Consider the following 1153433-nt stretch of genomic DNA (forward strand, 5'->3'; position numbering starts at 1 on the left):
TTAGTGGTGCTGTAAGTGAACAACGTACAAAATTTCGGCAACACACATCCTCCAGTTCATCTGGCATTAGCAGCATTCCCAGTATCGCCTCCTCCGCCCCCCACAGACATTTGAAGTCCGCAGTTTGGGACTTCTTTAGTGTTAGCCCAACAAGGGAAAACATAGCCATTTGTACCATTTGTAAGGTTCGAGTTAGTCGTGGTAAGCTTGGTACCAACTATGGTACCGGAGGCCAGAGAGGTCATCTTGAGAGACAGCACACTGTCAAATGGCATGCGCACCTAAGGGAGATCAAGGATGCCCGAATTGCAAGTCAACAAATTGTATCCGTTGATGTTTCATCTGCTGATGATGAGGAGGAAGAAGCGTCAAACATTTCTTCAGTTACACCCAGTACCCCTGTCAGCAGCACACCCCCTGCAAGATATATGAGCCACACTAAGAGTGTGGGAGAGAGTGAGACACCAATGCGAAAAAGTTCATCATCACTGAGCGTAACTGGGTCGCAGAAGTCATCATCATCCCGTAAAATGGTCCAGCCCACCATTAGAAGCATGTTGTTTTCAGAAGCGCCATATGAACGCAACCACCCAATGGCGCGTCTGTATAACACTAAGCTGGCTAAAATGCTAGCGCTGGACCTTCTCCCTTTTTCTTTTGTGGAAGGGGTGGGTTTTCTTGAAATGGTGGCAACGCTCTGCCCTAAATGGAAGGTTCCTAGCCGGTTCTATTTTGCCAGAGTTGCGGTTCCAGCACTACATGAAGATGTGCTGGAGGTGATTGGGGCAGCTTTGCAGAAGAGTGCTGATCACACTATACATCTGACAACAGACATGTAGACCAGTTGCGCAGCCACTGATTACATGTGCATCACTGCACACTGGGTCTCTTTTTCAGGGGTTAAAGCAAAAATAAACGCAGGTGTTGACTCGGACAAAGTTCATGAAGCTGCTCGGAAACATGCAACAATAGCCATGTTTGCCATGGAGAAAAGTCATATAGGAGAAAACATTTTGCATGAGTTTAACACAAAGTTTTTTGAATGGCTGTCCCCAAGAAAACGCATGATTGGTTATGTTTCCGCGGATAAAGGCGTCAATTTAGTTAAGGCCATGGATATGGGTAACTATTTCAGAGTGCCGTGTCTGGCGCACTGTATAAACCTGGTTGTTAAAAAATTCTTGAGTGAAGAAAGTCCAGTCTCCGAGTTACTGACCACCTGCCGAAGAATGTGCACACATTTCAACCATTCTTTTAAGGCCCGGAAGCAGCTGAGGCGCCTGCAACATGAACGTAAATTGCCAGTGAAAGCACTCATAGAGGAGGTAGCAACCCGTTGGAACTCAACCTTCTACATGCTTGAGCGTCTGTTTGAGCAGTATGCGGTAGTCGATCAGTATTTCTTTAAACTGGGTACACCTATGATAGACATGAGGATACAGGTGGAGCAATGGGACCTAGTTAAAAGCCTGACAGACATGCTTCGTCCTTTTGAGGTCTTCACGCGTGCAGTCAGCAGGGAGGACTGTAATTTGGGAAAAGCTATCTCATTGTTGAGCATGCTAGAGCACCGACTGAAGGCGGTGTGTTCTAAGTTTGAAAAAGATGGAAAGGAAGAAGCATTTGAGTTGGCGGAGAAGTTATTACACCGCCTACATGGCGATGATCGTCTTGAAATGATCAACACAGAACAGCATTACATTTGTGCTACTATTCTGGATCCACGGTACAAAAAGGCAGTGGCAGGCAGAGTATTCTTTCCTTTTGATGACGCAGATGTTACAAAGTACAAACATTGGCTAGCTGTGTCAGCCACTTGGTTTGAAAGAGAACGGCAGGAAATTGAAGGAAAAGGCAGTACATCAGCATCAGCAGGCTGTCCGCAGTCAAAGAAATACACTTCTGTATTTGTGGCTGTGGCAGAAGTGAGTGATTTTCCCTCTCAGCCGTTAACGACACCAGCAACCGTATCATCTGCACCAGAAACAACAGTAATATTGTGTGAAGAAGAGGATTGGCTAACTCAGCTTGGGTTTGCTTCTGAAATGGTCCCAGAAAAAAGTAAGCAAAGTGGAGGAACCCTGGAGAACCTTGAGTCGATGGTGCAGGCCTATGTGAATGACTCAACAGAGTTCTATCTTTCTCATGACCCATTGGCGTATTGGCATGGGAAAACAGATGTGTGGCCAGAGATCACCAACCTGGCTATAAAATACTTGTCTTGCCCACTCGCAAGCGTGTCTTCTGAACGTGTTTTCAGTGCTTCTGGTGGCATTGTAACTTCCAAAAGGACCCGCCTCTCGCCCAAAAATGTGGAGAGATTAACAATGATCAAGATGAATCAGCACTTCATACCACCAGATTACAAAATACGAGAATGCACGCAGGAAGAAGACGAGGAGGACACCTACTTAGATGAGGGAAGTTCTTCCCTGTTAACTGACCTACTCCCGTCTGAATTAGCAGAGTTTGAGGACGAGCTCTTCTTCCCTGACACCGAGCCCTGAAAATGAGTCAATGAATCACTAACTTTCTTTTTCGTCCTTATTCACTTTTATTCCTGGGTGTCTGTCTTTCTTTGTTTTGCAAAATCTATATAAAAAAACTTTAATCACCTAATCACAAAAACAAGCCCATCAGCAGAACTGTCTTCACTTATTTGCTTATTGATTTGAAGGTGCCGCAGCCTGCATTCCTCAGGTTCACAAATTTCACAAGAACATGCTCCTCTATCCTCCTCCTCCTCCAGACTCCTATTTCCCTCAAAGCAGATGGCTGGATTATGCCCAATGAAGAAAGACTCTGCAATTGTGGGGGTGTTCTACTTCTTTGCGGGTGAGTTGACGGGTCTGGGGCATTGCTGTGAAGGTCTAATACCGGATAAAAGTGGTTTGGAGAAAATCGGAGCAGAAAAAGATTTTGCACTTATGATCACTTGCCTGTCTTTGGGGTGCTGTTTGGCGGGCTTTTAGGTTGTTGTGGGTGGGTTTTGGGGTCTGGGAGCACTGCTGGCACAGTCTAATGTTGATTGCATTTGTTTTTCAGGAAATCCATGGTGGAAAAGTGGAGTTAGGGCCTAGCTGCACAGCGTATTTGGATTGAATTGAAGGTAGTAGGCCCATTTTTGCTTTTTGCCTGTTTGGGGGTGTTCTGCTTTTTTGCGGGTGGCTGCAGGAGTCTGGGACCATTGCTGTGAATGTCAAATACCGGATAAAAGTGGTTTGGATAAAATCGGAGGTGAAATTTTTTGGGCGTTTTTGCTGACTTGCTTGTCTTTGAGGTGCTGTTTGGGGGGTTCCGGGTGTTTGTGGGTGGGTTTTGGGGTCAGGGAGCACTGCTGGTTATGGATAGTTTTGATTGCAAGAGGTTTGAAGCGAATCCATGGTGGCAAAGGGGAGTTAGGGCCTAGCTGCAGAGCGCGCGTGGAGTGATTTTGGAAATTTGCCTGAAAATTTCTAAGTCCCCATTTTTGTAGTTTTGCTTTTTGGCTGTTTGGGGGTTTTCTGCTTCTTTCCGCCTGGGTTGACGGGTCTGGGGCCAATGCTGGGAAGGTCTAATACCGGGTAAAAGTGGGTTGGAGAAAATCGGAGCAGAAAAAGATTTTGCGCTTTTGATCACTTGCCTGTCTTTGGGGTGCTGTTTGGCGGGCTTTTAGGTTGTTGTGGGTGGGTTTTGGGGTCTGGGAGCACTGCTGGCACAGTCTAATGTTGATTGCATTTGTTTTTCAGGAAATCCATGGTGGAAAAGGGGAGTTAGGGCCTAGCTGCACAGCGTATTTGGACAGAATTGAAGGTAGTAGGCCCATTTTTGCTTTTTGCCTGTTTGGGGGTGTTCTGCTTTTTTGCGGGTGGCTGCAGGGGTCTGGGGCCATTGCTGGGAATGTCTAATACCGGATAAAAGTGGTTTGGACAAAATCGGAGGTGAAAATCTTTTGCGTTTTTGCTGACTTGCTTGTCTTTGAGGAGCTGTTTGGGGGGGTTCCGGGGGTTTGTGGGTGGGTTTTGGGGTCTGGGAGCACTGCTGGGTATGGATAGTTTTGATTGCTAGAGGTTTGAAGCAAATCCATGGTGGCAAAGGGGAGTTAGGGCCTAGCTGCAGAGCGCGCGTAGAGTGATTTTGGAAATTTGCCTGAAAATTTGTCCCCATTTTTGTAGTTTTGCTTTTTGGCTGTTTGGGGGTCTTCTACTTCTTTCCGCCTGGGTTGACGGGTCTTGGGCCATTGCTAGGAAGGTCTAATACCGGATAAAAGTGGTTTGGAGAAAATCGGAGCAGAAAAAGATTTTGCGCTTTTGATCACTTGCCTGTCTTTGGGGTGCTGTTTGGCGGGCTTTTAGGTTGTTGTGGGTGGGGTTTGGGGTCTGGGAGCACTGCTGGCACAGTCTAATGTTGATTGCATTTGTTTTTCAGGAAATTCATGATGGAAAAGGGGAGTTAGAATCTGAGGATATAGTCTTACTCAGCTTGACCCTGAGTCACTATTGGCAAATGAAAGCAGATTTTCATGTGCGCCATCAACATTGGTCATCAAGAACATCCTCCTCCTAGACGTGGCAAATTATTACGCTGCTGTGTCCTTCACCTTCAGTACTATTTCTAGTAGTAGTAGCCAATGTCAAAGAAATTCAACGCGAGTACTAGTTATACTTTCAATACTTTACCATTTGTTCGGCTACATTGTGGCACTGTTCTAGTGTACTGTCACCTGCTATATTCTCTATCGTACCGTTCTAATGATACGGTAAGGACAAACAAGGTTTCATTTTCTTTTTTTTCAGATGCTGCAACTGTCACTGTCTAACACCACAAGTACCACCGCAATGATGACATTTCATCCGCCCAGGATTGCCAACCTTAATCGCCATTTCCCGTGCAGCCAGCCCTGTGCCTAGCCCTATTTCCAAACACAAATTACAGGTAAGATAAGCGTTTGGGGGGAGGTAGTATAATGGAGTATTAGGAGAGACGAGAGACTGACGGTCCTAGGACTATTGAATTCACTTACTCTGTGACAGGCACTTAGTTTTGAAAACATTTGGGCAATTACTAGTACTTACACAACTTGAATCAAGATGCCACTTAAGTTTCAGGAAAACAAAACTTACTGTTAAACCCCCACCCACCAGCCTCAAAAGCAGTAAAAAACACGTATGCTAAGATAAAGTTTAAAGTATATTTATATATCCCTAACATAAATAATCTCCCGCAAGACCCAACCCACCCCCCCCTCCCAAACCCCAACGAATGTCCGTAAAAACCTAAAAAGTAGAAAATCCAACTCCCAATTCCCACCCCCCAGAAGTCTTTAAAAAGGGGGCAAGGGACAGTCTCCTCCTACTGCTGGCTGCTGTTGACTTTTCGGGCCAGGTCGGCATGCTCCTTGCGGAGGGTCTCGAGCAGGGTTTTGGTGTTGAGGAGCTCCTGCTCGAGGTAGGACACCCTCAGTGAAAGGCGGTGCACGCGTGCCTAGCACCTGCTGTGGGGGGCGGCTGATTTCTTTGCTGCTCGGCGGTGGCGGGTGGCTGCGGTACCCCGGCTCCGTACCGCTGGAGACCTGCTGCGCTGACTGGCTGACCCAGGGAGCGCGGAGGAGGGTGCAGGTGTCGCCGTGGATGTTGTCGACGTACTCTGCGTGTCCTCCTCCTCCTGGGCCACCAGCCGCCGATATTCGGCGACAGTGGCCTCCAGCCTCCGTTGCCGGGCCCTTTTAGCCAGCTCCTTTCATGTTGGTTTGGAAGGAGCATCTATATGAAGAAAGAAAGACATAGTCTGTAACCAATGCTCTTTAAGATTAACACAAAATGTTTTAGCAGAAAGTTGTGTCACAGTAGAACTAGCAACTTGCAAACGCAGTACATAACTATTGTGGCCAGTATCTATTTAACCTCCCACTTCTTCATCCTTGCTCTAACATTAGTGGGAGTTTAAGGAATCAATTCTACGAGCACTATGGACTCACTCCATTAGAGTCGAATATGACAGTACACCAGTCTTATTCTTCTTCTTCTCTCTTGTTTAGCAAAATTGGTACGTTAACTTCTGCAAGCCGGCATAATGCCTGTGCAGTCAACTTGCACCCGAGAAAAACAGACGCCCGCCATGATGAGTGAGACAGACTTGCGTTACTGTACCAGTCCAGTACATGCAGGTGGTGATGCTCTTACTTTTCTATTACGGGTGGCACTGAGAATGCTCTGTTACAAGGGCTACTGCTTAATTAATTTACATTTCACCCTACAGTGCCAATGAATACTAGAAAAGGAAAATGAAGAAGATAAATAATCTGATTATCTATCACTGCACATGGTATGTATTTGCTTACATATGGGATGACTTTAGGTGCTTTGCTTTTTATTGAGTGAACAGTGATACATCCACACATGAATGACCGAGTTCTACTAAACTTATTAACAGAGGTAGTGAGTGGCCATCGTAATAGCCGGATATATGCTGTGCTTGCAATACAAACTACTGCTACTATTCATGGTAGTATTCGGACAAAATTACAACTTCTTTTCCTTGCCTTTCCTACACTGGGACGGACGTGCGGGTGCGGTGTTACATGCTCTTCAAAGTAACACTTAGTTCATACAGTGACCGTCTACTCTCTCTAGATACACATATGCTATCTAAGAGTCAGATAGTACCATGATCCAGGCATCCATCCATTCAAACTATATGTCAATCATTCTTTTTCATGTCTCTCATCTGGACAAACCTTACGTTTTCTCACGGGAAAACAACCTTTTCATTTTATTTGGGAAACCGCAAGCCATACATCCGTGCTTGACTTGCATTTGAATTTCAACCAAAGCATATATTGCGCACACATACAGTTTCTGTTTCACCCACCCAGGCTGTTCTCCTCCCACCCATCCTTGCTTCATTCTTCACCCAGCCATGCATCATATTCCTTCCCAGCCACCTCGGCCACCAATCAAACACGTATCATTCTTCTTTGTCAGTCATCATTACTTTTAACTTGCTCGTCCTTCCACACTTACTTACACCCTTCTTTCACTTTTTGTTCATCCCATCCCTCAAGTTCATCTCAGATCTAATTTGGATTCTCGAAAAAAAATTCACAGCTGAGTTGAAGTAAATGTAGAGGAGGCTACTACCTGGTTGATAAAAACTTTGTTCTAAATTTGAAAGTCTGCTTAACAGTATAGTAACTTAACTGTAGAACATATATACTACACCCGTGCAGAGACCACACTATGCAGTCTGCAATCTCAATAAGTAAGGAATATACAAGCTTACCACTGCCCGCAACTACCGTGGCAACCAGCACAGCAGTTTCGTCGGGCACTTGCACCGCCTCCTCCCCAGAAGTGTCCTCCTCCACCTCCGCGCTGGGCCCAGCACCAGATGTTCCACCTACAAAGTACATTTAGGAATGTTAGATGTCATAGACATACACCACTCACTAGTATTTTGTCTAGGAATGAAGAAATGTGAATACAGAAACCAATCTAATTATTTGTGACTGTCTACTCTAAAGTAAAAATGTACCTTTTTCCAGGGAAGGGTTTTGTCTTGCTGCACTTTTTGGCACAACTGATGAATGCTTGCTTTTTAACACGCACCATTTTTCTCATAACAGACAGAAGCTTCACTTCTAAGAACAAATCATAATCACTAGGACGGAGTGACCAACGATTCAGCACCAAAAAGAAAAATTAAAGTTCAAACCAGGTGAGGGCTCGGCTCGCCCACAATAAATGTGTGAAATAAATCACTAAGCACTTTTCCATTTTTAATCAACCGATTATGTTTTATGACAAGCTTGATTTTAATAAATATTTTTACTTTTAATAAAGCTTTAAAACTTAAATAGACTCTGTGGTTTTTGGTCAAGAGTGAATTAGCAAAAGGTTTTGCAATTTGCAAGCATGAGTCCGTGCCTCTGACACTTCTGGACTCTGACTCCGTACTCTTGTCCTGCATTGGATAATCATCATTGGGGATCAATCATCAATGAATTCGGGAGCTAAATGACTCTGCCACACTATCTAGTCAGTAAGGAGATTGGGGGTTCTTCAAAGTCTGATATCACTGAGGTATGTGGAAAGTCTACCTGCGCCTATTATAATTGATAAACAATGCACTATTTAGTGTCCATAGTTCTGTTTGTGCAGATTTGTCCCTGCAACAGTAGTAGTATGGATTGTCCTCCTATCCAAACCAAAAGTAAAGTAGTATCTTATTCTTTCTTGGTGGTCATTCACCTTTTTATTGTTGGTAATTGTCAAAGCATAAACATTTAGAAGACTTGAAAAGACATTATGGACAATCCCAGAGGACTACACTCAGAGCATAGAGCTATTGCTGACTAGAATGGGAGTTTCGTTTAACACCTTTTGCCAAATGTGCAATCTTAGTTAGCTACACAGACAGACTAATAACTAAGAATAATCTAGTAATACCACAGGGAGTCATAGTAGAGGCAGGATAAGAATTTAGATACAGTCTACAAGAAGATCAAAGACAATTTAGAAAGAATCAAATGAGGAACGCTGGGAAAAAATAGGTACTCTATATTAAAATTAAAACTTACCGGGGCCAGCAAAGGAGCCCTCGCCTGACCGATCCTGGTCTTGAACAGCAGCAGCAGCCGATAACCCCTCCTCCTCTATCCTCTTGCCCCTGGGGGGAGCTGATGTACAACATGAAAGAAAGAAAGACCCGAAAACATGGATGATTGTTGTCAACCAAATCAAACATTTCAAAAGAACAATAACAAAATATTTTGGCAAAATAGCAAATAGACAACTATTCCACGGGATATATTGACCTATCTCATGTGGTCTACTACGATATTAGTATTGCTTGATTTGCGGACCGTCGACTTGGAAAGTTATGTAACTCACTAAACAAACTACTAAAAAGGTTCGCCTAGGACTGGCAGGCAGCAGTCCGCAGCACGCGAAGTGACAGACAAACTCCATCCTGATTGCAGATCAGCGACAACACTAAAAAGTTTCCTACTACATTAACCAGTCATTAAAATACTCAAACTATCAATCCACCACCACTATTTCTTCTTATTGCCAGGTTTACAAAGGAAGGACTGGACTTGAGTCTGTAGGGGCAGATTTACAAGCCCCTTGCAGCTCTTTTGCTCCATTGTTGCGTGACTTTTGTGACGCAGCGGCAAAACAAAAGAGGCGCCATGGTGCGGCGTATATTAACAACGTGACGCATATGGGAGATGCATCACGTTGTAAAGCCCTGCGCCATCAGGGGGCGTTCCGGCGCAAGGGAGGGCGCTCCTGCGCAGGAACACATCCTAAAAGTGGCTGAGGGAAAGCTACAAGATTTCAATCAGTCACTTTTAGGACAATGATGCGTGACTTAAACCCTGTGCCTGCTTGAAGCAGACGTACGGCTTGACGCAGCATTGGAGAGATAGGGCACCCCAGAGCATTGCTGGAGCTGCGCCATCGTTGCGACGCAACTCCAGCAATGCGCCGCCTTTACGGCACAGATCCGTAACGCTTCAGTGACGTTTTGGGCCCATGGTGCGCCGCATTGTAAATACGGCGCACCATGGGTGGTGGTGGTGTGGCGCATAATTACTGGCGCATCCCTGCTACTTTGCAGGGATGCGCCGGTAATTGAAAATCTGACCCTTAGTGTCAAGCATTACGCAGTTCTTTAAACTACACTCATACATAATTTCTCAGGCCAATGAAATGAACACAAAATCGAAAACAAATAAGCATAGTAGCAACGCTACTGAGAAGGAGAGCAGTGCCCCTGAAATGCACAGAAGATTTTAAAATATAATTTACCTACAATGGAATCGGCAGCATTATTGCTCTTGGTAAAAAACAAAAAATTGCAATATAATAACACACAGAGCAGGAGAAAACAGAGTAGTGATGAAATAGCTAGAAATAGCTATCCTACTCACCAAGCCCGGGGATCTCGATGCCGAGCACATCGAGCAAGTCGCGTTCCCGGTCCAGGAGATCCGTCCAACGGTGGGTGGCCTGGTTGTAGGTGCGCCGGACCCGAGAGTGTTGAAACATGGCCCGGCACACCTTCTCCCACCGCTTCCGGCGCTCCCGGAGCCCGTAGCCGCTAGCGATCTTGCCGCCTGCCATGATGGTCCTGGGGAGGCGGCGCTGGACATAAAACACTAGTGCGGCCACCTCCTCCGCGCTAAAGATCTCCCGGGCTATGACTTGCTCCCCCTTCAAACGCCCGCACGGGAGCCGGGCACGGGGTGCGGGACCCTTGCCCTTCTCAGGCTGCTTCCCGGCTCCCTTTACCATGGTCTGGGCAGGAAGGAAGGTAAATAATACATAAGAAATAGAATAGGGAAGAAGAAAAGAAAAGAGTTTAAAAAAGTAGTTTAAAATTAACCAAAAGTAGCAGAAAACACAAAAATATAGAGCTAGAAAAATAGAGGGATAGATAATAAGTAAAATAGATTAAAAAAAACTTCAAACAAGCAAAGGATGGCAGAGATTGACAGAGGATACAGAAAGCATGCCCAGAACCATAGCAATGAATGAAAAACAAGATGGCTGCGCCCGTTCACGACCGCGTTGGTAAGTTCGCGTGAGATTTCCCCCGCGATAACACGCGAACTTGTACTAGCGAGCCGCACACTTTGCGAGATTACACATAGAGCCCTGAAACGGAAATATGTCACGCAAACAAGATGGCCGTGCCCATGTACGACCGCTAGGGTAACTTCGCAACGTTGCGCTACAAGCGGCTTGCGAACACGCAAAAAATCACGCGAATTAACACGCCGCAAAAAAAATAATTCGTATATTCGCACGAATTTGCTGCTTCCGAATTCGATTTCGCGCGAATTTGCCCCACGCGAATCGCGCGAAATTGCAGAAAAACGATTTTTGCAAAACTGAAAGCACTCAGGAGGTGCAAAAGTTCAATCTTATCATTAGTAACCATTCCCTGGCGTGCTTCCTGAGGGGCCCCTCCAGAGTTCAGTTGCCTACTTGCAACTATTCTATGACCCTGCTCTGACCCTCACAGCAGGCTCAGAGAATAGCTACAAGTATGCCACAAAGGCCCTGTTAAAAAAAATTACACTGCAACAGAAAGCAATTACAGATAAGGAAGCAGGTGCCAGCCTTGAAGTTCAAATTCAGTGACACATTAATTCATTCATGTCAGTTGAGGCAGGGCAGGTGTGCTAACGAATTTTACAAAACTGAAAGCACTTAGCAGGTGCAAAAGTTCAAGCTCATCATTAATGTGGAAGCACTTACAGCTAAGGAAGCAGGTGCCAGCTCAAATTCAGTGACACATTCATCAGCCCCAAATTAATTCATTTCAGTTGAGGCAGGGCAGGTGTGCTTTTCCCCCCATAATCTAAAGTGATGAACCAGAGGGTGGCATGGGTGAGCCAGAGGGTGGCAGTGGTGAAACAGAGGGTGGCAGTGGTGAAACAGAGGGTGCTGTGATGAACCAGACGTAGAAACAACATGGTCGCGACCGTTGCTACCCGACAAGTAAGTTCGCGTTTGCAAACTGGTAAAAAACCCTTGCGAAATGGCAGAAACACTTGCGAACACAAAAAAAAAAGAATCCACAAAATTCACGAGAGTTCGCGGATTTTGCGGATTGCGAATCCGTAAATACGCAAAATTCGCCCATGCTTAAAGTTCACCTCCAGCCTTGCTGGCAGACCTACGAAGCAGCAGACCCTAGCCCAACAGTGATCCAGTCACTGTGACTCTGTCACTGAGGTCACATGAACCTTGAGCAGGTTAGGGCGGTGCGAACAGTGTGACCGTACTGGGTACCTATTTCGGGTGGTTGTGTAGTGTTTGCAAGTATATTATGGTTTTTAAAAAAACTTGCTGCCTCCTCCCTGGCCTCCAGCAAAGTTTTGTCTCCTGGGTGACTCCTGGAAAGGTGGCACAGAGGGTTAATGTGCCTCCTGCAAAGAACATGTACCATGCAAATCACAATGTGCACATAATGTTAACTAGGTTATTAGGTTACTGCTTGTGTCAGAGAGATCCTTTTGTTACTTGCAGTTTATAAGTTAAAATCCTAACGTAGAACAGTGAGCTATTAAACAATAATGCCTACTAGTATGGTTGTCATGTGGCTTCTACACCTTGTAGTCCTTTGTTATATGTAACATTTCCTATACAGTGATTTACAAACGTATAAATGATTGTCTCTGTGTAGTGTCCGAGGCGTATGTGATCTTTTGAGGCACCAACAAACATTTTTGCACAGAGCGCCACCAGCACTAAAGCCGGCCCAGCCATCGAGGCCAGTCTGCCTAACCCATTGGTACATCCATTGGCCTTGTTTCAGCAGTAGTAGCTGCAACTCACCAAGGATCGGCATGCAGGATTTGCACACACACCAAACTAAGTTTGAAAACTTCACACTCTCTGCTTCATGCACAAGCACTTTTAACATATGCTACCTGCTATTATGCAGCAATGGGGGACAAAATAATGCCACAGTGTTGACTAAATTATGCAACAAAAAAAAGGCTGCAGCGTAATGCAATATATTTTCTTATACTTTATTATTTAGACATTTTTATATATGATAAGTCTCTGCAAAGAATCTGCCTCATTATTATCAGTATAACATACAAATGCAGCAGTGAGAAAGGTGATCAGTCAACCTTTGCAAAGGGCCTTCCACTTTGCAGAAACTCAAGTCATGTTTTTAAGTAACTTTTTATCCATTTGAGCTACAAAAATGATTAGTTAAAACTGCAAGATTATGCAGTGGATGATGTATTATGTGACAAATATGGCAGAGCCTTAGTTATATAGAAAACATTTGCAAACTAGGATATTTTGCCATTCATGTTTGAACTGCTCTTGTGGAAGAAAGGAGGAGAAGTGCTAATGAGAGAAACTACATGGCTTGGAGACATCATTGTGTGATTGGAAATTTATTCCACTCTGTAAATGTATTTAAATGCCACTAACTCCTATTAAACCTTAAATAATCAAGTGTATCCATTAGTTGAATTAAATAACACAATAAACTGTAACTGGTCGGTGAAAGGCCAAACAAATACAAAAAATTGGGATGTTTGGCATATTTTGGCCACACCTCTGACTCCGCCCACTGATCCAATGCTTGGGTTATCCCCGCCCTCGGAGTCTCCGCCCACAGTTCCCCTACTTTTTTCCCCCCAACTTCAACCACTGGATACAATCATAGACTTGAAACAGTGCAGCAAGGAGATGTATATCTACTCTGTGTGGTGAGCAATTGTAAACTCCGGACATGTAACTCTTCATCACCCTGGGATTATGCTCTCTTGCACGCATTCCGTCTCTCTCGTTTTCCTCTCTCTCTCTCTCTCTCTCTCTCTCTCTCTCTCTCTCTCTCTCTCTCTCTCTCTCTCTCTCCCCTTCCTTCACTGCCTCTCTCCCTCACTCTAGCCTTCTCCTCTTTCTCATGTTCTCATCCTTTCTTTATCTCGCACTTTCTCTCTCCATCTCTGTATCCTCTCCCGTGTTTCTTTTTTGCTCTTTGTGGCATTGTCTGTCTAAAGCACACACACTCGTCTTTCTCCGTTTATCTGTTTCCTCTGCCCACCCCGAAACTCTTGCCTTTGCTTCCCTATGAAGTACTGTTTGAACGACGCAAGTAAAATATGATATCTTTATTTGAGGTGTTAAGAATATTGTATGATATACATCCAGAAAGTCAGATTAGAAATATTTTTTCCTTTAAGGGCAATACAAAGTTTTATTTAAATCTATATCCCTAGAAAACATTATAATTTTGTAACATTGAAAAGTCTTTTCTCTTAATGGAAATTAAATGTTAATGTTTCTGATCAAAGCATGTATTTTCAACACGTGCTTTTTAATCGATATGTGTAAATTTGAGCTCCATTTAGCTTCAGAGCCGTGTGGGTGCAATGCAGATTCCATATGCTTTTCTCATCCGTTTCTGGCAGCCTGCTGTAAATCGTGTAGACAACTTGTCCCCAAATGGAGCTAATCACCCGGGACACCGACCCTTAATCCTTACAAACTTGCCACAGACAGTCTCAAAGCTCTCCCTGCAATGCCCCTTGACCGGTCTTGATGTTCTGCCTGCTCGGTAAAAAGACAACAATTCGAAACAGCTAAACATGTCAAGGATGACTCGGGAAGTACGGGGCATGTGTTTGCCAAGGACAACTGTCTGGCTTCTCAGGAGAGGAGCAGTAACTCATTTGCCTGGCCAGTGCATGATTTTCTTGTCTGATTGGCACTTCTTAGTGCCGCCTGTTGGGTACTGCTTTGAGACAATTTCTTAAGATTAGGTGTCTGGGGAAGAAGTATCCCCTGTGTCCGATAACTCTTTTTATGGTGTATAATCTATATTTTGCAGATTCTTCACCCCTCCCCCTTCTCTCCTTTTGAGGTGGGGCAGTACTAGAAAGGTTCCATTGTAGGTTCGGTTTGATACTTGCATCTGTCTAGTTTCCCCTCCTTAGGCTTTGGTTGGCCACCAGTAAAACAAGCCTTGGCATAGCCAATAGGTCTCAACTTTGGTACCTTATAAGTGTTTAGCCATGCAACTGTTAATGTTGATGCACCAATGATATTGTGCTGCATAACTAAATACTTATAAGGTCCAAAAAGCGTGACCTATTGCCTATGCCAATGCTTGTTTTTAATTGATTTTCGGCTTGTGTTTTGGTTTACAGGGTGGCACAGGCAAGCTGAGAGGATCAATGAGCAGTCAGATAACATAAAACAGGAAAATAAAAATGTGTGAGTTTGTTCAAGTTTTGGGGCCCCTATTATTGCTATTATTCTAGGGGCTGAGAGGAGATTGCCACACAAAAGCATCTCTCTGTGAGACAAGAGTCCTATGTTTAGACTGCTCCGTGTTTGTGGGAGAGGCAGAAGCTGGGCATCGTATGCTCGGCACGGGTGATCGAAAACCTGCACAAATACTTGTTAGTGCTTAATTTGTAAATGAATATGAATGAAGCACAAAGTTTTGTTCAGAAACCTGCAGTCGGCACTATTGAATGCAGTGGCAGCTGGCCCGTACCAAGGGTGGTGGGCGAGGGGGCAGAAAAAAAGAATAATAATTAAAATAGTCTTACCTTTTATCTTGCAGTGCGCCGTCCTCCTCCCCAGGTGCCTTCTTTCCTCACTGTATCTACTGATGCAAGAAACTGCCCTACCAAATCCTTGTGCTGCTTTCACGGCATGCAAGCAGTGCCAGAATAAGATAGAGCTGCCTCTCCCAGTGCTCCCGAGAGCACATGAGGCCTGCACTTTCTCTAACCTAGCTGTCTAAGACTTTAAAATGCGCACAAGAAAGCCAGCCAAAGAGACATTTGCATTTTAAAGTGCATAGCTCTCTGCAGTTGCCTCTCGGCAGCGCTGGCCCCACCCCGTCCTGACAGTTAGTTCAGGACGGGTTTCTGAAAAATAAAATGGTAATAAATTAACCTTATTACAGTTTTAGTTTTCAGCTCTGGGGCTTGTGGGATGATGCTTCTCCGCTCAAATAGAGAAGCCACCCCTGACTGAATGCCAGGGTATCAAATATCAAGTCTGTACACAGGCGCTAGAAGTAGTGGTGCGGTGGGTGCTACAGAACCCCCAAAATAAGAATGCTCAAATTCAGAAGGTGAATGAGTAATAAAGATGCCTTTAAAATTTGTTTTTATCTTGTCACATTTGCTGTGCCTTCAAAGACATAGGTCAAATGTCAGGGTATATATTGTGACAAATTGCAACTTATCCTTTTAGCATGGAGATTGGTGTTTACCTTTCTATCTTTGACTGCAAATTGAGAAGATTTTGTAACATGAAATAAGCTGGGACACCGGGAGTGTGAAAGGAAGGCTGTAAGGTGTCAATATTTTAACACCCAGAATATGTAAATATTTGTAAAGGAACTGTGCAAATATTTCAGAATATATCAGCAGTTAGGAAAGCACAAATGATGTCCATTTTTGGTAATTCTGAAGTGTGATGCACCTTTTCCCTCCAGCAACCTCCCACTTTGATATACTATTATATATGGTAATGTCTTTATCACTTTGTTAATATGAGAATATATAAAACAAAGTTTTCTACTGAAAATTTAGTGGTTGGTTCTTCTTTCTCCCTGGTGAGTACTTAATGGTATTTATTTTTTTCATGTATTAATTACCTTTTGCTGAATATTTAAGCAACCAAGCATATTTAATTAGAGAAGTCGTTTTTTTTCTTGGCTTGTCTGGGAAAAACATTTGGGACCATTTGTTATTATATTACATATACCAAAATGTCAAAAACAAATAGGAAATGAAGAACAATGCACACATGACTCAGGACAATAAAAGGTGTCTGCTTGATAGGACAGTGGTCCTTCGCTTGCCTTTTTTTGCAGCTCATCATACTCCCTTTTCTATGTGCAGTGAACAGCAGATAGATGTTGGTCAATTATCTCAAATCTCTTTGTAGATACCAGTATACCAGTGTGAGGAAATACAGTAGTTCTGCTGTCCCCAGGGTAAGCCGGCTATCTTCCTAAGCCACTAGAACTTTCTTAGGGCAATTCTGCTAATTTCTCTGATACTTCTAATAACTTTAAAAAAAAACTATAAATTTACTTACTACTGGTCGCCACAACCTTTTAGTATCTTGACAGGCAATAACGAACAGGATGTTACTATTACCGAGCTAAACTGGATGCATTCCATGGCCAAACTTCCCCCGACTGACAACCTCCATCTCGAATGACTCCTCAGCCCCTTATGGAAGGTATATACTTCCAGATCCAGGTCAACCCCATAACGACTCAACATGGAACTCTCACCTACAGAACTCCCGAACCGCACACCTCGTTCTCTAACTCCATCGCAGACCACATTGCACCCCTCGCCTCCATGGACTACGTACTACTCGGAGACCTGAATTTCCACCTTGACAACCTCAGTGACCCCAACTCCACAGCCCTCCTAGACAACCTCACCAACATCGGAGTGAAGCAACTCATCACCACCCCCACCCACAAGGCGGGACACACCCTCAACCCCATCTTCTCAGGAGGTAAATAACATTCGCTTCAGTCACACCATGCTGCCTATCTGGATGGACAACCACTTCTCCTTCTTGTAACCCACCACACACATGCCAACACCACACCACTGTGCAGAAACTGGAGAAAGATCACCAAAGAGCACCTCACCTCCGCACTCACCACACTCCTCCCCCACCACAACCGACATGAACTCGGAAGCCAACGAACCCCACACATGGATCACCGACTGTGCCAACACGTTCGCACCCCTCCAGAACTCCGACAGACAACACACCACGAAAGCCTCCTGGTTCACCACAGACCTCCAAGTATCCAAGTGCTCATACCGACGACTTGAGAAAGCATGGAGGAACAGCAAAACCCCAGAAGCACTCACTGCCTACAGGACAACCACAGCAGCTCACCACCATCTCATCAGAACTACGAAGAGGAACTTCATCCAGGACAGAATCCTGTTCAACTCCTGCAAATCCAAGGAACTCTTCAACATCATACAATTTATTTATTATTTTATTTTTATTTTAGGAGTTTTGTATAGCGATAGCCAGACCCAAGGGTATCGGAGCGCTTTAAAGCAGTTATAGTACAGGAATTACAAATCATCAAGTGCAGGAATCTCAAATAGACATCGGTGAACATATCAGGTTCGGAAATCCCAGCCTGTAGTGCAACATAGAGGCATGGCAGTCCTGTGAGCCTTGCAGAGTGCACAATTCAGGGAGGGAGCGAGGAGGGGCTAAAGGAAGCTGGGAGGAAGTAGATTATGTTGAAAAGTATCATTGTGCCGCGGAGTACAGGCATGAGTTCTTTAGCTCTGGTTATCAGTCTGGGAAGGCACGGTTGAGGTAGAGGTCTTTTAGGAGTTTTTTTATTTTACAAAGGAGGGGTTTGTCCTGAGGTCTGCTGGGATGTTTTCATAGGAATGAGCAGGAGGGAGTTGGAACTCCTGAGGTTCCTAGTCTGTCTTTTTGAGTTTTGAGGCCAGGTATTCAGGTTTCCCTGTGTCAAGGGCTTTATGCGTGAGGCATGCAGTTCTGAAGCTGGCACGCATCTCTATTGGGAGCCATTTTAGCTCCTTGAGTGCAAGTGCTACGTGCTCGTATTTTCTGACTCTGGTGACCATTCTGGCTGCTGCATTTAGGGTTGTTTTGAGGGGGGCTAGGTGGGATTTTTCTGTACCGGTGAGGATAGCATTTCTGTAGTCGAGTCTGGATAACACCAGGGATTGGGTGGCTTGTTTGAGGTCGTTGGGCGGGATGAAGGGTTTTATTTTGTTGAGAAGCTTCAGATTGAGGAAGGCACTTTTTGCTGAAGTCTTGATGTGACTGACCATGTCAAGTTTGGGGTCTAGGGTAAATCCTAATGATTTAGTGGAGTTAGCCAGAGTGAGATTACAGTTGTGAGCATCGATTTCTTTAAGCCATTCCTTGATTTGGGGGGGTTCTTCTGTGTTTGAGAAGAGGAGAATTTCAGTTTTGTCTTGATTGAGTTTGAGGTGGTTCATGGTTAGCCAATGCTGGACTCCTTTGAGAGTTTTGTTTAGTCTCTGAATATCTTCAAAGAAGTACGTTTCCAGATAGATCTGGGTGTCGTCTGCATAGAGGTGAAAGGTGATGTTGGCTTTTTGAGTATGGAGGTGAGGGGTTCCAAATAGATCTTGAATAGTTGAGGGGAGAGCACTGATCCTTGGAAGACCCTCTATTGACAGGATGAGAGTCAGACATGAAGGTTTTAATTTTTATCCTTTGGGAGCGGTTGTGTAGGAAGGAAGAGACCACCTCATCTGCTCCTACCCTGTCTTGGAGAGCCTTGATGAGAAGGTTGTGATCCACCATGTCAGCGAATCTTCCGACATCCCTCCCTTCCAGGACCTATGCAACAAACTCAGCTCCTTCTTCTACCACAAGATCAGGATATTCTACGACAACTTCGACAAACATGACCAAGGCACAACCCAACACCTTTCATCAGCAACACCACTCAGCCGACCATCCTTGCCTGGACCCCTGTCACCACAGAAAGCACCGCAAAGACTATGAGGAGCATCCACTCTGGAGCACCCACTGACCTCTATCCACTGCACATCTTCCACAGGGCTGCCTCTGCCATCGCACCAGAACTACGACGGACAATCAACTGCACCATCGAAACAGACATGTTCCCCGATGACTGGAAATACGCAGAAGTCAAACCCTTCCTCAAGAAACCTTCTGCAGACCTGACGGACCTCAAGAACTACAGGTCCATCTCTCTCCTCCCCTTCACCGCCAAAGTCACAGAGAAGATCACCAACATCCACCTAACAAACTTCATAGAATCCAACTACATCCTTGACACTTCTCAATCCAGTTTCTGCATCAACCACAGCACCGAGACCACCATCCTAGCTGCCACAGACGACATCTGCACACTCCTCAATCAAGGCCAGACTGCAGCCCTCAGATTGCTAGACCTCTCAGCAGCCTTCAACACCATCTCCCACTGCACACTTGCCGCTGGACTCCATGACGCCAGCATACAGGGAACTGCCTTAGACTCCTTCCTCGCCAGCCAAACTCAAAGAAAAAGACTCTTGCCCTTCCTTTCCGAACCCACAGTTAAGATGCAGAGTTCCCCAAGGATCCTCCCTCAGCCCCACGCTCTTCAACATCTACATGGCCCCCCTCGAAACCATCGTCAGAAAAGAGTGACCTTCAAGCTGCTCACACGCATACAAAGTCCTCCACAACACCCGACCCCAATACCTCAACAAAATAATCTCCTTCTACGCCCCCAAGAGAAACCTCCACTCCGCTGACCTAGCCTTGACCGAAATCCCTTTGCATCCTCAGGGCCAGAACTAGAGGCAGATCCTTCTCCTACATCGCGGCAAAGACCTGGAACAAACTCCCCCTCAGCATCAGACGAAGCCCCACACGGCAAGCATTCAGGGAGCTGCCCCAAAAAAACTCCCCCAGCACCTTGAGACCCTTACGGGTGAGTAGTGCGCTTTACAAATCCCTGATTGATTGATTGGTTGCTTGATTAAAATAACAATTGAATGTCCCACAAAGATTACAAACCTGTTACCAGGGCTCTTTTAGCCCTGGTGGTACCTGGTGTGAGAATCTTTGTTGACACCCCCAATCACCTCCTTCTCCATGGATTCCCTATGAGAACACTCCAGCTGTGCCCATCATCTCTCCACAGCACCTCTCTCACATGGATTTTTATTTTTTATTATTTCTATTCATACCAGTGTGAGGTGTCAAAGCACTTAATATCACACACACAGTAGATGGGACTAGCTTTACTAATAAGAATGTATTTCTAGCAAAAATAACTATTTCTAGCAACATTAGGATAAAAAAGACAGTGGTAAATCATCATTTTCTAACCTGTACCTTGCAGGTTGCATGCAGCTCTATATTAGGATTATAATTTAGGAAATGTAAGAAACAAAATTGATTCTGTGACAAAAGCAGCAACCCACTGAGGTATCTACTTAAAATAAAATCTGTTTTCTGCATGGCACACCTACTTTGCAGCTGGCATATTAACCCTCTGTGCTGCTTTAACATGAGTAAAAGCTACCACTAGACAAAACTCTATCTCTCTCTAGTGGGTTCATTAATCACCATCTTGACATTTTTTATTGTTGCCTGAAAATTGCTGTAAACACAAAGAACTCTGAAGGAGGTGATTTTAAACTCATAAAAGGTTTCACAACACCGCCCCCGGCACCAGCAGTCGCATCGCCCTAATAGTAACAAGATCGCTCACCTGACGAACTTTCATAGTGCCGTAACACAACAAGAGACCAGACTCGATGTGATCTTACGAATACAATCAATTAGCTCAAGCAGAGGCATGCATTGCGTGTATATATATTTACCTGTGTGCAGAGTTTCGCTTCTCCAGCAGTATCTTGTTAAAAAAAAAATGTTGGTGATCATATTCGTGAAGCACTGCCCGATCGATTCCTGTTGATCAAAGGGTGCTGTGATCACAGCATCAATGGTTTAGATTCAGTTTAGACCTTTGGCTGGATACCACATGCTAAGCCACCCAGCCACTGCAGAGGCCCACCCATGTCCCAGGTCCTACGGAACACACACCCTCTGGCTGGGCAAGGCCAGTGGCTATTAATAAAGGGGTCTTGAACCGCATGTGGTCTTCGTACCCGTACAGCATCTGATGTGTACATATATTTATTGGTGTCACCTGAGGGCCCTGTGCACTGTCCTGACCCTCTGGCCCATGCTGTCAAAGTTGGCAACAAGGAGTCACCCACAGTGCGAAGGAGCCACATCATGGCCGAGAGACCAACCACACTCCTTCTGCAGCTCCACCCACTGCCTTCTGCAGCTCCGACACTGCCCTACGCGGCCACCATCGGTGATGGTAAGCATGCCTCTAGGCCTGGCTTGCCAAGTGCTACTGTGCTCAACCGGCTGGGACGTGCCAACAAGCCAGTCCCTCCTTGAGCAAGTTGGGCCCACGTTTAAACAGCCACTACCCCAGCTCCTGCCGGAGCAGCAAGTGAACTCCCTCTGCACCCGCTCACAGGGAATACAGGGGAAAGGCCGCAGGCTATTTGGCCGCCCCTAGCAAGTACAGCAAGCAACAGGCAATGAAAGAAGCCCACATAGAAAAAACAAACAGAAACAGGGTGAACACAGCCCAAAGGCAAACCTTCTGCAAACGGATTTGGGGCACAGTGTGAAAACAACAATATATAACTAGAATTACACACCTTCTCAAAACAGTGAACAGCTTAAAAGGGAGTTATATCAAGTGGAAAAAAATATATAATAAAGAACCGTATTAAACGTGCAGCGAGACTCCACTAACAGCCCACAACGCCCACCAGGCTGTGACAAACAGTGATTACCAACCAAGTGGTGATCAAAGCACAGCTGCGGGACGCTGACCATGGCAGATGACCCCAATTTAGTGCAGACATAAGGACAATGCTGTAATCAATTCCCTGATCACACATGCTGGTAGGTGTTCTTCAACTGTTCTGCAAGCTCATTGATCCTACCACGGCTGCATTCAGGTGGAAATTGTGGGTGGGGAGCCTTAATAACTTCTTCATAGCCACTCGTGAGAATGATGGGGCTGTCAAGCGCTCCCTGATACTCCACTATGCCCGTCAGATGTACAACGTAGTGTTTTTTTAATTACAGAAGGGGACGCGAGAACCGAATAGCAGAATGGAGAGTGGCCAGGCAGGGGAGGCTGCAGACAACAGGTAAGTGGCTTCTTTAACATTTTTAAAGACTTTGGGAGGAGGGAGGTAGCGGCTAATTTTTGCCTACACCGCGTTCGCCACGGAGCACGGAGTAGGCAAATCTCCGCAAACTCCGCAGGTGGAACGCAGTTACCCACCCAGGGTTAATGAACGACCAGAAAATCACTGTGGCATTCCACTTCATTGACAAGGTAGCAGACATGCTACTGGGGCGCACACTGTAGAAGATCTGGGCCTGGTATTGTTTATGAGAAATGTACAGTTGTTCCAAGTGGACGAGCTTTTGTACCAATTCCCTAGCCTGTCCCAAGGGCTGGGATGCCTGCGAGCCCCTCCCATCAATTTACATATTGATAAATCTGTCAAACCTGTGGCATTCCATCAATGTAACATGCGGGTCCACTTGAAACAGCTGCTAGAGCTGAAATTGGAAAAATTGGCTGACCTTGGGGGGTTATTGAGATGATACACCCTGGGTATCACAAATAGTGCTTGCAGAAAAGTTGAAACCACCCGGCAAGGTGCACCTGGGCATTGACATGAATCTCCCAAATAAAGCCATCAAGAGAGAAAAGCACATCACCCAACAATGGATGACATAATAGCTGACCTAAACAGTCAGGTGGTTCTCAAAACTGGACCTCAACACTGGTTATCACCAACCCCAGCTGGTCGAAGGAAGCAGATATATAACCACATTCTCCACACACCGAGCCTACATCTATACAAACGACTATGATTTGGAATATCAGTGGTGGTGGAGGTATTCCAGAACACAATCAGGGAGGCACTGTCCAGACTGCAAGGTGTCATGAATGTGAGTGATGACAGCGCGCACTGCAGAAGAACATCCCCAGCATCTAAAAGCCCCTGTGAAGCACCTGTGTAAACATGGAATCATGCTCCACCTGTAGAAAAGCTTGTTTTTTCTAAACCACCATAGAGGTCTTCTGTTACGTCTTTACTCAGGAGGGCATACAAGTGGACCCAAGGAACTCGAATGCCATCAGACAGGCTCCTGCAATGTGCAAAGCCCAGAAGTGCGCAGCTACCTAGGGATGGCCACATATTGTGGCCCATTCATCCCTGGTCTGGCAACTATTGTGGAACCCATGAAGGAACTGACAAAAGTGGACACAAGTGGAGAGTGGGGTCCAGGCGAGGAAGAGACACTCCAGAAGGTGAAAGCTGCACTTCTAAGCAAGGCAACGATTGCTTAGTTTGATCCGAAGGAGAGGACAGAATTGGTGGTAAATGCAAGCTCAGTGGGACTAGGGCAGTGCTGACACAAGAAGTTGAGCCAGGGAGATGGTTGTCCATGGCATTCGCAAGCAAAGCCTTGACCCCAACAGAAGCAAGCCACTCGCCATAGACTGGGCATGTGGACACTTTCACCTGTACCTGTATGGACGATCAATCTGTGTGATCACTGACCACCAACTACTGGTACCACGATGCAGGTGGACAGGGCCTCATCCCCCACCCCTGGTTGAGCAATGGGTCGTCTAACTCCAGAACTCGACGTTCAAAGTGGTGTACAGGCCAAGGGCTAAAACCTTGTTGACTTTCTATCGAAACACCCTTCCCAAATCAAGGAAAAGATGGAGCAAGAGGTTAGGCACACTGAAAAGTACATCCGTCTGGTAAACACTGAGTCTAGTTGAGGTAAGTGAGGTAACCATGTGGGACATATTGCTCGTGAAAGTATTGGAAACTCTGTGACAGGGGAGCTTGCAGTCATTTCGGCAGGATGCAAATTGCTGGAGAGGCCTAGAGAAAGAGTGATTCACACAGCTTTGGAGCATGTGACACAAGCTCAGTGCATCAGAAGAGAATCTCATCCTGAGACGCCACAGGTTTGTCATCCCATAGAGCCTAACACGGTAAGTGGCTGTACCTGCCCATAGAGGGCACCAGGGAACAGAAAAGACAAAGGCCCCTCTATAAGGAAAGGCGTTGTTCCCTGGGCTTGAGGCACTAGAGAACGAAATAGTAAGGAAGTGTGCCACCTGCCAAGTCACTATTGTCTGTGCCAATCATAACTGCGGAGCCTTGCAACAAACCATGGAAGAAAGTCAGCATAAACTTTGGTAGCTTACTGGATGGAAGGACTACCATGGTCCTTATGGACAGCCATTCCATATACCCTATTGTGGAGATCATTGACTCAACATCATTTGTACATGTAGCACCTGCTCTGGAAAAGATACTAGCCCTCTTCGCCCTTCCTGAGGAGATTAAAACAGGCAATGACCCACATTTCCAATTACATGTGTTCAAGGATCTATCTAGTCACCTAGGAATATGGCATCAGTGGATCACACCGCATAAAACGAATTTCGTTGCACACACTGCATCACGTTTGGTGATGCAGTGTTTGCAACAAAATTTGTTTTATTTATTTTTATGGTTACTTACCTTTTAAAGTCCGTAATCCATTCATTACTACCCCCCACCCTGCCCCTCCCCCTCCCCACGTCACCGCCTGGCCGGTACTCCCACTACCGTCCGCGGCTGGGCCCCAGGCAAATGGGAAGGTGGAGAGATTTATGCTGCCGCTAAACAAGTATTTGTGCATCACCATGCATGAAATGGAACACCTGGAGATCAGCCTGAATTGCTTTTGTACGAGAATACGGCAGCACGCCTCACTGCACCACTCAGTGTTCTCTATGGACCCTCATGTTGAGAGGCCTCAGGCATGACACAATCCTGGTGTACCAAGAATGTACACAACCAGAATATGATCTGGAATAGACTCAACACAGGAGGGTACGGAACACGGATAGCTATTATCCGGAGAAGAGCCACCCAATGACAGCTTGGACTGGGTGATCATGTACTCCTCAAGGACCGCAGGCCTGGGTGGAAGTTCCGGACCCCTTTTGAGCCAGGTGCACGGGTAGTGGTGAGGGTAGAAGGCACTATGGTGACTGCTCTGAAGGGAGAAGAGACTGTAAGCCAGAACATCTCATGGTTTAAGAGGATGGAGGTCTCTAGTCAAGAGAGAATAGAGGCAGGGGAAACCCTAGAGACTGGGGACCCTATGATGACAGAGAGACGCCAAGACCATCAACAGTGTGGCGAACCATCGATGAGCCAGGCAACCGGGGAGAGCTGTCTGGTAGAACCATCGAGAGAGAGAAGCAGGGAACGTGACTCGGAGACCACAGAGTTAGCTATATGACCTACAGCCACATCCCAAAGCGAATCAGAGACTCAAGGACTTTGTTGTACTGCATGTCCAGGGGGAAGATTCAGAGCAAAGTGGGAAAGAGATGTGGTGAGATGCCTGGCCACAGCAGGGGCGTACACATGCCCGGATGTTATGAAGCACACACCCTCTTTCTGGGTCCAGCCAGAGGCTATAAATAAAGGGGTCTCGGACCGCACGTGGCCTCCGTACCCATACAGCTTATGATGTGTATGTATGTTTATTGGTGTCCCCTCAGAGGCCTGACCTGCTGCCATACACCGTCACACTTGTTACCTCTTTATGGACGTTTTTAACACCTTCGCTGCGGCGGCTATTCCGCCGCAGCGCTAAGGGGGTGGGGGGGCGCGCGGCGCGCCCATGCTGGTGACGGAACCGCTCCGTCACCAGCCGCGGTTGAGCTGTGCTCATGACGGAGCGGTTCCGTCATGGCCCCGCCCGCTTAATAGAACGCGCCGCGCAGGCGCGAAATCAGCGCCGCGCAGGCACGTCGGGCGGGCCATGGCGGAACCGCTCCGTCATCAGCACAGCGCCACCGCGGCTGATGACGGAGCGGTTCCGTCATCAGCACGGAAAGGGTTAATTCAGAAAAAAAAATCCTCAGATGTTCAAAAAAGGTAGTTTACATTGTGTTTAAATCAATGCTTTGAGTTTTTTTTTGTAATGCTTATAATGTGAACTGTTTGATATTCGTTTCCTGGAAGAACATATACACTTAATCCTCTTAAGGAATTGTCCTGACAGACCTTGTCCTCCCAGAGCCCAGAAATGAGACGTATAAGCCCTGCAAAACACTGTCAGTATTCTCCTGGGGGTCTGCTTCTTGCTAAGCACATTATCCTTTACAACACTGTTCAGAATGAGAAAACACATTTCCTTTGGCTAGTACACAAGATTTTGTGGGCCTATGCTCTGTCTATCTGTTCAAGCGTTGGTAAATCGACAAATTTACATCGAGTATATGTATATTGCTCTTGTGAAACTGGAGGCAGCTCCAGTGCTTAATTTGAACCGGTGCTTACAGGTGGGGCCCACAGCTACTTATCTTTGGAGATATACACTTGTTTCCTCCTCAGACTTGCCAGAGAGGGAAAAGCACAAATGGGGGAAAGATTGAAGCAAAGAAAGACGGAAATCAGTCACAAAGGGTGAAAGGAGGAACGAGCAAGAGTGAGATAAAAAGACAGGCAGTGTCTGGTAGAGAATTAAAGAGGCATGAAGTGAAATTAAGACTATGCAGTCTTTTTGGTATTCGACTTGCTGACATTTAATAGAGCAGGCCCTGGACTTCTGTGCAAAACTTTGAGAACCCAGCACTTATTCTATTATAAATTAAGCAGTGGGCAGCACCACACCATTACACAGCCTCGGATTTAAAATAAAATCCTCTCTCCAGAGTCACTCTATCATAAAGTTTATTTGGCAAATAAAAGCCATAGAAGATCAGCATTAATACAGTTTGCACACACACACTTCATTTCATAAAATGAGCAAATTACATAACCAGGGGCAATTCGATATAAAAACTGTAAAAATGTGTTAGGACTAAAAGAGAAAGAATGCAACAAAATAACATAAATGGCTAAAAACAGTTCTATCACGGGCAATCAACCATATTTTTACCTGATACTTTGGACCCTAAAATAAAACTGATCACAACATAGCAAATCCCAGGTAAATCAAGACGGTGTAAAAATCTAAAACTGATCTTATAGGAGTTAGGGTATAATGAACGCAAAGTAGGCACTATGAATCAGGTTCTCACTGACTTATAAAGTGCACACAAAGCATAATGTGCAGTGCGCTCTACCTCGAGAAACGGTCACATGGGCAGGATGGCGGATTATCAAACCATTTACCTTGCTGAAGGAATGTTAAAAGAAAGTGCATTAATCCCATACGTAACCCGGTCAATTTAAACCTGAAATGGGCATTTTCTATGTGTGTTAGTTAAAATTCCAGCTTGTGGCTGGAGAAAAAACATGATAATGGACCCAGGGAGTACGTTGGTGTGCCTTGAACCTGTGCCTAAGCTGCACATCATCATAACAAGCTGTTTTTATCTGAGCCTTTGCAGAACAGGGAATTCTGGTACTCCCAGCCTACTTACTAAAAGAGCTCTCAAGGTACACCAGCCAAGGGATCGAGGATGAATTATCCAGAGCTAAGCAATCCAGAAGGATACATTTAGAGAGACCAAGTTCAGGAGTTTGCCAGATTTTCAACCACAAAAGCAACTGTGAGAGCCCGAAGGCATCTTCCAGATAATTAAGGCCATCTTCTGACTGACAAAAGAAAGTGGGCTCGCTTTATGGAACCATAAGCAATCTTTGCAAAAAGATGTTTTCTACTCTTTGGAGTCTGCAGCAGTCATGATATCCCCACACTCCTGAACCATAGGTGGTGATCAAATGAGTCTTTGCTTTGTACAGGGTTATCATCTCCCTCACTGGTCTATGACTTAATTTAGAAGCAATGCAAAAGATCGCTTTAGTCGATCTGTTCATTTGTTGTGCCCTCAGCACTAACAGAGATTCCCATTACTGATGTGAATCAACAGGCATCCCTCCTTCGGGATCAAGTCGCGCTACATAAAACTTTATAAATAAAAATAAATAAAATAAATAGCTTAAACTCTCCACCCTGATGCCGGGGGAACGCTCTAGGAAAAGTCTTGGATTTGTTTCTCTTTGGCCCGTAGAGCATAATAGAGGACTTTTTCTGATTAGTCTTTAAATTTAAAGACATGAATCTGGAAAAAGCATCCAGCCCTCTCTGTAGGCTGGCTGCTGTCCTGGCTATGAGGGCAGCATAATCCACATACAAGAGGGTTGGGATAAAGTGAGTATCCACCCTCAAGCGGTCCAGTTTCTTCTGCATCAAATGGCCTGCCAGTCCATTAATGTATATGAGAAACAGAAATTCCCCCCTACTGCCAAAGTGTATAGGTTATCTTGACCGAGGTGATAGGATGTTCTTCCGCCCCCAAGTTTTCCAAGATAGCTCTTTATTTGGATCAGTTTACAGCATCAAAAGTACTCATCAAATCCATGAAAGCAAGTTGTAATGAGTCCTTCATGACCTTGGTGTACTTGTCAATAATCAAAAATTAGATTCAGACACTCTTCAACCATTCCAAACGCTTGCCTAAAGCCAAATTGGACTTTTGAAAGAGTATTTTTAGAATTGTCCGAACCTTCCACTCTTGCTAAAAGAACCCATGCCAAGATCTTTACTGTAGAGTCCAATAGCGATATAGGACGGTAACAGACAGGGATATTCCTGTCATCCTTTTTTAAGATTTGAACAATAATGGCTTTTTTCCATGTGGGGGCATGGGACCTATAATCACAGCTCTAAAGACATTTGTGATCAAAGTAGCCCAGAGACCAACGGTATCTCTAAATAGGTCTACAGAGACAACATCAGGCCATGGCACCTTCCAACACTGACTGTGCTTGATGGCTGCAGCAATGTCTTTTACAGTGGTGGAATAACTGAACTGAAGAGACAAATCCATATCTATAATAGGGGGTATCCTATTATCCGAAGCATATAGTGTTCTACCCAAGACCCTGCCGGGATCAGACATTTTATGTTAGAGAGAGGTCCTTCTTTAACCCCTTCCATGCTGCCGTCGGCCATTGGCCGACGGCAGCACTACCTCGCTGGTGCTGCCGTCGGCCAATGGCCAAAGCGGCCCGCTCGTTTTGCAAAACGGGCGGCGCAGCCGGGGGTTAAATACAGGTCGATTAATGAACTCCCAGTATTGCCTGGCATCCCTCAAGGTCCCAGCTGCTAATATTTTAGACCATGCTTCACTTCTAAGTTCTGCCTTCCTGGCCTTCAAAATGTCTTTATATATTTTATGCGCTGCAATAATGGTTTCCCTATTCTTGGGCATCGTATTTATGACTGCCTTCAGTAAGATTTGTGATTTCGTTCAGCCTGCATTTAACCATCGATGGCAAAGGGGAGTGGATGAGATGTGTTTTGCAGTTAATTCTTGGGAAATTGCCCCACAGACTACGCCAAAGCCTTCTATTATGTAGGAAGGGGCACTATCAGGTAACAGACATTTATGCACCACAACCAAGTTCTCAGAAACCACATTTGTTACAAAGCTTTTCAGGTCAACATGCTCACATTCAATACTAAGATCTTTGTTAGAACTGAAAGCAATAGGAGCCGATACCAGCATAGGTTTTTTTGACACTTTGTTCAATTTAAAAGATGCTACTAAAGGGTTAGGGTCTCTGACACCATTTGGAGAAACTTTGAAATTGGAATTAAATAATTAAATTCATGTGAAATTAAAATAAAATCAATGGTGCTAGAACTGTTTCCTCTAGTGAAAGTTGGATGAGGCCTTGCGGTAGCCAGGGCACACTAGTTCACAAACACTAAGGGGCTCATTAGGATGGAAGAAGGACCGCCAGCCATGCGCCTGCCATTCTTCCGTCCTCCGACCGCAATTTTCACCTGCCAAATTAGGATGGCTGGGGAATCTCACCACAACCGTGGCGGTCGCAAAGACTGTCTACCAAGGAACCACCACAGGCAATCCTTACGATTGCCTGGCAGAGCGGTCTTCATCAGTAAAATGGCGGTGGTGCCTAACAGGCACCGTCCACCAGATTATGATGTTGGCTGTAGACAGCCTTTCCATAGTGGTGGAACCGCCATGGAAAGGCTGGCGGGAATTGGATTTGGGGGTCCGTTGTGGGCCCTTCTTCTGTTGGGGGAGGTGAGGGAGCACGGTTTGGTGCCTGCCACGTAGTGCTGTGAAATGCGCAACATGGCATTTTAATATCGCAGTGGGTGCTGCTCTCAGCGGGTGTACAGGACCGCAGCATGCATGGTGGACAGTCCCGGTTTACACCAGAATGGCTGACAGACTCAAGTCCTAATGAGCCCCTAAATTCCTAGAGTATATTGAATATTGTTCAAAGCATCCACATAATTAGAGTGCCTGAACTGTGTCATCACTTGGGCGTCTATGTTTTCCAGCCCAAACACCTGTAAATCACTGAATTCACAGACAGTACAATTAAAATCCCCCGCCCAGAGTATGCAATATGACTGATTTATAAAATTCAAATTTGTAATTATGTCATCAAGCATGGTCACAAAGTTAGAACTGTGATGGTCAAAAAGGTTATGATAAAAATGTACAACTAACAGGTCTGCTGTACCCAGCCCATTCAGCAGTATTAGTTGGAACCAGGGAAAAGATACAACAAAGTTGACTTTTAGGCCGAGCTCTTGATAAAATTAAGATAACCAGACCTGCCCCTGCCCACAAACTGATGGTAGTGCAGGGTTACAACATGAAAGGAAACCATTTATGTAGAAGTGCTACGCAGCCCAAGTCCCCTTAAAGATAGATTAAGTCAAACTCTTTAATTTATCCCAGCCATTCTTCATTCACTAGCTTGTAGAGGACGCCAGCAATGTTGCAAGATATTAAGTTGGCAGTGGAATCAGCACAGCTTGAACTTAAAGGAAGACATGGGCTTGAGCTAACATTACCTTTTGGAACTGCATTTGCAACCATGCTTACAGAAAAATCAGAGCTAGACCATGGGGAACAGGGGGAAAGAAAGCAGGTGGAGTTGCTCGTCAATTGATTTCTTGCTATTTTCTGAGGGAGGAGAAGCGGTTGCCTGACAAAAATCTGTGAGGCCTGTGGGTCTTGAACTACAACAGCAAACGTAGGCTGACCCTGCCAACAACCTTCCTCCTCCGTACCAGGAGGCAGTGGGTGTTAATAAAAGAAGCCGAGGTGGAGGGGTCTGATACAGCCGTAGGCATCGGTCAGATGTTGCAGTGTGGCAAATAGCTTCCACACGATCCATGGGTTTCTGAAATTCACCACTGCACAATCCCCAAGCGAGGAATTTAGTTTTCGACCTACCCCTGATACTCTTCTGGATGTTAAGATCTCATATGTGAGATCACATACCTAACCTAAGTTAGCTCTAATCTTATGCATAACTTTGTGTTTTAAATCCAACCAAGATTCCTTTTTGGCTGGATTTAAAAGAGGAACTTGGTCAAGGATAATGACAACATGGGTAGTCTTCGGGGGGAGAGATGTAGATGCAGCTGTTGTGGAGCAGCATGTGCCTGAGAAACACTCTCATACAGCAGAAATTGCCCATGATTGGATGGCATACCGACCTGAAAGGTGATGGGATGACAGAAATTGCAGAGCAATTGTTACTAGCTGAATTAGTAGCTGGAAGCAAAGCGAGGTGAGAAAAAAGGGCGTTGGTCATCTAATCAGAATTTGTGGTTGTAGTGGGTTGGTTAGCCCCTACAGCCAGCTCGGTCTGACCTCGGCCGCAGGGTGCCAGATTTTACCCACATCCTGCTCAAATTATTAGTTCCAGCCTGATGAGCAAACTATCACAGTGCTCTTTCATGATTGAATTTATACGAGGAACGAGGGCAGAATTAAGACTTTCATCTTGATGCAAAGCAATAGGGGTGGAACAACCAGACCTCACACTTGCCTGTTTTCCTTTTTGAAACCACCTCTCTTAAAAGATGGTGAGTTCAATTGAGAGGAGGGTTCTTCAGTATCTCACACTGTCTCCCTGGAAGTGAGAACATCTGCAATAGTGAGTTCTACTTGACTAGTGCCTTGATTCAGGGTTCTGGCTCCATTCGACTTGCTAGACAGGTTCTTATTTGGAACAGCCACAGTGTCTGGCACTTCATTTTCAACACTCAATGAACTACTGTTGCCACCCAGTGCTGGGATGGTAGATGACTGCATCAATTCTCTCCTACACCAAACCTATTTCTAAGTCAATCGCTCCCATTACTGAAGTGAGGAAATTGGTGATCGAGGGGATAAAAGAGGTTCAGATTGACTAGACCAGCCTCTTCCTGTCGATGATGGTCTAAGACAGACCTGTCCATGGCCCAGTCCTGGCCCAGGTATGAGCAAACTGGGGAATTTAGCTCCACCTCAGCGCCAGTTACCAAACAAATGTGGGAAGATACCGCAACTCGCAACAGTGTGTTGTCATCACTCTGTCCCTCCTTCTGGGATCAATGCACACTGAGGGATGAAGTCCCACCCCAGCAACAGTCAGCAAACGAATGCGGGCATACACCGCGTATTCAATTGGCATAGTTCTTCCCTAGTCTAAGAAGAGGCAATTTGGATATAGTTAAAATCAGGGTATTCTCTTAACCCTTCAGATAGAAAGGAGCTCAGACGCAGTGCACAAAGCACATAACCAGTGGGCCCTAGGCCCTTGAAGAAGCGAGAGCACACAGTTAAATGCAGGGGGGAGACGATGCAGCTGTCCCCATGCCTGAGGCTCACCAGGCAGTTGTTAGTTCATTCCCTACCCTCAGCATGTCCCTTTTTTTTTCTTTTATATTTATTGAGACATAAGGTGTATTTCCGTAATAAGCAGATACATATACAATTCATTGATCCAGATGCAAAAATACAAAATTCTTAATAAGCAATAAATTAGTTGGTATTAATCAATAGTGTAAAACAATAATAGTCAAAGCTCGAAAAGAAAAATAGTTCATACAAACATTAATAGCATGGCCCAGAAATTGGTAAAAAAAGCTGTACTCCTAAATAAATATACATCATAAAATGTAATATTTTGAATCCCTCCATTTCTTCAGGGGTGCCCAAATATTTCTGCCCAATTCTTGAGATTTCTTACCCTTAAATTCGTATAAGCATGACTCTATGTTATGTATGCCCAGTAACCTGGCGAGCCACATCTGAAAGGTCGGGCGGTGGTATCCTTCCACCCTGCAGAAATAAGGATTCGTAATACCGCAACTGAAATAAACACAAGAGCTTGGGCGTCCCTCCCAACCTTAAGTTTGTCATCCGTCCCCATTAGGACCAGGGTAGGGGATAGATCGATGTTAAGACCTAGCAGCCCCCCCAAAAACAGAGTTATCCCCCTACGAATTAAGGCGAGATTGGGACAATGATAGAACATATGCAAAAGGTCTGCAGGGCCAGTGTTGCATTTAGGACATCTATCATCTTCTCTTACCCCCCATCCATGCAGTTTCGCGGGGGTGTAATAGAGATTGAACAGAGTCTTATAATGGTGGGCCCTCAGGTTTGAAGACCAAAATACTCTCTTATTTAGGAGTAGGGCCAAATCTAAATCGACATAAGGGTCCCCCTACTTCTGCGCCAATGTGGCTTCAGTTTTCTCCAAATCATCTCAAAGGCCGAGCAGCAAATAATTGTAGGCTGTACTTATCTTTCCCCCCCCTAATTAAATAATCGACCATTTGGTTACCTGGAGGCAACATGATCCTTGGTCTATATGCTAGTAGTGTTTGAACAATTTGCCCATATAGAAACCAGTGATTTTGAGGGATACCAAATTTCTGCTGTATCTCCTCAAAACTAAGGATGGCGTCACCTGCCATAATGTCACCCAGGCACCTTACCCCGCACTCCCTCCAAACCAAGCAGTTTATACTCTGGCCCAGGTGAGGGAAGAGGCTGTATTTCCAAATATTAGTGTTGACATTAATTCTGGGGATGTTTAAGATTTTACTAATGGCCTTCCAGGTCTCCCAAACCCCTTCAATAATGTTATACCTGGCTTTCCTATAGTACCTTCAATCAGCTTCACACATCAGCAGCCCAAAAGCCTTCCTCCCCAACAATAACTCAAAAATAGAAGGGGGCCCTGATTCTCGATTTGACCTTCCAAAGGTAAGGGAACAAATTGGAGCAGTATGTTCATTTGTGTAAGGAGGCAGGTCCAATGATAGAGTCTGAGGTTCGGCATAACCAAGCCTCCTCTAGCCAGTGGTAATGACAGATGGTTAATCGAACGCCTGATCTTGCCATACTGCCAGACAAACCTTACGAAGGTGGCTTCGATTTTCCTGATCAGACTTTCTCCTAGTAGCAATGGGATAGCCCTGAACAAATAAAGTACTTTGGGGAACATAGTCATTTTTAGGACGTTCACCCTACCGATCAGTGAGAGGCGTAGCATGTCGATTCTTTTCAAGTCGGTTTCAATTGCATCAATAAGGGGTAGGTAGTTATCTGCGATAATCTTCTCCACCGAGGCATTCACCCTGATCCCAAGATACACAGGTGAATCTACAAACCTATGGTCCGTCTTAATGATATTTTTAGTGCAGATAATCTGGGTTTTCCCTTCATTCAGCCGGTAACCAGATCGATACCCGAATTCCTTGGCCAGTTGTATCAAGACAAGCATGGCTTGGTGAGGATCCGTAGTTGTTATTGCCAAATCAGAGCTAGACCATGGGGAACAGGGGGACAGAAAGCAGGTGGAGTTGCTCGTCAATTGATTTCTTGCTATTTGCTGAGGGAGGAGAAGCGGTTGCCTGACAAAAATCTGTGAGGCCTGTGGGTCTTGAACTACAACAGCAAACGTAGGCTGACCCTGCCAACAACCTTCCTCCACCCTACCAGGATGCAGTGGGGGATAATAAAAAAAAGGCCAGGTGGAGGGCTCTGATACAGCCGTAGGCATCGGTCAGATGTTGCAGTGTGGCAAGTAGCTTCCACACGATCCATGGGTTTCTGAAATTCACCACTGCACAATCCCCAAGCGAGGAATTTAGTTTCCAACCTACCCCTGATACTCTTCTGGATGTTAAGATCTCATATGTGAGATCACATACCTAACCTGAGTTAGCTCTAATCTTGTGCATAACTTTGTGTTTTAAATCCAACCAAGATTCCCTTTTTGGCTGGATTTAAAAGAGGAACTTGGTCAAGGATAATGACAACACGGGTAGTCTTTGGGTGGAGAGATGTAGATGCGGCTGTTGTGGAGCAGCATGTGCCTGAGAAACAGTCTAATACAGCAGAAATTGCCCATGATTGGATGGCAATACCGACCTGAAAGGTGATGGGATGACAGAAATTACAGAGCAATTGTTACTAGCTGAATTAGTAGCTGGAAGCAAAGCGAGGTGAGAAAAAAGGGCGTTGGTCATCTAATCAGAATTTGTGGTTGTAGTGGGTTGGTTAGCCCTCCGTAGATCCCCTACAGCCAGCTCGGTCTGACATCGGCCGCAGGGTGCCAGATTTTACCCACATTCTGCTCAAATTTATTGAGTACTTTAAAATTAGTTCCAGCCTGATGAGCAAACTATCACAGTGCTCTTTCATGATTGAATTTATACGAGGAACGAGGGCAGAATTAAGACTTTCATCTTGATGCAAAGCAATAAGAGTGGAACAACCAGACCTCACACTTGCCTGTTTTCCTTTTTGAAACCACCTCTCTTAAAAGATGGTGAGTTCAGTTGAGAGGAGGGTTCTTCAGTATTTCACACTGTCTCCCTGGAAGTGAGAAAATCTGCAATAGTGAGTTCTACTTGACTAGTGCCTTGATTCAGGGTTCCGGCTCCATTCCACTTGCTAGACAGGTTCTTATTTGGAACAGCCACAATGTCTGGCACTTCATTTTCCTCACTCAATGAATTACTGTTGCCACCCAGTACTGGAATGGTAGATGACTGCATCAATTCTCTCCTCCACCAGACCTATTTCTAAGTCAATCGCTCCCATTACTGAAGTGAGGAAATTGGTGATCGTGGGGATAAGAGAGGTTCAGATTGACTAGACCAGCCTCTTCCTGTCGATGATGGTCTAAGACAGGCACGTCCATGGCCCAGTCTCAGCCCAGGTATGAGCAAACTGGGGAATTAAGTTCCACCTCAGCGCCAGTTACCAAACAAATGTGGGAAGATACCGCAACCCGCAACACTGTGTTGTCCTCAGTCTGTCCCTCCTTCTGGGATCAATGCACACTGAGGGATGAAGTCCCACCCCAGCAACAGTCAGCAATCGAATGCGGGCATACACCGTGTACTCAATTGGCATAGTTCTTCCCCAGTCTAAGAAGAGGCAATTTGGATATAGTTAAAATCAGGGTATTCTCTTAACCCTTCAGATAGAAAGGAGCTCAGACGCAGTCCACAAAGCACATAACCAGTGGGCCCTGGGCCCTTGAAGAAGCGAGAGCACACAGTTAAATGCAGGGGGAGACGATGCAGCTGTACCCATGCCTGAGGCTCACCAGGCAGTTGTTAGTTCATTCCTTCCCCTCAGCAGGTCCCTAAAGAGTCTGAGTCCACCTGCTCTTTCCTCACTGCACAAACATCACTAGATAGTCAGTGTGTCCCCCTGACACTGCTCTCCACTTAGGGTCATCAAGGTCTGGAGATGTAGGGCTGAAGCAACCGAGCCATCGGTGGTGCTTGAACCATGAGGGTCTCTCTGGGCGTAGCGCAGACCCCACAGCCGATGCTCACCGTCTGGCCCAAATCCACCCGTCCCCTCTGACAAGCGGCATCCGCTCTGAGCCATAAAGAACCTCCCAAGATGACACACACCTTCTCCCTCCAGAGTCAAAATACCTTGGAAACCATCCACATATGGTTTTTTCAATGTCCCATGCAAAAACTGGTGGGAAAGTGTGAACATACTTAGCAGTACCACTATTCCAGTTTGCACACCGTGAAATGCGGAAAACGTGTTAACTAAATATGTTTATACACATTTCCAAGCTGCAGAAATCTGAATTTTTATGAAATGTACTCAACTTCAGATCCTTAGTCAGGCCTTAGTGGGAGATGTCTGATATCCTCACCTACCTTAAGTAGGACATTCTGGCTGGTCCCATCCTGAGATGGTTCATTATACCTGATCTTGCAATGGATAGTCCTGATGACCATAAAATTATCCGCCACATCTAAGAGTCAGAACGTAGTGGGAAGGGGGTCGATCAATTGAATTATTAAATGGGACCATCTACTGTCTGATGTCCTACTTTGTAATTAGATTGTTTCTCTAGTAGCATCAAATACCCTATGTTTGGTTTGTTTCCCTCTAGTAATTCAGTAGAACTCCTTCATGCTATCCATGATATTCTCCACTATAAGGAGTTCCTCTTTGTGGAAGATTTGAATCGTCATGTGAACAAGCCTGTTAATATCAAGTTATTTTGTGCAATATCAAATCGATGGTTTTCTTGCAGTTGACCTCCCTGGTTCTAGAGCCTTCTGTGCAGATTGTTATCCATACACCTGGCCACAAGTTGAATCTTATTCTTGCCCTATGTGATCGGGCCCTTTTTACTGGAATTTTCCCATCGGGATAGATGATCACTTCTTAGTACAGTTCTATATCAATGATGTGTCAACAAGAAATGAGGGCTGAAAACATATTACATATTATATTCCATACAAGCTTTGAAATACACTTGATGAGGTCCTAGGTCAGAGAGTGTTGACTATTTGTTTAGATGTTTAGATTTTGAACCTATTGATCACGGCCTGAACCAGGCTTTAAATCATCTTATTTTCAAGTTATTGGAGGTGCTTGATTAACCTGTTAATACAAAACCCTTAGGGATAAGGCCATAGCTTCGTTTTAGAGCAAGGTTCAATCACTCACTTAGTGGAGAGAAACTCTGAACCAGACAATTGGAGAATAAATGGCATATCGATTAGGACATAGTGAGACAACAACAACAAATGAATGATCACTAAGGCAGCCATTATGAAGGCAAAGACAATTACCTTAGCTCGAATATCGCAAATGCAGAATCTGTTTTCAAATTTGAAATTGTTCACCAAATTGAGGGTCTGGTACAACTATTATAGTACTTTTTTGTGACGAACTAGACTATTTCTTTCTTTTGAATCTCTGGAGAAAAATAAGGCGCAGAATTTATTTATACCAGGTTCTCTACATGCTTCCCAAAGAAAGGCAACATTATATTTGATCCAAAGTTTCACCTGTATTCAGGCAAAAATCTGAAAGTCTACACGAGGTAATTAGGGATCCCCAGATGATCTATGCCCCGCAGCTCTCTGGAAAGTCTCCTAAACAACTGTTCCTGATACAGCCATGGCTCTAGTTAACAAATCACAGTCAAAAGATGTAGTCCCTGAATGCTAGAAAGCTGGAATTGTATTTCCTGTACGTAAGGAACCTACTCTTGGCTTCAGCAAAATTATTGGAGAAAAGTTTAACAAAGCAGAAATCCTTTTTGGGAAGAACAGATGCTCTAGACTCGTGGCACTTGGACATTCATCTAGGAAGAGTTAGGAAAATAGCTAAGAAGTATCACAAACAGAAAACATGTACATGGGCTGACTATTTTGGACCTCTCCATCACATTCAGAATGAAAGTCCACTGTATCTTGCTGCAGCACCAGAGTAAAGATACCATCGAAGGTTCTGTTCACCAGTGGTTTTCATTGTTTGTTTGAGTCCTTTCACCATCTATAACGATGGGCAGTTATAAATCTGAAAGATGCCTAGTACCCTTCGGAGTCCACAAGGCACCCCCTTAATCACCAAGCTGTTTGACATCTATGTTTCTTCCTCATCCAGTATCATAAGAAATGCAAATCACTCTCCTATGCAGACAATAATAAGATCAGTATCTCCTTTGATAATCAGGTGCTAACCTCTTGTCTAGCCTGCTTTACCGCAAGTGGCCATACCACAAGGGATGGTGCATAATTTCTTACAGCCATAGAATGCTGTGAGGGTTCCCTTTATCCTGTATAGGAGATGTCCCAACTGGTAAACAACGTTTACCATGAAACCTTTTGTCCGTAGGGAATCACAATGCGGTTGTTACAACGACCGCATTGTGATTCCGCATACCATTATCGCATACCATTACTCCGCAAGTCGGAACAACGACTTGCGGAGGGGGGGGGGAGGTGTTGGATTTAAAATCCATCACCTTCCCTACTGTCCGCACAGACTGGAGTTGGAATAGTAAATTATACTATTCAACATCCAGCGCCCCCCCCCCCCTCCGCAAGTCGTTGTTACGACTTGCTGGGTAATGGTACGCGGATTCACAACCCTGCGGACAAAAAGACTGCCGGATAAGGAGGCATATTCGCTGTTTGCAGTACCTGTTTTTAGGTCTGGGGTTACAGGCCATAGCTCCATGACGTATTTTTACCAATTATTTAACACATATGCTTTGGCTCCACCTAGAAGAGTATTACTCTCTCACCTCGTGCTTTTAGTTATTTGGGGTAGCACGCCACCTCCCAGGACGTGCTTTCATGGGAATGCATGAGGAACTCTTTACTCTGAGAAGGATACTCAATCATCCTACTGTTTGTCACTTTCATTTATGTATCTCCTATATATATTCTCTACAGAAAGCAATCCTTTTCTGTTAATTTTTCCGTAATCAGCAAAGCCATTATGGAATGCTTTAATGTAAGACGGCTGAATTGCCAGAAACCGGTCCTCGGAAGCTTGTTTCCGGTCCAGGGAAGGCATGGCTTGGCAGTTCGGGCTGGACTGTTCCCATGAGGCACAGGGTCAGACTGATTTGCATATGGCCATGTCTGAACTGGGGTGGCAGAGTGGGCTAAAGAACGGTGATGGATTCAACCCAGATCTGTGGACTGGGTGTGAGTGTTTTATTGGTTCAGATGCGCCTTCCATCACCACCCCCTTTTGTACCACTTTGTTCACCATAAGTTGGCAGGGTATGCTCAGACGTGGGTCCCTTGCTCACTTTGCGACTGGATTTAAGCAAGCCGGGCTGAAGACGGCTGAAATGCCAGAAACCGGTCCTCGAAAGCTTGTTTCCGGTCCAGGTAAGGCATGGCTTGGCAGTTTGGGCTGGACTGTTCCCATGAGGCACAGGGTCAGACTGATTTGCATATGGCCATGTCTGAACTGGGGTGGCAGAGTGGGCTAAAGAACGGTGATGGATTCAACCCAGATCTGTTGACTGGGTGTGTTTGATTGTTACAGATGCTCCGTCCATCACCACCCCCTTTTGTACCACTTAATGTAATAATCAGCATTTGTGTCTGCAACTTATCAAGATATGTGGACCTGCAGTCCATGCCGTGGAAACATTGCAACAAAAAGAGAGTAGAGAATGCTCAGGAAAAACTGACATATCACTGATAATGTTTCATCCTTTGCAGAGATCCTTTGTGGTTACTGGTCAGACAAAGAAGTACTTTCAGACGCCTTTTTCCCTCTGTTTAGCCTTTATCAACATGCATTAATGGGACTTCACAGTCAGGTTTAGACTGGCCTATAGGGCAATCAGGCAGTGCCCGAAAGGCTGGTCTGACAGGTCACTGAATGAACCATTTTTTGTCTGTTTGTGGGCCTGTTTTATGTCTAGTTGGTCGATTTTTACTGTTAATTTCACTGATTTAAAGCAAACACTGGCTGGAACATGATCCAATCCAAGTAGTCTTCCATACTTTGCACAGCCCTCTTACAACTTGTCTTTACAAGTTCAAAAGTGTACAAATTGTCGTACCTACTACACTAGACTAACCCTTTGCAAAATAGGGACAACCCTGCACCTGTTCTGCTTGAGGGGATGTGGGGAGGAGGGCACATTTTATCACACCATATGGCAATGTCCGAAGATTGAAGCATACTGGTGAAGGGTAATGAGAACGATATCACAAACAGAGGAGGTGTCACTGGTGCCAGAGCCCAAGAGGTGTTTGTTGAATGTTTGGGAGCCGAATGACCTTACTCACCCAGCACAAGATTGGGCCACACTGGGGATAATGATTGCAAAGCGTAATATTGCCCAAATGTGTGGTTCGGAAGAGTCACCGACACTTGCCACATGGTGCAAAGACATGGACGCAGCTATGGTGGCCGAAAAAGCAGTGTTCATCAATCGAGGATGTCCTCGAAAAAGGAATAGAGTATGGGGGCTTGGAATAAATTCAGGGGTTACATCTGTGAACCACCCAGGCTGCAGATATACGAGCTCTCTGATGAGGAGGGCGGAGGGGCGTTACAAGATTAACACATGGAATACTGCTATGCATTATGTGCTGCGGATAATAAAAAGGTATAAAATGTCAAAGGACTGTTTAACAGTGAACTGCAATGTATGTACGTGCTCTGTGATTAGATTTTGCCTTGATTCTAAGAAAAAGAGTAAAAAAAAAGTGTACAAATTGGGCCACGTTTTCATCTTTTTAATTTACTCCCATGAGCCACTTTTATTTCTTGTCCCAGTCCGTTGTTGTTCAGACTCCCTTCTGCTCCAACGCCCTAGAGGGGGAACATCCTTTACAACGCAACTTTTACCACGCAGTGCCTTTACGACGCAACTATTACATCGCATGTAACTACAACGCATTGCGCTGGGGGGGGGCGCTCTAGGATAGGGAATAGATTTAATTTACTATCCAACACCTTCCATACTATCCATGGGGACTGGAGTTGGAATAGTAAATTAAACTATTCACTATCCAGCACCCCTTAGCGCTATGCGTTGTAACAGCATGCGTTGTAAAAACTGCGATGTAAAGGTAGGCGTTGTAAAAGTATGCGTTGTAACGTCATACATCCCCCTAGAGCCATCACACTGTTACCTCGCAGCCACAGCAGGGAACACCCTCCCCCTCCACCTCCAGCAATCTCCAACACTTTTGCCAGTTCAAGAAGGACCTGAAGACCTGCCTTTTCAGATGACCCCAGTACTCAACGGAGCTGCCACTCCTGCACCCCAGCGCCTTGGGACACCTTCTGGAGAGTTGGTGCACTTTACCAACCCCTGATTGATTGTTCAGGTAAAAGCTGCTCCTCAGAACTCGAAGGGCTGTATGGGAACATGCTTGTACAGGGTACTGGGCGCAGGTTTAGGAGCCAATTGCTGTGATACTTATCTGCCAATTCTTATTCAACCTTTGCAAAGCTATTCAGACATTCTGTTGACATGCTGCTTCTCTGTATACTGACGTGTGTGGTATTCTCTCGCTCACAGAGGGGCATTCTTTAGTGCCAAGAAGCCTTCTTAGAAGTAATGGTATAACACGTCAAACTAAATCAAACCTGCCATCCGCTCTCCTCCCGCAGCATGACTCACAAAGCCATTTTTATTTGGCCTGCAGTGAGGCTGCCAGCCAGTTCCATACAAGCAAGATACAAAACCCCAAATTAGTATATAAAATGAATCACTGATTGCTGTTTAAAAATGCAGACCTTTTCCGTGAACGTCTGAATTCAGCACTAAAGGCCAATTTACATATATGGACCACATTTGGAGGGGCAGAACACATCTCACAAATATGCGTAAGTGTTTATTGGGCTACAGGCCAGATTAGCAACTAGTCTACGAAAAAGGGAGGGTCAGGTCACGAGGACAGTTCTAGGGCCAGAGGTCTGGGGTAGCCCTGAATGCACAGCAATGCACCTGGCATACCGCTCTGTTATGAAATAGCTCCTCTGAGGGAGGGGGGTCCTACTGATGTCAGCTGATTTGTGCTCCTGCCCTAGGGTGACCAGGATTCTCAAAACAAAAACTTGGACGTGCCATGGACATAGAAGTAGGACTAAAGTTTCCAGTAACCGTGGATATAAAAGTATAACTATTTGACAGCTGTCATAGACTTAGAAAAAGGACTTCAATGACAGCCGCCTCTACAGACACAGATGAAGAATTACAGACGACAAATCAGATGTGTGACACAGACAGCAATGGATTTTCATGTGCATTACAGGATGTGGGGTTTTCGATTGAACAATGCCAAGAACGGCCTCAAAACTAATATCTTGCAAAAATGGCAAAAAAGTTTGCCCCATGCCAGAAACCGAGAAGGGAAAGAGGAAGCAGGAAGAGAAAGGGAGACAAAAGGCACTATGATGCAGGAAGGGCTGAGGAGGTAGGCCTTTCTGTGCCTCTAAGATGAGGGGAAGGATGAGAGAAGTACCCAGGCTTTAAGTGGGATGAAAAAACTGGGGGGTCTCTCAAAGGGGCATGTCTGAGGTAATTAAGGGTATGGCATAAAACACATGAGCTGAAAAATCTGTGTCATTGTATCCAGATAAATAATACAAGTAACAATACACCTACAACAAGCCAGCACTATTGGCTTTGTCAATTGTTAGCTGCGTAGCTAAATAAGCAACAGCCTTGGCTTCGCTGTACATAGCATTGAAAATGCTCCAGTTCTGGAACGAGGTAAGATTTTTTTTTCACTCAGAGGGCAAAATGGTGAACCCAATATACACTCGTCTCAGCATGCGCACCGAGACACTATTTAAAAACCGGGACATTTCTTTGCTTAACTGGGGCACTGCACCCAAACTGGGAAGTTTTTTCATTTAGAGCAAAGTGTTGGGACACCGAGATACTGCTCCAAAAACCAGGACTGTCCAGGCAAAACCGGGACGTCTGGTCACCCTATCCTGTCCCCTTGCATCTATGGCAGTGCATTGACATGTGCTCTCATTAAACGGTCTCCAGAGGTCAATGTGCACAACTACAGTTCTACCCCTAGGTTAGGGAGAGAAATGTTATTATGTACTCTAACTCTCAATAGAACTAATGTCATCCATATCCCCCTTTCTCGTACAAACCGTACCTTCACAAAAGCATGGGTCCCTCAAGGCTCTATCACCTCAACCATGCTTTTCAACATCTACATCAAGTCATTACCGGCACTGATCAATCAATTTCACCTCACGTGCTATAACTTTGCAGAACAGAAGTGTTGGAACCTGGGATGTCAGGTCACCTAGGGTAGCCTGGCCTAGGGTAAGACACAATACTAGAGGCACAAGGGTGAAGGTTGCAAACCACCCAGCAGTAATTCCACGCAATAACACATAAAAAGGACACTACACCAATGTTGGAAAAATAAGTACTTGTTTATAAAAATAATATCTTTGCTCTCTTGGTTCTAGAATTCACAGTTCAATATAATACATTCTGTCAGGAGAAGAAACAGTACTTTTAAAATTGCCAAATAATGTCAACACACAGTTCTATGAACTTATCAGCACATTACATTTAGATGTCTTGAAATCAGTAGTCCTACTTTCAGAGCTGCTAACTTATTTCAGTAATTATCATCAATAATACATTTACTCAGACACCAACATTGACCAGATTTGACTTCAATGAGGTGCCCTAAACTCTTCTCATCAGCACCATTACCTCACCAACCAGGTACACATACAATGAGGAATTTCAGTTAAACCTGAAGTTTACTTAGACATCAGCAAACTCTATGAGGAACTTATGCCTTTACTTAACCAGCAGATTCCTTCAGCCCTCTATTCGCAGTTGGTTCCCTCAAGCTACTCCCCACCTTGTATCATACAGTGGAGGAAACGACCAGTGTCTGAGTTACTCCTTTATGGGCTCTAGCGCCACTTTCCCCTTGCAGATCACCTCCTTACTTGTAGAAGATCTGGCGGTTGAAGTCTTGGTACACCAGGAGATGGGGGGGGGTAACCACCTGGCAAGTCAAAGGAACCAAGTGCTGGCAAAGCTCACCAGCTTCCAGGGCCCCTCAGCCTTTCCCACCCCGCTCGAGCCAACTGATCTGTAAGGCTCACGAGCGGAGAAGGACAGAGTAATCAGAATTCCCCTGCCGCTATCAGGCTCCTCAGGTTTCCCTTCCCGCTCACGCCAGCTCCTTCAGGAGGCGCTCGAGCAGGGAAGAGGTGACACCACACGCTTTCAGCCGCCAAAGGGTTTCCGGCGCTCCTCCTCAGCTCTGATCAGGGGAACACTACACCTTCAGGCATGCGCGAGGCGCCCGCGCTGTCCCCGCCTCTCACCTCGCTGGCTCCGATGGTGAAACCGCTGCTCTCACGCGCTAACTTCCGAGGGCGAGACGCTTCTCTCTCGGGCCTGCTCGATCCTAGGCCCTTCCTGAACTGTGGAAGTGGGAACGCTGGGGGCATGCGCGATAGCGCTCAAATACCTTCAAAACAATGGCACATCCACCACAACGCGGCCGGTGCCCCGGGGTCCTGTACACGGCGAGATCAGCGCCGCTTCATAAAAACCGGCACCCCTTTCCTTCCTCTGTTTCCTGAGAGGAAGTAGAGTCCTGTCGCCTGCGTTTTAGGTAAGGTCCCACAGGGACACACTGGCCAAAGTCTGCTTTACACCTAAGGCGATGGAACCTAGAGCTATATCTCTTCACAGGTCAGCTCCCAATCTCTATCCTTTAGAGACTTCTTAACCCTTGGTGCTGGCAGGGATTGGGGATGAAGTGCACCCTTTCAAAGGTCTCCCTCACTGGGCAGAGGACTGCGCTCCGCAGCGCTGCAGTCTCCTTCTCCTTTTGACCCCCCCGCTATGTCTAAGCTAGGGGTTGGTCAGGCGCCCAGGGTCTCCAGCCATCCAAAACAGCAGGGTCAGGACAAATAACCCAAGGGAGGAAGGGTGGTGAATCAGTAAGGCAACCCTCTGACTATCCTACCCCCACCTTTTGCTACAGCCTGTCCTCCAGCTGACTCACTCTGGTTAGACAAAATGGCTGTCCAGCATTCCGCCTTTTATAGGCTGACCCTCAGGAGTCCAGAAGGGACCAGAAGGTTCTGGAACGCCCTATACCACTCTATGGGACAGGTTCTGGGTTTGACAGTTAGGACAGTTAGTAGCCACCATTTTGTGACTCCAACTATTTTCCTGTCAGAACAGGCCTCTAGGCCTGAGGTGAAAAACTATGAGGGGGGAAAAGAACACCTATCCCCTTGACCAACACCTAGAAAAAGTTAGTGGACACAAAAATTATTAAAGGTATGAGGGGCAAAAAGGCGACAAAATAAATAATAAATTGGAGGGTGTTGGAAATGGGATCCCCGGCTGGCCAGGGCTTTCGCCAAAGTCAGTCAGAGACCACCACCCCCAAGTCAGGGCAAGGGAGTTACACGCCAAGATAACCCCTACTCACCCTCTAGGTAACGTGGCGCGAGCAGCAAGGCTAAACTTGGAGGCGATGTAGGCTAAGTATTTGCGCACGCACCCCAGCAACAACAACCAAAGGCCCACCACAAAGGAAACTCCACACAAGGTGATATAAAAATAGCCTTTGTATTACACCAAAACACATTAGATAAAACACACACTTTACAATGTGCCAGAGGCACGGGCAGAATTTACAAGGGGATATTTACAAGACAGGGCCACCTGGACCACTGTCAGGAATCAGAAGTAGCACTTTCAGAAATAGCACTTAGAAGGTAAAATATAAATGTACTTTAGCACAAAATAGCACACAACCAGTAACTACTGGTAACAGGACCTCACTAGCACCACCTGTACTAGGGAGAAAACAACCACCTATGTATCACAATACCTGTAGGGGTGTAAGAGGAAAACACATGATGCAATGCATGACATTCATTCAGAGGTGTAAAGGCACATGACGCATAAACAATACATTCAGAGGTGCAAAAACAATAACAATTGCGCCAAACTCACGTAAGTCACCACCTGTGACTGTCCCTGTGTCCCAATGTCAGGGCCTAAACGTAGCAGTTGCCCACAAAGTGCTGGGCAACTGGTGCAGGGAAAGTTAGGGCAAAGTTGGAGCCTCTCTGGGCTCAAGAACCACCACTGTGGCACTGCGGAGCCTCTCTGGGCTCCTGGACAAGAACTGGTGCCCTGAGCCTCTCTCAGGCTCTTCACAAGAATGGGCAATGAGCCTCTCTGGGCTCGAAAAGCAAGGAAATGCCCCCTCAGAGCCTCTCTGGCTCAAAGAACAAATGGCCCCCAGGAGCCTCTCTGGGCTCCTCCACAATTAGCGCCTGGAACCTCGTGGCGCCAACAAACAAATGCCACCTTGGACCCCTCTCTGGGCTCCAACAACAAGGGTGCAGCCTCGCTGGGCTGTGGGGGCCCCTCACGGGGGACCCTCGAGCAAGTGGGGCGCTTCTGGGGTGAGTCCCCCCCTCTGGGGGACTCGTGACGCAAGGTACGCCCTGGGGGAGCGGCCCGCTGTCAAGTGGGGCCGCTCGAGTAGAGGCAGGGGGGGGGGAGAGGGTGCGCGACCTCGCGCCTCTCTCCCTAGCCGGCTTTCACTCACCGGCTGCTGGGCTTCTCACTCCCGGGCGGCGGCTCCTCCGCGAGAGCTCCCGCTCCTCGGGGGCTTCTCCACACTTCGCCTCCGGGGCCTCGAAGGTCCAGGACTCTTCCTGGACGGCGGGGCTCCTTTCCTCTCGTCTCTTGTCCCTCCGCTCCTCCAATGACGCGGCAGGGGGGGCTCGACCGCCTGGGCCAATCCCAGCGCGGCCGGGCTATGACGCGCCGGCTGCTTCCTCAGTCTCCCGCCTGGCCTCGTCAGGTGGCAATCCGCCTGACTTCCTCTGGGGCCGCCAATGGCAGCGCGGCCCTGGGGGTAGGGAGGCGGGACTTCCGGGTCGCCGCGGGCAGCGCGGCGGCTCGCTTCTAGGCAGGCAGGCGGCTTCCCAGATGATCCGAGGAGTGGGCTCCCTCGTAGATCAATAAATCAAACAAATATGCGGCGTGGGCAGCCGCTCGAGCCGCGAAGTGCAGGGTGGGCACCTGCCTTACAGAAGCGCTCCCAGGCGCTGCTGGTCAAAATCAAGCGCTCTCAAGCGCTAGGGGGGCACAAACCACAGCGCTCCCAGCGCTAGGACGAAATAAAGCGCTCCCAGGCGCTAGGAGGAATCTGCAAGCGCTTCCAAGCGCTAAGAGGCAATTCCAGCGCTCCCAGCGCTAGAGGACAGCCCAAAGTCCAGCAAAAGTCCTTTCAAGGGGCAGGGGGCAAGGCTGGGCCCAGAGCCAGCACACTGGGTCTCCAGGCAGGGAGACACCCCAAGTGGCGGTCCTCTGGCCCAGCAGCAGCAGCAACAGCCCCCTCAGGATCCTGGAAGAGAACAACTTCAGTGGGGACACAGCCCCATTTTTATACAGTGCATTCCTTTGTCTGAGGGTGCAGAGTGGGGGCGGAACCAGTCGCAGCTGGTTCTTGAGTACTCTGTTTACCTCAACCACCCTCTCTATTCACTGGCAGGGCTTGGGTCATTAGACACACCACAGGGGGGCGGAGCCAGCATTGTGTGGGGAAAACCCAGCCCATCCAGGACACAGGTACACTCCTCCCACACATCACTCATGCTAATCTCCCACTCACCACCGGGCAGACCCATCCAGACTTCCTGGAGCCTGGCATGCCAGCCAGCTCCAGCCAATCACACGCCAGCACCCTCACAGCACACGTACAGCCATGTCTAGAAATGGCGCTTCGCTACTAGACACATACATGCTGCATACACCGTTGCGCAGCATTCACTCACACGAGTTCACACATACCAGACTCAAGCCTGTACACCCCACGCATCAGGAACTACCCGGGACACATACATTCCCCATGCATTCCTATGGGCGGGCAGGCCTAGCTCAGCACATGCACTCAGAGTGCGCACGCACTTTCCACTGGGACACAGTGAAAGTGCGCAGAATCCCTAAAATCACCATTGCCAGGTCACCATTTCTAGCAAAAAGTCTAGGGGTGAACCTGCCCTAAGGGCCAAAGTCCAACATAACCCCCTTCCAGCCAAAACGCAGGGGAGACCAATCACCACCGTGATGGACTTCCCTGCTTGGGGCGATAGAACACGGACGCGGGCCCACAACTGCAGGGACACCCTCCTGTTCTACGCCACGGTGAACCCATGGGATTCCTTCTAAACACACTGTCTGGACCAACTGGGCTACCCCACTGGTACTCCCAAGTTGTCCGCGGCCAGGACCAGGCCCTGGGCCACCCAGGTGCCACTGGTCCATGCCAATTCGCAGAGCGGGGGGTAGTAACCCCTGGCACATAGGAGCCATTTTCCACTCTTCCTGTCTGCAAGACAGGACTAGACTGCCACTGGTACTCCAGCCTAGGGCCTACAACCTCAGGCGGACCAGGAGTCTCGGGGAAGGCTCTCCTCCCCCTACCTCTTCTCCTAGGGTTCCTCCTCCCTCTGCGAGGGGTACCCCTAGAACGCCATTCCAACCCAGGACTTATCCACTCAGGTTGCACCGGGGTCGGAGGTGGGCTCTCCCACCCTCTGCACCCCCTTCCAGAGGTCTGCCCTCTCCCACCTGGAGAAGTTCCTCTGGACGAAGAACCGGTCAGGACACTGGTTACAGTCGTCCTACCCTTCAGGTCAGGCTGATCCTGAACCTGGCCTTCCAACCTCTGGTCTAAAACCTTCGGTGGAACAATTGCCTGGCACTCCAGGACTTCTGGGGACTCACACACAATCCCCCTGAGGCTAACAAATGTCACATCTGTTGTGTGATTGTCTGTCTGGCGCAGATCTCCCGCCCTCTGTCCACCTGACAGTGAGTGACGATCCCCCAGACCAGAAGTGGCGCCACCCGGGTCACTACACGGGAACCTAGCCCAACTGGGTAGTCCCTGACCCACTGGTCCTTCCACTGGGGAACTCCCCCAATCACTCCTCACTCTGGACTCCTGTACCCTCCCTACCGGAGCGGTACTGCCAGACTCTAGAACCACAGGAGCTCTGGTTACAGACGCTCCAGGTCCTCTACTCACTAGGAGATCCTCCTCAACTGGGTTAACAGGACAGCCTAGGTCCCCAACCTGGTGTTCCCTCAAGAAACCACCCAGGTTCTGAGACAGGGCTTCGGGCCTCTGGGGGCTCTCAGCCACCCACTGACTCCTGCTCCACTGAGCCAGGCAGTCAGCCCCTCCACCCTTCTCACTATACTGGGACCTCGCTGGGCTACACTGAGCCTCTTCCACCACGCTGGGCTGGAAGATCCCTGACCCACTACTTTTGGAGTCACTCACCAATGACTCTACAGAACCTCTGGTCCCTTCCCAGCGGTCTGCTTCCTCTGCCAGCTCACATGGTTCAGACAATCCACACCCTAACAGGTGTTGGCGCAACCCTGGTGAACAACAACTGAGCAACTGCTCTCTGAGAAACATATCGAACAATAGGTCCCAATCACATTTCGTGGGCTCCCGTACCCAATCACACAGGGCTCCACAACAGTCATCCTCAAAGTCTTCCCAAGACTGATGAGACGGTTTCCTAAGGTTCCTAAACCTCAACCTATTCTCCTTCTCTGGGGAAACAGGAACCATACTCTGGGAACTGGGACTTTCTAGACTGAGATTTAAATAGCTGCCACCACTGGACCCAACCCTCCCTGGGGGATCCAGAAACTCAACACTGCGCGCAGGGGATAGTCTACCCTCCAGAGCTACTGCGCCTCTGGTGGAGGCCCTCTCAGCCTCCTCTATCCTTTCCTGCGCTAAGACCCTCTCGGTCTCTAGCTGTTGCTTCTTAACCTCCAGCTGTTGTTTTCTAATGCCCAGCTGGGCCATAGCCTGGGCATGCTCCAACCTGAGCTTTTCTACAGCCAGCTGGTGCTCCCTTTCTCTCCTCCTATCTTCCAGCTCCTCTGGGGACAGGTAAAGGGATGAGGCGCTGCCTCCTAAACTGGACCCAGCAAGGGACTCCCTATCTATGGGGTCCTCACTATCTGCTGGCGTCCCTGTGCTATCATCTTCTTCCTCCTCAGACTCTTCAGGGCTCCCCTCTGACCCACCACCCTCATGGTGTGAGACCCGGGCCCTCTCCTCACTGTGCTCACGCTCCCAGTCATCCTTCTGCCATTGGATTAGGTTACCCCTAAGTTGGGACTGGGTGTCTGACTCATTCACTGCAATGTCTCTCTCTTCGCAAAACTCTCTCAGTTCATGCAAAAACAGACCCCAGACATTAAAAGCAGACTCCATCTTGGCAAGATGATCACAGACACGTGCAACACAGGGGACTGAACAATCTGAAGTAAGTGGACACAATTCCAAAACTTCAACAATCTCCTTATCAAAGAGAACTCATACTCATGCGTCCAGGGAAACACACCATTCATCCACACACACCCTCCCCTCGGATCGGTAAGGCAGTTTCTACCACCCCTGACTTCTCAACCTGACCAAAAGCGACACAGGTACCAAACTCTGGAAGCAGGGCGGGGGACAAATGTACTGAACACAATCAAATGACACTCTTCAGGAGAAGAAAATAATGAAACTTCCAAAACAATACAATCCCCTAAAAATGTGGTCATCTAAATGCAGAGTTTTGTGGTATGGCCAGTTACTACTAAGGTACAACGCAAACACAAATCCTTATCCCACCGCTTGCCGCCAATGTTGGAAATGGGATCCCCGGCTGGCCAGGGCTTTCGCCAAAGTCAGTCAGAGACCACCACCCCCAAGTCAGGGCAAGGGAGTTACACGCCAAGATAACCCCTACTCACCCTCTAGGTAACGTGGCGCGAGCAGCAAGGCTAAACTTGGAGGCGATGTAGGCTAAGTATTTGCGCACGCACCCCAGCAACAACAACCAAAGGCCCACCACAAAGGAAACTCCACACAAGGTTATATAAAAATAGCCTTTGTATTACACCAAAACACATTAGATAAAACACACACTTTACAATGTGCCAGAGGCACGGGCAGAATTTACAAGGGGATATTTACAAGACAGGGCCACCTGGACCACTGTCAGGAATCAGAAGTAGCACTTTCAGAAATAGCACTTAGAAGGTAAAATATAAATGTACTTTAGCACAAAATAGCACACAACCAGTAACTACTGGTAACAGGACCTCACTAGCACCACCTGTACTAGGGAGAAAACAACCACCTATGTATCACAATACCTGTAGGGGTGTAAGAGGAAAACACATGATGCAATGCATGACATTCATTGAGAGTTGTAAAGGCACATGACGCATAAACAATACATTCAGAGGTGCAAAAACAATAACAATTGCGCCAAACTCACGTAAGTCACCACCTGTGACTGTCCCTGTGTCCCAATGTCAGGGCCTAAACGTAGCAGTTGCCCACAAAGTGCTGGGCAACTGGTGCAGGGAAAGTTAGGGCAAAGTTGGAGCCTCTCTGGGCTCAAGAACCACCACTGTGGCACTGCGGAGCCTCTCTGGGCTCCTGGACAAGAACTGGTGCCCTGAGCCTCTCTCAGGCTCTTCACAAGAATGGGCAATGAGCCTCTCTGGGCTCGAAAAGCAAGGAAATGCCCCCTCAGAGCCTCTCTGGCTCAAATAACAAATGGCCCCCAGGAGCCTCTCTGGGCTCCTCCACAATTAGCGCCTGGAACCTCGTGGCGCCAACAAACAAATGCCACCTTGGACCCCTCTCTGGGCTCCAACAACAAGGGTGCAGCCTCGCTGGGCTGTGGGGGCCCCTCACGGGGGACCCTCGAGCAAGTGGGGCGCTTCTGGGGTGAGTCCCCCCCTCTGGGGGACTCGTGACGCAAGGTACGCCCTGGGGGAGCGGCCCGCTGTCAAGTGGGGCCGCTCGAGTAGAGGCAGGGGGGGGGAGAGGGTGCGCGACCTCGCGCCTCTCTCCCTAGCCGGCTTTCACTCACCGGCTGCTGGGCTTCTCACTCCCGGGCGGCGGCTCCTTCGCGAGAGCTCCCGCTCCTCGGGGGCTTCTCCACACTTCGCCTCCGGGGCCTCGAAGGTCCAGGACTCTTCCTGGACGGCGGGGCTCCTTTCCTCTCGTCTCTTGTCCCTCCGCTCCTCCAATGACGCGGCAGGGGGGGCTCGACCGCCTGGGCCAATCCCAGCGCGGCCGGGCTATGACGCGCCGGCTGCTTCCTCAGTCTCCCGCCTGGCCTCGTCAGGTGGCAATCCGCCTGACTTCCTCTGGGGCCGCCAATGGCAGCGCGGCCCTGGGGGTAGGGAGGCGGGACTTCCGGGTCGCCGCGGGCAGCGCGGCGGCTCGCTTCTAGGCAGGCAGGCGGCTTCCCAGATGATCCGAGGAGTGGGCTCCCTCGTAGATCAATAAATCAAACAAATATGCGGCGTGGGCAGCCGCTCGAGCCGCGAAGTGCAGGGTGGGCACCTGCCTTACAGAAGCGCTCCCAGGCGCTGCTGGTCAAAATCAAGCGCTCTCAAGCGCTAGGGGGGCACAAACCACAGCGCTCCCAGCGCTAGGACGAAATAAAGCGCTCCCAGGCGCTAGGAGGAATCTGCAAGCGCTTCCAAGCGCTAAGAGGCAATTCCAGCGCTCCCAGCGCTAGAGGACAGCCCAAAGTCCAGCAAAAGTCCTTTCAAGGGGCAGGGGGCAAGGCTGGGCCCAGAGCCAGCACACTGGGTCTCCAGGCAGGGAGACACCCCAAGTGGCGGTCCTCTGGCCCAGCAGCAGCAGCAACAGCCCCCTCAGGATCCTGGAAGAGAACAACTTCAGTGGGGACACAGCCCCATTTTTATACAGTGCATTCCTTTGTCTGAGGGTGCAGAGTGGGGGCGGAACCAGTCGCAGCTGGTTCTTGAGTACTCTGTTTACCTCAACCACCCTCTCTATTCACTGGCAGGGCTTGGGTCATTAGACACACCACAGGGGGGCGGAGCCAGCATTGTGTGGGGAAAACCCAGCCCATCCAGGACACAGGTACACTCCTCCCACACATCACTCATGCTAATCTCCCACTCACCACCGGGCAGACCCATCCAGACTTCCGGGAGCCTGGCATGCCAGCCAGCTCCAGCCAATCACACGCCAGCACCCTCACAGCACACGTACAGCCATGTCTAGAAATGGCGCTTCGCTACTAGACACATACATGCTGCATACACCGTTGCGCAGCATTCACTCACACGAGTTCACACATACCAGACTCAAGCCTGTACACCCCACGCATCAGGAACTACCCGGGACACATACATTCCCCATGCATTCCTATGGGCGGGCAGGCCTAGCTCAGCACATGCACTCAGAGTGCGCACGCACTTTCCACTGGGACACAGTGAAAGTGCGCAGAATCCCTAAAATCACCATTGCCAGGTCACCATTTCTAGCAAAAAGTCTAGGGGTGAACCTGCCCTAAGGGCCAAAGTCCAACAGAGGGACTACGCAAAAAGCCAGACAGGTCTAACACGCGTCCCCCCCAGCTGAAAGTGAGGAGAACTACCCAACCCCTTGGGAGTCCTCATCACTAAGGCGGAAATACCTGGAGAGACCGTCTGCATTGGCGTGGTCCACTCCAGGCCGATGTTCCACCCGGAAGTCCATTCCCTGTAGGGAAATGGACCACCTCAACAGCTTGGGATTTTCCCCCTTCATTTGCATCAGCCAGCGAAGGGGTCGGTGGTCAGTCTGAACCAGGAAGTGCGAGCCAAAGAGGTATGGCCGCAGCTTCTTCAGAGCCCACACCACCGCAAAAGCTTCCCTCTCAATTGCACTCCACTTCTGTTCCCGGGGAAGCAATCTTCTGGATAAGAAGACCACAGGCTGATCCAGGCCCTCTTCATTTAGTTGCGATAACACTGCCCCAATGCCATGTTCTGATGCATCTGTCTGGACAATGAACTCCTTGGAGAAGTCTGGGGCCCTCAGGACCGGTGCTGCACACATTGCCTGCTTCAGTTTCTCAAAAGCTTGCTGACAAGCTTTCGTCCAAACTACCCGTCGAGTTGTTTCTTTGAGGTGAGCTCTGTGAGGGGCGCTACAATAGTGCCATATCCCTTCACAAAGCGACGGTAGTAGCCTGTGAGGCCCAGGAAAGCTCGGACCTCAGTCTGTGTCTTGGGGGATTCCCAGGCCATGATTGCCTCAATCTTTGCCTGCAGGGGCTGCACTGACCCCCTACCCACCAAGTGTCCAAGGTACACAACCGACCCCTGCCCAATCTGACATTTGCTGGCCTTGATGGTCAATCCAGCTTGTTTCAGGTCCTGGAGAACTGCTTGCAAATGTTGCAAATGGTCCTCCCAACTGCTACTGAAGACAGAAATGTTATCCAGGTAAGCAGCAGAGAAACTCTCCATTCCAGAGAGGACCTGGTTCACCAGCCGCTGAAATGTGGCATCGGCATTTTTGAGCCCAAAGGGCATCACGCAAAATTGGAAGTGTCCCTCAGGCGTGGAGAAGGCTGACCTTTCCTTTGCTCCATCTGTCAAGGAGATCTGCCAGTACCCTGAAGTGAGGTCAAAGGTACTTAGATATTGGGCAGCTCCTAGCCGGTCAAATAATGCATCCGCCCTAGGGATCGGATGAGCATCAGTCTTTGTCACTGAGTTCAGTCCCCGGTAATCCACACAGAACCTCAGTTTGGGTGTGGTGCCTGGTGGCGCGGCTTTTGGCACGAGCACCACCGGCTGGACCAAGGGCTGTTGGAAGGTTCGATAACTCCCAGCTCTAGCATCTTGGCAACCTCTCCATGGATGCTAGCCTTCACCTTGTCGGACAGCCGGTAGGTCTTCGACTTCACTGGTGGGCTGTCCCCTGTGTCCACATCATGGGTACAGAGGTGGGTTCTTCCCGGGACAAGGGAGAACAACGAAGAGTACTGCTCCAATACCTGGCGGCAATCCTTTCGCTGCTCAGGAGTTAGGGATGGGGAGAGAATCACTCCCTCCACCGACCCATCCTTCTCTTGGGACGAGAAGAGATCAGGGAGAGGCTCGCTTTCTGCTTCCTCGGCACCATCAGTCACCATCATCAGGATGACCTCTGGCCTCTCATGGTGGGGTTTGAGGCGATTGGCATGCAGCACCCGAAGGGGCTGTCGAGGGGTCTTAAGATACACCAAGTAAGTGGCCTTACCCTTCTTTTCGAACACTTCAAATGGGCCTGTCCAACGATCTTGAAGGGCACTTAGCTCTCCAGGTTCCATCACCCACACTTTCTGGCCAGGCTCCAACTCCACCGGGTGAGCATTGTGGTCGTACCATTCCTTCATTACTGCCTGGCTGGCCTCCAAGTTGTCAGAAGCTTGCTTCCACAACTTTGCCATTTGGCTCCGAAAGGCCAGCATGTAGCTCACCACATCCTGAGGAGGTTTTCTGGGAGACTTTTCCCATCCATCCTTCACCAGGCTGAGAGGTCCACGCACAGGGTGCCCGTACAACAGTTCAAAAGGGCTGAAGCCCACTCCCTTCTGCGGCACTTCTCGGTAGGAAAACAGCAAACAGGGCAGGAGGACGTCCCATTTTCTCCGTAGGCTCTCAGGCAGACTTCTTATCATGCCCTTCAGGGTCTTATTGAACCTCTCTACCAGTCCATTTGACTGGGGGTGATAAGGAGTGGTGAACCGGTAAGTCACTCCACACTCCTTCCACATCGCCCGCATGTAAGCTGACATAAAGTTGGTCCCCCTGTCGGACACAACTTCCTTGGGGAATCCCACTCGGGTAAAGATCCCCATCAGGGCCCTAGCCACCACAGGTGCAGTGACAGTCCTCAGAGGAATGGCCTCTGGATACCGTGTGGCATGATCCACCAGAACCAGGATAAACCTGTGACCAGCTGTTGTTGGTGGATCCAATGGCCCTACAATGTCGATGCCCACCTTTTCAAAGGGGGTGCTAACGTCTGGAAGTGGTTCCAGGGGAGCTTTCAGCTTTACCCCTGTTTTCCCACTGGCCTGGCAGGATACACATGTCCGACAGTAAGTGTTGGACGCCACTTTCATCTGAGGCCATTAAAAGTGGAGGACAAGCCGAGCAAAGGTCTTGTCCTGGCCTAAGTGTCCTGCCAAGGGTATTGCATGAGCCAATTCCAGCAGAAAGGCTCGGTATTGCTGCGGGACTACCAAGGCCCTTGATGAGCCAGGTAAGGGTACCTTGGGTTCACTGTAGAGGAGTCCATCCTCCCAGTAAATATGGTGGTGTCCCGTAGCATCACCTGCTGCCTGGGCTTCAGCCTGACGCCTCAGTCCCTCAAGGGTGGGGCACTCCCTCTGCCCCTTACAGAATTCCTCTCTGGTAGGTCCTCCCTCCACATGCCACTCAGCAGGGATGGGTAAATCCTCCAGAGAGTCTACCTCCCCCTCCACGGACTCCTGGTCCACCACCACAGGTGGCCGATCTGTCACATGGGGCGTGGAAGCCGAAGCAGGCTCTTCCTGTCTCCGGGTCTGTCCCTTTTTGGCAGCGGGTTGGGCCATTGTTCCAGGCTCCAACCCAGGCGAACTCCCTCTCCGGGCAGTCACAGACCGTGTGCTCACACAGGCCCAGTCAGGTGTACCCAGCATCGCAGTGTGCGTCCGGTATTCCACCTCTCTCCAAGTGTTGTGCTCCATGTCATTCCCCAGCAGACAATCAACTGGCACGGCAGGGCTTACGGCAACACGAAGTGAACCTGCAACCCCCTCCCACTCAAAGGGAACCTCAGCCACTGGATAGTGGCCCAGTCTGCCGTCAGCCATCGCGGCGGGGTGGAGTACATTGGGAACCACCTGCTCTGGAGACACCAGTTGACTTCTCACCATAGTCATACTGGCTCCTGTATCTCTCAGAGCCTCCCCTCTCTGGCCATTGATGGTGACCCATTGCCCATACTTTGTAGTATTTGGGGGCACCTGGATCTTTGGAACCATCTCCCGCTCTCCCAGGGACACTAAGGTGACACCCGCCCACTCACCCCCCTTATCTAAGGGCAACTCCTCCCCGAGCGCTACACTAGCTACTCCCGGTGGTTTTCCTCCGGTGGGAGGGGGTGGTCTCTTTGGGCATCTGACATCCCCCTTATAATGCCCAACACCACCACACTCAAAACAGTGGAGAACCCTTGGCTGCTGGCTTTGGCCAGGATTAGGGTTTCTGGGCGGGTTTACCTTAGGGGTGAAACCTGTTCCCTTTCCTTGGAAATTGTTTTGGGGACCTTTAGAGAACTCCCTCTTTTTATCTCCCCCCTCCTTCTTCTGAGGGGCGCCCTGTCCGGCCTTTTGGGAATCCCCTCCAGTCCCCTTTGAGGACACCCGGGTACTTGCCCAGATGTCCGCCTCCTCTGCAAGCTTCCGGGGATTGGTCAGCTTGCTGTCCACCAGGTGTTGGAGCAGCTCGGGAAAACATTTCTCGAGGAGGTGCTCTTTCAAAAATAGATCATACAACCCCTCATAGTCCTTCACCTCACTGCCCTTGACCCAGCCCTCCAATGCCTTACGTGCGTAGTCAAGGAAGTCCACCCAGTTCTGGGTACCCAACTTGTGGCTCCCCCTGAACTTCTGACGGTACCTTTCTGGGGTAAGCCCAAACTTCCTTACTAATGCTAGCTTCATGATGGGGTAGTTGGTTTGCTCCTCTGGTTCCAGGGCCAGCAAGGTGTCCCGGCCAGCAGGAGGCATGTATTTATACAAACCACCCCCCCCAGTGCTTCTCCTGCACCCCATGGGCTCTTAAGGAGACCTCATAGGCAGCCAACCACTTGGCTATGTCATCTCCCTGACTAAAGCTAGCAATGAGAACTTTTGGTACATAGGGTCTGGACTCCCTGGCTGTTTCTTTAGATTCGCTGCCACCATTTATTACAGGAGAGGGCCCCCTTTGCAGGGCCTGGAGTTCCAACTGTTTCAACCTGAACTCATGAACCATCCTCTTCTCTTCCTTCTCCTGCTCCAGCTTAGCCAACTCCCATTTTAATTGCCTCTTTTCCCTCCTGTCAGCGAGCTCTGCTTCGGTTAAGCTTCCCCCGGAGACACTACTGCCTTTCCTGGAGTAGGACCCTGGTCCTGGGAGTAGGTTTTCCCCCTCCGAGTGGAATAATCCATTTATCTCCACAACCGGGTCCCGGTCTGCCCCTTCATCCTCCTCCTTCCCTTCTTTGTGTGCCTCCACCCAAGCCCTTAGACTGGTCTGGAGTTCCCCCATCTTGGCACCATGCTTAAAAAATACCCCCATGTTCTAGCAGAAATCTTTCAGCTGAGCCACAGAATAGGTATCTAGGTTTTCTAATGCAATCTCCATTTTACAATAGGCAATACCAAGTTATACACACAAGGAAATTAGAGTTGCAAGGGCAACCTAAAGCCACCTCCACCCCACCACCAGGAACAAATTTGGAAAAACAAAAGGACAAATTAGGAGGGCCGCTAGGAGAAAACTCCTGGTGTAGGCTAGTGTATTACGTTTAATTACTACTGAGTAGCTGCAACCACAGTCAGGATCCCACCGCTGCCACCAATCTGTTGGAACCTGGGATGTCAGGTCACCTAGGGTAGCCTGGCCTAGGGTAAGACACAATACTAGAGGCACAAGTGTGAAGGTTGCAAACCACCCAGCAGTAATTCCACGCAATAACACATAAAAAGGACACTACACCAATGTTGGAAAAATAAGTACTTGTTTATAAAAATAATATCTTTGCTCTCTTGGTTCTAGAATTCACAGTTCAATATAATACATTCTGTCAGGAGAAGAAACAGTACTTTTAAAATTGCCAAATAATGTCAACACACAGTTCTATGAACTTATCAGCACATTACATTTAGATGTCTTGAAATCAGTAGTCCTACTTTCAGAGCTGCTAACTTATTTCAGTAATTATCATCAATAATACATTTACTCAGACACCAACATTGACCAGATTTGACTTCAATGAGGTGCCCTAAACTCTTCTCATCAGCACCATTACCTCACCAACCAGGTACACGTACAATGAGGAATTTCAGTTAAACCTGAAGTTTACTTAGACATCAGCAAACTCTATGAGGAACTTATGCCTTTACTTAACCAGCAGATTCCTTCAGCCCTCTATTCGCAGTTGGTTCCCTCAAGCTACTCCCCACCTTGTATCATACAGTGGAGGAAACGACCAGTGTCTGAGTTACTCCTTTATGGGCTCTAGCGCCACTTTCCCCTTGCAGATCACCTCCTTACTTGTAGAGGATCTGGCGGTTGAAGTCTTGGTACACCAGGAGATGGAGGGGTAACCACCTGGCAAGTCAAAGGAACCAAGCGCTGGCAAAGCTCACCAGCTTCCAGGGCCCCTCAGCCTTTCCCACCCCGCTCGAGCCAACTGCTCTGTAAGGCTCACGAGCGGAGAAGGACAGAGTAATCAGAATTCCCCTGCCGCTATCAGGCTCCTCAGGTTTCCCTTCCCGCTCACGCCAGCTCCTTCAGGAGGCGCTTGAGCAGGGAAGACGTGACACCACACGCTTTCAGCCGCCGAAGGGTTTCCGGCGCTTCTCCTCAGCTCTGATCAGGGGAACACTACACCTTCAGGCGTGCGCGAGGCGCCCGCGCTGTCCCCGCCTCTCACCTCGCTGGCTCCGATGGTGAGACGCTGCTCTCACGCGCTAACTTCCGAGGGCGAGACGCTTCTCTCTCGGGCCTGCTCGATCCTAGGCCCTTCCTGAACTGTGGAAGTGAGAACGCTGGGGGCATGCGCGATAGCGCTCAAATACCTTCAAAACAATGGCACATCCACCACAACGCGGCCGGTGCCCCCGGGGTCCTGTACACGGCGAAATCAGCGCCGCTTCATAAGAACCGGCACCCCTTTCCTTCCTCTGTTTCCTGAGAGGAAGTAGAGTCCTGTCGCCTGCGTTTTAGGTAAGGTCCCACAGGGACACACTGGCCAAAGTCTGCTTTACACCTAAGGCGATGGAACCTAGAGCTATATCTCTTCACAGGTCAGCTCCCAATCTCTATCCTTCAGAGACTTCTTTACCCTTGGTGCTGGCAGGGATTGGGGATGAAGTGCACCCTTTCAAAGGTCTCCCTCACTGGGCAGAGGACTGCGCTCCGCAGCGCTGCAGTCTCCTTCTCCTTTTGACCCCCCCGCTATGTCTAAGCTAGGGGTTGGTCAGGCGCCCAGGGTCTCCAGCCATCCAAAACAGCAGGGTCAGGACAAATAACCCAAGGGAGGAAGGGTGGTGAATCAGTAAGGCAACCCTCTGACTATCCTACCCCCACCTTTTGCTACAGCCTGTCCTCCAGCTGACTCACTCTGGTTAGACAAAATGGCTGTCCAGCATTCCGCCTTTTATAGGCTGACCCTCAGGAGTCCAGAAGGGACCAGAAGGTTCTGGAACGCCCTATACCTCTCTATGGGACAGGTTCTGGGTTTGACAGTTAGGACAGTTAGTAGCCACCATTTTGTGACTCCAACTATTTTTCTGTCAGAACAGGCCTCTAGGCCTGAGGTGAAAAACTATGAGGGGGGAAAAGAACACCTATCCCCTTGACCAACACCTAGAAAAAGTTAGTGGACACAAAAATTATTAAAGGTATGAGGGGCAAAAAGGGGACAAAATAAATAATAAATTGGAGGGACTACGCAAAAAGCCAGACAGGTCTAACAACAAGCAAATACTCCTTCATCTAGAATGCCCTAAAGACATTGGATAGTCACCTATTTTCAGTTGTCTCAGAGCCGTGGATCAATGGATGACGTGGAGCCATCTCAAATTGAATGCTTCCAAAAATACTCACGTGTGGTGATTGGAAAACGTATGACCGGCTCGCTGTCTGGCCTGATGATATGGGAATATCGTCTAAAGTAGCAAAGGAAGTAAGAAATCTCGAAATTACCATGGGCACCAAGCTATCAATGAATGCCCAAGTAGATAAACTAGCAAAACCAAGCTTTGTTACTATAAAAACTCTGCAACTAATCTTCCCCCATTTGGGATTTCCACACAAGGTCCAGGCTACCATCTCTCTTGTTCAGTGCGAAGGTAAGATGTGCCTCTTCCTGGACAGAATCCCGTTTGGAAGTCTGAAAGTATGGCATTATCTTCAATGAATTGTGGAATCTGGGTGAATGCTGCTCTTTCTATCAGTTTGCCCAGGAAAGGTCCAATTGTACTCGGTCTATAGTTGACAGGGTTCAGCGGGTCCAAGTTTATTTTCTTCAATATATCCTCTACCTCCACTCTCTCATTCATCCTAACCCCCTTACCACTACTATCATCCATAAAATAACCCTTTCTAGACTCTTCCATACTCAACCCCCCTTTTAGCATCTCATACCTCTTTACTATTCAGATCTCTCAAACAAGCCTTTCTAAATCCTTCTCTAGCTTTTCCCCTTCCACCTCCCTTTAACTCATTCTAAATCCTTCCCTCTTGTATTCCTCCACTATCCTTTTCAATACAGACTAATATGTCCACCACTCAAATTAATTTCTAATTTCACTATACAAATTCACCACTAATCCCAGCGTAGCGTGCTACTCGCCGAAAAAGCGCTTCAGCAACTCATCAGTGGTAGCAAGCACCATATAAATGCAAATCTCTTTCCCTCCTTCTACTGCTATGAACTCCTAAAAAAAAAAAAATTAAATCCTTCCCTCTTCTATCCCTCCACTATCCTTCTTAAATAACTGACTAATATGTCCACCACTCAAATTACTTTCATACTTTACTATACTAATTCACCACTAATCCTTTATGGGTTCCAGAGTAGCGTGCTGCTCACTGAAAAAGCACTTTGACGCCTCGTCAGGGGTAATAAGCGCTATATAAATGCAATTGCAATACAATACAATACAATACAATGCGAAGTTTGGGCCACTGGTCCTTGAAGAAACATGTGCATCGGCACCTGGATCGCAGGACACAGGCTCTAATAATATGGATTTAGGTTGCCTGGTTACTGTCTCAGCATTGGCTGAGACCAGAGATCATATCTGTTCTTTGGAGCTCATTGCTTGGGCAATTGACCAATCACCATACACAAAATCGGACTTCTAGGTCGAGTCCTTGGCCTTTGATGTGGCAAGTGACATCATGGATTTCTCCGAAACACAGTAATTGGATGATTTTTCCAAATTGACTATTTCCTCCTAATCCAAAAGTATATATATATTTCATAAATCAGAACTATGCTCTGCGTGTGTTTATCATTGAGCTTGTATCCAGATCAAATGGAGGGTGTTGTGTGCTCCCACAACTGCCACTAATCCCAGAGATCTCTGATATATATACTCATTTAGCTTCAGTAGGAAAGGGTGGTTTAGGCTAATCTGTCTTATAACATGATGCGTCTTTTTATAGCATACGGTGACCATAAGTTTCCCTGTTCTGAATTGTGCACGTTGTAGGCTGTGTTTCCTTCCAACATGTTACTATATAAACACGTTTGCTTTTGTGCCACACTGTATTTGCACATAACCTGCATATGCTTTTGTGTTATGTTCTTTTCCTGGGATTTAGTCTGAGCACCATAGGCAATGTCAAACAACAATGCCCCTTGTTATTCTCTCTGACACTAGCAACTAGACACAACATGAGAATGCAGCTGCTGTTTGTGAGCACTTGCTTTGTCACATAACTAAGGACAGGATTTTTAAACAGACAGACTGAGAATGAAGACTGAGAGACAAGATTGCTGGGTCAGCTGAGATGTAGAACAAACAGCTATGCATGCTAAGGTACAGGGTCTGCCACTAATCCCAGAGATCTCTGATATATATACTCATTTAGCTTCAGTAGGAAAGGGTGGTTTAGGCTAATCTGTCTTATAACATGATGCGTCTTTTTATAGCATACGGTGACCATGTTAGCAATATTTTTTATATACCTTTGGTTTCCAATTGTGCCGCTAATACTGCATCTTAGTGCACAATAGTTTAAGTAAACATTCTAAACTTCCTTTGTGTCTCTTATTTATCTTATTGTGGACAAGTACGAGTGAGAGAAGTAAAGTCCTGTTCCATAGCAGAATTCCTGAAACACCTGTGGCACCGCAATAGTTGTTAGTTCATTCTTTAGCCCTCAGCGGGCCACTAAAGAGACTCCATCCGCCTGCTCTTCAGTCACCACACCAACATCACAGGGCTTTTAGGGTGTCAGCGTGACCCCCTGCCTCTACTCTCCATTGAGTGTCATCAAGATCTAGAGAGGTAGGGCTTCAGCAACCGGCTGTCACGTCTGGCCTTCCCGCCCACAGCACCGCTAACATCGACAATCCACAAGGGACACCCTAGGAAGAAAGCTGACCCACAGCCGATGTCCCCCGTCTGACCCGACTCCACCCGTGCCACAGACAAGCGGCTATCGCAATACACTTCGAAGGACCTCCAAAGATGGCGTACACCTCCTCTCTCCATAGTTAAAATAGATTTGAAACCATACACATACTATTTTTTCTACCTCACATGCAAAAACTGGTGGGTAAGTGTGCACACAATTAGCAGTACAACCATTGCAGTTTGCACATCTTGAAATGGGGAAAATGTGTTAACCAAACGTGTTTTCACCCTTACTAAGCTGCCAAAACTCAGATTATACACTGGTTTCCAGCAAAACGTTTGGTTTGTGTTCCCTGAACAAATCTTTACAGGCATACAATATGATTTCTTGTGTTTGCCGCAAAATATGTAATTCTGAATTAAGTGCAAATCCGAATTGGTGCCTGATTGGGGATTAGTGCAATAGTCAAAATGAGGCACTATGTATATCTATGTTGCTTTGCTGAGCAAGTCCCTGTACCACAAAAAATAAAAAAAATCCCAGAAGTCTTATGCTTGCCAAACCTGATCCTGCAATATCTGAATTTTCATGAACTTTACTCAACTTCAGATGTATGTCAGGCCGCAGTGGGATATATCTAATATCCTCACCTACCTTAAATAAGACATTCTTGCTGGTTATATTCTGAAATGGTTCATTATACCTGATCTTGCAATGGATATTCCTGATTACCATAAAATTATCCGCCACATCAGAGAGTCAGGACATAGTGGGAGTGGGGTCGCTTACTTGATTTATGAAATGGGACCCTCTACTGTCTGGTGTCCTACTTTGTAATTTCTCCAGTAGCCTCAAATACCTTTGGTATGGTTTGTTTCCCTCTAGTACTTTAGCAGTACTCCTTCATGCCATCTATGATATCCTCAGCTATAAGTAGTTGCTGTTTGTGGAAGATTTTAATCTTCATGTGATCAAGCCTGCTAATATCAACTCCAGTTATATTTTTTTGCAACATCAAGTCGAGGGTTTTCTTGCAGTTGACCTCCCTGGTTCTTGGGCGTTCTGTGTAGATTCTTATCCCTACACCTGGCCAGAAGTAGGATATTGTTCTTGCCCCATGTGATCTGGTCCTTGTTACTGGAATTTTTACATTACGCTAGATGATCACTTCTTAGTAGAATTCTATATGATTGATGTGTCAACAAGAAATGAGTTTTGAAAACAGATTAAGTCCCATTCCGGCTTTGGGATGAACTTCATGAAGCCCTAGGTCAGAGAGTGTTGACTGTTTACATTTTAAACCTACTGATCACAACCTGAATCAGGCTTTAAATCATCTTAATTGTAAGTTATTAGAGGTGCTTGATTAAGCTGATAATACAAAATGCTTAGTGATACGGCCATTGCTCCCTTTTAGTGCAAAGTTCAATGACTCACTTAGTGGAGAGAAACTCTGGGCCAGACAATTGGAGAATAAATGACATATCGATTAAGACATAGTGAGACAAAAAAATGAATGATAAATAAGGCAGCAAATATGGAGGCAAATACAGTTACTTTAGCACACGTATCGCCAATGCAGAAGCCGTTTTCTGTATTGAAATCTTTCCTTAGTCTTCACCAAACTGAGGGTCTGGTACAACCATTGCAGGTCATTTTGGGACACGCTAGACTCTTTCTTTCTTATGAATATCTGAGGAAAATAAGGCACAGAGTTCATTTATGCCAGGTACTTTACATGCTTCCCAAAAAAAGGCAAAATTCTATTTGATCAGAAATTTCAACTGTATTCGGGAAAAAATCAGAAAGTCTACACAAGCTAGTTAGGGATTCCCAGATGATCCCTGCGCAGCAGCTCTCTGGAAATTCTCCTAAACAATTATTCTTGATACATCAATGGCACTGGTTAACAAATCAAAGACAAAAGATGTAGCCCCTGCATGCTAGAACGCTGGAATGGTATGTAAAGTACATAGTCTTGGCATTAGCAAGATTATTGGAGAAAAGTGCAGGAATCCTTTTTTTGGAGGAAAAGATGTTCTAGACAAGTGGCAACTTGACTTTCAATCAGGAAGAGTGAGGGAAAAAAGCCAAGAGGTATCAAAAACGAAAGACATGCACCTGGAGTGACTGTTATGGACCTCTCCACCACATTCAGAATGAAAGTCCACTGTATCTTACTGCAGCACTAGATAAAAGATACCATCGAAGGGCCTGGTCACCAGTGGTTTTCATTGCTCGTTTGAGGCCTTTCACCATCTGTAACGATGGGCTGTTATACATCTAAAAGATGCCTAGTACAATTTGGAGTCCACAAGGGCTCCCCTTATCTCCCAAGCTGTTTGACATTTATGTGTGTCCCTTGTCCTGTGTCATCATACGATTTAGATGCAGATCACCCTTCTATGCAAACGATTATCAGATCAGTATCTGCTTCAATAATCAGGAGCTGACCTCTTGGCCAGATTCCATTACTTAAAGTGGCAATACCACAAGGGATGGTGCATCATTTCTTACAACCATAGAATGCTGTGAGAGTTCCCTTTAGCCTGTATGGGAAATGTCCCACCTTGATCCCAAAGGAAAACTCGAGTGTTTTGCCTAATCAGGAGCTCACAATGAACTCACATGTTAATGATGTTTGCTGCACCTGTTTTTAGGTCTGCTTTACGGGGCATATCTCCATGAAGTATTGTTACCAATTATTTAACACATACATAGAGTGGGCTTTGGCTTTACCCAGAGGAGTATTACTCTCTCACCACCTTCTATTGGTTACTTGAAGTAGCATGCCACCTCCCAGGACGTGCTTTCATGGGAATGCATGAGGGACTCTTTACTCTGAGAAGGATACTCAATCATCATGCTGTTTATCACTTTCATGTATTTATCTTCTATATACATTCTCTACAGAAAGCAATCCCTTTCTGTTACTTTTTCACTGTCTCAGCATAACAATATGGAATGCTTTAAAGTGATAATCAGAATGTGTGTCTGCAACTCATCTAGATATGTGGACCTGCAGTCCATGCCTGGGAGACATTTCAGAGAGTAGAGAGTAGAGAATGCTCAGGAGAAACTGACATATCACTTGAAAAAAGTGATTATGTTTAATCATTAGCAGGGATCTTTTGTTGTGACTGGCCAAACAAACAAGTAAATTCAAATGCCTTTTTCCCCGCAGTTTAGCCTTTTATCAACATGCATTAATGGGGCTTCATACTGAGGGTCGGTCTGGCCTATAGGGCAATCAGGCAGTGCCCGAACGGTTGGGCTGATAGGTCATTGAATGAACCGTTTTTGGCTGTTTATGGGCCCGTTTTATGGTCTGCTGGGTCGATGTTTACTGTTAATTTCACTGATTGGAAGCAAACACTGACTGCATTATGCTCAGATCCATGCAGTCTTCTATACCTTGCACAGCACTCTAGTGGCGTAGCTAGACCTTTGGCGGCCCACGGCGGCCCCTACGTTTGCCGCCCCTCGGTGGCCGTGTGATAGAGCGGGGGTGCTGGCGATTTCTGCTGAGGCCGCCCGTGACAGCCACAGGTAAGAGAGCCCCCAAAACTTGTGCCACCTGGGGCGGATAACCCCCTCTGCCCCCCGCCCCCCTTCTACATCACTGCAGCACTCATACAACGTGTCTCTACAAGTTCAAAAGTGCCCCAATTTGCAAACATGGGCCAAGTTTTTTACTTTTTGATTTACTCCCTTGAACCACTTTTAATTTCTGCCCCAGTCCAAGAATGTTCAGACTCTCTTCGGCTCCAACACCCTAGAGCCATCCCACTGTTATATCGCAGCCAAAGCTGGCAATCTCCAACCCTTCCACCAGTTCAGGAAGGACCTCAAGACCTGCCTTTTCAGATGACCCCAGCACTCACCGGAGCTGCCTCTCTTCCCCCTCAGCGCCTTGAGACACTCACTGATGAGTGGGTGCGCTTTACAAACCCCTGATTGATTGTTCAGGTAAAAGCTGCTCCTCAGAACTCGAAGGGCTGTATGGGAACATGCTTGTACAGGGTACTGGGCCCAGGTTTTGTAGCCAATTGCTGTGATACTTATCTGCCACTTCTTATTCAACCTTTGCAAAGCTATTCAGACATTCTGTTGACATGCTGCTTCTCTGTAAGCTGACGTGTGTGGTATTCTCTCGCTCACAGAGTGGTATACTTTAGTGCCAAGAAGCCTTCCTAGAAGTGATAGTACAATAATTCAAACGAAATCCAACCTGCCTCCCGCAGCATGACGCACGAAGCCATTTTTATTTGGCCTGCAGTGAGGCTGCCAGCCAGTTACGTACAAGCAAGATACAAAACCCCAAATTAATAAATAAAACGAATCACTGATTAATGTTTAAAAATGCAGGCCTTTTCCGTGAATATCTGAATTCAGCACTAAAGGCCAATTTACATATATTGACCACATTTGGAGGGGCGGAACGCATCTCACAAAGATGGGGAAGGGTTTATTTGGCTTCAACCCAGATTTGTAACTAGACTTCATAAAAAGGGAGGGTCAGGCCACGAGGACAGTTCTAGGATCAGAGGTCTGGGGTAGCCCTGAATGCATAGCAATGCCCCGGCACACTTCTCTGTTATGAAATAGCTACTCTGAGGGAGGGGGTCCTACTGATGTCGACTGGTTTGTGCCCCTGTCCCCTTGCATCCACGGGAGTGCATTGACACGTGCTCTCATTAAATGGTCTCCAGAGGTCAATGTACACAACTCAATTTCTACCCCTAGGTTAGGAAGAGGCATGTTATTCTGTACTCTAAGGGTTGGTTCGTCGGGGTCTGCAATGTCCGCCCGTGGCTCTTTCGTTCCCTGCATGCATTGCGCCTTCCATTGCTACTGACGTCCACCTCGCTATGGACGACTACAGGTACATGGGAACTGTGCCATACAGGGCCGGCACTAGGCATGGGCAGTGTGGGCAGCAGCCCAGGGTCTCGCGCTCGGCAAAACACAGGGGGCCTCGCGCCCCCGTGAAAGGTCACACGTTCACAGCTCACTACAGGGCCCCCTGCCTCACCTGATCACATTACAGGTGGGGGAAGGTGCAAACAGAATGGGGGTGGGGGGGGGGTCGGCACAACAGCTGGGCCAGCAATTATGTTGGCTCATAATGTCAGGGGCGGGCAGCGCCTCGGTTAAGTACCGGCCATTCTAGGCTCTGTTTCTGCATTTTGTTTCCAGGCAACAGAGGCCCCTTTGTTTCTTTCGAGCACCAGCCGGACACAGGTAAGAGGAGGTGGGTGAGGGGAGGAGGGAGCAGCCATATCAACTGGCTTTTTTTATACTTCGAATATTGGTAGGGCAGTGTCTCTTATCTTAATTGAGCAGAATGTTTGAGACCAGAGGGTTGGGCATCTTGTCGTGTTAAGCAAAGGTGGACAGGGGTTGGGCTACCTTGGCAGGGAAGCAGCAGACAGCACAGGACTGGGACAGAATATAGGCTCTGGAACCAAAATAAAAGAGACCCCATTAGCTTATCAGATAGCTGAAAGTGTGACTCGGAGCAGTTTTGAAGTTGTAAATCCAAGTTGTGATGGAGTTTTGCACTGTATGGGAGACTGCACGCATTTGTGCTTGTTTCAGGCAATGTTTGAGGTACTGGGGAAATTAACAGTAAAATTCCTCCAGACCTTAAAACTGACCCCAAACACCAAAATAACTGGTCCGCTTACTGACCTGTTACACTAGCCCTTCCGGCACTGCTAGATTGCCCTGGCGGCCAGTCCGACTCTGGCAGCAGCTGTCGCATGTGCCGGCGATATTCGGGATTCTTCAGGGAAGCACAGAGCCTAGGTGCCTCGGTAAAGTAGAGATAGCGACAGGCAGCCCCCCTGTCCCCGTCAAAGTAGCTGCTCATGCACACAGACTGGGGTCAGGGGCAGAAGGAAATACAAACCTATAGGGCCCCTGCAGAGTGTGTTAAGGGGCCAGAGTCTCGCATATCTCATATTTATTCATTAGGCTTGGGCAGGGAGGGGGGTCCTGAAGGGTTGGGGCTCGCGTTAGGTCCCCTTATCAGAGGCGTGGGGGCACACCTGTACAGTTCAAACGTTTCACCCACAATAGAATGGATTCCGACCGGGAAAGAAACGGGGGTATTTACATGGCGCCCTCCAGCGCTGTATCCTGAATGGATAAAATGATTTCATTTATTTTGTGGTCAGCTTTTTGGAGGGCTTGACGGCGCTCATTCATATATTACTCTAATGCGAGTGACTTGTTACAAATAAACCTCTGGGTTCAGAGAATTTTTGTTCGAGTTTATGGACGCCAATTGTCCGTCATTTTAGCCAGGCACCGGTCGCCCCACCCTAACGCCGGCACAGCTTGCCCCCACCTCCCTTCTTGACTCAGATGCTGCATCAAAGCTCAGATACCCCGCAGAACTGGAGAGGCACAGCGGGATGGCAACCCTCACACCTCCAGCCCTTGATGAGCTGTTAAGAGGTGCTCGAGGGTGACTGAGAGGAGGGGCTGCAGGTTCAGGAGCAGCGACATCCATTCACATGCAAACAGCCCTGAATGGCCACGTCCTTGCAATTTAGAGGGGGCCTCACACATTCCATTTCTGCCCAGGGCCCCAAACATCCTAGACTCGGCCAGATTACACCCCTGATTACACCGAGGCAGCACGTGGATCTCTGCACAGAGCTTGATTACTGTCACTAAACTGTAAGCAAACCTCGGTTCTTCAAACATGCAGTCTATAATATAATAAAACAAAGAAAAGGCACAATCGCACCCACACTGGTTAACAAAGTATGGAAGACAATCAGTTCAATCAGTTCTCTTAGAGTTTCTCCTGTAAGTACTGTACATCACAGTGGGGGATGGCATTTTGGACAGAGAGCCTGTCTTCCTTGTCTTGTGCAGGAGGGGGCGAGGAGCCCAAGATGATACTAAAACACTGCCTTCCCACCCCTGTGCCCACCCTGGTGGATCCTGTTACCCCTCCTGTGATGGCACCTGTCCCCCCTCCCCCTGCCTGTGATGGCTCCTGTCCCCCCCTGTGATGGCTCCTGTCCCCACCCCCCCACCTGTGATGGCTCCTGTCCCACCTGTGGTGGATCATGTCTCTGCCCTGAGTGGATTCTGTCCCAGTACTGGAATGGCTCCTGCAGCGAGGGTGGAGTTCTTGATGGGTCTCTTCTTAAAAGGGCTCAGCTCAAAATTAATATGGAAAGGTGGGCGAGTGAGTAAGTGAAGGGATGGGTGGATGGCTGGATGAATTAGTGAAAGGGCAAATGGATGAATGAAAGAGTGAATAAATGGATAATGAGAGAGGATGGATGGATTGATGAGTGAGGGGAAGGATGGATGAGAGAAAATATAAATAGCTGGATGTATGGGTGTAAGGGTAGCTGGATGATGGATGAGGGGAAAAATGGATGAGGGGAAGGATGGATGGATGAGGGGAAGGATGGATGGATGGATGGAGGGAAGTAGGGATGGGTGGATGAGGGGAAGGATGGTTGATGGATGAAAGGAAGGATGGATGAGGGGAAGGATGGATGGATGAGGGGATGGATGGAGGGGAAAGATGGATGAATGGATGGGTGGGTGAAAGGATGGATGGATGATGAGGGGAAGGATGGATGATGAGGGGGAGAATGGATGAATGGAGGGGTGGGTGAAAGGATGGATGGATGATGAGGGGAAGGATGGATGGATGGATGATGAGGGGAAGGATGGATGGATGGATGATGAGGGGGAGGATGGATGGATAGATGGAGGGGTTGGTGAAAGGATGGATGGATGATGAGGGGAAGGATGGACGATGGATGAAAGGAAGGATGGATGAGGGGAAGGATGGATGAGGGGGAGGATGGATGGAGAGGGGGAGGATGGATGAATGGATGGATGATAAGGGGTAGGATGGATGGATGGATGAGGGGGTGGGTGAAAGGATGGATGATGAGGGGAAGGATGGATGGATGATGAGGGGGTGGAAGGATGGATGGATGGATGATGAGGGGAAGGATGGATGATGAGTGGGTGGGTGGAAGGATGGATGGATGATGAGTGGGTGGGTGAAAGGATGGATGGATGGATGAGTGGATTGGTGAATGGTGGGTGGGTGAAAGGATGGATGAGTGGGTGGGTGAGTGTGTGAAAGGATGGATGAGTGGATGGGTGGGTGGATGGTGGGTGGATAGTTGGGTGGATGATGGGTGGGTGGGTGGATGAGTGAAATGATGAATGGATTGATGGATTGATAAGTGGAAGGGTGAATGCATGGACGTATAAGTGAAAGGGTGGATGTAAGGATGGATGAGTCAGTGAAAGGGAGGGTAGATGGACAAAAGGATGAATAGATGTGTGAAGGAGTGAAATGATAGATGGATGAGTGATAGGGTCAATGGATGGATTAATGAGTGGATGAGTAGATGGATGGATGGGTGGGTGGATGATGTAAGGAAGGTTGGCTAAGTGAAAAGCTTGAAGGAGAGAGAAAGGGAGGATGGATGACTAAAAGAGTGGATGGGTGGAAGGATTAGTAAGTGAAAGGATGGCTGGATTGGTGAAAGGGTAAATGGCTGGATGGATGAGTGAATGGATGGATGGGATGAGGAGTGGATGGATAAGTGTGTTCATTCTCTCAACGTTGTTTGATTGCAATATTTCATTGTATCTACTTTTTATAATAAATTGATATTTGCTCACCTGTTTTCAACCCCCTCTACTTTTTGTCAATGTTACTGATATCCACATTAGTTAGCTTCCGTGATGCCAAATAAGATCAATAGTACTGCGATGTCGATTTCTGTGATGTCACTTCTTGTGACGCAATATGCAATTAGGGGGGCCTCGCATCTTCCCTTTCGCCCGGGGCCTCAGAAGGCCTAGGACCAGCCCTGGTGCCATATCCAAATTTTAACGCATCTCCCTGTGAATGAAAGAAGGTTCAGTTGAACAGCTTTCCGCCAATACTGGGATACCCCCAAGTGTCAGGTTTGCACCTTTTGTCAGATCATATGTCTGCACACCAAGCAGGTGGCGCACAGGCTGGACATTTTGCGCATGGCGGAATTCTAGTCGATAATTAGGGCATTCAAAAATGTGCGAGTGCAGGTCACGAAAAACTGTTCGTAAATCAGCTTCAAGAGGTTGATTCACAGATGTAGCTTCAGATTTCTGAATGGCAAAATGCCCCTCGTAAATATGTGACTGCTCGTTTTCTTATCCACCTCACGAATGCAGGCCTAGTGGGGAGGCCAAGTTGTGAGTATGGGTGATGCACTTACAGCTGTGGCAGACACCCCTTGCATAATGTAGGCTGACATTTGTGTGTCATACACTTTTATGCTTGAGTTTCAGTAAACCTTATATGTGAGAAGTAACAGGACCTATGGGTGCCAATCAGGGCACAAGTCCTAAAAAAAGAAGTGTGTGTGTGTGGTGGTGGTGGTGGTGGGGGGGGGGTTGCTGACGTCACAACAGGAAGTAACGTCACAAACAGTGGCTTGCACCATCAGACTCATTGCCCCCCTCGCTCACCCCTAAGATGCGATTGCATCAGAGAAGTCAGCGCGTGAGCAGCGTTCTGAATGAGCTCCAATATCGCACCCGAGAGGCCAAAGAGTGAATGTGTGGCTCCATTTGCTCCAGGTATCAAGCTCCCGGTAAAATAAGTGGGGGAACGCCGTCTACCCGCATGGTACCCCGACTCGAGCCCTGGTGCCAATGCACCCTCATGATCAATGGAGGCGCGTTGACTTTTTTGGGGTATAAACAATTTAATCATTTAAATTCTATACCCTAACATTCAAGCATTTTATGAGCAGTAGACTATGTGGTCTGCATTACAGACAGGTGTCCTTTCTGTCACCTGCCTGAACTGCACATTTTCCTGCAGAAGGCCTATCTTAGTTCAGGACTGCCTTAGTGAAGCATCAGATGCAGCAAGTAGAGATGTCAGTGCGCTCTGCTGTGAATAATGAGATCTGCACGCGCCATACCCAGCACGTCCCCGTGCATAGATTGTCTATTAATAGCAGTAGCATGTGTGCAATACAAATTGCACACTTGTGCACACACTTACTGAACTAGTGCATGGCAAAATGCATTTTCCTCAACATGCACCAGCACAGATTGGTGAATCTGGGCCTTAGTGGGTGCCATAGGCATGCCCCTCACCATACCAGAGTCACGCTTTCTTTGCTGATGGGAACAAGAAACACATTGTGTGAAACTCGTATTTTTAAATGGTGCTGACATGAACAGAAGTCTGTGCTTTGTGCAGTATTGTACCAGATGCTAGTGGTGCAGGTGCATTATAAACCACCCGAAATTACAGTGTGCAAATGCTGCCTGAGCTGGAAGGTAACATTTAAGTGAGTGAAATGAGGTATTTGTTTTGATTTCATCTCTTAGCGTCCCTCGGAATGTCTAGTTTCTTCTACATCAAATGGCCTTCCAGACCATTAATGTATATGAGAAACAAAAATGGGGCTAAAATACAGCCCTGGCGAACTTCCTGATTACACTGAATAGAAGGTGTGCATTACCCCTTAGTGCCAAAGCGTATCTTGATTAGGGTGATGAGAGGTTTTTCCAGCCCCAACTTTCCCAAAGTAGCCCATAGTTTGGATCGGTTAACAGTATCAAAAGCACTTGACGAGTCCATGTAAACAAGATGTAATGAGCCCTTCATGACCTTGATGTACATACCAATAATCAAACAAATATTCACCCACTGTTAAACCATTGCAAACCATTGTTTAAAGCCATATTGGACCTCTGAAAGAATATTGTTAGAATTGTCCCAACCCTTCAATCTTGCTAAAAGAACCCTTCGAAAGATCTTTACTGTAGAGTTCAATAGCGATATAGGACGGTAACAGACAGGGTCATTCCTGTCATCCTTTTTAAAGATTGGAACGATAATGGCTTCTGTCCATGTGGGGGGCATGGGACCTATAATCACAGCTCTAAAGACATTTGTGAGCAAAAGAGCCCAGAGATCAATGTTATCTCTCAATAGGTCAACAGGGACAATGTCCTGGTGCCTTCCAACACTGATTGTCCTTGATGGTTGCAGCAATGTCTTTTACAGTGGTGGAATGCCTGAACTGAAGGGACAAATCCAAATCATTAATGGGGGTATCCTATTTAATATATTTTATGTGCTACAGTAATGGTTTCCCTATTCTTGGGTATGGTATTTAGTTGGCCTTTGGCCTTCAGTAACACATGTGATTTCGAGCAGGCTGCATTAAATCATTGGATGAGATGCGTTTCACAGTTAACGTTTCGGCAATTGACCCACAGACTATGCCAAAGCCTTCTATGATCGAGTAAGGGGCACTCTCAGGTAACAGACATTTGTGCACGACATCAAAGGTTTCAGAAACCACATTTTCCACAAACCTTTTCAGGTCAACATGCTCTCATCTAATTCTAAGATCTTTGTTAGAACTGAAAGCAAGAGGGCCCACAACCAGCTTAGGTTCTTTTGACACTTTGGCCACTTTAAAAGATGCTACTAAAGGGTTAGGGTTGCTGGGGCATTATGAAGAAACTTTAACATGTGTGGAAACATTCAAATAAGATCAATGGTGCTAGAACTGTTACCTCCAGTGAAAGTTGGATACGGTCTTCAGGTACCCAGAGCACAATCGTTCACAAACTCTACATTCCTAGACTATATAATATTGTTCAATGCAACCCCATAATTAGAGTGCCTGAAATGTGTCATCACTTGTCCTTCTATGTTTTCCAGCCCGCACACCCATGAGTCAATGAATTCACAGACAGAACAACTAAAATCCTCCACCCAGAGTATGCAATACAGCTGATTTCTAAAATTCACATTTGTAATCATATCATCAATCATGGCCACAATGTTAGAACAGCGATGATCAGAAAGGTTGTGATACAAATTTACAACTAATAGTCAGCTGTTCCATGCCCACTCTTGGAACCAGGGGGAAGATCTAACACAGCTGACTTTTAGGATTGGATCTTGAAAAAAATTGAGTTAACCAGACCTCCCCTCACCTGCCCACAAACTGATGGCAGTGCAGGGTTGCAATATGAAATGACATCTTCTATGTAGGAGTCATCCACAGCCCAGGTCTCGTGAAGATAGATTAAGCCAAACTTTTTAATATATCCCAGCCAATTTTCATTCTCTAGCTTGAAGGGGACGCCTGCAAAGGTCCACAATAATAAGTTGAAGGTGGAATCAGCACAGATTGAACTTAAAGGAAGACTTGGGTGTGGGCTAACATTAGCTTTTGGAGCTGAATTTTCAACCATGCTTATAGAAAGATCAGAGTCTAGGCCACGGGAAAAGGGGGACACAAAGCAGGTGCAGTTGGGCATCAATCGATTTCTCACTATTTGTTAAGGGGGGAAAAGTGGTTGCATAAAAATATCTGTGAGCCATGTGGGTCTACGACAGCAAACCTAACCTTACCCTGCCGAAAACCTTCCTCCTCCCTACCCAGAGGCATGGGGCATTTTTATAAAAAAAGCCCAGGGGGAGGGCTCTGATACGGCCATAGGAATCGGTCAGATGATGCTGAGTGGCAAGTAGCTTCCTCACTAACCATAGGTTGCTTAAATTCATGACTACACAATCCCCTTGTGAGAAATTTAATTTTGGACCTAATCCTGACACTTTTCTGGCTGTTAGGATCGCAGATGAGGGATCACCTACCTAACCTTAGTTAGCTCTAATCCAATGCATAACTTTCTGTTCTAAATCCAACCAAGCTTCCCTTTTGTGCGGATTTAAAAGAGGAACATTGTCAAGGATGATGACAAAAGGTGCGGACTCCGGCATGAGATGTAGATGCAGCTGTTGTGGAGCTGCATACACCTGAGAACCTTAAAGGATACGGCTCTTGAAATAATCATTAAGGACTGGCTATTAGACAATGAAATGTGTGAGATATATATTTAACTCCTTGAAAAGTAATTGAAAATACGATTGCTTTACCATTTTAAACATTAGTGAAGTTTTAGCTGCTTTTTTGTAAGATTTTAAGTAATCAAACAAATAAAATTAAACTTGAAAACTTGAAAACTACACCTGAGAACCACTCTCATACAACGGGAATTGCCAATGATTGAATGGCAATACCGACCTGAAAGGTGATGGGGCTACAGAATTTACAGAGCGATTGTTACAAGCTGGATTAGTAGCTGGAGGCAAGGCGGGTGACAAGAAAGGGCGTTGGGCCTTGAAACAGATTTTGGGTCTTCTTTGGGAGATCCCCTACAGTCAGTTTGGTCTGACCTGGGCCAGAGGATGGCAACATATTCCCTACCTCCTGCTCAAGTTTATTAAGTAGATCCTCTCTTAAGTTCTTTAAAATTAGTTACAGCCTGATGAGCAAACCATCACATTGCTCTTCCATGATCGAATTTCTACGAGCAATGAGGGTAGGATTCAGACTTTCATCGTGATGCAAAGCAATAGGGGTAGAACAACCAGACCTCACACGTGCAGCTGGATTAACCGCTGGTTTACTTTTTGAAGCCACCTGCTTGCTCCTTCTACATCTCTTAAAGGGTGGTGAATTTGGTTGAGAGGGGGGTCTACAGTATCTCCAACTGCCTCCCTTGAAGTGTGGACATCTGCACTAGTGAGATCTACTTTACTAATGCCTTGATTCAGGGTTCCCTCCCCTTTTGACTTGCTAGACATGTTCTTGTTTGGAATGGCCACATTGTTGGATGGTAGAGAATGATGTGATATTTAGTCACCAACCTACATCAATTCTCTCCTCCACCAGACCTATTTCAGAGTCCAGGGCTCCCATCACTGATGTCAGATAATTGGTGATTGAGGGGGTAAGAGAGGTTGTCGGGCTCTTCACTCTGCTATACAACTGAGCTTTTCTTTTGCCCATGATCTCCAAATACATCAGTCTTGGGAAATTGGAAGCTCAGTGAGAGGTGTAAGAGGCCAACGCAGCAGTCCTACTTTCAGACGACACAAACCAAGAAGGGGGGGGGGCAGCCCAGCCTCTTTCTGTTGATGACGTACAAAGAGGGGCCCAGTCTTTTATACTGGTTGGACCGTATATTCGAGAATGGTCCCTTGTTGGAAATAGTTTGGATGATGACAAGGATGTTGTATAGACTTTAGTAACTCTCAGCAAGCCCTGAAGAAGTCAGCTGCAACAGTTCACATGGATGAAACACGTGTTGGCAACGGCGATGTATACAGTGCATGAAAATCAAGAACTGAAAATAAAATAACAAAACTACTGATACCACCTCCTGTGCACCGGACTTTTATATTTCTGTTGTTTTAATTTTTTTTAATTGACATCGAATACACAGCGGTAGTGTGTACCCGTTCTTTCCAGTCACCACTCCTTTGTAACCTTATTTCAAGATTGTTTAATTCCCACCCAAATGATCTTCTTGAATGAAACAAACCAGCAGACTACCTGTCTGGGATTGGCAAAAATCAAAGAAATGAATGAAACAACCATTCCCTTAGTTGCCCGTTTCAACAGCGGGCAAAATCTGGCAAATTATACTGAAGCTTATACAACAAATGTATCCACGGGTCTAAAATTAGCAATTGAACAACAAGAAATCTGGATACATTTGTTGTATAAGTGTCACATATTGGGGTAGTTTATCCACATGAGGTCTTTAAAAATTGCCTCAGACCCTGTCTAAATTGGAGTGTTTTTTTAAAATTATACTGAAGAGCAATTAAGTAATATGGTGCAGAATGGTACAGTTAATTCTTCCTTTTCGAGTGTTGGTGGTGGTTATTATGGCCAGTCGACACAAATGGTTGGCAAGCTTGTTTCAAGCTTGTTTTTTAAATCCCACACCTGGTTTTAAATCAAGCAGACCCAATACCTGATCCTCTCAATCACAACATTCTGGTATTGTTACCACTTATTCAGTAGGAAAGCTATGTCAGCAATGGTTGAAACATTCCACACAATCTTCAGTGTAACAACATCTTTCTCTCCTGACTGAAGACATACATTTGTCAGATTTTCTTTGACGTCCTAAATACACACATTCTAAAAGATCTACATATGCAACTTATAATGAAATTTGGAAATTATCCCAGCTGGAAACTGCTGCACACTTGAGACAAATTGACCAAGATAATTTGGATAAAGTGCTTGCTGTTGTTGATAATAGTATTATTATGTTGTCATCTCTTATTTGCAATTTAAACAACATTGTGACGTCTGTTTTTGATATAGCCAGCTGAGAGCTGTTATGAAGTTTAGCTAGACACTTCAGACCCTCAAAAATGGCATTACTTGAACTGCACAGATTTGGCTTTTAATTTAACATGCAAACAACAACATATGGCCTTGAAAGGCACAACATACACAATGGTACATTTAGAAAAGTTAGAACAACCTCTGTTTACTGTAGTTGAAACTCCTTCGGCGGTGTGGTTAATAAATGTAAATGTAAATGTAGGTGTACTTATATAGCGCAGACCTGTCTCCCAAAGGGCATCCTGGCGCTTGCTTAGGGAACCCGTCCTGGTATTCCCCTGTGAGAAACCCCGGCAGGGTGTCCACAGGGTGAAAGCCAGGCATCCCGCCACGAGGGGCCGTAGTGGAGATTAAGCAAGCTATTGCCCAGAGTCGCAGAGTGTGACCCCGTGAGTCGAGTAGGCACCGGAGCGAGAATTGTCGAGACCGTGGAATTTATGAGCCCGAGACCCGCTGAGGCGGGGAATTGAACCCTGGTCCACGGTCGAACTCAGCTTCCGGGTCTGCCGCCTCTAACCACTGAGCCACGCTTCTCCATGAAGTTATTTTCCTACAAATCTCGACTTTTCAGTGTACAGCTTACATGAAACATTTTTCCTGTAGGTAGATTTGAACCTCTTGAAAGCAGCTTCATTCATGAATTATGGTCACTCCCCTTTACATTTTGTTGTGAACGCACTGATAAGAAAGTTTCTATTACTAGAGAAGAATGCAATTCTACTGTCATACATTTGCTTGTTTTTAGACGTTAAAATACACAGCATTTGCAATACTTTAGCACCTAATTTGGTTTGTTTTTTAAAAGGAATTCTGGTTCCCTCAATTATCCCCTATCATCTATTAAAGGAGGTATCTAATACTTAGTGATCAAGACTGTTGCAGAATTCAAGCTGGAGTCCACTAAATTTTGTCCTTTTCCCAGTTAGTCACTTGCTGCAACAATGTGTTGTCCCCCCCGCATGGGATTGTAGATAGCGCGCTGTGGCCTCCCATTCCAACTTTGAAGGCAGAATTCAACAAGCTAAGCAGACTCAAAGCATTATTGTTCCAACAAGAAGTAGTTCTTACATCTGCCCATGAGACCTTCGAATTGCAGGGGGCCAAAACTTCCAGTGAAATATAGTCATTGTTAAATACAAATCTTTCCCTGCATTTCGGAGTATTGGTGTATCAAATCTTCAATGCCTCTAATATGGCCAGCCTTGCCCACATTTTTTAGGGCATTGGCTCTGGCCTTGTTAGTTTATTTCAAACCATCTTTGGAGTAATCCAGGCTTTTATTCACTCCATTGTTTCTAGTGTGTTTGAAGGATTCCTGTTGCTATTATTTATCATTTGTGGCATTCTCATTCTGTTCATTGTTCTAAGCAATGGATGCTCCTTTTGCAGGCCTTCTGGAGCCGCTCTAGCACTACCAAATACTTGGAATGCTTCTCCTGCAGGAGCTGGATCTTGATTGGTTCTTGACATTTCAACCCGCCTGGTTTACCTGCGTACAACCGGTGTTCCACTGTATCTGGTGCCCCTTTGAATGGGCACTGGATGTTGGCCTGGCTTCGCAGACACCTGCTACCATGGGAGTTTGGACTGCTAATGAGTCCCCTATCAACCTATTTTCAGAACTGTCCTTTGGGCTTGCAACTTCTTCACAACCCAAAGTTTGAGCCACTGGCCTTTAAAGAAACATGTGCACCGCCACCTGGATCGCAGGACACAGGCTCTACGAACACAGATGCAGCCTGCCTGGTAACTGTCTCAGCATCGACTGAGACGAGAGATCATATCTGTTCTCTGGAGATTGTTGTTTGGACAGTTAACCAATCATCATACGAGGAATTGGACTCCTTCATGAAGTCCTTGACCTTTGATTTGGCGAGTGACATCTTGGGTTCCTCGGAAACAAAGTAATTTAATGATTTTTCCAATTTGACTATTTCCTCCTAACCCAAATAAATATATATATATATATATATATATATATATTCCCTACATCTGAACTATGCTCTGACTGTGTTTATCTTTGTGCTAGTATCCTGACCAAAGGGAGAGTGTTGAGTGTTTACCGCAAGGCCCATTATACTTTCCCTACGTTACCCTACTTGTGCACGCTGCAGGCCGTTTTTCCTTTGTGCATGTTACTATATAAAAACGTTTGCTTTTGTGCCACACTGTATTTTCACACTGAACTTGAATATGTTTTCATGTTCTCTTCTTTTCCTGGGTTTAGTCTGAGCACCATAGGCAAGGTCACACAACAATGCCCCTTGTTATTCTCTCTGGCCCGACACTAGCACCCAGACATAACATGAGAATGCAGCTGCGGTTTGTGAACACAAATGTCTTGTCATATAACTGAGAACAAGTTATTTAAACAGACAGACTGAGAGCGAAGACCCAGAGACAAGATTACTGCATTAGTTGAGATGTACAACAACCATCTATGTATGCTAAGGAACGGGTCTGCCACTAATCCCAGAGATCTTTGATATATAATCATTTAGCTTTAGTAGGAAGGTGGAGGGTTTAGGCTAATCTGTTTTATAACATGACAGGCCTTTTTATGGTTTACGATTTGGTACCCATGCTAGCAATACTAATTTTGATATGCATTTGTTTTCTAATTGTGATACAAATACTGCATCTTAGAGCACAATAGTGTAAACAAACATTCTAAACTTCTTTTGTGTCTCTTGTTTATCACAAGTACGAGTGAAAGAACTAAAGGGTGTGTCCTACTACCATGATTCCTGAGATGGTCGAGAATGTTGTGATCTGGGGGGCCAAGTCACATGCCTCTCTGGTAAGGTTAGGAGAGCAAGTGAGGCACTATAGCTAGTCGGACTTGAGCCCATAGATATTGAGGTGGTATCTCACAGTCCCTACCTACAAATGTCCTTTGGTCACAAGCATAGTCCTGTTCACAAGCACAATCCCTGCACCACCTGTGGCACAACAGACAGTTGTTAGTACGTTCTTACCCGTCAGTGGTCCGTTAAAGAGACTCAGTCCGCCCGCTCTTCACTCACCGCACCACCATCAACAGGGTTTCATGGTCTCAGCGGGTTCCCCTGCTGCTGCTCTCCATTGAGGGTCATCAAGGTCTGGAGATGTAGGGCTTCAGCAACCAGCCATCGCATCTAGCCGTACCACCCTTAAGCACCGCTACCATTGATGATCCACGAGGGACCCCTAGGCAGAGTGCAGACACCACAACCGATGCTCATCGCATGGCCCCGCCCCATTGTGCCACCGGCGAGCTGCATGCTCTTTGTGCCGTGAAGGACCTCCCAAGATGGTGCACGCCTCCTCTCTCCAGAGTCAAAATAGCTTGGAAACTACCCACATAGGGCTTTTTTAACATCCCGTGCAAAAACTAATGCCTAAGTGCAATACCACCACTCCAGTTTGCACACATTGAAATAGGGAAAATATGTTCACTGGGTGTGTTTTCATCCTTTCCAAGCTGCACGTACTCAGATTGATCACTGGTTTCCTTCAAAACGTTTGGTCCATGTTCCCTGGAGGAGTTTTCACAGGCAAACAATATGATTTCTGGTGTTTGCCGCAAAATGTGAAATCTTGAGTTAAGTGCAAACCTGTATTGGCAGCTCATTGGGGATTAGTGCAATGGTCGGAATAAGGCACCCAGTATATCTATCTTGCTTTTCTGAGCAAGTCCTTGTATCACATAAAATAGCAATCATTCCCAGAAATCTTATGCTTGCCAGGCCTGATCCTGCGAAATCTGAATTTTCATGAAATTTACTCAACTTAAGGTCCTTATTCAGGCCTTAGTGGGAGATATCTTATATGCTGACCTACCTGAAGTAGGATATTCTGTCTGGTACCATTCCAGGAGGGTTTGTTATGCCTGATCTTGCAGTGAATAGTCCAAATGACCAAAAAAGTATCTGCCACATCAGACAGTCAGGAAGTAGTGGTAGTGGGGGTTGTTTACTTCAATTATGAAATGGGTACATCACTGTCTGATGTCCCACTTTGTAATTAGGTTGTTTCTCCAGTAGCCTCAAATACCTTTAGTAAGGCTTGTGTCCCTCTAGTAATTTAGCAGAATTCCTTCATGGTATCCATGATATCCTCCGCTATAAGGAGTTGCTGTTTGTGGAAGATTCTAATGTTTCTGTGAACAAACTTGTTATTATCATGTACGGGCTTTTTATTACAATATCAAGCAGAGGATTTTCTTGCAGTTGACTTCACTGGATCTTGAGCATTCTGTGCAGAGTGCTATCCATACACCTGGTCACCATTGGGATCTTGTTTTTGCCGCAAGTGGTCTGGTTCTTGTAACTGGAATTTCCCACATGGCTAGATGATTATAGCCTTATAGCCCGCCGTAGAGGGCTACACCAGCTATTAAAGGCCCTCTCCAGCGTTAAAGGCCTGACCCGAAGGCGAGGGCCATTAACAAGGGAGAGGGACTTTAAAATAGCTTTATAGCCCGCCGTAGCAGGCTATACCGGCTATTAAAGGCCTTCTCCTTCGGCTCGGGTCTTTAACAAGGGAGAGGGACTTTAATAGCCAGTATAGCCCAGCTACGAAATGCTATAAGGCTATTAGAACATTCTGCCACTAGAGGGTAGAATGTTTTAACAAATAAAGCAAAGCCTTCAGGGCGCAAGGGGATTGGAATCCCCTCAGGCTCCCTGAAGCCTTTGTTCACAGCCAGGCTGTGAACAAAGACACATTGGAATGTTGGAGCTCCAGGCTTATACCAGCCATTATAAGCCCGGAGCACTCCATTGTTTTCAATGGAGCTCCCAACATTCCAATGTTCTAATAATTCTTAGTAAAGTTCTATATCAATGTTGTGTCACCAAGAAATGAGGGTTAAAAACAGATTAAGTCCCATTCCGTCTTTGGAATGCACTTGATGAGGACCTAGGTCAGAAAGTATTGACTGTTTAGATTTTTAACCTATTGATCATGACCAGAACCAGGCTTTAAATCTTCTTAACTGTAGGTTTTTATGAGGTGCTTGATTAACCTGTTAATACAAAACCCTTAGTGATAAGACAATTGCTCCCTTTTAGTGCAAAGTTCAATGACCCACTTAGCGGAGAGAAACTCTGAACCCGACAATTGGGGAATAAATGGCATATCGATTAGGACATAGTGAGACAAAAAAAGTAATGATCAATAAGGAAGCAATTATGGAGGCAAATAGAGTAGCGCCAATGCAGAAGCTGTGTTCTATATTGAAATCGTTCTTTAACCCTCACCAAATTGAGGGCTTGGTACAGCTATTACAGAACTTTTTGTGACAAGCTAGACTCTTTCTTTCATTTTGACTCTGATGAAAAGAAGGCACACAACTCATTCATAACAGGTTCTTTACATGCTTACCAAAGAATGGCAAAATTCTATTTGATCAGAATTTTAACTGCATTCAGGCAAAAATCAAAACATCTAAACATGAAAGTTAGGGATCCCCAGATGATCTCTGCCCAGCAGCTCTCTGAAAAGTCTCCTAAACAACTATTCTTGGTACAGCCAAGGCTCTCGTTAATAAATCACAGCCAAAAGATGTAGCCCCTGAATGCTAGAAAGCTGGAATTGTATCTCCTGTACGTAAGGAACCTACTCTTGGCTTCAGCAAACCTATTGGAGAAAAGTGGAACAAAGCAGAAATCCTTTTTCGAAGAACAGATGCTCTAGACAAGGGGCAACTGGACATTCATTCAGGAAGAGGGAGGGAAATAGCTAAGAGGTTTCAGAAATGATAGGCATGCATCTGGGATGACTATTATGGACATCTTCACCACTTTCAGAATGGAAGACCACTGTATCTTGCTGCAGCATCAGAGAAAAGATACCATCGAAGGGTCTTTCCACCAGTGGTTTTCATTGTTTGTTTGAGGCCTTGCACCATCTGCAACGATGGGCAGTTATAAATCTAAAAGATGCCTAGTACCCTTCGGAGCCCACAAGGGACCCCCTTATCTCCCAAGCTGTTTGGCATCTATGTTTGTCCCATGTTCAGTATCATCAGAAAATGTAGATGCAGATCACCCTCCTATGCAGACGATAATCAGATCAGTATCTGCTTCAATAACGGGAACCTAAAGCAGCCCTGGCAATTTTGTAGGACCAGCCCCCTCCCCAGGGCGGGAGCATGGGGGATGCAAGTGTAAAGCACTGCTGCTTTTGTTCCTGGGGCTGATATTGCTGCACATCTGCAAAACCGGCCCCAGTGCTGCAAAACCAGCCCCCACCCATCCAGCCTCCTGGGAAAATGACCAATGCTCGTTACGGCCAGTCCGGCCCTGTTCCCTTCTGCTACAACACTCTAGAGCAGTCCCACTGTTCAGGTGAACGCTGCTCCCCAGGACTCCAAGGGCAATATGGGAACATGCTTTTTTAGAGGTAACTCAGCATACTGGGGCCCAGATTTAGTAACCAATTGCTGTGGTTCTTATCTGCTAGTTCCTATTCAACTTTTGGAAAGCTATTCAGACATTATTTTTCTGTTAACCTGCTGATTCTCTGTATACTGACGTGTGTGGTATTCTCTCGCTCACAGAGGGGCATTCTTTAGTGTCAAGAATCCTTCCTACGAATAATAGTACCGTAATTCAAACTAAATCCACCCTGCCACCCACTCGTCTCCTCCTGCAGCATGACTCACCAAGCCATTTCTATTTCACCTGCAGTGAGGCTGCAACATCACAAAATAAAATGATGGATGGAGTGTTGTAACTTTCCACTCACCCCCAGTCACAGATCTGGGTTTAATCCATAGTTATTTTGCTTGCAACGTCACCCGAGTTTGGACCCAGCCATATGCAAATCAGTCTTGACCATGCTCCCCATGGGTACAGTCCAGCCCGAACTGCCAAGCCAGGTCCTCTCTAGACCAGAAACATGCATCCTGGGACCGGTTTGAGGGTATCCCCCTCATCAGCCAATCTAGTTTTAATCCAATGGAGCAGCAAGCAAGGGACCCATGTCTGAGCAAACCCTTAGCCCTCACAATCCCGGAGCCATGGTTTAGGTGCTGATGAGAACAAGCAACACATTGTGTGAAACTCTTGTTTTTTTTTTTGATGACCAGAATGTAAGTCTTTGCTTTATGCAGCATTGTACCAGATGTTAGTGGTGCAGGTGCGTTATAAACCACCCGAAATTACAGAGTGTGCAAAATGCTGCCTGTTCTGGAAGGTAAACTTTAAGTGGGTGACGTGAGTTATTTATTTTAACATCATCTCTTTCACTTTAAAATATAATGTAAAAACCCTTCTGCACAGTAATAGTCTCAAATTTATAAAGCAGAAAAATATAAGGCATGTGCCCAACTTAGAGTCAAAACAAATCAAAATATGTTAGCTGCACTAATGAAATAAAATGCAAGCTGGCATTCCTTCCTCCAAGCTTCAATGGTAAGGATGCATGGCTTTTTGATTTAATGAGAAAACCTGTGCCGAGACACTATCAGCAAGATTAAATGTCTTACACAGCTATGATTTTGGCAAGATCCATTTGGACAATTTTTCTTTCAAAATGTGTTTAATGCTAGTGCACAGTCAAGCAGTGAGCGTGAAAAAAGAAAGCAAGCAGGAAAAATATTTCATTTTCAGAGCGGAGGGATTAGTTCAATAGAACAGTCGGACCTTATTACAAAGGAACACTAGCAGTTATTTTTGCTGCATGTCACGGTTTACTGTAAAACAAATGGGACAGAAGGCATACAGGGTATCTAGAAATAAACAAGTAAGGGCTGCATGTTTCGACAGCTCGCCAGTGCACTACAGCTTCATCAGGGTCAAGTAACTCTATTTATAATAACATATATAAAAACAGTCGTTTTAATTCTGTGCTACTTGGTAACATCTAGGGTCTTAGTCCTAGTGAGCCAGGCATAAAGCAAATATTTGATATCAAATATTTGTTAATATTGAAGCGTTGGACATCAGTATATATTACAACACCATTTAAGAATTTATTTGAGTGTCCTATTGGTACAATAGTCCAAACGTGATCGATTTTTACACCTTTGAGTGCATTGTGCATCAGAGTCTGCAGGTACAAAAGTGTTTTTGCTCTGCTGTTAAACATAAAGCCATGTCTGAACTGGGGTGGCAGAGTGGGCTAAAGAACGGTGATGGGTCAAACCCAGATCCCTTGACTGGGTGTGAGTGTTTGATTGGTTCAGATGCTCCGTCCATCACCACCCCCTTTTGTACCGTTAAACATAAAGTAGCACATTTAAAAGATGTTAGACAGCATCCTTCTGTATCTCGCCTCCCCGAAGCGTCACTTTATAGGGTCCTTGATATTTTCACAAGCTTTGGTAGATACTCAGGGCACACGATCAACTGGAGTAAGTCTCTGTTGTATGTTCTTAATGGAGACCCTCCTCTCCCACCCAGGGGCTGTCCAATTCAGGTGGCACAAGTGGGCTTCAAATATTTGGGGATTTTTGTCACCGCAGACCCCAAACTCTGATAAGAACGCATCCTGCTCCCCCACTACAGAGACTAAAATGGGACGTAACGAGCTGGAGGACACTGCCACTCTCCCTACTCAGCAGAGCAGCGCTTTTAAAAATGACATCGCTGCAGCGCTTCCTCTATGTGTTGCAGAATTCCCTATACCTGGTTCTGGCCAGATACTTCAAAGAAATTGAGGGACTGTAGAGAGAACTGCTGTGGGAGGGTAGACTCCGTATAGCACTGCACAAATTGGTGCTGGGTTGGTACAACGGGGGGGTTTGGACTCCCAGATATAAAAAAATACTATTGGGCCACCTACTTGGTCACCATCAATCACTGTACTTACCGACAGGGAGATGACCCGGGGTATAGAATGGACAAATGGCTTTTGCCAGGCCATAACTACAACAGGGCCATCTACTCAAGACCCAAGCGACACTCCTCAACAGGACCTACCAAACATGCTGTTCAGATCTGGAATGTGGCAAATAGAAGTATGGGATGGGACCAGAAGCTTACGCTATCCACCCCCCTATGGGACACTGAACAACTGGGCATGTTGAGGACCTCCAAGGGTTTGACAAGTGGGATTTAGTCGATATCTCAAAGATGGGAGACTTATGGGAAAAAGGTGAGATTGTGCCATTCGCATCGCTCCAACAAGACCATGAGTTAGCAAGTAGAGAATATTTCAGATACCTGGAGGTCTGATATGCACTGCAATCAAACTTAAAAACAGACACCTCTCCACTGGAGTCATCTCCTTTGGAGGACAGACTACTGGATGGGTATCTGCCGGACAAAGCTACATGGTTCACTTTTAAGAAATTGATTAACAACACCGCAGACCCCCTTGGGCAGGTAAGAGAACACTGGGAGAGAGAGGGGCTGGAACTGGATGACGAGGAATGGCAGGAGGCGGAGGCCTCCCCAAGACAGATGGTGATCTCTTCCAGACTGCGCCTCGTTCAACTAAAATTTGTTTTTGCATAGAGTGTATGTGTCTGGGCCCAGACTGGTTTGAATGGGGAGAGTAGATGAAGGGATCTGTAGGAGGAAATGTGGTGAAGTCGGCACATTCATGCACATAATATGGGAATATGGGGATGTACAGAAATATTGGAAGAAAATACAAGATTGTATGAGCGAGGTTCTAGAAGTTTACTTACGGCCTGAGGCTGAACGATGCCTTCTAAAGGTCTGGGAGCCCACTGACCTAAATAGATCAGACAAAATATGGACCACACTGGGACTAATGGTGGCAAAAAGGAACAATGCACAGTTGTGGGGGGCAGAGGCACTACCACGACTAAAGGCCTGGAAGGCAGATATGGACTGGTGTATGATCAGAGAAAGAACAGTCTATATTGCGCGAGGATGCCCCAAAAAGAGGTTGCAATATGGAGCAGATGGAATGCCTACTGGGGCAACATGTGTCCCTCCTGTAGTCCCTACCATTGACCAGCCAGCAACGCCGTAAATACTGTAACATAAACGTTTTTGTCAGCAAAATGTACACAGTGATTGTCTCTCATCCATAATGGTCACATTACATAAGTAACTGCTTTGTAATGTCGTTATTCTTATCATGTTTAATAAAAGAGTTTTAAAAAAAGATGTTAGAGCTACACAAAATGTCATGTTTGCATAATATTACTCTGGGAAATAGCTGTCTCTTTTTAAGTTAGTGTATCTTATAAAGTATATCAAGAGAATCAAAATGGAGCGGCATGGTTCGCTTTGAGAATTTCAGGAATTGTTTGCTTGTGTTGGGTAACTTCTGGTTAGCTCATAGTTCATTGAACGAGGCCTGCAGGCCTAACACCACGAGTGTCCATGAATAAACCTAACTAACATCAGAAGGTGGAGTTGCAGACTGTTCACAAGTCTGCTCCAGTCCTCCCCGGCAGCACTGTGTTGGTACATGCAGTATAAGGTAGTCCATAATCAGTTTGTTGTCACTTTAGTCTTGATGAACATCCTGTGCACCATAGCCTTTGACACTTGTATTTCACACTTTTTTTTAACTCTTCTGCAAGACATACATTCATGTTGAGGAGAATATCTAATTGTATACCTAGATACTCCCAGGCCTGTGATGTGCACAGTCCTGTCATACAGCGGTTGTGATCACCATCAGCACACATCAATTTTCTCATCCAAAGCTTCTTGCTTGGGTACATGGCAGTACTATTTTGGCCCTCTAGGCCCTGTGCTATCACATTTTAGCAGTGTGCAGATTGAGCATGGTAAACTTTGATGCAAAATTAAACCTTTCTAATAGAATTCTATACAGAGTGAATTGCTCACTTCTATCACAACATGCTGTGGGGAGTCGCAAATAGGTCAACGAAGCTGGTAAGTGCCCTTTGCTGCTGCTTTGTTGAATTCCGAGCGGCATTTGACAGGGTAGGCAGAGGCACTCTTCAGCAGAAACTCCGCCAGTGGAATATATGTGGGGCTCTGTTCAGTCTCCTGATGAAGCTTCATAGCAATAATTATGTTCAGGTTGACCTGGACAGGTTGGGTAGCCTGTCGAGGAAAATCCCGGTAGAGAATGGCTTATGTCAGAGGTGTGTTTTAGCACCTCTGCTGTTTAGCCTGTTTATTGCACGGTTAGTTGCTGTATTTGTGCCAGATGCTCAGTCATTTGGCCCTTGGGTCTATCCTAACAACTCTGCATATTGTGAGGAATAATTTGATTTGAATTATGCACTCAAGATCCTGTCTTTAAGACCTGTTTGTTATTTAAATCAGTTTAATACCAGTAACAGAAATTAAACAGTTGACTTTAGGATTAATTTTTAGTATCCTAAAATTAATTTCCTCATATACAAGCAATGTCTGACAAAATAGCAGGGTTCGGCTTTTATTACCATAGACCATATAATATCAACATTGGCATAGTTAGCAATACAACATACAGCATACCATACCCTATCAAGGCAATTTGCTCAATAATCTCAGAAATAAAGAGAATCATGATATAAGATTGCAAGTAAAATATCCTCCAACAGAATTATCGTGCCCTAAATATTGTTTGCAAAAATATCGTCCCATTGGAGTTAATAATAGAAAAACTGCACCATGTGAGAGAAACTTTTGTAACCGATATTTAGGACGATAGTTTTGCTAATGATATTCAGACAGAAAACCAAAATAATGTGTAATTGGAAATACTTGCAACGTAACGCAAGGAAACAGTACTTTATAAAAGGCCTGCAATGTAATTCAAATAGTAGATTCCTTTATGCAGCAGTCTCTGTCCAAAAATCCTAACGGAAAGTCTCCTAGTTTTTGTAGGGGTAAGTTACCTAGGAAGGGGTTTGAAAAGAATGGGCAGGAAGCCTAGAAAGTTTTTTTTTTTTTAAATTGATCCGTCAACACATGATTCACCAGTATAAATTCTGAAGCCTCGCTCCTGTTCTCAGACGGATGCTTGTGTCATTAGTGGGAAATGGTGATAAACGCATATGGGAATACCTCCTTTACGCATTTCCTCCATTTTCGCTATGTTAACACAGATTTGTATAGCGCTTTATTGCCATAAGTGTTCAATCACACCAACAGTTCACTTGGAAGACTTTATTTAACCTAATTATGAGAGATGAATAGTTATTTTGTGAGAGGGATTGATTCATACCCCGCCACTTTACTTTGGCACTCACTAAAAGCTTCTGGATGGGGTCATGGAGCATTACCACTGAGTGGCACCGGTGATTTGTGCACCAGAAGTTAGTCTACTGGCAGACTTTTTGAAGAACAAATTCCCAAAATACTTGCTTCCCTCCAATCATTCGATCAGCTTCTGTGATGCTTCTATCAGTACTTATATACAGACCTGCAACATGATGGGGGGGGGGGGGAATAATTTAGAGTTAAGATAAGGGACTAATAGAAGATGGAATAGGATAGAAGTTAGAAGATGATGGAAGATACAACATGAAAGAATATACAAGATAGATAGAAAATGATACATGCTAGAAGACAGAATATAGAGAAATGTAGAAGATATAAAGGTGGGAAATGGAAGACAGATAGATAGCTACTTTGGAATGGTATTTTATAAAAATGTATAACAAAAGAATTCCAAGTTGGTGGTCCATACATGCAAAGGCATGGTCACTCAAGAGCAGCCATCTTGGGATGGTGTAATAGAATTTCTAAAAATAAAGTGTACGTGCAGTGCAGAACATACAAAAACAAGCAAGTGGGCCACCAGCATTGTGCAGCATGCTAATGGCCTTAACAACCAGAAAAATAACAAATTAAGACAACAGCATTTTGAGCTTTTTTCTCTGTGGATGACCATGTTATACATTGGGAGAATTACGTCACTTACACAAAGAGGTGTCAGTGGCTGTGCAGGGTTGTCCAATGCTTTATGCAGCTTTGGATAGAATAAAAGTGTGATTGACAGTTTAACAGAATGATTGAAGAATTCTGATAATAAATTATTACACTTGAAAAAAATCAACAGTCTGGTGCTACAGCAACTGCTGTCTCTAAGGCTAAGGCCTAAAATGAGTAAAGCAAAAATTAGATATAAAAGAAAATTTTCGAGTGGGGATGTAGTTATAAGAAATCTGATCAGGGTGTGGTTAAAGAGTAGGCAGCAATATTGACAGGTTGTAACAAATTAGAAAGGAAAGGTGAATACCTTAACAAAAGAAATGTGAAACAGGGAATCAGATGAAGGTAGAGCAGAATAAATTGTTTTTAAAGCATCTTTTTTTCATTCCCTGAAGTACCAAACTGAGGACGAAAATACAGTAGATTGGTCTTATAAAGGAAACAGAAGATCCAACAGCATATTGATGGAGCAGAGGTGCATATCACAGGGTACACTCTGGTTGTTTTAAGACTATCATTGGAAAAGTCAACATGTCTTACTTATGAACCCTATTGGCTTTACCAATGATTTTCCCCCTCGTAGATGCGGTCCCTCAATGTGAGAACATCCATGGAGCCATCTATGAATGCATTTTCCTATGCCTTAAGAAAATACATTTACAAACCTCCAACACATATACATCGGCGAGGGAGAGGGAGAGGTAGGGAAGAGGATCAGGCCAACAGATGCACATCCAAAAGAAGAAGGCAGTCACTATAAAGAGGCAGAATGCCAGATACTAAGAGGGTCTTGTTGAAGAGTGGGGAATGTGTAACCGCCATCCTAGATAGTACAGCAGAAATCATAATAGCTCACCTGACCCTCGCACTCTTCCTGAATAGAGGGCTTTATGATTTTACTAAGGTTTAAAGACCAAGGGGACACTTAAGTATATAGGATTAGATATATAAAACTTATACCTGGATTGAGGGTACTTTGAGCAAACTCAATGATCATTTGGACTCAACTAATGGATTCCTATTACTTAATACCAGTAGATGAGGACTGCCCCCTACAGATTGTTATAGGTGCTCCCATTGGACAAGTTAGTACTTTCTAGTACCCTAGCTACTTAAGGACCGGCATGATGCTAAATGTCATTACAAACGCCTGTCTGAAGGATGTCATGATTTGGATGAGTCTGAGCTTTCTGAAAATCAATACGGAAAAGACAGAAGGGTTCTAATTTGGGAATGGGCCTCCAATTTGGAACAACTCTTGGTGGCCGTTGAAGGCCGGGGTATGTCCTCTACCCGTTAAAAAAGGTGAGGAACCTCAGGATCATTTTTAACGACAAACTTAAATGTCGGCTCAGGTGAACAGTTTAACATCTGCTAGTTTTTTTCTATTGAAGACCCTGCATAAAATCTTCCCGTTCATTCCTCTTGCACTGCAGAAGACGGTAATGGCCGCCCTTTTTCTGTCCAAATTGGACTATTGCAACGTGATGTTTCTGGGCTTCGATAAGCAGCAGATCAGTAAACTCCAATCTCTGCAGAATGCTGCAGTACGAGTGATCCTAAAGCTTCCGAAAGGCCACCACACGACTCAGTGTAGAAGGACATTACTTTGCCTCCACGACAAGCAGAGAATCGAATTCAAGGAGCTCTGCCTGCTGCATAAGACACTATACGGAGGTGGCTCAGAGGACTGTCAGGACAGATTCGTGCTTTATACCCCCTCACGAGACATACGGTCAGCCAATCTTGGCCTGATATGTACCCCAAGGTATCGACGGGCTAGATGGGGGGCAGGTCTCTGTCCAGCTGTGTGGCACAACTGTGGAATAAACTGCCGGTGGCTTTGAGACTTCAGCCGAACCTTTTATCTGTCAGGAAAAACCTGAAATCCCAGCTGTTTAATTCCGAGTAGTAACCAGTTCATCACCCCATGCTGCTTACACACATCAGCACCAAGACGCCTTGGCATTCGAGCGCTTAATAAGCTTTATATAACATATAATGGCTCACTGTATAAGGGCCAAGCTGGTTAGTAAAAAAGTGCAGCTGTACATATAATTTCACAGGATCAGTAAAGTCAGATTTGAAAATGGATTTCAAAGCAAATTTAGATGAATTGCAATAAACAAGTGACACACACAAAATATAAAAGTACTGTAAACATAGCAAATGGAATATTCACTCAAAGTATAGCTCCTGAATCGTATTATCTAACTGTATCCACAATCGGAAGGACACAGGGTGGATTCACTCCATTATCACAGATATAAAAATAACTCATGGGCTTTATCAGCCCGTATCATTGAATTATTGGAGGAAAAGATACCTTCTGGGTCCTACATGGATAACATATGCATTACAGATGGCGATTTAGAAGAGGATCTCCAATATATAGACATAATAGTCACTATACTTACAAAATAAATCTCAAAATACATAAAATAGCTTGATTTTTTCTAATGGGATATTCTGAGGATGCAGATCAAGCACTGAGGGAACGGGATTACACCTGCATTCCTGGAAAAGTGTGGTACACTTGAACCTCCACACATTTCCAAAATTACATGTGTTGAAGGAAATTTTGCATTTCAGTTGAACATATCTGCCACATTATACAGCAAGAGCGAAATCAGATCCAAGGACCAGACATGCTATTTCCTGCATGTTCTTATTTTAAAGGGTTTTTGCACTGTACTAGGCTATTTAAGCTTTGCTGATATTAGCGAGCCAATCGTTGCAATATTACAACAACAACATTTTTCAAAGTTTTCTAATTGGGAGCACCGTAGAATGTTAAGCAGTTACAAAATGAACATCACAGACAATCTCCTAAAGGATTTGCTTGTCCACTTGCTAACCAGATGGATCCTAGGTTTGGTAATATTCATGTCATAACCTGTCAAAATGGACTACTGATCTTGCTTTGACATTGGCCACACAACACATTCAATTGTTTATTGAAAAGAGGAGCATACATATTTTTCTTAAAGGCGCTCAAAAAAAAGAGATCCCAAAGACATCAAATAACGCCAGCAGTTGTTACTCTTGTGGAAAAATCTGCATACTCTTTGAAAGAAGCAGCCAGGTGTACCAGGGAGGTTGATTTTGAAAACTTTAATGGCACACTCAAAATAATAGACGGTGGTCCAAGAATGATGAAAAAGATAATATATCCAGTTTCATGGCTGATATTATCAGCATTTGAAATTGAGAAATAAATATTAGACATTACTTAAAAAGTAGCAAGAACAGTAATATTTTCCTTAGGGTCTTCTTTGCAAGTTCTGAAAATCCACAAGGTACTATGCAAATGTATCAACAGCACGTTTTTTTAAATCTTATTGTATTAATTGTTACATCCTTTGAAAAGCCAAGTATCACTTGGATAGGACATTGAGCCATATCACGACCAATAAATTTACTGTAATTCGGAAGCTGTTCTATTAAAAGAGAATGTGGGTGGCAATCTAGACTGTAAAATGATTCTGTACATTTCCCCTGCTGAATTCCAGACTCTCTACATTGTTTATGAGAAACTCTCCTTATTTTCCAAAGCGCAGCTGACTGTACTAGCCAATTTAATAGCTCTTTGATTTTTGAAACAGATGATGAAACACAGTTCTGTGCTTTCAAAAGACTTTCACCGATTGACTGTTTCAGCAAAACAAGATTTCACACACAAATTTACACCGATTAAAATTGAGTCATACTTAGATCAATTTGCAACATTATGCTATATACAAAAACCAAGATTCATGCCAAATTCAAGATGCTCTGCATTGTTTATGAAGAAACCCAACCAGTTTTCTAAAGCAGACTGTACTAGCCCATCCAGTAGCCCTTTGATATTCAAACAAATAATGAAACACTGAAAGTGATTCTACGCACTCGAATATAAACATGTATTGTGTCACCAAAACAAATATTACAGACGTGTTCACACTGCTGAAACCTGGTCATAACTAGACCAATATGCAAAATAATGCAGTTTTCAAAAAAAAAAAAACATGATTCATTTATATAATCACTGTTCCTAAATGGATTGAATGTTCTGGATATAAGTTGTTACCACCCCCGCAAGAAGCAACAATGTTGGTCTACTGGCCAAATACTAACAGGTTTTTGTTTGCAAACCTTCATAAATTAGACGGCTCCTTTTTTATTACTAAGGCAGAATATAACAATAAAATAAGCATCTATTATATATCTCAAGTATAACACAGTGCAACACAGATAAAACAACTATTCCAACTGGCTTATCCACCAACATTTATCAATATATTAGATAGTATTCAACATAGGGCTTAGGTGTTAGGAATTACTTACATTTAAGGTCAGTTAGAAAAGGTTTATTGTAAGAAACTGGGTTACTGATTGAGGGGTTGAAAACCCTATGTTAAGTATTTATGCAGCACACAAATCGGAATAAAGTGAAAACACAACACAAGAAAAATCCCACACTAATTTAGAAAAATAGAGTAACATTTAATAAACAAAAAGTGACAGAAATGACAAAAACCCAATCAGTAGAACCGGCGATATGCAATTTGAAAATTTTAGGTAAGTATGGCACCTAAAAGCACAAAGCGCCAGCCTCAGCCATCTTGTTGTGCTAGTCACAAGTTCAGGTCAACCATGATGGAGAGTGGGCAAGGTTTTCCACTGAGCTCAACGTTCAGAAGCAATAGTGCAAAAAACTGGAACATGTTGGCGACAGGCCTACTGCCCGCAGGCTAAGTTGGCCCTTAGGATAGCCCAGAAAGCCTACTATGCGTCTATATTCCATGCTAAAAACCTTTATTATGCATGTCGAATAGCTCTGTCCAGGAACAACTTCAAGGAAATCTTTTCCATCATGCAGAGTTTTCTATCTCCTAGAGCAGGGACCTTCACGCTTCCTACCTAGGCCACTTGGTGCGAGAAACTTTCTAATTTCTTTATCGCTAGGATCCGAACTCTCCAGGCGACTTTTAACACCGATAATCACTCTGCTGCAGGGTACTTGCTCCTGAAGGGGTCGGCTGCTACCTTGCAACCATCACCCTCTCTGGCAGTCTTTTCACCTATGGCCCGCTAGCCTCACTGATGGTCCTTAAGTCCTGTTCAGGTTCTCTGTCCGACCTCTGCTCGGTCAGGTTGTTGGCTTCGGTCGCTGAGACAGACAACCCTGAGGTTAACAGTCTCATCAATCTGTCCCCCCCGGAAGCTACAGTTCCTATAGCATGGAAACAGGCCAAAATCCTGCCACTTATGAAAAAACCCTCCTTTGATCCTACGATTCCCGTTAGCTATCGCCCCATCTCAAAAAAGTAGTAAATAAACAGTTTACCAGCTACATCGAAGGGTTCAGCCTGCTCCATCCAGCCCAATCAGGATTTAGAGCCTCATACAGCACCAAGACGGCTCTCGATGAAATCTCTGAAGCCATCTGGGAATACTTGGATTCAGGCCGTAGGGTGGCTCTGATTTTGTTGGACCTCTCCGCGGCATTTGATACTGTGCCTTATTCCCTGCTGGAGGCCCAGCTCTCTGATATTGGAATCTCAGACTTGGCCTGGAATTGGTTGAAGTCATTCCTTGAGGGCAGAACGCAACAAGTTTGGCTCCCTCCTTCCTCTTCTTCCCCTCAGATCATGTCTACAGGCATGCCTCAAGGGTCCTCCTTGAGTCCCTACCTTTTTAACATATATCACTCCCCTGATTCAGTTGGCTGAGGAGCTTGGAGCTATAATCATTGCATACATGGATGATATCCAGCTTCTCTTTACATGGAAGAAAACGAAGTTTTCCACTACTCTTGACAAAACCTGTCTGGCAGCCATATTCCGATGGCTCTCCTCCGCGCAGTTAAAATGCAACAAGGATAAATCAGAAATCCTCCTTTTTAGGAGTTTTCCCCCTCATTCAGGGAATCACTCTGGCTGGCAGAATACCCCATGCCTACCTCTGTGGGCCAGCCCACAAAAAACCTAGGGCTATGGTTTGACGAGAATCTTCATTTCTCTACTCAGATCAAGAAGCTTGCCGGGCAGTGCTTCGGTACACATAAGAAAATGTCTCCCTCTTCTCGCTAGGGCTGCCAAGGAAACAGTTACCCATACCCTGATATTCTCATACATTGACTATTCCAACGCCGGGATATCTTTTGAATAGATTGCAGGTAGTCCAGGACACAGTGGCGTGGATTCTTCTTAAAATCCATAAGAACCAGGGTAAGACAACATCGGTGCAATCTCCACTGGCTGCCTGTAGCAGAAAGAGTTAAGTTCAAAGCCCTTGTCCTAGCTCACTCAGCAATGTATGGTCTTGGTCCAGTCTATCTAAGGAAACACTTCAGGTTCTATGTTCCTGCTAGACAGATGCGCTCAGCTTCACAACTTCTTGCTCACATACCACGTTTTTGCCTCAAGAGAATAGGTGGAAGTTCTCTTGCTATTAAGGCTGCTTCTGCCTGGAATTTTCTCCCCTTGGGCCTTCACAGTACCCAGGTCCCTAAGTTCTTTAGAAAAAGACTGAAAACGTTTATTTTTATCTAAGCAGTCCTTTCTTTTCTGCCTTTTATGGCTCAGGCCAGGACACTCTTCTGAGTAGCTGTGCACGTTATAAGCTACAATAAAATAACATAACATAACAAGGATTAGGCTAGTGCTGATAAAAAAATTACATTCTCAAGGTCTGGTGCAAAGAGTCCCATTTACATTAGTGGTTGCCCGAGCAAAGGGCGGGCAGTCTGTGGCAGTCAGGGGCAGACAGAGGCTGGGCCGGGTCACGTCCCTTTCATCCAGCCCTGGGCCCTGGTGGGTTGCGTGTCATTCCCTAAAGGCGTACCTCTTACCATGTCAACCCGTTCTGGTAAATTACTGAGGAGTGAGGGCGAAAGGGGAGGTGCTGTTGGGAGCCCAGTGATTGGAACCATGGACCGTTTTATAACCAGAGTGGCGGCGGTCATTGATAAGGAGATCGCTATGTCTGAACGCCGTCTCTCTGAGGTCTATCTCCCTTCTAGACGCTCCTCACTGGGGGCTGCAGCCCAGGCCTTGTCACCGGCCTGTGAGCGGGTCCAATCTGTTCCCCCTGATGTCCCGGATGGCTCTGTAGATTCCCCCAGATGGTAGAAATAGGGAAAAACATAGAAAGGTTGGAACATCTGGTTGCGCTTCTACCTAGTGGCGTTGTGGAAGAGGGTGGCGCAAGTATTTCGCATTCACCTGCACCCCCAAACATAGGCACAACTCAAATATTATCGCCAACTCCACCCGTTCCCAAAAAAGTAAACCTAGCTGGGGTGCCATCTGTGTTTGACTCGAGTGGGCAGAGTAAAAGGGCCAAAAATAAAAGGGCAGCCAGCTCTAGTAAGGGTAGGCTGGTGAGACAGGCCGCGCTCTACAAGCGACCGAGGAAGCCTCTTGGGCAGGGCGGGAAGGACGTAAAGGGGTCAGTCCCAGAGGATAAGGCAGTGGTGGAGGGGGGCCCTGTGGACACACCCACGAGTAATAATAATTGTTCGTCCCCTAGTAGTAGTGCTGTTAATGTCTCCACATTTATTGACCCCAAGATTATTGACAGCATTATGGAGAGGGTAAACAGTCTCTTGATGCCCCTGTTGACCCAGGTTAAGGGTTTGGGGGCTAGAATAGATAAACTAGAGCAATCTACCCTCGACGGCTTTTTCTCACTTAAATGTACAATTAAACAGCATAAAAGAGTGAGTGAGAACCAGGCCATGGGACTAAAGGGGATTGTGCCCCCAGTAGCTTCCTTGCCACTACAGGCGGATTTTAATCCTCCAACTAGGGCAAATAAGGTAGATACTAGCAAAGTGCAAGTACCAGTACCTGTAATTCCTCCCCCACCAAAAGTAGGGCCCCAACACAAGGGAATGGAAACATCTTCTGAGGTTGCCAAAAGTACACCAAAACTAACACCCCAATTGCAGCCCCCGACAAGTAGAGGGACGGTAAAGGTTAGCCAAGCCGCTGGTACACAAGACAAAGGCAAGGGAGCAGCGACAGAGATGGTCGCCAAAAGTGCCCCTCAACCTGCAGCCCCAGTTGCTACCTCAGTGGCCCCCCGCAAATTCCCACGGAGGACCCCCCCATAAATCTCCCACCAGATTGTCATCCTTTTGTTGCTGTACTAGTAAACGTTCCCCCACTGAAGGAAGACCAGTTGGAGAATCACCAGGCCCTCAAGAATAAGTGTATCCACTGGCTAAAGTTAAACAAGCCAATCCCGAGTGGTGTGGATGGGCTAATTCTAAGTGTTCGTAGAGTAGGGTGGGTAGGACAAGGAAAAAAACACAGGAGGGGGATTGTGTAATAATAAACTTTCAAGATCCCAGAGTGGTGAGCTCCATCTGTGGCCCTATAAAAAATATGGATGTGGTTGGGGTTAAATTAGTGGATCTAACCTTTTTTTATCCCAGGCCAATTGTTAAGTCGCCCTGGGCGGGCCCGAGCACATCTGGCTTAGGCCAAAACCGGGACCCATGTTGGGTTGGGGGTCTTGGGTACAACGGGTTGAACCCCCTGTGGGGGTCAGGGAGATGTTGACTGGGGGGGGGTGATACGAGGGAAATTGTAGTTTCTGACATGGTAACTGGTAATAGAATAGGTTTAATGACAGCACCACCACCCCGAATCGTCTCACCTATAAGTACAGGCGACAGTGGGTTGGTAGACCCTCTGCCCATTTCTTTGGACTGTAATTTGCCTGTTCCCCCTGTGAGGCCTGTGGACAGGAGTGATCTCGAGGTCAGCGACACATCAGCTGTGACGGACCGTTTTTTCAAGGTTTTCAGCTGGAATGTCGCAGGGATCGCGAGAAAGTTGGCCCTCCCAGACTGGAATGCTTTGGTTGATGAGCATACCATATGCATCTTCCAGGAGACCTGGAGTTTGGAGCCGATACATAGGGTGGGATTCTCCTCCTACTTTGTGCCTGCACTAATCTCGGAATCAGGGAGAGGACGCCCTTTGGGTGGCCTGCTCATATGGGTGGCAGCTTCCCTAGACTGCAGAATAGAGGAGTCTCAGACAGGCTGTCCAGATATTCAAAATATTATTCTAAGAGATTCCAGGGGCCATACATTATTGAATATTTATAACGTGTACGCCAGAGGGACTAAGGGCGGGAGGAAGTCCATTGTATTATCTCTTCTGGAGAGTCTTCTTAGTACAACTTCACATAAGTTGTGTACCCTGGTCGCGTGAGACATGAATTGTACGTTCGAGCCTTTGGGCTCGGATGTTGCCGTAGACCAGGATGAGGAGGACGCTAAGATAGGGATCCCAGCCCTGGAGATTCCACCCATTAGGAGATGGTCAGAGGTGGCGTTACAGTTATACACCCTGAGTATCGAATTAAATCTAAGGGCAGTGAATGGGAGGACAAACTCAGATGGGGGGGGGCTCATACCTATAATAGACCAGGACACACTTCTAGAATCGACTATATCTTATTAGATATATGTCTGTGGAGCCAGGTGAGGGACATGGTTGTGGTCCCGACGGTCGAAAGCGATCACAATCCACTTTCCTTGACCATGGTCCAGTGGTGGTGTTTTTTTAAGAAGGGTCCCATTAACCCCACATTAGCTCCCCTTGATGAGTCGGTAGTCTCACTCTGTGGAAGGCGTCTAAAATGGGCTAAATTGGTCCTTTCGGAGGAAAGGGTTGGAGAAATATCAACCCTTTTAGATCACGCATTGTTAAACCTGGGGTCCCTCCCAGAAGGGGTGGGTAGGGCTTGCGGGGTCTTTGTCTCCCAAACAGAGGCTCTGACAAATGTGTTTACCATCCCCTCGAGCAAGGTAGGGAAGAAAGGAGGTGTAAAGCAAGGTAACGGGTGGTACACACAAATATGTAGGGTAAACAAATCAAGACTTGTAGAGGCAGTGAAACTCAAATCCCACCCTGATATATTGGAAGCAAGGAAGGCTTATAATAGATCCCTTAAATCTGCTAAGAAGGAGTGGGAAGAGAAATTCTGGGAGGACCTACTTGTTGCCAGCAAAAGTAAAGACTCAAGGGGTTTTTGGAACCTTGTAGGCTCCCGGAACAGGCCCGACGAAGTTATGAGACCCTGTAATATCCCCCCACAAAGCTGGGTAAAACACTTTGGGGCTTTATACCTCCCGGCTGATGGGGCACTAAATGTCAGGGTGCTCCCCCCACTAGTATCTGAACCTCACGGCTACAATCTCTTTTCAGCTCTAGAGATTGAAAAGGTAATTGGGTGGGTAGCCCCACGGAAGGCAGCAGGCCCAGATGGCTTACCGGGGGATCTCATGCGGGCATATCCAGTGGCCTGGGGAAGGGTTATTGCAGCACTCCTCAATGATATTATGAAGGGGGGGCCAGTGCCCGATTCCTGGAAAGGGGCGGTGGTGGTCCCTATTTACAAAAAAGGATCCAGAGAAATCCCAGGGAACTACCGGCCCATAAGCCTCATTGACTCCACCCAAAAGATAGCAGGTAAAGCAATACTTGGTAGGATTCTTCATTGGGTGGAGGAAAATAAAATACTATCAGACTTCCAGGCAGGGTTCCGGGTAGGAACAGGGACGATAGAGCAGGTGTTTAGGATAGCACTCCTTGGCTGGAAGGTGGTGGAGCTAGGCAAGGGCAGTCTATACTTGGCCTTTATAGATCTGAGGACTGCCTTTGACCTAGTTCCTCGGGAGGAGTTATGGAGGGTGCTTTATGGGTTGGGATTGCCTCCCTACATCTTGTCCCTCCTTATTAGCCTTCACGCTCATACCTTTTCTCAGGTTCGCTGGGGGAGAAATGGAGAGTTAACTGAGAAAATCCCAGTGTCTAGGGGTGTGAGACAGGGATGCGTCCTAGCGCCCACCCTCTTTTCACTATATGTTAATGGGGTGGTGGAATATCTCCAGCAAGAACCAGCCGACGCTCCTTGTCTCGGGGGAGTGCGGATTCCAACCCTACTTTTTGCGGACGATACGCTCTTGATTTCAAAGACTCCGCAAGGCCTCCAGAAGTTGCTAACCCGTTTCCAGAACTTTTGCGTTTCAAGGGGCTTGGTAATCAACGTGGAGAAAACTAAGTTTTTAATTCTAAACCCTCCAAGGAAACTGGGCCGCCCACCTATTCTCAACTCTGTTCCCTTGGAGAAAGTATCCGAATTTGATTATCTTGGAATACGGATTACAGATAGCATGAACTGGTCACCTCACATTGCCAAGATGGTCTTGAACCACAAGAGAGTAGGAGGTGCCCTTCTGAGGGAATTCCGGGCATCACCGAGGAGGTCGCTTGCCCCAGCAATTGACATTTACAAGGCTAAAGGAGTAACATCAGCCTTGTATGGGGCAGAGCTGTGGGGGCATTGCTGCCTGGATTCCCTGGCAACAGCAGAAAGCAAGCTTTTGAAATCTTTAATCGCCCTCCCTCCGAGCACCCCAACAGTGCCTGTGCTGTTGGACACAGGTTGTAAGAATATCAAAGACCAAGCCCGGCTTCGTCCACTCCTTCTATGGGCACGTATTTGGAGGGGTGAAGAGCTAAAATCATACGCTGAAGGGTTGGCTGAGATAATGAGCCTGGGCGGTTGGGCGAAGATTAAGTGGTTGAGAGACACCAAAAAGCTTTTGGAGGAACTTGGGCTGGGGGACTGTTGGCCATCAAGAACGGCTCCACCAAAAGATGTTCTGAAAAGATTATACTGGAATTGGGTTGCGGATCAGCTAGTTATAAATTCTAGTCATTGTAAATCTACAGCTGCCTTTTTAACAATAAAAGATGTAGTAGTTTACGAACCTTACCTGGACCTAATTACACTTCCAGCTGATCGAGCACTGTACTTCAAATTCAGAGTGGGCTCCCTTCCAGTAGGGGCCCTGGTGTCAAAGTGGAAATCGGGTGCCCACATGTCCCCCTTTTGTGCCCGTTGTACCACTAGGACAGAGTCTATACCGCATATCCTGTTTGAATGTCCGGACTATGCTAAACCCAGGAGTTTTTGGCTCAAACCCCTTTGTTGCAATATGGGTACGCGTAGTTATCCGGTAGCCCTTCGCATCCTAATGACGGACACTTCCCCTCCCATTGTTTGTGGTGTAGCCAAATTTTTAAAGCATTTTTGGTTGATTCGTTGCAAGAGATTGTCAATAGCGGTTTAATTCTTTTTTAGCTAACTTATTCTGGCATCACATGTCTTTTTATCTTTCTTAAAATGTACATTCAATATTACTTCTTAAAATGTTGTTTCTAGTTTTGTAAATGCTGTATTTTGTGTACGCTTTCAAGATATCTTGCATATCGAATAAAAGCTTCAACCACCACATTAGTGGTTGTTGCGAGGAGCCGAAAGAGAGTCGCTGATGTAGCTGTAGCACGAAGAGCAGGCCTGGTGTCGCAGGCGGTTGTAGCGTGATGATCCGGTCACAGATGATTGTTGCTGGAGCTTTGGGTTGGCAGTCACCACGGTCTGGTTGTAGCGTGAAGCGTCAGGATCCCCGAAACTTTGCATTGGTGGTCGTCACAGGTGGCAGAGTTTCACTTCAATGGGGTCCGTTCACGGCCGCTAAGAACTTAAAACTTCAGCATTTCTCCTTTTCTTACAGAGGGGTGCATGCTGATGCCAGCCAATGGTTCAAGACCTGGGGCGACACCTCTTGGGGCTTAGGGACACAATGTAGCAGAGGCCAGCAGGGCTCAGGCAGGTTCAGTTGTAGCAGGTCAGCTGGACAGCCAGTTGTAGAAAAGGTCTCTGGAGCTTGTTGTGTCCCTGTAGCTCACACAAGAGACCAGCTAGCTAGCCCTTGGGTCACTCTGTTGATCCTGAGTTCAAGGAGTAGGTCCAGATTTCCTTATTCAGGTAGCAGGGCAGCAGGATAGTAGGGCAGTCCCTCCAGCAGCAGGGCAGCAGAGCAGTCATTCATGTGAGTGTTCCATAGGCCCAGATGTGAACCGAAAGGTGGTTCAAGAGGTCCAATATTTATACCTGATACCAGCCTTTGTAGCGGGGTGATATTCTGGCTCCAAGAAGTCTATGGACAAAAGACAGGTGTTAGGTTTCTTTGTGTGTGCTGGAGACAGCTCCTATTGAAGTGTGACTGGGACAGGGAACAGCTCCTTCCCCACCCATCCTGCCAGTATTGCCCATCGTTCCACTATCTGGGAGGAATACACAAACTTTAACAGCAGTCATGTGACCCAAGAGACTGGCAGCAGGCAGCAGATGGTTAGAGTAAGAAAATGCCAGTGTTCTAAAAGTGGCATTTTCAAAATTGTGACATAAATTCTAACGTTACCATAAAAAGTTTTTTAAATTACAATTAATTTGAGACTAAATATGACATTTCTACCTGTTCCCACTCAAACATTAGCACTTTTAGATGCAATAAAGTAACCTGGTGTTATCCTACGGGAGAGTTAGGCCTTGCAGTAGTGAAAAATAATGTTGTTTTATTTTCACTACCAGGAAACGAGAAATGCAAAAACTTATGTCCTACTTTTTAAATAAAATGCATCATGAGGGATGGTTATGCCTATGTGTGGGGTAACTTGTAAGGATTAAAAAAGAAGGTTTAGGCCTCAGAAAAGGTTTATTTTGTAGGTTGATATAACCGTTTAGAACTGCACTACAGACTGCAATGAATGGCATAAGATGTTTTATAGTGCTACTCTAGTGGGTGGCACAATGAGTGTCGCGGGTGCTCTAGTAGCGTTTAATTTACAGGCCCTGGGTACATGTAACAGGGACGTATGCCAATTTTACCATGTTGTAGGGAGCGAGCGCAAGCACTTTTGCACTGGTTATCAGAGTTAAAGTGCACAGAGTCCTAATCTAATTTAGCAAAACATGAGGAATGAATGCAAAAGTTTTGGGGTTCTACCACCCAAGGGTGTCAGGTCTAACATTTAGTAAGTGAATTTAAATACACATCAGAATTTTGTATGACGAGCTGTGCATGCCTACCAATGTTATTAATATTGCTGTCTATTCTTTATTAAAACTGAAAAATATGGGTTTTTTAAAAATAAAATACACATCGGGATTGGCTCAAATACTTCTAGTGGTTGGATTAATATTAATTGTGATATTGTTTTAAAAAACACACACATCAGGATTGGCTCAAATACTTCTAGTAGTTGGATTAATATTAATTGTGATATTGTTTATAAAGATACAAAAGAAAAAAAGTACTTTTGTGCCCAATATATTTTGAAAGTGTGTTCAAATGGGAAACAAAGAAATGTAGAAGGACGTTTTGGGGGATTCTGATCCAAAGAAATGCATGAATTGAACTGACTACCTTTACTGAAATTTAAATGAACTAAACCATGAATAGAACATGAGCATTTCTATTGTGAGTTTTAATTCTAAAGAGTGAAGAAACATTATAACCTTCATCCATAACACACTCAACGATTCACTAAAAAATAATACGAAGAAGTATAAATTGATCCAAAGTACTGGGTGAATTGCTTCTTACACTCTGAAAGTCAGATGGATTTAATCAAGTCCTCAGAAAACATTTAGGTTAGGGGATGCTAATATTATATTACTAATGATTAATCTGCATACAAGACAGGGCTACAAATTTCAAACATTACAATTTTGCGCAAGATGGGGTAAAATATGACATGACTTTTAGTATGTGTTTCCATAATGTTACATGGGACACAGGCCTTGCTGTATATTAACAAGCCTGTAGTTAGGGCAATAAGGGCCACATGTACGTACCATTAGGAATTGCAAGTTACTAATTGCGATTCCAAGCAAATTATAATAAGGAAATTGCAATTTCAAATGTACGAAACTCTATTGAGCTTCCTGCGCGATTCCCAGTGGGTTGCAAATAGACCTCCCCCGTTAATATTCATGAGATAGGTCACAATTTGTGACTCATTTGGAATCACTAAGAACACAGGGATGGTGGCCTGCTAGAGACAGCAGACCACCATGGCAGTGTTTGCTTTTATACAACGTGTTTTTTTTCAATGCATCCCGTATTCCTTAAAGGAAAACGAGATGCATTTAAAAAATAAAAAGGAAACTTTTCAGTATAATTTTTTAGGAGTAGGCAATGCTCCATGGGACCACTGCCTGCTCGTAAAAAATATTTTCTCATGCATTCACAAAGGGGAAGAGGCTCCCTGGGGACCCCTTCCAGTTTGCGAATGGCTTATCACCAAATTGAATTTGGTGGTAAACAGTGAATGTTTTTCCACCGCATTTTGGTCGCAAAATATTCGTACATGGCAGAGCGAGTCGCTATCAGGAAGGGACACCCTTAACACGCCCCTTCCTAATTCCAAATTGCAAAACCCAAACTGCGATTCTGTAACAAGTTAACCACTCGCTATTTGGGCTTTGTACATGGCAAATAGCCTTTTTATGTCCGCAAACGAGTCAATTCTGCGAATAGGCCAGTTTGCGACCGGCAAAATAGCTCATACATGTGGCCCTAAATGCACTGAGATGCATGACAGAGGTGTGGGGCTACAAAATAGGGTTCTTCATTACTAACATGTCTCGCTCATCTTTATGTAATTTAAACATTAGGGTCTGATTTACAAAGGTCACTTACACTATTGAGTAATTAACATTTTGAGTAAGTTTACTACATTTTGGCTATTCACAAAATCCAACTGTAAATTTACTTCAAAAGTGTAACTTACATGTCCCCACCAAATTAAAGGGGCTGGGGAAATGGGGACTATACACTTCTGAGTAATTGACATTTTTGAGTAGGTTTACTACTTATTGGTTATTCAAAAAAATCCAAGGGAAAGTTTGACTTTCAAAGTAGTTAAAAATGAGTGATTGCCATGGATTGGTTAGGGCCAGAGTTAGCATGTCATTTTCCCGGGTCCTGTTGCTTGTGTCCGGACTTAACCTCTCGTTTTCAGTGTGCCAGATCACCTAGGGAATGGAGCAAAGAAAGTTAATTGAAAAAGAGTAGGACTAATCATGAGAATGAACGTTGGGGCAGTCAAGGAAATACTAGAAAAATAATCATCCTTAAGTCCCGAGACAGAGAAATGGACCTAGTACTTTTTGCTTACATTCACTTTGTAAATATGTAGACATAAGTTACTAATGCACTGAAGATATGTGTTTCAATCATGGATTCCTTGCTCAGTGTTTCATTATTTCTAACTGCATGTTCCATAATACTTCTGTGTAAGTTATGCAGGATGTCACAATTAAGAAAGGATTGGAAGGTAAATCTTGAAACAACTTCAATTGACAGTGGCGTAGCAAGGCAGTGGGTGGGAGGGGCGTTTGCCCCGGACGGCATGCGTTTTGGAGGCGGCGGTCTCCCCCCGCTTGTTATAAATAGCAATGTGTATGTACATAAGCGGCGTTCATTTATGTTCACAGTACCCCTTGGTGTAAACAGAATGGATATCGTTAAAACTCTGACTGTGTTGTCCCACTAGCATAGACCCATGCACACACGAACACGACAGCCACTTTAGGCACCATGGTCTCTCAGTTTGCGGTCGATCGCCAGCGCCCCTTCCCTGACCCTGCAAGCTTCCCCCATGCACCCTGGCTGCCCCTCTCCCACATGCGCGAGTCATGAGCCCACCCCCTCCCGCATGACTCTGTCCCTAAGAATCGCACCCCGCGCCTGACCAACACCTCCTGTCCCTCCATGAATACCCCTCCTTTGATGACCTCTTCCTTTGAGCCTGAACGTCAGCACTGACTGCTGGTCATCCTTTAGCCCGAGGATACAGTTTATTGCCCATTACTGTATGCACTCGCCTCTCCTGAAAGAGGCCACTATTGATCATGGCCACCCCACCCCCCTGAGACTCGATCAGGCACACACATTCCAATGGAATCGGCAGAACACTCAGCTGCGTGATAGCCCCCTCCCAATCATATGAGGGGAAAGGGCCCCTACTGTTGTCATGTGTTGGAAGGGGCCGGAACTGGGGGGGTGCCGGTGATGTCGTTCTCATGCTCTACAATGTCCCTGTTGTAATAAAGGACGTTAACAAAGAATATTGAGGGTAGAACACACTATCCTCTGGGCTGAGCACTCATTGACAAAGAAAAACTAGTTTCTACTCCAATTTCTTCAAGTTCATCAAATTTATTTGCGTGATTCAAATTTGTGACGATGATTATGTATTCATGAATCAAAATCCAAGGTGAACATAATCCAATGTTTATATCATCATTATCAGATTTTCATGGAAACTTCCATTCACCCAATGCATTTCGGGTCCATAACACAAATGACCCTTCGTCAGGGGTCTGAAAATTAAGCGCAAACAGGACCAAATTAGTCACTCGCAAAATACATGGCATTGTATCACAGTATCATTTCAAACATTACGCATTAAGCTTTAAACGCGACTTCTGAGAAATCATCTCGCTGCTCTGTTGCGCATTAACCTCAAACGCTACCAGAAGCCTGGTTCTCTCACTTACGAGCAACAGGACGCGATGGCGTCTTCCCGCCTGAGATTCAAAATCCGTCTGTGTAAACGGAAGTCTGAGTCGCTAGGTATCAAATCACGTGATCGGGCCTGCAGCCAATGACGGCACAGTGCCGCCGATCACGTGAGGAACCTACTCCGTTTTTTCAAAAATAATGCAGTTTGAATGTCATAGCTTTAACACCTTGTGTGTTGTTGTGAAACAACTACTAAACAGATTGCTCTTAAATGAAACAAAACGATTGCAAAATCATAAATTCAGGGAATCAGAAAATATCAAAAGTCAATGCTATAGTTCATAGAAAACATGCGTGTTCAATTCGATCATTAAGCCCGGTGGGCTGGGTTGAGTTCAACTTTTTAATCCAGTAGAATTCTGCCCTTAATCTCTGCTTTATGGGATCCATGTCAGGGCGTTGCAGGATTCTCTCGATCACCATGAATTTTAATTGGGAGATTTGGTGACCCGTTTCTTTCCAGTGTCTTGCCAACACAGACTTTACATTACTCAATCTGATATTACTTTTGTGCTCTGTAATGCGAACCTTGATCTTTCGTTCTGTTTGTCCAATGTAAATTTTACCACATGGACATTTAATGAGATATATACAATTGGCTGTGTCACATGTGCTCGAGTGATACAAGTTTATCGGGTATCCTTTTGTAGGATGATTAATGGTACTCCCTGTCATAACATTATTGCAATGAATGCAGTTCAAACATTTCAACATGCCCTTCCAAATCATTTTAGGTTTCATCGGACTGTTCAACACTTCTTTCAGGTTTCTAGACCTTTGGAAAGCAAACGTAATTTTCTTGTCAAATAGCATGTTTAGATCTGGTTCAGTTTGTATCAAATGCCAATGTTTATTCAATATTTTTTTAATTTTGCGAGAGTCCGAAGAAAATTTTAACACACAAATAGTTTTCCGTTGTTGTTGTTTGCTCTTGGTGACCAATAAATCACTTCTCTTCATTTTCTCCACTTTGGTTGATGCTTTTTCTAGAATTTCTGTGGGGTATCCTCTCAACTTGTACTTCTCTGTCTGTTTCTGTATTTCGATCTTTGATGCTTGTTCATCAGAATTGATTCTTTTCAGTCTAATGTACTGGGAAGTCGGTAAATGTTTTTTTAGGAAATCTGGATGAAAACTCGTAAATAATAGGCTTGCATTTTTATCTGTAGGTTTGTGAAAAACTTGAGTGCTGATGATATGGCTGAAAAATTGACCATTCCACTCAAAATAACTATGGTATAGTGCAAATTGCATCAATTGTAAAATCATAGTTATTTTGAGTGGAATGGTCAATTTTTCAGCCAATCGAATGGAACCTCGATGGGTTTTGGGGGAGCACCCTCCTATGCAAATATTTTCATGCAAAAATTCGAGAAGGATTACATTCTGAGCAAACAAACGTGGACAACGTGGACAGAGGGTTTGATTTTATTCAAGCGTTTCATTGATGATATCTTTTTGATATGGCATGGGACCAAAGAATCTCTTGAGTCTAACATTTTGGAACTTAACACCTGTAATGAGAGGATCAAGTTTACTCACACCATCTCCAATGAAACCATCTCATTTTTGGATGTCCAAATCATTTTGAAAAGCAATATCATCAGCACTCAAGTTTTTCACAAACCTACAGATAAAAATGCAAGCCTATTATTTACGAGTTTTCATCCAGATTTCCTAAAAAAACATTTACCGACTTCCCAGTACATTAGACTGAAAAGAATCAATTCTGATGAACAAGCATCAAAGATCGAAATACAGAAACAGACAGAGAAGTACAAGTTGAGAGGATACCCCACAGAAATTCTAGAAAAAGCATCAACCAAAGTGGAGAAAATGAAGAGAAGTGATTTATTGGTCACCAAGAGCAAACAACAACAACGGAAAACTATTTGTGTGTTAAAATTTTCTTCGGACTCTCGCAAAATTCAAAAAATATTGAATAAACATTGGCATTTGATACAAACTGAACCAGATCTAAACATGCTATTTGACAAGAAAATTACGTTTGCTTTCCAAAGGTCTAGAAACCTGAAAGAAGTGTTGAACAGTCCGATGAAACCTAAAATGATTTGGAAGGGCATGTTGAAATGTTTGAACTGCATTCATTGCAATAATGTTATGACAGGGAGTACCATTAATCATCCTACAAAAGGATACCCGATAAACTTGTATCACTCGAGCACATGTGACACAGCCAATTGTATATATCTCATTAAATGTCCATGTGGTAAAATTTACATTGGACAAACAGAACGAAAGATCAAGGTTCGCATTACAGAGCACAAAAGTAATATCAGATTGAGTAATGTAAAGTCTGTGTTGGCAAGACACTGGAAAGAAATGGGTCACCAAATCTCCCAATTAAAATTCATGGTGATCGAGAGAATCCTGCAACGCCCTGACATGGATCCCATAAAGCAGAGATTAAGGGCAGAATTCTACTGGATTAAAAAGTTGAACTCAACCCAGCCCACCGGGCTTAATGATCGAATTGAACACGCATGTTTTCTATGAACTATAGCATTGACTTTTGATATTTTCTGATTCCCTGAATTTATGATTTTGCAATCGTTTTGTTTCATTTAAGAGCAATCTGTTTAGTAGTTGTTTCACAACAACACACAAGGTGTTAAAGCTATGACATTCAAACTGCATTATTTTTGAAAAAACGGAGTAGGTTCCTTACGTGATCGGCGGCACTGTGCCGTCATTGGCTGCAGGCCCGATCACGTGATTTGATACCTAGCGACTCAGACTTCCGTTTACACAGACGGATTTTGAATCTCAGGCGGGAAGACGCCATCGCGTCCTGTTGCTCGTAAGTGAGAGAACCAGGCTTCTGGTAGCGTTTGAGGTTAATGCGCAACAGAGCAGCGAGATGATTTCTCAGAAGTCGCGTTTAAAGCTTAATGCGTAATGTTTGAAATGATACTGTGATACAATGCCATGTATTTTGCGAGTGACTAATTTGGTCCTGTTTGCGCTTAATTTTCAGACCCCTGACGAAGGGTCATTTGTGTTATGGACCCGAAATGCATTGGGTGAATGGAAGTTTCCATGAAAATCTGATAATGATGATATAAACATTGGATTATGTTCACCTTGGATTTTGATTCATGAATACATAATCATCGTCACAAATTTGAATCACGCAAATAAATTTGATGAACTTGAAGAAATTGGAGTAGAAACTAGTTTTTCTTTGTCAATGAGTGCTCAGCCCAGAGGATAGTGTGTTCTACCCTCAATATTCTTTGATATTCGAAGGCACGTGTAGACTACGTGCGACGACTTTGAGCACCACCCTAAAAACAAATCTGATACCACTCAGAAACGTGAGTGCACCGGGATAACATTGTGTTTTGTAATAAAGGACATTCACATGTCTAAAACCAGTGTATAAAAGACAAAGCCTCAGAGAAACTTGTTAGAGCACCTCCCGAAGACACTGTGCGAGTGTCCCAAAGGACAGGCTCTCCTCATGAGTAATAAACCTTTTTCCTTGTCTTCCTACTTCCAGTGCCCGTCTCTTTATTTTGGTAACTACTCAAGAAGGAAACAAAGAGTCGCCATGCACCAGCAGCCTGGGCATCGGGTGCGATCGGGGCTGACCCTTTTTACAATTGGCGTCCCAACGCGGGGTCCATCAGCGACATAAGGTCCGGTAAGAGAGGTCCAGACGATGGGGTGAACATCTAAATGATTGGAGTATACCTGCCTTGAGAGGGCCCTCGTCCGGCTGCCGATTGAATGAGCTTCACCGATTCCGAACGGACCTCTCTCAAATGACCTATTGTCCTGACTGGAATCCCACAGGAATGCTGCGGTAAAAACATGGAGAAAGAGAACGATCGGGCGCTGGAAAAAGGAAGGCGAAGAACTGCCCACATGGTCCGGTCCGGGTAAGGTCGTGACACACGACAAATTGCGAAATTGATTGATTGATTGATTGTTTGAAAATACTAGTATTGCCTATTGATTGCTTCTGGGAGATTCTCTATTTGCAAACAAACACAGAATCGCCATACTCTGTTTAGTCTTTGCAGATAGTGAAGGGTAGGCAACGCAAAACTTTAACACGTCGTGCCTATTTTTCTCCCCATTGATTGATTGATTGAATCGAGCATTGAATTGTTCGAAGTTGGTTCTCTTAGGAATCTTCTCTGCCTACAAACGGGGAAGAATAGGAATATTCTCTCTCCCTTTGCAGAGAGTGAAGGGTAGGTAACGCAAACCTTTAACACGTCGTACCTATTTCGTTCCTCATTGATTGATTGTTTGCCCGAACATTGACTGTTTGGGAATTGGTTCTTTTTTTGGAGGTATTCCCTGTTTGCAAATAAACGTAGGAAAACCTTTGCAAGTAGTGAAGGGTAGGTAATGCAGACCTTTTGTCCCCCGTTGTAATCTGCCATGCCTATCTACTCCCCACTGACTGATACGCCAGTCTCACCCGGACCATTTACTAGGGGAAGATCATCTGACCCGACCAGAAAGCACCCCTAGTGAAAAGGACATATGAGATAATAAAGTGATCACTGTATCCTGTTAGCAGAAACTTTAGCATGAAACGACCTGGAAAGAGAGGAATAGGAAAACGAAACCAGTAGGCCACTGATGAACTTTTTATTAAATAACGAACAAAGAAACGATAACAATATGTAATGATAAAACCTATTAATGCCCTAGAAACAAGAAACAAGAAACGTTAGAAATAAGAACGGTAAACTGGGGAAAAATGCAAGACAGCAGAACATCCGCCTCCACTCTAGAAACTTCCAAAGTGGAGCAGGGTTGCGGCCATGCCCAGCCGGAAGCAACCCATATAAGGCGGGTCCTGCTGCCAACAGTCGGCCAGGAGATCCTCATGTAGGGTGTAGCCGGAGGAGAGGCCGAGGCCCGCGGGACCCGGCCAGGGGATTACCTTGACAACACCGGAGAGTTGCAGGGGGGGGGAATGTCTATGTCCTCGACCCTCCCCTCTCTCTCCCAGTCCGGCCGCGGTGGCCCTTGAGAGTTGCAGATAGTCCCGCCACACTCTCTCCCGGCCCGGCCACCAACGGCCGGGGGCTGGGGCCGACGGGATCCGGCTGCAGTCGATGAGCCAAGGAACCCGTTCATGGGGCCACAGTAAGGGGCGTCCGGCCGACATCCACCGGAAGCCCGGCCCAAAGACGGACGGGACCATTTTTCTTTTCTCCTTCGTAATGGCGGCGACAACACGCCCGACACCACTTCTTTCCTCCATAATTGCTGCGACAACTCTGGGGGGGATGTCTTGCACATGCCTCCGACCCCCCCCGTCCTCATCGCCTGGTCCGGCCATAACAAATGTCAAGCGAGGCACCGTGGGGTGCACTGGGAGGGAGAGACGGTGCGAACAGGCCTCTCCCGCCTCCCCAGGTGGAGGCTTCCCAACTGCACCCTCAGCGCTCCAGGCGCCCGGAAAAGGGTTCTTCCACTGTGGCGATGCTGCAACGCCTCGCCCGGCAGGTGGGAGCCCGTCCGCTCATCTGACCCCACGATCGCCGGTAGCTGCCGAACTCTAAACATAGCGACCGACCTGGCAAGAGCGGGCCCAGCATGAAGGAATGGCCCGGTCACTTGTTGACTCCACCGTCATAGTTCTCCATGACCTTGAAGATTCTAGAGGAGCCGCGGGAGTCCCCGACTCCCGCAAATACCCCCGATGGGGAGTGACTGCCATGATTGCCCACGGAACGATGGAAATGTAGCCGCAGGACGTCGGCACTCCCATACTGGCGCCAGCCTCAGTTTGAATGACTAGAGTCCTATAGACCACAGTTCGGATCAGTTCCGGTGGAAGCACAGTATGACCCGGTAGGAACATTGTTGCCTCCCTCCCCCTCTTTTTGACTGATGGTTCGAACCACCGATCCTTTCTTTTGCCCTTTAACGGAACTTTGGACTGCCAAAGGAAGCTCTGGGCCAATCATGAGTTAGTAGAGATTTAGACTATGCCCGAACCTGCCTGACTGCACTCAAAATGGCGCCGATGCAAATGAAACCCTCAACTCTTTATTGTACCCCGATTGCTCAGCCTTGGTGTCATGAGATATGTATGAAGGTTTTTTTAACCACATGAATTGATATAGGATGTGTACTGATTATATGTTCGGACAATTAATGGATTCAGGATATGTACTGTCAGTTCGGGAAATGAATTGATATGGGATGGGTACTGGTTATAATGTTCGGACAATGAATTGATATTGGATGGGTACTGATTATGTGTTCAGACAGTAAATTGACATCAGATAGGTATTGATTGAACATTCGGACAATGAATCGTTGTTTAAAGTTTTGCACATCATGATTATTGAAGGTTGGAAGCCCAACACTTATGACACTCGCTCACACTGAAGTCTCGACATGATTTTATTGCGTTTTTCGCACCTTTATTGTGAAATAAACGACCACCGACTCCGCTCCAGCCTGCTCCGTGGCCGGTCCACGGGGTTGTAGGCTCGTATTTATGCACCGACATTCTTATTAAAGATTTTTTGAGAAAGCAACTATAGTTGTCCGTGTAAATTGATAAAGTCTTGAATGAATAATGCCTATTTTTCGATATAACTGAAATGTAGGTGGAATGACTAAGCTCGATTAGATAAAGGGTTGAAACGGTATAGCACGTAGAAATATTGCAAATATGAAGGGTCGAATTTTAGTTGTGTATTTTTCCTTTTTATACAGCCAAAGGCAACCGCTGAAGATCCAGGTATTTAGCCCATACTTTATATGCTACCTGTATAAGAAAAATCACACCCCAGTTGGCAGTGACTGCATCCTGTGGAAATAGGCCGAGTACGCAGTAAGTAAAAACCTTTCTGGGTTTATGCGCGCGAGTGCATATCAATGTAGCCTGCTCTCCCTTCCCTCCTTTTCTCTCTCTCTGCAGGTCACCTCGGAATGCCAACGAAAACGGTGATCCAAAAGACGAAGAGACGGGAAAAGGGGTCTGATTATAGTACCTAACAACGACAAACCCGGAATAAAGCAAAAAAGAATAATGTACACACATGATCAAGCATTCTTACGTTTAACTAAGTAGGGAAAAGTTTAGGGTATTTCGAGGTAGGGGTTACACAAGTATCCTCCGCCGAGAGGACTAGGGATATTGCCAATATTTGAAAACTTACTACCTCCTTTTCCGCATCCTCATAGGCATATAACTAAAAGCTGCCCCATTGCTCTCCAATTGACACCAACTGTTGTCTCAGCCTGGAAACGCACTTGCTAAAAATGACTCGAATAAACATCCGTGAGCAGTAGCCCGACCAGGTTAGTTCATGACCAGTTGCCAGAGGCGTAAGTGTGTACAATCAAAGCCACCAGTAAGAGGCAGCCAACGAATAAAAGATAAGAAAAAGGTAAAAAGAGCTTAGGATGATAAAGATGCTCAGCACACAGAAAAGGATAATTGTGGCCAATAACTGTTTTATGTTTTGTCTTGGATCTTTTTATGTAATACCTGTACTGTCTCCCCCGTCTGAGTTTGTGTGTACGTGATGTATGGATCTACGTCGTCCCTCCGCTTGTGTTTACGCATTACTTAACCCCTGCCGTTCTAAGTTGTGTGCGCACTGAATGGACCATTATTGTACACGTCTCTCTCTCTACCCACGGCATACGTGTACCGAATGGTTCGTTTAGAGTACGACTCTCTCTCTCTCTCTCTCTCTCTCTCTCTCTCTCTCTCTCTCTCTCTTTCCCTCTCTCCAGAAGCCCCCCCGTTTCCTCTTTTTCCTTGTATGGTGGCGTTGTGTCCCTCCGACACAAACATAATTGGGTTTCCTCGAACGCAAAGGTGTTCAGCAAAATTGACCAAAACCAAAACGATTGAGACTTGCCATATTACTACCTCTCCCTTCTGCAAACAATAGAACCCGAGTTGGTAATGAAGGAAAGGACGGGTAAGACGACGGATGTCCCCTAATCTGGCCTTTTATAAGGGAACTATAACGTCAATGGTCTTCTGTTTCTCAGTTCGTTAGAAAATGCGATCCCCAATGCCCCGATTGCCCCACCCCCTTGCACCTAAGTGCGGATGTCCAGAGTACCCCACTTCCCCCGATCGACCCTAGCTCCCTGTCCAAAAGCACCCACGCGCTCCCGATCAACCCTATGATAACGCCCCTGCTTGCAAGAATTAGCCGACCCCGAAAGGAGATGTGATATTGTCGATACTTGGGTTAAAGGGAAGAACGAGTCTATCCATAAGGACTCGATTTTTCGTAACGTAATACATTGTGTACAAAAATATTATCTCTTATCATATGTCGCGAATGAACGCCAAACAAGTCTACGAATTCAATATGCAATGCCCTTCTACAGACTCCATAAATAACGACCTCTGACTGTGACCGATGAACCTATCCCCTACCTATTCAGGAATAGGGAAGGAATTGAGATGTATATCTGTTCTCCCAACCAGTTTGTCTAAAACTTGTTTTTCACCCATTCAAAGATACAATCACCAAAAGGAGAGGAGCTGGATGTGACGCACAGCCTGGCCACAGATCATGGAGCACGTGTGACGACCAAAGGTGGAGCCGCAGAGCAACGAGACGCGGGACGAGGCACAACTTTCAAGTTCAGCTGATGAAGAAATAAGGGGCTGCCTTGAAGCCCTCGACTTGCTGACCCACTCGTGCCTGAAGTCCCCGTCCCTTTTTTCCGACTGATGGGCCTGCCTGCTCATTGTCTTTTGCTCCCTTGGTCCCTTGGTGTGTTCGAAAGATCTGGCCCCACTCCGCCCTCTCCTCCCTCGATTGTTCAACAAACTCTTTCGTATAAAATTTGACTATGGACTAGGATTTTGTCACGGAAAAAGAAAGACACACAGGTGCCCAGCATAAGGCACCCCTAAGAAAATGAGTTAGGAAACAGGACTGTGATCTAACAGCAGAGGACTGATCGCACCCTGCAACGTGTAAGGACGAATCCGAGGTGGACCTATAGCTCCACCGCCGGTGCTCAGCAGCGCCAACAAAAGAAGACGGACTCTGTTAAAAGACATTGCGACAAAAACCCTCCCCCTTTCCAGAACTTTCTATTTCGCCCCTTGACTAAAAATTACTTGTATCGAATTGAATACCTCCCTCAACCATTTTGTATTGCCTTTTAAGAAATGTTTTATCGGTCACTCATGTGGTTAGTTTTCCCAAAATCCCCTATAGTACTGACAAGCCGGAAGGTATCAGAGCGTTCTTTCTGTATATGATGTCACTAGAGAGAAAATGTGAACTTGATTTTTATGTGTAGGAACATTTTTTCTTGATTCTACACCGACTAAATATTATGCCGATTTCTAGGCTTGTATAAAGAGCCCAACAGATGTAAATTAACATGTATTGTATTCTGCCTATCACATCGACTGTGTAGAAATTGAACGTGCTTATGTAAAAAGTGGCGACTGTTAAAAATAGCAATGTGTATGTACATAAGCGGCGTTCATTTATGTTCACAGTACCCCTTGGTGTAAACAGAATGGATATCGTTAAAACTCTGACTGTGTTGTCCCACTAGCATAGACCCATGCACACACGAACACGACAGCCACTTTAGGCACCATGGTCTCTCAGTTTGCGGTCGATCGCCAGCGCCCCTTCCCTGACCCTGCAAGCTTCCCCCATGCACCCTGGCTGCCCCTCTCCCACATGCGCGAGTCATGAGCCCACCCCCTCCCGCATGACTCTGTCCCTAAGAATCGCACCCCGCGCCTGACCAACACCTCCTGTCCCTCCATGAATACCCCTCCTTTGATGACCTCTTCCTCTGAGCCTGAACGTCAGCACTGACTGCTGGTCATCCTTTAGCCCGAGGATACAGTTTATTGCCCATTACTGTATGCACTCGCCTCTCCTGAAAGAGGCCACTATTGATCATGGCCACCCCACCCCCCTGAGACTCGATCAGGCACACACATTCCAATGGAATCGGCAGAACACTCAGCTGCGTGATAGCCCCCTCCCAATCATATGAGGGGAAAGGGCCCCTACTGTTCATGTGTTGGAAGGGGCCGGAACTGGGGGGGTGCCGGTGATGTCGTTCTCATGCTCTACAATGTCCCTGTTGTAATAAAGGACGTTCACATGTCTAAAACCAGTGTATAAAAGACGAAGCCTCAGAGAAACTTGTTAGAGCACCTCCCGAAGACACTATGCGATTGTCCCAAAGGACAGGCTCTCCTCATGAGTAATAAACCTTTTTCCTTGTCTTCCTACTTCCAGTGCCCGTCTCTTTATTTTGGTAACTACTCAAGAAGGAAACAAAGAGTCGCCATGCACCAGCAGCCTGAGCATCGGGTGCGATCGGGGCTGACCCTTTTTACACGCTCTTACCTGCGGACGTCGGGCACCAAACGCAGGAAAGGCCAGCCCCCCCTTCAATTCAGTCGCCGCGGGCGGCAAAGGCAGGGACCGCCACGGGCAGCACAAAGCCTAGCTACGCCACAATGTCATCTCCATATTCCCTTGTGATTGCTCATTTGCTTGGGATTTTGAGCTGCACTCCTGCCCTCCTGGTATCTTTCATGCATTGGCTTTCAAAATGGCTTAATCGCTCTGTCATGGGGCCATTTGAAATGTCATAGTAAAAGCATAGAAATGAAAAAATATATATATCTTTTCAAGGAAACAATTCAGATTCACAAGTTCTCTTACAAACTTCACAGGGGCGACATTTTTGTAACAAATATTTAGGACACAAGAGCCAGATGTCTGATACAATTTAGCGGTTGCAAGTCCTAACATTTGCTAAATGTTTACATTAGCTAAATGGCTTTTTAGGATGTACTAAACCCTTTTTTTACAATTCGTTACCCATTAACAAAGGAAACCCATTAGTAACCCATTAGCAAAGGAAAAGAGGTCCTTTGGGCCCCCTACCGTTTGTGAATGTAAAGAAAAACTTTTTTTTTTCCGAGAGGGCAGTGGTCCGGGGCTACTGGCAACTTTTTAAACAAACATTTTGAAACAAGTATTAGTTTTAAACGTAGTTCATTTCGTTAAAGAAAAACAGGTTTCTTTAAAAAAAAAAAATCTAAAAGCGATCACAGGTATGATGATCAACTGATCCCAGCAGCCCACCATCCCTCTGATGTTCATCAATCGGAGTGAGTTGCAATTTGCGGCCTACCTGATCAATAGTAATACGGTAAATCAGATTGCGACTGATTTAGAATGAGAATTTAGCGATTCAAACTATTAGTACACAGGTCCATGGACATCATTTAGGGCTCGCCAGTAGTAGCAGTAGTGTAGTGGCTAGTCCTTTGCGACTCCTGGATCTGCTTTTGCGACTCCTACTCTCAGAGGTGGCAAAAGCAGTAGCAAGATATGCGTCAAAATAGCTAACTACCTGTTAGGCCATCATGGGCAGCCCACATACATTACGCTGAATACAGCTCATCATCCAAAAGAAACGCACAAGCCTCAGAGCGGGCACAGAACAGTTATTTTGATTGGTTGATTGCAGCAGATTCAGGCTACCGAGACCCCGCTGCATACAGCCTATCAGAGAGCTCTTGACCACTGTGCTTCTCAAGCACTGTGTTATTGTCCATGAATACCCGCTTCCCATTGGCTGATTTATTTAGCAAGGGCGGGACACCCAGCCTGGGTGGTTACGCACGTTGTGTAACAGAACAGTTTTCTGCATGCTGTATGTACCTGGCTGAGCTTTCCAACGCCGTGATTCTGGTGGCAATATCGCACTGCAGCTCCAATAAAACGTTTCAAGTTGCTTTTGAAGTTATATCTCTGTCTAACATCAGCTGTGTGACTCTCCCTCCCCCACTGCCAGACAGCCGTGACATCTGTGGGACCCAGGTACATTGAAAGGGTGGTTACAGAATTGTAATACAAAAATTGTAAAACATTTGCTGTAAGAATGTAACCATTCATGTTTTGACCAAACAAGGCTTTGAAGGCCTAAGACAGCGCTACGCCCGACAGATGAAGGTTCCTTGGCGCCATGAATCAACCCTGGCCTTCACAGACTTTATTAGATTGTGTGTCAGGTTAAAATAAAAGGCCTTATGCCTGGGCAGTAATAAAAGTTTCTTATTTGTTTTCATAATGGCAATTGATAGATCAGGAGCTTGCAGGAATTAAGTATTTTCATCACATCTATTAATACTTGCTGTTGTTTTTGATAAACTGATAAAGAATAACTGAAGCTGATTGGGGAGAGGGGTAGGTTCTAGCTAGAGAACCATGGTGTTGGGCAGCTCATGGCATGAGCGCAGATCCATTTCCCAAGTTTAGATACAAATACTCTGAACTGTTTAGGCCTATTAGTAAATATTTCAAGGAAAACATTGCTTATAGAGTGTAAACTGTATTTTGAGCAAAAATTGAAAACATTCATAGAACATGTATGCCATACGAACTTCACAAATAAAAAAAGCCCACAGGCAGAAACTACATATGATCACTTATAGCAACGGAAACAAACATTGTGTATGGAACAACAGTTATTTAATTGCAGTTCTATACAGAGCAAACTTGTCTCAAGGCCATTATATTACTTCATATTTTACAAACGTTTTACATGAGAACTAAACGATGCATTGTGATTTGCCTACAACCACTAGGAACAGACCTCAGACAATGCTTATCTGCCATGATCTATCTTTATATCTGCACCCAGAGGCACACTATCCTTCCACCATCATTGCACCAGAATTCTCTCCTGCCTGCAAACTGCAGCCCTATAAGTTAAAATAACACATGTGAGGCCAGCAGCTTTAAACTGCTGAGCATCTCTTGAATAAAGGGCCTACACCCCCGGCACCTGACACAGAACTGTGAGTCCCCATGTACACCTTACATACAACTTATCAAAGGTTTCAATGTCGGTTCTGGAGAGCCGCCATGTCTAGCTGCTCTTAAACTGGTTTGCTGAAGGTGCATGTAAAACTGTGAAGCATTCTGTCCCAACACTACACTTAGGCCCTGATTACGATGCCGGTCGGATGAACGTCCGACCGACATCCTGTTGGAATGAAAACCGACCGACTAGTAGTCAACGAATTAGGATGTGATTGCAGTCGGAAACATCCATTTTTGCGTTGCGGCTGGTGCAGCGACCAGAAATGGGCTGCAGTACAGCCCGCATTGGAAAAATTGATGTTTGCCAACATCCATACACCGTGTGTTAGTCACCATGTGGTGCCTGAGATACGGGGTTTGGATGTTTGGGGGAGCACCACAGGTGCCACACTGACCTCATGGTGAAGGCTGCGGAGGGACGGGGGCCCTGCTAGGGACGCACAAAGTCAGTTTCCGGCAGCCTTTCAATGGCGGTCGGCCCGCATTGCCCCACTGCCCCATTGTAGTGGATTACTTTCCGAACGTTGGTCAGACGGGCTCTTTGAGCTCGTCGGAATCGTCTATCGCTCCCTCCGCATGCTGCCTCTGACTGATGCACATCTTAATGCAGCGGTCAGACCACAGCATTAGATTTCGGTCCGACCCCAACCAAGAGGCTGTCGGTTGTGGTCTGAGCTACATCATAATGAGGGCCTTAATGTTCCCTACAGCCTGCATGTGGACTGTAATCCACCTGCCCAGTGCATGATGCTGTAGAACTACTTACAAAGGCTCACTATATTATTGAAGGAAAAGGGGACTGCAGAGAACACTGAAACGTATAAAGAACATAGCTATAATGCTTGGTTGTGCTCCACTCTGAAGAGGAGGATTTATTGCAGAATGGTAAAAGCTGCAGCTCTTTAAGCACTGTAATCAGTCTGAATGGGTTAACGTGTGTGAGAATGAGTTTGACATTGTCACGTGAGTGAGATATGGTGTTAGGCTTGTGAGTCTGTCTTTGGCCAGGCATACAATTCTAGGCTTATAAATGCAACAATAGGAAAATGCCAGTACTGGCATACTGCAGGCATTAGCAAGCATCTTATGCAAAATACTGACAATTAGATGTAATACTTGACATGGCGCAGCTGTGGAAAATGCTGGCACAGGCATACTGGAGAAAATACCGCAATTTGCTAGCTGGTGCAAGCATATGCAAATTAATTCTTGGCATAAGGACAAACAAGTATGGCATGGGGGCAACCATGACAAAATGCTGGCCCTAATATTGTTAGAATTAATTTATGACATGAGGGTCTCCCATGGTATATGAATGGCACTAATGGCAAACTAATGACACTAGCACATTTATGTCATTTTTGGCCAAAAGGGGTACCTTGGACAGAGGGGTGTTGCCCATCACAAAATGTTTGCCCTCAAACAATTTAGCAATAGTCAATAGTCAATAAGGGACCTCCTGCTTAAAAAGGGTAACGGAGCAGGAATAAACAATAAACTAAAGAAAACAAACCCCCTCTTCCCACTTGATTTACTAATGCAATAAAGTAATCAAAGTTGATGTTGATGATTTTATGATTACCTTTATGAATCGTGACACAAATGATGCCAATTAATTAATAAAATCATGTTATGTGAAACGAAGTAAAATAATAAATAAATCAGAAAAGGAAGGAAAGAGTTCCTTTGAGCCTTACATAGTTTGATGACTATAATACATTTGTAAATCAAGGGGGAAAATTGGAGGTTCGTTTTCCTCACACAATTTATGACACTTTCGACATAGGGGGACACCCATTGCATGTTCATTTTAAACACTTGGGTCAAATCATGGAAAGCATCAGATTACATTGGCCTGGCACAAATACTTAAATATGTAATAAGTGATCTTTCTGAAGATGCAGAGCCCAAATGTATGTGAAAGCTGTGATTTAAGATGCAGTATTTGACCCTGGAAGAGGCAGCTGTCACTTGCTTCTCATTCTCACAACACATTCAGAGCAAATATTACGCCCAAACACTTTTTAAGCTCAGCAGCCGTCACTAAAAGAACAGCAACTTAAAAGTGTCTCAATGAGCACTGTTTACTATCACAGACATTGTGCTTTAGGTTTTGTAAATACATAAAATCAGTAGTGCAGTGCAAACACTTCAGACTAAATAAAACAGGACAAAAAATATGTTTTAAACAATTTCTTCCCATGTTTCATTGTTGTGAATACATGAAAAATGATTTTGTTGAAGGAAAACTTCACCTCTGTGCTTTGCAACGAGTGTTAGTACCTTGCAAATGAATCATAAATCAAACCGGTTTAACAATAAGAAATTATTTAAACCAATAAAATAATTAATAGTCAATATTTATGATCAATGGCAGTACATTCCTTTGGATATTACTATGTTTTTTAAAATTGTTTTACTCTTCTTAACATTAATCAATCCATGTCTTGTTGTGGTATTCCCTAGGCAAACTATTGAATCATAACATGTTGTGGTATAAATAAATTAGGTTCCCAGTGTTGTTTTGTGGCACTATATATTCTTCAGACAAGCTCAGAATATTTCATATAATCAAAGAGAAACATGTAAAGTTACCTTGTCATACCATGCCAGCACCTTAGTATAGGTTGCTTTCAAAACTGACATTTGTTTTGCAGTGTTGTTACAGTAATGATGCGGTTATTATAGGGCTTAGTTATTGGGATGTCATCAGAATTAAGGTCATGTTACTTCTCTTCCTGGGAAGATTCAGAACCAAGGTCTTATGGTGTTTCTTAATTTGATGTCAAGGCTAAAGAATGTGTGATGTCACTTCCGCTACCCCATGCATTTTGGTGACTTGAGGTCCATGCATAGGCCAGTTCACAAATTCTATTTGAATCGCAAGATTTCAGTGTGCAATTTGCGACCACTTTTTGTGAATGTAATTTTCATACATCTGATCCAACATTTCTGTCAGAGAATGTTTAGGCTATGATATTTATCTCCTTGTGTTTGCTTTGTTCGCCCTAAGTTGGCATGGTATGCCCAGACGTGGGTTTCTTGCTCACTTTACCACTGGATTCAAGCTAGTCTGAGGGCTGGATTCAAACGTATGAAGGGTGTTACCCTAAAACCGATCCTAGGATGCTTGTTTCCAGTCCAGGGAAGACCTGGCTTGGCAGTTCAGGCTGGTCTGTTCCCATGAGGCACAGGGTCAAGACTAATTCGCATATAGCTGGGTCTGAACTGAGGTGGCGAAGGGAGCTAAAAAACGATAATGATTCAACCCAGATCTGTGACTGGGGGTGAGTTTCTGAAAAGTTTCAGCACTCAGTCCATCATCTCCTTGTGTTTATGCGATTCTGATGCCTTACCTTACCCCCTTTCTCCTCATGTTGTCAGTTCTGTTCACAGATTTACAAAGTTCATAGCTCTCAATATCTGGAATTTATTCCAAAGTATGACTCACCATAGATGTCTACCTTTCTCCTGTGCGCCTAAAGAACTCACCCCAAGCTGAGAGCTGTTATTTCAGCATCAAATATATTGATGTAGAAAACATGTGGCATAATTGCTGAAGTGGCATTCGTGCATTGCGAGTGACCCTATAAAGTGGATTGAGCACATAATGGCCAAGATTGATGATTTCTGTTTGAAGGTCTTGGAAGATTATCAATTCATACTTGATACCATTGACAACATACAGGCACTGTCAATGGTGGTATATGTGGCTGCAGTCAGTCTGACAATAAATGGTATCACTGACTTGATGATATGAACTGCGCAACGGGCCTACTGCAGAGTCACACACACCTCTTAGCAAATGTTTTTAATTGTAGGGCGAGGTTGCCAATGAGGAACATTGATGCTAAATTGTTGTGGTGGTGATTCCCTTTATGGTATTAGCCCCTGCAAAGTCACCAGTTGCCTGGACCTGATTGGTACAAACATGTTTCTCAAAAGCTATAATAACTGAGCAATGGTGGCTCGCATAGGGAGTGCTGCGAGGAGGTGAGGCAGGTCGCGGGTGGGGCAAGGTGGGGGGATAGTAAACTTGGACATACGACTAAACGTCCTGCGTTCCCTCGCATATCCGAGTTTACTACCCCTCCACCTTGCCCCTCCCCCACCCACCACCCCACAGCATGCCCTATGCGAGCTGCCACTGTAGCTGAGTAAGAATATTGGACAGAAGTGCTTAATTTGTGCCAATGGTTACAGGTGGGTGGCACCAGCCCTGTTTTTTGGGGGGCCTTGACTTATATCTCATTATCAGACTTCGAACCGGAGCTAGATGAAAAAAAAGTAGAAAAGGGAAAAGAAGGAGGAGGGGGGAAATGTAGGGACACAGTGATTAAAGGAGAAAGCAGTGAAGACGAGAACGTACAAGAGTTAGATGAGGAGACAGGGAGTTTAGGGCAAGGGGAAAAAAAGAGTAATGATGCAAAATCAAAACTGTGCCTCCATGGTATGCGACAACCTCAATGTTCACAGACGCTCTCTAGCTTTTTTTTCTTGAAGCAGTTCTGACTACCTTGCTTTCTAATTGACTATTTATGACTTCTTTAGCACTTCTTAAGCATGTTAGCCCTTTTAATGAAGTGTTTGTTTTGACCAGGAATGATCTCCTATAAAGTATTTTCTCCAAGAGCAGATGGGCTTTCTGAAAGTGAGACACATCGCCATGACAAGTAACCAAGTATTCAGTTCATTGAAATCCAATCTATTCTCCTGTCTCAACGTTTGGAATTACTCTTGCATAAACCTCACACTGTCTGATCCTTTGGACAAAGTATTACTTTTGAAATGGCCCCTGCAGGAGGTGTGAAATTTTCATCCCCAGGGTGCTGCAATATTTCTGACACCGTAGACAGCGTTGTGCTTCCACGTATAATGAATGAATGCAACATGTATTTCCATGTGCCTCTTGCAGCCCATCTTTAATGTTTATATGGCCCATTGTACACTTGCGGTTTTATTTGTATTTTCCTGGATTTTTACACATTTAACACTTTAGTGTAACTTGGAACCTTTACATCATTCTCTATTTATAACAGGTCTGTTTGAAGACCTCTTTTGCTCTCACTGCCAGCTATTCATGTATGTGTTTATGCGTTGTTAGTCTCTTGTAAAGCGGTGCTATCACCATAAGGTATCTTTGTGGTAAAAAAAAACCTAAGGACAATATTTCCACTAAGTCAAGCTTCTAAAGAATTGGAAAAAGGCCCGTCTTTAATTCTTTCCTAAACTTTAAAAGTGAGTTTTGGGACCTTAAGGGTAGTGACAGACTGTTTCAAAGCTTAGCAGGACTTTGAGATTGGCCCTACTGAAGGCAGCCGCAGAGTGCGGGCTTCTCTGCGGTTTATAGAATCAAAAGGGTTTGGGCAATGGGGAGGTCTTAGACCCAAAAGATGCTTGTGTACCAGACACAGCCATTTAGAGGTCGCGCGTTTCTTTCTTCACATGAAGCCACGAAGAGTTGCCAGAGTCTTTGAGATAGAATTTGATCATCATAAGTTACGGGCAAGTCTAGCAACAGAGCTTTGGAGCCACTGGAGTTTATTTACCGCCTTAGCCAGTAACTCCAGACACACTTCATTACAAAAATAGTCCAAACGGAATGATACAAATAATACATTGAGAATTTGGATCTAAGGAGGACCAGAGAAAAGAGAAATGAGTCTTCTGAGCGCGGGAAGCTGAAACATGCAGGAAGCAACCACTGAGTTCATTTGACTCGAAAGGGTCAATTTTGCATCTAATTTCACACCAGAATTCTTTACCATAGGTTCTGGTCAGCTACATGTTTCTATGACAAAATCAACTCTATGCATGTGCAAAGGCCTGCAAGATGGAGGTGTTCTGGACTTTTTATTTGTGTTCATTCTTGACTTCGAAAATTCGTGCCAAAAATAGTTTGACTGAATATTTATATTTAGAATAAGCCTCCTGTGATTTTCTGTGATATTGTGGCATGTATAGTGGGTGTGTATATTATGATACTCGGGGCGGAACTCTGTTTGCTAGTATTTTTATTCCAATGACAGTTCACCAGAAAATAGCCCCAGCAGTAAGAAAGAATGAATGAATACTGTAGGTTTATTAGTCAATAAAAACCATAAACATTTACAGGTTAAAATACAATATGAGATAAAATACAATATGCAATAATACAAACAACGGCAAGGATATGAAAAGATAAAACACATTATTATTAAAAAAAGAAGGGACCATTCCTACCATGCGTAAAGTACCAGGTCCATATTACAACCTACCTATCGGCCCACCTTAACCTAGCTGGGTTCTGCCCATGGGCTTTGGGATGCCTACACTTTAAAAAAGGAAAAAGATAATAAGCAAAGTTTTTTATTCTTAATCATAGCGCAAGGTAGCTATGTGCCATGTGTTAGTGCAAGAGTGCATATTAAGTCCTGGTGGTACGGCCACGCTCAACCTGCAGGGTAAGGGATGATAAGCAAAAGGGGGGGGGAGAGAGGATACCTCGAGCCCTGACCTTAAAGTGCCAACTAAACACTGCCCATGAGCTTTTGAATGCCTACGCCACCTAAAAACTATTCCCTGCCATGGCCCGGAGTAACTACCACATATTAAGTGCAGAGGTACATGCTAAATCCTAGTAGTACCCAATATTAGCAAGGTGAGATAGAGGTTCGGCAAGGAAAGAAAGAGAAGAAGATTACACCGGACCTAACAGCCCACCATGATCTCAGTCAATCTGCAACTATTCTATTGATTCTACCCCATTATTACATTATGCCGTCAAAGAACTAAGGACCAAATGTTTTACATGTATTTACATCGCAAACAGAATAAGGTTGGATTTATTTGTTGGCGGTGAGGATACTTCATCGCATTGACTGCAGAATCCTTACTGCGACCATAATGGACTGCCCACCTGATTTAAATGTGGGTGAAGCATAGGTTTGGTTACTGTGGTGACTACTCCATCACCACCATAGCCAACCCTCTCCATTGACCTGAAGAAGTTAGGGCCTTTGGAGAAATGGCTATATTTCTGCACACCCAATCAGGATGGGCAGACATATAACTATTTTTTAACTGTCCATCATCATCAGGCAAATTCTGGTGGTGATTTACAGTAAAATGCTAATAATGTTCTCCCTCCATGGGAGATGACTCTCATGGTAAGGGGAACATTACATTTTTTATTTTCAAAAAGAACATCCAGTTTTGGCATTTTCTTTAAAAAAGAAAATTATTTGTTGCAGGGCTGCATGATCAAACAGCGAAATATGTAACAGCGATTCCTCCCAATACAGTATAAATGACTGTCTGCTTGGTGGTCATTTATAACTTTTGGCAGACAGTCCCTCTGCCATGGAGACGAATAATAATTGAGGCCGTGAGTCTGTAATTGCCAGTCCGTACAAAATCGGTATTTGGAAGGGGCATGTTTTTTAAGTTACAAATAGCATTTCAGCATTAGAGGGATCAATGTTTTTGCAACCAAAATCTGGTTGTAAAACATTGAAAAATTACTGACTACCAACTTGGGGTGGTAAAGCATTCGTAAAAGGGAAAGGTTCCCCTTAGGGAGTAGGCAGTGACCCAGGGGAAATCTGCCATTGCTCACACAAACTTTTCAGAATTTTTTTTTTTTTTATTTAAACACAGCACTGTTTTCTTTCAGGAAAAGAGGGTGCATTAAAATACATTTGAGTTTGGCGATCAGACACATGGTGGTTTGCTGCCCCTAGCAGGACAACATCCTTGTGAAAGTCATCAATGTGAGTAAGTTGTATTTTGCAATTTACCTCATTAATATTTATGAGGTAATTTAGATTACAACCTAATCTGGATCACAATGTAGCTAACTGACCTATTATTCCACAGGTCCATTTTTTTATTCTTTACTGGTCGTGAAAAAATGCTGGTGGCATACTGTGACCAGATTTTTCCAACCAGTAATTAGTACACTGGACTCTTAATGATTGTGCTGCACCCTAGCATATCTGAACTCCCAATACTGCTTCACAGAGACACCACTGACCCCATTCAGAAAACTCAAAAGTACAACAAATTAGGAAAACTAACCCACATTGCCCTGCATCCTTTTCATTCTAAACAACCACAGGGCTTCTAATACATCAATTGCATTGGCACTTATAGAGTCAGGGAAATAGACATAGAGATAGTAGTGCATTCTAAGGTTAGTAACCAACTACATCACAGTGTATTTCAATTGAATTTAGCCCCTCATACTGCCCTACATCATAAGTCCATCAATCCAGCACGCTGAAGTTGTATCCCGACTATGTTAACCCAAAACACTACACTATCACTGAAGAACAATAATACAGCATTGGATTCAAGGGACATTAAACCATACCATTGTGCTGTACTCTAGGTGCACTATTGAACATTGAACACTGGGGCAGTAACCATGCAAACAGCACCATTTTCTAGGAAACCATACCCACAAACTGTACTGCCTTAAAGAGACATTAACTGAATGCACCACACAATGGTAATAATAACACACCATACCACTTAATACACAAGAGAAATATACCCACCACACATCTCAAAATGTGTGGGTCACTATGCCCATCACAAGCATATTATAGACATTGGCTCCTACAGCACTGCATCCCAAATGGATTACCAACAGCACTGGATCTAAGGTACATTAATGAAACCTGTTCATCGCTTCGTAGGGATGCTGATCTTCAACATGCCCTATAAGTGCCCTCCACACACTGCAGGGACATAAAACCAATAAAGAACAGTGCATCCTATTGATTCTAACTCACCATACTACTTTTTATCATACAGAAGTGTGCCCACCAAGGGGATTTTAATGCAATATTGCATCCTAGAAACTAAAATACCACATTGCAATGCATCCTAGATTCTAACTCAGCACATTTCACAGTGTCCTCTGGACACTTTCCCCCAACATTCAAAGCCCACCATCCAAACCACTCCTCTCAAAAAGTGGCTTCAGGACTGCAATTCAAGACCTCTTACTCTTGCATCTGATTAGTGGCAATGACATGCGCCATGTTCTCCCAAATTTCACAAATCCCCCCGTTAAGGGCATCCTACATACAGAAGCATGCCTCACCAAAGGCCTGTAGAATTATGGCCACATCACCCCCTCCCTCGTGGACCTCATTGGCTGTCCTTTCTATCTTCAACACCATTACTTAACATACTCTACAATGTCATCACTATCAGCACCCCTGCCTATCTGGCTGACAAGTTCACTATTTATCCATTGACCCTTTCACTCATGCATCCTTTCACTCATCCATCCATCATTTCTCTCATCATCCATCCATCCACCAGTTCACTCATCCATCCTACCATTCACCCTTCCACTCATCAATCCATCCTTTCGTCAATCCAGCTTCCCTTTCACTTAACCATCCATTCTTTCACTTATCCATCCTTGCATCCTCCCTTTTTATTATTGCCCATCCATTCACCCTTTCACTGATCTATTCATCCATCCACTCATCCATCATTTCACTCATCTATCATCCACCCTTTTGCACCATCCAACCTTTCCCTCCATCCATCCATTCATCTATGCATCTACCCAGCCTTCCACCCATATCTCATACACCCTTTCACACAGCCATGCATCGTTTCACTCATCCATCCACCCTTCCATCCTCCACCTGTCCATTTATCTATCCATCCACTTACCCTTTCACTCATCTGTCCATCCTTTCTTCCTTCATCATTCACTTATCCACCCTTTCACTCATCCATTCATCAACGCCCTTCACTCATCAATCCAGCCATCCATCCATCCACCCTTTCACTCCATCCATGCATGCATCCATCCTGCCTTTCACTCATCTATAATCCACCCTTTCACTCAGCCATCCTTCCTTTCATTCGGCCATCCACCCTTCCTCCCATCAAATTATCCATCCATTTACCCTTTCACTCACCTATACATCCTTTTACTCATTCATCCATTCACCTTTTCTCTCATCATCCATCCATCCACCCTCTTACTCATCCACTCATCCACTCACCCTTTCACTCATCCATCCAGCCAATCATCCATTCACTCACTCAGCCACCCAACCTTTCAGGTTAATTATGGACCTTTGTCAGCGGAATTGCAGACAAAAGAGGCCCATGAACAATTCCACTCCCATTATGACTGCTACAGCAGGGGGAAGGGGGTTCACGCAGTGGCAGCTGCAACTGAGTAGCACTTGTGGGGCGGGGGGCAAAAGAATAAATTAAAAGGTGACGTACCTTGCTTCCAGAATGCCGTCTCGCTTTGTCTTCTCCTGTTCCGACTTGAAGCAGGAAGCACACCCAGGCTCCCCTAAGCCAGTCACAGTGCTGCAATGCAGCGCTGTGATTGGTTTGAGCGCCGTGGATCGGCGCTCAGACAGGCAGTGGGAGTTTCCGCATGTTCCCCACCAGGTTGTGTATTACAGCCTGGTGTGGAACATGCAAAGTGTGCATGACTGTTTGGCCTGCCCACGATGGCCAGCCAAACCACCATGCACACTTAAGTGTCTACCACTCCTCCTCTTGCTGGCTGTGACACAGCCAAGACCCGCCCCACCCCGTAAACCCACCTGACAATGGACAAATAAAATTCTAATCACAGTGTTAATATCATTTCATTTTTCCTTTTTCCACTGCGCAGAATGCACTGGGGCGGCAATCATCCGCCTTAGCGAGGGAGCCGTCCCTGGTTTCACAACACCCCTGCTCATCGCAATCTGAAAACTTGGAGATAATGTTTGGTGCACAGTTCCAAGACGTGAGGTGACCGTGGCATGGCGTTGCCTTTTTTTTTGCAATTTGATAAAGCGCAAACTCGCACCAAGGCTTTTGGAGCGCATTACTCTAGTCACAATTACATTGCACAAGGTCTGATTTTTTTTCAGTGATTTGCCCAGAATCACAGTATATATAGAGCTGACGCCAGGACTTGTATCTGGTGTCCCAGTTCCATTAAATAACTGCATATGCCGCAAGATTTTCATCCCCTAGGCTTTACAGTTATAGGGCCTCATTTATAAGGCAGTGCGTCACTTTTACGCCGCCGGTGCGTCACTTTTTGTGACGCACCAGCAGTGTAAAAAATGTGCCTTGTTGCACCATATTTAAAAAGTGACGCATCTAGGTAGATGCGTCACTTTGTAAACCCATGCACTACATTATACCTGCCCCAGGTATAATGTATGCAGGGGGGCGTTCTGCTTCAAGAAAACGTCCTAGAAGTGACGCAGTGAAATCTGTAGGATTTCACTGCGCCACTTCTAGGACGCAAATGCGTCAATTTCTTACGCCTGCCTCACAGCAGGCGTAAGATTGACGCAGGCCCTTCCACATGGAGCTTGCCCCATATGAAAGGACACATTGCTGGAGTAGCGTCACTTTTGTGACACACTCCAGCAATGCGTCACTTTTGCGCCATACAGATACGTCAGAAATACTGACGTATCTGTAACTCCTTGCGCAATGATGCGTCATACTGTAAATATGACGCATCATTAGTGTCGCAAGGAGGGCGCAATGAAAAGTGACGCATCGCTGTTTTCACGCAGCGATGCGTCACTTTTCATAAATGAGGCCCATAGTGTAGTGCTACAAAGCCAAGGAGAAAGGGCCTCCTGCTCTAGGCCTCGCAGCACCGGATCATTGCTGCAAGGCTTAGGAAGGGGGCCCAACATCGGTAACTTGCAGCCTGATCCCAGCGCTGTTTACAGCATTGCCTCTCACGGGCTGTCAAAAATCAGGTTTACAGCAAAGAGATAAACATCGACAAAGTGCACATTTTAACTGTGGTATAGTAAAAAATGATGTTGCAATATTTGCAATCGCTCACAACACGGGTTGGTTCCGTTACTACCGCTAGTAGTGCAAAGAGGAATAAACAGGGGTAGAGCAGTGCTCACTTGCTAGAGCACACGTGTTGTATTTTATGTTACTTCATTGTATGTAATTGAGATATGTTTTATTTTTGTCTCTCCAAAAAGGGGAAGATGTGTAATGTTCTCTTCTTATATTTCTTCTATTTCTATCTCTACCTCTACTCGAGGTAGAGCCAGGGCTAGCAACCTCCTTGCTGCTCTGCACTGGCTGCCGATTCGCAAGCGCATTTTCTTTAAGACCTTAACTACAGCTTTTAAGGCGCTTCACAATCTCGGCGCCGGCTATCTGCAGAGAAGGGTCAATTTCTATCTTCCATCTAGACCCTTGAGGTCGGCTGTCCAGGCCTATGCCATCGTGCCGGCAGTGAGACGTGTTCGCTGTGGAGGTCGCTCCTTCAGTTATCTTGCCCCCCGTCTCTGGAACACTCTGCCCCTTATGTTGCGAACGTGCCCCAATTTGTCTGCCTTTAGAAAGGGACTCAAAACCTATCTCTTTGTTCTGTAAGTTGTTCCTGTAGATTTCTAGTGCCGTTTGGCTGTGTTGTTAGTTGCTGGTATTTGTGGTTGAGGATCTATAGCGCCGGGACGCTCTCTTGAGCAGCTGAGCGCTTTACAAAACCCCCAGTAACATAACATAACATAACATAACATAACATAACTCTGTCTATCTCTTCTATTCTAGAATCCTATTCTGTCATTCTGCTCTAATCTTTCATTGCGCTAGGATGCTCGGCTGTGGGTCCATTATTTACTTGACTTAGACTTATAAGAATAAAGTCTATCTTCCAGAAGAAATCCTGACTCGTGGCATTCCTTCAACGGTTCAGTATTCCAGTGCAAGCGCCTTTTGCACATAAAACAGGTGCCGATATGGTAGCACATGTGTAATTCCCATTCCATACGGATAAAATGCAGCATGACTAGAGGGCCCTGATTTTTTAAAAACAGGACAAGCACAAAACATTTAAGTAGGTCTAAAAATTCAATGGACTTTGGGCACAGAATGACTCACTTAACCACTTGGCTGCTAAGAATCGCTCGAAGGCCCAGGAGAGGAAAGGGGGCCTTCTTGGGGCCTCCCAGCATTGGATAATGGCTGCAAGGCCCAGTGAAGGAGAGGCCCATGCCTGGACCTTGCAGCCGGATCTAGCGCTTCAAGGTCCGAAGAAGTGTGCTTTGCTAAACGCTGCTGTCATGCCAGTCTGATCTGTCTGCTCCTTTCTGCTCCGCCCACCTCTCCTCGCCTGATAATGTGAGGCTGGTCGTGGGAACCAAGGGGCCTTCTGTTGACTGGCAACCCAAAACAGAAAGTGCAGACAAGGCTTCTGGGCAGGATTTTAAGAGAGGCATTGCCCCGCCACTGACCAGTGGCTGCCTGTAGTGTTCTGGTCTTAGGCCTAACTAGGACAAACTGGAGACCACACGTAGCTGTGATTGTGGTCAGTACACTGCCTGCCACGCCCAGGGTCCTGGGCCCTTTATTAGGTACAGCACGTGCCCACTATACCAACGTCGGGGCAAACCAACAAACTCACGCTTGTGGGGGGGCGGAGTCTCAAGGCAGTTTCGGTTGTGGGCCACAGTGGTTGCGCCCACATATCGCAACACTACATTCCTCCTTTACCCCAAAATGAAAAACAGGCAAACATAACATAACTAATCAACGACCATAGTCTCTGGAATACTGCAAAGAGGTAAGAAAAGGAACAGTCTTACTTTTGCACAGGCCGAGGTACAGCTCAAACTCCTTCAACGCCTGCAGCGGGCCACACAGTCTCGGTGCTTCTGGGACGGCTTCGGGCAGGGGCGCAGATCGTGCTTGCTTTGGCTGCGCTCGCCGGATGGGGTTGGAGCTATTTCTTCAGAGTCATTTTCCTCGGCAGTGCCTGGGTGGCTTTGGGCCACTTGCGACTCGAGTCTGCTTCGGGCCGAGTCTGTTTCTGGGCCTTCCTCCTCGCTGGGAACGTCCTCTTCTACTGCTTCTCCTGGGCCTTGGGTCGGTCGTGTGTAGGGCTCCGCAGGGTCGGGAAATACATCCTCTTCTCCACTCGTGATTTTCTTAAAGAACGACACGTTTCTGGTGACTCTCTCTCTCCCTTTTACCGCTGTGATCATGGTGCCATTGACGTTGGTGACAGTCCATGGGTCTAACTCGAAAGGGAGGCGGAATTTCCCACCTGGATGGCGGTCTTTCACGAGCACTCGGTCGCCTACTTGGATGGGGCTGTCCGCAGCTCTTCTTCTCCGGGATGCCTCTCTGTTAGATTTAGTTCGCTGTTCCATGGATCGGTTGCAAGGAGTTGGAGATGATGCCCACGTGGGATGGTGTGGGATAGTGTTCCATAACTGCCCTATTGAAACATAGGCGGCTTGGGGGAATCCCTGTGGTGCAGTGGGGTGTCAGCCTGTATTCTCCTAAGAACTGGTAGAGGGCCAGCTCTAGGTTCTGGCCGTCGGTCATTGCAATCTGGATAGTCTTGTTCAGAGTTCTCATCAGCCTCTCAACCTCCCCATTGGCTTGAGCCCATCGTGGGGTTATTTTCCGGTGCTTGATGCGGTGTGACTGTAGGTATTCTGATAGTTCACAGCTGTTGAAAGGGGGTCCATTGTCGGTGCGCAGTTCTTCCATGAGGCCGTGGGTCGCGATTATCTTCTCCAGCTTGGGAATCACCTCGGAGGCTGCGGTGGAGGGCAGGATCTCAATTTCAGGGTACCTTGAGAAATCATCAACTACCACAAACATGTACTTCCCCCCGGGAAGACTGCCAAAGTCTGCGCTGGCGCGTACCCACAGAGCCGTCGGTCCTTCCTCTGTGATCACAGGCGCTGGGGGGTTGGGCAGGCTAGTCGCTAGGCACACTGGACAACGTTGGATGACTTCCTCGACTCTCTTGTCGAGTCCCGGGAACCAGAGCTTGCTCCGAAGGCGATTCTTTGATTTTACAATGCCCTGGTGTGCGCCATGGGCTAGGAGGGCTGCTTGCTGTGTGAGACTGTCAGGCAGTACCAGGCGAGGGCCCCTCAGGAGACATCCTTCCGGAGAGATAGACAGTTCGCCTCGGACCAGGTGAAGTGCTTTTAGCGTCGCTTGGGCATCCGGGGTGCGGAACGATGCTGGGCTCTGGAGTGGTTTCCAGTTTCCTGACTTGATGGCCTGGATGGCGATTTGTAGGCAGTCGTTGTCCTTGGTGGCTTGCATCACATCATCCAGGGAGATCGGCAGGGGTCTGGATCGCTCTACGATCATTCTGACATATTCCTCCGTGGCGTCGGCTTCCGCGGCTTCTGCTTCAGTGACCGGGCGGGCGTGCCTCGACAGGTAGTCGGCAGGGTTCCGGGTGCCTGGCCGATACTCCACTGTGAATTGGAACTCCTGGAGCTGGAGCACCCACTTCTCGATGCGAGGGGGAGGCCGTGAGGAGGACCCTTGGAAGAGTGGAACCAGGGGTTTGTGGTCTGTGATTACCACAAACGGGTGCCCGTACAAGTAGATGTGGGAATGCCGGCACCCCCACAAGATGGCGATGGCCTCCCTCTCGATCTGCGAGTACCGCTGCTCCATTGCCGTGAGGGTTCTGCTCGCATACGCGACGGGGGCCCATTCCCCGCATGCTTGTTGTTGAGTTAGGACGGCTCCCAGGCCTGTCGGGCTGGCGTCCACCACGAGTTGCGTTTCGTTGCGAGGGTCGAAGTAGGCCAGGGTCGTGTCCGCTGAGAGTGCCGCTTTGGTTCTCTGGAAGGCTTCTAACTGTTCTGGCCCCCACTCCCACGTGGCTGTGGATTTCGTGAGGTCACAGAGAGGGCCGGTGAGGTCTGACAGATCTTTGATGAAACGTCCGCAGTATGTGACCATTCCCAGAAAACTGCGGACAGCGGTCACTGAAGTCGGGGAGGGAGCTTCATGGATGTCCTTGACCTTGTCAGGGTCTGGTCCTACACCCTGGTCCGAGAATCTGTAGCCGAAGAAGCTAATGTCCTTTCGCAGGAACTCACACTTCTCTCTGTGGAGGGTTAGACCCCGCTCTTGCAGCTTGGCAAAGACGGCTTGGAGGCGCCGGATGTGTTCATCCAGGGTCGGCGTGTGGACCAAAATGTCGTCGCTCACATTTAGCACGCCGTCCAGCCCTTGCAGGACATTTTGAATGATGTTCTGAAACACCTCTGCTGCGCTTGATATCCCAAAGTTGAGCCTTGTATATCTCCACAGGCCTGCGTGGGTGGAGAAAGTGGTTATCGGGCGTTAGTCTGGGTGTAGTGGGATTTGGTGGTACCCTGACCTCAGGTCCATCTTCGAAAACCACTTTGAGCCTGATAAACTCTCCAATGATGTCGTCTATGGTTGGCGTCAGATGGCGCTCTCGCTTGATGGCGAGGTTGGGGATGCGCATGTCAACGCATATCCGCACCGCATCGGGTTGCTTGGGTTTCTTGCCTACCACGATGGGCGACACCCATGGGGTGGGCCCGCTCACCCTTTCGATGATTCCGGCTCTCTCGAGTACTCGCAGTTCCGCTTCCACTTTGGGTCGTAGGTGGAATGCAATGCGTCGGTGCCGAAGGGCCACTGGGGCGACCGACTGGTCTATGTGGAAATGGATGGCGGGTCCTCTCAAACAGCCAATCCCTTCGAACAGTGAGGTGTGTTCTAGCACGAGATGGTCGAGGCTGTGGGCTTGGACGGTGAGTGCGAAGTGTATCAGCCCTAGGTCTTGGTCAGTTCTGCACCCTAGTAGGAATCCGGATCCCTCTTGTGACACGTAGATTTTGGTGTGCAGTTGATTGGAGTCATGTGACAAAGCTGTCCGGAAGACCCCACACAGACGTAGGGGGCGTCTGGTGCCATAGGCGTATACCTGTACTCTCGTAGGATGGAGTACTGGTGGAGTGGCTAATGTCCGGTATACGCTGGCCGCCATTAGATTGATCGTCGCTCCGGTGTCAATTAGGGCAGCCACAGCTTGATCCTGCACATTTACTGTGCACATGGGTTCTGCGGATGGTGTGGCCGCCAGGGTGTTGAGCATTCGTACGACGTAGACGGAGGCTGCGTCCGCATCGTCATCATCCATGTCGCTGTTGACAGATGTGTTTGGCAGTGGTTCTAGCTGTCTCACTCTCTGGGGCGGGCCGTTGAGCTTTTTCCTCTGTGTTGATAGGCACACGCTCGCAAAGTGGTTGGCCTTCCCACAGGCGCTGCAGATCTTTCCTTGTGCAGGGCATGCTCCGCTATGGGGTGTTGCTCCTCCGCACCACACACAGGCGCGGTCTTGGGAGGAGGGAGTCGGGCCTGGCCTCCCTTGCCGGGGTTGTCTCGTGCGCGTGTCGGTGGCACTGGTTTTGATGGCGCACACTGGTTCTATTTTGACTGCGACAGCGGGTTTCGGTTCCATATGCGCGGCTCTGGCCTTTGACAGTTCTTTGGATCGTCCTAACGCCAGGATGACGCGCATGGGCATGTTGTCCGTTTCCAGGACTCTTTCTCGCAGTTTTGAGGAAGCACAGCCTTGAATGAACTGGGCACGGATCTCGTCGTCGACGTCCGGGAGGGTGCATGTGCTGGCCAGTTTTTTTAGTCTCGCATAGAAAACGTCCACCGATTCTTCTGGGAGCTGGCGGGCCTGGCGGAGCAGGAACCTCTCATAATCCGCACTGGCGAATGGTTCGAAGTATTCCGTTATGGCATCGCGTAGCGTGGCGTAGTTCCGGGGCGGGCCTCCTTCCACCACGTCTTTTGAAATGTCGTGGATCGCCTCACCTCCTAGGTGCAGGAGCATCGCCCGCCGTCGCTCAACCGCGATGTCCGCTGCCACGAAGTAGTTTTCAAGGCGTTCCACCCATTTCCGCCACCGAGCCGCTTGTGATGGCGGCGTGCCAGTGACAGCGAAAGGTTCTAGCGGGGGCACAGTGGCCATGGCCATAGGGAGAAACGTGAGGGTCTGTCAGCCAGAAATGCCCGATTGCTAGAGGGCTAGGAGCACAGGAGCACGTTGGGGGCGACTTCTGGTGGCCTTGAAATGTCCCAGCAGCGTTGCACGCGAGATGCGTGAGAAACGGTAGGGTCTCCGCACGCGAGATGCGTGGGGAATAGCAGGGTCCGCAGCATGGCACGCGGGAAGCGTGAGGAAGTGCACGCCGGGTGCACGTGGTAGGCCCAGCGACGTCGAGGGCCGGCGCCTGGCAGGAGACGGGAGCGGGCGTGCAGAGGAGCGCGGCTGGGGCGCTGGGCTCGCGGACACGCACCTGAGGCCACAAGGCCGCTGGCTGGGTGGAGCGGCGGGGCCACTTGTAGGCAGGCTCTCGTCCCAGGAAGCACCTGCCCGGTGGAGCGCTGGGGACAAATGGTGAGTCCTGAAGGCTGGGGCGCGGGTGAAGCGTGGGTGGGCCACCGCCCGGTGGGGCCTTCAGCAGGGATGCCGGGGCTCTCCGTCGGCAGGGGACTGCCGAGCACGCCGAGGGGGCGCGCTGCAGGGGGGGGGCCGCCGGTGCAGGCCCGCAAGAGGCAGAGCGGTGGAGCGTGGCACGCGATGGGGTGGCGCAAACACCTCGTCGCCAGTGTAGTGTTCTGGTCTTAGGCCTAACTAGAACAAACTGGAGACCACACGTAGCTGTGATTGTGGTCAGTACACTGCCTGCCACGCCCAGGGTCCTGGGCCCTTTATTAGGTAGCACGTGCCCACCGTACCAACGTCGGGGCAAACCAACAAACTCACGCTTGTGGGGGGGGCGGAGTCTCAAGGCAGTTTCGGTTGTGGGCCACAGTGGTTGCACACACATATCGCAACACTACACTGCCCACTCACCCCCCTCCCACCTATCCCCCCACCACACCTCCAACAATGCCACCGCACCCTTGGAGCATCAAGGTCAAGACACCTGGCTGAAACAATACTTTTGTGCTGTGATCGGGTGGGGGAGGAGGCACTGGATGAGTGGGTGGGCTGACATAATCTGGCCTTTGACAAGGAAACAGGGCCCTGTGTTTTCAACCGAAGCACGGGCCCTGTGCAGCTACCCGCATTGCCCATGCCTAGCGCTAGTCCTGACCTTAAGAAACTGCCACAGTCTCATGAGGAAAAAAACATAGTCATAAAAAAACTCTTTGCAGGACAAAAAATTCCAGGAATCAGAATGAAGCATTCCAGGATGCAGGGCACAGATTTCCAGAGGAAGGCACCATCAAGCACGAGGAAACAGGGACTAACAAGTGGCAGGAGCAAAGAACTGGCGAAGGAACATGCCTCCTTGAAACACACCCTCCAACCAAACTGGAAGATATGATGAAAAACTTCTCCTGGCAATCCCTATGAGGAATTGAAAGGCCAATAGCAATAGAAAGAAATAAACAGCAATGTTGAAAAAGAAAAAAAAGAAAAAAAATTTAAAACCAGAACACGACTACCTGCAGAGTCTCTTTAAAGCAGCCCACCTGCAAACGTCCTGCCAAGCAGCAGCAGGGGGCTAGTAAGCTCCAGAAACTAGCCCTCGGTGAGCATTTCCCCTTGCCAGACACTGCAGGCTTCAAAAAGCAGTTTACTTTGAAGCACAATAACGCTGTTCCAAATTTAGAAACACCAACTGGGGAGTCAGTGCCACCTGGAGTGTTATATTGACTTCCTTTCCAATCCTCTCAGGGATAGATTTCACAAACATTTTGTGCTGGGTTGCCTGCACAAAATGTTTCTTTTTTTAATTTACTTTCAAGTGCAAAATGTATTTTGTGTTGGAAGGTACCCTATAAGTAATGCAAAGCAGCGTGAAGTACTGCTTTGCGTTATTTAGCGCCCAGGGGGCATTACATGGATGGTACTTGGGCGTTCCCATGCAACCTGCCATGCCTTTTGATGCAAAACCCTATGTACAAACCATAGGAGACAGAGTTTAGAACAAAAGTTAACTCCATTTGAAAGGAGGTGTTAAAAGGAGAAAGGTTTTTATTGCTCCTTTCTTTTCTGACTTTTCATGTGTGCTACACTGTTCAGAACAGATACAAAGTATGAAAAACGTTAAAGTGTGTCTAAGCATAGTAATTTTACTGGAAAGGTTCCCTTCAAGTACAAAACCTTTGGTAGACTCAGGCACGCACCCTCGCACTATGGCGCTAATGTGTGTTCCTGGTGCACGGCAGCTCAAATTTGCACCAGAGCTAGGGAGAGGATAGAGCCATATCTCTAGATATGGCGCTCTCATGCTCCCTCCCTGTCATGCAACGCAGCACAGCATTTTTGACTACTGCACTGTGTTCTGTGATTTTCTTGAGAATCTAGCCCAAGTGTCAAGAGGTAGCGATCAAGGGACATTTTTATGAAATGTACAACTTTTTACTGTGTCACTCTATGACTTGACTGTGTCAAAATTCCCACACCTTCTCAAACCAGGTGTAAGAATGGATGTAGGGTTTTTAACCTGGAACTCTCCTCTTTGTTCTGACACATTGGTGGAGTTTTGGCACTCTTATGACCAACTCAGGCAATAGAACACTTTAGCGTCAAAAGCTGCATTACAATTTCTGACGGACCCGTGAATCCTTGCACCACGAAGCTGAGTATTGTAAATACAGCACATCTATGGATTCGCTCGGGCATTTGTGGCAGAAGCAATAAATCTGACGCATCAATGCCGATGCATCAGTTCTATTAAATATGCCCCTTAGTGTTCAACCTAATGTTCAAATGGTAGTGCCACAGCATCCAACCAGGGTGCCCTACTAGACATCAGTGGAAGAAGCAGTGAAAGACATTTTTTGCAGATCTGGTGCTTGTGATGGGAGAGCAAAATGTAATTTTTGTGTTTGGTTGAGGACCAGTGAGGTGTCAGGGCCGGCTCTAGGCTCATGGTGGCCCTGTGCAGGGAGTGTAGGTGGGGACCCTGGAAGAGGGGGTCCGGACGGGGCGGAGCTCAGGAAGGTGTTTTAATAATACGTCCAGAAAAGTCATTAGATGATTGACCAGTACCTGCGGCTGCTCCTACCCTTCCGAATTCGTCTCAGAACGATACAATTTAGGAGGAGGAGGGCATTGTGACACTCGACATGAGGGACTGGGCGCACAGACTGCTGCAGTGCCAGGGCCATGACAGGGGCACCGGACCCCCACAACCCTACACGAGCAATTAAACTAATAACAGTGTATAAAAGCAATTACTACTAATGCTTCTTTATTACTAATGGAACACTTTTGGGAAAAATTTGAATACTGAAATACTGAGCAAAAAGCACTGTTTCTAAACTTATACCTTGCAGTTACCATCCATGCAATTCCTTAAAGATGGTTCATAATTCATTAAGCAGGTATATTACAAGGTGGTATTTAACCTGAGACCTATCTCACTAAAGAATGTCTGCAATGATGAAAGCAGTAACTCACTGAGCTTCCTACGTAAAATACAAATCTGTGACTTGCATGGTGCATGCTTCACTTTGCAGCTGGGACATCACATTTAACTCTGTCTCTTTATACTTTGTATGAGTGACTGAGACCGGCCTGTAACTAGACTGCACACAGATCTCGCCAGTCGCCAGCAAGTGTATTCACCACCAAAGTTATCTTACAGCTACAATGCTTTGGAATTTGTTGGGTAAACAAAGATCTAGATGTCTACAGTGTAATCCCCTGCAATAAACTATTTTAAAGTGAAGCCTGCTCCGCTCGAGAGAAAACAAAGTATAATTAGAGGAGGTATAATACAGCAATATATGGTGGACACTCGAGCACAAGAACAAACGCTACGTTCGTAGGCAAAGGCAATGGTGCATTGGTGGCACTTGTGCAAGTATCAAAGCAAACAAAATGCCATTACCACGCAGTCCCCAGCCTAGGGCCGGCCCTGCTTACCTTGCTTCCAACACCAATGGTTAATCTTTTATGTCCACTGAGGGACAATTCATGAGCTGAAAGTAATTTTAACAATAAATGAGCCAAATAAGCCAGGATCCACAAAGACAAATCCAACATCTGTAGATATGAAGTTTGTGCTGCCAACATAGTCAGATCCAAGAACGAAAGTAAGACCTGCCTAGTGAGCACCAATTCTATCCTGCCTGAAGTCGCCTTCTTTTAATGTTCAACAATGAAACTGAGTTACCTGGCAATCCGGGGACTCGGAGTCGGACACAGGACAGGTGTTCTCTGATGATAGTCGGTGGCCGCGTAATTGTTCTTTATTCTCACAGTCACACTCCAGACACGATGACGACGCACAGTCAGTGGCACCACCGCTCACGCACTCTCCCTGGCAGTGGCGCGGGAGCGTGACCCACCGTGACACGTCAGAGCAGCAGCAGGTGTGCAGTTCCGCACTGCGCACAGCGCGCACCGTGGGGGCTGTCCCAGGGCCGTCACGTCATACAGTCATTGGTAGGCCTAAGAGTGACGGCCCTGGGACCCCGTCGCTGGGCAAAGTGAAACTGTAACAACAACTGAACAACGCTGCCATTGCTAGCCGGGGTCAGAGCCGGAGGCCGCCAAATCCTGCCAGGGGGCCGCCACTGCCATGATTATCAGATCCTTCCGATCCGATCCTCGTCGTCGTGGCGGCCCCTGGGGTTTTGCGGCCCTGTGCAGGTGCACACTTTGCACATGCCTAGGGCCGGCCCTGGAGGTGTGATAGAATTTAGTCTCACATTTGGAGGTGAAATAGGGAAAGTTCTTATTACCACTGTGCCAGTTGGTGACTGAATACATCACTCATTTGCCTCTGGAACTAGGTTTCAAAATGCAGAGTTTAGCCCCAGTTTCGAACATTTTCTTGGGGAGCAGTAACAATCCTCCAAATCTAACTGCTCAAAATTCAGAACCCCTCCTGTGGCTCACGTAATGCAAAAGCGGGCTAGAATTGCAAGAGACATTACTTCATATTTCAAAATGGCTTTGATAAATTCTTAAAAATGTGAAACTTAACATCAACAAATGTGATACAAAAAGAGTTATTACTTTTGATGAACTCGGTGCCTCTGCATTTACCTATATGTACAGTACCAATGCCACTTCTGTGCAACTGAAAAGATGTATTCTACATAATCCATAATCCACTATTTTCCTCGTGTTCTCAGTGCACTTGGCAGAAGGCAGGATGACATTCTGTGCCAAACTAAACCTGTGCAGCATAACCTTCAAAGGTATTAAATTAATGAATGTAAGCGTTTCTTCCCTCTTGCAGAATCCGCTTGCACGTAGGTTACGACTGCGAAGTTCAACGCATAACAATTTAGTAGGTTACTTTATGAGTCTCATGATTGTATATTGGTTATAATATATTTCCCCAATTCATATATGCGTTAAAAAAATAAATCATTCTACTGTTTATGTGATAGTCACTTTAGATAATTGCTTTTTTATTAGACGTGAGACACACCAATGGCTCCCAGGATAGACATGATCATGGGAAGTTATTTTTATGAACATGGAGGTCAACCTACTACATTGACTTTTAGTTTAGGTATAATGTGCCGCATCATCAAATTGGTCTATTCCAAAGGACCTTATTCAAAGCAATGAAAACAATGGAGCACTCAAAGTAAGAGTGGTCTTAAGTGGCAACATATGAACCCAGAAACATTGGAGGTTGGCATTAGTACTGGATTGCCTTATGTACTCAGTGGAACAGTGTACCGGGTTTGGTATTATGCATCATCCTTTCATCACGATTTGCCATTTAAAAGAGTAGTGGTTTTAACTGAACTAATCAAAAGCCTTAAAAAATATGGGCATGAGACACGATTTAGTGACTTGTGGCATTAGCAATTAGTACAGTTGTTTTGTATGTAATTTACGAATATCCTTACATAGTTAGAATGTAGCCTCTATTCTTATACATGGAGGTTGACTCTGGTACCTTATCACAGTTTTTCTTGACCCGTGGGTGAATTTTACTCATAGGGGCCGATTCCGATCTCGGTTGGAAAGCACTCTGACCGGGCCGGATCCGGGGTGTTTTCCGACCGATCCGGACTCCTGCTGTCCGACTGAGCAAGTACGATGCGGCCGTATGCCAATGGACTCGGTTCGGTCGGACTCCCATAGAAGTCAATAGGAGCCGATCGCACGATGCATACATGGGCTCCCATTGACTGAATGGGTACGTTGAGTACAAGTGCGCCCCCTATAGTGGGTGTGCGTTGGTGCCATCCGCACCGTACCTGCCTATGTTGGGGAGACCCATGGGTCTCCCCCTGTGTCCGAGTCGTAAGGCAGCAGGTAACAGGGGGCCCGATGCGGACACCCAAAGCCCATCTGCGGGAGTTATTACGAGCCGTAAGCTCCGACTCGATCCGGCTGTCCGAATCGAGCATCGTACTGGCTCGGTCGGAATACGCCTCCATTGCGCGCCACGGTTAGCTTACAGCCAAGACGTACCGAGCGGTTCGGACCCGGAAACGAATCTGACGGAGATTTTGCACTTGTTCGTATCGTACTTTGACGTCCGGACCTGTGTACGAACAGGATGGAAATTCAGCCTCCAAATCCGATCCGCTAATGCCGAACCCGATTCGGTGCCCTTCCGACCAAGATCGGAATCGGCCCCTTAGTAGTAGCATTGTCAGGACCATACGCATACAGCGCATGCATCATAAGTGTTATAGACATTCTAAGGTGAAGTTTTGAGTGGCCTGATCCTCTTTTATTCTGAACCACCTCCTAAAGCAATGCATATATAATAGATATATAAATACAATCAAAAAGTAAACATATTGTAAAACCGCAAGAAGAGAGAGTTCCCTCAGAATATGTTGGGACACTGGGTTAACTCTGCAGTTCCTAGTTTTCATTGTTTTGCTTTTGTGCACCCTGAGGCTGGATCACACAACATCCTTGTCAGCCACTATTTCATGTCCTTGGAGATGAGTTAAGGCAGCGCTTAGTAATGATGGCAAATGATGATTAAGGCTCCCTGTTTTCTTTTTTTACATATAAATACAGACAGAAAACATTTATTTTCCTGTCTGTATTTATTTTTAAATGAGGATAAAAACGTAAATTGATTTGCTTTTTGAGTAATTCTAACTACTGTCTGCCATGAATGCTAGGAGAATAGTTGTGTGAATTGATAGTTAAGGGGATTAAAAAGAAAGAAATGTTAGTAAAGAGGCTTTAATACCAGTAGATTTATACAAGGTTGATATTGAAATGTGCATCTTTCCATATAAGTGCATTGAATTTTCTTCTGCGGTTGCTCACAGCATTGAAATGTGGCAGGGATTCAAGCATGAGTGCATATTTATCGGTTAAATAAATGTGGAAATATACTAATTTCAGCTTAATTTTTCCACTAACCCAAAATCAATATGGACAAATACAGATAAAATTAACAAAAAATAAATGTGGATAAATACGAACGGAAATGTCAAAAAAATAAATAGCATAAAACCGGTAGCCCTAATGATGATGGACTGGGATGTGACCTTGAGTAATTGCCAGTACCTGAGATTAATTCAAGCATTCCATTCACTCATTTTTTGTTTACTTCAGTGCAGCACCCTAAATATGACAGGTATGGCCAGTAATGGGGTCAGTATTCGTTATGCCCTGGGAACCAAGCTGAACCGGCTGACTAGCCTCAAATAGGCCGAAACTGGCCTCCGGTTGCTTGTATTCCGATTCAGGGAGGGCCTGGCTTGGCAACTTGGGCTGCACTCTTCCTACTGGAGCTGATATGCATATGGCTAATTTTTCGTGGCATGATGGGCAAAAAAACAATGGAAGGATCACAAAACATTTTTGTCTGGCCCTATTTCATGCTTTTGGTTGTAAGTTAAGGCAGTGGTTAGTAGCAAAAAAATGGCAAAATAATGATGGACCTGGTTGCGGCCTCGAGTAATTGCCAGTGGTTGAGATTAATTCAAAGTTTTCCATATATCACTTTTTGTTTTCCTGATATATTTTTAATAGGGTGTGCAAAACTCTTTTGCACATTTATGCAAAATTTCTGAAACATTAAGCAAAATTCCACAAAATTAGCCTTTATTATAAAAAATGCAAAAATGCTAGATGGCTCTATATTTTAGCTTCAAATGCACCCTCGAGTGCACACCATAAGAAAATCCAACAAAAAACATAAGTGCTGCAAACAGCAAATGCCAGATAACTACACAATGTGACGCAATGATGAAATTTCAGGAATATCATTTACGCCTTCTGTATACCTTGTGAAAACCAATAAAGTATTTGGAAAACAAAAATGGCAGCTTAACAGAGAATGTTTTGTCTTGTATAGATGACAAAGTTCCAACCTATGTATGGACTGGTAACATTCTTGCACTCTTGATTTGCTCTTGCTTTTATCAGTAACCAAGATCCCTGGAACATCACTGTCACTATGTATAAAACACCTTCCTTCAGTTGTGTTCAGTCTGTAGACCAAAGGGATTCTAAGCTACCATCCATCCAGAAAGATTTGTTTAGCATAATATAAAGTCGTTTCAGCCTTTGCATCATTAAATGGATTCATCTTATATCTTTCTTATAAGATTTCCTTCCTCAACTGTGCATCCCGGAAATCTTCTTTTGCCCATATTCCAAACGCCTGAGATAATATTCCAGATGCAACCACTCAACTAGCACTTCCATCTCATTGAAAACAAATTAACCACTCAACTTCCATGCTAAAGCAGTTTTAAACTTGTACCAAGTTCATTTTCCAGTCTGGTGTTGAATAATTTCATTCTTCAGTCTTTACTGTGGTTGATTCTGCGGGATCAGACCTCAATTGTATATTGACCACTGTATGCAATTCGTTGTTTTAATCTGTCACATTCCCCTAAACCCCAGGACTTTCTCTATGCTTCTATGTTTCCTTCAAGCATCAACCACAGAAAACTACCAACAGCGTACATCTAAATGTCATTACTGACCAAAAGCAAGCCCCTCATCTCTCCAATCAACTTATAGTTCACAGTCCAAACCCTCATCTTAACATATATCATTGTGGCAGCACAGTACTCGCAGACTCTTTGTTGACTACATTCAAAGCCATTCTTTATGCAGCTGCTGAAATAATAGCTTTTCACATAAACTTGTTTGCTCCAAAGAAAGGTTGAGCATACCTGTCATATGTGTGTTTGAAAAGTTTATTTTTTCCATGGGCACAGGGTACCCTGAAATTTGGGCACCACAAAAATGTAATTCAATCAGAATACCTACATTCACTGGATCCGAGATGGTGTTTAACACTCACTTTCATGAGCCAATGGGTCCCCACATTATGGCATGTCCCAAAACATCAACATTTGAAAACCTAATTTATTAAGCAAACGTGAATAGAAAGTTAAAGGGTTTTATTACAAAAAATCAAATGCAGCAATATACAGTCAGTGCCATAAAGGCTCTCAGTAGGAAGCAGTACAGAGAAATGTGAAAACAGAAATCATTCTAAGTCTCAAGTGGGCAGCAAAATCGGGGGACTAATGCCAAAGTCTCTAGCAGAACGGAAAATTCTTCTGGCTCACCCTCAAAATCAAGTGTTTTTATATATTACTTTCACAGAAACTGCAGAATCACTGTGGTGTGAGCAAATGTATAATTTCATCAGCATATCAGAACACGCAAAAATGAAAAGACATACAGTCTTAGCAGCTTATCACTATCCCACTACATGAATATTAATTCAGCATCCTCTATGTTAATGCCATCCAGAGTTACTAGAACACACATGATACATTAACAATATTGTGGTATATAGATGAATGGATCAAGGTCCATAAGGTAAATGTTTCAGTGTGTGACTGAGCTGCGGTAAGTTAATCGAGAGTAGAATAAACTATGACCAACAAATAAAAATCTTTCACAATTCCCTTCCTTGCCAGAATAGACCTCAAAGGCTGGTGTGTGATTTTCCAGCCACTAGAAGGGAGTAAGCATAACTACCTTCAATGTGTTCATGGTTGCCTGCAGTACCAGGTGCAACTTACTGGCTAGGCTTGAATTCCAAAAAGGTTTACAAATAATGCACATTCCAATAGACTTTCCCTGCCTATGGACAAGGGTTCTAGATTCTGTTGCACTTAAAACATGTATATTATTATAGATAATGGTGTAACCCAAAAAGTCAAGACGGACCTGGGTGCAATACGGGAATGAAACAATGGTTTGTGACCGATTTAGGAAAAAGCTCCTTATTCCTGTGATTTACCCTCTCACCACCCACCACTACCACTCCCCCAATCCGTTCCTTTCTTGCGCGCAACCTATATGTATTGAAAAGAAATTCTTTGTCCAGCCAATTGAATAAATGCTTTGGGTTTAAGTGAACTGCATTGTGTTGGAGCTATTTACTGTGTGGTCTCTCTATACATGTATTCGTGAATAATAATTGAGTGAATGCTTGAGCTAGTTCACTGTGATATTAACCCCTTGGGCGTGGCCGCGATTCTGCGCCTGTGCGGCACATTCCGATCGCGGGTGCGGTCATGACGGCCGGGAGCCGTCATCAGCACACGAGCACTGTGTGCCATGATGGCTCCCGGTCGTCATCAGCATGGAAGGGGTTAAATATCAGTGTTGTAGTGCCCCACACAACACATACTGTACATAATTGAATATAATTCATGTTAAATTGGTCACGGACCATTGTTTCATTCCCGCACTTAAAACTTGCTCCTTCATTCGTGGAATTCATGTGATAGAGCGCGCAGGGACCTACTAGCTCAATTTTACCATACTCACCTGGGCCCATAAAACATTCACACTTTGAACTAGCAGTCCTGCCTAACTAATTATTAATTAATCGCCTATCAGTGCCTAGTGGTCCTTTTAGGACTTATACCTGTAAACCATGACTTACCAATCCTTGTCACCTTTGCTATAAGTCCTGGGGATCGAAGAGGGAGTTCGCATAAACAGGCAATATTTAAACACATTTACATTTCCTGTAATAACCACAGACTCGTGGAAAGTTTTAAAACCTTTATCTATGAAAGATTTTCTGAGTCAAAATGAAAAAGGCCACAATCTCATGACCATAAATTTTACAAGCAAGAATATAACCAGTAGGACATAAAGTTTGTAAGAAATCACAGTAACACCTTTAAACATTGGTACCTGGGATGGATGAGAAAGGGAAATAGCACAAGGACATACCACATGGATTATATTTACCTAGAATGGTGCAATGACCAATCCTGGCCATGGGCTGGGGAAAATATAGACCAGGCTCCCGACTAATCAGGTGCCCACAGCACCAGACAGGTGCAAATCAGGACAGGTGACCTCCTCTAAGTGCAACGCCAGAATCACACCCCTCTCTCTCGGGAAAGCCAATTGGTACCCCGACTGGGTAATCGATAATTTCCACCAACACCTTGATTCTTCTGACAGAGTGCTCAGCCAGCACCACTGCTCTCGATCTCCTATAGCATGCGTTGTGCCAGTGACAGGTCAGCTACTCGGACAAGTCGGAACATTTCTTTATCTAAATCTACCTTAGTTATACCATTTCGGGGGCAATGTACCACCCTTAAATGTTGCAAATCTATGTGTTCCCCTTCAGTGGTTGGTTGGAAAGACGCGAGAGATCATCACACCATACTAAGATGAGATCATTTCATTATTGGTTTCAGTTAATTCCGGTTATCGGCCATAATTTATTTTCCCATGCACTTTTATTCCACCCAGCAATAGTGTTCAACCAATTAATACATTTTATATAGCTTTGGTTCCTCCTGAGGTCAGAAGGGCATTTTCTCATAGACATTGTGGGTAAGATGATTCTTGGCTGGGGTTCAATGCCAATGATTCAGCAACTTCGGAGCTAGAGTGCGCACGCGCAGCTTTGTCCAAGATGGAGAATGTGTCAGTATTCAGGCCCAAATACGAGCTAACAGCAAGGTCAAAGAGAAACATATTAGAATACAAAAATAAATGAATGCACTGTATACCACTTATCTCCACTCTAACGCCATTACTTTATTTTAACTTTTGCATTAATAGTTAAGCAGAACGAACAATCTTAGTACAAGCAGCAGCATAAGCGTTAGCATGTGAGATTTAAAGCGGCCATTTCTGGCACTAGTGCGCAGAAGCGAGACATTCCCTCCAAAGCAGAAATACGTCACACACCGTAGATGTGGCGGACGTATGCGCAGTAAAGTTCCCGCGTTTTCGGCGGCCATATTAAGACTCTCGGGTTAATGTTAGTAAAAGCACATAGGCGAGCTTCCCCTAGACACTAGAAATGTTGTGTAATGCAAATATTATTTAACAAAACATTTTGGTTAATTAATTATAGGTTATTTCGAGAGGTCTGAATGCAAGCAAGTTTTGATATATGGGAAACCTTGCTCCATCACATGAATAGCCTAAAAGCCCACCTAAGTAGAATAGTCTGTGACCAGAGGTTGTATTCCTTCCCTCCCACCCCTCATCCTGCTAATATGATATTTATGACCACGTCTGCATTTGCCCATGCGGATAGTCCTCCCTTCATGCTGTGATCATGCCAGCAGTTCTCTGTATCGTCTTAGGTTACATATTTTATTGCTATATACAGCACTCGACTGCTCTCACAGTGGTCTCATCCTTTCTCCAGTCCTTTCTGCCCCTCATATTGGATTTGACTTCACATTCGCTCCTGTGTCCCGCCACCATTTGGACACTTGTATTACCACTAGTTAGGAGGCAAACTTGGGGAGGGCAAGATGCCGTACACAGTATCTAGCAGGACCAGTCATTGCTGAGTGATCACTGCTACTCGCATGAGAACTCACAGAAATAGCGGCCATCTTAGGCACAGCATTGTATAAAAGGAGAGACCTAGACAGCCGTCCTTGCTTGAATTAGTGATACTGCTCAACAGTAGGAGGTCTCTAAGCTTATTCAACAATAAACATCCCTGTGGATCTTATGCCGGAGCTCTAACTCAGCTTTAAGACCAAGAGCACCAGCAGCTCTGGTCTTCAACTCTTCTTCATCCATGGTCAGTTAACACATCAGCAGCTTGGAAGGAATGAGACAGAGAGATAGGTCAAAACCCTACACCATTCCAGTGTGCTCCATCAAGAACACTCCTAAGCATACCAGATACCTCTGCTACTGTCATACCTTAACTGCAGAGATATTGGATATTCCCAGGAGCAGTACTTCCCACCTCAGTCTCTCAAGGTACCAAACTATAAAATAGCACTCTGTGTGCTGTTCATGAGCAAATGCATTAATGCATAAATGGATGCACAAAAATTGAACAGTGCATGCATGTGGAGACACCAACTCCAGAAGATACATTAGTATGTTATGTTATTGTTAGATCTGGGGGTCTCCAGTTGGCAATGGTATTCACCTTTTCCAAATAGGGACCCTTACTTCTAAGTCAGGATAAGGGGATTTTACCCCAAAATAACCCCTGCTCACCCCCTTGGTAGCTTGGCACAATCAGACAGGCTTTTCTCAGAGGCAGTGTGTTAAGCCTGGGAATGGATTAAGTCTTTTCTTTCGGGCAGAGTTCAAACAGTCCACCTTGGCCCCTTCACTGCTACCCAGGTCCCTATCACCTGTGGAGTCCCGCAGGGATCCTTTCTCTCCCCTTTATTGTTTAATTTATACCTCCGTCCTTTGATCCACTCACTGAACACTTGGAACTGCACTGTCCTCAATTACGCTGATGACATGCAGATTGTCTTCCCTTTAGATTCCCCTGACGCTGTATCCAACTTCCAGGCAGTAATGTTGCATATCCAACAATGGATGATCTCCAACCAGCTTAAATTAAATCCTGAGAAGACGGAACTCATCCTACCTGGTACTAGTCCTTCATATTGGGGCCCCCATTTCTGGCCAAATGAGCTTGGCACTCCACCCAGCCCGTCGAAATCGGTAAAAAGTCTGGGTGTTACCATCGACACTGACCTTTCCCTCACTACTCATGTTGGCACTATCATCTCTGCCAGCATGTTCCAGCTATGAAAAATTCGTAAGATCTCCCACTTACTCTCCCATGAATCCATGGTGCAGATCGTCATCTCTCTTGTCCTCTCCCGCTTGGATTTTTCCAATTCTATTCACTGGGGGCTACCTAAGTCCCTTCTCCGCCGCCTTCAGCTGGTGCAGAACCAGGCAGCCAGACTTATTTACAAAACCCCCAAATGGCAATCCGCCAGACCTCTTCTGGCAAAACTGCACTGGTTGCCTATTGAACAGCGAGCCGCCTTCAAAATTGGCTGCCTGGTATACAAGGCCCGGCAGTCCAAGGGCCCGGCCTTTCTGGAATCCCTCCTCAAACCTTACTGCCCGGCCCGCAATCTTCGCTCTACCCATCTCCACCTCCTTACTACTCCGACGGTCAAACTGAAAAAACTGGGTGGTCGCAGACTCAGTTTTCTGGCACCTAAACTGTGGAATTCCCTCCCTCTTCATATCAAAACTTCTGACTCCTTGTTAAGCTTCCGAAAGAGCCTAAAAACTTGGCTCTTCTCAAACCTCATTTAAGCTACGAGCCCCACTCTCAATCTTAATCACAGCGCCAGGAAACCTTTGGTGTCACCGCGCTCTATAAATACAGCATAAGATAAGATAAGATAAGATAAGATAAGCATTTGTGAATATACACAGTAATACAGTGAAAACACTACAGATGGACACAACACAGGTTTTATAAAAATAAGTATTCTTTATATAGACTTAACACAAGACCACAAACAACAAAAATCCACAATACTGTACTTAAAGTTGACTTAAAGATGGTAAAAGTTACTTAGTTCAAGTTGATGATTAATGCGACAAAGTTCTCAACAAAGTACCTGGATGCGTAACACAAAGTGAACAAAAGGCTCGCAAACGGCGAAGATGCGTCTGTTCCATGATCCGGGGGAAATGATGCGTCATGCCTCAATGCTTGCACAGAGTAGGGCATGCGTCGTGATCCTTACCGGTGCTGGGTTGATGCATAGATTCTCGGCTTGCGAGAAGATGGCGCCCTTGATGCGATGACGCTGCGATGACGATGCGTAGTTGCCCTGGCAGACTTGCGAAGACTCTGTACTTTGGAGGCGCAACAGGCCCTGCGACATGCTTCTCCGGTGATGCGACAGCAGGCAGCTTTCGACGAAGACACGCTTTCTGGTAAATGCGGTGGCGGCATGCTTCTCCGGCGGTGCGACAATTTCAGCTGCGGCGGCGACACGCTTCTTTTTGTTGTTTCGCGCTTCCAGCTACCAGCGATACGCAGGCTTCTGTAGTTAGAATTCCCAGCAAGGAAATTCAGAGGGGAGCTGGAGATGAAGTCTTTTGTCCCTGAAACTTCAGCAGGAGGCAAGCACAAATTCAAGCCTTTGGAGAATATTCTGTAGATGTTGAAAGTCCTTAAAAAGTTCCTTCTCCTTTCCCTTGGCTATAAAGAAACCACTGCAGGCCAATACAGCAAACAGCACACTGGTAGAGGGGTTGTCCATACTCCTGCAGCTTCCTTGGTTCTTCTTATTGGCAAAAGGTTTCTTGTTCCCAGAAGTGATCTAAAGTTCTTGGGTCTGAGTCCCAATATGTATACTGCTTTTCTCTTTGTTCTCTGAAGGCAGAGGGGCCTTTGCCTAGTCCAAACCAGTTCCTGAGCACTCTGTTAACAGGACTCCTTCTTTCCTTTCACAGTGCAGGGCAGAAATATCAGATGCCCCAAAGGAGGTGGAGCCAGCATTGTAGAGGGAGAGCACAGACCTGGAGCACTTTGTTGACATGATTACTTCTCTTCTTTCATAGTGCAGGGCAGAGAGATCAGCCACACCCCAGGAGAGGGAGCCAGCATTGTGGAGTGAAGGCCCTGCCCTATTCAGGTCCCAGTTGCAACTCCTCACTCCCATCTAGATGCAGATCTCCCTATTCACCACTGGGCTTACTCATTTTGTCTCCTGGAATCCCCAGCCCTGTCACTCAAACCCCAGACAAGGGATACACAACCTAGCAGAGGCAGGCCTTGGATAGTTAGACAAGAAAATACATACTTTCTAAAAGTGGTATTTTCAAACACAGAATATTAAAACCAACTTTACTAAAAGATGTACTTTATCATTCTAAGTTCAGGCATACTAAATTCGAATTTCTACCATGTTCCCTGAGTCAGTTAGGATTATAAGATATAATAATCTAACTGCCCATTCTGGCCTATGGAGAACAGGTTGCCTTGCAATAGTGAAACACTAAAATGGTTGTAATTCACTATTAGGACATGCTACACACACCAGGGCATGTCCTACCTTATACTTACAATGCATCTTGCCCTTGGGCCTAACATAGGGGTGTCTGAAATTAAGAAAAGGGAAGGTTTAGCGACTGGCAAGTGGGTGCACTGGCCAAGTCGATATGGCAGTCACAGACTGCACACAGGCCTTGCAATGACAGGCCCGAGACACAGTTTCCAAGCTGCTTCTGTGGGTGGCACAACCAGTGCTGCAAGCCCACCAGCAGCATTTGATTTACAAGCACTGGGCACACATGGTGCACTGTACTAGGGTCTGACAAGTAAATCAAATAACCCAATCATGGAGTCACTAACTAATACATCAATTTAACATAGGGAGCACTTGCACTGTGGCACTGATTAGCAGTGGCACAGTGCCCAAAGCATATAACCAGGAAAACAGATCAAAACAGAGGAGGCAATCTGACAAAATGGAAGGGAGACTCAATCCAATGATGCCAAGTCTAACAGTTATGTTATATTATTGAAACTTGTATAGCGCGCGTATACCCGTAGGTGTCTTGTCGTAAAACAACAGACTTTCATATGTGGCAGACACTAGTCTAAATGGGTCATAATGTTAAAATGGTCATGTTTTTCATATGCTGGGCAATAGCAGGGATGCTAAATTTGCATGTACATCATTAAAATGAAGCGCAAATTAAGAAATGTCCTTGAGTACAAGTACCACCAAGGGAAGTACAGTTGGGTGTAGTGTTCGAGTGGCCCTATCATTGTTTCCAGTACATGTCTGAAATAAGCTTGTCTACTCCCCATACAGTTAGCATATCAGCAAGTGGTATGGATTCCTCGAAATTGCACTATAGTTTACCTTAGAGCCTCTCTCTCGCCTCTCTTTTTCTCCCCTTGCCTTATGCATCCCATTGCACAGCCTTTGCACCTTGTGGGTGTTAGTGGGAGAGGGTGTTGGGTTCAACATCTCACCTGCTGGTTCTGACGTTTTGAAGGTTACAGTTAGGCTTTGACAGCTGTGTTTGGGTTAGGAGCATGGTTTATAAATAATCCTATAAATCAAAAAATACATTAATTAGTCATATGGTCTTATAAAGAGCAAGGTCTTCCTGGGTCTTAAGCCGGAAGAATGGTGCTCTGACAGAGCCTTTTGGAAGCAATTGGGGGTGGTTTTCCCAAAAGAAGAGTCTCCACCATAGTTTGGATGGTTTATTTGCCACCACAAATGGTGCTGTTCTGACCATACAGGATGGCCGGTCCAAAATTATTTTTTGTAGTAATTACTCCTTCACAGACCTCCCTTGCACGTGTCTCTGACCTACTATGGAGAAGCCCCAGCGTTAAGAATGTGGGTACTAGCTCCACACCCCAGCTTTAGGAGTACATGTAGGGTTCTCATATCCTGTAAGGGCTTGATGAAATTGCAGCCATACAGATTCCTCCCATCTCTTTTATTTCTCATCTACTCTGGCCTAAGGAGTGAAAAGTGAGAACGTCGGCTATATATGGTGTAGCAACATGGTCTGGCTGAGCTAATATAAGTAATTATGGTTTGTAGAAGGTCTGGGGGAGCAAGAAATAGATTCAGAATATTACCTTTTTGTGAGATGGAAATAGGAATAGTTAGATTTGATCATAAAAAGAGCATATGCCTCAAAGCATGTGAGCCCACCTCGACCGAGGCAGACCCGAGCTCAGGTGCTCCTTGGAGTGGAGTCATCCCATTTTGGAGCGCCATTTTTACCTCGCTCATGCGGGACTTTCTCCGACGCCATCTTGGTGAAGTTAGCAGACCAGTTTTCCCTCCTGGCTGCTATAAGATCACCACGGTGACGCGGACACGTGCAGCGGGCACGCCGCTGGTGCGCCAAAGTTACACCAAAGGCAAGCCTGTTCAAGCCCATCTGTGTACAGATCACAACCAGCGCCTGCCATGCTGCCCAATGGGATAGCGACAGAGTGTTGAGATGGGGACGCAATGACCGGATGGCGCTAAAATCGGGAAATGCTCTGGTATGAATGAATAAATTTATTGTGTGGTTACTCAAAACCATTACATTAAAAACAGAGTACAAAAGTTAAAAGAACCAGAGGAGTCATCTTCTTTAAGACAAGTCTGTGTGCTCAAAGTCTAGGTACTGTGCTCAAAGTCTAGGTACTAAATGTTCTGGTATGCCTCTTGTCGATGTTGGGGGAGAGGACAAGTTATATTGCTGCCCAGCTTGTAATTTCTCATTTAACCCCAGGCTTGCCCCTCAGCCCTCTGAGGTGAGTCATGGCTTAGCCCAGATTCCCAGTCCCAGCGAAATAAAAGCCTTTCTTAGTAATTGTAGATCCCTTCCCAAGCATGCTCTTGAGGTTTATCAATCCCTCCAGGATAATAAATGGATATCATGTTCCTCAGTCTGGTGGTTACAGGTGGGGGGTACCAGCCCAGTTTGTTTTTTGGAGGCCTTTGCTTATATCTCATCATCAGACTTCGGACCAGAGCAAGGCGAAAAAAAGTAGAACAAAAGAAAAAGATGAAGAGGAAATGTACAAAAAGAGTGTTAAAGGGAGAAAGCAGTGCAGGCAAGAACGTACAAGAGTGAGATGAGGAGACAGGGAGTTCAGGGCAAGGGAAAGAAAGAGTAACAATGCGGAATCAAAACTGCCCCTCCATGTTATTCAACAACCGCGACGTTAGTGGACGCTGTCTAGTTTTTCTTCCTTGAAACAGTGTTGACGTGATCGCTTTCTAAGTGGTTATTTAATCCTTTTTTAGCTCTTCTTAAACACTGTAGTCCTTTTAATGAAGATTTTGTTTTGACCAGGAATTGTTTCCTCTAAAGAATGTTATCCAGAAGCAGATGGGGTTTCTGAAAGTGAGACACATCTCCCTGGCTCAAAATCAAAATATCTTCAATTAATATCTTCAGCTCATGGACATCCATTCTATTCTCCTGTCTCAATGTTTGAAATTACACTCGCATAACCCTCACACTTTCTGATCCTGCAGCTAAGACTATACGTGAGACATACCCCCTGCAAGATGTGTGAAATGTTCATCCCAGAGGTGCTGCAATATTTCTGACACCGGAGACAGCGTTGTCTACACGTACAATGAATTTGAAAGCAACATTTTTTCCATGTGCCTCTTTCAGCCCATCCTTAATGTTTATATGGCCCATTATACACTTACGGTTTTATTTGTATTTTCCTGAATTTGTACACATTTTACACTTTAGTGTGACTTGGAACCCTGTCATCATTCTCTGTATATGACAAGTCTGGTTGAAGAGCTCTTCCGCTCTCACCGTCAGCTATTCATTTATTCATTGTTATTCTATTCTAAAGCGGTGCTATCACCAAAAGGTAACGTTGTGCTAATACAACCACTAAGTCAAGCCGCTAAAGAATTGGAAAAAGTCAGGTCTCTAAAACTTTCCTAAACTTTAAAAGTGAGCTTTGCATACATGCCACCATTTTAGGGCAGGGACGTGGGAGATTTAAAATAAAAAATCGGAAGAGTGAACATTCCCCATTGACTTCTATTGTAGAATATGCAATTTCAGACGCGAGACAGCTAAAATAAAGCCATTTTTGGCTTGAAAATCGGCAGTCTCCCGCCTGAATTGGGTCTATTGGCATGTATGGCTTTGGAACCTTAAGGATAGTGTCAGACTGTTTCAAAGCTTAGCAGGACTTTAGGATTGGCCCTACTGAAGGCAGCAGCAGAGTGTGGTTAATAGAATCAAAACTGTTTGGGTAATTGGGAGGCCCTAGACCCAGAAGATGCTTGTGTACTAGAAACATCCACTTAGAGGTCACACGTTGCTTCGCTGGAAGCCACGAACAGTTGCCAGAGCCTTTGAGATAAAATTAGATCTTTATAAGTTAAGGGCAAGTCTAGCAACAGAGCTTTGGACCCATTAGAGTGTACTTAAAGCCTTTGCCAATAACTCCAAACAGACTGCATTACAACCTAAACAGAATGATACAAATACATTGGGAATGTGGATCTTATGAGGACCAGAGAAAAGAGAAATGAGTCTTCTGAGTGTGGGAAACTGAAACCACTGAGTTCATTTGACTCGGACAAGACAGTTTTGCATTCAATTTCACACCCAAATTCTTTGCTCAATCCATAGGTTCTGGGCAGCTATATGTTTCTATGACAAAATGAACTCTATGCATGGTCAAGGGCTGCAACATGGAGATGTTCTGGACTATTGATTAGTGTTCATTCTTGACTTCAAAAATTAGCGTCCACCATAGTTTGACTGAATATTTACATTTAGAATAAGCCTCCTTTGATTTTCCGTGATGATGGACGTAGCGCTGAAACTTTTCAGACACTCACCCCCAGTCACAGATCTAGGTTGAATCCAACATCATTCTTTAGCTCACTTTGCCGTCACAGTTCAGACCCAGCCATGTTCCAGGATGCAGGACATAGACTTCTAAAAGAAGGCACCATCAAGCATGAGGAAACAGGGTCTAACAAATGGGAGGAGTGAAGAACTGCAGAAGGAAGATGGCTGCCTCGAGGCCCACCCTCCAACCAAACTGGAGGTATGATGAAAAACTCCACATGGCAATCCATGTGAGGAATTTGAAGCTCAATAGCAATAGAAAGGGAAAAACAGCTATATTTAAATAGTAAGAAAAGAAAGAATTGAAAACCAGAACCCGACTGTCTGCAGAGCCTCTTTAAAGCCCACCTGCTAACCTTTTGCAAAGTGATTGTCTTTCAGGAGCTCAGCTCTCCGGGAAAATGCCAGCAGCACCAAGCAGCAGCAGGGAGCTAAGAAGCTTCAGAAAGTATGTTATGTTATTGTTATATCTGGGGGTCTCTAGTTGGCAATGGTATTCACCTTTGTCCAAATAGGGATCCTTACTTCTAAGTCAGGATAAGGGGATTACACTCCAAAATAACCCCTGCTTAACCCCCTTGGTAGCTTGGCACGATCAGACAGGCTTATCTCAGAGGCAGTGTGTTAAGCATTTGTGAATATACACAGTAATACAGTGAAAACACTACAGATGGACACAACACAGGTTTTATAAAAATAAGTATTCTTTATATAGACTTAACACAAGACCACAAACAACAAAAATCCACAATACTGTTCTTAAAGTTGACTTAAAGATGGTAAAAGTTACTTAGTTCAAGTTGATGATAAATGTGACAAAGTTCTCAAAAAAGTACCTGGATGCATAACACAAAGTGAACAAAATGCTCGCAAAAGGGGAGATGCGTCGGTTCCGTGATCCGGGGGAAATGATGCGTCATGCCTCAATGCTTGCACAGAGTAGGGGATGCGTCGTGATCCTTATCGGTGCGGGGTTGATGCGTAGATTCTCGGCTTGCGGTGCACAAGATGGCGCTTCGATGCGATGATCCTGGTGCGATGCGAGAAGATGGCGCCTTTGATGCGATGACGCTGCGATGACGATGCGTAGGTGCCCTGGCAGCCTTGAGAAGACTCTGTACTTTGGAGCCGCGACAGGCCCTGCGACACGCTTCTCCGGTGATGCGACAGCAGGCAGCTTTCGACGAAGACACGCTTTCTGGGAGATGCAGCGGTGGCATGCTTCTCCGGCGGTGCGACGATTTCAGCTGCGGCAGAAACGCGCTTCTTCTTGTTGCGTCGTGCTTTCAGCTCCCAGCCGTACGCAGGCTTCTGTAGTTAGAATTCCCAGCAAGGAAATTCAGGGGGGAGCTGGAGATGAAGTATTTTGTCCCTGAAACTTCAGCAGGAGGCAAGCACAAATTCAAGCCTTTGGAGAATATTCTGTAGATGTTGAAAGTCCTTAAAAAGTTCCTTCTCCTTTCCCTTGGCTATAAAGAAACCACTGCAGGCCAACCCAGCAAACAGCACACTGACAGAGGGGTTGTCCAAAATCCTGCAGCTTCCTTGGTTCTTCTCCTTGGCAAAAGGTTTCTTGTTCCCAGAAGTGATCTAAAGTTCTTGGGTCTGAGTCCCAATATGTATACTGCTTTTCTCTTTGTTCTCTGAAGGCCGAGGGGCCTTTGCCCAGTCCAAACGAGTTCCTGAGCACTTTGCTTACAGGACTCCTTCTTTCCTTTCACAGTGCAGGGCAGAAATATCAGACGCCCCACAGGAGGTGGAGCCAGCATTGTGGAGGGAAAGCACAGCCCTGAAGCACTTTGTTGATAGGATTCCTTCTCTTCTTTCACAATGCAGGGCAGAGGCATCAGCCGCACCCCAGGAGGTGGAGTCAGCATTGTGGAGGGAAGGCCCAGTCCTATTCAGGTCCCAGGTGCAACTCCTCCCTCCCATCTAGATGCAGATCTCCCTATTCACCACTGGGCTTACTCATTCTGTCTCCTGGAATCCCCCAGCCCTGTCACTCAAACTCCAGACAACGAATACACAACATAGCAGAGGCAGGCCTTGGATAGTTAGACAAGAAAATACCTACTTTCTAAAAGTGGTATTTTCAAACACAGAATGTTAAAACCAACTTTACTAAAAGATGTATTTTATCATTCTGAGTTCAGGCATACTAAATTCGAATTTCTACCATGTTCCCTGAGTCAGTTAGGATTATAAGATATAATAATCTAACTGCCCATTCTGGCCTATGGAGAGCAGGTTGCCTTGCAATAGTGAAAAACTAAAATGCCTGTAATTCACTATTAGGACGGCAAGTGGGTGCACTGGCCAAGTCGACATGGCAGTCACAGACTGCACACAGGCCTTGCAATGGCAGGCCTGAGACACACTTTACAAGCTGCTTCTGTGGGTGGCACAACCAGTGCTGAAGCTCACCAGCAGCATTTGATTTACAAGCCCTGGGCACACATGGTGCACTGTACTAGGGTCTGACAAGTAAATCAAATAACCCAATCATGGAGTCACTAATTAATACATCAATTTAACCTAGGGAGCCCTTGCACTGTGGCACTGATTAGCAGTGGCACAGTGCCCAAAGCATATAACCAGGAAAACATATCAAAACAGAGGAGGCAATCCGACAAAATGGAAGGGAGACTCAATCCAATGATGCCAGGTCTAACAGTTATGTTCTATTATTGAAACTTGTATAGCGCGCGTATACCCATAGGTGACTTGTCGTAAAACGACAGACTTTCATATGTGGCAGACACTAGTCTGAATGGGTCATAATGTTAAAATGGTCATGTTTTTAATTTGCTGGGTAATAGCCGGGATGCTAAATTTGCATGTACATCATTAAAATGAAGCGCAAATTAAGAAATATCCTCGAGTACAAGTACCACCAAGGGAAGTACAGTTGGGTGTAGTGTCTGAGTGGCCCTATCATTTTTTCCAGTACATGTCTGAAATAGGCTTGCTACTCCCCATACAAACAGTTAACAGATCAGCAAGTGGTATGGATTCCTGGAGATTGCACAATAGTTTACCTTAGAGCATCTCTCTCGCCTCTCTTTTTCTCCCATTGCCTTATGCATCCCATTGCACAGTCTTTGCACCTTGTGGGTGTTAGTGGAGAGGGTGTTGGGTTCGACATCTCACCTGCTGGTTCTGAATTTTTGAAGGTTACAGCTAGGCTTCGACAGCTGTGTTTGGGTTCGGAGCATGATTTATAATAATTCTATAAATTAAAAAATACATTAATTAGTCATATGGTCTTATAAAGAGCAACGTGTTCCTGGGTCTTAAGCCGGAAGAATGGTGCTGTGACAGAACCATTTGGAAGCAATGGGGGTGGTTTTCCCAAAAGAAGAGTCTCCACCATAGTTTGGATGGTTTATTTGCCACCACAAATGGTGCAGTTCTGACCATACAGGATGGCCGGTCCAAAATTATTTTTAGTAGTAAATACACCTTCACAGACCTCCCTTGCAAGTGTCTCTGACCTACTATTGGAAAAGACCCAGCGTTAAGAATACGGGTACTAGCTCCATACCCCAGCTTTAGGAGTACATGTAGGATTTTCATATCCTGTAAGGGCTTGATGAAATTGCAGCCATACAGATTACTCCCATCTCTTTTATTTCTCATCTACTCTCGCCTAAGGAGTGAAAAGTGAGAACGTCGGCTACATATGGTGTAGCAACATGGTCTGGCTGAGCTACAAAAAGTAATTATGGTTTTTAGAAGGTCTGGGGGAGCAAGAAATAGATTCAGAATATTATCTTTTTGTGAGATGGAAATAGGAATAGTTAGATTTGATCATAAAAAGAGCATATGCCTCAAAGCATGTGAGCCCACCGGATGTATGTCATGACAACGCAGGCTTTACCCCGCGCTGCAATTACGACGCATCCATTACAACGCAAGTCGTTACGACGACTTGCGCTGTAGGCGCTGGATTGTGGAATAGTTTAATTTTCTATTCCAACTCCAGCCCACGTAACAGTAGGGAAGGTGTTGGAATAGAAAATAAAACTATTCCTTCACCAAGAGCGCTCTCCAGCGCAAGTCGTTGTAACGACTTGCGTTGTGATGGCAGCGTCGTAATGGCAGCACGGGGTAAAGCCCGCGTTGTCATGGCTGTTTATCGAGCCCACCTCGACCGAGGCAGACCCGAGCTCAGGTGCTCCTTGGAGTGGAGTCATCCCATTTTGGAGCACCATTTGTACCTCGCTCATGCGGGACTTTCTCCGACGCCATCTTGGTGAAGTTAGCAGTCCAATTTTCTCTCCTGGCTGCTATAAGATCACCACGGGGACACGGACGCGTGCAGCGGGCGCGCCAAAGTCACACCAAAGGCAAGCCTGTTCAAGCCAATCTTTGTCCAGATCACCGCCTGCGACAGAGTTTTGAGATGGGGGCGCAATGAGCGGATGCCGCTAAAATCGGAAAAATGCTCTGGTATGCCTCTTGTTGATGTTGGGGGAGAGGACAAGTTATATTGCTGCCCAGCTTGTAATTTCTCATTTAACCCCAGGCTTGCCCCTCAGCCCTCTGAGGTGAGTCATGGCTTAGCCCAGATTCCCAGTCCCAGCGAAATAAAAGCCTGTCTTAGTAATTGTAGATCCCTTCCCAAGCATGCTCTTGAGGTTTATCAATCCCTCCAGGATAATAAATGGATATCATGTTCCTCAGTCTGGTGGTTACAGGTGGGGGGTACCAGCCCAGTTTGTTTTTTGGAGGCCTTTGCTTATATCTCATCATCAGACTTCGGACCAGAGCAAGGCGAAAAGAAGTAGAAAAAAGAAAAGGATGAAGAGGAAATGTACAAAAAGAGTGTTAAAGGGAGAAAGCAGTGAAGGCAAGAACGTACAAGAGTGAGATGAGGAGGCAGGGAGTTCAGGGCAAGGGAAAGAAAGAGTAATAATGCGGAATCAAAACTGCCCCTCCATGTTATTCAACAACCGCGACGTTAGTGGACGCTGTCTAGTTTTTCTTCCTTGAAACAGTGTTGACGTGATCGCTTTCTAAGTGGTTATTTAATCCTTTTTTAGCTCTTCTTAAACATTGTAGTCCTTTTAATGAAGCGTTTGTTTTGACCGGGAATTGTTTCCTATAAAGTATGTTATCCAGGAGCAGATGGGCTTTCTGAAAGTGAGACACATCTCCCTGGCTCAAAATCAAAATATCTTCAATTAATATCTTCAGCTCATGGAAATCCATTCTATTCTCCTGTCTCAATGTTTGAAATTACACTCGCATAACCCTCACACTTTCTGATCCTGCAGCTAAGACTATACGTGAGACATACCCCCTGCAAGATGTGTGAAATGTTCATCCCAGAGGTGCTGCAATATTTCTGACACCGGAGACAGCGTTGTCTACACGTACAATGAATTTGAAAGCAACATTTTTTCCATGTGCCTCTTTCAGCCCATCCTTAATGTTTATATGGCCCATTATACACTTACGGTTTTATTTGTATTTTCCTGAATTTGTACACATTTTACACTTTAGTGTGACTTGGAACCCTGTCATCATTCTCTGTATATGACAAGTCTGGTTGAAGAGCTCTTCCGCTCTCACCGTCAGCTATTCATTTATTCATTGTTATTCTATTCTAAAGCGGTGCTATCACCAAAAGGTAACGTTGTGCTAATACAACCACTAAGTCAAGCCGCTAAAGAATTGGAAAAAGTCAGGTCTCTAATACTTTCCTAAACTACAAAACTGAGCTTTGCATACATGCCACCATTTTAGGGCAGTGACGTGGGAGATTTAAAATAAAAAATCGGAGGAGTGAAAATTCCCCATTGACTTCTATTGTAGAATATGCAATTTCAGGCGGGAAACTGCTAAAATGAAGCCATTTTTGGCTTGAAAAATCGGTAGTCTCCCGCCTGAATTGGGTCTATTGGCATGTATGGCTTTGGGACCTTAAGGATAGTGTCAGACTGTTTCAAAGCTTAGCAGGATTTAGGAATGGCCCTACTGAAGGCAGCAGCAGAGTGTGGTTAATAGAATCAAAACTGTTTGGGTAAGGGGGAGGCCTTAGACCCAGAAGATGCTTGTGTACTAGACACATCCACTTAGAGGTCTCACGTTTCTTCGCAGGAAGCCACGAACAGTTGCCAGAGCCTTTGAGATACAATTAGATATATATAAGTTAAGGGCAAGTCTAGCAACAGAGCTTTGGACCCATTAGAGTGTGCTTAAAGCCTTTGCCAATAACTCCAAACAGACTGCATTACAATAGCCTAAACAGAATGATACAAATACATTGGGAATGTGGATCTTATGAGGACCAGAGAAAAGAGAAATTAGACTTCTGAGTGTGGGAAACTGAACCACTGAGTTCATTTGACTCGGACAAGACAGTTTTGCATTCAATTTCACACCAAAATTCTTTGCTCAATCCATAGGTTCTGGGCAGCTATATGTTTCTATGACAAAATGAACTCCATGCATGGTCAAGGGCTGCAACATGGAGATGTTCTGGACTATTGATTGGTGTTCATTCTTGACTTCAAAAATTAGTGTCCACCATAGTTTTACTGAATATTTAGATTTAGAATAAGCCTCCTTTGATTTTCCGTGATAATGGACGAAGCGCGGAAACTTTTCAGACACTCACCCCCAGTCACAGATCTAGGTTGAATCCATCATCATTCTTTAGCTCACTTTGCCGTCACAGTTCAGACCCAGCCATGTTCCAGGATGCAGGACATAGACTTCTAAAAGAAGGCACCATCAAGCATGAGGAAACAGGGTCTAACAAATGGGAGGAGTGAAGAACTGCAGAAGGAAGATGGCTGCCTTGAGGCCCACCCTCCAACCAAACTGGAGGTATGATGAAAAACTCCACATGGCAATCCATGTGAGGAATTTGAAGCTCAATAGCAATAGAAAGGGAAAACCAGCTATATTTAAATAGTAAGAAAAGAAAAAATTGAAAACCAGAACCCGACTGTCTGCAGAGCCTCTTTAAAGCCCACCTGCTAACCTTTTGCGAAGTGATTGTCTTTCAGGTGCTCAGCTCTCCAGGAGAATGCCAGCAGCACCAAGCAGCAGCAGGGAGCTAGGAAGCTTCAGAAACTAGCCCTCAGTGAGCATTTCCCCTTGCTAGAGGCTTCAAAAAGAAGAGTGCGGCCCCTGGGACCCGCAATAACGCTGTTCCAAATTTAGAAACACCAACTGGGGGGTCAGTGCCACCTGGAGTGTTATATTGACTTCCTTTCCAATCCTCTCAGGGGTAGATTCACAAACATTTTGTGCTCGGTTGCCTGCACAAAATGTTTCTTTTTTACTTTAATTTACTTTCCAGTGCAAAATGTAATTTACTTTCCAGTGCAAAATGTAATTACAATGAGCTAGCGCCGCCGCAGCATAATTTGTTTTGGTGCGCTGGTGGAACAATCAGTGCCCCACACTGCTCCATGTTTACAAACTGATGCATTGGACCCAATGCGTCAGTTTGTAGAGACCTGTGTCACATTATACCTGCGCCAGCTATACTGTATGCAGGGTAGGAGTTCCCATGTTAAAAGTCATGCAGAACTGAGGCTGTAAAATGTGTAACTTTTCACTGCATCACTCTACGATTTGATTGCGTCAAAATCCTTATGCCTTCTCAAACCAGGCGTAAGGATCGACACAGGGTTTTAATATGGGACTCGCCTCTGTGTTCTGACGCATTGCTACAGTTACGTCAGCCTTCTGACATATTCCAGCAATGCGTCACTTTATCGTCAAAAGATGCGGTAGAATTTCTGACGGACCCGTGAATCCTTGCTCCATGAAGCACTGTATTGTAAATACAGCGCATCCATGGCATCGTTAGGGCAATTGTGGCAGGCGCTAAAAATCTGATGCATTGTAAATATGCCCCCTAGTGTTCAACCTGATGTTCAAATAGCAGAGGCACATCAGATACCCTGGTGCTCTACTTGACAGCATGTGGAAGAAGCAGTGAAGGAGATTTTTTGCAGATCTGGTTGTGATGGGTAAGCGTAATTGCAATGTCACATTCAAGCTGTTGTTTTTGTGTTTGGTGAAGGACCAGTGAAGTGCCATAGAATTTCGTCTTACATTTGGAGGTGAAATAGGGAAAGTGCTCATTACCACTGTGCCAGATGGTGACTGAATATATCATTCGTTTGCCTCTGGAACTATGTTTTAAAATGCATAGTTTGGCCCCAGTTTTCAACATTTTCTTGGGGGGCAGTAACACTCCTCCAAATCTAACTGCACAAAATTCAGAACCCCTCCTGTGGCTCACGTAATGCAAAAGCGGGCCAGAATTGCAAGAGACATTACTTCATATTTCAAAATGGCTCTGATAAATTCTTAAAAATGTGAAAATTAACATCAGCAAATATGATACAAAAAGAGTTATTGCTTTTGATGAGTTCAGTGCATCTGCATTTACCTATATGTACAGTACCAATGCCACTTCTGTGCAACTGAAAATATTTCTTCTACATAATCCATAATCCACTATTTTCCTCATGTTCTCAGTGCACTTGGCAGAAGGCAGAATGGCATTCTGTGCCAATGCAAACCTGTGCAGAATAACCTTCAAAGTTATTAAATCTATGAATGCAAGCGTTTCTTCCCTCTTCCAGAATCCTCTTGCATGTAGGTTACAACTGCGAAGTACAACACATAACAATTTAGTAGGTTACTTTATGAGTCTCATGATTGTAATGGTTATAATATAGTTCCCCAATTCATATCTGCATTAAAAAAATAAATCGTTCTACTGTTTATGTGGTAGTCACTTAAGATAATTGCTTTTTTATTAGACGTGAGACACACCAATGGCTCCCAGGATAGACATGATCATGGGACGTTGTTTTTATGAACGTGGGGGTCAACCTACTACATTGACTTTTAGGTGTAATGTCCCACATCATCCCATTGGCGTATTCCAAAGGACCTTATTCAAAGCAATGAAAACAATGGAGCACTCAAAGTACAGGAGTCGTTTTATGTGGCAACATATGAACCCAGAATCATTGGAGGTTGGCATTAGTCCTGGATTGTCTTATGTACTCTATGGGACATGCATCATCCTTTCATCACGATTTGCCATTTAAAAGAATGGTGGTTTTAACTGAACTAATCAAAAGTCTTAAACGATATGGGCATGAATTCTCTGTGGGACACAATTTAGTAACTCGTGGCATTAGCAATTAGAACTGTTGTTTTGTATGTAATTTACTAAGATCCTTACATTTTTAGAATGTAGTCTCTATTCTTATACATGGAGGTTGACCCTGGTACCTTATCACAGTTTTTCTTGACCCTCTCTTAGTAGCAGCATTGTCAGGACCACACGCGCACAGCACATGCATCATAAGTGTTGAGTGGCGTGATCCTCTTTTATTCTCAACCACCTCCCAAGAGCAATGCATATATAATAGATATATAAATACAACACAATAGTAAACATATTGTAAAACCGCAAAAAGAGAGAGTTCCCTCAGAATATGTTGGGACACTGGGTTAACTCTGCAGTTCCTAGTTTTCATTGTTTTGCTTTTGTGCATCCTGAGGCTGGATCACACAACATCCTTGCCAGTCACTATTTCATGTCCTTGGAGATGAGGTAAGGCAGCGCTTAGTAATGCTGGCAAATGATGTTTAAGGCTCCCTGTTTTCTGTTTTTACAGATAAATACACACTGAAAACATTTCTTTTCTTGTCTGTATTTATTTTTAAATGAGGATAACAACGGAAATTGAGTTGCTTTTTGAGTAATTCTACATACTGTCTGCCATGAATGCTAGGAGAATAGTTGTGTGAATTGATAGTTAAGGGGATTAAAAAGAAAGCCATTATAGTAAAGAGGCTTTACTACCAGTAGATTTGCACTAGGTTGGCAGGACTTTCTCCGACGCCATCTTTGTGAAGTTGGCAGACCAGTTTTTCCTCCTGGCTGCTATAAGATCACCACGGTGACACGGACGCATGCAGCGGGTGCGCTGCTGGCGCATTGATGTCACACCAAAGGCAAGCCAGTTCATGCCCATATGTGTCCAGATCACGGCCAGCACCGGCCATGCTGCCCAATGGGATAGCTGCAGAGTGTTGAGATGGGGGTGCAATGAGCGGATGGCCCTAAAATCGGAAAAATGCTCTGGTATGCCTCTTGTCGATGTTGGGGGAGGGGACAAGTTGTATTGCAGCCCGGCTTGTAATTTCTCATTTAACCCCAAGCCTGCCCCTCAGGCCTCTGAGGTGAGTCATGGCTTAGCCCAGAGTCCCAGTCCCAGCAAAATAAAAGCCTGTATTATTAATTATAGATCCCTACCCAAGCATGCTCTTGAGGTTCATCAATCTCTCCAGGATAATAAATGGGATATCATGTTCCTCACTGAAACTTGGCTAAGGGAGGACACAAACCCTGTGGTGACCCAGGCAAGACCCCCAGGCTGTCACATAATAAGTGCCAATAGGAGTGTCAACAGGCATGGGGTGGTGTGGCTATTGTCTACAAGGTTTCTTGGGAGATTTCCACCTCCAACCTGGATCAAATAGGCAACATTGAAGGACTCCCCTTCTGTATTAAATTATCTCCCTCCCTCTCCTTCTGGGGGTTACTGGTTTATAGGCCACCAGATTGCTGCCATAGTTTCACACTGAATCTGGCAGATTACATTGCTCAGATATCCACACGCTATGCCAATTTTACTGTAGTGGGGGACCTCAATATTCATGTCGACGACCCCTAATGCCCTCACAGTGCGAAGTTCATAACTGCTCTGGCCCGCTTCAACCTAGTTCAGCTGGTCTCCTCCCCCACCCACAAGGCTGGCCACATACTTGACCTCATCTGCCTGAACTTGCAGGAGCTGAGGGTTGGTAAGCCGCTGCATATCATCTGGTCAGACCATTTGCTGGTCCCTTTCCGATTTTGCATGTGGGCCATGCTGATGGCTGCCATAAGATCTAAGCAAGTTAAAAGTAACTGGGGGAGTGTCATCTCTGAAATCCTAGGCCCGGTGTTGGATGGCTCAAGCCCACTCCTTATGGACAATCCCGAACCCGACCCCGCGTGATTTAACACGTGGCTGAAGGCAGCGCGTGATAAAACTGCCCCTCTGAATTCTGTTAGCCTAACCAGATCTGCCCGATCCGCCCCGTGGTTCTCAGAGGAAGTCAGACAGGAAAAAAAACACTTTTAAAAGACTGGAACGAGAGTGGAGACAGTCATACTTACCAGGTGCTAAAAACACCCATAGAAAAACGCCTTGAAAGACTATCATAAATGACTTAACTCCAAGAGTAGGGAATTCCTGGCTGACCATATTGCCAACACTAAAAAATCCACAAGGGAAGTTTTTAGGATAGTGAAATCTTTCACTACTCCTGCAGCGTTAGAGCATGGCTTTGGACCTTCTCAGGACCTTTGCACTAGTCTTTCGGACTTCTTTGAAGAAAACATTATGCAGCTCTCCTCCGCTTTTCCCCCGGCTTCAGATCCTAGAGCAACAGGAGACGACCTCAGCCCTCCCAATAACCATCATGTTTTTACATCCTTTCTCGCGATTCCTGCAGAGGTGTCTCTGGCTAAACTTCCGTGCAGGGTATAGCATGGAAACGGCGCTGCTTGAAGTAGCAAACTCCATCCGACTGTCTGTGGATGCTGGTTCGTCACTCATGCTTGTGCTATTAGACCTTTCGGGGACATTCAATACAGTGTCGCACTTAACCCTGCTAGAAAGACTTAAGCAGATAGGAGTACAGGGGACGGCACTCAAGAGGATTGCTTCCAATCTCAATGTCTGTGACCAGCACGTTTTTCTCCGTCCGTACATATCCTCAGTTAAACCGCTCAGATGCGGTGTGCCCAAGGGCTCGGCCTTAAGCCCGCTGTTTTTTAATATCTAAATGGCTTCACTGGCAGATCCCATTGCTTGGAGAGGGGCCAAGGTGGTCTCATACACGGATGACACCCAGCTGGTGTTCTCCTTCAAAGACCACTCCAGCGCAACTTTTGATTCTTTCAATGACTGTTTAAAAGACATAGCAGGTTGGATGAACGAAAACTGCTTAAAACTGAATGCCGATAAGAGACAAGAAGGAGGTCTTATTCTTTAATCAATCACCTCCCCTCCTTCTGGCCTATGGTGGGCCCAGGAACTTTGCCCCCCACCAATGCCCAAGGACTTGATCAAAAACCTTAGAGTTAGGTGGGATAAGGACTTGGCCCTTTCAGCCCAATTCCGGCAGGTTTTGGCAGCCTGCTTCGGAAAGATGAGAGCCATCAGGAAATTTCTGTGCTTCTTGCCGGAAGAAAGCTGGAGGACCACGGTTCATGCCCTGTTGACATCTCACCTTGACTATGCCAATTGCCTCCACCTGGGAATACCAGGGTTCTTGATCAAAAGGCAACAAAAGGTGCAGAACCCGGTAGCTAGGTAAATCCGCAAGGCCCTGCTGAGCCAGCACATCTCCCCTCACCTTAACAACTTAATTGGCTCCCAGTAGCCAGGAGGATTGAATTCAAAGCCCTGACTATTGTTTTTGGAGTCTCTCAGGGTAAAGGCTCAGGCTACCTGAGGAAGCGACTTTGCCCGTACCGCCAAGAGCGGACATTAAGATCCAACCTACGACATTACCTTGCTGTTTGTTCCCTGCTTCGCCAAAGCAAGGCAAGGGGGTAGGTCTTTCTCGATTGGAACTGCCAAACTGTGGAATAACTTGCCTCTCTATCTGCCCCTACTGAATTTGGTGCAAGATTTCAGAAAGGCCCTGAAAACCTGGCTCTTTAAGCAAAGGAAATGGCGGCTCGGGCTTTAATTGCTGTGGTCTGCAGTATTAGCGTCGTGACACGTCGCCCGAGGTAGCAATTTGCTTTATAAACGCTCTTTATTATTAAAGCAGAAGACATGGAATCTGTTATGTCTAATTCCATGTGGACGCTTCAGCCTCCAAAGAAAATGCTACAAAATTAGCATGGGGCTTCAGAAGCCACTGTTTCATTACGGCAATTGGCAAATTCCACAGAGGTGCAAACTGTGTTTATGGGGGCAATTCAGAAATGTATTTATAAATATGTGCAGTAGTACTCCTGTTAAGCAAGTTGTATGTCAGAATACGGGTAGAAGAAATATTGTTCGACATAAATTTTGAGCCATGAAATTTGTTAACAAAAATATTACTCCATTGGGTGGTGGTCTTCTATTATTAACTGGAAAGGGGTGATATTTTTGTCAACAATATTTAGGATACTGTATTTTTGTGAGATAATAATAGTTAGGTCACGATATTATGGTTCCATACCCTAGAACTTCTTCTTAAACCCATATTGAAGGTAGTTATAGATGTACACCTATACCGGCCCTTTCTCACATGTGTTGAGTTCTCTGCTGAGAATGGATGCTATGCTTTAGGTGTAAATGTGGGACTGGAAGAGTTAAATGGTGACGAAATGAGGAATATCTGCTACCAAGTGGGAAAATGAAAGGGGAAATTATGAAGTGGCCCATGGAGTGACATGCAAATACAAAAACACAGCCCAAAAGGGCATGTCACTAACAATTCACCAATGTCACACCCACATCTGCTCTAGTAGTATTACAGCCAAAATAGGCACAGAATGACTCAAGCCAAGCCCTGGTATCAGATCCACACCACGCAACGTGAACACTCACAGATACTGCAAAAACAGCACACTTAAACCAATAGTAGTAGAGACTAACAGTCCCAGCATAAAGACCGTTGCCTAAAAAAAGAATAAATTAAAGGAAAAGAAAAGAAATGTCGGACATTGCACACACCTATATAAATTTCACTATACCAAAATTAATATTAAAATATTAACTGTCAAATAGCTTTAAAGATTGCAGACTCCTGTACACATTACATTGGTATTATACTGAAAAATATCAACTAAATAATTAAATAAAATTTCATTTCAATTTTTTTATCATAAAAAGCAACCTCCACCATTCACATTGCAAAAATGTCAACATGACAAATGCAAATACTTAGAAAATAACAAATAAGTAAAGTGTTAATGAATTTAGAAAGCACATAAACATTCTCATTTCTAACACTACTACTCTGCACATGATCTAAAATACATCATAACACATAACTTGTCCCGGAAACTCACAGACATAATGACACTCAACCCAGCTTTAGTTGACGTCTGTCCCCTCAACACAAAACAAAAGGCCAGTGCCCAGGGAATGGGCTTTATTTGTGTGCTTCTGCTTGTGATTGTTGTTCTGTGTAGTGATGTCTGCTTCCCTTTTCCCAGTTTGTAGTTCTGCATGGGGTAAGCACAGAGATCTCCACCTACCTTATTTACAGCTACATTTGACCAAGTTTGGCCTAAAATCAGCCGTAAAAGTTACTAGCAGTAAATTTCAGCTGCATTTTGAGTTGTCGGTGTCTCCAGTCCCTTGGGGAGGCCGAGGTCATGTATGTTTACTACTAGATGTAAATAAAACCCAACCGAGGGTTATTGCATTTCATCTAGGAGTAGTTTTACTCCTAAGGTTTGCGCCCGAGATCTCAGGATTTACATTTCCGAACGGCCCCCTTTGTTGGGTAGTATTAGAAATGGAGAGTGACAGCACACCAAAATGCGGAAGGGAAGACTCAATATTATGCATTTCTATTTAAAAATTTATAGCACGAATATTGCATAATTTGTGTGTTAGATGAATCTATCTCAGTGGCATTCGGTATTTCTGGATGGACAAATTACACGCAGCGAGTATACTTCATGGATATTATTTGTTCTTTGTAATAATGTATACCACATTTTTGCAAGATGACAGGATTCATAAATACATATGATTTGCCATATTTTAATAGTGTAAACATATTGTGAGAAATATTGAAAAATTATAGTTTTGAAATAACTGGACAGATACATATTTTCACATCCACATATATATATACAAAAGAGCAAATATTGTGCAGCGTTTGCTCGTTTATATCCATTCAATAAACGCAGAGCTGCTCGGCCACAAAAGTTGTTTGTCATTAAATCCAAGTTTGTGTGCCGCGCAATGAAACACATGCGTCAGGGCACCATATTTCCAAGGCCCAGTGATCCATGCTGTTAAAACAATACGTAACAGGTCACCTGTGACTATCAAATCACAATGAGCACAAAGGCTGCGAATGTGATGAAAGAAACTGTCACGTGACCAGACCTCCCTTTCATTACAGTGATGGAGCTCAGGCTACAGCTGTAGCGCGAGTGCCCTCTTCTGGATAAAATAATAATAACTTACATTCGTAAATAATTTAAACGAACGACAATTATTATTTTGCAGCTTCGTACACCGTCCGTAAACGTGTCCCATGGGAATGAGAGCAGAGCACGTTACATGAGCACCATGTTACACGTTGTCAGATTTGTATTGTATACATGAGGAAATTAAGGTATTTGCTGATTATATAACCCTGGGCGTAGTTCGCAGAGTAGCGCTACGCGAAGCTACGCGAAGTGCACTTCGCACTACGCGAACTTCACGTAGCACTACGCGAGCTGCGTAGTAGCATGTTCGCACTGTGCAAGATGCGTTTTCAATGATTGCACAGTGCGAACAAGCATCCGGCACTGTGCAAGCATTGAAAACGGCATCTTGCACAGTGCGAGCTGTAGTTTTCTGCTGCTCGAGGAGATTATTACTCGAGCGGCAGCTTTCTCAACGCGAACAGGTAGTTTCTCATTGAGAGCGGTCGCGAGCATGCGCAACCACTCACAATGAGAAACCTGACCTCCTCGCGTTGAGAATCTCGCCGGGATGTCATTTTGCTTGCTCGCGGTCGCGAACATGACATTCAGGACCGCGAACAAGCAAAAAATGAGCGCTGCACTACGCTACGCTGCACTACGCATGTTCGCACTGTGCTACGTGCCGCTCGCGTAGTGCGAAGTTGCAAAAACTTCGCAAACTCCGCGAGCGGAGCGTAGTGCTTCGCCCAGGGTTAATAATCACAGGATGTTGAGCCGACGCCGGAATTTGAATCTGGTCTTTAGTTCCAAAGTCGGCAGCTGTCTGTAACTCACACCCGAAGACTGTCTAAATGTGTTTTTTTTTCTCGCATAATCATATAACTTGAAATGCTGTTTACATTCCCAAAATATAAAAAACGTGCAGATCTCCCACACTGTAAACGACTTATTAATAAAAATAAGTGGAAAAACAAGCATTTGCAATGCAACGGTCTTGGCTTTAGTTAAGCTTAAGCAATTCTGTTTGTAATTCTGTCTTATTTAGCTTTGCTTTTATTCGTTTTCTTTTAACGTTTATGTACATACCATGCATATGTATGTATATGTATGCATGCATTAATATTGGTATTTATATAGATATGCAGATGTTTATATATGTTTATATCTGTTTATATATGTATGTGTATATATATATATATTTATACACATACATATGCACATATATATATATATGCATGTTATGTACATGAAAGTTTTACAAACACTAATAAAAGTAAAGCTAAAAAAGCCACCTGATTACAAATAGAATTGCTTTAAGTGTAATAAAAATGAGACCTATTGCATTTTTAATGTTTTTTCACTAGTGCCTTTAGACAAAGAGTAAAGGGTTGGAGTACGGTCACATGGTTTTTACAGTGTGATTAGTAGAGAGTGATTATAGAGTGAGTAGTATTGAGTAGTAGATAGTGAGTAGAGAGTACTAGAGAGTAGTAGAGAGTGAGAAGGCTGATGAATAGGGGTGGTGGAAGATTGATGGGTGGGTGGATGGATGTAGGTGCCAAAAGGTGGATGTACAGGAGGCCATGGCACGGGCATGGCATTAACTATGATGTCGTATGGTGACGTTTTTGGGTAATCCCGTGGTTTAAGGGGCATGTTTTTTGTTCTTTTTTTTAGCCAATAATTTAGTAAATTGTTAACCATTCTTTAAAGTTTCTCTTAAACTTTCTCGGACCGCTGGTGACAATATATATATTATTTGTGCCCTGTGTTCTTATGTAATGGGCAAATGAGCTATCCTGCCAGAGGTATGACTTAAGCCATGGTTCTTAAACCACCACGGAACCTTACTGCATGTGATTGTGAACAATCACATTACCGCCACCTAGTGGCATTAAAGAGATTCTTGCCCCAACAGCTCTATGGGAGCATGCTTACTTTGCACTCCACGCAGCTCTTGCAGTCCCCGGGGCAAAGATGCCCCGCCCGAGGGCTTCAAGTGAAACAGGATCTGCAAGTGCACAGCACCGTCAGTAATACAGTTGCCATTAACTTTACCTGTAAAAGGCCTATTGTTATCTGGACAACGTGTGTAAGAACCCTCTAGGAAATCCAACTTTGCGATACCAATTCCTCGTACATTGCATCCATATAAAAACTACACGATACGTGTTGCTTATTCCCTAAGAGTATTTCCTTTTCCCAGAGTGCGTTTCCATAGCACGTTTTTTCACGCAACATTCGGTCTCAATTGCACAGAAGTGGCCTCTAGGTGTGTGTGTGTGACAACAGGTTGTGGATGGGTGTTCAAAGCAGGGCACGACTGACAGCTCTGCATGTTATGGTGAAGGCAGTGGAGTTTCTCACGTGCAGAACGTGCTCATGGGAACCATAGTCTCACAACGTCACAACGTCAAATTGTCACTTATGAGACAATTAGTTAAGTATATTAATTAGGTACTCAGCTTCTGAACTCTAAGAAACGCTAACTAAAAGAAAATGCAGCGTAATATGATTCCTCTACAATATATCTGGTTAAATTTAAAGACCCTTAATTTTATCTCTCCCTCTCCTAAAAGACCCTCAGGCTTCTGTAGCCCGTTCCAGTAGGATACCCAGTTGTAGCAATAAACCACTTGTATTATCCCGACAGCACCACTTGGGAATTCTGACCGCTGACAGCGGATCCCAGCGCTGCTGCGCTCTCTCTGCCAGCCTTGTGACCACAGACATATCCCAGCGCTATCACCTCTTCCCATCTTTACAACTAGACCACAGCGGCCTCTACCTTGTTAGCAGGAGCTGGAGTTTACCCTACTCCACGCCTCACGCTGCTGCTGCGCCGTGAGGAGTCGAGGATCACATAGGTGCGCGGCACCCACCCACACCAAAAACAGGAGCACTTCTATAACTCCACTCCAGACTCCATTCCCCTTTCCACCACCTCCCCTTTCACTGCTGGAATGATCCCCTCCATCCAAAACTGCAATTATTTAGCTACACAGCAGGAAGACCCCCTCCCCAAGTTGCTCCAAGCACACATTTTTGGAAAAAACTTTAAACACTAAAGTCATTCTACAAGTGATCCATAATATATATTCACTTGTCTTTTGCGAATGCGTTTAATGCTGTCTCAATTCCTATGTTCGAGTTTCAGCTCTCAGGGTGCCACAGAACCCCCGCTTTAGCTATGAACGGCAACACCCCTTGCTCGTGGTGTAGCTATAAGTGGAGCAGCGGCGCAGGAGTCAGCCCCGCTAAGAGTTTTCACCACTCAGACAAGTTGCCCATTTACCTTCCTGAAGTGTGGGACGGGCCAGCTCGTTGTCTGTCACAAACGGTGCTCCTCACGCTCACACCCACAGGAAGTCTTCATACTCTGGTTACTCGTCCCAACAACTCCTGTTCCTCGCCCGCACACAGTGACAGCTCGCAGCCAGCCCAGCACCTGCCGTTAACTGCCTCTGGCAGTCTACAGTGACACAGACAAGTTGCCACCCCTCCCCTCCGCGGAGCCTTTGAGGGTCTTCCTACCGCGAACCTCTCAGCGAACAGGATGACGCCACGGCTGCAACATGGTGGCCGCCAGTGCCACGTCAAGGGAGTAGAGGGCAGCACGCGAACAGCTCCCCTCCAGCGGTGGAGGCAGCGGCAGGGAGGACTGCCAAAAATAGGGTGCGAGAGGGGGGTGAGAGATAGGGTGGATAAATTTAGAGGCAGAGGAGGAAAACAACACCCAACGTGATCCAATCGTAGTATCATGACAGGCCGGCTGATGGGAGAGAACCTGAACTGTTGTGGTTTGTCTGTCAGCCGTACTGCTGCGCAGCTTTTCTGAAATATTTGTGGAATGCGGTGAGGAGCGCAGGTTTTTCTAGCCGAAATGTTTGGACCTGTAGATATGTAGCTAGTCTCTTCAAAAACATGCGTTAGGAAAGGTTACACATTAAGTTTCAGAAATGAGTGGTGTACTCAAAAACACTTGGTGCTTGAATGGAGTGCAAAGTCGCCAAAATCCGATTCTAGTATCTATTTTGAGCAGAACGGAATGGTCGAAAGGGAGGGGGAGCAGGGAGGCAGGGAGACAAGCAATTAGTGGCAGCCAACCGGCGGCGGAGAGAGAGACTTTTCTCTTTTGGAGCCGTCCCACTTGGACGAACTGCCCTGCTGGTGTAAAAGGTTTCTTATCTTCTTTATGAGGCGAAACAGATGGCCCCATAAAGAAGATAAGAAAGCTTTTACCACAGCAGTAAGTCAAGGAAGCTAGTCCATGTGGGACGGCTTCAAAAGGGAAAAGAGTATGTCACTAGGACCTCTTTTCCAATGGCTGGTCACCGTTTAGCATGAACGGTAACGCTAGCCAATGGAGAAGAGGGGCGGGGCTTAACCTCGCTAGTGAAATGTACCCTCTAACATAAGATCTCGCCAGCGAGACTGCGCATGTGCGCAGCCATCGCAGGCCGAGACCTAATAATTTAAATGGGCTTGATTCAGAGGTCTCTGGTTACATTTTTGAGTACTGGAAGTGAATCAAGACGCTTCCCTTACTGAAATGTAGAGCCAGCCAGGGCTTTAAGTGAGCCGGGTCCTACCGGTGCCAGCACCGGCAATTCCAAAAAGCAGATGCCGAGACGGGTCCCTAACAGGCTCTCCATTGTTGCACTCACTCTCAGGGTGAAAAAAATAGTTTAAATTCTGCAGCAGTACCACTCTTCGCTGCCTTTGACTCTAAAGAGACTCAGTGTAGTTCTTTCACAGTCTCATCATTTCAGAACCAAAGCATTTTCAATGCTATATAAACAAAGCCATAGTTGATGCTAATTTCTCTTATGAAACTAACAACCATTGGCAAAGCCAATACTTCTAGCTTGTTGTATGTGTAATGTTAATTGCTGTAGTATATATCTGGATGCAATGATAGAAACAGCAAAATATCAGTCAGGAGGTACACTATGCTAAGCACAGATGTCTTCAGCCACGCCCATTTGAGAGACCGCCCCAGTTTTATCATCCAACTTAAAGCCCTGGAACCAGCTATGTTAATATAGGTTTGGCCGAAGATAGTTTTAGCCCACAGTGTGAGGAATGGGTATGCACGAAAGGAAAGGCCTTTGTGCAAATACCTATTAGGAGAGACAGCTCCTCCATGTGGGCGAAGGAGTGTCACCCCTCTGCTTTCTCGCAGTGCGAGAAGCAGAAACATGAAATGGTATTATAAATATGATTTTATGTTTCTGCTTCTCACACTGCGAGAAAGCAGAAGGGTTTGGTTGGGGGCGGGCATGTATGCTCAAGGGCAGGGGAGGAGTGGCTTGCCCAGTGTTGCTGGCCCTTGACTGTTTGGTCGGCCCTCTGGGCCAGACCAAACCAGTCATGCGCACTCATCCCTTTTTTCATGTAAGCTGCATGCAGCCTACATGGAGAAAATGGCCTCCTCATAGACGTTTGTGTGGTCGGCGTCCCAACCAATCACAACGCTGCCATTGCAGCGTTGTGATTGGCTTAGGGGAGGGGAGGGAGGCTGCCTGCTTTCTGTTCCTGCAAAGGCAGGAAAGCAGGAGCCGGAGCCGGAGCTGGAGCTTAGAAAACACGGGACCCGGGAAAGATAAGATAAAAAAAATACATTATTTAAAACCTCCCTCCCCCTGCATCCTCCCCTTCCCTCACAACCACTCGCCCATCCCAACCACCCCGTGCGACTCCGTGCCCGCCCCACACCCATGAGCCATGCCGGCCGCGACTGCCTAAAATGTGGAATCGTTTAGTAGTTCTGCAAGGAGTTCTTTATTGACTTGCAAAAGTCACGGCTGACATGGATTGAATGATCTTGGTATTTTGCTGGTGCTTCTCACCCATAGTGGGAGGTGTTTTTGTTTTGTTTGTATCAGTGCTGCGCATGTTGTTTCCGTCTCTGGTGTCTTCATCCACAGGGCATTAACCAAAACCAATGCAACGAATTAACATGGGATGTTCATGGAAGCAGCGTAGAAAAGATTAAGCACGAAAAGAGCCGGACTTGGAACATAAAGCAGTCCTGGAACAAAAGCTAAATTCAGCCCCCATTTGCACTGAGTTCTCTCCTCACAGACTACTGGTCCAGTTACTTACCAGTAATCTACATTATCATTAGTCCGAAGCCCTTGAGACAGTCAATTACTCGTGAGGAATACCAAAGTTAATACTGGCCAAAAAATCCCAGTAATCAGATATTTACCCAAAACATTTTGGGGCGTATTTACAAGCCCCTAGAGCCACCGGTGATTCACTTTTTATGATGTTCCGGCGGCGCAGAGTGCAGAACCATCTCTACGAGGCCACGCAAAGCCACTTTGCATGGCTTTTCATGTCCTCATAGATATGGTGTAAGGCAACGCAGCGCAAGCCTTTGCCTTGCCTTGCAATGCATGAGGGAGGCAACTTTTTTTATTTTTTTTACTTCCTCTAGATAGTCAAGTTTGATCGTCTTCTCGGCGCTCCGCCAGGGCCGTTGCCGACCCCGGCGGGGCCAATCCGAGGACCTCGCTAAACCATCCAATCGGTATTAGCGACGGGCGGTGTGTACAAAGGGCGGGGACTTAATCAACGCGAGCTTATGACACGCACTTACTGGGAATTCCTCGTTCATGGGAAATAATTGCAATCCCCAATCCCTATCACGAACGGGGTTCAGCGGGTTACCCGCACCTGTCGGCGAAGGGTAGACTCACGATGATCCGTGCAGTGTAGCGCGCGTGCAGCCCCAGACATCTAAGGGTATCACAGACCTGTTATTGCTCGATCTCGTGTGGCTGAACGCCACTTGTCCCTCTAAGAAGTTGGACGCCGACCGCTGGGGGTCGCATAACTAGTTAGCATGAGGTAGGCGTTCCATGGGCATTGTGGTAGGGGTTCCCGAGCAAAACCCAAGGGTTTTGACGTATTCCAAGATTTACAAGGATCTGTAAACCTGGGAATGCATCAAAACTGTATGCCTCCTCAGAGCAGGCATTACGAGAAGTATGCTTATTTCTACTTGTTTTTTTCTCTTTCTAAGTGTGCTGCAATCTGCAGCACACATAAAAAGCGGAAAACGCCTCCATGGATTATTTTTGTGAGGTGGCGAAGTAAGCTAAAAAACGATGCTGGATTCAACCCAGATCTGTGACTGACGGTAATTGTCTGAAAAGTTTCAGCACTCCATTCATCATCTTCTTGTGTCTGCAAAAACACTTGCGGCGCTGCCCTACGGCAAATCCTTTTAAGTGAGGCTCTTAGGTTCATTTAATGGAGATCAAAAATGCAGAAGCCTCTCGTGAAAAACAGCACACATGAAGAGTCCAAAACTGATTCCAACACTTTGTTACCAAAGGAATCCTTACCTTACCCTACTCCATCAATCTTGCAGTGATGTAAGAAAGTATGTGGAGTGGCCCAGGTGCCTGCTTTGCAAATCTCCTGCAAAGAAACACCTTTGAAATTAACCCAAGAGGCCACCTCCCCTTTAGTGGAGCATCGCTGATCGAGTCAGGAGGGAAAACATTAGCTCATTCATATGCTACAGAAATAGCCTCCCTGATCCATCGACTAAAAGAAATGCTAGATGCTTTGTGGTGTCCTATGTATTGCTATGTATTACTATATACCGTGTTTCATGTATCCTCCCCTTGCCTTATTTATGGGATAGAATGCTGGTATTGTTATGCCCTTATACTTAGTGTTATGCTATAATAGAATGTTGGGGAACAGTGGATGAGAACATCAGCTGCAATTGGTGCTGATCCTCTGGGCCTGTTAGATCTGTATATCAGCTGCTGGAATCAACCTTCCGGCTCTACTCTATTTGTGGTGGGCTACATCTTTACATGCTTTTGCACTTTGTGTAGTATCCCCATAGGTAATGAGCAAGTGATCTGATTTTCTGAAACCCAGGGTACGATCCAAATGAAGCAAAATTGCTCTCCTGACATCTAGCAAATGGAAACTTTCAGATTTCTTTGAACTTTCTCATCAAGTGCATCATCACCCTGAGAAGACCTTGACCTCCTGCATCGCTTCCAGGGAGGAAACCTGGATCTAGAAGAGGAGTCACTGCTAGAAGAAGAGGGCAGATGTCTACTCTGCTTTGAGTGTTTCCTCATAGTGGCAGTATGAAAAGCTCAGTCTCAAAAAGCAGAAATCAACCAAGTAGCAATGAACACAGCACCTTACCTGCCTCCAGCCGCGGTCGGTAGGGGAGTACCTGCCGGGGCGGTGACGTGGGGAGAGGGAGGGGCAGGGTGGGGGTTAATAATCCCCAAAGGCAATGCAGTGCGCACAACGAAATTCGTTTGATTTATTTAAATGTTTACTTACCTGCAAACCTCCATTATCCATACATTACTAACCCCCACCCTGCCCCTCCCCCTTCCCACGTCACCTCCTCGGCAGGTACTCCCCTACCGACCGCGGCTGGTTGTGTATAGTTGTAATGTTTACCAGAGTCTTGCATAACTAGTTGCTTCAGTCCAGATTTTTACTTTGCATTCTTTGACTTGAAGTATGGATGTTTTAGTGGGTTAACATGGCTACAAATTCCAGAATGCAGAGATTCATGCACTGTCAAACCTCGGCTCAGAAGGAGATGCTTCCGCTAAAGATTAATTCTACAACACATGCAGAGCATTTCCAGTCTAAATCCTGGCCTTCCCAATCCAAGCAAAAAATCTACTGTTGCTCTCATCAGACGCAGGTGAAGTAAACAGACCCCCCAGGATTTCGCAGATTCGCGATTACCCCATAAATCACAAAATTGGCACTTTTGGAAAAATGCTGTGATTTTTACAAAAGTGCCCACAAAATATGTTTTAAAAAAATGGCATTCACCGTCTCTTTACTGGCTCTGAGCTGCCACTGAGCCATTAAAGGGAGGATGAGCAACAGGCAGGCAGCTGAGGTTATACATTTCTTGGTCGTCTGCCTTTGAAATGTACCTCGCCTCCTCCAGAGCAATTAGCCTGCAGGCCGCCTCACACCTTTGTGAGCCCCCTGCAGATCATTTGAAAGCACAAGTATGCTGTATTTTTGTGGCAGGCACATATTTTGCTTACCGCAAAAATACAGAGAATTTTTAGGTATTTAAGCCCCAAATTTAGCTTTTTTTGGCCTTGACATTTGTCACCCAAAGCCGCAAAGTCCTGGGGAGTATGAGTAAACAAAACTGCCCATGTCTTTTCCTTTTTGTCTTGGAGGAACAAAACAAAAGATGGAGACAAGAGTAATGCTCCCTAAAAAAATAAAGGGAACTGCACTTCAACCCAATATATTTCCAAATGAACAGTCTACACTCCTAATCGGCCTCCTACACCTCCCATCCCAAGTACTGAATCCATACCTCTCTATCTCCACACCCATCATTTTCCTTTATTCTTGCTGACTTTTAATTAACTCCTTTTCTTAGCAGACATTAGCACATAGGTAGGGAAGTTTACAAATGTTTATTTATTTATTTTTATTTATAAAGTTTTATATAGCGCGAACAAGATCCCAAGATGTTCAAGAAATGGGGCAAATACCAGCTGTTTCTTTTAAGAAAAGTACTCTCACATATTGTGGGCCTGCTCACAGTGCCATGGGTGCTGCCATTGGAAAAAGCGTGAGTGTGAGGTATAATTACGCATGCAATATGCCTCAAGTGTCTTAGTCTGTAGCCAAATGCAATGGCATTAATAGCATGCTGTGGGAGTGCATGACTTGGGCAGTTGTAACTGCCATGCATGCTCTTCTTTGACATCTCTTCTGATGTCTCCTGTGCTTGCTCTGTTAATATGGGCAGGGGCCAAGGTATCTGTTATTGGTGTGCAAGTGCAGACGTGCCCATTTTCCCTAAAACCAGCTCAAAGAAATCAAACAGACAGCATTGCAAGTTGCTGCGGGATCTCGTAACTGGCACCACCACTTCTGAGGTCCGAAACCAGCCCCCTGGGGACTGAAAACAGTCTCCAGGTGTACAGCCTCCCGGGGCGTGTCCACTTTCCCAGCAGGCCCGCCCAGCCCAGCCATGAGCACGAAGTATCAAACCCGCTCAATACACGTGTGAGGGGAACAAATTAGGGCTGGCCTTGGGTATGGGCGAGCTGGGCCCAGGCCCGGACTGCTGATATTCCAAGGGGCACAGCAGGGAGCTGCCTGACTTAATGTCATGCAAACAGAAGCTTGGCCGTCCCACTTGGTCTCAATCAGTTCCCATTGCAGACTTTGTAATCAGCCCTTAATGTACCTTAGCATAATTGTTAGCACCCCATCAATCCCCTGACCTCCTCCCATCTTCCTCACACCACAATGACGCCCACCCCTACAACAAACAACAAATTTTCTTTCTGCCCAGTGCACTGTCTGGGTCAATCTGATTTAGGGCTGGCCCTGGGTACAGATGAGCAGATAAGAAGTCCACCTGGTTAGAACAGTCAGTCCCTCCATGAAGGGACTGACTATGTACTAAGCAAAACCGAGCAGGGATGTCACCAATATAGTCAGGTAGCTAACTCAAAAGAGGGTGGGAAATTTCAGGCTTAAGTAGCCCGTGGAGCTAAGAAGGAGTTAGGGAAGCCTAGTGATTGGAGAAAAAATGTTGTATGTCACCTTAAGAACATTTCTAAAAGTTGGTATTTTAAGAGACTTTACTAGGCCAAATCTCGACTGAAATGTTATGCTGCTTTCACAGTTCTGCTTAGTAATATACCACCAAGAAGAAAGGCGAGATTCTTGCAGTTTAGTTGCACAAGGCCCTCGTGCAGAAAAGTGAAAGAAACTAAACGTGTCACGGTCAACTTGGGATGCATATTGAGGATATACAATATCTACTCATCGGAAACCAATTCACATAGTTTGAGGAATGGTCATTACCTCTCGAATTATGGATAGAAAAAAACTATTTTTGCCCGTAATTGGCGGCTGGTAGAACATTCTGAAACCCATGTTCGCATTTAGACGTGGCAAAAGCTTAAGGCAACATCTTGTGAGAGCTGCACGCTGTCCACCAGCTGAAAAGGATCTGAGAAGCCTATTGGGCCTTCCTTCAATATTAGGAAATTCCAGATGTAACAACTGTTCCGTATGCCCACAGACCTGCGACTCAAAGTCTATTATGATTAACAACAAAAAACACACACAACTAGGTTTCTCTAACTGCAATGCTAAAAATGTGGTTTACTCTGTAATATGCCCCTGTGGAAAAGAATATAGATGAGGCGGCGACCTCTGTAGCAGCGACACGCTTCTCCGGTGATGCAACGGCAACAGCTGTAGCTGCAACACGCTTCTTCTCATTGAGTCGCGCTTCCAGCTCCCAACAATACGCAGGCTTCTGCATACAGAATTCCCAGCAAGGAAATTCAGGGGGGAGCTGGTGGTGAAGTTTTGTATCCCTGAGACTTCAGCAGCAGGCAAGTACAATTCAAGCCCTTGGAGATTCTTCTTCAAGTTATTTCAAGTCATTTTTATTTTTCAAATCAGAAATAAAAGGTACAAGACAATACAATAAGGATCAAAGAAGCATAAGAGATATTACAAATGATTCATCACATGCAAGTGTCTAATCATGCAATAAAGAAGAGAATGGTAAGTGAATCATTGTCTCAATAGTGTAGCGGACAAACCTAAGTAAACAAAAAGAGACAACAGCAGTGGTCATGCAGTTACATACATGTGGATACATTCGTTGATTGCGAAGCCATCAAGTGACGCGAGTAGGGGGCCAAGTCTTGACTGGAAGGGTAGTGGGTTAGAGCAGGTTGACTTGGGATTAACTCAGTGGCCTAAGGGGGATCGAATGAGAAGGAGGAAGCGTCCAGGGCCCTCCAAAGTTTTTTATGGGAGATGCGTCCTGGTGAAGAGTGTAGTGTGGGGTTATCGGCACCTCTTAGAAAAGACAGCCAGTCTTGCCACATTTTGAATGATACCTCAGAAGAATTCTTCCACTTACATAGAATAACCTTGCATGCCAAGGTTAGAAGGAGATCAAGAAGTTGTCGATCAATCGGATTTGCCAAATGTGGCTCTTGCACCCCCAGTTATTGAAAGTTCAATCAAAGTTCCTTCTCCTTTCCTTGGCAAATAAGCAACCACTGCGGGCAAATCCCAGAAAATAGCACAATGTCACAGAGGCAGTCAAAGCCTTCAACTTCCTTGGTTCGTCTCCTTGGCAAAGGTTCCCAGACGTGATCTAAAGTCTTGAGGTCTGGGCCCCAATATTTATACTAGTAATCTCTTTGTTATCTGAAGGCAGAGAGTGTCTGTACCTGGCCAAAACCAGTTCTGTCCTCACTGGTGCAACTTCCTGGCAGGATGTGGAGACCGCATTGTTGAAAGCAGACTTGGCCTAGGTAGCTGAAAGTAAATCTCCTCCTGCTACTATCTATTCTATGAGGGCTCAGAGGAGTGAAAGAAAATCTCCGCCCCCTACTCTCTATTCAGTCAAGGTCCTATTCAGCCCAGCTCTGACTCATCAGACTGCTGGAGCCCAAGCCCTCCTGTCACTCACAAACCAGACATGCCACACACAACCTAGCAGAGGCAGGCTGGATGGTTAGGTAAGAAAATACCTACTTTCTAAAAGTGGTATTTTCAAATACAGAATGTAAAAACCACCTTCACTAAAAGATGTATTTTAATATTCTGAGTTCAGGCATACTAAATTCGTTTTTCTCCCATGTTCCCTGGGTCAGTTAGGATTATAAAATGTTATAATCAAACTGCCCATTCTGGCCTATGGGGGCAGGTAGCCTTGCAATAGTGAAAAGCAAAATTGTCTGTAATTCACTATCAGGAAATGCCACACACACCAGGGCATGTCCTACCTTTTACTTAGAATGCACCCTGCCCTTGGGCCTACCTTAGGGGTGGCTAACATGTAGAAAAGGAAAGTTTAGGGACTGGTAAGTGGGTTCTTTACCAAGTCGACATGGCAGTACTAGACTGCACACAGGCTCTGCAATGGCAGGCCTGAGACACACTTTACAAGCTGCTTCTGTGGGTGGCACAATCAGTGCAGCAAGCCCACCAGCAGCATTTGATCTACAGGCCCTGGGAACACATGGTGCACTGGACTAGAGTCTGAAATTTTTTATCAAATAAGCCAATCATGGAGTCACTAATCCATTACAACAATTTACAATAGGGAGCACTTGCACTGTTGCCCTGAATAGCAGTGGCACAGTGCCCAAAGCATGTAAACCAGCAAAAACATATCAAACACAGAGGAGACAAAAGCGAAAAGTGGAAGGGAGACTCACGCCAATGGTACCAGGTCAAACAACCTCTCACTAGGGGTTTAATCAATTCAGCCCCTTCTCTGGTTAATATTGTCTGTTCAAAATACAGCTCTTTAATACCTTGTAGATCCTGGGGCAAAAAAGAATGAAGTGTCTGATAAGCATTCCTTTTCCCCCAGTGCTGCAAATGCTGACTTGACATAGGCTAACCCGGGGATTCTGTGCACGCCATCCAGGGACAGGCAAGCAGAGAGGATCAGTCTGTTAAGCTTAAGATCCTCCCTGGTCCAGACTTTTATCCAGCAGAGCAGGGGGCTAAGAGCGACTATGTCAGTATGCACTGAAAAAGCTGAGAAATATTGCGTGGCCTGGAAAAGTTGCTTTAAAAAAGTGTTTTCTGCCGCTTGAATTATATCATTCTTCACATATACCCAGATCTCACTTCCATACCAGGTCTGGGACACACACTTGGCATCGTAAATCTTAAGCAATACTTGAGGAAACCAGGAACCCACCATACAAGCAATGCTAGCCGTATCCCCAGTGGTTTTCACAAGGTCAGCTCTCTTCCCCTCCAACAGTGGCTGCCAGTTATTTTCAACATTAAATAGCACCCAGAGATAGGGAAAGGCTGAGACTTTGCCCAGAGTGTGGTGGCCCACCTTGAAGATCTTAGAGCTGGTAGATCGTGGCCCCACTACTATAACATAAGATTTGGTCAAATTCACAGCCAGGCCCAGATTATCCATTAAGATGACAAATGTGTCCTGGCGAGTTTCAGCCCCCTGGTTGTGCAGGCTATCAGAACCGCATTATCGGCATATAACAATACCAGGAGTGACCTCAAACCTACCCAAGGGCAATCAGCCTGAGTCGAGAGAAGGACTTGCTCAAGCCCATTTACTTATAAGCAGGGCCACTGGAATTATGCAGCAGAAGAGCTCCAAATTACATGGCAGGGTTTAGTAAATGATGCGGCAAGAAAAGGGAAATTATGCATCATGATGCGGGACATTGTTTAAAAGTATTACTTTATTATTTCATTGTTAAACTTGATAACATTGTCTGGGAATTGGTTGCATCTCATTAGTACAATTTATTTCATACCCACATATAGCAATAAGCAACAAAAAGGTGACCAGTCCAGCTTTGCAAAGGGCCTATCACTACGCAGGCAGCACATGTCACTTCATTTTAGTAACTTTTGAACTGTTTGAGCTAGAAAGAAAAAATGGTTTTGTTAAAATCTGCAAATTATGCAGCAGATGATGGATTATATGGGCAAAGCGGCAAATCTATAATTATGAGAAAATTGCAACCACCGCATAATTGCATAATTCCAGTGGTCCTGCATATAAGGTGAACAAGAATGGTTAAAGGATGCACCCCGTCCACACCCCCCATAATGGTCGGGTAGGACCGAGTGCAGGCAGCACCATGCGAAAAACGCACAGAAGCCGAGGTGTCAGAGTGCATGTCTGCCAACAAGGCCACTATGTTGGTCTCCACCCCTAACTCAAGCAGCAAGGCCCAGAGTTTGGCGCAATTAATCCTGTTGACCCTGTAAGGTCCATGAATCCCCGGTGGAGGGATTCAGGCCAGGCTACAGTTTACTTTTTTATAATTAAGTAAAGATTCAAACACAGGTCAGATGTGGAACTCCCTGGCCTAAAGCCATATTGGACATCCGTAAGTATGTAATTTGCACCTGATGGGGCCATCAGCGTATTAAGTATGACCCTCACAAGGACCTTTACTACCATGTTAATCAGTGAGTCAGTGAGTTAATCTTTATCGCCCTTCTTGAACACAGGCATGATCACTGCCATTGACCACAAGTGCTGCTGCATTCAGGACCTGGGTCAAAAGGGGGCCCCAGAGCTCATCATCCAACCTCAATAAGTCCGGCGGAATCCCATCAGGGCCAGGGGGCTTCTTCCTAGTTATCTTGTATATCCTTGGTTACTTCCTCCAGGGCGAAAACCTACATGAACCTGTCCCAGTTCTTTGGATTCACCCTGTGCCACATCACACAGTTGTAGCCCCCTGCAAAGTTGTCTACCCACTGATGTCCAGAAATGTGGGCACCAATAGAAGTACCTCTCTCGTCTGCAAAGCATGGCATGTTTAATATCCTCCAAAAGAGAGAGCTTACTGCCATCTCGCTTGCATGTGTAAACTCCTCCCAGGCTAATTACTGCAGAGTATGTTTGCGTTTGGTTAATGCCTGCTTGTAGGGCTGCCTTCGGGCTGCCACCAGGCACCTATCTCTTGGGACCTGCTTCAGGGCCATCTTTAGCTGCTAAAAGTGCTTAGAACAAGCCCTATCAAACCATTTTGGGTGTTGCCCACCCACATGAGTTGAGGGTGCTGTCAGTAATTCCTTGTCTTTACAAGCGATACCCTTGAATGTTTGCAAAGCATCCTTCTTGAGGGCATCTGCGTCCTGACAGGTGGTTATCTCCTTGGGCTGCGTTAATTAAAAGGGAAGCTTTAATGTGCGCCGTGTCTACCTGGAACAAGTTTATGAGCCGGCCTTGGTCAACAAGGAAGAGCCTATTAGGAGCCCCCCTCCCCGAGTCCAAGAGGCCCTCAAGTTCTAAAGACATGGGATTATGGTTAGTAATTGGGCTATGAATTATATTAAAGCTGGCAATATATAAAAATAGGGGCACGGAACCAAGGATAAAATCGATGATACAGGTGCACCCCCCTCCCCTTAAAAGTTGGAACAATAATAGGATTAGGTGAATTAATCAACTTGTCCAAGGCAAACACAAGATTATGGCATTCTAGAATGGCACCAAGCTTCAAGCCTTCCTTGGTATGAATGAAATGAAGCCACTCTGACACCATACACCTGGGCTTAGAGACATCAATCATTAAAGGGCAGTCACATAGGTGGCCTTTAAAATCCCCCACTAACAGTATCATCTCCTAACTCGCCCCAACCCCTTGTTCCATCCGGGAGCTTTGAGACAAGCTTAAATGTTGAAAACTAGAGACCCATCAGGCCCACATTTGGCATTATAAAAATGTACCAATAGGATTGGGGACTAGCCCGATACAGATATCATTAGCCCCTGCAACACCATCGTATCCCACGACAAATCAACAACCTGCCCACTCAGCTGCACTACCACAAAGATGATCAATCTCCCACTTGCCCTCCCTGCAACCAAGGGCACTGCTGGTAAGAAATATGTGTTATAGCCTTCCATGAAAAAGCTATTATTCACCTTCCTCGTTTCCTGCGGACAAATAATATGATAGGCGTTAACAAACTCCACCCAGTTAAATCAGTAAACTTGAGTGAGAGCCCCTGTAAAATTCCAGGACAATAGGCTGAGGCCTTTTAACTTCAATGCTGAGGTCACCACTAGGGAAATAGCGGGTTGGAGAGGTGAAGATGGGGACTTGATGGACTGCAAGGTGACTTCTAAAAGATTAATAGCCGGGAAAGAGCAGAAGGTTGGTGAATAGGTCCAGTCAGTCACATGACTTAAGGCTACTCAAACAAGTAAATCGATTTGAAAGGTTCAGCACCGGGGGCTGCCCCCTAGGCTGATGATCGCTACCAAAATGGCCATGTGTTTACCAGCCCTGAGGCCTATGGGAGCTACAAACCATCTCCGGTTTGTAAAAGAACCCTAGGCGAGGGCTGCAATACCCTGCAGATCAGGAAGCCTTGAAGAAGATATGGTAGCCAGGAAGTGTGCGACTGTTGAGCGTCTGTTGAAATTTACCACCATACAGTCCCCTGCCCAACATTTGAGATCCGTGTCTACCAAACTAGCTCTGCGAGCCATGATAATTGAGTCAGTAACCCACATATCCACATGGGAGTGCTGGTCGAACCAATGTGTCACCTTGTTTTTTAGCTCTTGAAAGAGCTCAGGCGCAGAATTTTATCGGGGTGGGACATTCCCCAGAACTACGACATGTGGGGTCTCCTCAGGTGGCAGGTTAAGTGTATCTCCAGTGTGTGATGAACGGAGTAAGGCTATAATTCTATGGCCACTCTCCATTGTGGGGGTGACTAGGGTCAGAGAGGCCATGGTGATATCCTTAAAGCCCCTCCTGGCCTGGAGGAACATGCTGTAATATCAGATGCACCATGGGTAAAAGTGGTGCTAGCCACGGAGGTATGAGCCATAGCAGCAGCTGGCTCTGCTGGGCTAGTGTGCCTTGCCTGCAAATCCCTCCCTGCCTTAATTTGAGCCAGAATTTCAGACACTCTGGGCTCAATGGTGTTTACCCTGAACATGATTGATTCACGTTTGGCGTTTAACACCGTCACAAGCTCAGAAATTAGATTCTTGCTAAGAGGATCCCCCCCCCAACAGGGCTGGGTTGGACAGGGAGACCACATGGGTGCTGGAGCTCCCCGATGCTACAGTTGCCCTCCTTCTCCTCCACTTACTGCTCGGACTGATGGGACATGGAGAAACGGAGTCAAGAGCTACGGCCCCTGAGCCCCCCCGGTGATGAATGTCTGATTTCCAGGAACGACCACGACTCCCTTGCCTCCACAAGTCACTCACAACACTCCTTCCCTCCACCCTGCTGGGGACCTCCAGGGGTGAGGCATGAATGGTTGAAGATTTAGGAGAGCTACTCCTAATTAGCGATAGCCTTCTTTCCGTTAACTCAATTTTTATTGACACCACTGAGACTGCACGTGTTAGGAACCCTTCAATGGTCATGAAACATGGTGTGGGGGCTGTCAGGTGCCATGACACAGCCCCTCCTAGTCAACAGCCACAGAGACGAACAGGTCCTCTCCAAAACCCCTGTGTCAAGCAGACCCAAGCAAGTCAATCCCAGACGTGACACAATCTCCCTCACCCTCTTGCCCTTATTTGCATATCTAGTGGTCTATCAAGCCACCAAAGATAATTCAACAAAACACTACTGAGGGCGCTAACCAAATAGTCCAGAACAGGGCAGTAAATGTTTGTAAATCCCCATGACAGTCGCTGGGCGCTAGGAGCCAGTTCAATGGGGCCGTCAGTTTGTCTTCCGCCCTTTAGGATGTATTTGCGACCTTCTAGATCTCTTTCCGCCAGACCACATTTAGTCCGGTACCTTGGTCTGCCAGGAGATTGACCCCACAGGGCACCAGCAACAGGCCCGGGTGAGCAAGAAAGACCAAAGGGGTGGCCCCCCGCCTCTTCCTGGCACTGACAGGTCAAAGACAGGCCCACCCTTGGCTCAGGCGCAGCCCGCACTGTACCCGCGCTACGGGAGGGCAGGGATCACTTTATCGTTCATGGCTGGCCCCACCCCTTTGCAGCTGCACCTTCTGGTGTTTCTAAAGTTGGTGAATAGAGTGCCCTGTGAAAAGTAGGGTCCCAGGAGTTCAGGGAACACTTAAGAGCAACAGGTGAGCCCTGCACTGCGGAGGGCAGGGAGTGCTTTCAGCGCATTACTTGCCCCACCCCTTTGCAGCCCTGCTCTGCAGTCATACGTTGGTGCTTCCAATGTTGAGGATAGAGTCCCCTGGTGAAAGAAGGGTCCCAGGAGTTCAGGGAACACTTAAGAGCAACAGGTGAGTCCTGCACTGTTGGAGGGCAGGGAGTGGTTTCAGTGCATTACTTGCCCCACCCCCCTTACAGCCCCGCTCTGAAGCCGCATGTTGGTGCTTCTAAAGTTGGTGAATAGAGTGCCCTGTGAAAAGTAGGGTCCGAGGAGTTCAGGGAAAACTTAAGAGCAACAGGTAAGTCCCGCACTGCGGGAGGGCAGGGAGTGCTTTCAGCGCATTACTTGCCCCACCCCCTTTGCAGCCCCATTCTGCAGCCGTGCCTCCTGGTGCTTCCAATGTTGGGGATAGAGTCCCCTGGTGAAAGAAGGGTCCTGTTCCGTTCCTTAACAGTGAGCAGCGAGTCTGCTCCACCGAAACCTACTACCTAGCAGAGCTTTTCGCACTTCCCCAAACATGGCGCCACCATCAGGTGACTATAAAGGGGTAAGTGCGTCACAGAACATCCAGAAAATACAAAAGGAAAACAATGACTAAAGACAAAAACCAGGGAGGGCGGGAAGGGCTCAGGAATGGGATGGGGAGGCCGGGACTCAGAGTAATGAATATTACCGGTGAGTAACCAGGCATTACACCCTCATCCTGTCTCCCTGTCCCATTCCTTAACAGTGAGCCCATACCCAAGCACACAGTGATTGTAAGAAAACAGACCAGCAAATGCGTTAAACATGAGTGCCAAAGGCAGCCGAGGCTGCCATCCCGAACTGAAGGCGTAATGGAAAACAAATGTATGGGGAAAAGCCCATGTGGCAGCATTACAAAAGTCCCGCAAAGACACTCCTTTGAACATGGCCCAGGAGGAGGAGACAACCCTGGTCGACCGACCCTGAACCGAAGAAGGGAGAGGACAGTGGGCAGACTCGTAGGCCGAAACAACAGCACCCATGACCCAATGAGTCAGGGTGGACAAGGAAGGACGAAGACCCTTCCCAAAGAGGCCGAAGGTGACAAATAAGGAATCAACCTGCAGGAAACCACAGGACCGCACCAAATAGATGCGGAGAGCCCTCAGCACATCCAAAGAATGGAGGACCAACACCTCTGGGGAGGCAGGGTCCGGAAAAAAACCAGGGAGAACAATATCTACCTGACAGTGAAAAGAGGACCAAACCTTGGGCAGAAAAATTGACTGGGACGGAGAATGACTTAGTCACCGCAGAAACGTAAAAAAGGGGGCGAAGCGGGTAAAGCACGAAGCTCACCAACCCTCCGCCCAGAAGTAATGGCCACCCGGAAAAGAACCTTAGCAGAAAGGAACTGAAGGCCCACCGAGACCAAAGGTTTGAAAGGGGGCCCCTCAAGGCCTGGAGAACCAGGGGAAGATCCCAGGCAAGCACAGGGGAGCGAGAGACAGGCCACTGAAGCAAAAAACTCTGCAAAATGTGAGCCACCAAAAAGGAGACAGAAGACATAGAGGAACCCCAAAATGCAAGAATGGCGGCCCACCGCGCACAGAGTGAAGAGACAGGGAGCCCCAGGACAAACCCATTCGGAAAGAAGTCCAGCACCCTCACACCTTCACAGGAGGAAGAAGAGAGACCCTTCCCAAGACACCAGGAGGAGAAGGTCTGCCAATGACGGTCATAGGACTTCAAGGCGGAAGGGCACCCAGACAACTGGGTGCACCGGGCAACCTCAATCGAGCAACCCTGACCCAAAAAATACAACCTTTCTAGTGCCAAGCTCCCAGCCGGAGGCGGCGCAGGGAGGCAACCCTGAGAAGAGGAGCCCACAGAGGGGGAGGGAGACAGGAGAAACCGCTAATGGGGGCACACAGACAAGGTCAGAAGCAGGGGAGACCAAGGCTGATGGGACCACTCCTGGACAACCAGAAGAACCCCCTTCCGGTCCAACTGAATCTTTCAGAGGACCCGTGGAAACAAAGCAAACGGAGAGAAGGCAAAAAAGAGCCCTATCGTCCACGGAATGGAGAAAGCATCTATCGCTAAGGCCAACCGGGAGGGAACGAGGCTGAAAAACTGAGGAAGAAGGGCGGAGTCCTCCGGGGCAAAGAGATTCAGCCATGGAAGGTGGAACCGGAGGACAATCAGATCGAACAGAGCCGGGGACAGACACATAGTCACCGAGGAAGGGAACACCCTGCTCAAATAGTCCGCAGGGCCATTCCGTCTCCCCGGAAAATAGACTGCTCCCAGGAAGCACTAGGCGCAGGATGGACAACAAAGTCAATATCTCGAACGTACGTCGGGGATGAAGAGATTGACCCTCCCGAGATTGAAGGCAGGGCACGGTTTCGATGTATCCTACTTGGAGACCAGGAAAAGGATAGAATAACAACCCTTTCCAGAGGAGGAACCTCCACGATAGCCACCTTCACCAACAGAAGGCGCACACCCCCAGCAAAGCGGCCCACCGCAGAGGATGACGGGGCAGGGGGGTCACCCGGAAAACCGGGGGGAGGAGAGGAGAACACCATCTGACAACCCTCGGACACAGTCTGCAGCGCCCAGGCATCCGGAACCTCCAACCACCGGTGCAGAAAAAAACGAAGGCGACCCCCAACCGGAAAAGGCAGACAGTTAATTTGGAGAGGAAGGAGTGGGGGCAGCACCACTGGCAGGAGCATAGGACTTGGCAACTCCAGGGGCTACCGGCCACGAGCCCAGCCTCAAAAGGGCTGCGAAGCACCCCGAGCAGACGGCCCAAAGGCAAGGCGGTAGCCAAACCCACGCCCCCGAGAAGGAGGGCGGACAGGAGCCACAAGCTTGCGATGCTCCGCTGACTGATCGATCACGTCCTCCAGCTGGGGCCCGAACACCTTGGACCCCACAAAGGGCAACCCAAGCAGGACCGCCGTCTGAGAAGACTCAACATTCCAGGAAAGCATCCAGAGATGACGCTGTGCAGCAATCGAAGCACCAGAAGCAGCCGCAGGGGCACTCAAATTGCCAAAAGAAATGTCCGATAAATAGGGCACCTATAACTCCATGAGGGCCAAGAGAGAGGAAGCATCCTCCCCATCTCCACAGCATCAGTAGAAAGGGCGTCATCAGACAGATTTAGACAAAAAGCGAGGGAAAGCGGACTTATCCACCACCTTCCACTCATGATTCAGCATCTTGCGCACAACACCATGCAGGGGGAAGGACACAGGAGACGGCAGGTGATACTGCGTAAAAAAGTCATCCTCCAGGACATCAGACTCAGGAGGAGGGAACCCCAAATCACCCCGCAAATGAATGAACAAGTCGAAGAGCTCCGCACCCTGAACAAAGCACCCACACACACATTCCTCCTCCTTAGGCCCAAATCATCAACAGGAGCGACAGGTGAATCGACAGACTCATGAGGCACCTTGGCAGGAGGGCCAACAGCCCCCGAGCCAGAAGACAGCAGCAACCGCCCCATTAAGGAGGAGCAGGGCAACCATAGGAGGAGCGGAAGAAGAGGCAACCTGGACCATGACAGCAACGCAAAACACACCACGTGAAACACAGAGGTCCAAAACAGGCAGCCACAGAGGACGGGAACCAAGAAAAAAGGAACCGCCATTAAATGAGTGAAGTCCCGAGGTCCCAACCTCACGCGGGACCAGGAAAAAGGGGCGGATGCTGAAAAAACGTCCAGCTGCCACAAAAAAAAACAGGGAAGCCGTGTGTGCCACAGGAAACACAGCTGAAGAATCCCCGCCCGCTAAAGCAGGGCGCATCAGGACCGGCACAGATAGAAATGCCCGCTAAAGCAGGCCGAGCAAGCACAGGTGAGTAGCGGCTGAAAAACCGGCACAAGCGGCCACTAGATCGGACCGCGACAGTGACAGGCCCCCAGGAAGTATACACATAAAATAGGAAAGTGAAGACACAAAGTGTAGGGAGCGAACCTCCGGTAGCACACGCAACACCATTACACAATGCATTCAATGAAAGAAAAAAAGGCGGCCGCCAAAGCAGGCCTCCCCAACAACAAAAAAGAGAAAAACTTACCCCAACAGCTCCTGCTAGGAAACGAGTAGACTACGACGTCAGAAAAAAAAGAACAGGATGTTCTGTGACGCACTTCCCCCTTTATAGTCACCTGATGGTGGCGCCATGTTCGGGGAAGTGCGAAAAGCTCTGCTAGTTGTAGTAGGTTTCTGTGGAGCAGACTAGCTTCTTACTGTTAAGGAATGGGACGGGGAGACAAGACGAGGAGGTAATGGCCATAGTCCTCAAAAAACCAAGGTAGTCTGGGACTTTAAGGATCTTTCAGAGGGTTTCTCACTGAACATCTCCTCGTCCAGACTATCACTAACTAGCAGATAGATGCCTTCCAGACTCACCATATAACAGTCTTCAAACCATTATATATTTATAATACATGGGAGCCAGCAATCCCTGTATAAAAGCAGGTCTCTAATTTCTGATTTACATGTTTAGTTTTGTTTAAGTTTATTTGTTTGATTAATTAAAATCTTACAAAAATGTGACTTTAGAAAAAATATCAGCATCAATACTCATTTAAAACATCGTGCAAATAGTAAATGGCAAAAAAAAACACAAAAAAACAACAAAAAAAAGAATAAAACTAGGTAAAATTTTCCTTAAGACATTTGGCAATCACATTTAAAATTTTTACAAAAGCAACATTCATTGGTAGGTAATTCGAGCTTAAACACGCCATTATTGCTTGTCTGCAGGTTCTTATATCTCGTGCATCAAACAACCTCCTGAGGATTAGTCTCCTTTCTGAGTCTATGGCAGGGCACAGACATACCAAGTGCACAATGTCTTCTTTTGCCCCCTTGCAAAGTCTACATAACGTATGGCCCTCGTTTGGCTTCCAGGGTGGAAGATGACACAAACCGGGCCATAGACCAAAGCGTGCTCCTATAAATATTCGCTTACTTTGGACTGACCATGCAGTATGAAGGTAAGCTTGGACTTGTTTTTTTTATAGCCGTTTATGATTGGCATGAGTGCTTGCGTTTTACTAATAGAGCTTTGTCTTTTAGCAGCGATAGGTGAGTAACCAGCTTATTGATTGTTTTTTTAAAACTTTCCTGCGTTATTGTGTTTTCCCAGATTGCTGATATTCCAAATTCTTCTTTTGCGTTGTTTAGGTATTTCCTCGCTTGCAGTTTCTGGTTATCTTTAACCTCTCTCCACAAGGCTATAGACAATTGATTGTCCTGATCGTTTTTTACTCTATTCCAAACTTTTAATATTTGGCCTTGCCGGGTATATAGCTGATTGTTCATACCAAATTCCATCCTAATTTGCGCTTGTGAGGCATTACATGGTAGGGTGAATAATATTTTATAGGTTTTTGCCACAGCATTGTTGATAAGCACAGCATCCTTCCCGTTTAGCACTTCAGCACCGTATGTTAAGGATGGTAATAGTTTGGCAGCTATGATTTTTAACAGTGGCCCGTATGACAGTGCAGATAGATTCTTTTGTAGGGTTCTAAATGCCGCAATCAAGCTATTCGCCTTCCTTACAATATCTTCCCTTTGTGGTACAAAACTTCCGGTCTCGTTGAAAAGGACACCGAGATATCGGTAACTCTCCACTTGCTCTAATTGTGTTTGTCCCAGCAACCATTTCATCTTTTGTCTTTTTCTTCCTGTCACAACCATTATTTTTGTTTTTGTCTCGTTTATTGTCATTTGGTTATCCTTTGCATATTTAAGTGTACGATCGATCAGTCTTTGCAGTCCCACTTTTGTGTGGCTCAGCAACACCACGTCATCTGCATATAGCAAATTAGACATTTGTTTTCCGGCTAACCTAGGTGGATGTGAGTTTACCTCGTTTAATGAGTTGGTAAGATCGGCCACAAATAAGTTGAAAAGTAAAGGTGCAAGCACGCATCCCTGCTTAAGGCCACGAGTCACCAGTATTTTATTGGTCAAAGCACGGCCGTCGCCTATCCTCACCTTGACCCAATTATCAGAGTATAATAGCTTAATAAGAGTCAGTAGTGAGCCTGGGATTCCGTAGCCCTCGAGTTTTTTCCATAGGAGGGACCTATTTGCTAAATCAAAGGCCGATCTGAAATCGACAAAACAAAAGTAAAGTGACTGTTTAGAAAAAAGTGTCTTATCCATTAAAACTGATAAAATTAACAGATTGGTTGTGGTGCCTAAGCCCTTAATGAAGCCAGTTTGGTTTGGGGGTAGTATTGACTTTTCCTTGACCCAGTCTATCAAAATTGATAACAAGAGACCTGCAAATAACTTGGCGTCCGTATCTTGCAGGGTGATCAGACGATAATTCTCCGGTAGTTGCCAATTACCCTTTTTGAACACGGGCGATATAAGTGATCCTCTCCAGGATTGTGGTATTTGCCCTGTATGGATAATTTCATTGAAAACCTTTGTCAGATAGGTGGCCCATAATAGGGGGTCCTCTTTGTAGAGGGCAAAAGGGATACCGTTGGGACCCGGAGCTCCGTCCCTTTGTCTCTTTATTAAGTTTGCTATCTCAGTGATTGTGAAATTTATCACCTGATCCATTTCAGTTGGTCTTTCAATTGGCTCTTTGTGGCCCCCACCGTTGGTACACAATTCTATTTCAACAAATAGGGTTTTTTTAAGAAACCTTACCCGGTCCTCTTCTGTTATTGGCGAGGCTATTAAATGCTTGTTTGGTCTGTTTATTTCGTTAATAATTTTCCAAAATTCTCTGGAATTTGGTTGGTTACTAGCGTGGAAGATTTTTGTCCATAGCTCTTGTTGGATTTTGTTTTTTTCAGACCATATTAATTTCCTCAAATTACTATTCGTATTTCTGAGTTGTATCCTGACATCTTCGTTATCCGGCATCTCAATTTGTTCCGGGTCCGCCTCACTTTTTTAATTGTGTAGGGAAGATTGATTTTGTTAGCACTTTTTATTATTTATTTTTTTTCGTAAATTTCGATTTCTTACTAGTCGTGTTTTCGTTATCCAATTCTACAGCCTTTTCGGTGAATTGTTCCCAACATAGTATTGCTGACTGCATTGCATGCTTCTTAAAACATTCAACTGCCAATTTTTGGGCCCTTTTTTCCACAACATATTTTTTATCCGGTTTCCAGATGAGTTTCTTATGATTAATTGACGTAATCTGTCCTCGTGTGGTTAAGTAACTTTAGTGTCTAGAGAAATCAAAACACAATTCCACTATTTGCTGGCTGTGATCACTGTCGATTCGCTTATTGAGTCGATAGGAACCAATTTTATCAAACATGCCTAATGACATTAATGTAAAGTCAATTCATGATTTGGATTCATGGTTGTGAAATGACCAGCCAGGTGGTTGATCCGTTGGGAACCTTCCATTTAGAGCACGTAGTCCTATTGCCTCCAAATCCATCAGTAGGTTTTTCCCAATTGAATTTCCCTTGCGGATTGGACTTTGATTCATTAATTGTTCCGGGATGGACCATTCATAGTTTTGAGAGTGAACCAAATCATTCCGTGTCATGTTAATCAGCAAGTTTATATTAAAATCCCCTGTGGCTAGAATACTGACAGTCGGATCAATCATTAGTTGTTCTAGCAGGAATGTTACTAGTTCAAAACTTGTGTTCTTGCGTGATGTCTGCTTTGGTGGAATATAAATATTAAGTATTAGTAAGTTATTCCTGTTTTTTAGCTCATCATTCCCCATTGTTATCTTAACAGCTTGTATGTTTGCGTTATTGGTATCCAGCTGTTCGTGGTTAATTTTCAGGTCCATCCCAATAAATATTGCCAGACCCCCACATGGGCGTCCAAACTTGGTATATTTGATGGCTGGTACATAGAACCCTTTATAACCTTGTACGAAGAAAGCTTCCGTATCCCATGTCTCTTGAACATATGATTTGATAAATATTTGACAGGGATTAAATTCAAGCGTTTTGGATTTTTCTGCCCAGTCCATTGATGTTCCATGAACATATTGTTACCGGCTGCCGATGATCTATCCGTTCCTTCAATTTGTTATGGTTATTACCTGGTCAGAGATCGTGCAGAGCATTCCGTATCCAACTTTTATTTATTTGCCGAGGTTCTACCAGTTTTATTTCTTCCGGGCTCTCCTTATTAATCTGATGTGATCTGCCCTGTGGGTTTTTTAATATTGAATATACTGGGATGCCCGTTCCTTCCTTAAGGGCGTTATTTGGGAGATCTTTTTTAAACGGACTCGGGTAAGGTTTGGAAGGTGGATGAGCAATTTTGATCCCCCAACCATCGAAAATTTCTTGCTGTTTTATAATATGCTCCGCTAGACGAGTGGTGTTGACCGTTAGGACTGTGTGTGGCTGAGAGCCGTCCATATTTTTTACAAATCCCACCGACTCAATGTCTTTTGATGTTATTTTACATGTGACTTGAGACGTCTCTAGTCACCTGTAACAGAGAAATTACGTAGCTGGACAACTGTAATAGCTTATTACAGTTGAATTCTGATATCTCAATGCCTGCTGCCAGAGCCACCAACCAAGATGAAGTGCAGGGCACAGAAAATAATTTAAGCTCCATTTTAAAAAACAAAACCCGGCTTTTCCTTTTTCTGCTTTATTTTTCTATGTGAACAGTGATAATAAGTAAAGAGATATTTATGGCAACATTTCTATTTCTTGCAGACTTTTGTGTATTATTTGAAAGGTAGAATGTCTACACTTGTCTACACATTCTGAGCTACATCTTGTTTTAAAATCTGACGTGTAAGAAAGTGATTCTAATATCTTTAGGCAACAAATATCTAACTGCTTTTTTGATGTGTTTAATCTTACATTCGAGATTTTATCTAAAATCCTTCATGTTTACAAACATCATATCTCTTTCATGTGAAAGAGCAAGGCACAAAGGATTTAATCGGTTTGTAGCAAGGGTGACGGTGTGACAATGTGTTTTAAGCAATACAATTCCCCTTGCAATACAATATAAGGATAATGCAAGTAATCTCCGAGTATTAAGACTTTATGAAGGAAATTGGCCTTTAGCATCCACTCCTCTATATGGCCACGGAACTTTTTGGTGATTTGCAATTTCCTTATACTGCACAGAAGGGGGTACGTTATGCCTATACCTTAGCAGTATGTTCCCGGTCCTCTGTGGATTATACTATTAGTGTCCTATATAAATCCACGTAAGAAAAATACAAATGTAAAAAAAAAAGGTTACAGATGTCAAGGTTATACCTTTTGTACTAAAGCAAGGTCACTATTTGAGGTAAAGTTGCCCCTCACAACCTATGGCCCTGGAGCAATGGCACGTATTTCACTATTGATATCGACACCCTCGAAGGCAGGAAGAAGATGGCTCCTCCCCCTCTTTGCACCACACTTTCCCCACTCAGTGATGAGCTCGTGCGTCACAGGGCAACCGACCTACGATCTCAGCCGATATTTCCATGGAGGTATAGTATTTGTAAAGGTGCGCTTATTTATTTATTTATTTATTTATTTATAAAGCTTACTAACACGACTTTAAGTTGAGTAATGTATTTACTTAATGGAACCAGAAGCTCCTTTGTTAACGAAGTATTACTGTATATTTACACATTATCTGCTATTGTCTACTATTGTGCACATTGTTGAGTCATACAACGGCAAAGGAAAGGAGTGGGGCTTGGATTGTTTGATACAGAAGAACCCCAACCCCTCCCAGACATATACACACCCAAAAGACACCGAAGTTGGAAAACAAAAAACTGTCCATTCGGGGCTGTGTGGGCATTGTGCAGACCCTGCTGTCCTTTTCTGTCTTCTGCAAATGACTTTGAGATTAAAGCTAATCACCTAATTCCCCTCAGGTGAAACATGGACTCGCCCGTGCACATGACTCTGCCGAGATGACTCCATCTATTTGCGACGGTGACATAAACCTGAAGTCACACCTGCAGACATCCTGTCTGGAGCTCTGTGTCATCACACCGACCTTCGCACTTATGCCGGAGACATTATATGCAGGGGGCACTCTGGTACTGTCTCCGCACAAGGTCTCAGCACAAGGTCTGGTCGATAACAGTCTGTGATAACTTGTGACATCACCTCTCATTGGACAACCAGTGAGGCATGTAATGAAGCATGATTCACGGTTCGTCTCTGTGCACGCGCTTACCTTATTGCAGAGGCAGCAGTAGTATCATTTGTGCATTTCTACCTTAGCTGCCTCTCTAGTGCAAGATAAACACGACGAAGCCAGATCTGGCGTCTGTCCGACCAACGTTTGTTAAGAGGTGCGGGTCTGAAAGACAATTATGCTTTGGAAATAATAAAAAATACCTACAGCAAGTCCTACCTATGAAAGTCGAGCGCTCGGAGCGCGCTCACTCTGAGGGAAGTAAAGGTCAGGTCAGACCGCCCTGATAAACTGCACTCGCTCTGTTCTTAAGAAAGATATGATTTAGGAGTATGCGGGAAGCTCATTTATGCTGGAAAGCGATTTAGTCATGAATGCGAACGCATCTCTGCATTGCAGCGTCTCTTACTCTAAATCAGACGTTTGAGTCCGAAAACATTCCCACCCGATCCAACCTGTGCGCTACTTTGAAGATCAGGGCGGCGATTGGCTAAAAGTCCCGGAAGCCCATTATTATAGTTCCCTTTGTATATCTGGCCCTACAAACATGGATAATATAAACACATGAGGCTGTGCGCAGCTGAAAAGGCCAAACTTGTTGTAATTGCATTTATACAGCGCCTACTACCCCTGTCGCGGTATTGAAGTAATTTCCAAGGGGCAGCACACTACTCCAGAACCCAATGTTAGTGTTTAATCTAGTGTTATTGGTTATTGGGATTAGTTTTGATCAAGTAAACCATTCCGTGCATTCACTCCCGTTTCCTTGTGGTAGAATACATTAATAGGAGTTATCATTAGTGGGAGGTGGGGGACTGGTGTGTATTCATACAGCTGTTTGGTGGGATCAATGGGTCAGCTAGAGGAGGTTAGGGATTGCTAATTTGGAGGGGTTGGTTTACAAAAAAGGAGAGCTTGTGATCTTTGAAATGAGTCTTGTGCAACTTGCAGAAAGACATTAACCCTATCCGTGCTGATGACGGAACCGCTCCTTCATCAGACACGGTGGCGCTGTGCTGATGACGGAGCGGTTACGTCATGGCCCGCCCGACGCGCCTACGCGGTGCTGATTTCGCGCCTGCGCGGCGCATTCTATTAAGCGGGCGGGGCCATGACGGAACCGCTCCGTCATGAGCACAGCTCAACCGCGGCTGGTGACGGAGCGATTCCGTCACCAGCATGCGCCCGCCGCGCGGCCCCCCAACCCCTTAGCGCTGCGGCGGAATAGCCGCCGCAGCGATGTGGTTAATAGATAATTAGGCAAACACGTGATTTAGAGAAGGTTGGGCCCGCAGAGAAAAGATTTAGAGAGGATGTGATAAGCAGAAGAGGGTCATTTGAATCGAAAAGAGAGGTACTTTCTAATTGAAGTCTGTTGTGGCCTCACACAGGTTGACAGAGGTAGCCAGATAGAGTTTTGTAGACCTCTTTATTGGTTCTAAGTAAATATGTACATCAATCCATATTCCAGTTGCCAGCTTTCACTCCAGCCCCGCCGGGAGCAGCCTCCCTGCTACTCAGCCCATCTCCAACTGTCACCACTCATCCGCACAGGGCACCCAGGCATTCCATTCATCACAGTCACACCAACATTCAGATACCGTCTCTCACTCTGGCTGAGCAGCTAGGAGACAGCTAGGCTGGGTAACATACATTGACACGTAAGAGGATATAACAAAGTCGCAGTGAACTGAAGTGTTGTGAGGTACAACATGGCCCGCTCTCAGTATCCATTTTAGTTTCACGTTTTAGCTTGACACCGTTTTCTGATGGTGACTTTCTACATGATTCATATTTACACGATATTATACTGAGAAGTTATTCTACATGCAGGTCATTTCTTAGTAAGCATTATTATCATGTTATTCATACAGTCTGTAGAAGGCTGGGCGCATAGAACCTGATGAACTTGCATTTATGTTGTCTGGTTGGAGACAACTCTAAGGCTCCAGACACACCATCACATCAGCTCTTCAACTATGAGACAGTGTGATTGCAACACCACTTCTGCTGGGATTATCCTGGAGGGTGACACAGTGTGGCTGAGATGCAGTCCTGCTGACCCTGACCTCTATCCTGCAAAAGACGACAACCTGTTCTACACAAACAGGTTTCCATGATATATCACACACAGGTATGGGGCATTTGGCTATACCAAACAATCTGGCAGAAGGTACTCCCACTATGCTCTAGATAGTGTAGGTAGTGTTAGGTAGGAGCATGTTATCATGGTTTAACTGTTCATCTTGTTCACCATTCTTGTAATTCTGGTTACAACGCTTTATTTCTTCTGCCTAATAATTGCAGCCCCTTCTTTCTATACAAGAATATGATTGTTTCAATAGAAGTTTGAAAAAACAATTTGTATGCTTCTTTTGTTTACATTGGGCATGTGAAAGTAAACAATGAAAGGGTAAGATCTGTTTCCATGATATCCTTGCGGAAATAACACAGGTGGGAGACCTGTTTGTGGATGGCAACATCATGACATTTGCAGACTTTAACAGAACACATCAGACACCAGAGAGGTTATTTATATTGTTTGCTAGAGTTAAACACTATGTGACACGAACATGGGCGCAGACTGGTGTGGAGCCGCCTACGAACTCATTGCTTACTATGCAATATTTAATGGGAACGGGTGGCCATTTGACAAAATGGTTAACGAATGGCATCAGGACAGGTAGGGCCGTTTCCCTTCAGCCGACACGCGAACGTTGGGAGGGAGACATGAGGAGAGCCTTTAGAGATAAGGAATGGGAGAGGATTCTGAAATTCCCTAAAAAGGTTTCGAGGAACCCAAAATGTAAGTTTATCCAACTGATGATTATACACAGAGCATACCTCACTCCACATCGGATACACACCATGTTTCCCAATTCTGAGGCAACGTGCCCCCGATGCCATGCGGAAGACGCACAACTATTACACATGTTATGGGAATGCCCAAAGTTAGGATACTTTTGGACTACAGTACATAAAGACCTAACCAAGGTGGCTCCAGCACGGCCATACACCTCTGTAGAATATTGTATACTGGGGATAGGCCCACCTGAAAAGAAGGGGAGTGTAGCATCCCGCTTCGCGGATATGGCATTATTACTGGCTAAGAGAACAGTAACCATGAGATGGAAATCGGCTAGGCCACCAGAATCAGACATCTGGCGTGGAGAGGTACTGAGATGGGGAAAAGCAGAGACTATGGAAATACAACGGGAGGAGCGTAGAGGTCTACGTAAGCACCCCATTTCAATGGAATGGAATGCCATTCTGCTGGATTTTGAATCGGGTGATGATGTCAGCCTGCTCACAAAGCGAATGTAGACAGTGGGGGAGAATTGCAAACTGAATGAACAGGGACTGTCGTCCCCGCCCTTTACGCCTGCTTTTTCGCCCCCCCTCCCCCCCTTCACTACTAGCCCCCCAATCTTTCCCCCCCTTTTTTCCCATGCACCCCCCCTCCTCCCCCTCCATCCCCCCCACCCTCCCCTTTTTCTCCCTCCCCCTAACATCCCGCCCTACCCCCCTCACCCCTCCTTCCCACCCCCCGGGCGCACTGGGACTGTCCGAAAGGACAGTATAGCAAAGAAGTACACATGGCTTGATGCCATAGGGAGCAAGCTGGAAATGGCAGGGGACAGTCAAATGTTGAAATACGAACGCAGTGTAAGAAATCTGAGATTTGCATATACAAGTGCCGGGGTAATTACTGGGAGGGGGAAGGGGTTGTTACAACTGTTACAAATTAAATGAAAGCTGCAATATTATGCATACTTGACTTTGTACATTGCAAGACCTGTGAATTTATGATGTGTAATTGGTATAATACTCATGTTTGACTGTGCATATATTGGAATATTGCAATAAAAAAAATCTTTCAAAAAATCCTTGCGGAAATAAAGAGTGGTCCTGTTCGAGGTTGCTGATACCATCTGGTACCCTGGTAAGGTTAGGGGTTGTGATTTAGCACTGTGAGCTAGCTAGAAACCATGCCAGAATTGTATGATGGATTGTGTGTACTAAGTTCCTATATTCTGAAGCTTATGTTGTCCAGATACACAGTACTACCTAATTCTTAGGAATCATATAACATTCCATTGTATTTCTATATGTTTAGGTAAAGGATATCGTGGAAGAAGCACTGTCAATGCCGACATTTTTAGCTTTTGTGTGGACAGGCACATCATGGTAAGAAAAAGTGCACATTTCTCTAACATAGAACAGCAAATGAACCAGTGATACTGTAAGCATCCCTTGGAGACCATAGTGGTACTCTTTTATGAATTGGCCATTAAAATAGTCTGACACCAAATGTAAATAGGTACTACAAAGAAGGTCTTTCTGTGAAATATTTGCAAGTGCTTTTTAGCATGGACATGTGTTATGCACTGTTGTATTCTTTGATTATTGGGGCAGGTTTATAGATGGTGTCTTACTGATATGTGTGAATGAACTTCTTGAATTCTTCTCCTACCTGATTCAGTCCAATAGCAATATAAAGTTTACCCTGAAATTCAGTAAGGACAAGATCATCTTTTTGGATGTGGAATGTAAGGGATCAAAAACTAGAGAGTAGGATGTATCAAAAGAAAACATCCTGTAACGTCATCTTACACACCTCAAGCTCACATCCACAATCACGGATCACAGCTATCCTGCTAAGGCAATGACTAGGGTGACATGATTCGGCAGTGTGGGTAACGGGTTTTGTGATAATATTACCAATATTAAACATAGATTTCTCATTAGATGGTATGATCAAAGATTGATTAAAAAAGCTAGCAGTAAAGCTCTCAAATTGAAATGAGAGATCACTCTGAAAGGGGAAATCTATTCAGCATAAAACAGAGAGAAATATGGTTAGAATGATTACATATTATGGGAAGGATGTAGGCAGACTTAGCAGAAACAAACATTGGCATATCCTAACTCATGATGATTTGATCCAAAATGATATTACCCCACACTCTAGTATAACTTTTCATAGAGGAAGGACAATCAAAAACATTTTAAGGCCTAGTTACGCAGTAAGTTCCAACACTGACATAACCTGGTGGAGATCTATGAAGAAGGATTCTTATAAATGTGGACACATTTTGGTGTGTAAACTGGCTATGGACGAAAAAAGAACTTTCAGCTACAATGGGAGCAAAGACTATACATTTACATGCTATACGAAGTATGTGGTTTACATTTCAATATGTCATTGTGGTAACATTTATGTAGGGAGTAGAATCAGCGCACAACATGAGAGAATCCTGGAACACTTGAGAGCTGTGAAAGCTGGCAATTTGAATTATCCTATTGCAGTGCTCATTGTATCATTTCTGCATAGAATCCCACACTCTAAGTTTCAATTTCTTGGAATTGAGTTAGTGGGAGCCAATCCTGGAGGTGGTAATCAGGAATTACACTTGTGTCATGTTGAAGAACTATGGATGATGAAATTAGAAACTGTGGAGAAGGGACTTAACTCAGATCAAGAGTTACAATATTTTCTGGGAGGTAATTATTAATTTCCTGGGCCATCTCAACAAGTTACATTGTGAATGTGTTGTAATAACCAAGTTCATAAGAAGAGGCCACTGTATTTACTTGGGGTTACATTGCTGCAATGTGGTATATATATATTTATATTGTTGAGACATTTACAATGGTTTGTTTAAGTTCTCTTATAAGTTGACATGTTATATCAACTCAATAAAAGAGTTAGGAAGTTTACTTTGGGAATTTACAGGAGGAAGTGTAGTGCTTATGTTTATTTTATTATTTATTCTACTCCCTCAGTATATACATTTTGGGATATAGTCCATCTATAGCAAACATTTAGCATATGTTTGGTGAATAAGACTGAATGTTACTGATTTTACAGTAGGTGTAGATACGATACTGGTAATATCATTTAAGGAGCATATTCAACGTATTGCTGCCTTGAATTTGATGGTGATTTAAATGTATTCTAGTATAATTGAGAAACCACTTACATAAATGTGGACGAAGTCTCTAACAAGATGGTGCCCACTCAGCAGGTCAGATTGATTTGTGTTTACGTGTAGATCAGGAGGCTCCTGTGATACTCCATTCTCTAATCTTGGGCCTAAATCCCTGACCCACAATGGCACCTACATAGATTGCAACATACTCACATCTCTATAGGAGGAGTCAGACCACTGTATTGTCCTTAATGTAAATGTAGTGAGTCACAGACAGTTTACTTCGATCATATGGAATAAGTATAATTATTAGGCTAATTACATACTGGCAAGTGCTATATATGGCTTTATTTTTTAGATTTAATTCAGGGTGTAGCATGATATTGCTCACCCCAACTTTATAAAATGTTGGTTATTTGAGATACTACAGTACTGTAACTCTCTAAAATCAGATCAGAAATTTGAATAAAAGAGTTGCCAGACTTAAGGTCTTCAGGTTGAATTCTATTGATATGTTTAACATCTGTATTTCAGTTATCATAACAATACAGCCAGTGATCACACTTTGTTGTTGTTTTCAAACTGGGTTGTAATTGCACTAAGAAGGTGACTGTGGTACTATGCCAGCAAGAATAATACTTACATGGTCACTAGGTGTGGCTTGTATCCCTTTTACAGGTTTTGTTTTTAGTGAAGAGAATACATGCTTGTATACACTGAGTAAACTGTTACAAGTTTCACACTTAAAATTTATGATGGGTTACAGTTCCATATATAAAAGCGGAGTTCATGAGCTGTTGACACTACCACTAATCACATGCATGATTGGTAGCTTTTACCCCACACTATACTGGAGACGAACGTGTTTGTTGACACACATTGGATCTTTAGTTTTTATCGTATTCGATGAGGGTTTTACTGACTGAGTTACTCACCGGAATGTCTTCTGCTCTACTTTCCTTGTTCCACTATATATATCACTTTGTGTTTGGGAGTATATGAAATGTTACGTTCGAATACTGTAATTTAATATGTACTATATGGTTTTCTAGCCTTGGAAGTCAGCAATTACAAAACATGTGTTGGCTAGGATGGATGAATAATAAAATAAGACTCTAGAATATCTGCAGGGATTGATACTTTGATTCTTTGGATGACTGAAAGAGAAGAGTGCTCCGGGGGACCACTCTTTAATTATTGGGTGCTATCCTGTTGAGGATTGATTGGTAGCAACTCCTCCCCCCTGGAAGCACCAGGACTCAGTAACGATAATGAGCTGATGTGATCACGTAGGCAGGGTGCACCCTTCTCTCTCCTAGCTGCCGTTAGTGATGACATTTGTGCACAATTGGGGTGCAGTGCAAAAATGGGTTGCAGATCGATTACCTCCTACGTGAAGTGTTCGCACAGCATGCTAACTTGCAGTGCTGGTGTACACACTAGAAGAAAACAATAGTGTACATAAAGAGTTGAGAAGAAAGTAAGGGGCATATTGTCAAGGCTAACAGCGCCGCTTTACCGGCCGTTTTTGGCTGAAAAGCGGCGATTGAATTACCTCACTATTAGCAAGGACACGCTAATAGGCATCAGCACGTGTTTCCTTGTGTCAGCCGCCGTTCCACTAACGCCGCCCATCGCATTTTTATTGAGATGCAAAGAAGGCGTTTCCTCTCTAAACAACATGGGAAATATTGGTAACTGCACTACTCTGTATCAACAAGCAGACCCAGAACATCCATAGCGATGTAAAAAGCAGTGCTTGCCATTCAATACCTAAGTAGTTTTCACTCGCTATTTAAGCTGTTTCTATTATATTGCAAGTGCTTTTCTTTAAAATGCAGCAATTATCAGGCCGCTTGTTAGCTGTAGACATTGACACCAATTGCACTTTTTTTTAACTGATATTTATATTATGGACAGACCTGAATTTCTATTTCAAGCATACAGAAATAGGAATAGCTTGTCCAAAATGGCTCCTGATACCTGTTCTATTATTAATATCTGGCTACTTCTCCTGGTTGTAACCTAAAGGGCTACACATTACCTATATTCTCCTATTTCTTCTTCTAATAATATAATTATGGATCACATTCTGGATTCAGTTAGGCCCTTTCAACCTCATATGATAGCCACCAATGGAAAATTGCAAATAATTGAAGACAGATGGGTGGCCATAGAAAATAGATTAGTGGAAATGGAGGAATTAATAATTGATGTTCACAATGTCACTTCTGAAGTTGTGAGAATGGTGCTGAAGATACTTACACAGCAGAAACACTGACGATTTAGAGAACATCAGTAGGCAAAATAAGCTTAGATTATATGGTCTGCCAGAGGGTGTTGATGCTCCTTTGAACAGTTCATTGCTAATCCGGTGATTTTTCCTAAATCAACCATCTTCAACCTAAAAAGAGCCAATTGATTGATAAGAAGACCGTCTTTAACAATATTTCCCTCTAAACCTTGCAGCATAATTAAGCTTTTTCATGAAATACACAGATTTCTTCACTGTTGGAAGTGCTGAGAAGGAGAAAATAATTTAGTTAGTCTGGCCACATCATGTGCTAATTTCAAGAAGTATATAATGATACTAATGCCAGAAGAAAGGAATTTTTTTCTATGAAGTGTATGATCAGACAATTACATTTAATATGTGAAATTATTTATCCCGACTTTTGCAGAATATCACACAATGGCATATCAACGTCTTTTGATGCACTAACCAAGCTTTAGCAGTACCCGAATAATGTCGCTCCCGTAGTTATGCCTATCTACCAACCTAAGTAATTACATATCTTGATTTTGGTGAACAATATTTTTTATTTTTATTTTCTCTACAAATTCGCTGCTGGCTCTTGTCATGATGTCAACACCCTTGTTTTTGCTTCTTCTCAGTTTAGGTTTCTGTCACTTGATCTGCTGTTATCATGTTTTTATTCTTTCTCTATTTTTTCTTTTCATGCTTATTATTGGAAATCTTCTCACGATTCTCTATTTTTTTGTTCCTTTAAGTGCTGTTATCTATTGTTTATTGTCACTGATATTTATTTTTTTGCAATTCAAGACTGCCCAATTTTTTGCTATGATTGTAATTTTCTACATTGTTCATGACTAAATTGATCTCTTGTGATTTCCGAGATGTTGGCACTCCTCTCAAGAGACAAAAGATTTTAATCACATCATGCCAAATTAAAATATATTGCTGCCTTTGTTAATGAGACTTATAGTAATGAAGTTGAGCCCTTCAAACTGAAAAGAAAATGTGTATGATATGTATTTTATAGCCCACTGCAGGGCACAAATGTGGTGTTAGTAGTCTTTCTCACAAGCTCCTAAAAACTGAAGTTTCATCATGGGAGCATGATGATGATGGTCAATAAAAACTCAGTTTCCCTTTTGGAATCGGATAAAGGCTAAATTCACAAACATTTCTAATGATAATCTTATTGTTGCAGGGGATTTTTTTCAAGAGAAAATGTCTCTTGTTGATAGGAAATCTAAATGGACATTTTACCCTGATAAATGCTATAAAGCTTTTAGGGAAGCTAGTTCAGCCAGATCCATCTAGATGTCTTTGGAACTTGCAATCCTAAGAGCTGCAAGTTCTCCTTTTAGTTATAAGTTCGTCAATTCATGGTTCCCTCTGTTGAATTGAATATATGTTTGTTAAAAGAATTTTTGTAGTGTGCTCAAATGCTTCCGTTATGTCAGATTACACTCCTTTTGTTGATACATTAGAGATTTCTGAGATGGACAAAAAGTGTGGTAGATGTAGGCTTAGTATTTATTTTTACCTGATACCAATTTTTATAAGAATTTCTACTTAATATTCATTGAATTCCTTGATTTCAAAGATTCGGCTGATACTTCTATTTTCAATAACTGGAATTGTTTGAGGGTTGCCTTAAAAGCATGAACTATTTATTTCATTGCTAAAATGAAAGCCTCGTAGATCATCTCAAACACATCGAAATACTTCAGTATATCTATTTCACTTATAAATGCCTGATGCATTTTTTTTAAAAACTTGTTTATAATGGCATTTATAGGAAACAATATACAAAAGTCAAGACAGATCATAATAAAAGTATCACAGGTAAAATATGGCATGTCTTCGCAAAGTCACAACAGAAGAGGCAGTGGTCAAACAAACAAATCTGACCGGATTACCTCCCCAATTGGTAAAAAAAAATTGGCAATCTAGTAGTACCCAGAAGGGAGTGAGGCAAATCACAAGGAAGCAGATCAGATGCAAGAGCCTGCTATTTCCCCTCCACGGCTTGACCTGAACATGTCCAATACACCAAACTATGTAGTTCCCCAATGAATGTAGCTGTCCAGATCATGCCGCAGTTTCTATACGACTATTATGAAGGAGTGAGATAAAGGGGAACAATGGAAGCCAATATGTGAAAAACAAAGAAAAGAAATAACCAAACTATTACATGGTGAGCACAAGTCTGGTAATGATAAGAGGCACCAGAACAAAATGGGGGAGGGGAGTGGGTGGTCAGTTTCCCATGGGCCAATGGAGGACCCCAAGAAGTAGGAGCGATTACCAGGGATCGGGGGGGGGCAATTGCCCAGTAATTCTACCACAGGCACCACAGGCGAAAGGAAGCGCCTCATCCCAGGGATGAAGCAGTGGGCCTCTTCTAATGTGCATTCCACTCTTCATCACTGTCGTCCGATGTGTCCTCCCCGTCTCCCCCAGATGGTTCAACGTGCCCGTTCGGTCGATCCACAGTGTCTCCCTCTGGATGCTCCCAGGCCTTCAATACTTCCGACCAAAGGCCCGCTATCAGACATCTCTGCACACCCCAAGCGTCCTCCCTAATCAGGGCCCTTTTCTCACCTCTAGCTCACGTTGTGGCACCCTTCTCCCAGGTCCCCAGGACATGCCCCATCGTGGATTTCCAAGCCATCGCTCCATCTCCTAGTGAGCCAGAGCCACATCCAGGAACCTAGAACCTTCTGCAATATTTCAGATTTAGCTAAATGTATAAAGGGAGGTGGATTCTAAGCCTAAGTCCACATCTCCCTATCACCAAGGATTCCCTTAGCACTGTAGTTGTATCACTGGATTTCCAGCAATGTTCCCTCATTTTGCTGCTATCTTCGGATTTTCCATCGCCGTGGAGATAAGTATTGATGATAACGCGTTATCTCGGCGATCAAATCCGGCGATAGCCGGTATTAAACAAATGCGCGCTAAGTGGGCTCTGCGATGTTTATCGCAGTTTGTTGATGATATGCCCCTAAGTGTTTACTGCATATGTGTTGTTAAATACATATATATAAAATACACGTTTTGAGCAGAACCTGTAATGGAGCCCTAAACCCTATTGAACATTCCTGAAAGCCAGTTACACCTGTCCCAATTACATTCATTGTACTTGTGGTTAGGCATTTTAAACACTGCCATTTGCTTTGGCAAGAAAACATTCACACTCACTTGAACAGACATTCTACATTGGTTGGTAGTTACAAAAAGTAGTGCAAAATTGCTTAATCACAGACTATGCATAATGATCCAGTTTAGATATTTGTTTTCATTTAACAAGTTCAATTTATGTTTTCTACTTAACTGTTGGACCCGGTCCTTTGGGCAGGTTCACCCCGAGACTTTTTGCTTTTTCCTAGCCTGTTTCTGGAACCTGGGTTGGTGATTTTAGGCCTCTGCGCACTTTTTCACTGTGATACAGTGTAAAGTGCGTGTGCTCTCTGGGTATGTGTGGTGAGTGACCTGCCCTTCCATAGGAATGAATGGGGAATATGTATGCCCATGGAAGATTCCTGATGCGTGGGGAGTGCAGGGTCGAGTTTGATATGTGTGAACTCGTGAGAATGAGTGCTGCATAATGGTATATGCGGCATGGCTGTGTCTAGTCCAGAAGCGCCACTTTTAGAAGTTGGCATATTTGTGTGGTGAGTCTGCTGGCACGTGATTGGGTGATGAGCCTGGCCCAGGAGTGCCTGGGCCTGCTTGTGGATTTACTGTCTGGTTTGAGTGGGACAGGGGCTGCAGGGCCCCCGGAGGGGGTCGGAGCCATCCCAAGGATGAAAGGCCACATCTGCTTTCAGGGAAGCGGGAGGAGATGGTGCCGGGCTGTGTCTGCCTGCCCACCATGCTGGCTCTCCCTCCTGATGGTCCACTGTCACCTCTGACCTGAGGCTGACAGGAGAGGGAAACCAGAAACACCCAGGGCTCAGGGCCTGCTTACACAAAGACTTCAAAGGACTTCAAAGACTTTTCGGTGTATAAGAAGGGGCTGTGTCCCCTTCCAAAATGTTGTTGTCTTGTTCGTGTTCCTGACTTGAATCTACCAGGGGCGGGCGCTGCCCAGCCCCTGGATGCCTGGAGGACTCCTGATGGACTCTCCTGGATTCCTGGACTCCTGGGGGACCCCTCTGCCCTGCCTGGGCTGATGGGGGACTTGGCTTTGCCCCCCTGGGAAGCTCTGGGGCCTTTGCAGCATGGCGGAGCTGCATTTTTCTGTGGAGAGCGCTGGAACTGTATTTCTAGTGCCTGGAGGCGCTGAGCTTCCCCCTGAGCGCCTGGGAGCGCTCTGCCTGTTGTCTAGCGCTTTGGAGCGCTTCATTTCCCCCAAGCGCTTGAGAGCGCTTTCTCTGGACTTTTCTAGCGCTTAGGAGCGCTTTATGCCCGCTGATAGTGCTGGACGCGCTGAGGTTTCATGCCCGTATGTATTTTAGTATTTACGAGTGCCCACCTCGATTTTCCGCGGAGAGAAGCAACCACGAAGGGGCCACGACCGGATTGGCCGAGACCCAAGGAGAGCCGTGCTCTGATTGGACCTCTGAAGGGGGCCTGGTCCAGGAGCCGCGCTGTGGTTGGCTGGCTCCTGGAAGCTGAAGGAGGTGGTGTGAAGACCCCCGGAAGATGGCGGCCGTTCGCGGGGCTCCTCTCGGCTGAGGGAGCCCCGAGGAGAAGAGGCGGCGAGGAAGAAACGTGGCGGCCGGTTACCAGGGCTCCCGTGTGCAGAGGGAGCCCTGCAGAGACAGGAAGTCTGGCCGGCTGAGGAGAGGAGCCGGGAGAGCAGCGCCGGCGAAGGAGAGCCCCGCAGAGGAGCCCCGCCGAAGACAGCCCGGTGAGTGAGAGGGCTGGGGGCTCCGTGATGCTGCTGGCGGTGCCGGTGGGGGGCACAAGGTCCAGAGCGATCCCGAATGGCAGTGGACCGCTCCCACGTAGAGATGGTGGTACGGGAAGGGTGGCCCCGGTTGGCAGCGGGTCGCCCCAACGTAGGATGGAGCCCCAGAAAGGCCATGGGGCATTGCGTGCTTTGAGCCAGCGAGGCTCCAACGTCCAGGGGGGCATTGGGTTGCAAGCCCAGTGAGGCTCCAACGTCCAGGGGGGCATTGGGTTGCAAGCCCAGCGAGGCTCCAACGTCCAGGGGGGCATTGGGTTGCAAGCCCAGCGAGGCTCCAACGTCCAGGGGGCATTGGGTTGCCAGCCCAGCGGCCGCATAGTGGGGCATTGTGTTCTGAGTCCCCCGAGAGGGACTTCCCGCCCCCAGTAGTGCGAGCGCGTGTATCGTCAGTAGGAAGCCCCGAGGGCTTCAAGGGCGACCCCGGTTGGCAGCGGGTCGCCCCAACGTGACGCAGAGCCTGTGTGGCTCCAACATGAGGGGGCATTGCCTGCAGAGCCTGTGTGGCTCCAACGTGGACATAGGTGTTTGTAGAGCCTGTGTAGCTCCAGCATGGCGCAGTTTGCGCCTGAGGGCCAGTGAGGGCCCTGGCGCAGTTTTGATGATTCTCCAGCTGCCCAGCAATTAGTGGGCAGCTGCACCGTTTAGGGCAAGATGGAGAGTGAGTCCCTGAGAGGGATAGAGATGGCACAGAGCTGCCCGGCCAGTCACAGCTGCGCAGCACTTAGTGCCAGCTGCAGCGTTTAGGCCCTTGTGAGTGTCCCCAGGTGCCCAGCAAGTAGTGGGCCCCTGCTATGTTTAGGCTTTTCTTGAGACTGGCGCTGCATGGCAGCGCGCCCTGACATTGAGACTCAGGGCATCTTTGCCCCTACAAGGCCAGTTGGCCTAGGGACTGCCACGGGTGGTGGCTTATGTGAGGTTTTGCGCAATTGTATGGTTATTGCACCTCTGAATGTATTTCCTTGCATCATGTGTTATTCCTGCACCTCTGAATGTTTTTAGACATCATGTGACTTTTGCGCTACTGTAGTATTCTGGTACCTCTGAATGTATTTGTATTGCATCATGTGCTTTATTCTTAACACCGCTGAATGTGTAGGTTTATACATTATGTGTTTCTCTTTACTACTCCTCTGAATGTGTTTCATACATCATGGGTAATGTGTTCTTTCTTAGACCCCTAAATGCTGTGTGATACTTAGGTGGTTGTTCTTTTTAGTACAGGTGGTCCTAGTGAGGTCCTGGTCCCCTGCGTGACAGTCTCCTAAGGGGTTAGGGTTGCGTAGGTGGTACTTACCTGTTCCCAGTAGTTACTGGATGTGATCTATAACTGTTACTTTGTGTTACAGTGAAGTTTCTATACTTTTATTCTAATTTCTGACAAGTATTTCTATATCTGCAAAGTGTTGATTCTGACAGTGGCCCATGTGACCCTGTCTTGTAAATAATCCCTTGTGAATATTGCCATGCCAGTTGGCACAATGTACATGTGTGATTTCTATCTGATATGTTTTGACAATACAAAAGTTATTTTAATATAACCTTGTGTGGAGTCTCTTTTGTGGTGTGCCTAGTATGTTGTTGCTGTTGTGCGCTGGCGCAAATGCTTTACACATCGCCTCCGAGTTTAGCCTAGACTGCTCGTGCCAAGCTACCTAGAGGGTGAGCAGGGGTTATCTTGGCGTGTGACTTCCTTGCCCTGACTAGAATGGTGGTTTCTGCCTGGCTTTGGCGTCAGCCTTAGCCTACCAGAAAGAGCCGGTTCTAACATTAACGTATTTATAAATAAAATATTAAACATAACCAACAAGCCACACAACTGGATCAAGAAAAACCACACACATCTTGTTGTTTACCATCAATAACAGCCTTTAAAAAACTCCATAGGATTAAGTCATAATCTACATTTTAAAAGCACATACCAATATTTAATTCTTTAATTTGCAAATGTGAAACTTGAAAGAAATATACAAATCACGGAACAATTAATTAGGGATTTCTTACTTTAAGTTGTAGGCCGCTCTGTGGTATTAGGAAAACACCTTCCAGTTAACAAATAAACAATGAATTTTAGTGCCACACTTTGAAGAGCTAGAATGTTTTAGAAATTAACGCAAAACTTCAATAGTCATATTGTTTGACACTGTGGCTGCAGAGACAATCATGCCTCAGTTTACCATTTTTCAAAGTCTACTTTATGTTTCAACAAAACAACACAGAGCTCCAATTTTCATTATACTCTTTTATTTTGTAAGACATACAAACGCCAATACAAATGTAGTGTAGCTGTGCCCAAAATAAACTGTGTATGCAGATTTATAAAGATCATCTGAGAAACATTGGTATCAAAGGGCTTGCCTTGATGCTGTATAATAGTGCTGTCTTTCTTCAATGCTCTAATCGTTGCCATGCTACGGGGATGTTTTCTCCTCTTTAATGAGGTATCAACACTATTTGATCTCTTCTCCATGTTTCACTTGATTTGATTTCTGATTTTGTTGCAATCCACAGTATTTTAGGCAGCTTTGATATCCTGTGAGAATTCACATTGACCATGCTAGACAACATTTTGTGATTGACAGCAGCAACCTTCCAACTTTCTGCTTCAAATTTTGTTTTTATTATGGAACCTTTTTAATTTCTTTTGGCATACAGTACATAACTGTTAGTTGATAAGTGGTTTAGTCTTTGCTTCTTCTCTTGTTGACAGAGCATCCTCTTTTTTTCTCTGATGCTCGCTTTATCTATAATATCAGAAGACATTTTGAACACCTGGCATTCTTAATTAAGGATTTCACACTGTTAATCATTTGACTTGCCATTCAATACCTAAGCAGTTTTCAATTGCTATTTAAGCTGTTTCTATTATATTGCAAGTGATTTTCTTTGAAATGCAGCAATTATCAGGCCGCTTGTTAGCTGAAGACATTGACACCAATTGCACTTTTTTTTAACTGATATTTATTTTATGGACAGACCTGAATTTCTATTTCAAGCATACAGGAATAGGTATAGCTTGTCCAAAATGGCTCCTGATACCTCTTCTATTATTAATATCTGGCTACTTACTTCTCCTGGTTGTAACCTAAAGGGCTACAAATTTCCTTTATTCTCCTATTTCTTCTTCTAAAAATATAATTATGGATCACATTCTGGATTAAGTTAGGCCCTTTCAACCTCCTATGATAGCCACCAATGGAAAATTACAATAAATTGAATACAGATGGGTGACCATAGAAAATGGATTAGTGGAGATGGAGGGACTAATAATGGATGTTCACAAGTCACTTCTGAAGTTGTGAAAATGGTGCTGAAGATACATACACAGCAGAATGACTGAAGATTTAGAGAACATCAGTAAGCAAAATAAGCTTAGATGATATGGTCTGCCAGAGGGTGTTGATCCTCCTTTAAGAAATTCATTGCTAATCCGGTGATTATTCCTAAATCAACCATCTTCAACCTAAAAAGAGCCCATTGATTGAGAAGAAGACCGTCTTTAACAATATTTCCCTCGAAACCTTGCAACAGAATTAGGCTTTTTCATGAAATACACGGATCTCTTCACTGTTGGAAGTGCTGAGAAGGAGAAAATAAATTAGTTAGTCTGGCCACAACATGTGCTAGTTTCAAGAAGTATCTAATGCTACTAATGCCAGAAGAAAGGATTTTTTTTCTCTGAGGTGTATGATCAGACACATAAATATAATATGTGGAATTATTTATCCCTACTTTTGCAGAATAACACACAATGACATATCAAGGTCTTTTGATGCATTAACCAAGCTTTAGCAGTACCCGAATAATGTCTCTCCAGTAGTTATGCCTATCTACCAATCTAAGTAATTACATATCACACACCACACACACCACCAACTAATCCGAAAGGCCAAGAAAACAGCATTCAAGGATCGACTAGACAACAACGCCCACAACAGCAAGGAACTTTTCAACATCGTCAAGGAATTTACCAATCCCTCGGCCAACTCCAATGACATCACCCCCTCTCAAGCCCTCTGCGACTCCCTGGCTTTATTCTTCCACAACAAAATTGCAGACATCCACAACAGCTTCGACAACCAACCCGGAGACCAACCCACCCAACCATATGCTGAACATTCTCCCCCCTTGAACACCCTTAACGACTGGAACCCAATCTCCACTGAGGACACCACCCGCCTGATGAACTCCATCCACTCAGGATCCCCCACAGACCCATGTCCTCACCACATCTTCAACAAAGCAGACTCCGCCATAGCACCGCACCTCCGAGACGTCATCAACTGCTCCTTCAACTCCGCCACCTTCCCGGAAAGCTGGAAACACGCTGAACTCACCGCCCTTCTGAAAAAACCCACTGCGGACCCCACCGAACTCAAAAATTACCGCCCCATCTCGCTCCTTCCTTTCCCGTCCAAAGTCATCGAGAAAGCTGTCAACAACCAGCTCGCCGCCTTCCTCGAAGCCAACAAATCCCTCGACTCCTCACAGTCCGGCTTCCGAGCAAAACACAGCACTGAGACCGCCCTCATCGCAGCAACAGACGACATTCGAACTCTACTGGACAATGGAGACACAGTCGCCCTCATCCTCCTCGACCTCTCTGCAGCCTTCGACACAGTCTGCCACAGCACCCTTTTACAACGCCTCAGAAACATCGGAATACAAGGAAAAGCACTTGAATGGATCACCTCGTTCCTCACCGGAAGAACCCAGAGAGTCCGCCTTCCACCATTCAAGTCCGAGGCCACTGAAGTCATCTGTGGCGTTCCACAAGGATCCTCACTCAGTCCCACCCTCTTCAACGTATACATGAGCCCCCTCGCGGCCATCGCCCGCCAACACAACCTCAACATCATCTCTTACGCGGATGACACGCAACTGATCCTTTCTCTCACCAATGACCCCAGCACAGCCAAAACTAACCTACACGAAGGAATGAAAGAAGTTGCCGAATGGATGAAACACAGCCGTCTGAAACTGAACTCAGATAAAACAGAAGTCCTCATCCTAGGTACATCCCCCTCTGCATGGGACGACTCTTGGTGGCCGGAAGCCCTTGGAAAAGCACCCATCCCGACAGACCACGCACGGAACCTAGGCGTTATCCTGGATTCTTCACTTTCAATGAACAGACAAGTCAGCGCCGTCTCCTCATCCTGCTTCAACATTCTTCGCATGCTCAAAAAAACATTTCGCTGGATCCCCACCGAAACCAGAAAAACAGTCACCCACGCTCTGGTCACGAGCCGACTGGACTATGGAAACACCCTCTACGCAGGTACTACCGCTAAACTCCAGAAGAAACTCCAACGAATCCAAAACGCCTCAGCCAGGATCATATTAGACATCCCGCGTAACGAACACATCTCTGGTCACCTGAAAGACCTCCACTGGCTACCCGTCAATAAGAGGATCACTTTCCGACTGCTAACCCACGCACACAAATCACTCTACGACATCGGACCAGAATGCCTCAACTCACGACTGTCCTTCTACACCCCCTCCCGCCAACTACGTTCTTCCAGCCAAGCCCTCGCCACTGTACCTCGCATCAACAAGACCACCATGGGAGGCAGATCCTTCTCATACCTGGCAGCTAAAACATGGAACTCACTCCCCACTTACCTTCGCCTTACCCAGAACCACCTAGCATTCAGAAAGCAACTTAAAACGTGGATATTTGACAAATAATCCTCCTCCCCTCCCTAAGCGCCTTGAGACCCTCTGGGTATGTAGTGCGCTATATAAATTCTTTGACTTGACATATCTTGATTTTGGTGAGCAATATTGTTTATTGTTATTTTCTCTACAAATTCGCTGCTGGCTCTTGTCATGATGTCAACACCGTTGTTCTACTTGATTTTGCTTCTTCTCAGTTCATGTTTCTGTCACTTGATCTGTTGTTATCATATTTTTATTCTTTCTCTATTTTTTCTTTTCATGCTAATTATTGGAATGGTGCTCACGATTCTCTATTTTTTTGTTCCTTTTAGTTCATTTATCTATTGTTTATTGTCTCTGATATTTTTTTTGCAATTCAAGACTGTCCAATTTTTTGCTATGATTGTAATTTTCTACATTGTTCATGGCTAACTTAATCTCTTGTGATGTCCGAGATTTTGGCACTCCTCTCAAGGGACAAAAGATTTTATCACATCATGCCAAATTAAAATATATTGCTGCCTTTTTTAATGAGACTTATAGTAATGAAGTTGAGTCCTTCAAACTGAAAAGAAAATGGGTATGATGTATTTTATAGCCCATTGCAGGGCAAAAATGGGTTGTTAGTAGTCTTTCTCACAAGCTCCTAAAAATTGAAGTTTCATCATGGGAGCATTATGATGATGGTCAATAAAAACTCAGTTTCCCTTTTGGAATCAGATTAAGGCTAAATTTCATTACAAGACCGGAGGCTACCATTATGCATATAACTTTTAATACAGACCCCACATATGTCACAAAGCAATAGTTCCATATAGAACATTGTTAACAAAACAATTCCAGTAAGCACTAGGCAATCAGCCTCTTTTAAATGCGGCTCCAAGCAGATAAGTCCTGTTTTTCTCTTACTCTCCTTTGACATTGCTAGTCATTTTAATTATTGTTTGTTTTACTGCTATCTATAACCTATACTTATTAGTAACCTATACTGTTACATTTCTGCCAATATTACCTGATGAGTGTGTTGCTTTTGTTCAATTTTTCTTGCTCTTGTTACCCGTGGGACGTTTTGTACCCTCCCCCTTCCCTGACTCGACCGCCCGTCCTCTAATTTATGGAGGTCGGCTCGCTTTCATTATTTTATTCGGTAATCGCGCTTTTCATTTCCTCTGTTTTCTCACACTATTTGGTAATCGCGCTCTCACTTCGCGCTATAGATTTATATTTATTGATTTTGACTGAAGCACCTTGCGCTTCGACATACCTTGCCTCGTTTGATACCTTCATCGAGTTTCTCCCCTCACCGCTGCCCGTGACTGTGTTTTGCCAAAACTGAGGAAAGACCGTTAGCAACACACGCGCTGCGTGCTATCGTTGCTTAGTTGCTTTCCTCAGTCTCCCTGCTCACAATGAGCGTCTCTGGGTAACCGGCTGATCGCGCTCGGGGAAACTGTCAGTTTTCCGATGCGATCAGCTGATTTGGATACATTTATTGTCTCCTACCGCTTTCTTAGGATTTAAACCCAATTTAGATTATATTTCATTTGAAATCTCAAAAACGATTCACAATCCCACCCCATCTAGCCTAATCTCTCTCCCAAAAAAAAAGGGAATTACATTTATTTGAATTGATTTATATATTTATATATTTATATCAAACAAAAAACAAAACAAAAAAAAGGGGAATTACATTTATTTGAATTGATTTATATATTTATATCAAACAAAAAAAGAGAGATCTCTACTTATTTATTTATTTATTCTTATAGCTCTCTATTCCCCATCCTTTATGTCTGACTCAGATTCAGACCAAGATAATGTTTCTCTCCCCAACATTGAAAATGAGGCATTTAAATCTCTAATACATAAAGAAATGAGGTCTTGTATGTTTTCTACACTTTCTAAAGTCATGGCATCTAAGAGATCCTTTTCTCATGAAGAGGATGATGAATTTCAGTATGAATTTGAAAATGATGATGATCTCACTGAAATAAGGGGTAAGAAGAGTAAAAAAACTAAAAATATTGATTGTACCCCTAAGAGCACTATTTCAGGTCCTAGTACTTAAAATTTTACTGGAGGTCATCTTACCTCAGACAATTCAGGTGTCCCTAGCGGCACAACATTTAAGGGTGTCCCCGCGGCACAAATTATAAAGGTGTCCTCCGCGGCACAACCTATCCAAGTGCTCAGAGTAATGAATTCATCCGCGATGATGATTTTAATAACTATGATCATGATGATATTGCCTCAGAATTCCCTGACGAATACATCCTTGACTTGGATGAAGATAACCAGGATTTTGAATCCTTTGATGATAATTTACCTTCCTCTTCAAAGGATAGCATTCTAGACCCTCTAGGCGAGGAGATGTTTTGACCTCTTAACATCAGACATCCTAGAGGCTCTGATTGGGTTCCACTGGACCACGTTAGTAAATGTATTACCAAATGGATCAGGAATCCTCTGGAGAGAGACACTTGTAATCTCTTACGAGCAGAATGCTCAAGACCTTCTATCGAGGGTAAAGTCTGCCAAACACCTAATCTTGATCCCGAGCTGATAAAATATCTTTTCAAGTTCGGTAGGGACCCCAGGAAGGGTATGGAGAGATCCCTTAAAATTTGTCAAGACCGACTTCTTGATATTTTAGGTCCCCTCGCTAAAATTATTGATGCCGCTGAAGATAGTCATATCAACGGCTCCACCTTGAACACTGATCTTATCCGTGGTTGGAGTCAAAGGGCACTGGTACTTTTAGGAAACGCAAATGCCAATCTCAACTCTGTAAGAAGAAGAGTCGTTCTCACTAAGATTAGCCCAAAATTGAGCGACTTAGCCGATAACGAGCCCTCACTTAATCCTAAAGGCCTACTTTTTGGCGAAGACCTAATCAAAACATTAGGTAAATACGTGTCCACCTTTACAGCCCTGGATAAAGCCCATCTGAACATGAAAAAGGTCTTCAACATCAACAACAATAACCTTTTTGGCAGGGCCGGAAGAAGGGGCCAATCTTTCGGCCGATTTAACCGTAGGCCCTACGGTAGATCCAGAGGTTATAACGCAAAAGGTGGCTACCAATCCTCCTACCAACCCCATTTTTACCCTCCAAGGGGAAGAAGCTTCCGTTCAAGAGGTTCGAGAGCAAGAGGGGGATCTAACGACGCAAACCCACAAAGTAAGTGCTTTGATTCCTTCTTCCCCTCCCACGAAAGTGGGAGGCAGACTAAAATTCTTTCTCCAGAACTGGAAACTAATTACTCAGGATCCTTGGGTTCTGAACACTGTTACTGGTTTTACAATAGATTTCATAGATACTCCGATTCAGGTTTCTTTCCCAAGAGAAATGTCTCTCTCTCCGGATCAAGAGAAGATTATAGAAGAGGAGATCTCTTCGAGGCTCCAGAGGGGCGCAATCGTAGAAGTCTCTATGGAATTTCTGAGGTTTGTAAGCACTCTTTTTCTTGTAGAAAAAAAGGACAAAGGTTGGAGACCCGTCATAAATCTCAGGGAACTCAACAAGTTCCTTGTTTACAGACATTTCAAGATGGAAGGTATCCATCTTCTGAGAGATCTCTTGTTAGAGGGAGACTGGTTGGTCAAGCTAGATCTCAAAGACGCCTATTTTACCATCCCTATGGCCAAGGAAGATCAACACTTCCTACAATTAATTTGGAAGAACTGGCTTTATCAATTCCAAGCTCTCCCTTTCGGCCTGTCATCAGCCCATTGGTGTTTCACCAAAATAATGAGAGCAGTCGCCTCATCTCTAAGAGAGAAGGGTATTCGTATGATTATATATCTAGACGATATCCTTATCATGTCTCAAGATTATACTCAAATTCTTCAAGATCTCAAGACTGTAATGGAGCTTTTAGAAAACCTAGGATTTATTGTAAACAAAGAAAAGTCAATACTGTCCCCCTCAAAGTCCATGGAATTCCTAGGTTTCACTGTAGACACCACCAATTGCCTTCTCCTTCTTCCTCCGAAGAAGATTTCCAAAATCAGAAAGGATATAAGACATGTCCTCAAACATCAAAATCTTTCCTTAAGGGAACTAGCCAGACTCCTGGGTCTTCTCTCATCCTCCATTCAAGCTATATTTCCAGGCCCTCTAAATTATCGAGCCCTTCAAAGGATAAAAGGAAAAGCTTTGAGATCGGGTCTCTGGTACGGAGACCGTGTTTCCCTGAACCAAGAATCCATTTCAGAACTAACCTGGTGGTTAGAAAATTTGGATGCTTGGAACGGCAGAGCAATTTTTGGTTCAACACCAGATTTTATTTTGGAATCAGATGCGAGCCTTCATGGCTGGGGTGCCTGTCTCCTAGATCAAAACACTGGTGGAGTTTGGTCTCAAGAGGAGTCTTCACACCATATAAACTACCTAGAACTGACTGCAGGCCTTTATGCTCTAATGAGCTTCAAACACTCTCTTCAAGGCAGATCAGTTATTCTAAAAATGGACAACATGTCCGCCGTTGCCTACATAAACCGCCTGGGAGGAACAAAGTCGGAAGACTTGTCAAATTTAGCAAAAAAACTTTGGATCTTCTGCCTGGAACACAAGATCTCTCTAAGAGCAGAATACCTTCCAGGGGAATCAAACCTTTCTGCGGATTGGAATTCGAGATTCCTTTTGGATCATTCCGATTGGAAACTCAACACCTTAGTGTTCAGATCCCTCAACAACTTCTGGGGTCCCTTCCAAATAGATCTTCTTGTGAGCAGGTTGACTTTTCAACTGGAACATTATTACAGCTGGATGCCCGACCCGGGTGCTCTAGCGGTCGATGCTTTTCTCCAATCATGGGTAGGAGTCAACGCTTATGCTTTCCCTCCCTTTGCCATGATCCAGAGGGTCCTTCAGAAAGTGAGACATCAACATTCCTCCATTGTCGTGGTAACTCCCTTTTGGCCTTCCCAAGCCTGGTTCCCAACTACTCTAGAGATGTCTTACGATCTTCCTTTCCTGATTCCTTCTCTCAACAACCTTCTCACCGACATAGACGGTCGAATTCACCCTCTTGTCCAAACAGGGAATTTGAACCTTCTTACCTGGAGAGTGTCAGGAGATCCAATGATCTCGCAAGGCTTTCGTCAACAGCTTCAACTCTCCTCGGAGAATCTTGGGCCCCTGGAACACATTACCGGTATAACAACATTTGGAAAGTTTGGTTACGTTGGTGCTTGGAAAGGGACTTGGATCCCGTGGAAGCACCTATCGTTGATATAGTCAATTTTCTCGGAGAACAATTTGACAGGGGTCTAAGTTATAGATCTATCAATTGCTATAGATCGGCTATCTCTGCTGGTCATTCCTTGGTCAATGGTAAGACGGTAGGTAAAAATCCTATTATTTGTAGAATCCTTAAAAGTATCAGACTTAGAAGACCTCCAAAACCTAGATATCAATCTTTGTGGGATGTTAAACTAATTCTTGACCTTTTCTGTAGTTGGCCAGATAACTCTCTTTTGAACAGAAAGAACCTTTCTATCAAATTAGCTACTCTTCTTTGCTTAATTTCCTTTCGTAGAGTTTCTGATGTTAGAGTTCTAGATATTTCCTATAGGTCTTATGATATGTTTGGTGTCAAATTTGAACTCCACAAAAGGACCAAGACTATGTCTGATTCTATTTTCTATCCACGTTTTGATATTTGTAAAAAACTATGGGGCATATTACCAAGCTGAAGCGAAAAATATCGCTAAGCTTGGTTAGCGGCTACATTAATATTGCCGCGCTACGCCTATTTTTATCGCTTAGGAGCCTTGCTATTATCAAGGTTTATCTCCTAAGCGATAAAAATCGGCCGAAATGCATGAATATCGCTGAAAAGTCAGCGATATTCATGCATTACCGAGCAAATGCTCTTAGCCATGTTATCCACCTACCATTGGATAACATGGCTAAGAACTGCTCTGGACAGGCGTTAGCTTTTGGATATAATCGCGCTTAGCGCGATTATTTCCAAAAGTTGGTAATAGGAGTTAGCGATGTTAGCGACTGTTTCCAGTCGCTTACATCTTGGCACGCCCACTTTGCATGTCATTAGCGATATATATCGCTGACATGCAAAGTGGGCCCACAGAAGCTCGCTATCTCCTACTAGCTGTCGCTAACTGGTGTTAGCGACAGCTAGGTAATAGGGCGATTAAATTATCGCCGCTTTAGCGGGAAAAATTCCCGCTAAAGCGGCGATAAGGCCCTTGGTAATATGCCTCTATGTGTTGTGGATTGTATGAAACAATATGATTTGAGAATGCATGCTCTTCTTCCTTGTGGTGTTGATCAGTTACTTATATCCTTCGTTAAACCTCATAAGGGTATTTCCTCTGCCTCTATTGCAAGATGGGTCAAAATTATTATGAAAATTGTTGGTGTTGATCTAAGTATCTTCAAACCGCACTCTATCAGGGGTGCTATGGCCAGTAAGTCCTTTTGGTCAGGAGGTAAGTTGGATGATATTCTTAAAGCTTCTGATTGGTCGAATTCTTGAACTTTTGATCATCATTATTGCAAACCAATCACTCATATGTCTGATGTTGTCTTACATGGCTACCAACATGCATAATGGTAGCCTCCGGTCTTGTAATGAAATTGCGATTCTCCTATTAACATGACTAGAGAATCTGGATTTCATGAAAGACACGGAGGCTAACATTATCCCTCCCACCCTTCCCTTGGGTGGTTGATGGTTGATTTTTGCTTACTGTTTAATTCATGTGATATGTTTATTTGAATACTTAACTTGCTTTTATATTTTTATGTTCCTTGTCAGGATTGATCTTTGTTTATATTTCTGGATTTATTTACACCTTTTTTCTTTTCAGATAACCTCTTGTGAACTCATGTTCCTGATTCTTTCTCTATGGATCTTGGAGATTTTGTTCATCCTTCCTCTCTCTTGATTTTGTGAAGATTCGTTGACCCCTTCGTTGAAGTTTTTATTGGGACATTTCCTTTCTCCTTTACTCCTCATTTAAAAGAGGCTGATTGCCTAGTGCTTACTGGAATTGTTTTGTTAAGAATGTTCTATATGAAACTATTGCTTTGTGACATATGCGGCTGCTTGGGGTCTGCATTAAAAGTTATATGCATAATGTTAGCCTCAGTGTCTTTAATAAAATCCAGATTTTCTAGTCATGTTAATAGGAGAATCGCAATTCACAAACATTTCTAATGATAATCTTATTGTTGCAGGGGATTTTTATCAAGAGAAAATGTCTCTTGTTGATAGGAAATCTAAATGGACATTTCACCCTGATAAATGCTATAAAGCTTTTAGGGCAGCTAGTTCAGCCAGATCCGTCTAGATGTCTTTTGAACTTGCAATCCGAAGAGCTGCGAGTTCTCCTTTTAGTTATAAGTGCGTCAATCCATAGTTCCCTCTGTTGAATTGAATATATGTATGTTAGAAGAATTTTTGTAGTGTGCTCAAAAGCTTCCGTTATGTCAGATTACACTCCTTTTGTTTATACATTTGACATTTCTGACATGGACAAAAAGTGTGGTAGATGTAGGCTTAGTATTTATTTTTGCCTGATACCAATTTTTATAAGAATTTCTACTTAAAATTCATTGAATTCCTTGATTCTAAAGATTCGGCTGATACTTCTATTTTCAATAACTGGAATTGTTTGAAGGTTGCCTTAAAAGCATGAACTATTTATTTCATTGCTAAAAAAAGAAAGCCCTGTAGATCTTCTCAAACACACTAAAATACTTGAGTATATCTATTTCACTTATAAATGCCTGATGCATTTTTAAAAAACTTGTTTATAATGGCATTTATAGGAAACAGTATACAAAAGTTAGGACAGATCATAATAAAAGTATCACAGGTAAAGTATGGCATGTCTTTGCAAAGTCACAACAGAAGAGGCAGTGGTCAAACAAACAAATCTGACCGGATTACCTCCCCAATTGGTAAAAAAGAAATTGGCAATCTAGTAGTTCCCAGAAGGAAGTGAGGCAAATCACAAGAAAGCAGATCAGATGCAAGATCCTGCTATTTTCCCTCTAGGGCTTGACCAGAACATGTCCACCACACCAAACTATGTAGTTCCCCAATGAATGTAGCTGTCCGGATCATGCTGCAGTTTCTGTACGACTATTATGAAGGAGTGAGATGAAGGGGAACAATGGAAGCCAATATGTGAAAAACAAAGAAAAGAAATAACCAAACCATTACAGGGTGAGCACAAGTCTGGTAATGATTAGTGGCACCAGAACAAAATGGGGGAGGGGTGTGGGTGGTCAGTCTCCCATGGTCCAATGGAGAACCCCAAGAAGTAGGAGACCAGGGATCCGGGTGGGGGGCAATTGCCCAATAAGCCTACCACAGGCTAAAGGAAGCACCTCATCCCAGGGATGAAGCAGTGGACCTCTTCTAATGTACACTCCCCTCTTCATCACTGTCGTCCGATATGTCCTCCCCGTCTCCCCCAGATGGTTCAACGTGCCCGTTAGGTTCATCCACAGTGTCTCCCTCTGGATGCTCCCAGGCCTTCAATACTTCCGACCAAAGGCCCGCTATCAGACATCTCTGCACGCCCCAAGCGTCCTCCCTAATCAGGGCCCTTTTCTTCGCTCTGGCCCACATTGTGACACCCTTCTCCCAGGTTCCCAGGACAGGCCCCAGCGTGGATTTCCAAGCCATCGCTCCATTTCCTAGTCAGCCCAGAGCCACATCCAGGAACCTAGAATCTTCTTTCCACGATTGGGGCCTAGGAAAAAACCCAATAGATAGATCTCCAGGGTACAAGCAATGGTACGACTTAGTGCATTAGTCAGGGCAAGCATCACTGTGCCCCAGAACAGCTGCACGATTCAAAAGGGGGTGGTGATGGACAGAGTATCTGAATTAAGCAGAACACTCCTACCCAGTCAAAAGATCTGGGCTTGATCCATCACCGTTTTTTAGCTCACTGCACCATCCCAGTTCAGAACCTGGCTACATACAAATTAGTCTGACCCTGGCCCAGTGCATCATGGGAACAGGGCAGACCAAACTACCAAGCCAATTCTTTACTGGAAAGGAAACAAGCTTCCGGGGACCGGTTTCTGGCATTGCAGCCGTCTTCGGCCCGGCTTGCTTGAATCCTGATGGTGCAGTGAGCAAGGGACTCACATCTGAGCATACCCTCCACACTTGTGGTGGCCAAAACGATTCATAAGGGTGCAGCTTGGGGCAATAAAAGGTCATGTGGCTGAAATCAGTGTCCAGAAAGCAGCCACACAGCCTACGACACTTCAGGTCCATAAGGTCACACCCCTGTACCCCTTTCTATCTGCACCTAAGCACCAGCAAGGGTTTCTGAAGGATGTATGACATGACAACGCGGGCTTTTACCCCGCGCTGCCATTACGACGCTGCTTTTACAACACAAGTCGTTACGACTTGTGCTGTAGGCGCTGGATAGTGGAATAGTTTCATTTTCTATTCCAACTCCAGCCCACGTTACAGTAGGGAAGGTGTTGAATAGAAAATGAAACTATTCCTCTTCCAACAGCGTCCTCCAGCGCAAGTCGTTGTAACTTGCGTTGTAAAAGCAGCGTCGTAATGGCAGCGCGGGGTAATGCCCGCGTTGTCATGACTGCTCACTGTTTCTGAACCATCCCTTTCAGTGCTCCATAAAACCATGTCACTAAATGCTGCGCAGTACCAATGGACACCAACAACTGCAGCAGGTATGCATTGCCGGTTCCTCACTACCGCCAGCCCACAAGTGCCTAAAGGTACGTATCAATGCCTCCTACATCAGAAACTGGCCTGGGGGGGTAGGTTTTACTTGGTCAGCAATTCCTCCAGTGAGAGCAAAGTGCTCAACTGATAACAAATTGCCAACCCTTACCAGGCCAACAACTGCAAGGCTGTGAAAAAAGAGCAAGTATCCCCATGCAGTAGACCCCCCAACAGCAGTGCAGGGGCATAAAGAGCCATCCCTACGGTCCTTAGCACACAGCGCTTCCAATATTTATAGGGCACTGTTAATAATATGCCTGGACGGGGAATTACCACCGCTGAGTGAAGCAGCTTGGCTAGCAGTCCTCCCTGTTATTGTGCCGACCCAACTGGGCCCAGTTCCCCCTGGTAAGCCCCATCGAGTCACTGAGTCCCAGCTTCATTATGGCAGTTCCATTTACGTGGTCTCCCCTGTGAAACTTCTGCGCTGTCTGCAGTTGGTGCAAAATTGTGAGGCCCTTCAGACTATAAAATGCTCTAAATCTGAACTTATTATCATGACTCTATGGACAATACATTAGTTGCCCAGTTGTAGCAAGGATTTCTTTAAGGCCTTAATTATGACACATCGAATGATATCTCAATATCTCTCACGTTCTATGCTCACAAGTTGCAGTGACACATCTAAGGCTGGTAATTGTACCATCATTCTGAAATATAGCTGATGCTGTTTGGGCCTTCACGGTCATTGACCAAGTGCTGGAACTCTATGCATGTGGAAACATGTCCACACAGATTAAAACAGTGTGTTAAAATGTAGTTGTTTTATCAGTAGTCTCTTTTGCCTCTTTTGAGTTTATCATTTTAGTGTGTGTACTTTCCTGTTGTTGTGTTATCCTTCATCAAAGCGCTATCTAGGGACACTCTCCTGCCCCTAATTACCGTTGTCAATGCCTCCCTCTCTCAAGGCATGTGTGGTATCCTGGTATTTAATACCCCAGAACGGTATGTTCCTACTCCCCCCCCTCCACCTTTGTTCACGGTTGTTAAAAAGGCTGCTTTAGAATTTAGAGACGATAGGTGAAATGACAGTTGGGAAAAGCTAGATTATTGGTGCCAGTGGCCTGAGCTTCGTGTAATGAGAAAACCTTCTCTACTATTTCATCTCAACTTCGTGTCTGCAGTGCATGACCTCACTTGTGGTGTACCTCGGCACCTCAGCATCCTCATGTAAGCTCCCAATCCAGGCAGGATACTAATAGTCCTAAAAAAGCCTACATTGGACATTAATGAACTCACTTACTACTGGCCCATTGCTCACCTAAAAATCATCAGGAAAATCGATGAAAAAACAGTCTATGTTCAACTCCAAGATCACATCAATACAAACCTCTCCTGCACAACAAGCAGCCTGGCTTCAGATCACGCTGCACTAGGGAGACTGCTACCTTACATATCATATGCAAGGTTGGGTTGACCGCAGATAAAGATGACCCCGCTCCTAATATTTCTGGACCGCTCTGCTGCTTTTGACACAGTTGACAGACCCAACCTCATAAGAACCCTGGAGTCTGGAATGGGATTCACCGGCAATGAGCTTCAGTGGTTCTCCTCCTACCTTCCCAAGGTTAGATCTAATGTCTGGCAAGAGTAGGTGAGAGTGTATGGCAGTGATTAATTTGTAAGATCATACGTGCAGATGCTCAAAATTTCTCTTGGGAAGCCATCACCGCTTTCCTCCATTAGTATGGCCCTTTTCCACCTCCGATGTTCCTTATTTCCACCACCGCTACTACCCACTTTCGTCACTGATGGCTAAACTCACAGCACGCAAAGCTGGATTTCAGCAAGTGAGCTAACCAACGTGATGGGGGTTTCGGAATATTTGCTCTCACAAACGTTTTGAAAAAATGGGGTCTAATAGTACATATTACAGCCCAATTTTCACTACATTTGCCTAAAAGACAATAGCTACTAAACGACATGCTGAAATAGCTCAATACTTTCTGTGTTCAATTTGGGGAAGGGCAATGGCTGGCGTTTGCAAAGAGGTGATATGTCCCTTGGATCCACCAGTTCAAATATAAGATTAAGCTTACATGTATGCTGTGTGGCAATGTAAACGGAAACATGCACAACACACTAAACAAATTGAATGACATCAGATAATACTTGAAGTGCATGTTTGCCTAGTTGTTTGCTGGTCTGCAAGTGCAGGTGCCAGAAGATCAATGTGCATGATTACCCATCTGTCTGTTGGTTTGTGTGAGTGGATGTCTTCAGGAATATGTACATTGATATTTGTAAATATGTTGTTGCTCTGTCTGCCTGCGTCTTTGCATGTGTGTATATGATTTATGGCAATGCGTATGTTGAGGATATATCAGTGTGCATGTGTGCCTGCATAAACTATAGAAAAGTCAAACCTACTGGCTTTGTCAGTGTTTCTTTGAAATGTAACCTCCCAGAAGCTCTCTGGGGTAAGTCAGGCTAGCCCGCTTCGTTTGATGCAACCTGACTCTCTTAGTCATTTTTGAACCATGGCAAGCATTGGAAAACTATAACAGTGCTAGACTGCGCGCTATACAAAATCCAAATAAATATCTTATGTCAAAGTTTACCTTTGGTTGGCAGGTGAGCAAGCTCTTTAAACGATCTAGCCTGGAGGCAGGGAAGAGGCTGAGGGAATTAGTTATAGAATCTAAAACAGGTGTCTGTTGTATCTTCTAATGTTGTGTTGCGAGGTGTTTGGTTATACATCACAGTATGTTTTCCTTTTCCATGGCCTGACATCATCCGGTGTCACCATGGAATGTTCACGGTGTATTTATGTGACGTCACGGCAACCATCTGACAGTTGACAGATGACTCCCGTGGCGTATAGTGTTCTTATCCCCGCTCCCGCGGGCCCCTTTTACGCAAGTAATAAATTAATCTTGACAACATCTTTGATTGTCGTGCTTCCACACTACAATTGGCGACGAGGACGTGGGATCCGTAAAGGGGCCTGCGGATGAAGTGTCGAGATCGGCAAGTTTGATTGAAGAAGCTTGTGATCCAACTTAAAAGCGAGGGAGTGTAGAGAACATTCGGAAAAAAAAACAAACACACGGAGTAAGTACACACCTGTGTATGGCATGGCCGACTGAAAGAAGAGCCCGGCGGATAAATGAGGCAGATTTAAATAAACCAGCAGCGCGCAGATTATAGACGGTGAAGTCTAAAAGAGCATTGTGAAGGAATCTAAGTATGCGCATTAAGTGAGCTTGGCTGCGTGGATCTGCGAACGGCTGAAAGAAATCCGACGTGTCTGCACTGGAGTAACTGGCGTGTTATTGTCACTGAATTTGGCGCGCTTCCCTGTCAGAGCAACAGCTGAGAGCGCAGTCAATCAGCCACCTCAGCTGCGACGCGTGAAGCATGCCGGGAGTGTAAAACCATTGGATCAAGGCAGGACACGTCATCAAACGTGTGCTGCGTGCGGCAATTTTGAAAATTATACTCGTCAAAGGAAAATAAATATTAGACGATAGGCGCATGGAAAGGAAATAACGTGCAGGAGAAAACCGAGTGTTTGGAAACCAAGTAAGCAATACATTTAAAACACAGTGTAAACATCGATAGCAAGAGCATTTAAAACCAAATAAGCACAGAGGCCAATTTGTGGAAATCTATTATAACATCTGTGGAAAATATGGCAGAATGCAACAACATATGTGCACCTCCACGTTTTTTAGAGGAGCCTGGGAAGCCCACGATGAAGTGGAAAAAGTGGAAAAGGGCATTTGAGAATTATATAGTATCTATTGATGGGAAAGCGTTTGACAATGAAAGAAAATGCTCGCTGTTGTTTGGGTTATTAGGGAAGGCTGGCCAGGATGTCTTTGACAGCCTGCCTGAATATGAGAGTCCACCAGGAACATTTGTGCCACTGAATGAATACCAAGAAGCCTTAAAAAGGCTAGAAAACAGTTCGATGAGGAGAACAATATTATGGTTGCTAGACATAAGTTTGCCCTGAGGAAACAACAAGAAGGGGAAACAATCGATGAGTATATTGCATGTTTGAGGATTCTTGCTGTGGAATGCGAATACGAAGAAATGACAGATGTGTACATTAGAGACCAAATTGTTTTCTATTGCTATTCAAAAAAGGTGCAAGAAAGGCTGTTAGCTTGCAAGAGACCTACATTACAAGAAGTCATAGATATTGCTAGGGGAATCGAAAGATCGCTAGTATCTACTAAAGAGTTATCAGTGGCAGGGAATAATACAAATGTATTTTATTTACAGGATAAAAGGAAGGGCGATGGTAAAGTTTATGAAAAGAATTTGGGTGATAGGAAGATAGGAGGTAAGCAACTAAGCTGTTTCAGATGTGGGTCTAGCGAGCATCTAGCCGATCACAAAAATTGTCCTGCAATCGGTAAAAAATGCATCAAATGTAAAAAGTACGGACATTATTCTACCTTATGCAAAACTAAAAGGATGGGTAATAATGTAAACATAAATACGGTGGGTAGTTTTGACGAGGAAATGTGTGCAGATATTGTTCTGTATGTTGAGATGGAGGAAGGTAGGATAAAGGGTCCAATTGGTGACGTGAAAATAGGTGAGGTGGAACTGAAGTTTACCGCTGATTCAGGAGCACCCATAACAACCATTTCAGATGTTCTTTTTGAAGAAAAATGGCAGAATGTTAAACTAATGGAATCTGATGTCAACCCAAAAGCGTTCGGGGAGAAAGATATAAATATGTTAGGATACTTCAATGACACAGTTAACTTTAAGGGAAGAGTTATTGAAACCAAAATATATGTAGCTGAAAAGGGGAGGATATTAGTAGGATGGAGGGATCTGGCCCAGCTGGGTGTCATTTTGATACCTGGAGCTAAAGACCCGATTGTCTTGAGAGAAGAATGGATTAATAGTATAAATGTAGAGGAGAATAATGTGGATTTAAAAACTACTCTTGAAAAGCATAAAGAGGTATTTAAGAATGAAATTGGGTGTGTGAAAGGTTTCAGCCATGACATCAAGCTGAAAGAAGGTGCCATGCCAAGTAAGCACAAGGTAAGAACCATACCATTGTCCATAAGGAAAGAGTTGAGAGAAATGCTTGAGAAATTGACGAAGGAAGGGGTGATTGAGGAGGCGGATGAGTCTGAATGGATTTCTGCTATCGTGGTGTCAAAGAAAAAGAAAATTGGTGACATCAGGTTATGCGTGGACCTGAGGTCCTTAAATAAAAACATAATCATAAACTGTCATCCCTTACCAAAGATTCAGGACATTCTCCAGTCAATTTCAGGATCTAAATTCTTTTCACTGATTGACTTAAAAGCTGCATATCACCAGGTTAGTCTATCAGAAAGGTCTAAAAAACTGACCACCTTCATCACGCCGTTTGGATCATTTAGGTATGTGAGGCTCCCATTCGGTTTAGCTTCCTCTTCAGGAGTTTTTCAAAAACTTATGGACGTCTTGTTTGGGGAAATGAAAGGTGTAGAAGCCTTTCAAGATGACATTCTTTTACATTCAGAGACAGAACAAGACCACATAAGGCTAATTGGAAAAGTATTGGGCATATTGCAAAAGAAAGGGATGACTGTCTCAAAAGACAAGTGCAGATTTATGACAAAGGAGGTTGAGTACTTGGGGCATGTATTGACAGCGGAGGGAATCCTACCAAAGGATGATTTAGTACATGCAATAAGAGAAGCCCCGGAACCAAAGAACAAAGAATCCCTCAAATCATTCCTCGGACTGAGTGAATATTACGCAAAGTTCATACAAAAGTATGCAGAAAAAGTGGAACCGCTCAGAAAACTGTTGAAAAAGAATGTGGTGTATAAGTGGACCAGTGAGCAGGAAAAAGCATTCAAAACAGTCAAAAGTGAAATTGCAAATGCACCTGCCCTAAAACCCTATGACCCACTTTTGGACAACGTTGTGACAGTAGACGCAAGCAGTGAGGGGATTGGTGCTGTATTCTGTCAGAAGAATGGAAGTGAGGAGAACACAATTGCCTTCATTTCCAGAAGATTGAATGAGACGGAGGTTCATTACAGCACGATTGAGCGAGAAACTTTGGCATGCGTATGGGCTGTGCACAAACTCAAAGACTATCTATGGGGAAAAAGTTTCACTCTTGTAACCGATCACAAACCATTAATATACATGATGGACGGCGAAGGAAGAGGCAACGGAAAAATTAGTTCTAGACTAATAAGGTTATTGTCGAAACTACAGGAATTTAACTTCAAAATTGAGCACATAAAAGGGGGCAAGAACAGTAGAGCGGATTGCTTGTCACGTTTGCCCGTGCAAAATTTGAAAGAGGAAGAGCAGGATGATACAGAATGCGTGGTGGCACTCATTGATTCCACAATAAGATGCGAAGGGTCAATCACGGACGAGGAATGGCGAGAGAGTATGGAAAAGGACAATATTTTAGCCAAAGTAAATGCGTATGTCAGAACCGAATGGCCGCACGTAAGGAATCTCCCAAGTGAACTAAGAAATTACCAGCAGGTGAGCAATGAGCTAACATTGGAGAATGGGTTTTTAAAAAGGGGAGAAGTTTTTGTGCCACCATATGAACTCAGAGAAAAAATAATAAAGATGGCTCACAGAGGACATCCGGGTACCACTGCAACAAGAAACGTCCTAAGGATGCATTATTGGTGGCCAGGGGTGGATAGTGAAATCAGGAACTATGTGGATAAGTGCGAGGAATGCTTAAAGTCAGACAAGCATTGGAGGGTTGAGAAGAATGAACTGCAAATGGTGGAAATTCCAGATGGACCCTGGGCCAAGGTAGCTATAGACTTTGCAGGACCGTTCAACATATTGCCAAGAGAGTACAAGTACTTAATAGTTTTAACAGACTACTATTCGAAATGGGTGTCCTATAAATTTGTGAATGTGGTAACTACTGACGTGGTCATAAGGTTCTTAAAGAAAATATTTGACAGTGAAGGTCAACCGAAGGTCCTGGTGTCGGACAATGGATCACAATTGGTGTCACAAAAAATGACCGAATTTCTGGAAAACTTTGGTATTGCGCAGGAAAAAACACCACTGTACAGCCCGAAGAGCAACGGCCAAGTTGAAAGACTAAACAGATTCTTCAAAGATGGCATTCAAATGGCCATTGCAAACGACATGGACGTGAAAGAATTCATAAGTGTGAAAATAAAAGCGTACAACAATACTCCAAAAGATGCCACTGGTTATACCCCATTTTTCTTGATGAGAGGGAGGTCATGCGTGGACATAATGACACCAAAGATAGGTGAATGGAAAGAAACAGTTAACAAAGCGAGAGAAGTATGTGAAAAAGAGCTCAAGGTGAAAGAGAACATTGAAAGGAAACAGATAAAAAACAAAGCATACTCTGATATGACGAACAGGGCAAAAGACAAACATATAACAAACGGAGAATGGGTATTGTTAAAAAAGCCAGGTACTGTGTGTAAGGGAGAAACAAGGTTCAGTAAACCCATGAAAGTCAGTAAAGCCTCGAGTGGTGCTGTATACATAGAAGGCGAAGGATGGCGCAGTAAAGACGATGTGGTAAAACTTAAACAAGGACAAGAGAAGATAATAATGAGAAAGGGAGAAAATGGAGGAGAAAATTTTGACAACAGTGTGCTTGAATGGGAGGTCACTTCTGAATGTCAAAATCTGTCAAAAAACATGACTAGCCCGACCTTTTCTCCAACGCTGGGAGAAAGTTCAAGGTTATCCTCTGCTGAAGGAGGGGACAGGGCTATAACCCAGGGTGATTCTGCAGTAGGCCTTGGCATAGGTGGAACTAATTCTCTTGCAGCATGCGCAAGAGACACTGAAGTCGAACCTGCAAGGGGTTTATCATCCAGAGGGGGTAGAGTTATAAATTTGCCTGCAAGATTCAAAGACTATGTTATGGAGTAAAATTGTATTTGTTTTCAAATGGGAAAAAAGGGAGATGTTGTATCTTCTAATGTTGTGTTGCGAGGTGTTTGGTTATACATCACAGTATGTTTTCCTTTTCCATGGCCTGACATCATCCGGTGTCACCATGGAATGTTCACGGTGTATTTATGTGACGTCACGGCAACCATCTGACAGTTGACAGATGACTCCCGTGGCGTATAGTGTTCTTATCCCCGCTCCCGCGGGCCCCTTTTACGCAAGTAATAAATTAATCTTGACAACATCTTTGATTGTCGTGCTTCCACACTACAGTGTCCCTATCTCTAAACTACATTAGTGAAAACTGATAAATTACATTTGCCACGGATGCTCCTATCAGCAGTACTTCCTGCTTTCAAGGAGTGGACTACACCCTGAGCCAAGATAATGAGATGCACTTATGTCATTGTGTAGGAGCATTTTCTTCCTTGCTTTAGGCCTCAGCAATAGAGAAATACTAATCTGCCACGAGCAAGTAAGGGATGTGCACATACTGTTAACTCTGAAAGGGTGGTAGAGGTGGAGCAGAGTCTATCACATGCCAGAGTCTGACATCAACCCGCCCTGCACAGCTCCTCTGGCATTTAAGGAATGCTGGTCTGGTAATCACCCATTTTCACCACCGACCAGTCCATATCCTCTCAGAGGCAAATATACCTATAGAGAGATAACTAACACCATATGGAGGTCAAAAATATCGTTTGACACAAAAATCATGTAAAAAATATTTTTACAAAAATATTGTGACCCTATACTTATAATGGTAAGTACAAAGATATCGGTAATAAATTAATGATTCACACTAATATTGTCCAACAACATATATAAATACTGTTTGTTTAATACATATATGGTTTAAAGAAGAAAATCTTGTTTATTTCTTAAATGAACTACATATATATATACACAGACACACACACATATCTAGCTATTCATCTATCTGTATTTATAAATATATATTTAAATGAAACAAACAATATTAAAAATTCAATCACAAAACATTAAATAAATGAACACATCAATAAAAATTAAAAAACGAAAAATAATATACCAAAAATATACCTTTTAAAAAACGTTACAAGAATAAACACATAATATGATATCAATAAATAAACATATAATAAAAAAAATATTTAACCAATACTAGGAAAAGTTTTGGATTCTGGGAATATTGGTTATACTATCCCCACTTCAGTTTATGCAACAGTAGTGAAAGTGTAGGACTATGGAGGGGTAAAATGTATTATTCCAACTCCAAACAACACAACAGTGGGGAGAGTGTTGGTCTTCAGAGGGGTTAGATTTACTATTCCCATTCAACTCTAGGCAGCAGCAGGGAAAGCGTTGGATTTTGGAGGGGTAATATTTACTATTTCCACTCCATTCTGTGCAATAGTAAAGAAAGCATTGAACTTCAGAGGGGTACATTTATTATTCCTACTCTAAACATCACTATAGTTCGAGAAGGTGTTGATCTTCAATTTTACATGTCCTGTTAGTGCAAAACTCTTAAATTTATTTTTCACTCTTGCAAGACCTTCATCTCCCATAGGATAACATTGGAGTTACCTTATTACATTTAATATGGGTAATTTCCAAATGGGAACAGGCTTTCTGTTCATGTTTGGTGCCAATGGATTTATAATGAAAAATCCTACAAAATTCCACTTTAATTAAGTCAGCAAAGAGAACAGATGCTGAACGGAATGCTGAACAAATCAAACATACACCCCCAGTCACAGATCTTGGTTTAAGCCATTGTTTTTTGCTCACCACCCCAGTTTACATCCAGCCAAATGGAAATAAGTCTTGACCCTGCTCCCCATGGGAATAGTTCAGTCCGAACTGCCAATCAAAGTCCCCCCAGACCGAAACAAGCATCCTGGAACCAGTTTCAGGGCATCACTCCTCATTAGCCAGGCTAGCTTGAATCCAGTAGCACAGTGAGCATGGGCCCCATGTCTTGGCATACCCTTCCCACTGATGGAGCAGCGATTACGTTTAAGGGATTCCTATGATAAAGAAATAGTTGGTGACACCTTTTCGAGAGAAATCAGCAAACATGTGCAAATTACACATAAAGAGAATTGACTCAAAATATGCGAAATATAGTCACTGCATCGTAAAAGCATGCAGAAGAAAGGTCGATTGGATATATATTATTCATTCAAATAATATAGCTGTGATGTTATTAATTAACATATATCATATTTATTAACATGTGTTAGAAATATGTAATATATAAATCGGTAAATTCTTACGTTATGGAGTTTATTGCTAATCAACTTGATATTCATATATGAGTGTGAATATTAATAAGACTAAAGTAAAATGAATATGAATTAACTTGATTTTTGTGTGAAAAATTAAGGAAAGTGACGTTGCATGTAATAAAGTGTACACCGAAAATGAAATAGGAAAAGTAGGTGTTTGCATTGTAATCAAAACTGTTTAGACAAAATATTAATTATATGTACACATGGGTATTTTCAAAACTTAGGAGCCCCCTATACTTACAGGCATTAATTTTAACTGTATTGAAAATGATTATTAGTGCATCAATGATATAGTTGAACTTATATGCTTTAGCTTTTCTTTTTGTATGATCCACTATGAATATGATTTTTCCATACTTTAGCATAAATTCATGTAGGCCTCATTCTTAAAGTGAAATCATGGACTGTTATAACAAAAGCGTTTGGGAACATTCCACACTATTGCCAATAGTATTGAATCAATAACTGTTTCTTTTGACCTGTCCTGTACTGAACAGGACACTTGTTACAATCATTGCTACAACTCAAAACAGCTGCCTGGGAAAGTGCCCTTTTGAATCTGTTCTTTCTTTTCCTCAATTTGCCATTGTTCAATGTGTTGCATGTTGAATAACTTAAGTAACTGTGTAATAGATCTAAATATTTTTCCGGATTTTGGGTCTTCTTTACTGTCGCATCACACCCATCCTATACGAAATGACCAATGGACTAAAGTGGTCTGACAAATTGAAGTGATTCCAGGAGGTGTCACCCGGGAAACTTACCGAGTATCATTGCCTATCCTAACAGAGCTTTGGGGGAGTTGTAGTGGAGTGTCGTCGTGATTGAGTCGAATTGAGTGGAGTTTGAGTGGAGCGAACGAGAGAGCAAGAGCGAAGAGTTCCATTTGTGCTGTTGTGATCCTTTATAATACAGTGACGGACAGGACAGATATCTGTCTAATTGGACTAGGTTGGCTACTTGGAACTTTGCTGAACTTTCCCGAACAAGACTTTGCAAAAGGCTTATCTGGCTACCAATTCATACCGACGCATATGCTGTATGAGTCTGGGCATCTATCTGGGCTGAGAGAGACTGCCCTCTCTGGTTTCCTTACCCTTCCTGAATCCCAAATGTTGGTATTTATGAAGTTAATATAATCTAAATTAAAATCTGAATGCTAAATGTATTAAATGTAAATCGTTTCCATTAAAGCTGATAAAACAAATTAACTAACTTGGTCTGACTCTGCTATTCTGACTTATTGTCCTTCATGAATGTGCATTTATTCTGGGTTACCCTATGACTAAACAGAAATGCAAGAATTACGTTTCTGATCATCAAATCCTGATGCTATTATTCTTTATTGCTATACTGGAATTGTTGTCTGTATGATCCGTGTCCGTCTACGTTTCTTTTGGAGATTTGGTTTTGCAGTTATCATATTTTATATCTACGGTATTTTCCTGAGATTTCTCTATATGAGTTTAATTTTGAGTTTGTAAATACAGTTATCCTTTTCCAGGTTCTCATTGGGTAACTGGCAGTTCCCCCGAATAGCCAACCCCTCTCAGCACAGAGCAAGGTCAATCGGAGGACCAATTAATTTGAAAATAAGCAAGGGCCCAATAAACGCTAAAAGACTCCTTAGGGCAACAAAAAGAATGGATGAAGGACGGAATGCTGAACAAATAAAACATTCACCCCCAGATCTGGGTTTAATTCATCATTTTTTGCTCACCACGCTACCCAAATTTGGATCCAGCCATATGTAAATCAGTCTTGACCCTGCTCCCCATAGAAACAGTCTAGCCCTAACTGCCAGGTCAGGTCCTTCCCGGCCCAGAAACAAGCTAATGGGTGCTTGACCACCTGCAGGGGGTTGGCTGCCTGCGTGGGGTAGGGAACAGGGCTCAGAGGAATTTCAGGGTTTTGTGGGGTTTTAAAATGTTGGGTTTTAGGAGGTTGGTTTCTTCAGTGAATACACACACATACACATATCCTGATTGTATGTACATTTTCAGTGAGACCATTTCTTGAGATGTCAATATCTTATCACATTGTTTCTGCCACCTGGCCTCTCTAAGTATTGTGTTAGGAAAGATTCTGATCTCTTTTCATATAAAAAGAGTGTCACAGATAGACCTGCAGTTCACATGGGTGTGATAACAGCCAACAACCACACTGACTTCACACCTATCTCTGACAATTCAAATAATCCAATGTACTAGGTTAAACAATTAAAATGAGAAAAAAGGCTGCAAACCTATGTGTATCATTACGAAAAAATTACAAGCATTGGCAAAGCTAATATATTTGCCATTGGGGCGATTCGACTTTGTCAATGGGTTTTAGCCATGCTGCACAGCATCCACAATGCTGTTCAGCATGGTTGATTTTAAGAAAAAGTCTTTGACGCGTCCACTTGTATCATAATGTAGGTGCTCCCACCACGTATGCCCGCCTACAAAATGACACGTGCTCTTTTTTTCTTTTTAGTGACTGAATTGAGTTTGCTTGGTAATTAAAAAGGAAATAAAATGTGCAAAAGCTTTTTTTAAGGAAGGTGGTGTGGGCAGTGGAAGCAAAACAGGGAGGGTGGGGAGTGAAGCAACTGCCGGGTAAGCTGGAGGGGATGTTAAAGCAACAGCTTGGGGAGGATGCCAACCAGGGGCATAACACAGGCCCCCGCAGTCCCATGGTGTGGGGGCCCCAAGCTCCACGAGGCCCCTTCAGCAGGGCACTCTGGCTGCAGAGCTCCTGATTGAGCCCGGAGGGGGCCACTCCACGTGCCTTACAGGGAGGCCCCTTCGAGTTTCATTACGCCGTTGGCGGGAACAAAAGCAACATGGGGTGCAGGGCAAAAAGGAAGGTGCAGTTGAAGAGTGGCAATGGAGAGAAGCCCACAGATGAGTGTAAGAGGGAGGAGAATGGGAAGAAGCGGTCGGGCAACAGAAAGCAACAAATAGTGCATGGGTAGAAACGTTCACCAGGGGGATGGCTCAAAACACACTCTTTTTAATGGAATGCCTCACACAGATGAAAAAAGTCGTGCTTGAGAAGCAAGCACTGGTAGCAGAGATGTCAGCCAATCAAAGAGACTGTAAAGTGTCAATGCTCTATGGCAGGGATAAGCAAAAGACTGACAAGCTGGGACAAGGTTAAGAAGCAGGTCATTGAGAGTGACAAAGAAAGACAACACATGCTATGTAATGGGTGGGCTCCAGGCCCCTCTATGTTCTTGGTAAGCCACAATATGCCTCTTAACAGACAGTATATGCCCTGTCTAGTAGACTCGATCCAACAAAAGGTGTATTTCCAATTGCAAATGGGCCTTGGAACGGGCACAGGGCTACCTTTGTAGAGCCTGACTAGCCCAACCTCCTCTAGAACTGGGCCTAGACATGCCCATGGTGATATTGTGGCACCAGTGAGTGTCAGAAGGCACCACATGAACAGCACACTATTATGCCTAGGCTTGTGGGATTCAAAGATCTATGAAGACAGGCAGATGACCCCAGGAAATATTACAGTAGTCCTTTGGTGGAGAGATATACCACGCCATGGGGATGGACTGAAAGTAAACTGGTGTGTCAAAATAACCCACTTGGACAAATTACCTCTGTTCTAGGGGGTCATGGAGGTTGTAATAGGTATCCGTGCTTCCAATGACAAGAGCAAACGGTGCCCCAGTGCCAGGTTAGGAAGGGGAGTTGCAAAATGTCACTTTATCTAGAAAGAATAAACCCTTCCACAAAACCTAATATTGATTCTATGTTGTCAGCACCGCCGACACAAATACTGATTGATGCTAATGGATTTTTCAGTTATGTCATCCTGCTTTCTCTGTTTTCAGGGGCACCGGTTCTAGGTACACCTTGCAGCAGACTATATGACAAAGAAAGAATGAGTATGAGAAATGCAGGATGGCGCACGTCTGAGCTCCCACAGGCATGAGAGAAAAAAACGAGGAATCTGTGTCAGGGAGAATAAAAGCCGCTGTTCTGTTATATAATTGGTGAACCCAGAGGCATGAAACGATGCGGCACTCTGAGCATTTCTAAAGTTCAGACCCAGAGACTGAACAACACGAATACAAAAGCAGTCAAGAACATCGTATGAAAGAAACAAAAAGTCACAATTGTATTATGTAGATTACAACAACTTCAGTAACCAAATGAATAAAAAGACGGGCATTGGACAGCGGGTCAGCCAGTAGAGGTCTATGCCTATCTCCATAGCAACATGAGATAACAAATCTTACATTTTCATTTTCCTTACACCGGTTGTATTTCGTAATAGTCGACTATACTACATATAGAACTGTAAAACAATGTTTTGTTTACTTATAAGTGTTTTAACTATCAAAATGGTATTTTTTTATTAATTTGATCAGTTCTAGTCCTATTGATCTAAATGACACACGGAAGGACCGTTTGGAAGAGTATAAAGTGCAAGCATTCAACATAACTTGTGTTCTACAACCGCACCATGCAGGAGATGTCTTTAACCAGATGGAACTAGCTGAAGCCATTCAGAATCAGAAATCAGGCAATGCACCAGGCCGGGTAGAATTCCAGTCGAGGTGTTTAAAAACTAACAGGATTTGGGGATCAGACCTTTAACAGTATTATTCAACACTGTAATGAGTCTTGGCTTCGTTCCAGAATAATATAAGTCCTCCAAAATGGTGTCAATCCACAAGAAAGGGATGAGAGATCACCCCTCCTATTAGACAGTGTTGGAAAAATCTTTGGGAAATTGTCAATGTCGCGACTCCAGACCTGGATAGAGGAAAGCAAGATTTTATTTAATCTTCAGGTCAGGATCCGAAAGGGTAAAGTACAATAGACCAGGCTCTGAGGCTGTAAATGATCTGTATGAACTATGTGGCCCTGCAAAACTCCTCACTCTTCTTGGACTTCATAGACCTAAAACAGCATTCGATTCTGTTGACAACTTAGGGGCTTATTTATGAGCCCTTGCGTCACTTTTACGCAGCCGTTGCGTCACTTTTTGTAACGCGGCAGCGGCGTAAAAAATGTGCCTTGTTGCACCATATTTACAAAGTGACGCATCTAGGTAGATGCGTCACTTTGTAAACTCCTGCGCCACATTATACCTGCGCCAGGTATAATGTATGCAGGGGGGGAGTTCTGACGCAAGAAAGGGTCATAGAAGTGAAGCAGTGAAATCTATAAGATTTCACTGCGCCACTTCTAGGACGCAAATGCGTCAATATCTTAGGCCTGCCTTGTGGCAGGCGTAAGACTGATGCAGGCACATTTCACATGGGACTTGCCCATGTGTAATGACCCATTGCTGGAGTTGCGTCACTTTTGTGACACACTCCAGCAATGCGTCATTTTTGCGTCTACAGCTACGTCACAAATACTGACGTATCTGAAACTCCTTGCACCATGATGTGTCATACTGTAAATATGACGCATCATTGGTATCGCAAGGAGGGCGCAATGAAAAGTTATGTATCGCTGTTGTCGCGCAGTGATGCGTCACTTTTCATAAATAAGACCCTCATTTAATTTCCTTTATGTCTAGCCTCAACCTAGTGCCCATCTATGGGACGTTGCACATTATGCATTGTGGGCCTGGAAAAATGTGTCTACCTAAAATCACAATCAAAAGCCATTCCCTGCTTGGTGTTAGCGACTTCAGTGACCTAGGAGTCACGTTTAGTTTGACGGGCTTGTGGCCCTCCTACCTTAATAATGCACGCCTCAAGCTAAGTAGATCATCAGGAGAAGTTTGCAGTCTCAAGGGGCCTACAAGAGAAGGGACCATCCTTCCTCTCTTGAAAGTGTACAATGTGCAGTGCGTGACCACTGCTACATATGGGGCATTGGGAACATCTCTCTTCTCCAAGTGGAGGAAAGCCACAACTGTCGGAAGATTTTGTAACTCCTGCTGCCTACCCCTAGCTTTATTGTACACTCGGAACTAAAGCTAAAGTACATTGCGCTTATTATTATGGAACAGCATCTGGGTCAATCTGGACGCGTCATTATGTATAGCTATAATTCTGGAGTGCCTCATAATGGATAAGGGGTCTTCAATCTGTAAAAGCGTTCAATCCCTTAGTTTGTCCTCCTTGTTTGTGGACACTAGGAACATTGGTAGAGAAGATAAAACCAGGCTCAAGTCTCTTTTCCTTTAATATTGTGAGGATTCAAGATTAACAATCGAATTATCTAAGCGCTCAGCATTGACTTATTATAAGTCTTTAACGTCATGAGAACCTGTTATGCATCTGGCATTGAACCTTACTTGCAGGGAGAGAGCTCTCCTTTTTTTGACTTTAGTGCAGGAACAGTAATGCGGCATCTTTGTTTTAATCATGACTACGTATTATTAGGGGACTTCTCCTCACCCTGTCCTGTTAATAACACCAGCGAGCAGTCCGTGCTGCATTTTATGTTCTTTTGTAGTTTGTTCCGCGACTCACACAGCTATCTTCTAAAGCCATTGTTGAAAAACTTGGGGAATCGGAAATGCAGTGAAGCTTTGTTACATTTGCAACTGCTGAACTTCTCCAACACATGTTTTCTGGTTAACACTTTTCTAAAATATGCTATAAGAGCTAGAAATTTGTTGGACACGCACACCTCAAGGTCTCTGTAGATGTATTAAATGTTTTAAAGAAAACCATTTTTCTTGCTCAACCTGATATCATTACTGAATTATCTAGCCATGGAAGTTGCTATTCTTTGGGGTGGCGTTGCCATTTTTCTGATTTTGTATTTTATGCCTTTAGGAATTCTAAATTAATGTTTGAATGTATAGGTTTTTTTAGTGTGTTTTTATGTCTTGTTCTTTTATGACCTATCATTGGTCGAATAAAGATTCTTTGAATTTGACCATCCAGTCCTTTGGAGTATTCTGGAGAAAGGAGACTTCCCAAGTAACTATCTAAACTTTCTAAAGGACCTGCATTGCGGCAATAACTCCAGAGTAAAATTTGGTGTAAAAGGAGAATGCAATGTAAAGTTTGAAATAAACATTGGCGTTAGGCAGGACTGCATACTTGCTCCTGCATTATTCAACATTTACACCAATGGAATTGGGCAGTCTCTTAGCAATCTTGGTCTTGACATTCCGATATTGGAGAAGGAGCACATTCCGGTCATTTTGTTTGCAGATGATGCTGTAATGTTAGCTCTTACTGAAAAAACAATCGCTCGACATTTGAAAGGCTTTGAGTAATTCTGTAAGGAATGTAAGTTAACAATCAATATGTAAAAAAACAAATACATGATAATGAATCCCAAATCAAACTTACTGTCGACATTTAGGATTTATAGTAAAGCAATTGAGTGAGTTAAAACGTATTACTGGGGGCGTGGCTTGCGCGCCGGCGGGTGAGGACGGCTTCTCCGTGAGCTCCGTTACGGACCTACTCTGCGGATGCCGTGAGACCTGTTTTCCCTGTTCGTCTTCGACCTGAGGCGGCTGCAATTACGGCGGAACACACCGAGAATATGTGGATGCTATTTGCGGCCATTTTTCTGCAGCAGTGATGTGTTTACTTATCGACGGTAATTTTTCTCTGTGCTGTAACGCGAGTGGCCGCCATTTTGGCCGCTGGGCTCGCGCATGTCTTTTCCTCAGCTTCCAATTCTACTACTAATTTGAGGATTTTCTGCAAATGACATTACTTCACTGAGCTGTCCTGCAATGCCTCTTTGATATATTTCTTTATCTAACTGGCGCTCCATGTTTTTTGTCGTTTTTTCTCACATTTGGTGTGTGCCTCACTGGAATGCTTGCCACCATTTTGGGAACGCTTCCTCTACTGCTTTTGAAGTTTCCTCATGAGTGCTCCTATTCTCAACAGTATCTTTCCTAAAATTGTTGTGCCTCATGATTCGTTACTTCAATGAAGTTTCACCTATGATAAACCCTATGGTGGCGGTCACAACATTTTAACGCCCTTTTATGAATATTTCCTCAAAATTCTGTTTCTACTGAGCCAGTGCTTTGAGACTTCTTGCTCTACACTTCATGCTCTACACTCCGTGGTTTTAGTAGCTTCACTCGGGTGCCAGTATTGGGGGTCCTTTGCTCTTAGTCATTCCACGTGCTAACCCGGGCTGTGTCTACCTTGCTTCTCCAGCCTGTCCGGTTCTCTTTGCTTTATTTATAGTTGCAGACATGGCTGCTGACTCTCATACCTCGAAATTGTCTCAAACAGGTACCAAGCCTTAAAGACTTAAAAATGACCCGCCCTCTCCCATAAAATCTTCACCAAACCCGGTGTTATACTCTATCCTTGAGGAGGTGTGAGGTCTCCAACCTTTTATGTCTGCTACTAATGATCGCCTTAAGCAAATTGAGGATCGTTGGGTGCTTATGGAGGGCAAGGTATTAAACTTGGAGCAGAGAGTGAGCGATATCCAGGATGCTTCAGTCAAAATTCCACTATTAGAGCAGGAGATCCATAAACTCAAGCTGCACACGGAGGATTTGGAAAATCGTAATCGTAGAAATAACCTACGTGTTTATGGTGTTCCGTAAAATTTGGAAGGGCCTGACATGGTGGCTTTTATACGTAAATTTCTACAGGAACTTTTAAACCTCCAACCTGCGTCACACCCTCTTAACATCCAGAGGGCTCATCGTCTGGGCCGCATTAACTCGAACTCTAATAAACCTCGAGGCATTATTATGCTTTTCCTAGAATTCACGGAGTTGATGTCTGTCTTAAAAGCCGCTAGACTCAAGAGACACCTCCAATGGTCAGGCCATAACATTTTCATCTCACAAGATCTTTCATCTGCGACGAATGCCAGACGCAAGGAATTTCTGAATCTTCGTCCTCTCATGCGACAGCTCAACATTCAATATGGCATCCTACATCCATGCTTTTGCAAGATCACGCATAATGGCCGCACCTCTTCATATGATGATCCTCAAAAGCTTCATGCATACCTTCAGAGTATCACGCCTTCGAATATGGACAGTGCCATCTAATGTTCCGCATGCTGAATTTCTTTTTTTATGCTCTTTTCCTTCATACTGCAGCTATTCTCTTATTCTTCTTATCCTCTTTTGTTTCTTTCTTATGATCTTTATTCTCATTCTTGAGGTTTAGCGCTCACATTCTGATATCTTTTTCTATTTGTGTCCCTTATCGGTTGCTCATGGGGACATGTCCCCTGTCTGGTGTATCCATGCCTCATCTGTTTCGGTTGTCCTTTCTTTCTCCGATCAGGCTTCTGTGCCTTGATCTGTTTATTCTTCTTTCGCTTTTATTTTCTCTACTTCTTTACTATCTTCTTTCTTCTCTTTCTTTCCCTTTTTTCTCTTTTCTAGATTGTTTTTTCTTCTTCTTATTCATTCTATGTTTCTCTGTTCCTGTGCGATCTTTTCTTCAATTGTTTTCTTTCATGTTGTCCTTTTTGAAACATTGTCAGTTGTGTTTTTGTGCAGAGAGTATTCTGGGAATTTCCATCTCATGTGTTTTTTGTCTGTGTTCTTTTCATCTCCGTAGTTGTTCCCTTACCATATGTTCCATTCATGTGTCGCCCATCTCCTCCTCTCTCCATGGTGTGTAGATTTGTCTCATGGAACGTGCGTGGTCTTGGTCATCCTGTCAAGCGTCAAAAGGTATTGTCTCATTTATCGAAACTCAATTCGCAGGTTGTGTTCCTTCAAGAAACGCATTGTTCTGATGTAGAGTCTTTAAAGTTGAAAAGGCTGTGGGTGGGCCAAGTCGTATTTTCTCCTGCTGTTCATAAGAAAGGGGGGGTCGCTATTTTATTTCATAAAGCTTTAAATGTATAGATTATCTCTACTCAAAATGATGATGAAGGACGCTGGGCAATGGCTAAGTTGACTATCCATAATAAGACACTGGTGTTGCTCAATATTTATGGTCCGGCACGTCCTGACCCTAAGTTTTGGAACAATATTAAGACTTTGATTTCATCCATTGATTCCCCTGACTTTATTATAGCCGGTGATTTTAACCAATGGTTAGACCCTTTCTCAGACAGACTTTCTTCTACTAAATTTCAACCAGATAAGTCCCACAAGAGTTTTCAATCTGCCATTGCCTCGCGTCCTTTATTTGATTCATGGAAACTGTGTAATCCTGATGTGTTGGAATATACCTTTTTTTCTAATGTTCATCACACCCGATCTAGGATTGACTATATTATGGTTAGTAAATCGTTACTCCCCTCCATCCAAAATTCTGTAATTGGTTCCATATTTATTTCTGACCATGCCCCGGTTTTTACCTTACTTGACCTCTCCCTTATTTCTTCCAAATTTAGTCATTGGAAATTTAACTCCTTTCTGTTATCTGACCCGGTTTTTATGAAGAAAAGTGTGGAATTTTTTGAAGAATTTTTCTCCTTCAATATTCCCTCTGACACCTCTATTCCTAACAACTGGGATGCCTTTAAAGCTGCTTTTAGGGCGTTTACTATCTCCTATGTTGCTAACAAAAAGAAACTCAATAGGAAAAAATATGAGGAGCAACTTCAGAAAATCAAATCCCTGGAACATATATATTTTTCTTCTGAATCCCCCTCCTCCGTTCAAGATTTAATTTCAGCCAAAACGGACTTGAATAAGATTATTACGAAGGAAGCTTGTAACACTCTTCTCAAAATCAAGTCCAAATTTCACGGTGGCCAAAATAAAGCGGGGAAAATACTAGCAAACTATTTGAAAGTAAAGTCAGAACGTAAAAATGTAGGTCCAATTTTTAATGATTCTCTAAACAAACTAGTTTCAACGGATGAAGATATCGCTGACGTTTTTCATAATTATTACCAAGCCTTATACACGGATGATACACGTCCCTCTAATGTTAATTTAATGTCCTTTTTTGCTGGCCTTCCTCCTCCCCCATCCATTCCAGATGAGTTTGCTCTCTTGGAAAAAGAGATTACTATCCAAGAAGTAACTTGGGCCATTAATTTGCTTAAAAAATCTAAGGCACCAGGTCCAGATGGCCTTCCCGTGGAATTGTATTCCTCTTTCCATGCCATTTTTGCTCCAAAACTCTTACAACTCTTTAACTCGTTTATTTTGGAGGCGAAGGCTTCGGGATCCTTTTTGGATGCACTAATTATTATCATTCCCAAACCTGACAAGGATCACTCCCAATGTAAAAATTATCGCCCTATATCTTTAATTAATTATGATTGCAATTTTTTTGCAAAAATTTTGGCTTTACGTCTTGATTCCCTTATCCCTTGTTTAATTAAAACTGATCAGGTAGGTTTTGTAAAAGGTAGACTTGCCGCTGATAATGCCCGTATGTTCTCCAATGTCATTTCCCACAGTAAAAAACTTCAACTCCCTCTGGCAGCTCTTTCCTTAGACGCAGAAAAGGTGTTTGACCGCATCAACTGGCAATTCTTATTCCATACTTTACAATGGTTTGGCTTTGGTCCCTCTTTCATATCGATGGTCAAACTCCTTTATTCCTCACCACGTGCTAGTATTTTTGTTAACAATCAATTTTCAATTTTTTTCCCTCTCTAGAGGTACTAGACAAGGATGCCCCTTATCCCCCCTATTATTTATTTTGTGTCTTGAACCTTTCCTAGAAAGAATTCGATCTAATCCCAAGATTTCTGGATTTAAATGATCCTCTACTGAAACTAAATTGTCAGCTTATGCTGATGATGTGCTGGTTTATATGTCCAACCCTGAATCCTCTCTTCCTCCTTTTTTGGAGGAGGTCCGTTTGTATTCCTCTATATCGGGATATAAGCTGAACCTCTCCAAGACTGAAGTTCTGCCACTCAACGCGCTATGTTATCAATACATGTTTAGTAATACTGACTTCGCTTGGTGTCCTACCAAAATTAAATATCTTGGTATTTGGTTTGCACCTTCCCTGAAAATCCCCTCAAGGTTACATTTGCTTCTCTCATACTGAAACTCCAGTCCCTTCTGCAAACTTGGTCTCCTTTATTCCTCTCATGGTGGGATCGTTTGGATACCATTAAAATGATGATTGCTCCACATGTTTTGTATACTGTCTCTATGCTCCCCTTTAAAATCCCCCTTTCCTATTTCTCCCGTATAACTTCTGTATGCTCCAAATTCCTATGGAATAATAAACACCCTGGTATAGCCATGCATAAGCTGATGCGCCCCAAATCTGAAGGTGGCGTTCGTTTCCCCAACTTTAAAACGTACCATTTAGCCTTCCTGATTAGACAAGCTTTTTCTTTGGCCTATGACTTTACTGATACCCCCATACCTGCCTGGGTTCTCCTCGAGCGCTCTCTATTGAAGGATTTTTCTTTTCAGCATACTGTTTTTATGTCAAATTGTTCTTTTTTGACTAAATTCCCTATTTTAAAATACTCTCAAAATGTGCTATCCAATGTATTTTTTTCTCACCTATCCCCATTGCAATGTTTTTTAGCCTCAGTTGTGTGGTATAACAAATTCCTCCGTTACAAAGGTAAAACATTTTATTTCAAACACTGGAAAGAAAAGAATATTGTATTTGTTCATCAGTTTTTTGTTGATGGCTCTCTCCTTCCCTATTTAGAATTGCAAACCTTATTTGACTTGCCCTCTTCTTCTATCAATGAATACAACATTATTACGTCTGCCATTTTATCTCACTTAGCCTCTTTCTCACCTCCTGCTATTTTTCCTTCTTTTGTCCCTGTCTCCCCTTTATATCCTTTATTCTCCTGCCATCAACCTAAGGCTGCTCAAGTTTATACAATTTTGACTTCGATTGTTGGTGATCGTCCCAAATCCTCTGTTGAGATTGCATGGGAATGTGACCTGGAGACTGAATTCCCTGTTTTGTTGTGGGATCGTATCTGGTCCAAACTGTTTAAAACATCTATTGCTGCTCGTATTACTAAATCTATGTTTTTTATTTATCACAGAGTCGTTATTACACCTGTTACAGTTCATAAGTTTTCCCAGACTTCATCTAAACTGTGTTGGTCATGTTCTAAAGAGACTGGAACACTTACTCACTTATTATATGCATGCCCTCTTGTCCTTTCATTTTGGAAGGAAGTTTGGAAAACTTGTATGCACATATTTTCTTGTTCCGCTCCGTTATCTTTACTGAACGTTTTTCTATGCTCTTTATCCGATGATATTGATATTGTATCTTCTTCTGTCAAATTGTTAGACCTGTTGATCTCTATTGCATTCAAAGTCATTCTATCGTGTTGGAAAGATAATTCTAAGATTTCTGTTCATACTTGGTGGAATTTTGTATGCGATGAACATAGGATCTCTATTGCTGCCTCTTCTTCTATTCCCCTAAAAATTAAATCTGATCTTTTTTGGCTTCCTTTCACATCATATCTTTCCTCTAATTCTCCTTCTTGAATGCTTTCTATTTATTCCCACATTATTTTCCCCTTTTCTTTTTCTCTTTCTTTCTCTTCTCTTTCCTCTCTCTTTCTTGTTCTTTTTCTGCGTCTTTACCTATTTCTTCCTTTCTCTTTCCTCTATACCCCTCTTATCAATCTATTTAGTTTTTCTTGCATATGTTATGTATTTCTTATTTACTCATATTATTTACCTGCTTTCTTTACATTCATAACATATGTACTGTTAGTATCTTTAAAAATGTAATTAAAAAACAATTTCTTAAACTAAAAAAAAACGCATTACTACCTGGGAATACCCAATGAATGATCATCTACAATAGAAAGTTCATTTGGTAAAGTAGAAAACCAACCTTCACACAAAATTCTGGGGCAATATTACTTTTCACAAATTCATGAGGGAAGAAACTGATAAAACCAGCATTGACTGTTTAAGACAAAAGCATGGATGGCCTTCTCCTGTGGTGATAAAATGTAGGGTTTTATGAAAGTTCAGGCTCTCCAAAAGCAAGAAAACACCTTCTTGTGACGTAGATTGAACGTAGATCCTAATACACTAATGACAGCACTAAGAGCAGTGCTGGGGTTGACCACACTGGAGGACCTCATAGTATTTTGTCCTGTAAGATACTGGATGAGATTGTGGTCCAATCCAGCTCTTGCAACATAAAAAATGTTCCTTCAGGAACTTCGACGATGCAAGAATCAAAATTAATTACCTTGGTTTAAGCACGTTAAGAACATCCTTACATCCATTGGTTGCATAGAGCAATGGAATATCCTGGAACAGATGAATAAGGCAATCCTACAAAAGGTCAAAAAGAAATATTGTGCATGCATGTGTTCCAAGCAAGAAGCCAGAAAAAGTATCCTCCTGACTACTTGTCTGAAAGTAAAACCTGAATCCTTTTGGGAGCCATGCCCGGATTTGCTGGTCCCTGCTGAGAAAAGGGATGTATATCTCATGTTCAGATTAGGAACTCTTCAGCTGCTGGTCTTTACCAAATCATAGAATAATGCCTCTGGAGATGAATCCGAATGGATAATGGAATGGATGACCTGGAGCATCTTACTGACTAGATGGGGGGTTGAGTATTACCACCGCACATTTTAAACTTGCTCCTGCAGTTTATTAAATGCATATATAGGTATCCATTTCCTATCACCCTATATCCCGGGCCAATTTTTACTGGGCTGGTATCAAAATTGTAATTATTTGGACAAATCAATGTTTTTTTAACATACTAGGTACATTCTGTGAAGCAAGCATGTGTCTTCATGTTTTATTTTGTTCTGTATTTCATAGTTGTTAACTAGAAAATAGTCGCCAGGTTTCCTAAAAAGGTACATTTGCACTGAGTAGGTAACTAGTAGACGCAGACTTCGCTATTTGCACCTAGCTACGTGTTTGTTAGCTGGTACATTTTGTAAAATCTAACAACCTCTCTAACCAATTGAAATTGGTTTTAATAATGCTTTGTAGGACATTTGTTTGCACTTGCGCTTTATATTACTATATAGCAAGTAGACCATGGTTGATGCGTAGAGAGTAGCATTTTATGAACTGATTTCAGGTAATTTTAAGTCAATATAAATTGTGATCGTGTTTATATCACATGCTGTCAATGTCAATGTTTTAATTGTCATGGAATTGCTGACAATACACTTTTTGACTTTGATTACTGCAAACTCTTCTCAACCAATACCAGTCAGTTATTGAAATCCTGCCTTCAATGCATCCAGAGCTAGATTCAAGTACTTTACCTGAAGATCAACTTAGCCAAGACTAAATTCCTCTTGTTAACCAACAGGGCCAAAAAAGCAGTTTGAAATGCGGCCCCCCACTAACACACCACACAACAGTCCTTGGATTCACCCTCAACACAAACTTCACGTTCAAAGATCACCTTACCAGTAAAAATAATCTACATTTCAGCCTTATCACGTAGAGAAAGGATTTGACTACTCCATTGACTTGCTGTACCAGGTCAATGTTGCAGACCTTTAACACTGCTATTTGATGTCAGTGTATCACTGACTTCTAGCAGCTACAAAATGGTGGTCTGCAAGAGGTTCCAGTTGCTGTAAGCAAGGATCTCAGGGGCATATTGTCAAGAACGGAGCTAAGATTATCGCCGCTTTAGCGGCAGGAAACTGCCGCTAAAGCGGCGACAATGGGCTTGATAATATGCCGTAGAGAATTTCAATAGAAGCCCATGTTCACACCAGAACAAGGGCTTCTATGGAATTTACAAGGGCATATTATGAAGCCCATTATTGCTGCTTTTGCTGCAGTTTCCTGCCGCTAAAGCGGCGATAATATTAACTCCGTTTCTTGATAATATGCCCCTAAATTTTCCAGCCGCGGCCGGTAGTGGGAGTACCGGCCGGGGGTGACGTGGGGAGTGGGAGGGGCAGGGTGGGGGGTAGTAATGTATGGATTACGGACCTTAACAGGTCAGTAAACATATAAATAAATAAAAACCAATTTTGTTGCGCGCACTGCATCACTAAATGCGATGCAGTGCGCGCAACAAAATTTGTTTTATTTATTTATATGTTTACTTTCCTGTTAAGGTCCGTAATCCATACATTACTACCCCCCACCCTGCCCCTCCCACTCCCCACGTCACCGCCCGGCCGGTACACCCACTACCAGCCGCGGCTGAAGTTTTTAGTGTGGCTATTAAGGTGATCTACTGGTTCAAATCTTGAGAGTTCCCGAGGCTTAGGAGGCCTTATTTATATATAGTAGTTGTATCAGATGGGACCGAAAAAATTGATAAGTTCTAGTGGTAGGTTGCGGTATATGTTGAAAAGTACTGATCCACAGTTGTTTTTAAAAAAAAGGCTATCAATGCTGTTAGCCTAGACTTACCACCGTAATTAAGGTTACTGGCTGTTAGTTTTGAACTATGAATACACTGAATAATATGTTTTGACTTGAAAAGTTATCTTTGTTCACTACCATCCTATAGACTTGATTGGTATAGTCGCTGAGCTCTGAGGCCTCCATTACGAGTTGCCTGGAGGAGTACCCCATGGATGACGGATACTGCTCAAAAAAACTGCACGTGGTTCAGACTTTCCATCCCCCAAATTTCTGGATACAAGACCAGTTTTACTAGGTGTAGATTCCAGAAATAAACAGGGCAGATAATGAACAAGGAGCATGCAGCCAGTTATCTGCCCCTGTTTCCTACAAAGGCTAAATCTTTGAGTAAACTCACCAGAATCAGGGAAAACCTGCACAAATGGACCCTGAAATTCCAGGTCTAGCAAGCTATCAACTATACTGGGGATTTTCAAATATGATTCCTTCCTCTCAGGGAGATACACGCTGGCCCTGGTATCACAGCACGGAGATTAAGGAGGAACTCAAAATGGAAGTATCCGCTCCTTGGAGCTTGATGAGTTTTATTGTTTTCCAAGAGTCTGTTGTACCTACGTACCCAAATTAATATTTTCATGCTTGTTTATAATGTTAACCCTGCTGCGGCTCGAGCATTCTCTGGCATATCTCCATGTGCAGGTCGGGCCCTTTTCATTTGCAAATGGCTTGGTTCCTACATTTCAGGTTTGAGGTGTAGTGAAGCTGTAGAAGCTTGACTCACCCCTCTATCCTTCAGCAGAGTTCTACTTGACTGCACCAGAGCTTCACTCTCTTCGGGAACTGTGTTGTTGAACAATGCTGAATTAGCGGTGCCATTTATTGCTTGGGAAAACAATTCATGGCCACCAGGGCCAAACCATGAGAGATTACACAGTCTACAAGACTATGAGAACTTGAGTGTTATAGTCAAGTCCACTGTGATATTGCAGGTGCAGCATTTTCCACATAATTATCGATTTGTTGCCACATAATTCATCATCAGCTGTTTAATCTCCAGATTTTAACAAAAAGGAATTGCTTCTAGCTCAAATAGATTAAAAAAGTAACCAAAAAGGTGAGGACAAGTGTTGCTGCCAGTAGAAGGTCCTTTGCAAAGATTGATTGGTCACCTCTCTGTTGCTTATTGCTATATTTTGGGGTTAAACTGGTGCTAATGAGATAAAACATTTGCTCGGACAGTATTAACTTGTAAAAATAATAAAGTAATACTATTAAAAAATGACTGCATTCTGCTGCATAATTTTCTAAATAATCCAGTCAAATTTGCACAGTAATTTGGTCCTTCCCTACTGTGTAATTCCAGTCTCCCTGGTTATAGCGCAGATGTAATCACAAAACCTCTCATAGTCCAAATCTTCCCTCCAGCTGAGTTCACTCACTGTCCCCTTGTTGCCCAGGACTGCTTCTGTGGGCTCCCTGAGGTTGGGCTCAATCCCATATCGACCAAGCATCTGCAGCAGAGGTTCTTGTAGGCTCCCTGTTTCCCTAGATGGTACAAATAATGTAGTGTTCCTAAATGAATGACTCTTTACTTGACATTCATAGATACATACGCTGGAAATACATAAGATAAATGGTTGACTCAGAGAACCATGAAAATCATGAACCTGGTCTTCACACCTGGAACAAGCACTTGAGAGGGATGACATCCTGACATCAGGTATAAAAAAGGTTGCAAAGCACCTAGACCATAACACCTCAAGGTTTCTTGATTGAGTCAAATTTGTAGCACCGCTGCCTATGAGCAGAAAAATAGTATGCAGAAAAGGTAACCGACAAAATGGAGAAACTCACTAGAGAAACTTGTCAAGGAAAGAAAAGTGCTGTAAAGGCTATTTTGTTGGTAGGCTTGGCATATAAAGCAAGGGCAATATTAATCTGCATGTGGCCAATCAACCTTGCAAACAAGGGATATACATTACAAAGACAAATTTCGTCTACAACCACTGGTTCAACCTCCTGAAGCAGTCATTCACTTCAATTTAGAAAAATATCTAATGAAGAGGGTTGATCAATTAGACCTAAGTGAAATCTATAAATCTCCATCTTGCTGGCCTGCCTCAAAAAGCATTCTTGAGCCAAGAAACTAGGACATGCGTTAGGCAAGCCCTAGATGAAATGCCCTTGAAGAGTCTGACCTGTGTCCCAAGGAAGGCCATTTTCATCTTCAAAGGAGGGGATCCATCCAAACTGATATCTATAAGATCATCTGAGAAAACTAGGCTCTTCTTTGCCGCTAGGAGCAATAATCTCCCTCTAGGAGGGAATCAAAGATGGCGGGAAATGGAAAAGAGTTTATTAGCCTCTAGAAGTGCGAGAGAGGACATGAGCAAGGAGCACACCTTCCCTAGCTCTAAAAGACATTGCTTACTCCAGACACTCTTAGGAAGCATATAGCTTTAGGTTCAATTGCTACAGCTTACTCATCCGCATCCGCATAGTTCAGTTGTGTGATGGAACCATGTATGTGTTTAACACGCATGCCGGTTTCACGCAGTCTCAACAACTCAAGTGTGAATCACGAATATGCCTTTACCATGTATGCCTTTGCAACAAATTATGCGCTGTTAAGGTATGTATGGTAAAGAAATATCCGTGGTTAAGACTTGACAGGCAAGTCTTTACCCACTGACCCCTGTCCCTGCCCTGACTACTAAAACCACCCCCTCCCTCCTGAAAACCAACCCCATCCCCCTGAGCCCTAAAAAGGTCCCTGCCCCTAGTCCTACAAACTACCCCGCCCTCCCCAAAGCCCTAAGAACTACCCCAATCCCGAGACCTAAAAACTACCCCTCCAACCAAGCCCTAAAAACTACCCTGAGCCCTAAAAACCACCCCGAGCCCTACAAACTACCCCTCCCTCCCCTAAGCCCTAAAAACTACCCTGAGCCCTAAAAACTATTCTGCACCCTATGCCCGAAAAAGTATTACAATCCCTACCCCCGCCTTGAGCCCTAAAATGGCTCCGAATACCCCGCCCTGACATCTAAAACTACCCCCTCCCTCCGACAAAACATCCCCCTCCCCAGTACTGAAAACTACCCTCAGCCCTAATAACTACCCCGACCCCCAGCCCTGAACACTACCCCAACCCCCCAACTTTCCAAACTACCTTGAACCCCCCCAGCCCTAAAAACTACACCGACCCCCCAAAACCATACAAATGAACCCTTTCCAAACCCCGGCCCCAGCCCCACTTACCTCACCAAGTCGCATCCTCTCCCGATCCTTCCTGCTTCCACCAGCCAACAACTACACCGTGCACTGCCTGAACCACACATATGCGAGGTTAATGCTTATGCTTGGGAGTTGGAACGCGCATGTCGGAGGCTACGGTGTTCGGACTGTTTCCCACATAGTGGTCATAATACGTCTTTGGTTTTTAGGATGGCAGGCCCTCATGCTGTGACTGACAGCCTAACATCCTACAGCAGGTAACACATACGTATCCCACTTTCAGAGATGTAAACATTGTGGACTTTGGAAACAGGAGACAATTTACTATGTATATGTATTTTTCAATGAATAATGGAATAATGGATTTATATAGACATTATCTGCCCAATATATGATTGGATTAGAACTGGTGCAGCAGCCATACAATTAAATGTTGTGCAAAGCAGTAGTATGCTATATGCATAGGTTCCTGGAGTTTGCAAAATGTGTTTATAATCGAGGATAATATTGATGCCTATCATGGATTGTAAGTATGTATTTGACAATTGATTTGTGCTGACTTTGACTGATGCTTTTTTTCCCCATTTTTGTCAGTAGGACCAGCAAGCACACACATAAGAATATATTGAAGCCACAGATTTGGGAAGTTATTAGCCTATATTCTCTTATTTATTTATTTGACGATTTGTAGAGCGCCTGGTGACCCGAAGGCATCCCCGCCGTGTAATGGTTGTGATATCCAGAGGAGAGGGAAGGTAGGGGAGGGGACGTTTATTTAGGGAATAGGAGTGCTTTCAATTTTTTTCTGAAGATCAGATAACTGGGTTCCAATCTGAGGGTACGGGGGAGGCCATTCCATCCGGTGGAAGCCTTCACGGAGAAGCGTCGGCCTCCAGTACGTGTCTTTTTGAATTTAGGGATGTTGGCCAGATGTTCATTCTCAGACCGAAGGGATCTGGGGGCTTTATAAGGAGTTATCAGGTCACTGAGGATCGAAGGGCCAGCTCCATTAATCAGTTTGTATGCAGTGCACATGGCTTTGAATTCCACCCTTTGGCGCACTGGTAGCCAGTGCAGGGCCTTGATGGCTGGTTTAGCTGACACTCTGGGGGGAAGATTCATAAGTAGTCGGGCTGCTGCATTCTGTGTTCGTTGCAGTTTAGCCATGGTGGCCTCTGGGGCTCCCAGATAGACCATGTTACTGTAGTCTAACCGTGACAATATTAGCCCTTGGACTAGGAGTTTTCTGGATGCGGGCGGGAGAATCCTGCGGGTGGTGCGCATGAGCCCAAAACAGGTTCCTGCTGTTTTGGGCGCTTGCGTTTTCATTGAAAGCTCGGGTTCTAGCCAGACTCCTAGGGTCTTAATTTCTTGTTTTGGGGTGGGGATTGTGGTATATAAATAAATAATACCGGATCTATTTTTGAATGAATGAATGAATAACAGATAGCTCAATAAAATAAGAGTCAAGATTCGAGGTAGTAGGAGTTTCTGCAGGTTTATTACAGCATAAGGACAGGATCAGGACAACCTGCATAGGATGACCCAGCAGCTGCTGGGGCCGGGTCTGGGATGAGCGCGCTAACTTTTAATAACAATACATCAACTTATATACATAGCGCAAACACATAGCATTACATTGCAGTAGGCGTAACAGTGGGTGGAGCAGAAGGCGTGACGCGTAGCAGTCGCGAGAGATAACAGTAAAAGTAGGTGTAACTGGGAGTATACATAGACATGTGATGCAAACGTAACAGAATATGTCATGAATGGGCGGAAACATTGGAGGGGGCTACCTAAGGAGCCGGGACCTCTAACCTAATGGTGCGCGAAAACTGGCAATGACGTGTTACTAGGAGAAGCTGGGGGCTACGAACTCTGTGCTAGGAGCAGAGACTAGAGTCTGGAGGGTCGGAGCGACATGTACCTAAACCCTATCTAGTATCTGATGTTTAGGGAACATGTTGATATAAACTAGAAGTCATGAGGGGAAAGGCTAACTTGATTCTAAGACTGGACCATGCATTATTCTACATGTAGTGCGTGATGAAGAATATTAAATGACCATTAAATACAGTATTTCTCTAACGTGGAGCCGCATAGGCTAGACAATGACGGAAACTATTGATGCAGTTCAGTAGCTTAGGAATGCAAAGAAGGAGGACTGAACTGATAGCTGGGATCATAACATACTTTTGGCAGACTCAGAGGCAGAGCCAAGCTGCACCGGGCACTGAGAGGCAGGAAGTAAGTGAAGGGTCGAGGATACAGGTGGGGGCTGTATCGCTCCTCAGCGAGGCTTTCAGGAGACTGGAGCTGAATCTGATGTCCGGGCCCTTTTGAGGCCTGGAAACGGGGACTTTATAATGGAATAACGTGCACACTGAGAAACGTGGCAACGTAGCTTTACATAGGCCTGATATTCGTAGTATTCACGAGGACTGGAAACTAGCATACTAGAGGTGGACACAACTGTAATTGCGTCTTTAATCGGACATGGGGGATAACATATGCATATTGGTCATGCACACATAACATATGATGGATGAGGCGTAGGGACACAGAACATGGCAAAATTTACTTTTCCACATTCCCTCCTTGTCACTACGTTTCCATCAGGAAACATCAATTTTCATGATACCGTCTATCATTTCATACAATATCATTTGCTCGTCTCGAATTGTCTTGGAACGGGATTTAGAACGGGGCTTGGGACTAGGAATACAAGAGGTAGCACACATGCTGCAAATCGCAGGGCCACATTGTATACAGAGGCAGCAGCTAAATATGATCGCTACTGCAATACCTAGAAAGGACAGGACTTTCCATCCCCATGCGGAAATTATATTCCAGAACCAACCTGACCATGTCCAGGTGCCTGGATCTTGGTGTAACAGATGGGCAATTTTATGGAGTCTGGTTATAGCTGAATACACAGACGGCGCGTTATTTGGAATGAAAATGCAGCAACTAGATCCGATGACTCTACAGGCCCCGCCCCTATCGGCCAGTATGACGTCAAGGACGAGACGATTTTGCAAAACGACAAATCTCATAGCAGATTGTTCTTCGGTTAAGTTACCTAGAGCAGAGGCAGTCTCATTTACTACTGCTTCAAGGGTTCTTGTTAACCTACGGATCAGTTTACTATTCTGGACAGGTCCTACAAAGAAGAAGAAACCTTTATTGAAATCTGTATACTGTTCTAGAGTAGTTTCAGTATAATCGACAATCGGGGACTCCCTTCTATGTCTAATGTGTACTAGATGTGTGTTTCTGTGATAATCAGATGGAGCTAGGAAAACAGGTGGCAGTAGGAAAGCAATGTAACAGGTTCCCTCCCAATCGAGGGGCAGACGAACATATGCGGTCTGACCACAAATAAAATAAGAATGACGTGAAGCTTTGAAAACAGATTTCCCACTGTCACTATACTGGATAACAGTAGTACATTCACTATGACCTACATGTATGGAACCATAACTACGGACACATAATTCGCCTTTGACAGGTAGTACTGAAATAGCAGGTAAGTCTGGAGTAGTATCAGACTGAACATTCAGGACCATGAAATTCGACGAATAATTACCTAAATTATAAACTTCATTTTCTAGATCTAAACCAGTTCTGTGGGGGAGACCTTGCTTGTCTGGAAAACATGTACTGTTAAGAAAAGACATATCTGTTGAGGATGACGTTAACGTGGACCATGCTCCACACGAACCATTGTGTGAGAATGGATAAGGAAAGAGTGGCAGAACTCCCTTCGGTATCTGAAAAGGGGGGAGTCGACCACATACCCAACAATTAGTGGCATTGCTGGTCTGGTGTGAATAATGTAACATACGGATAAATGTGTTGTTGCGCATAGCGAGGCGGTAAGAATATTCGTGAGGAGGCAGATCACTAAACGTGTGCTCTACTGTAGCATTAGCAGACATATTAGCATGAGGAACTGGAAAATACAGATAGAACGCATAGCTGGTGCAGGAAATCAAAATGCTGATGAATAATACGAAACTCAGAAAAACGATACATTGAATTGAATTATTACTGACTCTCTCACTATGGGGGTCTATTTTATACATGTCAGAAACAGTCTAACCGTTTCACCTAGGGGAGGACTTATACAATCAAACTGACTGACTTATTTTACTAGACCTGAGCTTTAACTTATACTCCTGTTGCGGAGTTTTCTCTAACAAGGGAGGGGTTGTAATAATGTCTTTTGCGGGACAGTCCTTTAAAACAATGTCTTGGCAGTCTTTCAAATCCTGGGAAATGTTTTTAGAGACCGGTTTCAATCCATTGAAAAGTTTAATATGAGAAAGGTGGATCCATCCTTTTCTGCCTTCCAACTTGACGGCGGTACGGGTGGTCAAGAGGACCTGACGTGGCTCCTTCCAACGTGGCTCCAACGGACTTGATCTGTCGAAATTCCGGACCATCACTAGGGAACCTGGAACGATTTCATGCGGTGCCACCTCGGTATTGTCTGGAAATGCGGCGGCAACCTGTGAACGACATGAGTTGAGGGCAGACATCAAGGAAGCTAGGTAATCTGTCAGCATATTACATGAAACATCGGTAATACTTCGGGGTCTAGGAGTACCCCACATGTTAGGGGGGCGGCCGAATACGACCTCATACGGTGACAGACCTGATCTGGAATGTGCGACCATGCGCATATAAAACAAAGCAACTGGCAGAGCTACTAGCCAGTCCACACCTTTTTCTTTACAAACTTTGGCAATACGGATTTTCAGGGTCTGATTATGTCTCTCGACTAGACCGGCTGCTTCAGGATGGCGTACACAATGGAACTTCCACTGGTACCCTAACAACAGGGAAACGTGCTTCATCAGTTCAGAGGAGAATGGCTGGCCGTTATCAGAATATACGACTCTAGGGAGTCCGTATCTAGGGAAGAATTCACGAACCAACTGCTTGGCAGTGGTCGCGGCTGTGTAATCTGGGACTGGATATGCTTCTGTCCACCTGGACAAAGCGCATACAACTACAAGGACATACTTGAAACCTCGACATCGCTCCATCTGAATATAATCCATCTGGAGGACCTCAAAAGGGTGGTCAGGGGGCTGGAAACCACCTTGTTCCACCGGGACACTTTTACCTGGATTAAACTGACAACATATCATACAGGTACGGACTTTCTGCTTGGCTGCAGCTCGTAAATGCTTGTTGAACCAAATGTTCTGGATACTGTCTAACATAGCTTTTTCTCCTAAATGTGCTGGACTATGTGCGGTATTGATAATGACTTGAACCATAGAATCGGGGAGAAACCATGTGGCTCTACCCTTCGTTAACCATCCTTGATCTGTCTGGACCCCTCCTTGTTCAGACCATTTCTTGATTTCATCGGGAGTAGCATGTAACTGGATATCTATGACATCTTGAGTAGGGTCCTTAACTGTCATGCATGTAGTCGGATCTGGAGTATGTATTATGTTAACTGGAATGTCTGGAGTCTGTGCTGTAAGCTTGGCTGTGCGATCTGCTAGATCATTACCTTGGGAAATAATGTCAGTAACTTTCGTATGTGCTTTGCATTTCATGATGGCAATGGATGTCGGCAAATGTATGGCATCTAACAGGGCTTGAATAAGGAGACCATGCTGAATCTTGGTTCCATGAGAAGTCATGAAACCTCTCTCCTGCCAGAGCACTCCGAAGTCGTGTACAACTCCGAATGCGTAACGTGAATCTGTGTAAACATTAACTTTCAGGTTCTTGGCATGTATACAGGCTTGTGTCAGAGCGACTAGCTCTGCTGCTTGAGCGGACAGGGTGTCAATACGGTGTGTCTCGATAACTTCAGTGTCAGTAGTCACTGCATACGCGGCGACTAGTTCTCCTGTACTAGTTCTCATACATGAACCATCCACATAAAGTGTCAGGTCGGGATCTGGTAACGGAATGTCTGTCAGGTCTTGTCTTGGCTTTGTCGTAATGTTGACTACTTCCACACAATCATGTGTGTCAGGATTCAAACTGACTGATGGTAACAGTGTAGCAGGATTCAGAACGTTGCAGCGTCTAATTTCTATGTGTGGCTGGAACAGTGTCAATTCATAACCCGTTAAACGTGCAATTGTCAAGTGCTGCGTTTGTGTTCGGTTTAAAAGAACTTCTACTGAATGTGGGACTTGTACGGTCAGGGAATGTCCTAAAACTATGGAATCACTTTGTCTGATAGCTAGTGCTGTGGCTGCAACTGACTTGAGGCACGCAGGCAACGCCTGGGCGACTGGATCTAATGTGCTCGAAAAATAAGCACAGGGCTTGTATTGTCCTGCTTGATCTTGTGTGAGAACAGATAATGCTGTACCTTCGCGTTCAGTAACGAAAAGTGTAAAAGGCTTACTGTAGTTCGGTGTAGCTAGAACTGGAGCTTGGCATAGGGCTTTCTTTAACTCGTTGAAACTAAGTGTATGGTCAGATGTCCAAGGGAGGACAGTCGATACGGCTGCCTCCTGTGTCGTTAACTGTATCAGTGGCTTGGCTAGAAATGCATACTGGGGAATCCATTGTCTACAATAAGAAGTAAGGCCGATAAAGGCACGTACCTCCTTCTGGGTTCTGGGCTGGGGAAGACTCGCTATTAACTGGATACGGTCGGGTGTCAACTGCCTACCCCTCTTGGACAGTAAGTGTCCTAAGTATACCACTTGCTGGACACAGAATTGAAGCTTCGAAGGTGACACCTTGTGCCCCATCTCGGCTAGAAAATACAAAACTGTAAGTGATGCTCGCTCGCAGTCACGTTCAGAACGGGCTGTGATCAGTAGATCATCGACATACTGGAGTAGGGCAGTGTCAGTTGGCATGTGAATATTGTCTAGTTGTCTCTTGAGTGCTTGACTGTAAATACTAGGACTTTCTGTGAAACCTTGAGGAGCGCGTGTAAACATATAGCTCCTTCCATTTAAACAAAATCCGAAAAGAAACTGGCTGTCTGGATGAATAGGAACACTAAAAAATGCATTCTTGAGGTCTATGACAGTGAAGAACATGGCTTCGGAATCAATGGCTGTTAACAGGGAAGAGATGTCTGGAACAACTGGGTATTGAGGAATAATACATTTATTAAGCTCTCGTAAATCAATCACTAATCGATATACTGGGGGTGCATTTGGATCAGTGCGTTTCATGACTGGAATGATCGGAGAATTGCATACATTGGAGTCAGTTTCTACAACTACTCCTTGAGCCATGAGCTCGTCAATAATTTTGGATAAGGCTGCTACAGCCTCAGGTGGCAATCTGTACTGTCTGATTCGGGGTAACACTACACCTGGTTTGAGAGTCACACGATGGGGTGTGATTTGCATATAACCTACATCAGTTGGACCTTGCGCCCATAAATGCTGCGGAACTTTAGACAATCTCGAATCAAAATCTCGTAATACATAGTGACCCTTGAAGTCACGTAGGAACAATCGTATTCCCTCTGGGGAACAGCAAATAACTGCACCTAATTCTTTCAGTGTCTTAATACCTAATAGGTTTTCTGGACATGACTTAGTAAGTAACAGATCAGTAGTGCGGGACAATGGACCTACTTCTAGAGTGACTGGCTTAGAAATCTCATTAACTATTGGCTTTCCTGAAAATCCAAGGGAAACATTTCTTGAGCCTGAGAGCGGAGCCCCTGGAACTTCGGCGTGACTAATAGTGGTCCTACTTGCCCCTGTATCGATCAAAAACTTTCTGTCTTTCCCTAATACTTGACTGTGAACATAGGGACCCTCTTGATCTACAGGTATCTCGATGAGAGGCAAGCCTACCTCCCTCTCTAGGCTGTTTCATGAATATGGCTGGTACTCTGGATACTCTGTCTGAGCATACTGGTACATCTGCGATGTAACGTGCTGTGTTGCAGCAATAGGCTGCGGTGCGGAAACTGTCTGTTGTGCATTCTGTGACTGAGGAATCTGTGAAACTTGTTCTTGTCTAGGCGGACGTGGTCTTTCTTTAGTCTTACCAGTAGCTATGTTATGTTTCAGAACTGCACACTCGTTTATAAAATGACCTGGCTGTTTACAATAATTGCAGTTCCCTTTAACGGGAGCTGCAGGATGACTGGCTTGATTCGGACCCCTCTTCTGACTGTCTTGAGGAATAGATTGTGCAACTAGCACTTTCATTTTCGTGTCTTTCATACGTTTTCTCTCGTGTTCTTGCTCTTCCCTGATTCTATTCTGGTGATACTGGAGCATCTGGAGCATTTGGGACGGAGTATTTGCTTGCCAGGTGCTTTCGACTTTCAAAACTCGGTTTTTAATTTGTGGACTTGAATTCTCGACTAATTTAGTAACGAAAAGATGAGGGTATGACTCACTACTTGTCTTGAGACCACTGTTAATACTAAAACATTTTTCAAATCTAGAATAAAAATCACTAATATCTTCATCTTGTTTCTGTTTACAGGCTGAGATTGCATCCCAGTCTTCTTTTCTCGTTGTCAATAATCTGGGTAAAACTTGAATCAGTAATTCTGGTAATTCTTTACATTTATCTCCAAGACCGGTACCTGGTACTCGTGCCTTGTCTTCAGCTTCTAGAACTGCCCAATCGATCTTTTTCTCTCCCACCTCCCATTCCTTTTCCTTTAGCTTTTCATACACCCCTGCGGGTAACAGGACCTTTAACATTTTAATGATATCTGGGTAAGTGTATTCTCCCATACGGAGCATGTCTTTTAATTCTCTATGGAACCCTGCTGGATCTTTGTCATGACAGGGAATTAATTTCTTCATTTCAAGAAGTTCCATCTTTGAAATCGGAGTGTATACAAACACTCGTTGCATTACGCCACCCGCCCCTTGGACTGGGTGGACTTCTCGTAACGGATTCTGTCTGTCTATGTAGAATGGTTTACTTTCTGGGGGTGAGACATGAACAAAATGCGGGTTCAAAAACGTTCTATATTTGTGGCGCTGTTCTAGAATGACACTAATTAAATCGGTACCTAGACCTCTCCATCTATACTGGAGTAACTCGTTCAGGATATCATGCAACGGACCTGGATCAGAATGTTGACCCTCATACAGAGTAATGAGGTGCTGGATCATATACATACCCACCAGTCGTTGCTCGGCTGGGGGCAGTTTCAGAAACATTTGTGCCACTATTTCGTCTGGAAAAGTGGTAGAATCAGTAATCCATCGGACTGCTGATCGGGCTAGTTCTTGTTCGTGCATGGTACTTAATTCACTATTACCGATTCGTGATTTCAGAATGTGATCGGTAGCTTGAAATACTTGTTCTAGAGAACCTTGTTCTGGTGCTGGATGATGAAAAATAGACTTGGGTTCTAGGCGTAAATGGCGATCTGGAAATCTAGATTTTCCTACATACGCTATTCTGGCGGAATTCTCGTCTTCCTCTTCAGGATCAGAGATACTTTCTTTCTCGCTTACTTGTGCTGCTTTACGCTGGTCGTGTAACCTTATTATTTCTTTACGAATTTTCTTGTACATACTCTCCATGGCACCGACGGTCTTGTGCTTACCCTCGGCTATATTATCACTCCACCTTGTCAGGATTCTCATTTCGGCGGGATCTTTAGACGGGTAATCTTGTTCTCTTATTAGACAATTGATCAGGAACTTTAATATCATGAGCTGAATCTCGGCTTTCCTTTGAGACATAATCTCGCCAATACTTTCTGGATCATCCCCTGTACGGATGAAACGATATATTCTGTCTAGATCTTCTTTCATATTCGGCAAGGTGACTAGATACTCGGTCACTCTCCTTACACGTAAGGAATATAAAACCATATTATATTCGCCTGGAACTGGATCATAGACACATTCGTTAAGGGTTTGCCTGATTTCTGTAACAGACTGATGTTTAGGCGTGCGCTGTAACGCTTGAGCATGTAATTCGAGTAATGTTAAACGCTTGTGTGGCGGCGGGGTTTGAGGAAGACCTCCTCCTGCGGCCCCTAGACTAGAATCGTCGACTGACATTCTTCGTGCTGACAGGGTCGGTAATTGTAACGTGGGCTGGACTTGTATGGCGGACTGGGCCGGGGGAGCTGTCAAGGGCACCCCGGTGTCTGAAGGAGCAGGAAGTGCCTGATTTACAGGGACTGGCGGAGCGCGAACAGGATTTGCATATTCGGGGACTGTGTCGTCCAAATAGGACGAAATAAAAATATCAGCTGCGGTCGGTTTGTGACGTAGCTTGGTCGGAACTAATGGTGGCGGGAAATTACTGGATGCCTCCGGGGTCGCTTTTGGCAAGCCCTCGGCAAGGAGAGGATACATACCCTTAATGAGGGCATGCCTCTGTCTGTCTGACTGTTCGGTTTTGACTTGTTCACCTATCTCGATTAATTCTCTTTCTTGAGCTCGTTCTTGGGATTCTCTACTTAACTCTGACTTTCTGACTTCCTTTTCGGTTCTTCTATGAGCTTCTTTACGCCATAACTCGATGGCATCCTTTTGTGACTGTCTGGCTTTCTTTTTCCATAATGCTTCTTCTACTCGCATGATACATTCGGCATCCCATGTACCCGATACGGGCCATCTATACTTTTCTTCTAACTGTTTGGTATACTCTACCCATAAATCTAGATACATTATGGCGCTTATGCCATGTTTCTGATACATAAAGTGACCTGGACTGTCCCTGGGCGGGACAGGAACTGCTTCTTCTAATAAACCCTTTCTAGTTTTTAACTGACGTAACTTGGAAAATATAGGCATGACTGAACTGTAATCTGGACACAATACAATACACAATAAAAACACGAAATCACATCACACTCATACCACAACATTAAAATACATAAAGAACATTATAAATAACAGTTCGAGCAGAATATTACCTGAAATACTGAGAACAGAAACAGAACAGAATTTCTCGAGAACGGAACAGACTAGAGTTACTGGATGCACTGCTGTAACAGTACGGAACATACCGGTCCCATAAAGGGACGCATCAAGACCCGTATCCACCTAGGTGAACACTTCGTTTGTGAGTCTGGGCACCACCAACCCACGGACCAGGAGTCAATTTAGATTGGTCCTGTCTAGATACTACCCCAGCAATGGTACTCACCGGGCAGCACGGAACGGAAGGCCTCGGACTGGACTGGACGACGGACGACGAACTTCGGACTTCAGTTACGGGTGGGCCTCCGGATACCTCGGACCTTGGACTCTCGGCTTGGGCTCTGGTCGGGACTCGCCGCGTTCCTCCACCGTCTCGTTTGGATGCTGGACCGCCTCCTCCGTCTCCTCCGTGGGCCTGAGGGATACTTGGAGCAGAAATATCTGCCAGTGCACGGTATGGTTCCGTCACGACTGCAGAGGGTCAGGGGGTCGGCGTGGCTTCACCGACGCGTGGGGAAAGGGCAAGTCCCTATTCGGGCGCCATTATGTGGTATATAAATAAATAATACCGGATCTATTTTTGAATGAATGAATGAATAACAGATAGCTCAATAAAATAAGAGTCAAGATTCGAGGTAGTAGGAGTTTCTGCAGGTTTATTACAGCATAAGGACAGGATCAGGACAACCTGCATAGGATGACCCAGCAGCTGCTGGGGCCGGGTCTGGGATGAGCGCGCTAACTTTTAATAACAATACATCAACTTATATACATAGCGCAAACACATAGCATTACATTGCAGTAGGCGTAACAGTGGGTGGAGCAGAAGGCGTGACGCGTAGCAGTCGCGAGAGATAACAGTAAAAGTAGGTGTAACTGGGAGTATACATAGACATGTGATGCAAACGTAACAGAATATGTCATGAATGGGCGGAAACATTGGAGGGGGCTACCTAAGGAGCCGGGACCTCTAACCTAATGGTGCGCGAAAACTGGCAATGACGTGTTACTAGGAGAAGCTGGGGGCTACGAACTCTGTGCTAGGAGCAGAGACTAGAGTCTGGAGGGTCGGAGCGACATGTACCTAAACCCTATCTAGTATCTGATGTTTAGGGAACATGTTGATATAAACTAGAAGTCATGAGGGGAAAGGCTAACTTGATTCTAAGACTGGACCATGCATTATTCTACATGTAGTGCGTGATGAAGAATATTAAATGACCATTAAATACAGTATTTCTCTAACGTGGAGCCGCATAGGCTAGACAATGACGGAAACTATTGATGCAGTTCAGTAGCTTAGGAATGCAAAGAAGGAGGACTGAACTGATAGCTGGGATCATAACATACTTTTGGCAGATTCAGAGGCAGAGCCAAGCTGCACCGGGCACTGAGAGGCAGGAAGTAAGTGAAGGGTCGAGGATACAGGTGGGGGCTGTATCGCTCCTCAGCGAGGCTTTCAGGAGACTGGAGCTGAATCTGATGTCCGGGCCCTTTTGAGGCCTGGAAACGGGGACTTTATAATGGAATAACGTGCACACTGAGAAACGTGGCAACGTAGCTTTACATAGGCCTGATATTCGTAGTATTCACGAGGACTGGAAACTAGCATACTAGAGGTGGACACAACTGTAATTGCGTCTTTAATCGGACATGGGGGATAACATATGCATATTGGTCATGCACACATAACATATGATGGATGAGGCGTAGGGACACAGAACATGGCAAAATTTACTTTTCCACAGGATTTCCCCGAACACGTCTGGCCAGACCGATGGGGGGATGGTCACCCATTGCTTTCCCATGAGCATAACTTCGGTCTTTGACCCGTTTAATTTGAGTGATGATTCACACATCCAGCTGTGGATTTCCGTGAGACAGTTTGCCAGATTATCTGGGTGGTCGTCCAGTTGGGATAGAGAGACGACCAACTGTGTGTCATCAGCATAGCTCACTATTTTGATCCCGAAGGGTGTCACCACATCTTCAAGGGGGGCCATATAGGCGTTAAAAAGCGTAGGGCTTAGGGATGATCCCTGGGGAACCCCGCTCGTGAGGGGGAGGGTGGTCGAATGGTGATTGCCGTCCCATACCTGGAACGAGCGCCCGGCAAGGAAGGACTCTATCCACCTGAGCGCCGTCCCAGTGAGCCCTGCTGCCGCCAACCGATGGAGAAGGACACGATGGTTAACTGTGTCGAAGGCTGCACTGAGATCCAGGAGGATCACTGCCACTGACCCTCCTGAATCCAAGATGCGCCTTGCCTCCTCGATGACGGCAAGAAGGGCGGTATCTGTGCCATGGCCAGGGCGAAACCCAGTTTGGGATTGCCGTAGGATGTTATTTACCTCAAGAAACTGAGACAGTTGTCCATTAACCAATTTCTCAGCTACCTTGCTAATGCCAGGGAGGAGTGAGATTGGCCGGTAATTTGCCATGTCTGCTGGGTCCAGCTGGGGTTTTTTTAGGAGTGCTTTCACCACTGCGCTCTTCCAGCTGGTGGGAACAGATCCTTGGGCAAGCGAGCTGTTAATAAGCTCTGTGATCGTAGGAACGATGACGGGGGCTACGGTTTTAAGAAATCTAATGGGAGCGGGATCCAAAGGTGATCCGCTTTTCATTTTGGCCATGGTTACGTCTACCTCGATGCAGGTTACTGCCCTGAATGTTGCTAGTTGGGGGCGCATGCAGCTTCCTGTCTGGCTGAGGGGTGATTCATTGTCCATGTGGTTGGAGAAACAGGGAGGGGGAAGGGATGCTAATATACGGGCAATTTTGTCATTAAAGAAGGTGGCTAGTTCGTTGCTTCGGTCTACGGGGGGGTGTTGGAGAGGGGAGTGGTTGGTATTTTCAATAGCTCTTTTACTATTAGGAAAGATTCCCTAGCTGAGTTGGTGGATTCTTTTATCCGAGTGTCGTAATGGGAAGCTTTAGAGCGCTTAAGGGCAGATTTATAAATTCTAACTGAGTTCTGGTAAGCTTCCTTGCTGGCGTGCTGCCAGTCTTTCCTCCATAGCCGCTCGGCTCTCTTGCAACTTTTGCGTAGCATCCGAAGTTCCGGGGTGTACCACGGGGCGGATCCTGGTTTCCCCTTTTTATCCTCCCGGGTTTTGAATGGGAGTACGGAGTCCAGGGAAGTAGTGATCCACTCTCTGAATTTACTGTCGGCGATAGCCGGATCTACTGAGTAGGCAGGGGTAGTTGACTTTAGGGTCCTGGCCCAGTCTTCCATGGGGAGCTTGGACCAAGCCCTGTCTCTGGTGTAAGAGGGAGGTTTTTGAAGTTTCCTGAAAGGTCCTGGTAGTTGGAAGGGGACTAAAAAATGGTCCGTCCAAGGGAGGGGGATGGACTCGCTAGCTTGCATGGTGAGGGTGCTCGTGAACACCGGGTCCAGCAAGTGACCTTTGTTATGTGTGGCTCCGGAGTTTAAGAGGTGGAGGTCGAAAGCCGCCAGGTCAGTGATCAGGTCGGCTGCCCCAGTATCAAGAGGGTCATCAAGATGAATATTCAGGTCTCCTAAGATCAAGAAGTTGGTGATAGAGTGGGCCTGTAATGCTACAGTGTCCAGGAGAGCATTGGAAAAAGGACCTGGATGGCCGGGAGGGCGGTACACTAAGAGGCCTGTAAGTGAGTTAGTCGGGTCCAACTTAATTGTGAACTGGAGGCTTTCAGAGTTAAGGATTTGCGCATCGTTGGTTTTGCAGGGGAGATAATCCCGGTGAATGATAGCGACACCACCACCCCTTCCTGAGGGTCGAGGTAGGGACTGGATGAGAAAGCCCGGTGGGGTGGCTAGGACCATATCTGCCTCCGAATGTAGGGAAAGCCACGTTTCCGTCAAGAACAGAATGTCGATCTCATGGTCCTCTATGAGATGATTAATTAGCATCGCGTGTTTAGGGAGAGAGCGACAGTTCAGAGTAGCGAGTTTAAGGGCTGGGGGCTTGTAGGGTCGATTATGGAGTTTGAGCTGGGCTGGGTGGCAGTAGGTGCAGCTAATGAAAGGTCCCTCAAGATCGTGAACATACTCACAGGGAGACGCGATGGTAGGTCTGAGACTTAGGAGGTCCCGACGTGAGTAGCTTACCTTACAGGCAGCTTTGTCCGACAGGGGTTCTGGCCCTAGGCCCGGCCGTGCGCGGACGGGCGCAGACGGGCTTGCCTTAGGCGGGCCTTCGGCGCGCAAACGGCGCTCCCGCTGCGCTGGTAAGGCCGGCACATTTGTGGAGAGAGTTGCGGGCGTGGCCTCGCAGTGGGCGTGGCTCCGCCTTGGAACCGCGCTGGCGGTATGGGCGTTTTCCCCTGTGTCAGCGCTGGATGTCGCTGTGTCAGGGGGGGTCTTAGGAGGGCTGCTTTAGCGCGTGTAGCTGGCGCTTTCAATGCAGGTATAGTCAATGCTTTTGTAAAATCAAAACAGACAAATAACAGTTTTTAAAATCAGGGTGCAAAAGGCAGTCCTCCGGCTTCCGCCTCAGAGGATACACGAAGCAATCAAATGCAGGTATGGTCAATGCTTTTGTAAAATCAAAACAGACGAATAACAGTTTTTAAAATCAGGGTGCAAAAGGCAGTCCTCCGGCTTCCGCCTCAGAGGATACACAAAATTTTCACTGTTCACATATCATATTGTTTTTAGGTGGTTATGTCTTGTCTCTTGCCTCCCACTCATCTCTTTCTGACTGGGATGGAAGGTTAGGTGGTATTCCGATCTCGTGGAGCTGTTCATGATACATACTCTTATAATGGGTTTTATATTGAGAGCTTGGAGTGTTGTACTGTGCTGTTGATTTAAAAAGTACAATCTCAATAAAACTTCTAATTATCTTTAGAACCTATTTTTGGGGGTACATTATTCTGTATACTTTTATAACAAGACAACATTCGTGTACATTTCTTTTCTCGGCCAGTTTCATTTTATTATGAAGTCAGGATATACACCAAAATTGCATGAGTTCACTTTCCTGCACATCATATTTTCTGACCATATGTTACAACATATGAACTGGCGAATGTGAACTCCATTAAACTATTTCAGCTCCACTATTCCAGCATCAACGGAAATAAATGTTTTGAAAGATGACCCTGAAAGCATTCAGAGGCCTGGACAGATTTGTGCTGATTAGGGCGGGTAAGTGCACTGATCTTGCAATGAAAACTTGATTAACCAAGTTAGTCTTGAGAAGATGGTCACCAATCAAATAATTTCCCTCTTAACATGCCCTTCGTCCATTAGTAAGGACACAGATTTCAGCCAGTTTCGAAGGCCCTGCATCACTCCAGGTGATTGAGGGATACATCTGCTGTCGCTTTGTGAAATGATCACCCAGTTTATCTCATTAGCCTTCCTGCATCTTGAAACAGTCGATCATTAAGGAGCATTAAAACTAAAATTAGGCACACTTATACCTATGCATTTCAAATCGATTTCATTTATTTTATATAGCAATGTTCATGGGTGGCTTTTGTCATAAAACAGACTCAACTTCCAAGAATTAATCAAATGTTGTAACCTGCATTGATAAAGCTAAAGGTGAAGCTTAAAGTTGATGTATGGAGAGTCTAATGGTATTTGCGGAAACTGATAATGAAATACCAGCTTGGTTATAAAATGTGTATTCATATTTTTTTTCTGAGTGGGTTTGATACACAGGTTCGGAGCAATTTAGTCACAGATTTGAATTGCAGCAAAGCTCTAATTCTATTCATCCTTCCGAGGTCGATAACAATGACCATTGATGGGGATAAATACACGTTTTATTTTAAATTGCGATGATTCTATTGTTACGCTAAGTAGGGAATCACACCAAAAGTTTGTGTGTCAAATCCCCCATTGGCAGTGTGATAAAAGCTAATAGTGACTCATTGAGAACAATTATGTCTGTATGTCTGTAAAGTGCAGATACGGCAGCTTACTTGCTGGTCCACAGATCATGAGAAATTTAGGGGCATATTATCAAGAACAGGCGATAAAATTATCGCCGCTTTATCGGCAGGAAACTGCAGCGAAAGCGGCGATAATGGGCTTGATAATATGTCCTTGTGAATTCCCATAGCAGCCCAGGTTAACACCAGAACCTGGGCTGCTATGGGAATTCACAAGTGCCTATTATCAAGCCCATTATCGCCGCTTTAGCGGCAGTTTCCTGCCGATAAAGCGGCGATAATTGTATCGCCTGTTCTTGATAATATGCCCCTTAGGGTAGATTTAGAGGAAAAAACTTCGAAACAAAAAACTAATGACCCCAACACCCGGAGAGTGTTTTCCCCTAGGTGTGGGTTATCATTTTTATTTTATCCCTCCTTCATCAGCAGGATTTACCCTTAATAGGGAGAGGGGTGTAAAGCCTTTCCTCTATGGCCCCTTCTCCATCAGGCCTTCGGCGGATGCTTTCCATCGATTGAGCCTACAAGGGTTCCGTCAACGGAAGCTGGCAGTCCACCCTAGGCTAAATAAGGTGGAGGGGGCACGGTTTTGGAGGACAGGGTATCGTCCAAAATAACCAGACTCGGACACATGTTTATTAAATAGCAAAAAAGGCCACCTTTATTTTAGATCAGGTAACTCCAAATTCAGGCAATTGTGTTTATAAGATCAACAATTTAGTAAAACGTGCCAAAACCTCTAATATTTTTCTGCGTATAAAATATTAGCATTTTCAGACCGAAACCCTCAAATATTATGTTATCACAGTCCTTCCAAACCTTGTGTTTCATTTCTCTCCATTTGTTACCTTTACTCCTTTCACCTTTCTTTTTCCCAAAATTCAAGGTGGGCAAGGCCGCTCCAGACTTACCCACCCCAAACGAACGCTTCACTTTTCTTAAGCCTGGGAGCTACCTATCTAAAAGTGGCAATCTATATGTAACAACATTTTTTTTGGGGGGGGGGATGGGAGGGTGGGACTTAGAAAAGACTAACGCCTCCCGCCACCCAGCTGCCGCCTCACGACCTCCCTCAGCTCGCACTGTGACGTTCCACAGTGCGTGCCCCTGCCTCATACCTACCTGCCTATCGCTGTCCTCGGGCTGGTCCACTGGGCAAAAGACCCCAGGGGCAGACCGCTCGCGCTCTGCTCTCCGTAGGCCCCCATTCCGCTGCATCTTTGACAGATTACCCTCCTGTCTGCACAATTATAAATCAGACCCTTAGTAAAAAGTTAGAATCCCTGCAAAGCGTTATGCCTATGCATCCTTTCATTCTTCCAGTGCTGATATCAAGACTACTGACTTAAATAAAAAGAGATTTTTTGTAACACAAAAGACACCTGTGTCGTGATGTGTAGTGTGCCTGGAATATTCCAATAGGTTGCATCACAAAAATTACAGGTGATTCACAAAGCACCCATCAAAGCTCCCAGCTAAACCAGCCAATCAGCCTTCAGAAAGTCGGTAATGAGAACCGCTGACTTGGGTGATAAATAATTAAACTATTATTTTAAATTCAAGGCCTCTGTTTTTGCGCTGTTTGGGTAAACACAACAAAATTGTGTCTGGTAACTCCCCCATTGCCAGTATCATAAAATCGACTTAGTGCTCAGAGAGCTGAATAGTTTCAAGTTATCATGAGCATCTAATTGTACAAATCACGCGCACACGGTCACTGAAAACGGGATCCCTTCAAGCAAGTCAGCGGCTCGCACGCGCATCGGCTTCCACATCTCGCTCTGTTGTGGCTCGTGTGGAGCACTAATGATGTAGGAGGCGAGACCAGCACGCACTCTGTCTTCTATCAGCACGGTGATATCAAGCCTGCTGCCAAACCTGGAGTGGACGAATGCAGGAGTTGGATCCGAAGGAAACACACACTTATGGCTCGCAAGCACAAGACCTTTAAGGCCATCAGGCGGTATATCTTCTCACATAGCCTACCTGAGAAGGATATCTCCGTCCAAGATACTGGTACTAAAAGGTACTGCCGGATCAAACAACCATTGGTAAATGTATTTATTTATTTATTTATTTCAAAGATTTTATATAGCGCTACTGGACCCAAGAGTATCAGAGCGCTTTACAAGGATGGTAAACATAATGAGATAAAATTAACAATTAAGCGAAAAAGAGTTACAGTATGATAATGCATTCAACAGGGCTAAGGGGGCAAAGAAACAGAGAGATAAAATTAAGTGGAAAATGAATATTAAAAGTTAGGAGAGAGAGGGGGTGAAGAGAGGGGGAGTGAGAGAATGAAGGGATTGAGAGGGGGTGGGAAGAGGAGTGGACAAGGGAAGAGAAAGGAGTGAACATGGTCAGAGTCAGTAACATTAGATATCCCAATACTTGTTGAGAAGAAGTACTTTGAGTTCCTTTTTGAAGAGAGGGTAAGAGGGGTTGCAGCGAAGATCCTTAGGGAGAGAGTTCCAAATTATAGGAGCATTACCAGAGAACGTACGGGATTAGGTCTTTTGACATTTGAGTCTGGGTGGGATCAAGACAAGGGAGTTTAGGCTAGACAGGGACCTGGAGCAACCTGCTTTGTGTAGTTTTGTTGTAAGGTAAGAAGGGGTGTTTTGGTAAAGAGCTTTGTGAGTGATGCAGGCAATCTTGTAGGTGGATCTTCCTTCTATTGGGAGCCAATTGAGATTTTTGAGGACGGGGGAGATGTGATCAAATTTTTTACAATCAGAGATGAGTCTCGCAGCTAGATTGAGGACAGATTTCATCGGTGCAAGATGGATTTTAGGGGTGTCAGCCAAAGTGGTGTTGCCATAGTCAATCCTGGAAAGGACAAGCGATTGGACAACACATTTTGAAATCGTCTGCTGGAATAAATGGTATAAGTTTCTTGAGGTGGAGAAGGTTGAAAAGCGCACTTTTGGATGCATTTTAAATGTGGGGGATGAGATTTAGATTCTGGTCGATACTGATGCCTAGGGATTTGACAGAATTAGAGGTGGAGAGTGTGCAGTTAAGAGCTTTGATGTCATTTATCCAGAGTTGAATGGGAAGGGGGTTGTTTTTGGGGGAGAAAAGGATGATTTCAGTTTTATTCGGGTTCAGTTTGAGATGGTTCCAATGGAACCAGGTTTGAATTCTGGTCACGGTCTCATTGAGGTGGAGAATGTCTTTGTGGGATTTGATCTTGTAATATAATTGGGTGTCATCGGCATAGAGGTGGTAATTGATATTAGCTTGTTTGAGGATGAGGGTGAGTGGTTCCATGAACAGATTGAATAGGTTTGGGGAGAGGATGGATCCTTGAGGGACGCCGAGTGAGACAGGTTGAGGTTTAGAGAGAACGTGGCTGAGCTTGATTTGTTATGCACCTGGATTATGTGCTCTTATATGTGTGTGCATTAAAATATGTGTTTATATATGTGTGACTTGCACATGATTCCTTATCAAAACCTTGACAAAAACCTGTTGCAGTTAAAAAACAAACTAAAAATTAGTGGTTTTTGGTGTAGCGGTCATGAATGAGATAAAAATATGATATCTGATGCTTCATTATACTTTGGCGATGTAAAATAGTCCCGCTTGCATTTCAATACAAGGGCTCAATACAGGCGGAAAGGTACATCAAACAGCCAATAGCATCACGGGAGCCAAAAGCCACTATACCTGTACATTAAAGAATTTGTGACAATAGTTATGCATATGCTATCTAGGTTAGATACGCTTACTTTGCCCAGCTTGGAAAAAGTCTGTGAATGGTAAGTTCAAACACATCCTGGTATATTTTGCCCAACATACTTCTGTTAGGCAGAATACAAATGTAGAATAGTTATGATGGATATAAGATCCTTCTTAGACCTGCTATATGCCCCATTTGAGACTAACAGCAATTAAAGTTTTTTAAGTAGATGTTTTGGAAACTGATTTTCTTAGCAGTATATCTATATACATCTGTAATTGTTCAGGAAACATCTCCTAGGAAAAAGCACATTAGAAATGAGTAGACAATTTCCTGAATATTAAGAATTTCCTTCCTTTTTGTGTAATGTCTTTATTGATTTTCATACGACCTGGTGGAAAACGGTCACCTGTCTGTAAACAATTAAACGTGAGGCATAAAAACATACAATACTTCGGAATCTATTATTCGATTCACTGGCTTAAATCTTCCATGGGCAAAAAGTAGCCACGGTCACCATATAGACCCCCACTATGAGGAGCTTGGTAGCTCCTTTGCAACCACAGTTCCTGGACCCGGCCTGGTCCCTCATCCGAGCTCCTCCCTCAAGAAATGTCTTCTTTGGCATGCAGTCAGGGTCCCCATATTTTATCAAATTTCTTAGCCAGCTCTGTGCCTGCTATACCATTTTTTTCAAATCGCATACACAAATCTATGTTGGATTCCCAGGCTCTTGGTATTGAAACCTCTTCACTGCCCCATAATCTGACGACATCGCGTTTCAGAATTTTCTTTTTTAGCCAGGGCATTATTACTGTTTGGCTTAACACTGGGTATTATTCCAGGGCAAATGAACACCTATATATGAGCCAGAAATCACAGAAAAAAACATATTTCAAAAAGCATGAATGCAGCAGATAGTTACAGAACCTCAAATCAAATATGCAAACAATAAAGAAGCTGCAAACATTGTAAGCAACAACAAAAGAAATCACCACCATCCAAAACTCATCCAATGTCGTTCGTAAGTTGATAGTCAACAGTAGCCTACAAGTTTAATCACATTATTTTATCTACAGTACCAAAATAAACAACCACTAGTGGATTTAAGCTATATAAATGCTAAGCTATTGAGACCTGCATTGGGCCTAACCGTTAAGACACACATAATATGTGGAATAAGGATACGGTCTTGGGCCGTAGATGTTGTTCGGGGAAACACATTCAATTGGCAATAAAATGTCCTTTCACATTAATTTGTTTGGGTTTATATTGATAACTTATTTTGATCAGACTCCCCGGAATTCTAAATACTTCAACATACAAATAATGATTACAGCGGAGGTAAACACTAGATGGCTATGTGAAGTTAAAGTATAATACCCTAGAACATTAAAACTATGAATAGTACATGGAAATGGGGAATAGATGTTATAGCCATGAAAAAGGCAAGTTCTGACATTATGATAATGTTGGAAACATATTTTAACAAGTAACAGTCAGTGGTGCTGCAGGGAGTTAGCTGGGTGAGATTGGAACAAGACTGGATACTGGGTTTGAGTGTCAACTCAGAAGGGAATACAAACAAGAAAGAACCTGAAGGCTGGAAGGGAAGCAGGACAGAAGCAGAGGACTGAAGTAGGTTCAAACAGACAATGAATGGGGAACTAGACGTCTGCAGAGAATACACAAGTACAAACAACAGAACGGTAAAGCAGGGAAACAATAGACAAACTATCATATATAATAGTTGGTCTGCTCCTTGGAAATGATCTTTCTGTGAGGTGAAAAGATCTTCTCTGAAAGCGAGGAGCAGATCAATCTCACAGAGTTCTGAGAGACACCCAGCAGCACATATGGAGAAGGAGTGCAGGGTGGTCCTCTGTGCCAAAGGCACAAACCTTGGAGTCTAACTGGCACCCTTGGAAGTTAAGACAATCAGAATTACAATATAACCACGCAACAGAACAACAGGAAACCGAACAAGGAACACCAAAACAGAAACTGGGCTCAGGCAGGACTGGAATCAGGGTCAGGACAGGAATGAAAGACACAGAGCTGAAGTACTGAAATCAAGGCTAGGAAAGATCTACACTCAAACAAAGCAAGATAGAAATAAGCAGACAAACAGGAACACGCAACACAAGGCAAGGAGTCTGCATATAACAGGAATCAAGGGTCAATGGTTAACACAGTGATAAAGATGCAGGAAACAAGGGACAGAAACAATACTACAAATAGCAAAAAATCGAAAAATGGGTACAGGGAAAAGGGAAACAGAATCAAAGAACAAGTATGTAATAGCAGCAAGAATGCTACAGAGCATAATGAGATTTGACAGGTCAGATGTATTCGGCTGCTGAAACTCTGCACTCACAGAGCTTAAATAGCTGGAGATTTAGTGGAAGAGAACAGGTGCAGGGAGAAAGTCAGGTGCAAAGACGTAACCAGGGTCACGAAATCAGGGAACCGCCGATGAAGGGAAGGCTGAAATGGGACCTGGAGAAGGGAAGACCAGGGAAACTAGGAGGCACACGAAAAGGAATAGGAAGGCATGGAATGGAGTATGGATCAACAGAAACATAGAGGAATATCCAGAATGTAAATATAAAGTGCTCAGAATAACAGTAGGATCCAAGAACCAAGCTACCAAACATGAAACCAAAACCAGGAATTGACCTACGAAGGGTTTGAGGCCAGAGGGAAACACAAGGACCATAGTGCATCTAGGAACTGGAAAAGTAATCTGGACTAAGTATAGTAAGTGTTGATGTGTATATTGATTTATACTGCTGTAAAGGCAGGTGTCATTTGTGAGTGACATCTAGTGCAGGACAGCAGAATCTTGACTGTAACAAAGCTAAACTAAAACTACCCAAAGCACACGCACAGAGGAAGCTATGTACTCCCTTAGCAACCCACTCTAAAGGGGTGGTGTTTCCAATTCAAAACACACAACATATAAGAATTTACAAAAGACAATGTGTCAACTGGGTAGATGTGTAATAGTCAAAACTTTGTTGTAGACAATAGCATGATGCAACGTCCTCAACACAGATTCTGAATATTTAAGAAACTCAATGAAGCCGTGGTGGGTTTTCATCAACATACCTAAAAAGGAATGATTCTAATATTGGCCTAATTTAAATAAAAGAACAATGGAGCATAACTGAAATTGTTTAATAAACAAATCGTACATCAGATAATAATCATATTTGGAAAGTCCAATATCTGTTTTCAAGGGAATATATCTTCTTTTCATAGCAATGGAGATTTCTCATGTGACTATTTGTAATGGAGCAGTGGATTAGTTACATCATATCAGATATGGATTGGAGACCAATATCTATCCTCGCTATTAGTATCAGTGTGACATTTGAGAATGCATCTCTAACCCCCAAAAAATACCAGATGACCATTAGATAAAGAGTAATGCATCCTTCCCAAACGCATCACAGATTAAAATATTGTATATAAAATTATTGAAGTGAAAACATGGACAATTCAGAGATGGTAGAAAGTATTTAACTACCTCGGGTGGATAGTGCCACAACAGGATCCAGGACATTGCCAAACTGGAAGCACAAAACTGCATAAAAAGAGAAGCCTAGATGATAAACCTTCTGTGTCGATGCTCTTATGATCTGAAACAACAATTCAGCAATATGAGAGCTACCCTAATTCATCTGCAAGCCGAAGACCCACCTCTTCAGGGGACTCTAGATCTCCACATAACAGGATCACCACACACAAACTTCCTGCTTTACTAGAATAATCCTGAATCATGGCTCAGTGCTCCTGCCTTGTTCAGTGCTTTGTCACTTTCTAGCTAATTATGCACTCTAAGAAATACCAACACTTACATACAACAGTTATTCTGAATGCATCAGATTAATTGTAGGCTGTTTTGATTAGTGAGATTATACACTTCCTTTTGAGTAGAACAAAAAAAATAAGAATGTGACTGCCACCTGCAGTAACATATCTATGCCTTCGTAGCATTTTTGTGAAACATTGCGTTTCTGATTGAGGGAGGTGAAAACCGTTCTCAAAAAACAACCACAATCCATCTCAGGTTGAACCACAAAGGTCAGCAAATTAGCCCGTGCTTTACCCTCTGGTAGCTTGGCACAAAAGCAGTAAGACTTAACTTAGAGCCAATCTATAAAGTATTTATGAAGCACACCAACAGTAGTGAAATGAAAACACAGCACAAGAAAAATTCCCCACCAGTTAAAAAAAGAGTAAATGTTAATAAAGAAATTGAGACCAAAAGTCCAAGGAACCAGTCAGCAGAACCAGAGATATGCAATTTGAAAGATTTAGGTAATTACACAGTCAAAACCACAAAGCACCATTCACAGTTATCTGGCATCTGGTCATGCTAGATAGGGGGAAAGTCACACATTCAGGACAACCGTGATGAGTACGAGCTGGATACAGGGTACAGGTTAGTTCCACTGAAAAAGTTACCTTCTCAAGGTCTTTAGCAAAGAGCCTAGTTTGCGGTGGAGGAGGCCACAAGGAGCAGGGAGGTCATCACTATACCTTGAAAAGCAGGCCAGGCATCGCGAAAGGTCGTCGCTGAAGTACACAAATCCTGTTGACGTTGAAGATGGTCATTGCTGGATCTTTGTATTGGCAGTCACCATGGAGTGTTGATGTTGCAGCGCCTCTTATGGATCAATGACTCACTCTTACAGAGGCCAGCAGTGTTCATGAAGGTCCAGTTGCAGGTCCAGGCAGAACCAGTTACAGCAGGTCAGCTGGGCAGTTGCAGGAAGGCTGATGGAGCTTGTTGTGTCCCTGTAGCTCAGAACAGGAGGTCAGCCAGGTGACCCTTGGAGTCACTCTGCCTGTGTTGAAGGGAGCAGGTGCAGTTTTCTTTCTCAGAGAGCAGTGCAGGCCTCAAGCAGCAGGTTAGGACAAGAAAATGCTAACTTTCGAAAAGCGACATTTTCATAATTTTTACTTAAAATCAGACATTACCATCAAAGAGGGTTTTAAATTACAATTGATTCGAGAGTATACATGGAATTTCTATCTGTTCCCAAACAAAGGTTATCACTTATTAAATGTAATAGTGAACCCAATGCTATCCAATGGGAGAGGTAGGCCTTGCAGCAGGGAAAAATTAATTTAGGAGTTTTTCACTACCAGGACATGCAAAAATTTAAAGAACATGTCCACCTTTATAGATACACTGCACCCTGCCCTCAAGATATTTTAGGGCCTACACTAAGGGTGATATATGTATTAAAAATTAAGGTTTAGGCCTGACAACAGGTTTATTTTGCCAGGTTAAAATGGCAGTTTAAAACTGAGCACAGGTTGCAATGGCAGCCCTGAGACATTTTTTAAAATGGCAACTTGAATGTGTGGCACAATAGGTGCTACAAGCCAACTAGTAGTGTTTTATTTACAGGCCCTGAGTATATATTGTAACACTTTACTAGGAACTTGCAAGTACATTAAATGTGTAAATTGGATGTAAGCCAATTTCACCATGTTTAAAGGAGTGAGCAGAATCACTTGAGCACTGGTTAGTAGTGCATAGAGTCCTAAAGCTAACAATGTCAGCGAAACACGAGGGGAGAACACCCAAAGGCTGTCAGGTAGATTTCTTTAGCAGGTACTCCAATTTCAGCAAGAATAGGTAAAATAAATATTTTATGGTTAGGAAGTAAAGTTTGAGCTACTGTCAGCAGATGAATGCAGTAATAACATCAGTAAAGCAATGGTGTTTCAATGTCTACCAAATATACCTCCCCTAACATTGTTCAAGTCAGAGCTCTAAAAATAGATCATGGCAACTTTTGTTTGCTTTTCTGATTTTTTTTAGGGGAGGAAATATATACTGAGAGTGAGGAAGGGCAAGGGAATCCTCTAATCAGCATAAATAATTTAATATAATCCCGGAAAATCTTTTATCCAAGAAGAAGATCCAGGAATTAGAAGCTATAACAATGTTTGCTGAGCTTAAAGAAATTATACAAATTATCCTGCTGGCAGGCCAGTGGTACCCATGAGCATAATAATGAATTTTACAAATTATTTAACCACGACATTTCACCCAATTATTGATATATGAATCTTGGAATCAGGCAACTGTCAGTTTGCTTTTGAAGACAGGTAAAGGCAAGTATGTTCTAAGGACACATATCTTGACCTTATTTTTTAACTTTTATTGGCGAAGCAAATAGAATACATTCAACCAGGCCCAAAATAGAGGGAAGGTATCAACATGGCTTTGTAGAAAGGAGGAATGTTGAGAACCCAGTTGTAAACCTGGCAGCAGTCACTCACTGCCATTTTTATAGATCCTAAAAAAACATTTGATTGGGCTAAGTGGCATTTTCTGTGAGGTAAAGTTGGTGCTTTTAGATTCCCAACAAAGTACATTCCAGCTATCAAAGCCCTCCATAACATAACCACAGGCTCATCTAAAAACCAATGCTTGTTGGAAGACTCCGATTCTGATCAGAAGCGGAAACAGATGGGCTTGCCCAGTTAGCCATGCTTTGCTTTCCCTCTACATTTGAACTCCTAGCAATAGCAATACAAAGCACTGCTTCACCTTACCTTAACAAATACCATCTCAAAATCACAGTGTATACTCATAATTAGCTTTTTACAACTAGAACTCAACAAACATACGCACAGTAGCAGGTCATTTCTTCGGGGGGATTTAGGGTAGCATTGGGTATAAAATGTATTAATTAAGAATAGAATTCTTGCATAGTAACCGTGAGCTTCTTGAAAGCAAAGCCATCAAATTGTGACAATTAAAGGTGTCTGGGGGGCTGGAACTCCACAGACGAAAAGTGATAGGTAAACTCAGTTTTCAAGATGATGTGAGTGACCTTTATCAGGATATTAAGAGGGCAGGAAATCTAAATGTAGTCCTAACAGGGTGAATGAGTTATATTAAAACGATGGCACCTGTTTTTGCTAGATACAGTCATTTTAAAAGTTATCAAACACACTTTCAGAAATTACAAATCATGACAAATCAAATCGTTTGGAAGCATAACAAGCATTGGCATAGCCAATAGGTCTCACCATATAAGTGTTTAGCCATGCAACGGTTGGTGTTGTTGCACCAAGGATATTGTGCTGCATAACTAAATACTTATGAGGTCCCAAAAGCAAGACCTATTGGATATGCCAATGCTTATTTGTTTAGCAAATGTATGTGAGCATTTAGCTTTAAAATGCACTATTTAATCTCATGTTCTTCACTTCACTTACTCACTGCAACTCGATGCAGTGCAAGCATTGCACCTCACCCCTTTCAAAGATCTTCAGCCGCCACTGCACTAGGGCACCTGCAAGGAGACCAGTGTTGTTTGGTGAATTTGGGGAAAGAGAAGGAACACTATTCAAGTCCCATAGAACATATAGCAATGTGTCAAATGAATCACAGAATTAAGTATACTCTGGATTTTCCAATCAAATGCGTCTGCCTTCTGGGGCGCTTGTCTTTTCCAGCAAATTGCGGATACCAGGGGGTGTGACTAACATTTCTGCCTACAACTGTTGTTAAACAATGGAGAAAGTGAGAGTGGAGAACATCATTTGCACAACCAATCACTTAACCTTCACAATTGTCCAAATAAGCACCTACACATTATGAAATGCTAGTACTGACCAAATATTTCTATTATAAAAGCTACAAAGTCTGTCTTGTGTTAACAAATATCCATCTTTATGTCTTTAATAATATAGTACAGAATGCGAGGAATGCCCTGCTGAAGTTCAGTGGCTGCAACTTCAAAATGGATTGAGCATTTCTAGTTAATTTGCCAAAATACTACGCTCAGATGATGCGCTTTCTTGTATCAATTTACACATAGAAAACAAATGTGTCCTCAAACAAACTTCTGTCCGAAAATGACATCAGAATTTTGAGTAATTCCTATTTTTAATACAGGAACCAACGTCATTCAATTTAGAGCGATTCCAATCTGGAGCCTTCAATAAAGGCAGCTTGAAAACCAAGGATCAAAGTTTATATGCGGGAGACTGGGAGTTACATAGGATTGTTTAAGATTATGATTACAGCCAGCAAAATCATATACTGCAAACACATTGTTTGCATTTGTTTTGCAATAAAATTACCTAAAACCTATGGCGAGAGTCCTTCATAGACTGTCAAGGGGAGCCTTCCCCTTCATCAAAGCAGTATGTACCTCTGGACAAGCGCTTAGAGACCTCTGGGTAATAAGGCGCTTTATAACTCTAAATAAATAAGTAAAAAAAATAGATTAGAGGAAATCCCAGCCTATATTCAATTTATAAAAATATTTGAAACCCACTCCTGCAGGTACATTGTTTTGGCAAGCTGTGTGTCAAAGGTGGATAAATGCCTTACCTAGGAAGTTTCTCTGTTCAAATAAAAGGTAAATGATTATTATTTCCGCTCTGAGCCTAACAAGCAAACAACTTTATTTAAATGCTTAAGGGAGAAGGGAGCAACATATATGGGCTTATGCATGTTGACATTGTTATAACTGAAGCACTGGGTTCATCGTTAAGTATGTGTTTATTGTAACCTGTAATGCGATATCTGTGAAAAGGTACAGACATACATAAAAACTGAGTAAAAATAAAACATAAATATGTACAAATACGTAAGAAGGATATTCAGGAATTGTTGTGTTGTACATTAAAAGCTGTTTGCTTACTCATGCTAATGCTCAATTCACACTCATACAAGGAATCTGGTACTGTTGCTGAACATTGTGCACCAGTTCTGAGAGCATGAAAAAGCAGGCTGGTGGCATGGCCCACCGCCATGGGCATGTGGAGGCAATCCTCTCAGGCTCCGCTCTCCACTGTACTTGTATGTCACATGCAGGCATGTAGGAGACCCAAAATGTGTCAAATCCGAGGGGACTAGTGGTGGGGGCATTGAGGGCGGCTCAGACGACTGAGACTACCCGTCTGAATTAACAGCGGCCTCAACAAAGAGGAGACTTGGACGATATCTGTGACCCGTCCATGATCGCCGCGGTTGAGGTGCTGGGGGGGGACTGAAGCCGCCCACGGAGGCTGGAGAGCACCGCATACGCGACTGCCTGACCCCAATATGGCATGGCACCAACCATGAGACTGATCTACGGGCTCCTGAGGAGGTGAGACACAGGTGCCGGGACCTTTCTAGGCTTGCACTGTGACTTTTGCGGCTCAGTCTTTGCCAGGCTCCACCCCTCAGTAATAGTAAGAGGCCACAAACCCTCCGGGCTTCATTTAATCATCAAATTCCTCACATGGTAGAAAATATCCTGGTTTCCAATGAGTTTGACCCGATGGAAGTTGTCTTAAGATGGAACGGCAGGGGTGCCAACAAGGGTGCTACTTCACACCCCTCCTTCCACCTTTGATTCGGGTAAATTTCCGCCAGAGATGAAAATGTCCTGACCCTTAATCCTTACAGTTTTAACTAATCATTTTTGTAGCTCAAACAGATAAAAAGTTACTACAAAATGTGACTTGAATTGCTGCAAAGTGGATGGCCCTTTTCAAAGGTTGACTGATCACCTTTCTCACTGCTGCATTTGTATGTTATACTGATACTAATGAGGCAGAATCTTTGCAGACTTAACATGTGTAAAAATGTCTAAATAATAAAGTATAAAAAAATATATTGCACTACGCTGCAGCCTTTTTTTGTTGCATAATTTAGTCAACACTGCAACATCATTTCGTCCCCCATTGCTGCAAAATTCCAGTGGCTCCAGAGCAGGTAGCACATGTTAAAAGTGATTGTGCATGAAGTAGAGAGACTGTGACGTTTGCAAACTTAGTTTGGTGCGCGTGCAAATCCTGCATTGCCGATCCTTGGTGAGTTGCTGCTACTGCTGCTGAAACAAGGCCAATGGAGGTACCAATGGGTGAGGCGGACTGGCCTCGATTGCAGGGCCGGCTTTAGTGCTGCTGGCGCCCTGTGAAACAATGTTTGTTGGTGCCCCCAATGATCACCTATGCCTCGGACTCCCTCACTACCACCCTTTAACAGTCCCCCTCAAGTCTCCATAACCACACTCTTTCTCAGATGCATTTAATTAGTTTTACAGCGCCACTCATACCAGTGTATGGTGTTAGAGCACTTTACATCACACACACTACACAGAGACAATCATTTATACATACGTAAATCACTGTATAGGAAATGTTACATAAGACAAATGACTACAAGGTGTAGAAGCTACATAACATCCATACTAGTAGGCAGTATAGTTTAATAGCTCACTGTTCTATGTTAAGATTTTAACTTATAAAATGCAAGTAACAGAAGGATCTCTCTGACAAAAGCAGTAACCTACTAACCTAGTTACCATCATGAGCACTTTGTGATCTGCATGGTGCATGTTCTTTGCAGCAGGCACATTAACCCTCTGTGCTACTTTTCCAGGAGTCAACCCTTCCACTGGACAAACCTCCGATCTCTCTCTAGGAAGAACATTAATCACCAAAGTTATTATGACATTTTTATTGTTGCTGAAGATTGCTGGAGGCAAGGAAGGAGCAGAAGTTTTTTTTAAACCATAATATACTTGCAAACACTACCCACCCACCCGAAATAGGTACCCAGTATGGTCACACCGTTCGCACCTCCCTAACCTGCTCAAGGTTCATGTGACCTCAGTGACAGAGTCACAGTGACTGGATCACTGTTGCTCTAGGGTGTGCTGCTTCGTAGGCTTGCCCGCAAAATTGGAGATGAACTTCAGTATGGATTGTGGTGGACAGGCCTTCAAGGTTAACTCACAATTGACACCGCTAGAGTACACCTGCTTGTGCTAAGACATTAGGCCTTCTAAGGTCTAGTGGGGCCTTCTAAGATCTAGCATGGGAATATGCTACCTTAGTAGAGTGGTCTGGTGGACTGGTCATGAGGGCTGAACCCGGTTCCCCAGTTCCAAATTCAACAGCTCTTGCCATAGTGCCACATCCTCTCCCCCACTGAACACCATACTGCCCCATTGAGAAAAACTCACACTGCCTTCAGTTACAACCTAATTGTGCCCGCTATAAACAATTCAAATTATACACTTGACTAATATGCTGCCTAAAAAAAAAAAGGTAAAAGCAAACACTCATAGGGAATCCAAGATTAAGTAAAGCATGTGAAATGTAGCAGAAACAACATGGTTACCTTAACGATCTCTCACTTACTATTCAGAAATCAGCGAGTGGTTTTACCTGAAAAGTTAAGGACATGACTACAGGGCCCTGAAGAGAACTGTTTAATGTCCATTGCTTATAGCCATACAAAACGTAAGCAGTATAGTTTAAAAAGACCTCATCCATAAACACAGAGCCATGGTACACATTTTGTTTTCTAATCCACCCATGAACCAGGCATTGCAATACATCCAGGAATGGTGCACTTCCCCACCTGGGGACAACAATGCTGTTCAAAGAAAGAGGAGAAAACAAAAGTAGTGCTTCACTGCAAAGTCTGTAAAGTGAGGCTGATGTCTTTCCACTTTGCAACCACCACTCTGGCTTGCTTTATTTAGTTATGTGTTTATTTTTCATATTTAAAACCTTTTATTTCTCTCCATCCGGAGGCTGCACTTTGGAATAGAAAAATGTCAGAAATGGGCATTTCCCGCAAGAGTATTTTTCTTTTTTGGATCCATTTCACAGGGAAGCAACTAAATCAAAGAATCAAGGAGAGGTTGTGAACCGTTTCTTCAAGTCACGGTTTTCAGTAAGTGAGGAGCAAGACAGAAAGAAAGGGAATATAGGTAGCGGGGGCCAGCTTTTCAATGTCAGAAAAGAAGAGGACATTGTCCGTGTCTTCTCTCGGCAGTAAGGAAGAGACAGAGTCCTTTTCCTTCTCTGCCAGTCCCGCCCTTCCCGATCGTCCACGAAATCAAACCAAGCATGATCTGAATGCCATTGCTATTTCTGCCGTCCTGGGGCACAGTTTTGAAAAGAAAAAGTAGGGGAACGGAATCTTTCAATAAAAGAAGTAGGGGCACGCCCAAGACGGCAGAAATAGCAAAGGGCTTCAGAAAAGGCTCTGCTTGCTTTTGTGGACATTCGGGGACGGGCAGAGAAGGAAAAGGACTCTGTTTGTTCCTTACTGCCCAGAGAAGACATGGACAATTTCCTCTTTTTTTCTGTGCTGGCAGCTGCCCCCACCCCCTCTCTCTTCCTATTATTTCCTCTCTTTTTGTCTTGCTCCCCAAATACTGAAAACCGTGACTTGAAGAAACGGTTGACAACCTCTCCTTCCTTCTTTCATTTAATTGCTTTTCTGTGAAATGGATCCAAAAAAGACAAGTGCGCGCCTCTTGCTGGGAGCAGGGGGAGGGGAGAGAGGAGGGGGTCTGTGTCTGTTTCCTTTGCTGGAGCGAGCAGGAACCATATGGTTTCAAGGCTCGCTTCCGCAAGGGGATCGCCAAACCTGCACGCTTTGCCATTGACGGCAATGCAACGTGTGCACGTTTTTGGGGCCAAAACAGTATCGATCACTAAAGGTCTCCTATGCAGCGTAGGTGAGACCTAAAAAGCCAAAACTGGCTTATGATAAACTAATCAGACTTGATTTCGATGAAGTGTGGGTGCCTTCTGACTTAGGCCCCAATTACAAGTTAACTGCAACAAACAACAAAGCGATACGGGGTGGGGAGAGCAGGACTGCAATATGGCTACTTAATCAAGTGACTCTGCCAGCCCAGTGTAGAATCTGTCTACGTCCGCTGGTTAATGGAATGCTAGGCATCATCCTGCTGTATGTCCTGTGCCACGGGGCCCCTGGGTGCGTTTGTTGTCTGGAGTGCCTGGCGGGGTGCGTTGAAATGGTGGCGGCAGCAAGAATAGGGCTGACTGGAGAAGGGCCCCAGAGATCACTGACCAGGCCGACTGCGTGGCAGGATGGCAGGGAGGGGAATGGCCAGGTGCTGCACTACGGGGTGGCCCCACCACCCTGGCCTGCCAAATATTGGATGCACCTAAACAGCTCGGGATAAATTCCATTACTGAGGAGGACCCTGCAAGCCACCTCAGCGATGATGACTAGCTGGACAACTCACCGGCCCCCAGGATGAGATGGGGGTATGGACCACTTGGATGAAGTCCTTGAAGTGGTCGAAGCCTGTCAACTCTTTTGCACGAGGCCTGTGCTCCCAGGCCTGCCCGTGGCCTTGTGCCTGCTGCTGACACTAACATTTGACTTTGCTCCCACCAACTATGCACTGGGCCTCCCATCTCCACAATCTGAGATGGGATGTCCACCTGGCTCGCTGCACTACCTAGAGGATATATCCTATGTGATTGTTTCTTTATGTTGTTATTTTTGGGAAAGAGAATGCTCTTCTACAAGTTGAGGTGGTTGAAGTGGGAAGTGGGAGGTGGGAGAGGGACACTAAATATTTTGCCTTTGTTTTTCAGGCACAACTGCAGCGGTGTACACTACACTATGCACCACACTCGGCTGGAGCGCATTGCTCTGCACTTAACATGGGACACAGTATACCGCTTATGGTCTACATTGTACAGGGCGATCACACTCTGCTATTAGCATGATGGACATACCATGGAATGTGAGGGGTCTCAATGACCAAAGAGAGGCTAGTCTTTGCACATCTCCAAGGCACAAAGTAGACATAGTGCTCCTACCTACAGCAGTCCACGACATAGATTACGATCTGGTTGGCTTGGGGAATCACCTGAGGTGACTTATTCCACCTGGTCGGGAGGGGTTGCAGTGCTTATCAGGAATGGACTGCAGTGCCAGACACTGAACTCTCAGTGCAACAGGGAGGGGAGGTACAAGATCTACCATGGCATGCTTGTGGGCATGAAAAACACGCTAGCCTGCGTTTATGGCCCAAATGTAGATGCCCCAGACTTTTTCCTAGAGATTTGGCCCAATTACAGTCTATGACCTTGCTGCGGTCTTCCTATGTGAAGATGTCAGCGTGGCGCCTGACCCCCAACTTAACAAATCACCATCTGACCGCAGGCCCCATCACTGGGCAGCTGCTCAGGTAAATTGCATGCTTGATGAACTTGACCTTGTAGATATTTGGCAGGTCCAACACCCTAAGCAGAGGGAGGGTACTTGCATCACTGAGGCCTTCGGGGTCTCATGGCGCATTGATTACTGGCTGATCATGATAGACATAGGCCTACGCATCACTGAGGACTAACACTCACCACAAATGCTGTCTGATCATTTGCCTGTGTTGCTGCGGCTGACCCAGGAAGATGCATGTGGCTGGGCCTTTCAGTGGAAGCTGTAACGCTCCACACTCTAAGACTCTGTGCTCCATGTGGGTATCCAGACTGCTGTGCTGGAGTACTTCGAGACCAACAACAGCACTATAGTATCGCCTGGTGTGCTCCGGGAGGTCTTTAAGACCTATATCAAAGGAATTTGTATAGCTAAACAATCTGGCATACTCAGGGACCTACAGAAATGCCGGACCGACCTGGAGCAAGACCTCCAAGACGTAGACCATCAGTTCTTTGAGATGGGGGAACTGCCCTACTAGCACAGTTTTGTGAGAAACTGTCAGGATATCAGGAGGACCCTGAATGAGAGACCAGATTTCTCCACAAGGAAGCCACCGCCAGGTGGTATGGAGAGGGGGACTGGGCTGGCAAGACACTGGCATCCCTGTTAACTAAAAATGGAGCAGTTCCGATTAATATATCATCAGGCTTGCAATTGAGAAGTTACTAAAGTTTGCTCCGCTGAACTATCTGGCGGTAGCAGAAGTGCTACCAATAGATGGTTCAGTGGAGCCAACTTTAGTGATGCTACAGCTAGATAGTTTAGCGGAGCCAAATTTAGATACTTACCGATCGCAAGCTTGACTATATGTTAATTGACCCTTACCTCAGTCACTCACTCTGCTTACTATGAACAATTACATTAAGTTAACTAGTGCCAGCTATACCTATTTAAAACATTGAGTCATCATGAAAGCCCATTAACATTCATGGTCCTGAAGATGGTCTCACGTACTTGTGACATTAAAAACCGAAACATCAACATTGTGCCACTTCTCTCATGCTAATGATTGGAGCCCTGAATTGATGGATGTATACACAGGACTCATTCCAGTGATAAAGAAAGTGAACTTTACAAGCATTAATCTATGATGGTTTAACAGATTTGTGAATGAATGTACATGACTAATGTAAGCATGTTTTCCAATTCTTGCTGTAACCAAAAATATAAGTATTTTGTTTGAATTTCTTTGTGCACCCCGTTTTCCCTTTCCTTGCCTTTACTGAATGGACTGATTTCATTTAGCAACTTTGTGTGTATTTTGATGAATTCCATTTGACAACCAGTTAATGTATTCACAAGTAATGTCGCAAATGATCCCCTTGCTAGAAATGTACCTTTTACACATAGCGGTGGAGGCAGATAAGGCTTCTCTATACCCCCTGACCAAGGTGATATGCACACTGCCAAAACATCCTAGAGGCATGGTAGACACCGTTCGATGCATCGCATGGGCTTGGGAATGGTTACAATGACGAGCAGGGCTGAACAGTCTCTGAGGCATATTTACTAGCCCCTATCGCCACGGGAATGTCACTTTTTCTGATGTTCCTGTGGTGTAAAGGTTTTGCCTTATTTACAAGGCAGAGTTAAGCCAATTAACTTGGATTAACGCTGCCTTGTAAATAAGGCCCCCTTTCATGCTATGCTTAGGGTGAAAGGGGAGAGCAATGGGTGTTGCAGTGGGCGTTCCACCGCAAAACCCATTGATTAGGAATCTGCCCCTATTTACAAGGGAGGCGTAAATAGGAGGCAGCGGCAGAATTAGGACCAAGGAAAACCTGGCCTTACCCTTGCACAATGAGGAGAAATGTTTAATTTCTCCTCGTTTTTGCTGTTTTCATGTGTGCTGCATTGTTCAGCACACCTGAAAACAGCAAAAGGCCTGTGATTGTTTATGTAGAGGAAGGTCCCCCTTCCTGCACATAAACAATCATTTAAAAAAATATGCGGTTTGCAACTTCTGTGTGCTGCATTAAGCAGCACACATAGAAGTTACAAAACGGCATTAAAAGATTATGTGCAGGAAGGTGGACCTTCCTATACATAAACAATCTTCCCCTGCACGCATACACCCTTACACAATGGTACAAAGGTGCCTGCATTGGCGCTAGGCTGCTAAGTTTAGTGCCAGCATAGGGGGAAATGCATGCTGTATCATATTCTTATAAATATGGTGCAGCCATGCGTTTCTGAAGTGGTGTAGTGAGGCTTAATAGGAAGGCCTCACTCCGCCACCTCCCTTGTGAATATGCCCCTCTCTGTGGCTAAATTTCAGCTGGAGCGCAATTCAATGCTACCCCTCACTCTCGAGGGCCGGGCTCATAGACCGATGGCCCTCTTGAGCCTCAAGGAAATGGGAACCTGTACCGAGATGATACCTTCATTGAGGAGCGTGAGGTGCGGACCCGACCTGGGGGTGCACCGCTTCACCCTTTATTGTATTATGGAATGAATGCAGCTGCCTGCAAAATGCTACTCCCTACATTCACCCATGAACCCCCAGGCTTGACTGCGCTGGAGAACATCCTCACCTCTCCCTCCCCAAAAAAGTGATTACCAGACTGTGCAGAACAGTGCAGAACAGAGCTCCTGGAACTGTTAAACGCTGGACACAGGATCTGGGACCCACATTAACTGACAAAGGCTGGAAAGTACTTACACAGGATTTACCAAACCCCGATAGGGCTCTGTAGAATGGGACTTTGAAATGATTCACACTGCACCTGCTGAGGCAAAGAGGATGCTGACTTTTTACACTTGACTTGGGGATGCGGCTGAGTGGCTAGGTACTGTACCACTGTCTCTCGACAACAATGGGAGAGATAGGGAAAAAGAAGACACTCTCCCAGTCCCCAGTTAAATGCAAATAAACAAGAAAAGAGAGGTCAGATCAATCTCTGAAAAATCTCTGAAAACCACAAATGATGGAGTCAAAACAAAGTTCACACACCCACTTTGGGTGGTAAAGAAAGCCCTCACACACCGACCTAGTCAGTGTCATGCTTCATCATCGGGCCCCACCAAAGAGGCCGAGTGCCTCTTCGGTGTGCTACGACGCCAGAAAGACTGCGGAGCTGGTTGTGTGGGAAGGGCGTGCTATAAATTACAGTGAAGGTTAATAGTGCCTTGCAAGGGTATCAAAAATAATTTTTAATAAGTGATCCCTAAGGCACAGAACAAGGAGTATTATGTGTCTGGATTTAGCTGCCAAGGTATTAGGGTTGGTTAAATTCAGAAAATACTCATATTAATCTTAGTCAACATGTTTCTGCCATATGGGTGGTTTTATTTACCAAGGCATTCGTCAGGACTAAACCCCGGCGGTATGGGCTCTCTAATCACCCACCCTAACCTGGGGACGTGAAAGTGAAAAATTAAAAAGGTGAAAAAGTGCTTAAAAAGGGGAAGAGCAAATTGCTCATTCCAAAAATACTCCCAAAATTTTTGGAGTGTTACAGCACCTGTAATGTGAAAGACATAGACAAACAGAAAACAAACATACATATTGTTAATATGAGCCTTACTGTATAATCATAGTGCTCCATAATACGTGGCTTAAATTGTGTTCCCAAAGTAAACACTGTTTTTAAACACCATCCAAATAGCCCCTAGAGGATGATAGCGGGTAACTCTGGGAAGTGACGTGCTAAAGGTGTCTATTTACAAGAAACGTTCTAAAAGGGGGTTAAAAACACAATATGTGTACTCCTTATGAAGGGATCAATGGACCTAAAAGGTCAGTGCCCCTCAAGATGGTATATCAAGGTTGATCTCTCACTTTAAAATGGGGCGCTACTAGCACCATGGGTCTCGGGAGGGGGGTAGGAGCGGACCTGGCACATCCTAAAAGGAAAAGAGGTACAGTTGAAAAACAACATGTGCACGAGTGAACACTTAGCTTCATTTGCAGGAATTTCGGCAATCTCGGCGATAGTGTCTACTCACGCCCTCAGCGCTCACAACCCGCCTTCAACCTAGCTGTGGCCTCAATACCGGACCCCGAGGATGAAAAAACGGGGCCGGTAGCTTTGTTTTTAAAGGCATCAATTCCCGTGTGTGCCGCTCTTCCGGGTGGGCGTGTCCCGCCAAATCGAGGCTTGGGACGCGCCAGCCCTCCCCGGGAGGCTTGGTCAGAATTCAGATGGAGGCTTGGATGCCGTCTTCTATCGATTCCCCATGTAAGCGAATGGTGCGATGATAATCACTATGTTATGCATTACTGGGTGCGCATCATGGAAATTATGTGCAACGAGGGTGCCTAAATCCATTTGATGTATTAAGTGCGCAAATTTTATGAGTATCAGATTTTTTTGGGGAAAAAAACTATATTGATTAGACTACATGGCTGATTCAAAATAATTACAAAAGACGCTGCAATTATAGAATGCTTAATAGTAAAAAGAGTGAACAGGTCAAAACAGAGTACAAAGAGAGCTCTATTTCTGTTCAATTGGCTACTATGTGGAAAGAACAGAGTCATAGGTTGATGGGCAAATCACTGGGTAAATGCCAATCACTGCATTAGGGAGTTTCTCAGACGTTGTGATATCCGTATGGAAAGCTAGAGACTGATCTCAAGATAGTACTGTGTTCCATGGGATGTCATCATTCAGCCCATTTATATTAGTGCCCAAACGATACACCCAGCGTTGCTCCTTTTCAAACAGTCTGCTGGTTATGTTGGTTGAGCCACTCACCACTTCAATTACCGTCCACCTCATGTCATTTGGAGTGTGGTTACTGTCCAGAAAATGACGGCTCAGTTTGGTGGTTACTTTCTTACATCTAACATTGCTCCGATGCTCGCAAATGCGTTGTTTTATCTTCGGCGTGGTCATGCCAACATAGCGTTGCTGGCAGGGGCATGTGATCAAGTAAACCACGTTCATAGTGTTGCAATTTGTATGTTCTCTTTGTGTCCATACCTTCCCTGCCTCAAGTGACAGAGTTTGGTAGCTTCAGTCAGGTGGCAGACACTACAGTCAGAGCAAGGATAATGACCTATAACTCTGGGCATACCCCAGGCAACGGTGACTGTGGGTGTGGAATGGGGTGGCTTTTCCTTGGGACGAGTGTGCACCAAGGCATCTCTAAGGCTTCGTCGTTTTTTGAAAGAAAAGAGGGGTTTCTCCCAATTCTCTTTGTAGGAAGTCAATATGTTCCAATGCTTGTTGATGGATTTTTTCATCAAATTAGAGAGACTGCTGTATGTGGTAACACACGTGAGTGGTATTGACTCAGGGTTAGTGATCTTTTCTTCTAAAAGAGCCTCTCTAGGTTGGTTCCTAGCTCTTTTGAAACCCTTGGTTAGGATAGGTGTTGGATAGCCTCTGTTTTTCAATTTTCCGGTGAGACTTAAGGACTGTTCTTTGAAATCCGAAAGTGAGCTGCAGTTTCGCCTCAGTCTGAGGTATTGCCCATAGGGGAGATTCTCCTTCAGTGGGCGAGGATGGAAGCTGCTGAACTCCAGAAGGTTGTTTTTCTCAGTGGGCTTATGGTGGGTCTTAGTTGTAAGGCCCGCTCCATTCACAGAGATTACAACGTCAAGGAAAACTTTCTCCGACCTGCTTTTGGTATTAGTAAACCTCAAATTTTGGTCTAGAGTGTTGATCCATAGTAGGAAGGATTCCAGGTCGGTGTCACTCCCTGTCCATAGTAGTAGAATGTCATCTATGTAGCGCTTCCACAGAAGCATAGATGACGAAAAAGTTTGGGTAGATGGTAGGATGTGTTTTGCCTCAAAATCAGCTACATACAACCCAGCCACGCTGGGAGCAAAAATACTGCCCATGGATGTACCCGAGCACTGGAGAAAGAGCCTGTCTTTGAAAGAGAAAAAGTTTTCTTTTAGGGCTATGGTGGCACACTCAATGATGAAGGCTTTGGGTGTCTGATAATCCCATTCGACCGAGTCTAAGGATTCTGTCAGGACCCTAATCGTGTCATCCTGTGGGATACTAGTGTACAGGCTTTCAACGTCCAGAGTCACTAGGGTGACTGAGTTTTCAGGAAAGGTCACATCCGATAGTAGACGTAAGAGGCTTTTAGTGTCTTTGAGGTAAGTAGGAGTGGATTGTACCAAAGGTTTGAGGAAATAGTCACAAAATTGTGATAGGGGCTCCAGGAGGGATCCAATACCCGAGACGATAGGACGCCCAGGGGGTGGCAGTCTGTTTTTGTGCATTTTCGGTAAAGTATAAAAGTATGGTATAACACTGTTGGTGTTCCTCAAAAATGCTGCTTCATTTTTAGACAGATGTCCTTGTTCCTCAGCTTGTTGGACAATGGTCGTGATTTTACTGGTGAGAGCTGCAGTGGGGTCTGTTGTCAATGGGGTATAGTTGCGGGTGTCCCCAAGTAGTTGATTACAGGTCCTCTCATAGTCGATGGTATCTTGGATGACGATGCCTCCACCTTTGTCGGCCGGCTTTATAGTTATCGTGCTGTCGTTTTGCAGTTGTTGTAGTGCTTGATATTCAGCTGTGCTGAAGTTACCGAATACTGTAGGGTTTTGACAGGACTCTAGGTCTTTGAATACAGCCTGCTCAAAGGCTATGATAGCCGCAGGTATAGTGTATGGAGGAGGGGTGAAAGTTGAACTTGGTCTCAGTCCTGTATCACCATTCCTCATAGCCTCATTTGGATCATTCTTCCCTTCGAAAAATGCTTTCAATTTTAGTTTCCGAAAAAAAACAGCGAGTTCACAATGAAGCTTGAACTTATCAGGTCTTGCTTTGGGCACAAATCCTAAGCCTTTCTCAAGTACTTGAATTTCAGTAGGTGTTAATTCTTTTGCAGATAGGTTAGTCACTAGACTCACATCCCGCTCGTTCCTGGTTGTTGGTTGCTGCGAGTGTGATTCGCTACAGAGTCGTCCTCCTCCCAGGATACTCGGTTGTTGCCTCTCCTCTTTCCTCTGCCTCTCCTGCCACTCTCTAAAAAAGGCTGCCTGTATTGGTTTTGGAAATTAGCTGGAGGCATGAAACCTGGATTCCAGCCCATGAAAGGAAATTGTGGCTGTTGGAAAGCATAGGGGTTATGGCCCATCATCATTTGTGGTGGTTGCCATTGTTGGTGTTGACCCTGGTTCCCTTGCCTCCCCCTATTATTCCTATTACCACGGTTACCTCTTCCCTTCGTTTGTTTAAATGAGCTATTGCTCGATCCACTGCTATTGGATGAATCATCTTCAGAATGATCCGATTTGTTGACATTCCGGGTCGGTGGGGTGAAAGTAGGAGCAGAATAGGGATACACCTTTTCGAAATCAAATTTTTTTTGGTCTTTTTGTAGTTTGGTTGCTTTAGACTGCATCAAGTTGTCTTTGTACTCATTTAGTTCTTTGTTGAGTTCATCCAACCGTTTTTTGAAACCGGTAATGGTAGCCTTGAAGTTGGATTCGGTTTCCCTTATTTCCACCATTAGCGCCTCAGAAAGTCTGAGCGCTGTTTTTATTATTAGGACTAACCAGTCGCGCGTGCAATGCCATGCGATCATGGCCCAGTCTTTTCTGAAGGTCGCATCGTTGAGAAAGATGCGAGGGGCATTTGTGACCAGCAGCCCTTTTGGTGCTGAGTTAGACATGAGGTATTGTTTCAAGATAGTACCGTGAAGTATGGTACGAATGTGCTCTCTTTTTTTCTCTGTAAGATTTTCCCATTCTGTGGTGTTGGCTATTGCCTGTGATATTTGTGGATCTGCAAATATTGCAGGATCCGATATCAGTTCCTCAATTTCTGATTCGGAATATGTCAGGCCCATGTTAGCCATGGTGAAGTAATTAAAGTGAGGAGAAAGGAGTATGAATTTAAAACCAGGCAAAAAGGGGGAATTTCTTGCCTGTAGTAAAACAAGACTCTCACAGCTATGCGCTGCTATGATACTCGACAACAATGGGAGAGATAGGGAAAAAGAAGACACTCTCTCAGTCCCCAGTTAAATGCAAATAAACAAGAAAAGAGAGGTCAGATCAATCTCTGAAAAATCTGAAAACCAAAAATGATGGAGTCAAAACAAAATTCACACACCCACTTTGGGTGGTAAAGAAAGCCCTCACACACCGACCTAGTCAGTGTCATGCTTCATCATCGGGCCCCACCAAAGAGGCCGAGTGCCTCTTCGGTGTGCTACGACGCCAGAAAGACTGCGGAGCTGGTTGTGTGGGGAGGGCGTGCTATAAATTACAGTGAAGGTTAATAGTGCCTTGCAAGGGTATCAAAAATAAATTTTAATAAGTGATCCCTAAGGCACAGAACAAGGAGTATTATGTGTCTGGATTTAGCTGCCAAGGTATTAGGGTTGGTTAAATTCAGAAAATACTCATATTAATCTTAGTCAACATGTTTCTGCCATATGGGTGGTTTTATTTACCAAGGCATTCGTCAGGACTAAACCCCGGCGGTATGGGCTCTCTAATCACCCACCCTAACCTGGGGACGTGAAAGTGAAAAATTAAAAAGGTGAAAAAGTGCTTAAAAAGGGGAAGAGCAAATTGCTCATTCCAAAAATACTCCCAAAATTTTTGGAGTGTTACATCACCTGTAATGTGAAAGACATAGACAAACAGAAGACAAACATACATATTGTTAATATGAGCCTTACTGTATAATCATAGTGCTCCATAATACGTGGCTTAAATTGTGTTCCCAAAGTAAACACAAATGATGATGGGCCATAACCCCTATGCTTTCCAACAGCCACAATTTCCTTTCATGGGCTGGAATCCAGGTTTCATGCCTCCAGCTAATTTTCAAAACCAATACAGGCAGCCTTTTTTAGAGAGCGGCAGGAGAGGCAGAGGAAAGAGGAGAGGCAACAACCGAGTATCCTGGGAGGAGGACGACTCTGTAGCGAATCACACTCGCAGCAACCAACAACCAGGAACGAGCGGGATGTGAGTCTAGTGACTAACCTATCTGCAAAAGAATTAACACCTACTGAAATTCAAGTACTTGAGAAAGGCTTAGGATTTGTGCCCAAAGCAAGACCTGATAAGTTCAAGCTTCATTGTGAACTCGCTGGTTTTTTTCGGAAACTAAAATTGAAAGCATTTTTCGAAGGGAAGAATGATCCAAATGAGGCTATGAGGAATGGTGATACAGGACTGAGACCAAGTTCAACTTTCACCCCTCCTCCACACACTATACCTGCGGCTATCATAGCCTTTGAGCAGGCTGTATTCAAAGACCTAGAGTCCTGTCAAAACCCTACAGTATTCGGTAACTTCAGCACAGCTGAATATCAAGCACTACAACAACTGCAAAACGACAGCACGATAACTATAAAGCCGGCCGACAAAGGTGGAGGCATCGTCATCCAAGATACCATCGACTATGAGAGGACCTGTAATCAACTACTTGGGGACACCCGCAACTATACCCCATTGACAACAGACCCCACTGCAGCTCTCACCAGTAAAATCACGACCATTGTCCAACAAGCTGAGGAACAAGGACATCTGTCTAAAAATGAAGCAGCATTTTTGAGGAACACCAACAGTGTTATACCATACTTTTATACTTTACCGAAAATGCACAAAAACAGACTGCCACCCCCTGGGCGTCCTATCGTCTCGGGTATTGGATCCCTCCTGGAGCCCCTATCACAATTTTGTGACTATTTCCTCAAACCTTTGGTACAATCCACTCCTACTTACCTCAAAGACACTAAAAGCCTCTTACGTCTACTATCGGATGTGACCTTTCCTGAAAACTCAGTCACCCTAGTGACTCTGGACGTTGAAAGCCTGTACACTAGTATCCCACAGGATGACACGATTAGGGTCCTGACAGAATCCTTAGACTCGATCGAATGGGATTATCAGACACCCAAAGCCTTCATCATTGAGTGTGCCACCATAGCCCTAAAAGAAAACTTTTTCTCTTTCAAAGACAGGCTCTTTCTCCAGTGCTCGGGTACATCCATGGGCAGTATTTTTGCTCCCAGCGTGGCTGGGTTGTATGTAGCTGATTTTGAGGCAAAACACATCCTACCATCTACCCAAACTTTTTCGTCATCTATGCTTCTGTGGAAGCGCTACATAGATGACATTCTACTACTATGGACAGGGAGTGACACCGACCTGGAATCCTTCCTACTATGGATCAACACTCTAGACCACAATTTGCGGTTTACTAATACCAAAAGCAGGTCGGAGATAGTTTTCCTTGACGTTGTAATCTCTGTGAATGGAGCGGGCCTTACAACTAAGACCCACCATAAGCCCACTGCGAAAAACAACCTTCTGGAGTTCAGCAGCTTCCATCCTCGCCCACTGAAGGAGAATCTCCCCTATGGGCAATACCTCAGACTGAGGCGAAACTGCAGCTCACTTTCGGATTTCAAAGAACAGTCCTTAAGTCTCACCGGAAAATTGAAAGACAGAGGCTATCCAACACCTATCCTAACCAAGGGTTTCAAAAGAGCTAGGAACCAACCTAGAGAGGCTCTTTTAGAAGAAAAGATCACTAACCCTGAGTCAATACCACTCACGTGTGTTACCACATACAGCAGTCTCTCTAATTTGATGAAAAAATCCATCAACAAGCATTGGAACATATTGACTTCCTACAAAGAGAATTGGGAGAAACCCCTCTTTTCTTTCAAAAAAGGACGAAGCCTTAGAGATGCCTTGGTGCACACTCATCCCAAGGAAAAGCCACCCCATTCCACACCCACAGTCACCGTTGCCTGGGGTATGCCCAGAGTTATAGGTCATTATCCTTGCTCTGACTGTAGTGTCTGCCACCTGACTGAAGCTACCAAAACTCTGTCACTTGAGGCAGGAAAGGTATGGACACAAAGAGAACATACAAATTGCAACACTATGAACGTGGTTTACTTGATCACATGCCCCTGCCAGCAACGCTATGTTGGCATGACCACGCGCAAGATAAAACAACGCATTTGCGAGCATCGGAGCAATGTTAGATGTAAGAAAGTAACCACCAAACTGAGCCGTCATTTTCTGGACAGTAACCACACTCCAAATGACATGAGGTGGACGGTAATTGAAGTGGTGAGTGGCTCAACCAACATAACCAGCAGACTGTTTGAAAAGGAGCAACGCTGGGTGTATCGTTTGGGCACTAATATAAATGGGCTGAATGATGACATCCCATGGAACACAGTACTATCTTGAGATCAGTCTCTAGCTTTCCATACGGATATCACAACGTCTGAGAAACTCCCTAATGCAGTGATTGGCATTTACCCAGTGATTTGCCCATCAACCTATGACTCTGTTCTTTCCACATAGTGGCCAATTGAACAGAAATAGAGCTCTCTTTGTACTCTGTTTTGACCTGTTCACTCTTTTTACTATTAAGCATTCTATAATTGCAGCGTCTTTTGTAATTATTTTGAATCAGCCATGTAGTCTAATCAATATAGTTTTTTTCCCCAAAAAAATCTGATATTCATAAAATTTGCGCACTTAATACATCAAATGGATTTAGGCACCCTCGTTGCACATAATTTCCATGATGCGCACCCAGTAATGCATAACATAGTGATTATCATCGCACCATTCGCTTACATGGGGAATCGATAGAAGACGGCATCCAAGACTCCATCTGAATTCTGACCAAGCCTCCAGGGGAGGGCTGGCGCGTCCCAAGCCTCGATTTGGCGGGACACGCCCACCCGGAAGAGCGGCACACACGGGAATTGATTCCTTTAAAAACAAAGCTACCGGCCCCGTTTTTTCATCCTCGGGGTCCGGTATTGAGGCCACAGCTAGGTTGAAGGCGGGTTGTGAGCGCTGAGGGCGTGAGTAGACACTATCGCCGAGATTGCCGAAATTCCTGCAAATGAAGCTAAGTGTTCACTCGTGCACATGTTGTTTTTCAACTGTACCTCTTTTCCTTTTAGGATGTGCCAGGTCCGCTCCTACCCCCCTCCCGAGACCCATGGTGCTAGTAGCGCCCCATTTTAAAGTGAGAGATCAACCTTGATATACCATCTTGAGGGGCACTGACCTTTTAGGTCCATTGATCCCTTCATAAGGAGTACACATATTGTGTTTTTAACCCCCTTTTAGAACGTTTCTTGTAAATAGACACCTTTAGCACGTCACTTCCCAGAGTTACCCGCTATCATCCTCTAGGGGCTATTTGGATGGTGTTTAAAAACAGTGTTTACTTTGGGAACACAATTTAAGCCACGTATTATGGAGCACTATGATTATACAGTAAGGCTCATATTAACAATATGTATGTTTGTCTTCTGTTTGTCTATGTCTTTCACATTACAGGTGCTGTAACACTCCAAAAATTTTGGGAGTATTTTTGGAATGAGCAATTTGCTCTTCCCCTTTTTAAGCACTTTTTCACCTTTTTAATTTTTCACTTTCACGTCCCCAGGTTAGGGTGGTTGATTAGAGAGCCCATACCGCCGGGGTTTAGTCCTGACGAATGCCTTGGTAAATAAAACCACCCATATGGCAGAAACATGTTGACTAAGATTAATATGAGTATTTTCTGAATTTAACCAACCCTAATACCTTGGCAGCTAAATCCAGACACATAATACTCCTTGTTCTGTGCCTTAGGGATCACTTATTAAAATTTATTTTTGATACCCTTGCAAGGCACTATTAACCTTCACTGTAATTTATAGCACGCCCTCCCCACACAACCAGCTCCGCAGTCTTTCTGGCGTCGTAGCACACCGAAGAGGCACTCGGCCTCTTTGGTGGGGCCCGATGATGAAGCATGACACTGACTAGGTCGGTGTGTGAGGGCTTTCTTTACCACCCAAAGTGGGTGTGTGAACTTTGTTTTGACTCCATCATTTGTGGTTTTCAGAGATTTTTCAGAGATTGATCTGACCTCTCTTTTCTTGTTTATTTGCATTTTACTGTACCACTGTCTTCAACTACGTTGAGGATGTAATGGGCTGGGCCGCCCGCAGGGAGCCTATAGTTGCGGTGCTGGGATATGTGAGCGATGCTTCAGCTGCCTATCGCAAACAAATCGCCATGATGCTGCTCATGGCCAAGAGAAGGGTCGCAATGCACTGGAGGAGATGCCGGGCTCCACAGGAGACAGACTGACTGAACGATATTACCTATTGTCAAGAGAGACTTGATGAATATTGGTCCCTGATGCCAGCAACAACACACCCCCATGATATATGGACCCCCTTGGCACATACCTGGTGATGCTTGAACAAGGAGAAACTGCAACACATTAACATAAGGAGAGGGAGGGGTGATTCAGCAATTGCACACAGATTATATGAACATTACAGCTGTCCCCTGTGTTGTGCCGACTGCGACTGGCCCCACACAGATAGATGAGACCAGTGGTTACACTTTATACATGTCGTGGATTTGTCATTTTGTCTTATATGACTGAAACCACTGACATTTTTGTTTTCATTCTGTTTTGTTGTCCGTGGTGATGTTTGAATATGCTAAAATCAATTAAAAAAAAAATAAGGTGATAGACTAAATGCTTGAATGAATCACAGCCACTGGCAATGGCTATGGGCTCCACGTCAGTACGTCATGTTTCTCTGGCCACAACACTCTGGCCAGAGGCCTTTCTTATGCAAATCAGTGCGGACCCTTCTCCTCATAGGTGTAATCCATTCCCAAGCCGGTTTTGACCTACTTGGGGCTCGGCAGTAGGGTACATCTTGAGTTCTGTCACTCAGTGAGCACAGGATCCATGTCTGGGTCTACTCAGTTGCACTTAAAGGGGGCGAGTACAAGTTTGGCGGTACAGGAGTGGTGGTACGCTACCACTGCTATCCCGCACCACCGAGACTCGCTGCCTGCCCACCAGATAATGACTCCAAAGTGGTCTGGGGAGCGGGTGGTTTCACTGCAGTGCTTCTTTCAAAGGCGGCGGTGCCTTTGAAAAAGGCACCACAATGGGACCCCACAACAAGATTCCTTCAAGGCAATGGACTCGGAAGTCCATGCCATGCAGGAATTTGTGTGCATGCACACAGGGAGGCACATGTTATGCCCCTGTGGGCATCCACATGCAGTGGAGGCTCAGAGGGCTCTTAAGGCCGCCTTTGTTTCCTCTCCGCCATGTTGTACATGGAGGAGGAACCTTCATAACTCCGCCAGTGGAGAGAAAATTCATAATATACTTAGTGGGACCGCGGGGTCCCACCAAGCATATTGCGGCCTCAGATCGCAACGCCACCTCCAGGGAACAGTGGTTCCCTGGTGGCAGTCACAGGGTAGTCCGACTGCCAAACTCATAATCGTCGGATCACCGGTGCAGCGGTGGCTGGACCTCCACCACCGCGCCCCTGTGAGTTGGCGGTCCGTGGACCGCCAAACGCGTAATCGGACCTAAAGTGTCAAATGCAGCAAACACCAAGGTGATGCATAACATTTCATTATGCGCCTGGGTCAGTGCTGCATTCCAGTTCATCGTTTTTTGTTAATCATTCCACCATAGACAGAAACATGCCATACGAAATGTACTCTGCTTCTCATAGAGGAGTCCACCCCCAACTGCCAAGCCTGGTCCCCTCCTGGAAGGAACACAAGCAATCGCAGACCAGTGTCACCCTATTTTGACCTCATCAGTAGCATGCAGCTTGAGTCCGATTGCACACTGAGCATGGGACTCCCTTCTGGGCATACCATAGCATTTATGGCATTAACTCCAACAAACAGCAAGGTGATGGATGACATGCTTGAATTAATCTCAACTCATAGCGATCACTCGGGCCACATTCCAGTCTTTTGTTATTCGCCCACCTTGCTGATCTAGACAGAGGTTCAGTACTCACTGTGCCACTAGAACCAAGCAGCAGTCCACTGAAGGAGCCCAAATTGGCCGAAACCAGTCTGGGGTTTCTTGTGTTCCAGTACACAATGAAACTCACCTGGTAGTTTGAGCTTGTCTGTATCAATTGGATCAGAACCAAGGCTAATTTGCATATGGCTGGGACCTGTTTAAGGTAGTATTGTGGGCAAAAAAATGATGGACTGGAATGCAGCCCTGATTACTTAGCAGTGGCGGAGAATAATTCTTTCATTTTGCTCATCACATTTTGGATTCCCCATTTACAAGTTTGGCAGATTATATGCACCGAAATTCTGAGAGGCCAGAATTCGTATTTCTGTACATATATCCCTCTAATACAAGTTAACCCCGTGAAATGGAATGTATACGTGCACTTCTAGATTTACCACATAGAGTTCCCGATTCCATGAGGTTTAATGCAGCTATTATTTACCACCTTCTCTGAAAAGATTGAAGATATCAGTGAGGTGGTCATTGTGAAATGGGAGAGGATAGTGAGGAGGGTGAACAAGAAAATAGGAGGATGCTGCCTGGCATGCCTTGTGAAAGGGTTTTGTGGGGGTCAGGAACCCCGCCTGGTTGTACTGAAGCCCATTCCAACATCAATTTTATGAGCAGGATTTTCCAACCAGTAGAAATGGGCCCAGTGTTTGTACACCCGGAAAATTCAGTTTGAGGAACACCACACCACTTATATTTGAACAGAGAGGAATTCCAAATCTGATCAACTTGTAATGGGGACCTTAGAAACTATGGAGCATATTTACTGAGATTTCAGGCAAAGCAGCTCAGTAAGGTAAGTTCAGGGCCGGAATAGCCGTAGCGGGCACCAGGCATTTTACCGGTGGGCCGGAATGGTGGAAGACGGTTTTGGACCAGTGGGGGCCGGTTCTGTTACTGAGGGCCGATTTTGCAGCAGTGCTGCAATATAGGCCCCCTGTAACAAAAGTGGGAGCGGTGCTTCTCACTACCACCCTGTGCCAGTCGAGCAGATTGCCAGGGTTGGTTGCTGTTCTCAGTCCGGCCGTGGGTAGGTTGCTGAACAGCATTGCATGAAAGGGAAAGAGCTGAATTGCGCCTTATTTGCAATGTGGTACAGTTCAGCTCTCACCTAGCACTATAGCACTTGCAGCAGACTAGCGCCATTGCATACACCCCTGCACCACGGCACAATGGTACCTGCATCAGGATTGTTTTTGTGCCGGAATGCATAGCTTCCTGCACAAAAATAATCCTTAGAGGCATATTCCTCTTTCAATGCGTGCTGCACACTTTTAGTTAAAGTGTGCCCGAAATGGAAAAGTGAAACATTATATCATGGAAAGTGTAATAGAAAAGCATTATAATTTAAAAACAATCCATGCAAGCTTCAGTTATACACATTTCTGGAGTGTTTAAATGTAGCTCAAGCTGAAAAAAACGTCGTTAACCAAAGATATATGCAAAATGTTCTGCCATATAGCATCTTGAACACTAGAGGGAGCCATAAGCCTACAATACCAAAAAATAGACTACACAGCTCAGACCATATGGATTTAAAAAACATAATACTTTTAATAAGTAGGCATGCACGACGGATAGGGAAAGTACAAACTAAATATCCCAGTAAGAAAAAATATTTGGTAATTTAAGAAAGGAATAAAATATATTTATTCAGACTGATAATTTTGGATGAGAACAAGATAAGTAATATCGCCCCAAGTCTACTTTTTGAAACATGTATCCTAAAATTACACATTTCCCCCACCTACAAACTACCTACATTTAGGTGGAGTTAATGTTTTAGCTCTATGTTTCTTTTTAATAACTTATTTGTTCAAATAATAATATTAATCAGTGGATTTAAACTAGCATAAACAATATTCTTCGGATATTCTAGATTGTAAAGGGACAATGTCATGCACATTCAGCACATGATGCCTTCATTTTTTTCTAAGGGTAGAAGCTCAGTGCTAACATCATATTGGGTCGATCTACAACATATTGCTATAATGACTGAGAAAAATGACAACACATTTCTTTAGCAAAATATTCCAGATGCGCATAAAATGACAGTACAATAATACTAATTAGAACATTGGAATGTGGAGCACTCCCTTGCAGACAATGTAGTGCTCCATGCTTCTACGGGCCGGTAAAGACCATCAAAGCAACATTCCAATATTGTTTAAGCAAAGGCCTCTCGGAGCCCGAGGGGATTTCAATCCCCTCGGGCTCCGAGTAGCCTTTGTTTAATTTGATAGAACATTCTGCCCTCTAGTGGCAGAATGTTCTAATAGCCTTATATCCCTTCGTAGCTGGGCTATACCGGCTATTAAAGCCCTGCTTCCTTGTTAAAGGCCCTCGCCCTTAACGCTTGAACGGGCATTTAATAGCCGGTATAGCCTGCTACGGCGGGCTATAAGGCTATCATAAATTTCACTCATGTAGAATAGAATCACAAGAGCAAAACAATTAAGGGTTGCCAAAAATAAAAGACTAGGGCACACCATGCCACAAGTAGAATGTGCTCTAAACATTAGGCATAGTGAGACAGATTTATGTAGAATTCATGAAACGCAGCACAGCACAGCAAACAAAGAGGAACCATTCCTCCATTGAGGCAAATGTACTAAAAAGTCATGTAATGCAGTGCAGCAACCAAAACAGCTGCACTGCACTGCCTGAAAAGCAACAAGCAGGGCATCTCCTTATCGGTGTGCACCCTGAAAAAGGAATCCAGAATATCGAGGCATGCAAATATTGAGGACAAAATATTGAATCCAAAATATCGACATGTAAGATATGGCGTTGTTGCTCTCTACCTCCTGCTCTGGAACACAGTAGGCTGTCTTGTGCCACTCACAAACCTTGCACCGTGTGAATGATGTGTGTGTGATGTCTAGCATAGGTTTTGTACTCAGAGTACACTTCCAATGCAAATTAAAACGCTTAGACATATTTTACAAATGTTCTCACTTTTTATGTGTACAGTGCAAAACATATACAAAGTTTAAAAAGTTTTGAAAAAAGGACTGTTTTCTCAAATGTTACACATACCTCAAGGAGGCATACATTTTTGGCACAAAGCCTTCGCTAATTTTTTTTTTTTTAGTAGGGATGGCTTTGCATCAAAATCCATGGGTGGTCATGGTAAATAAAGCCTCTGTACCAACCATGGGACATCCCTTGATGCAAAGCAGATCAAAGTAGCGCAAGGTAGCCAAAGTTCTACTTTGCTTTACTTTAAGGCTACTTCCCAGCGTAAATCTTGATTTACATTAGAAAGAAATTTCCAATTCAAGACTTTATGTCAATTTGCATCACTTTCTGTGACACTGTACTGGCGCACAGCCTTGGTAAGTCTAGCCATTAATCTTATTTCCATGATTTAACAAGATGATGATGTCATTGTAGGTACCACAAGAGTTCTCTTTTACGTACCCTCATATGATTTTTGTAATGACCTCCAAACATATAACTCCCTATTAAGAAAGGATGCTGTCCTTTCTATTTCTACTAATTGTACAAGACTATTCCCTGAATATTCCTGTTTTTTTATTTTTGTGGGCTAATTCACGCAGACATGTGAGAGTAGGTAAAAGAGTATTGCAGGAGAATTACGTCAGCACTCCAGAATGTCTGTCTGAATATATCCCATAGTTGTTCAACCAAGCGTACAGGGCCACCATGTCCTCAAACGACATACAGAACCGCCTGCAATGAATGTTGTTGATCCAACTTTAAAGAAGGTCTGAGCTGCTTCGAATTTGTTTCTCAGGACAGTGTGCAGGATACACTTTGCGCTCCAGCCTCAAGGAATGTCAGGCTCTGTGCTCTGCAGTGCAGGAGGAAGGCAGTTATGCTGACCTATAGAGTTTCAGTCAGATGCCCTAACTGCAACTCTTTGGTGGATGCCAGGGCGGCTTTAACACCCCTGGCAGCTTGTGTACCATGAGAATATCCGAGGACTAGCAACTGTAGAGGGAACTATACATCATATATGTGTTACTTGCTTAAAGAGGTAAAAATGTCTGTAGTGGTTCTGCAGACATTTTGACCTCTTTAAGCACATTTTCGGGTAAAAGAAACACCTGCAGCAAGCACACAAAATAACACCAAACCAGCATCACAGACATTTTACTTTCTAAACATGTGAATATTTTTTTTTTCTTTAAATGTAGACTCACACATGACCTAAAACTTTCACTATTAACTATTCGCATATATACAAATAGAGTAAAGATGTGTGGGACTTGCAATTAAATTGCCAAAACTAAGTCCTACGTTTGTGTGCACTGTGCATGCAGCGGCAGCCTGCAGTGAGTTACCGAAGCTGAAGCAGGTCACCCGGGTGTGGTCACGTGACGTCAAAGAACTTCTAGGCCACCGCGGCCGCAACGGGCCTCCAGACAGTGCCGGCCCGCGCGGCCGCCTCAAAAATGATGCTGCCTGGGGCGGACCGCCCCCCCTAGCTACGCCAGTGCCTGTGTTGCATGAAGGAAGACGCTCCTTCCTGAAAAAAAACAATCACAAGAGGTGTTTTTCTCTTTTTATGCATGCAGCAGAGGAAAAAAACGAGGAGTCTTGAGAGGCGTAGGATTCTGGAGCATTCCCAGGTTTAAAAAGTTGTAAATCTGGGAATGCAGCAGAATCCATGGGTGTTGCGTGGAAACACCCACAGCAACACCCCTGGCATGCTCCTTTCACGCAAAGTTCTGTGTGAAAAGGGGCTGTATTTACAAGGCCACGAAGTGCCAAGCAGGGTGGCTTTAAGTGGCCTTGTAAATATGGAGCCCACACTGGCCACCGGTGCGTCAAAACAAGAGACACACTGGCAGTGCAAGGGGCTTGAAATATGCCCCTTTATATTTCCTTACTCACTCCCTTAGTTAATTAGAATAAGAAGACAATTGAACAAGATTAAGAGAAGCTTTCTTGCTAAGGGTGTCTAAGAGTTGTGGTACTAGATTATCTTTGTAAGAATATTGTCTGACATAAATATTGTGCGAACAACATTTTACAGGAACATACAATAAAAAATTTAAATCTGAACTTGCATCAAATAAAACAAAAACAGATCTGATGTGACGATGTGGTTCAATGTATAGAGCTATCAGAGAAAGGCAATATTATTTTATTTCAAGCCTACCAAGTTGAGAACGTTTCAGCAGTTGCAAAAGAGACAGGATACATTTTCATCAGTGCAGTGTATTATGGCTTTTGTTTCAAGCATTAAACATTGTATTAAAATATATTTAAAATCATTTTCATGTTGTGCTCATAAAATCAATACTTGAGGTGTACAAAGAGCAGTAAGCACAAGGGGCCTTAGTTATTTGCCTCTTGCGCCGCCGGTACGCCACTTTTTCCCATGTTAAAAGTGAAGCGCAAGAGGATTGTAAATAAACCCCTAGGGTAACACATGCCAGTTCAAGGAAAATAGTAGATTATAGTGTGAAAAAAATCAGTCTTTGTTCACATTCAGGGGCATGATTTGGAATAGGACAGCACCGCAAACCTTATAGATGCGCTGTCCCATGTCAAAAGAAAAGAGCAGGAATGTGCCGTAGCTACAAGATATGGCACATTCCATAACTGCAAAAACTGCAGCCCGAGTGCCAATGCAGGCACTCTTGTAGCATGTACAAGAGTGTCTGTGTTGTTGGCATGATTGTTTTTGTGCAGGAAGGGACAACTTCCTTGCACAAAAACAATAAAAGGAGGCATTTTCCTTGTTCTATGTGTGAATGCAGCACACATGGAAAGAGGAAAAAACTAGGAGAAAAGTAAACATATCTCCTCATTATGCCTGCTTTGGGAAGACATTAGTTTTGGCGCTGCCCCAGATTTATGCTTTGTTGTAAATCTGGTGCAGTGTCAAAAACCATGGTTGTTGCATGGGAACACCCACAGCAACACCTGTTGATCACTCCTTCCACGCAGAGTAAGGCATTGACTTACTCCATATTTACAAAGCCATGAAAAGTCACACCGGGTGGCCTTGCATGGCATTGTAAATATGGACTGGTACACTGCGCCTCCGGAGCATCACACAAGTGACGCCCCGGCGGTATAAAAGTGCGTCTGTGTTTGAAAAAGACTGGCTTTCACTCCTTCTTTCCTTTTGGATTAACATAGCCATTGTGACACACAGATGGCCACCACTGCCAACGAAGTGCAGGAAACTTGGGGCATATTTAGAAGCCCCTAGAGCCACCGGAGCGACATTTTTTTGATACTGCAGTGGCGCTGTGTGCTGGCTCATATTTACAAGGGCACACAAAGCCACTTTGCATGGATTTACAGGGCCTTGCGAATATGGACCTCTTTCGCGCAGTACTCTGCGTCAAAGGGGCCTGTCATGGATGTTGCTGTGGGCGTTCCCAGATTTACAAGGATTCCTAAATCTGAGGCAGCACCAGAAACTGAGGGCCCAATTACGAGTCTGACACAGTTACTCCAGCTCTCCGTTTGCACAGCGGCACCAAACCCGTGCAATGACCACCCGCCATATACAAGTTGAACGAGTTCAACTCTTTTTCCCATGGCGGCTCCTGGAAAACAAGCACTGCAATGGGAGCGGCAAAAAAGTTCCAGCACGGCATGGATGTGGACGTCCATGCCGTGCTGGAACTTTCTGGGAATACAGACGGGGAACCACATGTTGTGCCCCCCTGAATGCATCCCCATAGCGTGTGCACTGTTTGAAAGACTGTCCCCTGGCACAGCCGGCAGTCAACCACTGATGCAATGGTGAACAACGGAGTTGGCAAAACAGTGGACTGCCACTGCTGCGCCACCGCGATTCTGGCGGTCATAAGACCACCAGACTTGTAATCAGCCCTTAAGGCCTTTCCAGCGGAGGTGTTAAAGTGGCACAAAGAGGAGAAATAATTTTATTTCTCCTTGTTTATTGGTGTTTCTATGTGTGTTGCATTCTGCAGCAGGAATAGAGGAAACAAAATACCATTAATGATTAAAGTGGAGGACGGTGTCCCTTCCAGCACAAACACAATCATCCCTGCAACGTAGGCCCTCTTTCAATCTAATGATCACCTAGATAGCACTCAGTTTGGTCCCCGCAGCGGCCAAAGCACAGAAACCGCTCTGATCAGGGCTACCAAGGAGATCAGGCAGGCGCTCAATCAGGGCAGAAGGACAGTCCTCATTCTGCTTGATTTCTCTGCTGCTTTTGAATCAGTAAATCATGGACTGCTGTTGGAACGTCCGACAGAAATCAGGGTCACCCGTATGGCCTGGGACTTACTTTAATCCTTCTGACAGAGAACAGTCGGTCTGGCTAGACGGGTTCGCATCTCACCCTTTCTCTTTCCCATGCGGGATCCCTCAGGGGTCAGTCCTACTTTATTTAATGTCTACACTACACCTCTGGACTGTGTAATTAAAGGTTTTGCTTCTTCTTGACCTCTTACGCAGACGACACCCAAACCGTCGTCTCGCTGGCCAAGGAGGATATGGGCATAAGCACCAGCTTTTGCAATTGTATGCAGGCAGTCAGCACGTGGTGCACAAACTTCCTTCTAGAACCCGTCCTGCTGGCCAGCAGATATGGGCCTTCCGCCAACTCCTGTCACTAAGACCCGGAACTTGGGAGTTCTAATCGACAACAAACTAAGTACAAATAGCCTCAATGTCCTCTTCTGCTTTCTTCACTCTGAGAATGCTAACAAATATTCTCCCGTGTATTCCTGCTCACCTCCAGAAAACTCTCATTGCATCATTAGTAATGACAAAACTGGATCATTGTAATGTTCTATACTAATCACCGCACATCAGTAAATCCTTAACAAACTGCAAACACTGCTGAATGCTGCGGCAAGAATTCTCTTAAAGAATCCAAAACATCACTCGGCAGCCACAGCCATCAAAAATTTGCTTTGGCTCCTTATCAGACAGAGAATTACTTTCAAGGCACTTTGCATCGCTTACAAGGTATTCCATGGCTTATTTCCAGATTTTTTTCAACAAAGTTTTAACTGGTACACCCCATGAAGAACCTTTTGCTCGGCCATGGCCAAACATATCACTGTCCCCGATTCAAATGACCCACCTGCGGCAGCAGAAGGTTCTTACTGGGTACGTCAAAAAACTGGAATACTTTATCACTGCACATCAGAAGTGCACCTAATCGCATAACCTTTAGGAAGCTCTTGAAGACCTGGCTTTTCAGCCCCTGCTAGATCTTCACCCCATTTCCCTGCTTCTCTTCTTCTGTATCAAAGCTAGTGCCAAGACACCGCTGAGTAATCGAGCTCTTTAGAAACCAGATTACATTCATTTGCACAATGGTGAAAGGGTGCCTGCATTCGCGCTTGGCTGCTGTTTGTGCGCTGGCCCAGTGGAGAGAACAGGGGTGTGCCGTATTCTTGTAAATGCAACGCATCTCTGCTTTTTAAAAATTTCTCAGCTTGGTGCAGCAAAACTGCTTGCGGCAGCCCACTGTGGAATTTCATTGTAATTATGACTCCTTTTTTTTACTCTTTATTTTTCAAGTGGGAAGGAATTTTTCAGAATAAATCTGGCTAGGAGGACAAAGAGGAAGGCCAAGATTCACAAAGGTTTAGTGTTGGGTTAGCATTACTTTTGAAATGCCAACCCGATGCTAAAGCTATTTGGGGATTAACAAACCAATGCTAATTGCTAGTAGCATTGGTTTGTATGGAAAAGAAGCCCAAAGCAACGCGAAACGCTGCTCTGCATTACTTTGCATCAACGGAGCGTTACATGGGTGGTACATAGGCCTTCCCATGCAATTACCCAGGCGTTTTGACATTAAACCCAATCTACTAACATTAGTAGACAGGGTTAAGCGCCAAAAATTAACGGTTCGCTGAAAGCAGGAAGTAAAAGGAGAAATGTTTCAAATTCTGCTTTTTGTCATACTTTGCATGTGTGCTGCACTGTGCAGCACATATAGAAAGTAGGAAACACTTTTAAACTTGTCTAGGCATAGTATTTTGTACAGGCAGCATAACTTTTGTGTACAAAATGTATACTAGATTCAGGCACGCACCCTAGCACTATGGCGCAAAGGTGTGTGCCTGGCAGCTGAAATGAGCGCAGGCGCCAGGGAGAGGAGAAGAGAGGGCCATATCTCTGTGAATATGGTGCTTTCCTGCTTCCTCCGTGTCATGCAACACAGCGCAGCCCTTTGGGTGCTGCGCTGTGTTGAGTGACACCTTTCAGAATCTGGGCAAAGTGTTACTAAAATGTGTAGGCAGGATTCATGCTCTCGTAGTCACAACTTGCTAATCAGGTTCGGACAGCAACATGCGCCCTCTGAACCTATGGCCAGTTACAAGCCCTTTTTAGGGTCCAGCCTGCGCTAGCACATGCCTACTGCTTGCTAGACACTGTTGTTAACAAAAAAGTCTTGGAGCCCGCCCGTTGTTTACAATTTGTTGACTTGTAAGGCACTCTTCTTTGCAGCCTTGTAACTGGTCATTGCACATGGGAGGTGTTCTAAAAAATTATAATTGTCTTATTCTATATATTGCAAAACAACCTGGTTTCTTTCTAATATGTAATTTTCTAAATTATGCAGTGCAGTACACGCCAATCCACCTCATTCAAATCTAAATGGCCCCAATCCGACCCAATCCACCATACCTCACCCCACACCAATCCGCTCATTCCAATCCACCCCAGAATGATCCAGTCCACCCCACTCATCCTAATCCACCACACTCCAATCCTCCCAAACCACCCCACTCCAATCTGCTCCAGTCCAAAGCAAGCTGCCACACGCCAATCAAAAACAACTTACCCACTCCAATCCATTAATCCAAAGCCATCTGCGTAGCTCCAATAAAAAACAATCTGCCCCACTCCAAAAGAATCTTCCTCACTCCAATACAAAATAAACTGCCCCACTCCAGCCTGCCCCACTCTAATTTGAAACAATCTGCCCCATTCCAAAACAATCTGCCCCACTCCAATCCAAAACAATTTGCCCCACTCAATTCAAAACAATCTGCCCCACTCCAATCTGCTGCACTCCAATCCAAAACAAACTGCCCGACTCCAATCTGCCCCACTCAATCAAAAACAATGTGCCCTACTCCAATCCAAAACAATATCCCCCACTCCAATCCAAAACAATCTGCTCCACTCCAATATGCCCCACTCTAATCCAAATAATTTGCCCCACTCCAATCCAAAACATTATGTCCCACTCCAATCCAGACAATGTGCTACACTCCAATCCAAACAATCTGCCCCACTCCAATCCAAAACAATCTGCCCCACTCCAATCCAAAACAATCTGAACCACTCCAATCCAAAACAATCTGCTCCACTCCAATTCACACCACTCCAGTCTGCCCCACTCCAATCCACCTTACCCTATTTCAGTCCACCCCATCCAATCCAATCCATTCCACACCAATCCAAACCACACCATTCCAACCTAGTCCACTTTATCCCACTCCAATCTGCCCCTCTCCATTCCAAAACAATCTGCCCCACTCTAATCCAAAGCATCCACCTCTCTCCAATCCAAAACTCTCTGCCCACTTTAATCTGCCCCACTCCAATCCAGAACAAGCTGCCCTACTCCAATCCAAAACAATCGGCTCCACTTCAATACTAAACAATCTGCTACACTCCAATCAAAAACAATCTGTCCTACTCCATTCCAAAACAATCTGCCAGTCTAAAACAATCTGCTCCAAAACAATCTGTCCACTCCAATCCAAAACAAACTGCACCACTCCAATCTAAAACAATCTGCTCCAAAAACAATCTGCCCTACTCCAATAGAAAACAATATGCCCCACTCCAATCCAAAACAATCTGCCCCACTCAAATCCAAAACAATCTGCACAATTCCAATCGGCCCCATTCCAATTCAAAACAATCTGCTCAAAGAAAGTCTTCCCCTCTCCAATTCAAAAAAGTCTGCACCATTCCAATCTGCCCACTCCAATTCAAAACAACCTGCCCCACTCCTATCCAAATGAATCTGCCCCACCCCAATCCAAAACAATCTGTCCCACTCCAGTCCAAAGTAATCTGCCCCACTCAAATCCAAAACAATCTTCCCCACTCCAATCTAAAACAATCTGCACCACTCTAATCTACCACACTCCAATACGCACCAATCTGCCCCACTCAAATCTGCCCCACTCCATTCCAACAGAATCTGGCCCACCCCAATCCAAATCAATCTGCCCTACCCCAATCCCAAAATAATCTGCCCTATTTCAATCTGACCCACTCCAATCACAAATAATCCAATCCAAAAGAACCTGCCTCACTCCAATCTGCCCCACTCCAATCCAAAACAGTCTGCACCACTGAACTCCACAACAATCTACACAATTCCAATCTGCCCCACTCCAGTTCAAAACAATCTGCACAATTCCAATCTGCCCCACTCCAGTTCAAAACAATCTGCTCAAAAAAAGTCTGCCCCACTCCAATTCAAAGCAGTCTGCACCATTCCAATCTGCCCACTCCAATTCAAAACAACCTGCCCCACTCCCATCCAAAACAATCTGCCCCAACCCAATCGAAAACAATCTGCCCCACCCAAAGTTCAAAGAAATCTGCCCCACTCAAATCCAAAACAATCTTCCCAACTCCAATCCAAAACAATCTGCACCACTCCAAACTACCCCACCCCAATCCAAATCAATCTACCCCACCCCAATCCAAAATAATCTGCCCTATTCCAATCTGACCCACTCCAATCACAAATAATCTACCCACTCCAGTCCAAAACAATATGCCCCACTCCAATCCAAAACATTCCGCTACACTCCAATCCAATCCACTCCAATCCATCTCAACCTAATCCAAAACAATCTGCCCCACTCCAATCCAAAACAATCTGCACAACTCCAATCTGTCCCACTCCAATTCAAAACAATCTGCTCTGAAACAATCTGCCCTATTCCAATCCAAAACAAATTGTTCCAAAATAATCTGCCCCATTCCAATTCAAAACAACCTGCACCACTCCAATCTGCCCCACTCCAATCCAAAACAGTCTGCACAACTGCAATCTGCCCACTCCTATTCAAAACAATGTGCTCCAAAAGAACCTGCCCCATTCCAATGCAAAACAATCTGCCCCACTCCATTCCAAAAGAATCTGGCCCACCCCAATACGAAACAATCTGCTCCACTCCACTCCAATCCAACACAATCTGCTCTATTCCAATCTGCCCCAATCCAATCCAAAACAATATGCCCCGCTACAATCCAAAACAAATCTGCCAAACTCCAATCCAAAACATTCTGCCCCACTCAAATCCAAAATAATCTACCCACTCCAGTCAAAAACAATCTGCCCCACTCCAATCAAAAACAATCCGCCCCACTCCAATCCAGTCCACCCCACCCCACTCCAATCCAATCCACCCCACTCCAAAAGAATCTGCCCAACTCAATCCAATTCGCCCCACTACAATCCTCCCCACTCCAATCCTTCTCACCCTAATCCAATCCACCCAACTTCATCCTGATCCACCCCACTTCATCCCAATTCGTCCCACTTCAAACCACCGCAATCTGCCCGCTCGAATCCAATCCACCCCAATCCAGCTCAGTCTACCCACTCCAAGACACCTCACTCAAATCCAATTCACCCCACTCCACCCGACACCAATCCAATCCACCCCACACAATCTAATCCACTCCAATCCATCCCAATCCAATATACCCCTATCCAATCCACCTCACCCAAATCTAATCCCCTCTCCAATTCACCCCACTCTAATCCAATCCATCCCTCCCCAGTCCAATCCACCCCACCCCACTCCAGTCCAAGCCACCCACTCCAATCCATTCCAGTTTAATTAAATCCACCCCATTCAGTCCAACGTACCCTACTCCAATCCAATCAACCCTAATCCATTACAACATACCCCACCCCACTACAATCCAGCCCATTCCAATCCACCCCAACCTATCCCACTCCAGTCCAATCTAATCTAATCCAACCCATTCCAATCAGACCCACCCACTCCAATCCAATAATCCAATCCGCCCACTCAAATCCATTCCCCCATTCCAATCCACCCACTTTAATCCAATCCACCCGCCACACTCCAATCAATCTGCTCCAATCTATTCCATACTAATCCACCCCAGTCCAATCCCGTCCAGTCCACCTTAATTTACCCCTCGTCAATTCAGTTCACCCCACTCCAAACAACCCTACTCCAGTACAATCCACACCACTCTACACCCATCCAATCCAACCCACTCCAATGCAATCTAATATACTCCACTTAATTCAATTCCACTGCACCCCACTCCTATCCAAATGAATCTGCCCCACCCCAATCCAAAACAATCTGTCCCACTCCAGTCCAAAGTAATCTGCCCCACTCAAATCCAAAACAATCTTCCCCACTCCAATCCAAAACAATCTGCACCACTCTAATCTACCACACTCCAATACACACCAATCTGCCCCACTCAAATCTGCCCCACTCCATTCCAACAGAATCTGGCCCACCCCAATCCAAATCAATCTGCCCCACCCCAATCCAAAAATAATCTGCCCTATTTCAATCTGACCCACTCCAATCACAAATAATCCAATCCAAAAGAACCTGCCTCGCTCCAATCTGCCCCACTCCAATCCAAAACAGTCTGCACCACTGAACTCCACAACAATCTGCACAATTCCAATCTGCCCCACTCCAGTTCAAAACAATCTGCACAATTCCAATCTGCCCCACTCCAGTTCAAAACAATCTGCTCAAAAAAGTCTGCCCCACTCCAATTCAAAGCAGTCTGCACCATTCCAATCTGCCCACTCCAATTCAAAACAACCTGCCCCACTCCCATCCAAAACAATCTGCCCCAACCCAATCGAAAACTATCTGCCCCACCCAAAGTCCAAAGAAATCTGCCCCACTCAAATCCAAAACAATCTTCCCAACTCCAATCCAAAACAATCTGCACCACTCCAAACTACCCCACCCCAATCCAAATCAATCTACCCCACCCCAATCCAAAATAATCTGCCCTATTCCAATCTGACCCACTCCAATCACAAATAATCTACCCACTCCAGTCCAAAACAATATGCCCCACTCCAATCCAAAACATTCCGCTACACTCCAATCCAATCCACTCCAATCCATCTCAACCTAATCCAAAACAATCTGCCCCACTCCAATCCAAAACAATCTGCACAACTCCAATCTGTCCCACTCCAATTCAAAACAATCTGCTCTGAAACAATCTGCCCTATTCCAATCCAAAACAAACTGTTCAAAAATAATCTGCCCCATTCCAATTCAAAACAACCTGCACCACTCCAATCTGCCCCACTCCAATCCAAAACAGTCTGCACAACTGCAATCTGCCCACTCCTATTGAAAACAATGTGCTCCAAAAGAACCTGCCCCATTCCAATGCAAAACAATCTGTCCCACTCCATTCCAAAAGAATCTGGCCCACCCCAATACGAAACAATCTGCTCCACTCCACTCCAATCCAACACAATCTGCTCTATTCCAATCTGCCCCAATCCAATCCAAAACAATATGCCCCGCTACAATCCAAAACAAATCTGCCAAACTCCAATCCAAAATATTCTGCCCCACTCAAATCCAAAATAATCTACCCACTCCAGTCAAAAACAATCTTCCCCACTCCAATCAAAAACAATCCGCCCCACTCCAATCCAGTCCACCCCACCCCACTCCAATCCAATCCACCCCACTCCAAAGGAATCTGCCCAACTCAATCCAATTCGCCCCACTACAATCCTCCCCACTCCAATCCAATCCATCTCACCCTAATCCAATCCACCCAACTTCATCCTGATCCACCCCACTTCATCCCAATTCGTCCCACTTCAAACCACCGCAATCTGCCCCGCTCGAATCCAATCCACCCCAATCCAGCTCAGTCTACCCACTCCAAGACACCTCACTCAAATCCAATTCACCCCAATCCACCCCACACCAATCCAATCCACCCCACACAATCTAATCCACTCCAATCCATCCCAATCCAATATACCCCTATCCAATCCACCTCACCCAAATCTAATCCCCTCTCCAATTCACCCCACTCTAATCCAATCCATCCCTCCCCAGTCCAATCCACCCCAGCCCACTCCAGTCCAAGCCACCCACTCCAATCCATTCCAGTTTAATTAAATCCACCCCATTCAGTCCAACGTACCCTACTCCAATCCAATCAACCCGAATCCATTACAACATACCCCACCCCACTACAATCCAGCCCATTCCAATCCACCCCAACCTATCCCACTCCAGTCCAATCTAATCTAATCCAACCCATTCCAATCAGACCCACCCACTCCAATCCAATAATCCAATCCGCCCACTCAAATCCATTCCCCCATTCCAATCCACCCACTTTAATCCAATCCACCCGCCACACTCCAATCAATCTGCTCCAATCTATTCCATACTAATCCACCCCAGTCCAATCCCGTCCAGACCACCTTAATTCACCCCTCGTCAATTCAGTTCACCCCACTCCAAACAACCCTACTCCAGTACAATCCACACCACTCTACACCAATCCAATCCAACCCACTCCAATGCAATCTAATATACTCCACTTAATTCCATTCCACTGCACCCCACTCCAATCCAATCCACCCCACTCCAGACCAAAGCTCCCCACTCCAGTCCAACCCACCCCACTCCAGTCCAACCCAACCCACACCAGTCCAATCAACCCCATTTCAGTCCAGTCCACTCAAATCCAGTCCATTCAAATCCAGTCCACTCCACTCCAGTCCAATCCGCCTCAATCCAATACACCTCCCTCCAATCCACTCCACTCAAAACCACCCCACTACAATCCCCTACTGCAATTCACTCCACTTTAATCTACCCCACCCCACTCCAATTCATTCACCCCACCTCAATACAATCCACCCCAATCCAATACACCAGACTTAATCTAATCTATCCCACTAAATCAAATTCTACTCACTCCACTCCAGTCTACTTCACTCCAGTCCAAACCTACTCCTATCAAAACGGCCCCACTCCAGTCCACCCCAGCCCACACCATTGCAATCCACTCCACTCCAATCCACCCCATCCCATCCACCCTACTCCAATCCACCATACTTCAATCCAGCCCATTTCATCCACCCCACTCCAATCCGCTCCAATCCAACCCACCCCAATCGACCCCATTCCAATCCAACCCAACTCACTTGACTCCAATTCAATCCAATTCAAACCAATCCACCCACTCAGATCCATTTCCCAATTCCAATACACCCCACTCCAACCCAATCCACAGCCACCCAACCAACAGCAGCCCAATCCACCCATTCCAACCCATCCCACTCCAACATAATCCAGTTTAATTTGCCCCAGTGCAATTAAATCCAGTCCACCTTAATCCACCCCACTTTAATCCAAGCCACCCCACTATAAAACCACCTTAATACACCCCACTCTACACAATCCAATTCACACCACTCAATCCAATTCAATCCATTCAAACATAATCCACCCTACATCAATGCAATCCACCCACCTTAATGCAATCCATCACACTCTAATTTACCCCACCACACTCCAATATACCCCACCCCAATATAATCCACCCCACTCCAGTCCACCCCACCAAACTCCATTGCAATCCAACACATCCCATCCACCCCACACTGATCTACCCCTATGCCAATCCAACCCACCCTCTCCTCTCCTCTCCTCTCCATTCCAGTCCAATCCAACTCACTCCACTCCAATCCAATCCAACCCACTCCAGTCCAACCCACCCCACTCCAATCCAAACCAATCCACCCACTCGAATCCATTCCAGTACACCCCAATCTAATCCAATCCACAGCAACCCAATTCACCCACACCATTCCAATCCATCCCACTCCAATCTAATCTAGTTTGAACCACCGAATCCAGTCCACCTTAATCCACCCTGCTTTAGTCCACCCAACCCCACTCCAATCCAAAGTACACAACAGCACTCCTCTCTAATCAAACCCACCCTACTCCAATCAAATCCACCTCACTCCAATCTAATCCAAACCACTCTAGTCCAACCCAACCCACTCCATTCGAATCTATCCATTGCAGTCCAGGGCACTCACATCCAGTCTGCTCAAATCCAGCCCACTCCACTCCAGTGCAATCCACCCAATCCAATCCACCCACTCAAATCCACTGCACTCCAATTTACCCCACTTTAATCCACCTCACTTCAATCCACCTCACCTCAATCCAATCCACCCTATCCAATCCTCCCAAATCCAAGCCACCACACTCACTCCAATTTACCAACTCAATCCAATCCACCTCACTCCATTCCAGTCTACCTCACTCCAGTCCACCCTCCTCCAAGCTATCACATTTAACCCACACCACTCAATCCAATTCACCCCACTCAATTCAATTCACCCCACTCAATCCAATACACCCCACTCAATTTAATTCACCCCACTCAATCCAGTTCACCCCACTCCAATCCAATCCACTCCACCTCAATGCAATCCACCCCACCACAATGCAATCCACCCCACTCTAATCCATCCCACCGATCCCACTCCAAATCACCCCACCCTCATCCAACCCACCCACACCAGTGCAATCCACCTCACCCCACACCAATCCACCCCATCACCCACACCAGTCCACCCCACCACACTCCAATCATTCCTCCCCACTCCAGCTCACCCCACTTCAATGCACCACTCACCATTGCAATCCAGCCCTTCCCATCCACCCCACTCTAATGCACCCCACTCCAATTAAACCCACTCCACTCCAATCCACCCCACTCTAATACGTTTCACCCCACTCTACTCTACTCCAATCCACTGCACTCTATTCCAAACCACCCCAGCCCACTCCACTCCAATACACCCCACTCACCACTACTCCAATCCACTCCACTCTACCCAATCCAATCCACCCCACCTCAGTTCAGTCCAGCCCACTCTTCCCCAATTCAATTCATCCAGTCCACCCAACTCCAACCCACCCACTCCAATCCAATTCATGTACCCTACTCCAATCCATCCTACTCTTATCCATTTCACCTTAATCCAGCCCACGCCAGTCAATCCCAGTCCAATCTAATCCACCCCACTCTATTTCACTCCACTGCAAACCACATTAATCCAACCTACCCCACTCCAATCAAATCCACCCAATTCCACACCAATCGAATCCAACCCACTCCAGTTCAATCCACCCCACACCAGTCCAATCCACCACAATCCACCACACTCAAATCTAGTCCATGCCACTCCAATCAAATCCAACCCACTGCAACCCACGCCAGAAAATCCACCCCACTCCAATCCATCCATCACAGAATCCAACCCACCCTAATTCAATCCACCCTACCTGACCACCTCCACTCAATCCAATCCACACCACTCCAATTTACACCACCTCAATGCAATCACCCCACTACAATCCCCCATCCCACCCCAATCCAACCCACCCCACCTCAAACTGACCTATCCCATCCCATCCCAACCCAATTCAATCCCTTTCACCCCACTCCAATCCAATCGACCCCACTCCAGTCCACCTCACCCCATCCAATCCACCCTATTTCAATCCACCCCACTCCAATCCAATCCAGTCAACCCCACTCCAATCCACCCCACTCCACTCCAATCCACCCCTCTCCAATCCACTCAAATTCACCCCAATCGAAGCCACTCTATCCACTCCAATCCACCCCACTCTATTCCACTCCACCCCACTTTACCCCAGTCCAAATCTCCCCTCCCTAGTTCAGTCCACCCCACCCCAGTTCAGCCCAACCCACTCCCCCATTCCACCCCAACCCACACCACTCTGCTCTGCACTACAGCACTCTATGACAATCTCTGCCACTGAACCATTGCACTGTACTCCCCTCTATTCAACTCTACGACACTCTATTCCCACAACTCCTCACTACGACACTGTAATACAACAAATCCACTCTGCGACACTCTACTCCCCCACTCCACTCTACAATACCCTACTCCCCCACTCCACTCCACAACAATAACATTTAGCCATGCTGAACCGCTGTTACACTGGTGAACAACATCACAAAAACACATTGTCAAAGCCAATAGCTCTTGTAAGGGTGAGATTTATTTGCTTTGCCAATGCTTGTTTTTGTAGCAGTTGTGGCTAGCCCTGAGCAGTGGTTGAGGTGCATTAAAAAAAGTATGGGGATTTTGTTGCCTTGCTAAAAGGGTAGGTGGGGTGAGTGGTTTTAGGGGCGGATTTAAAGGAGTGGCTAAAAAAACTAAAAACCTCATATACAAACTTTCGATGCATGGCAGCGCAGCAGGCCTTCCTGCTGCGCTGTCGTGCATCAAAAGAAAAGGGAAGAAATGTGCTGTATCTACAAGATAGCGTACTCCTGTCCTTCTCTCCTGCGCCAGGGCATAAACAGCAGCTGTGCGCCAACGCAGCCACCCTTGCGTCATGTTGCAAGGGTGCCTGCGCTGAGGGGATGATTGGTTTTGTGCAGGAACAGGCACCTTCCTGCACATGATTAATATATTGTTTTATTTTATTATCAAATATCGTTTGATTGATTGATTAATTACATTAACTTTTAATGATGAGACTTGGAAAATAATACCTTAATAAAAATGACAAATTAAAACATTTGAAAATAAAACCATTTAACGCACACTAACTCTCTTTATTGACTGAACTAAATGATAATTGATAACACTTTTTATTGACTTAGCTCCTTACATCTCTGTTGACATCAAGATCCATCTACCTGTATGCAGGATTTATGGTAGTTGAGAAAGTGATAGAGCAGCCCCGTGGCCCAGCAGGTCAGATCACAGAACAGTCTTCCAGAGGCAAACCTGAACACACAGTGAATTGTCATACCCCCAGGCCCCAGTAAACCTGGTGTCTCAATCCCTAGGAAGGGCTTAGAACAACATATCCTTGTCATTGATCTGACAAATAGCAGCGGGCCCATTGGAACCGATGTTAACATTGACGGATCCAGGCAGGCTATCTCACATGTATACAGAGCGTTACAGGGGAAAGGCACAGACAACGGGTTCCCAACACTTAAGAGATGATGGGAAGAGAAATTGACAATGGAATTACAGGACTCCACACAGCAAAGATGTTTAGGCTCAGTTAGAACGGCCACACGAAATGCATGATTTAGATTTACTCAATTCAATTACATTCATCATATCTACCTTTCCCTGGACAGACTAGAACAAATGGTCCCATGTACAGGGGCGGAGTGTCCTAGATGCTGACAGGTTAATGCTGACTACCTCCACATGGCGTAGTTATGTCCACCAGGCGGTGATCTCTTGTGTTTCAGATGGTACTACATCTATTCTGCCCTAGGACCCTGCATTCTGTCTTTTACACTCAGGGGTGGTGACGAAACCAACAAAACAGTTGAGGGGATTCCAGAAGTTAGCATTGGTACTAGCGACACGATGTATCGCAATGGCCTGGAAGACCAGTGATGGTGTGGCAGAGAGATGTGATTCAATGGGCGAATTCAGAGCTCTCGGTTCGAATGGATGCTAGAGCTCGGGATGGGAGGTGTAACCTCATGGAACAACGGAATGAGTATTTAACCAGATTGAATCCGATCCTTGCCCCTACTGACCACACTGATATACCTCAGACGTGAGGCAGTTTGTTCTATCCCTTCAGGGGGTGCTGCTGATTACTATGGTGCTATGAGATATTGTTTCCTGACTTAATTTGGTAATGAAGAGAAGGGACCGTGGCACAGGGGAACAAGCAAGGTTGGTTGTTTTCTTTATTTGGTATGTGTTTCTCCTTTTAGATGACAGTTGGCTCATGTTGGCAGGGCCGTAAGACGCTTTTGATTTTTAAACAGTCACGTGCACATGTTTTGCTGCACAGGCCGGCCAAACCAGATTAACCCCCACCAAGGCACTGTAACACCTTTGGAGTGGACAATGTATACTACAAGTGAACTATACCAAAAATGTCAATAAAGACATTTAACAATAGAAAAGGAGCTGACAAACAGCTAGTGGATCATCTAAGCTGAGTCTTTCCTTTTTTGAGGATTTCTGCATCTGAGACTCAATTTATGTGCTTGTTGGCAACTAAGGAAATTAGGGTAGTCTCTCATGTTTTTCACACATTTTGTAGGTCTTGTAACATGGAAAGTGCATGTTCTTTTTTGATCTAATGACCTGAAGGGTCACTATCCAATTGGCCTATTTTCCTCATCCTAAACATGAAGTATGCTGCTGGTCATGGTGAAAAGAATTCTGTGTTCCCCCTTCTAAGGTTTTTGTCAATAGACCCTGGTTCTATTATTCAAAAGGCTAGACTCTCTGTCTGGAGGATCAGAAGATAGGGTTGAAGACAATAGGTTGTCAATCGAAGTGCCCATTGGCATGCAACACCTGAGCTTACCTTTACCTACAAAGTAAATATTCCCATCAGGGTTGCATTTCATACCTGTTCTTGTGGGAGATTCATTCACACATCACCCAGTGTTGCTTCAAAGTGCAAGTTTCCAGAGGTAGCTGCATGTCATCGCTCTCAAGGATTCTGGGGCAGTAATTGGTTCTTTTAGACAACCTTGTTGTGAAATGAAGTTTCTGGAACTAATGCATTGAAGGAGTTTAGTTTGAGAATCCACATTGGAAAGGAGTGGAACTTGCATTTTGTGCTCAAGGGTGCTTCAGAATATGCCTCTCAAGCCTTTAGAAGAAGTTCCACTGGATTTCTTATCCTACAGCATTTTATTTTAGTAGTGATCACCTTTTTAATATGCCTGGATGATCATCACAGATAGGTATGTAGGTTATCAGATCTCTGCCTGACGTTTGGACTGGGACATTAATTTATCACTTGGATTCTTAATAGTTTTATTTTGAGCTGCCTGTACTTCTGCTGTCCTGTTGTGCTAATCCTACCTTAATAGAGGAAAGTAAATTGCAGGAAATGCATGACAGAGAGGATAGTTCAATCTAAATGTCTCACAGGCAGCTGCAACTGTGATCCTCACTCTTTTAATTTTGGAGTGGACAGACGCAGCTTAAAGCCTATTATGTCCTCCAAGTCATTGAATGTGGGTCCTCCATATGAAGGCATTTTTGAAAAGGGGATATAGAGATGTCACCCATGATTCATAGAGTATGTTACAAGGGGAACAGCAAGTTTATTGACTTATTCTGCCTTTACAGGTAACTACATGGCAGCAACGTGGTCATGTCCTTAAGAGGCCGGGTGCAGGTCAGACTTGGTGAAAAGAAAACAGAGCTAGCAGAATGGGGTAGGCACAGGGTTCTAACAACCGCACTAGCCTCCAACAAATTCTACAGCAGGCACAAGAGAGTTAGAGGTCCAAATTGAATACAAGATTCCTGTGAAGATCTGTGACCCACTCGTACAGATGCATTTTTAAGTTTTACTAGCACACAAATTAGGACAGCAGTGTTATCCAGCAGGACCTACACCCTGATGAATGTCTTTAATCCTAAGTGATCTATATATATGTATAGGCAGAAACATGTCAACAAACAGACATGATTGGTTCCTAACAAAACCCTCTTGGTTTTTCCATTGTGTCAGGGAGGTATGAATAAAGACTTGGCATCCTCTACTTTTAGAGAATTTCATTGGTCCTGGGGTGACACCTTAGAACTTAGAAGACATGGATGGATTCTTACAGAGAGAATTAGATTTGGTAGTTGCAGCATCAGCACCAGGGGGTCTCTAAAAAGGGACACTGCAATCTTAACAGAGAGAAGAGTGACCCTATGATTATGCATGCCATCAGATGTAGGTGAGAGTTTGAATTCCTTTAACTGACACACGAGTAGGGTCGGTCTGCAGAGTCAAGTTGAATATCAAAGGTAATTCCTAGTTGATAAAATTAGAGTTTCAGATACTTTTGCTATGTGTACCTGTTGTCTTAATCTGACTCCATTGCATCCCTGGTCATCCCTCTGTTTCATCCTGGTAATACCCTGAGACACTACTCTCGACCCCTCACACACACACACACACACGCACACACACATATGTACACATACACAGACACACACACCTCAATGCTCATTCCTCCCCTGCCAGTTTAAGAGCTCTGCGCATCACCATTTATTTGTCCTATTAAATGTAATTATGTCCTGCCAGTTACTGCTCTGAAAGAGGTCAGGCGTTGCAACTAATTGTTATGTATAGATTTTTCACAGTGGAAGAAGGATCATTCTCATTCCAGGAGACACATGATGGAAGGGATCTACACAAGGTACGTTGAGCAGGTTGGCACCTTTCAAGTCCCTCTCACTCATTGCATGAATTAAGACAATGGTGAGGATCTATGCACCCAGATAAATTAACAAGGGAGGAGTGTAAATTTGTTGGCTCAAGACATTTTTGTTCAAAACTAGACCAGCATTAAAGACATTAACCTTCATCTATTGTCACCATCATATGATCCTGCTAATATTTAAACAACCGTTTGCCATGTGGTGGGAGAAATGGTTGTGTTTGCACAAGAAGGCCGGCTATGTGATAACCGTATCATATTTGATACTAGCATCAGAATCAATATCGTACAATATCCAAACATGTCGAATAGGTGATTGCTAAGATATAGTAGAATAAATAGTCATTGACCTATGGTATTGATTTGTAATTGCCTTTTATAGTGCTTACTACCCCTGATGAGGCATGGAAGTGCTTTATGATGAGTAACACGCTGCCCCGGAACCCAAGGTTAGTGGTGAATCCAGTGAGTATTGGCTATTATTAGTAAGTGTTTATTGTTGTTTATTGGGATTAGCCTTGTGCTCTCAAGGGATTCTTCCATGTATTTACTCCAGTGTTTTCTAGTAGATTAAATTAATAGGAGCCTGGTGTGATCATTAGTAGGAGGGGTGTGAGTACATGGGAATGGTTGCTGCGGTGAGTAGTAGCTAGAGGGGATTAGTTATTGTTAGGTTGCAGGGATGAGGTTTCGAAGAAGGAGATGTTGTGATTCATGAGCTGAATGTGGGCAATTTGTAGAAATAAAATAATAGAGAGTAAAACCGGCAGGCATGTGACTTAGAGTAATCTTCACTAACAGAGTGTAAGGTAAGCAGACGATGAAGGTTAAGGAGAGAGACATTTGATAGAATGGAAGGAGAGCAAACACTAACTAGTTTCAAGTCAAGGCCAATGTTTTATACAGGGTTTTAGGAACACGCTTTGAGATAAATGCAATCTAAGAACTGTGGAAAGAGACAGCATTATTTGAGTAGAATGCCATATTGTACTATAGCATTTATAAAACAACGTGCTACTCCCATTTGACGCACCAAGGGAGTAGCCAGAAAATTATAATATCCCCCACTGTTTTCCAAAGTTCTGAAGACACCAAGCACATGAAGCAAGAGACGCCGACCCTCTCTGTAAGGGCTCTCTTGTCTTTTCTATCCAAGCAACTATGCATTCATCCTTTCACCCTTCAACCCACCAAATGATATTACACTAAATCACGTTTATATTCTGTTCATCAATTCAATCTTTCATCCATTATCCAGCCTTTCACCATTTCATCCATCCATTGGATATTCCATCCATCCATTCAATCATGCATCCATCCTTCTTTCCTTTCACCCATTTATCCATCCATCCTTTCACCCATTCCTCCATCCTTCTTTCCATTTTCTATCCATCCATTTTTCTCTTTTTCTTCCATATAGAATTAGTTATGAGCTTTTGTCTGCCAAGTTACAGACAGAAGAGGCACATAAAGACCTCCACCCCTCTGCTGTAGCTGCTAAAGCAAGGTGTTTACTACACTTCTGTGTGGGCACCCAAGTGACTATCCACAGAAATAAGATACAAATTTACCTCACCCACCCAGAACCTAGCACCTCACCTCGTCTAAGTGAGGTGTGTCAGATGACCTCCACCTTAGCAGCCTATGGCCGCAAAGGTTCAAACACACCCTCATTCTGGGTATCATTACTGGTATCACTCACAAACAGGGCCAGACTGGGCGTAGCGCACATCTGGCGTTTGCCCGGGAGGCTGGAAGGTTGGGCGCCGGTTTTATTACTGGGGGCCGGTTCTGCAGCTCTGCTGCAATATCAGCCCCCAGTAACAAAAGCAGCAGCAGCAGTGCTTCACGCTTGCCTCTCCCCCCTTCCCCCCTGTGGGTGGGGGACGGTCGAACAAAATTGCCTATGCTACTTTGGGTTCCCAGTCCAGCCCTGATCACAAAATAAGGCTGTTGTAGCAGGAGCTACGGTTCACTGGTGCGGCGCAAAGTAATGTACCCGTCCCCCAATAACAGTGAGAACTCCTCTTAGACTGTCAGAGGTGCAGAAGACTACCCTGGACGTAGTAGACGTTGCAGGGCTACGCGGAGATACACGAAGTCTCAAACAAACTCTGTGGAACTCCGTGGAGCTCCGCTACGCCACCCGCCTCCACCCCCCACTATTACAAGTAAGTAAACATTAATTAAAAATACATTTAAAACCACTTACCTCTATACTGCGGCATCCCCGGGCTGCAGTCCTCATCTTCCTCGCCGTATTGGTAATCCTGGTGAAAACTGCGCATCACACATACCATCAAAAATATCAAGGTGTTACAGATGTGTGATCAATTTGAGAAATAACTGAAGTGGTGCAATTTAAAATGTTAGATTGCCTGCAATGCGACTGTTAAAATACACACACACATGCCTACCAGGACAAGGGAAAGAAGCAGGGGCGTGGTACTCATAAACACTCCAATTCCACGCTCAATGAGAACTCGAGTTCTTCCTAGGGCGGATGTAACAACACTTTCCGACATGAGTGGCTCCTGGCCAAAAATGTTTAAAGAACTGCAGAACACTTCACCCCAAACACACACTACATGAGCAGGACCTCTCTACCTACACCTTACAGAGGGATCCATATCATCCTGCCAGAGAGGTTTTTTCCTAAAACAAAAAGTGGGTGGGGGCAAGAAATAAGGATGAGGGAAGGAACACGGAGGGCGTAGGTGAGGAGAAGGATCACGGAGGACAGGTAGGGTGACCAACCGTCCGTAAATTTCACGGACCGTCCGTGATTTGCATCTCACGTCCGTTGCCCGTGATAATCCCCTTACGGACGCCTTTTGTACGTAATTTTGGACATTGCAGAGACCAGCGCTGTCCCCCTGCAAGAAGCCTCAGCTCCCTGGTGGGGCCGCCTCACACTCATCCTCTGAGCAGAAGAGCAGCCCCCCATTGTCATTGTGTATACGGCTGAATGTCACATACAGAATGACAATGGGCCAGTCTGGGCTGTTAAAGCATGTGGTGGCCTCCTCCTGTCTTATTCTAGGGTAGGGCATTCTGTTTTAACAGTACATCATTAAAAATGTTGCACCTCACCAGATGGAAGAAATGTACAGAATTCAGTTCATGAAAAGAAGCCAGCGAAAGAAGTTAAAAAGAATGGGCTAGAGTTCTTTCACAGTCTCATCATTTTGGAACTGAAGCATTGTCAATATTATATACAACGAAGCCATAGTTACGGCTGTTTTATTTTATGCAGCTTACAACAATTGACAAAGCCAAGAGTTCTGGCTTATTGTAGGCGTAATGTATTATATATCTGGATGCAATTACAGAAGTAGCAGAATGCCAATTGGGCAGCACACTATGCTAAACATACATTTTTAGCTTCTGTGTTTTAAGCCAAGCCCTTAGTTACACTGGGCATGCCCTTTGGAGAGGCCCCTAAGTTTTTTCAACCCACTTAAAGCCCTGGAACCAACACCATATCTCAGTCGCCTCACGTCCTGGCATTGTGCATCATGCATTACTCATGACTTCCAAGGTTTCAGATTGCTTATGTGCAGGGGGCATAATGAACCCTCCCCCACCGCAGCACTTGCTTTTAGAACTACAGCAAGGGTGAAGTTTTTGATGGGCCTCTTCTGTCTGCAACTCAGCTCAAAATTAATGTGAAAAGGTGGGTGAATAGGCAAGTGAAGGAATGGGTGAATGGCTGGATGGATTAGTGAAAGGATGAATGGACGACTGAAATGGAGAATGAATAGATAATGAGAGAAAGGGTGGTTGGATGCGTGACTATAAGGAAGGATGAGAGAAAGGGTAAATAAGTGGATGTATGGGTGGAATGGCTGATGTATGGGTAAAAGTGTGACTGGATGGGTAAAAGGGTGGATGGATGAGTGAAGAGATGGATAGATGAGTGCAAGGGTAGATGATGGGCGAGTGAATGGGTGGATGGATGAGTGAAATGATGGATGGATTGATGAATTGATAAGTAAAAGGGTGAATGGATGGATGGATGAGTGAAAGGGTGGATGGATAGATAAGAGAAAGGATGGATGGATGAGTGATGGGTCAATGGGTGGATTCATGAGTGGATGAGTGGATGCATGGGTGGCTGAAGGGATGGCTAAGTGAAAGAGGGATGGAGAGAGAAAGGTAGGATGGATGAGTGAAAGTATGGATGGATGATTGACAGGATGGATGGGTGAATGGGTGTATGGATGACTGAAAATAAGGATGTAAGGATAGATGAGTGAAAGAATGCATAGATGAGTGAAAGGGAGGGTGAAGAGCTGGGAGAATGGATGGATGGATGAGTCAAATGGTGAATGGATGGACGCATGGACGTATGAGTGACTGGGTGAATGGATGGATAGATGAGTAAGTAAATGTATGGCTTGATGGGTGAAAGGATAAATGGTTGGATGAATGAGTGGATGGATTGGTGGAAGTGTGGATGAAAGAGTGAAAGGATGAATGGGGTAAAAGGGTGGCTGGATGGATGATAGATGAATGAGGGAAAGGGTGAATGGAGGAATGGATGAGTGAAATGATGGATGGAAGGATAGATGATGGCTAGGTTTGAAAATAGCTGCCTAGGTTTGGATATGGATGGGCACACAGATGGAAGGACAGAATGAATGGTGAAAGACTGAATGATGGCTGAAAGAATGAATGGATGCCACATCCCCGGGTCACCCAACCCACCATTGCAAAACAGCACATGGCGTCTGGCAGCAAGCGCAGAACTCGGGCTTGAAATGCTCGTTCTGCCTGCCAAAAAGCAGAAACTAATTCTGTGTACCGTGCCGTAGTACCACAAGACACATTCCCCTGTTGTGCCGCTAGGTGGCACTGCTCTCATGCCTCCAGGAAGCAGCCCTCCACCTGCCCCGAGGCCATGAGAGATGCATGAGGGCACGACTCCGTGCAGCCCTTCTGCAGGGAAAGGCAGGCAAGACAACATAACCTGCACTTGCAGACAACAGCACCAATGTGACTCGAGTCCCTTCCACCAGAAAAAAAATTTCTTTTAAAATTGTGCACCCCAAAGAATATTGTGGCCGGGGCAACCGCTCGTGTGGCCCCACCCACCGTACCCCACAGACTGCCAGTATAGATGATATCTGACTCTGGGACTGCAAAGTTCCTTGCATATCCAGCAGTTTTGAGGCAACGCTAAAAGTGTCACAATAACTTTAGTGACTAATGTACCTACTGGAAAGGGATGAGATTTTTGTTTAGTGGCAGTTATGAATCATCTAAGGTAGCAAAGAGGGTTAATATGCCTGATGTAAAGAATGTGTACCTTGCATATCAAAGAACAGTATTTTATGTGCAGAGCTCAGTAGGGTTACTGCTTTTGTCTCTGAAATTCTTTTGTTACTGTGCAGTTCATAAATTACATACGTAATCTAGCCCAGTGAGCTATGAACTGCCATCAAAGTGCTGCATGCAAGCTGCACGGTGCAGGTTATAAAGTTATGTTTTTTTCCCTGTTTTTCATTATCCTGATGTCGCTAAAAAAGATTTGTTTGGATAGTAATACATTGTTATAATTAAAGTCAATGCTAACTATTGTGTTACGTTCTGAATCCTGAGTTTGAGCATCTTCAGACCAAGCACTCGTACAAAATGCCTACCCTTGTGGGTTACATGCATCTTACACCTTGTAGTGCCTGCTGCATTATGTAACACTTTCTATACACTGATTGACACACGTATGATTCATTGTCTCTGTATGTGTATGTGATGTAAAGTGCTCTGGCAGCCTGTACTGGTATGAGAGGCGCTATAAAACAAAGGAAATGCATGTGAGAGAGAAGCACTGTTGGTGATAGTGAGGGAATCATTGAAGAGCCCCATGAAAGATTGTCGTATTCTGGTGCACTGTAAAGTCATCATTTACTATGCTTTAGAAGCTGATGCAATTGATATATAATGACAAATGTGTTGTAAAGTGCACCGTGTTTTCCCAAATTTTCTTGGGGGTGCGAAAGGCTGTAAGCTGTCAGTTTGTTTGTAACACAAAACTTTTAAACATCTGCAAATGAACTGTGCAAATATTTGAAAACATATCAGTACTTAGGAAATCACAAATGGCCCACTCGTTTGTAATTCAGTAGTGTGCAGGAAACAGACTTTTAATAGGTTAAAAACAATCAAGACACTTTACTAGGTGAGGTTTGAATGATACATATTTGCTGAAACCTCATTTCCACAGTAGTATTTGAGCGCTATATAGTTTTATCAGTAAAACTGCATGTTGACATTTTGCTTCCATTGAATGGAAAATGTTCTGTATGTAAAAGATAGTTCTGTTTCAAGTCAGTAACACACTTCTGTACATCAGTGAGAATCTGCAGTTTACACAAAAAGGAAACAGCCCAGGAAGTAAACGATTTTGCGTATACAGGTAAAAAAAGGAGGGTTGATATATGGTTTGCCAGGGCATTATATAGTAATGTCAACTCCTATCTAACCACTCTGACCCACAATAATACCAGAACAGTTGCAGTGTTCAGCCAATTATAGCTCATGCAGGCTGGTTAATAACTTCCTTTTCCTGCTTAATGCGCTTACCCTCGCACAAAACCTGTCCGCTATGGGTCTCATCCATTACTCAGTACTGTACCAGCCCTATACAAGTCATCACCAGCTGTACAGAAATGGAATTCCTAAAGTGATCTGACATTTAAAGCTGGCCACTCGAAGCACTGCACTGTAGTCCAGCACTGCAGGTCCCAATTAGGTACATCCTATGCGTGCCACTTTATATCTCAGAATGGCACTGGTGTGTCTGTAAAACTTACCTTTTGTCTCAAAGTTTTGTCCTGAATTTTTGTCCTAAATTTTGAACCTTTGTACTGCATTTTTACACTCACCGCCCTGAATTTGTACACATTCCAGTTGGTCAGCCTAAGGAAAGGGCCAGAAGCAAGCATGGAGGAAGGTAGAAGGAGTACACTACACGATTGAGAGAGAGCAAGGCGGAACACTGGAACAGAAGCACACAGGCGAGACAGTCGGGTAACGAAACTTGAGGGCCCCCCTACAAGGTACATGGAGGGGAAGGTCTTCCTCCCCGGTGCACCCCCTATCACTCTTTCTAAGGGGGTCCCCTGGAGCTCGCCCCCCCCCCCCCCATACCGCAAGGGATTTTGTTATGCCACTGGGCCAAGAGAGAATGTGCAACGGGGAACAGGAAGAAGCACATAAATGATAAACCAATGCCTGGGCAGAAGCACCAAAGGGTAAGAACAACATTGAAGAGAATGGGGGAGAAGCGCACAGGTGAGAGCAACATGGAGGGATGAGGAGAAGAACATGATGGAGACAGCTTAAAACACACGCACTCTCATGGACTGGTTAACCAAAACTAAAAAAGAAGTGTATGAAAAGTAAGCAGTGGAAGGACACAAGAAATGAGGCCATGCATCAGCGGAGGGACAAGCATAAGAAGAGGAATAAAGGCCCAAACAACCAGTCTTTGAAGCAGGATTGACTGTATTTCTAGGCTGCTTTACTAAAAACATGCCACTCACCTTGATCAACACTATGCTTTCATATTTCTGTTGAAAGGTTTAAGGAAACAGGCCCTTAGATGTGTGACCTGCACAAGTAATAGGTTCACATTCTCCCTCAACTGGTAGCCAAACACCCCATTGTAGCACTTGACTCTCTCAGGGTAGCGGGGCAGAGCAGTCCAAGGCCTACTCAAGGGAGGTGGTGGGGGCTAGTAATCAATATTCGCTGGCACCCAATAACAGCACTCAATAAATAATAGGCCACGTTACGACGCATGCGTTTACAACGCATGCCATTACAACGCGGTCATTACAATGACTGCGTTGTTACACCGCATACCATTACAGCGCAAGTCATTACAACAACTTGCTGTAGGGGTGGCGCTGGATTTTGGAGTAGTATAATTTACTATTTCAACTCCATTCTGTGCAACAATAGGGAAGGTGTTGGATTTAAAATCCAACACCTCTGGTCCTTACAGCAAGTCGTTGTAACGACTTGCGTTGTATGGATTGTAATAGAGAGGTCATTGTAATGACGTGTTGTAATGGTATGCGATGTAACAATGCAGTAGCTGTAATGACCGCGTTGTAATTGCATGTGAAGTATCAACATTGTTGTAAATGATGTTTACCCTCAATAAATAATTGCCCAGTCTGTGCTTTTACTTTTGTAAAAGGAAAAGTACACGTATTACACACACTCTACAAAGTAGCAGTAATTTACAAATATACATCAGGCTGGTGGGAATATTTTTCACGACATTGCATGTGACCTCCAAGGGGTCATGTCCTCCAAATTCACGTACCCTTCCTTAACATACAATGCAGCACATAACCATATATAGGCTGTCAGTTTACATTAGGTCAATGTTCCAGAAGAGGCTGGCATACTTTATTTTTAATAATGCGGAATGTCATAACTTGTTACTGATAATGTAGGCATTTTTCAACAATAAAGTTTGGCATTCTCTTCTACATTTATTACCAGTAACCAGGCATTACAATCAGGTGCTCACACCATCATTAATAGCACATTGCAGTATTGAAAGATATATGGGTTACTTTCAGCAGTGCCTGACAAAAAGGGGACTCAGTTGTTCCTAAGAAAAGAGTGATACGGTCAAGGAAGGAAAGAGGTTGATAAGAGGGTAGTGCTCAGTGGAGGACAACCCTGGGCATCCCATTAGTTGGAATGAATGGCCTCACACACTCTTGCAAGTGTCATGCTTCATCATCGGCCGTTGCTCCTCGTTGGACAGGCGGTGCAATGTCCAACGGGCTCACCTCTAGGAGGGGCTCTTTATCGGAGATCTTTTTTCCAACAGCCTGTGGGTGAAGTGCAAGTGAGGGGCCAGATAAGAAGTGAATAGTGTAGGTGGGTGTGTTAAAATATAGCAAGGGATACCGGAGAGCAATTGTAGCGTTGTAGTCCTAGATCGTGATACAGAACCTAACCTCTGGCGATCATAGGCTATCCACTGGTTTTACTTATAGCATGGGAACCACCAGAATAAATTGCTCTCCGGTATCCCTTGCTATATTTTAACACACCCACCTACACTATTCACTTCTTATCTGGCCCCTCACTTGCACTTCACCCACAGGCTGTTGGAAAAAAGATCTCCGATAAAGAGCCCCTCCTAGAGGTGAGCCCGTTGGACAATGCACCGCCTGTCCAACGAGGAGCAATGGCCGATTATGAAGCATGACACTTGCAAGAGTGTGTGAGGCCATTCATTCCAACTAATGGGATGCCCAGGGTTGTCCTCCACTGAGCACTACCCTCTTATCAACCTCTTTCCTTCCTTGACCGTATCACTCTTTTCTTAGGAACAACTGAGTCCCCTTTTTGTCAGGCATTGCTAATTTGGGGCTCTGACTCAGGCTGGACCTTCCATTCTATTTTTCTTGGAATGGTAAATTGAGCCTTAGGGTCAACATTTGATCCAACCCTTTACCCCTCCTTTGTTACATTACTTTCAGCAGTAACAGCCCTTTCATAAGGCATTGTCATTGATGTCTTTAAAGTATTGTTGCTCATAGTGCATAACAATTGAAAAAGAAACATAGCTAAACTGTCAAGAAGAGCACTTTTCAATAAAACAGTATCAATATGTACCATATCTCTGAGTCTGTTATTAAAATGTTTAGGCCCCAGAAGATGTAACGATATCCTTAACTCATACATTGGGATTTTTTTGTTGTAATTTTGCATTTTTAGTTCCATAGTGGGATGTGGGTTTTTAGGGGAATAGGGTGGGAAGTTATTTAATTGCCTCAAATTGTAAAGCGCTCTGATATCCTTCGGGATCAAGTTCGCGCTATATAAAACTTTATAAATAAATGAATAAATAAATAAATAGAGGTGCTGCACTCCCAGCCACAAGGCTCCAACTCCAGACTGGGAAGTCTTGTAAAAGCAAAGATGATCCTGGGTGGGTCATCCTTTCCAAGACCCTCTAAATATAGGGTCTCTACTTTTGCAAAGGTCCTGTGGGGGGTGCCACCACACTCCTGCAGCTCCTCCACACTCTGTTGAACTCCTTGGTGTTGCCCCTATGATCCCGGGGTCGCCAAAGTCTACTTTTTGTGTGATAAAATGGCCCAGCAGGGCATTATTGGGCTCACCTTCATGGAGCTCATGAGTTCTTGATGAGCGGATCTGTATGCTTGCCCTTACTGACCAGCGTGGCCACACGCCACACTGTGTGCATTTTCGGTTCGTTTTCTTCTTCTTGGGGGAGCCCTGTCCCACTCAGGAGACTCCTGGGTGCTCTCAATGGTGGGAGCAGCCGGCTTCCAGTGTGACCTGCACCTGTGTGTGCAGCCATGGGAGTTGGTGGTCTCTTCTTCCCTGTCTGCTCCTTCAGGCAAGGCACTGGAATCTGTGGTGGCCATCTGCTCCCCCCACATGCAAGTGTGGGGAGCAGGGCAGGCCCACCATAGATGGGGAAAGTGCGACTACACTTTTTCTCTCCTTTTTTGGGGGAAGCGTGATAGAGCTGCCCCATTGCCTCTGCGATCGGGGGCCCAGAGTTGAGGTTCCCTGCTCCCAACCAATAAACCTGCCCAGGGTTTGGGATCCACTGGCCTTCTGGGCACTGGAGAGGGGGGTCCCTTTCACGCTCCCCTCCCAGCATGTAAAAACAACGGGGCCCAAGATATTAGTGGCGGAAGGATTTGATCCTTCCGCCACTAATATCTTGGGCCCCGTTGGGAAGTTATGCAGGCTTTTGGGCTCATTTTGCTCCTGGTGGTGAGCACTGGGTACCTAGAGCAATTATCTCAGTCCTTGTGGCCTAAAAGGTGGTGAACTTTGCAAGGAACTCGTTCCACTGACTCTCTGCACCACCCTTTCTCCTTTGTCTTCTATAGAGCTTCTTTCCTCCTTGTCACAGAAGTTCAGTCTTTACCCCAAACTAGTTCACTGGGGTTATAAGCAGACCAGCTTCCCTGCTCCTGGGGCAAGCCTCACTGGCCCTGGGGGCAACTGTAGTCAGAGTCCATAGTCCAGATGGGCATCAGGGGGTTCTTATTTCCACTTGTCCATCACTTCCTACTTCAGTCCCAGTGTCCAGCAGAAAAACACACCCATAAGAAAGCACTCTCTCACTTGTGCGAGACATTTTAAATGGGGCCGAAGTTGCAAGAAGCTAGCCAGCTTTGAATTTATTATAAAATGCTCACATCGGACACCTTAGAGGGTCCCCTGAAAACCTATCAAACACTGGTGTGGTCTCTGACTAGCCTTAGCCGGCTTGCCACCACCAGATATGTTTCTGACCTCATGGGGTGAGAGCCAGCGCTTTCAGAGCCCAGGAATAAAGCCTGCTCTGGAAGGAGGTGCTTCGCACCTCCCCCAAGCTGAAATGGCATTCCAGGGAGGGAAGCTTCAAAGGCGGTGCCACCTTTAAAATATAACCCAGGCATCTCCAGATAGTGAAGGATGCAATCTCCCCTGCCCTGCTCCACATTTGGTGGGAAGACAGGCAGGAAAATGGGTTAAATTAGGAGGTGTGCCGTCATTCAGTCAGCACCACCCCTAAGGTGGAGCAGGTGATGTGGACACTACTTTTCCTATTCTTCTACCCTGAGATGGCAGGAATTAACCTATCAGGGCTAGGGTAGTGCCCCTTCCCACTAGAAGTGGTCAATTAGAGGGAGTAGACACCCTAAAGGTAAGTAACCCATTTGTTACCACCTGTCTCGCCCTTTAACACCCCTACATTTAGTATTTGGGTGGCTTCCCTGGACCCTGAATGTAGATTTGATAGACACAAAGAAGACCCGAACAAAGAAGAGCTGCTGACCCGAGAACCGAAGACCTGCGGCAGAATTTTGGTGATAAACCCTGCCTGCTGCTCCAGTGACTCAACCATTGCGGTGTCCTGTCTCGTCCTGTAGCAGTGAGGCCTCCAAGAACCCCGGAGCACCTCCAGCCCTCCACCAATCACCAGAGAACTCCCTTGGGGGAGAGGAACTATTCCCCTGCATTCCGCAGGCACCGAACCTGCAGAGCCTGGTTTACTGACTAGCTGCTACCAGGCGACTCCGACATAGCATTCAAGCAAAAAGAGGTATGTCAGCTCCAGAGACTCAGATCTGTCCCTCCACTGAGTTTAGAGACGACACCAGGACCTATTGGAGCCATGCTGCACCAATACCCCTGCAACCTTCACAAAGATGAAGAGTCCAATCCGGACTCCAACAGCACAGGAATAAAGGACCCATTGAGGGGCATTGAGATCCTTGAGACCCACTTTGTGAGTGACCCAGCTGTCCCAACATCATCCCTGCAGCCTGCTTGCCCCTGACCTCAAAGACATCTTGACGTACGCTGCCCGGTTGACCTATCTGCTCTGCACACAGCACGCCCGGCCTGGGTACTGACAAACCAGCTGTGCTCCCATGGTCCTAAGGCCCTTGCAACCTGCTCCCTTGAATGGGACCCCTCAGACTAACCTTTAAGCCCCATTGTGCAGTGTGTCTACTGGTGGCCCCCTTCTTCGTAGCGCCTGCTACTCAGCACCCTGCTCCCGAACGAATCTGAGATGCTCCTGACAAACCACTGGTGAAACATTGGACCTGGCCTTGCTACTTAACTAAATCCAGAAGGTGAACCTCAAGATATAAATTTATGATTTTACATGCATTTTCCTCTTTTCTCCCATAGACTTCTATGGTGCGTAGTTAGCACAAGAGTGTGTTTTTCTGCAAACTTAGAAAATGAATATCTTAAAAATGACTTACCTTAGAACAAAGTTCTAGATCTATAAAATAATTTAAAAATCGATTATATTTTTGCAAATTGGTCTTGGATTTATTTTTGGTGTATGTCTCATGTATTGCCTCTGTGAGTACAACAAATGCTTACCACTACCCTCTGATTAGCCTAACTGCTCACCCACACAACCACAAGTAGAGGGTTAGTATTATCTACTTTTGCCTCTGTTTACCACTTGGCATCTAATTGACTATCTGCACAGTGTACTTCAATTTAGTGCACTAGATAGAGAGCTAGCTTCCTAGAGAGGTGTTTAGGGTGTTGGTGGTTAGGTTATTGAATGGGGGTAGGATGGTGGTGGGGTGGTGGTTAGGGTGTTGCAGGTTAGGGTGGTGATTGGTGAGTGGGATGGTGGTTACGTGGTGGTGGTTAGGGTAGGATGATTGTGGTTAGGGTGGTGGTTGTGGTGATGGAGGAGGTTGTTAGGGTGGTGGGTAGGAGGGTGGTGGTGGCAGGGTGGGTGTGGTAGGGTGGTGGCAATTGGCTGGCTAGGGCGGTGGTTCCTTGATGAATTGTTCAGGCTCCTAGCCCCATACATGGAACAGCACCAAATATTCGGGGGTGATTATAAATGTATCCCAGATTCAACCCTTGGCTGGTCCTACCTGCCGCTGGCAGATGCACCTGTCCACTGACTTGCTCGGGTATTCTCGAATTGGCAGCAGGGACGGGGGCTAGTGGACTCCTGGAGATGCACACACCCTGGCTCCAGGGATTATTCACTCTATTCTGGGATACATGAATTGCATGTGCATCTTGATGCCTTCCTGTGCTCCCCGGGAGTGTATGGGGTGGTCCGGCATGTAGAATATTGATGTAGGATAGTTTAAGACCACAACCCAGTGTTGCTCTTCCTGGACTGGCATAGAGAGCGCCAATAGATACCAGATTGGTGCCTAAGGGTGGAGAACCTAGAGGATCCATTATTTTTGCATACTATTTGCAAGGCTGTATGAAATTATTTTTTAAACTATGAGGCTACCACTGCGTACCCCCAAATGGAGTTGAACGTGTTCAAGACAGTTATTAGGGGGCGTTGTATAGCGGAGATTGTGGGAGTGTGACGTGCCCAGGTGAGGGACATTGAGACACCTGAGAGAGTGCTAAGAGACCTGAAAATTGCAAGGCCAGGGAACCCAGGCCTGAAACAACTGCTCCTGGAAGCTAGAGAGCAGGTAGCAGTTCATACTGAAAAGCTATGCTGCTTTGAGTATCTTGAGTATCGTGAGTACATGTCCCGTGCCCATGCAGAGAGCAACAAAGTGGGAACCCTACTGGCTTGGCCCACCAAACCCCGTTCAGTGGCTCCTTAATCCTAAATTAAATTCAGAGCTACGTGAGCGTCCCTGCACACAGGAGGGCATACATAGTAGATTCGGGAATACTACACAGCGTTATATGTCCCACCTGTAGTGTCGCGCTCTAGCTCCGGGCACCTGCGTGATTACGCGGCACGCCGGAGCGAGAGCGTGAACCGATGCGCATGCGTGAGTGGCGATAGGCGCATGCGCGAGTGCTGAATGGCGCGAGAAGCGACCGGAGCGATTGAGGATTAGACGCTCGGCGCTCTTGTGAATAGGATTACTTTTCTCACAATAAAAGTATTCATTGAAAGACTCCTCTCTACAGTGTCCTCATTTGGGGGTGAAGTAGCATCATTACAGTGGCGACGAGGAGTGGGATCCCCCACCAACTTCACCCCGAATCGAAAAACGATAGAGCACTGCGTCAACGACGCCCAGACCACGCTCCAAGGTCAGAAATCGTTGGGAACACAAAAAAAAAAAGGGAACACACAACAAGGAAGGAACCGCAGTATTCACAAAAGAGCGCGGCAGAAGCGCACAATTCCTGACCACGCGCACCACGTGCCCCAGGGCCTAACCACAGAACGCACCGGGAGCAGCACGGTAAAGTGGTGACGACGCCCCGCTGAGGCCCTGGCAGAGAAAGGAGACAGTGGTACGGGGGATGAAAAAGAACAACATCCCAACAAATTACAGGACAGAAGTGCCAGCGCACCAGGCAGCCCCAAAGGCCAGGGAGAAGGGTCGGATCAAGAAGAATACAGCAGTGCGCCAGGCAGCCCCGAGAACCAAGGAGAAGGACCGAGGGCAGTGTCCAAGATGAGCACCCAAGCGACATCCCTCACAGCACCAATTCCATTCCTACCCAGACCAGGTGAACCCCAAATGAAATGGGAGGATTGGAGGGAATACTTCAAAAACTACGTAGAAGCCTTAGAAGATGAAAACGGGGAGGCGTTCTCTAGCTCGAGAAAAAAAAGGTTACTTCTACACAATTTGTGCCCTGAAGGGATAAGGGTGTTCGCAAATATCGTACCCGCGACGCGGCAAGCAGCAGACGACGACGTCTTCAAGCATGCCTTGGAAGATCTTGACAATCACTACCGCCCGGCTGTGTGTGTCTCCATTGATCGATTCAACTTCCAACAAAGGTAGCAAGAAGAAGGAGAGTCCATAGACGATTATGTCGCAGCACTGAGACGACTAGCAATCACTTGTAAATATGGACAACTTCCAGACGACTTCATCAAAGATCAAATTGTAATGCACACCACCAACAAATCGGTGCAGGATAAATTGTGGGCGCACGGCGAGGCATCACTCAAAGAGGTGATCGCAATGGTAAAGAAAGCGGAATTCTCAAAACGGTGTGCCGAGGCAGCGAAAAAGGAGAATGCCCAAAGGCTTATAGTCAACAAAATTGATGAAGCTGAGTCCCCAAGCAAGCAAAGGAGTGCTGCAGGAGATGGGAGAAATGTGTCCAAATGGTCAGGAAAACCGGGACAGTCAGGAAGACAAACCGTGGACAACAGGTTCGCGTGCTATAGGTGTGGAAGCACAGCACACACTGCCCAAGACAAGCGATGCCCCGCATTCCGCGCCAAGTGCACGTTCTGCGGCTTGATCGGCCATTAGTGTGTCACAAGAAAGGGAAGAAGTCGATGGGGAAGTATATCGCGCAATCTCCGGCAGGAGACCAAGCGGAGGAAGATCTTGAGGACGATGACATGGTGCTATGTGTTGAAGAACAAGTGTTGGAAATGTCTGGCAAGCGCTCAAACAAACCACGAGCAGACATGTTAATCGGAGGTGTGAAAATCAAGATAGCGATTGACCCTGGATCACCATACTCCATTGTACAAAGATCGGTATGGGAAGAAGAGTTCAGACCCAGTCTTGGTCCAAAATTGGATCCACCAGACATAAGACCGATATCGTATACAAACAACCTGATCCCAATGGTAGGGTACAGAACCCTGAACTTTGAATTCAGAGGGAGATCAGCAGTATGCAAGCTGTATGTGGCAGAGCGAGGACCCTCGGTGCTAGGATGGAGAGATCAGGGAGACCTGGGAATAAAGTTGGACCCGGGTGGCAAAGAACAAGTACTACTGACGGACGGTGGCAGTTGGCCTGATCTGGAGAAATTGAAACAGGACTTCCCCAAAGTGTTTGGAGGCACAGTTGGCAAACTTGAGAAATTCGTACACAAGATCCTTCTCAAGGAAAATGCGAGTCCAGTATCCCACAAAGTCAGAAACATACCGATTGCGGTTAAGGATGCTGTCCAACAAGAGCTACAAAGACTGGAGGGGCAAGGAATAATTGAACCCATTGACAGCTCGGAATGGTTGGCGCCCCTGGTGGTGGCCAAAAAACACAACGGCAAGGTGCGTCTATGTGTGGACCTGCGCGAACTCAACAAATGCCTGATAGTTGAGAAATTCCCTTTGCCGAGGATTGAAGAGATGCTGGCCAAAACGAGAGGGGTGACATGGTTTTCCACCATTGACCTCACCTCTGCATACCATCAAATAGATTTGCACCCAGCAAGCAGGAAGCTCACCTCCTTCATCACACCGTTTGGGTGTTACCAGTATCGTCGTATGCCCTTTGGGTTGGCGTCATCGGCGGCTGTTTTCCAAAAACTCATGCACCGCCTGTTCAAAGATGTGGAAGGCGTCCAATGCTTTCAGGACGACATCCTAATTATGGGAACAGACCGGGAAGACCATGACAGGAAACTGGCCAAATTGTTGAAGGTGTTACAAGAGAAAGCCCTCACCGCTGAGTGGGAAAAATGCAAACTAGGCATGCCAGCAGTCACCTATCTCGGGCATGAGATAGGGAGTCAAGGAATCACCCCGAAAAAGCAAAACGTGAAAGCAATCTACGACGCCAAAGCACCAGTCAGCAAGGATGAAGTGAGATCATTCCTGGGCATGGCTGAGTATTATAGTAAATTTGTCAGACATTTTGCCACAAAGACTCACAGACTCAGACAACTCATAAGAGATAAGACGGCGTTTCAATGGGATGATGAAGCCCAATGTGAGTTTGAGGAATTGAAGAACAACACAAGTCAGGCGGTGCCGTTGCATGGCTATGATCCCTTGGGTCGCACAATCCTGACAACCGATGCCAGTGAAAGAGGCTTAGGAGCTGCACTGAAACAGGAGCGAGATGACAATATCATGGAAACCCTTAGCTTCGCCTCCCGGGCGTTATCTCCCACAGAGCAAAATTTCAGCGTCATTGAAAAAGAGATGCTAGCAGTAACATGGGCCATGGGAAAATTCAGGCAGTTCCTGTGGGGCACCCGCTTCAAACTACAAACTGACCACAAACCACTGTTCAAGGTGCTCACCTCGAGCGGGCATGATACGGCCACACCACGCATAGCCAAAATGACCCTCAAATTGTTGGAATACACCTATGATGTTGAGTACTTACCGGGGACACGCAATAAAGTAGCTGATTACCTTACTCGGGCCTCAGCCATGGAGGATGCACCTGAAACCTCACCAGGAGAAGACGAAATGGTGGCTGCGATGGAGGACGCGGAAAGAACAATAAGCAGGCAAGAATGGGCGCAGGCCTATGAGGATGATGGTGATATGAAAGAAGTCAAGCACTATCTGATCACAGGTTGGCCAGAGAAGAAGAGGCTGAAAGAAACCCTTAAGAAATTCTATGAAGTGCGGGAGGAATTGTCAGTGAGTGACTCGGGAATCTTCATGTATCGCAGTGATAAAGTGGTTCCCCCCACGACCTTAATCCCGCACCTGCTGAGCCAGCTACACGAAGGCCATCTCGGCATCGTGAAGACGAAACTGCGTGTGAAACAAATGTACTGGTGGCCAGGTATGGACATTCAAATAGAAAGACATGTGAGGGAGTGTGACCAGTACCAGGGAGCGGACAAGATATTGAAACCCCTGGGACCAGCGTTAGGCACGTTTGAGCAACCGCGCAACCCATGGGAGGACATTGCGGTGGACATCTTAGGACCAGTGTTGGACACCCGAGGAATAGCAAAGTACCTATGTGTTGTGGTGGATAAATACTCCAAGTGGCCGGAGGTGGACGTACAAGAGGTAATGGATTCTGAAACGGTACTAAAATTTCTCACCTCAGTGTTTCTACGTGAAGGGATACCAAGGACGATCCTAAGTGACAATGGCCTGCAATTTACGTCTGAGAAATGGACCAGATATATGGAAAGGAACGGCATTAAATCGAAACACACCTCAGTGTACCATCGTGCGAGCAACGGACAAGTAGAAAGGTTCAACCGCGTCCTGATGGGATCCATACAGGCCGAAATCATGCAAGGTAAAGACTGGGAGGTAGAAATACAGAGCATGCTGTGGGCATACAGAATCACCCCTGCTGTGATGGGCTACAGCCCCTTCCAGATTTTGAGGGGTAGACTCCCTTTTACGAGAGACAATGTAATCTGGAGAGAGAAGACGATCACCAGCAGTTGTTCAGAATAACCTAGAAAAGGACCAGAAGATGTACACCGAACATTACAATAAGAGACGGAATGTCAAAGAGACAGATCTAGAGAGAGGGGAATGGGTGAGAGTCAAACTTGCCGCACTCAGAAGGAAAGGAGAAAGCAAGTACAGCAAACCCCTGCAAGTGGAAGAGGTGTATGGATGAGCCGCATTACTCAGTGATGGAAAAGTGTGGTCCCAAGACCGCATGGCAAAAATCAACAAGATTGTGAAATGGCCCATAGGCAAAGAGAATGATCTATGCGATCAAAGACAAACAAGTGACTCAAAAGAGATGACCGCAGGAGAGGAAAGTCAAGAGGAAGGACAGATGCAAGCAGAGAGAGAAGAGAGCGAGAATGCGAGTGAGGAAGGATCTCCGACAACAAGAAAAACCACTTCCACCGAGAGTGATGCTGGGACACAGAGAATGGTGATGAGTCCCGCACGTGAAGGTACCCGTGAAAAATCTACTCCGGTAAGGCGCACACGTGCTGGGAGGATGGTGGTCCGGCCCGCTCGATTTAAGGACTTTGAAGTAAAAGACTATTGAACTATGGGATTTATAACTTTTATGTTGTTATTGGAAAAGAGGAGATATGTAGTGTCGCGCTCTAGCTCCGGGCACCTGCGTGATTGCGCGGCACGCCGGAGCGAGAGCGTAAGCCGATGCGCATGCGCGAGGGGCGATAGGCGCATGCGCGAATGCTGAACGGCGTGAGAAGCGACCGGAGCGATTGAGGATTAGACGCTCAGCGCTCTTGTGAATAAGATTACTTTTCTCACAATAAAAGTATTCATTGAAAGACTCCTCTCTACAGTGTCCTCATTTGGGGGTGAAGTAGCATCATTACACCACCCACCAGTGCTGCCCCCCAACTCATAAATGACTTCCTGGACCCTGTAGTGCTCCTGGTGATTAAACGAGAGGACAGGATGGCACTGGGTGAGGATATCACTCTTCAAGAAGTGCAGGCTGCAATTACAACTATGCTGCGGAAACAAATGATGGACAGAATGCTGAATAAATCAAAAATTCAACTGCATCGTTCTTTTGCTCTCTATGCCTCCCCAGTTTTCACCCAGCCATATGCAAATCAGTCTTGATTATTAAATTCAATGATTATTAATTAAAACTATGGCATGAGGCAAGGTCCCTAGGATGGAATATTATACAGCTTATGCCGAGTACCTGGCACTAATGTAAGTTGTCCTCTACACAGCAGCTCGAGACATGGGGAGATTACCCACCTCCATTGGAGAGGCCTTGGTGGTCCCGCTGTTAAAACCAGACCGCCCCCCACCCCTCAGGACGTCAGGGTATATCGCCCCTTGTCCATGCTTAACATGGACTATAAAATTGTCAGAAGGATATTAGCTACTCGCCTCCTTCCATTGATGCATGAACTGAACATACAGATAAAGCCGGATTCATCCCAGGGCTCAGCACAGAGCACAATATCTGTAGGCTCCTCTCGATCCTCGACACAGAGACAATAGATATCGAAAAAGCTTTGGATAGTCTACACTGGACCTTCCTTTACCACATACTGACGAAAGTGGGTCTGGGCCCCGGGTTTGTTGAGTGGACAAAGCTCCTGTACTCATGGCCAAGTGCAAGAGTCTTGACTGGAAGTTGTGTTTCTGAAGCATGTGAGGTGGAAAGAGCGACCCGGAAGGGCTGCCCATTTTCGCCATTATTGTTTGCCATCGCGGTTGAACCACTGACTAGTGGTGCACAATTTGGCATGCCGTATCGAGGACTGGGAGTACAGGGCATCTCACTATTTGGCCCTTTAGGTAGACTTCATGCTTCTGTTTCTGCATGATTTAGACAAAGACTTGCCACGCGTGATCGCTCTTTTGGAGCGCGTCAGAAGTGCTTCTGGCCTGTGCATCAATTGGCAAATATCCCACCCAATCCAACTATGTAAGATTGTGCCTCAACCTTGAGACCTGTGGGGAGTAGCTTGGGAAGGGACATGCCTAAATAAGCTTGGGGTTCGGATATACCATGATCCCTTTGACCGTCTGGAGGGTAATATAGGTACAGCCGTTAAGGGTCTCCGCGCCATCGTCGACTTCTTGAAAACCCTACCATAATCTAATTCAGTCCAAATTGCAGTGGCGAAGATGGTAGCACTTGTCCTACAACTGTATTTTTATACCACGTTGCCCATTATTATTCCCCATGGGGTCTTCCGGGAACTAGACTCATTGCTGATCGAACTTATATAGTGAACAGGCAGGCAAATAGTGGCCTGACTAAACTTCAACGGTGGAGGGGGGCTGGCAGCCCAGATTTCGAGGCCTACTACCTGACGGCACAACCCCAATGGTTTACCCAGTGGATTTATTTACAGAGGCAGCCTGGGCAGGATGCTGGGGGACAATACCTAGTCTCACTTATGGATCCTTCTGAACCCCATGCGACCGCTTCAGAAGGGTGCCACAGACCTGCAGGTCGCCCGACACTGCTGGCCCCATTCCCTCCTACGCACCCATGTGGGCACACCATACACGCAGAACCTCCCTTTGAGGGGAGTGGAGCAAATACATCGGGGTGAAGCATTGAAGGCCCTAGCGGAGGGTCTACCTATGTGGTGGATCAGGTCGGGGACCTCTAGAGGGACGGGTAATTTTTAAGATTTGATGACTTCTCCACCACTTTTGATATTCCAGAGCGGTCAATTTTTATTGCATCAGGCAGTAGTTGATACTGTGTGCGGCCACTGGGGACAGGCATGGAGGAGCCCCCCGCATCAGAAGCGCTGCCAAGTCCTGTGTGCCACATCTGGCCGTCTCAGAGCAGTAACATGCTTATTCCAAGCCTTGCAGCACAATAATGCTACACCCTTAGTGGAGCTACGTGAAAAATGGGAAGAAGACGTTGCACTCCCATTCACGGAAGCCGAATGGGCTAAGATACTTGCATGCCCCTATATTGTGTCGAGGAACGCCAGATTTAAGTTGATTAACTTTTACTTCTTGCACAGGGCATATCTCACTCCTAGCAAAATTCTTCAGCTCTCCGGGCACTGAAGTGGCCTGCCCTTGATATGGGGAACATGGGGCAGAGATGTTTCACTTGGTGTGGCCTTGCCCCCTATTGGTCGATTACTGGAGGGAAGTGGTGGTTGATCCCTGCTTGACATACTTGCTGTGGGAATGCCCCAGACCTGCTAAACGCAAGATTACTATTAGGTTTATAGTCTTAGCTCTGGTCTTAGCAAAACGTGAGATGGCCTTGCTCTAGGAAGCCACTAGGGGCCCTATATTCACAAAATGGAAAGAGGAACGTCTCCGGGCGTTGGGTTATGAGAGAGCAGTATTAATCATGGAGATGAGAAGGGGCCTGATAGAAGGGGCCGGGCCTGGGGCCACTCAGTGAATTCCCTCAAGGAATCTTAAATGGATACCCCTGTTTGTTCACCAGTGCCAGATAGTCAGATACTGCACCAGATGAGGGACGACCGTAGATGCACCTTCTTTTCACACACTGCACGAAAGGAAGTGTTTGATTGCGTATATAGCCTATTTTGCACCACGGATCGACTGGAATGTATGCTTTGTGACATATTGGCACAAGGGCACAGGGGGGTTGGAAGTTGGATGGGGCGGGGTGTTACCGTGTGAACCAGGGTGGTTATACAACTCACGTGCTATGCCTTGGTTTGTTAACATTTGATGATATCTACCACACTGGCAGGCTACTGATTTGTGACCCTGTAATCATGCTCTGCTGCCCTATTGAACCCCGCTGGGTTGGGTTTGTACTATTTGAAACAACAATAAAAATCTTCTTAAAAAAATAGTCCATGTCTATGGGCACTTGTTGGAAATTATGTTGTCCAATTCAGAGCAAATCTTTCGTTTTTTTCCTTTGATGGGGTTTTTTAGGTGAGTGTTTAGAAAGGTATCTGCTCCTCATTGAATTAGACCCATTTCCACTGTGTGTGGGCCGAAAGTTTGATGAGGTCTTGCCATTCAGATAAAATGGCCTTAAAACTGGTTGAGACAAGGATATCCCATAAAAGGTAATCTTCTTTCCCAAGCCTAGAGTTTGTATCGGGGGAGGCAGACTGTGCTGTGTTGTAGAGAATGATTGAAAAATGTTCTCTTTTAATGTTCTTCATTGTAATAAAATTGAAATAAGGGAGAGTGGTCTAGCAAGAATATTTTCAATGGCAAGCCAGGATGGAGGATTGGCATTCGGTGGGGAGAGCCAGAAACATTCTTGTCTCGCTAATAATGCATTTTGGTATCTCCTGTAGTCTGAGAGATTTAAACCTCCAAGTGTTTTTGGTAGCCTTGGTTTCTTTTTTGCTTTATTCATTTTTAAAGATTGCATCATGATGAAAGATAACATATATCACATAAAGTTGACCATACAGTGAATCATCTGTCCACGTCGAAGATATATCACGGTTGGACAGCGATTAATGGCAGATAAACATTTTGATGTTGTTGCAGGTTCAGCTACCAGCGGAATCTCGACAGACAATGCATGTTCAACAAGGATTACAGCCATTATACATTATTAATGTGGCTCCATTTGCATTTTGTGCAGATTCTTTGCGGATCATACAGTTCGGGCAAGTATACAGACGTTGTAAGCAAAAACAGACAATAAAAGCTAAAAACTAACAACAGCAGTTTGTACCGACTTCCAGGTGTGGGTTTTTCCACCTGCCTCTTCCCCCCCTTTCTCCCCCTGTGGCCTCCTTCCCCAGCTCCTCAGGCCATCCTCTCCACCCACTGCCCATGTCATAGCGGACCCCAGGTGCTAGCTGGTGTGCGCGCACCTGCATGTCATTGCAGATGTTTGCTGTCGGGCTACTGGACGTCTCCCCCACTTCCTGGTTGCCTCTCAGGGTCGCCTCCGCCAATTCGCATCATGGCCAGAAGGAGTCCCTCCCATTGCGCTGCTATAGGTGTTTCCCGCAGCCCCAACGTCTCTTCCCGCAGAATGGCGATTCCTTCTGCTTTGGCCCATGCTAGGAGTGAGTACCTCCATGCCCGTATGTGTGGTGGGTGTTGCGCCTTCCATTTCTTGGTTAGGAGCCGCTTAGCTACCACTAAACCTAGAAGCGAGAGGAGACCTTCATGGTCGGAGACCTTCGTGGTCGGAGACCTGCGGAAGTGGTGCAATAGGTAAACAGGCCATTCAAAGGAAATGTTGTGGCCCGTGCAGGTGTGTAGCGCTTCACTGACAGCTTGCCAATAGGTGTGTAACTTGTGACAGCCCCATAGCATATGTATCAGTCCATCCCCCACCTCCTCGCACCAAGGGTACATCGCATCTGTGCGGTGAAAGTAATTGTTTATCTTTTCAGGTGTGAGGTATGCTCTGTGGACTACAAATAGTTGTATTTGTCGGAACCTCATGTTCCTGGAAATTCGTGTTAGACTCTAGCATCTTTTCCCATTCCCTGTCCTCTAACTGCCCCTCCAGGTCTGCTTCATATTTGCGGGGCAGTGGGTCTATAGTTATCGCTGCGTGTGTGCGAAGGGATGCTGTAAACCAACGGACCAAGTATCTACCACGTCCCATGATATGGAGGTACTGTATGGTAAGGTGTTGGCTTGGTTCCGCTTGCAGGTCTTCCCATCTAGAGGTTAGTGTCGCAATCAGCAAGCGGTGTCTTAGAAATTGTCCCGGCGGCAGCCCCACCGCGTCGACCAGGGATTCATAAGGTATGAGCGTGCCATTCCGGTACAAGTCTTGGTAGCCTTGGTTTCTTTAGAGCAAGTCTTGTTTTTTGGATTCCTATAGAAAGTCTCTAAGTATTATATCTACTTGACAAATAAAGTGTCCGAGTGGTAGATTGGAGACATGCTAATCAAGAAGTTAATAAGGGGGTGATCATCGTTTTGATGATTTCTATGTGGTCCCATCAGGTAATGAATCTGAAAGACCATTTATCTAGGATGTCTTTAATTTTTTTAATGTCTTTTTTCATTGAGATCAGTGAATTCTCCACGGGTTTGGCTAAACCAGAATCCCAGGTATTTTATTTTGTCTCAGGCGTTTTTAAGACCATAATCACCGATTATTGAACTAGTGCAGTGGGCGTTCACAAGTAGGACCTCAGTTGTGTTTCTGTTAAGGCAGAAGCCTGACACTTGGGCATAGTCATTGATGGAATTCATGATGTTAGGTCAAGCAGAGTCATCTTGGGTTGTGAAAAGAAGGACGTTGTCTGCATAAGCAACCATTGTTTGTGTGCCTGCATAAAAGAGGTTACCAGGAATGGAGGGCTTCTCTTTAATTTTTATAGGTAGAGGTTCCAGTGTTAATGAAAATAGTAGGGGGTAAAGTGAGCAGCATAGTCTGGTTCCATATTGTAGTTTAAAGGCGTTGGATAACGTTCCATTGTAGAGGACGAGAATCATTTTAGGCCCAGATTGAATGTGGTGAGATTAGCATGAAGAAAAGTCTAAATGACCTTACCAAAGGCCTATTCCACATCTAATGTGATCGCGTCGGTGGGGTGGTTGAGAAGGTGTGCTTTCTTGATAATGTGACTGACGAGTCTAATGTTATCTGCGCTGAATCTGCCATTGATCAATCCGGATTGTAATGGACTGATAATTATTTTGAGTATCGTTTTCAACTGGAGTGTGAGGATTTTAGCATAGATTTTACAATCAATGTTTGTTAGGGAATTTGGGCGGTAGCTTTTGAGGTTGGAAGGGTGCCCTTGACTCAACAAGTAGAGGAGAAATGGGAAAAAAGATCTTCTAAGAGGTTTAAAAGGGAGGGTACCTAAATTTGGTAAAAAGTGGCAGGGAAGCCGTCTGGGTGGTTGCCTTTCTTTCTTTGAGCACTTTAATCGCATTAGCAATTAGATATCATGTGATGGGTTTTTCCAGGAAGGGCTGGGTTTCGTTGTCTGTTTTGGTGATGGGGATATTGGTGAGGTACTCTGGGCAAGACTGGTAGGGAGTGTTATTTCTTTTTCAGTAAAGGTTGCAATAAAAGCATTCTAAGGTGGAGAGAATATCCTTCTTTTTAGTGTCATGTTCTTTGATGATGGAGGTTATCCTGGGTCTACAGTAAGTTTGTTTTAGGTAGGAGGCCAGTAATCTTCCAGCTTTATTTCAACCACAGAGAGCGATATCTTTGTGCCTTTAGAGAACTATGTATGTTTTGTTGCCTAGTATTTTATTGTATTCATATTTTTATTTTGTTAAGTGATTTAATTGTGCTTTGTCTCTGGATTGTTTCAGGTTTTTTCTGAAGTTTTTATTTGTTTTTCCAGGTTGTCCAGCATACGGATATCCTGTTTCTTTCCCATTACATTCGATCACGTGACCAGAACAGTGGATTTCAAGGCATCCCACACGATTTGAGGGTTATTTCTATGTATTGATTAATTTCCTTTTAAATTTTTCTATGAATGAGGGGTCCTCTGAGAGGAGGTCATTCATTTACCTTGATTTAAGTTTAGGTGTGTTGTGTGAGATATATTGCATTGAAGGGATATTCAAGCATGATCTGACACTAGAATTGGTTCGATGGTGGGGATGGAGGTGACTGGGCTGTGAGTCTAGTCAACTAATATATAGTCTATACGAGAAAAGGAGCTCTGAAGGTGAGAGAAAAATGAATAGTCTTGGATTCTAGGGTTGAACAGTCTCCAAATACCTTTCAATTTGTGATTGTTACATTGATTTAGCATTTGTCTGTGAGACTTGTTTGAAGAAGGAGTTCCTATCTAGGACATTGTCCCATGGGAGGGGACCTATGATGATTCTGCTGTGAGGGGGCAGGAAGACATTGTTTTTATTTAGTTACAACCAGAATGCACGGATGTCACTATTAATAGAGTAAACATTCACAACTACAATTTTGGTGTTGTTTTTCTGGAGTTTGGTAATTAACCATTTGCTTTCATGATCTGCTTCCGTAGAAGTACTACTAAGGCCAGAAGAGTTGGAGATAAGGGTAATGAGGCAGTTTAAAAAAAATTGTGGCTGGGGCACAAGATAGGTCACTAACCCAAGCTTTCATCAGAAGGATAGCTTCTTTCAGAGCGACCCTTGTCACTTGTAGGAGTACTAGGTCACCCATGAGTTTATAGGAGTAGCCTAGTATTTTCTGGCATTTCGTCGGGTGGTTTAATCCCTTAACATTAAGTGATAATGCCATTATGGCACGCAAATTTGCTGTTTGTGGATCTTGCGAGAAATGTCCCTATTCGAGCGCCAGAACGGGTTGAAGGGATGATGTAGGCGCTGCCAATGTGGTGATAGGGTGGGGTGGGATGGGGAAGGGATGCGAAGGTGGTTGGGGGGATTGGAGGGGGTATGGTAATGAGAGGAGAGACATGGAGGAGGGAGGTGATGGGTGAAAATATGAGGGAGGAGAGAAAAGGAAGAAAGAATGTGAGAGAAGCGAAGAATGTGAATATGAGCCAATGTACAAAGGAAGGGTACAGAAATAAACCCATTTGGAGGCTAGGCGATGGAGGCCACGAGGGGTCAACCCTAGCTTCAAAAGGCTAAAGGCTACACCCATAGGTTAGTCTATAGAGGAATGATAAGAAATTAGGGTAAACCCATGGATGAGATGTAAGCAGGATAGTGAAATAAGTAGGGCAAGTTGTGCATTAGCCTAAGGGTGGCTCATAACTCATATATGTGAGTATGAGTCTACATCAGAAGGCAGGTGTGCATAGGTAGGAACTGGATAACTAACGTGCAATCAGGTAGTAAAATCATGTGAACAATAAGTATCAGTCACTTATAAAAGCGTTTAACCAAGGTAGCCTGCGTAGAACGTGTATTTAAGGGTGTGAGGTTGTTATAAATCAGGAAAAGGGATGTGACACATTATACATGGGAGGTTTAGGGGTTTAGTGTCAAGTTTCCACCCTGGTTAATAGATCCTGCAGATATAGAGACATGGAGACATTTTGCTATAATTGTATATTTGGTCCCTGGGTAACTCTGATATAAGAGACACTAACAGAGAACAATGAAACTGTGTGAACAGGTAAGTAAATGGCATAATAGTTGAAAGAGGATTAAGAACATATCAGCGGTTTTATAGATTGTCTCCGTATATCATATGAAGGTAGAGGGATGTCAATAGCAACAACCTAGTTGGGCATAAGTCAACGATTTCATGTCTTATTGACAAGAAGGAGCTGGGACCATGAGTAATACTTCATACGTGTGAGGGTCAGTGGCAATACCCGGTCCCGGCGGAGAGGGGTAGGCTAATGAGCACCGACACGGGAGCCTTGAACCTTAGCTACAGAGGCTTCACTCCCGATGTATGACCCGCTGGGTACTGTTGTTGCTTATAAATCCTGACCATTAGGCAAGGAACAGTGTAACACAGGTACTTCATTCCATAATCTGTAATGAGTTACTGATACTTAGGAAGATCATGTTTTGTATACAGATTTTTTTCCTTTGATAGGTCCTGATGAATCGCGTGTCAATGTACTTTAGCGAGAAACATGTCGACCACTTTCTACACTTTATAGTCTAGTCTTGAGCTAGAAAACATAACTTTCCAGTGAGTACAGACTAGCTTCTGATTTTAATTGAAGCAAGGAACCACCCGAATAAAATCTTTTTCTGGTACCCATTGCCTCATTTTAACTCACTGCTCCGTCTACAACACCTCGGCCCCTCACCCGCACTTCACCTACAGGCAGTTGGATTAAAAGATCTCCGCGAAAGAGCCCCTCTTTGAGGTGTTGCCCGTTGGGGATTGCACCGCCTACCCAACGAGGAGCATTGCCTATGATGAAGCATGACACCTGCAAAGGTGTGTGAGGCCATTATATCCAACAAAATGGATACCCCTTGGTAGGTTTCCACTGAGCCTTCACCTCTACTTTACACTCCTGTGACCTTCACACACACCTTCCCCAGGAACAGTCCAGTTCTCTTTTGTAACACTTGGTCAGTGGCAATAGTCATCATGGACAGTATAGGTTACTAGAGCATGCAAGGATATTGTAAGTGCAGACATATTGTTAAATGCTCATGTTTACGCCCTGAGTCTCGGCAATGAATGAGTCCAAATCATTGGGATCTTCAAAGATGGTTATTTTCCCATTGTAGGTGTTCCTCAGATGAGATGGTCCTTGAAGGAGAATTGTATTGCTAAGTCTTTAAGAGTTTTTCGCTGGGATAGGAATGCCTTTCTTTTCTTGACAGTGTATTTGAAGTAGTCCTAGGAGATTCCAATGGAGGAGCCTTACCAATTGTTACTTTGCACCCTTTTTATCTGTGTAAGTATTGCTTCAGTGCATGAGTATCAAAGAGGTCTTAATATAAGTGGTATGGGTGAGCTGCTGTTTTTCAATTTGAAAGTAGGCACTCTGTAGCCTAATTGTTCTTTCAAAATCTTTTGTGAAGTTTAGGTCAATACTTGAAGAATCAATTTTTTCACGAAGGCGGCGCAGGAAGGTGCGTGTTCCTTCACGCCCTCCGGGAGTCCTAAGATCCACAGGTTGCCCCTTCTGTCAGTCTTCTAGGTCCGTAAGATTTTTTTCCCACTCGGGCTAACCTTGCATTGGTAGTTGCCAGAGTCTTTGATTCAGTTATGGTAACTCAGCCTTATAGATAGAGAATATCTTGTTTTAAGGATGTGAGGTCATTCTGCAAGGATTCTGTGGTGGCCTTCGTGGACTGGGCGAGGATATTCAGCGTGTTGAGTTTCTGCATGGATAAGTCTAAGGCTGTGTTATTGTCTGTTTTTATTTTGATCTGGAAGTGATGGATATCGCGTCTTGTTTGGATTTCTTTTGGCTGGTTCAGTTTCTTTTGGACCCCCTGGACTCCCTGGTGTCATGTGTTCTGGGGGCAGCCATGTTGGTGGTGACTGCAGCTGTTTTTATGAACTTTGAGGTTATAGTATCAATCCCAGGTTAACAAGAGTGGCTGCCTGCCGGATGAACACACTGTGAGGTTTTACTCCCAGACTTTGGCAATGGGTGAGGCCCCAAGCAAATGAAGGCTGTAAAGAAGAGGATATTTTGTGGGTATTATGGGCCTTTGGGCGGAGAGGGAAGGCCAAGCGTGCCAGATGACCAGAGCTTAAAATTGCAGGTAGGCCTGTCTCCTTAGCAGGTGTCAGAACTAAGTTTGACACTTTTGCTATGAAGTGTTGCTGTCAATAGAGGAACCTCATTTAAAAAGGAGTAGGAGCCTGTTATGGCTGTTTGAGTGGCTCAGGTAGCTCTAAGAGGACCAGGATGACTTTAGTTTGTGATATAAGACCCAGTGGTTGCCATTTTAAAGTCAGACATGGCCTTTGAATATCCCCAAGGTGGCAGAAAAGATGAAGGTAGTGACAAAGGTAGGGAACCATCTACCATACAGTGGGTGCTGGGGCCATTCATGCACTGTGTGGGGGACTCTAGAGGTTCTGTTTTGGTAATGATACCTGTCAGTAATGATATCCATATACACACACCAACGGTTTAACACACTGAGGTGGGTTGTATGTTGCTGCCTCATCGCAGCGGCTCTATGCCCCATTGAGACCCAGCACCAGGATACTCAAATGGTGCTCAATACACTGCAGCACTTCCAAAATGGCAGCGACATCCCTATGGCCTCTTTTGAGATTTCTTACCAGTGCATCTGAGGGTAACTACACCATCACAGTGAGTATATATCCAATCAGGTACAGAGAGGTACCATTTACCTATTGGTTTGGCCCGAAGTCATTACACTACTCGGCCAATATGACCCTGGCATTATTGCTGTCCTGATGAGACCCTTGTATCATGCTGAGAGGTGAAAAGTTGTCAACGTATAGCAAACAAAGCGGTTGGACATTGGCCTAATAGCTATTGATTTAACTTGTTGTTTTTTTTTTTAAAGAAACACACAAAACGGCAGTGTGATTATAATGTTTTTCCACTTGTTTTGATGCATTTAGTTGTGGTTTTCTTTTTTCACTGGGGCACATCGCACTTTTATGAGCAATTGCAATATGCAAAATTTATTGAAAAAAACGTCAAAATATTACCCATAATATATGGTGGTCATGATATTAATTTCTTGTTTACATTAAGTGCATACAGCCAATATGGCTGTCAAATGTCTAAATGATTTGAATGAGACCAATGAAAACCATTTAGAATTTGAAATGTTGTTACATAAGGGATTGCTGTGGATGTGGAAACACTTGGGAACAAAATGGAGCGCAGATAGAAGAAGGGTATGACAGTTAATGGGCAAAGCACAGGAATACCCCGCTAGAAAAGTATTGCATTATGCATGCTTAACACAACAGAGACTACATAGATTGTATATGGCAGTACAGATCCATGCACCAAAGTTAGATCGGAGGTGCTACATTTTCTGCCAGTGATGGACATACAATACAGTACATATACACTGCCATCATTTTGGAAAACTAAGAAACCTGAATCATATTTGCTAGGTCTTTTATTGAGACCATAATAACAGAAAATAATACATAGATGTATTGATATGTACAGCAATGCACCCTCATTTTTTCATATGGAAATCGAAACTTTTTTGCTACTCATAAACAAGGAGTTACAGGCTGATTACATGTCAGGTGGAACGAAATTAACGCATATGTTAATTTTGCTCGACCTGATTTTTAATTATTAATGGTTAGGTTTTTCTGCACCGGGATTTACTCGGCGTGGAAAACCCTGACCCAGTTTTTACAGCTAGAAAAAGGGCTGGGAAATAGCATGAGTCTTTGGCTATAGCCATGTCTCATGCCATTTTTTTCTAACAGGGGGATCTTATGGTGCTTCCCTTTGCCAAAACAAATTTTGTAGTTCAGTAAAATTGCTCCAATACCATGCACATCGTAATTAGGGCCTTAGAAGGGAAAGTGGCAGCAAGTAAATTCCTAACATGCTATCATATTAATACAGTGGGGGGGGAAGCATGCCAAATGCCTTGAAAAGAACCATAAGGTATAAAAAAGCGCGCCGAGCATAGCTCGAGTCAGAACACATTGGCCTCCTGAGGCGGAAGCCGGGAGAGTCGCTCTTGTAATTTTTAAAACTGTTTACTGTGATTTTAAGACAGCGTTTTTTTAACCTTTTGAGTGTATCCTTGTGATTGAAGACAAAACCTACCTCTCTCTCCCTGGGCATTCCCGCGCAGCGGTTGGAAAGCTGCCGCGGGATACTCCCCTGTGTTGCCGCCACCCCCCTGGGACACACAGGCCACGCCCACCACCAGGCAGGCCACGCCCCTTTTTACCAAGCATATAAAAAAGCGCGCCGAGCATAGCTCGAGTCAGAACACATTGACCTCCTGAGGCGGAAGCCGGGAGAGTCGCTCTTGTAATTTTTAAAACTGTTTACTGTGATTTTAAGACAGCGTTTTTTAACCTTTTGAGTGTATCTTTGTGATTGAAGGCAAAACCTACCTCTCTCTCCCTGGGCATTCCCGCGCAGCGGTTGGAAAGCTGCCGCGGGATACTCCCCTGTGTTGCCACCACCCCCCTGGGACACACAGGCCACGCCCACCACCAGGCAGGCCACGCCCCTGCCCCTTCTGCTACTTAATATGTGCTTCCACCGGACGCGCAGCGGACGCGCCGTTTGCGCGCCGAAGGCGCGCCTAAGGCAAGCCCGTCTGCGCCCGTCCGCGACCAGGCCGCGGCCAGACATGCTGCCGGTGAGAATGCACATAGGGGAAGGATCGTGTGGTCACGGGACAATCTTAGGTCTCTTAACAAGGGGGCAGTTGCCTGCACTCATAGGATCAACCTTGATACCACCACCCTCCCTCGCACTTGTGGAGTATGCGGGACACTACTCAGAGCGTTGGACAACGCAAAAGTAAAAGACCCCGCCAACCCTGAATCAGCAGGGATTTCAGAGCAGGCCTGCTAAACTGCAGATCTCTTGCAAAACACGCAGATGAAATTTGGCTACTATTGGAAGAGCATCAATGGGATGCTCTGTTTCTAACAGAAACCTGGCTAAACGAGGATAATACGTCCTCTATCGCAATGGCAGTACCCTCCGGGTATAAAATATGCCTAGCCAACCGGATGGGCGATAAAAGAGGGGGGGTGTGGCTGTTATTTTTAAAGAACAGCTCACACTCAGTTCCTCAGCCCCCACCCCGAATCCGGAATTCGAGGGGCTCCATTTTTGCTTTCAGGTGGGCCATCAACTATCCCTAGCGGGATTAGTGATTTATCGCCCTCCGGGAAGGGAAGATCACAATCTCAATCAATCAATCAATCAATCAATCAAAGCATTTATATAGCGCACTACTCACCCGGGGGGTCTCAAGGCGCTAGGGGAGGGGGGGTCCGCTACTGCTCGAACAGCCAGGTCTTGAGCTGCTTCCTGAAGGCAAGGTGGTCCTGGGTCAGGCGGAGGTGGGTCGGGAGGGAGTTCCAAGTCTTGGCGGCCAGGTAGGAGAAGGACCTTCCTCCTGTTGTGGCTCTTCGGATGCGGGGGATGGCGGCGAGGGCGTGGCCGGTTGATCGGAGCTGGCGTGTGGGAGCGTAGAAGTTGAGGCGGCTGTTGAGGTATCCTGGGCCTAGGTTGTGTAGGGCTTTGTGTGCGTGGGTGAGGAGGCGGAAGGTGATTCTCTTGTTAACCGGGAGCCAGTGCAGATCCCTCAGGTGTCCGGCGATGTGGCTGCGGCGGGGGATGTCCAAGATGAGTCGTGCTGAGGCGTTCTGAATCCGCTGGAGTCTCTTCTGGAGTTTGGCGGTGGTTCCGGCGTACAGGGAGTTGCCGTAGTCCAGACGGCTGGTGACGAGGGCCTGGGTGACTGTCTTCCTGGTCTCGGTGGGCATCCACCGGAAGATCTTACGTAGCATGCACAGGATGTTGAAGCACGACGAGGAGACGGCGTTGACTTGTCTGGTCATGGAAAGGGAGGAGTCCAGGATGAAGCCCAGGTTGCGTGCGTGGTCAGTTGGTTTGGGTGCGCTGCCCAGGGCGGGGGGCCACCAGGAGTCGTCCCAGGCGGAGGCTGAGGAACCCAGGATGAGGACTTCCGTCTTGTCCGAGTTCAATTTCAGGCGGCTGTTCATCATTCACTTGGCTACGTCTGTCATCCCTTCGTGTAGGTTGGTTCTGGCGGTGGCGGGGTTGTTGGTGAGGGAGAGGATCAGCTGGGTGTTGTCGGCGTAGGAGATGATGTTGAGGTTGTGTTGGCGTGCGATGGCTGCGAGGGGGCTCATGTAGATGTTGAAGAGGGTTGGGCGGAGCGAGGAGCCTTGTGGGACGCCGCAGATGACTTCGGTGGCTTCTGATCTGAACGGGGGGAGGCGGACTCTCTGTGTCCTTCCGGCGAGGAACGAGGTGATCCATTCCAGTGCCTTCTCCTGGAGTCCGATGCTGCTGAGGCGCTGCACTAGGGTGCGGTGGCAGACAGTGCCGAAGGCCGCGGAGAGATCTAGGAGGATGAGGGCCGCTGTTTCTCCGTTGTCAAGCAGGGCTCGGATGTCATCGGTGGCTGCGATTAGGGCGGTCTCGGTGCTGTGGTTGGCCCGGAAGCCAGACTGCGAGAGGTCAAGGGAACCGTTCGTCTCGAGGAAGGCGGCCAGCTGCTTGTTGACGGTCTTCTCGATGACTTTTGCAGGAAACAGGAGCAGCGAGATGGGGCGGTAGTTCTTGAGGTCGGTGGGGTCGGCTGATGGCTTCTTGAGTAGAGCGCTGAGTTCGGCGTGCTTGCAGCTCTCCGGGAAGGTAGCGGTGTCGAAGGAGGTGTTGATGATGTCCCGCAGGTGGGGTGCGATGACAGCGTCGGCCTTGTTGAAGACGTGGTGAGGGCAGGGGTCGGTCGGAGATCCGGAGTGGATGGAGTTCATCGTGCGGATGGTGTCTTCGGTGCTGATCGGGGTCCAGGCGCGGAGGGTGGTGGTGGGGGGCGGTGGTTCAGTCGTGGCATGCGTCGGTTGAGTGTTGAAGCTGTTGTGTATGTCCGCGATCTTGTTGTGGAAGTAGGAGGCGAGGGAGTTGCAGAGGTCTTGCGAAGGGGTGATGTCGTTTATTCCGGCGTTGGGGTTGGAGAGCTCTTTAACGATGTTGAAGAGTTCCTTGCTGTTGTGTGAGTTGCTGTCGAGTCGTTCCTTGAATGCAGTTTTCTTGGTGGCGCGGATCAGTTGGTGGTGTTTTCGGGTGGCGAGCTTGAGGGCAGTCGTGTTGTTCGGTGTTGGGTCTCTGCGCCAGGTTCTCTCGAGGGCTCGGCAGTCCTTCTTGGAGCTCTTGAGTTCGTCGGTGAACCATGGGGCCTTCTTGCTGCCGGGTCTGCTAGGCGGGTCTTCAGAGGGGCAAGGTCGTCTGCGCAGTTGATGATCCACTTTGCGAGGTTGGTGGCAGCCTGGCTTGGGTTCGTTGCGCTGGTGGGAGGGTTCATGCTCAGGGAAGTCGCGAGCTGGTCGGCTGTGATCTTGTTCCAGCTTCTGCGTGCAACCTGTTGCTGGTGGTGGTGGATCGTGGTCCTCTGAAGCTGAAGTGGACGCAGCTGTGGTCTGTCCAGTGGAGTCCGGTGGCGTGGCTGAAGGTGATATCCTTGCTGGATGAGAAGACGGGGTCGAGTGTGTGTCCAGCGTAGTGGGTGGGGGTGGTCACCAGCTGCTTGAGACCGAGGTTGGCGAGGTTGTCCAGCAGGGTGGTGGTGTTGCGGTCGTTGTTGTTCTCCAGGTGGAAGTTGAGGTCCCCTAGGAGGATGTAGTCGGCGGAGAGGAGGGCGTGCGGGTTGATGAAGTCGGCGATGTCTTCGCTGAATTGTGTGCGTAGTCCCGGGGGTCTGTAGATGAGGGTGCCTCTGAGGGTGGTCTTGGGGTTGATGTGGATCTGGAAGTGCAGGTGTTTGGCGGGTGCGAGGGTGTCGTCGGTGTTGGTCGTGATGCGGATGGTGTTCCTGTGGATGATGGCGATGCGGTCCCTCCGGATGATCTTGTAGCCGTCCGGGATGGCGATGGCGATGTCGGGCGATGAGGAGGCGTTCATCCAGGTTTCCGTGAGGAAGGCGACGTCTGGGGCTGTGGTGACGATCAGGTTCCAGAGTTGGACGGCGTGTCTGTGGACGGAGCGGGTGTTGAGCAGGATGCACTTGAGGTGGTTGCTGCTGGTGCTCGGCTTGGACGAAGCTGGTGTAGTGCAGGTCCGGATGCAGGTGAACTTGCAGGAGTGGCAGCCGAAGGGACCGTGGGTGCGTCTCGGGGTGGCTCGATAGCAGCCCGGGCTTCGACCAGCGTTGAGTGCGTAGAGTTCGGCGGCGTCGTAGGTTCGGCGGGTGGGCTGGTGTCTGCGGGGGCCAGGGGTCCTGGCACTGGGCGCGGTCCAGGTGCGGACGGGCGCAGACGGGCTTACCTTTGGCGCACCTTCAGCGCTCAATCGGTGCTCCCGCTGCGCGGTCGCTCTGGGGGCGTCATAAGTGAGGCACCGGGAGGGCGGGTCAGCTGGGTGGCGGGAGAGGGGCGGCCAATGGGCAGGAGGGGGCGGGGTCGGCGGTGGTCTGCGGCTGGAAGGAGGTCCTTGGGCGGCTCAGCGGCGGCTGGGTCGTCCAGCGGACGGTAAGAGACACAAGGAAGGGGGAGGGCAGCAGAGGGGGGAAAGGGGTGCACAGAGGGCAAAGAGGAAAATAAAGAGGTCAAAAACGAGTGATTTAGCAGAGGGGAGAAGGAAGAGGAAAACGACGAAGGCAAGAGCGAGGCAGCAGGAGGGGGGAGAGATGCAGAAGGCAGCAGCGAGGCAGCAGAGCAGGGCTCAGGTAGGCAGCGGGCTCAGGCAGGCAGTGGGCAGGAGCAGCGGAGTGGGGGCGACCTCGCCTGGAGAGGCTCAGCGGTCGCTACTGGACACTATCATCCAAAGCTCCCTCCTTCATCCCCAATTCCTTGTGGTTGGAGACTTTAACATACATATGGACAAGGAGGACTGTGCCCCCGCTGATATATTGAGGTCAACTTTAAGCACAGCCAATTTAAGCCTCTTAAACGCAAGCCCCACGCACAGAGCAGGCCACACGCTCTACCTAATTTTCTCTAACATCGACAAGGCCGTCACTGACAAGCCGCTACCATTGATATGGTCAGACCACTCCCTGATCCCATTTCAATTAAAGTTAGCGACGGACAAACCTGGGACAAGTAAACGCTCTTTTATGAAAAGACAGTGGAAGAAACTAACCCCTGCCTCCATGGGTCCAGTCCTAGCCCAGAATACGCCCACCCTCACCTGTAATGCCGACTTGGATGCTCGGATGCTCAATGACTGGGTTGGGAATATGGTGTCTTCAATCGCACCGGCTGCACTAGCCATATCTAAACGCAGCTCGCCCTCAGCTCCCTGGTTTTCGCAAGACCTTAGAGCTCAGAAATCCGAATGCAAAAGGCTGGAGAGGCTCTGGAGGCTAAATTACGATCCTCTAACTAAAGCCAGATATAAGGAAGCCTCCAAAAAGTTGCACAAAGCGATCAGAAAAGCAAAAAAAACTGTTCTACGCGGACTCGATTCTGAAAGCAGAACACTCAAGCAAAGAAACATTTAAAATTGTACAGTCCTTCCTCAAACCCCGCTGCATCGAGAGGGAGATTCAACCGTCTACCTTGATGTGTAACAGGATCTCAGACTTTTTTTTACTTAAAAATCAAATTAGTCTATGAGTCCTTTGGGCCAGAAAAAAAACACTCAAAAAACTGATCTAGCTGAAACAGTATCAGATTGCCGGACCTTGTCACAATTTCAGCCCTTAACCCTGGACACGGTCTTGCAATAATTAAACCGATGTAAATCAGGCTCACCGGACGATCCATGCCCACCAAAAATATGGAGCCCCATAGCTGTCTTTGTAGCCCCCACAATCCAGCAAATATGGAACACGTCCATCTTCTCCGGGATCTTCCCGAATGTATGGAAACATGTCACTCTTCTCCCACTAAAGAAAAAACCTAACGGGGACCCCCTGGACTTGAGCAATCTGCTCCCAATTTCTTTATTGGCAGCTCCAGGCAAAATACTTGAGAAAGCAATCCAGCGCCAACTTAACAACTTTATTGAAGAGAATAAAATTCTGCATGAGACACAATCGGGCTTTAGGCCCGGTTTTAGTACAGAGACAGCACTAATCGAGGTGGCAGAGTCGGTGAGGTGGTCGATGGATTCAGGAGACTCAGCAATGCTGGTGCTCCTGGATCTGTCGGCCGCTTTCGACACAGTCGACCACGACAAATTGCTGTCAAGCCTGGCTGAGATAGGCATCCAGGGTCGGGCTTTGGGCTGGCTTCAATCATATCTGACCCACAGAACACAGAAAGTGGCACTGGGGACATCCTCCTCAACACCGAAGCCCCTTAGCTGTGGCGTTCCTCAGGGGTCGGCTCTCAGCCCTTTGCTATTTAATCTATATCTTGCCCCTCTGTTTACGTTGATTGCCAACTGGGGAGTCAAAGCAATCTCATATGCCGATGACACCCAGTTGGTGTTCCCGTACTCAGAGGTGTCGGAAGCGTCCTTTTTGAGCTTCAAAGGTTGCCTTCAAGATATAGCCTACTGGATGAACACAAACAAACTGAAACTTAACGCCAATAAGACAGAAGTAATTTTTTTGGGCAAAGGCCCTCCCCCCTCCTTCTGATCTTTGGTGGCCGACGGAGATGGGAGAAGCTCCCTCACCCAGCCGGGCGGCTAAAAACCTGGGAATACGGTGGGATGACAAGTTATCCTTTACATCCCACATCCAGCAAACAGCTGGCAACTGCCTGTGTAAGCTGAGGAATCTACATAAGATTCTGAGACTCTTACCGGTAAATTGCCGAAAAACTGTAATCCATGCCACAGTAACATCCAAATTGGACTACGCCAATGGCTTGTACCTGGGCCTACCCAAATACCAGGTACAGCGATTACAACTGGTCCAAAATGCGGCTGTGAGACTGTTAATGAGAATCCCTTTCAAGCAATCAGTCTCTCCGCATCTCCAACTACTCCACAGGCTACCGGTAGCTAGCCGAATTAAGTTCAAGGCACTCACACTGGCATACAGATCGTTGTATGGCACATGCCCAAACTATTTGAAAACCCGTTTACCGAGATACAGTCAAGCCCGTTCCCTCCGATCCAACAGTCGTGCTCAGATTGCTGTTCCTCGAGCAAAAAGAGCTCGGCTAGGAGGACGGACGTTCTCAGCTAACGTGGCAAAACTTTGGAACTCCCTGCCTCCAGCCCTCCAGCAGGCCCCCTCCGAGCCCTGCTTTAAACGTATGCTGAAAACATGGCTCTTCACCCAACCACGCTAGTCACTTACCCCGCTTAGTCCTCACGGTCAATGTGTTCTGTAGCGCCGGGACACCTCCTGGTTGAGGTAGCTGTTCGCGCTTTAGAAAATTCTATATTATTATTATTATTATTATTATTATTATTAAGGTTAAAATAGATGTATATGAACAGATGGATTAAAATAGATGTATATGAACAGATGGATTCAATGTACCTACAGAGAGAAGAACACGAACTAGTAGGGAAGATACTACTGTTAATTGCATGCCCCCTACTTCTTCAGCACGTGTGGCACCACCCTATAGAGCACAAGTGAGAGACTATGTGCGGTAATAGCATAATTTATAACAAAACTAAATTGTTTTGTAACACCTGATGATCTATAAAATTATAAAGTTATGTTTGAATGTAATATATAATTTGTATTCATGAACTACTGAAGTATGAGATCATGACCTACTGAAGTATGAGATGCTTGCTTAAATATTGAGCTAAATAAAGGTCACAATCAGATGACGGTTTAAGTTATAGTCAGTTCACAAAACTAGAAGTGCTGTATAACAGTGTTATATTTTTTTTAACATTAGCTTGTGTCTCATGACAACACCTAACTATTACATTACTTTAACTGTTGTTTTTTCATAGAATTTCTGGAGTGCTTGTACCCTCTTATATTACATCACTCATGACATGTTCAATGACTACATTGATAACATCCCAAAGTACATCAGAAGTGGCATTATTGATAACACCACTGTGCATGACGAGGGAGTTATAGCTACTTTATTACTTTAGGAGACAAGGTATAGTTACTTCAGATAACTCTAACTGGTGAATTTCAGTGTTTTTCTTAGTTTAAAACTTGAATATATATATTGGTATGTATGTATATATTACCTGGTGGCGGTAGCCACGAGGTAGTTATATTTAGGTCTGTTTTTTCCATAGAAAGAGCGTTTTTTGGTTTTCTAATAAAGTTGGCGCAGTTTGACTAATCTTCAGAAAACATTCCCCCCCAAAAAGTTAATCCACCGCAGCTCCTTCCCGGAAAGTTTCAGGGAGATCTGTCAAGCAGGGGCCGAGAGAAAAGAAGGGGTCCAAAACACAAAATTACCATGCATTTCCTATAGACTTCTTTAGACAAGAATATAGCAAAAACTGCTGAACAGAATTACACCAAATGTGTCAGGAAGCTAGATCCTGGTCCATAGATTGTGCTTTTTGTGATCTGGTGTATATCCATTCAGCAGTTTTTCAGAAATTAAGGTTTAAAAATAATTGTATATCTGGACAGTTAGCTACATATATACTCTGATGGGCCTATTTAAAGGGGACAAGTCAACCCTGATTGGTTGGTTTCAACCTGAACAATATGTTTTGGCAGCCATTACAAGACTCACAGACTTTTTAATTGTGTCCTGTAAATGAATTAAAAAATATGCAAGGGGGCAGAGTAAGCACACCCAGACCCCAAAGGGCATGTGGGGCTTTACTGGCTAGCCACAACATGGACAACATGCTGTAGCAACCATTAGAGGACTATGGGACACGGACCCCATTGAAATGCATTGCAGCAAATTGCATATTTTGAGGGTCATAAAAAGGAGCACTTATAAAGGGTGATAACAGAATTACAATATAAATCATTTGTTGGTGGAGCCATACAAATTTTGGGAATTGTGTTCTAAGGTGATTTTACTCTGTGAAAAATGCTGACCTCCTGGGATTTCATGAATCATGTTTGAGAGAAAATTGCTTTCCTATGATTTTCTCATAGAGGTTATGCAAGGTGCTCCAGAAGCCACAGTGATAGCATATTTTCGATAACACTATCTTCCTCAGCCATGTGTGAGTAAAGTCTGACATTCTTAATAAAACACTTTCTTCCTGCAGGAGCAGCCTGTCAGTTGGTTCCCCTGTGTTCATCGAGCATTACGGTTTTGACATCATATCATACGCTGATGATACTCATCTGATTTTGTCACACTGTCGCAGAATCCTGCCACAGTGTCTGCTTCCATAAGCAATTGCCTATTTGAAGTAGCTCACTGGATGGACCTCAATTGCCTGATATTGAACGCAGGTAAGACTGAGATCCTCATCCTAAGTCAGCAGCCTTTGATCTGGTCACCTGACTAGCGGCCAGTGGCTCTAGTTTCTTTTCTTTTGCCAAAGCCCAGTGTTAAGAACCTAGGCATGTGGTTTGATGAACATCTCTCCTGTGAAAGTTAAATCACGGCCTTGGCAGGCAGGTGCTTTGAGATCCTGCAATCTCTCAAACAAAATCATCAGTTTGCTGCCTCACTCAGCCCAGAAGACATTGATATAAGCTTTAGTGATCCTCCAGACTGGACATTTGTAATGTCCTCTATTTGGTAGCTTCCCACTCCAAGCTGATGCGGCTTCAGCAAGTTCAGAACTCACGCTCCGCCATCTTTCGCATTGCTTGCACCATAATATTGAACTTAAGCACATCTCACCATTTCGGTGATTCCCTCGCCGCCTCACGCCCGTCCGCCATCTTAGGTGTGGGCTAGAGACGCTGACACCACGTTTTGGGGGTTAGCGTTCTAGTCTTTGCGAGTGCCCTTAGGCAAAGACTATTTAGGAGACCACCCGGCCAGTGCGCCGATCAGAATCAGAACGACTTGCTGCTGTTACTTTGGAATTCCTTACTGTTCTTTTACATTGTTGGAGGCTAGCTCCTTTTAAAATTGTGTTTATTGCAACTTTGGTCAAAATCGTAAGACTGTTCTAATAATCGAATTTCTGTTTTAATATTACCTAGTGACCCCACGCTTCCCCATCTTTCGCATTGCTTGCACCATAATATTGAATTTAAGCACATCCCACCATTTCGGTGATTCCCTCGCCGCCTCACGCCCGTCCGCCATCTTGGGTGTGGGCTAGAGACGCTGACACCACGTTTTGGGGGTTAGCGGTCTAGTCTTTGCGAGTGCCCTTAGCCACATACTATTTAAATCCACTAGTATGCAAGCACGCAGCGATCGCGCGCAGCGGCGCGCCGGAGGAGCGCCAGAGGAAAGCCCGTCTGGGCCCGTCCGGGCCAGGTCGGGCCCAGGGGCCAAAAACTCTGTTCAAACCCGCACTTATTCGCCGGATGCCCTCTGGGCCCTAAAGACAGATTCCACTGGGCTAGATGAGGTAACGCTGGCCAAATTACAAGCTGAGGCCCTGGTGCAGACAATAGGTGCATGCTCCCGGATTAACCCTACAATAATTTCCCGGCAGTCACATGGCCTAAAAATAGCGACACTCAACACGCGCTCTTTGCAAAAGCATCATTTAGAGGTTTTTTCCCTACTGGCTGATGGTGAAATTGACATTCTTGCCCTCTCAGAGACATGGCTCGGCACAGCATCAACGCCAGACATTCTGGCTGCCCTACCTCCTGAGTATGACGCGCTGTGGCATAATCGCCCTAATGACTGTAGAGGGGGGGTGTGGCCTTTTTGTTTAAAAAAAGTCTTGCAGTAAAACAGATCATAGCAGAAAACTGTGCCTGAGCGGAGCTGCTAGGGATTAAAATTTCACTTAAATCCTCATGCATTGCGTTGCTGGTAGTATATCGCCCGCTGCAGAGCTCACCGGATTTCAATGATATCTTTCTTGAGCTTCTGACGGACTTGGCCTCCAGATACAAGTCCCTTTTGGTGGTAGGTGATTTTAATTACCACTCGGACAAGGTACCCAGAGACCCTACTGAGATAGAGTTTGAAGCTAATCTCTCGGCGCTCAACCTACAACAGCTAGTGGCGGGCCCCACTCATGTGAAGGGCCACACATTGGACCTTGTCTGGTCCTCTCTGCCGAAGACAGAAATAATTGAGGTCAGTCCTTGCATTTGGTTGGACCACTTTATGATAAAGTGCTGGGTTCCGGGTGACCCCGTACTGGCTGTCCCAAATCAGTTACGGAGGAAAGTTCGGTCCTGGAATAAGATTGAGGCTGACTCTCTAATTGCGGCCCTGCTCTCTTCCGCCCCCCTAAAATGAGTGGTATTAATTTGGATCAGGATGCTACGGTACTAAAGACCTGGATGCTCACCGCTCTAGATATACTAGCCCCTGAGCGGATGGAGAGGACTAGATCTAAAGGGAAGGGAGCACCATGGTTTGATGCCTCACTGAAAGAAGAAGCAAGCCCTCCGCAAGGCAGAGAGAAGGTGGAGACTCAATTACTGTCAAGTAGAAGCTGAAACCTTTAAAACTCTACTCTCAAAATATAAGGCAGACATCGTGGAGAGAAAGTCAGCTTTCTATGAGGGAAGAATTAGGGAGGCGATTAACATACAGGGAGAGACCTTTGTGATATTAAGGGAACTCACGCAGCGGGGTGGGAACATTTCTATGAGTGATCAACCAGACTGTGACTCTTTCCAAAGTTTCTTTCTTCAGAAAGTACAGGATATCATTACTGATATCAATGCACGGCCAGTTACAACTATGTTGCCCAGTCTTGTGGCTCAGGTGTCGTCTATTATATTATATTATTCAAAGTTTTATATAGCGCGAACAAGATCCTTACAGATATCAGAGCGCTTCACAATGACAGGGTAGGGGCAGTAGGAATGAACAGAGGTAATGGGAGCAATGTAGTAGTCACTAACATGAAAGGATAATAATAACATACATAAAACATATCAATATACAGTCAGGTAAACAGGTAATATAACGGCACAAGTCATTGATCCCATTACAGAGGTGTTCAGGTACACCTTGGGTGTGTGGAAGGCTTATACCAGTGTTTTAGTATAGAGAGCGCACTGAGTGGGGGCATCGGGAGAGTGAATCAGTGACCCAATGTGTCTCATATATTGGTCGGTAGGAAGAAAGTAGCGTAGTAGTGTCACCATCAAGTAGAGGTATAGTGCCAAAGGACAAGGTGAGCATTGATACAAGGCAATGCAGAGTCTCTGATCCAGCACCTATAAGGTTCAGGAGATCTTGGCCAGAAGGATGGTTTTCACCTCTTTCTTGAAGAGTGCAGCGGAGGAGATACGCCTAGTTTCAGGCGGGAGCGCATTCCAGATCCTGGGTGCCATTCCTGAGAAGGAGCGCTTGTAAGTTTTCTCTTTCCTGAATCTACGGGGTTTCAGGAGTAGATTTTTTGAGCTTCTATTGGATCTCGAACCTCCTGATATGGACAACTTTTGAGCGAGGTAGTTGGGTGCATTGTGGTGCACGGCCGCGTGTGTCATAACTGCAATTTTTAGTTGTATTCTGGCTTCAAAAGGCAGCCATTTTAGGGACTTAAAATCTGGGGAAATATGCGAATGTTTTCTTGAGCCAGTAATGAGTCTTGCGGCAGCGTTCAGGGAGGCTCTTAAGGGTGCTGTTGTGGATAGCGGGAGTCCGCTGAGGGTCACAATTCTGTAGTCGATTCGAGGGATGACTAACGCTTGTACAGCAGTTTGGAAGTCTTCAGTAGGGAGGAAGGGTTTGATTTTCCTCAGTGTGTTGATTTGGAAATTAGCTGCTTTTGTGGCTTTGCTGACGTGTTGCTGCATGTTGAGCTTGGCGTCCAGTGTGATGCCTAGGGATTTCGCTGAGTCCACGATGGTGGGTTGGACATTGAGTGCTGTTAGGTTGTTGAGCCATGTTTGGGTGGTGGAAATTTTCGCCGGGGGTGAGATGAGAAGGAACTCAGTTTTCAGAGCATTTAGTTTGAGGTGATTATCGGCTAGCCAAGATTGAGTGTTAATAAGCGTGGAATTCAGATGTTTGATATCTTCCGGAGATTGAAGCTTTAGGTACAGTTGTGTGTCGTCGGCGTACATATGGAATTGGACATTAGAAGCTTGGAGCAAGGTGGCGAGCGGTTCCATGACGAGGTTGAACAATGTGGAGGAGAGGGAGGATCCTTGTGGAACACCTAGATCTGCAGGCACAGGTGAAGATAGCACATTATCGATCTTGAACTTCTGAGACCGGTTGTGTAGGAAGGACGAAAACCATTTGAGAACCGTTCCTGATAGACCCATTCTAGTGCTTAGCAGCTCCAGCAGGTTCTCATGTTTGACCGTGTCAAATGCTGACGAGAGGTCAAGAAGTATGAGGAGACAGGACTCATTGCGATCAAGAATTTGGAGGGCGTTATCAATTATGTGTGTCATAGCTGTTTCCGTGCTATGTTTCGCTCAGAAGCCTGATTGATGAGAGTTGAGGAGGTCAAATTGGTCAATGTGTCTTGTTGGTTGGAGTTGGACACATTTCTCCAGCAGTTTGGCCAGGGTGGGGATATTGGTGATGGGCCGGTAATTGTTTAGGTCAGACGGATCAGCTGTAGGTTTCTTGAGTATAGGCGTGACTTGCCCCACCTTGAGGGAGTCTGGAATGAGGCCTTGTTGCAGGGAGCAGTTGATGATTTTGGTCCAGAGAGGGAGGAGCAATGGGATGAAGTCTTTTACAGCATTAGCAGGTAGAGGGTCTGTGAGGTGGTTAGAGGGCTTCAAGGTGCAGAGCAGTTTGTGTATTGTTTCTTCCGAGTAGGTATCGAAGTACTGCCAGGAAGCCATGTTTTTAGGTTGAGTGTTAGCCATTCTTGTGTGGTTGGGGAATCGGCTTACATCCATGATGAGGTCATTTCTTATGTTGTCAGTCTTTAGCTTAAAGAAAGCAGAGAAGTCTTCACAGTGTGGGGTGTCGCTTGTTGTGCTATTTGATTGTAAGGGTTGTGCCTTTGTTTGGGTTTTGATTAGTTCGAAGAGTTTTCTTGGCCTGTTTTTTGCTTGATCCAATTGGCGGCTGAAGAAGTCCAACTTTGTGCGCTTTATTTTCCTGAAGTAGGCATTTCTCTTGTTTTTAAGCCTTTTGAGGTGCAGTGCTGAGGGGTCCGCTCTCCAGGTGCGCTCTGCCATTCGCATCGAACGCCTGTCGTCATTGAGTCTGTCGTCATACCAGGGGTTAGAAGTTTTGGTGGAGACTCTCTTCAGTTGCAGTGGGGTGACTTCATTGACTAATGTATTCATAGATTCAAGGTAGTGGTCAGTCAGTGATTGAACATCTGAGGCACCTGAAGGGGGAAGGAGGAGATTGCCGATGTGGGGAGGCAGAGTAGAGGGGTTGAGATTCTTCATGTCCCTTTTCCATGTTTTGGATTTGATTGGTTGAGCTGGGTTAGGTTTAACTTTTTCATTGATAAAGAAGGTGATAATGTGGTGATCTGACCAGTCGCAGGGTAGAATCGTCTCCAGTTGTGTAGAATTCTCTTTGGCAATGATGAGATCAAGTATCGCGCCTTTGTCGTGTGTTGGTCTATTGCATATTTGGGTGAGGTCAAGTGCATTAAGGAAAGTTTTGAGACTATTCACCACTGTGTCTTTCTGATCGTTCCAGTGGAGATTGAAGTCACCCAGGTAGACTTGGGTGGTCTGCCGACCGGCATTAGAAGTGATCATGTCCATGAGTTGTTGGGTGAATATGAGGTTGTCGCCAGAAGGGTGATAGATGAGATGCAAAGCACAAACTTGTTTGCCCTCGCTGGTGATGTCGAGGCAGAGGAGTTCACAGGAGGAGAGGGAGGGGGAGGTGACTTTAGTAACGGAGAGGTTGCTTCTAAAAATGCATGCAATTCCCCCGCCCGTCTTGTCTGAAGACCTGTCTAACCTAATGATGTGATAGTTGGGGGGGACTAGTATGTCCATAATCGGGGTAGAGGCTTCAGTGAGCCAAGTTTCTGATAGAATGGCTAGGTCCAGATCCCTAGCTGAGACGAGATCTGCGATGTCGGAGGAGTGTCTCTGGGCCGATCTGCAGTTGAGTAGGATGCATTTGAGTTTGGGAGAGAGAGGGGTGGTCGAGCTTTCTAGAGTGAGGGGAACTTTTCTGAGGTTGTTAGGGACGGAACCTCTGTTGTTGAGTGTTGGGAGCCTCAGAGGGTTTGTAAGAATTGTGGGTATGGGGATGTGTGTGCTGGGTATGTGTTTTACCGGACCTGAGCCATAAGAGCCTAGGAGTGAGCATAGGTCGCGGTCCGACAGTGGGTTGAGGACACGGCGGGGGCGGTGGGAGTTGTTGCGAATGGGGATAGTCGGCCAGCGCGGATGTCGTTGGAGGCGAGGGTATGTAGGGCGGGTGCGTCCTTTGTAGGGTAGAGGGATGATGGGAGGTGGACTGGGCTGTGATGAGAGCAGGTCTTTGATTGCGCGGACATCTTTTTTGATTTGTAGAATATCCTCTTTGACTTGTTGGAGGGTGGGTAAAGTCAGGTCAGGGGGAGCATTGGGGATGGCGTAGGTGGTGGGAGCCATTGGTGAGTGGTTGTGTAGTGAGCTGGAAAGCGGGCAGGGAATCGAAGGGGGGGATATACTGGCGTTGTTGGAATGTTCTGCGGTGCCAATGGGTGGGATGGCATTCAAAGAGTGGGCGTCTTTGTGGGCGGGGGGTGTGAGTGAAGTAGGCGGTGATGGCGGTGGGTGGGAGGCATAGGTAGTGCTGCCAGTGGGAGAGGGTGCCGGTGAGTGGAAGAGTGAGTGAAGGCTGAAGACAGTGGGGGAGACCGGAGGGTAGTGAGGGCTGAGAATAGGAGGTGGGAGAGAGGGGGATGCTAAGGTAGGTGAGGTGGTATGTTCTGTGTGTGTTGTTGGGAGGGTGTGAGTGTCGTGGGTGGGAGTGGGGAGGGGGCTGGGGGGGGAAAGGTGTCCGCCGTGGGGGGTATGGGAGGGGGGTGGATAGACTTCGAGTGGTGATGTTATCAGATGGTGGCGTGTTGTGGGTGAGAGTTGTTCTGTCAGGTGTGAGAGTGTCGTGGGTGAGAGTGGGGAGGGAGCTGGGGAGGGGGAGGCGTCTGTCGTGGGGGGATGGGAGGGGGGAGTGGATAAACTCCGAGCGGTGGTGTGTTCAGGTGGCGTGTTGCGGGTGGGGGTTGTTATGTCAGGGAGGAGAGGGATAGGGGGGATGTGAGTGGGGGTAAAAGGGATCACGTTAGAGGGGCGGTTAGTATAAGAGGTGGCGACATTTGTGTCTGTCACAGCAAGTGGGCCATTTACTGGGGTGCTGGGGGAGTCTGTCCTTGGGGAGTGTGGGGTGTTAACAGCAGGTGGGCTATTTACTGGGGTGCGGGGGGTAGAGGTGTTGTAGGTGGGGGCTGCGACGTCAGGGGTGATGATGCTGGCGGAGATCAGGGTGGGGGTCCGCAGATTGGAGAGGTGCTCTTTGAACTTGGGGAACAGGTTGTCTAGTAGTTCCAGGTTCTTGTCCGTGGATTGAATTAGGACAATCCCGTTGTTATAGATAGTAATGGTAGTCCTGCCAGGGAAGAGGTGGGAAGGTGTGATAGAGAGAGTTAGGCCATGAGTTGTTTTCCTGGTGGAGGAGACGGTAAGTAGGGTTAGGAACGCTTTTCTCCATTGGGCTCTGCGTGAGGTGTGGAAGATGATATCGGTATTCAGGGCTCCATTGCCCGGTGAGAAGTAGGTGTCGGCAAAGGGTGTTTCAGGGTGCGACCTCATGAAGTTATGTTTAAAACGTTTAGTGGCTTTTTTGGTGAGGGTGGAGGGGTAGTTAATTCTAAAAGTGTGCTTGCCGTTGCGCTCCATTTTAGAGGCTGTAATGTTGGGTGTAGGAGCTAGGGCGTTATAAGTGACACTAGTGAGCATCCAAAAGGGATATGAGGTAGCGTCCAAGAAAAGATATGAGGTAGTATGTATCTAAATCTAAATCACTGTATCTAAATACAATAATCACTATCAGATTCAGCAGTCGTTGTAAACATGGTCAGAATCAAAATCTAAATACAATAATCACAATCAGACTCAAAATACAACGAAAACAGGATGTAGGAGGTGTTAATTGGTGCAGTCCAAGGAGCGGAGTGGAATGGGTTCACCTTACCGCAAAGGATGGAGACAGAAATATGTGAAGGGAGATCGATGTAGCATAGGTATAAAAATACTAATAGTAATAATACAGGTATGAGGTAGCATAGTAATAGTAATAATAAGAGTATGAGGTAGCAGTCGGTGCAGTACTGAGATAGAGGAAGAAGGGTACAGCTTATAACAGTAGATAGTCTAGAGGTGTAATATTAGTGCTACACTAGAACAAGATACACGTATACAGAGTGAAGAGATATGTAGTTTTTAGAGATATGAGGTAGTTAACGGTGCAATACTATATTGAAAGTGCGAGGGGTGTAATATACATAAAGGAGTATAATATTAATGATATACCAGGTCAGAGTATATATACATAATAGATGTGCAAAGGAAAAGCAGCAGGAGTCAGAAATGCCCCTAGTGAGCAGCCAGAAGTATATGAGGTATCCGTTAGTGCATTAAGTACATGTAGAGGTATAATACTGCAATAAACGGTAGACACTCGGTACTTGAGATTAGGAGAGAGGAGAGATAGGGTCAGACCACTCCAAAATGGCCGCCAAAGTAGAGGAGATAGCTACGGCAGTCCTCTGTTAGTTTCTGTTGCTTTTAGGCACAGGGAGGGCAGAGTCGGATTCTAGATTCTGTTTGAGCCAGACCAGATCCTCTCTTGCTGGGAGGGAGTCTTATCTGTAATATGGTCTGTGTGGGGGAGTCAGAGTCAGACCTGGGAGCCTCGTGGGCCTCTTCGATGCAGGGGCGATTTATTGCTGCCATTTTATGGCCACAGCCATTTTGAAAAAGGCACAAAGGAAAAAGGGGAAATGTGTGCAGGGTCGATAAATACCTTCTTATAGTTCTGCCCATATAGACCCACGATGTTGCCAACGGAGTGGTGCCAAGTGACGCCTTTTTTTCTGATCTAGAAATGGGGAAAGGACGCACACCGCTGTTGCACCGCCTTCTGGTTGATGTGTGTGCGCAGCGTGTGTTTTCCCTACTGCCCCAGGTCTCAGGAGACAGCCATCTCCTCCGTCAGTGGTGGAAACAATAACTCCGCTTCACTTCACCTCAGTTCCCCGTGCAGAGGGGTAGGCTCACGTCGGACCATTTTCCGATGTCTCCCACTGACCCGAGTGCGTCATAGCTCCATTCCTGCTGCTCTCTGGGCGGCGGCGCCTCACCTCCGGTCACCTTCGGCTCCCGTCGCAGGGGCAGCACAGGCTCCCGCTATGCGTCGCTGCTCGTCCGGATCCCGCGCGTCCCGGGGCTCCCCTCAAGCTGTTCCTGTGGCAGTGCCGGCATTCGCTTTCTGGTCTCTGTGTCTCTGTGTTGTCCCTCCAGCTCACCTCCGCCTCTGGCCAGTGGGTCAGACACCTCCGATGCGCCGCCAGCCAGCTCCTCTCGCAGGCAGTCACGGACAGGCACAGCGCGCATCCGCCATCCGCTGCGCGAACCAGGCAGGAATCATCACAGTCGTCCGTCCCTCACTGACCCGCAGCAGCCAGTCGAGGAGGGGGAAGGGGGGGCTCCAGGCGACGCACGACCCACCTGGGCGTCTGTGCTACCCTCCGGCAGGCTCCGTCCATCCGACTCGGACACCGCCTGAGTCCAGAGCCTCAGCAGCCTCAGCAATCTCCGGCGGACTCCTACCCGCTGTCCCGGTCTCCGCAAGCGTCCAGAAGCAGCCCGGTGGAGGAGTGGGTGCTCGCAGGACTCTGCAGGACCTCCGAGAATAGGTAAGTGTAGTCCAGTAATTAAATCCAGTTACTTGCAGAGGTTCTGTTCAGTTCAGTTCTCCATGCAGTTTTCGTCTTCTGTCCATGCACCAATAGCAGTCACAGGGGTCCCAGCCGCCGGCGCCGCAGGTCAGGTGTCTGGCACGATGTTAATTTTCACTCCAGTTACTTTTAAGGCAAATCCAGTTACTCTGTATCATAATCCAGTTACTCGTGTTTGATTGTGTGCGCAGAGATGGGTGCTTTTTGGGGATAAATCCAAGATAGGGATCCCGAGCACTGGGAGCTCCTACCGGGCGGCCATCTTGCATCTAGGTCTATTAACAGTTTTCCCCCCATCGACGACAAGCGCTTAGCGGAACTTGTTGGACAAATTAAATCAGGCTCTAACACAGATCCATGCCCCCCAAGAATCTTTAAAATGGCCCTGCCAGGCATCCAGCCCCAGGTGCTGAGTCTACTGAACAACTCACTGGAAGCAGGCTATCTCCCAACTCAGATGAAGGAAGCTAGGGTCTCCCCACTTCTAAAGAAAGCAGGAACGGACACAAAGGCTTTAAAAACTATAGGCCTATCTCGCAGCTACCATTCCTGAGTAAGATCCTAGAAAAACACGTCCTGGGCACATTAGCCGGTCCTCTGAAGGAACACCATCTCCTTCATGCCAGGCAGGCTGGGTTTCGGCCCCAACATAGCACAGAACTAGTCATGCCTCGGTCGCCGACGAGCTGAGAGTCAGGGCAGACAATAAACAGCCATGTGCCCTGATTCTTCTAGACTTGTCGGCGGCTTTTGATACGGTCAGCCATACCATCTTGCTGTACCGTATCGCGAAGTTGGGGATCACAGGCCAGGTGCTTAAATGGCTGGAATCCTTCCTATCAGGACGAACTCAGAGAGTGCAGCTGGAAGACCAGTTGTCTGGGATTAGTGATGTGACATGGGGTGTGCCCCAGGGGTCGGCACTATCCCCCCTGCTTTTTAATATTTATTTACAACCGCTGGTGGAGGAGCATATGCGTAGGAATTGCGAAATATTCAATTACGCAGACGATACCCAGCTATTGGTCCAGTTGGAAGACACCAAAGAGGCCCAGGAATCAGTAAGGAACCTGCTCAGTTTCACGGTCAACTGAATGATCAACAATCTGTTGAAAGTGAATGCTGATAAATCGGAGGTGCTGGTGATCAGCAACCGAGGGAATCCCTGGGGGACCTGTATTGGCCCCCAGAGTTAGGAACTACTCCCTCACCTGGGATGGTGGTAAAAAGCCTGGGTCTGAGGATCGATGAGGACCTCTCGATGGCCTCTCAAGTTTCAGCTGTGGTTGGCTCGTGCACAGGTGTGTTGAGGCAATTACGAAAGCTAGTCCCCATCTTATCAGCCTCCACCCTGCAATTGATCGTATCTGCCACAGTTATCTCAAGACTTGATTATGGCAATGCCTTATATCTCGGCTTGCCACAGAAGCTGTTGAGGAAGCTGCAGGTAGTACAGAACGACGCAGCAAGGCTGATCTTTTCCCTGCCCAGATATTTGCACGCAACCCCCCTGCTCCAGAAGCTGCACTGGCTACCGGTGAAATTCAGAGTTCAGTTTAAGTATCTCTGCGTGGCCCATAAGGCACTCTTTGGGAAAGCCCCAGAGTACATTAAGCAACGTCTGAAGAGATATGTTCCTGGTAGATCTCTGCGCTCAGGAAAAACTTTCAATTTGATCCAACCCAGGTTTAAGTTAAAAACCAGAGGAGGCAGGGCCCTGTCTGTGCTTCTCCCGCAACTGTGGAATGAGCTCCCGGCCACTCTGAAGGAAGAATCACAGCTACTACCCTTCAGAAAAAAACTGAAAACCCACCTATTCAGAAAGGCAATGACTCCAGCTTAATTGGGGGGATAGCTGAGGGTTTGGGGTAACAGTGTGTTATGTTCTTCTGCTAAGCGCTTAGAGACCGGCGGTGATAGGCGCTATATAAACAATTTATAACATAATATAACATAACTCCTCTTCAAGACCTCGTAAGTCCTCTGAAGCTTTGCTAGTGCCGGCTCCCAGAGTGAAGAGAGTTTTCTTGGGGAAAGCTCTTTCAGCTTCCTTGCATCTAAGCTACGGAACTCCCTCCCACTTCAACTGAAACTATCCAAGACAGAACCTCTCCTCTGGAAAAAAACAGAAAACGTGGCTTTTTAGACAAGGAGCTTTCTGTTTCTTTCAGGTTTCATTCATCTCCTTTTAGGAACTTGACCTTGGTGTGTGTTTTTATATTACGAGCTGTAATTTAATGTTGTACGCAATCATTTAATTTCATCAAGCTCCTCCCCCCGCGGAGCAGACCAAATGACTTCTGGGGTCTATACACCACATACTTGAGCAGTAAAAATGAGAATTTGATGGAGGGGGCTACAACACAACCTGCAGCAGACATTGATGCCCCCACTACTTAAGGGACAGAGCACACACACGAAACTGAGTACACACAACTTGTACTGATAACAGCCGAGCCCCACTTTATACCGGGTACAGAGGGGGAAGATGAGAAACACACTGGCGCCAGAGCCGCTCAGGGGAAGGGACAAGGCAGGCTTTGCAAGTGGTTGGCGGTTCCGGGGTGACACATCAGCATATATAGTACGGGTCCCGACAGCGGCAAGTGATGCTGACATCTCCTTGTTGGTTAATTTTCTCTTTTCCTTTTGAAGAATAGCTATATTCATTGATCAGCAGCAGACACACCCCAAGTAGTAACAAGTCCCAACATTACTACATATGATGCTGCCCTGCCTCCGGGATGTGGAAGATAATGCTGTGTAAAGTGCCTTGGTTTTATAAGCTGCCAGCCTCAGGGTTGTAGGCATATGGCTGTGAATTTCAGTGACATTTATTTTTATTAAAAAACTGTTTATTACGAGCTGTAAGACTGCTGACTGAACTCTTTAAAATATTACTTATCTGCATTGATTTTGGATCTTTAATACTATAACGCAATTATCTGAATTGTCTTTGTTTTTTATTGTGTCTTAATGTTCTTTACGCAGAAATTGTACTTATGAGATATTGATTTCTAAATGCATGATAGGGAAAGTCATAGATCATTTTCAGAACATCAGGTTCTGTTGCTCTTGTTCTGTGTAGCCACAGCAGAGCTTCTAGTTTGTACAATTCTTGTTAGACTGAACTTCTTTATAAGGTTGGGTCTTCCAATTGAAATACTCTATTTCTGTAGCATAGTTCTGAGAGTAGTGTACCTGAACGTTATCTCGAAATTGTTAGTTGGCTACCAATTATTGGTCCTCATTGGGTGACAAACAGTCTGACACCCTGATTTCTCCCCCCTCACTGCGACGAAGAAAGGTCTATCTGAGGACCAATCCCTCTGTGGTTGAAGTATAGAATCTGAGTGAAGTATCTTAGTTGGTATAACAATTGTATGGACCCAGTAATTGAAAAAGAAAAAGGGTTTCCACTGCAACAGTTTTCAAATGTCTTTGTTTTTCATTTCATTAAACAATTCTGATATGCAGACTGAAACATGCACTTTCAACACCAGCAGCAGACAGCCAGTTAACTCCCTCGTGATCAGCAGCTTTACCACAGTGTTCTAATGAGCAACTTAAGTGCTAACATGCTGAATTTATGCCAAAAGTGTGGCACATCTGAACGCCATCTTGATTAAATTGAAGGGGAAAACTGAAAGCATTTTCTACAAAGGATAATGCAGTAAATGAGGAGATTAGGGAGCTCCATAACCGAAAAGTCTCCCAAGATGGCCACCAGAGAAAAACAAGCCTAAATATAACACAAATATCACCCAAATGTGGCCCAAGTGTAGTCCAATGACAGAAGTGTGCACAACAATTGTTTATTCAGTTTTATATTGTGCGGTGTTGGACTTGCCCTTTTTGAAGGGTCATCCCTGAACTTTTTGCCTTCCTCCTCTATTTTGTCTGACCTGTTGTTGGCTGTTTTATGACTCTGGGCACTTTACCACTGCTGATCAGTGCTAAAGTGCATATGCTCTCCCTATTGTAAATTCATAGATGGATTAGTGGCTCCATGATTGGCTGATTTGGTTTACTTGTCAGACCCTAGAACAGTGCACCAGCGGTGCCCAGGGCTTGTAAACCACATGCTGCTAGTGGGCTTGCAGCACTGGTTGTGCCACCCACAGACGCAGCTTGTAAAAGTGTGTCTAAGGCTTGCCATTGCAGATCCTCTGTGAAGTCTGGTGCCTCCATGTTGACTGAGCAAGTGCCCCCATTTGCCATTCCCTAAACCTTCCCTTTTCTCATATCAGACACCCCTATGGTAGGCCCAAGGGCAGGGTGCATTGTAAGTATAAGGTAGGACATCCCCTGAGGTGTGTGGCATGTCCCAATAGTGAATTACAGCCATTTTCGTTTTTTACTATTGCAAGGCTACCTATTCTTCATAGGCCAGAATGGGCAGTTAGATTATTACATCTTATAATCCTAACTGACTCAGGGAACATGGTAGAAATTCGAGTTTAGTATGCCTGAACTCAGAATGATAAAATACATATTTTAGTGAAGTTGATTTTAACATTCTGTGTTTGAAAATACCACTTTTAGAAAGTAGCTATTTTCTTGTCTAACTATCCAAGCCTGCCTCTGTTAGGTTGTGTATTCCTTGTCTAGAGTTTGAGTGACAGGGGCCGGGGGATTCCAGGAGACAGGGTGAGTCAGCCCCGGGGTGAATAGAGAGAAATGCATCTAGATGGGAGGGAGGAGTTGCACCTGGGACCTGAATAGGGCTGTGCCTTCCCTCCACAATGCTGGCTCCACCTCCTGTGGGACGTCTGATATGTCTGCCCTGCACTTTGAAAGGAAAGGAGTCATGTAAACAAAGTGCTCCAGGACTGACCAGAACTGGTTTGGATTAGGCAACGGCCCCTCTGCCTTCAGAAGACAGAGGATTTGGGGGTATAAATAGTGGGACCCTGATCACAAGAATTAGGATCACTTTTGGACAACAAGAAGAAACCTTTGCTGAGGAGTGGAACCAGAAGAAACTGAGGAGAGACTATCCCTAAGCTGAAGTGCTGCTTGGGGGATTGGCCTGCAGTGGTTGCCTGACTGCTAAAGAAAGTAGAAAGGAACTTTGTGTGCTTTATAACAACTTGTAAAGGATCTCCAAGGGCTTGAGAGAAGAGCATGCCTCCTGCTGCAGTCTTAGGGACAACAGACTTCAATCCCTGCCAACCCAAGAGTTCTTTGGAAGTGCCTGCTGCTGTTTCGGGCCTTCTTAGAGACTGCGTGTCACAAGGAGCTTGAAGTGTCTCGCAACAAAGAAGAAGCATGTCGCCGTTGGAGCCACTGCCGTCGCATTGTAGATGTCACCGCTGTAGCTGTCACATTGCATCGCATCAAGAGAAGCGCCTCACATCCACGGAGAAGCGTGCCGCCATCCGAGTCACTGCGCTGCATCACGGAAGAAGGGTGTCGCAGCTGCAACTGTCGCATCGAGCGGAAGCGTCTCGCATTGTCGGAGAAGAGTGCCGCTGTCAAAGCCACTGTCATCGCATCATGGAACAAGGGTGTTACTGCTGCAGCTGACGCATCGAGTCGAGACTTCTTGCAACATCGAAAAAGCGTGCCACATCAAGAAGAAAACAACGTCTTTATTTCTTTGCACCAAAATGTCATCGCATCGCGGCGTTGCTCGCCACATTGCCCCGGAAACGCAGGTAGGAATCAATGCATCACCATATTTGCAACACTTTTGTTGCCCTGCGTGTCGCACTTTAAGGTACATTAACTCAAAGTGTCGTATTTTATTTGTGACTCATGTACGGTGATTGGTGAATACTACTAGTGAGTGCAGACCAAAACCCGACCACATTCTTTTGGTAGATTTCTTTTTGGGATTTTCTATTTTTGAGAACTGCCAAGTTTAACCTGCATGGAGAGAGCAGAATCCATAGCCTCTGTTGATTTTGAGTGGGAAGAGGAGAAACTGGAATGCTACAAAGTAAAGCAGCTGAAGCACTTCTGCAAGAAATTCAATGTTTCCATTATTGGGCACTCCAGGAAGGAAGAGTTTTACAAGGCGCTGAGGGCCTGGGTAGCAGCAAGGAATACCCCTGAGAATGAGGATGGGGTGAGAATGCAGATGTGCAGCTGGAAGGGCCATTGAGTCCAGGAGGGAGGAGAGTACCTTCCCTTACCAATAGTCTGTCTTCAGAGGGAAGAGAGGTATAGAAAGAGGCAATAAAGTTGCACAAAGAGGGAAAAGGTCTGTAGAAACAGGCAAAATGGGTGCAGAAAGAAGCAAGTGAGGTGCAGAAAGAGGCAAGAGTGGTGCAGAAAGAGGCAAAAGAGGTGCAGAAACAGGCAAGAGAAGTGTTGAAAGAGGCAAGAGAGGTCCAGAAGGAGGCAAGAGAACTGCAGAAAGAGGCAAGAGAGTTGCAGAAACAGGCAGGTGAGGTTCAGAAGGAAGCAAGAGAACTGCAGAAAGAGGCACGGGAGTTGCAGAAACAGGCAACAGGAGTGCAGAAAGAGGGAAGAGGTGGGCAGACTGAGGCAAGAGAGGTACAAAAAAAGGGAAGAGGGGTGCAGAAAGAGGCACGAGGGGTGCAGAAAGAAGCAACAGAGGTGCAGAAAGAGTCAAGAGAAGTGTAGAAAGAGGCAAGAGGGGTGCAGAAAGAGGGAAGAAGTGTTCAGAAAGAGGCAAGAGGGGTACAGGAAGAATCAAGTGAGGTGCAGAAAGAATCAACAGAGGTGCAGAAAGAGGCAAGAGAGGTGCAGAAAGTGGAAGAGATGAGCAGAAAGAGGCAAAAGAAGTACAGAAAAAAGATAGGTGCAAAAAGAAGCAACAGAAATGCTGAAAGTGGCAAGAGAGGCGCAGAAAGAAGCAAGAGTGGCTTGCACACCATTAGTACCAATTTAATACCCAAATTGAGCAATAAGTAACAGGTGACCATTCTAGGTTTGCAAAAGTCATTCCACCATGCAGTAACACTTGCCGCTGCATTTTTGGTAGCGTTTGAGCAGTTTAAGCTAGAAACAAGGTTTTTTTGTTCAAATCTGCAGATTATGCAGCAGATAATGGATTATGTGGCAAATGTGGAAAATGTATAATTGTGTGAAAATCGGTGCAGCTAAACAATTGGATCATTCCAGTGGCCCTGCTCATACCTCTGACTAGGTCCAGAAGTGCTCCTCAATGGTTCCTTCTTTTTTTGTCTCATTGAGTTTATAGTTTAGCTTCTATGGAAACAAGGAATACTAAGCCTGAGGTTACCACTCCACAACACAGACTACCATACCACATAATTACTCTCCATAACACATAATCCCACTCTACATAATCCCTATATACTAAATACCACATACCTTCTATTAACATCAAAGTCAAAGACTATCCACATAATTTCACTGCACATCATACCACATAATTCCACTACACACAACCTACATCCACTCCACTCCAAGAAACATTAGTAAAACACTTTTACATTTACAATACCTATAGCCCTAACTCACAAATGTGAAACCTATTACATTGTAAATGCTTCTTTAACTAGTCACGTTTGCAAAGAGGTGGAGAAAGGGGCTGGGCCTCCAACCAGCGCTCAGGATGTCTGCTCAGTGGAACTTACAGGAAGTACCAGGAGGGCTTCTTGGCCCCCAAAGTCCCTCAGGAGTAAAGTGGACTTCATCCCCCAACCTGTAGTGTGCCAGGAGGTGTGTTTGCAAAGCAGTGGAGAAAGGGAGCCGTGGTCTCCGAAGACGTCTTACAAATACCACTGTGTGGGACTTCCTGGAGGTAATTGGAGGGGTAGTTGGCCCCCAAGGACAACCTTGGGGGCCAACTACCCCTCCTATTACCTCCAGTAAGTCCCACACAACAGCGTTGCTATGTTCTCATTGCAGGCCACGCCCCCTTTCCCCACCACTCTTTAAACGCGCTTCCTGGCGTGCTCTTGGATGGAGATTCACTACAATGGAAGGATTTTAACTTAGACACGCTAAAGAGAGCAGAAAGCCTCAGCTTCTGCTGCGCCATAAATGGATCGTTCTCATACTCTGGAGCCTTAATCTACCCCCCCCCCCACTCAGGCAATAGCAGTACCTTCCTGGACTCATTAGGTTAAACTCTTAGTCATGCTCTGCTTAGATATGCCAACTTTACCATGCGCTGAGATATAAGTCTACACTTAGAATGTGGTAATAACCCTGGAGTCACCACCTTCTTGGAAACAGTCATTCCCCTTGGCCTGAACCAACTAGTTAAGGGGCTGACACACATGGCAGGCCATACGTTGGATGGAATCTGCTCCAACTTTACCTCACTTCGGATAGAGGCACATATTCCGCAGGCTTGGTCAGATCATTACTTTATTCCCCTGGACATCCTAATACCCAAGACGGCACAGGCAGCCATGAACTGTTCTATGGTGGAGCCAAGGCGCAAATGACATTTGTTAGCCACTAACCCCAACTTGCCCATAATTGCCCAAGATAATATACCAACTCTTACTGGCGAGCCAGCAGAGGATTCCCACCGCTTCCACACTTGGATGATGGCCATAAGTGAGGAATTAATTCCTTAGAAGCACGCTACCAGAAGGGGTCAAATAAAATCACATGGTTCACTAAAGATCTAGCGAAGCAACATCTACACTGTAAACAACTAGAACGTAGAGGGAGAAGGGGCTGTGAGGTAGCCAATTTACAAATTTTTAAAACTCACAGGTAACAATGTCATTCAGCTATCAAATCAGCAAAAAAAGACTATTTTGGTAACAGAATAGCCATGGTGAAGCAAAATCAAAAAGAGATGTTTGCAATTGTAAAATCTTTTATCGACCCCAAAGCCTTACACTCAGAAGTTCCTCCCTCTCAAACTCTTTGCAATGATATTGCAACATATTTCGAGGATAGGACTTTGGAATCCATGCTCACAAGAATCTGTTAACGAACATGAGCCGGATCATAGGCATGACAGGCCCGTCCTTCACGCCTTTCAAACTGTCACTCTTTCCCAGACACACAAAGCCAATTTAGCATGTAAATCAGGTTCGCCATTGGATGCGTGCCCCCCCAACGATACTACATCATATCATGGATACAGTGAATCCTGTCATTAAAGACAATGTGAATTCCTCTCTTGCTTCCGGCATAGTGCCTGATGATTGGAAATTTACCATTGTGAAGCCGCTAAAGAAAAAACAAAATATAGATCCATCTAATCTTTCTAACTATAGGCCCATATCCTTAATGCCCATTTTGGGTAAGATCACTGAAAGAATGGTCTATAAGGAACTTTCTATTTTTTCTGAATCAGCCCAGATTTTCCACCCCCGACAATCCGGCTTTCGCCCAAAACATTTCACGGAATCTGCACTACTGGAGATTTCGGACACTCTGAAATTCATCACAGATAATGGAAGGAAGGCAGTACTGATCCTTTTGGATCTGTCTGCCGCTTTTGATACCATTTCTCATAACATCCTCCTGGCCAGACTAAAATCTTGCGGCATTTCCAACACGGCACTGGCCTGGATCACATCCTTCCTGTCCAATCAGAGGCAAGCTGTCTTCCTTGGCACCTTTCTCTCCTCAGAACTCACCATCACCACGGGAGTCCCACAGGGCGCCTCACTTAGTCCACTCCTATTTAATATATACATGGCCACGCTTATCTCCCTCATTTCGGCTTATGGGACTGAAACAACGTCTTATGCTGACGATACTCAGCTGATCCTGTCCCTTGATAGAAACTCCATGGAAGCTGAAGAAATTTTTAAAGCCTGTCTTACGGCAGTCATCAAATGGATGAAAAACAATCATCTCCGATGTAACACGGATAAGACAGAAATCTTTCTGATAGGGAAAGATAACCCCTTTCAACCCAAGGAGTGGTGGCCGGAAAAGGCATCCATTGTAGAGGTTGCTAAAAACCTGGGGGTTTGGTTCGACTCCTGCCTTTCCTTCAAACCCCATGCACTCAACGTGGTGGGTACATGCTTTGGCCTAATTAAAACCAGGAAAAATTATTTGATTTGATTCCGCTTGCTGGGAGGAAAACAGTAGCAGTGGCACTAATACTTTCACGTCTAGACTACTGTAATAGCCTCCTGGCAGGGGTCAATAAATCAACCCTGAGGAGGCTACAGGTAGTGCAACACGCAGCAGCCAGATTGGTCTTAAAACTTCCCTGTAGGGCGTCAGCCTCAGCGGCTCTGAAAGCTCTCCACTGGCTCCTGTTAGACAAGAGAATTCTATTTAAACTCCTTGTCACCACCTTCATAGCTACTCGCCGACTGGGGCCAGTATATCTCTCCATAAGATTTACACCATACACTACAATAAGGACACTTAGATCTACATCTGCTAACCTACTTAAATTGCTTGGTTTCAAACTTAAAACTCGGGGAGGGAAGTCTGCAACTGTGTTAGGTGCAAAGGCTTCGAATTTTATGCCAATCAAATTGAGATCGATGGAATCAGAAATGCAGTTTAGGAAGGCCCTAAAGACCTGGACATATGGAACACCTGACGAATCTTGCCTTGCCCTCATCTAGGTCTTCAGTCTGCTAAGTTTGTTATCTGTACAGTGCCAGGAGGTTCCTTTGGGAGTGACAGTTTGTGCTTAATAAATGCCACATTTCATTTAATTTCATACCTCCAGTATGCCCCAGATAATGGGATTGCTAATAGGTGGACACAGGCCACGCCCCTTTTGTCGACCACTCTGCAAATGTGCCTCCTGGTGCGCGCTTGGTTGGAGGATGAAGTCTCCTTGCCTCCTGGGGGTCCCTAGATGCCAACTAGCCCACTAGGCACCTCCAGTAAGCCCCACACAGCTGGATTGCTGAGAGTGGTCCAAGGCAATGCCCCCTTATTACACCACTCTGCAAACACACCTCTTGGCGCACTGCTGTTCAGAGGATGAAGTCCACTTCAGTCCTGAGGACCTCATCTCCCCACCAACAGTGTGCCAAGAGGTGGGTTTGCAGAGTGGTGTAAAAAGGGGCTTGGCCTCGGACCACCTCTGAGCAACCCAGCTGTGTGGGGCTTACTGAAGGTACCTGGTGGACCCTTAAGATTCTAGGGGACTTAATCCCCCAACCCAGAACGCACCAGGAGGCGCATTTTCAGAGTGGTGCAGTGAAGGGGTGGGTCCTCCGGCGAGATTTTATTCCAGGGCCTGTGATATTTCTTCTTTTTTTTTTAAACGACCCTCCCGAGGCCAATTTAGCCTGTGGGTACCTCATACCCCGGAGCATGGCCACAATTTGTATTTTAAAAGAACATAATTTTTTTTAAGGAGGGGTACACGCGACGCTCCTCCTGAGGACATTATTGGCCCCAGGCACCCCATCCCTCGGGGCGGTGCCTCATTTAAAAACATTTTTTTAATCTTTACGGGGGAGGGCCTTGTGGGCCCTCTACCCTTGGCCACTTCTGGCCCCGGGGACCCCATCCCCGGCACCTGGCCTTGCGTTGGTGGACCGGGGGAAAACCCCATTGCCCGCGCAGTCCCATCCGGCTCACCGCATCCTGCAGAAGTCGGCATTGCTTTTGGACAAGGGGAGCTGCCGTGTCCAAAAGCAATTCCTCTTTGATTCGTGGAAGTGAGAGCAGGTTTCCTGCTCTCGCTTCCACAAAGCAAAGCAAAGCAAAGCAAAGCAAAGCAAAGCAGAGTTTGCAATGACAGGGAAGGAGCAATGCTCTAGCCCTGCTATTGCAAACTGCAATGTCCTGGGGGTAGGCACCCCGGGACATTGCTGGAGCTGGCCCTCGGGGTTGGCAGTCCCCAGGGCCATCGAGGGATCCAGGAGGGTGCCCCCCCTCCCTTTGTATGAATAGCCCCGAGGAGGTGGTGGTCCCCGGGGGGTCGCAATGTATCCACACCCATAATTAAAGTTTGCCCCGGGGAGGTGGTGGTCCCCGGGGCAGTGTGGGGATGGGCAGGAGCCCCCCAGACTTTTTTTATTCATATTTAAAATCCAGGGAGGTGGCAGTGCCCGGGGATTGCGGGCCCACCACGGACCCCCACCCGTAATTAAAGTTTGCACTGGGGAGCTGGTGGTCCCCAAAGAAGTGTGGGGAGGAGCAAGAGCCCCCCACACTTTTTTTATTTTCATTTAAGCCCCTGGAGGTGGTGGTCTCCAGGGTTTGGAGGGCCCACAACAGACCCCCACCCATAATTAAAGTTTGCCCCAGGGAGGTGGTGGTCCCCAGGGCAGTGTGGGGAGGGGCAGTAGTCCCCCTCACTTTTTTATTTTTCATTTAAGCCCCGGGGAGGTGGCAGTCCCCAGGGCTTGGGGGGCCCGCAATGGACCCCCCACCTATAAATAAAGTTTTCCCCGGTGAGGTGGTGGTCCCCAGGCCAGTGTGGGGAGGGGCAGGAGCCCACTCCACACTTTTTTTATTCTCATTTAAGCCCCGAGGAGGTGGCGGTCCCTGGGTTTGTGAAGCCCATGAGGCCCCCCTGCATATAATAGCGTATGCCCTGGGGAGGTGGTGGTCCCCGGGGCAGTGTGGGGAGGAGCCCCCACACTTTCTTTATTTTGATTTAAGCCCCAGGTAGGTGGGGTTCCTCGGGGCGGCCCACAAGGCCCCCGCACATAATTACGGGTGCCCGGTGATGTGGCGGTCTCTGGGGCAGCGTGGGGGGCAGGAGCCCCCCACAAAGGTTTTTCCATAAAGCCCCTGGGAGGTGGCGGTGAACATGGTTTTAAAGAAATTGATATCTTGATTTCTCAGTTACTGTGTGTGAACAGAAAGCAATGTTCTACCGAATATAGGTAGGTGAAAGGTTAGAGGGGCTTCGTTATTGATGTTTATTCTGAAAATGCTCAGCAATGTTCTGAGAGAGTATATAAACTGGAACAAAGCATTATTAGATGGAGAGGAACTTTGATCAAGGGATTTCAGACTAAGTGCCTGATTTATATCTTGACGGACGGGTTAGTCTGTCACAATGGTGAAAGATATCCCGTCCGACAAAATATAAATCCCATTATATCCTATGGGATTCATATTTTGGTGGAAGGTATATCCTTCAACGTTGTGACAGAGTAACCCATCTGCCAAGATCCACATCAGGCACTAAGTATTGTGAGAAAGTGCCCTCTTTCTGCATGGTTGCCCTTACTTTTTGCCCTGTGTGCCCTGGGCTTCTGCTAATCAGGTACCCAGGGCCTATGTTCATTCCCTAAACCTGCATTGAAGCCTAAACCCAATTGGCATCTCTGTCCACAGGTCAGCCCCTGGTAAATGGCACAACAGGTACCCAGGGCACTGTGACCAGAGAAGGTCTCTAAGGGCTGCAGCACTTATTGTGCCACCCTTGAAAGTCCTGTACCTTCACACTCACACACTGCCTTTGCAGGCTGAGTGTTTTAGTGCAGAACAAAGTGAAGAATCGACATGACGCACATCCTTGTATGCCATGCCTACAACCCACTGCCTTGGCCTAGGTCAGTCACCCCTCTAGCTGGGTGCAATATACTAGTGGTGAGGGTACAGGTGCATGAGCCCTGTACCCCTACAATGTCTAAGTCCATTCTTAGACATTGTAAGTGCAATGCTGTTATTAAGAGTATATGGTGCTGGGAGTTTATCATTACGAACTCCAAAGCACCATAATGGCTACACTGAAAACTGAGAAGTTTGGCATCAAACTTCTCAGCACATTAAACCCACACTGATACCAGTGTTGGATTTAATTACAAATGCACACAGAAGGCATCTTAGAGATGCCCTCTGAAAACTAACCTATCACTAGTGTCCAGGCTGAGTGGCTGCTTCCAGCTGCCACCACTGGACAGGTTTCTGGACCTCTGGGTCGAGAGCCTGGTGGTCTCTAGGGCCTGTAATAGTGCACATCCCGGGACGAGTTCACAAAGAGGAAGCTTCAAAGGCTTGCCACCTTTGTGAGCTTCTCCACACCACTCAGCATATGGTCCCCACTGGTTCTGACCCCCACTTTGGTTGAGCAAACCGGCGGGAAAAACAAGTGAGGAAGAGACGTGTGCCTATTTCTGCCAACTCCACCCCTCAGGTGGGGGAAGTGAGGGGAAGCACAACTCTCAGTCCCACCATCTTGCAGATGGAGAGACTCAGCCAACCAGGGACAGGCTCATGCCTCCCTCCCACTGGAGGGTGGCATAATAGGGGTGTACCCACCCCAGAGAAGGAACCCATTGGTCCCTACCTGTAACTCCCCTAAATCTAGTATTTAGGGGGACCCCTGAACCTTGCTTCCTCAGACAATACCCTGCAACAAGAAAAGAAGAAGAAGAAGGACCGAACAGCGGTGCCGAAGCTAACAAGTTGGAAGACACCCACTGACTTGCCCCCAGCCCTACCGGCTTGTCTCCACCTCGAACCTGTTCCTGAGAAATCCTGGTGTGTCCTGCAGCCAGCAACCTCGACAACCCAGGAGGACCTGCCTTTCTTCAAGCACAAAGACTTTGTCTCCGGTGAACACCGGATTTGTTAATCTGCAACCTCTGGATCCAGCCGGATACCGCAAATCCGCACCACTCTCCGCCCGCCGTCCACGGCCCGAGCTCGAGTGAGCAAACACCACAAGGACTTCCCCCCCGGCAATCCTGACCCAAGATCCCGCAACCCCTGACCTGCCTCCAGCCGACGCCTGCAGCCTAAATCCGGAAGGTCCCCCAAACCATGACCAGGAGCTGGCAAGAAGATTTGACCCCAAAAGGCACGCCTACAACAGACGCCCCACGGCCCTGGGTTGCCAAACCAACGGTGTCTAACCAACCCCCAAATTCCCAACTTACCTCTAGAAGTGGTGTTCACACCCAGAAGACCTTCGTCCTCAATCCTGCAGTGCCTTTGCCAACTGGAGGCTCCCCATATCAAACAATAGGGCGCCCAATGTCAAAACAGCACCCTGCACCCGGCCGCCCTAGTGCCGACCGCCCATTTGCCCTGAGCTAAAGTACAGGATCTTTGCGCCCACAACCAAGTGGCCTGCTCGTCAGCAGCCACCAACCGGAGGCCCCCTATCCCCCATTGGATAACAGTGGGCCCCAGCACTCTGCACACCGCCACTCTAGTGCCGCTGAGGGTGTAACAAGAGTTCATCCTTGACCCTGGCGGACCCCTGAGTCTACCCCCAGAACCTCAACTCCCACTACCAAACACTTACCTTAAAACCGATAACACTATTTTTCTCCATAGGATAACATATGACTGTTTTTCTTGAAAAAATTGTGTGTGGAGTTTGAAAACCTAAAGAAATTCTTTAAAATTGTACTGTTTAACAAAAACGGTTTTACTTACCTGTTTACAGGAAATGTCCCAGAGTAGTATCTAGGTATACAACACTGTGTAAGAAAAGTAATCCTAAAAGTAACTTACCTGGTATTTGACTGAAAATCCCATTCAAGTCCATGTACTGCATTTACAAAGTATTGCATTTCTCTACAACTTTACTGTAAGTCAAAAAAGTGCATATGCAATTACAACTCAAACTGTTTACAAACTGCATTACTACTGTAAAGTATGCATTACTTACCTGTACCAGGCTTGCTTGGTTCTAGAAAATAAAATAACTAAAAGAATATTTTTATACAAAAACAATTGGTCTGAAGTACAGTCTTTGAGTGTGTGAATTCATTTGCTGACTGAGTGTGTACAACCAATGCTTAACACTGTCCTCTGATACTGCCTTATTGCTTGACCACACTACCACACATAGAGAGTGAGGTGCTATCTAACTTTACCTCTGCCTACCTTTGGGGTTCCACTGGACTCTGTGCACACTACACCTCACTTTGGTATAGTATATACAGAGCTAGCTTTTTACAGTATCCTTACAGGAGGTTAGTGGTAAGGCACATTGAGGTCTCCATTAAGCTAATCTGCCTGCTGAAGACAACATAGCTGCTGAGACGCAAAGATGAGGATACTAACTGTCTTGTTGATGAACAATGCTTTGATTACTCAAAAAAGGTATGCAATTGCTGACTATCTATGAAACTACAATAGATCTCGTTTGGGGCTAAGATCACCTTAGTTAGCAAAGGGAAGGTTGGAATTATCAATCCCGACAGACCCTAAAACACTGTCATAATGTTACAATGAATTCAGTTGTCCTGCCTTTTGACAAAAACCTCAATATCTTGTTTATTTTCATAGTTTTTACTATACGTATCCTTAGCACTAGGACATGATTATAGTTCTATAGCCCACCAAAATGGGCTATACCGGCCATTAGAAGCCCGATCCAGCATTAACAAGGGAGTGAGTCCTTAATGTCCAGTAAAGATATTAGAAAATTCTGTCCCCACAGGGCAGAATGCTCTAATTAGTAAAACAAAGGCCTCACAGATTTGTAGGGGATTGAAATCCCCTTGGGTTCCATGAGGCCTTTGCTCACAGATGTTGCTGTGAATTTTCTATAGGTAACAGCCATACACAGGGCTGTTAGCTGTTGAAAGCTGTGAGAGGGGGCTGAAGCCAACCCCTGGTTTTCCCCGGCTTGGCTGGACTTGTTTTTGTAGTTCAGCCAAGCAGGAGCTGAGCAGCATTTCCCCTCCCTCCTTCGATGGTCAAGTAACTCTGAACTAAGGAGGAGTGAGGGCAAAGGTTACAGTGTGCCCTGCAGCACAGCCTCTACCTTTTGCTTTCCCCTACCCACTATATGTACATTGGAGAGGTAGGGAGAGAGAGAGGAAGAGGCTATTTGTTACAACTTTGAAATATTGAGTGCATTGGGCCTATACCAGTGTTTATAGGTTGCTGCTGCTCCATTGTCTTCAAGGTAGCTCTCAAAATTCCAATGTTATAATTTAATTTTAATAATTCTTGAACATATATTCATAGCTTCCTAGTGTTCTTGAGTGTGTCTATTCGTGATGAAAGAGGGTTTGGGTTCCACTTTCTATTTCTGTGAAGTCTCGCAGGACTGATTGTTACCTAGAAAGCACCTTACTCAAGTAATGCTTAGTGGATTTCAGGAGGTTGCAGTCCAGTGGGCTCTCTTTCTCATGTTGGTACATTGAGGAAGGGCCTGCTTTAGATTTTGCTGAACGGGTTACTCTGTCACAACGGTGACGGATTCCTGTCCACCGAATTCTAAATTAGGCTCTAAGCCCTTAGTGCCAGAGCGTCTAGAAAACTCATTTCCTGGATGTATACTGAAAAGGATCACAAGTTTGAATCCACGTAAGGTCAGATTAGCCTTTCTTGCTTCTGGGGGAAATAAATTGGATTTCACAATAATAGGTGACAGAACCCAAATATTTTAATTGATATTTTTCATTTATTGAATTGATAACTAGTTGTGCAATTAATTAGGCCTGAGCGAAGTTCACGGAGTTCCAAAACTCTGCAATGCTACAAGGAGTTCTGCAAGCGGCAGAGTGTGTTAGGGTCATGCCTTTCGCTGTGATTTTATGGTGCCAGGTGTTTGTCCTGTGCATCGTGAATGGCACCATGCAAGAGGGTGCAGCTTCCCTTCTGCTGCTCGAGTAGATTTTCTACTTGAGTGGCAGCTTTTTCAACGCGAACTGAAGGTTTCTCAACGCAAATGGTCGCGACATGCCTCAACCAATCACTTCGAGAAATCCAACTGCTCGCGTTTAGAAAGCTCGCCAGGAGGTTGATTTTTCTCGATGGCACTCGCCAACTAGACCTTGGCAAGAGCGGGTGAGGAACAATCTTGCTGGGAGGTGGATTTTCCTTGCTCGTGCTCACCAACTTGACCTTGACGAGCGTGAGCGATGAAAAGAACACTGCTCCACTCTGCGGAGTTTTTGGGAACTCCGCTTGTTCCGCTGAGTGCGGAAAACATAGCACACTCTGCAAATGGAGCGGAGCTCATCGCTCAGGGTTACAATTAATTACTTGATCACTATATTAATTGCTGATTTTTATTACTTGTTAATCGGGTGAGCAAATTATTCATGTTTTTTATTTTTTAATTAATTTTATACTTATTAGTTGTAGAAAATGTAATTGTTAAATTTATTTTATTATTGTAATTTTAATAATTTACATTATTTGTATTCTTTAGTACTTTTAATTATTTGTTATTGTTCATTTTTTGGGATAGCAGGGTGAGAAGTGTTATAATTCAAAATATATATTTTTTTAAGAATGTTAAAAATATTCGTAATATCAAATGTGTTATTTACTAAATGTAATTTTATGTGTTTCATATTTAATAAATGTGTTTACTATTTTAAATATATTCAAAATGTTCGTTTTTTTTCTGCATTTATGGATTCAAATTTGGAGTTGTAATGGTAAATCTGACCCCACAAAACTGCATCACTTTCCCTACTGGTGCTCGGTTTGAAGCAGGAATAGTAAATCTAACCCAGGGGTCTCCAAACTTTTCTTTAGTGAGAGCTACTTCTGATCAGAGAAAATCTTTGTGAGGCACTATAGCCCAAGCAGCTTGTGCATTGTTACCAGATACCCCCATGCCCAACTTCATTGACTTTAAACCTAATGTCAATAGAAACAGTTACAGTGGCTTAAACAAAACACTTAGACTAGGGGTACAATAACAGGGATGAGTGGTGTGGCTCACTGGTTAGAGGGATGGAGTGGTGTGGCTCACTGGTTAGAGGCGGCAGACCCGGAAGCAGGAGTCGGCCTGGGACCAGGGTTCAATTCCCGACGCGGCAGGGTCGTGGACCAGGGTCAGCGGACTCGATAATTCTCGCCTCGGTGCCTACTCTAACCAGGGGTCCCACTCGGCAACTCTGGGCATTAGCTTGCCTAATCTCCACAATGGCCCCATCAACGCCGGGGATGCCTGGCTTCACCTTGGGGACTCCCAGTAGGGACCATCCCACAGGGAAAGCCAGGACGGGTTCCCCAGCCGTATACCGAGCCAGGATACTCTGGTAGTAATTGAGCGCGTTACAAAACAGTTTATAACATAACATAACATGATATGTGCGTCAATGAGAAGTGCTCTGTGGAGATGTATGAACATGGGTACATATAAACGGGATATATGTGTATGGGTGACTGAGAGACTGTGTTGTATGTACTTGTGTCACAGGACATAACTTCCACCATTTGTGGCACTGTTACATGTACAACACTAACATACCATTTTTATTTAACTCTGAGAAATTTAAAGTGTAGACAAATATTCCATAATACGTAACATTTTTCTGCACTTAAAATGTTTTCCAACTTAAAAAATAGCTATATTTCTCATTTATAAATATGAGGCGACTACCAGCCACTGAGAGCAAGATGTCTGCTGTGTGTAAATGCAACACTTTGAAATGCAAGAAAATGTAAATAAAGAGTTAACTCAATCATTCAGTTAACTGTTCATTTTAATTTTCTCCCATTTAAAAGCATTCAGAAACATTTGCTTCTGCGCCATATTACAGACACAGGTACAGAGGCAAAGAAGCTGTCAGGAGCTGCACCGATATCCTCTTGCAGGTGGGTGCAGTGAGTGACTGCACCCACCTGCAAGGGGATTGCAAATCCCTTGTTAAAATGCAGGTGGGTTACCAACTGCACAGAAAAACATGGAGCGAGTTCGCAGCTGCCCTGAGGGCAGTACATTCTGTTTGTACCCTGTGCACCTGCTTAAAGGTGCGCCATGGTGCAAACAGGAAACGTGCGCCTTATCTATACGAGGGCCCCAGATATAACCCCTCCAAAGTCCAGCACTTTCTCCACTGTTGCTCATATTTGAGTGCAAATATTAAATCTAACCCATCTAAAGTCAAACTTGTTACTTACTTTTAGTTATGTTGGTGTGGGAATAGGACATTTGCTCTCTCCAAAGTCCAGCACTTTCCCTACTGTTGCTAATATCGAAGTGGGAATGTTACACTTGACTCTCTAAAGTTCAACATGTTACCTATTGTTGCTCTGTAAGATGTAGCTTCCTCAGGGTCTGACGCAATGACACAATGGCCCACCTCTCGATACCTTCAACTCTGATTTTAGCTGTACAGAGTATTGAAGTGATCAAGCGGGGGGAAGGGATATTAGGAAGGGAACAGCAGGGAAGGAGATCTGCAAAATAAAAGTTAGTAGACAACAAGCATTTAACAGTTCTCAACTGAACTTTACAACTATCCAAGTTGTAACCTTCATTGAATTACAAAGCTGAACTTTTTGTCATTTACCTTCTGACTGTTCAACTGCGCCAAAATAATTCTTATTGCCACTACCGTTTGTCTACATGCTCTTTCAAAACATATTTCCAGAGTGTTTCATTTTGTCTTATATAATATGCAGCCAGGCAACATTATTTGAATCAACAAACATCAATGTCACTGATTCTGGACATAAAAGGTTAAATCACCTTTAGACACATTACGTGGTAAATAGCCTTGTTGCAGATTATAAGTATTGTCTTTAAATCACATAAATCATAAATATGCCAGAATGAAAAAGGATTAAAGAAAACTAAATAAAATGAGCAATGAAACAGTTCTTATCCTTTCTATTCAGTAAATATGCAAAAAAGCTCAGCAATCTCACGAAAAGCTAAACGCTCAAAATGTTCGGCAATATGCAAAGTACTTTACAAGACGTTATCAATATTGCACAATATAATGTTCTATATCAGCCTTTACTTCCTACCTACAGAGTACAACCTACTCTGTCTTCTGTGCGAATGTGAAATAAGCTCAGGAAAAGACGATGCCGGAATAGCTAAATGCCAAATGAAGAGCTGCGGGAGCCGGCACGCACTTTCCGCGAGTTGAATGCCAAGTGGAGAGCTGTGGGAGCCGGCCCTCTGCAAACGTTCCTGAAAGGCTTCAGGAGAAGAGAAACCCTACCTAAGGAGCCCCAAGCTCAAATAGGAAGAGCTCACTGCATTACTCGAGAAGATCTTCAAAGACCGGAACTCCGGTACTAAGTTCCTCACCTGGTGGCGTCAGAGGAATAGTGAGCACAGAAAGAAGGGCGTGATCGCTGACGTTAACATGGCCACGTCCCATCACAGCTCACCCATAGCATGCTGGGAAATGCAGTCCAAAATAGAGAAAGGCTGCATATAACACAACAGAAGGAGTAATACTGGCCCAGTAAAACAGACAATACATGTAAAAAGAACTAATCACTACACTCATCAAGTCAATGAAGTTAATGAATACATGACTTTTAGGCATGATTTCAAGATACAATGATATACATGAACAAGGCATATTAAAGTAAATGGGAGCAGAGCAACCAACGACTCAAAGAAGCAGACACATGCGCTTTGCCACAAAACAGTTTTGCGCACAATGGCATGCACGAACGGGAGATGAGTGGAGCAGACCCTAGACCGCGCGGTGCCGTCCTAGTTCTGACAGTACTCAACCCTCCCAAGCGAGGTCTAGGGGCTGGCTTTTGAGGATTTTGGAGGTGGACGTGTCGTATCAAACATGGTGCATGAACGATTTTAGCAGGTTCCCACAAATCGTTTTCAGGCCCATAACCTTTCCAAGAGATTAAGTACCACAAATTTGAACCTCTGAGTTTTGAATCCAAGATGTCTCACACTTCGTATTCCCAGTGTCCTTGGACTAGAAGTGGCGCTGGACGTTCAGAGGTTGTTTCCAGCAGGTTCTGGTTCTAACAAAGAAGTGTGGAACACTGGATGAATTTGCATAGTACTAGGCAAGAGTAATTTGACAGTGACTGGATTAACTTGACAAACAACTTTGTATGGCCCAATACATTTTGGATGAAACATACTTTTTGTTTTAAAAACAAAGTTCTTTGTAGACAATCACACTTTGTCTCCAGGACTATAAAGTGGACCTGGTCTGTGATGTTTATCATATTGTTCTTTATATATTCTTTTAGCTTGAAGAAGGTGTTTGTGAATCTGATGATGAATAGTTTGCATACGGCGGACTGTGTCTTATACTGCAGGTGTGTCTGAGCTTACTTTAGGTAAGGCCAAAGGAATTGTATTGAGAACATATCCATATAGACCTTCAAAGGGAAACATACCAATGGATGAATGAGGTGACGAATTGTAGGCTAACTCTGCCATCCATAGTAAATCTAACCAAGAGTCTTTTGCTCCAGAGGCATAGCAACGTAAATACTGCTTTAGGGTTTGATTAAGGCGCTCAGTTTGGCTGTCTGTTTGTGGATGGTAACTAGCTGACATATTTGACGTGATTTGTAAGCTTCGACACCACTGTTGCCAAAACTTAGAAGAAAACTGGGACCCTTGATCCGACAAAAGTACAGAAGGCAAACCATGTAGCCGTACTATGTGTTGTAAGAATATCTGTGCCAATTGACCAGATGTTGGTAGGTTTTTACATGCAATAAAATGAGCATACTTTGTTAAACTCTCAATGACCACTAAAATGACTGAGTGTTGACATATTATAGGTTACCCGGTGATGAAATCCAAAGAGACATGTTCCCACGGATTGATGGGCATGGGAAGAACTTGCAGCAGTCCTTTAGGCTTGCTATGATCAGTTTTATATCATGCGCAAGTCTCACATTCGTGGACCATTCTTACAATGTCTTTAGTCATGGTTGGCCACCAAAAAGTTGTCTGTATTTTTTCCACAGTCTTTTTAGGTCCTGGATGACCAGCCAATGGAAGAGAGTGAAGCCAAGCAAACACTGTTTCTTGTAATTCTTTAGTGGGAAGATACACTTGTTTTCCATGAAAAGGTATTCCTTCCTTAATCGATTGATTTTTGCTTTGATCGATCCACTGTGACCAAGAAGAAGGGGGAAAACTTGCAAATATTTCGGCCAGAAATTGATCCGCTGTCAAAACACATACCACCTTGGCAGGGTTAATGATAGATTGAGGAGACCCTTCCAGTCTATATAAAGAAGAATCTTCTCTGGATAACGCATCAGCTTTTTTGTTGTCAAGCCCTGGTCGATAAGTTACGATGAAATCATATTCCGCAAAGAACATCATCCAACGTAATTGTTGTGGAGTTAACAGTCTAGCTGAACTCATAAACTGTAGATTTCTATGGTCTGTATATACTGTTACAGTGAAGCGTGCCCACAAAAGATAATGCTGCCATTCTTTAAAAGCATCATGGATAGCAAGCAATTCTTTTTCTGCTATTGTATAGTTCTGTTCTGTTGGGTTCAGTTTTCTAGACATATAGGCCACAGGATGTAATTGGCCTGAGTTTTGATTTCTTTGAGATAAAATGGCGCCTATAGCAACATCTGAGGCATCTGCTTCGATGATAAAGGGTTCTTGAACGTCTGGATGCATTACAATTGGAGCAGCTGTGAATGCTTGCTTCAAAGCTCGAAAAGCTGAATCTGCTTCAGAAGTCCACTCAAACGTAACCTTCTTTCGTAGTAATCGAGTGATAGGAGCTACTACAGAGGAAAAGTGATCAATAAAATGTCAATAAAAATTCTCAAATCCCAGAAAGCATTGCACATCTCTGATGGTTATAGGAACTGGCCATTCTGCAACAGCTTGTATTTTCTTATCAGTCATTTTCATTACAGATGGTGTAAGAATTACTCCCAAAAATTTTACTTGAGTGACATGAAAATCACACTTTGGTAATTTGCAATATAAATTATGCTTCTGAAGAGTAGTCAAAACCTTTTTAACATGGCTCTCGTGAATGTCAATGGTGTCTGAATAGATCAAAATGTCATCTATATATACAATGACAAATAGATCTAAGAATTCTCGTAAAACGTTGTTAAGAAAGAACTGAAACGCAGCTGGGGCGTTACAAAGCCCAAAAGGCATGACCAAATATTCAAAAAGTCCATATTGTGTTTTAAAGGTGGTTTTCCACTCATCTCGTCGAATACATACCAAATGGTACGCACACTGAAGGTCTAGTTTAGTATAGATTACCGCTGTCTTCACCTGATCTAACAGAACAGGGATTAATGGAAGGGGTATTTGTTCTTTACCATGATTTTGTTTAAGGCCCTATAATCTATACACGCTCTCAATTCACTATTGGCCTTCGGTATGAAAAATAAAGGAGATGCTGCTGGTGATCTGGATGGACGTATAAAACCGCTTTCCAAATATTGATCAAGGTATTGTCGCAAATGCTGATTCTCTTTTTCTGATAGCGTGTAAATACGGCAATTTGGTATACAGGATCCTGGAACCAGATCTATTTGACAATCATATGTCCGATGGGGTGAAAGAATGGCTGCTTTGACTTCACTAAACACTTCTTGAAATTGTTTATAAGGGGTTGGAAGAACAGTTTCTTTTTCTTCAGCTGTAGCTATTTGCCCTAGCGCTGGTTTCGTAAACTCCAAGCATTTAGAAACACAAGTTCTCTTTTTTGCTAATCAATCATGGGATTGTGTAAACAGAGCCAAGGCATTCCTAAGATGAAACCATACTGCGGAGCTTGAATAACATCGAATTGAACTTCCTCAATATGTTTCTGTTCTTTAGCGTCAATACAAGACATGTGAATCGTTGATGTTTGCATAGTAACTGGTCCTTCAGACAATATTTTCCAATCAACTGCTTGAACAATCTCAGGAGTTTCTCTTTTTTCTCACATATGATGCACAATCTTTGGGCCGTTTCAAGGTCTACAAAGTTTCCAGTGGCTCCGGAATCCATTACTATTAAAACTTCCATTTGATGTACTGTAGTGCTCAGTGTGATTAATACTGCTAACCGAAAGTGAGCTTTATAATTTGAAATACATGAATTCACTGAAGGGAAAGCAATGGTTTCCAAGAGATCCCCTTCTAAACATCTTAGGCACATTAGTATTCCAAACTCTTGTCTGTTGCTACCGCCACTGTTTTATTATTACTTGAGGTCTTTCCTTTGGGTTTTATGGGACAGTTTTTGACAAAATGTCCTTTTCGGCAACAATACAAACACTACCCGTTTTTTCATCAGGTTTCTTTTTCATCCTTAGACAATGGCTGACAAAGGGTTTCTATCTCCATGGGTTCTGCAGTGGAATCTGAAATACTGGGTTGTATCTTGGGTCTGTCGAATCTCCAACTGGTTTTGTCAAATTATTTCTTATCTGTTTTCCTTTCAGACAGCCTATGATCAAGTCGTAACGTTAAATTTATTAATGCGGGCATGTCGTTGGTTGTGGATCAATTTGAGCAAGAACGTCTTTTAGCTAATCTTTCAACCCTTGATAAAAGAGAGGTGCTCTTTTTTCCTCCGGCCAAGAGGTTTTTGATATTAGCCTATTGAAATGTGATAAGTACGAAATCAAGTCTCTGTTTCCTTGTCACAACTGTAAGAGTTCTTGGATCAGCTGACAAAGTCACTGCACGTCTATCAAAAGATTTTTCAAATTCTTCTACAAATCTTCGCCAATTATATAATAAATGACTGTCCTGTTGCACCAAAGGGACAGCCCAAGGTGCTGCATCCCCCGAAAGATAGGAAATCAAAAAGGCAATTCTAGATTGGGGATGAGGAAAGGCAAAAGGTCTACAAAGGAAATGTAATTCTATTTGAGTGAGAAATATTTGAACCTTAGAGGGATCTCCAGAGAAACGTTCAGGAGGAGCTAGCGGAATTGGTGCAGGAACGGTAACTGCTATATTGGTGGACACTTGCGTCTCAGCTCTGGACTCTCTTTGGGAATCCTGAAGGAGAGGTGTACCGTGTTGTTGTATGCAATCTACCTTATTAGAAAGAACTGCAGTTGCGTTTTTAGCTTCCGCTAAATCTCTCTGCATTTGTACTATAATCTTCATTAAGTCATCTAAAGTGCCCATTGTATTACCTCACTCAGATCGGGAGGAATAAAATGTGTGGGCTCACTATTCTGTCAGATGTAGCTTCCTCAGGGTCTGACGCTATGACACAATGGCCCACCTCTCGATACCTTCAACACTGATTTTAGCTGTACAGAGTATTGAAGTGATCAAGTGGGGGGAAGGGATATTAGGAAGGGAACAGCAGGGAAGGAGATCTTCAAAATAAAAGTTAATAGACAACAAGCATTTAACAATTCTCAACTGAACTTTACAACTATCCAAGTTGTAACCTTTATTAAATTACAAAGCTGAACTTCTTGTCATTTACCTTCTGACCGTTCAACTGCGCCAAAATAACTCTTATTGCCACTACCATTTGTCTACATGCTCTTTCAAAACGTATTTCCAGAGTGTTGATTTTGTCTTATATAATATGCAGCCAGACAACATTCTTTGTATCAACAAATATCAATGTCACTGATTCTGAACATAAATCATAAATATGCCAGAATGAAAAAGGATTAAAGAAAACTAAATAAAATGACCAATAAAACAGTTGTTATCCTTTCTATTCGGTAAATATGCAAATAAGCTCAGCAATCTCACAAAAAGCTAAACGCTCAAAATGTTCGGCAATATGCAAATTACTTTACAAGACGTTATCAATATTGCACAATATAATGTTCTATATTAGCCTTTACTTCCTACATACAGAGTATGACCTAGTCAGTCTTCTGTGCGAATGTGAAATAAGCTCGGGAAATGACGATGCCGGAATAGCTGAATGCCAAATGAAGAGCTGCGGGAGCCGGCCCTCTACAGACGTTCCCGAAAGGCTTCAGGAGAAGAGAAATCCCGCCTAAGAAGCCCCAAGCTCAAATAGGAAGAAAGAGCTCACCGCATTACTCGAGAAGATCTTCAAAGACCGAAATACCGGAATTCCGGTAGAAAGCTCCTCACCTGGTGGCATCAGAGGAATAGTGAGCACAGAAAGAAGGGCGTGGTCGCTGACGTTAACGTGGCCACGTCCCATCACAGCTCACCCATAGCATGCTGGGAAATGCAGTACAAAATAGAGAAAGGCTGCATATAACACAACAGAAGGAGTAATACTGGCCCTGTAAAACAGACAAGACATGTAAAAAGAACTAATCACTAGACTCATACTCTTATGACATCAAGTCAATGAATACATGACTTTTAGGCATGATTTCAAGATACAATGATATACATGAATAAGGCATATTAACGTAAATGGGAGCAGAGCAACCACCAACGACTCAAAAAAGCAGACACATGCGCTTTGCCACAAAGCAGTTTTGCGCACAATGGCATGCATGAATGGGAGATGAGTGGAGCAGACCCTAGACCGCACGGTGCCGCCCTAGTTCTGACATGCTCAGATTGAGCACTCCTTTTTCATCCCACTTAAAGCACTGTCTTAGCCTAACCGTAATGTTTTTATCTTTATGCATACATATCATATTAACGCAAATGTATGCACACAAACCTAGTGGTTCCGCCATTTTTATCTGTGACCTCTTTGTTGCTCCATTCGCAAAAATAGTTTCTAAAGATACTACTTGATATGACCTCAGCAACGTGTGTGTGTCCCTTTGTTTCACTGAACTCTTCTCACAGAGAAAGAGCTGTGTTCCACGTTGTCTGAAGAGTTTAGAAACCATTGTAGGCTGAGAAGGATGGTGGAGCAGTGATGGCTTGAGGTGCATGGAGACAGAGTCAGAATAGAGGGGGGTAGAAACAGATTTCTGATCTGGCAGTTATTATCTAGCTGGATCCAGCCAGCACATTGAATTGTAGCAACTGAATCACACTGCAGAGAGGAGTGGGATCATCACCGTCTTGTCTTAGACCTGTCAGCCTTAGGGTGGTCTTCCCCCAAATATTTTAATTGCTCAATCAATCAATCAATCATGGACATTTATAGAGCGCACTACTTACCCGGAGGGTCTCAAGGCGCTTGGGGGGGGGGGGGGTGCTGCTACTGCTCGAACAGCCAGGTCTTGAGCTTCTTCCTGAAGGAGAGGTGGTCTTGGGTCAGGCGCAGGTCGGTCGGGAGGGAGTTCCAGGTCTTGGCGGCCAGGTGGGAGAAGGACCTTCCTCCTGTTGTCGTTCTTCGGATGCGGGGGACGGCGGCGAGGGCGTGACTGATCGGAGGTGGCGTTTGGGAGCGTAGAAGTTGATGCGGTTGTTGAGGTAGCTCGGGCCTTGGTCGTGTAGGGCTTTGTGTGCGTGGGTGAGGAGACGGAAGGTGATTCTCTTGTTGACGGGGAGCCAGTGGAGGTCTCTCAGATGTCCGGAGATGTGGCTGCGTCGGGGGATGTCGAGGATGAGTCTGGCCGAGGCGTTCTGGATCCGCTGGAGTCTCTTCTGGAGCTTGGCGGTGGTTCCGGCGTAGAGGGCGTTGCCGTAGTCCAGTCGGCTGGTGACGAGGGCCTGGGTGACCGTCTTCCTGGTCTCGGTGGGGATCCACCGGAAGATCTTTCGTAGCATGCGCAGGATGTTGAAGCATGACGAGGAGACGGCGTTGACTTGTCTGGTCATGGAGAGGGAGGAGTCCAGGATGAAGCCCAGGTTGCGTGCGTGGTCTGTCGGTGTGGGTGCGGTGCCCAGGGCGGGGGGCCACCAGGAGTCGTCCCAGGCGGAGGGTGAGGAGCCCAGGATGAGGACTTCCGTCTTGTCTGAGTTCAGTTTCAGGCGGCTGGTCATCATCCACTCGGCTACATCTTTCATCCCTTCGTGAAGGTTGGCTCTGGAAGCGGCGGGGTCGTTGGTCAGTGAGAGGATCAGCTGGGTGTCATCGGCGTAGGAGATGATGTTCAGGTTGTGTTGGCGTGCGATGGGCGCGAGGGGGCTCATGTAGACGTTGAAGAGGGTGGGGCTCAGCGAGGATCCTTGAGGGACGCCGCAGATGACTTGTACGGTGGTAGACGGACTCTCTGTGTTCTTCCGTCGAGGAAGGAGACGATCCATTCCAGTGCCTTCTCCTGAATTCCGATGTTGCTGAGACGCTGCACTAGGGTGCGGTGGCAGACAGTGTCGAATGCCGCGGAGAGGTCTAGGAGGATGAGGGCCGCTGTTTCTCCGTTGTCCATCAGGGCTCGGATGTCATCGGTGGCAGCGATGAGGGCGGTCTCGGTGCTGTGGTTGGCTCGGAAGCCAGACTGTGAGGGGTCGAGGGATCCATTCGTCTCGAGGAAGGCGGCCAGCTGTTTGTTGACGGTCTTCTCGATGACTTTGGCTGGAAACGGGAGGAGCGAGATGGGGCGGTAGTTCTTGAGTTCGCTGGGGTCCGCTGTTGGTTTCTTTAGTAGAGCGCTGAGTTCGGCGTGCTTCCAGCTCTCCGGGAAGGTGGCGGTGTCGAAGGAGGTGTTGATGATGTCCCGCAGGTGGGGTGCGATGACAGCGTCGGCCTTGTTGAAGACGTGGTGAGGGCAGGGGTCGGTCGGAGATCCGGAGTGCTTGCCCACAATTTTGATAAATTCTTTTTGTTGGCCTTAGGACTCTGAACACTTTACCACTGCCAACAAGAGCTAAAGTGCATGTGCTGTTTCCCATAAACATGGTCTGTTTCACTTATCCACAATTGGCATATTTAATATACCTATAAATGCCTAGTAGAGTGCAATCCATGTGACCAGGGCTTGTAAATTAAATACTACTAGTGGGCCTGCAGCACTGATAGTGTTACCCACAGAAGCAACCCTTTAAACATGTCTCAAGCCTGATACTGCAGAGCCTGTGTGTGCAGTTTACACTGCCATGTCGACTTGGCATTTAAAACCCTTTGGCAAGCCTTATACTCCCTTTTTGTTACATATAAGTCACCTCTAAGGTAGGTTCTAGGTAGCCATAGGGCAGGGTGCTGTGTAATCCAAAGGTAGGACACGTACTTTTAAGTTTTACATTTTCTGGTATTAAAAAACGCCAAAATTCATTTTTCACTACTGTGAGACTTACCCCTCTCATAGGTTAGACATGGGAATTCCTTATTACACTTTATACTCTGTAATTCCTGATTGAGAAGGCGTAGATATGACATGTTTCATTTCACTGGAATGGTAATAACTGTCACAAACCCCTCTTACAACCTCTGTGTAGTGGACCTTGTTCGCAGGGCTCATGTTGTGTTCCCTCTGTGGCATTTAATTGCATGCTATGATACCATGACTGATGTTCCCCAAGGCCTGTGATTTCATTGAGCTTGAGTCCCTGTAACGCATCTCGGATATTGCGCAGCTCGGAACTGCCGCATCCCCATACACAACGACACATTGCTGCAAGGATCGAGTACGTTACTTTGTCAGCTGTTCACCACATTGCCTCCATTCCTGACACATCCTTGACTTTGCACAGCTCAGAACCGACACATCACCTCTATCGTAAGGATCGAAGACAACACATCGCCTCCACTGCTCCCCACATTGTCCTCAACGTCTACACATTTAATTTAAGGTACTTTTTCAGCAGGACAAGTCTGGTCCCTGTACCCGACACGGTGGGCTGAACTTTCAGAGTTGACCCGGTCTAGCACAACCAGATAGTCTTGTTTGGCGCTATATGCTTTTAAGCACTACATTTCAGTTCATTCTTTAAAAATTCACAACTCCGGTTATACTTATTGGATGTTTGTTGTTTTGGTCTTGTTTTGTTCATAATTTATGTTTCTAAACCAGTGTAGAGGCTTTTGTGATGGTTTCACTGTGTTACTGTTTGAAATGTTGCACAAATACTTTACACTTTGCCTCTTAAGTTAAGTCTGACTGCTCAGTGCCAAGCTTCCAGAGGGCGAGCACCGGTTAATTTATGGTGTGCATCTGACTTACCCTGAGTAGGATTGTGGTTCCTGCTTGGAAAGGGTGCATACCTCTGCCAAACAAAAGCCCAATTACTAAGACACCAGTTACAGTTACTCCACACTTTGAATGCTCCATGTGTGGAGGGAGTGAGGGTGGACTCCTACTTTCTTTTTCAGCTTTGACCATGGCAAATATTTCACTTAAACACAAATCATTATCTCTAGTTATCTGGGTGTTATTCAAGTGTTGAACAGAGGAGATGGAAGGGTCTTGCTACATAATTAAGACGTCTGTCAGAGCAATCAGGACTCATCGTGTTGCTTCACAATTTGCTATATAATCTGAATTTGGAAGCGATTATTGACTTTCCGATTCTCTGTGTCTATGAGGTGTAGGTCCACAGTTGATCACAAGAATATCAGGTATTTCTGCTTGTATGTGTATTTGCACATATAACCTTATTAATGCATCAATTATCAATAGGTTTTTATTCCCTACCTAGGGGAACCCATTTTAACAATCTCAGAATAAGGAAAGATTGAAAAAACCTTCAAGGTTCTATGCTTTTGCCTTGCAGCTCTTTAATGCAGGTGCATTACTTACTGAGATACATTACCCGGATTGCAATGTGACCTACCATGACACAAGCATCTCTGCAACAAAAGCATTATGCTGAGAAAATCTATCCTGTGAAGCAAGCTCATTAATCATCTGCGTTAAGTTATAATTTAAATTTGTAACCAGACTGCTATTTGATCTCTACAGCAAGTGTGATGGCCTTCAGAATTATCTTACCATAATTAATCCCAGAGACTTGCTGGTTTCGCAAAGATCTAGGATATTTTCAAATGCCATCTGTTGTGACCAATGAAGTAAGCTAGAACATCTTTTTTATTGATTTTCCAAACCATAATCACAATACAATGTGCCATGTGCCAAAAACACAAAAAACCTGAGAAGATAAAATATAATGTGCCTCAACCCTACAAATGCCAGGAAGACGTTTACTTTCACAAGAAATGTGTCCTGTCCACATTTATACTGCTTGAAATTAGATTATTACCTGAAAAATACATGTTAGGAAGGAGGTGAGGTTTAGGGGGGAAGGAGAGTGATCAGGGGTTGCATCAGAGAAGTTCAGGTACGGGAGCACATGCCACACATTTACAAAGCAATGACTCATATATTAATTAGTTTAAAGTAATCCTTCCTTAACCATGCTCCTTCTGCTCACTCATCTGCCGGTTCTGCAACTGATAAAGTTCCTGGATCCACAGGCTCTACCTCCTGTACCTCCTCAATTGAAATTGTTAAGGTGTCCCATCCCTTGCAAACTCTAGTGGCTGTTGTCCCCTCCGGGCCTCCAAATCCAAGATGACGCTTTCCACATCTGCCCGTATCTTAAGTTACTGTAACCACCTTTTGCAACCCCTAGTGCTCTAATGGTTCTTCTACTTCCAATCCTGCTAGCGGGATTCTTTTCAGTTCTGCACCGTAGAGTATAATAAGTCCACCAGGGACATCATAATCAGTCCTCAGCTGGGCATAGTCTTTTAAAGTTCCCCGCATAAACATCCTCCAGCATCTCTATTCCTAGGCCCTCCAAGCTCCTCAGACTGTTCCATCTTTCTTTGTGCTGATCCGTGCATAAATTTTCAGTCGGGAGTCCCGGTGCATATGGTTGTTTAGGAAGTGTCCTAATGATTGTTTTTCCACCAAATCGGACCACTCTTATTTAGTTGCCCTCCCCTCAGTCAGATTCCTGGGACATCATCAGCATTGTAAGCACGTCTGTGATTCTCGGTTTGTCCATTCGCTCTTCCTCCCTACTAAAAATACACTCATGTACCCATTTTATGACCCATCAATCTGTGTGGCCAAATATGATAGTTAAAAGTCTGGCGCTGCAATGCTCTTCTATCAGTAGGGTCAGTTTTCCTAGGTAGTCAATGTGGCCAGTTCCCCAGATAGGGCCACTCAGAATAAAGTTGATTTGCCGAAACAACCACTTTCCTATTCTCATTGGGAGTGTGGAAAAATACAAGAGCAAGTTGGGCAGAGGACAATTTTGGCAGTGCAGTTGTACCTCGCACTGAAAGCAGTAGGATTTTCCAAAACTGTTTACTGCTTCTCATAGCTCTAGTTGCAAGTCTCGCTCTTCATCAGACCTTTTTATCTTTTTCGTTTCAGTAAATCTGGACCATTCGTACTTCATGGTGTCTCGATCCCACGTCAGCCCCACCGACATAATAGAAATTTTAATATCCACTTCTTACTAAAGATTTTTGATGTGGTCCAGTTCACTTTCATCCCTGACACCTCAGAGATGAGACCTCTAGGTCTGCCTGCCTATCATGCAGGTAGTTCAAGTTATTATTATACATTTTGGATTTTCTGAGAGGTGCACAGAAACAACACAACACAGTTAATTTATTTTAGTACAATTTCATAAAACTTCTAAAAATATTTTAAAACAATACATCTCATTCACAGGTAAAAATAACAATTGTCGGAAGTACAATCATTGGATTTTATAAAATGTGGTTTTAAAAATCGAAGACGAGGAAAATACAATGCAATGCATATAAAAAGTAGATGTTTGAAATCGTGAATACCCTGATTGCATAAATCACAGATTCTATCTTCATCTGGTAAATTTTGCCAGGGACGTGTTAAATGTTTCAGTAGTAAAATATACATTGCTAGTAAAAGAAACTCTAGTGGTCTAGTGCTCAGGCTGCACGAACGCGTGCAGCCTGAGCACTAGACCTGCCGCCACTGCTTTTAAAATTGCAGTCTTCGTTGTTATTGTATCTTTGTGATAGCGCTTCCTTTTTCATTGCACTGCATGCGTGTAGCCTGATCTACTAGACTCGCCACCAGTTGCTTTGATGTTTAAAAAAAATCTGCTTACACTGCTTTTATTTTAAAAAATATCTTGTTACTTTGCTCCTACCACATTTTCACTCGCAGTCTCCTCCCTAAGCCCCGGTCCGACACGGCTTGTGCCGTTTGTTCGGAGGGCTGACCCGGGAGCTTTGCAGCACTTCCGGCGGATGCCGGAGTTAGCACACCAGTCCCCGAGGCTCCCCAGACTACAAAGCGCACAGTGCAAGCGCAAGCGCAGCGGACGTGGGCAGCGGGAGCACCGGTGGCCCGCCAAAGGCAAGCCCGTCTGCGCCCCTCTGCGCCTGGCCCGGGCCTAGGGCAATACCCCATGGTCCAAAGGACGAAATTATTAGTCGCCATTACTCCTGCATGGCCTTACTCAACCTAAGACCCTTTGTCAAATGTCCTGACACCTCACTTACATTCTATGGTATGTCTCACCTTACCAAAGGATGCTCCCACTGCCCTTTTAAGTTACAGAGTAATATCAACACTCGAGCAGCCTCTTCACCGCCCGCAAACAACAAAAATACTCCCAAAATCACAGCAGCCCTGATCAACGCCAGATCGCTAGGCAAGCACAAAGAGGAAATAGCTGATCTAATTATCTCCCAGAAACTAGATCTCCTCTTCATCACTGAAATCTGGACTAATCCCGCATCAGAGCCCAACTTACTTGTAGCTGTCCCAGAAGGATATAATATCCTAAGACACGACAGAGTCCTAAGAACAGGGGATGGAATTGCTATAATTTACAGTAGCAAATTTAAAACTGTCATTGACCCAGTCCCTCTGACCACTTGTGAGGCAGTACATTTTTCCATAGCCCTGGGTCCCTCCCAACGAATTAAGGGTATCTTACTCTACCGTCCACCTGGTAGTAAATCACAGTTCTTAACCACCCTCATAGATGTGGTGGATTCTCTAGCTACTGAAAACTCCACCATTATCCTAGGGGACTTTAACTTTCCCTTGGAAAATACCACAAATAAAGAGTCACATATGCTCATATCAGAACTAGAGACATTTGGCCTCACACAACTCGTGCTAAGTAGCACTCATGAAGCAGGACACACTTTAGATGGGCTATTCACCAACCTAAAAAACTTAAACATAAGACAAATTCTTCCTCTCGCCTGGACAGACCATCACCCAATATTATTCGAAATCCCACTCGAATCACCAGTACACCCTACCATACATAAAGGGACGTCAAAACCTTTCAAATCCTGGAAAGATCTTGATATTCAGCAACTCAAGAATCTCCTGCCTCTGTTACAACCCGAAACTCTCACCGATCCAAGTATAGCTGCCACAGACTACACACACTGGCTAGCCACCGCTATGGATCAACTAGTTCCAATGAAATCTCACTCCAAAAATCGCAACTCATCCTCTGCCCCTTGGTTCACAAATGCTCTCAGGGAACAAAAACAACTTAGTAGAAATCGAGAGAGACATTGGAGAAAATCATACGCCGAGGATAAGAAACTCCTCTATAAACAAGAACTTAGTAAATATAAAGCCATGATCCACCAGGAAAAAAACCTCTACTACTCTACCCTGATCGAAAACTCCAAAAATTCTAATAAACAACTTTTTCAGGTTGTGTCCAAACTATCACGTCTTCCCCCCAGTCCACCCCAGTACCTTCACAAGCTTTCTGTAATAACCTAGTCACTTACTTTTTTGATAAAGTCAATAACATATATAGTAACTTCCCTGATCGCATTAAAGAACCTCCACTACCTCAACCCATAAGCGACGCCAGGCCCACTTTCTTACAGTTCCATGGGGTCACAACCACGGAGGTTATTAAAGCAATGACCACTGTCAAATCGGGCTCTGCAAATGATCCATGTCCTCCCGCCATTCTCCTTCCGGTGGTCGATATTATAGCCCCCCCATTAGCAAACATTTTCAATTCTATGTTTTGTACGGGCATGTATCCTGATATCTGGAAGGATACTCTAGTTAAACCTCTCCTTAAAAAAACACATTTAGATGCTGATGACACCAAAAACTACAGAACAATTGCTAGCCTGCCATTTGCAGCCAAAATTGTGGGAAAACTTATGAATGCACAAATTTCACAGTATATTGAAGCTCACCATCTTCTGGATGACACACAATTTGGTTTCCATAAGAATCATAGCACGGAGACAGCTCTGATCAAAGCGGCAGATGAAATAAGAACCATTTTAGACCAAGGAGGTATGGCCGTGCTCATCCTGTTGGATCTATCTGCCGCGTTTGACACGGTCGACCACACCACCTTGATCGACCGTGTTAATAGCATAGGCATTCAGGATGCGGCCAGCGACCTCCTCTCTTCATTTCTCTCCAACCGCACCCAGACAGTCATGCTGGGCAACTTCAGCTCCGCCCAGATGACACTCCCATGCGGCGTCACACAAGGCTCATCCCTGAGCCCCACGCTATTTAACGTTTACGTTACGGACTTAGCAAGAGTCATCAAGTCTCACGGGATGAGCCTAACAACCTATGCGGACGACACTCAGTTGGTCCTGGCCATAAAAAACAATGGACAGAAAGTAGCGGCCAATTTCCAGCTAGGCATGAACGCCATCAGCAACTGGATGGCCATAAACTGTTTAAAACTGAATTCCGAGAAAACTGAAGTTATGATCTTTGGCAAGCTCAGCCCAACCTGGTCCAACTCCTGGTGGCCCACAGAGCTAGCTCTCCCGCCTAAACCAGTCACCAAGGTTAGAAACCTAGGTATACTACTTGACGACAAACTCACCTTTGCCGCTCATGCAAACACCATTGTTTCATCCTCCTTTTATAAATTGAAATCCATTAAAAAAATCCTCCCTTACATCCCCTCCAACTCAGGAAAAACTCTGGTCACCACATTTGTAATGTCCTCCTTGGACTATTGCAATGGACTCTTCATGAATGCCCAGCAACAAGTCATCCGTAAACTGCAGTCGGTGCAGAACGCGGCCGCAAGAATGCTTTCAGGTACTCCCAAGTTTAAGCCCATAGCCCATGTCATCAAAAGTTACCATTGGCTAGCCGTTAAAAACCATATCAAATTCAAGGCGCTCTGTATTGCCTATAGAGCCTCCCGCAAGCAAGGACCCCGTTTCCTCCTTACCTCCTTAGCTTTTCATGTTCCCAACTGATCTTTACGATCAACCAACGCCCTCCTGATGTCAGTGCCACGCACCAAAACGGCCTCCTGGGGCGACCGTCACTTTACGGTTTCCACAGCCAAACTCTGGAACTCCCTCGACTTGGACATCAGGTCCAGCCCCACTTTGTTAAGCATCAGGAGAAAAATCAAAACCTGGCTGTTCAATAAATAAATCCTCCCCCCTTTTCTGCCACGTTCACAGCGCCGAGACGCCCTAGGGCATTTGTTGCGCTTTACAAATTTCATAAATAAAATAAATAAATAAATAAATAATAATTCCATATTAAAGATGGTTGAGGTCTGTTCGGAGTAGGAGAAGCAGCAATCAGATAAAACGTTTCCTTTTTTAAGCAGAAGTCCATATTGTGCGCACCAATGATATTGCCTACTTATTTTTTCAACTACGTTTTCAATTGCAATGTAGAGAGAGGTGGTAAACCATTCTGTTGAATATGAACCATCTTCAGTGCATAAGACAGATTTCTACTAAATACAGTATTCCCCCAATTCTTAGTGAATATTTCTCGAAGCATTTAAATTCCTTTAGGTGTGTTGTTTCACTGTTCAGTAAACGGTGACAAGAACGAATCTCTGACCCTAGTGCCTGTGCGAAAGTACTAACCAGGCCACAATCCAACCTATTGGTTTGGGCACCACAGGGATATTCCGAGTGCTCAGTTTAAGTAGGATTTAGCCCTCAATTATATCCATAAAGGCCCATTTTTCTACTCCAATTATTTTTGTGGCATGTAAAAGCTTCAGAGAAACCTTTAAACGGTACACCAAAATCATATATTCGATCTAAGGAATTACACAATGATCTAAAGCCATTGGCATGGGAAGCAGCCTTACTCAAGAGATGTTGTACATGATCTTTTTTACTTAGGTTACTAGAAAAAAAATCTCTAAATATAAGTAATGTTTCACTACCTTCAAGGTCTCATTGCCTGATTTCCATTTAAATTTAATTTCCTTCCTATATCTTTTGTCTTTCAAAATAAAGATGTTATGGTGTTCATTTAAAAAACAAAAGGTGAACCTATAAGGCAATTTTGAAGGCCTTTAGGAGTGAGACCCAGAATAACAATATCGTCTGTATATAATAACCAAGATATTGTATGATCTCCTATGTTAGGTACTGTAGGTACATCAGTATGTCACCAGCATATCGGGAGGTGTAATGTATTATACCCCTACTGTGAGTCGCCCTAACCCTCTCTGAAAACGGTTCCATAGCAATTGAGAGAAGTGGGTAGAGAAGTAATCCCTGCCTAGTGCCCTATCTAATATTGTACTCCTTGTACACAATTCGGCTGGTTCAGATTCTGGCCCTAAGGTTTGTGTACAGTAATCAAGTCCACTCCAAAAATTCCTTGCCCAGGCCCATCCTTTCCATCTTTCCATCACTGCATACAAATATTCCCACCATAAGGAATCAAATGCTTTTTCTAAACCAATGGAAAGGACGACTTTGCGGGGGTCTGTAAACCCCCCCCATGGTTCAGTATCAGAACAAGACTTCTAATATATAGTGCCATGTTTCACCATGGAATAAATCTGCTCTAATCCATGTGAGATATCTGCAGCACATGAGACAGGAGCCTAATAGCTAGAACCTTGCGATGGAATTTATAATCTGCGTTAAGCCTATTGGCGGAGTGCTGAGATACATCCCTTTTTAGGTAGTTGGTGGCAGTGTGTGCTCCTACTTTGCTATGTTAAGTAGAGCTGCCGCAATAGGGGTCTGAAATCAGGCTCTCCATCGGATCCCTGCGCGGCTAGACTGCTGGCAGCTGTTGCCGAGATAGTTAACCCAAAAATTAACAGACTTATTAACTCGTCCCTTCAGGAGGCCACCATGCCAGTGGTCTGGAAGCAGGCCAAGATCCTACCTGTTAGAAATGGGGTCCCTGGCTGGCCAGGGCTTGCGCCAAAATCAGTCAGAGACCACCATTCCTACGTCAGGGCAAGGGAGTTACACGCCAAGATAACACCTGCTCACCCCCTTGGTAACGTGACACGAGCAGTAAGGCTAAACTCAGAGGCAATGTGAGTTAAGTGTTTGCGCGTGCACCCAGCAACAACACCCAAGGCCCACCACAAAGGAAACTCCACTCAAGGTTATATGAAAAAATAGCCTTTGTATTGTACAAAACACATTAGATAATAAATACACACTTTACAATGTGCCATAGGCACAGGCAGAATTCACAGGGGATTAGGTGCATGGGACAGGGCCACAGGCGCCACTGTCAGGAATAAACCCTTTTAGAACTAGCACTTAGTAGAATTAGCACTTTGTAGGGATAACCCTTAGCACATAGAACAATTGTAGAACCACATAGAAAATGTAGCACAAATAGAACATAAAGCACACAACCAGTAACCACTGGTAAGAGGTAAGTACCACCTACGCAACCCCTTAGGAGAATGTCACGCAGGAAACCAGGACCTTACTAGCAACACCTGTACTAGAAGAACAACCACCTAAGTCTCACAATACATTTAGGGGTATAAGCATGAACACATTACACATGATGCCTCACAACACATTTAGAGGTATAGGGAAGGAAAACACATGATGCATAAACATACATTCAGCGGTGTAGAACAAGGCACATGACGCATCAAAACACGTTCAGAGGTGCAGCAAAGAACAATTGCGCAGAAATCACATTTAGGCATAAATACATAACCTGACCCCCGGCCAACTGACCTCTCTGGGGCTTAGAACGCCCTGTGTCCTAAATGTCAGGGCTGGCTGCTGGCAGCCAAAGAACAAGCCTAAACGTGGCAGCTGCCCACTAAGTGCTGGGCAGCTGTAGTAGGGATCCTGGGACCAGCATGCCTCCTGGCTCTCTGCGGGGCTCCTAAACAAACAATCAATGGGGCCGAGAACCACCTGTGAGCCTTTAGAAAGGCTTTGTGGCCACAACACTATGCCCCTGGGAGCCTTGTGGGCTCTGATCAATGCTGCCACCACTGGGGGAGCGGCCCGCTGCCAGCTGGGGCCGCTCTACCACCAGGAATGCCGGGGATCGTTGGAGCCTCGTGGGCTCGAAGAAAAATGCCCCCGTAATGCTGGTGCTTCGTGGGCTCTAAATAAAGAATGCCCGGAACGTTGGAGTCCCACTCGGGGGACTCGAAGCGGTGAAATGCCCTCAAGAGCCTCTCGGGGCTCTGAAATAATGATGCCCCCGTTGAGCCCCTCGGGGCTTGTCACAATGCAGCACTCAAGAGCCTCTCGGGTCGCACGCCAAAATGCCCCCTGAGCCTCGCGGGCTCTATGCACCAATGCCCTCTTGGTTGGAGCGGCCCGCAACGGCGGGCCCGCTCAGAACTGGAGCCGGGTTCGGACCGGCTACACTGTGGCACTCGTGGAGCCCCCACCAGCCCTCCTTACTCACCGGGCGGTTCCGGGGACTCCGCTCTCCTCAGTCAGCTTCTTCTTGGGTTGCCGGGGTGTCTCCGGCTGCAGCGCCTCCCTCCTTCCCCCGGCCGGACTTCCGAAATGGCAGCCTCGCTGGGGAAGGGGCCGCGAGAGTCCTGGTTGCCGGGCAACCCTCCGGCCAGGCTAGCATGCGATAGGTGGGCGGGACAGCCAATGGCAGCGTGGCCCTGCAGACGAGCCCCCAGGCTCCGGGTCGCGCTGCCGAGGCCCGCGGGATGATTCTCTCGGGTTAACAAGGGGTAGGCTCCCTCTTTTAAATCAATAATAAATCGAGGTGGGCACTCGCTTGGGGTCAACAACCGGCGTCAGTTCCCTGGCGGGGTGGGCACCTGCCAGGGCACTCAACAATCGGCAAACAAACGGGGCAAATGCCGGGTGGGCACCGGCTGAGAACAAAAGCGTTCTCAAGCGCTAGGCAAATAAAGCGCTCTCAAGCGCTAGGGGCCGAAATAAAGCATTCCCAGGCGCTAGTGGCCCAAAAGTAGCAACCAAGTCCTTCAGGAGGTGGGGGGCAAGGCTGGGCCCAGAGCCAGCTCACAGGGTCCTCCTAGGCAGGGAGACAATCCCCAGTGGCGGTCCTCCTGGCGCCAAGCAGCAGCCCCCCTCAGCAACAGGATCCAAGAAGAGAATAAATTGTAAGGGGACACAGCCCCTTTTTATACATTAAATCCCTTTTGTCTCAGGGTGCAGGGTGGGGGAAAAACCAGTCGCAGCTGGTTTTGAAGCACTGTGATGTGCTCAACCACCCTTTCCTTTCACTGGCCAGGCTAGGGACATTAGACGCACCACAGGGGGCGGAGCCAGCATTGTGTGTGGAAAGCCCAGCCCTATTCAGGTCCCAGGTGCACCACTCCCTCACATCACACATGCTAATCTCAACACTCACCACCGGGGCAGACCCATCCAGACTCCTGGAGCCAGGCTCACCAGCCAGCTCCAGCCAATCACACGCCAGCACACTCACTGCACAGACAGGCACACTTCTAGAAGTGGCACTTCCATATTAGACACATTCACGCCGCACACATCATTGCGCAGCATTCAATCACACGAGTCCGCACATACCAGACTTGAGCCTGCACACCCCACGCATCAGGAACTACCAGGGAGCCATACATTCCCCATGCATTCCTATGGGAGGGCAGGCCTATCTCACCACACGCACTTTCCACTGGGACTCAGTGAAAGTGCGCAGAAACCAAGGATCACCATCCCCAGGTCACATACAAAAAGCAAAAAGTTCAGGGGTGAACTTTCCAGAAGGGCCAAGTCCAACGCTACCTTTATTAAAGAAGCCATCACTGGACACCCTGAACCCAGCTAACTACCGCCCCATCTCCCTCCTGCCCAGTGTAGCTAAGGTGTGTGAAAAGGTGGTTACCAAGCAACTTACTGAGTTTATTGAAAGTGCTGGCCTTTTACATCCGGCCCAATCAGGTTTCAGAACATCCCATAGCACTGAGGCAGTCCTTGTGGAAGTCTCGGAGGCCATCCGGGAGTGTTTGGATGCCAGCCGGAGGGCATGTTTGGGTCTGCTTGACCTGTCGGCAGCGTTCGATACTGTCCCACACTCGTGGTTACTTACTTGCCTCACTGAGATTGGGGTATCTGGTGCTGGGTGGGGAATGGCTTAGATCCTTTTTGGAGGGATGGGTGCAACTGGTATGGCTTCTCCCGTCCTCTTCAGCTCTGCAGAAGGTATCTACGGGGTCCCTTAGGGGTCCTCCCTGAGCCCCCTCCTGTTTTACATTTATGTCACTCCTCTAGTCCAATTGGCTGAGGATCTGGGTGCCAAGGTTATCGCTTACGCAGACGATACCCAGCTATTGTTTACATGGGGGAAAAACAAGTGCTCGGCCTCAACTGCGAAGAAGTGTTTGACCACAGTTTTTCACTGGTTGGCCACTGCACATCTCAAATGTAACAAGGTGAAGTCGGAAATCCTCCTCTATGGAAAGTTCGCCCCTCAGTTCAGAGAATCGCTTTGGCCTTCGGGTTTTGTCATGCCAGCCTCCACAGAGCATCCTGTTAAGAATCTGGGGGTGTGATTTGAGGAAAGCCTTACGTTCTCGACCCAGATCAAGAGGCTAGCCAGTAACTGCTTAGGGCTACTCAAATCCCTCAGAAATGTCTTCCACTTCTCCTGAGGGCTGATAAAGAAACGGTCACTCGAGCCCTGATTTTATCTCATTTGGACTATGCCAATGCTTTCTACGTAGGCATTCCTGGATATCTGCTTAACAAATTACAAGTGGTCCAAAATGCGGCGGGCAGGCTCCTCTCTAACATCTTTGCTAGGAGCAGCATGCAACAATATCTGCACGCCTTAAACTGGTTGCCAGTGGTAGAATGGGTTCAATTCAAATGTGATAGTCATTGCACAAGGGGCCCTCCATGCCCTAGGTCCTATGTATCTACAAAAGCGTTTTTCCTTCTACACTCCTTCGAGACAGCTGTGCTCGTCGTCTCAACTTTTGGCTTCAAGATCACTATCTCTTCAAAAAAATGTGAAAACATTTCTCTTTGTCAAATTTGTTTCTCCCTTCTTCTCAAGGTTCGCGCCGGGACAACCCTCGGGGTATCTGTGTGCGGTATAAATAACATAACATAACATAACATAACATAACATAAAAATAGGTGCCAGCTCGTCTAAATAGGTGTCAGAAAAATAGGCATGGAGGTCATCCGAACCCACGACTCTGCCCCTAACCATTCCCTTAACAGCACTTCTCACCTCTCCCTCACTGATTTCTCTTCCTGCAGTTTGTCTTGTTGGGATACAGCGGCTCAGTGCCCTGCATTAAAAGGCGAGGCAGTACCAGATCAGTGATCCCCTCTTGAGTCTCTTATCATTCATAGCATTATATAGCATTACACAAATGCATCATGTATCTCCTCTTGCGTAAATACTTTATGCCCTCTAGCATTAGTTATTTCCACTATGGAACTTCCCCACTGTTGCAGGTGGGCTAGCCAAGTTAACAGTCTTCCTGATTTTTCCTGCTCCCTGTGGGCCCTCAGCAAATATTCCTTGTAATCAATACCTCGTAGTCTTTTCACGCATTCAAAATACTTCTCCCTTGCAAGGATTTGCTGCTTAGTCTCAACTAGGGGCATAAGTACTAATGAGCACTATTTCATTGCCTTCGAGTCTGCCACCCAGGACTAAATATCTCCCTTGCCGGTCTACTATCTCATGATTCACCTGAAAAGGGACTCCCAGTTTGACCAACATCAGCATTCCCTGGGCATAGGCTGAATACTGTGTGAAATGCAACTTGTCATGTGTTCTTTACGAATGTAGCATGTTACAATGCGTGCTTTTACCACGTGGTAGGTAACAACGCGGTTGTTACAACGACTGCGTTGTTACCACGCATGGCCTTACATCGCAAGTCGTTTCAACGCCTTGCAGTAGGTGGTGGCGCGCTGGACTGAGGAATAGTATAAATTAATATTCCTACTCTAGTTAGCACAACAGCAGGGAATGTGTTGGATTTCAAATCCAACACATTCCCTGGTGTTGCACGCCACCTAGCGCAAGTTGTTGAAACTTCTTGCGATGTAAAGGCACACTTGGTAACAACTCGGTCATTGTAACAACTGCGTTGTTATGTACCAGCGTGGTAATGTCAGCGTTGTAAATGCTATTTCCGGTTCTTTACAGGGCCTATTGTGGTTTTCCCTATGTTAGCCTAACTGTGCAATAACACAGGCTGCATTAGCTTTGCACACGTTACTACATAATCACGTTTGCTTCTGTGCCACATTATATTTTCACACAGAACCTGCAGTTGTTTCTCGTTCTGTTCTTTCCTGGGATTTAGTCTGAACAGGAGACAAGGTCAAACAACAATTTCCCTAGTTCAGTGGCTGCTTATAGGAAATGGGGGCAGGGGTTGTGGGGGTAGAAAATTCTTAAAAAGGAAAGAAAACTTACCTGCGGTCGCGTCTCAGTCGCCACCTCTCCTCTGTCTCAGGAAGCACCCGGGCTCTCCTAAGCCAATCACAATGCTGCAATGCAGTGTTGTGATTGGTTCCCCTAAGCCAATCACAACGCTGCAAAGCAACATTGTGATTGGTCTGAGCGCTGTGGTTCGGGGCTCGTATAGGAACAGGGAGCCTGTGCATGTTCCTCACCAGGCTGTACATTACAGCCTGCTGGGGAACTTGCAAAGTGTGCATTACGGTTTGGCCAGCCCAAGAGGGCTAGCTAAACAGTCATGCGCACTTTGGAAATAAAAACCCCTCCTCCCCTGGCCCCTGCTCTGGTCAGTCCTGCCCCTCCCTGCACCTTGGATTGGAAAAATAAAATGATAACAACGGTCAAATGTCATCATTTTATTTTTCCTCTTCGCTGCTCTCAAAGCAGTGGGGTGACGCTCCTCTGCCTTAGCAGGGGAGCCACCACTGCCCTTGTTATTGTTATTTTGTTCTGGTCAGGCACTCGCACCTAGACACAACACAGAAACACAGCTGTTGTTTATGAACATGTGAACCTTGTCGTATAGGTATGCACATCACTAAAACACAGAGAGAGAGACTGATATTTCCTGAGAGAAGATTACGGCTGTATCTAAGATGTAATACGTTCATCTGTGTATGCTAAGGTACGTAATCTGCTGCTAAACCCAGAGATCTTTGCTGTATAATCAGTTTTGCTTCTGTGGAATGGGAGAGGGGTTAGGCTATTCTGGCTTGTAATATGACAAGGTTTTTCATAACATACGGTTTATTGATAATGCTTATGGTATTTTTGCTAGGCAGTTGTTTTCTTATTGTGGCACATATACTGCATTTCAGAGCAAAATAGTTTAAATAAACATTTCAAACTTCCTTTGTGTCTCTTTCATATCTTATTGTGGACGAGTAGTAGGGTGTGAGCGAAAATGAGTGTCCTGCCACCGCGATCCTTGAGAGGGTTGTGAGTGTTGTGTTCTGGGGTATCAGTTAACGTGTTCCTCTGGTTATGAGTAGGAGGGCAAGTGCGACTCGGGCTCATGGTACTGAGGTGGTATGGTAAATGTAAATGTAAATGTAAATGTACAGGAATTTATATAGCGCAAATCACCAAGCGGTCTCTAAGCGCTTGCTTAGGGAACCCGTCCTGGTATTCCCCTGTGAGATAACCCCGGCAGGGTATCCGCAAGGTGAAAGCCAGGCATCCCGCCGCGAGGGGCCGTTGTGGAGATTAAGCAAGCTATTGCCCAGAGTCGCAGAGTGTGAACCCGTGAATCGAGTAGGCACCTGAGCGAGAATTGTCGAGTCCATGGACATTTTAGGACTCAAGACCCTGCCGAGCCGGGAATTGAACCCTGGTCCCGGGCTGACCTCTGCTTCCAGGTCTGCCTCCTCTAACCAGTGAGCCACACTTCTCCACGGTGACTCAGTTACTAACTGCTCATGTTCTATGGTCCCAAGCATAGTTCTGTTCCTGAGCATAATCCCAGCAAAAACCTGTTCCCTCCACCTCCTCTATAAGGCATGGACCTTCGTTTTGGTTATGTGTTTCCTGAAGCATTATTGTATGACCCCCCTATCGCTTTATGTATGTCAGTATGTCATATCATTTCTTTATGCTATTGAGGCCTCACACATTCCATGTCAGAACGTTTACAACCCCAATTATGACTGGTTGTTGGAATGTGTAGCATTGTTACCTGTTAACTGCAGGTAACATCCCGTTCCCTCCACCACACACCCGATAAATACCCAAAAACCCCACCAATCCAGCCAGGTCAGGACTCTGCATGAATGACTTCATTAGTAACAAAAACATTCACTAAATTAAAACTTGTCCCCAACTTACCCACAGCTGAACTGTCAAGCAGCTCCCTGCCCAAACTGTGATAACATTAATGTTTAACTCATACCCCATTCCCATTTCTAGGTTAGTAGATAAGGTTAGGGTGTGGCTTACCAGTGGTGCCTACTGAACTTCCCAGGATGGCATCTCCGGTGCCCAATAATGCCTTTGCAGGGCCCTGATAATGAATCACCCATGCACTGATGACCACTGCAATTTTATGGGGAACCCCCTCTGTCTCCACACAGTAATAGAAGTTCATCATTGGTGCCTGGGGTCACCACTGGTTGAAATAAGTCCTCTTCCAAGTTCAGTGAGAGGTCATTGCTGGGCCTTGCAGTCAATCAATGCTTGAGCGCGCTTGGCTCATCCCATCTTGTGAGCCATTTAGCAACATTGTGAGTGTCAGGACTGCCTGGTCTGTGTCCCGTTTGGATCGCGTTCTCTGTGGCTCCTCTATCGGACACGTCCTCCTTGGCGCTGTTTGCGGGCCCTTTTTCTAGAAGGAGCATGTTCTCATTGTCCATTGTTCTGTCCAGTATTGAGTTCTACCCAGAGCCACATCTCCTATGGACTAGTGAAGAATTGCATCTAAGAGTCCATCATAATATTCAATTATCTGGGAACAGCATGGCACATTGTGCTTCCATCTCCATTAGCCATCGCTTAACCACTACAAACATGGCCTGCTGCTGTTACACAGCTGCAGGAAAATCTGGGAAGCTCATAACCTTAATGTTCTCAACCTCTAGTTGACCCCACAAGCGTGCTTGCCTCAAGATGTGGTCAGGATTGTGAAAATGAAGCAACCATTTCACCACCAGTCATGGTGGGGCTCCAGGTGGCAGTGGCTTAGCAAGCATGTAGTGCACTCTCTCCAGTGCAAAGAGGGGGATAAGCCCTCAGGGGACACTTCTGGTTCAATCCAGGCTTCAAGGAAGGTGAGCATACATGTCCCCTCATCTTTCTCTGGTAGGTCTATGATCCCTACGTTGTTATGCCTCGCCTGTCCCTCAGAGTTATCCACTCTATACTTCAAATGTTTCATTCTCTTTTCCATGGCAGTCTCCTGTTTCTGAAGGTCAGTCATTACTGGCAAATGTGGCCTCATTTTTCGAAACATGGGCTTCCTTTTGATGTTACTTTTGATCTTCCTGCAGCAGGTTTATAGTCAAATGCCACTGTGTCTATCTTGGATTCTAACGAGTCCTGAGTGAATGTTATGGCTTCTAAAATGGCATACGTTTATCGTATCCCCAGGTGCACAAGCCTTCCTAACGCTTGGAGGTCTGCTAGGTTCCAGGTATCGGTTCGTCTCTTGTGTATGATCCGTCACCCTAGAGACTTAGGCTTGGCTAGTCTGCCCATGTTGTCTTGGTACCAACATTTTAGAGATGACTTCAGTTAAAGTCTCAGTTCCAGGCAATGTGCCCTGATCATGGACGTCCTATTGAGTACCAGTCCTGATGCGTCTGTGAGGTGACTCCCTATTGTACAGCTGTACGATGGGACATGGGGTCAGATCCGCTAATGGAGCCTCTGGCAACTGCACAATGCTCCTGTGTCCCACAGTGTTCAAATGAGAAGTTGGGTCAACCAGGCTATAGCCAGGTAGGTAGGAAAAAAGTGTATTTAGACAGTTGTCTATAAAACATTGTAAAAACTGTTAAAATCAATGATTTAACCCCATTTTTTCTACCCAACACCTCCTCCTACTACAGTTCATCATTAAATCTCTGTTTAACAGACCATAAAAACCAAGCAATTCCTATTGCCACATCTAAATAACACATTTCTGATAACAGCTTCACAGATTTCCTGCTTTGAACAGTTTCATATTTAAAAAATAAAGGTCTTCAGAACTTAATACGATTTGAGAGATAAAAAATGCAATCCATTAGGTTTATGACAATTCATAGCTAGTTTCACATTCCAGTTGTTATTGTTAAGAAACTCAAATTAGCTTTCTATTGTCCATCGACAATGAGTTCAACTTCAATATGGAAGACTTAATGGCAGACTTAGATATTCAACCAGATTTGAATAGTGACAGCAACCTTAGAAAAACAATCTATATTTTCTTCTCCAAAACATGCAATTTAATGGGATTGAGCTCTTCACGAAAAAAGTCATATTCAAGATATTATTCGGAAGAAAAGATTAGATCCTCTACCTTTCACAAGACCAGGTCCTATGACCTTACAAATAATCAGTTTCTCTAGCACTGCAGAAATTGTGATCTAATGAATCAATAATCTTTCAGGAGGCTGCCACTGAGGGTAACACTGTCATCTAGAACAGTTCCCAATATTCCCAAGAGGCCATGCAACAACTCAATAATAAGGATTGTTATAGGGTGTGAGGGCAAAATCCCATTGCAACAATAATGTCCACTATACATAGTAAATTGGCACATTGGCATGAGATATATTGTACAGTATACCCCCTATTTTTTTTTTTGTAAAAGTAGATTTTATTAGTTTTGCAAAGAAGAATAAAAGTAAGACATACAAAGAAGCAGCACTGTCTACCCCCTATTTTTTAAAGTAATGCCCACTCAATAAATACAGGGAAGAATTCCTTATAAAAGCCTATTGTATTGGCTTACGGCACTCTATTTGTGGAAAAGTGTAAATTCTGTGTTAGCATAAGCGGCAGCCATTTTGTCTGTTGCGTCCATCTGATTTCTGTTGTGTTAATTTTACTCTCTGCTGGTCGCCTTTTTACCCAGCCTGTTTCCTTAACTTTAGCTGACCTCTCTGACATGGTCAATCTGATGTACGTGCTGGGGGGCTGCAGCTGCCGGTGCACCTGATCTTCGATGTTATCAATTGATTGCTTATTGCCCCCATAAACATTCCTTACTCCCCCTCCTCATCTCCTGACCACCTGGTCACCCATCTGCTCTTGTTTTCCTGTAGCTATTTCCGTGTTTAAACCTGTTCCCTCCAGTTTTCCTTCCCATACAATTACACTGCAACAAACTGTATATTAGGGTGATGGTTTTTGTATTTAATGTGCTTCCTCCAACAACACTTGAGGGTGTTGTTCGGACGCAGTCCTGCTCATGAGCATTTAATAAACTTGGTTTGTTTTACTTCACTCCAGTGCCGATCTCTCTTTTGTTAGCCTTCAGACCTGTGGACGAGAGGGTGACCCTGCACCAGTGTGCCCTCACGGGGTACATTTCCACACATTGTGGAAAGCAGAATTTGTACGTGTGTTCTGTGTTTCATGACTGGATTAATGATACAGGTGTATTTTACTGTCATAAGAAACCCTTTGCCAGACACATGTGAATTGAATCTTTTTGGTTCCATTATATGTTTTCCTCTCTCTTGAATGAATAGGTACTTTACTGATGTATTGCTGTTTCAAAGTTACTAGCGTGTATTCAGATAGTGTGTTCAGCTATTGAGTTACAAACTTACGGACAAATGTTTTCGTTAAACTTTTGCAATGTAATTACAGGACATTCTGAATTTTGTGTTCATTTCCTTTTTCTGTTTAAACTCAGAGAAACATTATAATATTGAAGAAGTTTGTGTGTGCTACAGTTTTTCTGTTTATGGTTTCTCAAACGAGCTAGTGTTAGCACCAGATATTTTTTATGCAGCATTTTTTCAAAGTTGTTTTTAATTTGTTGCCTTTTTAGTTGCTTTATTCTGCACATTATGTTTATAACTATCAGCTTGCTTATGTATTGGTTGTTGGCCTAAGTTGTGTCTTATATGTTTTTTAACAGCTCTGAAGAAGTCCCAATGTTTTGGGACGAAATGTCTTGGCTGTGTCCTTGTCCATATTTTAATGTTGAAGCAAGAAATAAAGAATGAACATCCTTACTACATGTACTCTGTGATGTTTTTACTCATTGACTAATGTTCTATTTATCTCTGTTGATAAACTCTCTATGGGATATTAGGCCCTCTTTTCGTTTTTCAGAAGATATTTCGGTCACATAAGAGTGCTTTTCCATCCTGTCATGATATTTGTAATTATTGAAGCATTTGTTACGGTTGGTCCTGGGTGTGAGCACCTGTCTTGTGGAAACTATACAGTTTGGGGTGATATCAAACCATAAACGTTTGTGTGTTATTCTTATGATTTGCAACAGAGTACCGTGCCTGCCAAACTCAAAATCAGGACTTAAGCAGTGATTATCAGGGGGCCGGGTGCATGAACACCTGTATAAACCTGTGTTTAGGCAGAGTTCGGAATTTTGAGTTGGATGATATTTACCGTCATCCGGTAATTGATGAGTGTGCTAAAATATATCTCACCTAGTTTTAATGTTGGCATGTATTCAGAGGCGTAGCTTCATGTGGGTGTTTGGGGTGTTACACCCCCCCTAATCAATGTATTTTGTGGTAAATAGTTGGGTACAACTGCTTTCAGTCTTGTATGGTGAGCAGAGCTGCCTGTCGGAAAATGATATGCCAACGTGATTGTTGGAAAATCTGACACTCAAAGTCCAACTGGGGGAAACCTCGAGTGTCAGATTTTCCAACAATTACTGATTATTTATGTTATTTTATATTATTTTATTATATTATTATGTATATATTTATATATACAAAAACTATGCTCCCGCATGTAGTTATTCCAGAGCATCTTTATTTATCTGGTGCGCAGAAAAGCACTTGCATTTTCTCAAATTCGTAGTCAGGGCCACTCTCTTGTGAGCGAGATTTCAACCTAAGCTGTAAATGCGTGAGTCTCACTCGCAGTGAGTGAAGAGTGGGTCTAGCGGCGCTGGGCTGGTTGGGTGAAGGTGCGCGAGCTCTTAGCCTTTGGTTTTGAAGGAGCGTCATCTCTGGTTCCACTCGAACTTTTCACAGATTACTTTAGACTAGGTTCTGTACACTAGAACTGGTTCTATTGTACAGTGCTCTGATACCTGGGGGTAAAGTCCGAGTCTTTGTAAAAATGCATTAAATAAATAAATAAGAAAAAAAAAGAAAAAAAGAAATACATTAAAGAGACGACGGCCTGGCTGTGCCTAGGCTGGGAGAGTGGAAGGAGGCCGGGCCTGCAGGGAGGAGCCGGGCTGAAGGGAGAGGGCGGAGACTGCTGGGGCGGGTTGTGGGCAGCGGACGGGCGGTGGCGGCAGGAGCTGAAGCAGCAGGCAGCAGCACGTCCACCGGCGGCGCTGCAGGAGCGGGCGGCTTCAGGCGCGCTGCTGCGTGTTTCCCATCGGCGACCGCTCCGTGCAGCCCCTCCGCCGCTCTCTCTGGCCCGTCGGACCCGGCCTCCCTCCGTGCAGCTGCAGCGCCCGGGCCTCGCGCCTCCTTTGCACCGCCTGCCCGCCGCGGCCGCCGCAGGGCCGGGCCATGACCGTGGAGCAGAATGTGCTGCAGCAGACCTCGCAGAAGGTGAGTCCCTCCCGCCCACCGCACCGGAGGTCACGCAGCTGGCACCGGCAGCTGCAGCCCGGCCTGTGCCCTGCCCCGAAGCCACGCATTCCAACCAACATCCGGCCACTTGCACCTTCCCTGCCTGTCACGGGGTCCTGCAGCAGCGAGTGACCTGCCCTGCAGGAACAGGCACCCCCTGCAGCGGGGAAACTCCTTCATGGCGCTAGCACGCCCTACAGTAGGTGGAGTGTCCACCCACACCACCTTCCAGCGTGTCTTTACCTGGGGCAGCCCCCTCCCTACCTTTGCAACTGTAGCGACTCCCAGCTGTCTTGCACCTCGGGATTCCCCACTCACGCCCATAAAAACAGGCTCACTCGTTCCTCCCCCAGCAGTTCACATCTTACACAACCTCCTCACGCCCCTTCCAGTAGCTTTCTAGTACAGGCACCCTCGTCGCCAAGCATATATAACAACCGCATTGGCGGTCGAACCCCTTTACAGGTCGTCTTGCAAAGGTTGTTTTGCCAATTGCTGCACAGTGCATTTTTGGCAGAGTTGTTTTCTGCGCAGCACGTTCTTGGCCCAGCAGCAGAACAAGGCCCTGGTTTTGGAAGCGGTGCCCTGCAGGGCCCTCGCATGAACCCTGGTACACAATGGGCCGCACTGCATACTTAGTGCATGACGGGTCAGTTCGTGTAGCTGCCAGCCTCGGAGAGCCCGGGTCTTTGAAGATTGTTGTGAACCCCCAGACATTGGCATGCATGGAAGTCCGGCATTCTGAAAGGGGTGTGTTCGAGTGTTCTGAAAAATGTCTGCTACAGTCGAAATCGAGAGCTACGGAATTGGCATGTTTGCATTTGTTTAGTCCATCAGCATTAGAAAGTAACTACTTTTTAGGACACTTTTCAAGCCCAGGCTTGTGCTACCTGGTTTTCACGGTACTAAAATACAGGCAATGTCGTTATCTTTTCGTGTAATTTATTCGTTTGTGTTTGCTAGGAAAGCCAAAAGGGAAATTGAAACGTGTTTACATTTTTTTTACTGCATGATGTTTGGCATTTAGGTGGCTCTATCCATCTTCAAAGCGTTCACGAGAGAACCGTGTCCAAAATTAGTGACAGTTGTACTGAATGACTGTATGCCGGCTTTTACAGTGTTGGAAAACACACTACAACGTCTATTTGCACGCCGTATGGTTGATTGCCCTCTCTGGTTGACAGCTGCCAACTGTTGTTTTATGGCTTTAAAGTTAGCTAACATACTTGAACGCTCAGCTGATCACGACAGTACACCCGTAAACTGTTCCAGAGAGCCAGTGCCATCGTTCACGTATAATTTGCCAATAGATCGACCTTCTACGGCATGAACTTTTCAAGTAAATATTAGCATTTTTGATCATGGAGTGATTTCGTAAGCAAATGACTTGCTTTAACTTGTTAAAAATGCAAGCAATCGTGCAGTTAATGTTTGAAGTCGATTTCTGAAGTCATGGAGATCTTACTTTATATGCAGAATAAGACATTTGTGATTTAAAAAAAAAAAAAAAAAGCTGAGGGATTTTGGGTAAATTGCTCCTTTGAATAATATTCTTCCGCAATTGCGGCATTTGCTACCTTCCCTTTATGGGAAGTTAAGCATATGAAGTAGCATACGCTTATTTTTCTTTTTTAGTTTATTTATGTTTGGCTACTTAATCTTCACCACCTTTAGCAAATGAGTTTGCTTTCATGTTTGGCTAATGCCCACGAACATCGTTATATAACTTATATTGTGTGTCTTAACCTCGTTAAATGCTATTTGCAATTTGTGGTCTAAGGGAAATAATCTGCATTATGCGAGCTGAGCAGGTTGAGTACTTGTTGCAGATGTCCTTGTGGTCACAATCGAGCCCTTCTGCTGATTCAACCCTTTCATAATCAATATGGTTTGTATAGTTGAGCTGGGTGTTTGTAACTTAGATGAATGAAGTCCTATGTTTATTTCCCAGGAGCATTTTAAACACATTGTTCAAGAGTCTCTTTTCCCCTAACTGAGTTCTTTCTTACTGCAATGCAGGTGTTGAGTGTAGAATTAGCAAGTAAAATACCTGTGATCTCCAAAGATTTGTTTCACAATTTTCCCCTGACTGTCACCAAAGGCCAAGGAGGTAGCAATTGGAAATATGTTACTGCATATGTTTAGGTAAAAGTTTGGAGCCATGTATTGACCCAACTTAATTTGACAGATGTGAAGCTTGATGCTGCTGGGTTGGCCCTTTGTATCTGTATGTCCTTATGTTCTCTTGGCAAAATAAGCCGGATTTACTATCGGTTGGCCTTCCTTTAGGCGGAGCCCCCTCTTATAGTGCCGCACAACTTAATTTCTAGAAGATACATCTACACGTTTTGATAACTGAAAAATACACCCATAGTTTTAAACTTTCAGAATGCTCCTGGAGCGGTTGGCTGTTTTACATTTTTACTTTGACTCAGTAGAAAAACCCTTAATCCTGGCCTTCCTAGCTCTGGGTATGTTGTTCGCTAAATGACCGGTCGCCACCCTTGTAACCACCTAATCTATATCTATCCCGTACTGTATACCTTCCACTTTCAGAGCATGACATGAAAATATTGATTTTAAGGGACTGTATCTTATTTAACAAAATAGCCATTCTTAATTTTTACTTGTATGAACTTATTCACATTCCTTTGCACATAAGATGGAGCTTTTCATTTCCAAACCATTTTTATCTGTCCTTAGCCTGATTACTGCTCGATTTTCTTCTATGTCAAACATATTATTGAGTTGTTTTTGGACTGACTTCAAGATAGCCTGATTATAGAACAAAAATTGACCCGCACCAAGATACATGTAAAGCAATAGTGTTTCAATAATTAAATCAACCACAATGTTGTTCGACATTCACTTGAAAACTTCCCAAGAATGAAAACAGTTTCAGAGTCTTGATTGAAGGTTTGTTTTTTCTTTATTCAAAAATTAATTAAAAGAATACTGAATTGCCTGTCGCCAACGCGTTTCGTCCCATCCGGGACTTCTTCAGGGCTCTGAGAAATAGTGTTCTTGTCAAAACAGTCGTATCAACCTTCAAACAGTTTCTTTTTGGGTGAAGTCATGTATTATTCATGTATGGTCATAATTGCTGTCACTCTAGCCAATCGTACATCACAGGGAAAGTGCCTCCTGTATCCATCCACCTTAGATAGTCCTATCAGATGGTGGCAGTCATTAGTTCGATTCTCCGTGGTCCGTGTCCGTACTGGGATGTGATTCAATCAATTGGGTGCGTACTGGGATGTGATTCAATCAATTGGGTGTTCTATGCACTGTAGATTAAAGTTTTTTGTATTTTTTTTTTTATACTTTACATGCGCACATTCAACAAGTTAACCTGTATTGGTATTATGTTTATAATTTAATGACAGTATAAGAATAACCAGTATAATAAGTTGTTATATCTAGCTCTTGGTTGTACTTAGATAATCACTGAGCAAGAGCCAGATTCATATGCTTATTGGATTTTGGTTCATGACATAGTGTTCTTTTGCACCACTAGACTACTCTGATGTAATGTGCCAGAGGCGCTTGCCAAATGCAAGAATGAGTGACGCACCACACTTCTTACTCATAGTGTTAAAGGGGTGTGTATTTATATATTCAACCGCTTGCTATACCTAAGTGCATGCTCCTGACATGCCTGGTGCAACTGCGGTCAGTAGGCAAGCCAGCTGATTTGCATAAAAAGTCGTGCATCCAAGAAAGCCAGCATGCATTCCCGTAATCCTGCATAATTTATTTGCATTGTCACAGTTAATGCATTTCAGCAGTACTTGTTCATCACAACAAACAACACTTGGCCACATGTGAACCAATGAAAACTGAAGAAATCCTGTCGGTGGCAAAGGCCAGACCCACCACAAAACTCACTGCTGCGTGTATCATTTGGCCATGCACAACTGACAGTTGCTTGTGGCAGCCAACCTCCCAGTCCCAAATTGACCATGCATTTTGCAAGTAATTACCAATTTTAGGAGATCTACTTCTGTTGTGTCAAAGGGTACCAAAGATATTAGCATATCAAAGCTTTTTTGACCCATCCCCCTCTATTCATTAAATTCACATCCAAACTAGAATCCCTGATCTGCCCATAACCTGAGACGCCAACAGAAAAGAGACCTCTAAATTCCTGTCATCTTTTGTGCAGATTTGACAAAGGGTGCCAAAGTAATTAGCAAAATATTTTTTTTGTCCCCACTCTTTAACCATGCCTCACTTTCCCGATGTGCATGAAACTCAATATATCAGAAACAAGTTAAATATGCCCAGTGCCTGCCAAATTTCAAATAGATCTATGAAATGCCAGCAGCGTTATAGCAAATCAATGAGTTTTTGATTCCTCCTTTACCCGCCCTACCCCCTTATCACATCTGAGACGCTGCACTGAGCTTAACCTGCCGAGGCCCGCACATTTCATATTCATTTATTAAGCAACGCCAAGTTATTAGCACATTATTTTCTTTCCTCTATTGATTTGCATGAAACTTGGCATGCCTACAGAAGATAAGAACTAAACCTGCCAAGGGATTGGTCCACAATATATTACAGTTATTAGCGAATTAACACTTTTTTGATCCTCCAACCCATTAACTGTTTCCCCTGGCAGATCAACACAAATGTAAACATATTAATTGTAATATAAACAGGCTAAGCATCTGAGAAATTTGGTAAAAATGTGACACAAATTTGTCAAACAATGCTAAAGTTATAAAGAATGTATCTGTGTTTAGTTCTGTTTTTTGTTCAACATTTTATCTGTTTGAAGACCGTAACACACAATCTAACCGCAAATTAGCCCTATGGGCGTATGTGTAACAATGTTTGATGATGCACGGTGATGTTCATGCAGAGTTGCAATAAAAACAAGTTACAAAAAAACTATGCTAAAGTTATAGTAGGCAGATAAAAAAAACTCTTGCATATGTTGTAACTTAGTCCCCTAAGTCCACCAGACACTTTCTTCTAACAGTAATTGCTCAAAAAACACTGAGTGCATTTACACTAAACCAATCAAAGCCACTCCTCTAAGAAAAAGTCTTATTTCATGCCAAGTTTGGTGTAATTCTGTTCAGCTGTTTTTTTTCTGGGGCAGAGTGCATTGTTTCCAATGGAAGTTAGTTATAATTTTTCTTTTTCTGATTACTTATTAGAGATGCCTAATAGATTGATCTGCCAAAAACTTGAGATTGAGCAAGATTCACTTTTGTTTGCAAAGTTTTGTGCAGATTTGTCAAACTAGCTAAGTGACAAGCAAAAAAGAAAGTCCATTCAATGAAAACTTAATTTAACCCTATATAAATGTAAATTGATACTTGTATAGCGCACTACTCACCCGCAAGGGTCTCAAGGCACTTGTATGAATACCGCTATGGAACCCATCCTGGCTTTCCCTGTGAGGTGTCCACTCCTGGGCACCCCCAAGGTGGAGGCCAGGCATCCTTAGCGCTGTGGGGGCCGTTGTGGAGATTAACCGCATGCGTGCGGTAGGATTTCCGCCCGTACGCTGGGATTTACGGATTCGCACTTTACATGACGAGCTGGGCTCGTCATGAGCGTCCGAGGAGGCTACCTCATGACGAGCCCAGCTCTTCATGAGCGTCGAAGGGGTTAAGCAAGCTATTGCCCAGAGTTGCAGAGTGGGACTCCATGATTGGAATAGGCACAAAGGCGAGAATTATCAGGTCCGTGGAATTTTTGAGCCCAAGACCCGCCGAGGCGGGGAATTGAACCCTGGTCCCGGGCTAGACCTCTGCATCAGGGTCTGCCGCTCTAACCATTGAGCCACACTTCTCCACTGTATAGAGCCGCTATCACAGTTTGTATGCTGTGTTAATTGGCGTCTTTTCTTTTGGTTGTGTTTTTACGTACTGATTATGTTGGGACTAAGTTAGCGTAACTAATTGTGGCACAGCAATTGACTCATCGATTTAATTCAAATGAATGATAATTACTGATTAGGCTTATAGTGACTAAGCTTACCTGAATTACTATCAGAGCAGGTCATTCTGTATGACACTTCGTGCATATTTGAAGTCTGCTTCTTGTTCCTCTTCAAGTTTAATTCGATGAACATTGTTGTATGACCTAAAGGGCAAGCCACATTTGCGTAGGTGTGTGTATGATTTGTGTAGTTACAATTTTTGGGGGGTAATTCACAAAAGTGATATGAGTATCTCAGGAAACTGATTGTGGTTTATGTTCATGAAAGTCCTGTGATGCTGTATTGAACCCAAAGAGGAATTGCATGGTTATTTGGCTAACATGAAGGTATATTTGAATCTTTCTTGTTTTTTCATGTGAAGTGTCTACCCTTCTCTACTTCCCCCGAAGGAAGGTGTTTGCATTGGGAGGGGCACTTTCCCACTTGCTCACTGTTATACTTGCTGCTCAGCCAGTATGAATGTGCTGTGTGGAATGTTGGTGCATGGTGATACACTGGAAAGTTGGGTGCCAGTGAGTGTTGGTTGGAGTATTAGCTGAGCAGCAAGAAGGTGGCTGCTCCTGGTGGAGCTTAACATCTGGCTTATCTCAGATGTTTACTATTGGAACTCGTTACTTGGAAAACTAAAATAAATAAACCTTCTTACCTTTTATCTACACCTTGGAGTATGGACCTTTCTTTGCATTACAACACTCGCCTACCTCAATAAGGCTTGTAATTGGAAGTGTATACTCAGAAAGGCATGATTTTGTGGTGTTTGCGTTTGTAGTGCCAACTCCCATGGCACTATGTTGAGACCACAACACTTTCTGCTCTGAACCCATTTATGATTGCAGCAGCAAAAGTGAATTAACTGGAAGATTTTCGGAAGTTGATTGAATCATGAGTGTTCACAAAAAATAAACGGATCCTCATTATTTGAATCGGTGTTTGTCATTTGCAGGCACAAAGGCAAGATTTTGCCCACCTGAATTTCACTTATCTGCACCAAAAAACATTTAAGAATACTTCTAAGGTGTTTGTGTGATTTAAACTTGGGCAGGAATGCACTAGAGGTGAAAGTATAGTGCCTTAAGAAAAACAGTCCTTCTTTGTTAGAACCATCCCTTCACTTACATACATGTATTTTCTGAGAAAAGCTCTGTAGTGGAAATCTTGTAATCGTTTATGATTGAAGGGATGGTTCATGATGTCACAAGATTGCCACATCAGAAAACTGTTTTCTGCAGTACTTCCCACTGCATTTAGTACTATCTAAAAAAAAAAAAAAACTTGCTGATGCTATCCCCATTACTCATGTTACTAGAAGAAAAACATTGGGCTCTTGTAAGTGCTCACAAGATCTGGTCTTTTAAGCAGTTGGGTGGAAACCTTTTACTTCCTTTTCAGCTCTGTGTGCATTAAAAGGATTGCTGATTGCTTTGTGCTGATTCCCATGAGCCTCTTGTCTGACCCTCCATGACCGGTAGAGCTAACTGTACCAAGATCTGTTTTGTATGTAGAACAACATTATTTCTTATTTTTATTTATAGGGATTTATAAAGTGCAGCATATACCCCAGGAGTAACCTGATGCTGAAAAAATAACTCTTATCAGTGCAAGATCTCCAGATCATGCAGGAAGGGAGCTACCAGATCGTCAAAATTTTCCTGCGTGTGAGCAGGTTTTGATTGGATTGGGATAGTCAGTAAATGGGATTCTCTTCTTGAGGCTACAGAAAATGCGCTACTGCCCATCATAGCAACTCGCACCTTGGAGTGGAAGTGCCCTAGCTGATATAAGGCACCGTTGCAGGTCATAACAATTGAAACAGTGAGACAAAGAAGTATGTTTGGAATCACAGCAACTGCTTTGAGAAGACATTCCTTTACTAATGGCTAGTGTAGAGAGAATTGATCCAAGGAGTTTAGCCCACTTTTCTTTAGTCCTTGCATAGTCCATTTTGGGATTCAATCGATTTCCGATGCCGGAAATTCTTAAAATGACTTTTGTATCGCCTGCAATCATTAATAATGGAAATCAAAAGACTGGGTGAGGTAAACCAGACAAGTAATTTAGATATGAAATATCAATAGGGACAAAACAAGCCCTGGGATCATGAAAGGTCAGAGAGATAGGTGCAAAAGTTGGAGAAACCACCTAAAAGGATCCAGTGCTACGAAAACCTTTGAATCAGGTTTGTGCCAAATCCTCCAACCCCAAGTGCACCCGGTTGTACCTAAAGGATCTGGTTAGCCATAATATTGAAGGCTGTCGTCAAAGGAAGTCAAATTAAAGCTGTCAGAACACGTTCATCAAGCCAGTAGCGTAAATCATCCAAGACAGCTATCCTGACAGTTTTTGTGCTACAGCCCAATTAAAAGCAAGTTTGTATTGGATAGAGATGAAAGGAAAAACTATCTGGCCATCTAACCACATCAATAATGCTTTGTCAAATAATTAGAACTGGTTTCAGAGCTGCAAGATTGGGTGAGAGTTGGACAGATTTCTCTTGAGCTGGACAGATTGCTTCAACAAATAAATCAAGCAGATTCATATACATTTGGGACACCTCTCAAATCTCATACACATTCAAGACAGAAATAGCCTGCAATACCTCAATAGAGTGAGGCCCAGCTCCAACCTTACTCAGGCCAGGAAAGCAAGAGTAAGGTTGGAGCTGGGCCTCACCCGTCCAGACATCAGTTGCATAGGGGATACTCTAAAATATTACATCAACACCCTGCGAGCTCCAGCAGAAAACTCTCTGAAAAGGCTAATTAAAACTATCTTTGAAGAAGGTCGATCTCCATGGCAGGTTCAGCTGGCAGAGGCCATAGATATGCTATAAATAGATGCTCAAAATGTGCACAATTTAAACATCCCGGTAACCACATGGAAATGAACAGTGAACACGCAGGTAAAGAAAATATCCCCCGAAAGAGATCTGGAAGGTTTACACCATCATCCCAATCTCTCTGCACTGGACGCCTCCTACACAGTGGGCAAACCACAGCAATACTTTGAGCAAGCACTGACAGTCCCGGCCCGGAAACAAATCGCCTATATGAGACTGCTTGCACTGCCTATCGCGGATTTTAACCAAGGCTGGGCCCGGAAGGACAATTTAGCAGCATGTCGTCTTTGCAGCTATCACTGGGAATCCTGGCTCCACTTGCTGTGCTGCTGTCCTAAACTGGCTAGCGAGCGGCACCAGCTGGTTGTTCCCATCTGCAGGTCTTATGCCCTAGTACGATGTAGAGAAGTCTCAGACCTGTGTTTTTCCGCTAAAACACCCCAAATAGCCGCACGGCTAGGGAAATTCATAGAAGCAATCCGGGCAGCCCTGTCACAGAAAACTGAGTCACTAAAACAAAACCAGCCGGGCTTCAAGCAAGAGAGTCTATAATAATACTCTCCACAAAGCTTTATGTACTTGCACTTTACTGCCATTTTGGATAATCGTTTTTAATGTTTTAAACTTCTCTACAGTTAGTAGCAAGTTGCCTGAGATTGTAACTTTTTTTTCTTTTTTTCTTCTTTTCTTTGGAAGTTTTTTGTAAAAATAGTATATTGTAACGATTTTCAGTAATTGAACAATAAAGCTTAACACACCTCAATAGAGCTGCAAACTTTGTGACATTTGGGCAGAAGAATGTCTGCTAAAGAACCATAAATTTGACTGTTGAACTCTGAAGTGGATAACATCAGTCTTGTTAGCATACAGACATAGGTTAAAGCACTAGATGGTTTTTGAGTAAACGTTTCCAACTAAATGTCGAGGATCAGATGTGCACTGGCGTTTTAACTTCTTACTTGTAGAGAAGATGGCTGCTGAGATATTTTGCAAAAAGAGCAATTGACAGAATGCAGAACAATGTCACGTTCACCCCAGTACAGAGATCTGGGCCTAAATCCATCTTTTTTTCTCACTATGCCATTCCAGTTTGTACCCAGCCATATGCAAATCAGTCTTGACCCTGTGCCTCATGAGAACAGTCCAGCCCGAACTGCAAGGCCAGGTCCTCCCTGGACTGGAAACGAGCATCCTAAGGCCACTTTTGGGGTTTCACCCCTGATCAGCCAGGATAGTTTGACTTCAGTGGAATGGAGAGCACAGGACCCACGTCTGGGCATACACGTCCGACTCGGGGTGACGAATGCATAAAGAACAATTGATGGGCAGAATGCAGAACAATGTCATACATTCACCCCAGTACAGAGATCTAGCCAAAATCCATTGTTTTTTTCTCACCATATCCAAATCAGTCTTGACCCTGTGCCTCATGGGAACAGTCCAGACCGAACTGCCAGGCCAGGTCCTCCCTGGACTGTAAACAAGCATTCTGGGACCGATTTCGGCGTATGTCACCCTTCATCAGCCAGGCTAGCTTGAATCCAGTGGCATAATGAACAAGGGACCCACAACTGGGCATACCCATCCCACGTAGGGCAAACTGCCAAGCCAGGTCCACCCTGGACTGGAAACAAGCATCCTAGGACTGGTTTCGGGGAGTGAATGCTTTGATTTGTTCTGCATTCTGTCCATCAATTGTGTGTCTTTTGCTTTCTCGCCCTAAGTGTGCCGGGTATGCCCTGACATGGGTCCCAGGTCTCACTGTGCCACTGGAATCAAGCTATCCTGGCTGATGAGGGATGAAACCCCCGAAACCAGTCCTAGGATGCTTGTTTACAGTCCAGTGAGGATCTGGCTTGGCAGTTCGGGCTAGACTGTTCCCATGAGGCACAGGGTCAAAGCTGATTTGCATATGGCCAGGTCTAAACTGGGGTGGCATGGTGAGCAAAAGAATGATGGATTTAACCCAGATCTCTTGACTGGGGGTGAATGTTTTGATTTGTTCTGCATTCCGTCCATCAATTGTGTGTGTCTTTTGCTGCGATATTTTGGCTTAAAACATGTTCTGGAAATAAAGAGGTCTTGGCTGCCTAAATTGCTTACTTAAACACACGGAGCTAAGAGGGAAGGATATAGGACCTAGGTTGCCCTCCACTCAGACTATGTGCAACAAACTTAACCTAGTCCGTACTGGTAGGCAATAGTTTAAACATCAGTTGTGATGGCTGCTACTACAGACTCTACGTAGTCTGTTTGTAATCTTAATCCTATCAACAACGTGTGCCTCTTTCATATCTTCTATGAACCCACTCTACATGTCTCTATGTGATTACTTGTGTGTCAAGCAGTCACTCTACTTAAGTGTGAAAAAGGTAGAGAAAAGGTAGAAAAAGTGTGGAGAGGAAAGAAGGAACCTCACGGGAGCAACCACCAGGGAACTACTGACTGGTACTCGTCAGTGTTCCTTTCATCATCATCGGCTCCTTCCAACCAAAAGAAACAAAGTTGCAAAGAATGGTGTAAAAGGGAAACAATAATAAACAACTCATAAATTGGTGATCCCTATGCTACACACATGTGTTCTACTACCCCCTACGTAGTGAGAGCCGCTATCCGGCGCTCTACTGCTATTAAAACTGGGTCAGGTATCCCTGGCTATCTGAAACTTTATTCTATGCTGGGTACCTGCACCTATTAAAACCAACACTCAACAGTTGTGCTTCGGTTTAATATATAGGAAGCCAACATGTTTCGTTGCCTATCATTCTTAGTCGGCAACTTCTTCAGGGCTGGGGGTTACAATTGCCACACTTTTCTGGAATCTTCCAGTGTTTTAACTCTTGTATAGGGTGCGAAGTCGCATACCTCTGTTTGACTCCAGTACACGCTTTTTGCTGTGTCGGTCCCTATTGACGGAGGTGGTCGCCTAGTGTCAACCGTCACTCAGATGAAATATTGCTACAACTCGGGCTCCCGGTCCGCAGCCTAAATTGCTTGCCAATTATCTGATGGGAAATATATGATGGTTGAGCAAAACACATAGGAGTCAAGTGCAACCCAAATAAAACAAGCATTGGAAATGCAATAGGTCTTGCATTAGAAAAGTTGGAGCTATTTGTTTTGTAAATATAGTAATTTTTTTACTTTTGTTGACGTTTTGAAAGTAGTTAGTAAATGCTCAAAAGGGAGCACTGTGCAGTAATTCCGATCAGAAAGACTGTTACTGCACGTTGTTCCCCAATGCACAGGGAAACACTTAAAATGAAGCGCAAAAACTCCCCGGGGACACAACAACATCGTGTACTAACAGTACATCCCTCAGGCAGTTTTTGAGCCCAGTCTTACAGTGCCCAAGGATTGAGGCTAAGGAAAAAAAAAAAGACACGGCCTGGTGGCCGTGAATAATTAGGGGGGAGGAGCTGGGGTGAATGGGAGATCGGTGTTCGAGCCTCAGTGTTGGCTCAAAAATGTAGTCATGTCATCTAAAAAAACAGTTGCAGGAAGCGCGCGATGTTATTGGCGGGAAAGCCGCCTCCATCTGCTGAGACCGCGGCGCTCTGGCTGCATGGCGCCTCGTCTCCTCCTCAGTGGAGATTGCAGCGTTAATGACGCTCATTAGCACCGAAAACCTCTTAGCAGAAGAAACACGAGGAAAGAGTTCACTTGGAGGCCTGTGGGGTGGGGGAGATCTGGGAGGGGGGCTGTCTGTCTGCACAGTTCAACGCTTTCCAATGTCAGGTAACACCGAATAATTTGCTTTTTTTTGGGGCACCATTCTTTATTAAATTGTTCTAAAAAATTATATAGACAATGATCAATAATAAAATATTAGCGTATAAACAAATAATACCAGTTACATTATGACTGAGATATAAAGAAAATAAAAATAAAATGCAAACAAATCAGGGGCGGTTTCTTTGTATGGGCGTGGGGGCTCCGCCCCCCTAGTTGTTACCTCTGTATATACTTTTTGTAATAAAATGAATGCATCCTACCTGCTGCCCTAAATAGTGATCCTTCATCTAATCTTAAAGTTCTGACCCTCGCTCTGCGCGAGGGTCAGGCAGTCACAGCAGCACTGTCAGGCACATGCACTACGCATGTGCGGTGTTGCAGAATGTTCAGGGCGTACTTGATTTCAGCCTTTGCTTCTGTGACGTGCTCGAGTGAAGGGCCACTCCTCCCTTGCGAAGTGCACCACCCTCACTGACTGACTGCATTTGGGCGCTGAAGGCTGCAGCCTGAGCTTTCCAAAACAGCACGTCAATCAGCGAGGGTTTGCCTTTCCCAACTCTTCACAGAGTGGGGTGGATCAGCCAGCCTTCCCCCACGCCACTCTGAGTTGGTAACAGGAAGCCAGGATTGCAGGACGAAGGGTCACGACCTGCGGGCAACTCGTGGAGCACTTTGGATTGAGAGAACGAAATTTAAATAATCTCAAACACGGAGCCCAGGAGTTAAATTTTTGAATCTCTGCCTGTTCCCTGCGACGCGTTTGGTTCCACTTGTTTGTGCCACTTGAGCACTCTTCTGTAGTCGTCCTCGAGATCGGATTGGGTCAGTGTGGCCAGGTAATTAATTGGTAGCCAGGGACGGGGTAGGTGACCTGTTTCTATATTTCTGCTTTGAAAGTCATTTGTTCAAAGCAGCAGCACAACGTGGAATATAGAATTACTTCAGTGCGCTGGCATGTTACATTTTTCAAGTGCACCATGTCAGCCTTGCAGGTGCGTGCCTTGAAAAGTTCATTGCTTTTCAGTAAAGTCAACTTTGCTACTCACAGGAATAGTGAGCTGAGCAGAGTTTTCATTAAAAAAAAAAAAATTAAGGCATACCTGAGGGACCTTTATTTTTTCAAATGTGCTGTCGCAGTTGCCTAGAAAACACATTTAGTACTGGGTTTGTAATGGAATTTGCATTTAAATGTTGAAGGTTTTCCACTCCCCACAAAGGTTTATTTCAAATAATTGCAGTTTATCCACTTAAGTATTTTATTTCAGAAACATTGCTCTTCACATTTTTATGTTTTAATGCAGTAAATATAGTATCCACTTTGATGATTGGAAACAACATACAAATTGTGTAAAGTGTGCAGTATGGTGTTGTACTATAGAAACATAACTGTAAGATAACTCATTGTATCCAAGGATGCTGTGCTTGCATACTGATGGAGTGTCACAACTAATTCGTAGAGGGGGTTGTCATTCTGCACTTGTATGGATCCAACTGAACTTGGTGCCTGTCTCTCCCACTTCTTCATCCATCACTATGCTAAGTGATGTGTACCATAACAAGATAGCACCACGGCAGACCTCCAGCAAGACACGAAAACACTTCCCACATAGGAACAAAACAAAAGAAACAAACTTCAACCGCACACCTTACAAGATGCAGCGTGCTACCCATGTACGCAAGTGCTTCAAAGCACCACATAGGTAGTAAGCGCTACACAAATATTGCAATCCAATCCAATCAGTGTGAGGAAATTGAAGTAATACGTAGCAAAAGAAGAGAAGAGTGATGGAGATAAAGCAGGACGAGGAGAATAAAGGCGGAATCAAGTGATATGTATAAATTGGAACAGGTAGAGGAAATCCTATTAAGAATACAACCCTTACAGAAATTGAAATGGAATTGAATAAACTAGCTTGGTGTGGCAGGGCATAGAGAAAGGAACAGAGTAATGGATGGATAGAAGGGCACAGAAGGGCATCTAGGGTACAAAAGAGGGGTATTTTATTTCTGAATGCCATCCACGAAATTATTGTGCTACAGGAGTAATCTAGGTAGACTATCAACTGCCAAAATATACCTCAGTTAAGTATGAATAGCTATATATAGATTTAATATCCTTAATTCAAAATCTATACACTTTGAGACACTCACCAATGAAGTCCCATGGTGACATTTGCACTCGCTAACTACACTTGCTCGTACACACTAATCCAGGATTAAGCCTTACGCCCCAAAATGCAGGATTAAGCTTTACGCCTCACCACTTTCAAATTCCACCAGCCGCCACTGAAACAAATACGAAAAGTACAAGTACCTGAGATCCATACATAGACAGTTGATGCATATAGCAATATCAATATATATTATTTCAATGAAACAAACTATTAAATGTAAACAGATTGCAGAGAAGCAGTGTAAACCCAAACACTTAAAATGAAGCGCAAAAACTCCCAAGGGACACAACGACATCGTGTATTAACAGTACATCCCTCAGGCAGCTTTTGAGCCCAGTGTTACAGTGCCCAAGGATGGAGGCTAAGGAAAAAAAAAGAGACACGGCCTGGCGGCCGTGAATAATTAGGGGGGAGGAGCTGGGGTGAATGGGAAATCGGTGTTCGAGCCTCAGTGTTGGCTCAAAAAAGTAGTCATGTCATTTAAAAAAACAGCGATCTTACAAATATAATTACAAACAAGTTAAAAAGAGCACAAGAGAAAGTTATCTGCGGGCATTTTGCAATGCAACGAAATCACGAAAGGAAAAAAAAAGACACGGCCTGGCAGCCGTGAAAGTGAAAGTAGCGCGGCCGTGTGCAGTGAATAATTAGGGGAGGAGAAATGCCTTGAGGCAGAGCGCACGCTGGGGGATGCCTGTGGGAGGGAGGCTGGTGGCTTTGATGTGCACGCGCTTTTTATGTCAATGCGCTTGCGCATTGAGCTTGCTTTTCACGGGCACTGCATGGAATCGCCCGATGGTTAAGCTCTGGTTAAGCCCCTATATTCTCGCAAGCTCAATGCGCAAGCGCATTGACAGGCGAGACCTAAAAAACAGTACAAATGGCTCTCACATTTTTAGTACACTGATGGGCATATAAAAGATTTCCATAACAGGATTAAATGAAGAACATTTATTATATAATATCGCAGCACAGCAACACAGACCTCAGGCTTCCAGAGTCAGAGAACAACTGACTGCCTGAGGGATTGGATTCTTATGCAGTGTTCTAATGGAACTGGAATGACATGTAAAAGAAAACACATGACTACAAAGTTAATGCTAAAAATATAACATATCTCCCTTATATAAAGAAGAGCTAGAAATATATACAACAGAATAAAATGAGAACATATTATCTAACATAGTCTAACAATTTTGTAGGAATAGATCTCAAGCGTGTAGAGTCCTTGACCCTATTAGCAATGGACCCATGACATATACCTGTGGTTTGAATGTTGTGAAAAGTACCCGGAATACACAAATCAGGCTCCGAGTTACCATGACCAAGATTGTGAGATGTAGGCCTAGTTCTATAATTTTCAGGGCATTTAGATACCCGTCTGATATTCCACAACTTGCCATCTTGAGTTATAATTGAATTTCTGAAAACTTTGGTGATCTTAATAGGTCTATAAAACTTGCTGGAACACTTACTTTGTAAACCTGTTTTTTTAATCCTCACCCATTGTCCAACCTTAAAATTATGATGTTTTGTGTTCCACTTCTTGTCAAACCATTCTTTGTACTTACTCTGTTTCTCCTTTATTATTAAGGTGGTATACGTTTTGTTATAATCATTCTTAATATTACCCTTACACCTAACTTGAGCCACCAAGGACAAATTTTCGAAGCAGGATGCCTACCTTTCAAAATCCGAAAAGGACTAACCTCTGTGGTAGAGTGTGGTGTAATCCTATACATCCACAATCTTTCCCTCAACAACTGTTTCCAATCACCTTTCTCCTTAAATACCTCTGAAATATAGTCCTTCAACACCCTGTTGAAGCGTTCCACCTGTCCGTTCTCATGCGGTGCATATAAAGATGTGGTGATGTGTTTGATACCCTGACACTTAAGATATTCCTCCATATCATTAGAAATAAATTGCACCCCATTATCAGTGACAATAACAGAGGGACAACCCTCCCTAGCAAAAACTTCCTTAAAAAAATCCAAAACCTTATTAGTAGTGGCCATTGGCACCAACTTAACTTCCTGCCATTTTGAGTGGTAATCTACTAATACTAAAGCATATTGTGAATCTTGTGGTAAATTTAGAAAAGGACCTGAAATATCAAATGCCAGTTTCTTCCAAGGTTCCTCTGGCCAATCCACACTCTTAAGTTGATGGAAATTGACTTTAAGCATTTTATCATTCGCACAGCACGCTTCACACTCTCTGACCACTCGATCAACAATGTGACCCATTCCGGCCACCAAAAATAAATCCTTATCAACCTTTTCATTGCCGACATATCTGGATGTGAAACATGCACTAATTTAAGAATGTTTTCTCTCACCCCAAATGGTGGAATACATTTACCATTTTTGTAAATAAAATCACCATCCAACTTTAACTCTTCTGAGACTTTAAACATAGGCATGAGTTCTTCCGAAACATACTTCCTCTTTGGCCATCCTTCCACCATATACTTTTTGACTACCTGCCACAACCTATCGTCTTTTTCTGATTCTCTCCACTTATTCTCCGAAATGTCCGCAAACTGTACAACCACAACATCCTGAATGGTGGTAACTACATCTAAGTCATCACTTCCCCTCTCAGCCACTGATTCACACGGATGACGTGACATAAAATCCGCCTTCACATTATTTTTACCAGGAACAAACTCAGTATTGAAACAATATTCTTCCAACCTTGATGTGAGTCTCGCAATTCTAGCCGTTGCATTCCAACCTCCACCAGGTGAGCGTATATTTACCAACGGTTTATGATCTGTCCTTAAGGTGAACTTGGTACCCCAAATGTAATTTCTATAATGCTCTATTGCCCACACACACGCTAGTAACTCTTTTTTTTCTATTACTGCGTAACGGCTCTGTTTCATTTAATGTCCTTGATGCAAAACACACATTCCATTCTGTATTTCCACTAGACTGTGATAACACCCCTCCAATACCATATAAACTAGCATCCACTGTGATGATGCAATTTTTTTTATAAAACAAAAAGGTCTTAATGTGGGAGCATTCAAAATATCCTGTTTGATACTAGAAAATGCATGTTGCTGCATCTCTGTCAACTCAAACTCTACACCATGTCTTAACAACTTCCTTAAAGGCTCCATCTCTGTTGCAAAATTTGTCACAAACTTAAAATAGTATTCGCACATGCCTGCAAATGTTAACAATTGCTCTTTGTTTTTAGGAGCAGGAGCATTAAGAATACCATCAACATTAGACTTCTTTGGTACAACACCATCCCCTGTGAGAGTATGCCCCAAATTCTCTACAGTCCTCAGAAACATTTGACATTTGCTACCTTTCAAAGTCAAACCATTTTTCTCTAACCTATGACACACTTCCGTCAAATGTTTAAGATGATCCTGATCATTTGCTGAAAAAATTAAAATATCATCTTGAAAGCATTTTACAAAACACTCAACGTCTGAAAATATTAAACATAATTCTTTGAAACACTGAAGCCGCCGAGGCCAAGCCAATCGGCATTCTTGTATATTGGTATAGTCCCTGTGGAGTAATGAATGCAGTCAACATTTTTTAATCTTCCGTCGATGAACTTGATGATATGCTGATCTCAATTCCAATGTAGAGAACACCTTGGCACCTTCAAGCATAGAAACCACTTCATTTATGTTCGGTAATGGGTGACAGTCTACCATAATACCTGTATTTAAAGCTCTTAGATCAACGCATAACCTCCAATTTTTTTATCCGGTTTCCGGACTAAAACTATGGGTGAAACCCATTCGGATGAATTTATAGGTTCAATGATGCCTTCAGCAACCAGGTCAGCTAGTATTGGTACAGGTCTAATTTTTTGTCTCACAGGTGTAACTTGGTTTTTAAGTTTAATCTGATGAGCATAGTCTTTAAGTTCCCTAATGAGTCTGAAAACACTTCTTTGAAAGAATCTTTTACCAACTTTTCCATGTTCTCAGGATCGATTCCTGAAATATAATTAATACCCCATGACTCATCCACGACCACTGGATCCTTAAGCTTTGGATTCAACATAATGCCCAGCTTCCATTGATCCTTCCAGCCAAGGACATTTAAGCCTTTTACTGCAACATATAGATGTATGTTGGCAAACCGTTTTTTTAAATGTAGAACAGTTTCAAAATAACCCATCATATCAATACGTGAACCATCATAACTTACCGGGTTTATATCTGATGGCACAATTTTATTTATTAACAAGCCACAGGGGCTGTCCAACAACCCTGAACCAGGGACAATTGATTATAACACCCAACAGGAGGTTCAGGTGAAGAAGTCAGATAAACAACCAAACTTTAAGCGTATGAACAAAATTACAAAGAGGAAAAGAAAGAAAAGAAGCCTATAAATACACATTCAAAAACAGTTATAATTTATTATACATCTATTTTAAAAAAAGTTGAAGAAAGAACAATAGCGCTCAAGAAAAGGTGTTGGCTAAACAAAAACAGACAATTCAGATGCCAAACAAGTGGCTCACAAACAAACATTACATGTGCGAAAAAAGAACAGCGAAGACAAAATAATGTGTCCTTCACAAATTATTGCCACAAAAAGCGTCAACTGCGTTTCAACCGCTGGGTTACTGTGCGGTCCTCATCAGGACAGAAGGTTACTTGAGCGTTAAATTGCTGTGCAATAAAAAAGTTGAAAAGTACTTGAGTAATTACATTTGGAAGGTAGGCTTCTTCAAAGGAAAAAGCTAGGGAAAGGGAAGTACCCAGTGAAGTCAGAAAAGGAATTGGAAAGAAAGAACAACTAGCACCACACCTGTCGTGATTCCATTAACCAAGGAAGTGACAAATAAAAATCACCTCTGACCATTTGTATTCTCCACTCAATACTGTAGTTGACACATTTTGAACACAGAACCCTTCTCGTTCAGAAAGTCTGCTTTTTATGTTTATACTGTGCTACATAAAGATAGGACTATGTTCCACATACAACATTTATTTATTAGAACATTTAAAGCTGGCTTTGTTGATTGGACATATTAATCTATCTAGACTAATGAAATAACATTTCCTTAATTGGAAATGGTATGTCACATAACTATCTATTATATCCTATTGTGTTTGTATCTATACTTTTCATGTAGGTGAAGTTCCAGGCAGAGGAATTCATGGTGCAACGAAAAAGTGTGTGTATGTGTGTGTATATATGTATGTGTGTGTGTGTGTATATATATATATATATATATATATATGTGTATATATATATATATATATATATATATATTTGGGCACCTGAACTCTGTGTAGTGCAGGTGGCCAAGTGGCCAAGTGACAATGTACAAGACAAATCAATATGAGTGTTACGCGGTGTTTCATTCGAGAAATGAGCCAACTGCTAATGCAATATGTTCATTATAGAATATTCACAATCTATTGATGTATAATGGTAGATGTTTCTGCCTTGTGTCGCAAATTGGATGGAATCCTAATCCGGACAGAGGCGGGAGGGTGGAGAAAATGAAGATAAGTAGACGTGGAAAACTATACTGCAAGATATTAAAGAGCTTGAGCAAAGCAAGAAACTTGTTGTAAATCCCCTTTCCTCCGAAATAATATAAGCTGTGAAGAATTCTAATGCTAGTCAACAGGATTGGGTTTCTAGGTTCCTCTTGTATGAGCCAAACACATTGTGAAAGGTTAGTTGGAATGGAATACACTGAGACGAGCATTAAACGCCTAGGTAGCAGGTTAAGACTGATAACCCTGAAGGTGGCTTTGGGGCAAAATGCCTTTAACATTGAACGCCAGAAACCTCAGAGCAAAGTGCAAGGCCTGAATGTCCTACTTTGTCAACTTGAGGTTTTGATTCCAGACTTGAAACCCACACCCCCTTGCGTTGCAGTATACTCCCACTGGTGCCAGAGAAAGAAGCGTGCTGTGATTTATAATGAAAAAAATATATATATTCTATATATTTTATTTAATTGCCATTCGTTCCAGAAGCCTTCAGTTCCATTTCCAACCAATTAGGGAGCTATGGTAATTTTTGTGTTCCTCAAATGACCTGTACTTTAATAAGACCATGTTGGATAATTGACAGCTGGGTGCCCTTCCTTGCTCTCAAGGCTCCTTCCTTACATGCAAAAATCTCGGGCATCCTGATAATAAGCCGCTCCTGGAGCCAGAACACGTTATTTACTCTTAGTGCATGCACCTTTATGGGCTCCTAGTCACTTGTAACAAGTACCAGAACACACTGGAAGGCTTGTGTAACATCCCAGCATCCCTCTTGTATACTTAAAAGCACTGGAAATAGAGTACATTACAAACCCCTGCCTCTCCTTCTGTACCACACAAAGGACTCCTGAAGTGTTGTATAAAATAGCATCACAAACACCTCTTTAGTAGTGGTGCCAAAGACTCCTAACTGATCTTCCCTGTGCCCAAAGCCCTTCTGGGCCACCATTCTTACTCTCCATGAACTCATATTATCACGTTGGAAGACGACAAATTTGTGTCAGAATGTCTATGAAGCCTGTTCCCTGCTGGGGCAGTCAGATGAGAGGAACTCCCATATGTGGCTTTGTGTACTTCAAGCAAACACCCAAACGTACCTGTATGTTTTGACCCCTGCCTTTGGAAGTCCAATAAGTCCATTCCTAGAATCTCTTTAGTCCGAGACGAGGAGCTACTTACTCTGTTTAGTATGTTTACTCCTTGGCTTCTACAGCTGTGTTCATAAATGTAACATATGCGCAACTCAGTTTACAGTTTGGTGGTGTAGACTAGTGAAGATAAAACTCCCCACTTCTCAAGTAAACACGCCTCTGCAGGGCACTAGAGTATAGCACTGCCACCTTAAAAAGTTATTCAACTCACAGAAATCCTCATGTAGGAGTACCTGGTAAGGACATTATGTGCTCTGTCGGTATATCTGGTGACTTCTAACTTGAAGACAGTGGCAGGGGAATCAATAAAAGCTTCTCCACTAAACTCACTAAAAAGTTATCTTTTCTTATAAGGAAGCCTTTGACATGTTTAAAATCTTCCTCTTGCCATTGTAAGCTGAAGGAGTGCGAGCTATATTTGCTCGAATTGTGAGTTTGGTCCACCACTGCCTGGCCAGATATTGTTAGGGGATCATAGCTTTAACTGATGTCACCTAGAAGCAAACAATCTCTGCTCCATGGTTGTCCAACTCAAGGATAACACGTTCAAGTCCAAGACCTGCAGATTGACCCTCTGATTTCACTACCACATCTCAGCATGTTTCTACAAAGTAGAGACTGGGCTGTGGAGTTAAGGAAGCGTCCGGCAGCCTCTGCTGTATTCCACCCCTTTTCTTCTGGGATTCCGATGAAGAATCTTATTCTCAATTCATGCCTCGTCAGGTTTTCAGTGATGACTAATCTCACTGACCCAGCTATCATGGTCATTAATCTGGGCTCAGTGGTGCTTCTTGAATTCCACTCTGATATGAAAAGAATTTTCCATTCCTTTTCAGGCTATGCCCTTCACACTGAAACATGTCAGGCTATGCCCTTCAGAATGAAAGAAGTCAGCTGAACTCAAATATGCCCTTTTAGTATCCTGAGAACTGCAGCTGTTGTATGCCAACCCCCAGTGTTTAGGTCATTGTGGTGAAGTAGAGTTCATAATATTAAAGACTTTGAGAGCAACTCCAAGTCTTGAGCCTCTTAGCCGTAAACTAGTCTGCTTGAAATAAAGGAGAATTGGAACAAAACACCACAGCCAAGCAGTCAAGTTATTAGATGTGAAGTATTTGATACATTAAGGAACTGGTCAAAAGCCAAGCAATTACAATTCGTGAAACTTTAGTGATTTAAATTTTAGTTTAATACATTTTGATTTTGGCTTGACCCACTTCCAACACTAGCGTTGGAGCACTCTACAAGTCCCCAAATTCCTAATTTGGTATCATTACCTGAGCTAGGCTGAAGCATAGATAATTGTCTTATCATGAGCAAACCCAACAGAAGAGTAATGCAAAGCTCGCATTTTTCTACTTTTAATGAGTAGTGCTTAACACATTGTGAACAGCATAAAGTTCAGTTGTAGAGATACAGCTTCTCACTTACTGCATGCTTTTTTAGCATGCATATAACATAACTATAATTCCAATAAATAGTAGCAGGATTTAGAGCAGTGTTGTATTTGGTCTTGGAATAATAAAAAAGGGGAGAATAGTTATTAGGAGCCATCTCCATCTACAACCACAGGCAGTTGCAGGTTGGAGGCAACTAAGTCCCTAATGATTAACAGAAACTCGAGTTCTTTAAAAAAAAAAAAAGTGATGAATACCTAGCTGAACGTGTTGGATGGAGTTCTAGTTTCTTGGGACAGTGCCAGAAAAGGATTGAGAGAGGGTCCTCCTCTGCTTATCAAAGTTGTGGGTCTCAAAATGGATTACTCCATTACTGTGTAGTGCATATTAATTGCTTGCGAGTTTCCAGCATAGGTATTTTTTTTAAAACATTTTTTATTGTTTTTTTCTTCATAAAGGTACAGCATTTAGTTACACAGGGTGCATCAGTTACTGAAAGAAACTCGAACAAAATGGAACTCCCCGCCCTGATCAACCCCTCCCCCCCAGCAGTCCTATACAATTTAAAGGGCGCCCATGTACGTTTTATGTCTTTCTCGGCTGAGCAGCTATATACATTCCTCACTCTGCATGATTTGGAAGAAGAAGCACCATTATATAAGACCGATCTATCCTCCCCCCCTGTACAAATCCTGGACTTGCAGGCCGAGGCCCACTCTTTTTACGGCTGTGAGTCGCTCCGGGTACTTCTAGAGCTAATGGGAGTTTCCGTAATCCTTTGGCTTCTTCCCTTTCTCAATGCAGCGCCCTCTGCGCTTCCCCACCGGGTCAGTTCGCTGTGCCTGGCGTATTCCGTGGGCAGGTGTTTGGATTTCCATCGCATAGTGATGGCCCGTTTTGCTAGGATAAGTGCCAGGTTCACAAATTCGTACTGTACTTTGTGTTTGGATAGATTCTTATGTAAACCCAGTATACATTCCTCCACCGTGTCACCTATCTTTCTGTGTGTAATCGTTCGTATATGTTGCCTTACATTGTCCCAGAACCTCCGTAAGTGTGGACACTTCCATGTCATGTGTACCAGCCCGGCCCCCACTAGCTGGCAGCGTGGGCAGTGGTGTTGTGTCTGCGGGAACATTTGGTCCAGTCTGTGTGGGGTAAGATATGCTCTGTGTAGTAGCATAGTCCGTATGAATTTAAATTTCGTATTCCTAGATACCTTCTTGGGATGTTCTGTAATTTTGCCCCATTCTTTGTCAGCCAGTGCCCGCCCTATGCCCTCTGTCCAATTATTATGCAGTGGCGTGAGGTCAATCTCCTCATGTGCTCGTATCCCTACATAGAGCCACTTGATTAAGTGTCGGCCTCTCACCACATAGTACGTTTCCAGCATAGGTATTTAAGTTGATTGCTTTGTAAACAAGGCAGGCTGTCTTAAAAAATAATAAAGGGCCGGTTAAATCAATCTGGCCGCAGCATTAAGGGTAATATTTTGTTGGCTAGTGTGTTATGTGAGTACCTTATCATTTAAACCACACAGTTTCAATAAGTGCAATGCAGGAGGGTCCAAAAGCAGAGTAGTTACTACATAGTTGGGTTAGGATGATACACCTTGTGTGCAAGAAATTACCTGTTGTGTTGCAGTACCTTAGGAATTGTGGTCCCGTTTCCCTGTGGAAGCGCCAAGGTGTTGAGGGGTGAGGTTGATTCTGTAAAGATATTTATATTGTATAAGGTGTTGCCTATTTGTGCCCATTTGTGATTGCATCCTCCTTGTGGGGCCATGAGCACAGGCATTCAGTCCTAATTGTGTGAAGGGCCTAGATCTGTTTCTCAGTCTCTCTGAATTTGTTTGATGTTGGAATGAGTGGTGAAATTGATGACCAGAGTTTTGTAAATGGGGCAGGGGCTTTCCCTTGAAGGAAAGAGGGTAGTTCACTAGTTTTGCATACAAGGATATGCTCTTGAATCTCGCCAACACTAGATAGTTCTGGTGTTTAGAGCATGTCTGATTTGGCGACATCAGTAAAACTGTACCCACATTACTCACTCAGTTCTGCAAATTACCTCATGCCTCCATCTTTGGTCACAACACATAAGTTAGAAATTCCGAGGGGGTCCTATCCACTGAATCTCCTTAAGGCTGTCGCCCATGGTAGGATGTTGAATACTCATAATAGTCTGTTCTGTTGGTTGTTTCTCCCAGCCCAAGTGTCTGTGCACGTTTTTCAAACTGTTGCATACCACTGTTGTTTCTAGAGGGGTCTTCAATGGGAAGGTGTACCTGTACAAAAGTTCAGTGAGTTTTTTTCTTTTATTACCCATAATTTTAAGGCGTCCGTGGGTTCTTGTGGCCCACAATTGATGCACTGATCCAGTTAATGGGCTGCCCATTAAGGTCTATCATGGCTAGACTACCATTGAATGTTGATTTACAAAATTTTTCAAAGGAGAGTTGAGGGTAACCTTTAATCCAAAGAAAGGGTTGCAGTCCTAGCTCAGTGGTATCCTCTGGGTAGAACATATAAGAAGGTTTCCAAAGTGTATACGATTTGAGGGAGAGGTATCCTTTTCAATAGTACATCTCCCCCCATCATTGATTGGGGCAAATACTGTTCAGTGGGAGTGACCGGGGAGGGGGGAGGGGGGGGGGATTATGTTCTTGGTGCCGGCTATTACCTTCACCCCTACCATGTGGATACCAAGGTATTTAATGGATTGGGTATAACTTGGACCCCATAGCAGCCCTCTTGCAATAGTGGGTAAAGGACAGTTTTCGTCCACTTTACTTTAGGTCCGAGTGGAGACTAAAGCTGTTGAGCAGTTGTACCACTACTGGTCGCGAGTTTACCAGATCACTTTAGTATATAATGGTCATCCGCATAGAGGGCTATCTGATCTATCAGCTCTTCTGACCATTTAAATCCTGTTTCTCCCTCGAATTTCCCTGGCTATAGGCTCAATTTCAATAGCAAACCGGAGAGAGATTAAGGATATCCTGACTCACCCTCTTTTTACCTTTATTAGGTCAGATAGCAAGTTTCACACCCGGACCTTTGGTCCCAACCTCTTTTATAGTGATTTAGTGTATGCAATGAAATATATAGACCCGCATATTCCACGACCCAAATATTTCAAGAGCTCTAAGAGATGATTTCAAGGTATACTGTCAAAAACCTTTTCTACGTTTACGTAGAGTAGGGCTACAGCTGCTTCAAGAGGTGACTCATCATAGTCTTCTTTGATGTCCGCTGAAGATTGCATCGCGTTGTTCTATGTGTCATAACCTATTTGATCCAGAGAGATCAAAGTGGTTTCATCACTGTGGCCAACGTTTGAGCTGGTATCTTAGTGAGGATATCTACCTCCATATCGACTGGGGATATTGACTTCTCACCATGAGTCTGGGCTGAAGTTACCATAGGAAGGCAATTAAGTTCTTTGAAAGCTAGTGTGATATGGGATAACATATTTAAGTTGAAGCAGACTGGTTGCTTGGCTTGCAGTTTTCTCTGCTGCCTAACAGACAGCTCGGGAAGGAGGAGGACGCCACGCAGTTCAGCTACCCTAACCAAAGTTGGCAGCTAATCCAGAAAAGCCCAAGAGAGTGACCCTTGACTTCACACTAAAGGAATAAGGAGGAGGAAATCAAGTATAAAGCAGGCTTTTTCACCAATAAAAGACAAAGTGGTGAGATAAACAGCCGGACGGATAGCTCCCAGAGGCGTCCTTCTAACTCTTTAAGACACAAAAAAAATAGGACCGGATTGAAGTTGGTCCATTTTTTAATCAACCCGGGTGGAGGTCCAGCAAAACCGATACAGAAGAATAAAAAAGAGGACAGCGAACAGCGAACAAAACCTCCCCAGGAGAACACAAGAGCTGAAGAAAACCTGCTCAGAACCCGAGAAGATACTGCCAGGAAGGAAAAATATATACCTGGATATGATTTATTTGAACAAGTCCTGAAGAAGGTGCGAGAGTATTCGAGGCACCGAAACGCCGCATCGACAGTTTGTTCCTTATGTTGAATAAATATGATGTACATGTAGACTTGTGTATTTATGCCCACTGGCATTTTTTATAAAAAATTGGAGTTTTTATTTGAGCTGGCCAACAGCAAAGACGAATGTGCATAAAATTGAAATTGCTTTGTAATAATGTGTCATTATTTTTAAATTATTTTTAAATAAATGTATGAAACTTGTAATCTTTGTGTTTGCAATATTTTCACGCTAATTTTTGGTCTGATATATATTAAGGTGTAAATTTGGTAACCCACGCAACAATCTAGCCCCCCCCAAATTGATGCAAATGCCCTCTTGGGCATTTAGCACTATTTATCAACTGCCAAACTCAGGAGAAGGACTTTTTTGCTTTCGTTAAATTGTTGACCCAATCCTTTTCCTTTCAAAATGGTAGCTCCCTCTCTAACATTGATAACATTAAAAACATTGCAATATTCCTGTCTCGATAACACCAATGATCTGTTCAGCTTATTATGGTGACGTTGCTTGTGTTCAGGGGCTGATCGGTTTGAGAATGTTCATTGTGTGATTTCTTCAGTTCAGCCTCGTTCAAAAGCATCTAGACGTGGTTGTCACAGCGATGCAGCTAACTACTTGAACTCTGCCGGGAAGCCACCAGTATCTGGCATTTGATAGTTTGCTTATGGCAACTGAAATTTCTTCCACGATTATTGACCCAATAACTCATGGAGCATCATGTCTGTTTCAGAGAGACTGAGCATAGCAATCCATTCCAAGTAGCCTTTGGGCAGGTCAGGTGGGTCAGTGAGGTGTTGACGGCATACATCTTTGTAATCCTGTTCAAAAGTGTTTGCATCTACTTTGGAGATGAGCTTGTGCTGCCTTGTCAGTCTGTAATAAGATGTGTCTAAGCACCTGTTCTGTACATGCAAAACACAGGGTAGGTTTTCCATTTCTGTAACCATGAACGTATAACTGGCTTTGGGAATCTAACCACATCTTATAGGCCATATTGTGTGTTGTCTGCTCATGATATGTTTGTTGAAGCCTATGCAAGTTCTCTTCAGAGGTTATGGTGGTTCTATATTCCTTCTCGACTTGAAGGACCCCTCTTTTAGTGTGTCCAGTAAGCAATCGTTTTCTTTCTAGTGGTAAGATTCAGAGCAAATTGCTCTGCCCCAATAAACGCTTTTTAGGCTTCCCATAGGATGATTGGTGATTAAATCGAGTTTTTATTGATTTCAAAATATTGTGCGGTATAGTCTATTAACAACTCTCTAATCTCCCTGTTCTTTATCTACCAGGGGCTCATCCACCACTGATATGGGGTGTTTATTGGTTGACCACGTACCTGTAGCTCTGGGGGAAGCATGCTCAGATTGGTCTCTGGTGTGCAGGCATAGTGGAGTCAATTCTATCAGTAGAGGAAATTGGCATTAGGATATAGTCAATCCTTTTCCTGGATCTGTGTGCTTCGGAGAAGAATGTGTATTCTCCCCTCAATCATCAGGGGTGAGATTGGCGTCCCACACTTATTATGCCCATATATTTTGTGAAGTCCGCAAGTGAGGTTGCCTGGGGGGAGGTGGGGCGGGGTCATTGCTATTGACAGGCCAGACCTGTCTCCCGTGTGGTCCATCAGCCCATTGTAGCCCCCCCGAACCCCTCCTATTATTATACGGTTTGACGATGCTGACAGTAAAACTGAGCCAGTTGCTGCTAGCCAGGTGTGGTGGCTCAGTGGACTAATGTGTCCATTGCAGGGGCCTGTGTTCGACCTCATGGTCACAGGTTCAAATCCCGGCGGGTCCACTCAGCCTTTCATCCATGAGGTCGATAAAATGAGTACCATTGAGTTGGGTAACAAACATCTGTTATTCAGAGACCTTTGGGTGAACGTGCGCTTTACAAATACACATGTTATGCTAATACGTCTTTGGATATTGGTGATGGTATGTAAATGGAGCATAGTGTGATGGGCTGGTCATAGAGTGTACCAGTTACCATGACATATCGCCTCCATGGGGTCTATCCAAGTATGGATTATCCACACTGGTAGGTGTTTGTTAATTATGGTTACCCCCTTCCAAACTCTGAATGGGCGGAAAAGAGGAATCTATATCTGTTAAGGCACGGACATAGCTCTCCCATGAATTCTGTCTCTTTCAGGAGAATGTCTCCCCTGTACTCTAAAGCCGCAACTAATAATGGCCCTCCTTTTTACCATATTGAGGAGTCTGTTTACATTCAGAAAGATATACCAGATTATGCGTGCGAGTTGCCGCTAGGAAAGGTTATCGGCTATATGTTTTAGGTTGATTAAACTTCCTGTCTGCAACTTCATGTTTTATTCCCTGTGACTGTCATATGTGTGTTCTTGTGATAACTCGCTACCTCCCAACTGTGAAGCATCTGTTATTTCCCACCTAAAGTTAACTAGTTTAGCTTGAAAAGAAGGCAAGATTAAACCTTCTCCCTCCCCTACTAGCCGACCCGTCAACAAAAAGTGAATATTCGTCTATGTCTAAAGTAAGTTGTGTTCCTTATATTGATGAATCTAGGAGCCTCCGTCAGCAGAGAAAGATCAGGAGTTGTCTGTCTAGTTGATCTGTTATCGTCACACTGTAGGTTGCCTATAAAATGTTTGTGGAAGAAACGAGTCCTGTGTTGGATTCGTTTATATACAAAAAAAAATTCATCTTGGTAAACCGTTTGTTAAATTGTCATCGGTCCCTTATGTATCTTCATAAGCAATCGGTTGTGCATCATGAGACTCTCCCATTTGTCTCTTGCACCCTCTTTCTCATTGTGAGGGCTGCCATGAGAATCCAGAGTGGCCAATCTCTCGGTTACGTCCTGTGGATCTTGGTCTACGTCTGAGAGGTAGCAGAATGTTCTTCAGATGGAGGCTGGATACCCAACTCCAAGTTGTCTAACCTTCTTGTGATCAATGTTTAGTTGTTCCTCCCAGGATGAACCTCTTCTCCCCCATTCCGATGTCTCTTGGGGAGTTTCAAAGGACGATTAATGTTAACTTGGCTGGATCGATTTAACAGGGAAAGGATATTCAGAGCTCTTGTTTTTTTTTCTTAACCTCTTCAAATAGATTGCAGAGTTTTTGTACTTGTTTTGTTAAAGTCACGAAAGATTATGATGTGATGCAACTCCTATTCCACTCTGCCTTACTTTCTAGTGGCTGTCAGGAACTCATCTTTATCCTTATAGTTAAGCTTATGATCGATGACTAGGTGAGGGTAGGCGACTGGTGGTGGTTTCTGTATTAGTGCATAATGTAGACATTCTGTGATGAATCACTGCAGCAGTGTCTGTTGGGACCAAACTGCAAATCCACTGCTCCCAGAATGGTGCCAGGCTTCCCATTTCTATATTTAGTGGAAATGCGAGGAATCAAAGATTGTTGTTATGCGCGTCCCTCTGCATCTTTGACCGCAATTCAAGGATCTTTGCCCTTCCACACAGAGTGACCAGTTTTTGTTTCAAGTCCTTAAAGAATACTCCTGCATCCGCCGTTCTGGTTTTGGTCTGAGTTAGTCTTTCTGCCTCATTTCTCATGTCCTGTTTAAGCAGGGACACGTCTTCCCTCACTTCTCCAATCTTGGCCTTAAGTGCCCCTCTAGAGCTTAGTATGGCAGTGAGGATAATGTCTGAAGTGAGTGTCATCAGACACAATGGTTTTGGAGTTTGTCTGTCCGACTCACTGAGCATCACTCCGAATGCCTGGGTGGGAGGGTGCAGCACCAGTGTACTTATTCAAGGTTCCTGGTTAAGTGCCCTGTTGAGTCTGGTCTTTTTAACCAATTCAACCTCTAATAAGGATCTTGCAACAAGATATGGTAATTTCCTAAGCAGTGTATTATGAGATGTCTCCTGGGATGGTCTTGTAGATTGTAGTTAGTTTGTGCATGATCTATAATTGTAGGTTGAGTCATGAAGGTGGAATTGTTAGATCAGATCTTTGGCATGAGTCAATTGGTAGTCCTCATTTTTCGAAGAGTGTGATAAGCCCATTTTGCCATTACAAACTTGGACAGTTTATTACACTTTAATAGGGGTGGGCAAAATGTGTGTGATGTGGTTTTGCGCAATTATGTCAAATTTCAAAATAATTATGCGTAACTATGAGAAATGCTCAATCGAAATTTGGAGCTATATTTTAGTAGAAATGCATCCTTACACATAGTGCAAAAACACAGTGCAAACAGCAGCTGCTCACGTTTTGAAGGTTTCCTTTGATCGTGTGTGCCTACGAGAAATGTTTCAGAAAATGGCGTGCAAATATGCAATGTGGCGTAATAGCATAATTTTGGGAATTTGGCCTAACAATCCTAACACACAATAACTGAAATTATGGAAGATTACGCCCATTACTGAAATTTCACCCTGGCCTAGAAGCACTGTCAGTATTGCAAGCCTTAGTGTACTAACTCTTAACTAAAGACTTTGCATTAATGAACCATATGTTCAGTGTTGGTCTGTTCTTTTGGACAGGCTGGCTCTGCCAGATGGGCCGAGTTGAAATGGCCGATGTGTTGGCTGTTTTAAAAAAAAAAATATATATATATTGACGGCTGACGGGACCCAAAAAATGATTTACATTGGTCCATCTGGCAGTACCAGACAGCCTGAAGGCTAAAATGTTGTTCGAAGTAGTAGGCTATATTTTCTTGTTTCTGTAACAGGACCACTCTCTTCATATCTCATTTCTGCAGAATTGTTCATTACAATTAATCTGGAGAGGAAGAAATTGATAACCAAGCCTTCTCTTGATTATCCTAAGCGCATAAAACAAGGGACCAGTGTAACAAATACCTCCCTAATGATACTACATGCAAACCTATTCCTGTACAACTTTCTCATTATCCTCGTATAACAAAAACATTTTGCAGTCCAGTTCCTTTGCTGCAGTTTTTAGCCTATTCATAACAATGGACCTAGGGGCGCCAGCCCAGGTCTATGCTTTATGGTGACCTAAACACAGCTTGCACTTGCACCAAGTTCCTGAATGACCATTAGCATTTTGTATTAATCCGAACTTCCTCGTCCAAGACTTTATGATCAAGCGTGAGGACCAGCAGCCACGGAACTCGAGATGTATGTACCCTTCCATATGCCTGAACGGGACCTTTTAGATGGTAATGTCTTTGACTGCTCGCCTTTGCTATACTGAGATTAAAGTGCAGAAAAGGGTGAATAGGCATATAGTTTGCAGTGCCATAGTAGGTTAAGCCCTAGTATATCAGTTCTTAAAAGAGGCCCTGCAACCCATGTTTGCCCTGTGGCTCCTGAACTGGTTCTTAGTGGGCATGCTCATAAATTATTTCCAGGTGTCTCCAATTTTCCACAAATTGGTGCTTAAAAGCCATAATACTCAACCCATTTATTTTTCTTACCACTAGTGGAAGTCCTTTCATCATGTATGTGGCCACATAACACATATGGGCACCCCTCTCGACATTCATGTAAATCGTTTGTGGACCAACAGAGTATATTTCGCTTTTTCAAAGAGCTTCATTGTCCACAACTATATGAATGTTTGAGGCATGTGTGGCTGTAGATGCACATACTCTGCGTACTTCTCCCATCTAGTTTTGAACCCGGATGTGTGCAAGTGTTTTTTCTTTGAAGATGTTTTTCGAGTTGCGAGGTACTCCTCCTCCTGCTTGTAAAGCACATAGTCATAGACTCCATTGTCAGATTGTTGTTTTCTTTCCACAGTATGGTTTGGACGTGTGCTCCCTTCTCCGGTAGGACACCGTCCTGGTGGTCTGTTTAGTTTACGCAGGCTCCTTCCATCTGTCGAAATTGTTCTGATCGTGTTTCTCTCTTCCTGTTGTTGCTGGTCGATGATTCCTGCTTCGACTGGACAGCTCTCCTTCGACCTCGGTCACACATGGGCCTTTGCTCTTCGGAGCCTCCTGCTGTCTACCGAGCACATTGTCCCACCATTTTCTCACGGTGATGGACCAGACACAATTTTACTACTGTCCTTGCTGCCATTCGAAATATCCTTGGACCGATCTCCATCAGGTCTGTAATCTATGTTTGTCTCCTGAGCATATTGAGGTAGCCTCCGATGCCTGCCACTCCTTCCGTTCTAAGAAAACCCTCTGTGACCATCGGGACTGACATCTCCAGATGCTGCGTAGGAGCAGAGACGACACTCTGACCTTTTCGGGTCCCAATGGCATCAGTGGGAACACCATCCATCAATTGTCAGCTGCAGATGAAGAGGATTTCTCACGACCACAGATTTGATCTGGAGATCGATTTATCTCCCACCATTGCAGCCAGCTGTGAGTACAGTACTCCCTCGACACCAATCCCAAGCTTATCAGCCCCTTCTGAAGGGTCATCCAGCCTCTCTGGGAGCACCACAGACTGACTGCTGGGCTGCTACTGCCTTCGGGCCTTGGCTGGCACATCCAACATCTTCAGACGCAACAGCCAGCACTGCACCGAATACACCATTGAGGCAGACTGCTTCAGCACTGCCCACGCCTTCCCCTCAGCTGAGCAAAACTTCGGTGGCGAAGTAGAGATTGGCTTCTGAGTCAAGACCCTCTGCGCGACCAGCAAGACTGGATACAGCTCTTGTCGAGCTGATTCTCCATAAACTTCGGGAGGATACTGATGACCAACAGAAGAACTTGATTATATATCCTAACATGGGACGGATACTCACCTGCCCTCCAAAATCTGCTGCTCAACCGTCCAAATGACAGCTGTCCTTCAAGGAAGCCTTGGACATGCCACCGAGCAACGCAAAAGAAGTGGACAAGGCTACAAACTGTTTTCCGGTCACTCTTCCACAACTATATCCTCCTGCTCCTCAGGACTAACCCTCCCCATCTTGATCTTGATCCCTATAAATGTCAGGTGTCCCCTCATTCAAACTTGGGGGACAAAGAGGAGTGGATACCTTCGACAATCCTCTGCAGGTGGATCCCTAGGACACCTATGATGCTGATACACCAGGGGACACCGATACTGACCACTACCCTGATCAGCCCTCACCTCCTTACGACTCCACATCCTACCTAGAACTTATTGGTAGGGCTACCTCTATCCACAAGGTGGATCTCCACACCGAGCCTTTAGAGGAGGACTTCTTTTCGAAACCTTGTCTTTGACCCACTACTCTGTGCCTTCCCCATGCTTAAAGGCCCGCTTCATTACACCCTGAACATCTTTCACGACCCAGTCCGCACCAGTCATTACAGTTAGGGTGGAGAAAAAGTATAAAACTTTTCCTACTGACTCTGCTAATTCGTGGTCAGCTTCCACCTGAATCTCAGATAGCATGAGTAAACCAATAGATGATGCAGGTAATTAAGTAGCTGTGTAATCTGCCAATCATTGGCGGATTGGCAATTCCATTAGGCTGCTTTCTAGGTATTACCATGTCCAATATTTCCCAGAGGAGCACAGGAAAAGGGATTATGACATCTCTCTAAGGGAAAGCAGATCTCCAACACCACCACCATCTACTGCGCACCAGATTCTGTGGACACTGCTGCAAGAAGGATCAACTCCAGTTCCCTGCGCAGGCAACCTGGCTCTATATCTCCAGCTTCAAGCCAGAAGTCCAGCAAATCCTCAACCTGCCCTTCAATGGCCAAAATCAGTACGGGCCACAGGTTGACCAGATGTTGGAAAAAAGAAAGAAAGGCCCGCAAAAGTGATGAGTGCCCTTAAAACACCTATCCCTTGCTGCTCCTTTCACCACATGCCCTACCATGGAGGCTCAAAACCGCTTCCGCCAAGTCCTCCACCTTGCACCAACGGCCACACACCCAACAGGCCTCTCCCAGAGGCTACTTCTGAGGGTCCTACAGAGGCAGCAACTCAAAAACGGGGGTAAAAGTGGCTCCCCCAAAGGAGCTGTCACCACCACTAAGCCTTGATTTGCCTCTCCTCCACCCTGATAATACAGCACCCGTCGGGGGCGCCTACAAAGGTCCTTTCCCGCGCGTCAGAACACTTGCGACCAGTGAGTGTTGTCCTATTATCCAGTTTAGTAATTGTGTGGAGCTCACATCCATGCCTCCAACCTCTCTCTCACACACTCTCCTCAGAACATCAAAGGCTCTCCAAGGAAGGGGTCCAAGAGCACCTTCTCAAAGTTTTATGTTTCATATAGGTACCCTAATATAGGCTCAGGTAGCAACCTTCCTTTTACCTATATTTCCCCTGCCATTACACTAAATAATGGTTCTTGGGACTGACCTTTTACCTAGTTACGGTACTGCTTACAGGACGTGTGGTTTTCCCTGAAACCTAGCCTCATTCATTATGCATTCTTGGAAACTCAGCAGGACTACCATCTCCTGCATAATAACTATGTATAAAGATCGTTCCTTCTGGCATCCTATGTCCCACGTGGCACAGCAAGGTAGATCCCCTAAGGTTACCACTTTGGGTATATAAACACCGTATCTTTGCTGAGGCAGGAAGAGTAGAAAAAGGGCTTCCATGCTGACACACTGACGCAAGACGCTGAGGTTCCTGCACGCAGATACTCCAGCTCGCAGTGGTCGGACATCCCTTGCAGGGTGTCCATCTTGAGACCAAGGTGGAGTTCCATAGTCTCTCATTTCAGTTAAAGGGGTTGACTTTATCCTAGAGGGATTTTTGGCTCTACACCTACATACATGCTAGGTACACTTAGGCACATCTAGTTAGGGTCGCATCGTACGAGTACGCATTATTACTGTCTTGCCTGTAGTCATTGTTTTAGCAATATGGTAGAAATCTACCATCCTTTCACTCTGTTGGTGCTAATAATCATTTATATCTGTTTCTGTCTTATGGTTGTTTCAGCACCATATTTTACACTAGAATGACGCTGGTTCAATGAATGCGTATTGAAAACATCCCTACCGTTTGTTCTGTGTAACTCTCTGAGACGCAGTGAGCACGAGTGACTGAGAGAAAAGTATCGCACTGTTTCCACGATCCCTGATGGGACAGAGTTGTTATGTTCTATAGTTGCCAAGAACTATTCTCTCCTTGGTAAGAGCGGTTTCTAGTGGCACTGTGAGCTAGCTGGAATACAGGCAAACTTTCTCTGTGGGGGTGTCTAATCAGTTGGAACACCAATCCTACAGTCTATGTTGTCTAAATGTGCCGCTCCTATATAGGTTTATGAGAGCTACACGACAAAAGCTGTCATGCAAGCAGTCTCCTACCACCAGCAGTGCATGGGAGTATACTCTCTGTACTTTCTCAGTCCCAAAAAAGACTGTTCTCTTCAAACCATTCTGAACCGCAGGCCCCTAAACAAATATGTTCTTTCAGAGCACTTACACAAGGTTACTCTTCAGGATGTCATCTTGCTGCTACAACAAGGTGACTTCATGGCCCTCTCGACCTGATGCTTTGTTCCACGTGCCAATGCACCCGGCCCATCGCTGGTAGCTTAGGTTTGTAGTCAGCGGAAAGCATTACCAGTTCAAGGTGCTCCCCTTCTATGTCACCACTGCACTCGGAATGTTCACCAACTGCCTTGCTGTGGTGGTTGCTCATCTGCGCAGTTTTTGTTCCCCTATCTAGTTGATTCGCTTGCTACACATCAAAGCTGTTGCAAACACACTCTGCTCACAATAAACCTCCTTCACAATCTAGTTTATCATCCACTCTACAAAATCCCACCTCCTACCCCTCCAGATACAGTCCTAAATTGGGCAATCCTCAACTCTGAAGTGGGCATGGCTTATCCAAATGCTGCTGGGATACAGTCCTTCCAGGCACAAATCCCTATCTTTCAACCTGACTGCCAAGTCATGGTCAGGACAGTTATGCACCTCCTCGGCCAGATGACCTCCTGTATTGTCTTAGTACCCCATGCCAGGTTACCTATGCACCATTTGCAGGAGGGCTTTGAGCACCAGTGGTCCCAAGCGGAAGGTCATTTGGAAGATCTAGTTTTGATCAGCTGCCCCACTTGTTGCTCTCTGTAATGGTGGAACCCCCACAACCTGTTGCAGGGCAGCTTCCTCTCTTCCCAGTTCCGCAGAGGACCACCTCCCTTACAGGATTAGGTACCCGCTTACAGGATCTGACTGTCTAAGGCCTGTGGTAACCTAGAAAACAGGGTCTCCACATCAAATCTGTACCCCCTGTCTTAGTCCAAAGCATTCTTGAAGAAACTTGCAGACCTACAACTCATGCCTGTTGCACTGCCAAGTGGAAGAGGTTCGTCTACTATTGTCATTCAAAACACATTGACCCAGTCAAAGTGCAAGATATTACCTGCCACCAGCTTCATTTGCAAACTTGGGGTTTAGCTTTCACTTCATTACGGCTACAATTAGCTGCTTTAGTTGCCTACCTGCAGGACAGGTAAGCGTTTCCCTCTTCAGAGTTTCAGTCATCAAAGCTTTCATGGAGGGTCTCGAGTCATTCCTCCTCAGGTCCCACTAGCCCCGACATTGAACCTCCACAGTGTACAGACAAGACTCCAGTGCCCTCCGTTCGAAACCTTCCACTCCTGCACCCTCAGTTTCTGTCTTGGAAGGTAGCATTTCTGGTCCCCATCACTTCACTCCGGTATATCAGTGAGCTTCAGGCACTAACCTTTGAAGAACCTTTCTTTCAGATACACAGGAATATGGTTGTCCTCTGCACCAACCTCAGATTTCTCCCTAAGGTGGTCTCATAGTTCCATCTCAATTAATCCATTTGAACACCCTGTTTATTCCCCCTCCCCAACCTTACTCTGTTATGGAACGGGCTTGTCTTACCTTATATGTTAAAAGCCTTCATGTACTATATTGACATAACTAAACCCTTTAGGAAAACTCAACACCTCTTTGTTGTCTTCTCAAAAGCCCACAAAGAGAAGGCCTTATCTAAAGCAGGCATTGCAAGAAGGATTCTAAAATGTATCCATGCATGTTATGCTAAAGCTGAAAAGACCTTGTCCAATTTCCCTAGAACCACTTCCACTTGGAAAAAAGGATCCTCTTTGGCCCTCTTGGGGAACATCTCAATAGCTGATATCTGTAAAGCAGTTACCTTGTCCGCAACGCATACTTTTACAAAACATTTTTGTGTGGATGTACTAGCCTGCCTACAAGCCATTGTTAGCCAGGCAGTTCTCAGTGCACTTTTTCAATCTCCGGCAACTTACTCAGGCTAGCCACTGCTTTTATGGAAGGACTGCGTTATAGTGTGTGCACAGCATGTGTATCTACCATCACAAGTGCCTTGAACAGAAAAGTTGCTTACCCAGTAAGCATCTATTTGAGGAATGTAATGCTGATTATTCACATGCGCCCACCCTCCTCCCCAGATGACTGGCGCTGTTGCAGTCCTCTTTCTGTCTTCCTTTCCCCATTTCTCTTTCTTTGCATGGACATTTCTCTAAAAATGCTTTCCTTCACATGCCATCCTCACCCAGCATGTGGGGAAAAAAAATCAGACCATGAGTTGATGTCCATGCGCATTACCAGCAAGAGGATGAGTCCCAGTACCTTGTGACCCATAAGACTTCTTTGAAGAAAAACAACTTGTACACACTCGGGCCAACACTTTATGGCAGGAGTATGCACAGCATGTGGATCTACAGCACTTGATGCCACAAACCTATGCTTACTGGGTAAGTCAAATTTTCTTTTCTGGATTAATGGGCCATGTGTATATCCTTTTAAGGGTTGAGACACAATCAATCAGTGGTTTAAAGAGCGCGCTACTCACCTGCGAGAGTCTCAAGGGGTGGGGGTGGAGCACCTCCAGATCGGTCAAACAACCAGGTCTTGAGGTCCTTCTTGAACTTGCGCATGGTCAGAGAGCATATGATTATCATGGGGAGCTCATTCCAGGTCTTGGCTGCGATGGAGCAGAAAGCTCTCCCGCCTGTTCTGTTTCTGCGGATGAGAGGGACCTCGGCCAGGGCGAGGTTGGCGGAGTGGAGGTTCCTCTTGGGTATGTAGAAGGATACTCTCTTGTTGACGTATTTGGGTCCGATGCTGAGGGTTTCGTAGGCATGGGTGAGGAGTTTGAAGGTGACCCTCTTCTCGACAGGGAGCCAGTGGAGGTCTTGTAGGTGTTGGGTCATGTGTTTGTGGTGTGGTTTCCCAAGGACGAGTCTGGCAGCAGCGTTCTGGATGGTTTGGAGTCTGTGTAGTAGAGTTCTGTTGATACCGGCAAATAGGGCATTGCTGTAGTCCAGTCTGCTGGTTATGAGCGCATGGGTGACGGTCTTTCTGCAGTCGGGGGGTGGGGGGTGATCCGTTTGAAGATCTTGTGGAGGATGCGCAGGCAGTTGAAGCTGGTGGAGGCGACGGCATTGATCTGGCGGTTCATGGAGAGGGAGGAGTTGAAGATGATACTGAGGCTACCTGCGTGGTCTGTAGGCCTATCTCCCCTTTTAGGTCTCGTGACCCATCAATGCGCATGCGCATTGAGAGAAGCGAGACTATAGGGCTTTAAACAAAGTTTAACTAACTGTGGCGATTTGGTGCTGTGCCCGTGCGCTTTTAGGTCAATGCGCAAGCGCATTGACCTAAAATGCGCGTGCACATCATCAAATCGCCATCTGTAACAAAGCCACACTCCTCCCACACCTTTGAAGTGAAGCTTATCTTCACTTCAAAGGCCCCGGCTGCTTCACACCCTCATGCCGCTCTCCCCGCTCCGCCCCCTCCCCTGCCTGCCGTGTGCATTTCTCCTCCCCCCCCCCCTCCCCACAGCAATGCCCTCCGTCTTGTTTCCTTTCTTGTTTGTCGCCCTGCCCTTCATCTGACTGTATTTGTTGTACCTTTGCAACTGTTCACTTCTTTTGGTTTCCTTTAGCCCCCACCTCGGTACAGCTTCGATTCCATCTATGATCTGCTTGTTTGTCATCTTTCACAGGCACGGCCATGCCCTGCGCATAGCGCCGTTCAAATGCACCCGTGCACTCTGACCAACAGCGCTATCTTGGCTCTCCTTCTGTTCTATGTCTCAGAACCGATAGTTCACTCATGAATGATCTTGTCACCGGTCAGATACCTGAGGTTCTCCTCATCTCGGAGACCGGGATTAGTGCGATGCGACCCCTGTTCAAAATTAGAAGAAATCACACATAATACCAACGTCGTCTCCTGGAACCATCTGAATAAAAAGTGCCATCAAATATCAGATGCATCAAATCACCACTGCTATCCTTGAAGTGCGGAGACAAAGTGCATGAAATATTGCTGTAATTATATCTGAATGTAAAGATCGGGATCTAAAAACCGGGACAAAATGAGAAAATATATATCAGAGTAAAGTCTCAGCTCAGATCTGATACTCCCGTGCACCAGCGATCAAAGGGTCCTCGCTCTCTCCCTCCCACCCTCTCTCTTTCTCTCTCTCTCTTTCTCTCTCTCTCTCACTCTCTCTCCCACTCTCTCTCTCCCACTCTCTCTCCCACTCTCTCTCTTTCTCTCTCTCTCTCACTCTCTCTTCCTCGATCTCTCCCTCCCACCCTCTCTCTTTCTCTCTCTCTCCCACTCTCTCATTTTCTCTCCCTTCCAACCTCTCTTTCTTTCTCTCTGACCCACTCTCCCTCTTTCTCCCACTCTGTCTTTCTTTCTCCCACTCTCTCTCTCTTTCTCCCTCCCACTGTCTCTCTTTCTCTCACTCTCTCTTTCTCCCACTCTCTCTTTCTCCCACTCTCCCTCTCTCACTCTCTCACTCTCTTTCTCCCCCTCTGTCTTTCTCTCTCTCTCTCTCTCTCTCTCTCTCTCTCCCACTCTCTCCCACTCTCTCTCTTTTTCTCTTTCCCACTCTCCCACTGGCTCTCTCACACTCTCTCTCTTTCTCCCACTCTCTCTCTCTCTCCCACTCTCTCTCTTTCTTTCTTTCCCACTCTCTCTCCCCCACTCCCTCTCCCTCTCTCTCTCTCTCTCTCTCTCTCTCTCTCTCTCTCTCTCTCTCTCTCTCTCTCTCTCCTTGCTGCTTGTTTTCCACAATCCGAGCACTCTCCTCGCTGCTTCCCCTGTATCATCTTAAATTTACACAGATGCCTCCTTTTCTGCATAATTCTATATTGTTATTGAAACTAGTGCGTAATTTATATTTGAAAAAAAAAGTAAGTGTCAGGGCCCTTCTTTGGATGCCACTGCAGCCTGCACTGCCAATAAAAGTACCAGTACAACTACAACACATTGCAATGTTACAAGTGTAACAATTCAAACTATTCCAGGACTCCCAATACGAATGGCATGGAATAGTCTCAATTGCCATTTTCAATGTATTTTGAATTATTAAATACTGTTGTTGCTATCATCTTATAATTAAACAGACAGCACCACCATGTGTGAACTGTCATTAGCGCCGACACTGAGAATAAAGTGCCTGTACTGAGCCCTGGAAACCACCGGTTCAAATTAATTGCTGCGTTCCCGGTATTCATTCCAAACAATCTCTATTATACATGCACACCACACCAACCACCACCCTTCTTTCCCACATATGAATTATTTATGTACGGCCTCGGAAAGGAATCATTTAAATTTCAAACCTGTAAAGTTCAATTCACAGTTTCTGTATTTTGTGGTCGCCTTTACATAGTGCATTACACAGTGAGTTATAGCCCTCAGTTCACGACAGGCGACACTGTTTCAAGCTGTTTTCAAGCTTTCAAGCCTTATTACAAATCACAAAAAAGATGTTAATATTTCACTTCTGTTCTTGGATTTTCGTCACAATAAAAAACACTGAATATTATCTTCACAAAAGTTATTTACAAAGGTTTAAGCTATTGCCATTACAAATTAAATACAGTATTTAACAATTTAACAAAAAAAATAAAAACCATTGTTATTTGTAATATTAATACATCTAAGTCACGTAAATAAAAAACATGTTGCATTACAAATGCTATAGGTGTCACATTTGCGAAAGTTATAACTATTGGCATTGTAAATGACAGAGCTATTAATTTAGCTATTTTAACAAATACATAAATAAAAAAAAATGTAATTTATAAGACCAATAGCTCAAACTTTCCTAATGCGAGACCTATTGCATTTCCAATGCTTGTTTATTTTGTTGCTCCAACCATTTACATTCTACATCATGGGTCAAGTAGGAACAGGCTCATCATTTAATTTGCCAACCCTGATAGTTTCCTGGATCCCATTTATGTCCTCATCAGTCGCTTCACCTTCTTCACACTTCGTGCGCAGCAGATATCGGTATCTTGACATAAATAATATGATCTACCAAGATCCCAACTGAGCTGATATCCATTGACCCCCACCCAATGCAAACCAATGCCTAGAAAAGCTACAGTTTTTTAAACAACTTTTTTCAGATTGGCCTGGAACACCGACTCCGAATCAAAACTTCTGACCTGGTCTTGCAAGGCATTCCATAACTTAGCTGCCTGAAAACAAATGACCTTCCCTCTGCCAGTAGATATCACATTGCACTCCACTCATCCAGTGGATAAATTAAATTATTGCCAAATTTGGTGCTACTCAATTTATCGCCCTGCGTGTCGATGAAAAGTTGAGTTTTGGGGATTTCAAACTGTGCACTTAAGATGACATGGTATGCTGCCCATTAGTGCTTATTAACTCGTATATACATTTTGTTGCTCAGTGCACGCCACGCAAACCAATTGCGACTAAATTTTTAAAATCCTAGTGGTGGTCATTTACATTGAAAGTACACATCTATAGTTAATGTTCAGTGTGAATAGAAAACTTATTTGGTTAAAAATAGTTAATTAACAACAAGTCACTCTTTATTGTAATCTTGTGTGTAAGCAACCCTTTTTTAGGTCTCGGCCTGAACCAGCGCATGCGCTGGTTTCGGCCGAGACCTTTAGTGGGGCTCTGAGAAATGCTTTTGTCGGCGATCAGCTTGCTGGAACGCGCGCGCGTTGTAGCAAGCTGATCGGCGACAAATCGCATTTCTCATGCACTTGCGTCACACTCACTTATTTTTTTTCATTTCGCGCCCGCCAGTGCTTATTTCTTTGTTGTGCGGCCAATGCTTGTTTTATAATGGGTGTGATTGTCTCCCAGCCATGTACATGGCGGGCGCTGCGCTTTTATTCCTCTGCTTCAGCGAGAATGGCTTTTTCCCCCGCATGGGAATACGAGGCTTCAGAAAATCATGCATCTTTCAGCTTTAATTTCATCTCTAAATAGTTTGCACTTGAAAACTTTTTAAGTCGCCCTGCACAGGAACATGATCATTCTCTGGTTTTGTTTATTCAGTAATCCTGCTCCAAATGCGCTTGTCTACAAGCTGACACCTTGTGACTAACCGTGGTAATAATAAATAATTGCAAGTGAAATAACAATCTCATATGGCGCGGGATCCGTCGTGAGCAGATTATCTAGTTTGGAGGGTTCCTGGACTGACTTTTAAAATGATTATTTCTGATTCTTGCTAGAGTTTTTCGCGGCCGCACGGCCAATGCTTGTCTTTGTCTTGTCTCCTTTCTCTTCCTTCCTATGTAATCCTGGTCTTCTCATCTTCCTTTTCTTTACACTACCTCCTCTCTTCTTTCTCTCACTGCTCCTGCCCTTCTGTTATACTTCCATTATCCACTTCCTGACTGCTGCCCCGTCTTCTTTGTTGCCGCTTCCCGGGCAGCTCCCAGCAGGCTCCTATCCTGGCAGGGTCTGAACTTGCTCGTCTGACAAGGAATGCACATTTCACAGCAATCACAGTGATGCGCGATCTGAACTTGCAGCCTCACCCTTCGGCAGAAAATATCACCCCAGGATTGTGAGCATATTGCCCCCCGGGCACTGCCGTGTGACTCGTTGTCTGTTCGCTCATAGGCCTTCGAGCACCACTTGTGTGGCTGCAGAGCTTGCTAGGGTGCCTAGTTACGTTGGCTTGCAGACTTGAGTAGAGCTGCTACGATGGACCTTCCTGCTGTTCTTTTTGTTTTATTCCGCGGGAGAACTCTCAAACTCTTGTGAAAGGGCTGGAGCCTGCTCCGGGCTCCCCTAACCTCACTCGGTGTAAGTCGGGTTGGGATGTATAGCATAGACAGACATCTAAACGTTCTGCAATGAACACATAAATGCCACAACCATCTGGGCTACTTTATCAGTAACTACTAAAAGAATTCTATGAAGGTTGTCCCGCGGGGTCACATGAGGCAGTCCTGGCGCAGAAGGCATTACCTATGTCAGTTACTCCTTCCATGAACTGAGGCCCCTGTATCTGTGACTCTTCCTGCAGACTTTGGTCCGAGCGTGATATTGTTGTGCCGCTGCTATCCAGCTCTCTGGCACTCAAAGCAACTACGGCAGGCCCAGACACCTGGTACAGGTTCTTGGAAAACGCCCTGGTTTTAATAGATTGCTCCTTGTTGGGATCAGACTGCAGGGGTGCGGGAGGGGTCACTCAAGGAGGCAGAGTTGGGTAAGATCCCCCTTCTACTTGCTGGACTGGGGAAGGATAGCAAATGCATTCCATACATCAGTGTATACCTCTCTGTTGTTTAGGTAAAAGGGTATACATTTTAAGAATGATGGTTGACACATACATTATTGACCATACTTGTCCATTTTTTAAAAACCCACGTGCTTTAAGCGTACCTGTTCCCCAATCCAAAGATACTTATTAGTTACAGTGTAGAAGGATGCAACATTGCAACCCTGCGGCTGAAGAGGAAACGTGATTCAGTTTTTACATATGCATCTGATCACCCAGCATGCAATCCACTGAGCTACCTGCGACGTGAGGGTACACTCTGACCTCAGCAGCAGGCAGGTGAACACAATGGGGCACTCTGAGAGCTAGAAGAATAATCTCCAATCAGATGCCTGCAGCAGCAACTGAACATGCTGAGCTAACACATGGACTGGAATGAGTGGATGTGTTGCATGTTGGGTACAGATCATCTGACCAGAGCCTTGAGAGTTCTTATCTGACTAACCCCAGAACCCCCACAGGCTGATCTCTCTTTAAACCTGTATAGCGAGTTATTTATATGTGACGGAATTTGTGATTGCTAATTTAAACTGAACTGTCTTTATGAAATCAATACAAGTTGTTGATGTTTACCAACTTAAAGTTACCAAGTGTATCAACCTTAGAAGCATAACATGACGAGCCGGCCTGTTAAGAATTCAAAGCTGTTAGTTATACAGATCTCTTCAGCAGGTACATTTAGCCTGGAGATATTCCACCTTCAAATAGGAATGTTATTCAATTAAAATGGAACCAGTCAAAAGCATTGTCTGTGTGTCTCGCCCTTCAAACATCAGAGGTGTTTACAGCGATAGTTGTATGTGCATTGTGCCAGCTCAGAGGGCATCGCGGGCACTAGTTTTCCAACTGTGTGACTGTGGCATAACTGTGCTACACAACTTCATTAGTATTTGGGTTACCCTGAAAGGCTCTTAAATAAATTTGATCGCAGTCAGATAAGAGCTGCACTGCGCGAACATATATGGATTGAAAACTTTTTCGTTGAAAGGGAATAAACCTACAGATGTCTTTTTTCATGTACATTTTGACTTGTTTCTCCTTCTGCTTATTTGCTGGGCCGGTATCTAAGGGTGTCCACCTGTTTGATACATACTGTACGTTCTTTGTCTTTGACCCCTCAGTTATGCCCTTTTCACACTTACCAGTTGTTTAGTTGATGTCCGGCTGGTGGTCTGTGGTCCTTTTAGCTGGCTGGGTTGGCTGTGAGGATTTTGGGGTTGGGACGCCAAGCCGGAGACCTGCTGTGCTTCCCTCTGGCTGGGGTGGGCTTGGCTTTATGCCATGGATTAGCTGGACAAAGGTCCGTGCTGCTTTCTCTCCGGCCGGTGTATACTTTGCTTTTTCTGTGGTCCGCTTTGCGCCAGACTGCCTTACCAGAGGTTATTGGCAGGGGTTGCCATTGCTTGTGCTTCTCGCTTTTCCTCGCCTGTCTGGTGGGTGCCTGTTGGGCTCTGCTGTGGCCACTTTTGGCATTTGTTTGTGGGGGTCGATGTGGAGGGCTCAAATCCCCGGTTTGTCCTGCACGGCTGCATGTTGCTGTGCTGAGCGCTTGTGGTTCATTTTTAGGTCTCGCCTACACAACCGCAAGCACACATGCGACGGCAGGCACACATGCGACGGCAAACACATGCGACGGCAAGCACACAGGCGACGGCAAGCACACAGGCGACGGCAAGCACGCACGCGACCACGCGGCACAAACACCCCACCAGCCGTCAGTGCACGCTTCCATGCGGCACAAACACCCCACCAGCCGTCAGTGCACGCTTCCACGCGGCACAAACACCCCACCAGCCGTCAGTGCACGCTTCCACGCGGCACAAACACCCCACCAGCCGTTGGTGCACGCTTCCACACGGCACAAACACCCCACCAGCCGTCGGTGCACGCTTCCACGCGGCACAAACACCCCACCAGCCGTCGGTGCACGCTTCCACGCGCACAAACACCCCACCAGCCGTCGGTGCACGCTTCCACGTGGCACAAACACCCCACCAGCCGTCGGTGCACGCTTCCACGCGGCACAAACACCCCACCAGCCGTCGGTGCACGCTTCCACGCGGCACAAACCCCCCACCAGCCGCTGGTGCACGCTTCCACGCGGCACAAACACCCCACCAGCCGTCGGTGCACGCTTCCACGCGGCACAAACACCCCACCAGCCGTCGGTGCACGCTTCCACGCGGCACAAACACCCCACCAGCCGTCGGTGCACGCTTCCACGCGGCACAAACACCCCACCAGCCGTCGGTGCACGCTTCCACGTGGCACAAACGCACCACCAGCCGTCGGTGCACGCTTCCACGCGGCACAAACCCACCACCAGCCGTCAGTGCACGCTTCCACCGGGCAAAAACACACCACCAGCCGTCAGTGCACGCTTTCTACAAGCACACACCCCACCAGCCGTCAGTGCACGCTTCCACCGGGCACACACACCCCACCAGCCGTCAGTGCACGCTTTCTACAAGCACACACACCCCACCAGCCGTCAGTGCACGCTTTCTACAAGCACACACACACACACACCCACACACCACCAGCCGTCAGTGCACGCTTTCTACAAGCACAAACACCCCACCAGCCGTCAGTGCACGCTTCCACCGGGCACAAACACCCTACCAGCCATCAGTGCACGCTTTCTACAAGCACACACACCACCAGCCATCAGTGCATACATCAATTGTTCACGCATCCACAATTAACTATTGTAGCAATCGCAGTATGGCGCACTTTACTTTTAAACATATTCATCTAAAGCGCAGCATGCCACCATTGCTACAAAAATAAATACAAATTTTTTTGGCCTACTATTTATAGACTTTTGTTGCAATTGGTGTTGCAATATTTAGCAATGCCAATAGCTCAAACTTAGTTAATGCTAGACCTATTGCATTGCAAATGCTTGCTTATCTGCTTGTGCTGTATCCAAACCTTTGAATTCATTCTATTTTCATTTGAATTTATAAAGCAGTGACATACTTTCTGAGTTTGAATAGTATTGGACTTGACCACCACCACCACTACTACTATATTTATCTAAGAGACTTTATCTGATATTGAATAAGAAAGTTTGTTTTTCGTCACCGTTGACATGTGATTTTTCCTTTCAACATAAGCATGTGTATTTTGATATTCTGAAATTCGAAGTTGTATAAACAACATGGTTATCAGTAACATCCTGTCTATTTTTTTTTTTTTCTGTCCACTGATTTTGAACAGTGTCGCTTATTTCATGCGGTGCTTCAGCACATACGTAGAAATCCCTTGCATCGACTGGATGTAACCTTTTGTTACATATGGATCTTATAAAGTTTGAATCCTGGAATTTGAATTCATTCACTGCTATCACATAACAGGGGGCAAATAAACTTTCTTCCACTGCTGTTACATCACTAAGAGGAACATTTACCAGGTGCCAGAGACACCCCCCCCCCCCCAAGGTAAGTAGCAGAATGGCAGGTGGCAGCCTTCTGTCTTACCTGCCGCCTTTGGTCTTACTCAGGTCTCCAACACCACTGGGGCGAATGTGTGTGGTGTCTGTGTGGGGGTAGGTTGGGATTGGTGGCAGTGCAGCATTTGTATCCTTCTGCCTTTGCTTTTCTTCAGCTTCAGGTCATGCTGACACGGCTCCCACAGAGCTTTTGTCGGCGTGAGGGAGGAAGATGGATTGAATGTATAAAGGGAGGTGGGAGAGGTGGCTATTTAACTCCCCCCCCCCCCCCCCCAATTAAAAAAGAAAAACCCCTGACCATCTGCCCTTCTGTTCACTACCTTCTATGTCAACCCCTCCGTCTTTCTGTCCATTGCTGTCCTTTCGCAGCACACATTGAGCAGAGAGCTGGCACAAGGATGATGGCGGCTCTCTGAGAGCTGCTGGTCAATGGTGGTTTTTTGCTTTTATTTGTTTGAGCGAAGTTCTGCAAAGACCTGCTCATAAGGAAATGTGGTGATTGGCACAGGCAGAACACAAATTGCATTCTTTCACCTCTCATGGGTCCTTGGACTCTTGGTGAAGCAGTTGAATCTGGCAGCTACCAAATCTATGCCTTTGTAAGTTCTCCATAGATCTTGGTGAGGCAGTGGAACACAGGAGAAGCGAATACTTGGTGGCATCACAACTATGGGGAACAACCTTTGTTTGCCACTGTTGCGTCACAGCGATAAATGAATACCCAGACTTTTATATGGTTATTCACGCCACACATAATGTTTGTTATTCACTATTACCCACCTATTACTCTATAGATGGCCTACTGGAATTATGTGGCAGAGCAGGGCCAAATTATGTGGCAGGGATTACTAAATTAAGCAGCAAGAAAGTGCAAATCGTGCGGCGTAATGCAGCACACTTTGTGATCGTATTTCCTCAAAATGTTGTCATTTTCACACGTTAGCACTGTGGGCAAGGGTTTCATCTAATTAGTACCAATCTGACTGATAAACATAGCAATGAGCAACAAAAAGTGATTAGTCAACCTTTGCGAAGCACCTTCCACTGTACACCAACATGTTGCAGTATTGTTATTAACTTTTGAATCGGTTTAGCTAGATTTTAATTTTTTGTTAAAATCTACAGATTATGCAGCAGTTGATGGATTGTGGCAACTCTGACAACATAGCCTAATTATGCAGAAAACTCAAAGGCCGCACAATTGCGTAATTCCAGTAGCCCTGCTCTATATATCGCCGACCAATCAGAACATACTCGCTCCATTGGTAATTAATGAACCCAATATAAAAATATTTGCGGTTGATCGTGCTAATTACTAGTTTTAGGTGCTAAGACCTTAACCGAGTATTCAACACAAAGCTAATATATGGATACAGTTTGTCAATCTCGCCTAGGGCGTGTGTATGTGGGTCATCCAAGGGCGGTGAGGAAAGAGATGATTAGAAGGTGGGGCACTTGTGAAATTAAAAAGAAGCAGTGTAAGGATGATACGAAACCTGTTGGTGTTTGGTCTGGTAGTTTAACTTGAAAGATTTGCTGTTTAAAACCAGTCCAAAACAATATTTAGATACTGGTTCCTGGAGAAAAACCTGGATTTTGTTGCTCAGAATCCCATTGTTCTCCTTGTTCATCTTGAGCACTTAACTTTTTTCTTGACCTCATGCTCTCAAAAGAGCGAAATGGTGAACTTGTTTGTTTTTCATTCCTCTTTGGTCTGCATCCGTCACCTTGCAGAGCCTTCATGCACTTCAGGTTCTGGCTGCAGTCCCATTTCAAAACTCTGGCTGTGGAGTAATGTGTAATGTGATTCGTGACCATTTTGCATCGGCTCTGTCTGGACCAGTAAAATCTACAACTTTGTCAAAAATGACTTTCTCCAATCACTTTCCCTCCTCGACCCAGTTCTTAAAATGTAGAACGAGACACCCCGCACATCTGTTACTGATGATCGTTTGCTTAATATTACAATCAAGTGAAAACCTATCTGCTTAAGGTTTCTGTGACCAGTCTGGGATCTTGTGCTTTAGAGACCCTCATTGCTGTTATGTTAGAACAGACTAGGTATTCATGTGCCAATCGCAAGCCATTTGTGTTCAAAAAGATTAACGTACACTGAACTCAGTCTAGCGACTTTGTTGTCTGATTCACAAACTATCTTTGTCAGCAAGTCTCCATGGCGGGCATAACGTAGTGCTCTCCCATGCTCAATGGGGAACCCTGAATCACAGAATTGGGATGTTCTTACAAAAATCCATTTACTCAAATTGAGAATTTGCCCTTCTGGTGAACTTCTACTATTTTAATATGTTTGTTAAAGAGGGTGTTGGAAAAGAGGAGTATAGGGAAGGTACGAGAGGTGGGTTGGGTAGCATTGCACAGGTTTTGAGGGGCTTGAGAAACACTTCTAAATTAGAACTGTTAAAATATTAGGTGTGTATCACAGGTGAGAAAGGGAAATCCCAACTTTTTGGGGTATGAATGGGACTAAGATTCTCCACAAATAATTATTGTATTTGGGGAGGAAAAAGAGAAATGGTGGCTGGGGAGAGCCAGCATAAATGGACTGACAAGTATATCTAAACCAGTTTTTCTAATGGCGGTTTTTGTTCCTCATGGAGGGTTTAGATTTCCACGTACACTCCTCGTTATTTGACCTCTGCCGATTGCCTTATCGATGACCAAGTGAAAATAAAATTGGAATTTCGGGAACATCACATGTCCAACAAGATGTCACCTTCATTCTCTTCACTTGGTTTTATTTGTGAACTTGGCCCATTGACTCAGTCTGGATGAAAAAATCAAACTTTCAGAAAAGAAACTGGATCTGACCGATCGAAGCTTTCAAAATTAAACTTCATTGTGAAACACTGTTGCCCTTAACAGGCACAGAATGTGGCATTGCAGAAGCATGTTTATAAATTGATACTTGTTGGATGGCGTCTTCTCCGCTCCTTCTCACTTTCTTGCTCATCTGAACGAGCATTTAACCAATCTAAGACTGAGTCCTCCATTGGCTTATTGGAGACCTAGGGTAGAAGCTTCTGTTAGCCATCTTCTCTTCTGTTGTCCTAATAAAACCTACATCATGTGTTTGGGTTTAGGAGGGAGGGGGCCTTCGTCTATACCAGTGATACTCAAAGTACAGCTTGGGGGCCACCTGCGGCCCTCCCGACCTTTACATGTAGCCCACGGGTTAACAGCAGCACTGGGCTGCCGTTTCCTTCAGAGAGCACTAACTTTCAGAAAGATGTCAACTAGAAGGGGAAGCTTTTATTTCCAAGCTAACTGAAGTAAAGGAAAATAATCTAATAAAATATCCTGCAACATTTAACAACCCACAAAGCCCCACTCCCATCCTGTTGGCAGCAATGCGACCCTTAGGAAAATGTTGTATCTATGGTCTATACCATCCGTGTGATTGACTGTTGGTAGCCCCTTTGGTATGCACCAACCATCTTACTTTATGTCCTAAATCTGTCTGCAAGCTTGTACAATCTTAAATACGTGTTTCTCTTCCCACCTGTGCCTTGGACACTAAAGTGCTCCAGTTTACCTTTGAACAAGTGCAGTGGCCTGACTGTAATGTTTATTCCTAACGCCTTCATGCTCACTGGGCAGATATTTAAAGGCGAGGCATAGTTATCAGGATAGTCAACTAGTAATGCCTTTGTGAGCTCTCGTAAACAAATATCATGCGGTCCAAGTCCGTTTTATGTTGCTCTCTGCCTGCCAGCCAAGTGTATCCGTTCTGTAGTTTGTGTCGCAATGTGTCGGAAAATAGATTGTGAGACATGTATTCTAAAAGTAGAGCACAAAGTGAACAACCGTATCAAATAGTGGCTGTCAGGCAGCCAATAACTCATTGAGACAAGCTTAAACACTAAATTCTCCTGCAAAAATGTATGTGAAACGCTTCAATCTTGGACTTGGTCAACGGGGGTTTGAGATATTGCACAAAATAAAACAAAGAAATTGCACAGCACTTCATATGTAGTGCAATCTTGTCTTCCCTGATTGTTTTGAGCACGTTTCTTCAAAAACTACTTCAAACGTATCGCATCTGCAACAATTGCTTGATTATGGTAAAGTTAAAAAAAATGCACAGAGTATTACGACTGGATTACATGCATTGCCGGACTGTGCTAATTTGCAGACTATGGGTATTTTATTAATCAATGTTTTATGCCGTTTCTTTTTGCTGCGATCTGTGATGTTTTGTGGCAGCTGAAAACTTGTACCCTTTGTAACTAAAATAACTATCTTTTGTTGGTTAAAAGCAGCACTCCTTAAAAAAGTAAACGGTGCAGAATGGCACACTCTTACAAAATGTAATACAATGCTAAAAAGTTCCTTTGTCATTCGACCCCCCTCCTTGTATACTGAGACCGTTGAACACCATTTGTGAGAGATCTTAGTCCATTTTACACTTTGTCGTTACAGACATTTAGATTATATGTATTTAACCCCATGCAGTGCTTTCTCTTTCCCTGTTTTTGCGTTTAAGAAGCCTGCAAAATACGAAAGAACATTTTGATTGCCATGATTGACATGCTTTGATTTTGTGTACTAGCATTAATCCAGTTGGCGCAACCTGTTGGTTGGTCTGGAATTGGTGCATTATTTGCAAATTCTTTACTTAAAATGAGTGCCAGAAAGTGTCCATGGTTTGGAGCCAAGGACAAATTTGAGTCTTTGCAATTTCTGAATTATTTCGCGGGGTCCCCTCGTTTCTGTTTCTTCGTGATGTGTGTTAAAAAACAATGTTTTCATTTGGAAGGGATTTGGGTAGTAATGAAGAGCATGGAACCACTGTGACGATTGCATGGGATATGGTCATGCTGTTGCAGCCCAGCGAGTGAGTAGAGTACGCAGCAGAGTCATTGAATCTCTGGACTGCGCTTTTTGGTGCATGAGATGTGTTGCAGATGAACATGATTTATGTGGCCCTCCCTATCAAGGTCTTGAGCCAACGTAGGATAACCATGATAATTGGAAAGAAAGCACACTTAGACCTGGTATGTTCCGTTGTCCTTTATGTGCCTGTCTACTTACAAGTTGAGTTCTCTCTCTCTCTCGGAATGGGACCTTCTCCGAGAGACGAGAAGGAAGGCTGTGTGTTCACATTCTGGATTTAAATCTGTGAGGAACAAAGTTTGCAATTGTTTGTACCAGAAGGCTCACCCTGCCATTGTACTGTTGCCTTATGGCTCTGAGTGGTCCCTGATGTTAGGGACACCCCGAATAGCTATTCTAGTGCTCCCCTTGGTGGCACGTGGGCCAGGGATCTCAAACTGCTCCCCCTACTCTGTTTGTCTTAAAAAGGGAGCTTACTCACCCCATTACCACATGTTCTAGCTTGTGGCAGCACATGTTTAGATTTGAGATGCATTGGCTGCTGCAAGAGAAGATATCTACTAGCTGACTATGTTTTAGTATCTATAGAGGATAATCCTAGCTCGAAGGAGTGCTGTACAGGGGTAATGTCCCAAGGATTGTACAGTTATTGTGGGAAGATGCGGGGTAGACTGTTGGGTAGCTGGTAGTGGTCCTTGAAGAGGTGTCTTCATCATCTTTGTCAATTGTAGGAGAGTTGATGTTGATCTGATAATAGGGGATGCTGATCCAGATCCTGGGAGCATAAACCGAGAAGGCTTGCCTTTAGTACTTTTTATTTCCTTCTTGCACTGATTTGTCTCTAGCCTGCTGCTATCCTGGCTAGTACAGTGAAGGCTGGTGATCTCTAGTAAAGTTGACTGTTCCTTCTTTTTTCTTGTGAAACCACAGGTTCCAAACATTGCAGTTTTCATCAAAGGTGTATGGCTAATCAGCACCACAGTGTATGCTGATGGTAGAATTGTCACCATTAACTTAGAATCATCAGTCAGCCACGCCCACCTGACAGGCCACGCCCACCCCTCCCGCCTATAAGAAAGCGCTGAATTCTAGCGCGTTTTACTGTAACCTTACCTCTGAGGCGGAAGCCGGAGGAATTTCTCGCTGTATTTTAAAATTGTGCTTTTGTGTTGAGACATATTTTAAAACTTTGTTTCCTGCCCTGAGCTCTCTGCTGGGCTGCTTGCCACACAGGTTCCCACTTTCAGCGGACTTAGCGCTGCTTCGTGGAGTTTGTTGGTGACAGCCGCCATCGCCAGTCGCGAGGCCACGCCCACCTGACAGGCCACGCCCACCTCTCCTCAAATGTGTTTTCCACGCAAGCGCAGCGGACGAGCGCAGCGGGAGCGCCGTTTGCGCGTCGAAGGCGCGCCTAAGGCAAGCCCATCTGCGCCCGTCATCGCCTCTCGCCAGTCCCCCTGCTCAATCCGTACCACACAAACTACGGTATGATAGAAAGTCCCTCCTCGCACTGAAACCAGACTCAAGATGCGATAAACTCGAAGGTTGCCTTGGACAAACAGGTCTGTACTGCAAGCCCTGCAGTTATCTGATACCCTCACCCGGGCTAGCCAGCCACAGTACTACTGCTGATAAGCAACACACTCTTACCATCTTTCAACTTAATGTTAGATCCCTTGTGAAACACCACGCCGATGTGTTCACCCTTATAACAGAGGAACGCCCAGACATTATGTTTATTTGCGAAACCTGGCTTCACGACGACCACAACAGCATCCTAAATCTCTCGTTGCCCGAGGGCTTCTCTATAAAGACCATCAATAGAGATTCCAGGGGCGGGGGGATAGCTGTTATTTACAGATCGTCATACAACTGCACCTTTGAAAAGGAAGCCATCTGGGGTTGTGAAAGCGCACGTTTCAAAATTTCCACTAGTCCCCAGTTCACCTTATCCGGCCTTTATATCTACCGGCCCCCCGGCCCCACTGCCAGGTTCATTGAGGAACTCCTAGATGTCGCTCACACTCTAGTGATATCCTCTCCCAATTTTACCATCCTGGGAGATCTAAATTTACATTTCGACTCCCTGATCGATCCTACCATTAAGAACCTTCAAGCAGATCTCTCAGCTCTCCAGCTAAACCCACTCATCCAAACCCCCACACACCCTGCCGGGCATTTATTGGACCCTGTTTTCTCCAACCTCTCAGATGCCTCGGCTGTCCCCCCTAAACCCATGGGGTGGACTGACCACTTTCTTATCAAATTCTCCCTGAAGGTCAGAGACTTGATGGTGAAAAACACCACCAGTTCCCGATACAAGAGGCCTTGGCATAAACTGGCACCTAGCGATCTTACTAGTAAACTAGGCAACCTTCATCTCAACCTTGCAGACGGAGATATTAACTCTGCCTACGCGGCCTTTCAAAAATGGATCAACTTAGGACTAGATTCCTTAATCCCAACAAAATGGACTAAAACCCGTAATACTCCATCTAACCCATGGTACAATGAAAATCTTCTAACCATGCGGAAAGACTGTAAAAGAGCTGAACGCCAGTGGAGAAAAGAATATAAGGACACCGACAAAGCTGCCTACTTGCAAAAATTGAGGTCGTACCACAAGGTGGTTCGCACCACCCGTGCCTCCTTTTATGCGGAAACAATCAGCTCAAGTGCGAACCCCTCAAAAACTATCTTTGAACTGGTTCAAAAACTTAAAGATAGTTCTAATCCTGCCCCTGGTATTACCTCCGCACAACAATGCGATGAACTTGCCACCTTCTTTACAGAAAAAGTAAAGAAAATCTATACATCCTTTCCTCAGAACCTTCCGGACACTTCCAAACCACGTGAGTTTTTGCCAGACAGTCCCAGTCTGTCCCTCATCCCCAGCTTAACCCATGATGAACTTGCCAAACTGTGTATTAAAGTTAAATCTGGCTCTCCCACAGACGCCATGAGACCCGCCAAATTCCTAGAATCTCTCGAGTTTTTCCTTCCTTCTCTAACTACCCTACTTAACCTATCATTCTCCTCAGCGGTGGTTCCCACATGTTGGAAACAGGCTTGGGTCTCTCCAATCATAAAAAAACCCACCCTAGACCCATCAAAACCTGAATTTTAGACCTATTTCATTACTTCCATGGGCCTCAAAATTGGCAGAAGCCCATGTGAACAAGGTTCTAGCCAACTACATGACGCAACATAAAATCCTAGACCCCTCTCAGACCGGCTTCAGGCCAGGATTCAGCACTGAATCCGCCCTGCTGACCACCATTGAACATCTACGGGACATCCTGGATGCCGGTCAAAGTGCTGCGCTGATTCTGCTCGACCTTAGCGCAGCCTTTGATACGGTCTCCCATTCTATTCTGCTAAAACGTCTCGAAGCCATAGGTATCAAAGATCTTGCCTTAGAGTGGTTCCGATCGTTTCTGACAGATAGATCTTTCCGGGTCTCTGCCCCCCGTTTATTTCCCAGTCTCATCCCATAGAGCAAGGCGTCCCCCAGGGATCGGCGCTCAGCCCGTCCCTGTTCAATCTTTATGTCCAGCCTCTCGCTGAAATAGCAAAAGAATGGGAATTGACGCTGGTGTCGTACGCTGACGACACCCAGCTGGTCATCTCCCTGACTGAGGGCCCCTCGACCTCAGCGACGAGATTTAAGAACGGATTAGAAGCAGTCGCACACTGGATGTCTCACAACTGCCTCCAGTTGAACGCAGGCAAGACAGAGGTGTTGCTCCTAGGCAAAAATCCCGACTACTGGACTGAACACTGGTGGCCGCCCGCACTGGGCTCCATCCCCCCCCCCCAAAACCGTGGTAAAAAACCTTGGTGTCTGGGTGGACGCATCTCTTAACTTCCAGACCCACACCAAGAAACTAGCTGCCACCTGTGTGGGCCTGTTGAGGAGCCTTCATCCGATTCTTGGTTTCTTTGACCACCATACGCGCCAACTGATAGTCCAGTCTACCATTTTGGCTCGACTGGACTACGCCAATGTCCTTTTTCTTGGCCTTAACAAAGCCGAGATGGCACGGTTACAACGCATACTAAACTCTGCTGCCAGGGCAGTTGTAGGCCTGCCACGTAGGTGTTCTGCAAGAAACACCATCCAGAAACTTCACTGGCTGCGTATGGAAGCCCGAGTTCAGTTTAAAGCCCTTACTACTGTTTTTAAAATTCTCAAGACTGACTGTCCTGGTCTCCTGCGTCCACTCTTAGAGCCTTATATGCCTCAGCGAGCTCTACGCTCCATGAGTCAACACTTGGTTGTTACCCCACGTATAAGGCTAAGCAGAATGGGCGGTCGCTCTTTCAGAGTCCTAGGGGCAAAGGTCTGGAACTCTCTGCCACCTCATATCCGCTCTATGACCAACCTGCTGGCTTTTCGCAAAGCGATCAAAACTCTTCTATTTTCCCCATCCTAATCTCCTCCAGTTTTCCCTTTCCTCCCTCTCCCTCAGGTTATTGTTATGGTTCAGCGCCGGGACGCCTCTTTGCTGGGGCAGCTGTTCGCGCTTAATAAAACGTTATAACATAACATAACATACCCAGATGTACAACTGAGTAGACGCACTCCCCGTTTCTTCTTCCAACTTCTCTTTCCGTTATTGTCTGTTATTGTCTGGATCTGATGTGCATGGTTTCCTGTTGGAGCAGCCATCCCGGATTTATCCTTTTATTGATGATACATAACCACGTGGTCCCATGATGCACGCATTGAGCTAGATGACTCTACTTTGCCCAGAAATATCTGCGCCCTTCCTGTGTCCACTGAAGGGTCTGAACCTATTCCGATTCCCTTCATTTACATGATCTGCTGTTTCTGACCCCAGAACCATTTACCATGTGTTGCTAGCGCCTTGGAGTTGTTAGACTTCCAACTCTTGTTCTTTCCTAATTAAACCAAGTTCCAACCAAGGACAACAATCCGATCTCCCTGATAACTATTGTAAAAAAAACACCCGTATAAATGTAGTAACCAAGTAGTTTGTATATTTTCATTTAGCTGAATTTGCTGTTGGATATTGTGTTGCGATTGCAATCATTATAGTGATTGTATACAGCTCAAGAGATTGTGATCCTTTTGATTTCAACAATAGTGTATGAGCAGTATAGTGATCTCAAGGTCTCAGTTTTGAGCGTAATTGAAGAGGACTGAGTGGTGATCAGCGATTTGTCCTTTATTGCAGTTTGCTTTTTAAAATGTTATAGTTTTACTTCTCAAATGAATGTCGTTTGTTGGACATTTGCAAAAAGAACAACTGATGGACGTAATGTTGAACAGTATCAAACATTCAGCCCAGTACAGAGATCTGGGCCTAAATCCATCTTTTTTTGCTCACCATTTCATTAGGCTTGGTTTGAGTTGAGTTTAAAATATTTCTTAAGCGCGTGTACACCGAGCGGTTTCGTGGCGCTGTAAAGTACTAAACCCTGAGGGGCAGGAAAACAGAAACACAAAGGGGCTTTATGGAGAGAAGGCTTGTGTAAAAAGTAAGGTTTTAAGTGCCTTACGGAAGAGTGTGTACTGGGGGCAGGATCTCAGGTGAGCCGGAAGGGAGTTCCAGAATGCAGGGGCGAGTGTGGAGAATTTGGAGCCTCCCCATTTTTTGCGTTTAAAACGGGGAACTACGAGCAGTTGTTGGGTGGATGAGCGTAGCTCCCTGGGAGGAGCATAGGATTGAATTTCGGAAGTGATAAAAGCAGGGGCTGAGCCGGACCGGGCATTGAAGATGATGCAGCCCAGCTTAAACTGGGCTCGTTCTTGAATGGGGAGCCAGTGTAGGGACTTGAGGAGGGGAGTGACGTGGTGTGATTTGGGCAAATTAAATACCAGGCGGGCCGCCTGGTTCTGGACCAGCTGGAGACGTCGCACGCTGTACGCGGGCATGCCACAGTAGAGGGCATTGCCGTAATCCAGGCGGGAGGTAACCATCGCCAGGACTATGAGTTTGAGTGCAGAGAGAGAGAAAAACCGAGAGACTTTGCGGATAGTACGGAGGGAGAGAAAGGACGAGGACACAACAGAGCTGACTTTGGAATGAAGGGAGAGTTGGTCGTCCAGTTTGAATCCGAGAGTTTTTACAGAGGAAGATGGAGTCGGGGGGGGGGGGGGGGGGGGACCTAAGGAAGGGGGCCAGAAGAGAGAAGACCAGGGACTGGAGCAACCACCTGTCAACACCAGCTCCGTTTTGCTTGGTATAAGGAATACGAAAATCTTGACCCTGCTCCTCATGGGAACTGTCCATCCCAAACTGCCAGGCCATGTACTCCTGGGACCAGAAACAAGCATCCTGGGACTGGTTTCGGGGCATCACCCCTCATCAGCCAGGCTAGCTTGGCTCCAGTGGCATGGATAGCACGCACCCTCGTCTGGGCATACCCGTCCCACTCAGGGTGACCAATGCAAAAAGCGCAATTGAAGGACAGAATGCTGGGTGGCATGGTGAGCAAAAAACACGATGGATTAAACCCAGATATCTGTGACTTGGGGGTAAATGTTTGCATTGTTCAGCATTCAGTCCATCTCAGCCCAAGTCTCCAGCATCCTGGACAGGAGGGAACACATGCCTGTCTAACTTTTGAAAATGCTTTCTGGTCCCCACATTGTTGACAATCTGGAGAAAAGCCAGACAGAATCTAAGATTTATTGTTTTAGATCCCTTTGGTTGTAAGAATATGTGCTACTATTAACAGGAATGACCATATTCTATTTTTCTTTTTTTTTAATGATTGATTATATGTATAAATACAATTTTACATGCAACTCTTTCTTCCTTTGGGCCACAGACATTGCACTGCCTCCCTCACTGCTTGACGGTCAAACAGTGCTCATGGCGTGTGCTATTTTTTTAGATAGTTTAAATTCTATGTTACTACTTTATTTTTTTTTTGCTCTCAGCATATCATTGGTCCCTCTTAAAGTTTGTCCACATGCTGGCAGGTACACAGTTACAAGTTTAGGCGTATACATACAGGTAAACCGGTGAAGTGATTTGCTTAATTAGGTGTTCATCATACACATAACACTCCAGCAGCAATAATGCTCTATCTATCTCAGCCCATCTCATATTGAGCCCTCCAACTGACTCCTGAACAAATTCTTACACAGCAAATTCTCTCATCATGCATTGTAATACTCATACGAACACATCATTCAGAGCATACTCTGTGTACACATCACTAGTGTGCTGGAAAGCGAAGTCCATTCTTTCACTTTCCTGTTACTTAACTCCCCATGTAGTACATCAGTGCGTTTACAAAACGACCTTTCATTGCAAGTAGAAGGTACTATATGCTTTGTTGTTATTATAAGGCTTCTTCCCTGGCCCGGCCAATACAGGTAATAAAGGCATTATCCATACTGAGTCAGCAGGTGTTTCCTGCTTCTAAGTCATGGAATGTGGGTAAAGTTTGAATACCCGCTGATCACACGGTGACAGAATGCCCCCTGCCAGTGGTTTCTGGAAAGGGCACTTCCTGCAATCCTCCTAGAATGCACAGTGCTGGCCACTGCCTATAATATACTGATAGCTATAAACAAGAGTACCATTTTGGAATAGGGTTCCAGGTTACTGTATTAGGTGTCCAGGCCCTGTCTGGTCAATGGAAGCTTGGAGATGTTGAAGCATAAGCTTACACCCACCCAAAGGTGGCATGCATTATCATTGGGCTGGCACTGCAGCCCTCAAAAGAGCTCTTTGCTGGAGATCTTTGTTTAATTTTGGCCATGGAGGTTGAAGTTAAGCAACCCACTTCCCTCCAAAATGTATGATTAATGAGCAACACTGCTGTATAGTGATATGAAGATAGATTGATTTAATAGATGGGAACTTAAATGTAACTGTAGGACTCATACTCACTGTATATTACTGGGGCCTATGTTAAGGAATAAAAATACACATAGAATGTATAGGATAATCATGCTCCTTCTATTCTTAAACCGTAGTGAACACGTTTCTTGCCTAGTCAGTCCAAACCAGGATCGATGGCAATTCATCAGGCCCTCATAAACTACCTAAACTAATTCCTGTGGGCGTCCTGTTTTTTTCTTTAATTTAGTGCTCCCAGAAACAGTGCTGTCATATAAACCTTGTTATTGAGGTCTTACATCCCTGATAGAGGTGTATCATTTCTAAAATACTTTGACAAAATTCCCTTTCTAAGAGGGCCCCTTGGGACTTGTAAGATCCAGACTGTCGGAAGATAATTTCTCCTTTTGCAGCTCTTGTTTCTTCGTCTGCCTGTTTACACAAATGTGAAGAAAAACATTTTGGAGTTAGTAGGTAAGAAGTTTCTGGCAAAGAGCCCCCTCGTTGGATCTGTTCGACATTGCAGCAGCTTCCCTCCGAGGTGCATAGTCCGATGATGAAGCATGCCCCCTTTAGGTGGGTGTGGGATTGTTCTTCAACAAGTTAAGGTTTCCATTGACCAGATATGGCCTGGATACCCAACATAGAAACCTGGACAGCTATCCTGGAATGCTCCGCTTTTGTGTTTGATATGGTTGATAGAGTGTGTACTGGACCAGAACTTCTTGTAGTTCTTTTGTTTTTGATAATAAGTATATACAGATAGCTACTTGGACCCCCCTGGAGCCTGGTGTGGCGGGAAACCACATGTATTTCCTTCAGATGGGCCTGGGCTATAAAGAACAACAGCGGAGGAAGGAGTGGGAGGGATGGGCGTGACTGTTAACTGTTTTGGGTTGTATCCGTTCTCCACCTTGCAACTACCTTTCTTCTTAATAAATGTTCATGACCAGGTATGGGTCACCTTATCTAGGGGTACATAGCTACTATGCAAAGTGTTTAGCTTGTGGATACGTTTCAGCTCACTTCAGTGTAACTGAATATAATTTCAGCTCATCAATTTGTAGTCTATTGCCTGTTTCTATTCTTATTAGTCAGTATTGCACTAAAACCTTAAAAGGTATACAAACACTTGGCCTCTCAGGAAGTGTAATCCACTTTACTGTGTCAGACATTAGTGAAGTGGTCTCCAATCTTTAGAGTAGCGAGAGCTACTTCTGGTCTATGAAAACCATCTTGATCATCTGCTTTGTATATGGATCGCATAACAGCACAAAAGCACCCAGTTCTTCTGCACTCGGCATACAGGAACCAACAGTTCTTACCTGTGGGTTAATTTTGTCGATCTTAAGTCTTCTCGTTCATCATAACATTATTCTATTCATCAATATCCAGTAAACATGAATTGGCCGCTCACCCTGATGACTCCACATTTTGCATCCCACTTCCAGTGCGTGGGTCTATTGAAGTAGTGCAGCTTATCCCTTAATACGGAGAAGAATTGTGAACCAGGATTGTTCATGTTCCCAACTGCGGCCTTCAAGCTTTTATATATAGAAGTAAACTATAGTTATCTCATACCTTTTTAAAGGTATAATTAGAATGTTCTTGAAACATGACGTGTGCGACAGTGTGCTTCATTGAGAGAAACACCGTTGTGTTCAAAGCAGTATTTGTACAAAGAAGTTTCCAGTGAAGTTTTTAGGACAAGACCTATATAGGCAGTATTGTATGTGGCAGATTTGACAATTAGATGGAATTGGTGGTGGATGGCCATTTTGTAGACCAAATCAAGAGACCATACCACAGGCCGCTGACTCTCCAGCATCTCAGACCTTCACAAAGGTCCCATCACTAGGGGGGTGAAAATATTATGTAATTTGCTTTCACGTAATTGCATGAAATTCTTGAAAAATAATACATACATTCCAAAATTGCAAATCCATAATTTATTGCAATATTTTAGAGTGAAATCCGTCTGTTTCTTGCAGGGACTCAGTTTGTGCTAAAAAGAAATCCCAAAAATTGCCACAAATAGCCTCTCGTATTCTTGTTGTTTGCATTGTTTCCATCCTCCTGTGTAGTTATTTTACCATCACTGGTAGAAGGACATCATTTTGAGAATGACAAGTGTAATGCGAAAGACCCCAAATGACATGAACTACTTCTTGACCAATAACAAAGGAAGTCCATTTGCATTAAATTAGATTTACATTGCATTGTGGTGTATTAGGCAAATGTATTTTCAGTCGCCAGCTCTGCTGTTTCTGAAACTGTGGGTATGATTTTGCACGTTTCCTGTGATTTGCTCCTTAGACTTCCTTAAGTCTCTAAATTAAATTAAAGCAAATCATTTAGCCACTCTAATTTGGTAGTCTCTAACTTTCCAAGAAAGGGTCGGGACACCACCTAGGCAATAGGGTAGGGGTGTTTCGTTCTCTTCAAACATTTTATTTTCTGGTTAAAGGTTCAAATTGTTATTGTAGGAAGTGATTTGTGCGTTTCTTTAAAGTGAAATTAATATTTGTTTTAATGCAGTAGAAGGCCAACCTGGCGGGTCATTTGTTCCGAGGTCGGTGTAGTGAGTACCAATTCAAGAATGACTTTGCCCAGGTCCCGGAAAACAAACATCCATTCCTATTTATAAACCGCATCATTTTGTAAGTTTTAATGCATGTACTTTTTCATTTAACTATTTACTTAAGAAGTATGCAGGTTTTGGCTCCAAGAGAGTCCAGATTGCACTACCTCTCAGCCTCTTGCTGAATTACTTCTCCCAAGCATTTTTAAGGCAATAGATGGGTTACGGGAACAGCCTTCTCCCAGAGATTAGACTAGGATTTGTTGGAAAAACTTATGTTCATCAGATACAAAACTGCAGGTAAGATAGAACAGGCCAGATTGTTTTCAGCATTTGCTCATCCTGGCCTCCACTGGCTTCGTGTGTAACTTGTTCCCATTTTGATATAGTCGTAAAGAGGTATGGAATGATTCCGTGATCATTTGCGGATTAGTTTTATTCCCTGAATAGCTGGATTTTGTTCTGTAATATCAGAGTATCAGCATGGCGTTGTCTCTCAGCAGGACAGGAATTCTGGTATATTCTACTTTACAATAGAACTGCAAACGCCAAATAGTGCTTTCTTGACCTAAAGTTCCACTTTTCTATCGGCCTTTCCAAGTTTGGCCGTTTGTTGGGAGCGAGGTTGGCATGTGGAAAAAAGAAGATAGGTTTGTTTTAAGGAATGTATGTAACTTAACAAAAGATGCCTGCGTAAGGTTACAAGGCCTACTCTTAACCAGCTACTGAGGTGCAGAAAGCACACCTTACCCATTGTATTTGTGATACAACCACACAACTTTAAATGTAACCTCACAAATGACCTCACTGACCACATCATAAGAACCCTCATTGTTCACAACATTGCTTTGGCAAAACACTAATAACTTATTTTTCACAAAGAAGTGAAAATATTACACCTTTTGGGCTAGGTGGAAATGTCTAAAACTAAGGTGAATCTTCTCTTCGTGCTGAGCAGTGCGTAGTGCGACACTGGTGCTGATAATTCTGTGCTTTTGGACTCTGTCATGCACACATGATTTCGAGAATCAAATTGTTCTAGGCCTTTGCTAGACATCTAATTTAAAACCCTATTTTGTTCTTTCTTTCTTTCTAAAAAAAAAAAAAAAAGTTTTATCTGGTGGGAACAGCATCACTGATAATTTTGTGTCTCACACAAGAAACACTTCAGTTAAAGCGTAATACATTCTGCGGTTTCTTGGTTAAAGAAGTAAAGTTAAGTGAACTGCAATGGCATTTGCCATGAGGGGAAAAATGGCGATGGGAATTATTACACCTATATCACCTAGCTACTGGGGATAAACCACTTCCAACAGCTCAGAACAACACATCTTTATTTAGATCCCCAGTGCAGTTTTAAGAGACAACAGTTTACTTGACAGTAGGCAATACAGGCAAAACAGCCAGGCGTCAACCTCCATAAGCGACACAAACCAGAAAGACCTGATTTGCAGAGCTGACCAAGACTAATAAAAAGACTAATACATACTAATGTTGCTTGTTGATGGGCCCTTGAAGTGGAAGTAGGAATTTCCATTTGCATATGGTTGCTCATTAAAAGTCTACAGGTTATTCAAAATTAAGTGCAGTACCCTTAAAATTAGGGAAAAAATCACTCAAAGCCCAAGTTTATGGGGATGCAACCGAATTCTTTCACATACAAATTAGTTCCTGAAGTGCCAAGGACTACTCAATGTAACCAAATACCACTGGATTAACTACTAACTTTGGGTTCCGAACAGCTGCTACTTGGCATAAAGCGCTTCATTTCCTTGACTGATAATGAATGGGATCAATTGTCTAATTCTGATCGCCCCCCCCCCCGCGCGCCCCCCCCCCCCCCCCCCCAAAACCCCCCCAGCAATTGGGACTCATGTCTTCTTGTACTTCTCAACCTCGGAGTAGCATTAAAAGCCAATAATCGTACAGACTTACTCAACACGGATGGTCCCGAATAGGCTTAGATGGAATCATACTGTGTCCTTATGCTCTTCTCCCAATTTACATTTTTCTTGCCTTTTTACCAGCATACTAAATGTATTGAGAACATGACTCGCTTTTAACCTGAATGCAAGCTTGGACACATGTTGCTCATGTGGCAAATAATTCTATGTCTATTGTTAGTTCATATTTTGCCTGTGGGAACACTTTAGAGTTCAAAGCAGCAATGTCTTTTTGGGAGGTGAGAGGGGATTCAGGAATTTTGACAGTCTACTTGCCTCCTTAGCAACCTGGCTGGCACTAGTAAGCACCATTTATCTGAAATAAAACCGCTTTTGACGGCATAAAACAAACGTATTATATTTTGCTGTGTGGTTATGTCAACATTAAACTCCCCCCCCCCCCCTCCCCCTCCCCCTCATCTCTGGAATTCTTCCTTCAATGCTTGGAATAAGAGGAGAAAAAGGAGGGCCGTATACGCATGAGGAGTGTGACGTTTTTTCCTCTCTCGTCAAAAGCTTGCAAAGGTCGTGGTAACAGCGAACCGATAACACTGGAAATCGGGCCTGTTGGAACCACGTTCTCATAAAGCCGATCGGTATATTTCCTCAACATCGGCCACTGTTGCAGGAGTCACATGCCTGTATCGAGCAATACGGGAAGCCATGCTTCAGCTCATAGAGACCCTGAGATTCGGTTGGGAGGAGAACTTGAGGATTCCCATGATGGACGAAGATTGGGAGACCATTCTAGAGAAGAATAGCAAAGGTATCCAGAAATGCCCGGTTCCAGCTAATCTGTTTTTTTGTCCTACATAGGGCGTATTTGACTATAGGGAGCATCAATAAATATTTTAATATGACCGGGCGTCCTGTCCAAGATATTGGGAGGTGGAAGCTGATCTCATGCATATGATGTGGTCCTGTGTCTCACTGACTACTTACTGGGAGGAGATAACTAGCAGTTGTGGACATCATATTGAGGGGCGTCCCTTGCTCTCAAGGCCATTGTCTCCTGCACAGATTGCCACACACTTCCAAGACTAAGGTCACAAGTAGATTCCAAGACTTGGCTTGCATACTGGTGAAAAGGGAAATCACTGGAAACTGGAAGGTTCACGGCAGTCCCCTGCTCATAACATGGTGCAGGGAGCTTGAAAGATGAGCTGGGTATGAGGGGCGGTACTGCTGCGAGAAGCTAGGGCAGGACTAAGTTCAGTGGATCCGGCACAGACATGGAAAACTTTGGTAACCTGCCTTTAGGACCTGAAACATCAGTTGCCAATGATGACCCCACAGGGCTCACCTATTGCTGCTCCCGCTTGAACAGCTGTGTTCATGAACTGCATTGAGGATATTACACATTTCACTGACAACCTCTATGGCATAAACACCTGGAATAATGGGACGGTATTGCGTATACTTTTTCAACAGCTGTTTGGGTCACCTCGGGACACAGCTTATGGAGGGGAGGGAGGGGTGTTTAAGGCGTTTGAACACTGATTTACTGAGGACAACTGTATAGCTGTGATGTATTGGATGATGCGAGTTGTCTGTAATCTGTTGATGTAATAAACCGCAATAAAATCTGTTAAAGTCCTGATTATTGCGTTTTGCATAGATTTTTCTTCGTATAGAGAGGCCAGTTTTCCTGTTTCAAGCAAGCGAGGCTTGACCAGACCCACTGAGGGACAACATGCTTATTTGAATAATAATTCCGTGCTGAAATTTTCTGCAGAAACCTTCTGTGCATGTTTATAGTTTACGGATATTTTCTGTGGTACTGCTGAGATCAAAACTGTTCTCTGCAAACTATATCTCCTGTATAAAAACCTTCCGAAACTTAAACAATTGCATAAGTCACTCTCTTCAAGCAGATGTCACAAAGGGACAAACTTTGCAAAGTTCCCCAAACTTTAATGAATAAATAAAAAAAAAATCTTTGCAACTAAATTCATCATTCTTTTGCTCACCATGCCACCCCACTTTAGACCTGGCCATATGCAAATCAGTTTTGACCCTGTGCCTCATGGTAACCGTCCAGCCCGAGCTGCCAAGCCAAGTCTTCCCTGGACCGGAAACAAGCATCCTAGGACCGGTTTCGGGGTTTCACTCCTCATCAGCCAGGATAGCTTGAATCCAATGGCACAGTGAGCCCTGGACCCACGCCTGGGCGTACCCGGTGCACTTAGGGCAAGAAAGCAAAAGACACACAATTGATAGACAGAATGCAGAGCAAATCAAAACATTCACCCCAGTTAAGCGATCTTGGTTAAATCCATTATGCTTTTGCTCACCATGCCATCCCAGTGATGAGGGTTGTTACCCCGAAAGCGGTCCCAGGATGCTAGTTTCAGGTCCAGGGAAGATATGACTTGGCAGTTTGGGCTGGACTGTTCCCATGAGGCACAGGGTCAAGACTGATTTGCATATAGCCGTTTCTGAACTCGGGTGGCGAAGTGAGCTAAAGAACGATGATGGATTCAACCCAGATCTGTGATTGGGGGTGAGTGTCTGAAAAGTTGCAGCGCTCCATCCATCATCTCCTTGTGTTTGCTTTGTTCGCCCTAAGTTGGCATGGTAAGCCCAGATGTGGGTCCTTTGCTCACTTTACACTGGATTCAAGCTGGCTGATGAGGGTTGTTACCCCAAAACCAGACCCAGGATGCTTGTTTCCAGGGAAGACATGGTTTGGCAATTCGAGCTGGACTGTTCCCATGGGGCACTGGGTCAAGACTGATTTGCATATAGTTGTCTGAACTGGGGGGGCGAAGCGAGCTAAAGAACGATGATGGATTCGACTCAAATCTGTGACTGGGGGGGGACCTTGTGGTTGCTTTGTTTGATAGTGGGGTTATATAATCACACTTAGCACTCTACACAAGTCAAGAAAGAACAATAAAGCGGAAAGCACAATAAAGCAAATAATTATTTATGCTAGTATTAGTTTCTTTTATTAAAACATGGAGAAACTTACTTTGATAACTTGACAGTAGCTAAAACCTATGTATATCCACTTATAACAATATAAATACATTGAATGAAAAGTGTTAATATTGATGTTCTGCCTTTACATCCATAATTATTTTATAGAAACATGCACTGTGTTTTGGGGGTGTCAACATCCCGCTTCCTCATAGAGGAATTTTGATAATTCGCTGCAGGAGTTAACATTTTTTGTTTGTTTAAGTGTATATAATAAGGCCAGTTACACATAGATGAAACATCACTAAAAACAAAAGACACCAAAACAGAAAAATGTCAGTCAAAGATTCTTTATTCAGCCAAGAAAGGCCATAAAAGCACACAAGTAAAACACTTGTACAAAATACACTTCTAAATACAGATTGAGACCCCCACCCAGTTGAAGGTGTCGACCGAAACGTGTGGGTCATCTCATTAGAATTGTTTTGTGTGCTAGAGTATATTTGGTGTTCACACAATAAAATAGACCTTTGCGCAATATCTCCTGAATTTCAAAAATCTGTTCTGTGCTGCTGTGTTTGACGTTCGGGAGGAGAATGCTGTGAAGCAGTATATATGTATGTGTATATATATCAGTAAGGGAAATGTTTATTTTTAACGATATGATCATTACATCCAAACATCAAAGCATAACTAACTAATTAGACCTTTCTAAATCAAGCAATATTGCCATCGATATGTTCATGGTTTATAAGGCAACGCTTTAAGTTTCCAAATCATACTTATCAATAAGCATTTTTTATAAATGAAATATTGAGAATTTTACCTCTCTCATTCTTGATACATCTTTCTGTTTTACATACGGTACAATCTCTTCCAAAGAATAGATTAAGCATTTCAACGTTAGTATACAAAAGTTAAAATATAGAGATGCATCAGATCAACAAATCACCATGATATGTACATGAGGTTTCTTCACACGTTTAAGACCAGTACTCAGGTCACCAGTTGGACTCCCCTTAAGTGCCACCTTGAATTATCAACAAGGCACAAAAAGAGTTGTAAGAGTGTTTTTTTTTTTTTTTTTTGTGCTAGCGCTATCGAAAGCACCTTAGGATGGACTGTATCGTTGTAATCGAGAAGGTTGGTTGGTCACCCACTCGGTGGGTAAAAGCTTAGGCAGGGACACTTTTCAACAGGGGGTTTGAGTTTCCTTTTCTCCTTTCATTGTATAAAAAGGAACCCTTTTTATGCTGTATAGTGCTTAAGACCTTTATTTCATGATGATACTCACTGCATGTTCTTTTTTGCTTACAGCATCAGCAGACCTTTTTGAATCAATTGAGGGAGATCACCGGCATCAATGACCTCCAGATTCTGCAGCAGGCCTTCAAGGTATGCTTGATTTCATCTCAAATTTGAATTTCCTGCAGTTTTTCAGTAGTATATAAAGGCACTGGGGTCTCCATGTTTCCAAAATTCAATTAACATATAAGCATAGGAAGCAAATGTATTAAAAAATGTTTGTCCCACTGCACTCCCACAGTAGTGTGATTGTCAGTGACTTTAAAACCTAGATTAATGCACACTGTACATACCTTCTATATTTCCTATACCGTGACCAACACATCTTTGATACTGTTAGAGACTACACTTCTGAAGTATTTGTTTCATTAGCAACTTGCATGCTTGTTATTTTTGTTATAGTTTAAGCTCCAATAAAAATAAATATTAAAATATGAAGTGTAGTAGCAAGTTGATACCAGAATACAGGTTGTGATCAGGAGTACATCGTTGTAATTGTGACACTTCTAGACGTCATACTACACACGCTTTTATGTAATGCTTTGCAGACGTTTACTATGTGCCCAGAATCGTACACTTTCTATGTTCAGAGTTGAAACCAGTATCAATACCCAATGATACTAAGCAAACATAGCCACTTAACCACGTCTTCTTCCATGAAATGCCTCTCACAGATGTTCTTCAACCAATGTTCTCAGTAATTAGTCTTTTGGTGTGGCATCTGCAAGGCAATAAGTCTGGTGAATGACCATTGAGTGTTCAACGTTGAGTGTTAAATGAATTAACACAGCGGAAGGTCCTTCTTAAAGACCTAAACAAACAGTATCATCATGCTTGCCTTTAAAGTCTGGTTCAATTCCTGTACCTCACACATGACGAGTATTGACAGAATACATTTAAGGCTATACCCATCCTTTTTATAACCCCTCGTATGTATTTCACAACAGAAGGCAGCAAAGCTGTACAAAACCGTAGCTTGCTGCTTAGGCCCATGCTGTCTCTTCTAAAATAATTCAGAGATTTAGAAAGTGTATTGCTACATGGTTAGAGTTCTCAAAAAAGTGAACAAATGTAAATATTTAAGAAGATGTGTGGATAAACTACTTTAAGAAAATATATATTACACAGAAAATATGTATCTCACAATCAGAGAGACTTGGAAAGTAATAATTTAAATAATTTAAAACATACTAAAAGTAAAAATCTTTCGATAAAAGGAGACCTTGTATCCGGAATTTCTTAATTCTAGAACAGTGGTGCTTAATTATGCAATGCCTGCATTAGAAAGGAGATGGAGCCAAACTGATAGCACCATTGCAGAAGAGGCGGTTGATGGAGTAGTGCTATAAGTTCAAATGGTTGTAGGTTAGGGTGGTCTTATCCTAAAAATACCTTGGGCATTAAAACTTAGTGTATGACTTTAAAACCTATGACTTTAGAACAGAAGACCGTATCTAAGAACACTCGAGTTCAACCTGTGCTGCCTCGACACAAGTAGGTGCTCTGTCTAGGTGCCTGGCCTCCCTGACCAGGGGATAGCTACTTGGAAAGAGCCGATTCAGATGACGTGAGGATTGGGGCGTTCAGTCCTGGGTGCATTGAAACCTTTGTCACCGCTCCGCACTATCGCATGATTCAAGGCATCAACATGTTTCAAGTAACAGTTTATATATTTTAACAAAGTGCAGTTCAGTGTGGTTTTAGATGGACCAAAGCAGGCTAAGACTGCTTCCCTGCAGGATCTTATTCAATTATCGATCAACCCTCTGCATAGCAAGTCCCTTCTGACCTCTAGGAGGGAGGGGCGCAGGCACAATATGTGTATTATATCCTCCTTTTGCTGTTTACAAAGCTGGCAAGTTACCTGTCCCCCCCCCCCCTTTTCCATGATGGATAGTGGGTTGGATAGGGATTACCCCCATCCTAAGCTTCATAAACAAGGCTTTTTTCCATTCGTTATAAAGTTCAGGTAGCCCTCGGTTTCAGATGTTGGTAGGTAGACAATGTCATCCAGCTGTGTTTGCGTACTGAATGAGTGGCCTTGTCTTCTATTAATGAGAGCCATTTTGTGCTGGTTTTTGCAACCCTTTTGAATTCCTGGTGACTGTTAGGTCCCAGGTGTTTGTTAGGCCAAAGGCAAGCCAGGCCTCAGTAGGGTGTCTGGGATATTGAGTTAAGCGAGTTTCTGCCACAGCTTTTCCCTGTCAACGCTATCTAAGGCAGATTGGTGATCAATAAAGCCCATATAAACAGGGTGGTTTTTGAGTTCTGCCTGATCGATCAGCAGAGAGAGTGCAAGTAGGTTCACAGTTTTCCCTGGGTGCTTAACCCCTTCCAGGCTGATGACGAGCTCAGCTCGTCATGAGCGTAACCTGCCGTGCGCTCATGACGAGCTGAGCTCGTCATGTAACGCGGTAATTTTAAAATTGCCGCGTACAGCGGGAAAAGCCGCCGCATTGATGCGGTTAATGAACCCAGTTTGATTCGGGGGTATGATTTTATGTGTCTGTCCATGTTTGCAGTGAGTCCAGCAGCACACCAGCAAAGTATTTTGCTTTGTTGTCAATTAAAGCTCTAAAGCAATAATTTCTAGGGATCTTGCTCCCCACCCTTGAAGACTGGAGTTAGACTCCAGCCATGCCATAGGGGTGGGATGCAGTTCGCCAAGATGGTTGAGAAGAGAGGGGCTATCTTGGTGGTTCAAAATGTTGGGTCTTCCTTATATGTGGTTGGTGGTATGCTGCCTGGTCCTGGTGCCCCCTCTGTCCTGCCTTTAGCAATTTGTTTCTGCACTAGGACATTAATGACGTGGAACCCAGGTGGGGCCTGAGCACAGCATGCTATGGGATGTTCCTTGGGGTTTTTGGCCACCAGTTCTGTGCTTTGCGTGAGGGGATGTTCTAGTTGGGATTGTTTATTGAAATGATCGTGTAGGAAGTGATACCATACTGGCTCCAAAATGTTGGAGGAAGCCACCTTGGGGATAATGCAGCCCAGTCCATTTATGGTGCGCCAGAAGTTTGCAGAATTATTTGACCTGGGGCCATATTATGTACTGTGATTGTGTGCACCCGGCACACCTTTTTAAAGGTGCGCCGGGAGCAAACAATTACAATGCACCCTATTATGATGTATGCGCTGCCCCAAAGGCAGCGCATACATGTGAACATACGGAGCAGCTGCTCCGTCTTTTGACAGTGCAGGTAGCACCCGCCTGCACTTTAACAGGAAAATAGAGATCCCCTTACAGGCGGTGACTACACGGGGATGTCTGGGGTGACCTTGGGACCCTCTTTACCCCCTGCAGAGGGCTGCTCTCACAAGGTGCACTCAGTGTGCCAACTTTTAAATGGCATACTGTCAGTGTGCCTCCTGAGGACTGCTTTGACTCTGCGCCTGCATCTGTTGACTGGGTGTGAGTGTTTGATTCAGATGCTCCGTCCATCACCACCCCCTTTTGTGCCGCTTTTGGCCGCCATAAGTGTGGCAGGGTATGCTCCGACGTGAGTCCCTTGCTCACTTTGCCACTGGATTCAAGCAAGCCGGGCTGAAGACGGCTGGAATACCAGAAACCGGTCCTCGGAAGCTTGTTTCCGGTCCAGGGAAGACATGGCTTGGCAGTTCGGGCTGGACTGTTCCCACGAGGCACAGGGTCAGACTGATTTGCATATAGCCATGTCTGAACTGGGGTGGCAGAGTGGGCTAAAGAACGGTGATGGATTAAACCCAGATCTTTTGACTGGGTGTGAGTGTTTGATTGATTCAGATGCTCCGTCCATCACCACCCCCTTTTGTACTGCATCTGTACTATGGCGTGGGCGCAGAGTCAAAGGAATTCCCTCATTTGCATAGGGCACGTCCCTATGCAAATGAGGAAACACCTTCTGAAGGTAGCGTTGGCGTTCTAAGTGCCCCAGTGCTATTGGTATTATAGAAGGGAACGCACAAGCATCGGTGCCCCCTCCTATAATATCAAAGTGACCCGTGGGTGCGCAAAGCGGGCGCTAACGCCCATTGTGCTCACGGGGCACTTATTGTAATATGGTATCTGTTGTCATAAAGTAGTTTTGTCCAGAATAAATTACATGTCTCCCTTTGATGCTCTCTCTTTGCCACCTTCAAATGTCTTCGTGCTTCCCTTAGATTGCATAATATTTTTTGGCCCGACGGTGACCTTTTGAGGCTCCTCCACAACTGATTAGACCTTTTTTTTTGGCAATCCTTAGTAGGTGGCTGGTTCCTCCTCTGTAGGTAGCGCCCAGCTTTTGAGTTTTATGTTTTATTTATTTTCCTGGTACTGTCTTTGCGTGCTGTCCTGCAAGTTTTTCATTTCATGTTGCCCAGCTCCAAACTAGATCTTTCCCTTGATTGTAAGTGTTTACTAGTAGACGTTTGTCTTCAATGGCCAGACATGGAAGGGAATTCTTAGTGCACTTAATGCTTTTTAGGTTGATTGCATAACTTTCTGGGACGAAGTCTGCTGCGGCGTCAAACTCGTCCAACCTAATACTAAGGTTGAGCTCTTGGTCGATGGTCGCTGACCATCTTTTTGCCCCAGCCAAATGAGGTAATATTGTTCAGTAGGGGAAGACCGACTGGTGTATAGTCAAATTAGAGAAGCCTCAGTGTTTGTTAGATATGAAAAACCTGATGACTTGTCTCAGGGGGAACCGTCCCTTTAAGGCTCTCAAACCAAGGTGTTCTAAGTTTCCTTGGACTGCCCTTCCTTTCTTATCCTCCTCATGCCATCCGGGCTGATCTTGATTTGGTGTTTCCCAGACACTATCTTGTGCCTTTATTATCTCATTTGTGGGTATTTCCGACAATAGCCACACTTTGAAGTCCCCTGTTGGTATAATGTCCAGACTTGCATTCTCTGTTCTAAGATTTAGAATCATACTGATTAATTACTTCGAGAGAGTTATCCTTGAGCTTGGGTTTGGGTGAATATAAACATTTATTAAGGTTATTTTCTTTGACCGTTAGCAGGTTTGAATGATAAGCCCACTACTTGCAGCCCTGTGGTATTGCTGTATTGTTCCCAGGAGTGGATCACACTATTGATAGATACATAAATTGCAAGGCCACCACTATTCCGGCCATGCTTCTTTTTTGGTTGCAGGGCCATAGTGGTTCGTATAGCGCTCTAGTTGGTGTGCCAACTGCGACCAGGTCTCTTACATTATAATATTTTCAAAGAAGTGTAAGTAAGATACGACTTCCTGATTTCCTAGTTTGATAGCCAGCCCGTTTATGTTCCAAGTGGCATATCTTAAGGGGCTGTTCGGAAAGTCCGTTTTGGGGGATGATTTGTCAGCGTAAGAGTTGAGGGTCCCTGCAAGCCATTCCCAGTTCTGTGCTTGAGTTGTTACAATCACCCTTCATTCACTTGACTGGGGTACCAAGGTTTTTCCTAGTGCTCCTCTAAAGTAGGTTAGTCTGGGCTGAGTTATTTGTCTGTCCACATTCCTCAGACTTTTTAAGATGTGTGGGTATCCTGGTTTCTCTATGGGGGAGCTTGTACTCCACCACTGTTTGAAGGTGTCCGTGTGTCCCATTATTTCGGAGGCTGAATCCAAAGTGTGCCAGGTTTCCTTGGTGGTTTGATTTTATTTGCCGGGCCCAGAGCGATTAACCTGATAGATACAATCTCATGCGATGTAACTTCTCCAAAGGAACCAGTAGCTTTGATTAGTTTCAGGATGTTTCCATGGTTTAAAATATCAAATGCTCCTTTCGACTTGTGTTCAGGGCTGAAATAGTGTGCAACCTTGCCTCTGAGTAGCCATCTTGTACTCTAGCACGAGCTTCAGCTCCAGATTAAGGGGGCAGGGGAGGTTTGGTTGGATTCAAGTGGTCGGAGTGGATTGAGCTGTTCTTGACCTACTCCCCTGAGGAAGAGAAATGTGACAGTTGCCCCCCTGTTTTGCTGGACTGATTGCTGAAAAAGTGCAGATAGACCTCCTTTATGGGGATTGGGGGCCAGACTCGGTCTGTCAGTTACGGAGAGCAACTTGGTGGGATCTTTTTCACTTGGCGTAGCCGAGCCAATTGCATTTTGCATGGTGCTTGCTAGGTCCAATTACTCTGTGGAGGCCTTTTTTCCATGTTTGGTGGGCCTACTCCCTTTTGAAGCCAGGGTTTCGGCTCTGGGCTAGCCCCTCTCCCCCGCAGGGTGTCCTGGCCTACCGTGGCCCTAACTTACTTCTTGGTTTTTGCATGTTTTGCCTGATTAGCAACGTGGTCCCTATTTCATATCGTAACTGAATCAACCTCTGTTGGAATATTTTCTTTAATAGATTACATATTGTTAGTCTCTGGATTTTTCGGAATGAGTTTAGGGGTATGGCCAGATCCTGTAATTTTTCCTGGAAGGGTGGGTGGGGTAGTGTGGACTGAGCTTTTCCTTGTTTGGAACATGGGGTCAGACTCTATGTTGTGGTTCCTAGTTAGATTTTTATTTCCCTACTTTTCCTTCTTTTTGTTCGTTTGCATGCCAGCTTTCCTTTTTCTAGTCGATGTACCCTATCCGGTGTGACTGGGGAGGGGGGAGGAATTTTCCCCAGGGCCATGACTGCTATAGGGGCAGTGGAGGCAGGGAGGCAGTATGTATCAGGATTGCTGTCTGTTTTAGCCAACTTTAGAGAGTATCCAGTCTCGGCTGCCCCTTTGGCTTTTGTCTCGTCTGTGTAACCAGAAGGAACGTTTTTATCCATTTCCTCCTCCGCTTCCAAGACCATTCGCTGAAACCTTTGGGCTTTCTATTGGTTAGATCTTTCAGCTCCCCTATTAGCTTCGTCATCACCTCCGGGAGTGACCTTAGCTTGTCTAGGACTGGAGAAAAATTACATGTTTGACGTAAGCTCTTCCTGGGCTCGTTTTATCAGATTATTTAAATTAGTGATCTTTTTGTCGCTACTTGCTACATAAAAAACCAAGGTGTTTAAAAGGCTAATCTGTATGTCCATTTTGTTAGTTTGAAAGGACATTGTGCCCACAGACCTCTTCAGAATGGAGAGCCCAGGTTGAGTCTTGTTGCCCTTTAACTTCCTCTTTTGAACTTGTTGTTGTAGGACTTGAGGTTTTTGGGACTTCACTTCCATAGGATGACCGCATAATCTCCCATTCCTTTGAGTGGAGGTAGGCTAAGTCTTTTGAGACATTTTGGCGGTCTTCCTTCGGATGAGCCAGTTGGTTTCGTCCATACCCTCCAGTTGATCCATTTTCCGTAATACAAAGCATGCTTTGTTTCCCGGAGCAGCCCACTTCCTCTCTTCTGCCTCAATCTGGGAGATCAGGTGGGACAGATCTTCCCTGTGCAGTGAAGGATTGAGCAAGGGTTGCAATAGTTCCCCTTCCATCTTTTGTTTTGGGCTGCGACGCTGGTGCATCTCTCAGTAGTTTCTTTGTCCTCACATGATAGTACTGCTTCACCCCGTTGTTCGGTGCCAAGAGGCTGTCTGAAACACCGCCCTATCTAGGGCGGCTTGAGAGGCTGTCGCCCCTTTCTTTTGTAACCGCTACATAAGCAGCTCGGGTGACCCAAGGGATTTGCTTGTTCTGCTGCTCTTGGTGGTGTTTTATCCTGCTGAGGAAAGGCTGAGTTTGAGCCTCCTTATGTATGGTTATTATGGGGCTCAGCTGAATGGGCAGGCCCTTTATACTTGAATTACTGGAAAAGATGGCTGGTAATTCTTGGTTTCAAGAAATAGTGATAGGCCCTCGAAGGCTGGTTGCTGCTGTTTGTTATGTTTAATCAGTCTCGAGGTCTACTGTAGGTATAGTTGGTGTTAGAACTAGTATCCGGCCTGATATAGCTGTTGATTCTGAGCAGTCTGCCCTCCTCTTTTGCTTTTTGTCAGCTGATACCGGCACCACTGGCCCTCATGTTCTGCCACGGCGCATTTCTTTATCGGGTAATTCAGTCGGATTTAGGGCAATTGTAGAATGGGCTAGAGTTTGGTATGAGAGGCAGAGTATGCCAACAGTGGAGAGGGTGGCTCAGGTTGTTGTAGGCCTATGTCCTGTGGTGATTGGGGTGATCCACACTGGTTCCAGATCTGTGTGTGGTTTGCTCTCTTTAGTGATCCTTGAGACTTTAAACCCCTTTTGTGCTCGCTATGTCCTTTAAAAAAAAAAAAAATGTAACCCTTCTTTATGTATCTTTAATGTGTCCTTGATGTTATTGATTTGCTTTTATTACTTTACTTTTTTTTCTCCTTGGAGCTCTTGTGGAAGTTTCTTGGGTTTCTAGATCCTCTGATGTGGTGAGCACAAACAACACCAGCCTGATGCTGGCCACTTCCAAGGGTCACCAACTGCAGCTACACAGTTACCCTTGCGCCGTTGTGATAGACACTGGGGACTAGAGACTGAAGACAAGGGGACTGGAGGGTGGATTGCAGTAATTTCCTCCCGTACAGCTTGCCAGAACCAGGTGCACATACTAGTGCTAGTACTAAGACTGAGGCTGGGGGCGAAGAAAGGTTGTAGATGGGGGAGGTGGGGGGGGGGGGGGGAGAGTTGCAGGCTGCCGCTGCAGAGGGAGATAGCTTACCGTGCTCTGATTCCCGTGCGATGAGCTGACTGTGGTGGCGCCCCATTCCTGTCTTCAGGTTTCAGGGGCTTGTCTGGTACTTGCCTCTTGTCGTGGCCAGCTTCCAATCCCCCCCCCCCTGCTCCACCAAATCATACAGAGGAGTGCGGGCTGCTGAACAGACGCAGAGGAGCTGCAGCTGAAGGCAGGCCGATGCCGCTGGCGTTGTGGCTGGCGCATTGCAGGAGGCGTCCGCAGGAGTACCGTGCTCCGTGGTCCACACTGCGCTCCAGCTGCTCCGCTACTGCCCCCAGCGCCTAGGAATGGAGTGAGCCCGAGACCCGGATTCCAAAAAGGCCTCAGCCCGCAGCACCGAGATGGCCCTGCATGCACAGAGACAGTCCAGCATGGGCAAGCACTGCCGCTTCCTCAGCTGCCTCTGCCTCTAGCTTCTACCTCCTTGCTTCTTCCTCCGGAACTGCTCCTTCCTCCGGAACTGCTCCTCCTCCGTCAACTTGGAAAGTGGATTTTCTGCTGATTAAGTTAGTGCAGTTGCATGTCGATCAATAGGCTGGCATTGACTTCCTCCTTTTTGTTCAGTGGAAAACATTGGGAACTTTTACAACTTTTCCAGTGGTAAAGCTTGTGAACCCAGTGAGGTTCCACCGGAGATCATCCAGCATTTTCTTGGTTGGTGTATACTGGTGCTGCCTTATGTTTTAAATTTTACAAATTATTTTACGTTTGTGTCCTAGACGATCACTGTTGTCAAGATGACTGGAACAAGAACCTTTAGATAGAGAATTTCAAGCAGAGTTTCTTCTAATTGATGCATCTTCCCACAGATTCTTCACTTAATGAGTTCTCCTTCCAGGTGTTAGACTGGTTTGGATAGCTTTTACCTAGCAATAGCTCTTCAGTGCCACCAGGTGGTCTCATGAATCTTCAACTATGACTTGTCCGCCTGACATGTTGATGTTGGGCGCCAACTGGTACCCTGTGCTGTTTTGACATTGTCTGAAAATTCCAAAGTTTTCAGACTTTGAACCTTTTCACTTCATGCAGCAAGAGCGTGACCTTGTGGGACCCACATGTCATATGCATGTGTCGTTTAGGGTCAGAATTCAAAGCCATATCCTGCAACCACTGCACTTTGAAGCACCTGAAAGCCATCCGGGAGTAAGAGGCAAAGATATGTTTGGTCAATACCCACAGAGGTATGCCAAAGCATCCCCCTTCCCTCTGAACAGAGGGCCATATGTATGAACACATTTTCCCATAGACACAGAATGGGTAAAACACTTTGATACATCTGGCCCTAAGTGTCTCTTCAAGAAACACTCTCTAAAAGATTTTCCATTAGAAAAACAAAGCACACACAAAACGTACTGTAGACATTGGATACTCTTCTTCCTCAAGTAAACTGTTCTGCTTCTGGGACTGTTCAGTGTGTGATGCAATTCTTGATGGCAGACTCTTCTGTTGTGGTCGGACTCTTCCATGTGGTTGGATAAGATCCCCACATAAATAATGATGAGACTGGAGTTCCCAGCTCCTTTGCAGACCCACCGTGGGTTGAGGCATTCCAGTTCCCGTTTCAGGACAGCTCCTGTACCTTCTGGGACACTCCTCAAAGGTGAGTATAATCATGCAACATTAGTGACTCCAAATGAGTCCAACACAGACCCCTCCCAATGCTCTGCCTCCAGAGGCTCTCGCCGCACTGTCTAAGAAAAAGTTGAAGTGTTCCAAGGTGCTGTCTCTTGTTCAGTAAGAGCTTTCTTCTGAGCCAACTTGGACGCTTCCATCGAATCATTTGAAGTCTGCTGAGATTTTGTGTGCTGAAGTCAATATTAAAGGCATGTTTTGAAGGTGAACGGTTGGCAGAACTCCATCCTAGCGCTCATAGTCTAGCCTAGATGGAATATTTGTTTGCCTTCAATTCCCCATGCCATCCCTGTCGAGGCTGTTTGAGGGAGAAAACTTTCTTGACCAGATGTTCACATGCTAGTAGTCCGATGTACATCTGTGGTGGGTTACCCACAATTCTGTCCTCACCTTTCACTGGAAAGTCTGTAGTCGAGTCTTCTTCCTCAAAACGGAGCCCAAATGCCTTTCGTATTGCACCTTCAGAGTTTGAAAAACAAAACTGGACTCTGGGCTCTAAATTCTTTGACTCTGGAAGTTTTGCTCTCTGCACAGTGAACTACACCTGCCTCTTAGGCTGATATGTCCATGCCCAGTAGGAACTGGACAAACCTACCAGACCAGGTATAAACAATATTTACCGATTTGATCAGTGCCCATTTGGATGCCTCCAGGCATTGCACCATTTATTATTGGATCATTTTCCTCTCAGGACCTGCTAAACTTTAGCGAGCCAAAAAGTCCCTCAGCAGAGCTTTCATGACCACTGTGCTTGGACTGTGGCTATTCCACAGGTCTCACCAGAGGTATTAAGGTTGCTGACATCTGCCGGCCGCCACTTGGTCATCCCTATATACTTTTGCGAAACCGTACTGTCACACAGCTCGGGCACAAAATGACAGATCGTTTGCTTGGGCTGTGTTGCATGACTAAGTTGTTAAATCATTACTACTCAATCCAAAATCCCGGAGTAATTGCTAAGGTACTCATATATATTTTTTTCTAGATTGCTTAGTATTTTATTAAATTTTTTATACATAGGTATTTTAGGTGCGGAATCTGAAGGAAGTTTTACTCGCCAGAATTTTTTTTTGCTTTTGTTAGATATAAATCTTCCACCAGATTCCTCACTGCCCTCCCGCCTTCCTTGTTCAGTTAGTACTCCTAATATAATAAGGTCCCAAGATGGGCAAACATGTTATGTACTTTGTCACTATCATTTATGAGGTCTTATATCCTGTCTGCAAGTCTCAAGCGGGTATGGCAAAAGTACCAGGAACTTACACTAGCGTGTTGGTTGATCTCCTGCTGCAGTGGCGGGAAGATGGCTTAAGCTACTCCAGGAAAGAAATTTTGAAGGTGAGAAGTCGGAGGGAAATAATGTGTATTCACCAGAAATATTGGTTCGAGGCATGTGGGCTGCTGAATTCACATCTATGCATAGATCGCCGCCTAGTGTTGGGTCCGGATGATTGCACATTGTTATCCTGGAAGAGTCTTCGAAGTATCACGAGATAGGTGGCTCCTCCCCTGGACTACAATGCGCATGGGCATCGACTCCATCCTCAGATTGGTTTTTTCCGCCATTGGGTTCGGATGTATATTTGCTTACTCAAGTTCGGAATCGATAGAAACTTTCTTTGGCCAAATGGCCTATAGGTATCGTCGGTATTGTCTTGCGATCGGTGCCCAGTACTCATTCCAGCTCAATTTCCAGCCGAACGTCCGCGCCGTAGGCCTTGTCGACGTACAAAATGGAACGGAGCCCGTTCAAAAGATGTCCAGTCTGCAACTCCAAGTACCCTCATATGACGTCCATCCGGTGTGCAACAAGTGCCTGTCTCCGGATCACGATGAGGCCAGCTGTATGGCCTGTTCTCGGTTCCGGTCCAAGAAAACACTTCGCCTTCGACGCGCGGCGCGACAGGAGGCCCAACACACAACGCCTGACATGGTCAACATCTTCGACGCTGAAGCCGACGAAGGGGTCGAGCATGAAGTTCAGGAGCACCAGTCGGATCCTGCGTCGGAGGTTGACTCCAACTATGACGCAGTAAATTAAGAATTGGTCGAGGATATCGAAGTCGTCGACTAGGTAGGAGACGACGATGAGCCCTATGGGGCCGTAGACGATGGCTCCAGTGAAGAGCTAGGCCCGACCGCTGGTTCGGAGGCCTGCGACGAGACACTCGATAAGGCTCAGGCCGAGGGAAAGGCAATAGGGGCGGCTATCGTGGAAACAGCGCCAAAGGCAGAGGTCGTGGAAACAACAGCTCCCGATCCTCCGCCACAAACAAACAGTGACGTCTTGTCGCTGCCACCCGACCACATTACACCGGTCGGGGGGAGACTACAACAGTTCCTGCCAGTCTGGAAATCCATCACCACAGACAGGTGGGTAAGACAGCTTATCCCGCACGGTTATTGTCTGGAGTTACCATCCACTCCACCCAACATACCCCCAAAACACCGTCCTATGTCCGCAGAGCATATGCAATTATTGCAGCAGGAGGTTGTCAGCATGCTGCAAAAAGGAGCTATAGAGCTCGTACCTGTGGACCAAATAGGTACGGGGGTGTACTCGCTGTACTTCTTAATCCCAAAAAAGGACGGGTCCCTCAGGCCCATATTAGACCTCAGGCCCCTAAACATGTACATCCTTTCAGAACACTTCCATATGCTCACGTTACAGCAGGTCCTACCGTTGCTCAGTCAGGGAGATTTCCTCGCAACACTAGATCTCAAGGATGCATATTTCCATATACCGGTACACCCCTCACACAGAAAATACCTCAGATTTACCATTCAAAATCAACATTATCAGTTCAAAGTTCTCCCCTTCGGAGTCACAACAGCACCCAGGGTTTTTACCAAATGCCTAGCGACAGTGGCTGCACACCTGCGGAGACAAAGTGTCCACGTCTACCCTTACCTGGACGACCGGCTTGTCCAAGCAAAGTCGGCCTAGCAATGTGCCACCCACATGTCCCACACCATTCACCTACTTCACAGCCTGGGATTTTCACTGAATTATCCAAAGTCCCACCTTCAGCCCGCACACGTACGGCAGTACTTGGGCGCTACAATCGACACTCTGGCAGCCAAAGCACAGCCAAATTCAGTGAGAATCAACAGCATTCAATTGCTGATATAAAAATTCAGACCCCAACACTCGCTTCCAGCACGAGTGTTCATGCAGTTGATAGGCATGATGGCCTCCTGCATCTTCATAGTCCCGCACGCGAGACTACATATGCGTCCGCTTCAGGAGTGCTTAGCACGTCAGTGGAACCAGTCTCACGGACAGTTGGAAGACCTAGTGTTGGTGAGCGGTCGTGCGTACAACTCTCTGCATTGGTGGAATCCACAAAACCTTTGCAAGGGCCGACCGTTCCAAGAGCCTGTGCCACAGATTATTCTGACAATGGACGCATCTCTCCAGGGATGGGGAGCTCATGTACTCCACTACACAGTGCAGGGACTGTGGTCGGTACAGCAAAGGAAGATGCACATCAACCTTCTGGAACTGATGGCAATCTTCCTGGCAATGAAGGCTTTCAAGGTACACTTGTGCAACAAAGTGGTGTTGATCCGAACGGACAACATGACGGCCATGTACTACATACAGAAGCAGGGAGGTACACACTCTCCACATCTAGCTCAGAGCATGTGGAAGTGGGCCATTCAGAGAAACATCTTCCTCATGGCAGAACACCTCCCAGGCAAGGACAATCAGATGGCGGACCTGCTCAGCAGGCACAGCCACCAGATGCACGAGTGGGAGATACATCCATCAGTACTCCACCCGTACTTCCAGCAGTGGGGTCATCCAGAGATAGACCTATTCGCCACAAAGGAAAACGCAAAATGCCAAAGCTTTGCCGCCAGGTTCCCACATCCACAGTCACAGGGAAATGTGATATGGATGAACTGGTCAGGCAAATTTGCGTACGCTTTTCCACCAGCACCTCTAATACCGCTGGTGGCACGCAAACTGAGGCAATACTCGATGACTCTCATCCTGGTTGCTCCAACGTGGGCACGCCAACCATGGTACACCACGTTTCTAGAACTCTCCGTGGTACCGCATCAAAGACTGCGCCTCTCACCCACACTCTTGACGCAGAGCCATGGCGACATTCAGCATCCAGATCCGCAACAGCTCAACCTGGCGATCTGGCTCCTGAAGTCTTAGAATTTGGCTACCTCAACCTGCCTCGTGACTGTATGGATATCATAAAGGAGGCACGGAGGCCCACAACTAGAGCATGCTATGCAGCCAAGTGGAAGCGTTTCGTCATTTATTGTGCCAATAATGACATTAATCCGCTAGATGCATCTACTCAAAACATCATCTGTTATCTATTGCATCTATACAAGTGCAATCTAGCCTACGCTTCCATTCGTATACATTTATCCGCAATGGCAGCTTATCTCCAAAATAGGCGGCATCTCTCGCTTTTCAGAGTGCCTGCCATCAAAGCCTTTCTGGAAGGACTCAAACGAGTTATTCCGCCCAGGCACCCACCAGCACCTGTATGGAACCTAAATTTGGTCCTTACCAGACTGATGGGTCCACCTTTTGAGCCTCTCCACTCATGCGAGATACAATTCTTAACGTGGAAAGAAGCTTTCCTTAGAGCAATCACATCGCTAAGATGCGTTAGTGAACTTCAAGCACTAACTATCCAAGAGCCTTTCATCCAAATTCACTCCAACAGGGTAGTACTACGCACTAACCCTAAGTTTCTGCCTAAGGTGGTTTCACAGTTCCATATGAATCAAACAATAGAACTACCAGTGTTCTTCCAAAACCCAGATTCAGTGGCAGAGAGAATGCTTCACACACTAGACGTAAAAAGAGCTCTCATGTACTACATTGATAGAACAAAAGACTTCAGAAAAACCAAACCACTGTTTGTTGCCTTCTCACCGCAACACAAAGTCAACCCCTTTTCTTAAGCAGGTATAGCCAGATGGATCGTTCAGTGCATCTAAATTTGCTATCAAAAGGCTAAGCGCACTTTAACGATTCCCCCAAGGGCCCACTCCACACGGAAGTTAGGGGCATCCAGGGCTTTCCTGGGGAACCATTTCCTTAGAAGAAATATATACAGCAGCCACATGATCTACCGTACACACATTTACTAAACACTACTGCGTAGATGTGCACTCCAGACAGCAAACAGCTGTAGGCCAGGCTGTTCTCAAAACACGTTTTCAGACTGCTGCAGCTGGCACAGGCAGCCGCCGCTAATGGAGGGACTGCTATATATTCTGTGCATAGATGTGAATTCAGCAGCCCACATGCCTCGAACCGAATATGCTACTTACCAGTATGCATCTGTTCTTGGCATGTAGGGCTGCTGACATTCACATCGCCCGCCCTCCTCCCCGGCGCCTGTCGCGGCTGCAGCACTCAGAATTACTCTTAGCATGGTCATCACTTACTGTACTACACTCCATCTCTGCCACAATGGCGAAAAACAATCTGAGGATGGAGTCGATGCCCATGCGCACTGTAGTCCAGGGGAGGAGCCACCTATCTCGTGATACTTCGAAGACTCTTCCAGGACAACAATGTGGAATCATCCGGACCCAACACTAGGCGGCGATCTATGCATAGATGTGAATGTCAGCAGCCCTACATGCCAAGAACAGATGCATACTGGTAAGTAGCATATTCGTTTTATTGTGTACTCAAATACTTTCTGACCCAAAGTGGTAACCTGCTCATATCAAGCAATACATGCTCAATAGATATGTGACGTTCTATGTAGATGTGCTGCGCTATGTAAATTGTATTTATATTTTCAATGAAAGGAATGCATCTTACTCAGATCAACTCTCAAGAAACAATGAAAGAGGTTAAAATTTACCTAGTGTCCACAACCTCACTCCAGGCGGAATGCACTGTTGATACTACGTGACGTTTGCTTATAACTATTGATTTTTCTACAAATAACTCAATTTGTGAGGAAGCTCAGGCAGATAAGTGGCAATGATTTTGAAGCAGAACATTGGGCGGACCCACCTTTTAGTTCTATCCCATGTTGGAAATTCCTAGGTCACCAGAAACTGCTGACATAAGATCATTTCACACTGATTTCAGATTACTTACTTTAGCTGCATATCTCCTGAGGTCTTATTGTATTTCTAATTAAATGTATCCTAGTGATAGCACAATATATATTTCAAGGGCCTGGTCCTACCACAAGATCATGTGGCTGAGTAACATGGAATCGATTTGTAATATGGTGCCTGCAGAATATTCTTCGCTTGTAGACAACGGCCCAAAATATGGTGGGAGATTTGTTACACCTAACAGAATAAACTTAACATTCATTGAAGATGTACTTCGTAGTATTAGAAGCTTACATGAGAAATAGGGCCAGGGCCTCCTTTTAAGCTAGCTTATGCAACTCATCGAGCTCTTACAGCAGTGTTGAATCACAGTGGTAATTAGTTGCATTTTCTTTACAGACTCTGAACAAAAGTAGAATCAGGGAATTTATTGTAACATACATACAAGTCTCACTCAGTGTGCGTGAAAATGGCACACAGTCCGAGAGACAGCGGAGTCTTGCACACATACATCTTTCTGTATGTGTGGTATCTCCTGGTCTGTAAAAGCCCTTCTGTAGTTCTGAGAGTGTCGGGACACACTTTTCCCCATTTTCTTTCACGGGGCCACTCGCCCTGGGCAGACTGGAATAACTTACCAATATTGGTGGAGCATTTCCTAGTGCGAGAGCCTGAGCCCTGCCCTAAAGCAGGCCAAGAGCTTTCATAGGCTAATTCTGAGTCTTGGGTTGACACAGAGCCACTTGGAGGAGGCATTCATTTGTGACTATGGCAACTGCTTTAGTCATCAGGCTGTGGGTGAATGACTGGTGTGCATCCGTCAGTTCCTGATTCTTCACGCCTAGTTATACCAGGCCCGGCGGTCCTTCCTGCTGCTCAGCACAGCAATTTCATGCTAGTGGTCTTGTATATGACAGTGACCGCTGTACAATACAGTCTGCAGTCACAGCCCAGCCTGCCCTGCTGCCTAGTGATGACCTCCATGCTGCGGCTTGGGGCTATCCATATGGCCTCTAGGCTTGTGTCGTCCTTTGTGGTCTGTCCAGCCTCCGTTTCCTTCAGCAACCTGTCGTCATGTAGTGACGTTGGAAGATGATTCAGCCTTCTGTGCCCTTTGAGCTGGTGCTGAGCTGCTAGCAGTGCAGTTGTGCAGCACCCACCCTGGATGAATCGGCAACTATGGATCCTATCAGTGACATTAAAGTACTAGGGACTTCAGTGGAAGGTGTGAAGCAGAGGGCTGATGTTGTGTGCTTAGAGGCATCCGAGGTACCGGCAAACCACAGTTTGTTTGCTTTTAACTACATTTTACAGAAGAGTTCTGCAGTTTCATCACTCTTATTCAAAAATACATTGCAGGGATTCTGCTCAGGAACAGAACTATGCTTGGGACCATGAAACATCAGCTTGTAGGGACTGAGTCACCATACCGCCTCAGTATCTATGAGCCCGAGTCTGACTAGCTATAGTACCTCACTTGCAAAACTAACCTTTCCAGACAAACAAGTGAGTTGGCACCCCAGAACAGTACAATCTCGATCCTCTCAGGATTCGCGGTAACATGACCACACCCTTTCGCTCTCTCACTCGTACTTGTTTATAATAACATAAACAAGAGTCATAAAGTAAGTTTACAATGTTTATTTGAACTATTGTGCTCTAAGATTCAGTATTTGCAACACAATTAGACAACAAATAGATATGAAAAATATAATTAGCGTGGTTAACAAACCATATTCCATAAAAAGCACTGCCATGAAAACAGACCGATTAGCCTATACCCCCTCTATCTACCCAAGCTAAATGATTATATATTAAACATCTCTGGTATTAGTTGCACACCCCATGCCTTAGCATAAATAGGTGGATGTTGTACATCACAGTTGACGCAGCACTCTTGCTTCAGGACCTTCACTTAGTGTGTGTTTTTTCAGAACCCCCCTGTCCACAGCAGTTTCGTTCTTTTGATATTTTTAGGTGCTAGTGTCTGACCAGAGAAAATTACAAGGGGAAATGTTGTTTGACCTTGTCTACGGGTGTTCAGACTAAATCCCAAGAAAATAACAAACTATAAAACCATGCAGGTTCTGTGTTCAAATGCAACGTGGCACAAAGACAAGCGTGTTATTTAGTAACATGTGCATAATTAGGCTAACAGGAAAAACGATCATGGGCAATGCAAGAAACACTCAACAGTTTGCTTTTAGCAACATTTCACAGAAAAGTTATGCAGTTTCATCATTCTTATTCAAATATACATTGTCAAGTGACTACTGCATCTGCCTCTCTTCTTGAAAATAGTGAAAATGTAAGACCAAATTAGGACATGCACTTTGCTATCTCTTGACTTCGCACCCTTTTCTATTTTTGGGAGGGAAAATACTTTTTTTCCACAGGGAGGCAGATTGCACAAGGGAATATCAGTGTCTCCCTCTTTTACGTTTCTCCCAAGAAGATTTCAGTGTGCCCAGTCTGTGAAATACGGTTACAAAGTTCATGCATAGCATGTGACTCGATAATAGCCTTAAATGGGCTACAAAGGCAAAAAAGTGTAGTTGAGCAAATCCATGTGTTTTACAGATTCACAAGCTGCCCACCGTGCCCTCGCTTCGCTGTATTCTGGTATTTAATCCTTGCATGGGACTGAGGCCTTTAAATTCGGTTTTGTCATATGTGCTCTGTGTAACAAGCATTTGCAATGCGACTGGTCTCGCATTTACGTGAGTTTCAGCTATTGGCATTGTAAATGACAATGCTTTTAATTTATGTCTTAAAAACTAAAACAAAAATAAAAGGCATTTTCATTTACGTAAATAGCTCAAACTTGCGTATATGCGAGACCTATTGCATTGCAAACGCTTGTGCTTCTATGTCTCTGCCATCCTCATGTTGCAACAGTATCTCGCTGCCTTTACCCGTTTTGGTTCTGTGTTCCATTGCCCTCCCTGTGTTGCTTATGATTCCCCCTGTTGCTTCACCCTTTGCTATCTCTGTTGTTTCTATTCCCCTGATTGATTTAAAAATGCTTTTGCACGTTTTATTTTTAATTACTAATGTTACATGGATCAGTAACTAAAGACAAAGTGTCCATGTATGCATGGTGCCTACACAATCAGGCTGACAGCCACACAAAGTATTTTTACATTTTACTTTAGCCATGCTGCACAGCATTGCTGACGCTGTGAAGCGTGGCCACAAACCATTGGCGAGACCTGGCTTTGCCAATGCTTGTCTTGTGTAGCCCTACTCATCCCAATGCAGGGTGTCAGAGCGCTTTACATCAACACCTTCATATTACATGTACCATAAATTATATAAGTTTGTAAATGAATTTACAGGATGTGTAAACTGGGAGATTGCAAGGTGTAGAAGTCACATATCATCTTCCATAGCTCACTGTGCTATTATCCTCGCAATGCGCTCAAACGTACTCATAATAGACCTGCTAAACATATATGTGAAGGCTTTAGATCTGATGTCACTTCTTGTGATGCCACTTCCTGTAAAGTTGTGGCTTGTGATGCACTGTCTATGATGTCAATTCCCATGATGCCATGTATGATGTCACTCACCGTGATGTTGCTTGCATAATCGATTTACAAATCGGATGTGGTTTGTCGGCATTTACCAGCTTGATGATCAGCATCACACAATTGAGCTTCCCAACTCTGCACCACAATATCGTGGAGAAGTTTCTCTCCCAAAAGAAAGACGCGGGAAAAATCCAAGGAGCCTCCAGTGAAGAACAGCCTTTAACCGAAGCCTGCTCGAGGCACTCTCCCTCATGAGGCGTGGCCTCTCTAGAACTTTTATTGTGGGGGTCTGGGTTTCCTTGGGTTGCGCTCAAAGGGTAAACACCACCGGCACGCGAATCCCCCAGCCCCGCCTTACTATCAAGTCCATAGAGGAGTAATTTCTACATGAAGCGCACCTCATCTCCCCTCACACTGTATTCACACTGGCATCAACTCCGTGGATGCGACACAACCAGGCCACATGCACCGGACCCAACTCTTCCCTCCATCCACATACCTCTCCAAGAAGGCCTACAGACTAACCCTGGGCGTAGTGTGCGGAGTGGGGCTCCGCGGAGCTACGCGAAGTGGGCACACAACTACACCCACCCGCGCACTCCGCGTAGCCCCACTCCGCGCCGCCCGCCTCCCTCCCGCCCTAAATACATATATAAAAGTATAAAAAGCTTTTAAAAACACTTACCTTGTCTGCCGCGTCCCCGGGGCTCCCTCTCGCCGTCCCGCGATTCGCGCCGCCACCGATTCGGATCCTAATGCGCATGCGCGGGCGGCCGCGCATGCGCATTCCTCATGAGAAATGCGCGGCCGCCCGCGCATGCGCATTAGGATCCGAAATGGCGGCGCGAATCGCGGGACGGCGAGAGGGAGCCCCGGGGACGCGGCAGACAAGGTAAGTGTTTTTAAAAGCTTTTTATACTTTTATTTATGTATTTAGGGAGGGCGGGAGGGAGGCGGGTGGCGGCCGGCTACGCACCGTCTGCGGAGCGCGCGTAGTGCCGTCTGGCTACGCCCGCTACGCAAAATGCATAGGAGACGGCACTCCGTGCACTCCGTGCACGGAGCGTAGCTGGCCGCCCACCCTTACTACAGACTCTCCTTTAGTCGCTCCAGACAGTTCAAGTGCCTGACCACCACACGAGCACGGTCGGACTGGCCTGTAGGGCAATCTGGCAGTGCCAGAAGAGCTGCCCTGTCCGCTCCATGTGGGGCTGGTTTTGCCCATTTTATGATCAGGTCTTGTGGGCCGATTTTTACTCTGGACTCCCCTGATATTGCCACTGCATGCAACACGCACTCCTATACCTTGCAAAACACCTACTGCGTGTCTCTAAGTTCAAAACAGCCATAGTTTGCAGAATGTGGGTCACTTTTTAGGTCTTGCCTAGCGTTTTAGTGCATGCGCTTCTCGCTCTGCGAGATCTATTGTCGTCCAGTTGAAGTTGGAAGTGGGGTGGATGCTCTGCCTATGCTTTTCATTGGCACGCGTCACACATTATGTTAAACGCTCGCTTTTGATTTAAAGTGAGGCTTGTTTGTACCCTCCCAGTCTCCTTTATGCCCCGCCCATCCAGACTCGTACATGAACACGCTCCCCACTGCTGGTGAGCTGTGGCACCGCAGGCCCGGACCGCCGTTAAGCAGGAGCCTGAGTGTAGCGACAGTGATCTCTCCTCCTTCTCTCTGTCCCTTTAAAGGCTGTGTCCTGCTGGCGGAGGCGGTGCTCTGTGGATCATTGGGTTCTCTCCATTGGGCTCCTCTTCCCGTGTCTCTCCTTCTCCGGCTTCTCCTTGCCTGCCCTGCCTCACTCCCCTGCTGGTCCCCCCTCTCCCCCCGCAACTCCGCGTCTCCTAGGACTCCATCTTCAGTGCGCTGTGACACGGACGGCAATTGCCTGAGTTGAGCGGAAAGGGAGTGAGTCCGGGCAAGATCACCAGCAACGTGCAGAAGCTCACTCGAGCGCAAGGGAAGGTGATGGGCAGGGAGTATGGCCAGGGTCTGGAGCAATTGGTGACAGAGAGGCTGGGGAGAGCGCAGGGGGCAGCTGGCAATGACAGCTCTGTGCATGCAGCGCTCGGGGGTGAGCTCAGTTGCTCCTTGTTAACCATGGGGGTTGCACATCTTTCTGTTAGCGTTGCTTTCTATAATGCTATCATACCTCTATGCAACCTGTGTACATCGTAACCACAGCACAGATACGCTACTTGGAAGCTTATTGCACCACGCATGGCACCACAGCAAGGATGTACGAGAATCATTGCAGCCCAAAGTAACCAGCACCACACTGTCGGTCGCCTTTGCACACCGCTGTCTAGGTCCTAGCTCAGCCCGCTTCTCACCCTTCCTCTCCTCCATTTACCAGATGGCTCGATCGATTGACATTCTTGTATACTGTTGGTGTGTGTGACCGTGTGTGTGTGTCTCTGTCTCTGTACAGTTCTATCACACACTCTTTGCAAACCTCATTCCTAATTATGAAGCGGTAAGTCTGCGCGGGTAGCTGCAGACCGTGACCTCTAAAGGGATTTTATAGCGTTTTATGGTGGATTCAGCTAAGTCCAGGCAAACTCTGGTGTGGAAAAGGTGTGGGCGACAGTCTCTGGGGGGCTATTTTCTCTCTTTGAGGGACAATAATCTGTTTAATTGAGTCACCGGGGAACTCACTCCAGCTTCAAGCCCAGAGAATTCACGGGTCAGATACACAGCAAACACCCGGCCAGCAGCCCCCCTCATCCCTTCTACTCAGATCTAATCACACCCTACCCATTGCCCGCCCCCTTCCCCCATCAGTCTGTTTTGATTTCATGAGCACCAGGAGCTCGAGTACAGCACTTTCTCTTCCCCAAACACAAGCTCCTTATAGCGCTTAGATGAGCATATCGCTTTTAAAGTGCATTATTCCTGATCTTCGTGTCCAGACACACACAAGAGACGTTTATCATGGTTGTTATTGCAGAGAGGGACGGGCGGTTACACAGACTTAATGACCAGCTGACATACTTGTATGTTGTTGGTGTGTGTGACACTGTGCCGGTCTGCGTGCGCACAGTTCTTTCACTCACTCTCTGCAAATGACATTACTGAATATGAAGCTGTAACTCTGCGTGGGGAGGTGCAGGCTGTGGCCTCTGAAGGGGTTTTATAGCGCTTTATGGTGGATTCAGCTGAGCCCAGGCAAACCCTGGTGTGAGAAAGATGAGGGTGACTGTCTCCAGGGAGCTGCTTTCTCTCTGAGACAATAATCTGCTTAATTGAGGCTCCGGGAAACTCGCTCCAGCTACAAGCCCAGAGAATTGACGGCCCACATAACGCCGAAAACCCACCCAGCAGCTCCACCCACACCTACTCTGATCGAATCCCCTTTTACCCATCGCCGCCAACCCCACCTCCCCAGAAGTCTGCTTTGATTTCAGGAGCACCAGGAGCTCGAGTATGGCACTCTCTCTTCCCCAAACACAAGTTCCTTATAGCGCTTTGATGAGAAGTGCGCTTTTAAAGGTCATTATACCTGATCTTCGTATGCAGACACACTTGAGCGAAATTTAACACGGTTATTCTTGCAAAGAGGGCTGGCGGGTTATTCAGACTTAATGCCCAGCTGGGGGCATAAATCCAAGATTATACAGCGGTTCTATGAAGATTGCAGAGATTGTAGAAATGTATATTGACTGACATATGTGTGTGGAAATCTGCCATCCGACCCAAAGCACCCCATGCCAGCTGCCCTTTAGGAGGACATCCCTGCACCCTCCCCCCTTTACTCCTCCACCCTGTGAACCTCTTCTCTCCAACGGCTATTCATATTCTGTGTAATATCGCTTTTTGAACAAGCTCGCCTGTGATGATGCAAACTGCGCCTGGAGTAGGCTTGGGTGGTAAATTTTGTTCGCTTGCGGAATTTGCAGAATTTCAGTAATTTTGCTTTCCGCGGAGAACGCGGAATTGCCTAAAATTCCACGATCCGCTGCTTTGCAGAATTTTTTGCTTGTTCGTGCTTTCAAAATGCGTGTACGCAAGATATTTCTCCCCGAGCGCACAAACAGCGTTTGCGAACAGTAAAAAAGCATCGGGAACGGGCAGAACAAGCAATCCCGCGTGTTCGCGGAACTTTTGCGTGCTCAATGAGATTTTTTTTACTGTTTCGCTGAGCTTTACATAGCGCTACTACGCAAATTCCACCCACCTCACCCAAAGGGCACCTCGTGTCATCACCGGGAGGGAGCTCGGGGTGCCAGAGCACTTTCTCCTATTGAGGGAGTCTGAAAGCTTCTGTTCACTTCTGATGTTCCCCTGCCTTCCTTGCACACACCTCTAGCTGTAAGACTCCCTCTTCTCTGGACATGCCCAGTCTCATTCTAAAGCCACAGCATTAAAACCCTTTGCCCCATGTTTCCCTATGCTTTTCTTTCTCTCATACGTTCTGATATCCTTTCTCCCTTGCCCTCTGCCTTCCCTTTTACTATGCACTCAGCCTTTCTTTCTTTCTCCTCATTTTCAGCATGAATAAGTAGCCATTCTAGGAAGTAACATTCAAAGGTATGTCACTGACACATCACGTGTTACAGCTACACAACTTAACACCACACAATTTCACACAAACCATTCCAAATCAACCAATCTCTCCCTTACACTTCCACCAACCCTATCAACTCTCCCCTACACACCCACGGCACCTCTCATTTCTCCCTCTTACTGCCACTACCCCCTCTCATCCCGCCCCCTATCTCCTCCTATATACTGCCTGCTCACACATGGTAAGCTCTGTTTCTTTCCCGTACCTTTTTACGGTTTCCATCGTTCAACCCCATTCTCTCCTCCTCTTCTTGGAGTGTCTTCTGCGTTTGCTGGTCCTCACTCGTTATGCCTCTGTTGCCTGCTCTCTCCTTCTTTCTCACAATCTTTCCGCTCCTCTGCCTCAAGTTCATTCACCACTTTTTGCACAAACTATCTTTTGCTCCCATATCTTCCTTTCTATCTATTCTATGCAGCTCTGCCCCATCTATTCACCATGCCGCACAATTCCACTACACAAATACACCAGACTACACAATTCCACCTCACACAATTCCACAACCAACAATTCCAATACAACCCACATAATTCCAATCCACACCACATACACCACTCCTCTCCAAAACACAAAGGTAAGACATTGTCACTTACAACGCCAATACCTCTTATTCTCCCAAATGTGAGACCTATTGCATTGCAAAGGCTTGTTTTTAAACTACTTTCCTTTTGGTGCCTTGGCCTTCTGAACCGTCCCAGTCTGAACTGGCACACAAGTGCCAGATAACATGAAATTCTGTGGTAGAAAACTGGGATCTCCCAGGGCCATAGTTCAGCTTTCCAGAAAGACCTATGAACACCAAGTACCAGATGGGCGATCAGAGGGACTCTTGAAGGTATTGTGGGACAAGAGTGAAGAATCAAAAAGATACAGGCAACATACCTGGCTACAGATGAACTACCAAATAGACCCCCCGCCCCCAAAAAAAGAATGCATCTGCACAGCAATTAAAATGGTTTATGAATTGCATTATGGAATCCTCGTTCATTGTCGAAATCTATTCCTGCAGCTGATTCATGGAACCTAATGCAGGATTTTGGGAGAATGACTGAGTTTTCATTTGAATTAATTTGTTGCAAGTGATCAGACCCGCTCAAGAAAGTTCTTGATTTGTAATACACTTGTTTAGTGCTTCACAAAGACAAGTGCTGCCAGCAGGTGTTTGAATTTCTCCGAAGGCCCCACCCACACCGCCAGTGGCCAAGAAGAGCAGAGAGATCACCAAGCCCCAGAGCAGGGTCAGTGCAGCCAAGTTAATGAGCCAGTCCAAGTTGTACCATGTGCCACGTGGGGCCCTTAACCACTTCTGGCCGTTTGATATTCTGATTGTGCACCCTACAATTTAGTTTAATTTACTCAAGCCCAACACTACTAAGAACTATGGAAAGTAAGAACTAGAGGTCAAATGAATGGATCTATTAAAATATATTGGATAAATATCACACTCTTCAAGAAGGGAGCAACAGTTTCCGCACTTTAATACACTGTGTGGTCGTGGGCAATGCACTCTGTGGTGGTTTGAGCCCAAATTGAGGTGGTTGTGCATCCTTTTTTGTAGTTTTTACTTACACTTAACAGTTACTAATTTTGTCATAAAGTGACATAGGGCCCTTCAAAGCAGGGGGCCGAAACAGCATGAGCATTACCTAAAACTGGGGCTGGCAACAGGCATGAGATTTAAGCAGCGGTTGAAATGGAATTAAGATAGTGCATGTAATCCTTGTGACAGAATACCTGTGTGCTACTGAGAAGTTCCAGTACTCTCCCATTAAAAGTATTGAACCCCTGCTGAGGAGGAGTGCAGGGACTCTCCTCTTAAGAGTAAAGTGCAGGTACCGATTACCTGTGAGTGCATGCCTATTTAAAGCATTGGATTTCAAGGCTTCCACTCAAGCTCTGGTAAGTGAAAGCAGGCTAAACTTGTGCAGTCAAAGGAGCAGCTAAAGGTAGAGTGCAGGCGCTATAAGGGCTCGGCCTAACATGGTCCCATTTAACTGCTCCAAGCTAAGCCTCTTTCACTTCTAAATGCAATATAGGGACTAAGAAAAAAGAAACGCCACACAGACTCCTCCCACCCCTGAAGTTTCAAACAAAAGAACATTAAAAGTACGTTGTGCAACTGAAACAATTAGAAACACGTACAACGCGCTCCAGTGCCTCATCAAGGAATAGTACTGTTTGTGCTATATGAATCCAATTACAATACAGCCAAATAAAACCAACTACATCTACGCGTAACTTTAGTAAGATCACAAAACGAGGTTAAAAAAGTCATACTGCACAAACCTGGCATAAAACTATTTTTAAACTAAAATCCCATCTCTAAGACTAGTTTCATTGAGGAACTTAAAGCAGGAAAGCAAGGAGAAGAGAAACCCTCCCTTTTACGCTCAGACCTTGGGGAAACCCACTTGCCCCACTCCCTGCAAGGTACAAGGAGGCCAGGGCCCCCCATCTGACTTAATCGAGATCTCTCTGGTCAGGGTACTGTGACTGTGTTGAGGGGAGTGCCAGGGCTGTCCGGCGCGCACACTCCCCACCCCCATGGAGGAGTAGGTTATGCCACCGAGCCTACTGACTAATATGAAGTGGATGGAAGAGGCGGTAAAAGATGGAACGAGTCTAGAAAGAAGTTTTTTACTTTTCTGCACTAGTTTGCACTGTGAGTGAGAGATCGTATACAGGATGAAAACAAGCACCATCATTACCCTTGCTAAAGAGAGAAAATCGGGCGCTGTGCTACTATAACATAGCGCGGTACCCGTGCCTAAGAAATTATGCGCATAGCGGCCCGCAAGGGCGCCGTACTGATTTGAAACAAATATAAATAATGCAGCAAAAGCGTTCGCCTCGATATAGGAGGACAAAAAATACAGCATAACAAAACAAGCTGTCGCCATTGCGCGAATGGAAAAAAAAGTGCTTACCAACTAATTGAAGGAGACAGTATAATGCCGCAAGTAAACGGCCCATTCCTGATGGGAGGTCCCAAAAGGAGAAAGGGTGGTAACAAGGAGTGACTAAGAAGCCTCATTATCAATCGGAAGCCAGCATTTACCATGGACGATGACGCCAGCCAATGAAAAAGATGGGCTGGGCTTCCACTCCACTTCTAAAACATACCCTAAAACAATATGCCTCGCAGAGCAATCAGCGCATGCGTGCTTCAACGCTAGGCAACACCTAAAAAGCAAACTGTTAACACACTGTCATTTGTCAGGCCAGTTGACGTGGCTGTGAATCTTATTTTTAGTTCACTGTAAATTGGTTGTGCGCACACATTAACGTGGTCTGGTAACTTGTGTAATGGTTTATTTAAATATGAATCGGAAGAAAATGTGTAATGTTTCTCACAAAAGGCCTATCCTCTATGTATGTTTGGCTGTATAGCAGCTAATTCACTTAGGCAATTGGCATTGCAAGCAAGCTCTTTATCCATATGTTAAAGTTCTATTTTATTTTTTATTATAACAAATGAGGGCCTGCAATCTCTGTTTAAAAGCCGGTCTCGAATTTCTTATTAAAGTTGAATAATGAAGTCTATAATCACCTGTAAAAAGAAAAATGCATAGCTGCACAGCTGTAATAATTTATTACAGTCAAGTTGTGACTTCATAATGCCTGAAGCCAGCAGCCAACGTTAAATGCAGGTCACAGAGAATAACTACTGCTGCAGTTTTACCAACGAAAATAGAGAGCTAGCTTTTTGTTCTTCTGATCTGTTTTCACAAAATGAACAGTGATCCGCAGAAATGAGATATTTATGCCAACATATTTGTTAATTTCCATGGTTTAGGTCTTTACAGGATTGAGAGAATATCTGCATGTTTTGCACATTCTGTGTTATAGAACATTTTTTTGATCGAACCTAAACTGATTCTAATATCTTTTTACAAGTTAGTTTTAAAAAAAAGAATTAAGTGATACCCCATGCAGTACTTCATTAGGCTACTGCAATTTAACTTGGTGTTCCATGACCTTATAGAGAACTCTTCTATGCCCTGCTTCCTCTCTCTGGTCCCAGAGGTTCCCTACGGCTTGAGATACTCCTATAATGTATGGCATGTGGTACTTTATCTTATTTCTGGAAGGTGAATGCAGTTGTAAACTTTATATGTGGAATATAAATAATTGCAGGGTGATAATTCCCTTCAAAGCTGATTGCATGAACCCTAGCTTCCACTGTACATTCCTAGTTGATACTTAACTCTTTGTCTTTCTTTTCAGACTTCTAATTTGTTTTGTAATTGTATTTGTGCCAGGCTACGCATACGTAAAACAGAGAAACCGCGTTGAACAAGCTGCTTGCACTAGGCATTAATAATTCTTGTCTGCATAAATGAAGCTTGTGCATTGATAATTTTAGTTGGTGATTTATGAAGCACTTTAAAAATTAGACGGAGTATTTTTGTCAGAATAAGCGTTAGCATACCCTGTGGGTAAGGCTTTGGCAAGCGTGCATTATTTTTATTATCCTAAGCAGCAGGCATATTAAACATATGCAAAAATATAGACCTAGGAGTGGTCCCGCAGCATAGGCAAACCTGTCCCAGCACATAATTGAATTGCTTTTTAGGCTACTTTGCACATGTGCAAAAGGTAATATGTTGTCACTCAGTGCAAGACAATCAGTTGACCCCATACTTTGTCCTTCGGTGGGCAGAAGCAGGACATGAGTGACACCTGAGCAGACCAAATGGGTGCAGAAGGGGGAGCCCAAGAGCCTTTTTGTTTATGCATTAATTTTTTGGAAAACATAAGGCTGGCAAGACTGCTAAAGCTGTCTTCAGGTCGGTTGAACCATAAGAAGAAGTTGATGGGAGATGGCACTGGCGGTTTCTGTGGGAACACTGCAAGAGACAGGTGGCACTGTGATTGACCTTGGAATATTTTTGTCCTGGTACGGGCCGGATTTAGATCTCGGTGGACAGGTTACTCCATCCCAACGGTGACTGGTATCCCATCCGCCAAAAAATAATTGCCATAGGATATAATGAGATTTCTATTTCGGCGGATGGGATATCCGTCACCGTTGTGACCGAGTAACCCGTCCGCCAAGATCTAAATCGGGCCCATAATCTTTAACAGAATAACCACTGGTTGCCTGGCAAGGGCTCACTGTTTGTGTTTGTCTTTTTGTAGTCTTGGTTCAGTTAACTAAATATTTACTCTTGACACTTGAAAATAAACCTATTTTTCACATAGAAGTCTATGAAGGTGTACAGTCTCTGCCTGCATGAGAACGTTAGCTGTATAAGTAGTTTGTTTACTGTGTTGATTTCTGGTTTAGTTGATGTCTATGGTCGATTTACGGAAGCAGTTGAAGCGTTTGAGGTGAACATAGTTTTGCACATCGATAGTTGTCAAGTTGAGAGCTGCTTGATAATTTGAAGAGTATTTATTTTTTAGCCTTGATGAAGTTACTGGTTTCTTTAGTGTGGCTTAAGAGCTTGTCAAGTACAGTTGTGCTGTCCACTGCCAAACGTTTGGGTAAGCCGCCAATTGCCCTTTTGAGAGGAGTTACAGGAACAGGTGCTGAAAGAATATCAGACTAAAACATGTGCAATTAAAGTGCCATTTACCTTGGCAGACCTTGATGGAAATGAGTTTGTTGAAAGCTACCTCTCATGCATTTTTTATTTGATAAATTATGTAACAGGCATGGGATTGTAGAAAAGCTATCATATTTTTATTTTTTATTTTAAATATTTGGTCTGAAGAGCTTAAGAATTAGACCCAATCTAAATACATATGATTGTTCATATTGCAATAATTGTAATTAACTTCAATGCCATTATGAAAAGTACTGCTAACAAGTATTCTTCCCAGTACTACTTCTGTGGCACACGATTGACCTTTAGATCAATCATCAGTTAAAACTCAAGCTAATAATTCTCAAACCTGGTGTGAAAGCACACAGTGACATGTTTCTTAATGATTACCTTTTAAATTACATTAAAGTAAGACTGGAGGTCTGTGTCCATTACTTGTCGTACTGCGAGTCTTTCGACTATTCTAGTCACTTTGGGCCAAACTCCCATTATTCCTAGCCGCAGTCCTCTGAGTTTCAGCTAGTTCACTACTTTACTGAGATGGGCAAAGAACAATGTTGAGGGTTGACAAGCTTGCACAACATGATAAAAACAATTCACACTTCTAAAGCTAGAAGGATTTGCAAAAATACCTTGGTAAATCTCTTAAGGGTGGATAGTGTGATGTAGTTTGCAGGTAGACAATACATGTTTACCTAAATTATGGATTTAAGTATATCACTTCAGGTTTCTTCACCACAGAGTTACACAGATTTAATTCCAAAAGGCAGACCGATACCAGAAGTGCGTAAAACCGGATATGTTGGGTGGGATTCTTCAGCCTATAGGTACATATTAACCTGCTGTGAGGAGGCCAACCCTACGAAGACAAGTGTTGCTGGTGAGCAACATTCTGCCCATCTGGATCCAGCTTAGACACCATCAAAACTTGGATGTCCACAATCTGCTTGCAGTTCAGCCTGTACAAAATACTTTTTGTGATCCTAGATTTAGATTTAATAGTTTCTGTTATGAACCTTAACCGCTTCACTCGCATTGAATTCCTATGTCTTGCACAAGTCCTAATAAGTTAATTTCAAAATCCTTCTAAAAGACTACTAGAAGGCATGGTACTAACTTGTTCACCTCATAATTATTGACCTGTAATTAGCACCAACCAGGAGCAATGCGATTAAATAACTGCATCTTAAGTATAATCTGCTCTCTTAGAATTTGAGGGATTGCTCTTCCTGCTTCTTAGGAAGACATAGACCCCCGATGAACAATCCAAGTCCGATTACTTTTCTCTCTTGGGCACTTGTGCAGTTGGTTTATGGATTACCAACATCATCAGTCGAGATACCTCACACTTTTGAAACTCTAACCCTGGGTATTCAGATGATTTTCCTCTCTTCTGTTGTTAAGTTAGTTGAGGCTCTCAAATTGTCTGTGCAGAAATTGCTATGGGGGGGGGGGGCTGGGTCATGATCTTTGTTGCTCCAGGCTTGGCTTGGATAGTTTTTTTTTTAAACCCACATACATCTTTATATTTTGTTCCTTACTTGAGCTGCCACAGAGTGGACGGCTGCCTCAGCAGACAGTCAGATGCTGCACTCCATCCTGATGACTTTTGTGCATTCAGGCTTAGAGGTTGAGTGACTTGTTCGCTGTGATTGACCTAGACAAGTTCAAGGAGGTTGTATTCATATCAGGAAGGTCCACCACCAAGAACTTTTTTATTATTGTAAACGGAACAGATTTTCACAATGACCTTGTGTGCAGTATTTGCTACCTTTCTGTTGCCCTCAATTTGAGAATAATGGTATTGACTGTGTACATGACCAGCAACTGTCTTAAATTAATTATTGTAATGGTTATTTGGCTACCATTTGGCTACCATTTCAGTCTTCATACATTCATCAGAATATCATATATTGTTCAGTCCTCTCATAACTACATGATTTTTAGAAACAATTTCTTTTTTTTTAAATTGTATTTATCATTTTCAAAATCAATAAAGAACAAAAAGTACAAAGAACAATGATTGCAGCATAAGAGTCACAATTAAGCCTAAACAGTGAGTCAAAGAAAAGCGACAGGTACACACTTCATATCCGCAAAAATCAACCTACTTGAAAAAATACAAATCAAATGGCATCATAGGTAGATCACAAGCCAGGGAAGGAACCGGTGGGCCAGTGGACAGGAGGATCGACCCAAGGCACAACGATGGTCAGACCAATCAATCCCCTCAACCCACCCCAGTTGGGTCAATGCTGCTGTCAGTTTGTGCCAGCTGGGCGGCGGGCAATCCTGACAATGTAGGAACGGTAGGGCTCCCAAATATCCACTGGGCGGGAGGGGGCAGGAATCGATGTCGAATATTCCACGCTGTTAATGTTGCAAAACGCCATGCACCTTAGCCACAACCTCAAACTGGGGGTCCCCCTAACGCACCAAAGCAATGCAACCTCTCTCTTGGACAATAGGAAACCCAAAGCCGCAAGCTTACGAATCGTACGGTGAAAGTTGGAGACATAACCCAACAATGCCACCTCAGGTGTGGGGATCAGGTGAACACCCAATATTTCACTAAAAACTCGATGTACCTCGGACCAAAATATCTGTAACGAAGGGCAGGTCCAAGACAAGTGGGCGAAATCGGCAAGGGGGGGGCCTTGCACTTGGGGCAGCGATGGGGTCGGCTAGGGTCTATCTTGTGAGATAGCTCAGTTAGAAACGATTTCTTCACTGTAAAAGTGTGTGATGAAGCAAACTAGGTTCTATTTTTCTTGATAGTGTCTACGTTGAAGCCTATGCATTGATGTTACTTACAGCCTATGTTGCAGATGTTATGTTTGGTCTGCTGAAGAACAGAAAGCTGGACTCAGTATTCCTTACTCAATGTTAGGTTTGATATTTGAGGTGCCAATATGGCAAGGTCATTAGTTTCATACCAGACAATTACTCCCTGCTACATGCTTTCAATCAAGCTGTGCTGCATAAAGGCTTCTGTGAAAAGCTACTTATGTTTAATAAAAATCAACCCCAGTTACTAATGTTATTAGTCTTATAATAGTAACCATATCAGACAAGGTTACATTAGTGGCCACTAAATGCAAGATTGTATGTAGTTTATATACTAATAATGCACTTGCTATACATAGGGAAAACTAATTAATTTGAGAACAGTCTATAGCCAAGTGGAAAGATCTGAAAATACAAAACAAATTCCATATAAAAAGACCACCGTAAGAATGTGGAATAATATCATCTAACAGTATGAAGACTCACCACCCAGATAGTAAGTCAATTCAATTTATTATTCATAAATAGTATATCTTTTTATAACATTTTCTTATCCTTTTTCATTTGTATACTTTGTTCTTATAAAGATAGTTTACAATTCATATACATAAACTCTTAAAATCACAAAGCAAACAAACAATTGGCACTAGACATGGCAGATGATGGAGGCAATGCGGCGGGGTAGTTCACTACATGTGTTTCGGCCAGATAGCCTTCCTCAGGTGACCGCCTATTGCAAAAAAAGAATTAAATCCAGATCATACCACGGAAAAGAGAAAGCATGTAATGGCCGCCAGTTATCAACACGCTAACTTTCCTGATGAAGCTATTTTTAGGTGTAGGTAAGCATGATGGTTAAAGCCACAACATAGAATGCCGGTAGTAGTGATACCTCAAAATAGGCTTGTTGTATGTAGCGTATATATATCCACAGGCCATGTTATAAACGACAGGGATAAGAATAGTGACTCCTCAAACACTGGCTCTGTGTATGTCCCGTATGTGTACTCCCAGAGGATTCTGTAGGCGCGTAACTTTTTTGCAGGGAGAGACGATTCAAACAGTGATATTGTAAGAAGGGAAAGAATCTTCTAACCTAAAACTGACGGCTGACTGGTAGCCGAGAGCCAGGGTGCTGTTAATGCTTCATAATTGATATTTTAAGATGTAGATAATGGTCTCGGGATACGGCTCTCGGTAAAACCAAAACACAACAACCTTGTCGGTGTTTGTCTGGATGCATGTGAGTCTTCATACTGTTGGATGATATTATTCCACATTCTTACGGTGGTCTTTTTATATTGTATGTAGTGATCACATCAGTGCATCAGACAGGGTTGCCAGCAGTAATGTAACAAGCATTTTCAATGCAATGGTTCCGACTTTGGAAAAGTTGGAGCTATTGGCATTGTAAATGTCAAAATTTGAATTTATGTGTTTGTTTTGAGAATAGCAAAATAGATGGCATTGTCATTTACATTGCCATTAGCTTAATCTCTTGCAAATCTGAGACTTATGGTACCCTACGGATGAGCTCAGCAGACAGCAATAGACTTGTTGTAGGTGTAATGTTACTTGTACCATATATCTGGATGCAATGAGAGAAACAGCAAAATACAAGTCTGGCGGCACACTATGCTAAGCACAGATTTTTTCACCTATGTGGTTTTAAGCCACGCCCTGAATTACATTGACCACGCCCCTTTGAGAGACCCCCCCCCCCCAGTTTTTTCATTTCACTTAAAGGCCAGGCCCATCCAGACTGCTGTTTAAAGAAGGTGCCAGGCCCCTCCTGTCTGTGCTTAGTTAAAGAAGGGTTCAGGTCTGCCTCGAAGCATTAAACAAAATCAGTGAAAATGGAATCTGTGTTGAACACACTGAAGCGTGTGATGGGCAGGAGGCATATACCGCAGTCAGTAGTGCTACTACAATAAACAAGTGTAAAGGCTAGTGATTCCCCTGATAATCTCACTGTGCAAGGGGGAAAGGCAGCACGAACTGTGCGAGATAGGAAGGGAGCGTGGGATAATGAGGGAAAAGCAAATAAAATCCTACCTAGGACAAAGGGGACGTGCCGTGGGGTAATGGAAGATAAATAAAGGGAGTGAAAGGACATCGAGACCTCAGTGCCCCGTGATTTGAGGATCACCCGTCGTCTCAGATTTTTCAGCAGAGAGCAGTAATACTCCTAAGTGTAGTTTCTAAACGGAGATCCCGAACAGGTACTCCGTCAGGGGCCACTTGGCTGGGATCGCAGGCAGATCCTGTTTCAGCAGCGTAGCAAGGGGGTGTGTGGTCCGCCCCAGGCGGTAGGTGTTTTGGCGGCGGCCTCCCTCCCCCCTTACATTCGACCGCCGCAGGCGACAAACGCAGGGGCCGTGACGGGCGCCTAAGGCCTAGCTACGCCACTGTCCTGTTGAGGGCAGGTCCGGGCTCCCAGAAGCGGCGTTTCCTGTTCGGCCGGCTCAGGAAAGCCGTAGCCCCGAGCCACATTCACTGCATTCTTTGCAGAGTTTCCACACGCTGCCTTTGGAGAGGAGGCAGCGGAACACTTGCTTGGGACTGCCTGCCTGTCGGGAGGGAAAGAGAACCGAGAAGTGAGGGCGGCGGAGGCAATGGCGTAAGGAGCCTTCGGGGAGAGACCATGCTGGAAAACGACAAAAGCGAAGTCGCATACAAAACCGAGCGAGAGAAAATAGTGCTATATGGGGGAAAACAGAAATGAAAGGGAGAAAGACGGGTGAGGGGACGGGGGGAGGGGGCGAGACAGATAGCAGAAGGAAAAGAAAGACAGTGCGAAGTGAGACCGAATTAAAAAATGCACTCACCTGGACTTCCTCCGGCCGCGGAATGGCCAAAACAAACCTCGAGGAGCAAAAAAAATAAACCCCGCCCACCGCCGCACTGACGAGACAAAAGGGGCCGGATGAGAAAAACATCCCAGGAACGCCCACGAGTCGCCTCGCAGGATGACGGACGCCTCTGTTTACCAATGGCTAGCGTCCATTTATGGAGCTAGCCAATGGGAAACAGAAGCGGTGACGAACATCCATACTGTTGACAAAAGTTTTCGCCCTGGGCGGAGCACTTCGTGCTCTCGCCAGGTCGAAACCTAAAAAGGGCTTTGTCAATTTCGAATGCATGGGTAATGCATATCTTCCACAGCTGCAATACCCCTGGCATTAAGGTAATATTGTTAGCAATAAGTCACCCCAACACCACACGATTCATCACTCCAATATCCGATTTGAATATATTTTGGAAATTCAGTAGCTTTTTTCGCCAAACACCAGCGTATGAGTTCTGAAAATGCACAGATTTTCATCTCAAATACAGTCTCGGGGTTTGCTATACATGTATTATTCAACCAAGCTAAAGCTTCTAAATTAGTAGGCTGGACTACACACAGGAGAGCTACTTACAGGAATCTGCAGCTGCCAGTAGCTCACGAGCCGCTTGTTGGAGAAGCCTGCTGTTGATGATGAACGTTTTTGGCTGTGTCATGCTGTGCTTCAGCAGCAGCTTCTCATAAAAGAATTGTGCTAATCTCTTGATAACATTACTTTCTAAGCTTACTGTATTGTCATTGAGTCCTTCTATAGATGCGAATTATCCATTACAATGACAGGTTACTTGCCAATCCAGTTCCAATATGATGCTAGGAAAAACCTTTGAAAGATGAGAAAATCTGCAAAAAAACTTACTCTTAAGATAAAAAGTATGAACTCTGATAAGTAACTTATTTTGGGAGTGTCTGATCTGTATGAGATGAAGTCCTAAAACCATTCTTCTGGTTGTTTTTAAAATCAGTCTTGATTATCTGTCATCTCTATCTCACTCAAAGGGGTGTGGCTTGCCTGGGATCCATGGCGGACGCATGAGCGAGGAGCTTCTCGCCAACCGCACATCAATCCTGCAGTAAACGCTGATCGAGGTTGCGGTCCCACACCTGACTGCCCGGTGACGTTGGACGGCGGTCCTCGGCAGCGCTCATGCGATCCTCGCTGCGGACGCTACGGTGTGAACGAGGCGGCGACTGTCCCTGGTTCCCTGGGCGCAAGGGGCTCTGGCAGCGATAACCGGTGGAGCTTGTGGATGGCTGCACACCTACGTAATTCCCTAGTCGCGGGCAGACTGATGGGCCCGAGGTGCTGCTGCCGAGGTGCTGCTGCCGAGATGCTGGGGCGGTGTGAGCAGCGGAAGGGCGGCGGATCTACCCCGTGTCCACGCTGAATCCCTGTAGCCTACTAACGCTTGCCCAGTGAAGGTGGGTGAATTACAGATGTGCGCTGAGATCATCGGCCCCGTGAGGTTATTCCTGAAGGGGTGGTATGACGCACATGGTGTCCCGGATGGCCCATATTGCGGGCTAGCTGGCTGGAGTACAATTGGTGCCCCGGTGATGAGTGCTGGAGACTGAGGGGCAGTGTCTGCTGGGGCCCGCATGGGTCCACCCCCATTTTGGATCTTGCTTGGCTCTGGATGGTTGCCGCTGGTGCCCGGAGTTGGCGGTGAAGCCTCTGCAGAGTGATGTGTATTTCTCCCTGGCTGCGGCTCCTGGGGATGTGGGGGTGCTGGAGCCGAGATCGCCCTGATTGAGCACTTCCTGTGCTCCTACTCATATCTGGGACTGGGTGCGGAACGGAGTCCTGTGAGGCCTTGCAGTGGACTGCGGACAGTGGACTCTGCCTCCTCCGAGGTCAGAGGTTCCAGTGTGCTGGTTACGGTGCCCTGAGGGAGACTGTGGGGCCTGTTTCTGGGATCTCCTAGCCGGCGGTGAGTGGCGAGTGGCATGGGGAGTAGCAGGACCTTTCCGACCCGGGGACTATGGGCCTGAAGACCAGAGGCGCCTTTGGTTGGAGACTGGTTTGCTGTCATAGGTAAGCCCAGAGCCAAGGCTGCGTGTGCGGGGCAGGACCCTGAGGATGGAGCACCTGATCTGTCACAGATGGCCCCTGGGGACCCTATCCAACGGCAGCTCACAGAAATCCTAGCAGCCATAACGGATACTAAAGCCACCCTCCACCAGGACATTAGTACGGTGACTGTTGGGCTAGGGCTCCTCCGAGATGAACACAAGAAGCTGGCGTGGAGGGTCAAGGACACTGAAACCAGCATAGCGGAATTGATCCCAGCCCATAAGGACACGGCCCAACAGCTGCATGCTCTTATGGATAGAGTGACCTTCCTGGAACACAGAGCTGAAGATGCGGAGGGTAGAAGCCGGAGGAACAACGTCTGTGTGGTTGGGCTGCCGAAGGAGTGGAAGGGAGCAACATGGTGGCGTACTTTGAGTCCTTGCTCAAGACTGTGGTGGCAACGGAGGGCCTATCTGCATTTTACACTTTAGAGCGAGCTCATAGGGTCCCGGCTAAGTCACTCGGGCCTGGCAGACCACCGAGGCCAGTGATCGCTCGCCTGCTCCTTTATCGTGACCGGGATCTACTGCTTCAAAGGGCGCGAACGGTGTGCCCCTTCACTGTGGATAATAGCAGAGTTGCGCTGGTCCCGAATTACACCCCGAAGGTCCAGCGAAAGCGAGCCTCTTACCTGGAGCTCAAAAAGGTGTTTAGGGAGGAGGGCTTGCAGTACTCCCTCTTGTTCCCGGTACGGCTACGAATTGTTGTTGACAATACCTCCCACTTTTTTGATTCCTCGGCGGAGGCCTGGACTGGTTGGAGGAGTAGTAAGGTGGTCTGACAGTCACGGCCAGGCGTGGGGGATCTGAAGGTTTGACTGAAGTGCGTGGGTCTCGGCGGCTGCGGCGGAAAGCCAGGATGAAACCCTCCACGATACAGGCTGAACTAGAGCGGTCCGCCACTCTGCGGGCGGTGAAATCGGTGTCTGGTTCCGCCAGTCTGCCCCGCTGGAAGATGAGGCAGGCTCTACCAGGGAATCTGCAGATAATGACTCGGACACTTCTACTACTAGTAGTCCGAGGCTCACAGTGGTAATGCCCCAGAGTGTGGATGATATAATGACTCTACTGTGGGGAGGTTAGGAAATGCTTGTAAGTCTCTGAAAGGAATTGCTTGTTCGATAGGTGCGCAGTCCTTGAGGGTTTTATGTTTCTATGCGGCTGGTGCCTTCTGTTTGTTTGTAGAACTCGTCCTGGGGCAGCTGCGTCCACCCTTGCCTCTGAAGTAGTTAGAGGACTTTGCTTAGTTGCTACTTTTTATTGTTTGAATGGGAAATAGTTTTAAGGTAACTGTCCTTGGGAGGGGGGGTTGTGGAGTTTGGGAATGTTCATCAGGGGTTCTGGCATGACGCCTGTACTTTATTGATGGGAAGCTGGACATACCTTATAGCATGGGGGTCACTGAATGATTTGAAGTGCATATCGTGGAACGTTGGGGCTTGCACACCATGAGCCGTCGGCATAGGATCCATACTTATCTGGTGCGGAGGGGGGCAAGTGGGGGGTGGGGGGGGTTCAGGTAGCTTTCCTCCAGTAAACGCATAACAAGGGTTCAGAGGGTCTTGCACTGCAGCGCAGAGGGAGAGGTCAGGTTTTTCATACCTCGTATTCTGCCTTTGCACAAGGAGTCTTGGTGTGGATCATAGCTGGGGTCCCCTTTCAACCTGTGCAGCACATTGTAGATCCGGAAGGGCATTGTGTACTGGTACAGGGTGGACTCTATGGGAGGGACATCACCCTGGGCAGTATCTATGCCCCTAATACTGAGCAACAGGCCTTTTTTACCTTGTCGCGGGCGCTGGCGTCCTACTTGTCTGGTACAGTGATGCTGGGAGGTGACTGTAATTCCATTACGGATGTCGCCCTTGACAGGTCTTACCCCCCTCTTCCTGTAGCACCAAATAATAAGATTGCTAGGGCTCGAAGTGCATGGCAGTTGAATTGGAGGTTGTTGGATACCTGGAGGGAGCACCACCCCCATGAGCGAGACTACTCCTTCGTGCTTCATGAGTTGCACGTTAGATTAGATGTGATACTTTGTTCCCCTGACATACACATGGCGGTCCAGCACAGTGAATACCTGACCAGAACACTCTCGGAAACATAATCCCTTGTTGCTGAGACTTCGTTCGGCCCCACCGCGTCCAGCGATCCCAACATGGTGATTAAATCTGGAGCTACTGGAGGACCTGGTCTTCCAGGATGCGATGGGAACCGGGGTGACCCAGTATTTTCAGGAGAATGCAGTTACAGCGTCCTCAATGGCAGTGGAGTGGGACGCTTTTAAAGTGGTGGGGAGGGGGCTCTGTATTGCTAATATGATAGGTGCACGAAACGTTCTCCTCCAGGAGATGGACACAGCGGACCAGCGCTTGCGAGACTTGGACCGTGATCGCCCAGAACATCCAGCTAGTCAGGAGGAGCTGTTAGCGGCCCGGGAGGCAGTGGCAGTGGGGGCTGAGAAGCTACGATGTTATGATTATAAGAAGTATATGGTACGCGCCCACACAGAGCGTGACAACTCTGGCGCGTTTCTGGCATGGCTAGCGAATCCCACAAGGCAGGCGGTCCCTATTTTGGCACTCGACGATCCAGTGGGAAATATATGCTACACTCAGCAGGGCATTAATCTCCTTTTCTCTGACTATTATGGAGTAAAGTCTCCTTGGACGAGGATAGTCTAGAGGGGTTTTTAGCAGAGGCAAATTTACTGGCCCTTGCCAAGGCGGAAGCCGACCTGTTTGGTCAAGACATTACATTGGGGAAAGTACGAGGTGCGATTAAACATATGGCGCGGTAGAAGACTCCAGGGGTGGATGGTTTGCTGATCGAATTTTATTTATCTTATGTTTCTCTGTTGGCCCCTAGGTTAGTGGCCCTCTATAATGGTTCACGGAGGGTGGGCCGGCTTCCTGCCACGACCCGTGAGGCGCTTATCATACCTCTGTTGAAGCCCGGGAGGCCTCCCTCGGGCAGGACCGCCTATCGTCCATTCTCCATGCTTACCACCGACTATAAGATCTTAAGTCGGATACTAGCTACACGCCTTCTGCCGTATATGACCCGCCTAGTACATGTGGATCAGGCGGGGTTTATACCCAAACGGAATACAGCGGGCAATGTTTGTTAACTGCTCCGTGTTTTAGAGGCCGATACCTACTAGTCACATACAGCTGCCATATTATCGGTTGATATCGAAAAGGCCTTTGACAGCCTGGAGTGGCATTATGTATTTCAGGTACTGCGTGCCTTTGGATTGGGGGAGAGGTTTGTGACCTGGACGGATTTACTCTATAGAGATTCCATGGCTAGATCAAAGTCTGGCGGTCTAATATCGGATCATTGTGCGGTGCGTAGAGGGACTCGTCAAGGGTGAACTCTATTCCCTCTATTATTTGCACTGGCCATTATTTGCACTGGCGGCCCAGGCCCGAACAGGGAAGTGGTTCGGGGGACTCCAGGTGCATGACGATACCCATTATATTGCGCTTTACGTGGACGACCTCCTTCTGTTCCTAGCCGACACCCAGGAGGCTTTGCTGGGAGCGAAGCACCTGCTTAAACATATCGAAGAACTGGATGGTATGGGAGTGAGCTGGACAAAATCGTGCCTGTTCCGCACCTCCAAGACGGTTGTGGGTCCTCGGTCTACGGAGGCTGTAAAATGTGAGTATCCCTGTATGACACATCTGGGGACACGTATCTACCATGAGCAGAAAGATTTGGTGGAGGGTAATATTGGCAGGGCTATACGGGGTCTCCAAGGCAGTATTAACTTTTGGCAGACGTTGCCGCTGTCCCTGATAAGGTGGGTGACTCTCAAGATGGTGGTACTCCCCCGGCGGTTATATTATTTTCGGACGCTTCCAGTTTGGCTCTCTGCATAGACTTTTAGGAGGCTTCAACAGATGGTAACGGGGTTTCTCTGGCAGGCGGTGGGTAGCTTTGTACACTCTGCTACGTCCACGGGGGAGGGAGGTCTAGCAGCTCCGGACTTCGAGTCTTTTTACTTGGCGGCCCAGCTACAATGGCTTACTCAAGCGGTGGCTCGGGAGTTCCGGGGAGTGGGAGATGCTGTGGGGGGAGGGCGGATTCCTGCCTACTTTCTATCTAGGATTATTTTACAATAGCCGCTTCGCCTTCGGGATCTCCCTGGGGACGTGCAACTTTTCGTTTGTGTTGGAATAGGAGCCACCAAAGGGTGCGGATCGACTGTCCGTACTCTCCAGAGATCCCGTTGTTGATGTGCTAGCAATTGCCTCTTGGGGGCAACTGCTCGGCGCTAACTAAGTGGTGTGATTCGGGATTGACAGCGGTGGGAGATTTGTATGAAGATAACGTTCTGCTGCCTTTTGAGGCCATTCGTGAGTGCTTTGAGCTCCCTCGCGGAGATTATCTGCTGCATGCGGCCCTGGTGTCGGCTATTCAACGGCGATGGAAGGTGGGGGGCTATCTGAACCTAAGACAACAATGGCTTGCCAGTACGTGGTGCTGGCGGCTGGTACCATTAAAGCTGTTACTTGTTCATATCGCCGGATGACCTATGAAAAATTACCGCGCCCCCCCCCCCCTCTTCTGGGCTTGAAGCAAAAATGGGAGGAGGATATGGAAGGGGAAATTCCTGACAAAGTCTGAGCTGAATTGCTTGAGCGCCCATCAGTTTTTTTATTTTGCACAGAGCTTATCTCACCCGAGTCAATATTAAACGGTATTTTAAAACACTCACAGCACTCTACCCCTGCTGCAACGTAGAGGGAGTGGATTTCCGCCATATGATGTGGGACTGCCCCCTGATTGGGCCTCATTGGCAGGAAGTGTGGACAATACTTTGTGATATTACGGAGAGGGATATTGAATTTGGTATAGGTCCATGTTTATTACACTGTTCCCCCATACTTCTAAGACAAAAATAACTAGTAAATTTATAGACCTGGGGCTGGTCCTGGCCAAAAGGGAAATTACTGCTCATTGGAAGGCTCAGCGGGGGCCGAGGTGGAAGGCTGAATTTTTTTCGGTGGGCAGAGTGCGAGGGGGTTTCTCCGACTGCAAGCTGCTGGTCGAGCTCATAGCGACAAGGCAATGGACTCTGCCCGTGCCTGGGGAGCCTTAACGGAGCTGCTACAACCCACAGACTCCGATACTGATGTGAACTCTGTGCTTAGTGACTCGCAAGACCTGCCCTCCTCACTAACTGTTTAGAACGGTGTTGGAGAATGAGTGATACCTCTATTAGCCTCCCAACTATCCTATGTTATGAAAGTTTGATGTGTACCTTTCAGCTGCAGGATTATTGTGCTTTGGACACTGAGCTGAATGCCCTGTTATGTTTCAAGCTATCACGTCATGCCGGGGGAGTTGTGGGAGGGGTTTGGTTGGAGGGAGGAGGGATTGTTGCGTGTTATAGGGTTTGATTTCATGCTCATTTTCTTTTTTATGCTCCAGAGCTTCCGAATATAATACCTGTTACTGCCCTTTATCACGTTGTGCCTTGCTATAGAAATGTGACGGTGGGCCTTGTTTGTGGACCACCTAACGTTTTTTCAGTATGGTATTGAGCACTCCCAATTATATCCGTGGATTAACAGACAGACCGTATAGGGAGACGTGTATTAGGGAAGGTATATGCAAGCGGAAGCTCATGTTTGAATTACTTTTGATTGATATTTGATGATCACATATTTTAAAATATAAATAAATCTCTATCTCACTCAGAATTCTGAAGTATGTGTCGGAAACCCTTGCGTTATTTCTTTTCTACGAGATTGAAGCTATTTACCTCTTAAGGTCTGAGATAATGCAGGTTTATTATAGAGGGCTATCTAAATAGTTTTTAATAGAAAGAACAATACCTTAAAGGATTGCTTGGATTCCTGAAGTAATTATGAGGAAGGTTACAGAGAAGATCTTGACACAATATTTTGTTAGGACATTGCTGTGGTCCTGTGTAGTTTAGTAGATTATTAAAGTGAACAGTTTTAGTTTGCACTTAAGTTAAGAAAAATGAATACTTTGATATTCAGACAACCCGTTTCCCTACAAAAACGTACCGGATTGTGGTGAGATCCAAGCATTAGGTGTTCTTTCCTCATTTCTCTTCCCATTGGGTGTAACTTCTTTTCACCCTTCCAAGATAGAATGTTTTTTATTTCACTAATGACTTTTGTAGGGTGTTCTTGAAATCTTGCAATGGGAGCTGTGTATTAATTGCCATCTGTGATTTGGTTCAATCATTGTGAAATTGTGATGGATGGGGGTTCTGTGGTAGCATTTAATGCTATGTGCCCTAGACCTCGAGTGCAAAGCTACTGCTGGATATGAATTAATGGTTTCTTACAAAGAGTAGCTGGGAACATTTTGGGTCAGCTTAACTTGAAGGTTGGAGTGCGAAGGTGGAGTATTATGTAGTGATGCGGGTTAGACTTCACTATGCAATACTCTAACAATACCCCAAAGATGGTTCTTAGATTCACAATAATAAATCCTTAGCTCAGTCCTGGTAAAGTGGTAAAGAGCAGTCACGCTTTACTAGAGGAACACGTGTTGAGCATTTGAGAGTACCAACATGGACGGTAAGTAATTGAAACAACTCGAAATAAATCTGGCACCAGTTTATAAAAACAAGGCATATTTTTATATAAATTAGCCACCAAAATGAAGTAAATCTGATAAATACAACTGGAGTGATAGACTTTAGAAGCAATAAAGTCATGCAAATAAAAACTGTAAAACTTTAGCATTGCGGTTAATGGGAAAAATCAGTAGTGACAATCCGTCACTTGTAGGTCGAGTTGCGTGGAACCCAAGGAGCATTAAGGTGATGTGGGTCCCAGGACCAAACCACAAGTCGGTTCGATTTTACTAGCCTCAAAAAGTCCGGACCGAGAGTTTTCCAGGCTGTCCATGGTGCTGAAGCCAAGGCTGCGGTAGAGTGGGTTTCACCGTTTACACAGTGCTGATGAGGAAACAGGTGCAAAAAAGTCAGACGAGGCTACTGCTGAAGTTGGATGAAGGTGTTGCGTAGTTCCCTCGAGTTGCAGCATCGAGTGAAGGGAGTGGTTGCTGGATTGTCCCCAAACAAGCCTTGAAGGTGGTAAGGTCAGCAAGAAGTTATGTTGATGTCAAAAGGTCTGGGGGAACACGGTAGCCACCTGAAACTTGCTGGAGGTCAGGACTACTTTTACCACAATGAACTGCCCACTATTTGGGCAATACCTCAGAGGGCCCAATGGCCAGTTATTCTTTGGTTCCGGACCTTTTTCACCTGCAGTGTGCAGGGGACTACTGCCAATAGTCCAGGGGTGTCTGGAGTTGCTGTGACTCAATAAGGGTCCTTCTATCTGGGGAAACCGGTCTTTGGTCTAGGACGAGTAGCAGTCATGCCGTTCCAGGAAGATTTCCACAGGTGGACTGTAGCACACCTCTGGTTTGTGCAACTTCTGTTGTCACAGACTCGGGTCTCTTCTGTGCCCTTATTCAAAAGTCAGATCAGATATGAGGTTCTGGTGCCAGGGTTGCCCCTTAAATCCTAGATTTATGGGCATTGGAGTTCCGGGTGCAAGTGGCCAATGGGCTACTAGCCCCAGCGGCTAATCCCCCCCTAAGGTACCCAGAACCCTCTATTCTGTCATTTTTAAAAATGTCAGAAACATTCCTTAACTGTACAGACTGGGTAGCCCACCCTAGAGTTGTGACCAGCCTTCTGGGAGTGTACAATTCTTGACTACATAATTTTCCCGCCTACCGGGGTGCAAATGTGCCTCGGGAGGGCTGTTTCGTTTCGCCTGGTTAAATATCACAGGCTGTGTAAGATTTGAAGCTCCCCACCTTGATGTGCAATTTCACTGGCCATCCTGTCCAGGAGGGAGGTGTGACCTCCTTCCCATCCAGGCCATTGTTTCTGCAGCCTAGGAGAGTTCACCCTTTCAGGAATGGGATAAGATTCCTGTCTTGGCGGCGGCAGCGGCATGCTGGCAGAGCCAGAACATAGGAAAGGCTGGGGCAACCGGAGGCAACCTCTAAGGTAGCCATCTGGGTGCATGCAACACAGTCCTCGACACACGAATTGTGTCGGGGTGATGAGGCACATTGTTCGATACCAAACATGACCTATTTCGGCAGAACCATAATGGAGCTGGCGACCTTGAGTTTGTTGGTGCCAGCCCATGTTATTCTATGGATCGCTGCTTACTTATAGTAGCCTTTTCCATTAAAGGCTACTATAAGGACTTATAAGCTTGCATTTATATGTCCACACCATTAATATAATGCACCCTGTCTCCTGGGCTTAGCATGCCTTCCTTAGTGGTGACTGGCATATATTAAAAGAAGGGCATTGACCTTGTCATTCATGGTGAGGGCAAAGTTGAGTTTGAGCAGTTTGCACTGCTACCGTCTGCAATGGCTGGACCTCAGTCATCTGTTTACTTTGGTCACTCAAGGTGCACAGACAGTGCTTCAGGCCCTGGTGACCCCTTTACTCCCATGCCGTGGCTACCACTGGGACCACATACTAGGGACTCATAAGGTGGTTAAAGTCCTTGAAAATTGGGGTTACCAATTCACATGTATCAATTTTAGGGAGAGAGCACTGGCACTGGGCATGGTTCCCAAGGCTTCCAAGATATTCTATGAGGGCTGTGGAGTTTGGATCTGTGTGGTCTTCTAGGTGACAGTTCAGGTCACTGAGGAAAATAAAAGTGCTGGAGTCGATGATGAAGACTGTGAAGGTCCATGATGTTGCTGGGCAAGTTGGTGCTGGATTCTGGTGGTCTGTATATGAGGCTCCGCACAGAGAAAACATGGCTATAATGTTTAGCTTGAACATGTCTCCATGCAGCTGGTCGAGATGTCTGTGGAGGTGATGCAGTTGATGGTATCTTTGACTATTATAGCAAACTCGCGTTCAGGCTTGTGCTGAAGGTCTTGCCTGGTGATCTTATAGCCGGTGGGGATGGCTGCAGTGATGTCTGGGGCAGAGGTTGGGTTCAGCTGTGTTTCTGTGAAGAATAGCAGGTCAGGAGAGTGGCCGTGCAGCAGGTCCCATATCTCTGTGGCTTGTTTTGTGAGCATTATGTGGCAACAATGGGCTCTGTTGGGAGATTTTTTTTTGTTTTAACAGTTGTCTACTTTCTACTTTGTCTTTTCATTCTTTTATATCAATAAATGATTACTACACACATGCAACACAGTGCAGAAGACTGCTTCAGAAGGTGACCAAAGTGAGGTGCTTGTGCAGTGTAATCAAGTGACTTAAGCAAAATAAACAGAGACAACATGTTTAAAAAAAACAATTTCATCAGTATAGTGCCAGTTTCTCTTAAAGAAATCTGTAAATGTCTGGCTGTTTCAGTTAATTTTTGATGCTTTATGCTGAGCTTCAGATCTAATACGGGGCACAACATATAGATTATAGACGTTTCAGCCCTTCTTAGTTGTGTTTCTAAAAGACCTCTAAATTGGTCTTCAGGGCTAGAAATGGGCAGCCTGGGTGGTGTAGGATAATAGAGTATGGCATAAGACTGTATGTGTCTGCAATTAAATGCTTGATTAAGTAGCGAGGCTGAATCTCGACTCACCTGGAGTCACAGAAATAGTATTGGATAGGTCCTGTATGTATCCTGGATCTGAACCCACATTCAAGTTGATGAGATTTAGTGCCGATGACGCCTACATGGAAATATATACCCTAGTCAAGCCAAGTCATATGATCTACTTTAATGCTAGAGTATTATAATCTCTCCGCTCCTGACCAGGATGGGGTTGTGCATAGGTCGTTCAATCAGTGGTCCCATAAGGTCATATGGGTCATGCATAGGCTTTTCTGCTTGATGGCAGTCATTATTATAAAACGGTTGATGCCTTTGAATCGATTTATAACATTTTAAAAAAATGCAAATTTGTCTGACTGGCTATAAATATGTAAAAAGAATGCCACAAAAACAAATGAGTATACATGCATTTCACAATTAATACACAACTAAGTATTAGTCATCTCACTTATACTGCCATTAGATGAAGGCGTAGTGCCTTTAATTGGAGTAAAAATGCGTAACCAACAAACTGGTCTTAATTGAGAATAAAAGTACCATTAATATTTAAAAGCATACTGCAATAGCAAAGGTGTATTCAGGAATTTAAAAGTATTTCACAATGAATACACAACTAAGATGTGTCAGTTCTCTTGTACTACCATTAGATGAATGGCGGATGCCCTCTGTAGGAGTAAAAATGCTCAACAAACAGGCTGTAAATAAATATAAAAGGTACCGCAATAACAAAGATGGATAAAAGCCTGTCTAAAGATGGATAAAAATCCATCTCACAATGGATAAAGAATATTTAGGCACAGGCAGCCTCTGTAGCAAATCTCCATTAGTCTTAGCGTATCAGGACATAGTAGGACACTCTTTATAACATATAAGGTTCTACAGAGGTCGGTGTATAGGGATCGCAACCACACTACCTGTAACAGTGCGGATGTTGTGTATGCAATCAAATGCCCATGTGATGAGTTGTATGTAGGGCAGATACGCCAGAAGGTGAAGGCAAGGAATCCACAGCATTGTAGTAGGATACGCTGTGCAGTACAGGGAGCCCCATTGGTTGAACACTTCATCATGGCAAAACACCAGCTAGAGAGATTGAGTTGGTGAGTTCTAGAAAATGTGATTCCCAACCCAAGTGGAGGAGACCTACCAATTGTTCGCAATTTAAGGGAATGTAAATGGATACATGTACTTGATGCAGTCAGTCAGGGACTGAATGAGTTTTAGGAAATTTCCAGACAAGTGGCACTATTGTAAAATGGCTAAATCGGTTACTGCACACCGACCTCTGTGGAAACTACCTTGTTGTAAGGAGTGTTTTACCATGTTGTGATGCACTATGAATGTGGGTGTGGGAGAGTTCATGGGAACTTACAGTAGGTGCATGTAAATGCTCCCTCTGTGTTGAGTTGCGCAGCAGTGTGGTAAGCGGTGGTTGTGTTTGATGGCACAGAGAAGTGCGGCAGGGTAGCGTTGAGTAGAGGAATGATCAGGATTCCTTGTCGCTGGGTGCGGTCCAGGTGAGGACAAGTGCAGGTAGACTTGCCTTTGGCATGCCTGTGTGAGCTACCAACTCTACATTGGATTTTCTTGTACTAAGAAGGGAAAGGAAGTGACTCTTTCAAGATGGATTGTCCTCTGAATCAAGGTAAGCTAGGCTGGGGCCAGGACAGAGCCTCCTGAGATTCTTTGGTCTTATTTCACCACATCCAGAGCCACCACTATGGCTTCAACTAGGTGTGTTTGGTGCTGACCTTCTGCCAGGCTGTTATGTGGGCATCTGTCCACATCTTCACCAGGCATTAGTGTATCGAGTCTCTCATCTGCAGAGAGGGTCATTTTGACTGCTCAGTCCTGCATGACTTTCTGTTGTAAAGTTCACTCCGCAGACCCACCATCTTACTGCTTTACTATCCTTTCAAAAGGCGAGGAGTCTCCAGTTAAACGTTTCCATCAGAAGAACAAGTTACTTGCATTCAGTAACGCTCTTTCTGGTGGATACTCTAGTTGTCTGCGGAATTCTCCATGCTCTCATTCCTCCCCGTTGTTGTAACAACCTTCACGATGTTCATATGGTTCTATATTTGATTTTGCATACTGTCACTATTCCAGTCTGTCGGTACTGCTCATCTTCTAGGGGAACAGAATGCTTTATTGTAAATAGACGGCAAGCACAGGGCGGGGCTGCCTATATAGAGGTGAGACAAACCACTCTGCAGTCCAACGGCTGCGCTTATAGGTGCATAGACCAGTAGCTAAAAAGATTCAAAATCCAGTCCAATGCCTGGAGGGATTCACAAGGTGAGAAATCTGCTGTTGGAAATCCACTACAAAGAAAGTTACTGAAGGTAAGTCATTTTTTCTTTTTAACTTAATGTCCATTTTACAGACCCTTTGTGGATTGTATTTGTGCTCATGTGACCATCTCTGTATTAATTTACCTCCAAGTTAGACTTAACTATTACTGTTCTTCTTAGGAAAGCAATGGAAACTTGCAATTAGCAGTTGCTCTCCTGACTACAAAGAATGCGAAGCTCCCTCAACAGGAAGAGTCAACCTACTACCAAACTGCGCTTCCTGGCAACGAAAGGTATATCAGTGTTGGCAGCCAGGCAGACACAAGTAGGTATTCCTCCAAGCCGGTGTTAAGATAAATTGATTTTGTTTGTGTTGTTCTCTGTTTTTGTATAAATCATGCTGCAGTATACATACATATATTTTTGGATTCGTTATCTAGAGACTTGGTACATAAAGGAAATAACCTGGTTGGTGAACCTAAATTACATAGTGTGCATTTTTATAAACCAGCGTGAACTTTGGGTATCTGCATAACTTTCTGTTGTGGGATCAGAACTCTACCCCAAAATTTAGACACCTAAAATGTTACCTCAATCATTTCTCCCATGGGTTACTGATTTTGGGGCAGTGTAAAATCTCAATTTCATGAGGCCTTGTGTCCCCTCATTAAGGCACCTCCCAAAACATAAAACTAGCAGAGTAAACCGTTTAAAAAAAAAAGTAATTGAACCCATTCAGTAACTGAGTTCTAGATAAATAAGAAGTCAAAGGGGTTTATTACAAATGTAGAAATCGGCAAAACAGAATAAATGTCATGAAGGCTCTCTGAAAAGGTTATAGAGAGTACATAAAATCAGAAGTTATTCTGTGTCCCAAATGAACAGAAAAGCCAGAAAGAAATTGGCCCTATCCCTATTCGTATAGAGTATAGGAAAGTCTTCTGGCACACAACCAAGCCAAGGGGGTTTAATATACAATTTTGGATAGAATATTAGCAATACTGCAAACTCATTGTGGTGTGAGCAAAAGTATCCTTTCTTTAGCAACTCGGAACACAAGAAAAAATAAACACCATTACTTTAACGCATAAAGACAATCCCATTTCTATGCTTATGGCCCCCCTACGGAACAAACCGTTTTGAAACATTCAACAAGAAGACTTTCTTTAAATGAGTAAGTCCAGCGAAGGATTGGAAGACATGAATACTTGTTGCAATCTTCTATTCACACTAGAGAAGATTCAGCACTAACCACTATTGCAGTGGAAAAAAAACTATTATGACATCAGCTTGACTGCTCCGCGAAGACTGTGGGGAGAGCATGTCGGAGAAGCAGGAGTGCGTGATATGAAAGTGATCTTGTTCAAAATGGAAGGTTTACACAGAAATGGCCTAACTAAAACATATTAATAACTTCACTTCTATAGAAATTCGTTTCAATTACAATTTACGTTAATTCAGTCCATGTATGTAAAATCGTGCAGAAATGCATGATAATCATCGTTATTGATGCACAAAAAAATGAATCCGAAAACCCTTTCTGTATTTCTGTGCTGGGTTCTTTCTGATCAAAAATAAGTATATTTCGGGGTCAAGCGCCTTAAAAACATTATAAAATACAAAATGGCTTTACACCAGTATAATAATGTACAATATAAATAACCAACAATAAATTAACAGAAATGGATAAAAAGAAAAATGAATACATGTCAATTGTTAAAATCATCTTAAGATGTTACACAATAGGGTATTTCAGACCACAAGGATTAATACGACCTTAGAGAAAAAGCTGCAGGCTTAGTTGACTAACTTAAAGCAGATACATTAAATCAATCAAATTAGGATGTATATAATGATAGACCCAGTCGCTTTCTTTGATTCCAGACAGCATATAAAAAATGGCCAAGTGCAAAAACAAAGTCGGGCTAGTATCGGTCAGGAAAGTTCTAGAAACATCTTTATAATGCCTCACACCTAGGTTTTGGCAAAGTGGTCCAATCCATGCCCTCCTTGTCCTTTTGTACAATACACAGAAAAATGTAAAACGGTCGACATCAATCATGCAATTGTAGAACTTTGCAAAGGGCAGATTTGTTAGAATTATGTCTCCAGCTACTGGTTAACTTACCCACCCTCAGCTTGCCAAATCGGCATCTACTTCTGGCATGGGTTTTTTGGAAAAGAATTTGTAAGCCCACCAAATTTGGAGTTTCTATATCATGTATTGATCATATGATTTTAAAATGTTGCTTTGACAGTCTGTCCTAGTCTTGGTGATATTTAAAGACTAGGGAGAGCTCCAGCAAGTTCCCATTCCTAAATCCTGAATGTGAGTTTTTAAATATGATAACCAAGGTATTGTCTGCATTTCCCAAGGCCAAAATGTCTGTTAAAGTTAACTAACTTATAATGTAGTAGCTCAGGGGCTGACCACAACCTGACCCATGAAAGGACGGGTTCTAAGCCGCTACACCAGAAACCCCTTTAAGTCCTGTATCAAAATATTAGGGAATCAGGAGTATTTTGGTGAAAATTAAATAACCTTTAAAAACTTTTCTCCTTAGTGGTTAGTTCAGTATTGTTCCCCCACACCCGGGATTTCAGCCCCATAGATAGCAGTGTTTTGCACCTTCGCACACTAGACCTCCGTGACCAGGGAAACAGATCTCGGAGTAGTCTCTTTAAACCGCGTGATGACTGCTGAAGCTCTTTTTAAGCACCTGCTTGCATTTGTCTCTTGCAGTTCATAGACGACCTAGTATGTGGTCCTCTGTTTCATAGTTACGTGAAGCTAGGTATCCCGTACATTGGTGGCCAGTCACTGCTTGTTTATTAAGAAATAGAAGGCAAGCAATGTCCAGAGTGCTGTTGCTTGTTTACACAGTCATGGCCCTCCTGCAGCCCACACCATAGCACCTGCTTATTCTAATTGTACAATCCTGCAGGCTAGTAACTTGTTCGAATGGACTCCCCTGCAGAAAGAGCCTATGTATCTATGGGTGGTATTACCAGTGAATTTGTGTTACTCTTTTGAAACCAGTTCCCAATCATGATTTAAACAGAAATGTGTGTTAAATATGGTACAATTCACTGAACTCTGAAGCACAGGCTTGCTTCTTCGTCTCCTGAAGCATATGCCTGCTGCCAGATGTCCGCCTCATAACATTAAATGTACCGCCACTTCATTCTTCATGAATCACTCAATCAAAGAGCAGTCGTTTGAAATGTAAAGGGAGTCTTTCTTTTCACTCCATTGTGTCCCTGCTCAGCTCACAGGAATGCAGCAATACACACATCTATATGGGGGGCGGGGGGGAGAGCTCCTCTCCCCTCCACATATCTTTACCAGGCAGGCCTAAGCTTCACAAAATTGTACCCATGGTCCTCCATTCAATGTACGGTTGCAGGCACACTCACTCCGTGTACTTTCAAAGCATATTTTGGGTCCAGCACTGTTATCTCTTACATGTAAAAATGCATGTAGTACTGACACACAATCTGCGCTCACTGTTCAGCCCGGAACCTTTACTATCTTTAACCAGGGTGCTCTTTAGAAATATACACTGCCAGCGCACACACTCACTATTTGCGTGTTGCACAACACTTCACCCTTCATATTGTACTCCACGTAAGTACACATACATCAGCACATGCTTCATCTACACATGCACTGCACAGCACTACATTTATCATGTAAGGTATCCCTCTCAGGCACACATACACCAAGCACATATACTAAACATTCATGTACTGAACAGTACTGCTCCGTCCTTGTACTGTACCCTTCCAAGGCACATATACAACCAACACAGAGTCGCTACTCCTGTGCTGTATAGCACCTCACAACTTACCTGATGTATGCCAAGGCTGACTTAAACACACAGCTGCTGAACTTTCCAAAAGTTGAGTGAGCGTGTAAGCATCACTCCAGTGACACAGGCTAAAAAGGACCTGTTCACTACTACTGATCGCTACACATTATGCTGCCACCACACTTTTGTGCTGTTCAACTCCTGATGAAGGTGGTAGCCTTTCACCACTGAGCGTAGCGCTTTGGGCGCCCCTCCTGTCCAGAAAGACCGCAATCCATGGGACAGGCCTATGTCATGTCTCACACGCATGGTCTGTATTTGCATATGAAAAAAATTGGTCCCTCTGGTCAGTGGTACACACGTTTACCTTGCAGCCGACTTCTAAATCCCACAGTGTGCCATAAGTAACTGTCTTCGTTCTCAAACACTAGACGCCTCATTCTGATAAGAGTAGGCCAGTGCCGTACGCTTATTTAAATTCACAGTGGTAGATGTTCTAAGAGCAGACACTTTCTTCTACCCAATGCCTTTATAGTAGCTATGGCTGGTTGACTGGTTTGCTGTATTCCCATATCACCTCCTGAAAAACATTCTCCATGCAGCAGCCTGATGATCACAGGTCTTGAAAGTTTGACGGGATCACACTCAATCTTCAATGTCTCCAGTAGGTCCCTCCGTCATCCCACCTCAACTTTAAGATCATAAAATTAACACTCCATACCAAAGATTTCTCCCTATGTGGCTTCCGGCGATCAGAAGTGTGTTTAACAGTTCAGGGGTGTGGTAGTGGTGTAGGATGGTAAGGGCGATTTTAGGGTTTAGGGGTGGGTAGGGGCATAGGGTGGTAAGTGGATTTAGGGTTTAGAGTTGGAGTGGAAATAGAGTGGTAAGAGTAAATAAAGGTGGGCCTGGAGTATTCTCCACTCCCCCACCACCAATTAAGTAAAATGTAAAGTTATAAAACATGTTAAACAATTTTGGAGGGTTATTTGCGGGGGGGGGGGGGGGGTGGTTACCTTACAAATTATAATTCCATGTATAGCTATATATAGATGCGTTTAACTTGCTTTAAATACAGTTAATTTTGTGTTATAAACACATGGTTGGTAAAGGCTTTGCGTTGTAAAGGTATTGCGTTTTAGCGTCATAAAGCCTTTGAAAGTAAAGCCTCTTAAAAGAGTAAAGTCAAAAAGCAAATGCCTAAGTTTGTTAATCTCTTTCTGGCAGTGTTCGCCTGGTTTTACATGTCTGACCTAGCACAGTAGCAGATTGATTAAAATTCCCTGTTATTAACTTAATTTGTTTATACATGTTCATCTTATTCAATTTCAGTGGCAGCTCAAAGAGGTAGAGGTTGACAAATACCAAATGTTTAAGAAGCTAATGATTGATTGTTTAAAACACTTTCGTTCCTCCGGTCTCGACAAACCAGGCATATCAGACTTTTTCAGATCCTTTTTTGGGGGTTCCTGAAAAAGAAATTGCTTGGTGCCAGTAGCACTCAGATTTGCCAAGAGAATTCTTGCAATTTCTATCTAGAGATTAAATCAATCTTTATTCGATTGGCTTTTGGACTATTTTGGCTTGTTTAAAAATTGGAGAATTTTGCTGGACTAGTCCAGTCCATTCCAGTGCCACTGCAGAGTGACATGTTTTTTTCTATAGAAGTTGTCTGGTAAGGTCTACACTTGTAACTGTCGAGCGTAGTCAGCATTTACGTTCAATGCATACTGCCTCTGTGCGGCATCCCTAAATTCTATTCATCCATAATCCACGGAGCGGCTGTCCTGACGAGAGGTGACACAAAGGGCTACAAATGAATTTCACAGAAAGTGGGATTGTTTTGAAACATGACAGTCTATTTTTTAACTCATTTCTTCTTTGTAAAGAATGTTTGTGCTATCCTATTGAAGACAACTTGATTTGGCCGTGTTGATATTTTCATGTGTTTGTGTCTTCAATATAAATTGCGTTTGTGTGATGTTTCTGGTCTAAAAAGTATACAGTATCTCCTTTGTTGCAGCTCAAATCTTAAGTGAGCCCACTTTAACATTGTGATGTATCGGCGAAAAGGTCATTCTCAAATTGTGTTATTGAATAGTTCTCTCCCAAAAAGTAAATTACATTTATGCACATATTTCGGGTCTCCAGCATCTTTTTTGCATGCAAATATGTAACTAAAGCAATATATAGAATGCGCTCTATAAAACTTTCAAAAGAAAGATGCAATCTTTGTTACACCCCCAATCCAGGCCTTATTTCGCAGCTATACTTCAGATTGTTTCTTATAGCCAACAGTGCCTAGATGTGCTACTGTTGCTGAATTGTAGGCTCTAGAATTTAAAGAATAGAGTGCTGATCCTGTTTTTCTTGTGTTTCAATATTTTGTGAAAACTACACCTTAACTTACGTTTCAGGTTCCCGCCTGCTCTGCAGGGGATGTATGACCCCACCCACCTTAAATACAATTTTGTTAGGTCAAAACACAGTTCTGAGAAACCCTCTGCTCAGGCGATGGCATAAGTAGGTAGTAGCAGGCAATCTCCAGAGAAGGGTGTGTGAAGTTAAAGCAGAATCAATAATTTTAAAGTAAAGAACACAAAGCATACAAAAAAATTTAGAAAAAATAAATGATCGTCAAAAAGACACAAATATCATCAAAATAGGATTAGGTGAACTGGAAATATGATTTATTTTTTTCAGTTTTAACGCAAAAAGTTCTAAGAAAAAAATGAAATGCCCTTGTAAACAACTGTTTAAAGTTTACTCTGACCTAGGTGGGACGTCAGGCTGACTACGATGGAGCACAGGCCAGCTACTCCAAGTGGAGCATCTCTTTCGGATTTTTGACTTTTAGACTTTGTCTCAGAAAAAGAAGAATGTTTATGTGGGGCAAGGTTCAAGCCTGTCACCAGTAGGGTCCCTTGAAGTATGTTGAGCTCTTCATGAAGCAGTGTGTTTTGGCACTAAAAGTTAAAATTTGGAAACAAAACGGATTTCGTTGCCACAAATGGTGCTTCATCAGTAGGATAGCTTCATCGGTTGGATAGACTGGCCTGCTTGCTCGATTTCAAGGTTTTAGCTTCTGACTTAGTTACTTTTTTGAAATTCTCCATCCTCCAGTGGGGCAAGGCTGGAAGCTATAACCCAGCAGAGATCCATGACCGGATGGACTGAACCTGTTTTGAATGCAGCAAAAAGTTCCATATGGAAGAACCTGGTATTCGTAGCATGTGTTGGCTTTAGATATGCTTAGCATTATCCTGCCATCTAGGGTTGGGCTCCGATGACTAAAAGCTGTTTTTCTTTGAAGAAGTTTTTGACACGCCGAGATGGCGTAATCATGCGCTTTACAAATTTCTTTATTATTTTATTATTATTGAGTCACGAGGTATAGTGACTCTTCCTCCGGTGTACATTGAGCATGTGGCTTAGCTCCTGTGTTAGATTGTTTTTTCCCCCGACATCTGCTTTGGACGTTGAAATTGCAGCTCCGAGACTGAAGCTTAATTTCGCACAGAGGCCTTTGTGGCGCTTCCTTTTTTTCTCTCTCCAATCCAACAGAGTTCCCATCTGAATAACATCAGCCGTTGTTATTGGTCATTTCACAACACACTGATGAGTTTGGCCTTCTAAAACATCTTTGCCTCCAGTCTACAGGACAACATCCACAAGGGATGGAAAATATTCCATTCAGCTTTTGCCCCAATTTCCATGCAAAGTACTTCTGGTAAGACTAACAGAAAGTGTTCAATCTGTTTGTCACCAGAACACAAGGAGACTTCCTGTGAGGTGTGCTTGGCATTCGGGTCAAAGAAAACACTTCAGCAGCGAAGGGAGCATAGCTGGGTCCACGCCACCATGCAGCGACGCACAGAAGACGTAGCAGACCTCTTTGGGGAACAGTCGTTAGACCTTCAAACAAGAAACAGAAGACAAAGAGGCTCAGACGGCACCACCAGCTGTGCAGATACTGTTGGCTAGCAGTGGGGATAGCTCACACTCCAACCCTGATTTCAGGCAGGGGGATGTGAGTACTTCGATGAAATCCGCCCCAAACCCTACCAAAACACTTAAAGCAGCTTTCTGAACCCCACTGCCCTTGGACCATGTAGGTCTCCACCAACAGGCGCACAAACACAAAGAACGCAAGAGCTAATAAACCCATTATATACATCAAAGGGTAGAGACACTTTTATAATTGCAGCTAGGCTCACTTGTTACTCATTAAGAGTCCAAAGAAAAGATCTGTTACTGTGAAGTCTTGATTGTTGTTTGAATTTGAAAAGTATTTATTCCATTTCTTAATAAATATGAGGTTTTTATCAAAACAGTTTTTTAATCTAATTCATGAAAAGTTTGTTAAAATACCAATAAAAAACCAGCTAGTTTTGTTCCTTCTTGCAGATCTGCATCATGACTGTTAACCAGAATAAAAACTTTGAAATCAAATCGACAAAACATTACATTAAAAAGGCATTCGCCACATAATAAACCTCAATGTACCGTAACCTATGGTGACAAAAAAAGAAGCCTCAATACCATATTTATTTTTAAACGTCCTCTGTAAGCAAAAAAAGTAACCATTTTTCTTGATTCCCATATTTCTATGCCTATTTTTATGTGCATGGTGTAACATGAGTTATTTCTGTGTCCCCTAGATTATTGGATCTTAACCTGTTGTCTGGAGACCCTTGGTGGTCCGCAAAGCCTTCTCGGGGCAGTTTAATAAAGTGTTTAAGAAGTAAAAAGTAAAGGTGAACAGGCTGGTTTGTTGGTGCATTAACCGATTGAGTAACTACTTCCTCATAACTGACCCATGGGGCCATTTGCTTATCTGTTGAGACACAGGTTGCGACACTTGGTTTTGGCACGCTTGTGCTTGGCACATGGTTCTCTCCGTGAGCAGTTTCTTGATTTCTCATGCCTTTGGCTAGTTAACACTTTTATTAAAGATCGGAAATACTTGAGGGGGATTGCTTTTTTGCCATGTTGGCCGATTCATATTCATTCTTGCAACCATTATGCTGATTATTGCGGGATTTTTTTGATTTCTGCAGGTTAATGGTGTATTATTGTATTCGGGCTAGATGACTAACCTTCCACACTTCATGCCGACAAAGCACCTCCGTAGGGAACCTAGCCACTTTGTCTTTCGAAAACAACTGAAAACTCTTCTGTTTCCCTAAATCTCTCTGTTCTCGATCCTGGTCTGCTCAGCGCTGGGAGGCCTCCGGGTAGCTATGCGCTATATAAATGTACTTTTCATTTATCTGTGTGTCAGAGGTCTGCATCATAACTTCTTGGCCTAATAAATGGTTTATGGGATATGGTATTGCAAATGAACAACATTAGCCAAATAATCAATGGAGAAAAAACTGAAGCCCTTTTTGGGAGTCCAGTCAGAAACTCTAAATTTGATACACTCCCTCATCCTCCCATCCTCTCACGTTGTTTGGCATTCAAACATCTTTTGCTAAAAAACAAACATCTGGGACTGATCTGGAATGCCCACATCAGCTCAGAAGCTTGGACTTGGTTTCTTAGCCTGCAGCAGCTGAAACATTATTTATTTTATATCAAGAAGAAACATCTGAAGAATGATTTCCCTTTTGCATTATGCCAGTGAGATGGGGATTGCAATCCCACAGGCTCAGACAGCAATATACTTAAAATATGTCTTGTTAGCCTGATACTGAAGTTGGGAAAGTTGATCAATTTTTCAGTTGGGCTGAGATCCAGCTACATTGTTTACCGATCAGCAAGAGAATTGCATTCAGTGGTGTATGCTTGGCATGTAGGTGCCTTCACACCGGTTGTGATGAGATTTCTTAAGTTTGTAACCTGTTTTCTCCACAGCCCTTTGTGATGTCAAAGTGGAACTTAACATGGGTTCTCACTTTCCTATTGTGTACCGATTTCATGGCAATACACTATTGTCTGTTACACCTCCTAACCTTGAAAACTGTCTTTCTTGATGCAATAGCTGCGTGCCGCATAAGTGAGCTACATGCCCTCTCATCTTGCTGCTTTATACCATCTTTTTTCAAGGCAAATTGGTGTTAAGAACTCAAGCTGCAACTCTGCTGAAGGTAGTTATGCCTTTTCATGTCAGACAAGCTATCACTTGTCTGACATTCTTTGATCCACCTCATCTCTTGAAAGAAGAAGAAAGGTTCAATCACTTTGATCCTAAAAGAGCGCTGATCTATTGCATCGTTCATACCAATTACCATTGAATGGGCGATCAGCTCTTTGTGGGGTTCCCTGGAGCAAAGAAATGCAAGACAGTGCAGACCTGGATCATACGATGGATAGTTCTGTATTATCTACTACACATTGGCTCAGAGGCAGCCTCCATACGTGTGAGAGCTCATTCCACCACAGCCAAAGACTATTATCATTGCTTTGGCTCACAGAGTGATATTCAAGGATATCTAGCAGGCTGCTTATGGGCATCAATGCACATATTCATGACGCACTATTGCTTCGGCATTCCGGCATTTTGCTTTTTCGGTCCTGCAGGGCTTTTTGATCTGAGCCATTCTGCATTTCCATCACCTTGGGAGCCTCTGCTTTGGTACCTGCTCACAAGGCGAGGGTTATGCAGTTCAAAATAGCCATCTGAAAAACAAGTTAATTACCTTCTGTAACGCTTTTTCTACAGGTTTTTCTATCTAAACGCAGATTGCTCACCACATTTCCCACCTTCCTGTTCTGTGGCATAACCTCCTTCTACATCTAAAAAGGGCCCAATTTTGGTATCTGCACGCTGGTCCATCCACTTTTCCACGTCTGTGGGCACTGACAAGCTTACAAAGAAAACTGACATCAGCGCTCATGTGTGGTGCTTATATGTGACTCCTCTTGTTACTTAAGTCAGCGCAGTCACAACACTGCTTCCTGGTGTGCAGGAGCATTGCATTTTGTGTCACCAGATCCAGTATGGGGGATATTCACACGGTGAGGAATCTGCTGTTAGATTGAGTATCCACCAGAAAGAGGGTTACCGGAGGTAAGTAACTTGTTCAACAGGACCCATCAAGAAATGGGCAGAGAGGAGCAGTTGGAGGGGGTGAAGGGAGAGGCAGGCTGCAGAAGTAGTAATGTCTTCCAGGTCTTCACTTTGCGGTACGGGTGCTGCCCAATGTACAGCCATTAACTGCGCTTTGATTTCCTGCAAACCTTCTCTGTGTTGGGCGGTGGAGGGAAGATGGCACATTGCTCCTCACCCCTGTAAAGGCAATGTCTGCCTTACTTAGCGTGTTGTTCTTTGTGTTTATTGGGGGTGGAGATTAATGGGCACTTTCCTCCCCACCCAGGTGTGCACCTATGGCTGCCAACACTGCTTGACATGGAAACATAAAAGTGCAGATGCTCACCATCCTAGAGTACCTGTTCTCTAGGGGGAAGCGCCAGTATTCTCTTGGAGGACAAGTCCAGCAATGCTGAAGAGACCGGCTCTGACTCTGCCCTTGCCCTACCGGGATTGGAGAGGCACACATATAGCCGAGCCAGGCATCTCCTGTACCACCATTTATCATCCCAATTGCACTTTTAAAAGGCAGCACTAGATGCATGAAAACTAAACCAATTAAATCGAAGAAGTGCTTTTCTGCTGTGTACGAGTGCAGCTGAGCTTAACTGCAATTTGCATTGGTCCATAAAGCGTGATAACCGGAGGGCGATCGACCTCAGCGGGATTTTGAAGTTCCCTATGTGTTACTTAATAATGTAATTACCATCGTGCAGTAGTGCCCCACTCTTTTTTGACTGTTTGCCTGGGATGGCAGCAATATAAACATAATCTTGCCCTTATACTTAATGTTTACATTTTGTACATATATCGAGGTAGGTTGAAATATTTGTATTTATTCTGCACTGCACACTCAATTATATCAAGAAATAATTGAGCACAAACCATTGTGCTTTGGTGAAAAATTGATAGAAATGGAAATGTTCACACAGTAGCTGAATAGCTCTGTGAGTAACACTGAAAGCTGGGGAGTGAATCTCTTGGCTCACTCTTGGAAGGCTAGTCGGGCCATTGGGGTTGTGGAAAGATTCATCTTTTAAAAAAAGAAGAAAAAAAAGGTTTCCCGATAACACTGCAGTGCTATCATCTAATGTACTAACGTGACATAAGCATGTCCCATTTGTGACATGTTTTTAATCTAGGCTGGTCTTTATCATGTTTCCAGTTGGTTTTTTCTGCATCATTTACATGCCAAATGTTTTGATGGTTGGGCTCCTGCTTTGGCTCCAAGTTCCAAGGCAGGCCCCTGGCTCAGCTCTTCCTATGACTACCTGGTTTACTTTCTCAATAAAGGTCTTGCACACCTACTGAGAAGTGCTGGTACCCCCTTCTTCAGTGCGAAGAAAAGCATGTACCCTGTACCTAAGAGTCATTATCCCCTGTAGGTTGGGGTGTTGGGGAGAGTGGCAAACTCGTGCTTTGCACACTATCCTTGTGGTGCTGGTGCTTCCAGAGCTTTGTGCCATAGAAGTCACTCCTACTGTGCTGGGGGCAAACTGGCCCTGGTGATGGGTAACATTGACCTCCAAAAGGCTAGCTTCTTTGCAGAGTCTCGGGCATAAACACAAACTTGCACTTTTTCACTTAAACAGCAGCTCTTCTATAACTGTAGAACTGCCCCATCGCATCACTTAAGTGCATCTAGAGCCTTCACCTGCTTCACTTGGATGCTGTTGAAGCAGAGTCATTTGTCATGTGTCCCTCAAGTAGATGATGCTTGATGACTGGTAATAAGAATGTTTAAACCGCAAAATTTCCACTGTAATGCAGAAAACGGAAAGCAATATAGATAATATAAATCATTTGAAAAATAGCAAATATTTCCCACATTTGGAAGCTGCCCAAAATGTCTACTACTGGTACCTGTAACCCTATAATTGACCCCCTCATCGAAGGATGCAGCTGGTTTCAGACCGAGACACTCATCTCAAATTTCTTTGTGCAAATGGTGTTCTATGCTAACAAGGTAATTAGGGCAACAGCTGCTTTTATTGCAACTGATAAAACACGAGGCATATAGAATTGTTGATATCTATAGGTGTATGTCCTGCTATTTGTTGGGGGCAAACCTAGGTACAAAGCAGCAAGGTAGTGTACAAGCCTTAGTTTCAAGACAGGTGATCCATACAGGCTGTGGGGACGAGGAGAGGGGCCTTGTGCAGATGAGCTTGGGAAGGGGGATGTCCCACCACGGGATGGACCAATCATCCACAATCGGTAGGCACACATGTAATGATTTACAAATAATGCAAGTCTTCAAACCTCATTTGAGGTTGTGCCCGTGCACCACACCAAAGTAAGTATTTTTTTTTTTAACTACCTCACTGAATTTGTGTATTCATCCTTTGATGCTCCTTTCTAAGGAGGTTGTGCCCATGCACCACACCAAAGTAAGTATTTTTTTGTTTTTAACTACCTCACTGAATTTGTGTATTCATCCTTTGATGCTCCTTTCTAAGCAGTGATTTAAAAATGCATGTGACTGTCTTGTGGTAAGGTGCCTACTGTAGAGCACAGGTGTGTAAAAGAGGTTGAGACTGCGGCAGATCCACTGAGCTGTACTATATACCCTTTGCTGACCTTTCAAGATTCTTTCATGTCACTTAGGATAGTGGGTCTCCTGCTATAACCTATTGCTCAATTGGAGGGCGATGTAATCTCAATCTGGTACCAGTTGGCAGACCTCCTTACCTGTCTGTTTCTCTGTGGTTCATGTAGGGTTTAAGGAGAAAAAAATCATGCTTGTAGAAATGTTGTCCAATAGTTTCCACAGTCTTCATTAAGGTGTATGGTACCACTTTCTCAGTTCCATCATTACACAACCTCAAGAATATTGTTTTCCTCTGTGGTATTTTCATATGTGAAAACCTTCTTGTAACCAGGACTGTTTACTGAATTAAACAATTGCATGGGTCAGGCTGGTACCAGGTGGTCAAATGACAGTTAAGATCTTAAGGAGTAACTGGTAAAAGAAGCATGCGTGTTGACACTCCTGCTTCTCCCCTTGTACCTCCATGACCTAGCAGTTGCACTTAATGTTTCTTGGTGTTACTCGCCAAAGGTATTGCAATTGCTTATCAAGATTGTCCATTGTCCCTCTGCATGTTTGTTTCTACAATGCTGAGCTTGTAGCTTTATTTTAACATGGAGTGTGTCCACCTGAAAAGGACACTGTCTCTTCTTAGCGGCAAAGTGGTCCTGGCACTTTGAATAAGTTGAGCCTTTTGTTTTTAAGTTCTGAGCCTGAATATCGATTTACTTTTATTGCACCATTAGGTTGATCATATTTTATTTGTTACATATATGTAGGGTCACCCACTCGTGGTTCAACGAAATATCCTCCGTTTGTAGTGTGCTGTAAAGGATCTAACTCTCTGATCCTGTAGTGTATTTAGAAATATTTTTATTTGTCACATGCACACTATTTCCAATTGTGTCTCAGCCCTAGGATTTTATGATTTCTAAAAACACCATTATTCTACTTTAATTTGCAAAGTCTAGCATAGACATCGTGAAATATAATTGAAGCTGTGGTTGAGTTTAAAGTCGCTCTTAAGTGCACCTTCCTATTACCAGGCGAGTTTCATAGATTTCTTTCATCTTTCACTTGAAATGCATTTGGGACTTGCTCTACTACCCTAAATGGAGTTACATTCACAAGAATAAAGGTAGATATGATTTTAAGTTGGGGATGAGCTTTCTCTAGCATTTATTGTTGTCCTGTTCTTTGTATATTGAAGACAGCAAACGTTTTTTTATGCTTGTTATTTTCAACAAATTCTATTTTACAAATTAGTTCCATGAATCTGGTTTTTCTATGGAACCCTGGAAGTTTCCCTGCGTTATTTAAACAGAAGTATACAAGTAGTTCATGTACAAATCCTTTTAATGCTGGTCATTTATCTAATGTTGTGTAGCAGTCTATCAACTATTAAGTTGAATAAAATTGAATTAAATCCTGCTAGTTTTCTTAAGGACTCAGGTGCTTGAATCAATACCATTATGGCACTGCTGTACTAAGATTAAGCCGGTTGTTTTTCAGCTACTAGAGATTGTTTCTTTCGAAAACAGCGTAAACATTTGTTGAACTAAGTTCTCCTAAAAAATGAGGCTCCTCTTATTGGAAGAGTCATTTGTATCAGAGTCCTTTGTAGACAGTGAAGTTTAGATCTATTGTGCTGTATCCAGACCCAGTGATCAGCACATCATAAGACTCCCTGTGGCTCTAACACCTCTTTCCAGATCTGAACAAAGCAGTATTCCCTTCTGAGGTCATCTTTATTTTATGTGCTTGGCTGGCCAAGTGTCAGACCTTGAACTTATGTTTCATCTCTCTGCTATGCTTACTTCGACTGTTTGTCCTGCTCACAAAAATGCAGTAGTCCTTTTATTTATAAGCTGGGAGCCACCTTTCATATCAGCATCAACAACGTTGAGCAGCACAAATGTGAAAGTGCAATCGCATTGAGCATTCTGTTGGTAGGAAAAGGGCCTAGCCTTCATCGCTCGCTCGCCTCTGGCCAGACATAGCGGACTTCCCCTTTTACAGGCTAAACCACGGGTGTCTAACATTACCAATACAAGTTCCTACGTTCGTCTACCCATGAACACTCTAGTAATCTCCTAGACACCTAAACATTCTCAAGGTGACCCCACATAAACCTCACCAATCCGGGGCAAAAGCATTTTGCCCCTTATTTTGATTCCCAAGTTTTTTAATCACTGTTCGTTTGAGTCTTGCCTTCCAATAAGCATGTTTGTGTCTCGAGGCTTCCCTGGTTACCATTCAACATCTGCCTTTGTCATCTTGCAATAGACCCCAAACTATGTTTCAAAGATTTCAAAGACAGCAGGTTGTTTCTTGCTTTCACAAACTAATCAGACTTCCACTAACACAAGGTTCACTATTTAGGGGTGCTTGATGCCTTTATACAGGAACAGTTAATTCTGTAAATTTAATAAAAAATATTTTTGTTCGGTGCCAGATTCTTTGTTGATGTGTACAAATTGCTTTGGTATAGGGAATGATTTACTCACTGATGGACCTGGCAAAATACTTGACATTTAATCCAGTCTACCTCATCCTGGTAGCATGGCAAACCGGCTGCATGCAGCCCTATCTGCAGTGGAAGTGACGACAATATTGACTTGCAAAATGGTGTTTGGAACTGCGGTAGATTTTTCTCTGCCATTTTCTTTAACTCGACCAATACAAATGGACACCCGTGCTAGGCGGTAATGGTAATTATACCATAGATATGAATTAGACACCAATGAAAACCAGTACATACGTTGTCACCTAGTGCCAGTCAGGCGCCTATGTGGACTCCTCCATTGTCCCATGCTGCATGGTTTGCTAGACTGAAGCTAAATTTTACATTGGAACAAGCCAATGGATGAAGAGAGCTGATCCCCAGCCCCTCTATTTACGTACACGTGTATGTATTTTTTTTATTACACTCAGTTTGCCTCCATACTTAAAAAAAAAAAAAGGCTAAGTGGCTGTTGTCCTTTACCCATATTATAGTGTATGGATACATTTTCCCTGGATAATATAAGATGTAGCTTGAGTTTGATTTGAATGACTTCTTTGGTCTTGAGCAATAGAGTGAAGTCTGAGCCTCTGTTGAATTAAGGAAGAATATCTACCTAATTTTGTGCAAACTAGCTATGAGTTTTTATTAATTTCCGAACAGAATGTGTACAAGTTTCCTAGTTCATCAATACCCTGAAGAAGGAAATGTGGCTATTTTGTATACACCGCTATGTATCGTATGGATTTGTCACACCATTAAATTGATTATCTTAAGGGTGTCAAACACTGTTTTACTTTGCATATTACGAAAATCAAAAAGATATAAATGACAACATATATGTATTGCAGAGCCTTCTGAACACACCTTTTGTTTGTGAATCCCAATTTGTTAAATATTTATATAAATATTTATTGTTGTACATCGTAGATGTGATAGACCTCACTGGAGATGACAAAGATGACCTTCAGAGAGCAATTGCCCTAAGCCTAGAGGAATCTAGCAGAGCGTTCCGAGAGACTGGAATAACTGATGAGGAACAAGCCATTAGCAGGTAAAATGTTCTTGACAGAATTACATTTACCTAAACTATCTATTGTAATTTTACTCTTTTACTAAATAAACTGTTTCCCTTTGGAAACTCCTTGGTCTGCCTTTTTTATTGCACACTGTAAAATTCGAAGTTAATAAAAAAGTTAGTTTGTTACTCTGTTGTTCTATTGATGGATTCTATTTGAAGCTCTCGGACCTTTTATTGGTTCAATGACTTCATCAAAGAGTAAATTTGATTGGGTCTGGTTTTTTTTATTGGTCCATTGAAGGATGGCACAGTTCTCAGCATTGTGCTTTTGGTCTTAAAACTGACCCTTCACACCAGAATTACTTGTGCCGCTCTAGTGTTGTTGGGTGAAGAGCTTTGAATTTGCTTTAATTTACTTCAATGCATGGTGCCAGACTGTGTTATACATTCGGAGACGGGAAGTTGGGTTTTGTTATTTGATACCTTTATAACGCCAGGCGCACCATTAGGCTGCTTCGAGGCGAAAGATAGAGAAGATGATAGTTCAGAACACGGAGACCTGACTGAAGAGGTTTCTTTTTTATTGTTGCAAGAGCATTGTGGTTCAATGCAGATAAGTTTGACTGATGGTATAGCAATGTTATTTATTGGCTTGGGCCATGAATTTCTAAGCATTCATCTCCTTTTAACCTGCTGTTTTTTGTGTCTGGGTGCTTAAAGCAGGGTGGGGACAGATTTCAGGTTTCTTGTGAGAATTTACCTTTTTATTATAAGTCCGGAATCAAAATGTTCAGCCGACATAGGTATGGTCTGTGATGCAGGTGAGCAGAAGATGGCATGTGGCTATGCATCTCAATATCTTTAATAGAATACAAGCCTTGCAGTTTCAAATAAAACTGGGAATCCTGGAATTAAGCCCATGTTGGCAATAAGCAAATGTTAGGAATAGGACTAACTCTTGGGAGAGTGAGGGGGCGAGTCAGTGGAAGGCAAAAGAGTGAATACAGGAGCAACCAGATTACAGTGGCATAACCATTGCTTTGTAAATCTGAAAACTTGCAAAGGTGACTTTTTAAGTTTTTCCTAAACCTTAGGGACTGTTCATAGAGTCTTAATGAAAGGGGTAGCTGGTTCCAAAGTGTTAAAGCCTGTAAAGGAAATAACTGACAGCCAAATATGTTGAATCTGCTTACAGTTACCCCGAATAGACTAAAGGAGACTGTTCTGGGGTGGCTAGAAGACTGGTATGGGAGGATATTTTGGTGCAGTATACTGGTTTATCACCATGGAGGGAATTTTAGACGAAGCAGAGTGTTTTAAATTGAGACCTATCATTCATAGAGAGCCAGTGTGGTGTTGTGAAGGTCACTGGCAACCTTTGCTTTAATCCGCTTAGGATTGGAGCATTGTCTGGAGTCTACTTAGGGAGCCAAGTGTAGACTATTACAAAAGACACCAATACAAGTAGAGACTGTACACTGGCAATGAAACCATTATCACACCATTGACTTCATCACCAGGGCACAAAAGAGTACCATTGACTCCGCTGGGTGGGGTCATTGTTACTTGGGCAGTGAGGTTTTGGCTGCTAGATATTTTTAGTGGCACTTTCTATGTTGAGCTTTTGAGTATACGGCTGCTAAGGCATTGCTGTAGCGTTAATGTGTTGGGCCTCATGAACTATTTTATAGTTTAATTTCTTCTCATCCCTGATTAACCGCAGCCACGGTATCACATCTCTTGGGTCCTCTGATGGACCTTGTTCTGTGCGGGAGGGGCTTGGAATACTTAAAGGATGAGCAATTATCATATGAGAACCTGGAATAAGATAATTGCTAACATGAAATAATATGTATAACTCCAAAGTGATTCCACATCTAGTTTTTTGTTGTTTTTTCAAAATAATACAAAATAACTCAAAATGAGATACCCAAAGGAAGAAAACTTCGGAAGGAAAGAAAAAAAAACTTTATTTTCCCTTATCCCCAATGATACAAAAAGGAAATAGTGCACTCGCAGGAGCCAGCAATAGTCCCACCAAAGCAGCAACTTAAATCACTGTGAAAATAAAATACATGCATTGACAGATAGAAGCAAGGCCAACACCATCAAGGAACCTACAGCAGGCAAGAGCCAGCACAAAGCATTTACAGAATATCAGTACATGGCACAATATCATTTACATTAATTTCCTGCAAATGTGGCATTTTCAGTTCGAGCCAGCATCATTAACCGCATCACCAGCCCCTTCAGAATACCCAGTCCGCTCCCGAGCCCAGTCAACAAAGGGCCCCCATATTTCTTTAGGCCTAGAAGCAGGCGGTATGAGTTCCCAGAAAGTGGCCATTTGTCTGGCCATATGTGACATCTTGTATCCAATTAGCAATCGTGGGCCTCCTCTTCCTACCCCACAGCCGGGCTATTTGGCGCTTAGCAAAGGGTAGCAGTAGTGCGTGCAATTTGCGTCTCTTCACTTGTGTGTCTTTCACATACCCCAGCAGAGCTACTAGTGGGGATGGGGGACAGTGCCATCTCCAATATCTGGTTGATCGCCTCAAATATCACAGACCAATAGTAAAAAATGAGCGGAGAGTCCCATGCCATGTGTAAAAAGGTGGCGGCGGTTGCCCCACAGCGCCAGCAACAGTCAAACTCTCTCAATCCGATCCTATGTAATCCAATAGGTGTCCTGTAGTAACGGTGTAGAGATTTGAAATTAATGAATCTAAGTTTATAGTTGGGTGACAGGTTGGACATCTGAGCACAGCAGTACGACCACTGTGGCGAGCATGAGAGGTAGTCACAGAGGCCTCGTTCTGCATTGACGTATACAGTCTGGTAATAAGCTGACGCGAGGACTGAGTCTGCAAGAGGTTTTCCAAGGCGCTAAGCGGGGTTGACTGGGAGGGAAATCACTGTGCAGCGCCTTACATGCAGCTCGAAGCTTGTGATATAAAAAAAACCTCACCAAAAGGCACTGTTTGACCTTTTTCTATAGCAGGGGGGCTTCGGAACTGCCCCTCAGAATATTAGTCAGCAAAGGGGTGCAAAGACAGTTTCTGTGCCATCTTACCACCCAGTTTATCTGTAACATTGGGCAACATAGGATTATGTGCAAGAGGAATGGAAGCAGCATACAGCACCCTCGCTCCAGCCCTTCTCCGCAATCCATCCCATGCCCACCGCAGGGTTTCAGATGTGTCAATGTCCTTCCCAGGCTTCCTATAGGATTGGTATAGCGCAACCTGAAGAGGAACAGGCGCCACCGCTACATGAGGCTGGAACGGCATCGGGGCACCCAATAATGCAGGAAACTGCGCCTGCGCACAAAATGCGTACAACTTCATATCGGGCGCACCCAGCCCACCTTGAGCAGTCGGTAGCGACAAAAGGGCCCAGGACCCCTGAGCTTGCCCATTTGCCCAGACCAGAGAGACTAAATGGGATTGTAATGACTTAAAAAAGGGGCAGTGAGTATTAGTGGCAGGTTCACAAAAAGATACAAACATTTAGGCAAGATAATCATTTTAACAAGTGCAATTTTACCTGCAAGCGACAATGGGAGTTTAGACCATAAAGCGACCTTGTCCTCCAGCCAGGACACAGCCCTTCCATAGTTCAAAGCCCAAAGTTCCTGTATGTTTCGGCTAATCCAGACTCCCAAGTACTTCACTTGGTCTTGTTCCCATTTCAACGGGAATTCCGAAGCCACTGCCTAGGTATTGTCAGTTAAGGGGAATATCACTGATTTTGTCCAGTTTATATTTACCCGCCAAATTTGATGAACTCAAGCAACACGACATCCAGATTGCCTCCAGGGTTAACAATGTATAATGTTAGGTCGTCTGCATAGAGCGAGATCAACAGACTACAAGCGCTAAAGTCAATCCCTTTATCAGTATGGTGTTGACAAATACGTGCAGCTAGCAGCTCTATAATTCCACTTCTAGTTCAGTGGACCCCCCCAAACCAAATTGAACTTCGCCACAAACAAAAATGAGACCGAATCAGCAGAGTAATTTAGATCTATTTCTATTTAGATTCCAAATAATTAGCATACAGTCTAAATTCAGAATAGATCAGATTTAATAAGAAATTGCAAACTCTCCGAGATTCAGATATGAAGAAACTATTTTCCTCAGCTGAGGGAGATTTTATCCTAAGAAAGGTGAATTAGCAGGGAAATCAATTGCGTCTCATACCAACCCTTTAGGAAAGTTCAGTAAATTTCAAATGACCAGTTCCTAGACAGTTGTCTGCCTCTGCCCGCACTGCAGAGCCAATGCCACAGCTTTTATGACATGAATCTTTTCAGCCAAAAAGGTTCCACTTAACTAGCCTACCAGCCGGCAGCAAACTAAGTAAATTTGTCACAGTCGCGGCGTTTCTGGAACTCCCAATTGTCCGACTGTGTACCGCAAGATGGGTAAAGGGGGGGCGCCCCTTAATTCAAAATGTAGGTAATTATACTCCATCGATTTCAGGTTTACACCCCGTTATCACCAAATTTGTCAGACCACTCTGTCACATTAGTTTCTCTCATTAGGATGAGATGATATAGTAGGTAAAAGTATACTGATCCGGTAGAATTAGGTAATTCATTACTCACCATTTCCTTAGAGCCACTGTAGTTTAATCATTCGATTATTTGTTGCATTTAGAAAGTTGGTGATTTCATGCTCTCATCCCTTCTCTGTAAATTCGCAAGCATTTACTCTTGGAAGTAACACTTTTGTTGCAAATCTTCTCACGCTAGCTACAAACGTCAAAGACGATTGGGTGTTAGAACACTAGTGGTAACTTTACGAAAGGTTCCCATAGGCTTCAGACTATTCAGTTCATAGGTTCATACTTGAAAAGGAAGCAAAGTTTTAGGCCTCTTAAAATACGAGTAATACATGATGAAATTGTGCTAAAATATGAATCTCACATTTCATAGAATAGTGCAATAATGCTCCAATTTAAGCGTGCCAATATCACTTCAATATGAAGGGCAATTAATTCATGTAACTATAGGGTACTCATAAAAAAAAATTCACTATCACTTCACATATGATTTTGTAAGTCTCTTTTGCACTTTGTTATTATAGCATACAATATTTAAATGCACATCAAAGATGAACTTTACGATATGCAATCATAACAACCTCGTGTAGTACCTATGTTTTCTTGTCAATGTCCATGCTCATGCACATTCTAATATTGCTATCCGTTTTCTAACACATGAAGCATTTTATTCTCACATAGAAGTTTTCTGTGTTATCGTTTATGTATCCTGTTTATTTAGGCATAAGAACACAGGCCACTAAAACGACATTTCACATCTACTTATTGTCTGTTGTGTAGTGTAGTTCCTATCTTCCCAATAGGCTCTGCGCATTGGAATAATACCTACAGCAGTAAAGGCCTAGGCCAGACGTTAACTAGGTCTACTACTGTCGATACTAGACTTAAGTTTTGGGTTTGCCAGCATAGCTCAGAGTTCGCTAGAAACTTTCTCGAATGTTCAGGAAAGAATTAACTCCCCTGATTAGACAAGAAGGGATTTAGTTTCTGACAACCATAGAACATGACAACTTTGCTCTCCCCTAATCAAGAGTGTATCTCCAGAGTCGTGTGAGCACAAGGCAATTATTTTACTCAGTCAGTACGTGCATTCTTAGTCTCATCAGATTGTAGAGAAAAGGAGGAGACGGGCGTGTTCAATAAAAAGGTGTTATTTATTGATCAGTCTCTTTTCTCGTACAAGAGAAATGGATCGATATTATTGCAATACTTATAGTTAAGTAAAGTGCATACATTAAAAGCAATAGTATAAAATAATACTGTAAAAACATTGATATGGTTTCTGAGCCATATGATGTTTAAAATGATTAAAATATATTTACATACACATATACATTTGACTAAACGTACTCAACTGGTGTTTCTAAATACGCCTACCCCGTGTACCTGACCTAAGTCTAATGCGTGGGCGGGAATAGAAAGTTACAGTTTAAGTTAAGTTTGTTTTTGCCAAGTGAATAACTAAAGAATTCTCTGTGAGGGGTTATTCAGTTCTGTACCTGGAAGTTAGGATGAATGAGGAATGGTATCTTTCTCTGGTCTCGATATTCCAGGCTGCCTGCGAGGGCTGCCCGAAAGCGCCGGTGCTGGGTCTCTCGGTAGGAGATAGCAGCGCGTCTCTCAGCGCGTCAGGAAGGCGGGGCTGCTGCCAGCGGGGTCTGCTCTGCTTCTGGGCTTCGGCAAGTATGCTGCTCCGTCTCGTCACCACGCGTGTGTTTGCATAGGGCAAGATCGGCAATATTTATACCTTAAAGGTGCCGGGATTGACGTAAGGATGGACATAGATACGTCAATAAAGATGTCATATGACTTGCTCGTTAGCACATTCTTTTACTGAAGTTCTCTGTGAAATCAAAACAATGGCCGCACGGATTTTCCAGGTTGTCATAGGTTTGATTTGTTATGAGAACGTCGTATGCCTTATCAGGGGCTGGAGGAATGTCGCTTGTCTAATTAGATCTCAAGCGTTATGACCTAATCAGATAACACGTTCCTGTGCCGTAGTGTGACTGCGTCAGATAACGGTATCTGCATCATGGGGGCTTTTCTTGCCTCATGGGCTGACTGTTAGTTAACTTGATAGTTAGTTTAACCAGAATAGGGTCAGGAATAGGGGGATCGATTCAGAACCTATAGGAATACATGACACCCACTCCACGCTAACTATGGTCATATTTACTAATCTATGCATAGTATAACATAGTACAACCTACTATAGAGTATAGTGTATACCTCGCCACCCCAAAATACATAAATGCATTTTGAAATTTTCAAATATACTGAAAAATTGCAGTCATATATATTGTATGCACTTAAGCTATGAATTAAACGCTAAAGTAAACACGCATTTGTAGACATTATTGCTTAATTGGTATATGAGAAATACACATGAAATGGCTCTTAATATGGCTATACAGAAAGAAAGTTCGAGACCATTTAATCACATAATAAAATATTTGTGAACATACCAGCGGGCAACTAAAGTTTATAAAGTATCTAAAAATAGAAATCTTAGTTCTCTAGGAATAGTTTCTTACTTTAAGCAGAAGATAAGTGTCCCGAAAATTTTGTAAAAAATAATTTGGGGCTGCTAAAAAATTGTTGTCCGTGAACTGGTGGGAAAAATTGTTCATGTGACTTTATTTTTAAAGTTGAAGGCCGAATTCAGGGAACGCCGTGTGCGAGCTTGCTCAAAAGTCTCTATTTCTGTTCTGGAGAGAACATCATATCATTAAGGCTTTCGAAAAAACTGTCAACAGCTTCATGGGAAAGTTCCACTAAGTCGGAAATAGGTGTAACCATGCATTCGTGCGCATGATTGTCTCCATTGACATTCTGATTCGCATTGCTGACAGAAGGTCGTACCTGATCAATGCTGCTTTCATCTTGAACTTCACTACTCTTCAATCGTAGTGGTGAAGATTCCACGAATGCCGTCATCAGGATTGGCAGCCTTTGAGGGCAGCACAAAGCGTGAACCTTGGTAGGAACCAACAATGTATCTGCATCCACTGGCGCATCCGATTGTAGCGTCAGACAGGTGTCTAACACGCATTCTTCTCCGCATAGCAGACACCTTAATACAGGTAAAACACACCTTTGCCACATTGGTCGAAATGATAGAAACCAAGTCATGTTCAGGTCTCTAAGCCGGGAGAGTCCCAGGATTTTTGATATCCGGTCCCGGTATCCAATGGCTAGGATTGTTTCTTCCATTGTCGCGAGAGTTTGATCTGTGACATGGGTTGCCATAACGAAAAATAAGGACTAAGAATAGGATTCCTGCAATTAGTCCCAGGATCAGGGGAAGTCCGCCAAAAATCGAATGGACGAAATCTGGAAAAATACCCAGTATGGCTTTGAATGGTGTTAATGCCATCGAAAATACTGTCTTAAATACCTTTGAGACCCCAGTGGTATCAGAAATATTTAAGATTTCGCTCAGGATTTCCGCGAAATGTACGGGGGAATTAGTCGATAATAATGTATGTATCTCTGCAGTCGTCCTTGCGACTTGTAGATCATACGTTTCTTTTGATGACGTGAGCCTCTTAGGCGTCTGAAGAAGCACTGTTTTCATTCTGCTTAAAGTATCTATTCGAATAGAAGTAATTTTCAAACTGGGCCATGCCCTTGCCTCCCTGTCTGGAAAGGAGCTGGGGAACAAAGAACGTCCACAGCACTTGACCTTCGCAGTCGTAGTGACTAGATAAGGAGTCCCGGGCATAAGACTACAACATTTGCGGTCTACAATAAGAATGTAACTCCCATTATAGAGTCTTTGAAAGAATGGTTCTATTTCAGTTGCAGGTGCGCCTTGCTGGTGACATGAAAGGTTGTATGAATTCCCTTCACAGGCTCCATGCAAACTAATTCCGTTACACAGAAGCGTGCCGCTTAGTGACATGGCACAATTGTTGCCACTAAGAAACACTTTCTGTCCTTTATTACTGACACATGCATGTGAATAGGGCAGGTTCCAAGTTGTTTTAAGGTACCCCTTCCCCAATTTCTCGTACATGCCAGCCTTTATATATTTTTGGCAGTATTGAAACCTGAAGGTTGAGATTGGAATATTTATGATTCCGTGGATTATCCATTCACTGACAGGTCGTTCTGACATTGTCATTGGTAATCTTTCTAGTTTTTCAATGCTCAAGATTGTATAATCAGCACCCTTTTGCGCCATACCGATTTGTCTATCAGTAAGGTTAAAGATTTGGAATAGTGACGTTGTGTTGATTAAACGCCAAGGCACATAGCCTGAACGCAGATTTTGTAACGTCCAGCCAAGCTGTACAATAGAACGCAATTGTGACTGACCATGTTGTAATAACAGTAAGTCTTGCGATAATATATCGATTGCTGAAGACACAATGCTGTCCAATGAAAAAATTCTGGAGGACAGAGTCATTAACCCATTGTCCACTACAGAAAGTGATTTTTCCAAATTAATACGGTCAATTTCCCGTATTCTTTCTGCTGTTTCAATTTGATTAACCTTCCAGGCCTCATTGTATGCTGCATATACAGAGGCTGCTATGAAACGCTTTTGACGCTGTTTGCGTGGTCCCATTATGAAATCACGCAAGTCAGCACCATCAGTAAGTAAAGTTAGGTGTTGCTTAATTTCAGGCAGTGTGGAAGTTTGTAGCCACTGAAGGCATAATTTGCCCACACTGTAGGTTGTTATTATCCCTGGGTGATGTCTTTGGGGATATCTAGGGTCTGGCCTGGTCATTTTGAACCCCTGTGTTTTATTCAGGAATCTGTCTTGACAGTTATTTGTATCTGTGGGCCAGATTAACCATTGTTTCCAATCAGGATGTGTTCTGTTTTGGTTTAATATATGGTTTACGTCTATCTCTTCATCCGTATCAGAGCTATTGCTAAACATTGTTGGCTTTGGAATAGACGGTTTATTTAAATCTTTGATTTTGGCTAGGCCAAGACAGGTGGTTTGTTGAACAGTGTCATTTAAAAATATCATTTGTTCTGGGATCATGCAAGCTCCAAACAAAGCTTCTAAACCCTGTACTTGCCATTCTTTTGTACCCCAAACACTTTTCAAATCAACATTTTTGTCCCAATAATCAAATCCAAAAGTATTCATTTCTTCGAAGAATGAATCTGAATATATCAACTTTGTGTTGGTTATCATGGTTTTCATCCCTGTCTTGTTTGACAATTTAAAATAGAATGTTTCAGCATTACTTGTGTTAAAACCTGAAAAATATGAATATTTGTCGTAAACGGTTCTTGAGCTCCCTTTTGGAGGTGTTGCACAATGTTCCCATTGATTATAGTTTAAAACATTTCTAGGTTGTGCAGATTTATGTAAAAAATGGTTACCATAGTGGTTATAGCAATACATACTATCATAATTTGTAGAACCTTGCAGATAATCATGTTTTGTAAATTTAGCAGACATTACTAAGTCAGACATCATGTTATTAATGCTTTAGAAGTCCCAATCATCAGCAAATGAGTTTGGTTTTGCAAAGTCACTCAAGGAGATCTTGATTTGGTGTGGATATTTCAGGATCTCGACCGGACCATAAATTTCATAGTCAGTGTTGTCCCAGGCTACCCCACCAGGTATAGGATTGGCTGTGAAGTTGGCTGAAGAAAGGTCTCTTTTCTCGACGTGTGAAGATGTGTGTGGTTTGAGGACCAAGTTGATGTTCTGACTTGCTGTGTCCATTTTAGCATATTTTCCCTCAATGAAGCGTCCCAAAGTTAATACCATGATGAGCCAAAGTATGAGGATAAATGCACCAAAACCCACCCAAAATTCAATCCATGGAGAAATCAGATATGTTTCTTTCAGTTGGTTCAAAAGTTCCTTAGCTTTGTCTTTAAAGGATTTTGATGATGGCTGTGTCTTTGATTCACTGAGGCTTTCAGAGGAATCATCGAAGTTGATGAAGTAGCCGGATGCAGTTCTGTCAATTGTTCCAATTGCTTCAGGATTTTTGTTTCTTGAATTGTCACCTGGTACTTCATTATAGATTGGTGTGTCTCTGCTAAATGTTTTTATTTGGGTTTTCAGAGGTCTGAGTTCTATTGCCTTGTTGCATAGTCCTTGTTGTTCTTCTGTAGGCGTTTCGAATGTGATGAGCCTCTTTGTTAGGACCTCTGTACTGGTAGCAAACCTTGGTGTTCTGCTACTTATTGGGAGTCCACTTGGCCTACTGTTTGTTATCGGCCACATGTTGTGGTTTTACCAGGTCGATGGATACAACTCGGTTCTCCTTTTTACCAGCAAGTGGCGGTAGTACAACTGATCTTGTCCCGTTGACAGACAAGACAGGAACTGCTTTTCTGTAAGAAGGCCCAAATTCCTTCTTTACCGCGATCTTCTCCCTGACTAGATCCCCGACTTTTGGAATCCAGACAGGTCTTGCTGGGACAGGTGGTGATTCTTCAGTGGTTGTTGGCTGTTGTTTCAACTGTATGTTGCTCAGGTCTTTTCTTGTTTTGTTTAAGTCCTGCAAAATAGCCAAACGGTCTTTGACATCAAAGCTTTTTTCTTTAACCACTGAAGTCTGACTGTCGAGGTCAGAGATAATCATTCTAGTTCCAAATAATAATTCGTACGGACTGAATCCCTTCAGAGAATTTCTTGGCAAGTTATTTAGACTACGTTGGACACTTATTAGATGTTTGACCCACCCAGCTCCCGAACCTAATATCCTTTCCATTATAGATTGCTTTCTGCCTTGGTTTTTTCTTTACACCATCCCGTACCCTCAGGAAGGAAGTGAGAAGATTCCCGCTGGGCTGTGCTCATTTGGCCATGTTTCCCCCCCGGCCGGAGGGCTTGAGTGAAAACAATGGTCGAACGTAGCATGCTCTTAGCGTATATGCTATTTAGACTCGCAAATCTTTGTATAACAGTCCGGACGTCAGCCGAGTGCTGAGGATCGACATTATAAGTGGAAACTAGCCTGTATATGTTAATCGCAAGCCCTGCTTTTTATTGGTCATATTATCTGCCTTGATACGACGAGGTATTAAACTGTTTCTCTCCCCACTGCGATCTCTGTTGCAGTTTGGGCAGTTTTTTACAAACATGGTGTGATGCAGGCTCATGCCTGGCCACCAGTACCGTGATTGTATTTCTTCCAGAGAATCTTTCAGTTTGAGGTGTCCAAGACCCTCACCAATGTGTGCGTCTGCGATTAACAAGCTTCTCCTGTCCATGTTTGGAATCACTCTATCCCCCACTCCAGGGATTCGAGCAAAAGGGACGGAGTTTGCATCGATTATGTATGTATAATTGAGTGGATAGTTGATCGGTAACGCTGAGCAGTCGCCTTTTGATGACGTTTTCACTGCCAGCACTGTTTCACCGTCAATGTATTTTAATGTACGCTTTTTTCGAACTACGGGAGCCGTTTTAGTTGCTGCCGCTGTGGCTGTTTCAGCCAATGAATTCCCTGCAACGTGAACGCCATCACGCTGATGACTCAGTGAGTGTGTCACGTGAGTCCTTGGTAGTTCTTTTTGTAAAAGAGCTATTTGTTCCCAGAGCAATTTCTGCTTTATTGGTGCACCTGTGTCATCTTTGTAACCGTTCTGAATCCATGTCTGCAAATCCTTGTTATATGATTTGACGCAGTAATATGAATCTGACACTATAAGTGTCGGGAATTCGCGATCCGCATTATCTAGCGCCATTTTCAATGCTATTATTTCAGTTTGTTGTTCTGAATTAGTTTCAACTGAGTGCGTTTTTGTTAATAGAGGTCTTAGTTTACCTCCGCGCCACACTTCTTTTGTAATCTCACATGTGGGGTTGTATGCTTGTTCTCCCCAAACGGAGGGTTGAGCATGTCCGTCTGTATAGATTACACAGGCGTAATGTCGTAGAGGCAGAATGTCGATTGGCAGAGGATACGTCTTTTCATATTTTAGATTTTTTAATTCTTCTAGTTCTGGATCAATGTAGTAGTATACTTTGTCCGTTGTGATTGAATTCACCCATTGTATCCATTCCGGATTCAATGTTGTAGTTGGTAAATTACACGGTGTTGTTAGTGCCTCAAAGGCTAATTCTGCTGTTCTGACTGTGATATGTCTACCGTCAGCTATGTCTTTTTCTCTAGCTATTGCGGTTTGAACTGCACGAATGATTTTTTCTGTATTACTGAATTTCTGTTCAGCTTCTGTGTACAAGTGTGATTTGAATGCAATTGGTACCTTTTCTCCCTCATTAGAGGTCAGGTATGTGAATCCGCATCTCCCTGGGATGACTCGAATCACAAGATTGCGTGTGTTATCACGTGTTTCTAATTTTGTTTTAATTAGCATGTCTGTTTGTAAGGATCTCAAAATTTCTGTGTGTTTTTGAGTCCAATTGGATCTTTTAAAGTCTGGTTTAATTAGATCATTAAGGGGTTTGACCCTTTCTGCGTAATTTGCAATGTATGTTCTTTCGAAATTTAGGAAGGCTAGAATTGATTGTAGGTTTTTTAGTGTTTTAGGAGGTTGGATTACGGCACATTTCTCTAGGAAATTGTCTGCCAGGCTTTTACCTTCACTTGATAACTCATATCCTAAGAATATGACTTTCAGATGGGCAATTCTGGATTTTTTTAAGTTGAATTTTTAACCCTCTGCTGCGAACCCAAGTATTATGGTGTTCACTCTTTTCAAGTGAGTATCCAAGTCATCGTCTGTTAAGTAAATGTCATCGACATAAGATAATGCTTCATCATCATATAGCTGTAGTAATTCTGTTACTCTCGCTGAGAATACCCCCGGGCTGTTCTTGTACCCCTGGGCTAACCGACAGAATTGTTTTTGAGTGCCATTTACTGAGAATGCAGTTAAATATCTGCTCTCTGGTGCTATGTTTTGACAAAAGAATCCATTGGAGATGTCCAAGGTTGTTTTGTATTTTTTGCGCACTATGTTATTCATTAGTGCAGCACTGTGTGAGTTTTGCACTGCAAAGGTTTTGCAACATGTGTTAAGGTGTCGGTAATCCAAAACTAGACGATATGAATTGTCTGGTTTGGAGACCGGAAACAAAGGGTTGTTCATTTGTGAGGTGCAAGTTTCAATCACCCCCTGGTATTCTAGCTGATCTAGTATTTCATTTACCTGTTTTTTAGTTTCTTGCTTAATTGGGTACTGCCTTTGTGCAGTAGGTTGTGATTTTAACTGGATTTTGTGAGGAGGAGAATCCTCATCCCATCCTACATGATTTTTATATAAAGCAGGTGCTAAGGCCACTGCCCACTTTCTAGCAAGTGTGTATTTTTTATGAATCGGGATTTGATTCGAGAAGGCAGGCATAATTACTTCTTCGCCATGAGGGCACTCCCTGACAAACTCTGGTGGCCAGTCTTTTTCAGCTAGAAGGATATCATAGCCCTTGGAGAGGTTATCCCAAAATAGTCCCCTTATTTTCCTAGTCTTATCTCCCTCTATACGTAATGTTATCTCGTATATCTTGTGGGGTTTGCTAACTCTGGTGTCTGCAGTTTCCACTTGAAGATATTCATTCGTGTCCACTGTCTCCAGATGATTCATAAGGACTTTGCGAGCTATGCTCACTTCTGCTGCGCTGTCTAGCATTGTCTGAGCCCACTCTCCGTTTTTCAGTTGTGTCCTCAGTATTCTCGGCATTAACTACCTTGATACTGGCTACCTTCTTTTTTGGAAATTGTAATTTCTTTTTTTGTTGAGCAGGTTCCTTGTCTTTGGACTTGGCGTGCTCTTCTCTTTGTTCTGATCGTCCTCTTCTTTCCGATTTCTGCGAGGAAGTCTGAAAAGATTGAGAGGGACGTGTATCAATGTCTTGATATCTATCAGGTTTTTTAATATTATCCCTATTTCTAAGGTTATATCTTTTCCCAGAGGGGTCACTCTGTGGTGACCTGTGTCTCTGGTTCGGAGATTTCTCCCTTCGCCTAGGAGACCTTCCTCGGGACTGGAATTTATTTTCTTTTGGATTGGATTGTTTGTTTCCATCCCAGTTCCTTTTTGGTGAATTATTATTAAAAAATATTTTTTCTGGACTTTCAGTCAGTTGCGGTTTTACTGGTATTCCACCTAAACTATCTCTACCTAGTTCTTCATAGGATTTTTCTATGATTCTGGCAATTTCAGCTGGTTGGTCTGCTATATCTGTCTCTTTTAACCTCTGGCGGATCGCCACGTTTGCTGCTTCACCTTTTATATTGGCTAATAATATAGCCGAGACCTGCTTGAAGTCTTTCAGTAATTTCATACCAAGAGTTAAAGCTGGTTCTGGACCGTATTCATCTTGAATTTGTTTTAGCACATCTGGTATTACCGAAATGGATGGAACACCGTGCATTTTTGTGTAGATTGAAGCAAAGACTGTACCCCAAGTATCACAGTCCTCTATGTGTGGTGCGATTCCCATTGGGAGACATATAGTCAGAATCCTGTGTTTTTCTAGCGGGGTGGTGTCAGGAAACACCGCCTCTATTTGGGTGATTTTCTGTGCCAACCAGAATGGTATTTGTTCTCGTTTAGCCGGAACCTTACCTAGGCAGGATTGGATGTTCTGTGGTGTGATTTTATTTGTGTTCCCCTGGTGAGGGGTCAGCTGTGGAAGTTTAATCGCTGGCTGAATTGTTGAAGTCCGCATTACATACTGGACTAATTGTCTATGAATTTTTAGTAATTGTTTTAGCTGTATTAACAGCTCTCCAGTAGACATCCCTTCGATGTCTGGGTGTGGTGTGTATCCGGCTAAGACCGGCCACGTTGCTCCTGGTCTACCTAAAGGACCGAGCCTTGTAATGTGATTGTTATGTATTAGGGCGCCATCAAATAAGAGCAAATGCTCTTGGAATTTGAGTGGTACTTCCACCTCCTCGAAAGGAGTGTAAATGTCGGGTGGAACCTCTATTTTGTAATAGTGGAAGTACTTTGTTACAGCATTTGCTGCTGGAAAATGTATCCATGTATAGTATACCTCTGTCTGCCGATATTCGTGTGCCTCAATTACGAATATGACTGTGCCACCTCTAGGTGTCAGTCCATTTTCTATAAGTTTTAAGGTTATAGATTTCCTTTTGGCGACCGGGATGAGTATTATATCCCCGTCCGCATCTAGTGCTGCAGTATCAGCTGCTGCTATTTCAGCTGCTAATCTAACTGCCTCTCTTTCATCCTCATTGTCAGACATTTTACTGTCAATAAGGTTATTTTGTTTGTTTGCAGATCAGGTTTCTTATGGAACAAAGATTAGATGCACAATATTTTGTAACAGTGTATCCTTCAACGTTGACTAAACCAAGAACCTTACATAGGAGTTCCCTCCTGCGAGGTTTTGGAGGATATTACCTTTCACCCACTCCAGACGTCTTTGGAGTATTTGGGAAAAGGGGTCTGAGTGAGAAAGCACGACTGAGTTACTCTAAATGTCTTACGTTAGTTTTATCGCCCTTTCCAAACGCGTTGGGCGCCATGTAGTGTAGTTCCTATCTTCCCAATAGGCTCTGCGCATTGGAATAATACCTACAGCAGTAAAGGCCTAGGCCAGACGTTAACTAGGTCTACTACTGTCGATACTAGACTTAAGTTTTGGGTTTGCCAGCATAGCTCAGAGTTCGCTAGAAACTTTCTCGAATGTTCAGGAAAGAATTAACTCCCCTGATTAGACAAGAAGGGATTTAGTTTCTGACAACCATAGAACATGACAACTTTGCTCTCCCCTAATCAAGAGTGTATCTCCAGAGTCGTGTGAGCACAAGGCAATTATTTTACTCAGTCAGTACGTGCATTCTTAGTCTCATCAGATTGTAGAGAAAAGGAGGAGACGGGCGTGTTCAATAAAAAGGTGTTATTTATTGATCAGTCTCTTTTCTCGTACAAGAGAAATGGATCGATATTATTGCAATACTTATAGTTAAGTAAAGTGCATACATTAAAAGCAATAGTATAAAATAATACTGTAAAAACATTGATATGGTTTCTGAGCCATATGATGTTTAAAATGATTAAAATATATTTACATACACATATACATTTGACTAAACGTACTCAACTGGTGTTTCTAAATACGCCTACCCCGTGTACCTGACCTAAGTCTAATGCGTGGGCGGGAATAGAAAGTTACAGTTTAAGTTAAGTTTGTTTTTGCCAAGTGAATAACTAAAGAATTCTCTGTGAGGGGTTATTCAGTTCTGTACCTGGAAGTTAGGATGAATGAGGAATGGTATCTCTTTCTCTGGTCTCGATATTCCAGGCTGCCTGCGAGGGCTGCCCGAAAGCGCCGGTGCTGGGTCTCTCGGTAGGAGATAGCAGCGCGTCTCTCAGCGCGTCAGGAAGGCGGGGCTGCTGCCAGCGGGGTCTGCTCTGCTTCTGGGCTTCGGCAAGTATGGCTGCTCCGTCTCGTCACCACGCGTGTGTTTGCATAGGGCAAGATCGGCAATATTTATACCTTAAAGGTGCCGGGATTGACGTAAGGATGGACATAGATACGTCAATAAAGATGTCATACGACTTGCTCGTTAGCACATTCTTTTACTGAAGTTCTCTGTGAAATCAAAACAATGGCCGCACGGATTTTCCAGGTTGTCATAGGTTTGATTTGTTATGAGAACGTCGTATGCCTTATCAGGGGCTGGAGGAATGTCGCTTGTCTAATTAGATCTCAAGCGTTATGACCTAATCAGATAACACGTTCCTGTGCCGTAGTGTGACTGCGTCAGATAACGGTATCTACATCATGGGGGCTTTTCTTGCCTCATGGGCTGACTGTTAGTTAACTTGATAGTTAGTTTAACCAGAATAGGGTCAGGAATAGGGGGATCGATTCAGAACCTATAGGAATACATGACAGTTGTTTTGTGAAAATGACTTCTAACATTCTGCAAGCTTTTACGATGCAGTATCTAAATCTAAATTTTATTTGTGTTTCTCGAAACGTGGAGCCTATCACACACTTTGTCATTATCATGTAAAAAGCGCCACAAACCTTTTGTGTAGAACTGTCGTAAATAGATAAAAGGTAACACTTCTGCTCTATCAGCATCAGCCTTTTGAGTTGTCTAGTGTGTAACATATGACTGACTCGGCGTCAGAGTTTGGTCCAGAATTCATTCAATGGTGTCTCTTGACCTCACAACCACTTTGCTGGAGAAGAGTGTGGTATTGTATATTTTTAGTTACACTTGGCAATCATTGTGTTGTGTGTGTCCTATGACCTTTCTGTGTTAAGTGTTTCTATTGCCTCTGTGTCCATGACATTTCCTTCGGCTTTAGAGGATTGTATATAGAGTTGACCCAGAGCTGTGGAAGGCAGTTATCTGGGGGATCGCTCAGGTTCTGAGGCTGAATTTTCTTCTGTTGAATTAAGCTTCCTACAAAGAACTTAATTTTGCGTGAATTACTTGGGAGAAGCAACTTCACACAGAGTTCTTGCTAAAGCCTGATGGCCCAACTTCTCCTGAAGACCCCCAAGTTAACCTGAGCTAAGCCCCTACGGATAACATGGGCTGCTGGCCTAATGTTTAGAGCAATCTGCCTCTGGAAAGCTAAAACGGTTGCAGTCCTATCTTGATCTCAGAAGGTGCTGACACCTTTTGTTGGTTTATGTTTGTCTTCGTTTTTACCTACATGTTAAAGTTCCTTTTCTTTCCGCAATGACACATAGTTTGAACATTGATATAATTGAGTGTTAATTAATGGGTCATACTGTATCGAAGTTTTTAACACACTCAAACCTCTTGAAGAATGCTTTAACTGTACGACACCCAGTAACCTGAGCGAGTGCAGTGCCCTGAGGGAAAACTTGGGTATCCAGTAGTAGTGTACCACATTGTGGCCCGGGATCCACTGACTACCGTCAGGAAAATACTTTTTTCTTGAGTATTGCATCTGAAACCTACTACACCGTACTAAGAGATATAAATTTGTGTTCACTCCATGCCATTCTTTTGTATTGGTGTGGTAGACTGGAGCAGATCTAGGTCTTTCAAAATACACACATTAGTAATCGGTATCGTTAAGAAAAGGTACCCCAAAATCTTGGTGCATTTGTAGTAGTGTTATCTCATTCTTGCTCCTAACTGCCACCATTTTGCAAATTTTCTCTTTTATAGGATTTGGAAAGGATAACTCTCCTACCATCTCAATACTGCTTAACCTGCTAACTAACATACTACTCGTTAGACAGGGTTAGATAACTGGTATTATCGTCTTATAATGTGCAGTCCTACATTGTCACTTTTGAAAGTGAAAACAAAGGGATGAATCAAGCTCGTATGTTTGGAGCATTCCCACCTCAATGCTAACTGTAAAGTACATGCCCCAAGACAACGGTGTCGCAATACCTCTGTTGTGTTCGTAATGTTTGTGAATAATTTTATCTCATTGAAAGGACATAGAAGTTCAGAAGCTTTTATGTTTCATTGAGTAGTATGGGCTTGTCATCCTTATGTGCTGTACATACTCCTCAAACAGTGGAGACGGGGGGTTCTAAAACAGCATAACATTTAATTATACAGTGTTTGCACTCTTTCAGTATGTAAAGTCACTGGCACTGTCACATAGCCATCTTTGTAGCTAAAGATCTGACCATTTGCACCCAAGATTGCAAGTAGCCCAAACTCTAGGCAGTATGGAACATGGTCAATATCCACCAAACCTGTGGACTAACTCCTACCTCATTCACATTGCACAGTCATGTCATACCTATCTGATGTCCTGTCGTAAAGGGAAAACATTCTTTAAGTGGTACCTGAAAACATCTTGATAGTTTCTGTTTTTCTGTAATCTGACCTCCGCTCATCTGACTTCTGAATGTTTCTGCTACATAGATTTTAGTTCTTCATAAATTCTTTCACAGTGCACCCTTAAAGTTGCTTGCAGTCTGAGAGGTGTGGAGTCAGGAACAACTAGATAGATGTGTGTGCTCCAGATCTCAGTAGAGAATGCCACATGTGAGATGTCATTCTCTAAATTTTGTTTTTAATGTGAAGGAAATTGATGAGACCAATACAAGCCTATGTGAAGACTTTCTAAAGGTTCTCGGCTAAATTAGATTTTTTTTTTTCTTTCTTCAATGTTTAAAAAAAATTCATTTGTTCAATATTGATGAGAAGGTGGGCATTTTTACCACTCATAATCAAGATGAAGATGCATTAAAAAAATAAAATGCATATACTTTTTGGTATTGTCTTCAAAAGAACTACCTTTTTGAAAGTTGTTTCCTTTGTGAAATTGAGACGATCGGCAGTTAAATTTCCATTGATCGGCATGTCATAAAATTGAATCCTGAACGGCCGGCTCTTCCTTCCTCCTGTTCAGAGTTGGATAATAATTGCCTATATCAGCGGTTCTTAACTTTTTGACGCAAGTTGACACCCATGTAATGATTACTGGAAGTCGGGGTCGCCTCGCCTTAGCAATTTCCAGATTTGAACCTCAATACAATAGAAAAACAAGTATACACCAAACAAAAGCTCAAAAATGTTGTTTAACTCGCAATCAAATATAGAAAGTTTTCACATTTTTAATTTTGCTTCTTTATCTGTATATTTTTTAATAAATGTAACTTATTGATTTTAATATTTAATGTAATATAACAGTCACGGACCCCCTGAGTAGACCTCGTGGGGCCCCAGGGGTCCTCAGACCACCGGTTAAGAACCACTAGCCTATAGCAATACTCCTTAGTGACTTCGAAATGGCCGATGTGCCATATTGAAGACTACATCAGTGTCTAGTTATCATGTTGATTACATGTGCTGACTCCATCACTGAACACATTTCCCCATGGCAATGCTGCTTGTGTAACATTAATATTTCAGTCACTGTGTAGGCACTGCCATGAACATGGGCGTCCCACAGTGATCTCTAGTTTGATGTGGGAAGCAGGGGAGCACAAGCGTGTGGTTAAATATGAATCTGTAATGAAAGCTGGAGCAATTTTGCAGGGATCACCGCTGATAGAAAATGAAGTTGTCGATGGTGTGGCTCGTGTTTACCCAGCACATCTTTTTGAAAATAAATATTTGTGTTTAGTAGACCCCTCATTTATGAACACTGACAACATAACTTCCAGATTTAGGAGTCTTATTATCTTGAACATATTTGCTGAAATAATTGAAGCAGTGGATCCTTGACGGATAACATTGCAAATTGTAATGTTTTGTTATGCATAATTTGCAGTCTCATTTTTAGCCCTTTTGTTTGAATGCCCTCACTCTTCTCCTTTAAGGGTCCTAGAGGCCAGTATTGCGGAAAGCAAAGCAATTTCCAAAAGAACACACCCAGAGGTCTGGAGCGATTCACCTAACCCTCATGATCGGAAAAGACAAGACAATTGTCCGGTCGGTCTGAAAAATGTTGGGAATACGTGCTGGTTCAGTGCTGTTATTCAGGTGAGTGACTTTGGCACTTACTTTCATTGTCTGTTATGGAGTCAAAACTGACTATTCTCCCATTCAATTTATATTGACTTTTTTATTAAGTTAAATGTATTTTTTTATTATTTGATGTTTGCTTTTTAGGGATTGGAATGTTTCATCAGGAAGTATAGAGAAGGGAGGATCATTAGCATAGGGTGGTGCTGCTTCTCTCCCTTAGATCTAAAGGTTTTTTCAGGACATTTTAAAGTTTCTTTTTCTGCATTGACTAATAAATGTGGTTAGTAGACAAACCTACCTCCCCATAAAAGTTAGCCAGTGATGGATTGCTTTATTTAAATTTGAAAGGATGGTGACTTTATAATACACCCACCGTTTCTAATGGATACTTCTAACTGCAGATTCCTTACCCTTTGAAAATCCCAAGGCGCCAGACTGGATCCATAAACTATTACACAGCAAAGCTCCTGCATGCTGGTAGGTAGCACTAAGCGTCTCTGTGCTGACTTTGTTCAATTTGGAAGTGACGAATAGAGCTGCAAATAAGCACACACCATGCACCCCCAACCCCATGTGCTGATTTTAGTTCTGTTAGACCTGAGAGTCCTTGTTGGCTCAGGTATGAACCCAGGTTAGACAGTAATCGCCACTATAGGCAGGGTAAGCGAAGTACACACTAAAAGATGGCCTGCACTCACCCTCTGGTATCTTGGCACAGAGCAGTCCGGCTTACCTAAAGAGGCAATGTGTAAAGTATTTGTGCAACATACAGTAACGCAATGAATACACCATAATATAAATATATATTATGAACAAAACAAGGCCAAAATGACAGAAATCTGTATAAAGTTGAGATATTGAATTTCAAAAGAATAAGTGAAAAATATCACTTAGAAGCAAATAGCGGTTTAGAGGTTACTTTGTGCTGGACTGGGCGAAGTAAATTGACACACAAGTCCCGCATTGACACATTGACAAAGGGAGAGGAGTTGGCCTAACGGCTAGGGTGGTCGACCTCCTCGAATCTGGGAAACTGGGTTTGAGTCTTGGCAATGATGCTGAACATTCTGTGATTCTGGGCAAATCACTTAATCTCCACGTGCCTAACATAAAATGAATGTGTTCTCATGTAATGCAAAAGGTGCAATGTAAAGTGCTCTTATAAAAGATTCGGCTCTAGTTCGCGCTGTATAAAACTCTGCAAAATAATAGTCACGGATGCGTCTATTTTCTCCACGTGCTGAAGATGATGGGTCCATAGAAGGGTGCCGGACCTGAGAGACATCTAACGAATTTGCTTTAGTTTTGTCTGTCAACAGTTTGTGCTAATTACTTGATAAGAATAGATGTCATAACGGGCAGGAGTTCTTTCAGTGAACTTTTCCATTTCTAGTCATATGGGGCTGTTGTCATAGCTGTAGAAGATGTGCTGGGGAGAATAATTTCAAACCTGTCATGCCCCTAGAGGTCAAGATGTTGTGTTCTTTATTGTATTAGCTGTAAATCTGTTCAGCATTAACTACGTTGATTGCTAGCACCGCCCCCCAGTCCGTACTGCTTCTGACTGCAGAGATGCCAGCCCTGACTCTAGAAGCACATGTGCTGGGTCTGGTCCTACACAAGACCTATGTTTTTTTTTTTTTTGTAAAACAATTTTTATTGCAGGGATAGATCAGACATTCCACCATACAGTGAGCATCATACAGTTCCGTGTTATATTGCAGCTTTCGTGTCTCAGTTCCATGATACACAGCCATTTAGCCCACATCCCGGAGGCAGGGCGGCGTCCTTTCGCTACATCGTACAGTTGCGGGCCGAGATTGTTCTCACTGTGAGCTCTACAGAAACTCCTTACTTCTGCTTTTATTTATGTAGTGTGTCATCACCCTGCGGGGTTGATCGTGTTGTACACAACCCGACCCGGGAACCCTGAACTGAGACCCCTCCCTATCCGCCCCTCCCTGTGTCTGCGTCAGTGATCGGTGCAATCTTGAGGCCCAAATCGTGGGAAAAACGGAGTCAATGCTTCTTATTGTCTGTGTGCATCTGGTGAATTTACCGTTGGCGTGTCTGACCCTGTTCGCGGTGTCTCGTCTAGTATCTCCTCCCCCTCCTCCCCCTCTGCCAAACTATCTCTCAGCGCTTGTACCAGTGCGTCCCACAACATTGCAACTTCCTGCGCCTTGTCATTAGAACTACGGCGGGCCATCTGGTAAAGTATCGTGCTCTCCGCAGTTGCCCACTTCAGGAATTCGTTCACCCATCTTCTATGTGTCGGAGCCACTGTCGATTTCCACCCCCTGGTCAGCTCCCTCTTAGCTATCAGTAGTCCCATATCTATAAATTTACTCGTCAGCCTGTTCTTCTTCGTGTGGGGGAACCAATGTAAGATGGACACTGCGCTATTGTATTGTAAATTTCTGTCAGTGACTGTGTTCAGGGCCTCCTCAATTCCCGTCCAATATACCTGTAACCCCGGACAACCCCGTAACATGTGGACCAGGTCAGCCCCCGCAAGATTACATCTGGGACATGCTGCATCTGTTACATGAAAATACTCTGCAATCTTGCATGGTGTGAGGTACGCGCAATGGAGTATATATAGGTGTACCAATTGGAAGCGCGCATTCCTAGTTCCTTTCTTGACTCTCCGCACTAATTGTGTCCATGTAGTGTCTGAGATCTCTAATTGGAGGTCAGCTTCCCACCTATGTTTAAGTGTCGTGAGTGGTTGTAGGGTGTCCGTGTGCATTCTGCGATAAAGGCACGTAACAGCTTTAATCGTTCCCGCCGCCATCATGGTATACTGGCACGCTAGTGACGCAGCAGGTTCTATCAGTCCCTCACCCCAATGTGCCTGTATGGCTCTCACCACTGCTGCATGCAGTAGGTAGTCCCCCCTCGGGAGGTCGTACCGTTCCTGCAGCAGTTGGTATGGGGATAACTCCCCATCCTCGTAGAGGTCACCTACCATCTGCAGCCCTGCCTCCTCCCATAGGCGCAGTCGTGACCAATCACCGCCATGCGGGAGCGCCGTCACCATGCCCAGTCGAATTTCCGGAGCATACGGGTGTCCAGTTCCGGTCCGCTGCTGCAATCTGTTCCAGCATTGGCGGAGGGTCCGCTCCTCTAGGGAGAGCTCCCGCAGAAGCAGTTTCTGCTGAAGAGTGATGTATGCTAGGACATGACGGGGCGTGCCGAACTCTCTCCCCAGTTCTGGGCCTCGGTACACTCTTGCGACCTCCTGCGTGAAGAATTGTAACTGAGCCGCTAAATAATAGAGCTTGAAGTCCGGGACCGCGAGACCCCCCTCGTCCTTTGGACGGGCCAGCGTCGTCAGAGCCACTCTACGTCGGCCAGCTCCCCATAAGAAGGACACCACCGCTGATTTCAGCTGTTTGAAAATCGTGCCGGGTATCCATACCGGGAGGGATCGGAAGAAATACAGGAGACGCGGCAGGGCGACCATCTTCAGAAGAGCAACACGGCCTGCCGTGGAGAGCGGCAGGGTGGCCCAGAAGGACATACAACTCTTCAGGGAGCGGATACAGCGGCCAACGTTACCATCGAGAAGGTCTTTCGGGTCGTGGTAGATGTTGCACTCCGAGGTATCCCAGGCAGTGAGGTTCCCATCGCAGATGATGGCGGAGTGAAGGGCATTCCTCTCCCCTCCGTAGCGGGAAGAGACAGGTTTTCGACCAGTTCACCCGCAGCCCCGACATATCACCAAAGTGCTCCAGCAGACTCTCAGCGCCCTCTACCGCCTCTTCGGCGTTGTCTAGAAAGAGGAGGAGATCGTCCGTGTATAGGGAGATATAATGGAGTTCCCCCCCGTGTGCTAGCCCGGCGTAACACGCCCCCCTCCGAGCCCGAGCCGCAAGCGGTTCTATCGCGAGCGCAAACAGCAGTGGAGACAACGCACACCCTTGTCTGGTACCTCGGTGTATCTCGTATTGATCTGACACCATCGATCCCACTCTCACTCTTGCTCTCGCCGAGGAGTAGAGTACCCTCGTCCATTGTATGTATCCCTCCCCTAGACCGAAGTTGTGCATTACCGTATACAGGTAGTGCCATTCAAGGCTATCAAAGGCCTTTTCAATGTCGACCGCCAACACCACGGGAGACCGCGCCTCAGATGGCGGAGCATCCACTAATCGAAGCAACCTGCGAATGTTGTGGGTAGTGTTCCTCGTGGGAATAAAGCCAGATTGGTCTTTATGGACCAGCTCCTGCATATGAGTTAGTAGCCTGGTGGCCAGCACCGTACTCAGTATCTTGTAGTCAGTTGTAAGCATTGACAGTGGTCTGTAGGACGCCGGGTCTGTGCTCTCCCTACGAGGCTTCAACAAGGGGACCATTAGGGCTTCGCTCATCGACCGGGGGAGTCTGCCTACTTCCTTGGCCTCGTTATATATCGTTTGGAGCCTCGGAGCTAGTTGATCTAAGTATCTCCCGTAGAACTCTATGGGCAGCCCGTCAATCCCTGGTGTTTTATTGCGCGCCATTCGTTTCACCGCCCCCCGTATTTCAGACAGGGCGATTGGGCCCCCCAGAGCATCTGCCTGTACCCGTTCTAGGCGCGGTAGTTGCAGGTCGCTCAGGAAAACCTCCAACTCCGTAGCGCGATCGCTCTGCTCCGCTCCATATAATTTCTCATAGTACGACCTGAAACAGCCCAGTATGTCCGATTGTGTAGTAAGGGTGTGGTTCCCACTGTCCCGCAAGGCCAAGACCGGCCGGCTGCGCCCATTGGGGTTTGCCAACCAGGCTAGGAGTGTCCCCGTTTTGTCCCCTTCAGCTAGGGTCCTCGTTAGGTATGCCTTATAATCGAAACTACGGAGGCGTTCCATCTCCACTGCTACCGCTTCCCGTGCTCCTCTCATTTTCTCCTGCAATTCAGGACGATTTGGTCGATCTAGTTCAACCTCTCGAAGAGTTCGCTCAGCCTTGTCTAGGTCATCTATTAACGTCTTGCGCACTCCCGCATATTTCCCGATGCAGTGTCCCCTCACCACTATCTTAAATGCATCCCACTCTACCGCCCTGGAGGAAGCCGTGCCCTCATTTTCCGCAAAATACCGGGCAATCCGTTCCTCGAGTTCAGCTCGGAATGGTGGATCATCTAACGTGTCGGGTCGCAACTGCCATGTCGGAACTTTAGGGGGTTCAGTCACCCAGTCCAGCGTCAGGAGGAGTGGGTTGTGGTCAGACAATGTACGTGCCAGGTATTCCGTGCGGGTCACTGCGGCAAGTACCGGGGGGGAGCACAGGAAAGAATCTAGTCGCACGTGTAGGTCGTGTATACTGGAGTAGAATGAGTAATCGCGCTCAATGGGGTGCTGTGAGCGCCAACAGTCAGTCAGGACCCATGTGTCCTGCCAGTCAGTCCTGCATCTCGCTAATCGGTGTACAGGTGAGGTGTGGAGTGGCGGGTGTGATCTATCCAGTGTAACATCCTCTACGGTATTGTAGTCCCCTCCCATCAGCACCGGACCAGTAAGATAGCTGGCAAGCCCCTTGGAGAGACCTGTAAAGAATGACGCCTGTTCCGTATTTGGTGCGTAAACACTACAGAGCACTGTGTCGGCCTCTCAGCAGTCCCTCAACAGCCACATACCTCCCATTGGGATCCACCATATGCCTAGTCACCTGAAGTGGGATTCCCTCCTTAACCCAAATGAGCACTCCCCTAGCAAACGCAGAGTATTCAGTGTAGAACAAATGACCTCTCCACCTGCGCTGGAGCGCAACACCCTCTTTTTTGGTGAGATGGGTCTCTTGCAGGAACGCTATATGCACCCCTCTAGGAACCAGGTATGAATGGACCTTGTGTCTCTTCGCCATCGTGTGTAAGCCCCGCACATTCCATGATACACATTTCAACAATCCCACATTAGCCATTGTCCCGATGGAGAAAGAGAATCACTGGTGTGTAGCATCCTGATCACTGACTCGACCCCACCCCCACCATTCCCCAAGTAGCCCCTAACTGCCCATCCCCAAGTCAACCCCAGAGTAACCCCAACCTCTCCAGGCCCACCCTCCCCCAGAATGGGATCCAACCTCCAAGGAGACGTTCCCATCCAAACAGTTGAGCAACGTGCTCACTTAGTGACTAATACGCAGTCAACGCTGCGTAGGCCTTATGGGCCACGGGGTGCGCAAACAAGCTTCCGGGTCTCTCAAGTGCTGTTTCCTGACCCCCCGCCCATTCACACAAAGTAAGTCCCACAACATTTCAGCCACATAAACTTCTGCTCCAAGGGCAATAGGAATCTCAGCGAGCCCCCCTCAGTCCCATCTGGTACCTTGTCAAGAAGTTCATCCCTCTACGATTTCCCCCGATGTCTGTGGCGTGATCTTCGGGCCCCTGGCTCCTCCCAGGTCAGACAGATCAGTGTCCGAGCCCGTGCCCTGGTCCTCCGAGCCCGTTCCTTTCTCCGAGTGGGCCATCACCGCTCCCGACACTTCTTTCACTGCTTGTAGCGCCGCCTTCCGCTCATCCGCCGTTTGAAAGTTCGTCGGTCCCTTCAAGCCCCGTCCGCGCCCTCTGTGGCGCCTCGAACGTTGGAGCGATTGTCCTTGGCGCTCCTCCTCAGCCCGGAACCGGGCCCCATCCGCGCCAGCCTTGTAGGTGTTCCCACCAGGCCCAAGCCTCCGAAGACGTCGGGAAGAACAGGGTGTTCTCGTCTACTATCACTCGGAGTCTGGCCGGGAATAGCAGCGAGTACTGTATACCTTCCGTTCTGAGCTCCCTTTTCAGAGAAAGGAAAGAGGCGCGCTGCCTTTGGGAATGTGTAGTCCGGGAACAGTGTCACCCTGCTGTTGTCAACCTGGAATGGGCCCTTCTCTCTCGCCCGCTGTAGTAGCAAGTCCCTGTCTTTGTAATGGAGCAGTTTTATGACCACTGGACGCGGAGGAAGACCCGGCTTCGGGGGTCTCGACGGCACCCGGTGCGCCCTCTCTAGTGTGAATAAAGGGGATAGCCCCTCCGGGGCCACCACAGTTTGCAGCCATTCCTGTAGGTAGCTCACCATGTCCGTCCCTTCTGTTTTTTCCGGAAGGCCCACGAGGCGCACGTTGTTCCGCCGACTGCGATTTTCAGCGTCCTCCGCCCTCCTCTCTAGCGATTGAATCCGGTCGAGCGCGTCCGCCAGTTTCCCATCCATCGACTTCTGCGCTGGCGCCAGGTCCCTCAGGGTGGTCTCCGCCTCCTTGACCCTGTCCGACAGCTTCGCGTGGTCAGCTCGCAGGAGTCCCAGCCCCTCCGACACTTGCGCTATATCGTGGTGCAGTGCGTCTTTCGTGGCTGCTATGGCCTCCAGGATCCTGTCCTGCATTTGCTGTAGATCCGTCGCAGGTTGCACGGGGTCCTCCGGTGTGTCCGTAGTAGGGGGCCCATCCCCTTTGGGGCCTCTAGGCTTGCCCATACCGCTCCCGCGTCGGTGGGTCGAGTTCCCGGGGGTAGGCAGCGAGGGGAAAAACTCTTGTCGTGGATCGGCTCCCGTGCCCCAGTCCCGGGCCGAGAAAGCGGTCCCTCGGGTCCCCAGCTGCGGCACCAGTGCCCCAGTACAGGGCTCGATCAAGATCCCCACAGAAAGCCGGTCTCTGGCGGGCAGGAGACTGGGTGCAGCCAGGAACAGCCCACTCTCATCGGGGCTCCACCGAGAGGAGCGCTGCAGGTCCCCACCAAAGCGATGCTTCGGTGTCTGCTTCTGGGGAAACCTTGGTTCCAGCGCCGGTGATAGTCGCCGGTTGAGGCCCAGTGTCCGGTGTAGCACTCGGGGGGAGGGGGGGTTGCGCCCCTCAGCTCAGATCCAGTGGTAGGGAGAACGACCTCTCCGCAGGGCGTCCAAGGTCCCCGGTGTTCCCCGGAGCTGGCAGGGGAGCACGGCCGTCGTCAGATGATAGGGCGAGGTCGCCGCTGAGCTGCCCCCCCCGGGGCACCACGGCAGGCGCGGCGGTGTGATAGGGCTCTGGCCAAGGTCCTCACTCCATGCTAGTCCCACTGTACCCGGTCCGAGAGTCCAGCCTGCAATGGGGGTGGCGCCGCCACAATCTATTGGGCAGGCCCCGGGGCCGGGACCCCGAGTTTTACTCCCTGCCGAGGCGGAGCTCCGTCGACCCCTCTCAGGTTCCGGCACCAGGGCGGCGCGCCCCTCTCGCCTCCCCGGTTCCCGCTGCCACAGGCCCTGCCAGGTCTCCTCACCCGCCCAGAAGGGTCGATGTCGGTGGCTCCACAGGCCCCAAAGCCGGGGCCTGGAGTTGCAGCAGCTCTGGGCTGGGGGCGGGTCTCTCCGCCGGCCGTCACTTGCCCCAAACCGTTCCTCGGGCGGGGGCCGGCCGATCTCCAGGAAACGCCGGTCCCACCAGCCAGGGCTCGTCTGCTGCTCACGATGCTTGCGGTCGCCTGCGGGGGAACTCCCGGGGTCTCGAGGCGCCGACTCACTCGGGAGCCGCCATCTTGGCCGCCGTCGGCTCGGTCCTCTCTCGGCTTGCCACCGCTTCCGCAGCAGTCCCACCGGCCTGATCTCCCCAGCGGAGCAGGTGGGGACGCAATACTCTGGATCCACCCAGTTGGAGCGGGGATCCCGGGTCCTGGGCAGGATTAAATCACGGATAGCCGGGCGGAGGGACGGGAGCCTCGCTAGGCTGCGTCCTCCTCCATCGGCTGCTGGCCACGCCCCCCTACAGAAGACCTATGTTTTTAAATGATAAACCAAAGCACAGTTTCCAACTTTAGATGATCCCCTCTTCATAAATACTGGAGGCCCTGTTTGGCTCTGATTGTGATGCATCTCAGAAGCTTCAGACTATACCACATGATTATGATAACTATGAGGAGGTGAACAACTTGCTGCCTCTTCAAAACACTGATGGTGGATTTTCATTGGGCCCACAAAATGCTAGCAAGTTGGACAATTCTCCTTGTGTTTGCCTTGTGCACCCTATGTTGGCGGGGTACGCCCAGACATGGGTCCCTTGCTCACTTTGCCACTGGATTCAAGCTAGCCTTACTGATGAGGGCTGTTACCCCGAAACCGGTCCCTGGATGCTTGTTGCTGGTCCAGGGAAGACCTGGCTTGGTAGATCGAGCTGGACTGTTCCCATGAGGAACAGGGTCAAGACTGATTTACATATAGCGGGGTCTGAACTGGGGTGGGCAAGTGAGCTAAGGAACGATGATGAAGTCAACCCAGATCTGTATCTTAGGGTGAGTGTCAGAAAGGTTTCAGCGATTCATCCATCATCTCTTTGTGTTTGCTGTGAACTGGAATCTGCACCAGGTCTCCTGCATAAGAAAGTTCCTCCTTTGTAGTGGTTGTCCACAAGGCAGACAAGTTCTTCATTTGCAAATTCCTTCCTTTGAAATGAAGGCATTTATTGTATGACACTTTAAAACCTGGGCCTACTACATCGGAACCTTTGCTGCCTTTTAATGAGACCCAGCTGACACTTTAATGGCTGCTTGGACAAAACCATGCTGGCCCCCCTTGTTCATTTGTGGAACTGCAATATGACATAGATCATCCCTGAATTACCTGGCTTTTGTCATTCAGCATTTGACACTAGAAAACTTAGTGGTCCTTAACTCCACAAGCAGGGTCATCCTAAGTGCCTTCTCTTCTTCCAGATGCGGCAGTAGCCAAAGCAAGTGTGAGAGGAATAAGGTTGCTATGTTTTTTAGTAAGTTCTGAGATGAGATTTAGTATGTCTTGTCTTCCCAGGAGTGCAAAGTCATTGGGCATGCCCACACCATGTGGTAGAAGTGGGCCTTTGGTAGTTTGTAATTGGTATTAACTCCCTCATTCATTTGACCTATACATTTGGGGAGAGATATGCATGATGCACTTATTTCAGACTAGGGTTTCTGGACACTGACTTTGTATATTCTTTGTATGTTGTAATCTCTTGTCTCACTTTGCCTGAAACTTCATGTCCTATTTTCAGCTCTCATCTTTACTTCAGTTTAGAGTTGTGACTCAAGTTAACGGACCATAGCGCATTTTATACCAAAGTTATGCATTTTTGTTTTGACGGTGCAGGAGGATAATATGCAATAAGTCCTTTTTTGGCGATGCAGCTGCATATTGTCCCCAAGTCTGTGATGCGGTTCTGAGGAGTGCATTATGTACCAAGAACGTTCACGAAAAACAGACCTCCAGTGATCCAAAACGCCTCTTACCATGGTGGTGAATTCACAGGTACTGGAGCTGCCAGGGTTAAACTAAAACAGGACAGTGCTTTTGTCATTGTGTAGCAGGACATTGGGAGGAATCTAGAAGAAGATGGGTCCGACTCCGCAACCAGCACTGGTGGATTTGGTACCATGGCAGCAATAGTGAGATGACAGCCAGAGTCCTTCAGCTAAAGAGCAGAGCCCCAATCTAATGCCATGTGTCGGTTCAGTCTGAGCCAAATAGGAAATTACCGGAACTTCAACCGGGGGCCCCAAAGGCTCGTGGGACCACGAGTGTGACAAAGGGAGGCAGAATACTATCGAAAATTTGCAGCATGGCCTCTTTGAAGGTCACTGCCTACTGAAACTCAAAGGATGGGCCTGCAGTTTCGGGGTGCATCTAATGAAGGATGGGAATGGTTTCTCAGGAGGACGATGAAGAAGAGTCTGATCTGAGTGAACATCCTATGCAACCTTTGCTACTAATCAGATCATCTAGAGGTGGAGGAGTATTGTTTATGCTGTTTCTTCGTGGAAGCCTTGTTTTTTTACTTTACTTCGAAATTGGCATGCCTGAAGAACGTAACCTTGAGGAGGAATGCCCTTTCTGTGTTCTGCGGTGAATGAAAGTTTAATGCCTCCTACTGTAGGTATATATATATACTTCCAATTGCAATTAAAGAACAAGTGATTTAATCCAATTCCAGACTTCAGATAACAAAATATAGAAATGTTTCATAATCAAGGCATTATTAACACATTCCTAGTAAGTAATAGACTGTCACGGGCTTTACTAACTTATACAACAAAGGTACTACGACTAATAGCACCTCACTAATTCTCACAATTATATGAGCAGACTCAAGATTGAATGGTTTACACATTGATCTCTCGAGGATTCATTAGGCTTCCAAACTATTGCACTGGCCTTTGGTTTTGAATCAGTTTACCTTTTATGTAAATGAGTTGGGAAGTGGAAATTTATATATATCTTCAGTTTTATGCAAAGTTTATTAAGTCCGGAAAGTAAAAACAAAAGAAGTGATTTAACACATACTACTACTTTTTTGTTGTTTTTCATGCACTAAAATCATTTCCATGCTGTTTTTTACCTAGAGTATTTAATGAAAGATAATTAAAGACTGATATTGAACATATTCCCTTTTATTAGTAAAACTTTGTTATACACTAGAAAAATATAAACGCGTTCAAGAAATAAAGAAGTGTTATAATACAAGAACACCCATTTTTTTGATTCCATGATGATGACATTAAGAGCAACACCCAGTACATTGAGGCTGCATATCAAATAAAAAATACACATTTACCTGGCAGAGATTTATTATACAGGACATTTCCAATGTTTCATTGTATAGCTTTCTCATCTCAGTAGCTCTTAACAATGAACACAAAGGAGAAGTTTTTCCGACATGTCTCTGTTAGTAAACAAGAACATGCGACTGTTTGAAACTGTTCCAAGGACTATTTTGACACATAAGGAGCCTTACTGAATGTCAGTATTATGTTAAGCAGCGTGCCTTACATGTTGATATGCCAAGTCATGCAGTCTAAAATAGTCTGGTAAACAAACAGCTGCAGTAAGCATTCAGTATTCTCTCTAACCATAATGCCTACAGAAATTACAATATCAAAACTGTGCAGGCAAGTGTAAAGATGCCTGCGCTGATTTATATTTATTTATATAAATAATAAATACATATTTATTTAAATGAGACATTTTATTCAATGTTTGCGATGATTTTGAAACTTATTTGGCGTAGCTCATTGGCAAATATATATATCTGCAGGAAATTCAGCTTTCCTAAATGAAAAATATAAAAGTTAATCGACGGGTAACACAGCATTTCTTCCTTCTTTCAGTGCTGGTAAAAATATAAATCTCTCTCAACTTCAATGCTGCTCACAGAACATTAATCAGCACACATGACGAGCTTAGCCTTGCAGGCCAATGTTTGATGCAAGAAAGTACTAATACATGACGAGCTTAGCCTTGCAGGCCAATGTTTGATGCAAGAAAGTACTAATAGATCCTCCCCAGTATGTGAAAATAACCATTGTCTCCTGGACCCTATTGAATACAGGGCCGTGTCAAAAAAAAAGTTAAATACACTGTCCCACGCTGCACTTTTTCCCAATTCAGTCTTGTTAAAAGTGCTTTATAGTTTCAGTGTACCACAAAAGAAAAACACATTTTAAAATACATATTTAAATTGCCTCACAATGCTGCTTTCTATTTAAAATATTACTTATAATAATACACATTGTAGCACGGAAATATAATTTCAATATTAACACCACCTCAAGTACCTGGAAAAACAAGTCCCTTACAATATCGAAGGTACATATACTTCCAGGCTAGTGCTCTTGTCTTGCTGTTGAGTAATCTAGCCGGTTCGCTCGACATCAGGACTCACAAGCTTAGCAAGAGTCTTCTTGCCTTCCACAACTGGTGTCCGCACTCGGAGATAGTTCGGGGGATCTTGCCATAACAGATTAACTTTTTTTTGCCTCCTTCGACGATGCTCAGTGTCCTGCATTTTGCACCCTTCTGTTTTGTTTCTTATGGATCTCTAGGAGACACGTCCCACCTTCAGTAGGACTTTGGCCTGCTGTGCACTTTTCTGTCACTACATCAAATCCTCTGCGTTCTGAGAAAAAGTATGCTTAACTGGGTACAGGTTATTCCTCAGATGCGGCTCTGCTGGTCTGGTAATATGCACTGGTGGCCCACAGCAGTCTAACCTCAACTCCTGCTTTCCCTTCAGGGGAACCTTCTGTCCCATTAAAAGAGAAGGGTGTTTCATCTGAACTGACACTTCATGTGTGGAGATTTTGTGGGATCAACTGAGACGTTTTGACCACCCAAGAAAGTGGTTGGGACCACTCTGGCTGTGTGACCCTCCTTCCAACTTCATTTAGTGAGGTGGTTGGACTACTCCTTGGCACAGTTGCAAGTAATCTAAATCTCTAAAAACCGAATTGCATCTTGGAATGGGTGAGTTGCCTACATTAGAATTTAACATTATTTTGCCTCTGACGCAACTTGGTTACATTTACAGTGACCTACGCCCTGAGCTTATAAAAATGTTAACTCAAAAAATATAATGGATGATCGAGAATTGAACACATACATGACGGAGTGCTCATTTGCAATATTTTTTCCTTATTTTTATTTTTTTTATTTGCCCGAACTTGGACTATTCGTTTGTTTTTTGGCAGTAGAAAATGTGTTTTAATTAATAACCAAATATATTTGAATGGGTTTGATCCTTACTGATTTATGTTTTCACATTTTAAGATTACAATAAAGATTCCCTTTTTCTGTTTTTACTGCTTTTGACACAAATACAGACCACAATCTACTTTTTATGTGTATTTATTTTAAAAAATGTCTTTAATTGTAATTGTTTTGTAGGATGAAGGAGATTATGCTCCAGGTCGCAATTGGAAATTAAATAAAGAAATACAAATCCATGGTTTTCCATTGTTTTTAGACACCTTGTGATAATTGTGATAGAGAAGCCGAATCACAGAATTTAATTAAGATATGTTACTAACATGTAACAAAGTATATAACACTTTTGCTGGTATCTCTGAAAGATAACCTGTTTACTCTTTTTCCGAAAATAATTTGGCATGAGCCGTTATGCGATAGAAACAGCTGGTGATTTGACACTGGTGCAGCTGATAAAGCGCCCTTGTTTGATAGTAACTACTTCAATTTCTTGATTCTTTTTAACTTTATTGATTTTTAGAAGAACAAAAAACAACGCAAAGAAACCTCATTGCAGCACGTTCGACCACAAGCCTGTAGTATTTCAGGGTGCGTCTACATAGAATGTGTACATATATGCTTATCGATCCCCATCCACATTGCGTAAACATATTCTTAATTCTAGTGTGAGAATTCAACTGAATTGATATTTTTAGGTTTGCAGATGTTCATACTAATCTATTAGATGGAAATCTAGGCCTTTTAATCTAAAATAAAATAGGGACCATTTGTAAACTTTCTAACAGTCTGCATTTGTAAAACAGTGTTGGAACCTGGGATGTCAGGTCACCTAGGGTAGCCTGGCCTAGGGTAAGACACAATACTAGAGGCACAAGTGTGAAGGTTGGAAACCACCCAGCAGTAATTCCACGCAATAACACATAAAAAGGACACTACACCAATGTTGGAAAAATAAGTACTGGTTTATAAAAATAATATCTCTGCTCTTTGGTTTCAAAATTTACAACTTGGGCATTTCGGTTTGTCTTGGAAGCAATAACTGTACTTTTAAGCTACTAAAGCATTTTATCAACCAGCATTTACAGTACATTACATTTAGTCATGCCTCTTAACCAAAACTGGCAGGTAACACTTCTACTCTTATAGCTCAGATATGCCTTTACTGTACTCTGCTTCACTCTTCAGCGACTCATCACAGCATTACTTTAGTAGAGGCAAGATCAGCACTTATATTAAGTCAGGTATGCAATATCCATTACATTGATAACCCTACAATTCCCCTTCTTAGCTTGTCAAAGAAGAACTGGTTATAACCAATTAAATCAGCATTCAATAAAGCCCTGTCAGGGATTTCTCATGGACACTGCACTCCTGGGGACAGATTCTCTGCTTATTCACTTGTTGGGCCTCAATCTCTGGCACCAGTTTTACTCTTGTAGAAGTCACTTCCCCCTCGTGTTTATCTCCTTACTTGTGTTTACCACGATACTGGGATCATCCTGCGCCAGAAGCAAGGGGGAATTCACCGCCGATATGGCCAAGAAACCGAGTGTGGGAGAGGCTCACTCGCCTCTGGAGGCTCCTTTGCTCTCCCTCCCCACTCGGGCCAGCTCCTCTGCGTGGCGCTAGAGCGGAAGGAAAAGACCGTTTTCACAATGCCCCCAGGCCGCTACCGGGCCTCTCAGCTCTCCCTCCCTGCTCGGGCCAGCTCCTCCGTGTGGCGCGCGAGCAGAGGGAAAAGGCGGAACACACTTCAGGCAGACGAGACTCCTGGCGCTCCTCTTCAGCGCCGGTCCGGCGAAGACACCTCTCCCCCTGTCATGTGCGGAACGCCCACACTGGCGCCGCCTCCTATTGCGCGAGCGCCCAGGGAAGGACACTTCTCACACGGGCCTGCTCGGTCCTAGGCCCCTCCTGAGGAGATAGCTGCAACGACTTGGGCATGCGCGAAGGCGCCTTTTGGCAGTGTCTCGCCCTCACTCTCTCCTGACAACCGGGGTGCTGCACAGCAACGCGACTGGAGCGCGGTAGGCGCCCCCGGGGTCCCGCTCACGAAGAAAAGCCTCACAAAGCTGCTCAGGGGATCCTGTGAAGGCGCTGGCACGGGGCGCGATCGGTGCCCCAGGGGTCCCGCTCCCAATTTGATGAAGAGAACGAGATCCTAGCCCCTCACTTTCCACCCAACAGGCTGGAAGGCTTGCCACACCCCACAGGACCAGTCAGTAGTAAGGATATCCTGTTATATCGAGGAAGTACTTCCTTTCCACACTATAGAGAGGTGGGGGGGGGGGGAAGGGGGGCTCCTTCAGAGTAGAACCACAGAGCTCTTTTTCAGCACTAACCCCTATCCCTCCTTACTGGACAGTCTTAGGGGCACCAGGTAACTCTTACTTCAGCTCCCAGGGCAGGGTCCTTCTCAGCTCCCAAGACTACTGGAATTAACCCCTTCACCTAACTGTCCAGGATCAGCAGGATGAACTAACTTGGCTAGGACAACAGGAAATGGGAGGTGGAAAAGCCTTGACAGAGGGCTACCCTTGTAGAGCAATCCACCCTTCAGGTTCCTACCCCTACCAGACCTCAGCCTTCACTCTAGCTGCTCCTCACTGACAGACAAAATGGCTGTCCAGCATTCCGCCTTTTATAGGCTGACCCTCAGGAGTCCAGAAGGGACCAGAAGGTTCTGGAACGCCCTATACTAGTCTATGGGCAAGTTCTGGGTTTGGCAGTTAAGGCAGTTGGTAGCCACCATTTTGCGGTTCCAACTATTTTTCCTGACAGGACAGGCCTCTAGGCCTGAGGTGAAAAATTATGAGGGGGAAAAGAACACCTATCCCCTTGACCACACCTAGAAAAAGTTAGTGGACAAAAATTATTAAAGGTATGAGGGGCAAAAAGGGGACAAAATAAATAATAAATTGGAGGGACTACGCAAAAGGCCAGACAGGTCTAACAAACAGTATATATCTTAAACCACAATATGCAGTGGTCGACTTTGTTTCCCTTTTATATCATATAATGCAGACTGGCAAGTATTTGCACTATGTGAAAGTGCACTCACCCACCCTTAGTTGGAGTTCATGTTATTTTTCACCTAATTTTTTTAAAGTGCCGCATGCAGCACCCGGCTAATTTAGGGTGTTTTGTTGCTTGGCTACATTGTGATTGATTGCTTGTGCCAATGAAACTTGATTCAATCGTCTTGGTTTACCATGCTTAATTCAGACTTCATTCATTGGTCCTTGTATGCCAACCTTCATTCTGTGGTTGTGGTATGCTAAGCTTCGTCCAGGGGCCTCATTCAATGGTTGTGGTGCGCCAAGCTTTATTTAGACTTCATTCAGTTGTTGGCCAAGCATTATTCAAGCTTCATTAAATGGTCGTAGTATGCTAGGTTTCATTTTGAGACTTCATTCTAATTTTAGTATATGTGCTGCTTCATTCAGTGGTCATGGTATGCCAAGCTTCGTTGAAACTTAATTCAATGGTTGCGGTATGCCTAGGTTCAGTCAGTGCCCATGGCTAAGCGATATGCAGGTTTCAGGCCCAAAATGGTGCGGTTGTCTTGGTATTACACAGTGTAGTGCCCTTTGCTGCTTGGTTTATAAAGATCCTGTGTGACACTAGAGATTAAAGTATTTCTGTAACTATAACGGGCCGGTTAAATCAATAGCACCATGTACCATAAAAAGGGTTTTACAAACTTCCTTTTTAATTTTTTGATAGCTGGTGATGTTCTTTGAGGCTAACCTTACGAGACATAGGATTGGGTGATCTGATTAATTTTTGAATGTGCTACAGTTGTTTTTAGCTGCTATAGGGAATTCTAGTGCAAGTCTGATTTAGCTGGTCAATTTTCAGGACTACCAATGCTCTCATTAACGTACCAGTATTGTAAGTATGATGTGAATGGTTTTGCCTGGTGGTTACTCCGTATTGAGTAATTCTGTCAACCGGAGGTTAAAAGGGAACTAACTGTTATCTAATATTTCTCTAGAATTGTGGACGTTTGTCACTCAGCAGACCAGTTTTTAGGTTGGATCAGCAGTGTCTACTTATCTGGTTTTGGTTGTATTTACTGTTCAGGAGTTGCCACCCACCCCTGTTTTATTCGTTCAGTGTTTGTGTGGGTTTGAATAGTGAAAGATGGAGTCCCTCACTCCGATTCAGCAAGGTATGGTCAGTCACAATCTTCTGGTGTATGCTGTCAACAATAGTTGTTAGTGATGCACTGTAACCACGTTTCAAAGACAGTGCATGCGCTGCCTAGGCGGACCTAAAAAGTGACCCAACCACTTTCTTCATGAGTGTAGGTTCACTAAACCAAGGTTAAAGCCATTGCTTAATTTGTAAAACAATAAGTGCTGGTGCCAAAAGCTCTGCTTGAAAGCCCACGGCCAGCACTATTAAACACCCGCATGTCTAATAACAAGACTGTGTGGCCTTGAATCTACCTCATGCCTCCTTAATCTACCAACAGATACACCTTGCCCCTTTATCTCACTCTTGCAGTTTTCTGATTAGCTCCCTTTGTGACGTTTTTTCCTTCTTTCTCCATCTTTCGCCATTGTGTGTTTTTCCCTCTTATTCTCTTGTAAATGTCTTATGTGGAAAAAAAATGCTAATAGGCCCCACCGGCTTAAATGAAGCTCTGGTCGAAGCAACGATAGTCTAGTAGTACACCACTCTGAGACTGGTTGGACATGCGTTAACAAGCCATTAAAAATGTATGCCATATTTGTAGGATCTGAATGCAGCATCCAACAACTACCAGGGACTGTTCTGCAGAATTCGTGTATATATATATTATATTATAGTATAGTATAGTATAGTATAGTATAGTATATTATATTTTTTTATTCACTTGCAACCCACCCATTATACTTGTTGAGACACACTTCAATTACGAGCTCCGAATCTGCCTGAAATGATTGAGAGTGATGCAGCTGCAGTGCCTTTAGTACATGGGGGTGTGGGTGAAAATGGGCACCCTTAAGCAAAGAAATTTTTGTGCAGGTCTGAGCAAATTAATTTAGGCTTGACACTCCGGGCAACTTTTACAAATAAAAGCAAGAGAAGGACTGCTCTACAGGCAGGCAAGTAACCTGTTTTTATTAGCCATGTTTCAGGCTGCCACAAGTGCACTTAAGCGAGCTGTTTCTAACATAGTCTAGTTTTAACGGAATTACTTTTCTAATACTTTTAACTTGATCATAGACTGTTTTTGTGTTGATGTACATTCAGGTTAAGAAGCATGACTAGCAGTGAAAGCTGTGTGCCCTGAATTAGAATTCAACCCCTTATACAGACACACTTTCAAGCCTTTGCACTTTTGGAGCGGAATAAACTGTCAGCGAGGAAACTTTTTTTCCATTCTATTTACAAGCTTTTCAATCGTAATGTGTTATTGGATCAAATCGTGTTACTGATGCATAAAACATGTTTTCCTTGTTCTGTGTTGGTAGAATGAGTTCACACGCATTCTTAAACTAATTTGAGATGTGAGTAAATGTTTCTGCTCAAATTGACTTTAGTAATGTGCATTTTATTCTCTCACTATTGCAACGCAATAATTTTAGCTTTTCTGTATTCTTTCAGTCTTTATTTAATCTCCTCGAATTTCGAAGACTTGTTTTGAATTACAATCCTCCTGGAAGTGCACAAGATTTACCTCGTAACCAAAAGGTAAAAAAAGTCAAAATATTTGTTTCTACTATGTTCAAACCGTGTTTGTTCATTCTGGTGTTAGCCATGACGGATTAATTTTAGGAACATTATATGTATAATATAGACCGTCACAAAAGTATCAGTGGAGAGGAAGAACCCACATGATCCCGAATATAAAGACAGCTTGTTATTTAAAGAGGAACCTTGAGTTAAACATGGTGCTCAACGGACCCCACCAGTGCTACCACAAGGCCACTCATATGATAGGGTACAAAATTATCTGGAGCACACAGCTTGCACAAATGAAAAATAATATACATGTTTGAAAAAAGTAGAAAAGTAGTTAATATAAATACACAATATCCATTTGGTGTTAATTCTCAGATAAGTTTACATTGCACCTGCACGGAATGAGCCTAGACACAACACATATAATCATTATGACAATAGACTAATATGATTGTTTCCCAAACAAAAAGAAAGAAAGGACACAAAGAAGAATGTCTTGGGATTTTACAACACAAATTGATAGTGTTCTGTGCATACGATAAACATTAACGCAACCGGGATTCTACAACACAACAAGATTTATAGTATGCAATAATCATCGTTAATAAAGCCAAAACGTGTTTAATTTGGAAGACTTCTTCAAGGCTATTCAGACTTAATTCAATCGTAGATATAGGATGAACCTAATAAATTATGATGGTTCAGTAATTCTGCCATCCAAAATTGCATCAGTGTTCTGCAAAGTCAATCAATTATTTGTACGGAGGTCCTAGTCAAACAATGTAGACTAGAATTGTTTACCAGTCATCCCAAAACTTTCAGATGAGGAAAATAGGTAGTGCCATGATAAAATACCCCAAACTCCGTTGCCAACACCTGAATGTCTGTTTCAATTGGAGCAAGAAGTTCCATCAACAAGGGTAACCGAGTTCTCTAACAACTACTCCCATCCTGTGTTCCGACCACAAAGGTTTGTGCGAGTTGTGCACTCCAGGCAATTTTGTACCATATGGTTAATAATCTTACATATTGGGGCTTTCAGCCTATTGGTTTGTTATTATGTGATTTAATTTTCACTACAGCATGGGGCAGTGGAGCAGCCCATTTCAACCAATAGCTAACTTACTGCGAGCAACTGCATTCTGCTTTTGAAGTTTTACAAAACAATAAGAAAATAAGCATTAACAAAGGTAAAAGACTGGCACCAAACACTAGACCAAAAGTTGTTGCACTGATTTTCAGATTTTTTACTTTGTTAGAGCTTACCTGCCCCGGTAGGAGTTCACACATTTTCAGATAAAAAAACAGCCATGCTGCCTTTCACGTAAAAAGTTTTTGGGGATGAATAATTGGGATTTACTGAGTCTAACTTTTCTAGTTGGAGTTGTCTCTGTTTGATAATGTATTAAATGCTTGGGCTAGTAATATATTTATTTTCAAGAATGTTCTCTTTGCTTCTTTCTTGATTCTTGGTTCATGAAGGAACATGGCAGCCCGGTTCTTTGATATCTTTCTTGTTAATAGAGGTTTAGGTGATTGCCATCTATCATCGGTGGCCACAAATCTAAAATCTTTGGCTTTATTTTGTTTCTGTTTTTGATTGCACTATGGAGTGTGGCTATCTTTAGACTTTGCCCCTTAGAAGAGTAGGGTCTTCATAATTTCACAATGCAGATGGAGGCTGTAGATTTAGCCTTTAAGGGAATCTGGTAGTTGCATACCTCCATGACATATTCATTTTTACTGTGAGACCTGGGAATTTTAGTTGCATTGAAAATATAAATAAGTCAATAGAATAGGAAAGGCAAATTGCTCCCCATCACCTGCCTCCATTTTTCCATTCCTAGGTCTTCTTTTGTTAAGCCTTTGGCCAGTGAACAAGACTGGAACTCCCAGGATCTTTTTTTCTGTTTTTTTTTTTCTACAAAAATCTCGTAGATCCTTTCCCTACTTTTGTTAAAAATTGTTGTTCTGTGGATTTTCCTCCCAACCACTGTCTCTAATGCTACTGCTTATTTTCATGCGATCACCTACAGTGAAGCCAAGTACACATCATAGTTGGAAATCATCTGGACTGTGTCTTATCTTGATATTTGGGAGTTCCAGTTGTAAATATAAATGGAAGATTTTTGAGGGTGGGTGCTTTCCAAGAATTTCTTTTTGAGAATCTCAATGAGAGGCACAAGTTAATTCACTCTACTTACTTTATTGGTAATTGGTTCCCCTCTTTATCGAAAAGAAGTGAGGCACTGCTAATCCTTCTTAGATTGCCTATCGTAAGAGAGGATTTGGAATCCATATTTGGCTGCAAAAGACTCATGTGTATGTGGTCTTGTACTTACTGGGCCCAAACGAGTTGTGTACCTTGGTTGTCCCGGTGAGTAACTGGATCTTCATGTGCTGCAGAAGGGCTGTCCTCTCGCTCAGGAGGGGCATCCTATTAATTGGAAAGTGCATAATTGTGGATCCATGAATCAGACACAATATATGGTCATTCTGATTATGTTGGCGGACTTGCCCATCTTTTGTCCTGCTCTGATTATGTTGGCGGACTTGCCCATCTTTTGTCCTGCTCTATGTCCTGATGCTCCTTGTCCACTAGCATTATTTTTCAAGATGAAGTTTCTAACCTTCCTCCCCTTTTGTGAGATTTATTGGAACTTCCCCCAAAAAATAAAGCGGAATTCCAAAATGAGACCCTTGTGATCTGCAGAGCACTCAAAAGAAGTGAGAGCCAGCGCTTTTATGATTTTAGATCTGCTGATAGGAAGGGTGAGCAGATTATGGAGGTGGTAGTGGAACGATTTGTTATGAAATCTATGCCCTCTGCTTTTTATCACTCCCAAATATTCATCATGGGTTTATAATATCTAAGAGGTTGAAAATGCATAAATAATGGCATGCCAAATATCCGAATAAATTGACACCTTCCCTCCAACCCAGGTGTGAACCATATGTTAATTGTTTTTTTCTCTAGGACAGTAATTTGTGTTAGGAACGTGGTGTTGAGTGGACTTCAGTTTATGTATATATGCAGCAGACGTGCAACTGCTGGTTGGCGTTTTAGGGTATATTTAGTGGGCATTCAATGTATACCATGCAGGAGTGAAACGGATTGTGTCTATATGTTTTCAAATTTGATAATGTCATGTAATAAATTCATTAAACAGGATATTTTCTTTTTGAAACCCAGGAGCATAGGAATTTGCCTTTTATGCGTGAGTTGAGATATCTATTTTCACTGCTGGTTGGTTCAAAAAGAAAATACGTTGACCCGTCAAGAGCTGTGGACATACTGAAAGATGCTTTCAAGTCTAATGATTCCCAACAGGTAAGACTCTACAGTACGTATACAATATTTGTGCATTTTATAAAGCCCCTAATAAAGGCTAAATATTGTTTTGTCCTAATGGATTTTTATTATTCCTATCTGGAAAAGTGAGGATCAAACTATGACATTTATTTTTCTATGTTATGAGACGTAAGGCCAGACCAAAATCACTTGAACTTCTGCTTATAGCATGTATGCCTTAAGATTAATAATATTAAGTGGGATGGGATGTAACTCTTTTTTTTTTTATCTCTGAATGTATCAAAAATGGGAACCTGAATGTTGTGTGTGTGCATAAAGGCCTACATGCTGCGTCTGAGCTCTTTTTAAATGGGTGCATCTGAATGAATTAATAAATAAGTTACTAAGCCATTTATAAAGCGTCCAGCTGTCTAACAGATGTCCTGGTGCTACTGACTGAATACATGAGTGGGAAAGCTGTTCATAACTGTTAATATGACTGAAACAACCTAAATTTCCGTATTTGTTTAAAGCCAAATTCACTAGGGGAGGCACAAATATTAAATGGGAGAGCATTCTAGAGTGTGGGGAGCAAAAAAGACCCCTCCAGCGAGAGTGGCGTGCAGTGGGTACCACCAGCAACAAGTGATTAGATGTTCTTGGAGACCTTGAAGGATGGTAATTCTAAATTATATTCCTCAAATAGAAGGGACCTTTGTTTTGAAATGCCCTAAAGCCAAAAAGATTTTTTAAAAGGATACACTGATGTACATGGCGTCAGTGTAAAGACTTCAAATGTCCCGATCTGGATTCCCGCCTGGGGATGTTGAGCAAAAGCCAAGCTGCGGCATTCTGCACATGTTCAGTTAAGTTATTTGTAGTCTGAATAACATCCATTTATGGTTTCAGAAAGGTTCTTACTATAATAGTTTTCCTAGTTACTTTTGAATGAGGTTTTAATGGGAGTCTTTCACTCTTCAAAGTCATGCTCCAGTCAATACTACTTGCCAGTCAGTATTTTTTTGATAGAGCAAAGATTATAGTGTAGATGGTATTGGTGTACGTGTTTCTGTAGGTATTCCAATATCTAGTGGCACCCAGTATTGTAGAATTGCATGTGGTGTTATAACTCTCTGCTAACAATAATGAAAGTGATTGCAACGTGAGCTCTTCTGTGTTTCTTTGCCAACACAGCGTCTTCAGTTCATGCTTTGCAAGGGTCTTTGCCATTTGTACTCTGCACTTTTGAGGAGGTGCATATAAAAAACATGGCTATTTTCCAGTTTTAATGATGGCCAAAACTACCTATTTCTAATATATGTTCTTTATATTGTTGGCACCTACTATGATTGTGAAAGGTAATTAAGTAGCCTAAATTCAACATAACTGATTCAATTCTTGCAATTCAAGCAGGGAGATCAAATTGCAATATGTATGTGCATCTATAGACCTGGTACAATGGTTCCCTGCCTTTAATGTAAGTATGGTAATATGTTTTTTTTCTGGACTGAGGTGAAAACGATCCTGTGAAGGCAATCCATCTAATAAACGTAATTATATTTAGCTTCTTGGTTGCTTCAAAAGTTCCTGCCCTATTGTTTTAAATAGAGGTGGTTTATTTTAGTGAAGTTTTATGTAGCACCAATCTTAGATCAGGGGATGGAGTATTTATTGCAATAGTGAGCTTGTGTCCTTATATTGATCTACTGTTTTATAGGAAACATAGGTTTTGAAGCCCTGGTTTTCTCTGCCCTGGTGGAAAACGATGCTTCCTATGGGCGATGTGGGGATGCTAATCCACCATATCCTCTTGGGTACTGTACACCTGAGAAATGTAGTGGATGGTGGGCAATGCTCTTGTCCCACTGACAGTTCTATCACTTCTGGGTTTGCATTGCTGCTGTCAGCTCGATGTCTGCTGTCCGGCTCTCTCATTGAAATCGTAGACCACACCTTCAAATAGTGTTGGGTCGGTCGGTAGATAGTGGAAGGATGGCATTACACCAGATTTGTTTTGTTTGGTGGGGTTTCACTGCCCATGGCTATTGCACAGAACCCAATGTGTGTTTTTTTTCTTTATATGATGGACTGTAAGGAGGGTTCTGATAAAGCCGGGAGGGAAGTAAAATGCCAGTTATTTCTTTTTATATTTGAATGGAGTTGCAGGAAGAGAGAACACCCCCCATGTTGAATTGAGTGTCTGGATACTAGGAACATTTAAGGGGAGGCTGAGGACTGTGAGGACCTGTTGTGCGTGACTTTACTACCCTGCACTTCTGATCTGAGTAGGGGAAAATAACTTGGTGGGGGGCGGGTTGGGGAGGGTAAGGGCAGCCAACATAACATAAGATAGATTGGTAAATGTCAACAACATTGATTTTCCACCTCAATATTCTGGATCATCAACCCTTTGAATGTATATTTAAGAATCAATATCCCATTTTGACTAAGCTACTCTCCTGAACCTCTGGGTCTCCAGGATGACTTGTCCTATACCATTGACCCTTACCAATTAACGATTGGCTAGTAAATTGTTCGATTTAAATAAAATGAATACAGTGAAAAAACAATCCGCAGTTTACATAGGATAAAGGAAAATTAGGGCATGACCTGGTTGAACATATACTCGTCAGAAGCCCAGGCAGCCTAGTCAACAACCTAAAATGAAGGTTAATGGAGCCCAATGGCCCAACCTATGGATGAGCAAATAACTTGTTCCAAATTACGGTAAGAATTAAGGGTGATTCACAATTTCTGCGTAAACGGCTGAGTGCCATTCTCTGTAGACTGCAATTTTAACACCAATGAGTCAACAAATGTTGTTACCTTACAAGTAAGTGCTCTGTTTGTAGCAGGTATTCAATTGTAAATAGCTGGTTCTGCAGTTTGTATAGCAAGAGTCTCAAGATTTTTGCAAAGTAATTTAGGCTTGGTGCAAATGTGGTGCGGTATAGATTCATCTTTGGAACCGCACAGCCTACAACAATGACACTTTAATTTGGGCTTTTAATCAGTTATAAGGAGTAAGAGCAAATCCTCGAGTGAATTTCCAACAAATTTGGTGTTTCAGTGAATCTGTCGGATAACGTTGAGGGACCAGCTAGAAATATGTAATCTGGGTGGATTGGGCCATTGTCACTGTATTAGAACTGGATTAGCTACTTAGATGGAGAGTACTCTTATTTTTAAACACTTTTTAAACTTGATCTTGTGAGACCCCGTGCTCCCAAATGACATTAATTCCTACTCAGCCAATAATCACTTTGTACTAATCTGACCATAATAACTGCGGGCTTTGTGTCTTTTCTTTTTTTTGCCCTTGGATAGATTTGAAGGTATACTTGAGGGTCCTGGTGTAGTCTTAAACTATTATTAATAAATAATTCAATAACAAGATGTCTCAAATGGATGAAGCCTTACGGCTAGAGCAGTCGACCTCGAAGCTGGGGAACCGGGTTGGAGTCTCGGCAGCGACGCTAAATATCTTGTGATTCTGGGCAAATCACTTAATTTCCCTGTGCATAACAAAAATGAATTTGTCCATTTGTAACAACGCTGGTGCTCATGTAGAGCGCTCAGATACCCGATTTCTCAGGTCTGGTTCGCGCTATATAAAACTAAAAAAAAAATATGAACTCCAATCTCCGATTAATGAGTTGGTGGTCAGATCATTTGAAGATAAAAAATTAACTTAAGGTATTTTCCTAAGGCTTTGTCCAACATTGTGCTCATCTAATCTCCAAACATACTGCGTTTCGGAGATTAGATGAGACCAGTGGAAAAATGTTTGCTTTCAGCACCATTAATATAGAGCCAGCTGTTGGGCTACATTGATATACAGCTTCCCTAGCGAGTGTTGCAAGAAGGTACATTTTATTTTCACTGTGCTCTGTTGAGTTTTTAATCTAGCATGCCTTCAATGCCACACTACCATGTAGTTGTGTGTCACTTACATGTAGGCACCTCATAGAGTGCAACGAAAGGTTCCGCTGGGTCTACCACACACCACCATTTTGGATTTATTTATATTGAGCAGTAGGTCGTTTTCATGGCAAAAGTCAAGATTTAGAGGTGTACAGAAAAAAAGCAACTTTATAATTTACTGCACTGACCTGATCTGCAGACTTGGTTCTACCACCAGACCCTGTTGAGCTCTGGGCTCTTTTTTTTGACCAAGTGTATTTGAAAATCTACAGGCTTTTTGTTCTTAAAAATATTTAAAAACGAAAAAATTTTTTAGAAGGTAACATTTACTAAACACTTCAACTTCTAGTATATAGTCAAACATCATCAGAATTATCAATGAATGTATGGATCTATTTAAGTTAAATAGCTTCATAATGTTATTTAAGCTAACGGGGAAGGGAATTCATTAAGGAGGTTATAAACTCCCATTTCCGTATGGGAGTTTGTGCAGCATTCGGAAACCAGCAGCACCACAAGTTACCATAGAGAAAAGGGACTTCCTGTAAATACCTGCACCGCGTGGCAGGCACCCCGCAGAGGCATGGGACCCTGCTAAGGTTCCCTCAAAGTCACTTTCCAACTGACTTTTTCATGTCAGAAAGACCGACGTGAAAAGCCTGTCTAAAACAGACCTCACATTTCTGACGGCGTAAACGCCGTCCGTAAGGGGGTTTCCGGTTGAGCCCGTCGGAACCCAGCTGGAATGACCGGACGGTTTGACTTCCGACCGCCATAATCATAATGTGGCGTTCGGAAGTCAAACCAAGGATGTCGGTCTGAAAGCTTTCCGGCAGACATCCTAATGAGGCCCTAAATGTTTTACAGCATCTCGAAATTACAATGATACAAGTTATTCCTCGTAGTCAATAATGCCATGTCATTCTGCCTACTTTACATCTTCGCGACCTTACTTGATCTTGCATCCTTGAATATGATTATCCTTTTACACAGTTCCTTTGTGGCTTCGTTTCAGAACATATTGATTCTTGAGTGTTTTGTGAAATGGTGCAAAGAGCTATCGATTACAGCCCTGCGCCTTTAATGCACTGGTAGTTATAAGGGACGCAGTAGTAGATCACTTAAATAGGTAAATGGGGAGTTAATAAATGTGTTCATAATACAGGAGCTGTGTTGTGATGGTAGAGGACAGAAGGTAGGCCTGCTTCGTCAGTCGACATACCTCACCCTGATGTTTGTTTCAAATGTGCACATAAAATTATTTTGTGCTGCAACGTTTTTGTAGCGCTATGTAGGGCGTTAAAGCACTTACGTACATGGGTACCACGCTACACTGTGTAGGGTGTTTGGTTGGGAATTTGTTTTCTTTGTTTTGATCCTGTTTGGCAAGTTTTCCCATGTTGTGTACGATGACCACCAAGGTGGGGTTATCGTGGTATGCGACGCAGCACTTAGCAGTGTGATGGATGAAGAAGTGTGAGGGAGAGGTGCTCAGTCTTCAGCAAATTTGCATCTCTGCATGTCCCTCTATGTATTTATTATGTTCATAGTCCACTTACCTGGTTACTGCACTTGGTTGTCCACTCAGAGGAATTTTGTTTCAAGTTTATGGTCCAGACCAGGCATAGGTTAAAGGGAAAAATGGTAAGGGTTCTTCTGAAATGGACTTTAATATCATTCATATCTGATTGTCATTGTGGGAAGTCAAGAAGCTATTGTAGTATGTAACTTGTTGCCACCTGTAGTAGTGGACTAAATTTAAATTGTCATCTAGTGGAATGAAACAGATTTCTTAATTATTTCATGCCCAGAGCTGGCTGTAGCACTACTCATAGTTTACTTACGCTCAGTTCTGTGATCTGCATGGTACAAGTTCTTTGCAGCAGGCACATTAACCCGCTGCACTACTTTATGATTATTCGAAATTGCCACTAGATCAACCTCTGATCCCTTGCTAGCATGAGAGGTAATCACCAAAGTAATCCTGACATTTTTATTGTTATCTGAAAATGATGGACACCCAAGGAACTCTGCAGCACATGCTTTTCACCCTAAAGTTATTTTAAATTCAGAACAACTCCTAGCCCCCTTGTCCCACCAAGGTCAGCGACAGGTGCTGCTTCACCAGTCACACCTCCCTAAAACTGGTCCTTTCTACTATGCCTATTCATTTGGTGATGGGTGGTTTATTTCTGGTGTGGACTGGTACAGTACTGGTGATGGATATGATCCATAGCGTTTTTTTCTTATACTTGTGTATAAGTGTCAAGCAGTAAAAGGGAATCGTTATGAAGCCTATACGAACCATAATCGACTGATCAACCGCTGAGTGTTATGGTTGTTTTTACTCAGCGGATCACCGCCCATTTGTCGTTCGCCTGCACTGTGGTTCCTGAAGACTGCCAGAGACCTCTCACGGCCCCCGCTTCGCGGGAGCCGTTCGTGGAGAGGTTTTGAGGGAAAAGGAGGTCATCTGACCGGAGCCCTCTGTGCCGCGGGACTGCGAGGACCAGCATTCCGTGCGGCATGGACAAGCCGCAGCTGGTCCTCTTCCCGCCCTGACCTCACCTGGTTTAAAGCTGCCTAAGTCCACTGCCGGTTGTTGCTTTTACTCAACGGATCACCGCCCATTAGTCGTTCGCCTGCACTGTGGTTCCTGAAGACTGCCAGAGACTGCCAGAGACCTCTCACGGCCCCCGCTTCGCGGGGGCCGTTAGTGCGGAGGTTTTGAGGGAGAAGGAGGTCATCTGACCGGAGCCCTCTGTGCCGCGGGACTGCGATGACCAGCATTCCGTGCGGCGTGGACAAGCCGCAGCTGGTCCTCTTCCCGCCCTGATCCTCACTATTTAATCTTCCACAGACTCACGCACGGGGGACGCACGCGGGTCGTAGCACGGGGCGAAGCCCGGGCCAAAGGTGGGCACGTTCTAGCCCGTTACTGACCGGGCCAGACCGGACCGGGCCACCCCTCTTGGCTGTCTGGTTGTGCTAGATAGCCTCAGTAATAGTTTTCTTCGCATACTATAGCCCTGGGATATTGTTCAACGATGTCTTTGCGTGAAAGTCGGAGCAGGGCTGTTAAAACTGTGAAAAAGGCTACAGGGACTCTGGATGATTTCATCACAAGGACTAATACGAACATTGACATTGAGATCACTAAACTACAGCATAGAGTATCATTGGAGTTGGAGGCAGCTAGAAGACTGTCCTCAGACCTCGCACTGGGTAAAAAATCTTCCTTAGGTAGCATAGCTCTAGCTAAAACTCTCGAGCGTTCAACTGGCCCCACACCCATTATTATATTGGCTGATGTGCACTCCGCACCTGAGGAAACAGCCATTTCTGCTGTTGCCATATTAGACTTACCTCATCACACAGCTAATAGCAATTTATTTCAAAACCCTACTAAAGTGGATATGCTGCTGGAGGATGTTAAAGGGGAGAAAGCCATAGGGAAAGAAGAGACCAAGAGCAAACAGGGTGAAAACAAGGTAGAGCCAAAACAAAAGAGAAAAAGTAAAGCCATGTCAGTGTACGCTAGGAAAAAGGCTAAAGTGGCTAAAAGCCAGTGTCTTATAGGGGGGGCTATGAAATTAGGGAGCGTAAGTAGCTCGCAATATCGGACGCTCTCAACTACGCAAATGTCTAATATTAGTGACAAAATGGAAGCGTTGAATTCGGATACAATAGACGGGCCCCCTGTTATTGGGGACGAGAAGATCATCACACCTGTGGTAGAGTTAGAGGGGGGTAAAGAATAGTTTTTGAAAATTGTGTGGGAGACATTAAAGAAACTTCTTAGGCCGCTGGAAGTTAGGTTAACTTGTATTGAAAATCAGCTCCTTGAGGTGGAGAAAAGTATCATCACCCTGTCCAGTTTAAGTGGCAGTGAGCTACAAAGCTCTGATGTAGTTGCTAGCTCTTCATTGGCTCCTATTGAGACCCCCTTGGCACCACCGAAAGTAAAACCTTCTAACAAACAACATTTGAAGAAGGACGTACCAAATGTAAATAATCAGATTGTGAGCGTCGATACTCCTATTGCGACCCCCTTGGCACCACTTAAAGGAAAACCCGCTAATAAACCACTCTTGAAGGGTACTGTACCAAATGTGAATACTCAAATAGTGAGTGTTGTCGATACTCATCCTCCCGTGCACACTGCTTCTGCATTAAATGAGTCCTCGGTCCAGAGAACCTCTGTAAATAAAGCTTATAATCACAACTACCAGGCACCCCATGTTAGAGATAATCCAAGGGGAGGATTTATAGATCTTCCGCCTGATGCAAGGCTTTTGTAGTTGTACTTACCGGGGTCCCTGAACTAGGTAATCAACATGAGGAAACATTTTTGTCCTTGAAAAACAAGGTGATATATTGGCTGAACGAAAACAAGCCTGTTCCTAATCATATGAAAAGCAGAATTCTTATGGTACGAAGGGTGCCTTGGATTGGCCCTATAAACAAATCTATTTCGGGTGACTTAGTTTCATTCGAGGAACCCCATACTGCTCAACATATATGTACACGGAACACTTATGCAGGCACATCATCTATTGAAGTTAGACCCCTAACCTTCTTTTATCCCCCACTGAGGCGTACCAACTATGGAGGTAATTGGGCTATGATCAATCAATATTCTAGGCGTGGTACCGAAATTGGTAGGCAGGGTAATCACAATGTGTGGAATGGAGTCCCTACCTACAATAGATTTAGCTGCTTAGATGGAGTTGATTGACTCGTGCCTTTGCTAAGCTGCACCACTTATTCCTATGGCACACATCACCCACCCTGTGATGAGATCACTTCCACCAAATATGACAACAGCGAGGTAATACGGGCAAAGGGTGAGGGGGGTAATGACCGTTGTAATAATGGGGATGCCCTAGCTAAGGAGTGCCTTCTAGAAGCCACCCTTATGAACCCAGAAAATGAAGAGGGTTGTTTGGGTGATAGAGCCGACAACGGTGTAGTGGGTCTGGCTCCTCAAATAGAACCGCATACTGTAGATGGTACGTCGCAGGACAGTGTGATATCACCAGTGGCACCAATATTGGTCACTGAAAAGCCAACTTGTCCTGGTAGCGGGACAAATCCACCACTGCTCTTGATCTCCTGGAATATTGCGGGGGTAAATAAAAATCTGAGGGACCCAGAGTGGGCAGATTATATTGACTCTAGCGACTTTTGTCTATTGCAGGAAACATGGGCAATAGACACACCTCACAGGATAGGGTTTAAAACATTTGGCATTGGGGCAGTTCAGTCCAATAGGGGTAGGCCTTCGGGGGGACTCATCACATGGGTCAAAATCCCACTGAAGATCAAGGCTGAAGTAATAGAAGCAGGCTCATCGGACATTTTGGCCCTAAAATTTACAAATATGAACGGGGTAGAATGCTATATAATTAATGTTTATAATAGACCCTTAGCACACTCTATAGACTCTCCCACTCTTGAAATCCTGGATAGCTTTCTGAAAAGGGTGGTTGGTGACGCCGCAGTGATCTTGGGTGGTGACATAAACTGTAATTTTGAACCCGTTCTAGGGCTTGCAGATGTTTTTGAGGATGAAGATCAAGCTAATAACATTCCTCAGCTTGAGACCACAAACTTCGTCAAATGTTCGGCTTTGGTTGAGCAATTGGTGAGGTTAACGGCAGATCACGGTCTTAGGGCGTGTAATGGTCGCCTTCCTTCTGACCTTTTAAAACAATCCACCTTTGTGAGGTCCGATATTAAAAGCAACTTGGACTTTATATTTGTCTCACTGAGCATCTGGCACCATATGGTTGACCTCGTGGTGGCAAATAGGGCTGAGAGTGATCACTATCCATTGGAATTGTCCATTGATGTAATTATGTTTAGCGAACCCTCTCTATTATCTGCCCCCGAGGTTACTAATTTCATTCCGTGTGATGTGGTACATGTCAGTAATAACAGACGTGCATTGAAATGGTCGCATGTTCTCGCACATGGTAATGCTCTCGCAAATGTATATTCACTATTTGATACAATTTTTGGCCCTATAGTTGGATACTCTTCTTCACCTAATTACTATGATCAATTCATTGCATTACACAAGACATTTTTTCAGGAGTTAAAAACATGTTTGACAAAAATGCCAAAAAAAAGCAGCAAAACGTAAGGATTGGGTGTCATGGTAAATTATGGTATGACCAGTCATGTAGGTCGGCCAAGAGGGAGCTTTTGTTTGCAATCAAAAACAAAACGAAAGACGATGTCAAAGTTGCCAGGGAGACATACAAGCATATCCAAAGGATCTCAAAAAAGAAATGGGAGGAGTCAAACTGGGCGGACATGCTGGCTGCCGCCAAATCTAAGAACAATGTTGGGTTTTGGAGGCTGGTCGCTAATGGGTGCCATGCAGGTAGAGCTGTGAAGGACGTCTTTTTAGACGAACTGACTTGGGTGACGCACTTCACAACCCTTTATAAACCATACAATAGTGGCTTTGATGAGACGCCATGGTCGCCACCCCCGATTGAGTGTCTTGATTTCTCAATTGGTGAAACCAAAAGGGCAATCGCAGAACTGAAAAGTAGCAAAGCTCCTGGTCCTGATAAGATACCCGGTGACCTGTACAAGCATGAGATTGAAGTTTGGGCTCCATATATAAATCACTTGTTTAATGCACTATCTAGTAATTGTCAGTTTCCAGATAGTTGGCGTGCTGCAGAGGTTGTTCTAATATTTAAAAAGGGTAGCAGGTTTGTTCCATCAAACTACAGACCGATTAGTTTGATGGACATCTTGCAAAAACTCTACGCCAAGCACTTACTATTTCGGATAAATGACTGGCTAGAGGAAAAAGCAATACTCACCAAACTTAAAGCCGGGTTCAGGGGTAAGGTCAGCACCATAGACCAGGTTTTTAGATTTTGTTGTATATATTGGAAATATGTACTCATTAGGAAGGGGCACTTGTATGTCGCCTACGTAGACTTGAGAGCGGCATTTGACCTCGTTCCACGTAACTTGCTCTGGAGGTCCCTTAGTGAGGTTGGGTTGCCAGGGTGCCTTCTGGCTCAAATAGTTGAGCTGCACGCTAGGAATCATGCCAACATCAGGTGGGGTCCTATTGGGGAATTGACGCGCAACATCCCTATAGAGCGTGGCGTCCGCCAAGGATGCGTTTTGGCCCCTACCCTATTTTCATTATTTGTCAATGATATTCCTGATCATTTGAACGGTTGTACAAACGACTCACCACAACTTAATGGGGAAAGGGTGCCTGCGTTACTTTTCGCGGATGATACCATCCTGATATCCCAAACTAAGAAAGGTCTCCAGGCACTCTTGAACTCCTTTAGTATGTACTGTGTGAAGAAAGGATTTGAGATAAATGTTAATAAAACTAAGTTTATGGCACTGAATTCCTGTAGGCCGGATAGGGGGACCCTTAGTCTGGACGGCCAAGTGCTAGAAACAGTTGATCACTTTTCCTATTTGGGGGTGGTGCTAGACTCAAACCTTACATGGAAGGCCCAAATCGAGAAAAGTAAGGTGTCTTATGCCCAAAACGTTAAGCCAATTATTAGCAAACTCAATACCAGTACCAGCAAATGTGTGACTCCTGTGCTTGAGCTTTTTAAATTTAAAATTCAATCTGCCGCACTCTATGGGGCTGAGATATGGGGGCCTTGGGCAAGGGATAGCTTCCATGGTCTGGATAACAAATTTATGAGATCCATTGTAAGGGTTCCTACTAGTACACCTCTGACACCTCTTCAATTGGATTTGAACCTCAAAAGAACTGACAATCATACAATCATTAGACCATTAATGTTCTGGATAAGAATATGGTCTACTCCAGAACTGATTGGTTACAGGAAAGGTCTTCAGGAAATATTGGGTTTAGATTCTCTTAATTCTATTTTCTGGCTCAAACACATTAAAAAATGGTTCTCAATCTTGGGCCTGCCTCAGTTATGGGAGAGTCCGGAAAGGCAACCGCACTATGCGAAATCTATGGTGAAACGAGCCTTCTGGTCCTTCATAACTAATCAGTTAGTAAATGGAAATAGAACTGGGTCTCTAACTTATAATTTTCTAGGCTTCAAAGACGAACCCTTTTTTGAGGTATTTCTAGATGAGATAGAGCCTCCCCTTGCGAAGTCCTTATTTTTGAAGTTCAGGTATGGGAATCTCATGATAAACTCTAACCTGGAACGTTGGTCCAAGAGAAAATCGGAAGGGCCCAACGCTACACAGGGGAAGTGTATCATGTGCTCAGGTTTTCACAAGGAGGATCAGGTCCACATACTGTTCTTTTGTCAAGCATATACCAAAGCAAGAAAAAGGTGGATCAAACCCTTGTGCAACCTTCTAGGAATAAGATCTTGTATCATGGCATATAGAATTATTAAAACAAACACTTCCCAATCTATTGTATTCAGCATTAGTAGATTCCTTTATTCTGTGTATATTGCTCGCAGGAAGATTGGTCAATTACTTTGAGCCGTTAAACTTTTGTTGGTTTATAACGTTATAGTTGCTTTTATATGATGATGGTGTATGATTCTCCCTCCAATTATGGTATATGTCCAGACCTTAAATGTTAAATGCCATGAAGCTCTGTGTTTTTAATGCATTTATGTACGTATTTCTTATTGAGGACGATTATTATGACTTCTGTAACTAATGGATACGTTTTTAACTGTTTTTAGACTTGTATGTGTAAAACGACATGGCTCTGTGTTTTTATGCATGTATCTTTTATGGCTAAAGCAGCTGAAATAAAGATTTCTGATTCTATTAATTCATGTTGTATTGCAATTGCATTTATAAAGCATTTATTACCCCTGATGAGGTGGTGTAGCGCTTTACACATGCGTTGTGCTGCTCTGGAGTTTAGGGTTAGTCTTTTTTTTTTACGGAAGGAAACTTCAAAACAGAAATATTGTATTTTCTTTTGTTTGTGCTGGAATTGTTCTTCCTTTTTCATTATCAGACTGATTCATCTTGAACTGTGAAGTGCCTAAACATAACTATTGTCCCTCCCTCCCCGTACCCACTCCCCCCCCCCACGTCTAATTTGTGAAGCTCCATAGATCCTCTTCAATCGAGCTATGAAAATGCCTTTGTTCTCATATTGTAGCGACTGTGATGCTTGGAAATAGCTAGGATCACAGTTCAGCTACATTAATAACTGTGTTACTTGTAAATTGTTTGTTTCTGTGTTCGGCTATGGTTACATTTCTGTATAATGTTACAAAATTATTTACTCCTACACTGTGCTTGGAGCATCTGTAAACACGTCTTCGTGCTAGTTTAGCAATATTATGTAGGTGGCACACCACAATTCTTTCACTTCAGAAAGAGGAAATAGGAGTACATCACAGGAATAGTTTCCTCGTACCTTCACTCCAAAATGCACACAAGACTGCTTTGGACATGTGGAGCATATTAGACCTGTTACAGTTGTGGTTCAGTGAAGTGATCTCGACGAGCTAATATATGTGCCGCACCTCTAGGAATTTTGTTACTTTAATTTGATAAGTGATCCTGGTTTGTCCCTTTCTTTGTTCCCCTCTATTTTTTGATGACCAGTACATAAAACCCACCAGCCTTTCCCCAAGCTGGCAGTTTACTTGCCCATTAAGGTTATCTCTGCTAGGCATTTCTTTGAAATTAATTTCTATTTCCACCAGTGTTGCTGAGTCCTGTCACTGTTCATTTTTTTGAGCAACCCACAGTTTGCCTTGGAAAGTCCAGTTCTAGGGTAGAAAGCTGCACTCAGAGCAAGGCGGGTAAGCCATGAAAACTCCACATACTGAGTTGACTAGTATAACATGCTGACTCAGATGGGTGCAGCCCACTCATGTGATCTAGACTGAATGCAGCATTACTCAGCACCTTAACTTTGCCCATCTGCCATGACCCTGCCAAGGAATCCATGGATTGCCTCTCACCTGCCATGGGAATCCATGGCTTGCCGCTCAGGCCATTGTTTGGAAAAGCTTCCCATGACACTGGACTGACTTGAAGAAAGATACATTAAGGCTGGTGAGACCTGGCTTGGTTTAAGTACAGCTGCCACCTTATTTATTAGTAAAGAGGATTGTGTTACAATGTAGTTAGTCACCTTCTGTCTGGCTGAGGCTGTAGTGACTTGCTCGCATTCTGTGGTGACCTATATGGGTTCCTTGATTAGAATAAGGCAGTTCTGTTGCTAGCTGTGCCCGTCCAAGAATTTCACCACTGGCAGCACAATACGAATGCCCCTAGCCATCCCTCTCAATCATGACCCCAGTTCCGACAGCCAACAAAATATAACCAGAGTCTTAGTCTATTATTCCTAGCTGAAGTATTCAGGCAACAGGCCTGCTTTGAACTCACTCTAATTTTTTCAATGTAAATGCTTCGGACCCCCAAGAAACGTGGTCAAGACCATCAAGGGGGCGCCGTGAGGCAGGGGCTGGGACAGGCGGTATCTCGATTCCCAAGATCCAACTACAAGCTTATTAACTGCAGTATCTTTAATATACGCTATTGGAGCTGGATTTACCACACCTACGGGCGCCAGATTGCCCTTCCAAATGGATCCTTGTTAAAGGATTTAAAGTGTACTCATTCCCATTACAGGACTTCAAATGGGTCCTTTTATTGCTATTTTCATAATTTCCTCCCAGAGTTTGGAAGTGGGTAATTTGCAGGCCTGCTGCCTTCCCTGGATGTGGTAGTAGTTTCTCAGGCTCCCTATCCGGAATCGAACCCTGATTCCCTGTTACCAACGTTCACCATGTTGGGCACAGAAAGTACCATTGACAGTTAATTGGTCAAACATCCAAATGCATCATCACCGTAACAGGGTCATGCGGTGGGCGCAAGGCTATCTTGAGTCACCAAAGCTGCCGGGCGAGCCCGATTGGTCTTGTTCTGATAAATGCACGAATTCTGAGAAGTCAGTGCTCATCTGTATGTATTAGCTCTAGAATTACCAAAGCCATCCAAGTAACAGATGGAGCTATCAAAGGAACCATAACTGATTTAATGAGCCATTTGCAATTTCACTGTACCAGCTGTGTGTACTTAAACGAGCATGGCTTAATATTTGAATCTGAAAGAGACACGTTAGTGATAGATTCCTTACCTTAGAGTATCCCCAGGCGTCAGGCTGGATCCGGACCGTTTTTCTGCTTAGCATTTCCTCTACGCGCCAGTAGGTGGCGTCCTGCGGCTCCACGTCCGTCACTGGCGTTGTGGGCGCAGAGGTGATGTCACCGAGAGTACTTAGGTGCCACCCATGCGTGCTGACGTCAGTTCTTTCTTTTTTAGCGCCAAACGCGCAGATCCTTATTGAGCCCATACCTCGGTAATTTTTAAATACTTTTGAAACTCTTGTCTCCTTCTCTTGTCTCCCGGCGCACATAGGGATGCCAGGCTTGAAGTTTTGTGGGTCGTGCCGCCGGAATATGTCGGTTGTGTACCCCCATGATGTCTGCCTCTACTGCCTGGAGACTGATCATGACTGTCGAGACTTGGCCCGAAGGCCTTGCGGGAGCGGCACCGGAAGTTGCTGGAGGACCGGCAAACCTCTCACCGCCGCTCCGGGTGTAGAGGCCGTTCGCGGGACCGCTCGCGGGACTGGAACAGTCGCTGCTTGGGCTCCAAGTCTTCACCTTCAGATTCAGGTAAGCGACTTCGTAAAAAAAAGTCGAAGAAGCATGTTCGCTCTCCGACATCCCCTTGTTGCTCCTTGGAGGTGGACAGGGGCTTTGCCCCTGTGGCTCCTCCGGGGCCTGGGAGTCCCGCAGCCTACCTGCCATACCCGGGTCCGACGGCAACTCCCGAACAGATGCAAGGGTTTCTTGCTGCCATGGACTGCCTTTTAAGGCCTCGGGCTCCCACCTGCACGCCGGCGGGCCCTTTGGTCCCGTGTCCGGATCCTGTTGTCCCGGCTGTACCGCCTCTGGCACCGGCCTCAGAGCCACTGGATCCAGCGCCCTTGGCTCCGGCCCCGGCGCCACAAGGTGCAGCGCCGCTGGCTCCAGCCCCGGCGCTGCCCTGGACTCCGGCCCCACCCTTGACTCCGGCCCCAGCACCGTCCCTGACTTCCACACAGGCGCCGCACTGGGTGCTGTTTCTCTCGCCCCTGCCCCGGTTCCCGGATCATTTTGTTCCGGCCTCGGATCCGCATTGGGATGTGGACCTGGCCGGCTCCGTTCCTGGCGCCTCTTCCCCTTTCTCAGAGCACTTTTGGATCAGAGGCCTCTGGTCTCCGGCAAAGTCCTGGCTCCATATCAACCTTCTGGAGCTGCGGGTGATCCGGCGTGCACTGAAGGCATTCCTTCCCTTGGTCTGGGGAAGTGTAGTGCAGGTGTTCACGGACAACACCACTGCCATGTGGTATTGCAACAAAGAGGGAGGGGTGGAGTCCTGGACCCTTTGTCAGGAAGCTCTGCGCCTCTGGACATGGCTGGAACATCAAGGCATTACCTTGGTGGTTCAACACCTGGCAGGTTCTCTGAACGCCAGGGCGGATGAACTCAGCCGCCGGTGCATGGTGGATCATGAATGGCGTCTGAATTCTGACGTGGCGCAAGGTCTCTGTCTGCAGTGGGGAGAGCTTTGGTTGGATCTATTCGCCACCGAAGAGAAAGCGCAATATCATCAGTTCTGTGCATTGGAATTGCCAAGGCGGCACACTTTGGAGACGCTTTTCGTCGCAAGGGAAGCTGCGGTCTGTTGTACTACTTTACGCCTATACCACTTCTGCCCAGAGTGCTGAAGAAGATCAGGCGCGACCGGGCCCAAGTCATTCTTGTGGCTCTGGACTGGGCTTGAAGAGTATGGTATCCCGAGCGACTCAATATGAGCATTGATCCCCCGATCCGTCTGCCTCTTCGGGAGGATCTTCTGTCGCAGCAGCGGGGAACGGTCCTCCACCCGAACCTGTCCAGTATCCACCTCCATGCATGGCGATTGAGCGGTCTGGGATTCGGTAGCAGAGGTCTTGCCTCAGTGTTCTGAAGTTGAGCAGTTGACACCTTTTGTTCTTCCTCATGAAGTCTGTGATGTCATTCTGGCAGCCAGATGTCTCTCCACTAAAACGGTATACGCCTGCAGGTGGAACAGATTTGTGGCATGGTGCACAGCAAAGGCTGTGGATCCCATTTCTGCCCCTCTTTCTAAAGTTCTTCTGTTCCTTCTCTCTTTGGCCCAGCAGGGCTCTGCTCTGGGCACTATCAAAGGTTATCTTTCGGCCATCTCCGCTTTTCTATGGCTTCCAGATCAGCCTTCTCTTTTTAAGCCTCCGGTTGTAAACCGTTTCCTTAAAGGCATTACGCACATGTTTCCACCCGTGCCCTTCATCATCCTTCGTGAAATTGAACCTTGTTTTGACTTTTCTGATGTCCGCTCCCTTCGAGCCCCTTCATAAAGGTCCTTTCCGTCTTCTCACTTTGAAAATCGCTTTCCTGGTAGCTATCAACTCTGCCAGGAGAGTGAATGAGCTCCAGGCTCTTTCTTCAAAATCTCCCTTCCTTTCTATTCATCTGGACAAGGTGGTTTTGAGGACCCGTCCTTCTTTTCTGCCAAAGGTTGTCACACCCTTCCACATCGGACAGACCATCACTTTGCCCACCTTCTTTCCGCATCCTTCAAGGGAAGAGGAGATGCTCCACTGTCTGGACCCAAAACAAGCGCTCGCATTCTATCTGCAGCGTACCCAGCAGTTCTGGGTGAATGATCAGCTTTTCATTGGTTATGTGGGCGCCAAAAAAGGTCGGGCTGTGCACAAGCAGACCATCTCCCGGTGGGTCGTTTTGTGCATCAAAGCATGTTACTCCTTGGCCAAAAAAGGAACCGCCTGTGGAGCTGCGTGCCCATTCAACCAGGGCAACTGCAGCCACTACTGCCCTGGCACGCGGGGTCCTCTTGCAGGACATTTGTCAGGCAGCTACGTGGGCCTCGCTGCACACGTTTACCAAACACTACTTCCTTGACAGTCCGGTCCGGAGAGACTGCTGCTTTGGCGATTCTGTGCTCCGTGACTTTCTGGTGTAATTCTGTTCGTAGACCCACCACCGGGGTTGGTATTGCTGGGCTATCTATTCTAAGGTAAGGAATCTATCACTAAGGTGTCTCTTTCAGATGCACAAGTTACTTACTTGTGTAATGATATACCTGTAAGAGACATTAGTTAGTGATAGATTCCTTACCGCCCTGCCCGTCCTCCCCGTTCTGCAAACTGATTACTAGGGTTAAGGCCATCCCCTTTTAGGTCCCTAATTTTATGCACCATTTGTCAGTCTCTTGCATGGCTCTGCGTTTCGGCACGGAATAGTTGTGTACAGAAAAACCCTGGGCGTAGTTCGCGAAGTAGCGCTACACAAAGTGCACTTTGAGCTACGTGAACTGCGATGTTCGCAATGATTGCACAGTGCAGGATGCTTGTCCGCACTGTGCAATCATTGAAAACAGCATCTTGCACAGTGCTAGCTTTCGTTTTCTGCGGCTCTAGTAGATATTTACTCAAGCGGCAGCTTTCTCAATGCGGACTGGTAGTTTCTCATCACGAGCGATGGCGAGCATACGCGACCACTCGCATTGAGAAACCTGACCTCCCCGCATTGAGACTCTCGCAAGGAGGTTTATTTTCCACGCTCGCAAGCAAAAAATTATCGCTACGCTACACATGTTCGCACTGTACTTTGTGCAATTTGCGTAGTGCGAGCATAGCTTAGTTGTCCGCCCAGGTTTAGTAAAGTACTGAGGTCAGCACGCATGGGTTGCGCCTAAAGACTCTCCGTGACGTCATCTCGGAGCCTACGACTCCAGTGACTGACGCGGAGCCGCAGGACGCCACCTACTGGTGTGCAGAGGTATTGCTAAGCAGAAAAACTTTCCGGAACCAGCCTGACGCCTGGGATATTCTAAGGTAAGGAATCTATCACTAACTAATGTCTCTTACAGATATATCGTTACACAAGTAAGTAACTTGTGCGACAATGCCACAGATTCATTATACTGGAGTAAACTGCAAAAGTTTGGCACAATCTTAAGTTTCTGGTAGCAATATTTCAGGAGAATTTCACTTCTTCCCCTAGCTACATCAGTACAATCCCTAAAGAGAAGGACGTGTCTGCTCTATATTTTCCCATGTGACTTAACAAGCCTGGTCAGTTTGGTTTAAGTAGGTGACCATATCTATTAATGCCACTGCAAAATGTTGAATTTGGAGTCTGTGCTGAGATGCTGGTACACTACTGCGCTGCAAACATGTACGGCTAAATTATTACTGTAACATATGCTGCAACACTGTCAAAGCGATACAAAAGGGGATGATGGACGGAGCGTTTGAGCAAATTAAACACTCACCCCCAGTCAACTGATCTGGGTTTAATCCATCACCAATCTTTAGCCCACTCAGCCACCCCATTTCAGACATGGCTATATGCAAATCAGTCTGACCCTGTGCCTCATGGGAACAGTCCAGCCCGAACTGCTAAGCCATGTCTTCCATGGACCGGAAACAAGCATCCTGGGACACTGTCAGGCATTTCCTGCTATGTGACTGCAGCTACCATAAGCTGCCAGTAAGAAAGCTTCCATAGAATTGCCTGTACCCTCTTCTCCCATTCTTGTTATTTCCATGTGCACATAAAATCCTAGCCCTAGCTCTAAATATTGTGACTCGTGGCAGCTGCCTGATGAGTAAAACATAGTAGTTGAAATTTTCATTTTTAGACTTTTTTTAATGGTATTACTGCAGTACTGCACGCTTACCAACTTTGAAACCTCTTCTTACCTGTTTTACCTGGGGAAGCTCCTTTGCTCTCTTCACCACTGCATTGCTGGCTGCAGAAACGGAGTGGAATTCCATTGTACCACTGGCCATATACTGTAATCTCACAAGAATTTTAGCTAAACATATGGCTAGTTGTGCTCTTAAAGTCTTCGAAAGGGGAATCTTGGCATACCACATGCTGTTGTACTTGTGGTCCCACTTGAAAAAAACTGTTTCTATATTTGTAGCCGAGCTCTAGTAAGCATAAATACTACTACATCACATTACTATACAAAGGTAGTGTGCTGTAATCGTGCATCTTTGGGTACTGTCACTCAAGGCCCCTTCCTTAGTAATCCAGGGATTTTGGTGGATGATTTAGGGAAAGCAGTGACCTTAAGGGAGCAAGGTTTGGCAGTTGTGGGAACACACCTTTTTTGTGGTTAACTTTCCTGTGGATAACACTCTTGTCTGCATTGTAGGTGATTTCTTGATTAGAGTTGGGGGTCACCCATTCGTCCCTAAAAAGCCATTGGCTGGTGTGACGGATAAGACATGGTATGGTCTATGATAAAGGGGGTATGAGCACATTCCCTTCTTCTGAGGCCAGCCTGCTTTTTGCTGTTTCCCCCCACCAACCACCCATTTCCCCCATTGGGACTGAGAATGACGATCTTTTCAATATGATAGAGGCTAGGCAATCTGAAATGAATGGCCGTGAGTGACCTGGGAGAGGTTTACAGTTTGTTGTAGCAAAGAGCTTCATATTCAATATGTAGGAAAGTCATGTGAGATGCTGAGCTTTGCTGTTCTATAAATAGTGTAGATGTTGTGAAAAAGGAATAATGAGTGTTCAGAGCATTCAGACTTCGAGAGGGTCCAATTTGTTGTCAGCCCCTTACTGGAAGGGGAAGCTTCTAAGGCTTGCTGCCTTTGTGAGCTTCCCCAGACCTTTTGCGGCTTCCAGCAACTGGTCTCCACCGTTTCTGACCCCCACTTTGTTCGGGAGAACCGGCGGGAAACCAAGTGAAGAAGGGAGGTGTGCCCACCTCTGACAGCCCCGCCCACCCCTCAGGTAGGGGAGGCGAGTTGAAGCACAACTCAGACCCGCCATCTTGGGGAGGGACCCAGCCAACCAGGGTGAGGCTTATACCCCCCTCCCACTGGAGGCATAATGGGGGTGTACCCATCCCAGGGAAGGGAACCATTGGTCCCAACCTTTTACCTACCTGTAACACCCCTAAAGGGCACCCCTGAACCTTGCTTCCTCAGACAAGAAACTACAAGAAGAAAAGAAGGACCGAACAGCCATGCCGAAGCTAAGAAGAGGAGGACGCCCACTGACTTGGCCCCGGCCCTACCTGCCTGTCCCCACCTCGAACCTGCAGAAGCAAAATTCCAGTGTCATGCTGCTAGTAGCCTCAAGAACCCTGAGGACCTGCCCTGCCTTCAAAAGAAAAGACTGTCTCCCATGAACACCGGATTTTTCACTCACAGACGCCAGGTCTGGCAAAGTCCGCGAGTCTGCACCACTCTGCACCCGACGCCCATGTGGTGAGTACGAGTGACCCAACACCACGAGGAGGTCATCCCGGCGATCCTGGTCTGAGATCCGATTACCCCTGACCTGCCTCTAGCAGGCAGCCAAGGCCTGCAGCCTCAAGCCAGATGATCCCCTGCCAACTGCGACTAGGAGCTGTTAAGAAGATCTGACCCTAAAAGGCACCCCTGCACCCAGACGCCCCACAGCCTTGTGTGGCCCAACAAACCGTACCTAATCAACCCCCAACATCCCAACTTACCTTTCCAAGTGGTGGTCGTACCCTGAACACCTTCGTCCCCGAGCTTGCAGTGTGTTTGTAAACCAGAGACTCCCCATTGAAAGCTACAGGGTGCCAGATGCCAAAACAGCACTCTGCACCCGGCCGCCCCAGTGCCACTGAGGGTGCACCTTTTGTGCTGGCTTGAACCTGCATTTGCCCTGAGCTTAAGCCCAGGAGCTTTGCTCCCACATCCTTGTGGCCTACACGTAAACAGCCACCAACCGGAGGCCCCCTATTGGATAGCATTGGGTCTCCGCACACTGCACCCGGCCGCCCTAGTGCCGCTGAGGGTGTAACAAGAGTGCATCCTTTATCCTGGGAAACCCCTGAGTCTACCCCCAGAATACCAACTCCCACAACCGAATACTTACCTTTGAACCGATAACCCTATTTTCCTCCAAAGGATAACATTGACTGTTTTCTGTAAAAGGTTTCAAAGTGTGGAGTTGGAAAATCTATGAAAGTCTCTAAAACTGTAACAAAATAACCAAAACGCTTTTACTGGACTGTTTACAGGATATGTCCCAGTGCAGTATCCAGGTATACTGCACTGTGTAAGAAAAGTAATCTGTAAAGTAGTCTACTTGACATTCTACTTGAAAGCCAATACAAAGTATATGTACAATATTTCAAAGCATTGCATTACTAGTAGTTCTACTGTAATCAAACCAAAAGTATATATACAACTGCAATGCAAACTGTGTACAAACTGTATTACTGCTGCAAAGTACTTATCACTTACCTGGGCCAGGCTTGCTTGGTTCTAGGAAATAAAATAGCGAAAATAATATTTTTACACAAAACCAATTAGTCTGAAGTTCAGTTTTTGAGTATGTGATATAGTTTGCTGATTGAGTGTGTACAATAAATGTTAACACTACCCTCTGATAAAGCCGTATCTACTTTTACCTCTGCCTACCTTTGGGGTTCCACTGGACTCTGTGCACACTATACCTCACTTTGCTATAGTATATACAGAGCCAGCTTCCTACACCTGCTTCATCTACTGAACTTCCAAAACAAGAGTTGCACAACCCTGTACCCCAACCATATCTAGCTATAGATGGAACCCTCCTGCCTGTGCTGTATTGCCAGATGTCATGATCTCAAGTGTCATGACCCCATTGTGGATTTTGTGGGACATCATTCCCTTGACCGTGCTCTCTCTGGGGGAGCAGTGCCCCCTTGCTCACACACCTTTCAACCGCTGTATCAAGGGCTGTATGCTAGATTCCAAATGGAAATGTCCGTGATGAACTTCTGCTTCACTGTTTTTTATTTGCAGTACCTTTTGAAGAGCAGGTCTGAATGTATGCTGTTTAAGGTAGCATGGTGTACAACAGTAGTACACTATGGCCTTTTTAACTGGTGTACTCCAATTACTATTACCAAATAGAAACCTTGTACAAGAATGTCTAGTGCTTCACATGTATTTAGTTCACAGTCCGGTTTTTTAATTGTACCCTCTGTTTGAGGCACACTTTTGATGATGGCAGTCCTAAGTTGACCCAGCATCTATCCTACATATGTACTGTACATTGCATATGTTTCTACAGTTGGTGACAATGATATGTATTACTTTTGTATTCTTTCTAACAGCAAGATGTAAGTGAATTCACACACAAACTTCTGGACTGGTTAGAAGATGCCTTTCAGATTAAAGCAGAAGAAGAGGAAAGGTAACCCAACACATTTTGTGAATGTAGCTTTCTTTTTAAATCAATAGATTGCAAATGCTGATTTCCAAAAGACGAATATTCATTTAACTACAGTTTGCCCTATAGAAGTTTTAAAGATGAACATTATCCTGCTTTCTTATGGTTAGTTCCATATTAGTTGTCTAAACATTTAACAATAATTTGTGACAATCTTCAGTACAAGTTGATATTATTCGACCTTGGTGGTTTTAACAGGAACCATCAAGTTCTTAGATTTGTCATTGTCTTCCGAGTTTGCTGCTGTTCAGAATTCTGTGGTAGCCTTTTTAATTTATTTTTGAGCGAGCTATATCCTTCATACTTATTTTTTCTTCAATACCAGTTGAGCAGCCTTTTTCCACTGTGAAACAATGTTTTGGCCACTGAAGCGATTTGTGTTTTGGCCTATCTGCTTATTTGCTTTGCATGTAAAATTTGTATTCTGATGGTGTAAGTTAAATAGGACAGAAGTTGTGCAGCATCTCTTAGACAGTCAGTAGTCTGTGATGTGCAGACCAATTCCCTACACTACATGCATGTGCTCCTAATAACTGTTAGGTACATAGTTTTTTATGTTCAGACCTTTTTAAACTAGGTGTTGATGCTCCTTTCTACTGATCGTATTTCTCATTCTTCTGAAGCTGACTCACTTCCAGTGCCTGTCAAGAAGAGCTCTTCCTCTTTAGAAGACTCCTTTGAGATAAAAGCCAAATCTCTGAGTTAACTAATGATGTCCTAGACATTCTTGAACACTATCAGACTCTGCTTCGCAACTGTTCACCATCGGTCTTGTTACTCATAAATGCCTGATTCATTGGGTTTGGAATTGAGAAGATGTCTTGATGTACATTAAGGATGTAGACTCCAACAGCGACCATGAGCATTTGGAAATTCCTTTAAAGTTTAAAGAGGAATTTTCTCCAAGTCCTCATTACTGAGAAAAGTGGAAAGTCTTCTGACCTGGCTCTTCTAAATCTAGACTAGCTAAGGGTGCCCATGGATTGTAAAATTCATCTGCCTATTATAAACTGCGTCTACTTATACCTCCACAGGCTATGCACTCCATGACACAGAAAAGCAGAATGAGATTTCTGAGGTAAAGCTGAAGTACATAAAGGAGAAAGACTATAAAGCCAAACTCACTTGAATTTAAGACAGAAGAGGGCCTATTGTTATAACAGTGGAGCTGACACTTGCATAGTCTTGGACATTCACTGATTTGCATCTGTGAATTTAAGGTGTGTGTTCTGAACATGCTCTTTGGCTGTTTTGAGAATATAAATGTAAATAACGTTTTCTTTGAAAGGTAAAACTGAGCAAACATCATGGGTGATAGGGTATTGCAGCAATGCTTTTTGAAAATCCTTGGAAGTCCCACATCAAAGCCAACAATCTGGCCACATATGGTCATACCAATATTATGAAAAGCTCATTTAAACATGCAGGCATTAACTCCAGTAGGACACAACCCACCTAATCAAAGTGCTGCAAGTAAAATATGTTAATTCTCCAAGGCCATTTGATTTACCAGTACCACATCCTGTTTATGGTACCACAGTCCATGGAAGACTCTTATTTCTTCTTGACTTAGGATTCCGCAAGAATGGACAGATGGGTTATGGAAGCTTCAGTTTGAGTCTCCACCTCTCCTCCTAATCAATTTGCTAGAGAATGTCATCATATTGTGATATGCAATGGTGAATATTACGTGACTTCAGGATTGCCGAATGGCCAATGGATATTAATTCAAGTGGACTGAGAAGATCACGTCAAAGTTATATTTGTTGCCGTATATTTTTTGAGGGGGCAAATCTTTGAAATTATTTAAAAACAATATCAATACATCAACTGATTGTGTATTTTAAAGTAATCCTAAGTCTTTTAAATACAGGATGTGAGATCCACATCTGCATTTGGACACATGCCTGTTCAATGCTCCCTGACTGCCCGGAAAGTAGTCCCAGTAGAGCAGTTGATTTATATAATTAAGAATTGAGAGTTCTTTCCAAATCACACACACTGCAGTCATTTAGTAAAAACGATTCCCTGCAAAATCCCCCATCATTGTCATATCTGTGATAGGCTATGAGAAATAATTACTCTAATGCTATGTGTCATGGAAATATTAGTTGAGTCTCTCGGGTGATCTAATCTATCGAGAAGTGTAGTAGACATTTTAATGTACAGTATGTCACTGTGTTGTAAAGTTACACCACAGAGGTGTAGAAAAGATCATAAGAGTCTGTTTATTACTTTTAACTTTTTTTCAACAAAAGAAAATATTTGACTCCTGGTTTTTACAGGCAAAATCTCTAGGAAATTCAATATTGAAAGAATAATTAATTACATTTGTGTGCGGTCTTCTACCTCTTCCACTTATTGTCAATGGCTGGACATAATTGTACCTGCTTAGCACGTAACTTGCATGCCTGTTGTAAGGGTGGCTGTTCTTGTAGCCATGATGCCCCTGCATAACTACTAATAAGCGTGCATGAGACTAGTATCAATTTAGAAGAATCACAGGAAGATCAACAATCCAAATAACTGAAAAAAAATCTTCTAGATTGAAGACAGATAACTGAAAAGAGGAGAGCAGGAGTGCTGTGCTGGCACTAGAGACCTCAAAAGCACACCAGGAGAAATTAGGGCAAAACAGGTCCAGCAAATGGAAATCCAAAATTAGGAAAAATGAAAGAAAATTAATGAAGGGACCAAAAATACAAGTGATAGCTGGACAATGAGCCTGCCCAAAAATACTGTGTTGCAATGCACTTTCACTGATTCCACCAGGCCTACTATATTGCAGAAACAGAAAATATACAAGGTAGGAACTGGAAATTACCCACCAGAAGTTCAGAGTCCATCTTGCTGTGGTAAGACTGCTTTAACTGGTGCCGTGGAAGCCTTTACCTGCTGAAGTCCAAATTTGTGGATTGAGCCTGTCTGTCTCCTAGGAGATTCTGAACAGGAGCAAACAGCTTCCAACTCCCTGGCCAGCAAACCTTGTCTGAGGTTGCTGGGACCTTATATGGTGTGCTAGTGGTTGCCACATGTGTACACTGATTGGTGGTTGTACCAGGTATTTCTATTGGGTTAGGGTTAATGTCCTCATTGGTTGGGTATTTGAGGGTTCTGATTGGTTTTTCGGTCTGTGATTCTATCATTGCAGGGTTGGGACTAGGGCTAGGGTTAGAGCTTTAATTGGAAGTAGTGATTAGGGTTTCTGGTGTGATTGGTTGTTGGACCAGTTGTGGGACTAAGAGTAGGGTTAGGCTTTCTATTGGAAGTAGGGACTAGGGCTACCTGTACCAGTGGCTGCTTTGACTTGGGTTGGGACTACTGATGGGGCTAGGGCCTTTATTGGACGTAGAGATCAGGGTTTTTTAAATGAATGGATACTTGGACTAGGGTTAAGATTGGCTGCAAGGTCCTGGTCTCCTATTGGTTCTAGATGCTAGGGCTAGTGTTGTGATTGGATAGTGTTAGGGCTAGGGTTCCCATTGGCTGAAGGGGTCACCTGATTACTAGGGCTACAAAAAATGCCCGGCTTAGGGCGTCTCAGCCCGGGCGTCGAGGCTAAGGGTGTAGAGGACAAGGGTAGTTGCCTGTTTGGGCCTGTTCGAGCCTGGTCGGGACTAGGGCCAGAAATGCTGCCCTTATTCTCATTTAACAATACCCAGCCCATACCATCCACAACGACAAATACAGCAATACACTCTCCCCTCTGACTCCTTCCCTCCAAAACTCCTTTTTACTCATCCAAAAGCCTCTTCCTACTACTAATATATATATAAAAAAAAATCTTTTACTCTTTTATCCCTCCACTATCCTTTTTTCAATATAAATTAACAGACTAACATGTTTCACTTCTCAAATTCCATATTCAACTATACTAATATACTGCCTAAATAACTGAATAACATATCTACTACTCAAATTACTTCATATTTATACTATACTAATTTTCAACACTAATCCTTTATGGGTTCCGGAGTGGCGTGCTACTCGCCAGAAAAGCGCTTCAACGCCCATCAGGGGTAACAAGTGCTATATGAATGCAAATCTTTCTTCCCCTTTTATCCATCCGCTATCCTTCTCACTCCAAGTAACAGACTAATATCCACCACTGAAATTACCTCATATTTCACCATATTAATTCACCACTAATCCTCTATAGGCTCCCTGAATAGCATGCGTCAACAAGCGAGCGATAGATAAATACGAACCTTTGTCCTACTCTATCCTTCTGCTATCATTCCAAATCCAAATAACTGATTAACTTATCCACCACTTAAAATGTACTTGCATGTTTCGCTATACTAATTCAACACTAATCCTCTGTGGGTCCCGGAGTAGCGTGCTACCCGCCGAAAAAGCGCTTCGACGCCTCGTCAGGGGTAGTAAGCGCTATATAAATGCAATTACAATTCAATTACAATACAATACATCCATCTTAGAAAGGTGTACATGCTGGAATCACCAGGTGAAGAAAGCACATGAAAATTGTTGGAAGAGACCTGGTTAGTGTGGCTGCAGAGCGAGGAGGAGCCGATGGGAAAATTGCCTGGCAAGCTTGGTAGAGGCAATAGTGCTCATATTGCCACCTATTTTCTGCAACTCCCCAGTTCCTTCTGTGCTCCAGCTACTACATTGTGCACTAAGATAAATGTTGCACCCAGAAGGGAACAAACCAGGGCAAGTCCCTCTCGGTCTAAAAAATTATCATTAAAGAGATTCATTTCTTTCAGCTGTGGTTTGATGTACATGTGGGTGCTAACCAATTAGCTGTCTTTCCAACGTAAAAGACCCGAGGCTACTCTTATGTTAATAGCATGTGTTGCTATAGATGCACAAGTTCTGTCAAATCCTGCAATCTAGTGTTGGGTGTGGATGTCTGCAAGTTGTTTTTCTTTGAAGAAGCCTTTTGTGTCACTAGATGTGCTCCTGCCTTGGTTCACAATTCGCATGGCATTGGACTCCATCTTAAATTGCGTTTTTCTGTCATTGAGTTTGAACGTACACCAAGAGGGCTCAGAGTTCGTGTTAGCATATTTTTCATGTCCATATGGTTCTATTTTGACACGGATGATGCGGAAGAACAGTGTGCATGCATCTTAATCGCTGTCTGTAGTCCAACTTAACCAGACAGGGGACCAACAACCAGTGCTTGACATCCTGGATGCCTGGTGGGGGAGAGGGGCTCAAAGTGGTGGTTGGAGTGGTGGTCATTGGGATAGGAGTGGGGTGGAAGGAGGAGAGGTTAAGGTGAGGTAGGGTGTCAGGAGAAGGGTGTCAGAAGAAGGGGGTGGGGCGAAGGGGTGCATGGAGTCTCTCCTCACAGTTTGGGGATCGTATTCACTTCCTCGTTCATCGACACCAGCGAGTGCATACTGGAACAGGGTGATGGAAGAGACAACCTTCCAACATTGCTCCTTCTGTAACTCGCAGTATCCATGGTCTGTTCACCACAATGTTTGCAACCTGTGATTTTACCCTGACGACACTGCCTCACCTACCGCTCAGAGAAGAACCTAAGAAAAGAGATGAGGAGGGTCACCAAAGCACTCCTGAACAGGCATCCTCTGGAACAAGCATCCTGGGACAGGTTTTGTGGCAACAGCCTTCATCAGCCAGACTAACTTGAATCGGATGGCAAAGTGAGCAAGGACCGACGTTTGGGCATACCCTGCCAACCAAGGGTGAACAAAGCAAACACAATAGGATGATGGACCCGGTGCTAAAACGTTTCAGACACTCACCCCTAGTCACTATATTCGCCCTTAATCAATTGGTCATCTCAGACACACAGACCCTAGACAACACAAACTAGCAATCTGGCACCTAGGGTCCTAGAATTTATAAACCTCCCTCGGAATACATATCAATTCTGCAGTCACTATTAGATCTGGTTTAAATCCATCATTGTTACTTAGCTCACTTCGTCACCCCAGTTTAGTCCCACCCATATGCAAATCAGTCTTGAGCCTGTTCCTCAAGGGAACAGTCCAGCCCAAACTGCCAAGCCATGTTTTCCCTGGACCGGAAACAAGCATCCTGGGACCGGTTTCGGGGTAACACCCCTCATCAACCAGGCTAGCTTGAATACTCTGGTAAAGTGAGCAAGGGACCCATGTCTGGGCATACCCTGCCAATTTAGGGCGAATTATGCAAACGCAATAAGATGATGGACAGAGTGCTGAAACTTTTCAGACACTTGCCCCCACAATGGTCGCCCTAAGACAATCGGTCATCTTAGACACTCAGACCCTATACAACTCAACTTAGCGATCTGGCACCTGAGTCCTAGAATTTTTAAACCTCCCTAGGAATACATGCCAATTCTGCAGGAAGTATCTAGGTCCAGTACTCTGGCCAGTTACACTGCAAAGTGGAAGTGTTTTTTCAACTAATGCATTTTCAAAAAACTGTAGACCCTAAAGGCTATGATGCTGTCTGCCTCAGATGCATTGGTGAGCTGCAAGCATTCACCCTGCAAGAATTATTCATTCAGATTCAAAAAGGTATGGTTGTTCGCAGGATCCTCTCTAAATTTCTACCCAAGGTGTCACCTTTTTCACCTCAATCAGGATAAAGCGCTCCCAGCATTTATCCACAGTCAGATTCAGTACCGGAAAGAGCTCCGCATGTTTTAGATGTCAAGAGCTCTTCTGTATTACACTGAAAGGACCAAGCCCTTTGGGGCGTCTGACTTCCTTCCTGTAGCCTTTGCGAAACCTCAGAAGGATCACCCCATCTCTGAGGCAAGTGTAGCAAGATGGATAGTCTAATGCACATTGATCTGCTACAAAAAAAAGCTAGGAGTTCCACCTCTTCTGCCCAGTGTGCACTCCACCCATAACAAAGGGGCAACAATGGCTTCCTTAGGGAACATCTAGCTAACTGACCTCTGCACAGCACCTTCCTGGTCAACACCACCCACTCTTACTAAGCACTGCTACATGGACATATTAGCCCACCAGCAGGATGTGGATGGTCAGCCATCTTAATCATTTACTCTATTGCCAGCCAGTATTGAGGCCACTGCTTTACAGTCGACGCAGACCATGTTTATCTACAGCCGCACATTCTACAAATAGAAATCACACTTACCCTGTAATCCTCTGTTTGAAGCATGTAGTGCTGTAGGTTCTTTTGTGCCCACATTCCCTTCCCTGGAAGCTTGTGATCATTGCAGATCTCCTCCTTTGTAACCTTGTTCACACTGCACAATAAATGTGTTGCACCAAGCTGTGCTTACTCTGCACTCCATACAATCTCTCACTCTTAAAAAGACTTCTTCAAAGAAAACAGGCAAACCTCTGAGCCTATACTAGATGGCAAGAGTATGCAGAGAATGTGAACCTTTGGTACTGCATGCTATGAACGTATGTTTCCAGAGTAAGTAACATTTTCCTTACCAGCTTTCCTTCTCAAGTCTAACAACTTACACATTATGGCTCCACATGCTTAGACCTTCTCGGGTAAGTTGCTGTTCATAAATGTTACTCATTTCGGTGGAAACCACTTTACAGTTTGTCAGCATAACCACATTTTACATTATTTGTATGATGTGTGTAGACGTTTAGTAGTGTTCGCTAGGATCTGTCACATTTAGCGATTTGTTCTTTCATAGCCCTTGGTTACAGCACAGTTTTAACTACATAGCAGTCCAAATGTATCCATTCAGTGGCCATGTTACCATCAGCAAACAGTTTTTTTACAGTTTTTCAGTAGAGCTTAGTTTCTTTTTTAGGGTTACTTAAGTACTCTGGGAAAACTGTATTTTTTTTACAGTAACCATCACATAGCCTTTACTTCTGTTCCTGTGGTCAGAGTTAACATTATAATTGAGATACTGATACTGGATTGTGCACTAATAATTATTTTAAATATCCATTTGCAATCTTTCGTGGACATGTATTCGCACGTTGATCACATCTTCCTTGTCTTCTTGAAGCTGTCCGGCCTTTCTACTAAACAGACACTTTGAATGGCAGCAATTTGTCTCACCAAGATCTGCCAATTGAACATTCAATACTCGCATGTGATGCTTAAAAGGTCGCACACTATTTGCTGTCTAACCAACATTACATGTTGACAAGCTGTCTGTTATCTTCACTCATTTGTGCCAGCTGCACATGGAAAGGCCATCAAGGCATGCCTTCGTGATTGAGTCTGAAGATGGTACAAAGCCAACAAGAGTTGGGTGCCTGTCATTTTTATCAAAGTCATCTGCTTATATACCCTCCCTCTGTTGTTTTCCATGCCTTTTTCGTTTGTACTGCTGAATAAAACTTAATTCAAAGGCATTTTGTAGATTTTGGTAGAAAACATTGATTTACATGTTTCTTTATTTAAATCATATCGTGTATTATTGTGTCAAGGACATCTGTTCTCATTGGTTATCAGCAGTTTGGTGGTATAGTATAGATTTTTGATCCACACACGGGTAATAAAAGGCAGTTCTGGTTTGCACTCAGGGCAGTGTTTTGTTGTAAAATTCAAAGTACATTGCGGCAGCTTGCTGGAGCATTGCTTTTTGTTTCTTTGATCCTACATGTGCATGATTTCTGTTTCAGGGATGGAGAAAAGCCAAAGAATCCAATGGTGGAGTTATTTTATGGACGATTTCTAGCAGTGGGTATACTTGAAGGTAAGATTCAGTGTTTCTTTTAGTAGTACGGATGTTTATATCATTTTTTCCAATGTGCACTTCTAGTTAGCTAAGCCTGCTCATAACTTAGGAACTCCTACTAATAAAAGCGTCTGTCTCTGTTGATAAACAAAAGCCAAACTGGCCTTTTCCAATGCTTCTTTGTATAGTACAATTGTGAATGAAGGGTCCTTCAAAAGAGTGGCTTTTTAACATGTGGCGATATTTTAAACATTTGTAAATGCAAGTCACCTGCTGGTTAGCATACACTCTTATTGTTTTAATGCACCAGGCTTTTCAGGCTGCGTCACATCGCACCAAGATCCTGCAGTACAATTCACCTATGTACTTCCTGGTTAATGATGAGAAGATTTGAGCACGCACGGTGAAATGTGCAAACCTCGGTTTATCTTTTGTGTTCTAGGTAAGAAATTTGAGAATGCGGAGATGTTTGGACAGTACCCACTTCAGGTCAATGGCTTTAAAGATCTTCACGAGTGCCTTGAAGCCGCCATGATTGAAGGGGAGATTGAGTCGCTGCATTCAGAGGATTCTGGGAAATCGGGCCAGGAGGTAAGCTCTTGCGCACGTGTATTCATTATATGGCCCATTTAGTTATTTCCTTTTAATTGTTTAGCAAATAGTAACACTATAGACATGGCGCACAGACTGATTCTTGTATTTGTAGTGAATAGAAGCACTGCCACCTAGTGGCAATTTGACAGATTACAGTATGTAGCGTGTCGGAAAGTACTTTTGCTTTCTACATTCCTAAATACAATTTTGTTCATTGTTTTTTTTTTTCAATTTAAAGTAACACTATTAAGATCTCACTGCAATGAATACACAGTTTCATATCGTAAAATAAAGTATCACAATCATACATGCTTAGACTATTCAACCAATGTTGTCTCGTAGCTACTTTGTAGAGCTGCTAACTCTAAACTATAAACGTGAGATTATCTGAATGTAATTAAATTAGTCCCTATTTTACTTTCTACTTTCACCCTCTTTAGATAATGGGTGAAATTACTTGCAGGTATAACCTAACTGGCACTAATGGAGTCACATCACAGCCTTTTTTTTTTTGATAGTTTTTATTAAGACCAAAATACAGTCACACAGCGTCATGCCGACAACCCTGAGGCAGGCCGCTATCAAGCAACAAATCAACATTAAGGATGTATTATTGTCCACAGTATGTAGTGGACGAACAGCAGCAGCATCTCAGAAGCATCAACAATGAGCATATGCAACAGCAGAAAACATAAGTGTTTTCCGGTAGATAGGCATGCAGCAGTCAGTTGTGAATGAAAAGGAGAGCAGGTTAACTGTATATATACGAATGCCCAAGGAGCGGTTGTCCCTATGCTCCAGAGATGGCGGTGCTGTACATGTCACAGTACGAGGAAAAATTCATTCATAATGATAATCCCTATGGTGCAAATATCAAGCAATGGTTGCGTTACATTGATGATGTCTGGCTCCTGTGGCAGGGGAGCCAGACCGAACTCATGGCCTTTTATGAATGGCTAAACTTGAGACACCCTGACATCAAATTTTCCATTGATTGTAGCAAACAAAGAATGACATTCCTCGATGTTGCTGTTGGCACGGCAGGGGGTAAGTTTACCACCACCTTGTTTAAGAAGGCCACGGATAAAAACACTATTCTACACTACAAGAGTGCCCACCCCCAATGTTTGAAGGATAACCTCCCGTATGGGCAGTTACTCAGGATCAGGCGCAATTGCTCTGACCTTGATGGGTTCAATACACATGCAGACACCTTTTGTGATGAACTAAGCAAAAGAGGTTACCCCCAAAAACTTTTGAAACATTCTAAAAAACGAGCACGCTTCACCCCTAGAGAAGAACTTCTCAAAATAAAAACCAAGAAAGATTTGGACAAACTCGTATGTGTCACCACATATGGAACACACACGAATAAGTTTCGCCAGATCATCCTGCGCAATTGGCATTTGTTGGAAGGATTGGGTTTCCCTCTACAAAAGCCCATTTTTGCCATGAAGAAAAATTTGAGCGTTGGCCAACAAATCATAAGAGCCGACAGTTTCATACAGAAACCCAAAAGTGATCTAATTTCCAAATGGAACCTCAAACCCATCACAGGCCACCACAAATGTGGGACTTGTGTGGCCTGCACTAATGTTGTAGAAGGAGATGAATTTTGCCACAATGGCATAAAATGGAGACACAGTTTACACACAAACTGTAAAAGTAAAAATGTGATCTACGGTATCTTGTGCACTTGCAATAAACTGTATATAGGCAAAACATGCCAACAGGTGAATGTCCGGATAACCCAACATCGCTCACGGCTTAAGAAAAAGGTACAAAATGCACCAATGGTTGAGCATTTTGCTAACGCAAACCACAAAGAAACTGATTTTAAATGGACCGTTCTAGCTGGAATGGATCCACAGCACAAATCGCCTAACGTAGAGCAGGCTCTGTTGCGCAAAGAGGCTTATTTAATAATGCGGTTTGATACTATCAACACCGGCCTCAATTCAATGAGTGAGCTATCTAGGCTTTAAACCCAGCACCACAGCGGATCTGATTCCAAGCCCGGGAATGCTATGATAGTTTTAAGTGACATAAATTGGTCATCCAGCTTGGTTCACTACATGTCCCACAATGCACCACTAAGGCACCGCAACACCAATTCCTCTCTGATTGGCTAAGCCAGAAGAGGTGGGTCCCTTTATGCTCCTGAGAGAACTGACTTGCATCCACTTTGTGTGATGGAATGAGGAAGTAGCGAAGGTTGCGGAATTGACAGGTATGACAAACCGCTACCAGCGGGGCCAGCGGCCACGCTGTTCCTTGCAGCGCTGGCTTTTTTGCTTATTAAATCAGGCTACATAATATCTTCGAAAATGTCAGCCGATTAAATTTAACTTAAGCCGCACCGCCGCTGTGTTTCAGTAAACAGCCAGCGCGCGTTCAACCCTCTGCACCACGTAATGTGTTCTCTAACGATTACCCGCGTTTGCTTAAACAGAACCGCGGAAGTTGAGAATCAACTCAGAAGGGACCCAGACAAATAACCGACTCCACTGCGGACCAAGACACCCTTGAACCATGAAAGTTGGAAGCGTAGTCAGTAAGTCATAATCCTTATACGCACAACTTCACTGGATAGTTCAATTGTCATCTTCATTGAAAAAACAAGTAATGCGCCCATTTTGCTTACAGCGCACCAGGCCCAGTACGGATATCTTCATTAATGAGAATCTCAGCCCAACTTGGTCTCCCTTGTACCTGTTAACCAGGTATGAATGACACGCCGGTCTCATAGTGAATCCAAAACAAAAATGTATACATAGTTTCACAAGCTTCATATAATTCCATAATTTTTTTAGATTATCGCACAGACCGTATTGAATCACAAGAGTTTTCTGGACGAATTGAATTACCTCAAATCCCCAGAGGTACGTCTTTTTACCGTTGTACATATGAGGAAGGTTGAGCAGGTTGAGGGGAGCATTCAGTAACAAGTACCTTCAATTTTTGTGTTTTTATTAATAGGTCAACAAATGGGGAATGGAATACATTTGGCCCTGAAGAGAGTTTGAGAAGAACCCTCCCAAACTCGAAACGCGTAGGCGTGCAGGATTAAATCCTAGCCAGTTTAGAAATAGTTAAGACTGTTAGGAACATTACGCCTTGTAACATCTCTACCGAGAGGTTGTTTTGTTATATGGAAGCACATTAAAAGGCTTCATTTTGGTCAAATATTTTTGAATATCGTATGATAATGTTATGAATATTCCCTTTGCACTTATTTTTGTAATGCATATTAGTCACATGTTCTTCACAATTTAAATGCTTGTTTTTGTCAAATTTTTGCGCAATTATGCAGTTTTTGATTTGAGTCTTTAATTCATAAGTATGTCTTTTCACATGTTTGTGCATTCACGTAATTTTTTGATTTAGTTGTTCAGTTGTACGTTTTTGGCCAGTAAGTTTAAGACATTGATACTTCTCTTGACACAAATTGCTTTCTATTTTTGATAGAATTGTTGAATAAAACGGCACAACTAATTGCTGAGATAAACATATTAAGTTTTATTTATCTTCTTCATCCCGAATCAGAATGGTGTGAAAGATTTTGAGTGTGGGTTCCTCTGTTTTTCATAAAGGAGCGGAAAGCAGCACCTTTCAATTCAAGGAACGACTATCCACCAATTTCTCCCTCCCCCCTCCCTCCTCCACCCTCTCCCTAAAAGGAAAAACAATGATAAAACCAAACTCTGGTGCATAGGATAGAACTACAATCGGGCATTAGGTCAGGTGTATGAAAGTATTAATGTCTTTGGGCGGGGCGACACAGAGCGAACATACCGGCATATTCAGTAGGCCATATAGCAAAGGGGACCATGGAAGCACAGGGGGGGGGGAGGAGGGGTCCACCCACACAGGGGGGGGAGAAGACAGTGTTCGGGAGACGCAGAACAGACCCCAGACACGCATGACCCCAACATATCAGGAGCACTCACATGAAATGCAGCTATTCCCCAGGGCATGCTGTCGCAGAGGAGTGCAGCTGCAGGGAAAGTGGGGTCATCCCATATCATCGGATATAGCTCCTGGTAGCGATTGTGTAGAGTCAGGAGAGGATGCACGCTCACGCGTCCATCGCATAAAGGGCTCCCAGATGTCTCTAGGTCTGGAAGCGGAGGGCATTAATTCCCAGTAGCGCTCAAGCTGTGTTTTTCCATATGTCACATCTGGAACCCATGCAGCGAAAGAAGGAGTCGCTCGCCTACCCCAGTGCACCGCCACCTGTCGCTTAGCATAAAGGAGCAGTATCGCATGCAGCTTTCTGTGTGCGGGTAATGTGTCATGAACCCAGCCCAGTAGCCCCAGTAGCGGGGACGGTGTGTCTGACCTATGAAGTATCTGGTTAATAGCAGTGAAGATGTCTAGCCAGTATTGCTCTAGTTCAGGGCAACTCCATGCCACATGTATAAAGGAGGCAGTTTCGTGGCCACATTTCCAACAATCAGAGTCTTCCCTAAGACCCATGCGGTGTAGCGAGATCGGCGTGCGGTAGTACCTGTGTAAAAACTTAAAATGTACTAATCGCAGCCTGTAATTGGGCGATAACATCGTAAGTTGACCACAGCAGAATTCCCACTGCTCCTCTGTAAGGGGCACCTCCAGGTCCGCATTCCAAGCCTGCATTGAAGAAGGCACTATGACGGGGGACTGGTCCTGCATACAATTGTACAATCGGGACACAAGTTTTCTAGGGGAGGGTCTCGAAAGCAGATTTTGAAGAGCCACGAGCTGAGGCGGTTGGTCGGGGAACTAGGGCCACATCGCTTTACAGGACGCCTTCAGTGAGTGGTATAGAAGTAAGTCAGAAAATGACTCCGGGTGCCCCTCCTCGCATGTGCCCAGGTCTCGAAAGGTGCCATTAGGGTACAAATCAGCAAATGTGTGTAGTGTCTGCCCTCGGAGCTTAATTGTGCCACCGCCTTCACACAAGCAGGGTAACATAGGGTTGCCTCGTAGCGGGATCGCTGGCGCATATAGTAGAGGCAGTCTGGCTCTGTTTCGCAATTCGCGCCACGTCCAGCGAAGTAGTTCCACCGTGTCTACGTCTTTTGAAGGGCGAGACACCTTGCCATATAACGTTACGTTCAGAGGGGATGGGGCCGCCGCAGCCATCTCCACCGCAACATGCGGCTGGTAAGGGGTGGGAAAAGCCCAGAAGTGCAAAAACTGAGCCTGTGCACATAGTGAATAGAGTTTCATGTCGGGAGCCCCCAGACCGCCCTGCCGCAGCGGAAGCGTAAGCAGCGCCCAGGATGTTCTCGCCTGGCCACCAGCCCACACAAGTGTCAGAAGTAGTGAGCGCACTCTTGCATGAAAATGCGCCGTCAGCGGTATGGGAAGATTGACGAATAGGTAAAGAAACTTGGGGAGGACAACCATCTTCGCCAGTGCTATCCTTGCGACCAGCGATAAGGGTAGTTTGTTCCATATTGCTACCTTGCCCTCCAGCCAGTCTACTGCTCTTCCAAAATTGAGAGACCACAATTCCTGTAAATCACGGCTTATCCAAACCCCAAGGTATTTCACAGCCTCAACTTCCCAGCGCAACGGGTAATCAGAGGGTGTCTCTCGCGTGGTATCAGTGAGAGGGAAGACTACAGACTTCGACCAGTTTATGGATATCCCAGCCAGGCCTTCAAAACGGACAAACTCTCTCAATAGGGGGTTTAGGTTTACTGAGGGATTGATAACATACAGCGTGACATCGTCGGCGTATAAGGATATAAGCAGGCTCCGTGAACTGAATCCTATCCCCCTCGCTGTGTGGTGTTGTCGAATCCGAGCGGCAAGGGTCTCCATTGCTATCGCAAATAATAGCGGGGTTAAAGGACAGCCCTGTCTGGTCCCACGGGATATGGCAAATGACTCCGAGACAAGCCCATTTATGCTTACTCTAGCTCTTGGCGCGACATACAGCACTTTAATCAAGTTTATGAAGAGGGGACTGAATCCCATTCGGCCCAGAATCCTAAAGAGGAAAGGCCATTCTAGTGAATCGAATGCTTTGGTAGCATCTAAAAACGCAACCGCAGCTTGTGTAGAAGGATGCAAGTAGTGAAGGACGGAAAAAATCGTCCTGAGGTTATGGGACGTCGCTCTGCCAGGTATAAAGCCAGATTGATCAGGGAGTGCCACCATCGGTAGCAAAGGCTGTAGCCTGTCCGCAATGATCTTAGCATATATCTTCGCATCTACGTTGATTAAGGAGAGAGGACGGTATGAATCTAGGATCAGGCTGTCCTTTTCTGGTTTGAGCAGCGCTATAATTAAAGCTTCACGCATAGTCTCGGGTAGGGTACCCACCTCTAGGGCTTCAACAAAGACTGCATGTAGTTTGGGCGCCAATTCCTCGGTATATGCCTTATAAAAGGCCGTAGTCCGACCGTCTGGGCCCGGGGCCTTGCTTGCAGGCATGCTTTTAATCACTTGAGCTATATCCTGGACAGTGATGGGGACGTCCATATATTGGCGGTGGTAGTCATTGAACCAGACAAGGGCAATGGAGTCTAAGAAGTTTTCCAGAGATTCAGGAACAGTGTGTTGCCTGGAGGTGTATAAAGATTCGTAGAATGTAGCAAATGTTTCGAGCACCCCCTCCTGACCAACTACCATATTCCCTTCACTATTTTTAATGGAGTGTATGTAGTGAGGTTGAGTGCGAGGAGCGATCAGTCGCGCCAGTGTCCTGCTCGGCCTGTCTCCCTCCCCGTATCTACGGGCCTCAGCCTGCTTCCCCAGGAAGGCAATCTCCCGTTGAGCTTCCTCATTAAAGGCGAGCAATTTTGCCTTCATTTGGCCCGCCGCTTCCGGAGATGGATCTCGGCAGAATGTCAGGTCTAGCTCCCGCAGTTCCAATTCAAGTTTAGTCAGCGAGTACGTATAGAGCGCAGCACTCCAGCTTGTCTAGCAATACATTGTCCGCGGATAACCGCCTTGAAAGCGTCCCACACTGTAGCTACCGTGGACGTCGACCCCTCATTTTCTGCAAAATAGTTCACAATATCCGCTCGGATTTCCTCTGTGAAGAGAGTGTCTGTTAGGGCATAAGGGGGCAGTCGCCAAGCAAACGCTCGTTTTGGGACCCCGGGTATCTTCAATTCTAACTGGCAGGGGGCATGGTCAGAGAGTGACCTAGCCTGTATGGAAGTGTCAATCGTCCACGTCGCCACGGCTGGTGACACTAGCCAGTAGTCTAGTCGGGACCAGGCTGCATGATGGCTGGTTATGCATGTACCTACAGCCCTCCACACATCAGATAACACCCCCTCCACCATCACATCAAGAATAGCCTGTCTGGCCCCAGTGTGTGTAGGCCTGCCAACACCTCTCCTGTCCAAAGCATCATTTAGTGGAACATTAAAATCCCCCCCATGGACAATATGCGAGCAATCCATCATCGTTATCCGGGCCCAGACATCTCTAAAAAATTCTGGGTCAACTACATTCGGGCCATAAATGGCGGCAAGTATTAGTGGTCTGCCTTGTAGAGAACCATGCACAATGACATATCTGCCCTCCCCATCTAGTAGAACATCATGCTCACCCCAGTCCAGGCCTCTGCGAACGAGTATCGCTACACCTCTAGCATAGTTTGAAAAAATCGCAGAGTACACCTGTGACCATCTCGAGTGCTTCAATCTGGACGACGGGGTAGAATTTACATGAGTCTCCTGTAAAAAACTTATGTCAACATTGTGTCTAGCAAGCATGCCATGCATCAACCTAGCCTTTTTATGATCCCCCAGCCCTCTAATGTTCCAAGTCCACAGCTTAACACTCCCCATGTCGCTTTACATTTAGAACACAAATTGTTAGTCCGGTATTCGCTCTCCCTTCACCAACCTTCTTAGCCCAATTTGTGTGTATAGATGTTATATGTGTGCCAGCAATCAGAGTATATCCTGTAAAGCACCAACTTTGAACATTCAGCAAACAATTCAACCCCCCCGCCACCCCCCACCCTCACTAACCCCCCAATCAGGTCGTGACAAAGCCCAACTATCGAAACCCATTTCGTGTCTCAAACTAGACACTCAAACAAAGGGAGACACCCCGTGAGGCGTGGTGCTCCAGGCTTACACCCCTGTTTTCACAGGGTGGCTACATTCAAGTATGTATTTCCATGTCCCAATCGGTTATCAGAACATAGGGTCGTAACAGGATTATACATCAGGACATTGACAAAACGTATGACCCAGCAGTCTCTACAGCGTTGCAGGGTAACAAGTCGGACTTGATCTTTTCGTCTAGGCAAGGCACACAGGACAATAGATTGAAGAATGAGGACTAGAGCAGCAAGGCAATACTGTAGAATTGAAATAGAAAGCTCAGTAGTGTACCAATGCTAGTATATTAGTCATTATCACTTAGTCGATCAGAGTCAGTTTCAAGTCTTGGCGACTTGCGCCTCGCCCCAGGCCCACTAATGTGTTTCGCAAACTTGAGTGCTGATTTTGCGTCCGTAAAAAAGTGTGGGGTGTGTTCATGAATTACCTTTAGCTTAGCTGGATACAAAAGTGCGTATTTGATGTTAGCTTGCAAAAGAATTTTCTTGGCTGGCAGGAACTCTTTTCGCGCCGCCTGGACCAGGGGGGTAAAGTCAGGGTAAAATGAAATGTTGTTACCTTTATGTGTAATCTTACCCTTCTCCCTAGCGAGGCGTAGTACGAGGTCTCTGTCTTGGAAGTTAAGTAGTTTAGCAAGAATGGGACGGGGCGGTGTGCCCGGAGCTGGCACCTTTCCAAGCGATCTGTGCGCTCGTTCAACCGTGAACACCTGCGATAGGTGCGGGTCGAAGAGCTCGTGGAGGAGATCCGCCACAAACACCTCCATCTTGCCAGTGTTATCAGACTCAGGAATTCCTGTGATGCGGATGTTCGATCTTCTGGAGCGCGCCTCCAAATCGTCCGTCTTGGCTCGCCGGGACTCTAGCTCTTTTTCGATGTTGGTGATGTGCTGCTTGGTATGCTGCTGAAATTCGTTGCACTCGGTTTGCCTGTTTTCCAAGCAGTCCAGCCTCGTTTCGTGGGCATCCACTTTGGTTTTAACAGATTCCAACTGTGAGGACATTGCATCTAGTGTGGTGTCAATACTCTTGAGGCTCGCACGAACCTCCATCATCGGAGCCCCAAAATCCATGTCCGCGCCTGAACCCAGTGACATCGATGCGCCCGCAGCTTGGTCCGCCGAATTCGGTTTGTCAGGGCGTTTTTGCTCAAACGTGATCTTGGTCTGTTTTGCGTCATTTTTCCCCATCGTGTAGAGAAGTGAATGGCGCGTGAGGAGTTGCACAGTGAAACGGGCCTCTTGGTGGCTCTCACAGCAAAGAGCAGGGCAACTGCAGGTTGCAGGTCGTTGCAGGCTCGTAGTGCACCCAGCTCCGACAGACCTTTTAGCCTATGTACGATCGTCCGCAGAACAGTGCAGGTAGGTAGGGGGTGATAGATTCACAGCGTGGTCCCAGACGGGCGTCCCAGGCTTACAAAATGGTGGCGATATGAGAGCCTCTCCTCTCACCGGTGATCCGCGGCCTTTAGCAGTTGTGCGCCACGTTGGATCTGGTATAAGGCGACCCGCAGTCCCAGGGCATCCGTCCCATCAGCAGGGAAAGGGAACTGGCGCAATAGGAGCAGGTTCCAGCTGCAGCAGAGTTCTTAGTATTCGGGGTCAGTGTGCGACGTCTAGAGGGACCCCCAACATCAGGCAGACCTTAGCGACATAGACCTCTAACTTCGGGAGTCGGCCCAGGTCCCAGCCGCCGCACGCAGTATACAGTCAGAGCGCCGATAAAATGGCGGGTTCACCGCAGGCCCGCTCTCTCAGCGTTCCCCGGGCCTCACAGCGGTATTCAGTTTAGCGCGGTGGGGACACTCCTGTCTCACGTTAGCGCCCCAGCTCAGCCGCGACTCACCGGTGGTTTGGTCGAGTGGCGGCACGGAATCTCCGCAGACTCCGCAGCAGTCCCGCCCGGGCTCCGGAGGGCCCACCAATCCCCGGCCGTCAGTTTGCAGCGCAGCCCGGCGGCGGCTCCACACCGGCGGGGACTTTCAAGGAGTGCAGAGCGCTAAAGGCACGGGAGGTTGCATCCGTGCCCTGCGGCCATCAGCATTCACCAAAGTCGGGTCGGAGGCGGAGGTATGCGTCTTCTACCAACTCGTTGTTTCATTGAAGCACTTCTGGGTACTGGAAGAGAATTAATAAAGGATTTGTCTGTGTAGCCGGCGGAGCGCGCTCACAGAGCGGCCATTTCGCTGCCTGGTTGGCCACGCCCCCCCCCCACATCACAGCCTTTTTTGGTTTTTAACTCTGTAATGTAGTCTGTGCAGTTTTTATTTACCTGAGGCAGGGGTATTGCAGCACCGAAGCACATTGCTGCCCCAGATGTAGTTTACCTTTACTTGTGTCATTTTTATTTATTTTAAAATGCATATAAAGCTCAAATCGTCTCACAGAGGTAGTGGAACTCTCTGGGAGGATGGGTGTGCCATTGAGAGCTCGAAACGGATGCCTAGTCCTGGCTTCCCTCGCGATCCTCTTGGACACCTGACCCCAAAACAAGCCTGCCTGCCGCCCACAGCCTAACTTCATGCGCCAAGAAATAAAGACAAACTAATCTTTGATATAAATGGGAGAGGGGGAGAGAAAGAGATGTTCCTTTTGTGTAAGTTTACTTTTTTTTTTGTGTTCACAAAACAATCCGAGTTATGAGTAAGTTTACAAGTTACCACTGCGGAGAGCTCTGTACATAAGAAAAGGTAGGATAGGCTATCTTTTTTTATTTTTGCAGCTCTTCGCCGCCCCGACTGCAGTATCCCTGCAGTTACAAAATTGCTATTAACTCTTAGTTTGTGAATACCAAAAAAACCTGTAAGCTTATGCAAGTGTAAGTCTACCTCTGACTCAGCCCTCTAGTGGCTGAATTGCATAAGTAAAACAGAGAACCCTGCTGCCTGACCAACTTGTTAGTTCCTAGACAAATACTTTTTTTCACAGAGCCTCCTTTTTCCATTATCACATATGAGACGTGACAAGATGTGAGTTCAGGATGCGTGCAGTACTATAACTTCTTGTGTTTTGTTTTATTACACTATAATGTTTCTCCATGTATAAGAATCTAGGTAACATCGGTTGCACAAGACAACTGACTTGCCTCTTGGTTCTTTAATGGCATTGTCGCCCGGGCATGGGAGGGGAAGGAATGGTTTCTAATTTCATGTTTATAAACACTTTTATTAAATGACTCATTATGGTTGTGTGATCTTTTGCATCAGGAGAAAGGCTTTCCCATATTAAAGAAATACATAGTGTTTGTACTTTGAAACGATTTCACCATGCATGGATTTATTCAAAGAGACTCACATTTTTCTTTTGTGAGGGCAGGTAATTAACCTCATAGATGGCATGCACATTTTCTGTGAATAAAGAAAAAGAATATTACTTTTTTGGGTTTAACTTGTGCCTAGCACATTCTAGCCTCTAACTAACCATTGCCAATGTGGAGGACACATTAAGCTACGGCTGCATTTCTTGTGTATACTAGTGGATTGTGAAGCCCTGACTGACAAATCAAATGCAGCTCAATGTAAACATTGGACAACAACAGACAACATCCACTCTTAGAGCTTCCTCCATATGATGGGCACAGGTATTACTCAACTGGATAAATAGTCTGTCCATAGAGAAACTAACACCTGGCCAGGGCTCCACCCACAAATACAACACTCAAAATAAAAATGGAAATAAATGCCCATTTATTAACTGTGTCTTTGGCTATTAAGTGATAAAAAAAACTAAAACGGGAAAAGCTAATAGGACTGCCTTTTGAGAAGATATCACTAACCACCTCGGTAGTTAAAAATATACTGATGCCTCTACATTTCATTTTAATGAATGACCGTCATGCGCCTCTGCTGTGAGACGGTGGGGATCTCAAAAATACCTTTTGGTTGAACGTTTCTAAAGCGGTTAGGTTGTAATTTCTTATTATTGTACCCCTCTATGTAGGAAACTAATCACAACCCAATAGAAATGTATTTTGAAGGCATCTGACATGGTGTAGGCATTACTAAAATCAGAAAAATGTTGACAAATCATTAGGAAAGAGTCCAGTAAAACACTTGTGATAAGGAGGCAATATTAACATTTCAAAAGTTGTATTTTGTCCTTGGAAGTTACCTGGGAAGTGCTAGTGTGGTTTTACTTTTGGCTAGATCAGGAATAAAGCAACACTGATACATGGGTGGGTGACTTTCTCAAAACAAAGTGACAACTTAGGAAGAACACCTAGTGTAGACAAGAAACCTCATGTTCTATACTGGCACCATAACTCCCCAACTCCCATTGAACACTAAAACTCCTCGTCTGTGAGGAGCAAACTCTGAGATGAAGTGTGTTGTATGGTGTGGGAGAGGGTTCGATTTCCTCTTGCTGAAACCAGGACAGCATCCGCTTTAGCAGGTTTAGAGTCCGTTACACTAGGTACTTGAAGAAACCTAGAAATGTAAACATGTTTCTAAATGCATAGTTCGTCGGAAAGAACACACTGCATCCTCTTTAAATTGTTCTCCTAGCACCCTCTTCGTTGAAAGCTGTAAGGGAGCCATTTTAGTGTTTCAAAGTGCTCATGTTCTACATTTAAACTAATGTTGTCAATTGAATTTGATCCATATATCGCTGTATGCGGGAGGTGACTACTCTTTCTATGGCTGTATCTAAGAAGGGAGCGTAGTGGTGGGTCTGAAGGTAGGCCAATCAGTATCCATACCAAAAAGGTTTCTTAAATTCTGAAAAATGTGTCTACCTTTGTATGTATTTGGGAGGATTCCCTGTGATGGGGAGAGGCTTACTCTCTGGAGCAAGGACTTTAAAGCTTGAGATAAGAGTATTTTAAGAAGTCCAGAAGGTAGAATGTAATCTGTGTTAGATTGCCATTTGAGGGAAAAGTCCTCTGGGAATTTATCAAAGACCACGGTAAAAAAAACTGGACCTGATTTATAGTTTGGTCGATACCTGACATATGCCAAATATTGGAGGATGTCCCCTTCCACTCTCTTTAGAGTATATACTAAAAGTGGGCTGAAGAGAGAACCTACAACTACCAAACTCTAAACCAGGCCCTCTGTTAAAGTATTGTCTTGTTTACAACTGTCTCTTTCCAGGAATTGGAAATGTTTCTATAATTATTTCCCAAATGACCCAGAAGAGACCAGGTGTTGGCTGACTCGTGGAAGAGGAAACAGCTAGTTAAATTCCACTGAGGGTTCTGCGAGTGAAAACTATGCTAACACGGATATCAGGTGCTCGGACAACAAAGGTCTTGAATAGACTGTCTCACTGGCGTGCAAAAACAGCTAAAACATTGGAAAAAAGTTCAGGCCGATGCCCCATGATCCCCTGTTTGTGAGTGGGAGTGACTTAATCGTGTGTCAACCTTGGGATGTCTGTAAACAAGACAAGGGTTGAAGTTGAGAGCTATTGCTTGCTATGATACTAGCTGTCGTGTTCTTGGAGTAACTCGATCGGAGACTGGTAGGTGCTTATTATCGCTTTCTTTTTTCGTTGTGTATCTCTCTGCCCACATGCACGTCCATGCCCTCGTGTCCTGTAAACGCCCTCCTGACTTCCTGACCGTAAGTGGTGTCCGGTCTCTGTCCCCTCCCCTTGGTTGAGTGAGTGCAGGGTCCTAGTGCCCCATACCCAGGTCACTACATCTCCCCCCTATGTCACGAGAAAGAGTGCGAGAGAGATCTATGTATGTGTCGGGAAGAAAAGAGAGAGAGAGATAAAGAGAAAATTGGAAGAATGGAGAGATATGTATCCATCCCTACCACTACCTTTCTTCGATCAGTCTTTTTGTCCTTTTGCTCACTCTTCTTGGACAAGTCCCTTCTTTTTCTTCTTGTGACCCCTCTTCTTGTCCTTCACTCTTGTCCGTACCTCTTCCTTCATTGGCGATTGCTCTGTTTCTCTCCTGTGCGCCCATGTTCTCTGCCGCAGTGTCTTGTCGGTCTTCATCTATGGTCTTCACTCCTTTGAAGTGAGAACTGTTTCTTGTTATTCGGTAGGGGCCCGACCCCGCCGTGATCATTGGGCCCTTCACCTCTGTAATGGTTAGCTGGTCCTTTGAAAATGGACTGTCAGACTTTCTCCGTTGTCGCTGACGCACCTCCACTTGGTCTCCTTGCTTGAGGTGCACTAGGGTGGCATGTCGACTGGCATCCGCGTATGCTTTCATATTCTCCTTTGCCTCCTGGTCCTTGACAGCAATGCTGCTGTGGTATGGTGTCTTCTTAGTCTCTTGGTAGCCTCGTCCTGCTTGTACTCCCCAGCAGTAATTCAGCTGGACATCGTCCTGTGGAGCTGTGGGAGGTCTTTCTATAGTCTCGTAGTACTCGAGAGAGTGCCTGTCCTATGGAAATCTGGGCCAGCTTTGCTCTTTTGACTGCCTTTTTTTATGTTGCCCATGAACCTTTCCACCATGCCATTGGCCACAGAGGCGTTATCTTCCTGTGATGAATGCCTAGGTAGGTCATTAATTTTTTGAACTCCTCCCTGAAAACAGAGGGCTGTTATCTGTCTTTAGTGTTTCAGGTGATCCCCAGGCTGCAAATATGTCATCTAGTATTGTCGCAGTTCCTGATGTCGAGGATATGTGGCGTACTATGGGAAACTGTGAGTATTCATCAATGATCACAAGCAGGTAGTTACCCGTGTCTAACGGCCCATACAAGTCTGCTGCCAACGTTGTCCACCCTGCCTTTGGAAGTTCTGACATTTGTAGTGGTTCTGGCTTTGCTGGCTGTCCTGTCGTTTGGCAGATGTGACAGCTCAGGATGGTGTCTTCCACTATTCTGTATAGGCTCGGGAACCATACTTTCGCCTGTAGCATCTTCTTTGTTGCAACCATGCCTCTGTGTAACTCGTGCTAAACTAATAGTTCGTCGACGTAGGCCACTTGGTATTACTATCCTTGTTCCTTGCATTAGTATACCATTTTCATGTATCTTTTTGAATGCTATAATTTCCTCCTTATTTACTCTCTCCCATTGCGCAGTTGTTGTCTCCATCTCTGCTGTCTTGTTGTTGCTTTCACCGCTTGCATTGTGTTATCCTTTGCTGTCTCCTGCTCTAGTTCAGCCAGTGTTATTGGCGCTGGCGTGTTTGTCACAAAGTTGAGATATTCTTCTGCCATTGAGGTCTTGTCTGTAGTAAGGGGTGTCAAGACATGTAGTCAGCCGGGTTGTGTTCTTTGCTCTGCTTGTGCACTATCTTGAAGTCCTAGTCCATCAGTCTTATGCCCCAGCGCCCAATGCGAGGCGGCATCTTTGCATTCAGATTGCCATATATTGTCACCAGGGCCTGATGGTCAGTTACAATAGTGAATTGTTTTCCGTAAGTGAACATGTGATAGTGTTCACATGCCCATACAACTGCTAAGCTCTCCTTTTCTGGTTAGGAGTATACCCTTTCGATGTCCGACAAACTTTTGCTTGCGTATGCAACAATATTACTTGGTGGGTCTCTACCTGGCAAGTGCTGTGCTAGGATTGCCCCTAGACCGACTGGGCTGGCATCTACAGTCAGCTCGGTGCATAGCAACGGATCGAAATAGGCAAGATGATCTATGGCCATCACGGCATATCTGATGGCCTCAAATGCCCAACTACACTGTTGTGACCAGATGAACTTCTGACCCTGTTTTGTTAGGTCCCACAGTGGTGTGCTCACCGAAATCCTTTATGTAGCAGGTACAGTAGCTGGCAAGACCAAGAAATGACCTCACTTCTGCAACATCCATTGGAGGACTCGCCTTTTTCAATGTCTCTACCTTGCTGGGGTTCGGCCTCATTCCTTTATTGGAGAAGATGTGCCCAAAGAATACCAGTGCACTTCTTTCCAGCTCACATTTGTCTTCGTTTTGTGTTAGTCCTGATTGTTCCAGCTGCAGGCATACTTCACGTAGGGCACCGTCATGTGCTTCGTTGGACCGACCAAACATCGGGATGCCGTCGCTGTAGTTAAAACTGTTCTTCACTGGCCTTAACGTGTGCCGTGACATTGCTCAGCAGGCATGGTGCTGGGATGTCTCCCCGTAGCACATGTATCTCTTCTCTGCATGACCAGCCTTGTACGTCAGTGTCTCTGTGAACTTCCCCATGTTTTCCACTGGCTTCTTAGAGCCCCAAGTGAAAGCGTCAACTGTAGATGGTGATAGTGGCGGTCTTATCTTCATCCGCTCGTACTCTGACGTGCACAATATGTTGCATGTGGCCCCACTATCAAGCACGAAATGTGTACTGTGGCATCCTACTTCAGTCTCCACTGTTGCTGTTTTCTTGATCTGATGCTTCTCCATAGTGTTAATGTGCTCTGGCCTTCGTCCTTCCGTGGGTATATCCGACATCAGATACAGTTGTTCCGCCCTTTCTGACGCGACTGTTCCTTCGGATTCATTTGAGGAGCTGCCATTTGCCGTCTCCATGTGCCTGGCATATCTGCTCGTTACTGATCGTGGTCTTGACGGTCTATCTCACTCACTTTTGAACTGTCTACTCATGCAAGCACTTGCAAAGTTATTGTCTCTGTTGCACTTCCTGCATTCCTGGCTCATTGCCGGGCATGCACAGACGTGTAGGAATTGAAGGCCGCATCTGTAGCACGTTCTTTCCTGCCTATTCGTTGGCAGTGTGCTGTCCTTGTTGTTTCCTGTTATGTGGTTCGCTTGTTCCGCCCTTCTTTATTTATAAAGCATTTTTAAAACACAGCGGTGCTTATAAGAATCTTCACCCCGCCAGTACACCAAACACACGTACCCGGCCTTTCGGTCAACAATCCATTGCTAATTTTAGTTTACACAGCCTGAGTGCCAACAACCCAACTGGGCAGCGAGAATGTCATTGAGTAGCCCCTGTTACCTGGTCGTATACCTGCTGCCCTCTATACAGCCTCAGCCATTCTCCTCACCCAGCAAGACAACAACCTGCTCCAATGCGGGGTACCAGGCCAATTCTTCATACATTAAGCTCGCGCTTCCCACCCCCTTGGACCCATGTTAACCGTGTACCTCATAGGTGTGGACTTCACGTGACTGTGCCACACTTTTCCATCTTCGGGTGTCCTCTGTTCTCCCCTCCGGGTCTAGATCTGTTGGCCCCCTCTCCTCTGCGACCATATCCTCCCCCGTCATCGGTCCATCGGTCTTGCCCAGCCTGTATGCTGTATATAGTCCCAAAAAATTCTTAGGCCTGCTACGAGGCGGGAGCAGCTCATTATAATGTTCAGATTGTGTACAACAGTATAGTAGGTCGTGTGACCATTGCCTAAGTGTCGGTACCGGGCTTTTCATCCAGCATAGTGCTATTCTGCGCTTGGCCATGAGAAACCTCATATCTACCAGCTGCCTAACCGTCTTGGGTAATTTCTTCGTGTATCCTAGCAGTGCCATCGTAGGGTCAGGGGAGAGTTCCAGCTCGATCACCGCCTCCAATTCCTTAAACACTTCCACCCAGTATGCTTAGATCCCAGGGCACTGCCACGCCAGATGCAAGAAGTCTGCCTCTGGTGCTTGGCATCTTTCGCAAGCTGCCTCCTCACGTAGACCGTATCTGCAGAGCCGCTCCGGGGTGTAGTAATACTTAAAATGTATGAGATGGTGCCTACCATGGAGTGAAATCTTTCTAGTGTTGACAGCAGTATGACCACATGGAGTCATCTGTTATTTGCAAGTCCCTTTGCCAGGCCAGTCGGGCCGCTGTATAACCATGCTCTCTGTGCGCCAAGAGTAACTTGTATAATGCAGTGATCATCTTGCGAGGGGACTCAGTCCTGATCACATGCGTCAGTTCCTTCACCTCAGGGGGTTCTGCGAAGTCTTCTCCCAACAAATCGCACAATGCCCCGCGCACTCTGTAGAACTGGAATCTATCTAGCATAGTGTGCTCACACGCTGTCTCTTCCACCTGTTGCCACGTCTTTACCATTCCCTCATGAAATAAATCCCCTGCCGTTGCTTTCGACAGTGCACGCAACGCCCCATTATGTCTGCATGGCCACAGCGTCCACTCAGTCGGCATGTATGGGTAGTAGAGCAATGCACCTGCCTGTTGCTGTAGGATGTGGCGGGTCGAATTAATACCCGTTCGTCGATCTATTGGCTCAAATATCATAGCTGGCAGCGGATAGGGGTCCGCGAACAGTCGTTCCCTGCGGAGGTACGGGACATTGCCCCCCTATGTATCCAGGAGTGGGCTTGTGCCCCCTGTGTTATTCGGTAATACACCTCAAAGTCCGGTGCCCCTGGTCCACCCATATGACGGTAGCGTAAGGACCTTCCATTTTACTCTAGCTTGCTTGCCCGCCCAGGCTGGCTTTATCATAGGCTGATGAAGCCTAAGAAAAAAGATTTGGGGCAAGACTATCGGAAAGTTCATGAAAAGGAACAACATCCTAGGCAAGACCACCATTTTCATAATGGAAATACGGCCCATCAGGGACAAGGGGAGTCTAGCCTATATTTCCACGTCATCCTCCAGTTTGGCAATAGCTGTACCATAGTTCTCCCTAAACACTGTGTCAGAATCCATATGCAGCTTACTGCTCAAATGTCGGATGGAATCAGTGGTCCATTGCAGTGGGTATTCCATTTCAAATTCCGACGTAACCGGGGTGAGAGGGAAAACAGTCGACTTCGCCCAATTGACCTTCAGTCCCGATAGAGCACCAAAATGTACCACTTCCCTTATGACCGACGTTGTTATTTTCGGGGTCGCAAACATACAGGAGGGTATCGTCCGCGTAGGTTGACACTACTATCCTATACGTAGGAAACCCTATGACTTTATTGCTATGGTACTCGTGCAGAGCACATGCCAGCGGTTCCGCCACCAGGGCATACAGCAGCGGGGACATGGGGCAGCCCTGCCTGGTCCCTCTGGATATGGAGATTGGCTCCATGACCAAATCTCCCAAGCGAATGTGCGCCGTCGGGCGGTGGTATAGCACCCCTATTAGTTGTAAAAAGACTGTCCCCAGCCCCATTCTCAACAGGACCTGCCTCATAAAGGCCCACTCCACAGTCGAAAGCCTTTTCCATGTCGAGAAATACTGCTATTGCCTTGTTCTCTTGTTTCACGTGTTGCATAGTACCGAACTCTGTCCTCACTTTGTATGTGAGGTTCCTGTTCGGAATAAATCCGGCCTGTTCTGGTGCCACCAAGTCCGCAGACAGTAGAGCCAGCCTATTTGCTAAAACCTTAGCGTATATCTTGGTGTCCACATTGGGTAGAGATAGGGGACGGTACGAGCCGCCCTCATCAGGGGGGTTTCCCTGCTTGGGAATGGCAACCAACAGAGCCTCCCTCATTGACGGCGGCATAGTACCAATGACGCACATATCGAATAGAGCGGACCGGTGTGGCAACAGCAGGTCCAGGAAGGTTTTATAGAAAGTCACAGTCAGGCAGTCTGTCCCTGGTGCACTCGTAGTCTTCATACCCTCCAGAGCCTCAGAAATCTCATCCTTTTCTATAGGCTGCATTAAGAACTCCCTATGCGTATCAGAGAGGACAGACCGCTTAATATGCTCCAGATAATCCAGTATCTGCTCGTCCGCGCTTCCAGGCGGGAGGTGTATAATTCAGCATAAAATTGTTTGAAGCGTTCAGCGCTATCCGATTCCTCCGTGAGAACAGTGCACTCAGCAGATCTAATTTCAGAGATCTGCACCTTACCACGCTTCGGCTTCATAATCCGTGCAAGCACCGAGCCGAACCTATCTCCCTCCCCATACGTACGTTCTAACGCATATTTCCCCATGTGCTTCAGTTCACTGTCGGCTGCGTCGTGGTATTCATCTATCAGTTTCTTAATCTCCGTATCTAATTCTGCATTCCCTCTCTCGACCTGCTGTCGCTCCAGGTCTGTCAGCCTTCACTCTAGGTCAGATAACCTCTTCCTGACAGCTCTAGCTCTGAGGCCCCCCGAATGTTTGGACATTGCTATGCCTCTTATGTATACTTTGAATGTCTCCCAGACAGTCTGGAAACTATCCACGGAACCCACATTTATATCAAAGAATGATTCTATGGCCTCAGCGAGATCATCCCTGAATACCGTGTTCAGCAAAGAGTAGGGAGGAAACCGCCACGTAAATGGCGGGATGGTGGACTTCGGAGTGGCCAGCACCATCAGCAGTGGGGAGTGGTCAGAGAGTACGCGGGAGTACCACGCAATGGCGGATCTGATCCAGCAAAAGTGAAGACACAAGCCAGTAGTCAATGCACGTATGAAAGTAATGGAAAGCTGAATAATGTGTAAAGCCGCCCTTATCAGTATTCCCCACTCGCCAAACATCCTCAAGGTCCATGCGGACCATTTTGCTGTCCAACATTCGTGCTGCTGCAACCGGTCTTCTGGGGGCCCCCGCTGACCTGTCCAACTCTGGGTTACATATCAGGTTGAAGTCGCCTCCCCATACAAACTGTGTGTTGCGAAACTGCTTGGTGACGGCAGCCAGCGCCGGAAAGAGCTCAAGGCTGTCATAGTTGGGACCATATATATTCACCACTGTTAAGTTGAGGCCCCTCCCCTGACAGTTGGAAATCACATATCGCCCCTCTACGTCATCATGTAACAGTACCAGCTTGAGAGTCGATCTGGGGTTCACCCAAGTCAATACCCCCCTAACATGTGAGGTGAAGCCCGCCGAGTTAATGTGCCCCTGCAGTCCCCTTCTTTGAAGCATAGGGCTCAATGGTGGTAGCAGGGCCACATCCACATTCTGACTGTTCAGGTACCTTAGCACCTTCTGCAATTTGCGGTGGTCATTAAGACCTCTAACATTCCATGACATGGCCCGGAGGGAGTCTATCGGATGACGAGTGCTGCCTGTGTCACGCGCCATCCGCACCAATGCCTGTTCGGTGTCTGTGTTGCGTGGTATTGCAAGTACATGTGTGGTGCATCAACAATCCCCCCAAAAAATGCCTCCCTCCCCCTACATCAGTCCTCCAACTGTCCCCCCAAGCATCCTCTCCCTCCACCCACAGCTGACCACCCCCAACTCGACCGCATGAAACTCCAGAATCCCTGCCCTCTCACCCCCCTCCCCTTCCTCCCTCCAGACCCTACCACGAAGTGAACCAGTGTGCCAGGCACTCGTGGGCAGAGGTAGCTCCGTCTGTCGCACTTTAGCCCTCAACTATGCATACATTGCCTAGCCCCTACCAACAAACGCCATAAAAAATAGTAAACAGTATCCCCTCTGTGTGTCGTGCTCAACCCTGCGGTCGCCCCGCTCCCTGGATCCTAAGGATAATTCCTCCAACACAACATTACCCGAATTCTAGGAACCCCCGCCTCCCAGTGGCATTGAACATAAACACAAACATGTCTAATATACAGACCGGTCCTGTCTCGATGTTCCATCTCCCCTGAACAGTAACCCTTCAGCAGGCGTAGGGAACTCCAACCTCGTATTATGAGCCGGGGAGCAGCGCATGTGGCCCTTCCACTACGTTTTCCCAGCCAACTCAAACCCCATACTCATCTTGTACACCTAGTTAATACAGGTCAGTCCTGATCATCCAGCGTGCCACCAGCTTACTACTCACGTTGAGACTCCTCCGGGCTGCTGCGGTGCTCCTTAGCCCAGGATTTAATCGCCTGCTGCAACACTTTGGGGTCCGTGAAGATGTGCAAACTACCCTGTCTGTTCACCCTTAATTTTGCAGAGTAAAGCATGGCGTAGTAAACGCCGAGTTCTCGCAGCTGCTGGAAACAAAGTGCCTGCGCGCCTCCTGGACGCGAGCCGTGAAATCTGGGTTCAGAGATAGTTCAGAGCCCTCATATCTCAGGACTTTCTTTTCACGGGCCATGCGAAGCGCCACATCCCTATCACGATAGTTCAGTAGCTTTGCCATGATCGTCCTTGGCGGGCCCCCAACCGGTGGTCGTGGTCCCAGGGAACGGTGCGCCATCTCCACCACAAACATTGTGTAAAACACTCCTTCCCCCAGCAATGTTACCAACAGCCTCTTGATAAACTTCTCCTTATTGCCCGTGGCGGTCGATTTAAGAATAGTCCGTATGTCTGTGTCCGATTTTTCAGTCTGGGGAGGTGGCGGTCTGGAGGCCTCGCCCGACGTGGCGTCATGCGATTTAGATCTTTTCTGGTTAAATGAGAGCTTGGGTTGTTTAGTCCCCTCTGCCCATGGTCGCTGAGTCTTAGCACCACTCGCAACCAGGTTTTCAGGGGGTCTTCAGCACACCAAGCAAGGCCCACGCAGACTATATGTAGTAGGCCACGCCCCAGTCCCTATGTCCACAAGCACTATTGAGATTGTGCCGTTGCTCGGCTCACGTATATTCCTCTGGGCCAGGTAGGTGCACCCGCATTTAGGGGTCTCTGTCCCTCTGTTCTCTTCCCGCTATACACCACCAGCCTTGCAGGATTACCAGCTCCCTGGCCTTCTATGCATGTCTTGCCTCAGCACAGCTGTCTCTTTCTCCAAGTCCCGGCCAGCGCGTGGAGTCCCAGCAGCAGGGGGCCCCTCTTCCGGGGGGACAAGGAGGCTTCCCCAGGCCGTCCCCTCCGCAGCCACGGCAATTCCGGTCCTCGCCGGGTGCGCACCGACCTGCACTTCCAGGCTTCTCGGGGCTCCCCCCCAACCCCCCGCAGCTCCCAGCCAGGAAGCCGCACACAGAGCGACGTCGTCCCGCCGCAGTCGGCACCCGAGCCCATCGCTTTGCAGCCCTCAAGGCTCCCGGCTTCACTGCGCCACAGCAACCCTTGCCGGCAGCGGACCTCCGTATGAATCGGATCCGCTGTGTCCGGGCTCCTTACGATGGCACCTCTCAACTCGCCGGGTATGTGTCTAGGGATACTGCAGACTATTTGGAGGATTGTTATCTGCTTTGCGGAGAGCTAAGCTCAAGCAGCCATCTTCGTCGCGAGCTAGCTCCGCCCCCCGCCCTTCTATCTTTACCAAGCTCCATCTGTTTGAAATGCGTCGTTGCTCTTGCTTCTGCTCGGGCCATTGTCCGTATTTTCTCCAGCTTCGTTGGTTCTTTCAATATGCGTGCACGGAGCTCCACCAACTGGCAGTCTTCGATGATGCACAGTCATATCCCTTGTTCATTGTCGAACTTGTCAAACTCTCAATATGTTACTAGTTTTCGCAGTCTTGTTGCGAAGTGGCGAAGGGACTCCTCTGCTCGTTGACACATGGTGTTGAATGTATGCCTCTCAAAGTCAATGTTTCTTTGCGGGTCCAACTTCTCTGTAAGGCACTGTATCAGTCCCTTGTACGTCGCTATTTGATCGCTGGGGACTGTTATGAGCAGGTACTCCACTTCATCCCCCACGAAATTTAAAAAGAGAACAACATGTTTAGCCTCAGCGATGTCTGTGGCGCGCATGTAGCGTTTGAATTGCCGAAGCTCTCTGCAGCATATACTGACTCTCTCCACACGCTGTCCTGCTCACCTGGGCCTACACGTTATTGCCAGAAGCTTTCTCTCGGTCTCCTCCGCCGCCGTCGCACTTTTTCATCTGTGCGCGGCCGCTGAGAGGGGAGACCACAACCCCCGGCGATCCCCGCGGCTGACCACGCCCACCACTCGTTTTGGCGCCAGGCGGCGCATCAAAAGGAAGAACAGAGCTGCAAAGGAGTGGGTGCTCTCTGCAGCATATACTGACTCTCTCCACACGCTGTCCTGCTCACCTGGGCCTACACGTTATTGCCAGAAGCTTTCTCCCGGTCTCCTCTGCCGCCGCCGCACTTTTTCATCTGTGCGCGGCCGCTGAGAGGGGAGACCACAACCCCCGGCGATCCCCGCGGCTGACCACGCCCACCACTCGTTTTGGCGCCTGGCAGCGCATCAAAAGGAAGAACAGAGCTCCCGCATCGCGGGACGCGCGCGGGTGTGCGCCGGGTTAAGCCCGGGCAAAGGGCGTGCCCTCTGAGGCCCTCAGAGGCCTGAGGAGACTGGGCTGGGCCAGAGACCCTAGTTGCTAGTATACCTGAGGACTACGAAATTGTAAGCTACCGCTTTATCTCTTATTGTCTACCCATTATTTGGATTTATTGATACTGATTACGTGATTACTTGCTACCTCTGATCTGTGGGCCCGTTTTGAGGATCCTTTCTGATTAACTGTACTGGGAACATATCATAGTGATTGAATAGAATAGTTCTGTCATACACTGTAAACCTTGATATCCCTAGCTTTCAAATATGACACGCGAAACAAGAAGTAAGGCTGCAGCGGGAGGAAAAAAGTTGACGGGAACACTAGATGACTTTATAGTACGCACAAATACCTTGATAGATCAAGGAATTGTGCTTATGGAGAGAAGGGTATCACAAGATCTGGTATTTGCCAAGAGGTCATCTATGGGTCACATTGCCTCAGCACGAAGCCCTGAAAATACCTCAAATAAATCTACTGCCATCCAGACATGTGCGGAGGTTCATGATATTGCCTATACTCAGCCTGCTCTCCTAGACTTAATCGCTCAAGACTCTCAGGCCTTGGCACCCTCAGTGAATGTTGTGAACACAACACTATTAGACACCCAGGATGATAGTAGTAATACTCAAATAAGAGGGAAAAGGGAGGGGGCAATCCCAAAAAATAAGCACACTGATAAGAATATTCGTACCTCCAAGAAGGCAAAAACACCAAATGTAGACGGGACTAGTGAGGCCTGTAGTAGAGAGAAAGTGATGGGAACTACTGGGGAGGTGTCTGGGAAAGAAGAGGCTGGGTGTAAAACCACGGCCATGACTATTTTTGAGGATACTACCCTAGACGATACACTATCTGATATTTTTTCTAATAGTTCCACATCTAATAGTGTAAGTATAATAGGAGAAGGGGAAGATCCATTAATATGTACCCTTACGACCCTAATTACATCTTTACTTACCCCTCTAGAAGAAAGGCTCCATGGGATAGAAACCAAACTTAATGAATTGCAGAAAGATATAAAAGCACAGTATATTGGTCAGGCAAAAAGAGTAACATCAGCAATTTTGCCGGCTAATAAACAACAAACATCCAAAAAAAGTGCAGAGGGAGGGAAAAAAGCAGCACCTAAAACCCCCTTATTAACGCAGATTTCTTCGGAAACAAGTATAGCTTGTGCAACACCTACCCCTGCAATCATAGCAACCATAGATAAACCGGTTAATCCTATTGTACCCGTTGATAATTCCGATAAATCTCAGCCAGACAGGGCCGAAAAACGTAGAAGCATCAATTTACCTCCAGAAGCATGCCCCTACGTGGTGGTCCTGACTGGGGTTCCAGAACTGGCTACTCAAATCACAGAACCCTACTGTGCACTGAGAAATAAGGTGTCACACTGGTTAAATTCTAACCACCCTTTACCACCAGCAATAAGAAGTAACATCTTAATGGTTCGGAGGGTTCCCTGGGTGGGGCACAATAGAAAAAGATCTCATGGGGACTGTGTGGTTGTAACCTTTGAAGACCCTGACACGGTGGATTATATTTGCTCACGGGAATCAAGAAATTATGAATCATCAATTGTGGCCAGACCTCTGTCCTATTTCTATATCCCCATAGAGCAAACGGACAATAGATGGAGCTGGACTAGGGACCTAAACTACCCCAGGGGAGGGAGGGGGCATGAATTGTATAGGAATTCTAACCCAAACAGCTGGGGAGGGGGGTGGAGACGATGGATGGACCTTAGTGCAACGAAGGGCCGGGAGAACCCCTCATTCTGGACAGCAGCATAGGGCAGAATGGATGGGTTCACAATTTGTTCCATCTTTGATTCCTTGTTACAACCGGTTCAGTAACTTAGAGGCTGTCGATTGACGCCCAGAGTGTGAAATGGTCCCCCTTGGCATCACTTCTTCATGTACTCCCCCAAACTCTATTGGCAGTAGCTCCCGACAGGATGTGCCCGATACTACTGTAAGTAGCTTAAACCTGGAGAAGGAGACTAATATATGTAAAAATGGAGCAGGACATAAGAGTCAGGATGGTCAATTCCCTGTACTTAAAAAAGCCCATGGTAAAAGTAATTTAGAAGAAAATGGAAAGGAAATGGGCAACGCCGTCACTGATTCGGTAGCAGGAAATAAGAATAAAGAAACCTGTAGCGTGATGTTTTGGAACGTCGCAGGCCTAAGACAGAAAATGACCAATCCTTCTTGGGAAACTGTTATAGATAATCATGATGTTGTGGCCTTACAGGAAACTTGGACCGTCGAACCTATACATATGAACGGCTATAAAACTTATGGGAGACCTAAAGGTGGCTTAATTACGTTCCTCTCAAATCATTTGTCATATGAGAGGGTACGATTCCACCCTCAATGTAATTTTTATCATACAATGGTAATTGACACTAGGAGGGGAGCAAGTGTCATTATCATAAATTTTCATAATAATATTCCAAGTAGTGCGATACAGGACATATCGAAAATGCGAAGTAATGATTTACAGTGTGAAATAGATAGCAAGGGGAAGGAAGTAATGATATTGTGGGGGGTGGATTTTAATTGTCCACTATGTAAAAAGGGCAAAAAAGGCATTTGTGGTTTAATATTAGAGCAAGACATTAATCTCACACATTTTGATCATACTCTGATTGGGGATCTGCTAAATGAGATATTATTTAATTATGATTTGGGATATGCAAATGAAGTGGCCCATCAACCAACATCATTTGCCCTGACCTTTATTGGTAGGGGAGCATCAACCACCATTGATTTCACTATCTGTTCAAATAGCTATGGCCACAAATTAAGTGGATATAAGATTTTGGATTCACCAATGAGCGATCATCTCCTACAAATCCTTGAGATGGATAATCCATTTGTGGTATGGCAAAAAGATCTGCCCCCTACCCATGAAGCTCAGGACGTGATGCTGGGTAGGCAAAATGGGTACACACTCAAGTGGAGTAAGGTGGTCCCGGAGGAATTTCTAGCTAAGTTGGTGAATGCCTGCTCTAAGATGGTCGCTGGACTTCTGTGGGCGAGATTTGCTATCTGTCGACTTGCCTGACTTTAAAATGGGCGCCGGGCTTTCCTCAGCTCTCCATTGACGGTCCTGCCTGACTCCAAGATGGCCACTGAGGTCTTGCGAGATTTCGGGTTCAATCTCAAAGGCGGGATGCTCGTTCTCCTTCAGTCAGCAGGCGGCTTTCTCCACTATCGGTTGTTTTTTTTTCGTTTTTTCCTTACCTCACTCTCCTCGATGTGGCCGGGGTGGGCTCCCGATGTCGCTGTCGACGCTGCACATTGACCAGGGTGGGCTCCTGGCTCCATCTATCTTGCGATCAGGGTGAGCTCCTGATTTCGTGTCGTCTTTCTTTGTGGCCCGACAGACCAGGCTAGGCTCCTGATTTCGTGTCTTATTTCTTTGTGGCCCGACAAACCAGGGTAGGCTCCTGGTTTCGATGTCTTCTGTGGTCGGGGGTACTCCCGACGTCAAATCGTCGATCGGCAGACCAGGATGGGCTCCTGGCTCCGTGTGGGCGAGGCACACGCTTCTGGTGATGACTCCTGATCCCACCTTCGATGCCAGTTGTCGTGTTCTTGGAGTAACTCACTCGGAGACTGGTAGGTGCTTATTATCTGTTTCTTTATTCGTTGCGTATCTCCGTGCCCACATGCACGTCCATAACCACATGCACGGCTGTGCCCTCTGCCCTCATGTCCAGTAAATGCCCTCCTCACTCCTGACCGGAAGTGGTGTCTGGTCTCTGTCCCCTCCCCTTGGTCAAGTGAGTGCAGGGTCCTAGTGCACCAGACCCAGGTCACTACACTAGCACAGTACCTTCGAACATTACCGGAACTGCATCACTCTAGCATACTATTGCAGGACCCGTTGAAATGAATTGGATGAGGTAATTGTGCCTATATACCCAAGAATACGGTAAATGTGAATACAAAGGGTTAAAAGGCCAGAAACAATAAGATCAAGGCATGTAGCCACTACTGGGTATTCACGGGGTCGGCCTAAGGAACAGGCAGACACTGAAAATGTTTTTTTATTTTTTTATTGCACTGTACTGTTTAATGAAAGGTTCGTGAAGCTATGAAAAACTAAAAAAACAATGTGTCCGTAGGATGTGAAAACTGTACGGGCAGAGGCAGCTCCGCCTTTCATCAGACACTCGGAAAAACAATATTTCCACCCAGTCAGGGTGCACTGTGGGGAACACTGATAGGGTGACCAACCGTCCGTAAATTTCACGGACAGTCCGTAATTTCGGCCATCTGTCCGTTGTCTGTGAAGGATTCTTTAACGGACACCATTTGTCCGTAATTTTAACCGGGCACGGTCGCACCTCCCTAAAGCCGAATCAGCTTCTACTCACCTCCCTCCCTTCCTGACTTGACACGACGCATTCAGGGCTGTTTGCATCTGAATAGATGCCCCTGCTCTTAAAGCTGCCGCCCCCACCCCTCACACCTCCTGCCCTTGATGACCTGTTAAGAGGTGCTTGAAGGTGAATGAGAGGGACGGGCTGCAGCTTCAGGTGCAGGGGCATCTATTCAGATGGATGCAAACAGCCCTGAATGCGTCATGTCTCTGCAATTTGTGTGGGACATTCCCTTTCTGCCTAGGGCCCCAAACATCCTACAACCGGAGGAAGGAGGAGGAAGTTTCCACATATCCTCTGGGTGTCACAACATAACAAAGTTTGGAGCAAAGTCAAATAGGACAGATTTTTTTTTAAAACATTTTTTTACAGCTCGGACTAGAAGCTGCAAACAAAGTGTCCAGCATTCATTGGCTATCGTGGGTGGGATTGGGCGGCAAAGAGATTAATACTGCTTGTTCATTGCACGACCCCCAGCTAATAAGTCACACCAGCAAGACAGAGAAGTGCAACGCACTGTCACGCACGCCAGCAAAACACTCCCCTGACACTCCCACACCCATCTAATCTGACTCAAATATGATGCTCAGGTGTGCTACCTCTCACCCTTCCATGCAGACGATGCTACAGGTGACAAGATAAGTGTATCACTTTGGTCATTAGGCACAACACCAAAAACACTTCCAACACAAACACACAGCAATTCAACATCCTTCCAACCAAGCACACCCAAAGTAGTAGACTGCATTACACCGAGGCAGCACGTGGTTCTCTTCACAGCACAGAGCTTGATTACTGTCTTTAGTCATTGTAAAATGCGTCCTATTTATTCTTACTTTTGCTTGTACACTCTGTTCAAGCTATTTTTGTTTGTTCTATTCCTACAACAGTTCTCTGACACCTTCGGGTAAAGTCCGCGCTTTATAAAAATGCATTAAATAAAAATAAATAAAATAAATAAATAAACTCACTAAATTGTAAACCTCGATTCTTCAAACATGAAGTCTTTTAATGTAATAAAATAAAGAAATTGCACAATCGCACCCACACTGATTAACAAAGTATGGAGGACAATCTGTTAAATCAGTTCTCTTGGAGTATCTCCTGTAAGTACTGTACATCACAGTGGGGGATGGCAAAACTAACATTTTGGAAAGAGACTGACCTCGTCTTGTCCAGGAGGGGGCGAGGAGCCCTACCCCACCCTGGAAGAGACCAAGATGATACTAGAATACAGCATGCCCACCCTGGTGGATCCTGTTCCCCCTCCCCCCCAGTGATGGCTCCTGTTCCTCCCCCCCCACCCCCCTGTGGTGGATACTGTCTCTGCCCTGGGTGGCTTCTGTCCCAGTCCAGGAATAGCTCCTGCAGCTCAAAAAGACTCAGCTCAAAATGAATATGAAAAGGTGGGCGAGTGAGTAAGTGAAGGGATGGGTGGATGTCTGGATGAATTAGTGAAAGGGTGAGTGGATGAATGAAAGATTGAATAGATTGATAATAAAAGAGGATGGATGGATGGATGGATGGATGGATGGATGGATTGATGAGTGAGTGGTGGAAGGATGGAAGGGAAAAAAGGTAAATAGCTGGATGTATGGGCGGAAGGGTAGCTGGATGGGTAAAAGTGGATGGATGAGTGAAAGGATGGATGAGTGAAAAGGTGGATGAGTGAGTGGGTGGGTGGATGGATGAGTGAAATGATGGATGGATTGATTAATTGATAAGTGCAAGAATGAATGGATGGACAGATGAGTGAAAGAGTGGATGTAAGGATGGATGAGTGAGTGAAAGGGAGGGTAGATGGACTAAAGGATGAATAGATGAGTGAAGGAGTGAAAGGATAAATGGATGAGAGAAAGGATGGATGAGTGATAGGGTCAATGGATGGATTCATGAGTGGATGAGTAGATGGATGGGTGGGTGGGTGGGTGGGTGGATGGATGGATGGAAGGAAAGATTGCTAAGTGAAAGGGACGATGGAGACAGAAAGGGAGGATGATGGATGACTGAAAGGGTGGATGGGTGGAAGGATGAGTGACTGGGTGGATGGATGAGTAAGTGATAGGATGGCTGGATGGGTGAAAGGGTAAATGCCTGGATGGATGAGTGAATGGATGGATGGGTAGAAGAGTGGATGGATGAGTGTACAGATGGCTAGGGTGAAAGGGTGGATGGATGGATAAAGGGTGGATGGATGGATAAAGGATGGATGAAGGGATGGATGAGTGAAAGGATAGGTGGAAGGATACATGATGGATAGGTTTGCAAATGGTTGAATATGTTTGGATATGGCTGGGCTTACTTATATACTATTGCGCGACTTCTGATGTGTCTGTAAAACTTATCCAATTGTCCTGAAGTTTTGTCCTGAATTTTGACCTCCTGTCCTGAATTTGTGTCCTGAATTTTGACCCTTTGTCCTGAATTTTTACACTCACTGTCCTGAATTTGCACCAATGCCAGTTGGTCACCCTAATCACTGATAACCAGAATGGTATATTCCTTACCCTCTCGATCACCACGCCCCTTCCGCTCCATTGTTCTGGTCCACGCTCTATTTGGACCCTTCGGGTTAAGCTTACTGTCGAATGTTGGCGGAGAGCTGCTTGAACGGTCGAGTTTGCTTGGAAGACTGTCAAGTAAATACATGAAGGGGAAGGCTGGTATGAGACAGGCGTGACGAAGAGACGGGTTAGAAAGACATCTCGGAGAGTCGGGTAGGCGGATAGGTGAAAAAGTGATAATGAGAGAAGTGAGGCAGTTGAGAGAGCGGTGATAAAGTGTCACCGTTGAGTATGACGATGGAGAGTGGTTACACAGTTTGGAGAGAGACAGAAACAGGTTATAAGTAAAAAAGAGACGGAACAGGTTAGAAAGCCAGATGAGGGGAGACGCGTGTTATCAGATCAGTGTGAAAGACGTTTAAGATGGACAGCAGGGATGAGATTGAGAAAGAGACAGCAACTGGTGAGAATGACAGGTCACAGATATAATAAAAGGTTAGACAGTTCACAAATAGCTGAGTAGAGACATTTTGGTGAATCAGCGGCTAAGGTGTGGCGACATTGATATAACGAAAACTTTCTCACTACGGGTGAATTTTTGAGGTAACTTTTCTTACGAAACCACTAGATGGCAGGATTTGCAAACTTTTTGAGTCTATAATGCTTTGCTATGCAAAACCCCCCCACAAAAAACGCTGTTTTCTTGAGTTGCTGATTTCAGAAGCTTTCAGAAGCTGTTTTATTCAAGTGCCCGTGTTTTCCTCTAGTTTTTTTTTTAAATTCAAGAGTTCGTTTTGTTGTCTGTTTTCCCTGAAACATGTGTTTAAAATGTCCAGTTTATATGTTCTGTTACTGAAACTTTGAGAAATATATGATGGGCGTTTGGCAAATCAGTAATCAACGGTTTAGTATCGAAGCTTAAATCACTACGAAAGAGTTTGGGCTTTATTTTGCAAACATACTTGTTTTAATCTAGTTATTGGAAATTGTAGGTAAAGCTAACAATTGTGTGTTAAAAACAAACAAGTGTATGTTGAACGACCTTTGTATGTGAATGCTGCATCCACCATTTACAGAGCTATCCCTTTTCTCTTAATTCTATTAAGAAAATACAGCTGGAAATTGCTTATTAATCCTCTTACTCCCATGCATGTCTGTTGTATGTCTAATATTAGCTGCTGCCCGGAAGGGGCTGCAGCGGTCTGTGCTTCTTTTTTGCACCTTACTCTGGGTTTGGCCTCCCACCATCTTTTCCCAAGGCAGCACTATTTTGATACCATTTGGTAATCGTCTTCAACTCCCCTCTTGCCATCTTTCTACGTCTGTGAGGACTTTGTTACTTTTCTGTAGCAGTAATTTACCAGGCTTGCATTTTCATTAATTGTTTCTGTGAGAAGCACCTATTGTATTAGTTGAATCCCCCCCCCCCCATAACGTTTGTGTAATTGACTTGCGTAGATCTGCAAAACTTGGGTTCAAATGCTGGATACTGTCTTACAGTGACTAGCTTTTGACTTTTACCGGAGAATCCTTCTGTGAAAGACCATATAGGGGTTCTTCACTATCATAAATTGGGAACCATCTTACCTCCATCACGCCGCTAATCCTGCTACATCGTCCTTGCCTCTTTTTCTCCTCACCTTTCTCCTCATTAGGAGATGACTAGAGGAACAAGTTCTGCGGTCTCGCATCCTATAGTGCAGCAGAACTTCCAGGCGATACTGTTGTATCTCCGCTTCCTCTGCGAGCAGTGGTACCCATTTACAGGTGACATTGTGCCATCATTTTCTCTACTGCACTCTGGATTATTCTCCGCTTCCTCTGCGAGCAGTGGTACCCATTCACAGGTGAAGTTGTGCCATCATTTTCTCTACTGCACTTTGGATTACTGTCCGAGGTGTTGTGCCTGTGCAAACTTCAGGATTAGATGATGGTGTTTGTTCTCTTGAGGGGTTACCTTGTTAACACTTAACTTTGGAAGGAGTACCAGAAGCTTTCACCTGAGCTGTGCACGCGAGTGTCTTCCAGAGTGAACAGTTTGCTCTGCCCAAGGTTGTGGCATTTTTGAGACACGTGTCAATTTTGCAGATAGGTCTTATCTTCAGTCTGGTCTCCACTAACTCTGAAAACATTAGTGTGTTTTTGCCAGTTGCCAGCTGAAGCCCAATGTCTCTGGTCTGCGGCAGTTACTTTGCACCACCCCCCAACCCTCCATTTTGGTTGCATAATTTTTATGTTTAAAATTCACCTTTAACATAGCCCTCCTTTTAATTTTTCTGCTTATTCACCACAACTATTCATGATCAAATGTGCTGTGCTATCATTTGGTCTTTTGTCTCATGCCCAGGATGTGATCTCCTCGTCCTCTCTGTGCTGCTGAATCTTTAAATTAGCTGGCTTCAATGTGCTAAATGTGACCTCCATCTATTGTGGCTCTGCTGCAAAGACTTTGTGACGTAACTTTATAATAGATTGTCAGAATAAGTGATATTCCTACTGCAACACAGCTTCTACACTTTCTCACCTGATGAAGTAAATGAAAAACCCATTCAATGTATTAACAAATATTCAAATCATTGTGAATTACTTTTGCCCCCCTTTCCCTTAGCACTGGTTCACCGAACTTCCTCCCGTGTTGACCTTTGAGCTCTCCCGATTCGAATTTAATCAGGCTTTGGGAAGGCCGGAGAAGATCCACCATAAGCTTGAGTTCCCATCGCTTCTCTACATGGACAGGTAGGATGTAAACCATGTCCCTTTCCTTTTAATGTGAGTTTCGGCAATACTGTGTAACACCAGAGGATTCTTTGTTCCCAACAGGTACATGCACCGGAATCGAGAAATCACTCGAATTAAACGGGATGAAATTAAGAGGCTGAAGGACCAGCTCACAGTATTACAGCAGAGACTTGAACGGTACGTACAAATGCTGCTTCATATGGAATAATAGAAGAACTCAGTAGCATAAGAAGTTTTATTTGATGGCCTATTCTGTTCCCTTTTCTCCTTCCTGCTCATCCCCGCTTTCTACTCTTTCTTTGCTCCATTCCACTCCTTCACCTAAAACTTGAGAAGTAGAAGTTTCATCGCAACATAGTATTTTCAGTTTTAACTGCTTTTATTCTTAACAATCTGAATGTTTTATTTCTTTAAATCTGCGAAGAGCATACAATGCATGCACTACTGGGATCCACCTCTTTGCCAGTTGCAAAATGTTCACTCACCAATCCACCAGCCTCCGCTGTATTTTCTCAGCCGCGCTCTATTACAGTCTTTTCCAAACTTTGGATGATCTCCCACAGCATCTGAGTAACAAAACTAATTTGGGGGCTCTAATGACTGCTCTGAAAGTTTTTGTTTTCTTCTGACTTTATCAATCACACGCCTAGCTAGGCCTTTCTATTTGTCATCTCTAGCCACTGTTTATTGGTTTGTCTTTTACTTCTTTTTGTTTTGTTTTACTCTGTCCATAGTTTCAGGAGGACTCCGTGTATGTGCACTTAATAAATAACACCACCTGCATAGCAAAGATTCCAATAACCTATCGTGGCCTTTAAAAAAAAAAACTCTGAACGTTAGATTTGCTCTCCAGATAGTCAACTCCAGCACTCTAAGCTTATTGCCTTCTAGCTAACATTTAGATAACAACTTCCATCAAAAAGCAGGTGTAAAGCGCTTCTAATCACCCACACGGGTATTCAGGCACTGAAGTCTGCTTCTGCGGGTAACTCCGTAGAACAGCTAGGTCTTGAGTCCCTTCTTGAACTCTGAGAAAGAGAGAGGGAAAGAAAAAGAGTGAGAGGGAGAGAAAGAGAGGCAAGGTCCGGAGGTGGAGGCTGTTCAGTACTTGGAAATCATTACAACCCCTACAAATCATATAAAACATTCCCTAACCTGTCTTATCCAGATCCTCAAACTGTCAATACTCTGAATCGTGCTTTCCCTATCCAGCAGCATACAGTTAATAGACTTAGCTGCACTCTCAAATCTGGGCTCCCATCTTATAGAGCCATCCCTTATGTTATAAAGGATCTGAGAGGTCAGCAAGCTTCCCATCGGTAAGCACCTTGCAGCCCGGAAAGACTGGCATCTCAAGCAAAGTTTTTTTTTGCCGGGGAAAGCAGGCGGCCCATTTTTTTTCCTAGTATGAGTAGTATAATAAACTGTGTTGATGTCTTTGAAAATTGTGCTCGAATTTGTGGGCTCTTGATAAATGGCCACGCCTGCGATGCTTTATCTACTGCCTTGTTTTGTCGTCTTTGAAGCTTATCCCTGCTGGTGCCAGTGGTCTGCACCAGTGTGTTCCTTTGATGGAATATGCACTTGAGTATTTTAGCCTTTGAGTTTTTCTAGAGCTTTCAACTTTGGTGACACTTAACAAGATGAACTTCCTACCAAGAACATTAATGAAAATCGAAGGTTATGAAGACAGGAGAGTACCTCAGTGTAGATAGACCTACTCTGACTTTTTACACGAACAGCCATTACCTTGTTGAAAGTACATTATGTACTACTACAATAATGATTGCCACAAGTCAAAAATGTCAGCTCTGTGTATCGCAGTGCGGTTGCGCCTTACAAAAGGCACACACCTGTGATAACACCAGTGACACTTTACACTTTAAGTACTACCACAATCCATGTTGACGAAAGTTAAAGGCGACTGCTTGGACCTTTTAAAGTGAACGGCTAGTTAACTCTGTCTGCTAAGAGTGCTGGTAAAGCTGTACTCCTTTACTGTAATCTGCAACTACTCCCACCATTCATTTTACGGTGTGGCTGCAGTGGTTGTTCCTCCGTTCACCTAAGCTAGACCACCTCTATGTAATGCCTACAGGCTTGCACATAGTCACTTTTTCTGTGAAAACAAGGTCAAAGAAATTAAACTGGGCTGGCAACTTTCACAAGTTATTCTGGTAACTGCTGTCCCAACTTATTGTACCCCACTTCACCGCTCAGACCCTGCAGTGCAAGACTTTCTCACCAAGTCCAAATTGTAGAGGAATTAGCAGAAATAAACACAGCTCGTTTAAATATGCCATTCACCCTTCATTAGTGGGATCCCCACTAAACCCTACAAAAAAGAATCCGGCTGCACCCTTTAGTCACCGAACCTAGTGTGGGTCACACACTGAGAGGACTGATATTCATTTTTAAATGGACCAAGTGTGGTATCCTACTGCTCAGCCAGATTGACTGCTTGACAGAATGTTGTTGTTTGGAATGTTTGCGTACGTGAATCATTTGGTGGATGGGCTACGCAGCAGGGAGGCTCCTCCTGGTGGGGCTCTCGCTTAGGCTCTTGCTTACACTCTGATTTAAGGATTGCTCACTCTACTATGTATCCTGCTACTCAGTAAACTTACATGGAAAAGCTACCTGGCTTCGAGCATTCTTCATCATACTACACCAAGCATACACCCAGTTCTGGGGTTGAGATTGAATATGAAGCTTGACCTAATAAGTCTTACAGAGCGTCCTTGTAGTAGTTAAATGCTTATAAGAAATCAGTTAAATCCAGGAATCTTCCAATAAGATTAGAAGTCAGGTTTATTCCAATAGATAGACCCACGGCTGTTCACATCAACAGCAAGGCATCATCTGACATTATCCAAGTACATTCTAGAACATCACTATGTCAAAGAGGTTGAAGGAAAACAACCTTTCATTAAAGAGACATACATATATATATCTAACAACTATATCTTACCTCACTGCTCACATCCCCCTTTGAATAAGGAAGAAAAGAAACTCATGTACAAATAAATAAAACAAAAGAAACTTAAACAAAATAAGAACATGAATGCATAATATAATCACAGAAGCGTACAGGTACACTTCTGACTCTTCCACTAGCATTTATTCCAGTTCTACTATCACCTTCTCCTGTACTGGAACAAACAGCTTAAGCACTGAGACGATGATTCACAAACTTGGAATCTCGGTCACCTGGAATTAGGAATTGTGTTGGACGTATTGACATTGTCATAGACACCAAACCAATCTGAACCAGAATGATCATTCACAATATTGTTAGGTTTGTTTTCAATAATAATACTTGCTTGATTCTTGGTTATTTTAACCAGAGCATTTATATTCCACCATCCTCTATCTTGCAAGAGAACAGCCATGCGAGAAACTCTTAAAACTTGGACAGGAGCAGAACATTTTGACTGACCTTTGGATACTTTAATGGGTTTTTTAATAATAACCCAATCACCAGGAGACAAACTTTTATCTGAAACATGCATACATTTGTCATCATTTTGTTTATATATTTCTTGCTTATGTTTCACATGATGCCTAATTTTTGTTAAATCAACAGGAACTTGACTGAATTTTTCAAGTAACGAATTAGGATTTAGTTTAGAAGAAGGCATGCGACCCCTTAACAAAATAAAAGGAGCAACTCCAGTAGTACTGTGTGGATTTTGTTGTCATTTCAAACTTTTTGGACTAGGAAAGAAGAAACATTTAAACCATTGGCTATTGCAGTTTGCACACTTTCTTTAAGAAAGCGATTAGCTCGCTCCACCAAACCATTAGAGGCTGGACTATACAAAGGAACTAATATATGTTTCACCTCTAAATTATTCAAAAATGCTTCTAAATCATGAGCAATAAAATGTGAACCATTATCGGTTACGATCTCTTCAGGTGTGCCTTCAGAACCACCCCCTTTTGTACCGCTTTGGCCGCCATAAGTGTGGCAGGGTATGCTCAGACGTGAGTCCCTTGCTCACTTTGCCACTGGATTCAAGCAAGCCGGGCTGAAGACGGCTGTAATGCCAGAAACTGGTCCTCGGAAGCTTGTTTCTGGTCCAGGGAAGGCATGGCTTGGCAGTTCGGGCTGGACTGTTCTGTGGTAAATAAATAAATAATACCCTATTTTTGAATGAATAAATGAATAACAGATAGCTCAATAAATAAGAGTCAAGATTCGAGGTAGTAGGAGTTTTGCAGGTTTAATACAGCATAAGGACAGGAACAGGACGACCTGCACGGGAATAGGATGGCAGCTGCCGGGGACAGGATCGGGAATGACGGCGTCAGGATAACTTTTTAATAACAGTACATGAGCATATATACATAACGCAAACACATAGCATTACATTGCAATAGGCGTAGCGGTGGGTGGAGCAAAAGGCGTGACGCGTAGCAGTCGCGAAAGATAAGGGTGAAAAGAGGTGTAACAGGGCGTATACATAGACATGTGATGCAAACGTAACAGAATATGTCATGAATGGGGCGGAAACCATGGAGGGGGCTACCTGAGGACCCGGGACCTCTAACCTGATGGTGCGCGCAAACTAGCAATGACGTATCACTAGGAGAAGCTGGGGGCTATGAACTCTGTGCTAGGAGCAGAGACTGAAGTCTGGAGAGTCAGGGCGACATGTACCTAAGCAGTATCTAGTATCTGATGTTTAGAGAACATGTTGATATAAACTAGAAGTCAGGAGGGGAAAGGCTAACTTGATTCTAAGAATGGACCATGCATTATTCTACATGTAGTGCGTGATGAAGAATATTAAATGACCATTAATACAGTATTTCTCTAACGTGGGGCCGTAAAGGCTAGACCATGACGGAAACTATTGATGCAGTTCAGTAGCTTTAGGAATGCAGGGAAGGAGGGCTGAACTGATAACTGGAATCATAACATATTCTTGGCAGACTCAGAGGCAGGGCCAAGCTGAACCGGGCACTGCGAGGCAGGAAGTAAGTGAAGGGTCGAGGATACAGGTGGGGGCCGTGTCGCTCCTCAGCGAGGGCTTCAGGAGACAGGAGCTGAATCTGGTGTCCAGGCCCTTTTGAGGCCTAGAAACGGGGATTTTATAATGGAATAACGTGCTCACTGAGAAACGTGGCAGCGTAGCTTTACATAGGCCTGATATTCGTAGTATTCACGAGAACTGGAAACTGGCATACTAGAGATGGACACAACTGTAATTGCGTCTTGAATCGAACATGGGGAATACATATGCATATTTAATCATGCACACATAACATATGATGGATGACACGTAGGGACACAGAACATGGCAAAATTTACTTTTCCACATTCCCTCCTTGTCACTACGTTTCCTTCAGGAAACATCAATATTCATGATACCATCTATCATTTCATACAGTATCATTTGCTCGTCTCGAATTCTTTTGGAACGGGATTTAGAACGGGGCTTGGGACTAGGAATACAAGAGGTAGCACAAATGCCGCAAATCGCAGGGCCACATTGTATACAGAGGCAGCAGCTGAATATGATCGCTACTGCAATACCTAGAAAGGACAAGACTTTCCATCCCCAGGCGGAAATTATATTCCAGAACCAACCGGACCATGTCCAGGTGCCTGGATCTTGGTGTAACAGATGGGCAATTTTATGAAGTCTGGTTATAGCTGAATAAACAGACGGCGCGTTATTTGGAATGAAAATGCAGCAACTAGATCCGATGACTCTACAGGCCCCGCCCCTATCGGCCAATATGACGTCAAGGACGAGACGATCCTGTAAAACGACAAATCTCATAGCAGATTGCTCTTCGGTTAAGTTACCTAGAGCAGAGGCAGTCTCATTGACTACAGCTTCAAGGGTTCTGGTTAACCTGCGGATTAGTTTACTATTCTGGATAGGTCCTATAAAGAAAAAGAAACCTCTGTTGAAATCTGTATACTGTTCTAGGGCAGTTTCAGTATAATCGACAATTGGGGACTCCCTTCTATGTCTAATGTGTACTAGATGTGTGTTTCTATGATAATCAGATGGGGCTAGGAAAACTGGTGGCAGTAGGAAGGCAATGTAACAGGTTCCCTCCCAATCGAGGGGCAGACGAACATATGCAGTTTGACCACAAATAAAATAAGAATGACGTGAAGCTTTGAAAATAGATTTCCTACTGTCACTATACTTGACAATAGTAGTACAATCACTATGTCCTACATGTACGGAACCATTATTTCGGACACATAATTCGCCTTTGACTGGTAGTACTGAAATTGCAGGTAAATCTGGAGTGGAATCAGACTGAACATTCAGGACCATGAAATTCGAAGAATAATTACCTAAATTGTAAACTTCATTTTCTAGATCTAACCCGATTCTGTGGGGGAGACCTTGCTTGTCTGGAAAACATGTACTGTTAAGAAAAGACATATCTGTTGAGGATGACGTTAACGTGGACCATGCTCCACACGAACCATTATGTGAAAATGGATAAGGAAAGAGTGGCAGAACTCCCTTCGGTGTCTGGAAAGGGGGGAGTCGACCACACACCCAACAATTAGTGGCATTGCTGGTCTGGTGTGAATAATGTAACATGCGGATAAAAGAATTATTTCGCATAGCGAGGCGGTAAGAGAGTTCATGAGGAGGCAGATCACTAAACGTGTGTTCTACTGTAGCATTAGCAGACTTATTTACATGAAGAACTGGGAAACACAGGTAAAATGCATAACTGGTGCAGGAAATCATAATGCTGAGAAATAATATGAAACATAGAAAAATGATACATCGGATTGAGTTTTGACTAACTCTCTCACTATGGGGGTCTATTTTATACATGTCAGAAACAGTCTAACCGTTTCATCTAGGGGAGGACTTAGACAATCAAACTGGCTGACTTATTTTACTAGACCTTAACTTGAGTTTATACTCCTGTTGCGGAGTTTTCTCTAACAGGGGAGGGTTTGTAGCAATGTCTTTTGCGGGACAGTCCTTGAGAACAATATTTTGGCAATCCTTCAAATCCTGGGAAATGTTCTTTGAGACGGGTTTCAGTCCATAAAACCTCTTCACGTGCGAAAGGTGCACCCAGCCTTTGCGACCTTCCAACTTCACGGCTGTACGGGTGGCGAGGAGGACCTGTCGGGGCTCCTTCCAACGAGGCTCCAGCGGACTTGAGCGGTCAAAATTCCGGACAAGGACCATGGATCCTGGAACGATTTCATGCGGTGCCACCTCGGTATTGTCTGGAAATGCGGCGGCAACCTGTGAACGACAAGAGTTGAGGGCAGACATCAAGGAAGCTAGGTAATCTGTCAGCATATTACTTGAAACATCGGTAATACTTCGGGGTCTAGGAGTACCCCACATGTTAGGGGGGCGGCCGAATACGACCTCGTACGGGGACAGACCTGATCTGGAATGTGCGACCATGCGCATATAGAACAGGGCAACTGGCAGAGCTACTAGCCAGTCCACACCTTTCTCTTTACACACTTTAGCGATGCGGATTTTCAGGGTCTGGTTATGTCTCTCTACGAGACCGGCTGCTTCAGGATGGCGTACACAATGGAACTTCCACTGGTATCCTAACAAGAGGGAAACATGCTTCATTAACTCTGATGAGAATGGCTGGCCGTTATCAGAATATACGACTCTAGGGAGTCCATAACGGGGGAAGAACTCACGAACCAACTGCTTGGCAGTGGTCGCGGCTGTGTAATCTGGGACTGGATATGCTTCTGTCCACCTGGACAAAGCGCATACAACTACAAGGACATACTTGAAACCTCGACATCGCTCCATCTGAATATAATCCATCTGGAGGACTTCAAAAGGGTGGTCAGGAGGCTGGAATCCCCCTTGTTCCACCGGGACACTTTTACCTGGATTAAACTGACAACATATCATACAGGTACGGACTTTCTGCTTGGCTGCAGCTCGTAAATGCTTGTTGAACCAGATGTTCTGGATACTGTCTAACATAGCTTTTTCTCCTAAATGTGCTGGACTATGTGCGGTATTGATAATGACTTGAACCATAGAGTCGGGGAGAAACCATGTGGCTCTACCCTTCGTTAACCATCCTTGATCTGTCTGGACCCCTCCTTGTTCGGACCATTTCTTGATTTCATCGGGAGTAGCGTGTAACTGGATATCTATGACATCTTGAGTAGGGTCCTTAACTGTCATGCATGTAGTCGGATCTGGAGTGTGTGTCATGTTGACTGGAATGTCTGGAGTCTGTGCTGTAAGCTTGGCTGTGCGATCTGCTAGATCGTTACCCTGGGAAATAATGTCAGTAACTTTCGTATGTGCTTTGCACTTCATGATAGCAATGGATGTCGGTAAATGTATGGCATCTAACAGAGCTTGAATAAGGAGACCATGCTGAATCTTGGTTCCATGAGAAGTCATGAAACCTCTCTCCTGCCAGAGCACTCCAAAGTCGTGTACAACTCCGAATGCGTAGCGTGAATCTGTGTAAACATTAACTTTCCGGTTCTTAGCGTGTATGCAGGCTTGTGTCAGAGCAACTAGCTCTGCTGTTTGAGCGGACAGGGTGTCAATACGGTGTGTTTCAATAACCTCGGTGTCGGTAGTCACTGCATACGCGGCGACTAGTTCTCCTGTACTTGTTCTCATGCATGAACCATCCACATAAAGTGTCAGGTCGGGATCTGGTAACGGAATATCTGTCAGATCTTGTCTTGGCTTTGTCGTAATGTTAACTACTTCCACACAGTCGTGTGTGTCAGAATTTGAATTAACTGATGGTAACAGTGTAGCAGGGTTCAGGATGTTGCAGCGTCTGATTTCTATGTGTGGCTGAAACAGTGTCAATTCATAACCTGTTAAACGTGCAATTGTCAAGTGCTGAGTTTGTGTTCGGTTTAAAAGAACTTCCACGGAATGTGGAACTTGTACTGTCAAGGTATGTCCTAAGACTATGGAATCACTTTGTCTGATAGCTAGGGCTGTGGCTGCAACTGACTTGAGGCACGCAGGCAGAGCCTGGGCTACAGGATCTAATGTGCTCGAAAAATAAGCACAGGGCTTGTATTGTCCTGCTTGATCTTGTGTGAGAACAGATAATGCTGTACCTTCGCGTTCTGTGACGAAAAGTGTAAAAGGCTTACTGTAGTTTGGTGTAGCTAGAACTGGAGCTTGACATAGGGCTTTCTTTAACTCATTGAAACTGAGTGTATGTTCAGATGTCCAAGGGAGGACAGTCGATACGGCTGCCTCCTGTGTCGTTAACTGTATCAGTGGTTTGGCTAGGAATGCATACTGAGGAATCCATTGTCTACAATAAGAAGTAAGGCCGATAAAAGCACGTACCTCCTTCTGGGTCTTGGGCTGAGGAAGACTCGCTATTAACTGGATACGGTCTGGTGTCAACTGCCTACCCCTCTTGGACAGTAAGTGTCCTAAGTAGACCACTTGCTGGACACAGAATTGAAGCTTAGAAGGGGACACCTTGTGCCCCATCTCGGCTAGGAAATACAAGACTGTAAGGGATGCTCGCTCGCAAGCACGTTCAGAACGGGCTGTGATCAGTAGATCATCGACATACTGGAGCAGGGCAGTGTCAGTTGGCATGTGAATGTTGTCTAGTTGTCTCTTGAGTGCTTGACTGTAAATACTAGGACTTTCTGTGAAACCTTGAGGAGCTCGTGTGAACATATAGCTCCTTCCATTTAAACAGAATCCGAAAAGAAACTGGCTGTCTGGATGAATGGGGACACTGAAAAATGCGTTCTTGAGGTCTATGACAGTGAAAAATGAAGCTTCGGAATCAATGGCTGTTAATAGGGAAGAGATATCTGGGACAACTGGATACTGGGGAATGATACATTTATTAAGTTCTCGTAGGTCAATCACTAATCGATATACTGGGGGTGCATTTGGATCAGTACGTTTCATGACTGGAATGATCGGAGAATTGCATACATTGGAGTCAGTTTCTACAACTACTCCTTGAGCGATGAGCTCGTCAATAATTTTGGATAAGGCTGCTACAGCCTCAGGTGGCAATCTGTACTGTCTGATTCGTGGTAACACCACACCTGGCTTGAGAGTCACACGATGGGGTGTGATTTGCATGTAACCTACATCAGTTGGACCTTGCGCCCATAGATGCTGCGGAACATTAGACAATCTGGGATCAAAATCTCGTAATACATAGTGACCCTTAAAGTCACGTAGGAACAGACGTATTCCCTCTGGGGAACAGCATATAACTGCACCTAACTCTTTCAGTGTTTTAATGCCTAATAGGTTTTCTGGACATGACTTAGTAACAGATCAGTAGTGCGGGACAATGGACCTACTTCTAGAGTAACTGGCTTTGAAATTTCATTTACGATAGGTTTTCCTGAAAATCCAAGGGAAACATTTCTTGAGCCTGAGAGCGGAGCCCCTGGAACTTCGGCGTGACTAATTGTGGTCCTACTTGCCCCTGTATCAATCAAAAACTTTCTGTCTTTCCCTAATACTTGACTATGAACATAGGGACCTTCTTGATCTACAGGTATCTCGATGAGAGGCAAGCCTACCTCCCTCTCTAGGCTGTTTCATGAATACTGTTGGTACTCTGGATACTCAGACTGTGCATACTGGTACATCTGCTGTGTGACGTGCTGTGTTGCAGCGATAGGCTGCGGTACTGTAACTGTCTGTGGTGTATTCTGTGGCTGAGGAATCTGTGAAACTTGTTCTTGTCTAGGCGGACGTGGTCTTTCTTTAGTCTTACCGGTAGCTATGTTATGTTTCAGAACTGCACACTCGTTTATAAAATGACCTGGCTGTTTACAATAATTGCAGTTCCCTTTAACGGGAGCTGCAGGATGACTGGCTTGATTTGGACCCCTCTTCTGACTGTCTTGAGGAACAGATTGTGCAACTAGTACTTTCATTTTCGTGTCTTTCATACGTTTTCTCTCGTGTTCTTGCTCTTCCCTGATTCTATTCTGGTGGTATTGGAGCATCTGCAACATCTGGGACTGGGTATTAGCTTGCCAGGTACTTTCGACTTTCAAAACTCGATTTTTAATTTGTGGACTTGAATTCTCGACTAATTTAGTAACAAAAAGATGAGGGTATGACTCACTACTTGTCTTGAGGCCACTGTTAATGCTAAAACATTTCTCAAATCTAGAATAAAAATCACTAATATCTTCATCTTGTTTCTGTTTACAGGCTGAGATTGCATCCCAGTCTTCTTTTCTAGTTGTCAATAATCTGGGTAAAACTTGTATTAATAATTCTGGTAATTCTTTACATTTCGCTCCAAGACCGGTACCTGGTACTCGTGCCTTATCTTCAGCTTCTAGAACTGCCCAATCGATCTTTTTCTCTCCCACCTCCCATTCTTTTTCCTTGAGCTTTTCATACACCCCTGCGGGCAGCAGAACCTTTAACATTTTAATTATATCTGGATACGTGTATTCTCCCATACGGAGCATGTCTTTTAATTCTCGGTGGAACCCTGCTGGATCTTTATCATGACAGGGGATTAATTTCTTCATCTCTAGGAGTTCCATCTTTGTAATCGGAGTGTAAATAAACACTCGTTCTAGTTCGCCACCCGTTCCTCTAACTGGGTGGACTTCTCGTAACGGATTCTGTCTCTCCATGTAAAATGGTTTACTTTCTGGGGGTGAGACATGAACAAAATGCGGGTTCAAAAACGTTCTATATTTGTGACGTTGTTCTAGAACGACACTAATTAAATCGGTACCTAAACCTTTCCATCTATACTGGAGTAACTCGTTCAGGATATCATGTAACGGGCCTGGATCAGAGTGCTGACCCTCATACAATGTAATGAGGTGCTGAATCATATACATACCCGCCAGTCGTTGCTCGGCTGGGGGCATTTTCAGAAACATTTGTGCCACTATTTCGTCTGGAAAAGTGGTAGAATCAGTAATCCATCGGACTGCTGATCGGACTAGTTCCTGTTCATGCATGGTACTCAACTCACTGTAACCGATTCGTGATTTCAGAATGTGATCGGTAGCTTGGAATACTTGTTCTAGAGAACCTTGTTCTGGTGCTGGATGATGGAAAGTAGACTTGTGTTCTAGGCGTAAATGGCGATCTGGAAATCTAGATTTTCCTACATACGCTATTCTGTCGGGATTCTCGTCCTCTACCTCTTCAGTATCAGAGTTACTTTCTTTCTCGCTTACTTGTGCTGCTTTACGTTGATCGTGTAACCTTATTATTTCTTTACGGATTTTCTTGTACATACTCTCCATAGCACCGACGGTCTTGTGCTTACCCTCGGCTATATTATCACTCCACCTTGTCAGGGTTTTCATTTCGGCTGGATCTTTAGACGGGTAATCTTGTTCTCTTATTAGACAATTGATCAGAAACTTTAATATCATGAGCTGGGTCTCAGCTTTCCTTTGAGACATGGCCTCGCCAATGCTTTCTGGATCTTCCCCTGTACGGATGAAACGATATATTCTGTCTAGATCTTCTTTCATATTCGGTAGGGTGACTAGATACTCGGCCACATTTCTTACGCGTAATGAATATAAAACCATATTATCCTCGCCTGGGACTGGATCATAGCCGCATTCGGCAAGGGATTTTCTTATTTCTGCAACAGACTGATGTCTGGGCGTACGTTGTGACGCTTGCATATGTAATTCGGCTGTCGTTAAACGCTTATGTGGCGGCGGGGTTCGAGGAGGACCTCCTCCTGCGGCCCCTAAACTAGAATCATCAACTGATGCTTTTCGTCTTTGCACGGCAGGAAGTTGAAATGCGGGCTGGACCTGTATGGCGGGCTGGACCGGGGGTACCGTAACAGGTACTCCGGTGTCTGGAGGAGCGGGAAGTGCCTGATTTATAGGGACTGGCGGAGCGCGAACAGGATTTGCATATTCTGGGACTGTGTCGTCCAAATAGGACGAAATAAAAATATCAGCTGCGGTCTGTTTGTGACGTAACTTGGTCGGAACTAATAGTGGCGGGAAATTACTGGATGCCTCTGGGGTCGCTTTTGGCAAGCCCTCGGCAAAAGAGGATACATACCCTTAATAAGGGCATGCCTCTGTCTGTCTGACTGTTCGGCTTTGACTTGTTCACCTATCTCGATTAGTTCTTTTTCTTGTGCTCGTTCTAAGGATTCTCTACTTAATTCTGACTTTCTGATTTCTTTTTCGGTTCTTTTATGAGCTTCTTTGCGCCATAACTCGATGGCATCTTTCTGTGACTGTCTGGCTTTCTTTTTCCATAATGCTTCTTCTACTCGCATGATGCACTCGGCATCCCATGTGCCCGATACGGGCCATCTATACTTTTCTTCTAACTGTTTGGTATAATCTACCCATAAATCTAGATATAATATGGCACTTATGCCATGCTTCTGATACATAAAATGACCTGGACTGTCCCTAGGCGGAACTGGAACTGCTGCTTCCAGCAGACCCTTTCTAGTTTTTAACTGACGTAACTTGGAAAACAAGGGCATGACTGGACTGTAATCTAGACACAATACAATACACAATGAACACGATACTTATTCCCCATTCATACCACGACATTAAAATACATGAACATTTAAAATAACAGTTCGAACAGAATACTACCTGGAATACGGAACACAGAATACATGAATTTTCCCGAGAACAGAACTGACTAGAACAGAAACTAGATGCACTGCTGAAACAGTACGAAACTTACCGGTCTCATAAAGAGACACGTTCAGGACCCGCATCCACCGAAGTGGACACTTCGTTTGTGGGTCTGTGTACCACCAACCCACAGACCAGAGTCAATTAGATTGACCCTGTCTAGATACCACCCCAGTAACGGTACTCACCGGGCAGCAAGAACGGAAGGCCTCAGACTGGACTGGACTGCTTCGACGACGGACGACGAACTTCGGACTTCAGTTACGGGTGGACCTCCGGATACCTCGGACCTTGGACTCTCGGCTTGGGCTCTGGTCGGGACTCGCCGCGTTCCTCCACCGTCTCGTCTGGATGCTGGACCGCCTCCTCCGTCTCCTCCGTGGGCCTGAGGGATACTTGAAGCAGAAATATCTGCCGGTGCGCAGAAGAGTTCCGTCACGACTGCAGAGGGTCAGGGGGTCGGCGTGGCTTCACCGACGCGTGGGGAAAGGGCAAGTCCCTATTCGGGCGCCATTATGTGGTAAATAAATAAATAATACCCTATTTTTGAATGAATAAATGAATAACAGATAGCTCAATAAATAAGAGTCAAGATTCGAGGTAGTAGGAGTTTTGCAGGTTTAATACAGCATAAGGACAGGAACAGGACGACCTGCACGGGAATAGGATGGCAGCTGCCGGGGACAGGATCGGGAATGACGGCGTCAGGATAACTTTTTAATAACAGTACATGAGCATATATACATAACGCAAACACATAGCATTACATTGCAATAGGCGTAGCGGTGGGTGGAGCAAAAGGCGTGACGCGTAGCAGTCGCGAAAGATAAGGGTGAAAAGAGGTGTAACAGGGCGTATACATAGACATGTGATGCAAACGTAACAGAATATGTCATGAATGGGGCGGAAACCATGGAGGGGGCTACCTGAGGAGCCGGGACCTCTAACCTGATGGTGCGCGCAAACTAGCAATGACGTATCACTAGGAGAAGCTGGGGGCTATGAACTCTGTGCTAGGAGCAGAGACTGAAGTCTGGAGAGTCAGGGCGACATGTACCTAAGCAGTATCTAGTATCTGATGTTTAGAGAACATGATATAAACTAGAAGTCAGGAGGGGAAAGGCTAACTTGATTCTAAGAATGGACCATGCATTATTCTACATGTAGTGCGTGATGAAGAATATTAAATGACCATTAATACAGTATTTCTCTAACGTGGGGCCGTAAAGGCTAGACCATGACGGAAACTATTGATGCAGTTCAGTAGCTTTAGGAATGCAGGGAAGGAGGGCTGAACTGATAACTGGAATCATAACATATTCTTGGCAGACTCAGAGGCAGGGCCAAGCTGAACCGGGCACTGCGAGGCAGGAAGTAAGTGAAGGGTCGAGGATACAGGTGGGGGCCGTGTCGCTCCTCAGCGAGGGCTTCAGGAGACAGGAGCTGAATCTGGTGTCCAGGCCCTTTTGAGGCCTAGAAACGGGGATTTTATAATGGAATAACGTGCTCACTGAGAAACGTGGCAGCGTAGCTTTACATAGGCCTGATATTCGTAGTATTCACGAGAACTGGAAACTGGCATACTAGAGATGGACACAACTGTAATTGCGTCTTGAATCGAACATGGGGAATACATATGCATATTTAATCATGCACACATAACATATGATGGATGACACGTAGGGACACAGAACATGGCAAAATTTACTTTTCCACAGTTCCCATGAGGCACAGGGTCAGGCTGATTTGCATATGGCCATGTCTGAACTGGGGTGGCAGAGTGGGCTAAAGAACGGTGATGGATTTAACCCAGATCTTTTGACTGGGTGTGAGTGTGTGATTGGTTCAGATGCTCCGTCCATCACCACCCCCTTTTGTACCGCTTCAGAACAGAACAAGCGTTGTAGAAATGATACTACTGTGCTAGCATCAGCATTTTTCACAAATGCACAGTTAATCCATTTGGAGAAATAGTCAACTGCTACAATTAAATATTTCTTGTCATTACCCAGAGTAGAAAATGGACCAGAAAAGTCTAAACCAATTCTTTTCCAAGCACCACTAGGCCATTGTACAGGACATAGGGGAGAGTTAGAAACCTTCCAATGCTTATCAGAACAAAGACACTGGGGACACTTATCAATATATGTTTTTACTTGTATTTGTATTGCGACTTATATAGCGCACGTATCACCCGAAGGCATCAAGGCGCTTGCCTTGGGAACCCGTCCTGGCTTTTTTCCCTGTGAGATAACCCCTACTGGGTATCCCCAGGGTGAAAGCCAGGCATCCCGCAGCGGGTGGGCCGCCGTAGTGGAGATTAAGCAACTATTGCCCAGAGTTGCAGCGTGGGACCCCATGATTAGAATAGGCACCGAGGCAAGAATTATAGAGTCCGTGGACATTTTGGGCTCAGGACCCTGCCGCGTCGGGAATTGAACCCTGGTCCCGGGCCAGACCTCTGCATCAGGGTCTGCCGCTCTAATCAGTGAGCCACACTCCTCTACTTGGTTGTCAATTCCAGGCCACCAATATATTTGTTAGATTTTGTTAATGGTAGCTGTAGTGCCGGGGTGTCCTTCGTGAGCTAAAGTAATGATAGTGTCTCTTAAACCTTTGAGAGGAACACATTTGTCTTGTCTAAGTAGTATGTTATTAGAAAAAGACAATTCCGAAGCAACTTGGGCAAATGTTTTTTCTTCAAAAGAAAGGTTTCTGTCATTTGGCCAGCCTTTAACTAAATATCTTTTAACATTTTGTAAACAATAATCTATTGCAAAATTGTTAGCCCAATCTTCTTGAGTGAATTTGTAATTCTGAACAACATCTTCAAGAGCATACACACACTCAACATCATCCACTGATCTTGCACACTTGGAAGAGGAATGAGGGACAAACAGTCAGCCCTCACATTACTGCCACCGGGGATATATTTGGTATCAAAACTAAACTCCTGAAGTCTTGCTAGAAGTCTGATGAGTCGGGAAGATGCTCTGTTTGAACAGCTCTCTCCAAGCATGTACATTAGAGGTTTATGATAAGTATATAACAAGAACTTTGTACCCCAAATATATGTTTAAAATGTTTCCACTGACCAGGTGCAAGCCAATGCCTCGCGTTCTATTGTACTGTAATTGAGTTCAGCTGAATTTAAAGTGTGAGATTCAAACGCAGTGGTGCATTCTTTTCCATTAACCATTTGACTTAGAACGGCACCAAGGCTTTGGCACTAGCATCCACTGTAATGATGCTTTGAATCCCGTAAGTAAAAGGTTTGATGGCAGGAGCATTAACCACTAAATCTTTAACAGAAGAAAAAGCATTTTGTACTTCAATTGACCATTCAAATTTTGCATGCTTTTTCAACAAACTCCTTAAAGGTTGCACTACTAAAGCATACCCCTGAACAAATCGAGCATAATATTCGCTTAGATCAAGAAAAGCTCTTAAAGAATCCTTGTCAGTAGGAGGAGGAGCACACTTTATAGCATCAAGTAATGAAGTTTTAGGTTTAATGCCCAATTCTAGTAGAATGTGACCCAAATAATCTACATTTTGAGAAAGAAACTTACACTTCTTTATATTGACTGTCATACCATAATTTTGTAAAATATTCAAAACTTTTTTAAGCAAAAGATAGTGTTGTTCTTTAGTTTGAGTGAATAAGGATATTGTCCTGAAAAGCTTGAATACCAGGACAATTATCAAACATTTTGTCCATCAGTCTTTGAAATATACTAGCTGCCGACGCTAGACCAAAAGGAAGCCTTGTATACATATAAACTCCAAATGGAGTAACAAAAGTAGTAAGTGGTTGGGCAATAGGTGACAAAGGAATCTGATGATACACTGAGCATAAATCGATTGTAGAAATGTTTTTGCTACAGCCTATCTTTGCCAACATATCATGAATTTTTTAGAGTGGATATGCATCCACAATAATATTACGATTAAGAATCCTCAAATCTGTGCACAGACGAATGTCGCCTGAATGTTTTCGAGCTACTACCGCAGCCGAAACCCATTCCGAAGATTCAACGGGACAAATAATACCTTGAGAACACAGCAAATCTAGATGTCTTTTTAAGTCGTCCCTAACTGAAAGAGGTACAGGACATACTTTTTGAATTACAGGAGTTACATTCTCTTTTAGCTTAATGGTGTGTTCAAAAATTTTAAGTAAACCAATATTATCACAGAATACACTCTTGTATTAATTAAAAAGCATGTTTAAAGTAGGATCATCCGTAGTACTATCAGTGATAGCTAAAACAGGAAAGTCTCCTAGAACCACAGGTTCAGGGTGTCCAGGCTTGAGTAAAATTCCTAAGCTAGCTTGGTCCTGCCAACCTAAAATGTCTCTGCCGTTTACCGCGACATACATTTTTGTGTGAATAATTCTTCCTTTAAAGTCAACAGTGTCATTAAAATATCCACGCATAATGATATCATAACCACCGAATGCTTTAGGATTGACATCAGTTGATAACAATTTTGTGTTAGGCCAAAGCTTATAAAAAGTTATTTCATCTAATATGGTAATTGGTGAACCCAAATCTGCCATGACATTAAGAGAAATAAGACCAATTAGAACACTACAATTGGGTCCTTTCACAGTATTACCATCTAAAGAATTCATCTCAATGGATAAAGCAGAAACATTTAGAGCTTGAAATATTTCATCCTCTGTGTAAACTAAATTGACTTTGCTTTTATATTTGGGTGCTTTGCAAATATTAAAGAAATGGCCAATTTTTCTACAATTGTTACACCTTTTTCCCTGAGCTGGGCAATTTGAATTGTTACCAACATGAAATTTTGATCCGCACCTGTAGCAAGAAATATTAGGTTTCCTTTCAACAAATTTCTTGTCACTGACACGAGAATTTATAACATTAACATTGCATTCATTATTGTCCTTTGGAGTCAACAACATAACACTAGTGGTAGGAGTTGCAGTTGAAGTTTCAGCCAATATTTTCAAAGAAGTAACTGAACATTCAATACTTTTGGCAATAACCATGACTTCATCTAATGTAGGATTCTTGCATGTCAAAATACTTTCTTGAAGATTTTTTATTAAAGCAGTTAAAAACAAGTTGATCCCGCAGAGCAGTATCGAGATATGTACCAAATTCACATTTAGAAGCAAGTACTCTCAATGTAGCCAAATAATCTTCAATTGATTCTTCCATTGACTGTTTACGTTTTACAAAAACATGAAGCTCAACCATTATTGATGGTTCATCCTTATATTGCTTTCCAAAACGAGCTAAAGCTTCTGTAAAAACATTCCATGACTCATCAGAAGTTGGATTTTGAACCACAGGTAAACTGTCAAAAAGTTGTTGACCAGCATCCCCAAGGTGATTAAATAAAATTGCTCTCTTTCTTGAAGGTGAATAGTCAAGACCATCTATTGCCTCTAAATAGTTCATAAAAACTCTCAACTATTTATGCCAAGGTGTAGGAGGCTTACCTGGAACTTGGAGAAAACCAGGAGGAGCCAAAATGCTGTTGAGTCAGCCATGTCAAACCAAAAAATAAAAAAAATATATAAGATTGCAAATAACAAAATGTTGTCTTGAGCGAATTAAGTTGTGAAGAAAACGAGTAGAATTGCAGCTCTTCATGACGAAAAAATATATTAAACAAAATGTATATCGTCGTATTTCGTGAAATCAATGGTGTTAAATAGAAATGGTCCCAATCATTCAAAATGGCCGCTAAAACGTGATGACGTCATCATGTGAAACGTAAACGTCATACGCACGCTGGACGGCAAGCAAGTAGAATCAATATCCACGGGCGCCGAATACAATGCTGTACATGCGCTAGGAGTTGCAGCGAAACGAGCGTTGGAAAGGATGCACTTTCAAAGAATCACAACGCGTACTTCAACAAGCGAGGTAACACTGTTGCCATAAATACAACGAAACACGCTGCAACAATCGGATAAAAAGCCACAGTACTTACAAATCTGCTGCGCTCCAGATAAGATAGGCAACCAAGCAGCCAGCCTATTATTATTAGTCAATAATCCAATTTTGAGATGTCGGTGGGTCCGCAGTTTCCAAATTTTATCCAGATAAGTTTCCCAAGCAATCGTCGCCAAATGTAGTAGTTAAATGCTTATAAGAAATCAGTTAAATAAATCCGAGAATCTTCCAATAAGATTAGAAGTCAGGTTTATTCCAATAGGTAGACCCACGACTGTTCACAGCAAGGCATCATCTGACATATCCAGGTACATTCTAGAACATTGCTATGTCAAAGAGGTTGAAGCAAAACAACCTTTCAGTAAAGAGACATACATATATATCTATCTAACAAGTATATCTTACCTCACTACATGTGGTGTCTTGGGTGTTATGCATCCTCCGGGTACCATGGTGATGGAAGATGCACTACAACCAGACTCTAGAATGTAGTGTTGATAGTCAGTTACTGCGTGAAGCCTGACAGGATAAGATGTACCTGTTTTGCCTCCAATAAACCTATACTTTGGATACCATCATATGGATACTCATTCATTACATTTTGGCGACGGTGGTCGGGATAGGATTGTAGCAAACAGGAAGACTGAAGAACCTAAGCAAAAATTTCTTCGAATTATTATTTTTTATATATGAGATTTTATTTATTTTTTTCCAAATCTTTTCCTGGTTTTTAAAAGAAGCTTTGCAATTTTTGGGCATGAAGAATTCTTCTGAAGACAGTCACACATTGTGAGTGAAAATAGGGAGACTATTTTTTTTAAAAGAAATTGACTGATTGAAAACATCTCGAATACTGGGGTGTGGATTTGACGTTTCATGTTACTTTAAACATCTGTGAGACTGTGTGCAGCATACCGAGAGGAGGTTGAACTTTGATGTAGTGAAAGATCTTAAATGACCAAACCATATCGAACAAAATGATTCTATGCAGTTAACTTGCGGCATAGATTACAAGGATATTGACTGATCTTTTGAAACTGTGTTCGAGTAAAAATGGTCTGATTTGTTCAGCGTTGAATTTTGGTCTTAAGCCTATGCTTTGGATAAGGCTAGTCCCGTTATTGTTTAAACTATAACGCTTGAACAACAGCAACGTTACCTCGTTTGCTGTCTGTGCATCCTTTAAACGTGGCGAGTGTTCTGGAGCGAGCTGGAACGAGAGACACGTCCGAGTAACAGAGCGTTCTTCCTGTGACTATCTTCTTCGAACGCTGAAGTGAAGCTCACCTCACGCTGCGTGCTACGTCATCACGTGACGCGGGTCACGTTACGTGCCTCCATTTTGTTTTATTTATTTTCGTCGATTTCACGGTGTTGCCAATGCTCTTCAATTATCCACGAGCGCTCTGAATTCCTTTATTCTTTTTATTCTAATGGAAGGATTTTATTCATATTGGATGCCCAAATAGACAAAAGGTATGGTTTTAAGCTTTTCCTTGTGTGGGATTAAAAATAAAGGAAAAGAAAAGATTCTACGGTGATATGCACACCCATGTCGCATTAAACCTATAAAGAAATTTCAGTGACGTGCACATCTTACAGATCTACATATTTTGTTCATTTGTTACAAAATTTAATAGTAATATCCTATATGTTTTATATATACACTTATTATTATTAGAAGTGCATGACAGAAGTGTACAACATTTAATTGTGTGACAGTCTAGTAGTTACCATGGCATCACAAGGAGGGTTGAATACTCCAGTTCCATTCTTACCCCGACCTGGTGAGCCATTAATTAAATGGTCTGACTGGAAAGTGTATTTTTTAAACTATATTGAAGCTTTAGAGGAGGAACAAGATGATGCGTTTTCACAAAATAGGAAGAAGAAAATGCTTCTTCATAGTCTTGGCCCAGAGGGTAATAGAATTTTTAACCAAATGGAAAAGAAGGTAAGACCTGAGGGTAGCAATACTGCATTCCTAGACGCATTGGAGGACTTGGATGCGCATTACCATCCTCCAGTATGTGTAGGAATAAGTAGATACGAATTCTTCAAAAGGAAGCAGGGCAAGTCAGTCTGTTGAGGATTATGTGTCATCTTTAAAGAAATTGGCCATAAATTGCGAGTTTAGCACCCCCCATGATAGTTTCATCAGGGACCAGTTGGTAATGCATTGCAACAACACTTCCATCCAAGAAAAGCTCTGGACTTGTGGGGATTCTCCACTTAACGAGATTTTTGCAATCGTTAGGAAGGCAGAGATGTCTAAGAGGTGTGCTAAAGTCGCTCTTAAAGATAATGATAAGGAAGATGGGTTAACGGTAAGCAAAATATCTCACAATTACCCTAGGAAAAGTAGCTCCTCGTCCTCTTGGTCATATAAGAGAAATGTTGGTCCTGGCATGTCCTTTAAAGATAAAGAAAAAATTCCCAATTGTTTTAGATGTGGATTCAATGGACATTATGCTAATGACCCGAAATGTCCAGCCTTGAAATCGAAGTGCAATTTTTGCAATAAAATTGGGCATTTTTCTAAAGCATGTAAATTTAAATCCAACAAGGATAAGAAAGTAATTAAATGCATTGAAGATTCTAGTGGACCCAATGCAGAGAATGATGACGCATCTAGTGATGATAGCATCTTTTGCATCCTTGATTATTTTTTATTTTTTTTTGCAGAGTTTTATATAGCGCGAACTAGAACCCAACCGAATCAGTTATCAGAGCGCTTCACATAGCACCAGTTACGTTACATGAGGACACACACTTTCATTTTTTTAGGCACGGGGAGATTTAGTGATTTGCCCAGAATCACAGGGGGTTTTTGGCGTCGTTACCGAGACTCGAACCCAGATCCCCAGGTCTGAGGTCGAGCGCCTTAGCCGTTTGGCCAACACCTCTCCCCTATGGGGGAGGATGATGGTGCAGTATTAAATGTAAATTACAAATCTAAAAAACCCACTTGTAACATTTTAATTGGGGGAGTTTTGATTAATATTGTGCCTGATTCTGGCTCGCCCTACACAATAGTTAAACGTGAAGTATGGAAGAAACTATTTGCACAAGTCTTAAAAAAGGAGTTATTACCTCCAGACATTAGACCTGTACATATACTGGTGAAAAAATTCCTATGGTGGGATTTGTAGAGGAGATTTTTGAATTTGAGGGGCGGAAATGTATGGGCAAATTATATGTTGCCGAAGTTGGTCCCTCAGTCCTTGGCTGGATTGATCAAGGCGCATTGGGGATTATCCTAAATGCGAGAAGTGATGTCCACGTTTTGATTCTTGAAGAGGATAACAAGGATTTCCTGGATAAAATAACTTTGCAATTCCCTAAGGTTTTTTCTGGAAGAATTGGGAAATTAATTGGCTTTACACACAAAATCATTTTAAAGGATGGTGCTAAACCAATCTTCCATAAAGCAAGGAATATTCCATTGAGTGTCAAAGGTGATGTCATGAAAGAATTAGATGCCTTGGAAAAAAAGGGAGTCATTGAGCCCATAGAGAGCTCAGATTGGTTGGCGCCATTGGTCGTCGCAAGGAAATCTGACGGCCTTCTCCGTTTATGTGTAGATTTAAGAGACCTGAATAAGAACATTGTAATTGACAAATTTCCTCTCCCCAGGATTGACGAACTACTGGCACAAAGTTGTGGTGTAAAATGGTTTTCATCTATAGACTTAACATCTGCTTACCATCAGATTCCCCTGCACGAGTCAAGCAAGAAACTAACTGCTTTTATAACTCCATTCGGATGTTATCAGTTTATCAGTATGCCATTTGGGCTTGCGTCGGCCGCAGCGGTCTTTCAACGCTTGATGCATAAGTTATTCAAGTGTATGGAAAGAGTAACTTATTTTCAGGACTATATCCTGGTAATGGGTAAAGTCAGGGATGAGCATGACAAAAAACTTGTTTTGGTTCTAAAAACTCTTGAAAGTAATGGTTTAACAGCTGAGTTAAAAAAGTGCAAATTTGGTATGAGTTCTTTGACCTATTTAGGACATGAAGTAAGTGCAAAGGGTATCTTTCCAAAGAAAAAGTTAGTTGAGGCAATTGAGAAGGCTCCTATTCCTAGTTCAAAAGATGACCTCAGATCATTTTTAGGAATGGTTGAGTTTTATTCAAAATTTGTGAAAAATTTCGCAGATAAAACTTTTAATCTAAGACAGTTACTTCGGATTAGAGAGATATTCATTTGGAACGATAAATTACAAGATGATTTCAATAACATAAGGAAAGAAATTGTCAATGCTTTTCCTCTCCAAGCCTTTGACCACACCTTACACAACATAATCACCACGGATGCCAGCGGTAAAGGGCTTGGAGCCATCTTTTCTCAGACTGGAATTGAAGGATTAGAAGTTACAATTGCTTTCGCATCCAGATCTCTAACTTTTCTTGAAGGGAAATTTTCAGTCATAGAAAAAGATGTTGGCTGTTGTGTGGGGTATTGGAAAATTTAGACAATTCGTGTGGGGCACTAGATTTACTATACGAACAGACCACAAGCCTCTGCTTAAAATTCTTACTTCAGAAGGGATGTTAAAGGGCACTCCTAGGCTTGCAAGAATAAGTCTTAAGTTACTAGGATATTCATATGATGTCGAATATTTACCTGGTAAAAAAAACCTAATTGCTGATTATTAAAGTCGTTCTCCTTTATCTGGCTGTGATGACTCGTATGACTCATTTGAGTGTAATGAGGTTGCTATTATTCACGAGGACAATGACCAAAGGTTAGTGGCCATTTCTAGGAAAGAATGGGAAGAGAATTGTGATAAAGATGAGATTTTAAGCTCAGTTAGCAAATATGTCATTAGGGGGTGGCCACATAAATCAGGTTTGATGGAGGAGTTAAGACCATTCTGGGAAATCAGAGAAGAGCTTTGTATAGACGATGGTAATCACTTATGTAGAGGTGAGAAAGTTGTTGTTCCTTGTTCATTAAGAGATAAAATCCTTTCTATCAATCATGAAGGTCACCTGGGAATCATGAAATTGAAGTCAAGAGTAAAGCTATCCTACTGGTGGCCTGGGTTGAATAGGGACGTTGAAAGGTTTGTTCAAGGTTGCAACGTTTGTGCTAATGCGGACAAATCTTTACGTGTATTTAAACCCACTCTTGGGTTTAGACATATCCCAGTTTATCCTTGGGAGGATTTAAGTATGGATTGGTTGGGTCCTGTAGAGGATTCTGATGGGAATGTTAAACATATTCTTGTTGTTATTGACAATTACTCCAGGTGGCCAGAAATTGAGATAACTGAGAAGTATGATACTAAGGTAGTCGTGACGTTTCTAAGTCAATTATTTCTACAAGGTGTTCCTAGAAACATCTTGACTGACAATGGACCCCAATTTAGATCGGAGTGTTTTATTAATTTTTTGGAAAGGAATGGAATCACCCCATAGAAAACACCTGTATACCATCCGGCGGGGAACGGTATTGTTGAGAGATTTAACAGGGTAATCATGGGAAGCATCCAGGCCTCTATTTGTGCAGGTAGGAACTGGGAAAGAGAATTGCTTGAGACTATTTGGGCTTATAGAATTACCCCCACCAGTACAAACTATAGCCCATTTAGGATCCTTAGAGGAAGAGAGCCATTCACTAAGGATAATGTTGCTTGGAACTCATCGAAAATTTGTGGAAAATGGTCACCGGCTCTTGTGCGTTCTAGGTTAAGGAAAATCCATGATTCACACATCAGTGAATTTGAAAGGAAACATGTCACTAGAGAAGCAGAACTTCAAATTGGGGATTGGGTTAGAATTAAACTTGATACCAAGGTCAAGAAGGGTAAGAACAAGTTTTCTGATCCTTTGCAGGTGGTAGAATTGTATACTAAATCTGCTAGATTGAGTGATAACAAGGTTTGGCATCATAATAGAAAGGCAAAATGTAAAGGGAATTTCTCTTGTTCTAAAGTCCATAATGAGGTTGGTCCTTCTTTTGAATGGATGTGGGATGAAGTTATACAGTGTGATACTGAGGGAAAGGCAGTAAATAGGGTTCCTTCAAATGATGTGCTGGAATCATCGGCACTGTCACCTGCCTTTGCAACATCTACACAGTTACCTACCTCTGTCATCCACACTTTTGCCTTCCTCATCTTCTTGTCATAATCAGAATACTACACGCGCTGGTAGACAAGTAAAAGTTCCTGCTCGGTTCAGGAGCTATGTAATGTGAAGTTAAGTTATGTATCTGGTAGTCATTGCTATGCTACTGATTATTCTATTTTATTTCTTCTGTGTTGTAAGGGAAGGTGGGGGTTATGTTTAAATATTTAAATGTTTTTATGTTTCATTTATGTATAGTGTATTGCTTTTAATTGTATTGTTAATGTAAAGAGGGAAGATGTGGTGTCTTGGGTGTAATGCATCCTCCGGGTACCATGGGGATGGAAGATGCACTACAACCAGACTCTAGAATGTAGTGTTGATAGTCAGTTACTGCATGAAGCCTGACAGGATAAGATGTACCTGTTTTGCCTCCAATAAACCTATACTTTGGATACCATCATATGGATACTCATTCATTACACTACAGTCCTTTGGTGACATATCAGCATGTTGGGGAATAAATAGGCCTTGGTGCATTTTGAAAGATTTTGCCTGTATTTTTTTAATGTTCAAGAAATCTGACTTTGGAACACTGGTTGGATGGACCTTGTAATAGCTGGTTACTAACAACGTCTTCCAGATGGATTTGGTGGTGATGTTGTTATGGTGTTGCAGTAATTCAAAGCTTTCACATCCCAACAAGTATAGGAGTACATAGCTGTGGGGGATTTCAAGAGTTTGTGGTACTTGGTAGATGGGAAGAGATGGCTTTGCATGGATTCTGCAAGCTACAGGGGTTGCTGTATGCCATTGAACTGTAATGGAGTGGGTGAAAGGCCATGACAGTAACATCTTTGTGAGATGATGCAGAAATAGCTTGTTGAGGTCTTGGACAAGGGAAGTGTGGAGCTCAAAGGTTTTGGATTGTGTGCAGTTTTAGCTGTCAAAGAGTATGCATTCTCTCCCTAGTTGCCATGATACCTGCTGCTCAGCCTGTGTGTGTGATGTCATAGTATGTTTGTGTATGCCTGAGGGATCAGTTGGATAGAGCATGCTGGGCAGCAGGAGGCTGCTCCTGGTGGGGCATTGATATATTATTTACATGACATCTGTAATAGACTATTCTCTCCAAATGAATTTCAACATTAAGACTGCGAGATCTGCCTACAGAGGATCATTATTTTATTGCAACAACGGCAACGAGGCTTCGCGTGAAGATGTCAAGTCTACAAGAAACTAAGTGAATTTATTAGTGAGACTAAGAGGAAATAAGATAATGGCTCAAGAAAGATGAAAGCCCTGGAATCCCCATTGTTGTCTGCAACATCAGGCAGCCTGCAGTCAAATGAATTGAGGAGGACGTTTAAACTGTTTACTTTGAAGGCGCATTGGTAAGCCCCTTACTGAGGATTGTATACTGGAGTCAACAAGGTGTGGAGTTGGATTCTTCAGAGTCATTTTTTTAGGCATACTCGATAGGAGTGAACTGGCACCTAGTGACGCACCGTGGGACGCAAGATTGAAGTACGATGATCTTTAGGAGTGTACTAAACAACGTGCCAAAACTGAGGCACTTTGTGGTTTTGTGTTGCTTGGACTATTAGGGCTCTTCGTGTGATCGTCGATGGGAGTGGAGGAGCTGTTATTTGGAAAGCGAGGGTTAATTTGTACATGTGTCTCTGCACGTGTATTCACTAGCACGTGATTGCACTGCCAGATTCTTTGTCATTGGCAAGGGCATTATTCAAGCTAATTTGGCACATGTATTTATGGCATCGTCAGTCCGAAAATCAAGGGGCGCGAGAGCAGAGGCATAGCTCAAGCAAGAGGACTTATCTGGTGGCAGTAAAAGGAGAGCGAGCAGAGCACTCGCACTGACGTCCATCTCGCCGAAGGAGGGCCGGCCCTAGCGTGAGTGTGCCATTTTGAAACCGGATTGTGCCATAGGACTTCATTACGCCATGGTCTCTACTTAATTTGTGTGTGATTGTTCTGGCAGGGGCGCGTCACGACTGGTCAGCTGTACTCCAGTATTCAGATGACCGGGTGATCCACAACACTGTGCTGTTGGATTAATTGGAGTGTTTGATTGCGTTGGAATTTTAACTGGAGGCAACCTGAGGCAGAGGATCCTGTGTTGTCGATGTTAAATTGAGGAGTCGCTCACTGGGCCTGGGGACAGAATATCAAGTGACTGTGCTTGCTTGGTGACTGCCATGTTTGGGCTCCGGCAGGAAGTTTGGGTGCATCAGCTGCTCTTGAGGATATGCAGTTATGCGGGAGGAGCGTTTTATATATTGACGCCATGTTACAGTTTCGGCAGAGGGTATTGTTGAATTTGTTTTGGTGAGACAATGCTGCTGAAAAAAAAGAAACCGCTACTTCTGTAGTTAGACGTGATGAATGTATTGCTATTTGTTTTAAGTTAATGTAGTGTCCTGCAGGTTTAGTGAAGAGCAAGGGTTGAACAATACCTTTGCCTGCTGTTGGTATGTTTCTCTCATCCTACAGTTGGTAAGTGGTTGTAAGACTTCTTTTATATTTCACAAGATGCCCTAAGTTGGGCTGAGTTTGGGTTGAGAGATACCCGTTGTTAATTTTTGTACTAGGATTGAAAGATACCCATTATGTATACTTGTTATTTATAAGGGGGGACTAATGTTTTGCCTCCTGTGTTAGATATAATGCTTTCTCTCCCTAGTTGCCATGATACCTGCTGCTCAGCTTGTGTGTGTGATGTCATAGTATGTTTATGTATGCCTGAGCGATCAGGTTGAGGGAGCATGCTGAGCAGCAGGAGGCTACTCTTTGGTGAATTGATATGGCATTTATATGACATCTGTAAGCAGTAAAGGGGGCTAGTATTGATAGAGATCGCAGGTCACCCGACCAATATTTCACTACTTATGTTTCGGGACCATATATTTCATTTTACCATATACATTGATCGGATGACCATACAATCTACTACCAATAATTGTGAGTCCCTTCCTGCTATTTCTAGTGTACCCGACTTACCATCCACCGATACGGGTACCTATGACCACGATGGGTCAGGGAGCTAGCTGTAAAAGGAAAGGCAGCAAAATACCAAACCCAACATAAAAATTGATTTCAATGTTTTCATCAAATGACCACGGACAACTGGGAAGTTTTAAAAGTTTATCTTAGATTTCAGATTCTGCAATCATACAGTTTATAGTAATGAGGCAATCTATAATCAGAATAACGAAGAGAACATAACCATATAGGAAGAGTATACAGGCAACCATCTAACCCTATAATGAGGGAATTCAGAAATAACGGAAATGGAATTCAAGGGAGTGTTCTTAATGCTAGGAATTTTTATGCACGTATTAGGATTTTATCATTGGGTCATATTTCGAGAGAAAAGACACCAGGGAAACCTATACATCTATGGAAGGGTAGAAAGTGCAACACGCTATAATTCTAACGTTATTACTTCAATTCAATATTTAAGAGAAAATTGTAAAACATATTTAATTCATAAACAGTATGGAGAGATTTATACTGAAAAGGCAGGGGAACATAGGAACATGCTATGAAATTAAAGGCAAATGACTTTAATGAGATGCAATGGTTGCGTGAGAAAAAGCATGGAAAATTATCATATGCAAAGGTATGTCTTTATTGAAGCAAAGACAGAAAATAGAAAGGTGCAGTTCAGAGTTTTCGGCAAGATATTTACCTAGACTGGTGTGAAAACCAACCCTGGCCACGGGTCAATTAAGGACAGGAAATACCCCAAGGAATAGCAGTCATCAATGGGACAGCAGGTGCAGTAGGGACACCTCAGGACAGGACAGGAAACCCAGATTAGGATCAGGACAGGACCACCAGGATACGACCAGCACCCGCAGTTCGGAAGCAACGCCTGCGCTCCACCCTCTCTGCAGCTATCAGTCAGAACCCCGATTGGGTTAGCGAACTCCCCAGCAAAGTGCTCCGCCAGCACTTTTAAGGTTTAATAAAACCTTAGTCTATGGTCAAATTCGGACAGAGTGCTCCGCAGCTCTCTGTAAATTCAGTCACCTATTGAGTGCGTTGGGTCAGTGACAGGTCAGCTATTCGGACAAGTCGGACAAATTCCCTAGGTGAGCCTAGGCTAGATATACTGTTTTGGGACAGTGTACCACCCCTCAGATGTTGCAAAGTGTCAGAATCCCCAATTTCGATTGGTCCTAAGGTAGGATTTGGTTAACACACCAATCAGAACAGACTTTTCTAAGCCCCTATTTACATGTTTGGGCACCGCCTAGCAAGATTGGGGTTCTCACGAGAAGTCACACAGAATACAATGGAGAAGAATACAATGTAATAAATGTAGCATTTTTATTCCTCTGGCTGGGTGAAGGTGCATCTTCCCATGCAGGCTTTGGCAGGAACCTTCTTTGGCTTGGTTTCAATGCCATCTCATTACGGCTGGTCCTGCGCAGTGCTGCCCCTCAAGATGGACTCCCAAGCCCCCATCACCCCTCCGTGCCGAGGATACATGAAAAGTAAGCGAAAACAGATTAGCGCATGGAAATAAATGAAGGCATTACATGTCATAATTTCGTACTTCACGTTTATCATCATAAAAATATACTATGCAATTTAGATATTAGTGCAATATATAACGACACGAGAGCAACAGCACAAGCTTCACCACGTTATTACAGGGAGATGCCATCTTGTGGCTATTACGCATGCGCACCCTTTCCCTCCAAACTACATCTACGTAGAGTCACGTGAGTGTGACCCACGCATGCGCAGAAGCAGAAATGCAAGCAGCGGCCATTTTAGGAACAAGGATTAATCGTATTAGTAGAACACATAGGCAAGCATCTCTATGATACCCACGCACATTCAAAATACATAAAATTAGTAAAACGAACAATTTAAGTTACGAGATTATAATAGATTTTCCGAGGTTCTTGACTCGAGCAAGTCGCGATGCGAAATCTTGCTCTATCAGTATCTCCTAATAAATTTCATCATAAAACCAATGTGATCTTTCTACAGAGGATCATTCATATATTGCAACAGATGCATTTCAGCCGTAAACTCCAATTTGCCCCCGAAGCAGGATTACAAGCAGACTCAGATTGCACCTCCTATGGTTGCTTGCCCTGCCGATTTGTGGCAGATGAAACCTCCAGTAAATCCCTTCACATTCCTGTTCTGCACACCTCGAGACCAGGGAAAACGCATAATCCGCTTCCTATCCCTCATTCCCCAGTCTATGTGGCATCCGTGCATCATAGTGTCCATAGTTACAGGTATGTGTTCCTTGTACATCATTGGGTTATGTCATAGGATTCCAGAATGGTGGGGGATTAGTTATCAGTTGGACATCGTTGTGTGGAGAGCTTCCCATTGTACCTGCTTGCATTAAATATCTTTATCAACATATATCTTGGAGCAGTCCTCATTACAGTCTACAGCTTGAAATCATAAACACATTTCGTAGTATTATTAATTGCACAAGACTCGACAATAATTAGCAGGTGCGCAACTTTCACCTGTAAAAGGGCACACGTAATCGGCCCTCGGATTTATATGCATGTTACTTTGGTGCTATCTGCTTTACCTCTGTACATTAGAGAGCACTTTGTAGAGATATTCATAAAACACAGATTGTAGTATGATGCTCAGCCAGGATGTGTGTATTTTAGAATATTGAATTTTAGAATCTTGGTATGGTTTGCCAGTTGCTGTATGGGCTGAGCAGAGCACAGACTGCTCCTGGTGGGGCTCTCCTTTATGACTACTTAAATACCATCTATGAATTTACAAAGAATGGATTATCCGCATTTATTTCCATTACACAGATCCATTTTGTTTGTTTATTTTGGAGTTTTAGACTTCTTTAAACATTGATAATCTTTCTGCCACGTGGAAAATGTTTGCTGATAAATGCCGACCTTCCTTCGACCTATGTATCTGTAAGTGTTGATATAAATAATTTGTAGTGTTTTTTAGTCGACAGCGCCCCATATTTCGGGTTAGACTTTGAAGCATTAATTCAAATAACATGATCATACCTCTAGTCCTCCTCTCCCACACAGTCAATGTAAACATCCTTTCAGGGTGAAGATCAGGACGCCACTAGGATAAAGAGACTTATTGCTGCTAGCTGTGTCCCAAGTCCGGCAGAGATGCTGCCTGTAGCCTCCATTTTGTTAATTTTGCACTTTCTTGTACAACGTCTTACAACTTTCGTATAAGAGCTCTGAAGATGGAGTGTTTAGTTAGAACCCAGGAGTACCTCTCTGCTTTCTCTCTCTTGTCTGTCCCTGTGTATGGCCTATCAGTAATTCTTTTGTTATTTGTGATGCTCAACAATACCCACAGAATAGTTTCAAAGGCAAGCACAATCACACAGAATACAATACAATAGAATGCAGTCGATAAAATACAGCATTCAGCTGTAGTATAATACAGAAGCTAGGAACACTGTGAAATATGAGGCAATACAGTTTGCAAATTAAGCCATTTCTAAGAAACGATTTTTTAACGACAGTTGAACACAGTGAATAACGGAATGTTTTTTTGTTTGCCTTTTACAACAGCTCCAAATAAATATTTCAATTAGTCATTCCGAGCCATAAATGGCAAAGCAAATAAGTAAAAGAAGAACACATCTTATAAACAGAAGTATGTGCTTAGGGTCCACAGACTTATTTCCTGCAGTCTAGATGGATGATTCCAGATATCTTTACCAAATGTTTTCGTCATCTGTCTGCCCAGTACCCGGGAGAACTGGATGTTGGAGAGGAAGTGGACAAGTTGTTCCTTTCCCAGGCCCATGAGTATTTTCTGCACCATCTACCATGACCTTACAGGAAAGTGTTTTTTTATTTAAACAGCTTGTCAGTAATTCTAAATTATAGTGCATCTTTTAGGGGGCAATGTGTGGTACACAAACAATGATGCTTAGTCCAGTTGTAGTAGATTCTTCTTTATTAGTAGATAGATAGGTGGCAGGTTACAAGGTAATAAGATATAAGGATAAAACCCCACCAAGAGCGAGCTACTAGCTCCTCAGCCTGAGATGACCAACTGACTCTTTAGCCACAGTCAGGCACTTAAACATTCTATGATGTCATAGGACATTCTGATGCAGTGGTAAATGGGAATAGATATAGAAAGCATTTACCACACATCCTCTTCCGTTAGCAAACAACAGCAAGAAAGAAGTTAAGACGGAACTGAAGAATATAGAGAAGACTGAAGACACAAGAGCTAGTCAAAGAGACATTTTGAAAAGCAGGAAACTCAAGCGTGAAAGTAGAGAAAATTAAAAGAGGCATGTAGAAAGAAATGCAAAATTACTTAACATGCCCATCCACCCTCCTTAATAAAACAAGGTAGCGATCCTGGTAAACTAAGTAGGGTGTATCAACTAAATGACAATTTTGTGTGCAGATGGAAGAAAGCACAATAAGATAAAATGGTAACCTACATAGAAAAGGTATGCTTTGTAATAAAGACTAACGCATGACATGCACTAACAACCTCCCTTCTAAGGGTACACTTAGAAGAGCAACCTTTAAACTGTGGAACACAAAAACTCCCCAGGAAAGGGTACACCAGAGGAAACTAACGCCTCTGGAACATAATACACAGTAGCCACATACTAACAAAAGTGGCGGAACTACACCAAGAGGTAGCGCTGACAACGCACCTCGACTACCCACAAAGAGCGATGCAACTTAGACCAACACATACAACCTCCCCTAACTAAAGGGTACACCATTGAACAATGTAGTAATTGTTCAAGATAACATCACTAAATGGCGGCGCTGACAATGCACACCACCTTCTCCAGAAAAGGGTACACAAAGATACTAATCTTTGAAACTTTCGAACAAAATAGTTACATGCAGACAACCTCCCCTAAAAAAAGGGTACACCACGTGAAAGTGCGCAACGTAACTTCTCCAAAGGATAACAACAAGACCCTAAAAAACAAAATGTAGGCACTGACTGGCACCACAACCCCACAACCTCCCCTAAGTAAGGGTACACCATGAGTACTAACCCCTACGTACATGGATGGAGTAAGATGAGACACAAACACCCTAGCTGCTCAAGCAGGGTGAAACACAGGATACACACCCTGTGAGACTAAAAACTACAACATCCTCTATATATATATATATATAATCACAGCTCCAAACATCCACAAACGATCAGTTTATATAGAAAGCAGCACACGCAGGGGGTGGTTCCTCAAAAGATTTTAATGGGGAACCTCACAGCATACGACGCGTTTCGCCAGAGGGCTTCGTCAATTTATGCAAAGAGCCGAGGCGCTCAACTCATTTTTAAACAAACAATCTTGCATCCGCATTAGTCATGAAAAGCATAGAAGGACTAAATTCATGGCAACAAATGGGTCAGCCATCTTTGGATGGTAAACTGAAACATTTGCGCAATTATGAACATATAATGAAAACAATCGTTTCTAAATGTATATACACTATTTACATGGAACCCAACATAAATATGCTTGGAATAACATGAAATATCTAGCCCATGGATGGGCACAATGGTACAATGGTCCAATAATCCTTCAATGCACATAAACGCCCTAAATGGGCATACCAAAGAAACACAGGTGAGCAGTGATGAAGGTACCATTAATCAAAGTACCAAGCAATATAGAAGGCCAACATTCACATCTGCTGGCATAGATATAACTCAAATTTAAGCTCACTACAATATGGGCTAGATATTTCATGCGAAACGCGTCGTATGCTGTGAGGTTCCCCATTAAAATCTTTTGAGGAACCACCCCCTGCGTGTGCTGCTTTCTATACAAACTGATAGTTTGTGGATGTTTGGAGCTGTGATTCACATAACGGGCACACCCCCGTTTTGGCGTGCACCCGCTCATGCGTGCAGCTAGCTGGTGTTTGGAGCTAGACATTTGGTTTACTGGCTGCACCGAGTTTGCCATTGATTTCCACCGCATTTCCCGGATCCTGAAGACATCGCTACGAGTTACAGTTATACTCGCATGAATCCAGCGTGTCAGTTTCATTCGGGTAAGAAAGCGGAGGCTGCACAATTGACGATTTCATTTCTACTGTGCATTGGCATTTAACTTTGAGCGAAGGGGGAGGCAGCTTGTTCCATACAGGTAGTTGCGGCTGCACTACCTTCCATCATGTTCAGCGAGGCAGAGAGGAGAGAGGAGGAACTTGGAATGTTTAAAAATAAGAAAAAACCAGATGGGACACACAAGGCGGGCACTAGTAATGCTGGAGGGGGCAACACCACTTTAAATTCAAAACTGGCCACTTTAGAACGGCTTTACGAGAGAGAAATCAGAAAGGGGTGGGAGGCAACATCATTGCAAAATTATATTGATGTTGACCGAGTCCCTCGAGGTTTAAGAATATACACGATCCCAGCATATGAGAATCCGGACCCCAAATTATTGGATGCCTGGGCAGAACATACCGCGGCATCCTGCAGGGGCAGTTTGCAAATACTAGTTCGCATTGCCTGGAGTGATAGAAATAAAGCTCTGACCCAGATTAAGGAGTTGGAGGACGAGCTACTTAAGGAAGAGGATCAGACCGGCTTGGAAGACAAGCGTGAACAAATTAAAAAACGTGTGAAAAAATATGAACACAAAATAAAACAACGAAAGGAAGAAAAATTCGAAAGGGATCAAAACGATTATAAAATGGGAAGAGTGTTAACTTTTGCCAAAAAATATGATCATACCAGGAAACAATTGAAGAAAAAGGCAAGTAGTCCCAACATTGAGGAACCCCCAACCTCTGAATCCGATGCCAATGCGGATGACGCCACGAGCGAAGAAGGGAGTGAAGAGGCTTCTTCTTTTCAGGTGGAATATCAAGTCATGCGCAACAATTTGCTGGAAGGCAGCAGGGGCAAACCCCCGGACAACCAAGGACCAAGAGGAAGACGAGGAGGGGCGGCTGCGGGAAGAAATCCACCAGGTTCGCCACCAGTAACACGCAGCAAGAAGATTTACTCAAAGAAAAAGAATTAAGTTGGGACCTTGAAGATTCCAATATATCTGACAAATTAACCATCATCAATTTAACCAATAAAGTACTCACCACTGAAGAACATTCCATCCTTCAACTAGGTTTATCCTTTTGTCCCCAAAGAAATTTCGAATTTGCTCAGACTCGGATAGACCTTTTTAAGTTCACGCGAAAGTTGAAATTATATAAATTTTTCAAATTGAAACCGCACATAGAGAGCACAGAGCGTAGTAGTGAAAATACTGGTGAAAGTCTTGGATGCCTTGATTTGAGGGGTCTTCAGGCCATGGAGAGCCTTGATCTAGAGATCAACTTGGATCAGGGAGTGGAAATTACAAACACCCAGATATTGGCTGCCTCCAATATTCGACAAGAAGGTGGATGCAGTGATTTTAAACCTCCATCTACTTTTATGCCGATCATGAGTACTGACGCCATCGACATATTCTCAGATGCTGTTTTGAGAGACCTCACCCGACTACGCAAGGTGAAACAACACACTTTGTCCAATGACAATTTCACTAATAAACAGAAGATTGCTCTAAATAATTTGTGCTCAGACTCAGGCTTGGTCTGTAAACCCTCAGACAAGGGGGGCAATATTGTGCTTTTGACTGCTGAACAATATGAGAATGAGGCTAAACGACTTCTTGGTGATATTGAAACCTACACCAAGGTGGGTGAGATTGACTACAACAGAAGTGTGGGTGAGTACCACGACATGATAACCAAATGGTACAACAACAACATGCTCAGCACAGATGAATATTTGTTTCTGCGTTGCCTTAGCCCTGTTATCCCCACCTTTTACTACCTTCCCAAGGTACACAAAGACATATGCAATCCACCGGGAAGGCCCATAGTCGCCTCCAACGGCAGTCTCACTGAAAACCTTTCTATTTTTGTGGACACGTTCCTCTCCCCCTTGGTCATGTCATTGCCTTCGTATCTTAGAGATACTAAACATTTTTTGACTCTCATCAATACCATTGTTTGGAAAGAGACTTACTGCATGATGGTACTAGAAATCGCCAGTTTATACACATGTATATCACATGAGGATGGTTTAAGATCTATGGCGAGCTTTCTAGATAAACGTCCTATCCGTTATTATGAACACAATAAGATGTTGCTTGATTTTATGAGTTTCAGCCTGAAAAATAACATTTTTCTTTTCAGCAACCAGCTCTATAGGCAGATCTCGGGAGTCGCCATGAATTTAGTCCTTCTATGCTTTTCATGATTAATGCGGATGCAAGATTGTTTGTTTAAAAATGAGTTGAGCGCCTCGGCTCTTTGCATAACTTGACGAAGCCCTCTGGCGAAACGCGTCGTATGCTGTGAGGTTCCCCATTAAAATCTTTTGAGGAACCACCCCCTGCGTGTGCTGCTTTCTATACAAACTGATCGTTTGTGGATGTTTGGAGCTGTGATTCACATAACGGGCACACCCCCGTTTTGGCGTGCACCCGCTCATGCGTGCAGCTAGCTGGTGTTTGGAGCTAGACATATATATATATATATATATATATATATATATATATATATATATATATATATTTCACTGAAAAAACCATAGGTTATAGACCATATATAGTTAGGAATTTGCATTTACAAAACCTTGAAAATTCACTGAAAAAACCATAGGTTAGAGACCATATATAGTTAGCTGGACATTTTATTGACATAAAACCAATGAAATTCCATATATAGTTAGTTGCACTAACTATATATCGCGCACCCGCAATCCACTGCTGATGATGTCACATATTACATCATTCATGACATGGTCAGTGACATCACTGATGACATCACTGATGACATCACTGATGACATCTCAAATGACATCACTGATGACATCACTGATGACATCTCAAATGACATCACTGATGACATCATCTAGTGTCTGTGTTTTTGTAAAGTTTAAATATGTTTTACATATTGAAGAATGAGTGGATGTATGGAAGACTGAGTGTGTATGTGGCTGGCTGGGAGGTGTGTGACTCTGTGCATATCAATGTGTACTTGTATCAGTGATTGTATAAGAGAGTAAGTATGTGTTAGTATATGTGTGAAAAGTATGGTGTTCTGTGTTTAACTGTATAGATGAGGAAATCGAAGTGTGATTGATTCTTCACAGGACTGACTAGGTGTATGAGTGCATATGATAGTGTTGTAATAATGAGTGACTGTATGTATGAGTGATTGTATGGGTGAATGAGTGAATGTGTGTGTAGACGTAGGAATCAGTGAGTGCGTATGTAGTAACTGGTATTGGTGTGTCATGATGTCATCAGTGATGTCATTTGAGATGTCATCAGTGATGTCATCAGTGATGTCATTTGAGATGTCATCAGTGATGTCATCAGTGATGTCACTGACCATGTCATGAATGATGTAATATGTGACATCATCAGCAGTGGATTGCGGGTGCGCGATATATAGTTAGTGCAACTAACTATATATGGAATTTCATTGGTTTTATGTCAATAAAATGTCCAGCTAACTATATATGGTCTCTAACCTATGGTTTTTTCAGTGAATTTTCAAGGTTTTGTAAATGCAAATTCCTAACTATATATGGTCTATAACCTATGGTTTTTTCAGTGAATTTCATTGGTTTTTTAAAAGCTAATATCTATAGCTGTAAAATATATTCTTTATTACGCGACGTATCACGTAGCCACGTGAGACGCCTCATGACGCGTCGCATAACCGTGACGTATCGGCTCTGCAGCGCAAACAAAACCCGTAACGTAAGCGTGCCGGAGCACGCTTACAGATATATATATATTTTTTAACCTTAATTAGACAAAATCCACACGTGCACATATCTTGAGGCCTTGCAAAGGCACATCAAACAAACAATCCCTACAATTTTGCCAAGTTTGCTGGAAATCTATTCCCTTAATTTTTTTTTTACTGTTTCTCTTGGTTTTCCCCTTGTTACGCTTACCGGGACGCTACCCGGTACGCGAACCGGAGGCTCCAAAAACACAAGATGGCGAACTCCCGTTACGCTGCCGGTTAGCTGCCCGGTTTGCGTACCGGGAAGCGCCTCTACCGCGAAAAATCGCGGGGGACTTTAATATCCCCCTCATCAATCCTAGGGGGTCAGGAGGGGTTTACCTTGCCCCCTTTCCTTCATTTCCCCCTTCTTTTTTCACCACATCTTGTCTCTCGAACCTACCGAGAGACAAGATGGCGGCCGCTCCGGACTGTTTACAATGTTGACAGCTACGCTGCCGGTTAGCTGCCCGGTTAGCTGCCCGGTGAGCTGCCCGGTTCGCGTACCGGGACACGCCTCTACGGCGTAAAATCGCAAAAAAAATTTTTTTTTATTTTTTGCCCCGCGGGGCACTTTAATATCCCCCTCATCAATCCTAGGGGGTCAGGAGTGGTCTACCTTGCCCCCTTTCCTTCATTTCCCCCTTCGTTTTTCACCACATCTTGTCTCTCGATCGTACCGAGAGACGAGATGGCGGCCGCTCCGGACTGTTTACAATGTTGACAGCTACGCTGCCGGTTAGCTGCCCGGTTAGCTGCCCGGTGAGCTGCCCGGTGAGCTGCCCGGTGAGCTGCCCGGTGAGCTGCCCGGTGAGCTGCCCGGTTCGCGTACCAGGACGCGCCTCTACGGCGTAAAATCGCAAAAAAAAATTATTTTTAATTTTTTGCCCCGCGGGGCACTTTAATATCCCCCTCATCAATCCTAGGGGGTCAGGAGTGGTCTACCTTGCCCCCTTTCCTTCATTTCCCCCTTCGTTTTTCACCACATCTTGTCTCTCGATCGTACCGAGAGACAAGATGGCGGCCGCTCCGGACTGTTTAGAATGTTGACAGACACCGGAGAGCCAATCAGCTTCGCTTCGCGAAGTTCCGTTACGCGTCAGGTACGCGAACCGGGGCGCTAACCGGAGCGCTGTCACAGATATATATATTTTTTTAAACGTTAATTTCTCAAAATCCACTAGAGCACATATATTGAGACATAGCAAAGGCACGTTGGGCAAACCATATCTACAATTTTGCCAAGTTTCATGTAAATCTATTCAGCCGTTCGAGCTAAAAGTGAGTCCAACCGCCCTATGGAAAAATGAATGGGAAAAACGCGTTTTGGCACCCCCCTTTTTTCTCGACCCCCCCTTGACGAACCCCCCCAAATTTTCAGGGGCTGCTCAGAAACAAAATGTGCCATTTTCCTGAAAATTTCAGCATATTCCGTCCACAAACGCCAAAGTTATTAGACATAGGATTTTTTCTCTATGGGATTTCTGAAAATTCTAACTATATATATACCCACTGGCTATCGCCAGTAGGTAATATACATATATAAACATATATAATCTGCATATCTATATAAATATAAATGCATGCATACATATACATATATGCATACATATGCATGTTATTTACATGAAAGTTTTAAAAACACTAATAAAAGCAAAGCTAAAAAGCCACCTCATTACAAACAGAATGGCTTTAACTTAAACGAGGGCGAGATCTATTGCATTTTCAATGCTTGTTTACTTTGGTTCTATCAAGAAGGCATTCAGATGTGTCACACATTTGCCATAAATTCTGAATGTTAGCACTCTAGTTGCTCATTAGATCACTGTAGTAAAGCTAGTGCTCACCAGGGAAGTCTGCTGCTAATCATGGTTTGCAGCCATTTTCCCGCATTTTTTATCCCGCAGACTTTCAGTCCGCATACCATTATCCCGCAAGGTCATTGACCTCGCATACCATTATCCCGCATTTTTTCAAAACGCATGTGCATTTATCGCGCATGCCTTTACAAAGAATTACGTTTTAAAGGCATGTATGGTAAATGCATTTGCGTTGTGAAAACCACGATGACGAGAGAGGTAAGTGGGTTTGTGTTCATTTTTTCGTGGGTTAGTGATTGTGTAGTGTTGTGTAGTGTAGTGTAGTGTTGTGTTAGTGTAGTGTAGAGTTGTGGTGGTTGTTTAGTGTAGGGTCATGCTGGGGGTAGTGTTTTAGGGTTTAGGGTTGTGTTGTAGTGTTTGCGTAGTGTAGGGTCATGCTGGGGTGTAGTGTTTTAGGGTTTTGGGTAGTGTTGTAGTGTTTGCGTAGTGTAGGGTCATGCTGGGGTGTAGTGTTTTAGGGTTTTGGGTAGTGTTGTAGTGTTTGCGTAGTGTAGGGTCATGCTGGGGGTAGTGTTTTAGGGTTTTGGGTAGTGTTGTAGTGTTTGCGTAGTGTAGGGTCATGCTGGGGGGTAGTGTTTTAGGGTTTTGGGTAGTGTTGTAGTGTTTGTGTAGTGTAGGGTCATGCTGGGGGTAGTGTTTTAGGGTTTTGGGTAGTGTTGTAGTGTTAGCGTAGTGTAGGGTCATGCTGGGGGTAGTGTTTTAGGGTTTAGGGTAGTGTTGTAGTGTTTGCGTAGTGTAGGGTCATGCTGGGGGTAGTGTTTTAGGGTTTAGGGTAGTGTTGTAGTGTTTGCGTAGTGTAGGGTCATGCTGGGGGTAGTGTTTTAGGGTTTAGGGTAGTGTTGTAGTGTTTGCGTTAGGGTAGTGTTGTAGTGTTTGCGTAGTGTAGGGTCATGCTGGGGGTAGTGTTTTAGGGTTTAGGGTAGTGTTGTAGTGTTTGCGTAGTGTAGGGTCATGCTGGGGTGTAGTGTTTTAGGGTTTTGGGTAGTGTTGTAGTGTTTGCGTAGTGTAGGGTCATGCTGGGGGTAGTGTTTTAGGGTTTAGGGTAGTGTTGTAGTGTTTGCGTAGTGTAGGGTCATGCTGGGGTGTAGTGTTTTAGGGTTTTGGGTAGTGTTGTAGTGTTTGCGTAGTGTAGGGTCATGCTGGGGGTGGTGTTTTAGGGTTTAGGGTAGTGTTGTAGTGTTTGCGTAGTGTAGGGTCATGCTGGGGGTAGTGTTTTAGGGTTTAGGGTTGTGTTGTAGTGTTTGCGTAGTGTAGGGTCATGCTGGGGGTAGTGTTTTAGGGTTTAGGGTTGTGTTGTAGTGTTTGTGTAGTGTAGGGTCATGCTGGGGGTAGTGTTTTAGGGTTTAGGGTAGTGTTGTAGTGTTTGCGTAGTGTGGGGTCATGCTGGGGGTAGTGTTTTAGGGTTTAGGGTAGTGTTGTACTGTTTGTGTAGTGTAGGGTCATGCTGGGGGTAGTGTTTTAGGGTTTAGGGTAGTTTAGTTGTTTAGTGTATGCTAAAGGCATATTCGTTCTAAAAGTTTTCGTTATTTTAATTTGCGGCCTAATAGTACATGCGGGATTTTTTTTGCGGACTGATGGTATGCGGGATTTCGTCATATATTCGCTAATCATACTTTCTATGGCAAAATGAACCCCCTCATTTTGTTCCTTTTTAAATTAAATGTTTTAAGAGTTACCACTTTATTCCAATCAAGATGGCTTCAGGTGTGCCATACCTTTGTAATAAGTAGGACTGTTAGCACTCTAGTTGTTCTTTAGAACACTCTGGGACATTCTGTCATTGGGCTATAGTTGGGCTACATCTGGCTGATATTTGGGCTACATTTGTTTTTTTTTGTCTCTGGTGGCCATCTTTGGGCTACATTGGGCTACATTGGGCTACATTTGGGCTCCAACATATATATAGCCCAATGTAGCCCAATATATATTTTTCAAAGTTAATTTTCGTAAAAACCACTGGAGCCTATATCTTGAGACATAGCAAAGGCACATCGGGCTACCAGTCCCTACAATTTTGCCAAGTTTGGTGTAAATCCATTCAGCCGTTCAGGCTAAAAGTGAGGCCAACCGCCCTATGGAAAATTGCATGGGAAAAACATGTTTTGGGACCCCCCTTTTTTCTCGGGCCCCCCCTTGACGAAACCCCCCCAAATTTTCAGGGGCTGCTCAGAAACAAAATGTTCCATTTTCCTGAAAATTTCAGCCAATTCTGTCCTCAAACGCCAAAGTTATTCGACATAGAATTTTCAAAAATCCCATAGGAAAAAAATCCTAACTATATATACCTACTGGCTATCGCCAGTAGGTTATATATATATATATATATATATATATATATATATATATATATATATATATATATACACACACACACATATACAGGGTACTCCATAAGGTACATCTTCGCCCTAGTTTCAAAATATGGCATTGACAAGCCACACGCCCTGCCCTAAGTAAGGGTACACCATAGGGTAAGATGTTGCCTTAGGAAACTAAACTCCCTACAAAAGAGAACAACAAAAAGTATTAAATCAATCAGAGAAATTATGCTCAAAACATACTCACCCACAACATGCACGGAGATACTAAAAAGTTCACTACAATGACATACTACAACCCCCCCAAAAGTAAATGGAACAATCCATTATGCTCAACACACACATCAACCTTCAATATACACCAAAATACAAATAAGGTAAAGCATAGGCAAATGAAGAAAAGCAAAAAACAAGAGTTTTTAGCTCCGGTGAGCGATTTCTCACCCGAGATCTTCATGGCCAGAATTGTCCATAGACTCTGATGAATTACTCGACACCAGGCGACGTGCAGGCAAGACGAGGAAAGTAGTCCAGGAGATCCTACGCCCAAGGAAACAAAACATCCAACCAAGGGAAGAAAACTGCTGAAGAAGATCATCTAATGCTGAGACGTCGACCGTCCCTGCGCCAGCATTGAAGAGGAAGGGAAACTTAGACAAAAGCAACCACTCCACAGTAACTCCGAGAGTCCCAGAACAAGCATTAACGAAACTGGAAGACGATATGCCAACATTGCTTGACGCTTGTAATTTTACTGTAGATTACACCGTGGTTGGCAATGCTCGTGCGGGAGAAACTGCATGGGAAGCTGTCGCAAACTGACCAGAGTAAAGCAATCCCAAGATGGCGGTACGTCCGCACGACGCACACAGGATGGCTCAAGGCACGTTGCTGCGCTGCTGCTGCGAGACTTCTAGGCAGCCAAGGCAAGACAGACGTCACAGAGAAATGACAGGGTGCCGCTCGTGGAGAGGTATGATGTGCGCAGCTCGTGCATATTTCGAAATTTAAACAAGACAGTCAAGCGGTAATGGAGGGACGGCCACTCACACCTTCAGAGTTGTTCGTGCGCGCCGTGTGCATCACAACAATGAAGGAGAGACGTCCACTCGCACTTTCAAAGTCATACGTGTGCCCTAAGTGCTTATTCAAGTTGAAAAATGCTTCAAAACAGTAATTGAGGGGCAGCCACTCATACATACAACTGCGAGAACGGCTAAGTTTCAACGGCACTCAGAATAAGACAAGTAACACTCAGGGCAAAGTAAATCACTCTCCACATAAAAAAAAACGTGACATTAACGACGAAGGTTGCTGTGCTTGAGAGTGAACTGCCAGCGCCAGGGGACCTCCTTAAGAGCAAACAAAAATTAGTGCTCAAAATAAAAGTCTACACTGTGTGAAAACACACAAAATGCACAGTGGCTGTAATAAAGTCGAACTGTCAATGCAGACAAGAAAGCCAGAAGGCACAACAGGGTGATCAGGCCCGCTGAGACAGTGGCACTTGTAGCAGGAAACAGTCAAAATCCAGATGATAGAAAGATGGCAGTTGGAGCTCTCACAACACAGACGCCCAGGGTGCAGACTGTCCAAGATAAAAAGGACGCTGGTGGGGTTCACTGGGCGTTACTCTGATCTCCAGGAGATAAACTTACTTAATGGTAGAATAGTCCTTGGTTTCCTTAAAGCTGAATTACAATCCTCTTTCTGTGCAGCGTAGGTTAGTCCAAGAAAAGTCGCCAAAATGTGGTACACAAACAATGATGCGTAGTCCAGGTGTAGTAGTAGATCCCTCTTTATTTGTAGATAGATAGGTGGCAGGTTACAGGATAAGAAGTTACAAGGAGAAAACCCCACCAGGAGCGAGCTACCAGCTCCTCAGCCTGAGATGACCAACTCGCTCTTTAGCCACAGTCAGGCACTTAAACATTCTATGATGTCATAGGACATTCTGATGCAGTGGTAAATGGGAATAGATATAGAAAGCATTTACCATAAAATGCACAAGTGCTGTACCACTGTTTAGGAGTGTATGGTGCTCAAAGTCAGAGAACCAGCAAAAGAGGACAAAAATAGTGTCCTTTCTAAGAAAACTTTTCCCTGACCCCCACATACCTGCACCACTGGACCTGAAGTTACTGTCTAGTGACTCTACTCAGGAAAGAGTGTTGATACAAGCATATTCAGAGAAACTGACTTGAACCTCGTTTCCTTGCCTACCTCCTCTCTGGGCCATGATTGCTTGATTCTTGACTCAATGTGATGTAAAATTGATGCATCTGCAGTCTGACTGTTCTCACTCCCAATGTAACATGCCTCTTTGGAGGACATATCCACATCTTGTGACAAAATTGGCAATCATTAGTCTTCTGAAAAGTAAGAGGATCCATTCTGACCTTGTTAGGGAGGGTTTTGATGTTTAAAAGCATATTTCGAAATGCGGACGTGACGCAAGTAACACTATGGCATGCTGTATGGCAACAGCAGCGCTCTTACCCAGGCATGGCCCGATGTTATCAACAGTATTTCCAGAGACTTCCAGGCCGTGTTGATGGACATCCCTTTTGATGCTGAGTAGCCCTTTGGTGACACAGCAGCCTCCTTTATCGGGATGGTCTCTGCAACAAAACATTTTCAGCAGAAGCACATTTGAGTTTGTGGCTTTTAAAGAGGCAGCTCTTCCCAAATCTTCTCAGCTGCTGCAGACTCAGCAGTTATTTTACTCCGCTTGCAGGAAGGGAGTATCAAAATGTTGCCAGGAGTGGCTCTGCTGCTCCAAAGCCGCTCTGATTCGCCCTCCTTTGACCATCGACGTCTGTGATCATGGTAGCAGAAGCCTGTGCCTTCTTGTAAGAAACAGCTGTCGAGGTGGTGGAAAGGGGTGCAAGATTTTATTCCCTCTTCTTCCTGGTCTTGTAAAGTGCAGGGCCCTCAGTCCCATTTTGAATTGCAGGAATGTATCTGTTCATCGGGATAAGTTCAAAATGCTAGGCAGTGCCTAGATTTAAGAAAACTAGAGAAAGGGCGGTGCAGCTTCTCAGTTCTGGCCCCGAAGGAATGGAACACCCTACCAAATGAAATTTGCCTGATTTACCTATTTGATCTCATTCAGAAAAGCATTAAAGACATGTTTTTTCAGACCGGCTTTGAATTAATCAGCTGCAGTTAATCCCCTCTCGATGGCAATTCGTCAACTGTAGCACCAAGATACCTTCGAGTAAATGATGTGCTTTATGAATAACACCTAACGTAACATGCTGGGAGCTACCTGTGATGGCTTTTCTGCCACCTCAGAGATTTGGACACTTAAGAAATGATCCTGATGTTTTGGACCCCGGTGCCCATTCAGGTCCTGAAACTTGCCTGCCTCTTTGTTCCCTATGCCTGCTGGAGAAGGAGGTCTCTCCGTTGATGCTTCAGTCTGCAGTGGTCCCAGCATCATCAGTCTCAGTTCAGGTGGAGATCTTCCACATGGTGCTTCTGGAACTTGACAGGTGCACATCCTTTCCAGTCTCATGCATTCTGTGTCCTCCACAGAAGCTGTTTGTTTATTGTGGCAGAGAGTTTAATTTGCTTAAATCACATTAAGACACAATTGGAGAACGCAAGCCCAGTCAACCTTTCTCTAGGCAACAACTTATCACAGTGTAACCACCCAAAGCCAGATCATCACTAAACATTTTCCACCTTCACCTCCAAGCTCTCATCCCATCACAACTCTGACACTCCACTGCTTCTTTGACTCTTTATATAAAGTTCACCCCAGGTCCCTTCCACGATCCACTGTAAGCTATTGTGTATATACTTGTTGTCTTCATGTCCTCTACTCCTCCTAACCTGAACACTAAAACTCCCATTGTTGCATTGTAACTGGGATTGCGCTCATACATTTTCACATTCCACAGAACCCAAAATGATTCTACCAGTTAACATGGGTCCTTTAAGTGTGTGCTTCTTATTGTTCCCTAAACGTGCTGCAATGAAATATCTCAAACATTGCAGGGGCTCTAAACCCTAAGTTTAACTCCTCCGCTTCCTCATAGACTGAACCCCAGAGTTAATGCAATCGAGGGTCTACGAATGCCTGTGTCACTAGGTGAGCTTAAAATACGTGCAGATCTAAACTTTAACGTGGTGATTATTTTTCTGCAAAGACCTTTTACTCTAGAGCACGTTTATTTTTGCAGTAAACAGATTACAGTTTGCTACCCAAAAAGATTTGGGTCTCCAACTACCCCCCACCACCCAAACATCAGACTTTAGATTTTAAAACGTGTTATGGACTTGGAGATAACTAGTATGTCATAAAGTGTTGAATTTGGAGCTTGCATGTAGGCATTACAAATACATATTCTTACAGAATTCCTGACACATCTGGGAACAGTTCACATCAATTAAGACACTATTTTGTGATTTTAAATTTCAGTTCATGTTTTGCCGTCAAGTATTTCTATTTTTCACATTCCACTTGGTTGCACGTTGATCTAATGAGGTGAACATGAATGTCCAGGTTGAGAATTACTTTGGCCCCTCCTTTAAGTACCAATGGAGGCAGAGTTGAAGGCATTGAAGAATACCTCTAGCATGTTGCAGCATAATTACAACCTTGAAGGTGTTAACCCTTTCTCTTTGCAGGATTTGGGTGGGAGGTTGTGTGGAACAGAACCCAAGGGTCCAAAGAATCTCTCACATTCAGGGCCGCTCATCCTGGGAGACAGTGTCAGCATAATTGCAAGCAGCCATGGGAGCCACAGGTTCCAACCTGTTTATATTACAGTGAATGCACACTTCAAATATGGGTGTTCAGCCTGTAAGTGATGTGTGGGTGACTGCAAGAATGGTGCATGCTTCCCTAAAGAATTAGGAAAATTCTGTCTGAGCTCCAATTTTATTTTGCAGGTATTTAAGCTATGGATCTGGTCCTAAACGGTTCCCTCTGTCAGATGTCCTACAGTATGCCTTGGAGTTTGCTTCCAGTAAGCCAGTGTGTACTTCACCAGTCGATGATCTCGATACCACTACCGGCGCTCCACCTGGGGGTTCAGTCACATCACACTCACTGCCTAGGTAAAAAAAAAAAAAAAAAATGAACACCATATTGTGAAATGGATTTACGTTTCATCAGGAATCTTTTTACACACCTCTATTTTTAGTGCAGTTGAACTTGTGGTAATAAGACTAAACCTGTGCTTGATGTTGACCTATAAATGTAAAAAATGGCAGAAGCCTGCACACACACTCAGTTCTTTGTTTAACCCATTGCACGTGAAATTTCTGCGCTGTGCAGGAGTTTTCATTAGTGGGCGGGATTCGGACGGCTGGAAGCCTTCCCCCGTACACGCCCACCGTGATGGCTCCCGGCCGTCAGTGGGCGGGGTTCGGACGGCTGGCAGCCGTCCCCCGCACACGCCCACCGTGACAGCTCCCGGCCGTCACGAGCATACAAGGGGTTAAAGACTGTTCACAGCAGATTACTCCTAACCTTAAATCTAACCATTGCTTTCCAAATACTGCTCCTCTCTCTAACTAGTCCATAAATCTTTGGTTTGGTCTGAAATGTTACCTCCAATGCTTCTTTTGTCAGATATCTCTTTGCTTTTTATTCTTCTTTCACTAAAAATGTAATTTGTATCTTCAGAAACTCCTCTTTCCATAGGAATGTTTGATAATTTGCAACAGTGGTTTGTTTGTCCTCTGTCATGTTCCCCTCTTCCCTTGCATCCATCAGTGTTCACACCGGTTTCATATCCCATTGTAAGCTAGTGCTCTTTCCTAATTCTGGTCATTTTTCATAAGGGCACACATGGAGGCCTCTTCACACCGTATTGCTCCTGTTTTTTCTGATGTAATTTGTCCTTTATGTGATCTTGCAGAATCATTTTACTTGCATCCCCTTCTGAGGATAATCTAACCTGGTGTCTATAATCAATCATCCATTTTTCTACAAATCTAAGCATTACTCTGGTGATGGCTAAAATACAAAAAGTAATTCCTGGCTACTTTAGGAGGAGCAGCTGCTCCTTTGCTGTCTGTGATTAAGGGGCAATGTTGTGCATGTGGTTTGAGGAGAGTCCACATTTTAGATTGATGAAATCTGTGAAACTAGGAATCTAAACCTAATCCAACTTGGTTTGCTCTGAGCACCCTTAAACACGACCAGAATCACTAGAGAACCCACAAATCGTTCTTTTATAGAGATTCAGAGGCCGAATTTGGTGAAATCCATTTCTCAAGAAGGGAATTTGTTGTGTCCAGCAATGTGTGCTATGACTTCATTCTGGTCCCCAGTTGCTGAATATTGCTGCCTGATTCCCGAGACACTAGCTGGCAGTCATTTTGGGATATTTTAGAAATACAAAACTTAATTACAGGCTGCCTGAAAGAATTCCATCAGGCGCCAGTGCCTCAGTGAGTGTTTTAGATTTGGTCATGGTGTTCTAATAAGATATAGATAGTACACTTTAGTGTTCCTTAGTCCAAGGGATAGATTTGGCTTCCCACCTGCCTAGGTCTGTACTTCTGTTTCAGTTATTTAGGCTTTGCCAGACTAAGTACATTGAGCGTCCCATGCAAATTATTTTTGCACCGTAGATTTTTTTTTTTAAATATATTTTTATTAATTATAACACAAGAGTAGAAATATACACATCGGGCATCATTTGGTGGAACATATCGTAATGGTGAACGGGCAAATCAATTAAGAAAATACACAACAATTATAGGGATCTGAAACACATCAATACCAGCTAGAGCTGAGGTAAGACAATACTGTACAGATAACCTAAAGCAAACATCATCGGATCCCGCCCACCCAGAATACAGGATATGAAGATCGGACACTCAACACCCAGATATGAAGAATAAAAGATCAGGAGAATATGCCATATCTCTTGCGAAGAAGGGAAAAGGGAAAAAGAAAGGTCATAGAACAAAATAAAGGAAAAATAAAAAAATAAAAAAACCCTCAACCCCCCACCCTGCACCCCTGCGGATGGCTACGACCTAACCCCACTAGCAGCGTGCCTGTCGCCCACTAAACTAACCCCAAGGAAGGGAAAAAGATGGAGGAGGGAATGTTGTAAAAGCAAATATACCCCCGGTCACCCGTACCCCCCGCCAGCAGCGACCACCCCGAGATATAATCAAACCAACATATAGCGAAATATACAAACCAATCGGGGGAGTGTAGCAAAGCACCACCCAACTCCCATCACGTTACATGTGACAATCCCGGCATTGAATCAAGCTATTTTACCAAACCCAAGCCCTCAAGTTCCACCCTGGCCGGTACGGTATTTCGTGAGTCTTTTTCACTCGAGCCACCATCTCAAAGGAAAAGGCAGAACGTTCGTTAAAGTCCACGTCAGTGTTGCAGGATCGACAACCGGAAAGAAGTTCACGATATCCACAAAACGAGCGAGGGAAAGTGTCCAGAAATAACGAATCTCTCCGACAGTCACTGAGGAACTTGTTACAGCACAGAAGACTGTCCATATCTGTACGAGGCAACAGCAGGATCGAGCAGGGAACGCTAGCGACAATCACGGGCTCGCTGGCTGTGAATTGGGGGCCGACAAAGTACATTAAATCCGGGTTCTGCTCGGGGACCTCGGTCTCAGGCGTACATTGCACCGCTGGCACCACAGATAGATGAGGACTGAACGGAGAGTCGTGCACCGGTCCCAAGATACCGTCCACTTGCACGATCAGTGTCCGGAATACAGCGGAGGATTGTGAATGGAGCGCCTCAATGGCGGCCATGACGGCCTGTAGCGATGGTGTGCCTTCCGTCCGCCCCATCTCCTCTCACTAAGAGGCAGAGCAGGATTCGAACCCCGGAGGCCGGCTTCTCCGGGGTAACAGGCCACGCGAATCCGATGACAACAATGGGCGCTCTCCGTCGTGCAAGATCGACACCTTTGCCGGCAGCGAGGGCCCTGGCCCGTCGACCCCGGGAAGGTAGCAGGGTCTCCGGGCGTCAGACCCCCGAACACGGCAACCGGTGTGGTACGCTGTTGTCTCCACGGTGTAGACCGTTCAGTGTCAGCATCCAAAACAAACAGTTTACGGTGCACTTCGGGGGACCGGGCTCAGTCCAGGTCCAGCGGCCGATGTTGATCAACTCCAACCCGGATAGGCTAGAAATCGAGGCCCCGGCTTCCACATGATGTTAGACCGAGAATGGGAACACGGCGTATCTTCGGCATCCGACAAGATAAAAAGCTCGGGATCACACCTTTAGAAGCAAAAATACTTCATGAACCCGGGAGTCTGGTGCGAATTCCGGATTGATAGCAGGATATACGAGCTGCTGGCGGAGGTCAGCAGAGCCGGGAGCTTACGCGGCCATCTTGGTTGCTAGCGTAGCTCCTCCTCCGCACCTTAGATTTTTAAAGCTAAAGGGAGGATAGCTTTCTGGAAGACACATTAAAACAAGGGAACATTTGAAATAAATGGTGCTGTGTCACAAACATTAGATTCACGTGCCTTCCACTTTTATATCAATGGAAGGTCCTATACATGTAGCTAACATCAGTGATATTTGCTTCTCTAACATTTGTGTTTAGAACTTAAAAGGTACCAGTTGGCAAATCATTGCCAGTTGTTGTGCGCTCCAGAGGGACCCTTGTCCTGTGCTCTGTCTTTAATCATAACCTGAATAAAGCCATTGGTTTCGAGCAAACACACAGAAGCTGTCAAAGAACATTCAACATATATGTGCATGCAAACAAGAATTCTGTGTTTTAGCAGCCACTGCTAAGAGTTAGAGGAGAGGGGAGCAACCCTACTTGTGTGATGGTGTGTTAATCTGGATCTGCCTGCATGTACATTCTGGATAAAAAAAAAGAGAAATTCCGACAATTTTTCATTCTGTAAGTGCTACCTTGCTGGATAGTAGGGTATTTAAAAATCTTGTATCTAGTGACTTTGGGCCTGTAGCATGGAGACTCCTCTGTTTGAGGCATAGATCGCCATCTGGTGTTGGGCTTGGCTGTTTGCACTTAGTTTTTGTCTTGGAAAAAGTCTTTGTAGTCACGAGGTAGGGGACTCCTCCTTGGGATTGATGATGGTGCGCATGGGGGATTGACTCCATCTTTGGATTGTTTTTTTCCGCCATCGGGTTCGAATGTGTATTGCTGTGCTCCGGTTCGGGATCATCTTCTTCAAACTTTCAACGCGCAATCATTCCCCTCGACTCTATTGTTTCGATCACGGTTTTCCCCTTCGATGCGCATTGTTGAAATCCAGCCACTTCGATCGAGAGCTTCGACGCGGGCCGCAAGGCCTACCTGCGCCGACATCGCCAGCAGTCGATGGAACGGACATTTAAAAAATGCCCCGGGTGTGGAGCTACATTTCCACACACAGACCTACACGAGGTTTGTAATCTGTGAGTCTCCCCAGAGCACGAAGAAACTGCTGCGAGGCATGTCGATCATTCCGATGGAAGAAAAAGATTTGTGACAATCGGGCTCGACGTCACAAGATGAGATGCGGCACGAGCCCAGTGCCGGACATCTTTGGATAACAGAGTGACTCATCAGCACAGTGCTGTTCAAGAGAAAGAAATCTCCGTGTCTGAAGCGGACGACTCCGACATGGAGGAAGACTCTCACATTACTCCAGGTCAACGAACTGTGAGTAACAAGCCCCAAGTCACGGAAAAACCCTTGAAGGCTCCGTCCGGTACTACCTTTGCCCTCTGGTCTAGGGAAACACAAAAAACATGGTTCAGATGCCCTGCCCTCTGTCCCGGCTATGAAACCGAAAGACAAATCCTCCCGCTCGGGATCGAGCCGTCCCCACAGTGCCAAAACTCCATCTATGGCACTGAAAACTAAGTCCAAGCATGGAACCGATGCACCGATTCCAGCACCAAAGTAATCTTTGCCACCAAAATACTCTGACCCGATACCTCATAAACCAAAGATTTCAGAACCGGTAAAAGCTAAGCCCAAATCTTCGGAGCCAAAACCCAAAGATAAATAAGCCTTCAGATCCAAAAGTTAAAGACAAACCTTTGGAACCTAAAGTTCCAAAAGACAAACCTTTGGTGCATAAACAACATGCATCAAAGTAATCTGAACCGAAAAAACAGACTGCCCATAAAATACCCTCTGAAACGCCCAAAAGAGAAGGAATTAGCACCTAAAGAACTTACTTTACAGGAACCAATGGATCCCAAGCAAAAGAAACTGCATATTGATCCGGACATCTTGTATCAACCCTTCCTAAGAAACGAAAACAGGACATTTCAGAGGAACACCATATACCTCCCGAAAAGAGGAAGGACATTGGTACTAACCCCTCTCCCCCTTACATACCTCCCCTTGCATCTCCTCCACCTATTCATCTTAATTTACGAATATCTTCATATAACTCGCCACTACCTCATTTCTCCCCTGACCCACAGGGGGATAATGACACAGATGAGGGTACTAATACAGAAGAAGATGGGGATGGGGGGGATAATGACCATCACACCATACCACAAGACCCAGATCCATGGGACGACTACGATAAAGACTCAGACAATACTAATGATCCAGACCTATATCCTTCCAGACCATCACCACCTGATGATAATATAGGATTCGCACAGCTTATCAATAGCGCTGCTCTGTATCATGTGGTAGAATTACACACTGACCTATTAGAGGAGGAGGAAATTTTCGCTCCAGCCCACAAATCAACTAATACGTTGCCAATGTTAAAAGGCATGCTAAAGCATTCTGATTAAGTATGCAAGGACCCAGTTAGAGCACGAATCCTCACCCCAAAAGTTGATAAAAAATATAAAACTGCTCCCACGGACCCAGTTTATACTAAAGGTCAAGTACCCCTAGACTCCCTTGTTGTATCTAATGCCCACAAGCGAGCCAATTCACAAGCCGCAAATAGTTGGCGTATTGCCAATGCGCAAGCCATCCTGGCCCGCTATGACAGAGGGCATTATGATGAACTGGAAAAGCTAATGCAGTATTTACCAGATCAATAGTAAGGTAAAGCCAACAACCTCATTCAAAAGGGTAAATTAATTACAAACACCTCTATAAAATGTGCACTTGATGCCGCTGACACAGCTTCCCGTGGCATTAACACCAGCATCTTGCTTCGGCAGCATGCTTGGCTTCGAATCGCAGGATTCAAACAATAAGTACAGTCGGCGATACTAAACAAACCTTTTGACTAACATCTTTTTGGACCAAATGTAGACTCTTCATTAGAACAAGCATTGGCATAGCCAATAGGTCTCGCCTGGGACCTTATAAGTATTTAGTTATCCAGCACAATATCCTAGTGCAACATCAACTATTGCATGGTAAAGACTTATAAGGTCCCAAAGGCGAGACTTATTGGCTATGCCAATGCTTGTTCTGTTGAGTCTCGAACTACCAATTATTTATTCTGGTTTTTGTTCTGCGAATTCACACATGAAGCTGCTGCCAGACTTGAAGAGTTATAGTAAAGCAGAATCTTTTCCTCCACTTCTTAATCTGGACTTTAGGGATGTTATTCTGTACACTTGCCAGCAGAGGGCATAAACCTAGTTCTGTTAGTCAGCACAAATCTCTGTGAACCTAAAGGAGTCGGACTCTGTTTTTGATTCAGAGTTTTTCTGATGTTAAGCTAGACTTCATAATTGCAAGCCTTCGGTTTATGGGGGGAACTTAACTAATGACACTTTGCTCGTCTCAAAGACACCACTGGTCTACAGAACCCATTAGGCAAATTGCATAAGGTCTGTGAATCAGTACTTGTCGTGGGTTTGTCGCTGGCACGACGCCTGGTAGTGAGTTAATACCGGTTACAGTTTCATCAGTGTCTTCCGGTGACCCACTTGCTGACGCAGCACATGGCAGCAGCAGTCATCGTGTCCTATGCAGATACGCTCTGCAATGTTATTATGCTGTCAGGGAGGAAGAAAGAACGACTATTTAGCTGGCCTACGAGGTGGGGGTGTGCCCGGGAGCATGATGGGGCTCCCGAGCCAGTTGGAGCCTGCTGGTGTGTTTGTGCTTGCAGGTGACTCCTCTTCCTTTTGGGCGAAAGGGTGGGGGGGGGCATGGGAAGTGGTTGGAGAGGACAGGACACCACAAAGCCACGTCCTGCCAAGAGGAAACTTTTAGGGCAAGGAGGTGCAGTGTAATGCTTTATCGCTGGGCTATCACACATAAAACGAGTGTTGGGCGCAGCTCTGTTCCTGGTGACGAGCGTGGGGAAGATCTCGTGGCTGGGACTAATCCCAGCGCGGCTTGGCAGTGACGTCTGGGGAATCCTTCGAGGCTGGACCAATACCAGCACGGCTCGGCGATGACTTTATCTGAATCTGCGCACTGCAACGCTAGGCGCGAGAGCGTGCACCACACCGAGACATGTGTTTTGAATTATCGCGCACGCATCTGTGCACGATAATTCAAAACACCTGACGCCCGTGCGGGTTATCGCAACCAATAGGCCATTGGCGGAGCAATGCGCACGCCTTTGCCCGATTGCTTGCTGTCTTTGTTAAAAAGACACACGCATAGGCCAATAGCCTGGAACAAAACAAAAAGCACATGCAGGAGCGTGTGCGAGCCTCTGGTGTGATTTCTGAAAGCCCTTATAGAAAGTCTTCGCCAGAACAGAGCAAGAGCTGCTACAGGCTCGACCTAAAAAATGAAGAAAGATACTGAAACTGCCAAATCTATGGGAGCTTCAACTACCCTCCAGCAGCGGCTCCTTTTGTTGCTCCTTTTATAGGGGCAGCTCCCAAAAAATGTCTTCAGAGAATACCTCCTCTACCAAAATCAACCTTCTTCCTCCTGGGGGTACTATTGAGGAGGATATAGAGGAAACAACAATAGGGGACGAGGCATTCCATTACAACAGACAAATGGGTAAGAACAATTATCCAGTATGGTTAATGCCTTGAACTCACTGGTACTCCACCAAACATTCCTCCCAGAGAACCGCCCAATGTCCTCAGAACATCTCAATCTTCTCGAACAAGAAGTTCTCTCCCTGTTACAAAAACATGCAATAGAACCAGTCCCTCTGCCTCATTAAGGCACAGGAGTGTATTCACTATACTTTCTAATTCCAAAAAAGGACGGCTCTCTAAGACCTATACTGGATCTAAGGCCAATAAATCTGTACATTGTCAGACCATTTTCATATGGTCACTCTCCAACAGGTACTCCACTACTCCACCAAGGAGACTTTCTATTCACTCTAGATTTAAAGGATGCCTACTTTCATATTCCCATTCACCTCATTCACAGGAAATATCTCAGGTTTGTGATAAACGGACAAGACTACCAATTCAAAGTCCTCCCATTCGGAGTAACCACAGCACCCAGAGTCTTTACTAAATGCCTCGTAGTAGTGGCGTCTCACTTAAAAAGACAACATATTTATGTTTTCCCTTATGTTAACGACTGGCTCATAAAAGCCAAGTCACACAGCAGCTGTGTTCAACACACACGCAAAACAGTACACTTGCTGCACGATTTGGGATTCCCAGTCAACCTCTCCAAATCCCATCTCCAACCGTCCACAACACAACAATATCTAGGAGCTACAACAAACACTTCAAAAGCTCTAACACATTCCAACCCAGCCAGAAGAAGCATCATACAAGCCCTCATATCAAAATGTACGCCTCAACACTCATTACCAGCACAAGTGTTCATGCAGTTAATAGGGATGATGGCTTCTTGCATTCTGATATTCCCTTACGCAAGACTCCAGATGCATCCCTTACAGGAGTGTTTGGCACGTCAGTGGAACCAGGCTCAAGGTCACATCGCTCTCTGCAGTGGTGTAATTCTCAAAACCTTTCCAAAGGGTGGCATTTCCTAGACCAGGTTCCACAGATAGCGCTCACAACAGACACATCACTCACCGGCTGGAGAGCTCATCTTCAGAATCATACTATTCAGGGCATATGGACCCCTCAACAAAAACAATTCCACATAAATTATCTGGAATTGCTAGCGATCTTCTTGGCATTAAAATAATTTCAACTCCACCTAGTTGTCAAAGCTGTCCTGATCTGTACAGACATGACAGCGATGTATTACATACAAAAACAGGGTGGGGACACACACTGCAGCTTTCACACCTAGCTCAAAGCATGTGGAGGTGGGCCTTGCAGAACACCTCCCAGGAGTACACAATCAGATTACAGATGTGCCGAATCGTTAAAAACAGCAGATCTGCGAATGAGAACTTCATCCTCAAGTTCTGCCTCCATTCTTTCAGATGTAGGGCTACCTAGAAATAGATCTGTTCGCCACATCAACACGCAAAATGCCCGAGGTTCACATCCAGGTATCCACACCCGTTGTCCAATGCGCTTTGATGAACTGTCAGACAAATTTGATTTTGTTTTTCTGCTTTTCCCACTCATTCCCTTAGTGGAAAAGATTTGTGATGTACTGTACCAATAACAAAATCAACGCACTAGATGCTTCTATTCAAAAGCTCATCTATTACCTTTTCCATCTACAACAATGTAACCTAACCTATACATCCATTAGACTACATCTCGCTAGCAATAACAGCCCATCTCCAAAACAGACATTTGTCTTTATTTAGGGTGCCAGCTATCAAAGCATTTATGGAAGGACTCAAACGAATAATCCCACCTAGAGTTCCACTTCCACCAATATGAAACTTGAATGTGGTCCTTACCAGGCTCATGGGTCCCCCATTTGAACCTCTGCATAAATGCGAATTACAATTTCTCACCTGGAAAGTAGCTTTCCTGGTTGCAATTACCTCTCTCAGAAGAGTCCGAGAACTCCAGGCATTACCCATACAAGAACAATTTCTGCAAGTTCATCAAAGTGGTTCTTAGGACTAATCCAACATTTCTACCTAAAGTAGTGTCTCTTTTCTACCTTAACCAGTCTGTAGAAGTCCCAGTGTTTTTCCCTCTACCAGACTCAGTAGCAGGACGAGCTCTTCACACGCTAGACGTAAAAGAGCAATACTTTACTACATTGAAAGAACAAAATCCTTTACAAATACAAAACAACTTTTTGTAGCTTTCTCCCCACCTCATAAAGGCAATCCAATCTCAAAAACCGGGATTGCAAAGTGGATTGTTAAATGTAATGATCAAAACAAACTCTCTTGGACCAAATTAAAGAATTATTTTTCACACATATCACTCAACAATGTTTGTACTATCAACCATAGAGACACTCCTGTACCTCACATTAATTACGAACTTGAACCCAGAAAACAATATCAAAGACACACGACTGGAAGTTACAACTATTATAGAAAAACATTATTTAAAAAATCTTTTATTAATTGTTCCTCATAGAATAAATTTCGCTTTGATCAAAATCAAATCACATGAATCAAATTTTATATAACAAATAAAAGCAGAACATTAAAATATGTGAGACAACTGACGTGAAACATTAAAAACATCATAAGCTAGTTATCTCAACAAGAATCAATCGGATGTCTAAAGGTCTACTATTCAATGGTTAGGTGGGACCACGAAAGTTCCTTGGATATGACTCTCAGTAAACAAAGCGTTGATGCATTTCTGTAGTAACAAAATAGTTTATACAACCACCTTCATCAGGACACATTTGATAAGTAGTCTCTCTTATTGTTGACACAATTTCATAGCACCTTAGCGTGGTTTGTCTATCACTATATTATTATGATAAAGTGAAATTAAAATTTCTTTCAGCACTGGGAATTTATATTCCCATCATGGTGCACGTCAATCAAAAGACTGAATATTTCTCAAGTCTTTATTCCAGTCGGGCGTTTTGTACGTCAAAGGCAGAGCAACCATACTCCCCAATGTCGTCGGTGGGATCCTTACCGGGGGCCTTTAAATTGTATATGTCACTCAACCGAGACAATCTTATTGGTAGTCTTCTGTATTTTTATAACGTGCCGGGATAGTGTTCTATTCAGTCACCCATTAGACGCTCCCTTTCTTTAAATTTGTAAAAAACTATCGGATGTCGCGTCTTCATCCGTTCAACGCAGAGGTGTGATTGTTAAATGTATTCAATCATGCTATGCTAAAGCTAAACGCACATTAACCATTTTCACCTAAAGCTCACTCCACACGTAAACTAGGGGCATCCGTGGCATTCTTAGGGAACAGTCCCCTAGATGACATCTGTAACGCAGCAACTTCGTCTACACCACACACGTTCACAAAGCACTACTGCGTAGACATGCTAGCAAATGAACAAGCTAATGTGGACCAGGCTGTATTAAGAACACTTTTCAAACCACTGCAACAGATGCAGGTAGCCACCGCTAAGGAGGTAACTGTTGTGTAGTCTATGCACAAGTATACAATCTACAGCTCGCGTGCTTCGAACGGAAAATGCTACTTATCATTATGCATCTGTTCTTGGCATGTAGAGCTGTAGATTTATATACTCCCACCCGCCTCTCCGGATACCTTTATCTGTTCCAGTACTATCTTACTTAGATACATTACACATAGACATCCTTTGCTATTTCCTACTAACTCCATCACAACCTTCCCTGGCAAAAAAAATCTGAAGATGGAGTAGATGCCCATACGCACTATCATCTGAAGGAGGAGTCACCTACCTCGTGACTACAAAGGCTTCTTTCAAGACAAAAACGAAGTGCAAACATCCAAGCCCAACACCAGATGGTGATCTAAGAACAAGTATACGAATCTACAGCTCTAAATGCCAAGAACAGATGCATACTGGTAAGTAGCATTTTCCCTCTCGTAGCTCACGGAACAGCAAGGAGAATATGCAAATGGAGCCATTCTCTAGCAGTCTAACTTTTTCATGGCAGCAAAGTAGTCCTTACTATTTGTCCCTTTTTTTAGCACAATTATTTTGTATTTTTATATGGACCTGCAAATTTCCTCTTAGTATTTTGATGCTTAAAGCACACTAAGCTGTCTTTAGGGCAAGATGCTCATCATATCTTATTCAGGCAAAATGTTCCAGGACCACAAATAAGCTTTAAGAGTTGCCTGTGCAAATGTGTTGACTCGTACTCCACTGTATCCCCGAGTGTTGGTAACCTAACTAAGGGTTTTCACCTAGCACTACCACCAGCACCTCTCCTTGGTCTTTAAAGCAAACCAAAAATACTTTGTTGGTACTTGCTTTCATGGACAAGAAAATGTTGGTGGTCTTTGAATGACCTGTGGCCTTTGTGTTCCACAAATCTGCTGCTATGTCTTTGTTCACTGGGTTCAATGAATGCTGTACATTAGAATGATGCTTCAGAGTCACTGCTTTGTCTCCTTCAGCTATGCGTAGGAATGTGTTTATGGTATTGATTTGTTCTTCATTTAGTAACGCACTGTATGTATCTGTAGTGACCTCAACTAGAATTTCAGTTTCTTTTGTTACTAGCTCCCTCACACCCCTTCGCTGAACTTCACTCCCCATCTAGGTTTTTGAATGGCTACAAGTCTTTCCTGTGGCATAGATAATGTGCTTCTAGTGGGGTGTGGTAAATTTCACAATTCCCTCTGCCCCCTTTCTGCAGGTTGACCCTTTGGGTCATGCTGCTGCTCGTTCTTTACCAGTGGTTCAGATGAGGCCATAGAGCATCATATTCAGGGAATCTAGCTATCGTATTGGGTGGGTCATTGCTGCTGCCAGAGGATACGTGCCCTTTTGTACCAATACTTCTCAAATAGATTTCTTACATTTCTATATGCCTTGGAAATAGTCCCCAGAACCCACATCCCTTTCTGGGGATGTCCCATTAGTCTGGAAGGAGAAGGATGTAGGATAGGAGTAGAAGCGCCACGGTAGTTGATAACTTGGGTTACATATATACATGTATATTTATTTGGATATTCTTTATTTTACTTATACACAACAATGGCTTATTTAATCTAATTTAAATGCCTGTTTCATTCAACAAATACAGCACAACAGAGCAGCATGGGCCTTGTCCGTCTGTGGATGTACCTAGCACAGCTCCATCTCAACGATCGGTGATACACAAACCATTCACACAATCTCGGATACCTCCAGATTTACCAATGCATCCCGCGCCTAGAAACATCACAGAAGAGGAACTATCCGTGCTAGAGGGCTGCTTACACCGCTGGAGGACGGAAGTAGAGACTGACACTAGAGGTGAGTCCTTTAGAATCCAGTCCTCTTCTTATATACTAGGATAGTGATGTGAAATAAATAGGAAGGAAAACAAGTTAATTTGTCATGCTAGTGGAATGTGAAGACATGCAAATAGTCACCATCTGAGTGTGATGCATATCCGAGAGCCAATCAGTAAAAATAAAAGAAGGAATACAAATGTGTGTGTATGGATGGATATATATGATCAAGGCTGCATGTCTGGCGGCCGAAACGCGTCATTTGGACATTTGATGCACTAAATAAACATCATTAAGCAACAAGTCTTGCCTGTGGAGTCTGTTTCCCGGTACTGCGCTGCTCCCTGTGAAGGATATATATATATATATATATATATATATATATATATATATATATATATATATATATATATATATATTTTTTTTTTCCTTGTCGCAAGGACAATCTGAATACAGGAAATATGTGAGTTTCACAATATCCCTACATGGCAAGGATAAAATAGGAGACCATAATTAACTAGCATTTATTGAAGTTGGCTGACTTATGGCCTTCATTAAACAGGTTTTAGAGAATGGCTATTAGGTTTCTGGCTACAGTAGGTGAATTGTGTAGAGAAAAAATCATTGATGCTTCAAACTGTATTAGTGGAAACATTCTAGTCTTTGACATATGCGATTTCTCAAAAGAGCATACACTTTTTTTCAGGCTCGCCCAGCAAATTAATTCTATACCTGTATGTTTTTTATATTTTTTTTAATGTATCCTTATTGCTTGTGGAGTTTTGAAGCTCTGTGGCATGACTAGAGTGAATGAGTTATGCAAAAGTCTGTAAAGCGTGAGAAACTAAAATGTCTTTCAAAATGAAGTAAAATCAAAGACAGACATTACTTTCATTCTGTGCTCTTTCTCTTTCATCATGTGTGCAAGGAGAACATGGTTTGTGTTTTATGACTTTGGATCCCTTTGTTTTATACAACACCAACACGTTGCCTTTCTTCCATGTAAGACATTTTGAATGTACTAGAAAGGGAAGAAAAGCAAAAAATAAACTTAAATAAAAAACAAAACAAAAATTACTGTAGACAGTGTGTGGGTCACGTGAACCAGAGTTTTGAATAGGGCAGTGTTAGGAATGGGATTTCTGGATGGCTAGGGCATGCGCCTAAGCCAGTCAGAAGCCACCACTAGAGTCAGGGCAAGGGAGTTCCACACCGAAGATCACCCCTGCTCATCCCCTTAGAAGCTTGGCAGAGCAGTCAGGCTTATCCCAGAGGCAATGTGTAAAGCATTTGCGCAACACACTCACATAGCAGTGGCACACTAGGCACACTACAAAAGAAACTCCAGACGAGGTTTTGTAAAAATAGCCTTTGTATAATCCATAAAACACATTAGAACATATTGCATATATACACTTTGCCACCAGGCACTCGTCATATATATACATGGCTCACATAATCATCAGGCAAATTGGGCCACCATCATTATATCACAACTCAGTTAGTGAAGACAACCAGTAACTACTGGTAAGGGTTCTCTTAGCATAAACACATTAGGCATGAACATCATAGCATTACCTAGTATAGTGTATTATGCAAAACATAATCCGCATTAGGGCAGTGCATCAGATCCACAAAACCGCATGCCCCTCTTAGGCATAACCATAACTCACAATATGCCACCCGATCCCTGGGAGCCCACTGGCCCCCAACACATATAGGGCGCGGAAGCACCGGCCTCTTCTGTTCCAATTGGCAGTCCCAGCGCTTCTGCGCTTACCACCTGGACTGCATGGTAGACCGACGTAGTTCCTTCCTACTTGGAGACTACTAGTACTCCTCCTTTTCCTGAGTGAGGAGCGGGTGGCCTCCGTCGAGGTTTACCCCAGATTGCCCAAAATACCACAATGCAAGGGTTGGGGGTGCAACTCACCCTTTGTCCTACGCACTGGAGAATGCCCCCGACGTTGCAGCTGCCTGTGACCATGCGGGGCAGCTGTGATAATACTAAGCAAAAGAGTGTGCCTCGTAGGCCATACTCACCGGGGCCTTCCTGGTCTCCTCTGGTGGCGGGAAGTTGTAAAATGGAGCCTGCAAGGCTCCGGTCAAACAAAGGCAGCAGGGCTCCTAATTAGAGTCTCCTCTGTCTCTAATGGGAGAGCAGACCCTTTTCTAGACTGCACCGGAGCCCGCAAGGCTCTAACTCGTTCTTACTAATGGCCCTTCCCCCAAGCAGGCTCAGACAGCACACACGGCTCTCCTCGTTAACATGGAGCCCCGCCCACAAACATACTACTGCACATCAGCCTGGCTACCTTTTCTTCCTTTGGAGTCCGCTCCTGTTGGCTTGCCGTTCACTGCCACAGCCGCCCCCACAACCAGGCAGCCTCTGCCTGGCTTCCTGTTCACAGGGCTAGACCACAAAATACAGAGCGAAGTCTCCAACTTATCTGCCCTGACAATGCAGCCCAACACAAGCTGCACGGCCACACGCTGCTCCGGGCATCAGGTACAAGGAAAAGTAGAGCGCTCACCCTGTGCTTGCCTCGTCAGCAGGGTAGGCTCTTCATGCTCTGTCTCTCCCACGGTTAGACATAAAACTGCCAAAGAGCAGGGCTGGGCTCAGGCAGGCCTGCGCACAGGGCCCTCCAGCAGAGGGGAAGTCCTTTGTGCTGTTCCGCCTGGAGCCCAGCAGTCCTCCACAAAGCACCAGTTCAGTACACCAAGTACAGCACATTTAGATGGGGTCACAACCCCAATATTTATACTCCCTCTAGTCCTTGTTCTTCCCTTGCACAGGGCCCTGGACCTAGTCCAAACCAGTTCTGGGGGGGCACAACACTCCCCATTGTCAGTGTAGGATCTGGCCCCAGACACACCACCGGGAGGCAGAGCCAGCATTGTGGAAGGCTGGCACAGACCTATTCAGGTTCAGGTACTACTCCAAATGCAGATCAGGCCTATTCAGCCTAGCGCAGACTCACCCAGGCCCTCTGGACCCACTGCACCTTCCCAGCCCCTGTCATCCAGAGCCAGACATGCAATAGACAACAGGTAGGCACAAAGACACATAGCACACAGAAATGCCCACATCCAAAAGTGGCATTTCTAAAATAGTGCTAATAAATCTGTGAACACCCTTACCCAGCATTTATCATCACTATTCCCGACAAACTAAACTTGATCACGCCACTCCTCTCCTATCTGGAACTATCACTGAAGCACATATCAGGGAATCCCCAATGCATTCCTTTGAGAGGACAACCTCGCAGCAGTGAGAAACCAACTAGGCTGTTTCTCACTACCAGGACATGCCACACAGTTAAGGCACATGTCTTACCTTTTACCTACACCGCACCCTGCCTATAGGGCTAGCTAACACTGAACAGCAGTGATAAAGTGCCCAGAGTCCTAAAACCACCACCACCAACAACAACTGGGCAGAAAAAACACAGGAAGAAGGCAAAAGGTTCTGGGATGACCCTGCAAAAAGTGCCAAGTCCAACAGACCGTATGCAAAAGACATAAATCAAAGTCTACCTCGATCCTCTTGTGAATTGAATTCCTATATGGAAATAAAATGTAAGACCATTGAGTCTTCTCTATTTACCTGTTCCAGCAAACAAAATCTGCTCTTGTGAGTTGTTTTATGCCCCTTATTAATAATAGGCCATTTTCTGTAGAATTTCAAAATTGATGTCCTTTATTTCTTACATGCTGACATAATTAAGTGCTTGGTGGTCATAGCAGAAATGAGTGTCACATAGAAAAGATCCTTTGTCCATTTGCAAAATAAATGGAAGAAACGCCTGGTCAAGAGCTGAGCTCAAGAGCCGACTGGGCTATGATGCCAAAGTTGTGGAGGACAAGATGAAATTCTTGGTTGGTGGCAGTCCCTTTGCCCAGAAGTTACTCATTGGGGTATTTACAAGGCGTCCAAGATTTCCCAAGACAGCTCTTGACCTTACTGACACCATGAAGTTGTAAAGATGGAGCTAGCAGGTTCATTGTGCGATGCAGTTGCCACTCTTCTTTCTGATCAACTGTTTCCACAACATTCGTAATTTTGGATAAATGTCCGTTAACTCCTCCCATCTCACTCCTTAGCACCTGTTTGTATCCATGTAAGCGTGTAATGTGTGATTAAAGTGTGCCACATCTTGAAATTGAAAATGATCCATCCGGGAGGTTCTTACTGAACTTCGACAGAAACCGAACAATAAGACACTTAAGGAAGAAATCACCATTGAATAGTTATCCCATGCTGATATGCTAGAAAAGAAAAATTTATGTGACTGATATCATCAGATTAACAAAAACACCTTCGCTTTTTGTCCTGGTTAGAGGTACAAATAGTTTGGGGGGGCCAAAGTCGGAACTTGGAGTAGGATTGCTTTTTACAGAGCCACGCATATCTGGCTAGGAGGAAACTCACTAAAAATGTGATTGGAGCCTCAGGACAAGAAGATTAAATGTTGTTCGAGGCTTGAGGATTCTATGTATAGTGAACACTTTGGATAGTGCTATGGCAAAGATTATTTAGCACGTATTATCTGCACTTTGAGGAGCTGTAAATAGTTTACTTTAGTACTTTATACTTTAAAAAAGGTACTAATATGCAAGATGAATTTGAAAGGATGAATAAACTGGTGAACAGTGTTTAAAACACTGTTCACTCTAATAACATGTTGACGGTCTCATATGAAAGAATTATATAAAACTTGTAAGAATGCTGATTGTGGGGACATGTTATCCTTGTCTTGACAATCTATTTGCAGGTTTTTAGTGATCAAGCAATAAATTATTATACCATTACACCCCCCTCCTTAGGGCTATAACCTCTGTTAAAAGCCTTCTCCCTAAGCTCTAGGCCTGTGCGATGTGTCTTCTTGTGGCACTTATCATGGAGCCTTGTAATAACTTATGGTTTGCATCGAGGCAGGATTCTGCTTCACATGAAGAGGCGATATTGGGATGCTACTGTTGTGGCCCTTTGGTACTCCTGAGCCAAGCCACACATTGTCATTCTGTAGTAAGTCTCTCAGACTTAATTTGTTTTTCTATTAGTTTATTCTTCTCAAGAGATTCACAGCAACGACAGCACAGTCAGGAATAACTGACCAAACCGTAACCCCCACATTCTCAAAGGGAATACAGAACCCCATGACAGGAGGATTCCAACTACAGGTGCCTGAATGGAAAATCTAAACACAGAATACTACACATTCTTAAAGATCTACCTAGCTATTAGTTACCTATCCACTACCTGAATAATGGCATCTCCTTCTACCAATCACATAGGACACCTCTGCTCCACAGGACCCATACTCCTTGCATGCTAAGAATTAGATCAGGAGGACGGTCGTTCATGTATATCACTCTGAAACCATGGAACAACCACCTCTCTATATCAGAGCCTCCTTCTCTTTTTTTTCAATTCTGCAAGATGCAGAAGCCCTGGCTCTTCAATTAACCACCCGCCCTAGGTGGGTCTAGGCACACACCCCTGCTCAGGGCCAGGAAACACTTTCTGGTGATAGTGTACTGCAGCTGAAGGTTCTCATCTGCTAGAAAGAGAATTTTCAATAAAAAATACCCACCTGTTTATTAAAAAGTTTGTCAGGTAATGTGTTGTATTCGCAAGATGGTAGAAATATTCTCGACGGTGAAGTGGGAACAACAGTTCTAAAACACTTTGCCTTTGAATTGCTAACTGAAAAATGTAGGTACAATACCTTGTGTACAACGTAGTGCGATCTTGTCATTGCCAGGAACATCTTTATCTCTTAAATAACGTGAAGATTTCCATTCTTTATCAAAGTATCTAGTTGAACTGTTGGGAGTTTATAGTTCTTGGTATCTGGTTGCTATTTGGGTAGCAGTTGAATGCAACAGGTGGTACTTTCTGCTGACCTTCAATGTTAGCAGTATCAGCCCTTTTGTAGGGTGCCCTAGCGCAAACTCCATCTGTTTGTCTCATGTGGTGGACAAGAAAATGACCTAGAAACACTTAATATATGGAGATATCCAAGAGTCACCTGCTTGCTGAGCAAATGATTACTGAGATTAGGATATGAAAGCAGGACCGAGATGTTATCCAGTATATGGGGTGTCTTTCATAGATTCACATGCCTGAATCATTCCCCGTCGTCGAGATGGGAGCCCCGGTAATAGAAAAGTAATGTCCTATAGACATACATAGAGAAAAATAGGCCTAAGGGTCTTGCCTTAGTAGCCTATCCATGTCCTTTTGTAAAAAGGACCAAAATCCTGAAGGTAGCCAATCAGCTACCACCTCCCTCTAGAACCTTCCTGCCAGGAGCCTCAGTCTCTCAGATTTTCTACCGCACGTTGTGCTAGAGAGTCCCCACCTGAGCTCTCCTCAGATTTCTTGGATTTATCACTTTTTCAACTGAAAATTTGGACTTTTCACTTCTACTATGGCTGAACAACAGAAGAAAGGATTATTTCGAGCCTGCTCCTCTTGTGGTAAGAAGAGACTACACATTGATGACAAGCATGAGACTTGTCTCTACTGCCTGTATCCGGATCATTCTGTCAAAGAATGTAGGATTTGTAGAACATTCTCTACCAAAACTCTTAAGGATAGAGAAGGAAGACTGCTCCTCTGGTCAAACAGACTAAAAACCAGAGATGATGATGTGCTTTCCTCGGCAGGCAGTGACATGGCTTCAGTCTCTTCAAAACTGTCCTTAAAGAGGCCAAGGGAGGCTTCCCCTGGCCATTCAGACGTCCCTCACAAAAAGACTACTACCAAGTCTTCTGAGGTAAGATCAGACACGTCTGTGAAGGAACCGGCAACCTTCAAAAAGCCATCGCAGTCTTCGTCGACAACTTCGTCGACGTTTTCTTCAAAGAAAACTACATATGTCTCCACGTCGACGACGACGGTCTCGACGACGATGGCGTCGTCCGCCTTTGCTTCAATGACGACGACCACCCAATCGTCGACGATGGGTAAGCCACTGTCGTCAATTGTACTGATTAAAAAGCAACAGTCATTTGTTAAGGCTTCGTCGACGTCGCCATCGATGACGACGACGATTAAACAAAAGTCGACGACGCCTTTACCGTCGACGATTAAATCGCCACCGACGACAAAAACACCGTCGACGACTAAACCATCGTCGTCGACGAGGGCATCCTCGACGACGAAAGTACCGTCGACGACCGCGTCGACGACGGCGAAGATTGCGCCGACGACCACACCGTCGACGACCACATCACCGACGACAGCGACGACGACAAAAGAACAGTCGACGCTCGACAAAACACCGTCATCCATACCGTCGACGACACCGTCGACGACCTCATCGTCGACGACGACATCGTCGACACCATGGAAAGAAGCGGAGTTGATTCCCTCAAAAATGATCACCAAACTCCCTATAACACCGGCTTTAACATCACCCAGTAGGGTTCAAAAACTACCACCATCTCGCATATTGCAAACTGATGAATCTGATGACGACCAATTTGAACAGGCTACCAGTCCATCGGGCCTCAATGTCAAATGCCAGAGTACTGACGATGACGGAGATGATGTCATCTTTACGGAGGAAACTACGCACGTGCAAGAACACACTCGAGTAACTCCGATGATATGCCTACCAGCTGAAATAGTCTCTGATTTACAATTCTTAATCACAGACTACAAAAAACGATTCCCTGAATCACCAGCGGCCTCTTCCACAGAGAAGCCTCACGAGTTGTCCAGACCGCAACAATCCCCAAAGACACGACCAACACCTTTGGTTCTTCCACACGGAAGTGACGCGGTACATAACGTTCAATCTTCTTCTGAAGAAGAAGATGTCCCTGAGGAAGGAGAGGTTCGAGACCTCTCACATAACGGAGATGGCGAGGATTACGTCGCTCATTCTCCAGCCACGCCAGAACCCAACACTTCAGACTCTCCACCAGTGGATATAGGTGGATTCCACAATTTGATTGAGAGAGCGGCCATCAGATTCCACATGACCATGGAATCTATGGAAACGGATTGTTTTCTCTACGACTTTAAGGATCCTATAAAAAAGTCGGCGAGGTCAGTTCCCATAATAGACTACATCTGGGAACAAGGTCAGCAGCTCATGCAAACACCTGCTTCTGTTTCAATAGTGGTGCCTAGATTGGATAAAAAGTATAAGGCACCAACATCTGCACCAATTTGCCTTAATACACATCCCAAGCCGGATACTGTAGTCACTCAAGCCGCCCAAAAGAATTCCAGAAATCCATCCTCTCCACTGTCAGCACCACCAGACAAGGAGTGCAGAAAATTGGATGGCATCGGCAAACGCTTCTCCACAACGTCAGCCATGACTGTAAAGGTGGCCAACGCCATTGCTCTGCTAGGCAGATACAATAGGCAATTGTGGGAAGATATCGTTCCATATCTGGCGGAGGTACCCGAAGATCTGAAGGATGAAGTCCAGTCGCTCCTTCAAGAAGGTCAGATGTCCGCCTCGGAGATAATTGATTCAGCTGTGGATGTCGCAATGACAGGCTTTAGACAGCTGGCTGGCGCAGCTGTTTTGCGCAGACAAGGATGGCTCAAAGCGACGTCCTTCAGTCAAGAGGTCCAAACCAAGGTTTTGGACATGCCCTATGACGGACAGCATCTATTTGGGGCAAAAATAGATGAAGCCTTGCAGACGATCAAGAAAGACACTGACACTGCAAGAGCTCTCGGGACTTTACAATTCAAAAATCAGTCCTTTCGAGGGCACAGAGGACGAGGTCAATCCTCATACAGAGGATCATATCAGGGAAAATCCTCTTACTCCTACAATCCAAACCGCTCACAATACCAACGACAGCAACAACAAGGTCGTCAGACCTCCTACGGGAGAACGAACTTCAGGGGCAAATCCCAGAAGAAAACGACCGGCGGACGACAATGACCAATTCCCGCAGACACTCCCCACGCCGTTGTGTCCTCTCAGGATTGGAGGAAAATTGACACACTTCCTCGGCAACTGGAGATCAATAACGACGGATCGGTGGGTTCTACAATTAATCCAACACGGTCACACATTGGAATTCAACTCCATTCCACCATTAACTCCTCCTCGCAAACTTCCACACAGGCACCTTCGTTTGCTCCTACAAGAAATCTCTTCAATGCTGAAGAAGGGAGCAATAGAACGAGTTCCATCCACCCAGAAAGGGAAGGGATTTTATTCCCGCTTCTTTTTAATTCAGCAGAAAAAGAAGAAATGGAGGCCCATTCTCGATCTCAGGGCACTCAATGCCTTTCTAAAGAGCCAATCGTTCCGAATGGTGACGATCCAGGAAATCTTAGGATCCTTAGAGGAAGGAGACTATATGACGTCTTTGGACCTACAGGACGCATATTACCATATCCCAATTCACAATCGCCACAAAAAATTTCTTCGCTTCGAAGTGGCAGGTCAACATTACCAATTCTGTGTCCTACCGTTTGGCCTCAAATCAGCGCCACGCATTTTTAAAAAATGCCTGGCTCCGGTGGCAGCTTTTCTGAGACAGCAGAATCACCAAGTCTTCCCCTACCTAGACGACTGGCTGGTGAAAGCACCATCTCTCACAGGCGCGCAGCTGTCTTCAACCGCCTGTCTCGATCTTTTCAAGCACCTAGGTTTAACTCTCAACTTAGAGAAATCAACCTTACAGCCTACAAGAATTCTAACATTCCTGGGGGCAACTCTAAACACAGTTTCTTCCAAAGCCTTCCCATCTCAAGAACGAAAACAAAAACTGATGGCTCTAGCTACCGCAGTGTCTTCAAAAAAGTCCATCAAAGTCAGAACTTTCAAATCCCTTCTAGGGATGATGTCTTCTTGCATTCTTCTCATTCCTCACTGTCGGCTCAGAATGCGCCCCATTCAGGAGGCTCTGAACAAACAATGGACCCAATGTACAGGCTCTTTCGAGGATCGCATAGTCATCACTCGACAAATAACAGAGGCTTTGCTGTGGTGGAAGACGAACAAAAACTTGTCCAAAGGTCTAACGTTCTTGATACCAGCAACTCCTCATGTCATAACTACAGACGCCTCTCTGGAGGGATGGGGTGCAGTCCTGCAGGATCTGCAAATCAGTGGCAAATGGACCGACAGAGAGAAGACTCTCCATATCAACCTCCTAGAACTGAGAGCGGTTCTTCACTCTCTTCAGGCATTCCTCCCTCGCATAAAAAATTCGGCAGTGCTTGTGCGAACGGACAACACAACCACAATGCACTACTTGAACAAGCAGGGAGGGACGCGTTCACTGACACTGTCTCGAGAATCGCAAAACATCTGGAACTGGCTACTGCTCAACAACATCACATTAACAGCAGAGTATGTCCCAGGAAAGGACAACGTAATAGCCGACGCTCTCAGCAGACAAATCTCTGTCCCACGAATGGGAACTGGATCAACAAGTTCTCAACGACGTCTTCTAGGCATGGTGGAAACCACGCATAGACCTCTTTGCCACCAGAGAGAACGCCAAATGCCACAGCTTCGCAAGCTGGCATCCCCAACCGAGGTCACTAGGAAATGCATTTTCCATCGCATGGCGCAACGTGTTTGCGTACGCATTTCCGCCATTTCCCCTGATCACCAGAGTCATTCGGAAAATGAAAATGGAACACTGCACCCTGATTCTCATTGCCCCATACTGGCCGAGACAACATTGGTTTGCGGACCTCAGTCGCCTGTCTGTTCGACCATCAATCCAACTACGTCAACATCCAACTCTTCTCTCAATGTACAAAGGCCAAGTACTCCACCCGAATCTGAAATCTCTGATTATCGGCATGGCTCCTGAGTACAGAGAATTCTGTCACCTAAACATCCCGCAGGAGTGCAAGGATGTCTTAGCTAAAGCAAGAGCTGCCAGTACAAACAAAACTTATTCCTTGAAATGGAAACGCTTTTGTGTTTGGTGTTCAGACAACAATATCCATCCCTTCAAAATAACTCCAGAGCAAATACTGCCTTATTTACTACATTTGGCACAAACAGGGCTTGCACATGCCTCCATTAGAGTCCATCTAGCAGCAATCTCACGCTTTACGAGGACTTCCACAGGTCCCTCGCTATGGGCCAACAGGCTTATAAAACAATTCCTTAAAGGACTCTATAGATCCTTTCCATGGCCAAGACGTATACCACCAACGTGGCACCTTAATATAGTACTCAACCAATTGATGAAACATCCATTTGAGCCCATACATAAGGCTTATCTAAAATACATCTCATGGAAAACTGCACTTCTTTTGGCCTTAACATCAGCAAGAAGGGTCAGTGAGTTACAAGCACTTTCTATACAAGATCCTTTCATGCAATTCAGAGAGGACAGGGTCATTCTAAGAACCAATCCTCGCTTCATTCCTAAAGTCCCCTCGGACTTCCATCTCAATGAACCACTTGTTCTTCGCTCATTCTTTCCGAACCCCAGTACTGTGGCTGAAAAATCTCTCCATTCTTTAGACCTCAAAAGATGTCTAAAATTTTATCTGGACAAAACGAAACATTTTAGAAAAACAAATCAACTTTTCATAGCCTTCAGCAGACCTAGAAAAGGCATGCCAATCTCTAAGCAAAGCATTTCCTGATGGATATCAGCGGCAATTGCCTTTTGTCACGACAAAGCTGGACGTCCATTGCATTCCACGGTCCGAGCACATTCCACGAGGGCTGTGTCCACATCGGCAGCATTATTCGCTGGAGTACCGATTCTGGACATTTGCAGAGCAGCGACTTGGAAATCGCCGCATACATTTACCAGGCACTACTGCCTGGATACGGAACTGATGCAGGATGCAGCCGTGGGCCAGGCTGTACTTCGCCATCTATTCCAGTGAGATGAGCCTTCCTTCTTCCCACCATCCTACAATGGTATGCACATTTATTTACTTTATTTATTGTATTACTGATGGCATATAGTCGCATGATATGTTTTATCTCAGACTACTTCTTATGTTCCATCGCAAATGTGCATAATGTATTGCTTGCTATTCTGATTCAGGCATGTGAATCTATGAAAGACACCCATAATACTGGATAAGGAATGCGTTACTTACCTGTAACAGCAGTTATCCAGTATTGGTGTCTTTCATAGATTCACATGCAACCCTCCCAGCTCCCCAGGAAGTACTCATCTCTCACTCCAGAACATATATTACGTCTACCTAGCTTGGTGCGTACGAAAATCTGAGAGACTGAGGCTCCTGGCAGGAAGGTTCTAGAGGGAGGTGGTAGCTGATTGGCTACCTTCAGGATGTTGGTCCTTTTTACAAAAGGACATGGATAGGCTACTAAGGCAAGACCCTTAGGCCTATTTTTCTCTATGTATGTCTATAGGACATTACTTTTCTATTACCGGGGCTCCCATCTCGACGACGGGGAATGATTCAGGCATGTGAATCTATGAAAGACACCAATACTGGATAACTGCTGTTACAGGTAAGTAACACATTCCTTTCGTCCGAAGTGTTCTAAATGCACTCACTGTTACCGAGTAGCTGTATATGGAAGTGTCGCTAAAGTGTTAAATGCAGAGATTTGCATGACTGTACGACACTCACATGTGCCATCCTCAACATGCCCCCTTTTCAGCAGCGCATGCGCAGCCTTGCCAGATTCTTTTATCTGCTGATAGGTCTAGATTGGGATCTTGATGTCTCATGGTGTAAACATTACTTTAAGTGCTGCATAGGTCACTTACTTTTAGTTCTGTTCCGCTCTTTTGCAGCAGTTTCCCCCTGCCATCATGCTAGTTTGCTTATGCAAAAACTCTACGGCTTTAAGCTATGTGAGTTGGCGAATGCCTACTTTTTGTATGGTATTGGCACAATGTTCCTTAACATTGTCTTGGTTTGCATGCATAGCAAACCTTAAAGGTTCGAATTCATCAGTAAAACATGTAGATACAAGGCCTCGACCATTGAGGAATTTAAATACTGCTATTCTGGACATTGAGGTTGCAAAGTATCCATCCCATACTCCAGTGATCCTGCCCCTTGGAGGTTGCCATCATTGGACCCGTACGGTAACAATGCACACAACACCTAGAATAGTGAAAGGGCCTGGTTGCAATGCTTTTTTCATCCTGGTGTCCAAGGAAGTTATGTGAAGCACTCCATAGGTAAGCGCTCTCTTTTTTTAATTTTTTTTTTATTGTTGCATCAAGATAAGGCATTTTACAGTATCATAGCATTGTCGGTGCCGCGTCAACATTCAGCCGCAACCGACCGTTATTGCAACTATTCCTTTTATTACATAACATTCAACTTTAGGTTCATAGATTGGTAACTTAGTAGCACTGAAGACATGAATTACTATATCCCACGGTAGCAGCATAGCGAGTAAGGCTTTGTATCCCACAGGTTGCATATTTATCATTCACGTCAGGAGGGCACGGAAATCTCAGAACCTTTCTGCTATTTGCGTAACCCCCTACCGCTTCCCACACCTACTCTATATCCTCCTCCTCGTCTGAACTATCTACATCCTCCTCCTCAGGTAGCGTATCACAAATTTTCCCCCTATACGTGTTCCATGGCAGCCATATTTTGTTCCATTTACGTGGGTTGGCTCTTTGCTGGTACACCGCACGCTCCATCACCATGAGCATGTCCATATTTCTGCACCATTGCGCCAAGGTCGGTGCCTCCGAAGCCCCCCATTTCTGCGCTATGTCCCGCTTTGCTAACATCATTCCGATAACCACCCATTGCCGACCCTGTGGAGTCAGGTTGTTCGGGCCCCAGACATTCAGTAGACAGAGTCTAGGGTCAGGTGTGATGGGGAGCTGCAGGTTTTGGGCGATAGTGCGTGTTACTCGCCTCCAGTACTCTACCATGCTGGGACAGGACCACAGGGTATGGAACAGCGTGCCTTCTTCCCCGCAATTTCTCAAACAGTAAGGGTGATCTGCCCTCTGGATTTTATGTAGGGTGGTACGTGTGTAATATACCCGGTGTAGTATTTTAAATTGTATTAGTCGGAATCTCGTCGAGATTCCAGCTTCTCTAGGCGATGCCATCGCCGCATTCCAGTTTGCCTCATCTAAGTCCCCGAGTTCATCTTCCCATTTGCCTCTCAGTTTCTGTAATGGGTCAGACAGGTTGTTTACCAGTTTGCGATATGTGAGGGAGGTGGCGCTAGCCTCCATGTAGTCTGTAAGGAGTCGGTCTTCTAAAGGAGCTGATTCTGGGACCTTAGTGCCCGGGGTAATTGCAGCCATTAATGCGTGGCGAACTTGTATGTACCGGTACGTTTCAGTAATGCCCAGCTCGTACTGCTCCCTCAGGGTCGCGAACGGAATCACCCCATCTCTCATCCACATGTCACCCACCGTGGAGATCCCGATGTTGTCCCATTGGGTAAAGCCCTTGCTGCTTCGTAGATTGCCCAGGGATTTGGAGTCCCACAGGGGTGTAAGCCGTGTGATCACACCCTCCCACTTTAGTCGTCTTTGAGCTTTGTGCCATAGTGTTACAGTGTGCTTAGTTGGGCCGATCAATTTCGCTGTTAATCCTTTGTTGTAGAGCGGGGCCAAAAGGGTGTTAATGCCTAGCTGCCGCCTGTCCGCTAGAAATGCCGGGTCGTTCTGTGGTGCATGTATCCATTGGTTAATCACCTTGAGGTGCGCCGCCCAATAGTATAATTCTAAGTTTGGGAGCGCAATTCCTCCACTGTACCAGTCTCTAACCAACTTCGCCTGTGCGACCCTAGCCGGCCGGTTCCCTCATAAGAGGCCTGACAGCTGTCTTGATATCTGTCTAAAAAAGGAAAGTGGTACCATTGCCGGTGTATTTTCCAAGACTTAGAGGAAACGGGGCAGCGCCATCATCTTGAAGAGCGCCGCCCTGCCCAACAATGTTAGCGGAAGGGTCTTCCAGTGCCGGACATCCGCTTTTAGTCTGTCGAGCAGCGGCTTCAGATTCATGTCCTGAAAGGCCCCGTGGTCTCGTGTAATTTGGATTCCTAAGTATCTGAACGAGACGGCCTCTAGTAGCAGAGGACAGTCCCCGCTCAAGTGCGGTGGAGTCCCATGCAGCATGTAGAGCACCGATTTCGTCCAGTTGATTTTATAGCCTGAAGCTACACCATGTCGCTCACATAGTGCCAACAATACTGGAATTCCTTCCGCCGGGTCAGTTAGGTATATTAACATATCGTCTGCGTATAGTGACACTTTGTCCTCCCAGTCGCCCTCCCAGGCTATTCCTCGCAGTAGCCGAGTGGTTCTAATGACCGTGGCCAACGGCTCCAGTACTAAGGCGAACAGTAGTGGCGAGAGCGGGCAGCCTTGTCTCGTGCCCCTTTCTAACAGAATATCTCTCGAGATGTGGCCATTTGCCGTTACTCGCGCCACAGGGTTGTTGTATAATAGCCTAATCCATGCTACAAATTTCGGGCCAAAACCCATATGTTGTAGGACCGCAAAGAGATACCGCCATTCTACCAAATCAAACGCCGTTTTGGCGTCTAGCGAGAGGATTGCCGCAGATTCATTCAACAACGGGGCTCTTGCCATCACACCATGCAGGCGTCTGAGATTCATCGCCGTACTTCTATGAGGCATAAACCCCGACTGTTCTGGGTGAATTAGATGTGTGAGGTGGGGCAACAATCTGGTGGCCAGTAGTTTCGCTAATATTTTACTTTCGGCATTGAGGAGGGAGATCGGCCGGTAGGATCCGCAATCCTCAGGTGGCTTGCCAGGTTTCGGGATCGCCACAATAGTCGCCATGCGCTGGTCAGGTGGCAGTTGTCCCTTTTCCAGGCTTTTTACGAACATGTTAAGTAGGGGTGTAGCTAGCGTCTCAGACATGGTTTTGTACCATTCAATTGGTATTCCATTGGGGCCTAAGGCTTTCCCTGAGTGCAATGCTGCAATAGCCGACTGTAACTCTTCAGCCGTTAAGTCTGCTTCTAGTTCTTCCACCCTGTCCTGTGACAGTGTAGGGGTGGGCACTCCCGCGAGAGCTGTCTCGGCCATTTCCCGCGTAACTTCTATTTCAGGGGTATACACTGTTTGATAATGATCAGCCAGTAATTCGACTATCAGTGAGGGGCGGGTTTGCATTTCCCCCCGCGGGTCCTTTAGTCGTAGGATCGACCTTTGCCCCTCCCGTTTCTTTTCCAGCCACGCTAGGAGCTTGCTGGCCTTATCCCCTACATCATATATCCTGTGCGCCGTGGCCATCAAATTGTCTACCACTCTTCGGCGTATAAGATTGGTATGACGTTGCTGACACGACTGGAGCGCGTGCAGCGTGTCACTGGTCGGGTTAGCCATGTGTTCTTCGTTGGCCTTAGTGAGTTCGTCCTCTAAGTTCATTAGTTCTTGTTTCTGGGTGCGCTTATGCCTCGTTATAGTGGAAATGGCTTGTCCTCGGAGAACCGTTTTGTAGGCCTCCCACAGGACAGAAGGGGATGACACAGAACCTTTGTTCTCCACGAGGTAACCTCTGGTTGCTTTTTTAAGTGTTTTGGTCACCTGAGGCACCTTAAGATATCCCGGGTAGATCGGGTAAATGCGCTTTTGGGACCGCTCCGGGTTGGAGAGAGTCCGCGTCAATGGGGAATGGTCTGAGATACCTCTCGGCCTAATCCGTACGTCGTCAACAGTGAGTAGCCCGTGGCCCAACGCCAGGAAATAGTCGATCCTTGAGAGGCTATCATGGACCGCTGAATGGTAAGTGTAGTGTTGGGCTGTCGGATGGAAACTTCTCCAATGGTCTATCAAACCCTGCGCTTCTAGGAAGTCATTCAGCCGGGACGGCCCGGGAGCCTGAGTTTGTACCGGGAATCTGTCTAAGGTATTGTGTACCGTTGCGTTAAAATCTCCTCCCACTACGAGATCTCCCTCCGGGAGTCCTAACAGAAATTTTCCCAGTTCTGAGAGGGCGACCGCATGCAAAGCCCGCGGAATATATACCGAGACCACATTTAGCGGTCTCCCTTCCCACTGTCCAAGAGCCGCAGCAAAGCGCCCCTGCGTGTCTATCTTCGTGGATTGAAGTATGTACCTGGAGGACCGGTGCATTAGTATCCCTGTACCACGGGACCCCCTAGTGAACTCTGAGTGGGCAATCATACGGTATCCTTTCCTGTCTAGTGCATGTATTGCAGACCCCGTCAGGTGTGTTTCCTGTAGCAGGACCAGGGCCGGGTTGAGTCCTTATATTTTGTAATACTAAGCCTCGTTTGACCTTGTCCCCTAGGCCCCTCACATTCCAAGACAAAAGTTGTAAAGGTGTCGCTGGTGCCATCCCAGGGTCTGCCCCTCCTAAGTCATTCCGTGTGGTGTGTGCCATAGCGCCTGCGGTAAAGAGTGATTACGTGCCACATTGAACATAATCTAGGAAGTTGCCTGGAGCTCGCCATGCTGTATACGTGTGCCTGCCAATCCAATCTTGACCTGTAAAACTACCCGTAAAATGCAGAACCCCCCTACCCTCAACTCCCCCCCTCCCTGCCCCCCTGCTAAACGGACTTAGAACTGCCCGCCCCCCAACTCAGCAGAGTTCCTAACCCAAACCCAAAACACAGTACTTGCTCGCTGGGGTGAAGGACTCTCCGGAGTCAGCGGCCCCTCGTCACGTCCACGGAGGACCTCCGCCCAGTGTCCTTGGCGGCCCGCCCGGCCAGAGTTGCAGTCGGTCCATCGTTATAAGCACGGGAAGTCATTGTTCTTCGTTGTCTTCACGTTCGTGAACCTCGCTCAGGGGCGAAGGCTGTTCTGTGTCTCCACCGGATACCTGGGAGCTCGGTCGCATACCATGATTGCGGTGTCTGTTCGGTCTATTGGAGCAGCGAGGCAGGCCTGTTGTTCTCCAGCCCTCCAGCCAGTCGTGTGCCGCCTCCGGGGTATCAAAGAACCATGTTCTATTGTCCGCCACTATTCTCAGTTTGGCCGGGAAGAGCATTGCGTAAGGAATTTCTCTCGCTCTAAGTTCTTTTTTAACTTCAAAGAATGTCCTCCTCCTGCGTGCGACCTCAGCCGTGTAGTCTGGAAAGAACGCCAACGTGGAGTTTTGGACTTTAATTGGGGGTGAGTTTCTTGCCGCCTGTAAAATCGCATCCCTGTCCCTGAAATTGAAGAGTCGGGCAATGATTGGTCGTGGGGTCGCTCCTGTTTTCGGGCATCCCCCTGGGACTCGGTGAGCTCTTTCCACTGAAAAAAATGCGGAAAGACCCTTGGGCTAAAGTTCCTGTTGGATCAGGCCCTCCACATATAGGTCCATAGCTCTAGTGTCTTCCGATTCTGGAACCCCTAGTATGCGGATGTTGTTCCGTCTCGAGCGCCCTTCCTGCTCGTCCAGCTTTTCACGCAGGTCTCTATTTTCTTTTGAGATCCGCTCCATACTAATTTGCAGCTCTGAGACGTCCTCCACTAGCGACTTGGTCACCACCTCCATCGAATTCACTTTTTCCGACATTTTGTGGAAGTCTGCTCTTATTAGTGTAATCTCTGTTGAGATCGACCCCACCGTCACCTGGACCTGCGTCAGAGCCCGCATCACGTCTTCCAGGGTCGCTTTCTTCCCTCCCGCCGTGTCGGCTGGTTTGTTCGCCTGCATTTTCGCGTCCGTCGGGGAGGATATCGTTTTATCATATGCATATTTCTCGAGTCTTGACTGCGTGTTTCCACTCTTCGGCCCTTTACCCGCCATTCTGACTATCGCTGCGGTGGCGCTCCACGGCTGAGTAGGTGCTTAGAACAGTGTGCTTAGGGAGCTGAGTCCAACTGGAAGTATCCCTGGTGAAGGCCGCAGTGTTCCAATGGGTTATGGATGCGTATGGGCCTAACAGATGTATTGACCCTCAGACGTCACCATCACTCCCTCTTTCTCGCAGTCCACCGACGGGCGCGATCTGTATCATATGTCTCTCACCATGCGCAGATTGTTGGTGGGTCGTGCGGTTCGGGCCGTATCGCTATATGGCCCGCCAGGGAAACACACCACCGCTGTCGAGTTGGTGCAGGTTGTCCTCGGCCAGATGTCTTGGGCCACACCTTCTCTCAGACGTCCCCCTCACCGTGCCCCCGTCATGCCGCTGATGGTCGGCGCAGCTCCCGGTATTATAGTGGCCCCAGTCGGGACTACTCTGGCCGCCGCAGGGGCGCGCCCATTGTCTGTTGCTGCAAATGTATAGCGTCTCTCCACAGCCACGCTCGGCGGCAGCTTCACCAGCTACGCAGCCCACTCCCCCGTAGGGTGGGACAGAGGGGCAAGTGCACCGCACCCTCGCGGCAGTGTCCAAGGCAGAGCGCGGGGTATGGGGTCCTGGAGGATTGGGCCCCCGCCGGGACTCCGCCTCCGTACAGCGGCAAATTGGCCGGAGTGGTGTCTCGGTGCACTACGAAAAGCAACCCAGGCGTCCCGAGGTTCGAGCCAGGACTCCTTTCGGCCCCCACGCTGCAATCAGGGCACCTCACCGAGGCAAGCAGCTTACTTGCCGTCCCCTCCCCCGGGCCATTGGGGAGCCCGGGTCCAAGATGAGGGGTCTGTACTCGGACGCGGCTGGTCCGTCTGCCTCCGTATAACGGTCTGGGGTGTTCCCTGGCTTGCGCCGGGTCTCAGCAGACGACGGACGGTCTCTTGGCCACAGGTATCTGGATTCCGAAGTCCGCAACTTTCTGCGGACACCTCTCGCACTCGGAGCTTCGCCACCAGTGGTTTTTTCCGGTGCCTCGGCGCCCAGCCCGCAGCACTTCCTGTCGGGTCCCGGAGTCAAGCAGCCTCCCGGCTTCAGTTCCTCTCCGTGGCCTGAGCGAGTCGTGCGGTAAACTCCGCTTCCCTCCGACGGATTTTCGTCTTTGTTTCTGCCGGTTGTGCCGCCCGGTCCTGGGCCTCAGTACCTTCCCGCAGGGTAATTTTTGTTATCGGATCATTAGTCAGATTTGCGAGGAGGCCGCGTCAACCTCGGAGCTCGCCTTCTATGCTGCCGCCATCTCCGGCTGCTAGCCACGCCCCCCTGAGGTAAGCGCTCTCTTGGGTCCAAACTTCTCCCCTTCTTTCCAAATTATGTTGCACAGTGGAGTGGAGTGCAGCATCTTGCTTAGGCACAGAGGTATCAATTCACTGTTGCTTCTCTCGATTTCAGCCTACATGTGTGGCCTGTTGTTCTGAGAGGTCAAGCCTGTGTGCGTTTAGGTCAGGGTACCCAGTCTACTTCTCTCTAGTGACTGTGAGACTTGAACTGGAAGGCTGACCCAAGCTCTGCCTTTGGGAGTTCTATGGCATGTCTATTGGGTTAAAATAGGCCTACCATTTGTCATTTCCACAGTCCACACAATTAAAAGTAACTCCCTTGCCGTGCACAGTTCAACACTTGGTAGACTTTCAACCTTTGGTCTTCGTAAAGTATCAGCATGCTCTGATGCTGCCTTCCTTGGACTCTGGTGCAGCTCCTGAGGCCAAAGGCTCAACCCAAGGCACCAATTGACTCTGATCCAGTGTCCACTAGATGTCCCAATACTGCTGGGGTTTTCGACTTCAGTCAAGGCTGCTACAGCGGTTTATTCAAGGATGGAATATTTTCAGCTGAATGAATCTGTCAGGCTATCTGCTTCTGAAGAGAACTCCTCATGGGGTCCATACCTTGACCCGGATTCCAGTTCCATTGAACACAGGGAGAACAAGCACCCAACCAGGCACCGCCAAGCCACCATGAGCATCTTTGCATATGTCCTCATCAAGACCCCTGATTCTGAGGACGAATTAGGACATCTATAGCTTTTTAGCTGTAACTGCTGACAGTCCTAACCTAGCAGTGATCACTAATGGGTTGATCGTGAGATACCCGTTGTTCTCAGGCTACTTTGGAGTAGCTTGCACAAAATTGTTATCTATCCGCTGGGTTGACAACATGCAGCTGCCCAATACAGAGGCAGTACTTTAAAACAAAGTGCATTGCCTGGGAAGCAGAATATGCAGGAATATCTAGCCCACGCTCTTCTGAAAAATTATTTACTTTTTCTCGTTAGCTACTACTTTTATTTGTTTCCTTTTTTTGCTAATTATTTTTCTCCTTTTCTTCTGTCCATCTTTCTATTTCATTTTTTTTAACTTCCTTTTTTTCCTTTTTCCCTTCCTTTCAGTCTCCTCCGTATTTTTGTTCTGGTCTCCCCTTTCTCCTTCTTTCTTATCTCAACTTCTCAGCTTTATTTCCTTTCTTGTCTTTCTGCCTTTTGTTTTCAGTTTCTTAACTTTATCTTTGCTTTTCTCCTTTCTTCTACTTCTCTCCCTTTTCTCTTCTTTTTTCAGTTTTTCGTTTCTTCCCCTTTGTTTCCTTCTCTCCTTCCCATCCTTCTTTCTCTCCTTCCCATCCTTACCTGTTTTCGTTTTTTACCTCATTTTTTTCTTACTTTACTTTTTCTACCTCTTTTCATCTCAATTTGCTCCCCTTTTCTCGTTCTTTGTTTTTTTCTTTGACTTGCTCTTTCCTTGTTTGTCGTCTTTTTCTAACTATTTCTTTTCTTTTTCTTCAACTACTTTCACTTTGTCCTCTATTACTTTAACTTTTTTCAGTTTCATCTTTATTTCTTCCTTCTCCATTGTTTTTCTTTTTCTCATACTTATCATTTTTTGTATGCCTTCTCTCATTCTATCCTTTTGTTTCTATTCTCATCATCTTTCCTCCTCCCTTTTTATTTCAATCTTTCTCTTTCCCTCTCTCATGCTCTCTCCCCTACTTTTGCTCTCATTCACACCCTTTCATACTGTTTTGTATCCTTTTCTTTGCTTTCTCTGGCTCTCTTCCTTTCTTTCCTACTTTCTCATTTCTGTCTTGCACGGCTTACATTCTTTCTCTCTCTCTCTCTCTGGCTGCTGGACAGTGTGCCGATAACTGCATATATATATTTACTTGTAGATAGCAACGAAGTCTACTTAGACCTCGCAAAATGTATTATTGCTAATGGTGCTTTGCGCTCTAAAACCTAAAATTTGAGCATTGGTATCTTATGTATTGCTTGACAATGAGAACACAAGTCTAAATTAGGCTCTCACCTGTCATTGTGATTCATAAACAATTACTTGGGTTCTCCAAGTTAAAATTTGGTATGGAGCTCTTGTTGCATTAATTCTGTATGCTCACTGGAGCAGGACTGGGATACTCTAAGGGATGTGCTTGGGTTACTTGAACTTTATGTACACTTATTTAACACCAGAATATATATGGTGGCATCTTGGGTTTCATTTTAGTGATCAGAAATAGCCCTCACTACAGAACAGGTTTGAGACCAGTGCTCTATAGCCGCTGATCCTCAGACTCTCAAATTAGTGTCCCAAAAAAGTAATTCATCTCCTTTTGATGGGAAGAACCTTTTCGTTCCCCTGATAGATGAGGCCCTGCAGTAGTACAAGATGATCACAGCCAAATTGTGGAGTGCTATAATAATGAAACAACTAGGCCCCCTTCCCTTCAGTCAGCTGGTGAAGCCCTTGTACTTTATCAATGCACACTGCTGGTTTTGCTCCAAGACCTAGGCTGCAGCCTCTTCTTTATCAGGAAACAGGGAGTCGAAGAAGGATGCTTCAAAAGGAAGAGCAGGTCTGCTGTTTCGCCGATTTCCCCATAGACCTGCTTCCCGCCTCAGCACCATCTTAGGAGGTGTACTAGCTTTGCATCCATTACAAGCAGCACACCTAGATATTCAACCCATGTATGTCTTCTCAGTTGTGCGGAATGTCTGAGCTCTAGTGATCTCACTGCCCCTGTTGTCCTGTCTGCCTCAGACCTAACTGGCATGTCGGCATGTCAATAAGCTCTGCATGAGGTAGTAAGGTGATGACTCCTTTTACGAATATTCATGCTGCTCCTATCACTAGAAAGGGGACAGGAATATTACTCTCACAATATCCTTGCGATGCAAAGGGAGGAATCATCAGCCCCATCTGAGGATTACCTGATCTGAATCCGTTCCTGCTGTTGCAGATGGTCAAGGTGGTGACTTAGATTAGTTGCTGCCATCTGTTCAAAGCAGTGATTAAGTTCAGTGGCATTGAGTATGACCATTTCTGAGAGGAGCACAGAGAGCTTGTCAGTTTTACTAGTATTCTGGGATCCTGCCATTTGGTCTTGATGAATCTCCACCTAAGCTCCCAATGATTTTGGCCCTGTGGTGACCTTTGTGCAACAACCGGTGTCTCACTTCTACCTGTACTTAGTTACACAACTGTCTTGTCAGAGTAGAGTTAACAGAAGGTGTATAGGCTGAACTGGCCTTTGACACTTAGGATCCCGTACAAGCTTAGGTTCTTTGTAAAGCAACCCTAATCATCTTTGCCTCCTTCCAAGGGGATTGAGTTTAAGTAGGCATTTTTAGCCTGCAACATTTCCTCCTCCTGTGAGAGCACTGATAGTTTGCAAGGCAGTTGATGAATTCTTAACCATCAAATACATGTTTGTGCCAATGGCTTCTGCTTCGTAGCTGTAGTTAGCCATGCCTAGTTAGACATGCTTGACCTTCAAATCATCCGTCTCTGGGACCGATTGCAGGTCGATCAGTAAATACTTATCCTGATCCATCCATTCTGAATGGTGGTTGTCACATTCTTTCAACCTGTAAGTGAGATATCCCTTCACCTGCCCCTCCCACACCTTGCTGCTACCAACTACTCTTCAGAGTATGAGTGAAGGACAAACCTCAGCAAATTCTTCCTACCTGTCTTGTGGGCCAAATGGGATGCAGCACCTCATATGAATGTGTGGCAACTTAGAGGTATGTTGAAGACCTTCCTACCAGTGAGAAGCTCCAGAGCTGTGATGGTTCACAAATACCACAGTTCTCTTCTACATTAAGGAACCTGAGGGGACGTCACCCCTTTCACAAATCCTTTCCAGCTGCCAAAAGCTATGTGGGACTCAGCTAGTTCCTGTTAAGCTCCCACATTGCAGTACAACTTGAACAAGCTTTTTTTTGTCCATTTCATTAATGGAAATTTCGGCCGTAATTCCTCAACCCCATTTTGGAAATTTTGACTTGTGAATGATGCCATTGCAACTCATATGAAGAGAAATGTGACTAGCTCACCTCTTCAATTGACTGGGAGTGCAAGAGCCTATAACTTGTCTTAGGGGCACACTGCTGAATGCCAAACCAAGGCTGCCTGATTTTGCCTCTACCGCATACCTTTTCCTTCCACCACCCTAAACAAGCCTTTTTTTCTCACTCTTGAGCAGGTTTTGAGCTCTGCTTGTTTTTATGTTGTCACTGATTTAATTTATTCCATTTCCTTTCCTCCTTTTTTTCCTTTCCTGTCTGTCTCTCTTGGTCAGTCCAAGCCTGGTGATGAAGCATAATTCCTGGTGCTGACTCCAAGCGTTTACACTAATTGAGCACTTAATACACTAGGCCATGTCTGTGTTTTATCGCCATCTACTCAAAAGCAAAGGGACTACACGGAAATCGGAACCCAGGAAGATTTCTCTGAATGCTAGGCCTTCCTAGGTTTATTGCTCTGATCTTCACCTGCTGCATAGAGAACATGTACCCCTTCTGCCAGAGGAGACACCCTGTCCTTGGAGAGAAGGAAAGTGATGTAACCCTTTTTGCCATCACTCATTTTGAATGTATGGTACCGGAGGACCAGATCTTTCAATAAACCTGCATCTCTTCAGAGAACCTGGGTGCCCTACACCCTATCCGGATAAAATCAAGATCTGCATTTCTGAGTCCAACGTTTTGTAAACCTTGGGTATTGCTAAATTGCTGACAAATCCATGATACCCAGATGGCATTGTCACTGCATCACCTCTTGCTACAAGCAGCCCGGAACAAACCTTTATTCGCCATCACAGCACACTCTACATGGCAAACATCACGTATTCCTTTCATGTACTAGTTGGAAACCTGAAAAGCGGATACAATGGCTTCCCTGCACAAAGTTTCCATGACGGTGGTCTCAAAGTTTCTTTCTAGAGTAATGGAATGTTTGGAAGGAGGTCTTCCAACGTGTGCGCCCAGGCCTAGGATGCCACATTGTCTTAATCCACTTCCTTACTTGTTCTCACGAGATATTGAATCAACCAACAGCTCTAGCATGGGAAAAAGTCAGGACTGAAGAGTCCATCAGAAAGCTCACTTGGTTCGTCTCTTTATAAATGGAAGAAAATGGGGAGAGTACAGATGTGTGCAGTGAAGGGCATGCATTGTGGTGTACATGTGTGTTTACCATACCGTTGTTCAAAGCTCTGTCTTTTACAAATATAACAACATTAGAAGCATTTTGCAGTCCTACCATTAAGTGCCGGGAATGCACACAAGTTAAATGGAAACTCCTAAAGTCTAAGCCACCATGAAGGTAACTGTTTTCCTGTCTGTAATATAGTATTAAAATATTTACAGATAAAAAAGCCATTGCATTTACTTTCAGGAGATGCGGTCTGGTGGTTTGAGTATTCTTTACATGTGCAGTAATAAATGCTATAAAAAAATTATCTTTTTAGTCCCGCTAGGTGATTTGCGAGTTGTGAGCTGGAGCAGTAGAACAATAACATTTTAGCCCATTTATTGGGAATGGAGTGGTTGTGCTTTTAGCCTTTGCACCAAACATTGATTACCCCTCCCCGTCAGAAGTTGTAACTTCAAAAGTATGACTTGATGTCAAGATGTGACCATTCTGTGTAGCTAACATTTTTTACTATAAATATATTTGCTCTTCTACAGGTTCTAGTTTTATATAAAAGTTGTAAAGTGCACAAGTTATAACTTGAAAGTTTGGTGAGAAATGTTTTTCATTTTTAAGAGGAATAACATAAAGGAAAGATATGTTTATTACTGTTAACAGGATTCAAACATAGCTAGATAAACAATATTAACTTAGTTTGTGAATACGTAAGCCAAGATGATTAGTAAGTTCCTAATAATTGTTTTGTCCCTGCACAATATATTTTAAATAAATCTACCTGAAGGACATTAATTGGCAAGAGCAAAAGGAAACTGCAGACAGCTAAATTTAGAGATTATGTGAAGTTCTCAAGTAAATGTTATCCATTGTGACACTTTTTCTTCTACTCTTAGACTTACAGGAAAGCATAGGTAGACTACATCGGACAGTTGATCTGATGTACAGTGACAAGCTCATGAGCCATGTAAGTACATTCATTTTATAACGTTCTGGGCTGAAAACCATATAAGCTTTTATCACCTCCAATCATTCACACTGCAATCAATCGGTGAATCTGCCACTCACTTGCAGGTACCAAACAGTGATTTTACCGATTATGTCAAATGATTTTTCTACATTATTCGCATTATTATTATTATTATTATTATTATTATTATTATTATTATTAAAAAAGATTTGGTACCGCGCACATACACCAATTGGTTTCTTGGCGCTCAAGACCGGGTGGGAGAAGAGCAAAAGGTTTAGGACAGCTAGCCTTGAGCAAGGCGGAACAGGTAAGTTTTCAAGAGATTACGAAAACAAAGATAGTCAGTAGACAGTCGAATGAAAAGAGGAAGGGTATTCCAGGTAGAGGGAGCAAGAAAGGAGAAACAGGCACCCCCGTGTTTCTTGCGGTTGAACCTGGGAGTGATCAAAAGATTGTGGGCAGAAGATCTGAGGTGACTGGAGGGGACATAAGCGTGCAGACACGAAGAGATAAAAACAGGGGCGCAAATGACCAGAGATTTAAAGATGGTGCAGGCCATTTTGAAAACACACCGTTGCGCAACTGGGAGCCAGTGTAAAGTCTTCAGCAGTGGAGTGACGTGCTGGTGTTTAGGCTGCTGAAAGATTAATCTGGCTGCCTGATTTTGAACCAGTTGAAGTCGGGAAAGATGACAGGCAGCGACCCCCACGTATAGACAGTTGGCATAGTCTAGACGTGAGGTAATGAGGGCCAGGATAACGAGAATAAGGGCCTCTTGAGATAGAAACCTGCGAATCTTCCCGATTCGGCGGAGATGATAAAAACAAGCCGAAGTGACGGTGTTGATATGTGGCCGCATCGAAAGGTCACTGGAGATGGTAACCCCTAAGCTCTTCACAGTGTTCACTGGACAAGGAGGAGAGCCAAGAGCGGTGGGCCAAAAGTTGGAAGACCAAGGGGTGTGAAGGCCGCCAGTCAAAACCAGCTCAGTTTTGCTAGGATTAAGCTTTAACTGGCTGAGATTCATCCACTCATAAATGAAAAGCATAGTATTTTGAAAATTAGAACAAGAGGAGAGAGAAGAGTCGATAGGAAAAATAAGCTGCAGATCGTCTGCATAATTGAAAGCAGTAACTGAAAACTGACGAAGAGAAGCAAGGAGGGGCTGCATGTAAAGATTAAACAAAAGCGGGGACAGAGCGGAACCCTGGGGAACACCACAAGAGAGTGAGAGTGAAGGGGCAGAGAAGGAAGAAAGACGAACAGATTGAGAGCGGGATTGGAGAAAGGATACCACCCATGACAGGGCCAGACCCGAGATGCCAGCATTTCTGACACGGTCGACCAAGATTCCATGGTCGACCGTGTCAAATGCGGCTGAGAGGTCTAAAAGTACAAGGGCCTGGGCTAAGTTCTTATCAGCCCCCTGTTTCAGCGTGTCCATGACTGCCACCACCACTGCCTCGGTGGAATGAGCAGGTCTAAAACCAGCCTGTCGGTCATCGAGGAAGTGTTTCTTCGATAAAAGCACTAAGGCAGCGGGTGACATAAGTCTCCAAAACCTTTCCCAGGTAAGGGAGGAGGGAGATGGGTCGATAGTTGGCCAACGTGGTAGGGTCAGACCCAGGTTTTTTTAAAATGGGGACCACCACGGCGCTTTTGAAAGCATTGGGGACAGAACCTGACAAGAGTGAGCGATTTAAAAGGTCAAGAGGAGGGCCGGGGCAGGCCATAAAGGCATCTCTTAGAATGGATGGAGGGCAGCGATCATTAGGAGAGCCAGAGCTCACAGCCTGAAGTAGTGAAAGAAAAGTGTCCAGAGAAATGGGGGGAAATTCAAGCAAGGAGTGAGGGTTCGAGGGAGGGAGAACAGAATCGTAAGACAAAGTAGTAGGGGGAATATTGTTTTTAATCATGGAGATTTTATCAGAAAAAAAAAAATTAAGGGAATTACACAGGGCTTGTGAGGGTAGAGGCTGGGGAGTAACCCGATCAGGGAGGGAGAGTTCAGCGACGATAGAGAAAATTTCTTTAGTCTTGGATGCCGAAGTCAAGACTTTCTGGGAAAAATAGGAAAGTTTGGTCAAAATCGATTTTTTATAGGTTTTTAGTAGATCGATATAAATAGACTTAGATGAAGAGTCATAATTACGCCGCCAACGGCGCTCAGCCTGTCTGAGACGAAGTTTGTCGGCCTTCAATGTAGAAGTGAACCAGCGCTGAGTGTCGTGGGGACGTTTAGACTTAATAGTTTTAATAGGGGCGACGGCATCACAGGCTGAGGACAGCCACTGATCGAGGGGGGTTGCCTGTAAGTTCAGGTCAGGGTGGTCAAGGGGAAGTGTGGAAACAAGGATCGAATGAAGACGAGGAATGTCGGCATGCTTCCAGTTGCGGGCCCTGAAATTGTGAGGGACCGGATGGCAAGTAGACAGAAATAGGTGTAAAGAAAAAGAAATAAAGAAATGATCGGACCAGGAACAGGGATAAACCAGCTTTAATATATCGTTCATCATTAAGCCAGTTTGTCTAGTAGATCAAGACTTACACATGGTGTTAATATCGTGACCATTGATCAAAGATTTTCACATTTAAGTGTCGAGGCATGATGATGAAAACAATAGGCCACCATATCGTGCAAGGTGTGCGCTCCAACTGAAATATAGTCCAAACATCCGAGGAAGCTTTTGCACAAAGGTTCTGTGTTCAGAGTGCACATTATTTTATTGCGCCATAAAATTTAAGGGTATGGATGTCTATAATTTGGGGAATTCTACTGTTTTACTGATTGGTTAGCTTACATCCTTGCCTTGAGTGTTGATAAACGTTTGAACCAAAGGCATTCGAGGTCTATCACTTCAACTTTTTTTCCCCTTCATTCAGCCTGTGCACCGATCTGGAACTCTGAGCAGGCACTGGAGTTACTTATGAAATATTGATATCTCTAAAACTGGGTCAAATAATGAATGCACAAGGAATTCATTCACCACGCAGTCTCCTTGTCTTGCTCAGACAACTTGAAGTTTTAATACTTTTAACTCCCAAGTAGAATTTTTCATTTTATTGCAGCCATGTAAAAGCAAAATAATTCTTTCACCACAAAGATCTTACACTGTAAACCTGCCATCTTATCTGTTTCTTTTGCTTTGACCTAATGTGGTGTTTCAGGCAAGAAAATCCTTTTTTTTTAATTGGCCCCAATATTTCACCAGTCTTCTCCTAATGTGTGCAACTTAAAGCACAGCAGCTCGTAATACCACTAGGAAAATTGAGCAACCGTTCCACGTGAAGCTACTCCCCTTTTGTATTGTTTAGTGTAAGGAGACCCTGATGGGACAAATCCGTGACATTTAGTCTAAATAATATAAACCTTACACTAGGTCGCAGAATTATGTGCGACTCACTACCTCATGCAGTGTAGCTCAGTAGCAAGGGGCAAACCGAAAAAATGGGCCTAATTCAATGTCCCCTTCATAAGACCATTCCATTCGGTTTGTACATAACATCGTTTTTCACCACATTAATAAACACTTCTATGTCAAATGTGTTATATCTAAATGAGCCACAGTATATTTTAAATTTGGCTTGCTGAGGTATATTCTTTACTTAAACCCTTGCCAGGACACCCCATCCCTGTAAATGTGTTATAAACATTAATCACCATCATTGGCAGCGGGCAAGTTCCATAAAACAAATCTTTACTGTGTGACTTGCAATGAACTACATTTTCAAAGACCTCATGAGATAGATTAATTTGATTATTTTAATGTGTAGTACATCTGTACATTACGTTCGACATACTTACGATGCCAATATGTATAGAACAAGTCAGCACCTCGGGTAAACAAGGCACAAATTAATAAGTAAAATGAATGACCACTCGTTTGATTAACCTTTGAACTGCAGAATTCATTCAGGATGAAGGTTTTTTCCAAACCGTTAGTAGGAATAAAATACTTATCGAAAGAGATCAAAATCTGTTTAGATATCTTGATCAGAAATTAATAGGTGTACATGTACATATGTAGGGGTTGTTTTCTTTGAGGAGATTGTGTTAAAATACCATTACGTTAATGCTGAAGAAAAGAAACGCAACTGTTTAATTGTGGTGTTCATTCAGTGATTCCTAAACTAGTTTACCTTTCCTTTACTGTTTACACTGTATGTTAACATAGGAGAGGACTGACCTAGACGCTGCTTTATTTATATGGCATTGTTGTAAAGATTGCAGGGAGTATAACGAGTCACACATAAAATCTGAAGGTTAGCAGCTACCTTTGCATTCTCATATCTATACTGCAAAACGTTATTTATGAGCCTTTTTGTTTGGTAGTGGTCTTTGCCGTTTGTGATATATTCTGTTCTTAAACCATCATTAATGAAGGCTAATATATGAACTTATCATGTAATTAATGTCACTATAACATTTTAATATTTTTAAACTTCCATAAAACATTGTGCTCTTCAGTTTATTTGTGATTCTAGGTAATATTATTGATGCACATCTCTTGTGTAGTAAAACAATCTCTCTAAGGAACAAACTCTGCTTCAAATTGCCTCATTTCCACATCCGTAACACTTTATTTTCTCCTTTCCCCATCTGTTTGGGAGGTTTGCTCTCTATGAGCTACACATCATGTCCTATGTGGCTCCTTTCTCTTTCTGCAGTTCCGCCGCTTCTGCTACAACAAACCGAGAATAACTCACTGCAAATGTGGTCTCTCATCTGTAGTGGCATTGAGTTTGTCTCTCTATCTATTTAGTTTTATTCAGATCCTCCCCAGCTGGCTTTCATGAAGGAAAGGACATTGAAACTCAGTTGTCCCTTTGTGGATACGGAGCACCCTTCCTTCATTGTATGTTCTCAGATAAAAAAGGAGAAAAAATGATTTGGATACACGCACACAGCAATGTGAACAATCACTATTAATTTTTATGTTGTTGTTTTAAGGTATTCGGCTACAACATTCACTTTTAGTCATTGATTACCAGTTATTGTTAGTTATCTTTGTTTCCTTTCTGTAAACAAGCCAAATAAGGAAAGACAAAATGAGTAGCTTTAGTTCCTATTGATTAAAGAAAGATCCATAATCCTATATTGCTCTATGCCAAATCCGAAGGCATTTGAACTCCACTGTTAAATGTCCCCAGAAGCCATTGGATAGAGCCAACACAGAGTAGACTACTTAGAATAACCTTGGAATAATCTAGTCTTGTTATTATTTGTGCCAAGACCAACTGTATCTTACGAGAGAAAGTAAATGAAACAGAAACAAATCCAGTAGATTTCATGGAGGTAAAATAGCAAGAGTTGGTCACACCATTTATCTTGGGCATTCATGGAAGGTCTGTGTTCTATGGGCCAATGAAAGTGTAGTGTCTGTACTCCTCTTTCTTTCTCTTCCTCTCCTGTCACCATGTGGAATGTTTGGTACCCATGACAACTTAGTAGAATGTTGGTTCCTAGCTCAGAGTTCAGTTGGGAGCTTGGGACTGAGCTGTAAGGAGACAGCTCCTGGTGGGGTTTTTATATCATTAATTATATCGTATTCCTGACTCACCACCTTGTACCATCATACTGAATAAATATCTACTACTACAAGAACCTATGTGGACTTCATTTTCATTTACTTCACTACAAAATTGGCGACGATTTGGGCACTTCTACTTATTACTTTCCAATGGACCTTTCAACTTCAGGTAAAGGAGTAACTCAGTGAATCCGCTTGGTTCCATTTCACCTCTAGTGTTTTTTCCCTTGACACCCATACATCATCTACCTTGATTTAAAACTTTGACATTCAGATGAAACCCAAACCAGAAGGTACTGCTGTACACAAGTGTTAATCTAACTTTTAAAATGTATTGCTTTGGTAGCTCAGTGAGAAAGCTGGATAAATGACTCCGCATGTGTTGTCTCTTGATAAGTGTTCCAGAGTTCCTTCCGGTCTAAGTTGGCAATGTTCCATTTGATTTGAAGCTTCCTTCAACCTCTTAATTGTGTTTGCCTCCTGATGTAATTCTGAGAAATCTGCATCAAGCCAAATTGTTAGTTGGATATTTACAAGAATATGGAGCCAGGTAGTTTTTACTCATTTCAGTTGTCATATCAAGATACCCAAGAGGATTTCAGTAAAGAATTTTACATGGACTGTTTTTATTTGTGCGTTGCCCACATTAATATGAAGACTTCGGTAATCAATTGGGTTTATATAATTTTTTTACATTTACTAGGTCCATTTGCTACTACATTAGTTAGAAATCCCTTGATAAAAAGATGTTATGCTTGTGCACATTTTTTCATTATACAAAATAAGCTTTCATTTTTTAGGAGTTAATAACAAAAGTGTACCTATTGACTGTATTCCACAGTATCTGGCAAACAGTTTCTCAAATAATATTCTCTATTTGCAAGATTTGAATTCTTCCTTCAGAGAGACTTGTGAAATTTTGAGTATCTACCAACAGAAATTAGTCCTGGTCTTCTGTAACCTCCGACTATCAGCATGCAACCAAAGAAGTGTTAAGATTTGGTTTTTAGCTGTATAGTTGTTCGTGATGTGACTACATGAACATTCATTGGATTAACTCTAACTTTGGCTCCACCTACATGTTGGGAGCCAAGAGCACATGTTTTGATTAAACATAAGGGTGTGCTTCCACAATAAAGTGCTTGCCAACCACACACCTGTGATAATTTTGCATTTATCCAGTTCCCTGAGCTTAATGTGTCAGCGAATACACAAACCGTTGTAATGCTATTAAGGTGTCTAAGATAACTAGATACTTTTTGGAAGTTTTTCTCTGACAGTAGTGCATATGGGAGTAGGCAGTCATTAAAGTTCATGGATTTTTTAATCTGGATTGTCAGTGCATTAATAAGTTTGACCATTTGGCTTTGTCAATGCTTGTTACTTCGTGCAAATTGGTTTTATATGTCCTCCCTCATCCTCTGACTTCTTTTTGCCTATTTTGAATGTTTCCTCCATGAGATACCAGTGATCTTGATGTCGAATATCAATTTTTTGTTTGGCTCCTACCTTGAAAAATAATTCATTAGAAGGGGGGAGCATGGGAAGCCATCATGGACTGGTGCATACAAGCAGTAGAGTGGGTATATAAGGTGAGGAGAGAATACCCAGAAAAGTTCTTAAAAATATGGTCATGCTTGACGCATTGTGATGTGATTGATTATTGCAACATTTTTGTAGTAAATGAAGATGCAAGATAGCCAGTAGTGTAGGTGAAACAGGAAAGGTTTATTCTCAAAGTAGGAATCTCAAGTTATAGGTAAAGATGGTAGTAGGGAAGCAGGAAGGTCCCACCAGTAGCAGCATCCTTGCTGCTCAGCTCATGTATTCCAACTGACACTCACTCAAACCATGCACACATCAGCATTCTATTTTCTCACACTCACACTGGCTGAGCAGTAGGGGATCCATAACTAAGGAGAGAATGCATGGCATAGACATGAAGATACCACAATGATCTTATGCCTTGTTGTCTTAAACCACGTTCTTTGTTTGCAGCCATTCTGGTTGATGCCATTGCATAAAACCTCACTGTTCGGTATCAATAGGATGTGTCCGCACCATTCTGTACGGCCCAAGCAGTTTTCTGGGTTGCCACACTTTCATAGGTTAACACACATCCTGGCCTTTGAGGGATACTTTCCCATCTGCTGCTGTGACAAACTCCCTACCCCCTTCTTTTCGGCCCTTAGCCTGTTTGGCCGCAACCGGCCTAGTTGTTTGGTTGGTGGCATGTTCTTCCACTTACAGAAGATGGTTTTGCTAATTCTTTTTGAGACTATAGCTGATTAACGCAGAAGCTCTTAAACTGCAAAGGCGCTGGCAGGCACAGGTACATGCCACTGATTTCTCTTCTCATGCTCGGGGTGTCCTTTTTGGGTCAAGCCTGGGTACCCCTTTTGTGGCTGATGACTGTCATAGATGCTCTTGGTAAATATGTTTGTGCTGGGTCACCTTGATGGCCGCCAACTCCTCATTGGTTCCCTATACGCTCCCAGTACTGCTCAATCTACGTTCCTATGCAGCTTATCTGAGATGCTGTCCTGTTGAATTGGGTTGCCGTGGCTCATAGGGTGGAATTTAATTGCGTATGTAATACGGCCCTGGATCCCCCCCCCCACCCATACACCTGCAACATTTAAAAAAATATATATTTTTATTAAACATAAACAACAAAAACAAATTAAATGACCATCATGCCGTAGGTATCCGCAAATCATAATCGGAGAATGTAGATTCCAACATTACAGAATTATGAAGGAGTGTGAAAAGTGGGCTCAGGTGACATCCATGTCCCCCGATCTGGATCTATTTCTGGCGGTGTACAGATATCCCCACGGTAAGCATTCCAAGCCTCCCATATCTTCCCCCATTTGCGAGGTCTCCCTATGGCCACAAACACAATCTCTCCCGAAACATACACCAGTCAAGGTCCTCCATCCATTTCCCAAGCTGAGGAGCTCGACCAGCACCCCATAACTGTGCGATGTTTCTCTTGGCAACCACACATGCGAAAGTGACCCAAAGTTTACCATGGCTCGAGAGGTCGGAAGGCTCCCATACATTAAGTAGGCAACGACGTGCCTCAAGTGCAATCTGCACTCCCCACACCTCATTCATTTTCTCGTGAATCTTGATCCAATAGTTATGGATCTCCGGGCACTCCCACAAATTATGCAAGAACGTTCCAATAATACCACATCCCCTCCGGCAATCTGAATTTGAAGCAAGCCCCATACGACACAGCCCTGGACCCGTGGTGTAGGATCAGTGAAGGATCCTAAGCTGCACCAGACGGAGTCTCATGGAAATCGCCACTTCCCGAGGGGAAGACACAGCCTCCCCCCAGTCTTCGTCATCCAAAACCAAGCCATCTGCAACCCATTGTTCCCGGATTTTCACCAGGGGATCCTCCGTGTGATTGACCAATTTCTTGTAAACTAGGGAAATCGCCTTGGTCGGAAGATACCCATCCAAAATTCGATCCGCCAGCAGAGAGGCCACCGGAGGTTTCACATCACGTGGAATAGCCGCCGCCAGTGCATGCTTAATTTGTAAATAGCGATATTGCTCACTCTCATTCAATTGGTGTCTGGCTTCCAATTCCTCAAAGGTCAATATCCCCTTCTTACCCCACATGTCTCGGACCTGCGAGATACCAATCAGGTCCCAGCGATCGAAACCCTTCGACTTCCACAGACCACCCAAAGCTTCCGAGTTCCACAATGGCGTGGCCATTTTTATCTAACCATCCCATTTGAGAGCTCGGTTAGCCTCGTGCCACGCCCGCGTCTAAACCGACGTCGGACCCAGCAGAGGAAACCTGCCACGTCTAGCATACAAGACCCTAGTGTACTCACCCCCTGGCAACTGGCCACGATCCATGGCAAATCCGGGATCGGCTGGAGACGTGAATTCCAAGGCAGGGGAAACGTACCAACTCAACTTTTACCGGACAATTCGCTGGCACTCTAGGGGGTTCACCGCTCAACACAAAAAGGACCGACTTCGCCCAATTAATAGCGAAGCCCGAGTATCTCCCATAAATTTGTAAGATGTCCAGAAAAACAATCAGGGACTGCCGGGGGGAGGTCAGGTACATGAGAATATCAGCATAAAGCGAAATTTTATCCTCCCATTCCGGGGTCCATCACAGCCCTTTGATTGATCTGTCCCATCGTACCCAAGCCGCGAGCGGCTCCAGGGCCAATGCAAACAAAAGTGGTGAAGGGGGACATCCCTGACGGGTGCCCCTCCCCAGCTGAAAATCGCGGGACTTATGATTATTCACCACCACTCCTGCCAACCGAGCCGAGTACAGGAGGCGGATGCAACGTATAAATTCTGGTCAGAACCCTAGTTTCTCCAACACCGCAAACAGGTAAAACCATTCCACCCTGTCGAACGCCATAGTAGCGTCTAGCGACAGAGGCACCGCCGGCTCGTGAATGCGGGAAGCACCCACCACCACTCCATGAAGTCTACGAAGATTAAGAGAAGTATTACGGCGCGGCATGAAGCTGGACTGGTCCGGATGTACCAGTTCTGAAACAACTTTCACCAACCGATTGGCAAGTAACTTGGCCAGGACCCTGGGCTCCACATTCAGGAGAGAAATCGGTCGATAGGAGGAGCACTCCAACCGAGGCTTGCCGTCCTTATAGATTACAATGATATTAGCGATGCGTTGGTCAGTAGTACACCTTCTTCTCTACTCAAGATACATGTCTTTTAGAAACGGGGCCAGGCAGTCTACATGAAGTTTGTACAGTTCTATAGGGATACCGTTCGGGCCCGAGGCTTTTCCGGAGTGAACCCCCCGCATAGCCATCGCGACCTCGTCATTCGTGATGGCGGAGTCCAGAAACTCCCTATGCTCATCTGACAAAACGGGCATTGGAATATCTCGAATGATCTCCGCATTCTCTTCCACTGTGTACAGTCCCATTGAAGTATAGACCTCCTCGTAGTATCGGGCAAACTCATCCACTATGATCTGTGGATCCGTCGTGACACCCGAGCCCGCAATCTGCAGCTCCGGCACCAGACGCGATCCCCAATCACCCTTCTCCAGCCATGCAATCAATTTCCCAGCCTTGTCACCATGTTCGTAAATCCTACTTTGTGTATTGGCATGTTGCTCCCTCGCTCTATCACGCGGCAGGTGTTTGCACTCGTCTCTAAGGAGACCGAGGCGGTGTACCGGCCCCGGTTCCCCATTAGTGGAGACCTCCCTTTCCAAGGCCGATAGCTCCGCCTCTATTCTGTCGATTTCCGCTCTACTTCTCCTTTTCTGCCCGGAGATTAGGGAGAGCGCCTCCCCCTGTCTACAGTTTTGTAGGCCTCCCAGAGGGAGCAACGAGAGTCCACTGTCCCCACGTTCTCTCGGAAGTAGCTATCCGTAACACGTACAATCTCCTTTTTGGTAGTAGGGTCTCTCAACCGCCAAGCGCTAATTGGGGCTATCCTAGCCACATCACTTTGGCCGATATTCAGGTAAAGCTAAATCGGCGAGTGATCAGATACTCCACTAGCCAGATGACTCACTTCCTGAACAAACCCCGCCTGCGACGCAGGGACCAACACATGATCAATCCTGGAAAAAGAGTGATGTGCTGCAGACACATGTGTATACTCCGAGTCACCGGGGTGCCGGAGTCTCCACCCATCAACCATGCCAGTTGCGGAGACAAAATCCGATAACCATCTACTAGAGGGCAACAACACGCGGGAGGGGTACCTGTCCAGCTCGCCATCCATCACAGCATTGAAGTCTCCCCTAACACCATGATACCTATGGGCAACGACAAAAACACCCTGCTCAGATCGTGGAAGGTGTCTGTCTGCAGCGCAGGGTGAACGTATATTGAAAGGAACGTGACAGTCCTACCCTCTTAGAGCCCCGAGATGCCGACATATCAGCCTCGATTATCAGACCAAGTCGCTTGTATAGTGTACGGGAAGGAGTTCTTCACTAAGATCCCTACCCCTCTAGAACCTGAGGTGAAACCAGCATGGGCCACCAGTTTATACCCTCCCCGATGCGGCGCCATACATCGCTTACCCATAAGATAGGTCTCCACATCTGGCGATCGTCGTCTGATTAGCTGCACCACCATGGCATGCTTGATCTTATCTCCCAAGCCATTCACATTCCAACTGAGGACGGATATACCCAAGCCCGATCTAGTGGAAGCCATGCTCATCCCCGAAGAGTTCTGATGCATTCCGTGACACCCATAGCAGACACTGGTCATAAACAAAACACAAACCAACAATCAAAAAACCCCTAAACCCAACTTGCCAACCCCCCACCCTGCACCCCTGCGTGCTACGTATGCACATCCCCAACTAGCAGTGTGCCTGTCTCCCAAAAACTAACTACGGAATCTAAACGTAGAAAACGGAGGAGGACCTTACAACAGGCCACCAGCCTCCACAATCCCAACCCGTAACAAACCCCATCAAGAATGTTCAATAAAAATTCTAAAATGTTAAGGATATCGATGGGGGAAAGAAAGAAAACGCCCCAGTCAGACCAGCACCCCCACCCTCACCACCATAGTCAACTGACATGAACAGAAGAAAAGTTACAGTTCCTCGTTTTTCCGCCCGGGTGTCTCCCTCCGTATCTGGCCCCTGAACACGGTCCAGCCAGTCCACAGCAGCCTCAGGATCAAAAAACCAAGTTTTTCCGTCGCGCTCGACTCGAAGGCGGGCCGGGAACAGCATGGAGTACTTGATTTCCGAGGCCCGCAGTCGCCTTTTAATGGCCATAAAACCCTGCCGTTGTTTCTGGACTGTCTGGGTAAAGTCAGGGAAGAAGAGCAAGGAAGCGTTCTCATATGCCAGAGGTCCGGAGGATCTTGCCGTCTGTAGGATGGCATCCCGGTCTCGAAAGTTCAATATTCGTGCGATCATAGAACGAGGGAGCGCCCCTGTCTTCGGGCGTCCGCCGGGAACTCGATGTTTTCGACGGTGGATTTTCGGGGTCCCCTCTTGCCGCCATTATCAACCTCAATCCGGACACCACCTCCGGCGATCGATCAGGACTATCTCCACATGTTGGGGTATAATAAATATCTTGCGGAAGATTAAGCACTATCTGTCCCCACAAGCCAGAAAGCAAGTTGTAGTAGCACTGATAGGTTCCAGACTTGACTATTGCAATGCCTTATATCTAGGTATAAACAAGGGTCTGTTACTGCGACTTCAAATGGTGCAGAACGCTGCGGCCAAGTTTGTACTGGATTTACCTAAGCGTGCCTCAGCCACTACTGCGAGAAAGACATTACATTGGCTTCCGATTGAGGCCAGGATCTCCTTCAAGTCCCTATGTTTGATCTATGGGGCTCTGGCTACAAATAGGTCTGGAGGCATAAGAGACATGCTGGTCCCTTATACCCCTTCCAGAACTCTGCGCTCTGCCAATAAATCTCTGCTATCAGTCCCCCGCATTCGTAGAGCCAAGTGGGGTGGCAGAGCTTTTTCGAGCCTTGCTCCGAAGTTGTGGAACTCTTTGCCGGCTGAAATTAAGTCCCTACCCTCAATGCAAGCTTTTAGGAGGGCTCCTAAGACCTGGCTATTTGCCAAAGCCTACCCTTAGCTCTGGATTTTGCCTTTTTATGATTCCCTTTTTGGTTAGGCGCCTTGATGCCTTCGGGCTTAGTAGCGCGTTATAAGTTGCATTTTCATTCATTTCATTCAACAAGGCCGAGTCAAAGTGTCGCCAAGTCAATCAAAGCCTATCGATCGCGGGTTGCTCCGTCCCAGCAGGGGAGCACAGTGTGCACAAGTCTGAGAGGGGAACCCGGAGGCCCCACAGATGCAACACGACTTCCGTGGATCGGGTGCCACTGAGCACTTCCGGTCCCACTCGCCGTTGTTGTTGAACTCCAGAGCGGGCAGTGCCACACGCGGGGTCCCGGTGTCGTCTCCAGAAGGCACAAAAATTCCAGACGACGGTATTAGGTAATCGGAGCGCCCAAATCGTAAAAAATTTCACCTGGTGGCTCAGGTGCTGGTCCCCCACCCGATGGTAGGGACGGGGCTCAGGATAATGTGCCAGATGGCAAGTCAGGATGTGACACCTGCAACATTTAATGCTGAGGCGCTGCATGAGTGGCTACTGCATTGGCGGCTAGTTGATGTTTGACATGCACGTAATCTGGATGTGAGAGTATACTCCTTTTGTCCTTTCCACACGAGCATCAATTCCACATAGATAGGTTTGTGTGGGCATCCTCTCTGCTCCATCTCTAATGCACATCAACTATTTAGGATGTACACATTCAGATGATCATAATCCCAAATACATACAGATTGCATGTGACATCACCACTCCTCCCAAATACCCACCTGGCGCCTGCAAGCGGCGGCATTGGAGGACCCTTCCTTTTAAGCTTCTCTCGGTACATCTATTGTGAACTACATGGAACACAATACTGACGCAGCCTCCCCCAAATTAATAGAATGGGACGCATTTAAGATATCGATCTGTGGCCACTGCTTGGGGGTTGCAATGGAACATGCAGCGGACACTCACTAGAGCCATCTCTAATTTTGAACTTAAGGTTTTAGATTATGAACAGCAGGGGCACACAACCCCAGTGCTAGTTAACAACTGACAGGTGAACACCATGATAAAGCTGGTCTGCTGGAAAGACTGAACTGCGCCAACTTTGTTGCTCTTTCTGCCCATACACTTGCATAGCTGGCAAAAATGGTGCCTGGCTTATCCGGCAGGACCAGCCCAGACACCCCATTGTGGCCATCCAATCTGCAGCAGATACCCTCCTCTGCACTCAAGAAGCCATGCACGATGAACGAACACCCCATTACACGCTCTTCTATCAATCAGTCTCTGAAGCTCACCCTAAAGACTATCACTCCTTTTCTAGAATATTTATGCCCCGTATTACCCCTGATCAACACATGGAATTAGACAAACCCATTATGCAGTTTAAAGTTCAAGAGGCGGTACAAGCACCAGCAACAGGCAAGACCCCAGGCCACGGCGACCTACCTGCAGAGTTTTATAAAGCGTATGCACCATTACTTGCTGCGCGACTATTGTGATGTTTGAGGAAGCTCTCTTTTGACAGCGTCCCTGCTCCCAGAGAATGGCAACCCTCATGCCCCTCCCTAAACCGAATAATAGTTCTCTTTTTCTGGGATCGTACAGATCTCTAGCCCTACTTAACAGTGGCTACAAGATCTTACCAAAGATATTTTCAGATAGATTAGCACTGGTGGTCTCGAACTTCAAGCATTCTTATTCCTGCAACACTTAATTAAATTTGCTTCACTTTTTTGGTGCATAACATACTCTCATTAGCGATGACCACATGCCAGATGTATTGTCTTAGACCTGGAAAAGGCCTTTGACTCGCTGAAGTGGTCCTACCTTTGTAACATGTTGCCTTGCTGTGGAATTGGACTTCAGTTTCTCAGACTGGTGAGACTAGTATGTGCCGGACTTGTAATCGGGGTCAAAATAGGGCCCCTTATACCAGTCCCGTTTAATAAGTATCAGGGCACCAGACAGGGCTGGCATCTATCTCCCTTACTTTTTTCATTAGCAATCGAACCTCTAGCAGTGGCATTTCGCAATCAGGGGGCGCCTGGGTTATACCTTTAGAGGATCGGACTCAAATTGTATCTCTCTATGCCAATGACCTATTACTTTAAAGACACATACACTATCCTTACTACCATAGCTTTAACACTTGATAGATTCGCCACCCTTTCTGGATTGAGGGTTAATTGGTCTAAGTCATGTTTGTTCCCCTTCACGGCAGATGTTCATTTTTCTTCAGTAATGGCATACAGGTTGATTGGCAGCCTAATACATTTTGCTAACTTGGAGTGCACGTATATCACAACCACGCTGACTTCTTCAACTGTATTGTTTTTTATACTTTATATCCCTGAACTCCCAGATGTCTTTCTGATGTAACCTGCCTCTCTGTGACGGGACGCATGGTGCGTCTAAAAATGGTAGTCCTTCCTAAGCTTTTGCATTATCTTACTAACCTCCCATATATCCCTGTAGCATTTTTTCGTTCCTTTACTAACCAGGTAAGGGAATTTCTTTGGAATAAGTCCAGATGTAGGGTGGCACTGGTGAAGTTATTTTACCAACAGATCAGGGTCGATTTGCTGCTCCACAGTTTGAGCAGTATTATCTTGCCTCACAAATCCAGTGGATTGTTCAGTGGTTGGCGGGCTTGAATTTAGCAGATATGGCAATGACCCGATCCGCATGGGGCTTGCCTGCAATCCTGCATCTGTTGAACCCATGTACAAAGGAGCCAACACCAGTCGCCTTGTTGTTGGCAGTGGCGTAACAGTGCTACCGCCGGTGTCTCCTTCTGACCTGCCCTGTGATCCCTTACACACTAGCATTGGCGATCCTTGGCACACGCAGGGACGGCAGACGTACTGTGATGACAGAATTAGCCGCATGGCACGCCGTTGGTATACACTCCCTATGGGACTGTATCTGGATGGTACCCTAGTCCCATACGAGACGTTGGTAGAGGAGGATGGTCTACCTTCTGGTCAATTTCTGTTATACAATTCTTTGATCACATCCTTCGATTTTAGGTCGGGAAACATGACCTCTGAACACCAGGCTCATCTTGTGATTTAGTATCTCCATGTAATGGGGTCTGCCAGATACCTAGTACACTGGTTTGTTGATGCTCTGCGACAGCAGGCCGATTTGCTACATCCCGACATGGATAAGGAATGGACATCCTGGTGGAAATGCCCTGTGCATGTACCACAACTCCTGTATTAAGCTTGTTCAATTTTATATCATGCATAGAGCTTACCTCACCCGCTATAGTAATAGAACTGATGCCGCTTGTCCTAGATGTCAACAGATCGATGCTGACATACTTCATATGCTATGGGCTTTTCCATGCTTAAGCGGTTACTGGATAGGTGTCCCATCCCATTTGTCCACATCCACTGGCCACTCGGACCTACACACATCGGAGATATGTATTTTCATTCTCTACTGTAGACCTAAGAAACACCTCATTTCCTGGACCTGAGTTTCATAGTGGCCAAATGCCTCATCGCTCAGCATTCAAATTCGCCTGATACCCCGCCATTGATAGCTTGGATGCTCTCACTGCTCAGATGAGCGCAAGCTGAAAGCGTTGCGCTCTGCAGAGAAGACCACTTTGTATTACTTAAATATCTTATTGCCACCTATTGGGACACCATTGTGACCATACTTCAGACCGATATTAACACGGATACTGCCGATCATACCGCATCACCTAAAAAGGGCACAGTTCATTTATCATCACTGACGGTACTCTATCAGTAGCTACTGTCTGTCAGACTCTCCTTACAGACACATTTCGGGAGACTAACATATTTGTGCAGACAGTGATAGGCTACTGTACACTGAGTTATTGATATACTCTTTGTGGGAACAGGTTGGGTCTCCTTACCTGTAGTCCACCTAGTTGTTTTTACTTTTTGTTCTCATGTATTGTTTTCTAAACCATGAATGAGCAGAGAAGGCACACAACCGAAGGCAGCAGAGGGTAGTAGAATGCAGGCAAACTGAACAGAAGGACCGACACAGTTGGAGCTATCACGATCACCTGCTCTTGAGTGCCCCCCTACTTTGTTACTGCGCACCCACTCACACACCTACTGAGACTCCCACTGTCCAGCGCACTCAGGCACTCATGCACCCACTCACAGTTCCATTTAAGCACTCATTCAAACACTCACAGGCCCACTGACATACACAGACACTCACGCACCCACTCACCAATCCACACAGGCACTCCTACATCCGCTTACACAGCTATATATAAACACCCATGCAGTCACTCAGACCCATGCAGCTACTCACATCCATGCAGCTACTCACACACCAACTCAGAGTCCCATATAGCCACTCAAACACCCACTCTCAAAGATTACAGGTTACATTTAGTAAATACAGATGTATAAAACTTTGAAATTCACTGGAAAAAAACAAAGGATACAGGGACGTTATAGTTGGGTTCAGATTTTACCTTCGCAAAACCATTGAAATATAACAGTTACCTGAGCTAACTAGAACTTAAACCTGCGCAATGCACTGCCGATGACTTTACATATTACCTCACTCATGACATGGTCAGTGACATCACAGAGGACCTAATTGATGGCGTCATCCACAGAACCACTCACCCCAATGAAAGTACTGACACGTACACTTATTCATACAGCCACACACGCAACCACTCACTCACCCATACAGCCACACACAGCTACTCACACACCCACAAAACTGTTCAGACACGCACCCACTCACCAATCCACTCACTCATGCATCCAGTCACATACCCACTCACATACCCACTCATTTACCCACTCACCAATCCACACAGACTCTCCTACACCCGCTGACACAACCATGTATGGTCCCATGCAGTCACTCCCAGACCCTTACAGCTACTCCCAGACCCATACAGCTACTCGCACACCAACTCCGCGCCCCATATAGCCACTCAAACACCCACTGTCGAAGGTTTCAGGTTACATTCAGTAAATAAACATTTTAAAACCTTGAAATTCACTGAAAAAAGCAAAGGTTACATGGACGTTATAGGTGAGAAATAAAGTTTAAAAAAAACCTGTAGAAATTCACTGAAAAAACCCAAAGGGTACAGGGACGTTATAGTTAGGTTCAGACTTCCCTCGTGCAAAACCATTGAATTATAGCAGTTCTAGTTACCTGAGCTAACTATAACTTACGCCTGCGCAATGCACTGCTTATGACCTCACATATTACATCTCTCATGACATGGTCAGTGACATCACAGATGACCTCATGGATGGCGTCGGCCACAGAACCAGTCACACACCCAATCATCCCATACAACTACTGACGCATGCACTTGCACATACTCATCCATACAGCTGCTCACACACCCATACCCATACAACCGCTCTCACGGCCACTCACACAACTCACTTGTGTAGCCACTCACTCAACCATACAGCTGCTCACTCATCCATTCACTCATCCACCAAACCACTTACATTCCCATTAACACATCTGTACAATCACTCATGCCCCAACTATACAGCCACTCACACAAATGCTTACTGTGTAAAACAACCACCCAGACACTTAACCATACACCCAGTCAAATAGACACTCACCCATGTGTCCTCTTACGCACCAAGTAACTCACTCATAGCCATTCACCCTGCCACTCTGTCACCAATACAGCCACTCATTCACCTACTGACACATCCACACAGCCACGCAGATACCCTCTCCCACACTGATATGGACAGTCACAGGGCCACTGAGATGATATATATTAGAAACAATATAACTCCTTGGAAGTACAAAAAGTAATTTAGCTTATCCAGTAGATTAGTGTATCTTTTTTAACTCTCAGACTTTTACAAAACACTCTCACTTGATGATATCAGATATGTCATCTGTGATGTCACTGACCATGTAATCTGTAATGTAATGTGTGAGGTCATAAGCAATGCATTGTGGGGGCGAATGTTCTAGTTAGTTTAGGTAACTATAAATGCTAAATTTCCGTGGTTTTGTACAAGTGAAATCTGAGCCGAACTATAGCATCCCTGTAACATTTGTTTTTTTCACTTAATATATATACACAAGCACACATACATATGAGTTCCTTGCTTACCTAACAAAAGCTTGAGATTTTAACATTTAGAGCAGCTCTTCAACTTTTGTGTTCATGGCATTGATTAAGAGCTTTGCCTAACCGTTTTCCTCATCACAAGATTTGGGACCCTTATGAGGAAACAAACTTAGTGTGACTTTCCTCCTGTTTTTTTATTATGACTTCCTCTTTAAGGAACCGGTTTCCCAATACACAGTGTGTACTTGGCACCTTCTCGACTCATTACAAACTCCCTAGTTCTGGTGGACTGCCAGAACAGACCTAAGAGACTTATGAATGTTATGTATGTGCGCATATCCTGGTGGCACATAAGGTCTTCATCTGCTTACATGCTCTTGAATGGACATAGATTTTGATAATCAACTCTAGGTTAGGCGGTTTCTGAAGGGCCCTTTGTAGTAGTTGAGATGTTTCCCAAAAAAGACCATCTGACTAAGAACCTTCATCAATAGCAGGTATTAAAGTTGAGTGACTTAACAAGAGGTGTAGCTGTTTACAGTTTGCATACAACGCAAATACTCCTGAAGGAACTGTTATAGAAAATCTTTCAAACATACATTAGAAGATTGGTCAAATAGATCGAATTGAGGGAATTAAAAAAATGAAAACAAAATAGTAAAAAGGGGTACTCAACACTAGGATTCTAATAAAATATTGATAATTAATTTGTGCACAGTCTTTGAAAGCCAATAAAGTATATAAATAGTCACCAGCAGTTTTTTTTCAATTAAGTTTTCTCAAAACATCTATAAGCTTTGAAATTTGGTTGTGTGGTTATTCTCAATAATGCAAGGTCTGCTCTCGGAAACACACATGGAAATACTTTGACATTGCTGTGTAATAGATATCTGTCTATGTGACTCTAAAAGGAAATTGTACCCAAATGTTTGAGATTTGTGATTTTTCAATAGAAAAAAACATAATTCAAAACGACTTCTAGTGATTTTGATTTATATATCTTATTGTCTTTTGAAGAATGTACTCTTAGAGTTAATGTATAAAAATGTTTATTAGAATCCAAGCATTGAGTACGCCTCTTATTATTTACTATTATATATTATTTATTCTGTTTAGTTTTCTTTCCCTTGATTATATATATTTGACCAATTATCTAATGTATTTTTGAAAGATTTTCTTAAACAATTCCTTCAGGGGTTTTTGTGGTGTTTGCATTATGTACCTACCACCTCAGGGAAGATTGGGTTGCCATATTGTGCACTACGGGTTGCAGCCTTTCCGATTCTACTGCTGCTGCACCCAATTACTCCAGCTTGGACAAAGGTCTTTTCTTCATCACCTCCACAGTGTGTCTACCCCTGGAATGGTTAGAGTGTCTCTGTAAGTTGGTCTCCTTCACCCAGATGGTCTCTTTTTAGGTCTCGCCTTTACCATTCCGAAGGAATGGGAAATGGCGAGAATTCAAGTGCTCGAACTGATTGTGAAACCACCGCTTTTTTTCGTGGCGTTTTCTTCGAGTGCACGTGACCACAGGCACGCGCTTTTGGCCCATACACTTTCATGGCCATCTGTTCCTCAATGTCCCTCCCACCCTTCGTTTGATCTTGCCGCGAGTTCAGGCTAATGGCCCTCCCCCAGCACAGAGCTCGCATCGCGGCCGCACAGCACATCAAAGGGCTTCTCCCAGCGTGTGCTGTGCGGCTTCTCCTCCCCTAATTATGTGGCCGGCCGTACTTGTGTTTCCCGGCCACTCTTGTATTTAATTAGCAGCAGCAGCATTTCTCCTGCGCCAGGCCACATCAAAGGCTCTGTGCCACTTTCACCCACACAGCAACACTTACAGACACGCAACGCCACTCACACCCACGCCAGCCCACTATCATCCACGCAACACCACACTCACCCACGCAAAGACACTCACCCAAGTAACACCACTCACACACGCAACGCAACTCATCCACGCAACCCCACTCATCCACGCAACCCCACTCATCCACGCAACCCCACTCATCCACGCAACGCCACTCATCCACGCAACGCCACTCACCCACGCAACGCCACTCACCCACGCAACGCCACTCACCCACGCAACGCCACTCACCCACGCAACGCCACTCACCCACGCAACGCCACTCACCCACGCAAGGCCACTCACCCACGCAAGGCCACTCACCCACGCAAGGCCACTCACCCACGCAAGGCCACTCACCCACGCAAGGCCACTCACCCACGCAAGGCCACTCACCCACGGCCACTCACCCATTGTGGGTGCAGATTCAGGGTGCAGATTCAGGGAAAACTCAGCAGCACCACCACCATTGCAATGCAATAGGTCTCGTTTTAACGCAAATTTAAGCTATAGGCCTTGTAAATGACAAAGCCTTTTATTTATGTTCCAAAAACCAGAACGCAAAAATAAAGGGCATTATCATTTACAATGCTAATAGTTCAGACTCGCGTTATTGCGAGACCTATTGCATTTCCAATGCTTGTTTTTGGTTTCTGTTGGTATATGCACATTTTTCTGTTGTCCCTTATGTCACATCTATTCCTCGTCAATTAGCAACTGTTTTCTCCTCCCCCCACAGTACAGCTGCTGTGCTCCGAACACCTATTATTTTGAATCCAAAACGTACCTTTTGATACCATGCAGTTTTCCCTACAGTGGCTCTCATCTTTTCAACTGTTGATGAACTCTGTTCACCTCTTGTATCCTTTTAGAATCTCACTGAGTGAGTTACTAATGCAGAGTTATTCTGTTAAGGTTCTTTCTGTTGATCCTTGAATCATATCTGCCAGCCTTTGATTTCTGCTTTTGTTGTATATCCACGTGTTCCTGTTCTTTCACATTCTGCCACCGGCCCTCCTCTTCCTCGTGGAACCTCTGCTCAGACATTTTGTCTCACATAGTGTTTCTCTCCAGCATTCACCCAACCAAAAATGCTATAGACTAGAGGTTGTGTATCTTTGGGACTTGACCTCCCTCTTGTACCTCTTGTGTGTAATGGTGTTTAAGTACTCACTAAGAATAACCAGCCTCCAGGGGGTATTGTATTTGAGAGAGTAGTTTTAAAAAGGGGCATTCTAACCAAGTATTAAAATGATGCCAGCTTTTGCTAACAACTTTATTTTGAAAGCAAGAGTGTTTGCATCTGCATATTAAACATTTCTGTTAACCCAGTACAGTGGACAATTGGTTCTAGAAGAACACTAAGACAATTCTTTATAAAAGCGATTATGACGCCCTTTAGGGGCAGACTTTGCATTGTTTTTTGCTGTTTAATTTTGCATTATGCTTGATATATTTACCTTTACATTACAGTGACCCAGTGCAAGACTAGATGTTTAACAATTACAGTGATGCGTTTCATGTTTTCTTTTTGCAGGTTCCATATCAGTTACATGCAGTTCTTGTTCATGAAGGCCAAGCGAATGCAGGGCACTACTGGGCATATATTTTTGATCGACGGCAAGACCGGTGGATGAAATACAATGATATTTCGGTCACAAAATCTTCTTGGGAAGAGTTGGAACGTGACTCTTTTGGCGGCTACAGAAATGCCAGTGCCTACTGTTTAATGTACATTAATGCTAAAGAGCAGCACTTAATACAAGGTACAGTAAAGTCATTCTAGTTTTCTCTATTATTGAAGGATAATGGTAAATCACACTGTATTTATTAAGAGGTGTGTTGGAGCAGTGTAAAAATGTACATATTCTTTAAACATGCCCTTGCACAGAAGGAGCGCTGGTGGTTAAAAAGATTATTTTCGAGGCATGTGTGGCTGTAGGTACACATGCTGCACATACTCCTGCCATCTAGTGTTCGGCCCGAATATGGCAAGTTTTTTTATTCAGTCTTTTGAGTCATGAGTGACTCCTCCTCTTGTTGGTTATTTGCATGGTCACCGACTTTAATTTTAGATTTTTTTCTACCATCTGGTTTGGACGTCTGTTCCAATGCTCTGGTTCGACACTGTTGCAGTGCTTCTTTCAGTCTACATGGGTTCCTTCCCTCATTCAGTATTTTAATCGACTGCATCTGCCTCTGTCTCAGGTCGAGGGCTGCGGCTTAGCTCAAGCAACTTTCAGGTGGATCATGGCCCCTCGTGGGTCTTTGCCCTTGTGGGCCTATTTCTGTCTTCCAGCTGCCTCAACGGTCTTGGGACAAGTCCTATTCCACTACTGTCCTCTCAGCCACACGAAGTACCTCAGTATGACTTCCATCAGCTCTTCGATTTGTGTCTTTCAACCAAGCACAATGAGGTTGCCTGAAACTGCCGCTCCCAAAAGACCTTCCATGACGGTCTGACCCACCATCTCGCGATGTCACCTAGGAGCAGAGACAACACCTCAGACCTATTTTGCACCAAGAACATAAGAGGGGGAACATTATCTACAGGCGTCTGCTGCAGACGAGGAAGCTTTATCTCCCCGATGACTGTTCTAGCTCTGATCGGGAGATTGAGGATCTTCCACCAGCTCAGCCAGCCATGAGTACGGTACCCCCTCCTCCACAACACTGCTCGCAAGTCGAGCAGCTGCTTTTCTAGGGCCATTCAGCCACTTTGGAACACCAAAGAGAGGTCGCTAGGCCCCCCTGCCCTTGGGCCATAGTCATCACTGACCATCACCACCTTCGGGCATAACGCCCTGCTCCGGCTGGTCGCCGAAGAAACCATTTAGCCTGACTGCTTCAGCACAACCACTCCCGCCTGAGCAATGACTCTCCCTTTGAGGTCATCACCTTTGGCGTCAAAATTGAAACCAGTCTCTGAGCCGCAACCTCTCAGCATTGACCAACAAAACCAAACTCAGCTTGGGCAGCCTCTAACTGATCCTCCATAAACTCCAAGAGGAGATTGACGATGATCCACAGACATTTGATCATTAATTCATCCCCACATAAGCCGGATCCTGGCCCACCCTCTGGGGTCTGCTGCTCAGCCATTCAAATGCTATCGGTTCTTTGGAAAGCGTTTGACATGCCCGCTCCACTCATGCAGCATAAAAAAAAAAGGATAAGGCAACTAGCCTTTTGACTTTCAGGCACCCTTCACCTCACCCTGCTCCGCAGTGCTTACCTTCGGTTCCTGCTTCTCCAGGGGACCCTCTTTCCTATACACCTTTGGGATCACAGCACTCTGACATGTGGGTTATAGGGGGAGGGGGACACTGACACTCCTCGAAAGGGCAACCCCTGCACTCCTATGATGAACACCGACGAGGGGATAGAGACCCAGACTTGTATCCTCCATGCTCCTCCCTTCCAGACGACTTCATGTCCTACCTCAAACTTGCTAGTAGGGCTCGCTCGTTCCACATGGTGAATCTCCACACAACCTCTAGAGCGGGACTTTTTATTTGAGACCCTCCCCTCCACCCACTGCTCCACTCAATACCTCCCCAATCTCAGCGGCATGCTGCGCCATACCACTGGAATTTTTCAAGACCCTGTCTGTGTTGGGGTCATACACCCAGGGTGGACAAGATGTACAAGGCCTCCCCTACTAACCCCATTACATTCGTGGCCCGCTCCCACCTGACTCCCTGATTGTCACTTTTGCCTGTAAGAAGGCCAACTCCCAGGCTACTGGTGAGGCCTCTCCACCAGATAAGAACAACACACTTCAAGCCGCTGTAAGTATTAGGGTGGCTGTGCAATCAGCCAATTATTGGCATATTACTAATTCAGTTGGGCTACTCTCGAGATATGGCTGCGCCCACTGTGCCAGAGGTGCCTAGAAAAAGAGGCTATGAGATAATCTCTGGGGGGAAACATATCTCCAACACAGCTATCCGCTACACATTAGATGCCGCTGACACTGCTGCCAGGGGGGTGTTAACGCCAGTGTACTCTTGTGCAGGAACGCCTGGGCTTATATCTCCAGTTTCAACCCGGACGTCCAGCAGAACATTCTCAAACTGACGCTCTATGGCCAATATCTATTTGGGCCACGAGTTGACCAGATGCCAAAGATTTTTTTTTTTTAAAGATAGGCAGACACAGTTCCTTGTGACTCGAAAACTTCTTCAAAGAAAAACTACTCGCACACATCCGGACCGAACACTGGATGGCAAGAGTATGCACAGCATGTTAAGCTAGAGCACTACATGCCATGAACAGATACTTATAGCATAAGTAACATTTCCCTTTCAAATGCTTAAGGTGTGAATAGATCATTAGCAACAGTTGGGATATAAACACATTGCCTGTCCCCTCTGAATATGTTAGATTTTTAAGTGAATCAGATTGCCTAACTGTACAGACCATTTTAAATGTGGTGTGGAAGACTGGTGCTTATGTCTAGCCCCTGAACTTCCTTTGTGTGGGAATCTTGTTCCCTCATGGAGTTGACTAGAAACAGATTTAGTGAAAAGCATGCTTGGAAAGCCCTCGCCATCTCCTAGCATTGGCTTCTAAGTATCCTGTGGAGCTCAAATGTTTTTATTTTAAACTATTGTTGAACAGCATGGGCTAAAACAGTCCCAGAGCTACATTTTTAATATGACTCCAGATTTCAGTTTATTAGTTTCTAAAGTGATCTTGGTTTTCATTTTTCTGGAGCTGGTTCATTTTAAAGATACAAGTGAAAACATACTATTGAAAACTGAATACTGCTTAAAATCACAAAGTGAACTCATTGCTATGAAGTTGGTGCCTACCACATTAATAACATGAACATGGGGACATACATGAACTTCAACAACATAATCGCCTAGATCTGTCAATGAGACTGTATACTTGGGCATACCAACATAGTTGTGACCATCCGTGACCATAATTATAACAGGAAGGTGTATGACCACGTGTCATGCCAGGTATTGTATCAGTTTCAATTGTGCAGAGGACCCGTGACTCTGTTATGAATCTAAAAAAAAGTGGGGTGTGCTCGTTATTTATATTATGCCATGATATTCCTGTTAGCTACCTTAAATGTGTAAATAAAGGTGGTAACCAAAGGTTTACCAAGGAGGCTCCATATTGATTAAACTATAGGTGCACCATAGGGGAAAAAGAAGGCACATCAGTAACCACGTTGACCTTCTGCGGTTATCAAAACATTTGGCCCGAAGTTCAAAGAGAAATTCCAGTAGTACCTGTACGCAAAATTGTTTCTTAAGCGCTAATCATATGTTATCGCAGTTCTTCCGTCTATTCGGTGTTGCATTGCTTGCTAGAGAAGTGGAATGCTGCTTCCGGGTCATGATGGCATTGTGGGTGAGCCGCCATTCTAAATTGACCCAGGACACAGTGTTGGACGTGTCGTGGATTATGTGGCGCAACATAAAATAGCGTAATGGGAGATTATGACAGGAATCATGAGGTGAATAAAGATTTTTATTTTGAAGTATAAATCTCAAGGCCCACACACAGAGCTGCTGATATTCACAATCTTCAGTGCTGAATTCAGAAACTGCTCTGAATGCTTGAAAAGAAAATTGCGATTTTTTTTTTTTTTATTATTATTATTATTTTTTTGTTTCCTTGAATTCTGAGTCGTAGAAGCAGTCAGTACAATTTTAGATCCCAGGTATTTACCACCACTGTAGAATTTTACAAAGTCCTATGTTTTGGCTTAGGGTTGAGAAAGCAGTAGTGTAGGGTACTGTAGTTGGCCATTCGAAATGCATGACACTCATGCAAACAGTAGGCTTTTTGTGTGCTATGGAGGATCACCATTGAAAAACACCCTTAAGGTTTCATTTGAAAGGGTTGAATTTACTCATTTTAAATCTAATCCCATTAAGTTTCATGAATGTGTTGTGGAAGGGGCTTCTCCATAGAGAAAAATATTTTCAGATTTGAGGGGAAAAGGATGTTAATTAAATGTGCAAATGCATTTATTCACCTGACCTTATCATGCAGGTTTTCAACAAAGTGGAAAGTCAACCTGAATAAATAGTACGTTGGAAACGTAATATTATTATAGATTTTCAGAACTATTCTTGAGTGATTCTGGATCACCTCAAAATTGTGAAAGTTCGCCCCAAACATAGCACTTGGTCAGTAGATTTCTGACTTTATTTTTTGTGGTTCGGGGACACTGTGAATCATATTACTAAACTCTAAATATAGGTTTTTGTGACTTGGACACTGTACGTTACAGTCTTAAACCCTATGTCAGTAACACACTGTGATACATAGCGCAAGGTATAAGCAACCAATGACAATATTTAGCTGTTGTGGGCGAGAAGTAAAACTTTAACTTTCTAGTGAATTGGTAAGACACATTTTGCAATATTGGTTGGGTGTGTTTTCCACAATGTAAAAAATACAACAAAACTTGAGATTATTCAGAGAAGGTCCGAAGCATAAAGGACTGGGTGGCTTAACATAAATGAAACATTAAAACACCAAGGCATATTTAGTGTTCAACAATAAGGTTATTTGTTGTACGGTTTGCACTTCTTTTTAAGCTCTCTTTCTGTAAACAAAAATCCTCCTTTAGGCACCTTTTATCATTCACCTAATGTTTCAGAAGTGGGTTTCAACTTCAATCTAAAGTATATTGCAAAAATTCGAGGGAGTTAAATCTATGACTTAATAGGGAGGCGCCTTAAGTGTGGTATTCGCTATTGTAAAACGTATTATCTAAAGTCAATGTTTTAACCTTGAACTTTGTCTACTGTACATGATGTTTTGTAAATTTAAGCTGTTAATGTGGAAATGGAAAATCCGGAATTTAGCTCTGATAAAGAGTATTAACATAGTCTTCACAAAGGTTGTGGAACCTTTGACTTGCATTTTTGGGCTGTATCTGTCTGCCCCCACTTCCCCCAACCCTCATTTTGTATGTTGTCATTGCTCTATGAAATGTATGAATTGTATGCTATTGCAGACGAATTTGACAAGGAAACCGGTCAGGTGCTTAACGGAATGGATACCTTGCCTCCTGATTTAAGGGACTATGTGAAAGAAGACAACCGGTGCTTTGAGCGAGAAATTGAAGATTGGAATGCTGATCAGCTCCGAAAGGCACAGGAAAGGATGGTGGCCTCTCAGCCATCCCAGGATCCTGCACCTTCTGTCACTACAGGTTAGTGTGGGGGGGTGATAGTCTGCCTCTTCCTTTATGATGCATACGTATGTAAATGTTCTCTCATATCGCCTGATTGAAGAAGGAATGATGAGGTTGTATGGGTAGCAGCATCAATTGTTTTTTTACGACTTCTAGCGATAGTTGACATTCAGTTTAAAAATTAAAATTTTAAATTTACATTTATGCTCTGCCACTTGTATCTGTGAATAAACACATTGGACATTGATTTGAAAATGTTCTATGATCATAACTGCCCCAAGGATGGATTTTGACCTGAAACCCTTATCTTTTGCCTATTAAAACCATTTTGAAGCAAAAATTACTTTTTCTATTACATTAAACTTTATGGCCAACTGGTGGAGCACCCTACTCACAGAGTTGGCCACACCTTAGACGGTATCTTTACAAACAATCCGACAATAGAGGTAATAGAAGAATTACCATTACTTTGGCCAGATCATAAAGCAGTAACTTTCAGTATTAGTATGCCGCAGGGCCAAGGAAAAACAATTAGCCTTTCCTCTGCTTCCGGATTCCATGCCTGAAAGAATATTGACCCCATTGTGTTCAAATCATGTTTAGCAAAATCTAAAGCAGGTTCTAACATAGTCTTCTTGGATTGTCAATGATCGATTCCTTAGCTCCCACTAACCTGATCTCCTATCAGCGAAAAACCCTCTCTGAACCTTTGTTCTCAGACAAGCTTATACTGAAAAATAGCTTTGCAGAAGGAGAGCACGACAATGGAGATCCAAGTATGACTCACAAGCCATAATTGATTATAAAAAAATTAATCATGAAAAAATATATATATATATTTTCCCGAATAGATTTCAGTCAAAAAATTCCAATAAAGATCTATTCTGCATGGTAAAAAGCTTAGCAAAAGTACCAGAACCCATAAGCATTAACTGTTGTCAGAATTTCTGTAATGTCTTAGCTAAGTTCTTCCAGAAAAAAGTGGAAGATGTGTTTGATTTTTTTCACCAACCATAGTCTTGACAACACAGCTGATTGAACAACTCTTGAAAGGTGCCCTTATGACAAAAGTTTGGAGACCTTTTCTCCTCTGAGTTCAGAAAAGGTACGTAAGCTAGTATCAACAACTAACTCTGGTTCTCCTTTAGACCCTTGTCCACCCAGAATAGTGCACCTTGCACCAGGAATTATGTGAGCATCTGACTAATGTATTTAATGAAATCTTTTAAACAGGTCATTTTCCAGACAATTGGAAGATGGCCTCCATACTTACTTTACAAAAAAAAATCAAATCTGGATCCACAGGAACATAGCAGCTATAGACTTATTTCTAGGCTGCCATTTCCAGCAAAAGTTCCAGAAAAAGCATTGAATGTTCAATTAGCTACTTTTAGAAAAGCCAATGACATACTGGATTCAACTCAATTTGGGTTTTGCGACGCACACAGCTCGGAAACTGCTATGATTATTGTTTCTGAAGAATTAAGATCTATCCTAGACTCTGGAGGGGGAAGGCCGCCTTGATTCTATTAGATCTTTTGGCGGCCTTCAATACTGCTGACCACAATATCCTGGTCAACCAACTCTTAGAGTCTGGAATCAAAGGAACAGCTCTTAAACTTCTCAAATCACTTCTAACAAATAGGGTACAATATGTGCAGATTCGAGCATTCTCCTCTGGACAATTTAGGTTGCCTTGCGGCATTCCACTGGCCTCATCTCTGAGCCCTTCCTTTTTAAATTTATATGTGGCACTGTTGGCCAAGCTTATCAGGGCCTTTGGCTTTTAAGTCGTCGCATGTGCTGACGACACGCAGTTAATTGTTTGTGTCCAGCAATGAAAAAGAAACAGCAGCACTTTCCAACTCATGCTTGACACAAAGTAATGAATGGATGAAGACCAACTGCCTAAAGTTAAACTCTGGGAAAACAGAGGTCTTTCTAATGGGCAAGGACAAGTTGTTGGCCAATCAAGCTAGGATCCCTTCCATTGCCGGTGAGGAAATTAGGGATTATCTTTCATGACAGACTAACTTTTAAAGAACAGTTCAATGCCCTAACTTCAGCAGTGTTCTTTATCTTAAAATTGATTAGGAAGATACAACCTTTTATCCCAATGGGTTTGCAAAAAACTGTTGACTCCACTGGCCTTTTCCAAATTCGAATATGATAATGCAATATATTTAAATAATATAAAAAGGACTCCTGCAGAAACTCCGGGCACTATAAAATGCAGCACCACAATTGCTTCTGAGGATTCCCAGGCATCAATCAGTGTTGCGAGGCCTTATCAAATTGCATTGGCTTCCAGTCCCAAAAGGATTGCATTTAAATCCTTATGCCAAGCTTACAAGGCATTGCAAAAGGCCGGTCCAGCTTACCTAATAAATCAATTTGTCTGGTATACCCCAGCTAGAAATCTTCAATCTTCAATCTTCTGCTGACATGCTTCTGATGGTTCCCAGAACTAAGAGATCACACAGGGGCTTCATAGTAGGAACAGCAAAACTCTGGAACATGCTCCCTCTAAACTTAAAAAAATAGCCCCAACGTAATCTTCTTTAGGAAATCATTGAAATCTGGCTCTTTGATAACTAGTTGCAGGACATCACCATCCAGTATAATTTTTGTGGTATAAGCAGCACCAAGATGCCTCTGGGCATTTGGGCGCTATAGAAAATTAAAAATTAAATTACATTTGAAAATTAAATGCATATTCTGATTTATTGCTGCTCAGTTCATGGCCTTCTCTGCTATATTCGCTGCCTGTTTTGTCCTCCAACCCCAAGTTTCAGTTCGTAGTTGTATTCTAAATCAAAACCAGTTAATCAAAGTAAAAAAAGAAAAAGGAAATTAAAAGTATAATCTTAAACAATGTTCTTAAGTTCAGGAAAAAATAAGCCACAAATCTAAAGGCATCATCCACTTTATAAATTACTTCCATTAGTGAATAGTTATGCTTTGGCAAGTAAAATAAGTCTCAGCACTATCCATGCTGACACGTTTTTCACAATCCCGCATATCACCTCAGTTTGAGTGGGGGATGTTCCAACTCATTTAAAAATGCAGTAAACATGAAAATGGGAGTTTTAAATTGTGATTCTAATCATGATATCTTTGTGTACACTTCCACTGGTATTTCATAGTTTGTGATAGCTGCTAGTACTCGAATAGCCACTTTAGATGAAATTCCTAAAAGAAACTGCATAGTTAGGACTCAACACGGCTGCTGTTCCAAATCAAAGCTAGATGACCCTTTGTATTACGTAAATAAACTAGGATTTGACGTTTGAGTGCGTTCTTTTGTTTCTTTTTGGTATGAAATCATCCGATGCAAGGTTGCTGCAAGTGTGAATTTGGAGAGCACTGTGCAGGTCTTTTTACCACTTCAATACTCAAGGATATAATTAATAACAAACTTAACATTCGAATCTCAACCACTGTGTTTTAGGATAGAATAAATATAATTTTATGATGAATAGTACGAATCTCAGATTCATCACATTTAAAATATCTCAAGGTGCCAGGCTGGATGAGTAAATGTTCACAGCAGTGCTCCCACTCATCGCCAGGTGGTGCGATGCAGCTCCACATTGACTTGATTCCGCCCCATAAGTGATTGAGTGGAGATGTATATAAGCCCCACTCCTACACACCAATATCAGTTCCTTCCTTTCCATGCCTTCAAACGTGGATCTGTAACTTTGCTCCCATTTTCAACTGTTTCCAACGCTTTTCCAAATTTAAATCCAGTGGGCAAGGGAATGATGTACTCACCTAAAACTGCAGGGTTAAGCCATTCCATGACCGTAGGTTACGGGCCCAGATGAAGTGTGCCTTTGGTGTCTGGGCTTGAGGCACGATTACAAGTTGCGTGAAGTGTACCCTCTGGCACCTAAAAGCGATCCAGGATAATGAAGTGGGTATCAAAAAGAATCATGGACCTCATACAAGTCCCACTCCCTCTCCAAGTGATGGGCATCAACCCACAGTTGCCCTTGAGGCCAGTCCCACGACCAACCCTTGTTACCGTGAAAATCGTGAGTGCAAGTCAAAATCAAAGCGGACACAAAACACTAAGGGGGATTAGACCTCATCCTTCCAAGCTCTATCAAGAGAAGTTGTAAGGGCATTAAGGAGTTCTCACTCATGATCCCTATGTGACCACAATTGCAGCAAGTCAAGGCCTTTAAGGAGGCCATGCTGCTCCTTTTTGGCTCCCTCTAATGACCATTTGGGCCCTAAGGATCTACAGGGATCTTCAGTTGGGTCACCACCTGCAGATCCATCATTTGCATTGTCCGAGTCCCTTGAACTTGCCTCTGGTTCCCCACTGACTCTGGTGCCGGCTTCCATTTCATTGTTGACGTGCTGGTACTGTTGCAGGGATTCTGAGGAGTCACAGAACTATGCTTGGGATCATAGAACCTTAGTAAGCTGGGACCAACTAGATCTAATGCCTCACTTGCCCACCTACTCGCTCACAGAGGAACAAGTGATTAGACACCCCAGAACACAACACTCCCAACCCTCTCAGCAATCGCGGTTACTTGACACACCCTTTCGCTTTCACACTTGTATTACTCCAGAATAAGTTATGTTATGTTATGTTACAACTGCACTTTTTGAGCGCACGGCTACCCCAAAAGGGTGTCCCGGCGCTTTAGCAAAAGAGGCCTGAACAGAACCCAGAAAACCCAAAAGCGGATACACTAGACGCACTGGTTATACAGAAAAGAGGACGGTCTTCAACTCCTTCCTAAAGGCCAGAAGGTTATTAGCCTTACGTAGAGAAAGAGGGAGCTCATTCCAGAATCGGGCTGCCATAAACTGAAAAGACCGACCTCCCATCCGCACTCGTTTGATCACTGGCACCTCCACTTTAGCCAAATCAGCAGATCTCAATTTCCTCCGTGGAACATAGAAAGCAATACGCTTCTTGAGGTAATCGGGGCCAGTTGAGTGGAGGGCTTTAAACGCCAGCGTAAGAATTTTGAACCTGATTCTGCTAAGCATTGGAAGCCAATGCAACCTGACCCGCAACAAGGAGGCGCTGACCCTCCTCGGTAGGCCAAAAATTGCTCTGGCTGCTGAATTTTGGACAATTTGCAGTCTGGACACCAGATGTTTAGGCAGTCCTGCAAAAAGTGCGTTAGCATAATCCAAACGCGATCCCACAAGCGCTTGAACAATGTTCTTACGGTATTGTAGGGAGAACAGTGGGAGAAATTTCCTCAGCATCTTGAGGATGCCGAAGCATTTCCCCGCTAGTCCCGTAATGTGTGGACGAAAGGAAAGATCGTCGTCAAACACAACTCCCAGATTTTTTACTTGGGAGGAAGGTTTCTCAGGTGGAAACATGTCCGGGGGCCACCACGACATCCAACCAGGGTCAGGGGCACAGCCAAAAAAGAGCAGCTCGGACTTGTCCGAGTTGCATTTCAGGCTCTGGTGCTGAAACCACGAAAAGACTGCACTCAGACAGTCTTTAATTCTACCGCCGTCAAAAACCTCTCCCTTCCTGCACGTGAACAGGAGCTGGGTGTCGTCAGCGTATGAAATGACCAGATAGAGACACGAGGAAAGTTTAAAATGTTTATTTTATTTTAACTACTGTGCTCTAGTATGCTGTATATATGCCACAATAAGTACGAAAATGCCTAACGCAATTACAGTTAGCATAGCAAGTAGTCGGTTAATCATAAATGGTGTCATTATATATGACATTATAGCCTAGCCCTTCCTCCCCTTCTACAGAACCAACATTTTTATATATCAGAAGATCGCAAGGTGCTAGCAGCAGACCCCGTACCTTAGTGTACACAGATGAACGTTCTACATCTTAGGTGCTCTCAGTGTTTTCTCTGGAAAGGTCTCTCGCCCAAGTGTGTGTTACCTATCTGTGCATTCCTATATGACAAAAGTATGTGTTCCCAAACAACAGCTACATGTGTGTTTTGTCTAGGTACTAGGGCTTGTTCAGAACAGAATAACAAGGGGCATTGTTTTTCGACCTTGCCTAAATGTTCAAACTAAATCCCAGGAGAGAACCGAATGCAAAAACAACTTTGTGTTCTGGGTGAAAGTCCAGTGTAGCGCAAAGCAAAATGTGTCTGTAGAGTAACATGCACAAAGCAGAGGGGAGTCTGCAATGTGCTCATGCTAACATAGGGAAAACGACAATGAGCCTGCACAGGACATATAACTGTACCTTTTTCATCGACACAAATACGGTTGTTACATGAGGTTGATTGTGCTGTTAGTTTTGCTGTCCAACCCATTGCAATCTAATCTGTTCCCAACCAAAGTGACGTTTTTCCATTCTAGTTTGCTGATCAAATCCTCATTGTTAACAGACAGTTGAAAATTTCAGTTCATGATCCAGAACTGTTTTCTGAAATGCTGAAACTAGTACTCTACTGTTCCTAATATTAATATGAATATTTACCATTTGTTGATACGCTTCAAGTATTTGAGCATCAGAAATAAAATCTCCAGAAAGTTTTCTCTGATACTTTTAAAACAATTTACAAAAGGTGTACGAGATAAGCACTAGTGAGCAATAAAATGAGACAATTCCTCGGGTTCTGATGCAAAACAAGTTGGATTTGAAAATGTAGTGTGAATAGGGAAAAGGAAAGTGTAAGCGAGAAATGCAAACATTTGATTTGTACCTCCCCCTAGTGGTGCAGGCCTTCTCTTTGTGATTTATGCTTAGTTCTTATCCAGTGCTAGCCATTGGTATTTGCTTTATGTATCTCATATGTCGATGTAAAGAGTGAAGCAATATCAAAGTGGTTCATGGACAGAGTGTTTGAGCAAATCAAACACTCAGCCCCAGTCAACTGATCTGGGTTTAATCCATCATCATTCTTTAGCTCACTCCACCACCCCTTGTTCAGACATGGCCATATGCAAATCAGTCTGACCCTGTACCTCATGGGAACAGTCCAGCCTGAACTGCCAAGCCATGTCTTTCCTGGACCGGAAACAAGCATCCTGGGACCGATTTCGGGTTCATAACCCTCATCAGCCAGGCTATCTTGAATCCAGTGGCAAAGTGAGCAAGGGACCCACGTCTGGGCATACCCTGCCAACTTAGGGCGAACAAGGCGACACCAAGGGGGATGATGGACGGAGCGTTTGAGCAAATCAAACACTCACCCCCGAGTCAACTGATCTGGGTTTAATCCATCATCATTCTTTAGCTCACTCCACCACCCGAGTTCAGACATGGCCATATGCAAATCAGTCTGACCCTGTGCAACAGTGCAGCCCGACCTGCCAAGCCATGTCTTCCCTGGACCGGAAACAATTTACAAAAGGTGTACGAGATAAGCACTAGTGAAAAATAAAATGACACAATTCCTCAGGCACTGATGCAAAACAAGTTGTATTTGAAAATGTAGTGTGAATAGGGAAAAGGAAAGTGTAAGCGAGAAATGCAAACATTTGATGTGGGTCTCCCCCTGGTGGTGCAGGCCTTCTCCTGTGATTTATGCATGGTTATTATCCAGTGCTAGCCATTGGTATTTGATGTATGATTCTCATATGTCAATGTGAAGTGTCACTTCGTGTGTATTGTATGAGCAAATAGTTTTAGATTACATGAGCAGTGATTTTGACAAGTAGTAAGGATTATAAATTAAAGGTCAGCTTGAAAGTTATCCACATGCCTACAATACACTGACTTATTTTGCCAGACAGGGTGAAATTGGCCATTAGTGTGTTGCTGTTCCATTTCAGAGAACTAATTGTAAATGTCACGTGCAACAGCTGTAAAATGGCCTCTGCTGCTATGCTCTAGAGAAAGTGTGGTTGTATTCGTGCACTGTTTGATAATTGTGGCGATGCTTGCATTGCTTGGTGTGTGGTCACAATGCTCCTGTCCCCTGTAAAATTACCTAACTTGATACGGTCATGCTCTACCATATGATGATTTGTGGCTCACACCAGAAGGTTTTAATCAAAAATATAATCCCATCCTTCATCCCTTTCAACAGATTTTCTATAGTGCGTATTTTCCAGTACAATTTTATTATTATTTTATTGTGCGATAAAAACACATACAGAAGGCGCAATGTGAACACAGCCTTCCAACTGAGAAGAAACATTACTTAAATTAATGTTATATTCATTACAACATTACTGTAAAAGTCTTTAATAAGCATCACGTGAGTTCACACATTTCCAATAGTTTGATGTGATTATCAAGACTAGAACAAAACAAATGCACACTGACATCAGCATGAAACCCCAGTCATCACAATAAGCTCATTAAACACTTGAAAAAATGTATCATTTAAAATGAAAATTAGATGAGTGATATGTATATACATTAAGAAATTGTTAAAAAAAAATAATACTTATTGAGGCGGGTTTTTTTTTGTATATTTTCCTGTACGCATAACATTTATTTTCATTGTTACAGTAAAGGGAGGAGAGCCAGAATACTTGGAGCAGCCGTTAAGAAGCGAGCCCTCAAATGGTTTGAAAGAGTCGACAGTAAGGGCAATCACTAAAGTAGCTACTGAAAATGAAGATCGAAGTCCAGAACTTGTGTTACAGATGGTTAGCAATATGTTTTTTTTATTCAATTAATGTCTGTGGTACTGTAACATTTGCTTTTTTGGAATGGTTTTCTTAGTAAGAACAGTAATGTCTGAAGTACTGTTCAGTAGGCAAGAGAAGCCTGTGAATACATCTGGTTTTAAATGTGACTCCTGTAATGAGTCTTCCTAGTTCAAACAGTTTCTTCTCTAAGATTTCACCAATATTCGAGTTTGTGGCCATTGCTACTAAATTCACTGATGTGCTCAAACAAATGATTTTTCAAGATGTTTGACATTTTGATTTGGTTTTACTGGTATCCTTCAAATGAGGACATGTCCAGAGAACAAGCTCTGTTAGGTAGAGATTACTTTGGCTGACAGTCAAATTAATAAATTAACATTTTGAGTATTGAAATAATTTTTAAACGTTTATTTGGCATTGTGATGTTTCATGTAACTTGATGCAATCTGTAGTGGGATGAATGTTTAGTTTCCAGGTCTTCTGTATACCACCTCATGCTCATTGTAGATGTAGAATAAAGTAGGTCAAATAGTGAACTTACATACTGAACACTGAAAAATGCATTTGCCTCAAGATTTTTTTCATTTTAACAACTGAGCTGTAATACTTGTTTTAGTCAATTTGCTGTAGTAATCCTATGGGTTTCTGGGTCCATCAACGACATCACAATGGATTAAGTCCTTTAAGGAGGCCATGTTTTGGATCTTTGTAGTTCCCTCTGGTGTGCCTTCAGGATTCAAGCATTCACAAAGTCCTCCAGTCGAGTTTCCACTTGCGCGTCCATTACCTGCACCCTCTGTGCCTGCTAAACCTGTCCTGTGTTCCACTCTGATGTCGGAACAAACTTCCCATTTAGCACCAAAATCCACACCGGTCCCATTAAAGTTGATGCCAGTCTTGTCCCAATAGTTCTGTCTCATTGCAAGCCAAATTTGTCTCAACACAGTCTGAAGTTTTTTCATGAATCGGTACTGCTTGGGAGTTCACTTCTGTGCGTTGCAGGGTGAACTGTTGACCGACAAAGGGAAAGATACTATGAAAGTCACTGCCTAATCTGAATACTGCTTTTAATCTATTTAATCTTAAAGTTTTAGCTGCCATTGACTTTATTTTAATGAATAACACTTGCGCATTTTGCACACAGATTCTCTACCTGGTAAGCGGAGCGCCATCTTTCCTCCCTCGGCTGGGACATTTCTAGGTGCCATTTTGGGAGTGTGAGCAGTCTAGCTTTGCTGACTGGCTCCCCAGTGCCTATTTAATGCACACTGCAACGCTGACACACAGCAGTTGCAGTCCTAAGTAGGCTAGCTGTTGAATGCTAATCTGGCAACTCTTATGCTCATTGTGGGGTGAGAATTTAGTTGGGAGTTCACTTCTGCATGTTGCAGGGTGAACTGCTGCCCGACAAGTGGGACTATACTTTGAAAGTCACTGCCTAATCTGAATCTGAATTTGAATTCTGCTTTTAATCTTTTTAAAGTTTTAGCTGCGATTGACTTTTTTTTTTAACAGAATAACACTTGCGCATTTTGCACACAGATTCTCTACCTGGTACAGAGCGGAGCGCCATCTTCTGCTCGACTGGGACATTTCTAGGCTCCATTTTGAAAGGGTGAGCAGTCTAGCTTTTACTGACTGGCTCCTCAGTGCCTATTTAATGCACACCGCAATGTCGACATGCAGTGGAGACATGTAGCGAGCGCACCGCTGGTACGCCAAAGTCAAGCCCTTCTGCACCTGGACCGCGGCCAGCGCCAGCCACGCTGCACAAATGTTTAGTGGTAAGTTCATTACCTGGCCACGAGCTTCCCTCCTAGCTTTAAGAAGAAACCGGTGTACAGGCAATCGGTGTGCTAATTTAGTGAACACTGGCTTCCCATACCCCTGCAAGGAATGCAATTTTATTTGGAGGGCACTTGGCGAGGCGACCTGGGGCAATGTAAGGATCTCCTGTTCACAGAAGATGACGGTTGGCAGGGTAAGAGCTTGCTCGATTAGTTGTAGATTGCTTACCCCAGTATTGGAACTTTCATAGATTCCCATGCTTTGTATCATTCCCCGTCGTCGGAATGGGAGCCTCGGTAGTATCATAACCATAGAAACAAAAGAGAAAAATAGGCCTAGGCCTCATCTCATTTTGTATCCTATCACCCTCTTTGTGTAAAAGAGACCAAACTTTTGTCAGGACCAATCAGAGCAGCCTCACCCCATAAAACCTTCCTGAGAGAGCTCAGAGCCTCAGATTTTTCTACCGCACGTTGTGCTAGTTTTCCCATTCCATTCGACTTATTTCTTCAACTGTTCATCTACAAACAAACTATGTCTGACAAGGAGAAGAAGGCCTTATTCAGGTCCTGTGCGTCTTGTGGGAAAAAGAGGCTTTTTGTAGAAGAGAAGCATGAAAGCTGTATTTATTGCTTATACCTTGACCACAAGGCCACAGACTGCAAGATTTGTAGAACCTTCTCTACAAAAACGTTGCGAGACAGGGAGGGCCGGCTATTGACCTGGCTGCAGAAGATGAGGATGAGGAAGATTCTACATCTGTCTCCATCTCGGAGATCCAAGAAGAGGGGTAGGTCTTCTCCCTCTTCTTCACCCGAGCCCCATATCAAGGCCCCTCATAAGATCTCTGACAGGTCTGAGAGGGCTAGTCCCATTAAATCTCCTCACGGAAGTGAAAAGGAGAGGCTGGGACAGGCTGCTGGATTGGTGACGGCCACTAAGGACAAAAAGGAGGTTTCTATCACTTCTTCTCCGTCCAAAAAGGAAAGAACTGTTGAAAAATACTCTGCAGTCAATCCAGGGGTCATGCCTGAGAGAAAACGGCGTCCGTCGACGACAAAAACAACGGGTACGTCGACGACGATTACTTCTCTTAAAGCTTCCACTGCTTCAATGACTCCGTCGACGGGGCCGTCGTCGATAGCGGTATCGACGTCGACGACTCCGTCGTTTAAGGTACCTGGTGCGTCGGCCATGACTACTTCCTCGTCGTCGATGATGGTGTCAGGGAAGGTGCTGTCGACGGGCCTTGTTGTCGACGAAGACTACGACGACGACGACTTCGACGACACGGATGGTGATGACGACGAGTTCGACGACGAAACAGTCGAAGATAATACCGTCGACGACGATAAAGACTCCGTCGACGAAGTCCAGTATGCCATTGACGATTCCGTCGACGACGGCCGCACCTTCGACGACGGCACCGTCGACGGGTCAAAAAATGCAATTTCCAATACAGAAGCTGAAAATTACACCTGAAATGACGTCTCCTAGATGGGTTTAGTCTCTTCCACCATCAATGCTTCTTGATGACGAGTCGGATTAGGAGGAGGAAGATGGAGGCTATTATGGGGATGCCTACAGTCTCTCGGATTTAAATGTAAAATTGCAAGAGACTGACACAGAGGAATACTATGAGCATGCATATGACCAACAGGTGCATCACTATGTTCCTCAGGAGCGACGTCCTCCAGGTTTGGGGCAGGACATGGTGGCCATGCCGGCCTCTCTAGTCTCTGATCTACAGATGATGCTGCAGGACTACAGAACCAGGTTTCCATCAGAACCTACGGTACAGCATCAACGACCACCAACTCCAGTGCTGCCGCAGGCGCAACCAGTTGTCGTACTGCCTCCTACACAGGTGGTGCCTCTGACGCCACCAGTTGTCATACCAGCGGTACTATCCCGGACAACGGACCCTGAGCCAACCAATACCGTTCTGCAGGATACCTCTTCCGATGATGAAGTACATGTGGATCCGTTGGCTGATCCATTGCAGGACCCAGACTTGGATCCCGGTGACAGTAGATTACAGGATCCGGACGCCACTGGACGAGATACGTCCGTATCGCCGCCAGTCGATATTGGGGGGGTTCCATAACCTCATGGAGAGAGCGTCGAAGAGGTTCGGACTGCCAATTATAAGGGAGCAGTCTGAATGTTTCCTGTATGATTTCAAGGAACAATACAGAAAATCAGTCGAATCCATTCCCATAATTGAACATGTGTGGGAGGAAGGGATCAAGATCATGCAGAATCCGGCCACTGTTATCCCTGTTCTTCTCCGGCTGGAGAAGAAATATAAGGCTCTGGATGGCAGTCCTGCATGTCTTCTTGGACATCCTAAACCTGATTCTGTGATCTCGCAGGCCGCACAAAGCAAATCCAAAAATCCATCAACGCCTCCGGACAAAGATGGTAGGCGCTTGGATAACGTGGGGAAGAGGTTTTCTTCCATGGCCAGCTTGCTTGTTCGAGCAGCAAATGCTCTAGACATTCTAGGCAGATACCATCGCCAGATGTGGTGTGACTTGGAGCTATTTGTGGAACAACTGCCGGACTCCGCGAAGGATGAGGCCAGGAGAGTTCTGATGGAGGGAGAAAAATCATCCTCTGAAGTAATTGATTGTGCTATGGATAATGCTTCTACGGCTTTTCGTGCCTTAGCAGGGTCGGCGGTGTTACGCCGTCAGGGCTGGTTGCGAGCCACCTGGTTTCGTCCGGAGGTCCAAAATAAGATCCTGCACCTCCCATTTGATGGTGAGATGCTTTTCGGTAAGCATGTTGATGATGCCCTGCAAAGTATAAAAAAGGATACTGACACGGCTAAGTCCTTAGGATCATTGAACTATCGAAAGGTCCCATTTAAAGGTGCACGAGGCAGAGGTTTCTCTTGTTATAGAGGCAACAACCAGTAGAGATATTCCTCACAGTCTTCGCAGTCTTATAAGACCCAATATTCGAATCAACGCCAAGGACAATCAGCGTCTTTCTCTTGCCAACCTCAGCGAGGGCGACAGAACCGCCAGGGACGCGACAATGCCAAGAGGCAATAGCGGCCTCCTGGCTCTTACTACTGTTCCTCCCCTCCCAGTCACATCAGTGTGGGGCAGGATATCTTTTTGTCTGGACAGCTGGAAGAGTATAACATCGGACCGGTGGGTCCTGAATATTGTTCAGAGTGGCCATACGTTGGAATTCCAAGATCTTCCTCCAACAAGAGCTCCTGGCGCCAACCGCACGAAACATCTGGGACTGTTACATCTCGAAGCCCACCAATTGTTCATCAAGGGGGCAATAGAGCCGGTACCTCTCTCTCAGAGGGGCAGAGGTTTTTATTCCAGGTTCTTCCTGGTTCGGAAGACGGCAGACACTTGGCGCCCCATATTAGACCTACGAGAGCTCAACACTTATCTCATCAAACTATCTTTCAGGATGGTTACTCTCCAAGATATTCTTCCTCTTTTGAACCCAGGCGACTATTTGGCGTCTCTGGATTTAGAAGATGCGTACTTCCACGTACCGATACACCCAGCTCACAGACAATATCTACGCTTCACAGTAAGCAAGAGCCATTTCCAATTCAAGGTGCTTCCGTTTGGCCTTCGGTCTGCACCACGGATATTCACAAATGTGTTAGCACCAGTTGCGGCTTTTCTCCGGAAACAATCCCTGGAAGTTTTCCCCTACTTGGACGACTGGCTTGTCAAAGCTCCCTCTTTCAAGGAAACGTCCCAAGCCGTTTCAACTTGCCTCCATTTGTTCAGTCACCTGGGCCTTCAGCTCAACAAGAACAAGTCAGTTCTGCGACCCTCCAGGTCCACAAGATTCCTTGGGGCCATTTTAGACACAAAGCGATGCACGGCTCGTCCATCAGACGAACGTCAACAGAAATTGGTCATCTCGGCTCGCCAGGTAATGAAAAAGAAGTGCCTTTCAGTCCGACTCTACAAGTCCCTGCTCGGGTCGATTTCATCCTGCATACCATTAATACCGCATTGCAGGCTGCGAATGCGTCCTCTGCAGGAAGAGCTGGACAAACAATGGTGCCAAGCAGAGGGCTCTTTCAACGACAAGGTGTTGGTAACGCCAGAAATGAGAGGCATGCGAGTGGTGGCTAGTAAAAGACAATATCGCAGAAGGACTGACATTCAGGATTTCACCATCTCCTCTGATCATGACCACAGATGCCTCCTTGGAAGGCTGGGGAGCAGTGCTCTGAGAGCTTCAAGTCAGCGGGCACTGGAGTCCAGAGCAACGCCAGTGCCATATAAACTTTTTGTAGCTGACGGCCATTTGGTTGGCTTTGCAGACTTTCCTTCCCAGAGTTCAGAATCAAACAGTGCTGGTCCGGACGGACAATACGACGGCCATGCACTACATCAACAAACAAGGAGGAACTAGATCACAAACTCTGTCCAAAGAAGCTCAGAGAATCTGGGATTATGCGAATCTTCACAAGATCAATCTGCAGGCCGAACACCTGGTAGGTTCTCTCAATGTCACAGCGGATGCCCTGAGTCGCCAGACAGAGGTGAATCACGAATGGGAATTGAACCAGTTCATTCTGGAGAGTGTGTTCTCGGTCTGGGGAACACCGACCATAGACCCCTTTGCGTTTCCGGTGAACGCCAAATGCCGGTTTTACGCAAGCAAGGTTCACCATCAGGGATCTCTGGGGAACGCCCTTTCGATTGCCTGGTACGGCGCATTCTTTTGCGCTTTTCTACCAACTCCCCTCATTCCACGAGTACTCAGGAAGATGAAGGCGGAGCCATGCAAGATGATTCTCATTGCTCCAGCGTGGCCCGGCAGTTCTGGTACACAGAACTCCTTCTACTCTCCCAGGATCATCCAAATCGCTTGCAACAGATTCCGTCCCTGTTATCGAGGGATCAGGGTCAGGTGTTCCATCCGGATCCGAAGTCGCTGCACTTGACAGCGTGGCTCCTGAACACAGAGAGTTCCGTCATCTGAATCTCTCCAAGGAGTGTAGAGAAGTTTTGTCCCAGGCTCGAGCACCAAGCACTAATAAAACATACAAGGCAAAATGGAAGAGATTCTGCCTGTGGTGTCAAAGACAGGGTCTCCATCCTTACAAATCTCTGCCTCATCAACTTTTTGCCATATATACTATCATTGGCTAAATCTGGGTTGGCACATTCTTCGGTAAAGGTGCATCTTGCAGCCATATCGAGGTTTCGGCGCACTTCTTCAGGCCCGTCCCTATGGTCCTCTAGGATTGTTAAACAGTTTTTGAAAGGCTTGTTTCGGATGTATCCTCCAGTTCGCCCTCCTCCGCCAGTTTGGCAGCTCAACCTTGAGCTGGCTCAACTCATGAAAGCTCCGTTTGAGCCGGTTCACAAGGCGGACTTGAAATTCCTGTCTTGGAAACTGGCCCTTTTTCTTAGCGCTAACATCAGCTAGAAGAGTTAGTGAGCTGCAAGCACTCTCCATAGTGGATCCATTCCTTCAATTAAAAAAAGATGTGCTTATTTTTCGCACCAATCCGAAATTTATTCCGAAGGTGCCGTCTGAGTTCCATTTGAATGAACCCTTGATGTTAAAGTCTTTTTTTCCGCGCCCTTCTACTCCGGCGGAACGGACATTACATTCTTTGGACGTTCAAAGATGCTTGAAATTCTACTTAGAATGCACACGCCCCTTTCGAAAATCATCCCAATTGTTTGTGCCCTACAGCGCACCACGGAAGGGGTTTCCTTTAGCAAAAAGTGGCATTTCACGCAGGATCTCCAGTGCGATTCAATTCTGCCATCAGGAGGCGAGCAAGCCCCTGGACAGAAAAGTCTGTGCACATTCCACAAGGTCTGTGGCATAGTCTGTGGCTCTTTTCTTTGGAGTTGCCATCAAAGACGTATGCAGGGCGGCAACGTGGAGCAGTACACATACCTTCACGAAGCACTACTGCCTGGAGTCGAGACAACACTGCTGTTAGGAATCTTTTTCAATGAGAGGTGAGCTTTCCCTACAATCCCTCCATCCTAGTAAGCACATTTTTTTTGTTGTTGTTTGGTATTGTCATATGGTTATGTGATGCCATGTATCTAACAAAATGTGCTTTTGTGATTTACTGCTAGCTACTCTGATACAAAGCATGGGAATCTATGAAAGTTCCAATACTGGGGTAAGAAAACAAGTTACTTACCTGTAACTTTGGTTCCCCGGTATTGGTAACTTTCATAGATTCCCATGCGCCCACCCTCCTCACCTGGGAAAGCTCAGTCTTTTTACAGAGATAGTGGCGGATTGCACAACGGCTTCGAAAATCTGAGGCTCTGAGCTCTCTCAGGAAGGTTCTATGGGGTGAGGCTGCTCTGATTGGTCCTGACAAAAGTTTGGTCTCTTTTACACAAAGAGGGTGATAGGATACAAAATGAGATGAGGCCTAGGCCTATTTTTCTCTTTTGTTTCCATGGTTATGATACTACCGAGGCTCCCATTCCGACGACGGGGAATGATACAAAGCATGGGAATCTATGAAAGTTACCAATACTGGGGAACCAAAGTTACAGGTAAGTAACTTATTTTCTTCCCAAACATGCAGATTATATTTGGTTATCTCTGATGGATAACATCTGGGATGTATTGTTCCTGACCGAAACATGAATAAAGGAGGAATCAAAGCCAGTCATGACCCTTGCTATCCCCCCTTGTTTATGAATAATCTGTGCTAACAGGGGTAGTGATAGAAGAGGGGGCGGGTGCTATTATTCTGAAGAATTCTTGGGAGATTTCCACAACGGAGCAACATGGGCAATATGGAGGACCTAAATATCTGTATTAAGATCTCTCCAAATCTTTCTCCTTTGCAGGTCTACTGATATATAGACCGCCTAATTGCTCACACAGCTTCACTCCCGAACTATATAATCTCATTGCTCATAGATCACTACATTATGCCAACTTTACGGCCTTAGGGGGTTTTAACTTCCACGAAGATGATCCCAGTTGCCTCCAGGCCTCTCAGTTAATAATGTCACTTAATGGAACTAACCTTACACAGCACGTGAACACTCCCACTCACAGAGCAGGCCATATACTTGATAAAATGTTGTCAAATATCCCAACTTTGAGAGTGGAGGACCCTCTGGGTGTGGTCTGGACAGACCACTTCCTGATCCCCTTCTCATTCAAACCCCAGAGATAACAGCCGATTGGGGGTAAAGACGCAGTTTTTAAAAGTAACTGCAAAAAGGTAACAGAAGACAACTTGGGGTCAGTATTACTAGCTAATTGGCCACACATAACTAGTAATCTCAATGACGATTCCGCCACGCTTAACACCTGGATCTCAGTCACTCTAGATACAGTGGCACCTATTAGGCCTGTTAGGACTCCAAGAGAGTGTCTTTCGGCCCCTTGGTTCTTGGCAGACCTTAGAGTGGAAAAGAGTAGGTGCTGGTGAAAAGATTATAGTCCGGCATCTAAGCTAGCATATAAGGAGGCATTGAAGCTCCGCAAACTGATGAAGGTGTCGAGAAGGGAATATTTTGTCAAGCACTTAGAGTGTGGAGAACGCTGGAAAGGAAATTCTTCACCAACCCATCAGCGCTGGAGGGAATTATACATCCCTCCCTGTGCATGAACCTATCTGACTTCTTTGAGGAAACAATTCTGAAAGTATATTCCTTGTTCACTGTTTGTCTGAGCTGTGGTGCCACAACCAACTGTAAACACAAATTCCAATTCGGATTTTCTTCCTATAACACTGCAGGAATCACTGGCCTAAATCCAGAGATGCAGGTCTGGCTCCCCAGAGGGTGCCTGTCCCCTCAAGCTTTTTAGGTCATTGGCCCACTTGATCAACCCATTATTTAAACCACATTTGGAATACCTTGTTTATCACTGGTATTTTCCCGGATATCTGGAAGCATGCATTTTTCCTACTCCTTCTAAAAAAAAAATTGAATGCAGACCCTAAGAAGCTCAGTAATTATCGCCCGATCTCGCTACTGTCAGCACCCGCAAAAATGCTGGAAAAACCTGTCCAATGGCAAATCGCTAAATTCATAGAGACACATGACATCCTGCATGACACTCAGTCAAGATTCTGGTCAGGATATAGCACCGAGACAGCGCTGGTAAAGGTGGCGGAATCTGTGAGAATGACTAGAAGCAGGTACCTCAGCGATGCTAGTCCTTTTAGACCTGTCTGCAGCGTTCAACGCGGTTGCACACCCAATCCTACTGAACAGACATAAACATCTGGGCTTGGCACTCTCTTGGTTCCAGATCGCTCCCAAAGGGTCCTTCTTTGACCTTTTCCATCTGAACTCAAGGAGTGCCTCAGGGCTCTGCCTTGAGCCCACTGCTTTTTAATACCTATCTGATACCACTTTTTACACTCATTGCATCATGGGAAGGCAAGGCAGTCTCCAATGCGGATAACACCCAGTTGGTGGTCTCGTTTCAGGATTTTTCAGCTGATATGTTCGACAGATTCAAGGAGTATCTTAAGGACATCTCGAGCTGGATGAATAGTAACTCCCTAAAACGAAATGCGGATAAGATGGAGGTCCTGTTCTTCGGTCAGTCCCCCCCCCCCACAGGTTTATTGTGGCCAGCAGAAATGGGCTCACCACCGTTACCGGCAATACTGCAAGAAATTTGGGCATCAAATGGGAGACTGATCTATCCTGATCTATCCTTCACGGCCCAAATTCGTCCTATATCTTTTGTGTTTTGGGAAACTGAGAAGCTTAAGGAAATTCTTGCACCTTCTGCTGGAGGAAAGCCGTAGGGTCATAGTCTATGCTATGGTGACCTCTCAGCTGGACCATGCTAACAGTCTGTACCTAGAGCTGCCTTCTTGCCTGATTAATAGACTACAGATGGTACAGAATGTGGCAGCAAGATTAATATGACTGGTCCTGTTTCGTCATCATATTTCCTCCGACCGTAGACAAATTCACTGGTTCCCGGTAGCTAAAAGGATAGAGTTCAAGTCTCTCATCCTGGCCTTTTAAGGCCATGCATGACAGGGGCCCTGGTTCCCTCGAGTGTAGGCTCTGTCCATATCAACGGAAACATACATTGAGATCCAACTCCCAGCACCTGCTTTGTTTACCTCGCTTTGCAAAGTCCAGAATAGGAGGAAGGTCCTTCACTGTTAGGACTGCCAGGCTGTGGAACTCTATGCTCTCCCATATGCGCTTCATCGACCCAGAACTTGAGTTCAGGAAGACCTTGAAGACCTGGCGTTTTAGTCTAGGTTAGCTCCATTGTCGGGCCAGTTCCTAACCTACATTAACCGCTAGATGTCGGTACACCTCTGCATGAGGTAGCTGTCGTGCTTTACAAATGCTATTGTTAATATTACTGATTCACCCAGACTCAGTTCAATTCAACTCACAGAAACATGTCTTTGCCACGAGCTGCTCCAACAACTTTTGGTTGCAATTCTGATCAATCAACCACCCTTCATCGATGACAGTGGAGATAATGGGGATTTATTCCCCCCTTACTGTAAGGATGATTGTCTGTACAGGGATTTTAATGAGGCCTGTGGGTTGAACTCTTCTTCCAGACTTTGAATTGTATTTTCAGCCTTGACCTGGTACAAAAGAAAGTGCTTAATTCGCTGTGACCATGAGACCTGCCACAGAGGTATTCGATTTACAGCTGCCATCTTTGGATGTCAAACCAATATTCCAAAGGAAGTTTTGCAACTAGGGCAGGCTTCCTTAATGGTCCGTTGACTCAAGTTATGGTTTTGCCTACCAGCGAGCAAGCAGGTAAACAGGCACCACAATCAGTCATCAGATCTTGACTTCTTGAGGCAACAAACTACACTGGAAAGTCCGATGGTCCAGGCCTCAGCCATCAAGGTAAACCAAATTCATTTTCTATGAAACCAATCATTCCACACCCCATCTCCTCACCGCCACCCAAAGAGTTGTAGAGCATTGAAGCTTTTGGGAAACAGCTGGTTTCATTGGCCAACCTAGCCCTCTAATCCGTAAATGCCATCTGTTTGCTGGGGAGATATTCCCACTCTTTATGGGGCTTGGTTAGTGAGATCTTGCCTGTGCCCCTGAGGAATTTTTGTCCAGCCTGGCTCAATTCCTACAGGATGATTAGGATGTGGCCAAATGCATCATTCATTCTGGCCTGGACACTACTGACTCTACTCACTGTTTTGGCTGAGCAGTCGGTACTAGCGTGGTGCATCATGTATGAATCAGATCCATGTATGAATCAGATCCACAGGCTTTTCTGGGATGTGCAAGCCTTATGGATAGGCCATTCTATCGATCTCAACTGTTTGGTGACTAGGCGGATTTCACACTGGTGCTTCTATGAAAGCTGAGCCAGTGTGCGATCCTTAAGCCATTTTAGCAGTGTTCAACGCTACTCTCAACAGTTATGACCTTTTGGAGGCTACTCCAGAGATTTGGTGCACTGGCAGCCCGAAAGTTCACTACTTTCGTCACCGGGGCCCCAGCCCTTTTGAAGTCAGGAGTAAAGGTCAATCAGGCCATATCCAGGCAACCAGGGGTAGTGAAATTACCAGTTCCCGCCCCTGTACCTTCCAATTTTGTTTGCACTTAATGGCACATGACCACCCTGTGGGAGGTAGGGACGGATATTTCCACCAAGGAAACAAAATATAGCTTCGGATAGGTGGGTACTTAAGATTTATTAATGGGGCCATGCCCGGTTTTCCTTGATGACACGCCACTCACATCAGTGTTTTTCAGAGGAGCACCTGTCCAGCTGCAAGAGGTGCTGGATGGTTTGTCGAAAGGAGCCATAGAAAAGATTCTGCCATTGGAATTAGGAACTGACTGTTACTCCTGCTATTTCCTTGTTACGAAGGAGGGCGGAGGCCTTTGTCTGATTTCTGATGTCCGCCTTCTGAATGATTTCTTGCGGAAAGACAAATTTGAGCCACTTACATTGGCTTTGGGTCTGCCTGCTCTGAATCCCAGCGACTAGATGGTGACTTTATTCCTGCAGAATGCCTTCTTTAATGTACCTGTCCTCATTGGCTTTGGGTCTGCCTGCCCTGAATCCAGGTGACTAGATGGTGACTTTATTCCTGCAGAATGCCTTCTTTAATGTACCTGTCTTGCCATCCCACAGGTGCTACTTGCGGTTCAAGGTAGACCAAAAGCATTGTAAAATTGCAGTTCTCCCCTTTAGTCGCACTAGTGCCCCTTTGGGTGTTCATAAAAGTAATGGCGGTTGACGCTGGACACATTTAGAGACTGGGATTAGACTTTCCCCGTACCGCGACAACTAGCTATTGAAGGCAAGCTCACAAAGGCTCCCAATGATAGAACTGAATTTAGTTGCTTTATTTCGCCACGATCCAGTGGCATTTTGATGCATTAGTTACTCTTGAGGATTTCCTGTGATGCCAGACTTGTCACATTTCCTTAATGTCTAAGTTTCAATTTTCGTCAAGTGTATGTATATGAATAGATTATTTATGCATTATATTGTTGCTTATACGCATATGTTTGCTTGTTAATGACCATTTACACTGTATGTACTCCCAATATGGCGGCCGCCCTATAGTCCGTTCTTCGTGTTCACCACTAACGTAATCTCGATTCGACGCTTCACCGTTGCGAATCCCTCTGCATGTTATAATCTCGTGGTATCTTCCCCATCCACTTCCTGTTTGTCTGAAGCACAACGAACCGATACGCGATCGAGCATGCTCATATATCCAGTAAATCGGTTATCACCGCCATGGCACTACGCGATTACCCTGTATGAGTTAGCAGCCCCGCATAATTATTATTTTTTGCCCCATTTCACTTACAGCTATTTCCTTGACCACTCGAGCGCCGAAATACGTACGTCTCGTGTTCGGTTTCGTTTGCCACTTCACCTCACTACGTATTTGTTGTACCTCATTACTAACTGCCGCAGCGTTCACTGATTAGCTTCATGCATGAATTTGTAATCACTGTATTGTTTATCGTCACTTTGTTTTAAATATGACATGTCAGTAATTATGGACTAGTGATGGTTATATCTCATTGTTTGATTTTAGAGCTCCTTGAGAAAGGGCGCGTGAGCCCGAAATGCTTTGGAGCTTTGTGGAAAAACACCGGATATGTTAAAAACACGATGACATTGTATGATATGAAGAAAATATCAAAATACTAATTTGGAAACAAAGAATAAATACCAAAACTCATGGTGAATCATTGTGGAGTCTTCTTGTAAGAGAACCTATGGTGTGCCCAATTTCAGGGATGCATTCATATCCCATGTATGCACAACGTTATCATTAGTTGCATCCAAGGAGGCACAGAGCATCGTCCAGCAATGGGAAGCTCTCGGACTAGAGCTTTTCACCATTGCTGTGAATGTGCAGTATCAACACATTTGTACGTTGGAGTTTGTTTTGGAGATGCATTTCTGATTGGAGAACAAGACTCCTGTACACCTTTCTGGCGTTGCTTCTCCTGATCAAGTTATGAAGAAGTTCTGGAATGACTGGGTCAAAATTTTCCTAGTGACCCCCCAGCGGTCTTGCACTTATGCAATCTGCACCTCTATGTATGGAGATGAGCAGCAGCAGTTGACTGCAATTGATCATCCTTCCAAAGTTGTGATTGTCATCCTTGGTGCCCAGTGTCTCGCTACAAAGTCTGCCTACACTAGGGACAAGTTTGTGGCCTGGTTTGGGACCCGCAATACTGACCCTTTATTAGCAAAACTATTGGATGTCTTGGGTGTTTTTTCGTAGACCCACAAGAACTGCTGTGGGCACCATTAAAAGTTATTTGTTGGCCTTTTAAGCTTTTTTGCTTTTGCCAGACCAACCGTCCTTATGTCTGTTAATATGAGGGTTATAAAGGGTTTGGAACATATGTTGCCTCCCACTCATTGTGATGCCACAGTTGGATCTCAATTTGGTCCTCACATTTTTCATGCACACTCCCTTTGAACCAATGAACAGCTGTCAACTACTCCTCCTGACTCTGAAGACTGTAATCTTGGTCGCGACAACTTCATCTTGTTGCTTGAGTAAACTTCCAGCTCGCTCTGTGCAGCCGCCTTACACCACCAGAAAAAATGGTGTTGAGGACACCAGGGCAAACTTTATGCCTAAGGTTGTGGCTTCTTTTCATGTTTGGCAGTCGATCAGTCTCCCAACTTTCTTTGCTCCGCCTCCCCTTCAGAAGTGGAGAACTCCATCGGCTGGAACCTTGAGGTTATACATCAATCGCACCAAAGGCCATTGGGTGACCGATCAGCTTTTTATGGAGTTCCCTGGGGCAAAAAAAGGCAGGGCAGTGTAGAAAAGTACTTTGTCATGGTGGATAGGTCTCTGTATTAAGATCTGGTATGCGTTGGCCAAGTAGCAGCCTACAGAAGGAGTAAGGGCCCATTCAATCAGTTCCAAGGCTGCTATCACTGCATTGGCAAGCAGAGTGCATTTTTTATTTCGGGACACAACCTGGGCATCGCTACACACGCTAAGGAAGCATTACTGCCTGGACAGCCAGGACCGATGAGAATGGCATGTCTGCTGTTCGCTCCTGGCTAAACTTTTTGATCTTGACCCATTGCATAGACCTATCCTGGGAGGTCATGCTTTAGTATCTATTCCAAAGGTGAGGAATCTGCTGTTAGGACTATCCATCCGAAGAGCAAGTTATTTACCTTTGGTAATGCTCTTTCTGGTGGATACTCGCTCTAACAACAGATTCTTCGCTGCCTGAGGAGTGGACACTTTTTCCATCTAAAAGGTCCCAAACTAAAGATGAGGACACTTCTGCTTCAGGTTATGGTTGGGCACCAAGTCCAATGGGGCTAGCAGGATCCAGACGGCACTGGACATTAATGCACAGGGGTGATGATGATATGCTACTCTGTCGTCACCTGTGGGGCAGAATGAATGAAGTCCATGTGGAGCTGCATGGCACCACCTACCGGCATGCAGAAGCAATGCTGTTTGAATCTTTTGGATTGAGTCTAGTGCCTAGACATAGTATAAAGGTGAGGAATCTACAATTAGAAGTTATCTATCAGAAAGGACGTTATCAAAGGTAGGTCACTTGTTCTTAAGAAGAAGGGGCAGTAAGACGCCCCCACACACCCCATTAGTGGCTGTGACTTTGAAATTGGCACCGGTTACATTTAACTATGCTCTGTTGTGAAATAAAATTCAGTGAGAAATTCCTAGAAGGTATAAAATAAGCTGAATTTTTTTTTTACCAAGGCCCCAATAGGAAGTATATAGGCATTTAAAATGAACCCTGCAAAGTTTTATTTATTTAGGTGACTTTGTGAGCCTTGTCAGCTGCTTATGATGTTTTTGATGCTTGCCTATAGCAATAAAGAGAAATAGATCCCAACAGCATGAAGGTTCAAAACACAAAGGAGCTTGGATTCGGATCATACGAATAAGAAAGCACTTTCTGAATCTTTTCATTTAGATTGTTTTTGTAGCACATAGATATATACGAGGGGAGCAGTGCATATGTTAATACCATTTAAGATCAGGCGGGACGAAATTTGATTAGTATACTTCATAAGTGAATGGCTGCTTACCTAAATCATGTCAGTGGCAAGAGAGTCTTTGAGGTACGTCCGCTAGGAGGAACAGAGAATATATGGAGTGCGTTCATTGAATCTCATGCAATGTTTATGCACCAGCAAAAGAACAAACCCGTTTGGCTCATCGGGAAAGCCCCAGGTCTTGTTTCGCAGCCTCCTGGTCTGAATAGTATAATTAATTGTGTCAAATGCCTTTACTAGAGGAAACAAGGTGGAACAGCTACCCCACTGGCATTACAGGCAGTCAGCTCCCAATCCAGACTGACGAGCGAAGGTCCTTGAACTTTGTGATAGACAGGTGCCTTGGAAGAGATTACTTTGTCCTTTCAGGCAAAAAAATGCTTGATTTGCTATAAGACCAAGCCTATAAGTGATTCTGCCCAAAACAAAATGCTTTGAAGCTGGATGTTTGCAGGGTGTGACTGATTTTCCACACTTTTCGTTTTGAGTAAGTTCTGTGCTGTGGTTATAAGATGTTTGTTGTTTTGCTTACATTAGGACTGGGAAATAGCTGTATAAGGCAGAGGTTGCATAAGGTTAAGCTTTATTTCTTACAGATAATGAGGTCATTCATTTCCCTAGTAGACAGACATGTTTTGGCAAAAAAACTTGTGACCGCGCATGGTTTTGTTTATTTCGATCAGTAGTGGTAAGTTTCTAAACAAAATATATTATTGTTGACAGAACTTTAACTGTTCATTTGGGAAATCACAAGTATCCAGTTGTTTTTCATATCTTCTTTGCATGTGTTTGCATTTGTTAAGTAATCAGGCAACAAATTTTCTGTGTCTGCCTCTCTGAAGTTGGATGCCGGATGAGGGGCAATGCTCCCAAGTTTAATGCCGAGAAAACTGTGGTACTGATCTTGGGAGGCCCGCCTTCAGAATGGTCTTCTCTTTAGTGACCCTTCTCCCTCTAAATCCAGCCCCCCCCCCATTAAAACTTTATTTTTCAGTCTTCCTATTTAACCACATCTTTTTCTGCCTGTGGTGTAAGGAAGTGCCCTCTTTTTGCATGGTTGCCCCCACTTTTTTTTAAACTGCTGTTTTGCTTTGACTGAGTGTGCCCTGGGATCCTGCCAAACAGATACTCGGGGCCTATGTTCTTTCCCTAAACTGCTTTGAAAACAAAACCAATTGGCACTCCTTTGCCACAGGTCAGTCTCTTGTAAATGGTACCCAGGTTACTGTGGCCAGGGAAGGCCTCTAAGGTCAGCAGCACTTCTTGTGCCACCCTTAGAGGCCCTGTATACATACATACATTCATACATACATACATACTTTTTTTTGCAGGCTGCGTGTTTTGGTGCAGAACAAAGCAAAGAGTTGACATGCCACACATCACTGTGTGCCATGCCTGCAACCCACTGCCTTGGTATAGGTCAGCCACCCCTCTAGCCAGGTGCACTGTACCAGTGGTGAGGGTACAAGTACATGAGCCCTGTACCCCTACAGTGCCTAAGCCAATTCTTAGACATTGTAAGTTCAGTAATGTCATTAAAAGTGTATGGTAGTGGGAGTTTGTCATTACGAACTCCACAGCACCATAATAGCTTTACTGTAAACTGGAAAGTTTGGTATTAAACTTCTCAGCACATTAAATTCACACTGATGCCAGTGTGGGATTTAATGAAAAATGCACACACAGGGCATCTTAGATATGCCCCCTGAAAAACAACCTGAGAGGCTACCTGCCAGCTGCCACCACCAGACATGTTTCTGAAACTGAAGAGGAGGACGCCCAATGACTTGGCCCCAGCCCTAACGGCCTGTCCCCACATTGACCTGCTCCAGTGAAATCCCTGCGTGTCCTGCAGCCAGCCACCTCAAGAACCCCGAGGACCTGCCCTGCCTTCCACAAGAAATACTATGTGGGTGAGCAAATCCGGTGCTCACAGGAGACAGACTCTGGCTCCTGCCAAAACTGCGAGTCTGCACCACTCTGCACCCAGCAACTACATCCCGAGTTCGAGTGGCCCAACACCACAAAGAGGTCTCCCTGGCGATCCTGACCTGAGATCTAGTGATCTCTGACCTGCCTCGAATCTCCAAGCAAAGCCTGCAGCCTCTTTCTTGAGGATCCCCCGACCGGAACTGGAAAGAAAACCCAACGACTAAAGACACCCCTGAACCGGACGTCCCACGGCCTTGGGTGTCCCAACCGACTGTGTCCCAGCATCTTGAGGCATCCCAACTTACCTCTCCAACCAGCTGTCACCTCCAGAAGATATTCGTCACTGAGCCTGCAGTCTTTGTTGCAACCAGTTAATCCCCATTGAAACCAACAGGGCACCTGACGCCAAACCAGCACCCTGCACCCACCCACCCGCCACTGCGGGTGTACTTTGGGTGCAAACTCAGATCCCTCTTTTCCCTTAGCCTAACATGAGGAGCTTTGCTCCCACAATCTCATGCGCACGAGCAGCCACCAAACTGAGGCCCCCTATTCCCCATTGGATAACATTGTGCCTCAGCACTCTGCACTTGTCCTCCCTAGTGCAGCTGAGGGTGCTTTGAGAGTGCATTCTTGACCCTGGGGGAACCCTGGTTCTTACCTCAGAATACCAACTCCCACAAACTTCTATTTACCTGTAAACCGATAACTCAATTTCCTTCCATAGGATTACTTTGACTGCTATTTCCTAAATAGTGTGTGGAGTTGGTTTTGTATCAAACTTTGAAAAACTGCAAATAACAAAAAAAACTGCTTACTTACCTTTTCTCTAGGAAATGTCCTAGTGAGCTATCTAGGTTCAGCACACGGAGTAGAAAAAGTAATCCAGAAAGTAATCTCTAGAGTAATCCGAAGGAATCAAACAGTAATTTTCACTGTATTGAAAGCATTTACAACCCTGTAACAAAGTCCTATTCATTCAGCTTTGGCTTGTATTGCTCAACTTGCCTTGCAAAGTACCTTTTACACTTACCTGTAGCAGGTTTGCTTGGTTCTAGAAAATAAACATAACAAAATATTTTTTTTGCAAATCAAATTGGTCTGAGTTCAGTCTTTTTGAGTGTGTGACATCATTTGCTGATTGAGTATGTACAAAAAATGCTTAACACTAGCCTAGCCTTACTGCTTGCCCATACTATCACAAATAGAGAGTAAGGTGCTATCTACTTTTACCTCTGCCTACCTTTGGCATTCCACTGGACTCTGTGCACACTATGCCTCATTTTGGTATAGTATATACAGAGCCAGCTTCCTACACGTGGCCAGATTCCACTTCTGCCAGCCCCACTCCCCCCTGGGTTGTAGTAAGCACTTACAAATGTGCAGATGAATTGGCTTTCTCTTGAAAAAACAGTAAAGGGAATGTACTGAATATACTAGGATTTCAGTTTCTGGGATTTTCTTGGATATAATAGCACCATAAGGCCCAAGTATGCTCTACTTTGTTGGAGATTTCACTGCAGAATCTGCCCAGGCAATGTAACCTTAATCTTATTTAGAAAGTGTTATAACCTGCTGACAGGTTGTGGTTAATTTGACCACAAGTATAATTGGGTTTTTGTTTGTGTGTGCTTCATAAATCTTATTTCTAATTTTTTTTAAAAAATTTGCGCTTCAGAAATCTTATTTCACTGTGAATGTTCTAACCCTTGGTACTCCAAATTTTCTTCTACAGACCCCTGAAAGTATCCCAGATGACGCTGCCGATAACCGGCGAGTTGTAGAGGTGACAATTCCAAATGTAGGAACTTTTGTGATAGTCAGATCAGGGGGGTTACGAAGATGAGGTATCATTTGTTTGCACCTCTTTATGTGGCTCCTCTGGCTTTAGAAATGTTGCCATTTTTGCACTGAACTTCTGAATGCATGTGCTTCATAGCTTCCTGATTCTTGTGAACACTAAGGTGTGCCAAATAAGAAAAGGCCTAATAATCATTTGTAAGTCTACTGAAGTTAGCTTTTTCGATTTTCATGCATGTTTTCACAGCACATAAAAGAACATTTAATTAATAGTTTGAATTATTTTCAGTACAATAAATAATTTTAACATTCCATAAAAAACATTTAAAAAGAAAGCTTAGTGTATGTCTAAATCCATCAGAGAAGAGTGAGAGCTAACGCCTCCAAAGGAAAGATGTACTTGAATGAATAGTTTTATTGTTCAGTTAATTACAACTTATAATGAAAAATAAATGAATTCATTTAAAACCACACAAAATTCATCATTCATTATAGTTTTTGACATGTGCAAATGTGCCAAAGAATACAATATGAATTCAAAGAGCTCCTTAATCAAATGAGCGTAATGCAATAACCGGATGCAGTATGCAAGACGACTTTGCCGACTTCACAGACCAGACGTAGAATTATTAGGAGCAAAAGCATGTGCCCAGTGAAAGTGTCAGTGCATCAACATGGAAACATAACCGGTGCATATTAGCTTAGTAAATGTAATCTTACTTGCTAGGGTAAAGTGCTTGGTGCGTAAATAAGTTGCACAGTACTGGGCAACTATATCCCCATATCAGTTATGACCGCAGAGGGGGCAGATCGACATAAGTCATTCTCATGAATCAACTCCCGGTGAACCACTCCAATCTGCTCAATTGTGGTTTTGTCTCAAGTATGTATGTTTGCCTCCCCTGACTAAGTTAAGGAGTAAAATGAAACCTGTGCAGAATAACCATTTGAACTTTAGTCTAGGTAGCTTAAAGGTTAAACTTGGGGAGGGAACAAAGTGCATAGTGCCATACATTCTCTCTCCTGTTACTGCTAGTTGTGGATGCACAGTTTTCTCCCTGTCAATGACATGAATTTTGAATATTTTCCACAGAGTATAAGGTCTTATTCTTGGGGACAGTTTATTACAGCCTGTCAGCATGAGCAAATTCCTGTCAACCCAAAGTGGAATTTCAGTAGACCTTTTCTCTTTCATTATGGCTGGGCATATGCAAACAATGTGACTAATGTCCTCCTTTCCGAGTTGGCAGAGTTGACATACAGTCAAGGTGGTTTTTATCATCCAGGCAGGAGAATTACATAAGAATTGGTTGGTATCTCAACAGTTTGAGTTTTGCCCTCCGCCCAAACTGTTCACCTAGATACAGTTGTGGCTTTAGTAGACCACAGGTGCCAATTATCGTCCAAGCATGTGATCTTTTTGCCAGCAGAATGTTGTCTGTCGGGGAGGAAAACTTCTTAACAACTGAGTGAATTACTTTGTTAAAAGCAGCCTGACTGATGTAAGGCCTGTTTTTACTGCCAGGTTCAAGTATTCATGTGCCTGGGTATTGCTGGGATCCATAATTTCAACCATGAGACATGGCTTAGAGTAGCTTCCTAAGCTTTTTAAAATTGTTATCAGGTTTTTAAAAAGGAGGCCTAAACTAGCTATATTCTACCTCTGCAGGCCAAACTCAAGTCTTATTTGGGCTTGAGATTTGTTTAGTGGGAGGCAGGGCACCCGCCGATAAGTGCCAGTGATTGCATTGTTTGTTCCGCCATCTGCTCTCCCCGTAAGAGCTTGTGCTAAGCAAGGGGTTAGTTTTGCTGCCAAAATTTGCAGTAGTGGTTGGAGAGACAGTCCTTTTAATGTTGACTATAGGGAGCAAAAGATAGCCATTATGGAGTTGTTCTTTCGTGTTATCAAGTGACTGTGCGTAATAAATTAGCCTCTTGAGTCAAATATAACCCTCAAGTACCTGTATTCCGGACCAATTCCAGGACTCAGCCTTCCAGAAGCAACGAGGGAGTCTGGCTTCATTTTGTGCTGACTAGCATTGATTTTGTGTTTTTAAGGGTGACCAGCCTCTGCTGCATACTTTACTAACGCATTGATTAATCTCTGCCAACCGACCTTCACTTAGGGATCAAAACTACAACAGCGGCATACAACAAATGGGAAGCATTGAAGTATGACAGTTTAGGGGATGCAAGTAAATGGGATTGAGAATTGCAGACAGTTCGGCCAGATACATATTAAAGAGAGAAGGGGCAAGAACACAGCCTTCCATTGTTGGTAAATGTGTTCCTAGTGACTGTGGCTCCAGTTCGACCTCAGTCCAAGTATTGCAGGATAGTAGCTGGATAGTCTTTGGGAGTGACGATGAAGCTCCCTACGTATATTTGCTCCAGAGAATTTTGCCTCACCATAAAACAAAGTAATCAACTTTTAATTGGCAGTCTGTGATTTCTTTCCTGATTTGTAGATCAGGGCTAGAATTGTTCCCCGTCAGCTGTCGGGGATGGCCTTGTGTGGAAGAGCGTACTTAAAAAGGTGGCACAGGTGTCTTGCCCAGTATTGTGGGTTTTATTTTTAAATGGCCTGCAGGAGCCTGATAGAGACTCTCTGTGGAAATTACGGAGTCAAGAGAGGCAACGTCCATTTGTTGTTTAGGTGGCGTGTTTTGTGATGTTTTTTGAGGCTTCACTCCGATTGTACTTTCCCTAAACAGTTACTGCAGATAATCAACCCAGGATTCTTCAAATATTTTCGAAGGTGCAGGGGGAGGCCTTAATCCTGGGGCACAGTAGACTAGACTCTAGAGTTTTCTGGCATCATTTCTTCTCGAAGCTGCTAGTAATGTGTATCAATACTGGTCTGGCTCTGCCTTGGCTGACTCCCCTGTTGCCCTTTAATATAGGTTTCTCAGGTGAATTAAAGTGGGTCTCTGTGCTGTAGAACTTGGCCTGTCGAAGTAGCCTAAGAGTTTGATTTAGTTGCACAACTGAGGTTGTCCTAGGTTGGGTGACCGATTATGAATTGTGTCTTCTTTAATCCTCATCTTTAGTTGACAAGCGGAGGACCGAAAATTGGGCCCACGTCTCCAGTGGGTCAGAAGGTAACTTAAGTATACTTTCCCATTGGGTCCTTGAGTTAAGTTCAACACTGGCAATAGATCTTGTCGACCAGGTTAGCCTCCTTTTAATTTGAAGTGGAGATGAATCCCAGGTCTTGATAAACTTTGTCATAGAGCCTACAACAAAGGCTGATCTGTCTTTTGAGGTTGATGGTAATTTTCTAGCCACAATCCTATTGTGAAGTAGCTGACCAATTGGAAAAGAGGAAGGGAAACTAACATATGATCTAAAACTGAATGGCATGATGCAGAGTGGAATGTGGGCTGCGGAGGAGCATCAAAACGTATTCAGCCTTTTAAAGTTCTCAACCTCAGATGCTCCAGATCTACATTTCAAGCCAGACCCCTTTGGGCCCCTCTGTTGAGACCGAGGTTATAGCGGCGGGATTAGCCAGGCTTGATTTTGTAATTCTGATATTTGTTCTAGCTCCACTTCCTGTTACATATCATATTGAAATTCCCGGTGACGAGAATAAATGATGATGGGGTGTCACATTTATTTGATAATAAACAACAGTAAGAGAGCGATAGATCGTTTTTGTTTTGTTGCAGACGGAGGATGTATATGGAAATTTACCATCAATAGGGAAAATCATTCTCTTGAAAGCAGTCCGATAGCTTCACCGCTTGCAGAATTGGGTGGGCCTCTTGTATCACTTCAGTTTTTGCCCTCATGTCTGCATGTGGCAAGACCACCCGGGAGAGGACCGTATAGATTGTTTTTTTACAGCTGGTTTGCTGAATCCCAAAAATGCCGTAATGTCCAGTGGATCCAGTGCCCAAGTTTCTTGGAGTATTATCAAGTTACATGAGTGTTTATGTAAAATGCTCGTCCTCAATTTTGCTTTGCAGGCCCTCAGTGATCCATGAGCATATTACTTGACTTTCAATCAGCTGCTTTACTGTTTTTCTTGTCTCTTGTGCAGTTATCCTTAAATTAGGCAACATCAGGTGTGTTTGGGTGGGGGCAAGGTATGCTCCTTTCTGGTCCATGGTTTACCTGGTATTTTATAACTAAGCAGCCCCTAGAATGCCTTGTAAACAGGAGAAACGGTGCAGCCAACAATGGACTATCTAGCCAACAATGAAAATATTATTTGAGCACCATAAAAATATTAAAATTCCAAACATATGACATCTTCTGACTTCTTCCTCAGGCAGGACGCCCTCTTGTGAGACTCAAGAACTCACTGGGCCTGGTGAAAGATCCAGCAGTGTCTAAAAACATCTATATCTTTGAGGCACAGGTGGGCCATTTGGCAGTTTTTGCAAATAGCATTCAGTTTTGACATGGTTTACCCTGTAGTAGTGCATGACTGCAGATATAAATTCATTCTCACTTAAAAGCAAATGTGCTTTGAAGATGCAGCGTATGCAGACTTCAGCATACCCTCTCTTGTAATTTAGCCTGACCATTTTTGTAAGTCATTTACACTTACAAGCAATGTTATTGCTCACTGCTTCATAATACTTCTTATTGATTTGGCACCTTAAATAACACTGCATTGGCCAGTGCCTTTGGTTCATGTGCTCTCAGTTGCCGCTTTGCACTGAGCAATATAATACATCTCACTGAGAGATGGCTTGGCCAGAAAGACAAACAAGAGTTTCTCCTTGATTATTGGTGTTATACACGTTCTCATAGCAAATCCTAACTCACCAGTGGCTACTGATAACCCTTTCATTGTTTCATCCCCTTTTTACTCCCCATCTTCATATAGGGGGCAAATTCTTCCCAAGTGTGGAATGAGTATGTTTTTTCAGAAGGTACACCTTCCTCAACCTATTTTAAATGACTCGTAGGTCTATTAATGTCAAACGTAACATTTTGCTACATGTATAGTTCATAAACGGGCCAGATTTTTTAATTTACCAGGCCATAAGTATTGCACAGTCTAAGCTTGACAGCTGAGGCAGACATTGTGCTACCAAGTAAAAAAAAACACTTCGTCTTTACCTGATGCAGCAGTTTGGCTTTGTGATGCCAGTAAATACATTCTAAAGATTAGGTGCTATCAGTAAATGTGACAAAATTAATTTCTTCATGCTAAACAAAGTTTTGCACAAGGACGCCAACTTTATGTAAGTTGGCCTACTTACGTTATATTTTTCTTTGTTTTACATCTAAAATCATTGCTGTACAGTGTATTCTCTTTTGGTAGCTGAAATAGGAACATTCAAGACATTAAGCTTTTGGAGAACCTACTAGATGCATAAAGTTGCTATGCATTGATTGAGACACCAGTTGTAACGTATATCAGTTCCTAAAATAATAATGTGCATTCTCCCACATTACTTCCTCTCCCCATCCCACATCCTTGTAGAGATAGCATCACCCAGTGTTTGTGAAATACTAATTTACTAATACATGCTGTATATTTAATTTTTATTAAAACTCTGGGTTATGTTATTTTGCTGTGTGAAGTTGGCATGGCATGATTTCCTGAGAGTAACTGCCCTTAAGTCTTTGTGATGACATCTGTTGTTGCAGGATAATAATGCAAAAAGCAAATCAGGTGATGCATTACAACATGGGTGGCTAGTTCACCTGTGCATGCTGCTTACCTTTTGGCATGTATGCGTATTTCGTCAAGATAGTTCAATATATGAATATTTTCATGTATACTATTGATTTTCATGGCAGGTCATGATGACCCCGAGTATGCAAGGTGTAATCATGGCTATAGGTAAATCGAGGAATGTGTATGACAGGTGTGGACCTGAAGCAGGGTTCTTTAAGGTACAGCTGCAGTTTCATATTTGTTAAATTTATGGCAATGTTTTTCTTTTTCCAAATCATTTTGCTTGTTGCTCATGTGGGATGTATCTGTGATTCGTTGTAAGGGCATGTTCATGGCTTTTAAGTAGGAAGAATCTGTGGAAGATGTACTCTCTAAATTGTTGACACTAACACTTCTATTGATTTTTTGTAATACGAATTGTGTCTGCTTAATATACGATTACGTAGAGGGGTTCATTACATACAAGTAATATGTGGAGGAAACTTTTCATAGTTAAACTTCCTCCACAGGAGTCTTATACTTTTTAGGTTTGGCAAAATGGCAGACTGCCAAAAGCCGTGTAAAGAAGTAAAAATGCAAATCGTCCTACCCACTCATCAAACTATGCACCCACTTGTTTAAAACGTTCACCCCTTTATGTACGCACGTATTCATCTATCCACCAAGGGAACATGTATTAACTTACCCAGTCATATATCAATGCCTAAAAGAAATTACGGTCCTGTTCATTTTCCATGCACTCAATAACCCATTTGTTTACCCACCTTTGACTGAATCTCACATTCCCCCGATCACTAAAGTGCAAACAAATAAATCCAATAGCTCCAATTAATGAGGAAGCACTAATGAGTCAAATTGGTATTACAAATGCTTGTTTGATGTGGTAAATGGGTGTTGATCATCTTCTGCTTTGTGATTAGGGCACATTGTATTGAATTTAATTGTTCTGTGCCAATCCAGCCGACACCCAGTCTAGTAGATGACCGATCTGTGTCATAGTAGAAGAATGCCCTTAATTTGGTGAATGGGAAGTCAAATTCTACACCCTCTGAAATATTGAGACCTGTTTAACCGTGTGTGGGTACAATAGTAGTGCTGAGATTTGTAGTCTGGATATTAATGACCAGATAAGCAAAACACAAATGAAAGCTGTGACTTTTGATAGAGAGGATGTATTTGGCAGCAGTACTTGAAAGTCCACGAGTCTGATCTGGTTTGAATTCTAACCAGATTATGATTCCTAACAAGTGAGTGACCAATTTAAAATAATGTTTTATTGTATTTTTAAAAATCTGTTTTCATAAATCAAGTTGTGCTAATGGTATCCCATTTTGGTAGTTCTTATCTGGCCTTACTCCTGTGTGTTGAATTTATTATTTTTTGTTTATTTGGATGTGGCCACCAGAGAGTGATACAGTAGTCAAAATAAGGTATCCCCAGAAATTAATTCTTTATGTTGATAATACATTTTTGGCAGAATTTTTCCTTACGCATCCTATTGGATCTCATAGTGGCATTTGGTACCTCGCCTATTATATCCTGCTTTAACATGAGGGAAGCTGGTTGTGGTGGTAGAGTACGGGAATGGATTACCTCCTGCATAATTTGCAGAACAATGCTGTTGCTAGTCCATTCGTGTTCTTAATGCGGCATGTGGACTCCCCCAGGCTTGACAATGAACGTCCATTCTACTTTGGCTTTACAAGAGTCCCATGGGTCAGTTTGTGGTAAGTGGACCTTCAGGATGCCTATTTTCGGTCAGGTGGCCAGTATGTAGGAGCACAGGAAATATTACTAAATCATAATAAGAAAATACCACTGTCAGTACTTGATGCTGACATTGAGTCTGTGCTGCCCCACATTTCCTCGCTATGTTGCTATCTCCGGCAGCAAACTTCGAATGTCAACAGAAGGTTCAGTTTTGCTCATAACTAGGCACCTGTTAAATTACAGTACATCCAAGGAAGATATGTAATCGACATTTAACCCTGACATGAGAAACTGTACAGTGTTACATAGCTTTTCATTGAACTACACTAAATAATGTCGGATTCAGAAGGATTTGGCTCATAGCAGTGACTCCAGATTCCAGTATGACCGAGATATTCCTCCTCCAGGGTGGGTAACTATCCTCAGCGCAGCAGGCTGTTATTTTTCATCTAATAAGAGTGTGAGAGCCTGGTGGTTGCAGTGTTTTCTGGGACACATGACATCCTGTGTAGGCCAAGCTCCACATGCACTTCCTGTAGCTCCATCAGGTTACGAGCTGGTACCAGCTGAGAGAAGAATAGATCAAGGTGAGCCTTGAGTGGGGGAGACAGTCCCTAACATCTTGGTGGGATTTGCCTTCTGCCTGCTCTGTCTGGAGCACAGGGTGACAACTTATTGCTCACAGTACAGGTGGGATACACTGGTCTGTACTTCAGTTGTCTTATGAGACTGATCAGATAAGTATCTGCACATTAGCTCATTGGAGGTAAAATTAGTCTTCCTGCTGTTAAAGGCCTTTTTCCTATGTGCTAAAAACCTTGGTTGGTGTTGGTTCCCATAAGCAAGATAACAGCCATATTCTTTATAAATAAACAAGGGTACAGTGAGTTGCATATAAGGCTGTCAAATACCTTGTGGTCTAGATTTGCTTTACAAGCCTCCTAAATAAATAAGCCCTGTTTATACTAGTCTCTTTCGTTTTAGTATCAACAGTACCAAAGCAGACTGCTTAAACCAGCATTTCTATTTCACACATGAGTGAAGGATTACTAACTCTGTGAGCTTCAGGGGGCAATGATGTTGACTGCTAAGTGCATATAATCCGGTCGTTCCTATTGCTACTCCTTCCTAGTGCTTTCTCTCCATCCGATGTTGGGTGACATAATAAAAAGAACAAGGTGGAGTTGCTGCTATTCTAAAGGCAAGTTCCTGACTGAAGTATGCAGGCCAGCTACATATGCTATCCCACTTGCTTTACATCATACAGATTACTCCTACAAGAGCAATGTGAGGTTTGAAGAGAAAATTCTGTGTAGGTCTGATCTGCCCGACGCAGTCTTCTTTCTCTCTATTGTTAGTTGCTATGAAATCTTCTTGGAGGATTTTATGGGAAGAAGACACAATACGAGAGTAGGATAACATTGCCTTTATGGTTGCTTATCAACATCCTCTCACTCACCTTTCTGCCATAAGTCAGAAATCAACATTAGTGTTAAATGCATTATCAACCTTCCCTATTACAGGAGTAATCGACAGTCAAGTTATCTATAAGAAGAATTGTTAATTACTTGGCTGTGAGCTTGATTCCTCTTGAGCCCATAATAGGGCACATAATCTTGAAACCACGTGTCTCAAAGGATATGCCCGTTACTTGTTTAACAAAAAACAGCCCACGTGTAAGACCTGCTAAATCCGAGCATCCTGTGAGCAAACTTACACGAGGTTTTTTTCTTTTATGGAAATGTTACCAAACCTATGTTATCGAAACATAAAAAACCAAATCTATTCTGAACTGGTGATAAGGGCAACATTTATGGGTCCTCTTCATCAAAGGGCTTCCTTCATCTTGACTTCAAAATGAACATATCATTTTGCTACCTCTGGGGACATAATATGCTTTAACAGTCATTGTCAAAAATGTACTTATAAACAATCATGGCGTTTGGCACAGGCCGTAAAGAGACTCTAGTGAGAGTTCATCAAAAAAACTCATTGTACCATGTGTGAAATTTCCTTACAAACAAGGGACAAAGGAACGGAAAAGGGCCATTACTAGGGCATAGCAAACGGTCCAGAGGGTTCCACCACAAATATCTGACTGGATAGTACCTGTCCCTAACATGCAGCCCACCTGTATTTAGAGAGTGTCCATCTCCATTCCCAAAATGGATGCAGATTTACTCCTCCAGTTTATAGGAGGAAATCTGAGTGCTTACCAAACATTTATGGGTGTTCACCTGCTTAAACATGCACCCCTCCCACCGAACCGATTTCCCCTGTCCCGTTATCGTGACCAAACTCACTACTTGGACAAAATATGATCACACCAACAAGCATACACATTCACTATGTATCCTGGTAATCCACGCAAAACTCAAAATGTACTTCTTTTTAGTAACAGCTGGTAAATGCAAAAGAAAAAAGGTATAAGTAGTTACCATACATTTGCAGTAGTGCGATATTTAAGCTTTACTGCGACATAGTTTAGTTCCCAAACTTTCCATATACTGCCATGGTGTGCATTCTAGGTTTAAGACCTAAGCGGATTTGTCTATACTTCGCTATTGGATTTCTAAGTGATTGAAGTTGTGGTACATGCACATTTTTAACCTTTCCATACCCCTTGCAGGGCCAAATTTGCTTTTTCAATTGTTCAGCACGTAGCTGTTATGCAGCACTTCATAGCGCTGTCCAAGAAACTGAAGTGCTCTAATTGTTTTTTAATCAGATTCTTGGGCCTGCTTTCAGGTGCTTGATTAAAATTGTGTTAGTTCTAAGTTTTCCTACCTTGCATAAAATGCTATGTCAGGACTGGAGGCGAGGATTATGCCTTCTTTCATCACTTTATTGAAACAGCAGCCATTTTAAAACAGACTACGTTTCCTATGACCCCTAGGGAAACCTGTAGTCAAACAAAATTGTCCAATCAGCACAGTCCTGGGTCCACCAATTGAGGTCCTTCAGCATCTAGATGGTTTGCCCTCACTGGCCCTTCCTCCTCTTACCTCTCTGCTCTGCAGCCGGGATAAGTATTTTCTTCCTCATTCCTTGAAATTGTTTATATCTGTGCTGTATTGCCTGGCATATCAGTCATAGCGATCTGTATTGTGTATTTATGCTTTATACACTTAGATACTCCTGCTTGCTATGTGTTATCTGTCACTTTGTTTTCATTTAATGCGCTTAGCCTTGCCCGAGCCTGTCTTTGTTGTCGGGCCTTGCTTCACGGTTTTTCGTTTCTGTGGCTTTTGAGGCGGTGCGTGGCTTTCCCAACATTTCGGAGCCCGCTGCCTGTCTCCGCTTTGTTTTCAGTTGGTTTTCCTGGGACGAGTGCCTGCCCTGCTGAGGTAGCCGTGGGAGCATTCCGCTACTATGCGGCCCGTCTGGTGCACCCGTGCTCCTCCGCCCTTCAGGGGACGCAGCAGGAGTTTGCCTACGGCGCAAGCATTTTAAACCCTGAAGGGTCTGAGACGTGCCGTAGCCTGGTTTGTCTGGCAAGAGGCACATTACCGCAGGTGGGCTATCCTCCATTTTCCCTCATTTTTCAAGCTGCCGCTGGCTGTGTTGGTTACCTATGCTTCATTTGGCACATCTTAGTGGAGTCTGTACGATTGACATACGCCCTCTGGGTCCGGCATTACTTCGTGAGCACCCGCTTCTTGGGCACTTATTCCCAGGCCAGATTCAGTTTTTCTTGGAGTTTGTTGTACCTTTTTACAGGCAGCAGACTCGAGCCCGGGGCTATTCTACCCCCCTCTTGTCACTATTGCAAGTTTTCTCGCCCTGCATTTCGGCTGTCACCCAGCCCTTACACAGCCTGGGGGTTCCCAGCAGCGTCTGACACCCAGACCTTCCTATTTGTTTCCTCCTCTGGCTTTGTGTTTGGTGGCCCATCATCATGGAATTTGAATATGATGATGACGACTCCCAAGGAGGGGATAACGCCCTGACCGACCTCTAATGTGATGAGGAGTTCTTTGAGGCGGTGGACGCCTCTATCTATAGAGCAGTGGGGGAGGCATTGACCCCCCAGGAATAACGGCTTACTCAGCGAATTGATCAGGTGCTGGCGCACTTTACGACTTTACCGGTGATTCCACCACCCCCTGCGACCCCCATCCCTACGGCCTTGCCGGATACTTCACTTCGGCCAGCCAAACGTCCACGAGATTCAGGAATGGACACCACAGCCTCTGACAGGCTCAAGCAGGCCTTCCTCTACATCCAGCCAAGACCTACTGCAAGTACTGCCTCCTGCTACTCCCAGTCCTCAGTGATTGATGATCCCGTACCAGGTCATTCTAAACCTCGCAACCCTACTCCACTTCCAGACGTCTCTGATATGTTTGACCCAGATGAGATTGTCCAGCCTCGCTCATCCGACTGGGCTCCAGCGGACAAGGTGGAAGAATATTGGCTTTGCGCATCAGAAAGCTCCTAGAGAAGGACACCCGTAATTGTCTTCGGGCTGAATGCCCTCGTCCCTCTTTGGAGGACAAAGTCGTCCTCACACCGGAGATCGATACCCGCATGGCGACTTTCCTGCAGAAGTTCATGCGGGATCCCAAGAAGGGAATTGATAGATCCTGGCGGGCCTGCCAGGATAAGCGGCTTGATGTCCTTGGCAAAAATCCTTGACATGTCAGAGGAGGTGGAGTCGTCCTGCTCCCTCATCTCCCCTGATTCCCTATCGGGTTGGGCTCAGAGAGCCATCGTGTTTCTGGGCAGTGCCAATTGTGCCATTTCAACAAAGCGTCGCCTCTCTCTTCTCATCAAGGTGGCCCCCATACTTCCGGATCTTGCGGATTCTGAAGCCGGCACAGTGGCCCAAGGCGTTTTGTTTGAAGACCCATTCGTTAAGGAATTGGGAAAGGTCATTAATACTTTCACCTCACTTGACAAGGCTCAATCTACCATTAAGAATGTGCACTCTCTTGTTTTCCGCGGGGCCGGTTGATGCAGGGGCCGCTCGACCAGCCGTGGTGCCAACCAACAGGCCAGTATCAGCACCAGTCCCACTTTGGCCTCTTCTACCTGACGAGAGGCAGAAGAGGCAAAGGAAGAGGCTTCCGAGGAGCTGCTTCCTCTTCCAACTGTGAGTCTACTCCCTTCTTCCCAACTAAAACTAGGGGGGCAACTGGAGAAAAATTATCCAGGCCTGGACTTCTGTCACAGGGGATCAGTGGGTTCCACTGATCTCCGTCCTCCCCGCCCCTTCCGTTTTCCCATCTGGACTCCGCTCTGGCAGACGAGGAGGTTTCCTCTCTCCTCACCAAAGGAGCCATAGTCACCTTGGCCCATCATCCACGTGTTTTTTTTTTTTAAGCAATCTTTCTTGTAGACGAGACGGATGGGGGCAAACACCTGGTAATCAATCTGAGCAGTTTCAACGTGTGGCTGGTCTACCGCCACTTCAAGAAGGAGGGTATCCATCTTCTCAGGGATATGCTGCGACCGAATGATTGGCTGTCCCGTCTCGACCTGAAGGACGCCTATCTGGTAATTCCGATGTTCCCACCCCACATGCATTTCGTTAAGTTCACTTTGCGCGGCCTAGTTTTCGAATTTGCCTCCCTCCCGGTCTGCCTCTCTTCGGCCCCTTGGTGTTTTACCAAGGTCCTCCAACCAGTAGTAGAGTGCTCGGGGCATTCGGATGATTGTCTACCTCAACGATCTCCTCCTTATGGACAATTGCCCTCGTCGTCTTCTTCAACACCTTCAGATGACGGTTAACCACCTCCTCCAGGACCTGGGGTTTGTCACCAATGAGACCAAATCAATGCTTTCTCCTTTACAGACTGACATTTCTGGGTTTCGTGATTGACTCCAGGTCCTCTACTCTCAGCCTCTCTTCCCGGAAGGTTATGAAGATCCATCACAAACTGCAACGCGTTCTGGCCAAGACTCAAGTGTCCCTCAGAGATCTGGATCGAGTGGTAGGCTTGTTCTCCGCGTCCGTACAGGCGATTTTCCCAGGTCCCCATCATTATTGCCCGTTACAACGCCTCAAAGCGACATATCTTCGAAAGGGGTTCCCCTACTCGTACAAGGTGACCCTGTCGGAGGAGGCCAAGGAAGAGATTCAATGGTGGCAGCAACACATGGAGGCCTGGAACAGTCGCACGATTTTCAGTTCCGCTCCAGATCTGGTTATCGAATTCGACACCGGCAATCAGGGCTGGGGTGCCAGGTACGGCGAGGTCTCTACAGGAGGGTTGTGGTCTCCAGCAGAACGCAAATTGCATATCAATTGTCTGGCGCTCCTAGCGGGCTCCTTTGCGGCTAGCTGTTGGACCAGAGACCGCATTCAATCTTCAGTACTCCTCAAGATGGACAATGTTTTGGCGGTCCGCTATATCAATCACCTGGGGGGCACCAGGTCTAAAGCCCTCTCCAACTTGGCTGCCAGTTTTTGGCACTACTGTCTGGAGCACAATGTTTCAGTTACAGCGGAATATCTTCCAGGCCAGGAGAATCTTGTAGCGGATTTCCACTCCGCAATGTCCAGGATTCCAGTCTCTGGAGGCTGAACTCGGTGGTTTTTCAGCGATTGAGGACCTTTGGGAACCATTCTCAATCAACCTCTTTGCCTTGAGGTTCGACCACCAGTTGCCCTGGTACTTCAGTTAGAGGCCGGCCCCCCCTGTTGGTGTTCACGGACGCTTTTCTCCAGAATTGGACCCTGGAGTCGGGGAATGCATTTCCCCCTTTTGCAATGCTTACCCATGTTACGGCTCAGGTCCGTCACCAGCAAGCAGAGTTGGTAGTCCTCTCTCCCCTGTGGCGGTCTCAGGCATGGTTTCCAGTTCTTCTGGAACTTCCCTGGGATTCTCCGACCCTACTCCCCCTGTTCTTTCATCTCCTTCTCAGTCCCAGCAGGGGTTCCTCGTCCTCTAGTTCTGCAGCACTCGTTGTGTCTTGTAGCATGGAGGATTACAGGAGACGATGGGAAGTCCCGGGTCTTTCGGCATAGGCTGAGGAACTCATGTCTAAGGCGTGGGCAGACAGTACTATCAGACCTTATTGATCTGCTTGGGGCAGATGGGCCCGTTGGTGTCTGCGAAGGGGTACCAATCCTGGGGACGCAGATGTAGTACATGTCCTGAACTTCTTAGCCTATTTGGCTTCCAACGGTTTAGCTTATTGCTCCATTAACACCTTTCGTTCTGCTATTTCGGCGGGTCATGTCCCCGTTGGCAATTCCCCTGTTGGAGAACATCCCCTGGTTTGCAAGCTACTCAGGGGCATTTGGCTATCCTTGCCGCCAGAGCCCTGTTATTCAGCTCTACGGGACGTAAACCAAGTCCTGTATTTGTTTTTATCCTGGCAACCCAATAGGTTTCTTTCTAGGAAAGAGCCTTCGGCCAAGTTGGCAATGTCACTTTATCTGTTTTCATGCAGACATGTTTCTGATGTACGGGCGCTGGACATCTCGTCCAGGATGTTCACTCCTTTTGGGGGTGACCTTCACCTTACACCGATGGACAAAGTGTCTCACAAGGGTAATTTCTTATCCCGAGTTTCCAGATTGTCCCACATTATGTGTGGTCCGCTGTTTTAAAGCTTATGAAGAGATGAGCGAAGAAGTTTGGCCTCCTGGTGAGCGCCAGCTTCCCATGGCTCTCCGCAAGCCTTTTAATGCGGTTTCTTCACGTACCATCTCTAGATGGGTTAAGTGGGTTATGCTGGAAGCCGGGATCAGTCTCCGAGATTTACTCGGTCAGAGCGGCTATGACTTCCAAAGCAATTGGCTTGGGTGCCAGTTTGGAGGATATCTTCAACGCGGCAGATTGGTCTTCGGACTCTACCTTTAAAAGGTTTTGTTTCAAGCCTGTGCTGGATATGGCTCACCTCGTGATGAGCAAGCTTTGAAATAGCATAATCCTCGCCTCCAGTCCTGACATAGAATGAAAAATGTCCTAGCTATCGTAACGAAAAGTTTCAATTCTCTAAGGACGCGGAGGTGAGGATTATCCCCCCCGGGATCATTTCAAGATTCTCCACCCCTTATGTCAGGAAGTAATGCATTTTGTGGTTTTATAGATGTGGTGGTCTTGTTATTGCATGGTCAGGATGTATTCCCAACCTGTACCTTCCTGCATTCAGTTTTCAGTTCCCTCTGGTTACTAATCAGAATTTATTGGATATCTGCCATGTCATGTCTATTTTTCTGTTAGTGTCATATTCTCTTTCGAGAATTAATGGCTCCCTTTGCTCCCGTAGGTGCCAACTCCAATAAACAGGATGCCTGAGGATTATTTTCCAGCCGGCTCCGCGCAAAGAAAGAAGAGGAAGGGACAGTGAGGGCAGACCATCTAGATGCTGGAGGACCCCAATTGGTGGACCCAGGACTGTGCTGATTGGACAATTTTGCTTGACTACAGGTTTTCCTAGGGTTCATGGGAAACGTAGTCTGTTTTAAAATGGCTGCTGTTTCAATAAAGAGAAGAAAGAAGGCACAATGCTCGCCTCCGAGTCCTTAATAGAATTGAAACTTTCCGTTACGTTAGCTAGGAAATTTTTCATTGACTATCGTACTTGAAGGTTTGAAACTTGGACAGACGTGCAGCAGAAAATTACGTATCTGCAAATTGTACACAAAGGATTTTTTCCAGGCATTTGATTTTAAGTCTTGATTAAAAACACTTTAACACGTTTTTAGTAGAAACTTTTTTGTTTTCAAAACATAACATTAGCCAAAGGGATTGGATGGCTTTGTAGTCAATCTGTGGTGTCTGACCTTAATTTGATGGCTTTCCCCCTATTCTTGAATTTATCCTGAACAGGAATATTTTCATCTCATTGTTCTGATTAGATGAATTGTTTCCTTTTACATCAAATTTCAGTGTTTTATTCTTTAGTATTCAGCGCTCCATGGCTATTTATTTATTCATTTAATTTATATAGCGCAACAGCTACCCACAAAGGGTTTCCCGGCGCATTTGTAAGATGAATAATTTTACTATGAATAAGGACCAGCTTAGATGTTGAACAGCCAGGTTTTTAGGGCTTTCCTAAAGCGCATGCAGGTTGGTCTCGTTTCGGGCTGAAATGGGCAGAGAATTCCATAACGTGGGTCCCAGAAAAGAAAAGGATTTGCCGCCCATGCGCGAGCGTCTAATTTTAGGGACTATAACATTTTTAGCTGCAGAAGAGTGAAGAGCACGAGAGGGGCAATATGGGTGTAGCAAATTTTGAAGGTATTTTTGGGCTTTTTTGTGGAAATTTTATGCATAAAGCAAAGCGATTTGAATTTAGTTCTCAATTTTTAACCAGGGAGATCCCGAATATAATTAGTGGTGGGGGTTGTGTTAGGGATTTCACATAAGAGTCTGGCTGCAGCATTTTGAACTGTCTGCAGCCTACGAATCGTAGCTTTCTTTCCCCCAAGATACAGTACATTTCCGTAATCAAGCCTAGATGTAATTAGTGCGTTGATTAGTTTTCCTAGTTGATTCTGGTAGCATCCAACAGATCTTTTTTAGCCATTTTAAAATGGCAAAGCAGGTGGCGGATGTTGTCACTGCTTGTTGATGCATATTAAGAGAATCATCGATAATGATGCCCAGATTACGTGCTTGCATTACTAGGACTGGGAGTAGGCCCATTTGTTGTGGCCAATGTTGGGGGCCCCATAATTTTTTGTCTTTGCCCAGTATCATCACTTCGGTTTTCTCACTGTTTAGTTTAATAAAATTTTCTTGCATCCATCCTGCAATTTTCACAAGCCCTTGTTTAAGTATAGAGGGATTGTCCTTGTTTCCAGAGGAGAGTGAAAAGAGCAGCTGAGAATCAGCAGCATAGGAGTACATTTGTAGCCCAGTTTCTTCCACTACCTTTGCTAATATGCGCATATACAGATTAAATAGTAGTGGACATAATATAGAGCCCTGTGGTACCCCATGCTTGAAGACCTGGACATCAGAGCGAGAGAAAACTTGAAAGGTACGTTCCTCCAACAAAGATTTAATCCAATTTTTTTTTTTTTTAAAGCCGAGCCTCTGATACCTAATGAATATAGTGTCCTCATTAATACAGTGTGTGATACCGTATCAAATGCGGCACTAAGGTCCAAAAGTACCAGTGCCACCGTTTCGCCTCTATCCATCAAGGAGCGTATATTCTCAGTAACTCCCAGTAGTGTCATCTCCGTAGAGAACCACGATCTGAAACCTGACTGATGGGGAGGCAGCAGGTCTTGGGTCATGATAAATTCGGTTAAGGAGTGGTGAACATGTTTCTCCAAAATCTTTGAAAATATGGGTAGTAGGGAAATGGGTCTAAAATTGGACGGCAGGTTAGGGTCGGCTCCAGTCTTTTTTAGCAGTGGATGAATCATGGCATGTTTCCGTTCTTTTGGTACAGTTTCCTCTTGTAAGGACAAATTTAAAAGGTCTGTGATAGTAGCCACTTCCTTCTTGTCAAGTATCTTAAGTACCGAGCACGGTAACGGATCATTTGGTGACCCAGATTTAATTGTGTTAAGTAGCTCAATGAATGTGTCCGTGCTGAGTTTAGGCCAGTTTTCCAGAGTATTGCTGGGACCATGGAGGAGCAACGGATCAGTGTTATTGGGAGACTTAATGCTCAGGGCGCTATGTGAGGACGTGTCTGCTCGATAGCTATTATTCTGAGCTTGTTCTATCCCCTGATATATTTTATCAAAAACGTGGCTAATAAGTCACATTGCTGTTTACTTAAGTCTAGTGGAGATTGTAACGTTTTAGAGCCTGCCAGCTCTTTCACCATTTTAATAAGAGCTTTGGACCGACTTAGTGCTTCCATAATTGTAGAGCACACAAAATCGTCTCAAGCCTTGCTACAGAGTGCGTGATATTTGTTTAGTTTAGTCTTGTACTCCCTTTTCGCTTCAGATGAGTACGTTTTCCTCCACATACGCTCAGAATTTTTACACTTAGATTTTTCCAGCTTCAATGTCTCTGTGAACCAGGGAGCAGGGGGTCGATGTTCTTTATATTTTAATTTAGTTTTTGGTAAGCAAGTATCTATGGCTGTCATAAGCCATTTCTGTACGGCTGTGGATAAGGTGTGGACCGATGATTTAGAACAAGGCGTGGATAAGTTTAAGAAGGTGTTCAAGGCATCAATATCTAGTTTCTTCCACTTTCTAATAAACTGTGGTTGCTCGGGTATATCCTCCGCCCTTGAATGGCAATTTGGAATGAAAATTTCACTAAATAGTGGTCTGACCAAAAAATTGGTAGAGCTGGGAGGGTGGTAATTTCCTTAATATTGGAAAAAACCAGGTCGAGTAAGTGTCCAGCACTATGTGTGGGTCCAGTGTACATAGGGGCTAGTACATGTTTCTTTGCTATCTACCCCTTTTTCTCCCTTTATTTCCACTTGCTCTTTTTCCTCTACCGTCACTACCCATGCTATCGGCTCCATCCCCATCGTGCTTGACTCTGCATCTTTCATTTCGTTATGTATTTTTGAAGGACAGTGAGCTGTAAAGCGCTTTGTTTCCCTCATAGCACCCATAAAACGGTCACCCACGTCTACCATCCCCTCCCCCAAAAAAAACCTCACGTTCTTGCTGGCAGTGTGATCTTCTTAATGTATTTATTTATTGAGAGAAAAGCACCAGCAACAAAGTACATCTGGGATGTGCTTTCTTTCTTGCTTATTTAGCACGCTCTTTTTTCCTTCCCTGACACCTCCAAACCGCTCCTATCTTGCTTAACATATAAGTAAAACAAAATTGGGGTACCAGCAGCTGCACAGTTCTGTTGCACCTCTTGCTTTCTTTGTCATGCTTTGGCACACTCCCTCCCCCCACCTTTCTGCCTTAGTCATATGCTGTGTTAGAAAGGTAAATTAAAAATGGCCTCTATGCGTCATGACAAACATGCGTCATAGACCCATGCTTCATAATCCACACGTTCTCATGCATTAAGCATCATGCATGCACATCAATAGCTTCTTGGAATGGGTTTCCTTTGAAAGAAAATGTATTCAGGATTAGTGGCAATTTGTTTGTATGCTGCTTGACGCATGTGTTTCAGGCAACTGCTTGTTTAAATCACACTCCCATGTATGAGTAATGCGGTTGATTGAAGGTTCTTTGGAAAAGTGGTGGGTTGGGAATGTGGCGCATTGAGGTGGGCGTTTGAACTGAAAGTCAAGATTAATAGATGGTTTTAATTGCAACTTTAGTTCAAATAGAAAAGTAAGCGATTTATGATGTCTAAAATGTATGCTCTGTAATACAAACATACTGGACGTGTTGTTTGTAAGGATCTGCACTGACAGACCACTAAGCAGGAGAGGAGGAGTACCTTTAAGGCTAGATTGATTTCCCGAAGCGAGAACGGCTTGGTGTGACACTTTTGCTCTTTCAGTGGCAAAAGGCCCCTGATTAGGCGGCCCAGGTGAGCTCCCTACCAGTGGACAGAAGCATATGTTCGCATTAATGGCTATCACTGTTGGGAGACGGAGCGGTCTCCTGCGTTTCAAGTGCTCCATCACTGACCACCACTGAAGATCTTGCATACAATCTGAAGAAACCTGCGTAGTGTCTGTCAGAAAACCTCAAGGCTGAGCGTACTGCATAGAAAGCACCCCTGGTGTGGTCCTTGTGTGCCAACATGCATGGCTGACCAGTAAAATGCAGGTCAAAAGGCCAGAAGGAGCAGGACTTAAAGAACTGGAAGAAGGACTGCCTCTCAAAACATTGGCATCATAACCAAGATGTCCTGAATCCTCTGAAGGCTCTGGTGAATTATGTATCCAGCTCCATTTCAATGAAAAGAGGCACTGGGAGGGCTTTAGGGTTGCACTCAGATGGTCTGACACCAGCTGCTTTGAACTCAACTTCAGCAGCCAGTCATCAAGCTATGGGGATACAGTGACCCCCATCCCACAAAGATGCGCGTAACAACCGCCATCTCCTTGGTGTCGACCCACTGTGCCAATCTCAACCTGAACGGGAGGACAGCAAAGTGCACCCAACCGCAGAAATAAAGGTACATCGGTTACTAAAAATATACATCGAGGGACAACATCCAGACTCCTAGCTCTAGAGCCAATAGGACATGTACAAGGTACTGTACCCCCTGTACTGGTGTAGTAATTGGTTTGGCTGTGGTGTGGGCTGGGGAGGTGGCTGTATGGATTCCTCACTGATCCCACTGCCCTCCTATTCCGGGGAATGGCCCTGGTTTCATTAATAAGGTCTACTTTCGTTTTTATGCACTGCACAAATTATCAATCTTGTTGGCCTCATCTCCACATTTTAGGCTTGGTGGGGGGATTGGGGAAGGAGGAACTGACATCGTTGTACCAGGATAGTGCTTACCTAGCTTCGGTGGGGTCATGTCTGGGGTGGTGCTTGGCATTCACAGAGTTGCACACCCTACTGGCACAGCAGTGTGGTTGAAATATTTACATATCCGCTCTGGTGTATGCGGGCATTTCGAGAGGTTAGAAATCTACATATAGGTAGAGTATTCACTGTAATGGTTATAACTGAAATATGGTACTTGTACATTGCTTGGAGTGATAAACCTTTTCAAACACTTAGGGGCTGATTCCGATCCTGGAAAAACGCTGTACAAATCGTGGTATGGAGCGTTTCCCCATACAATTCGTACTTGTAAGGAGGCCCCTACATCCTAGGAAGTACGATCCGTACAAATAGACACACTCCATACAAATTGTAAAAAAAGACCATACAACTCGTATATACAAGCGATTCCGATTCGGATTGCTCTGTACGCGACGTTCCCATGTATTCCCGGTAGCAGTTTACAACCCGGCAAGTACGATTCGTACAGACGGCACTCCGTACGGCTCTTTTTTTACAAGAGCCAAAAAGTGCTGGAAGAACCCTGTACGCCCCGAAAACAGTACGAGACAGACCCCCTCATGTATGCGTCGTACACCCCATGAATACAGGGGTACGGTGCGTATGTACGGTGCGTACGGATGACACGGAAAGTGGGGTACGGTGCGTAGATACGCGATGAAGGGGTACTGGTCGTGTACGCACCGTACAAGCACCGTACCCCAAAATCGCGTATGTACCCCAAAATCGCGTACGTACGCACCGTACCACAAAACCGCGTATGTACCCCAAAATCGCGTACGTATGCACTGTACCCCAAAATCGAATACGTGCGCACCGTACCCCAAAATTGCGTATGTACCCCAAAATCTCGTATGTACGCACCGTACCCCAAAATCGCATATGTACGCACCGTACCCCAAAATCGTGTATGTATGCACCGTACCCCAAAATTGCGTACGCACGGTGCGTACATGCGCGATGTTGGGGTATGCACCATACACACGCCTCGCATGTTGCGGGACCCCTGTACGCCTCATACCCCTATATGACCCGTACCCCGGTTTGAGTCATACCCCAGAACGAGTCATACCAGGGTACGAGGCATATAGGGGTTCGCTTCGTTGCCCGGTACGAGTCATTCCCAATATACAGGCCATTTTCCATACAAATCGTATGCTGACAACCCGGTACGAATCGTACTTGACGGGTTGGACAGCCTTTTTACAAATTGTATGGTCTTTTTTACAAGTCCGTGTCGTACAGCTTTTCCCGATCCAATTTGTAAGGATCGAGCCGATCTGTATGTATTTTTCCCGTACGAATCGTACTACACGGGTTGGAAGGGACTTTTACAATTTGTATGGAAAACAATACAAATCCTATTTGTATGGAAAATAAAAATCCAGGATCAGAATCGGCCCCTTAGTAACACTTTCCCGATTCTTCATTCAACTTTATCAAATTTAGAAACCCCCTTAACGGTTGCGCATCATTGTCCATACATTAATGCAGTCCATACCTAGCCCTTGGAACTTTTTAGCAAGCCATTACACTGCTGTCACAGGTACGTGATTTAGAAGACGTAAGAAACAAATTTACTTAAGTAACAAATTGTCCACCCAGATGCATGCTTTAGGCTACTTTTTCAAACAGGTAGTGTTTTTCTGGATGGATCGATGAATCCAAAAGAGAGATTTTGTTTTAAAGTGGAACACGAGTTTTTGTTACTAATAAAGCCAAGTGTTAGAGGAGATCTTCTTTCAGATACCACAACAGTGGTTATGCATACAATTTAACCAGTCTGCAGTATTATGGACTGTACTTTCAGTGTATTGTCACATGCTACACGTTTGACATTACATAAATTACTCATGGTAATGATACTTTGATAGCTAAGAGTGCAAATTACATAGAAGCAGAATGTGGTTGTACTTGATCATGTGAATTAAGTTTTTACTCTGTCTCAATCTTAACCTTTTCTATTATTTAAGGCTATCAAGTTGGGATATGCAAGGCTAGTGCGTCTGGCACAGGAAGACCCTCCACCAGAACAAGACTACCGCCTACACCATGCAGTCATTTATTTTATCCAGAATGAAGCGCCCAAAAAAGTTATTGAAATGACATTACTAGACCAGTTTGCAGATCCAAATTTAAGTTTCGATGCAAGGTATTTAATTTGTTCTGAAGCTTCTGATTGTACAGTGTTAAAATGTGAGCTGCACTTTTGTTTTAGATAACTTGTTTGGTTGACAGTTGTCTAAATGGTTTGATAAACTCCGATGACAACGTTGTTCTCCACTTCTTGTTCCTATCTGCTTTAACTCGGTCACTGTTGCACATGCTGCCATTGTTGCTGTTACTTCTTGCGTAACTGATTCTATGCTCTGTACATCATTTCAGCAAAATAGAGAAACATTTATATCTTGTAGATATTTGATTCATTGTACATTTGGTTTGTATAATACTTTGTATTGGTTTTTTTTAAAGCACTCTTCGACCCATACAGCTTTCTTGGTGCCTCTGGAATAACTAACATCGCAATAAAGAAAGAAAAGTTAAAGAAATCATTTAGTATAACTCAAGGCAAACATCCAAAATGTTTGCCAAAAGGTTATGGGCATGTAGCGCAATAAAAAGATGTTCCAAGCTGGTGGAGCTAAAGTTGGGAAACTGTTGCCTATTTCCTCTTCCATTTGAAATGTAGGGTTTTCCCCATGTCTGGTCGGAGGCTCTCAGAACTTGACTTGATCAGTATTGTCTCCCTTCACTTCTTTTTTTATTTAGGTGTCTGTCCATTTTGCTGGCTAGTGTAGAGATTTAAAGAGAGCTGTAGTTAAACAAAATTTCTCTGTTTCACATAACATCCTTACAATTAGGTTCTTAATTAGTTGCAATTGAACCCAAATGATAGTTGATATGACCCAAATAAAGAACAGTCGGTAGTCAGGCCATGACCATATGATTGCGGTTATCCCCAGCTAATATGCCTCTAGGGGTCGAAAAGACAAGAAAGAATACATAATACGTGGAGACAGGAAAATCATGAAGATAATACTTCTGAGATTTGTGCCTTTGAGAAAAAGCTAAGCAAGGTTGGCATTTCACATACCACCACAGTGTCCAGACCACAACAATAATAATTCATGCCACTGTTTCTCTCTGACAAACTGTTGGAATTGTGACTCCCCAAATTTATGGAGGCAGGGCAATAAGGGAACTTTTAGCCAAAGTCTTGTTAGAATAAACGATTTAAAGCAAATTTGATAAATGGTTGTAGGGCAACCTATCCATGTTCAGTTGTCTGGCTTTACATTGTGCCTGATTTGTGTGGATTTGAGACTAGAACATGCTATTCAGCACGAGTAAATTTTTGGTGGCCTCATTCTACATTTATTTAGCAGTAGGTCTCAAATGAAGTTGCTAATCTTACTCTCTCTGTTCTTCAGCTGGTTGGTTGTCACTTCAAACTCCGGGATTGATACATTCCCCTCTTCTATGATATCTCTCACCCAAAATGTCCTGAAGCTACTGCAAGGTTATTTACAGTGCTTGACAAAATACCCAATTATGAAACTAGCGGGATTAAATAAAAGCTCTTATTTATTCATAGCATTTTGTTGCAGTTATTAAAGATCAGCTTGGCTCTATACCACCAGGGGCCGTATGATGGAAAGTGCCCCGGGGTGCAACAGGTATGTGGTTTGCAACAATAGAACATCAGGGTACAAGGCAACAATTGACTGCACTTATCTACAATTATGGTCTTCTAATTTTCAAAGAGTCTGGGTGCCAGGAACCTGAAGCCACATACCCTTAGACTTCAAAGGGCAAAGCCCAAAATCTTTACAATAAAGCACACTGGTTCAGCACTCCCCAAATCAAACAGTAATCATCAAGTAAAAATGTAATAAATCCATTCAGTAGGGCTTAAAATTTCTTTTTATTCTCTTGCTTCATACAAAACGTAGCCAACACGTTTCGTCCAGAGGACTTCTTCAGGGCAAGAGCGTGATTTGACTAAGTCACTGATGAATCCTACAAAGAGTACTATTTTCCTAACCGACTACGCAGTGAGATGATTACACGTTTTCAAGGTATTGCTTATACCACAGAGATTGGATGTGGAACATGGCACAACTCTAACTACGCAGTCTTGACAAACAGTAGTAGTAAATAAACGAAGGATTGGTTAGCAGTATATCAACAAGGTGGCTATCCTTTTCATTTCTGGATTCTTGAAAAGAAGGATTCCACGAACAGACGTATTCTTTGTAGGATTCATCAGTGACTTAGTCAAATCACGCTCTTGCCCTGAAGAAGTCCTCTGGACGAAACGCGTTGGCTTCGTTTTGTATGAAGCAAAAGAATAAAAAGAAATTTTAAGCCCTATTGAATGGATTTGTTAAATTTTTACTTGATGATTACGGTTTGATTTGGGGAGTGCTGAACCAGTGTGCTTTAAGGTATGTGGTTTGCTCAGTATTACAAAAGGGCCACATACTCTTGTGCATACCTTTCTGTAATCCAGAAAGCACTTGTGCACATATAGTGCCAGGGCTATCACCAGAGGTTGTTGCCCAATTTGCATGGGGGCATGGCCCCATGCAAATGAAGGAATCCCTTTGCACCTGCACCGTATCATGGATGTGTGCGCAGAGGCAAAGAAGCTGTCAGGAGGCACCGTTAGAGCGCCCCCTGATAGCAGCCCTCTACCCCTTGCAGGCGGATGCAATGACAATCACTCACTGCACCCACCTGCAAGGGAAGCTCTAATCTCCCTTAAAAGTGCAGGCTAATTGCTGCCTGCACAGTGAAACACAGAGCAGCTGCTTCAAAGCTGCTCTGTATTTCACTTGAATGTACTGCCCCAGGGCTGCACAACTTCACGGCTACCCTGGAGGCCGCACATTCAATTTAATACGTTGCACTCTCCTTGTTTACACAGGACGCACCTTTTCAAAGGCGTGCCTGGCTAAGCAAAGAAACTGTGCCGCGTAGTGTAATACAGCCCCTGGAGAGTTGTCATTAGCTTCTAGTGCACATTAATGCATGTTGCTTCACAACTTTAATGTGGACAGTAGAGGGCCACATACATTATAAATAAGGCTCCCAGTTTTCTGTTTTTATAGACAACAATGTGTGTCCGGTCTGTATTTTTTTTTTAAACTTCTTTTTATTAAACAAGCTCATGATAACTCATACATTGCATTACAAGCACACATAATTGACCGTTTTGATACATTGATACCTATAAAGATTCATCATAGCCAGCACAACATTAAAAATACAACCCAGTTTTGTCAGGTTATCACATCCTTAACATTTAATTAAACCGGTTAAGACTCTGGCTCGCATTCATTCACAAGTCTCGCCTGATTCCCCTGATTCCCATACTTGTAACATCTCCCCTATGTTTCTATAGGTCTCCCAGGGGACCATATTTTGCAAATTTTTTCTTACATCCCCTGCTAATATATATTACTTGTTCCTCCTGGTAACACCAGTCAAGATCAGTCTCCCATTCGGTCACACTTTGGGAGATGCTATGTTACGCTTTGCCACTCCGGCGGCGAGGGCAAGCGAGGTTATTGTATGCCTAGGCCAATCTTCCTCTCCTGTGATCATCAGTAGGAGACCCTTGGCCTCCAAAGGTAGCTCTACTCCCGTTACCCTGGACATTGTCGCCACCACTCCCTGCCAATAGCGCATGACCACTGGGCATTCCCAAAGTATATGGAAGAATGATCCCTCATCTTGGCATCCTCTTACGCAGTGTGCTGACTGTACTTTGCCCCATTTGTATAGTAATGTGCGGGGGTATGAGCGGTGCAGAATTCTAAGCTGCATCAGCCTAAATGTAGACCTGATCGCTATTTCTCTAGGCCCCTGCAACGCATCGGTCCACTCTTCATCCTCACAAGTGCCCACATCTGTCTCTCAAGCTGCGCGCAGGAATATCCGGCGTATTGTAAATTAATTTTTTATAGATCGTAAGAAAGCGCCTTGTCCAGTATGGGATCCGCTAGCAAATGTTCCTCTAGGGGGGAGTAGTCCGGTATGGTGTCTCCTTGTTTTACATCTGTGTTGAGCATGCATGAGCCGCACATAGGTAAAGGCCTGGGCTAGTGTAAGCTGAAATTTGGTTTGTAGGTCCTCAAAAGATAGTGCTGCCGTTCACCTCCATAGGTCGCACAGATGGTCGATACCGAAGGCTCTCCAACACGCAAATCCCACCAAGCCGGCCACCTCCCCCAGCATGTCACTCACCCACAGTGGCGTCATCGCTGTCAGATGCCACTGTGGGATGCCACCCCAGATATTTGTTAGCTGCAAACCAGCACTGTAGAACCGTAGCTGTATGGGCAGAAAGAGCCTGTGTGTTTCTCTGGGCATAAAGCAGCTCCCCCGTTCCCCGCCAGCTTAAGTTCCGGAGTTCCTGAGCTATCAGCGGGACAGGGTAGGGAGTGTTCTATAACACATACAGGAGGCGCGGCAGGGGCATCCTCGCCACCCTTCCCATCAACGTCAGGGGGAGCATGCACTAGTGCCCCGCTTCGGCCCGAAATCGCTACAGTATGAGATAAAGATTTTCTTGTAAAAATGACAGAGGGTCTCGAAATATGTACAGACCAAGATACTTAAACCCTTCTTCTACCAGAGGGGCCCCACAACTGGACAGCAGCCTCGGAGGGAGTCCTGAGAGGGGCATAACTATAGATTTAGTCCAATTTATAACAAAGCCAGAGTAACTGCCAAACAGATAAAAAAAATGTGTAGCACCCAGGAGATGGAAAAATAGGGTCTCTATAAATATAGAGGTATATCATTGGCATAAAAAGCTATGCACTCCTCCCACCCTCCCGGTGCTTGAATAGCCCAGATCATCAGGTCTCTTCTAATCCAGTGTGCAAGTGGCGCTAACGCCATTGTAAACAATAGCGGTGACTGGACAGCCCTGTCTTGTTCCCCTCCCCAGTGCAAACCGACGGGATAGCGTCCCGTTAACCCTCACTTGTGCGAGTGGGTCATGATATAACGGTCTTACCCATTTACAAAACTGTGGGCCGAAGCCCAGTTCAGCTAGGACTACGAATAGATGCTCACACTCTATACTATCAAAAGCCATAGAGGCATCTAGTGCCATCAATGCCGATTGTGGGGATGAAGGGATGGCCGTTATGTGCAGGACTCCATAGAGTCGCCGTAGGTTGTGACTGGTACTCCTGCGTGGCATGAAGCCCAACTGATCTACATGAATAAGAGTCTTTAGGACTGCCATCAGTCTGTTGGCTAGAGTCTTAACTAGTACCTTCGCCTCAATGTTTGAGAGAGATTGGACGGTACGAATTACAACTTTCTGGGGGTTTTCCCGCTTTCTGTATCGGCACAATAGTGGCTAGGAGTTGGTCTATAGGCAGTGTACCCAATTCGCTGGCCTCTTCAAGCATGGCCAAAGGGAGGGCAAGTGATTCTAGAAGCCATGCCCTTAAACAACTCAACCGGGAGACTGTTAGGGGCCTACAGTTTTTCCGGATCGGAGGGATCCCATGGCCAGTTCTTCTTCTATTAAGTCGGCCTCCAGACTGACACTCATTTCTTTGGTGAGCGTCGGGAGTGCGAAATCGGCCAAAAACTCAGTGCAATCCTGGGCAGATCTGAGACTCACGGGTGCAAACCGTGCCTCATAGTAAGACGCGAAAGCTTCCGCTATTTGGGCATTTGTGGTTTGAGTGGTGCCATCTACATCTCTGATTATCTCTACCCTTGACCTTTCTTTATCTTTTTTGTCTAGCCACGCTAAGAGTTTGGAGGCTTTATCCCCCACATCGTAGATCCTCTTTTATGTCACCAATGCATGTCTGTGTCTCGTTCTCAGCCGTCGCATGCTGCTCACGTTGACGTGTCATTAATATTTGCCCGAGGTACCACCCTCGATCGCTTCCTGCTCTGTTTATTATTTCTTGCTCCAACCTATGGAACTCGCGGACTCTTCTTTCTTTGCCCCCCCCATTAGTGCCTGCGCCTATCTCCGCAATACTGTCTTAAATGCTTCCCAAAGCATTACAGTTGCTTCATTTTCTGTAAATTACAGTTTTCATTTCTTCAAGTTTCTTCCTCAATTCTGGGTCACAGAGATACCAAATGTCTATCTTTAGGAATCCTGTCCTATTGGTCTCCAGACCCCTGAGGGTGACGCAGGTAGGGGAATGATCAGATATGCCCCTTGCCAGAAGGAGTGGTGGTTCAAAGCTCCCCACTCGGTTGTGCTCTGTGAGTATGTAGTATGTAGAGGAAGACATGTGGCGAGCCGAATAGATTGTGAATTGTTTGGCTTGTGGGTTATGTGCCCTCCATATATCAGCCAGCTCCATAACAAGGAGGAAGCCTGGCAGCACTAGACCCCTGGGATGCTCCCCTGCGTTACTTAACCGATCCAACTCTTGATCACTCACTGCATTAGCGTCTGTCCCCATCAAAAGGACTTCCAATGGGAGCTCAAGGAGCAACTCTCCTATTTTGAGAAGCATGATCGTGTGTAGCCTTGGTGACACATACCAAGAGCAAAGTGTCAAGGGGCACCTCTCCCAGCTGCCCGCCAGGGCCACCCCTCAGCCTACATTGTCCCTTAGTATTTTGTGGATCGTTAGGGGAAAGGAGTTGCACACTAGGATCTCTGCCCTTCTAGAACCACCTGAATACCAAGAATGGGCCACTAGTTTGTAGCCAAAGCGATCCAGGGCTTTATAATGACTTCCCTTTATATGTGTCTCTTGGAGCATGACTACTTCTGGGGCATGTCGTTTAATGTACCAGAGTGCCTTTGATCTTGTCCCCAAGACCGTTTACATTTCCAGGACCAAATATGGGCTTCATTTGTTAACCTTTTTGTTTCAAGCATATCATATTGCACTGTGGCCCTCTGGTTCGTCATGTGCTGACCCCAAACCATTCATGTGTACGCTGTCGATTATTGGAGCTATGAGCCTCAAAAACAATAAAAACAAACTTACAACATATACCCCTTAACTTCACCCCCCTACATCCATGCTAGGTGACTTATAACCCGCTCCAGCCCAACATGCAGAGAGCCTGTTGCCCAAGTATGAACTGCATGTCAACGTAACAATGAGGGGGTTAGCGAGCACCAACTGCTTGGAAATGCCGGAGCTCAGTTCGGATCCATTGATGTCCCCCCTTAAACTTGTTTAAACACCTGCTATGGATTTGCATTAGGGATAAGGCGCATCTAACAAACCATCCCCCAGTTTCGTGCAAAGGTGTATTATCTAGCTAACCCAGGCTTTACTCTGTCTAACTCTCAGGACTGCTCAGGGATCCAGTACCTCAAGCCCCTCATGTGTCCCCTGGATGCCCAATGTCACTTATCTGGACCACGTTGGTTGGCTTTGTCTGGCTCGGAGGGCAGTCCCTGACTCTTATGCTGTTGGTCGTTTTGCACTGGTGACTGTGCTTGATTCTTTTTCCGCCCAGCGATCTGCCATCCCTCCAACCAGTCCCACGCTTCCTCAGCAGAAGTGAAAAAGTGCGACTTCCCATCAGCCAGCACTTTAAGCTTTGGGCGGAACATAATCATATACTTCATGTTTCGTTCTCTGATGGTCCTTTTAACTGAGTCAAATGCCCTTCTCTGGCACTGTACCTGTAGCGCGAAGTCTGGAAAAAATCGTATTGTCATATTTTCAAACTGAATATCTCCCCGAGTCCAGGCCGCATGCAGGATAGCTCCCCTATTCCGGTAGTTGAAGATACGGGCCACTATAGTACGCGGAGGTGCCCCAGGGTGTGGGCACTGGCCCAACGCGAGATGTGCACACTCCACTGTAAAGAAGTTTTGGAGTCTCATTGCCTTAAGGACGTGGGTGATCAGGTGCTCCACGAAGAGATCCACTGGCGGTCTCTCCGCCCCTTCTGGCACTCCCGAGAATCGGATATTGTTGCGCCGCGCCCTGCCTTACTGATCCTCTAGGCGGGCCATGATGTCCACGTTTTTTTAGTAAGGGTGGAGACTTCAAGGCGTTTAGTCTTGCTTTGCAGATTTCCGATATTTTTTTCAGCTGCAGTCGCTTTTTCACCCAGTTTTCGTATGTCTGCCCTGGGCAGATTATCCTCTTCAGTGACTGAGTCTAATTTTGGCTCGAGGGTGCCCTTCAGGCCTGCAATCGCCCACATAATATCTTTGAGGGATGGATCTGGATCCTGTCCCCCTGCCCCTACGGAGGAGCCGTCTCCTCAGTCACTGCGGCTCATTGCCATTATGTACTTATCAATTTGATTGGTTTGTCCCAGGCCTTTATTGCGTCCCATTGTAGTGACAAACCACCCTGAGCCCAGGGGGGCTGTATCTGTGTAGTCTGTCTCACTGCAGTCCCGGCTTCGTGCGTTAGGATTCGTGGCTTGGCTGACGGTCACTCTGTATGTATCTCCGTGAGTCATAACAGCAAGTCAGGGGACCCCCCTTGCATGGATTAAGGAGGCCTCTCCCTAGGAAGAATCCACTAGACATCTGCTTAATATCTTCGCACTATTCTGCGTGCAGTCCCCAGTCTCTGGCGAGAGACCTTTACACCCTCCGCTCATGGCCCCCGCATTGGGGCGTATCCTGGGGGCCTGTTCGGACTGTTGTGCCCACCGCTGTCCCATCGCAGACCCGCAAATGCCAGGGCATACTTGCCTGGGCTGACCATACACATGCCAACATTTCAGAAGAGCAAAGAGGGAGATTTTAAAAACAAAATCGGGAGAATGGGTCCTTGAATCGGGTTACTGGCATGTATGGGCTTTGGAAGTGTGCTGCTGCAGGATTGGACATTTGAAACGCAAATGCATGTTTTTTTCTTACCTTTCAGAAGCATGGAGCACAATCGCAGGCAGAGAGAGGGTGATGCAAGTGCACTGGCCTGGCAGGTTGCTGGCAGTGCATGCTCCCCCCCGCCCCACCCTCCTGTGTGACAGCCCGGGCTGAAACAGCTTTCCGTGTACACACACAGCCGCCCCCCTCAGTACTTCACAGGTCTTTAAAAGACCATTCCCTTGTTAATGACACTTTGTTGGTTTTTCACCCCTTCTTGAGCCCCTGCATGGGCACTCTGACTATTGCTGGAAGAATCAGCACTTTACACAATACCAAGCCCTGTCAGCTGAAACCCCGAGGAATCGGGTTTTTGCTTGCAGGAATCTGGAGGCAGGAGACTAGCCTTGAAATCGGTAGTCTCATGTCTGAATCGGGAGGGTTGGCATGTCTGTGACCATGTCGGATTCACGGTTTCCTGCAACCGCCGAGGCCCCGCTGTACCGCCTCTCGGGGGCTTTCGGTTTTCAAGAGTATCTCTGATGCACACTTTCGGCCGGCGCCACTCTAAGCCGCTGTCACAGCTGACGCCCTCGCCTCTTCTGCCGGCAGCACCGCAACCCCAGCCAGGCTGGTCTTTCTACAACTCTGGGCCGTTATGCCTGCCACCGCCACACCGCTGTCGCACCAACATCAACACACACACACACCTGCCTGGGCCGCCACAGTATCTCAGTTGCCGTTTCCTGTGTCCACAAGGCTCTGCTGCACCGTTTCTCGGGGAATCCATCTAGGTCATCAAGCGTGCCTCAAGAGTGGGATTCCAGCCAGTGCCCTGTTGAGTCGTGCCGCTGCTCTCGCCTTCTCTGTCAACGCCACAAGTTCGGCCGGGCCGGTCTTTCTTCAATTCCGCGCCATTTCTTCAGTCGGTCCTGCCTTTCGGTGCTCTATTCTCAGACGGATAATGCCGGATTTAATGGTTATTGGAGCGCACTCACCGTGCGGCCATCTCACTCTGGCTCAAGCCACGCCCCCTATTTATTTATTTATTTTTAAAGCAGAAAAATACCAAAAATTGTGCTTCTTGTGAGACTCACCATGCGTTCTTTCATGAATTCCAGGCAAAGGCTGAGCAGATGGACAACATGGGAAATACAAAAAACAGGATGAGATTTCCTTGACTTCAGGCATATGTTTGTAGTACAACAAATACAGATATGCTTTCTCTTGTAGCCCATAAAACAGTCTATGTTCTGATGGATACCTTCAAGCAGATTCTTGTGTTTCTTGGCACCACTGCTTTTCTTGGTGTTTAACTGAAAAACATTAAATTGAAAACTGATGGAATCTAGGCCAAATGCCTCAACAGAAGTTTAATAGGTTAAAACCCTCTAATAAATATGGCAAAAAGATGTCCATGTCGGATCCACATAACATTTGTGTCTTAGATCCTACAATGACCCCTCTGCTTGTGACTCTTGTTGTTAGATTCACCTGAAAGCCATCACAGAGCTGAAGACCAAGCTATTTTTGGCTAAGACGCTCACAAATACCTCATCATAATTTCTTTCCACTCCATGTCAATCCCTTGACAGGCAGTGGTCTCTCACGAAGATCCTCTCGTTAAAAAACACAAAACATTCTGCAATCCTCTTGCTCCTCGGGGAAGATGGTCCTACTTTTGGAACAGTTTAGATATTTAATGCCATTTCCTAATGCTGGTCTTCTCCTCATGAGCAAATGTGATTCCAGTATGCGATGAAGCCGGAGTTTTCAGCTCCAACTACCGACTCGTTATACTCCAGGCTTTTTTAATCAGGCCATGTTGGACATTTTCAGGATGGCCCACTCCCTTTGTACTTTCATGCCCGTTTGACAATTGTGATGGCTCTCACCTTGATGCTATTCTACCTTAAAGCCCATTAAGGCTCCAGCCTTTGTGCCTTTTCTAAAGACACCCCTGTTTACTAAGACCCTGACCCTCAAGCCTTCATGGCCTCTTACAACACCGTCATTGGCACAGCTGTGTGATCCAGTTTCTAAGCTACTTCCACCTTCAAAGTCATTGGACCAGATCCGGCTGGCTAAAGTGTTTTTTATGATAGTTTGATAATGACCCTCTAGAAGCACACCTCTAAAGAGCCCTGAGATGCACTTGTTTCTAGGTATATTTCACATGGAATTCGGATGAGTGAACTGCCCAGTAGAGACTGTTCTATACCTAGGCTTATAAAAGACTAGTGACCTTGACACAACTCCCAAAAGAAAAAAGTCCTCATCCTTCGGGACCTCCTTTAGAAGAAGACTGCTCTTTTACCTCTGAGGTACAAAAAAAATAGAAGCAGTGCAATTGTCCTTGTCCATTGCTGAGATGAACTCCGACATCCTCACTGAAATTCTACAAAGTCCTCAGCAGTTTAAGAACGTTTGCTCCCATTTAATGAGGTGCTCTTGGAGCCAGTTCTATATGCCCGAATCCCTCACCACATTCTTTGCCCCAGTGGCTTAAAGGCTGGACCTTAAATTTTCTCATCTCACCAATAGCAACTGCTCCAGTATCTGCAATCTACTGTCATTGGATTTGACACCTCAATATATCTCTTCCCTCCTCCTCCTCTCAGCAGCTTCCTTTGGGAGGGGGGGGGGGTGCGGAGGAGAATAACTATGGACTGGTGAGTGCTTAATCTTATCTGCAAGCTAGCCCCTTCCCCTCTCCTCCCCACTGGACCGCTGTCCTGTCAGAACATGATCTCCACTACAGGCCTTGATCTGGGAGGCCAGGGTTCTTTCCGTGATGACCCCCTTAAAGGTGAGTGCCACAAAATGTTTCTCCCTCTGCTTCTTGGCACCGGAAAAAAGACGCAGGACTCAGACCCATTGTAGATCTACATCTTTTAAACCTTTTTACTGTCCTTTAGCTATGTTCTGCTGATCCTCCGTTTTGGGAATTGGTCAGTTACCCTGGATATCTAGTATCTAGGATGCCTGTATTCCTCTACTAATCCTCCCAACTCAAAGGTGTTCACACCAGTTGACCTTTGGGCCTCAGCAATTTCAGTTTGTGAGTCTGCTGTTTGATCTGATTGCTGCTTCGTGAGTGTTTACCAAAGTGTTGGGTGTGGTGGTGGCTTTGTTCAGGAGACCTGTCCTCCCTGTATTTCGATGCTTAGATGACTGGCTAGTGATTGCAGCATCTCCTGCACAAGTCTCTAGCGATCTTAATTGCACCATGACCCTCCTGTACAGCTTGGGCTTTACCATCAACACCCAGAAGTTCTACCTTGACTACACACAGGTTGTGCTGTTTCTCCTCCATGTTATAAGATGTTCAGGATATGATTCCAAATGTTTCTGAATCAGGCTCTGATCCTGGTCATACACCTGTTAGGTCGTCTGGTCTTGCATGCTAGATGGCATTTGATGGCTCTTTAGTGACGCATGAGGATGTAGGGGCTCTACCACTAAGAGAGACTAACATCTTGGGTACAGATTTTCCAGTTCGGTGTCCTGGATCTGTATGGATGGATGAGGCTCTCCTTTCTCGCCGACTATTATCCTCCTCACCCTACCAAAGAAGAGAGATTGCATAAACCGGACTAAGGTATGCAGAATCTTATCCCGAACACATACCGCAGGCCAGAGTAGAAGATCACACCTTTGTGGACTTTTTTGGAGACAAGAAGGGTAAAGGGCTGACTAAGTGCTTAGGTGTTATGCCTTTCCAGGAAGGATCCTCCGGCTGGCTTTTGTGCCCACTCCATGAGGGCAATGTCAGATTTTCCTGCTCTCACCAGGGGCATCCCACTGGCCAGTTAGTTATACTCCATGCCTCCTGAGTGTATTGCTTTGGGAACTCTTCATAAGTTGAGGAACCTGCAGGTAGGACTAACCATAAAAATAAAAAGTTGCTTGTGTGTTGGTGAACCTTTTTCGGATCCATTCAGGTGACTGGAAGATATTCATAAGGTTAAGAATCTGCTCAAATATCTAGTATCCCCAGAAATATAGGTACCTAAAGGTAAACGACTTCTTCACCACTGTGCATCCACTGTTAAACCCCATCCCCAGGCCCCCACCGACCATAAAGCCATCACTCTAACCACTAATGATCTGCCATGTTACACTCTTGAAGGTGAGCTAGGTCTCCCAATAAATAAAATCAACACTTGCCCCCCAATAACAAATGCTCCTGAAAAGACTATAAAAACCAGGATGATCTCCCTGTCCACTGTAAGCAGCTTTCATATGATTCACAGATCAACCTCTGAGTAGAACGGGGGTTTGAGAGACAGTTTAAGATATAAAGCTTTTGGCATTTTCTGTTGGTTAAACAAACGTTACCCCAAGTTAATGGAACCAATGTAGAAATTCTAGGTGCTGAATAATACTAGCTCATTTCTCAAGTAATGCAACACCTGGAGCACACAATTAGATTCTGAACTTTCCATTCATCCCTCTTAGTGTACTAGTGACTCAGTCACTTTTGCTGAATCCTATGTTTGTAAGTACTTCTCTAGAACCTCCTTCAAACCAGCTAGAGTAGAGCAAGCCAGCTATTAATCAGTGGCTTATCTTGCAACTACCAAGGACAAAACAAACATGCTGGTTGCACATAAAGAATCAAGAACCTACAGACTTATTCTTGAGTTGCTCCTTTGGTTACAGATGGGTTCAAGATACAATTAAAAATAACTTTCTGAAATCCTTCTTGCTTGGAGCAAGGACCTGTTTGGAGAAACTGCCCCCTTATGATCCCCTACCAGGAACCTCCAGCTTGAAAACCGGCAAATCAAACTTCAAGATGAACAAACTGGTATGTAGATCCCTCTGGATTTGTAGCTCTAATTATCTTATTCTCTCCCTTTACACATTAAGATAATAATACAGTGCATAGTACTTTGGGACATCAAGCCAATGCATTCCTTGAATAGTGCCTCTAGTCCAATGTTGTTCCTGGACTAAGGGAAGGTCAGACCATTGCAAGTGTTAGTGTGGCTCCAACATCATTACATGGACTTGGTTTACAATAAAGCACCCCGACTCAACTTTGAGATTTACCTACTTAAACCAGAAGGACCCTTAAAAGAACGAAAGAATTGCATTGGACATAGGGCCATGGTTGACTAGGCAGTCTTATTTTCAGTTCCGTACCGAATGTTTGTGGTTCAAGTTTACATTTACCATTTTGCTAATTAGAAGACAAGTTGTTACTGAATCTAATCTGAAAAAGGTGACTCGTGTTAATAAAAAATATGTCCTCATGGTGATATTTTATGGGATAGAAATGTAGTTAGTACGACTTCGTGATTTTATATATATTTTTATATAATATTTATTCCGTAAAGTATAATTCTTATTTCTTTAGGTGCCGTAATGTAATGAAGGTTGCACAGGCCAAGCTTGAATTGATCAAGCCGAATGAAGTGAACATGGAAGAATATGAGGTTAGAATTTTCTATTGATATTGTAAAGCCTAAAGAACAAATTGCCTTTGATAATAGTTCTAGTGCTTGATTAATGGTTGTTCTTTTGTTTTTTAACTATGTGAATTCTAAAATGCATTAATACACTGCAACATAACAAATGAGTGGCCAAGGCTCATATCCCCTGCCAAATCGCTTGCCATCCGGACTGCGACAGCGCACTGTATGCAGGTACCACTATCGAACTCATGAGCAGGCTCCATACAATACCTAACTCAGCAGCCAGACTGATCTTCAACCTGCCAAAAACTGATCCACATCACCCAGCACCTGAGAAATCTCCTCTGGCTTCCTGTCCAAAAAAGATGTCAGTTCAAACAACTGACATGCCTACAAAACCCTCCACGACCAAGGACCAGCATACGCAAACCACCACCTGAACTTCTACCAACCATCCAGAAACCTTTGCTCCGCCTCCCTCACCGTAACAAAAACACTGAGCATCCACCGTAGCTACAGCAGAGGCTGCTCCTTCTCCCACCTTGCTGCCAAGTCCTGAAATGCCCTCCCTCTCTGCCTCCGAACATTACCCTCGCTGACTGACTTCAGGAAGAAACTCAAGACCTGGCTCTTCGCCTAAGACCAGCCACCCAGTGCCTGAATTCCCTCACGGATGATAAGCCGTGCTCTACAAGTACTGGCTGATTGATTGATCACTCTTAGGTGTATCCCTGACCAGCTTACACTCTACTCCACTGACCGTCAAAGCTCCTCTCCATCACTGAAAGGAAGAGGCTTTTATTTCTTATTTTTTCTGTTAGCCATTTTATGTCTGGTAGCTAATACCCTGTCAGAAAACTCTAATACCTGTGCCCTAGTGCTATCTATTTAAAGGACTATTTCTTTGAGCTAAGTGGAATCTATGGCACTTACCTCTTTCCAAAGTCATCATTCTTATGTATACTTCAAACCACAAATATTCTTTTGAATATTCCTCTGACCCAGAAAAATCCAAAGTAGTACTCCTGCACACCAGTAGGGGGACACCTTTGGTTCCCCACTAACTTCATTCCTCTCCACAAATGATAAACAGATCCACCTATAATGTAATGTAATGTGTATACTTGTAAAGCGCACTGTTGCCAGCCGGCGTCCTGGCGCTGTAAACCGCTGGGGAACCCGTCCTGGCTTTCCCTGTGGGATGGTCCCTGCTGGGAATCCCCAAGGTGGAGCCAGGCATCCCCGGCGTTGATGGGGCCGTTGTGGAGATTAGGCAAGCTAATGCCCAGAGTTGCCGAGTGCGACCCCTGGTTAGAGTAGGCACCTAGGCGAGAATTATCATGTCCGCTGACCCTGGTCCATGACCCTGCCGCGTCGGGAATCGAACGCTGGTCCCGGGCCGACTTCTGCTTCCGCGTCTGCCGCGTCTAACCAGTGAGCCACACCACGCTGACATCAATTCTTTTCTTTAAGTGCCTTGAGACGCGGACCTGGAGCGCTAATCCTTTAGTCACTGACAAGATTTTTGCTGGGTTTTTTCCACTCAAAATGTTTCCATCATGCAAGGGAAATGCCCCCTTAAAAAACAGGGTTTAAACCTTGTTAGGCCTGTCTCAAACAAATATCTGTTGCAGTTTCCAACAAGGTGTGCCTGAGGTGTTTTTTGACTGGAGCACTATTCCCAGAGCTAAGTCTCCTGTCACCAGATGAACTCGAAGGCCCTACGAGATTGCAGAGCTCTACAACGCAAACCACCGCAAGACTCTGTGCTGTTTCCGGTCAAAGTTGAAAGTTAGATCCTATTCCCGCAGCAAGCCTTAATAGTGGTTAAAATCTTCGGATAAGTCTAAGAGAAAGCGTAAGAACTCCAAGTGTGAATTGGTGCCTTCCCGCCGTTCTCGATGTCCAGAGAAGGTGCGAGGGCATCAACATGCCACCTGTTCTCACTTCAAAAAAGGTGATTTTGAGTCTGGTACTGATGTACAGCACTTTTTCGTGTCCATTGGCAACATTGCAGCAAATCGACGCTGTAGAGAACTGTGCTTTTGTTGCTGTAACACCCCCCCCCCACACACACACACACTTTTTGTCCTCTTTTTAGCTACTGGATGCTGATTTTCAACTCTGGCAGTGCACTGAGGCTTGCTAACCAAACCTCAGTGCCAGTGCTCCTTTCCTAAAACAAGTTGTTGTCTAATTGTGCTACAAATGGCTAAGGGCTTTAGCACCCCTGTAAATCCTTAGTAGATGATAATCCAGGTACGTAGGGCAGGGGCACTAAGGATGGCATTATATCTTATGCCACCCTAAGGGACCTTCATACATATTCCACACAGACTGCCATTGCAGGCTACATGATATGGTGCAAACCATGAGTGAAAACATGACATGACAAAATTCTGTGTCATGCCAAAGTCACTGCATCTTGTTCATATATGTAAGTCACCCCTACAGCCCTAAGGCAGGGTGCATTATAATTTATGTGAATACATTTCTGTATGTGCAGATATGCCCTGTGATGTCTAGTTCTGTTACTAGATATTACAAGCGAACAGGGAAGCCATTTTGAGTGCATGTGCTGGACAGTGGTAGAAACATGTTCCCCAGTTACAATGATGGCTTCACTGAAAGTATGGATGTTTGGTATCAAACAATCTTGTAATAATGAACCCACACTAATGCCAGTGTTGAATTTATTAATACAGGCACACAGCTGGCACTTTAGAGGTGCTCCCTGAAAACCTACAAGCCACTGGTGTGCTGACTGACTGGTTCACCCCAGCCTGCTACCAGAGAGAGGTTTCTGAGCCCCAAGGGTGAGTGCCTCCACACTCAGGATGTCAGAAACAAAGCCTGCTTGAGTAGAGGGTGTTCATGTTCACACCAACCCCCACAGGATAACTTGCTGATTTAGCATTCCAAGGCAGAAGAGCTTCAAATAAGCCATCCCCTTCTATATGCGAGTCTGGCTTCCCTCACAGGAGAGGAATATTGACCCCCTTCGTCCAGAGGGTTTTGCCACCTGGACTGGTGAGAAAATGAGCTAGTTAGGGAGTTGTGCCCACCCCAATGCTAGTAACACCCCTAAGGTGAGCTACATGAAGTGGACACAACTTTTCAGAGCAGGCCATCTTGATGGCAAACTTAGGAATTCTGGGACCGGGTTATGCCCACTTGCCATAGGAAGTGATCATATAGGGGCATAGTGACCCCAGGGTTAAGTAGCGCATTGGCAAATACTCCTCACTCACCTTAACACCCCTAAATTGAGTTTTTAGGGGACCCCTGATACCAGATCTTAAGATTTCGTTGGACATTCAAGGAGTGGAAGAATACTGCTGACTCCAGACCTGAGAAGCACGACTGACTTGGCGCCAACCCTGCCAGCCTGTCTCCTGCACCCGACCTTTGTGAAGCATCTGATTTGTCTTGCCGCCGTGGAGCCCTCAAGAAAGCCGGAGGGCTGCCAGTTCTTTGCAAATTTCTAAAGGATTTTCCTTGGAATAGAGGTGCTACTCCCCTGGTGCCACAGACACTAAAGATGCAAGACCCGATACACTGACCTGTGGCCTAGTGAGTCTGCAGACGCAGCAGTCACACAGGAAGATGAGGTAGCAGTGCTCCTACAGGTCAGATCCATCCTGTGTCCAAGTTTGGGGATGCCAGGACCGACTGGAGCTGCACAGTAGCAATCCTTGTGGTACTGGACCCCTTGCAGCAGCCAAAGCTTGTTGTGCAAAAACCAGACAACACTGAGGATGATCGAGCTGCACGTTGTGGGACTTCAGGGACAGTGAGACCCACACCGAGAGTGACCAAGAGTGAGTCTGTGAACCCTGCCACCCGATGCCTCAAAGCGCCTATGCTATGTTAACTCTCAATATGCTGACGTCACACCTGACTCCTTCATAGATGCCCCTTTCATCAGAGCCATCATTGAAATGGTGCAATTCCGTGCCTTTCATCTGGAGCACAGAGTCCAGACATTCTGGCTCTGATTCAGATCTTTCAGCCTCAGTCCTGAATCTCAGCCAAGTGGCATATACAGGCTTTGCAGTGGAATCTAAAGTCTCAGTGGCCAACATATCAGGGAAACCAGTTGGATTCTATCCAGGTTTTCAGAGGACGTTGCCGAAGACCTGCAGTAGTGGCACTTCGGCCGCGATTGGATTGGCATAGACCCCGCTCCATCCCTGACCCAGAGCTGACAGTGGTGACTAACTCATTGCTACTGGGCTGGGGAGGTTATCTGGGAGAAGTGGAAATCAGAAGACTCTGGTCTCTGACAGAAACCTGGCTACACGTTATTTTGTTAGAGTTGTAGGTGATCCGCTTGGTATTGAAACTTTCCTGACTACCTTAGGCTAGTGTAGGTTCTGACTGAGAACACGTGCTGGATCCCTCATCGTCGGCGTTGGCTCCGACTGCCAATTCTGGTGTCGCAATCTGAGCCAAATTAGTCTCGACCTCTGCTGCGGTCACGTTTGACTCCACTGCAGGACACCTGGTTACTTGTACGATCTGATTCAGACAAAACAATTCCATGGAGCCGTTCTCAAAGACCTCCACCGTCTTTTTTGGCTCGGATTCTGGCCAGAGTTTGCCATCAATTGCCCACATTTTGATGCTGACAGTATATATAAAATAAATATATATTTAAATATTATATACTTGTAGGAGGCCGGTGGGCTTAATACTTCACTTGATACAGGGTTGATTTTGCCACTTGGACCGCCAATGGAGGAGAGTTTGTCTTGATTTCAATATCAGGGAGCTGCAGGTTCAGGACCTCAGCTGCACTTCTAATCACTACAGAAAATGACAATGTCCTTACCAAGGTTTTGCGCCCTCTGCCAGCTTTGTCTGTGCCCTTTCCTCCTTTTAATGAAGCCCCATCTAACACCGTTATGGGCACTTGAGCCAAGCATTTATTTTGGCCACCAGTGAACAGGCAGGTGGCCAGATACCACTGACCAGCGCCTGGCAACCTGGATTTTTGTTAAACAACATTCTATGCTCGAGAGTTTGTGGATCCAAGCTTACACCAGCATAGTGAACCCTAATGCATTCACCACAACACCAGATAGTGAGTTTAAAAGAATTGAGATTTTCGGGAAGTGAATGCTCTCCTCGGCCATCTTGGAATTTAGGTCAGTCAATGCAGTCTGTTTATTAGGTCGCTGCATATACACCCCCTGGCACATGGCCAGAGAGAACTTGTTGGCAGTTTAGGAGGAGTTTAAGAGCTCCTTGGCTCAAACCGTTCAGGGGAAACCAAATATGTAAAAAAAAAAAAGGCTTGGCTGAATACTACTATTGCTCTCGGAGAGCAGTGGGTGCTTTTGGTGCTCTGTTTCCATGCTTGGATTCGATCCACTGGGTTGTATGGAGAGACGTGCAGGCTTTGCTTATGAATATGCCTTTTTATGGGTGCCACCTATTTGGAAAAAAGACTGATTCTGCCCTTAAATTTTTTCAGGAAACAGCCGCAGGGCATTCCTTGGGTCTTTTTACCCCAGCTCAACAGTTTCCTCCTCAGTTTTGATTCTTTAGAGGCAACATCAGAGGGTTGGCTTTCAGATAACACCAGGCCCTGCCACCACTGCAACAGTCATGCCAGCCAGATTGCAATCAAACAGATAGCGTACATGTCAACAGGGAAACCATTGTGCTTTGGCATCAGCCTCCAAGCTGCTTTAGTTTTGACCTTGGGGGCACAAAAATACTCTGTGGGAGGTAAGTTACGACATTTTTCACCATGGTGGCAGTCAATCGCATCTGACAAATGGGTCCTTCAGATCGTTCATCAGGATTGTGCCGCCCTATTTCTTTTTGATCCAACACAACTTCCTTCTTGCAGCTTTCAGAGGGTGGCATATGCGGGCTGTAAAGGGATCTTAAGCATCCGCGGATCCAGTGTCAAGGAAACCTTTCGGATGTCATCCAGATATCTAAGAAGACTGCACCAGATCTGCAGTTGTGGCTTCTCTATCACAGCCTGACCAGTGGCAGGCCCCTGTCACATCCCCACCCAGTGCCTATAGGTGCGTCTCTGTTGGGCTGGGGAGGTCACCTGGAAGAGATGGAGATCAGAGAACTGTGATTTCCAGCGGAAACCCGGCTTCACGTAAATCTGTTGGTGATGTCGGCTACCTCCCTTCCTGCCATCCAACAAGGGAGGACTTGTACCAGCTCTCATGGGCAAAACCACCATGTGGTATTGCAATAGGCAGGTCGAAGTGGGGTTCCTGGTCTTGTGATTCTGATTTTGGCAGGAAGCTCAGGGCATCGCCTTGAATGCGAACCATGTGGCGCTGATCTTTGAACACCAGGGCATACTAGCTCAGCTGGCTACGCCTGGTGGATCAAAAATGGTTGAGGTGATGCAGGACTCCTTTCGACAGTCTGGAGCCCCTGCTGGATTGTTGAGTGCGCAGTTTCAGTTCTGCACGTTGAAGTTTCTAAGAACGTGCTCTCTAGGAGATGCACTCGGGTTCGAGTGAAACATCCTGCATAAGAAAATCGTAAGTAACCTGTAACAATCTGTTTACAGCTTGTATTGCTGCGGATTCTAATGAGTCCTGCCCACCTCCCTGAGTGTGGCACAACAGTAAGTTGCCCACCAGACTTTTTTTTCTGCTATCCTATCCCACCTGTGTTTCGTAGATGCACTATTGTCCTCTGCACACAGTCTTCCTATTCCTTCAGATCGCACTAAAGGAAAAGACAGTCTGAGATGGAATCTTTGACTTGTTGATTTGTGGGTTTCAGGAGAAGTATTAGGATTCACCTCAAAACCGAAATCACTTTTACAGCACTACAGCTACTAACAGATAGTTACTGTTAAACCCTTTTCCCCTTCTAAATATAGAGAAGTTATTAGGCCATCCCTTCCTTTTCTGCACATGCCTCCTCCCCCTGACAAACATTGACAGGTGAGAAGACTTGAGTCTCCAAGATTGTATAGGGCGATTGGTTCCCCTGCTGTAGGAACGCTGAGAACCCCTGCATCAATTGCACTTTAAGCCACCACGGGTGCGGCTACAATTGGATTTGTATTGGGTTTTGAATACCCCTTCAAGCATCGCAGTGGATTAGATTCTTTGCTAAGCGTTCCATTTCCGCACTACTCTGCGGCCTACCCATTCACAGGAGTTGTGACCGGGTCCGCCAATGTCGGGCTCCTGAAATAGGTTGCCTCCCACATCCCCTTCTTCTGAGAAAGACCCGCAAGCAGAGGTTTCTAACTACCCCCTGCGTAATAAGTCGGGTCGAAAGGTTGACATATATCCGCCAATCTGGGCATGTACCATATTCTACTACTACCCATCATCCGGCGGCAGATCCTTTTCCTACCTCACCGCCAAGACCTGGAACGCTCTCCCTACCAGCCTACGACAGACTCAGGACCTGCTGGCCTACAGAAGACTAATCAAAACCTGGGTCTTCGATCAGTAGCGGCCTCCCTTAACACCTTAATCCATAAGGATGTACTGTGGACAGGCCGTGCCGCAATGCACTGGTGTAAAATTGTTGCAATCATAACCGCTCCAATTATCGTCACTCTGAAGTCTTTTCTTTTCCCATCTGCTGCACACATGAACACTATTTCTTTACACCCGTTTTTATGTTTCCAAATTTAACAGAGGATGATGATCCTAAGGCAACTTTTTAATGACCCTTTATATTTGTTTTTCCCCAGAGACTTTGCTACCATCAAAATGATATGAAAATTGTGACAGGACACTATAGTTGAAACATTTCCTTGCTGAGACAGTTTCAGGACCTTGAGTACTTGGGTGATAGTCTCATTTGTGAAACATCTTGTGGTTGGCTTATGTCAGCAATTTCTATAAGCATGCAGTCATGTATAAAGACTATTAGTCCAGTAGTTATGAACACACACATTTTAAATATAGAGCTCTTTGAAAGATGTGGCAACACCGTAGGTAGTTTTAATTGACCAGATTGCCGGCTAATACTCCATGTTAGCCTTAAAAAAAAAAAAACTTTTAAAAAAGCCCATTAATCATAGGCACTGGGACATTTTGGCACCATTAAATTAATCTGTGTCTCATTACTTTCATTAGAAACAAAATCTGGCCTTGAAGTTACTAGTTTTGTTACAATGTGTTGATTTATTACTTAACCTAAAATAGGAGCGCTTGCAATTGTTTTTTCTTTTGCAACGTTAAGCCCTCCGTTCCTTGGCTCGCCCACTTGGTCCTACAAGCTAGTACTATACTTAAAGTCCCAAAGGAGCAGGGTGCACAGACATTTATCCCAACATTCCTAATCTACGCACCACCTATTTCTAATATCCATAACTCAAGCATGCTCAAGCTGATTGTTTCTCTGAAAATGATTAATTCTTCCCCATTTCATGACTCCTACTCTTGCTCACTTTATTACATGCCAGAGAATCCCACTGTGTTGTCCAACATGTCTGTTTCTTGTTATATTGACTAAACAAGAAATTAATCCAGAGCAGTCTTCCTTTCAATGTGTGGTGGCCTCAAGCTATTTTAGAGCAGCGGAACTTCTCACAAAAGAGATGCTTTGGAAATGGTCTGTTGCTAGGGCCTGAATACTCCCAAGTGCTCCTCTTCCAAGGTCTTACCATTACTTGCTCCATTTCCTATTCTAGTTGAATCACCTGGATACTACTAGGCTTTCCTTTAAGGGGATGTTTTATTTTAAATCCAAGGAAAATCTTGGATAATATGCCTTCCTACACTATATAGGGTCGCTCTCACAGCGTCGCAGTATACCACAGTATTGGTCCATTTATACACACACACCAACACCATGGCAACACTGTCCCCGTGGTTTACCCGTATACACCTCTGAATTGAAATGTCAGACGAGAGCCTTGGGTCTATTTGTTTTATTGAGAATTAGTTCACAATGCAAAGAAAATCTCAAGCAAGAACAAACTAAAGAATGAATTGGAATTGTACAGGGTGTTATCCGCCTTTCATCAGGACCATTTTCTTTCCTTCAAAAGAACTTTGTAACATCAGATCATTGTTTACAAAGGTTGTCCTCGATATATAGGCAAAATATGTAAATCAGGAGAGCTTCACACATGAATTAAGAGGACAGCATTTTTCTATCAAATTCTTCCCAAGATCCTTCCAGCATAAAAATATTTTTCCTTACGAGTATTTAAAGTACTGTAGGAAAGAACAGGGCGCATAAAGAGAATTACCTTAAGAGACTCAATACCTCCCATTATTCAATAATAAATATCAAGGCCCACCGTAATATTTTCAGACTGGTGAGCCAAGTGTTTCATTGTACTAAAGACTAGCAAGAACAGTTAGAAGGAAAGTGTGGAATGAAGAAAAGAGAGTGTCTAAAGCAGGAACACAGGCAGGTTTTATTGAGCACACCTCAGACACTGGCTCAGACTCTTGTCCCGACTACCTATTTTAGAGCTTGTGCCCCTTACATTCTGATTCAACCCTTGGAACAGTAACAGCACAATGTTCTACAAGACACCACAAAAAGCCACTCGAAGTGCATTTGTGGACTATTTTTTCTCTCTTGCTCATAATGGAATGTACAGTTGGCTGATCAGGCACAGCAGTCTGTTTTCTCACCTCTTTGTGTATATTCTTTGAGTTCATCTGTCCATCCTTACTCTAAAAATCATGCACATAGGCTTGTTAATATTTCTTGTTGATAGAAATGTTACTGGGTAAACTGCTGTTATATTTAAGGTAATTGATTTGGTCACTGTGTTTACTGACTGAGCGTGTGCATCAAGGGTGCCTTGACATGTTTATTTACCACGTTGGCACATTTTTAGTATTTCAATTAAAGCATTTCAGTATATGAAACTATCATACATTTGGAAAGCAGCATTAACAATTGATAACGCCAATATGCCTGCCTTGAGGAGAGAAAAAAAGGGTCTTTGTGATGGATACTTCTAACCGCAGATTTCTGAACCCCCCCACTTTCCAGACGGTATCCAGATACTTTTTTTTCTGCATGGGGGCTAGGTGGCATTGTGGGCTTTGCGTTGGATCCATACCACCTCGAAAGTGATGAAGTAAAACTACATATAAGCATCACCCCAGCGCGCTGACGTCCATTCCTTTCTTTCTTTATCTTCAGCCATGAACCGCGAGCTCTGCTCCTAACTTTTTTGGAACCTAAAAATAATTTTTTTCCCACTCAAAACAACTGGATTCAATCCATGCTGTTACTCCAGTAAGCAGATGTCAGTCACAAACTCACACAAGATGTGCTTTTGATGCATGGGTTCTGACACAACTTGGCCATATGCCAAATGTTCCCTCATGCACTCAAATGCAATTCGAGACAGGTAAGTGAAGTTGTATGTCGCCGATCACAATAAGTTGCGGTCTTTGTACAGATCTTGCTCCCAAGTTGTGGCCCTGGGCTCAGTGCTGTTCCTGGGACTGCTTCACTTCCTGCTCATAGTCCTCCGGTACGTCCAAGGGCAAACTGAAAAAAAACGAAGCAGCACTCAAACCCATCCCAGCACTCTGACTCCAAAGAGTAGGTGGCTCCATTGAGTTCACCAGCCACTGTGCCAGTTCCTCTATTGGTCCTGACGAGCCTGAGTTTCCCAAGGTCTTTGTCCACCTACCAGCAGATAGAGGCCTTCAAAGAGGGCATAATGCGCATTTTCAGTCTGCTTCCAGCTTCCTGTGGCATGCCTTCAGGTGCCCTGAACCACAGGGCCCTCCAGTCAGATTAATGCCTGCTGGTCCCTCACTGGCACAGTCTGTCCCGTTAGGACATATTACAGAGCCCATTCCAACTCCAGTACAGACTTCTACTCCACCCGTTAGATACTCACTGGCAAGATCTTGCACACAGTCCCGGAGGATTTTAGGGCATCCTTGGCTCAGTCGATGCATGGTGAGCAGGACACGGCTAAGACTTGTATCCGCACCAGTTTAAATACCATAACTTGCATTGTCAGGGCAATTGGTACCAGGGTTGTCTATCTTAGACTTGCACGGACGAGGTCCACTGAGTTCTTAGGCAATAATGCAGGCTTCCTCTAATGTGCATGTCCTTTGATGGGTCTCATCTCTTCTGAGAGAAGGCGAACTTTGCTTTGGAATGGTGAAAAGACTGTAGAGTTACTGAGTACTCTTCCTGGCTGTTAATTGCTGCCAAACAATTGCTGCACCTGTTCTGAAAATGTAGGGGCTTTTCCACAAGGCTAGATTACAAACCGACACAGCCTTCTAGCTGGTGATGTAGCATGCAGTCCAGTCCTATAGACGGGCGTTGTGGTGTTCAGTCTGAGCACTAGTCTTCCAACTCCTCTTCCCTGCTACAATGACCAACAAAACGCCTTAGTTTGTCCTCAGTTGCACTTGATTAACTAGTAGGGGCAGGCTCCTGCCCTTCCTCCATGGTTGGTAATCTATCATGTCTGACAGATGGGAATAGATTTCAGCAAAGCATCTGTCCATCCTGCTGCAGGAGGAATGCCTGTAGTTGTCTAAAGGTGCCATGAAGACTGTACTGGATTTGGAGAAAAGTGGTTGTATTTCCTGTTATTTCCTCTTCCTGAAAAAGGATGGGGACCTCAGGCCTATCTTGGGCATCCCACCCTTGAATGCATTCCTACAAAGAAAACGATTCAAAATGCTCACATTGGCCCTTATCCTTTATGCTCCAGAACAGGAAAACTGGAAGTTGATCTTGGCCTTGCAGGGTGCGTGCTTCCATATATCTATGCTGCAATCCTACAGGCATTACCTGCGGGTCAAGATGGGCCAAGAGCATTTTCAGTTGCACGTGCTCCCTTCGTCCTCACCAGCGCCCCTGAATGTTCATGAAACTGATGGCCATCTTTGGAGGTAGAAATTTCCTGCATTCCAGTACTTGGGCAACTGGATGCTAAAGACGGTCTCGCCACAGCCAGGGCTGGACCACCTCTGGAGGATGAGGGAACTCTTGACATTGTTGGGTTTCACCATAAACTATCTGAGGACCTACCGATTTCCTCACAGAGGCTTCCATTCATTGGATCTATACGTTGACAAAATGGTGTTCACAGCATTTCCTTTGCCACAACGAGTCCATGACATTTGGGCTATGATCCCAACTTTTCATACTTGATCCTGGAACCCGTTATAAAGTCGTCTTGGCCTCTTAGCCTCAGATATCCTCTTTATCGGCACTCAACCCATTCCAGACCTACACCCAACCCTCAACATCTCCCCCCCCCCACCCCATGCACCGCCGTCACTCCTAGCCTCCACTCGTCCCTCAACAGTTCACTCCCCACCCTTAGCTCCCCCTCCACTCCTGGTCCCCACTCACCCCTCAACATCTCCCCCCCCCACTCTCACTCCCCATTACTACACTTGCCCCCCGCATCGACCAGTCTCCACACGTCTCGCATTTGCCTCACCCCTCCTGTTAATGATTACCCTTCCAATAACTCTAACCCTATACCCAACGGCACGCTGGACGCAATCATGACCACCCTCCTCCAAGTGAAAGAAGATCTCCACACGCTCAAAGAGTTACTCCTCACGCACACCGAGCACCCCCCCTCTCCACCACTTCTCAACGAATCATCAACTCCCCCCCCCCCCCCCACATCCTAGGCACCCCATACTTGGGACCTCTATTCCCTCTCGCAATACCTCCAACAGGCCTAAGCGCACCATCAAGACACATCCTAATCGCTCCTTACATTGGACCTCCATCCCCTCTCGCAATACCGCCAACCGCCCCCAGCGCGGAATCGAGACTCTCTCGGACCGCGATATACACACCCTACTCAGCACATATGTCCCGGCAACCCAAAACAGCTTAGCCACCACGCACATGTCCATCCCTACGATTCTCTCCAACCCTATTAGGCACCCCACGCATAGCAACAGAGGCTCTGTTCCTGACAACCTCACTAAAGTCCCTCTCACTATGGACCCCTTGCACCCCCAGACTCAAATGCACACTTCTCAACTGTAGATCGGCCCAAAAACGCTCGACGGAGGTCGCTGACCTCATCCTGTCTAGGAACCTTGACTTGGCCATACTAACTGAAACATGGTTAATTGAATCCTCCAATCCTATCATGGATATCCTAGTCCCCCCCAACTACTGCATCACTAGACTTGACGGGTCCAACAAGACAGGCGGCGGAATCGCCTGCATTTACAAGAGCAACCTCTCTATTAATAAAGTCACAGCCCCTTCTCTTACCTCCTGTGAATACTTCTGCCTTGATGTCATCAGTGAGAACAAACCTGTATGCTCACTACACATCATGTACCACCCCCCAGGGGACAACCTCCTCTTCTCCCAACAACTCATGGACACAATGTCAATCAACGCAGGACGGCAAAACACACAAATCTACCTTGGTGACTACAATCTCCACTGGAATAATAGCAGTGACGCAGTAGTTAATAGCCTCAAAAATGTCCTTATCGCTTCTGACCTCACTCAAATTTGCAACACCCCAACACATGACAAAGGCTCTATCCTCGACCTGGTCATCTCCAAAGAAGGCACCACTCAACTTGACTCAATCCAACCTTGTGATTGGTCAGACCACCATGTTATCACATTCCTCAAGGAAAAAGTAAAACTCATCCCGGTACAATACGCCATGCCCAAAGTTTGGAAAAGAGACATGAGGAAACTCAATCCAAACTCTCTACCCCCTAACAGCTGCAATCTCCTACTCCCCCCTACCGACGTTACTGACGTCCAGGACCTAACTGACCACTATCTCAACTCCATGGCCTCAATAATCAATGAGGCCGCTCCAATGCAACTGAAAAGAGTATCCACTAAGATATCCAACCCCTGGTACAACGGGAGTCTCAATGAAGAGAGACGGGCTATGCGAATGGCAGAGCGCACCTGGAGATCTGTTCCCTCGGCACTGCATCTTAAAATTCTGAGGAAAAAGAGAAATGCATATTTCAGGAAAATAAAACGCTCAAAATCAGAGTTCTTCAGACTCCAGCTAGACTAAGCAAAAAACCGTCCAAGTAAACTGTTCGAGCTAATCCGATCTAAGGAACAACCCCCAGCTGTCAACATTATGAGCACTACTCCTTCCTGTGAAGATTTCTCAGCTTTCTTTAACAAAAAAACTGACAATATAAGGAGCGACCTCCTCAATGACGCAAGCCTTTACTCAATACCCAACTGCATAACTCCCAATAAACTAAAAAACAATGCGACTTGGTCATCCTTTGACACCTACTCTGAAGAAGAAATTGACAGAATACTCAGCACCCTAAAACCATCCAATCACCTCACTGACCCTCTTCCTGCTAACGCCGTAAAATACTTCATCCCTTTGCTACTCCCACTCTGGACTACAATTATCAATAGCTCACTACAACAAGGAACCATCCCGGACTCCCTCAAAGTTGGACAAGTTACACCTTTACTGAAGAAACCAACAGCCGACCCCACTGATCTAAACAACTACCGTCCGATTACCAACATTCCCACTCTCGCCAAACTTTTAGAAAAATGCGTCCAACTACAATTGACAAAGCACATAGAACAGTTTGATCTCCTCAACCCACACCAATCAGGCTTCCGAACAGGGCACAGCACTGAAACCGCTATGACTCACATAATTGACGACGCCATCCAAATCTTAGATCAAAATAATACCTGCCTCCTCATCCTTCTTGATCTCCCTTCAGCATTCGACACAGTGAAACATGAGCACTTACTCGATCTCCTAAAGACAAGAATGGGCTTCTCTGGGACTGTGCTTCGTTGGTTCACTTCCTTCCTACACAACAGGTCTCAAAAATTCAAGAGCAAAAACCTGATGTCTTCCCCCAGTACCGGTGTTGTTAGGTGTCCCTCAAGGATCCTGCCTATCCCCTACTTTGTTCAACCTAGTTATGGAGCCTCTCACCACCCTGCTACAAGCATCCAATGTACACTTTCACATGTACGCCGATGACACTCAAATATATCTCAAGCTACATTCCCCCAAAGACATCCTGAATCTGAATTCAACGATCAGAAGCACCCAATCCTGGCTGGCCGATAACCACCTCAAACTCAATGCTATGAAGACTGAGTTCCTCCTAATCTCACCTCCCTCGAAAATATCCTCCGCACAAACATGGCTTAAGCACCTAACAGCACTCAATGTCCAACCGACCATCGTGGACTCAGCAAAATCCTTAGGCATAACACTTGACATCAACCTCAACATGCAGCAGCATATCAGCAAGACTACTAAGGGGGCGAACTTCCAAATTAATACCTTGAGGAAACTGAAACCCTTCCTTCCAGCAAAAGACTTCCAAACAGCAGTACAAGCTCTAGTCATCCCTCGCATAGACTACGGAAGCGTGGCCCTCTGCAGCCTCCCCCTAACGACAACTGCACCCCTCAGAGCGTCACTAAATGCGTCAGCGAGACTCATCACTGGATCAAAAAAACACTCGCATATCTCCCCTGACTTCAAATCCTTGAACTGGCTGCCTCTTGAAGCCAGAATACAGCTGAAAATTGCCTGCATGACGCACAAGGCTATTCACCTGAAATCACCCAGCTACCTCACTCATAAGTTGACAATTTCCGGCGGGTCCAGAACTACCAGGAGCACAAACAATCTTCTGCTGAAACCGCGAAGATTCTGGAAGGAAAAAACTTACAAACGCTCCTTCTCTGGAATGGCGCCCAGGATCTGGAACGCACTTCCTCCTGAAATGAGGCTCATCTCCTCCTCCCTTCTTTTTAAGAAAGAAGTCAAAAGTATCCTTATGGCTAAATACACTTGAACAATGCGTTTGACTTACATTGCGAACAGTATTCCAGTATTTTATTATGATATAGCCTATATATTCCTTTGCACATGTGTTTTGACTTATATTAGTCCATATATATTAGTATATTAGCCTTGCTACCTCATACCTGTACTATACGTAATATTTTTGCTATGTACATGAACTTGATGATCTACCTACCTACTATGCCCCCTTGTTCCCCTACCCTTCCACCAGCCTGTGTAAAGCGCTCTGTTATCTGCAAAGATCTTGTTCGCGCTATATAAAACTTTCAAAATAAATAAATAAAATAAAATCAACTGTGCCAGCTCTGCAATGGAACCTAAAATCACAGTGGGTCCAGCATCAAGACCACCTTCTCCAACATCATACATGACTCAGAGGAGATCGCTTAAGGGCTGCAGTGGTGATTGACCAATCAGTCTCCCTCCCTTCACCTAGAGCTGGCAGTGGCAATGAGCTATCACCACAGGGTTGAGGCAGAGGGAGTTACCAGAGGGGAGTGTAATCAGGGGACTCTGGTATCCAGTGAAGGACCATCTCCACATCATCCTACTGAAGTTGCGGGTCATTCATCTTGCCATGAAGGCCTTCTTGTCATCCACAAGTGCAGGCTAGCGCAGGTTCTTACTGATCTCACAACCGCAATGTGGTACTGCAACAGTCAAAGCGGAGTAGGGTCTTGGTTCCTGTGCCAGGACGCCCTGCGTCTCCGGATTAGGACTGTGCAAATACACAAAATTAGATTTTGTGTAAGTATGCAAAATGTTTGCACAATTATGCATAGTTATCCAAAAATAAATGTCATTTAGCGCTATATATTTTATTTTATGTGTCCTTGTGCAATTTTTGGTTCAATAATGCATTTTGTGCCAGAACAAGTTGAATAATAAACATAAGCACCTCATACAAAAGCTACTCATGTTCAGTTTTGTCTTTCCGTGCATTCACTGTACGTTTTTACTGCAAATGCTAAGTTCACGGTAATTCTTTACCTTAAATGGTGCGTAAATGTATAGACATAATTGACGGAAATTCACGTAACAGAAAATTCCCAAAGTCAAGCTGATGTAATTTTAACTTTCAGACCTACCCTGGAGGCGGCTGGAGCTCCAGAGTATCTTTCTGGTTGGCAACCACCTGGCAGGGTCCCTCAAAGGCCCAGCTGACAAATTGAGCAGGAGTTGTCTAGCAGGTTATGAGTGGTGTCTGCATCCCAAACTGTTGCAGTCCTTTTTCCACCAGTTGGGTGTTGGGGAGGAATCCTGACTAGATGGTTTTGCCACTGTGGAACCCGCAGTGTCAACAAATTTGCACTTCGAAGTTTCCTCAAGAACACTCAATAGGAGACTCGTTGGAATAGAACAAGGTACTCCTGTACGCCTTCCCGCCACTGCCTCTCCTGCCCAGAGTTCTGAAGATTAAGAACGACCAGGCCCAAATCACCCTTGTGGCCCTGGACAGGAGAGTGTGGTATCTAGAATTTCTGAGCTTGACCATCTGTCCTCTGATCAGTCTGCCACTTCGGGAGGGCCTTTTGTCTCCGCAACAGTGCAGGGCCCTCTGCCCGAACCTATGCACTTTTCACTTCGATGCATGGAGATTCTGTTTCCTGCCTGAAGTGGTGGATGTCCTACTGACCACCAGATGCCCCATCCAGTCAACCTCAATCTGAAGCACTCATTAACTGATGCACATGTCACTGCAGAAAAGACAAATATGACATTTTTTGAAAAGGTGAACAGCTGGCATGGTAGTATTTAATATGCTTTCCTTCATCTTATGACTTCAACAGGGTGATTTTCAATCAAAGGAAGTCAGTTAAAGACTTAAAGCTGGCCCAACACCGTACAGATATAGATTTTACCGAACATTAAAGTGTGTGACAGCTGCGAAATCCTGCTGAAGACTGCGGAATAATGCCCTTTATCGCTCCCATTCACTGTTGAACTTAGTTCCTTTTATTTGAATTCTAAGAAAACATGCTTCTTAATGTCCCTTTAGTTGCATAGTGATTTTAAGAGATACCATACAAGCAGTTGTTATGCTTTTGGGTTTAATTGTGGTGCTTGCGAGAAAATTGAATATCCTAATGTGATGTAAAAGCAGTCTCACCTAATTTACTGTTTCTAGATATGCTTACATAGCGGTAGTCTTCAAAGCGACATCTTGTCAGCTCAAGAATTTATCTCCCGTAATATATTTTAATATTGAAATTTTTTACAGATTTTATAAAGGGTTTTAATAAAATAACTGCTCCAGGTATGTGACCTGCTTTGGCTGTCATGTACTATTCCAATACAGACTCCCCATGAGCCATGTACAGACTTAACAGTTTTTCATAGCACAGAGCTACTTAAGATAACTCATAGCAGGGTTAGCTCAAGTAAAACCATGCCCATATTATATGGATAATTAGAACGTTGGTTTGTGCCTTCATCCCAGAGTGAGTACTATGTGTAAATCACTGTGTCCTTTGGCAAGTCAGAAATCTTTCTATTACAGGGAACATTTCCCTTAAGACTCAATATGGAGAGGTGGGACTTGGCCACAACCAAGATGAGTGGCTCGCAATGAGACTCTTACCCCCTCCCCCCACCCCACCCCCCCCACTGTCTCCCACCCCACTGCCTGATTGCTGCAAACAATACTTCATAGCAATACTTGATTGGAAGCTCCAAATGTGCCAGGGTGTGCAGAATGGTGATTACAGCCGAGGTAGGCACCCAAATTCTAAGACACAGAAGTGTGGGCATAGTTCTGCATTTTCTGCGATATTTGCAGTGGGCCGCCGCACTCCTCTTCGGTGCCTTATGCTGACAAAAGTGAGAGTGCGACTATACTGAATCGCTCCTCCTCCATACCATCCACCCCAAGAGCTGCCATGATTGTCAGCTCAATCCTTCCCGGGCTTGTCTGCACAGAGCAAGTAAAGAGGTATAGTGTCTAGCAATTGTCACTCTTGTTGGGAACTCTGAGAGCTGATTCTTTATTAGCAAACTTACCTACTGCACTTCACCAGATACACCCTTATTTGTCTTTTCAACCACCAACCCTTGCCGGTGCTGCCTCAAACCCATTCGGTGACATAATTTACCTTGTACACCCAAGTGGGTGGTGCTGTTGTCCAGAGGCAGATGTAGTTTCACCCCCAATTTAAAGACTGCACAAGAGATTAGCTTAGAGACAATGCTGAGGAAACTAACTTTACAACAACTTTAACAAAAATGACCATGGTATCAGAGTGAACACCACCACAACAACAGCAGCTGAAGTGAAATCCCTACTGACTGCCTTGGCATCCTCCAGACTTTTCTAGAATCCACAGCCAGAAGCCTCACAAGAGATGGAGGATCATATTCTGTATTCAGGTTTCCTCCTCACAAATACTATTTTTTTTCTTCGCTTGGTTCTGTTGCTTATTTCTAGGCCTGGGCAAACTTTAAAGAATGGCAGCATATTTCACTGTATTTTATGTTAAGCAAAATTCCTAAACTCTCACCACTTTCCACAATTATACACCATTTGTGGTAAAAGGTTTACCTCAAATACATTTAATGCACAAGAACAATAGAATGCAAGCAGCTGTTCACAGTATTTTTGTTTAAATGCTTAATCACTCAGAAAAATAACTCAAGGACGCATCTCATTCTAAAATATAGCACAGAGGTCCAGATTTGCATTTCTCAAAAACCCCCATGTATTTCTCACTTTACTATCCTGGAAGGTTGCACTTTGGATCACCTGCTGATTCTGCCACATTTGGATCTAGGCCTTGTTACACCTCCATCCAAGAGATGGAAGGATGGAGGACTGTGACTAGATATAGACTCCCAGTGGAGAAGATCTCCCTCAAGGATCATGCTAAAACATATCTTACTCTAAATAAAAACTCTGCTGACCCGGCACAAAATTTGTTGGTGGCTAGAAAAGTGACACTGTTTGGCGTCATGAGGGATTTAGCCCTGGACAAATGTAAATGGAGGGATGGTCACCTCCTTGTCAAAGCAGAGATTAAAAGATCACGCAGAATTATTATGAGTACCCCTCCCCTGAAAAGTGAGGCTATTGGAGAAGCAAAAGTATGACTTAAACTCACTTTTTACCCAGAAGGCTGAATGCACCATAACTAGATTATGTTGGTGCCACTATGAACAGGGGGAAAAGAGGCCTGTATACTGGTGGCACACCCATACAGGAGAAAGTCCAGATGGCCATCATTGTTTCCAACTAGCTTGTCCCCTCCCAGTAGAAATAACAGGGACCTTTGTTCCTATTTTCTGCACTTAAATCATGGAGACATGACTGACGCTCGTTTGGCCAATCTAGAATTCCTATTGAGGGTGTCTCTCCCAGTGCTGCCGGAGTACGGTATTGTTGTAAGAAGAAATCACTGTAGAAATAATTTCATAAGTCATTTCGCATTTGCCATACAGTAAGGCGCTTGGTGACGACCGCTTCCTGAGGACATTTTACAGGATGAATAAAAATCATATTGCATTTGTCCTTTATGAAATGTTCAGAGAGGTTTAGAGTAATGGCAGACTGTGGAGTGAATTGAAATGTGTGATCCTAAATCTTCTGCTTAAACCAGATAAAGATTTACAGTTCTGCCAAAAGTATAGGCCCTTCTCTCTCCTCAGAGCTGGCATAAATATCCTGGTGAAAATCCTAAAAAAACGATTGAGATGGGTTCTCCCAAGGCTCATACTGTATTCTCAGGTAAGCTTTGTGCTGGGATGCATGTCCAAAACTCATATGTGATTTATCCCCCATAATCCATTATACCATGGCTTTAAAGGCCTCTGTCCGCTGCTCATAAGATGACTTTCTGGATAAACACCTGAAAGTGTGTTGTACCACAATGCACGATTCGTTACCTGTTGAAAGACTCCCTACTGGCTTGTGTTGGCCGCCTGTGGTATCTGTCCAGTTGAGGACACATTGAAATCCTTTCATGCTCTTTATGATGAATTGAAGTTGTTGCCTTCCCAAGAATAGAAATATCAGGAGTTGGTCCATTGTTGCAGAGCAGAATTGGCTCAGGTCCATTCCTACCTGTGATCTCTCTGATCTTCTCATTTACAGAATGGCGGGATAAAGACCACAGATTTGTATAGGGCCTTCATGAAGTGCTGATTGTGAGTCTGTTTTCTGAGAGGTTTGAAAAAGAAACCTAGTACTGGTAAACCCAGCAATCCTAAAATGTTATGTTAGGAAGAATTTGTAAAGCGCACGGTCACTGAAGGTTTCATGGCGCTAATCGGATGAATGTTGATGTGGGAGACCAGGTTAATATGGTTGCACGAAAAGCCATGTCTTCAAGGCCTTTCTGAAGCCCAGTAAGTTGTTTCAGTTCCTGACTGGGAGTGGAAGTGAGTTCCAGAGCCTGGGTGCCAAGTAAGAGAACCTGCATCCACCCTGCCTTTTTAATTTGATGGTAGGGGTGGTAAGAAGATGGAGGTGGGCAGATCGGAGGTTACATATGGGGGCATATTTGGTGATCCGACTATTAAGAAATTTTGGACTCGTACAGGGCAGTGTTTTGAAGACTATGCAGCCTGTCTTAAATGCGGCCCGATGTACTATGGGCAGCCAGTGAAGTTTAGCCAGTAAAGGCCTGGCCGATTGCCATTTCGGCTGTTTATAGATCAGTCTCGCCGCCTGATTCTGGACCATTTGGAGGCAGTTGAGCAAGCCCTGAGGGACGCCAGTATACAGGGAGTTAGAGAAGTCCAGGCGTGAAAGTACCAGAGCAATAATCACTTGAACCAGAGCTGGATGGGATAGCAAGTGTGAGATTTTCCTTATTTTGCGCAGTTGGAAAAAGCTGGAAGAAACCACGACGCCCACCTGTCCTCTCAGAGTGAGGTCGGAGTCTATTGTCACCCCAAGACTCTTTACTGATAGGGAAGGGACTTGGGGTGGGCCTAATTCGCCTGGCCAAAAAATGAGATCCCCAACACGTGGAGCTCTTCCCAGGCAGCACCAGTTCTGTCTTGCCAGGGTTGAGCTTCAACTGATTCATATCCATCCAGTGCTGGATGTGACGCATTGTGGATTGGAATTCAGCAGCAGCATTGGGAGACTCCAGCGAGAAAACAAGCTGAAGGTCGTCGGCATAATTGAAGACAGTGGTTCCCCTGGCTTTAAGTGAGTGAATTAGAGGCCTGATGTAGAGGTCGAACAATAGTGGGGAGAGGGAAGAACCCTGTGGGACCCCCACAGGACGTGGACAGATTAGGGGCAGTATAATTCCCAAGACGCACTGCTTGAGTTCTGTCTGTGAGAAAGGACTTTATCCACTTAAAGGCAGCGCCCCGTATACCAGCTTGTTGGACGCGGTTCAAAAAGGTGATATGGTCGACCGTTTCGAACGCTGCCGACAAATCCAGAAGCACAAGTCAGCGTTGGCCATTAAAATATATAAAGGCTGAATAGTCCTCCCGTCAAGGCTTGCATAACTAGGCGATGAGGTACATTTGAGATGTACCTCTCTATCTTAAGATACAGAATTACTAGTGGATGCAGCTCAGCCTGCGGTGTGACCGCGTGCATGTGCTTTGATAGCATCTCCCCCCACACACCCCCGCCCCCACCTCTACAAACACAGCAGTAGGACTAAAGATTGACATAAACCGATGGGCACAAGATAAGACCTTCATTCTGTGTTAAGTCGACCTGCTCTAAAATCCAGGATACGTGCTGAATTCAGTCTAACCTGCCAGGAAAGATGTTGATGAAAAACAGTCCTATCCATGCAAATCCAGGATGCCTGGTCCTCCTACTCACCACTTTTTTCAATGCACCACTGTAGATCCAATTTTCATACCTCAGCGATTGTTCCTATCTTGCTGGCATAACACCTGCATGATCCACGTTCTGGATCTATTATAAAAGGATTAAATGACTACGACTTAACCTCCTAGACTAGAAGGTCTGCAGGCTGGTCATTTGTTCCTGACTAGTAGCCACATTGACTGACCTAATGTGGAACATAGCGTCACCTAGGATAAACTGTTTTGCCCTGATTTTTGTAGCACTTTCTGCCGTGTAAACAATGCATTTTGTCTTTTCTGTTAGAAAGTGTTCTCACTTCTGGGACTTGCCACTGCTTGTCAGAGCATGGGCTGTGCTGCAGGCCAAATATTGTCATCTTTCCTTTGACTTTCTTCGTACTCTTGTCTGCTTTGTTTATAATGATATATATTATCTATAATGTAAACAATTCACCCCAAACAGGACAACTGGATTATGATCGTTCTAACAATAATACAACTTTTTTTTTTTTTTAAATGAGCTCAAGATTTTTAAGTCAGTCTATCTGTTGCTCTCCTTTTCGAATTCTTCAGGACAGCTACCCTATCCCTGAGAACTCATTTAATGAATAAAAAGTGTAGTCATATTTTTGGATTGAATAGATCTTTAGAGCTATCTTCAAAGTAAATAGGATTTATTTTGCGTCGATTTATATTGTCATTGTCTCTGCAAACCTCTTGGGCCAAATTTTGGTTGCAGCAATACTCAAAGTATCAGTGTTGAAATCAGTGTACATATTTTGCAAGTAGTACTGATTAGCATTAATACTAAAACTGATGCTAAGGGAGGACTTACCGCATGGGCTCGTTAGATTTGTCAATGTCAGATTTTCCACTTCAGGTTGTTATATATCCCCTATTAAAGATTGAATACTGTGGGCCTCATTCACAAAGGTAAACTTATACTTTTGTGTACGTTTACGATTTTTAGCAATTCACAAAGCAATTTTACTAGTAGTATCTTTACGGCTTCATATCTTTGTGTGGGGCCTCTGCTACGAGTGCAAAGACTCTGCAGTCGTAAAGATACTTTTCGTAAAATGCCTTTGTAAATTGAAAAAACCGTAAATCTGCACAAAAGTGCCAGGTTACCTTTCTGAATCAGGCCTTATGTATATTTTTACATAAGGAGAAGCAAGGCCCCAAGGGCATCAGAACATGGTACTGGCGAAGATGGTAATAACACATATACTGGGACACATAGCAAACAAAAGCAGGGAATAGTCGCGAGACAAATCAAGGACCCAGATTAGGAAGAAGCAGCGGGTATAGAGTACGGGTTGAGTTCAAAGTAAGATGCAGAGTTTAAAACACAAGCATCATAGCAAGAGCCTAAACATGTGTGAGAGTTAAGTGTGGGTTAGTGTAGCCAGTCAAGAACTAGAGTTTCCAGCGGTATTTCTTCCAGTTTCGCAGGCATAGTTTGACTAAAGGGTTACTTGAGTTAGGGTTGCTGGAGTTGCCCAATGGTGTCAGAATTTAACTCTATCAGTTGCATAAACATTTAATATGCTCAATGATTTAATTCTGAAGTGTTTATACCTGTTAAGGTTAAAAGACTTCGAGTCAGTTGATAGTTGCATTGGATGTGCTGCCTCCTACCTCACCCTCTCAGCACAATCCGGAGCATGTAGGTTTCAAGAAGGTGTTCTACTGCGGAAATGTTGTTACAGGAAAGTAACTTTCTTTAGGTGTATGATTCATAACCTTCTTACTTTGAACAAAGTGCTGTTGCACATATAGTGTGTGATTATTTTATTTGTTTTGTTTATGACCATGCCTTGAGACATTGATCAGTACAGAATATATCTTCTTTTTTTAATACAGAAATGGCAACTTGACTATCGGAGCTTCAGAGAGACAACAATGTATATTATGATTGGATTAGATTTATTTCAAAACAGACGGTAAGAATTGTGGCAATTCATTTCATTCGTAAAAAATGCTAGCAAATCTACTGTGATGTTTAGTTGTTAATTTGTTTCCTAATCTAAGTACTATTAAGCTAATTTGCCATCATTTAATTCTGCCTGGCAGCAGATGGCCATGGTGCCATTTAGCGCTAGTAAGCTTTCTCTTTTTGCAACACAAATCCATCACCTGTTATGCTAACTTTTGGCATTTGTAGGATTGTTCTAGAATAGTGTTCTGAAAGATTTTAATTTTTTTTTTTTTTTTTGTGATCATCCGCAAAACGTCTGCCTATTCAGAACTTGAGGTGAAAAGGAACCTTACATGACTTGCCCTTTAACACCAAATTCAAACTATTTTTGTCTGCCCCAAACCTGTTAATCAAGTCAATGTTTTATTCAGACTCCACATCAGTAAAGTTTAAACCACATTCTCACAGTTTTTGCAAAGTTTATTATAGCATAGTTATCACTTGTTGAACAATTTAACAGTTCTGAGTGACATTCAGGCTGATGGCATTAACTAGATAAACAGGAGTAGAGCAAGCTGCGAGCGTTTCCTGTTAAATGATTGTAGATGTTTGAGCATAAACTCCAATAAATGCCTCTACAACCACTTCAGCATTGTCTTCTGACTGACCTGGTTCTGGGATCTCCAAATTTCATGACTGGCCGCTAAGGTGCTGCATTGCAAAATTTGCAGTGGGCAATGGTTAGCCATTTTGACATCCATCAGTATTCACAAGTCACGTGAAGCGACCTTTCTGCTCAACGTTCTTCAACTCATATTTTACTCTTTCCATTTAAATTGTGTGGCTGTTAAAACTTTTGATGATTGGATTGCCATTTCATCTTTCTAAAATAATGGATTATGCCGACTGATTTTTAAGGGCAGTGAGGTGATGATGCAGGACATAATAGTTGAGATTGAAGGGGTTTAAAGCATAGATACTCAAAGTGCTTGGAAGTTTTTAGGACAATTGTGATACTTCTAATCACATATTACTTACCTTTAGAACAATCACTGGTGCAGGACTTTATCTGGATTTTCATCAGTAACTCCACGAGCCGGTGGGTGACGTGGTCTCCAAGGCAGCCTCGCACTGCCCCAGAAGTGACAATGCGGAACTGGATTTAGATGCTGCCCCTGCATGCTGACACTGGTTTTTCCCACTCGTAACATTGTCAGTTATACCAAAGCCTTAATTCCACATGGGCAGTATGCCAGGGAAAATGTCTAAATGTTCTTACCCTACCCTCCCCACGTTTGAGAAAACAGAATTGAAACCATGCTGCAACTGCAGAAAGCATTTGTTGGTCATGGACCCACACAACGTTTGTGGTGCTTTGCTTACAGTCACTACTCAATTATAGAGCAAAATCCCCCTAATATCGCCTTCTGATTCTCAGTACCATCTTCCTCATCGTAGTCACTTCACCTCGTCATGTGAATAAGCTACAGGCTGTCTCAGTGCAGCTGCCCGATACCACTTTACACCTGGTAAACTGGTGTTGAGAAGCAGGGCAGTCTTTTTGGCTGAAGTTGTGACTTCTTTTCACGTTGGGAAATCATCACCTTCCCAACGTTCTTGGTGCACTGCTGTAAAACCTTCCAGGGTCCGAATTGAGTACTTTAAAAGTGAGTTTTTTGCAGTTAAAGCATTCACCTGAAAGAACATCAACGACGATAAGTAAGTTGGACTATAGTGCATAATCTCCTCCTATGTTCATTGACTGGCTATGGTTAAAGGACCCATGGAAGGATATTTCTAATTCTTTCCTGCAGGGTCCTTTATAGGCCATTCCTGAACCCCATGAGTCTTGTAGATTTTCTCTTTCCTCTGTAAGACAATAGGATGATCTGCTCAAAGTTGAGGGCTACTTGCAGACTGGGTTGTCCCTTTAGCCCCATTATTGGTTAAAGCAGTTAATTCTCGGACAGTTTGGCTAAACATGTCTGTCCGTCAGTCTCACCCTGACCAGAGTGTCTCCAAAGAGATGAACCAATTTGTGTCCACCTAGAGACTGAGATCATCTATTCCACAAGGTAGGTTTTATTCTAAAAACTATGCTTAAGCACCATGCGAAAGATATGTCTCCATAGACTTGAGAGGAGGACTTTATTATCCACTTGCATTAAACAGTGCTCAGAATCCCCTGTGAGCATGGTGCACAAGCCCTAGACAATAAGATGCCATCTGAAAAGAAACCCAGTCAGATAAGTCCTGTATAAATATCTACTAATGCACAACTTCTTAACATTTGAATGCATGTTTGGATGCTCATATTCCTAGCATGCAGTGGTTTAATGGCACTTTGCTTAAGGCGACTTCTTCCCCCAAAAACTCAAATTATTCAGGTAAAGAGCAAAACTTGAAGGACATGAAATTATGTATATTTTTCAGACCACATTTCTGATTCTCTCAAGCTTTTCCTGCACCACTGATGCCAAATTGATTTTTCAATCCAGATACTATGGGCGGATAGGATTATCTTGTCTCAGGTTTTTCCAGAAGGTTTTAAGCGTTGCCTGAAGAGGGTTTTGTGGTATCTCTGCAGTATTTGTAAAAGGCATGTTTGATCCCTGTGTGGTTGTGATCCTCCTAAATCTTACAATTAAGGGGCTTTGACCCACACTCCGGCAATTTACATTTCTTTGTCACATCACAAATGAAGGTAATTGAATCCTGAGAAATGTCCAAGGAGGTTAAACATATGTTTGGGGCTGGCTCTACATAGATTCTAGCCCTTGGATTATCAGGGCTTGCACTTGAATCTAAAAATGTAAATTATAATGTATACCGCAAGCCACTTTAAAACATGTTTTATTTAATCAATGAGAACTTGTTTAATTTTGTTTATTTCACTGTTTTTTTCGGTTAGTTTAGAATCACATTTCAGGTAGCTGTTATGAATGGAGGAGAGACCATTTGGGGATAATTGCGGTTTGTTTTTTTGTTTTGAAGCAAACCTTGAAAAAAACATCCTTCTTTAAGATCATTAGTTCTTACTCTTTATCAGTGTTTTCTTTTTAATGCAGGTATGTGGATGCCTTGTTGTATCTGATCTATGCTTATCAGTATAACAAAGAACTCTTGTCGAAAGGACTGTACCGAGGACTCAATCAGGACCTCATATCGCATTACAGAAGAGAATGCTTTCTAGTAAGTACAGCACAATGACAATTGAGTGTCCAATTTCTTAAAACATTGCAAGTGGAATTTGTGAGGAGTTGGCCTGGCATATGCTGTCCACTATTCTAGGGGGCTACTTGCACCAGTCCAAACAACCCTTATTGACCTTTATAGAAAGCTGTCCTAGCTGTAGCTGTGGAGAGCAGCCTTCAGGCTAAGGCTTGGAGAAATGTAAAGCAGCTTGTTTTGCCAGTCTATAATCTAGTGAATGATCAAATGAAAGGATGACCACACCAGGTGTGTGTGTGTGTGTGTGTATATATATATATATATATATATATATATATATATCTTTCTCCACACCTCAACCGAAGCCAAAGCGAAGAAACCACAAGAGGGGAACAGTTTGCAAACGGCTTTATTCGCACCCAAGGGTAAGTCTCAGTCCTCCAACTTCCCCATTCAGCGAATGCATTTCGGCATCTGTCTCTGCCTTCCTCAGCGCCTGGGGTGAAAAATGTTTCAGGAATGTTCGTGTGGCTCAGGTTTAAATAAAAGCCCTTCCTGATTGGTTGCATAGTGTCCCGCTCCTTAAAGGTGTATCCCTAAGCGCTACCAGCCCTGGTAGTTCGTTGAATGTCCAAAATAATATGTATTTATTCTAAACCTATCGAACCACAACTTGCATAGATACAAGGCCTAGAGCCTTTAGAACCCCTAGGGCCACCAGGAACCACCCATGGTAGTGACACAGGGGACCCACGGGGGAAGCATGCAGTGTCTAAACACAGCCGTGAATCACCATTAACTTCTATAGGGAAAGTCGCGGTTGGAGATTTAAAGATAAAGGACACTTAGAAGAGGACTTGAAGCAAACCCCTTTAGAACTAGGAGGTTCTAGAGTCAACACCCACGGAAGCACCAGAGTACTCGAGTTACCTCACCCAGGGAATCTGGGTGCATAGGTGTCTTTTCGTGTCGGGTTTTGTTGTCGTTTTCAATGGCGATCTGCTGCAAAGTGCTGCTGGCGTCCAAGTGGAAAGTGCCCGGTGTGATCCAAGTCTGGATAGAAGATGAGAAGAACCTGAAAGCAGACGGGACAAAGTCTGGGTCACTTGCCAGTGACCAGGAAGACGATAGGCAGATGCCCACCGATGTCGGGTGATTTCAGGCAAAGGAGATGCTTAACTCTTCAACCACGAGGACCAGGTGGTGTCGATGATGACCAGGTTCTGGAATCGAGCTGTCCCACGAAGGATTTCGAGTGCTGCTGTGTCGGTCAACGGATTGGACCCAACAAGCCTTGGCAACAGCAACCCACGCAGAAAGCAGAGATAGATTTTGGTGCAGACCAGCAAGGTCTGAGGGAATCACAACTTGGTAGGGAGTCAGGGCATGTCTGGAGCACCCAGGAAGCCCAAGGAAAAGTACAGTTACCTTCGAGGGGACCCACCAGTCAACGGACCAGGGATCGCGAAGGAGCCTCGAGGGGAAACGCAAGAAGCGGGCTCCCGGAACACTCGTAGAGTGTAGGCCCACAATCTTCGGTGCAGATGGTGCTCGGGGCTTGGGCTACAAGTAACCCAATACACAACTTCGGAAAAGCTCAGGAAGACGATGCACTAGCAAATGTGCACAGTGTCTAGGAGTTAGAGTTCCACGTCACTCGTGAGGGCGAAGGGTCTCCGCTTTGCTGGGGACTCGGATAGACCTTCGAGGAGTCTGGAAATCCTTTTCTTGGGCTGCAAGTACTTAGTAGTCCGGCTGGAGCTTCGGAGATGCAGACCGGCAAATGCTTCATTGGTGCCTGTTTGAACAGGAGAATCACTCCTTGACCCCAAGGGAGATTCTTCCCTCCTCTATTCTTTAGTAGTGTGTCGAAGTTTCAGGATTCAGTTTCAGAGTTTCGTCCAGGTGTAATGTAAAGTCCTGGTGCCAGGGTTCCCTTACTTATACTAAGAAAAGATGTTGGACATACTCTGGGGACTCACCTATGGAAGGGTCGGGAAAGAGGGGTGGCTACACCCATTTCCTTTGTCCAGTTTCGTGCTAGAGTAGGGGTTGGGAGCCCCTGCAACCGGTTTGGACTGGACTATGCAGAGGGACACCAAATGTGCCCCCAGTGCAGACAAAGCACTCTGAGTGCACCCACCCAGCCCCAATACACTAAAGCCTGTCTGGGAGGGAGTTACACCTCCCTGTGACAGGAAACCTATTGTCCAGGCCTCCCCTGCCAGAGTTTCGGTCAGCAGCAGGAGGCCAGACTCTTGTCTGTGGCTGCAGCATACATTTTGTGATGCTGGGGCTCTTTTAAACTATTACCAGGCAGACCAGTGTGTACATGTCTCCCTCTCTAGAAGGGTGGAATTCTACCCCCGCCGCCAGGGCTGGCCATCAGGAGGGGTAGGATCCCAAACATGTTTCCATGCAGCCATTCCAAAGTTCGCATTTACCGCGAGGTTATTATGCACTTAAGAGTATATGGTCTGGCTGCATCACAGAACAGCCTCAGAGAATAGATTCTGAAAGCTGCAGAGGGGTCCTGCTCATGCATGGGCACCCTCTCACACAAAACCAAGCACTCTGCCTTCAGGATCGATAAGGCCTGCCATAGGAGTGACTGATAGGTTTATATGTGTCAGTGATTAAGGTAAATATAGGTAACCTATATCTTAGTAAGGGATGCATACACCACCTTACCCAGGCTGCATTAGCAGTCCTGTGGTGCCAATTTGGAAGGTTTTCCAGGGGGGGCATAATACATGCTTCAGCCCCTGGTAGGCCTCTGGGGTACCTATGCCCGGAGTACCTGGTGTACCATATACTAGGGACTCACAAGTGTGACCCAGTAACCAATCTGGAGTGTACCTAATGTACATGCAATCAATTTAGAGAGGAAGCAGCTAGGCTGTGGTCCGGGATAGCAGAGCCCCAGCCAGATTTAAGTCGAAAAACAGTGAAACACCAGCAAAAAGACGGGGTAACCATAGTAAGCAGATCCTACTCTCCTACACTGTAAAATGACTGTCAAATGACTGTCAAATGTATCTTGATTGTTTAAGTTAATTAAAACCGTAACCATTCCAATAAAATTAATCAGTCTGCAGAGGAACATATACTGTACATATTATAACCATTAATTACCATCAATTAAATGTACAGCTTTTGATGATACCGTATCAAGACCGTGTTAGCACTAGTATATATACCTATTGCACTTACTGGTTGTCCGCTGCAGAACCCAGTCCCAATTGTATAAAACAATAATTGAGCCATGTATCAAAAGTTTCATCTCTTTAGTAAAGAGCCATTTAAAATGCTAGGTCAAATCAATTTTTCATATAAGAGTAAAAACTTTACCAATCTACAGTTTAGTTGCGGGTCATGTGGATCAAGACACTTTAATATAGCAGATCTGCAGGTGCGTATGCCCCTATCTTTAAAAGGATTTTTTAACAATAAAAGACGATTTAGTTTTTAAACGGGACATATACAGATCAGGTGAACAAAGTCCTGCTTTGGAGCACCACATAATGCACATGACGGCGGACCACTATATTTCCAGAAAGGTTGATCAGCATTAGTTGGTAGTCCCCAAGGTGTATTGCTAGCAATTTCCATTTTAGATGAACAGAATGTTATGTCCAAATAAGCCGCTGGTTTTAAAGCCGTATAGGATTGTAGTACCATCCAGGCATGGGAGCGCTTGCTGAATATAAATTTGTCCTCCGTTAACGAGTGTCTTTTTGCTGCTTTATTTATTATTCGCCGAAATGTTGTGAATGGTAAATTCAAGTTCCATAACTCCGACACCTTTGTTAACTTTATTGATAGCTGCAAATATTTGTGATAAGCTGATCGTGGATTACTCTCTTGAGCTTCCCAAATGGCGCTATTAAGCGGATTCTGGACGTTTGTCCGAATTTTAGAACACAGTTTTATTGTCGCATACATTCTGGCTTAACGTTGCTGCAGTAAGCCAAAATCTAGGTGAATCTGCGCAGGGGAAGAAATTCTCGGTGTAGCAAATACTGTTCTATATGCCTTGATTTGCATTCTCTCAAGGACTGCTACTTCCTTGCCATGTTGAACTTCAGTAGCCTATGCTAAAGTCGGAAAGAGCTTAGCTTTAACAGCAGCCAGTTATGGTTTAAACAATGGACCGCTTAAACTCTTCGCTATAGAGCAAAAAGCATATATCAATCCATTTCCTTTCTTCATTAAACCATCATTATGTGTTTTAAAGTTAAATCTGTTATCAATACTTAGACCAAGGTATTTATAATTTGTGACACTCTCCAAATTCACTTTGCCTAGTTTAATTGTTGTCGTGCCTGCAGGCGGTTGCTTATTGTCATGACCTTGGTTTTCGCTATGTTTATTTCGAATAGGTTATCTTTTGCAAAATTGCTCAATATATCAATCCCTCTTTGAAGCCCTACTTTCGTCTGACTTAGCAACACTATATCGTCCGCATAGGATAGATGTGTTAGTTGCAGGAGGCCTAGCCTTGGCGGATGCAAGTTTGCCTGGTCCAGCTTGGGGGGAAAGATCAGCTATAAAAAAGTTGGTGAGGGGCTAAAACACAACCTTGTTTCATGCCATTTTCTGTTTGTAATTTCCTAGTAAGTCTGGAGCCATCTGCTAATGTAACTTGCATCCAGGTGTTTGTGTACAACTGCATTATGGCTCGGAGGATGTGGGTTGGAAGCCCCCACTGCCTCAATTTGTTCCATAGAATACCTCTATCTACACGATCGAATGCAGCTTTGAAGTGTACAAAGCATACATGTAGGCTTTTCCGCTGTTGTATGATCTTATCGGCTATTAAGCCTAGGGCTAGAATGTTTGTAATTGTGTCCGAACCCTTACGAAATCCAGACTGATTTATGGGAATTATGTTATTTGTTTCCGACCAATGTACCAAATCAGTGAGAATTAGAGAGTCATAATTTTTAGCTTCTGAATCTTTAGAGAAATCAACCTGTAATTTGCTGGATCTTCCAAATTACCTCCTTTATGTACAGAGTTGATTATGGTGCCCCTCCAGCTTTCAGATAAAATACCTGAGCTGCTCACCTCATTGAACAAATGCATCATAGGTGCAGCCCAAAAATCCGGGTCCAATTTGAAAATTGCCTGTGGGATGCCATCAGGTCCTGGAGCACCATCCATTCTACCTGCTCTTATTGTTTTAAGAACGTCATCTTTTGTGAATTGCAAAATTGAGTTTTCAATCATGCTGTTGCTTTTACAACATAGAATATTCCATATGTCTTACCAGCAATATAAGATCATTTAATCGGCACAGTTTGGCTATGTATAATTGGTTGAATAGTGTCCCATGGCATTAATTCTAAAATTGCGTTGTCATCCTTTGTTGGCAGATGTCTAAGGATGTTTGTAGCTTCTTTTGTCATTGTATCTACCTTCCCAAAGGTATTTATTAAATGATGCATTCAAACCTTTTCTGAGAGGCAAGGAGTGTTTAAGTATTTTTTTTAGGTCTCACAAGGCAATTAACCTATTCCCAGAATGCGTTCACATTTGACTGTTTTGCATTAAAAAGCAGCTTGGACCAGAGATTATCTGTTTGTATCTTTCTGTTCTCCCAAATTTCCTTTTTATACTGTTTTTTTAAGAGTTTTTATTTTTTCCAGGTACTGTTAGAGACAGTTTTTGGCAAGCTTTATTCCCCATAAATTTAAGAGGCATCTGCCGCGCTTTCTTGCCACAATTTCTTGTAGGAAAAAACAACAAGTGATGGACTGAATGTGGATCAATGTCACACACTCCCCCAGTCAAAAGATCTGGGCCCAAATCCATCGTTTTTTTGCACTCCACACCACCCTGGGTCAGATAATGGCTTTATGCAAATCAGCTCTGACCCTGTTGCCCCATGGGAACAGTCCAGTCCGAACTACAACAGCCATATCTTTCCCAGACCGGAATCAAGCATCCGAGGACCGGACCGGTTTCGAGGTAACACCTCTCTTCAGCCCGGCTAGCTTGACTCCAAGTGGTGTGGAGTGCCTGGGACCCACGTCTGGGCATCCCCAGCGCACTTAGGGCGGCAATTGCAAAAAACAACAAGTGATGGACTGAATGTGGATCAATGTCACACACTCCCCCAGTCAAAAGATCTGGGCCCAAATCCATCGTTTTTTTGCACTCCACACCACCCTGGGTCAGATAATGGCTTTATGCAAATCAGCTCTGACCCTGTTGCCCCATGGGAACAGTCCAGTCCGAACTACAACAGCCATATCTTTCCCAGACCGGAATCAAGCATCCGAGGACCGGACCGGTTTCGAGGTAACACCTCTCTTCAGCCCGGCTAGCTTGACTCCAAGTGGTGTGGAGTGCCCTAAGTGCGCTGGGGATGCCCAGACGTGGGTCCCAGGCACTCCACACCACTTGGAGTCAAGCTAGCCGGGCTGAAGAGAGGTGTTACCTCGAAACCGGTCCGGTCCTCGGATGCTTGATTCCGGTCTGGGAAAGATATGGCTGTTGTAGTTCGGACTGGACTGTTCCCATGGGGCAACAGGGTCAGAGCTGATTTGCATAAAGCCATTATCTGACCCAGGGTGGTGTGGAGTGCAAAAAAACGATGGATTTGGGCCCAGATCTTTTGACTGGGGGAGTGTGTGACATTGATCCACATTCAGTCCATCACTTGTTCTTTTTTGCAATTGCCGCCCTAAGTGCGCTGGGGATGCCCAGACGTGGGTCCCAGGCACTCCACACCACTTGGAGTCAAGCTAGCCGGGCTGAAGAGAGGTGTTACCTCGAAACCGGTCCGGTCCTCGGATGCTTGATTCCGGTCTGGGAAAGATATGGCTGTTGTAGTTCGGACTGGACTGTTCCCATGGGGCAACAGGGTCAGAGCTGATTTGCATAAAGCCATTATCTGACCCAGGGTGGTGTGGAGTGCAAAAAAACGATGGATTTGGGCCCAGATCTTTTGACTGGGGGAGTGTGTGACATTGATCCACATTCAGTCCATCACTTGTTCTTTTTTGCAATTGCCGCCCTAAGTGCGCTGGGTATGCCCAGACGTGGGTCCCAGGCACTCCACACCACTTGGAGTCAAGCTAGCCGGGCTGAAGAGAGGTGTTACCTCGAAACCGGTCCGGTCCTTGGATGCTTGATTCCGGTCTGGGAAAGATATGGCTGTTGTAGTTCGGACTGGACTGTTCCCATGGGGCAACAGGGTCAGAGCTGATTTGCATAAAGCCATTATCTGACCCAGGGTGGTGTGGAGTGCAAAAAAACGATGGATTTGGGCCCAGATCTTTTGACTGGGGGAGTGTGTGACATTGATCCACATTCAGTCCATCACTTGTTCTTTTTTGCAATTGCCGCCCTAAGTGCGCTGGGGATGCCCAGACGTGGGTCCCAGGCACTCCACACCACTTGGAGTCAAGCTAGCCGGGCTGAAGAGAGGTGTTACCTCGAAACCGGTCCGGTCCTCGGATGCTTGATTCCGGTCTGGGAAAGATATGGCTGTTGTAGTTCGGACTGGACTGTTCCCATGGGGCAACAGGGTCAGAGCTGATTTGCATAAAGCCATTATCTGACCCAGGGTGGTGTGGAGTGCAAAAAAACGATGGATTTGGGCCCAGATCTTTTGACTGGGGGAGTGTGTGACATTGATCCACATTCAGTCCATCACTTGTTCTTTTTTGCAATTGCCGCCCTAAGTGCGCTGGGGATGCCCAGACGTGGGTCCCAGGCACTCCACACCACTTGGAGTCAAGCTAGCCGGGCTGAAGAGAGGTGTTACCTCGAAACCGGTCCGGTCCTCGGATGCTTGATTCCGGTCTGGGAAAGATATGGCTGTTGTAGTTCGGACTGGACTGTTCCCATGGGGCAACAGGGTCAGAGCTGATTTGCATAAAGCCATTATCTGACCCAGGGTGGTGTGGAGTGCAAAAAAACGATGGATTTGGGCCCAGATCTTTTGACTGGGGGAGTGTGTGACATTGATCCACATTCAGTCCATCACTTGTTCTTTTTTACAATTTCTTGTAGGAGCATCTTTTAGCAAATTTCTTTGAAAAGTTTCCCAGTGTGCTACCAAAGACCCTTCCCTGGGATGGTGTGTTGTCACCAACTCCTTAGCTTTGACAGCCATATCAGGGAGGGTATTGGTCGTCCATCTTATGCACTTCAGGTTAATTGTTGATATTTCTCCTATTGACGGCAAGGCTTCCATAAGCCTTTGTGGGGAGATTAATAATTCAAGTCGCTGGTGTGAATGATCACTTTTGACGGTATATTTGATGGAAAAGTCCATTACTAACGCAAGCCGTGGTAGGGTAAGTATTGTAAAGTCTATAGTGGATCGTGCCTTCACCCCATATTATGTACAGTTTGGGGGAGTATCACTCTGAGTTCTTCCATTAATTACTCTCAAACCAAGGTGTTCCAAGGTTGTCACCAGATTCTGCCCTTGCCGATCGATTCTCCCAAGGTATGGTGCAGCTTGTGTTTCCACAGCCATGATTTCATTTTCCTCATTTAAATGAACATCTGTATCGGGGGTAAATATTAAGTTGAAGTTAGTCACCTGTAATGATTATTTCCCACGTAGGGTTCTTGAACCTTATTTCAGATATTACCCTAACTAATTTGCTGAATAGTTCCTTTTTCCTCTTATTGCTTGGTTGTGCAAACACGTTTATAAGAATGATGGTACTTACTACAACCCAATGCTGATCAGCTGCATGTCAGATGTTGTTGCTGGCAACTGCACTGACCGTGTTTAATGCAGTAGATATGTAAACGGCTGGGCCACACTTTGGCCTGCCGTATCTTTGAGATCTTGTTGCCTCTACATGATGTACGGTGTAACCTGCTACCTGTACTGGTACGATCAGCCAGGTTTCTTAAAGGGCAATTAGATCAGAATGTTCCCAGTCAGGTACCGCGTTATGGTGAAGTTCTTGCTTTGCTCCTGCAATATTCCACAACAGAAGTTTTAGACCTGGCTGGAATTCATAATTGCAGTTATTATTATGTCATTCTCTTCGCCTAGCCATTCTAGATCGTTCGTTTGCCACATCAATTTTTATTTGTGATTCCATTGCATTGCCTCTCGAGTCGCCTCTTGCATTTTTTAATATAGAATAAACTGAGGTTACACTTTGTGTATGTATAAATAATCAAAAAGGTCCACCTATTGCAGAATGCCTGTGAGTCCAGATGGTTTTGGCATACACAGTGTTTGTTAAAATACCCCTCACACACCAAAAGGGCCCTTGGTGTCATGCTTCATCATCGGGGTCTTCCCGCCCCGCTGCGGGACGGGGCGTGCTACGACAAGCGACTACGCTGGAGCACCTTGATTTTTGTGGATGCTATGTGAGTGTATAGGAGTGAGTGTCAGTAGGGTCAGGGGTGGTAGGAAAAGTGTATTTAAAAAAAAAAGATTCCTGGCCTTGTGAAAGAAAAAAAATATTTATTGGTCACAGGCTGGTATCCTTAAAAATGTGTGGCGGAGAAACAATAGCTTGTCAATGGGCTTGTTCTCCTGTTCGTGTCAACATGTTTCGAGGCCTGCAGCCTCTTCGTCAGGACCGGGTCAGATCCCTCTGTCACTCACTAATGTTGTCAACAAAGTGCGTTGTGTATATACAAGTGTACAAAGATATTGCTATCTATGTGATTTAATTTTTATAAATTATATAAACAATAATTGAAGCCTTGTCAAAATTTCTGATTTGTAAGCTGAAATATGCTAGGAGTCAATGCCCCATGAGCCGTTCTGGACAAGGGGTAAGTAGGGGGTCCATTATGACCCAGGCAGTCTCTGCATCCTCCCTCAACCGGGCAGCTGCTGTTCTCTGCTTTCACCCTCCTGTGGTAACCCTCATTCCTGATCCCTTAATGGATCTGCTTCATCTCGAGCCCATTACCATGGAGCCCTTGCTACCACTTGGGTGTGCTTTATTAGAGGTCCTGTGTGGGCACGGCCCTTCTCCGGGCCCCGGATTATCGGGCCATTGCTGGTAGGCACTGTCCTGCCCTGGGGAATCCTCTTTGTCTGTCCCTCCACCCTACTGCTCAGGGCCTGGTGATTCAGGTGGCCTTTGGGTTACAGGACTCCTCCATTTTGCCCTTGTTTCCTCCCACCCAGGAATCCAGGTGGCTGGATACATGTGGAAGACAGCTTTTTGCTTCTTCTAGTGCGGCCATCCATGCTTTAAACACCCCATGTGTGTTTGCACATGCATCCTCCACACTCTGGGACTCTGTGGCTAACCTTTATTCCTTCCTTTCCGGAGAAATTGCGCTCAGAGCTTCTCCGTCTTGTTCTTCACGGCAAGGAGATGGCACATTTTTCAATCCGCTCCTCCATGGATACAACAGACTCTGTGGGCCGTGCTCTTGCACGGTCTGTGGCTTGGCGCCGCCATGCCTGGATGCGTGACAGTCAGTTCCCTGATAATATTCGGGAAACCCGCCAAGACATGTTGTTTAACGGAATAGATCTTTTTGGGTCCCATGCAGACTCTGCGATTTCCAGGCTTCTGTCAGGGCTGCCGTAATTCTGCTGTCACCAGCTTCGTCTTCTTGGTTGCGGGTCTTTCCTTACGACCCAGTTTTTATCAGAGATGGGTTGGTGTCTCTGTATTGTCTGTACAGCCGTATGGCTGGTTGGTTTTGTTTTCAGTCCTCTGACTGTCTGTTTTGCCAAGAGAATGCCTCCCTTCTTGCCAGGGGTTAACCCTTGCCCTATGTGGGGTATTGGCTGGTGGCAGATGTCTGCATTCACCTTTGTTCACTCCTGTGGAGTTTTCATTATCGGTGTCCCTCTGGGATTCATATACCCCCTTACTGTGTCCCGTGGGGTCGCATCGCTCTGTTGTCTGTGGTGTTTCCACTCCCGGTTTGAGTCTCTGCTGTGTAGTATCTACCTCGCATGCCCTGCCATCATGCTTTTTGATGCATGGTCCGTGCTTTGGCGGCAGCCCATTCTGGGTTGTTCTTGCCAATGAGGAGTTGCCATGGGCCTCTCGGTTATACAATTGCTATGGCCCTTGGCTATTCCCCAGCAGTTTAATCCACATCCCAGCTGCTCCCACGCAAGGATTTCTGCATCCTGCTGGCATTCTTAATCGGATTTGTGGAGCCGGTTCTCCCTGAACTCCGCTCTGCCTGGCGTCTAGGACCCGTGAGTTGGTTCTGAGTACTCTCTGGTTAGGCTTGTTTTTTCTTCTAAAGTGTCCTGCGAGGGTACTACTCTCTTTCTCTCTTCAGGACTGGAGGCAGTCACTGCTTATAGCTTGGACTATTCCCACCTTCTGTATAATGTGAGTACCTTTGAGCATACCCTGGTCCTTGGGTTTGGCCGGGTTTCGGCATCCTCTTAGGGCTGTTTCTGCGCCATGTTCTTTCTAATGGCTTGTGCGGGCTTTCCTGTTTTGGTATGGGCCCTGTCCTCTTACATCACTAGATCTTCTCTGGTGTTTGGGCCGTTGCCTTCTTGCTATTGTATGCATCTCTGCTGTTCCTGCTTTCTTGAATCCTGGTGTTTTCTGGCAGCATGTGAGCGTCCTTCTGGCTATTTCTGGGCATCCTTTCAATGCTCTCACACGTCTGGCTGGCAGAGGTTACTGGAACTGGCCAGCTTCCAGGCAAGCATTCCACAGCAGGAAGGAGTTCCCACGTTCCCTCTACCTTCTCACATGTTCCAGCCTTTATCTTGACGAAGCTTACGAAAGCCTTCCAGGGTACATTAAACAATCTCTAACAAAACAATTCTTGAACGTGATTAACCCAAACAACTTGAAAGCCTGTCTGTGTGCAGAAAAACTCAAGCAAGGCAGAGTCAGAATTCAGGATGACAGTGGCCATGTCAAAGCCAATAGTACGACCTTAGCAGGTCTACCAAAAATGTCCACTGCACCACTAAAAGCATGCCTCAAAGCAGCAGCAAGGCTCATTACCGGATTGAGGAAATTCGACCATATCTCGCCACACCTAAAAGCGTTAAACTGGCTACCATACGAAGCCAGAATCCAATTTAAAATGGCATGTATCACCCACAAAGCACTCCACTACAAAACACCAAGATACCTGGCCCAGAAGATTGAGCTATCTGGAGGAGGCAGAGCAGCCAGGAGTGCCAAGGAGCTGCTGCTGAAGCCACCCATCTTCCGGAAGAAGAAAACATACGACAGAGCTTTCTCTGGGGCAGCCCCCAGAATATGGAACTCACTCCCTCCCAATATCAGGAAAATTACAAACACGGCAACATTCAAAAAGGAAGCTAAGATCTTCCTAATGAGTAAGTTCCTTACATAGTCAAGAAAGGACTTCACCGCGTCTTAGATGTGCCAAAACGGAACATCGAATGGAAGAAAGAGAAAGTCTCTAGTTAGACGGGGGACAACCTAGCGGCGCTATAACTACCCAGAACCTGGTTAAAGAATGCACAGATAAAGACAATTCAGAACTATTTGTACAGGAATATATAACATACAATATAGTAGGCTAGTAGAATAACTTATATGATAACCTGGGAGATAGACGCAGACTGAAATTATATAGAAATGTGTAATCCCGATGTCAAATATTAGCCTAATTTTACCAAACCATTGTACATATTCTAGGATATATCCCTTATAGACGTATACCTAACCTACCTCATATCAGTGTGAAATGTTTACTGTATAGCTCTATGCTTACCTACCTCATTCACTATATGGTAATGTTATGCGAGTTGTATCTCTAACCTACCACATGTATATGTATCTGTGAAGCGCTCTGATACCCAAGGGTCATGTCGCGCTATATAAAACTCTCTAAATAAACATAGTGCACATTTGTGCACCACTGCTCATAACACTGCACTTAGAGACCAAAAAGTACATTCCACACCTCTTATGCTTTCAAATGCACATCCCACAGCAAAAGACACACGATTGATGGATGGAATGCAGAACAAATCAAAACATTCACCCCCAGTCAAGAGATCTGGGTTGTTTCTAGTCCAGGGAGAACCTGGCTTGGCAGTTCGGGCTGGACTGTTCCCATGAGGCACAGGGTCAAGACTGATTTGCATATGGCTGGGTTCAAACTGGAATTTCATGGTGAGCAAAAGAACGATGGATTTGGCCCAGATCTCTGTACTGAGGTGAATGTATGACATTGTTCTGCATTCTGTCCATCAACTGTTCTTTTTGCATTCAAATGCACATCCCACACGTTCTGTTCTTGGCAAGCTGTCCAACTGTGACCGCTCCCGCTTCAAAACTGCAAGAAGAGAAACAAGGCATATGCAGGACGTCGTACATTAAGTCTAGGATAAAATAACACACCAAGGTTAATTAAAATGATGGTAGTCAAAGTTATCACAGGGTGTCAGACCGTAGGAGTGCCTCTAGCACTACAACTGCTACTGTAGAACCGCCCGATATGTCATTATTCCTTAAGTAGCCAGGTCTTCAAGGCTTTGTGGAAAGGAAGTTCTTGCTCCAGAAGGCGTGGTTAATGAGGGAGTGATTCCAGAGCTTGGATGCCAAAAAAAGACCTGTGTGGTGCTTCCCCACAAATCCTGCAAGTGACTTAGGAAAATGCTCCTTTGTGGTCTTACTAATGTATGTTTTCTTTACTAATAGGCCATTTGCCTTGAGAGCATGTGGGCTTAAACTAAGAGGAATGTTCTCTAAAGTGAGTAACAGACCTGCAACACTTAAAATAAAATATTAAAATGTTTGCAGACCTGCCTTATTGTTGCTGTAATATTTGATTCTTATAAATTTAATTGCTGGCATGATGTACTCTCATTCAATTTTCAAAATGAAGGGACTTGCTGAATTTTCCTGTGCCACAAAGGATAGTTGGATACTGATTGGCTCGAGTGAGCAGCGATGAGGCTAGGCGTCTCTCCTTGGCGAATGGCGATATTCCATGGGAGAGGCTGTTACCAAGGTGGCAGGTTCTCACTGCTGTGTGTGTTGTCCTATGACGTGCAGAGTATGACAGATAGGTACCTAAGATGAAGTACTCGTTCCACCATATATGTGAGGCAGCTAGCTACAGGTTCAGAGGTTATGCTTCCGAGACTTGAAAGAAATATAAAGTGCTCTAGAACCCCGGCTGGGTATTGATATTTTGGTGGATTGGCTTTTTCTAATTTTTTTTTTTTTTTTTACATTTTGATGATTTGATCTTTCTCTCAACTTCTTCTCGTCTTAAAGAACCATCAACTATATTCCATAATACTCTTGTCAGGCAGTTAGAAAACTACTGTGCACTATGTGCTAAGCTGGCAATTGTTTTCTAAATGCTTTCTTCCACGCCTCAAAGTTTTTTTAATTATAGTTTTTGCAATAACCGTATATCTTTTTTCGGAACATCATCAAATGTAACGTTTTAGGTACACTTAAGTGCAATATAAAAGTTCAGTATTGTGATAAAAGACTAACAAAAAAAGTATCCTTCCCAGAGGAACGAAAACATTTCGGCCTTGAGAGCGATCTGGTATAAATATCATATTTTATGTGCGAACCCCGTGAGAGCCATGAATGTAACGGAATGTGATCTTAGATAGGCTGCTCTGTGGTGTAGCTTTAAATTGCAGCTTTCTTATATGCAAATGGTTGCACCTCTCTTACCTTCTGTTATCCAATCCTACGATGTCCCTGCACCTTGGTTTGTTCTGGAAAACGAACTTTTGAGACATCACCTGAGACATGTACTGTCTCTGACAAGCTATTTTGGGCTTTACGGCAACATAGGAAAATGTAACCATCTCACTTTTAACTTTAACGAGCCTAATTTGCATTTTAAACCGAGCTGCAGAATTAAGTATCTTATTTATAAGTTGTGTGACATTGGTGTGTGGAAGCAAAACTGTGTCCGTTTAAATAATGCATGTATTTCTAAACAATGTCATTTACTTAATATGTAGAAATAAATATACACACCTGCTTGAAAGGTAAAAAAAGTAAGAAAAGCAGCGATTGCTTTAAGGACTTACTCATTCTTAAAAAGTTATCATTCATATAACAAATTAATCACATTGATGTCGGGAATAACTGAAACCAAGATAACTGTTTGGCTACCTGAAGTTTGATTTGTGCTTCTTGTGTTTTGAAACCCTTTGATTAGACCTTCTGAAGCCATTACCGTCATGCTAAAAGAAATAGGACACAAATTCTGAAAAAATCTGGAAAAAGATTTCATTTTGACTTTTCAAAACCACTTTTTTTCTACTTCAGCCATACATGAATATGTGGTTGTAACCAGCTTAGACATTACTAAAATGTAAAACCCTTTTAAACAAATGGGTGATACACTTGGTAGTTGCGTTCACTGCTGGAACTGGTAAAACGCCAGATTCTCATAAATTGGGGATCAAGGTGTCTCAGTGGTAGAAGGGTGGAGTCACGAGGGACAGAGTCTTGAAAGTCTGACATTCAATATATACGTTAATTTATTTTTTTAACTCTGCCGATTAAAAAATTTGCACAAAGGACAAATGTGACAGTAAATCTGTTGTGGTTTACTTAATTTGGCACAAAGTGGCTGCATTTTGAAATCTCTTACACGGTTAAAGTACCTGCTTCCGAGATCTTTGTGCGTCCAGCAATTTTCAGGGAATTATAATGTAAGATAACCCTGGTGTTTAATTCACTAGTGCATGAAAGTTCTGTTGTGTCAGGTCTGTTTTGACTAATAAAGTATATACAGCAGGTTAGTGTGCTGGCTGCTGAGCACATACTAATAGTACAGACCAACCCCAACCAGTGCCTTACATTTAAAATCATGAGTTTGTTTCTCCAGGCTTACACTCTTAATATATGCCCCTTACCGGCAGCAGCAGGACTTTCTTGACCGGGGGTGAGGCCGGAGACTACATCCCCCATTAGCACTAGCTTCAGGAGGCACCCGCCTGTTCCCTTACCCACCGGAGGCGCATAAAGGCACTCATGGGCTCCCGCAGCGCAGGACGTGCGCAGGCGTCCCCGGGAGGCGCCCGGGGGAAGCCCGGCAAGGGCGGGCCTGTCTATGCCCGGAGGAGGCTGGGCTGGGCCAATCCTCTTGGTCTTCACTTCTTTTTGCCTCCCCTTTTGCCTGGAATTGGATTATTTGATACAGCAACCTCTCCCAAAAAAGAATTCTGCGAAGTTAGTTGGATATCCTGTACTAACTTAAGCCCTATCCAGTGTGACTGTGCTAGTTCCCATCATGGCGAAAAGGAAGCAAGTGGGAGAGTATTTCTTAATCCCTCCAGAATTCCACCCTTGACTGTTTCTTATTACGGGCCGGCAAAGTTATTGATAAAGAAATTCTAGTAGGATAACATCGGTTGTCTACGGAGGGTGGTTCAGTTGTAGATATGAACTCTGATATTTCCCTAAATGGGTAGGGAATGGTCACGGACCCAGGAAGCCTTACTGTTGATCAACATTGGAACCCTCACCCCCTGTGAAGTCCCCGTCCCAACATCCAGTACCTCCGATGTTTGGCCCCCCCAACCAAAAGGAAAAGGAAACGAAATACACAGAGCCCTCACTGGTAGCTAATACTAGATCCAAGAGAAAACCCCAGGAGGTCCGCACTGCGGAACTGAACAGCACTAATCTAGTATCGCACTCATCTCTCCCTACAGGCATATCCTCACAAGATATTAAGCTTTTAATAAGTGGTTTTGAAAAAATGTTAAATAATCTGTCACCTTTACTGGATAGGCTTGACAACCTAGAGGCTAATGTGGAAAACATCAAAATGTTGCTTACTAGCTTAATAACAGGGACAGTGAACTATGGCCTCATACGTTCAGAATCCGCAGTTCAAACGGGGGTAAAGAGTTATGGAAAGCATAACATCATGGTGGGAAACCACCACTGTAACTTAATACAACCTTTAGCTGTGACCACTCTCCCAATAAAACTGGCATAACACGCAGGAAGCCCCTTCCAAATCCAAAGTAATGACGCATAACTACTACCCAATTAAAATGGGGCAATCTGCTAACCACTTTGGGTCCACTAATCGCCCCCTACTTAATGGAAAAAGGGTTGAACCCTCTAAACAGCCCAACTCATAAATAGGTAACTCTGTTGTTACGGCTGATACTTTGCAACAAGGTGATTCTGCATCTCCCCCCAGAGTGTTGCCCATATGTGGAGATCTTAAACAATGCCCCTCTGCTCCAGGTTAACCTTAAGGAAGCTACCTCTCAGTTGAAGAACAGAATACTGTTTTTTTAAACTCTGGTTTCCATGACATCTTGTTTGTCCGAAGAGTGAGCTGGGTTGATCCCCTACGGAAGGTTGCAAAAGGAGACTGCATAGTGATTAATTGTAGATCCCTAGAACTTGCAGGGCAGCTGCTCCAAAGTAGGAGGAAACCCTATGGGTGGGCTCCCGGACATGAGATTGAGTTAGTGCCTTTTGGATTCTTTTATAAACATCTCAAGCCAACTGGGCCATCTCCCCCACCAAATGATCACGCTACCAAAAATCCATTTAACAGACAGGTGCAAATCACCTTGGAAATCAGTAATAGATACCAAGTACTTACTGATTTGGATAGGCCAGACTGACTAAACCAAGGGAATGTAAAATCTATGCCGGACTATGCTGTAGTTATAGCCCCCCAAGCTGAGGGAGCAACAAATATTGGTAATATCATCCTCAATGAGATAGCAAATAATACTCCACCCATCCAGCCAACCATTTATGCACCTGCCCAAGACCAAATGCTTGCAAATCCTATACTTAGTTACCCACAACAGGGAAGCATGGGGCTGGCCAGGCATTAAAGATTGTTTCTTGGAAAATTGCAGGAATAAAATCCAAGCTAAATGACCCAGAGTGGGGCCAGATGGTGGACAGCAGTCATGTATGCCTGCTCCAGTAAACTTTGGCGACGGAGCGGGTTTACAGGGTGGGGTTTACTACATTTAGTATTGAGGCTCGGCCATCCCTAGCGGGCCGACCGGATGGAGGGCTATTAATGTGTTAAAACCACATTGGATTGCAAAATCAAGCCACTTGAGGTAGAATCTCAGGAGATCCTTGGCATAGACATGATATGGCCTAAAGGGAATATCCATGTTAGACTATTTAACATATATAACCGGTTCAGTAGCCACTAGTTGCCCTCTGAAACTTTAACAACTCTCTCTAATTTCTTTGATACCTGTAGGCAAGAGTATTATCTTATCATTGCTGGCGACCTCCATACGACCTACGAGTACAAGAATTAGTACAGGAGGAAGAGCTGGCATGGGGTGTAAATAAGCTACAGATACCCTTGATTAAAAGATGTACCAAGGTTGGGCAGCAGGCACTGTCTTTTACGTTAGCCCATGGGCTGCGCGCATTGGGACCGGGCGGACACTTTCAGATGAGGAAGCTAGGTTTACATTAAGAGGGGGAATACCAAAAGAAGGATCGATTATATAATGGTGGACCTTGATCTGTGGCCCTATGTCAAGGACATGAGTGTCCAAAACCATGAGGACAGGGATCATAATGCCCTTCTACTGGAGCTAACAGGCCTTCCTTTCTCATATAGCCAAACTCATCAAATAATAGCCCCAATTGTTATCACAAATAACAGGAGAGTCAAATGGCCCCAGGTTGTGGCCAATGGGAAATTACTCCCTAAGATCTATATTTAAAAAAAAGTGGTTCAGACCCTTATTGTACTTAGTGATCCTGACCAAAGCGACGATTCCACTGTATCTAGCTTCCAACAATTAATTAACAGTATGAAACCCTATTTTAGCAGATTGTGCAATTTTAATACACCCAAACGTAACATTGCCCCGTGGTACAATGAGGATTGCAGACTAGCTAGGAGCAATTTAACAGCAGCAGTAAAGCTAGGGACATGAGATGAAATCAAAAGTAGAAGGAGGATATATAAAAGGGCTCAGGATGCGACACAAAGGAGTTGGGAGGCTGACAACTGGCGTACACTAGCCGAGGATTCTAAACGGAAGGGTAGCCAACTTTTCTGGCACCTTCTGTCAAATGGCTCAATCAAGCAGGTTAGTGAAGATGACTTTTACATACAACTGCACGTCTTGGAAGAATACTTTCAGAAGCTTTATACTGGTGCAGCCTCTGACCCAGAAGAGGGAACAATAGTAGCAGGTGGGGAATGTATTTTAACACCAACACAGGAATATGCTGATGGCTTATTCTTAAAGGAAACCTAAACAGCAGTCAACTTACTCCAGACTGGGAAAGCTCCTGGTCTAGATAGGCTCCCCGGAGGCCTGTATGAAGCAGAGCCTAATATTTATGGCTCACTGCTCCAAAAGGCGTTTAATGCCATTCTGCGAGGTGGGGACATCCCTTCAACCTGGAAGGGAGCTTAAATAATCCCCATATTTAAAAAGGAGGTAAAGGGGACCCTCCAAATTATAGGCCAATAAGCATTAAAGTTGTTTCCCAGAAAGTCTTCTGTAATGTCATTTTGTTACGTCTCCAAAATTGGATAGAGGAGAACAAGACTGTCTCACACTTGCACGCAGGCTGTAGGTCATCTACAAGCACCCTAGATCAAGTGTTCAGATTCCTGTTGCTTATTTGGAAGAAAGTGAAGATCAGAAAGTCAACTATTTGTCGACCTTAAAACTGCATTTGACTCCATTGACCGCAATAAGTTTTGGGCTGATCTTAGAGACTTAGGACTCCCCGGTGACCTACTTCAACCATTGATTTATTTACACCATGGCAGCTATGCCAAAGTCAGGTGGAACTCTGATGGTAGTCTTTTTCACAACCTATTAGTCCCTAAGGGGTTGCGTCAGGGATGTGTGCTCGCCCCATCCCTTTTTACTTTGTACGTGAATGGGCTTATAAAAGATTTATATGATTGTGGAGGCGACCCACCAAGACTAGCTGGTAGCCTTATACCCTCTTTGCTATTCGCAGACGAAATACACTGCTCATTTCTGAGACCCCGATGGGCATTCCGGATGTGCTAAGCAAGTTTTCTGAAGCATTCAAAGATCGAAACCTTGAAATTAACTGTTCAAAAACAGTTTGTGGTCTTTAACCCTTATAAATCCACCAATGGAAAATTGAAGTTGGGTACCCAATTTTTAGAACAGGTCAAGGCTTTTGACTATCTGGGAGTCAGAATTAGTGATAACTTAGCATAGGCACCTCAAGTTCAGAAGAGAGTACTGGCACTTCAGCATGTGGGCTGCGCAACAGTAAAGAGGGTAAAACACTCAGTCTTTCGCCCAATTTCTCCCATCCTTGACATATACCAGTCCAAAGGCCTAGGTGCGGTCCTTGATGGGGCTGAATTGTGGGGGCTGGAGAACTTGAAACAGCTAGAGGTAGCGCAAAAATGTTTTTAAAGGGCAATCCTTAACCTCCCAACGAATACTCCCTTATTACCACTACGTCTTGACCTTGGTCTAAAGCCCATTACACACTTTACTGTCCTTAAAGTATTAACGTTTTGGTTTAGACTCTGGACCAGTAATACCCAGATCCCTGTAAAGGATGCAGTGGAGGAATTATTAAATTTTCAAAAACATACAGTGCGACTGGCCCTAAGTTGGCAGGGTATGCCTAGACATGGGTCCCTTGCTCACTTTGGCACTGGATTCAAGATAGCCTGGCTGATGAGGGTTATGAACCCGAAACCGGTCCCAGGATGCTTGTTTCCGGTCGAGGGAAGACGTGGCTTGGCAGTTCGGGCTGGACTGTTCCAATGAGGCACAGGGTCAGACTGATTTGCATATGGCCATGTCAGAACTGGGGTGGTGGAGTGAGCTAAAGAATGATAATAGATTAAACCCAGATCAGTTGACGGGGGATGAGTGTTTGATTTGCTCTAGCGCTCCGTCCATCACCCACTTTGGTATTTTTCACTGGGACCGGGCCGGATCTGGCTAAAAAATAGCTGGCACATCCGGTTGGTTTCCCCTAATTTCTTGCACTGGTTGCGTTTTAGAAACTGCCTTTTTCAGTAAGTAAATAAAATGTGATGGGGTATTTCTAAGTGACAAAATCTGAAAGAAACAGGTTAGTATTAGATTCCTTACCTTATAATATCCCCAGGCATCAGACTGGATCCAGAAATTTTTGCGTAGCAGTACCCTTGCACGTCGTCTGCGGCTCCGCGTCCGCGTCGTTGGTGCCGGGATGACGTCGCCGGAGTACTTAGACGCCGCCCTCGCGCACTGACGTCAGTTCTTCTTTTTTCCGCGCCAGCAAGCGCTGATCTGGAAAAAGTTGTACCCTAGTCAATTTTTGACTAACTTTTTCGATCCTTTTTGATCATCTTTCAAAGTCTCTCGACTCCAACGGTGCCGGTAGGGATGCCCGGGTTCAAACCCTGCGTCGATAGCAGCAGACTGATGTCGGTTCCCGACCCCCATCGCTGGTGCCTTCACTGTCTGGGCCCCGACCACGACGACAAGTCCTGGTCCGACTGCCGGGCCCTGACATCCAAAGCTAGACCGGAGCGGTCCCGCAAGCGACTTGAGCTCCGGCAGTCAGCCCCACGCCGCTCGAAGTCCCGGTCCGAAAGGAGGTCGAGGGACCGGTCGCGGGGCCGGAGTCACCACAGTTCTGGGAGTCGTCATCAGTCTAAGGGCTCGAAGTCCTCAGGTAAGAGGCACAAGAAGTCGAAGAGGCGACATCGCTCTTCTGACTCCCCCTGACACTCGCGCGACGTGGCCGGGGGTTCGGGTGACACCGCCCCCACGGCTCCGCCAGAGCTGCAGGCGTCGCGGCCTGCTCCATACCCGCCGGTCCCTGGGCAGCACATGACGCCGGAGGAGATAGTCCTTCCTCATGTCCATGAGGTCGCTCGCTCCTCCGTCGGGTTCCGCGGCGCCTTCGGGCCAAGTGGCCCCGACTGGGTCCCGTAGCGGGCAGGGTGCTTCGACGCCGCAGGGCCCCGCCGGATCCAGGTCGCCGGTCCTACCCTCGATTCGGGTCCGGCGCCGTTCTCGACGCCGATGGGAGACTTTTACTTCTACGACCCGGCCCCATCCTTTGAACCGGAGTACCAGGTGATGGGTGACGAGGGGGGATTGGGAGGGGTCCGAGGACCCTCTGGCACATGTGTCAGTCTTCTCAGGACTGGACAGGTGAGCTTGGGGAGGCCAGTGGTCTGGACACTTCGTCCGACATTGGTTTTGTCTCCCCTCCTACCGTGGCTACGGTGGAGGGGGCTGCCTACAGTGTGGTGCTGACGCGGGCTGCCAAGGCTTTGGGCCTGGAGCTCCCCGTCGCGGCCCTGAGGACTAACCTCCTCACCGAGGTCTTTAAACCGCAGGCAAGCTCGGCCGAGCCTCTGCTGCCTTTCAATGAGGCCTTGTCAGACGTTCTTCTGGGCACTTGGTCCAAGCCCGCTACAGGTCTGCCTGTAGATAGGAACGCGGCCAGGCGCCACCGCCTGGCTTCGGGCGACCCTTGCTTCCTGTCCACCCACCCCACCCCCGAGAGCCTGGTCATCCAGGCCTTTAACTCCCAGACCGCATTCCCGATGGCTCCCCCGATTGGGAATCCAAGAGGTATGAGCAATACGGGAAGAAGGTATTCTCCTCCCTGAGTTTGGGGTTGCGGTCAGTCAACACCGCATGCCTCTTGGGCCATTACACCCACTCTCTGTGGGACATGGTCGCGGACGTGCTGCCACAATGTCCGGAGGAGGCCCGGACTAAACTCGCCCAAGCCCTTGCGGAGGTTCGAGATGCGGCACAGTATTCCTTCCGGTGTGGGCTGGATACCACGGACTTGCTGGGCAGAGCGATTGCAACGACGGTGGCGATTCGTTGCCACGCCTGGTTGAGGTCTGCCAACTTTTCGACTGATGTCCAAAACACCCTTATGGACATGCCGTTTGATGGCCGTCGCCTCTTCGGCGACAAGGCAGACCATGCGCTTGAGCGCTTTAAGGACTTCAGGGCCGAGCCAGCATACGGCTGTCTTTCGCTTCTTTCATGGCCAAGGAAGGGGCGCCCCCACACGTCCTGCCAGCCACGGGCCGCAGACTACCATCCAGTGCGGTGGCGGACGTGGAAACCGCCGTGGCGGCGGTCGGGGACAATGGCGAGGATAGTCTGCACCTGCAGCATCCGCCTCAAAACCCTCCTAGTCAGAGCTTTCAGGCCCATGTGACGCCAGTGGGGGGCAGGGTTCGCCATCACCACCACCACTGGTGCACTGTCACATCGGACAGGTGGGTGCTGCAAATCGTCCGAAGGGGCTACTCCCTCCCCTTCGAGGCGTCTCCTCCAGCCATGCCACCGCAGTACCCCCACGTGTCGGGGGATCACTTGAAACTTCTACAAGAGGAAGTTACGGCCCTCTTGGCCAAGGGGGCCATCGAGCGCGTTCCTGGGCCAGAAGTAGGGTGTGGTTGTTACTCCCACTACTTTCTGGTACCCTAGAAGGGCAAAGGGGGCCTACGCCCTATCTTGGATCTGCGGAACGTCAACGGCTTCCTCCGGAAGGACAAGTTCAAGATGCTGACACTGGCTCAGGTCTGGCTGCCCTAGACCCGGGAGACTGGATGGTAGCTTTGGACTTGCAAGATGCTTATTTTCACATCCCCGTCCTGCCGGCCCACCGGCGTTACCTACGTATCACAGTAGGCCACGAGCCCTTTCAGTTTACCGTGCTCCCCTTTGGCCTTACCAGCGCCCCACGGGTGTTCACGAAAGTAATGGCGGTGGTCGCAGCTCATCTGCGCAGATTAGGGATTTCAGTCTTCCCCTACCTCGACAACTGGTTGTTGAACTCGGGCTCGCCCCAGACAGTCGTCAGCCACCTCCAGACTACAGCCGACCTTCTGCACCTGCTGGGGTTCTCCATCAATGTGCCGAAGTTGCACCTGTGCCCCTCTCAGAAGCTCCTCTTCATCGGAGCGGTTCTAGACTTGCCGCAGTTTTCCCGAACAGCGGGTTCAGGATATTCAGGCTCTGATTCCGATCTTTCAGCCGTTATTTCGAGTCTCAGTCAGGTTGACGCTGCGGCTTCTGGGGCTGATGGCCTCCCTCATCCTTCTGGTGCATCATGCCCTGTGACTGATGCGGGCCCTGCAGTGGGACCTGAAGTTTCAGTGGGCCCAGCATCAGGGCAACTTGTCAAAACATGTCTTGATCTCGGAGGGCACTGCAAGACAGTTGCAGTGGTGGCTCACGGACCGCGATTGGGTCAGCGGCAGATCTCTCTCCCTACCCCAACCGGAGCACGTAGTTGTGATGGACGTGTCCCTCCAGGGCTGGGGAGGCCACCTGAGAGAGGCGTAGATCAGAGGCCTCTGGTCTCTGGCGGAGTCCCAGCTCCATATCAACCTTCTGGAGCTGCGGGCGATCCAGCTTGCACTGAAGGCATTCATCCCCTCTGTCCGGGGGAGTGTAGTGCAGGTGTTCACGGACAACATCACCGCCATGTGGTACTGCAACAAACAGGGCGGGGTGGGGTCGTGGACCCTATGCCAGGAGGCTCTGCGCCTCTGGCAGTGGCTGGAACATCACGGCGTGAGCCTGGTGGTTCAACACCTAGCAGGCTCCCTGAACGCCAGGGCGGACGAACTCTGCTGTCGGTGCATGATGGATCACGAATGGCGTCTGAACTCGGACGTGGGGCAAGGCCTCTTTCAGCAGTGGGGAGAGCCAGATCTATTCGCCACAGAAGAGAACGTGTAATGTCATCAGTTCTGCGCGTTGGAATTTCCAAGGCGGCACTCGCTCGGAGACGCTTTTCGTCGTGAGTGGAGCTGCGGTCTGTTGTACGCCTTTCCGCCTATACCACTTCTGCCCAGGGTGCTGAAGATCAGGCGCGACCGGGCCCAAGTTATCCTTGTGGCTCCGGACTGGGCACGAAGATATTGGTATCCAGAGCTACTCAGCATGTCTGTCGATCCCCCGATTTGTCTGCCTCTTCAGGAGGACCTTCTGTCGCAGCAGAAGGGGACGGTCCTCCACCCGAACCTGTCCAGTCTCCACCTCCATGCTTGGAGATTGAGCGGCGACAGTTGAGGCCATTTGACTTGCCTCCTGAAGTTTGTACTGTGATTCTGGCAGCCAGGCGTCCCTCCACAAAGTCGGTATACGCCTGCAGGTGGAACAGATTTGTGGCATGGTGCACAGCAAAGGCTGTGGATCCACTCTCTGCCCCCCTTTCTGAGGTTCTCCTCTTCCTTCTTTCTATTGCCCAGCAGGGCTCTGCTCTGTGCACTCTCAAGGGCTACCTTTCTGCCCTTTACGCCTTCTTGAGGCTACCTGATCAGCCTTCTTTGTTCAAGTCCCCTATTGTTAACAGATTCTTGAAGGGCATCAATCATTTGTTTCCCCCTGTTCCTTTTGTGATGCCCCAGTGGGACTTGAACCTGGTTCTGACTTACCTGATGTGAGTGTGCTCCCTTTGAGCCGCTTCATAACTGTCCTCTCCGTCTTCTTACGCTTAAGACTGCTTTCCTGGTTGCCATCACCTCTGCCAGGAGAGTGAGTAAGCTCCAGGCTCTTTCCTCTAAGTCTCCTTTCCTTTCTGTCCATCCGGACAAGGTTGTGTTGCAGACAAGACCCTCTTTTCTGCCCAAGGTAGTCACAGCCTTCCACATCGGGCAGTCCATCACCTTGCCCACCTTCTTTCCAACTCTCTCTAAAGCGGAAGAGCGGCTCCACCGTCTGGACCCAAAACGTGCGCTGTCAACTATCTAGATCGCACACGCCAGTTCCGGGTGGATGACCAACTCTTTTTTGGTTACGTGGGTGCTAAGAAGGGACGGGCGGTGCACAAACGGACCATCTCTCGGTGGGTCGTGTTGTGCATCAAGGCATGCTACTCTTTGGCTAAGAAGGAGCCTCCTGTTGGGCTGAGGGCCCATTCCACTCGGGCCACAGTGGCTACTACTGCCCTGGGCCGGGGAGTCCCTTTGCAGGACATCTGTCAGGCAGCTACGTGGGCCTCGCTGCACATGTTCGCAAGACACTACTGCCTGGACAGCCAAGTCCGGATGGATGGCTTCTTTGGCCGTTCCGTCCTTCATGACTTTCTGGTGTGATCATTGGTTCGCAGACCCACCACCGGGGTTGGTATTGCTGGGGTATCTATTCTAAGGTAAGGAATCTAATACTAACCTGTTTCTTTCAGATGCACAAGTTACTTACCTTCGATAACGATATCTCTGTAAGAAACAGTAGTTATTATTAGATTCCTTACCGTCCCACTCATCCTCCCCGTTCTGCGAACCGAAATCTAGGGTTAAGGTCATCCCCTTTCAGGGCCCTAGTTTTTATGGCACCAGTGTTGGTTTTTATCATGGCTCTGCGTTTTCTGGCGCGAAAAAGCGGTGTATAAGAACTGACAGCGCGCGAGGGCGGCATCTAAGTCCTCCGGCGATGTCATCCCGGCGCCAACGACAACGGACGCGGAGCTGCAGATGATGCCTACCGACGCGACGCGCAAGGGTACTGCTACGCAAAATTTCCGGCTCCAATCTGACGCCTGGGGATATTCTAAGGTAAGGAATCTAACACTAACTACTGTTTCTTACAGATCTATCGTTACCGAAGGTAAGTAACTTGTGCGTCTCAGTATTAATGCTTTTGTTTCAAAACAAAATAAGTCTCCTTCAGCTTATTCTATGCTCGTTAAGCCCCGATCACCATGTGGTACATAGCACCAAAGTCTGGGAGAGAGGTGCTAATGGGATTTATTGCAAGTGCGACAGCATGTGTCACAAAGGAAAAGCCATGATGGGTCACAAGGTGAGACACCACCTTAACAACAAAAGTGACACTTTACACTCCACAGCCTTGGGGGTCGGCGACCGGGGTGCGTCCCCTCTCAAATATAATTGAGGGATGCTGCCCAATCAAACATGTGCCCTGCTAGAACCCACACTATTTGGACAGTGGGACGCCGTTAATGCCGTTAGTGCTGGTATAGCGAAACATAGGTACCTGAAAGTTTGTTTTTCCATGTAGAAAACACAATTTTTTAAGGCTTCCGGTTTTTCTCCGTTTCAGTTAATTTTCTTACTTTATGTATGTGCTGCGAAGAGTGGCATCTGCTTCCGGATTAACCCAGGTTGTCTTGATTGTGATTGTTGTGCTGGCGATGGCGCCCAAATTGTTGCCGTTTCAACTCACATGGGAGTTAACCGCAGTGTCACATGATCAAGCCTACAGCTAAGTGGTTAGTGTCGAAATCCGTTTTCAAGGTACTAATAACGAATTAAAATTTGCCAACACCATGGCTTTTTTATGATCATGCGTGAGCTGAACACTTGTGTCTTGTAAAGAGCTCTTTTAGTAGTTTGGAATACACACATTATTGTGCCTGGTATTTCGTTTCAATATCAAACAAAAATGTCTCGTTTACCAGAAACTTCGAGTACAAACGAGGGCCCTTATTTTATTTTTTTAAGTTATTCATTCTGCAAATGTCAAAACACGTTTCGAAGGCAGTTGCGAAAAGAAAATAAGCCTATGTCAAGTTGTAATAAACCGAGGGTGTTGCTATGTAACACAATGCTTCACTCTTTCAGGCTTCAGTCGAGAACGTGCATTGCTTGTAGCCCAGCTAGAATGGTTCTCATCCCTTCCAACCTAGAGGCCCTAAGCCCACCCCACCCCTTGGAAAGCCAGTATGCTGCTTCTTTACGTCGCCGTAACATTTATCCCACAGCAAGAATAAATGCTCTTTTACATGAACTCTATAGTGTCTGTACTCCAGGGAGCCACTAGATGGCAGTATTGCAGCATGATTGCTAGGCTGAATGTTATCATTCTTTGCAAAGGAGACTGGCTGAGGGAGGGGAGGGAGAGAGAGGGAGACGGGGTAAAGTAGGGACAGTTCTCCGATGATTGACGTCTCGGAAACAATGGACACATGAATGATGAAAGTAGCCACACCACGGTTTTGGCGCAATTTGCCTGTAACAGGCAGAAAATGTCACTTTTTGAAACGTGTAAACCGAAATCCGCGAACGATGGCAAGTGGCAACCCGTTTTTAAAGTGAAGAGCAAAGGGATGCGGATGTGTAATTATTTCACCGGGAGCTTATTCGTCGAACCACACTTTAAAAAATATTTGTTATCATTGCCAATATCAAAACAATTACATATTCTATCGTATGCCGTCCTTGACCCACGAGTTCTTGAGATCCCTGCCCACGAAGACGGTGCAGCATCTATACAGAGTCCTCCCGTCTGTGATCAAAACACAGCTTTTACTCATTAATTAAATCTACGACAAGGAAACGAGTTAATACATGGCATTTTTTCATGGACAGGGCGATACTCATTCCAGTAACCAAAATAACCACTGGATTTAACAACTAATGTTGGGTTCCCCAGTAGCATATTCGTAATTGTAATAGAATTTGTATAGCGCTTACTACCCCAGACACGACGTCATCGTAAACTTCAATGACTTGTCAGGAGTGGTGAACGCGACATAAATGCAGTTTCCTAAATTCGGTCTGCTTTTATTTTAACCTCGGATTAAAAAATGAAATAACATGTATTTGATTAAAAAAAATGAAAGCACGCGTATTTGCATATGCATTCAATCTCCAGTAACCCTGCGCCTATTCGGGTATCAGCTCGACGAGGACTAGTGTTCTTAGCAACGCGCGCGCGCATGTTCCAACTCTGTATCAATTCACCTTGATGTTCTTGTATTTAAAGTCTTCCGGTGGACTTTTGGTCTCCGATAGTTGATGAAACAGTGGTTGCACTGGCAAGTCATCCGCGAACCGAACTGACGCTTTGATTATTAATATATTTTTACAGCCCAAGATATAGATTCCTCGCCGTTTGAATTCCCCCAGGCGCAAGACTGGGTCTGGAAACTTTTCCAGCAGTTGCTGTTGCATCTGCGCGTATTTTTCTTGGTGAGGTTTGATGGCACAGTTTATCTGTGTTGATTGCATGAAAGGGGTTCTGTTCCTGCATTCTGTTAGATTGTGTCTTTGTTGCTGCTGTTTGGTGGAAAACATTTTGGTTTCCTTTTTGCTTAAGTGCATCTATTGCATGGTGAGCAAAAGAATAATGGATTTAACCCAGATCTCTTGACTGGGGGAGAATGTTTTAATTTGATCCGCATTCCGTCTATCAATTGTGTGTCTTTTGCTTTCTCACCCTAAGTGCGCTGGGTATGCCTAGACGTGGGTCCCGGGCTCACTGTGCCACTGGATTCAAGCTATCCTGGCTGATGAGGGGTGAAACCCCGAAACCGGTCCTAGGATGCTTGTTTCCGGTCCAGGGAGGACTTGGCTTGGCAGTTTGGGTCTGGACGGTTCCCATGAGGCACAGGGTCAAGACAGATTTGCATATGGCTGGGTTCAAACTGGAATGGTGTGGTGAGCAAAAGGATGATGGATTTAACCCAGATCTCTTGACTATGGGAGAATGTCTTGATTTGTTCTGCATTTCATCCATCAATTGTGTCTTTTGCTAAGTGCATCTATTAAATACACAGCTAGCCAGAGGGCGTAATCTCAGTAGGCCAGTAATTCAGATATTGGTGTGAGCAGAACTTGTGAAACCTTCTAAATTAGTGATACTGACTGTTCATTTACACCAAATGAGCGCAGTAACAATTGTAACAGCAATTGAAATTGTGGCATGGGATGAACCTAATGGCATCTACTTATAATATGGTGGATGAGACCAGTTTCTTTCCTCATCACCAGACTCTGATCCAGAGCTACTCATCTTTTTCAAGATCCATTTACCTGAACATTCTAAATCCAATGTGCAAGGGAAATATCACCTCCCAAGACAACAGGATTTAAACCTTGCAATGACTGTTGCAAGTAAATGCCGTTGACAGATCCACATCAGGGTTTCCTGGGTTCAGCCCCCGACTCTAAAGCCTGCTGGGACTTAGCAATAGTAATTCCGAAGGCCATTCAGGATCACAAAGTTTTACATAGTCAAACAATGGAAGACCCCGTGTTGGGACCAGTCCAAGACCAAAGCTCTGTCTCGGTCCTCTTCCCGGTCCAGAAGCTGGCATGAGGTTGATCTTCGGCATGCTCCAAATCCTCAGGTAAGTCGAAGAAAAAATATTTAAATAATCCAATCAGGATTCAGCCCCTTCCTGCCACTCTTACTCCCGGGTAGGCACTAGGGTGTTGCAATGCCTTTCGATGTTGCTCAGAAACTCGCTCGACTTTGGAGGCAGTCCCGCAACTTGGTGCAGCACAACCTGAGTTTCTGGGTCATCTGCGACACAGAGGTGTATCCAAGAGTTCTCAAGGTCATTCTGAGGCTCTTTGGACTCTTTCCCACTTCTGTGGTACACATTCAAGCTTCACAGAGCCGAAAGGTCATCCATCTGGGATACCATTAGCGGCTCACTCTCAGCTTTATCACTAGACCTTTATCGGTACCTTTGCCAACTCTTTCTCCACATTCCATGCTGGACCCCGGTACGCCGATCCGGACTCCGCCAATGGACGTCTCACAATCCATTGTGCTCTCTGAGTTGGCCTCTCCTCGAACTTGACAGAGGCCATGCTGTGTCCATTGAACCGCAACCGTTGCCCTATCCACCTGAGCCACTTAACATCCCTTATCTGTAGGGTCGGCCTCACCTGCTACATTCTTTATTTGGGACCGACTCTGATAGTGAGTATAACATGGTAGACCAGTTTTGGGAACTTTACCATCAAGAAAACTGGTATAAGGATCCCCATGATGCCAGTGGTCTCGACACCTCACCTGACTAAGGCCTAATCTCACCTCCAGGACCTGCCACTGATGAAGGGCCTTTTTCACAATGGTTATGTGGAGGGAGGCCAGAGTTCTCGACCTCCAGCACTGACTTTGGAGGTCAAGACTAACATTGTAATTGAACTTCTTCAATCAGGACAGATCAGTACTGAGCACTTGTTTCCCTTTAATGAGGCTATCATTAACACTTTCTTAGAGACCATGGCTAAATCGTACTCTTGTTCCCCGGAAAATCACCAGATTGTGCAGTGTCATTGTCCTGCCACCATTGACCCTGATTTTTTGACCTAGCACCATTTCCCTGACAGCTTGGTGGTGCAAGCTTCCTCCAGTAGGACTAGCCCGAATGCCTTCCCAACAATTACCCCCCCTCCCCCCGTCTGCTCCGCAACGCCAACCACATCAACCTTTTCCAGCTTTCCATGGCTGTGGCTGGTGTACCTCATACATGCAGCCACTTCTACCTCTGCAGGATTCCCTGCCGTTCCGTGGCTGTGACATAGACTAACCCCACGGGCAGGCCCAGTATGCCAGTCATTCTGCCAGAAATCACCCCAACCCGCGGCCCTATCTACCAAACCACTTTAGCGTGTCCTTAGTGGAGCACAGCCGCCCAGTTGGAGGCAGGATCTAACTATTTTTACTGGGCTGGCAGGCCATAACATCGGACAGGTGGATCCTGCAAATTGTCCAGAAGTGGTATGCTCTACTCTTCCTGGCTGCTCTGCTGCACCTTCTACCATCCCATGGCTGACTGTGAACCATCTGTCGACAGAAAAATGCAATCCCTTTTGGCCAAAGTAGCTATGGCAGGATTCTTGGTGCCAACAAAATTCTACGGCCTTATTCCTACTTTAGATCTAGGCCCTCTCAATACCTTCCTTTGAAATGACCTGTTCAAGAGGCTCACTCTACCCCAGTCTTGTTTGCCCTCGAGACTGGATGGTAGTGTTGGACCTGCAGGACGAGTACTTCATATCCCCGTTCTGTGGGCCCACATGCCCTATCTGAGGTTCATGCTGGGACAGGAGCATTGTTAGTGTACTGTTCTCCCCCCTGGTCTCACCAGCACCCCTTAGTAGTTCACAAACGTGATGGTGATGGCAGCACCTCTTTGAAGGTCAGGGCTCCCATACGTGACTACTTCTCATATACTATCTTTCAGAGTCATTCTGGACACTGTCCAGTTTCTTGCCTTTCCCCTAGGATGGAGAGTCCAAGACAGGCTCTGATCCCAATTTTGCGGCCTTTCTCCTAGATTTCAGTGATGTAGACTCTGACGCTTTTGGGACTTATGGCCTCCTGCATCCTGGTGGTCAAGCATGCCCAGTGGGACATGGAGGATTTGCAGTGGGATAGGAAGTCTTATTGGGTCCAACATCAAGGGGATTTCTCTCACCATGCCCAGATCTCGAAGGAGACCGCAAAATACCCACAGGATCGTTGCACCACCGTGATTGGGTCAGTGGCAGACCCCTCTCCCTACCCCCACTAGAGCTGACCGTGGTGACCAATGCCTCTCTTCAGAATTGGGGCAGCCATCTGGCAGAGGTGAAGATTAGAGGCCTCTGGTTTCCGGTGGAGGCCTGGCTCCACATGAAGCTTCTGGAGCTGCAAGTTATCCGCTTGGCGTTGGAAGCCTTCCTGTGCTTCATCAAGAGAAGACTGGTGCAGGTGCCCACAGAAAATACCACTCCTATCTGTATTGCAACAAACAGGATGGGGTGGGATCGTGGACCCTGTGCCAGGAGGAGGTGCACTTCTGGAAATGGCTGGGCCATCAAGGAATTGGCCTGGTGGTAACTACCTGGCAGACTCTTTGAACACTAGGGCGGACAATCTCAGCCATCAATGCCTAGTGGATCACAAATGGCAGTTACACCTGGAGATGGCGCAAAGTCTCTTGCGCATTTGGGGAGAACTTTGGATGAATGTATTCCCCTGTGAGAAAGCACCATATCTGAAAGAAACAGGTTAGTATTAGATTCCTTACCTTAGAATATCCCCAGGCGTCAGTCTGGATCCGGAAACTTTTGCGTAGCAGTACCCCTGCGCGTCGGTAGGCGTCGTCTGCAGGCGCCCCCTGCGGCTCCGCGTCGTCGGCGTCGTGCGCCGTGATGACGTCGCTGGAGTATATAGACGCCGCCTCCGCGCGCTGACGTCAGTTCTTCTTTTTTCCGCGCCAGTTAGCTCAGATCCGAAGAGCAGTACTCCGGTCTTTTGACCAAGTGTTTGTAAAACTAAATCTTTCTACGGTGCCAGTAGGATGCCTGGATTTAAGAGTTGCGACGAGTGCGACCGCATGATGTCGGTCACCGACCACCATCGACTCTGCCTCCGGTGTCTGGGCGCGGACCACGACGTGGAGTCCTGCGTCGACTGTCGGGCCTTGACTGGAAAAGCTAGGCGGGAGCGGTCCCGCAAGCTTCTCGAGCTCCGGGTGTCGGCCCCGCGTCGAGAGCGGTCCCGGTCCGGTCGGAGGTCGAGGGAGCGGTCGAGGGAACGATCGCGGAGCCGCCATGGGCGCTCCGGGAGTCGCCACCATTCCTCCGGTTCGTCAGGTAAGCACAAGAAGTCGGGGCGTCGCCATCGCACCCCCGACTCCCCCCGACGCCCGCGTGATGCGGCCGGGGGCTCGGGTGACCCCGGCCCCGCGTGGGTCGCCGACGCCGTCTACCCCATACCCGTCGGTCCCTGGGGAAGGCGCGTCGCGTGAGGAGATCGAGGCCTTCCTCATTGCTATGAGGGCGAGGTCTCCTCCGGCGGGGCCTACGGCGCCTGCGGGCCCGTCGGTCCCGTCTGGGGGCCCGAGTGGTTCGGGTGCTCCTGCCCCGACGCCGCCGGTGGCTCCGGCCCCGGCGCCGCTGGTTCCCTCTGGTTCGTCGCCGGCTGGTCTCCCGGCCTCTCCGGCGTCGGTTCCTGTGGGCCTACCCGTGGTACCGCCCCCGCGTGGTGCAGCGACTCCGCCGTCGGCTCCGGCCGGCGTCGGGTCCCCGGCACCGACGCCGCGCGGCGCCACCCCCATTTCCTCCCCGACTCCGGACGCGGAGTCGGACCGGCGTCGGCCGACGCCGGATCCGACGCCGATGGGGCCTGTTGACCCCGATGTCTATATCGTCGACCCAGAATATGGGTATGATGAGGATGAGTATGGAGAGGGTTGGGAGGGGTCTGAGGACCCTCTATCCCGTGCCTGCCAGTATGATGTGGACTGGGTAGGTGATCTGGGTGATGCCAGTGGCCTGGACGAGTCGCCCAACCCTGGGTTTGTCTCCCCGTCCCCTGTGGCGTCTGAGGCAGGTGCTGCCTATTCGGTGGTCCTGATGAGGGCTGCCAAGGCCTTGCACCTTGAGCTCCCCGTTGCGAAGGTCAAACCGAACATTCTGACCGAAGTGTTTAAACCGCAGTCATGCCCCCAGGAGCCTCTGCTGCCGTTTAATGAGGCCCTGACGGATGTCCTTTTGGGCACCTGGTCCAGGCCCGCTTCTGGTGCGCCGGTTGACCGGAATGTTGCAAGGCGTCACCGTCCATGCTCGGACGACCCTGCCTTTTTATCCACCCATCCCTCCCCGGAGAGTCTGGTGATCCAGGCCTCCACTTCGCAGTCCGCATTTCCGTCGGCTCCGCCCGATCGGGAATCAAAGCGGTATGACCAATTTGGTAAAAAGGTCTTTTCCTCTTTGAGCGCTGGACTGCGGTCTTGTAATACCGCGTGCCTCTTGGGCCGCTACACCCACTCCCTGTGGGATACGGTCGAGGAGTGTCTGCCGCAATGCCCCCAGGAGGTGCGGGACAAGCTCACCCGGGCCTTAGTTGAAGGCCGGGATGCGGCGCGGTACTCGATCCGTTGTGGTCTTGACACGACCGACTCGCTGGGTCGGGCGATGTCCACAACGGTGGCGATTCGTCGCCATGCTTGGCTGAGATCTGCCAACTTCTCGCCAGATGTCCAAAATTCACTCATGGACATGCCATTTGATGGCAGTCGCCTGTTTGGTGACAAAGCGGACCACGCGCTGGAGCGCTTCAAGGACTCCAGGGTCACGGCCAAGTCCTTGGGTCTTTCGACCCAGCGCCAGCAGACGGGTTCGTTTCGGCCCTTTCGTGGCCAAGGGAGGGGAGGTCCCACACGTGCTGCCAGCCACGCGACGCAGAGCGCTCCCCAGCGCGGTGGCGGCCGTGGTTTCCGCCGTGGTGGCGGTAGAGGCCAGCGGCGTGGTCAGTCCACGCCTCCCTCCGCTGCTGCGTCCAAGCCTTCCTAGTCCGAGCTTTCGGGCTCACGTGACGCCAGTGGGTGGCAGGGTTCGCCATCACCACTCCCGCTGGCGCGCGATAACATCGGACAGGTGGGTGCTGCAGCTTGTCCGAAGGGGCTATGCCCTCCCCTTCGAGTCCACTCCTCCAGCCATGCCACCGCAGAACCACCGTGTGTCGGGGGACCACTTGACACTTCTGCAGGAGGAAGTTACGGCCCTCTTGGCCAAGGGGGCCATCGAGCGCGTTCCTGGGCCAGAAGTAGGGTGTGGTTGCTACTCCCACTACTTTCTGGTGCCCAAGAAGGACAAAGGAGGCCTGCGTCCTATCTTGGACCTACGGAACGTCAACGGCTTCCTCCGGAAGGAGAAGTTCAAGATGTTGACTTTGGCTCAGGTCTTGGCTGCTCTAGACCCACAAGACTGGATGGTAGCGTTGGACTTGCAGGATGCGTATTTTCACATCCCCGTCCTGCCGGCCCACCGGCGTTACCTGCGGTTCACGGTAGGCCACGAGCACTTTCAGTTTATCGTGCTCCCCTTCGGCCTTACCAGCGCCCCACGGGTGTTCACGAAAGTGATGGCGGTGGTCGCAGCTCATCTGCGCCGGTTAGGGGTGTCAGTCTTCCCCTACCTCGACGACTGGTTGTTGAAGGCGGGCTCGCCCCAGACAGTCGTCCACCACCTTCAGATGACGGCAGACCTCCTGCACGAGCTGGGGTTTTCCATCAATGTGCCGAAATCACACCTGTGTCCCTCTCAAAAGCTCCTTTTCATCGGAGCGGTTCTCGACTCGGCGCAGTTTCGGGTTTATCCCCCGGAACGGCGGGTCCGGGATATTCAGGCTCTGATTCCCATCTTTCAGCCGTTATCCCGGGTTTCGGTCGGGTTGACGCTGCGGCTTCTGGGGCTGATGGCCTCCTGCATCCTTCTGGTACATCACGCCAGGTGGCGGATGCGGGCTCTGCAGTGGGACCTGAAGTTTCAGTGGGCCCAGCATCAGGGCAACCTATCCGACCATGTCCTGATCTCGGAGGGCACTGCGAGACAGTTGCAGTGGTGGCTTACGGACCGCGATTGGGTCAGAGGCAGATCCCTCTCCCTTCCCCAACCGGAGCACGTGGTTGTGACGGACGCGTCCCTCCAGGGCTGGGGTGGCCACTTGGGAGAGGCGGAGATCAGAGGCATCTGGTCTCCGGCGGAGTCCCGGCTCCATATCAACATGTTGGAGCTACGGGCGATTCGCCTAGCACTGGAGGCATTCCTCCCCTTTGTCAACGGGAGTGTAGTGCAGGTGTTCACAGACAACACCACCGCCATGTGGTACTGCAACAAACAGGGCGGTGTGGGGTCGTGGACCCTTTGCCAGGAGGCTCTGCGTCTCTGGCAATGGCTGGAACGTCAGGGCGTGACTCTGACGGTTCAACACCTGGCAGGTTCTCTGAACGCCAGGGCGGACGAACTCAGCCGTCGGTGCTCGGTGGATCACAAATGGCGTCTGAACTCGGACGTGGCGAGAGGCCTCTTTCAGCAATGGGGAGAGCCTTGGTTAGATCTATTCGCCACAGAAGAGAACGCGCAATGTCATCAGTTCTGCGCGTTGGAGTTTCCAAGACGGCACTCGCTCGGCGACGCCTTTCGGCGCGAGTGGAGTTGCGGTCTGTTGTACGCCTTTCCGCCTATACCACTTCTGCCCAGAGTGCTGAAGAAGATCAGGCGCGACCGGGCCCAAGTTATCCTTGTGGCTCCGGACTGGGCTCGAAGGTACTGGTATCCCGAGCTACTCAGCATGACAGTCGGTCCCTCGATCCGCCTGCCCCTTCAGGAGGACCTTCTGTCGCAGCAGCAGGGGACGGTCCTCCACCCGAACCTGTCCAGTCTCCACCTCCATGCTTGGAGATTGAGCGGCGACAGTTGAGGCCATTTGACTTGCCTCCTGAAGTCTGTGATGTTATTCTGGCAGCCAGGCGTCCCTCCACAAAGTCGGTATACGCCTGCCGGTGGAACAGATTTGTGGCATGGTGCACAGCAAAGGCTGTGGACCCCCTTTCTGCCCCTCTGTCTGAGGTTCTCCTCTTCCTTCTTTCCCTTGCCCAGCAGGGCTCTGCTCTGGGCACTATCAAGGGCTATCTTTCTGCCCTTTCCGCCTTCTTAAGGCTACCTGATCAGCCATCTTTATTCAAGTCCCCTATTGTATTACGATTCTTGAAAGGCATCACGCACATGTATCCACCTGCTCCGTTCGTGATGCCTCAGTGGGACTTGAACCTGGTTCTGACTTTCCTGATGTGTGCTCCCTTTGAGCCTCTTCATTCCTGTCCTCTCCGTCTTCTCACTTTAAAGACGGCCTTCCTGGTTGCCATCACCTCTGCCAGGAGAGTGAGTGAGCTCCAGGCCCTTTCTATTAAACCTCCTTTCTTGTCTGTTCATCCTGACAAGGTGGTTCTTCGGACTAGACCTTCTTTCCTGCCCAAGGTAGTCTCTGCTTTTCACATTGGGCAGTCCATCACCTTGCCCTCCTTCTTCCCGCCTCCGCATCCTTCAAAGGATGAAGAGCGGCTCCATCGTCTGGACCCAAAACGTGCGCTTTCATTTTACATGGATCGCACACGCCAGTTCCGGGTGGATGACCAACTGTTTGTTGGCTACGTGGGTGAGAAGAAAGGAAGGGCGGTACAGAAACGAACCATCTCTCGGTGGGTCGTCCTGTGCATCAAAGCATGCTACTCTTTGGCTCGGAAGGAGCCTCCTGTTGGGCTGAGGGCCCATTCCACTCGGGCTACGGCGGCTACTACTGCCTTGGGCCGGGGAGTCCCTTTGCAGGACATTTGCCAGGCGGCTACGTGGGCCTCGCTGCACACCTTTGCGAGACACTACTGCCTGGACAGTCAAGTCCGGAGGGATGGCTTCTTTGGCCGTTCGGTCCTCCAGGACTTTCTGGTGTAGGTTGTATTGGTTCGCAGACCCACCACCGGGGTTGGTATTGCTGGGGTATCTATTCTAAGGTAAGGAATCTAATACTAACCTGTTTCTTTCAGATGAACAAGTTACTTACCTTCGGTAACGATATATCTGTAAGAAACAGTAGTTAGTATTAGATTCCTTCCCGCCCCACCCGTCCTCCCCGTTCTGCGAACTGATACCTAGGGTTAAGGACATCCCTTTCAGGGCCCTAGTTTCAAATGGCACCAGTGTTAGTTCTCACATGGCTCTGCGTGTTCTGGCGCGGAAAAGCTGTGTGCAAAGAACTGACGTCAGCGCGCGGAGGCGGCGTCTATATACTCCAGCGACGTCATCACGGCGCACGACGCCGACGACGCGGAGCCGCAGGGGACGCCTGCAGACGACGCCTACCGACGCGCAGGGGTACTGCTACGCAAAAGTTTCCGGATCCAGACTGACGCCTGGGGATATTCTAAGGTAAGGAATCTAATACTAACTACTGTTTCTTACAGATATATCGTTACCGAAGGTAAGTAACTTGTTCGTCAGCAGTTCTGCATGTTGGAGTTCATGAGGTGGTGTCTCAGAGACATGTTCCACCTATGATGGGACTTGGAACTCCTGTATGCCTTGCTGGTGATACCTCTCCTGCCGGGAGTTCTGAAGATAAGGACCAACCAGGCCCAATTCATCCCAGAGGCTCCGTATTAGTCATGGAGTCTATTGTACCCGGAGCTCCGGGGTATGAGCATCTGTCCTTCGATCAGGTTGCTACTCTGGGAGTATCTGCTGTTGCATCAACTTGGCAGGTTCCTGCATCAGGCTCTTAAGTCTTGCTTGGAGATTGAGCAGTGACAATTAAACATCTTCAACCTTCCCCCAGAGGTGGTTGAGGTCATCTTGGCAGCCATGTGTCCCTCAACAAAAACTGCATAGACTAGCTTGTTGGGATACATTTGTAGTTTGGTGTGGTACATGGCCAGGTTATCGGTTTTGTTATTTGTTCTGTCCCTTATCCTGCAGGGCTTTGATTTGGGCAGAGTTAAAGGGTACCTTTCAGCCTTGTTACGGTTGCCAGACCAGCCCTCATTATTTAAATCACCTGTTGTAATGCCTTTTTTTAAAAGACCTCCAACATTTGTTTCCTCCTCCAATTGCCCACATGACAGTGGTATCTTATACTGGTCCTCTCGTGTTTGATGTGCATTCCCTTTGAGCTGGTGCACGTCTGTCCTTTGCGACTTCCCTCCCTCAACAATACTCCTTGTTGCATCCGTGCGGAGGCTAAGTGAACTCCAAGTTCTTTGTGCCAACCTGTCGTAGACAACCTTTGTCCCAGGACACTGGCTCTGCAAACTTGATCATTCTGTGCCAAAAGTAGTGATACCGATGCACGTTGGTCTGACCATCACATTACTCGCATCTGCTGTCTCTCACCCCTTGGAGGATGAGAGACTCCATCTCCTATACCCCTAGAGAGAGAGGAGTGCATTTGCATCAATCGTACCGTAGAAGAGAGAATGACCATTGGCTCTTTGTGGGTTTTGTGGTAGTGAAGGAGGGCAAAGCCATGCATAAAATTACCATTAAGCTCTGCTTCAAGATATGCTACACATTGGTCAAGAAGCAGCCCCAGAAGGGCTAAGAGCTCATCCTACTAGAGACCAGGGTGCTACCACTGCACTGGTATGCAGAGTTCCTTTAATGGACATTTGTCAGGTTGCTCTGTGGGCATCTCTCAATACGTTCACGAAGCACTAGTGTCTGGACAGACAGGTTTGCTGAAAGGGGCATTTTGCTCGCTTAGTACTGCAGGACGTTTTGGTTTAAGCCAGTTCAGACATACCTCCGAATGAGTATAGCTTTAGTATCTATTCAAAAGGTGAGTAATGTCTGGTTATAAGAAGTCTCTTTCAGAAGATCTTCAGTAACCCTGTCTCTGGAAAAAACTCTGTCGTTCTACAGCTTCCTCACCATCCCTTCAATACTGCACTTATGTGAATTGCCCTCTGCCCTTTTAAAAAGATCCCATATATAGGAATCTGCCCACTGGTCAAAGCTAAGTGGCTGCTGGGACTCTGCGCCTGGAGCGCGGATAGCCTCAAAAGCAAATGACGTCTGTGTGCGGAAATGGCGCCACGCATCATTTCCGGAGCGTATCAGCATCCATGCGGACCCACAAAGGTACTGCAAAAAAGTTTCCGGATCCAGCCTGGTGCTTGGGGAATGTATTAAAAAAGTGGAGAATCTGCGGTTAGGTAGTCTCTACCAGAAAGAGCGTTACCAAAGTTACTGTATACTTTATTATATACGCATCCCACTCACACCATTATATCTCTTGCAATCCTCTTTTGTTGCCATTTGTGCGCTCCCCTTTTCTGCCACTCACAATCTTGTCAACCAAAATGACAGAAACTCCTTTTTCTGCATACCTTAACATAGTTAATACAGCATCCTTTGTTTGGGTACATTGCTACATTAGAAGTTTCTCAGCGTTAAATCATCGTATCATTTTGTTTGGTGAGGGAGGAGTTTCTCTAAAATGGCCTTTATGAATGACTAAAATGTCCTTTTTTAAGATTGGCCTAGAGATTGCTGTCATATATCACAAAAAGGCAAACATATTCATACACATATGGGCTTTGGGTTAGCCCTGTTTGTCAAGAGATCTTTTCATCTGTCATTTAAGTTTTGTTTAGGTCTTCCACAACTTAGTGTGGGGAAATGGGTCTTCCTGACAGACAGACTCTGGGTGATCACATTTTCTCTGCACATCTGCCTAAAAAGTAGTCCACTTAATTGTCAAGGATAGTAGGGCAGTCTCAAATTGAATTTCTGCTTCCATTTCATATTTAAAAATATATATATTTTCTAACGAGTTTTTGTACTTAAGTGGTTTATATTAATATATATGCATACCACATTCTGACTGCAGCTTTTCTGTTTTTATGACTTCTACACTTTTTATGCTTACTGTATATGTTTGCAAAAAAATTGAAATGAATGCTTGTCAAGACCACATCTATTGAACTTGCAAATGCTTTTGTTATTGCTGATTGCAGTTTCAGAACAATATTTTTGGTTCACTTTTGTAAAGAAAGGGTTTTTTCACGTCCAGCATTATTTTTTCTTGCTCATTCTACATAGAGGTTTCCACCGACTGTAAATGAGTTCCATTGAGATTTATTGTACTTAAATGCTTTGTTCGATGATATACTAAATGGTTTTCATAGATCTGGCCGCCTTTCACTTCAGCCAGAACATTTGAATATGCATGCAAGACTTAGCCATGTGAATTAAATCTAGTACCCCTGTTCTTTATTTTAAACATTTGGCCTTTTATCACCACATTGCCCTTCACTGCATATTTTTTATTGGGCTTTTTTTACTGAACAGTTCCCTAAAGCAAAAGCACCCCTCCATTCTTTTTTACCTTTGCCCCATATCCCTATTACTTCTATAGTAATCCATTTTTAGGTATCTGTATCGTAGGTCATGAATCCCAGTTCATATTTTGCAAATTTGTTTGCCTTTCTTGGGTTCATAAAGTGCTTAACTCTTCTTCAGGGGTAGTAAGCGCTATGTAAATCCAATCTAAATATTATAAAAATAATAATACAGTAAATAAGAAAAGCAACTTCTCATGATCTTCCATTTCTTTTAGAGTGAATTAGTAATTCGTTTTGTACAAGCTCACAGTTAGTGTATTCACTGTCCAGTCAGTAAGTTATGTTCCTGGGTTGAAAATACTCAGAACAATTCTATTGAAAATGTTATGTTTGTATTGGTGCTGATTGTGGTTCAGCACCCATATGCACCTGTATGGTAAGTTGGGCCTTACAAATTATAGGTGAACTAATTCTTGACCTTGGTATCAGTTTGTGTGTTCATCTGCTTATTGGCTTTTCAGTTGAGGTACACAGACATCAATTACATTGACATTTTACAAATCTTATACATTGGCATCGCTACTTTCTACGTAGTAACAGCTGTTATTGTGTTCAGATTAGATTCTATTTGCATGTCTTGCTTGTTGTTAGACAATGGTTGGTTGCTTTGGTTATTTCAACAGTCATAGATTTAGTATAGAGCCCAACAAGTATATAGCTGAAGTCAGCTTGCTATTCTCAGGTACGAGTGCCGGGTAGGATTCCCCAATTGCCTCTACTTTGGTCTACTTGTCTATTTGTTGGACTTAGTCATCTGCTTTAGGTGTGTCTCAAAATTCATCAGTTTCTCCTCCCAGTGATTGGATATTGTTCCTTTGCATATCCTTATTTAATGCTTTCTGTGAAAAGCAACATTCTGAATTTTCGGTCATTTGTTGACATCTTTCCTCAGTTCTTTCAGTCGGGGGACATTTCTTTGCCTTCCAGTGCATTGCTATACATCTTTCGGCTAGAACTAAGGCTAGATCTATTACGCTCTGTATGGATGTATCCAGTTCCTAGCTTGCTACTGTTCCCTGCTGTGAACAACAATTGAAAAACCTCATGCGTTTGAGGTTCCAAAGTGAGGGTTCCTCATCTAACCCTAATATTTTCCTTTATTGCTTGATGTGTCAGAAATTGAAAAGCGTGGATTCTATATTCCTCTATACACATGTTGTTGATATCAATACTCTCTTGAAAGAGGTCCCCCTTAGTGATTAATCCTGTATCGGAGTAGCAGAGGAACCAGTTGTGGCTCCATAATCCTTTCCTTCTAAGAGCATTGATAAATCATGTACTCCCTTCCACTTTGCGTAGTGCAAATGTTGGTTTGTGTTGTCAGTGGGGTGAGGCAGGTTACTCTGAGTTCTAGAATGGTGATGTAATGATGACACTCCGCAGTAAGCTAATGTAAACTTGACAAGTGCATTACCCATATGAATTAACCACCTTATGAATGATTTTTGTCTTTGGCCTAATATTCCACTGGAAGGTGTTCCTTTAGAAGAGTTGCTTTAGTATCCTGCTGCCGGAGGTCCTGATGAAGCACCTGAAGAAATAAGTCAGAAAGCTTTAATTTTACATGAGTTCACTTCAGAGACCCAGAGATAAGGAAGTGTGAATAATATGAGCTGGTAAACAACTACTACTAGTGAAGCTATCAAAGATAAAATAGAAAAACACTATTGAATGGTATTTTCCCAAAGATCATTTGGAAGGAAAATTAACTCTCTCTGTAGAAAGTCAGTGATGATTGTCATAGTAGATGGTACTTCTGAAAACTCACACTTCTATATTATTGTGTGGAAGAAGGTAGATTTTATCTCCTAGTATAGAGAGATTCTCAACTTATGAAGAGTGCAGACAGTGACAAAGGCCTGATAGCAAAAGCTTTAAACTGAAAATATATCTTGTCTGACTGGAACTTTGGATATTGTACATGCAGTAGACGGTGGAAGGCACAAGTAATTTCGGCTTAGGAGTTTTGTTTTGTAGTACACTATTAATCTGCAGACTCCTACAAGGCATGTAATGTGTCTACTACTTCTAAATATAAATACTTTGTGTGAGTTATTTCACCTCATCTTAACTTAGATTTTTTTTATAATTTAGACATTTATGGTATGTTTAAATGCCTCATTGGTTTACGGAAAGAGTTTTTTCTGTCAACAGATTTCTCTTGCCATTTTGTTAACGGCCCCCTTCTTTAAATATTTAATTTGTGCTGGATATTCCCGTATTTAATTGTTGGATTCTTATTCGAATACTTTTCGACTATATCTGCATTGAAATAAATAACAAACCTTACCTAGGAGCTGAAACATGTATGTTATGTGCTCCTAAGTTATGAAGTAATATGCTCTAGACCAGGGGTACTCATAGTACGGCCCGCGGGCCGCCAGCGGCCCTGCAAGCCTTCCCTGGCGGCCCGCAGACATCGTACCAGTTTAAAAAAAAAAAAATTCGGGGTTGTCAGTAAACATCGCCGGTTGCAGCAGCCTGGACTCTGAGAGGCTCTGCTCTGTGGGGACCTGGAGATTCCAGCCATAGAGTGGAGCTGCAGGGGCCTCAGAAGAGGTGAAACAGAACAAAGCCTCATTAACAAGTCAATGGCCTTTTAAAGACCTGTGAAGTGCTCAGGGCTGTGTGCGCACCAGGCAAGCTGTCTCATCCCGGGCTGACACACACGAGGGGGGGGGGCGGGGGGATGCCCTTTGAATGCAATGGGCGTTGCACGCCTGTATGTGGCACATATATTTCCTCTGCAGAAGCTCTTGCTCCCCCGAGTAGCATTTGTTTTATCAACACTGAAGGGATGAAAGTCTGAGTCAGCCCAGCCTTACTTGGAATCTCTGCCCTCCAGATTACACCTGATCTCTGCCGCGGTGGTCCAGCGAGCACTCGTGCACCCTCTACATTAGTGTGTCATTACTAATGTGCTGCAGATTTTGTGAAGGCTGGGGAAGGTGGTTCGATGTGTGCAGCAAAAAGCTCTTGCTTTTCGTGATATTTCTAATGGAATTATTACACCTCGCCTAGACAGAGATAGGGAGACGGAGATGGAAAGAGAGGGAGAGAGTCAGGGGAGGGCGAGGGAGGGAGAGACAGAGGGAAGGAGAGTCAGGGGAGGGCGAGGGAGGGAGAGTCAGGGAAGGGCGAGGGAGGCAGAGAGAAGGAGTGTCAGGGGAGGGTGAGGGAGGGAGAGACGGAGGGAGGGAGAGTCAAGGGAGGGCGAGGGAGGGAGATGGAGGGAGAGTCACGGGAGGACGAGGGAGGGAGAGACGGAGGGAGAGTCAGGGTAGGGGGAGGGAGAGAGAGGGAGAGTCACAGGAGGGCGAGGGAGGGAGAGACAGAGGGAGGGAGAGTCAGGGGAGGGCGGGGGAGGGAAAGGGAGGGAGAGTCCGGGAAGGGCGAGGGAGGGAGAGTCAGAGGAGGGCGAGGGAGGGAAAGTCAGGGGAAGGAGAGGGAGGGAGGGAGAGTCAAGGGAGGGCGAGGGAGGGAAAGAGTCAAGGGAGAGAGGGAGGGAGAGTCAGGGGAGAGGGAGGGAGAGTCAGGGGAGAGGGAGGGAGAGTCAGGGGAGGGCGGGGGAGGGAAAGAGTCAGGGGAGGGAGGGAGAGAGAGGGAAAGAGTCAGGGGAGGGCGAGGTAGGGAAAGGGGGAGGGAGAGTCAGGGGAGGGCGAGGGAGGGAGAGACGGAGAGACGGAGGGAGAGAGAGGGAGGGAGAGTCAGGGGAGGGCGGGGGAGGGAAATAGTCAAGGGAGGGAGAGTCAGGGGAGGGCGAGGGAGGGAAAGAGTCAAGGGAGGGAGAGTCAGGCGAGGGAGGGAAAGAGTCAAGGGAGGGAGAGAGGGAGGGAGAGTCAGGGAAGGGCGAGGGAGAGAGGGAGGGTCAGGAGAGGGTGAGGGAGGGAGAGAGTCAATGGAGAGAGAGGGAGGGAGAGTCAGGGGAGGGCGAGGTAGGGAAAGGGGGAGGGAGAGAGGAGGGAGAGTCGGGGGAGGGCGGGGGAGGGAAATAGTCAAGGGAGGGAGAGCGGGAGGAAGAGTCAGGGGAGGGCGAGGGAGGGAAAGAGTCAAGGGAGGGAGAGGGAGGGAGAGTCAGGGGAGGGCGAGGGAGGGAAAGAGTCAAGGGAGGGAGTGTCAGGGGAGGGCGAGGGAGGGAAAGAGTCGAGAGAGGGAGGGAAAGAGTCGAGGGAGGGAGGGAGAGTCAGGGAAGGGCGAGGGAGGGAGAGAGTCAAGGGAGGGAGAGTCAGGGAAGGGAGGGGGAGGGAGAGAGTCAAGGGAGGGAGAGAGGGAGGGAAAGAGTCAGGGGAGGGTGAGGGAGAGGGGGAATCAGGGGAGGGAGAGTCAGGGGAGGGCGAGGGAGGGAAAGAGTCAGGGAAGGGCGAGGGAGAGAGAGGGAGAGTCAGGGGTGGGTCAGGGGAGGGAGAGAGTCAAGGAGGCAGGGCGAGGGAGGGAGAGTCAGGGGAGGGAGGGAGAGTCAGGGAAGGGCGAGGGAGGGAAAGAGTCAGGGGAGGGCGAGGGAGAGAAAGAGTCAGGGGAGGGCGAGGGAGAGGGAGAGAGAGGGAGGGAAGCAGGAGGGAGGGACACAGAGGGAGACAGCGAGAAGGAGGGAGACAGCGAGAGGGAGGGAGAGAGAGAGAGGGGGGAGACAGGGTGAGGAGGGAGACAGAGGGTGAGGAGGGAGACAGAGGGTGAGGAGGGAGACAGAGAGAGGGAGGGAGACAGAGGGAGGGAGGGAGACAGAGGGAGGGAGGGAGGGAGACAGAGAGAGGGAGACAAAGAGAGAGGGAGAGAGAGAGATGTATATATGCTGGGTCTGGTGGCTCAGTGGACGAAGACGCCCGCAGCAGGGGCCTGTGTTCAACCTCATTGTCAGTTTTTTTTGTCTCTAGCCCCGCCCCCCTCTCTTACTGACCCCGCCCCCACCAGTGCAGCCCTCGGCCACAAACCACACTGTAAATTTGGCCCCTGAGAGAAAGTTTGTGAGTACCCATGCTCTAGACCTTGCCTAAAGTAATTTATAGATGGACATCTTTTACAACACTTAAAAATCAATAGTTTTCACTTGACTAACTGAACTTATTTTAAAAAACGTGTTGGAGGCATATGAGCTGCAGATTCTACACTTTGCATTAGATCGCCACCTGGTGTTGGGCTCGGATGATTGCATGTTGTTGTCGTCTTGGAAGAAGTCTTTGCAGTCACGAGATAAGTGACTCCTCCCTTGGACGATAGTGCGCATGGGCATCGGCTCCATCCTTAAAAAAAAAAAAATTCCGCTACTGGGTTCGGATGCAACTTTTCCGCTCCGGTTCGAAATTCTTCTTTTCAAAGACTTGGACACGCAAAAACTTCTAAAAACAAACTTTAACTTCAATATACATAGACTCGACCTCATCGCTTAAATCCCGGTCGTCGACGTGGGCCTTTGGGCCTATCCACGTGGTGAGGCCTACAACTCATGGAAAGGACACCATTCAAGAAATGCCCCGGGTCTGGAGCAAAATTTCCACATAGCGACCATAACAAGGTGTGTAACCTGTGTTTATCACCTGAACACGACGAGTCCAGCTGCACAGCTTGTGCATCCTTTCGATCCAAGAAGACCATTCGAGATCGGAGGGCCTGTCGACACGATATGCAGAGATCAGCTCCAGAACCGGTGGATATCTTCGATGAAGAACCATGTGTCCCTGAGAAAGATTCCGATGATCTCTAGGTCGTATCTGAGGCAGACGTCTCCGATGACTCCATACCATCAGGTCAACGCTTGAGTAAGACTGTCCCTACCCTATCCCCAACCCATACACCAAAGGCTAAGGTCAAATTCAGCTTTCGGGCCCAGTTTAGCCCCAGACATTGCTTCGAAAGCCCCGCCATCGAGCCCAGCTCCGAAGAAAATATTAAAGCCTTCCGGTAGCTCCATACCGAGCAAACCGCACGTGCCGATACCACCAGCTCCCTCGGCACCGAAACCGAAAGAAGTCCCGGTTCTGAAAAAGACTCTGAAACCGTTGACTTCTACACCGAACCCAATGAAGCCTGCTTCGACCCCAAAACCTTCGGTGCCGAAACCCACAAAGCCTGATTCTGATGCCTCCAAGCCCTCTAATTACGCCTCGACTCCGAAAACAATACCTTCTGTGCCAAAAAGTACGCCAAAGGACTATACAACAACTCCTACGGCTAAAGTCAAACAGAAACCAGGCCCGGAGCCGAAAAAATCAGCACCAAGAGCATTTTCTCAAGAAGAGCTTTTTAGACCTGAGCCTTTGCAAAAAAAGGATATACATAGATCCAGAAACAGGACATGTTTCCACTATGCCACATAGGAAGAGGAAGATAGACACAGCACCTTCAACTCCAGTGCCTGTCAAGAAGGATTCTGCCACATCACCTATGCACCCTTCTTCTGTACTTCCTCTTTCACCTTCTATTCCTTTTAACACCTCACCTCAAATTTCACCTCTTCGTTCACCACAAAATTCTCCACCTCAATCTTCACCTCCTCAAAATGAAGATGAGTATAACATAGGGGATGGGGAAGACCGAGATGAGCCCTTTCCATATCCTGCTGATATACCAGACTGGGAATATCCAAACCCACAAGATGTACCAGATATCCCTGACCCACATACATATTCATCCAAACCATCTCCTCCTGAAGATAATATTGGGTTTGGACATCTAATTAATAGGGCTGCCATCTATCATAATGTAACAATGCACTCAGATGAGGCAGAGGAAGATTTTTTGTTAGACACTTTTGAGCAATCACAAAAAACTGTTCAAATATTACCCATGATTAAAGGGGTCATTAAGCATGCCCCAGAAGTGTTTAAAGATCCTGTACGAGCTAGGATCATAAACCCAAGAATAGAAAATAAGCATTGGAAATGCAATAGGTCTCGCATTAGAAAAGTTGGAGCTAATTTTTTTGTAGATGTAATTATTTTTTTACTTATGTTGACGTTAGACCTCGGTGTGACCAAGATTCGCTTGGCAGTGTTATATCAGGCTATCATACGTGGGATAATGCCATGTAATTATCAACTATTGACAATGACAATAGTTGTGGAGTTGACTACCAGCCTTTCTAAAAAAAAATTACAATCTCCGTTTAAAAAAAGAAATTAAACACAGAAAAACTCTTTGGTCATATTGTCAAATGTTGGAGAATCGTGCCAGTGACCAATCCACGACTCATTAAAAACGACATTGCCAAAGAGACAATGCGACGGAACAGGAAATACCAAGCTGCCTTTTCCTTCGATTACCTGATTATTTGTTTGCAAGCGTTTATCGCAGCCACGAGGAACCGTTGGAGTGCAACACCAGTTTGACCCACGATTATTCACAATCTCATTTTGGAAATATTGCCTGCAATATAGAACAACATGTAGAAAGTAAGTCGGCAGATAGATGTTGTTCCTTAAGTAGGGAAAAAGTTATTTCTCATAAACCGAGGTCTAACGTTGACATTGGCGCGAAATGAAGACTAGTCGGATGGGGTGGCGGGTGGGAGGCGGGGGAGAAGGAGAGTGAGCAGCCTTTGATGAGCGAGGGGGGAGGGGGGAAGGGGGAGGAGAAACGAGAGACACGGCCTGGCGGCCGTGAAAGTGAAAGCTCTTGGAATTGCTGTGGGGAGGGGGGAGGAGAAATGCGACACGGCCGAAAGCCTTTGATGCAACAGGGGGCGGAGCGGATCCCTCGCAAGTGGAGCTACTGGCGGCAGATGGCTGGCTTTCATGTGCACACGCATTAAGCTTTCTTTTCACGGGCACTGCATGGAATCGCCCGATCGTTAAGCTCTGGTTAAGCCCCTATATTCTCGCAAGCTCAATGCACAAGCGCATTGACAGGCGAGACCTAAAAAGTACAGGTCCGCTCCTGGGGATCCTGCTTACATTAAAGGTCAGCTACCCTTAGATTCCTTAGTCGTGTCAATTGCTTGAAAAAGAGCAAATTCACAGACATCAGGTGAGGCACCACCTCCTGATAAAGAATAAAAAATAATAGATGCTTCTGGCAAAAGGATAGCTGCACAAGCTAGCAATACATGGCGTATAGCTAACACACAAGCCCTCCTCGCAAGATACGACAGGGCTCATTATGACCAGTTAGAAACCCTTTTACAACATCAACCTGACCAATATAAAGCACAGGCAAATTACCTTATACAGGAGGGTAAGCTTATTTCAAATGCCTCAATAAAGTGCACTTTTGATGTAGCATACACTGCATCTAGAGCAATAAACACTAGCGTCCTGCTTAGAAGACATGCGTGGCTACGCATTTTAGGGTTTAAGCAAGAGGTGCAAACAACCATCTTAAATCAACCATTTAACCAACAACAATTGTTTGGTCCAGAGGTAGTCGTAGCACTTGAAAAAAGACACTGATACTGCAAAATCTATGTGAGCTTTGCAGTCCACTCAACAAAGAGGCTCCTTTCATCGCTCCTTTTATAGAGGAGGCTCCACGCAAACTGGAGCAGACAATTCAACCTCCTTTAAAAACAATACGCAAACATCCTCCAATAGAGGATATTTTAGAGGAGGTTACAGAGGGAATAACAATAAGGGAAGAGGTCGAGGTAATAACAACAATCGATCCTCTTCCACCACTAAACAGTGACTTCCTCTGCTCCCCCAACAGCATACCACTCCTGTAGGGGGGAGATTAACACAGTTCCTACCTGTCTGGAATTCCATCACAACAGACAAGTGGGTAAGACAAATTATCCAGTATAGTTACTGCGTAGCGCTGATAGCTACCCCTCCACATATACCACCTAGACAGTGTTCAATGTCCACAGAACATCTGACGCTGCTACAACAAGAAGTTCTCTCATTGCTGCAAAAAGATGCAATAGAGCTAGTTCCGTTAAAACACCAAGGAACAGGGGTTTACTCACTCTATTTCCTAATACCCCAAAAGGATGGAACACTAAGACCAATTCTGGACCTAAGGCCTCTCAATCTGTATATACAATCAGATCATTTTCACATGATAAGTTTACGACAAGTGCTCCCATTGTTGCAACAAGGCGATTTCCTAACCACACTACACCTCAAGGACGCCTACTTCCACATTCCCATACATCCTTCTCACAGGAAGTACCTCAGATTTGTACTAGAAGGACAACACTATCAGTTCAAAGTCCTTCCACTCGGGGTCACAACTGCACCAAGAGTGTTTACAAAGTGCCTAGCAGTAGTAGCAGCACATCTCAGAAGACAACATATCCACGTCTTCCCATACTTGGATGATTGGCTCATAAAAGCCAAGTCATTCACTCAGTGTGTCCAACACACATCTCAAACAATTCGAACACTGCATGGCTTGGGGTTTACAATCAACTACACCAAGTCACATCTCCAGCCCTCTCATGTACATCAATACCTGGGGGCTACCATAAACACCAATACAGCTCTGGCTTATCCCAGTCCATCCAGGATACAGAGCATTCAAGCCTTAGTTACAAGGTTTCAAAACCAACACTCTGTCCCAGCCAGAGTGTTCATGCAATTGATAGGTATGATGGCATCTTGCATATTTATTGTACCATATGCAAGACTGCAAATGCACCCATTGCAGGAATGTCTAGCACATCAGTGGAATCAGGCACAAGGACAACTAACAGACCTGGTGTTGGTGGACAGCCGCACACATCGCTCTCTGCAGTGGTGGAACAACACCAAAAACTTGTCCAAAGGGCGGCCGTTCCTGGAGCCAGTTCCACTGATAGTACTGACAACGGACGCATCTCTGACAGGATGGGGAGCACATCTGCTCCACCACACAACTCAGGGAATATGGACCGCTCAACAAAAGGTGCTTCACATCAATCACCTAGAGTTGCTGGGAATTTTCCTAGCACTAAAGTCCTTTCAAATGCACATACGGAACAAAGCTATCTTAATCCGGACGGACAACATGACAGCCATATACTACATACAAAAGCAAGGAGGCACACATTCCCTGCAGCTGTCCCAACTCACACAAAACATTTGGAGATGGGCCATTCCACAAAAGATATATCTGCTTGCAGACCACCTTCCAGGAGTTCACAATCCGATAGCAGATCTGTTAAGTCGACAGACACAACAGATTCACGAATGGGAACTACATCTGCAAGTTCTTCAACCATTCTTTAACAAGTGGGGTCATCCAGACATACACCTGTTTGCCACTCATGAAAAACGCAAAATGCCCAACCTTCGCCACCAGGTTTCCACACCCGTTCTCCTAGGGCAGTGCGATATCCATGAACTGGTCAGGCAGATTTGCGTACGCTTTTCCGCCAATCCCACTAATACCACTAGTGGTATGCAAGCTCAGACAGCAGTCTCTCAAACTGATCCTGGTAGCGCCCACATGGGCACGCCAACCGTGGTTCACCACAGTGCTAAAACATTCTCTAGTTCCACACCAAAAACTGTGTCTGACACCACCCATGCTAACGCAGAACCATGGAGACATCAGGCATCCAGATCCAAGTCAACTGAATCTGGTGATCTGGCTCCTGATTCTTAGAGTTTAGTTACCTTAACCTACCACCTGACTGTATGAATATCATTAAGGAAGCCAGAAGACCTACTACTAGAGCTTTCTATGCTGCTAAATGGACAAGATTTGCCATTTACTGCACTAATAATCAAATTGATCCTTTGGATGCTTCCATCCAAAATATTATCGGTTACCTTCTCCATTTACAATGATGTAATCTGGCATATTCATCTATACGATTACATCTTGCAGCCATTGCGGCATACCTACAAAACAGACAACATATGTTGTTGTTTAGAATACCAGCAATAAAAGCTTTCATGGAAGGATTAAAACAAATCATTCCTCCTAGGGTACCACCCTCTCCATTTTGGAACCTTAATATTGTTCTTACAAGGCTCATGGGACCCCCTTTTGAACCTTTACACAAATGTGAACTGCAATTTCTCACATGGAAAACCGCTTTTCTCATTGCTATTACCTCTTAGAAGAGTTAGTGAGATTAAAGCTTTCACCATCCAAGTTGTTAAATGTATACAAATATGCTATCACAAGGTAAAACGCACATTAACAGTTCCTCCTAGAGCGCACTCCACATGCAAACTAGGAGCCTCCATGGCTTTCTTAGAGAACATTCGCCTAGAAAACATCTGCAAGGCAGCAACATGGTCTACAACACACACCTTCACTAAACACTGTTGTGTTGATGTGAAAGCCAAGCAGCAAGCTGCAGTAGGCCAGGTTGTCCTTAAAACTCTTTCAAACTACTGCAACGGATACAGGTGACCACCGCTAGGGGAGACACTGCTGCACAATCGATACAAAGTGTAGGATCTGCAGCTCATATGCCTCGAACGGAAAATGCTACTTACCAGTATGCATCTGTTCTTGGCATGTTGAGCTGCAGATTTCTACACGCCCTCCCGCCTCCCCGGGACCTGTATCTGTTCCAGTTTTTATCTTAATTGGATATACACGCATGGACATCCTTTCTTTCTACTGACTCCATCATTTCCAATCATGGCGAAAAACAATCTAAGGATGGTGCCGATGCCCATGCGCACTATCGTCCAAGGGAGAAGTCACCTGTCTCGTGACTACAAAGACTTCTTCCAAGACGACAACAACATGCAATCATCCGAGCCCAACACCAGGTGGCGATTTAATGCAAAGTGTAGAAATCTGCAGCTCTACATACCAAGAACAGATGCATTCTGGTAAGTAGCATTTTCCTTTCTGCACATTCTTTTCTCTCATTACAAAAGGGGTTCATATAGTTTGAATATGATGCTCAGAATCTAATGAAACCTGGTGTTGGTTTATTGGTTTTTCATCATAGATGTGGGCACATCGATTTTACTCAAATGTCAGTAAGGAGCGTTTGTGACTGCTTGATTGGAAACTTTAACGCATCCTAAGGAGAACACTGTCTAATCCCGTTTCTTTTTTATATTCTCCTGTTTTTTGCATGTCATGAAGAAAGTAAATGCTAGTGCTGCTGGCCAATTCGAGACTGGAGAGGACAGTGCTGTGAACAGTGGCCTAGCCATTATGAATGAGTTTATTGTTCCCTGCTTGCCATTGCTGCTGGTCGATGAAATGGAAGAGAAGGACATTGTTGCTGTTGAAGATATGCGAAATCGTTGGTGTTCATATCTTGGGCAAGAAATGGAGCGTAAGTATTTTTATAAAATAGTTTAAAAAAGTTTGTGTGCTTGTATAACTATTTTTCTGTCCATTTTACTCATCATTTCAGTTGTTTCACTCCTACTACAGAAGTTTGATCAGTTTACCTTATAGTATGTGTGGCAAGAAATGGGTCACTCCTATACAAATACAGTAAAGAAAAGAAAAAAAGCAATGTTGACATTTAGCATATGAGTTAAAACCAAAATGTGTATCACAAGCATGCGCAAGTATGGACTTTACAATTGTTAACAATCTTATGCCGTTTATTATTTCTGATGGATACTTCTTTTTTTATTTAAAAGTTTGAGTTTATTTAAAATATGTAAAGAGCAAATAACTGTAGGGTAAGGGAAACAACAATGTAGTGGGTATATCTTTTTACAGGTATGGTAATATGAAAATACACTAAGAAATACAAATCTGCTGTATGCAATTGTAATTGAAGTATAACAATAAACCGATAATATTTTGTCCCATAAATTAATGGCCGAGCATTCCAGTAAGTTTGCTTCCCATGCCAACTCAGTTTTTGATTTAGAACTATCATTAGAAGAGATTAATGTTTTTAGATGTAGAGGCTTTGGTATTGGTGGTTAATAGTTTGAGCTGTCTGTGAAGAAAGGCACAGTTTGAGGAATATCTGATATGAGATGCGTTAAAGATTTATGAAAGAGTTTACTTTGTTTCTTGGATGGCAAGGGTAAGAGAAATTTATTTTAAAGTTCCGAAAAGGGTAAAATCTGGCCATTAGTAAAAAGTTGAGATACCTCAGTTCCTCCAAATTTTCCAGTAGATGGAATGATTATTTATTTAGATGTTTGTTATGCCAGATAGTTTGTTGAAGGAGACTGAGGAGAGACCTATGTGTATAAGAATGTAGGGATGATAGAAATTGGTGTTAGTGAGCAATAGCAGGGGTACATAATTGGGAAATACAAATTGTAAATTACAGTAGCTCTTGAAAATCAAAGGGTGCTATAATGGTTTTTCCAGCAAAAAACATTCATAGAGTATGAGGTGAGTGAGTGGAATTAAGTCAATGAGCTGATTGTTTTAAGGCAAAAGCATGATGATAGTGTTTAAAATTAGGAAAGTGAACACCTCCTTCGGATTTGTTTTTCTTAAAATTAGTAAGGCTATCTAAGATCTCTGACCCTTCCATAAGAAAATGGACAGTAGTCTGTTTTTAAAATAACAATTTGGGATCTGAGTTGGGATCATTGAAATGATGTATAATATGATAAGAGTTAACATAAGCTTAATAGAGCCAATCTGCCCCAGAAAGAAATTTGATTTAATATCTATTATATCTTTAATGTTGTTTGTGAACCATAATTCTAAATACTTTATTTTAGTAGGTTGCCATGAGAAGTCAGCAGAGTTTAATTGCTGTCTGGTACAGTGGATATTTAGAGGGAGCGTGTCTTATGTATCAGTGTTGGTATCAGTGTTGGGCTCATAACCTGACAGGTGAGAAAATACTGAAACATTTTCCATGAAGGATGGAATGGATTGAGAAGGGCTGGAGCAATAGGATCATCTCTGCATAAACAGATCACTTAATAAGCTTCTCACAAAGTTGAAGACCAAAAATGTTGGGATCTTGTCGAATTGTAGTCAGGAAGGGTTACAGTGCAATGATAAATAGGAGATGGGATAAGGGGCAACCGTGATGTACTCTTTAACCTCTTGAATGCTCATGACGAGCTCAGCTCGTCATGAACAACGGCGCTCCGGTGCTCATGACGAGCTGAGCTCGTCAGGACCGTGCCCGTTCCGTGGAACGCTCGCAAGCTGGGCTGATTTCCCTACTGTGCTGAACGTTCCATTGGAACGGGCGCAGTCATGACGAGCTCAGCTCGTTATGAGCATGGGGGCGCTGTACGCGCCCACCCGCCCCCAGCACAGCGGGGGAATCCCCCAGCTGCGAAGGGGCTAATGAAAGAGAAATAATCAGATATGATGCCGTTAACACAAATGAGCTTTAGGGTCAGAGTAAAATAAAGAAATTAAGCTACAAAGTTTTGGGGGCAACAGATCCATTTTAATGCTGCAAACGTGAAATCCCATCCAGTCCTGTTGAAAGCTTTTTCAGCATCCAAAGCAATAGCCGTCAACGCATAATCTGGTGTAGGGGCATTCCCTAGACGTTGAGGAAAACACAGGCATCATCAGAAGGTCTGGTAGAATGGGATCAATACGCATAGCTAGTATTTTCGCAAAAATCTTATAATCTGCGTTAACGAAGGTTATGGGTAAGTATGTTTTACAATATTTATGATCTCTGTTCTCTTTTGGAATTAAGCAAAATCAACAATCCTGAAAGTACCTTGAGAAGCATCTTGGTTAATGAAAAAATTAAATAAAAGTATAAGGTATTGGAGAAGGATCTTTGCAAAATGGGCATAGCATTCCATGGTTAAACAATCTGGTCCAGAAGCTTTGCCCTTCTATGTAAGAGATACTGCATCAGTGATGTGAATTAAAGTCCTCCCACTCTAATTATATAAAATCAACACATGAGGTTTGTGGTGAATTCATATTTTGAAAGAAAGTAGATGTCTGATGGAGAGGGATTTTTGTGGGGTATAATATTTTTTTACAACTCAACGTTTTTGGCAAGGAAATAGTCACAAAAACGGGATGGCGCTCATATAGGCACCACAATGTCACTTTCAACGTCAACAATGCCAAATCAGAGCCATCAACGCCACCTAATGTACTGATCAAGATTACCGGATCCCACCTGGCACCTGTGAAATATTTTAAAGGTGAGGAATCTGCTGTTAGTTTCTACCAGAATTTTGTTTTACCGAAGGTAAGTTGTTGATTGGACTGCAACAATTTCATAAAACCCATGAATAGCCTAAAAAGAAGTCTGAATTGCCTTAACTGAAGTAGGTGTAGGCCAGGACACTATTTTTGCTACTTCCTTTTCATTCATTTTTATGCCCTCATTTGTAGTGGTGAACCCTAAAAACCTAATTTATAGTGGTGTGAAAAAGGCACTTATAAATTTTAGCAAAAGGGCAATGCTCTCGAAATGTTACAAAATCTCCATCACATATGTGAGGTTCCAAGGTATCAAAGTACATAGAAATATCATCTAAACGTGTAGTGTAGTACACATCCAGAAATCTCAACGCCTCGCCAATAAAATACTGAAATGGTGCAGGAGCATTTCAAAGTCCCAAAGATTTGACCTCACATGCACAATCTAAACTTAATAATGTAGCTGTTTTCCACTCATCTCCTACCCATGCCCTTAATAGCTAAAAACCTCCTTTTAAATCAAATTTCTTGAATACTTTTGCATCTCTGAAGTAGTTGCATAACATAACATAATGTGTATGAAATGCAGCTAACGTTGAGGTCATGAAGTAGGGCACTTAAAAAAGAGGAAAAAGATGTCCATGATACCGGACTTTTCATGTAGCCCACCAGTTCTTAGCACTGTAAAGAAAAGGTGTTATGTTTACCTAATTTGATGATACTCAATTTACGGACCACATTCGGTAAAGTGATGAGTTAGCTGTGCTATTATTTGAACTTGTGATCTGCAGATCAGAGTAAATGTTTGCAATAAGCATTTTTCTCTACAGGCCATATTACTGGCATCTAAGAGAAAAACGTGGGGCCTTGTGTTTGCTTCTGGTACTCTAACATCGTCCTGTAATTTCCCTTCATGGTTAATAAGGAGTATTCAATATCAATGACTCTATGCCCAATCAAAAATAAGGTATACTCACTGACTGGCTTCAGATAGTTGTGGGCTGGGCCACCAAGGAAGCTACACTCTAGATTTGTATGCCACAATCTGATTGCTTCATAAGGTTTTATTACCTCTTATTATTTATATGTCTAATTGCAGACCATTCATCCACAGGCCCACTTATGTACAATTTGACCATATGTATACTTGATGTGTAACCCATATTCTAGTGCAAACCATACTTTGCCTGATCGCAATACATCTGTCATACATTTGCACAAAACCACATTAGCCCTTCCCTTCTGATCATTTGAGTTCATTTTCATACACCTGAGGGTATACTGTAGTTTAAGGAAATAATTTGAACACATATGTTCAATATAGTACAAGTTGCCAAATATCAATATTTCAAACAAACACTGAGACACGCTAAAACATCATTCACATAAGGGTAACAGAAACATGGCTTAGTTTCCTTTTCTGACGCACAATATTTTAAGGTTTACAGGCAACCAGGATAATCTATAAATTCACCCATCCCATGTGATACTGGACTAACAGAAATTTTAGTCCAGTGTACATCCCTCTGGCAAAGCATGAGCTTACTGTCACCCTTTCTCAGATAATTGGAAATCAAAGCTATTGTTTGAAGTGTGTATGATACAGCAGTCTGTTGTATTGGTAAATTGGTGTGGTACTGATTGAACAAGTCACTCATATGCATATGTTTACACTTGTGATTTCTCCACTGTAAACTCTACCACAAGGGCACCTCAGTCAGTATTCCACAGAATCAGCATAGCATATAGCTTAGTTATAAAGGTTAGTTTTAATCTTTCTGGAAGTGTTGTGTTTAATCACCATTTGTTCCATTGTTTCCTTTGACTCCCTGAAGGATAGGGGGCTGGAGAATACTTAAATAGTTCACTGTGTGCAGACTTTTCTGTGTGTGTGTTATAATATAGTGAGCATTTTTGCTATATTAGGACCAAGTTGGTTCTTTCTATCACTCTTAAGAGCAAATATTGGACTCTGCTATTGAAACCATATCTTAGTAGACCGAGGATATCTAATTATGTCACCATGTTTAATTTGTGCCCATGAAACACTGTAGAGGCTGACCAAACGCAGAAGACTGGACCACGTGTACTAAACCTTTTTGATCGGGGTGTTGTGGGTGGGTATTGATTGTTCCTGTTGCACGTGTTCAAGGTTTATAATGATTTACTTTGGATATGCAGTGACACACTGTATGCATGTTGAGTCCTCTGCACCGCTGCTCCATTGCATGAGATCATATTTAGGTGAGGCTCGTGCTTGTGTGGATTTTTCAGCATTATTTTCATTTGCCTTTGCTTGCGTCTTTAAAAGAAGACCGAGCGCAATTGGGTAAAGGCGGGCACATGTCCCGCCTTTCTCAGCCAATGTAACTGCGCACGGCCTAATGCTTGTGGTTACACGCACGGGCGACATCTGTGTTCATTTATTGTACCCAGCCGTGGGCCACGATAATTGAAAACAGATGGGCTGCTTGCTCTCCCAAGTGCCCGCACCACTCGCCACAGTTTGTTTCTATGTCTGTTTAAGCAAAGCCATGTTTACATACCCCATCAGTCAGATCCAGTGATCTTCAGTAAACAAATGTCTTTATTCTAAAATTCAAATAACACCCTCTGCAGAAAGTGTTAACCCTTAATGCCATGGGCAGGGGACAAACACATATTTGACCTCAAATAGGCCTATGTGCCCGTGTGACAACCACCTTTTTTAGGGTGAAGTTAAGTGGCATGATTCAAGCACGATTAAGGCCTTACGCGGTACACCCAGCTGTGTCAAGGAGATGGACACTGTCCCCTGGAAGCCAGAAAATCGGAGTAATGTGAGCTTCTGCTGTGACCCACAAGGCCGGTGTGGTGGGGTGTGTACTGGGGCGGGGTTAATCCCTGGAAGGGTGTTACTGTACACACAGGGAGCCGCCATGACAGCTGGTGTCCTAAACAGTCCGCGCGCAGTTGTACGGGCCAAACCTTTTAGTGAGAAAATCAAACAAACGAGTTTTCCTGGTTGCAGGAGAAGCTGCAGCAGGACAAGGGCATCAGGGCTCATCATGGAGCCGGGATCTCAGACACCCCTTGCTTCAGAGCAGGGTGTGACTCCATGACAGTAGCCCCGGCTCAAGCCAGCGGTCTGTTACCTCAGAAGGATGCTGTTCGAACCAATAAAAAGTCCACGGATGTCACACACCCGTGCTGCCCCGCCAGAGCACAGCTGAAGGCATGCTGCTCTGGGATTCTTGGTTACTTTAAAAAATACACTTTCTTGTACATACATCTTTGTTATTGATTTTTAATGAGAGCAGGCAAGGCTAGTTCAGGCGTTAGAGCGTTGTATTGAATTCCTCAGCATAACATGACAGATACGTTGGCAGGTACATGCGCCAGATGAAAAAGAGTACATTTGGACTACCATAAGTGGTTACAACTTGATAAGAGCATACTTAATGTGAAACAATAGCCATACCACAATGACCTAATATGGAATCTTTATGGAATCTTAGGGCTTATTCGTCCATTACTATTGCCTCGCAGCGCTATATGAAACAAGCATTGGCATAGCCAATAGGTCTCGCTTTTGGGACCTTATGAGTATTTAGTTATGCAGCACAGTATCCTTGGTACAACAACATCAACTGTTGCGTGTCAAAACACTTATAAGCTCCCAAAGGCAAGACCTATTGGCTATGTCAATGCTTGTTTTGATTTATGTTCTTAGGCTTCACAATATTTCGTCTATTGTCTTAGTTTGGTACTCTCCTTTATCTCCTCTTGTAATATCTTTCCTCGCTTTTCCAGCAGGTTTTCTTACCCTCTTGGACATGGTTTAATTCAATGGTTGTACAGCTTGCTTGATGAGGACAGTTTCTGGCTGCATAATGCACTGTTTTCCTGGTTTGATTTCTAGCAGACTTTTTTTGGTAATCGTTCTGTTGAAACATTCTGCTTTCCCTCCCTAAAACAGCTCACACTTACTACTTCAGTTATGGTCTTGCACTGAGGTAAACAAAAAGTTAATATTGTAAATGATTGAACCAATAATTACTTGGGATCACATGACTGCTTTTTAGGGCTCGCCTGTCAATGTGCTTGCGCATTGAGCTTGCGAGAATATAGGGGCTTATCCACAGCTTAAACAAACTGGCGATTTCATGCTGTGCCCGTGAAAAGCAAGCTCAATGCGCAAGCGCATTGACATAAAAGCTCGTGCACATCAAAGCCAGCCATCTGTTCCCCAGCTCCTCCCTCCTCCCCTAATTATTCACGGCCGGCCGGCCGTACTTTCACTTTCACGTCCGCCAGGGCGTGTCTCTCGTTTCTGCCGCGCTGCTCCAATGCTTGTTTAAGTAACATTTGTTCAGGCTTGGGAGGTTTAATGTTTACACACCCATGGACTATACAATGTAAGGCTAAATAAACAAATTACTCATCAAGCTGACTCCGGAGTAATCCTTACAGCCATGCACCTTTTAGTACTCCCTTCCCTTTGTTTCCATCCCGTCAGCGATTTCGTGTAGATGTGCTATCCCAGAAGCGCTCTGACATTTCTATGTATACACTCCACTGACCCCAGCTCAGTAACAAGACCCTACACTGCGTTCCTTCTTAAAAAGTTGGGAGATCTTGTCTCAGATTATTGAAACTCCCTATCCGAGATGCACAAACTCAGAAAAGGAGATTTTGTTGATGGAGCGATTGCTGAAAAGCGGGGACGAAAGATTACATAAACTACGTAGTTAAGGTTGCAAGTTGGAACAGAAAGCTATAAGCGCTGATACTGCACATTCTGATTTGCCAAAGAATGAAACAACGCTATTGGTTAGAAATAGTTGGGATTTTGTGATTGGACAAAACTGGTGACGACAAAAATGTGTGTTGAACACGTTGAACGTCGCACGCTACACGTCTCCTCGCTACACATCCACTTTGGCCAATCAGCTTGCCGCTTTGCCTCGGGCACATCTGATTGAAAAGGTCGCAATTTTGCGGTGGTATCGGATATAATGCAGGTCAGTACCTGGAGATTTGAGGTTAAGTTTGCGCTAACACTCATGCGGAATGACAATTTCCCACGCGGTTGTCGTACGCCCTTCTCCAGCCCGAACTGTTCAGTCTTGTAAGTCTGTGCCTTTGTATGGAAAGTCGTGCTTGATTTCCGCGCTTAGTATCTTGGGATGTGTAGTTCTGCTGTATTTATGTACTAACTGTACTCTCCAATATAGAAAACCCAATGAATTTGAGTGTTGATACACAGTATCGTTCTGGTTACACAAATTGCTATCAAATCCCACTAGAGCACACACGAACACTTACCTCCCTTTGGAAAGCCAGGGCATATGTTACATGTGAAAAAATGTCCCGATGGGCACCGGATAGCAGGCAAATCTGGGACTTTATCTGCAACTCCCGGAAGATGAGACTCTTTTATTGGGTTTACTTTATCCTTAGTAGCCCTTATTCAAATGCTTTGTATGTGAAAGGTATTTGTGCTCCTAAAAGCATTGTAGGCTTTGTGATTACTGCTGATGATCTCAAGTTTCACTTATAAATTAGGGTCGCACGTTTAGCGACCTTAATGAAATCCCACACACACACACAGCAGGCTGGATCTCAACAGGACTATAACCAGATCTGTAGTTACAAATGCCGATCTGCACCCGACAGCATTAGAGTCCTCTCAGGGTCGGATTGGGATTGAAAATCGGCCCGTGCACACAAAAAAAAATCGGCCCCCATTTGCATAATTCCTTTCCTCAAATCACTGCTTCAGCGTAATTACATTAAAAAGGAGGGGGGGGGTTAAAAAAATGCACGCCTTTGTTTACACTAGTGAAACACACCTGAAAACAAGTGAGGCCACTTCTACTGAGGCCCTGGGTTAATGTATGCACATACTGAGCGGGGCAGGGGGCCTCAGTATTGTAATGCCAAAGTATTGGCATTGTAAATGACAAAGCTATTAATTTCACAATTTTCAAAACCAACACATAAATAAAAAATGTGTCTTTTACAATGCCAATAGGTCAAACTTTCCTAATGCGAGACCTATTGCATTGCAAATGCTTGTTTATTTTTACATACTTTTTTTTTTTGTGGAGTTTTATATAGCGCGAACTAGACCCGAACCGAATCAGGTATCAGAGCGCTTTACATAGCACAAGTTAAGTTTTTTTTTGTTGTTTTTTTTACATGAGGACTCATTTTTAGGCACGGGGAGATTGTGATTTGCCCAGAATCACAGGAGGTTTTGGTGTTGTTACCGAGACTCGAACCCAGATCCTCAGGTCCGTGGTCGAGCGCCTTAGCCGTTAGGCCAGCTCCTCTCCCCTAACAAAAAACTTTGTTTTTGCCCACTATGCCACTCCAGGTAGAGACCAGTAATAGGCAAACCAACTTTGATCCTGCTTAACTAGGATCAGAACTGCATGGCCTAGTCCCCTCTAGATTGTAACACAGTCAACCTCAAACACTTTTGGTTGCTTGCGATTCCTTCTGAAAGGTGTCTGGTCTGCCAATCTGAAAGAGACTATTATCATATGGATTCCTCACCTTAGCATTACCCCCAGGCGTCAGACTGGATCCTTTTTCTTTAGCAGTTCCCCTGCGCGTCGGCAAGGTTCTTCGTTGGTGTCGTGGTCACCGGAATGACGTTGCGGTATCTACTTAGACACCACCTTTGCGCGCTGACATCAGTTCTTCCTTTTTCTGCGCCAGCCAGAGCAGATCCGGAGAGAGCGGTACCTTGAGTCGTTTTTTGACTCTCCTTTTTGCGACATCTTTTCGAGTCGTTTAACTCCTGGTGTACATAGGGATGTCCCGTCCTCGAACCGGCTTCATGGCTTGCGATTCCTGTCGCAAATTGATGTTGGTTATGGACCTGCACCTCATGTGCCTTTTGGTGTGACCCGAAGGACTGAACCCGAAGCCTTTGCACGAGCGGTCCCCGAAGCTTCTCATGGCCCGGCAGTCCGCTCCGCTCGAGGTCCTGGTCAAGTGGGGGGGTCACCGGACCGGTAACAGAGCCAACACTACCACTCATCATCGAAGTGTTAGTTTTCGGGTAAGTCGAAGCACAAAAAGAAGGCAAAGAAGCATTGTTGCTCTTTGCTTTCTCCCCGTCCATTGGCTGACGCGAAGCTGGTTACGGAAGATAGTCGTCTGACTCTGCCCGCTGAGCCTGCTGGGTTGACCCGGTCCTCCCTTCCTTCCTGGGTGCCGGCGTGACCCCTGCCCAACGTTGCCCCACTGAGTCTTTACTAGAAGCTGGGGATCCCTGCCTAAGTATTTTCGACAGTGTCAACCTCAAAACAATGTCAAAATTCAAAAAGAGGCATTCATAAAAAAAATACAAAAAATGATGAAATATTTTATTTAATTTATTAATATAAATTGGAAGGTTGTAGCTTTACTAAATTCAAATGAGGCCACTCAGCATCCATTATAAATTCTGTATATTAGGAAAAGTCCTTATTGTGCGCCAATCCTGATAAGAGCAAATGTGTTTGTTTTTTTCTTTCTTGAATGGAAAGTGTCGGAAGAGTGCTGCAAAAGTGCACATTTTCAAGTGAAGAGCCTGTTCTGGCTGATGTACGGCCTAAACAGCATTAGAAAAATGTGAAACTGTCCTCCACATCTCAGTGTACACCCATTATGTCTAAGGGCATTATGGCTCAGCAGGGTCAGTTCGAACTGACCCTGCCCTTTCCTAATATACACAGTGAGCTGCCAGTCTGCTAGTGCAACTGTTACAAAGATAGAACTTGTATTTTCATAGGTGCATCTCTCCACTTTGGATGCCCTGAAGAAGCCCGCCACGGGTGAAACGTGTTGGCTGTATTTGCCCAAATATTTGAAATAAAGGATCAGAAATCGACCTCCTCTTGTTCAAAGTGTCTGTGTTCAGCATTAGTGCTGTATATACTCTGAATATATGTTTACGTTGCATTTCAGAGCCTTCTGTTCGATGCTTAATATTTGTGGTCTAATGGTGGCAAACCATGTTCTGAGGTGGGTAATTGTAAACCATTTGGTGTCCTATTTGAGGAATTAAGACTAACGAGTCGGTGCATTTGTATAATCCCCTGTCCATCATTGTTCGTCTAATTTAAATAAGACATCATGTCCTTAAGCAGTGATGAGTGCTGACACCACTCTTCTTTATTTTATACTATGCCGATATGCGGGTATCCCCAATTTCAACAAGAAATGTTTTACAGAAGGTGGGTGCCAATGAGCCAAGAATAATTATTGCATAGATTTTGATCAATATCGAGGTTTTGGCAAGATAAGCAGGCACATCCTATTAATTCAGTGAGTCCCATGGTTTCTTCCCTCATCTGTTTTTACAGCCAAATACATCCCAGTGGTTTCAGATGGCGCCATTGTGTTAAATGAATTAAGCCGAAAGCTAGTAAAGTTAATGAACAAACTCTACTGATGCATTTTTCTTTTACTGAACTCCATCTCAAATTTGACTGGGATTCATCTTCATCAGTATGACTTACATCATTGATGAGCAATGTTTGAGCTGCTGCCACTGAAGACTCACAGAAAATGCTGTTATGGAAAGAGCTAACCCAAAATAACCCTGGAGACTCTTCCAGCTGTTCATCAAACCTTGATAGAACTTTAGCCAGACCTGAACTCATGGAAGACTTTATTTGTACTAATGTAATACTTATTTTACAGGGTGGAATATGGGACAACCTGGACAGATTTAATGACCCAATTCACATTAGAGACATATGCAACGTTAAAGCTGCAACTTAATCTGCATCTCACCTAAAAACCGTAGAAGGTTGACATGTATGATTTTCGCTTTAACTTCTACTCTTGCAAATGTACAGGCACATTGGCAAAATAGTGTAAAGCACAAATGTTACTGTGGTGTATGGTAAAGCTTAAACTATCTCTCACCTGATCTGTATCTATAACTGATTAATAATATGCAAAGAAAGTTTGTTGCAACCCATTTTTTTCGGAGACTGCAGGCCAACACAAAAAAGCAATTTATTGTTTCATGCTTCCCTTTTACACACAATATCATGTGCAGTCCTTAGAAGAGATCGGATTGGTTGAGACAGCCCCAGTCAGTTTCTCTTGGTGCTCGCCTGTATTGGTTTTTTTTTTTTATACCTTTATGGCGTAATTTGCCCAATTAGATGTTCTATTATCCTCTAAAGTTCTATATTCAATGAGATATCCCAGGCAACATTCTAGATGGGGCCCATTTCCACGGTTGTTGACTAGCCTATGGGGCGATAGACACTGTATGCATAAGGAGAGACTATCATATACTTTTAGTGATTATGGAGTTATCTCCGATCAAAAAAATAACACAATTCTATATACATATTGCTTTGTGTGATTTCTAATGCAGTCTTTTGTATATCTGGGATTGACTACTGTGATAGTTTTAAAAAATCTACCGTAGATTTAAGAAAATTGCAGTGTCTGGGTTGTAAGGTCTGCTTCACTGGTGCTCTACCCTTCAGGGGTCACTTTGTTTAGATTCTTGAGAATTCCGTGCCAAGTTTGATAGTCAGGGTTGTGTGTATATTAATGCTCTCCCGGACTGTAATATCACAGAAGCTCAGTCTTGAGATATTTAGCTGTTGGTTTATGGTTATATCAAAGCATCTTTGTACCTATCCCCTTTGATAGCATGAGCCAGGTATTCTCAGTTGCTTCCTGATTTAGAGAACAAAAATAAACACTTGGGGACAACTTAGAGACACAGAGGTACAGAAAAGGAAGCCTTGTCCTGCAGAATCATGCCGTGGGCATCTTTTCTTTAAATCTTTTTATAAATCAAAGCATTGCACCACATAATTTGCTCAAAAGCGTTGCATGTAGGAGACGCGCGAGCGCGTCAACCAAGATGGCCGCCGCCACCGGAGCTCCGTGATTCCAAGGAGCTTTCAGCTTAATTTAACGACGAATTCCTGCAATTAACCCGGCGAAAACACCAGTGCTTGCCTCCTGAAGCCTCTCCTCACCTGTGAGTGCTTTTTCTTGCGATTTTGGTCGACGGGAGTTTTCCCCTCACCTCCCATGCTTCTGCTCCACACTGCTCCTCGAGGTCCTGCCGAGATTCTGAGCCTGGGGGCGGAGAGCTAATTAAGAAAGAGGCTGGCTTGGGCCTAGCTCTGCCTACAGCTCTGTTTAGCTGCTGCACCTGGGTTTTTTCAGCGCTTGAGGAACGGGTGTGCGTTTCCTTGTCTTTATGTATGTTGGTTGTTTGTACCTTTCTCTCTCTTTTTTGTTTCTCCCTTTCCTATTTTTCAATCAGAGTTACTCTCTTAACCTGTCCTATCTTGCCTTCTTCTTGTTTCCATTTCTTTCTTTTCCTTCTATTCTATCCTAATGGCTAATGTTCATAATATTAAAATTGTTTCTCTTAATGTAAAAGGTTTACGACATCCAGTAAAACGTTTAAAAATTTTAGATTATTTAGGTTCTTCTAAGGCTGACATCTGTTTTCTCCAAGAGACACATGTTGATGATAAAGTTTTAAGTTATATGAACAAAAAATGGGTGGACTCAATTGTCTCTTCTCCTGCTGCAGGTAAAAAGAATGGGGTCGCTATTTTCTTTGCCAAAAGGTTGCATTGTCAGGTATTGCATAAGATCTCAGACTCTGATGGCAGATATATTATAGCTAAAGTTAAACTTCATGACTCTGTTTTCTTTTTGATTAATGTTTATGGCCCTACGTTAGAGGATCCTGTTTTTTGGTCAACTGTTACGTCTGAAGTTTTAAAGTTGGGAAATGCTCCATTGATTTTTGGTGGTGATTTCAATATTTTTGTGGATCCCCTATTAGATAGAATGTCTACATCTAAATTTCGGCCGTCTAAGACTTTTCATGCCTTTAAGACTTTTCTTCAAACCACCAAGTTAGCTGACATTTGGCGATTATATCACCCAACTGGTAAAGAATTTTCCTTTTTCTCCAATCCTCATAATTCCCATTCCAGAATAGATTTTTTCCTTTCTCCTTCCCTTGTTCAATTTGCAAATAATCCTACCATTGGTGCCATAGACATTTCAGATCACGCTATGATTTCTTTTGTTTTGAATGTATCCTCTTCCTTTACTAAACAGTCCAGATGGCGCATGAATTCCGACATTGTTCTTAATGATACTCATAAACCCCAAATACTTCAGGCTATTCAGGATTATTTCACTTTCAATTCAGAAGGTTCTACCTCTATTACCACTCGATGGGATGCATTTAAAGCCTGTATTAGGGGTACCACTATTTCTATCATGGCTCATGAAAATAAGAAGTTTAATTCACAGGTTAAATCCTTAGAGAAACAAATAGCTCATTTTGAGCGTTTATTTATTTCATCTAATGATCCCCAATATAAAGTAAAATTACAAAAGCTAAGGTATGAATGTAATGCTATTCTCAGCACTAGAGCCGGTATACAACTCTCTAAATCCAATGCTAAATTTCGTTTCAACTCCAATAAATCTGGCAGACTTTTGGCTAATTATTTACGTATTAAACGAGATAAAACTCAGATCACTTCCATTAAATGCCCTCAGGGAAACATTGCTTTTTCCCATAATGAGATTGCTAAAGAGTTTTTGAATTTTTATTCCACTGTGATGATACTTTAATTGATTCCTTTTTACAACATTCGGCCTTACCTCACATTTCTTCCTCTGATAAACTTAAGTTAGATTTACCCATCACTAAGGAAGAAATTCTCACGGCCATTAAATCACTTCCAAAGAAAAAATCCCCTGGTCCTGATGGTATCCCTGCCGAATTTTATAAAGAGTTTCAACATCACCTTTTACCTTTTTTGAGCCAGATTTTTTCTCATTTTTCTTTATCAGGTACCATTTCGGGTTCTTTCTCTGAGGCCTTAATTGTTGTACTTCCCAAACCTGATAAAGACCCTACCCTTGTTGCTAATTATAGGCCCATTTCATTGATTAATCAAGATTGTAAACTATATGCCAAAATTATCGCTTCCAGGTTAGCACCTATTCTGCACTCAATCATTCACCCTGACCAATCTGGTGTTATGAAAAATCGATATTCTGCTAATAATACGAGAACGTTATTGCATGTTATTGAACAAAGCTCCACTATCCTTAGGCCTGCTGGTGTTATGGCATTAGATGCTGAAAAAGCGTTTGATAAAATCCATTGGCAATTTCTATTTAAAACTCTGTTATCTTTTAATTTTGGCCCCTCCTTTATTCGTATGATTTCTGCTTTATACTATGCTCCCACAGCTCGATTATTTATTAATGGCCAGATTACTAACCAATTTTCCCTTTTCAGAGGAACCCGTCATGGTTGTCCCCTCTCCCCTCTTTGTTTTTACTTGGAATAGAGCCATTTCTTAATTACATTCGAAAATGTGATAACATTCAGGGAATCAATATCAATGATATTACTGTTAAAACTTTAGCATATGCTGATGATGTGTTGTTATTTATTAGTAATCCTGTTTCCTCTGTTCCTTTTTTACTTGATATTATTTCTCAATATTCTACTGTGTCAGGTTATAAGTTAAATGTTACTAAAACTGAATTTTTTCCACTAAATATGTTATGTACTTCTGATATGCTACCCTCTCCAGATATTGTTTGGCAAAAGAGTAAATTGAAATACCTTGGAATACTATTTTCATCGTCCCTTCATGCTACTTTAAAATTAAATTGTGATTTCCTCCTAGAATATATTAAACAAAAAACATCCAAATGGTCCTCCCTTCATCTTTCTTGGTGGGGGAGAATGGAATCTATTAAAATGACTATTGCACCTAAAATATTTTACTCTCTCGCAATGATCCCGACTCAATTTCCACTCAAATTTTATAAAGATGTTGACAAACTTTTATCGAAATTTTTATGGAATAATAAGCCTCCTCGTATTGCTTATAAAAAATTAAAAATCCCCAAATGTCATATTGGTTTTGCCCTACCTGATTTCCTGTTGTATCATAAAGCGTTTATCCTTAAACAGAGTTCGTTATGGTTTAATATATCTTCTATGCTTATTCCCCCTATTTGGTTTCATATTGAGACTTCCCTCGTTAAACCGTTTCCTTTATTATCCCTGTTAACCATGTCTCCCGTATCTAAAATAGTACATTCTTCTTCCATTATTAAATCATCAAGATTAATTTTTAATGATTTAGATTCCAATTTTGAATCCCCCTTACTTTCTACAGTACTTTTGTCCTTGTGGCATAGTGCCTTGATAAAATTAAATAGGAATATCTCCTTTTGGTCTTCCTGGATTACTAAAGGTATTTTTTATTTTGGAGATGTTTTCATGGATGATGAGTTTATTCCATTTATTCAACTCCAATCAAAATTTAATCTGCCTTTATCTGATCTGTCAAAATATCAATTTCTCTGTAATTCTATTTTAGATTCCTTCCCCAATGGTATTCCTTCAAAAATGACAGCTGATTTTATGCTTTATGTTAAAACTGTTTCTTTATCTTCTAAAGCGGTGTCTGTATTCTATAAAAAAACTCACTGTATCCTTAGGTTCCAATGTTGATACAATTTCTACTTTCCGGAATAATGAGTTATCTTTATCACTGCCAAATGATTTCTGGTCTTTAATTTGGTCCCTTTCCATTTCTGGATGTTTACCAGTATCTATTTATCAAACTAATGCTTATATTTTGTTTAATTCCTTATGGACACCATTACGTTTATTTAAAGCTCACTTATTACCATCTAATCTATGTTGGCATTGCAATTCACATCCTGGTTCCTTACGTCATATGTTATTTGATTGTCCGACTATTTTAAAATTTTGGTCTGAAGTATGGAACGTGATACAGAAAATGTTGCCTATTTCTGACTTACCCTCTTATAATTTAGTTATCTGTAAATCTGTTGCTCTGAGTGTACCCCTTGACGATATTGAAGCAAAATTATTAAATTTTCTGGTATCGGCTGCGTTAAAATCCATCACTTTTTGTTGGAAGGATGTTTCTTCCCTTTCAGTTCATGCTTGGTGGTCCTGGATAATTTTTACAAGGTGTTCCTCATAATTCGTCGACTTTTCAATCTTTTTGGTCTCCTATTGATTCATATGTACAGTTCTAATTATTGTTGTTTTATTGCTAATATAGTGTTGGTAACTCTACTTATTTAAGTATTTATGCTATGAAATGTATCATTACCTTTCCCTTCTCCCATCCCATTCCCTCCTTTCCCTTTCTTCTGTTTTCCTTTAATTGACAAATTATTTTCTGGCGATGAATTTTATTGTTGACTGTAATTTTTATGATTATTCTTTTTCGCTTCTTTGTATTTTAATGAATTCATTCAACTTTTTTTTGTATGTCTTTATGTACTTCTCCTTTCTTGAAAATTCAATAAAAAAATTTACTGAACTAAAAAGAAAAAAAAGAAAGAAAAAAAAAAAGCGTTGCATGTTTAACATTGCCCAAAAGGGAATAAATAAATATTAAACTAAACACTCTATGACTAATATATTTGAGAAGCATGTAGTTAGGCCTTGTTCGAATGCAGAAATATCTGCACACGTTAATATAACTCAAATTAAAACCTTCCAAAATTGGGACTGATTCAATGGGGGGGGGGGGAGAAAAATCTATTGTATTCTTTCAGTTTCTGTTAACATCATTCATGCACTGTGCATTATTAAGTTGTTTAGTGATGTAGCAAATACACACGTAAATTATTGCCAAAATTCCTAGCCACAAATTTCCGCACCTCATCAATTTGATTAAAAACATTAATTAAGTCCATATTAACTGGGTCTGACTCTGCCGACCCACTTGCACAAGTCGTAGTCTACAACAAAAAAATCAGCTATCTTTTGTCTCCATAGGGAGAAGAGACAGGGGTGCCCCTTGTCCCCCCTGTTATTCATGCTCACACTAGAACACCTAGCTTGTTGGATCCGGAGGGACACTATAATTCGAGGGTTACGCTGGACGGAGGGCTGAGAGGACCGTATATCGCTCTATGCAGCCAATATTTTGCTGTCCCTTGCCTCCCCAAAGAGATCCCTGCATAGGGCTCTTAACATCTTTACTAATTTTGGTACATACTCCGGGTACACTATGAATTGGTCCAAATCACTCATTTTTGTATTAAAGGGAAGACCACCAACCTTGCCAAAAGAATATCATATTTCAATTGCTACGGGGGGTTTAAATATCTATGAATCTTTATTACTAAGTACCCCAAATTATTTTATGCATCTTACTTGTTGCCACCACTACAGCAGCTGAGGGGTTATGTGGAGCACTGGAAGTCTCTTCCACTGTCGCTTTTGGGCAGAGCCGCACTTTTTAAAATGATGTTGCTGCCTTGTTTTTTGTACATTCTTCAGAACTCGCATGCTCTTGTCCCCACCTAGTACTTTAGAATAGTGGAAGCTTTGGGAAATAGTACACCACCAATGTCATTCTCAAAACTTGTGAAAGGCTGATATGGCAGGGGAATTAGTTTACCAAATATTAAAAAGTACTACTGGGCGGCACAACTAGCGGCCATAAATCACAGCATATATCGACCCCAGAATGATCCGTGGTATCCCATGGACAGATGGCTACTCCCTAGTAGCAATCACACATGGGCATTGTATTCAAAGCCCGCGAACTTTCACCTGACTGGTCCCACAAAGCACTCCGTACAGGTGTGGCATTCGGTCCAAAGGAGCATGGAATGGGCAAATACTATAACACAGACCACCCACCCATGTGGTACAGAAAAATAGGGCTCCCTCTAGAGAACAAAGGGATTTGATAAATGGGCTACAATAGGGATTTCTTAGGTTGGTGACCTCTGGTTAAAGGGAGGGGGGTGCCCTTCCCAGCCCTCCAGCAGAATTACGAATTAGCTGACACTGAGAGGTTCCGATACATGTATGTGCGGCACGCTCTCCAACCGGTGATTCCATAAGGAGAAACCCCTCCTGAGGCCTCTCCTCTTGAGGATAGGCTCCTGGACGGATACATGCCCAAGAAGGCAATGGGAGGGGGGCGCTTCCATTTCAATTACATATTTTTTTTAAACTCCGGCCCCTGGGGCTGAAATCAGCCCGGTAGGGCCCACTATTTTTTATGAATCCTGTTTTTTTAAAAAGGGGCAAGTCCTGGGGGATGGGGTCCCTGGGGCCCAAAATGGTCCAGGGAAGGGGGTCACAATTGTGTTTTTAAAACGCTTGAGTGTTAAAATATATACCAAGATGTATTGGTGAATCAGTGGATGTGCGAGTGCCTTAGTGGATCATTCAGTGGGTGCCTGACTAACTGTATGTGAGTGATTAGGTATCTCAGTGAATTTATGGGTGAGTGATTAGGTTGTGTGAATGTCTGCATCTGTGTGTCAGTTGGTGTCTAAGTGCCTGTATGGGTGTATGAGTGGGTGTGTGAGTTTCTGAATGGGTGAATGATTGGTTGTTTGAGTTCCTCTATTTGTGTCTGAGTGCCTGTATGGGTGTATGTGAGTGTGTATGGCTGTGTCGGTGAGTGCATTTGTCAGTGGTGTATGGGTGAGTAACTGGGTATGTGAAAGGAAGTATAGGTGAGAGATGGGGTGTATAAGTGATTGTATGGGTGAGTGAGTGACTGTGAGTGGCTGTATGGGTGAGTGTGTGCTTATCAGTGACTATAGGTGAAGTGAGTATGCGTCAGTATCTGTATGAGTAAGTCAGTGAGTGTGTAACTATATGGGTGAGTGAGTAGCTGTGTGATTGACTATATGGGTGAGTGAGTAGCTCTATTGGGACTGATTCAGTGTGTGAGTGGCTGTATGGGTTTTAGTGGATATGTCGGTATTAGTGAGTGGGTGTACGAGTGGGTGTACGAGTGGCTGTATGGGTGAGTGATTGGATGTGTTTATGAACCAGTAAGTGGCTGTGTAAGTACTGGTGTGGGTGTGTGAATGGGTTTGAGAATGATAGTGTGGAAGTTGGAGTGTGTGCATGAAAGATTATATTGGGGTGTGAGTGGGTGCGTCCGATTCTGTGGATGCCATCAGTGATGTCATTTGAAAAGTCAACAGCGATGTTATCAGTGATGTCACTGGCAGTGTCATGAGTGGTGTAATATGTGAGGTCATAAGCAGTGCATTGCAGGGGCACGAGTTACAGGTAGCTCACTAACTATAACGGCTGAATTTCCTTGGTTTATGTATGAGTGAAACCTGAGCCTAGCTAGAACGTCTCTGTAACCTTTGGTTTTTTTCAGTGAATTTCTACGGTGTGATAAGAAAATCTGTTTTTGTTTTAAAAACAACCACAAAATCTTAGAAATTCACTGAAACAAAACAAAGTTTAAAGTAACGTTTTAGTTAGGTGAATATGTTGGTGATATGAACATTTGAAACTAAAAATAAAACCACATAAATTGTACTTCTTTCAGGCCTCTGCCATACTAATAGAGCAATATCTGCAAAAGAAGCTTAGATGATGTCATCGGTGATGTCCTTTGAGATGTCATCAGTGATGTCATAGAACATATCATGAGCGATGTAATATGTGAGGTAATAAGCAGTGAATGTTCTAGTTAGCTCTGCTAACTATAACGGGTACCTTTCTGTACTTTTTTTTTTTGTTCAAAACGTTAATGTTCCCCAAGATACCCAATGTTGGCAGGCAGCCCATCGGAGCGTTCGCTCCCATGGGAGTCTGACTTCCATGGGAGCAAATTGGTCCTAGGGAAATAAAGGTCCTTGAGCCAATCAGAAAACTCAGTTTTTAAATTGTCCCTCCTTCAAGAGTCTCTCAAGCCTCTTGCAGGCCCAACCGTCCAGATATACAAATAGTTTTACCCTTCATTTCTATAAAACTACTGAACGGATTTACACCAAATCACAAAAAGCATAATCTGCGGTCTAAGATGATCTAACTTCCTGCCAAATTTTGTGTAATTCCATTCATCAGTTTTTGCTATAACCCTGCCTAAAGTAGTCTATGGAAAATGCATGGGTATTTTGGGAACACCCTTTTTTTCTTTCTCCACCCCTCCCTACCCTTCTCCCTCTCTTCCCCCCCCCCCACACTTGACAGATCACCCTGAAACTTTCAATGCACAAACTAGTCACAAAGTAGCACCTTTATTGAAATTTTCATGGAGATTCGTCAAACAGGACCAAGTTGTTGGCAACACAAAAACCCTTTTACTATGGAACTGACCTAACTATAACTACCCAGTGCGACCGCCACTGGGTAATGTGTCTGTTGATGAAGAATTACGTTAATTGCAGTTGCTGATACCTAGAGCGATGCAACATACATTGGTCATTAGTTTAAAACAATGTTCTTGAAAAAAGAATCTGACCTAGAGTCCTTATGATCAGTGTTTTCATTTTCTGTAGTTTACAGTAACAGACCCTGCTTTACTTCCTGGTAAAGGGCATAATAAAGCTTGATTGTGTTTTTTGTTTTTTACAGCGGACTTGCAAGAAAAGTTGACTGACTTCCTGCCAAAATTGCTAGATTGTTCTACGGAAATTAAAGGTTTCAATGACCCGCCAAAGCTACCTTCCTATTCGACTTATGACCTATGCGAACGATTTTCTCGCATCATGCTATCGCTAAGTCGAACTCCAGCCGATGGAAGATGAACTGCACCAGATGAAACACATTGTATAAATCTTTTAGTTCTTAACCCTTGCCTTCTTGTCAATGGGTTTGCTTGTTGCTGCTATAGTTTTTAACTTTTTTTAATTTTCATAAATGCCAGGGACAAAATGACTGTACAGACTTTTAGCCTGACCTGCAACCATAGAGCTGAGTTTCGCATGGCACTCAGATTTCTTTTATTCAGAACCAATGCAACAATACAAACGTTTTATGGCAAACTGTATTTTGCCACTTTTCTGTTACAGGGTTACCTTGCTTTTACCATACGAACATTTTTATCGCCAGCCTTTTATTCAGTCTGTGTGACTGCAACCATATTAGTTGTCCAGTGCCATGTATGTACATGGTGCTTGGTTGCCTGTAAATGACACAAAAGAATAAAGTTTTATTTATGGCTACTCCTCTTTACAATGTATTTTCTTTATTACTTATTTTGCGATACCTTTGGTAATATTTGCACTTCTAAAGTGCAGTTTTTTATGTGCCGTAGTCTATGAACTATGGGTCTGTTCTCAAATTCCCATAGAAAATCTCATTTATCCTAGGCTTTTCACATAGTAGCAGAAATCTTACTGATGATGTTATGCTTCCAATCAGTATCCACTTTTATTTTCATGGATCGAAAAGATGCTGAAAAATCTCAAGCCCACTGACTTTCCTGATGAGCTAACACATGCATGCGTGGTTAAAAAATTACAAAGTCTATTTGCACCTCTTGTCTTTTTTCTTGTCAACTTGTCTTCCCTTAAGCATGTTACTCCGGTGTCCCTCCAGAGGTAGAATTGCTTCTTTCCTCAAGAAATGCAAATTGGATTCCACATTCTGTCTAGTTTCGGGTCCATCTCTAATCTGCCAACATTAATGCAACCTCAAGAACATTAAGAAAATCACCAAATATCTTTCTCCCATGTAGTCAGGATTTCTTCCCATATATTGGGCAGAAGCTGCTTTCCTGAGGCTTTAGGCTGATTATTTCAGTATGGGTGAATGGTTGGCTTGTGTGCAGGTCGTGATTGAGTTTTCTTAGGCCTTTGATACCATGGACCATCCTGCTCTTTCAAATTCTACGGCCATAGTAACGGGTTGACAATGGTAGGAGTGCGACTTAGTTTTCGTCAGGTAGGACATAGAGGGTCACTATAAGGGACTTTGATATTTGGAAAGGTTTTCTCTCCTAAAGGGTTCCACAGGCTTCTCCCTCTTGCTCTTTTTTTTTAGTTCAGAAAGCTTTATTAAAACGGTAATACAAAGTAAAACGTCATTACAGCAAACTATGGCAGTACAAAGAATCAGGAAAGTAGTAAAATTGAAAAATACAAACAACCCCAAAGGGGGTAAATAAATTGTACCTAAAAACAAGCTTTTTTTTTTTTTTTAAAGGTATTTAGGTTTAGGGGAGATCGAGAGGAAAAAAAAAGAAAAAAGGGGGTGGGGAGAAAGGAAGGAACAATCTGGAAAATAAACTCAGTACTCTACATTTCCAAAAATGCAAAACCGTAAAATAAAAGCATCTTTGAAATAAGGAAAAATAAGAAAAACAATGACGAGACATTCCTAGAAAGAAAATCAGTTAATGGCAACCACAATAATGGAACAGTGGTGGCAAAAGCACGATCAAGTCTATGATGATGACACAACAAAATTCCACCAAGCATTATAGGTTATCTTGGATGTATCCTTCCAGTTAGTTGTGATTATTTGAAGAGATATCGCTATGAAAAGATCTATAAATTTACGAACATTGCAATGGTCGTTCCAAATAGGAGAAGAACCACCCAAGAAAATGTGTACTATCTCAAAGGGGAAGTCAGTGGCTAAAATATCATTACATTTTACCCAGATACGAGACAAAAGGGACCTAACTAACGGACAATAAAAAAACATATGTAGAAAATTGCTAGTCTCCTGTGAACAGGACCAACATTTTTTAGAATCAAGTAACTTGAATTTATGTAAATCAGAAGGAGTATAAAAAAGCCTATTGTAGAAAAAATAAAAGGTCCGTGTGGTGCTAGCAGAAGGAGAAACTGTGTGTATTTTGGACCAAATGTTATTCCAAACCTGTAAGGAGAATTCTTGAACTAGATCCTGTTCCCATAATAGTTCAAGTTTAGATTTAATCCTATCAGAAGTGGTCCGAGAACGTTTTTTATATATAGCAGAAGCCTTGAGAGGAGTAGAAAAAGAAGTTGGAGGTGAAAGAGATGGAGAAGTAGTGGGTAGTGAATCATGAGAAATAATACAAGTTAGGGCTTGTTGAAGCAAGGGGTAACGGGAAGAGTATGTATTGGAGAGGTGAAAGGTATCGCTAATAGCAGAGAAGGAAAGCAAGGAGTTACCAGTAGTTAAATGATTGTAAGTTATAATACCTTTATCAATCCATTCTTTCTAAAAAAGTGCTTTGTTATTGAGCTTTGGGAATTTATTATACCAAATCGGAGCAAGAGAATGAAGTTCAGCTTGTGAAAGAAAAGAGCAAAACAGCGAAAGGGCAAGTGCTTTAGAGTGCTTAAAAGTAGGGGGGAGAAATAAGAATTTAGTTAGAAGACGATTAATGGATTTAAAGAAATAATGTGGAAGAGAGATGGGAAGCATGGAAAGGTAAAAATTAACAATAGGAAGTAGCATCATCTTAACGGTTGCAAGCCTCCCCCACCAGGATAAGAAAAGAGGGGACCAACCGTCTATAAGTGAAGAGACCTTCTTAAGTATATCTTTGTGATTAATATTAATAGTTTCTCTAATGGTGTTGGCGTAAAGGATACGTAGACACTTAATACTTTTGGGATTCCATTCAAAACCAAATCCCTGAAACAGGTGAGAGACAAAACTTATTAAGAGGTAAAACTTCGGATTTATCTATGTTCAGTTTATATCCAGAAACTAAAGAATAATCCTGCAATAAAGAAAAAAGAGCAGGCAAAGAAGAAACCGGATTAGAGATATAAAGTAAAATATCATCCACATAAGCAGTGAATTTAATCTCAACATTTTTATAAATGAAGCCATTATAAGATGAGGAACGCCGTATTTTTTCCAGAAAAGGTTCTAAAGCAAGAACAAAAAGAAGGGGCGATAAGGGGCTACCTTGCCTAGGGGGAAATATATACTGTAAGCCATTAGCGCAAATAGAAATAGAGGGAGCTGAATATAACAGTTGGATATAATGAATAATGGGGGACTGAAACCATGCCATCTGAGCGCTCCAAACATAAAATCCCAATTTACTCGATCAAATGCCTTCTCCGCATCTAATGTAATAGCGGCAATAGGGGAATCCATCTTCGAAGCAAGATATATAATGTTAAGAAGGGTTCTCGAATTATCAGTGATAGATATACCTTTAACTAATCCAGATTGATATATATTGATAAGTTCAGGGATAATTTTATTGATTCGAATGGCAAAAATGTTTGCATAAATTTTACAATATGTATTAATAAGGGAAATAGGCTGATAATTTTTGCAGGAGGAAGGGTCTTTATCTTTTTTAGGGATGAGACAAAGCATTGCTTGCGTAAAGGACCCCTTAGATTCTCCCTTAGTGAGAAAATGGTTAATCAAAGAAAGTAAATGTGGTATTAAAACAGTTTTAAAATGAAGATAGAAACGCACTGTAAAGCCATCGGGACCAGGTGTTTTGTCTTTAGGCAAAAGAGTAAAGGCATTTATAATTTCTGTCTCCGAGATAGGAATGTCCAGAGATGAAAGATCTACATGATTATCAAGGGGTTTAGGGATGGATTGAAAAAAAAATCAATTTGGGCGGAGGAAGGAATCGATTCAGGGGTATAGAGGGAGGAGTAGTGCTGAACAAAACATTCAAGAATTTTGGCATCAGTGGACTGTGAAATGCCCTGTGAGTCCGTAATGGCTACAATTTTAGATTTTTGTTTTTTAATTTTAAGATAATTCGCAAGAGATTTGCCCGCCTTATTACGCCCGCCATACATTTTAGCATTAAACTTGAGAAGATTGTTGGAAGCAGAGTCCCAAGAGTGTTTGTTGTATTGCATTTAACTTTAATTAGAGAAGACAAAGTATCAGAGGAGTTAGTAGTAAAATAAAGATGCTCAAGCGCCTTAATTTGTTTCAGGATTTGAGATGATTGAGAGAGAGCTTTTTTCTTCTTGTGAGATACAAAATCAGTAATACAACCTCTAGCAGCTGCTTTAAAGGCGTCCCAGATAAAATGAAACTCAGAAGTAGAGTGAAGGTTAGTCTGAAAAAATTCATCCATGAAAAGTGTGAAGTGATCGACAAACTGGGAGTCAAGGAGAAGAGAATTGTTAAAGCGCCAACGCCGAGAAGCAGGGATGGGAGAGGGATAATCCATGTCCAGAATAACAGGGGCGTGGTCAGAGAAGGATAGAGCCTATTTCTGAGTTGGTCATAAACTGGAAGGCGTGCTGGGAAAGAAAAATATAGTCAATACGGGAGTGTGAGGCATGCACTGGAGAGAAAAAAGAAAATTTAAGAGTCAGGGTGAGACGTTCTCCAAGAGTCTATAAGGCCTCTGGAAGAAATTGCTTTATGAAAGGATTTTTGCATCTTATTGGGAATATACTTAGTTTTTGATTTCCTATCTAAAAAGGGATCCATTAGCTGGTTACAGTCACCACCCACAATTAAATCTTCGGACACATGCGAAGAGAGGAATGAAGAAAAGTCGTTCCAAAAGGTAGGATCAATACAATTAGGGCCATAAACATTACAGAAGGAACGCTGTACATTGTTAACCATGCTATCTAAAAACAACCATCTGCCATTAGTATCATGAAACTCATTTAGCAACTGAACAGTCAACGATTTGTGAAACAAAATAATAACACAATTTTTGTGATTAACAGTTGGGGAGCAAAAGGCTGCCCCCACCCATAGTTTACGCAATGAAGACAAATCCTTTAAAGTTAAGTGCGTTTCTTGCAATAAAGCAACTTGACATTTTAATCTCGCTAAATGAGAGAACACGTTGCTTTTTAACAGGATTTCGAATACCTTTAACGTTCCATGAGATAATTCGAAGACCAGTCATGAGTGAAAGTGGAACAAGAATAAGCAAATGAAAGTGAAACCCACAGGAAAGATTACAGGAAGAGCAAAAAAGATTTTAGAGATGACCGAAAAGAGTAAAAGGTGTAATAAGAAGAAAAAGAAAAGAAAAAGAATCCAAATAGATACCAATAAATGAGAGAACCAGAACAGAGCAAAAGAATTATAAAAGTCATAAGGTATATTGGAAAGAGATGAAAGAGTGTAGGAAAAAGATGCCAAAGGGGAAAAGGAATAGCTACCACAATAGCAGAAGAAAGTGAATAAATTAAGAAAGAAGAAAAAATCCAAAGAAATGTAGAAAAAAGAAAAAAAGGATAGGGAGGCCAGAAAAACAATAAAAGGAAAGAAAGGAAAGGTAAAGAGTTCAAACAGAAGAGATGACCTCTTGCTCTTTAACATCATCCAGAAAAGGTTTGTGTTCAGACACCCAGATTCTGCAGTGACCGCGCCTCTTTACTTGCTTTACAGGAAGTGATTTTTTGAAGCAAAAATTGAATGACCGAAATTGCTTACATTGAAATGTCTCCAACGCTAAGCAGAATCCTACGAGTATTCGCCCCTCCCCTCCAAGAGATTTTTGGACACCAATATACAGCATCAGAGAAGGTACAATTCCTGACTGATCTTTTACAGTATTGCTGAGAAAAATCAGATCAGTGCAATCAATATTCAGCAATTGGTGTTTTCATCTGAGTAATTTAAGGCCCATTCGTCTGCTGCTACTTTACATTTCCATCTGGGTTTGCAAGATGGGAGATAGTATTAATGCTCATTCGGACTACAGTAATGTGCTGCCTGATGGTCTTTTTGGTAGCCTGATTCACCTTCTACAGAATGCTGTGGTTTAAATTGCCATGTTTTTTTTTTTTTAATGAGACCATGACACAGCAGTCAGGAGGTTCCTGCACTATCAGTCTGTGAAATAGAGGATCATGTTTAAGATATGTTAACTGATTTTCAAGTGTCTTCTCTATTTATCTCTCTGATACTTGCTGGAATATATGGGTTTCCTGCACCCACCAGATGCCTGAGTAGGGCCACTCCCAACCTTGTAGAGAGAGCCTGGATTAAAGTAGTTACAAAATGCGTCAAATCCTTTTATAATCTGACCCACACTTTCTGGAACTCACTTCTGATTTACCTGTGACAAATCCGCTTAATCACCATCTTCAGCAAGTCACTGAAGTCCCACCTGTTTTTAGGATAATATTAAAGCTCTTCCTACTGAGACCTGCAACAAGTGACCTGTTGGTAGTGCATTAGAAACGTTTTCCATAAGGGCCACTAGTTGCCGAACAATTGTGTTTCTACAGCATACTTTAAAAAAATACTTCTAAATCTTTGATTTTATCTGAGGATTTGAAATTGCTGCATGCAGCCTTTTGATGCCATAAGGCTGCAAGTGATGATCCTGGATTCTTGCAATCACTACATGTTGTGAGGCTGGATGTAGTGAGTCCAACTTCTTGGACACCATCATACAGATTTGCAATCATTTATAATAATATATGCACCCTGCTGAGCAGTGGCCCTGGCCGATGGCCATGCCATAGGTCAAACTCGCTGTGGGCAGCCAAACCTCCCAGCACACAGGGCACTTTTGCTGTGAGCAATGGGAGTTAGACCTCCGACTGGTTCCTGTGCCCACCCTGTGCTTGATGAGCACTTCTGGGCATGGTCTTGACTCCATGGGCAGACGTTTAGCCATCCCCTTCGCCCAACCCACTGCATGCAGCCAATCCCTATTTTCCATGACCACCTGTCTTGCACAGCAAGTGTTGCCCTCAGAGCCTGGCCTATAACTAAGTCCCATTCCCAAGTTGGTGCAAGTTGCTGACCGACACTACGCATGGTCTTCCGCAGTGCACAGCAGGGCCTGGCCAGCCAGTGCTCCATGGGTGGGCAATTAAGTTTTTTAAAAAAAGAAATTGAAATAAGGATCATATAATAGAATCTGGTACTTCATTTTGTATGCAAAAAATATTTCTTGCTTTGTATGATTTTTAAGCATTTTAGTTTGAATTTTTTTTTATTGTTATCAACAAACAAGATGCAGTGAGACATGGGGCCTAAGTCATAGGCCGGTGGCTGTCGTGTTGCTTCGCAAAGCATCAGCAAAACATTAAATAAAACTCCTCCCCCCTCCCGTCTCCTCGCCCATTCTAGATGCCTGAGCAGCAAGGTGAAAAGCAGCCCTATCACTCCATAGCACATAGAGGGAATGTTCAGCTTGTGCTTTGACCCAGTTTGGGAAGGCGAAGCAGCCGTAAGTTTCTAGGGCAGGACAGCTCACAAAATTCGGTGCACAGCAGGGAAACAAAGGGGCACCACTCATCAGAAAAGGATGCCCCATCCCCCTGAAGCGAGGTGGTAATGCATTCTATACCAAGGACATACCATAATCGGTGCAGCCATCCTTGTGCGTTCGGTATGTTATCTCTGCCCCAGTGTGACAGTTTTGTAGTGCCGCCCCTAGAGTTATGCCTATTTGCCTACCTCTGCTAAATTTAAGGGGATAGGTAAGTCATTCATCACCCCCAGGCCCACATATGTAGGAAAATGGAGGAGCGTGGCGTCAAAGGGGCTATCAATCTCATCCAGCACTTGTATCCAATAAGTAGCGAGTGCAGGGCATTCCCATAACCGGTGCAAGAGTGCCTTCAGAGTCACACCCCCTCCAGCAAGTGGAAGAGCGATCAGGGTCACGCTTGTGAAGTCAGAAGGGTGTAAGGTACCAGTATGACATGATCTTAGTGGCCGTTTCAATGCTATTTATATAACGTGCTGAGTTTCAGGCTTGATAGTGGATATCTGTCCATTCTTTGGGGGTCCGAATCCGGCCTAGTTCTGCCTCCCATAGTCTTTGGCCTGCTGATTTGGCCAACTGTTCAGGGGGGCGCAGGATATGGTAGAGTTCTGTAATGATTCGCTTTGTGGACTGTTTGGAAAGCAGCCAGCGCTCATACTTAGTAAGGGACCTCTCTACTCACTGGCGGATTTGCGGTTGTATGACACAATGTCGTATTTGCAAATAATGGGAACGCTCTGTTTCAGGCATATGGGAATCAGACTTAAAATCCTCAAAGGAACGGGGACCATCGATATCAAAAAGTACCCTATGGACCCGCGCCCTGCTGCATCCCAGTGGCTAAATGCATCCCAATTAAGGCCCGAGGACAAATCCTGGTTCTCTGTAATGAGAGTAAGGGGCGATGGGAAAGTCGTCAAGCCATTGCGGGTGGCTGTCACGTCCCAGGCTTTCAGTGTGGTGCGGGCCACAGGTGACCCATATAATCCTGGAGGTCTTCTAGCCCTGCGAAGGAAAGGGATCTTCCACAGAGCCTGCTTCACAAGCGCTCGCTCCATGAAGAGCCAGCTTTTCTCAGACTCCGGTTGAGCCCACTCTAGGAGAGCCCGCAATTGTGTGGCTTTGTAGTAGCAGGCGAGATCAGGGATTTCCCACACCCACTCTTCATTAGGCCTGTAGGTCAGGTCTCTGTTCATTTGCTGTATCTTATCTGCTCAAGCAAAGGAGACAAATTCAGATTAGAGTTGCCTTAAGGTACCCGAGGGGGTTCTACCGGCAGGGTTTGGAAGAGAGATAGAATTTTGGGGAGTATGCTCATTTTGAGGGCCTCTATTCTACCTAGCCATGGTAGGTTAAATGTTTGCTACCTTTGGAGCTCCTGTATCGTCTGCTGCAGCAGCCAAGAGTAGTTGAGGGACTTTGCCTCAGCTATATAGAGGGACAACCGAATGCCCAGCTAGGGCATAACCTGTTGGTCCCATGGAATAGGGCACGTCCGAGCCAGGACTGTAATAGTAGTTTGCGTCAGTGAGAAGCTCAATGCTTGAGACTTTGCTACATTTACTTTAAAGCCAGAAGCTGCCACAAATGCCTCCATTTCGGCGAGGAATGCCAGGACGGAGGTGAGGGGGGACTCGAGCATTGCAACCATGTTGTCCGCATAAAGGCTAACGATATGACACTCCTCCAAAGAGGATTCCCTGAATCAGCTGGTTCTCCCGTATCTTCTGAGCTAGTGGCTCCATGTAAAGAGCGAACTGTAAGTGGTTGAGCGGGCAGCCCTACCGTGTGCCCCTGGTGATATTAAAGGGTGCAAAGGTGAAGCGATTCATTCGGACCGTAGCTGATGGACAGCTGTAGCCACTGAAGACCCACTGGTGAAAGCGACAACCAAACCCGTACTTCTCCAATATGGGCCACTGGACCCTATCAAATGCCTTCTCGGTGTCTATTGATAAGAATCAAAATGTACAAATGCATTAATATATTTGTATTGAAAAGGCAAAAAATAATAAATTAAGCAATTAATATACTGTTTTGAATGAAGTGAATATTTATGTTGATGGCTATTGAAGCATATGATGTATAGCATACTTTAAATTGATGTAGGTAGAGTTTTTCCCTTTGTACATTTTGACTCTTTTCCCCTGCCTCTCTACCTACATCCTAATTCAGGGGTCCCCCTTGTTTATAGTGGTTGTCTATTGATAAGAACACATGCTCCTCGGACTGCCGGTGTGACTTGTCTAGGAGGTGTAGTAGCCGTCTGGTAGTTCGCTACATTGTCTGTTCACCATAAAGCCAACGTGATCCAGGTCTATTAAGCACAGCATCATGGGCCCCAGTCTAGCTGCGAGGATCCCAGTAAAAATCTTGAAGTCGATGTTCAGGAGAGATATCGGCCTATATGAGGCGCAATATCTTATCTTTACCGTGCTTGGGCAGTATTGCCACTGACGCCAGAAGCATGGTAGGTGGTAGTTCCCTTGTGTCTTAGTTAAAAAGTTGTGTTAGTATTGGGGCCACAAGGTGGCAAAAGGTTTTATAAAAAAACGGCGGTGACCCCGTCCGGTCTGGGGGATTTGAGAAGTTTAAGCCGAGTTATAGCCGAGATAACTTCTTCAGGCTTGATCGGACTATCCAGGGCCACCACCTTTTCTGCTGTCAACATAGAGAGTGTTACGTCCTGGCAGTACCTAGAGGGATTTTGATTGGGTAAGGCCAGTGCGGAGTACAGAGTGGCATGGAAATCACGTAAAGTGTTTGCAATTTCCTCGCCCCGTGTATGCTAGTCTCCTTCGTCAGTCAAAATGAGTGTGACTATTGCTGCCTGTCTCTGTGCACCCAATTTATGGGCCAGTAAGCAGCCACATTTGTCCCCCCCAGTATAAAATGCATTCTTCAGCCGAAGCGCAGCATATTCCTCCCTATCAAGGTCAAGGCTGGTCAGTTGTGCCCTAGCCGCTTTTAATATCCTCCAGATTCGAGGGGCACCCGTCCTTTTATGGATCCCCTCTAATTCAAGCACTTGTTCAGAAAGCTTGTCCCTTTTTTCTTTACGGGCCTTATTGCCTGTGGCAGAAGTAGCTATGAGATCGCCCCGGGCTTCCAATTTGTGCGTTTCCCAGAGGGAGACAATGGAAGTATCATGTGTATCGTTTACAGCTAAGAAATCTTCTAACGTTTTGTGAGGCGTGTGACTACTTCAGAGTGGTGTAGGAGTGTATTTCCTAAGTTTCCAGGAGTATGGTGGTCTAGTGATGGGGGTAAACAATAGGGTTGTGGTCAGGGCCACGTGATCCGAAAGCGCCTGAGGTTCAATGACTGAGGATTGCGCTAGTGGGAAGAGAAAGCGGCACGTGAGGAAGTAGTCCAGTCTTGCGCAAGTCTCTCGGGCATGAGAGTAAATAGTGTAGTCTAGCGTGTGGGGGTGGAGGTGCCGCCACAGATCCACTAAACCTAGATCGTGTAGCCGCAAGCAGTGGGTTTTAGCGAGGGCCCCTGTTGATCCCTGCCTCTGTGCGGAGCGGTCAAGCTGACCATCAAATACTATATTCAAGTCGCCCCCAAGGAGAATTTGACAGTCAGATGTGGAGGTCAAGTCTCCTATTGTGTTATGTAAAAAGGTCTCCTGTCCCTTGTTCGGAGTGTATATAGTGGCCAGTGTTAGAGTGTGTCCTCCTATGGTCACCAAGTGTGCTAAGAGCTGTCCCTTGATCTCCATCACCTTGGACCTTACCCTACCAGGAAACGTACGTGCAACTAGGATGGCCACTCTAGCCATTTTGGTGGGAAGGGAAGAGTTGTACTGATGTGGGAAAGCCTTGGAATGCATTCTGTGAGTGTCACTGGGCTTTAAATGGTTCTCCTGCAATAGACAGATGTGTCCCAGAGTTCTCCAGATAAGACAGGATAGCCCTACATTTAACAGGGTTGTTATGCCCATTCACATTTAGCGCAAGAATCTGAACACTCATCTGCACTAGGTTGGGGGGGGGGGATTGCTCTGCAGGTGTCTAGAAGCCAGGCAGTCTGTGGACATATTAGAGTTGCCTTCAAGTGAGGTGTTGATGACATGCATGTATAGTCGACCTGCTTGCGCACAATAAGGATTCAGCAAGGGGAGACCACAACAATGTACGAAACAAAACCCCATAAGAAACAAAAACAGTGAAAAAAGTCCAAAGTCAATGTCCAGAGCGTCTTGCTCATAGAAAAAAGAGGAAAGGGTACTAGAGACCCGCAGCTCCCCGCTCCCACCAGAAGGCCAGTAATGAGTTAGCAACACCATCGGCTAGAGGCGAGGGTGCACCTTCAAAGGATCATGCGGATGGCGAGAGTCCACCTCATTCTGAAGATGCTCCCAAGAGAGATGACAGCACTGCCTGATGCTCCTTGGCCATAGTGTCCAGGTCAGGGCGCGCCTTAGAGCTCTGGGTTTGATGGTGGGCCAGCCATGGCCGCTGCAGCGTCTGCGGGGTCGTGAGTTCTGACTCGATTGGTCCGTTGCAGTTTTTCGCTGCCCAGAAGTTTGTAGGCTGCTGGTAGTGAGCAAATTTGTCTTCGCTCTCCCTTGTAGGAGAAAAATCAATTAAAATGGGTTCCCCAGGAATATTTTATGCCAGAGTCCCGTAAGTGAAGCGTAATCGGCTGAAAAGACTTGCGCTTGAGCAGCATGGAAGCAGCCAAGTCCTTGAATAAAGTGGGCATCTTGCCTTGATATGTGAGGTTTGGATTCAGTCGAGACTCGCAAAGGATCCTCTCCTTTAGTTGATAATTGTGAACACAGGTCAAGTTGACTGCTTGGGGCGCATCGGCTGCTGTGCTTGGGCCCACCTTGTGTGTGCGGTACAGCTTGACTATGAACTCCGGGGACTCCCCTAGGATAGAACGGAAAAGACCTGCCACGAGGGCCTCTATATCGCTGTCGTCTAGCGCCATACCTAGAATGTGAATGCTGTTCCGACGGGACCTGTTTTCTAAGTCCTCGGTATGGGTTTGTAGGTCCAGGTTCTGCTCCTGCAGCCAGAGGACCTCTTGTTGGTGGCTCTACAGTTCCTCATCCCTTCCAGCTTCAAGTACTTTCAATGTGTGCACTCGTTCCCCCAGGGAGTCTACATCACGGCGTACGTCCCACAGGTCCGCTTGAAGGTCGAGCTTCATGGTTACCAGGTCATCTCGGAGGGAGGAAAAGAGGGACTCCAAGAAGGAGCGGCTGACCGTGGCCTCCGGACTCTTGTTCCCCTTGGTCTCGTCTTTGCTCCCCGGGCTCATCTGGTGTTCCGGCTGTTGAGTAGACTTGAGCCACAGCTCATTCACAGATCTGTCCTTTCTGCCTCTCGGGGCAGCCATGGCCCCCGCATAGGTTGAGCCCAGGACCTAAGTAGGAGCGAAGTGTACTAGGGCCCGCCCACCAGAAATACCGTGAAGAAACGGTGGAGTAGTGTTAGGCCGGAGGGCTACAGCGATACGTCCTCTCGCGCAAGCCCCTCACAGTTGCCCCAGATGCATAGCGCAGTGGAAACTTGGTACCCGCAAGAGCCTACCTCTGGGCCTCGTCTCCTCCGCATGGCAGGGATGGGCCCCCGAAGCTGCACTCCTGCTTCAAGGCTCCATAGTCCGCAAGTGATGCGAGTGGCAGCCACTGGAGTCCGTGGAGTCCCAGATCGCAGGACAATGCGCTGAGGGGCCCGCAGCATCTCCGGCCGGGAAGTAGCTCAGTAGCTTGGAGTGCCCAAGGTGCGGTGAGCCGACGTCTGAGCTAATCGGTCCAGTGCCAGATGATGAGAGGTGCCTTATGAGGGAGAAGGGCTGATTGCGACGTGGTGGGGCCCAGCTGTCTTCCCCTGTCTGGCCTATGAATAGCGAGCCCAGTCAGAGAACCCCAGCTTAAGCGCTCACCTCCGGGGCCCGGCAGATGAGTAGGCCAGGACTCGGGGCCTCATGGGTGCAGCATGGCCCCGCTTGCGCTCCCCACTGCCTCTCCCTGCCGGGGCTGCAGCGACCTCAAGCAATCCAGGCAAGGTACTGTCCATAGGCTCCCGTGCTGGCCCTTGAAGGAGGAGGCAGGCGGACTGCTCTAGGATCCAGGGCCGCCGTATGGGCTGCAGGCACAGTAGCTACTCCCTTTTTAAGCCCACGACTGAGGCCTGTGCACTGTTTTGGTGCCTGGGTCTTGAGTGAGCGTCGCAGCCTGGGTCGATGCCTGCTGTTCTGGCCGTGGATCGGCCGCGGTTCTGCTGGGGGGGGGGGGGGCGCTCTGCGGAGATGTGTTGCGGCAGCCCCCAGGTCACACTGGGGACTGGCGTGGTTCTCCGCTTGTTCGCTTCGCCGCCAGAGTCGCTGAGGACCTTCTCAGGCTAATGGCGTCCTCTACGAGTGTTGTCGCTGCGTCGGCACCAGGGCGCGGGTGTCAGCACAGTACATTCCCTGGCCAATGGCACGCTTCCGGGGGCTCCCCAGCTAGATTCGTCGCCCTTGCGATGCCAAAAATGCTTCAAGTAGACCGGTGGGAGCGGAGAGCTCCGAAAGTGCGCCTTAGCAAGACGCCATCTTGACCACACCTCTTTTTAAGCATTTTAAAATTTTCTGTTCTTTGCTCTTTTTCACTTCAAACGTCTGAAGAAATCTTGATATTTCCTTAGTTGTTGGCTCTTGAATGAGAAATTAGTTTTATTAATTTCTCTTTGACACTTATTGTTTGTATCCTGTTGCTGTAGATACACATGCTCTGCATACTCCTGCCATGTTGTATTGGACTCTGACACTTGCAAGTTGTTTTACTTTGAAGTAGTCTTTCGCATTACAATGTATATGGTGACCGCTCCTTAGGCTGGCATTGTGCATGGTTACAGACTCCATGTTAGAATATTTATTTCCACTGTCTGGTCCAGACATGTATGGCTGAAGCTCAGGAATCAAGGCACCTCTTGATGCTTTCTTCCACCGTTCCCTGTCTTCTTTTTAACACCGACTGCAGAGTAATACATTATTTCATCTCCATCCTGTCACTGAGATATCAGTGGCGCTGACAAATGTACGCCACTGGGCCTCGAGCCCTTCAAACACCAACTTGCTGCAGAAGAGTGCCGTAATTGATGATGACACATATACCATTTCAACATTGCCCCTGCCTGCAGCGCGAAATTCCTGTGGTCTGAACATCACTCGATCTGTAATTTGTGCTTGTCCCCATGGACTGACGACACGACGTGTGAGGTCTGCCTGGGATTCAAGCCCAAGAAGACTCTCCTCTACCATCTAAAAAGGGTGCTGGGCACATCACAAACTGTACAAACACTCTGCAAAGGAAGTCCCAGACATTTTGTGGAAGAAACCTTGGAGATCAACGTGGAGGAATCGAGATCCTGGAGCATCCCACCACATAAACTGTCACCAGAGGCCATCTTCTCTTCCGACTCCAACTCAGAGGACAAAGAACAACACATCCACGAAGCCATGGGACCGCACTGTCCTGTTTCCACCATGAAAACACCCAATACTGCGGGAGCGAAGAATAATCCCACTCCTCCTCCTTAGCACCCGTCGCCCTTCTTCTATATCGGCGATGGCAGACAAGAACCCCAGAAGAAGGTTGGGGGGAAAAACAAAACAAGATCAGGTAAGGACCTGCACCAGCGGCAAGATATCCCTTCCTCCGTACCAGAACGGAGACCCAGGGCACGCACATACTCACACGATTAGGCATAGGTCTGTTAAGATATATAAAACAATCTTACCCCTTATTTAGGTTCCAACAATTAGGTATGGAGGTGTAAATAATGTCCCATTCTTGTATCCTCACTGAGCCACACTATGCAAAAAATCCAAGGGTATCCATGGTTCCGAAATCCATAGGAGGAATCTGATTCCCAAATAAAAGAAAAAACACTTTCTCCTTGTAAAGGGGGAAAAGCTCAAAGACTGCAAAAAAAAACCTTTTCTACTAATGAAGAGAGATAGATACGTTTGTACCAATCCTCTTACTTGGTGCACCCAAAATAGAAAACAAAAATCTCACGGGGTACTTGGAACACTCCCGCAGGGTAGAGGGTAAATCTGAAAACGCGGGGAACTAACGGAAACGCAGCCGCGTTATAAACTCTGCCTCCTCCGTGTTAAATGCTCATTCTCACCTATCTGCATATGATCCCATACACTTGTGGCGGAGGAACAATACAATTCAAAATTTGCAAACATTCGTGACAATTTTCAATTCTATTAAGGACAAGGAGGCGAGGATTATGCAATCTCATTTCTTTAATGAAATGCCCAGCAGCCATAGAAACAAATAAACTACAATACCCAGAAACACATGGGCAACAACCATAGAGTCAGGGGTATATAATGGCATATAGAGAGTCACACTTCCTCTTTCTTCTGTGAAAACAAATCCAGTAAAGCAGAACATATCCAATCCGGAAAGTCAAACAAGGAAAGTAGCCTCACCAAACTAGGAAGTCCAAGGAACATCCAAAACGCAACAGATTGACGAAGACTGAAGCCAGAATCCTCCACATAAGTAGGAAGGCAGAAACTAGGCAGGCTGGAAAAATCTTCATTTGGGATCAGATCCTGAAAAGGAACACAAAGCCGTAATATACAAGCTATGCAAAAATGAGCATAAAGCAGGGGGGGGGGGGAATAAACACGATGCATGTAAACAAACCATCATAAGCATAAATGCAATATATGTTTATGAACAAAATGCAGACAACAATGGGCGGGATAATCCTCGCCTCCTTGTCCTTAATAGAATTGAAAATTCTTGTCCCGAATGTTTGCAAATTTTGAATTTTATTTCAGGACAGGAGGCTCCGATTATGCTTGTTTAAAGTTGATCCACCACAACAGAAGCAATATGATCAATAGGCTTTAAGTAAAAAGTTTTGAAAACAGAATCAGAGGACCAGTCAGCGGCCTTCATTATATCAAACAGAGTTACTCCCAAGGAGAAGGCTTTGGAAGCCATAGCACCACATGCAGAATGAGCCCCAAACACAGATACATCAATGCCAGCCGCTGCCATGAGCCATCGTATCCACCTAGCTAACGTAGCCGGGGTAACGGGGCGAAAGGGCTTCTGTAACGCAATTAACAATTGACCTTGCATATCAGAACGAAAAGAAGAAGTAATTACTTCATACTCCTTGAGACATTGAACGACACACAGCTTAGCATGTGCAGGGAAAGAAGGGTAGGAAATAACCGCAGTATTGGTCTTGGTACGTCTGGAGAGACGAAACGAGACACCCTCAGGAGTAAAACTGCATCCGGCTAGATCCAAAGCACGGACATCAGAAACTCGCTTGCAGGAGACTAGACACAGTAAAGAATTAATCGGCCAAGCCTCCAGAAAACGTAATACAATAGAAACGTCCCATAAAGAAACATACTTAGGACGAGGGGGATACGCAAGGCGGATACCCTTGAGTAATTTGACAACCAGAGGATGTTCACCTGCCGGTTTACCGTCCAAATGGAGATGACCCGCAGAAATAGCCGAACGGAAGTTGTTCACCGTGCGATACGCCAAACCAGAGGAAGCCAGCGAGGCCAAAAATTGACCATCACAGAAACATCAGCCGATGTTGGATCAACTTGCCGTTGAACACACCAGTCACTCCAACGCTTCCAGGAGCCTCTGTAGCGTTTGTGGGTACCAGGAGACCAGACGTCACTGATGAATTTGGAAGCGTCCGCAGAAAGGCCTGGGACCGACCAGCGTTCCCCGAAATTCTCCACGCTAGAAGGAGAGAGCCTGACTGAATCAGGGGATGCGGATTCTGAAGTGGATCTAGCAGGAGATTCCACTTCTGGGGATGAAGGAACGGCACTGCACAAGCCATTTCCAGGAGAACTGGGAACCACGCCTGAGCCCTCCACAGAGGAGCGATCAAAATCAATTCCGACTGGTAACGCTTCGTGTAAGCCAGAACCCTGGGAATCATCATGAATGGGGGAAAGGCATAACACAGAGCAGTCGGCCACGGTTGGAGAAAGGCATCCGTGGCTAGGGCAGCCGGATCCGGCCTCCAACTGAAGAAACGTGGGAGTTGGGTGTTGAGACGGGACGCAAATAGATCGATCTGACAAGGGCCCCAAGACCGGAGGAGATGACGGAACACACGAGGATGAAGCCTCCAATCGCTGAAATCCCTCAGATACCTAGAGTTCCAATCCGCAACAAGATTGTTGCATCCCGGAAGGTATTCTGCAATAACCGTGATCCTGTGTTGCAGACAATAATGCCAAAATTCCTTGGCAATTTCCGCCAACAACCGGGACCGAGTTTGTTGATGTACCGGACTGCTGACACGTTGTCCATGCGGAGAAGTATGCAGCAGTTGGACTGAAGGGGAGAGAGGCAACGAATCGCGAAAAATCCCGCCAGCAGCTCCAAACAATTGATGTGGAGAGAGAGCTCCTGGGGAGACCACCGACCCCCCGTTGAGACTGGACCGCACCGGGCTCCCCAGCCCCAACGGCTGGCATCCGATTTTATCACCACGTCCGGCGTGGAACCGAACAGGGCTCGACCATTCCAAGCCTCCATATGATCCAGCCACCATTGCATCTCTGATTTCGCCTCCTCCGAGAGGGGAATTTGATCGTAATAACGGAGACCATTTTGAAGATGATGAATCTTCAGTCGCTGCAACGCCCTGTAGTGCAGCGGGCCCGGGAAGATTGCCTTCAGGGAAGAGGCTAAGAGACCGACAACTCGTGCTAACGATCTCAATGACGCAGTCTGTTTCGTGATAACAGAAGTCAATTCCCTCTTGATATATCGAATCTTTTGATTGGGCAAAAGAAGTTGACAGGTGAGAGAATTGACTTTGAAACCCAAGAAGTCAATCACCTGAGTCGGACGCAACACAGACTTTGAAGCATTCACCAGCAAGCCGAGGGATTGCAAAAGCTCGATGGTCCACTCCAGATGAGACATCAGTTTGACCGGACAATCCGCCAGAAGGAGGATGTCGTCCAAATAAATGATCAACCGAACACCCAGACTGCGGAGAGACTCCACGACCAGCCGCAACAGCTTCGTGAAGCACCAAGGTGCTGACGAGAGGCCGAAGGGAAGAACTTGATATTGGTACCAAGTCCCCAACCAGTGAAACTAGAGAAAACGACGATTTGGGCGGAAGATTGGGATAGACGAACCATCCAATCCTTGTCCCGCAAGAGATCCCTCAACAGATGGATCCCCTCCATCTTGAAGTGGCGGTAGACCACTCCCCCGTTGAAGTCCTTTAGATTGATAACCAACCTCGATCCCCCTCCCTTCTTCTCCACAAGGAAGTCAGTGCTGACGTACCCCCGTGGATGACGCACGGTCGGAACAATTGCCCCTTTCAAGAGAAGCGACCCGAGTTCCTCTGTGATGAACTCTCGATCTCTTTGGGGAAAAATAAAGTGAAGAAGGAGGATGAGTTTGACACCGGGGTTGATAAAACTCTATTTTGTATCCCTGGACCGTCTCCAGCACCCAAGCATCGCTGGAGATCAAGCGCCAATTGTGTAGGAAGAACCGTATCCTGCCCCCCAGAACAACACTGCATGCAGGAATTATGCTCACCTGAAGTTCCGGAATCCTGATATCCACCGGACTGACCGCCGGAACGTCCCTTCTTGTATTGTCCTCGCCCCTTTCTGGAGGGATAGAAGTTGGACCTCTGGGAGTAAGTGGAATCTTGATGGCCCCCTCTATGGGACTGGTAGCCTCTCTGAGAGGACTGCTGCTGCTGACCACGGCCGAACGAGCGCCCCCTACCACGTCCGGCCTTGGCAAAAACCGGCCGGAACGCTCGCCGAAGCGTTGCCTGGGCTTTGTCCAAACCGCTGAAGGTATTTACAAATTGAGTCAGTTCCTTCAGAAACGGTTGACCAAAAAGCAAACCTTGCGCAGCAGGACCTGACTCTGAGGTGGAGAGCTCCGCCAACTTCGGGTCGAGTTTCAATAGAATGGAACGACGCCTCTCACTCGAGAGTGCGCAGTTTGCATTGCAAAGTTGGCAAATCGCACGCTGAGCCCACTCGATGAGCTCATCCGGGTCTACCATTGTCGATGACTCCTTGGCCATAAACCCAAGATCTAAAATCTTAGTAAGGGGACCTAGCATATCCAAGACCTTATCCTGACAGGATCTCCAGGATCGATCTAGGCCTTTTTTGGGATCCTTTGCGAATTTACGCAAGTAGGTGACCATAGTGGGATCCACCTCTGGTGTGTCTGCCAAATTGTCAGCTAGATCCGGCCTAGAACACTCCGAACGGAGCCGGGCACGGACCTCCTTGTCAAAGGATTGCCTAATGTGCTGTTGCACATACTCCGCCACCGCTGGGGACGGGAGCCAAGCTGTAGAATTAGGGTGGATAATGTGAGTGGGGTCAAAGGAGAGAACTTGGGGATGAGTAGAGGCATCCACAAAGTGTTCTTTGCATTTTCTCTTTTTAGGAGGAGGGGAAAGATGTTCTGAGGATGAAGAAGAGAGATGGCCATCACTGTCGGCCTCCACGGCCATCTTCTGTGGTTTTGGAAGTGGACATAGACTTCCAAACGTTTAAAATCTGAAGCATGTGAATTCCCAGGCAAACTAGTAAATTTCTGCGACGCAGGGACCCAACCCTGCTGCTGCGCATACTTAGTCAAATGTCTCTTGAGAGGAGTAATGGCCCGAACCAATGCCTTATTCATAGAGTGCTGAACACCCCTATCCAGAGCCTCAACCAAGCCCTGTTCAAGTGAATCAGAGGCCTCCTCATCATATTCATTGTCATCTGCATAATAATAGTCTGCCATGATACAGCAGATAGGAAATTCAGCCCACAAGATGACAAATAATGGGTGTGCCGAAGGCAAAAGTCTGGGGGAGCGCAAAAACCCCACAGCAAGCCAAGAAGCTGCAAAAATTGCTTCAGTAAACAATAGAACGTGGAGGGAGGGCTTGCCGTGTAGAAAATACACACTCTAGGCAGAGCCTATGCAAATTATTCTTGCCTGAAGCTTATAATAGCAACCGGCGTCACAAGGGGTTAACAATGAGGCTGGGGGCGAGTCAGTCGCGAAGGACGTCCTGTCAGGAAGCTCCGGTTCTGTGTGTAAACACGGAGAGCCGGAAAGGCCCCAATGCGCATGCGCGGGCACCGGCCGCCTCACTGAAACGGTGAAGAGCTCGCGCAGGCAGCGCGAGCCTTCACACACCCGAAATCCACTCCACAAGGAAGACAACCCAGGCGCAGAGCGCCCGAGCGTCAAGGGAGGCGAGCACACGCTCCCAACCGAGCCGCAAACGAAAATGCACACGAAGGAATAACGAAGCGCTACCAGCGCGAAACCCAACGCGGCACAAGCGCAACAAAGCGCGAAAGAGAACGCGGCACAAAGCGCGAGCACAGCGCGAAATACAGTAACAATTCAAAACATCAAAATGTAGTAGAAAGAATGAAAGCACTTAACTGGCTGCGGAGCAGCAAAGAAAGAGGAAGTGTGACTCTATATACCATTATATACCCCTGACTCTATGGTTGTTGCCCATGTATTTCTGGGTATTGTAGTTTATTTGTTTCTATGGCTGCTGGGCATTTCATTGAAGAAATGAGATAGCATAATCGGAGCCTCCTGTCCTGAAATAGAATTGTCCTGCTAACTCAGGCTCACATAATCCAACAGGAACTGTCAGCCCGCGAGCGTTCAGCGTTCAGCAATCACGATCCACGGAACGAAACAGGAAGTCAGGCAATCCAAACAAACAGGAAGTTCCAGGGTCCAATGTTACCGGCTCAGACCTTCCGGGACCGGGAAAGAAACAAAGCACCGATCAAGTGCTGGAAAGGGCATTATATACTCCTTATTACCCCGTCCATATCCCCAAGTGCATGCTCAACCAAGCACACTTGGCAGACTAAACAGGACAACAAACGGAGGTAGAAGGCTCCGCTCCGTTAATTACCAACACGCACACGAAGCCGTGAGTATGCCAGAAACACCCTAAGCCCGTCAAGTGACCTAGAGTGTCAGAGCATCAGCCCGTGGGGGTCAAGTACCAACCCCTCCAAATTGAGCCAACCCTCCTGGTTGCCACATGGCTTAGGCACCCTTTCGCCTCGAGAGAAACCCACGGAGCTGGTAACACTCGAATCCATGGGCTCTCAGCCATCAGCCAAGACCAAGATCTCGGCCACCCCAGCACTAAAGTCCAACCGGGCGACGAAGGCACCGACTGGCCCAAAGACTCCAGCTATGCCCAAAGCTTGATCGTAGCCAAGACAGTCAAATCCCACAACACCATCATTACCAAAGCACCAGGGGCAGAAAGATGTTTCGGCACCAAAATATTTGACTCCGAAAGCGTCCAGAGACATCCTTACTGCCTCAGCACACAAGCCATTAATGCAGAGAACTCTGCTAGATATGAAAGTCCTGAGGATTCAGGATAATCAATTCTGAATTGCGTATGAGCAGAGTTGGATGCCAGCCAAAAGGTAACCTACTCACAAACTGGCAAAATTACAAAAAAGCCAACTTTTGAGGATGCTCTCGATTTAGTGACAGAACGGGCCCTCAAACAGAAGGGCAAAGACAAGGGGACCCGCCCCATTCACTTTGCTCTTTTGACCTCTTCTCCCCCCATGTCTCCTCTTTCATCAACCTCCTTCTCCACTTCCATCTCAACCTCCTTCTCCAATTCCTTACCCATTACCTAGGCTTTATTCTCCTGTCATTTCACCTCAGTCTTCAGCTGATTAACAGTCTCTACCGCCCAGATGACCCAGGTGAGGCGAAGGAACCATGGAAATACTATTGTAGAGATCCCCCCTCAGTACCAGGATCCAGATCTCCACCCATCTAAATTTCCTCCCACCCCCCAATTACACTACCTTCTACTATAAGGTAATTCAAAAATCAACCCAGTACCATAAGTTCTACCTTCATGTTGTACATGAAGAGAACTGCTTTTTGGTGCAAACCCTTTCCAAAATGTAACGTCCTGTCCAGTTCTTACCTGTGCTAAAGTGTATGTTAAAACCAGGCACAGATCCCTTTAAACAACCAGTGAAAGCCTGGATAGTAACAGCAAGGGTAGAACACAAATACAAGATTCTCACCTTATTATCTTCTATACACCTAGGGACATATGGAACCAGACTTACTACTTTTCCAATATGTACGTAAACCTGCAAACTCTGACGGGTGACGCTGCCCACCCGAAAAGGTGAGTAAAAAGTTGGATGCCGTAGGATAACTGGAAGCAAGAGATGCCTCCAACGATTGGTGCATTGCCAACTCTGTAGGCCTGCTGGTAAAGTATGATTGGGACCAAATGCAGAACTTGCTACAAGATCTCCTGCCAAATATTGCCAAAGCACAGAGGAACTGGTAGGCAATTTCTAATGCAACCATGCGTTGCGCCCCAGACGCAGTTGATACTGCAGCCTGTGAGTTCCACGCCAGTATCCTTATCTGATGCCATGCATGACTCCACATTTCATGTGTTTAAGCCTCAAGTGCAGCAGTATCTGCTCAACCTATCATTTGAAAGTGAATACCTGTTTAGTGCCACTGTTTGACCAAATAATGGAAAAGATAAAAAAGTATACTGATGCCACAAAGACCCTGGGTGCCATGCAAACTCCTGCCACCGGAGGCTGCTTTCGAAGGCAACATTATTGTGCATTCTCTAAGACTACCTCCCCGGATTCAGGCTCCTACCAGAGGCAACAACAAGCCTACCAGCCCTAAATTCTGTGAGGATACACTATGGGCTGGTATATAGTAAATAAGAGGTAGAGGCAAGGGAGGTTCCCGCAGCAAGGGGGCCTCCTTCAGACCAATCCTTGACTTTGCCCCCCCCCCCCCCCCCAACCGATACATCCTGTGGAAACATTTCAATGGTAGCCCTCAATACGACCCTCCGCTTGGGAACATTGTGCAGCAAGGCACTGTTGAAGCGGGTGCATGTGTAGCATGGCATGGGGTACTATGGCGATGCAAGATGTCATCCTTCCCAGGAGACGCATTGATGTTCTGCCTGGGAGAGAATGATCTGGCTGAAAAAAAGAGGGATGAGCTGCTGAGAAACTGCAGCTCTTTGTTGGCTAGGGTGGGCTTTGCCTGTATCTGAATTTAGGGTTGGGTGGTGAAATATGAGGAGGAGCCAGTGTGATTTGGTGAAATTGATTGTGAAATCTAGACTGAATATTTTTGGACTCTCTCCGCTCTATCAGTTTTCTGAGGCAGAGTAGGGGTCACACCTTGATTGGAGCTATAAAATAACCTCCCAAGTTAGAATAAATTATCCGAATCCTGAAATCCAAAGCCCAGAACCTATAATCTGACAAGGCAGTATTCAAAGGCTGTTGCTATTTCTGAGGTGTGAGTATATTAATAGGGTGATGTGCTGGAAATAGTAAATGTGTTTTTGGGTGTTCGCATGGTAATGAATTGTGATATGGAATTAAATGAATAGGTGGATGGAGATGTTATTTGCTTTCATGTAAAGAAGTGAAAGAGTTTGACTGTAGTCTAAGATCCTGGGATAGATTGAGAGAATTAAGAGCCATCATTGTATGGTATTTCTTGTTTGCAGGCTTGAGATGTAGTGTGTGAGGTACCTTCACCTATACCATTAAGCTAGTGATACTAAAACAATGCTGTGATTGTTTAACATTGATTGATGTTAGCAGAATCTAATTGCGCGAAAGGATGATACTGCTTTGATTAGTGATTTCACACTGGTTGTGATTTCACTTGCGATGGTGGATTTTCTTGTATGGTTGTAATACTGCTGTGGCGCGCTGCATGACTAGATGCAGGTGCTTAGCTTTTTAAAACATATTGTTGTTTTTTAAATTTATAACGTGTGCTGTACTATTACCTGCTGTGTGGTCCCATCTGCCCCGGTCCTCGCGGCTCCTTCTGCCGTTTGTGTGGAGGGCGGCTCTCACCGCGGCTCTTCGTGCCGGTCGGGTGAAGAGTGGGCGCCATATTGGGTGGAGCCTGAAGGGCACTCAAACCCGAGTCAGCGGTCCAGCTGCCCGAGGCTCACTCTCATAAAGCGCAATGTGCATTCGAGAGCGCTGCGGATGAGCGCAGCGGGCGCGACGGTGGCGCGCCGAAGGTGCGCCTAAGGTAAGCACATCTGCGCCCGTCCGTGACCGTTCGGGGCCAGGGGCTATAGATTATGTCCGAAAACTCACTTACTCTGCCTCTGACCTACTAGCACTTAGACCCCCTGAGCATCTCTGCCCTTCGTTACCCCTGCACACATTAAAACGAACTTCCCAGCATGGTATTTCCAAAGTCAGAACCTCTGTAGATGATTATAACCTCAGGAAATTCCCACGCACTCCTACCAACTCACTGATGGAACTTCGCTGCATTTATCTTAATACACGGTCCATGACTAAACATCAATTGGACATATTTTTACTGCTGACCTCTGATAAACCGGACATTCTTTTATTAACAGAAACCTGGCTTACCCAAGATTGAATGCCAGATATTCTTGCATCACTTCCTTCTGAATATTATATTATAACTGCAAACCGCCCACCCGGTAAAATGGGTGGAGGAGTAGCTGGCATTATCCTTAAAACTTATAAATTTTTAGCACTTCCCTCCCTGGCCCTCACTGAAACTGAGAACATTGTCATCAAGATCGATACTGTTAGCGGGGCTCTGCTATTAGTTCTGCTTTACCGGCCCCCACAGTCCATGCCAAATTTCCCTTCGTCATTAGCAGAACTGGCCTCTCATGTGACCAATTACTCAAAAATCGTTCTAATAGGAGATCTTAACTACTGGTTTGACAACATAGTTGTCGACCCCCATGCAGCAGAACTTAAAGACTTGCTACTGGATATGAATTTGATTCAGCACATACACTCTCCCACTCATGAGAAAGGTCAAGGTCTGGATCAAATTTGGTCCTATAATCTCTCATTATCCTCTCCTTTCATACAACCCTGCATCTGGTCTGATCATTCCTTTATACACTTTACACTTACCATTAATGAGACTACCAAATCAATACCTCGAGCGGGCGGGGAAATTAGGAAATGGAAGGCCATGAACTTACCGGCATTTTTAGATACCCTGGCCACTACTTGTCCCTCAGCGTGTAAGAACATAGATCTCATGGAGGAGACTAATTTACAATGGTTCCAACAGGCTGCGGATGCTCATGCACCCTTTGTGAGCTTTCCCCGATCTCGCAGCAATGATGCCCATAAATGGTTTACCCTAGAACTGAAGAAGCTGAAGCTTGAGATACGCCAAAAAGAACGGAAATGGAGAACTAAATACCTACCACAAGATAAAGAGATCTACTGTTCCGCTCGAAAGAACTATCAAAAGATCATTCTTAAACATAAAACTACCTACTTCTCTGCAAAACTTCTAAATTCACAGAATAAATCAAAAGATGTTTTTAACATAGTAAATGACCTTTGCAACAGCGATAGAACAGTTCCTCTTGTAACCCCCACACAAAAGCTTTGTGATTCTTTAAATGATGTCTTTATTGGCAAAATCCTCACGATAAAACAGAGCATAAACAACTCCCTTAGCCCCGCTGGACGATATTTTTTATAATCCCACTACATTAGGCACTCTCCCTCTTATTGACGCAAAAATCTTTTCAGAACTCCTTTCTCGCGTCAAGTCTGGATCACCCGATGATATTTGCCCACCTTACATCTGCAGAGCGCTAGGCCTAGCTATCCCACAAGGCATCCTTCCTCTTCTAAACGAGTCACTCGTGCAGGGCAAAGTACCCAGCAGCTTTAAGAACGCAGTGCTAATCCCATTGGTAAAGAAACCCGGTATTGATCCACTTGTTCTGACTAATTATAGGCCGATCTCCCTATTACCTTACCTGTCCAAAATCTTGGAAGCCCACGTCTCTAGCTGTCTGTCGAACTTTATTGAAAGCTCTAAGTACTTGGAGCCAAATCATGCAGGATTCCGCCCATGTCATTCTACAGAGACCGTGACTCTTGCAGTTCAAAATACTCTTAGATCTAACGCGGACAAGGACGTACTTCAGGCCCTTGTGCTCCTTGATCTGTCGGCCGCGTTCGACACGGTTGACTATTCCATTCTTATCAACTGTGTCGAGCAGGCCGGCCTCAGGGGCTCTGCCTTGAGTTGGATAACCTCCTTCCTTGCTGGACGAACGCAATCAGTGAGACTTGGGGCCTTTACGGCTCCCAGAACCCCTTCCACCTGTGGGGTCCCCCAGGGATCTTCTTTGTCCCCATTATTGTTTAATTTGTACCATCGCCCATTATTACACTCTTTAAAAAAAAAAATACAAAGTCACTATTTTTAATTATGCGGACGATCTCCAACTGGTTTTTCCCTTAAACTCCGCAGATTCTGTGACTGAATTTCAGAACACTATGATTCGCATACAGAGGTGGATGAACCTGAACCAACTCAAACTTAACCCGGGCAAGACATAACTGATCTTGCCCGGGAAAAGTGAACTTAGCTGGGGTACCTACTTTTGGCCACCTGACATGGGGGTTCCACCCACTAAATCCCTCATGGTCAAGAGCCTAGGGGTCACGCTTAGCGCAGACCTATCACTCAAAGGTCAGGTAGGAGCGGTAGTATCCTCAAGCTTCTTTCAACTTAGAAAGATTTAAAAAATTGCTCACCTATTAACACACTCTGCACTTATCTAAGTAATCATTGCCCTTGTCCTGTCTTGATTGGACATTTCTAATAGCCTCTACTTAGGACTCCTAGCAGGTCAGCTAAAAAGATTGCAATTCGTTCAGAACCAGGCAGCCAGACTTATCTGTAAACAACCTAAATGGCAGTCCATCAGACCTGGTTTGGAAAAATTGCATTGGCTTCCTGTGGCCCAGAGGGTTGCGTTTAAGGCTGGATGCATTACCTTTAAAGCCTTGCAGAGCAAAGGCCCCAAATTCATCAGGAAAATGGTACTTAAGTATGCCCCCTCACGCAACCTCCATTCTGCTCACAAAGATCTGCTCGTTGTCCCCCTGTTCAAGAAGAAACGCAAAGGCGGTAGCTGTTTCCATCTGCTAGCATCTACCCTCTGGAACTCTCTACCACTGTCTTTAAGACAGTGTGAAGACCTTCTTACCTTTAGACATTCCCTCAAGACGTGGCTATTCAAACAGGCTTACCCATAGAGAATTGTGTTGTGTTTCCCACCCCGATAGCGCCATGAAGCCCAGGGGCGTACGAGCGCTTAAGAAATACATATTAACATAACATATTGCATTGAAGTTTCCTTTGTTTTTATTGTATTGCGAACATTAAATGTTTTACAGAAATTAAGAGTTTGGTGAATAGGAGAAGTTACTTTTCCTGGACGGAAAGGTGAGGGAGGCACCTTTTGAGGGTATGCCTGCGTATATAAGGACAACAGAATATGCAATACATACATGCTTTTGACTTTGTCAGTGGTACAAGATCTCAGAAGAAGAGGGTCCATTGAGTTTCTCAAAATATGCAACTTTTGAAAAAAGACTTCATGAAAATGTAAACGTAAAAATGTATGAAATGACTCCCCTTAGACCTGCTCAATATGAAGCTCTGAATTCATAGAAGAAGGTTGCATGAGAAAAAACAGCCGGAAAAATATCAGAGGAGGGAAAAGAGAGTGGTGCATAATTATGCAGATGCTTAATGCGCTGGACAGTGTAGATGGAGAAATGCTGTAATTGAGGGAACTAGATTGTAACCAGCTATTGCAACACAAACACCCAAGAAAAGGAAATAAGAGAAAATCAACAGAGAAGGGCGAAGAGACGGAGGAGGAGGAGACAGACAATGATTCAGGGGATGATATTTTAAAGGAGATGCTAGTTGCTAGATCGCCACCTTTTGCAACATCCACTGATCAAAGTGAATCAAGTACTAACACTGGTAGTACAGTGACTTCTGTCCCTGTAAACCAAGTGTAGTACAGATTGAAAATACTTCAAATGTTTTCACCAGCTGTGGTTCGACCACCAGCTACAGTTTCTCCTGTGACTAGTACACCTGGTGTACATAGTGCAGCACAAACACCACCAGTAAATGTACAGACTTTACCTAGACCAGTTACAACTGCCCCACGAAATGTTAATTTGATGCCAGAAGTTCAAAGAGCTGCAGGAAGTCCACCTGTGGCAGGATTTATCCCAACTTCACGGATTATGGTGTAAAGACCACACCAGACAGTACAAGCACTCCTAGATGGAAGAATGCTGGTTTTTATAGCACCTATGACCCAAATTCCACTGAGGATGGAATTTTTCCACCCTGGTTTGAGGAAGTGGCAAGGATTAGAAAGAAGGAAAGCACAGATTTGCAAGTAAATTTGAATCCTGAAAAAGAAAGACCTTTAAACATTACCAAACTGAAAGTGGAATTGTAAAAATAGAACAATATCAAAAGAAATAATTAATTTACCTGTGTAAAGAAATTACTAGACAGCAGCTGTCGTACTTGATGAATTGACAGATTTGGCCAAGAAATATGAAATTGATCTTTCCACAAATTTCCATTTTCAGAAAAGTTACAGGGCTCAATTGGATGATGTAGCAATTGGAAATATGCGTGCTACAGGAATGCATTTACATATTATGTGTGAGACTTGGCCCTTTCCCCAAAATGTTTCGCCTTTTTATTTCCCTTTTAAATCAGAATGCCCTCATGGTAACAACAATGTATAGGCCTTGTGTAGTGAGGAAAGCCCTGTGTACTGTGAAACTGATGTTAAGATGCAGGTGTCTTATACCCCTAACATGGCTGCCACTGACCACTGCTGCTGCAGCGGGGTTTAGTGGGCGCATTCTAGTGGCTAGGGCCTGGCTGGAACCCTCCAAACAATGTATCAACTTAGCCTGCCAGCCTGCCCACAGGTAGAATGGTGGAACCTCCTAGAACCCTCTGGAACCTTCTGGAACAGGTGAGGTGACACCAACTGCCACTGCCAACTGTCAACTGGCACTGTATAAGGAAAGGAAGGTAAACTTTCCTGTCAGAGGGACTGAGGGGAGACCTGGGGAAGTACCTACGCAGGAGGATAGGCAGTGGGGGTCAGGGCAGGGTCTTATGATGCTGGAAATGACAGGGCCTAGTGTGCTGCTTTACAAGTATTGAGGCATCCTGTACCCCCCCCCCCACTGACCTAACCCCGCGGCAGGGAACCCCCAGGGACCACTTGAAGGGATTGGCTGAGAAGAACTTGGAACACCAGCCACCAAACTATTCCCCCCTTCAAGGAAACAAGAAACCAAAGGGCGCAAGAAACATCACGCCAACAAGAAACTAAGCTTCTATTTACAAGGGCGCAAGAAACATCACGCCAACAAGAAACTAAGCCTCTATTTACAAGGGCGCAAGAAACCTAAAGCGCTAAGAAGAAATTAAATCATCACAGGACTTTTGAAGAAGCAAACAGGTATTGGCGCGGTACTGACCCTGCGTTTCCTGATGTCACCTGGGGTCTCCCTTGCTAACCTGCTACTGGGGTGTCACCTGTCCTGTATATCTAGCGCTGCCCTTGCTGACCCTGTGAAGAGCGCTGAAGTAATGGAGGGGGTTTCTGCCTTCTGAAGCGCTATATTTGCCTGAACTGCAGCACCCTGAACTGAATGCTATTAGACCTGCTGGTCTTGCCCCCACCTCGTGTGGGCCAAAGCGCTATAGCCCTGCACCCTGCTGTCTGTGAAGCGCTAGAATCCTGGGCGTGATTCCTGCCTGAAGCGCTATATTCTGTGGTGCCCTTCAGCAGCGCTACCTGGAATGAACTGTCTGCCGAGCGCTACCTCTGCTGTGAATAGCCTGCTATATCGTAGCGCTGTGAATCCTGAAAAGCGCTATCCCCCTGAAGCGCTGTATCACCAAGAACTTCTGTGGCTCTAGAAGTTGCTGCCTTCTGAAGCGCTGACTCCCTGCTCCCCCAACGCTCCTTTGCTGTCCCTGTGAAGAGTGCTGAGGTACTGAAGGGGGTTGCTGCCTTGTGAAGTGCTGTACCTGCAGGGTGCTATTATCTAAACCTGATTGCCTGCTGAAGCGCTGTCCCCAGCATTGCCTGTGGCCAAGCGCTGTCATGTGAGGAACTGAGGTAGTGCCCAGGGAAGCGCTGTAATTTCACTCCAAGCGCTTTCTTGAATGTCCCATAGAAGCGCTGTAATTGTGCCTCCAAGCGCTCTCTTGTAGGCCCCAGAGAAAAGCTGTATTTTTGACCTTAAGTGCCCACCTGTTGGCCCCTATGTGCCTCTAGTGACGTGGAGGCCATTAAGTTACTGTTTATGCCTGAGGACAGGCTTGGCATTCATTAACTGTTTGGGCCCTGGTTCCGGCGTAGGCCTAAAGACATACTGAGTTCACCTGCGATGGCTTAGCCCTGCATAGGGGAGTCCAAGGCATAGTAAAATGCTCATTGAGAATGCTTTACTGAATTGCTTATTGAAATGTTCACCTTAATTAACAGAAATGTTTTACTAATCTAAAGCAAGGCCTGTGCTTACTTAATGAGATGTTGCTCTCTAGCAATGAGTAATGTTCTATTTATAAGTTACTTAATGAAATGCCTATGCCTAATTCCTTCCCTGTAATGTTTACTCCTGATTAGGGGGATGTTACCTATGATTGGGGAAGAGTTTTGAAGTGGTTATTCCTGCTTGGAACCAGGATTATTCTGAACTATAGAAGTTTTATTACACCCCTGCCCCAGTGTTATAACCTCTACTTATTTACAGGATTACTCTTGGGTGCTGAAAGGTTTATGCCTGCTTAATGTAGGAATTAGAATGTTGATCCTGGCCTGGGGGTGGAAACGCCAACAGCTGCATAATGAACTGTGTCTGCTGACTAATGAAACATTTATTCATGTTGGTTGAAAGGTGGAGCACATGCCCACAGTTATGGAGTGAGGTGCTCCTTGCTTTAAAGAAATGTTTACATTTACTAAAAGGCTTTACATGCATAAACCAAGTCTTCTAAGCTCAGGCTTGCCTGTTAAAAATGGTTATCTCTGCCTTGAAGAGTTGTTAACTGTTGATTGCTGAGTAGGGGAACGTTAATGCTATAAGGATATAGTTACACTGCCTAATGAGATGTTTTATCCGCAGTGGCGTGTTTTTATTCCTGCCATAGGAGTTTCATTCCTGCCTAAGGAAATGGTTAATGAAATGTTTTACCCTCAGTGAAGTGTTTTACTTCTGCTAAACTGATTATCTCTATTGCAGGAAATGTTTTACCTGTAAGCTCCTGATTAATAGGGGGAAGGCCCTGCCTGTTCAGGCATCAGTTAATAGGATGGTGTGTGATGCCTAAAGAAATACTTTATGCCTAATGAATGGTGTTGACCTCATTTGAGGCAATATTTACTCCTGCCCAGTGAAGGGTCTCATACCCCTGCTATAACAGAGATCTTCTTACACCTGCTCAATGTAGGGATTTCTACTTCCCTGATGGAATGTTGGTGTAGCCCTGATACAGTTAAACCTGCACAAGGGGATGGTTACCTAGATTGCAATGTTTTCTCCTAGTTAGTGCTGGCTAATGCAATGGTTAGCTGGGCCCAATGAGAAGTTCTCCCAAAGGGATGCCCAACCTTGTTATATGGAATAATTATTCTTAATGAAATGTTTAATTCCTATTACAGGAGGAGAGTTACGTCCACATACTTTTGTGGCAAATGAAATGTTTCATATTTAAGGAAATGTTTGAACTACACTTAACAAATTGTTTATTCCTACAGCGGGGAGATGTTTCTGTTATGGAACTGTCCCTTTGTTTACCTGAGGAAATGGATATTGATGCTTAATGCAGTGTTGTTCTTATGACTTTGAGATGTATTCCTTTCAGGTACTGACCAAGAAGCAAGGCGTAGGTCGGGCCTGTGTCCCACTAAAAATGTATTTAACTATTTATTGATCCAATATTTAATATTTATTGCAGAACGGATATTTATTCATCTAATATTGATCGCAAGTTTTGAGACACATGTATTTTAAATGAATTTATGATTTCTCTGATCCTGCTCTATCTATCTGATTATTTATCTTAATACAAATCACTTGTTTTTATACAAGCTCTGGAGTGGAGTCATTTATTGCGTGCCCAGGTTTCTGTCTCAGTGTGAGTGTGTGCTGCATGATCGCTTAACACATGTGCTTTCGGATGCCTACCCGCTCGTGCCATGCTACCCTAGGGGACTGGTGACCCCAGTTCCAACATATTGGTGTCGAGCGGTGGGATCCAGGACCTGTGACCATGCAGCACCCTCCATTGGGACAGGGTGCACAGCAATTGGGCTGCACAATTATTGTGTGTGCAAGCCTTAGGAATTGACCCCTCCACTGTCTAGCCTGTGAGTGTATCAGGGCCTGTTGGACCTCATTCTGTCGCCACATCCTAGAACCTTTTTCCTGAATTATCTGAGTCCTCACCTGGCACTGGAGTGTTGTGTCAGGGGATGGGGGTGCCTGTTGGGCGGAGGGAAGAAGGAACTCCGTACTACTTTGGGGCACGGGTAGGAGCCCACCCAGAGGGGAGAGGGGATGGGGACAGGAGGGGCAGGTCACACCCAGGGAGGCGGGCACACCAGAGAACCTTGGAAGGGGGTGTGTGTCGTCAAAGAGGTTAGAGCAGAAAAGGGAGAGTGTGAGCCTTGCAATGAAGGAAGGGAAGCTGGTGCACAGGTTTCAGCTAACAGAGACAGAGCTGAAGACCTTGAAATCATGTGTGCCAGGTACTTCCATGGTGGCAGCGTAACCGAGGTTCGGGGTTTGGACCAGTCACGGGTGTAGAACCTGGACTGGGGTTTCAGGTGCAGGGATTGCCTGACCTGGAGGGTGGGGTACCAGTAACTATGGACCCTACCAGTGTGACTTCCAGGGGTACCTATCCGGGGAGGAGGGTGCGGAACCCTGGAAGGGGGTGCAGAGGGAGGAAGGACTCTCCTCTGGCACTGGTCCAGCCACGGGGTTAAAGATCCTGGGTTGGGTGGCCAGGTTCAGGGGTTGCCTGACCTGGCGGGAGGAATCTCTGTATTCAGAGTTCCCCCGGTTGTGACTTCCAGGGGTACCTATCCGGGGAGGAGGGTGCGGAACCCTGGAAGGGGGTGCAGAGGGAGGAAGGACTCTCCTCTGGCACTGGTCCAGCCACGGGGTTAAAGATCCTGGGTTGGGTGGCCAGGTTCAGGGGTTGCCTGACCTGGCGGGAGGAATCTCTGTATTCAGAGTTCCCCCGGTTGTGACTTCCAGGGGTACCTAACCGGGGAGGAGGGTGCGGAACCCTGGAAGGGGGTGCAGAGGGAGGAAGGACTCTCCTCTGGCACCGGTCCAGCCACGGGGTTAAAGATCCTGGGTTGGGTGGCCAGGTTCAGGGGTTGCCTGACCTGGCGGGAGGAATCTCTGTATTCAGAGTTCCCCCGGTTGTGACTTCCAGGGGTACCTATCCGGGGAGGAGGGTGCGGAACCCTGGAAGGGGGTGCAGAGGGAGGAAGGACTCTCCTCTGGCACCGGTCCAGCCACGGGGTTAAGATCCTGGGTTGGGTGGCCAGGTTCAGGGGTTGCCTGACCTGGCGGGAGGAATCTCTGTATTCAGAGTTCCCCCGGTTGTGACTCTCAGGGGTGCCCCAGCTGTGGTCACTGGGCCTGGAGTGTTCTTTAAGAGAACCCCAGGTTGGGAGACTAGGCTGTCCCGATGTGTCATCCAGGAGGGAGGGTGCGGAACCCTGGGAGGGGGTGCAGGGAGAGGTAGGTCTCGCCCCTGTCACCAATTCAACTTAAGGGTTTAGACCCTAGGTTGAGGAGGAGAGTGGAAAAGGTACCACGGGCCTGGGGCGACTGCCCCCCACTCTGAGAGAGAGTAAGGGCCAGAGACATCTGGATTGGAGGTCTGTCCTGGCCGCATCCCACTAGGAACACCAGTGGGGTGGTTGGATTAGCGAGAATGTCATGGTGGTATTGGGCCTGCGTCCACCTTTTTCCGCCCCAAGCAGGGAAGCCCATCAAGGGAATGATCGGTCTACCCTGGCTTTTGGCTGGGGGGGAGATGTGTGAGACTTGGCCCTTTCCCCAAAATGTTTCGCCTTTTTATTTCCCTTTTAAATCAGAATGCCCTCATGGTAACAACAATGTATAGGCCTTGTGTAGTGAGGAAAGCCCTGTGTACTGTGAAACTGATGTTAAGATGCAGGTGTCTTATACCCCTAACATGGCTGCCACTGCTGCTGCAGCGGGGTTTAGTGGGCGCATTCTAGTGGCTAGGGCCTGGCTGGAACCCTCCAAACAATGTATCAACTTAGCCTGCCAGCCTGCCCACAGGTAGAATGGTGGAACCTCCTAGAACCCTCTGGAACCTTCTGGAACAGGTGAGGTGACACCAACTGCCACTGCCAACTGTCAACTGGCACTGTATAAGGAAAGGAAGGTAAACTTTCCTGTCAGAGGGACTGAGGGGAGACCTGGGGAAGTACCTACGCAGGAGGATAGGCAGTGGGGGTCAGGGCAGGGTCTTATGATGCTGGAAATGACAGGGCCTAGTGTGCTGCTTTACAAGTATTGAGGCATCCTGTACCCCCCCCCCCACTGACCTAACCCCGCGGCAGGGAACCCCCAGGGACCACTTGAAGGGATTGGCTGAGAAGAACTTGGAACACCAGCCACCAAACTATTCCCCCCTTCAAGGTAACAAGAAACCAAAGGGCGCAAGAAACATCACGCCAACAAGAAACTAAGCTTCTATTTACAAGGGCGCAAGAAACATCACGCCAACAAGAAACTAAGCCTCTATTTACAAGGGCGCAAGAAACCTAAAGCGCTAAGAAGAAATTAAATCATCACAGGACTTTTGAAGAAGCAAACAGGTATTGGCGCGGTACTGACCCTGCGTTTCCTGATGTCACCTGGGGTCTCCCTTGCTAACCTGCTACTGGGGTGTCACCTGTCCTGTATATCTAGCGCTGCCCTTGCTGACCCTGTGAAGAGCGCTGAAGTAATGGAGGGGGTTTCTGCCTTCTGAAGCGCTATATTTGCCTGAACTGCAGCACCCTGAACTGAATGCTATTAGACCTGCTGGTCTTGCCCCCACCTCGTGTGGGCCAAAGCGCTATAGCCCTGCACCCTGCTGTCTGTGAAGCGCTAGAATCCTGGGCGTGATTCCTGCCTGAAGCGCTATATTCTGTGGTGCCCTTCAGCAGCGCTACCTGGAATGAACTGTCTGCCGAGCGCTACCTCTGCTGTGAATAGCCTGCTATATCGTAGCGCTGTGAATCCTGAAAAGCGCTATCCCCCTGAAGCGCTGTATCACCAAGAACTTCTGTGGCTCTAGAAGTTGCTGCCTTCTGAAGCGCTGACTCCCTGCTCCCCCAACGCTCCTTTGCTGTCCCTGTGAAGAGTGCTGAGGTACTGAAGGGGGTTGCTGCCTTGTGAAGTGCTGTACCTGCAGGGTGCTATTATCTAAACCTGATTGCCTGCTGAAGCGCTGTCCCCAGCATTGCCTGTGGCCAAGCGCTGTCATGTGAGGAACTGAGGTAGTGCCCAGGGAAGCGCTGTAATTTCACTCCAAGCGCTTTCTTGAATGTCCCATAGAAGCGCTGTAATTGTGCCTCCAAGCGCTCTCTTGTAGGCCCCAGAGAAAAGCTGTATTTTTGACCTTAAGTGCCCACCTGTTGGCCCCTATGTGCCTCTAGTGACGTGGAGGCCATTAAGTTACTGTTTATGCCTGAGGACAGGCTTGGCATTCATTAACTGTTTGGGCCCTGGTTCCGGCGTAGGCCTAAAGACATACTGAGTTCACCTGCGATGGCTTAGCCCTGCATAGGGGAGTCCAAGGCATAGTAAAATGCTCATTGAGAATGCTTTACTGAATTGCTTATTGAAATGTTCACCTTAATTAACAGAAATGTTTTACTAATCTAAAGCAAGGCCTGTGCTTACTTAATGAGATGTTGCTCTCTAGCAATGAGTAATGTTCTATTTATAAGTTACTTAATGAAATGCCTATGCCTAATTCCTTCCCTGTAATGTTTACTCCTGATTAGGGGGATGTTACCTATGATTGGGGAAGAGTTTTGAAGTGGTTATTCCTGCTTGGAACCAGGATTATTCTGAACTATAGAAGTTTTATTACACCCCTGCCCCAGTGTTATAACCTCTACTTATTTACAGGATTACTCTTGGGTGCTGAAAGGTTTATGCCTGCTTAATGTAGGAATTAGAATGTTGATCCTGGCCTGGGGGTGGAAACGCCAACAGCTGCATAATGAACTGTGTCTGCTGACTAATGAAACATTTATTCATGTTGGTTGAAAGGTGGAGCACATGCCCACAGTTATGGAGTGAGGTGCTCCTTGCTTTAAAGAAATGTTTACATTTACTAAAAGGCTTTACATGCATAAACCAAGTCTTCTAAGCTCAGGCTTGCCTGTTAAAAATGGTTATCTCTGCCTTGAAGAGTTGTTAACTGTTGATTGCTGAGTAGGGGAACGTTAATGCTATAAGGATATAGTTACACTGCCTAATGAGATGTTTTATCCGCAGTGGCGTGTTTTTATTCCTGCCATAGGAGTTTCATTCCTGCCTAAGGAAATGGTTAATGAAATGTTTTACCCTCAGTGAAGTGTTTTACTTCTGCTAAACTGATTATCTCTATTGCAGGAAATGTTTTACCTGTAAGCTCCTGATTAATAGGGGGAAGGCCCTGCCTGTTCAGGCATCAGTTAATAGGATGGTGTGTGATGCCTAAAGAAATACTTTATGCCTAATGAATGGTGTTGACCTCATTTGAGGCAATATTTACTCCTGCCCAGTGAAGGGTCTCATACCCCTGCTATAACAGAGATCTTCTTACACCTGCTCAATGTAGGGATTTCTACTTCCCTGATGGAATGTTGGTGTAGCCCTGATACAGTTAAACCTGCACAAGGGGATGGTTACCTAGATTGCAATGTTTTCTCCTAGTTAGTGCTGGCTAATGCAATGGTTAGCTGGGCCCAATGAGAAGTTCTCCCAAAGGGATGCCCAACCTTGTTATATGGAATAATTATTCTTAATGAAATGTTTAATTCCTATTACAGGAGGAGAGTTACGTCCACATACTTTTGTGGCAAATGAAATGTTTCATATTTAAGGAAATGTTTGAACTACACTTAACAAATTGTTTATTCCTACAGCGGGGAGATGTTTCTGTTATGGAACTGTCCCTTTGTTTACCTGAGGAAATGGATATTGATGCTTAATGCAGTGTTGTTCTTATGACTTTGAGATGTATTCCTTTCAGGTACTGACCAAGAAGCAAGGCGTAGGTCGGGCCTGTGTCCCACTAAAAATGTATTTAACTATTTATTGATCCAATATTTAATATTTATTGCAGAACGGATATTTATTCATCTAATATTGATCGCAAGTTTTGAGACACATGTATTTTAAATGAATTTATGATTTCTCTGATCCTGCTCTATCTATCTGATTATTTATCTTAATACAAATCACTTGTTTTTATACAAGCTCTGGAGTGGAGTCATTTATTGCGTGCCCAGGTTTCTGTCTCAGTGTGAGTGTGTGCTGCATGATCGCTTAACACATGTGCTTTCGGATGCCTACCCGCTCGTGCCATGCTACCCTAGGGGACTGGTGACCCCAGTTCCAACATTATGGAACTGGTAAAATACATTCAAACCTGGGCGATAGAACGGTTTATAAAGATTTCAAAGGTGTTGCGGGCAGAATCGGATACGTTCTTTGATATTGTAGTGCCTACTGATGTGTGGGCTGAGTGTAAGAATGGTCTACAATGGCCATGTGAGGAACCAGTGAGGAATGCTAGTACTGATGCACCATCTCTTGTAGTTCTGGAGAAATATGAAGCATTGATTGTTTTCCTGAAGGGGCGAGTGCATCCAAAAGATTTGGATTGGATTAAAATTAACCGAACGACCCCAGTACAAAAGAATCAGCTCATTTATTAACATAGTGTACGAGATTATCCTGAAGAAAAAGAAATGTGAATTTTTCTGTCCCCGTTTGTTTTAGGCATGAGACCAGAGATCAGTTCGCAATTTACACAAAGTTTGATCTGCTGGCAGAACAAATCGCTTGATGAAGTTCTGAGATATGCAAAATACTGCAGCGATGAATATGTTGGCACAGACAAGGTTGGCTCAGACAGGTTCTCTGAATCTGTCTTTTACAGGGAACCAAGGAGGTATGCAAGGTGGTGCTGTTCCACAGGTTGGTTTCTAGGGTAATCAAGGAGGGTTTAATGTAAAAAGAAAAAAAGTTACTTCTTGTCACATCTGCCACTGAATCAGGCATTGGAAAAGGGAGTGTAGATATAATCATGAAAATGGAAATGTACAAATGTGGAAAGGAGTGCAGATGCCTATGCAAGGATTACTCCCAATGATGCTAGTTCCAGCAGTTCAAAATGATCCCTCTAAACATGGAAAATCCCAGATTCAATTTAAATCAAATGCCAAAATAAAGCTATCATGTTTCAGAATTCAATGCAAAATTTCCTAATCCAAATTAAAATGTTTTACAGCAGTGTTCCTTTTTCAAAAGTGATGGTTCAGGCCCTGATGTTTCTCAATGAAGGTGCCTGAGAGGGAGGAAGATTATGTACTTGGCGCACTCTTAGAGGTAGACTGGTGTGGCCCATATGAAGAGACTGAAGAGTATCGCCACCCAGTGGCATTTCTTATTGATTCAGGTGCTGCCCTATCTACTGTTAGAGCAGTGGAAGCCCTAGATCTACCTCTCTTGTGGATAAATATAATTTACCAATCCAATTTCAGAAAAGCTCCCAGTTAAAATTGGTTCAAGTGAGGAAAAACATTTGTTTGTTGTTTGTGATTAAAGTCCTGTAAATTTGTTAGGGAGAGATTTGTTGTGCAAGTTAAATTGCACCATTTACTGCACAGCAAATGGTGTAGCTTTTTCAAACCCATGATGAGGATGTGGAATTTAATATGATCTGACAACAGACTGCTATAGGGACATTTCCCCTACTGATAGTTAAAGAATTAACTGCTGATTCAAGAAACACAGTGATTCCAGAAGTTTGGTATCTCACAGGAAAATATACTGGGCTAATTAAAGGTGTAGAACCAGTCTGGATTATTGTAAAAGCAAATGCAGTATATCCAGGAACACCACTGTTCTATTTGACCCCAGAAACTGTTGCAGAAATAATGGCTGTGAAAGTGGATATGTTACAAAAAGAGATGTAGAGGGAACTGATTGGGCGTCCAGGTAACTCTTCAGTCATGGATTTGCAGAAGCCGATGGAAAATATAGTATAGTGCAGAATCTTAGAAAGTTAAATGAAATAGTGGTCCCTTTTTGTCTTGTACTGAATCCGGCCACAATATTTCAGATTCCATGTACTGCAGAATGGTTTGTATTTATTGAATGATGTCAAGCTTTCTTCTTAGGGCCTTTGCATGACGTAAGCCAGTTCCTCTTTTCCTTCGTGTTCCAGCAGATAGTTCTAGCACAATGTCATGTCCCACAAGGTGTACTTAAGAGTCCTTCCAACTTTAACCAGACTCTAAAAAGAAATCTGAAGTCATTGCAAGTGCCTTGAAGATCAGTCATTTTGTCAGTATATGGATGCTCTGCTAATAGCATCAAACACACAGGCTTGTAAACAATACACCATTGCTTTATTGAATCAACTGGCTTAGAACGGACATAGAGTCCCCAGGAAAAAATGTACTACTGTCAAAAAGAAGTTTAATATCTGGAACACATAATTTTAAAGGGAGCTAGAAAGGTGTCACGCAAGAGAGTGGATGAAATTCTTCAAATGAATCCACCTCAAACTCAAAAGGAAGTCAGGATGTTTTTAGGAATGGTTGGCTACTGTTGATGGTGTATACCAAACTTTTCCTTGTGACAAAGCCTTTACTGGGCTGATACACACAGGTATATCTGATCAAATACCATGGGACCATAACTATATGAGAGCCTTCCTAGAGCTGAAAGAATATCTGTGTCGTGCCTCAGCACTAGAACTGTCATATTACACTAAAGGGTTGACTTTATTTTGCAGTGAGAGAGGGCTGCGCTATAGAGAGAGGGCTGCACTCTCTCAGTGCTGACTCAGATGCATGGAGCATGAGCCGCTCCTGGAACAAAATCACCCCAGACTCATTTACTAGTCTTTTCACCTCTCCTCAAATGACCCAACTCACTAACCCTAACAAGGCGGCTACTGACCTCGACTTTGCAATCACCACAGCCCTAGACTCCATAGCCCCGAAACAGGCAACCAAATGTCCCAACAAACGATCCCCCTGGTTTACACCAAATCTAAAAATAGTTAAACAGGCCACAACAACAGCTGAGCGACAATGGCGTAAAACTAAAAACTTATCGGATAAACAACAGTATAAAGCTCTTCACAAAGACTATATGAACCAAATAGCATCAGCAAAGAAAATCTACCTTGCAACCAGAATTAATCAAGCTGGGAACTCACATAAAGAGCTTTACTCTATAGTAAAAGAATTCTCAAACCCTCCATCATGTCATCCCCCAATCACGGAGTCCCAAGAGTGGGTAAATACCCTCTCCACCTACTTCAAGGACAAAATAAATGATATACACAAATTATTCTCCAAATTGACTCCATCCACCTCCGACAAAAGGTCATTCAACCTATTATACAAAGAACAACCACTACCGCATAATGTCCTACAAGAATTCCGTTTATTTTCAGAGGAGGAAGTAGGTGCCACAATGAGGAAAACCAAATCAGGGTCCCCAGCTGATCCAGCATCTGCCCAGATCCTGACCAAAATCGCCCCGGCCATGATCACTGAGTTAACTGCAACTCTGAATCTCTCACTAGCCCAATCCACTTTCCCCTCGATATGGAAAGAGGCTATAATCAGACCGATTTTGAAAAAGAACAATGCCGACCCAAAACAACCCTCCAATTACCGCCCTATTTCCCTCCTTCCCCTCTTTGGGAAAATTATGGAGTCGCTAATAAACAAACAATTAATCAAACATCTGGACGACAATAAGCTGCTGGACACATCCCAGTCTGGCTTCAGAGCTTTCCATAGTACCGAGACTGCCCTACTCGAGGTAGTAGACAACATCCGTTTATCCATGGACGCAAAACAATCGGCCATCCTGATCCTACTTGATCTGTCGGCAGCCTTCAACACCATCTCACATAGTATTATTTTAGAGCGCCTAGCTGAGATTAGTGTTGAGGGCTCTGCCCTACTTTGGATCCAGAGCTATCTAACCGGTAGGCTATCAAGGGTTAAAATTGTACCTTTCTCCTCAGCTAGTGTAGAAAATGATAAAGGTGTCCCTCAGGGATCAATACTAAGTCCCACCCTTTTTAATATATATCTATCCCCACTAGCTAAGGTAATCAGAGCCTATGGCTTTGATACTGTGTCTTATGCCGATGACACTCAGATCTTAATCACCTTAGGTCCCAACCCCTCGAACACGAAACTCTGATTCCAACAGTGCATGATTTCTTTAAAAGAGTGGATGACTACCTGATGCTAAATGCCGGAAAAACCGAAATTATGCCATTTGGAAATGCGCTTAAATACTGGACAAACGAATGGTGGCCACCTGCACTTGGTCTCTGCCCTGCCCCTAAAAACTCAGTCAGGAATTTGGGAGTTACCATCGATGACAAACTATCCATGTCCTCCCATGTAAACAAAGTAGTGCATGCTAGCGTAGGACTAATGCGCAGCCTCAGAAAGATCTTTAAGTGGATACCGCTATCATCCCGTAAACCCCTAGTGCAGGGTCTAATTATTAGCCGTCTGGACTACGGAAATGCACTACTAGCGGATGTTAATGAAAGCTCCTTAACCAAACTTCAAACCCTCCAAAATACAGCAGCCAGACTGGTCCTGGACCTTCCACCCCATACTCCTTCGGCCCCATGTCTGAAGAAACTACATTGGCTCCCCATAAGAAAAAAAATTAAATTCTAAATCTGCTGTCTGGTCCATAAATCTATAAATGGCCGGGGACCAAAGTACCTGAAAAGAAAACTCCAGGGGTATCGCCCAGTTAGAACCCTCCGATCCTCATACAAACACCTTCTATAGTCCCAAAAGTACGTACGGATAGAAATGGGGACAGAAGCTTTTCCAAAATAGGACCCACTATCTGGAACACCATACCATTATCAATCAGAAATTATCCAAACCACAAAACATTCCGCAAGAATCTGAAAACATGGCTCTTTTAGATCTTGTGCTACCTTTTCACCCTATTTCTTCCTGATTTTCTGCAAGCGCTGTGAGACCTATCCGTGATTTATGCGCTATACAAATTCAAATACATACATACATGGAGATGCACGAAAACCTGTGGCATATATCACTACCACCCTTGACAATAGCTGCAGTTCTTCCCGGCTGCCTTAAAGCATTTTGCCGCGATGAGTAGTAGTCTGGAAAAGAGTCAGAACATAGTAATGGAATACCCATTTATTGTCATGATCCCACACTCAGATCTTTTATTGACAAGAATGAAAATGGATGACACACAATTTTTTGACAGACTATATTGTCATCTGATAATGTTGTTCTAAAGAGGTGCCAAATCCATCAACTCTTCTGCCAGTAATTATTTTTTTTGTGATGAAATTGAACATGATTGTTTAGATGTCAGACTCATACACCAAGCCAAAACCTGATATTAAGGATGAACCCATGATTGAGCCTGGCCAGGTCCTTTTTGCAGATGCCTAATTTTTAAATAGTAATGAGGTCACATTGAGAGCAGCATATGCCGTGTCCACCTTAAATTATGTTGTGGAAGCTTCCTGGCTTCAAAGAGTTACCTCAGCAGAAGTTACAGACATGCGAGTGACTATATTTACAGGCAGTCTGTACGACTTTGGTGTTGTCCATGGTTTTGGGCAATTATGGTCTTAATGAGGGTGTTTGCCTTTCACAGGTACACCAATTAGCAACGAAATGTACTGTAAAGGTTTGCTGGAAGCCTTACAGTTACCTGGAGAGATTCCAGTAGTTTAATGTCCAGCTCATCAAAGTGGTAATGGCTACATTACCTTGGGAAATAGATGTTGATTCAGTTGCACAGGATTGTGACTGATACTTGGGATGAATTAAAGAGGGTGCAGGAAAATGTTTCCGAATTAGAACAGCTGGATTAAAGCAGGTTGTAAGAAAAATCCTAATGACATATGGGTGACAGCTCATTGGGGACCTGTGTTGCAGGGATGCAGTGATCAGACTTTTTCACCAAAACTGTTTTAATCCCAGATTCAGAATATTAGCTGAAGAGGTTTGCCACAGATTTTGTACTTTGTCAATAAATGAATACAGGAAAGAAAACGCATGTCACACTGAGTCGCATGGGGAGATCAGGTGGTCATTTCAACATAATGCAGATGGATCTTATCAAAATGCCAGCTTACAACGGGCTAAGATATATCCTGGTCATGGTATGTGTCTTCTCAAGATGCGTGGAAGCCTACACAACCTGAAGAAATGACCGCTTTACTGTAGCAAAACTGTTAATGTGAGAATTGATACCAAGGAATGGCAATCCAATTTCTCTGGAATCGGATAGTAGGACCCATTTCAATAAGGAGGTCCTGAAGAGGATTTGCACAGCACTACAGATCGAGCAAAGATTACATTGCCGTTCCAGACTGGAGTCTTTTGGAATAGTTGAAGAGCTGAATTAAACCATTAAGTCTTGATTACCAAGAGTTTGTACTTCAGCATCTCTGAAATGGTCAGATGCATCCCCTTTAGTACTGATGAGTATTCGGAGTATCCCAGATAGAAAGACTGGTTTATTGTCACATGAGATCCTGATGGGCAGGGCAATGAGATTGCCTGCTGGACCTGCAAATGCACTTTTCAACATCACAGATGTGATACTCGATTACTGCAAAGGATTGGCTGATGTGGTCCAGTCTGTCTTTTGCCAGGTTACAACTGCCACAAGAGATCCTCATCGAGAACAGTGCCACAACTTCAATCCTGGTGATTGGGTTGTGATCAAGAAGCATGTTTAGAAGACTTGTTTGAAACTGAGATGGGAAGGCCCCTTCCAAATAATTCTTGTGACTAATACTGCTGTCAAGTGTACTCGAGTTCTGAATTGGGTCCATGCCTTTCACACCAAGAAAGTGAGAAACCCAGAAGAGGCAATTATGGTCTTTGATCCTGAACGACAAGCATTGATGACTACACCAACACCTGAGACAACCAAAACAAGTGGTACCGTTTGCACAGAGGCCAGAGGAAGAAGGGGGTGAAGATTGGCACTTTGCAGAACAAATTCAAGTGGCTGATGTTACACAAAGTGGCATTGAAGCCTCTAGCGAAATAGAAGCAGAGACTGATCATCAAGACAAGAACACTACTGATATTTTATCAGTACAGCTATAAGATCCGGGTGAAGGAACAAGCACTAGAATAAGGAATCACCCACAGAGCTGAATGGCCACAGAATTATAGACAGGAAAGATTAAGAAGGAGTAAATCAGTTCATCAAATGCCAGCAACTGGGCCTGAAGAGACTGAATCAAGTGATGAATCTATAAGAAGATCAAAGAGAGCACACTCATACTATAGATGCAAAGGACTGTTATGTATGCCCTCCCCTACATCTGCATCAGAAGAAGTCACTTAGCACATGCTATTATCATACCCCAAATTAAGGTTAGTCAACATAAATGAAATATTTGTGTTTACAGGACAACACCCAAACAAACTAGAAATGTAGGAATTAGTATTGAATTTACAGGAGGAAAATGGCAAATTTTGCATGGATAGAAATCCGCAATTTCCACAGTTTATTTTATTTGTGGACAAAATGCTTATTTCTTGCTGCCGGCTGGGAGGGTATCTGTTATTTAGCTGTACTAATTCCTAAGATGTTCCATGCACAAAGTATAGATGCATTAACAAGGAAACTAGCACACAGACTTAGTACAGAAACTGGTACTGAATTAGTGGTAGATATATTTGGTGTAATCATTCATCCTGTAGGCATATTAAATGTCGAAAAGATGGCAACAAGCACTTCTGGAGCTTTGCTAGTAGTGAATACTGAGCTGATTGCCATATGCTCCATGGTTTTGCCGGATCGTCTAGCATTATACATATTGCTCACTGAAATAGGCGGAGTTTGCAAAATGCTTAAATTATCCCGTTGCTGCTCCTATATATCTGACGAGAGTGAGGAAAGATTTAGAAGAGTTGCAAACACCTCGTTTTTTTAAAAACTCTGAAAAGGGAGTTCTTAGAATTGGAAACTGGTTTGCAACAGCTGAAAGAGGTATTATAAAGGATGTTTTATGACAATAATGATCACAGGGTTTTTCTGATATTTAAGCTTCATTCATAATCTGTAGATTTATTTTACGCAAAAAAAGGGAAAGAACTAAATAAGAGATTTGAAAATTAGGATCAAATCATCTTGTAAATGGTGATTACATGAAGACATTGAAATGTTGTGGTCCGAAAAGAATAAAGGCGAGACTCAACAATGATGGTACTCTCTGAATAGACTCCCATTTGAAAGGAAATTAGTGTGATGGTTAAGATAACCATCTAGTGGGGAATTATAAAGGTGAAATGTTGAATACAGTTTTTTATTAACAAGCTTGATAATTTGCCTTAGAAATTAACATGAAAAAACATACTGTAAATGACACGTAGTAAACACGTGAAAAATACATGAGGTAGCCATATTTACTGGTAGGACGCTATTAGATTTCCCTTTAACAAATAGAAGCTTTAAAATTGCTAAACCATGCACAAATGTATTTGATAGCTTGATCTTAATGTGACTTGCTTTGAATCTTTGTCATAATTGCAGAATGTTCTAGTTTTATAAATTAATTATTTTTTAAGCAACATGTTCTTGTTTGCACTATGCTTGAATTTCCAATCTAGCTTGTGTTCATATAATGCTGAATAGAAAATCGCATAATTTAACAATAACTTGTTCACATTAAATATGAAAATCATTGCCTAACTAGAAATCTGCAGGTAAATGTTTATCTTTAGTATAGTTCATTGTCACGCAGTGAAACATCGAATAAATGATGGACTCGAGTTTGCATTAAGCTTCCCTGGGAACCAAGGTTAACGCTCCCAGAAACACAACTGTTTAGTGATATCTGTTACATATTTGATGGTAGACTGTTGAATTCATGTATTTTCTATGGGAAAGGAAGAAAGAAGCCTGCTCACCATCGAAAGATGTCTTTCTATTGGACAGAAGTGATCTAACCTGCAACAATGCTATCCACCTGTGTTCTTGTCTTATATATTAGTGAATGTTTCAAGTTGGACAGGGCTGCTGTAGACGTTCTGCTGACGGTTACTTCTGTTGTCTGCCACCTTTGGAGGTGATGCTCCCAGTCTCTCAATCTTCCTATTCCTATCCTTGATGGTTGTATCCACTGCTGCATCTGTTTCCCCATATTTCCCTGTTGTGACTTTATTTGTACAGATTGCTTCTGATGCTCTTGGGATATTGAGACCAGGCTGAGTTTCATGTACTGCTGTTTATGGGGAGTTTGACTACTTTATTTAGAACTGAATGCTCCTTTGATCTCACTATTTTTTTCGCACTGTTTAGGGGTTCTATGAACTTTTGATTGCAGACTTCTATTTAGCGTAGGGATTAAGTGCTTTATGGAGCAAGCTTATTTTGCATTATTGATTCTAACCATATTTTTTCTTGATTAAATTTCAGTAAAATGATTTATCCGACTTAATAATTGAATAAAGACAAAAATAAGTTTGCTTAACTTATTATGAGAATAAAGATTTTCAAAACCAATCCATAATGCTCATTATTGACTAAACTTAAGAACTGAAAAATGTAAATGTTTAACATGATTTCATTTAGCTTCCATTCAAATACGGTGGCAAAGATCTGTTGCCCAGGAGAATAATTAGGTGCGGAGTTGGAGCCCATCCTTGTAAGTCACAGGTTGAACTGGTACTGGGAATAATATTTTTAACTCTTTCCACACTATCACACTAAACCACTCATCACTCTTGTAAAAAAATATGCTGACCACTCATTTCCTTTTTTCAGGGCCACAAAAAAGAAACATGCAAAAACATAAAGGCTACATCTCCTGTCACTGTTCGGCATCAGTTGGCCAGGCCAGCAGACTCTGGTGATGGCAGAAAAGTAAATAGAACAGACAAAAACACGTTACTTAACATACTTTCTCAAGGGTATGCTGCAACCCTACATAAGGCAAAATATTGCTTGCTAGAAACGGGTATGCTTCAATCCTTAGTTTTTTATCTTCACTAGGAAGCTAGCAGAATGTCTTTCTACCTACACTAACAACAAAAGTGCAGTAAAAACATACAGAAAGTCTGTGCTGCTTGAAAGGAGGGGGAAGTGAATAGAGATAAAGAGATGCTTGAACTATCAGTTAGGTAAGCGATCCAGTCAAGGATTCATCACTTTAGGGGCGAGGCCAACCGAGCTGCAAGATGGCTGCTACTTGGCGAGCTCCGCCGACTAGGGAACAAAATCCTACATAAATCCTTTTAAAAGTGCTGATGTGGAGGTCCAACTGCACTGACCTGCATTGCTACGATCCCGGGAACGCAGCAGACAGTTGATGTTCGGAAGAGAAACTATGGGTGGCATGCAGCGATTGCCGATGAGAAGACCGACCTCACTAGACACCACTGCCCGTCTGCTGCAACGCTGAGCGTGGGCTCACACCAAAATCGAGGTCGAGGAGGCCTGACCCGGAGTGGACTGCGATCCTGGTGCTAAAACGGATTTGATACTGCTGCTACGGAAGGTCCATACAACTGAGAAATCGCAAAGGTCCGGTGATAAGTAGCAGCAGAGGGAAATATTTGAGTACCCCAGGTATTTTTGGATGTTTGATTTCGGCGCGGGTGACCGGAGCCTGTTACTGAGGAGACGGCGGCAAAAAGCAATAGCGAGGGGACCGGCAGAGCTGGATAGCAGACAATAAATCCCCATCCGCTGGTATACATCTGGGGATATCGCCAAGATACATGCGAAGACACCAGATCGCACTTGGTAGGTGACTAAGAGCTAAGCTTAAGGCCTAGTGCAGAGAAGCGCGAAACAGCACAATTCGCGCTTGGTGGGGAGGCGCAGGAATCACACGTGAGGCCTCTGCGCCCTGCTGCTCCACTTATGCGCGGCTCGGAAGAAGCACAGTACACGTTGTGGGAGCCGACACGGAGCGACAGGGGCACCAGAGGGGGATATGTATATATAATGCTACCACCCGCCATTTTGTCTGCTGAACTGCCAAGGAGGCGCACCTCCATTTTGTTTCAATTGTGCCCGCGTACCGCCATTGCCTGTTGGATGTACACGCAGTGCTGCTGTTGATACAGCTGTACCCCCCACGCGCCCTGATCCTTTCACGCACAGTGGCCAAAGGTCCCTAAGGGCAGAAAGATGTCCGAAATTGGCACACGGCACTACGCCTGTCTGCGGGACTAGAAGGCTCTCACGCGCTGGGGTGCAAGACTAGTAGCTGCGCTATCGACCTGTGCGGAAGGGTGCAAGTGCCGAACAACCTGAGGTTGCGACGCCACCCCTAAAAGTTCTCCTGCAGCGGTGCGGGTGGATGCGACTGCATATTGATTAACTCCGTCTGCCGATTGTACAGAGGCCCAGGAGGGAAACGTATGAAGCTCACACTTTCATCTGCAAATCATTCATAATAAAATTGAAGGACTTGCGACCCGGGAAAAGATGGGAAAAACAGATGCCAGACAGCCTAAAATAACATTTGACAATAAAAGAAACACCAGGCAAGCGGAGCAGGAACAAGAGACTCCTGACATTAGAGACCAAGATGAGGCAGCGGGTGATAAAGGGGAGGACCTCCGATCCCCAATGTTGGAGATGAGATCTAGTTTGAAAAACATCGATGCCAAGTTAGATACATTGACCTCCTAACTAGACTCTGTTAAAACACAGGTGTCCACACATGAAACGAGGTTGGACAGCTTAGAAAATAGGCACACTGAGTTTCATGAGTTCAGAGCTGAAACGAAAGAACAGATTTTACATATGGACAAATTACTATCTGTCATAAGGGCGAAGAATGATGATTTGGAGGCGCGTTCGAAAAGGAACAACCTCGGCGTCACTGGAATTCCTGAGACTACGGCTATCCCTAAAATGGAAACTTACATTACGGACCTGCTCCACGAGCTCTTCGATCCACACCGATCTCGGGTGTTCGTGGTCGAGCGGGCACACAGAACTCTTGGCCCAAAACCACCAGTAGGAGGCACGCCGAGGCCCATTCTGGCCAAATTATTAAACTATCAAGATAGAGATCTGATACTGCGCCTAGCGAGAGAAAAGGGGCAGATCACTCATAATGGCAATAACATTTCCTTCTACCCTGACTGTACCCCAGCGGTGCAGGCTGCACGGAGAGAGTTTCTTCCAGCTAAACGCCTTTTACGGCAGGCAGAAATCCCCTACTCTCTTCTGTACCCAGCAAAACTTAAGGTCTCTCATGATGGATCGGCCCATTTCTTTACAGATGCTAAGTCGGCCCTTAAATTTGCCCAACATGTATGCATGTCCAAGTCGAGCTCAGTGACAGCAGGCACTAATGGAGTGAGGGGCAGTGATAATCTTAGTGATAACGACTGACGCACCATATTTACAATCTCCATCCAAATGCTTGCTAATTTGTGAATTATGTCATTTATTATTCACCTACGCTCATTATCTGTCATTTATCCCTTTTGTGGTATGCTGTTGCCTGCACACTTGATATTATGCTTGTACTCTGGGGCGGTGGCAATCTTTTTCCAATCTGACTAGATATGAAGTTGTATGCCCCTTTACTGTTTGAGGGGCACCTCCACGGGCAAGCTTAAGAAACTCCCTAGCCACCCTGTACCCGCGGGGGTGTACGCTGGCGGAACCGTGCCCCCACGGGAAGTATCCCTATGTTTGCTAAAGTTTGTTTTCGAATTGGGACCGGGGGGGCTTTGACACAACCTGATTGGGGGTTTGGAGTGGGTGGGGGTGTAGAGGGAAATATTGTTTGGTTGGTACATACTGGTCTGCATGCTCTCTGCACTATATTAGGCTGCAGTAGGAGATGTCACCTGCTTGGGTGTAGTACTTTTATTCTTTTAACTCAAACCTACTCTTGAGATGCGCATGGTAACATTTAACATCCTTAAATGGAATATCAGAGGACTCAACAATGGCAGGAAAGCCAGGCTAGTTCATGCTTATTTGACAAGGCAGAATATAGATATATGCTTTTTACAAGAAACACACCTGAACGTCACGCCATCACCAAAACTGAGGCATGCTAGATGGGCGGTGGTGTACTCAGCAGTTTATTCCAACTATGCTCGGGGGTGGCCATACTTATCCGAAGAGGGTTGGACTGGAGGGAAACCGAAGTATCCACAGACCCAAAAGGGAGATATGTTGTTGTACAGGGCCAATTGGGAGGTAAACCAGTGGTATTGGCGGCCGTGTATGGGCCAAATGTTGATTCCCCAGATTTTGTTTGTGATGTCTGGGCGCGGATAGCGTTCACACAGTGTTATACGATAATATGGGGGGGATTTCAATGCTGTGCTTAATGATACCCTGGATAGACGAGGCTCGCCACGCCCATTGCATCCACACGCCAGTTTGGCGCTGCGTGACCTTATATCTGAAGGTGCCCTGGTTGACATTTGGAGAGATAGACATCCTCAGCTGCAAGAGGGAACATGTATCAAGTCAACACACAGCCTGGTCGAGGTTAGATTATTGGCTGGTGTCATCGGATATAGCCTCCTGGATGCTAGAGGTGTCACACCTTGTGCGTTCCTTATCAGATCATGCCCCTTGCTTTCTCAAATTGTCATTCCCTGATTCACCAGCACATGCCTTTAGCTGGAGACTGCCCCCTCATGCCTTACTTGATGGTGCATTCAAAGAAGAGATTAGAAATGATATAGTCGAGTACTTTGAATTGAACTCTGTTTCGGTCACTTCTGAGGCTATATTATGGGATGTGTTCAAGGTGGTAATAAGAGGAAAGTGCATAGCCAGTCAAGCGGGAGTCTTAAAAGCAATCAGAGGCTCTAATACACAGATAGAATGTCAGATCAGAGTTCTGGAGCAACGATTCTGCTCTGGAGCTTGCCCAGAACTAGCGGCGGAGCTGAAAAGTAAACTGTTAGAATTTGCAGAGGAGGCGCAAAGGGAGCTTAAGTTTCTGGGGAAACATGCTGAGGCTAGGCGCTATGGAGAAGGAGATAGGCCAGGCCGAACACTTGCAGGCATGATCCGGATGTCTAACTCCACCACATTCATACATACGATAACAAGACCTGACGGTACCACTGTTACGGGCCAGGAGGAAGTTTTACAGGAGTTTGCTGCATTTTATTCTTCCTTGTATACAGCAACTCAATCGACACAATCAGAGGGTCTGCAGGACTTCCTGGACTCTTTGGGACTAGTCTGGTTCAACGGCACACATAGGCGTTATGTGGATCCCCCCATCTCAGTTGAAGACATTAAGCATGTAATAAAAGGCTTGCCACTAAACAAGGCCCCTGGGCCAGATGGCCTTACAACGGCCTTTTACAAACATATGTTGATGAACTAGCTCCGAAGCTATTGGCAGTATATACCGAGGCCTTGGAGGCCGGGGCCCTTCCTGATTCCATGCGCGAAGCTCTAATAATGACATTGTTAAAACCTGATAAAGAAGAGAGGGAACTGGGCTCCTATCGTCCGCTCTCCTTAATTAACGTGGATGTTAAAATCCACGCTAAATTGCTTGCAAACCGTCTGCAGCCGCTATTCCCGATGGTGGCCCTCCCTGATCAGTCAGGGTTATGTTATGTTATTCGCTTTTATATAGCGCTCGAATCACCAAGGGGCATCTCGGCGCTTCACTCTAAATCAACTCCAAGGGAGGACCGCACAAGGAACAGGGACGGGTTTAGTACAGGAAAGCTTTTAAATGTTTTCTAAAAATAAGGTAGGAGGGGGTATCTCGTAGAGAGAGTGGAAGGCTGTTCCAACATTTGGGGGCAATGTACGAGAATGCCATGCCTCCGGATCTAAGGAGTCTAATGCGGGGCACCTGAAGCAACTGCTGCGTGCGAGATCTTAGGGGGCGAGTAGGGGCATATCTTTTCATTTTAATCTGGAGATACTGTGGCCCCTGACCCTGAAGTGCACAGAAGGTAAGGCAGCATATTTTAAAGAAGGATCTCTGTTTAATCGGAAGCCAGTGTAATTTTCTCAGCAGTGACTGAGAGAGGGTGCCGGCTGGCATATTCAGAACCAGCCTGGCTGCCGTATTCTGAATAACCTGTAGTTTTTTCAGAGATGTGGTTCCCACTTCGGCCAACGGGGCGTTCCCGTAATCCATGCGGCTCATAACCAGGGCCTGGGTTACGGTTCTACGATATTCCATGGGGATGAAAGGCAAGATCTTTCGCAGTAATCTTAATCTGTAATAGCATGCCCCTGATATTGCGGTCACATGGTCTTGCATGGACAAAGACTGATTTAATTTTATGCCCAGATTGTTGACACATGATTTCGGCGTTGGGGGGGGACCACCTAGTTGTAGCGGCCACCAATCATTCGACAATACTGCTAAGCCTTCCCAAGAAGCATGACTTCGTCCTGCTTGGATTTAACTGTAAACAGTTGTTGGTCATCCACTCGGAGATTGCCGAAATTCCCATAGCAAAGCGGAGTCTATCAGCTTCAGGGTGTTGGCTGATGTTAAATAGCAGCTGGGTATCGTCTGCATACGATATTATTTCAAGCCCCAGGGCTTCCACCACCTTAGCCAAAGGAGCCATATAGATATTAAAAAGAGTGGGGCTAAGGCAGGAGCCCTGGGGGACACCCTTGTCTAGTTATGTTTTCTCCGATTGGTGGGGTCTGAGTATGACCGTTTGGGAGCGATCTGCCAAAAAATTCCGGAGCCATTTATGAGCCAGTCCCTGGATACTGCAGGAGCTTAGCCTCTCCGCAAGCCTGGAGTGAGATATAGTTTCAAAGGCTGCGGAGAGGTCAAGCAGAATCAAGACCCCTGAAGCCCCCACGTCCACTATTGTTCTCAAGGAGTCAGTCACCAATAACAAAGCCGTTTCTGTGCTGAAGCCTCGACGGAAGCCGACTGTGAGGAGTCCATAATATTGTTAGATTCCAAATAGCTATTTAATTGCTTGTTAATCAGGCTTTCCAATATTTTACCCAAAAGAGGGAGCAGGGAAATGGGGCGGAAATTTGACAACTCAGACGGGTTGGCCGTAGGTTTTTTTTAAGATGGGGCGCACAGACGCTTCCTTCCAATGTGCCGGAATTTTCCCTTCCTTGATGGAGCAATTAAAAATCTTCTGTACTGTGGGGGCCAGAGTCTAAGAGAGGAGTGCCATAATTTTAGGAGTGCAGAGGTCCGCTGGTGACCCCGATTTATCAGAAATTAACGCCTCCTGGGTCTCGAGAAGAGTAATAGGACTAAAGTGTTCGAGAGAGCACTCGGACCCTGAAGTATCATCGTCCGGATTAACGATGATCGGTAGACTATCCAGATTGTCTTTGGGAAAGTTAGCATATATTTTTTCGATCTTCTCGTGAAAGAACTCGGCCAGTGAGTCACAGAGATCCTTTGACTCAATAGCCGGCTGTTTACACACCGTAGGTTCCACAAAGTCTTTTACTACGTCAAATAGGGCCTTGGCAGAATTATTGGAATGCTCAATTTGGTTTACAATGAACACGCAACATGCAACCTTAAGGTTTTGGTGGTACGTTGCCAGAGCACATTTATATAGTTGTTTAGATTGGGTTCATTCCGGGACGCGCCACATCACATAATCTTCTAACACTTTTCTCAATCCTGCACTATCTTCACCCCAGTGTACAGGCAGTCGCCGTCTTTCTAGATGCAACGAAAGCGTTCGATTCACTTGAATGGCCATACCTCTTCAGAATTTTAGTGCGCATGGGCTTCAGCCCCCTCTTCATCAGTCGCATTCAGTTGCTCTATACCAAGCCACGAGCTCGTGTCCGTGTGAATGGCCTGATATCTGAAAGTTTTGAAGTCACCCGTGGCATGAGACAGGGCTGCCCCCTTTCACTGTTATTTGCCATCGCCATGGAACCGCTCGCAGCCAGAATACGTCAACACCACACAGCTAGAGGAATAGGTCTAAGCACTAGGAGCCTTTTAATATCACTGTATGCTGACGATGTCACTCTGTACATCCTAAATCCCACAATGAACTTAGACCCAGTACTTCGGGAATTTATTCAATTTGGTGGCTTATCCGGTATTACCATAAACTGGAGGAAATCTGTTGTATTCACGTTAACGGATGGGACCCCTGAGGTGGTGTCGGAATATCCGCTGCGATGGGCAGCAAATGAAGTCAAATATCTAGGCATCTGGCTCAGCCGTAGTCTACAAGAACTCTGGAACTTGAATTTTGGACGGGCTGTGAATTGGCTGGAATCTAAAGTGGCAATTTGGTACAAGTTGCCATTATCCATTGCAGGAAAAGTTGCATTGACAAAAATGGTTATTCTGCCGAAATTTCTGTATTTATTTACAAACGTACCCATTCCCCTCACGCAACATTTTTGTAAGTGTCTTCGCTCCCAATTGTTACCCTTGGTATGGGCGGACGGACAGGCGAGAGTGTCCTGGGATCTCCTAACTCTTCCATTAAGTCAGGGTGGCTTTGGAGCTCCAGATATGCGACTTTATGCACTATCTGCGCAAGCCCAGTTCCTTCACTTCTGGGTTACCCGACACCATGCCAGCCACATGTTGCGGTCGAGATCGATGCAGCTGCGCCGACCCCACTAAATGTAGCAATCTATAAAAAAGTGCCGCGCCCGCGGCAAGAAGTCGACACTGCTGACATGCTAAGGTGGGCATGGCGGGAACTTCAGAAACGTGCTAATCTCCCAATACTTTATGCGCCGTCCATGCCTATACGAGGCAACCCACTGTTGCCATGTTTAGAGCAGGGAGGAGGAATGATAGAAATGGGAGGCACACAGCTAATGACGTTTGCTGATTTATGCCCTGACTGCACCTTTCGGCCCCAACCTACGGGGGAGGATGATCAGGAATTGCCATTTGCAGAAACGTTTACTTACTATAAACTGAAAGCGGCATGCCGTGCACTATGGGAGGGTTTCCCAGAAGCACCTCCGACATTCCAGGCACTAGAAATCATACTGGCTAGGTCTTCCCCACGTAAATTGGTAACTCGCCTATATGCTACTGCTAACGCGGGATTTCTGGTTACCAGTTACATTACCAAATCCCAAACTACGTCGATTGAATCGTTGGTACCTGTCATTGAGTAAAAGGTAATCTAGCAATAAGTCAATCAATTTAAGAACTTACGCCACTCTAAATGACCACTGACCAAATTTAAGTTTTAAAGATTTAATATAAAGTCAAAGATAACTGAAGATACAAACTTCTCAAAATGAGATTAAGAAGGTAAATCGGTATCACTATGAACATGAACTTTTTGAATAGTCTGAGTCTGAAAAACAAAATAATAAGTACAAGCTCAAAAACCATAAGGGTTGTCAAAATGGATATAAGTTGTAACCTCAAAGTCATTACAGAAAAGAAAATTTAAGGTTAGTCTGTCCCTACACTAAACTAAGTGACATCCCTACTTAACAAGATCTTTACCCCTCTAGGTGTCAGCCGTGGTGACTTCCTAAGAAGATCACACACTTCTCTTTGTCTCTCCTCTGATAATGGGTCTCTCCTGATCAGCCTATCTGCCTACCCATCCGCTTCCTTAGGCTCCCAAAATCATCTGCTCTGCTCTCCTCCCGGGTCTCTTTCCCTAATACCAAATCACATTTCCAAAAGAAACGCCCCTTGGGACGCCCCTCACGTGGTACATCTTTGCGCGGTAAACTCCATGATGGTACTCTTGAAGACCCTCGTTAAAGTTGACCTTGGTTCCCAGGCTTCTTCTCCAGTGCGCTGATACCCCCTGAAATTCCTGGAAACTCCTACAGGCCTGCGCAAGGCGCCACTGAACAAAGTCCCTTTCATTCGAGCTGATTAGGACCCTCGCACCTGCATACAGCTCGTCCTGCAGTGGGCCTCAAATTCCAGACTCCACCATATCTTTAGTCGTAAAACACTCTCAAAGCTCTGTGCTGGACACCTCACGACCTCTTCTCTAACGAGCACATGGCAATTTAAACGACATGACATTATCTGCTCTGGCCTACTTGATTTACATGCAGCAGGTCCCTGCACTTCTTAAAACATTAACTTGATTTAAACAGCAAACATTCTTAACTAGCATACGTTTCTAAAATAACACATCTATAAAGCATATACTTTTAACCCTAAGTTCAATAATACATTTGGAAGAACCACGTCAACCTTATCTCACATTATTTTAGCAGCACGTTCAGGTTTGCTGTGAATTGCCCTAAGGCCTACACATTATACTGGATTTCAAAGTTACATTTAATTCGGACATGATTCTTTTAACATGAGAACATGAGGTTTTCACATATATTCCAACATTTCTACATTAATCTCACACCGTTATAATTATAGTTACTCCACTTAACATTCTATACATTTCACTACTGAATATAAAACACTCTGTATATTTCACTCCTGGATATAAAACACTCGTGTGCAAAACATGTTTAAACTAACTACGTGCTTGTAAATATGGCGTACTTATACATTTTTTCCAAACTTGTGCTCTCTCAGTCCCCCCTTTGATGACCTTCAGGGGTCATCATCACCAAGACACCAAAAATGTAGAACCCTTCAAAGTGAAGACAGGGCAGTGCCACCTCTTTTCATACTCTCTAATGCTTTCAGACTCTTATATTGAGTGTCCTGCATCGCTGTCAACTCTTCTTCCTGTTTCTTCATAGCTCTCTGCAACCTATTTGCTCTATAACATTGATACAAACGCACCAATCCCCACAAAGTGATTACACAAATCACTATTATGATGATGGGTTTCAGTATGTACCAAACGATACCCTTTCCTAAGTTGGCAAACCAACTTCCAACTTTACCCATTCCATGACCCACTTTTTCCCACACATTTACCTTTGCCAGGTCCTCAACTTCGTAGTGTATGGCAGTGATGTTTTGTATATACTTCTCTAGAGGTTTTGAATTGTCTGGAATGTAAGTACAGCATTCCTGGACCTTCAAAGCCTTACAGACTCCTCCCTCTTTAGCTAACAGAACGTCTAAAGCAAGTCGGTTCTGAAGAACCATTGCCCTAATCGATTGCATCTCCCCTTCTATCAGCATCAAGGATCTTGCAGTACTGGCAGATAGTCTATCTATGACTGTAGCTAACCTCCTGATCTTAATGTCAGTCAATATCAGTCCTAAGATAGGGAATGCAGCGCCTAGTACATCTCCAACTACCTCTGCTGCACCCAGCCCTCGCTTCCACCTAGTTGGTATTTCTTTCTTTGGCGTGTCTAAATTCTCAACATGATATATTTTAGGGAAGACAACAGCCAGATAGCATGATCCGTACCAATTATCTGGTAGCTTCACATAGGCATTTCTTCCACATACAAAATATACATTTGGTATTGCTTGCATCCCTTTCAAAAAGTCCTTAGAATAGTACTCCAATTGAAAGGCATGTTCACAATTGACTTGACCTACATAAAAATTCTCATAATAGGAGTAACTCCTGTGTATGCACAGTTTCCCCCGTTTCTCCTTATCCAAAGCAATTGGACCAATACTACCTTTTCTTTGATGTGCCCTTTCCTCCTTGGTCCAATCTGTTTCCCATTGTCCTGATGCCTTCAAAATCTTCTGCCTCCTGTATCTAGTATCTACCTGTCCTATAAACTTTTTCTCAACTTCTGATACTTGACAAGTCAGATTGTTTCTTCGGGCATGTGAAGTATCTAACGTTTTCCATGGAATAAACCATTTGTGTAATCTGTCTTCGCTTTTGTAATAGTCCCATTTGTTCAAATGCTTGAAATTCGGGACCTCTGGCAATGTCGAGTCGAAATTCGAGAAATAATACTCAAATCCATCTCGTCCATAAAATATGCTCAACAACAAACTGCACGTGATTCCATACGTCAACGGAAGATGATGGTATCTGATACCCTCCTCTACCGAAGCTGGTAATTGCATACAAACGTAACAATCCTTCACTTCCATGGCATCAACATATTCATAAAGCAATTTAGCATAAGCATTTGACTTGTAATTTCCCTGTGACGCATCTGTATGTAGCCTTTTTATTTCTGCATCTAACAACGCTTTATCTTTATCATTGATGTTTCCCTTTTCCTTAATAATGGTAGTTTTCGGTGTTGACACTCCCTTGACCTCCTTGACTGCAGTTTCATCCCTCTCGTGTCCCACTAGGAATGAAACAGTTACCACTAAAATTATAAGAGAAACCACTATTCCTAAAAGTGTAACAATTATACATTTTGCCCTGCGGTTCGGGTTGCCAGCCTCCATGTTCTCAAACAGTGTAGTTCTTGACTTTCTTCCAGCATTCACTTCTTCTCTTTCCTGAGTCAAAAGTCTTTCTTTCTCGCAATGTCTCTCTTTTGAACACTTGGAAGCTTGACAATTTGTTTCCGCAAAACAGTTCAAAGTCCCATAGAAATTAGACAACCCTAGCCCTTCTCCATCCACTAAAATGAAACCCCTACCATTTTTCTTCTTCCACTCGGCGCTAGGTTATCTTGCAAAAATTTTACAATTTCTTTTCAACAGTCTTATTTTCGTCTGAAGTTATGTATGACTCAAGGAGAGACACTACGTCTTCATAAATGTCCATCCGAAGTATCATTCCCTCAGGTTCTGGGCAGTTCGTACCACAACATGGAAAGTCAACTTTTTCTAAGATTATTCTCCTTATTTCGCTCAGGACAAGTGGACGGACGAAATTGAGAGTTAGCGTTTTTTCAATTTCTACTCCTGGTACTATCAGTTCTACATCCACAATTACAAAGGGGTCCGTTCTAATCAAGATCACTTTCTTCACCTTTCCAGTTCTGCGCCCCTTTGAAGACATTCGTAATGGTATTAATCCACAACAATAAGCGCTCCTAGCATTTCTACTACTCGCTCAAGCATTTCCAAACGAAGAAGAGTTCCCTCCAATATTGGATATCGTGAACAGCAAACTGGAAACTCAACTGTCTCTAAAATCAATTTTCTTATTCCACTCAGGAGAGCAGGATGAACGATGTTGAGTGTCAGCAACCTTTCGGTCTCCGCTCCTGGCAGTAGAAACCTTATTTGCACTGTGATGATCGGGTCAGTTCTGACCAGTTCCACTTCCCTGATCCTCCCTGTTCTGTGTCTCCCAGACATCTGCAACAAGGTAGGTCCAGTCGGGAGTAGAGTATCTTCTGCTAGGCACTCGCACCCTTCTTGATCTTCTAAGGCCCTCCTCGGCTTGATCCTGGATATCTTCTTCTGGATCTGAGTCTTCGGATATAGGAGTAAGCGTTTCTTCCTGGGCCGACCTCAAACTTAGCCTTCTTCTCCTTGCTGGCCAAGTGGCAGCTCCAAGCCTTATTCTCCTATTCCTTGTCCTCTCACTTGGTTCTTGGTCGCTCTGATACGGATCTGAGTCTGAGTCGTATTCACTTCTGCTCTCTCCTTCAGTTGCGTCTTCTGTCTCACTGCCGTCCTGCCTTCGCTCTTCTTCTGAATCCGTTGCGTTCCCAACTTCTTCCGACACCCCCTCAGCTGCCTCAATCCCTTCTTGCAACTCTTCTTCCACTTCCGGGCTTTCGTCTGGGATGGGAGCTGTTCCTTCTAGAGGTGCTGGAACTCTTCGAGTATGGGAAGCATGGATCCAATTTGGCAGCCCCCCGCACTTCACCGCGGTGTTCGTTATCAGGATTACCTGAAAGGGCCCACGCCAGCGAACATCTAGGCAGTTCTTCCGGACGTGTTTTTTAACCAAGACCCAGTCCCCTGGGTTCAGATCATGACACAGGTTCCTCGATGCTGGAACTTCAGCCGCATGCACCTGAAGGGACACAGAATGGATGGCGTCAGACAGTCCTTTACAATAATCCAAGATCAGATCATCTGTAATATTCAATAGGGCAGTAGTTGGAACTGTAGGAAGTCTCATGGCCCTCCCCATCAGGATCTCGTGGGGAGAGAGACCTGTCCTCCTGTCAGGTGTGCTGCGCATGCTCATGAGCACTAAAGGAAGAGCATCTGGCCAACTCAAAGATGTGGATGCCACTACTTTAGCCAATCTATTCTTCAAAGTGCCGTTCACTTGTTCCACAATTCCTGAAGCTTCTGGTCGATAACTACAATTTCGCTGTTAAAATGTTTTCCTCTGTCCGATTCCAAAGAGGCAGGCACCCCGAAGCGCGGTATCAACTCCCTGAGCAACAACTTTGCCACTGTGAGTGTATCGCACCTACGTGTAGGGTACGCTTCAACCCATCTGGAAAATACGCATACAATCACCAACACATACCTAAGGCGATTGACTCTTGGCATTTCGATGAAATCTAATTGCATTCTATTGAAAGGCCCCCCCGACCTCCCAATGTGACTCAGTGTGACTGGTGTTCGTTTGCCTACGTTCAGTTGTTGGCAGGTAACACATCGCTTACATACTGATTCTGCTGCTATTCTAAATTTAGGGCAATACCAAGTTTGCCTAAACACTCTCATCATAGCATCCCTTCCTAGATGTACTGGACCATGTATTTCTCTTGCCATGGGATTAGCTAATTCTTCAGGTAACACAGCCCTCCCATCTGCTGAAACCCAAAAATCCATTTCACTTCGCACACAACCTGCTATTTCCCATGCCTTTTTCTCTGTTTCAGGTGCGTTCTCCTGCATTATTCTTAAATCCTCCCAAGTGTCTACAGTTTCTAACATCATACTTAATTCAGTCTTTTCTTCTGCACCTTCTATTTCCACCTTTGAGAAAGAATAATCTTGTTCCGCACAATAGCGTGCGACTTCATCAGCGTATCTGTTGCCTTGTGACACAAAATCTGTATTCTTAGTATGAGCTACACATTTTACTATTGCGATGTCAACTGGACCTTGCAATGCTTCTAACAACAGCCGCACAAATTCTCCATTTCGAATGGGCGAACCAGAGGAGGTCATGTAACCCCTCTGAGACCACAACTGCCCGAAATCGTGAACCACACCGAAACCATATTGGCTGTCCGTGTAGATGGTGACTCTCTTTCCGTTTCCTGCTATGCAGGCACGAGTTAGGGCAATAATTTCTGCTACCTGTGCGGAATGTACTCCTTCCAGGCAAGCGGCTTCCACAACTCCAGTAATGGTACAAACAGCATAAGCTGCTCTCAATCGACCAGTATCGTCTCTTAAACATGAGCCATCAACAAAATAAATTTCATCGGGGTCAGACAACGGCTCATCCACAATATCTGGTCTGGGTTTCGTGCATAGTTCAGTCACATCAAGGCAATCGTGGTCTTCACATCCTTCGCCTTCTATCACAGTAGGTAATGGCATCAAAGTAGCAGGATTCAAGACAGAGCATCTCCTAAGAGTCACGTTCTCCGCAGCAAGGATAACTTGCTCGTAGCGCGTGAGCCTACTATTGGTCAGATGCTGCGTCTTCGTCCTGGTCATTAGCAATTCCACTGAATGTGGTACATACACCACCACTGGATGTCCCATCACAATACTCTCGCTCCTTTCAATGCTGACACCCGTTGCAGCAACGGATTTGAGACATCCGGGCAACGCTGCGGCTACTGGATCTAATGTAGCCGAAAAATATGCAACTGGTCTACGGGCATTTCCGTGGGTCTGTGCCAAGACTGACAAAGCACATCCCTCTCTCTCACAGCAATAGAGTGAAAATGACTTTTCGTAATCGGGCATTCCCAGAGCCGGAGCACGACATAAATCGTCTCTCAGCTGTAAAAACGCCACCAGACATTCTTCATCCCATGGTACCGGATCACTCACCTCCTTGTGCGTCAGTTTCTGTAAGGGCTTTGCTTTCAGTGAAGAGTTAACTATCCACTGTCGGCAGTAACCCACCATTCCTAGGAACATTCTAACTTCTCTCTGTGTTGTAGGCGCATTCATTTTCATTATCGCCTCAATCCTCTCTGGTGACACCTTACGTTTTCCTTTCTCTAACCAGTGCCCTAAATACTGTACTTCCGTCAGACAGTACTGCAACTTGCTCGGAGATACCTTATGTCCATTTTCAGCTAAATGGTTCAGTAAGGCAATTGAATCTGCTTTACAGGCTTCCTCTGTCTCTGACGCAACGAGTAGGTCATCTATGTACTGGACCAGAACCGAGTTCTGCGGCAGTACTAGATTTTCGAGATTCTTCTTCAACAACTGGTTGAAGATGGATGGGCTGTCTGTGAATCCTTGTGGGATTCGACACCATGTTAAAACGCGATCTTCCATTTTAAAAGCAAAAAGATATCTGCTCTCTTCATCTAATGGGATTGAAAAGAAAGCCTGGCAAAGATCTATCACTGTGAACCATTCTGCTTGACATGGTATTTGAAACAGTATCACTGATGGATTCGGTACCACGGGACAACATGAAACAACTATGTTGTTAATCTTTCGTAAATCCTGAACTATCCTAAACTTCCCGCTAGGTTTCTGCAAACCCATAATCGGGGAGTTGAATTGGCCACCTTAAAGGTAGCATCATCGTCGGTAGTCTGTACCTCCACTCCTTGTGGGGTGCAGTATATGGTGCAATTCAATTTGCACAACAAATCCCTTCCTAACAGACATACCGGACTCGAGTCACAAACCACAAACTGATGTTCGTTCATGTGGTTTCCAATTTTCACAGACACTGGTTCTGTCAAAGGACTAGTCATTCTTTTATTTGCGACTCCTACCACCTGAATAGTTTCCCCTGACATTGGCAAGTCTGGAACCACCGCTGATCTCAGAGTCGAACGAGTAGCCCCAGTATCCACTAAGAACGTAGTGGGACACCCTGCCACTTCTGCCTCAACAAATGGCCCTCTTTGATCCACTTCTAGGACTGCCCCGAGGGTACAGTCCTCTTCACTGCTCACACGTTGTCCTGTCAATGGATCAATGTAGTAACACTTGTCTTCCTCGATGAAGAGAGGCATCTGCTTAAAGACCTTACCCCCTGTCGCTACCTTCGGTGGCTGTGGGAACTGGGCCCGTGGGGCCGAAGTCCCCCCTTTGGCCACCTTGCCTCCTGGAACTGTCACCTTTGGTGTTGGGACTTCTTGAACCTGCTCTTCTACTTCTAGCTCTCCATTTTCGGGGTTAAAGGGACACTCGCGTCGCCAATGCCCCACCTGGTGACACTGATGGCACTTTGTCGTTTTCTTTAAAGTGGCAAAGTCTATCCTAGGTCTCTGCCCTTCTTCATTATCTTTGCCCTGACCGTTTGGTTTTCGTCCCATTCCCTGCTTCTGCTGGCCCCCCTTCCCAGCGGACTGCATTTGCACCACCATCAATTTCTCCTTTAGATTCTTGGCTTTAGAATCTATCTCGTCACTGCAGTACCTCGCATAACGTAAAATCTCATCTAGTGGTTTGTTCTGCCAACAGATTAAATGTTGCTGTATCATCAAACAAATATCAGGTCTCAACCCCAAGACAAACTTTGACACAAACTGCCCTATATCTTTGGGATCCATTACATCTAGTCCACTGTATTGCTTGAATGTTTTCAATAATCTTTCATAAAACTCGTGAACTGTCTCCTTGGGTTCCTGCCTTGTTCGGTCTATTTTCACCCAATCTATGTCCTGTGGTGGTACCTTATCTTTCAGCCATGCTATTACCCTTTCATACTTTCGCATGACAATCTCGGACGGTCCATTAGTCCGAGCATCCCTCACTGGTTCAGTATTTGGCCATTCAACACTAGTCTTACAAGGGGTCCACAGATCAGATGGGACCACGATGTCAAACAACGTGTTCAAATCAATCCACAATACCTTCGAAATTTTAACAAACCTCTCTACCTGCTTATACCACTCTACTGGATTGTCCCGCAACTTCGGAAATGAGTTGGTAAATGCAGCTAAATCTCCTCTACTCCAAGGTACATGTACATAATTTCCGTTTGATATTTCTCGCAAAGGGAATGCCTCCATATGCATTACCCTTCCCTCGGGGGTCATCACATTTGCACTTCGTCTAACCGTGCCCTTTTTCGACCACCTTTCTTCCCATTTATCCAGTTCCCTCCACACTCTTATCCCTGATACCAGCTCTCTTATGTGTGTTTTTAATCCAGTAGTTCTCTTCTCATCTAGATCCTGGTCTGCGTACTGTAATCTGTGGTTACTCTGTAATGCCCTTGTCCTAGATAAATCCACGGCATACCTGTCTGCCAAATCGGTCAGTTTCTCATGAAACGCTCTAGCTTTCCTAGTAATATCCTTTGCCATGAACAATAACTCATCCTGTTCATACAATTCTATCCTTTCCAAAGGCAATGTTCCATCTATTATCTCATCAACATCTGATTTTAAACTAGTAACATCAAGCCTTTTTGCCTTGATTTCAGCTTTCAAGACACTCAATTTAGCTCCTCCATCCGCATCTCTCCCATCCCAGCTCCGAGATCTACGTTTAGGTATTGGTGAGTTATAGGGAGTCCTCCCCTGTTCCCATCTCTCTAGGTCCCATGCCTTTCCATCTTCTCGGGGTGGGTGGTGAAACACTCCTTCCTGCCTCCTAGCCTCTCTCTCCCCATCCTGGCTAGTTTCACGGGATGCAGGGTAAGATGTTCCATTACTCCCTCTTTCTTCCCTACTTCCCTGTGATTCCTGATTATTCGAGGCGTGGCGGGACCTATCGCTGTTCTCCTTCCTCCAATGTTGAACGTCTTCCCCGAGTGTATGATGAAGGCACCTAAACCTATTCTGAAAAGCCCGTACCGCCTCATCTCCTCCTTTCCCCCAGAGACGGGACATTTCCTCACATTCTACAATCCTAGTATTTTGTTCCGGCTGTTCTCTCTGATTTGTAGGACATGCATCCCCTCTATTCTCTTGACTTTGGCCTTCCCGTCCCTGACTGCTTTCGCTGGCCCCACAATGAGATACAGTCCCGTTACCCCTGCTTTCCCACTCTGGTTCCGTTCTTGTCCTGTTACTCGGAGATACTATGGACCCGTCCCATTCCCTCAAATCAGCTCTTAACTCTGAATAGGATCTTGGCCGTGGTCCCCTTAGATCCATTGGTCCTCTCGGACCTCCCTGTTCTGAATTGGGACCGACAGTTGTGTCTAATGGGGTATTCCATGTTACCGATCCTGGCAATTGTTTCCATGCATTTGTCACATTATTCCTCCTTTCCATCTCAATCCTTTCCCTATCCAATTGCCTTTGTTGTTCCCCTCTATCTCTCTCAGGGTTATAGATCGAAACTATGGGTCCTATGGTAACAGGCACTTGAAGAGCGTCTGGTAATCCCACAGACTCAGCCCTTTCGGTGGTTGGCGTTTTCTGCACTACAAACCTTCCCACTACACTCTGTACAGTGTTGTTTGGAGGTGTTTCTCCGCCTTTGATAGGTGTCCATTCCGATATAGGGAGTGGTGTATATCCCTCTGTCATTCCCATCTTCCCTTGCGAGCCCTCTATCTTCTATCAACTCCACTCTCGGAGGTGGTCTATCCATTAACAATCTGTTTATCAGATTGTCCTCCGACTCGCTTTCCTCGTCTTCTTCCATGAGGTTTCCTCCTCCTCCTGCCACCTCCCTCATCGGATACATTTTTTCCACCTCAATAGCCTGTACCCTCCATCGCTTTGCTTCCTCATCCCATTTGGAATCTCGCACTGCCCTTACCGATCGCGTCAGCCTTTGTTGACGCCTGTTCAAATTTCGGTCGTGTGCAGCCTTAATCCATGCATTAAGGGCCTCAAACTGTGTTGGTCTGGGCGAGGGTTTCAATGAGGACATGGTTGCTTTTAGCCGATGTAACACCTCTAACTTAAACGTCCCGTACTTCGGGAACTGCATTTCCTCATTCCCTTCCGTAAGCTTATTCCAAGCCCCAATCCATAATATGGTATGCAGCCCCACATCCGATGCCATATAATGAGCTGGCGTACCCTCTGGCGGAGCCTCTTCCCCGTAATAATGTTCACTTCGTTTACGTTTAAAAATCCCTTTCAAACACTTAAAACACTTCATGATTTCTCTTTTCTCTGCGTTTGTTTACTTCTTGATGACACTCCACCAATCTCAGCGCCGTTCTCACTAACTGGCCTATCCGTACGCGACTTTCCTCCGACGTCACTCTAGCCGCCCAACCAGAGCGCGGCTCTAGCTAACGTCACACCAACCGCTCAATCACAGCGCGGCTCTAGCCGACGTCACCCGTCCCCCTTCGCAGCAGTTCCCCTCCTTTCTCAGCTCGTCTCCTCGGTCATGCACGCGTCCCATTCATACTCTGAAAAATGATTACTTCCGTCCAAGCGATCACCTTTCTTGACTGTACGCCCACAGTCTTTCTGTAGTTGTCACCTTAACTTGGCGAAATATCTTTCCGTTTACTTCCAGACAATCGCCTTCTCCGATAGGTTACTCACACACAGTAACTTTCGACCAGCGTCCGTTACTCATACACTCACTCTTACACTCCCCCTATCTTGGATCCACGGCGGTCAATGGTACCTCGTGACCTCCGTACTATGGTCGACAACTACCCTGGATGTTCGATACACCCAAAACCACTTAAGCTCTGGCCTGAACTTAAGATTTCACCAGTTCACCCGTTTACCAGGTAACCAGCTTACCAGGTTGCGCGCGCTCACAACCTTCTCTCATTCACACTACAGGCATTCAACTCCGCAAGACATTACAATACAAATACAACACAAAACACCGCAATCTGTTCACGCATGACCCTTTTTATACTCACTCTCCTCCGATACTGCTGCTTTTCTCGCACCGTCTGCACCTTTCGGCACACGATTCTTCCGCTGCTCGTCTCTCGATGTCTAGGGGCCTTGGGGTAAACTAACCTCTCTAGATTACCTTCCTCAAGAAGATAACCATCCTCACTCTGCTACCAACTGCTAACGCGGGATTTCTGGTTACCAGTTACATTACCAAATCCCAAACTACGTCGATTGAATCGTTGGTACCTGTCATTGAGTAAAAGGTAATCTAGCAATAAGTCAATCAATTTAAGAACTTACGCCACTCTAAATGACCACTGACCAAATTTAAGTTTTAAAGATTTAATATAAAGTCAAAGATAACTGAAGATACAAACTTCTCAAAATGAGATTAAGAAGGTAAATCGGTATCACTATGAACATGAACTTTTTGAATAGTCTGAGTCTGAAAAACAAAATAATAAGTACAAGCTCAAAAACCATAAGGGGTGTCAAAATGGATATAAGTTGTAACCTCAAAGTCATTACAGAAAAGAAAATTTAAGGTTAGTCTGTCCCTACACTAAACTAAGTGACATCCCTACTTAACAAGATCTTTACCCCTCTAGGTGTCAGCCGTGGTGACTTCCTAAGAAGATCACACACTTCTCTTTGTCTCTCCTCTGATAATGGGTCTCTCCTGATCAGCCTATCTGCCTACCCATCCGCTTCCTTAAGCTCCCAAAATCATCTGCTCTGCTCTCCTCCCGGGTCTCTTTCCCTAATACCAAATCACATTTCCAAAAGAAACGCCCCTTGGGACGCCCCTCACGTGGTACATCTTTGCGCGGTAAACTCCATGATGGTACTCTTGAAGACCCTCGTTAAAGTTGACCTTGGTTCCCAGGCTTCTTCTCCAGTGCGCTGATACCCCCTGAAATTCCTGGAAACTCCTACAGGCCTGCGCAAGGCGCCACTGAACAAAGTCCCTTTCATTCGAGCTGATTAGGACCCTCGCACCTGCATACAGCTCGTCCTGCAGTGGGCCTCAAATTCCAGACTCCACCATATCTTTAGTCGTAAAACACTCTCAAAGCTCTGTGCTGGACACCTCACGACCTCTTCTCTAACGAGCACATGGCAATTTAAACGACATGACATTATCTGCTCTGGCCTACTTGATTTACATGCAGCAGGTCCCTGCACTTCTTAAAACATTAACTTGATTTAAACAGCAAACATTCTTAACTAGCATACGTTTCTAAAATAACACATCTATAAAGCATATACTTTTAACCCTAAGTTCAATAATACATTTGGAAGAACCACGTCAACCTTATCTCACATTATTTTAGCAGCACGTTCAGGTTTGCTGTGAATTGCCCTAAGGCCTACACATTATACTGGATTTCAAAGTTACATTTAATTCGGACATGATTCTTTTAACATGAGAACATGAGGTTTTCACATATATTCCAACATTTCTACATTAATCTCACACCGTTATAATTATAGTTACTCCACTTAACATTCTATACATTTCACTACTGAATATAAAACACTCTGTATATTTCACTCCTGGATATAAAACACTCGTGTGCAAAACATGTTTAAACTAACTACGTGCTTGTAAATATGGCGTACTTATACATTTTTTCCAAACTTGTGCTCTCTCACTACTATGCAATGTCAAGCCCCAATCACGCAGCCCAGATCCTTGCAGTTGTGGAACAGTGAGTTGGACACCCCAATGCTGGAAGAACAATGGGACTATTGCTGTAGGCGGATGCTGGAACTGTCCCCAAATTGTAAATTACGCCTAATACACTTTAAATTTCTACATCGATACTATAGAACCCCAGTTAGTCTTCATAGAATGCGGTTGAGGGAAGATGCGAGATGTTGGAGATTCGGATTCTAACCTGCATCCTTCTTACACATGGCATGGGACTGCCCTAGGCTTTTGGAGTATTGGCGAGACATCTTCTCGCCAGTAAACCAAATAGTTGAGAGGACAGATGCCGCCTCCCCACTCTTGGGTCTTCTTGGCCTGGTGAAGGACACCATGCCCCAGAGACGCAAGCTACATGCCCTTCTACTGTTGTACGCTGGGCGGCCGATAGCTCTTAAATGGGGCAGGAGGTAGGTACCTACTCTTACCGATTGGCTATCTGATGTTACCTATGGACATACCCAACTGGGTGTTTACTGGGAACTGATGCCGCCAACTTACAGACCAAAAAACATATGGGAACCGTTTTTGCAATGGTCACGCGCCAGAGAGGGCTCCACCACACGAAGCACTATGCCGAAAACCAATTGATAACCATAATTGTTGTACTGCAAATGCTGTGGGAGGTGAAGCTTCCATATTGTGCTGCATAGATGGGATGTGTGAGGTTAGCCGAAAGTATTGAAAGAGGGTAAGAAGGGATGGTCACAGTACGGGATACCTTGGTTAAGTCTCTGCTATTGCTTTGAGTATATAATGTAGGATGTACTATACAGTTTAAACACACCCCAGCTTGTCGCATATGTTTTGATGTACCGTTGCAACCACTATCTGAACACTGCAGAATGATGATAGGTAGAAATGTCAGTACCACTACTTTTTTTGGTTGTTTTGTATTTCGCTTCTCCAATTTTGAATTTTGAATCTTTTGTACTACTGAAAAATATGCTTATAATGAGAAGACGTATGTTTTACTTGTTTTGCAAAAATTCAATTAAAACAACAAAAAAAGATTCATCACTTTATGCCGGAGTCTGTCAGCTTCTTTGGGAGCAAGTGTTGATGCATTGTGCAAAAAATACATATAGGCCTAGTAGAAGTAATGTTCCCACCCTATTTATATCTATTGTGGTTTTTAAATTGTTCTAGAATAGACACCTGTTTGTTAGTCTGGGGATTAGATGGGTGAAGGCTGCTCCTTGTATTGATTTTCCCAGGAAAAGTCCATTTAAAATTGGTCAATAGCTGGTAAGTTCTGATAGGCCAAGATTTTGTCTTCACAAGTCATTATAGAGAGGATAGCTTGGGGTCTGCTGAATTTATGCCTTTGCTTAAGGAGTGTTAATCGTGTGGTCATTGCAGCTATGTGTTCAATAGCAGAATATTCATCAAGGTTTATGGTGGCTAGGGTTAATGTGCCACAGTCCATAGGCTTTCACCAGTTCAGGGATTTCTGAAAGTGAACATTCCTTGAATGGCACAAGGGTCCTTTGTGTCAAGAATTTTGAGGAATAGTTTTGGAAGTTATCTAGAAGAAAGGCTTGATTGTATATAAACATGACTGCATTTTTTTATTAGAGAATATTAATAGTAGGCAAAAGGCCTACAAAAGCACGCTGTTTTAAGGGTAATGCTTAGAAATGTGTGCGTAATCACCATTTTGTTTCAAAACTACATGTTTTCTGATAGTATTCAAATTAAGCTCACAGAAAAGGAAAAAGTTCCACATCACTGGTACATTTAGAGTAATGGCGACTGCAAGGAAAGATTACCTTGTTACAGCTTCATTATGATATGTATGAGGAAAATGTCACATTAATATTCAAAATGTCTACAAAGGTCCATTGTTTGCTAATTTTTGTAGCAAAGCAGCAGCTGCGCATGAGTGACTGCTCCTCACTCCATAAAACATACTTGATGATAAAGGGATGCATAGTACCGATGCAGAGGTGGTGTTAGACATATGGCACGATTGGTGAAGGGAGATTTTGAATGTCTGAGGTCTAACTGCTGTCCCAATGGTAAGATAAAGTACTCAGGTAAACCTAAATGGCTTAATATAAGATTTGTAAACTAATAGAGCCATTCAAGTGGATGGTTAACATTGTAGACTGTAAGAGTAGGGGATACAGTAGAAGACAGGGATGTGTGATGAAATGGGATTGGGGTCCAGTCTAGCATAAATTGCAAATAGGAGTCAAAAACACCTGTCAAATAAACCTAACACTCCATGTCTAACAGATCATAACTCGCTAGAAGAGGAGTGAGTCACCTGCCAGTTCCCATTTTCTCCAAAAAAGAATGCATTTCCTTTTCATGCTAAGGGAATCTCCTAAGTGTGACTACAATATAATTGAGGTGAACACAAGACAATCATAGGGTGATCTTTCTTTGGGCTTTCAAATGTATGTTCTTGGTTGCCAAATTTTTAAACAAGTTTGTTAAGTTCCTTACTGGGTCAATTAGCATTGGTGATCCTGTTTGATTAGTGGGCTCCTTTCAGATTGTTGATGGCTGACATTTAGATCCTATTGGGTCTCTGGAGATGGATTTGTCCAGTGGGCTTCTTGGTTTCTTTTATTAATGTTCAAGAGACAATAGATATTTTTCTGTTTTTGTATTTCTTTAATAAGTCATGACATCTTACTACAACATTTTGAGTGTATTGAAGTTTTTTTCTGCCGGGAACACGCTTGTTGAAAGATTTGCAAAGCCCATAGTATAGCTACTTGTTCCTGCAACCAATGCCTAGTGGGGCAGGGTTAGACTTGCCTTTGGGCAATTTGTGAAACTGGTGCTTCCAGCTTGAAAACAGGCAGTACCAGTGCAATTTATTTTTGTCCCATGGCTGTGAAGGGACCAAATAAGAAACCGCCCACACACTGGCCCTTTCAATGTGGCCCATCTGGCAGTGCCAGACTACCCGAAACACAGTCCAGCACTTTAGTAGATGTAAAAAATAGATCGACACAGTGAACTAGCCATCAGTTAAAACCCATGTCCCTACTAAATCACAGACAACAGACTAAAGTTGATAGCGCAGTTAACATCTGATGTTATCAGACAATCCAACTGATGATGCAGGTAGGCTGTTAACTCCTTTTAAAGGTGCAGTTTGTGTCAGAACCAGCCACAAGGTAACAGAATACTACAAAACCTATTGTTCAGTTCTGAAACAAAACAGTGGAAAAGACTGTCAGTAACATTTTGTTGAGTCATTCCATTTTGTATGACGTGTTACAATACTTAATTGAACTGCACTGCAGGTATTCGTAATGGGCAGTACACCCCAAATACAACTAGTACTTGCTTCAACCTTATTGATTTTAAACTTCTCTTTCAATTACCTAGTAGAGCATCTGTGGTACGAGAATGTCGTTGTACGAATGTTGTTTGGGTTATCTTGTCCTAAATATCATTTGCAAAACTATCATCCCATTGGACTAAATAAAGGAAGATCTACGCTCAATGGGACACTCCTTGCCAGATACTGCTTCTCACCTGAAATGATACTTGACATGATTGAGGTGACTTGTGCCGGCTGAATTCTGTAGAAGTTATCCTTTATCCGCCTCCTTTAGTCCTGTCACTTAATTTTCACTGCTTTTGCGGGCTCCCTCCACCAATGCGTTGACGAAATCTGTGACTTCTTGCCATAAGGCTGCCTTCTGGGTTCCACTTAGGGTGAATTACTACATGCTTCTGGCTGGAAAGATGAAGACGAAAAAAAAAGAACATATGGTGTGGGCAATATTTATGTTGACAGGAAATGGGTGTCAAGCATGCGCGATTTGGTTCAGGCGTATGTCATTTCTCCTAATCCCTTTCATACAGATGTCTCTGCCCCATTGGCAGAGGTATCTGCCCCAGTGGCAGGGAACGCCAATAAGTTTGCGGAGCATAAAATACAGTTGTAATGTTACTTCTATAACTCTACAGTTGTAAATTTAAAAAAAATCTGACTCCACTCCCCAGTTTCACTGGGTTGAAACATATAAGTCTACATGCTTGAGTAACTTCACACTTGGAAATGGTGAATAGCCAACCGTAGTAAAGTTACTCCAAAGTGTAAGATTAAATTTACAAGTCTAGATTTACTTGTGCCTAAATATACCTTTGTGAATAGCCCCCAAAAGTATTACAAAATGCCAAGCTGTGGATCTATAACGGCCTCTCAGCCATCACATGGCAAAAGCGTAACGAGTTCCACCCGGAATTGACTTCCTACAGAACTAAGGGGTCAGGTGACCTCCATACCGATTATTATTTCAGTTGGAAGGCGCCCTCACAAAATGAGATACCTATCAGAAATGTCTCAATTGATGGTCGTTGAAGATCCCCCAAGACTGAGGCAGGGTCAAAAGTCCATGTTCCACTGGTGTTACTGCTGCACTAAACAGACCTGGTAGATGGGTTAATATGACACACATTAACAGAGGCTCTAAGTCGCAGCTACCACGATGATGCAAGCGAGGCATGCACTGGTAGACATTCTGAAACAAGCGGGCATCCAGCCATGAAGAAGTAATCCAACGAGCTGAAAGGGCATCAGTAAACTGGTATCATCATTATTATAGGAAGGATTCCTGTGCAAACCCGTCAAGGTGGGATTAAATCTACCTTCACTAGTACTAATATCACAAGGAGGGGTGCGGGGCTGGGGCCATCTTGTTTGGAAGAGTTTGACTTAAAAGATTAGGTCAGCTCGAGGATGTTAATGGCTTGTAGATCCAGAATCTTTTTACACAGGGTGAGATAGACATTGTTTTCATATTGATTCTGGTTGGGGGGGGAGGGAGGGAGTTTATTTTGATGGGTGGGATTCAACCATGTTGTACATATAGGTAAAACTAGAATGGGAACTGTACCCGAGACGACAGATAGCTTCATTGGGACATCGCTAGACACCCAGCTCTGGCACCCCACACCCTAGCAACGCTATACCTACCCACCAATAAGACAGCTGAAAATACTAAATCTACATATCCAAGTCGGATTTCACTTGCCAACCGATAGATAGTACAGTCAGCACTCGGAGATCCGGGATTCTAGCGCTGTCTTCAAGAAAAACATCTACTTTAAAAAGACTAGTCGCGACTGAAATCGCAGTGGTTCCCGAGACTTCTTGTTCATGTCCTTGGGTGCCAGCTAAGTAAGGAGGCATCGCCAAACTCTTGCCCAGTGCTTTCAGAGGTGAAGTAGGGGTGTTGGTTGCAGAGGAGGCCAGAAAACGGCTTGTAATGAGATTCACCCTGGGAGGTTGGGTTTTTACTGTAGGATCGGTCTCTGCAGGTCAGCCGAAGTTAATACCGGCTAATATTCTCAAAATATTGCACTATGCTTACATAGAAATTCTAGTGGGGGACCTTAATAGTGTGATGGACTTTGCCCGGGACAGATCACGGCAAAGATCAATGAAAGCATGAAAGATGCCTTTGGAAGGGAAATGGTGGCTAGAGGATGTGGGCCTAACAGACATATGCCAATCACAGCACCCAAACCTACAGTACTACTCTTCCACCTCCCACCACACCTATGCTAGGATCGATTGTTTACAAGGGACCTTCCAGAGAGCTAGAAGGATTGCACATTCATAATAGGGGTCTCTTCCATCTCAGATCATGCTCCCCTGATTGTTACAATGGACATTCCAGCCAGGCATACTTAAATAACTTAGTGCCATAAAGGCAGTTATCAGGACACTGAACACCATGGCAGACAGGAGAAAATCACCGAACTGGATGACCAAATCAGAACTCTGGAATTGACATACAAGAGATCAGGAGCACAAAAAATGTTGCATCGACCTAATAATGGACAGAACAGAATATGCCTTGCTTTGTAACAGGCAGATATTTTAAAAAGAAGGCAACAAAGTGAGCAGGCTATTGGTCTGCAAGCTGAGGGCTAAAATAAATTAATAGGGCTAGGACACAGTCCATTAGGACTCACTTGGGGTCAGTGACAACAGACAATGGGAAAATAGCCAGAGCTTTTCAGGAATTCTACAGAGAGTTATACTCTGTTGGCGACATCCCTGTAGCAGACACCTCTGCCTACCTCAACTCCTCTGCTCTTATAGTGAACCAAATAGAATGTTTGGAGAAACCTATCAACATGGTGGAGGTGGTTCTTTCTCATATTCTGCTAAATGTTTTGTCAGTCACTTTCCCCTTCAACTCTGATACTGGGTGGAGTGATGGGCTCCATGCGAGAGCTTCCATCTCAATTATTCTGAAGCCCGGGAAGGACCCCCTGTTGTACAACCTCTATAGATCCATATCTTAACATGCAAAGTGTGCATGACTGTTTGGCCGGGCCGAGACAGCCGTCCAAACATTCATGTACACTTAGTGTGCCCACCACTCCTCTCCCTGCTCCTGTATGAGCAGCCCAGGCCCGCCCCAACCACAAATCTGCCGCAGCAGGAACAATTAAAATGATAATATCACTTTATTATCATTTTATTTTTCGTTTTTTGCACTGCTGATAAGCAGTGAGGCGACGCCTCTGCCTTAGCAGAGGAGCTGCCACTGCTTAACGACGCCTTTCAAATAAGGCCCCCTTACGCGCTACACTTAGCGTGAAAGGGGTGTGCAATGGGTGCTGCGTTGGGCGTTCCCGCCTCAACACCCATTGATTTTGACTCTGCCTGCTATTTACAAGGGTGGTGTCAAAAGGAGGCAGCGCTAAAATTAAGACCAGGGAAAACCAGGTCTCAGCATGGTGAAGAGTTGAAATGGTAATTTCGCCTAATCTTTGCTGTTTTTGTGAATGCTGCATTGTGCAGGAAACCGCAAATCGCTATAGATGATTGTTCATGTGCAGGAAAATGTCCCTTTCTGTACATAAATAATCATTTAAAAAAAATTATGGTTTGCAGCTTCTATGTGTGCTGCAAAGTGCAGCACACATAGAAGTTACAATTCGCCATTCTGGAAGGGACACCTTCCTGCACATAAACAATCATTCCCCCCCAACACAGACACCCTTGCACTATGGTTCAAGGGTGCCTGCATTGCGCTAGGCAGCTAGATTTAGCACCAGCGCTAAGGGAAATGCAGGGGTGCGCCGTATTCTTGCAAATACGATGCATCCCTGCGTTTTCCGAATGGCAGAGCGTGGCGTGCTCCTTTGTTTGCACCACATTCATCTTTTGTTAACTTCTCCTTCCTCTTACTCCTTCTTGTGTGTTTGGTTATTTGGTTAGGAGGGTGGCGTAGGAGAGGTACCTCTTCCCTCTTTATTTTGTGAGGTATAGGTTGTTTGAGAATAGTTAAGTAATTTAATTAAGTAATATGCGTCTGACGTACACGTTAATATTCAGTCCATCAGTAGTGTATAACAATTCGAGTCTCTAGTAGTGGTCCTCAAAGGAGTGGTGGCCCGATTTTGGATGTATGAGTTACTAGATAATGAAAATGTACTATTTCCTGTGACATGCCTGTAGAGTAAGAGTTATGCGTGAGGATTGCACCATTCAAGTTAGTTATTTATGAACAATTACGTGGTAGGGAAGCATACTGGCAATACTTGGGAAATGGTAAACAATTTGCGTAAAACAAGATCGGCCGTCTCCAAACTGTAGCTGATGCACTTGGATCAGATTGCAAAAAACATAAATGGTGACGTTTTCCATTGTAGTTGCGTCATACGCTTGATGAGTTGCATATATTTGATTTTTGTTTTCAAATTTGAATGAATTGTCACCTTTTCTATATTCATAGGTTTTAAATAAACATCCTCGCTTCTTTATACATAGACTGCATATGCACAGCTATGCTGTTCCAGTGTGGGTACCACGTGCATCATCCATTTGGTATCTTTACACAGCAGCAGGATATTCAGAGATCATGTAGGAGTAGCTCTTTTTAAATATCCAGGGCGATGGCAAGAATACTTGAGATAATGTTTTTGTCACTATGAAGCTATCAATGGATTTGTGTGTAAATATGCAGTTTAATCATCAAATTGACAATAGAACTCCGCCACCAGTGATTGAATGTGTTCATCCGGCCCTGGATAATCCACGGTCATGGCTTGAGCGCCAAGCTGATTTGTCCTCAAAAGCGGGAGATGGGTGGAAGGAACTGCCCTAGGCTTGCCTACCCTTTTCCCAAGGTGTTGATGGACTGTTATCTTTTGGGTCAATTCATATGTGGTTTCCACAGACACGCCATCTTCCCTTTTTGTTGGAATATCCTGTGATGATGCCCGAAAGTAATGGTATTAATTTATTGCTGACAGTAATTAACTTGGTTTCCAAAAGTAAGACTTGGGGTTTGAGAAGATTTCTTATTGGCTGGCCTTCAGCCATTTAAAATTTCGCCTTCTAAGGTCTCTGGGAGACTGCCAACAGACACTCCAATAGAGGAGGTGTTAGAAACTGGGGTCTCTCATTGCCAGTGGTTTACACCTTTGTTCAAGTAGGGGCCCTTCTTACTTGTCAGGGTAAGGGGGATACACTTCTAAAAAAAAAAAAAAAAAAAAAAAAAGAACGCTGACCCCCCTTGATAGCTTGGCACGAGCAGATGGGCTTATTTCAGAGGCATTGTTTAAAGCATTTGTGCACACATACAGTAATACAGTGAAAACACTACAAATGAACACCACCCAATTTTTGAAAAATAAGTAATCTTTATCTAAACCAAACAAGACCAAAATGACAAAAATCCAACATACAGTAATCGAAATATGACTTTTAGTAGGTAAAAACAGTTCTGTCCAAAGCAAATGATAGATGCAACACTGTCAACACAAGGTACCTTGGATGCGCCAAAATCATAAACAAAAATTGCCGCAAGCTAGGTGATGCATCGGTTCCTTACTCCATGGGAGGTCATGCGTTGGTTTCTTACTGCAGCCCCAGCATTGTTGTAGAATTGGTGCTCCGGTATGATGCGTGGGGATTCGGGAAAGCTTTGGTTCTCGATGCGGTGGCAACGGCGCAATGTTGATCTCACTAGCTGCAGTCCCACGATGCGTTGGTTCTTGCAGTCGCACAGCAGGGCCTGCGCTGGAATCTGTGCAGTGTTCTTGGACTTTGGAGATTGACACACGAGATTCGGCGTGCAGCATTTTCCCCAGCTGCAGCAGGCGCGGTGTCTGTTTCTTCAGAGGCACGTTGGCAATGCATCAGAAATGGGTGCGGATGCATCAGTCTTCTTTAGTTGCTTCTCTTTTCCCCGCTCCCAGCAGCAGGAACAACCTCAAGAGGACCAACACAGGAACAGGCACCTCTTGGCAAGTCAGAAAGCCCAGCAGGGAAGTTCAGGAGAGCTGGTGGTGAAGTCTTTGTGTCCCTGAGACTTCTCAACAGAGATCATCTTCAAGCAAGATACACCCCTCAAAGTCTTTATCCTCTCCTTGGCAGAAACATCCACTGCATGGAAACCGCAGATAGCTCACAGCAAATGGGCAATACTTCTCTTTTCAGCTTCCCCAGCTGTTCTCCTTGCCAGAGGTTCCTCTTGAGTCCAGAAGTATTTTAAAGTTCTGGGCCCCAAAATGTATATTCAATTTCTCTTTGTTATTTAGTGGCAGAGTGTCTCTGTGCTCAGTCAAAACCATCTCGTCTCTGGTCCAGCTTCCAGGCAGGTGGGGGAGACAGCATTGTGTAAGGCAGACCAGGCCCATTCAGGTGCAAGGAAATCTCCTCCCCCTACTCTAAATGCAGCCCAGGTCAATTCAGCCCAGCCCTGACTCATCCAGGAAAGGCAGGACAAACCTCCCCCCCCCCAATGGCTGTCTATTGTGAATGCACATCCTCAGCCCCTGTCACTCCAAAGCCAGACAGTCAATCCACAACCCAGTAAGAGCACACAGGATGGCTAAGCAAGAAAATTCCCACTTTCTAAAAGTGGTATTTTCAAACACATAATATAAAAATCATCTTTACTAAAGGTGCATTTTTAGATTATGAGTTCAGGCATACTATCTTGTCCCAATTGGAAGCTATACTTATAAGATATTATAAATAAACTCCCATTCTATCCTATGGGACAGATAGCTCTTCAAAAGTGAAAAACGAAATATACTATATTTCAATATCAGAGCATGTAACGCACAACAGTACATGTCCTTCCTTTCATATACACTGCACCCTGCCCACAGGGGTATCTTGGGTAGGATGCAGGGGTGACTCGCATTTAATAAAAGGGAAGGTTAGAGCTGGCAAGTGGGTGCACTTGACAGGTTGACATGGCAGTAGAGACTGCGCATAGAGACTGATCTGAGAACCCTTTGAAAGGCTGCTTGTGTAGGTAGCACAATCAGTGCTGCAGGCCCACTAGCAGCATTTGATTTACAGGCCCAGGGCGCACAGTGCACTGTACTAAGGGGTTACTAGTAAATCAAATAGGCCAATCATGGAAATACCAATCCATAATAACAATTTACACAGGGAGCATATGCCCTTTAGCACTAATTAGCAGTGGTAAAGTGCCCAGAGCCATAACAAAAACAAAAACAGTGTCAGGAATCACAGCAAATATTGTTACAAGATTCCCAATAGTGTCAGCGTGGTGAGCCAAGAGAGAAAGAAAAACAGTATAGGGGTTCGTAGTTACAATAAGCAACTCAAGGAGTAACCTTAGAAGGCCTTGGTGAGACGTAGAGTCCTCAAGGTGACCACATTCAATGATAGCCAGGTTAGAGGTCTACTTGTTCTTGCCAACCGGCGCTCAAGAGCAGGGAACAGAGTGAAGTGCATGCATAACAGCTGAAGCCACGCAGTTCACCGAGGATTTCAGTCAGAGTAGTATCTCTATTTAGATTCTCCCCAGTAGCCGTTTAGAATAGCATTCAGGGATAGTTTTCATTGCGCATGCTCCGTGGAAAGTTAGGAATAGCTTCTGGCCGTCGGTCGGTAATCCTTTAGCAGTTTTTGTGTGGAATTTCTCAGAGAAATATTTTAGGGAGATTTCTCCAGTCAGTGTCGGAGGAAAAGTCAAATAACTTCAAGGTATCTCGCCTAACTACTTACCAGCCTTCACAAGCTAACATCCTTGACAGTAAACATCTGTGTTGTCACGCAAGTACCCAAAGAAAGAAAAAACAACAAGCAGTTCTAGGAGAGTAGGATCTACTTACTATGGTTACCCCCACTTTTTGCTGGTGTTTCACTGTTTTTCGACTTTAGTCTGGCAGTGGCCCTGCTATTCAGGACCCCAGCCTAGCTGCTTCCTCTCTAAAATGATTGCATGTACTTTAGATACACTCCAGATTGGTTACTGTGTTACCCTTGAGTCCCTAGTATATGGTACCTTAGGTACTAAGGGCATAGGTACCTCAGAGGCCTACCATGGGCTGAAGCATGTTTTATGCCACTCCAGGGAAGCCTTCCAAAATTGCACCACAGGACTGCTTCTGCAGCCTGGGTAAGGTGGTGCATGCACCCCTTACTAAGATATAGGTTACCTATATCTACCTTTAATCACTGACACATATAAACCTATCAGTCACTCCTATGGCAGGCCTTATCTATCCTGAAGGCAGAGTGCTTGTTTTTGTGTGAGAGGGTGCCCATGCATGAGCAGGACCCCTCTGCAGCTTTCGGAATCTATTCTCTGAGGCTGTTATATGATGCAGCCAGACCATATACTCTTAAGTGCATTATAACCTCGTGGTAAATGCTAACTTTGGAATGGCTGCATGGAAACATGTTGTGTTTGGTGTCAAACACTTTGGGATCCTCCCCCTACCCCTCCCCCCCAGCCAGTCCTGGCGGTGGAAGGTAGAATTCCACCCTGCTAGAGGAAGAGACATGTACACACTGACCTAACCGGTAATAGTTTAAAAGAATCCAAACATCACAAAATGGATGCTGCAGCCACAGACACGGGTCTGACCTCCTGCTGCTGGACGAAACTCCGGCAGGAGAGGCCTGGACAATAGGTTTCCTGTCACAGGGAGGTGTAACCACCTCCCAGACAGGCTTTAGTGTATTGAGGCTGGGTGGGTGCATTCAGAAAATGCTTTTCAGACAGTGCTGAGGGCACAATTGGTGTCCCTGTGCATACCCTAGTTCAAACGGGTTGCAGGGGCACTCAGCCCCTGCTCTGGTGTGAAACTGGACAAAGGAAATGGATGTAACCACCCCTCTTTCCTCACCCTCCCATAGGTGGGTCCCCAGAGTATGTCCACCCCCCCCCTTTCTTAGTATAAGTATGGGACCCCAGTCCTTAGGACTTCAAATTACACCAGGACTAAACTCTGCAACATATATCCTGAAACTTCGACATTCTACACAACTAGAAGACAGAAGAATCTCCCTTGGGGTCAAGGAGTGACTCCCCTGTTCAAACAGGCACCAAAGAAGCATCTTGCCAGTCTGCATTTCCGAAGCTCCCGCTGGACTCTGAAGTATTTGCAACTTGGGACACAGACTTCCAGACTTCACAGAGGCCAACACGAGATCCCAGCAAAGCTGAGACCCGCAGCCCTCAGGAGTGACGTGGAACCGGAACTCCTGGACACTGTGCACATTTGCAAGTGCATCGACTTCCCGAGCTTTCCCAAAGTTGTGCATTGGGCTAATTGTAGTCCAAGCCCCGAGTGCCATCTGCACTGAAGATAGTGGGTCTACACTCCACGAGTGTTCCGTGAGCCCGCTTCTAGCATTTCCGCTTGAGGCCCCTTCAGTGATTCCTGGTCCGTCAACTGGTGGGTCCCCATGAAGGTAACTCTTCTTTCCTTTGGGCTTCTCTGGTTGCTCCAGATGTGCCCTGTCAGATGTGCCCTGACTCCCCACTGAGTGGTGAGTCCCTAAGACCTTGCTGGTCTGCACCAAAGCCAATCTCTGCTTTGTGTGTGGGTTGCTGTTGCCAAGGCTTGTTGGGTCCAATCCGGAAACCGACACCGCAGCACTCAACATCCTTCATGGGACAGCTAAATCCAGAACCTGGTCGTCGTCGACACCTCCTGGTCCTCGTGGCTGAAGAGTCAAACTTCACCTTCTTCACCTGAAATCACCCAACATCGGTGGACATCCGCTCATCGCCTTCCTGGTCACTGGCAAGTGACCCAGACTCTGTCCCCTCTGCTTTCAGGTTCTTCTCATCATTGATCCAGGCTTGAATCACTCTGGGCTAGAGCACACCCTTTCTACAACTCAAGAGAGTTTAGTAGGTAAACAACTAGAGTAGGTAGTACATACACCACACCTCACTAGTTATGTCTTCAGTGTCCTCTTAGCTTTCAGGAAAGAGCTGAAGACCATGCTCTTTTCCGTGTAATCACTGTGACTGTAGCGTGTGTTTGTTGTTGTGTTCTTGGATTTCAGGTCTCTTTGCTAAAGCGCCGGGACACCTCTTGGGGTAGCCGTGCGCTCTAAAAGTACGGCCTTAACATAACATAACATAACAGGGCCAGGAACCAGTGGGTCCCTGCCAGATGTCAGCATGTTACAGGCATCCAAGTATGACATATTCCCTGAGATGGGCTCTGGCCTAGTCAGAGTGCCAACTCAGGCTGTTCAGATCTGTGAAGGAAGCATGGATATGTCCTCGTGTGTGTCCCAGTAACTTGAGCAAATACAGACAGCAGCCTTTGATAAATGTAAAAGAGGCTATGGCCTACAGGGACACGGGCAAGTGTCACAATGGTGACACAAGACCTTGTGGACCCTGGACAGATCATACTTGGTGAACTTTATTAAGTGACCAATGCTAGCAATGTCTGGATCAACCATGCCCTGGCAGTTGTTAATTTCTCCTGGGGAGGGGTAACTGGCCTCCAGAAAGTTATGGCAAGTGCAGACCTCCCTGTAGAATGCGTGTTTGGCAATGATTTAGAGACTTCAACCTGGTCTGAAGTGGAGTTAAGGACCCATGCAGAAATGTTAGGAATCTCTGCACATGTGTTTGCTGTGACCAGGTCACAGGCCAAAATGTCTAAAACTGAAAAGGACCTGGATTCTAGAATAATGGGCCAGGTGCCATCCTCGAAAAGGAGCAGTAGGGTTAAGGCAGTGCCTTCCCCCCTGACTCAGAGTGAATATCAGTCTCTTGAGTGAGATGATTGAGCTCCTGAAGAAGGAACTGTCCCAGATGAGCTTGAGCCTGATCAGGGTGAGTTCTTGGGGGCAGGGGGCCCTTCTAGGGCAGATCTGAGTCCAGAGCAGCTTAGCTGCCCTTCTCTTGAACCCCTCAGACAGCAAGCTGCTGCTAGGAATGCTAATATCACCCATAAGATTTATTGGGATGATGGACTCCTGTATTCAGAGAGTAGAGACCCCAAGCCTGGTGCAGCCAGGACGTTGGTTATACCTTTGAAATTCAGGGGATTCCTATTGACACTAGCCCGTGATATTCCTTTAGCAGGACACTCTTCCAAGGATCCTTCTCATACACTCATAACTGTGCACAGAGACCTAGGACATCAGTGAATTGTGGTGTACCAGAAACTCACCTCAGTACCTAGAAAACCCCCAACCAGCTAGCATCGGTGTCCAATTAGCTCTTCGTTCTATAGCAAAGTAACCAATGATTAGACAACCTAGAACATGCGACTTAGGACCATCTCAGGAATGGTGGGAAGTGAGAACACTCTTTTGTTATACTCTCCTACCAGTCCACAACAGGAGTAAATAGGAGACACTGTAAGGTTAAAATGTTTCTTTTAATGACGTGATCTCATATGCAGTGTCTTAGCCAACATAAGCAGACATATGATTAAAAATAATATGGTCAGCATGGTTACAACTCCATAAAATACAAAAGGAGAAATCATATTACAATGATGATGCAAACAGATCATATAGCGCCTAGTTTTAAAACCCTCCCTATATAGGAACTGTGGGCCCGATGTAGGTAAATCTAATTTAACACTTCTAAAATACCGAATCATAGCGATTCGGTATTTAAGAAGTGGTAAATTAGAGGGGGGAAATGTATGTAATTCTGATTCGGTAAATACCGAATCTGTAAGATTCGGTATTTACCGATTCTGTAAATACCGAATCGGTATCCCCCATTGATTCCTATGGGCCTTGAAGCCCATAGGAATCAATGTGGAATACCGAATCTGTATTTACCGATTCGGTAATTACCTATTCTTGCAAGGGTGCAGGGGGTGTCACTTTGATACCCTCTAGCACCCCAATTATAGGCTTGTGTGCCATGTGGCACACAGACATGCCCTAAGGGCATGTCTGTGTGTCACATGGCACAGGTGTGCATGCACAGATGTGCATGCACACCTGGATTCGGTATTTTACCACCCAATTGGATTGGGTGGTAAAATACCGACTCTTGAAGGCCTGTGGCACTCTTCAGAGTGCCACCTACATCTCTATTTACCGATTCTGTACATTTACCGATTCGGTATTTTACCGAATCGGTAAATGTACAGAATCGGTAAAATTACCGAATCTGTACTTATGTAGCCCCCTACATAAGAAAAACGTAATACCGGTCGGAAACGGCCTAATTCGGCCGTTTCCGACCGGTATTAGGGCTCCTACATCGGGTCCTATCTCTTATAAACTAAAGAAGGTCTCTTGGGCTTGGTTTGGGGGACTCCATTACCTTTCTGCTCAGTAAGAGTAAATTACATCTGGATCAGCTTAGCTCTCTGCATCCCTGGAACGGAAATCTTCCAAGTGTCTGAAATCATGGCAAGTGTGCAATGATAAAGGCGCCAGAAAATGTAGTGTCAAGAATGCGTTAAACGGACATGCCGAAAAATAGATAACCTGTTTTGATAACCTTGACGGTTCAGCACTCACTGTTCAGACTAGGGGCACGATGTAAGTCTAGAGATGTCGAAAAACAAACCTTTTCTCATGTGTAGACCTTCGTGAAGGCTAACATTCAAAAACAGCTATGCAGTGTCGTGTGCAAAAGCAGCAAAAGGTAAAATGGTGTTTAAACTTCTAATAAGCCATGCTAACATAACATGCACGCAAAAGTAGTCCCTAAACCATACTACACCCTCCCTAGTTTGGGAACGCATTATAAAAGGGGCAAGCTTCATAGAATGCAGAGTTCAAGTTCGAATGAGACAGAACCAAGTTCAGGAATTTTGCCAAACTTGATAATTGGGAGTAAACATACGAATTAAAAAGTAACCAAGTCAGTGAAACCAATCACAGGTGGCCATGGTGTGAAAAAAGACCTAAAAAATGTTGAAAAACATTAGGGCATTAGAGAAAAAAATATTCACAAGTTCAGTACGTGTTTATGAAGCAGAAAAAAAATTCACACTTCAATCAAAAGCGTATAAGCCCCATAAGTTGAAACTGCCTCCAATAGGAAGTCGTTATCATCATCCATGAATATTTCAGCCATCCAATTAAGTAATGGGAATGAACACACATGTTCTTCTATTGCCGGAGCCTCTAGCACCATCAGAGGACAGGATAACTGCGCGCCAGAAAGTCATTGGCCGCAGTCCAACTGTTCCATTTGCCAAGAGCCCCATGAGCTGCTGCGAAGGCCAAAATCCCGAGACTAGAACAATATATTTCATGAGCAACTAAGGGACTCATTAGTAGATTAAAATCCAGGTCAGGAGACACCGTGTTGCAGAGACACAAATCCAGGGCCCATTCTAATCCACAATCCAGGCAATGGAATACAGGCTGCACGCAAGTGAAGAATGAGAACTGGAAAGATAAACCATACGTCAGTCGCCAGAGGCATTACTCCATAGTATTCCAGCATCCGGTTACGAAGCTGGAGCAGACAGGGCAGATCGTCGTGGGGCACAGACTGTGCATTCATTTTGATGTAAACAAATTAACAGCAGTATGCCCGCTCCTAAAGCAAGACGTAACGGGAAACCGCCGAAAACACTCGGAAAAAATTGAATGAAAAATGAAGGGATCACACCAAATATTGTTTGTAATGAGATCACAAGGCCAGAACTTACTAATTTAAAAAAGTGTGCCAGGCCCGTGGTCGACGAGGCATTATAAATTGTGTGAATCAAAGCACCGAAATGCAGGGGCAGGTATGTGTTTAACAAGGCATTTACCTCAGTACGAGTATTTGCAACGTGGAAGACAAATGTCTCGTGCGCAGATATAAGGGGGACTTCCTTCTGGGACAAAAGAGCTCTTATTCGACTCATCTTGTTGAACTCTGCTTTCAAGGCGGGATAGAAGGCCTCATGGAAACATTGAGCTTCCCATGTGGAGGAGGAAATAAGACATTCTTACAGCAAACTACACGCTGGGAAACCGTAACGATATAAGGAATACCAGCAAGCATACCACAGCAATCTTCATTATTTAATAACAAATAACTACCGTTTGCAAGAAATGTGAAAGTTAGTGTTCTAGTTGGGGCTGGAGTGCCTTTTAAAACACAGGCAAGGTTCAGCGCAAGTACATTACAAGAACCGTGCAATTGCAGATTTCTACAGACTAAAGAGTGACCTGGTGTGGTTGTGCAATCTTCACCTTTCAGATAAACCTCATCTCCTTCCCTCAAACACCTGTATGTGAACGGGAAATTCCAAACTTCATGAAGGTAAGCACTACCTAAAGGTTCAAATCTGCCTATTGCATAGTGTTTCATGCAGGACTCAAATTTGAAATGGGGAAAAGGTAGAGCTATTAACCCATGGATGAGCCAAACTGCCGAATTCGACTCGGCCACTGAAAAAGGGAATGGGTCCAATTTTTCAATATGCAACAGTGAAAACGTGGCATCCTTCATCGACATAAATTGTTTTTAACAGTCAAATTAAAAGGCAGAAATAACAAACTCGTGTTCATGTAATCCCATGGCACTTTGCCATTTTTCAACGTTTGAAGAGTCCACGCAAACTGCATAACAGAACGCAATTGATTCTGCCCATGATACAATACTGCAACATCTTCTTGCACAATATCACCCACGGATGATACAATATTATCTAATGTGTAAATTCGAGAAGAAAGGGTGTTAATGCTATTATCTACAACGGCAAGCACTTTTTCTAAATTGGCCTTATCTATAGCTCTAAGCCTAGAAGCAGCTTCAATTTGGAACTGTTTCCAAACCTCGTTGTAAGCAGCATATATCCATCTTTTCGATATGCCTGCTGCAGGACCTTTAACATAATCATTTAAGTCAACGGTGTCGGTGAGTTTGGATAAATGTAGCTTAGCAGACGCCAAGGATGAATGTCTGAGCCAACTCTGTCATAATTTGCCCACAGAATAGGTGGTGACTGAATGCTGAGTCTGAAAATGGGGATCCACTCTAAAGTCTGTATAGCCAGGGGTCAGACCCAGAAAACGGTGCTGGCAGGAATCTGCACTTTTTTACCATAGCAACCAGCCTTCAGGATTAATGCTGGAAACATTAAAAGAGGAATTTTCCAAAAGAGCTTGTAATTCACTTAGGGAAGTACTGGTGTAATTATTCCAATGGGGAAATTCACCCAATCAGAAAATGAAGGAGCATTTCATGTTTTAGAAGTAGCCAATCCAAAGCAGGTAGTTAGTGAAATAGTGGCATTCAGAAACAACATATGGTTTGGGATGAGACATGCACGATGCAAAGCCTCAGTGCCTTGCACTTGCCAACTTTTAGAACCCCAAACAGATTTAAGATCAATGGTATCTTTCCACAGTTCATAGCCCCCAACAGCCAACTGGTCAATAACGGACTTCAAATACAATAATTTTGTGTGGGTAAGTCTAACCTTGGAAGAGGACTTCTCAGTCATCTTAAAATAAAATGCATTAGGGGTTGATTGATCAAAATCAGAAAAATAAGAAAACCTTTTTCAAAAGCATTTTTGAACTGCCTTCTACAGATGTGGGACAATGTTCCCACTGTGTGTAGTTAACCACATTTCTAAATAAATTCGTCTTATGCAGAAAATGATTGCCAAAATGCTGGTAACAGTACAAATCACCATAGTTCGCAGATTCTAAATATAAACCTTCCGCATCGAAAGCAGCATAGTATTTCAAATCAGAAAATAAAGCCTCTACGGCCTGGACGTCCTAATCATCAGAACGAATATTTTGTTTAACCACATCCCCCATAGAAACACAGCGTACATTGGGATCATTAATAACCTCTGTGGGCCCATGTATCTGGAACTTTACAGCATCCCATACAATCCCATCTAAAACGGGCCAAGCAGTTATATTCACAAAAGTCTGGTCCCTCTTCATGATGTGAGAAGAGGAATGGGGAGCCAAAGTTCCATCAATCAGTCTGATGGAAGTTCTTTCCTGAACGTAGTGTCCATTTATAAAACGAAAAAAATACACCACAAATCCGATGGACATGAATAAGTAAAATGCAAATAGTACTAGCCAAATGTAAGTCCAAGGGGAAATCAAAAAATATTTTTTAAACCAGTTAGCAAAAATCTAAACTTTAGAAGGGGACTTAGATGTGGATGAGCCAGTGTCAAATGAAAAACGGGATTGAGTAGCCACACGGGTCTCCAAATCAGGCATAGATAAGTCAGTGGGGTAACTATATTCAGTGTCCTTAAGAAGATCACCAGCAGGTAGATTCAATAAAGGATTCATAAGTGGATTCATTTCAATGACAACATCAGGCACGATGGCAGGATCCGGGGTCATAACAGAGTGTCGCACCATTGCTGGACACGAAACTGCAGGCGTCATACTATAAAGAATCGGCCACCCTGTGTGGTTTAACATTGTCAATGGAGATGTACCTGTTCTCCTTTCGCCCAGGAAGAGGAGGTAAAATGACTGTTCTTGTACCCTGCACGCCAAGCACGGCAACTGGAGCTCGATAGGAAGGACTGAATTCTTTCTTGTTGTCTATCTTTTCTTGGACCAGTTCTCCAACTTGGGGTAGCCAGCCGACTACCAGAATCTCCAACGCAGCATCAGATGTGGAGGGCAAGTGTTCCTATGCAAGACTGTCTCTGGTCTTTTGTAGGTTCCGCAAAACATTAGAACGTTCACCTACGTCAAAGGATGCGGCGGCCGCTGCTATGTCTAGACCATCAAGGTCCGGTACAAACATTTTGATGCCTAAGAGCATTTCATATGGGGTCCGCCCACCCAGAGACGTTCTAGGGAGATTATTTAGTGCACGTTGAACGCTATTGAGGTGGGTTAGCCAGCCTCTGCCAGCACCTAATACCGTCACTGTCAAGGATTGCTTTAAGTCACGGTTCATCCGCTCCACAACACTATTACCCTCAAGCCGGTATGGAGACGAAAATTTGACCAGGACCCCCAATGAAGCCATGGCATCCTTGTACGCCTTAGAGGCGAACGCTGGACCTTGGTCCGAATGAAAGGTGCCACACGCAAAAATTCCCACAAAGACACGCAAATCCCTTACGACAGTTCTAGAATCCAAACTCCTTTGAGGCCACACCCAGACAAAGCGTGTACAAGAGTCAACTGCTACTAAGATGTACTTATACACAGTATCAGATGAGAAAGGACCGCAGTGGTCTAAATAAACACACGCAAGTGGTTTATTAGATATGTACAACTGAGTTTGGGGCGGGCGTGCAGCAGAAGAAGGTTTAATTTGCTGACAAATGCCACATTGAAAGACATAGCCACGTGTTTGTTTGTACAAACCCCGCCACCAATATCGTTGCTGGAGAAGAGATACAGTAGCTGACACGCCGGCATGCGATGAAGCCAGCCCACCGTGGGCTGCTGTAATCAAAGTCTGTCTGCGGTCCGCGTTGGGAATCAACCTGTCACCAACGTCGTTAATTCTCACATAAGGAACTTTATCAGGACTTAAATGATAAGAGTATTTAGAAGGGAAACCTCTAGGGTAATTACCTCCCTTCTCTGTAGCTGCCAAGATGTCATCATCAATCTTACTTTTGGAATGTGTAACCACTGCCACTGCATATGTTGTAACTGCTGTCTTCGCAGCCTCGTCCGCGAGACAGTTGCCAATAGTGTGAACTCCGACAGGCTGGTGACCGAGAGTATGAATTAGAAAGACAAGTGGGAGCCGTTCTTTAAGCTCAGTCACTCGAACCCAGATCGTTTTATGTTTTATTGTGCGCCCCTTGTAGTCACGATAATCATTTTGAGTCCAAAAGGGTAGATTGTCATTGTATGACTCAACACAGTAGTAAGAGTCACTCACAATAAGAGTAGTCACACTGGGGTCGGCGTACTCAAATGCAAGCATCAGAGCACGGAGCTCTGCCAATTAGGCGGTACAGTCCCCTAATGTCTGTGTATGCATGACATCGGACTTGAATTCACTATCCACGATACTACCAACCACTATTGCGCAGGTCAAAGAATATGCGTGCTTTGAATCCGTAACCGCTTGCGCGCTTCCGTCAGTGTAAATGATACAACGGAAATCCTCAAGTGGGCTCATAGTCAGAGGAGCAGGATGAACGAATTCATAATGCAAGAACTCCAGAGTCTGCAAAGAGGAATCAAAAATGAACGTGACATCCGGGATTGTCAAGGTTGTGCCCATTGTATCCACCGAGGGTGCAAAGCTTTGGAATTTGGTACACTAGCTTTCGTCACTGCCTCCAAGGCAGGATATGGAGTAAAAAACAAAATGCGCTTTCCCAACGACAGTGCACGTTGCTTAAGAACCGCCATTTGCACTGCTGTCAAAACGTTTTCCACAGTGGAAAACCGCAACTCAGCCGAAGTGTATAAGTGATAGGGACTGTTACCCTGATTAAAAGTGAGGTACGTGAAACCCACCGCCCCTGGCACGATTCTTATCACCAGGTTGGTGTGGTTATCACGAGTCGACAAGAATTTAGATTCTAGAAGATCAGCCTGCAAAGATTGCAAAATGGCTGAATGTTCTGGTAGCCAGCATGATTTGGAAAAAGAAGAACGCATAAAGCAGCTTGATATGCTGGGCATATTCGGTAATGTAGGTACGATGAAATTCAAAAAGCCCAGTAAAGATTGTAGCTTTTTCAGTGTTGTGAGAGCTCGCAAAAGTGCGCATTTCTCCAGGAAGTGAGGAGTTAAACCTCGACCTTCATTGTTCAGCTTGTAGCCCAGGAACAACACTGTGTACTCTGCAATGTGTGATTTAGCGAAGTTAAATTTATAGCTTATGTCTGCAAAACGGCAAATTATGCGGTCAACACGGCACAGATGCGGCCAAAATTAGCCGCCTGTGAGCTAAATGTCATCCACATACGAACATGCATCTGCGTCGAGTCTCTCCAGGAGAGAGAAAACGCGGGCGGCAAAGACGCCTGGACTATTCTTGTAGCCCATAGCCAAACAGAGAATTGGCGCTGTTTGCCACCACTGGTAAAAGCTGTCCATTGACTACTAAGAGGGGACAGATTGTGGGCAAAAAAAACATTGGATATGTCAACAGTGGTTTTGAACCTTTTAAGCATGAGACTATCCACAAGAGCAGAACTGTGAGTATTCTGCACTGCGCACGTACGACAATGTGAGTTTAAGTGGCGGTAATCCAACACCAAACAGTACGAGCTATCTGGCTTGGTCACAGTAAAAAGTGGGTTATTCATCGGAGACACAGACATTTCAATTACACCTTGATATTCGAGTTGTTCAAGGATTTCCGCAACGAAAGCTTTCGCTTCTCCCTGCATGGGGTACTAGGGTTGATGCTCTGGCATCGACCACAAAGGAATCTCAAGTCGAGGGGAAAGTTTGTCCCATCCACAATGAGTACGGTACAACGCCGGCGCAAGCGCCTTAGCCCAATCTTCTGCAAACTGCAGAGCCTGCTCCTTCGGCACTGTGTGCGCGAAAGCAGGGAGTATGACCTCCGCCCCTTGTGGAGCAGCTAAGACAAAGGGCGGGGGATAGTCAACCTCCACCAACAAAATATCATAGGTAGTAGTTAGATTTTCCCCAAAGACCCCTTTTATGTTACGTTCTATGTCACCTTCAATTATTAGGACAATTTCATTAAGTCTCTCAGGGGGAGCCACTCTAGTGTCGGCTGTCTCAACTACAACGAAGGTGTCAGTGGCTGTCACCTTCAGTACGCAACACCTCTCAAATGATGGTAATCTCCGCCGCGCTATTCAACAGCGTCAGCGCCCATGTCAGATTCCGAAGCTGCGTTCTCACTATCTGTGGCATATCTCGCTGTTACCGCAGCAACTTTCATCTTTTGAAACTTGGGGCCTGTTAAGCTGTCCTGCTTGCCTTTTTCGTCGGCCTTGTGTGGCTGCTCTCTGCTCTGTTGGGCACCTTGTCCTTTGTCACCGCCTCCTCCACCGGTGGTTGTTACCGATGTTTCCTGCAAAGAGCGAGGAGAACGTTGTTCAGGACCCTGAAATCTATCAGGTGACTTAATAGTACTGCAGTCGCGCAACTCATATATAAGCTCAGTAGAGGCAGGTGTAGGCGAAGCAGGATGGGACCCCTGTTTCTGTTGCTGTTTCCCCTGTTTTTTGTTCTTACTCCAATTTTGTTCTGAACTTTTGGGTGGTCATCTTTATCAGATGACGCTTGTTGAGATTTGCTCTGTGTTTGTTTTTTAGCAAAAGGCTTAACACCCAAACTATTACGGCCAACGGTCTTACAAGCCTCCGTAATAATTTTCGGTAACTGTTGGGGTTTGTCGGCGTCGGGGACATTCCGCAAAGCATTAGTGACCTGGAAACTTACTGCATCCCCCTTGACATTTGCAAGGACGAGATCGCGTACCATGTCAAACTCTCCCACGAGTCGCATTCCCAACTCCACAGCTGCCTCCGGCTTGTGTTCATCCTGAACGCGCTTCATGACGGAGGGCAGGACAGCCAGTGACGGGTGCCAAAGCACCTGGTATAGACTGCCCCAAAAATCACACCCCAAGTTGTACAGTCATTTATGTCTGGCACTAAGTCTTTCTGCAAACTAATCGTAAGGATCCTGTGTTTCTCCATAGGAGTAGTATTCGGGAATACTGCTTCCAGTTGGTCGAATTTCTCAGCAAGCCAAAAAGGCCTCTCATCCTCATCCTGGGGACGGTTGCCCATGACCGCATTAACCATGACGGGACTAAGCTTCAGCCCGCCCCCACCAACTTGATGCACTGCTCCACCAGGGCCCCCACTCGGGAGGATGCGGGTGATGTAATGACCAGACCCCTAATAACTGACACTGCAGAGGCATAGAGGGGTCGTAGTTGCGGAGCTGTTAACTGCCCCGCCTGAGGATGCAGGGTGTAAGCAGCTAAAACAGGCCAAGTAGCGCCTAGGATTGACAACAGTGCTTATCTGACCGCTGTTATAACGTGTGAGAGGGCGCAATTAAACCAAACCGCATGTTGCCAAGCAGAAATCGGAATTTCCACTGTCCGATATGGAGCGTATGCTGCAGGAGCATCAGCAGGGGGTGTAAGTGTGAAATACACCAGACACAGCATCTACCGCAGGAAATGTAACCCATGAGTTGAACAACTCAAACGGGTACACTGCATCAGCCGAGACAACAAAAACTACTGCCTGTCCCTCTAAAGAAACGAGGTAATCCTGCAAGTGATTCCGTACAGCCAAGCGACTGTGTGCTGCGATATCAACAACCATATTGACACAGTAATAGATAAGTACAATGCAATAGAAAAAGGCACAACTGGGTAGTAATTCAAATAGACAACCGTTTTAAAATATCAAGCTTGAAAAGACCAATGTAAGTATAGGTAGATTTTAGCCATCACTACTGTCAACTGGAAACAATAGTGAGTGTCTCGCAATAAGACCACACTCGTTGGCGGCGCCATGTTGCAAGGATCCTGCTCATACACAGAACTGTACACAGAGACCTAGGACATCGGTGAATTGTGGTGTACCAGAAACTCACCTCAGTACCTAGAAAAACCCCAACCAGCTTGCATCAGTGTCCCATTAGCTCTTCATCCTATAGCAAAGTAACTAATGATTAGACAACCTAGAACATGCAACTTACGACCATCTCAGGAATAGTGGGAAGTGAGAACACTCTTTTGTTATACTCTCATACCAGGCCACAACAGGAGTAAATAGGAGACACAGTAAGGTTAAAATGTTTATTTTAACGACATGATCTCATATGCAGTATCTTAGCCAACATAAGCAGACATATGATTACAAATAATATGGTCAGCATGGTTACAACTCCATAAAATACAAAAGGAGAAATCATATTACAATGATGGTGCAAACAGATTATATAGCGCCTAGTTTTAACACCCTCCCTGTATAGAAACGATGTATTATAAACTAAAGAAGGTTTCTTGGGCTTGGTTTGGGGGACCCCATTACCTTTCCGCTCAGTAAGAGTAAATTACATCTTGATCAGCTTAGCTCTCTGCATCCCTGGAACGGAAATCTTCCAAGTGTCTGAAATCATGGCAAGTGTGCAATGATAAAGTCGCCAGAATCTTACTTGGCTCACTGCTGCCAAAATGTTGTGTCTAGAATGCGTTACATGGACATGCAGAAAAACAGCTAACATGTTTTGATAACCTTGACGGTTCAGCACTCACTGTTCAGACTAGGGGCATGATGTAATTCTAGAGATGTAAAAAAACAAACCTTTTCTCATGTGTAGACCTTTGTGAAGGCTAACATACAAAAACAGCTATGCAGTGTCGTGTGCAAAAGCAGCAAAAGGTAAAATGGTGTTTAAACTACTAATAAGCCATGCTAATGTAACATGCGCGCAAAAGTAGGCCCTAAACCATACTACAACACCTGGGCCAAAACAAGACTTGGGACAGAATTGTCCCTCACTTTCATTGGAACAACATATCTGAAGACACAAAAGAGTTTTGTCGCTCCTGTGTCACCTGTCAAGCAAGTGGCAAAACAGGTGGTACAACAAAAGCCCCCCTGATACCACTACCTGTGGTGGGGGTTCCCTTTAAGAGAGTGGGGATTGACATTGTTTGACCAATGGATCCTCAGACAGCATCTGGGCATAGGTTTTTCCTAGTGGTGGGCCTTGCCCCCTGTAGGTGGAGGCCAGGTTCAACCATTACAGAGCAAAATCCAGACCATCATGGAATGGGTTGCTCCAACTACCCAGACTCAGGTCAGAGCTTTCTTGGGCCTAACTGGGTACTACAGAATACTTTTGGTATGGCTCCATTGTGACACCCCTGAATGACTTAACTTGTAAAAGAATGCCAAAGAAAGTTCAGTGGACAGTTAGCTGTCAAAAGGCATTTGATGACCTGAAGCAGGCCATGTGCACTGCACCAATTCTATAAAGTCCTAACTACTCCAAATAATTAATTGTCCAAACAGATGCATCTGAGTTGGGGGTAAGGGCTGTGCTGTCACAATTGAATGCTGAAGGTCAGGACCAGCCAGTAGCTTTTATTAGTAGAAGGCTGACCCCTAGAGTGAAACGTAGGTCAGCTATTGAGAGGGAGGTCTTTGCTGTGGTTTGGGCTCCGAAAAAGCTGAGGTCATACTTGTTTGACACTCACTTCACTGTTCAGACTGACCATAAGCCCCTCTTATGGCTAAAACAGATGAAGGGTGAAAACCGCAAACTTTTGAGGTGGTCCATTTCCCTACAGGGGATGGACTATACAGTGGAACATAGACCTGGGAGTAACCATGCCAATACAGATAGAATCTCCAGATATTTCCACTTGGAACATAAAGACTCAACTCGTCAAATTTAGTTTAATGTCCCTGCGTTTGGGGGGCGGGGTTGTGTAGGAGAGTAGGATCTGCTTACTATAGTTATCCAGTATTTGGGTGTCTTTCATAGATTCACATGCCTGAATCATTCCCCCGTCGTCGAGACGGGAGCCTCCGGTATATAAAAAGTAATGTCCCAGAGACATACATAGAAAAGAATAGGCCTAAGGATCCCACCTTAGTGTCCTATCTACGTCCTTTTGTAAAAAGGACCTAAATAGAGTAGGCCCAAGGGTCCCACCTTAGTGGCCTATCTGTGTCCTTTTGTGAAAAGGACCAAAGTCAAGAAGCCAACCAATCAGCTACCACCTCCTTCTAGAACCTTCCTGTCAGGAGCCCAGGTCTCTCAGATTTTCTACCGCACGTTGTGCTAAGGGAGTCTCCTCTGAGCTCTGCTCAGAAACTGTGTTTATTTTCACTTCATTAATTAACTTTGCTTTTCTACTATGGATTATCTTCAGATACATTCTTTAAAGAAGGTCTGGAAAGGTTAGAGCCTGTGCTTCTTGTTCCAAGAAGTTGCTCTGCTCTGTTTCTCACACTGAAGGTATGTCGCACTATCTCAAGTAAGTCTTTGAGAGGTCGTGAAGGGCGACTTTTAATATGGTTAAGACCAGAAAGGAGGTTTTTTATTTATTCTCCAGTTACTGTGATGAGGCGTTGCCCTCAACGTCTAGGAGACCTCAAAAGAGAAGAGAATCTCCTCAGACTGATTCCTCAGGGGGACGTCCTGAGAAGGCCCTCAAAAAGACCGCTCAAAGGTCTTCTGGGCGCAGTCCTTCAAAATCTCCTCACTCTGTGGTAAAGGAGAGTAATGGACTTGCTTTTGGAGAAAAAATCGCATTAAAAAAAAGACGACTTCTGAGCCGTCAAAATCACCTCCTCTGTTCATGGGACCCTTCAAAAAGGGCGTCTTCTTTACCTCCTGAGGTAAAGACTAGCACCATCATTGCCTATTACAGCCTCTTCGTCTACGATGGCTCGTCTACGATGGCCTAATCTACGATGGCTCATCTACGACGGCTCATCTACGATGGCTCGTCTACGACGGCCTGTCTACGGCGTCGACGATGGCCTCATCTACGATGGCCTCATCTACGATGGCCTCGTCTACGATGGCCTCGTCTACGATAGCCTCGTCTACGATGGCCTCGTCTACGATGGCCTCGTCTATGATAGCCTCGTCTATGATGGCCTCGTCTATGATGGCCTCGTCTATGATGGCCTCGTCTATGATGGCCTCGTCTATGATGGCCTCGTCTATGATGGCCTCGTCTACGACGGCCTCGTCTACGACGGCCTCATCTATGACGGCCTCATCTACAAAGGCTAGTCTACGACGGCGTCGGCCACCTTGTCTACGACGGATCGTCTATGGCGTAGTCTATGACGGCCTCGTCTAGGACTGCTCGTCTACGACGGCATAGTCTATGACGGCGATCTACGAAGAAAAAATCCGCCAATTCTGGAATTTTTTATAATGTGGTAGAGAGGGCTGCTCAACGTTTTAAGATCTTAATGACCTCTCAAGAACAGGCCGGCTTCTTGTATGACTTTAAAGAACCTCTCAAGAAGGCTGTAAGGTCAATACAGATATCAATTACCTATAGTCAGAAGGGGTAAGGATCATGCAGAACACCCCCTCTGTATCACCAGTTGGATGAGAAGTATAGGGCGCCAGATACAGCACCGGTGTGTTTAACAGGACATCCTAAGCCGGACTCTGTAGTGACACAGGCGGCCCAGAAGAACTCCAGGTATCCTTCGGCCCCTTTGTCGCTTCCTCCTGATAAGGACAAAGAGTGGACAACATTGGGAACAGGTTTTCCTCAATGTCGGCAATCACGGTAAAGGCCGTGAACGCTCTAGCGCTCTTGGGACGCTATCATGGACAATTGTGGGCACACATAGCCCCGTACCTGTCGGAATTGCCAAATTCATCCAAAGAGGAAGTAAAAAGGATTCTGCTAGATGGTGAAGCATCGGCGTCAGACACTATAGTCTGCGCGATGGATATAGCTATGACAGGATTCCTCAAGTTGGCTGGAGCAGCAGTCTTGCGGCTCCAAGGATGGCTAAAGACAACCTCTTTCAGTCCTGAGGTGCAAACATAGGTTTTGGACATGCCATATGACAGCCAGTTACTAATGGGCACAAAAAATTGACGAAGCAGACACTGTGAGTGTTGTGGGCACTCTTCAGTATAAGAACCAGTCCTTTAGTAGAAATAGAGGAAGTGGACAGTCTTCCCACAGAGGGAATTATCAATACAAGTCTTCCCACTCTTCAAGCCAGAGTAGACCGCAATTCCAACAGCACCAACAACAGAAAAACAAGCAATCCTCTTTTGGGAGGTCGTCCCTTCAAGGTAAAGGACAGCGGAAATGACAAAAATCTACGCCTGCTTCTATGACAGATCTCGATTATGCTGCAGATAGGAGCTATAGGGAGAGTACCTCCATCTCGGAAGGGATAAGGGTTTAATTCCTACTTCTTTTGATCCAGAAAAAAGACAAGAAGTGGAGCCCAATCTTGGACCTCAGGGCCCTCAACAGATTCCTAAGAAGCAGTCGTTTTGCATGGTAACGGTCCAGGAGGTCTTGCGACTACTGTATAAGCAGGATTTTAGAGCGTCCGTAGACATACAGGACGTTTACTTCCAAATCCCAATTCACGGGAATCACAAAACGGTACTTGAGATTTGCAGTAGCGGGCAGACACTTGCAGTTTTGCGTTTTGCCCTTCGGGCCCAAGTCTGCACCGCACATATTCATGAAATGTCGTGCCACGGTGGCGGCATATCTCAGACACTGCCATCACCAAGTCTTTCTGTATCTTAATGACTGGCTGGTCAAGGCTTCATCCTTAAAAGATGCGTCCTGGTCATCCAACGCCTGTTTAAAGCTTTTCGATTGCTTGGGTCTCACCCTCAATCAGGAAAAATCGGTCCTACAACCTTCTCAGTACATCAGTTTCCTAGGTGCAACCCTGGACACACGGTCGGCAAAAGCTTTCCCATCCAGAGAGAGGATGAACAAGCCTTTTGCACTTGCTGCTATAGTAGCCTCGACGAAAGCCTTGACAGCCCGCCTCTTCAAATCCCTCCTGGGGATGATGTCAGCGTGTATCCTCCTGATTCCTCACTGTCAACTACGATTGAGGAATCTTCAGGAGGCGCTCTCAAAGCAGTGGGTCCAATGCACAGGGTCATTCGAAGGCCACATACAAGTGAATCCTCAGATGGTCGGAGCCCTTCGATGGTGGATGTCATCTCAAAACCTGTCTCAAGGCTTGTCATTCCTGCTTCGGCTACTCCTCATATTGCCACAGCAGCCGCCTCCTTGGGAGGCTGGGGAGATTTTCTGCAAGAGCTACAGATAAGCGGATAGTGGTCTCCTACGGAGAAGAAACTACATATCAATCTGCTCGAATTGCGGGCGGTCTTCCTGGCCCTTCATGTTTTCCTGCCAAGAATCAAATATTCCCTGGTGCTCGTCCGGACAGACAACGCCACGACTATGCACTACCTCAACAAACAGGGAGGGACACGCTCGCTGACACTCTCTCGCGAGTCGCAAAAAGTCTGGTATTCGCTCATACTCCACAATGTAACCCTAAGGGCGGAATATGTCCCAGGCGCGGACAATGTGCTCGCCGACGCGTTGAGCATGCAGAAAACATTGTCACACAAGGGGAGCTAGATCAACAACTTATCGACCAGATCTTCTCCAGATGGGACACGCCGCAAATCGATCTATTTGCGATGAGAATGGACGCCAAATGCCCACACTTCGCAGGTTGGCATCCCCAGTCAAGGTCTCTATGGAATGCATTTTCCATCCCATGGCGCAAGCGTCTTTGCGTAAGCCTTTCCGCCATTCCCGAGGCTTCCTAGAGTCCTCAGGAATATTTCGATGGAGCCTTGTACTCTACTTTTAATAGCCCCAACTTGGCCGAGGCAACATTAGTTCAGAGCGCCACCGTCTATCCCTAGAGCCGCCTATCCACCTTCGGCAGTATCCATCGCCCCTTATAATGTACAACATCCGGATCTGAAGTCTCTCAGGTTAGCTACCGGGCTCCTGAGTTCCGAGAGTTCCACAATCTGAATATTCCACAAGACTGTAGGGACATTCTTGCCAGCGCAAGGGCAGATGGAACAACCAATACGTATTCCCTGAAATAGAAGCGCTTTTGTGTTTGGTGTGCAGATCAAAACTTTCGGCTTTTCTCCTCCTTGCCGGAGCACATCTACCTTATCTATTACATCTGGCACAGTAGGGCCTAGCCCACTCCTCCATTAAGCTACACTTAGCAGCAATATCTCGTTGTAAAAGAACTTCAACGAGTCTATCTCTCTGGTCAAGCAGGTCGATTCAGCAATTTCTAAAAGGATTATACAGATCTTTCCCGCCAGTAAGTGTGTTGCCACCTGCCTGGCATCTCAATGCGGTTCTTGACCAGCTCATGAAACATCCATTTGACCCAGTACACAGAGCTGTCCTGAAGTATGTCTCGTGGAAAACAGCGCTCCTCCTGGCACTCACATCTGCAGGGAGGGTCCGTGAGCTACAGCAGTTTTTTAAATCCAGGATCCTTTTCTACGGTTTTAAAAAACGACAAAGTAATCCTGAGAACCAATCCTAGGTTTATCCCAAAAGTCCCGTCGGACTTCCACCTAAATGACCCTGTGGTTCTGCGTTCCTTCTTTCCAAACCCAAGCATGGCAACTGAAAGATCGCTGCATGCTAGGGATCTCAACAATGCTTGAAGTTTTACATTGGCAAAACGAAAACATTCAGGAAATCTAACCAGCTCTTAGTAGCTTACAGTAGACCTAGGAGAGGTCTACCACTTACCAAGCAGAGCATCTCCAGATGGATTTCTGCAGCCACCGCTTTCTGTCATGACCAAGCTAGACAGCCATTGCATTCCAAAGTGAGGGCGCACTCCACGAGAGCTATGTCCACTTCTATGGCCCTCTTCGCAGGGGCGCCAGTCATTGGCATTGTTTCCGGTCCAGGGAAGGCATTGCTTGGCAGTTCAGGCTGGACTGTTCCCATGAGGCACAGGGTCATACTGATTTGCATATGGCCATGTCTGAACTGGGGAGGCAGAGTGGGCTAAAGAACGGTGTTGGATCAAACCCAGATCTGTTGACTGGGTGTGAGTGTTTGTTTGGTTCAGATGCTCCGTCCATCACTACCCCCTTTTGTACCGCTTTGTCCGCCATGAGTTGGCAGGGTATGCTCAGACGTGACTCCCTTGCTCACTTTGCCACTGGATTCAAGCAAGCCTGGCTGAAGACGGCTGTAATGCCAGAAACCGGTCCTAGGAAGCTTGTTTCTGCTCCAGGGAAGGCATGGCTTGGCAGTTTGGGCTGGACTGTTCCCATGAGGCACAGGGTCATACAGATTTGCATATGGCCATGTCTGAACTGGGGTGGCAGAGTGGGCTAAAGAACGGTGTTGGATCAAACCCAGATTTGTTGACTGGTGTGAGTGTTTGATTGGTTCAGATGCTCTGTCCATCACTACCCCCTTTTGTACCGCTTTGTCCGCCATGAGTTGGCAGGGTATGCTCAGACGTGACTTCCTTGCTCACTTTGCCACTGGATTCAAGCAAGCCTGGCTGAAGACGGCTGTAATGCCAGAAACCGGTCCTAGGAAGCTTGTTTCTGCACCAGGGAAGGCATGGCTTGGCAATTCGGGCTGGACTGTTCCCATGAGGCACAGGGTCATACAGATTTGCATATGGCCATGTCTGAACTGGGGTGGCAGAGTGGGCTAAAGAACGGTGTTGGATCAAACCCAGATTTGTTGACTGGTGTGAGTGTTTGATTGGTTCAGATGCTCCGTCCATCACCTCCCCCTTTTGTACCGCTCCCCTGTTCAAACAGGCACCAAAGAAGCATCTTGCCGGTCTGCATTTCTGAAGCTACTGCCTGACTCCGAAGTATTTGTGACTCAGGACATGGACTTAAAGATTTCTCATAGGCCTACACGAGATCCCAGCAAAGCTGAGACCCACAGCCCTCACGAGTGATGTGGAACTGGAACTCCTGGACACCATGCACATTTGCTAGTGCATTGACTTCCCGAGCTTTCCCGATGTTGTGCATTGGGCTAATTGTAGTCACAGCCCCGAGCACCATCTGCACCGAAGATAGTGGGCCTAAACTCCACAAGTGTTCCGTGAGCCCGCTTCTAGCATTTCCGCTCTGGACCCCTTCGCGATCCATGGTCTGTCGACTGGTGGGTCCCCACAAAGGTAACTCTTCTTTCCTTTGGGCTTCCCTGGTTGCTCCAGACGTGCCCTGACTCTCCACTGACTGGTGAGTCCCTCAGACCTTGCTGGTCTACACCGAAGCCAATCTCTGCTTTTTGCATGGGTTGCTGTTGCAAGGCTTGTTGGGTCCAATCTGGAAACCGACACCGCACCACTCGACATCCTTTGTGGAACAGTTCGAATCCAGAACCTGGTTGTCGTCGACGCCTCCTGGTCCTCGTGGCTGTAGAGTCGAGCTTCACCTTCTTCACCTGAAATCACACGATGGGCATCCGCTCATCGCCTTCCTAATCACTGGCTAGTGACCCAGACTTTGTCCCCTCTGCTTTCAGGTTCTTGTCATCCTTGATCCAGGCTTGGATCCCTCCGGACACTTCCGACTTGGTCGCCAGCAGCACTTTGCAGCAGATCGCCATTGAAATCAAGGATGAAACCCGACACCAAAAGACACCTATGCACCCGGCTTCCCTGGGTGAGGTAACTCGAGTACTCCGGTGCTTCCGTGGGTATTGACTCTAGAACTGCCTAGTTCTAAAGGGGTTTGCTCCGTGTCCTCTTCTAAATGTCTTTTATCTTTAAAATTCCAACCACGATTGTCCCCATAGAAGTTAATGGTGATTTGCGGCTGTGTTTAGACACTGCACGCGTCCCCCGTGGGTTCCCTGTGTCACTACCTTGGGTGGTTCCTGGTGGCCTTAGCGGTTCTAAAGTCTCTAAGCCTTGTATCTGTCAGTCGTGGTTCTTATACCACTTTCTTAATATATGGTTTGGTATGCCCCTAGGGCTCAATGTATATTGTGCTAATTTACTGTGTGCTAAATAAATTTACTGAATGTACTTTTGCTTCTAGCCTCATAAAGAGACTAGAGGGATGTGCTTAGAACAAATACATATGTGTTATATATATATATATATATTCACTGAAAAAACCATAGGTTATAGACCATATATAGTTAGGAATTAGCATTTACAAAACCTTGAAAATTCACTGAAAAAACCATAGGTTATAGACCATATATAGTTAGGAATTAGCATTTAAAAAACCTTATTTTACTCACACAAAACCATTGAAATTCCATATATAGTTAGTTGTACTAACTATATATCGCGCACCCGCAATCCACTGCTGATCATGTCACATATTACATCATTCATGACATGGTCAGTGACATCACTGATGACATCACTGATGACATCTCAAATGACATCACTGATGACATCACTGATGACATCTCAAATGACATCACTGATGACATCACTGATGACAACATCCAGTGACTGTATGTTTCTGTAAAGTTAAAATATGTCTTACATATTGAAGAATGAGTGGATGTATAAGTGTCTGGATGAAGGATTTAGTAGGTGCATGACTGACTGTATGAGTGAGTGATTAAATGTGTCTTACTGAGTGCATGGGTTAGTGACTAAACTGTCTTAATTTGTGCATCATTATGTCTGTTGTTCTGTAAACTGCTGCATGTGTTGATCAGTAGCTATATGAGTAACTATATGGGTTATTGATTGGTTGCCCAAGTATTTGTATGGGAGACTGAGTGTGTGTGTGGGTGGCTGGGAGGTGTATGACTCTGTGCATAGATGTGTGAGCAGTTGATTCACTAGATGTATGGGTTCAAAAGTGCATGTGGAAACAGCTGTATGGGCGGTTGACTGTGTGCATGAGTGCATTGGTGAGTGAATGGATATCTCAGTGCTACATGTCAAAGTAAGTACATATGTAAAACACAGTACATGTGAGAGTTGACATATATAAATAACTGTGCATAAGAGCCAGTGAATGTGTGAGTGGCTGTATGGATCATTGTGAACTTGTATCCAGGATTGTATAAGTGAGTAAATATGTTTTAGTATATGTTTGAATAAGTAAGGTGTGTATAACTGTATAGTTGAGGAAATGGAGGTGTGATTGATTCTTTGCATGACTGACTAGGTGTGTGAGTAACTCCATGGATGAGTGACAGTCTGTGAGTGTATGTTTATACTGAGTGTATCTAAGGTTATATAAGAGTCTGAAGAGGTTCATCATAATATCACATGAATGATGTCATCAGTGATGTGATCAGTAATGTCAAATGAGATGTCATCAGTGATGTCATTTGAGATGTCATTTGAGATGTCATCAGTGATGTCATTAGTGATGTCATTTGAGATGTCATCAGTGATGTCATCAGTGATGTCATCAGTGATGTCATCAGTGATGTCATTTGAGATGTCATCAGTGATGTCATCAGTGATGTCATTTGAGATGTCATCAGTGATGTCATTTGAGATGTCATCAGTGATGTCATCAGTGATGTCACTGACCATGTCATGAATGATGTAATATGTGACATGATCAGCAGTGGATTGCGGGTGCGCGATATATAGTTAGTACAACTAACTATATATGGAATTTCAATGGTTTTGTGTGAGTAAAATAAGGTTTTTTAAATGCTAATTCCTAACTATATATGGTTTATAACCTATGGTTTTTTCAGTGAATTTTCAAGGTTTTGTAAATGCTAATTCCTAACTATATATGGTCTATAACCTATGGTTTTTTCAGTGAATTTCATTGGTTTTTTAAAAGCTAATATCTGTAGCTGTAAAATGTATTCTTCTTTAAATCCAAAAATATATTTTATATGTTTATTAATAAAAAAACATTTTAATATTTTTTTTCTTCGCTCCCGGTTCGCGAATCGGGAAGCTTCCCGTTAGCTCAATTTGATGCCGCGACCCGGTCCGCGAACCGGTAAACGTTCCGTTTGCGCAACTGCCGCGTTAGAAATCAACATCGTGACGCGTCGCGGAAGCGCGACGTATCACGTTGTCGCGTAATGCGTCTTATGACGCGCCGCGTTAGCGCACCCGGAAGTGCTCCGGTACGCGAACTGAGACGCGAAGCGCAGCTCCCCGGAAGCGATCCGGGGCGCGTCGCGAAAGCGCGACATATCGCGTTGCCGCGTAATGCGTCTTATGACGCGCCGCGTTAGCGCACCCGGAAGTGCTCCGGAGCGCGAACCGAGGCGCGAAGCGCAGCGACCCGGAAGCGATCCGGGGCGCGTTCCGCAGCGCGTAACATAAGCGTAACAGGTCATGTGACTTGTTAATAAAACTTTTCATTGGTTCATTTCACTTTTGGTTTCATAATGATGTAAGGCTAGGTCAGGTGACCTAAAAATATCACTTTTCATTGGTTTAGAACTATTGTTTTTCCCAAATGATGAAAACCCCTCCTTCTTTCCTCACTCTGACTTTCATCTTTGTGAGAGGAAGACCTTTTTTGATATTTGAGCAATGGCTTCATTGGTAGCTTCAGCTGGTGGACCCCCACCACCACCACCACCACCACCACCACCACCTCCTCCTCCTCCTCATGGGAAGAGAGGACCACCTCCCCAGTTCATCAGCAACACAGAGGAGGAAGAGGATGAACAAGAGGAAGAGGAGACCGAAGGACCACAGTTTTTACAAGAGCAGCCCCGGGTTTCTCATCGGAAAACCAGTTTTATTTGGCAGTTCTTTCCAATCCCTGAAGGGCAGAAGAAAGTTAATGCTAGATATGTCACCTGCCTCATATGTAAAGAGAAGTTATCTAGAGGCACCGTAAAAAAGTATAGCTTCGGTAACTACTCCATGCATCGTCACATGAGCAGGTGGCATCCATTAAACTACAGCCGGGCAGAGATGCGTGACCTGCAGGACAACCCACCAACTCCTGAGGCCAGGTCATCATCACAGATATCTTTGACAGGAGCAGAGGCACGGGAAACCGTGCCAAACATTCAGGACAACTTTGTCCATATGAAGTTTACCTGTTTGTATTCCGGTGCATTACTGTCATGTGGCAATATGAGCATTACCTTAATCAACCGAGCTTATGAAAATCACAATTGCCCTAAACGCCCCAGACAGTAATTTTTTTTTTTGCTCCTGTTGAGCCCTTTCCAATGCCTGTTTTTTGTTGTTTCCCTTCCATCAAAAACAAAAAAAAACATAAAACTGTTCAAAAAATACAAAAAAAACAAAAAAATGTTCAGAAAAATAAAAAAAATATATAAAACAACAAAAACATTAAAAAAATGTTCTTTTCAGAACTACCTCCCCTTTAAAAAAAAATTGCTAGAATGTTTAGCACTCTGGCAAGCTCTATTTCTTTTGGTTCGCTTCCCCGTTCGCTTCCCGGTTCGCGAACCGGGAGCGAACCAAAAAAAATTAAAAAAAAAAAAAGAAGAGTAAGTATAAGGGAAGTAAACAGAGAGTAATGTTAAAAGAAAGACAGCTATAGGGAGTAAACCAGAGATACTGTTTAATAGATCTATTTACCGAAGAAAAGATGGAAGAGGGTATAATTGTGAAAAACAAAATAGATAAGGAAGTGAAAGGAAAAAAAGAGAGTAGAACAATAACAAAGAAGAGTTTCTTGGAGAATGTGAGTGAATGTTCAAAATAAGATTAAAACATGTGGAATAACAGAGAGAAAAAACAGAAAACAGAAAAGAAAAAATAACAGAAAAAGATTAATTGAAACAGCAAAGAAATGTAAATAACATAGAGCCATATCATCAACATAGCCAATAAAGGTTTTGCAGCTTTTATCGGCAGAAATGTGTCGCTAAAGCCGCTTTTGCGGCAGAAAACTGCCGCTAAAACCACTTTTGCAGCAGTTTTCTGCCAATAAAAACAGCAATAATTTTATTGGCTGTGTTCATAATATGCCCCTTAGTGTGCTTCAACTACACAGAGAAAGCATTATGAACAAGTAGTGAAAGAGTGATCAGTCAAAGACACTAAGAGTAATAGAGACGGAGTGAGTGAACAAGAGTGAGGAACTATGAGAAGAGAGGGACTGAGAAAAAGAGTGGAAGGAGTTGAGTAAGTAGGTAATAGAGAAAGGAATGAGGAAAGTAGCAAAGGCAGGAAACTGAGGGTTAAAGAAATGAAGCTGTGGAACTAATAGTAGGTGAATGTGATAGAAATGTAACGAAAAGAGTACAAAACATTTACCTTATAATTGTCGTTAACTTACTCACTTTTTATTTTTATACTTTCAATCTGTGAAAGAGAGAACAAACATTTGAAAAATATTAAAACATGTATTTAAAAATTAGAAAAGACAAGGGAAAAGATTGAAGGACAAACAGTTTTTCAACAACTTTGACACTTACAGAAGCTTCTGCTTCTCCAGGCCCCCTACACAGTCCTAAAGATATACATTTTAAACTAACAGTATCTTGATGCAGATGAAGTGAGGCCTATCTTAAAACATGGTGCATCTTTTGCACTGCTGTTGTCTCACAAAAGTGTCGCAAGACACTAACATTTTAAATGATTGTTTCAGGATGCCAATAAGATGTGTCCTATCCAGAGGTTTGTTTGAGGAGAGGCCTACTCAGGGTTCCAAATGAAATTTCGAGTTGTTGAAGAGAACAGAGGACATAATACATGTGAAGGCCTACCAATGAAGTAAGTCATGTCCACTTCACTCTTGAACAAAGGCCAGACCTCTTCTGTGTCCGTGGACAGACCTAAACTTCATCTGCACAATGTCATTCATAAACTTAGGAAACACAGGTGATGTAATTGAAAAATGTGGAGTTTCTTTTCCTCATTTCACAATCACATCACCTGTGTTGCCTTTGGTTAGGTATCTCATAGTGCAGATGGAGTCTAGCATATCAAAGAGTACATAGAAGTTGAGCAGTATATACAACAATTTTGACATTTACAGAAGACTTAGCTTCTTATCTTGTTGGAGATGAAGTCAGGCCTGTCTTGCAACATGGTGCATCTTTTGCATCACTGCTGCATCGGTTTCATGTGGCACGGGTTTTTTACAGCATGACACATCTGCCTAGATGCATCAATTTGTAATTTTGTCGCCTCATAGCAAATCTTTTGCACCGCCGCTGCATCACAAAAGTGACGCACAGTGGCGCAAAAGAGGCATACACCTATCATAAATCTGTCCCTAACATTTGAAATGATTGATTCAGGATGACGATAAGGTGTGGCCTCTCCAGAGGTTTGTTTAAGGTGAGGCCTACTCAGGATTGCATATCAAATTTATGCTTGTTGAAGAATACAGAGGAGATAATACATGTGAAGGCCTACCAATGAAGTAAGTCATGTCCACTTCACTCTTGAACAAAGGCCAGACCTCTTCTGTGTCCGTGGGCAGACCTAAACTTCATCTGCACAATGTCATTCGTAAACTTAGGAAACACAGGTGATGTAATTGAAAAATGTGGAGTTTCTTTTCCTCATTTCACAATCACATCACCTGTGTTGCCTTTGCTTAGGTATCTCATAGTGCAGATGTAGTCCAGCATATGAAACAGTACCCAGAAGTGCAGCACTGCATGCAACAACTTTGACACTTACAAAAGCTTCAGCTTCTGCATGCCCCCTACACAGTGCTAATTATATACATTTTAAACTGATGGTATCTTGCTGGAGATGAACTGAAACCTATCTTGCAACATGGTGCATCTTTTACACAAAAGTGACCCACAGCGGAGCAAAAGAGGCGCACGGCCATCATAAATCTGACCCTAACATTTTAAATGATTGTTTCAAGATGCCGATAAGGTGTAACCTATCCACAGATTTGTTTCAGGTAAGTCCTACTCAGAGTTGCAGATGAAATTTAGGTTTGTTGAAGAATACAGAGGAGATAATACATGTGCAGGCCTACCAACGAAGTGAGTCATGTCCACTGCACTCTTGAACAAATGTCAGACCTCCTTTGTCTCCAGGAACAGGCCTAAACCTCATCTACACAATGTGATGTGTAATGTTAGGAAACACAGGTAATATAATTGAAAAACGTGCAATTTGTTTTGCTCATTCCACAATCATATCACCTGTGTTTCCTTTGCTTAGGTATCTCATTGTGGAAATGTAGTCTATCATATGAAAGACTACGTAGAATATGAGCACTGTATGCAACAACTTTGACACTTACAGAAGCCTCACCTTCTCCATGCCTCCTACACAGTTCTACATGTACATCATAAATGCAAACAGTACAGAATTAATTATACATGTTAAATGGTTTATTTTTGCTGTTCTCAGAATGTATCAAATTTCACTAAAAACAGTGACTTGAAGGTATTCATCATATAACAGCGGGGAAAAAAAACACAATCAAAATGATTGTGTTTAAAAAACCCATACAACATAACAAATCAGAATTCAGAACTCCTTAAAGTTAACTTACTTTCCATGACGTCGAAGGATGTCCTATGAACAGCTTACACTCTGTTGTGCTGTTATTACTTTCAGCCCGCCACTTTCTGAAAGAAAACCTCCATCGTTTTGAAAAATATGTTACATACAATAAATGACTTCTCGCTCTCTACCACACGTTTCCACAAGGCCAAATCGTGTAAGAGCCATTTATAACTCTTGGAATTCTTGTAAGCCAATCCCGTCATTTTATATTTCCGCAACTTTCAGAATTAAAATGTTGAAGATCATTTTCACAATCCTGGACTACTAATATCTTACCCTTCTTGCTCACTCATGTTCTACATTTCCTATGACACTGATACTGCTTACTATGAAGCAGACTTACACTACCTCTATGACTACTACAATTATTTAATTCTCTACATCACTTTTAATCACAAAGCAATATAAAACAGTAGACAGCATTGCAGACTTACATTCCCTCTACTCCATGTTTTGATTGGCTGCTTAAATTAGCTTATAAAAAGAAATAGTTTTTCTGAACTCATTCAAAGTGCAGTTATTTTTCCATGACGTCCAGTGTTATGGTAAGAAGTTATGTCTCTGTACTACACTTATCCTCAAGGCCAAATCGTGTAGGAGCCATTAGAACTTCTTGAAATTCCTCAGAGCACATCCCGAGATTCTTTCCCTAAAATTTTGGTTTTAAAAACACCAGGTAACAATTTTTAAGGTCATACGGCAATTTTCTTTTTTAAAATTAAAACAGAATCATTGCAGAATGACCAGCCATTTCTAGACTTTAAATAAGCTGTGTAATGTCCTGATGTTATTGAAGGACCGTCATGATATATAATTGCTACAGTTACAAAAGTCCTTCCTGATATTGACAACTGTGAAGCCACAAAAATTTTTATTAAAGTTGTCAATTTTGTTCCATCAGGCCTACATCGTTGGAACATTAAAATGACATACTGGCCATATGTTCGTATAAATAATGTTGACATCAATTCAGATTTACATTGGCTACACTCCATGTTGTGATCAGCTGCTTTTACTAGCTTATTAAAGGAGACTGATTTACTGTCTGGCAAAGTTAAATATATAAATCGTTCTGAGTCTACACTAGTAGTACTTGATACCCTACAGTTCTCGCAGTCATGCTGCCATTGATAAGAAAGCCCAAACAGGTGATCTACATCTACACCTTCAGCATGCAATACATCAAGCATATACATTAAAAACTCCTGACAATCTTGCTGAATATTTTGAGAGAATTGTGTTTGGCCTGAACATCTGTCTAACAGATTTCGAATTTCAGACACACTTTCTATTTTTGTTCTATCAGTGCTACATTTCTCTAACACAGAATTTAACAAACTGCAAAATCTTTGATCAGAATTGACCACAATCTCTTCTTTTACATTTTCTAGAGAAAACAAAACATTAACCACTACATTAGCATAGCAGTTGACACCAGAACTGTTTTCAAATTGAAAACCAACAACATCTTCAACAGAATCCTTTTTGTTTCTGCTTATAATTTCAGGTTCATCGACTTTTCGTCTTTTTGCTACAACCTCCCTAGTATTGGTCACATTTCTTCGTTTCCGGCCTACCACACGTTTCTCAAACAAAGGATATTGAGGCAAATGTGGCGCATACTCTCTTCTCAACCTATTGTATTCCTTAACACAATCTAGATCCGCACAAATGTTTGTGACATCACACTCAATCAAGTACAATCCCGATAAAGTTCTAACTCTTGACAATGCCACATATGCCATACCCTCCTTGAACACAGAACTGCCAATATTCACCAATGCACTGTCTACACTTAAACCTTGCTATTTATGGATTGTCACCGCATATGCCAAGCAAACAGGAAACTGCTTACGGCGAACATATAAGTCTTTTACAAGCAAAAATCTAGCAGAACAACGACCAATTAGCTGTACTTCCTCAATGCCATCAAATTTAATTTTTAAAAATTCAATTCCATCTCTATTTCTGTATTTCACAAAATCAACAACATTACCCATTGATCCATTTACCAGACCTCTTTCAACATGTAAATTCCTTCTTAAAATTATACGGCAGTTTAAGCACACATTCAGAGTCTTTTCAAAACCTGCAGTTTTAGATATAGTCTTCTCTAATGAATCCAATTTGGATTTCAAATTCTCAGACAAAATAATTGTTGATCCCATATGCTCTACTCTGTCAATAGCTTCCAGTTTCACAATCTCTTGCTTTTCTAAATGCAACATTTTGTTGTTGAAGATGGCACATTCTGCAAGAGTTGGCATCAAACATATTCCAGATTTCTTCTCAGTAATTGTCTGAAAAATATTCTCAGGCACAACATCTTGTTCTGGATATAAATTTGACAGTAATCGTGCATGTAAAGCTTCTTTCCCATGCTCGGTCACTTTTCCAATTCTAACATCTTGTAGAATATTCTTGTAAACTTCATCCTTCGCCTGACGCATATTTTCATGCAGTTCAGCATAATTGAAGTTTAACCATATATTGACGTTGCCAATGCTCCCTAGGCACTTCCTGGTATCTTCATGCGTGAGCATTTTGAACACAGGTTGCCCTTTCACTGGTGTCAGCTGCAGAAGATCTCCGAAAACAATGATGTGTTTGCCACCAAATAACACATCATACTCTGTTTTGAGAACTTCTTGCATTCTCAAATGCACGAAGGCAAGCATGACATTGGAAACCATGCTTACTTCGTCAATGATAAGAAGTTTCATTTTCCTCAAGATTCTTGAAACTTCACAACAAGCATCTCCAGATACCTTGTGATATTGTAATTTGTTGTCATGCTCCACTGGCAGCATCAGTAAACGATGTAAAGTAATCCCTTTAATGTTATGTGCTGCCAGTCCAGTTGGAGCGGTGACAACACAAGACAGCGATGACTCAGTCCTTTCCTGCAAATAACATGAAATTGCTTTAATGAGGAAACTTTTTCCAGTTCCCGCTTCTCCACTCACGTACAGTCGGACAGGCTTCAACGACGTACATGAGCACTCTTTCTTCTCATGACTTAATCCATGATCAATTTGCATGGTAACTTCGTCATATATTTTCCTCTGCTCAACGTTGAGTTGTCTTTCCAAGTCTTCTAAGTTAACCGCATCCTCCTGAGCATGTGCCATGGCTCTTTCCACTTCACTCATGGCAGTGGCATTTTCGATAACAGGTCCTCCTAGTGGATCCTGACTCAATGAAGCAGAACTCTGACTGTCCTGAGAACTGTCTCTGGCAATCTCGCTGCAATCATTGCTTCCTGCTCGATTTCCGCATTCAACATTTCTACATATTTGGGAAAAGCAGGACATTCTATGGTCTCCTTGGCGGCAGTGAAAGAGTCTTCGTAACAGAGGAAATCTCCAAGCAGTTCCTCTTCTGCACACCAAGGCTTGAAAAGTTGCAAAAGTGCTAAATAGAAAAACTCCTTTTTTTCAGGAGATTCGCCACTCAATTTTTGATGGTTTACCAAGTGGCATTTTCTTTGCTTGACCAGACATCCCTCACTTCCAATTACAGCATACACTCCTTTCTCAGTATCTTCTTTGATGTTCCTCTTGAATATGTAATTTTGAAGAACCTCATACAGACAAACATTCTCGAGGTGACTGCTTCGATTTGGATAATATGTATCCAACATGTTGGTCTTCAAAATGTCGGTACTGTTTGGCTCCTTTTCCGCCAAATACTCAATTTCCCGCACAGGTTTCAGAACTCGATTACGCGTTGCAGCAAGACCAATACTCGCCCAAACGATACTCCTAGATTTGGCATAGAGACTTGCTGAAGACAACCGGTCAGAACATTCGTAAGCTCCGATTTCTCGATGCGACAACATCTTCAGACTGAAACTGTACAACTTCTTACTGAGGCTCTTTTCATGGGAAATGTCCTCCCACATATCCTTCAATTCTGTCTTCTCTTTTTTGGTGATGTAAGATGTCACATACCGAGCCACAGCCATACAGTTATCAGCCACAAACTGTATATCCATGTTAGCATTCCACATGGACAAAATCACTGGGTTGTAGTCGTTGATGTACTTGGACTCTTCGTTCCTCTTCAAATTGTATGTGTTTTTCGGTGATTTCTTCATCACATTATGTCGCAGCGAAGACATCAAACTGTTTACTCTTCCTTTAGAAATCACCGGTCGTGGAAACCCGAAACGACATTTGGTGTAGAACTTGTCCTTGTTTCGGAATTTACGACGACAGTACTTTCCACAACGATGGCTTTGGAAACGTAGAACTTTTTCTCTTAGGCTTTTCTTCTCCTTTGCGTTTGGAACAGCACACGTAGAATACTGTTGTATGAAACTCATCACTGAGTCTTCTGGATCCGTTCCAAATTTAGGTGCATCCTTGATCCACAACAGCATATGTATGTGAGGAGCACCTCTTGCTTGGTACTCCTTTCTCCAGAAGAAATCCAACACCTCTCCAAGAGGTGGATTCTTCTTATTCATGATGAAAGACATCATAGCTTCAAATCTATGATTGAAGTACCGGCATACATTGACTGGATCCAAAGAGCACAGTTCTCCGGGTGTCTTGAATTCGATGTTTTCGATGTTTCCATTTGCCTCTCGTAGAAATTCAAGTAAGTCTTCCCAGCCATACTCGGCACAGCTCAGAGTGAGGGACCATGTGGGAGTTCCTAAGTTCCTCAGCATACATTTTAAATCACCATGACGACGGTACCAGTACTCATTAGTACCACGCTGACACGCCATGAGATTAATCAGGTGAGAATCCAAAATACTGTCTTGGACATTGACTTTATCCATAAAGTCACTTGCCGAGATGTTTTGCATGTGTATACCACTTTTCAAGATGTGGTTCACTGCATATGACAGTCCAGACAGATCGCTTTCAAACAGGAGATGAAACAAATAGGGAATACATTGTCGAAACCTAGCATCTCCTGCATACAATCGCAAAGTCCGGTATTCAGAAGCAGGAATTTGATGAGGTCGCTCATCATATCTTCCTCCCTGACCTGTTGGAAAAAGCTGTGGGAAACACCGAGCTTCCAAACTTTCCTCCCAAACACTAATGGGACTCCCTTTGGCTTGTTTCATTTGAAACAACTCAATAGCATTCCCCATGACTTCCTTGGAATGCAAAGGATGAACACTATAATGTTCATATATTTCTTCACTAGTAGAGGGTTCTAATTTCTCAATTTGACCAGCACACAAATCGCTATCCTCTTCCTCACTTACTTCCTCTTCTGCAACATATATATTCTTATAGTACTTATTATTTTTTTTCAAATACAATGTTGCCTTTTTGACTTTCCTAACATCCACTAAATCTTGCCATATTTTCTTATTCTTTGTCGGAACCCCATTAACTAAGATAACCAGAGGGTCCTCTTCCACTTTTTCTACTCCAATTGTGTTAATGTTTTTCTTCAAATCTAGAGGCAAATAAACAACTCTTCCCTTTAATCCTCTCTGTAAATCTGATGGAGGCAATTTCCCTGTCTTTGGCTCCATTCTTACAATAGCCTGAAAGGGATGGATACTTTGAATCAAAATAGATTCATAAGTATTTAAATCCTTCAATTCAGAAGGAATCTCAACCAATTCCAGATTATTATGAACTGCTCTAGCAGGCATCTGGTTTTGATTTAATTTGTTATAACAATAAGTACACACACGTTGATCCGATCCCAAATCAAAACAATTTTCTACCATCAAGTATGTTGTGAAATCATTCCATTCACTATTATTTTCCCTTTCACTTTTTGCATATAAATCCACTAACTTAGTGTGATTCTTATAATAAGTGCGTCGACAACACACACAAGTGAAATTAGGCCTCTCACTTGATTTCACCTGAAACGTCGCAATTTCCCTCTGTAAATTATCTGTACTGGAAACCTGTACACTATCTTCCACATTACCCTCTTCTTCTTGGTCAATTTCAACATTCTCCTCTTTACTTCCAAAGTAACAAAACTCAATTTCTTCACAAATATTCTTCACATCTATTTCAGAACCATGCAAAAGAGCAGCGCATAATTGTTTAAGCATAATTGCTGGACTCTTAGCATAATACAACATTCTAACTAATTTCCTCACTTTATTATGATGCACTGCTAGCATCCTGAAATGATGAAAAACACTCTGGCATACTCTCCTGGAAAGACAAGCCAGTGAATGACCATGCAAACCTGTCACTTCTCTCACTCTGCAAGGATCTAATTCTTGCAACAACTTCATTTTCTGCTTCAAACTTTTCTTATTAAATGTCCGTACAAAATCACAAAGCAAATTGATGGAATCCTGTCGCACACTGCAAATACTACTACACTTCCAGGTGTACACAGGACCCTTAGGACGTCTTCCTAAAACCTCATTACCTAACACCTCTTCTGTCTCTGTTGTCACAAGTTTTTCTTTTTCAACTGGACAACCATCTTTCACTTCATAAGCTCGACCACTGGTGTCAACTGCATGCACCAAATCATTATCCTGGAAATAACTCTCCTCATTAAAAAATGCCTCACAACTTGAACTATGCATCCATTCTCCGGAAAACACTTCACAAAAATTACTACGATTAACTATTCTCTTCCATCTACTATTTCTTTTGAAATCATAAATTGCCTTGTTTAGCTTCCTAATTCTATTGATTATCAAAATAAATAACTTACGTTTAATTTCAAATGCCTGATCAATAACTTTCTCAACTTTTTTTTTTCTCTTATAAAAAACCACTTTCTGTTGACCTTTCTTAATATTTTTTAACAAATTGCCAATTATCCTGTTGCGGAACATTCGTTTACGAATGTCCCTAAACTGTTGTTTCCTTCTACTATCATGCACAGAGTTATCTCTTGCTCTAGCAGTAACATTTTTGATTGGCCTTTCCTTTCCGTTTAAAATGCTTCTCTTTTTCTGGACTGAAACATTTTCTGTAGTAATATTTTTTTACTACAAATATTTCTTATGAATGTTTTTGTGCTCTTACCCGGTGCTTTCTTGGTGACTTGACAAGTTTTTTTGGTAGAGGACTGCTGCATTATTTCATGTACCTGCTGTCTTTGACGTTTTGCAGCCTTTTTAAGTCTATCCTTGGTTGGCATGCTGAAATCTTGAAATGATATGCAGTTGAATCTGTGGTAAAATATAATAAAAAATTGTATTAACCACTATTACCAAACAGTAAATCAATAACAGTCATCAAAAACTTAACACACTACTTGACATTTTTACATAGAAAATTGTTTAGTGCTTTGGCAAATATATAATACACAAATAGCAGAAAAGAAATAGAATTCTTCTTCATTTTACCTCTACTATTTTATATGTGATTCTGATCTAATTTTATGAGCATATTTTAATATTTTATTGAAGACACTAGACATAACCTGTTTTTAAAGGTGTTTTTAATTATAAATCAAACGGTTTACATTTTTACTTTTCATTTATTATAAATTTTAAAAATAAATGTTTATAGTTCCATAGGCTCAAGCACGTCAGCTTCCCAACCTATGTCATACAATTCTGACAAATCGGCATCCTCATCATGTTCTTCATCATCCTGAGAATTTAAATCATCCAATGGATCTACTTCCACTGACGTTTCAATTATAAGTTCAATGATAATGTCATAATCAACTGATTGCTGATTGTCACTCATGGTTGATGTTGTCGTTATCTTTAAAGAAAGAGAACAACAATGAGATGTTGCAGAGTAAGAGACAAATCTCAGAGATTATAATAGTAAAATTGTTTAACAAGAGTAACATTTTGCAGCTATTATTTAGCCATGACCAGCGATGCTGAGGAGGTAAGGCCTATGTCCAAGTTTTCAGTGAACAGGACTCATCTCTTCTTAACCTTGGATAAGCCTCACCAACTCTGTGTCCCCTGCTCATACTTAAATGTAAAGGGGCAGATTTATGTTAACTGACGCATTCCCAGAGATGCACCAGTTAATGTGCACCGCTGCTCTGCCACCCATGGTGTGCCGCATTTACAATGTGGAGCACCATTGAGTGAAAACAGCACAGATGCGTCACGCATCTGTGCCGCAAAAGCAGCACATTGCAGGAATCACGGCGTAAGCGCAACATGTCTACTGCAATGCACAGGAGCAAGCCACACATTGCATGGTGCATCACTCCTTATGCCTGTTTAAAACAGGCGTAATGATTTGATTCAGCAATGCTATAAAGCTGAGTCAGTGAAATCTTCTAAATTTCACTGTTAGTTTTACAGGGCTTTCTTGCAAATTAATGCATACCTTGCAACAAAACTCCTATATGAAAACTGACGCAGGTTTCATGTGGCACAGGACTTTACAGCATGACACATCTGCCTAGATGCATCAATTTTTAAATATGTCGCCACATAGCCAATCTTTTGCACCGCCGCTGCGTCACAAAAGTGACGCACAGCGGCACAAAAGAGGCACACGGCTATCATAAATCTGTCCCTAACATGTTAAATGATTGATTCAGGATGACGATAAGGTGTGGCCTATCCAGAGGTTTGTTTAAGGTGAGGCCTACTCAGGGTTGCAGATTAAATGGAGATGGGGCACCCCTGAGCCTTGCTGGAGCTGCATCGCACTTGCGATGCAGCTCCAGCAATGCGCCACCTTTACGACACAGATGCGTCACGCATCTGTGCCATTTTTGCCCCATGGTGCGCCGCATTGTAAATGCAGCGCACCATGGGTGGCAGAACAGCGGCGCAGGATGACTGGCACACCCCTGGGGATGCACCAGTCATCATAAATCTATCCCTAAGCTTCTTATCTTGTTGGAGATGAAGTGAGGCCTGTCTTGCAACATGGTGCATCTTTTGCATCACTGCTGCATCGGTTTCATGTGGCACGGTTTTTTTACAGCATGACACATCTTCCTAGATGCATCAATTTGTAATTTTGTCGCCACATAGCAAATCTTTTGCACCGTCACTGTGTCACAAAAGTGACGCACAGTGGCGCAAAAGAGGCATACACCTATCATAAATCTGTCCCTAGCATTTTAAATGATTAATTCAGGATGACGATAAGGTGTGGCCTATCCAGAGGTTTGTTTAAGGTGAGGCCTACCTACATTCATGGGGAAATGACTTAAAATGTCCTTAAGACACATGAAAGCGTTTTTTTAAAGCCTTTGCAGCATTTTTTGGTCACTTTTAACATGGCTATGTAACTCAAACAATCAAAATCTAGATTTTCCAAGCACAGGTGCGAGCATATTTACAAGGAATTTGCACCACGGGGAAAGGTCTTACATTAAAATGGGAAAAATAACACCAGAGACACTCAAATGCCTTATAAAGAAGCATACACCATTATGTCCTTGTCATAAATTTTAAAAGCATTCCTTTTCCTCAAAAACGATTTTCAAGTCTTAATTTGAAAACACTGCACATGGGGAAATGACTGAAAATGTCCTTAAGACACATGAAAGCGTTTTTTGATTGCCTTTGCAGCATTTTTGGGTCACTTTTAACATGGCTATGTAACTCAAACAATCAAAATCTAAATTTTCCAAGCACAGGTGCGAGCATATTTACAAGGAATTTGCACCACGGGGAAAGGTCTTACATTAAAATGGGAAAAATAACATCAGAGACACTCAAATGCCTTATAAAGAAGCATACACCATTATGTCCTTGTCATAAATTTTAAAAGCATCCCTTTTCCTCAAAAACGATTTTCAAGTCTTAATTTGAAAACACTGCACATGGGGAAATGACTTAAAATGTCCTTAAGACACATGAAAGCGTTTTTTGATTGCCTTTGCAGCATTTTTGGGTCACTTTTAACATGGCTATGTAACTCAAACAATCAAAATCTAAATTTGCCAAGCACAGGTGGGAGCATATTTACAAGGAATTTGCACCACGGGGAAAGGTCTTACATTAAAATGGGAAAAAAAACATCAGAGACACTCAAATGCCTTATAAAGAAGCAGACACCATTATGTCCTTGTCATAAATTTTAAAAGCATTCCTTTACCTCAAAAACGATTTTCAAGTCATAATTTGAAAACACTGCACATTTGGAAATGACTTAAAATGTCCTTAAGACACATGAAAGCGTTTTTTTAAAGCCTTTGCAGCATTTTTGGGTAACTTTTAACATGGCTATGTAACTCAAACAATCAAAATCTAAATTTGCCAAGCACAGGTGGGAGCATATTTACAAGGAATTTGCACCACGGGGAAAGGTCTTTTAATTTAAAATGGGAAAAATAACATCAGAGACACTCAAATGCCTTATAAAGAAGCAGACACCATTATGTCCTTGTCATACATTTTAAAAGCATTCCTTTACCTCAAAAACGATTTTCAAGTCATAATTTGAAAACACTGCACATGGGGAAATGACTGAAAATGTCCTTAAGACACATGAAAGCGTTTTTTGATTGCCTTTGCAGCATTTTTGGGTCACTTTTAACATGGCTATGTAACTCAAACAATCAAAATCTAAATTTTCCAAGCCCAGGTGCGAGCATATTTACAAGGAATTTGCACCACGGGGAAAGGTCTTAAATTAAAATGGGAAAAATAACATCAGAGACACTCAAATGCCTTATAAAGAAGCAGACACCATTATGTCCTTGTCATAAATTTTAAAAGCATTCCTTTTCCTCAAAAACGATTTTCAAGTCATAATTTGAAAACACTGCACAGCTCCTATGCACAAAAACACCCTGTCAGTACTAATACTTCACATTTTCTCCAATTACAATTTCTCAAAGAAACAAAATCTATTTGTAAAACACTTGAGACAAAGCAACATTTTAAAAACACAACTTTCTTCATAATTTTCTCCTTAAAGCACACTATTCTCTATCTAAATTAAATAAATCTTTTCTCACCTTAGCAAATACTTTGAGTTTCAAAACAGTCTCAGAAACACACCAATTTGTCTTTAGCAGAGCAAAAGGTATGCACACCAGAGGCTGGAACCAACAATGGCACAGAAATGCTGTAATTCATCACACATATCTCTCATGTCACCCAATCAAAACTCTTCCCTCCCTTTTTTCAAATCAAAACCCTTCCCCCCTCTGCCCTCTCTCCCTTTTTTGCATAGCAACCACCTCTTGGAAGACCTCTGGTGTTTGCAAGTTCACACAACAATGTTTCAATTGAACTCTGAACTCTCAGTGCACCTGCGTATCCAGTGCAATCTTTCATTAAATGATTTTTGCTTGACCATTCAAATTACATCTTTCAAAGAACTCATCCATGCACCCTAACTTTCTGTTTTCAGCAATCAAAATCCACCAATCACTGTTACTGCTTCATTAACACAGAAACTCCACCGTTTTTTTCATTTTAAACTCTTATTTTTTCAACTGCCATTTCATTGCCACACTTCATCTGACTGCAGCAGCACCTTCTCTCACCATGTTTTCTGTCTGGATTGTTGGACATAGTTACATCCATTGGGCTCAGAGGTATGCTGAGAACAGAAATTTACCTAACCTCAATTTACAAGATGTGGAAATTAAGTGGTTTGGCCACAGAGGATTAAAATGTCACCAATTGATACCATTGGTGAAAACCTTTATGCATTTGCCAAAACCTGACCTGTTAATTGTGCACTGTGGAGGTAATGATTTGGGCACTTTGACTGGGGTAGGTCTGGAAATGCTTTTAAAGGACACCTTTGAGCAATTGATGGCACTTTTTCCTCAAACTGCCTTGGTATATTCAAATATATGCCAAAGACAGAAATGGAGGTGGTCGAACCAATTTTGTCCACAAATTGAGAAGTCGAGGAAGCATGTAAACAAATCTGTTTCAACTTACATGAGAGACCATGGAATGGGCTCCATGTACAACAATAACTTGCGTTACTACATGCAAGATATCTACAGAGGAGATGGAGTTCACTTCTCAGATGAGGGCAACAGAATTTTCATTCTGAATTTAAGACTGTGCATTGGTACCTACTTATAAGTACCTAAATGTACCATAAACCCAAAAGCTCTTCTCAGAGCTACCCTACATCTGATCACTCACAATTATTATTTTACTAATTTTCAACAAAGTACGCTCCCCAGGGCGCTACCCGGTACGCGAACCGGAAGCTAACCTCGCGAAATTTTTAAAAAAAATGTTTTTTTTTCGCACATATGGGCCTCCTCAGCCACCCTCAGAAAACCTAGGGGGTCAAGATAAGTCTACCGTGCCCCCTTCTACCCATTCTGAACATTATTTGCCCTCCATCTTGTATCTTAATTCGACCGAAACACAAAATGGTGGACTCCCGTAACGCTTCAGGTTCGCGTACCGGGGCGCTACCCGGGAAGCGCTCCATCAAAAAAAGGTGGGAAAGTAATTTACAGAAAAACGACTGGAGACACTTTCACCAAATATAGATTAGCTCATACTACATACCAATCCCTATCATTTTCACAAATTTGATTGAAATTCCATTTAGCCATTTAGCCTGTAGACCTCTCTAAATACCGTGAGGTAAATTACTTCACAAAACACATCTGAAGTGTTGGAATTGACAACCAATGAAAATGTTACTTTCATTTTCTACTTTTTTTACCTGACATTTGATTGGTTATATACCTGAATATATATAAAGGAAGAGAAGGAAACACAGCCATTTTGACTACTACTTCTTGTTGTACATTTCAATAGGATTTTCACTAATCACTTCAACTTCTTTGTAAAGGTAAGTTGTTATTTTTAAAACTGAAGTATATTGTGCACTATAAGTTAATATGGTAAACTTTTTCTGATAGTTATATACTATCCCTCTGTAGTAGTTATAGATTTAGATAGACTTCTCTGTTATAGTTATGGATGGAGTTAGGTTTCTCTTGTATAATTATGAATTTACTTACATTAAATCACATACACTTTTTTATATTCCTACTTCCACTCTGATACTATACACTGCCCAAAGATAAATTCACTGATAAAAACTGCCTATCTAAAATTAATCCCAACAGTGCCCTATCTCTACTAATATATATTTTTTTTATCCAAATTTCAGGCCAAATGGAAGGCGAACACAAAGTTTCATTTCAAATTGTCCTGCAAGAGAGCAGCCAAGAAATAATTGATCCAAATTATATAGAATTTATGGATGAAACTTGGGACCAAGAACTACTGCAATGTGTGCAAGCAGTAGATGACCTCCTTCAAAATGAGGACATTTTACACACTCAGTGATTACAAGCTATGTTCAATGAAAATAACGACATTTCAGACAGTGAAATGTTAGAAAGTTTATTAAATTTTGAAACACAATCACAATAATAAATAACTGCTTAAAAAATAAAGAAATTAAAAAATAATCAACAAAACCAACAATCAATTAACATACAGTATTTGAAAAGTCTATCATTCTTTTTTCCTTATAGTACGCTCCCCAGAACGCTTCCCGGTTGGCGGACCGGGCGCTCCCCACGCAAAAAAAAAAATATATATATATTTTTTTTTTGCCCTGCGGGGCCCTTTTAAGGCCTCCACATCAAACCTAGGGGGTCAGGGAGGATCTACTATGCCCCCTTATGGTCATTTCCCCCTTTGTTTTGGCCTCCTCTTGTCTCTCGATCCTACCGAGAGACAAGATGGCGGCCGCTCCGGACTGTTTAGAATGTTGACAGACACCGGAGAGCCAATCAGCTTCTCTACGCGAAGTTCCGATACGCGTCAAGTATGCGAACCGGAGCGCTGCCTGGAGCGCGCTTACAGATATATATCTTTTTTTGAACGTTAATTTCTCAAAATCCACTGGAGCACATATATTGAGACCTAGCAAAGGCACATCGGGCTAACAGTCCCTACAATTTTGCCAAGTTTCGTGCAAATCCATTCAGCCGTTCGGCCTAAAAGTGAGGCCAACCGCCCTATGGAAATTAACATGGGAAAAACACGTTTTGGGACCCCCCTTTTTTCTCGGCTCCCCCTTGACGAACCCCCCCAAATTTTCAGGGGCTGCTCAGAAACAATATGTTCCATTTTCCTGAAAATTTCAGCCAATTCCGTCCACAAACGCCAAAGTTATTAGACATAGAATTTTCAGAAATTACGTAGGGAAAAAATCCTAACTATATATACCTACTGGCGACCGCCAGTAGGTAATATATATATATATATATATATCTGGTGTAGTTCTCCTTTCATTTGGTCATTCATGAGATTATAGACTGGTAAAACAAGCTGCTTTACATTCCTTCAAGACTTAGCCTGAAGGCTGCTCTCCACAGCTACCACTAGGATAGCTTTCTAGATAGGTTGTCTTTAAACCTACCATCAATAAGGGTCGTTTGGACTGGTGCAAGGTGCCCACTAGAATAGTGGACAGCATATGCCAGGCCAACTTGTCACAGTGGTTAATTGTTTATCAAAATTGCGGTATGACATATTGTACAGTGTATTAATAGAATTTTCAATAGACATTGTTTCATGAAGGTCTAAGCTGGTAGGCTATTCCTGAGGTAAAGTTGCCAGGAAATTTGAACCAAGTGTATTTGTTATACAATCCATTTGATAAGTATATATGTATATAGTAATTTATTGTAAGTCACACTGTAATCTGAGTATTCTTATCCAGATGATTTAATCAAAAGACAATACTAAGAAATATCATCTCCATTCAGGAGACTAAGAAGAGAAGCTCTCGCCCGTCTAATATGGGGTACGTTAAAAGTATAATATTAAGAGAGAAAAATTGGCTAGTGGTTAGGATAGAAAATTATGTTTATCATTACCTTCTCTTACAGGGTGCAAATATTTCTGCCAGAATAACTCAACCAAGTAGGTTTGTACTACCTGGAAATAGAAGGACGAGGCAGACTCTTCTTGTTGATTTTATTTTATTCAACCTCCCCCCCCCCCCCCTTGGAGATTCTTAGACCCCTGTATGTTCAATAGGGGTGAGGAGATATTCAGGTGGAGCATTGGGACTTAGCTTCGTTCTGCTCCTGTGAATTCTGGGAACTAAGAGATTGCTCCTTGACAAACAGGGTCAAAAACAGGAGGTGCAAAAGCAAAAAGTCTGAATATAAACCCGCTGGAAAAGCCAGGTCTAACAGGAGGTTTTTCAAAATGGGTGTAGGAGTTTTGAGAAATTGTTAGAGATTGGTATAAGGTACCCAGGAATTACACTCTAGTTTTACCGTGCTCAGCTCACAGACAGGTCCTTCAGCATAAGACTATGGTGAAAGAAATACTTCCTGGTTGCTGCTGAGAATAACCCTTGCTTGTCACTTCTTCAAGCATCAGGAGACCTGCCAAATGTTCCAGCATGAATCTCTGTCCCACTGACTTGCTCCATGGCTCAACAATAATTGTACCTCCCACATTCTGATATATGGTCCCATGCTTGATTGACATAGTATTCTTGTCTTCTAGTGAACATGTCACCTGGTGGCTGGCTGGTTGGTACGCAGAACACGCTTGGATCCAAAAAAGGTAACTGAGCAGTTTGAATAATGCACAGATCCCTTTTACCTCTTTCCAGAAATTCTGGTCAATGGAACTAGTCCTGAAGATTCCAGCAATAAGAACTACTACTACAAGTGTTTTTGCCCGAAAAACCAATACTAATAATGTTAGTGGGCTACAGGGAACGAGGTGGGTTGGCAGTGGCACTAATGTCATATTTTCTTTGGACACAGGAAATGTTTTCCTGTTGAGAGATTTTCTCAACTCTTCAAAAAAAAACAAAGGGATCTCAAAAACCACAGGCCACGTCTATGGCATCCAGATGGTGTACAGGCCGGAAGTCCATCAGGTGCAAAAGCCCCTTTATCCCTCATTGAGCTTTTTCCTTCAACATCGCAGATCTTCAATCAAGCTCCTGTAGATCTGCTCATATAAGCATGCTTTGTCCTACTGGACATTTTTTTGCTAATTTTTATTTCTAAGACTCACGTTTACCATATCTTTTTTCTTTTTACATTTAAACTTAGCCTGAATTTTTATATTCTTTATTTCTTTGATGATTTGTTGATTAGTTGGTTTGTTGCAAACACCTCACACATTATCTATGCAGATTGCCTTCGTTTTCATGCAAATCTACAATAGACAAGCAAATCGTACCCTTCGTGATCCCTGTTTAGGTTGGTGGGTCTTTGTAGTAATACAGTCTGTCACATGTCGTAAGAAGGGAATTACTTTTATTTTATTGGGCATGCATCATGATGTGGGCTGATTTGTTGGATTGGATCTATTGATCCCATAAGTAATGATCTAATATACATATTTTGCCATTGTGTAGAGCTTAGTGTTGTCTTTCTTTGACTTAAGAACAGTTGCAGGTAAAAGGTATAGACTGACTGTTGGAAGAGGAAGTTGGCATCAGAGTCTGGGTAGTAATCATGTTCACTTTTCTTCAGCACAACCCTTGTCCTTAAACATTCTAAGTTCTGGGAAGTACTCCGTTAACTTTCAGGCTCTGACATGCTCTCAGCGGATACGATGCCCATTGCTCATCACCCGGCCTTCCCCCCCTCCAGTCCTTTGGGATGGTCAAACACGCCACCCGTCTGGGACTTACTCCGCTGTCCGATCTTTACCCTGGAAACACATTCTTCACGCCTGCTCCTGTCCCGGGACCCATGGATACCCTACTTTATCAGCTTAGAGCTCTTTGCAGGAAACTTCACCCCTCGTTTCCCCAGCCCCCTCCCACGATGGCCTCTCTCGACCTCCTCTATACATCCCCCTCCCCTAAGAAGCTAGTTACTAAAATCTATGCTCTCACTCTTGCGGCGTCCTCCATCTCCACCAACCGGGCGCGTGGGGTGAGGATCAAGGCGCTGAGATTTCCTAGGCTGACTGGCTGTACTGCTGCACTCAGATTAAACGTCTATCCCCTATCTATCGTCTGCGCCTTATTCACTTTAAGTACCTGCATAGGCTCTATCGGACTCCTGTCCAGCAGCACAAGATGGGGCTCATCCCTAACGACAGATGCTTGTGCTGCTCCACGCCTGCTGCTGACTTTTCTCACTTTGACTAGTAGTGCCCCAAGGTCTCCGCATACTGGCGTGCGGTCTGCGCTGCTATTGCTGAGATCACCTCCTCAATAGTCCAACCTGATCGTCTGCTTTGCCTCTTAGGCTTTGTTAAATTTTGCCCAGAAATCTCACGCAGATTGATTGCCATGCTACTGGTCTTTGCGCGGCGTAGGGTTTCCATTTGTTGGGGTCATAAGCCTGCACCTACGGTGTCTCTTTGGCTGGATGATGTATCACGCTGCCAAACGCTCCTGTTAGAATTCTGGGACCTTATGCCTGTTAGTTATCGCCCACTTGATATATGGGGTCTGCTCGTGTCCTATCTTCTGAGCCATGACTCCCTGCGACCTCCCCCCTGCCAGCACTCCACCCGTGGCAGCCGCCGGTGAAGGCCGATGAGCTGTCCACCTTCATTTTTCAACCCCCTTTCGCTCCCCCAACCTCCCCCTTATCACACATAGTGCCTTCTTTGCGATCCCCTTCACTGTTTTCAGTGCTCCCTCGGTGTTGCTGCCTCTGTTCTGATTTTCAGAGATTCATGTATGAGATAACATTCGCTATGACTTATTGCATATGTGCATGTTGAGTTGACATGGTGTAATCCTGTAACATTATTGTGCTAATTTTTCAATAAAGGTTTTTGAAAAATTAAAAAAAACATTCTAAGTTGAAGAGGAGCCTGAAAAGTTAAGGTTTAGTCTTCAGAACATTCCTGAATGTAATTTTACTTTTGTTTGGCTTTTCAAGTGTAAGTAATTATATGCCCAAAGACCTGCACCAGTGTTTCACTCTCATTCTGTATCCTGAGTAGAGAGTAAAGATGTAGTGAGTTTTCATCATCAGCAATTAAGAGGGACCTTTTCCCTACTACTCTTTGTGTATCATACACTGGAGCTTGAACTTCATCTTCAAGAGCAGGCTTGATGTGGCCCTGGTTTCTAAGGTTCATATACATTCTGACTACTTGGTACTGAAGTTGTTGGAGTCTAGCAATGGGTTTCTTTGGGAGACCAAAGAAAGATGAGGTCACTTTAGTCAGAACTTGCCAGGCTGAGGACTGCTCAATTCTGTGTATAGTCTGAAGGAGGCTCATCTTCCAGGAAGAAAAGAGAAACGTAGCTGCTTGGATGAAGGACAGCCTCCTAAAACTCAACTCCGAGAAAACCGAGGTCCTCATCCTCGAACCCTGCACCTCTGCCTGGGACAACACCTGATTGCCCTCCGCCCTCAGAAGCCCACCCACCCCTACAGACCACGCTCAGAACCTCGGCATAACCCTTGACTCCTCCCTCTCCATGAACCGCCAGATCAACGCCGTCGCGTCCACCAGCTTCAACTGCCTCTGCATCCTCCGCAAGACCGTCAAATGGATCCCATCCGACTGCAGAAAGACCGTCACCCGCGCTCTCATAACCAGCAGACTGGACTACGGCAACGCCCTCTACGCCAGAATCAACAAAACTCTTCTACACGAACTCCAAACCATCCAGAACGCCGCTGCCAGGCTCATCCTAGGGATTCCACGCCACAAGCATATGACCCAACACCTCTGAATCCGCCACTGGCTCCCCATCGAGAAGAGAATCACTTTCACACTCCTCACCCACGCCTACAAATCCCTCAACATCGGACCCAAATACCTCAACGACCAAATTTGTTTCCACAAAACCAAGAGGAACTTCCACTCCGCTGACCTCGCCCTGGCAGAAGTCGCCTGCATCCGCAGAAATAGAGCCGGCGGGAGAGCGTTTGTAGTGTAGTTCCTATTATCCCAATAGGCTCTGCGCATTGGAATAACACCTTCAACAGTAAAGGCCTAGACCAGACGTTAACTAGGTCTACTACTGACGATATTAGACTTAAAGTTTTGGGTTTGCCAGCTAGCTCAGAGTTCACTAGAAACTTTCTCGAATGTTCAGGAAGGAATTAACTTCCCTGATTAGACAAGAAGGGATTTAGTTTCTGACAACCATAGAACATGACAACTTTGCTCTCCCCTAATCAAGAGTGTATCTCGAGAGTCGTGTGAACAAAAGGCAATTTATTTTACTCAGTCAGTATGTGCATTCTTAGTCTCATCAGAATGTAGAGAAAAGGAAGAGACGGGTGTGTTCAATAAAAAGGTGTTATTTATTGATCAGTCTCTTTTCTCATACAAGAGAAATGGATCGATATTATTGCAATACTTATAGCTAAGTAAAGTGCATACATTAAAAGCAGAAGTATAAAATAATACTGTAAAAACATTGATAGGGTTTCTAAGCCATAAGATGTTTTAAAATGAATAAAATATATTATATACACATATACATTTGACTAAACGTACTCAACTGGTGTTTCTAAATACGCCTACCCCGTGTACCTGACCTAAGCCTAATACGTGGGCGGGAATAGAAAGTTACAGTTTAAGTTAAGTTTGTTCTTGCCAAGTGAATAACTAAAGAATTCTCTGTGAGGGGTTATTCAGTTCTGTACCTGGAATTAAGGATGAATGAGGGATGGTATCTCTCTCTCTGGTCTCGATATTCCAGGCTGCCTGCGAGGGCTACCCGGAAGCGCCGGTGCTGGATTTCTCGGCAGGAGAAAGCAGCGCGTCTCGTTCTCAGCGCGTCAGGAAGGCGGGGCTGTGCCAGCGGGGTCTGCTCTGCTCTGGGCTTCGGCAAGTATGGCTGCTCCGTCTCGTCACCACCGCGTGTGTTTGCATAGGGCAATATCGGTAATATTTATACCTTTAAGGTGCCGAGATTGACGTAAGGATGGACATAGATACGTCAATAAGGATGTCATACGACTTGCTCGTTAGCACATTCTTTTGCTGAAGTTCTCGGTGAAATCAAAACAATGGCCGCAGGGTTTTGCCCAGGTTGTCATAGGTTTGATTTGTTATGAGAACTCCGTATGCCTTATCAGGGGCTGGAGGAATATCGCTTGTCTAATTAGATCGCAAGCGTTATGACCTAATCAGATAACACGTTCCTGTGCCGTAGTGTGACTGCGTCAGATAACGGTATCTGCATCATGGGGGTTTTCTGCCTCATGGGCTGACTGTTAGTTAACTTGATGGTTTGTTTAACCAGAATAGGGTCAGGAATAGGGGGATCGATTCAGAACCTATAGGAATACATCACACCCACTCCACGCTAACTATGGACATATTTACTAATCTATGCATAGTAAAAACATACTATAGAGTATAGTGTATACCTTACCACCCCAAAATACATAATACATAAATGTATTTTGAAATTTTTCAAATATACGGAAGAAATTGCAATCATTTGTATTGTATGCACTCAAGCTGTAGAATAATGCCAAAGTAATCACGCATTTGTATACATTATTGCTATTTGGTATATGAGAATCTACACATGAAATGGCTCTTAATACAGAAAAAAAGTTCGAGACCATTTCATCACACAATAAAATATTTACGAACATACCAGCGGGCAGCTAATGTCTATAAGCTATCTAAAATTTAGAAACCTTAGTTCTCTAAGAATAGTTCTTACTTTAAGCAGAAGATAGTGTCCCGAAAAATATGCAAAAATATTTTGGGGCTGCTGAAAAATTGCTGTCCGTGAACTGGAGGTAAAATCGATCATGTGACTTTATTTTTAAAGTTGAAGGCCGAATTCAGGGAACGCCGTGTGCGAGCTTGCTCAAAAGTCTCTATTTCTGCTCTGGTGAGAACATCATATCATTTAGGCTTTCGAAAAAGCTGTCAACAGCTTCCTGGGAAAGTTCCACTAACTCGGAAAAAGGTGTAACCATGCATTCGTGCGCATGATTGTCTCCATTGACATTCTGATTCGCATTGCTGACAGAAGGTCGTACCTGTTCGATGCTGCTTTCATCTTGAACTTCACTACCCCTTAATCGTAGTGGTGAAGCTTCCACGAATGCCGTCATCAGGATTGGTAGCCTTTGAGGGCAGCACAAAGCGTGAACCTTGATCGGGCTCAACAATGTTTCTGCATCCATTGGCGCATCCGATTGTAGCGTCAGACAGGTGTCTAACACGCATTCTTCTCCGCATAGCAGACACCTTAATACAGGTAAAACACATCTTTGCCACATTGGTCGAAATGATAGAAACCAAGTCATGTTCAGGTCTCTAAGCCGGGAGAGTCCCAGGATTTTTGATATCCGGTCCCGGTATCCAATGGCTAGGATTGTTTCTTCCCTTGTCGCAAGAGTTTGGTCTGTGACATGGGTTGCCATAACGAAAAATAAGGACCAAGAATAGGATTCCTGCAATTAGTCCAAAGATCAGGGGAAGTCCGCCAAAAATCGAATGGACGAAATCTGGAAAAATACCCAGTATGGCTTTGAATGGTGTTAATGCCATCGAAAATACTGTCTTAAATACCTTTGAGACCCCATTGGTATCAGAAATATTTAAGATTTCATTCAGGGTTTCTGCGAAATGTAAGGGGGAATTAGTCGATAACAATGAATGTATCTCTGCAGTCGTCCTTGCGACTTGTAGATCATACGTTTCTTTTGATGACGTGAGCCTTGTAGGCGTCTGAAGAAGCACTGTTTTCATTCTGCTTAAAGTATCTATTCGAATAGAAGTAATTTTCAAGTTGGGCCATGCCCTTGCCTCCCTGTCTGGAAAGGAGCTGGGGAACAATAAGTGTCCACAGCACTTGACCTTCGCAGTCGTAGTTACGAGATAAGGAGTCCCGGGCATAAGACTACAACATCTGCGATCTACAATTAGAATGTAACTCCCATTATAGAGTCTTTGAAAGAATGGTTCTATCCCTGTTGCAGGTGCGCCTTGCTGGTGACATGAAAGGTTGTATGAATTCCCTTCACAGGCTCCTTGCAAACTAATTCCGTTACACAGAAGCGTGCCGCTTAGTGACATCGCACAATTGTTGCCACTAAGAAACACTTTCTGTCCTTTATTACTGACGCATGCATGTGAATAGGGCAGGTTCCATGTTGTTTTAATGTACCCCTTTCCCAATTTCTCGTACATGCCAGCCTGTATATATTTTTGGCAGTATTGAAACCTGAAGGTTGAGATTGGAATATTTATTATCCCATGTATTATCCATTCACTGACAGGTCGTTCTGACATTGTCACTGGTAATCTTTCGAGATTTTCAATGCTCAAGATTGTATAATCAGCACCCTTTTGTGCCATACTGATTTGTCTATCAGTAAGGTTAAAGATTTGGAATAGTGACGTTGTGTTGATTAAACGCCAAGGCACATAGCCTGAACGTAGATTTTGTAACGTCCAGCCAAGCTGTACAATAGAACGCAATTGAGACTGACCGTGTTGTAATAACAGTAAGTCTTGCGATAATATGTCGATTGCTGAAGACACAATGCTGTCCAAAGAAAAAATTCTGGAGGACAGAGTCATTAACCCATTGTCCACTACAGAAAGTGATTTTTCCAAATTAATACGGTCAATTTCCCGTATTCTCTCTGCTGTTTCAATTTGAGTAACCTTCCAGGCCTCATTGTATGCTGCATATACAGAGGCTGCTATGAAACGTTTCTGACGCTGTTTGCGTGGTCCCAAAATGAAATCACGCAAGTCAGCACCATCAGTAAGTAAAGTTAGGTGTTGCTTAATTTCTGTCAGTGTGGAAGTTTGTAGCCACTGAAGGCATAATTTGCCCACACTGTAGGTGGTTATTATCCCTGGGTGATGTCTTTGGGGATATCTAGGGTCTGGCCTGGTCATTTTGAACCCCTGTGTTTTGTTCAGGAATCTGTCTTGACAGTTATTAGTATCTGTGGGCCAGATCAACCACTGTTTCCAATCAGGATGTGTTCTGTTTTGGTTTAATACATAATTTACGTCTATCTCCTCATCTGTAGAGGTATTGCTGTACATTGTTGGTTTTGGAATAGACGGTTTATTTAAGTCTTTAATTTTGGCTAGGCCAAGACAGGTAGTTTGTTGAACAGTGTCATTTAAAAATATCATTTGTTCTGGGATCATGCAGGCTCTAAACAAAGATTCTATACCCTGTACTTGCCATTCTTTTGTGCCCCAAACACTTTTCAATTCAACATTTTTGTCCCAATAATCAAAACCAAAAGTATTCATTTTTTCAAAGAATGAGTCCGAATATATCAATTTTGTGTTTGTTATCATGGTCTTAGTTCCTGTCTTGTTTGACAATTTGAAATAAAATGTTTCAGCATTACTTATGTTAAAACCTGAAAAGTATGAATATTTGTCGTAAACGGTTCTTGAGCTCCCTTTTGGAGGTGTTGCACAATGTTCCCATTGATTATAATTTAAAACATTTCTAATTTGTGCAGATCTATGTAGAAAATGGTTACCATAGTGGTTATAACAGTACATACTATCATAATTTGTAGAACCCTGCAAATAATCATGTTTGGTAAATTTAGCAGACATTACTAAGTCAGACATCATATTATTAATGCTTTCAAAGTCCCAATCATCAGCAAATGAGCTTGGTTTTGCAAAGTCACTCAATGAGATCTTAATTTGGTGTGGATATTTCAGGATTTCGACCGGACCATAAATTTCATAGTCAGTGTTGGCTGTGAAGTTGACTGAAGAAAGTTCTCTTTTCTCGACGTGTGACGATGTGTGTGGTTTGAGGATCAAGTTGATTTTCTGACTTGCTGTGTCCATTTTAGCATATTTTCCCTCAATGAAGCGTCCCAAAGTAAGTACCATGATGAGCCAAAGTATGAGGATAAATGCACCAAAACCCACCCAAAATTCGATCCATGGAGAAATCAGATATGTTTCTTTCAGTTGTTTCAAAAGTTCTTTAGCTTTATCTTTAAAGGTTTTTGATGATGTCTGTGTCTTTGATTCACTGAAGCCTTCAGAGGAATCATCGAAGTTTATGAAGTAGCCGGATGCAGTTCTGTCAATTGTTCCAATTACTTCAGGATTACTGTTTCCTGCATTTTCGCTTGGTACTTCATTGTAGATTGGTGTGTCTCTGCTAAATGTTTTATTTGGGTTTTCAGAGGTCTAAGTTCCATTGCATTGTTGCATAGTCCTTGTTGTTCTTCTGTAGGTGTTTCGAAAGTGATTAACCTCTTTGTTAGAACCTCTGTACTGGTAGCAAACCTTGGTGTTCGGCTACTTATTGGGAGTCCACTTGGCCTACTGTTTGTTATCAGCCACATGATTGTGGTTTTACCAGGTCGATGGATACAACTCGGTTCTCCTTTTTACCAGCAAGTGGCGGTAGTACAACAGATCTTGTCCCGTTGATAGACAAGACAGGAACTGCTTTCCTGTAAGAAGGCCCAAATTCCTTCTTTACCGCGATCTTTTCCCTGACTAGATCCCCGACTTTTGGAATCCAGACAGGTCTTGCTGGGACAGGTGGTGGTTCTTCAGTGGTTGTTGGCTGTTGTTTCAACTTTATGTTGCTCAGGTCTTTTCTTGTTTTGTTTAAGTCCTGCAAAATAGCCAAACGGTCTTTGATATCAAAGCTTTTTTCTTTCACCACTGAAGTCTGACTATCAATGTCAGAGATCAACATCCTAGTTCCAAATAATAATTTGTACGCACTGAATCCCTTCAGAGAATTTCTTGGCAAGTTATTTAGACTACGTTGGACACTTATTAGATGTTTGACCCACCCAGCTCCCGAACCTAATATTCTTTCCGTTATAGATTGCTTTATGCCTTGGTTTTTTCTTTACACCATCCCGTATCCCTCAGGAAGGAAGTGAGAAGATTCCCGCTGTGCTATGCTCATTTGGCCATGTTCCCCATCAGGCTGGAAGGCTAGAGTGAAAACAATGATCAAACGTAGCATGCTCTTAGCGTATATGCCATTTAGGCTCGCAAATCTTTGTATAACAGTCCAGACGTCAGCCGAGTGCTGGTGATCTACATTATAAGTGGAAACTAGCCTGTATATGTTAATCGCAAGCCTTCCTTTTTACTCTTGATTTTTTCTGGAGTAAAACGACGAGGTATTAAACTGTTTCTCTCCCCACTGCGATCTCTGTTGCAGTTTGGGCAGTTCTTTACAAACATGGTGTGACGCAGGCTCATGCCTGGCCACCAGTACCTTGATTGTAATTCTTCCAGAGAATCTTTTAGTTTGAGGTGTCTGAGACCCTCGCCCATATGTGCGTCTGCGATTAACAAGTTTCTCCTGTCCATGTTTGGAATCACTCTATCCCCCACTCCAGGGATTCGAGCAAAAGGGACGGAGTTTGCATCGATTATGTATGTATAATTGAGTGGATAGTTGATCGGTAGCGCTGAGCAGTCGCCTTTTGATGACGTTTTTACCGCCAGCACTGTTTCACCGTCAATGTATTTTAATGTAGGCTTTTTTCGAACTACGGGTGCCGATTTAGTGGCTGTCGCTGTGGCTGTCTCAGCCAATGAATTCCCTGCAACGTGAATGCCATCACGCTGATGACTCAGTGAGTGTGTCACGTGAGTCTTTGGTAGCTCTTTTTGTAAAAGAACTATTTGTTCCCAGAGCAGTTTCTGCTTTATTGGTGCATCTGTGTCATCTTTGTAACCGTTTTGAATCCATGTCTGCAAATCCTTGTTATATGATTTGACGCAGTAATATGAACCTGACACTATAAGTGTCGGGAATTCGCGATCCGCATTATCTAGCGCCATTTTCAATGCTAGTATTTCAGTTTGTTGTTCTGAATTAGTTTCTACTGAATGTGTTTTTGTTAATAGAGGTTTTAGTTTACCTCCGCGCCACACTTCTTTTGTAATCCCACATGTGGGGTTGTATGCCTGTTCTCCCCAAACGGGGGGTTGGGCATGTCCGTCTGTATAAATTACACAGGCGTAATGTCGTAAAGGCAGAATGTCGATTGGCAGAGGGAATGTTCTTTCATAATCTAGATTTTTTAATTCTTCTAGTTCTGGATCAAAGTAATGGTATACTTTGTCCGTTGTGATTGAATTCACCCATTGTATCCATTCCGGATTCAATGTTGTTGGTAAATTACACGGTGTTATTAGTGCCTCAAAGGCTGATTCTGCTGTTCTGACTGTGATATGTCTACCGTCAGCTTGATCTTTTTCTCTAGCTATTGCGGTTTGAACTGCATGAACAATTTTTTCTTTGTTGCTGAATTTCTGTTCAGCTTCTGTGTACAAGTGTGATTTGAATGCAATTGGTACCTTTTCTCCCTCATTAGAGGTCAGGTATGTGAATCCGCATCTCCCTGGGATGACTCGAATCACAAGATTGCGTGTGTTATCACGTGTTTCTAATTTTGTTTTAATTAGCATGTCTGTTTGTAAGGATCTCAAAATTTCTGTGTGTATTTGAGTCCAATTGGATTTTTTAAAATCTGGTTTAATCAGATCATAAAGGGGTTTGACCCTTTCTGCGTAATTTGCAATGTATGTTCTTCCGAAATTTAGGAAGCCTAGAATCGACTGTAGGTTTTTTAGTGTTCTAGGTGCTTGGATTACGGCACATTTCTCTAGGAAATTGTCAGCCAGGCTTTTGCCTTCACTTGATAATTCATATCCTAAGAACAGGACTGTCAGATGGGCAATTCTGGATTTTTTAAAGTTGAATTTGTAACCCTCTGCTGCGAACCCAAGTATTATGGTGTTCACTCTCTTCAAGTGAGTCTCCAAGTCATTATCTGTTAAGTAAATGTCGTCGACATAAGATAATGCTTCGTCATCATATATTTGTAGTAATTCTGTTACTCTCGCTGAGAATACTCCCGGGCTGTTCTTGTACCCCTGGGCTAACCGACAGAATTGTTTTTGAGTGCCATTTATTGAGAACGCAGACAAATATCTGCTCTCTGGTGCTATGTTTTGACAAAAGAATCCATTAGAGATGTCTAATGTTGTTTTGTATTTTTTGCGCACTATGTTATTCATTAGTGCAGCACTATGCGAATTTTGCACTGCAAAAGTTTTGCAACATGTGTTAAGGTGTCGGTAATCCAAAACTAGACGATATGAATTGTCTGGTTTGGAGACCGGAAACAAAGGGTTGTTCATTTGTGAGGTGCAAGTTTCAATCACCCCCTGGTATTCTAGCTGATCTAGTATTTCTTTTACCTGTTTTTTAGCTTCTTTCTTAATTGGGTACTGCCTTTGTGCAGTAGGTTGTGATTTTAACTGGATTTTGTGAGGAGGAGAGTCCTCATCCCATCCCACGTGATTTTTATATAAAGCAGGGGCTAGAGCCACTGCCCACTTTCTAGCAAGTGTGTATTTTTTATGAATTGGGATATGATTTGAGAAGGCAGGCATAATTACTTCTTCGCCATGAGGGCAATCCCTGACAAACTCTGGTGGCCAGTCTTTTTCAGCTAGAAGGATATCATAACCCTTGGAGAGATTATCCCAAAATAGTCCCCTTATTTTTCTAGTCTTATCTCCCTCTATACGTAATGTTATTTCGTATATTTTGTGAGGTTTGCTAACTCTGGTGTCTGCAGTTTCCACTTGAAGATATTCATTCGTGTCCACTGTCTCCAGATGATTCATAAGGACTTTGCGAGCTATGCTCACTTCTGCTGCGCTGTCTAGCATTGTCTGAGCCCATTCCCCGTTTTTCAGTTGTGTCCTCAGAATTCTCGGCATTGTTAACTATTTTAATGCTGGCTACCTTCTTCTTTGGAAATTGTAATTTCTTTTTTAGCTGAGCAGGTTCCTTGTCTTTGGACTTGGCGTGCTCTTCTCTTTGTTCTGATCGTCCTCTTCTTTCCGATTTCTGCGAGGAAGTCTGAAAAGATTGAGAGGGACGTGTATCAATGTCTTGATATCTATCAGGCTTTTTTATATTATCCCTGTTTCTAAGGTTATATCTTTTCCCAGAGGGGTCACTCTGGGGTGACCTGTGTCTTTGGTTCGGAGATTTCTCTCTTTGCCTAGGAGACCTTCCTCTGGACTGGAATTTCTTTTCTTTGGGATTGGATTGTTTGTTTCCATCCCAGCTCTTTTTCTGTGATGTTGAATTATTATTAAAAAATATTTTTTCAGGACTTTCAATTAGTTGTGGTTTTACTGGTATTCCACCTAAACTATCTCTGCCTAGTTCCTCATAGGATTTTTCTATGATTCTGGCAATTTCAGCTGGTTGGTCTGCTATATCTGTTTCCTTTAACCTCTGGCGGATCGCCACGTTTGCTGCTTCTCCCTTTATATTGGCTAATAATATAGCTGAGACCTGCTTGAAGTCTTTTAGTAATTTCATACCAAGAGTTAAAGCGGGTTCTGGACCGTATTCGTCTTGAATTTGTTTTAGCACATCTGGTATTACCGAAATGGATGGAACACCGTGCGTTTTTGTGTAGATGGAAGCAAAGACTGTACCCCAAGTGTCACAGTCCTCAATGTGTGGTGCGATTCCCATTGGAAGACAGATAGTCAGAATCCTATGCTTTTCTAGCGGGGTGGTGTCTGGAAACACCGCCTCTATTTGGGTGATTTTCTGCGCTAGCCAGAATGGTATTTGTTCCCGTTTAGCCGGTACTTTACCTAGGCAGGACTGGATGTTCTGTGGTGTAATTTTATTTGTGTTCCCCTGGTGAGAGGTCAGCTGTGGGAGTTTAATCGCTGGCTGAATTGTTGAAGTCCGCATCACATACTGGACTAATTGTCTATGTATTTTTATTAATTGTTTTAGCTGTGTTAACAGGTTAGCTGCAGACATCCCGTCGATGTCTGGATGTGGTGTGTATCCGGCTAGGACCGGCCACGTTGCTCCTGGTCTACCTAAAGGACCGAGCCTGGTGATGTGATTATTATGTTTTAGGGCGCCATCAAATAAGAGCAAATGCTCTTGAAATTTGAGTGGTACTTCCACCTCCTCGAAAGGAGTGTACGTTTCAGGAGGTTCCTCTATTTTGTAATAGTGGAAGTACTTTGTTACAGGATTTGCTGCTGGAAAATTTATCCATGAATAGTATACCTCTGTCTGCCGATATTTGTGTGCCTCAATTACGAATATGACTGTACCACCTCTAGGTGTCAGTCCATTTTCTATAAGTTTTATGGTTATAGATTTCCTTTTGATGACCGGGATGAGTATTATATCCGGGTCTGCTTCCTGCATGGTAGCGTCGGCTGCTGCGAGTTCAGTTGCTAATCTAACTGCCTCTCTTTCTTCATCACTGTCTACCATTTTACTGACAGGATGGTTATTTTGTTTGTTTGCAGATCAGGTTTCTTATGGAAACAAAGATTAGATGCACAATATTTTGGAACAGTGTATCCTTCAACGTTGACTATACCAAGAACCATACATAGGAGTTCCCTCCTGCGAGGTCTGGCGGATATAACCTTTCACCCACTCTAGACGTCTTTGGAGTATAATGGGAAAAAAAGGGGTCTGAGTGAGAAAGCACGACTGAGTTACTTTAAATGTCTTACGTTAGTTTTATCGCCCTTTCCAAACGCGTTGGGCGCCATGTAGTGTAGTTCCTATTATCCCAATAGGCTCTGCGCATTGGAATAACACCTTCAATAGTAAAGGCCTAGACCAGACGTTAACTAGGTCTACTACTGACGATATTAGACTTAAAGTTTTGGGTTTGCCAGCTAGCTCAGAGTTCACTAGAAACTTTCTTGAATGTTCAGGAAGGAATTAACTTCCCTGATTAGACAAGAAGGGATTTAGTTTCTGACAACCATAGAACATGACAACTTTGCTCTCCCCTAATCAAGAGTGTATCTCGAGAGTCGTGTGAACAAAAGGCAATTTATTTTACTCAGTCAGTACGTGCATTCTTAGTCTCATCAGAATGTAGAGAAAAGGAAGAGACGGGCGTGTTCAATAAAAAGGTGTTATTTATTGATCAGTCTCTTTTCTCATACAAGAGAAATGGATCGATATTATTGCAATACTTATAGCTAAGTAAAGTGCATACATTAAAAGCAGAAGTATAAAATAATACTGTAAAAACATTGATATGGTTTCTAAGCCATAAGATGTTTTAAAATGAATAAAATATATTATATACACATATACATTTGACTAAACGTACTCAACTGGTGTTTTTAAATACGCCTACCCCGTGTACCTGACATAAGCCTAATACGTGGGCGGGAATAGAAAGTTACAGTTTAAGTTAAGTTTGTTTTTGCCAAGTGAATAACTAAAGAATTCTCTGTGAGGGGTTATTCAGTTCTGTACCTGGAATTAAGGATGAATGAGGGATGGTATCTCTCTCTCTGGTCTCGATATTCCAGGCTGCCTGCGAGGGCTACCCGGAAGCGCCGGTGCTGGATTTCTCGGCAGGAGAAAGCAGCGCGTCTCGTTCTCAGCGCGTCAGGAAGGCGGGGCTGTGCCAGCGGGGTCTGCTCTGCTCTGGGCTTCGGCAAGTATGGCTGCTCCGTCTCGTCACCACCGCGTGTGTTTGCATAGGGCAATATCGGTAATATTTATACCTTTAAGGTGCCGAGATTGACGTAAGGATGGACATAGATACGTCAATAAGGATGTCATACGACTTGCTCGTTAGCACATTCTTTTGCTGAAGTTCTCGGTGAAATCAAAACAATGGCCGCAGGGTTTTGCCCAGGTTGTCATAGGTTTGATTTGTTATGAGAACTCCATATGCCTTATCAGGGGCTGGAGGAATATCGCTTGTCTAATTAGATCGCAAGCGTTATGACCTAATCAGATAAAACGTTCCTGTGCCGTAGTGTGACTGCGTCAGATAACGGTATCTGCATCATGGGGGTTTTCTGCCTCATGGGCTGACTGTTAGTTAACTTGCTGGTTTGTTTAACCAGAATAGGGTCAGGAATAGGGGGATCGATTCAGAACCTATAGGAATACATCACACGTTCTCCTACATAGCAGCCAAATCCTGGAATGAGCTCTCAGTCAACATCAGACGCTCCCCAACCCTCCACACATTCAGGAAGGATCTCAAGATGTGGCTTTCGATTGACCCGGAGCTGCTCCCCCCCCCCCCCACCCCCCAGCACCTTGAGAGCCTCGCGGGTGAGTGGCACGCTCTACAAATTACTGATTGATTGAAGGAGTGGGAGAATTTCTCGAATAAAGGTAAGCTTCATATTTACCCTCTTTGCCACACCATTGACTGAGTGAAAGGTGAAGGCCAGGGTCAAAGACAATTCCCAATTTCCACTCTTTTGAGGTGGGCGTTCCACGTTTTTCAGGCCAGGAAAACAGTGCAGTATCAGGCTTAACATTTCCAACCACTAAGATCTCTTTCCGGGTGCTCTACATGCATATGTAACTCTCATTTACCTAATGGAACATATTGTGTAGACACACAACACCATTGGTTGCAGTCTGTGGCCCATTTTACAAATGGAAGTTGATTTGAGTATTGTCAGTGTACGCATTGGGAAATTCACCTGGTGCTGCCCAAAGAGGTCTGCCATGGGCCCGTTTAGATTTTACAAACCAGGAATAAGAATAAAGGTGCTTAAAGAATGTAGTGTTACTGGGTGAGTAGAAGATTGGAACGATCTACTTCCAAATTTTGTTTGTGAGAAGTGCTATGACCCGGTGCTCAGTTGGACCGGAGATCCCTGCTCTGAGTTTAAGCATCTACAAAGAGTTTGTTGTCAGACTGTTGTAAGAGCGTTTTTAATAATTAGCAAATAATGCCTAATTAAATTGGCCTGACTAGATCTTAACCAACTTTTATTGACATTCACTTTTGCAGAAAGAAAGTGCACTTTCATTTTATGTGAGCAAGCATTTTCCATGTGCATGTGTTTCTCTTTGTATTGTCCATTTCAGAAAATCTGCAAAATAGAAACCTTGTTCGTGGTGTTGTTTTCTGTATTAATGTGCCGTCTTCATGAGGAAGCCATGCTCGGGATGTTCATATCTTTGTGCCATTCAAGGTCCTTTGCTCGAGTCTGTCAGAGGGAGCATTGATTAGTGAACAGTGTGTTGTATTTCTGTATTATATAAATATCCTGTCATACTTTTAATTTCCTATGCACACCTCCTTATTAATATGCAGCAAAGTAGGTATTCACTAGATGCATGTTATTTGATATATCTTGTGTATATGAAAAGTGACTGGCTTATGTGAATGTAACATTTATTTATAACGTTTTATATAGCGCAAACATGATCCCGAAGGATATCAGAGCGCTTTACAATTCTAGGGAAAGGAGATAACGGTTGCAGTACTGGCATCAAAAGGAATACCAACCCAAACAAATCAAATATGCATACCAAACGTTTTAATCCAGCCATTATGCCATGTCTCACAACACTAAGGGAGTGACTTTCTTTGCCTAAAACCCCATTAAGGAGGATGTTTATGGGTGATGTCCAGACTTCCTTTACCTTTATAACTGTGAAAACCCTATACTAGTCTGTCATTTAATTTGTACGTAGAGCTTTTTGCACTTGCCTAGAGAGTAGATTCTGTTAGTCTGGTGGATTTTTACTTGGAGATTTTTTGCACTTGATTGGAAAGCAGAGGTCTGTCTGTCCTTTGCTGACCAATACTTTGGCTCTGGCTGTTACTTGTTTTAGAGATTCTCCTTATGTTAGTTCTCTTGCATTATTAGATTTTACCTAATTATTATTGCTGATTTCCGATGATTTAACTAAGAACGTTTTGCTTTCTGTAATGATCTTATGTTTGAATAAACCATTATGGTTTTCACTTGAATTCTCGTCTTGGATGTTTCATTTATTGTCTTTGGGCTTAGTCTTATGAAGACTCAGACAGCCCGGATCCTACTCCTCGATCCTCTTAATTATTTTAATTAGAGTCTGAACACCATCATAGCCCACCCACAAGTCAAAAATAATCAATTTTGTTTTCTTGCTTTCAAGGGAGAGCAGGAGCTCTTCTTTCATGCTAGTGACCCTTAATGTTTGGAATCCTGATTGATGGTTAGGGAGAAAGTGGTTATGTTTCTAAACTCTACTACCTCTTTTGTCACGTCTCTTTCCATTATTGTTCTGTTGAACGGGAGTTTGGAAATAGACAGTTAGTTTAACTGTATGTTCAAATCAGCAGTTACATTTCTTACAGAAGACAGGTGATGATAGCATGTTTCTGAGGTCTGAGAACTAATGCTGTAAAAAGGGAACTGTTGATCAGGCCACCTATCACTAGAGGAGGAAGATTTGTCTGAGTCATGTATCTGAACAAGGGTCTAAAGGTGCATTGGAGTCTTTGATTTTGAAAACCACATTGATGACCTCATTAGATTCCATGTGTTTGGGCAAGTTAAAGGTGGATCCTCTGGCTATGGAGGGGACATGAAGGCAATTAGGGCATGCCAGGGGCATTGGAGATGGAAAAGTGGATTTTAGCAATTTGGGATACAAATTAGAGATCTTTTTAAGGTTTCAGAAAAAGTGAGTCCTTGGAAGATGGTAAAGATTTCCTTTGGTTGGGTGCATCATAGAGGTTTTTGGTATAGTTAGCCTTTTGGGGTCTTCGTGACCTTGCGGTACCCTCTCTTGCTTTTCTTGCAATGGATTTTGTCTTTTTGTCATTGTTGTTCCAGGGTTAGGCACATTCAGCCCAGCCTAGAGGTTGGCAAAAAGTAAATTGAAGTAGATTGTGTTCATAATTATTCAAAATGTGTTTCATCTTTTGACAGCAGTAGAACCAACCAGATGACTTCCAAATTAGTGCCGCTAAATCGCAATCCAAACACTATCTTACCCACAGCAGTAGAGGAGGTTTGGCTTCTATGAACTATTACATTTCCATTATCAAACCACACTCCAGCAATGCCTTAATACCATATTGAAGAATCCAACAGTTAAGCATATCGGGGATGACCTTCACCTAGTTTTCTATCACTACACTAGGTTATTAATGTAAGAATGAATCTCCAAATGTGTTTGTTAATGAAAGTTAAAGTTTTCATACAGATTTTCTGAATATAATATGAACAGCCTGTATTATTTAGTAGTCCATGCTATTGTAATGCATTACTGTATTTTTTGTTTCAGTAAAGATTGTCTTAAGTACCAGTGACTTAAGACTTTTGAGAACAGCCAGAAGTCCTTTGTCAACACAATGTGGGTGTTCTGCATCTGCAAGTTGCCGGTAAAATACATCCTGTCACTGAGAAGCAAAGTAATAACTCCAAATCTGAAACAGCCAAACCACAAGCATGATATGGGTACTTGGAAATAACTCATCAACCTTTCACTGTTTACTATCCCAAATGAGGTTTATGAAAATAGAAAAAATCCAGTTGACAAATGACCTGTAAAGAACGACTGGTATTAAAAAAAAAATTAAAACAATAGGTCTCTTGGTGCATGGTGCAGTGATCAACCATTCAACGAAGACTACTGAATCTATCCCCCAAGTTGATGCTGTTCAATAAATTCTTGCTTCGACTCACTCTAATGTCAAGATATTCAGCAGAATCAGAACAATGGCTGAAGCCAAAATCATAAGGTTGTTCAACAATATCAGTAAAAGGAAGAACCTCCGATTTGGACCTATTAGCCACACCCAAATATTTGAATCTCTGAAATCATTAGCCCGAGATAATGGCCAGGGTTCTTGATAAGCAACTAAATATCATCTGTAAATAAACATTTTGGGTGGAAATAAATCCCTTTCACTCTGATAAATGTAAATTGTAAAACTTGCTTCCTGGAGCGCAAATATAAATAATAGACGATCAACCATATGCTCTTAAATAAGTTACCCTCCAGGGGCCTTGGCAGCCTTCCACTGTAAATCAGAACTGTTTAGCAATGCCTGCTTACCATGCTTTAAGTGGGATGGAAAAGATGGAGAACCCTAAAACGTGTGTCTCAAGAAGCATCCCTAAGATTCCTTTATATGAAGGTGCGGCCTATGTTGTAACAGAAATGCCCCTTGTATTGTCACGGAGTGCCCCGGCTGCCACGATTATTGGATCCCTGGAGCTGATTTTTGTTGTCACAGGCGAATACTAATCATGCGTGTGTACCACGACATAGGTTTGTCTCATGGATTACGATCTTGTTGAACCGGGATGGGTGCCCAAATTTCTGCCCTCAGAGTGATGAAAGGCTACTGCCTTTGCCAGGAGTTAAGTAGTGCAAGCCCTGTAGTGACAGTGTAAAGTGTAGTGATCAGAAGAAGTGTATCGTGTAATTCCTATAGAAAATATAAAGGATCTGAGCGTTTAGACAACATACACTGTAGGATTGGTGTCAGACGAACTCTGATCACCCCCACTGGGTATGTTAGCCTTTCTGTATCAGCTATCTAACAGTGCCACTATAATCGCCCCTTACCAAGGAGAGAATAGTTTCTGGCAACCTCAGAACATGACAACCCTGATCCCTCATGACTGTGGAAACAATATACTACTTTTCGCTCAGTCACTCGTGCTTACTTAGTTTCTCTCAAAGAGATACACCGAATAAAACAAGCTGGGCGTTTTCAATAATCATTTTTTGAACAGTTCTTATTCTGGTGTAAAATAGATGTGCTGCATCAACAGTTAGGCAGTATACGAAGTAAATGATTAACTGTACTATGAAAGTAAAAGGATGGTTTATTTCTACCATCTTACTAAAATCATGAATACATTCAAGTATATAACACATGATAAGATGCGTACTCCTACGATACCTCCCTATCTAGATGTACCTAAATGTACCTAGTATGGGTGTAGGTGTTAAGCCAAGAATTCCTCTAGGATCTAGTCAACCCCATTACTTTAAGTGAGACTGTGGGAGCCCTTCATGGTAACAAGTTGGACACCCCTCAAGGGATGTTAGACCACTGCGAGCCGGAGTGTCTGCATGCAGGAACCTCAGTGTCTCTGGTCAGTGTGTCGGCCGGGAAGTCTGGATCTCCTCTAGCTATCTTAGCAAGATGTGATGTATATATACCCATAGGTCTCCCCAGGGGCCCTACCTTGCTGTGTTACTGTGTCTGCCTAAGGATGACGTTGGGCGTGAACTTTGTAAATAGATTTTATACAGGAGATGGTAGTCCTGCTGTGCTTCCAAGAACCCTCATGCATAATGTATGACATTTGGAACTAGGGAAAACCCGCGTTCTGAATACAGTGTAATATGTAGGTAAAAGGTCAATCCCTGTAAACCATGACAAGTGTAATGTAGGAAAAGAATATAGGTGAAGGGTAATAAGTTTACTGAGACCTATACTATAGTACCTATATGCAATATAGCAAGTGAACAGGCCTTTTTACATGTGTAGCTTGAGTGAGACCTACAATCTCACTCATTTAATGTTCTGCTGCTGAGTGCTTAACTCACCTTCAGCCTACACCATGTTAGTATGTAGCGCTGTGCAGCACGTGTGATTACATGTGCGTGCTGTGTATTTGTCTACCTTGGAATGGTACAATACATGGACTACTCTGGATTCCATTTTGGGAGACCCAGGGCTGACTGATGGAGCATGAGGAGGTAGAAAAATATCCCTGACAAGATTGCTGCATTTCTGTGAGATGCGTGGGACACACACTGAAGGGAGGAGAGCCAGGTTCTCCAGTACACTTCAAAGGGTGCTCTTTAATTTAAGGAGAGGTCACTGGAAAAGGGTCTGGACACATCCCAGGAAGGAGGTGGGGCTGATAAGAGAATCATAAAGAATAGGTTTGGGGCCCTGGTGTAACGTTTTAATGCACATGTCACTGTGGCTAACATCCAGGGTTGAATCTCTAGTCCCTCCCATGGCTTGTGCTGTGAGGATATCAGATTTAGATTCGTTCCTGCGGTGACAGACTGCTTTCAGGAGGAAGGGCAGGGCAGAGTAGTGGGCACTTGAAAGAAACCAGATCCAGAATACAAACTTCAAAGACTCGGACCCTAAATCACCTTTTGTGACTGGAAATGAACTACAAGGACCCCCAAATTGTCAACTTGCAATCAGCTTGTTGGGTTGTATGTCAAGGAGGATAACCTCTGCAAGACATCTGCCTGGGAACAGGACTGGGGGCTAAGGCCTGCCAGTCTCCCATCTCGGTCAGGGGTCAACACCCAGGGATTTCCAAGACCACCTGCCCCTATAACCTGGAGCATTAGTGCTTGACTGGTTGCCAAGACCAGTATGCCCTGTGAGGAAGAGGAGAGCACTTGGATGGTGTGGGCTTGGTGGGGGGGATCCTGGTGAGTGGATCCCAGCTGCAAGGTTTGCGGAGACAGCGGCTGCACAGTTTGGGCCGTCACCCAAGTGCAAATTCAAGTTGGCGACCCCATATGCCAGAGGGGAGTGCCATGAAGTTAGCTGTAGTTGCACTGATCGGGCCATCACCTATATACAGATTACAGTCGGAGAGCCTGTGTGCCAGATTGAGCCGCTGTGAAGATTGCATGACTTCGTGTTGATCGGGCCCTACCAGTATGTTGAGTGAAGTCAGCGACCCCATATGCGAGGAGACTGCCATAAATATTGCACGACTGCCATGCAAATCGGGCCATAGCTCATGTGTGGGGTGAAGTTGCCAACCTTGTACACCAGTGGGGGCTTCTGTGAATAGGAAATAACTGCTGTGCCAATCAGGCTGTCACCCTTGTGCAAAATAAAGTTGTGGGAGTACATGCTGGGGGGGGGGGGCACTGTGGAGACCAAGGAATATTGTCTGATTCCACTGTAGAGAAGAGAGGACGTTGTGGTAACCTGTGCATACCCGGCCCCTATTGAGGATTGGAATCAGAGTAATCTTCTCCCTCCCTCCCCCCACCTGTGAACGGGATCAGAGGAAATTACAGTCTCATCGGAGAAAGCATCGTTGTCGCCCAGGTGCTGCAGAGCAGCGAGCGCTACTTACTGTCATCAGCTGCTACAGGCCTCCTCAATTTCTGATAGTGAAATGCTCACAGAGACTGCGGTAGCACAACCCCTGCATGAGCGGGTAAGACTGATCATGGGGCCGGAAGGACCTGGGCTAACTTGTTCAGCAGCCCAGCGTTTTGGGTGCTGAAATACTTCTGACTTTGGAAGGGTAGGAGTGGGACTCCTGAGACATGGACTACTAGTGGCGCTTAACCTGAATGTTACCTATATTGAATGGGGAATAACCACTAATATTAGTGAGAGTGATGAGGGACTCATGGACCTGCCTAATGTACTGTAGGGCCCCAACCTCAGGAGTCTGTGTGTATTGTTTGTGTATGCCGTATTTTACTTTGTGTTCATATATAAATGCTATTTTTTTCATGAAAGCCGGTTTTTAACTAGTCAGTCATTTAGTGTGCTACTGAACATATTTTTAGTTGTGAGCATGTATTCAGTCCCCCCCCCTCCCCCCCCCCGCCCTCCCGAAATGCCTTGGACTGCTCGTCCCTGTATACAAGTCGGCAGATAACATCACTCATGCTGGCTAACATTTACACTGTCTAAGGAGAGGTGCCCAGAAATCAGAACAAGAAGTCTGCATTTTATCTGTTAGTTGATTTGTGCCATGGGGTTGTCTTTTCATAAAGATCCCTGTTTTTTTAATGCAGTTCAAATATCTGCAATAGGACGCGTTATTGTGGGCACCGTGCAACAACATCATGCGTGGCACCAGTGCATATAAAATTGAGCATGCGCCGTGAGTATGCGCAGCGCCCGTGCACATATTAAAAAAATGATAAAATGGGCACCATGCATCACCATGCGTGGTGCCCATGCATATTGAATTAAGCAGGCGTTGTGATTATGCACGGTGCCCATGCATGTAGTAAAAAAAATGCCCGTGCACATATTAAACAAGTGACTGTTTGCAAAAGGAAAACGGGCGCTGAATGTTGCAGGAAAGCATGTTGTGCCTGCAGTAGTAAAAACCCATTAAAAAAAAGTAGTGCTTAGAGACTTAAAAAGACGTGCCGTCTAACAACCCAAGTAAAGGGGCCAGTAGCCATGGGAGGTTACAAATGAAGACATGGCCCTACTAAGGAGGGACTAACAAGCCAATTACAGAATCGAAAGCCAGCATTTACGAAGGACAAAGACACAAGCCTATGAAAAATATGGGTGGAGAGTGGGCGGGGCTTCTCTTCCATACTCTACTACAGCAAGTCTCGCAGAGCATGCGCGCTGACTCAGGCTCGACCTTAAAGGTTAGGCTGGGAATAACAGTACCTTAAGGTCTCGCTTGCTCTTTTAAACATGTTTCTTATTAGGCTTTTTTCAAACGTCCTTGGTTAAGAACTTAGTCGCCTGAAAAATGCTGTCCTTACAACCCGGCTCACAGGGCACAAGTCGGGAGTACGCTATGTTCATAGAGTGGACACCGTATACCCTGCCAAATAGTTAGGCCCCATAGAATAATCAGCTTAATTTTTCCCAGTGTAATTGTCAAACACCGGGCCACACTCAACAGCGCCTGCACTTTGTCTGCTTTCCAAAAAGCAACAACGTGCAGGCAGGGATAGGGCGTTCTTATTTCAGACTTCTGCTGGGCCCCATAACAAAGGCCCAATTTGAGGAGTCAACAGACCTCCTTTTATTCTAGTCTTCTGGCTAAGAGCAATCAGGAGCCTCGCCTGCAGCAGGGATGAAACAAAGCTTTACACCTTGGTAGCACTTCATACGTACTTTAAAAAGGCAGCTTTTCACTTTGTTCAGGCTCTGTTTACTAGATTTGCATGCACTGTAAGAACGGCAGGTCTTTCCCAGTATTCACACAAAATAAATGTAGTTTCTATAGCCCTCACTTTCCCCGAGGAGGCGTTGAAATAATTTAAGTACCACTATGTTTTCCTGAATAGCGCTACTCCGCCTAATGCAGGGTGTCAGAATGCTTTACACCACACTTATGTATTACATTTACAATAAATCATATGCATTTGTAAAATTTTTTACATGATGTGTTACGTAAAACAGTGGGGAATTACAAGGTGTAGAAGTCACATATCATCTTCCATAGCTCACTGTGTTATATTAAAAGGTTTACAGTGCAACTGCAAGTAACATAAGGATCTCGGTGGTTAAATCAGTAACCCACTTACCTAGATACATAAAATAAAATCTGTCATTTGTGTTACATGATGTGCTTTGCATTAACCCTCTATGCTACTTTGAGTCAAAACTGAGGCTAGACAAAGCACAGATCTTTCCAGCAAGTGCATTAACCTCCATCCAGAATAATCTTACTATTATTATTCATTTAGATTTACTGGAACACACATATCTCTGCAGGAGGTACCTTACCCCATAAGATATTTTAAAATACAGTCTCTGCAACCAATTAAACAGAACAGATCTACTTTAAGTTTTCTTCTTGTTGCCTCTTTCTTTGTGGCAGAGTTTAAATACAAATAAATGTATACGTAGAGGCCCAGATTTTGCATTAGGGTTATTACCTTGCGTCAATTAGGCATTATATGGGTGGTGCTAGTGCGTCCCTGTGCATCCATTGATGTATTTTGACTCAACCATATTTACAAAGGCTTGTAAATATAGGTTTGCCGTTAAGTGAAAAAAAAAGGTTTTCCTTTTGGGAATAGTTATGTGACACTCAACTCATTTACTCATAACTCACAAAAACCAACCCTTTGTAGGGTTCAAACTCTCATCATAATCACGTGAAACACTTACAAGAACAAGCTCTATGAAACAACAGATTATTTATTTGCATGATAAATTAAAAAACACCAAAGGTATTGTCATTAATATACTCAGTACACAGTCTTCATTACAGTAGAATATACAAAATTAAAAAACGCTATATACAATTAAAATTTCTATATCACAATATGTGGCACAGGAAAGAGAACAGTGGGAGAAGACAGTAAACTTTGTCTTATAGTTGTTAATTTGAACCCAATATTGGCAACACACAGTAGGGCTTATCTTCCCTATAACCAAACGTTAGTTGACCATTCCAAATTTAACAAGAGTATAATGCGTCGACGTGTTTCGGAAGCTTTCGCTGATTTTTAGCCTCCTTCTTCAGGACAAATTATTATAGTTTCTCCACATCCAGTAAGCCACCTAGTACAGAGATAAAACATTTCTTTTACCATAAAGTAAAGAAGTCTTTGCTGTCTACTCCTATCTGTTTCATTATTACTAAATTTGTTAAAGTCTACTTCATCATTTTTTTATGCAAACGGGCAACCTGTCCTTCGAGCAGAATTCATTACAGGCAAGATTGAGCTAAAAATTGCCAGAATAAACATGAAGGAAAAAGGTAACAACAACTAAACGTAGTGATTTACCTAAGCAACCTACAATTATTAGGATTGTTTCCCAATTATTAATTTGCTGCATCATATTATTTTTGACAGCTGGTGAAACCGGGAGTCGCATAGACAAAACCCATATGAACTATTTAAAGTGTCCAAACAGTTCACCTTAGTGCGTTTGCACAGGTGAGTCCCCTTTATGGTTTATATAAAAGGTATCCATTGGCACGATTGTGTCTAATAGGAGTGCATTGTCTGAATGTGGAACCTTATCTATGGTAGGATAGAAGCGTGAATGAGAGTGAAACACTTACAATGTTATAAAGTTTTTTTTTTAAAGTGCTAAACAGATTTTTTTGTTTAAAGAATGTTAAATGATTTTTAGTTAGCATTGTTGCTAGAAGGACAGGTTGCCCGTTTGCATAGAAAAATTATGAAGTAGACTTTAACAAATTTAGTAATAATGAAACAGGAGTAGACAGCAGAGACTACTTTACTTTATGGTAAAATAAATGTTTTATCTCTGTACTAGGGGGCTTACTGGATGTGGAGAAACTATAATAATTTGTCCTGAAGAAGGAGGCTAAAAATCAGTGAAAGCTTCCGAAACGCATCGACGCATTATACTCTTGTTAAATTTGAAATGGTCAACTAACATTTGGTTATAGGGAAGATAAGCCCTACTGTGTGTTGCCAATATTGGGTTCAAATTAACAACTATAAGACAAAGTTTACTGTCTTCTCCCACTGTTCTCTTTCCTGTGCCACATATTGTGATATAGAAATTTTAATTGTATATATCGTTTTTTAATTTTGTATATTCTACTGTAATGAAGAATGTGTACTGAGTATATTAATGACAATACCTTTGGTGTTTTTTAATTTATCATGCAAATAAAAAATCTGTTGTTTCATAGAGCTTGTTCTTGTAAGTATTTCACGTGATTATGATGAGAGTTTGAACCCTACAAAGGGTTGGTTTTTGTGAGTTATGAGTAAATGAGTTGAGTGTCACATAACTATTCCCAAAAGGAAAACCTTTTTTTTACTTAACGGTAATTTGGTGCTCTATTTCCTTTTGGTTTATATAGAGCCCCTCTCTTTTGTTTAAAGAAATATAGGTTTGCACCAAACTGCTGAATCTATCTGAGGCTTGCGTAGCAAGTAGAAATATATCAATTTCTCCTTGTAATTCCCTCTTTGCGTGTATGCTGCTTTCTGAAGCACATATACAAAGAGGTAATAGCCTCATAGAACAATTTTTGCGTGGCTTTGGGAAAAAAAATAAGCAAACTTTTTTTTAGGGTCCTATTGCTGAATGACAACGTTGCAGTAACCTTTTTCTGTCAGTACCATAACATTTCTTATTCTTGCAGATACTTTTTTCAGCCCCTTTTATGCATTCATCATTGTTTTCTTATCTCTCTCGTATCCTTCCTTTCTGACTTTCTCTTTTTCTTTGAGTCATGGTCTGTTGATGAAAAATGAGACCCAATCTCCTAAAATGAGTGTAGGTCCGTATGCCTGAGTAAGACCACTTTGCATAGGAGAGCGGTCTCATCTCTGGAGAGCGCAGGCAGCTAAAGCAATCACATCTACATGGAAATGTGCTGCATATGGGATATTATGCCTGGTTGAGTAGGCTGGAGGTAGAGTTAGTTTGTCAGTCCCTGGGTAGAGGAACCTTTACGCTGACAAAAGGCATCATTGTTTTATGTGTAGCTTACAAAAGTGTGAATCTTCTGCCTAAATCAAGAGAGTTTGCTTGTATACTCGAATTTCTTCTCAAATGTACTCATAATAGACCTTCTAAACATTTGTGAGGGCTTAAGATCTGATTTCACTTCCTGTAAAGTCATGGCTTGTGATGCCACTTCCTAGGATGTCAATTCCTGTGATGCTGTGTGTGATGCTGTACACCATAATGTTGTGCGCCGTGATGTAGCACACTGCGAAGTTGTGCACCAAGATGTCCGTGATGTTGCATGCCGTGATGTCACTTGCACACTACCTAACTAGGTTAGTCCCCGACTTTTTTTTTTAGGACTTGTGCCCTGCTGGCTCATAATTAAAAAGTGCTATTCCATGGGAGTCAAGTATGCAAAACCAGACGTCTGGCATCTAATTAGGGGTGGGAAACTACTAAACCTTTTATTTTATTTTTGTAGAGAGATTTAGAGGCAATGTTTATAACCCATTTGGTTGTTTCTAAAATTGAGTTTGGTTCTGAATTAAGGTAATTGCCTGAAATATTTTTCGTGTTCCATCAGGTCTCAAGCATTTTGGTCCCACTAAACTGCATACAAATATATGATCTCACTTGTATTTCTCACAAGTAACGTGGCAGTGGAGATCACTTTTAAATATAACTTTCTGTTGTCTGGTAGTCTTTCACCACAAGACCATGTTACTCCCTTTCACTTGGTTGTAAAATACTCTCATTAGGTGTTATGTTATAACCTTTTATAAAGCGTGACAGCTGCCCCAGCAGGGAGGTGTCCCGGCACTGACAGAGGAGAAACGGACGAGGCAGAGAGAAATCGGGCCTATGGCAGTGGAAAGAATAGAATAGAATAGAAGCCATTTATAAAGCGCCTGGTTACTCAGGAACAGAGTGTCCCCGCGCTGAAAACCGCAAAGAGCCAAGAGGAGTGAACACCGGAAAACGGACAAGGCAGGGGAAATGGGAAAATCAGATGCGGGGAAAGAGGAAGGTTTTTAATTTTCCTCGAAATCTCATTTCAGAGGGTTCCATCCGCATCTCAAGAGGGAGTTCATTCCAGCCCTTGGCAGCCAAGTATCTGAAAGAGGAGCCACCCATCTTCGCTCTAGTTATCTTAGGGATGTTGAACACCATCGAACCGGCAGATCTAAGGTTCCTGGTCGAGCGATGTATAGTAAGTAATCCTTGCAGATATCCTGGGCCGGTGCCGTGGGCTATGCGGTGGGCGAAGCATAGGGCTTTGAATTTAATTCGCTCCTTGATGGGGAGCCAATGGAGTCTGGACAAGGCCAGTCTCCCTGAGGCTCTACGAGGAAGCTTAAGCACAAGGCGCGCTGCGGCATTTTGAGCGGACTGGAGTTGGTAGGTGCCCTTTTTGCTCAGTCTCCGTAGCAAGGCGTTTCCATAGTCCAGATGAGGGGTGACTAAGGCATGGACTATGGTCTTTCTTGAGTCCAAGGGGAGAAGGTCTAAAACCTTTCGAAGGACTCTCAGTATGCTGAAGCATCTTGCTGCGACCTTGTTCACATGAGGATTATAGGACAGGTTAGAATCCAATATTATGCCCAGGTTCCGCACCGATGCCACGGGGCAGGGCAGGCTGCCCAGTTCCGCAGGCCACCACATGTGGGACCAAGCGGAAGAAGACTTGCCTACCACCAACAGCTCAGTTTTGTCGCCATTGAGGCGAAGACAGCTGTTATTCATCCAAGCTGCCACGGAAGAGAGGCAGTTGGAGAAATTGGTGGCATCTTCTCTGTGATCAGGCGTAAGTTTGAACACCAATTGGGTGTCGTCAGCATAGCTAACAATGCCCACCCCATAAGTCTCCACTATGCGAGCCAGGGGTTCCATATAGATATTAAACAAGGTGGGGCTCAGACTGGAGCCCTGAGGAACCCCATGGCTTGCTTTTCTGGGAGAAGACTTAAAGGGGGGGCAATGCAACTGGAAATTTCTGTTGGCCAAGAAGGACTCCAGCCACGCAAGGGCCGACCCCTTAACTCCCAGTCCAGATAGCCGAGACAGCAGCGTTGAGTGCAGCACGGTGTCAAAGGCTGCACTAAGATCTAATAGTACCAACGCTGCTGTCTCTCCTCCATCCACTATGCGCCTAAGACTCTCGGTGGAAAAAAGTAGGGCTGACTCAGTAGAGTATCCGGCTCTAAACCCTGATTGAGTAGGGTGTAGGAGCGAATGATCTTTCAGATAACTCATGAGCTGCTTATTCACTACTTTTTCCACAATCTTGGCACAAAAAGGGAGGAGGGATATGGGGCGAAGATTCTGGAATTGGGAGATGTGGATGTTAGCCTTTTTTTAAGGGGGATTACTTGGGCTGTTTTCCAGGCATCTAGTACCTTACATTCCTCGAAGGACAGTGATACAATACGACTGATATAGTCAATAACTGTGGATTCCATGACTCCTCTGCAGCGAGTCGGTGGGCATACATCACTCGGAGAACCGGATTGTATGCTGTTCACAATGCTGAGGAGCTCTTGTTTCTCAAGAGTGATGAAACACGTAAGGTCAGGTGTCCCCGTGTTATTGTTAATGGCTTCAGCCGGTTTGCAAGAGCGAGACTCATCTTTTGTGAAGGTGTCATGGATTTTGTCAATTTTATTAACAAAAAAATCAGCAATGGAGTCGCATAGTTCTTTCGAATATGTGTCCTGGGCTTCTAATCTAGTAGGGATGGTGAGTTCCCTGTAGATTGAGAACAGTTCTTTGGTAGGATTATCAGCTGAGTCAATTCTATTTTTAAGATGGCATCTTTTCTCCGATCTCACTAATTTATGATATTTATGGAGTTCAGTCTTGTATAACATTTTATCCTCGAGGTTGTAATGTTTTCTCCAGAAAGAGGTGTGTTTTAATTGCCTTCCTGAATTCTAGATAGTTATTCATGCTACGGATCTGAACAGGCAACGAGTTCCAGAGTATTGTCGCCATGGTACAGAAAGAATGTCCCCCGCACGCACCCTCCTTACCCAGGGGACCACAACCGGGTGTTACCCCAAGGAACGGAGTTGGAGTGTGGGTTCAAATGGCAGCAGCAAGTTGGCCCAGATTCCTGGGGTGGCATATCTCAGAACCTTGAAGGTATACAGAGAGCCTTGAACTCAATTCGCCTGGCCACTGGCAACCAGTGGAATCGGCGAATAGCTTCTGTCACAGGACAGGCTCTGCGGAGACCAAGAAGGGTTCTGGCAGCCACATTTTGAACCCTCTGTAGTCTACAAATTTCTGCTTTATTTGACCCCCAGATACAGCGAGCTGGCATAATCCAGTCTCAACAAAATCGAGGCCTGGATAATGACTTGCCGTGTAGATGCATCGAAAAAAACCAGCAAAGGTCTGAGACCCCGCAATAGCCCAAAACAAGTCCCTGCCACCCTTTTAGTTTGAACTTGGAAGCTGAGGGACGAGTCCACCCACATCTCCAGATTCTTTACCACCTGCTTGGAGGGGGGGCATTGCCAAGGGTTTCGGCCCACCAGTGCTCACTCCACAGCCCATGGTCTCTCCCCACCAACAACACCTCGGACTTGCTGGTGTTAAGCTGGAGACAGTTGGCAGTCATCCATTCGGCGACTTGGAGTCGTCCGAGAGTGCCACTACCAACTGTGTGTCGTTGGCTAAGGAGAACATAGTTAGACCTCTGTTTTTGGCTACCGTGGCTAGGGGTTGGACATACAGGTGAAATAACAACGGGCTCAAGGAGGAGCCCTGTGGCACCCCTTGTTTGATGGTATGAATACCTGACGTGAAAGGCGGGGCTGTCACCTGGAACGTCCTCCCTGCAAGAAAGGAAGATTTGCCCCTTTCTAGCGTGGCACAGTGTTGAAAAAATGATTGAATGGAATGCTGCCAAAAGTAATTTCCACTGGCTAATATTAATCCAGAAATCCACTTATCACTTTTTTCCTTTGGGGATACTGTGTCCTAACACAAAGGCCCAGATTAATAAAGATTTCACACAATGCAGCGTATCACCCAAAGTTGCTGCATTGCGTGAGAGGGAAAAAAGTGGGAAAGTACGATATCTACAAAGATATGCCATTATTTTGCTTTCTCACTATCCCTGGCTCACAATTAGGCTGAAAACTGCTGCACACACACCTTTGCGCCACAGTGGTTAGCATTTGTATGGAAGGGTGTTCTTACAGTACTAATTACTATGCCTGGACAAATTTTTCCTACTTTATATGTGTGCTGTACATATGCAAAGAAGGAAACGTTAGAAGAAATAAAAGCTTTTCTCTTTTTTAACGCCTGCTTTGAAATTAACTTAAGTTTTGAAATGGTGTTATTTTTTGGCACAAAACCCTGCCACCCACTGTTAATATATTCAAATTTATATAAAAAACCATGGGTGGCTGCATGGGAACACCTATGTACTACCAATGGAACGCCCCCTTGACACAGAGCTCAGGTTTTGCCCTGGAAAGTAAATACAAAGAACATTTTGCACAGGTTTGGGTCACTTTTGAAATGAAAACCCAGCCTAAAGCGTTGTTAGTCTGGGCTAAAGAATTCAACAATTTTAAGGAGCACAATAAGGTTCTTTCTCTACAGAGTTTAAAATGATGTTCTCCTAATTTATAGAGTTTGCACATTGCTCTTATGTAGATCAAATGACAGCAAAAGGCTTTTAGTAGTCATACAATACAAAACTTCAATTCACAATCAGATTGTTTTTCATCTTCTTTATTCATGATAAAACAGGTGGACAATTCCAAAAAGAAACAGCCTACGCGTTTCGTCCCCTTTCACATGGGATTTCTTCTGGGCTGTATAAACATAACAACATACAGACAAACAATATATTAGAAAAACAATCAAACACAAATATTTATAGTACAAGACAGATATCATACTGCAAGCATCTGTTTGTTTAGATGCAAAACTTCTTATTCCATCAGTGAAAAACTTTCAAGCATTACATCTTCACAAACAGAAGGGACGTAAGTGATAACTTAAATACACTAATGTACAATGTGATACATCATTTCCAAGGGCTACTAAAACCACCATATTGTACCCTGTTGACTTTAAAAAAAATATATACACCAATATACAATATAATACATCATTTCTAGCGGCTAACATAAACACTGTATTTTAGCCTAGTGACTTTAAGAACTATGTACAACATATAAATATATACAATACTTTTTTCTCAGCTGCTTGCCGTACCAATAGATTAAGAACTCTACCTAACAACCCTATTAATGGTAGGGGCGTTTTTTTTTATATTTGCTAATTCCTTCATGAGTGGTATCTGTCTTAGTAAAAAACTTCCTTCTATTTTGACCCGAAAAATTCTCCACTGTCATCTATTTAGTAGTCGCTTTGATTCATTTTGAATTGATCTCATCATTATTCAATTTTTCATTAAACTAATTACCACTTCTAATATAACTGAATCTAGTCCAGTTCTTTGTAGTGCCATGTATTCTAACTGCGTTTCTCATGTTAGGGTTCTGTGACATTAAGAGTTGCTACCTCATGTTTTGCTATATCTGTTCTCCTTAATAAACAGAAAAATAGGGGAAACTCACCAGCATCTACTCTTATGGGAAGTCTTATCTTCAAACAAATATCTGATGCTGGTTACTCTTTATACACTTTTTAAAAACCTAAATGCAAAGACACAAACAGAATACTCTAGTTTCCAATTCTATACAAAACGACCAGTCAGCATAATTTCAAACCAGCAGGCAGAAATAAACCTGTCCAATAACCTCATACCTCAAAGGACTTCTTCTGTCGATCAATAATTTGTTAAGCCCATATACAGCACAGCTGAGTTCGCACACGGTGTCCCGCTCCCTTTTCTTTGCTACCAATATAAAGTGTACAATTGATATCCTGATAATCCTTGTGAATTATTGCATTTTGAACAAATTCTGTTCTTTAAGGAAAAAGTGTCCTTTGCTCACCTCTCTTTGTGATCTGCTATTTAGCAATCCAAAGCGAAGAAAATAAGTCAGCGTTTACTCGAAAGTCCTTTTCGCATCATGCTTTGGCTTTCATCAGCTAGTTGCGCATATCTTTTTGGCCAACTGGGCGTGTAATGCCCCCTAAAGTAGAGAGAATATTACAAGCCTTAAGTGTCTACACTAAGGCTCCTTTTATATCACAGCAAAAGTACAAAAGCACTGCCCCTATCCAGAGGAAATCCCATGTTTACTTGGAGTAACAATAATTCATCAATGTTGCACAAAACCTTTTGTCTAAAAAATATGTATATTTCACATTTCGTGTAACAATACAAGCATGTATCAGTTTTACAACCAAATCCAATTTGGTGGGCTATACATGTGTACATTATTATTTGACTCTACATGTCCAAACTTCATGCACAATAGAACTCAGTCAGAGTTCCACCAGTGGCAAGAGATGTCAACATGAACAGGTGCTTCAAATAACCATGCTCTAGTTCCACTTCATCAATTTCGGGGGCACACCTCATTGACCCTACCCCTCTTGTAAACAAAGTAATGCGAAATATCAGTGTAAATGCTTCAAATATCGGCATTGCACTCTCTCTTACATCTCGCTTTTACCGCTATATCACCGTGGCACCACCCATTTTCCAACCAGGCTTTTATTGAGGCAAACACTTAATGTATCATATCTGGTACTTCATTTGTCAAATACTCCGTAAACAAACCGATATTAAGGAAAACACTCAAAGTGTCCATTCTGACATTCCATACATCCTATACTCCATTAAATGAATACACAAGCAAAGAGCACCATAGCCCTATTCCAAAAAACCTTCCATACATTTCCTCCTCACCTTATGGCAGTCCCCTGTCACCCGTATCACAAAGAGACGGAGAACATAGTTTTCCGTCTTTTAAAAAAAAAAACTATTTTTCACGTAATTGGTGCTTCAACATCCACGATGTTCAAGAACGGACTAAACCACGATAGGTAGCACGTCGGCCATATTGAAATGAGTCTACTCGACTACATCATCCAATCTATTTTTAAAACTCATTAGTACTCGTAATTCTCTATGATAGAGCCCCAAATTTGTAATAAAAAATTGGGCAAAACTTCTTATAAATGTACCTATCTATGGCATACAGAGTGTTAAAAAAATATGTACAAACAAAACAGGACTATATCGGGAACGAAATACGTCGGCCATCTTAAAAAGGTTATTCCAGACAAAACATCATACAGGCTGCCTCCCAGTGACATGTTCATGAACAGAACTTATGGTTGTCAAAAGAAGGACTGCAGAGAGGTAGCGAGTTGGCCATATTGAAATGGATCCACTCGACTACATCATCCAATCTCCTTTTAAAACTTGTTAGTACTCGTAATTCTCTGCGATATAGCCCCAAATTTGTAGCCAAAAATGGTAAACACCTTCCTACAAGACTGCCTATCTATGGCGTAACAAGTATTAAGAAATATGTATGGACAAGACAGGACTGTATCGGGAACGTAATACTTCGGCCATCTTAAATAGGTTATTACAATCGAGACATCTTACAGGCTGCCTCCCTTTGAACAGTAACTACGGTTATCAAAAAGAAGGACTACAGAGAGGAATTTGACATTTCAGACATCTTTAAATGGGTTGTATTTAGTTAACATCACCCAGGCTAATTTTCAGAACAAACAGATGTTTAAGGATCGAATTTCCATATCCTTTACATTAGGTAGGTTACCTTTAAGTAACATCACACCGGCCGGTTTTCACAGCAAGTGAGAACTAAAAACTAACTTTCCACATCATATACATTAACCCTTTTGCATCTCTTAGCATAACCTGCTGACTAAAGAAAATATTCTTAGTGCTATATTTAGAGCATACTCGATTTTTTCCAAACAGTAATCTAGCACAAAAATCCTCGTTACTCGAGGCTATTCTTCTTTGGCAACAGAATGTTAATCAAATACCATTCATCATTTGAAAATTATGATATTCATGTTGTACATTCAATCCCAGCTCCAACGTACGCAAACGTGAAATCAATTTGGATTCTGTTTGCCTCAGCTCCAACTCTGTTACCTCCCCTTGCATTTGCCTTTACCACATCTATTCCATGAACGCAAAGGGTGAATTTGTGTTCCTATTACAAACATGAGTTGATAATAAATAGGAAGAGTCCTTATTCTTAATGGCTCTCCAATGTTCCGCAATCCTGTATCTCAGTTCTCTTGTGGTACTCCCAATATAGACCTTGCCACAAAAACAAATAACTGCATACACTACAAATGTAGTGCGGCAATTGATAAAGCTGTTATTCACGTATTCATTTTTAGTGTTGAACCTGAATTTGATGATCTTATCCAAGCCTAATCGGCACATACTGCAATTCCTACAGGTGTAACAGCCTTTGGGTTTGGGGGGCAACCAGGTGTGTGTATCAGTAACCTTTTTCTCCTGGGTATAGCTCGGACTCACTATATCTTTGATGTTGCGCCCTCTCTCTATGGTATTTTTGGTTTCTTGCTCACAAATGTCCTCAGGCATTGTGTGCCCTCTAACAGACTCCAATGTTTTTGAAGGACTCACCAGATTTGGTTGCGCGAGGAATTTTAGGTGGTTATTAGCGCCAGAGGTTTGTCCTGCTTATCCCTAGTCTTCATCTTTAAGAGATCCCTCCTATTTATCTCTGAGAACTTTTTTTTTTGCATCATTCAGTGTTCTCCCATCATATCCCCGGGAAGACAATCTACTAGTGAGGCTATTCAATTTTTCTTACATTCATCCTCTTCGCTGAGATTTCGCTGTATCTGCAACATCTCTCCAAAGGGGATAGCTTTGATCGTACAGGCTGGATGTGCACTGTCTGCTTTTAAAATGCTGTTTCAAGCTGTCTGCTTCCTAAAGAGGGTGCTCTGTATCTTATTAATTTTTACATATAGTTCAACATCCAAAAAGGATAGTCGCACCCTACTGGAGTTCATGGTGAATTTGAAATTCAGATTGTCATTTAGATACCCAAAATACTCTTCCATTTGGGTCAAAGATCCCCTCCAGATGACTACCACGTCATCTATAAAGTGCCCCCAGTAATGGACATTTTGTGTACATCTTGCGGCTCCACAGGCCCAGGCATGCCTCTTCTCAAACTAACCCATAAACAGGTTGGCATAGGAGGGAGCAAACCTGGACCCCATGGCTGTACCTTGTAACTGTTGGTACCAATCTTGATCATACAGGAAATAGTTATTGGAAAGTATAATGTCAGCTAGTTCCTTTAACATTTCAGAGTGCTCATACAGACTCGTATCTCTAGTTGATAAAACTTAGTCCTAAACCATCATGCCAAGATCTTTTTTTATTTTTACACATAAACAAGGGAACCCAGAAGGTATAGTATAGGGACCTTGGGCAGTAGCATATTTTATAAAGCAGTGGTCCCTATTTTAGAAACGAAATAGTCTGTGAGGACAGACAAAACAATTTTCATACACTTGATAGGTGAAATGACTTTTGTCCAGCCGGACAAGAATTTTTATTTTAATTTGATTTAGAACGATAATTATGAAAATGGAAGAACCATTTAGTATCAAGTGGGCACAGCCGTGACCCATACAATACAAGACAAAACAAGACAACAAAACAATAGTGGCCAAGAGGGCAAAGCAAAAATTGCATCTGTATACTATTAATCAGTTGTTACAGATTTTAAATTTCATTATAACACTCCACTGCAAATGATAATATTTCAGTCATATATTGCCTTTGGGGGTTTAGAGGTCGACGACGTTTCGATGCCGTATTTTAATCTAGGGCATCATCATCAGGACAGGAAATGACAGTTGTTGTCTTAACCATTATATTTAAACTAAGCCTTTAGTCACAATACTAGGTGGAGGCTTAATGTGGCCGTATTCCGTGACGAGGTCGGTCAAAATGTTTTTGGGGAATCTCGGGTAGCAAGGCACACTGTTGCCCCTGCCAGGATAGGGAGGAGAGCCCAATGGCTCGAATAAAGGTCTGCTCAATGGCGTTTGTTCACCTTTTCACCTTGTTCACCTGAGAGGTGAGACAGTGACCACCTCATTGGCAAGTGGAAATACTAACAAGACAAATGAAGGTTTGAGGGAGAAATTTGTCAGATTAGAAAGACTGAAGATAGCGGAGAATTCAAAATGGTGGGATGGAGCTACTCTAGAGCAATACGTACGTCTTAAGAGAATCCCTAGGGGACTCCGCTCACAAATATTACCCACTTATGACGATCTTGAAGAGGATCTCCTGTTAGCCTGGGAAAAGGAATTAATCTCCAATTCCAATAATCTGATGAACATTCTAATTGAGAATGCTTCTCGCAAGGTTAAGAAACTGCAGGGTGAAATTGCATCATTGGAATTGGAAATTAAAGAACTCAACCTCCCCGAAGCCACAGAAAAAAACTACGAAATTCTAAAGAGGATACTAGAGAAACACCAGACAGATATCAAACAGCGCAAAGCGCGCAAAATAAAAAGGGATGAGACTGACTATAAACAAGGTAGAGTATTTACCTACGCTAGGAAATATGATCATTTGATAGATAAAGGATCAAAGGGAACCGTGGAACAAGCTCAAAACCTAACCCCAGCGAGCTCTGTTTCAACATCTATGGAGACCCTTCCTAGTGAAAATGAAGGAATCTCATCTGATGATGCTGCACAATGTAGTGCTTTTTTAAGGGAGGTGAAACGAAAAAAACGGGGGGACAGGGACCAATCAAGACAAAAGGTAAATACACCAAAAGGACAAGGAGGGGAAAAAGAGGAGGATCCAAATGCAGGAAGACAGGGAATGAGATTGAGGTCCTGGAGGAAGTAACGGAAAGTATGAATGAATGTACCGGTGTGCAGGTGGTGAATCTCAGTGATAAAGTACTATCTCATGATATGATCTCTGTACTTGAACGTGGCATGAGTTTCTGTCCAAAGGAACAGGGTGACATCCATAAATCTATGGTGGACCTATTCAAATTTACTCGAAAATTAAAATTGAAAAAACATTTTGAATGTATGCAAACTGTGAATAAAAGCATAGAAACACAAGCCTCGGATGTGACTCATGTAATACCGACAATTCAAGATATCAGAGATAGTGAGATATTATTGTCTATAGTAGATGATGACAGGGACCATATGTCTATAGATGAACTGTTACTTGACCATGATATAGAACCTGATAACACCATCTCTAGTGGTCTACACAACAAGTCTCGATGGACTCCCACGTTACCGAGTGGTAATAGTGTGGACATGTTTCACAAACTAGTCACTGAAGATCTATACACCCACTTGAAACATAACAGGAAACATAAAAAGTTGTCTGATAATTTAAATATAAATGAACGCAAAGCACTGGTAGAAATATGCAAACTATCTAATGTTACCATCAGGGAGGCAGACAAAGGGGGAATATCGTGGTAATGAACATGACTAATTACAATACTGAGATCCTGTCACAACTGAGAGATGACACATGCTATGAGAGACTAAGTGGAAATCCAATGGGAGAACTAAAAACCAACATCAATATCCAACTAGAAAAATGGTGGCTTGAGGGTCTTATTAGCAGGGAAGAACTGACATATTTGAAAATAGACAAACCTAGATTCCCCTGTATCTATACTCTACCCAAGATACATAAGAACGCTCAATGTCCACCAGGGAGACCTATTATCTCCAGCATAGGGGGCCCTACTGAGAGACTTTCGCAATATGTTGACAACTTTTTACAGCCACTTGTACGCAACTTACCAGCATATATCAGGGACACCAAGCACATCCTAAGTATTTTGTCGGATGTGGCATGGGAGGAAGGCATGATTATGGCTAGCCTTGATGTCACCTCCCTATATACCAACATAAGAACGGATTTGGGTCTTAGGGCAGCGAGGAAATTTCTGGAGAAAAGACCAGCATCCCAATGGGCACACACGGAGATGCTATTAGATATGATGAATCTAATACTTCAAAACAATGTTTTTCTATTTGAAACAACTTGGTACCGTCAGAAACAGGGAGTAGCCATGGGCTCCAGATTCTCCCCTTCGTATGCGAACCTGTTCATGGGCAGGTTCGAGGAGGAGTGGATCTGGGGCCCACAGGGCGCGAAGTGGAGTGATTATATTATTTACTGGGGTCGCTATATAGACGACTGTCTGTTAATTTGGGCTGGAGACATGAATAGTCTCATGGAATTCTGTGAACATTTAAATCCAAATGTGATGGGTATTCATTTAACTCACTCCATAAGTACAACTCAAATAGAATTCTTAGACCTATCACTATTTATTGAAGACAACAAAATACAGAGTAGACTCTTCAGAAAACCCACTTCTTGTAACTCCCTACTACATGCTGGGAGCTCACACCCTAGACATCAAATTCAATCCATTCCCTTTGGAGAATTTACCCGAGCAAGAAGAAATTGTAGTAAAGATGATGACTTTTTAAAATGTAAAGACAACATGAAGAGTAGATTCATATCTAGGGGGTACAATAGAGATATGATTGCCAAGGCAGAACAGAGAATAGATAAAATCCCAAGAGAAATGACCCTTCGGGACACACAGAAAGAGAACAACAGTAATAGTAAGATCAGATTGATCACTAACTATGATAATGCTGCAACTGTCTTGAGAAACAGTATGCGTAAACATTGGTGGATATTAAACAATGATAAAGCTCTGAACAAATATATCACCAAAAATCCTCTCTTAACATACAGAAAGGGCAAAAGTATAAAAGCCTGGATAAGTCCAACCTACCCAGCAAAATCCAAAACAGCGCCTGACTGGCTGACACAAAAAAGCATTGGTTTCCACAAATGTGGAATTTGCTAAATTTGTCCCATGGCTATGAACAAGATTAAAACATTTCGCAACTACATGGGAAGAGAATTTGTGATTAAACAACTACTTAATTGCAATAGCTGCTTTGTAGTTTATATGATTAAATGCATTTGCAGCAGCTTCTACATAGGAAGCACGAAAAGAATGCTAAAGGAGAGGATTTTTGAACATATAAGAGCCATCAAACACCAAGACACGAGATATAACACTGCAACACATGTGAATCAGTGTCCCAAACAAGGCAAACAAAAAACAATCAGCTTCTGTGCAATAGATCAGGTAAAAAATGATCCAAGAGGAGGCAATAGAGAATTGGCCTTGAGGCGCAGAGAAGCGTCTTGGATATTGACTATGCGTGCGGTGGAGTACGGGATGAACTCAGATCAGGAACTACATTATTATTTAGGTGATTAATTTTGTACATTATACTAAACTTCAAACAAATGAGATATGTTGTCAATCATAACTGAACTGCATATAATGACTTTACCATCAAACATCTGATTGTACCCTCCTACCCCGAATTTTGTAATAATGTGTTAAATAGACCATAATGTTAACAAAAAACTGTGATTATATCTAGAACAGTCGATATTGTATGCACAATTACATATGTCTTTGACCCCACAGTTCTTATTTGACACCGTAAAATCACCGACTAAGTTAATGCATGTTTTGGCTATAGGTAGTCACTGCATTACACGTTATTAGGAGTAGAACTAAGAGCACCATAGCACGGAGATTGCAATGACATGGTGTTCTCGGTTAACATCCATACACCATTCAAATATGGCGGATTGCGTGAATGTGTATCACCGCTACACCTGAACCATGAACCGGATTGGGAAGCCGCTGTATATGTACTAGCTTCCGGGTTACGAACGCTGACTTCCAAAATACGGAAGGCCGGTCGAGATACTAGTGGGACTTTTGCCGCTCTGGGACTCCTTAATACTGGGAGGTAAGCGCCGTGCATTGAACGGGTCTTTTGAACGTAGTAGCTTGACAGGCATAAGTAGGTGACTTCAAACAGTATTCACACTAACACGAGCCTGTGGGCTTTTATTTTGGCAGCGGGCGATAACTGTACTCCATCGATATCATTGGAGGAAGGACTTTAAGATCTCAGACTCATGCCGGGATCAAATAAATAGATTACCGGAGCACGGGGAACATCAAGAGCTACCGATCTGAAGGTAAGCTCTTGACCCTATACTGGTAGGATCAGATATATAATTAAGGTCTCGAATAGACTAGAACAGAACAATATATATGCGTTTTGTGATTTCTAGCGGACTCGCTTGCTACAGACTCAGACCTGACAGAGAGAAAAAATCTTTGCCATGCCACATAAAGCTGGGCCGGAAATATAACCAGCTAGAAGGTACGTTCTTTTGCATATGGTCCGGTTATTTAATATAATATTGTCAAGAAGTTATAGGTAGAATGTGGACCATGTAGGTAAACTAACATCCCATTTTAACCTGGTCACTTTAGGTACACAGGTCCAATAGCTATTGATATCAGGTAAGCCTGAGTATGAAGTACTCAGCATCCTAATGAATCTAACAGAGCACTTTGCAAACATTATCTTGTATGGCTTTTAGACCCGGCACTATTAATTCACAAATTCGAACACTGAACAGGTTGACAACTACTGGGGTGAGCACAAGTCATATGAACTGTATTTACTATAGCACAAATATACAGAGGAATAATCATCACGAACTGTGGGGTATTGCTTTCTTCCTGTCCTTTGAAGATGGCGCCATTCGTTTCTTTATGGGAGATGACTATTACTCCCACCTCTTTTTCCTCCCCAAATGCATGGTTCTATACTGCACGAGGGTGTATATGAGAAATGTTTTCTCCGACTTATTTTCATGTAAATAGAATGACTTACTGTATATTTGACAACTACGAGATAGTGTATCTCGCAACTCCAATATATTTTTGTATTGTATCTTTTCCCAGCCCTGATGAAGTCGAGGGTTTCCGCCCAATCGACGAAACACGTGTTGGCTGGACTGAGGGAAAGCCTTTGAGATTAAAAGAACCATTTTTCTTCACTTCGTGTAATTTTGTGGAATTTGGAAATATTGAACGACAAAAAATTTCTGTTTGAAAATCTTTATTGGTGTGATAGGTTGTGTACTTATATACTTTAATCAGTGTTTTTGTACTTTTGCTGTGATATAAAAGGATACTTATTGTAGACACTTAAGGCTTGTAATATTCTCTCTGCTTTAGGGGGCATTACACACCCAGTTGGTCAAAAAGATGTGCGGAAGTGGCTGATGAAAGCCGAAGCATGATGAGAAAGGGACTTTCGAGTACACACTGACTTATTTTCTTCACTTTGGATTGCGCAATAGCAGATCACAAAGAGAGGTGAGCAATAGGCACTTTTTCCTTGAACAGAATTTGTTCAAAATGCAATTATACACAAGGATTATCAGGATACCAATTGTACACTTTATATTGGTAGCAAAGAAAAGGGAGTGGGACACCATGTGCGAACTCAGCTGTGCTGTATATGGGCTTAAGAAATTTTTGATCGACAGAAGAAGTCCTTTGAGGTATGAGGTTATGGGACGGGTTTATTTTTGTGTGTTGGTTTGAAAATATGCTGACTGATCGTCTTGAATAGAATTGGAAACTAGAGTATTCCATTTGTGTCTTTGCATTTAGTTTTTTTTTTAAGTGTATAAAGAGTGCACAGCATCAGATGTTTGTTTGAAGATAAGACGAAATGCGTGGGCTGTTTCTTTTTGGAAGTTTCCACCTATTTTTTTCACGAATAAAGAAGATTAAAAACAATCTGATCGTGAATATTGTCTGACTACTAAATGCCTTTTGCTGTCATTTGATCTACATACAAACAACGTGCAAACTCTATAAATCATGAGAAGATCATTTTAAACTCTGTAGAAAAAGAACCTTATTGTGCTCCTCAAAATTGTTGAATTTTCAATATAAGGTGAAGGTGGGGTGACTGTTTTCCGGTATCCTTAATTGCATCATCTCCTTGCTTGGACACTTGGTTAAGTGCTGTGATTGTATCGTAATGTTTGGTGGTGTAGTCCTGACTGTGGGCTGCCACTATATTTCATATGCTCATCTTCACCAATAAACTAGTTGTGAAAAAAAATTGTTGAATTTTATGTTTAAACCTGGGTTTTTTCGTTTGACACAAAGGAGTGAGCACTCTTTGAAACATTAGGGATAAACTGTGTGCAGGCAAAGTCTAGATCATAACCGGATTCTTGTTGTATCATAGTCTGGGCCAAAGAGTTATTAACATTCCGCCAGTGCCTCGATACTTTACATAAAGACATGGGTCCAATGCTGGAGTGGACTTGGAAATGCAAGACACTGAGACGGTCCAATTAAGCCTGAGGGACAGTGTTAAGCTCTCAGGTTTCAAATAAAGAGCATGTTAGTGTGTCTTGCACTGAACTGCGCCCTGAGGGCAGCGGTGAGTGTGGCTGACACTGGAAGGTCAAATTTAATATTCTAACTCTAGCCTTAGCATATTCATGGAAAGGGCAATTTACTCCTAAATATTCTTATTTATTGTTCTAACTCCAGTCCTGGGCTATTTGTGGGAAAGTTATACACTTATTAAGTATTTTTAGGAAGCGTTGAAAAGTAATTTTGAGTTGCAGAAAGTGCTGTCCTGAGGCCGCAGCTAAGAGCAAAAAGCTAGAAATACCGAATGAAGGCGGAATCTGCTGCCCACCCAGCTTTGAAAGCAGCCAAGGAAGCAGACCTTTGAGCATGATTGACCTGTGACAAATAATTTTCACGAATATGGTGCCTGATCATTCAAACTGTCTCTCTAGCAAATTGAGTGTGGCAATTTTGCTGAAGAAATAATTTTTAGCCCATATAATAAAATGTAAAAGAAATTCAGGGTATAACACTTTTCTAATAACCAACTACCAATATAGAGGATGGGGCTAGCATTTACTCGGCTCAGTGTGTGACTGCTATTAAAACATTTCCCCTGACTGATCTCTACTGCATCCACCACCGCTTTACCACCCATTTATTATTCTTATCTGTAAAAAGAGCTTGTCCATCACTGACCTTAACAACACTCAAACTTTGGGCATTCTTAGAAGCTCTTTACAAGTCACCTCCATGTTGTTAGTCCGCACCCCCTGGAGTTGCCAGGTGTCCAATTAACTCTGAGGTTGCGGATTTACTCTGAATTCTAAGTGGAATCCTTAGGTTTCACTGAGAGAAGAAGAATTGTGAATCGTTAATTCCGGGTCCGATTCTTCCATTGCTGCAGGGAATTTTCAGTTGTTTTAAGCACTCAAAAGTGTGGGGTGGGTTGGGGGTCAAGACGGGCCCATTCATATTTAAGACAAGCCGGTCATTTTTGTGAATGGGCCCATTGAAATTAAAGTGTACTCTCACCGAGTCTAGGCCTGGACCCAAGTGGCCTCCATGCAATTACCATTGGAAGAGGCTTGCCCCCTTCCTCCAATTAAGCATCACCCCCCCTATTTGAAACCATCACAGTCCAATCAGTTGGTTCACAGGCACATTTTCCATAGGAAAAATGCAGTAATATAAAGTAATAAGAAATAAGAAGTAGCATGGGCGTCCGCAGGTGGGGCAAGGAGGGGCGATTTCCCCCCCCCCCCTGGATCGCAAGTCCGTACGGTGGGCAGCACCCTCCCTAGGGGTGTTCAGTCGAGGTGCAGCTGCAAGGCCCGAGGCGGGCCCCCCTCTCCTGGCCATGCTGCCATGGGCTGAAAGGGTAATATGACCCCCGGATTCCTTTCAGCTGTGGCAGACTGGGCAGGGCTGGTTTTGTGGCCGTGATCACCTTTCTTTGCTGGCAACTCTCTCTTATCCTAGTCGCTGCATCTGCATGATAATTGAAGATGCTTGAACTGTCCTTAGGTGTGAAGTGAGCCCTGCCCCTGCACTGCATGAATGAAAGGCAGAGTATCCTGCAGGGCTCACAACAACAAAAAACGAGTGACCTTAGTGTCACAATCGGCGCTGCTCAGTTTCAATGAAGGGAAAAGGAGAAGAGCAGAAAATGGAGAGAGAGGCTATTTTTTTCTTTTTTTTGCAACTGTTTACTTGGTTTTTTTCCAAACAAGCATGTGCATCTAAAAGAAACATACATATAGAGTTAAACATAAATAGTGACATACAGTTGAATATAAGCACTTGGTGTTTTTTTATTTTCATGTAATTTATATAAAAAAGGAATAATTAAAAATTGGGTCGGTAAAAGAATAGTGGAGATGATAACATTGATTTGGTAGGAGGTAAGGAGGGGTGACCCCCACACCCATTCGTATCACACTGATACACCCAAGTTATAACCCCTCAAACCACTCTTCATTACTTGTTTTACAAAACTGAAATGGTTGAGCTACTCCCCGGCATCATGTTTGTTCATATCTGAAATATTGAATTCCCGTGTTCCTGGGTACATCTAAGGAGGTCTGGTGTCCACTTTTGCTTTTAATAGAAGTATTGAGGGAGAGGCACATCTAAAAGAGGCTAGACAAACAAAAGACGGTAATAGGTGGGGAAGATGACAGAGCAGCAGAGGTGAGCTCTGAACATGAGGGGCAAAACAACTACATAGAACAAGACGCTTAAGGAAAGGCAGATGGGGAAGGATTGATGTGTTTGTAATGGCAGAATCAATGAGAGAAGGGAAGAATCTTGGTTAGGTAAAAGGAATAGCATGCACAAGAGAAATGTAACAGGCTTGGCGAGAGTGGGAGGATGGAAGGGGAGAGAATGCTGTAAATAAAACAAGAGCAGTGGCGTAACCTAAAATGATGGGGTCCCTCTCTGCAGAATGTGATAATGGGCCCCTGAGTCTCCCACATCTCACAGATATTCATTGGCCCTGGGCTTAATGGGAGCCCCGTGATGAGTTGGGGGCCTCCCGAAGTGTTGTGGGCCCATCTTTGCTGCAGGGCCCTGTACTGCGTCCTGGCACAAGAGGTGAAGCAAGGTAAGAGGCCGGGTAGAAGAGTAGTAAATAGCAGTGCATGTAGGGTAGAGGTGGAAGCTTGAGGGACAGAAACAGTGAATTGAGGGTAGAGGTGGGAGGAAATAAAACATGAAGAGTTGAGTATGGAAGGGAGAGGTGGAAATAAAAGGGGCAGAACTAGTGAACAAAGTTGAGGCTGGAGAGAAAGATGAAAGGTGAAAGTAAGTGCTTGGATAGGAGAGGTAGATATAAGAGAAGCGGAGCCATCAGGCAAACTTAAGTGTTATGGAGAGGGTATGGTGAGTGTTGGATGTAAGAGGGCAGGACAACCAAGAGCAGGTAAGCGGCAGGGGGAGAGAGGCAGGGGAGAGGTAGAATATAGAGAGGTAGAACCAGTGAGAGAGCGTTAGAGGCTGTGACGAGACGAGAGGTTCAGTAGGTAGGTAAGAGGTGAGTGTAATAAAGGCAGAATTAGTGAGAAAGGAAAGAGACAGTAGTAGAGATAAAGTGAAGTGTTGAGCATGGAAGGGAGACGGGGGATATAAGAGCGGCAGAAACAGTGAGACAAGGTAAGAGGCAGGGAGGTATAAGAGAAGAGGTGGGTGTAAAGGGGGCAGACCAGCAAAAAACACTAGGAGGCTGGATGAAGAAATGAGAAGTGAATGGCAGTACATGCATGGGACATGTAGATGTAAGAGAGGCGGAACAATCAAGAAACCTTACACATAGAAAAGAGAGGAAATGGTGAAAGGTGGATGCAGAAGGCCAGAATCAGTGAGAAAGGTAAGAGGCAGGTGGAGAGATGAGGCATACAGCATGGAGGAGAAAGGTGGATATAAGAGGGACATAATGAGAAAGAGAAGCAACAACATTGGGGTAGCAGAGAGTTTGATGTTAAAGGACAGAATCTACAAAATAAGGTTTGAGGAAGAGACGAGAATAAGAGTAGAGGATGAATGGAAATAAGTGGTGTAAATGGCAAAATCAGTGAGAAACTAATAGAGTGTTCAGGAGGATGAAAATGTAGAGAAGATGTAAATGGGGCAGAGCCAGTGAAAAGAAGTTATAAGGCTGGGGGAGAGATGAGCAGTGAAGGTAGTGCATGGATAGGAATCATGGCTATAAGAGAGACATAACCAGCAAGAGCACATAGGCAGAGTGGCAAGAGTGAGAAGTGGATAGAAGAGAGAAGAAGTGACCACCTCATTGGCAAGTGGAAATACTAACAAGACAAATGAAGGTTTGAGGGAGAAATTTGTCAGATTAGAAAGACTGAAGATAGCGGAGAATTCAAAATGGTGGGATGGAGCTACTCTAGAGCAATACGTACGTCTTAAGAGACTCCGCTCACAAATATTACCCACTTATGACGATCTTGAAGAGGATCTCCTGTTAGCCTGGGAAAAGGAATTAATCTCCAATTCCAATAATCTGATGAACATTCTAATTGAGAATGCTTCTCGCAAGGTTAAGAAACTGCAGGGTGAAATTGCATCATTGGAATTGGAAATTAAAGAACTCAACCTCCCCGAAGCCACAGAAAAAAACTACGAAATTCTAAAGAGGATACTAGAGAAACACCAGACAGATATCAAACAGCGCAAAGCGCGCAAAATAAAAAGGGATGAGACTGACTATAAACAAGGTAGAGTATTTACCTACGCTAGGAAATATGATCATTTGATAGATAAAGGATCAAAGGGAACCGTGGAACAAGCTCAAAACCTAACCCCAGCGAGCTCTGTTTCAACATCTATGGAGACCCTTCCTAGTGAAAATGAAGGAATCTCATCTGATGATGCTGCACAATGTAGTGCTTTTTTAAGGGAGGTGAAACGAAAAAAACGGGGGGACAGGGACCAATCAAGACAAAAGGTAAATACACCAAAAGGACAAGGAGGGGAAAAAGAGGAGGATCCAAATGCAGGAAGACAGGGAATGAGATTGAGGTCCTGGAGGAAGTAACGGAAAGTATGAATGAATGTACCGGTGTGCAGGTGGTGAATCTCAGTGATAAAGTACTATCTCATGATATGATCTCTGTACTTGAACGTGGCATGAGTTTCTGTCCAAAGGAACAGGGTGACATCCATAAATCTATGGTGGACCTATTCAAATTTACTCGAAAATTAAAATTGAAAAAACATTTTGAATGTATGCAAACTGTGAATAAAAGCATAGAAACACAAGCCTCGGATGTGACTCATGTAATACCGACAATTCAAGATATCAGAGATAGTGAGATATTATTGTCTATAGTAGATGATGACAGGGACCATATGTCTATAGATGAACTGTTACTTGACCATGATATAGAACCTGATAACACCATCTCTAGTGGTCTACACAACAAGTCTCGATGGACTCCCACGTTACCGAGTGGTAATAGTGTGGACATGTTTCACAAACTAGTCACTGAAGATCTATACACCCACTTGAAACATAACAGGAAACATAAAAAGTTGTCTGATAATTTAAATATAAATGAACGCAAAGCACTGGTAGAAATATGCAAACTATCTAATGTTACCATCAGGGAGGCAGACAAAGGGGGAATATCGTGGTAATGAACATGACTAATTACAATACTGAGATCCTGTCACAACTGAGAGATGACACATGCTATGAGAGACTAAGTGGAAATCCAATGGGAGAACTAAAAACCAACATCAATATCCAACTAGAAAAATGGTGGCTTGAGGGTCTTATTAGCAGGGAAGAACTGACATATTTGAAAATAGACAAACCTAGATTCCCCTGTATCTATACTCTACCCAAGATACATAAGAACGCTCAATGTCCACCAGGGAGACCTATTATCTCCAGCATAGGGGGCCCTACTGAGAGACTTTCGCAATATGTTGACAACTTTTTACAGCCACTTGTACGCAACTTACCAGCATATATCAGGGACACCAAGCACATCCTAAGTATTTTGTCGGATGTGGCATGGGAGGAAGGCATGATTATGGCTAGCCTTGATGTCACCTCCCTATATACCAACATAAGAACGGATTTGGGTCTTAGGGCAGCGAGGAAATTTCTGGAGAAAAGACCAGCATCCCAATGGGCACACACGGAGATGCTATTAGATATGATGAATCTAATACTTCAAAACAATGTTTTTCTATTTGAAACAACTTGGTACCGTCAGAAACAGGGAGTAGCCATGGGCTCCAGATTCTCCCCTTCGTATGCGAACCTGTTCATGGGCAGGTTCGAGGAGGAGTGGATCTGGGGCCCACAGGGCGCGAAGTGGAGTGATTATATTATTTACTGGGGTCGCTATATAGACGACTGTCTGTTAATTTGGGCTGGAGACATGAATAGTCTCATGGAATTCTGTGAACATTTAAATCCAAATGTGATGGGTATTCATTTAACTCACTCCATAAGTACAACTCAAATAGAATTCTTAGACCTATCACTATTTATTGAAGACAACAAAATACAGAGTAGACTCTTCAGAAAACCCACTTCTTGTAACTCCCTACTACATGCTGGGAGCTCACACCCTAGACATCAAATTCAATCCATTCCCTTTGGAGAATTTACCCGAGCAAGAAGAAATTGTAGTAAAGATGATGACTTTTTAAAATGTAAAGACAACATGAAGAGTAGATTCATATCTAGGGGGTACAATAGAGATATGATTGCCAAGGCAGAACAGAGAATAGATAAAATCCCAAGAGAAATGACCCTTCGGGACACACAGAAAGAGAACAACAGTAATAGTAAGATCAGATTGATCACTAACTATGATAATGCTGCAACTGTCTTGAGAAACAGTATGCGTAAACATTGGTGGATATTAAACAATGATAAAGCTCTGAACAAATATATCACCAAAAATCCTCTCTTAACATACAGAAAGGGCAAAAGTATAAAAGCCTGGATAAGTCCAACCTACCCAGCAAAATCCAAAACAGCGCCTGACTGGCTGACACAAAAAAGCATTGGTTTCCACAAATGTGGAATTTGCTAAATTTGTCCCATGGCTATGAACAAGATTAAAACATTTCGCAACTACATGGGAAGAGAATTTGTGATTAAACAACTACTTAATTGCAATAGCTGCTTTGTAGTTTATATGATTAAATGCATTTGCAGCAGCTTCTACATAGGAAGCACGAAAAGAATGCTAAAGGAGAGGATTTTTGAACATATAAGAGCCATCAAACACCAAGACACGAGATATAACACTGCAACACATGTGAATCAGTGTCCCAAACAAGGCAAACAAAAAACAATCAGCTTCTGTGCAATAGATCAGGTAAAAAATGATCCAAGAGGAGGCAATAGAGAATTGGCCTTGAGGCGCAGAGAAGCGTCTTGGATATTGACTATGCGTGCGGTGGAGTACGGGATGAACTCAGATCAGGAACTACATTATTATTTAGGTGATTAATTTTGTACATTATACTAAACTTCAAACAAATGAGATGTGTTGTCAATCATAACTGAACTGCATATAATGACTTTACCATCAAACATCTGATTGTACCCTCCTACCCCGAATTTTGTAATAATGTGTTAAATAGACCATAATGTTAACAAACAACTGTGATTATATCTAGAACAGTCGATATTGTATGCACAATTACATATGTCTTTGACCCCACAGTTCTTATTTGACACCGTAAAATCACCGACTAAGTTAATGCATGTTTTGGCTATAGGTAGTCACTGCATTACACGTTATTAGGAGTAGAACTAAGAGCACCATAGCACGGAGATTGCAATGACATGGTGTTCTCGGTTAACATCCATACACCATTCAAATATGGCGGATTGCGTGAATGTGTATCACCGCTACACCTGAACCATGAACCGGATTGGGAAGCCGCTGTATATGTACTAGCTTCCGGGTTACGAACGCTGACTTCCAAAATACGGAAGACCGGTCGAGATACTAGTGGGACTTTTGCCGCTCTGGGACTCCTTAATACTGGGAGGTAAGCGCCGTGCATTGAACGGGTCTTTTGAACGTAGTAGCTTGACAGGCATAAGTAGGTGACTTCAAACAGTATTCACACTAACACGAGCCTGTGGGCTTTTATTTTGGCAGCGGGCGATAACTGTACTCCATCGATATCATTGGAGGAAGGACTTTAAGATCTCAGACTCATGCCGGGATCAAATAAATAGATTACCGGAGCACGGGGAACATCAAGAGCTACCGATCTGAAGGTAAGCTCTTGACCCTATACTGGTAGGATCAGATATATAATTAAGGTCTCGAATAGACTAGAACAGAACAATATATATGCGTTTTGTGATTTCTAGCGGACTCGCTTGCTACAGACTCAGACCTGACAGAGAGAAAAAATCTTTGCCATGCCACATAAAGCTGGGCCGGAAATATAACCAGCTAGAAGGTACGTTCTTTTGCATATGGTCCGGTTATTTAATATAATATTGTCAAGAAGTTATAGGTAGAATGTGGACCATGTAGGTAAACTAACATCCCATTTTAACCTGGTCACTTTAGGTACACAGGTCCAATAGCTATTGATATCAGGTAAGCCTGAGTATGAAGTACTCAGCATCCTAATGAATCTAACAGAGCACTTTGCAAACATTATCTTGTATGGCTTTTAGACCCGGCACTATTAATTCACAAATTCGAACACTGAACAGGTTGACAACTACTGGGGTGAGCACAAGTCATATGAACTGTATTTACTATAGCACAAATATACAGAGGAATAATCATCACGAACTGTGGGGTATTGCTTTCTTCCTGTCCTTTGAAGATGGCGCCATTCGTTTCTTTATGGGAGATGACTATTACTCCCACCTCTTTTTCCTCCCCAAATGCATGGTTCTATACTGCACGAGGGTGTATATGAGAAATGTTTTCTCCGACTTATTTTCATGTAAATAGAATGACTTACTGTATATTTGACAACTACGAGATAGTGTATCTCGCAACTCCAATATATTTTTGTATTGTATCTTTTCCCAGCCCTGATGAAGTCGAGGGTTTCCGCCCAATCGACGAAACACGTGTTGGCTGGACTGAGGGAAAGCCTTTGAGATTAAAAGAACCATTTTTCTTCACTTCGTGTAATTTTGTGGAATTTGGAAATATTGAACGACAAAAAATTTCTGTTTGAAAATCTTTATTGGTGTGATAGGTTGTGTACTTATATACTTTAATCAGTGTTTTTGTACTTTTGCTGTGATATAAAAGGATACTTATTGTAGACACTTAAGGCTTGTAATATTCTCTCTGCTTTAGGGGGCATTACACACCCAGTTGGTCAAAAAGATGTGCGGAAGTGGCTGATGAAAGCCGAAGCATGATGAGAAAGGGACTTTCGAGTACACACTGACTTATTTTCTTCACTTTGGATTGCGCAATAGCAGATCACAAAGAGAGGTGAGCAATAGGCACTTTTTCCTTGAACAGAATTTGTTCAAAATGCAATTATACACAAGGATTATCAGGATACCAATTGTACACTTTATATTGGTAGCAAAGAAAAGGGAGTGGGACACCATGTGCGAACTCAGCTGTGCTGTATATGGGCTTAAGAAATTTTTGATCGACAGAAGAAGTCCTTTGAGGTATGAGGTTATGGGACGGGTTTATTTTTGTGTGTTGGTTTGAAAATATGCTGACTGATCGTCTTGAATAGAATTGGAAACTAGAGTATTCCATTTGTGTCTTTGCATTTAGTTTTTTTTTTAAGTGTATAAAGAGTGCACAGCATCAGATGTTTGTTTGAAGATAAGACGAAATGCGTGGGCTGTTTCTTTTTGGAAGTTTCCACCTATTTTTTTCACGAATAAAGAAGATTAAAAACAATCTGATCGTGAATATTGTCTGACTACTAAATGCCTTTTGCTGTCATTTGATCTACATACAAACAACGTGCAAACTCTATAAATCATGAGAAGATCATTTTAAACTCTGTAGAAAAAGAACCTTATTGTGCTCCTCAAAATTGTTGAATTTTATGTTTAAACCTGGGTTTTTTCGTTTGACACAAAGGAGTGAGCACTCTTTGAAACATTAGGGATAAACTGTGTGCAGGCAAAGTCTAGATCATAACCGGATTCTTGTTGTATCATAGTCTGGGCCAAAGAGTTATTAACATTCCGCCAGTGCCTCGATACTTTACATAAAGACATGGGTCCAATGCTGGAGTGGACTTGGAAATGCAAGACACTGAGACGGTCCAATTAAGCCTGAGGGACAGTGTTAAGCTCTCAGGTTTCAAATAAAGAGCATGTTAGTGTGTCTTGCACTGAACTGCGCCCTGAGGGCAGCGGTGAGTGTGGCTGACACTGGAAGGTCAAATTTAATATTCTAACTCTAGCCTTAGCATATTCATGGAAAGGGCAATTTACTCCTAAATATTCTTATTTATTGTTCTAACTCCAGTCCTGGGCTATTTGTGGGAAAGTTATACACTTATTAAGTATTTTTAGGAAGCGTTGAAAAGTAATTTTGAGTTGCAGAAAGTGCTGTCCTGAGGCCGCAGCTAAGAGCAAAAAGCTAGAAATACCGAATGAAGGCGGAATCTGCTGCCCACCCAGCTTTGAAAGCAGCCAAGGAAGCAGACCTTTGAGCATGATTGACCTGTGACAAATAATTTTCACGAATATGGTGCCTGATCATTCAAACTGTCTCTCTAGCAAATTGAGTGTGGCAATTTTGCTGAAGAAATAATTTTTAGCCCATATAATAAAATGTAAAAGAAATTCAGGGTATAACACTTTTCTAATAACCAACTACCAATATAGAGGATGGGGCTAGCATTTACTCGGCTCAGTGTGTGACTGCTATTAAAACATTTCCCCTGACTGATCTCTACTGCATCCACCACCGCTTTACCACCCATTTATTATTCTTATCTGTAAAAAGAGCTTGTCCATCACTGACCTTAACAACACTCAAACTTTGGGCATTCTTAGAAGCTCTTTACAAGTCACCTCCATGTTGTTAGTCCGCACCCCCTGGAGTTGCCAGGTGTCCAATTAACTCTGAGGTTGCGGATTTACTCTGAATTCTAAGTGGAATCCTTAGGTTTCACTGAGAGAAGAAGAATTGTGAATCGTTAATTCCGGGTCCGATTCTTCCATTGCTGCAGGGAATTTTCAGTTGTTTTAAGCACTCAAAAGTGTGGGGTGGGTTGGGGGTCAAGACGGGCCCATTCATATTTAAGACAAGCCGGTCATTTTTGTGAATGGGCCCATTGAAATTAAAGTGTACTCTCACCGAGTCTAGGCCTGGACCCAAGTGGCCTCCATGCAATTACCATTGGAAGAGGCTTGCCCCCTTCCTCCAATTAAGCATCACCCCCCCTATTTGAAACCATCACAGTCCAATCAGTTGGTTCACAGGCACATTTTCCATAGGAAAAATGCAGTAATATAAAGTAATAAGAAATAAGAAGTAGCATGGGCGTCCGCAGGTGGGGCAAGGAGGGGCGATTTCCCCCCCCCCCTGGATCGCAAGTCCGTACGGTGGGCAGCACCCTCCCTAGGGGTGTTCAGTCGAGGTGCAGCTGCAAGGCCCGAGGCGGGCCCCCCTCTCCTGGCCATGCTGCCATGGGCTGAAAGGGTAATATGACCCCCGGATTCCTTTCAGCTGTGGCAGACTGGGCAGGGCTGGTTTTGTGGCCGTGATCACCTTTCTTTGCTGGCAACTCTCTCTTATCCTAGTCGCTGCATCTGCATGATAATTGAAGATGCTTGAACTGTCCTTAGGTGTGAAGTGAGCCCTGCCCCTGCACTGCATGAATGAAAGGCAGAGTATCCTGCAGGGCTCACAACAACAAAAAACGAGTGACCTTAGTGTCACAATCGGCGCTGCTCAGTTTCAATGAAGGGAAAAGGAGAAGAGCAGAAAATGGAGAGAGAGGCTATTTTTTTCTTTTTTTTGCAACTGTTTACTTGGTTTTTTTCCAAACAAGCATGTGCATCTAAAAGAAACATACATATAGAGTTAAACATAAATAGTGACATACAGTTGAATATAAGCACTTGGTGTTTTTTTATTTTCATGTAATTTATATAAAAAAGGAATAATTAAAAATTGGGTCGGTAAAAGAATAGTGGAGATGATAACATTGATTTGGTAGGAGGTAAGGAGGGGTGACCCCCACACCCATTCGTATCACACTGATACACCCAAGTTATAACCCCTCAAACCACTCTTCATTACTTGTTTTACAAAACTGAAATGGTTGAGCTACTCCCCGGCATCATGTTTGTTCATATCTGAAATATTGAATTCCCGTGTTCCTGGGTACATCTAAGGAGGTCTGGTGTCCACTTTTGCTTTTAATAGAAGTATTGAGGGAGAGGCACATCTAAAAGAGGCTAGACAAACAAAAGACGGTAATAGGTGGGGAAGATGACAGAGCAGCAGAGGTGAGCTCTGAACATGAGGGGCAAAACAACTACATAGAACAAGACGCTTAAGGAAAGGCAGATGGGGAAGGATTGATGTGTTTGTAATGGCAGAATCAATGAGAGAAGGGAAGAATCTTGGTTAGGTAAAAGGAATAGCATGCACAAGAGAAATGTAACAGGCTTGGCGAGAGTGGGAGGATGGAAGGGGAGAGAATGCTGTAAATAAAACAAGAGCAGTGGCGTAACCTAAAATGATGGGGTCCCTCTCTGCAGAATGTGATAATGGGCCCCTGAGTCTCCCACATCTCACAGATATTCATTGGCCCTGGGCTTAATGGGAGCCCCGTGATGAGTTGGGGGCCTCCCGAAGTGTTGTGGGCCCATCTTTGCTGCAGGGCCCTGTACTGCGTCCTGGCACAAGAGGTGAAGCAAGGTAAGAGGCCGGGTAGAAGAGTAGTAAATAGCAGTGCATGTAGGGTAGAGGTGGAAGCTTGAGGGACAGAAACAGTGAATTGAGGGTAGAGGTGGGAGGAAATAAAACATGAAGAGTTGAGTATGGAAGGGAGAGGTGGAAATAAAAGGGGCAGAACTAGTGAACAAAGTTGAGGCTGGAGAGAAAGATGAAAGGTGAAAGTAAGTGCTTGGATAGGAGAGGTAGATATAAGAGAAGCGGAGCCATCAGGCAAACTTAAGTGTTATGGAGAGGGTATGGTGAGTGTTGGATGTAAGAGGGCAGGACAACCAAGAGCAGGTAAGCGGCAGGGGGAGAGAGGCAGGGGAGAGGTAGAATATAGAGAGGTAGAACCAGTGAGAGAGCGTTAGAGGCTGTGACGAGACGAGAGGTTCAGTAGGTAGGTAAGAGGTGAGTGTAATAAAGGCAGAATTAGTGAGAAAGGAAAGAGACAGTAGTAGAGATAAAGTGAAGTGTTGAGCATGGAAGGGAGACGGGGGATATAAGAGCGGCAGAAACAGTGAGACAAGGTAAGAGGCAGGGAGGTATAAGAGAAGAGGTGGGTGTAAAGGGGGCAGACCAGCAAAAAACACTAGGAGGCTGGATGAAGAAATGAGAAGTGAATGGCAGTACATGCATGGGACATGTAGATGTAAGAGAGGCGGAACAATCAAGAAACCTTACACATAGAAAAGAGAGGAAATGGTGAAAGGTGGATGCAGAAGGCCAGAATCAGTGAGAAAGGTAAGAGGCAGGTGGAGAGATGAGGCATACAGCATGGAGGAGAAAGGTGGATATAAGAGGGACATAATGAGAAAGAGAAGCAACAACATTGGGGTAGCAGAGAGTTTGATGTTAAAGGACAGAATCTACAAAATAAGGTTTGAGGAAGAGACGAGAATAAGAGTAGAGGATGAATGGAAATAAGTGGTGTAAATGGCAAAATCAGTGAGAAACTAATAGAGTGTTCAGGAGGATGAAAATGTAGAGAAGATGTAAATGGGGCAGAGCCAGTGAAAAGAAGTTATAAGGCTGGGGGAGAGATGAGCAGTGAAGGTAGTGCATGGATAGGAATCATGGCTATAAGAGAGACATAACCAGCAAGAGCACATAGGCAGAGTGGCAAGAGTGAGAAGTGGATAGAAGAGAGAAGAACCACCAAGAGATATTAAGAGGTTGTATGAAGAAGGAAAGAGGAGGAGAAGGTGGATGTAAGATGTGCAGAACCAGCAAGAGAATGTTAAAGGCTTGGTGAGAGATTAGAGATGAAGATTAGATTAGAGAGGTAGAGTCTGATGTAAGAAGGGCAGAATCAGAAAAAGGAGAGGGAAGGCGGAAGGGGTGAGGTGTATGTAATGGGGCAGGAACAGCAAGAGAAGATAAAAGGAAAGGGGAGAAGGAAAAGGCATAGCTGTATTTAGGATGGCATAACCAACAGAGAAGATAAAGACTGGCTGGAGAGTTGAGAGGTGAAGAGTAGGGCAGGGAAGAGAGATGTGAATGTAAGAGGGACAGAATCAGCAAGCAAATATGAGAGGAATGGTGGGAAGATGAGAGGTAAAGAGTAGAGCATGGAGGTATTAGGGCCAAGAGCAATGTAAGAGTGGCAGAACTAGAGAGAAAAAAAATGTGATCCTTATCAACTGTTTTCCTTATATCAGTTTATAAAATGTGTATCTCAGCTTTATGTTCATGAATGTGGTCTTTTAAAACCATACTCCTTATGTTGTGTAAGGATTTAAGCAATGGACATTGACGTTCTTGCTTTTTGGAGTTGGTTTACACCTTTTAGATACAAAATATTGCTTAAATTAGCAGTCCGATTACGACATGTTTTGCTTATTTTTGGTATCAAAGTGTCGGTATCATAAATCGTTTATTTAATTGGGGAATATACAGATTTTTGTTAAAGTACATCTCAGGCTGTGTGAAATATTGGTACATAGAGGAATGCTATGCTATGTATTAGAGCTAAGGCTTTCAGTTGGTTATGCATAACTTGAGAGGAGGCGCATTGTGTGTTTGTGATGCAACTCCGCCTAGAAGTAGGTTTAGTACCTGTGGCGAATGTGAAGTGAGCTAGCCCCCATTTCATGAATAGAAATAGGATTGTCATTTTGCATTGGGGGGAGGGGGCAGGGGGGAGGCGGGCAGTATAGAATGACTTAATTGACAGCTCGTTGTGGTGGCATATTTGTGGGGTTTTGCTCTTTTCTGTGTGTGCTTTGGGGGTTATTTCTGATGAGGGCCTCTTCATGGAGTTGCAGCTAAAGCCACTTGTGTGGGCTATGTATCTGGGAGTACTGTGCTGGTATTAAGTACCCAATGCCGTGGAATTGTTATTTTACCATTTCGGCGGGTTCGATATTAATGTTGTTTGGAAGAAATAAGTATTGGTATGAGGCTCACTGTTTATGTAGGTCTTTGGGTTAAGTGCAGAGCATTGCTGACATTGTGGTGGTTGGGCGCTGTCTGTAAATATACATTTTTGGGGCAGTATCAGTCATATATATATAGGGTGACCAGATGATTCTCACCAGGGCACAACTTTTCCAGCTTTGATTTGCCACACCAGTGCATTCTGGGAGCTGTAGTCTAGGTTAATTTTATTTCAACCAATTGGTTGAACACACTAGCTAATAATGTAAAAGCAAAACCCAGGTCTGGAAAAGTTATTCTCCCCATCACTTGCAGTCATCTTGTCGCCTTAGTTATGTAGCACCAACGGGCAGTGTCTCAGAAAGGAAGAACTCTTCCTTGGTGTATTTGAGGGATGCAGTTTTTTTGAAGAAGTGTCTGCAAAGTGCAGTGCTTCTGTTGGGATCTGTGTGAGGTGTCACTATTTTGAAAAAAATTTAACCTCAAGCTTCATTGGGGCATTGTCGGTGTGAAATGCAGCACTTTAGGCAGGAATGGGTGTGGAGACTATACATGTGTGTGTATGCAATGGTGTCAACATGGGGTGTGCATATTTGAAGCCACTTCTCTTGGGCTAGCAACTGGAGAATGATCTCTTTGGGATCAAACTAATTGGCTTGTCATTGAAGAACGAAAATGAGCAATGAAGTCAGCACAGGCAAACTTTAAAGTTAAATAAAGTTCATGTTATTATTGCGACAAGAAAAAACTAAAAAGAATTCCCCACCCCTTTAATTTATAAACGAATAAAATGGTCAATGAAAAACTAATACATCATACCATTACCATCTACTATGCAATAACCTAGCCTGTATTTGACTCTCGGCTATCTCTCTCACCACTTTACCTAGTTCTTTGGGTTCTAGGCCCTGTCCACTTTGCATTGGCATATTGGACTCCTCTTAGGCCTACCAGGCACCTTCGTCACACTGATCTTTTAGTCCTTTCACAAACTTACCGGTATCAGGCCAGCACTGCCATATTTCAGTGATTCCAGGTTTTATTATGTCTGACCCAGACCCTCTAGGCAAATTAAGAGGTAGAATGTTCACTTGATTTGCTACCCCACCTCCTTTTTCTTAAAACTAGAAGCAACTGTATTTGTCCATCTCCACCATTTGGTCATCCCTCATCAATCCCCAGCAAGTCTTACTTGATATGATTTATTGCTTCCGGCCCTGCCTCTTTAACAGATTACTTTTCTCCTGAATGTATCTGTTAGCCCAGGGCATCTGTGTCCTAGCTTTAGCAACACCAGATTGAGCTGGGGCTACCTCATAACCTCCCCCCCATCTACAGTACTGTTTTACTCTCACCACATCACCTTTTTAGCATCAAGCTCATCCTCCATTTTCTGTGCCCCCTACACCTAGGTGAATGTAACTCCCAAGTCTGTCAGAACTCCTTCCCAACAAACCCATAAACTCCATTCTGTCCATCCTTATTGTTTGCCTTTTCGTCTCTTCCTCTGTTCTAAAGAGGTGTGCATTAGAGGACATGTAGCCTTGCCACGTCTGTGTTTAATGACTTGCAGAGTACACCTAAAACCTACCCATTTATCAGTCCCCTGCTTTCCTCATTTCAGTTTTCCTGCACCTGGCCTTTCCTTCTGCACTGAGATCTCCTTCTCTTGCTTTTCCACAGACTCTAAAGAGGACATTCCTCTGTCCAAGTAGATAGATGGATTCAGTCATGGCTTTGGTACTTGATGAGTTGATTAATTGATATTGTTCTAGACAATGTGGTATAGCGAGGCTGACTCTACTAGCTCTTGAATTTGACACAATCGTCCACTGTATCATCAATGAAAGGTTTGCTGATGTGGATCTCTCTAGAACCACATCTATCTGATTCAGATTTCTTTTTCCGGCCATTTTTTGTTTTTTCCTCTGTTTCATTGTAGTTGCCAGGTCTTCTGGTGTGGCGCCTCACAAGATTTTTCTCCCCCCCCCTCCCATGGGTTTCTTTGTTTATTTAAGCTCTTTGTCTTATTAGATTTTTTATTTTTTTATTTAATACCTGTGCTCAATCATGTCGGAGGATGGTGATGAAGTAAATTGTTGCCCCCCCCCCCGGAACAATTTCTGCGGATGCCCTTGTGAAGTAGCCAGTGTGAAGATATTTGCTCATGATAAATAGATGTTTTGTAAGATGGTTGGGTAGCCCAAGGTCTAGTCAGATGCTTAGGGTTAGTGTGTTATTTAGCTTTGGCATTGCCTGTGGGGCAGGTGGAGGGTGTGGGGTGGGTGAGAGAGAGTAAACTTGAGTTTTTATGTGCTGCTGCAGAGGCTTCGTAGCCATCTGTTGCCTTATCAGCATAGAGTTGGGTGGATGTTAAGAACTCGGTTTAGAAGACTTCTGTTGTATAGTTATATGTGGCGCGGTTGTGTTGTATTGTAATTGCATTCATATAGCGCTTACTACCCCTGATGAGGTGTCAATGCTTTTACAGTGAGTGTCACGCTACTCTGGAACCCAAAAAGGATTAGTGGTGAATTAGTATAGTCTAATATGAAATTAATTTGAGTGGTGGATATGTTTCCCTGTTATTTGGATTAAGAAGTATAGTAGGGGGAGGGAAGGATTTGCATTTATATAGCGCCTGCCCCCCTGATGAGGTGTTGTAGTACTTGTTGGTGAGTAGCAGGCTACTCTTGAACCCAAAAAGGATTAGTGGTGCATTAGTGTAGGGAAATATTACATTAATTTGATTTGAGCAGTGAACTTGTTAGTCTGTTATTTGGATTGTAAAAGGAACATTGTAGGGATAAAAGAAGAAAGGGTCTAGAAATCTTTTTTTGTTTTCGAGTTCATAGCAGGAGGATGGGGTTAGGAATGAGTAAAGGGAAGTCGGAAAAGTCAGAAGGAAGGGTTTAGAAAGTCTTGCTTGGGAGATCTGAACAGTAAAAGAGGTATGAGATGATGCAAGGAGGGATAGAGTAAGGAAGAGTCTAGAAAGGGTTATTTTGGGGATCACAGTAGTAGAATGATGTTTGAGATGAGTCAGGGAGTGGCGGTAGAGGATATATTGAGAGAGGTTTAGGGTGAGGTACAGGGTAGCGCGTTGGAGATGCTGAATTAGAAGTAAAGTAATACATATATAGATACATAGGTACATGGAAGATTAATTTAGATAATCCAAATGTAAATTTATTAGCTTTCAAACTCATACCACTCCCGTCAAAGTTAGTACATAACCTTAACCACATCATTTCCCCATGTTGGACAAAAATTATCAACACCTCTTTTACCTCTGGGTGCATCCCTGACTCCCTTCAACTAGGGCAAATCACTCCCATTCATAAAAACCTAAAGGCAGACCCTAATGATCCTAACATCCTCCGTCCCATCGCCAACCTCCCACTCCTAGCTAAAACCATGGAGAAATGTGTTTTACTTCCACTCGACAGCCACATAGGCAAATACAACTTACTTGACTCCTTTCAATCTGGTTTCAGTAATGGCTGTAGTACCGAAACCGCTATGCTGAACATTGCTGATGACATTCAGTGCTCTATAGAGAATGGAGAGGCCTGCCTTCGTACCCTCCTTGACCTTTCAGCAGCCTTTGATACAGTCAATCATTATTCCTTACTGGAATCTCTCAAATCTCGCTCTGGTCGAAATGGAACTGTCCTTAACTGGTTCACTTCCTACCTCCAGCACCGAACACAACAAATAAAAATCAACTCCTGCTTCTCCAATCCTACGCTTGTCTCCCATGGTGTCCCCCCAGGACTATATTCTCTCCCTCTCTCCCTTCAACCTCTTCATGGAACCCCTAACTATCATTCTGAAACAAGCCGGGATCAATTATCACCTTTACTCTGACAGCACCCAACTCTACTACAAAATCAAATCACACATTGATGTCTTTCATTTAAACAACACTCTGAGCAAGATTCAATCCCGGTTTTACTCCAACTATCTTAAATTGAACCATAACAAAATAGAAGTCATTCTATTCTCCCCTATAAGCAACCGTCTCCCCATCCAAGGCTGGATCTCTGACCTTAACGGCCTTAATTGTCCGCTTACTCTATGCTACTCGGCAAAATCCCTAGGGTTCATCCGGGGCAAACATTTGGCACTGAAGGATCATATAAATAACGCAGTTAAAGGAGTGTTTTTCACCCTTAAACACCTTAAAAAAATCAAACCCTTCATCCCTCAAGATGACTTCAAATGGGTCGTTCAATCACTAGTTCTCTCCAAACTTGAGTACGCCAACCCTATTCTCACTGGAACCCCTAAAGTTCTCTTGCCCCTCCCTTAGAGCTGTGCTCAACTTGACGGACACGCTTATTACCTACTGCAAGCGGTTTGATCACATTACACCTGCCCTCAAATCCCTTAAATGGCTTCCCATTGAAGGAAGATACATCTACAAGACTGCCTGCATTACACACAAAGCTCTACACTCTCAATCTCTGATTTACTTAACAAATAAACTCAAAAAAGCGGGCAGCGCCAGACTGATGAGAAGCTCCAAAGCTCTTTTCCTCATCCCCCCGCTACTAAAAAAGAAATCCGCTCAGACTCACTCCTTCTCTGGAAATGCACCTAGCATCTGGAATACCCTTCCGAAGGGCCTTCGCTGCAACCTCTCCTACCTTGGCTTCAAAAGAGACGTAAAACGTAATCTCCTCAAGAAATACTGGAGTCCATAACTTTCTCTGATCCTTCTATCTGTTGATCACCTGTATCGGTCATCTTTCTGCTAATCCGATGACCTTTTCGCTTTCCCTATTTCTCTTCTTATTCTTTACTCATGCCTCTGCTCTGCTTGGTATGTCATGTATTCTGTCAGCCCTAACCGCTGTGCCGTAAGTTCTTTTGGCATACTCCCCTGTGTTTAATATTTTGTTCTTGACCTCTCTTCAGCTACCCCTTCCCTGCATGTCAAATGTTCTGGTGTTCTGTTGGAATCACTTGTTATGAACCACAACTAACACTCCTGGGTCTTGAGAAAGAAAAAAAGTGGTACAGGATGAGGTGACCTAGCTGGGATGGAATATTCCTTTTAAAGGAGGATTTCCCTCACCCACCATAGGTGGCATGCTTCATGATCGGGAACCTCCTCACACCCTGATGCCTAGTCACGTTGCAGGCTACAACCCCCTCTCTGAGAGGGAGGAGCACAATTAATGTTTTGAGAGGTATAATAAATACCCTCTGAATGAGCTGAGGGTGGAGAGGACAGCAGAGAGAAAACAGAGAAACAGTGTGATGGTTAAAACTGACTACAGGGTGTGTGAATATCTTTATTGATGTGTCCCTCAGCCAGGATTAAAACCAGGACCCTGCAGGAAAAATGAAACCTGCTCAATCATCACAATTAATCAGGCTGAACTTTTCCTCCAGTGTCCTGTTTTTTAATCCTGGCCCATGGACACATGAATTAAGGTATTCACACACCCTGTAGTCAGTTTTAACCATCACAATTTATCTATGCTTTTGCTTTGCTGACCTCACCAACCTAAGCTCATTGAACAAGATACATGCTCTTTGCATTACCACCCTACTAGCCTTCCTGTGTCCCTGCACACTCCTACAATGGCATCCAAAGCTTTTCCTCTTGGGTACTCCCCCTGCCACATCATTTTAGATATATAGAAAAGTGCATCAAGCCACTCTGAATGTCCTAGCTCCCACCCATT

At 44.7% G+C, this 1153433-nt stretch overlaps 2 protein-coding genes across 4 annotated transcripts; one reads left to right on the forward strand and one right to left on the reverse strand.

Annotated features, from left to right (window-relative positions):
• The first annotated feature begins 436529 nt into the window (after window positions 1–436529).
• USP25 (ubiquitin specific peptidase 25) lies at window positions 436530–965249 on the forward strand. 3 transcript variants are annotated; one of them, XM_078658353.1, is made up of 26 exons: window positions 436532–436838; window positions 505949–506026; window positions 555586–555730; window positions 572217–572340; window positions 593087–593249; window positions 612272–612358; window positions 615543–615680; window positions 638742–638821; window positions 647419–647492; window positions 647917–648065; window positions 681566–681693; window positions 681778–681873; window positions 729276–729443; window positions 742284–742495; window positions 768517–768587; window positions 791163–791391; window positions 796620–796817; window positions 805231–805370; window positions 825343–825408; window positions 831171–831266; window positions 848059–848237; window positions 862246–862324; window positions 886734–886813; window positions 889857–889980; window positions 943263–943458; window positions 964660–965249. In XM_078658353.1, the coding sequence occupies exons 1-26, from the start codon at window positions 436797–436799 to the stop codon at window positions 964830–964832; spliced, it is 3315 nt and encodes a 1104-aa protein (XP_078514479.1). In that variant the 5' UTR covers window positions 436532–436796; the 3' UTR covers window positions 964833–965249. The 3 variants fall into 3 exon arrangements, with proteins under 3 accessions (XP_078514481.1, XP_078514479.1, XP_078514480.1); XM_078658354.1 differs by having other exon boundaries at window positions 825343–825393; XM_078658355.1 differs by lacking the exons at window positions 825343–825408; window positions 831171–831266 and having other exon boundaries at window positions 436530–436838.
• An 18325-nt stretch (window positions 965250–983574) lies between these two features.
• LOC144773902 (uncharacterized) lies at window positions 983575–984744 on the reverse strand. Its single transcript, XM_078658971.1, has one exon. It carries the CDS (start codon window positions 984742–984744, stop codon window positions 983575–983577), a length of 1170 nt encoding a protein of 389 aa, XP_078515097.1.
• Between the last annotated feature and the right edge of the window lie 168689 nt (window positions 984745–1153433).

The sequence above is a fragment of the Lissotriton helveticus genome, chromosome 8 (assembly GCF_964261635.1).
Source record: "Lissotriton helveticus chromosome 8, aLisHel1.1, whole genome shotgun sequence".
Taxonomy (NCBI): Eukaryota; Metazoa; Chordata; class Amphibia; order Caudata; family Salamandridae; genus Lissotriton; species Lissotriton helveticus.

Excerpts from the sequence above, each read along its gene's own strand:
- LOC144773902 (XM_078658971.1), bottom strand. The coding sequence starts at position 984,744 with ATGGCCGTGGAGGCCGACAGTGATGGCCATCTCTCTTCTTCATCCTCA.
- USP25 (XM_078658353.1), top strand. The coding sequence starts at position 436,797 with ATGACCGTGGAGCAGAATGTGCTGCAGCAGACCTCGCAGAAG. Across the intron at positions 593,250-612,271 it reads GGTTCAGTGCTGTTATTCAG|TCTTTATTTAATCTCCTCGA; the intron begins GTGAGTGACTTT and ends GTATTCTTTCAG. Across the intron at positions 791,392-796,619 it reads AGAGCAGCACTTAATACAAG|ACGAATTTGACAAGGAAACC; the intron begins GTACAGTAAAGT and ends ATGCTATTGCAG.